Source organism: Ambystoma mexicanum, chromosome 3p (assembly GCF_040938575.1).
Source record: "Ambystoma mexicanum isolate Mex_15411 chromosome 3p, UKY_AmexF1_1, whole genome shotgun sequence".
In the NCBI taxonomy this organism is placed as follows: domain Eukaryota; kingdom Metazoa; phylum Chordata; class Amphibia; order Caudata; family Ambystomatidae; genus Ambystoma; species Ambystoma mexicanum.
Window position 1 is genome coordinate 663,358,282 of NC_090925.1, and position 1,153,433 is coordinate 664,511,714.

At 45.4% G+C, this 1,153,433-nt stretch overlaps 2 protein-coding genes across 10 annotated transcripts; both read right to left on the bottom strand.

Moving 5' to 3' along the window:
* Positions 1-97,473: 97,473 nt before the first annotated feature.
* Positions 97,474-681,345, bottom strand: LOC138580695 (uncharacterized). 9 transcript variants are annotated; one of them, XM_069651429.1, is made up of 71 exons: positions 681,243-681,345; positions 657,195-657,235; positions 655,295-655,360; positions 652,881-652,946; positions 647,968-648,021; positions 641,512-641,553; positions 639,839-639,913; positions 615,961-616,026; positions 613,539-613,571; positions 601,972-602,004; positions 596,700-596,723; positions 541,123-541,152; positions 524,966-524,998; positions 505,404-505,436; positions 455,808-455,840; positions 453,759-453,791; positions 451,702-451,734; positions 449,637-449,669; positions 442,510-442,542; positions 423,717-423,749; positions 407,386-407,418; positions 405,574-405,606; positions 398,937-398,969; positions 396,429-396,461; positions 392,859-392,891; positions 378,308-378,340; positions 354,537-354,569; positions 347,450-347,482; positions 340,335-340,367; positions 333,266-333,298; positions 326,172-326,204; positions 319,094-319,126; positions 311,999-312,031; positions 287,610-287,642; positions 270,994-271,026; positions 269,139-269,171; positions 262,525-262,557; positions 261,580-261,612; positions 259,060-259,092; positions 255,094-255,126; positions 240,173-240,199; positions 234,825-234,857; positions 233,268-233,300; positions 223,456-223,488; positions 215,763-215,795; positions 211,798-211,830; positions 210,218-210,250; positions 206,829-206,861; positions 205,827-205,859; positions 203,825-203,857; positions 202,274-202,306; positions 198,830-198,862; positions 197,828-197,860; positions 195,824-195,856; positions 194,227-194,259; positions 190,785-190,817; positions 189,783-189,815; positions 187,810-187,842; positions 169,937-169,969; positions 152,716-152,748; positions 145,667-145,687; positions 140,861-140,890; positions 138,257-138,283; positions 133,832-133,858; positions 124,987-125,007; positions 124,449-124,481; positions 124,336-124,356; positions 104,011-104,046; positions 103,895-103,915; positions 103,777-103,791; positions 97,474-97,674 (listed from the first exon to the last, which is right to left on the bottom strand). In XM_069651429.1, exons 1-70 carry the CDS (start codon positions 681,289-681,291, stop codon positions 103,783-103,785), a joined length of 2,403 nt encoding a protein of 800 aa, XP_069507530.1. In that variant the 5' UTR covers positions 681,292-681,345; the 3' UTR covers positions 97,474-97,674; positions 103,777-103,782. The 9 variants fall into 9 exon arrangements, with proteins under 9 accessions (XP_069507530.1, XP_069507532.1, XP_069507533.1 ...); XM_069651431.1 differs by lacking the exons at positions 311,999-312,031; positions 319,094-319,126 and adding an exon at positions 291,228-291,260; XM_069651432.1 differs by lacking the exon at positions 319,094-319,126.
* A 372,725-nt stretch (positions 681,346-1,054,070) lies between these two features.
* LOC138580696 (loricrin-like) lies at positions 1,054,071-1,121,280 on the bottom strand. The gene is made up of 28 exons (XM_069651439.1): positions 1,121,254-1,121,280; positions 1,119,301-1,119,330; positions 1,102,234-1,102,266; positions 1,101,163-1,101,195; positions 1,099,053-1,099,085; positions 1,096,006-1,096,029; positions 1,095,897-1,095,917; positions 1,094,286-1,094,318; positions 1,094,183-1,094,203; positions 1,085,052-1,085,084; positions 1,082,598-1,082,630; positions 1,082,488-1,082,508; positions 1,081,465-1,081,497; positions 1,081,020-1,081,040; positions 1,076,390-1,076,425; positions 1,076,274-1,076,294; positions 1,074,677-1,074,712; positions 1,074,557-1,074,580; positions 1,073,373-1,073,411; positions 1,073,256-1,073,276; positions 1,071,641-1,071,679; positions 1,071,523-1,071,543; positions 1,062,161-1,062,199; positions 1,062,044-1,062,064; positions 1,056,608-1,056,640; positions 1,056,492-1,056,512; positions 1,056,381-1,056,395; positions 1,054,071-1,054,251 (listed from the first exon to the last, which is right to left on the bottom strand). The coding sequence occupies exons 6-28, from the start codon at positions 1,096,006-1,096,008 to the stop codon at positions 1,054,246-1,054,248; spliced, it is 591 nt and encodes a 196-aa protein (XP_069507540.1). The 5' UTR covers positions 1,096,009-1,096,029; positions 1,099,053-1,099,085; positions 1,101,163-1,101,195; positions 1,102,234-1,102,266; positions 1,119,301-1,119,330; positions 1,121,254-1,121,280; the 3' UTR covers positions 1,054,071-1,054,245.
* Positions 1,121,281-1,153,433: the final 32,153 nt, after the last annotated feature.

Sequence of the window (1,153,433 nt, forward strand, 5' to 3'; positions counted from 1 at the left end):
TATCACACTTTATAATAATTAATAATTGAATATCACACTTAATCTGAGCAGTAATCAATAATGGATAGTCTGGCACTAGCACACTTGTGAATAGGAACAGAAGAATAAGGTGGTAGAGAATACTTTATATAAGTTCAGATGGATGTAATGTTGAATGAAAAATGCAATACAGAAAATACTCAATATGATTTCAACAAAACAATGTAATCACTTTTCTCTGGCAAATGAAAGCACACAGTTCTCAGAAATGCAATCAAATGTAATTCAGTTCACCCCAGCAAGCTTAGACTACAGAAGTTTGAAACACAGGCCCAAAATGCTTTTATATGTGCTGGCAATGAAGTGAAAGATAAACTAAAATGCTTTTAATTCCCTCTAGAGGTTCAGGGTGAGTGGTATCTAGTTAATATTAGTCCAGGCTCACTCTAGCAATGATTCAGGGATGGTTCTTAAGAGGCAAACAAATTTTTAGCAAGGAAAGCAAGGAAGCTGCTGTTTTCACACGTGGAGAAATTTGCAAATCGCGGTAACATTTGCGAGTGCGTTTTTCACGATTGCAGCGAAACTATAAGGGATAGGAATGCGTTTCTAGGTTTGTTGAAAAGCCAAGATTCCCAGCTTTCAGAGGAAAGTTACTGCAAGTCGCTAAGACAAACGGTCACGGAGATATGAGCGATATGGTAAAGGTCGTTTTTCAGATTTGAAATTTTAAAAGTTCTAAGTGACAAGTGACAGCTAGCAGCTAGAAATGACAGGTGACAGTTTTGCAAAATGACAGGTGACAGTTAGGAGGCAGTTCTACTTAGATTAAAATAGATTGAATTATATTATTTTAACTAAGAGATTGGTTCTGCACAGTTCTGCTAGGTACTCACAATATATTTTTGAAATAAATGGGCCTCGCCACGTATCTGGTCAACAGGTTTTCTTCACTCGCCACGGACGGTCTCTGCGCACAGCGTCTGGGTCAGCTCTGCTCTGCTGGTTTGGTCTGGGTCTCTGGTTCTGATCAGGTCTGTGGGTCCGGATACAGCGGTCTCCGGTTCAGCTGGTCTATCTCTGGATACAACACTGCTCTCTGGCAAATGGCAAGGGTTCGTGCAAAGAATTCAAAGAGGGATTTAACTTGTAGTTGACCTCTCTGCTACAAATTCTGAAGTAAAGTCTTGGTCTCTGAAGGTGGATAGATTGAAGTCTCTATGTTGGCTCTCTGGAGGTTGATGGAGGTAAAGTATGGATTTTCCCGGCAGAGCGTCCCGCAGTAGATGGAATTGAATGTCCCTATCTGTCCTGACTGTCTGCTTTTATGTGTTTTGAAAATGGGTGGAGAGGCCAGCTTTCTAGGCCCCATCCCTCTCCACTTGTCATTGGCCACTTCATCCTCTTCCCCTTGATTGGGGGAATGAAATGAAATGAAATGAAGTGTCATCATGATGAGGTCTGTTTATGATACAGAGAACCCACCCCTGTCAAATTACACACAATCTATATTTTGACCCAAAAGACATATTTGCACAGGTACACATTTGTTTAAAATTACATGCACCCATCACATATCACAGGAGGTATACCCTGTCCAAATCTGCTCTTCCTGGGAGCTTGCATTCCGAAATGGCAACATTTGCACTTTTTAACTGGATTCGTAATATCGGACATTACCCCAAATTTATACACATGTGCGCAAGGAGTATGGACATTAATTGATGAAGTGTCAGATTTTTAACATGCATACATTTTAAGTAATACCCTCTTAACTGCTAGTTTGCCCCCAGATCATACCACCGGTTCTAAAAACCTCTTAAAATGTGGGCAGAAAAATCACAATAATTATGGTATCATTTACATAATTTTCACAAGTCCGCTCTATGAATGATCCATCTTTTTAGAGTTATGTTCTGGCCCGAAAGGGGTGTGGTTTCCCCCCAGCACAAGGTTGAATTTCTGGTTTTTCCAGTTCTGCCAAGCCAGCTTGCTTTCACAGGCAGTGCTCCTCCCCTTTCCTTCCAGGAGGAAGCCACTTTTACGGCCCCCATAATAAAACATTTGCCTGAGTCAGGACAGGGCTTTGTTCAATTTCCTGCAGAGCCCAGGTAATTCAATCAGAGAAGTGTCATATCCCTTTTGGTGGGAGCAGCAAAAGGCAGCTAGGCCTGGGAACACAGCTGTTGTGCAAGTCTCATCTCCTGTCGGGGGTAGCTGGTGGGCAGAATTCAGTTCCTTAAGCCAGGTCCCAGCTAATGTCACTTTTAGTTACCCAGTTTTCTGCATTCAAATAAAATTAACCATTTTTACATATGCAGCTAGAATGCTGATTCTAAGTTTAAAACTATGACATTTAAATAATTGCAACCTATGTGACACTCAAAAGTAGGTCACTCATTTCTTTTAAACATTTAGATTTTTAGTGTCTTTCAGTCCAAATTTACTTAAACTGCTGAAATCCACAGCTCAGCCAGTCTTGTTATAAACCTTCAAGTCACTTCAGAATATAACTTTACATTGTATCCACCCCTCAGTAAGTCTTTCTTTGGCCTGCTTTGGGTTCATTTATTCAGTTTTACACAAAAAAAAAAAAAATCTGGTGTTGTTTTAAAACGCCGGCTTTCTGATAGTGGTGAGTACTGGTAATGCACCCATTTTGGGGATTTTTTTTGGATTAATGCATTCCAAACAGGAATGGTTCTTACATGGTAGTAAATCCTTGCTTAACATTGTTTTGATGGGGCTCCTTACAGTAAAATGGTTATGTGGAACCCCACAAAAGGGTTGAATCTTTAAAGTGGTCTGTTGAGCCACGATTTCAGCAACTTTTTGACATCAGTAACAGTGGATTTTGTTAACAAAGATCTTTCTTTACACTGGTGGGTGGCAAGTTAGGTAACCATTTTGGTGTGCGCACAAACTGCGTGGTTCTCCTGGATTCTGGCGCACTTGTGGGCTTTTTGGCCATCTTGGATTTTCTAAGCCCACAGCACCAAATGTTGCAGCATGATAGCTCAAACGTGGGTCAGGACACCCAACAAGTCCCCCCACGTGACTGCCCTTTGAATTTGAGTCGATGGGGAGTCGGGTGCACAAGGGTTTTGACCCACGCACTGGTATGTCCGCATAATCTTCTTCCAATAGATTGCAGAGTTCAGCATCTTTTTCTCCACCCGGTACTGATCGATCGGTTCTCCTCGCCGGTCCTGATGGGAATATTGGGCGGTACCCCGGGCCCCTTGCGTCTCTGCTCCCGGTCTCCGGATCGTCCTCCTTGGCCAGTCTACAGGTTTTCTTTCTCGTAGGACGACAAAGGAAGAGCCGCAATACCTATTCATAGACATTTTTCCCCCACCATTGATATAGTGGGGTGGCATGTAAATTTATAGTCAAAACATATGAACATGCACATTTCTTTTTGCATTCAAAAACGAAAACACCCACATTGAGAAACTCAAAATTTGATAGGCGATATGTAGGATCTTTTAAGTTAGAACTGAATTAATCTGAGACAGCACCCTCTAGGATTCCAGAGGATTCCTCCAGTTGTTGCAGAGTGTGCCTGGCATGGCAACACTTCAACTGGTTAATGTGGACCCACTTGTCTTCCCCCTCTGCCGAACCGCCTTTGGGGATGCGGATCTTATAGGCCACAGGGGAGATTTTGTCTATAATCTCAAAGGGTCCCTTCCATGTAGGCAAAAATTTTCGCTGTTTGGCCTGGTTCCTTTGGAAATTGTATAGATAGACCCGGTCCCCCACCTGATATTCCTTCCTGGAAGTCTTCAGGTCATAGTGGGTCTTCATGCTATGAGCTGATCTTTCTAGATTCCGCTGAGCATAAGCAAACGCATGTTGAAGGTGTTTCCTTAAATTCTCCACATACTCGTGAGTTGTGGAGGCATTTATTAGGGTCTGCTCTTGGGTCCTGTAGAGCAAATGCTGAGGAAGCACCATCTTGCGTCCAGTCATCAACTCAAATGGTGACATTTTGGTTGCAGATGAAGGGGTAGATCTGATGGCCATTAGGACCAGAGGTAATCGGAGATCCCAACTTGGCCCAGAATCTGCCACAAACTTCTTTAATATGCTCACAATGGTTCGGTTATATCTCTCTACTGCCCCAGAAGAAGCTGGCTGGTAAGCAATATGCAACTTCCTTTTGACCCCCAGTATCTCCCACATCTTTGTCATCACTTCACTGGTGAAGTGGCTACCTCTGTCTGACTCAATCCTTTGAGGTAGGCCGAAACAGGAAAAGATGTGGTAATCATCAGGGCAGCTGCAGTTTCTGCCTTGCAGTTTGGGGCTGGGAGACATTCCACCCACTTGGTAAACAAGCATGTAACGGTCAACATGTAGTTGTTTCCTCTAGTCGAGCGAATCACAGGGCCTACGAAGTCGATTTGTAAATCTGACCATGGCAGTGTCATCCCCCTCTTTTGGAGAGGCGCCCGGTGTGTGAGAGATGTTGGCTGAAATTGTGCACACACAAGACAACCCTTCAAGTATTGGTTGAGGTCCTGGCCCATGTGTGGCCAGTATGCAACCTCTCTTAAGATTTCCAGTGTTGTGTGAAACCCCCTATGACCGGCGGTGGCTGCATCATGGGCGTGACTTAACATCAGGCTTCGGAATGAGGTAGGAACCACCCACTGATCGTGGCCAGCTTGGGATTTCCTTACCAGCAAACCGTCTTGGATTCGGAACATTTTTGGACATTTCATCAACACTCTTAGGTCCTCTTTCCCAGTGTAATCGGTATCCGTCAGGGGAAAGTTCTCAGGGTCCTCAAGGTGTTGGTAAAATTTACCAATAATTGGATCCCCCTTCTGAGCTGTAATCAAATCAGCATCAGGGGTCTCCTTACTCCATTGTGTAATTGAAAGATCATTGTGAGCATTTGTCTGGGACCTAGTGATAGCAGTGACCTGGATTTCCCCCAACAGGGACTCAATCTCAATTAGATCCCCTTGGATGGCCCCGGTTTTGGCCAGCTGATCAGCTAAGTCATTTCCAGTTTTGTCTGGTCCCTCTACTTTGGAATGACCCTTGATCTTCTTCCAATAGATGGTCATCTCATTCGAGGTGACCAGATCATCAATGTTTTGGATCAACTTCCCATGTTTCAAGGGTTTGTTGTTAGCACATAACATGCCTCTGGTTTTCCAGTTAACCAGGTGCTCCACGAACCCGTTCCGTACATAATCCGAATCTGTGATTATGACCAGTTCGTGGAGTTGATGCTGGACAGCAGTGAGGATGGCCTGATGCACAGCCATCAATTCTGCCACCTGACTACTTCGGGGAACAATTTTGTATCCAGCGGAGGGTTCTGGGGACTCATTCACCCATGCATTCCCTACGCAGGCCACCAGTTCTTTCCCCCCGTTGTTGTCAACATGGTAAGAGCATCCATCCACATAGATAGTGGGCATTCCCTCACACTTGTCCTCTTCAAAGACTTTGTGTGGGGAATTAAGGTATGCCTCCATGTTGTCCTTGATTTTTAGACTTTCGTCCTCGAGACAGTTTTCTCTGGCACAATCATGCAAGTCAGCCAGACCTTGCGCGAGGGGACTCTTCTTGTTTTGGCCATATCTGACCTCCACAGGAAAGCCTTGCATTGACAGAATCCAGGAAGTAATTCGGGAATTACTCACATTTCCGGCCCGGATTCTGTCACTTTGGAGATATTGCAGAGGCTGGTGTGGAGTCTCCACTATGATGTGTTCCCCCTGGATATACGGGCGGTAATTCTTCAATGCCCACACCGTTGCCAGTGCCTTCTCACAATCGTTGAATTTTTCCTCCCCAGAGGATAAAGTTTTGCTCGCATAGGAGATTACTTTATTGACCTTGTCATGCTTTTGGTATAATACTGCCATCAAGCACGTATTAGAGAAACCCGTCTCCAGGAAGAACTCCTTGTTTCTGACAGGGTAAGCTAGGCAAGGCGCTTTTGAGAGGCTTCTTTTGAGTTGTTTTACTGCCTCGGCTTGTTCTGGACCCCATTCCCACTTGACCCTCCCTTCAGGAGATGAATCAGGGGTCTGGTGATCTCTGCGTAGCCCTCAATGAACTTTCTGCTGTAATTAGTCAGTCCAAGGAGGCTCCTTAGTTCCCGCAGAGTTGTGGGGTCTTTTAATTTTTGGAGGGCTTCCACTTTCTTTTCCTGGGGACAGAGACCCTGAGGAGTAATCTCATGCCCCAAGAAATTAACACGGGTTCTACACCACTGTGCTTTCTGAAAGGAAAGTTTTGCTCCGGCGGCCCTCAACTGCGTCAGAACATAACAGATCTTCGCTATGTGTTCCTCCACAGATGAACTTTTGATGAGGACATCATCTACATAAGCCAGGTTACCCCTCGCACCCAGGTCGGGCATGGCCTTATGTAGGAAAATGTTGAATTCATTGCCGGAGTTGAGGTATCCGAAGGGAGTCCGGGTCCATGTGTATTGCTGGCCCCCAAAGGTAAAAGCCAGCTTGTATTGGTCCTCCCTACTGACAGGCACAGTCCAGTATCCATTGGTCAGGTCTATTGCAGTGAATACCTGTGACCCCTGGATCTGGGCCAGCCCTTGGTCAATGTAGGGCAGAGGCCATCGGGAAGTATGGACCCGTTTGTTGAGCTCCCTGAGGTCGGCGCAGAGTCTCCACTGGCCGTTTGGCTTAAATATTCCCAGCACCGGATTATTGAAGGTGCTGTGGATGGGACGGATTATTCCCCTGGACTCAAGGTTCTTAATTATTTCAGTAAGGGACTCCATTGATGCGAGAGGCAAGCGATATTGCTTCACAAACACTGGAGTCATGCCAGGGTCCGTGGGGATTGTTGTTGTGTGGATGTCGGTGCGACCACAGTCATATGAGTCTACCGCAAAGAGATCTTGGAAATCCAAGAAAACTTGTTTCAACGTTTGCTTTTGTTCCAGAGTCACACAGGCATCAGCTAGGTTGACTCTCTCTTCCACCATCTGCCTGAAGCTTTGAAAGACTTCTGGTTTGGCTATCTCCGCGGCCTCCTCCAGCTGGGTGGAGAAGTCCCTGGTCAGAGTGCTGATTTGGACCAGAGGCTTCAGGTGGGAAAGGCAGCCCTCATGGACCTGGAAAATCACCTCATCCCTCCTGAAGTCACAAGTCACATCTTCCTTACCATAGGGGCAGGAAGTGTACACCAGGAAGTTCCCCCCATGCCGGGTAAAAATCCTGTCTGGTGTTGTATTGTCATCACTGTCACTGTCAAAGCAGTCCTTGGGGATTGGCCCTAACAGTTCATTACCTAAATCTATGGAAAAATGTCGGTCATCAACCGCCATTCCAATAATGGTGCCTGCGGCTAGAGTAATACTCTTTAAGTCGCTGTTATCCACCTCTATTGGAATGGTGTCATGTTCTATGTTGACTAATGGAGTTGGGTTTACCCCCAACCCTTGCTGTTGGAGAGAAGCGTTTAGATGTATGTAAGCATCAGGGTTTTGCAAATATTGTCCTCTTTTAACTTTCACTTCCAGGGAGAATTGTCGGGTCCTTTCTGGGATGGTGACTTCCTCTTTGATCTGAATTTCAACTGCATAAGGTAGCAATTGAGCTGACCTAAATGCTTTTTCTGGATCATCAAAGCCCATGGGATTATCCGCTAATCGGGACCAAGCTTTGAAGTTTATTAGGTCCAAACTAATGGCAAAGAGATTGAGAATGTCACTGCCTAAGTAAAAGGCGGCAGTGACGTCTCGCACGACCCAACAATTATGGACTATGCTCTTGTTGCCAACGGAGATTTTGAGCATACACCTTGGCAGGAGCTGTTTGGAATTAGGTGCTTCCAGGTCCATTTCCCATTTGTCTATCAGTTTGAAGGTGGGAATGGCTGGATCTTTTGGGAGTTGGCGAAACATGGCTTCGCTGATGAAGCTCTTACCGTTGTTCATGCACACTCGAGCGAGAACAGAGTCCTTCCCATCATTTAACTGAACAGGGATGAACAACTGCTCTCCAATTTGCTGAATATCAGCCAGGCTCTGAGCTGATTTCACATCTTTCTGGACTATAGGAGTGGGAGTTTCTGATTGTGGATTAGTAAAGAATTTCAGGGTGTTTCCTTCCAGCGTGGAGTACCACTTTAGACTGGAAGGAAGGTTGATTTTCAGAAATAGAGAGGACCCCTCATCACCAGTCTGTTGTCCTACTGCTATTACTGTCACGTCTGGAATTTGGTTATTCTGGAAGTGAAATTCTACTTGGTCAGATTTCTGTTCAACCATGTGGCATGTGCCGTTTAAACTAACATGGTTGACACTCTGTTTTAATTTTATGGGTCGGCTAGTCTGGGTCCAGAGGACCTTGTTTGCGCAATCTATTAAGGGTGACAACCTCCTCAGGAGGTCATTCCCCAGTAAACAAGGGGTGCCCTCTGGAGTCACTACTATGACCGGGTGTTTCACCTTGTGTCGCACGATCTTAATGTCCAAGTCTGCAGTCCCCTCAACGGGAATTTCCTTCCTGTCAAAGTTCTGCAGTTTTCCAGGAAGAGAGGTGAGAGGAATTTGGTAATTCTCTCCCCTTCCTGCATTCAGTTCGTCAAAGGCCCTTCTGGACAGAAGGGTAGCTTGAGATCCCGTGTCCACCAGTGCCAAAATTGTACCCTGCCCCTGTACTTGTACCGGGGCATAGTATCTTCCCTCCTTCTCCTCAAGGGGGCACAGATAATGCACATTTTTGGACAACTGGTGGGCTAACTTTCTGGTTTTGGACATCGCTAGCGAAGAGATTTGGGCAGAATTCTGTGGAGAGCCTTGGGAATCTGAAAGAAAAAGTTGGCAACTGGAGATCAGAGCCATTGTGGGTTCCCCTGGCTCCGGGTCTGGGCCGCCCCCCCCTTTTTGGAGGCAGTCATCAGGATGGGTTTGAACCAGGGGATTTTGGTATTGTGGGTTCTGGGATGAGATAATGAGCGGCGGTAGCTCAGTCTCCATATCTCCCCAGTCTGGATTGGAATCCCTTGGGGCCCATTTTTCCTTGGGAGGAGATCCCCCATCTCTGAAGGAGAAGATCCTTTTCCCAGGATCTTCTGAGGATCCCTCTCCCTCAAATTGGAAGATCTGTACCTCCTCCTCAAACTGTGTCTGTTTGGGTCTTTTGTTTCTCCTACCCTCCCTCTGCTCCTTAGGAGGCAGACTTTCAGGGGCAGGAGATTTTGTTTCCGGTTCCTGGGTTTCCAGGGGCTGTTTACAAGTGAGGAAGGAAGCTTCCTCCAAGGCTTTACACCCCCCTTCCCCTTGTGCCTCCTCCCTGGGAAACGGTGAGTTATCGGGGTGCTGCCCCCGTCATTGTTCTGGAGCTCCAGGTCCAGAGTTGGGTGCGTTCTGCGCCGGCATGCCGATCTGAGGGTTCTGCTGAGCCCTCAGTATGTGACCCAGATCCCGCGCCATGTTTTGAACCTGGCGCTCTAACTGGGAAACCCGCTCAGGCTGATACGGGGACCTGTTTTCTCCCCTGGGCTGATCCCGGGAAGGGTAGCTATCCCTTCTTTGGTAGTACCCCTGGTTGGGAAGATTTGGATACCCCTCCGCCCTTGGCCTCCCCTCTCCCGGATTCGGTTGTCTGGCCTCAGGGAATTGGGGAAAGAAGGGTGGAGGATTTTGGGGCTGGAAGTTGGGTGGATACCTGGGGAAGAAGTTCTGCCCAGGGTTTGGTGAGTTTCTGCCCTCCTGTGAGAAGTTGGGAGGGAAGTTCTCTGGGTTAGGTGCTTGGCTGGATCCCCCCCCTTGGGCTGGAGGAGTCCACACATAACCCAGGATGGGTCTGTTTCCCTTGTAACGGGGGCTTACATAATCAGGAGAGCGAGGGACCCCATTTGTGGGGCTGCCTCCCTGGCTCCCTGTCTGTGACTGGCCCGAGGACCTTCTGGGCCTAGCATTATTAGGTGCCGGTAGGTTTTTAGGCCCCCCCATCTCCAACTCTAAAACGGGGGTGACCTTTACCTCTGCCACCTTAGCAGCAGCAGGGGTGTTGTTGGCTTTGGGGTTTTTGGGCGCATTATTTTTATTTTCTATTGGCTTCTGCACCTCATAGATCCGGGTCGCCTGTTCAATGACCCAGTCTAAAGATCTTTTCTCGTGAAAATCCCTCACGAGCTGGGTCATTATGTATTTGGGCAAGGCATGGAAAAACGTATTAATAAATTCTCTGCTCTCCGTGCGCACCCTTCTTGTGGTCTGTGCAAAAGCACGCTTTAACTCCTGGACAAATTCTTGTGGGGCCTGATCCTCCCCACATTGTAAATTGTAGGCTGCCTTGCGAGCCTCTTGAGGATTTCTATGAGTAGAAAAATGTTTCAAGATGGCCGCCTTATAGGCGGACCATCTTAAATGATTTTGGTCCTCCAGCCCCGAAAAGAAACTGGAGTATTCCGGGGAGAAGGTCCACTTTACATAATGAATACAGCTTTGGCTGTCCTTCAAATGGAAAGTCTCCATCATTTGCTCAAACAACTCTAAGTGCTCCCAAACAGAATACTTGGCGTTCTTATGATAAGGCGTGATGACGCTCCTGATTGCCTTAATCTGCTTTAAGGGGTCCTTAAGCAAGGCCCTTTTTGTCTTATTGGCCCTTTTGGTCCGGGTAACCCTGGTCCATTCATCTTCTGACTCAGAGGCACTGCTCCCAGAGGTTCCCGTCTGTTCTTCCAGGTTTTCCCGGATTCTGCGAGCCTGGGAATGGCTGGCAGAATGTTGGGACCTGGTCTCCTGTGTCCTGTACCGCTCAGAGGAGTCTTCAGATCCCTCCTTGCTGCCAGGATTTGATGGGTACCCCCCCACTGACCTAACTGGCAGAGGTTTTCAGGATGCCCTTAATGGGCCTACTCTCCTGGGGTTCCCCATCAAATTGCACTGTGCTTGGGTGCCCATACCCGGATGCCCGCCCCTCCATTCCTGGGAGGTACTGGCCTATGAGCCCCATGCTTCTGGCTGGATAGTAATCTGCCATCCTGTGGCCCTGTGCTCATGTGCGCCAGGGGACATGGGGGTGGCAGAGTCCAGGGACTGAGAGAGATAAAGGCCTCTGGTAATAGGGCTCCTGGGGTTACGCTCAGGAGTCTCTCTTTCCCAGCGAACCTCATCTCTATCCGCCCCTGCTCCCTGCTGCAATGCAAGAGCCTGCACCTTCAGTTCCTCAGTTAAGGCCTTACTAGACTCTATCAGTCTCTCCTGCATCGCTACCTGTTGTTGGAGTCTATCATTGTGCTGGCAGAGAGCCTCATTCTCTCTCTGTGCCTCCTGATTGGTCCTGGCGCACTGGGCCAGTCTTTGCTGAAGGAGGGTTACCTCCTGAGCTGTGTCTCTATTGGCCTGCTCCTTTCTTGCCAGAGCATCCTCCACCCTCCTGGTGTGTTCTAACAAGTTCTGGTGTTCTTTTTGGAGGTCACCCAGCCCCTGGAGGGCCAAGTGATTTTCTTCTGTTTTTCTTTTTAAATGGCAGACTTCCTGGCCTAAGGCGTCTCTTTCCTGGCTAAGAGCCTGCATTTGTGCCGCCAGGTCGTCCCTCTGCCTTTGAAAGGCACCAGCTTTCTGGCGTTCTTCATCAAACTCTGCCTGGGTATCCAGGTCTTTCAAAATCAGCTTGTTGCTCTCTGCCTTCACTCTATCTAGATGACTTTGCAGGGTGGCTACCTGCTCCGTGCATGCCCTGTTAAAGTCTAATTGTTGCTCCAGCTTTTTCTGGCTCTGCAGTAAGGAGTCCAAAATGTCTTGGTGCTCCTTCTGCAGGGCCAGACATCTAGTATCCTGGTCAGCCTTTTCCTGTTGCAGTATATCCATGTCCTCCTTTATTTTAATGATATACTGCCTACTATCATTTTCTGACTCCTGGCTCCTCTGCAGCCTCTGCTCAGAAGAGTCCAGATCAGATTGGGCCTTCTGTAATGCCAGCAGTTGCCTACTCGCCAGATCTTGGCCTTCAGCACATTTGTCCTGCATGGCTCCCATATGTAAATATAAATATGCTGCTACCCTGGCAATCTTGTTGTGCTCATCCTTGGCCTTAGAGGACATATATAGTTCACTCAGGGCCACATGTAAGGGACCCTGGTCTCTCCATATATCTGACCCTGTTTCCGTGATCTGGGGTGCAATTGCTTGCAACCAGACCGTCTGGTCCTGATGAGTCCACTCACCTCTCACAAATAACTTATGTAAGAAGTGCTCTCTGGCTATTTTCATGTCTACTAAGGTCGTCATTCTAGAGATTTGAGGTCCTTCTTGACTTACAGAAGTTTGTATTTTATTTTTGCAAAACAGACCTTTTCCTTAGAGCGTTCCTTTGAGGAGTGCTTTACAGCGTAACACAGCGTGGTGATCCGACCGGATATGTGTATCTGGTCAGCTGGCACGCTGTATTAATCTGCACAAATGGTAGATCTAACCCAAACGTCCCGCTCGAGCCCCCAATTTGTAAGAGGATTCAATTCAACACTACAGCTAAGTCAACGCCTAGTCTAGAATACTGAATGAAAACCCTTATTGATATATCTTTATGTCCAGTTCATGCGTTCTGGATGACTACCCCTATATAACACCCCTCTCTTGGAATCCCACTGACCCCACTGAGCCAAGAAGTAGTTCTGTTTTGCAAGTTAAAAGGTTTATTTGATAATTTAAACAATCGATATATATATCACACTTTATAATAATTAATAATTGAATATCAAACTTAATCTGAGCAGTAATCAATAATGGATAGTCTGGCACTAGCACACTTGTGAATAGGAACAGAAGAATAAGGTGGTAGAGAATACTTTATATAAGTTCAGATGGATGTAATGTTGAATGAAAAATGCAATACAGAAAATACTCAATATGATTTCAACAAAACAATGTAATCACTTTTCTCTGGCAATTCACCCCCCCTTTTATGCAATGCAAGGAAATGGAAGGAAAGCACACAGTTCTCATAAATGCAAGCAAATGTAATTCAGTTCACCCCAGCAAGCTTAGACTACAGAAGTTTGAAACACAGGCCCAAAATGCTTTTATATGTGCTGGCAATGAAGTGAAAAATATGCTAAAATGCTTTTAATTCCCTCTAGAGGTTCAGGGTGAGTGGTATCTAGTTAATATTAGTCCAGGCTCACTCTAGCAATGATTCAGGGATGGTTCTTAATAGGCAAACAAATTTTTAGCAAGGAAAGCAAGGAAGCTGCTGTTTTCACACGTGGAGAAATTTGCAAATCGCGGTAAAATTCGCGAGTGCGTTTTTCGCGATTGCAGCAAAACTATAGGGAATGCGGTTCTAGGTTCGTTGAAAAGCCAAGATTCCCAGCTTTCAGAGGAAAGTTACTGCAAGTCTCTAAGACAAACGGTCACGGAGATATGAGCGATATGGTAAAGGTCGTTTTTCAGATTTGAAATTTTAAAAGTTCTAAGTGACAAGTGACAGCTAGCAGCTAGAAATGACAGGTGACAGTTTTGCAAAATGACAGGTGACAGTTAGGAGGCAGTTCTACTTAGATTAAAATAGATTGAATTATATTATTTTAACTAAGAGATTGGTTCTGCACAGTTCTGCTAGGTACTCACAATATATTTTTGAAATAAATGGGCCTCACCACGGATCTGGTCAACAGGTTTTCTTCACTCGCCACGGACGGTCTCTGCGCACAGCGTCTGGGTCAGCCCTGCTCTGCTGATCTGGTCTGGGTCTCTGGTTCTGATCAGGTCTGTGGGTCCGGATACAGCGGTCTCCGGTTCAGCTGGTCTCTCTCTGGATACTACACTGCTCTCTGGCAAATGGCAAGGGTTCTTGCAAAGAATTCAAACAACTCGCCTGGCTGTGAACAGTGGCAATGACTTGAGGCCTGCTAAAGAGGGATTTAGCTTGCAGTTGACCTCTCTGCTACAAATTCTGAAGTAAAGTCTTGGTCTCTGAAGGTGGATAGAATGAAGTCTCTATGTTGGCTCTCTGGAGGTTGATGGAGGTAAAGTATGGATTTTCCCTGCAGAGCGTCCCGCAGCAGATGGAATTGAATGTCCCTATCTGTCCTGACTGTCTGCTTTTATGTGTTTTGAAAATGGGTGGAGAGGCCAGCTTTCTAGGCCCTAGCCCTCTCCACTTGCCATTGGCCACTTCATCCTCTTCCCCTTGATTGGGGGAATGAAATGAAGTGTCATCATGATGAGGTCTGTTTATGATACAGAGAACACACCCCTGTCAAATTACACACAATCTATATTTTGACCCAAAAGACATATTTGCACAGGTACACATTTGTTTAAAATTACATGCACCCATCACATATCACAGGAGGTATACCCTGTCCAGATCTGCTCTTCCTGGGAGCTTGCATTCAGAAATGGCAACATTTGCACTTTTTAACTGGTTTCGTAATATCGGACATTACCCCAAATTTATACACATGTGCGCAAGGAGTATGGACATTAATTGATGAAGTGTCAGATTTTTAACATGCATACATTTTAAGTAATACCCTCTTAACTGCTAGTTTGCCCCCAGATCATACCACCGGTTCTAAAAACCTCTAAAAATGTGGGCAGAAAAATCACAAGAATTATGGTATCATTTACATAATTTTCACAAGTCCGCTCTATGAATGATCCATCTTTTTAGAGTTATGTTCTGGCCCCAAAGGGGTGTGGTTTCCCCCCAGCACAAGGTTGAATTTCTGGTTTTTCCAGTTCTGCCAAGCCAGCTTGCTCTCACAGGCAGTGCTCCTCCCCTTTCCTTCCAGGAGGAAGCCACTTTTACAGCCCCCATAATAAAACATTTGCCTGAGTCAGGACAGGGCTTTGTTCAATTTCCTGCAGAGCCCAGGTAATTCAATCAGAGAAGTGTCATATCCCTTTTGGTGGGAGCAGCAAAAGGCAGCTAGGCCTGGGAACACAGCTGTTGTGCAAGTCTCATCTCCTGTCGGGGGTAGCTGGTGGGCAGAATTCAGTTCCTTAAGCCAGGCCCCAGCTAATGTCACTTTTAGTTACCCAGTTTTCTGCATTCAAATCAAATTAACCATTTTTACATATGCAGCTAGAATGCTGATTCTAAGTTTAAAACTATGACATTTAAACAATTGCAACCTATGTGACACTCAAATGTAGGTCTCTCATTTCTTTTAAACATTTAGATTTTTAGTGTCTTTCAGTCCAAATTTACTTAAACTGCTGAAATCCACAGCTCAGCCAGTCTTGTTATAAACCTTCAAGTCACTTCAGAATATAACTTTACATTGTATCCACCCCTCAGTAAGTCTTTCTTTGGCCTGCTTTGGGTTAATTTAATCAGTTTTACACAAAAAAAAAATCTGGTGTTGTTTTAAAACGCCGGCTTTCTGATAGTGGTGAGTACTGGTAATGCACCCATTTTGGGGATTTTTTTTGGATTAATGCATTCCAAACAGGAATGGTTCTTACATGGTAGTAAATCCTTGCTTAACATTGTTTTGATGGGGCTCCTTACAGTAAAATGGTTATGTGGAACCCCACAAAAGGGTTGAATCTTGAAAGTGGTCTGGTGAGCCACGATTTCAGCAACTTTTTGACATCAGTAACAGTGGATTTTGTTAACAAAGATCTTTCTTTACACTGGTGGGTGGCAAGTTAGGTAACCATTTTGGTGTGCGCACAAACTGCGTGGTTCTCCTGGATTCTGGCGCACTTGTGGGCTTTTTGGCCATCTTGGATTTTCTAAGCCCACAGCACCAAATGTTGCAGCATGATAGCTCAAACGTGGGTCAGGACACCCAACACGTGAATATCCAGCGGTGCAAGACACGCTGAGGCCAATTGTGTACTATGCTTGCACGTGAGACACACGTGTTATATTTGTTTCAGCAGTACATTGCCACGGCCAGAATTACGATAGGGCCCCAGGTTCAAGACATTGTGATTATTTCAGAAATAAATTCCTACGGCCAGAACACCCAAAAGGGCCCCAATTTCCAGTGAAATCGCACACTTCCACTGCGCAGGCATGTCAGACCCAGCGCTTGCGACTGCATCATCCTCAGGAGGGGCTGACAACCCTCAAGGAATTGACATACCACAACCACAGGCCACCAGTGGATCATCACAAGTGATGCACATGCCCAGCCCGTTTGAGATACGAGACACCTCAAACCTAGGACCTCGCTGGACCACATGGCTGCGGGATTTCAAATTCTATGCAGGAGCCATCGGGTTAACAGATGACGATAGACTCAAAAACACACTCTTCATGGCAGTAGGATCGGCAGTAAGAGACATCGCAGGTGAACTGCTGAACGTGGACACTGTAACATACCAGGAACTTCATGTCAAGCTGTCGGAATACTTTGCCCCGCACACAAATGGCGATTATGAACGCCACATCTTTCACACGACATGACAAGAAAAAGGGGAGTCCATCGACAATTTTGTCATGCGTCTCCGCATTAAGCTCAAGCATTGTGAGTTCCACAAATATTCGAACGAAGAGGCGCTCAGATCGCAAGTCATCGCCGGCTGTCTCTCTCAACCATTCCGGAAACAATTGCTGCAGAAGCAGAGATCTCTCGAGGAAATCCTTGCACTGGCCCGCATGGAAGCCGCAGTAGACTCTCAATTAGACAACTTGGGGAAAGTCTCTATTCAACAGCACATGGAAAACGTTGACACGGTAAACAAACTTTATGCGATCCCCCCCCCAAGGAAACAAACTCCCCAACGCCACATGTTACAAGTGCGGCTATGAATACCCGCACATGGGAGACTACCCGGCACTAGGAAAACAGTGTCCCGCCTGCGGGTGCATGGACCATTACAGGGCTATGTGCAAAAACGCACCAGGACCATCCCCGGACAGACATCAACCCCAAGACAGGCGAAGATACGCCCGCCGAAGCCCTACGAGAGCAAGAGGGGACACTGACCGTCCAGTCTACAAGAGGAAAGAAAAGGACCGGAAAAACACCTATTTGCGCGAAGAGAGACGACCTCAGGAAGAAACGAGACGCCCGCAAAAAAGGCATTTCGTTAGATACATCAAAATGCGGTCCCCTACCAGCAGCGAGTCCCCCTCATCGGAGGAGGACCAGAGGAAAAAGGGACATGTGTGGGACCTCAACGACAACACAGCGGCCACACAACACAGTCCCACCCTCATCTTACAAGTCAATAACACCCTGATGAAATTTCTAATAGACACAGGAGCGACAGTTAATATTATTAGTGAACAAGAACTCAAGTCGCTCACACCGATGCCAAAAATAAAACCAGCCACGGTGGACATATACCCATACGGAGCCACGACACCCCTGCCCTGCATAGGTACATTCACAGCATGGTGCACTCACAAAGATCACTCAGCCAAGATTCCTTTGCACATTTTGAAAACTGAAGCCAATAGTGGATGCATACTGAGTTTTCGCACGGCAGTGGACATGGGCCTCGTACACATCCTATACCAGCTGATGGCCCACAAGTACTTTTCCAAACCAGACACCATTGAACAATCATTCCCAAATCTCTTCCATGGACTTGGAAAACTAAAAGGGAGAAAGGTTTGTCTTCACATACCCACTCATCAAACCAGTGGCACAACACTATCGAGGCATTCCCATCAATATACAAAGGCAGGTGGAGGACGATCTGGACAAATTGATCAAAATTAACGTCATTGAACCGGTCTCTGGCCCCACACCATGGGTGTCGCCCATCCCATTGTCCCCGTCCCCAAGAAGTCTCCGGACGGATCCATACGTCTGTGCGTTGATATGCGCAGGGCCAATGTGGCCATTGAAAGGGAAAGGCATCAGGCACCAACAATAAAGGACAGGGGTTTGCTATACTCACTCAAAAGGACCCTACAGATCCACACAACACATACGTAGTGGAATATGCCAGCAGGAGTCTCACGGGCCACAGAACGGGCATACTCGCAAGCGGAAAAAGAAAGTTTGGCGGTAGTATGGGCCTGTGAGTATTTCCATCTATTCCTGTTCGGCAAGGAGTTTACAATAATCACGGACCATCAGGCACTACTTACCATATATGGCGACCCAGAGGCCAGAATGCCACCAAGGATTGCCCGGTGGGGCCTGCGCCTACAGGACTATAAGTTCACAGTGCGGCATCGCCCAGGGAAAGACGAGAATCCGGCCGACTACTTGTCTCGTCATCCAGTGGCATCCGCGGAGACACGACCTTCCATCGCAGACGCCTATATAAATTACGTGATTCACCACCTCCAACCGCTGTCAGTGGGGTGGACAGAGCTCACCACTCAATCTGAATGTGACCCACCCCTTCGCATCGTGCGACACTGTCTCCAGAACAACAAGAAGATGCTCATGAGACAACAAGCAAAGTCAGAGGCAGAAACCACTCAAGACGATGTCAAATGGCTCGATCAAGTGAGAGACGAATTGACGGTAGTGGACGCCCACATTTTACTAAAAGGATTCAAGGTGGTCATTCCGAGAACTCTCAGGGACAAAACGGTACACCTAGCACATGAAGGTCACCGAGGGGTGGGAGCGACGAAACGCCTGCTCAGGCAGAAGGTGTGGTTCCCACACCTGGACAGACTGGTGGAAAACATAGTAGGTGGGTGTCACATCTGTGCACAGGTATCACCACCACCACATCCGAACCCGTTGCAAACATCGCCGCTACCAAAACAAGTGTGGGAGGAACTCGCCGTAGACTTATTTGGACCACTGAGCGATGGCACACACGTAGTAGTACTCATGGATGAGCACTCACGATTCCCAGATGCACAAATAGTGGAAAGCAGCTCAACGTCAAGCATCATGCCAGCACTGGACCGAATGCTGTCCGCCTATGGAATCCCCAAGACCATCAAGTTGGATAACGGCCCCTCATTTGTAAGCCATGACTTACAGAACTTTGCCACATACATGGGTTTACAATATCGCAAGATAACCCCACGCTGGCCACAGGCAAATGGCATGATTGAAAGATTCATGGCCAGCATCAAGAGAACCCTTCAAATTGCTCATGTACAAAACAAACCATTCAAGCAGGCTCTAAATCAACTGCTCAGAGAATGTAGGCACACCCCACATAGCACGACAGGGATATGTCCTGCGGACCTCATGTTCAGGAGACCAATCGCAACGAGGCTACCAGAAGACCCCCGGCCACGAGAACCGACGGCACTTGAGCAGGGGGCAAGGGCGAATGACGACGAAAGGAAAGCGAAAATGAAAGAAGTCACTGACCGCAAAAGACGAGCTCGCGAAAACCTCATACAGCTGGGAGGTGAGGTCCGTTTCCGACAACCAAAGGCACGATGGTGACGGCTCAGAGACAGGACAGCTCAACCTTGACCCGGAACATATCGCATTTCAAGCGAGTGACGTCTAACTGGGGAGAAGAGTGGGAAAGAAACAAGGACAGTGAAGAAGACAGAACCAGCGATTCGTTCACCCTCTGACTCTTCCCCATCACCCAAGTAAGGGTGATGGGGAAGAGTCAGAGGGTGAACGAAACACCATGACGCAGACCATCGAGGAGGCAACCCCAAGCAGGACAAGATGACCACAACGGAGCCGTATGAAACCACTACGCCTCATAGAAGAAATGGGGTAAGAAGTGAGAATGGACTCACACGTTAAAAAGGGGGGAGATGTTAGCCAGCCCACATCGTTGGGGGCGTGGGAGGGGGCGGGATCCAGGGTTCGGCATTTGCCGCTTTGAACTTAATAAAGTAAGTTGCATCCTCAAGTGGCTCCGCGTTTGGTCTTTCACGCGCGAGCGCGCCAGGCCCGTGAGGCCTCAACAAATACCAGATCACAAATAATCTACTTGTATGGTCAATGTCGTGTATGCATTATTAGTTTGCTTTATTAACAACAAGTCTTCAGTAGAACATTTCTGTTTCAAAAGGTACCCTTTGTGATACATGGAATAGTTTATGAGAGGCCTCCCGATCAGCCTTGATTTGTTGCTAGCAACAATCTAAACAAAACCCCTTATAGTAACTTTCCATTAGGATTGCTACAGAACATTGTTGTTCTATGTGATGCCAACAGTGAATTCATCGATGATGCCATTTGCGATGTCATATTTGATATCCTGGGTGTTAGTCTTAGCAGTGCATGGTGATGGCATGATTTATGGTTGCATAGCTTACCATAACAGGCACATTTCTTTGTTTTTTTTATTTTACCTTACAACCATAACATTACTTTCACAAAGTTGTTTCAATGAATGTCATAGGTTTTTATTTTAGTGTAACTTAAACATAACATCCATTTAACTACGTTCTTTTCAGTGAATTTCATAGGTTTTTATTAGTGCAACTTAACCATGACATCTCTTTAACAAAGTACTTTCACTGCATTTCAATGGTTTTTATAAGTGAACATGTTTCATGATGTTACTGCACTGTATATAAGTTATTAATAATTCCTCTTTTAGCATATATCAAAGGACTATAAACCTGCTTTAACAAACATATTTTTTGCAGCACATACTGATGTGTGTCATTTTCAATTGCCTAGGCATGGGTCCCTGTAATGTGTAGGCACCCATTTGGCCCTCCGGTGTAGAAACATGGCATATGAGACACCATGACATGCCAGAATTCCCCTCATATGAGTAACTAGCATAGGCCTGAGAAGGTACTGTTAATTCATTATAGTGCTTTAAACAACAGGAAGCACTCAGTGCACTTAGATGCCTGTATTGATCTGCATTTGCTTTACATTTGAAAAGAAAGCAGTGAGGTGTGTGTTTTTATGTTACTTTTCATTCATGAAAATATGTAACCATTCATTATAGAAAAACACCAAGCAGCGTGAATGCTTATTGAAATATACATGCATGCATACATATTGAGTTTTGCATAGAATCCTGCAACTTGCAGATTGAACCAGCAAGGAGTGCAGGCAACTTCATTTTTATTGAGATCCGTTGGGAACTTTGCTGATGATGGATAACAAGACCGACACTCCGAGCATTGCATTTTGCGTCTAGCAGATATGTCACAGGAAATGGGACGTTATACTACAGATGTTTACACACATCACAACCTGAGGGCAGGCTGTACTGACTCTGGAACATAGGTTTACATTAGAACCTGGGAGACTGTCCATCAAGTGACAAGTATGTTTAACAATTAGGGGGTTTACAATTAGAAAGTATATAAATGGCATGAGAGCACAGCTGCGATGTGCTTACTGATCAGATGGGACAAGCTGAGGAGTTGTTATCAGACAGACCTATCAAGGCAGTCAGAACACAGGGTGTGCTATGCTTCATTTGGAAGGTTGCATCTTATAATGTACATTGCTGGGGACTAACTTGTAATAAATATGTGCTCATGCTAGTCTTTTCATTCTTATGATAAATGATTGATGCATTTAACATTGTGTTTTTTATTATTGCATTTCACTCTTTCATTGATTTATTTTTGATATATGATTTTGTTTTAGTTTGAGTTTGGGACCTTGCCTTGGCAGGTTTTCCTTGAACCTAGTTGGTGTTTAAGCTTTTGCTTTTAGTCTTCCTTAAGGAGAATTGTGATATGCCCATTTGTGAATGAACAGAGACGTTTTTCTTTCAAAGAGATGTTTTTTTTAACCACTGCTCATACATGTGGTTTGGTAGAAACAGGAATTGGACTCTGTATGAGGGTTGAATTGAATTGTTAGTGACTCATTAGAAAACAAACCTTGGGACATTATATTTTGTATGATAAAATGTACGGGGAATTTCGCACAAAAGTGGCGCACACGGCTGGCGCACAGTGTTCCCGTGCGATAGACTGCGCCAGCCGCGTGCGCTAAAATCCATTTCCGCGCACAGCGTATTCATGGATTCCAGCTACCAAAACCAGCCGTGACACACAGTGGCGCAGCGACCCTGCAGCAGGGCCAGTTACGCCCCCAAGTACGCCCCTCACGCAGGGAAAAGCCCTCAAAATACCCAATCCAGCGCAAGGGGCTGCGCTAACCCTGTACCAGCACGGCTAGCGAGGAACGTGTATCACTGGGGATCGTGGGAAGTTTCACACGCGACTGGCCCTGTGCGAGCGGGATGCATGTATTACTGGGGTGCGCGGGAAGTTTCACACGCAATTTCAGCAGGGTACGTGTATTACTGGGGTGCGCGGGAAGTTTCACATGCGATTGGCCCTGTGCGAGCAGGGTATGTGTATTACTGGGGTGCGCGGGAAGATTCACACGCGATTTCAGCAGGGTACGTGTATTACTGGGGTGCGCGGGAAGTTTCACACGCGATTTCAGCAGGGTATGTGTATTACTGGGGTGCGCGGGAAGTTTCACACACGATTGGCCCTGTGCAAGCAGGGTACGTGTATTACTGGGGTGCGCGGGAAGTTTCACACGCGATTTCAGCAGGGTACGTGTATTACTGGGGTGCGGGGGAAGTTTCACACGCGATTTCAGCAGGGTACGTGTATTACTGGGGTGCGCGAGAAGTTTCACACGGGATTTCAGCAGGGTACGTGTATTACTGGGGTGCGCAGGAAGCTTCACACGCAATTTCAGCAGGGTACGTGTATTACTGGGGTGCGCGGGAAGTTTCACACGTGATTTCAGCAGGGTACGTGTATTTCTACACGTGATTTGGCCGTGTGGGTACTCCCAAGTGTTCCCTGTACACCCTCAACGGCCCCTGCAGGCATCCCACACCACAGGGGACTACCCTGTATCCCTGGTCATGTCCCGCAGGCAGCCCACCCAACATGGGCATGCCCCCCAGCAAAGGCACATGTCTCCTTGCACTACTGATCACCAACTCATGTCATCTTGCATCCCCACATCCCAGCAGTGCGGGGCACCTGACAGCAGGCCCCCACTCATGTCCCACTCATGTCCCCCTGCACCCCCACCCCCCAGCAGTGCAGGGCACCTGCCCGCAGGCCCCCACTCATGTCCCCCTGCACCCCCACCCCCCAGCAGTGCGGGGCACCTGCCAGCAGGCCCCCACTCATGTCCCACTCATGTCCCCTTGCATCCCCACCCCCCAGCAGTGCGGGGCACCTGCCAGCAGGCCCCCACTCATGTCCCCCTGCACCCCCACCCCCCAGCATTGCGGGGCACCTCCCCGCAGGGCCTGACACATGTCCCCCAGCAAACACGTCATCACAATCTAGATCCCTGGCCCTTATGGGCAGCCTCCACATGCCAAACACCCACCCAAGTATTGCATCCACCCGCTTAGAAATGCCAATTACATGATACAACCCCAATGGCAAGTATGTAAATGAACACATGTCCCTCACATACACACAATGGGTGTAAGTGAATGTCAAAACCCATATCATGATATGCATGAAACCAATGAGATGATACTACATATTGAAGTTTGATGGAAAAAATGAATTAAAAGCAACATAAATGGAATTAAAAATAAACAAACGACAATGGGAATTAAAAATCAAAAGCAGCATGTCCGTAAAATAATGAAAAAAAACAAATCATAATCCAAAGGAAAGGTGTCCAAAGTCACAGTCCAAAAAAGTAAATCCAAGGGAAAAACAAAACCGAAAACCATTGCTCCATGGGTAAATCCAAAAAAAAACTATAATCCAACAGTCAACTATATACAGATAAACAATCAGGGTCCATGATCCCAACTGAAGAAATGAAACCTATCTAAAAATACTACCTAATAAAAAAACTATATACAAAAATGTGGTCCATTGTCCAAAAGGTCCAAAATAAATAAAAAGCAAAGGAAATCTAACACTAACTACATAACTATTTACAAGGGCAGCGGGCTAGTCCGACGGCTCACTGGTTGATGTCATGGGCCAGGGCATCATCCAACTCCTGTACAATGGCTTGGAGGCGGGCATGTTCCCTGGCCCCGAGGTCTCGCAGGGATAATGCAGTGTCCAGCTCCAACTCCCTGCGAATACCCTAGAGGCCCTCCACATGGATTTCTCCGCCCTGACCATTGTGAGCCGTTCCTCCTCTGCCCGCTGCCGCTCTGCACCTATCTGCTGGCCCAACCACTCCCACACGGAAGACACTCCCATTCCACCGGAAGATGCCTGCCCCCCTGATGTTGATGGCCCCGAGCCATGATGCCTCCCACGTCGAGCCTGCCGCTGCCTCCGACGCAACTGCCTGTGCCAGCACGACAGCATCCAGGCTGATGGAATCCACCGACGCCGTCGTGCACGTGCCCTGCCCGATGATGCCGTCACATCCTCCATCTGCTGGGGTCCAGTTGCTGGTGTGTCCACCCCTGCTGGACCTCCGACTCCCGACTGTGGCAGGGATGGGATCCCCACCGAGTTGGCTGAGTTGGTCGGGGCAGGTCCACAGGGGGCCCTGGTGGCATCTGGGCCGGAAGACGGCATGGAGAACGACTGGCGCATAGCCTCCACAGAGGAGGAGAGGGTCGCCAGAGTGGCCGGCACATGTACGAAACCCCCGACCACGGCCGCTCCCAACTGGGCCACGTTGGCACGGTGCTCTTCGTGATGACGTGCGTGCTCCCCCGGGAACGCAACACCAATCAGGACCTTCTCCATACGGCCCGGGGTCCTCTCGTTCGCAGGTGGAGGGGAGTCAGATGACATGGACATCCCCCCTACCTGCGGACGGGCCTGGGATGGGGCATCCCTGCTGGTGCATGGTGGTGCAGTCACAGTGTCAGGGACAGTGACATGCAGAGGCCCCTCCACGGCAACCTGTGCTGCCTCCTGCCCTGCCCCTGGACTGCACCACTTGCACCAGCAGGGATGCCCCTACCAGGCCCCATGTGCGGCTCAGTAGCGGCCTCCTCCTCCTCTGTGGAAACCACCAACCTGGATGGCTCCACCCCGTCTTCCGCTGTTGCAAGCCCCTGTGGGGGCTCACCCACGCCTTCCGCTGCAGCCATGGGGGCATCCCCGTCGCTTTGCTCCACAGCGCCGTCTCCGCCCTCTTCTTCACTTTGCGCTGTGTAGAAGGAGACATAGAACACAAGCATCAGGGTACTGTACAATGGTCCCCTAGACAGGAAGCAATAGCAGATGAGTGGCACTGTCAAAGATCACTTCCATCATGTCTCTCCACAACACATGGGTCAGTGCAGGCAAAACACAAACAGTAACAGGCATGGCGCATGCTATGGACATTAGCAAACATGTCCAAGGGACTCTTGAAACATACAATGTTGTTTTGGAACTCACATGCATCATGGGTCATGCCTATCACATGCACACACTTCAACGTACTTTCATCCATCTGGACTCGTACACCCCAGACACAGTGGATGCAAGGATAACTAGGCTGCATCAGTGATTCTGAACATTGTCACAGACATGTGTCATGCATCCATGGCAGTCACAAGTCACAGACACGCAGGTCAGACACACAGACATGGACACCATACATGTACATGGCATCAGCACCCATCCCTCATCCCCACCCATGTCCAGGAATAGAGACTGGCATGCTCTCTTGTGTCCATTCCGCATAGGGTTCCCCATGTTGCATTTAAACACATACACCAACCATGTGCTTCACACATTACTGGTCTCACATGCATGACCATGATGTCCCTGCACACACACATGCGTACATGGCCTATGTCACACATACAGGCAAGTATCAGACAACCAGCACACTGCAACATGCCCTGTCTCACACAGCAATGCTTGGCCACTTACCGCTCGACTCCAGACGGGTCTGCCTCTCAAGGATCTGAGCATGGAGCGCTGGGCGTACGCGTTCCAGGACCCTCATCTGGATGGTACTCATGCTGCCCCGGCCCCCCTCCACGAGGCGCCGGGCCTTCATGAGGGTCCTGGACCTCAAGTCCTCCCAGCGCTTCTTGACTTGCTTGATGTTGCGGGTTGCCACCCCCTCCGCGTTGATGGAAACCACGAAGTCGTCCCAGATCCTGTCCCGTCCTTCCTTGTCGGCGCGTGATGATCCGAAGAGGGCATGATAATGCCCCAGGACAAGCTTCACCAGGACACCAACTTCCTTCTGAATGAAGCTGGTGGCTCTCTACCCCTCTGGCTGGGGGTCGCCAGTGGTCTCGGATGGTGTTTGCCCCGACATGGCGACCCCCGAGGCAGGTGTGGGTGGGCAACTGGGTCCTGGGGCTGGGCTGTGGAGTGATGGTATTCCAGTCGGGAGTCTTCTGTTCCAGCAGGGGTGGACACAGCAACTGGACCCCTGCAGATTGCTGATGTGCAGGAACCAAATGGCAGGGCACGGTGGCAGCAGGCAGGCAGGCAGCAGGAGATGGCTCGTGGGAGGCTGCTCGGGGCTCTGGGGGGCAGTAATTCGGCCTTTTGGGCAGGATCGTGGTCTTCTGTGTGCTTACGCGTGGCCAGCTTGATACGGAGTGATTTGGCACGTGAAAATTCTGCACGTCAGCGTGTAATTCGAGGAAAGGCCCTTAGCGCGTAAGCGCGTCAGCACGCATACGCGATTCCATTGGACCAAAGGCCCTTAGCGCGTAAGCGCGTCTGTGACGTATCACGCACGGGCGTTGCCCTGGCAGGGCTTGAAGATCCCACGTGGATTTCCATTGCTCTGTACGTGCTCTAAGTGGGGTGCGGTGTGTGTGTTTTGCAGGCGTTGGGGTTCACACGCTATTACTTGACAGTGGGTGGGTGTTGGCTACGCGTTCTTCTACACGCAAGGCAGACGGTGAGTGGTACCCTGCTCCCCCAGGCCTGATCGCGTGTAACACCACCCACGAGCCCCTGAAATACACGTATTCTGCTCCCCCAGGCCCAATCGCGTGTGAAAACACCTGCGGACCCCTGAAATACACGTACCCCGCTCCCCCAGGCCCGATCGCGTGTGAAAACACCTGCGCACCCCTGAAATACACGTACCCAGGCCAATCGCGTGTAAAACTTCTTGCGCACCCCTGAAATACACGTACCCAGGCCAATCGCGTGTAAAACTTCTCGCACACTCCTGAAATACACGTACCCAGGCCAATCGCGTGTAAAACTTCTCGCGCACCCCTGAAATACACGTACCCAGGCCAATCGCGTGTGAAACTTCTCGCGCCCCCCTGAAATACATGTACCCAGGCCAATCGCGTGGAAAACTTCTTGCGCACCCCTGAAATATACGTACCCAGGCCAATCGCGTGTAAAACTTCTCACGCACCCCTGAAATACACATACCCAGGCCAATAGCGTGTAAAACTTCTTGCGCACCCCTGAAATACACGTATCCAGGCCAATCGCGTGTAAAACTTCTTGCGCACCCCTGAAATACACGTACCCAGGCCAATCACGTGTAAAAGTTCTCGTGCACCCCTGAAATACACGTACCCAGGCCAATCGCGTGTGAAACTTCTCACGCACCCCTGAAATACACGTACCCAGGCCAATCGCGTGTGAAACTTCTCACGCACCCCTGAAATACACGTACCCAGGCCAATCTCGTGTAAAACTTCTCGCGCACCCCTGAAATACACGTACCCAGGCCAATCGCGTGTAAAACTTCTCGCGCACCCCTGAAATACACGTACCCAGGCCAATCGCCTGTGAAAATTCTCACGCACCCCTGAAATACACGTCCCACGCTCCCCCAGGCCCGATCGGGTGTTAAACTTCCCGCGAGCCCCTGAAATACACATACCCCGCTCCCCCAGGCCCGATCGCGTGTAAGACTTCCCGCGCACCCACGAAATAAACGCACACGCTATTATTCACACAGCGGGTGTCCGTGTTTGTCACGTACCCCTTTGCACGTCATTTGTCCTAGAGGGCCACAATATGGGACTTTCATCAGAGCTGTGTATACATGCTTTTTGTTAGCGCACATTTTGGCGCACATTTTTTTCATGCGCAGGGACGCTACTGCCTGCTTTCGTGTGGCGGACGTGTATGGGCCTGTGCACGTCTTTGCCCGTGTGCTGGTTTGCCCTATTCGATTCCATGAATACGTGTTGTAGGCGAGCGTGTGGGTGTTCCGCGCACTTGCCTCCTGTACTTCCCCTGTGACGCCCATATTTTCACGAGTTGTTCCCCATTCTGCGTGTCACGCCCCGTGTTTCGCCTACTTTTGTTATGTGCGCCGCGCTATGTGCGATTTCGCTGTGGACGTGGCGCCCGCCGTTAGATGACCTGTGCGCTGGCGTGCGCCGGGCACTTTTTCAGCGCACATCCAATATTTTTCTCGCGCACGGACTTCCATGAATCGATGTGCGCTGGTTTCCCTGCGATTTTCGCACTTGCACTGCGATTTTCGCTCTTTCACTGCGAATCGCACGTTTTCACACGCTTGCGCCGGAATTTTCGGCGCACATTAATTCCATGAATCGGCCTGTTAGTCTTTTAAACAGTAGTCATTTTTGGCTCAATGTGCAAATGTTGTGTTGAAGTATCATGCCTTTGTTTCAATGATACCCTTCTGTTTTCTTCTCTATCACTTTCTATAATGTGTGCAGGTCCAGTGAGTACATGAGGTAACACGTTACTTAATAAGGTGTTATGGATAAAATATGCTTAAGTGTAAGGGTTGGAAAAGGTCACTTTTTATTAGTTCCTATTAGGTGAACAAACAAGCCCAATCAATAACACCATAGTAGCAGAGCATAAATTGGTGTTGTAATCAGACAAGAAGAGAAATCTTATCGGCTCTGAGCCAGCAATCATTTGCTGCTTGTTCGCGTGAAAAGGTGCTAGGGCTTTACTGCCAGTTCATCTGCAGATTTGGAGTGGGCTTCTTCCCTATTAAGGCCAGCGCTCCTAGTCTAGCCTGGTAGTTCTACGGAACTCACAACAGTTCAACTATGGCCCTGACACTGGCCAACACCTAACCACTGCCTTTATCGGATCTATGTGATCACTGCGCCACCCGTAACTGCGCCGATGAAAATGTCGACGCCAATTATGGCGCGGCGCAGTGCTCAAACAGATCACTTTACCCATGTCCCCCACCCCGCATACCCCTACCTGTCCCCCCTTGCCTTTACAGTGGCACACCTATGTGTGCGCCACTAACTCCCCGCTATCCCTGCAGCGTCAGTTCCTCCCAATTGCACGGGGCAAAGCTGACGCCACAGGGTGCTTATTTTTTTTTTCAACTTTCTTGTCCCCCGCTTACCACAATGGCTCCTGTTACTGCCCCCAAGGAGAGCGGAGTACACCCCTGCAATCCACCCTCTGCTTGGGCGCAATAATTGGAGTCTTTATTTTATGCACCCCCAAAGTCAGAGTGACTGCGGGGGTACACAAATTAGGGCGAAATCTTTTGTATATTCCCCCATTATCCACTGCACCTAGCCAGCAATCTGGTCCAGTGTCTACTGTACCCCCACAATGTGACCAATTGCCAGTATCCATGGGGCATGGGCTTAGGTTGTGCCAGAGGTCCCAATAATCCAATCAGATTAGAAATATGTCCTTGCAGGGGGCCAGGCCCACTGCCCAGGCACCCCATTTATATCACTATTTTTTGGACCTACATTTTGACATTTTGAAAAAAATGAAACACAGGACAGATTTGTAAAACGCATGCGTTCAAGTCCTTGCATATGTTTTCCTCAAACCCATCCAGCACCTCGGGCTGTAATCGCAGGCAGAATTGTTTTATGCATATCCCGATTTTGAGAATGTTACCACATACCCGGACCCTGATGGCAATGCCCACTTTAACCCCATTGCCCATCTCTGGTGGTCATGGCCAGTGGCCAGATTGTGCAGGGCATGGCCTTTGTCCATGCCCCACACAATCTGACCACTGAACATGGCCACATGCTATTCCCCAGCCACCAAAGTTATATCACTATTGTTTTCACCTGTCCTTGCCAGGGCCAGGCCCACTGGCCACTTTAACAACATCACCAGTTCCTAGTGGCCAAACCCACTTTAACCCCATTTCCAGGCTCTGGTGGCCATGGACAGTGGCCAGATGGTCCAGGGCAGCTTTATCATTATTTTTTGTACCTACCTTTTGACACTTTTCAAAAAATAAAACACATGACAGATTTCCAAAAGCATGTTTTCCGGTCCCTGCCAATGCTCCTCACACAAGTTTGCTACAAATTCGTTCAGCACTGCAGACTGTAGCCATTAAAGCCTATTCCAAAGTTATAAGCCATCCAAACATTTTGGAATCCCTCTTCCCATTTTGGCCCTTCTAGATGAATAGGCACCAGCCTTTGCAACATCATTCAGCATTGGGTCTATATTTTTATTGCAATATTTCATACAGTTTTGTTGAACGGCACCAAAGTTATACGCTGTCTAATAACTGTTCTGCATGGATGTCCTCCAACATTTGTCAAGTTTGTTAACATGACAGCAATTTTACCGAACATCGGAGAAGAAAAAACATATGGGGGGTAATTCATAGAAATTCGCAAAAAAGTGGTGCATGCGGCTGGCGCACAGTGTTCCCGTGTGATAGACTGCGCCAGCCGCGTGTGCTAAAATCCATTTCCGCGCACAGCGTATTCATGGATTCCAGCTACCAAAACCAGCCGTGGTGCACAGTGGCGCAGCGACCCTGCAACAGCGCCAGTTACGCCCCCAAGAACGCCCCTCGCGCAGGGAAAAGCCATCAAAATCCCCAATCCAGCGCAAAGGGCTGCGCTAACCCTGTACCAGCACGGCAAGCCAGGAACGTGTATCACTGGGGATCGCGTGAAGTTTCACACACGACTGGCCCTGTGCGAGCGGGTTACATGTATTACTGGGGTGGGCGGGAAGTTTCACATGCGATTTCAGCAGGGTACGTGTATTACTGGGGTGCGCGGGAAGTTTCACACGCGATTTCAGAAGGGTACGTGTATTACTGGGGTGCGCGGGAAGTTTCACACGCAATTTCAGCATGGTACTTGTATTACTGGGGTGCGCGGGAAGTTTCACACGCGATTGGCCCTGTGCGAGCGGGGTATGTGTATTACTGGGGTGCGCGTGAAGTTTCACACACAATTTCAGCAGGGTACGTGTATTACTGGGGTGCGCGGGAAGTTTCACACGCGATTTCAGCAGGGTACGTGCATTACTGGGGTACGCGGGAAGTTTCACATGCGATTGGCCCTGTGCGAGCGGGGTACGTGTATTACTGGGGTGTGCGGGAAGTTTCACACGTGATTTCAGCAGGGTACGTGTATTACTGGGGTGCGCGGGAAGTTTCACACGCGATTGGCCCTGTGCGAGCGGGGTACGTGTATTACTGGGGTGCGCGGGAAGTTTCACACGCAATTTCAGCAGGGTACGTGTATTACTGGGGTGCACGGGAAGTTTCACAGGCAATTTCAGCATGGTATGTGCATTACTGGGGTGCGCAGGAAGTTTCACACGCGATTGGCCCTGTGCGAGCGGGGTACGTGTATTACTGGGGTGCGCGGGAAGTTTCACACGCGATTTCAGCAGGGTACGTGTATAACTGGGGTGCGCAGGAAGTTTCACATGCGATTTCAGCAGGGTACATGTATTTCAGGGGTGTGCGGGAAGTTTCACACACGATTTCAGCAGGGTACGTGTATTACTGGGGTGCGCAGGAAGTTTCACACGCGATTTCAGCATGGTAAGTGTATTACTGGGGTGCGCGGGAAGTTTCACATGCAATTTCAGCAGGGTACGTGTATTTCGGGGGTGCGCGGGAAGTTACACACGCAAATTCAGCAGGGTACGTGTTTTTCGGGGCTGCCGTGGAGTCCTACACGTGATTTGGCAATGTGGGTCCTCCCAGGTGTTCCCTGTACACCCTCCACGGCCCCTGCAGGCAGCCCACACCACAGGGGACTACCCTGCACCCCTGGTCATGTCCCGCAGGCAGCCCACCCTACATGGGCATGCCCCCCAGCAAAGGCACATGTCTCCTTGCACTACTGATCACCAACTCATGTCCCCTTGCACCCCCACCCCCCAGCAGTGCGGGGCACCTTCCAGCAGGCCCCCACTCATGTCCCCCTGCACCCCCACCCCCCAGCAGTGTGGGGCACCTGCCAGCAGGCCCCCACTCATGTTCCACTCATGTCCCCCTGCACCCCCACCCCCCAGAAGTGCGGGGCACCTGCCAGCAGGCCCCCACTCATGTCCCCCTGCACCCCCACCCCACAGCAGTGCGGGGCACCTGCCCGCAGGCCCTGACACATGTCCCCCAGCCAACACATCATCACAATCTAGATCCCTGGCCCTTATGGGCAGCCTCCAAATGCCAAACACCCACCCAAGTATTGCATCCACCCACTTAGAAATGCCAATTACATGATAAAACCCCAATGTCAAGTATGTAAATGAACACATGTCCCTCATATACACACAATGGGTGTAAGTGAATGTCAAAACCCATATCATGATATGCATGAAACCAATGAGATGATACTACACATTGAAGTTTGATGAAAACAATGTATTAAAAGCAACATAAATGGAATTAAAAATAAACAAACGACAATGGGAAGTAAAAACCAAAAGCAGTATGTCCGTAAAAATAATGAAAAACCACAAATCATAATCCAAAGGAAAGGTGTCCAAAGTCACAGTCCAAAACAGTCAATCCAATGGAAAAACAAAACCGAAAACCATTGCTCATGGGTAAATCCAAAAAAAAACTATAATCCAACAGACAGCTATATACAGATAAACAAACCAGGGTCCATGATCCCAACTGAAGAAATCAAACCTATCTAAAAATACTACCTAATAAAAAAACTATATACAAAAATGTGGTCCATTGTCCAAAAGGTCCAAAATAAATAAAAAAGCAAAGGAAACCTAACACTAACTACATAACTATTTACAAGGGCAGCGGGCTAGTCCGACGGCTCACTGGTTGATGTCACGGGCCAGGGCATCATCGAACTTCTGTTCAATGGCTTGGAGGCGGGCATGTTCCCTGGCCCCGAGGTCTTGCAGAGATAATGCAGTGTCCAGTTCCAACTCCCTGATAATACCCTCAAGGCACTCAGCCCACCTCAGCGCCCTCCGCATGGAGTTCTCTGCCCTGACCATTTTGAGCCGTTCCTCCTCTGTCCGCTGCCGCTCCGCACCTATCTGCTGGCCCAACCGCTCCCACACGGAAGACACTCCCATTCAGGGTTCTCCTGCCCTCCGGCCGATGCCTGCCCCCCTGATGTTGATGGCCCTGAGCCATGATGCCTCCCACGTCGAGCCTGCCGCTGCCTCCGACGCAACTGCCTGTGCCAGCACGACGGCATCCAGGCTGATGGAATCCACCAACGCCGTTGTGCACGTGCCCTGCCCGATGATGCCGTCACATCCTCCATCTGCTGTGGTCCAGTTGCTGGTGTGTCCACCCCTGCTGGACCTCCGACTCCCGACTGTGGCAGGGATGGGATCCCCACCGAGTTGGCTGCGTTGGTCGGGGCAGGTCCACAGGCGGCCCTGGTGGCATCTGGGCCAGAAGAAGGCATGGAGAACGACTGGCGCATAACCTCCACAGAGGAGGAGAGGGTCGCCAGAGTGGCCATCACATGTAGGAAACCCCGTCCACGGCCGCTCCCAACTGGGCCACGTTGGCATGGTGCTCTTCGTGATGACGTGCGTGCTCCCCCTGGGAAGCACGCACGTCATCACGAATGACACCTGTGCACAACACGACACCATAAGGACCTTCTCCATACGGCCAGGGGTCCCCTCGTCCGCAGGTGGAGGGGAGTCAGATGACATGGACATCCCCCCTACCTGCGGACGGGCCTGGGATGGGGCATCCTTTCTGGTGCATGGTGGTGCAGTCACAGTGTCAGGGACAGTGACATGCACAGGCCCCTCCACGGCGACCTGTGCTGCCTCCTGCCCCTGGACTGCACCACTTGCACCAGCAGGGATGCCCCCACCAGGCCCCATGTGCGGCTCAGTAGCAGCCCCCTCCTTCTCTGTGGAAACCACCAACCTGGATGGCTGCACCCCGTCTTCCGCCGTTGCAAGCCCCTGTGGGGGCTCACCCACCCCTTCCGCTGCAGCCGTGGGGGCATCCCCGCCGCTTTGCTCCACAGCACCGTCTCCGCCCTCTTCTTCACTTTGCGCTGTGTAGAGGGAGACATAGAACACAAGCATCAGGGTACTGTACAATGGTCCCCTAGACAGGAAGCAATAGCAGATGAGTGGCACTGTCAAAGATCACTTCCATCATGTCCCTCCACAACACATGGGTCAGTGCAGGCAAAACACATGCAGTAACAGGCATGGCGCATGCTATGGACATTAGCAAACATGTCCAAGGGACTCTTGAAACATACAATGTTGTTTTGGAACTCACATGCATCATGGGTCATGCCTATCACATGCACACACTTCACCGTACTTTCATCTATCTGGACTCATACACCCCAGACACAGTGGATGCAAGGATAACTAGGCTGCATCAGTGATTCTGAACATTGTCCCAGACATGTGTCATGCATCCATGGTATTCACAAGTCACAGACACGCAGGTCATACACACAGACATGGACACCATACATGTACATGGCATCAGCACCCATCCATCACCCCCACCCATGTCCAGGAACAGAGACTGGCATGCTCTCATGTGTCCATTCCGCATAGGGCTCCCCATGTTGCATTTAAACACATACACCAACCGTGTGCTTCTCACATTACTGGTCTCACATGCATGACCATGATGTCCCTGCACACACACATGCGTACATGGCCTATGTCACACATACAGGCAAGTATCAGACAACCAGCACACTGCAACATGCCCTGTCTCACACAGCAATGCTTGGCCACTTACCGCTCGACTCCAGACGCGTCTGCCTCTCAAGGATCTGGGCATGGAGCGCTGGGCGTATGCGTTCCAGGACCCTCATCTGGATGGTACTCATGCTGCCCCGGCCCCCCTCCACGAGGCGCCGGGCCTTCATGAGGGTCCTGGACCTCAAGTCCTCCCAGCGCTTCTTGACTTGCTTGATGTTGCGGGTTGCCACCCTTTCTGCGTTGATGGCAACCACAAAGTTGTACCAGATCCTGTCCCGTCCTTCCTTGTCGGCGCGTGATGATCCGAAGAGGGCATCATAATGCCACAGGACAAGCTCCACCAGGACACCAACTTCCTTCTGACTGAAGCTGGTGGCCCCCTGCCCCTCTGGCTGGGGATCGCCAGTGGTCTCGGATGGTGTTTGCCCTGACATGGCGACCCCCGAGGCAGGCGTGGGTGGGCAACTGGGTCCTGGGGCTGGGCGGTGGAGCGATGGTATCCCAGTCGGGAGTCTTCTGTTCCAGCAGGGGTGGACACAGCAACTGGACCCCTGCAGATGGCTGATGTGCAGGCACCAAATGGCAAGGCACGGTGGCAGCAGGCAGGCAGGCAGGCAGCAGCAGATGGGTCGTGGGAGGCTGCTCGGGGCTCTGGGGGGCAGTAATTCGGCCTTTTGGGCAGGAGCGTGGTCTTCCGTGTGCTTACGCGTGGCCATCTTGATACGGAGTGATTTGGCACGTGAAAATTCTGCACGTCAGCGTGTAATTCGAGGAAAGGCCCTTAGCGCGTAAGCGCGTCAGCACGCATACACGATTTCATTGGACCAAAGGCCCTTAGCGCTTAAGCGAGTCTGTGACGTATTGCGCACGGGCGTTGCTCTGGCAGGGCTTGAAGATCCCACGTGGATTTCCAATGCTCTGTACGTGCTTTTCGTGGTGTGCGGTGCGTGTGTTTTGCAGGCATTGGGGTTCACATGCTATTACTTCACAGCGGGTGGGTGTTGGCTACGCGTTCTTCTACACGCAAGGCAGACGGTGAGTGGTACCCTGCTCCCCAAGGCCCGATCGCGTGTAAAACCACCCGCGAGCCCCTGAAATACACATACCCCACTCCCCGAGGCCAGATCGCGTGTGAAAACACCCGCGAGCCCCTGAAATACACGTACCCGCTCCCCCAGGCCAATCGCGTGTAAAAATACTTGCGCACCCCTGAAATACACGTACCCAGGACAATCGCATGTAAAACTTCTCGCGCACCCCTGAAAAACACGTACCCAGGACAATCGCGTGTAAAACTTCTCGCGCACCCCTGAAATACACGTACCCAGGCCAATCCCGTGTGAAACTTCTCGCGCACCCCTGAAATACACGTACCCAGGCCAATCACGTGTGAAACTTCTCGCGCAGCCCTGAAAAACACGTACCCAGGACAATCGCGTGTGAAACTTCTCGCGCACCCCTGAAATACACATACCCAGGACAATCACGTGTGAAACTTCTCGCGTACCCCTGAAATACACGTACCCAGGCCAATCGCGTGTAAAACTTCTCCCGCACCCCTGAAATACACGTACCCAGGCCAATCGCATGTGAAACTTCTCGCGCACCCCTGAAATACACATACCCAGGCCAATCGCGTGTGAAACTTCTCGTGCACGCCTGAAATACACTTACCCAGGCCAATCGCGTGTAAAACTTCACGCATACCCACGAAATACACGCACACGCTATTATTCACACAGCGGGTGTCCGTGTTTCTCACGTACCCCTTTGCACGTCATTTGTCCTAGAGGGCCACAGTATGGGACTTTCATCAGAGCTGTGTATACGTGCTTTTTGTTAGCGCACATTTTGGCGCACATTTTTTTCATGCGCAGGGACGCTACCGCCTGCTTTCGTGTGGCGGACGTGTATGGACCTGTGCGCGTCTTTGCCCGTGCGCTGGTTTGCCCTATTCGATTCCATGAATACGTGTTGTAGGTGAGCGTTCCGCGCACTTGCCTCCTGTACTTCCCCGTGACGCCCATATTTTCACGAGTTGTTCCCCATTCCGCGTGTCACGCCCCGTGTTCCGCCTACATTTGTTATGTGCGCGTGCTATGTGCGATTTCGCTGTGGCCGTGGCGCACGCCGTTAGATGACCTGTGCGCCGGCGTGCGCCGCGCACTTTTTCAGCGCACATCCAATATTTTTCTCGCACACGGACTTCCATGAATCGATGTGCGCTGGTTTCCCTGCGATTTTCGCACTTGCACTGCGATTTTCGCTCTTTCACTGCGAATTGCACGTTTTCGCACGCTTGCGCCGAAATTTCCGGCACACATTAATTCCATGAATCGGCCAAAATATTTTTGTCTTATTCTGAACATATCCCACCCCATCCTCATCACCCTACCTTAATAAGAAATCCTTTAATTTGTTTGACAACTGTGATGTGTTTTTTAATATGTGTTTACTGCAATGTTTGTGGACTACAGGCACAGTTTGAGAATTCAACATGACATCTGTTTCAAAGGTTTTGACGCACTTCACATTTTTAATAGACTAATCAGTGGCCACGAATGATGTCCGGGAATGTTAGGTTAGTCCGTGATTGGTCTAGAGATGTCCGTGGATACCGAACCAAGAAGTCGGCATACCGGACAGAGATATTACACATTTATTTGTACCTATATTTTGGGAATTATTTTTAATCTACTGGATGGATTAACACCAAATGTGCAACAAGTATGCTTTCGGGACCAGACCGCTGCTCCTTGCACAAGTTTGGTGCAATTCTATCCAGCAGTTTTGGCTGTATCATTTTCCATTCATGTCCATTCGGATTTCAAGTTTTGGGATCACCACTATAACTGCCCCGTACTCCTTGATGAAACTGCACAAAATTTTGTGCATAGGATTTGCAAATGCTGACAAAGATTTAAGCCACCCAAAAATATTTGACTTGCATGATGGATTTGGCTGATCCTTTCCAAAAAAAGGATTGTCATGCCACCAAACTGGCCCCAGCCCGACTGGAAATGATGGGAAAGATTAGTTAAAATCCTCGCTGGGGAAGGATGCATACAGTCAAATTAAATTAACAGAGCAAAGGCTCCAAACAATGTTCTAATTCTCTAAACACCAAAGGCTGCTATTCCCAGCGAGGACTAATCCAAAATGGTGGAACTCTTGCTCATGCTGCACACAGCCCTCAAGTTCCTACAGCACACCCTGTACCCTACCTCATTGCTGGAAACCAACACATTCTAAACTTTCCTTGCTGCAAGCAAAACACCACTCCAATCACTACTACTAGCTAAAAAACTATCAATCACGCCTTAGCTTTAACCTCTAAATATATAAGCAACGTTATTACATGTGTTGCTCCTTCTTTCATTGTGTATGGCTCTGTGATGCTCTCTAAAAGTGTGTCAACGCTAACTACAAATAACACGCGTGCAAGGCTGTAAGACCAAAAGGCAAATGTTTTACACACAGAAAGTTTGCCTCACTCCCCTTTCCCCCTCGACTGTTAATTTTGGGAAAGATTCATTAAGAAAGAGAATATTTTTAAGAAACTAAAAAAACACTGTCCACATTCTTGTGTGCTGAAGCGCAAAAACCGCTGGATGGAATTGGACTAAAAAAGAAACCACTTGGGCACAAAGTGTTGATGTACTTCCCAGGACAGGTTTGGGGTTGTCCGGTCCAGTAGGTTTTAAAATATTTGACAGGTAATATGGTGAACCCTTGTCCCATAAATATAGCTATAGCCCTCATGGTACTTTGCAGCAGAGAGGCTGAAAGCCATTTTTCTCAAAATTCTATTGCTAATAACCTTTGACTTGCTGGATGGATTTGGATGCAATTTTCCAAATGAAATGTTTGTCAAAGGCAACGCCGACCCTCCCAAATTTCAAATAATGGAAACAATACGTTTTAAAATAGAAAAGTTTTTAAGAAAAAAAAAAACACCACCATTTTCAGCTCATTCATTTTCCCATAGAGAAAAAGGGCCATTTTTTTAGTAGCGTGAAAGGCGGTGAGCAGTTTTGGACCAAATAAGAAACAACTTGGGCACAAAGCATTGACTTTTATTTACTTGATTGGCTTTAGGTAAATCCACCAAGCTGTTTATAATCTATTCAACATAAAAAGGGGGTGCTTGCTGCACCTTAAAACCTTTATTTCGGCTGGATGGAGGTGGATGAAATTTTCCAAACTAAAGGTTGCCAAGGCAAATCCAGACTGGACATTTTTAGAACAATTAATTAAAACATGTACATGTTATTAAGAAATCATAAAAATGCAGTTTTCTGCCTACTCTGATTCATTTTCACATAGAGAAAAAGTGCAGTTTTTGTACAGCCGTAGTGCAAAAATCGCTTGCAAGATTTGGACCAAGTAAGAAACAGTTTGGGCAGAAAGCATTGAGTTAATTTCCTTGATTGGTTTGGGTCAATCCACCCAGTAGCTTTTAAAATATTCGACTAAAAAATGGTTGTGCAGCCTGTTCCTTCAACCTTTATATATTGCCCTTGGTTCTCTGCAGCAAAGAGGCTGAGAGGCTTTTCAGAAATTTATTTTTTGCTCAAAGCAAGTGATTCCGGCGATATTACCGGGAGGAGCCGCACATGAAAGAACTCAAAATGCTATTTGGAGGAGGAAAAAGTATGCCATTAAACTTTGGAATGAACTTCCCCATGACTTTATAGCGTCTAATAACATTCTCAACTTCAGAAAGAGACTAAAAACTCTTCAGTTTATGAAGTCACGCCTAAGGGAACACTGATTGTTTTGAACCACATATGCGCTGTATAAATACCAATAGCAATAGCATTCACATCAGGCTAAAGGTCAGGAGTGGCGAAGAAGACACCATGTGAAGTTGGGGATTTGGGAGTCAATTTTGGAGCCAGTTACTGGAAGAATATTTTTGGTTTATCTGGGGAAGACCGGAGGAATCTCATGAGATTAGTGCAACAACGGCGCAAGACATGCTTAGTGAAATATTTGTGTCACACAAAGAGATGAGTGATAGGGGCTAATGGGAGAGCAATAGGGAGGGAAAAAGCAATTGAGTGGAGGGAGGGGATCTGGAAAAAAGAAGGTAGACACATGTTGAGTGCCTTTGAGGATGTGGAAGACTTTTTAATTAGGAGTCATTTTTCCCATTATCACAGGATTCATTGAACCATCACTACCACAGTCATTTCTTTTATTGGAAATGATTACTGTGCGATTATCGCGGGGATAAGGAGTTCGAAAAAAAAGGTTTACCATCTGCAGTGCCTACATCTAGTGGCGAGGCAACAATGTGTGCTTGCTAACAATTGATCGTTTGACATGGCCACTGGGCCTCAAGAAATGTATTGGTGCAATACGTACAGAGGCCACAGCCAAAGGCCATAGCTAGTGAGACATCAAGAAATTATGCAACAGGTTTGGATGTAGCCCATGGCCATGGCTAAAAGCCATGGCTAGTGGGCCCACAAGTAAACTATTGATAAAAGATGTACAGTGGCCACGTCCAAAGGCCATTGCAGATGAGACCTGTAAGGATATTTAGCGTGTTACAGCACAGAGTACAACACTACTACACAGGTAGCAAACAGCACAGAGTACAGCACTACTACACAGGTAGCAAACAGCATAGAGTACAGCACTACTACACAGGTAGCAAACAGCACAGAGTTCAGCACTACTACACAGGTAGCAATTTTTTCGCAGCACCACCACAAGGGTGCAGTGCATTGCTATATGGGTTACCAGATTAACAAGGAAAGACAGGCTATTCAGTCAAAAACGATTTTAACATATAAGATGCAAATCTATTTTTACAGTTAAAAGCACACGTGCTCATTTAAAAATGCACACTATTTTTCACCTGAAATGCCTATGGTACGAGAGACACATTTGAAAATTAACAGCTAACCTATTAACCATTAACCTGACTAATAAAACCTTATTTAACATAACCCACTAATAAAATGTGTTCTCCACTGCAGAAATAGGCATACTCTGAAAACCATTTAAATGTGTGTGCAGATTTTTTTTTCTCCGGGTTTTTGTGCACAGTAACTGCAGGAAGAAGGAAGTCAGATTTGCAACAATTGCAAATGTATAAGCGAAGCTATTGTTGAAGAGTAGGAGGATGAGAGATGATGGATTTCATTGGGACACGTCATACAGAGGGCTGAGAGGAAAGTTTTAGTGGGCAGTAACGGGGAAAAAGACAGGGGACATTTTTTCTGCACTACTGGGGAGAAGACCTGGCTGTGGGGCTCCTGACTGAATGCAGATTCCTGTGTCCTGCTGCAGTCGAGATTGGGGAGAGCTGAAAGAAGGACCTTTCCACTGGCTGAGGCATTCCTATCTGCAAAAGCTGAGAATTCCAGGCAATGACCCCGGTTTGAGAAGGCAAGCGTTCCTTTTTGCTGGAGTTAATCCAAGGGAGCCACATTCACAAAGAGAACAGCCAAAGAGAACAACTAAAAAGATAAGGTAATGAGAAGTGTGGGAGCTGAGTGTGTACGGTAATATGCAGTCAGTCTAGGATTCCTGTGCGTGTCTTAATCAAATACCAATGTTGCAATTTGAGTTCTGTTCTCCGCCACGCTCTTTGCAGTGTGTCATAGACAATGCTTTGACTGTACCATTTTATTTCTGTAAAGAATGAGATCGTGTTTAAATACAACTTTCATAATACAGAAAAATATTTGAAAACAGACGGGTGATGTTTATTATTTACCATTACAATGCTGATGATGTGGGGAGATTTTTAAACAGTGCAATGGTCATTTTAAGACAGATGTGTGCATGTCAGAATCAGTATGAATAATTGTGAGTGACTGTAGCATAGCTTGTTGGAGGTACATGAGCCAACGGGAAGAGAGACTCTCTGAACATAGCTCCCTACCGTATATAAGGTAGTGGAAATTACCACAAGACTACCACATATAGCTCTCTGTCGTAAATAAGTCAGTGAGTTCGCCCATGGTGGCACACCAACACTATCACTGGAAAATGTGGTATTCCTAGAATGCAGGTCTGAGGTCTCTCTAGTGATCACACGAAAAATCTAAGCAAAGATAAGGGATTCTGGACATTGGGGCCACAAATAAAACAAGGGAATTATGCTCACCAAAATACCACCAACCACGTATACCCAATATGCAGGTCTGGGTGCTGAAATAATGCATGTCCATTGTATTATTGTTGCACATGGCCAAATCTGAATACAAAGAGTGATTATTGCTAAGTTATTTTTCGGCGGTAATAAAATACCGTCAGGCCCCAAATCTCCACAAAATACCCTACAGACCTCAAAATACTATGCAACATGTTCGCCCGTGGCCACTGGCCCAAAAAAAAACTATTGGTGCAATATGTACAGTCGCCACAGACAATGGACATGGCTAGTGAGCCCTGAGTAAACTATAACAACACCTTTGAAATTCAGCGAAAAGACATTCGTTAATAGTGTCAGATTTAACGCAACAAAACCCCTCAAATTCAGCACTAGTATTTCAAGCAAGTGCACTTTAACTATGCAGCCCCTGTTGTGCAGCATATTCCCATAGTGATATCATCATTGTGCGCATTTACATCACACATGGCATCACATCACACTAATTACATCACACATGACATCACTGATGACATCACTGATAGTTTCACTAATGGTATCACACAAGATATCACGGATGAGATATATAATTCCATCATATATGACATTATTCATCATTTAAATCAGAATATCTTTTTTCACCACTTTTGATAGATTTTTTATTTTATTACACTTCACAATAATAGCATCACAACATGGAACAACACACTGATGCAGAAGTATCATATGATTACACGTGAAGGATTAATTTATAGCACATATTAACTTATAACATTTAACATACCAATATGTAGATATACACATGGGATGAATTGCATGTATTGGTAAGCAATTACAATACTTAATTGCAGGAAACATACCTGATTCTCATATAATATAAAATGTGTGCCTGTGTGCACTGTAATAGTATAGAACCTAAGAATTCAAAATTTTGTAAATATACAAATCACTTTCTTAGAGTACATACTTACATTTATATAAAAGCAATGCAAATTAGAAAGCATATATTTGATTATAGATATGGCAATTGTATTACTAATATTTTTCGTATTTTCTTTTTAAAATAAATTATGAATTTGTATTTCTATATACGAGATTACCTTCCAAAGTATTTAATGCTTTTATTCTACTCTTCATTGTAATAATTTCTGTAAGCAACTACAATTGTGTGCTGTGCACTACATTTAAAGAAACAAGGGTAGAATACAATGTACTGTGTAAGTATGAAATATGTGCATTATATCATGTAACAAAACAAAGTTGTCATATTTCAAAATGTAATTAATCAAACAACTATTATCAGTTATATCATTAGTGATGCCATCCGTGATGTCATCAGTGCTGCAATGTGTGATGTAATTGGGAGCTATGACTACCAAGGAAAACTATTGGTGCAATATGTACAGTGGCATAGGCCAAAGGCTGTGGTAACTGGGAATGGCTAGAAACGTATTGGTGCAACGTGTACAGTGGCCACCTTAGAAAGCTATGGCCACTTTCCATGGCTGAAGGCCATGACCAGTGGGCCCCAAAGATTGCTCTTGTTGCAACTTGGACAGTGGCCAGGGCTGAAGGTCGTTGCTAATAAGCCCACCAATAATTCTATTGGTGCAGCATGTACAGTGACCACAGCTGAAGGCCATGGCTAGTGGGCCCCAAAGAATCCTATATTGGTGCAACAAATACAGTGGCCAGGGACGAACACCATGACTAGTGGCCCCCAAAGAAAAATATTGTTGTAACATGTACAGTGGACAAGGCTAATAGCCGTGAACACTGGTAATGGCCAAAGGCCATGGCTAGTGGGCCCAAAGAAGCCTATTAGTGCAACATGTACATTGGCAACGACTAAGGTCTGTGTTCACTGGTCTTTGCCAAAGGCTTGGCTAGTGAACTTGAAAAGAAACCCAGTGTTGCAACATATGCAGTGGGCACAGCCAAAGGTCATGGCTATTGGGACCAAAAGAAACCTATTGGTGCAACATGTGCAGTGGTCACGGCTGAAGCCCATGGCTAGTGTGCCCCCCAAAAAAACATACTGGTGCAACATGTAAAGTGGACAGAGCCATAGACCACGTTCACTTGTCATGGCCAAAGGCCATGGCTAGTGGACCCTAAAATAACCTATTGGTGCAACATGTAAAGTGGGCAAGGCCATAGACCATGCCCACTTGGCATGACCGAAGGACATCGCTAGTGGGCCCTAAATAAACCTATTGTTGCAACATGTACATTGGCCAAGGCCAAAGGCTATTGCGATAGGGCCCTGAAGAAACCTCTTGGTCCAACATATACAGTGGGCACTGGCCAGGGTGGATGGCCATGTCTAGTGGGCTCCAAATAAAATATAGCATAACAAAACCCTTGATATTAAGTGAATAACTTTAGTTAAGAGGGCGTTGTTGTGATTAACTTTGCATTCATCTGGTGCAAGTGACTAGAATCTTGAGATGGAATGCAGGGCTTAGAATGTTTATCTATGAGTGAGTTCCAGGTTTGTTAGTTGCAAGGATGTAAGCCCTGAGAGAGGATGCCGGTGGGTGTCCTATGTCCCCTTTTACTTACCTGACTCAAAGAACTGTATTTGGTGTACCTAAACTTAAGTAAATAAGTTAACAGTTCACTGGAGTGTCAGAGTCATTTGTGGCCAAACCCTGAACTCAACACTGGCGACGAGGATGGGATCTGGCTGTGCTGGGGGACAGCACCAAAGGGAGACACCCACCTCCCCCCCCTCTGAGAAGTGATCCTCTCTCAGGTAAGAGCGCTGGATGGCTGTGAGGCACTGCAAGTGCAGTGAGGGCAATTGAGGCCCAGACAGAGGTGCTACAGAGGCAGAGGGGGCAAGAAAGGCCCAGACAGAGGCGCTACGAAGGCACTAGAATAACAGAGCAGCTATGGATGTAAAGGTGCTGCATGAGACAGTGGAGAGGTTCTGCCAGGGCAGTGAGGCGCTACAATGGGCAATGAAGAGGCGCTGCAGAGACAGTGAAGCGCTGCTAGGGGCAGTGAGATGCTACAGAGGCAGTGAGGCGCTGCATGAAGAGGTGCTGCAAGGGCAGTGAGGTGCTGCAACAGGCAGTGAAGACGCGCTGCAGGGGCAGTGAGGTGCTGTGTTAGGCAGTGAAGAGGTGCTGCGTGAGGCAGTGAAGAGGTGCTGCATGAGGCAGTGAAGAGATTCTGCAAGGGCAGTGAGGCACTGCAAGATGCAGTTAAAAGGTGCTGCAAGAGGCAGTCAAGAGGCGCTGCAAGAGGCAGTGAGTGGTCGCTGCAGAGGCTGTGAAGTGCTGCATGGTGCAGTGAAGAGGTGAGGCGCTGCGAGGGCAGTGAAGTGCTGCATGGGGTAGTGAAGAGGCACTTCAGTGACAAGGGTGTGCTGCAAAGGGCAGTGGGGACAAGAAGTTCTAGTGTTGAAAGGTACAACGGTCTGCTGTAAAGTGCAGTGGGCTCTGTGAGACTTATGGTTATTAGAAGGAGCTGTGAAGTTCATTGGAGCAGCAAGGTTCATTCATTCATTGGCATGGTGAAGTTCAAGGTGGCAGTCTCTCATAAAGCATTTAAGAGAATTGAGACTGTACAAACATTCAGAAGAGTTGGAAGTTGTTAATGGATCTGGGAGGGGCCTGGGGCCCATGGACTGTGCAAAGATCTGTTGCGCCAAGGCTACAAGCTATTGGTCATAGTGAAGGCAGCTGAGATCACTGACAAAGTTATCCGATGTCAGCGCTTACCTTTGACTGGAACCGAAGGTTGCTGCGGTTGGCTTGAGTGGAGTCCTGGAGGTCGGCATGAGTGCTGCAGCGGGAGGCCTGACTCAGTTATGAAGTTTGATGGGGATGGGAGCTCTGTGTTCCTCCGTTACTCTCTATGCAATGGTGAAGTAGGAGAGAATGCAGAGGTGCTGGCGATTAGAGTTGAGATACTAGAGCTGATATATATTAGTTTATTAGAGTGATGTTGTAGGTACATGTCTCTCTCTTTAATTGAGTTATGTAGTTTAACATATTTCTCTCCACAGGCGGACTACTGTCCATTACATGTGTTGCATGTGTAAAAAGGTGCAATGGTTGAGGTGAACCGTTGAGCGGACTACTGTCCATTACATGTGTTGCATGTGTAAAAAGGTGCAATGGTTGAGGTGAACCGTTGAGCGGACTACTGTCCATTACATGTGTTGCATGTGTAAAAAGGTGCAATGGTTGAGGTGAACCGTTGAGCGGACTACTGTCCATTACATGTGTTGCATGTGTAAAAAGGTGCAATGGTTGAGGTGAACCGTTGAGCGGACTACTGTCCATTACATGTGTTGCATGTGTAAAAAGGTGCAATGGTTGAGGTGAACCGTTGAGCGGACTACTGTCCATTACATGTGTTGCATGTGTGAAAAGGTGCAATGGTTGAGGTGAACCGTTGAGCGGACTACTGTCCATTACATGTGTTGCATGTGTGAAAAGGTGCAATGGTTGTGGTGAACCATTGAGCGGACTACTGTCCATTACACTGTCTGTATAAAAAGGGAAATGTTGTTCCTAGACTTTGGTGCCATTGTTTTGGCATATGTTGGTAGACATGTATGCGGTGATGTGTGAGTGAAATAAGATATTAAGGTTTTGAGTGTTTATTAAATCTTCATTAGAGTTATTAAGTTGATAACAGTGTTCATCATTAGCTGTTCTATTTAGGCATATTAATATGTTCTCTCCACAGGTGGACTTTTAATTTTAATCCACAGATGGACATTGATGTTAATGTTAATAGATTTTGAAGTGGTGACAGGGTCTAAACCTTTTGGAGTTGATTGTGGTTATATATGAAATGCTTTGAATAATCTTTTGTTTTCAGGTGGGACTTTACTGGACAAATCTTTTGATGAAATATTGATCTTGCCACCGATACTTTACTGTTCTTGTTGTTGTCCCTATAGGGGAAAGATGTGTTGTGATTAACTTTGCATTCATCTGGTGCAAGTGACTAGAATCTTGAGATGGAATGCAGGGCTTAGAATGTTTATCTATGAGTGAGTTCCAGGTTTGTTAGTTGCAAGGATGTAAGCCCTGAGAGAGGATGCCGGTGGGTGTCCTATGTCCCCTTTTACTTACCTGACTCAAAGAACTGTATTTGGTGTACCTAAACTTAAGTAAATAAGTTAACAGTTCACTGGAGTGTCAGAGTCATTTGTGGCCAAACCCTGAACTCAACAGGCGTTAAGGTGATCAGATTTAATGTGAAAAATATATAGCAACAAAACCTTTTACATTTACTGAAAAAATGTTTAGTTTGAAAATAGTTAAGATGAACAATACATTGCAACAAAACCTTTCAAATTCAGTGAAATAACGTTAGTTAAAGAAATGTTGACGTAAAAATGTAACGCAAGAACACCCTTGAAATTCAGCAGACAATTCAGTCAAATTCACCTTAACTACTCGCCGCCTGTTGAGCAGCGTATGACCACAATGAGAAAATATTGATGCAACATGTACAGTGGCCACTGTCGAAGGCTATGGCCACTTGACATGGCTAAAGGCCATGGCCAGTGGGCCCCATATAATGCTATTTGTACAACATGGATAGTGGCCAAGGTTGAAGATTATGGCTAGTGGCCATGCAAGGGCTAAGGCTAGTGGGTCCTAAAGAACCCTATTGGAGCAATATGTACAGTAGCCAAGGCCGAAGGCCAAAAGCAATGGCTACTGAGCCCAAAAGAAACTTATTGGACCAACATGTACAGTCACCACAGCCAAAGGCCATGGCTAGAGTGCCTCAAAGAAACCTATTGGTGCAACATGTGCAGTGGCCAGGGCTGAAGGCTATGGCTAGTAGTACACAAAGAAAACAATTGTTGTAACATGTACATTGGCCAAGGCTAATGGGAGTGACCACTGGTAATGGGCAAATGCCATGGCTAGTGGGCCCAAAGAAGCCTATTGGTACAACCTGTACATTGGCCACGGCTAAGGGCTGTGTCTACTGGTCTTTGCCAAAGTCTATTGCTAGAGGGCCCCAAAGAATGCGTTTGTTGCAACATGGACAGTGGCCAAGGCTGACGTCCATTGCCTCTGACCATGGCTAAAGGCCATGGCTAGTGAGCCTACAAGAAACCTATTGGTGCAACATGTACAGTGGCCACAGCTGAGGATCATGGCTAGTGGGCCCCAAAATACATATTGTTGCAACATGTAAAGTGGGAACAGCCATAGACCATGCCTACTTGTCATGACCGAAAGCCATGGCTAGTGGGCCCTAAATAAACCTATTGTGCAACATGTAGTGGTCAAGGATGAAGGCTATTGCGATAGGGCCCCAAAGAAACGTATTGTTTCAACATGTACATTGGCCAATAGACATAGTGGAAGACCATGGGCCTCATTACGAGTTTGGAGGTAGCCATGCCGTTTTTAGTGGCATGGCTACCTTCAATAAATTCGGGTCCGGGTCCTGCAAAAGGGGACTTAACGGGCCATTCCGACCTTGGAAGGCCTGGTAATTCCCTTTCGTGGGACCCGGACACGGAACGTCCCATTCCCATTTGAGCCCCCATAGGGCTCAATGGGAATGGTCTGCTAGCGGGTCCCACTCTGCACATCTCTGTCGGGCCAGGCGTTCAGAGCGGGACCAGCGGCAGGACTTATAATGTGGTGGCCCGGAATGAACGTTGCCGGTCCCTTACCGGCACCATTCATTCCGTGGCCGCCACACTTGGAATTAGGCCCCATGTCTATTGCGCCCCAAATAAAATATAGCATAGCGAAACCCTTGAAATTCAGTGAAAAACTTTATTTAAGAGAAAGTTAAGGTGAGCATATTTAATGTGAAAGCTATATAGCAACTACATCTTTGAAATTCCCTGAAAAAACGTTTAGTTTTAATCCATTTAAGATGAACAGTACATTGCAACAAACCCTTTCAAATTCAATGAAATAACCTTACTTGAACTGATGAGAAGGTGAAAATTTAACGGAACAAAACCCTTGAAAATCAGCAGACAAATCAGTCAAATCCACATTAACAACTCATCGCCTGTTGCACAGCATATGTCTACAACGACATCACATAGTACATCACTGATGACATCCCTGATGACATCACTCGTGACAACACTGATGACATCACTTGTGACATCACAAATCGCATCATATATAACATCAATGATTACATCACGGATGGCATCACTGATGACATCAGAAATGAGATCACTCATTATGTATGTTAAAATATTTTTGGGTCACACTCTTGGTAGATATGTAATTTCAGTATAGGTAAAAACAATAAAAACATGACATACAACAATACACAGGTACACATGTAGTATTAATTAAAGGATGCCATTTAAGTATTTAATATTTTAGAAACGTCTCTAATTTTGTTTAGTAGCAAGCAATTAAAATAGTTCATTCCATAGAATGTACCTGATTATGGCAAATGTACTTTACAGATTTGTGAGATAATATAATATGTATATACAGTAGTGAAAAAGAATATAATAAGAATAAACAGAAAAATAAACATGTTGAATCCTGAGTGTTAGGAAAATAATAAATGTACAGATTTACATTTACATGTTTCTCTTTTTTTAGTGGTATCATTTATAATTAAACCTTTTACCATTAGTACAAAAGTATTAAACTCCATAATAACAATTACATTTAAAACAAATATTTTAGACCATTAGGAAAATAAGTTAATTCAACATTCTGTATAAATGAACATATATAAAAAAAGAAAATCAATCAATTCTAACAAGTATCAGGAAAAATATCCATAATAAACCTCACAATCACCAGGATAAAAGACACATCATCCCTCCATGATGCTATTCCAAAGTTTCATTGATGTAACATGATTAATATCCTGGAAGAACTTAGACGAATACATGTTTCTTTTGTCTGCTAACACTCAGTGGTCAGATGCCTAAGAGTGTCTACAACTGTACTCAACTGACAAAATCAACATGATATCTGGACTCTGGGCATATTATTGTGAGCACCCAAGTCCTCCATCGTTCGAAATAGATTGAATCTGACACGCATATCACATGTCTTATATCCAACGTCAGAAAAATGTACCACATATAATGGAACAAGGCTCTATGGTTTTTCATTTTCACTGATGTGTGAATACAATTTAAGATTCATCATACTACCAGAGGTGGTAATCCATTCCATATTATATAGCATTCTCTTTACTTTATCCAGCAAAGTACACAACATGTCCACAGTGGAGTCAATTGAGGCTAGTAACTCATCATCATAAGAGGTCCACCCACGCAGATCAATATAGCTTGTGTTTTTTAGCAAATCTTAGAGCACTAAATAACGACGCATCAGGAGGAAATAATATTTTTGTGTTTAAACTAAGGTGTTTCCAACCTGCCGTTGCACAAAACAAAGTCAAACCTAGCTCATATGTAATGACCGCAGGCAGGACACAATTCTGAAGACTTAAAACATGCCTTTAAAAAGTCTTCGGAGTTTGTCCAAAAAGTGTCCTGTAAAGGTCCCTGTTACATAAGCTCCATAGGTTAAGATAGGCACAACCTTAGCCTTGTAGAATCGCAAACCTGGAATTAAAGTAAAGCAGCAATATTGGGTGTTCATTCTCTTAGCTTGACTCGCAAGCATAATTCATGTATCTTGAAGCTTCATAAAAATAAGCCAAATTCCCATCTTTGGTCAAAATAGAGAAGCCCAGGCACATAAAAGTCTCATCAACAACAGAGCATTAGGCAAGGTCCAAGTAAATGTGTGTGTGCCTCTTGGTTTCCTAGAATACATTTAAATCCTAGCTTATTCCAGTTAATTTTAAATTAATTACTAGTTACATAACCCTCCAGTGCGTACAGAAGGCATTGCAGGCCTACCAGAGTATAGTCAAGAAGAACTAAATCATCCACATAGGCCAACAATCTAACGGATTCCTGCCCCATTTTTGGCAGAAATGATCTCATCGAAGAAAGTGTCTGGCCAATGTCCGATATAAACAGATTGAAAAGAAATGGGACCAGAGGACACCCTTGCCTTAAACCCACATTCATAGATATTGGGCTTGATAAAGTGATGTGTGAATGTAGCCTACAGTGCACCTGTGTGGCGGGTGTAGATAATGCAATATATTTAACAGCAAGCCAGAACAACCCCAGTCATATAGCTTTGTCCACAATAAAGATATATTAACACAGTCAACATCCATAGACAGATCTATGAATGCCTGATAAATAGACTGCTTTCTGCCCCTTACCTATTTTGGAACAGAGATAAAAACAGCCCATTTAGTGATGTGCCCAATGATGTCTTAAAGCCAGACTGATATGTATCGTACATCCTGGGGAAATAGACCAGTCTCCTCAATGTGCCAGAAGAATAGCTGATATGTTCATGGTGGGCACATCTAACAGGGTTATTGGTCAATAACATTTTGGTAATGTGCTTTCCCCTTTTTTATAAATTGGGACTATATGCAATGTTTTCCAGGTAGGTGGAGAAGAACTACTAGAAATAATGTGATCATATAGTCCATAAAAGCACTTAACACGTTTTAGGGTTACCCCTCCATGTGATGTTTGAAAGACCATCTGGTCTAGAGACCTGGGATGGTTTGCATTTTTAATTACCAAAGAAATGTCTTCCTTGTCAAAGGCCAATGCCCACTTAGAATCCATCCGGGAAAGAGGGTCAAAGTTCATATTTGTGGCATTGCACATAGTTTACCCATTCCTCTTCAGGGATGGGATTAATCATTGAAGATGCTTGAGACACACATTCACTATTTAGTAGCTTCCATATTGATGTAATATTGTGAGAAACCAGAGAACGGAGCATTTATTCTGAATTCACTGGAGCATCTGATGTTCATGACATTTCACCCAATTTTTGTATCTCTGCTTGAGCTTCTGTATTACTGATCGTGTACTCCTAGTAGGATACAATCAAACAGTCATCAGATTATGCCTTAGCTCCCTTTTTTTTTATCTCAAATTAGGCTATCAAATCTATGTTTAGGTTGTGGGACCTCACAACTCCTAGATTTAAAAGGAGTACGAAAACTCCTTAAAAAATCCCTGGAAGCTCTCAGGAGTGAAGACTTCCCCATAGTCTTCTATCGACCAATTCAGAATCATGGCCTTTAGTTGCGAGTTTAACATTTTAACTGTATATGGGTTTCACACTAATCTCTTCTTAATAGCATTTATTTCCACCTGCGAAGCGACAAAAGGTGAATGTAATGGGGCCGAAACACAGACGACATTCCACTCTGCTACCAATGATAGGTGATCACTCTTTAAATGCTCTAAGACCTCAAGAGATAAACATTTTTCCAAAATTCCCATCGAAACAAACATATAATCCAAAACTGATATTTTAGTCTCATAGCCAAGTGTGATGGGGAGTTATGTCCACTTGTACGTTACCATTTAATATCTTTAATCCCCAAAATTGCATAATCTCAGACAAAGCCTGACTACGTATTATATTCCCCCATCCCAAAAGAGATTCCATTGCCCTTCGAAACTAAAACAATTAAGGTCACCAGCAATAAAGACATTACTGGAACCACTTTCGCACATCCACCTATCAACAATAAAAGCAATTTGGGTCACAAATTAATCTGTAGGATTTCAGTAGATAGTCATGAACAATGTTTGATTTATCTCATAGATGGCACGATCATACACAATTATCTTTCTTTTATTAAGGGGGGATTACTTCCCAGCAACCAAAAAAAGATTCCTGAGCTGTTACTGACTCCTATAAGGGTAGCCCACCTCAGACCTTTAAGCACATGACACATCCTTACAGTGTAGCCATCGTGCAATCAGCTTTCTCTTAGCAAGGTTTCTTGTAGTATAATGATGGCAAACTTACTCAAATCTATTGAGTCACTCTGAAATATGTTCATATGTCCACAACTATTCCAGGAAAGGACACAAATACTTTTAAATGCTGCATGGCTAGGCGTCATTTGTAATGCTTTCACTTTGCACAGTTTTACCGAGCTGAGGAGTTGAAGCAAGCAAGGAGCAGTACTTCATTGAAGTTACATTAGACTGTTGGTTAGAAGATTTAATGAACACTCTTCTTTCCTTCCTGTGCTCTAAATTGAAATTAATTACTAGCAGGACCTCAGATTTATTAGCCAGTTCTAATTGCATAGATGACAATCAACTGACTATATTCCTCTCATTTAATTCATGAAGTTTGAATTCATAGAGGTCATAACCTAAGCTAAGAAATTACGGAACTGCCAACAGAAGCGTATCCACTACCAATCTTTCCGGTTAAAGCAGCACAATATTGGAACTCCCTTCCACCTCCTTGCAGGGAGGACCTCCCCTACCACCTATTCCATTGGCTCAAGTTTCATGACACCTAACAAGCTCTCTTGCTGCCCTGACACTCCACTACTATGATTGTAAATATGTATATTTAGGTTGCCAACTGATCAGTGCAGATACCTTGTCACTAGACAACCGATGTATTGTAAATAGTATTGCCTATGTTGTATACTTCTGTAACCCATGCCTCTTCGGCGCGCGTTGTTTCTTTTTGGCGTGTCCAGCATTGTAACCACCGCTGGACTTCTTTTCCCTGTATGTAACCAAGCTTTGCAATCCTCTTGTTGCCCCTGCGCCTTGCTACCCCTTTGGGGTTAGGTGTGCAATATAAATAAATAAAATACAAATACAAATACAATCTAGATCTTAAGTGTAGACATACTGTCAGTAACCTGTTCATTCAAAAATTCTATTTAATCTATATCGTTAAAACTGAGCGACCTTAATGATGGAATCATTTCAAGTGACGATAGAACATTAGAATGATTCAGGATTGCTTCATCCTCACCACCTCCTACTCTTTCAAGGATGACCCGTGATAGGCCATACAATGACCGTTTTAGTCGTTGACTGAATGTCACTTTGGGGCTTGATGGTAAAGATGGCCTTGATATCATACTGCTTATCAAGGGAAGACACAAGTGTGCTTGTTTCTCTTCCAAAGTTAAGAAGACATTGTTGGAAGGCATTACTGTGGTCATAAAGTCATTATCCCTGTAACCATCTCTTACGTGTTTTCCTTGTGCCTCCATAGTAGGAGGGTAATCACTGTTGGAGTAAATTGACATGTTCATTAAGAGGTCTGAATCATCAATTATAAGTATGTCATTCTTAGACTTCATATTATCACTGTTTAGTTTAGTTTATTTATTTATAGAGCACACCTAACCCAAAGATATCCGGACACTTTTGCTTATGCAGTTCAAGATAGTTACATACATGGTTAATAAAGTAAAATACAGTTGGCTGTTAACTTGTGTTACAGATCAAGGAAACATGCCTGATAAGAGCACTACTTACAGAAGTCACACAGGATACAAGTGAAGAGAGTAGACCAAATGAGCCTAGTGTTACAGATCCAGGCGTTTATCCAGCAAGGCATCTGAAATATAATGAGGAAATATTCCTTAGTTTTGCTGGGCAAAGAGCCAGGTTTTTTCGTTTTTTTGAAAGACCAGCAGGAAGGTTCAGCTTTAAGTACTGTCGGCATGGAGTTCCAGAGCTTAGCTGCTAGAACTGGGAAACTGGACCCGCCTGCTTTTTGTAGTTTGCGGTTGGGAATATTTAAGCAATGGGTGTAGTTAGCCCTGGTAGGCCTGGTAGACTGGTTTCTGGTGAATTTGTTGACAAAGTATTTTGGGGCCGAATTGGAGAAGCATTTGTAGGTGATCACTAAAGTTCTGAATGGGATCCTGTCTTGCACAGGGAGCCAGAAGGTATTGCTTCTGGTTGATGAAATGTGGTTAGATCGAGGAATGTTTAGCGCAGTTCTGAGTGTGTTATTTTGGAGCACTTGCAGTTTATTCAGATTTTGTTTATTAATGCCCAAGTATAGGGTGTTGCAGTAATCCAATTTTGATAATGATAGTGCTCTGGCCAGCGCAATGCAACTGTAAGTGAACAGAAAGGGCTTGCAAGCATTGATCAGCTTGGAGGTGTAAGCTGATGCTGAAGCTGTTGTATTGATTTGTCTAGTGAGGGAGAGGGTGGAATCCAAGTAAATGCCTACAGTTTTAACATTGTTGGAGACTTTGATGTTATTCACATCAACGGTTAAGGAATTATATTGGGTAACTAACTTGTTTACATGAGAAGTAGCTTGGTCTTGTCATCGTTCAAGCAGAGGCCATGGGTAGCCATCCATGCCTGAATTTGTAGGTAGATTTCATTCAATAGTTTGGTATCTTTGTCATAGGAGCCCGATAGTGTGATGAGGATTTGCGTGTCATCCACATAGTTAGTGTAGTTGACACCCAAATCGTCTAAGTGGTCAAACAAGGCCTTGCTAAAGATATTGTATTAAGTCGGCAAGATACAGGAACCCTGTGGAACCCCGCAAGAGATAGGGGAGGGTTCAGCCGAGGCCGTTGGAGCGAATACCCTCATAGTCCTGTTTGCTAGGAAGCACTGTATCCAAGCGGTGGCGTTCGAGGAGACAGAGGCTGCTGAGGTCAAGTGACTGGTGAGGTTGACTAAATCAAAAGCTGCTGATAAATTGAGCAGGAGGAGGGGGGCCAGATTTCCTTTATCTTTTAATTCATCCATTTGGGATTTTTAAATCCAGAGGGCTGTTTCTGTGCTGTGTCTTGGTCTAAACCCTGATTGACACAGGCCTAGAAGGTTATTGGCTTCTAGATGATTTTGAATTTGGAGGTATGCTGTCTGTCCAGTATTTTTAATAGGAGTGGTACTGTAGTTATGGGCGTAGTTGGTCGGAATGCTTGGGTCAAGGTTTGTTTTTTTAAGAAGGGGCATTACCCAGGCGTCTTTGAGATTGTTTGATACTGTACATGTTTCAAATGAGGTGTTAATTAGGGAAGTGATGAAAGGAGTGAACTCCTTTGCACCCTCCTTTATGACTGCTGCTGGACATATGTCTCCTTGTCATCTTGAAGGTTTCAGGCTGGCTATGATCGCTTCTGCTTCTGAAGTAGTGACCGGGGAAAATTCAAACGGGTGGCAGATTTTAGAAGGTGGGTTGTGGAATTTGTGGAATTTTGTGCCTGAGTTTGGAAGGTGGGTTGAGTTTTTTGGCTTCTATTTTGGTTTGAAGTAGGGCAATTGTATCTAGTAAGGCTTTTTGAATGTTGGCACACCAGGAGGCATCTCTAGTGCAGGCTTCTGTAGGTGGAACTGGAGACTCTAGCTCCCTGAGGATAGTGAATAGCTCTGTGGAGCCGGACTCAGCATTTTGTATTCTGTCATTGAAAGAGTCAATTTTAGTGTTTTGGATAGCTGCTTTGTAAGCATTAGAAGCAGAACTTTTCCTTGTTCAGGTCAGAGGGAATTGTTTTCCACTTAGCTCCAGAGATTCATTTATCATTGCGTAAAGCTTTCAGGTTTGAAGTGAACCACTTGTTTAGGTGAGCTAGTGCCTTGGCTTTTCTCATTTTTAGCAGGCAATATTATCTAGGTGGGTGTGGTGACATAGTGACATTGCGCATGTTTCTGGTCAGGGCAGGGGGAGCGTGTATGACACTTGGGTTTGGGCACTGGCTATCCTGGATTGTGAAGGAGATGACATGGTGTTCGGACCAGGTGCAGGGAGAGTTGGAAAGGATCTTGATGTTGGAATTTAGGTCTGATAGCCAGTCCAGGGTTCTTCCTTTGCTGTGTGTTGGGCCGAAGATACAGTGTGAGAAGCCTAGCTCTGAGAGTGTGTTCTCTAAAGCTGTTGCATTTGCATTGTTTGTATCATGGAGGCCTATGTTTAGATCTCCCACCAACATGATTTGGTAACCAGGTTTGGTGTTGCGGGTGAGGACTTGTTTGATATCTTCCTCAAAGGAAGCTATTGGGCCAGGTGGTCTGTACAAGAGGTGAATCAATAAGGTAGGTGCCGCTGATAGCTGAAGTTTGACTGAGAGACGTTCTTCAGGGGAAAAAGGTTTGTTGTAGAATTCTTTCAAGCCTTAGTGTTTTTTTGCGATAAATGCGACTCCCCCGCCTCTGATGGAGTCTCTATCTGCTCTGAGTATTGTATAGTTATCAGGTAGGGCTAGAGCGAGGGTTGGCCATGCTGCTGTGTGTAACCAGGTTTCCGTGATTGCTAAGAAGTCTAGGTGATTAGATGTGATGAGATCAGCTATATCTAGAGCATGAGCAATCAGATCTCTGTTGTTGATGAGGGCTCCTTTGATATGAGGAACCTCAGCAGAGGGTGTACCTGTACGTGGGAGTTTGGTTACCTGTGAAGGCAAGACGTTGCTAGTGTTATTATGTTGATTATGGTGGACCTAGTAGGCATAGTATTGTTGTACATGAGAGTTTTCCAGTGTATGTTAAACAACCAGCTGTTTTTTAATCCAGATCCTAGTCTTGTGTTCCTAATGCTTATTGGGCAAGGTTGATTCTGGGTAGGTCGGGAGGCGTATGGTTGGATCCATTGCATAGGTGTGAGGGGGCAGTGGCTTTTAGTTGATGCTTCACAGTTAAAGCTCGACGGAGGTGAGCCAGGCTTGAGAGGTGGGAGGAACTTGGTAGGTGTTATAGTGTTAAGTAAGGGTAAAAAGGTAGGCATGGTTAAAGTTACCTTATGTAGGTTATCCATGTGGGCTAAGGGAGTGGACTGCTGTGTAGGTAGAGTGATTGGTGGCAGTGCAGCTATTCAGTAGAGGGTGCACGGATGATTGAAAGCCTAGAAGTAGTAGTACCGTGAAAGGTTGTGCAAACAGCTCAGGTATGCAGGAGGGTGGGACCTGTGCTAAAAGAGATGTATGCAGAGCAATATTAAGCAAGATACATACGAGGTGCGGGACATTGCAGCAGGCCATTCTGTGACAGGCAGTAGTCATGAAAGAAGGGTTCGCGGCTGATCCAGGATCTACGCAATGCACGGTCGAGCAGAGACAGAACAAGATGTTTCAGAGGCATCAAAATAGTAGGAACGGTGCCGTACTGCTTGTGAATGTAGGTTTACAACTATGTCAGCTAATATGCAGTAGGGCTAATATATAATTAAAATCAGGGGTAGACACAGGATGTGTAGTGGCTACGTACAGCATCTGCTTAGGATTTGCGATTTAAGGCGCTTAGCAGTGTAAGCAGAGAAGACTTGCAGCATACACAGCAAAAGGTCAGTGCCCCATGAAAGGCAATCGTAGTGTGGCATAATGTGGTGAGTGTGGCCAGTGCAAGAAGCATACGGTGCATTGAGCATGTAAAGATCTAGTACGAATGCAGAAATATCAAGCAGTATATGCTGTGAGAGAACAGTATCAAACGGTATATGCAGTGATAGGTCAAAGAGCAATGATGCAGACAGGGAGCATCAACAAAATTATGGCGCACAACCAGTGTAAGCCGAGAAGATTAGAAGCATGTGTAGCAAAAGATCAGTGCACAATGATAAAGCAAATGTGGTCTGACATACTGTGCAACCATTCCTTGAATATTTGGTTAATCAAACTGGTCAACAGTTGTCACTGCAGCGGATACATTATCTAGCCTCCTCCACCGCGACTGCATGTGCCTCAAGACCTCCCAGGTCACACAGAAATGTATGTCAGCCTGCTCCATTCTGTTTTTCACAGCCAATTTGATTCTTTGTTTTCTTTTTCTTTTCCTGTGTTTTGGGCATTTTTGCCTTCTCCTTGTCCTTTGATAAAATATGGAATAATTGCTTAACTCATCACTTTCTGGTGAGACTTTTGTTTGCTCCAAGTCCATTGTAATGACTTCTTCCAATAGATGTGAATCCATTTGAGACTCACTCTCCCGCGGACAGATGCAGGCGATGGAGGCTGAAACTCCTGCTCTGTCACAATGTATTCAAGACAACACACTGCTGACTATATATCAGATGTTGACAAAGACTGCAGAGTCTGTCTTAATGACCTTTATTCACTCAGGAGAATGCTCTATGAAGCTGATTTTGATATTCTCAAACAACTGAACAAATAATTAAGCACAAAGTTCAGTGCCACTTGGGAATGAAGGGCCCAGGGATGCTTTTTGGATCGAACCATCGATCAAGCAAGTGGAGAAGAGTAGAGTTATCGAATTATGCGAAAAGGAGTACTCATTTTAATACTCTGTTGGAGTAAGCTCACCCATGGTCACACCATCAGCCTGATAATTTGTATTATTGGTAGTGTCAAGAAACTTGGGCAATGAATTAATGAGAAGTTTCAGGTGACACATCGTCTAAGGCACTTAGTAAGATGTCATCTGGAATATCTGTGGTAGATACTAGGTCCTTACTAACCCGCGACAAATACATATGAACTTCTTTATCAAATAATCCATCCCTTTCTCCCTTAGTGATTTCTACAGTCATCCCTGGCTCTGGGGTTAAGTACAATTTAATAGAAGATAAGGCCAGCATATCATGCTTCGAACTGCAGCTGATTGCACATTTGTTTGTTTGTTTGTTTTTTTTATTTATTTATATAGCGCTCCTCACCCAAAGGTATCTGGGCGAATTTACAAGAATTTTTTAGTACAAGTTGCATAAAAGGATACATACATAGTGCAATGGTTACATTATTTACATACATTCTAAAATATTATACAGCAGAAATATACACAAGGTTGCATTATTTGTATAAATTCAAAGATATTATACAACAAAATATACAATAGTCAGTATACGTGGATACCAGCAGGGGCATTCTGAAGAAAGTTAAGAATTTTTGTCAAAAAGCCAGCTCTTAGTGTTTTTTCGAAAGCTAAAGAAGGATTGACCAGTTCTTAGAGTTGTAGGCAGGAAATTCCATAGCATGTCAGCCATGACAGGGAAGATACTACCTGCAGATTTTTTCCATTTGTATCTCAGGACTTTGAGGCAAAAGGAGTTTGCTGTTCTCATGGGACGTGTTTATGTATTTTTTACGATTTTTGCCATTAAGTATTTGGGGGCTGAATTGTTTAAGCATTTATAGGTAAGGGAGACAGTTTTGAGATGTATTCTGTTCTTGATTGAGAGCCAATTGTTTTTTCGTGTAGCCTCAGTTATGTGCTGTCTTCTGGGAATATTTAGCGCAGTTCTAAGCACGTTATTCTGTAGGATTTGAAGTTTGCTGACAATGTATTGGTTGGCACCTAAGGAAAGTGCATTACAGTAATCATATTTCGACAGAATCAAGGCTCTCGCTATGGTAATGCAACTGTCTGTGGTAGGAAGTGTTTACAGGGGTGGATGAGCTTACAAGTGTACGCTGTCACTGAGGGTGTGGCGTTAACTTGCTTGAACAGGTTTAGGGCAGAGTCTAAGTAGAAACCCAAGATTTCAACCTCCTTTGCAACTTTGATGTTGATACCGTCAATGTTGAGAGAGAGGTAGTGATTACTGAGTTTGCTTAGACTAGCAGAAGCTCCCAGGATCAGCAGCTCAGTCTTCTCACCATTCAGGCATAGTCCATGAGTGGTCATCCAGACCTGAATGATGAGATTGATTTTGTTCCTTCTCAGGGAACCTTTAGAGAGTGTTCAAACACAATGATTTGGTTTTTCAAATATTGACCATTTGAATTATTCAACCCAGGTACTATACTCTGTATGTCTTAAATATCGAATGTCCTATGTTCCTATAAATTCAAGTATATTTTTTACACTGACTGCAGTCAAAATAAATTCGAATTGCAGTTTACAGATTTTGTGATCATTCTGTGTCTACCAAAACATATGGTGACTGACTCGGGATTGTGTTGTTCGTGTTACAGCAGGTAGATCTCCATGACCTTGCTCACTTGCATTGTTTGATATTAGTATACCCACCTGGGCAGAGCAAGGCATAAACCAGGTTCCCTTTCTCATGTTAGTTTGTTATAGCTAGAAAATCGAGATGTTTTGAAGTGATCAGGTCAGCAATGCCGACAGCATGTGCGTTGATCAAAGCACCCTTGATCAGCATGGGTCTGTTAGTGCTAGGGTTAGACTTAGGAGTAGTATTCTTCTGGACAGGGTGGTTTTTCTTTAGTTTGTTAGTCTTAGGTTTAGACTCTTTCTGGGAGTACTTTTTTTGGTTGGATAAGTGACAGATGGTAGTAAAGAGGGAAGAATGTGTGTTGAGTCTCAAACCGAGCCTGGCATTTCTTACTAGAGTCGGACAGGGTAGGCTCTCTACAGGGTTAATAACACAGCGCTGAATCCATTGGTTTGGAGATAAGGTTCAGTGGGCCCCAATTGAAGGGGATGCACCTGTATTGCCTAGGTTAAATTGGGGCAGGAATGTGTGGGTTCAATGGAGTGGGCCTGATTCATTAGACTAAGGGGAGGCAGGAATTGTGTAGGTTTAACCCATGGGGGCCAGTGGTATGGAAGGCCATGATAGGCTGGGGGTACTTAGTAGGAACCCACAGCTTGCAGGGAGCAGGCCAGTTCTGTGGAAGAGGGGTATATGCACCAAAGGCAAGCATACTGTTGTCCAGGAAGGCTAACAGGAGTCTTAACAAGGTGTAAATGACAGCATACATGGTTTCTAGGTCGGATGGCTAACAAGTGCAACGTTGGTTTGGCCTCTGGAAGTACATGTTTGGCCTCTGGTAGTACATTTGCGGCTCTTTGAGTCACAGAGCAGCTTTTTTACCCAAGCTCTGCCTCCAAGCTCCAGGCTATGCGTCAGGTATCCAATGCCTTGCTCTAAGCACACAGGCACCAACACATACAGCAGCAGGTGAGTTCTGCAGCTGAATGCACGTTCGCCGCTCTTCCACCCACTTATACTTTCTATTGTCCATATTATGAAAATGGTATATAAACATATTGTTTTCTAAATGAGAAGTGTTAAAAAACACATGCAAAACAAAGTACATGGAAATATGTATTGTGATATATTATAAGAATTGTAAGCATGAGTATTCTAAAATAAAATATTCACATCACATAATTCCATATATATACAAAAAAATTGAAGATGTACTTTTGTAATTGGATTTATATTACTTTCAGTTATTTCTTTTTTAAAACATTTTTATGAGTTTGTATTCCCCTCTAACAGATGACATGCCAAAGGAAACTAATCTTTACATAACATACTATGTTTTGTTGTACTCGTTTTTGTATGTACTTAAAATTGTGTACCATACACTACATTTTAAGAAATTACAGGGGAATAAATTGTACTTTGAAAATATGTATATATATTTTATGTAAATGAAAATATTCCTACAAGTTGAAATGAAATTAATGTAATCAGTGCTTTTATCAGTCAAGTCATACATGGTGTAATCTCTGATGTCATCCTTCTGGCCATACGCTGCACAACAGGGGTTGATTAGTAAGGTGGTGTTGCCTGAATTCTCTGACGAATTTCAAGGGTTTTGTTGAGTTACATTTTCACCTTAATGTCTCTTTAACTAAACTTTTTTTTTTCTAAATATGAATATTATACTATTGAGGAATTATTGAGGATCAGTAGTAGACCTCAGGTGCTGCAAAATTCAGCACAGCCCGATTAGTTATTGCTTCCATCGACATATTCCCACATGATGGCCAAGAATGCAATACAATACGCGTTTTGATGTAATGCTCTTGATAAAAGAAATGCAATCAGTAAAAGCAATGCAAATGCTTTGTTATTGAAGCTACAATTTCCCATTACATGCAGTTTTGACAGAGATGAATAGCCCTAGTAAATGTTCCTCAGATGCCTTGTATCAGCATCTATAACTAGTATATATTAATGATTAGAGTGTTCCATTATTTTCTCAAGTAATCTTTTCTATTCCATAAGTATGCAGTGTAGGAAGACCCCCCATAGTGCTTTCGAAATCCCACACCCACATTCTCTTGAATAATGTAAATCTGAACATTTAGAAATGTCTGTGGTGGGAAAATGTATGCACATCTCACAAGCATAAACAGAGTGCACACATGCCAAAAGCATGAATGCTCACATACTTGACAAAAATACCCCACAGTTCAGGTTAAAGCTGAAATGTAGATATCTCCACATAGAAATCGAAATGAGTGGGGAACTATCAGGAGCAGAGTTCCACTTTTTTTTTTGTACTGTTAGCAGTTCCACTAACTTTTACAACCACTTTCACCATTGCAGAACCACACTTTTTTAAACTTAAAGTAAACCTTTTCATTTTATCACTCATCAGCAGTTGCAGCTAAATGGAAATGTTTTTGGCTCTACGGTTACGAACTCTGGATATCTTATCAGCCGGAGTGGCTCTATCTGGTTGAATGCTCAGACATTATAGTTAATGAAGGTCTGGGCCATTCACAAAGGATGCTATTTAATAGCAGGTGTCTTTATGGGATGTGTCTCTTCATGCCACTGGACAAGTGTACAGTTGTGGTAGGAGTGACTGCTCTTTAGTGAAAGCCCCACATCTAAACCATGACACGTGTTGCACTATGCTCTCACCGAGGTCACAGTTCCAATAATGTGTTCAGTACCCTTCCAACACTGGGCCCATATACTGCCCAAATAGGGCTGTTAGAATTTCTGACTACTCAAGAGCCAAACTCCACTCATATGTGTTCACCCACAACCCACAGCTCCTAAACCATTTGTTGGTGTCTAATAACTACCCTGCTTTAAATATTGTTCTGGTAGTCTCTCCTGTCCGGCAAGGCTGCTCTATTTACTGGACTACCAACCTATTGTGGCCACTGTGCCCTGTGCTGTAAACTGTTGCTATTTTGTATACTGCCACCAACAGATAGCACCATGCTTCTTCAGACTACCTTCATCTGCCAGTGAATATTACTGGACAATCTTACTGTCACCTCGAACATTACTATAATATTAGGTTTGTGTCTGTTGAAACCTGAAATAAGTTTTGGGAGAAATAAGTGGGAGAAATTGTAAATAACCCACTATACTGAAGCATGGAAGGCTATGCAGATACATTACAGTCATCCCTTACTATGGTGGTGGCTCACCACCCAACCTGGATCAGAAAAGAGTGGGAACATTGACCTGATGATTCATGAGATGTTTAGAGACCAGGAAAGAGAAGTATAATAATGGTTCCAATGCACACAATCGCTACACATACATGTCAACCATGTCCCCAAACCTGTACAGTGAGACACACTAGGACCCTTGCCTTTCTTACAGGCATAATGCAGAACACAGCAGTGGAAAGCAATGGTCAGGAGGACTGTAATGGGGATGAAGAATCTGATCTGCCAGGGAAGCCAGATAGAATAGGGAGCACTGGCCTCACAAAACCGTCGCCTCTTGCCCACAGCACTTAACACCTACCTCCATCAGAGACATACATCAATGCACTCACTTCAGATCCTAAAGTGCCGCAGATACTGACGCCCCGGGATATACTTCGGGTATTGACAATAGCGTCAAGTACACAGTACCACAGGAGGCTCTGTCAGAAAGGCCAAAGAGGACTCATCTTCTACCCAAAGAGCTGCATGCTCTTGACGTCGAGGGCACTAGCATCACCCTCGTCCCCAAAGACTATCAGTTGGGTTATCCTTGGCTGTCCTGTTCACCTAACCTGGGATGAAGCCATGGAGGTCATACATCAACTAGTGGCCCAAAACAGGCAGAACACTGTGGCTGCCATATCACATTTAACCAGGCATTGGATCAGATCTGGCAGATCAATGTTGGAGGAAGCCCGTTCGGCATGCCAGGAGGATACAGAGTTTAGGAAGGAGGCAGCATAGGCAAGGAAGGATGGCCTTCTGCATGCCACCAGACATGGACAGATGACATCTGGCACAAGAAAATGTGGGTACAGCATAATGTAGGTTTTTCAATGAGAGCTAGACAATCACAGGCCCGAAACACCTCAGTGAACTTGGCCCCTATTATGGGGCTGCTGGTGCCATTTCTACTTTTATATCTGTGCATTTTGATAGTGAGAGTACCACCACATGCCTGTTCCGGAGCTATGTGAAAAATCTGCAGCCGAAATGCCTGAGTCCCAAAAGTCCCAAAAATGTTGCATGCTTTTTATTTTTACATTTGACCACCGCTTTTCATGTAATGTGGGCAAGGGACACCGCCACAACCCCTGAAGCCCATAATCCCGAACTAGGGGATCGGGGTACACCCCTGCATCCCCGCTCCCCGTGCTAGGCATTATGGGATTCAACATTTTCTACTGCGCCGAATGCGCACACAATGTGCATTCAGCATTTGCTTTCCTTATTTTCTGGCACTCCCCCGGTTCCATCCTACTTGCCATCACAGTCATCCCAATATCAGCCTCCATGGAGGCCCAAGAGATGCTTTGACAGCTGCACATCTTATCCTTGCCCAAACGGAGAACCATAAATGTGGAGGATCCATAATTGTTTTATACAAGGTTACATGGGACGGTGAGGAATGACTGTGTATTATTAGGCCTATGGTTTATAATGTGATAGGGAAAAGAAGATTACTTTCTGGGTAGTTTGTGGGTAGGGCGTGATTTGAAATGCGTTCAAAGTGTGTTGGAGTTTATGTGATGGGGAGCACAGTCTGTAGATTTTTACAGTTAGGATGGGGTTGGATGCAATTTGGGAATGTCTCATTTTGATTGATGGAGTTATGAAGGGATTTAAAAAATGTGACAGTGAAACGTTCGTTTTCTTTTTCAAGTTGCTATATTCAGTTAATTAAATTGCAAATGACATTGTTTTTCATCATTATGCGAACTGTTTGTCTACTTTCCTGCACATATAGCAAGCTCATAGCCATCATTGCCTCCACCCTGAAGCAACATAAACACATGGTGCCATATACAAGCAGCAACACCTGTTCTTCGTGAATCCAAAGATCTGCTCAAAGGCATGCCAGGGCTGTGTTAGAAAATTAGCTGTGTTTTATTATTTCCCTGTTTGCAGGTTAGTTGTATCAGAAAGCAGTCACTGGTGTTTGGGTATTCAGAGCCCTCTATGGATGCAATGAAGAAAACATCTTTCGATATCCACGTACACAACCATCGTACAGTTTTGTCCTGCTGTGAATTACACTCTTATAACTGGTCACCAGTGTCATTTGGTCGTGCATGTATGACAGGTATTATCCTCTAGGGAGTTCATTGGATAGTGTCAGTTTCCAACAGGATATCATAGTACTATGTCCTCATAAGCATCCCATTGTGGACTAGTGACATGGAATGCTGTGGTTATCCTGTAGGAAAGTGTTAAGTGGATCCACTGGTGTTGGTATTGTCTGAAGATTGCATGCGTGTATGCATTGTTCATACTCTACCTTTGCACTTGTTGATGATGTGCAGTAACATGATTTGTTGCAGACAGCTGTACCTAAGGAACATGTATTTGTGGCAAAAGCCAGCGAACAGTGCAGTTGCGTGTGCCTGTTGCATGCGTTTTCTAAACACATCATCTGTTTATTTGCAGTGTACCTCATACCCTATCACTATTCACCTGCAACACCACCTTGTATATGTTTATGTTTATGAATTTGTAATGCGCTCCCGGTACCCGAAGGCTTAAGGGCGCAGACAGAAAACAACACAAATGAAAAACACATAGCCTAAGAAGTCTAATTTATTCTAAAGAGGGCTGGCCTAGAGGAGTCTAGGAGAACAGAAAGGTCTTCAATTTCTTCTTAAACTCTTCCGTACAAACAGTGTTTCTAAGGACAGGAGTCCAAGCATTCCATGCTAACGGGGCTGCTGTGCTAAATGCTCCATTGCGTGCTTTGTTTGTGTTACATTGTGCAGTTTTTAGAAGATTTGTGTTATAGTATCTCAAAGATCGAATGCTGTTTTTTTTCACAATGACTTCCTTGAGGTAAACTGGCATCTGACCCCCAGTACATTTGTGGGTTATAAGTAGCAGCCGTGGCATGATTGAGGACGGAATGCGTGAGGTGAACTGAGGATAGCACAGTGAGTGGCACCGTGCGTGTCTTGGAAGAAAAATCACACAGAGCAACAGAGTTTCGAATCTCGAATCCGCGCTTAGAAAACGAACTCCGCTATTAAGCCCAGTTATACATTTAATTAAATAAATACGTTCAAATAATATACATTATTATGGACAGTATGGCCTGAAACCCCCGAATAATATTGATATTGTACTGGCCAAATGGCAATATACTGTGGTCCCACACATATTTCAGCATGATAAACATGTCACGAGAATGTTGCGTGTGTTTGAAATTTTGCAAAACGGATTCACAAGTTATTCATACGCCAGGGATAACTTTATAATGCTTCAGAAGCCAAACAAGAAAACGCTCACCGTCGTAAATGTGAGCATGGGGGAGTTGGATATATCAATGTCACTGTTGAGCTCCATGTCATATTGGATACCGGCCAGAATTTGCTGCTCAGACATTTCACAGCGTGACACCGTGGGTTGGTGGGTGGGTAGACACCAGGTGCCATTCTCATCTCCTCTGCTGTCAATGTACTATTCTTTCCCTTTCTCATCATCCTTCTGCAATGTGGAATGGTATAGAGGCCAGCTTATCATTTTTAAATGTGTGAAATGTCACGGCCAGGAGTAGTTTAATGGTCCAATGGTGATTTCTCGAATAAACGCAATACTAGAAAATAGACACATCCTAAACAAATCAGCTTTACTAGAGGACCATAGTACTCAGTTCTCCTGTGTCTCCCTTAGACGCCATTTCCGCAGTGGGTAAACAGTTAACCACAGTCTTTGCCGTTTTAATTGCTCTTGACGTATGTCTTTGACTCTGGAGTTGTTTGCTTAGCATTCGTAGGTGTATAGAGGATGTTGCACTTCTTCCCAGGGAAAATGACACCATCGCCCTGGTGCCTTGGGTCATCTAAATGTTAGTAAGGCATCATGCATGTTTCACTCTTTTCCATGATTGGGTGTGTCTGCCTTAATCCCATGGTTGGCTGTCAGGAACCAGCCTGGATATTACTCCTCTATCTGACTATGGGTCTCTGCAGGAGTCCAGGACCCGACCAGCCATCAATCCTGTTCTCTTTCTCTCTCTCTCTCCCTCTCTCTCTTGTGCCTCCACCTCTTCCACCATATTAATTCCCAGTTTCGACTCTCTGGACCACACTGCCTTCCTCTCCTTCTGTTTCTGTCACTGCGCCCTACCCTGCTTATCTTATGGCCCTGCATTTCTTTCTCTTGTATTCTCCTCCTCCACTTTGAGTCTTCCCAGTTCCTCCTCAATTCTTCACTCCATGCTGCTAATCTACTTTCTCTTCACCATGCCCTTGCTCCCCCTTACTTCTCTTGTACCATAGTCTCTAATTCCAGTGTGCTAACCCTGACCTCCTTACTGTACTCTTCCACCTACTCCCCTCTTGCGGCTCTATTTTTTAAATGTCCACTCCCTTCTCTTTTCTGATCTTTTCCACTACTCCTGCATTTATCCCCTCTTATTTTCGGATGTTTGGTGCTCTTCCTCTGACTTCCTCCATTCTCTCCTTCTCTGTTGTTCTTCTTTCCACCTTCTTTTTGAAGTTTATTTGCTATTTTTCCTCTCACTTTCTCTAGTGTCTCCCCTCTTAAGTGTTGCTGCTCTGCCAACACTGGTGGACTTGGTGCCCCACAATATGTTTGTCACCAGAATCAGGCACTCCGCCCACTTTTCACCTTCAGCGGCAAGATGGGTGGATGCCTTCTTAACTGGTCGCACGGCCTGGGTCTTCTCTGATGATCACAAGGCTGATGACGATGCAGTGACCAGGGATTGTGATTGTCGCCATCCCTCTTCAATATATTCACTATGCCATTGCTTGAACTGCTTGATTAGAAAGGGGTGCTATATGCAAACTGTGCTCGCGACACTTAGTGTTTCATCGGTATACTGCTTCATACAAAATTGGATGATGGACAAAGGCCTATAGTTTAATGATGCAAAAACTGAGATAATGATGGTGGGCACAACCGCATGATTAAGGAATTTCTTACTGCTGGTTGTGTTATCACTACTCACCCTAAAATTAAAACATTGGGCATGGTGATTGTCCAGGAGCTAAGCATGAAGGATCATGTAAATTGCCTGGTCTCTCCCACCTCCTACTACTTAAAACGTCTTGCATTGCTGAGGTCCTTTCTGTCCCACGAAAACTGTATTACGATTGTCCGGATGATTGTCAGAGCCAAACTGGCCTATGGATCTAGTCTGCTACAAGGCATAAGCAAGAGAGAAATCGTGTGTCTTCAGATCATTCAGAACAATGCAGTCAGAGCCTGAGTATAGGGACTATATTTCAGAGGCCAGACGAGCACTGCATTGGCTCTCTATGTCCATCAGAATTTCTTTTCACACCCAATGCATCACGCACAAATGTCTGTACGGAATTAGGCAAGCCTACCTGTCCAATGGTCTCTCTTGGCTACCGGCTCAAAGGACCCTGAGGTCAAACAATTTAGCCCTGTTGATAACTCCTTGGGCAAGCTGGATGCTATGACTCAGGGATCCTTTTCATATGCTGCTCTCATGAGCTGCAATGCATTACCTCCGGACATGAGACTGTGCCAGTATCTCATGAATTCAAACAGGGGCTAAACACAATTATGTTCTGTTGACCTATGGCTTAATCCTGGATAGAGTACTGCATTCCTAATTCCTGTTGTGTTTTATGTGTGTATGTTTTGGTTTTGTGCTATAGTGCTATACATGAATACACACTGTCCTTCATCCCATGCTGCCAACTCCTGGCTCTCACAAATCTTTCAATGTAACCCTCCTTTTTTATTGTAGCATGATGACACGCTGGGATCCTGTTGGTTCGAACAGCTTCAGCTGTGCATCACAGAGGGGCAAGTACTGCATTAGCTCACTTGTCAGGAAATGACAAACTCACTAGCTGCTTCTGTTTGGTGACCAGGCACATGTGTGGATCCACCGTCCATATTTATTTCGGCAACCATCTTAAACTCAAATTCTTCCTTGTTGTGATCATGCATGTTTTGCAGTCTCTGCATTTCAGCATTGTTTTTTGCGGATACAATAGGTATTGTCTTCCCAGTACGGGCTTCAAAGATCAGTCATCGTTCACCTGAGCATGGTTGACAAATGGCTGTCAATAAAGGCCTCCTTTGAAAGCAGTCTTTCATAGAAGAGTCCTGTGTTCTGTTTACACCCAATGGAATGGGTCTTTGGTTCAACAAGACCAAGGCACAACATCTCTGCAGTTTGTTTCATGTTTTGTTTTCCTGCTTATTAAGAGCAAATTCATTGTATGTTAAATCGGTGGCTTTTCTTCCACTGAATTATCTTTGGCTAGCATTTGGAGATTCATGGCTAAAGTGAACATTAATAACTTCCTGATGTACAAAAATAGGCTTCCATACTAAAGAACACGGGTGTTCACTGGGCCTCTTTGGTGGTCATCTGTGTTAGCATTTCTTCCTGATAGAAATGTGCTTGTAATCTACTATGACCATGGGTTATGTACACTAAACAGTCCAATATAGGATTGCAAGGCTGCTGCTTTCCATGGTCGGATATCTTCCTCCCTTATTTGTAACTTGAGCTCAAATCATGATCTTTGACACGGTTATCTTTCAGGGAACACCTCTTCTCCTTTATCATTTTCTCACACCAGCCAGTGTCACATGACACAGGGTTGTCAAGGTTCCTGGAGGGGACTGAAAACCTAAGACTGGTTATGGATTGGGGTGCTTGGGGATTTCTCCCTATACTTCATCCTGAGTCGCATGAGCCAGTTGATTTGAGCATGGTTTTGTGTGTTATCGAATGTACAGAAGATTACTGATATGTTTTCCCTCTTTGTCCATGTGAACTCCATTCAGCAACTTTGCAGCCATTGTATTTTCCAATGTTTATTGGCTTGTTTACCAAAGCTTTTTCCTGGTGATCCTTTATCTGAAGGTCTATAAGACCTGGGGGTCATGTACCCTATTTTTTCGATGCATGTCTGCACTAACAGTTGGCTGTTTCAGCTCCACCAGTTGATGGATGAAAACTATTTTTTTTAAAACATTTCTTATTTTTTATTTGGATTTTTGCAAACCTTTAAAAAAATTCAGATTTACAGATCTTTCAAGACAAACAACAACCCACATCTCTTAGAGTCTTAACACATGTGTTTGGTCGCCGCACACATCAACAAAACCAGACCTCAGACCGTCTTTCCCATCTGATCAGCCAACGTAGCATGTAGACGCTCTTTTACCGCCTGAAGAAAGGAAACCAAAGCATACAACACAGGTCTATTAGACCCGTCAAACAGGGCTTTCCACCAATCGTCACGGGTTAAGAATTGGTAGTTCTTTGTGACTTTGCCAAAGATGCTGTTTCTTTCATGCTCTAAACCGGGGCATGACATTGTCAGATGTTTGAGCGTTTCGTTCGAGGTGTTACAAAAGCGACACATAAGGTCTGAATCAGATGAATGGGACCAATAGCAGAGCCGTTCCTTGGTCGGCAAAACATTAAGCCTGAACTGCAAGTATAAGGATCGCATCCACTGGTCCGGGAAGCAAGACAAGTATGCCGGCACGCAGCCATAGGCTCTCGCCTCTCCAGGAACTTCTTGCATAGACCTAAATGTTGCTCTTTGGTTACAGGTGTTAATCCAGTCATTTCTCCAGAGCTTCAATTTAGCAGCATCAGGGTTTTCGAGCAGCATTTGTGTCGTGATGTCATATGAGGTGAGAACCTCATGACATAGCTCATTCCATTGATATAGGATTGTGGGAGCTTTCTCGGTCTCTGGATTATGAAGTATTGCAATTTGAGTCGTCGGATTCGTTAGTTTTAGTTTCCTGAAAAGATTTAGGAGATTCCAGGCAACCCTCGCTTGTATAGAGATGTACCCAAGCCCATATCTAACACAGACCGTAGAAGTACCTTTGGGAAGGTGTAGAACTTTAGACCAGAAAATGTTTTCGAGCGAGTTCCACACTTCATTCCCGCAGCCGAAAGCATTTTCACCGGCGTAGATCAGTGAGGGAACCACCTTCTGCTGGAAGAAGTTTAGCGTTGGTTTTAGGGAAAATTTTCAAAATTTTTTGTTAACTAGAGACGCTTGACATGCCAGTTGTCGGCATTTTCTCTTTACTGCTTCAACCCATGGTGCGTCATTTCTACTTGCACTTATTCGCATTCCTAAGTGGCAAGTGTTTAGCTCACGCCCAATGGGTTCTTTGTCCAGATACCATTTAAATTTCTGCCGGTTTGTTTTCGAGCCTTGCAGCTTTTCGAAGACAATGATTTCGCATTTACCCCTGTTGATGTTCAAGCCATTCTCTGTTAGATATGTTTCCACGGAGATTGGTTTACGTTGTAGACCTATAGGTGTTGAGTCTAACAGAATGATGTCATCTGCGTAAACTAAATAATCAACATGAGAACCATGGATTTTGGGTGGAAACGTGCGTAAACCATCGAAGGCGTCTTTGATGTCTGATATAAACAGGTTGAATATACTTGCTGCTAGAGGGCAGCCTTGTTTTACGCCCCTAGAGGTGATAATGGGAGCTGATAAGTTGCCCTTTTGGTCCAGTCGAATTCTGATTGAGGTGTTTGTGTGAAGTTCTCGGATGGCAGCCAACAGGCTAGACGGACAGTTCCATTTGGACATTTTTCCCCATAGTAGCTCTCTGTTTATACTATCAAACGCCTGGGATAAATCTACCAGCGCAAGATAGATCTTAGAGTTTGATCGGAGGGCTTCCATCTTCAGTAGATTTAACAAAAGGAGATTAAAGCAGCAGCCCACACCCTTAACAAAACCTGTCTGTCTTGGATCTACCCGATGGCTATTTGTAGACCACTCCAGAAGTTTTTGTTGGAGAAGGGTGGCGTACACCTTTCCCAGCACGTCAAGGAGTGCGATTGGTCTGTAGTTCTTAGGGTTTCTGCGATCTCCTTTTTTAAATATTGGAATAATCACCGCAGATTTCCATGAGATGGGGGTCTTACAGCACTCAATGATCCTGTTAAACAGCAAAACACAGAAGGCGGCCCATTCTTCTGGCTGGTGCTTGATCGTAAAGTTCGTTAGCCAGTTTGGGCCTGGTGCTCTGGAGTCGTGCACGTTTTTAATGACTCTCAGGATGTCCTCATATTCAAATGCGAGATCCCAGTGTGATAGATTTGAGGGTTCATAATCGTAAGTGTGGTTACCCTTATGAAAAAGATCAGCATAAAAGGCTATCCACTCGGACTCAAGCACCAGGTTAGCCTGAAGAGCATGTTGTGGAGCAAGATTGTCATTTATAAGTCTCCAATAATCAGCTGAGTTAGAGCTCTCCATTTTTGACAGCATAAACTCTGCGTCGTTTTGCAGCATGATGGCCTTGTGAGACTTGAGCCAGTTCTTATAGCCCTGTTTGCACTTCCGTGCTTGAAAGCTGACATCTATGGGAGGTTGTTTCCGTGTCGTTCTCAGCTGCCAGCGTAGAAGGCGTTTTCGTTGTTGCACCTCAAGATCAAATTTAAGTTTAGGTGTGAATTGGGTATTTCTTAGTTTGTTCTTCCCTTCTTGATATTGCGTCAGGAGATGATCATACTCCAGGGATTCAGAGGACTGGAAGCCGGTCAAGATGTGACTCATCTCACTGGAGTCAAGATTTAATCGAATCCGGCCGGTTCCTGGTCTAACTGAGTAAGCCCATCGATCCTGTGAAGGTAGGACGTTTGAAGCAAATTTAAGAACCACCATATCGTGGTCACTGTGATGCATTTTTGTGACAGCGAAACTATTGGTTCTGATGTGGATCTTTCCAGATACGAGAATATAATCAAGTGTGGAACTTTGTTCCCCTCTTCTCCAGGGCACAGCAGCCGGAATATCTCCCAGAGTTTGGCCATTTAGCATCGACAGCTCACGTAGCTCCATTTCCAGGCACCACTGAGTTGTCAGTTGATGCTCCAGGTTGTTGGATCGCTTCTTGTGGCCAGGTAAATTTAAATGGCTAATACAGTCAATGTTAAGATCGCCACAGATGATCAGGTCATGTTGCAGGCCGGTTTCCATGAGGTCATCAAGCGCCAATGTAACCTCATCTATGAAGTATTTAGCATCGGTGGCCCCATGGTTCCAGTAGAGGTTAAGAATACAAAGGTTTGAAGCCATGCCATCGGCTGCCCCTCCAATACCAACCTTCACCACTTGGATAAAGGGGGAGATATTGGCAGAACTCAATATTTGGAGACCTGAGTCGATCTTTACTGCCACCAGGAGACCAGCCATAGGTCTACCCGTGGTCTGTTTAATTGCAGGGTTATGGGTGATTTCAAACCCCTCCAAAATTGGTCTTTCACACAGCCACGTCTCCTGTAGGCAAACAAGATCCAAATCAGCAGTCCAAGCAGTGTTAAACAAGTGGCTGTAACCCCTGGTGTTCCAGGATCCTAATGTGTAATTTTTACATGGAATAGGGGCCTGGCGTTAACATGACTGTTCGTTGTTTAGAGTTTCAGCAACCCAGGACCAGTCATTTCCATTCGCTGTTTGCGGCAAGCAATGCTCGATCAAATCTGCTTTGGAGGATGCTGGGTTCGCTCCTTGGATTGTTATCCTTATGCGATTATTGCTAGTTGCCTCAAACGGTATCTTCCAGTTGTTAAGTGCAGGACATTGTGAATTTGCGGTTGAAGTTGGTTTGGCAAGTTCACTCGTCCTCGACATGTATGCTTGGTTGTTTTTGCTGTCGTCTGCCATATTATGCACTTCTTTCATTCCACTAGTTGAAACACGAGACGGGGCTAGGGAAATGTCAAAACCAACGAAAATAGCACTTGGCCAGCTTGAAGAAGTGTGTCAACTATGAGTTTGGACTGAACGTGTAAAATGACTGCGTCGTTTTTGGTGTCATTGAAGAATTCCATGATTTTTAAGTCTCCAGATTCAATTGCTCTAAGGCTTGGTACAAGATGGCATAGCCACAAAACGTTGTGACGATTCATAATTAGATTGTCTGCAGAGTCGATACGTTTCAAGAGTACTTGATGGAGCAACAGTTCATTTTTTTTAGATTGAATGACCTTATTGGAGTCATTTGGCAGATTCCTTCTGGTTGTTGGTCTTGTTGGTGGACTCCCGTTTGACTTTGGCTGCAGGGACATAGTCGGCTGAGGGTCTCTTGTGTATTTGTTTGAGGAGTCCAACATGGCAGACCCAAACAGCAGCAGCTTTCCACGACAGTCGAGCGGTATCTGAGCGCCGGGCTCTTCAAATTGACAGGCCGATTTGTTGGATAATGTTGACGTCTTGCAACGTTTTTCATCCAACGTCATGAACGTCTTCTTTTGGCAATCCGAGCCATCTGATAAAGCTGTTGTAGGCTGACTGACTTCGCACAATGTTACAACTCTGTTTGACAGCTGAAGTGGTGCGTAAGAGTGAGGCTTAGTTGGACATAAGGATTTTGCAACAGGAACAACATTGATGTCCGGTTTTGGACAAGCTGGTGTCAGGGGAACAGAGTTGTTGTCGACAGACTCGGCCACTTTGGCGGGGCTGCCGTGCGAGGGGTTTGTTTCTTCTACCCCGCCCAGGTCTTCGGCCACTGCATCATCATATACTGACATGTTCAGCAAGTCTTCAGGTATGTCACGTGAGTTGGTTTTTGAACCAGTCGATTGGTCTAGCTCGATAACAACCTCTTTAGTCTGGAATTCTGACTCACCACTTGTTTCTTTCATAAAAGTTTTGTTGACAGTTACGTTGACTGTTTTTAGGTTTCTCAGGAATTTCCTAGAATCGTTGACTCGTTTCGTTTTTTTCAGGGGCATGTTTTTTGATTTTTTGGGCCCGTTGCCTCTACAATTTTTTGCTCTGGATCCAACTGTAGGAGCATTCTTAGAAGACTTAAAAATGTCAAATACTGCTGAGGCAGCACTGATCACATCTTCTGGGCATTGAATCTGGTCCGAGGAGGAAGCCGTTTGGGGAACTAAAAGAGCCAGGTTTCCTGCTGCTTGGCTTACCAAGAGAATATCATGGAAATGAATAGGGTTGCTTTTGGTTGAACCGGCCAAATTTGGAGGTTCGTCGGTTATTTGGGCTCCTGTTTGGCTGACAACGTTGTCAGACGCCAAGGTGGACAAATCTTGAATGCGTGTAGAGGAGGCTTTTTCAGCTGTGACCGGCAAAACATCGTTATTTCTGTATGCAAATGCAGTGGACGCCGAAGGCAGATCACAAGAGGCCTCAGGCAAGCAACTTGAGGGACCAGGTACCAACTGGTGTAGGTCACAAGAAACCCCGTTTCCTCTAACATCCACGGCACCATTGCGAGGGAAATTTACTGGCTTTTGTTGAAAAAGGTTAAGTGCTTGTTTCGCCACTTCTGCCAATAATTTCCTGTCCAAGTTGGCATTTTTGTTACAGTCCATTAACGACCCCATCGCCAGCTCAGCCTTGTTATTGGTATTTAGCACTGCGTCCATGTGGATCCTGTGCGTGTTATCAAGAGCCACAATCTTTGCGTTCATGCCATAGACTACGGCTATCAGATCTTTTAGGCTTTCATTCAAGTGTTCATACATTTGAGAAAGGGTGCCAACGACATAGTCGTTGAGGACATGATGATAGTCTGAAGATCTTTCATATTTGGGATTTGGCGTGCGTTGGCATTGGTCTCTGTTGTGTGACCCGCTTGGCGCTTTCTACCCAAAGGAAGGCGTCTGATTTTTGGGAAAGGGCGCTCCATTAGGGATGAGTCCGAGGATGAAGAGTCAGACGTAGATTCCAAATGTACGTCGTCGACTGAGAGTCCAGCCTCGTGCTGGTGTGAAACATTCAGTAAGCAGTTTTGCGGTTGAGTTAAGACCACCAAACATGTTTTAGAGAGCTTCCTCTGTGAGCATTGAACGCTCGGTGATATACTCGAGTAAACTCTTCTTCTTTTCACCAAGTTGTTTTTGTGTGGGCTCTGCGGTTGACCATGATTTGCCAGCGCATGTGGGTTCATGCTGGCGAGGGGTTCAGACACTTCCTCCAATGGTTCCGAAGCTCCCGTCAATGTGTTCTTTGTGGTTGAATTAGTAAGTCTGCCTTTGTTTATCTGTTTAAGGTCTGTTAGCAGCTTGCTGACAACGTCCAGAGAGTTTCTACGATTAGTGACACATTTGTCTTCCAATTTTTTCGATGTTTCCCATACTACTCTTGTGGATAAGGGACAATTAAAGGTCTCTACGCAAGGATCAAGGCCAGGCTCCACAGCGTCCCTGTGTGTGAAAGTAGCACTATAAGAGTCTGCAGCCTGAGACATGTTAAGGGATGTCACAGGCGAGGGTAACAGTTTGTCATACGCACTATAGAATCTTGGGCGAGGCGGCCCACAGCTTGTTTCCTCATGTGGTATAGTGCGTATTGTGACCAGCACATATGTGCTCGTGTTGGGGAGTTGGTCATCAATAATTACGCAAGTGGACACTGGCTTCAGATCGTTCACAGGTCGCGGTTCTCCCCGGTCACTTGATGAAGTACGGTCAGGAGGCTTATTGGGCCCGTAACCTGTAGCCATGTTTATGGTACTTTCGCGGGCTTCATTTTGGGTAGCGTTCTTATTTAGCAAAGAGGTAGATATAACCTCTTGCGTGGCGCAGTTTTCAAACAAGGATGTTTGGACAGGCAGGACGAGAGCAGTGTTTGCTGTAGTTCGCAGAGCAGATGCAGATGAGTCTACCACAAGCTCATGACTCGAGCCCCCAGCCAAGCCCCCTCCTCGGCACAATACAGTCAAGCATTACTGGGGCTAGTATAGGTGGTGTAGGCACACAAGCACTTACTTCAATGTTGTTCATTGGAGTCCGTTTCGATGCCAGCTGCGTCAGTCGTTCCACTTTCGGGACAGGACCACAATCGGCCGGAGCAAGATCACATAACTCCTCGTGGGCCGCCCACCGGGGAGGCTCAGGAGATTCCGCCGAGAGCCAGGAACGTTCCGATTCAGGGCATGGTGAGTCCCGCGCCCACTTCCTTTGGGCGCGTGTATTCATTGATATGCTCGCTGTCTTTCCTTTGGCAACAGCGGTGACGACATTTACTCGCATCGTTGTAGCAGAGCACGGTGAGCTGAATTGTGAGGCAGAGGAGTCCAAAGAGGAGTCCGGGATTCTACTGACTCCTCAGACTCTGCCAGACCCCGCGCCTGCTCCGCGGGGAGAAACAGATTTAAAATAAATGAACAAACAGGGGATACCTCCACAGTCTCCCGTTCACTGGTCACGCCAAACAGCCGCACAACAGCCGTCGCCCTCTACTCCTACCGGGCTCAACCTGGATGAAAACTGTATAAAACCCAGTGATAAATTACTCATGTGGACATATTTCCTATGGGAGAGTGAATGTAATATAAATATGGAGGCCAGTAATGATGCTGATTTCAGCCTTCCTCCATGTTCATAGCCTTCAGTTGTTATGGCCAGCTTTGACAAGTATTTTAATCGCGCTCAAATTCAATCCTGCAGCTACACTTGGGTGAAAGGCAAAGAAGAATACAGCAAATGTTCAATGTATAGCCAACCCTTTGGATGTCTCCTGGAATGATTGACTGGATTTATTGTGATAGGGGCCTGGTTAGACTCTTCATCCTCTATTCCACACAAATGTGGATGTCCTGTGTCTCTGCTGTGAAGCCGGGGGCAAGTGCCCAAGCTCAGAGGAAGATTCTAAACTGTAGAAGGTACTATCTGAAGTACTGACTGAATGTGCAACTCTCCAAGACCCCTAGGATGTCAAAGCTCTGCTCTAGTAAGAGTTCTATGTGATTTCTGTTTACCAGAGTGAACCCAAGCTTTGTGCTCACGTCATGTGGTCTAGAAAACAGCCTAGTTTCAGAACATTAAGATCAATGCCCTGAAGAAACCGTGTTATTTGTTCATGCACTGACAATGGCAAAAAGCAGTGAGAAAACCAGGGAATGACCACTGCAGCAAGTAAAAGCTCTTGCAACCCATAGTTGAGACCCTGATCTGCAGGTAACAGGCCCTGCAGTGCATTCTGGGCATTATTATTATTATTATTATTATTATTATTATTATTATTGTATTTATTCAGCGCAGACCTGGCTTCAAGAAGCAACAACGCACTTTACTGAAGAATACAACAATACAGATACATAACAGAGTGCTTTACAGAGGTAACAATATAACAGATTTACAGCAGGCGTAGGATACAGAGCTGCACAGAGGAGGGGTACAGATGTACCAGATGGCAGGTAGGAGAGGGGTGGGTGGCGTCTAGTAAGTTAGGTGGTGAGATGGGCGACGTGATGGCCTAGGTGTTGAGGAGGAGAGACTACTTCAAGAGGTGGGTCTTGAGTTCTTTTCTGAATTGTAGGAGCCTGGATGCGAGTCTGTTGCTGATGGATAGAAGGTTCCATAGTCTTGTGGCATAGGCAAAGATGGCTTGTTTTCTAGTCCTTTCTTTTTTGCAGCAGCAGATTTCATGTCTGCACATGTCCTTGCAGAGATGCTGAGTTTCTCCATGAGGCATGCAATTACAACCTCTAAGTTCAAAGGACCGGACTGACTTGTACTTTATGATAGAACTTATTGTACAAGGAAAAACGTACAGAACACACCCCTCTGAGTGTAGAAGGTAAATTTATTTCCTTGCCTTACTCAACAAATATTCGTATTTCCTGTTTTGAGGCATATTCCTCTGTATTTGGGTGTAAACTCCATTATTCAAAGTAATTCTGTTTAATTACGCATTCCTGTCTACACGTCTACTCACCTGAGGATTAGCCATCATCTCACAACTACTGCTTCCCAACATGAGATAAGGAAGCTAAGGGTTAGCATGTGTGCCTAGATTCGAGAAGTTAGCACTGTCTCCTTAATATAGGGCCCGTGGAATCAATCTAATAGGCCAGTCCTCATTCTGAGCAGATGGGTAACTTCTGCATGCTTTGGAAGTGAAACATAGTGTTACTACTGTTATTCACCATTTACATAGCACTTTCCGGCTATCAGACTCCTTCGTCTTCTAAGCACTGGTCAGAGTCAATGCAGGAGATCAGTGCACCAACAAAATGTCCATGCACTGTCCGGCTTGCCTAAACATAGCATATCTTTGGCAATTGCACAAGCAGTCTACCATCTCCGGCAGAATTTGAGGAAGCATGGATTTTCAGCTCAGCAGTCAATCGAAGATAGGAATACATTTTAAGGAAGTTCTGAAGTTCCCCTGTTTAGATCATAATTAGGAAGAGCTACAATTCCAGCAGCACACTCTCACGTTTTCCTTTGTCAGGTTTGGCTCTAAGTGTTTCTTAAGAAAACACTAATTTTAAGGGATGCTATATCATACAGTGGAACTATTGGATTTGATAATCTAGCCTCTGTTTTTTTTCAATCACTCGTCCATTTGTATGTATTAGTTGCAATTGCCACGTCCAAGCAGGAAGTGCTATCACCATCACTTGTCTAATTGCATTGATGTGTGGTGCTAATAGCAGTGGGTGCAGTGGAAGGTTTATTCCTGTCAGTTTCCCTCTTTTCATTGGACCTCTTAGGAAAATGCATGGTTAAGTTGGGCGACTTGCAGGCAACCGTGTTTAATTGTCTATAGATGATAACCTTATTTCCAGCCCTTCTCTTTTAGAAACAACCTTACTGGATACAACGTGTGCCTATTCTTTAGGAGTTTGCCCGACAACATATGTTGTATCAATGGCATGGCATTTTGTTTTCATTTGGAATTCTGCATGACAAATTAAGTTTATCAGATGAGCAGCTCTGGCTATACTTTCCCTTTCTGTTTAGTAGCCCAGCATATGTGAAATGGTGCAAATCCTGGTTTATCATTAAAGTTACTTTTTTTGTGAAGAAAGGGCATTTAAGGACATAAACCTTAATTCTCAATATTTTGTGTTAGTGTTTAATGAAAAGTATGTACACATAGGTAACATGTTTTCGCTCACAAAATACTTCCAGTGCTGCACGGCCATGCAGAGGGCAGATGTGTGCTTTACAAATCCACATATCTTAACATTTTAAAGATGCATGGACAGAACACATAATTGTATAATTTTCAGAAAACATGTGTATATTGTAATAAAAAGGCTGTCTTTGAGAAGCACATCAAAGCATATTAACATACCCTCTGGTTCTGGGATACAAACATATATATTGAAAACACATTCAAAATGGTGCACAGAATAGCAACCTGCTTAGCTTCTATTATAATCCATGTATGAGCATATGCATCCCGTAAAATCTCGTCTGAAATAGTTTCTATGGGGTTCAGATGATGATAAAATGGTCTATGTGCATCTCCTAAAAGGCTAAAGAGGAAGGTCCAGTGGTGATGTTATTATAGAAGTTCATTTTTCATAGTTATATTATCTATCGATCTATCTGTCCATTCATCAACCTGTGAACAAAGCAGATGATCTGGGTGACCAATGGACGACAACACACTTCAGTATTTGTTGAGTTTATACAATGAATGCCATTCTTTTATGGTTGAGCAAATACATTTTAGTTTAAACCAAATGTTTCAATACATGCATTCGTAGTGAGACGAAATTTCAATAGGACAAACAATGGTGAAAGTACAATGCCTATACATAATAAAGTAACATTTCAGTCCATGCATTTTGGTCTGGACAGGCATCTAAAAAACAACAAGGTCCCATGTAACATTCTGGGATCAGGTAATCTAGTTCAAGAAGAAGAAAATTAGTGTAAACCAATTTACAATAGTGACAGTGTTGACACTGAACACTGAGAAGTATGTTGACACAGAAATTTTTCGGCAAATTGATAGCTGGTCTATTGTGCGGAGAAATGGACAAAAGGGGGAATTCGGTGATGGAGTCCTGTTTCTCTTGTGTTTGCATAGTTTCACACAGTATTATCGAGATCCACTTCATGGTTAATGGTGGATGAGCAGCTGTGTTGCTAGAACTTCTTACTGCCGGAGTCTTCTGTAAGCCGGTCAAGTGGCACAGCGAGTAGAGCGCTCGCTTTGACACCCGTGCAGAGCCTGTTAACGCAGGTTCGAATCCCGGCGGGGCCAAACTCAGCCTTTCATCCTTCCGAGGTCGATAAATGAGCACCACACACCGTGGGTAATAATAAGCAGCGCTCGGATACCTGAGGGTTTGTAGCGCTATATAAAAGCCTAATTATTATTATTATTATTAACTTCAGCTGGATATTTTGACGGCCCTCTCCAAGACGTGCAGTGGGGTCCAGTAGCAAAACAGCTGGGATGGAGGTTTGCGTGTAATGATTCAGTTTGGTGATCAAAGTTCAGAGCAGCTGTGGGCGAGAAAAGCTGTCTGCGTGCTCAACCATAAAAGAATGGCATTCATTGTATAAAATTAACAAATACTGAAGTGTGTTCTCTTCGTTTGGTCACCTTGATCACCTGTTTTCTTTTTACTTTTGACCTACCTGGGTAGATCAGGGTTTAGCCAGGAGCCCTATTCATCACCATTCATCAACCTGTCTATCCATCTATCTATCTATCTATCTATCTATCTATCTATCTATCTATCTATCTATCTATCTATCTATCTATCTGTCTATCTATCTATCTATCTGTCTATCTATCTATCTACCCCTCTTTCTGTCGCTATGATGTAAATGCCTTCAATTTATTTAGTAGCTGTAAACCTGGAGCCACCTGAAATATCCCACTGTAGCTATAATCAGCCTCTTAAAGGCATGGTTCCCTGGTAGAATTTCCAGTTTACTATTGCCAGCTCATTTCTACTGGATTTAGATATTCAGAAGTGGGGTTTTGTATTTCTTGAATAGGTATCATAAAGGTTCCAGTTTAAAACATTTTTTTAACGTGATTTCTTAATAGGACAGAAACAACAATGTATGAACATTTTGAACTCTGAAGAAGATGCATTAGCCCAGTGAGCTATGATGGTTGTTCTGAAGTGCTTCATTACCTCCTTTTAGTGCAAGGGACCGAATGTTCAAAAATAACCAGTCTAGAATCTGTATGGTGTAATCCAAACTGTGGGTCTATGTGAAAAAGCTCTACCTGTCATCACCAAAGGAAAAGCAGCATTTTAATTCACAAAGCAAGAAGAAATTCAAAGGACCTTTCACATGAAAATACAGGATTTTTAAAAACTGACACAAAAACGACTTTGCATATGTGTTTTCAAGTAAAAACTGAAGGGCATGTGAAAAAGGCCGACCTGTCATGACCAAAGGAAATGCATCATTTTAATTCATCAAGGAAGAATAAGTTCAAAGGGCCCTTTCACATGAAAAACAGGATTTTTAAACACTGACACAAAAATTGCTTTGTATGTGTGTTTGCAGTTTAAATTTGAAAAATGTACCCCTGCTAACATAAAAATATCAGGGACAAATACATGGCGTGTGTTGACAAAAAGTAATGTATATTATGTTTCGCAGCCAAACTGCCAGCCAACATTTGTAAAGAAAAGCCCACTTTGTTTCCATGAAAAACTTTCTGTAGGCCCAAGGCAAACCTTTTGGCTTGTGGGTGGGCAAACTTCACAAATAACTACCCCCTCGGCCAGCCTGGCTTGTATCCAAGCTGTTTACAACTGCAATAAAATGTGGCCTGCCTGAAAGGTGTTGTCCTCTGAAGGCTGGGATCTGTGTAGAGACAAATTTCCCTGTCTTATGCCTCCCACATGTAGAGAGGAGGTGTAAAAACAGGGACTACAATTAAGAGGAGCTGAACTTTGAAAGAAATACAAAAATGGATGCCTTTCAGATCGAAATAGTGGTTCCTTCCAGATAAGAGGACAGGCCTTGTGACATCACAGGACTGGTCCGGGTCATTACCTAAAGTGGGGGAGCAGGCAACCAACTTCAAAGGGACTAATAAAAATACTGCAAAACAAAGGGGGGGTCTGGGAATCTCTCTACCAGCACAAACACAGCCCAATGCCCTGTTCTTGGGTGAATAACCCCTGGGAGAGACTCTACCAAGTCTTAAGCTCACTGTCCCTTTCACAGAGAAGAAATTTCCCCACATATCAGCCTTTGTCCTGCACAGGGGCAGTCTAGCGCCGACATGCTTGGCAATTCTCCGCCGAAGAAGAGTACCATCAGTAACCCCATACACGTGTTTCAGCTTTGTTGGGCATCATCAGTGAGGTGAAACTGTTGCCTCTCTAAGAACAGTGAGCAAGGGGTCCACGTCTGGATCACCCTGTTAACTTAGGGTGAAACCCAAAGATAATTTATGCAAAACAAAGGGGGGGTCTGGGAATCTCTCTACCAGCACGAACACAGCCCAATGACCTGTTCTTGGGTGAATAACCCCTGGGACAGACTCTACCAAGTCTTTATCTCACTGTCCCTTTCACAGAGAAGAAATGTCCCCACATATCAGCCTTTGTCCTGCCCAGGGGCAGTCCAGCGCCGAAATGCTAGGCAATTCTCCTCTGAACAAGAGTACCATCAGTAACCCCATACACGTGTTTCATCCTTGTTGGGCATCATCAGTGAGGTGAAACTGTTGCCTTTCTAAGAACAGTGAGCAAAGGGTCCACGTCTGGATCGCCCTGTTAACTTAGGGTGAAACCCAAAGTTAATTTCTGCAAAACAAAGGGGGATCTGGGAATCTCTCTACCAGCACGAACACAACCCAATGACCTGTTCTTGGGTGAATAACCCCTAGGAGAGACTCTACCAAGTCTTTAGCTCACTGTCCCTTTCACAGAGAAGAAATTTCCCCACATATCAGCCTTTGTCCTGCCCAGGGGCAGTCCAACGCCGAAATGCCAGGCAATTCTCCTCTGAACAAGAGTACCATCAGTAAACCCATACACGTGTTTCAGCCTTGTTGGGCATCATCAGTGAGGTGAAACTGTTGCCTCTCTAAGAACAGTGAGCAAGGGGTCCACGTCTGGATCGCCCTGTAAACTTAGGGTGAAACCCAAAGTTAATTTATGCAAAACAAAGGGGGGTCTGGGAATCTCTCTACCAGCACAAACACAGCCCAATGACCTGTTCTTGGGTGAATAACCCCTAGGAGAGACTCTACCAAGTCTTTAGCTCACTGTCCCTTTCACAGAGAAGAGATTTCCCCACATATCAGCCTTTGTCCTGCCCAGGGGCAGTCCAACGCCGAAATGCTAGGCAATTCTCCTCTGAACAAGAGTACCATCAGTTATTATTATTTATTTATTTTTTATTTATATATTTATAACGCGCCGGAGCTCGCAAGCATCAGGGCGCGACAAGCACACGAGAGGACAGATCACAGGACAACATAAAAAAGAAAGGATGGGGGACTCAAGGGAGTCCATGCTGAATATGTAACGAATTACCGAAAAAGTAACGTTTTCAGCTGCTTCCTAAATAGCGAGTAGCTACTTTCCAATCTGAGATTGTTAGGTAGCTCGTTCCAGAGCGCTATAGCTTTGGTGGGGAAAGCTCTCCCGAGTCCAGTGGCTTTGACTCTAGTGTGGCTAACTTTGAGTAGCCCTTTTTTTGCTGATCTAAGGCAGCGGCTTGGTTCATACCAACGAAATTCCTTCTCTAGGTATGTGGGGGCCGTGCCAAAAAGACAGCGGTGGACAAGTGTCAAGGATTTGAATTTAATACGCTCCTCAATGGCGAGCCAGTGAAGGCCTATTCGGTCATGGGTGATATGCTCACGCTTGGACTTCCCGGTAATAGTTCTAACAGCGTTGTTCTGGATTATCTGGCATTGTTTAATGCAAGAGTTACTTGAACCCAGCATCAGCGCATTCCCATAGTCCAGTCGGGCGCAAAATCGTGGCTCTAGCAATGGTGGCGCAATTTGTGACATTGAGATACGGCGTAGTAATCTCTGGTAGTATTGACAGTTTTTTTTAAGAAAAGTGACCTGAGCATCTGCTCCTAGTGAGGATTGCAGGTATATGCCAAGTGTTTTCACCTTACTTGAGACCATGATGTTAGAGTCCTTGATAAGAAATGATGAGTAGGCTGGGCCTAGATTGGATAAGGCTTTTGAAGATCCGAATGTCATAAGTTCAGTTTTTGAACTATTCAGACACATCCAGTGGGCTTTCATCCAGCTTTCTATAGTATTATAGATTGCTGAGAGTCTGTTGTTGTCTGTGGTGTGGTCTCCGCTGAGTTCTATAATCAGTTGAGTATCATCTGCGAAGTTGGTAAAGTAAATACCCAAATGTGAAAGGAGGGCGCAGAGGCAACGGATATAAAGATTGAATAGGAGAGGGGAGAAGCTAGCACCTTGTGGGACACCACAATCCACTGGATTCGTGCCAGAGGAATGTCCACCCCAGGTGATTTTGGATTTTCTGTCATCCAAAAAAGAGGATATCCAATCGATGGCTTCCTCGGCACAGTTACCTGCTTTTCCCAGGGCCTCACGGAGCTTCCCATGGTCTAATAAGTCGAAAGCCGCCGAGAGGTCCAATAGAATGAGCAGGCCGGCCTTGCCTCTATCCAGAATTTCTAGCATTTTAGATTGAAGGTCGAGTAATGCTGATTCCGTGCTATGTGCACTTCTGAAACCTGATTGCTGGGGATGTAGCAGGTCGTGCTTGTCCACGTACTCTTGAAGTTGGTGGGTGGCCACCTTATCAAGAACTTTCAACAAGAAGTTGCAATTCGTGATAGGGCGGAGATTGGCTGGATTTTGCTGGTCAAGGCCGGGTTTTTTAACCAATGGTGTAACTGTAACTGTTTTTAGGCTAATGGGGACGGTCTGGTCTCTAAAAGACGAGTTTGTCATGCGGCAAAGAAAGGGTGAAAAAATGTCTGTATTATCTAGGATGAACTTGGGGGGCAGTATGTTTTCAGGGCATGAAGTGCAATTCATGTTAGAGAGAGTCTCCGCCATGATTTCTGGTGTTATTGGTGTGAATCAGTAACCCCATACACGTGTTTCAGCCTTGTTGGGCATCATCAGTGAGGTGAAACTGTTGCCTCTCTAAGAACAGTGAGCAAGGGGTCAACGTCTGGATCGCCCTGTTAACTTAGGGTGAAACCCAAAGTTAATTTATGCAAAACAAAGGGGGGTCTGGGAATCTCTCTACCAGCACGAACACAGCCCAATGACCTGTCCTTGGGTGAATAACCCCTGGGAGAGACTCTACCAAGTCTTTAGCTCACTGTCCCTTTCTTAGAGAAGACATTTCCCCACATATCAGCCTTTGTCCTGCCAGTAAAAATACTGGCTCAGTGTGGCAAATGGCGTGGAGGAAGGGGAGCTCATATTTGCACATATGAAGATTTCCTTTGTTTAAAAGGACTGTTATAATTTAGGCATTTTTCTCAGCCACCATAATTTGAATTTTCTTTTTTTATGTGTCGTTGTTTAGGTAATTTCCAGACGATTTTGTTGATATAGAATTCATCCACCTACGACTCAGGGGATTGTAATGGCCATCTAAAATGGGTTTCTGGCTGATCTGAAAATGTCCCGAATTTAAGAGTTGGTGAACTAGTGAAGGGTGAAATTAGAACTATGGATAATACATTGCATGTTCCTAACTGTTATGCTTTTTGTAAAAACGGCACAAAATTGCTAAACGGCTGTGCATCATGGTGCGAACCCGGCTGTTGTTTTATTAAATTCCCCCTGAATAACAGAAAATATGTATATATATTATGGCAGTTACTAATAAATCACAACATTTTTGATACATAACTAGGTTTTGATAAAATGTTGACATGAAAACAAATGGCGATTACAAATGGGAATTGCCATATGTCTGCTCTAGACTCTTAAACCAATTCATAGAGAGAGGCGGTAGTTGGGAGGAGAGAGAATGGTGACTGTCGAATCCTATTTGCGAGAACTCTTGCAGAGGACTCCCCAAAGATTATATACTTGATGGTGTCATCGCTGCTATATAAAGTGGAATGCACTATGAGGAAAAGCAGAGCTGCTGAATTTTACCATTGATGGAGAACTGCTAAATCTCACCACCTGACAGCAACAAGGAAAGTTGTCTATTGGAGCTGCCTGTTGCTTCGGAGGCCTTCAAATCTGACTAGTCCCTATGGTGGTTAGCTAGATGACCATCCTGGGGAGAGGAGTGTCCAGATTCGGGCCGTATCCTTCCAGAGGGCCATGACATGCAGATGGCTGTCCTGAATTTTAAACAGAGGCATGGGAAACCAAAAGGTGGGGGAGTCTCCTTGCCTTAAACCCTTTCCCTTAATAGTGTGCCGGGGGAATAACTATGTAGATCCTAAGCCTAATTAGCTAAAGATAGTACTTTAATGAATTCCCTTCGGCAGAACACTTTGGGTGATTTTTGTTAAAATTTTAAAATGAACAAAGCTCACTTCACAGTGTGCGCTGAAACACTTTAGCCTATAATTTAATTGGGTAATCCTTTTTGTCCTGATGAACCCAACCTCTTTAGGAGAGGGGTGTCTTGGTCCCTAAACTAAAAAAAAATCCCTGAACCATCCAGCTTCCCGAACACAGGACGTTGAGTGGAGGGTTGTCTATAATCTAAAATTCCCAAATCATTCCAATTTTTTTTCTGTCCTACTTCACCAACAGAGACCAAAGTAGGGGTCGTCTGAAAAACAAACCACTAAATCACCCTCTGTTAATTTTTAACCAAATGTGTGGGTGAAATCAAAATTGCCATTTGCATTTGTACCAATCTAGAAACCCTTTTGCTAGTTTTTTTAAGCATGCAGGAAAATCGAAATTGCACAGCACTAAATTTATAACTGTTTTTGGTTATTGATCAGAGTGAAATTTGAAGAAAAGTAAACAATGGTGATTGGTGTTCCTTTCAACTCACTTGTGTGATGTATTTATTTTGAGAGAAATGTATTGTGTTGTGCCACAGATAAAGTGGTGTTTGACATTTTAGTGTGAGTTTTGTAACATCTAATTCAAATAAACCCTGGTCTAGTTATTGGCTCATTAGTAGCCCAGGGTGAGGGATCCAAGGGGCATGTTATGCATCTGAAATAGGGCTGAATAAAAGAATCCATTAACAATTTGTTGCATGACACCTTGATTGGGGAGGGAAGGAACTCCCTGTGCTGAGGATGGCTTCTCTATAAACTGTTACAAAGCAGCATGGCATTTGATTCGCTGACTTAAAGAGAACTTTCACACTTCCAAACCTGAACCGTGTCATACATTTTAGGTGATGCTGTGAACTAGATGTAGTTTACACTTGCCCTCTGCAAACCATATACCGAGTCCAAAGCAAACACGGGACAATACAGAATGAAGAACCCAGAATAAAACTACTCAACATCCAGAGATCAAATCACCTGAAACAAACTAACCACCCCCTTCTCTTCTCCACACCCTCACACCTCTCATGTACTACGCATATCCAGAAGGCTAGTGAAACAACTCACCAACAAACGTGCACATCGCACGCCCCTCTCTAAACATACTACACACCCAATACCTGCTAACAACGAACAACTCAGACACAGCCTCCACCCTTATGGCCACAAGTCTAGAGCACATAACACAACACACCCAGAAAACTCACACACACAGACATCAGTTCCTCTTAGTTCTGCACGCATCAACAGATGAGCACACATTCTATCCTCCCTCTCTCCCTCACTATACAACCCTAGCTACTTTTCTTACAGAGCCACGTGAGCACCCGGAGACCTAGCAAATGGTAGCGGTGCATCATATAAACCAACATAACATAATGAGCATGCAGTGATTGTGTCTGTCTTCTGGATACCTCTCATTATATTCTGTACGTTTAGCTTCAGTTTGTCACCAAAGATATATGCTCTGTAAGAAAGAAAGATATATTTACACAGAGATCTGTGCAAACTTTCTGTTAGTGTATTCATCTATGATAATGGTGTTGAATTCTCAGGCTTACCCGGTACATATATTTACAACCAGACTGCAACCCTCATAATCTATAATGTTGGGAAATTGCCCTACATCCTTCAGGTTAGGCACACATATCTGCAGAGAGGTACAATAAACCAGGTGAACACTATGTTTTCCCTCACTCCTAGCTCCTTCTTTCCCTCAATTGCCACAGCCCTCGTTCCTCTGCACTGCTCCTTCCATCACTCCTCGCCAACTCTCTTTAGAAGGTTTATAGAAGAGGCAATGGTATTGGCATTGCCCATGGTTGTTCTCATGGATTGTATAGGGTTGTTCCTGTATTCCGTTAGACAAGACCATAGATATTCCTTCATGCCCACAATAATCCTGGGTTCTTACAATACATCTGCATGTACACTAACACATGCTCAGGATTTCTGAAGGTTGTAGTAATACGTCTGTACTGCTCTTGTTATAGAATATGTATTCAATGCCATTACATTGATTAGATGAACTGCTGAACCTAAGGCAGTCATTTTTGCCCTGAAGTAGGCAATATTCCTCCATTCATAGAAATATGTCACCCAGTGCTTTTAGTTAAATGTTTGGAATCGACTCGTTGGCTTCTGTGTCCCTAGAAGAACTCCCAAACAAACTAAAACTGACATGGGGCAACCTCATGGGTCTGAAACATTTCTTCATATGCAGATGTAAGTTACACCACGTTTCCGGTGCACTATTAGTATTTTTTTTTTAATTTCAATTTTATTGGTTTTGTAAAAGTTCGACAGACAATTACATTTAATTTCGAATACTGAGTCGAAAGAAAAAGAATGTTCACAGCAAGTAACATTTTCATATCAAGCGTATAAAGTCTCTTGGAATCAACTAATTAACCAATAACGTCAACAAGACCCACTTTCTTTACCCCATCCCCCTCCCCCCTTCACATGTCACCATCCGGGGATTGAAAACAAATTTAAACATTACCAAAGAACCGCTAATATACTCATGACATAAGGCAAGTGTGCACAGCATAACCCAAGACCCTGGTAAAACAGGCACCAATAGCAGTTGACTAAAATGACACAAAATTCGGCAGTGTTTTGCACACATTCTTTTCACGTAACATATGTAGCACGAAATTCTGACCATGCGTTCTCAACATTGGCACGATCTCCATGTAAGGCTGCAGTCAGGTTTTCCATTCTGTAAATACTCAGAGCAACACCCAGCCACTCAGTCTTGCTAGGGAGTGTGGCTCTTTTCCATACCATGGTTAGACAGGCTCGTGCAGCCATCAACAGAGCTAAAACCATTTCGGGTGCTTTCGTGATGGTGTCCTCTGTTTCAATCAAGCCGAACAAGATCAGCAGTGGTTGTTTCTCTCTTTCGACATCATCTAGGTCCCTAATCCAGCTAAGAACCTCTGACCAATAGGCTTGGACCACTGCACGTCCCCACCACATATGCCAATAATCAGCCCGCTTCCCGCAGCCCCTCCAGCAATATGGGCTTACTCCTTGATACATTTTGGCAAGCCGGGTTGGGTCATATTGCCATCTATACATTAACTTGATAGCATGTAGTTTATACTGACAAGATATAGACGATTTCGCCGTCCGTCTGCATATTTGAAGCCATAACTTCTGTGAAATTTGCCTACCCATATCCGATTCCCATCTGCCTTTGAGTGTCAGGGAGGGTGTAATATCGACCTCAATCAATGCCAGGTACATTGCACTTATCAGGCCGCTGGAGCCCGTGCATGTGTCAAGAATTCTTTCGAATGGGGTAAGGTCCCTCTGCAATTGTTCTTTCCATATCGGCCTTGTCAATACCCCCTTGAGTCTCATGTACAGGAAAACCGAGAGTGAGCCTATGCCAAGTGCCTCCTGAAGTTCCTCAATGGTTAAAAAAGAGCCATCTCTCCATAGTTGACCTGCCCTTTCTAGACCATCCTAGTACCAGGTCTCAAAGCTTCCTGGTTCCGGGATTGCATCTCGGATCCCCGGGGACCATAAGTGGCCCAGAGGAGAGGGCCATGTCGTAACTCCAACCATTTTCTTGCCCGGTTTCCATATTGCCCATATTGTACCTATAATGGGATGAGATTTGATGCTATTACGTAATTGGGACCCAGGCACCCATAGCCATTCACCCAAAATAAAGGGACGGAGGTGATAGTTATCCAGGGCTATCCACTGTGGCTCTGACTGCTGCCTGACATGTGGAAGGAGGACCCGGAGTTGGGCCGCCCTATAGTATGTTTCGATGTCCGGTAGGCCTACCCCTGCATTATCTTTTCGAAGCTGGAGCAAGGATCTCGGAAATCTAGGCTTTTGGCCGTGCCACAAGAAGGCTAGTAGCAATTTTCTTGTGTTGGGGAAGTATTCTGGGGGCATTTTAATCGGAAGCATTTGGAACAAATATAGTATCTTAGGGAGGATCACCATTTTTATGGCATGTAAACGGCCCAGCCAAGGGATGGTGAGCTTGGACCATCTTTGAATATCTTTTTGAAGAGCAAGTGACAATGGTGGGAAATTGGCTTCATATAGGGATCCTAGGTCCCGAGTAACATTAATACCCAAGTATCGGAGCATGGTGAGGCTGACTTTTACTCCTAGGGGGGCAAAGCGTTCGACCTCAGAGTCTCTACTTTTGTCAATTGGGAGGAGGACAGATTTCGCAGTATTAATTTTCAGGCCTGCCAACAGACCATATTCTTCAATTATTTCAAGCGCGGCCGGGACCGAATCTAAGGGATCAGTTAAGTGTAATAAGATATCATCTGCATATAGGCCCAGTTTGTATTCTCAATCACCTACTGTGATACCTTTGACTCTACTATCGTGTCTCAATTTTTGAGCTAACGGTTCAAGGGACATTACAAATAATATCGCTGACAGTGGGCAGCCCTGCCTCGTCCCCCTTTCCAGTGGAAACCATTGTGAATAACCTCCATTCACCACTACTGAAGTTGTGGGGGAGGTGTACAGCACTTTGATGGTGCGGCATAGTTTTGGCCCTAACACGTTCGAGACCAATACCTGTTCCAGAAATTCCCATGACACCCTATCAAAGGCCTTCTCGGCATCTAACGACAAAAGTGATGGGTCACCTCCCATACCATGTGCCTCGTGGAGTAAGTGAAGTGTTTTTCTCATAGTGTCCGCGCCCTGTCTCCCAAGAACGAAACCAACTTGGTCAGATTGTATTAACCTTGGGAGGTGCGTTTCACGCCGGGCCGCAATGACCCTGGCATAAATCTTAGCGTCAATATTGAGGAGAGAAATGGGACGATAGGAGCTGCAGTATTTAGGATCTCTACCCTCCTTCGGAATGACTGCAAGGAGGGCCTGAGAGAAGGATGGAGGAGTGTGACCTGTGTCAAAGAGGTGGTTGAACAAAGATGCAAGAAAGGGGGCAATGAGAGTGGAGAATGTCTTGTAGAAACCTGGCGTGAATCCATCATCTCCTGGGGCTTTACCTGTCTTCAAGCGCTTTATGGCTTCTACAACTTCCTCCTCTGTGACTGACATGTCTAGGGAATCGGCCTCCATGAGTGTGAGTGAGGGGATCCACACCTCCTTGAGGTACGTGTCTATGCTTCCCACAGGAGGGGGGGGTCACTTACATACAGATCTTCGTAGAAGAAGGCAAATGCTTCTTGTACGTCCTCGGGGGAAGTCACTGTCGTGTCCATGAGGGTGCCATCCGTCCTTTCGATAAGCTCAACCCATCTCTCCGCCTTCTGTGCACGGAGACGAGCCGCCAAGAGGGCATCCGCCTTGTCGCCCTTCTCATAATATTTTTGTTTGAGGTATTGTAGGGTCTGGGCAGTTTTGCCCGCGATAAGTATTTTCAACTCCTCTCTGAGTAGTCACGGCACGTTCTCGGTTTTTTTTGGGCCCCTTCCCTTATAAGCACCTCCCTCCAAGTTGCCTTGGCTGCCTCCTATACGGATGTCTTCCCTACCTCCCCTGTGTCATTAGAAGCAAAGAACTGCTCGATCTCGGTTTCCAAAGCTTCCTTGAAGACCGAGTCGGCCCATAAGAAGTCATTACATCTCCATTTGGTATTCCGGGAGGCCAGGTCGTTCCAAAGTATATCCACCATAACCATATCATGATCCGTCCAGGCAGAGGGGTATATAGTTGCTGCTTGCAATGTGTGCAAGAGGCCATCTGAGAGGAAGATGTAATCGATACGCGTGAGCGTGTCGTGGGGGAGGGAGTGGAAGGTGAAGCCTCTGTCCGTCGGGTGCAAATGGCGCCAACTGTCCACGAGACCATAAAGATTAAGGGTTAGTTTAATGTCTGCCTCGTTCCGCGTGTTGGGTGGGTCTGCCACATCAGCTTTAGTTTGTCTATCCTTTGAACTGTCCATCCACGTGTTAAAATCCCCACCGAGAACTATGTGTCCCCTGGCCATGCCGAAAACCTTCTCACTGATTTTGTGGAGGAACCTATTTTGCCCTTGGTTAGGCGCATAAAGCTTAGCAAGGCTAACTGTTGTGCCCCGTATGCTTCCCAAGACTATGAGAGCCCTCCCCACCCTGTCCATCTATTTCTCAAGAATTGTCACCCGGAGGCCTTTGCGGATTAGGATCCCCACTCCTGCATTTTTCGAGATACCTTAGCTCCAGAAGGAGGGTCCGATCTCCCGTGCTGGGATCACTCTCTCCTCACCCTTTCGATATCGCGTTTCTTGGAGGAATAGAATATCTATATTTGATCTCCTAAATTCCCTGGCAACCATGGATCTCTTTGTGGGGAGTTCAAACACTTGACATTGAGTTTGAAAATGTGTAACGTGTCCTTATAGAGTGTAGGTGCCATCTTGAGCTTTGGGTAAGTGTATATGCAGCCAGTTTGTCTGCTTCATGGCCCGTATCATGTTTGATGATGCAGTGTGTGGTTCGTATTCTTCGGAATGGGTCTCAGTTAGTCCTTCGGAGGACAAAACTGATCTGTCCAGTACGTATAATGTCCCTTTATGTATCCAAATTGTGTTTTTGTGCCCCTCAGGTCTGTGTTGTGACAAAGTATGTGTTTCCCACCCGCTCCACACTCACCTCCCCCCCTTTCCCCCTCTACGTTCGGCGCCCGACCCGTCTGAGTTAACATCACCCAGTCGGTCTCAGACCACCAGAGGAGACCGCGAAACAAGCGGTCCTATCTTAATATAGACATCAATAACAGTGAGCCCCCAACTATGTGCTCGTAACTTATCAACAAACCAAAAACAAAAACTCCGACCCCCCAAAGGCATCGTTCCAGCATAAGTGTTACCTCGTATCTCTTTATGGGCATCCTAAACATACATGGTCAAGTTCACCATTCGCACGAAATGAGTAACGCATTAGAGTCTAAAGGTGCGACCAGAGAATCGGGCACATCATTGGTGTATGTTATACAAGAACCCTTCAGTCTGACTCACCCTCATCGCGTCTCTCTGCCTCGGGCAGCGCCCAATCGACCAGCTTCAACCGGATCACTCACCACAAAATTCGTTTGCCCCCAGCGGCCTAGCATGCCAGCCTGGTGGCCAGATTAGTGTTCCATGTCCTGTGAATTGTTCATTCTCCGAAATTTCCTGGAACCTTGGATCCCTCTTCGCCGCGGGCCCTTAGTGTGCCATTCACCTTCCTCCCTCCTCGACTCTCCATGGGAGGGGCCCTCCTCCTGGGTACCCAACATGTCAGATATGCAGTCTGCAATGTCCTTTTCCGAAACCAGTTTCACTGTTGAACTCTCAAAGGTGAGTGAGAACGGGTAACCCCACCGATACCTGGTGCCTTTATCCTTCAGCATTTTCGTAATCGGGGAGCATTTCTTCCTCATTGCGAGCGTGAGCGATGATAGGTCTTGTTAAAGCGAGATGGTAGCGTCGCCGAGAGTAAGCAATGAAGCGTGTCTGGCTTTATCTAAAATCCTGGCTCTGTCCGCATAGTTGTGAAACCTAGCCAGGACTGAATGCGGACCTCCCGGCCTGCCTCCGGCTCAGTGAATGCGATCAAGTTTGGGTTCATCCACTGTCTCATCCTTAAACAGGAGCTTCAGGATGGCGTGCAGGGTCTGTTTCAGGTCTGAATCAGATTCTCCTTCCTTTTCGGGGATGCCGAAGACACGTATGTTATTACGGCGTTCCCTGTTTTCAAGATCTTCAACTTTTAGGCGTAATGCCTCTTCCTTGTGTTCTACTTCCGCTATGCGGTGGTCCATTTGGGCTTCCAACGTATTCAAGGAGGTTTGATTGTGTTCGACCTGCTCCAGCCTGTCCTCCATTTTGTCCATTCTCTGTGTAATTTTGTCGATTTTGCTGCCTATGTCTGCCCTCATGCTTTGCATCTCCGCGAGTTGGTTGCTGCGGCCTCAGACGCAACAGTCGACATCTTAAGGTCAATGGGGGACTTCAGAGTTTCGTGGGTCGGTGTGAACTTGTATTTTGCCAACCTGTCCTTATGGTTCATGGGCGGCGGGACCCCGTCGATGAAGTGGGTAGGTCTCAACAATGCGCCAGAGGTCAGCCCCGCCAGAGTGGGCGCTTGAAAGCTATGAGCTTTTGTGCGAAAGCAGGGTGCCGTGTGAGAATCCAATATCCAATGTTCTCGTTCGCTCGGTGTATTGACCTTCAATTCGGGTCCCGGGCGGTCCCCAAGGAGAGGAGTCGACGCACAGCCTCTTCAGGCCACCCTCATGCGCGCGGCCTAGTCCAGGCCCAATGCTCAGTGTAGTTTGTTTCGATAGTCTCAGGGTTCGATTGGAGGGCTGAGGAGGGCACACGGCCTGAGAAACAGGGGCCCAACCCTCAGCCCTCTGCTGCCTGGAGAAACCTGCCCAGGGCCTCCTCAAGTATCTCCGGTACTCAGAGCACTGCGGTTCTTTCCACCTATGCCACTGGGGGGGAGGGCGGATCACAACGGGCACCTCAACAGCCCCAGGCCCCACTCACCAATCAATTCATCAGCCGAGTTGGAATCCAAAAGGGGGCTCGGCGCACACGGCGAGCAACAGGAGCAGCTCAAGCAAGCGGGGTGAAGAGAGGTGATACCGCATCACCGTAGGACAGGGGTGTTCCACAGGCCTGATCTAACGCTGCACGGGATCCGGCGACCAGACGGCCCTCGTCCGGGCCTCAAATTCACGAACCTGGAGGCCGCGGGACAGCTGGATGGGCCTGCGGGAGGAGATATGCGTGTACTTTAGAGTGGGCCCCAGCAGCGATGTGGGTTGGAGCTGCTGGGGCCCACTCCCCTGTGCCGCGCGTATCACGGCTCTGCGTGTGGAGGAGGCACGCAGGCCCATCCAGCCTTCATACTGCGTGTGGCACAGGGGGAGTTTTCTCTGTGAAAAAGGCTCCGTTTTGCTTCAGGTTTTCTCCAGGTGGTGCCTGGACACTTCCGATGCTGGTTTTCGTCGATGAAGTAGGAGATGGGGGTCTCGTGGTGGGGGCTCAACCTACTTTTCAGGACCCTTGCGCGGAGCCTACACGGAGAGCGATACCATCCGTGCGCCCCCTGGTGGCCAGTCCCACTATTAGTATTTTAATTACTCTTTAGCTGTATAGCTTGAAGAAATGTTCACTACCCACCATAGTGTATTGTCACACGAAGGTTTCCTCAGTTTTAGTTATGAATTTAAAAATGCAATATGAAACACTTTAACCTGATATAGCCAGGAGCTGTACATAAATGACAGAACAATTAACAAGCACAATTTTAAAACAGCCAAATCAACAAATACCAAGGATGTATATGTCCTGTCCCGTTTTGATAGTCCTCGTGTGTATATATAGCGCCCAGATGCTTCAGAGCTTTGGCGCTTTACAAATATGTAAATGAAATAAAATAACTATATAAATGAAAGAAAAAAAATAACAATAAAACAAACAGACAGGAACAAAGAAACTATTTGCTTAAAGCAATAACGTCTACACACTCTCAACAGCCCAGAAGAAGAACGGCTTGTCCTTCGAGAATTATCCCTCAAAATGTGTCTCTTTCTACCAGACAATATAGTACGTTCCTCTCGCTCTAGTAAAAACACATGTCATGGTTACGTGTCTGATACAGTACCTGCTACATGCGATTTCTTCCTAACCTTATAACCATTACCAACAAACATATCCAATTGGAAACAGAGACAATAGGACATTTGTGAAGTTTTTGATACTTTATTTGCGAATAGAGGAGACTTAAAGCTTAAAGTTACAACAGGATGAACGACAATCATATACTTTGCACACACAGAGCTGGAAGATGGTCCCTTGCGTGCAGATGCAGAGTTGAAATGGGAACCAGCAAATAGCAGTTGCCTTGAATCCTTCAGGGGAAAGCAGCGCCATGTACTCCTGAAATAGAGATGCACAAGAAATACTGAGAAGATTATCCTAGGTAAAGGATCAGAACACAAATATCTCCAAACGCAGCACATATAGCATCTTACAGAAAGTGGGTCCACATTTGCTATTTTCTAGCTAATCGGGTGCCCTTTTGTGCCCCCTAGTCGGAATGTTGCAATGCCTTGTAATAGAGTTAACCGTTTCTCTAAGTAAACCATTGCAGGGAATTAAAACCGGGGATTGCGGGAAGAAGAACTAGACATGAATCATATACCAAATAAAATTGCATGAACATTTAGAAATGTAGGAAACTAACCCATAGAGGACTGTTCCAGAAATATAAGGAGAAGTAAGAGATGATTATGTAAGACTGCATGCGCTGGAATGAGAGAAGGTCTCTTGAGAACAGGAAATAAGGATCTATTTTTGAACGAATCTGTACATTCTACGAAAGAAAGTGCTAAGCAGAGAAGTCAGAAGAGCAACACGCGTAGGAGCGAAAGGCCAATGATGACTTTGAGGAAAGGGTCCAATGAAAATGCAGGAGACTCAGAGATGGGGTTTAGGAGGATGAGAGACAGGAAATGAGGTAGAGGGGTAGAATGAGGGAGACAGAAGCCAAGGGGGAGAACATAATAATACTACATTTGGATGAGAACTACAAAGAAAACTGCTAGTGCATCTTCGAGGAAGTAGTAGGGGGAATGCAGAGGAAAAACAAATCAACAGGATCATTTAAAGAGGATTTGGTGGATCTGGGAAGCATGGGAGCAATGAGGGGGTAGGAGGAGCAACACCATATGCCCACACCAAAAGAGAAATGAGTGTGAGATTAAGGACAACCCGATGTTTTCATAGCATTGTAAGCAATAAAGCATGTCTTGATTTGGAAAAGATTTGCACTAATACTTTTTAAAAGGCCGTTGGAAACGTTTTTGAATAGTGGGCAATCCGTTCCCCTGTTTCACAAATGAGAACAGGAACACACAGCCATGTTCCTGAACGTTCTGCTTTTCCCCACTGCACAGAGGAAAGACATGAGCACACCATGTTGCCTCTAGGTGCGCTTTTCAGGAGGTTCCCAGAGATGTCCAATCAATGTGGCCACCACGTGAAGTGATACCAATGTAACAGAATAGACATGTTCTGACCGATTATCTGGAAGGTGGCAAAACCATACATGGGCCGAATTTCGTTTGGAAGAGAACTCCTTAACAGGAACTACATGTAGTGTGTTTCATCTTCATAGACCATTTACACTTTCATACAGAGTGTATAAACGGGGTACACTCTATGAGTTACATTGCAAATCGAGGTGCTCACAGCAATGGTGCAGACCCATGAACCCCTGAGGTGCAGATTCTGCACAAGCAAAATACTTCCTGTTGCTGCCAGCATCTACTGTTTCTCTCTGCCATTATTGCTATCTTTGCTCCCCTGGATTCTTGTAACATTGCCCTTGCACAACCCTGGCTCTTGCAACCTCGCCTATGTGACACCACTTTGACATTTTCAGGGCACCCATCTTAATTGTCCCTTTTTATTTTACAAACTTATACTGCATGCTCTCTTTGTGGGTCAGTTCATTTAACAAAATAGATGCATTTAGCACTCTGGACATAATGTTTTAATGGCAATTATACTTGATGCGCTGGCATACCCTTGTATTAAAAGCACTAAGTACTCAAGCGCGACACTGGTTACAGTTTGTCATGTCAACTTGTACCACCCAATACACACAAACCCCATTGATTATCTACTTATTAGCATCTTGGACAGGCGCAGTAGCCAATCAGGTTGTTATGAAAAAGATGGAATGTGCAGTTATATAATTACACTTTGAGCATTCGTTTGGCTACTTTTTCTCACCTTCTTGTTCCACACCTAAGCACCAACCGCTATTGTCAAAATTACCAACTTCACCCTACGTGGCAAACTACAAAAACCTAACGGAGGGTATGTTTGGGTATATGTGCATGTCTAAGTAAGAGTTATATCTGTATAGAACAGTGGAGGAAGGTAGTAGGATAATTAACATCAGGTGGAGCAACTAAGCCCTCCCCTCAAAATGGCCACTATGAACGTCACTAAATGTACAATATCCCATTGGTTACACAAACTATAGGACCCCTAATTACGTGGTCCTCTACAATTGGTTGGCTTCTAACCCCATCAGTAATTTTCCACCTACGTCTAGCAGCTTGCAGGCTGAACAACCAGGTGTGGATGAGCGTGTCTTAGCACTAGCTTCCCACCAATTACTGTAGCAATTCATCATCACCTCAATGGTTCAGTGTCAATTAGTACTTTGAAGATTGGACTTGAGTTTGTACTGTGCTCCGAGAATTTCAGGCAGTGTGGGCCTCAGCCAGCCACCGTGCGTAGGTGTGACCACCTCGACCGTCCAACTTCCTTCTACCACATGACTGGATACCATGAAATCGAGCTTTTCGTGTACTTGATTTTATTCTCCAATATTCCTCTGATGTCTTTTGTTTTTACCTGACCTTTCTGAACAGGAGCCTCTGTTCTTTCACACTAATTGTATCCAGTGTCAGCCCATTCCAGTTTGATAAGACCTTGGCTTTCTTGGCTCAGTCAACTCCTTAGCTGAGCTTTTATTATGTTTAATTCAATTGCTTTTCTTAACTGCAACACTGAAATGAGGCCTTTTTGCTTTGTTCAGCACTGCTTCATAACGTGGAGGAATCATCCATCCTTTACTGATCCATATGTATCTATATATGTATATATTGGCGCTTACTGCAATATATCTATTTAAAAGCATGTGACTAGCTTCATGATTATTTTGCTGCTTGCGTTTCTGTAGCATCTGTACACGTTAAAACTAACTAAGTATCTTCATCAGGTCTGTGGCATAAGATTCTTTACCTTGATCCCAAGATGTCACTTATCCTTACTTCATCTTAATATTTTATAGATTGTCTGCATTATCTGGTCTGTTTATCTCTTATATGGGTGTCAATTCGGTTTTGTATGACATCACCATTCGCCTTCATCCGTCATCTTCTCTACTTCTTCAGGTATTTCATTCAAATGGCCAACATATTGTCTTGAATGTAGGTATGGTTTTCTCAATGGGTATCTTGCTTCCCAGATTCTCTTAGGTATGGGTATTCTTATGGGTACTGCACAGAGCCCACGCTCTGCTCTTTGCTGGTTCAACTGTTCTGCATACGTCACATACTTCGGTTCCCTTTCGACAGGTAATGCAGGTGGGGCAGTTGGAGTGGGGGTACTTGGCTTCTCCTCTACACAAGTCTACAGATGTGCCACTCAAAAGAGGAGTAGGATTGAGTAGCCATAATAGAAGCACGGACCCACTCTGGGAAGATAAAGGCCACTCCACCTCCTGGCTTGTTAGGTCTAGGTTTGGAGATGATTTTGTAGCCCTCAGGAAGGAGAGTGTCAAGAGCAATGACAGAGCTGGCAATGAACCACATCTCTGTAAGGGCGAGGATGTAGAAGGAGACTTATGTCAGAGAAGGGATAGACAGCAGAGCAAGCATTCAGAGTAGCTAAGTAAAGCTGATTGCCACCTTTGAAAGTTTTCAGAGGGGGGCTACAGGGGTGTGGTACTCTTGTCGGTGGTGGTGGAGAGGTTAGAGGAGAGGAGGAAGAAGGGGTAGCAGGGGAAGAACATGAGAGAAGGCAAGTGCCGGTCAAAGAGGAGGAGAGTCGGTTGAGAACCTTGGGCCATGGCAGTGCCTTTGTCATAGACATTAATGATGCACCTAGAGGAAGAGAAGTATGCCAAAAGTACTTCCCATCTAGTGCCACCATTAATGCGAGAAGAGGAAAAAGGGGAAAGAGTGGAGACCATGTGGAGGTCCATAGATTAGGGGAAGTTACAGAAAAGAGGATGTCAGTGATAGTCTACCTAGAAGTAGCATTGACATAGATTTCAGCAATAGGTAGGCCTGGATTAGAGTCCAGGAGTGCTTTTTAAAGTTTTTTTCTTCCAGACTTTGTGAGAGGGATAGGATAGATGATGGTGTAACATTTAGAATAGATAGGGGAGATGGATAGAAATGTATTGGGGAGGAGGGAGCATAAAGAAGACAGAGTAGCTGCAAAATGCATACATAAATCACCAGATGTGCCTAGCAGCCGTGCAGGCCCAGAAGGAAGCGGGGCTTTACACAAAATATGCACAGGGTTACATAGATTATTAAACAACCCAGACTGGGTCAGTGGTAGAATACAGCAGAAAACATACACTGGGCAGGTTCAAAGGCACACCAAGAATCTACTTTAAGGCAGAGCACTACAATGCAATACAAAAAGCAGAGCACTACAATGCAGCACAAACCATAGACTGTGCAAGCTCAAATGCACACCTAGATTCGATTTTAAAGCAGAGCACAAAAAGCAGCACAAAACATACACTGTGCATGTTCAAAGACACATACAGATTCAATTTTAAAACAGAGCGCCAAAATGCAGCACAACACATACACTGCACAGGTTTGAAAGCATATGAGATACAGGTTACAGGCAGACAGCGACTACAGAGGTGAACAAGGGAAACAGAAGATGGTAACAGGGAGGCAGGGTGAAGTGCAGCAATAATTAAGACAGCCAAGATCTGAATGCAATGCACACATGTACTACGTATATATAAATGCGAAATATAACATACCACACAAGGCATTATTTCCTAAGCAGCTTCCCAAATGCTAACTTGCATGGCATGGCAACATGTTCAATAGCATGAAAATGCAACATCTTTTTTTCTTATACATAACTCTAAATACCTAAATGGGACTATGTGTATATAATGCCAAATATACCTGTGTATTGTTTGTTACATTTCTAAAATACTTTAGGCAAAGCGCTGTACACACATGTATGAGATATAAGCAATGATGAATAATATAATACAGAGCAAAAACAAGGAAGAAAAAGACAAGGAATAAACCACAAAACAAGAAACGATATGGTAATCCACTGAACTGTAGAGATGAACAGCTAGCAACATGATTGAGCCAGACTAATGACATTTAAAATAATAAAACTAGAGGGTAGGAGGAAGATGAACATGGCATCAGATCCCATAAACAGGAGCCTGTAGAACAGTAAAGGCAGCCCTAACAGCGAGAAGAAAGAGAAGGAAGACAGGAGTCCTCGCCAGAAGGACCTGTAACCAACATCAATGCTTGCAGTCCCCGGCACCACCAATTCAGACCACAACCAGTTCCAAGATTCCTGAATGTCCAAAGGCGGCCGCAAGCACACATCAGTCTGAGACCAAATGCCAACTCAGTGCCATCGTGCATGCATCACCGCTAACATCGCATGGTAAGGCGGCATAGGCAGCTCCTCCAAATGCACAGGGAATAGCGAGAGTCGCAAACAACAATAGTGAGGCATAAGGCACCACAATCCCACCAGCAACGGCAGCGTGACACTGCTAAGATTAAACAGGGAGGCAAAAACAGCCCCCACAGCAGATCAGTGACCCACAAAACTCACAGAAGTGAGGACATGGCACAGCCGGCCAGCACAATCGCCCAGGAAGAGCAGTATTGACTCGGTGACCACAAATTAATACTCATTTTCATTTACAAATGACATCATGCATTAGTAATGTGTCAGCATGAAGGTTGAGTGAGTTGATTTTCTACCAGTTATGTCTTAAGTAACCGAGAACAATAATTTGGTATGCCAAGAAATCATTGATATTTGGGATGGAAGGAAGGAGGACGAAGCACTGTAGAGACAGGGAAACTTTGGGCAGACATGGACTTAGCCAAAGGAGCACTACATGTTGGAGATTGACCAATTACTGTGGGGTTCCATGTGGTCAGGAATTATGCTATTGCCGTCATCGTAGGGAAACATGTTATCTTAGATGTGTGCTAGTGTCTGAGTTCATCAGGCTCAAAACTAAAATGACAACACATGATTCCATGGGCTTCAGTAACACTAACTATGATTCTGTCTATTTGTATTCCTCCAGAATCCAGAAGTACTGTGTTCTGAGCATATAAGACTTTAAACCAGTGATGTATGTACAGTATCATTAGCACTGAAATGTTGTTTTAAGCAAATAGATTAGTTGGGATAAAATAAATCTGCTTTTTTTACCAGTTCTCAGTGCACCTGTAAGAGAAAGTAACACAGACAATATATTAGCGGTTTAGAAGTGCACAATTTCCACTGGAGAAAGATCATTTTGAAGGATAGCAAACATATAATATCGTACCATAACGCCACCCACGTCACCCTGTAAGAAAAACATAGTAATAATGGAGATGTTAATGTACATAATTAAGGAAAGAAAACATGTTTTTAAATCTAGTAAAATGAAGTAGATCTTACCACAACTCCATGGTGGTCGAGTCCACCACCAAAGCTCTGTAGAAGACAAGGAGGGAGTCTCTCGATCATGAGGTAAGGACACACAAAATACACGCACAGTTGATTTACAAAGTAGAGCTACAACTGTTGCTTTACTACCTTCCGTACCCACGTAGCTTCACTTCCCAATGAGCCAGTCTATCACGGTAATTATGGGTTTGCCAGTAACCCGCCTGTAATACCCGTGGCTTACTGGCAAGCCTGCCTTACCATTACGGGCACTCGATATCTCAGTGTTACCAGGATACTATGGGAGCCGGCAACAGTGGTAAATTCCAATTCCATGGAGTACCATAAGACTTCATGGAATGGGTTTGCCGCAATCATCGGCACTGGTAGTACCGGTGCCAGTGATTGTGGCAATTATTTGCCAGTTGTTGCCTGAACTGCTCTACCGGCAAACTCAGAGTGTGCTGGTCTGGTAAAAATGCCTGATCCAGTATTACTGGAATTTTTACTGGACCGGCACACTCGTAATGAGACCCAATGTGTTTTCTTTATTTTCATTACTCTCCGTGTTGCACCAGTTACAGTCCCTATGACATTTCAGGGAAAACAAATCCAGAAATGTAGAAAGGAATCTACTCAATTCAGGGAAAGACCTATGAGTAAGAACATGAACATAGTTCGATAAACAAGGACAGTAGAACGTATTGCATTTTGTTTGTTGTTGCCCAAAATAACACCAACCCTTCTATCCCTATGTCTGATTTTTTGGTTGTTTTTGTGAGCCAAGCTCGTTTACAACAGAGTGACTTTAGTTCCCTTTTTGCTTCAAACACCTTTCCACAGAAGGAAGTTAGTTTATTGTAAAACATTTTCAAAATGCCTGTGGGCTTGTTGCCTCCAGTGGATTCTTCTAATCAGAGGTGGGTGTGTGCCTCTTCTGGAGCAGTAGAGCTGGATCACTGGTAATGTGCTAACTGATAACATGCTTGTAGAGGGCTACCTCTAAAACGTGGATTGGATTGCGCTGAATCAGCAGAAAATCAGTCGGGCATGCTAATGACCCTACTCCAGTCTTGCCAGATGTCATTGGCAGCAGCAAATCAGTAAGTTGTCCTATTTCGTCGGAGGCCAGTTGCACCCTTAGCAGGCAATGTGAGACAAAGAGACATGGTGCAGCACAGAGCCCATGGTCCTGATCATGAAAAGCCTCAACTACTGTATTTGGAGAATTCAGTGGACTGGGCTACAGTGTTTGAGCTACTCAGGGGGGCAACATAGAGCACACATCCTTTGCATGGAGATAGCCATTTATTTAATTCCTTTCACATGGCGAGAACAGTGGAGTCTGGGAAAGCCATTCATTGAGCACATTAGGATCAGTGTGAGGTACAGCCAGCAATCAAACATGGCCGACCTGCCCGTTGATCAATTTTTGATGTCAGATTACTAAAGTGTGAAGGGAGTGTAGGTGAATGGAATGGCGTGGTACAGATGGCACCCACACATCCTAAAAGCTATAAGGGTGTGGTAAAGATAGGATTAATACATTTGAATTAAGGAGAATTAAGGGAATAATTGTGCTCTTGGACATTTGCAACCCTCTATAATTGTTCAGCATTACACTCTCTTTCCACTCCCCTCATTCATCATCATCCCAGTATTGTGTCACCTCACCCTGCTTTCACCTCTTTCCATAATATGGGCTTGTTGGCTCCTCTGTCTTTTCTCAGCAAAAACTGCTTTTTATGTCTCCTTCTCCCCTATCATTAAAAATGCCCCCCCCCCACAATGATTTTGTAAAATGTGCTTAGAAATATCACTCCATATATCTTTTCCACATTTTCTTTTCTTTCTCAGCCTGACTTGCTCTACCCTGCTGGGATTCAATTTCTTGCTTAGTCTCTGACTCCTTTTATTTCACTCTCATATTCGTCTGCTGTGTCTTCCGTCTTTGTCTGGTCCACCGCTGCCTCATTCTCAGTAGCTCTGTTTCCTCTATCTCATTGCACACTGACCACTTGCATTTAATTACATTACATTACATCTGCCATTACCCCTCTACATGTATTTGTATTCTTCTGCCCAGTTTGCTTTTTTCTGTTTTTACTGGAGCAGGATTGTGGGATGTTTGGGCTCTTTAGGAACTGTGAGATGCGCTGACTGCCTGCGATGAAAGTTACGGCATGTTGTGTGAAGTACAACACAATTTCACAGTAAAAACCATACAAGTGCTGGCAGGCAATTGGTTCTCTGGTCTTCTTGGAGTGGTTATTTGATTTACCAGGGCATTTACATCTATCATTCATGCCTATTCTACCATGCTATCCACATGTAATGGGCATGCTTATGACTTATCAGCCATGTTGCAATACCCATGTAACACATTCCACCAAAATGTACAGGGATAGATTCCAAAACTCATTAGTTCAGTGCAAGAACATTATGAGGAAAAATCATTGCAAATTGATGTAAGTTTATTTAAACTTTATTCTGCTCTTTTCTGCCGCTTTTCATGATATCCCTTCTGATTCTGAGGAGACCTCAATACATGGCAGATAGATATGTTTGGAACAGTGCAAATCATTGGTTGTGCAGGGGAAATGGGATTCTGTTGAGTAGGTTCATGTTTGAGAGGATATCATGTGTTTTTGACTGCCCACAAGCTTGACAGGAAGCTATTTACCCACACGATTGACAATTTTCATGCGTGGAAGCTATTGTTTTACTTTTCTAAAATTACTACTGCAAAATATTTAAGTCATTTTTGTTTAATTATTTTGATGGGCCCTCCCTTACCAACACCCTACTCTAACTGTGCTATTTTAGTGAACTATTCAAAAGCCAGGAGCGGTCAAGTATATGGGACCTCTTTAGATTCGGCCAAAGGGTTTTAACTCTATTGATAATAATATTTGAAACCAAAATTTAGATGGGATGTGGGTTCCTGCAGGTGTTTTACAGTTAATGCAGCATGAGGGTACGTCAGCAGCATTATGATGCTCTAGATTCAATGACTATTGTAAGGAATTCCGCACAAACATGGGGTTAAGCAACTCTGCCCCCAACACTGCTGCTGTTTGTTCTTTTTTTGTGCAAATTTAATCCCATGGATCAACAGTGTATTCTGCCTTTTCTAAATGGTAGCCAATCTAGCATGCTGATGTATGCCGAAAATATAGTCTTAATAGACATTACTTTAATAGGCTTGCAACTGACCAACTATGACCCTACACCAAAATGCTGGGACTTTCAGAAAATCCCTTAAAACGTTGCTATTTAAGCCCCACTCGACTGATCAGTGATCCTGCCCCATCTCTTGTGTCCGTCCTTTTGTGTCTGTGCTGCACCCTGATGCCTGCAGGCTTTTCAGCGCATAAGAAATAAATAAAAAATAAATAAATGCATTTGTATGCAAGTACATTTTTTAAAGATCATGGTTTGAAATTCATCAAAGATCACGGTTTTCGGCAAAGGAGGGTTGGTCCAATGACAACAATAACATCGAGGCAGTTAGATGCAATAAGTACTTTTGACAGCAGTGGTGATGGGGTCATGCATGTAAAGACGGTTGCTAAGCACTGTGCCCCAGGGTTTAGTGGGCCCCTATCCATTTATGGGGTATACGGGGGTGGAGACTAGACAAGTGCCTATCAATGCTGGAGGCTAAAACCCAGATGGCAATGTTTTATGGAGTGAGATCTGGTAGTATATGAACCGTACTCTAGAGGTGATGCAGACTATATTTTATCTGAAACTGGCTGGTTTGTCCCTGAGTACTCTGGCGACCAATGAGTACAGCAGAGATTCCTTTGAATGTTTTCTAAAAATTCTGCTAGACCCTCTTGTAAATCATTATATAGGTAATGCACTTATTGAGATTGTGCCTTCACTCGCTCAGTGTCAATTGTGTGGTATTTATGATTGACTACTTTGTTGCAGAGTTGGGGTTTCAGGGAAGTTTCAGTTTTTAGTAACACAGGCTCTCCTGAAAAAATGTTTGCAGAAGTGGAGCAATGTGCAACTGTGCAACACATCGAACATCTACCTTAATTAAAAGACTTTACAAACGTTTGCTTGGGAGGCGAGCTCAGCAACGTTATAAGGAAAGTCAAATCACGAGAGTGAAGAAGGATAGCACTGATGATTTGGCTAAATGCCTTTCCCCTTAAAGTGCGTATGATTTGATTTGGTATAAAAAAAAAGTCATGCGCATGTGGGATGGGCAAGAAGATATTTAGCAAATGTCATTGATTTGCAAAAATGGTATTGACTTTAAGAAGAAATAGATAAAGCTTACCTTTATTGAAAATAATATTAGTGCATGCATGGACGCACTGACGCTGTTCAATAATAATAATGATTTAGATTGATTGTATGATGCTTTAAATCTTGTTTAAGATGCTTTTTGGAGAAGTCTTAGAGTATTTGACATTTTTATAGGTACTGCTTATTTGTACTGTGTTGTTTTTTATGGTCTGTTTTTACATTTATTATTTTAATGGATGTGTTATGAATAAAACCATTAACCTGCCGAAGTGTGAGTAGTAATCGCTGCATATATGCCCTGTTCAGAACTTCTGCATTGAAAGTACATTAAGTAATTCCTCAAATTAATATCAACTGAGATTAGACCTGTATTCTGGCCGCTTTGAAATATATGTTGTCAATCATTTTAGGAATGTGTGTCTTTAAAGGTCTGCTGTGAACTGTGAGTGGGAAGTTTAAAAAAACATATTGGTCAACACAATTAGTTAGATGTGATAACATTTTTAACAGTAGCAAAAACAACAACAAAAAAGAGCCGCCTTCTCCTGTCTGGAAGATAACAAAAACATAACTATTAGATAGATCCCCATTCATTAAAAGATACATTAATATTAGCGTTTAGAAAAACTAAATAGTAGTTTTTTGACATTTGGACTTCTTTCATACTGCTCATAGCTCCCGTTCCTGGAATAATGAAGAACATGTTCGAGTGGTGAAAAAAGATGAAGACAACGTGATGCAGAAACACAGTGTGCGTATTATATTACGAGGTTCTATTCTTGCTACTTTTTACATGTCAATCAAGTCCCTCACGCAATTCTCCTATATGTTTAGCACATGTGAATTTCTCTCTGTGGGTTGTGGGACAGAAGAACATCAAACAAATAGCTGTTATTGAAAGGATTGATGCGCTCCCAAAAACACAATACCGACTTACAGACACCGCATAGAGCTAAACCAACTTCAAAGTCTCTTTACCTTTAGCATGAGCCAATAGAGCGGGAGCAGGCCTTAATTCCTGCGTGGCTGCCACAGTAGACGTTTGGGGTATTTAAAAAGTCTTTGAAGATGGCAGAATTTTTAATAACCAAATCTTCTGAGCGTAAATTCATAGGGTGTCAAAGAGCCAAGTAAGTAGCTCTCTGTGTCTTCCACATCGCTCCACCCACTGTGCCCAAGTAATTGACTGACAGCTGCAGCATGCAGCACATTTCACTGGGTGCAGTCCACCTGTATCCCAGTTGCAGCAATATCCAAGTGTTGGAGTTCTGAAAGTTGTTCCTTTGCCTCAATTCCGGACTTGGCAATTTGAAACCACTTTATCTGTTTTACAACCTTTCCATTGTGTCTGGGAGAAAGGCAATGTCAGACAGAGGTATTTGGAAGACCTGAAGGTGTGTGGGAAAGGCATGATTTTGGCATTTACTATCGTCTTCCTTGCTGTGCCCCACATCAAAGGAATCCCAGAGAATTGAAAGAGTATTGCAATGGAGAGGCCACGATGCCCTCCCCTCTCCACCTGCTGCCCTGCTAGGGATAACTGTTTCTGTTTTTCCCAGCCACATTTATTTTACTGATTTACTTTTGAGTTTTGTAATGTGCTAATTCACGGGAGTTGCTGCTTCAAAGCGCCTTAAAAAAACAAAATAGGGCATTGGTTACAATACAGATGCTTGCCATATATACAAAGAATAGGAAGCATGGGGTGATGTTGCATGTATCCTATACTTAGTTAAAGTTTGTATCAGAGACCTGGGCTGACAGCTGTGTTACATAGTGTAGTAGATGATTTTGCTCAGGCACCATTGGTCACAACAATTCTGGTGTTTGCAGGCTATTCATTTTACACAAAACATCAAACAAGGCACCACCAGGCAACCTTTTTGCAAAACCAAGGCAGTAAAATTCGAGGCTATCATGTAATTTGTAAAAATGTAACCATGGGGCAGAAGTGCTAGTCATAAGATATAAGTGTGGTGGAGCCAAGTATAGGAGTCACTGGTGGAGGAAAGGTTGTTTGGTTAATGTACGTGAGCATATCTAAGTCTTGCATTCCTCGCAAGAACATGAGGTAAGATACAACCTTTGTCTTGGTTTCTGTCAATTATAACTTGATGAGGAGACCCTAATTTACTGATAGCACTTTTGAACGTATACTGTGAACTCTGAGGGTGAAGTTAAAAAAAACTATTATAGGTTAATCTTATGCATTAAAATTTGACCCAATATTCAAAACTAAAAAACATTTAAAAAGTTTAATATTACCCAGAAGCCACCACCACCATCATCAAGTTTATTTCAAACCATATCTTCATCAACAAGTCATACACTTTAAAATCCGTCACATTTTAAAATCACAATGCCATAACACAAGAAAAGAAAGATAGAAGTTACCGACATATCTAGAGTCTAACAACTTCTCCTAACAATGTGCATTTATAAATTTGTTCTACATCCGAAAAAACCCTGTCACCAACCATCTTCAGTTTGCTCTTCCTCGACCAAGCATTCATAAGGAAGTTAGCAAACACAAACATAGCCACTATCCTTGAAAAGCTTAATAAGAACATCAGTGCTGGACGATGTGACCTAACACCACGTTCTCTTCAATTATGCAATAAACATGTGCTCTGATATCAGGAAACAATTGGGCAAAACAGAATGAAGTGGCTGAGTGTCTCAGAGGCCCCACACAAACACTTCCAGTTGATAGTCTCCTCCTTACAAATGGCAGATTATTAACTCTGGGAGTGAGCAATAAACATACAGTGCAAAAGCACAGAGTCCTGCAATAATTACTCATTATGCCCTGACAGATAGCCTAGACACAGCTTCGACCTCTCTTGCCGATGCCGAGAAGTTCATGGATCATTTTTTTTACTAATTGTTGGGGTTATTGCTGGAGCTCAATTGGTCCTCAAAAATGCTTTGGCCATGATAATTAATGTAACAAAAGTTTACTGTGTGCAAGCCAGCCTATTTTATTAGAACCCGGCATGGCGTTCAAGTTCAAACTCATATCTTTTGTCAGAAGTCTGTGGTTATCAGACCATAGGGCATTCCAGAGTCTAATGAATATAATATCAGAAAGGTATACCATGGCGTTTTCCAAATGAATACATATCAAGGGATATAGTTTGCTTAAAAAAAGATATTCAGTTTGCTGATGATTGTATGCCCTAGTAAAACCCCAGACCTCACACCCATTAATCCCTCTAGCAAAGGCTTTACCCTCATATGTATTCAATATGTGTTCGGCTGAGGCGTTTCCCAGAGTTTTAGACAGTTTAAAAATGCCATCAACAATCTGGTTCATCTAAAAATTATTTTTCGTAATATGGTCTCACAATAGCTGTCCTTCTAGATACATAGTGGGAATACCTTTTAGGTATAATGGAAACACACTTTGTAAAACACTTTTGGATAATTACCATCGGGCCTCTGTCCCTCATAAACTCTGCATTAGCCCGAAATGAAAAGCTGTAATGACCTTGGAGTCCTGGCTAGGAGAACAGCATCTTTAGCATAGCTGACAGCTGGCAATCTCCTTGCACCACATCTTGGTACATCGACAGTGCATGACTTCAAGTGAGCGGTGAGCAGGTTAACATATAAGTTAAGAAGAAGGGTTGCAGGAACACAGCCTTATCGACCTCCCTTTTCTACCTCAAGCACTAGGTCAATTCGCCATGTTTCCAATATCAAATACATATTCTTAGTTTTCATATAGGTATTCCTTCAGCCTTATCAACAGTCTGGGAGCCCCAAGGTCACAAAGAATCCTCCAAGGTACTCACCTGTCTGCATGGTCAAACCCTGAGATGAGATCCATGAATGCCATGTAGAAAGGCGGACATGTTTTGCCAAAAGCAAGTAAAAATGAAGGCATTGATTTATGCCAGTTCCCAGTCTCAAGCATAGTTGGGTATCTGAGAGAAGGTATTCATCCATAACCCATTCTTCCAAGTGATTTTTAGTCCTGTCTAGAAGTGTCATGGGGTGGTAAGAGGATGGTGCAGATGTATTCCATTTTTTGTAAATTGGTACTATAAATCCCATTTTCCAACTATCTGGCATTTGATTAGTCCAAATGAGGGCATTTAGCAACTGATCAAGGAAGTCGCCCCATATATATGGTGTTGTAAAAAATCAATAATTCGGGACACCATCTATCCCAGTGATTTGAAGGGTTTCTGTCTCTGAAAAACCTGCAACCCTTCACACAGTGTTACTGGATCCATAGGTTTGTCTCTGCTCCACCCAATACAATGAGACCCTTCCATTCAATCTCAGTCATAGCCTTGTTACTAATTAAAGTGCTGTAATGTCTTAACCATGTCTTTTCATCTATGTGTACCTCAAGGGGCCTTGAACACCCTTTATCTAGACCTGCCCTGTTCCTGGCCACAATACCCCAGAAAGTTTTAGAGTCCACCCTCTCTACTGCCTCATGCAAAGTTTCCATTTTTTATTAGCCAGCACTCTTTTCCTCTCAGATAGAGCTAGCTTCAAATCACGCTGCCTAACTCGAAGTCCCCCAATGTCCACCATAGGCTTTTTGAAGGCCACCAGAAGAAGTGTTCTCATGTCCTTATAGTGATCAAACAGCAAGATTTGGTATGGCGTTTCTCATGATCCCATGAGGAAACCATGGGTCTAGAAATTCACTTAGATATAATCAGGAAGTCCCCAAAGCCCTTCATGAGGATAGCTAGTATTGCAACTGGGAGTAAACCTATGTTGACCTAACATATTTCCATTGGCGTTATTCCACCATCCTAACCTAAATCTGGGTCCCTTTATGAGCAATGCAGAAAGTACCTGTGGCTTCCTGAACAAAATATCATCTGTCACCCAGATGGGAGATAGCGGATTGTGATCACTCTCTGGCCTTCTATTAATTTTGAAATCAGGTATGCACCCCCACTAACTCATTGGTACTGAAAAATAATCAATAATAATTCAGAACCTACCATTATTAAATGTATAGTCCCCAGCTGAGCTCAATTTAGATCTTCCGTTGACTGCCCGGTATCCAAGTTTAGCGAATATCTCCCATAATATCAATGCCTAATACAAGGTAATTGGAGCAATTATCAAAGCTGAGGGACAGAAAATGCCCTTTCCTCTTCACGAAGGGTAAAAAACTGTGTCTCCACTCCCAAGGCGGTGATTAAAATCTCCCCCCACAATAATGGGGAAAGTTGAGCGTGCACACCCCAAGGCGGAGATTAAAATATCCCCCTACAATAATGGGGAAAGTTGAGCGTGCACACCCCGGCATACCCAAGATGATGTGCTTTAGCTACAACAATAACTATACAAATATGAATGGTGATGTAAGAGGTAGAAGACACAATGAATTAATATTGTGTACACATTTTAGTAAAGAGATCTAACGTTGTGGTTGTTTAAAGCTAAATCACTTCCCCCATGCAGCATTCCGAGGTGTTTTTGGGCCACTTTTTTAATTCTTCTATGTGTGTTGTGCTCCAGAAACACAACATATCAATAGCATCTGGGTGAAAGTGTTGATGCCGTTTATACCATCTCAACACTTCTTATATCCAAGAGAGGGATATAACCGCGCACCCTCCGCGGTGGGATAAACTGAGAACAAAGTCCTGCTATATTTAGCAGAGGTATGTAATGTCGACATTGTCCATATTACTGCTGCAGCAGGCTGCAAGATCATTTGAACCTTTTGTGAGCACTCGGCAAAATGTTCTAATCAACAAATCAATGCCAAGAAGCTCCATGTGGAGTCCAATAATCGTAAATCGCCCCACCCCCTGTTCCATTCCCTCCAAACTGAATGAACGGACTTTTGGCAGCAGTATGGCATTGCATGTCACTGTGCATGGGTCAGCTGGAAATTCTACTGAGACACACCAGGACCGAGATCGTGAAGTGAGGAAAGCCAACAAAGCAATATTGCACAAACAATGTCAGGCATTGCTCATGGGAATGACCTTGGACACATTTTATTCTTGATAACATCAACTGGAAGAAGCATTTAGGATAGAAATAACCACATTTAAAACCTACATTTGAGCGTTTCTAAGGAGCTTAGAATCTCCCGCATCATCATCATTGCTCCTAGGGCAACATAGTATTTTCATTTGGGAGTAGCTCATATCATGTGGGTCTGGCAACCAACCTGTTTTAACATTTAACAATGACACAAATATTTTCATTCAGACCCTCATTATTACTTTGGGAGTTTATGGGAAGTAATACAAACAGGCTTCATTTCAAATTGTGTCGGTTTTTACCCGGTCCCAAGTAATGGTGAGTGGGGTATTTCACACATGCAACATTCCTACATATACTGCATTTTGTAAATTTCAAATGAGTATGAAGACAAACACCTAGCCTAAATAACTTACATTCCTTCAGAAGCATTGTGAAATAACAAAAGTGTCGATTTTGTTTCATGACGTGAACGCAGGTACTAGTTCTTCCCTCATCCCTGCTGGAGAACAGAACACCCGGTTTCCATGAGGATATAAGTTGCAGAAGTCCCAATGGACTAACAGGGTTTGCAAATTTTATTAAGGGCTCTGTATTTGATACTTTCTAATTGCCATAACTTTCCCATTCAGTTTTCCTCAGGGACTGATAATCATTCCTAGCCCTGTGCTGTGATCCAGGAAAACTGAATACGTTTCTACCGCCGCTGTACATCCTCTGCTCCCTAGAGATCCCAGTGCTAGCGTGCACTGCACACCCCAAGCTAGCCAAGGGTACAACAACCCTCCCCCCGGCAATGTACTGTAACACCAGTGCAACATCATTCCCCTACCCCACCACCCACCTCATTTCTGCTGCCACTGCATATTGCCATTACTCTGAGACGCACTCCCCAAGGGACCCAGTGCAACACTGTGCAATACTGACTAAACCAGATACCCAGAGTCAAGTATCTCCCTTACCACCCCTGGCTCACCTGTCCCCTCGCCCTTCCTCACGCTGACTCTCACCTACACCCCTACTGGACCTACCGCGTATCCCCCAGCCATACTCACTGCCATCCTTCCCAGCCTCTCGCTCACCTACAACACTAGGACATTGCCACTAGACCAGACTGCCATCCTCTCCCTCCCATGCTCTGGAACACATTGGGCCTCATTACGACCCTGGCGCTAATGATTTAACGGTGCCGTAAAGAGCGTCGGCGCCGTTAAATCATTAGCGCCTGATTACAAGGTCCCTTAGCGGGTTGGAGGCTTTAACGCCTGCTTTTTGCAGGCGTTAAAATCCAACCCGCTAAGGGACCTTGGAGCTAATTACGGCAACCGTAATTTACGGTGCCGTAATTAGCACCTTCCCCATCCCCATTATGCCCAAATGGGGCGAAATGGGAATGGGGAAGGGCAAATGGTGAATGGGGAATTACCGCCCCCGCCAACCTTGTGATGGGGGTGGTAATTCCGCCATCAACCATGCCGGAGGCCGGCATGGACCATGGTGCTAATAGCACCATGGTCCAGCGCCTGGGTCGTAATGAGGCCCATTGTCTCTGAAAGCTCTGGACTCATACTTCAGGAAGCAGCTTACTACCCCCTGGGCTTACTGCACTCATTGATGGCAAATTCAGACACCTAAGGCTCTCCTCATGAACGTCTCCACCATCCTTCCCACCTCCCCCTTACCACCACCACCCTTACCCTCCTGGCCATGCCAAAACCCTCCACTCTCATACGCTCATGTCTGCAGCCAACCAGACTGTGACCATCAGCTGAGCCTTTTCAAACGTACACTCTCTGGGAGCCCACTCCATTGCTGTCCATGATCTTATTATTGACCACCACGTATACATCCTTATGACAACTGAATCCTGGTTCCATAGTGCCTCTGGCCCATCTCTATCTCTAGCCATTCCACCCAACTACTCTCTCTTTAGAGCAGACTGCCCCAATTCACCAGGAGGTGGTGTTGCCCTTATCGCCAAATCATCTCTAAATATCAGGCAGACCTCACCCCACTAGTTCTAGGCTACGAAATACACTTAAGCAAGCTTACTATCAACCCCCAAACCTCCTACAACCTCCTACTCCTCTACCGGCAACCCGACTCATCAAGCACCGCCAAATCTGACATCCCCCTGTTGCTAAACCCCCTCATCAAGCCCACAACCAAATGCATACTATTGGGTGACTTCAACCTAGGTTTTAGTGACACTGATGACACTAAAGCTACAGCCATTGCCAATTCTCTTGCTGATATGAGCTTTACTCAGCATTTCTCCACCCCCACAGATGCCAAAGTTTGCATCCTTGACTGCATCCTCACCATAAATGCTCCCATTATCATCTCAGCTGTGAACTCCATATCTTGATCTCACCACTCTCTGGTAGAATTCAACTTGACTCACTCCGCCCCCTGACCTACCTCACACACCCTGTAATTCCATTATGGCGCATAATACCTGCAAGCTCACTGAGGAGTAACTTGCACCCGCTCTGCAGACCCTCCTCACCACGTTGCCCCTGACAAAATACATTCCTAATGACGTAGCCATCCTATGGACGTGCACCCCCCCCTTCAAACCCAAAATACAAAATCTAGATAAGCCATCTAAAATCTGGTTCTTGTTATCCTCCACAGACACAGAGACCAGGAACACTTATGGAGGAAGCATCCCACTCCATCTAATCATGATATTCTCTCCAGAGCCACCAAAACCTACAAAAAGGCTGTTATATTGTCAAAAGCCAACTCTTATAACTCCAGAATCACCAATGGTAGCTCCAATGCCTAAAAACTCGTTTCCATTCTCAAAGGGTTAGAGAACCCTACTTCCCCCTGCTAACAGGCTCATTCAGACAAAGACTGGTGTTCCACCATCCAAACCGCCCTCACAAACAAAATAGACACAGTAAGAGACAACATCACTGCCAAAGAAGCACAACTCACTGCAGAACCCTCATAATGGAACTCTTTGGCACACCTAATCCCACCTAATCACCCCCACCAACTTTCTAGAGCTTTTCCAAAGTATCACAAGCCAATGTACTCGAAAGTATCTGCTCTCTCAAATCATTCAACTGCAAGGGAGACGCCTGCCCAGCTCATATTGTCAAGCCCTGCACCTCCATACTTACCACTGTCATTATTGACTTCATCAACTCCTTCTTCTACACCAGTTCAGTGCCCAAAGCTGCCTGGTTTACTCCTCTACTTAAGAAACCATTGCTCAACCCTACCCTTCCCACCAACTACCACCCCATCAGCACCTCCTTCCTCTTCAGAATTCATGATTGCAAGGCCTAGTCCCATATTCAACCCTTTTTGAAAATTCATCACTTGCTAGGAGCAAGGCAATCAGGCTCTAGGCCCAAACACAGCACTGAAACTGCCTTGCTGGATTTCAAAATCCAGATAGACAACATCTTTGACTCAGGTAATCTGGCTATTCTCCTCCTTCTCAACCTCTCTGCTGCCTTCAATCTGGTGGATCATGATACACTCTTCCACCAACATAGCTCTAATTTCCTTTTCTCCACATGTGCCATCACTTGGGTCAAATCCTTCCTAAGTGATCACACCTCCAGAGTCTTCATTGGAGACTGTGCAGCAGACCCCATCTCTGTCTCCCTTGGGGTCCCTCAAGGTTCCTGCCTCTCCCCAACCCACTACAACACATACACTAAGCCCCTATTCGACCTTCTTGACTCCCTTGGTATTACATATACCAACTTTGCAGGCGATAGCCAGATACTCACCTTCATCACAAGAAACTGCCAGGCTGACACCTCTGCTATAAATATGGTCTACAGCATCATCCAAAATTGGATGACCACCCACAATCTTTGCCTCAATGATGACAAAACAGAGCTGCTCATTGTGCCCCCCCCTTCAGCTCAAAAACCTAGACTCTGCCTTTGCGTCCTCTGTATTGATGGCGCAAATATCCCAGTCCTGAAACATGTAAAAACTCTAGGCTTTTACCTGGATGCAGCTCTCTCCATGACCAAACATATTAACACCCTGGCCTCGTCCACTACTTACACCTCCAAGCTTAATTCTCTCAGTAGACAGTTGGTCCCTCCAGAAAATTGCCTGACGTTTGTGAGGGCAACATTAATAAAAAGCTGGACTACTGCAACGCACTGCTCATGGGTACCAATGCAAAAAACCTTGCTAAACTCCAACTCCTTCAAAATAAAGCCCTTTGTGCAGCCCTGGGTTTACGTTGCACCAATAACATCTCAGCACTCAGATGAGACATCCACTGGCACCCCATCAGGGCCCGCATTTAATTCAACATGTTGACTGTTGCACACCACTGCTTGTACAAAGAGGCTGCACTTAATCTTCACAACAGTGTTGCTCTGAAATCCCCTGTTGCTCCCCCAACGATCGTCAGCGAGCCTGACCCTATCCACCCCGAGATTCAAAACTAAAAGTGCTGGAGGGATGAACTTTTGTGTCACAGCCCCCTCACTCTGGAACTCCCTGCCACCTAAAATTAGAAATGAATGCTTGCAGAAAACCTGGCTGTTTAACAAATATGACCACTGCCTATCTGTTTCTCTACCTTAGCGCTAACCCCTATGATTTCTGTACAAACGTTGTGATACCTCCCGGTCTGGGCCATACATAAATGTGATAAATACATAAATAAATGCATTGATTAATTAATTGATACAAATAATCAATAGCTGTTGTTTGAAATGTTTGGTGTGCTTGGCATCTAAGAAAATAATATAGCCCTACAGTTACAACAGTGGGCTACACTGACATTAACTTACCTCCCCATTCAGCAAAGGCCAATGATGCAGTAGTTGGCCTTTAATGCACTTGCAGCCTAGGTGTGTGGTAGCAGGGTATTAGCTCATTCTGCCAGAACATAGCAGAACATTTTTCCTGGTAAATTGATTTAAACCTTTAACATCCCACCATCCATGCAATTAATCGGATACCAGATTATTTGTGGCTAATACTAATAGTTGAAAATAACTTTGGCTGCTAAGGTCAGGTTCATTCGATTATTGGTGATAACAGTACCATATACATGACACCAGAATTATTCTTATTATTATTTGACAGATCCTTCTAAAAAGGCTGTGATGATAACAATAATTATCTCCATGTGCTAACACCATACATTGCCTTTTCCTTTTGAAGACCTACTAACTGATTATATAAAACAAGCCAGAATACCTTGAATGCTCCATTGTGTGCAAGGAGAATAACTTAATATAATGTTAGTGTTTTTACACCTAATACACACTTCCATAACACAATCAATACTGTGATGACCCAGCAGCTCCAAACAAAATAGGTTATGTGGCCTAGACCCTGCCCACCTGTCAATCACTTTAAACGGTTGTGTCTTCCTGTTTTGCTGCCCTTTTTCCCTACTTAAGCAGCACTTTAGCCTCTTTTCCATTGCAGTTGGTGAGCAGGTGCAAGTGTATCATAGTCACCTGGCCTAAGACCCACCTACCTTCTTAGCCTTGCCTCTTCCTTTCTCCTCTTAAGTTTTAGCTCAAGGTCATCTCTCGCTGAGGCATCCAAAGTGAAGGGTAGGCAACAAAAAAGGCAATTCCTTTTTGAACCTGTTCAGACTGGGAAGACCAAGGGACCTAACCCCTGCTCAGACAACAGGTAAGCGAGCGCTGGCATGTGTTTTCTCCCTCTTTCCCCACAGGCCATCTCCACCATCACCAGACAACATCAACAACATCACCCCTCCTCTAAGGCATGGACTCCACAATGCAACAACTTCACCCACTTTAGCCCCAATCCCATCAGCACATCCTCACTATCCAAAAAGTTGATGCTCGCCAATGTCCGCTCTGCTATCACTCATAGAGTAGGCATCGCCAACCTCATCACTACACATGACCTTGATGCCATCTTCATCACCGGGACCTGGCTGGCACCCACATCCTAGACGTCCTTGTCCCTGATGGCAACAGCATCCAACACAGAGGCCGGCCAAACAAGACAGGCGGAGGCCTCACAGTAGTCCACAAGACGTTGTGGCACTGCACTAGATTTGACATCGACAACATTGGCTCCTTTGAAGTCCTCTCCTGCCACTTCTTGCTCTCCCTGACTGACAGAGTCATTTTCCATCACATCTACAGACCACCCAAACCCAACCCTGCCTACAGGGGACACATCACCAACCTGGTCACCACCATGTGCCTCATGCACGCCAGTAACATCTTAATAGGTGACTTCAACCTCCCAGGCAAGAAGGCCACCAAACCGATGAAAGAAGCTCTCCTATGCCTTCTTGACACATTTAGCCTCACACAGCACATGAAAGACCCAACATACGAGAAAGGTTACATCCTCGACCTAATCATCACTGCACTCTATTCCCTCAATGGCAGCTCTCCTCTCCCACTAAAATGGTCTGACCACCTAGCGGTAACTTTCAACATCCTGTACAACATCCCAGTCATGCAATCCCAGTAGAATGTCTTCAGACAAGCCTTCAGGTCTTTCAAGAACTTCCTGGTGGAAGTCCTCATGGAAGACCTCACTAACCTCCACCTTACATGTACCGAAAACACCCCCAACTGAACTGTGACTCTATACTGGAAGCACTCAATGCCACCCCTTAGCCTCCATCAACTGATACACACCTCTGAAACAACGCACCTACAAACTGTAACCGTCAGCAACCTGGTACGTGCAAGAACTCAACCTCAGCACAAGAGACATCAGAAAACAAGAGAATACTTGCCACCACTCCAGGACTGCCTCCGACCTGGCACTCCCCAAGGAACTCTGAACAACCCGTTGACAACTAATTAACAAAACCAAGACCTACTACTATCCAAACACCATAGTAGAAACGAACAACAAAACCAAACCAGAGCCCCTTTCAAAGGGGTCAAGCTCTGTGTCAATCCGCTTCCCGACACTGCCATAATACAATCCATCAAAAAATTCACCACCATCAAAACCTTCTTCATTGACAAAATCAACAAGATTTGCAAGCACATAGACACCAGCTATGCATCCACAGACCCACCTCATGTCCCTCCTCGCAAAATATCCACACCCTGGACAACATTCAACACATTCTCGACAGAGGACCTGGTAGAAATACTAGTCGCAGTCAGAGCCATATCATATACAGACGACATCCTCTACCATCCATCCTCAAGACCCACCCTTCAGAAACTCTCCTTCCCTGCCTGGAGATCATCAACTGCTCCTTTAGCATCAACCCTAAAAAGAGGACAAATATTCCTTCTACTAAAGAAACCCACTCTGGATCCCGAAAACCTAGGTAACTACCACCCCATCACCCATCTTCCCTTCCTAGGTAAGTTCATCGAGAAAGTGATAGCAGTGTAAATGCAGCAACACATCGACACCAACAATCTTTTCCCAACCTACCAATCCAGGTTCAGACCCAGATGCAGCACAAAGATGGCAACCATACAGGTGGTCAACGACACCCTCAAAATTCTTGGCGACGGCCACCCCTGCCTCCTGGTTCTACTCAACCTCTCCGATGCTTTTGACATAGTAGACTTCCAGGTGCTGACGGAGACCCTACATCAGCACATGGGGATAAGCGACCTTGCCCTACGATGGTTTGAGTCCTGCCTCACCAACCACAAGCAGTCTGGGTGCTTTGAAACACAATGGGCCTCATTACGACCATGGCGGAGGACCATGGCGCTATAAGCACCATGGTCCATGGCGCTAAGCTGCCAACTCCGCCATGGTGGTTGGCGGACTTACCGCCCCATTCCGACCTTGGCGGGGCGGTAAGTCCCCAATCCCCATTTTACCCTTCCCCATTCCCATTCTTGCCCCATAGGGCATAATGGGAGTGGGGAAGGCGTTAATTTCGCCACCGTAAATTACGGTGGCGTAATTAACTCCATGGTCCCTTAGCGCCATGGATTTTAACGCCTGCAAAAAGCAGGCGTTAAAATCACCATGGCGCTAAGGGACCTCGTAGTAAGGCGGAAGGGGTCGGCGCTGTTAGCGCTGGCGTAAACCCCTTTCCGCCAGGGTCGTAATGAGGCCCAATTTACTGATGTATGAGCGCATTACAAATTCACAATAAAATAAATAAAAATACATTGTTGAGATGGACTCCTCTAGATCACCAATGCTACCCATCACCTGCAGAGTCCTGCAGGGTTCCATCCTCTCCCCAGTGATCTTCAATCTATACATGGAGCGGCTGGGAGCCCTCCTAGCCACACCCAACATCCACATCCACCTATACGCCGATGACGCACAGCTTTACCTTAAGATCGACTCGATCAAGTACATCAATAGGCTCAAAACCTGCCTCTCACTGATCCATTCTTGGAAGCCCAGTGCATACTTGAAGCTCAACCCCTCCAAGACCGAATTCCTACTCCTCACCAACAACACGAACACCCAGATATACAGACCTGGTTTTCAACCATGAACTCTGAGGGCTTCACACCTGAGCTCACCTCCTGGGCCAAATCCCTCAGGTTCCATATCAACAAACACCTCTCCTTCAAGACACAGATAGCTAAGAAAACTCAGACAGATTGATATCAGCTCTCCCTCCTGCAGAAAGTGAAGCCCTTCCTCCTCCACACAGCTTATGATCCACTGTTCATGCACTCGTCCTATCCCACCTGTATGGGGCCAATACACTCCTCAAAGGCCTCCTGTCGCTCTCCCTTGTGACCCTGAGAAGTGTCCTACACAGGGGCATACACCTAATCAAGGGTATACACAGATACAACAACATGACCCCCGGCCCTCATCAACCTTCAATGGCTCCCACTGCATACACAAATCACCTTCAAGTCTTGCTGCATAATCTATAAGGCAGTCGTCCTGAAGTCACCCAGCTACATTGCAGAGAAACTCAATGGGCCTCATTACGAGTCAGGCGTTAAGGGGTTAACGGCGCTGTAAACGGCGCTGACCCTTAACGCCTGATTCCGAGGTCCCTTTGCGCCATGGTGAGTTTAACGCCTGCTTTTTGCAGGCGTTAAAATCCATGGCGCTAAGGGACCATGGTGCTAATTACGCCACCGTAATTTACGGTGGCGTAATTAGCGCCTTCCCCACTCCCATTATGCCCTATGGGGCAAAAATGGGAATGGGGAAGGGTAAATGGGAAATGGGGATTTACCGCCCCACTCACCTTGGAATGGGGCGGTAAATCCGCCATCCACCATGGTGTAAACGTAGTTTACACCATGGTGGTAAGGGTATGACCCAGGCGGTAACTTACCGCCTGGGTCGTAATGAGGCCCAATATCTCTGGTGGACAGCGCACCACCAGAAGCCAGGACATGTGCAAACCTGAAATCCACTGCTGCAAAAGGGAAATGACCAGAAAACCAGCCTTCACTGCCAACACCCCAAGACTATAGAACCTCCTCCCGTCAGCATCAGGTCACCCCAACGCTCCTACAATTCAGAAAAGAACTCAAGAGCCACCTCTTCAAGGAATCTCTCCTCCTTAACACCTATTCCATCACGTGATGTCACCTGGCTTGATAGATGCTGACTGCTCCTCTCCTCCCCATCACCCGGAACGGATGTAACCCTCCTTTGTTCTCCTCTGTATCCTACCCCCAGTGTCTGTTCTGTTGTTACCTCTAAAAAGCGCTCTGTTATGCATCTATACTTCTGTATACCTCTGTTATGTATCTGTATTGTTGTATACCTTTGTAAAGTGCTCAATTGCTTCTCGAAGCTAGGTCAGCGCTCAATAAACACCATAATAATAATGATTAAATATATACAGTCTTGCTGTTGACTGAGTTAGCTTACACAAAGCACTATTTCTACAAATACATTCAATAAATAAGAATCTTTACAGGATCCAAATAAAGTATTGACTTGGTTATGTTTGCTCCCAAATGTAACCTGATATCTATAAATAAAACATGATTTAACTAATTTACTGCCATGGTTTCAATGATTTCCTATAGGGACAACGACATAAATATATTTCCTAAGGGCATTGAAAGGGTTACTGTTCAAGATGTGTCACACTGGAAGGGCGGGTGTTATCCATGAGGAAAGGTAAAACGTTATCAAGGTTACTACATTTTGAAAAAAAGAAATACAAACATGTTTTACCATAGAGCCCCCACCGCTGACCTGGAAGAGGAAAAAGCAATATTGAAGTGAACATGTTCCCTCAGTTTAGGACACTATTTTAAACGTTAGTTCAACATAGTTATTTGACTTACAAGTTTGATGTCTTTGGTGTGGAAACTGTGGCTCTGTAAGAGAAGGAAAGAATATCTTTCAATGATTAAAGTAAGTTAATCTAGATATATCTTCAAGTTTTAATAGAGGAAACATCTGCCCCCCTTCAATTGTCCATCACCTTCTTCTGGTATTTGTTCCATAGGCTCACAGTTCATGAAAACAACATGGAGGTTTGGACCGAAATAAATATTGTTAAGGAAGACAATGATTTAGGTCCCTTTCATGGGCACAAATTGACCTGATACATTATTTTGTCCTAAAACCAAACACAGCACTATCCTTCTCTTAAGATAGTGTTTACAATTCTATTTATGAACATTGCGGCAACCTGATAATAGATATTTTGACAGCACATTCCCCAACTATATATAAAATCAGACATATAAGCAGAGAACATCAAAAGTTCTAATTTTCTATAGCTAAGGCATGCTCTGATCACGTAGGACAAATTCAAAAGTATGTAAAAGCCATTTAAGTGGAATACTGCACAATGTTCAGAAAAGAAACATAGTTTACCCATGAGCCGCCGCTGGTAACCTGGAAGAGAAAACAACATGTTTTAAAGTAATTTCTGCTGTTCAAAAGATAACTGAATTGTACAATTCAGAAGGAAAGACTGTTTCTTCCCATCACACTGCAAACACTGCTCCATTTCTTTTCATAAGATAGGTTCAGAAATCACACTTTAATTTGCAATAGATTCCATGACACTTCCCACCGTGTTTATTAATGTACACGTATCTCTTGGTGTCTTAAGTCCCTTCAATATTTTGACAAGATTTAAATCAAGGCTAAGCAGATTGTCATTCCAGGAAAGGGGGAAGGACCATCTGATACATATGGGTGGGATACGTGGGATGGCAAATTTCCACTGCCTATGTTCTAAGCCAGTAGAACAATGACAACAACACCTGTAGCATCAATACCATCAAACAGGAATGATAAAACAACAAACTGGAACAATCACCCAAAACTAAAATGCAAAAAACATATATTCCTTCTACATTAACATGGATCCCCTTTTTAATTTGGAGTCACCCTATGACAACCCATTTGATTGCGAGATGTGTATTATTTACAATCCCTTCCTCTATACATGGGTGCTCTGGACTACTTTATAAAGGGCATTTTAGAGCACAAAGAAACAATATCTATAAATATAAGTATTTGCATGAACAATATGAAATGACCTGATGATTGACTGGACTTTGAGAACATTGACCATTATTCAAGTGTAAGTCTGATTTGCCTTCTCATTATACTTTGTAGTTTTGGTTTTGTCCTTGATGGCTGATTCATAGAATTTGTGCGTCGGAAAACGGGGATTTGTGTGCCATTCTGGCCACAAATCCCTGTTTAACAAATGGGGATTTGCGGGCAGGATGGAGCACAAATCCCTGTTCTTCGGCGCACAAATTCCATGAATCAGCCCCTTAGAGTCTGGAGCATGCACTCTTAAGAAGGTTCTGTGTAGTGCACCCATACCATTACTTTAAATTCATTCCTTCATATAAGAAACACTTTCTCTTATTAGATTCCCTATCCCTGGCAACTGAACATATGATTTCTGGTTCTTTGATGAGGTTTTTTGTTCTTAGATAGGATTGTGTGTTTAAATAATGAAAAGTAAGGCTGTTCTTTCTTCTACGTATGCACTTGACAGCCCTTTTTGAGATGTTAATTTTGATTCTGTGCAATCAAATCATGGGCATCACTACTAATATTTCTAATGTGGTTATTTCCACTGGAAATGCTTTGTGAGTTTGGGAAATGCAATAGCAGCTCCTATTTATAAGATGGCCCTTAACCCACTATCAACCTTTTATAGGCCTATGTCGCTTCTGGATACATTGGTTAGGTTGTTCAGTACACACAATTCTTGGCACTGCTTAGATGAATTAAAATAAATGGATGTTATTTGTCGATTATACATTCATGGTGAGTGTTGCACAGCCCCTAGGAGCCAATATTGTAAAATCAATGTGTCAATGGATCCCCCTTCACTTAGCATTCATGGATCTCACATCTCCTTTTGGTTGTGTTGACCATGGTATGAGGTGGACCACAGTTGCAGACCAGGGATTCCCTCCCAACTCTTGGCTGTCTTTATTGAAGTACATAGTTGAACCTAGATATCAAGCAAAGAGTGGCTATACCATGTTAATTGAGGATGACAGTACAAGTGTGAGCTGGCCCCAGATGGGACAAGCTGAGGGTCTGGGTCTAGGTAGTCACGGTCCTCTGTGATCATTTCTCATCAGAGCAGGAGCTAATGATCTCAGGTGTTCAATAGATATTTCAGTGAACGGTCCTTGATTACTTTCCTGAACTGCAACAAAGATGTGGTTGCCCTGTTTGGGACACTGATTGTGCTCCAGAAGGCTGGTACATGGCAAGAAAATGCTTGATCGCTGGTGTTTGCATACACATTTAGATGCACTGGTCTGGCACAGTTTCTTGAAAGCTAAACAACGCTTCTATAGTATCACATCATGTTGCTCATGTGGCTGTTTGATCCCTACAAATTTCCCTCTGTTAATTCCCTCACTAGCAATGTTGTGGGGACTAGCAGATGTGCTACAAGTCAGGCTGCATTATCATACTCTTATTTTAAGGAAACAATACTATACTGATGACTCATGTCCATATGTTCGACATACGTTTGTGAAGAATAACACACCATTTATCAAAGCCAGGGAGATTGTGGGCAATGCCCTTAACTTAAATGCAAAGTGCCAAGAGAAAATAAGAGTAATTCACATAGCTGGGAAGAGCCTTCAGCAATATGCAAGCTATAATTATCTTGTTCTATTATTTTTCTTTCAGAATCATTCATGGGCATATACCATAGATAGACAGGCTGGAAAAACGTTTCAACAAAGGAAGTCCAAGATTTGCAAATTACATTAGAACAGGTTTGGTGATGAGTTTATCCAGTTTCAAAATACAAAACAATCCAAATCTTGATACCTTAAATTGGACTAACTGAAACTATGGCAGTTCCTTAGATATCTCCTTTAGCTTTCACAGTCCAAGAGACGTTTTCATCAGATGGTGGCCACTCAATAAATGAGTAAAAAAGAAAATCACACACAGAGCTGGTCATCGCTTTTACATAGATGACAAAATGACAAGGGATTTGTTGACCTTGAACTCCATTTTCTGCAGGAGGAACGTATGAAAGCAATTTAGTCCTGCATGGCCTATTTATCTTAAGGCCCATTCAATTAGAAAGAGACAGACTTATACTCAAACACTGCAAAGCAGTTCTCATCGCTCACACATTACATTACAAGTAGATTCGTGTTATTGACCCAGTGTGTTGTCACTCCAAAAACTTAAGCTCATCAAGTCTAATAAGTGTAAGCTAAAATGAAAAAAAACAGTGATGCAGAGAAATTCCAGAATGTTAGAAGCAAAGGCACACAGTTTGAAAAAAAAAAAGGATATGCTTTCCCAACCTTCTCTTGCAGTGATTGTAATTCCCAACCAGACTAACAAAGGCACACTGCACCAGTGTGTTGGAACCAAAACATTTTCATATGTGAGTGCATGTTTTTGCAGGCTACATGCTCTGCTAGTGTTGCCTAGTACGGTAACCTGACATGTGACATGCATTAATGAATTATTTTCATACTTTCTTCCTGCAGCCAAAGCACTTGAAAGTGTGGGAATCCCTTAATCCATTCTAGTCTGAAGCGTCATTGCTCTATTTACCTACTGTAATATAGAGACCACTATGAGTTTATTTCATTCTTATTTAGTAAAATGGGCTTTATTTCAGAAATGTAGAGGACATATTTTATATCTGTCACTTTTATGGACATTTCCAATTATGAAATACCGCTTTTTTATTTAATTTTTAAAGAAAAACTATGCTCTAAAAACCTTTTCATACACCATTATTTATGAATGAGGTGTTTTAGAAAGCACTCGTTTGCACAAAAGCTTACCGACAGTGCATATTAAGGGATGTGATGGAAGAAGACCAGCATAGAATAGTTAAGAGCTGAGCTGGATTTTGGAATTTAAAGTTGAATACAAGGAAAATAAAAGGCAGGAAAATATGCTAAGCTAAAGTGTTAGAGTAGAAGAGAAGAATATTCTGTTTTGTAGATGCATTGTGAGGTGTGGCGGTTTAGTAGAGTAAAATTATTACTTACATACTTACAAAAGTTGCGGAAGGAAGGTAAACTCAAATGATATGAACATATAGTTCGGGTTGGACTGCCCTTTTTGGGGTGGGATGAAGCCTGATTTGCATATGGTCTTTCCCCTTCTGTTATGGCTTGGCAGGCTGAAAAACGATGTTCTGGGGGGTTGCCCAGAGTTGTGCCAGTGGTTATGATTTATTCAATACCTTTCAGCCACCATCATTTGGTTTTACATGATATATAGATGCAGACATTTTTTGCGATGAGACTTACGGGTCGATCTATCACAAGTGATTACAATCAGGATAGATGTGTTTGCGTAAGTTAGAGAAATATGAAGGACCTCCATGTGGGAATCGTAGATGACACAGCATAGTGAAAGTCAATGAATCGGACGGAGGTCGAGGGAATGTGGAGGACAGCAGATATGCTTTTATTCTCTGGTTGAAGAATTTGCAAGATTATACTTTTCTGATTTCAGTTAGGAGCTTGGTCATGTGTTTGGAGCCTAGCATAGCCAATGAGTGGCTCTCATGTCTGTTTTCTGTGGAGTTTGTGGGTGCAAAGTAAGTTCTCAGTAGCTGGTATTGAGTTCTTGGAAGGGGTGTGGCTCCTGATCATTTATGGTGCGGTAGAGTGAACTTTTGTTAACCAAATCTATTGTGTGATACAGAGCGATGTGAATGCAATTCTGTATTCAACAGGATATTAGTTCAAAGTGCTTGTGGAAGGAGGGAATTGTGGTGCCTTGTAGAATGCCACAATGGATTTAGTAGGGAGCAGATGTGAAGTCACACAGTATGACAACACAGCAGCATATTTTCAGGAAAAAGATGAATTTTTGAGAGCTAAACAGATAAACCGATGACACTATTCGTTAATGAGATTGCCATGGTTAAATGTGTATTGAAATCCTTTGTGAAATCAAGGAAGACAAGCATGACGTTATTGTTCTTGTCAAGGGCTACCAGGAATGCTTCTCTCAGTGAGAGCAGAATAGGGTCTACCCTTTTGTATTGCCGAAAGCCAGATTGAATGTAAAGGAAGAAGTTCTTTGTTTCGCTGCGAGTCATCAACTTGATGCATTTTTCTCTAGGATCTTTCCTATTAAGGAACAGTTTTAGATAGTCCGACAAGTGCCAGGTACTATGGGACCGACTGAGGGTTTTCAGGAAGAGGGTTGATGGTGGCTGATTTGGTTATGTGTGGGACTAGAGCAAAGACATTGCAGAAAATGGTGTTCGTTTTTCCAAGGATGTCCATGGGCCTCATTACGACCCTGGCGGTAAGGGGTTTACGCCAGCGTTAGCTGCGCCGACCCCTTACCGCCAATTACGAGGTCCCCTAGCGCCATGGTGCTTTTAACACCTGCTTTTAGCAGGTGTTAAAATCCATGGCGCTAAGGGACCATGGAGTTAATTACGCCACCGTAATTTACGGTGGCGTAATTAACGCCTTCCCCACTCCCATTATGCCCTATGGGGCAAAAATGGGAATGGGGAAGGGTAAATGGGGATTGGGGACTTACCGCCCCGCCAAGGTCGGAATGGGGCGGTAAGTCCGCCAACCACCATAGCGTAAACGTAGTTTACGCCATGGTGGTAAAGTCACGGCCCAGGCGGTAACTTACCGCCTGGGTCGTAATGAGGCCCCATGACTTCTTTCCTGAGGGAGGCCGGGCAAGAGAAGCATTGAGTAGCTGATGCCTTGAGGTTTTTGGTGGCATTCAGGATTTCAGAGTTGATGACAAAAATGAAGATCCAGAAGGAGCGTATGATGGGAATGTCTGGGGTGGGGTGGGGGAATGAAGAATGAAGAATATTGTTGCTGCTTGGCCAAATGGTGACCTGGAATTACATTTTCTTGGAAGCAGGGTTGTCAACAAGATCAGTGGAGGAAGGCCTGATACATTGAGTTTGGTTAGATTTACTGAGACTTGACTAGGTCCTAAAGAAATCCGAGTCTCTGTTATCTTTGGAGATACGACTCTGGTAAATGAGTCTCTTTTTTGGTTAAGTGGTGCAGTTGTATGCCTGGCTCAGGGTTCTGCAGGCAAGTGCCTGAGCTGAATAGAATAGAGTTTATGCCAAGGATTTTGCAAGTTCCTTGTTAAAGCATTAGTTTGCTTACTTGATCAGGGGTTCAACACAACACAGTTTAGTCAGTGCAAATGAGTGCAAACATCAGGTGTTGCAATTTAATCTACTATGAAATTGGTATAGATGAAGAATGTGTGATGCCTGAATGGGAATTTGTTACACTACTTAATGGACATGCAGGGAGTGGCATCTGTCTAATTGAGGGGCACATGATAAGTGGCACCCAAAGATTAAAGGAAGCAAACACAACATTTATCCAGTGACCATTCTGTTTGTTTGCCTTGAAGTCCCACAGAGTGAAACCAATGTTGAGCCTGAGAGATTGAAACATTAAGAATGAGGGATATCTTGGTAACTGGGCCAGATATTGAAGTCACATAGGATGAGAATGTGCTTTGCCATGAAGTGCAGCATGGAAAGAGGATCAGACCGCACATTGAGGATGCAATGGTTAGAACACGGGTATGGGTAAGTAGCAATCATGAAAAAAGAAGTGTTAGTAATGACAAGAAGTTTGACAGCATTTTCCAGAAGGCAGGGTAGTTTGAATGGTGATGATGGTAGGAAGGGTTGAAAATCAAGAGCTGCTACTCCTACTTTTTTCCCTACGATTTTGAGTAATAATATTGAAGCAGTGGAGATCACAGTTGAGATGGCAGTTGTGTGGAATAAATGAGTGAGGAACTGAGGAAGGGTGGCATTGTAAAAATGAAGAATTGGGGAAGAGGTGGGAAGAAGAGAGTTGGTTGTTCAATGTGGAGAGTGGGCTTCAAGGGGGATGCCATGTGTCCTGGTGTCTGTGAACATGATCTAAACATAGTCAGTGAAGGGCATGAAGGAGTATAATTTGCTGAGGGTAAAATGATTTGCTTGGATCATGACAGTGTCAATATTATAGATATTTTTATGGTTAACTTGAAAGATTTAAAATGCAGGTTGGAAGTGGACCAACGGGTGCCAGCATTGATAGGTTTGGAAAGGGAACAATGAGGATTGGCCATCAGGATGGAGGACCATGTTTCTGATTTGACGGAGAATAGGAGGATATCAGTGCAGGGTTCATTATAGTGTCACTGGATTTGCAAGTGTCTTTGTGAATCCAGACAGGGTTACTTGAGAGGGTACCAATTTGGAATGTATGCCTGTAAGAATTGGTGGAGGGTTCAGAGGGAAATTGAAATGGGCACAGTGTGCCTTTTCCAGGAGAGTCTATTTGATGCACCTTGATGGCTCCTGGAGAGGAGACAGCCAAGGAGATACATGGAGGGATATGAGGCTAGAAGCAGAAAGCACCAGGGCAAACAGTTTACATATGTTCAATTTACTCTGGTTGGTGCCAAGGATAACACTTTAGGGTGGGGTGAATCAGTGTGCATGCCTGCCGATTGAGACCTGGTGTTTCAGCCGAAGGAAAGTAGAAATGGTGAGCAGGTAGAGTCTTAGCTAAGAGCTATAAATGTGGGGAGGGCAGTAGTGTGGGTAGGTATACAGTGTAGCATTTGGGAGAAGCTGATAATGGCAACATGATGACCGGGAATAAGTAGAAGCAGTTTGTTGCAACTGTGGGGAAAATTTGGTCTCAGGGCATAAAGGGAAAATGGCTATGGACGTTAGAATAGTCAAATAGTATAGTAACGGAAGACATTTGAGCACAATATACAATATGATAAACAAGGAGAGCTGCAGATGAGCAAAAGCAGTTCTAGGATTTAGAGTGTTTGATATTATTAGACAGCCAGTAAATACAGTATAAGGAGACAAGCATTTGACGTTGAAACAATTCAGTGCTAAAATGTAGACTAAGTTATATGATCAAATAATGGTAGGGTGGAAATACAATGAAATTCATGCAAGTATTCAATCAATATAATAATACATGCAAGTATTCAGTCAATATAATACTAACTAGTGACTAGGAAAGATGCAGGTGAAAGCAACCATGGTAGCATTTGACCAACCAATAGAAGTGTTCATGGAGCATAAAAGAAAGGTTGGCAAGTTAGACTTGGGAGACCATGTTGAAAGACAGAAAGCACACGTTCCCCACATGGTAGTATTGTATGACTTTGGTTGTGGACCTGCACTGACGAGTGATTGAAGGGTGAGCAGAATTAGGGTGTTTGAGAGAAAGGGAGAGGCGAGAGGGTGGTGATGACAATAGAGAAATTGTGTAGTGTGAGAATTAAGCCCTTAAGTGCTAAGGTGTGTATATTTGTCCTGAATTCCCATAGTAAGTCATTGTAGGTTCTGCCCACTCCCGCAGTTAATTAAAACACTGTTTTGAGGGGAATACTGCAAAGAGGTAGATGCAATGAAGGTGAGTAGGGAGGGTTGGGGGAAGAGGGGAGATCAAAAGGAAAGGAATACTTACCATATGTTCCATCACAAGGTCAGACTTCCATAATAGGGTGGGCGATCTCGGCAGAAAGAGAAGATTTCCTTTTGCTAATCCTACCTTCACTAAGGTGAAGAGATTTTGAGAGTCTTTAAAAATGCTAGTCCCAGATACACTAATGTAAGTGGCAACAATAGTTAGGACCTTATTTTCGAGATTTAGACACCAAAAGTCATTATGATTCCACTGCTAATAATAGCCTTCCCTACCCACAAAATGTTATGCACTGACATGATGAGCAGCTTTGTGGATCACTTTTGCATTTGCACGGCCTACTCATTGATTCTGTGAACTGGAATTGAATGTTTTAAATATTTTTTTAATTGCCAACTGATGCCGATTTTGTGTAAAAGGAACGCTGTTGGTGTTTATTAAGCCCAGTCTTTGTTGAAAATATTATTTGTCAGCAACTGGGGAGAATTTGCTGATGCAAGCATAATAAGCACTATACAAATACAAAGTTCTGCAACCCCTATGCGGGGATGAGATCTTTGTTTATATTGTTTTAAAGTATTGGAGCATGTTGGATAGATACTTGGTCGTTCTGCTCCTCACTATAACCTGAGATCTATGAAGAAAACATGGAAATAGGTGGCAGGCTGTGATTGTGCAAGTGGTAATGTGATCTCAGAAAATGTTCAAAAAGTTATTAGAGTTAAACAATTAATTAGATGCACATTTCATTTTCAAATATTTAACAATAAATGTTTTACCAATGATCCGCTGCTGCTACTGCCACTCTGAAAGATGAAAAACACGTGATTGAAGTTAATCCTCTATAGCACGTTAAGGCATCTGTATCATCAAATGTTCACTATGGAAACAACTCTAAAAGAGAAATAAAATAACATGCCTATAATAACACAAGTTCAGGTAGAGCCCATCACGCAATGTTTCCAAGGCACTATGCCCAATGCAAGTGAACATCCCTTAGCTTCCACTAGCAGGTTTTCTATAGGTTTGCACCACTACCTTGCACTTATGTGTCAGATGTTACCATGAAATATCACTTAGCATCTAGGAGTCTTCAAACAGGCTACATGCATTGGAGAAGCCCATTAGTAGCAGCTTCACTCTAACATACTGCAATCCTGCATTTACTGCACAATTTGCGGCTGGCCGAGATGATATGGGACAAGAGGAGAGGAGATTTATGGGTTTTGGTGGGGGAGGGGTGTGTGATTCTTTTGTTGCCTGAAGGGAAAGGGAGCAGGAAGGTGTAAGTATCCTGGGGGCATACAAACAAATTTGAACACCCAGATGAGGCACTAAGCGGGTAGAGATAAAGTGGTGAATACTGTTGTATTCTCCCCATAGTCAAGGTCATCTAAGTCACCTGCCCCTCTCCCCAACCTGCTAGTTTTTGCCATTTCCTGATGTATGTATCTTCCAAAACTCCTTGCTGCCATTGTATTCTGCTGCCATGATGACTTTTTCCAATTTCTTGCATTATATGGTAGTTTCTTTATTCAACAGATTGGTGTGTTGGCATAAAACTATCCCTATTCTTTCATTTTCATGACTTGTTTGTTTGTTTTGTTTTGTTTATTTATTTGGTAATGCGCGCCAAACCCTTAGGTAGCCGGGCGCAACAATATACAAAAGAAATCTTAAGCTTCATTACAGTGTTTGGCATGAATATATAAAACACATAGGCAAGAATATGTACAACGATATATACAAAAATATATACAGGTTCAGGGCATATCTTGGGATGTCCAGGGCACTCTATGAAAGTTTATCTATATAGGCAGTATATAATCAAGTTTATGAGTCAATCTCATAAGTCTGTGTATCATACAGGGCCTAGTAGGTGATGGTGCATGCTCAATGACCTAGAGTACAGAGTAGTTCATGGATGCAGAAGGTTCGGTATGGGCCAGGTGTAGAGGGCTCAGTGTAAGTCAGGTTATGTGTCATTTGCGCGCAGCCATTTAAGTATCTTATATCTGAATATAGGGTAGGGTTGTTCAGTTCTGAGGTCAAGAGGTAACATGTTCCAACATTGTGCAGCTTTGACAGGAAAACTGGTTCCTCCCTCAGTCGAGCTTTTGAACCTAGGAGTCTCTAATTTAAAGGTTTTAGTAGATCTCTTGGGGTGGGTGGATGTTTTCCTATTGATTTTTTCCACAAGATACGGGGGAGCTAGGTTGTTAAGACATTTAGATGTGAGGGAAGCTGTTTTGAGGAGGATTCTGTCCGTTATCTTCAGCCAGTTAACCTCTTTCCTGAATTTGGTAATGTGCTCTCTATGAGGGATGTCTAATGCTGCTCTTAAGGCATTGTTCTGCAGTCTTTGAATTTTGTCTGTGATGTATTTATTGGCTCCTGAATACAGGGCATTGCAATAGTCTAATCTGGACAAGATAAGAGCATTGGCTAGGGTGGTACAACTAGCACTGGGGAGGTACGGTCTAGATGGGCGGATGAGTTTGCAGGTGTAAGTGGTAGAGGAGGCAAGGGAGTTGACTTGCTTCTTGAGAGTGAGGGAGGAGTCCCGATAGAATCCAAGGGTTTTACCGCAGTCATCACCTTAATAGGGTTGTTATCAATGCTGAAAGATGTGTAGTTTGGGCTTAATTTTTGGATGTTACCTTTAGAACCTAAGATTAGTATGGGAGGCCATCCATGCCTGAATGAGGGTGTAGATCTTGTTCACCATGGCTGAGTCTGCCTCGAAGTCGCCCGAAAGGGGTATGAGGATCTGGGTGTCATCTGCATAGTTTGTGTAGGTGACCCAAGTCTGTCCAACTTGTCAAACAAAGGCTTGGTGAAGATGTGGTACATGTGGTACATGGTAGGGGAGACACAAGATCCCTGTGGGACACCACAGGTTATTTTGATAGGGTCAGCAGAGTCGGATGTGGAGAAGACACGCATAGTGCGATTCGCTAAGAAGGATTGGACCCAGGCTATAGCATCTCCGGTGAATTTAGCGGCAGATTTGAGGTGGTTGCATAAGACTGCATGGTCCACCATGTAGAAAGCTGCCGACAAATCCAGTAGGAGGAGCAAAGCTATTTTTCCATTGACCTTTAGTGCCTCAATGTGTGTCTTGAGGTCTAACAGAGCTGTTTCCGTACCATGGAGTGGGCGGAAACCAGATTGCCGTGAGCCAAGCAGGTGGTTGGCTTCCAGGTAGTCCTGGATTTGTATGTAAGCAGCTCTGTCTAGGATATTAAGTAAAAATGGCATGGTGGTGATTGGTCTATAGTTGGTAGGGATAGTGGGGTCCAAGGTTTGTTTTTTAAGTAATGGGAGGACCCAGGATTCTTTGAGGTCGGTAGGTACTGTGTTAGATTTAAAGGAGGAGTTTATAAGCTTGGAGATAAAGGGAGCTAGGTCCCTAGCTGTGTCCTTTATTATTTGTGCTGGGCAGGAGTCGCCTGCAAACTTGTCCTTCACTAGCATATTTCTCTTATGATATATTGTTCTTTATCAGACCATAATGCTTTTTGTAGTCTGGCATTACATTTGAGATGATGGTTTTGATACATGTAATAAATAGCGTATGTGAGCTTTTTATGCAAATCCCAGACTTCTTAACTCGGAATAACATTGGCACTGAACTGGGATCAAGAATAGGTGTCAGGTTAGGGGAAATCCTAAGAGTTTCAGTTGTTTACACCTAATTCTACAGCAGTTAATTGATGTTCACTCCCTCAGTTAATTAAAAGCAGCACAAATGAGGGGAAGGCGCAGATAACTTAATGTGAAACAAACATGTAAATTGAAATCTCTAAAAAATGAAGAGCTTAAGTAAGTGCTCAGGGAAGCATGAGGAACACTGGCAGACAGCCAAAGGTTAAGATCTATAAGAGGTCTTCTGGAGTTAATAGGCAATAGCGCTGGCAATTGGGAGTGCATAGAGGGGGCAAGCACATGAGGAAAAAGAAAACATGGATACTAGCTGGGGCTGTTGAGCATCAGAAAGATATGCGGAGGTCAAAGGAGCAGTGAACATGTCTGGAAAGAAGAGATGTGGAGCCTTTCAGGGCATTGGAAAGGAAAGCAGATGTGGAGGCTGGGATAGGCAAACAGAGAGATGTAGTGGAAATGACAATGATAAGCAAAATGGGAAGTCATCGAGGGAATGGAAGAGGAGGGATGAACAGGGGATTGTGCACAAGTACAAACGGAAGGTAAAGCAAGAAATGGGAATACAGAAGGGATTATGGCAAGAGCAAGTGAAGGGGCTTGCAGTGGAAGACTGGAACGAGGCAGATCAAATGGAGGTGAGTAAGAGGGTTGGAGGAAGCGGGGAGATCAAAGGGAAAGCAATACTTACCAAGGACACACTTCCATATGAGGTAGGGTGACCTTGGCAGAATGGTGTGATTTTCTTTTGCTAATCCCACCTTCACTATAGTGAAGAGATTTTGAGATTCTTTAAAAATGCTAGTCTCAGCTACATTAATGTATGTGGCAACAATTATTAGGACCTTATTTTCCAGGTTTAGTCACCAAAAATGATTATGATTCCTGTGCTAATAATAGCGTTCACTGCACACAAAATGTAATGCACTTTGGATTACTTGGAACTGGGCCATATATATGCAGAAGATTTGGCGATCTCTACACATATAATATTGTTCCTTCATAGAGTGTATTGTCCTCCCTAAATGATTCCCAATAGAACGGCAGCATGATGAAGACTGTCCTAGCAGCTTTGTGGATCACTTTTCCATTTGCAAGGCCTACTCATTGATTCATTGAACTGGAATTTAATGTTTTAAATATCATTTTAAGTGCCAACTGATGTTGACTTCGTGTAGAAACTCGCTGTTGGTGTTACTTAAGCCCAGTCTATTTTGCAAATTTTGTTTGTCAGGAACTGAGGAGAATTTGTTGATGCAATTTTATTGTGCAGTATCAACATACACAGTTCTGCATCCCTATGCTGGGATGATGTAGTTGTTTATATTGCTTTCAAAGCCTTGCAGCATGGTGGATGGATCCTTCATCTTTCTGATCCTGGAAATACCATGAGATCTATGAAGAAAACATGGATAACAGGTGGCAGGGTGGGATTGTGCAAGGGGTAATGTGATCTCGGAGACAATGTTCAAAAAGTGATTAGAGTTAAACTATTAATTAGATGCACATTTCATTTTCAAATATTAAAAAAAAAGTTTTACCAATGATCCGCTGCTGCTACCACCACTCTGAAAGATGAAAAACATGTGATTTAAGGTAATCCTCTTCATCAGGTGGTTTTCATTTTGTAATCTAGCACATTAAGGCATGTGTATCATCAATTGTTCACTATGAACACAACTCTAAAGGAGAAGTGAAATAAAATGCCCATAATAACACAGGTTTAGGTCGAGTGCATCATGCATTGTTTCCAATGCACCTTGTCCTCTGCAAGTGAACATCCTGTAGCTACCACTGGCAGGTTTTCTTTGGGGATTGAATTACTACCTTGCACTTATCTGTCAAATGTTAACATGAAATATGACTTAACATCTGATAGTCTTCAATAACTCAACATGCTTTGGAGAAGCCCATAGTTAGCAGCTCCACACTAACATTCTGCAATCCAGGATTTACTGCACAATTTCCAAGTGGCCGAGATGATGTGGGACAAGAGGAGAGGAGATCAATTGTTGTTGGTGGGGGGAGGGGTGTGTGATTCCTTTGTTGCATGAGGGGAAAGGGAGCAGGGAGGAGTAAGTATATTGGGGGCATCCAAACAGATGTGATCACCCAGAGTAGGCACTAAAAGGACAAAGAAAATGTGAGGGTTAATGTTGTATTCTCCACATTTTCTTGGCCATCTATTTCATCTGCGCTTCTCCCCAATCTGATAGTTATTGTTCTTTCTTGATGTAAGTGTCTTGCAAAACAACCTGCTGCCACTGAATTCTGCTGCCACTGAATTCTGCTGCCATGATGATGTATTCCCAATTGCTTGCATTATATGTTAGTTTCCTTTTATTCAACTTATTGGTGTGTTGCCATAAAGCTAGCTATATTCTTTCTCTTTCATGACTGTCCTTCACTAGCATATTTCGCTTACAATATGTTGTTCTTTATCAGACTATAATGCTTTTTATTGCCTGTAATTGCATTTGAGATGTTGGTTTTGATGGAAAGAATGCATAGTGTTTGTGATCTTTTAATGCAAATCTGGGACTTCGTAACTCGAAATAACATTGGCACTCAACCCGGATCAAGAATAGGTGTCAGGTTAGTGAAAATGAAAAACAGTTTCAGTTGTTCACACCTAATTCTACAGCAGTTATTGGATGTTCAATCCCTCAGATAATTAAAAGCAGCACAAATGTGTGGAAGGCACGGATAATGTAATGTGAATCAAACCTGTGAATTGAAATCTCAAGGAAATTAATAGCACAAGTAAGTGCAAGTGTTCAGGGAAGCATGAGGAACACTCCAGACAGACGTAGGTGATGATCTATTAGAGGTCTTCTGGAGCTAAGAGGCAATAGTGTCGGCCGGTGGGAGTGCATAGAGGGGGCAAGCACATGAGGAAAATGGAAACATGGGTGCTAGCAGGAGTTGTTGCGCATCAGGATTATATGGGGAGGTCAAAGGAGCAGTGAACTTGTCTGGAAAGAAGAGAGGTGGAGCAGCTGGAGGCACTGGAAAGGAAAGATGATGGTGAGGTAGGGATAGAGAAACAGAAACAGAGCGATGCAGTGGAAATGACAATGATATACAAAATGGGATGGACGAGTGGAAATGGGAGAGGTGGGCTGAACAGGGGATTGGGCACAAGTGCAAAAGAAGTGTAAAGCAAGAAACGGGAATACAGAAGGGATTAGGGCAAGAACAAGTGAAGGGCCTTGGAGGGGAAACTGGAACGAGGCAGATCAAATGGAAATGAGTAAAGAGGGCTGGAGGAAGAGGGGAGATCAAAGGGAAAGGAATACTTACCATATTTTCCATCACAAGAGCACACTTCCATATTAGGGAGAGAGAGCTTTGTAGAAAGGGGAGATTTCCTTTTGCTAATCCTACCTTCACTAAGGTGAAGCGATTTTGAGATTCTTTAAAAATGCTAGTCTCAGCTACATTAATTTGTGTGGCAATAATTGGCAGGTCCTTATTTTCCTGCTTTATTCACCAAACATGACTATGGTTCTACTGCTAATAATTACCTTCACTGCCCACACAATGTAATGCACTTTGGTTTACTTGGAACTGGACCATATATATGCGGACAATTTGGCGATCTGAACACATATACTCTTGTTCCTTCCTTGAGTGTGTTGTCCTCCCTAAATAATTCCCAATAGAAAGACAACATGATGAGGACTGTCCTAGCAGCTTTGTGGATCACTTTTCCATTTGCAAGGCCAACTCAATAATTTGTTCAACTGGAATAGAATGCATTAAATATCGTTTTCATTTCCAACTAATGTTGACTTTGTGTAGAATAACGCTGTTGGTGTCACTTAAGCCCAGTCTATGTTGCAAATATTGTTTGTCGGCGACTGGGGAAATTTGCTGATGCAAGCATAATGTGCTGTATCAAAATACAAAGTTCTGCCTCCCCTATGCTTGGATGAGATCTTTGTTAATATTGTTTTTAAAGCATTGCAGCCTTGTGGATGGATCTTTTATCTTTCTGATCCTCACTATACACTGATATCTATGAAGAAAATATGGATAACACATGGCAGGGTGTGACTGTGCAAGGGTTAATGTAGTGATTAGAGTTAAACAATTAATCAGATGCACATTTCATTTTCAAATATTTAAAAATAATGTTTTACCAAGGATCCGCTGCTGCTGCTACCACCACCCTGAAAGATGAAAGACACATGATTGAAGTTAATCCTCTTCATCAGGTGATTTTCATTTTGAAATATAGCATGTTAAGGCATGTGTATCATCAAATGTTCACTATGGACACAACTCTAAAGGAGAAAGGAAATAACGTGCCCATAATAACACAAGTTCAGGTAGAGCCCATCATGCAAGCAATGTTTCCACGGCACTATGCCCGATGCAAGTGAACATGCACAATCTGCGGATGGTCGAGATGATGTGGAACAAGAGGCGAGGAGGTAAATGGTTTTTGGTGGCGGTAGGGGTCTGGGATTCCTTTGTTGACTGAAAGAAAGGGAGCAGGGAGGGGTAAGAGCCCATGGGGCATACAAACACTTTGGAACACCCAGATGATGCACTAAGGGGGCAGAGAGAATGTGGGTGAATACTGTGGTACTCTCCCCATATTCTAGGCCATCTAACACATCTGTATTGCTCCAAAACCGTCTAGTTATTGTTATTTCCTAATGTAAGTATCTTCCAAAACACCCTGCTGCTATTAGATTATGTTGCCATGATGACGGTTTCCCAATTTCTTGCATCATAAGGTAGTTTCCTTGTATTCAACAGATAGGTGTGTTGCACTAATGTTATCTCTATACCTTCTGTTTCATGACTTGCGCTGCACTAGCGGTTTTCTCTTATGATATGTTGTTCTTCATCAGACCATAATGTTTTTGTTGTCTGGAATTACATTTCAGATGATGGTTTTGATGCAAAGAGTACATAGTGTATGTGATCGTTTTATGCAAATCCCAGACTTCTTATCTTGAAAAAAACATTGGTACTCAACCCAGCTATACGTTAGTGAACATTCTAAAGAGTTTCAGTTGTTCACATCTAATTCTAAAGCAATTTTGGGATTTCCAAGAGGGACTGGTGCACCAGGATCGAGCTAGTGGCTGTCTTGCTCTAATGTATAAGTGTAGATCATGGTAGCTTTCTGTTTGACTGTCAAGCAGTATGAATGTCTCTCTCGGGTACCTGGAGGACTGTATATTTAATCAACATGACATAGGCTATGGATTCCGTTGAAGGTTGGCTTCACAGGAATATCACCATTTATGTCACCATTTTAATCCTTAAAGCCTTCCCAGTGCCAGAGGTGGGTCACATATACTGCAACATATTGTTTCACGTTTGGGTAGTCAGCTGAAAATTCAGATATTCCCTACAAGACATCCACTCCATTGTGGATTTCAGATGTGATTTCTAGTAGTTCATATTTTACATTCAGGACCACAATTATTATAATATTTTATAATATGAGTTTATTGTCGTTTTGAGAGTATTAGTCCAGGTGTCAAGGAGAACTTTCAAGTCAATTCAAAGATACACTCCTGGCCTATTATACCTTGGACTGTCTCCACTACAAGACTGTGTATGTCTGAACATGTGCTTTTAAGGATCTTAACATTTTTAACTAAATTCATCTTAACCCAAGTCATCATGTCTCTGTTTGGTCAGCCTCTTGGCCCCTTTTTGGCTGGAATGTGTAAACAAGCACAGGCTTCTATGGGATTGACCCTGGTTTCTTGAACAAACATAATAACATATTTCATGATATCTTTTGACCAGCTTTTGAGGCATAATTTCAGAGCCAAATCTGTGATATTCCCTGATGTAATATTAATGTCAGAGGGTCAATGCCCCAGCAATCTATAGTGCTCAGATAATCAGCAATATGTGCAGCCTCTGTCACCATGGCAAAGCACATTTACATGTAATCAAATTCATATTTAGCTGGATATAGATGGCAAGCTGTTTCCAAATTGTCTTCTCTTATAGAGTAACAGCCTTTTACTCTGCATATTAAATGCATATTTGATTTAAAAGTTAATCCATGTAGTGTGCATATGGGCACTTTTGGTACATTGACCATACAGATCATATCTCTTGTACGGTGTATCCTGTGCTGAAAGGAAAAATTATTGTCATTCATCTGGCATTGTAAAGCTTTTGATGTAAAATCTGGGGAACAAAACCATGATCTAAGATGACATGTATAGTGGATTACTGACTGGATGATACTGTTTCAAATGTTGGTCAATGATTGAATTCATGTTGTTAAAGATGCAGTTGGGTCTTGCTGGGAAGACTGTGGCTTCTTTTGAGAAACCTGACCATGTTGACAGTGTCCCTCATGTGAGTGTTTTGGCGCATGCATGTACGCATTTGTGAAATAACTCAGCAACAATCAAATGTATATTTGTTTCTACAGATGAGCCACAAGTTGATATGGACTATCCCTATCTTACATTAAGAAAACAATGCCATACTCATGGCTCATACCCGCTAGTCTTTAATGCAACAAAGTAGCAAATTAATAGACACAGTAGAGGGAATATGACATATCTATGATGGTAAAACAGTTTCCTATGCCTCGTATGTAGCAGCAGATGATTAGAGGTGATGATTCAGCATTTGTATTGTAAAAGCATCTTTTCTTTGATGGGCTCTCGGGCAATCGAACACCGTTCAGCTTATAATATCCACATGGAGCTTCAAAATCAGACTAACTAGCTATCAAAGTCATATAGACGTGGCCAGGCTTATGACACAATCAGCATTTTGTTCTAATAGGCTCCATTGTCCAGCAATACAAATGCTTCAATTGGTCACTTGGTATATGTCCCACATACCAAAATCAACAAGAAATGTAATTTAATATATATTTCTGCAACATCTGTGATGAGCAAGAAGGAACAAAGATAGAATCAAATCATCAATAAGGGCATAATTAGTTTTTACCTAAGATCCAAAGTGCTACTTGATGTGGATAAGCCAAGGTAGGCACACAGCCTAAATGTACATTTCTGGTTTAAATGTGTTCCCTTTGCTGTCTACAGGAGGAACTGTAAACTATCTGCAGAGCTAGACCTATTCCTCCCAAGTACTGTAGTTCTCATGAATTGTTACTAATTTTGATGTTTTTCTAAATTGGCTATATCCCTAGTTTCCTTACTGCATACATGAGGCATTAACAATCTCCTCTGTCTCTCTACTGCTGTCTGCTATTATCAGACATGGAAAATTAAGCTCGGAGGAATTTTTCATTGCAAACCACAAATCCCCCAATTTTCAGGTGATTTGACTAGGTCGAACCTCCAGAGAACTCTTTGAAAATTCCTTATGAAGTTAAATCACATGGCTTAAAGTAGGCCACATCGTTGGAGTTCCTTTTCATTTCCAGTCAGCTTTCAAAATGGCACTAGGTTGTTGCTAGAGCCATGCGTAATATAAATAAAAATGGTTCATCAAACTGGAGTATAGTTAGAGTAGATGGGAGATGTAGTGATTGATTGGGACTAGTCAGATATTAGATGTATGGTTGGTTTTGCTTATGTAGTGCAGTGTGATTAATTCAGTAATTGGAAGGGGATGAACAACATAAGTGCCATCTGGAGAGAGTTTATGGAAAATACATTTCTGAGAAGGAGAGAAGCTTGGGTGACTTCATGAAACACACACATATGACTCTTGATTTCCCTAAGAGAACCTTTGTTGAAAGTCAAACTCACTGGATTCTGCTGGGAGGGAGAGGAAAAAATATGGGGAGGCAGGAGACACAGCAATCAGAGTCTGTCTCAGGAAGTGAGTGTATGAGACATGTGCTTTCAGTTGACAATTTGGAGGACGAGCAGAAGAGGAGCTGAAATTCCATGAGGGCAGCTTGTGACAAAGTCACATGTGCCTGTATTTTCTGTGAGGAAGCAGCAGAGGTTCAGGGAGGCAGGTGGCAGAATGTCTGTCTTTCAAGGTGAGTAGATGAGATTTGCACATTCAGGTGACATTTGCAAGAGGGAGAGTCATGTTCACCTGATTTTGCTGGGAAGTCCAGTAAAGATTCGGAGATTCGGGGATGATGATGAAACACAAGTCAGTGCGTGAATGAACCATATATGCAAATGGTAGTGTAGTTGTGCTGCTTGAGATTTCTTTAACTTCTGGAGCAGACCTTTCCCTGTCACCTAGGTATTACATAATTGCATATGGTCAACTAAAGGCATCAACTAACTTTCATTCAAAATCCCTGTTATAAATTGTTTTGGGGTACTTGGACTGGTACATGTAAATGTGAGGGTATAGCATCCTGATGGCAGACATCTGTATTGGAAATCCCAGGTCTCTTATCTCTGTCACCACCACCCGCTGATAAGTCAGACAAGACTGATGATGTTGAGATCGATGACGATCAAGACGAATATTAGGAGCCATCAGTGACAGTATCCAGGATGGGAATGAACATGTCTCCTGGAAAGAATCAATACTGTTTCGTAGAGGAGGAGGACACCACAGACACAGAGGCTGTAGTTATAAGGCAGATAATTACCCAGTACATTGGACTATTTAGCATCTACTATTGCCAGTAATAGGTACGTGCATGCTTTAAAAATGATGAATCATATAGTTTCCATGTCAGACAAACAAATGTCCGGATGCTATAGTGCCATTAAATAGTGCAAAAGGCCATGAACATTGTTGTCCCACCTTTTTACTTTGAGTGTGCTTTGTCAAAATACAAAATCAAAACTGCCACAACTAGACATCATCTTGGTTTACAAATCCTTGCTGTATGATTCGATCCTTGGACTTTCCATCCCATCTGCAACTTGAAATCTGTTAACCGATAGGGGCTGTCATTGCTATAATTATATCTCTGAAAAAAATGTTCAAGCAGTGACTAAAGAAGAACAATAAATGAGAAGAACAGTTCATGTTCAAATATTTTAGAAATATTGTTTTTTTACCAAAGATAGACCACCACCAGCCTGAAAGAGAAAAAAAAAACATATGATTAAAGTTAATCCTCTACGTTAGACGATCTTCATTTTGAAATGTAGCTAATTAAGACAGTTGCATTTCCAAATGTTCACCATGAGCAGTGATACCACTGCCCTAAAGGATAAAGCAGAACACAGTTCCATGATAGCATAAGGGCAGTTAGGGTGCATCATTTACTGTTTACAAAGCACCATAATGTATCCTGGTTTTCCTCCATTACCTCCCACTGGCAAGTCTCCTCTTGGTTTGAATTATCATTACTCCCCCTTATGTATCGGCATGGAATATCAGTTTTGATAACCTTAAAATGTATAGAATCTTCCAATAAACATGGGTCATAGAAATAGAGGTATTTTCCATATCCAAGTATCCTTACACGATTATCATGGACAATAATGAAGAAAACCAAACCATGTAAGGCGGAAAATTAGGCTGTAAGCTTTATTGCACAATAAGCTACTCATAAACCAAACCAGATAAGAAAACAGCAATGGTAAAAGCATTTTGGGAACATGGGATCAGGTGAGCGGGCACACTGCTCCATCGTAGGGTCTGACGCCCTTAATAAAGCTCACGACTTTTACTTGAATGGCATTGAGCTGTGTCATATTTTCCATTTCACAACTTCCTTTAGCATTTCTTGTCATTCATAAACCTTATTTTCCGTGCCTCTTTTCGAGGCGTTTGAGCTGTGCCACGGTTTTCTATTTGTGATGTCATCTTTGATGTCCTGGGTGTTAGCATTTTTAAAGAATCTCAAAATCTCTTCACTATAGTGAAGGTAGGATTAGCAAAAGAAAATCACACCATTCTGCCAAAATCACCCTACCTAATATGGAAGTGTGTCCTTGGTAGGTATTGCTTTCCCTTTGATCTCCCCGCTTCCTTCGACCCTCTTTACTCACCTCTATTTGATCTGCCTCGTTCCAGTCTTCCACTCCAAGCCCCTTCAATTGCTCTTGCCATAATCCCTTCTGTATTCCCATTTCTTGCTTTACCTTTCATTTGTACTTGTGCACAATCCCCTGTTCATCCCTCCTCTTCCATTTCCACGATGACATCCCATTTTGCTTATCATTGTCATTTCCTCTACATCTCTCTGTTTGCTTATCCCTGCCTCCAGATCTGCTTTCCTTTCCAATACTGTGAAAGGCTCCACATCTCTTCTTTCCAGACACGTTCACTGCTCCTTTGACCTCCGCATATCTTTCTGATACTCAACAGCCCCAGCTAGTATCCATGTTTCCTTTTTCCTCATGTGCTTGCCCCCTCTATGCACTCCCAATTGCCAACGCTATTGCTTATTAGCTCCAGAAGACCTCTTATAGATCTTAACCTTTGGCTGTCTGCCAGTGTTCCTTATGCTTCCCTGAACACTGCACTTACTTATGCTCTTCATTTTTTAGAGATTTCAATTCACATGTTTGTTTCACATTAAGTTATCTCAGCCTTCCCCTCATTTGTGCTGCTTTTAATTAACTGAGGGAGTGAACATCCATTAACTGCTGTAGAATTAGGTGTGAACAACTGAAACTCTTAGGATTTTCCCTAACCTGACACCTATTCTTGATCCGGGTTCAGTGCCAATGTTATTCCGAGTTAAGAAGTCTGGGATTTGCATAAAAAGCTCACATACACTATTTATTACTTGTATCAAAACCATCATCTCAAACCATCATCTCAAATCTGTGACTTCTTAACTCGAAATAACATTGGCACTCAACCCGGATCAAGAATACGTGTCAGGTTAGTGAAAATGAAAAACAGTTTCAGTTGTTCAAACATAGATATGTCTTCCTATAGCAGGATGCCTGCGGCATCCCGCTGTAGGAAGGAAAATCCTTTACCAAGACAGCCAACATGGAAAGAGAAGGCGGGGCTCCATACACAGCCCCTCTTCCCTTGCCATGGCAGCCTGCAAAACCCTATGAACATATTACCACAAGCAGTTTTTTTCCCTTTCAACCCTATCCTACTTTCGAATAACTTTACCACATAGCCAGTCCCATGTAGACATAGCCACTTTAACACCATTTTCCGTCCCTAGTGGTCATGGCCAGTACGCGTCATGACCTTATGCCATGATCCAGACAATCTGGCTACCGCTCACGGCCACAGGCTACACCTCAGTCACCAAAGGTATAAGACTATTTTTTGTACCTACATTATTACACTTGTCAAAAAATAAAACACGGGCTTATTTGGAAAACCATGCTTTAATGTCCTTGCCAATGCTCCTCACGAGTTTGCTCGAAATCCGCCCATGTTTTATTTTTTAAAAAGTGTCAAAATGTATGTATATACAATAGTCATATAACTTAGCCCCCACTTGACAAAATCCATTCAGTCTTTATACAAACATTGAAGGTTGGGTCTATAATCTTTCTCAAAACTTTTGTCCATATTGGTCAAATAGCAACAAAGTTATAAACCATCTAAAAATGTTAAGACCCCTCTCTAATTTCACCCCTGTTGAGAAAATCCCACCAAACTTTAGAAAACCATTTATATCTAGATCCAAAATCGTTTTGCCAAATGTTGTGCAGATTTGTCAAACGACACCACATTTATATGCCTTTACAATATTTTGGGATCCCCCTCTAATTTTTCCCCCTCTTGACAGAATCCCACAAAACTTTGCAAAACCATTCAAGATTAGTTCTAGAATGCAAAATTACATGCAGTTTAATTGAGTGGCGCAAAAGTTATAAGCCCCCACATCCCCAGAGATTGTTTGTTGAGTTTGACAAGTATAATGCTGCTTTGTTTTTAATGTTTTCACTGCGCTGTCCGCGGACCCCAAAAAAGTTCGCAAATCCAAGATAGCGGGTGTTTCACAAAAACCGACGCATTTCACTTGTTCTCACCAGCCAATCAGCAGCCGCGTCCCAATGTCCGTGGACCACGTAAAGCTTGCACATTTTCTGGCCAATCGGAGGCCAGTCCGCGGACAGAACAGCCTATCAGAGGCCAGTCCGTGGACCGAACAGGGATGTGAGTCCGCAGAGCGGACATAGATATCACTATTTTTTTTGCCTCACATTTTGGTCATTTAAAAAAAAAAACTACTAGACTGATTTACACCAAATTAACAAAAGCATGCTTTTGGGATCAAGCCGCCGCTCTTGCCGCAAATTTAGTGAAAATCTGTCCAGCGGTTTGGGCTGTAGGCGTGAGCAAAGTTTTTTCCCATTATGTCTATGGGAAAAAAAGAACCCCCCCTATAACTTTGCCCCCCCTGGACCAAACCTCACCAACCTTTGCAAAATAATTCAGAGTGGGCCATATACTTTTTTTTGCAAAGTTTGGTAGGGATTCGTCCCGGGGGAGCAAAGTTATAAGCCGCCCAAAAAGTGCTCTTCCTATGGGTTTAGCAACTTAATCATAACTACATGGCCGCTACCAGAAAGGTGTAGAATATCACTAGGTTTGGTGATGTGAGGTTCAGGGGCGGGGGATATGATTTTGTGAGTCAGGGCAATTTACCTTAGGCAGATGCAGCAATGGATAAGAATAGCAGAAGATGGGCGCGCCCTGCTGCCAGATTTCGTGTTTTTAAAAGAGGAAAAGTGACGTAAGGTGAATTGGAAATGTTTGCAATAGATCAACGTATGTATAAAAATACATGGCCGAACGCTCGGGACAATAATATTTTCTGAGCATTGCACTTGTGAAACTTATGACATAATGTCTGGGGAGGTGAGGGGTGATGAAGATGGGTGGGATATTTCTGACCTGATTTCGAATGAGTTTACAAAGTTTGGTGGGATTTTGTGCAGAGGGGCTAGCTTATATGACGATTGTTTGTGCATTAATTTGACACTTTTGCAAAAATAAAACGTGGGTGGATTTCAAGCAAAGTTATGTAAGGCGCATTGGGAAGGATCTACACGCATGGTTTTGCAAATGTGGCAGTGTTTTCTTATTTGTCATAATGTAGTTAAAAAAAATAGCGGTATAGCTTTAGTGACAGAGGGGTAACATAGTGGTCAAGGTAGAAAACATAGGATTAAAGTGGCCATGTTCACCTGGGACTGGCTTTGTGGTAAAGTTATTCGAAAATAGGATAGATTTGAAAGGGAAGAAAAATGTGCTTGTGGTAATATGGTCATAGGGTTCTCTTTTTGCCTTCTGCAGACTGGCATAGAAAGCGAAGAGGGGTTCTGTATGGAACCCCTGCCTTCCCTTTCCATTGTGGCCACAGGTGTCCCGGTATAGGACTAAAAATCCTCTTTTTTAGTTACACAGTCCCGCTTTGGGAACCTAGGCTGCTAATGGCCTTCATCCCCCATTTCAGGGGGCTGATAAGTTGGGCTGCTGGGCTGGTATCCACCGTTATAGTCCTTGGAACGGAGGATGAACGCCACAATATTGCCATTAGCATAACACAAAATGCAAATGGAAATGTGGGAAAATCTTATTGAGTCTATGTACTTTACAGAGAAATATAAAGTAGATGGAGTCTCTACGTTTTTTTTTAGTTCTATTTTTTAACTGTGAAAGCTGGTTCCTAAAGGAACATTTCTTTTGTTGTTTTTGGATGTATTTTTTTTTTTTTTGCAGGAGAGCTAAGAACGAAAGGTGGGGAGGGAAATGAGGGAAGAGGCACCATGCACTAATATGGAGGGGCAGGTGGACAGGGGAAAATGTTGCGTGTGTGTTATTTCTAAGGTAGGGGGCAGTGTTTGTTATGCTCCTTGATTACAGCAGTGGTGGTGTCTTTTGGGGAGGAGGGATGGCCTTAGCTGATGCCATTTTAAGATAAATAGCAGATTTTCTAAAGTATGTACTGTGTACTAGATTGTTAATGGATGAGTAGGAATAGGTGTTGGAGCTGTGCAAGGGAAATGTTGAAGTTGAGAGTTCCTAGATCAGTAGAAAAAAAAGTTTCAAACTGTCCACGAAGCACAGATCTTATTGTGAAGTGTGTATGGGTTCTCGGACACCTCATCATGCTGCGCGCCAGCGTATGGTCATGTGGCACTCTCCGGAAGGTCTGCAATGAAGTCAGATGTTCGTAGACATTATGGTTAAGTTGCACTAATAAAAACCTATGCAATTCAGTAAAAAAATGACATTTGTGATGTCCTGGGTGTTAGTCTTAGCAGTGCACGGTGATGGCGCGAGTTATGGTTACTTAGCTTACCATAACTGGTGAATTTCAGGGGTTTTTCAGTTTTACTTGGAACCATAACGTCCCTTTAACAAAGTTTTTTTACTGAATATATATATATGTGTGTTGCCATGTGTGCTTCTCAGAGCTCTCATTGGTATTATATTGTATTTGGTTATTTATTCCTGGTTGGAACTCCCTCGGTGACTGTAGTCAATGTGCCAAGGAAAGTTCTAGAAGTTTAGAATTAGGAGATGCGTGTGTGCATTTTTGCCCTTCTAGGACTTGGGTGGCTGGCTAGGCTTGACTAATCAGCCCAATGGTCCAGGCACATGGGAGGGCGCTGTTGGAGGTTGCGATGGAGAGCTATTGTTGAGAGATTCGATGTGTGGCCAGCTATACCTAATTTCTTTTTGTTGGTAGTCACTGTATGCTAGCGGCAGAGGTGTTGAGGTATGTCCGCTGGTAGATTTATATCTGAATGCATTTTCTGTCTGCTAGCATTTTTTTTTTTTAAAAGAACAATCCAATTATTAATCGTTATAAACTATCTGTACTCAGCATAAATATGCCGATCTAGCACTCTAGTATGCACCTCATTCCGAATTTGGTAGTAATTCAGTGATAACCCCGCCAAATTACTGCCAAAATTGGTCACTGTTACTGCAACTTGCTCCTATGCACTTACCATGGGATTCCGAGTGGTGGTATGGTGGTCTTAGTCCCCATTGTTTAAGTCCCAAAAATTCCAATGGGGATTTTGCAGATTTACAGCAAGCGGTTATTCCTCTGTGGTAAATATGCCAATTTTTGGTTTAAGGTGGAGGATTTACATCCAGCATCACTCTTGAGGTAAATCAACCACTTCAAAAACAAGCTTGTAGTTTGGTGGAACGATAAATGCAGTGATAATTCAGATACTGGCCAAAAAAGTGGGGGTAACAAATTACCACCCTTTTTTTTACCACACCAGCAAACTTGTAATGAGGCCCTTGTCTCTCTCTCTGTGTCTCTCAGTGCTGTTTCTCTCTCTGTGTCACTCACTATCTCTCTCTATGACTTTGTCCGTCCCTCCCTTTGTAAATGAATGTCATGTTGTCACATTCTCATTTCCAGGTGTCAACCTGGGTGTTGCTGACAGCAGCATGACAAGGTTAGCAGGCTGAGCAACAATATGAGATTCATTGTGGTAAAATAACACAGAAAATGATGAGCTTTGGTTCAGTGTGTGAACACATTTAATCTCCAAATCCTTCAGTGGTAGGTGGAATAACAGCAGAATTGTTTGCTTGTGGTCCAGCAATAGACCACAGGTCATGGCTGTGAAATAGACTCATGTCTTCAAGACACAAGTGATTTGGGTCTCCACATGTGCACACTTTGCTAACATGCTATACAGAGAATAACTCCCTAAATTGATTAATGGAAGGCCTAAATAGAATCATGGCACCTCCATGGCACTGAATGCACCCCATTTTCCAGGGTAAGTACAATATGTAGGTGTGTTTTATACAGTTGTAATCATTGATTTGTTTTATTTAGCTCAACTTCTAAATATTTTAAATACTGTTCGTCCAATGTGCGTCATTCCTTTTCAATTAAAATAATTTAATCAAGCGTAACTGTGGTCCTCAACACCTTGTACAGTGCTCTATTCCACAATTCTACCTTCAGCAATAGAAATTGCATTGTGATACCTCCCATAATCCTTCCAAGACATCTACGACCTGACAATCATAATGTGGATATGGAAGTTACACAAGGAATATTGTGAAATGAATTATGGTGAAATTCCGACGTATGGTACCTCCAAGGATGTGGTCATTATATGATTAGAAGCCAATACTCCTCCCAGAGGATTACAACTTCTTGAAATATTGCAATAATATATGTGATATTTACCATATGGCCACCTCCAACTCCACCTCCAACTACCTATAGGACACAATAAGCATTTATTTCAATGGTGAGGCAAAGTCAATTCAAATGCAGAAGATTAAAATAAAAGCCATAATATTCACAATGAAATGTAGTCCCCCAACACAATTCAGTTTGGTAATGCTTCTCCTGGCATGAGGCCATATGACCTACAGTAATTTTGTTTCTTTCTTTTAAAACCTTGTATATATTTATTTTACAATTCATGTTTACAAATAAAAAATGCATACCTGGGGCTCGGTAGATTTAGCACAGGTTTTTTACCACAATGCCAAACTTGTAATTATGCCCTAGCGTTCCCGCTTTGTCTCTCTCTCTCTCTGCTCTGTTTCTCTCTCTGTGCCACTCTCTACTCTATCTCATGCAATGTCTATGTTCCTCTGTACCTTTGTGAGTGAAAGCCACAGTGTTAGGGGATAATTTCCTGGGGTAAACCCTGGCGTTGCTGACAGATGTTTGACCCAAGGAAAAACACTATTATCTTGATTGGACCTTGAAGGACGGTACCAGGAGCTATGGGTTATGAGATTGAGTTTAATGTCTGAGCTAAGCAAACAGCGACCAGGGTCTATATTTCCTGGTACAGCCTGGAGACGTGGTTGATAAAACTATTATGTTATGATGATAGATATTGCAAAACAAATGATGAAATCCTCTGAGGTGGTTGCAGGGAACTGGCTGAGTTGAATAGGAGAACATATCAACATGCCAAAGGGCAGGGGAGAGCCTTGCCTTGAAATACTGTGCTGTGTCATGTCAGCAGGTTTTGGCCCGGAAAGGGAACAGTTTGCCAGATGCAGCTGGATGAAGAATCAGTATGGATGTCGGGGGAAAATTCATGTACCTGGGTTGCGTATCCCAGTAGTGACCCAGGTTAAAGTTAAGGACTGGGTTGGGGATTTTGAGGTGCCAGAGTGGGCTGTTCAAGATTGTCAATCTATATTCTATCATATAGACAGAATATTGACCAATGGGGGAATGGAATTCACTTTCCCCATGTCATAATATGCAACAGGAAATGCACACATTCAAAAAGGGAAGTCTAGTAATTTACATCAAGTGCATATAAATGCTCATGTGGAACATTGATTTCTGTGATCCTGGTTTGTTTGAAAATATCATGTAATGGGAAATCAGGCCCCATATCTGATTGTCAACTGTGAGGTAGCATACTGTGTGGCGTCTGCAATGTGAGGCGGACAACTGGCTTTTATTAAAGAAAAAATGATATTAAATGCCTTACTATCCCTACTCTGATCAGGTTTTGCCTACATAACAAAACTAATGGGAAACACTTTAACACAGGATGTCTGGTCTCACACTTAAACATCAAATCATATACACAAGGATTCCCGAGGATTCATCGTAGATTTCATTTTCAATTTTCAACAAAAGAAAAACAGGACATCAACATAGGTAACCGTCTCAAATCAGTTCTTTTCAAAGTTATAATAAAGTTTTGTTAACCAAAGTTCCAACACACATCTCTTCTGGTTTTCCCAACCATGATGTTTTACCACCACTTCCAGTTATCCAAGAAGACTTGTCCACAAATGTTTTTGAAATACCAGTCTTGGTTAACAGCTATTATAACTTCATTCACAAGATTAGGATTTACAATAGTATATTTGTCAGGATGACTTCACAGTGCTGCTGCTTCTAATTCAACAACTTCATTAATACTAGAGTTTACCATGAGGACATTCTATGTTGCCCCATAGTATTCCACTTCATATTCACCACAACACTGAAGTCTTGCATCTACTGGCAACCAGATGTTCCACAACTGTTTTAGTGCTTTGGAATTCATTATAGATGCTGGCAAGTTTCACTTTAAAGCACTACAACACCTTAATGTAGGCAAGGCACTCTTCCTATCAATATCTCTCTTCAGAAGAGTCAGCCTATGTGCATCTGTTGTCTGTCGGTCAATAACTTCAGTGCTTTGGAAATTAAGATAATTTTTATGTAGACCAAAATTCACTTTCAGGCACTTGACCTCCGTCAAGTAGACAAGGCACTCTTCTGCATAACAGAGGGACAGCTTCTTTGTCTTTCTTGTCTGCCTACTACAGCAAAAACCCAAGAATGCCTTTAAGACCCACTTGTATCCTTCTCCTACAGTCTTTGGTAATTCAGGCTGTATCAACTTCAAGATGTATGTATGCGTCAAGGTTTCCCTTCCCCAGCTTTGCCTACACCTCTATGCCAACTGTTAGCCAAATGATTACTCAGAAGCTTTGGTGCCACTCTCTTGGCTTCAGGTAATAATTGTACACTTGTAACTTAAGCAAGTCTGAACTTCTATTGGGCTCGCAGTAATTGTCAGAAAGTTTTCTGACTTTGAGAAGGTTGCTTTCAATCTCAATAACGGAATACTCTTGGCTTGGCCAATACTTGCACTCTACCCAAATGCAGATACAATTTAAACACTTAACCTCTTTTATGAACAATGTGTGTTCATGTGAATTAAGAGATAAAGTTCACTCTACACCTGGAAAACGAAATTAGACACATTCAACCACCTCTTCTCAAGTTTCACAATGTTTAAATGTTAAATAATAGTTCTTCTCAGCTTTCGTTTTGATTAATGAGAGCCATGCAGCCACTTGTTCATAAAGTTTAAGGGTTTAGCAATGGCTTTCAACAGTGTTAACTTTCACACAAGGAAAAAAGATTTCTTATGACATGGGAGTGCGAATTTTCATTATCCCCTTGTTAATGAACAACTTCAACCGCTTCAGTTTCTATGCGAGTGACATTAGAATTGGATACTGTTGCCGACAGTGCTCGTGCAAGGGATCAAAATGGCAGGTTTGACTCATTGGCTTCTGCAATTCTCTTTCCATGTGTTGCACAATTTCTACTGCTACTGGCTCACTTGGGACCCACGCCCTTTCTCTCAGAAGGTGTCTCCGGCACGGCCACTCGAATACAGAGTCCCTCTCGCTCCTGATACCCACGGCTTAACAAGAGATCCTTGCCTCGGTGTCCGACAAGTTTCCTGCATGGCAACCGCTCCAATCAGGCTCACATGGGGAAAAGCAGCCTTCCTGCACGCCTTCCGCTGTGCAGCCTCTGCACTTCAGAGTTTGGGAAAACAGGACCTCCTCAGAACAAGTGAAATCTGCTGCATCCATGTTCCGGAGTCCCTCTGCTTCTTCCACTTCTGCAGGGTGCCTTCTTTTTTCTGCCTCTGCGACTACTTCAAGCACTGCATTCACAGTTCCAACTCCTTCTCATTGCCTTCACCTGAGGGCGCCTTTTATGCAATGTTCACGGACATCAGAGAAGAAAAGACACCTGACTTTTGGCTTTTAATGTCCATATCCCATCCCATCCTCATCACCCCTCATCTCCCCAGAGATAGTTTCATTTGTTTGACAAGTGCAGTGTTGTGTTTTTTAACATGTTTTTACTGTGATGTCTGCAAACTAAGGGTGCAGTTCGCAAATCAAATATGGTGTCCATTTCAAATGTTTTGAAGCACCTCACATTTTTAATTGACCAATAAGCAGACACGTATGATTTCCGCGAATGTCACGCTGCTCTCAGATTTGTCCAGAGTTGTCCATGGACCCGAATCAGGAAATGAGTCAGTGGACCGGACCCAGCTATCACCCATTTTTTTGTGCCTACTTTGTTGCCCATTTTTAAAAATAACTACTGGACGGATTCACACCAAATTTACAAAAGCACACTATCAGGAACAAGCCACCTCTCCTGGGGCGAATTTGGTGAAAATCCGTCCAGCGGTTTCGGTTGTAGGCACAAGCAAACATTGTTTTCCATTGTGTATATGAGGATATCCATACATTTTGTGAAGCCCCAACAACTTTGCCCCCCTGGACGAAAACGCAGCAGACTTCACAAAATCATTATAAGGGGACAATACACATTTTTTGCAAAGTTTGATGAGGATTCGTCTGATGGGGGAGGTATAAGCTGCCCATATAGTGCTCTTTCTATGTGTTGAGCAACTTAAGCATAACTACAGGGCCGCTACCACAGGCCCTACAGGTAAGGTGTGTCGGACTCCAATAGGAATCCCTTCAAATTCTATTGTTAATAACTTTTGATTTGAGTAACGGATTTGACCAAAATTTCAAAAGAGTTTTGTGACCCGCGGGCCCCTCACACTTCAAAGTTTCGTAAAGATATGTTAAAGAATAAGAATGTAACTAGGAAGACAAAAATAATGTTTTTCCAATGTTGCAGCCTATTTCCCATTCATTTTCCCATCGACAAACAAGGTACATTTTCGCCAAAGCGCACAGTCCAAACTGCTGGAAGGATTTGGACCAGGTCTCAAACAACTTGGCCATGAAGCATTTGAAAGAGGTCTTTTTTGTGGTTTGGGATTATTCTGTGCAGTTGTTATTCAAATATTTGACAGAGATGGGCGTGCCTCCTTCTTAAAACTAGATAGCTACTTCTCTGAGATTTACCCCAAACTGGGTGTTTTTAGAAATGAAACAGCGCCCATCTTGTTTTTCTCACAATGTGAGAGATAGTCGAGGTTATAACCGAGGTTATGGAAAAATGAAATGTGGGGAAAAGCCATTTGCAGGTCAAGAAAGATGCAAATGCCAAGCGGACGATATGTGGTGGGGCAGGGGGTAGAGGACACCAAGTGAAATGTGGGAGTTTGGGGGGTCTAGGGACTGAGTTTGCAACACAAAGCTTTCTGTAGCCTCAGCTGTAGTCGACATCTCAAAGCAAACTGTGTCACAGAGACAACCGGTGTTGTGGGGGGAAAGGCGGAGGGAAGGGGAGGTGAGGAGGCCTTCTTGGGAGTGGGGGGAGCTGGCACAGATGAGGGGACACTCGGTGAGGCAGGAAAGCATTTCTTGGGCCGTGTTTCCGATATTCGCCTCTATAAAGAACCGCAGACCAAGAATATGTATAGTTCAGTACCTGCGGTTACAGGTTTTTACAAAATATATATTTTTGCAGCTATAATGATGTTGGGGATTGAAAATCACTGGCCATTGCCAAAGGCCAGTGACATGATTGCCATCCAGGTCTACCATCCATGCAGTAACCAGGACAGGCCATGCTTAGCTTCAAAGTGAGGAAGGGGCCAGCCTGCTCAGCCATGTTGACTGTAATGTTAAATGAGCCAATCTTACAAGACCACTTAGAGAAAAGGGCCCGCCCTTCCCTTGCTTTGAAGCTAAGCAGGGTCAGTCCAGTTAGTGCATGGATGGGCGATCGAATGCTCATCCAAATTAATATTTTTTTCAAACCGTGCTCCTGTCAGTCCAGAAACCATTTTTTGCCTTTTGCTGAATTGCATTCTGGTATTTGTAGTCTCCCAATAAAGATAGGGGGAATAATGACACTACTGCACACGTTTAGGATTTTAAATATTTCAGTGACACTAAAGTAGGTGTAATTTTGAATGTAGCTTTATAAATCAGACTATTGTAGACAGACGGATATGGGGTGGGGAGGGGAAATGATAAGGGGGCAAGTAAGTCATGAATATTTGCACACAGTGTGGCAAGAGAATTTGCAATCCTGGACACTGGTGCAGTTATTTTCCCCTAGTTGTGGCTTCTTTTCAGGGCATCAGTAAAGGACACATTTGGTTGGACAGCATAACGTTTCTTCAGAGGGCAGACACCACCCCTTGGGTATTTTTGAGGTTGGCAAGCTTGCTCAATTATTTGGCTACCAGGATTTTACTCAGGTTGTCATGTTCCCAGTGCGGACACTTATCCACAAGACCATACGCTATTGTTTCATATCAGGATTTTTTTGAACAGGGAACATTTCATGACAGATCGCTGGGTTTAAAAGGTGTGTACCTTTCCATACTTTGCCAGCATATGTATTGGAACATTTCCTCTCTCAGGTTATTTTTCTGGAGTTCATTACTTTTTAAAAGTCCAATGCTATTTTTTCATGCGCCCCTTCTTCTAAGGGGAAGGTCAAATGAACTATTTTGTATATTTCACTTTAAGATATATGTTCACTTACTGAGTGTATTTGTGGGTGGCAGCTTTTGATTTTTGATATGGGTGCTGAAAGTACCTGGGCATATATTAGTCTTGCAACTGTCAGTTTTTTCCTTTTTCTGTACTGCTTGAATGTGGTCAGTTGGGGCTGTGCAATGTATCACAACAGTCACCAAGAGACTGGCCATAAAACAAGGGGGTTGGAGCAGGCTGCTTAACCAAAGTGTGTGGTCAATATTGAATAATTTAATCTCACTGTGCATTGCTTAAAAACATTGGGAGTTCTCAACGCATGCAATATTTTATATTTAACATTACCAATGTCAAAACAGGACAAAATCAGTTTGTGATTGATGAACATCTTTGAGTGATGGGTTGCAAATGTTTGGCTAGTGGTTTGGTAGTGTTTGGCCATGCCCATCAGCCATGGCCGAAGCTTTTTAAAATGGACACTGGGCATAGCCAAAAGCTGCACCCACTGACCTGTTGTGCAGCCTATGACCACAATGATGACATCACAGATCACATCATTGATGACATCACTAATTACATTACAACAGTAACTGACAACTAAAGTGTTTTCCTTGAAAATGTATCTATAGATATGTGTATACATTGAAAAAACTTTGTTAAAGGGACGTTATTGTTAAGTTTTTTCTAATAAAATCTATGAAATTCATGAAAAAACGTTGTTAAAGGGACGTTTTGGTTACAATTAAAAGCGTGCATGCTAAAACTAACAGCCATGACATCAAAGATTGTTGATAACAGCTTAATGGTAAGTGAATATTTTCTTTGAAATTTGCGAGAATACAAACTTCTAATACCAAGCAGCTTCAATTTGATTTCTTTCATTCTACAAAATCTAAGGGCACAGAGAATTATCAGGTGTATTTTTTTTGATCAGTACTTCATTAACACTGGGCAGCCTCAGTGCCAACACCACACACCGCAGTCCTTAAGACCAACAAATACAAGAAGAGCTATGAGCATTTAATCCTTCCAACTCCCTAAAGGTTGCCTTCAAGGCTGAAACGTTGTAGTTTTTTCTCATATCACAGTATATACGTTATTAATAATTCCTCTTTTAACATATATTAAACAACTATAAACCTCCTTTAACAATTTTTTGCAATGCATACTTATGTGTGTTGTTATCAGCAGCGCATGCTGGGATGCAAATCATTGTTAAATTGCGTACGGTATGAGGCTCGACCATGACCCCAGCCCCATTAAACCACCCCTATTATTCACTGCACCTACCCTGCATCCTAGCTCAGTGTCCACTATACGCTTATAATGTGAGCAAAGGCCAGTGCTCATGGCTTGCAGCCATGGCCAGTCTTCAAAATCCATGGGGCATGGACTTCGCTCATGCCGCATTCCCCAGTAAGCAAATTAGAGTAAACATTTGCGTTTGCCGAGGGCCAGGCCTACTCCACAGACACCAAATTCATAACACTAGTTTTCTACTTACATTCTGACACTTTGGAAAAATAAAACAGACAGATTTACAAAAACAAGTTTTCAGGTCCTTGCTGATGCTCGTTGCACAAGTTTGTTGTAAACCAGTCCAGGACTTCACGCTGTAGCCGCAAGCAGAATCATTTTCCAATCCAAACCAATGGCTTCGGCCATGCAACATGCCCCAATAAGCAAATTACTGTACTCATTTCTCCTTGCTGAGGGCCAGGGCCATTGCCCAGGCAGCAAAGTTATATCACTGTGTTGTGTACTTACATTTTGACACAAAACATAAAACACAGGACAGATTTGTAAAACCATGCTTTGATGTTCTTGATGATGCTCCTTGTGCCTATTTGCTGCAATCCCATCCAGCGCTTCAGCCTGCAGCCACAAGCAAAATGTTCTTTCCCATTCAAACCTACCCCGATTTCAAAAAGCTTTACCACATAGCCGGTCCCTAGTGGTTATGCCCACTTTAACCCCATACGCAGTCCCTCATGACAATGGCCACTATCCAGATTGTCCGGGTCATGACCTTTGGGATGTAAATGGTAAGGCAGATTGCCCCCGTTTGTTTTACAGCTTGTACCTGCTCTATTTTTAGCCTGTGACACATTTAATTTCCTTTTGGGCAGCACGATTTCCTGCGGCTGTGGCATGTGACTGGATGCCCCCTTATCCTCACTCAGCTCCTGAATATTTTATTAGTATTTATTTTCTTATTTTTATTATCTATCATTTCCTTTTGTGTGGCTCGGGGCTGCCAGACCTTTTATTTCTTCCCTGCACACTAGTCTGCATTCTACCTCTACTACCACTACCAACTGATTGGCTCTGGTAATACCATCTGTAGGCCATATGTTGCTGTCTGCCGACAGCACAGTGGTTAGGTGCAGTGTGAGCGCTATTATTTTTAAGTCCAAACTAGCAGTTTCTCATCTCTCACTTTCCCATTCTGTCGCCGTGGGAGCACTATTGCTGCAATGTATAGTCTCGCCATCTTATATGTGCCACTTCTTAATTATTTTTCGACCCACTGGGTCACATGTTGGTTTTCTCAAAACTTTTTTTGATTTTTAGCAGAGTTTCAGATTAAGTTTTCTCACTTAGTGGTTCTCAGTGATTTTAATCTTAAATTTAACAGCCCTCTGGCCCCATTCTAAATACATTTTTGATGGCATGCTTGACTTGGGTCTCCATCAATATGTGAGGGATTCTACCCATAAGCTCGGGAACACGCTTGATCTTGTGCTGGCTGACAAATCTGAATTATTCATCTTCCCTGCAGAACCTGTGCTGTGGTGGGATCATTACCTCCTGACCTTGTCTCTGAACTCTGTGTGCCCGTCGCCTAAGAGTTTCCTGCATCGTAGCTGGCACTGGGCCAATCTTAAGGTAGCTGTGGAGGCTTCCCTCTGAACCTTGGTTCTCCGAGCGGCTCAAACTAGCTTGCTTCAAGCCGAAATGGTGCCGCACTTAGAGTGCACAATAGGCAATGCGCCACTGGCTATTTTGCTGCCATTTTGGAAGATAAGAAGGCCTTCTTCAAACAAAAAATCAGCAAAGCCCTTTGTAAGCCAATAGAATAATTTTCAGTGGTCAGATCATTGTCTTCCACTGACAACCTTACCACTTCTGTGATCCCGTCACAAGAGCTTTGTGATTTGCTGTGCCAATTTTTCATCACTAAAATTGACACTATTCTGGCTAATATTTTGCTCGCAGCTCAGGCTTTCGGCGCAAAAAGTGCCAATCCAGTTGCTACCGTGGAGTCTGGCCACCCCGAATGGTCCCTTTTTCCCGTGTTTTCAGAGACATTGGTCAGTGTATCGATAAAGTCAGCAGCCCATTCAGAACCGGTGCCGCTGTCGGTGATGAAAGATATATCCACTGGTCTTTTGAGTGAGATCACACAGGCCATTAATATATCCTGCCAGTCATGTTACATTCCATGGGAGCTGAAGCTAGCCACTTTTAGTCCACTTCTCAAGAAGCCCTCTCTAGATCCCTCGATGCCATCTCATTTCTGTCCAATCTCACTGTTGCCCTTTTTCCTGAAGCTTTTAGAAGCCTTGATCTCCCCACTTCTTTCATCTTTCCTGGTGATCTCAGAGCTTTTTGACCCTGTCCAGTCTGGATTCCGGCTGGGCCCTGCACATAGAGTGTCTTGGTGTTGGTCCCGGACTATATGGCAAGGCTGGTCGACGCTAGTGGGGGCACTGATTCTGCTCGATCTGTCAGCGGCATTTGACACAGTTGACCACCCGACCTTGCCTGCCTGCCTTGCCCAGGCCGGCATTGTCGGCCTAGACGTTGCTTGGTTTACTTTGTTGCTGGTGGAGAGAGGCAAAATACTCTCTCTTCCTCCCTTTCTTTCACGCCTCTTCTATCTCTTCTGTGGTGTCCCGCAAGGCTCCGCCTTTTCCCCTATACTTTTGAACATCTACATTCGGCCACTTGTGGGTCTCATCTGCTCCTTCGGCATTAGCTGCTACTGGTATTCTGACGACACTCAGATCCTGATCCGGCTAGATCTTGAGCAGGTTTAGGTGTTGTCATGCCTTTGCCAGTGTCTGTCTGCCATGGGAAATTGGATGAACCACAACTGGCTGAAACTTAACAGAGACAAGATGGAGGCTATGGTGGTGGGTGCTCCTCCTGATCCCTCACTTTGGGTGTCCTCTTTCTCGCCATCCACTCTTGGCCCCCCCCCATTCCAGTCACTACGGTAAAGAATCTTGGTGTTGTGGTCTCCTCTTCTCGCTCCATGCATCACCAGGTCTCAGCCGTGTGAATACGGGACACTTCCAACAGAGGATCCTGCAAAAAATGCTCCCCTTATTCCTCCTAAACTCAGGCCACCAGTCGTAGCCGCCTTGGTCCTTAGCCACTTGGACTACTGCAATGCGCTTTATCTATTCCAGCCCAAAGGTCTTGTCCAGCAGCTGCAGCACCTACAAAATCTTGCTGCCCGAGTTCCCACAGGATCTCCTTATGGATCTCATATCACCCAGTCTTGTGTGCTCTGCATTGGCTACCTGTAGCCCAGCACATTACATTTAAATCACTCTGCCTGGTTCATTGCGCCCTTCATGATCAAGGGGCTGAATTCTCTGAGACAAATGTGTCCGTTATCTTCTAATCGTATGCTTCGTTCCAGGTCTGCTGGTCTGTTTTGTGAGCCTTCTTTCCTCCGCACGGTGGTAGGTGATCGGGCCTTCTCTTTGGCAGAGACTCAACTATGAAACTATCTGCCACTGCCATTAAAAAATCTTCCTAACCATCTGCTATTCAGGAAATTCCTGAAGATACTTCTTTTCTAGGATGCACTGTCCAGCCTGCCCTTTGCCTTCCCAGCACCAAGATACCTTTGGATGACCATGCACTTTATAAGCTTTGTTAACATAACATAACATGACCCGGACAATCTGGCCATTGTCAATGGCCACAGGCAATACCTCACTCACCAAAGGTATATTACTTTTTTTTTTACCTACGTTATAACACTATTCAAAAAATAAAACACGGACACATTTGTGAAAGCATGCTTTCAAAGCCTTGCCAATGCACATTCCACAGGTTTGCTGCAAATATGTCCATGTTTTAGTTTTTGAAAAGTGTCAAAATGTATGTATGAAGAATTGTCATATAAAGTACATCTGTTGACAAAATTCATTGTACATACGTTATGACACATTAAAAAAAATATAACAGACACATTTGCTTTCAGATCCTTGCCAATACAGGCTTGCTGCAAATGCCTCTGTTTTATTTTTGGAAAAGTGTCAAAATGTATGTACAGAAAATAGTCATATAACTTAGCCATACCTTGACAAAATCCATTCAGACTTTGCATGAACATTCAAAGTTGGGTCTGTAATATTTCTGCTAACTTTTCTCTCTTGACAAAATCCCACCAAACTTTGCAAAAACATTGAAATCTGGGTCTTAAATATGTTTGAAAACGTGTGTGCAGATTGGTCAAACACCACCAACTTTATAAGACTTTCAAACATTTTTGGACCCCACCTCTAATTTTACCCCCTCTTGTCAAAGTTGCTCAACCTATGGTAAGAATACTTTTTGAGTGGCTTTGCCTCACATGAACGAATCCTCAGAAATCTTTGCAAGAAAAGTATATGGCATCCTCAGAAAGAGTTTGCAAAGTTTGGTGGGGTTTCGTTCGGGGGGGGCAAAGTTATAGCGGGGTCCCAACATTTGTGGAAATTCTCATGGACGCAAATGAAAAATGTTTTACTTGTATCTGCAACTCAAACCGCTGGACTTATTTTCACCAAATTTGAGCCAGGAGCGGCAGCTTTGATGGAATGTGATCCTGTATTTTTTTTTTAAATGGCCTAAACGTAGGTCAAAATAAATTAATGGTATTTGGTTTCGGTCTGCGGACTGATTTAATGATTCAGAGTCCACGGATGCCTCTGGTCCAATCACAGAGCAGCGTGACGCCCACAGACATCATATGTGCCTGCTAATTGGATGGTAAACAACGTGAGCTGCGTCAGATATTTTGAAACGGCTGCCATGTTGGATTTGCGGACAGCCGCCGGTGTCCGCGGACATGCGGCATAAACATGTTGAAAAACACAACATTGCACTTGTCAAACTAATGAAACTATGGGGTTTATTACAAGCTTGACGATCCGGGAACTACGGTACCGGTAAGCATGCCGTTACCGTAGTTGAAGGAATGGCAAACTACGAGTTCAGCAAGGACTGACATGGCGGGCATACCGCCACCCGAGCAGAGCATGTCAGATGCACCGGCACCGTTCATAACAGTGCCGGTGCATCCGGCTTCCCCATTCCCATTGAGCTATATGGGGCTCGAATGGAAATGGGGAAGAATATTTTCTGGTGCCCAGGAATGGGAAAATACCTGGTCTGGCAAGGCCGTAATGACCTGGTAATTGCCCATTCCTGTGCACCGGAAAAAATAAAATACCGCCGGCAGCCGTGCCTGTAATACAGGCACGGCTACCGCCAGCCTCGTAATGAGGCCATATGTCTGGGGTGGTTAGGGGTTATGAGGATAGGACAGGATATGGCTATTAAAAGACAAAAATCAGGTGTTTTTTCTTCTAAGACGTCTGCTGACATTTCAGATGTTCGGGACATCCATGCATATTTCTGCATAATAGGGTCGGTGAAAAGGAGTTTTTGGATGGCTTATAACTTTGGTGCCACTCAAACACTGCAAGACATTTTGCAATATTATTTTAGAGGAGTCTGATAATATATTAAATAATTGTGATGTTGTATGTTCTTGTGGATTATAATTAGCCTCTTATTTGCCTAAAGACAGTGGGCCTGATCACAACCTCGGCAGTAACGCTAACGCTATTAGCGTGGGGGCTATTAGCGCGACCGCCATAGCCCCGGTGCTCATAGCGGGGGATCACGAGTTGGGCGGACTTGGAAGTCCCCATTCCCCATTGAGCCCATTCAGGAATGCCCCATTCGCCATTGGGCACAATGGGGAAAATGTGCGCTCTTACCACCGGCGGATTTCCCACCGGCGATAATAACGCGAATTTTCAGCGGATTTCCCCCCAGCCAAGAGCTGGGGCGAAATCCGCCAAAGCCCTAATTCGGCGGACCCTTAAATCTGGCGGTAAAATGCTACCGCTGGATTTAAGGGTTACCGCCGAGGTCGTGATCAGGCCCAGTACATGTAGAATGTGGCATATCTAGGTGCCACACATACATTAAATAATATATCATATTTTGTTGCTGATCTGTGAGAAAACACCTACTTATTTTTCTTGTATTTTGTCACCCCAGGTTCTGGGGTTTTGTGAGGTCACCCCATCCATTAGTATAGGTTATTAATTTCAGCATATTTCCACAACTCCCCAGCTGTTCTCACTAATCCAGAGAAGGTGAGGACGAAAACCCACACGGTCATCCGCGTACTGTAGTCATACAAAGTGGCAAGTTTCTATCTTTGGCGTGCAAACCACCGTCCTGAGCAAACACTTTGGGAGATCGGACAAATACAAGTTGAATAAAAGAGGGGCAGGGCACAGCCCTGCTTGACCCTTCGTGTTTTCGCGGTAGGACTTGTCAAAGCCCCCCCTGTGTCAAACTTAACCTGGATTGTGTTGTCCTCGTGGAATAGCTTTACAAAATGCATGATGTAATTAGGGCATCCATAGGCCTCGAGTTTCAGCCATCATTTTTCTCTACATACCAAATCAAAAACCACTTGGAAGTTGATGAAGAGAACATGCAGCCCTGGGTTTGTTTTTATTTTTGCTCTTTCCTTCAATAGGTTCATGAGCCTTAGATTATGGGCAGTAGATGACCACAATCTGAATCCTGTTTGAAGCCTGTCTAATAAACCTGACGCTTCAGACCATTTCTGAAGTTTGTATAGAATAAATTAGGTGAATATCTTACCCGTGATATCTAGCACAGACAATACTTTATAATTTACAGGATCTGTATGGTCCTCTTTTCTTTAGACTGGTATCAATATTGCTGTTTGCCAGGATGAATGAATTCTGCCTGTACTTATTGCCTTAGCAAACATGATTTCTTAAATATCAGCCCAGGATTTGGGGTCACTCTTTAATACTATACTGGCTATATCATTCAGTTCTTGAGATTTTGATGTCTTAGCCTGCCAATTTGACTTATTATATAATTATTTTCAATCTGGGGAATAGCTTTATAACTGCTGTTCTTAAATGGCTGTACATTTTCATTTTTTTTGTGTGCAGAATGGACTTCTAAGTGGTCATGCGATTGGATCTCACTTATAGGGTTGAAAGACTTGTTATTGTTGTTCTCTTTTGCCTTGCCCAACAGGTTCCATATAATTCTGGTATCTCTGGAAATCAAGGCTGCTGCCATTCTCTGCCATCAGGCACTTTGGTGTGACGACCGCCACCACCAAACCCAATTTGGGTATTTGTTTTTGATGATCTTTATTCTTACTAGTGCATTTTGGAGGGTATATTCACCACTTTAAACACCGATAATTTATTTTCAAATGCTCCTCCTTCTATCTCCCATGGTTCCATCAAACGTTATGGTACTCTTATCTTCTCGTAATACATAGGCAGTTTTATGGATCACAATACCTAGACTGATCTCCAGAAACCAGATTTCAATTCCATCACCATCTAATGATTTAAGATTAGAGTACTGATGGCCTCCAATTTCACTAATGAGCCTGCTAGTTCTCGTTACATTGTTGGCTGACCAGTTAATGCGGTTTCCCCCATGATTGACTTCTATTGCCCACTTTTTATGTAGATAATTGTTCATGCCGTCCATGCAAAGTAAAATAGTGATGATTGCATGATCACTAAACTTATAGGGACCTTCTCCATACTTTGAATTATATGTAGGCACATTAACAAAGAAGTAGTCCAAAGTTGCCTTATTCGCTCCGGTGAGCCATGTATAATTGCACAGCATATCACTCTTCGTTTGTCCTGTAAACATGCTTAATTCCCACTCATCCAAAACCCTTGTCCAGAGTCTGCCCTTTAGATTAGAGTTTTTCAGACTCATGACATTTTTACTCTTCACCCAGACATAATTTCTTTGGTGCAAAATACAAAGGTCATTAAGGTCTCCAACCAGTATGACAAATTCACCATTGTTCTCTTTAGAACAACCTGCAGCTCTGTTAAGATTTCAAAAGTATTTTCCATGGAGGTGGAGCCCGGGGGTTCGTAGATGTTAATGACCAGCATCTGGCCTGCACACTCCAGGCCTACCTCTTCCAGGGCTACTGCTAGTGTACAATACAGGCTTTATGCTACATTAACCCCTCAGGCAATATAAGAGTGTATGTCTCCTATCCTCAGTACTCAATAGGGTCTGCCTCTATGACCCTTTCAAGCCAGGGTTTGAAATGTAGTATAACCATTGAAAAACAGTTCAGCTTTCAACAAAGTCTATTGCAGGATGTATACTTGATTAGGAGAGCTAATGACTTCCTGGGCCCCATAAAATGTCCAAATTTGCATGTATTCTAGCACATTAGGGTGAAACCTCAGTGCGCATTGATCGTTGTATTGGGATTGAATCAACTTGCCACTTCAGCACCCACTGAATATCGTCCCACTCCATGCTTTTCTCACACTGGCATATGGTGTTAGGGTTTAGATCTTTCACTTGCAATGTAGTCAGGTTTGTGAAAGTCCATGTCCAGTTCTAATCCCAAGTTCAACATCTGCCTTTTATGGTTGCATATCAACAAGGCCATTTTGTGGTTCTTACAATGTACCCACGTTCCATTGGGATTTACACATTCCAGGTGCTCAATAAAGTCAAAGTCATCTGTTACTAAGACACACAGTATGGGGATTTGAGCTAATACATGCAACAAGGTTGAAAGATGCATCCATCTATTTCTGGTTTTCTTTTCTTTCACCTTGTATAGGGTTATTCCTGGATGATCTCCAGCTGTCAATTTCACAGGGAACTCTGGTATGTCGATTGCTCTATTCATGTGCCCTCGCTTCGGGCTGTACTCAGTGATTTTGATTCTATTTGATGTCGTTTTATCTGATTCCCACACTGAGATGCCCAAGTCCTCCTTCATATTAATGCTATTCACAGTTTGATCACCGTTCAGTAACCAACACGTAAGGGTCCCGGCTTGATTCGACTGGCACTTCTTTTTGTGTGCCATATTCTTTCGCGATTTCTTTGATGGTTTTCCCATGGGATTGGACATTTACTGCTACGCTGTAAGTTTCTGTCTGGACTGGACTTTGCGGTTTTTGATTGCCAGTCTTCATTGCTTTCGGGATAAGTATATTTCAGAGGATTCTGAGAGTTTTCGTTCTTCTCTCACTTCACTTTCAATTTAAACCCTGCTCATACCTGCCTTTTCGATTGTCCTATCCTCCGTTTTCCCCCATGTGGAATGTAGTTGCAGATTGCTCTGCATCATACACCTGCCCCAAGGGACCATCAGGAGATATGGGTGAGGCAGAGTTTGCAGCGCCATTGATCTTTTGATTCTCATGGATGTTTTCGCATAGCTTTAGGAGAATCTTCATGGCAAAATGAATAGTCACCATGAAGTATTGCATTTCACTGAATGGCTCCAATTGAGTATTCTTTTCTTCCACTGACACCAATGAGTCAGAGGAGGGAAATAAATTTGGCGAAGCCAAAAGTCTATTTGGATCTGTAATTATGGCCATTGTGCCACCCTCTCATTTTAGCAATGGTTCATTAGAGTCTCCTGTATGCGTTACAAAATGTTTCCATCGCCACTGCAATGCTTCGCTGCAACAAGTAGCTCAAGACCAGTAAGGAATAGTTATCAATGTCCTCTAGGTTTGTGCTCTCCTCATTGGTGTGTTCACCACTGCTTGGTGGCATTGTGTTAGTGATAACTATAGCAGTTCCTTCATTCTGACTCTCTCCTGTGGTATGTTTTATAGGTTCTGCTTGAAAAAAAGATTTGATTTTACGCTTAGGTTTGGTGCTAACTTCTGTTGTCTGTATGTTAGTAGGGGATGTTGCTGTTGCAAGCTGAATATTTAATTCTGTCTGGGGCATCTTCCCTATCTGGAATGTATATCTAGTAACTTTAGATTTCCCCTTAACCGTTATAGTCACTCAGAGTTTAACCCTCCACCAATGGGTCCTTTGAATTCTCTAACGAACACAATGCAACATTAATGTAATTATATTATTAGAGGCCAATACTTCTAGAGGATGACAACATATTGAAATATTACAACAATATATGTGATATTTACCATATGGCCACCTCCAACTCCGCTACCAAAGACCTATAGGAGACAATAAACATGTATTTCAACTGTGAGGCAAAGTCAACTTAAATAATGACATTAAAAAAAAGGCATGTAAGTCACAATGAAATTGAGTCCCCGCAACGCACCAACGTTTCATAATGCTTCTCCTGGTATGTGTCCATATGACCTGTGGGCCTCTTATTCCTTTGTTTTATAAACCTTGTATATGTTTATTTAACAATTTGTGTTTATATTTAAAAAATCAAATGTATGGCCTGTTTGATGAAGTAGACGTTTGTTGGTGTGGTAAAAGCAGTAGTAATTCCGTTACTGCCAAAGAGTGGGAGTAACAAATTACCACCACTTTTTTACCTCACCACCAAACTGGTAATGAGGCCTATGTATCTCTCTCTATCTCTCTCACTCTCTCTCTCTCTTTCTCTCTCTCTCTGTGCTCTGTTTCTCTCTCTGTACCATTCTCTATCTCTCACAATGGGGGTCATTCCGAGTATGGTGGTAGCCATGAAGCAATTAGTTCCATGGCTGCCTCCCATACCGGTACCGACTCCGGTTTGGTTCAATGGGGATTTACTGGTCCATTCCGACACTGGAGGAATGGGTAATTCCCCATTGACCAAACCATTCCCCATTCCTATTTGAGCCCCCATAGGGCTAAATGGGAATGGGGAGGGCGCAAATAACGGGCTCACGAATGGCAAGCCCCTTATTTGTGCACACGTCCCTTACGGTTCCCGCTAAGGGACCTCAGAATTGGGCAGTAGGGGATTACCGGCACCGGTCTCCTTACCGGTGCCCGGTATCCCCTACCACCCACCTCGGAATGACCCCGTGTCTCTGTCCCTATCCACCTTTGTGAGTTAAAGACACGTTAGGTACTCATAACTATAGCAGTTTCTTCAGGCTGACTCTCTCCTGCGGTAGGTTTTATAGGTTCTTCTTGAAAAAAAGATGTGATTTTATGCTTAGGTTTGCTGCTAACCTCTGTCGTCTGTATGTTAGGAGTGCTTTCCACCGGGGATGTTGCTGTTGCAAACTGAATATTTAATTCTGGCTCGGGCATCTTCCCTTTCGGGAGTTTATATCTGTTAACTGTAGATTTCCCCTTAACCATTATAGTCAATCATAGTTTTACCCTCCACCAAAGGGTCTTTTGAATTCTCTAACGGACACAATGCAACGTTAATGTCTAAAACAGGGTTTCGTGGATAGCAAAGTTATTTTCATTATCAAGCACTCACTTTGTGTGTTTGCGCCTCCACGTCTGAAGGCTGCAGGACAGCGAGACAGCACTCACCCTGCACTCCACCAATGCGCGTGTCCCAATGCATGCTGACATTGAATTTATTCGAGGTACAGGTCAGGAGGTGGTACTCCAAATGTTAATCCAATGGAATTGATGAATTCTGTTCCACAGTTGAATCTCGATTCACAGAAACTCTCACAGAGGAGTATGGACCAGCGAGACAGCACTAGCCCATCACTCCACCAATGCGCAATCTCATAGACCTTCAGTTGTCATAGGAATAATAGCAGGTTTGTTTGCTTAAAGTTCAGCAAAATATCATTGTTCAGGGTTGTGAAATAGCCTCATGTCTTCAAATGATACGTAATACAGGTATCCACATGTACAAACGTTACTAACTTACTACCCATAGAGCAACTCCCTAAGTTTATTCCTGGAAGGCATACATATAGTCATGGCTCTTCCATGTCACTAAATGCACCCCAATTCCCAGCTTAAGAAAAATATGTACGTATAATGCAACAGTTGTTATTATGGATTTATTTTAATTAGCTCCAATTTTAAATATTTTTAAATGATGTTTCCACCATTTGCGTCATTCCTTTTCAATTAAAAGAATGTAATCAAGAATAACTGTGCACCTCAACACCATGTGCAGTCCTGTATTCCACAACTCTACCTTCAGCATTAGAAATTGTACTGAGATGCCTTACATAATCCTTCTTAGACATCTAGGCGCTGACAATCATAATGTGGAAATGGAAGCTACACAAGGAATACTGTCAAATGTATTGTGTTGAAATTCAACCTCCAAGGATGTAGTCATTATATGATTAGGAGTCAATACTTCTCGAGGATGAAAACATCATGACATATTACAACAATATATGTGATATTGACCTTATTGCCACCTCCAACTCCGCCACCAACGACATATAGGAGACAATAAGCATTTATTTCAATTGCGAGGCAAAGTAACTTAAATGATGACATTTAAAAAAATGGCATACAAGTCACAATGAAATTGAGTCTCCCAACGCACCAAAGTTTTGTAATGCTTCTCCTGGCATGTGTCCCTATGACCTGTGGGCTTCTTATTGCTTTGTTTTAAAACTTTGTATATGTTTCTTTTTCATTTTTTGTTTAAATATAAAAAATCAAATGTAGGGTCCGTTTGACAAAAGTATAGGTTTAGTGGTGCAGTAAAAGCAGCAGTAATTCTGTTACTGCCAAAACAGTGGCAGTAGCAAATTACCACCACGTTTTTACTGCACCACCAAACTGGTAGTGATGCCTTTTTATCTCTCTGTCCTTCATTCTCTCTCTCTCTCTCTCTCTCTCTCTCTCTCTCTCTCTCTCTCTCTCTCTCACTCTCTCTCTCTTTCTGTGCCATTCTCTATCTCTCGCAATGTCTCTGTCCCTCTCTACATTTGTGAGTGAAAGACACGTTGGGTTCTCATTTCTCGGTGCAAACCCAGGTATTGCTATCTGCAGCTTGACCCAAGAACATATACTATTATTATAAACGGCACCAGAAATGATCGGTTCTGAGGCCAAGATAAATGTCTGAGTTCAGCCAACAGGTTATCTCGGCCGTGTCTCCTGCTACAGCCTCAGGGCATGGTAAATAAATCTATTATGTTGTGATATTTGATTTCTTTATAAAAAATGGGAAATCTCCGTGGGTGTTTTCGCAGACCAGTTGCCTAGGGGCACATAACAAAGGGCGAGTTGCAAATGAGAGGCTTGTCTAGAAACATTGTGCTGTGCCATATCAGCAGTTTGTTGCCCAACAAAGACCCAGTCTGCAAGATCCGGCTAGAAGAAGATTCAATGCAACCATGGGGATCAAATTCATGTAGCAGGGTTGCGTATGAAAGGGGAAACCAATATTTAAAGTAAGGAGTGGGGAGTGGGCTGGGAATTTCTAGGTGCCAGATCTGGCAATATGAGCTTTTCAATCTATACTGTTTCATATAGCCAGAATATCGACCAATGGGGAAATGGAATTCACTTTCCAAGGACATAATTAAGCAATATGACCCGAGCAGCGGGGGCATTACCGACTCAGGTAATGCCCCGGGGCCCATAGTTATCGAATTGCCTGAGTCGGTAATGCTCCCGCCATGAGGGTCATATTGCTATTGGTACCCCGGCCAGCATTATGTGCATGACTAAAAGCCTTTTAAAAAGGATTTTTTGAACATTTAAAAAAAATAAAAACGACCAAGAGAATGGCCGCAATGGAAAGGGAAAACGGAGTCAGTTTTCGCTTTCCATGGCGGCCATCGGGAGTGGACGCGCAGGAAACACAAGCGGACCCAGCGCGTCCGCTCCTGAAAAAAAATGAAAAAAAAGAAGCAGATGGTAAGTGGGGTTGGGAGGGCGGAAGGGAGGGAGGGGAAGAAAAAATTAAACAAAATTAAAAAACATACTTGCGTCCCTGCTGGGGGACGATGGAAGCCTCCAGCCGTGTGGAGATGTGGAGCGAGGATGGCCCGCTCTGAGTCTCCACACTGCTGGAGCCTGCTATCGTTCCCCAACTGGAACGCAGGAGCAAAAAGGTAAGTGGAGTGGGGAGGGCAGGGAGGAGGGAGGGAAGAAAAAAAAAAGAAAAAGCTTACCCGAGTCCCCGGTGGGGGTGAAGGCAGCTCTGAGCCCTGGGGAGGCTCGGAGCGGGGATGGCCCCGCTTCGAGCCTCCTCATTGGCTGAGGGGTTGCCACACCCCCGCCAGGGACAAAGGCCATGGAATCCCGACAGAGGGATGCTCGGCCTGGTAATGACTCGACAAGGGCCAATAAGAATGGCTCTTGCATTCTGATTGCGCCCTCGCAGGGTACTAATATGTAATATGAAATGCATGCACACTGGCTTTACAGGCACGTCTTCAACGAGGGGTGTTCCTTTGATTACATGGAGTGTATGCCATGTACATATGGAACACGGATTCCTGGTTTGCTTGAAAAAATCATGCATATATCAGGGGCGAGATCTGTTTGTAAATAAGGAGATATCATACACAGACACAGTTAGTGCATTCACAGGGTGCTCTTTTCAAAGGGCATATGAGATTCCTAAGATCTCTGCCCCCTACAATGGTGAGGGAATGAAATTCTAATTGTCAAAGCCCCACAGAATGGTTCCAATTTCAAGGCCTCAAAAGACCACTCCAATGGATCTAAGCAAGTATGTGAGTGAGGCAGCAACATGCTATCACAATAGTAAGTGTGAGAGCTTCTTTCTGGCAGATTCATGGTGCTTAGCAATTCATAACTGATATGTGTCTAATTGGTTGCACCATTTCTCTATGATTATGCAGCAGACAACCACAGGCATTGCCTGGCACAGTTTCTGTGTACATTACTAGGCACAACACAGGGCGTGATCAATTGGAAGCTTATTTACTCAAACCATATTCTGTTAGTGCTATAGAATACACCATGGATGTAAAACAGTTTAACTTTAATGCATCATGAATGTCTTTAATATATTTGAATACAAATATATATTTTGTTTTAAAAACACTGTATGTTGATTTATGTGTATATATATTCAGTAAAAAAAACTTTGTTAAAGGGACGTTATGGTTCAAAGTAAAACCGAAAAACCCCTGAAATTCGGCAATTATGGTAAGATAAGCAACAATAACTCGCGCCACCTTGCACTGTTAACACTAACACCCAGGACATCAAAGATGACATCACAAATGCGGGGGTAGGGCAAGGTGGGGCCCCCACCCCCGCTCATGCCCCGTGTCTGCCCTGTTCCAACAGAGCAGACACGGGCCATGAGCGGGGGGTGGGGGGGAAAGAAGGGAGACACGGGGCATGAGCGGGGAGTGGGGGGGGAGGAAGACAGGGCATGAGCGGGGGGTGGGGGGGAAGAAGGGAGACACGGGGCATGAGCGGGGGGTGGGGGGAGGGGAGAGACACATGGGGAATAAGCGGGGCTGGGCGGCGGGAGGGGTAGAGACACGGGGCATGAGCGGAGGGTGGGCGGCGGGAGGGATAGAGACACGGGGCGTGGGCGGTGGGAGGGATAGAGACACGGGGCATGAGCGGGGGGAGGGATAGAGACACAGGGCATGAGCGGGGGGTGGGCGGTGGGAGGGATAGGCACACGGGGCATGAGCAGGGGGTCAGGGCGTGGGGGGAAGGGGAGAGACACATGGGGCATGAGCGGGGGGTGGGCGGCGGGAGGGATAGAGACACGGGGCATGAGAGGGTGGAGGGATAGACACACGGTGCATGAACATGGGGTGGACGGCAGGAGGGATAGAGACACGGGGGGTGGGCAGCGGGAGGGATAGAGACACGGGGCATGAGCGGGGGGTGTGTGGCGGGAGGGATAGAGACACAGGGCATGAGGGGGGTGGGCGGCGGTAGGGATAGAGACACGGGGCATGAGCAGGGGGTGGGCGGCGGGAGGGGTAGACACACAGGGCATGAGCGAGGGTGGGCGGCGGGAGGGATAGACACACGTGGCATGAGCGGGGGTGGGCGGGAGGAATAGACACACTGGGCATGAGCGGGGGGAGAGACACACGGGGCATGAGCGGGGGGTGGGCGGAGGGAGGGATAGACACATGGGGCAAGAGCGCAGGCTCGGGGTTTTGGGAGGTCGGAGGAGGGGAGAGACACACGGGGCATGAGCGGGGGGTGGGCAGCAGGAGGGATAGAGACACGGGGCATGAGCGGGGGTGGGCGGCGGGAGGGATAGACACACGGGGCATGAGCGGGGGTTTGGGGTGTGGGGGGAGGGGAGAAACACACGGGGCATGAGCTGGTGGGGGGGAGGGGAGAGACACACGGGGCATGAGCGGGGGTGGGGAGAAGGGGAGAGACACACGGGGCATGAGCGGGGGTGGGGGGAGGGGATAGACACACAGGGCATGAGCGGGGGGAGAGACATGGGGCATGAGCGGGGTGGGGGAGAGGGGAGAGACACACGGGGCATGAGCGGGGGGTGGGCGGCGGGAGGGATAGAGACACGGGGCATGAGCATAAGGGAGAGAGACACACGGGGCATGAGCGGGGGGTGGGCGGGAGGGGGAGGGACACACGGGGCGTGAGCGGGGGGTGGGCGGCGGGAGGGATAGACACACGGGGCATGAGCGGGGGGTGGGCGGGAGGGGGAGAGACACACGGGCATGAGCAGGGTGTGACCAGTGGGAGGGATAGACACGCGGGGCATGAGCGGGGGGTGGGCGGCGGGTGGGATAGACACACGGGGCATGAGCGGGGAGGGATAGAGACACGGGGCATGAGCGGGGGGTGGTCGGTGGGAGGGATAGACACACGGGGCATGAGCAGGGGGTCGGGGGGTGGGGGGGAGGGGAGAGTCACACGGGGCATGAGCGGGGGGTGGGCGGCGGGAGGGATAGAGACACGGGGCATGAGCGGGTGGAGGTATAGACACACAGGGCATGAGCGGGGGGTGGGCGGCGGAGGGATAGAGACACGGGGGGTGGGCAGCGGGAGGGATAGAGACACGGGGCATGAGCGTGGGGTGGGTGGCGGGAGAGATAGAGACACGGGGCATGAGGTGGGTGGGAGGCGGTAGGGATAGAGACACGGGGCATGACCGAGGGTGGGCGGCGGGAGGAATAGACACACGGGGCATGAGGGGGGGAGAGACACATGGGACATGAGCAAGGGGTGGGCGGCGGGAGGGATAGACTCACAGGGCATGAGCGGGGGGTGGGTGGCTGGAGGGATAGAGACACGGGGCATGAGCGAGGGGTGGGCGGCGTGAGGGATAGACACACGGGGCATGAGCAGGGGTTTGGTGTGTGGGGGGAGGGGAGAGACACACGGGGCATGAGCAGGGTGGTGGGGAGGGGAGAGGCACATGGTGCATGAGCGGGGGGTGGGAGGCGGGAGGGATAGAGACACGGGGCATGAGCGAGGGGTGGGCGGCGTGAGGGATAGACACACGGGGCATGAACAGGGTTTTGGGGGTGGGGGGAGGGGAGAGACACACGGGCCATGAGCGGGGTGGGGAGGAGGGCAGAGACACATGGGGCATGAGCGGGGGTGGGGGGAAGGGGAGAGACACACGGGGCATGAGCGGGGGAGGGGAGGAGGGGATAGACACACAGGGCATGAGCGGGGGGAGAGACACACGGGTCATGAGCGGGGGTGGGGGAGAGACACACGGGGCATGAGCGGGGGCGGGGGGGAGGGAGAGAGACATATGGGGCATGAGCGGGGGTGGGCGGGAGGGGGAAAGACACACGAGCAATGAGCGGGGGGTGGGCGGAAGGGGGAGAGACACACGGGGCATGAGCAGGGGTGGGGGGAGGATGAGAGACACACGGGCATGAGTGGGGGGTGGGCGGGAGGGGAAGAGACACACGGGGCATGAGCGGGGGGTGGGCGGAGGGAGGGATAGACACATGGGGCAAGAGCGCAGGCTCGGGGTTTTGGGAGGTCGGAGGAGGGGAGAGACACACGGGGCATGAGCGGGGGGTGGGCAGCAGGAGGGATAGAGACACGGGGCATGAGCGGGGGTGGGCGGCGGGAGGGATAGACACACGGGGCATGAGCGGGGGTTTGGGGTGTGGGGGGAGGGGAGAAACACACGGGGCATGAGCTGGTGGGGGGGAGGGGAGAGACACACGGGGCATGAGCGGGGGTGGGGAGAAGGGGAGAGACACACGGGGCATGAGCGGGGGTGGGGGGAGGGGATAGACACACAGGGCATGAGCGGGAGGAGAGACATGGGGCATGAGCGGGGTGGGGGAGAGGGGAGAGACACACGGGGCATGAGCGGGGGGTGGGCGGCGGGAGGGATAGAGACACGGGGCATGAGCATAAGGGAGAGAGACACACGGGGCATGAGCGGGGGGTGGGCGGGAGGGGGAGGGACACACGGGGCGTGAGCGGGGGGTGGGCGGCGGGAGGGATAGACACACGGGGCATGAGCGGGGGGTGGGCGGGAGGGGGAGAGACACACGGGCATGAGCAGGGTGTGACCAGTGGGAGGGATAGACACGCGGGGCATGAGCGGGGGGTGGGCGGCGGGTGGGATAGACACACGGGGCATGAGCGGGGGAGGGATAGAGACACGGGGCATGAGCGGGGGGTGGTCGGTGGGAGGGATAGACACACGGGGCATGAGCAGGGGGTCGGGGGGTGGGGGGGAGGGGAGAGTCACACGGGGCATGAGCGGGGGGTGGGCGGCGGGAGGGATAGAGACACGGGGCATGAGCGGGTGGAGGGATAGACACACAGGGCATGAGCGGGGGGTGGGCGGCGGAGGGATAGAGATACGGGGGGTGGGCAGCGGGAGGGATAGAGACACGGGGCATGAGCGTGGGGTGGGTGGCGGGAGAGATAGAGACACGGGGCATGAGGGGGGTGGGAGGCGGTACGGATAGAGACACGGGGCATGAGCGAGGGTGGGCGGCGGGAGGAATAGACACACGGGGCATGAGCGGGGGGAGAGACACATGGGACATGAGCAAGGGGTGGGCGGCGGGAGGGATAGACTCACAGGGCATGAGCGGGGGGTGGGTGGCTGGAGGGATAGAGAAACGGGGCATGAGCGAGGGGTGGGCGGCGTGAGGGATAGACACACGGGGCATGAGCAGGGGTTTGGTGTGTGGGGGGAGGGGAGAGACACACGGGGCATGAGCAGGGTGGTGGGGAGGGGAGAGGCACATGGTGCATGAGCGGGGGGTGGGAGGCGGGAGGGATAGAGACACGGGGCATGAGCGAGGGGTGGGCGGCGTGAGGGATAGACACACGGGGCATGAACAGGGTTTTGGGGGTGGGGGGAGGGGAGAGACACACGGGCCATGAGCGGGGTGGGGAGGAGGGCAGAGACACATGGGGCATGAGCGGGGGTGGGGGGAAGGGGAGAGACACACGGGGCATGAGCGGGGGAGGGGAGGAGGGGATAGACACACAGGGCATGAGCGGGGGGAGAGACACACGGGTCATGAGCGGGGGTGGGGGAGAGGGGAGAGACACACGGGGCATGAGCGGGGGTGGGGGGGAGGGAGAGAGACATATGGGGCATGAGCGGGGGTGGGCGGGAGGGGGAAAGACACACGAGCAATGAGCGGGGGGTGGGCGGAAGGGGGAGAGACACACGGGGCATGAGCAGGGGTGGGGGGAGGATGAGAGACACACGGGCATGAGTGGGGGGTGGGCGGGAGGGGAAGAGACACACGGGGCATGAGCGGGGGGTGGGCAGGAGGGAGAGAGACACACAGGGCATGAGCGGGGGTGGGGGGGACGGAGAGAGACACACGAGGCATGAGCGGGTGGTGGGGGGAAGGGGAGAGACACGGGGCATAACCGGGGGCGGGGGGGAGGGAGAGAGACACACGGGGCATGAGCGAGGGAGGGGGGAAGGGGAGAGAGACACACGGGGCATGAGCGGGGGTGGGCGGGAGGGGGAGAGACACACGGGGCATGAGCGGGGGTGGGGGGGAGGGAGAGAGACACACGGGGCATGAGCGGGGGTGGGGGGGGAGAGAGACACACGGGGCATGAGCGGGGGTGGGGGGAAGGGGAGAGAGACACGGGGCATGAGCGGGGGTTGGGCGGGAGGGGAAGAGACACATGGGGCGTGAGCGAGGGTGGGGGGGAGGGTGAGAGACACACGGGGCATGAGCGGGAGTGGGGGAGAGAGACACACAGGGCATGAGCAGGGGGTTGGGGGAAGGGGAGAGAGACACACGGGGCATGAGGGGGGGGTGGGGGAAGGGGAGAGAGACACACGGGGCATGAGCGGGGGTTGAGGGGAGGGAGAGAGACACACGGGGCATGAGCGGGGGTGGGGGGAGGGAGAGAGACACACAGCGTTCGTGTGCAGTCGGCAGATCCTGCTCCTCGGCCCTCCGCTGGCCACCGTGTGCTGATGGTATGAGCGGGGGGCTGGAGGAACAGGGGAGACACAGAGCATGAGTGGGGGTGGGGGGAACAGGAGACAGACACAAGACTTACTGTGCAGGCGGCGAGGAACAAAGATGGCGGGCGTCCCTGAAGTCAGATGCACTGCACACTTTCACCGCTTACAATGAGAGAGCACGTCAGATGTCCGCGGACATCACGCAAGCTGCTTACCCAATCACTGTCCTGTCCGCGGAGCGAACAGGGAAGTGTGTCTGCGAAGCGAACACATATATCACTAATTTTTTTCACTTACATTTTTGTCATTTTTTTAAAAACTACTGGATGGATTTACACCAAATAAAGCAAAGCACGCTTTTGGGACCAATCCGCCACCCCAGCTGCAAATTTGGTGTAAATCTATCCAGCGGTTTGGGCTGTAGGCGTGAGCAAATTTTTTTCCCATTATGTCTATGGGAAAAAAAACATTTTGGGACCCCCTCTATAACTTTGCCCCCCCTGGACGAATCCTCAACAAACTTTGAAAAAAATTCAGAGTGACCCAAATACTTTTTTTGCAAAGTTTGGTGAGGATTCGTCCAGGGAGAGCAAAGTTATAAGCCGTCCAAAAAGTGCTCTTCCTATGGAAACACCAACTTAACCATAACTACATGGCCATGTAATATATATATATATATATATATATATATATATATATATATATATATATATATATATATATATAGATATATTGCAAGCAATTTTAAGTGACAATGGGGGTCATTCTGAGTTTGGTGGTAGCCATGGTTCTAATAAGCACAATGGCTGCCTCCAAACCCGGGTCTGGTGTCTCTGAATGGGGACTTACTGGGTCATTCCAACCTTGGAGGACCCGGTAAGTCCCCACTCAGAAAACCATTCCCAATTCCCATTTGAGCCCCCATGCAATGCAGATCAGGGACTAGATCTGTTTGTAAACAAGGAGATATCATACACAGACACAGTTAGTGCATTCTCAGGGTGCTCCTTTCAATGGACATATGATATTCCTAGGATCTCTGCACCCCATAATAGTGATGGAGCAAAATTGTAATTGTCATAGCCCATAGAATGGTTCCAATATCAAGGCCTCGAAGGACCACTCCAAGGGATCTAAGGAGAGACACACGGGGCTTGAGCGGGGGCGGGGGGAGGGGAAAGACACACAGGGCATGAGCGGGTAATGGGCGGCGGGAGGGGTAGAGACACGGGGCATGAGCGGGGGGTGGGCGGCGGGAGGGATAGAGACACGGGGCGTGGGCGGTGGGAGGGATAGAGACACGGGGCATGAGCGGGGGGAGGGATAGAGACACGGGGCATGAGCGGGAGGTGGGCAGCGGGAGGCATAGAGACACGGGGCATGAGTGGGGGGTGGGTGGCGGGAGAGATAGAGACACGGGGCATGAGCGGGGGGTGGGCAGCGGGAGGGATAGAGACACGGGGCATGAGCGGGGGGTGGGTGGCGGGAGGGATACAGACACGGGGCATGAGGGGGGTGGGCGGCGGTATGGATAGAGACACGGGGCATGAGCGGGGGGTGGGCGGCGGGAGGGATAGACGCACAGGGCATGAGCGAGGGTGGGCGGCGGGAGCTATAGACACACGGGGCATGAGCGGGGGTGGGCGGGAGGAATAGACACACGGGGCATGAGCGGGGGGGAGAGACACGGGGCATGAGCGGGGGGTGGGCGGCGGGAGGGATAGTCACACGGGGCCTGAGCACAGGCTCGGGGTTTCAGGGGGTCGGGGGAGGGGAGAGACACATGGGGCAGGAGCGGGGGGTGGGCGGCGGGAGGGATAGAGACACGGGGCATGAGCGGGGGGTGGGCGGCGGGAGGGATAGAGACACAGGGCATGAGCGAGGGGTGGGCAGCGTGAGGGATAGACACATGGGGCATGAGCGGTGGTTCGGTGGCTGGGGGGGAGGGGAGAGACACACGGGGCATGAGCGGGTTGGGGGGAGGGGAGAGACACACGGGGCATGAGCGGGGGGTGGGCGGGAGGGGAAGAGACACACGGGGCATGAGCGGGGGGTGGGCAGGAGGGAGAGAGACACACAGGGCATGAGCGGGAGTGGGGGGGACGGAGAGAGACACACGAGGCATGAGCTGGTGGTGGGGGGAAGGGGAGAGACACGGGGCATAACCAGGGGCGGGGGGGAGGGAGAGAGACACACGGGGCATGAGCGAGGGTGGGGGGAAGGGGAGAGAGACACACGGGGCATGAGCGGGGGTGGGCGGGAGGGGGAGAGACACACGGCGCATGAGCGGGGGTGGGGGGGAGGGAGAGAGACACACGGGGCATGAGCGGGGGTGGGGGGAGGGAGAGAGACACACGGGGCATGAGCGGGGGTGGGGGGAAGGGGAGAGAGACACGGGCATGAGCGGGGGTTGGGCGGGAGGGGAAGAGACACATGGGGCGAGGGTGGGGGGGGAGGGTGAGAGACACATGGGGCATGAGCAGGGGGGTGGGGGGAAGGGGAGAGAGACACACGGGGCATGAGCGGGGGGTGGGGGAAGGGGAGAGAGACACACGGGGCATGAGCGGGGGTTGAGGGGAGGGAGAGAGACACACGGGACATGAGCGGGGGTGGGGGGAGGGAGAGAGACACACAGCGTTCGTGTGCAGTCGGCAGATCCTGCTCCTCGGCCCTCCGCTGGCCACCGTGTGCTGATGGTATGAGCGGGGGGCTGGAGGAACAGGGGAGACACAGAGCATGAGTGGGGGTGGGGGGAACAGGAGACAGACACAAGACTTACTGTGCAGGCGGCGAGGAACAAAGATGGCGGGCGTCCCTGAAGTCAGATGCACTGCACGCTTTCACCGCTTACAATGAGAGAGCACGTCAGATGTCCGCGGACATCACGCAAGCTGCTTACCCAATCACCGTCCTGTCCGCGGAGCGAACAGGGAAGTGTGTCTGCGAAGCGAACACATATATCACTAATTTTTTTCACTTACATTTTTGTCATTTTTTTTAAAAACTACTGGATGGATTTACACCAAGTAAAGCAAAGCACGCTTTTGGGACCAATCCGCCACCCCAGCCGCAAATTTGGTGTAAATCTATCCAGCGGTTTGGGCTGTAGGCGTGAGCAAATTTTTTTCCCATTATGTCTATGGGAAAAAAACATTTTGGGACCCCCCTCTATAACTTTGCCCCCCCTGGACGAATCCTCAACAAACTTTGAAAAAAATTCAGAGTGACCCAAATACTTTTTTTGCAAAGTTTGGTGAGGATTCGTCCAGGGAGAGCAAAGTTATAAGCCGTCCAAAAAGTGCTCTTCCTATGGAAACACCAACTTAACCATAACTACATGGCCATGTAATATATATATATATATATATATATATATATATATATATATATATATATTGCAAGCAATTTTAAGTGACAATGGGTGTCATTCTGAGTTTGGTGGTAGCCATGGTTCTAATAAGCACAATGGCTGCCTCCAAACCCGGGTCTGGTGTCTCTGAATGGGGACTTACCGGGTCATTCCAACCTTGGAGGACCCGGTAAGTCCCCACTCAGAAAACCATTCCCAATTCCCATTTGAGCCCCCATGCAATGCAGATCAGGGACTAGATCTGTTTGTAAACAAGGAGATATCATACACAGACACAGTTAGTGCATTCTCAGGGTGCTCCTTTCAATGGACATATGATATTCCTAGGATCTCTGCACCTCATAATAGTGATGGAGCAAAATTGTAATTGTCATAGCCCATAGAATGGTTCCAATATCAAGGCCTCGAAGGACCACTCCAAGGGATCTAAGGAGAGACACACGGGGCTTGAGCGGGGGTGGGGGGAGGGGAGAGACACACGGGGCATGAGCGGGTAATGGGCGGCGGGAGGGGTAGAGACACGGGGCATGAGCGGGGGGTGGGCGGCGGGAGGGATAGAGACACGGGGCGTGGGCGGTGGGAGGGCTAGAGACACGGGGCATGAGCGGGGAGAGGGATAGAGACACGGGGCATGAGCGGGGGGCATAGAGACACGGGGCATGAGTGGGGGGTGGGTGGCGGGAGAGATAGAGACACGGGGCATGAGCGGGGGGTGGGCAGCGGGAGGGATAGAGACACGAGGCATGAGCGGGGGGTGGGTGGCGGGAGGGATACAGACACGGGGCATGAGGGGGGTGGGCGGCGGGAGCTATAGACACACGGGGCATGAGCGGGGGTGGGCGGGAGGAATAGACACACGGGGCATGAGCGGGGGGGAGAGACACGGGGCATGAGCGGGGGGTGGGCGGCGGGAGGGCTAGTCACACGGGGCCTGAGCACAGGCTCGCTGTTTCGGGGGGTCGGGGGAGGGGAGAGACACATGGGGCAGGAGCGGGGGGTGGGCGGCGGGAGGGATAGAGACACGGGGCATGAGCGGGGGGTGGGCGGCGGGAGGGATAGAGACACGGGGCATGAGCGAGGGGTGGGCACCGTGAGGGATAGACACATGGGGCATGAGCGGTGGTTCGGTGGCTGGGGGGGAGGGGAGAGACACACGGGGCATGAGCGGGTTGGGGGGAGGGGAGAGACACACGGGGCATGAGCGGGGGTGGGGGAAGGGGAGAGACACACAGGGCATGAGCGGGGGTGGGGGGGAGGGGATAGACACACGGGGCATGAGCGGGGGGAGACACACGGGGCATGAGCGGGGGTGGGGGAGAGGGGAGAGACACACGGGGCATGAGCGGGGGGTGGGCGGCAGGAGGGATAGAGAAACGGGCCATGAGCCCGAGGGAGAGAGACACACGGGGCATGAGCGGGGGGGGGGCGGGAGTGGGAGGGACACATGGGGCATGAGCGGGGGGGTGGGCGGCGGGAGAGATAGACACACGGCGCATGAGCGAGGGTGGGCGGCAGGAGTTCTAGACACACGGGGCATGAGCGGGGGTGGGGGGAGGGGATAGACACACGGGGCATGAGCGGGGGGAGACACACGGGGCATGAGCGGGGGTGGGGGAGAGGGGAGAGACACACGGGGCATGAGTGGGGGGTGGGCGGCGGGAGGGATAGACACATGGGGCATGAACGGGGGTTGGCGGCGGGAGGGATAGAGACACGGGGTATGAGCAGGGGGTGGGCGGCGGGAGGGATAGAGACACGGGGCATGAGCGGGGGATGGGCGGCGGGAGCGATAGAGACACGGGCCATGAGCGGGGGGAGGGATACAGACATGGGGCATGAGCGGGGGGTGGGCGGCAGGAGGGATAGACACACGGGGCATGAGCGGGGGGGTGGGCGGCATGAGGGATAGACACATGGGGCATGAGCGTTGGGTGGTGGGAGGGAGAGAGACACACAGCGTTCGTGTGTTCGTGTGCAGGCGGCAGATCCCACTCCTCGGCCCTCCGCTGGCCACCGTGTGCCAATGGCGTGAGCGGGGGGCTGGAGGAACAGGGGAGACACGGAGCATGAGTGGGGGTGGGGGGGACAAGAAGGACACACGGGGCATGAGCGGGGGTGGGAGGAACAGGAGACAGACATGGGCGGATTTACTGTGCAGGTGGCAGATCCCGCTCCTGCTGACAAAGCCTCTCATGCGAGGAGCAAAGATGGCTGGCGTCTCTGAAGCCAGACGCATTGCACGCTTTCACCGCATCCAATGAGTGAGCCCGTCAGATGTTCGCGGACATCACACAAGCTGCTTGCCCAATCACCGTCCTGTCCGCGGAGCGAACAGGGAAGTGTGTCCAAGAAGCGAACACAGATATCACTAATTTTTTTCACTTACATTTTTGTCATTTTTTAAAAAAACTACTGGTCGGATTTACACCAAATAAAGCAGAGCACGCTTTCGGGACGAAGCCGCCGCTCCTGCCGCAAATTTGGTGTAAATCCGTCCAGCGGTTTGGGCTGTAGGCGTGAGCAAAGTTTTTTCCCATTATGTCTATGGGAAAAAACAAAAGTTTTGGGACACCCCCTATAACTTTTCCCCCCTGGACGAATCCTCACCAAATTCAGAGTGGGCCATATACTTTTTTTGCAAAGTTTGGTGAGGATTCGTCCAGGGGGAGCAAAGTTATAAGCCGCCCAAAAAGTGCACTTCCTATGGAAACACCAACTTAACCATAACTACATGGCCATGTAATATATATATATATATATATATATATATATATATATATATATATATATATATATATATATATATATTGCAAGCAATTTTAAGTGACAATGGGAGTCATTCTGAGTTTGGTGGTAGCCATGGTGCTAATAAGCACAATTGCTGCCTCCAAACCCGGGTCCGGTGTCTCTGAATGGGGACTTACTGGGTCATTCCAACCTTGGACGACCGGGTAAATCCCCATTGAGAAAACCATTCCCATTCCCATTTGAGCCCCCATAGGGCTCAATGGGAATGGGGCAGGAGCTAATAATGGGCCCGCAAATTGCGGGCCCGTTATTGGCTCCATGGTCCCTTAACGGGTCTCTCTAAGGGCGGCAGGTCAGATGAGCCGTTCCTGGTGGGACTCGCTAAGGGACTTCGGAATGTGGTGGTAGGGGGTTAACGGCACCAGCATCCTTACCAGTGCCATTAACCCCCTACCGCCAGGGTCAGAATGACCCCCAATCTCTGGTTTGGGACATCTTAATACATTTTGTTTATTATGATTTGGTTTGTGATAGCTAAATATCTCCACCTAATATGGCTAATATAGAAGATAATGGGCTTTACATCTCCCAATGGGCTGAAGCATATACAGCAAAAGTAACAAATCTGCCCGAAAAAACTGACAAGCTGTCAAATAATGTTGCACTCAAAAATGATAATCAGGGACATGTCATGCATGGATGATGAGCTTTGGTGTAGTCTGTGTGAAGCATCTATCTGAAAGAGTTCACATTTCTGAAAAAATAAGGGCAGCATTTTCTGGTGTGGTTGAACATGATTTAGTTCCTTGAAATATCCTCAAATAAGTTAAGGTTAAGGAGTTTCCAGGGAAGTAGTAGCACTCACTTGTCATAGGCAAGTGAATAGTGAGATTCTTCGTTGTTAGACTGTACTTGCCAGTGCCTCCATATATTTGTAATTCGTCTTCTTCTTTTGTGTCTGACTGAATGGTATTGAGTGCTTCTTATCACTGGGGAAGCCTAGCAACCTAGGGCTAATAGAGTTTGAAATACTATTCCACCGTTATCAGCGCAACTCATAAATAATCCACGTCATGCGGTTTATATATTTTACAAATGTATGTGCAAATACATTTTGACACACTAAACCAACATGTCAGGATGTTAAAGTCTCAAAGTTACTATCCCACTGCAATTTGTGATTTAATAAAACAGAATTTACACATACATTTAACAATATATAAACCACATGACATGGAATGTTTGTGAGCTGTGCTGATAATGGGTGAATTTCCTTATAGGCAAGTTAATGGTCTGTTTCTTAGAATCATTCTTGAAATGTAGGAGTATCTGCATTAGTGTGAGGTGATCTTTGATGCTGTACTTAATATTGTCATTAAGAATAATGTGTATTATTTTATTGCAATCCTCAACCTTCCCACTTCAGATATAGGATTTTGCTGCCCTCCAACCATCTGCTACATGACAATCTAATAGGCTATGAAAAACGTGTACATCGGTGATACTATGAGATGAGTTGCTGTGAAATGTCAGGTGGCATCTCTTGGAACATAGTCATTATAGCATTAGAGGAGATTCTGCCCAGCCAATAGCATCATCTTTGATTTTTGCAACCATAATGTAATATTTACCACATGGCCACCACCAGCTCCACCTTTCCTGCCCTTTGGGTAAAACAAAACAAATATTTAATTAGTGAGGTAAAGCAAATTGATATATTGACATAGAATATACATGTATGATTGTTACAATGGAACCCAGCTATGCCTCATCCTTTTATCATATGAATATATGCAGATTTTCACTGGCAGGAATTCAATGTGCTTCATGTTCCTTTGTATAAGAATATGCTGAAGAATATCCTTTCATTTCATCATCTAAATGAATACATGAAATCTACTTATCCGGGATTCATTTTGTAAAGAACCCCTTCCTACATGAACAAATGATTGTAGTATTTGTGCTTCAATTAGTGTCCTTGGTATTAAAGCAGAGGCCATAAAATTCTTCTATGAAATAAAATGTGCAACCCTGCTGTTGTAAGGAAGTTTTATTGATGAGTGATTCCTTCATATTCATTGCTGTGTTCCATTCAGGTGATGGACAGAGCAGGAGTTTATGAACAAATTCTGCATTATGACTATCAAGAAAAGTGTGTCTGTGTGTGTGTGGTGGGAGTGTGGGGTCTGTGTCGGTCTGCGTGTGTGGGAAGGGCCTGTGTGTACCAGGGGCTGTGGGGGATTTGTGGTTCTGTGTGTGTATACATGTGTCTGTGTGGTTCTTTGAATTGTGATGTGCACAATCTTCCATCTTGAACATGAGAGTGCAATTACAGATTCTGAATGCTCCTTGTCCAATTGGAATGGGACCTTGCACCTTCAAGGGAACACTTTAAATGACACTTCAAAATGTGTGAGCAAGGCAGTTAAATGTTCACATGATAATATAAATCATGATTGCTTCAATGGAATTGCTGCAATGCCTGACTTGGGAATGCATATGTACGTAGCCACTTCTTGACAGACTGTGGGCTTCCTTATTCTTCGTTTTATTGACAAAAATATGTACTTGTATTTTAGCATTTCTGATTATATCTCTGCTTTGACAAGCTCCTCCCCTGACTTGGGGGACCGCCGGAAAGGTGTATCGGTCGGCCTGGTCGCCTGGTTACACCATCTAGCTTCGTTTTGAGTTGCCAAGGTAATTATTTTTTATTAGGATTACATATATAATAGCTACAGAATGTCCACTTCATTATTTTTTTATGAATGAGGCTGTGTGTAACTGCTCACAGTGTTTCGAAGTAGACACATGTACGACAGCACAGGTGTGCTGTGAAAAGACTGACAGGCTGATTAGCAATATGAGAAGCAAACATGTCAATGTAGAAAAACAACATCTAAAATGAGGAACTTTGGTGTAGTTCGTGAGAAAATTAAACCTCAAAGACCTTAATTTGTCATACAAATATCAGCAGAATTGTTTGCTTGGGGTTCAGCCGAAGATCATTGTTCAGGTCTGTGAAATAATATCATGTCATAAAAACCAAGTAATTTGGGTCTTCAACAAGTACAAACTTTGATAACTTACTATCCATAGAACAACCCCCTAAATTTATTGCTTGAAGTCATGCGTAGTGTCATGACTCTTCCATGTCCCTAAATGCACCCCAAGTTCCAAGGTAAGTAAAATATGTAGTGTGTTTGCAACAGTCAGTTGATATCATGGACTTTATTTATTTAGATTAACTTTTAAATATGTTTAAATGATGTTTCCCACATTTGTTCACTTCTCTTCAATTAAAAGAACGTGATGAAGCATAACTGTGGACCTCTAAACGTTGTGAAATGTTGTATTCCAGAACTCTACCTTCAGCATTAGAAATTGTACTGTGATGACTCCCATAATTGTTCCAAGGCATCTAAGACCTGACAGACAATACATATGTGGAAATTGAAGCTACACAAGGAATTCTGTGAAATGTATTGTGGTAAAATTCAACCAGATGGTACCTCCAAGGATGTAACCATTATTTGATTAGGAGTCAATACTTCTCGAGGATGAAAACATCATGAAATATTACAACAATATATGTGATATTTACCATTTCGCCACCTCCAAGTTCACCACCAACGACCTATAGGAGACAATAAGCATGTATTTCAAATGTGAGGTAAAGTAACTTAAATGATGACATTTAAATAAAGCAATACAAGTCACATTTAAATTGAGTCCACCAACGCACCAAAGTTTCGTAATGCTTCTCCTGGCATGTGTCCATACCTGGAATGGATACGATGGCTTAAGGAGTTTCCAGGGAAGTAGTAGCACTCACTTGTCATAGGCAAGTAAATAGTGAGCTTCATGGTTGTTCGACTGTACTTGCAAGTGCCTCCCTATATTTGAAATGTGTCTGCTTCTTTTGTGTTCGTCTAAACGGTATTGAGTGCTTCTTATTACTGGGGAAGCCTAGCAACCAAGGCCTAACAGTAAAGAGTTTGTAAGAATATTCCCCCGTTATCAGCGCAACTCATAAATAATCCACATCATGCAGTTGATATATATTTCCAATGTATTTGCACATTCAGTGTGACACACTAAACCAAAATGTCAGAATGTTAAAGTCACAAAGTTACTAACCCACTGCAATTTGTGATTTAATTAATCAGAACTTGCATACATATACATTTGAACAATATATAAACCACATGACATGTGTTATTTGTGATTTGTGCTGATAACGGGGGATCTCGGTATAGGCAAGTAAATAAACTGTTTCTTAGAATCATTCTTGAAATGTACAAATATCTGTTTTAGTGTAAGGTGATTTTTGATGCTGTACTTCATATTATCATTAAGAATAATGTGCATTGTTTCATTGCAATCCTCAACCTTCCCACTTCAGACTTAGCATTGTTCTGCCCTTCAACCATCTGCTACATGACAATCTAATAGGCTATGAGATAATTGTCCATCAGTGATACTAAGAGATGATTTTCTTTGCAATGCCAGGTGGAATCTCTTGGGACATATTCATTATAGCATTAGAGGACATTGCTACCCAGCCAATAGAACCATTGTTTTGCAGCAATAATGTAATATTTACCACATGGCCACCAACAGCTCCACCTTGTATGCCCTTTGGGAAAAACAAAACAAATATTTAATTAGTAAGGTAAAGCAAATTAATATATTGACATAGTAAATACATGTATGATTATCACAATGAAGCTCAGCTATGCCTCATTCTTTTATCATATGAATATGCACAGCTTTTCACTGGCAGGAATTATATGTGCTTCATGTTCCTTTGTATACGAATATGCTGATGAGTATCCTTTCATTTCATCAACTAAATGCACACATGAAATCTACATATAAGGGATTCATTTACTAAATAACCCCTTCCTACATAAACAACTGGTTGGGGTGTTTGTGCTTCAATTAGTGCCCTTGGGGGGGTGTGTTTGTGTGGTTCTTTGAATTGTGATGTGCACAATCTTCCATCTTGCACATGAGAGTTCAATTACAGATTCTGCATGCTCCTCGTCCAATTGGAATGGGACCTTGCCCCTTCAAGGAAACACTTTAAATGACTCTTCAAAAGGTGTGAGCATGGCAGTTAAATGTTCACATGATAATATAAATGATAATATAAATCATGATTGCTTCAATGGAATTGCTGCTATGCCTGACTCAGGAATCTATAGGAAACTAGCCATGTCTGTGCTGACTGTGGGCTTCCTTCTTTGTTTTGATGACAAAAATGTGTTCTTGTATGTTAGCATTTCTGATTATATCTGTGCTTTGACAAGCTCCTCCCCTTGCTTGGAGGACTGCATGAAAGGTGTATCGGTCGGCCTGGTCGCCTGGTTACACCGGCTAGCTAGCGCAACACAACTCCTTTTTGAGTCGCCAAGGTAATTATTTTTGATTAGGATTGCATATTCAATAGCTAAACAATGTCCACTTCATAATTTTTATATGAGTGAAACTGTGTGTAACTTGTCACAGTGTTTTGAAGTAGGCACATGTATGACAGCAAAGCTGTGCTGTGAAAAGGCTATCAGGCTGATTAGCTATATGATATATGATATATGATATATGATATGGCATTTATAACACGCCTATACACAAGTGCTATATGAGATGCAAAAATATCAATGTAGAAAAACAACATCTAAAATGAGGAGCTTTGGTGTAGTCCGTGAGAAAATGAAATCTCAAAGACCTTCATTTGTCATACAAATAACATCAGAATTGTTTGCTTGGGGTTCAGCAGAAGAACAGGTCTGTGAAATAGTCTCATGTCTTAAAAACACAATTAATTTGGGTCTTCACAAGTACAAACTCTGCTAACTTACTACCCATAGAAAAAACCCTCTAAATGTATTCCTGGAAGTCCTGCACAGTGTCATGGTTCCTCCATGTCACTAAATGCACCCCAAGTTCCAGGGAAAGTAAAATATATAGGAGTGTTTTCAACAGTTGATATCATGGCTTTGTTTTATTTAGATCAACTTTTAAATATTTTTAAAAGAAGGTTCCCCCATTTGTTCATTCCTCTTCAATTAAAAGAATGTGATCAAGCATAACGGTGGACCTCATCACATTGTGCAGTGTTGTATTCCACAACTCTACCTTCAGCATTAGAAATTGCACTGTGATGACTCCCATAATTCTTCCAAAGACATCTAAGACCTTTTCCCCTCTGCTTCTTGATGCTGAAGGAAGTGTCCCCCCTCCATCGGGGTACAGTGTCAGATCCTGCCTCCCCCTTTCATGGTATCTAGTGGCCTTACATTCACTATGAAGATGGACACCAGCTTTGCACTCTTGCTTCGCCTCCCCAAACTGCCTGTAGAGGCACACCACATCATTCAGCCTCCTGAGTGGCTGCAAGACCCAGCAAATCCCCAGACCTTACAGAGTCGCATGGCGAAGCCGGGCATAGGCAGAAGGGCCGAGTTTAAGGGCTCTGTCTTTCCCCGTCTAACAATGGCTACCCTACCTCTGTACCGTCTGTACCTCTCTGCGGACTTGCACTTAGGTAAGGGTGACGGCATCTGCATTTCACTCTTCCACTATTGTAAGAAACACTTCTTCTGCAACTATCCTCCTCAGGCAACTTGTCCCATACCTACGCACACCCGTTGCATGTTTCGGAGCACCACATCATTACAACACTACCTCTCCCACTTTTGGCATCTGTTCTCCAAATATCCCATAATTGGCTCTCAGCCACCGCCTGTAATTATACTCCCCTCGTCACCTTCACCTCCTTTACCTCTCGCAGCTGAAAGTTCAAAGGATTCTCCAGTAGCTCAGTTCCGAGCTGTGTAGCCGTACGACCCGCATTCCACTGCGAAACACTGATTGAGCACAGCCTGTTGTGCAACCACATCGCCTATTTTTACTGTGTCCCGCTCGACCGGACAGTAATGACCCAAACTATGCTCATGATGCTTAACTTTATCTACACCTCTATATCGTACAAGAAATCGCCTTATCTACCGCCTTTGAACTCTGCGCCCATCCCTCCTTCAAGACTGCCCATCTGTACTCTCACCGGAATGACTGGTATAACTTTACGTTCCTTCTTTTGTTCTACACCCCATGGTAATATGGAAATATAAGTTACCTAAAGAACATGTAAGCTGCTTTCTTCTGTGTTTTTGAAGCATGCCACTTCGCATAGCTCTACTACATCCTGCTGCATACCAACCTTTAACTTGCTATCAGACTTCCCTCCCTTCCAGCATCCTTCTGCCATTACTCTGTTACATCTTTTGTCTCACATATGCTACTCCTATGCATCTTTCATAGTCAGAGAGGAAGCTTACAAGTCTTGCCTACCTAGCCTACTATGTCTTTATGCATGTCTGTTGTAGCTGCCCACAACAAGAGGTGAGCCCCAGTATGTATTATTATGCCTACTATGACTTTATGCATATCTGATCTAGCTCCCTGCAATAAGAGGTGAGCCCCCAGTATGTATTATCACGCCTACTTTGTCTTTATGCATGTCTGTTGTAGCTCCCCGCAACAAAAGGTGAGCCCCAGTATGTATTATTAAGCCTACTGTGACTTTATGCATGTCTGATCTAGCTCCCCACAACACGAGGTGAGCCTCCAGTACGAATTATCATGCCTACTATGACTTTATGCATGTCTGTTGTAGCTCCCTAACAAGCGGTAAGCCCCAGTATATATTATTACGCCTACTATGTCCTTGTGCATGCCTGATGTAGCTCCCTGCCACAAGAGGAGAGCTTTCCAGTATGTATATTTCTGCATATGCCTGTACGAGCACTTCTGTAACTAGCGCCTAGATACCTCAGGGTTTTGTGCGCTGTAAATATATGCAATAAACTAAGACCTGACAGACAATCAATATGTGGAAATGGAAGTTACACAAGGAATACTGTGAAATGTATTGTGGTGAAATTCAACCTGATTGTACCTCCAAGGATGTAGTCATTATATAATTAGGAGGCAATAGTTCTAGAGGATGAAAACATCATGAGATATTCCATCAATATATTTACCATTTGGCCACCTCCAGCTCCACCACCAACGACCTATAGGAGACAATAAGTATGTATTTAAATTGTGAGGCAAAGTCAACTTAAATGATGACATTTAAAAAAAGGCATACAAGTCACAATTAAATTGAGTCCTCCAAAGCACCAAAGTTTTCTAATGCTTCTCCTGGCATGTGGCCATATGACCTGTGGGCTTCTTAATTCCTTTGTATTAAAACCTCGTACATGTATCTTTTACAAGTTGTGTTTATATATAAAAAATCAAATGTATGGGCCGCTTGTCGAAGTATAAGTGTGGTGCGGTATTAGCAGCAGTAATTCCGTTACTGCCAAAATAGTGTCAGTAATGAATTACCACCACATTTTTACTGCACCACCAAACTGGTAATGATGCCTATCTCTCTCTCTCTCTCTCTCTCTCTCTCTCTCTCTCTCTCTCTCTCTCTCTCTCTCTCTCTCCCTTGTCTCTCTCTCTCTCTCTCTCTCTCCCTCTCTCTCTTTCTCTCTCGCTCTCTGCTTCTCTCTCTCTGAGCTCTGTTTCTCTCTCTGTGCCACTCTCTATCTCTCCCAATGTCTCTGTCCCTCTCTGACTTTGTGTGTGAAAGGCATGTTAGGTACTCATTTCCCAGTGCAAACCCAGGTATTGCTGACAGAAGCTTGACCCAAGAACAAATACTATTACTATGAAGGACGGCACCAGAAATGATGGGTTCAGAGATCAAAATAAATGTCTGAGTTCAGCAAACAGGGTAACTGGGCCTGTGTCTCCTGCTACAGCCTCAGGGCATGGTCGATAAATCTATTATGTTGTGATATTTGATTTCTTTTAAAAAAATGGGAAATATTCTTGGGTGCTTGCACAGACCAGCCTCAGTTGCCTAGGTGCACATAGCAAAGGGTGAGATGCCAATGAGAGGCCTGCCTTGAAACATTGTGCTGTGCCATATCAGCAGGTTGTTGCCCAACAAAGACCCAGTCTTCAATATCCAGCTAGATGAAGATTCAGTGCAACCATGGGGATAAAATTCATGTAGCAGGGTTGCGTATGAAGGGACCAACCAATGTTTAAATTAAGGAGTGGGGAGAGGGATGGGAATTTCTAGGTGCCAGACCTGGCCAATATGAGCGTTTCAATCTATACTGTTTCGTATAGCCAGAATATTGACCAACGGGGATATGGAATTCACTTTCCCAGGACATAATATGTAAGATGAAATGCATGCACTCTGGCTTTTCAGGCACGTCTTCAGCAAAGGGTGTCCCGTAATGTGCATAGAGTATATGCCATGTACATGTGGAACACTGATTCCTGGTTTTAAAAAATTATGCAATGAAATATCAGGGGCCAGATCTGTTTGTAAACAAGGAGATATCATACACACACACAGTTAGTGCATTCACATGCTGTTCCTTACAATGGGCATATGAAATTCCTAGGATCTCAGCGCCCCACAATGGTGAGGGAGTGAAATTGAAATTGTCAACGCCCCACGGAATGGTTCCAATTTGAAGGCCTCGAAGACATATTCATTATAGCATTAGAGGACATTGCTACCCAGCCAATAGAACCATCGTTTTACAGCAATGATGTAATATTTACCACATGGCCACCACCAGCTCCACCTTTTATGCCCTTTGGGAAAAATAAAACAAATATTTCATTAGTAAGGTAAAGCAAATTGATATACTGACATAGTAAATATATGTATGATTGTCACAATGAAACTCAGCTATGCCTCATACTTTTATCATATGAATATACACAGATTTTCACTGGCAGGAATTCTATGTGCTTCATGTTCCTTTGTATAAGAATATGCTGATGAATATCCTTTCATTACATCAACTAAATGCATACCTGAAATCTACATATAAGGGATTCATTTACTAAAGAACCCCTTCCTACATGAACAACTGGTTGTGGTATGTGTGCTTCAAATAGTGTCCTTTGTTATTAAAGCAGAAGCTATAAGATTCTTCTCTGAAATAAAATGTGCAGCCACTGCTGTTGTAAGGAAGTTTTATTGATGAGGGATTCCTTCATATGCATTGCTGTGTTCCATTCAGGTGATGGACACTGATTTCCCCATGACCATTAGTTAACGAACAAATTATGCATTAAGACTATCAAGCACAGTGTGTCTGTATGTGTGGGGGCAGTGGGGGGACTGTGTGGGTCTGCGTGTGTGGGAAGGCCCTGGGGGTCTGTATGTGTGTTTGTGGCAGGGGCTGTGGGGGATTTGCGAGTCTGTGTGTGTCTACATGTGTCTGTGTGGTTCTTTGAATTGTGATGTGCACAATCTTCCATTTTGCACATGAGAGTTCAATTACAGATTCTGCATGTTCCTTGTCCAATTGGAATGGGACTTTGTCCTTTCAAGGGAACACTTTAATTGACACTTCAAAATGTGTGAGCAAGGCAGTTAAATGTTCACATGATAATATAAATCATGATTGCTTCAATGGAATTGCTGCAATGCCTGACTTGGGAATGCATATGTACGTAGCCACTTCTTGACAGACTGTGGGCTTCCTTATTCTTCGTTTTATTGACAAAAATATGTACTTGTATTTTAGCATTCTGATTATATCTCTGCTTTGACAAGCTCCTCCCCTGACTTGGGGGACCGCCTGAAAGGTGTATCGGTCGGCCTGGTCGCCTGGTTACACCATCTAGCTTCGTTTTGAGTTGCCAAGGTACTTATTTTTTATTAGGATTACATATATAATAGCTACAGAATGTCCACTTCATTATTTTTTTATGAATGAGGCTGTGTGTAACTTCTCACAGTGTTTTGAAGTAGACATATGTACGACAGCACAGGTGTGCTGTGAAAAGACTGACAGGCTGATTAGCAATATGAGAAGCAAACATGTCAATGTAGAAAAACAACATCTAAAATGAGGAACTTTGGTGTAGTTCGTGAGAAAATTAAACCTCAAAGACCTTAATTTGTCATACAAATATCAGCAGAATTGTTTGCTTGGGGTTCAGCCGAAGATCATTGTTCAGGTCTGTGAAATAATATCATGTCATAAAAACACAAGTAATTTGGGTCTTCAACAAGTACAAACTTTGATAACTTACTATCCATAGAACAACCCCCTAAGTTTATTGCTTGAAGTCATGCGTAGTGTCATGACTCTTCCATGTCCCTAAATGCACCCCAAGTTCCAAGGTAAGTAAAATATGTAGGAGTGTTTGCAACAGTCAGTTGATATCATGGACTTTATTTATTTAGATTAACTTTTAAATATGTTTAAATGATGTTTCCCACATTTGTTCACTTCTCTTCAATTAAAAGAACGTGATGAAGCATAACTGTGGACCTCTAAACGTTGTGAAATGTTGTATTCCAGAACTCTACCTCCCAGCATTAAAAATTGTACTGTGATGACTCCCATAATTCTTCCAAGGCATCTAAGAACTGACAGACAATACATATGTGGAAATTGAAGCTACACAAGGAATTCTGTGAAATGTATTGTGGTAAAATTCAACCAGATGGTACCTCCAAGGATGTAACCATTATTTGATTAGGAGTCAATACTTCTCGAGGATGAAAACATCATGAAATATTACAACAATATATGTGATATTTACCATTTCGCCACCTCCAAGTTCACCACCAACGACCTATAGGAGACAATAAGCATGTATTTCAAATGTGAGGTAAAGTAACTTAAATGATGACATGTAAATAAAGCAATACAAGTCACATTTAAATTGAGTCCACCAACGCACCAAAGTTTCGTAATGCTTCTCCTGGCATGTGTCCATACCTGGAATGGATACGATGGCTTAAGGAGTTTCCAGGGAAGTAGTAGCACTCACTTGTCATAGGCAAGTAAATAGTGAGCTTCTTGGTTGTTCGACTGTACTTGCAAGTGCCTCCCTATATTTGAAATGTGTCTGCTTCTTTTGTGTTCGTCTTAACGGTATTGAGTGCTTCTTATTACTGGGGAAGCCTAGCAACCAAGGCCTAACAGTAAAGAGTTTGTAAGAATATTCCCCCGTTATCAGCGCAACTCATAAATAATCCACATCATGCAGTTGATATATATTTCCAATGTATTTGCACATTCAGTGTGACACACTAAACCAAAATGTCAGAATGTTAAAGTCACAAAGTTACTAACCCACTGCAATTTGTGATTTAATTAATCAGAATTTGCATACATATACATTTGAACAATATATAAACCACATGACATGTGTTATTTGTGATTTGTGCTGATAACGGGGGATCTCGGTATAGGCAAGTAAATAAACTGTTTCTTAGAATAATTCTTGAAATGTACAAATATCTGTTTTAGTGTAAGGTGATTTTTGATGCTGTACTTCATATTATCATTAAGAATAATGTGCATTGTTTCATTGCAATCCTCAACCTTCCCACTTCAGACTTAGCATTTTTCTGCCCTTCAACCATCTGCTACATGACAATCTAATAGGCTATGAGATAATTGTCCATCAGTGATACTAAGAGATGATTTTCTTTGCAATGCCAGGTGGAATCTCTTGGGACATATTCATTATAGCATTAGAGGACATTGCTACCCAGCCAATAGAACCATTGTTTTGCAGCAATAATGTAATATTTACCACATGGCCACCAACAGCTCCACCTTGTATGCCCTTTGGGAAAAACAAAACAAATATTTAATTAGTGAGGTAAAGCAAATTAATATATTGACATAGTAAATACATGTATGATTCTCACAATGAAGCTCAGCTATGCCTCATTCTTTTATCATATGAATATGCACAGCTTTTCACTGGCAGGGATTATATGTGCTTCATGTTCCTTTGTATACGAATATGCTGATGAGTATCCTTTCATTTCATCAACTAAATGCACACATGAAATCTACATATAAGGGATTCATTTACTAAATAACCCCTTCCTACATAAACAACTGGTTGGGGTGTTTGTGCTTCAATTAGTGCCCTTGGGGGGGGGGGTGTTTGTGTGGTTCTTTGAATTGTGATGTGCACAATCTTCCATCTTGCACATGAGGGTTCAATTACAGATTCTGCATGCTCCTCGTCCAATTGGAATGGGACCTTGCCCCTTCAAGGACACACTTTAAATGACTCTTCAAAAGGTGTGAACATGGCAGTTAAATGTTCACATGATAATATAAATGATAATATAAATCTTGATTGCTTCAATGGAATTGCTGCTATGCCTGACTCAGGAATCTATAGGAAACTAGCCATGTCTGTGCTGACTGTGGGCTTCCTTCTTTGTTTTGATGACAAAAATGTGTTCTTGTATGTTAGCATTTCTGATTATATCTGTGCTTTGACAAGTTCATCCCCTTGCTTGGAGGACTGCATGAAAGGTGTATCGGTCGGCCTGGTCGCCTGGTTACACCGGCTAGCTAGAGCAACACAACTCCTTTTTGAGTCGCCAAGGTAATTATTTTTGATTAGGATTGCATATTCAATAGCTAAACAATGTCCACTTCATAATTTTTATATGAGTGAAACTGTGTGTAACTTGTCACAGTGTTTTGAAGTAGGCACATGTATGGCAGCAAAGCTGTGCTGTGAAAAGGCTATCAGGCTGATTAGCTATATGATATATGATATATGATATATGATATGGCATTTATAACACGCCTATACACAAGTGCTATATGAGATGCAAAAATATCAATGTAGAAAAACAACATCTAAAATGAGGAGCTTTGGTGTAGTCCATGAGAAAATGAAATCTCAAAGACCTTCATTTGTCATACAAATAACATCAGAATTCTTTGCTTGGGGTTCAGCAGAAGAGCAGGTCTGTGAAATAGTCTCATGTCTTAAAAACACAATTAATTTGGGTCTTCACAAGTACAAACTCTGCTAACTTACTACCCATAGAAAAAACCCTCTAAATGTATTCCTGGAAGTCCTGCACAGTGTCATGGTTCCTCCATGTCACTAAATGCACCCCAAGTTCCAGGGAAAGTAAAATATATAGGAGTGTTTTCAACAGTTGATATCATGGCTTTGTTTTATTTAGATCAACTTTTAAATATTTTTAAAAGAAGGTTCCCCCATTTGTTCATTCCTCTTCAATTAAAAGAATGTGATCAAGCATAACGGTGGACCTCATCACATTGTGCAGTGTTGTATTCCACAACTCTACCTTCAGCCTTAGAAATTGCACTGTGATGACTCCCATAATTCTTCCAAAGACATCTAAGACCTTTTCCCCTCTGCTTCTTGATGCTGAAGGAAGTGTCCCCCCTCCATCGGGGTACAGTGTCAGATCCTGCCTCCCCCTTTCATGGTATCTAGTGGCCTTACATTCACTATGAAGATGGACACCAGCTTTGCACTCTTGCTTCGCCTCCCCAAACTGCCTGTAGAGGCACACCACATCATTCAGCCTCCTGAGTGGCTGCAAGACCCAGCAAATCCCCAGACCTTACAGAGTCGCATGGCGAAGCCGGGCATAGGCAGAAAGGCCGAGTTTAAGGGCTCTGTCTTTCCCCGTCTAACAATGGATACCCTACCTCTGCACCGGCTGTACCTCTCTGCGGACTTGCACTTAGGTAAGAGTGACGGCATCTGCATTTCACTCTTCCACTATTGTAAGAAACACTTCTTCTGCAACTATCCTCCTCAGGCAACTTATCCCATACCTACGCACACCCGTTGCATGTTTCGGAGCACCACATCATTACAACACTACCTCTCCCACTTTTGGCATCTGTTCTCCAAATATCCCATAATTGGCTCTCAGCCACCGCCTGTAATTATACTCCCCTCGTCACCTTCACCTCCTTTACCTCTCGCAGCTGAAAGTTCAAAGGATTCTCCAGTAGCTCAGTTCCGAGCTGTGTAGCCGTACGACCCGCATTCCACTGCGAAACACTGATTGAGCACAGCCTGTTGTGCAACCACATCGCCTATTTTTACTGTGTCCCGCTCGACCGGACAGTAATGACCCAAACTATGCTCATGATGCTTAACTTTATCTACACCTCTATATCGTACAAGAAATCGCCTTATCTACCGCCTTTGAACTCTGCGCCCATCCCTCCTTCAAGACTGCCCATCTGTACTCTCACCGGAATGACTGGTATAACTTTACGTTCCTTCTTTTGTTCTACACCCCATGGTAATATGGAAATATAAGTTACCTAAAGAACATGTAAGCTGCTTTCTTCTGTGTTTTTGAAGCATGCCACTTCGCATAGCTCTACTACATCCTGCTGCATACCAACCTTTAACTTGCTATCAGACTTCCCTCCCTTCCAGCATCCTTCTGCCATTACTCTGTTACATCTTTTGTCTCACATATGCTACTCCTATGCATCTTTCATAGTCAGAGAGGAAGCTTACAAGTCTTGCCTACCTAGCCTATTATGTCTTTATGCATGTCTGTTGTAGCTGCCCACAACAGGAGGTGAGCACCAGTATGTATTATTATGCCTACTATGACTTTATGCATATCTGATCTAGCTCCCTGCAATAAGAGGTGAGCCCCCAGTATGTATTATCACGCCTACTTTGTCTTTATGCATGTCTGTTGTAGCTCCCCGCAACAAAAGGTGAGCCCCAGTATGTATTATTAAGCCTACTTTGACTTTATGCATGTCTGATCTAGCTCCCCACAACACGAGGTGAGCCTCCAGTACGTATTATCATGCCTACTATGACTTTATGCATGTCTGTTGTAGCTCCCTAACAAGCGGTAAGCCCCAGTATATATTATTACGCCTACTATGTCCTTGTGCATGCCTGATGTAGCTCCCTGCCACAAGAGGAGAGCTTTCCAGTATGTATATTTCTGCATATGCCTGTACGAGCACTTCTGTAACTAGCGCCTAGATACCTCAGGGTTTTGTGCGCTGTAAATATATGCAATAAACTAAGACCTGACAGACAATCAATATGTGGAAATGGAAGTTACACAAGGAATACTGTGAAATGTATTGTGGTGAAATTCAACCTGATTGTACCTCCAAGGATGTAGTCATTATATAATTAGGAGGCAATAGTTCTAGAGGATGAAAACATCATGAGATATTCCATCAATATATTTACCATTTGGCCACCTCCAGCTCCACCACCAACGACCTATACGAGACAATAAGCATGTATTTAAATTGTGAGGCAAAGTCAACTTAAATGATGACATTTAAAAAAAGGCATACAAGTCACAATTAAATTGAGTCCTCCAAAGCACCAAAGTTTTCTAATGCTTCTCCTGGCATGTGGCCATATGACCTGTGGGCTTCTTAATTCCTTTGTATTAAAACCTCGTACATGTATCTTTTACAAGTTGTGTTTATATATAAAAAATCAAATGTATGGGCCGCTTGTCGAAGTATAAGTGTGGTGCGGTATTAGCAGCAGTAATTCCGTTACTGCCGAAATAGTGTCAGTAATGAATTACCACCACATTTTTACTGCACCACCAAACTGGTAATGATGCCTATCTCTCTCTCTCTCTCTCTCTCTCTCGTCTCTCTCTCTCTCTCTCCCTCTCTCTCTTTCTCTCTCGCTCTCTGCTTCTCTCTCTCTGAGCTCTGTTTCTCTCTCTGTGCCACTCTCTATCTCTCCCAATGTCTCTGTCCCTCTCTGACTTTGTGTGTGAAAGGCATGTTAGGTACTCATTTCCCAGTGCAAACCCAGGTATTGCTGACAGAAGCTTGACCCAAGAACAAATACTATTACTATGAAGGACGGCACCAGAAATGATGGGTTCAGAGATCAAGATAAATGTCTGAGTTCAGCAAACAGGGTAACTGGGCCTGTGTCTCCTGCTACAGCCTCAGGGCATGGTCGATAAATCTATTATGTTGTGATATTTGATTTCTTTTAAAAAAATGGGAAATATTCTTGGGTGCTTGCACAGACCAGCCTCAGTTGCCTAGGTGCACATAGCAAAGGGTGAGATGCCAATGAGAGGCCTGCCTTGAAACATTGTGCTGTGCCATATCAGCAGGTTGTTGCCCAACAAAGACCCAGTCTTCAATATCCAGCTAGATGAAGATTCAGTGCAACCATGGGGATAAAATTCATGTAGCAGGGTTGCGTATGAAGGGACCAACCAATGTTTAAATTAAGGAGTGGGGAGAGGGATGGGAATTTCTAGGTGCCAGACCTGGCCAATATGAGCGTTTCAATCTATACTGTTTCGTATAGCCAGAATATTGACCAATGGGGATATGGAATTCACTTTCCCAGGACATAATATGTAAGATGAAATGCATGCACTCTGGCTTTTCAGGCACGTCTTCAGCAAAAGGTGTCCTGTAATGTGCATGGAGTATATGCCATGTACATGTGGAACACTGATTCCTGGTTTTAAAAAATTATGCAATGAAATATCAGGGGCCAGATCTGTTTGTAAACAAGGAGATATCATACACACACACAGTTAGTGCATTCACATGCTGCTCCTTACAATGGGCATATGAAATTCCTAGGATCTCAGCGCCCCACAATGGTGAGGGAGTGAAATTGAAATTGTCAACGCCCCACGGAATGGTTCCAATTTGAAGGCCTCGAAGACATATTCATTATAGCATTAGAGGACATTGCTACCCAGCCAATAGAACCATCGTTTTACAGCAATGATGTAATATTTACCACATGGCCGCCCCCAGCTCCACCTTTTATGCCCTTTGGGAAAAATAAAACAAATATTTCATTAGTAAGGTAAAGCAAATTGATATACTGACATAGTAAATATATGTATGATTGTCACAATGAAACTCAGCTATGCCTCATACTTTTATCATATGAATATACACAGCTTTTCACTGGCAGGAATTCTATGTGCTTCATGTTCCTTTGTATAAGAATATGCTGATGAATATCCTTTCATTACATCAACTAAATGCATACCTGAAATCTACATATAAGGGATTCATTTACTAAAGAACCCCTTCCTACCTGAACAACTGGTTGTGGTATGTGTGCTTCAAATAGTGTCCTTTGTTATTAAAGCAGAAGCTATAAGATTCTTCTCTGAAATAAAATGTGCATCCACTGCTGTTGTAAGGAAGTTTTATTGATGAGGGATTCCTTCATATGCATTGCTGTGTTCCATTCAGGTGATGGACACTGATTTCCCCATGACCATTAGTTAATGAACAAATTATGCATTAAGACTATCAAGCACAGTGTGTCTGTATGTGTGGGGGCAGTGGGGGGACTGTGTGGGTCTGCGTGTGTGGGAAGGCCCTGGGGGTCTGTATGTGTGTTTGTGGCAGGGGCTGTGGGGGATTTGCGAGTCTGTGTGTGTCTACATGTGTCTGTGTGGTTCTTTGAATTGTGATGTGCACAATCTTCCATTTTGCACATGAGAGTTCAATTACAGATTCTGCATGTTCCTTGTCCAATTGCAATGGGACTTTGTCCTTTCAAGGGAACACTTTAATTGACACTTCAAAATGTGTGAGCAAGGCAGTTAAATGTTCACATGATAATATAAATCATGATTGCTTCAATGGAATTGCTGCAATGCCTGACTTGGGAATGTATATGTACGTAGCCACTTCTTGACAGACTGTGGGCTTCCTTATTCTTCGTTTTATTGACAAAAATATGTACTTGTATTTTAGCATTTCTGATTATATCTCTGCTTTGACAAGCTCCTCCCCTGACTTGGGGGACCGCCTGAAAGGTGTATCGGTCGGACTGGTCGCCTGGTTACACCATCTAGCTTCGTTTTGAGTTGCCAAGGTACTTATTTTTTATTAGGATTACATATATAATAGCTACAGAATGTCCACTTCATTTTTTTATGAATGAGGCTGTGTGTAACTTCTCACAGTGTTTTGAAGTAGACATATGTACGTCAGCACAGGTGTGCTGTGAAAAGACTGACAGGCTGATTAGCAATATGAGAAGCAAACATGTCAATGTAGAAAAACAACATCTAAAATGAGGAACTTTGGTGTAGTTCGTGAGAAAATTAAACCTCAAAGACCTTAATTTGTCATACAAATATCAGCAGAATTGTTTGCTTGGGGTTCAGCCGAAGATCATTGTTCAGGTCTGTGAAATAATATCATGTCATAAAAACACAAGTAATTTGGGTCTTCAACAAGTACAAACTTTGATAACTTACTATCCATAGAACAACCCCCTAAGTTTATTGCTTGAAGTCATGCGTAGTGTCATGACTCTTCCATGTCCCTAAATGCACCCCAAGTTCCAAGGTAAGTAAAATATGTAGGAGTGTTTGCAACAGTCAGTTGATATCATGGACTTTATTTATTTAGATTAACTTTTAAATATGTTTAAATGATGTTTCCCACATTTGTTCACTTCTCTTCAATTAAAAGAACGTGATGAAGCATAACTGTGGACCTCTAAACGTTGTGAAATGTTGTATTCCAGAACTCTACCTCCCAACATTAGAAATTGTACTGTGATGACTCCCATAATTCTTCCAAGGCATCTAAGACCTGACAGACAATACATATGTGGAAATTAAAGCTACACAAGGAATACTGTGACATGTATTGTGGTAAAATTCAACCAGATGGTACCTCCAAGGATGTAACCATTATTTGATTAGGAGTCAATACTTCTCGAGGATGAAAACATCATGAAATATTACAACAATATATGTGATATTTACCATTTCGCCACCTCCAAGTTCACCACCAACGACCTATAGGAGACAATAAGCATGTATTTCAAATGTGAGGTAAAGTAACTTAAATGATGACATTTAAATAAAGCAATACAAGTCACATTTAAATTGAGTCCACCAACGCACCAAAGTTTCGTAATGCTTCTCCTGGCATGTGTCCATACCTGGAATGGATACGATGGCTTAAGGAGTTTCCAGGGAAGTAGTAGCACTCACTTGTCATAGGCAAGTAAATAGTGAGCTTCTTGGTTGTTCGACTGTACTTGCAAGTGCCTCCCTATATTTGAAATGTGTCTGCTTCTTTTGTGTTCGTCTAAACGGTATTGAGTGCTTCTTATTACTGGGGAAGCCTAGCAACCAAGGCCTAACAGTAAAGAGGTTGTAAGAATATTCCCCCGTTATCAGCGCAACTCATAAATAATCCACATCATGCAGTTGATATATATTTCCAATGTATTTGCACATTCAGTGTGACACACTAAACCAAAATGTCAGAATGTTAAAGTCACAAAGTTACTAACCCACTGCAATTTGTGATTTAATTAAACAGAATTTGCATACATATACATTTGAACAATATATAAACCACATGACATGTGTTATTTGTGATTTGTGCTGATAACAGGGGATCTCTTTATAGGCAAGTAAATAGCCTGTTTCTTAGAATCATTCTTGAAATGTACAAATATCTGTTTTAGTGTAAGGTGATTTTTGATGCTGTACTTCATATTATCATTAAGAATAATGTGCATTGTTTCATTGCAATCCTCAACCTTCCCACTTCAGACTTAGCATTTTTCTGCCCTTCAACCATCTGCTACATGACAATCTAATAGGCTATGAGATAATTGTCCATCAGTGATACTAAGAGATGATTTTCTTTGCAATGCCAGGTGGAATCTCTTGGGACATATTCATTATAGCATTAGAGGACATTGCTACCCAGCCAATAGAACCATTGTTTTGCAGCAATAATGTAATATTTACCACATGGCCACCAACAGCTCCACCTTGTATGCCCTTTCGGAAAAACAAAACAAATATTTAATTAGTAAGGTAAAGCAAATTAATATATTGACATAGTAAATACATGTATGATTCTCACAATGAAGCTCAGCTATGCCTCATTCTTTTATCATATGAATATGCACAGCTTTTCACTGGCAGGAATGATATGTGCTTCATGTTCCTTTGTATACGAATATGCTGATGAGTATCCTTTCATTTCATCAACTAAATGCACACATGAAATCTACATATAAGGGATTCATTTACTAAATGACCCCTTCCTACATAAACAACTGGTTGGGGTGTTTGTGCTTCAATTAGTGCCCTTGGGGGGGGGGTGTGTTTGTGTGGTTCTTTGAATTGTGATGTGCACAATCTTCCATCTTGCACATGAGAGTTCAATTACAGATTCTGCATGCTCCTCGTCCAATTGGAATGGGACCTTGCCCCTTCAAGGACACACTTTAAATGACTCTTCAAAAGGTGTGAACATGGCAGTTAAATGTTCACATGATAATATAAATGATAATATAAATCTTGATTGCTTCAATGGAATTGCTGCTATGCCTGACTCAGGAATCTATAGGAAACTAGCCATGTCTGTGCTGACTGCGGGCTTCCTTCTTTGTTTTGATGACAAAAATGTGTTCTTGTATGTTAGCATTTCTGATTATATCTGTGCTTTGACAAGCTCCTCCCCTTGCTTGGAGGACTGCATGAAAGGTGTATCGGTCGGCCTGGTCGCCTGGTTACACCGGCTAGCTAGAGCAACACAACTCATTTTTGAGTCGCCAAGGTAATTATTTTTGATTAGGATTGCATATTCAATAGCTAAACAATGTCCACTTCATAATTTTTATATGAGTGAAACTGTGTGTAACTTGTCACAGTGTTTTGAAGTAGGCACATGTATGACAGCAAAGCTGTGCTGTGAAAAGGCTATATGATATATGATATGGCATTTATAACACGCCTATACACAAGTGCTATATGAGATGCAAAAATATCAATGTAGAAAAACAACATCTAAAATGAGGAGCTTTGGTGTAGTCCGTGAGAAAATGAAATCTCAAAGACCTTCATTTGTCATACAAATAACATCAGAATTGTTTGCTTGGGGTTCAGCAGAAGAGCAGGTCTGTGAAATAGTCTCATGTCTTAAAAACACAATTAATTTGGGTCTTCACAAGTACAAACTCTGCTAACTTACTACCCATAGAAAAAACCCTCTAAATGTATTCCTGGAAGTCCTGCACAGTGTCATGGTTCCTCCATGTCACTAAATGCACCCCAAGTTCCAGGGAAAGTAAAATATATAGGAGTGTTTTCAACAGTTGATATCATGGCTTTGTTTTATTTAGATCAACTTTTAAATATTTTTAAAAGAAGGTTCCCCCATTTGTTCATTCCTCTTCAATTAAAAGAATGTGATCAAGCATAACGGTGGACCTCATCACATTGTGCAGTGTTGTATTCCACAACTCTACCTTCAGCATTAGAAATTGCACTGTGATGACTCCCATAATTCTTCCAAAGACATCTAAGACCTTTTCCCCTCTGCTTCTTGATGCTGAAGGAAGTGTCCCCCCTCCATCGGGGTACAGTGTCAGATCCTGCCTCCCCCTTTCATGGTATCTAGTGGCCTTACATTCACTATGAAGATGGACACCAGCTTTGCACTCTTGCTTCGCCTCCCCAAACTGCCTGTAGAGGCACACCACATCATTCAGCCTCCTGAGTGGCTGCAAGACCCAGCAAATCCCCAGACCTTACAGAGTCGCATGGCGAAGCCGGGCATAGGCAGAAGGGCCGAGTTTAAGGGCTCTGTCTTTCCCCGTCTAACAATGGCTACCCTACCTCTGCACCGGCTGTACCTCTCTGCGGACTTGCACTTAGGTAAGAGTGACGGCATCTGCATTTCACTCTTCCACTATTGTAAGAAACACTTCTTCTGCAACTATCCTCCTCAGGCAACTTGTCCCATACCTACGCACACTCGTTGCATGTTTCGGAGCACCACATCATTACAACACTACCTCTCCCACTTTTGGCATCTGTTCTCCAAATATCCCATAATTGGCTCTCAGCCACCCGCCTGTAATTATACTCCCCTCGTCACCTTCACCTCCTTTACCTCTCGCAGCTGAAAGTTCAAAGGATTCTCCAGTAGCTCAGTTCCGAGCTGTGTAGCCGTACGACCCGCATTCCACTGCGAAACACTGATTGAGCACAGCCTGTTGTGCAACCACATCGCCTATTTTTACTGTGTCCCGCTCGACCGGACAGTAATGACCCAAACTATGCTCATGATGCTTAACTTTATCTACACCTCTATATCGTACAAGAAATCGCCTTATCTACCGCCTTTGAACTCTGCTCCTTCAAGACTGCCCATCTGTACTCTCACCGGAATGACTGGTATAACTTTACGTTCCTTCTTTTGTTCTACACCCCATGGTAATATGGAAATATAAGTTAGCTAAAGAACATGTAAGCTGCTTTCTTCTGTGTTTTTGAAGCATGCCACTTCGCATAGCTCTACTACATCCTGCTGCATACCAACCTTTAACTTGCTATCAGACTTCCCTCCCTTCCAGCATCCTTCTGCCATTACTCTGTTACATCTTTTGTCTCACATATGCTACTCCTATGCATCTTTCATAGTCAGAGAGGAAGCTTACAAGTCTTGCCTACCTAGCCTATTATGTCTTTATGCATGTCTGTTGTAGCTGCCCACAACAAGAGGTGAGCACCAGTATGTATTATTATGCCTACTATGACTTTATGCATATCTGATCTAGCTCCCTGTAATAAGAGGTGAGCCCCCAGTATGTATTATCACGCCTACTTTGTCTTTATGCATGTCTGTTGTATCTCCCCGCAACAAAAGGTGAGCCCCAGTATGTATTATTACGCCTACTGTGACTTTACGCATGTCTGATCTAGCTCCCCACAACACGAGCTGAGCCTCCAGTATGTATTATCATGCCTACTATGACTTTATGCATGTCTGTTGTAGCTCCCTACAACAAGCGGTAAGCCCCAGTATATATTATTACGCCTACTATGTCCTTGTGCATGCCTGATGTAGCTCCCTGCCACAAGAGGAGAGCTTTCCAGTATGTATATTTCTGCATGTAACTAGCGCCTAGATACCTCAAGGTTTTGTGCGCTGTAAATATATGCAATAAACTAAGACCTGACAGACAATCAATATGTGGAAATGGAAGTTACACAAGGAATACTGTGAAATGTATTGTGGTGAAATTCAACCTGATTGTACCTCCAAGGATGTAGTCATTATATAATTAGGAGGCAATAGTTCTAGAGGATGAAAACATCATGAGATATTCCATCAATATATTTACCATTTGGCCACCTCCAGCTCCACCACCAACGACCTATAGGAGACAATAAGCATGTATTTAAATTGTGAGGCAAAGTCAACTTAAATGATGACATTTAAAAAAAGGCATACAAGTCACAATTAAATTGAGTCCTCCAAAGCACCAAAGTTTTCTAATGCTTCTCCTGGCATGTGGCCATATGACCTGTGGGCTTCTTAATTCCTTTGTATTAAAACCTCGTACATGTATCTTTTACAAGTTGTGTTTATATATAAAAAATCAAATGTATGGGCCGCTTGTCGAAGTATAAGTGTGGTGCGGTATTAGCAGCAGTAATTCCGTTACTGCCGAAATAGTGTCAGTAATGAATTACCACCACATTTTTACTGCACCACCAAACTGGTAATGATGCCTATCTCTCTCTCTCTCTCTCTCTCTCTCTCTCTCTCTCTCTCTATCTCTCTCTCTCTCTCTCCCTCTCTCCCTCTCTCTCTCTCTCTTTCTCTCTCGCTCTCTGCTTCTCTCTCTCTGAGCTCTGTTTCTCTCTCTGTGCCACTCTCTATCTCTCCCAATGTCTCTGTCCCTCTCTGCCTTTGTGTGTGAAAGGCATGTTAGGTACTCATTTCCCAGTGCAAACCCAGGTATTGCTGACAGAAGCTTGACCCAAGAACAAATACTATTACTATGAAGGACGGCACCAGAAATGATGGGTTCAGAGATCAAGATAAATGTCTAAGTTCAGCAAACAGGGTAAGTGTGCCTGTGTCTTCTGCTACAGCCTCAGGGCATGGTCGATAAATCTATTATGTTGTGATATTTGATTTATTTTAAAAAAATGGGAAATATTCTTGGGTGCTTGCACAGACCAGCCTCAGTTGCCTAGGTGCACATAGCAAAGGGTGAGATGCCAATGAGAGGCCTGCCTTGAAACATTGTGCTGTGCCATATCAGCAGGTTGTTGCCCAACAAAGACCCAGTCTTCAATATCCAGCTAGATGAAGATTCAGTGCAACCATGGGGATAAAATTCATGTAGCAGGGTTGCGTATGAAGGGACCAACCAATGTTTAAATTAAGGAGTGGGGAGTGGGATGGGAATTTCTAGGTGCCAGACCTGGCCAATATGAGCGTTTCAATCTATACTGTTTCGTATAGCCAGAATATTGACCAATGGGGATATGGAATTCACTTTCCCAGGACATAATATGTAAGATGAAATGCATGCACTCTGGCTTTTCAGGCACGTCTTCAGCAAAGGGTGTCCCATAATGTGCATGGAGTATATGCCATGTACATGTGGAACACTGATTCCTGGTTTTAAAAAATTATGCAATGAAATATCAGGGGCCAGATCTGTTTGTAAACAAGGAGATATCATACACACACACAGTTAGTGCATTCACATGCTGCTCCTTACAATGGGCATATGAAATTCCTAGGATCTCAGCGCCCCACAATGGTGAGGGAGTGAAATTGAAATTGTCAACGCCCCACGGAATGGTTCCAATTTGAAGGCCTCGAAGACATATTCATTATAGCATTAGAGGACATTGCTACCCAGCCAATAGAACCATCGTTTTACAGCAATGATGTAATATTTACCACATGGCCACCACCAGCTCCACCTTTTATGCCCTTTGGGAAAAATAAAACAAATATTTCATTAGTAAGGTAAAGCAAATTGATATACTGACATAGTAAATATATGTATGATTGTCACAATGAAACTGAGCTATGCCTCATACTTTTATCATATGAATATACACAGATTTTCACTGGCAGGAATTCTATGTGCTTCATGTTCCTTTGTATAAGAATATGCTGATGAATATCCTTTCATTACATCAACTAAATGCATACCTGAAATCTACATATAAGGGATTCATTTACTAAAGAACCCCTTCCTACATGAACAACTGGTTGTGGTATGTGTGCTTCAAATAGTGTCCTTTGTTATTAAAGCAGAAGCTATAAGATTCTTCTCTGAAATAAAATGTGCATCCACTGCTGTTGTAAGGAAGTTTTATTGATGAGGGATTCCTTCATATGCATTGCTGTGTTCCATTCAGGTGATGGACACTGATTTCCCCATGACCATTAGTTAATGAACAAATTATGCATTAAGACTATCAAGCACAGTGTGTCTGTATGTGTGGGGGCAGTGGGGGGACTGTGTGGGTCTGCGTGTGTGGGAAGGCCCTGGGGGTCTGTATGTGTGTTTGTGGCAGGGGCTGTGGGGGATTTGCGAGTCTGTGTGTGTCTACATGTGTCTGTTTGGTTCCTTGAATTGTGATGTTCACAATCTTCCATCTTGCACATGAGAGTTCAATTACAGATTCTGCATGTTCCTTGTCCAATTGGAATGGGACTTTGTCCTTTCAAGGGAACACTTTAATTGACACTTCAAAATGTGTCAGCATGGCAGTTAAATGTTCATATGATACTATAAAGCATGATTGCTTCAATGGAATTGCTGCTATGCCTGACTCAGGAATGTATATGAAACTAGCCACTTCTGTGCTGACTGTGCGCTTCCTTCTTTGTTTTATTGACAAAAATATGTTCTTGTATGTTAACATTTGTGATTATATCTGTGCTTTGACAAGCTCCTCCCCTAGCTTAGAGGACTGCATGAAAGGTGTATCGGTCGGCCTCGTCGCCTGGTTACACCGGCTAGCTAGATCAACACAACTCCTTTTTGAATCGCCAAGGTAATTATTTTTGATTAGGATTGCATATTTAATAGCTAAACAATATCCACTTCATGATTTTTATATGAGTGAAACTGTGTGTAACTTGTCACAGTGTTTTGAAGTAGACACATGTTTGACAGCAAAGCTGTGCTCTGAAAAGGCTGATAGGTTGATTAGCAATATGAGATGCAAAAATGTCAATGTAGAATGACAGCAAAGCTGTGCTGTGAAAAGGCTGATAGGTTGATTAGCAATATGAGATGCAAAAATGCCAATGTAGTAAAACAACACCTAAAATGAGGACCTTTGGTGTAGTCCGTGAGAAAATGAAATCTCAAAGATGTTAATTTATCATACAAATAACAGCAGAATTGTTTGCTTGGGGTTCAGCAGAAGATCCGGTCTGTGAAATAGTCTCATGCCTTATAAACACAATTAATTTGGGTCTCCACAAGTACAGACTCTGCTAACTTACTATCCATAGAACAACCCCCTAAGTTTATTCCTGGAAGTCCTGCGTAGTGTCATGGTTCTTCCATGTCACTAAATGCACCCCAAGTATCAGGGCAAGTAAAATATGTAGGAGTGTTTTCAACAGTTGATATCATGGCTTTGTTTTATTTAGATCAACTTTTAAATATTTGTAAATGATGTTTCCCCCATTTGTTCATTCCTCTTCAATAAAAAGAATGTGATCAAGCATAACTGTGGACCTCATAAACTTGTACAGTGTTGTATTCCACAACTCTACCTTCAGCATTAGAAATTGTACTGTGATGACTCCCATAATTCTTCCAAAGACATCTAAGACATTTTCCCCTCTGCTGACTGATGCTGAAGGAAGTGCGCCCCCCCTCCATCGGGGTTCAAAGTCTGATCCTGCCTCCCCCTTTCATGGTATCTAGCAGTCTTATATTCACAATGAAGATGGCCACCAGCTTTGCACTCTTGCCTGGCCTCCCAAAACTGCCTGGAGAGGCACACCACATCATCCAGCCTCCTGAGTGGCTGCAAGACCCAGCAAATCCCCAGACCAAACAGAGCCATGAGGCGAAGACGGACCTAGGCCGAAGGGCTGAGTTTAATGGCCCTTTCTTTCCCCATCTAACCATGGCTACCCTACCTCTGCACCGGCTCTACCTCTCTGCGGACTTGCACTAAGGTAAGATTGGCAGTATCTGCATTTCACACTTCCACTATTGTAAGAAACACTTCTTTCTGCAACTATCCTCCTCAGGAACCTTGTCCCATACCTACGCTCACCCGTTGCATGTTTCGGAGCACCGCATCATTACAACACTACCTCTCCCACTTTGGGCATCTGTTCTCCAAATTTCCCATAATTGGCTCTCAGCCTGTAATTATACTCTCCTCGTCACCTTCACCTCCTTTACTTCGCGCGGCTAAAATTTCAAGGGATTCTCCAGTAGCTCAGTTCTGAGCTGTATAGCCGTACGACCCGCCTTCCTCTGCGAAACACTGATTGATCACAGCCTGCTGTGCAACGACATCACCTATTTTTACCGTGTCCCACTCGGGAGGACAGTAATGACCCAAACTAAGCTCACGCTTCTTAACTCTTTCTGCACCTCTATTCGTACAAGAAATCACCTTACCTACCGCCTTTGAACTCTGCGCCCATCCCGCCTTCAAGACTGCCATTCTGTACTCTCACCGGAATGACTGGTATAACTTTACGTTGCTTCCTTTGCTCTACAACCCATGGTAATTTTGAAATATAAGTTACCTAAGCAACATGTAAGATGCTTTCTTCTGTGTTTTTGAAGCATGCCACTTTGCATAGCTCTACTACATTGTGCTGCATACCAAACCTTTAACTTGCTATCAGACCTCCCTCCATTCTAGCCTCCTTCTACCATTACTCTGTTACATCTTTTGTCTCACATATGCTACTCGTATGCATCTTTGATAATCAGAGAGGAAGCTTACAAGTCTTGCCTACCTAGTGTATTATGTCTTTATGCATGCCTGTTGTAGCTGCCCGCAACAAGAGGTCAGCCCCAGTATGTATTATTACGCCTACTTTGACTTTATGCATATCTGATCTAGCTGCCCGCAATAAGAGGTGAGCCCTCAGCATGTAGTATCACGCCTACTATGTCTTTATGCATGTCTTTTGTAGCTCCCTGCAACAAAAGGCAAGCCCCAGTATGTATTATTACGCCTACTGTGACTTTATGCGTGTTTGATCTAGCTCCCCACAACAAGAGGTGAGCTTCCAGTATGTATGATCATGCCTACTATGACTTTATGCATATCTGATCTAGCTCCCCGCAATAAAAGGGGAGCCCCCAGCATGTATTATCACGCCTACTGTAACGTTATGCATGTCTGATCTAGCTCCCCACAACAAGAGGTGAGCCTCCAGTATGTATTATCATGCCTACTATGACTTTATGCATGTCTGTTGTAGCTCCCGCAATAAAAGGCAAGTCCCAGTATGTATTATTACGTCTAATATCTCTTTACGCATGTCTGTTGTAGCTCCCTGCAACAAGAGGCGAGCCCCAGTAAATATTATTACGCCTACTATGTCCTTGTGCATGCCTGATGTAGCTCCCTGCCACAAGAGGTGATCTTTCCAGTATGTATACTTCTGCATATACCTGTACATGCACTCCTGTAACTAGCGCCTAGATACCTCAGGGTTTTGTGTGCTGTAAATAAATGCAATAAACTAAGACCTGACAGACAATCAATATGTGGAAATGGAAGTTTCACAAGGAATACCGTGAAATGTATTGTGGTGAAATTCAACCAGATGGTACCTCCAAGGATGTAGTCATTATATGATTAGGAGGCAATAATTCTAGAGGATGAAAACATCATGAAATATTACAACAATAGATTTACCATTTGGCCACCTCCAGCTCCACCACCAACGACCTATAGGAGACAATAAGCATGTATTTAAATTGTGAGGCAAATTCAACTTAAATGATGACCTTCTCTCTCTCTCTCTCTCTCTCTCTCTCTCTCTCTCTCTCTATGTCTCTGTCCCTCTCTGCCTTTGTGAGTGAATCACATGTTAGGTACTCATTTCCCGGTACAAAGGACGGCACCAGAAATGATGGGTTCTGAGATCAAGATAAATGTCTGAGTTCAGCAAACATGGTAACTGGGCCTGTGCCTCCTGCTACAGCCTCAGGGTGTGGTCGATAAATCTATTATGCTGAGATATTTGATTTCTTTTAAAAAAATGGGAAATATTCTTGGGTGCTTGCACAGACCAGCCTCAGTTGCCTAGGTGCACATAGCAAAGGGCGAGATGCAAATGAGAGGCCTGTCTTCAAACATTGTGCTATGCCATATCAGCAGGTTGTTGCCCAACAAAGTCCCCATCTTCAATATCCAGCCAGATGAAAATTCAGTGCAGCCATGGGATTAAAATTCATGCAGCAGGGTTGCGTATGAAATAAGCGACCAATGTTTAAATTAAGGAGTGGGGAGTGGGATGGGAATTTCTAGTTGCCAGATCTGGCCAATATGAGTTTTTCAATCTATACTGTTTCGTATAGCCAGAATATTGACCAATGGGGAAATGGAATTCACTTTCCCAGGACATAATATGTAAGATGAAATGCATGCACACTGGCTTTTCAGGCACGTCTTCAGCAAAGGGTGTCCCGTAATGTGCATGGAGTATATTCCATGTACATGTGGAACACTGATTCCTGGTTTAAAAAAATATGCAATGAAATATCAGAGGCCAGATCTGTTTGTAAACAAGGAGATATCAAACACAGACACAGTTAGTGCATTCACAGGCTGCTCCTTTCAATGGGCATATGAGATTCCTAGGATCTCAGTACACCACAATGGTGAGGAGTGAAATTGAAATTGTCAAAGCCCCACAGAATGGTTCCAATTTCAAGGCCTCAAAGGACCACTCCAAGGGATCTAAGCAAGTATGTGAGTTAAGTAGCAACATGCTATCATGATTGCAAATCTGAGAATATCTGTCTGGCACATCATGGTGCTTTGCAATTCATGACTGATGTGTGTCTCATTGGTTGCACCATTTCTCTATGATTATGCTTCAGACACCACCGGCGTTGCCTGGCACAATTTCTGTGTGCATTACAAGGCACAACACAGGGTGCGATCAATCCAGACATTGGATGCTCATTTACTCGAACCTTATTTTGTTAGTGCGATAGAATACACCATAGATGTAAAACAGTTTCATCAATGAATGTCTTTAATACATTGAATACAAGTATATATTTTGTTTTTAAAAACACTGTATGTTGATATATGTATATATGTTTTGTATGCAATGTTAAGTGACAGTGGGACTCATTATAAGTTTGCCGGTCCGGAATCTACGGTACCAGTAAGCTTGCTGGTACCATAGTTCCCGGACTGGCAAACTACGAGTTTTGGGTCGAGTGTAGTTTTTTTTTAGTAGTGGGGGTACCCACTCTTTTTTGAGATCGACTGGTACCATGTTGTTTTCAAATGAGACGTTGATAAGGCTCGTAATGAAAGGGGTGAGGACAGGGGCAGGGTTTTTGATAACCGTAACTGGGCATTGGTCGCAATGACACCTAGAGGGTTTAAGGCTAGGGATTATTTTGAGTATTTCATCGCTGGAGACAGCCGAGAATTCATATTGTGGCACTGTGCTGTTTCCTGGTGAGGGTCATAGATGAAGGTGGGTGAGGATGGATAGGCGTATTTATGGTCAATTTTCGATTGAAGTAGTGCTATTTTGTCATAGAGGTCATATTGAATGTTACAGCACAATTTTGTGTCCTTATTACAGACTTCTTCTGGTGGTATGGGTGACTCTAATTCCCTAAGGATGGCAAAGAGCTCCTTTGTTTTAGAATGTGCATTGGTGATTCTTTCATTATACAAGGCACTTTTTGTCTGCAGGGCCGTTTGTCTGTACTTCAGAGCGGTTGCAGTGAATTCGACTTTATTTAGTTGCTTGGCACTTACCTCCAGAGAGTCTCTGCTTTTCTCTTGGAGTTCCAAAGTACTTTTAGGGTAGGTTTGAACCAAGCATTAAGGTGGGCTATTGGTTTGGCCTTGCGAATGGAGAGCGGTGCTAATTTGTCAATTTCAGCAAGTACTGTCTCAATGTATAGTATAACTAGGAGGAGAGGGTCTTTAGTTCCTAAATTTAGGGGTGCCAGGATGGGTTGTATTGATGGTAGTATATTGTCTACCATGATATTTCTTTTGTTTCTATATGGGGTTGCAGGGGCCATCTGTGGGGAGTTGGTGCGGCCACACATCGAGGTGATGGTGAAATTTATAAGGTGATGGTCGGATCATTGGCAATGAATGTTTGAAGTTATGGTGGTGTTGCAGTAAAAGTCTGCTAGCCAGTGAATGGTGCAGCCTTTAATGTGAGTAGGGTTTTGGATACAGTCTGTGAAGCGTAGTGTGGAGATGGTTTTAAGTAGGGATAGAGCATTCTTGTATTTCGGGTCATTTAGACCTAAATTGAAGTCGCCTAAGAAGAAGGTCTGTGAGGTAAGTTTAGTGTTGGTTGATAGAAGCTGGGCTACCTTGTTCTCAAAAGATAGAACAGGGCCCGGAGGTCTGTAGAACAGGTGGATGTTCAGTGTTGCAGTGGAGGAGGGTGTCGTTTTTATTGAGAGTAGTTTGCATGAAGGTAGTAGTATGTTTGGTATTTCTCCAATGTCTGGGAGTTTTTTTGCTATGATGGCTATGCCTCCTCCTTTCGAATGCAGTCTGTCCATGCTGAAGATCGCAAATTGTTCTGGCAAGGGCAGAGCAGACAGCTGTGTGGAGCCATGACTCTGTGATAGCCAGGAAGTCATGATTTTGCATGGAGATAATGTCAGCGATGTCTAATGCATGGGTCAGTAAGGATCTGGCGTTAATGAGGGTGCCCTGGATTTCTTAGTTGGATTTGTATGTGCTTTTATGAGAAGCAGCTGTGGATACAGGAGTATGTGGCATGGGTATAGGATTGTGTTTTGTTTGGTTGTAGAACTGGTGTTGATAGAGGTAAGATGCAGCTTTTCTTTATTCTGTCTGAATGTTTTTTTGTAGCAATGATGAGGGAGCAAGCTGTTCTGTAAGTAAGGTGAGTGTTCCTTCTCATGATGGCAAGGGTTGTGGAGGATAAGTGGTATCTGTGATGCATGGGTTTTGTCGCTAACCTCTGGTTTCAGGTGATTAGGTTGCATGGGTGGCTGTAGCTTGGGTTGTTAGGCACGGCCCACATTCTTTCCACATTAGGATGTTGAGCTAAGCTTATGTTAGTATGAGGTGAGTTTTGAAGGGAATAGAGGCAAGTTGGGAGGAAGTGAGTCGGTGGGATGGTGTTAGAGTCAGGGATGTGATGTGGTGTGGAGAAGTGTAGGGTGGATCTGGCGCAGGTCTGGGAGATGGCAGCGCTCAGGTGCAGGTTATTCTTGCTTAAGGAGGCAGAGATATTGGGTAGTCTGGCTGTCATGCTCCTAGGGTGTGAGAGCTGACTTAGATATCTTATGTAGACCACCTTATGTTTGCAAAGTGTCAGCTGTGCAGATATATGTATAAAGGCATGCTGAGTCTTCCTCTAGTATGCACCTGGCAAATTAACTATACATGAGCAACCTTCCGAGCATTAGAGATGGCAGAAACAGCTATCCTAAACATAGGTATTGGTTATAGATAGTGCTGTTTGTCTAGTACATGCAGCAGTCTTTATCTTTGAGCAGGGCCTTCTATGTTAGAGTTGGAACATCAATAAAAAAACGATTGCCTATCATATGGAGTAATCAGAAAAAGTAAGAAAAGAAATGCATTCAACGTAAGAGAGGTTGCGAGTTGATCGACGTTGCTGGTGAGGTGAGTAGCAAATAGCCTAACACGTGCAACAATTAATATTTTATAACGGGACGTCACAGGTAAACCTTGAATAATAACAATTGGCCCAGCATCTATGATGATCTGCCTATGTGCATGCATTGTAAAAAAAGTTGCATATCAACCGCCTGTGCAAGGTTTGAGTGAAGTTAATTTCAATTGGATAGCTCATAGCACATATAACGTCAGTATTTTCTGTGCCGGATAGGTTATGGTTAATAACAGTTGGCTGGCAGGTATAACAGTCAGTATTTTGATCATGGACTTTGGTGTGATAAGGTGCATATAAATCATCAATTTAACAGTTTAAGCCATCAACATTGCCAGTATGCTAGTTAATGTTTATCAAATGGAGGAGATAGCAGGATGCATGTGTGTGGCTTTCGGCATTAGGACGGACAGAAACACCTTTATGAGCCCAGCAGATGGGTTGTGAGCAGGATGAGCAGATTTTTACAAACTATTGTGATAACATTGCACACCTCCTTGAGGAGCTCCGGTAGGCTAGGCATAGCAAGTGGTGATGCTGTGTAGTACATTTAAGGATTGAAATGGTGATCTAGTCAACAGTCATAAGTATATCACTCACTTGTTGAGGGTTCATTCCAAAACGGTTATTAGATGAAAGTCATTATGTCAGTCTAATCGGTTGGTTTCACTAGGCGCTCTGTCCAGATGTCAAAATGATTATCTATGGAGGTGGAACTGGGTGAGGGGGCGTTGAATATGTGAATAACCAGCATCCGGCCTGCACAATACAGGCGTACCCCCTCCAGCTCTACAGCTGCTATACATTCCTGGCATTATGCTACATTAACCCCTCAGGCAGTCTAAGAGTTTATCTCTCCTATCATCAGTCCTCTATAGGGTTTGCCCCTATTACCCTTTCAAGCCAGGGTTTGAAATGTAGTATAACCATCGACAAACAGTTTAGCTGTCAACAACGTTTATTGCAGGATGTATAGTTGATTACAAAGCAGGAGAGCTAATGACACTATGGATCCAAGAAGATGTCAAAATATGCAGGTATTCCAGGACATTAGGGTGAATGCGTATTGATCATCGCAGTAGGGATTGAATCAACTTGCCACTTCTGCACCCACTGAATATCCTTTCAGTCCATACTTTTCTCACGCTGATTGTGGTAATGTCTGCATAAGAAATGGCATTTGGTGTTAGGGTTTAGGTCTTTCACTGGCAAAGTTCATCCAGCTTGTCAAAATCCACGTCCAGTTCTACTCCCAACTTCAACATCTGCCTTTTTTGGTTGCATATCAACAAGGCCATTTTGTGGTTTTCACAATGTACCCACATTCCATTGGGATTTACACACATTCCAGGGGCTCAATAAAGACAAAGTCATCTGTTACTAAGACACACAGTTTGGGGATTTGAGCTAATACCTGCAAAAAGGCTGAACATTTTATCCATTTATTATTGGTTTTCTGATTCAGATTTTTGATGGTGAGTTTATTATCTTTTACCTTGTTATAAGCTTATTCCAGGATCATCTCCAGTTGTCAATTTCACGGGAACGCCTGCATGCAGGTGGCTCTTTTCATGTGCTCTCGCGTTGAGCTGTACTCAGTGATTTTGATTCTATTTGATGTTGTCCTTTCTGATGCTCACATTGAGATGCCTAAGTCCACCTTAATATTTATGCTAGCTACTGTTTGATGTCCGTTCAATAACCAAGTGTAAGTTTCCTGGCCTGATTCGATTGGCACTTCTTTTTGCGTGCCATCTTCTTTCTCGATTTCTTCGATGGTTTTCCCATGGGGTCGCACATTTGCTGCTACACTGTAGGTTTCTTCTGGACTGGGCCTCGCGGTTTTTAATTGCCAGTCTTCATTGCTTTCAGGAAAAGTACATTTCAAAGGATTCTGAGAGTTTTTGTTCTTCTCTCACTTCACTTTCAATTGAAACCCCTGCTTATACCTGCCCTTTCGGATGTCCTATCCTTCAGTTTTTTCCCCCATGCGGAATGTAGTTGCAGATTGAACTGGATCATACACCTGCCCCAAGGGAGCATCAGGATATATGGGTGTGTCAGAGTTGCAGATCCATTGATCTTTTGATTCTCGTGGATGTTTTGCATAGCTTTAGGAGAACATTCATAGCAAAATTAATAGTCACAGTGAAGGATTGAAATTCTACAAGTGTCTCCAACTGAGTATTCTTTTCTTCCGCTGACACCGATGAGTTAGAATGGGGAAATAAATTTGGCAAAGCCAAAACTCTATTCGGGTCTTTAATTATGGCCATTGTGCCACTCATTTCAGCAATGGTTCATTTGAGTCTCTGTATACGTAGCAGACTTGTCCATCGCCACTGTAATGCTTCACTGCAACAAGTAGCATAAGCCCAGTAAGGAATAGTTATCAATGTTTGAGCTCTCCTCATTAGTGTGTTCACCGCTGCTTGGTGGCATTGTGTTAGTGATAACAATAGTAGTTTCTTCAGTCTGACTCTCTCCTGCGGTACGTTTTATAGGTTCTGCTTGAAAAAAAGATGTGATTTTAGGCTTACATTTGTCCCTAACTGCACGCGTCTGTACGTTAGTAGTGCTTTCCACATGGTATATTGCTGTTACAAGCTGCATATATAATTCTATCTGGGGCATCTTCCCTTTCAAGAGGTTATATCTGGTAACAATATATTTCCCCTTAACCATTATAGTCACTCAGAGTTTAACCCTCAACCAAAGGGTCCTTTGAATTCTCTAACGGACACAATGCAAATCCAAATCAGTGTTTTGTGGAGAACAGAGCTCTTTTAATTATCAAACACTCACTTTGTGTGTTTGCTCCTCCACGTCAGAAGGCTGCAGGACAGCGAGACAGCACTCACTCTGCACTTCACAAATGCGCTTGTGCCAATGCCTGCTGACGTTTAATTTATTCAATTTACAGGTCCAGAGGCAGGACTCCAAGTGCTAATCCAATGGAATTGATGAATTGTGTTCCACAGTTGAATCTCGCACGATTCAAAGCAACGTTCACAGAGGAGTATGGACCAGCGAGACAGCACCAGCCTTTCACTCCACCAATGCACAATCTCAAAAACCTTCCATGTCATAGGAATAATAGCATATTTGTTTGCTTGGGGTTAAGCACAAGATCATTGTTCAGGGTTGTGAAATAGCCTCATGTCTTCAAAGCGTACCTAACATTGGTCTCCACGTGTACAAACCTTGCTAACTTAGTACCTGTAGAGAAAATCCCTAAATTTATTCCTAGAAGGCATAAAGAGAATCATGGCTCTTCCATGTCACTAAATACTACCAAATTCCCAGGTTGAGTAAAATAAGTTGGTGTAATGCAACAGTTCTAATGATGGATTTCTTTCAACTAGCTGAACTTTTAAATATTTTTAGATGATGTTTCCATCATTTGCATCATTCCACCATTTCACTTCAATTAAAAGAATTTAATCAAGCATAGCTGTGCACCTCAACACGTTCTGCAGTGCTTTATTCCTAAACTATACCATCAGCATTGGAAATTGTACTGATATACCTCCATAATCCTTCCAAGACATCTAAGACCTGACAATCATAATATGGAAATGGGAGTCACACAAGGAATACTATGAAATGAATTACGCCGTTATTCGGCCAGATGGTACCTCCAAGGATGTAGCCATTATATGATCAGGAGGCAATCATTCCAGAGGATGAAAACATCATGAGATATTACATCAATATATTTACCATTTGGCCACCTCCAACTCCGCCACCAACAACCTAGAGTAGACAATAAGCATGTATTTCAATTGTGAGGCAAAGTCAACTGAATTGATGACATTTAAAAAAAAGGCATACAAGTCACAATGAAATCGAGACCCCCCAGCGCACCAAAGTTTCGTAATGCTTCTCCTGGCATATGTCCATATGACCTGTGTGATTGTATTCCTTTGTTTTAAAACCTTGCACATGTTTCTTTTACAATTTGTATTTATATATAAAAGAAACATGTAGGGCCCGTTTGATGAAGTAGAAGATTGGTCTTGCGGTAAAAGCAGCAGTAATTCCTTTACAGCCAAAACAGTGGCAGTAACGAATGACCACCACGTTTTTTTAAAATTTGTTTATTTATAATTCAACACACAGGAGAGCTTATACATTCACATTGCTTATAGCTTCGCAGAACACAAAAGGCACAAAATCCCCTCCTCCCGCCCCATGTGTTCCTCAGTGGGCATTGTTCTCAGGCCTCATTCAGCCTGGTCCAGCGGCAGCGACCGATCATCCATCGAATGAAGGGCTCCCGCAATCAGGCATGGTTTATATGTCAGGTCCGGATAGTTCTGATCATAGACCAAATCCGGTGCCCAAGTGTCAATAAATCGGTGAAGCAACCCCGCTTTAGCTGCCGTAACCTTCTTGGCTATCAGAATGTCGAGAGTTTGACCGAGCAGAGGGTCATCAAGGGCCCTTCCATGGATTTCCAAGTGCGGGCCATCATGATTTTTGTTGCCAGCAAAAATTGGGTTACTAGCGTTGCTCTCCTCCCTGTTCTCGGGTATGAGTCTGGCAGCGGGATCCCTAGAAGGACTTGCTCTGGTGTTAGAGGAATGGTCACCTGGATGACATCCTTTATAGTCGCTAGGCAGCGGGTCCAGAACTCCTTTACTCTGGGTCAGGTCCACCACATATGGAAGTAGGATCCTGGGAGGCCGCAGAGAAGCCAGCAGTGAGGGTCCAGGGCCTTTTGCAAGTGATGGAGTCGCAGGGGGGGGGTAATACCAGCGCAGAAGCAGTTTGTGGGCGCACTCCCGGTTGGTAATGTAGCGGGATGCTGTGCGCATTCTGGTCCAGATGTCCACCCACGCGTGATCGTCTAGAGCGTGCCTAAGGTCCATTTCCCATTGAGACATATAGGAGGGGTTAGAACGAAAAGGGTCATCTTGTAGCAGTTTATAGAGGGCTGACATCTTTCCCCGGGCCGGCAGGTCATACACTGTTACCTCTAGTGGAGTAAGGGGTGTTGTGGCCGCCATTCAGGTCTGGGGGTGGGAGCACCAGTGTCTGAGTTGGGCGTAGGTGTATCTATCTGTCTCTGCTAGCTGGAATGTCATTTTACAGCGTTCGAAGTTAGGGGGGAGTCCCCTTCAAAGAGTTGCCCCAGCGTTTCAAGGCCTCCTGTGAGCCAGTTCCTAAGGTTCCTTAGATGGTCTCCGGGGGAAAAGGCTGGGTTGAGGAAGATTGGAGAGAGTGCACTCAGGTCTCCTGGAACACCACAATGTCTGCGGGACCACTCCCAAGCCTTTATCGATTGTTTTGTGGCAGTCAGTACTCCCGGCCAGCTCCGGCATAAGGCAGTGGGGAGAAACGGGAGGAAGCAGAGAGGGAGAGGGAGGCAGGATTGTTCAATCTCCACCCATTTCGGCCACCCTCTGGTGAGCCCCCATGCTTGGAGGTGGGCCAGCTGCGCTGCCATTTGGTATTTACGGAGGTCAGGCACCCCTAGTCCACCTAGTCTCGTGCTGGCCATCATCTATCTTCACGGGATACATGCTTTCTTCCCCTTCCAGATGAAGTCAACCATCTTCCTTTGGAGCCGCTGTAGTGGGGGGAGCGGGACTAAGGTTGGGAGGGAGGCGCAGGCATAAAGAAAGCGAGGGAGAAGGTTCATTTTGCATGTCGTGATGCAGGCTAGCAGGGAGATTTCCTGCGACTGCCAGCGGGTCAGGTCCTTTTCAAGTTCCTCGAAGAGTGGCGGAAAGTTAGCCTGATAGACTTTCGTAGGGTGAGCAGGGATCTGGCCCCCAGCTATGGGATCGATTGGGTGCTCCATTGAAACGGCCGCGCTCCTCTAAGGCCTCTCGTTCAGCTGTGGTCAGGCCCACTCTGAGCACCGCTGACTTTTAGAAGTTAATGGCGAATCCCGATGCCCTCCCGAAGTCGTGGATTTCAGTCAGGGCCGTCCTCATGGACCCTTCGATGTTTGTGATGGTTAACAGAACATCGTCTGCGTAGAAGGCAACTTTTTGTTGCGCAGAGCCGATCTTCAGTCCACTGATCCGGGGGTTTCTGCAAACTCGCTAGTCTAGCGGCTCCATGGCCAGAGCAAAGATCAGCGGGAGTAATGGGCATCCCTGTCTCGTCCCGCATGTGAGAGGGATTGGGTCCAATAGGCGGAAGTTGACTTTCAGCCTGATTTTAGGGGCCTGGTAGTTCGCAAGGATCATCTTCCCGGAGGTTGGGCCAAAGCTGAAAGCCTCTAGAGTGAGGCGCAAGTAAGACCAGTCCACCTTGTTGAAAACTTTAGTAGCATCTAGCGCTAGTAGGGCCAGTTGTTGGGAGTCCCAATTGGTGATCTCTATTAAGTCCAGTGCCCTGCGGATGTTGGGCCTCATTCCGAGCTTGGAGGTCAGTACAGGTACTTTCTGGCATGGCGGAAACTACGAGACCGGCCTGGTAACAGACCGCTAATTACGGCGCATTACGACCTCGCGGGCACGCGTTTTCCGCCATGCCGAAAAATTACCTAGCGGCATGCCACTAAATGACCCGTAAAACCTCCTACCGGCATGCTGCAAGACCTACTTAAAAACACCGCCATGGAAGCAGCAGCATCTGTAAATAACGGTGACTGTAATTTACGGATCCCGCAAATTATGGTCACCCCAAAACAACGGAAGCAGAAATAACGTCATCGCACATGAACGGGAAGGAGCACAGCGGCCATCTTTAAATACACAATCCATTGCCATCCTCATCAGGCAGCACCCTTGGGAGCAATCCGAAGTCTGGGAAAGGACCACATACCCAGGAACAATGCCTAAAGCCCCAAAGAAGTCTGAGGACCGGCTCCGCAAGAAGAGATTCAGCCCTGAAGAGCTTCAGTCAATGGTGGACAACCTGGCGGAGCACGCTGATGTTGTGTTCAGCACCAACATGCGTCGAGAGGCAATAATCCGGAAGAAAAACATCTGGGCACAAACCGCCCAAAGGGTGAACACAGTAGGCACCATCCCCCGCACCCCCAAGGACTGCTGCAAACGGTGGGATGACTTGCGGGTGCAGAGCCTCCTCTCCACCAACCGGAGTCTGGCACTGCAGACCGGCGTGGCCCAAGTTCCCCAATGAGACTGGAGCCATGGGAGGAGACATGCACCTAATTGATCGGGACTGAATCGATAGAGGGCGTCGACGATATGGAGTGCAGGGCAACGTCGTCTGCCGATGGAGGTGAGTGTCCAAAGACAACACTGGCAATGGCATTTACATGATGTATACTCCCCCAAGGGCCGTCAAAGACACCTTGTCATGCTGCCTTCCCCCATCCAAATAATGCAGAGCCAACTGCAACGCAATCAAGGGACAAATGCAAGTACATAACGCACATCAACCATAGTGCACTAACTTGCACATCCCATTATGCACACTGTGCAGCAGGTTTGGCAGTGTGCGAGCCAGACTGCACATTACCAGGGCAGGATGAGTAAATCCAACACCTGCGTCCATGTCATGCACATGCATATGTACTAGTTGTGTTGCAACGCCCAAAAGGCCACAAACCCCAAATGACTGAAATGTGAATGCAGCCATCAATGTAATTAGCGTCTCAAACAATCACTCATGTCGTCCCTCTCTTCTACCCCCACAGGCACAGAGCATGAGAGCGGGGAGCCCAAAACAAGCCGTCCAACCACCTCCACGGGCAGAGGCAGGGTCCGACGCATACCAGCCCGGACAAAAACAGCCACCCCAGCTCCCCAAAGGTCAGTGGAGGATGCGCCACCCCAAACCCTCCCTGCATCGGCGCCTGCCACAATGCCCACCCCAGCGTCAGAGGAGTCTAGCATTGCTGGGGAGGTGGCAGCTACGGCAACCCAGGAGAATGTGCACAGCCCCTTGTCCATCTGTGGGGCATCTGAGGAGGAGGTCTACCCCACAGTCCACACCCCGGAGCCAAGCAATGTCCCCCAGGCATCGTGCAGTGACTCTGGGGAGCCTGAAACACCTGGCCATAGTTCACGTGCCGATACACAGGGAGATGCTGATCCGGGCCCCAGTTCCCCAGTTGAGGACATGCCAGGGCATGTAGGCCCAATACCCTGCAGGGATGAGCAAGCATTAATGGATGCACTACGTGCAAGTCAGCGGACTGCCCTCATCACTGGGTTCATGGAGGACAACCTCCAGGCCAGAGTGGAGTGGCTAGGTGAGCTCAGGGACATGCATCAGGCGGTCACAGAGAGCAGCAACAGATTATGTGCCATCCTAGGAAGCATTGCAGATGCCCTTAAGGCTTTGAATACCAATCAGCAGTCTCAGCAGGAGGACACGCCCTCATCCAGCCGATCCACTCCAGCAAGCCCACCGCAACACACTCTGTGTTCCATGCGGTGCCAGGACATGCCTCTCCCGGGCCCCGGGAGCATGGATTAATCGCCATTGCTGCCACATGTGCCCTTAATGGAGAACACGGGACTACTGTTGTGGAGTTGGTGGGAGGTGGGTGGGGGGGTGAGGGTTTGTTGTGGAGTTGGGGGGGGTCGGTGGGGGGTGAGGGTTTGTTGTGGAGTTGGGGGGGGTTGGTGGGGGGTGAGGGTTTGTTGTGGAGTTGGGGGGAGGAGGGTGGGAGGGTGGATGGAATGTTCACACTCATCCATTCATATTTTCAATACACCATTAGAGTTGCAAAGTTTAACCTGTGTGGACATTTATCATTGAGCATGTGTATAATGACGTCTGACAGTGCATGGTCTACAAGTATACATACATCCAGTGCCCTGTGTGCCCATGTGATGCCACCCTCTGCTGACTTGTGTTGTGGTTATTATGTCCAACCAATGTTTGCTACACAACATGTCCCTCCCATGCACCACCTCCATGATGCTGTCTTGCCCCTTCTTCCTCCTCCTTCACTCCATCTTCATCTGGTGCTAGCAGTCCCATGTCAGGGGACAGAACCACATATTCCAATGGATGCACATTTTGTCCAGCTTTACACATGACATGGGGGTCTTGGACACCACATTGCAGTGGATGGGTCCCCCACCAGTCCAGCTTCGGCAACTCATATGTGCCTTATGCAAGCCAGGTGACGGCTTCATCTGCACGCATGCACGGGTATGGCCAGTATTTCAGGGCTCCCTGGGCCTGTTCTGTGGGTTTCTGACAGGGGTCCCGTACCATGGTGTCAAGGGACATCCAACAACACCTGCATGTCTAGCCAATTACGGTAAGTATTTGGTCTGTCATGGTTGAGAACTGAACTTGTCTGACATGGCAGCAGGTCACTGATGCCTATACGCACATGTCCATGGATGCATTCAGGCCATTCATGGACACAATATGTGTCCAGTGCAATGGAATGCTGTAGGGGGGCGCGTCTACGAGATGTCTATGAACGATGGCATGCACATCTCGTGGTACGTGCTTCGTTGATGCATGCAGCAGTCTTGATTTTATTTCCATGAAGTGCTGTGTACTGTGTGAATCCGTAGTTGGGTGTGCTGGCTGTAGTCGGTGGCTCATATTCATCATACTGCTCTGATCCATACCATGGTGAATTCCACCACTCCTATGGGTGTGCCGAACCGGTGATGTGGTGTGGTTTCCCTGCTGCCCTCAGTTCAATCCACTCCCAAGGATGACTCTCCGGTGTGGTGACATGCTCGAGGCAGCCACATGATGCATATGCAGTGTGTCTTCGTACATGTTCTTACGGTTGTGGGGGCCACCAATGAGTGGTGCATGTGTTGTGGGATTTGGTCTTGTCAGATGTTGGTAATGATGTCTTTGGTGTGTGCCTTACTACATCGATGTGGGAATCTGTACTCATGTGCCATTACACTGGTCTGTGACACAGTGTTTGGTGGGGTGAACATCGTGCGCTGGCTTCATCATTCCAACCAAGTTTGTTCATGCAGGCACCCACCTCATGGCACCAATGCACTGGCATGACACAGTCAGACGACTCACCAAGCAGCCAGGCACGTCACCCTGCATGTCGCCCCATGCGGCACGGTAGCGTGGAGTTCAGCTGGCCCATTGAGTCATGAGTTGTTCCTTAATGTCGAGTCCACCCCTGTGTGATGTTCTTGCTTGCGTTGCATTCCGTCTGCATGTTGAGAGAGTGTGATTGCTTGCAGTTGCGATCTGCCAGCTGCATGCCATGCTAGTCCACCTAATCCACGTGGGTGATGTCAGGTGCACCCATGTAATTTGGCATGCCTGCCACTTTTGTGTCGTATATCTCCTAGGTAGTCCATGTTAGGGATTTGTAGCCCACTGTGTGCTTGGGGAGGTGATCCAGCACTTGTTTCTGAGTCCGTATAATGGACGGTTGTCACATGCCATGCATGGGCCCCACTGTGTGCTGGTAGGTGTCTGTGGCATGGGTGTGGGACACAGGCAACACCTTCAGTTGTGCTGGGATAGCGGTGTGTATTTGTATGCTGCTCGTTTATCTCATTATTTCGTGGCCCAAATATGGTGGTGATGGTGTCACAGTCAAGCTGGTAGGAGGCGTGTATCTGCTCAGGGGTTTCCTTGAGGGTCCGGACCTGCTGCGTTGGAATGGGGGCTGCTGGGGTGGTGACGGAGGCTGCACTGGTGCTGCATGCTGGGCCTGTCTCCTCCTCCTTCTCCCCTTGTGTCTCCTCAGTGGGGGGGGCTGGTGTTGTTGGTGTAGTTCTTGTGGTTGGGCCCTTGCTGGAAGGGCCTCCTGCTTAATGTACTGCTACCACTATTGGTCTCATCTTGGTGTGGGAGGGGGTGCGGTGTGTGGGTGTGCTCCTTTTCTGCTTTGGCAGACTCCATTGCCTCCACCTGTGCTGATTGTGTGCACGTGTGGCTCTGGGTACCACTGCTCAGGGATCTTTACTCCTTCTCTGAGATGCCTGTATGTACTCAATGCCAGTAAGGTACTTTACGGCCTTAAGGAGGGCGTTATTTACGTGTGCTCCTTACTTGTAATCAGCTCCGGGTTACGCCATGCCGCTCCTTTCGGCATGGTGGGGCGCGCGTGCGACCCGAGACCGATAATTACGGCATCATAGTTTGTGGTGCCGTAAATAGTGGTCTGACAGGTCAGAATAGCCCATAGCGGAAAGCGATGCTGGTAATCCCTTACCTACATCGTTTTTCCCTTACCTCCAAGCTCAGAATGAGGCCTGTTTTCTTTTGTCGACCTGTGATTTATAAACCCCGTTTGGTTCGGGTCTATAATGCTCGGAAGGATATGTGCGAGGCGATTGGCCAGGATCCTAGAGTATATATTGGCATCCAAATTCAACAGAGAGATGGGTCTATACAAACTGTTTTCTTGGGGACCCTTTCCAGGCTTAAGGATGAGGACTGTGATGGATTCCTGCATCGTTGGGGTGACCGTTCCAGTGGCCGCAAATGAATTGAAGAGGTGGGCCAGGGGGGCCACTGGTTGGGGCAGGAAGAGTTTGTAGAAACGGGTGGAGAATCCATCCGGGCCTGGGGCTCTGGATTTTAAGCTTTTAATGGCTGCCTCCACTTTCTCGGTTATAATAGGCGCTTCAAGTTCTTCCCTGGCCGCCGGAGTCAGATGCGGGAGAGCCGCCTCTTGAATGTACAAGCGCTGCTCGTCCAGGTCCCTCGGGGCTGCCGTCATTATTCCTCACTGGTGGGCGACCGCCAGGTGTAGTTTCTCGTGGTCCGCATAGTGGATCGCACCCTGCGGGTCGCAAAGGCCCAGGATGGTATTTCTGCTGTTCTCCTTGGCCAGCTTGTTAACCAGCAGCTTGTTAGCCTTATTGTTATGGACATAGTACCATTGCTTGGTTTTAGTTAGTAGGTTCGCTGTGGCATTGGCGTAATGCATTTCAAGCCTCTTCCTTGCCATTTGTAAGACCCTGTAAGATTTCAGGGCCCAGCCCTTTCTTTTGTGGGTGGCTTCGGCTTCACAGACTTCAGCTTCCAGGACGGCAGGGGTCGCTTGCTTTCTTTTATGGAATGCAGCCCTTGGGCGATCAGTTCCCCTCTGAGCACTACTTTCATGGTGTCCCAGGTGTTGGCCGGGGAAGTGTCCTCGTCACGGTTTTCCGCAAAGAAGTTTTTTAGTGTTCTGGCGATTGAGTCTCTCACTACTATGTCCCCCAGGATAAGGTCATATAGGCTCCACTGGCGGCGAGGAGAGGGGTCCGGGTCATGGGACCGCAGGGTCAGTGTGACTGGAGCGTGGTCCGAAAGGATCCAGGGCCAATCGCCACATCGTTAGTGAAGGTCAGGATCTAAGGGGAGGTCAGGAGCAGGTCGATCCTGGAGAAGGTGCGATGCACATATGAGTAGAAGGTGAAATCTTTCTCTTCCGGGCACAATGCCCTCCAGGAGTCCACAATGTTCAGCATGCGGAACAGGTGAAGCAGGCCTGTGGCCAACTTCAGATCTCTGGATGTCGGGGGGTGGGATCTGTCCTTGAGGGTTTCCGGGACCCCGTTGAAGTCCCCTCGCATGGCAACATGGCCCTCAATGAATGGAAGGAGGGAGTCTTCTAGGTCTTGGTGTTCGTGCAGAGCGTAGGCCGAGCTGAGGGTATAAAGTTGACCAAGCACGGTGCATTTTACCACCACTTTTTACTGCACCACCAAACTGGGAATGATGCCTATTTATCTCTCTCTCTCTCTCTCTCTCTCTCTCTCTCTCTCTCTCTCTCTCACTCTCTCTCTCTTTCTCTCTCTCTCTCTCTCTCTTTCTCTCTCTCTCTCTCTTTCTTTCTCTCTGTCTCTGTCTCTCTCTCTGTGATCTGTTTCTCTCTCTGTTCCACTCTCTCGCTCTTGCAATGTCTCTGTCCCTCTCTACCTTTGTGAGTGAAAGGCACGTTAGGTACTCATTTCCCAGTGCAAGCCCAGGTATTGCTGACAGCAGCTTGACCCAAAAACAAATACTATTATTATGAAAGACGGCACCAGAAATTATGTGTTCTGAGACCAAGATAAATGTCTGAATTCAGACAACAGGGTAACTGGGCCCGTGTCTCCTGCTACAGCCTCAGGGTGTGGTTGATACATCAATTATGTATAAAGTAAGGAGTGGGGAGTGGGCTGGGAATTTTAGGTGCCAGATCTGGTCTATATGAGCTTTTCAATCTATACTGTTTCGAATACACAAACTATTGACCAATGGGGAAATGGAATTCACTGTCCCAGGACATAATCAATGGATTTGTTTTATTTAGATCAACTTTTAAATATTTTTAAATGATGTTTCCCCCATTTGTTAATTCCTCTTCAATTAAAAGAATGTGACCAAGCATAACTGTGGACGCCAACACTTTGTGCAGTGTTGTATCCCATAACTCTACCTTCAGCTTTAGAAATTGTACTCTGATGACTCCCATAATTTTTCCAAGACATCTAAAACCTGACAGACCATCAATATGTGGAAATTGAAGCTACACAAGGAATACTGTGAAATGTATTGTGGTGAAATTCAACCAGATGGTACCTCCAAGGATTTAGTCATTATATGATTAGGAGTCAATACTTCTCGAGGATGAAAAAATAATGACATATTACAACAATAGATGTGATATTGACCTTATCACCACCTCCAACCCTGCCACCAACAACCTATAGGAGACAATAGGCATTCATTTAAATTGTGTGGCAAAGTCAACTTAAATTATGACATTTAAAAAAAGGCATAAACATCACAATAAAACTGAGTCCTCCAATGCACCAAAGTTTCCTAATGCTTCTTGTGGCATGTGGCCATATGACCTCTGGGCTTCGTATTCCCTTGTTTGAAAACCTTGTATATGTTTCGTGTTTATATATAAAAAATCAAATGTAGGGCCGGCTTGACGAAGTATACATTTGGTGGTTCGGTATAAGCAGCAGTATTTCTGTTAATGCCAAAACAGTCTCAGTTATGAATTAGCACGACATTTTACTGCACCACCAAACTGGCAATTATGCCTATCTCTCTCTCTTTCTTTTTCTCTCTTTTTCTCTCTTTTTCTCTCTTTTTCTCTCTTTTTCTCTCTCTCTCTCTCTCTCTCTCTCTCTCTCTCTCTTTCTCTCTCTCTGTCTCTCTCCCTCTCCCTCTCTCTCTGTGCTCTGTTTCTCTCTCTGTGCCACTCTCTATCTCTCCCAATGTCTCTGTCCCTCTCTACCTTTGTGAGTGAAAGACTTGTTAGGTACTCATTTCGCGGTGCAAACCCAGGTATTGCTGACAGCAGCTTGACCCAAGAAAAAATAGTATTACTATGAAGTATGGGTTCTGAGATCAAGATATATGTCTGATTTCAGCAAACAGGGTAACTGGGTACATGTCTCCTGCTACAGCCTCAGGGGTGGTGGATAAATCTATTGTGATATTTGATTTCTTTAAAAAAAAATCGGAAATATTCTTGTGTGCTTGCACAGACCAGCCTCAGTCGCCTAGGTTCACATAGCAATGGGCGAGATGCTTCTTTTGTGTCTGACTGAACAGTATTGAGTGCTTCTTATCACTGGGGAAGCCTAGCAACCTAGGCGTAACAGTAAAGAGTTTTCAGGAATATTCCTCTGTTATCAGCGCAACACATAAATGATCTACATCATACAGTTTATATATTTTTCAAATGTATGTGCAAATTCAGAGTGACACACTAAAGAAATGTCAGGATGTTAAAATCAGAACGTTACTAACCCACTGCATTTTGTGATTTAATTTAACAAAATTTGCACATACATTTCAACAATATATAAACCACATGACCTGGATTGTTTGTGAGTTGTGCCTGATAACAGGGAATCTCCTTATAGGCAAGTACATAGTCTGTTTCTTAGAATCATTCTTTAAATGTAGGAATATTTGGATTAGTGTGAGGTGATTTCTGATGCTGTACTTAATATTGTCATTAAGAATAATGTGCATTGTTTCATTTTAATCCTCAACCTTCCCACTTCAGACATAGGATTTTTGCTACCCTCCAATCATCTGCTACATGGCAATCTAATAGGCTATTATAAAAGGGTACGTCAGTGATACTATGAGATCAGTTAATGTGAAATGCCAGGTGGAATCTCTAGTCATTATAGCATTAGAGGACATCGCTGTGCAGCCAATAGCACCATCTTGTATTTATGCAACAATAATGTAATATTTACCACATGGCCATGACCAGCACCACCTTTTATGCCCTTTGGGAAACAACAAAACACATATTTCATTAGTGAGGTAAAGCAAATTAATATACTGACATAGTAAATACATGTATGATTGTCACAATGGAACTCAGCTATGCCTCATACTTTTATCATATGAATATACACAGCGTTTTAACTGGCAGGAATTCTACGTGCTTCATGTTCCTTTGTATAAGAATGTGCTGATGAATATCCTTTCATTTCATCATCTAAATGCATACAGGAAATCTACTTATTAGGGATTCATTTTCTAAATAACCCCTTCCTACATGAACAACTGATTGTGGTCTTTGTGCTTCAATTAGTGTCCTTTGGTATTAAAGGAGAAGCCATACGATTCTCTTCAGAAATAAAATGTGCGCCCACTGCTGTTGTATGGAAGTTTTCTTGATGAGGGATTCCTTCATATTCATTGCTGTGTTCCATTCGGGTGATGGACACTGATTTCCCCATGACCAGGAGTTTATGAACAAATTATACATTAGGACTATCAAGCACAGTGAAGGATGGGCCTGGGTGTCTGTGTGTGTGCATGGGGAGGTTAGTGTGCAGCAGGAGTTGTGTGGGATTTGTGAGTCTGAGTGTGTGTACATGTTTCGGTGAATTGTGATGTGCACAATCTTCCATCTTGAACATTAGAGTGCAATTACAGATTCTGCATGCTCCTCGTCCAATTGGAATGGGACCTTGCCCCTTCAAGGAAACACTTTAATTGACGCTTCAAAATGTGTCAGCATGGCAGTTAAATGTTCACATGATAATATAAAGCATGATTGCTTCTATGGAATTGCTGCTATGACTGAATCAGGAATGTAGATGTAAGTAGCCACTTCTGCGCAGACTGTGGGCTTCCTTCTTCTGTGTTTGAAGTGCTGTGTACTGTGTGAATCCGTAGTTGGGTGTGTTGGCTGTAGTCAGTGGCTCATATTCATCATACTGCTCTGATCCATACTATGGTGAATTCAACCGCTCTTATGGGTGTGCCGAACCGGTGATGTGGTGTGGTTTCCCTGCTGCCCTCAGTTCAATCCACTCCCAGGGATGACTCCCTGGTGTGGTGACATGCTGGAGGCAGCCACACAATGCATATGCAGTGCGTCTTCCTATATGCTCTTACGGTTGTGGGTGCCGCCAATGAGTGGTGCATGTGTTGTGGGATTTGGCCTTGTCAGATGTTGGTAATGTTGTCTTTGGTGTGTGCCTTAGTCCATCGATGTGGGAATCTGTATTCATGTGCCGTTACACTGGTTCTGTGGTACGGAGTTTGGTGGGGTGAACATCGTGCACTGGCTTCATCATTCCGACCCAGTTTGTTCATGCAGGCACCCACCTCATGGCACCAATGCACTGGCATGACACAGTCAGACGACTCACCAAGCAGCCAGGCACGTCATCCTGCATGTCGCCCCATGCAGCACGGTAGCGTGGAGTTCAGCTGGCCCATTGAGTCATGAGTTGTTCCTTAATGTCGGGCCCACCCATGTGTGATGTTGCTTGTGTTGCATTCCGTCTGCATGTTGGGGAAGTGGTATTGCTTACAGTTGCGATCCGCCACCTGCATGCCATGCTGGTCCACCTAATCCATGTGGGTGCTGTCAGGGGCACCCATGTAATTTGGCATGCCTGCCAATGCATGGGGGCCAACCTTTGTGTCGTATATCTCCTGGGTAGTCCATGTTAGGGATTTGTAGCCCCTTGTGTGCTTGGGGAGGTGATCCAGCACTTGTTTATGCGTCCGTGTGATGGACGGTTGTGCCATGCCATGCATGGGCCCCACTCTGTGCTGGTAGATGCCTGTGGCATGGGTGTGGGGCAGAGGCAGCACCTTCCGTTGTGCCAGGATAGTGGTGTGTATTTGTATGCTGCTCGCTTATCTTGTTATTTTGCGGCCCAAATTTGGTGGTAATGGTGTCACAGTCAAGCTGGTAGGGGGTGTGTATCTGCTCAGGGGTTTCCTTGAGGGTCCGGACCTGCTGCGTTGGAATGGGGGCTGCTGGGGTGGTGACGGAGGCTGCACTGGTTCTGCATGCTGGGCCTGTCTCCCCCTCCTTCTCCCCCTGTATCTCCTCAGTGGGGGGGGGCTGGTGTTGTTGGTGTAGTTCTTTTGGTTGGGCCCTTGCTGGCAGGGCCTCCTGCTTCATGTACTGCTACCACTATTGGTCTCATCTTGGTGTGGGAATGGGTGTGGTGGGTGGGTGTGCTCCTTTTCTGCTGTGGCTGGCTCCATTGCCTCCACCTGTGCTGATTGTGTGCACCTGTGGCTTTGGGTACCACTGTTCAGGGTTCTTTACTCCTTCTCTGAGATGCCTGTATGTACTCCATGCCGGTAAGGTACTTTACGGCCTTAAGGAGGCCGTTATTTACGTGTGCTCCTTACTTGTGATCAGCTCCGGTTTACGCCATGCCGCTACTTTCGGCATGGTGGGGCGCGTGCGACCCGAAACTGATAATTACGGCATCGTAGTTTACAGTGCCGTAAATAGTGATCTGACAGGTCAGAATAGCCCGTAACGGAAAGCGATGCTGGTAATCCTCTACCTACATCATTATTCCCTTACCTCCAAGCTCGGAATGAGGCCCGTTGTCTTTTGTCGACCTGTGATTTATAAACCCCATTTGGTCCGGGTCTATAATACTCGGAAGGATATGTGCAAGGCGATTGGCCAGGATCTTAGGGTATATATTGGCAGCCAAATTCAACAGAGAGGTGGGTCTATACAAACTGTTTTCTTAGGGACCCTTTCCAGGCTTAAGGATGAGGACTGTGATGGATTCCTGCATCGTTGGGGTGACCATTCCAGTGGCTGCAAATGAATTGAAGAGGTGGGCCAGGGGGTCACTAGTTGGGGCCGGAAGAGTTTGTAAAAGCGGGTGGAGAATCCATCCTGGCCTGGGGCTCTAGATTTTAAGCTTTTAATGGCTGCCTCCACTTCCTCGGTTGTAATAGGTGCTTCAAGTTCTTCCCTGGCCACCGGAGTCAGATGCGGGAGAGCCGCCTCTTGAATGTACAAGCGCTGCTCGTCCGGGTCCCTCGAGGCTGCCGTCATTATTTCTGACTGGTGGGCGACCGCCAGGTGTAGTTTCTCGTGGTCCGCGTAGTGGATCGCCCCCTGCGGGACGCGAAGGCCCAGGATGGTATTTCTGCTGTTCTCCTTGGCCAGCTTTTTAACCAGCAGTTTGTTAGCCTTATTGTTATGGACATAGTACCATTGCTTGGTTTTAGTTAGTAGGTTCGCTGTGGCATTGGCGTAGTGCACTTCGAGCCTCTTCCTTGCCATTTGTTAGACCCTGTAAGATTTCGGGGCCCAGCCCTTTCTTTTGTGGATGACTTTGGCTTCACGGACTTCGGCTCCCTGGACGGCACGGGTCGCTTGCTTTCTTTTATGGAATGCAGCCCTTGGACGATCAGTTCCCCACTGAGCACTGCTTTCATGGCATCCCAGGTGTTGGCCGGGGAAGTGTCCTTGTCACGGATTTCCGCAAAGACGTTTTTTAGTATTCTGGCGATTGAGTCTCTCACTGCTATGTCCCCCAGGATAGGGTCATATAGGCTCCACTGGCGGCAAGGAGAATGGTCCGGGTCATGGGACCGCAGGGTTAGTGTGACTGGAGCGTGGTCCAAAAAGATCCTGGGGCCAATCGCCACATCGTCAGCGAAGGTCAGGATCTGGGAGGAGGTCAGGAGCAGGTCGATCCTGGAGAAGCTGCGATGCACATACGAGTACAAGGTGAAATCTTTCTCTTTCGGGGACAATACCCTCCAGGAGTCCACAATGTTCAGCGTGCGGAACAGGTGAAGCAGGCCTGTGGCCAACTTCAGATCTCTGGATGTCGGGGGGTGGGATCTGTCCTTGAGGGGTTCCGGGACCCCGTTGAAGTCCCCTCCCATGGCAACATGCCCCTCAATGAATGGAAGGAGGGAGCCTTCTAGGTCTTGGTAGAAGCCTTCTTGGTGTTCATTCAGAGCGTAGGTCGAGCTGAGGGTATAAAGTTGACCAAGCACGGTGCATTTTACCACCACTTTTTACTGTACCACCAAACTGGGAATGATGTCTATTTATCCCTCTCTCTCTTTCTCTCACTCTCTCTCTCTCCATTTCTCCCTCTCTCTCTCTTTCTCTCAATATCTCTCTCTCTCTCTCTCTCTCTCTCTCTCTCTTTCTCTCTCTCTCTCTCTCTCTCTCTCTCTCTCTCTCTATCTCTTTCTTTCTCTTGGTCTCTCTCTATCCCTCTCACTCTCTCTCTTTCTCTGTGTGATCTGTTTCTCTCTCTGTTCCACACTCTCGCTCTTGCAATGTCTCTGTCCCTTTCTACCTTTGTGAGTGAAAGGCACGTTAGGTACTCATTTCCCGGTGCAAACCCAGGTATTGCTGACAGCAGCTTGACCCAAGAACAAATACTATTACTATGAAGGACGGCACCAATAATTATGGGTTCTGAGATCAAGATAAATGTCTGATTTCAGCAAACGGGGAAATTGGGTACATGTGTCCTGCTACAGCCTCAGGGCGTGGTCGATAAATCTATTGTGATATTTGATTTCTTTAAAAAAAATGGGAAATATTCTTGTGTGCTTGCACAAACCAGCCTCAGTTGCCTAGGTGCACATAGCAATGGGCGAGATGCTTCTTTTGTGTCTGACTGAACAGTATTGAATGCTTCTTATCACTGGGGAAGCCTAGCAAACTAGGCATAATAGTAAAGTGTTTGCAAGAATATTCCTCTGTTATCAGTGCAACACATAAATAATCTACATCATACAGTTTATATATTTTTCAAATGTATGTGCAAATTCAGAGTGACATACTAAACAAAATGTCAGGATGTTAAAGTCAGAACGTTACTAAACCACTGCAATTGGTGATTTAATGAAACAGAATTTGCACATACATTTGAACAATATATAAACCACATGACCTGGATTATTTGTGTGTTGTGCCTGATAACAGGGAATCTCCTTATAGGCAAGTAAATAGTCTGTTTCTTAGAATTATTCCTGAAATGTAGGAATATTTGGATTAGTGTGAGGTGATTTTTGATGCTGTACTTAATATTGCCATTAAGAATAATGTGCATTGTTTCATTTTAATCCTCAACCTTCCCGCTTCAGACATAGGATTTTCGCTACCCTCCAATCATCTGGTACATGACAATCTAATAGGCTATGAAAAAAGGGTACATCAGTGATACTATGAGATGAGTTAATGTGAAATGCCAGGTGGAATCTCTAGTCATTATAGCATTAGAGGACATTGCTACGCAGCCAAATGCACCATCTTAGATTTATGCAACAATAATGTAATATTTACCACATGGCCAGCACCACCTTGTATGCCCTTTTTGAAACAACAAAACAAATATTTCATTAGTGAGGTAAAGCAAATTAACATACTGACATAGTAAATACATGTATGATTGTCACAATGGAACTCAGCTATGCCTCATACTTTTATCATATGAATATACACAGCTTTTTAACTGGCAGGAATTCTACATGCTTCATGGTCCTTTGTATAAGAATTTGCTGATGAATATCCTTTCATTTCATCATCTAAATGCATACAGAAAATGAACTCATCAGGGATTCATTTTCTAAAGAACCCCTTCCTTCATGAACAACTGATTATGGTCTTTGTGCTTCAATTAGTGTCCTTTGGTATTAAAGGAGAAGCCATGCGATTCTCCTCTGAAAAAAATTTGCAGCCACTGCTGTTATATGGACGTTTTCTTGATGAGGGATTCCTTCATATTCATTGTTGTGTTCCATTCGGGTGCTGGACACTGATTTCCCCATGACCAGGAGTTTATGAACAAATTATACATTAGGACTATCAAGCACAGTGTGGGGTGGGCCTGGGTGTCTGTGTGTGTGCATCGGGAGGTCAGTGTGTGGCAGGGGTTGTGGGGGATTTGCGAGTCTGAGTGTGTCTACATGTGTCTGTGTGGTTCTTTGAATTGTGATATGCACAATCTTCCATCTTGAACATGAGAGTGCAATTACAGATTCTGCATGTTCCTTGTCCAATTGGAATGGGACCTTGCCCCTTCAAGGAAACACTTTAATTGACGCTTCAAAATGTGTCAGCATGGCAGTTAAATATTCACATGATAATATAAACATGATTGCTTCAATGGAATTGCTGCTATGACTGACTCAGGAATGTATATGTTAGTATCCACTTCTGTGCAGACTGTGGGCTTCCTTCTTCTTCATTTTATTGACAAAAATATGTTCTTGTATTTTAGCATTTCTGATTATATCTGTGCTATGACACGCTCCTCCCCTGACTTGGGGGACTGCATGAAAGGTGTTTCGGTCGGCCTGGTCGCCTGGTCACACTGGCTAGCTAGATCAACACATCTCCGTTTTGAGTCGCCACGTTCACTTCATGATTTTTATATGAGTGAAGCTATGTGTAACTTGTCACAGTGTTTTGAAGTAGACACATGTACGACAGCAAAGCTGTGCTGTGAAAAAGCTGACAGGCTGATTAGGAAAATGAGATGCAAAAATGCCAATGTAGTAAAACAAAACCTAAAATGAGGAGCTTTGGTGTAGTCTGTGAGAAAATAAAATCGATTAATTTGGCAGCGGTTCTTCCATTTCACTAAATGCACCCCAAGTTCCAGGGTAAGTAAAATATGTAGGAGCGTTTGCAACAGTTGATATCATGGATCCGTTTTATTTCCATCAAATTTTAAATATTTTTAAATGTTTCCCCTATTTGTTCATTCCTTTCCAATTACAACAATGTGATCAAGCATAATTGTGGACCTGAACACCTTGTACAGTGTTGTATTCCACAACTCTACCTTCAACATTAGAAATTGTACTGTGATGACTCCCATAATTCTTCCAAGACATCTAAGAACTGACAGACAATCAATATGTAGAAATGGAGGTTAAAGAAGGAATACTGTAAAAGGCCTTATTTAGTTTAGACAGAAGGAGTTGTGAACTTATGAGGAGCAGTTCTGTCTTTTCATCATTCAGGCACAGACCATAGTGCACTATCCATGCTTGGATGGTTAGATAGATCGTATTGAGGGTATCCGTCTCCGTTGCATGGTCACTTGTGATTGGGATGAGGATGTGGGTGGCATTGAAGCGGTCGAAAAGAGGTTTAGTGAAAATGTTGTAAAGCAATGGAGAAACGCAGAAGCCTTGAGGTACTCCACATGTGACCTGCGTTGGTTGAGCTTCTGCACTTGGGGAGAAGACGCTCATTGTTCTGTCTGTCAGGAAGGATTGTATCTGTTGTGTGGCATTTGATGAGAAGTGGCTGCTGAGGCTAGGTATTTGCATATGATTTTGTTGTCGAAAATATAGAATGCTGCGGATAGGTCGAGTAGCAGTAGTAGGACTAATTCACGTCTGTCTTTTAAGTCATCCATTTGGATTTTTAAGTCCAGTAGGGCTGTTTCCGTCCCGTGTCTTGGACAGAAACCGGACGGTCGAAGGCCCAGGAGGTTGTTCACTTCCTAATGATTTTGTATTTGTAGATACGCTACTCTGTCCAATATTTTTAGTAAGAATGGGACTGTTGTGGTGGGGTGATAATTTGTTGGCATGTTTGGGTTGAGAGTAGTTTTGTTTAGTAATGGGAGTACCCAGGCTTTGTTTAGGTCAACTGGGACCATGTTGTTTTCAATTGAGGCATTGATGAGGCTCGTGATGAAAGGGGTGAGGACAGGAGCACAGTCTTTGATAACCGTAACCATGCATGGGTCTAATTGACACCTAGAGGTTTTAAGGCTAGTGATTATCGTTGGAGACAGCCGTGAATTCAAATTGTGGCACTGTGCGGTTTCGTGGTGAGGGTCATAGATGAAGGTGGGTGAGGATGGATAGGCGTTTCTTATGGTCAATTTTCGATTGAAGTAGTGTTTTTTTTTGTCATAGAGGGCATATTGATTGTTAGAGCACCATTTTGTGTCCTTGTTAGAGACTGCTGTTGGTGGTAAGGGAGACTCTAATTCCCTAAGGATGGCAAAAAGCTCCTTTGTTTTAGCATGTGCAGTGGTGATTCTTTCATTATACAAGGCACTTTTGTTTGTACTTCAGAGTGGTTGCAGTGAATTTTTCTTTCTTGAGTGCTTGGCTCTTTCCTCCAGAGAGTCTCTGCCTTTCTCTTGGAGTTCCGTAGTACTTTTAGGGTAGGTGTGAATCAAGCATTAAGGTGGGCTATTGGTTTGGTCTTGCGAATGGAGAGCGCTGCTAATTTGTCAATATCGGCAAGTACTGTCTCAATGTATAGTATAACTAGGAGGAGAGGGTCTTTAGTTGCTAAATTTAGGGATGCCAGGATGGGTTGTATTAATCTTAGTATATTGTCCGCCATGATATTTCATTTGTTTCTAGATGGGGCGGTCGGGGCCAACTGTGGGAGTTGGTGAGTTCACACATCGAGGTAATGTTGAAAGTTATAAGGTGATTGTCGGACCATAAGCAATGATTGTTCGAAGTTATGGTGGTGTTGCAGTAAAGGTCCGCTAGCCAGTCAGGGTGCAGCCTTTAATGTGAGTAGGGTTTTGGATTCTGTCGGTGAAGCCTAGTGTTGAGATGGTTTTAGCTAGGGATAGAGCATTCTTCTCTATCGGGTCATTTAGACCTAAATTGAAGTCGTCTAGGAAGATGGTCTGTGAGGTAAGTTTAGCGTTGGTTGATAGAAGTTGGGCTACCTCGTTCTCAAAAGATAGAACAGGGCCCGGATGTCTGTAGAACAGGTGGTTGTTCGGTGTGGTGGTGGAGGAGGGCATCGTTTTTATTGAGAGTAGTTTGCACGAAGTTAGTAGTATGTTTGGTATTTCTCTAATGTCAGGGAATTTTTTGCTATGATGGCTACGCCTCCTCCTTTGGACTGCAGTCTGTCCATTCTGAAGATTGCATAGTTGTGTTGGATGGCTAGGGGCAAGGGCAGGGCCAGCAACTGCGTGGATCCATGACTCTGTGATAGCCAGGAAGTCAAGATTTTCCGTGGAGATAATGTCAGCGATGTCTAATGCATGGGACAGTAATGATCTGGCGTGAATGAGGGTGCCCTGGATTTCTTGGTTGGATTTGTATGTGTTTCTAAGAGTAGCAGCCGTGGATACAGGAGTATGTGCCACTGGGTATGGGATTGTGTTCTGTTTGGTTGTAGGACTGGTGTTGCTAGAGGTAAGATGCAGCTTTTTATTTATTCTTTCTGAATGTTCTTTTGCAGTAGTGATGCAGGAGCAAGCTGTTCTGTAAGTAAGGTGACTGTTTCTTCTCAGGATGGCAAGGGTACTGGAGGATAAGTGGTCTCTGTGATACCTGGGTTTTGTCGCTAAGCTCTGGTTGAATGGGTGGCTGTAGCTCGGGTTGTTAGGCACGGCCCACGTGCATTTCACATTAGGATGTTGAGCTAAGCTTATGTTAGTCTGAGGTCAGTTGGGAAGGGGATAGAGGCCAGGTGGGAGGAAGTGAGTGTTAGAGTCGGGATATGATGTGGTGTGGAGAGGGATAGGGTGGATCTGGCCCAGGTCTGGGAGATGGCAGCGCTCAGATGCAGGTAATATTTGCTTAAGGAGGCAGAGATATTGGTTAGTCTGGCTGTCATGCTCCTTGGGTGTGAGAGCTGACTTAGATATCTAATGGAGACCGCCTTAGCCTTATGTTTTCAAAGTGTCAGCTGTGCGGAAATATGTATAAAGGCCAGCTGAGTCTTCCTCTAGTATGTACCTGGCAAATTAACTATATATGCGCATCCTTCCGAGCATTAGAGATGGCAGAAACAGCTATCCTAAACAAAGGTATTGGTTATAGATAGTGCTGTTGATCTAGCACATGCAGCAGTCTTTATTTGTGAGCAGGGCCTTCTAAATTAGAGGTGGATCATCAATAAAAAAAACTATTGGCCTATCATATGCAATAATCAGAAAAAAGTAAGAAAATTAATGCATTTAACGTAAGAGAGGTTGCGAGTTGATCGACGTTGCTGGTTAGGTGAGTAGCAAATAGCCTAAAACGTGCAGCAATTAGTATTTTCTAACGGGACGTTCTGCTTGGAACATCACAGGTAAAACTTCAATAATAACAATTGCCCTAGCATCTATGATGATCTGCAGATATACATGCAGTGTAAAAAAGTTTGCAGATCCACCATGTGTGCAAGGTTTGGGTGATGTTAATAACAATTGGATAGCGCATAGCACATATAACGCTCAGTATTTTCTGTGCAGGTTAGATTATGGTTAATAACAGTTGGCTAGCACGTATAACAGTCAGTATTTCGATCATGGACTTTGTTGTGATATGGTGCATATAAATCTTCAATGTAACAGATTAAGCCATTAACATTGCCAGTATGCGTATTAATGTTTATCAAATGGAGCAGATTGCAGGATGCATATGTGTTGGTTTCGGCATTAGGACGGACAGAAACATCTTTATTAGCCCAGCAGATGGCAGGTGAGTAGGATGAGCAGATTTTTACAAACTATTGTGATAACATTGTACACCTCCTTGAGGAGCTCCTGTTGGCTAGGCATAGCAAGAGGTGACGTTGTGTAGTACATTTAAGGATTGAAATGGTGAGATAGTCAACGGTCATAAGTATATCACTCACTTGTTGAGGGACCATTCCAAAACCGTTATTAAATGAAGGTCATTATTTTAGTCTGATCGGTTGGTTTCACTATGAGCTCTGTCAAGATGTCAAAATTATTCTCCATGGAGGTGGAGCCCTGGGAGGGGTGGGGGGGTTGAAGATGTGAATGACCAGCATCTGGCCGGCACAATACAGGCTTACCCACTCCAGCTCTACTGCTAGTATACATTACTGCCATTCTGCTACATTAACCCCTCAGGAAGTATAAGAGTTTATTTCTCCTTTCATCAGTCCTCTTTAGGGTCTGCCGATATCACCCTTTCAAGTCAAGGTTTGAAATGTAGTATAACCATTGAAAAACAGTTGTTTAGCTGACAACCTAGTCTATTGCAGGAGGTAAACTTGATTACACAGCAGGAGATCTAATGACACTCTGGACCCAAGAAGATGTCCAAATATGCAGGTATTCCAGGACATTACAGTGAAACCTCAGTGCGTTTTGGTCGTTGCAGTAGTGATTGCATAAACTTGCCACTTCAGCACCCGCTGAATATGCTCTCACTCCATGCTTTTCTCACCCTGATTATGATAATGTGTGCATAAGAAATGGCATATGGTGTTAGGGTTCAGGTCTTTCACTTGCAAAGTTGGGTCAAGCTTGTCAACATCCACGTCCAGTTCTACTCCCAAGTTCAACACCTGCCTTTTTTGGTTGCATATCAACAAGGCCATTTTGTGGTTTTCACAATGTACCCACATTCCATTGGGATTTACACACATTCCAGGGGCTCAATAAAGACAAGGGGCCTCATTACGAGGTATGCCGGTAGCCATGCCGCTATTTGCGGCATGGCTGCCGGCAAAACCGCATCCGTGTCCGTGTCCTCGGAATGAGGACTTACCGGACCATTCCGAGTTCGGATGGCCGGGTAATTCCTCACTCGAGGACACGGACACGGTTCATCCCCATTCCCATTTCAGCCCCCATAGGGCTGAATGGGAATGGGAGAGGGAGTAAACAACCGGCCATTACGAGTTAGCCCGTTGTTTGCTCCCTCTTCCCCTCGCGGGACCCGGTATGCACACCTGGTTTTCCCAGGCGTGCTTAACGTGTCCCGCGAGGGGACCACGTAATGTGGCGGAACGGGTTGAACGGCGACGCAGCCTTTTACGGCGCCGTTTAACCTGTTCCGCTACGGTCGTAATGAGGCCCAAAGTCATCTGTTACTAAGACACACAGTTTGGGGATTTGAGTTAAAACCTGCAACAAGACTGAACAATTTATCAATTTATTTCTGGTTTCCTGATTCAGATTTTTGATGGTGAATTTATTATCTTTTACCTTCCTGGATCATCTCAAGCCGTCATTTTCATGGGGAACTCCTGTATGTAAGTTGCTCTTTTCATGTGCTCTCGCATTGAGATGTACTCAGTGATTTTGATTCAATTTGATGTCCTATCTGATTCCCACACTGAGATGCCCAAGTCCACCTTAATATTTATGCTAGCTACAATTTGATCACCGTTCAGTATCCAACTCGTAAGGGTCCCAGCTTGATTTGATTGGCACTTCTTTATGCGTGCCATCTTCTATATCGATTTCTTTGATGGTTTTCTCATGGGATCAGACATTTTCTACTACATTGTAGGTTTCGTCTGGACTGTGCCTCGCAGTTTTTAATTGCCAGTCTTCATTGTTTTTGGGAAAAGTACATTTCAGAGGTTTGTGAGAGTTTTGTTCTTCTCTCACTTCGCTTTCATTTTAAACCCCTGCTTCTACCTGCCCTTTCCGATGTTCCATCCTTCCGTTTTTTCCCCCATGTGGAATGTAGTTGCAGATTGATCATACACCTGCCCCAGGGGAGCATCAGAAGATATGGGTGAGGCAGAGTTTGCATAGCCATAGATCTTTTGATTCTCGTGGATGTTTTGCATAGCTTTAGGAGAATCTTCATGGCAAAATTAATATTCACCATGAAGGATTGAAATTCTACGAGTGTCTCCAATTGAGGATTCTTTTCTTCCACTGACACCAATGAGTTAGAGTGGGGAAATAAATTTGGCAAAGCCAAAAGTCTATTTGTATCTTTAATTATGGCCATTGTGCCAACCTGTCATCTTTTCTTTTTTAATAACATATTTTATTGAAGGTTTTTGAACATTCATACACCATACCAACTGTTTCCCCCACCCTCCCTCTCCCTTTGCCGGGTCGATCGTCGATCTGTACGTCTCTTGCCATTATGTACATCACCTTTCCAGTAATATGTTCTTTGCCGTGTCCATGTTGTGCTCCTGCGCTTCCCACTCTCCCACCCCTCAGACCGATCTCAGGTCACACGTTCTTCCCACTTTCCCCAGATTTTTGTGGCCTTTGCCGGACATCCCCGTGCTGTATAAATTGTGAGTTCTTTCGCCACGTTGATGTTCATTTCGTTGGACCACTGAGCCGCTGTTGGGCACTCCGGGGCTCCCCATTTCTGTGCAATGTCACGTTTTATCAGGCCCATTGCTGTGGAGAGAAGAATGCGCTCCCATTTGTTTGAGATATTCTCATCTGGGACCCCCAGTAACATTATTGCGGGTCGCAATTCTATCGTGCGACCCAAAATTTGTAAGTATTGTGTCCAGAAGGCCTTGATTTTAGGGCAGTCCCAGAGGAGATGGATGAAGGTGCCCTCTTCCCCCGGCATTTCAAACAATTTGGATCCGTTGCCCTTTCCCAACAAAAAAGGGCCACTCGGGGGTAGTATAACCTGTGAAGTATCTTTAGCTGTATCATTCTTATTCTGGAGTCTATAGAGATTTCACGTGGATGCATGAGAACCTGGATCCAGTCCTCAGGCTCAATGTCCCCGACATCCCGCTCCCATCTGACTTTGAGGCTGGTCAGCTCTGGGGTGGCGAATGCATTAATAGCTTTATATAGAGTGGTAGTTACCTTGGTGGGGATGTGTTTTGAAAGTAAGATGCGTTCCAGGGGCGTGTAATCTGGGGCATCAGCAAGTGGTTGCCTGTGGCCACTAAGTGCATGTGATAATTGTGTGTAGTGGTAGTGTTCTGCTGCCGAAATACCATATTCCTGCTGGAGCATTTAAAATGAAAGAATAGAGCCCTCTGTTAAGATATTTCCTATCATGGTTATTCCGGCCCTCACCCACCGGGTCCATGCGGGCAGCTTCCACACTTCCGTCAGCATGTGGTTATTCCATAGTGGTTGTGCCATGGTAATCTTGTTCCCCCAGCCTATGTGCTTGTGTGCCTGCCTCCAGACGATTGCGATGTGAGAGGACATTGTCTGTGCGGGGGGTCTGGATAGGCGTTGATACTTGTTGCAAGTGGTGGTTATCTTGCCTGAAGGGTAGTTCTGCTCTGATGTGTGGTAGGTCGTGGTCCCCATGGAGGAGGTCATTGACTATGTTTAGTTGACTGGCCCAGTAGCAGGATTTCAGGTGTGGGACTCCAATACCCCCCTCCCAGATTGATTGCTGCACCGTGGTCAGCGCAATTCGAGGTTGCCCCCCCTTCCATATCAATTCCCTGAGGAGGCGTTCCACCGGGACAAATTCCGAGTTTGGTATGGCCAGTGGGGCGTTCTGCAGTAGATAGAGAAACTGTGGAAATGCCATCATTTTTAAGAGGGCTGACCTTCCCATAAGTGTGAGGGGGAGGTGCATCCAATGTTGTACATCCCCCGCGAAGCGGGCCGTTAGTGGGTGCAGGTTGTGATGCACATAGTCTGAGAGAACCCCGGAAACCCATATGCCCAGATAGCGGAAGCCTTCTCTTTATATTCGGTATGGGGAGTCCCGGGTGATTGCCAGATCATCCTCTTTTACTGGGAAGAGAACTGATTTCTCCCAGTTTACTCTAAGGCTACTGAAGTCTACATAGGTCTTTAACATTTGGGTTATGATTGGGCATGCTTGGTCTGGATTACTCACGTAGAGAAATAGGTCGTCTGCATAAAGGGAACGCTTGTCCTCCCATCCATTTGGACAACGGAATCCGGACCAAGTGGTGACCTGTCGGAGCCATCGGGCCAGTGGCTTGATTGCTAGAGTGAAGAGGAGGGGAGATAGAGGACAGCCCTGCTGGGTGCCTCTGCCCACCGGGAAGGTCCCGGAGGTCCAGCCGTTCACCCTAACTGTAGCTAGTGGGGTTTCATATAGGAGTTGAATCCAGCTCTAAGGAAAGTTTTGCCGATGCCCATGCGCCTCTTGTTGTCCAGAGGCTAGCCCACACCACTGAATCGAACGCTTTGTTGAAATCAATTGCGAGGAGTGCGAGTGGAGTGTTAAGGGTTGGGGCCTCTTCCGATAGCAGGTGTAATCGGCGTAGGTTCATTCTGGTCGATCTTTGCGGCATGAAGCCACATTGATCTTGATGGACCAGTGAGGATATTAACCCTTGGAGCCTGTTGGCCAGTACTTTGGCCAGGATTTTAGTTTCACTATTGAGAAGCGATATCGGTCTATACGATGTGCACTGATCAGGGGTTTTGCCTTTTTTGGGAATGACCACTATGTTGGCCGTTCGTAGATCCGGTGGGAGGGTGCCCTGTTCTTTGGCGGTGAGGAATAGGTCCCGGAGGGAGGCGGCCATCTTATTGCTGCCCAATTTCTTCCAGGTCTCGGTCGGGAAGCCATTCGGGCCAGGTGTCTTCCCAGTTTGTAGCTGGGTGATGGCTTCCATTATTTCGGTTTCGTCTAATCCCCTGTCTAAGTGAATCCTCTGCAATTCCGATAACTGCGGAAGCACAATCTCATCCAGGAGGGAAGCGTCTGTGGGGACCGTTGGGGCGGCGTAAAGCGTAGTATAGAATTTGGCAAAGGCCTCCGCTATCTCTGGGTCTGTTCGGGCTGGCTCATTCGGGCCGGCAGTGATCTTTCTGACATGCCTTTGCCCCTCCTCCCGTCTTTCCAGAAATGCCAATAGTTTGCTGGGTTTGTCCCCTTGCTCATAAATTCTGGTCTTTGATTCCCAAAGCGCCTGCAGTGCGTTATCAAGTGCCGTGTTATGGAGTGATGCTCTAGCCTTCAGGAGGGAGTGGTGTATTTCCGGGGAAGCGCTAGATATATATCTGGTTTCCCATTTCTGTACTTCCTCCTCTGCCTCCGTCACCTTCCAGTGATGTTCTCTCTTTTGGTTACAGATCCAGGCTGTCATTTCCCCCCTAAGCACTGTTTTATGTGCCTCCCATAATTTCACAGGGTCCTCTACCAAGCCCGTATTGATCTCAAAGAATTCATTGGATTTGTCTGTGATGTGCTCCACATACTCGGGGAGGCCCAGGTAGTAGCCATTTAGCCGCCATGTTTTGGGCGGCAGGGGACGATCCGTATGGAGTGTCACCTCCAGGGGAGAGTGGTCTGATATGCCCCGGGGAAGGAAATCTGCCGATATAACCCTATATGCTTCTGGGGCCGGGAGGAAGAGGTAATCCAACCTCGATAAGGATGCATGGACCCCCAAGTGGAAGGAAAATCCTTGGTCTGTAGGGTGGAGTTCTCTCCACATGTCGCTCAGACCAGTCGCTGATGTGAAGGTCGCCAGCCGCGTGGGACTGTCTGGGTTCCGGCTGCGGATGTGGGTCCCGTCAAGTGTGTTGCACATAACATTGTTAAAATCCCCCCCCCACGATCCACACCTATGCTTGCTGTTGTGCCATCAGGGTCATCACCTCCCTCAGGAGACCCTCCCCCAACCCCAGTGGGGAATATATCTCTAGAATGGCCACTGTCTCTCCCCTCAGCACGCCCCGGATTATCACAAAACAGCCCGAGGGGTCCTGTACCACAGCATATAAATCAAACGGCAGTTGCTTATGTAAAAGGATCAGGGTGCCCCAGGAGCCGATCGTGTACCCTGCATTGTATGCTAGTCAGTAATTAGTTGAACCCGCTAAGTGGGTCTCGGTTTGGAGGGCTATGTCAGGAGAGGAAACGCGTGACTAATCGTCGTTTCATACTTGAGCCCATGCCATTTACGTTCCAAGTAATGATTTTGAGTTACCTATGGCGTTCGTTGGTTGTTATTGGGGCTAGTGCGTTTCCATAAGTGGGGTCATCTTGGTGCTGTGTGGTCATTGCTGTCTAGAGATTTGGAAGGTTGTGCCAGTTGGGTGCATGGTGTGTTTGGCCATGGAGATGTGGCATATGTGTGAGGTGGAGGCGTTGGCATCGGACAAGGTGTGTTCGTGGCATCTTGATCAATGTGGATATAGTGTGATTTCCCGGAAAGTAACTAACATAGAACTGTATCCATTCCCCCCTCCCCATACTCCTCCCCAACATGAAGTATCTCTCGGCCAAACTCTACTGGAGCTCAAAACTGTGTTGCCAGATTAACTTAATGTGAACTGTGGTCACCTTCCCACCAACTTACTACTCACTTGCGGGTCTGGTGACTCGGGTCAGGGGCGTGGTGTCCGCCAATGGCATGGTGTGTTAGCGATGGCAGCACATGACTCTCTGATCAATTGTGTGGGAGCGACGGCATCACATCACTGGTGTCGTCCCGGGAGGAGCATTGCATTGCAAATGGTTGCCAAGAAAAGGATCGATCGTTGAGGGTACTGATGTTACCGTGAGTTCCCCTCTCTGGTCAACATGACTTTCCAAGAACCTTATCAGGGATCGCGGTCTTCGTCCAGGTCCGCTGGGATTTCCGGTATGGGTCGTTGGGCGGGTCCCTCTCGCCGTGGTCGGGGTCTGGGTCTACCGCTGCGGTTTTGAACGGGTGCAGTCCAGTCCACTACGATGTGGGTCTCGGCCCATTTCCAGGCTTCTTGAGGATCGGTGAAGTAGACGGTTTTACCTTCATGCTGGATTTTTAACTGGGCCGCGAACAGCAGCCCGTATCTCACGTTCATACAGTGGAGCTTCCTTTTAATGTATCATTGTCCCTTTGGTTCGGGCCATTTGTAAGATGGCGTCCCAGTCTCGATAATTGAGGAGCCTTGCAATGATTGTCCTTGGGGGTGCACCCGGGGTCGGGCGGCCTGCGGGTATGCGGTGTGCACGTTCCACCGACAAAAAGTTCGAGAGAGTCTTTGGCACATACAGGTCTGCCAACCATTCCTCCAGAAAAAGCTGCATGCTGGGTCCCTCTTCGTGTTCCAGCCGTCCCAGGATGCGAATATTGTTGCGGCGGGACCTGCCTTCTCCCTCATCCACTCCGGCCTCCAGGGTTTTCAATCTGGTTAGTGCTTGCGCCAATTGTTGGTGCACCCGACCGAGGCCATCCTCCACACCGGAGATACATTGTTCTGCCTCCCCAGTTCAGGATGACAGTTTTTGGAGGTCAAGGCAGAGGAATGAGACCTCGGTAGAGATGGCGTCCATTTTTTGCTCCACCGAGGAACGCAAGCTGGCGATGGCGGCCATCAGATCCTTGAGCGAGAGGGTCTCGTCTGGCGGAGGGGGGTCACCCCATGGTCCTCAGTGCCCTGTATGGTGGATGTGCTTGTGGCGTGTTGGTCCATGGTACTTTGTGTCGAGGTCTTTCTGCTTTTTTCTTTGCCCATGGTGTTGATTTGTGTAGGGCTGCGTATATCTGTCAGTGGAGGAGGCCCCGTTTATCAGCATTGGCTTCTTTTGCGCACTGGAGGTGTCGGTATGCTCCTGCCCTTTTTGCGTGTACGGGCGTAAGTTGCTGTTTCCCCTAGGGGGACGCCCTATGGGCACATTGGATTCGGGTTGGCAGGGCCTGCGTGGCGGCTTACCTGTGGCCGTTCACTTTAGTTCTGAGGTCCAGGGGGCGGAGGGGTGGATTCCGAGCTGTCATCACCTGCTTTGGGTTCCCCCTCTGGGGGGATCCGCTCTCCGTCTCCGGGGGCGGGCCGAGTCGTCCGCACCCCGTCCCCTCGCAGCACCACATCCGGCAGCAGTTCCAGCTGATGTCACAGGCCGGGGGCTCGTCCACTCTGGTCTTCCCCGACCCGGCCGTACCGGGGACAGATGACAGGATTCGGTGGCGGCGCACCCTCGGATCGCCCCGGGGATGCTGGCGCGGCTGCTGTCGGGGCTCGTGGGCTGCATTTGCTAATCCCCGTCACGTTTCAGCGGGTCTTGGAGGCGGCTATCTTGTTCGGGCTCGGGTAGTTCCCGGGCGAAACTTCCAATGCCGATATTTCATGTTTCCCTTTGCGAAGTTAGCTCTGTTCTCCGCCGGGTATTGCTCCGAGGTTCAGCCGCCCGGTGTTATCTTTATTTTGCTTTTACATGATCCATATGGCAGGATTTTGCAGGATGTTTCAGGCGGCCACTGGAGCGACGAAGATTCACGTCTTCATCGCGCGCTCACTGGCCATGCCCCCCTAACCTGTCATTTTAGCGATGGTTCATTTGAGTCTCCTGTATACGTAGCAGACTTGTTCTTCGCCACTGTAATGCTTCTCAGCAACTAGTAGCACAAGCTCGGAAAGGAAGAGTTATCAATGTTTCAGCTCTTCTCATTAGCATGTTCACTGCTTCTTAGTGGCATTTTGTTAGCGATAACAATAGCAGTTTCTTCAGTCTGACTCTCTCCTGCGGTAGGTTTTATAGGTTCTGCTTGAAAAAAGATGTGATTTCACGCTTGCATTTGTCACTAACCTCAGGCGTCGGTATGTTAGAAGTGCTTTCCACATGGGATGTTGCTGTTACAAGATGCATGTTTAATTCTGTCTGGGGCATCTTCCTGTTCCAGAGGTTATATCTGGTAACATTAGATTTCCCCTTAACCATTATAGTCACTCATAGTTTAACCCTCCACCAATGGGTCCTTTGAATTCTCTAATGGACACAATGCAACATTAATGTCCAAATCTGCGTTTTGTGGATAAAAGAGTACTTTTAATTATCAAGCACTCACTTTTTGTGTTTGCACCTCCACGTCTGAAGGCTGCAGGACAGTGAGACAGCACTCACTCTGCACTTCACAAATGCGCTTTCCCCAATGATGCTGCCATTTAATTTATTCAATGTACAGGTCCGGAGGCAGGACTCCAAGTGCTAATCCAATGGAATTGATGAATTTTTGTTCCACAGTTGAATCTCGCTCGATTATTATGGACCAGCGAGACAGCACTAACCTTGCACTCCACCAATGCACAATCTCAAAGACGTTCTGTTGTTATAGGAATAATAGCAGGTTTGTTTGCTTGGGGTTCAGCAAAAGATCATTTTTCAGGTTTGTGAAATAGCCTTATGTCTTCGAAGCATACCTAACGTTGGTCTCCATGTGTACAAACATTGCTAACTTAGTACCCATAGAGCAACTCCCTAAGTTTATTCCCAGAAGTCTTAAGTAGAATCATGGCTCTTCCATGTCACTAAATACACCTCAATTCCCTGGTTAAGTAAAATAAGTCAGTGTAACGCAACAGTTGTAATGATGGATTTCTTTCAATTAGCTGGCCTTTCTGCAGTGTTTTATTCATAAATTATTCCATCAGCATTGGAAATGGTACTGATATGCCTCCATAATCCTTCCAAGACATATTGGACCTGACAATCATAACGTGGAAATTGGAGTTACACAAGGAATACTGTGAAATGAATTACAGCATTATTCGGCCAGATGGTACCTCCACGGATGTAGTCATTATATGATTAGGAGGCAATACGTCTAAAGCATGAAAACATCATGAAATATTACATGAAATTATTTACCATTTGGCCACCTCCAACTCCGCCACCAACGACCTAAAGGATACAATAAGCATGTATTTGAATTGTGAGGAAAAGTCAACTTAATTGATGACATTTTAAAATAAATGCATACAAGTCACAATGAAATCGAGTCCCCCCAACGCACCAAAGTTCCGTAATGCTTCTCCTGGCATGTGTCCATATGACATGTGAGATTATCATTCCTTTATTTTAAAACCTTGCACATGTTTCTTTTACAATCTGTGTTTATATATAAAAAAGAAAATGTAGGTCCTGTTTGATGAAGTAGAAGTTTTGTCTTGTGGTAAAAGCAGCAGTAATTCTTTTACTAACAAAACAGTGGCAGAAACAAATTACCACCACTGTTTTACTAAACCACCAAACAGGTAATGATGCCTATTTATCTCTCTCTCTATATCTCTCTCTCTCTGTCCCTCTGTCTCTCTGTCTCTCTGTCTCTGTCTCTCTGTCTCTCTCTCTCTCTCTCTCTCTCTCTCTCTCTCTCTCTCTGTGCTATGTTTCTCTCGCTGCTCCACTCTCTCACTCTCGCAATGTCTCTGTCTCTCTCTACCTTTTGTGAGTGAAAAGCACTTTAGGTACTCATTTTCCGGTGCAAACCCTGGTATTGCTGAAAGCAGCTTGACCCAAAAACAAATACTATTATTATGAAGGACAGCACCAGAAATGATGTGTTCTGAGACCAAGATAAATGTCTGAATTCAGCCAACAGTGTAACTGGGCCCGTGTCTCCTGCTACAGCCTCAGGGCGTGGTCGATAAATCTATTATGTTGTGATATTTGATTTCTTAAATAAAAAAAAGGGAAATCTTCGTGGGTACTTGCACAGACCAGCCTCAGTTGCCTAGGTGCACATAGCAAAGGGAAAGATGCAAATTAGAGGCCTGTCTTGAAACATTGTGCTGTGCCATATCAGCAGGTTGTTGGCCAACAAAAACCCAGTCTGCAAGATCCGGCTAGATGAAGAATCAGTGCAACAATGGGGGCCAAATTCATGTACCAGAGTTGCGTGTGAAAGGAGCGACCAATGTATAAAGTAAGTAGTGGGGAGTCGGCTAGGAATTTTAGGTGCCAGATCTGGTCTATATGAGCTTTTAAATCTCTACTGTTTCGAATAGACAAAATGTTGACCAATGGGGAAATGGAATTCACTTTCCCAGGACATAATATGTAATTTGAAATACATGCACATTGGCTTTCCAGGCACGTCTTCAGCCAAGGGTGTCCCGTAATGTGCATGGGGTGTGTACCATGTACATGTGGAACACTGATTCCAGGTTTGTTTTGGAAAAATCATGCAATGAAAAATCAGGGGCCAGATCTGTTTGTAAACAAGAATATATCAAACACAGACACAATTAGCACATTCACAGGATGCTCCTTTCAATGGGCATATGAGAGTCCTAGGATCTCTGCACCCCATAATGGTGAGGGAGTTAAATTGTAGTAGTCAAAGCACTGTAGAATTGCGCCAATGTCATGGCCTCAAAGGACCACTCTAAGGGATCTAAGCAAGTCTGTGAGTGAGGCAGCAACGTGCTATCATGATTGCAAATGTGAGAACTTCTGTCTGGCACAGTTGTGTTGCTTTCAATTCATGACTGATGTGTGTCTAAGTGGGTGCACCATTGCTCTATGATTATGCAGCAAATAACCCCAGGCATTGCCTGGCACAGTTTCAGTGTGCATTATTAGGCACAAGACAGGGAGTGATGGATCCAGACATTGGAAGCTCATTTACTCGAACCTTATTCTGTTAGTGCTATAGAATACACCATAGATGTAAAACAGTTTAACTTGTGTATGAATCATCCATGAATGCCTTTAATAGATGTCAATACAAATATATATTTTGTTTTTAAAAACAGTGTATGTTGATATATGTATATATATCTTGTAAGCAATTTTAAGTGACAATCTCTGGTTTGGGACATCTCAATACATTGGGCCTCATTACGACTTTGGAGGTAGCCATGGAGCTATTAGCTCCATGGGTGCCTTCAAACCGGGCTCCTTTACCGGGTTCCTGCAATGGGGACTCACCGGGTCATTCCGACAAAGTCCTCCTTGCAGGAACCATTCCCCATTCCCATTTGGGCCCCCATAGTGCTCAAAGGGAATGGGGACGGAGGTAACAACATGCACATTACAAGTGTCCTGTTGTTATCTCCCTCTTCCCCTCGCAGGACCCGAAAAAGACATCTGGTTTTACCAGACATCCGATCGTGTACCGCAAAGGGAAACTCCTAATTGGCGCTCCCGTAATGAAGGGGGCCGGTCCAGTACCAGCCTGCTTCATTACGGGAGCGCCAGGGTCGTAACGAGGCCCATTGTATTTATTATGATTAATTTTGTGATAGATAAATATCTCCACTGAATATGGTTGATATAGAAGATAATGGGCCTCATTCCGAGTCCGGCGCTAACCAATGGCGGTAGTAGCGCCTTGGTCGGCACCGGACCCGTACCAGCACCGCCCTGGTGGAATGGGAAATGACTGCCCTATTCCGAGTTGACCAGGGCGGTAATTCCCCATTCCCCAGGGCTCTTCCCCATTCCTAAATGAGCCCCCATAGGACTCAATGGGAATGGGGAAATTGCAAATAACGGTGACCGTACTTTACGGTCATCGTTATTGGCTAAAAAGCCCCTTTGCACCCTCGTCCATAACGCCTGCTAAAAGCAGGCGTTAAGGACGAGGGCGCAAAAGGAACTCGGAATGTGGCGGTAAGGGATTACCGGCACCGGTCTCGTTAACGGTGACCGGTATCCCTTACCGCCATACTGGGAATGAGGCCCAATGTGTATTACAGCTTCTAATGCGCTGGAGCAGATTCAGGAAAAGGAGCAAATCTGACAAGAAACAAACTGATAAGCTGACATAGAATGTGGCACTCAAAAATGATAATCAGGGAAATGTCATACATGGATGACGAGCTTTGGTGTAGTCTGTGTGAAGCATCTATCTGAAAGAGTTTACATTTCTGGAAAAATAAGGGAAGTATTTTCTGGTGTTTTTGAACATGATTCAGCTCCTTGAAATATCCTCTAATATTTCCAAGACATGTAATGTGGGTTGCCAATGGCACTTATAATGGTGACTCATTATCCAGTGTACCACTCTGTAAAGGATACCTGAAATGGGTATGATGGGTTAAGGAGTTTCCAGGAAAGTATTAGCATTCACTTGTCATAGGCAAGTAAATAGTGAGATTCGTGGTTGTTCGAGTGTACTTGCCAGCGTCTCCCCATATCTATAATTTGTCTGCATCAATACTGAACGGTATTGAGTGCTTCTTATCACTGGGGAAGGCTACCAACCTAGCCCTAATAGTAAATAGTTTGTAAGAATATACCCCGGTTATCCGTGCAACTCATAAATAATCCACATCATGGAGTTTATATATTTTTCAAATGTATGTGCAAATGCAGGGTGACACACCAAACCAACATGTCAGGAATGTAGTCACCAAGGTACTAACCCACTGCAATTTGTGATTTAATGAAACAGAATTTGCATATACATTTGAACAATATATAAACATTGACATGGGTTATTTATGACTTGTGCTGATAACGGGGGACTCTCCTTATAGGCCAGTAAATAGTATGTTTCTTAGAATTATTCTTGAAATGTAGGAATATTTTCATTAGTGTGAGGTGATCTTTGATGCTGTACTTAATATTGTCATTAAGAATAATGTGCACTGTTTCATTGCAATCCACAATCTTCCCACTTCAGACATATGATTTTGCTGCCCCCCAACTATCTGATACATGACAATCTAATAGGCTATGAAATAAGGGTACATCAGTGATATTATGAGATGAGTTACTGTGAAATGTGATGTGAAATCTCTTGGGACATAGTCATTATAGCATTAGAGGACATTGCTACCCAGCCAATAGCACCATCTTGGATTGATGCAACAGTAATGTAACATTTACCACATGGCTACCACCAACTCCACCTTTTTTGCCCTATGGGAAAAACAAAACACATATTTCATTAGTGAGGTAAAGTGAATTAATATATTGACATAGTAAATAAATGTATGATTGTTTCAATGGAACACAGCTATGCCTCAATCATATGAATGTACACAGCTTTTCACTGGCAGGAATTCTATTTGCTTCATGTTACTTTGCAATAGAATATGCTGATGAATATCCTTTCATTTCATCAACTAAATGCATACATGAAATCTACGTATCAGGGATTCATTTTCTAAAGAACCCCTTCCTGCATGAACAACTGATTGTGGTATTTGTGATTCAATTAGTGTCCCTTGGTATTAAAGAAGAGGCCATACGATTCTTCTCTGAAATAAAATGTGCACCCACTGCTACACTAAGGAAGTTTCTTGTTGAGGGATTCCTTATTTTCATTGCTGTGTTCCATTCAGGTGATCGACACTGATTTCCCATGACCAGGAGTTTATGAACAAATTATGCATTAGGACTATCAAGCACAGTGTGTATGTGTGTGTGGGGGATAGTGGGGAGTCTGTTTGGGTCTGCATGTGTGGGATGTGCCTGGGTGTCAGTGTGTGTGTGTGTGTGTGTGTGTGTGTGTGTGGTGTGGGTGGGGAGGTCAGTGTGTGGCAGGGGCTGTGGGGGATTTGCGGGTCTGTTTGTGTCTACATGTGTCTAAGTGCTTCTTTGGATTGTGATGGGCTAAATCTTCCATCTTGCACATGAGACAGCAATTAGAGATTCTGCATGCTCCGTGTCCATTTGCAACGGGACCTTGCCCATTCAAGGTAAACTTTAATTGACACTTCAAAATGTGTCAGCATGGCAGTTAAATGTTCACATGATAATATAAAGCATGATTGCTTCTATGGAATTGCTGCTATGACTGAATCAGGAATGTAGATGTAAGTAGCCGCTTCTGCGCAGACTGTGGGCTTCCTTCTTCTTTGTTTTATGGATAAAAATATGTTCTTGTATTTTAGCATTTCTGATATCTGTGCTTTGACAAGCTCCTCCCCTGACTTGGGGGACTGCATGAAAGGTGTTTTGGTCGACCTGGTCGCCTGGTCACACTTGCTAGCTAGATCAACACATCTCCGTTTTGAGTCGCCATGTCCACTTCATGATTTTTATATGAGTGAAGCTGTGTGTAACTTGTCACAGTGTTTTGAAGTAGACACATGTACGTCAGCAAAGCTGTGCTGTGAAAAGGCTGACAGGCTGTTTAGCAAAATGAGATTCACAAATTTCAATGTACTAAAACAACACCTAAAATGAGGAGCTTTGGTGTAGTCAGTCAGAACATTATCGTAATACTTCCCCTGGCATTTGGCCATATGATCTGTGGGCTTGTTATTTCTTTGTTTTGAAACCTTGTATATGTTTCTTTTACAATGTATGTTTATATATAAAAAAAAGTCGAATGTAGGGCCTGTTTCACGAAGTATAAGTTTGGTGGTGCAGAAAAAGCAGCAGTAATTCCCTTACTGCCAAAACAGTGTCAGTAACGAATTACCACCACTTTTTTACTGCATCACCAAACTGGTAATGATGTCTATTTCTCTCTCTCTCTCTCTCTCTCTCTCTCTCTCTCTCTCTCGCTCTCTCGCTCTCTCGCTCTCTCTCTCCCTCTCTCTCTGTGCTCTGATTCTCTCTCTGTGCCACTCTCTATCTCTCCCAATGTCTTTGTCCCTCTCTACCTTTGTGAGTGAAAGGCACTTTAGGTACTCATTTCCTGGTGCAAACCCAGGTATTGCTGAAAGCAGCTTGACCCAAAAACAAATACTATTATTATGAAGGACAGCACCAGAAATGATGGGTTCTGAGATCAAGAAAAATGTCTGAGTTCAGCCAACAGGGTAACTGGGCCCGTTTCTACTGCTACAGCCTCAGGGCGTGGTCGATACATCTATTCCGTTGTGATGTTTGATTTCTCTTTTTAAAAAAACGGAAAAGGTTCTTGGTTGTTTGCACAGACCAGCCTCAGTTGCCTAAGTGCACAAAGCAAATGGCCAGATGCAAATGAGAGGCCTTTCTTGAAACATTGTACTGTGCCATTTCAGCAGGTTGTTGCCCAACAAAGATATGTAGGAGCGTTTGCAACAGTTGATATCATGGATTTGTTTTATTTACATCAACGTTTAAATATTTTTAAATAATGGATCCCCCATTTGTTCATTCCTCTTTAATTACAAGAAGGTGATCAAGCATAACTGTGGACCTCAATACCTTGTACAGTGCTGTATTCCACAACTCTTCCTTCAGCATTAAAAATTGTACTGTGATGACTCCCATAATTCTTCCAACACATCTAAGACCTGACTGACAATCTATATGTGGAAATGGAAGGTACAGAGGGAATACTCTGAAATGTATTGTGGTGACATTCAACCAGATGGTTCCTCAAAGGAAGTAGTCATTATTTGATTCGAAGTCAATACTGCCAGAAGATGAAACTTCTTGAAATATAGCAACAATATATGTGACGTTTACCATATGGCCACCTCCAACTGCGCCACCAATGCCCTATTGGAGACAATAAGCAAGTATTTCAATTTTGAGGCAAACTCTTTTAGAATGGTCACTTTTTTTTTAAAAAAAGGCATAATAGTCACAATGAAATGTAGTCCCCCCAACACAACGCACCTCAGTTTTTTAATGCTTCTACTGGCATGTAGCCATATGACCTACGTGTGTCTTGTTCCTTTCTTTTAAAACCCTGCATATGCTTCTTTTCATTCATGCTTATAAATACAATACTATCTCAGGCTCGTTGGATGAAGTAGTGGTTAGGTGGTGTGATAAAAGCAGCAGTAATTTTGTCACTGCTAAAAAAGTGGCAGTAATGAATTACCACCACATTGTGATGTTTGATTTCTTTTTTTTTTTTTAAAGGAAAAGGTTCTTGGTTGTTTGCACAGACCAGCCTCAGTTGCCTAAGTGCACAAAGCAAATGGCCAGATGCAAATGAGAGGCCTTTCTTGAAACATTGTACTCTGCCATATCAGCAGGTTGTTGCCCAACAAAGATATGTAGGAGCGTTTGCAACAATTGATATCATAGATTTGTTTTATTTACATCAACGTTTAAATATTTTTAAATAATGGATCCCCCATTTGTTCATTCCTCTTCAATTACAAGAAGGTGATCAAGCATAACTGTGCACCTCAATACCTTGTACAGTGTTGTATTCCACAACTCTTCCTTCAGCATTAAAAATTGTACTGTGATGACTCCCATAATTCTTCCAACACATCTAAGACCTGACAGACAATCTATATGTGGAAATGGAAGTTACAGAGGGAATACTGTGAAATGTATTGTGGTGACATTCAACCAGATGATTCCTCAAAGGAAGTAGTCATTATTTGATTAGAAGTCAATACTCCCAGAGGATGAAACCTATTGAAATATAGCAACAATATATGTGACGTTTACCATATGGCCACCTCCAGCTGCGCCACCAATGCCCTATGGGAGACAATAAGCAAGTATTTCAATTTTGAGGCAAACTCTTTTAGAATGCTCACATTTTTTTAAAAAAAGGCATAATAGTCACAATGAAATGTAGTCCCCCCAACACAACGCACCTCAGTTTTTTAATGCTTCTACTGGCATGTAGCCATATGACCTACGTGTGTCTTGTTCTTTTCTTTTAAAACCCTGCATATGCTTCTTTTCATTCATGCTTATAAATACAATACTATCTCAGGCTCGTTAGATGAAATAGTAGTTAGGTGGTGTGATAAAAGCAGCAGTAATTTTGTCACTGCTAAAAAAGTGGCAGTAATGAATTACCACCACTTTGTTACCGCACTGACAAACATGTAACGAGGCTCTATGTCTGTCTCTCACTCTCTCTTTCTCTATGTGCTCATGTTGTTTCTCTGTTTCTCTCTCTGTGCCACTCTTGTAATTTTTCTTTTCTTCTCTACCTTTGTGAGTGAAAGACCTGTTGTTGGGTGTTCATTTCCTGTGGCAAACCGGGTGTTGCTGACAGAAGCTTGACCCAAGAACAAACACGATTTTTATGAATTGAACTCACGGACAGTACCAGGGGATATGAGTTCTGTGACCGAGTTAAATGTTTAACTTCAGCCAACAGTGAACAGGGCCTGTACCTCCTGTTACAGCCTGAGGGTGTGCAATGAACGGGATGGATTGCATAGGTTCACATACCAAATGGCAGAGGTGCAAGGCAGAGGCCTGTCTTGAAAGACTGTGATGTTCCATATCAGCAGGTTGTGGCCCAACAAAGAACAGTCTGTCAGTTGTGGCTAGATGAAGATTAAGTGCTGCCAACGGGTTTCAAAGTCATGTATCTGGGTCGCATATAAAAAGATTGACCCATGTTAAAAGTAGAGAGTGGGGATTGGGCTGGGATTTTGAGGTGCAAAGGCTGGGCTATATGGGGTTTTCAACCTATACTGTTTTGGCCCGAATATGGACCAATGCGGAAATTAAATTCACTTTCCCAGAAATAATATGTAATAGGTATTGCATGCACACTAGTTTCCAGGCACATCTTCAGCGAGTGGTGTCCCATGATTTATAAGGGGAATATGTCATGCACATGTGAAACACTGATTTCTGTGATCTTGGTTTGTTTAAAAAATCATTATGAGGTTGGCGGTAACTGGCCGGTTCTACTGCCGGGTTGCCGCCAACCCTGTAACACCCCTACCGCCACCTAATATACCGCTGCCCATTTCCATGTAGTCCAGTAGGACTCCATGGAAATGGGTTCACTGAAGCACCGGCACCATTGCTAACGGTGACAGTGCTTCAGTGAGAGACATGCCAGTAGAGGTCTGAAAACTGGGCAAGGCAGGTCAGGCATTCGCGTAGTATGGTGGTCCACAAAGGGTGCTGTTACGTTGCTACCGGCCGTTGCTACCGGCACCCTTATTTCCAGACCGCCATTCTTAAAGTGATGCCCACATTCTGTGCAATCAGGGGTGCACCTTTCTATGGGTATATGAGATGCCTATGATCCCACAACCCTGATATGGTGAGGGAGTGAAATTTAAATGGTGAAATCCCCATAGAATGGTGCCAGTTGCAAGGCACTGTTCCTTAAAGGACCACGCCAATTTATCTAAGCAAGTCTGTGGGTGAGGAAGCAACATGCTCACTATTGCAAGTGTGAGAACTTTGGTGTGGCAAGTTCATGATGCTTTATGGTTCCTGATAGATGAGTGTCTAATTAGGTGAAGCATTATTCTATGATCATGGACCCCAATTTTTGAGTGCAGTACTAGGCACAACAAAGTGAGTGATCAATCCAGACATTGGGAGTACATTTACTCAAAGCATATTCAGTTAGTGCTATACAATACACCATTCAGGTAAAACTGTTTCACCTTCACATTTGATTTATTATGATTTATTTTGTGATAGCTACATATCTCAGCAGAATATGGTTCATATAAAAGACGCTGTGTTTCACATCATCCAAGGTTTTGAAGCAGATTCGGGAAAAGGAGAAAATATGAATGAAAAAATGATCAGCTGTCAAACAACGTGGCAATCAAAAATGACAATCAGGGAAATTGTATCCAGGGATGAAGATATTTGGTGTAGTCTGTATGAAACATCTTTCTGTATGTGTTTAAGTGTCTGGAAAAAATAAGGGCAGCATTTTCTGGTGTGTTTCCCACCATTGGGTGGTGGCTACCTTAAATGCAAGGCCACTTTGGTCGGTAAGAAGGAGATCCCGATGGTGAAGCTTGTGGTTTGACATCATGAAATTTCAGGGGTTTTTCCCATTTGTTTCAAAAGGTGAGCATGGATATTTTAACCTCTGACTTGTTTAGCTTACAAGAGGTCTGACTGATAGAGGCCCCTACAGTTGTTGGGTATTCTGCTCTCCTCTCGCCAGATATCAGAGGTGATCGTGGACGTCCCGTGGCTGGGTTGCTGATAGTGGTGTCAAATAAGGTTTAGGATGAGGTGGGGTGTTTCTCAAACCCTAACCCATACGTTCAGGGAGCCAAGCTTGTATGGAATAAATTAACTTTTCCAGGAAGAAAAGATACTCTGCTACTAAATATGTGCTGGAATAATGTAAAAATCATACAAAAAAGATCTCTTGCTATCAGTCAAAGAGGTCTTGTTTAGCTGGCTTGCTATGGGGCAAAAGTGAATCATTATATGTGGAGATTTAAATAGTCAGTGGGCCTCATTACAAATCGCCCGGCATGGAAACAACGGTGGCGGTAAACCCGCCGCCACCGTTGTTTCCATGCCGGACGATCACAACTCCTGCAGGCGGGAGGTGATGTTCCCGCCAGGTCTGACCTGGGGGGTTTAACAACGCCCGCCTGCAGGCGGACGAAGAAACACCGGCAGCATTACGAGATGCTGCCAGTGTTTCCATGATCCCCATTCCCATCGAGTCCCATAGGACTCGATGGGAATGGGGATTAACACCATTCCGCCTCCGTGATTCCCGGAAAACCAGGGTTGTAATGCCCCGGTAATTCCGGGAATCACGGAGGAGGAATGGTAATACGAGTTTGTCGGTAACCAGGCGGTTTTACCACCACGGTTACTGCCGGACTCGTAATGAGGCCCAGTGTCTGGAATGGCCAGTGGAAAAAGGTCTTACGGGCCCAAAAATTCAGCTTGGAAAAGGTGGCGGGCCTGGAGGGAATTTATGGAGGAGTGGGGTCTTCTAATCTTAAATGGGACATTAAGGGGGACGAGTCTCCATACCACACTTGGGAGAGGGGCATGCAAAGAAACGTTTTGGATTATTTCTATGTTTCTGAGGATATTTACTGTGAAATAGAGCAATTGACCATGGAAGAAACATCAGCGAGTGACACTTGCCTCTCAAAGTTGTGTGGGCAGTAAACTCCAGTAAGCAGAAAATTGGAAGATATGCATTTGACGTGGATGGGAATATAGAGGGGTAATATAATGCGTTGGAATGAGTACCAAATTATGTTTTTTAACACCATACTGACATCAGGGGAATTTAATGTTTGCTTTGAGGAAGGGTTTTAGGGGAACAACTATCGAGGAGTTTGGGAGGAGATTTTTAAGAGACTACCAAAAAGGAAGGTGGGTAAAGTGGTGCATAGGCATACATTTGACAGGGTGATTATGCTTAAAAGAGAGTTAGGGTGCTCCTTTAATGGGTATGTCATGAGGATGTGGTTGGTAGAAGTAAACACCTATACATCACTATCTCCACCAGCTGCTACTGAGGGATGCTCGCAAAATGCTGGAGGTCATGGCGAGTAAAAACTTGTATGACCTTTGGAATCTATTGAAAGATAATGACACTGCACAAACAGGGTCACAAACAAACCTGATAACAGATGAACTGTGGAAGGCTCGCTTCACTGAGATCTAGAAAGCACACAGTGACATCACGTGTGAGTTTGGTTGGACAGCTAAAAGAAAGACAGAGTGGGTGCTAACGTGGGATGGAGATGATCTGTTTGAGTAAAAACTCTATGGCACCGGGGCCAGATGGATTGGCTATGACTGTAGTCAAGAACAACCCTTTAGTGTGGGTAGTTATTCTAAACAGGATTTTTAAGGTGATAAAAAGGGAGAAAGAGCTGCCAGAGTCTTGGTTAATGGCAATAGTGATCCTGATATTTGAAAAGAGCTCAGGTCTAAGTAATACCACCCATAGGGTTATCTCCCTGCTGGATTGTCCAGCCAAGATCTTCACAGGTTTTGTACTGAGAGACCTGAAGAATTGGGCAAACAATAATAGAAGGATGGACATATTTCAAACAGGGTTCTGTCGAGGTGTAGGGACAGAGATGAACGGCTTTCTTTTGGAACTGTTGAAGGATGTGTTCAAACATAGCAAATCCCTTTATGTTGCCTTTATAGACTTCTTAATGGCGTTTGACACTGTGCCAAGGAATAAGTTATGGGCCCAACTTGAGAAGTGGGGTTGTCCTCCTGCTTTACTGGCGATCTTAATAGCGTTACACACGGATACTTCTATGTGTGCAAGATTGGATAGACAGGGCAAATTATCTGCCCCGATTAATTCGGCAACAGGCCTGAAACAAGGTTGTTTGCTGGCACTTATCTTATTTATTCTGTTTTTATCCAACCTGGGAGAAGCCTTCTGGGACATTAATGTTTCTCCCCAAAAATTAGACGGCACACTGACTATGTATTGTATGCCAATGAGTTGATATTAATGGATCATATGCCCATTGGGCTGCAGCGCTGGTTAAATGCTTTAGATGCATAGACCAAAATGAACAACTTAATGATCAGTGTCACTAAATCAACAATCCTCATCCTAAAAAAGGGGTCAGAGAGAGCAGGAGGACAATTCAAGAGGTTCATAGGTGAGAAGCCCTTGGAGAAAGTGGACTATTGCATTAGCTGCTTAGTCAGTGCTCATAAATAAGAAATTCAGGTATTTTTCAATAATTCTGGTACGAGAGTTTTATTGTAAAAAGGTGGTTCTTGTTATGATGTATATGGAGCAGAGACAACCTTGTTTTCAAGAGGGCAATGGGGTAAACTAAAAGGGGCTTTTTGGAGGAGAATTGCAAAATTACCAAACAGTGTTGCAGTCCGGGTACTAAGGTATGAATAGGGCCTAGTGTCCATGGAAGCACTGGCCATGTGGAAAAATGTAAACTTCCTTCGGAAGATCTATCTTGAGGAAGAAGGATCTAGCTGAGGGTTGTTAAAGTGTGGTTTAGAAAATAAGTCCTCGGCCCCTCCTGCAAAAATGGCAGTCACAGTGTCTTGTAATTTTAGCTGCATTGATTCTTTGGTGGAGTATTTGTTAACTAATTCAACAAAAGTAAAAAAGAGGCTTTGGGAGAATGATTGGGTTCACACTGTCAAATGTGTCAGGCATTATCATCAATTTGTGGGGGTATTGTTAGATGTTAGCGCTTATAACACAATGCCACACTACCTGAGTAGATGTTCAGGGAATATTGGTGAAGTCAATGTCTACGCGTACGCCTGAACTTATATCCAACCAACGAAATCATAGGAGCAAAAGGATGGACGGTGTAATTCGTCACTTAGGGTGGGGTAGGTTTGATAAAGTGGACAATATCATAGAAACAATATATTCCCTGACGGTGAACTGCCATGGGTTGAGCGCCTAATGCCAGACAAACTTTGCGCATGCTTAAGGGATTTTAAGGATTTAGAGGCAGGATGGTTATGGCAATGCATTTTTCTAGAAGAATCTTTTAAATGGCCATTGGCTGTAATACTTGTTATGCAAGATGTTCTTGCCCTACCAGAAGGAGTGTAAGTATTGATAAGATTTAACAGAAGCTTATTTTAAATGTTATCATAAAGTGTAACAAACAATTGATTTGTAGTGCTTTTAAGTGTTTGTTGAAGTGAATAATAATTTGTGTTTCTATTGTGTATGTTAAAGCTAAAATGGATTGCTGTCTCTTTAGTTTTTATGTATGTATAAAGTGAAAAGTTCACTGTGATCTATAACACAAGAAGAAAAAAAATGAAGAAAAAAAGGACAGTATTTTCTGGTGTGTTTCCTGCCATTGAACATGATTCAGCTCCTTGAAATATCCTCCAATCTTTCCAACTCATGTAATGTGGGTTGTTAATGGCATGTGTAATGGTGATTCATTCTCCTGTGTACTACTCCCTAAATGATACCTGGAATAGGTATGATGGGTTAAAGAGTTTCCAAGGCAGTATTGGCACACAATTGTCATAGTCAAGTAAATAGTCTGTTTCTTAGAATCATTCTTGAAATGCAGCAATATTTGCTTTAGTGGTTAGGTGACCTTTGATGCTGTACTTAACATTGTCAATAAGAATAACATGGATTATGTATTGCAATCCTCAACCTTCCCACATCAGACATAGGATTGTGCTGCCCTCCAACAATCTGCTTCATGACAATCACATAGGCTACAAAAGAAATGGACATCAGTTATACTATGAGATGCGTTACTGTGAAATGCCAGGTGGAAACTCTTAGGTCATAATATTATAGCATTAGAGGACAAGGCTACCAAAGCCAATAGCAGCACCTTGGACTTTAGCAACAACAATGTCATATTTACCACATGGCCACGAACAACTCCACTTTTTACGTCCTATCGGAAAAAACAAACAAATAATTAAATGATGAGGTAAAGTGAATTGATATATTCACAAAGTAAATACATGTATGTAAGTGGTCTACATTGGGAACTAATACATCGAATGTCATGAATAAAAATTCAACGCATTGAATCTATTGTTAAAAACAATTGTAGCTTTATGTATACATTAGACAAGTGTGGTCAACTAGTATAACCACTTAAATACATGTCCTTTTTGAGGTTAAAGGGGCAGCCTCAGCCTACTAGTTACACTGCATGCCATAGCACTCATTATAAGAGGGCGCAGCCCGACACATTTGTTTTTAAAAAAAAACATGTATAATTGTCACAATGGAATTCAGCTATGCCGTACCCCTTCATCATGTGAATATATACAGCTTTCCACTGGCAGCAATTCTATGTGCTTTATGTTCCTTTGAATATGAATCTGCTGATGCATATCCTTTAATTTCATTATCTAAATGCATACATGAAATCTACTTATCAGTGATTCATTTTCTGAAGAACCCCTCCCTGCATGAACACTTGATAGTGCTAATTGTGTTTCAATGTGTGCACTTTGTTTTTAAAGAAGAGGCCATTCGATTCTTCTCTGAAATTCTAGGCGTGCCCATTGGTGCTTTAGGGAAGAATTCATGATAAGTGCTTCCCCTATTTTCATTGTTGTTTCCCATCCAAATTGTGCACACTGATTTCCCATGATAAAGATTTTATGAACTAATGATGAATTAGTATTATCAAGTACAGTGTGTCTGTGTGTGGAGGGGGTGTCTGTGGGTCTGTATGTGTGGGCAGGGCCTGAGGGTCTGTGATGGTTTCTGTGTGTGTTTGGAGTGTGGTCAGTGTGTGTCATTGATCTGCGGGTATGTGTCTGTGTGTATCTACATGTGTCTGTGTGGTTGTTTGAATTGTGATGTGCACAATCTTCCATCCCGCACAAGATAGTGCAGTTACAGACTATGTATGCTCCTCATCCAATAGCAATGGGACCTTGCCCCTTCAAATGAACACTTTAATTGAAATTTCAAAATGTATCCGCCTGTATTTTAAATGTTCACATGTTAATTTAAAGCATGATTGCGTCAATGGAATTGCTACTGTGCCTGACTCAGGAATGTATATGTAAGTAGCTACTTATGGGCAGACTGTAGGATTCTTTGTTCTTTGTTTTATTGACAAAAATATGTTCTTGCATTTTAGCATTTCTACTTATATATATGCTTTGACAAGCTCCCCCTGGCCCCCTGGTCACACAATTTGGGTCACACAATTGGGCTTTCCGCCTGAACAAACTTTGCCTACCTACTATCCAGTGAGCAACTCCCTAGGTTTATTGCTGAAAGGCATAAGTGGAGTCTTGGATCTTCCATTTCACTAAATGAGCCCCGATTCTCAAGGTAAATAAAATATGTAGGAGTGTTTGCAACAGTTCTAATCATAGAATTGTTTTATTTAGCTAAACGTGTACATATTTTTAAATTATTTTTCCTCCAATTGCATCATTCCCCTTCAATTAAAAAAATGTAATCAAGCATAATTGTGGACCTCAACACCGTGTGCAGTGCTGTATTCCACAATTCTACATTCAGCATTATAAATTGTACTGTGATGCCTTCTGTAATCCTTCCAAGACATCTATGACATGAAAATCAGGGTTGGAATGGAAGTTACAGAAGAATTACTGTGGAATGAACTATGGTGAAATTCCACGAGATGGTACCTCCAAGGATGTAGTCATTACATGATTAGAATTTAATACTCCCCAGAGGATGAACATTTCTTGACATATTGCAAAAATATATGTGATATTTACTTTATGGCCACCACCAACACCGCAACCAATGGCCTATAGGAGACAAGAAGCATGTATTTCAATTGTGAAGCAAAGTCCATTAAAAAAGCTCACATTTTTTTAAAAAATTGCATAATAGTCACAATAAAAATGTGTCCCCCAAACACACCTCAGATTTGTTATTCTTCTCCTGGAATGTGGCCATTTTACCTATGGGCTTCCTGTTATTTTTTTTTAAACCTTCGATCTATTTCTTTTACAATTCATGTTTATAAATAAGAAAATAATATCTTGGGTTTGATGGAAGAAGTAGTAGTTTGGCAGTGTGGTTAATGCAGCATTAATTTCGTTACTGTCAAACTAAAGGCAGTCACGAATTACCACCACTTTGTTACTGTACTGCCAAACATGTAATGAGGCCCTATATCTCTCTGTCTCTCTCTCTCGCTCTCTCTCATTCTTTCACTCCATCGCTCTCTCTCTCTCTCTCTCTCTCTCTCTCTCTGTGCTGTTTCTCAGTTTCTCTCTATGTGCCGGTCTCTCTCTGGCAGTGTCTCGGTCCCTCTCTACATCTGTGAGTGAAACACGTTCTTAGATACTCAATTCCTGGTGCAAACCCAGGTATTGCTGATAGCAGCTTAACCCAACAACAATCACTATTATTATGACTAGAACTTGAGAACAATATCAGGAATTATGGGTTCTGAGACTGAGTTAAATGTCACAGTTCAGCCAACAATGAACTGGGACTGTGTCTTCTGCTTCTGCCTGTCACGGCTCGCTCCCTTCACTCCAGTTCCCGTCACTTTGGGGCATGTTTTGGAGTTTTTTCCCTACTGGACATTTCCTCCGAACCTTATGCTACAGTGCTGTGATGAATTGGGAGCGCTAAAACTTTATTTTCCAAGTTACTTCCCTTCCTGATCCATTCCAGGTTTTTGGCAGCCAGCATGCTACGTTAATCTAATGACTATGCTTCCCAGAATGCCTGGCTCACTGCCTCACCTCCTCCCTTGCAGGACAAGGTTGGGTGGAGGATAGGCAACACCTGTGGCTGCAGGTGCAGCAGGCGACACACCTGAGGGGTGTGCTCGTTAAGGAGCTTTAAAAGCCTCAGTTTACTTCAGTCCAGCGCTGGTCATTGTTGCAGTGTTCCTGTTGTGACTGGTCCCTTGTTCTTGGTTCCTAGTTTTTGTGCCTGGTTCCTAGTTCCTGTTTCTTGTTCCTCTGCCCTGGATTTCGAATTTATGTGCTTAATTGATTTCTGCTTTCTGGATTTCCCTTTCTGTCTTCCTCTGTCTGCAGGCAGCCTTTCTCTGTGCTTTACCCTTTGATGCTGCCCAATTTGCCTGTGTTCTCTGTTTCTTTGAAGCCGCCCTTTGCTACTGAAAAACGTGATGCATTAGTCTTTCCCTTTATAGATTTAGCTTTCTGCCTTTTCTCCTTGGATGGGTGGGAAAGGTTTCCTTTTGTGATATCATTTTCCCTGCTCCTGATCCTTACTTTCTATTGGGATCCATTCCATGGTTTCCATTGCACTTCTGCATTTAATTCCCATTGATTATTAGGTGTTGGGTGCTGTTGTAATTAGTCCCAGTGTGAATGCCCTTTGTTTTCCTCACTATTCTATAATCACTATTCCTACTTGCCACTTGCTAGGGTCTTATGTATTTAGTTTCCTCCACCCATTGCTGTTATAGCCTTCAGGGTCCCAGCTTGATCAACTGGGTTTGTGGGTTTACTGACATTCAAGTGGTCTTTCCAGTCCTTGTGAGTACTGTTTCTAAATTCCTTATTCAGTATCATCCAGAGTGTCAGCTCACAGATCCTGTCCTTGCTTGCCCTCTACGTGGGCTTAGCGCTGTCAGTATCTGTAATAGCATAGTGGGTAAGGAGTTTGCCGACTTTCCTTTCAGTCATAAGGAGGTACTAAGTGCTTACCCCACATCCCTTTTCATATATTGGTATTATTGTTCCACTCTATTTGCACTCCTGGGTTTTAGTATACACAAGTCTTGGGTATTGTATGCACATTGTTAGATTCAAAGTTGTTCACTGTGTGATTCCGTGCACATTTCCCTTGCCATATGCATTGCCTTCTTCCTTTCTTAACAGAATGACCAGCCATTATTCCCGTTTGAATATGGCCAGATTAAGAAAGAAAGGCAGCAAGGCCACTAACAAGTTTGTACAGAAAGCTTCCCTTAAGTTTACCTGTGACAATCAAATCACTGATCCTGACTTAAATGAACTCCTTGTTACAAATGGGTATTTACGTGCAAAGTATTTTTCCCACAGGATGGCCCATCGTACATTGCCTGATCCTAGTTCTGTCTTTAATTTTGATCCAGATTCTATGTCCGCACAAGCCTTAGCAGCAGAAAACAACACACTGCAAGATTTACTACACACAAGTACATCTGTTGTTGAACCCCATGATTCCGGTTGTGCTTTACCTCAGATTGAAGAGTTTCATGATTCAAACATAAAGAATGCAGGGGTTCATTGCATATCTTCTGTTTTCAGCCCTCAGTCTACTGCTTACTCCTCTGCACAAGTACTTACTGTAGTCCCTAATGCCAAGAGGTCTGATGTCAGTAGTCTGCTTAAGGGAAACACAGACCAAGTCGGTAAGAGAGAGTATAGATCACAAAACCTGCAAGCAGTAAATGACAATGTACAATCAGAGCTCATCCGGATGGCTAGGGCAGGATCCAGCCCTGATGCCACCATGCCTTCCCCTGTACCTACTGATAGGGATGTACAGTTAAGGTGGGGCATGCTAAAAGCTGAACTTGAGGAGTTAAAACAAGAATACATTACTTTACAAGAGGAGAATAAAACCTTACAGTCTTTTCTGAATACACCTCAACCTTTATCCGTTGATGAAGTGAATACTGTTCAGTCCCTGAATGCGGAGGTTTTTGTAGGTCATGATACTTGTCAATATGTAAAATCTATTGGGAGTGAAAGTCCTTTTTCTAGCACAACACTTATTCAGGGCACAGGTTCTGACAATTGTTCTACCGTTTGTCAGGAAATGCTGTTAGCTGAAGGTTTACAAGCCACTCCTTTACGTAAGATTTCCTGTGTAGCAGTTTGCCATAATTCTGAGCTTGAACACATACATGCTTCTGATTTCCAAACACAATCCACAATGGTGGCATACACAGAATCAGTCACTACTGTAGGCTTAGGTTCTGCCCTTGATCTAGTTGCTAAGACTGAAGTAGACATTCAAGCTGATGTGGAAAACGATGCTACCTCTGTGTTCGCTCCTCTTTCTGCCAATTTTTGTCACAATGAACAGTCAAAGACAGTACAGAATTCATGTTTTGATGGACTCATTCCACAGTATACTGAACCAAAGAACCGGCAGGCAATTCCTGAACTGTTGATTGTTGATATGCCACTTTCAGAAGCTAAGACAGAGGAATGGACATTTGACAAAATCCTGATTAACAGAGACTTTACTATGGTGATTCCTCTGGTTGATTTTGACTTCTACAAAGGAAGAGACTCTGTGTCATCCACTAAGGAGAAGGACAGCAGGGGTACAGCTCAGTCTTTGGTTACTGGTGCCAAGGAGTCAGCCGTGCTAAAGGTGCTTTCCATTCCTGAGCCACAAATGTGTCTGTCGACTTCTGGGACTTCAGTCTGTCCTCCTAGAACTATTGACTCTTCGATTATCCAGTCCACGGCTCTGCAGTCATCGTTGTCAAACGTGTCTTCAATCAATGAGCAATTGCTGTGTCTGCCAGTCACTCAAGAGCCTTCACCATGTACTTGGTCAGAACCAAAGACCTTGACAAGTTTGTCTTCAGCAAACGAGACGGCTCCAGCTTGCATGCCCTCAGCCTCAGAATTTCCTCTGGCATGCCTGTTTTCGGCTACAGTGACTCATCCAGCGGATTATCCTTCAGCCATGGAGCCTCCGGTAGCACATCCTGAGTGCCTGTCTTCGGTCCCAGAGCCTACTGCTAGTTTGGCTTCAGTTCTTGAGAGATCTGTATCCTGCTCAGCCTCGCTGCCAATATCGGAGGTGCACCTGTCTACTCTGTCTGATCATGTCGCATATTCTTCTACTTCAGAGTTACCTCCTGAATCCCAACCATTTATCAGAGATGAACGTCCAGCCTGCCCTTCTTATGCTTCAGGAGGATCACCAGAAGGCCTGCCTTTGACACAAGTTGATTCTCCTAACTGCTTGACTGTAGAATCAGCGCCTCCCGAATATGCAACATCTGAGTCTGAGACTTCTGCCAGCTCTCTCTTCAGAAACATCAAGCTGGATCACGACTCGGGAGGGCCTTACATGCAAGGCCGTTGGACTTGTCTGGAGTGTTACGAGAGGGAGACGGATACCATCCGCCATGGCCCAGGCATCGAACAAGTAGCCGACCAGAATAACAGGCTGGACGGTTCGCATTTGGGGGCCGGTTTGGATCAGCTGCTTGACAGCTTTTTTGTTGCCGGATCCCACATGAGCCTGAGGGAGGGGACGGGCACGGCCCCCCAGCTGCTGCACCATCCGGGTGCTAGTAGCCAAAGGAAGGGTATGACTGCTGCAGTTCAAGATGTGCCTGTTATTGCTCCTGTTGCGAGTGTGCCTGATGTACCAAGTACTGCGTCCATCACTCCTATCGGTATGCCAAACGTCCCTGCGGTTGTATCCCATGTGCAACAAGGTGGCTACATGACTGACACCAGGAGTGCCAGCCTCGTACAACCCATTGGACTTCCAGGCCCCCAAGGCGTGGAACAGATGCAGTCGAACCTTGGTCACCCTCAACCACAGGCCTTTAACCAGATGGATGATGGGAGAAAATACGAACCTCTACCTCAGCCACCACCTTCTTTTTCTGAACATGAACATTTCCTGAAACCTGCTATTTTCTCACCTCCTGTGTGTCTGCTCTCAGCAGGGAGGCTACCAGAGCATCTACCATTGTCTAAAGCATGTTGCACCAGCCTGCCTCCCTCCTCAATGATGTATGAGTGTTCGCTCCCAGAGACTGAGCTTCCCGGACCTTCCAACTCTGTTTCGGGTCCTGCAAGTCCTTCATGCCTTTCTTCGACCCATGAGTCTCTTCCTCACTGAAAACCTGCCCATGGCTCTTCTAGACTGCGGTCTGATTCTATTCATTCCAGTCCCTCTCCTTTCGCCCGCGGGTCATCGTTTCCGTCAGTGCCACCTCCGAAGACAAAGTGCTCCTGTCATGGAAGGAAGATGTTTTGTGCGGGTGACGGCCGCCTGGAGTCGGCCGTGGGAGGGGGTATAGTGTCACGGCTCGCTCCCTTCGCTCCCGTTCCCGTCACTTTGGGCTTGTTTTGGAGTTTTTATTCCCTACTGGAAATTTCCTCTGAACCTTATGCTACAGTGCTCTGATGAATTGGGAGCGCTAAAACCTTATTTTCCAAGTTACTTCCCTTCCGGATCCATTCCAGGTTTTTGGCAGCCAGCATGCTACGTTGATCTAATGACTATGCTTCCCAGAATGCCTGGCTCACTGCCTCACCTCCTCCCTTGCAGGACAAGGTTGGGTGGAGGATAGGCAACACCTGTGGCTGCAGGTGCAGCAGGCGGCACACCTGAGGGGTGTGCTTGTTAAGGAGCTTTAAAAGCCACAGTTTACTTCAATCCAGCGCTGGTCATTGTTGCAGTGTTCCTGTTGTGACTGGTCCCTTGTTCTTGGTTCCTAGTTTTTGTGCCTGGTTCCTAGTTCCTGTGTCTTGTTCCTCTGCCCTAGATTTCGAATTTATGTGCTTAATTGATTCTGCTTTCTGGATTTCCCTTTCTGTCTTCCTCTGTCTGCATGCAGCCTTTCCCTGTGCTTTACCCTTTGATGCTGCCCAATTTGCCTGTGTTCTCTGTTTCTTTGAAGCCGTCCTTTGCTACTGAAAAACTTGATGCATTAGTCTTTCCCTTTATAGATTTAGCTTCCTGCCTTTTCTCCTTGGATGGGTGGGAAAGGTTTCCTTTTGTGATATCATTTTCCCTGCTCCTGATCCTTACTTTCTATTGGGATCCATTCCATGTTTTCCATTGCACTTCTGCATTTAATTCCCATTGATTATTAGGTGTTGGGTGCTGTTGTAATTAGTCCCAGTGTGAATGCCCTTTGTTTTCCTCACTATTCTATAATCACTATTCCTACTTGCCCCTTGCTAGGGTCTTCTGTATTTAGTTTCCTCCACCCATTGCTGTTATAGCCTTCAGGGTCCCAGCTTGATCAACTGGGTTTGTGGTTTAATGACATTCAAGTGGTCTTTCCGGTCCTCGTGAGTACTGCTTCTAAATTCCTTATTCAGTATCATCCAGAGTGTCAGCTCACAGATCCTGTCCTTGCTTGCCCTCTACGTGGGTTTGCGCTGTCAGTATCTGTAATAGCATAGTGGGTAAGGAGTTTGCCGACTTTCCTTTCAGTTATAAGGAGGTACTAAGTGCTCATCGCACATCCCTTTTCAAATATTGGTATTATTGTTCCACTCTATTTGCACTCCTGGGTTTTAGTATACACAAGTCTTGGGTATTGTATGCACGTTGTTAGATTCAAAGTTGTTCACTGTGTGATTCCGTGCACATTTCCCTTGCCATATTCATTGCCTTCTTCCTTTCTTAACACTGCCTGAGGGTGTGGTCGATAAAACTATTATTTTGGGGTACTTTCTGTTTGATTAAATGGGAACTCTTCTTGGGTGCTTGCACAAGCCAGACTGTGTTGCCTAGGTGCATATAGCAAAAGGGAGAGAGACAAGTGAGAGGTCTGTCTTGAAACACTCTGCTGCACCATGTCAACAGGATGTTACCCAACAAAGAAACAGCCTGCCAGATGCAGCTAGATGAAGATTCAGTGCAACCGTGAGTGGCAAACTCATGTATCCAGTTTGCGTATAAAATGAGCGACCCATGTTAAAAGTAGTGAGTGGCCTTGGGATTCTTAGGTGCCGGAGCTAGGCTATATGAATATTTGAATCCATACTGTTTTGTATAGCCAAAATATTGACCATGGAATTCACTTTACCAGGAGATAATATTTAATATGAAATGCATGCACACTGGCTTTGCAGCCACGTCGTCAGCAAGGGATGTCCTGTAATTTACATGCAGTGTATGCCATGCACACGTGGAACACTGATTTCTGTGATCCTAGTTTGTTTGAAAAAATGGTGCAATGGGAAATCTGGCCCCAGATCAGTTTGCAATTTCGAGGTAGCATACACAAACACAATCCTTGCATTCAGATGTGTTCCTTACAATGGACATATGAGATTCCTAGGATCTTTGTGCCCCACAATGGTGAGGAAGTAAAATTGCAATTGTCAAAGCACCATAGAATGGTGCCATTTTGAAGGCCCACTCCAAAGGATTTAAGAACGCTGGGAGTGAGGCATGTAGGAAGAGCGGGCTCCAAATTTCGACAAAGATTAACACTGACCCAACTTGCTTACAAGAGTATGCGACTGAATTGCAAGACTTTAGGCTGAATCTGAATCAGTTTTGTGAGTGCATATTAAACATACATTATATGTCAAGTAAAAGGTGGGGTGTTGAATTTGCTACTATAAAAGCTGGTATTTTCATTTGGACACTATACTATGGTTTTCAATATAGTCAGATTTGCTAAACTAACAACATAATTACTCACTAATGTCCTAAACTACTTATATATCCCCTCACTAATGTTAAAGGTAACTCAGTCCCAAGCTCTTTGGTCCAAAGCATTGGTACAAAACTATGGTATAAGCCGGCTCATTTTAAGAGTATATATGCGCAGAATGAAAGCTGTCTTTTTGCAAGGAAGACATGACGAGTTGGAGTTGTGGAATGTGAGAAGCCAAGTATCCCCATTGCTCATTTTCAGAACAGGAAAACGGAGCAGAGAAATGTAACAACACTTTTCATCTGTTGCTGCATTCTAAATGCCAGGCTGATCATGTATTTCTAGAACATGCTAGTGAGTTGGTTTGTCAATGGGAGGTGGTTCTGATTAGCACATGACATCACTTCAAGGGTGGTATTTTCTTACATTTTATGTAAGCAAACATACATTCATGGGAGGTCACAGACAGAGGGTTTAAAAAGAGCTGAAGTCTGAAGGCTTGGCTCTCTTGGGCACACTCTCGCTGCCTGGCTGGGAGTCGATGTGCTGCTGATATCTTCCTTTGACTAGTGGGAGATATCCAGGTAAAGGAATTCTTCAGTGCGGACTCCATCCAGAGAGACGGAAAGGGGTCCTGGATTCACTGTACCAGGGGGTACACAGAACCAAGTGTGTTTTTTGGTGACTTCCAGTAAATTGAGGAGCTCGAGATGAAGGAATGAATGAATATCTTTACAAGAATAATTTACAAGCATTTACAGTATGAAGAATTTTATTTAAAAATTGACAGATTAGAAGAGTGTCCCATTCTTAAACCTAGAAAACTATTTTTCATGTGTTTTTTTTTTTTTCGTTCACATAAAAAACTTATGTTCATTATACAAAAAAAGCTATCTAGCGTGGGGGAAATTTCTAATGAAATATATGTTCGGTTTTATCTAGGTTCATTTTGAATCACAGAGAATGCAAAATAGCTCAGTGCATTGCATATGTTTGTAATTCTTTTATAAATTGTAACCTTTAATAAAGCGCAAAAGGAAAGAAACAATTCAGTCTCAGATTACTTATTGTATGTCCTGGTTCCTTCTGGTAAAACACAGACAGCTGTTAACCGGATGGTAATTGCGTATTACTGCATAGGATGATGTATTTTACCGCTTGTAGTAAGACGCATAACCAAATTGGTCACTGTGAATTGGGTCTATCTCAGGGGCTGTTTACATGAAAAATAGAATTCAGGTGTCCTGGTAATTGTATGCTGGTTTACTGCCAATGTTGTATTATAAATAAAATATCACACGCTGATGAATTTATGATTTAGATTGTACCAAGTCCAGTTTTAGCTTACTGTTTATGGACCCGGTATAAGAACAGTATCAGGCAGTCCCGTGTATTTAGGGCTCACACCATGCCCCAACAAGCTCCCTCAAAACATAGCAAAATACCTCTGACAGATGTATGATGTGTTGGCCGGGAATCAGCTAAAATTACTGGACGTGGCCTTGCATCATAAAGCATTACCATATTGTGCACTCATTCTCCAAACTAGAACTGTGAGGGCAGTGCCAACAACTGTTCTGTGTGCACATAGACCTTTGTTATTGTGTTATTGGCATTATTGTGTCATTGGTGCTAGTCCCAACATGTCGGAGATAGAAGTTGGGATTTCAAAACTATCAGCTTATCTCGAAACCAGAATCTATGCTTTCGACACATGGTCATTTAAAAATCTGATAACCAGGAAAATACAGGATTATTCCTCCGCCACCCGATGCAGGGTCGAGAAATGGATCTGCCATGGATAAAGACTGCTCCCATCACCCAAATTTTAAACATCGCCAATTTGTCCTCTTATCAACGTGGTCCACTGCCTCCACAAAATAAATGATGATGTGCAGAGTCTGAAGAGGTGGAGCAAAGTAGTAGATCCAAAGGGTCAATAACTGACCTATGTGATCTCTCTACTTACCCAGACGAACCTAAGGAGCCTTGGTCGGTTTTGCAGCACAAAAACAGTGACCCCAAAGGTGAAAACCGCAACAAAACAACAACCTAGATGCTCGCAGGGATGCAAAGGAGCTTGAATCTAGGAATCGATTGAAGAACAACGGTGGAATGAGCATTACGAACAATACTGCTCTAGTTTCAAAACTGAATCCCAAACAGACTTCTATCCAATGAAAGAGTCAAACTCACTACTCAACTCAAGTTCACTCTACATCAAATGGCAACAACTCAAATTCAACTTGCAAACTAAGACTTCAAAATCTTCATGCAGAGGATGGTGAGCTTAAGTTGAACCGACACAATGTGATGAAACTCTTCAACTGTGTGCCGTCATTGCGCACAGTTGTGTCCGAGGACATTAAAATCGTAGAATATGCAACTGAGAAGTGCTGTGACCAAGTGCTTCTTCATATTACACCTGCTTCAGTACGAAATACTATTCTGAAAGCCACAAACTAATTATTAATATTCAGCTTCAATATCACCCTTGAACCAAGAGCCGATGATGACCATCCAAAAAGCCAAACTATAAATCGAGGTCTGCAGGAATCCCAAGTAGAACGACGTGCAACAGTGAGAAGTTCCATGAAAGCCTTTGACAATGGAAGTAAAAGAGATGGTAATCCTCATAATAATCCCAAGGAGTTTCATTTGAGGAAACATGACGCCTGTAATTAGCAACAAAAGGAGTCGAGGGAAATGCAGTGCATCTTTCTATCCTGGAACACAAGAGGCTTTGCTCACTTATTCGATGTTCCCTGGAGAGGGAAAGAGTCCCCCTTTGTAATGTGTCTCTAGGAAACCTGGTTAAGTGAGCCTCCATCACGAGACGGGTATGTCATTCTATTGAATCCTGCAATAAAAAAACCCTATAGGTAGACCATCATCAGGATTGTTAATGTTAATCAAAATAACTCCATGGTGGTCCATCACAGACACATTTTGTCCAAATCCATTTCTTCAAGGTGGCATACTAGGAACTGCCAACCCAGATGCCGAGCAAAGGAAACACCTGTTAGTATTAAATGGTTACTGGAATCCGAAACAAATCAGTTGTAAAAACTTTGTAAATTCGGTTACCAGACACATTGACATATTTTGTGGGGATCTAAATTGCACCTGGTTTAAGTTAAATCAATCAACTCGGTCGTTTTGACCACTAGTTAAAGATGAGGAAACAGTAAAAAATCACATATGGAGAAGTGCACTCAAAATTTGTAACTGCTCAATGGTAAATGAACAAGTGAAAGGTGACCAACCTCCACAGGCAACCTGGTCAAAAAACAATTCACAGTCTATAATTGACTATTTCTGGGTCTCCCAAAATCTCTTTGAACAGGATCTTTCACTCGAAATTTGTGAAATGCAGAATAGTGATCACAAGCTTCTACGATTTTCCTGTGCGATTGAATGGCTAGAGATAACTAAGAAATATTGTGTTCCAGCGATGATCAATGCAAGTGGAAACCGACTGCGAATAAATGCTCCTTAAATCCGGCTTATGAATCAACACCTATTAAATCAGCCTAATGGGTCACCGTTACTTTCAAACTGCAGTTGTAAAAAATCATCTAACATAACATTCAGAACACAACACAAACATTGTTACACCATGCAAATTACAAATGCTAAGAGAATGATGCAAAGAGACATTTGACTGATAAAATGAGCAGGAGCCTCGAAATTGAGTGCAAAGGATATAAAGGCTGCCATTGGAGAACGAAGATCAAAATATAGAAATTGGCTAAGATCGCAAAGAATGATTATCGAGCAGGACCAAGCAGAAATCTTTTTGAAACATCTGATTACATTGAATTCCTAAGAAATCTGGAAAATATTAAATTCAGGAGATGTGCAAAATCAATCTTCTGTAGTGCATGAAATCGACGCTTCAAGGTGGGAAGCACACTTTGCAAAAACGTTTTTCAAGCCTATGAAGGAGTCAATCAAAGAGAGACACATTAATACGACAACTTGGGGCATGCAAATTTCATCGACTGACATTGAACTTGCTATAAGAGATCTAAAAAGTTCCCGTGCAGCGGGCCCCGACATGATTTTGAACGTAATGTTAAAAATGAACGCAGTCGAATGGGCTGTCCTAATCGAGACACTTTTTCGGTGATTATCTGTCCAAATGGAAATACCAGACTCTTGCCGAGAAGCCATAGTTGTACCAATCCACAAAAAGGGCAATCGGGCTGATCCAAACAATTATCGCCCAATTGCCCTTTTAGACACTATTGGCAAAATCTTTGCATCTTTCTTACGACGAAGACTGGTCTCTTGGACATTGAGTGAACAGATTTGCGACATCCGACAAACCGGATTCACCAAGGGCGTCGGAGTGGATGCAAATCTACTGATACTTTTAATGTCATGAAACTTGAAACCTTGAAAGCCAAGAAGAAAATACATCTGGCATTTATTGATTTGCGTGGCGCTTTTGATAGTGTCAATCGCGAACTACTATGGAACAAAATTGTTGCATGGAAATGCCCACCAGACTTGATTGCTCCAATAAAAGCATTGCACACTGAGACCTCAATTCGAATTTGCTTGAACCATCAGGGCGAGCTTTCAAAGAGGGTACCTATTAACAGAGGTGTCAAACAAGTTTGCCCATTGGCAGCTGAGTTATTTAAATTGTTCATTTCCGACCTGCCTAAGCATCTAGAGCCTGCACGCTGCTTTTCACCAAAAATAAATAACACAGAAATTCAGTGTATCATTTATGCAGATGATGTGGTCCTAATAGACTCAACATAGATTGGCCTGCAACAGCTTTTAAACAAGTTACAAGAGTACTTGACAACAAACGAACTAGACTTGAACTCTGACAAAACCAAAATTATGTCAATTGGTGCTGGGACCTCAAAAAAGCAAAGATCACACAAATGGTACTTTAATGGAATACCATTAAGTTCAACAAATTCCATCAAATATCTGGGCATAATGTTCAATACTTCAATAAATGAAAAACACTGGAAGGCGGATTTGATGAACAAAATGAATCAATTCAGCATTCAAGGTCTCAAATTATACAAATCACATGGCAAATTTAGTCTAACACCGATCATTACTTTTTATTGCAAAAAAGTTATACCGGCAATTACATTTGGATCAGAATCTGGATGGAACATTGAAACACAGTTTTGGCAGAAGTTGGAAGGTCTTTTTTGGTGAAGAGTGTTGAAATTACCTTCTTATACATCAATGATCCAACTACGATATGAGCTGTCACTGAACTCCCTGCACACGAGTGTCATGTGGAAATCTTTAATGTCCCTCCGAAAAATAAAATTAAGTCCAGTAGCTCCAGCTTACAAACTATTCACGGAAAAACCAGACCAACGACAGTCCCTACTTTTGCAAGAGTGGTGTCGGCTGCTACTAGGCAAATTGACACATGCAGACTTAGAGCTAGCTGAACTAATTTCTCGACCACAACGTGTTAAAAAGAAGTTCGAGCTTTGGAGCTGGATACAGAATTATGATCAGCGATTGACAATGCCTATGATGCTGAAATCAGGAATTGGAGCTCATAAACTAAATGTGCAGAGCCGTTATCTAACCAACTGTCCATCACGACATCATTGCGACCAATTCTTGAGACTACGACTGAATGCACTGCAAACCAAAGAGATGCAAACCTGTCGCCACATTAATTAGGCAGGGAACAATCTTTGTCGATTCTGCAGCCTTCAGATCGAGTCAATAGAACATCTTATGACTGGTTACACTGCGTTAGTAACCCGGCGGACGCAACATTTAGGCACTTTTGCCCCAGCTACCCTGAACAATCAAGACTGGTGGCAATATGCAACCTGTGGCCAAAATATTAAATTGACGTACGCTGTTGTACATTTTATGGATTCATTGAATAAGGCACATAATCTCACATAAGCAAAGTGGCTGCTCTATGAGTAACAAATTATGGCCTGTGAATTTGAATATGTGCTGATGTTTTGAGCTGAAAATGTGTAATAAAAGTACGGGGCCAGTATGTTTACATGCAGGCCTGTCGAGCTGAAACTTTCACAAAAAATAAAAATTAAAAAAGGGGTTTGAACAAATACATGACCGAGAGGAAACTTAAAATTTAAAATTCAAAATCAATACATTTTTGGGCTGGATGACCTGAATTTGGGCAAAGAATTGTGGAATGATGTATGCTAAAGATTGCAATTGGCTCTAAAAGCATTCATCACAATATTTGGATTGTAAGTGGAGCACAAAATAAATTATATTTGCAAAATGACATCATGCACAAAATGTATGTATTCATAAAGAGCCAACACTCACAAGCACCTGGGCGCTACAAATACACATGAGACTAGAAGAAACATGTGTATGTTTAGATTTCTTAAACCAAAGGGCCTGGTCTATACTGGGTGGAGTTGTACCTCAATTTGAAAACAAAAGACAAGCTTACCATTGTGCCCAAATTATGCTATATTTGATTTAGCTCCAAATAAAGAAGGATGCCACTATTCCTGCATTTACCAGACAGTTTACAGTAGCATTACCGAAGAAAAAGGGGCAACCGATGAACGCCCTGATGCAGTTGTCTGCCTAAATTAATCCATGAGACATCAAAGATTAGAAACCAAAAAATACCATTTGTGGTCATTAGGAATGTCCTGGTTTGAATATTGGTGAACAAGAAAAGGGTGTCAGCACTTCATCTGGATGTAAACACAGTGTCAGGGATTGCAGCGCAGGAATCGTACTTCACTGCAGAATTCAGCAACCAATTTATTGGGAATATCCTTGAAACTACGTGAATTCACAGGGTTAATTATCTAAATCATAGGACTGTAAACCAAAGGGAATTTTTTTAATTCAGTCTGTATACCCATATGAGCCAAATTAAGTGATATGCTGTCATCAGGATAATTGTGTTCTATTTCAATTGGGTGAATCCGAAAGAGAAAAAAAGCAAGGTGAATATTCCAAAATATTTGAGGGTTGTGGCTCTCCAAAGAGATACTGCCACACAATTAGAAGGGAGTACAGAGGTTCCTCCATTGGCGTAGTTCCCAGAATGTTCTAAGATCGGTAGAGGAGCAGATTCAAGCTGCAGATGCTTGCACAAATGAAGAAGAGAGAGATCAATTAAGGAACATATTTATGGAGTTCAAAGAGGTTTTTGCCAAAGATGCTTATGATTGTGGGCTGACTGATTTGCAAGTTGCCACACTACCAGAAGGATATGGTAGGGAGCTAGTATTTGTGTGACAATATAGGTTACCCTTGGCATGTCTGGAGTCACTGGCTGAAGTAATTAAACATTTTGAATCTAGAGGCATCTAGAGGCATCATTAGGCCCATTCATAGTACTTAAAATACTCCAATATAGGGTGTACTAAAGTCGCATGGCTTAAGTGAATTGAACAAGAGGGTATCAGTTTCAACGTTGCCCCTCCCATTTATTGATCAGGGTCTTGCACAGGTTCAAGGATTACAGGTTTTTACCACCTTGGATCTTACAGCTGGTTACTGGTGTGTACCATTAGGGGTGAAAGGAGAGAAACATCAGTTGAGTAACTTAGTGTACGTTTTAAAGTGAATGTGAAAAGGGGGATTCAGGGTGGACCATGGGGTCTCAGAAGGAGGTGAATTGTCTATAAGTGTCTATAAGTAACCCAAAGAATGAGGAGTTAACCGATGCTAGATTAATTAAAAACAGGTAGTTGGTGAGAACTTCAGTAACACATCAATTACTCGCCTCAATCATGGTTCTTTCATTGTCTATCAATTACAGCATAATGTGTTCTACATATCAGTCCCTATATCTGTACACTCTAAATCAATAACTCTGGTAGGAAGCAACATGGTATCACTATTACAAGAATGTGAACTATTGTGTGGCACATTCATGGTGCTTTGTGATTCCTGACTGATGTGTGTTTAATTGAGTGCATTCTTTCTCTGTGATAATGCAGAAGACAACCCCAGTCTGTGCTTTGCACAGTTTGTGTGTGCAGTACTAGGCAAAACACAGGGCATTATCAATCCAGACATTGATAGCTCATTCACTTAAAGCATATTCTGTCAGTGCTATAAAATACACCATAGAGGTAACACTATTTCACTTTTGATATTAATCCCATTAATAGATTTGAATACAAATATATGTTTTGTTTTTAAAACACTGTATGGAACATTTTAATTCACTTAATACACTGTATTCATCATGATTAATGTTGTGATAGCTAAATATCTCCACAGAATATGGTTAATGTAATAGATGCTGTGTTTCACATCATACAATGTTTTGAAGCAAATTCAGGAAAATGAAAACAGCTGCCCTGAAAAAACTGATAAGCTGTCAGACAATGTGATAATCAAAAATGATAATCAAGGAAATGTCATGCCATCCTCGGATGAAGAGTTTTGGTATAGTCTGTGTGAAACATCTATCTGGAAGGGGTTAAGTGTCTGGAAAAATAATGCATTTTCTGGTGTGTATCCTGCCATTGAACATGATTCAGCTTCTTGAAATCTCGTCAAATCTGTCCAATTAATAAATGTAATTTGGCTTGTCAATGGCATGTATATGACTCATTATCCTGTGTACTGCTCCCTAAATGATACCCTAAATGATACCCGGAATGGGTATGATGGGTTAAGGAATTTCTATGGTAGTAATGGTACCCAATTGTCATAGGCAAGTAAATAGTCTGTTTCTTGGAATCATTCTTGAAATGCACTAATATTTGCTTTAGTGGTGAGGTGATGTTTGATGCTGTACTTAACATTGTCATTAAGAATAACAGGGATTGTTTCATTGCAATCCTCAACCTTCCCACATCAGACAAAGGATTTTGCTGCCCTCCAACAATCTGCTACATGACAATCACATAGGCTAGGAAAGAAAGGTACATCAGTGATACTATGATATGAGGTACTGTGAAATGCCAGGTGGAATCTCTTAGGACATATTCATTATAGCAGTAGAGAACAACAATACCCAGAGAATAACACCGTCTTGGATTTTAGCAACAACAATGTAATATTTACCACCCGGCCACCACCAACTCCACTGTGTACGCCCTATGGGGAAAAAAACAAATAGTTCAATGATGAGTTAAAGTGAATTGATATGTTGACAAAGTAAATACATGTATGATTGTCGCCTTGTCACACTGGCTAGCTAGATCATTGAATCTTAAGTTTGAGTCACCAAGGTCATTATTTCTTAATAGGATTACATATTTAATAGCTAAAAATCCGTCCACTTCAAGATGTTGATACAAGTGAGGCTGTGTGTAACAGCTCACAGTGTTTTGAAGTAGACACATGTATGACAGCAAAGCTGTGCTGTGAAAAGGCTGCAGGGACGTCATCCTGGGGTTGCCAGGGGTTGCAAGTGCAATCTCTGCCGATTTGTTTGCAACCCCTAATAATGTCTTGTGACTCCAGCATCCTCCTCGAATCAGAGGATGCTGGAGCAGTGGCTAAGGGAGGTGTGCTTCGGCTGCAGGATCCTCCATTTTGTTCTTGGCCCGTTTGCAGTTAGGAGCTGTGCAGAAGACATCTCTCCCGAGCTCAGGCTGACGGCCTTGTGGTGTCGTTGGAGAGAAGCTGAGCAAAGCTTTGAAGCAACCGAGCCTTGCTTCTGCCAATGAGGTAGGTTTTAGTTGTGTGTTTGTTATAAATTAAAATTGTTGAGGTTGAAGACCTCTGATGTCCTTCCGCTCCACCCAGCCACCTCACCCGGTCCCGACACCTGAGTGCCGACGATGCACTCAGGTTTTGGGACCTGGTGAGCTGTAGCAGAAAGGACCTTACATCTAACTGTGACGCAGCAAGCTGCTGCTGGCTAGCTGCCTGCACTGCAGAAGGCCCTGTCAGAGCCTTCTGCACTGCAGGCAAATTAGGCCACCAGCAGCGTTGCACTTGCTTCCTGAGTTTGTATGTGTACCCACTGCCATTAACAACCATCATGTGAGTGATTTGGTGAGCAGGCTTAAATGGTGTCATATCACAGATCCCAATCACCTTTTCAACAGGGACAGGTGCGGCAGAAATGCAACCACTTGAGTGGTTTTTGGCTTGCATCCTCATATCCTATATGAAGAATGGCTTCCTTAAAACGTTAAATGGTTTTCTCTTCGTAAAACAGGTATTCAGAGAGGAGTGCATCTTGATAGGATCAGCGACAGGAAGTTATATGTAAACGTAAATCTGGCACACTCGTTCATTCATATGCACTAATAAAAAGCCCCATAATGTGCCTACATATTTAAAAGCACACCCCAGCTCACTTGTGCCCACTCGTAAGCACCACATGCTCTGACTCTCCGATGAAGGCTCTCAATCCCACAGCATACATGATGTGGGCTTCACACATCTGTCAGGCTTGGTAGTTCAGTGGGTGGACAGTTTGAGGCAGAGAGCCTGATTTACAAAGTCTTTTACAATGGCGCAATCCCATTGAATAACGCTTTGTAAATCATGCCCAGCGTGTTTGTATAACCCGCAGCCGACAGGATTAGATCCCGGAACGACTGGCTCAGACTTTAATCTGCAAGATGCTAATCAAATGAGCGTCACTAAATTGTTTGATGTTGGCAGCTATGTTGTACAGTTTGTAAATGGTTAGTACTAATATCACCCGTCTTAATAAGCAATAGTTTCATGCAGTAAGCATGGGCCTTTGTCTGGAAACGATTTGAAAGTGCCAGGAAAGCAAAGGGAAATTCAAAAATGTTAATCCTATTAATATTGTTGTGTTTTAATGACTAAATAACTTGCAATAAGAGCTGTAGTTTGCTGTTTAAATCCCGGCTACTGCACTGAGAAAAACTGTGTGACCATTTCCTTTATCCACTTTCCAATAATGGGAGCATTCAGAAACCTGTTCTTCAGCACAATCAATGACTCTAAAAAAAGCTGTACGTTTAATGTGCATGACACAAACAAAGCCCATTTTTAGAATTAATGATTGAATCTGTCAATCAATACAACCTTACTGGCATCAAATTGGAGCATCCAAGACATTTAGTCCAGGTGTTTCAAACCCCTTAGGTTTTCTTAACAAATGTTGTACATTTATTTTACAGTAAACAAGATTCTGAAAATAACTCTAGGAGCTATAACGCTGGGTGTTACTTCCATCAAACTAAATGGTACTCATTTTATTAACCTGGATACAATGACAATCTGAGTTGATGGCCTGATTAGGAAACAAGTAAGTGAGCTACGGGACATACATGATTCTCATTAGCAGTCACTTAACCCACTGAGCTAATCTTCTCGCTTTCAGTGACTGTAAGATGTAAGAAAGAAGAAAGGTTGCTGAAAACTCCAATTGTGTAATTGTGTGTTTCTGTCTCATGGTCTAAGTGAGCTCTTCCTGACAGTTTCATCACACATTTTGCTAAAAATGTAACCTCTGTAATCTTAATCCGCAGCCGTACGAGGGTAATCATTTTTCTGCAACAGGGACACATTTTCGGTTAATCCCCAGAAATTCAGACATGTAGGAAGGCTAAAAGTGAAAAAGATAAAGAATTTCCTGCCATGGAAAATGAAATATTTAAACTATTAGATGAGAATGAAGGAAAAATCAAAGCAGTTGACTATTACCATGCACAAATCATTGAGTTGCGAGAAATATTCACTTAAGTCAGGAATGAGAATTCTGCCCTTTGCCAAGAAGCACAGCAGCTCCATGCACATCGCAGAGAAATGAAACAGCAGATCACTAATTTCAAATCTCAAGAAAAGCAGCAGTGCACCGCGTTCACTGAAGCTGAATTTAATCACAGCCTTAGCAAGAGACTTTGTCAGCATCTGTCCATGTGGCAAGGCCTGACTATGGTTCAGTATTTAAGTCGGAATTACCCACAATTGCTCACACATGCTTATCCAAAACAAAACCGGAGTGGGGGACAAAATGACACATTCCACAATGCATCATGTAGCGCCTTGAACATTATGAAATCTATCAAAGCTTTGATGAAATCATTTAAAAAGAAAATGGATAGCTATATCGTCGAACATCTAGGGGTGGTCTCTGATATATTTAAGACCCTTCAGATTCCTTGGGAACAATATGGACAGTATTTTCACCTCACTTTAGACATTGCTTCTGTCAGTAACTTCTGTGGCATGAATGAACAGAAAAATATGTCATATGCGGATTTTGAGAAAGAAATAAGACACCAATTCTCACTCTATCAATCTAGTAGCACCATGGCTGCCTGCAAACCAGGCTCCTTTACCGGGTTCCTGCAATGAGGACTTACCGGGTCATTCCGACAGAGGAGGACCTGGTAATTCCTCCTTGCAGGAACCATTCCCCATTCCCATTTGAGCCCCCACAGGGCTCAATGGGAATGGGGAGGGAGGTAATAAAGGGCACATAACAACTGGCCCATTATTACATCCCTCTTCCCCTCGCGGGACCCGGAAAGGGCGCCTGGTTTTACCAGGCATCCTTACAGGGTCCCTCAAAGGGAACCTCATAATCGGTGCTCCCGTAATGAAGGGGGGGCGGTCCCGTACCGGCCCCTTTCATTACGGGAGTGCAAAGGTCGTATTGAGGCCCATAGTCATTATAGCATTAGAGAACAACAAATACCCAGCCAATAGCACCATCCTGAAGTTTAGCAACAACAATGTAATATTTACCACACGGCCACCACCAACTCCACCGTGTACGCCCTATGGGGAAAAAAACAAATAGTTCACTGATGAGGTAAAGTGAATTGATATGTTGAGATGTAAGAAAGAAGAAAGGTTGCTGAAAACTCCAATTGTGTAATTGTGTGTTTCTGTCTCATGGTCTAAGTGAGCTCTTCCAGACAGTTTCATCACACATTTTGCTAAAAATGTAACCTCTGAATTCTTAATCCGCAGCCGTACGAGGGTAATCATTTTTCTTCAACAGGGACATATTTTCAGTTAACCCCCCGATATTTCCTTGCAAACAAGGAGCACAGACTCAAATCACTCGTTTTGCAGATAGCCGAAGGAGAATACGACCATCGACTTGAGAACCATGGGTGAGTGCCAATGTGTGCAATGTATCAATTAATGGTAACTTTAACATCTCATTCTCAACAATAGAAAACCTGGAGATTTGGACTCATTGTGACATGCTATTTTGCAATCTATGAATGTCTATCGCTCTGAAATATTTTTAAAATATGTATACAACATCAGAGTTGTAAACATGACAATGGAGCTGGCTCAGGTCAAGTTTATTCAAATAATGTTAATTTGAGGTGCAGCACATCAATCAGTCTACTCCATGTTTAGGTTATGGCTTGGGTCTCAGTCACGTATGTGACACCTATTGGGGTAAAACTTAGTGTGAATAGTGTTAGATGTCCAAGGTGTATGAATTTGCATCTGCATTACTGATGTGTCATTACCCCTAGCAGAAGTGTTGTGCAAAAAGTGTCATTTGTGTTGTGCATGAAAGCAGATGATGCCACTTCCTGTGATGTCAATTGCCAAATGACGTGCACCAGCACATCCTGTGATGTCATTTTGGGGCAGGGATCAAACGACATTACCCCACTTCCTTCAATGTACTTGGGGGCGGGTTCAATTGACATCACTTCCTGTGATGTCATTAGGGGGGTCAAGGACCATGTGATGTCGCCTTCGCTACCCCTGGCCTTTTGGTGAAATTACGTCCCAGAAAGGCTGACAGGATCAGTACCAATATGAGATGTCCAAATGCTAATGTGGTAAAACAAAATCTAAAATTAGGAGGTTTGGTGTAGTCTGTGAGAAAATCAATCTAAAAAATCTTCATTTGTCGTAGGAATAACAGCAGAATATGGGGTTTATCATACAAATAATTGTTTAGGTCTGTAAAATAGCCTCTTCAAAACACAAGTAATTTGGGACTCCACATGAACAAAATTTGCAGTCTTACTTTGCAGAGAACAATTCCCTAATTGTATTCCTGAAAGGCATACGTGGAGTCATGCATCTTCCATGTCCACAATATCTAGATCAATACATCTCAGTACAGATGACATTTTCACAGGTAGGAATATGGTTTTGCCACAGCATTTGCTTTACAGAACCAATGAGCAGGTCCTAATAAATGCATCCACAATCCACAAATATATGGAAGAGCTGAGAAAACACTAGCAAGATGTTTTTTTGCGTTTGCGCAGAGGAATTTTGAAAAAGCTGCTGACAGTCCAACTCATACTATGACAAGAAAACATCTGTGAGGGAATAAGAGATATGCAAGAAGGTATATAAGTTTGACTTTGGTAAAGATAAACATAAAAATGCAAATGTCCTCGCATCATGGTGCGTGCCATTTAGAATTGTAGATAAGGTTTCGCCTGTAGTCTACAGAATAGCCATAAAAGAGGGAAAGTTAACTGTGGAACAATTTGTCCATGTTAACCAAATTAAACCATTCCACCCAAAACAGGAGGTTAGAACACATTGATGAAACTAGTAGGGAGTGAAAAGTGTAATTCTGTTCTGAAAATGAAGTGCTTGCACCTCAAAGGGATTCACCATTGCACGTAAGTCGGTGTGAACAATATACAAAATATCAATCTGGAGTGTAAAGGAGTGAAAGGAAAGATCAATTAGTTGAGTAACTGTGTGTACGTTTTAAAGTGAATCTGAAAAAGGCGGAATGAAACAGATGAGTATATACATTTATAAAATGAGAACAATGGGTATAAAAAAATAAAGTATATTCAGGAAAATGATCAAAATGTTCTAGGTGTCCAGTTGACTTGCATTTTGATTGCTAGGTCCCAAGTCGATGTGTGAGACCAATGGCATAGGGAATTACTTATAGGGGATGATCATTTATTTTATTTCATTTGAGAATGTCATATTGAGGTCTGTTATGTTATCCTGCATTTTCCTAAAGCCAATAATGGAAGATGTGCCATATTGTATCTCTTATAATCAAGGTGAATATTCCAAAATATTTGAGTGTTGCAGCTCTCCAAAGAGATACTGCCACGCAACTAGAAGGGAGTACAAAGGTTCCTCCATTGGCATAGTTCCCAGAATGTTCTAAGATCGGGAGAGGAGCAGATTCAAGCTGCAGATGCTTGCACAAATGAAGAAGAGAGGGATCAATTAAGGAACATATTTATGGAGATCAAAGAGGTTTTTGCAAAAGATGCTTATGATTGTGGGCTGAATGATTTGCAAGTTGCCACACTACCAGAAGGATATGGTAGGGAGCTAGTATTTTTGTGACAATATAGGTTACCCTTGGCATGTCTGGAGTCACTGGCTGAAGTAATTAAACATTTTGAATCTAGAGGCATCTAGAGGCATCGTTAGGCCCATTCATAGTACTTAAAATACTCCCATATTAGGTGTACTAAAGCCCCATGGCTTGAGTGAATTGAACAAGAGGGTTTCAGTTTCAAGGTTGCCCCTTCCATTTATTGATCAGGGTCTTGCACAGGTTCAAGGGTTACAGGTATTTACCACCTTGGATCTTACAGCTGGTTACTGGTGTGTACCATTATCTGAAGGTATATAACATGTATTTGCATTTTCCTTTGACAAATTACAATATGCATGGTCCCAGACCCCTTTTGGGTATGTCAGTAGTGGGAGTGAATTTGGGATATTCCTGAGCAAGGCACTCCCAGATGCAGCTGGGATAAACTTTCTAGGCCATGAAGTGACAGTACATGGGTTAAACCTGCAAAAGAAATAAGTGGAAGCAATTCAGAAATGAAAAGATCCCAAGAACCTAAAAAGTCTAAAGAGTTTGCTAGGATTGACAGGTTACAACACGAAATGTATTGGACTTTACGCAGAGATTAAGCAGCCTATAAGCAAATTACTAACAGAGAGTGTGCCCTGCAAATAGGAAAAGGAAAAATGGGCAAGTAAAACAAAAAAAAAACTTTTTGATAAACATGCCATTTTCGGCATATCCAATAAAAATGAAGATTTCTTTGTAGAAATAGGAATCACAGATCAATGTATGTCAGCAGTACTCTACCAAAAACAAGATGCAAATAACAATTCTATTGCATATACAAGAACAGCATTGTCACAGGAAGCAACCAAATTTAGTGAATATGAAAAGGCACGTTTGACGTCTGTATGGCCATTGCAACATTTCTGTCCCATTATTCAAGGGATATGGGTGATTGTTGAAACACATCACCAGCCTCTCTAATGTTTACATAGTAAAAGAATCAGATCAGGGAATTTGACCAAGTCAAGAATGACTTCATGGATGTTAGCACTACAGGGATTCCCAGTGGAAGTGAGATGTGGACCAAACAAAAAGAGTCCAATTGGTCAAGGGCTATCAGATTACATGATTGTGAAGCTGTCTGTATGCCTGAAGACACTGACGTAGAAACTCATTTAAGGGAATTTGAGATATCCCCACACAATGCTTTCAATGAAGAAACATGCAATGATCATCCAACCATTTATGTAGATGGATGTGCATATCACATGGAAGGTGATTCTGAAAAAGAACCGGTGGCAGTGATACAAAATCTTTGGGGATAATGCAATGACATTCCAAGAGTAAGCATGAAGTTAGGACCCAAAAGCAGTCAAGTTGCAGAATTGGCCACCATTTATAAGGGAATATCTACAGCCATAGAAAGTAATCTTTAAGAAATAGTTGTAGTGACTGATTCTTATTATGAGCTAAATAGTTTTATGGAATATTTACCCAGCTGGAAATTGAGAGGAATGCTCTCATCTAACTAGAAACCATTTAACCATGTCAAAATAATCCAAGCCAAAGACAAACGGGTTTCAGTAAATGGCATGATCATCCACTGGAGGAAAATACATGGTCATTTGAAAACACCACGCGAAGAAAAGGAAGGAAATGACAAGGCTGATTAGTTAGCCGAAAATGGAACTGGGATGGCAGAGTTGCTTTCTATTATAAACAAAAAGAGAATTAATTTACAAGAAGGGCTGATGATTCACAAATCAGTATTGGGCCAAATCCAATGGGATTTTTTCATTTTGATGGTTGATGCTATGTCATGCCCACAATGGAATAACTGCAGGCCGAAGAGGCTCCCAGAAAACTTTGGACATTTTAAAAGATTATCCTTATTGGCCTCACATGTCATAGGATTTAGAACTCTATACGAGAGAATGTCTAGTGTTTGCACAATTTCAACCTGCTTCCCCAACACACAGGGTACCATTGCTGAAAAAAGTTTTGACACTCCCATGGTCACACCTACAAATAGACTTCATTGGGCCTTTGCAAAGGCCAGCACAGGGAAACAGGTAATTCTTTACAATTGTTTGTTTAATTTCTAAATGGGTGTGGTGCATCCCAGCCCCAGATTGCAGTGTGCACATGGCAGCCACTTTGCTAGTCAATCATTTGGATTACCTCAGAGAATAGAATCAATCCACATAAGTCATTTTACTAGTGCAATAATGACAAACATATGGCAAATCATGATTGTGAAGAGAAAGTTGCACATTTCATACCATCCCTCTTTTTCTGGGGGTAAGAAACAGTGCAACATATCAATAGTTGAACTATTGAAAAGGTTTGTAGGTGAGGCAGGATCCATTTGGGATCTTCAACATCCTTTAGTGTTAATGGCTATTAGGACAACACAATCTAGATCAATACATCTCAGTCCACATGAAATTTTGACAGGTAGGAAAATGGTTTCTACCACAACATCTGCTTTACAGAACCAATGAGCAAGTCCTAATAAATGCACCCATGATCAACGAATATATGGAAAAGCTGAGAAAGCACTTGTAACATGCTTTTGTTTTTGTGCAGAGGAATTTGTTAAAAGCGTATGACAGTGCAAAATCATACTATAACAAGAATCACCTGTGAGGAAATATGAGATAGGCGACCTGGTATATAAGTTTGACTTTGGTAAAGAAGAACATAAACATGCAAATTTCCTTGCATCATGGTGTAGGCCATTTAGAATTGTAGATAAGGTTTCACATGTAGTCTACAGAATAGTCATAAAAGAGGGAGACTTAACTGTAGAAAAATGTGCTAATGTTAAGCAAATGAAACCATTCCACCCAAAACATGAGGCAAGGTGGTTAGAACAAATTGGACAAACTAGTACGGAGTGAAAAGTGCACTTCTGTTCTGAAAATGAAGCGTTTAAAAGTGTAATTCTGTTCTGAAAATGAAGCGTTTGTATCTTAAAGGGATTCACCATAGCAAGTAAGTAGGTGTGGAAAATATTAAAAAGTATAAAACTGGATTGTAAAGGGGTGAAAGGAGAGATACATCAGTTGAGTAATTTAGTTTACGTTTTATAGTGAATGTGAAAAGGGGGGAATGAAATATGTGAGCATATACATTTATAAAAATGAGAACAATGGGTATAAAAAATATAATGCATATTTAGGAAAAGAATTAACACATATAGGTGTCCAGGTGACTTGCATTTTGATTGCTAGGTATACCAGGTCGATGTGTGAGAACAATGACATAGGGAATTGCCTTAAGGCAATGATCTTTTATTTTATTTCATTTGAGAATATTACATTGAGCTATGTTATGTTAACCTGCATTTTCCGACAGCCAATAACAAAAGATGTGCCATATTGTATCTCTTATACTCAACCCACATATTTCCAAGTCCAGAAAAGTTATTATTGACTGTTATTTATATTGTATGTTTCTGTGCATAATACAACATTTTACTTCAGATGATATCAAAATGAAAGGGAAAAATTAATGAATCAGTGTATTTGATTCTTAATTGTTTTTTTTCTCGCTTTAATCTAGATACTATTTCCACACCAGCGGTCCGGGAGTTGGAGGCAGCCAGATCCGGAGAAACCACCTCCGAACCGGAGTCCCTTTGGAAAAACCCATGCACTGAAGAAGGGGAGAGAAGGTGGTGACACCTGCTTACAGAGGAAAGGTGAAGTGGCTCTAGCCCATGCATAGTGGAATAAGACAGCACATTTTCTGGTCTTTCTTGGTACTTATACTTATGACGAACATTCCATGTATCACTTTAGTGAAAGGACAAGTTCTAATAGACCTGGGACCAGTCTCAGGAATTGCATTTGGAAGAAGCTCTGCGTTTTATATTGGGGATTACAAGACTCTTATATCAAAACAGGTATACTAGCTTGAACCCAAATTTGGTCATTGAATGGATCAGAGATACAATTGGTGCAAGTAGAGGAATGGGGCCCATAGTCATTATAGCATTAGAGAACAACAATACCCAGCCAATAGCGCCATCCTGGAATTTAGCAACAACAATGTAATACTTACCACACGGCCACCACCAACTCCACCGTGTACGCCCTATGGGGAAAAAAACAAATAGTTCACTGATGAGGTAAAGTGAATTGATATGTTGAGATGTAAGAAAGAAGAAAGGTTGCTGAAAACTCCAGTTGTGTAATTGTGTGTTTCTGTCTCATGGTCTAAGTGAGCTCTTCCTGACAGTTTCATCACACATTTTGCTAAAGCCATAACCTCTGTAATCTTAATCCGCAGCCGTACGAGGGTAATCATTTTTCTTCAACAGGGACATATTTTCAGTTAACCCCCTGATATTTCCTTGCAAACAAGGAGCACAGACTCAAATCACTCGTTTTGCAGATAGCCGAAGGAGAACACGACCATCGACTTGAGATGGTATCAATTAATGGTAGCTTTAACATCGCACTCTCAACAATAGAAAACCTGGAGATTTGGACTCATTGTGACATGCTATTTTGCCATCTATGAAGGTCTATCGACCACCAACCCACTCCCTTCCACAATTAACCCACTAACTGATGTCTCTGACGATTGGCCATGATTAGGGTGATGTTGCTTTTAAAACATTCCATGGACAACAAAGTACAGTACTTTGTCGCGGACTGGGGGGAAATAGTAACTTTTCTTAAGGATGATTTTAGAGTGATGTGGTTCCCACAACGCCTGAGACTATTAGATCTGCAATGAGCGTGAAGTGCGAACCCAGGAAGAAAGCGAATCCGGAATGGAGTAGTAGTCGCCTCAGACGTGAGTTGGGGTGGGGGTTTTGTTTAGGGAATGTTTCCAATTTGTTTAAAAATTCAATAAAGAGAGTTTTCAACAAAAGAAAAACATTCCACTTAACGTTATGTTCATTTTGAATTCTGTTTATTAAAATGACTCTGTCTAGTGTCATGGCGAATTACTGAAGTAATCTGTTGTATCTGCCTTTCAATTCTCATATACTCATGCTGATATATTGAATTAATACTGATCAGTGAGTTCATATGTGTAATGTCTCTGTGAAATATTTTTAAAATATGTATACAACATCAGAGTTATAAACATGACAATGGAGGTGGCTCTGGTAAAGTTTATTCAAATAATGTTAATTTGAGGTGCAGCACATCAATCAGTGTACTCCATGTTTAGGTTATGGCTTGGGTCTCAGTCACTTATGTGACACCTATTGGAGTAAAACTTAGTGTGAATAGTGTTAGATGTCCAAGGTGTATGAATTTGCATCTGCATTACTGATTTGTCATTACCCCTAGCAGAAGTGTTGTGCAAAAAGTGTCATTTGTGTTGTGCATGAAAGCAGATGATGCCACTTCCTGTGATGTCAATTGGCGAAATGACGTGCACCAGCACATCCTGTGATGTCATTTTGGGGCGGGGATCAAACGACATTACCCCACTTCCTTCAATGTACTTGGGGGCGGGTTCAAATGACATCACTTCCTGTGATGTCATTAGGGGGGTCAAGGACCATGTGATGTCACCTTCGCTACCTCTGGCCTTTTGGTGAAATTACGTCCCAGAAAGGCTGACAGGATCAGTACCAATATGAGATGTACAAATGCTAATGTGGTAAAACAAAACCTAAAATTAGGAGGTTTGGTGTAGTCTGTGAGAAAATCAATCTAAAAAATCTTAATTTGTCGTAGGAATAACAGCAGAATATGGGGTTTATCATACAAATAATTGTTTAGGTCTGTGAAATAGCCTCTTCAAAACACAAGTAATTTGGGACTCCACATGAGCAAAATTTGCAGACTTACTTTGCAGAGAACAATTCCCTAATTGTATTCCTCCCATACGTGGAGTCATGCATCTTCCATGTCCACAATATCTAGATCAATACATCTCAGTCCAGATGACATTTTCACAGGTAGGAAAATGGTTTTGCCACAGCATTTGCTTTACAGAACCAATAAGAAGGTCCTAATAAATGCATCCACAATCCACAAATATATGGAAGAGCTGAGAAAACACTTGCAAGATGTTTTTTGCGTTTGCGCAGAGGAATTTTGAAAAAGCTCCTGACAGTCCAACTCATACTATGACAAGAAAACATCTGTGTGGGAATAAGAACTATGCAACCAGGTATATAAGTTTGACTTTGGTAAAGATAAACATAAAAATTCAAATGTCCTCGCATCATGGTGCGTGCCATTTAGAATTGTAGATAAGGTTTCGCCTGTAGTCTACAGAATAACCATAAAAGAGGGAAAGTTAACTGTGGAACAATTTGTCCATGTTAACCAAATTAAAACATTCCACCCAAAACAGGAGGTTAGAACACATTGATGAAACTAGTAGGGAGTGAAAAGTGTAATTCTGTTCTGAAAGTGAAGTGCTTGCACCTCAAAGGGATTCCCCATTGCACGTAAGTAGGTGTGAACAATATACAAAATATCAATCTGGAGTATAATGGAGTGAAAGGAAGGATTGATTAGTTGAGTAACTGTGTGCACGTTTTAAAGTGAATGTGAAAAAGGCGGAATGAAACAGGTGAGTATATACATTTATAAAAATGAGAACTATGGGTATAAAAAAATAAAGTATATTTAGGAAAATGATTAAAATGATCTAGGTGTCCAGTTGACTTGCATTTTGATTGCTAGATCCCAAGTAGATGTGTGAGACCAATGACATAGGGAATTACTTATAGGGTATGATCATTTATTTTATTTCATTTGAGAATGACATATTGAGGTCTGTTATGTTATCCTGCATTTTCCTAAAGCCAATAATGGAAGATGTGCTATATTGTATCTCTTATAATCAAGATGAATATTCCAAAATATTTGAGGGTTGCAGCTCTCCAAAGAGATACTGCCACACAACTAGAAGGGAGTACAGAGGTTCCTCCATTGGCGTAGTTCCCAGAATGTTCTAAGATCGGGAGAGGAGCAGATTCAAGCTGCAGATGCTTGCACAAATGAAGAAGGGAGGGATCAATTAAGGAACATATTTATGGAGTTCAAAGAGGTTTTTGCCAAAGATGCTTACGATTGTGGGGTGACTGATTTACAAGTTGCCACACTACCAGAAGGATATTTTAGGGAGCTAGTATTTTTGTGACAATATAGGTTACCCTTGGCATGTCTGGAGTCACTGGCTGAAGTAATCAAACATTTTGAATCTAGCGGTATCTAGAGGCATCATTAGGCCCATTCATAGTACTTAAAATACTCCCATATTAGGTGTACTAAAGCCCCATGGCTTGAGTGAATTGAACAAGAGGGTTTCAGTTTCAAGGTTGCCCCTTCCATTTATTGATCAGGGTCTTGCACAGGTTCAAGGGTTACAGGTATTTACCACCTTGGATCTTACAGCTGGTTACTGGTGTGTACCATTAGCTGAAGGTATATAACATGTATTTGCATTTTCCTTTGACAAATTACAATATGCATGGTCCCAGACCCCTTTTGGGTATGTCAGTAGTGGGAGTGAATTTGGGATATTCCTGAGCAAGGCACTCCCAGATGCAGCTGGGATAAACTTTCTAGGCCATGAAGTGACAGTACATGGATTAAAGCTGCAAAAGAAATAAGTGGAAGCAATTCAGAAATTAAAAGATCCCACCCACCTAAAAAGTCTAAAGAGTTTGCTAGGATTGACGGGTTACAACAGGAAATGTATTGGACTTTACGCAGAGATTAAGCAGCCCATAAGCAAATTACTGACAGAGGGTGTGCCCTGCAAATAGGAAAAGGAAAAAAAGGACAAGTTAAAATAAAAATGCCATGTTTGGCATATCCAATAAAAATGAAGATTTCTTTGTAGAAATAGGAATCACAGATCAATGTATGTCAGCAGTACTCTACCAAAAACATGATGCAAATAACAATTCTATTGCATATACAAGCACAGCATTGTCACAGGAAGCAACAAAATTTAGTGAATATGAAAAGGCACGTTTGACGTCTGTATGGCCATTGCAACAATTCTGTCCCATTATTCAAGGGATATGGGTGATTGTTGAAACACATCACCAGCATCTATAATGTTTACATAGTAAAAGAATCAGATCAGGGAATTTGACCAAGTCAAGAATGACTTCATGGATGTTAGCACTACAGGGATTCTCAGTGGAAGTGAGATGTGGACCAAACAAAAAGAGTCCAATTGGTCAAGGGCTATCAGATTACATGATTGTGAAGCTGTCTGTATGCCTGAAGACACTGACGTAGAAACTCATTTAAGGGAATTTGAGATATCCCCACACAATGCTTTCAATGAAGAAACATGCAATGATCTTCCAACCATTTATGTAGATGGATGTGCATATCACATGGAAGGTGATTCGGAAAAAGAACCGGTGGCAGTGATACAAAATCTTTGGGGATAATGCAATGACATTCCAAGAGTAAGCATGAAGTTAGGACACAAAAGCAGTCAAGTTGCAGAATTGGCCACCATTTATAAGGGAATATCTACAGCCATAGAAAGTAAACTTTAAGAAATAGTTGTAGTGACTGATTCTTATTATGAGCTAAATAGTTTTATGGAATATTTACCCAGCTGGAAATTGAGAGGAATGCTCTCATATAACTAGAAACCATTTAACCATGGCAAAATGATCCAAGCCACATACAAACGGGTTTCAGTAAATGGCATGATCATCCACTGGAGGAAAATACATGGTCATTTGAAAACACCATGCGAAGAAAAGGAAGGAAATGACAAGGCCGATCAGTTAGCCGAAAATGGAACTGGGATAGCAGAGTTGCTTTCTATTATAAACAAAAAGAGAATTAATTTACAAGAAGGGCTGATGATTCACAAATCAGTATTGGGCCAAATCCAATGGGATTTTGACATTTTGATGGTTGATGCTATGTCATGCCCACAATGGAATAACTGCAGGCTGAAGAGGCTCCCAGAAGACTTTGGACATTTTAAAAGATTATCCTTATTGGCCTCACATGTCACAGGATTTAGAACTCTATTCGAGGGAATGTCTAGTGTTTGCACAATTTCAACCTGCTTCCCCAACACACAGGGTACCATTGCTGAAAAAAGTTTTGACACTCCCATGGTCACACCTACAAATAGACTTCATTGGGCCTTTGCAAAGGCCAGCACAGGGAAACAGATACTTCTTTACAATTGTTTGTTTAATTTCTAAATGGGTGGGGTGCATCCCAGCCCCAGATTGCAGTGTGCACATGGCAGCCACTTTGCTAGTCAATCATTTGGATTACCTCAGAGAATAGAATCAATCCACATAAGTCATTTTACTAGTGCAATAATGACAAACATATGGCAAATCATGATTATGAAGAGAAAGTTGCAAATTTCATACCATCCCTCTTCTTCTGGGGGTAAGGAACAGTGCAACATATCAATAGTTGAACTATTGAAAAGGTTTGTAGGTGAGGCAGGATCCATTTGGGATCTGCAACATCCTTTAGTGTTAATGGCTATTAGGACAACACAATCTAGATCAATAAATCTCAGTCCACATGAAATTTTGACAGGTAGGAAAATGATTTTTACCACAACATCTGCTTTACTGAACCAATGAGCAGGTCCTAATACATGCACCCATGATCAACGAATATATTGAAAAGCTGAGAAAGCACTTGCCACATGCTTTTGTTTTTGTGCAGAGGAATATGTTAAAAGCGTATGACAGTGCAAAATCATACTATAACAAGAATCATCTGTGAGGAAATATGAGATAGGCGACCTGGTATATAAGTTTGACTTTGGTAAAGATGAACATAAACATGCAAATTTCCTTGCATCATGGTGTAGGCCATTTAGAATTGTAGATAAGGTTTCACATGTAGTCTACAGAATAGTCATAAAAGAGGGAGACTTAACTGTAGAAAAATTTGCTAATGTTAACCAAATGAAACCATTCCACCCAAAACATGAGGCAAGGTGGTTAGAACAAATTGGACAAACTAGTAGGGAGTGAAAAGTGTAATTCTGTTCTGAAAATGAAGCGTTTAAAAGTGTAATTCTGTTCTGAAAATGAAGCGTTTGTATCTTAAAGGGATTCACCATAGCAAGTAAGTAGTGTGAAAAATATTAAAAAGTATAAAACTGGATTGTAAAGGGGTGAAAGGAGAGATACATCAGTTGAGTAATTTAGTTTACGTTTTATAGTGAATGTGAAAAGGGGGGAATGAAATATGTGAGCATATACATTTATAAAAATGAGAACAATGGGTATAAAAAATATAATGCATATTTAGGAAAAGAATGAACACATATAGGTGTCCAGGTGACTTGCATTTTGATTGCTAGGTATACCAGGTCGATGTGTGAGAACAATGTAATAGGGAATTGCCTTAAGGCGATGATCATTTATTTTATTTCATTTGAGAATATTACATTGAGCTATGTTATGTTAACTTGCATTTTCGGACAGCCAATAACAAATGATGTGCCATATTGTATCTCTTATACTCAACCCACATATTTCCAAGTCCAGAAAAGTTATCATTGACTGTTATTTATATTGTATGTTTCTGTGCATAATACAACATTTTACTTCAGATGATATCAAAATGAAAGGGAAAAATTAATGAATCAGTGTATTTGATTCTTAATTGTTTTTTTCTTGCTTTAATCTAGATACTATTTCCACACCAGCGGTCCAGGAATTGGAGGCAGCCAGATCCAGAGGAAACCACCTCCGAACCGGAGTCCCTTGGAAAAAACCCATGCACTGAAGAAGGGGAGAGAAAGTGACACCTGCTTACAGAGGAAAGATGAAGTGGCTGTAGCCCATGCATAGTGGAATAAGACAGCACATTTTCTGGTCTTTCTTGGCACTTATAGTTACGACGAACATTCCATGTATCACTTTAGTGAAAGGACAAGTTCTAATAGACCTGGGACCAGTCTCAGGAATTGCATTTGGAAGAAGCTCTGCATTTTATATTGGGGATTACAAGACTCTTATATCAAAACAGGTATACTAGCTTGAACCCAAATTTGGTCATTGAATGGATCAGAGATACAATTGGTGCAAGTAGAGGAATGGGGCCCATAGTCATTATAGCATTAGAGACAACAATACCCAGCCAATAGCGGCATCCTGGATTTTAGCAACAACAATGTAATACTTACCACACGGCCACCACCAACTCCACCGTGTATGCCCTATGGGGAAAAAAACAAATAGTTCACTGATGAGGTAAAGTGAATTGATATGTTGAGATGTAAGAAAGAAGAAAGGTTGCTGAAAACTCCAGTTGTGTAATTGTGTGTTTCTGTCTCATGGTCTAAGTGAGCTCTTCCTGACAGTTTCATCACACATTTTGCTAAAGCCGTAACCTCTGTAATCTTAATCCGCAGCCGTACGAGGGTAATCATTTTTCTTCAACAGGGACATATTTTCAGTTAACCCCCTGATATTTCCTTGCAAACAAGGAGCACAGACTCAAATCACTCGTTTTGCAGATAGCCGAAGGAGAACACGACCATCGACTTGAGACCCATGGGTGAGTGTCAATGTGTGTAATGTATCAATTAATGGTAGCTTTAACATCGCACTCTCAACAATAGAAAACCTGGAGATTTGGACTCATTGTGACATGCAATTTTGCCATCTATGAATGTCTATCGACCACCAACACACTCCCTTCCACAATGAACCCACTAACTGATGTCTCCAACGATTGGCCATGATTAGGGTGATGTTGCTTTTAAAACATTCCATGGACAACAAAGTACAGTACTTTGTCGCGGACTGGGGGGAAATAGTAACTTTTCTTAAGGATGATTTTAGAGTGATGTGGTTCCCACAACGCCTGAGACTATTAGATCTGCAATGAGCGTGAAGTGCGAACCCGGGAAGAAAGCGAATCCGGAATGGAGTAGTCGTTGCCTCAGATGTGAGTTGGGCTGGGGGTTTTGTTTAGGGAATGTTTCCAATTTGTTTAAAAATTCAATAAAGAGAGTTTTCAACAAAAGAAAATCATTCCACTTAACGTTATGTTTATTTTGAATTCTGTTTATTAAAATTACTCTGTCTAGTGTCATGGCGAATCACTGAAGGAATCTGTTGTATCTGCCTTTCAATTCTCATATACTCATGCTGATATATTGAATTAATACTGATCAGTAGAGTTCATATGTGTAATGTCTCTCTGAAATATTTTTAAAATATGTATACAACATCAGAGTTGTAAACATAACAATGGAAGTGGCTCTGGTCAAGTTTATTCAAATAATGTTAATTTGAGGTGCAGCACATCAATCAGTGTACTCCATGTTTATGTCATGGCTTGCGTCTCAGTCACTTATGTGACACCTACTGGGGTAAAACTTAGTGTGAATAGTGTTAGATGTCCAAGGTGTATGAATTTGCATCTGCATTACTGATGTGTCATTACCCCTAGCAGAAGTGTTGTGCAAAAAGTGTCATTTGTGTCGTGCATGAAAGCAGATGATGCCACTTCCTGTGATGTCAATTGGCAAAATGACGTGCACCAGCACATCCTGTGATGTCATTTTGGGGCGGGGATCAAACGACATTAGCCCACTTCCTTCAATGTACTTGGGGGCGGGTTCAAATTACATCACTTCCTGTGATGTCATTGGGGGGGTCAAGGACCATGTGATGTCACCTTCGCTACCCCTGGCCTTTTGGTGAAATTACGTCCCAGAAAGGCTGACAGGATCAGTACCAATATGAGATGTACAAATGCTAATGTGGTAAAACAAAACCTAAAATTAGGAGGTTTGGTGTAGTCTGTGAGAAAATCAATCTAAAAAATCTTCATTTGTCGTAGGAATAACAGCAGAATATGGGGTTTATCATACAAATAATTGTTTAGGTCTGTGAAATAGCCTCTTCAAAACACAAGTAATTTCGGACTCCACATGAACAAAATTTGCAGGCTTACTTTGCAGAGAACAATTCCCTAATTGTATTCCTGAAAGGCATACATGGAGTCATGCATCTTCCATGTCCACAATATCTAGATCAATACATCTCAGTCCAGATGACATTTTCACTGGTAGGAAAATGTTTTTGCCACAGCATTTGCTTTACAGAACCAATAAGCAGGTCCTAATAAATGCATCCACAATCCACAAATATATGGAAGAGCTGAGAAAACACTTGCAAGATGTTTTTTGCGTTTGCGCAGAGGAATTTTGAAAAAGCTGCTGACAGTCCAACTCATACTATGACAAGAAAACATCTGTGAGGGAATAAGAGATATGCAACCAGGTATATAAGTTTGACTTTGGTAAAGATAAACATAAAAATGCAAATGTCCTCGCACCATGGTGCGTGCCATTTAGAATTGTAGATAAAGTTTCGCCTGTAGTCTACAGAATAGCCATAAAAGAGGGAAAGTTAACTGTGGAACAATTTGTCCATGTTAACCAAATTAAACCATTCCACCCAAAACAGGAGGTTAGAACACATTGATGAAACTAGTAGGGAGTGAAAAGTGTAATTCTGTTCTGAAAGTGAAGTGTTTGCATTTCAAAGGGATTCACCATTGCACGTAAGTAGGTGTGAACAATATACAAAATATCAATCTGGAGTGTAAAGGAGTGAAAGGAAAGATCGATTAGTTGAGTAACTGTGTGCACGTTTTAAAGTGAATGTGAAAAAGGCGGAATGAAACAGGTGAGTATATACATTTATAAAAATGAGAACTATGGGTATAAAAAAATAAAGTATATTTAGGAAAATGATTAAAATGATCTAGGTGTCCAGTTGACTTGCATTTTGATTGCTAGGTCCCAAGTCGATGTGTGAGACCAATGACATAGGGAATTGCTTATAGGGGATGATCATTTATTGTATTTCATTTGAGAATGTCATATTGAGGTGTGTTATATTATCCTGCATTTTCCTGAAGCCAATAATGGAGGATGTGCCATATTGTATCTCTTATAATCAAGGTGAATATTCCAAAATATTTGAGGGTTGCAGCTCTCCAAAGAGATACTGCCACACAACTAGAAGGGAGTACAGAGGTTCCTCCATTGGCGTAGTTCCCAGCATGTTCTACGATTGGGAGAGGAGCAGATTCAAGCTGCAGATGCTTGCACAAATTAAGAAGAGAGGGATCAATTAAGGAACATATTTATGGAGTTCAAACAGGTTTTTGCCAAAGATGCTTACAATTGTGGGGTGACTGATTTACAAGTTGCCACACTACCAGAAGGATATGGTAGGGAGCTAGTATTTTTGTGACAATATAGGTTACCCTTGGCATGTCTGGAGTCACTGGCTGAAGTAATTAAACATTTTGAATCTAGCGGCATCTAGAGGCATCATTAGGCCCATTCATAGTACTTAAAATACTCCCATATTAGGTGTACTAAAGCCCCATGGCTTGAGTGAATTGAACAAGAGGGTTTCAGTTTCAAGGTTGCCCCTTCCATTTATTGATCAGGGTCTTGCACAGGTTCAAGGGTTACAGGTATTTACCACCTTGGATCTTACAGCTGGTTACTGGTGTGTACCATTAGCTGAAGGTATATAACATGTATTTGGATTTTCCTTTGACAAATTACAATATGCATGGTCCCAGACCCCTTTTGGGTATGTCAGTAGTGGGAGTGAATTTGGGATATTCCTGAGCAAGGCACTGCCAGATGCAGCTGGGATAAACTTTCTAGGCCATGAAGTGACAGTACATGGATTAAACCTGCAAAAGAAATAAGTGGAAGAAATTCATAAATTAAAAGATCCCACCCACCTAAAAAGTCTTAAGAGTTTGCTAGGATTGACGGGTTACAACACGAAATGTATTGGACTTTACGCAGAGATTAAGCAGCCTATAAGCAAATTACTGACAGAGGGTGTGTCCTACAAATAGGAAAAGGAAAAAAATGACAAGTTAAAATAAACATGCCATGTTTGGCATATCCAATAAAAATGAAGATTTCTTTGTAGAAATAGGAATCACAGATCAATGTATGTCAGCAGTACTCTACCAAAAACATGATGCAAATAACAATTCTATTGCATATACAAGCACAGCATTATCACAGGAAGCAACCAAATTTAGTGAATATGAAAAGGCACGTTTGACGTCTGTATGGGCATTGCAACAATTCTGTCCCATTATTCAAGGAATATGGGTGATTGTTGAAACACATCACCAGCATCTATAGTGTTTACATAGTAAAAGAATCAGATGAGGGAATTTGACCAAGTCAAGAATGACTTCATGGATGTTAGCACTACAGGGATTCTCAGTGGAAGTGAGATGTGGACCAACCAAAAAGAGTCCAATTGTTCAAGGGCTATCAGATTACATGATTGTGAAGCTGTCTGTATGCCTGAAGACATTGACATAGAAACTCATTTAAGGGAATTTGAGATATCCCCACACAATGCTTTCAATGAAGAAACATGCAATGATCTTCCAACCATTTATGTAGATGGATGTGCATATCACATGGAAGGTGATTCTGAAAAAGAACCGGTGGCAGTGATACGAAATCTTTGGGGATAATGCAATGACATTCCAAGAGTAAGCATGAAGTTAGGACCCAAAGGCAGTCAAGTTGCAGAATTGGCCACCATTTATAAGGGAATATCTACAGCCATAGAAAGTAAACTTTAAGAAATAGTTGTAGTGACTGATTCTTATTATGAGCTAAATAGTTTTATGGAATATTTACCCAGCTGGAAATTAAGAGGAATGTTCTCATATAACTAGAAACCATTTAACCATGGAAAAATAATCCAAGCCACAGACAAACGGGTTTCAGTAAATGGCATGATCATCCACTGGAGGAAAATACATGGTCATTTGAAAACACCACGCGAAGAAAAGGAAGGAAATGACAAGGACGATCAGTTAGCCGAAATTGGAACTGGGATGGCAGAGTTGCTTTCTATTATAAACAAAAAGAGAATTAATTTACAAGAAGGGCTGATGATTCACAAATCAGTATTGGGCCAAATCCAATGGGATTTTGACATTTTGATGGTTGATGCTATGTCATGCCCACAATGGAATAACTGCAGGCTGAAGATGCTCCCAGAAAACTTTGGACATTTTAAAAGATTATCCTTATTGGCCTCACATGTCACAGGATTTAGAACTCTATACGAGGGAATGTCTAGTGTTTGCACAATTTCAACCTGCTTCCCCAACACACAGGGTACCATTGCTGAAAAAAGTTTTGACACTCCCATGGTCACACCTACAAATAGACTTCATTGGGCCTTTGCAAAGGCCAGCACAGGGAAACAGATACTTCTTTACAATTGTTTGTTTAATTTCTAAATGGGTGGGGTGCATCCCAGCCCCTGATTGCAGTGTGCACATGGCAGCCACTTTGCTAGTCAATCATTTGGATTACCTCAGAGAATAGAATCAATCCACATAAGTCATTTTACTAGTGCAATAATGACAAACATATGGCAAATCATGATTATGAAGAGAAAGTTGCAAATTTCATACCATCACTCTTCTTCTGGGGGTAAGGAACAGTGCAACATATCAATAGTTGAACTATTGAAAAGGTTTGTAGGTGAGGCAGGATCCATTTGGGATCTGCAACATCCTTTAGTGTTAATGGCTATTAGGACAACACAATCTAGATCAATAAATCTCAGTCCACATGAAATTTTGACAGGTAGGAAAATGATTTTTACCACAACATCTGCTTTACTGAACCAATGAGCAGGTCCTAATACATGCAGCCATGATCAACGGATATATTGAAAAGCTGAGAAAGCACTTGCCACATGCTTTTGTTTTTGTGCAGAGGAATATGTTAAAAGCGTATGACAGTGCAAAATCATACTATAACAAGAATCATCTGTGAGGAAATATGAGATAGGCGACCTGGTATATAAGTTTGACTTTGGTAAAGATGAACATAAACATGCAAATTTCCCTGCATCATGGTGTAGGCCATTTAGAATTGTAGATAAGGTTTCACATGTAGTCTACAGAATAGTCATAAAAGAGGGAGACTTAACTGTAGAAAAATTTGCTAATGTTAACCAAATGAAACCATTCCACCCAAAACATGAGGCAAGGTGGTTAGAACAAATTGGACAAACTAGTAGGGAGTGAAAAGTGTAATTCTGTTCTGAAAATGAAGCGTTTAAAAGTGTAATTCTGTTCTGAAAATGAAGCGTTTGTATCTTAAAGGGATTCACCATAGCAAGTAAGTAGGTGTGAAAAATATTAAAAAGTATAAAACTGGATAGTAAAGGGGTGAAAGGAGAGATATATCAGTTGAGTAATTTAGTTTACGTTTTATAGTGAATGTGAAAAGGGGGGAATGAAATATGTGAGCATATACATTTATAAAAATGAGAACAATGGGTATAAAAAATATAATGCATATTTAGGAAAAGAATGAACACATATAGGTGTCCAGGTGACTTGCATTTTGATTGCTAGGTATACCAGGTCGATGTGTGAGAACAATGTAATAGGGAATTGCCTTAAGGCGATGATCATTTATTTTATTTCATTTGAGAATATTACATTGAGCTATGTTATGTTAACCTGCATTTTCCGACAGCCAATAACAAAAGATGTGCCATATTGTATCTCTTATACTCAACCCACATATTTCCAAGTCCAGAAAAGTTATCATTGACTGTTATTTATATTGTATGTTTCTGTGCATAATACAACATTTTACTTCAGATGATATCAAAATGAAAGGGAAAAATTAATGAATCAGTGTATTTGATTCTTAATTGTTTTTTTTCTCGCTTTAATCTAGATACTATTTCCACACCAGCGGTCCGGGAGTTGGAGGCAGCCAGATCCGGAGGAAACCACCTCCGAACCGGAGTCCCTTTGGAAAAACCCATGCACTGAAGAAGGGGAGAGAAGGTGGTGACACCTGCTTACAGAGGAAAGGTGAAGTGGCTCTAGCCCATGCATAGTGGAATAAGACAGCACATTTTCTGGTCTTTCTTGGTACTTATAGTTACGACGAACATTCCATGTATCACTTTAGTGAAAGGACAAGTTCTAATAGACCTGGGACCAGTCTCAGGAATTGCATTTGGAAGAAGCTCTGCGTTTTATATTGGGGATTACAAGACTCTTATATCAAAACAGGTATACTAGCTTGAACCCAAATTTGGTCATTGAATGGATCAGAGATACAATTGGTGCAAGTAGAGGAATGGGGCCCATAGTCATTATAGCATTAGAGAACAACAATACCCAGCCAATAGCGCCATCCTGGATTTTAGCGACAACAATGTAATACTTACCACACGGCCACCACCAACTCCACCGTGTACGCCCTATGGGGAAAAAAACAAATAGTTCACTGATGAGGTAAAGTGAATTGATATGTTGAGATGTAAGAAAGAAGAAAGGTTGCTGAAAACTCCAGTTGTGTAATTGTGTGTTTCTGTCTCATGGTCTAAGTGAGCTCTTCCTGACAGTTTCATCACACATTTTGCTAAAGCCGTAACCTCTGTAATCTTAATCCGCAGCCGTACGAGGGTAATCATTTTTCTTCAACAGGGACATATTTTCAGTTAACCCCCTGATATTTCCTTGCAAACAAGGAGCACAGACTCAAATCACTCGTTTTGCAGATAGCCGAAGGAGAACACGACCATCGACTTGAGACCCATGGGTGAGTGTCAATGTGTGTAATGTATCAATTAATGGTAGCTTTAACATCGCACTCTCAACAGTAGAAAAACTGGAGATTTGGACTCATTGTGACATGCTATTTTGCCATCTATGAATGTCTATCGACCACCAACACACTCCCTTCCACAATTAACCCACTAACTGATGTCTCCGACGATTGGCCATGATTAGGGTGATGTTGCTTTTAAAACATTCCATGGACAACAAAGTACAGTACTTTGTCGCGGACTGGGGGGAAATAGTAACTTTTCTTAAGGATGATTTTAGAGTGATGTGGTTCCCACAACGCCTGAGACTATTAGATCTGCAATGAGCGTGAAGTGCGAACCCGGGAAGAAAGCGAATCCGGAATGGAGTAGTCGTTGCCTCAGATGTGAGTTGGGCTGGGGGTTTTGTTTAGGGAATGTTTCCAATTTGTTTAAAAATTCAATAAAGAGAGTTTTCAACAAAAGAAAAACATTCCACTCAACGTTATGTTTATTTTGAATTCTGTTTATTAAAATTACTCTGTCTAGTGTCATGGCGAATCACTGAAGTAATCTGTTGTATCTGCCTTTCAATTCTCATATACTCATGCTGATATATTGAATTAATACTGATCAGTAGAGTTCATATGTGTAATGTCTCTCTGAAATATTTTTAAAATATGTATACAACATCAGAGTTGTAAACATGACAATGGAGGTGGCTCTGGTCAAGTTTATTCAAATAATGTTAATTTGAGGTGCAGCACATCAATCAGTGTACTCCATGTTTAGGTTATGGCTTGTGTCTCAGTCACTTATGTGACACCTACTGGGGTAAAACTTAGTGTGAATAGTGTTAGATGCCCAAGGTGTATGAATTTGCATCTGCATTACTGATGTGTCATTACCCCTAGCAGAAGTGTTGTGCAAAAAGTGTCATTTGTGTCGTGCATGAAAGCAGATGATGCCACTTCCTGTGATGTCAATTGGCGAAATGACGTGAACCAGCACATCCTGTGATGTCATTTTGGGGCGGGGATCAAACGACATTACCCCACTTCCTTCAATGTACTTGGGGGCGGGTTCAAATGACATCACTTCCTGTGATGTCATTAGGGGGGGGTCAAGGACCATGTGATGTCACCTTCGCTACCCCTGGCCTTTTGGTGAAATTACGTCCCAGAAAGGCTGACGGGATCAGTACCAATATGAGATGTACAAATGCTAATGTGGTAAAACAAAACCTAAAATTAGGAGGTTTGGTGTAGTCTGTGAGAAAATCAATCTAAAAAATCTTCATTTGTCGTAGGAATAACAGCAGAATATGGGGTTTATCATACAAATAATTGTTTAGGTCTGTGAAATAGCCTCTTCAAAACACAAGTAATTTCGGACTCCACATGAACAAAATTTGCAGGCTTACTTTGCAGAGAACAATTCCCTAATTGTATTCCTGAAAGGCATACGTGGAGTCATGCATCTTCCATGTCCACAATATCTAGATCAATACATCTCAGTCCAGATGACATTTTCACAGGTAGGAAAATGGTTTTGCCACAGCATTTGCTTTACAGAACCAATAAGCAGGTCCTAATAAATGCATCCACAATCCACAAATATATGGAAGAGCTGAGAAAACACTTGCAAGATGTTTTTTGCGTTTGCGCAGAGGAATTTTGAAAAAGCTGCTGACAGTCCAACTCATACTATGACAAGAAAACATCTGTGAGGGAATAAGAGATATGCAACCAGGTATATAAGTTTGACTTTGGTAAAGATAAACATAAAAATGCAAATGTCCTCGCATCATGGTGCGTGCCATTTAGAATTGTAGATAAAGTTTCGCCTGTAGTCTACAGAATAGCCATAAAAGAGGGAAAGTTAACTGTGGAACAATTTGTCCATGTTAACCAAATTAAACCATTCCACCCAAAACAGGAGGTTAGAACACATTGATGAAACTAGTAGGGAGTGAAAAGTGTAATTCTGTTCTGAAAGTGAAGTGTTTGCATTTCAAAGGGATTCACCATTGCACGTAAGTAGGTGTGAACAATATACAAAATATCAATCTGGAGTGTAAAGGAGTGAAAGGAAAGATCGATTAGTTGAGTAACTGTGTGCACGTTTTAAAGTGAATGTGAAAAAGGCGGAATGAAACAGGTGAGTATATACATTTATAAAAATGAGAACTATGGGTATAAAAAAATAAAGTATATTTAGGAAAATGATTAAAATGATCTAGGTGTCCAGTTGACTTGCATTTTGATTGCTAGGTCCCAAGTCGATGTGTGAGACCAATGACATAGGGAATTACTTATAGGGGATGATCATTTATTGTATTTCATTTGAGAATGTCATATTGAGGTGTGTTATATTATCCTGCATTTTCCTGAAGCCAATAATGGAAGATGTGCCATATTGTATCTCTTATAATCAAGGTGAATATTCCAAAATAGTTGAGGGTTGCAGCTCTCCAAAGAGATACTGCCACACAACTAGAAGGGAGCACAGAGGTTCCTCCATTGGCGTAGTTCCCAGCATGTTCTACGATTGGGAGAGGAGCAGATTCAAGCTGCAGATGCTTGCACACATTAAGAAGAGAGGGATCAATTAAGGAACATATTTATGGAGTTCAAAGAGGTTTTTGCCAAAGATGCTTACGATTGTGGGGTGACTGATTTACAAGTTGCCACACTACCAGAAGGATATGGTAGGGAGCTAGTATTTTTGTGACAATATAGGTTACCCTTGGCATGTCTGGAGTCACTGGCTGAAGTAATTAAACATTTTGAATCTAGCGGCATCTAGAGGCATCATTAGGCCCATTCATAGTACTTAAAATACTCCCATATTAGGTGTACTAAAGCCCCATGGCTTGAGTGAATTGAACAAGAGGGTTTCAGTTTCAAGGTTGCCCCTTCCATTTATTGATCAGGGTCTTGCACAGGTTCAAGGGTTACAGGTATTTGCCACCTTGGATCTTACAGCTGGTTACTGGTGTGTACCATTAGCTGAAGGTATATAACATGTATTTGCATTTTCCTTTGACAAATTACAATATGCATGGTCCCAGACCCCTTTTGGGTATGTCAGTAGTGGGAGTGAATTTGGGATATTCCTGAGCAAGGCACTGCCAGATGCAGCTGGGATAAACTTTCTAGGCCATGAAGTGACAGTACATGGATTAAACCTGCAAAAGAAATAAGTGGAAGCAATTCAGAAATTAAAAGAACCCACCCACCTAAAAAGTCTAAAGAGTTTGATAGGATTGACGGGTTATAACAGGAAATGTATTGGACTTTACGCAGAGATTAAGCAGCCTATAAGCAAATTACTGACAGAGGGTGTGTCCTACAAATAGGAAAAGGAAAAAAAATGACAAGTTAAAATAAACATGCCATGTTTGGCATATCCAATAAAAATGAAGATTTCTTTGTAGAAATAGGAATCACAGATCAATGTATGTCAGCAGTACTCTACCAAAAACATGATGCAAATAACAATTCTATTGCATATACAAGCACAGCATTATCACAGGAAGCAACCAAATTTAGTGAATATGAAAAGGCACGTTAGCCGTCTGTATGGGCATTGCAACAATTCTGTCCCATTATTCAAGGAATATGGGTGATTGTTGAAACACATCACCAGCATCTATAGTGTTTACATAGTAAAAGAATCAGATCAGGGAATTTGACCAAGTCAAGAATGACTTCATGGATGTTAGCACTACAGGGATTCTCAGTGGAAGTGAGATGTGGACCAAACAAAAAGAGTCCAATTGGTCAAGGGCTATCAGATTACATGATTGTGAAGCTGTCTGTATGCCTGAAGACACTGACGTAGAAACTCATTTAAGGGAATTTGAGATATCCCCACACAATGCTTTCAATGAAGAAACATGCAATGATCTTCCAACCATTTATGTAGATGGATGTGCATATCACATGGAAGGTGATTCTGAAAAAGAACCGGTGGCAGTGATACGAAATCTTTGGGGATAATGCAATGACATTCCAAGAGTAAGCATGAAGTTAGGACCCAAAAGCAGTCAAGTTGCAGAATTGGCCACCATTTATAAGGGAATATCTACAGCCATAGAAAGTAAACTTTATGAAATAGTTGTAGTGACTGATTCTTATTATGAGCTAAATAGTTTTATGGAATATTTACCCAGCTGGAAATTGAGAGGAATGCTCTCATATAACTAGAAACCATTTAACCATGGCAAAATAATCCAAGCCACAGACAAACGGGTTTCAGTAAATGGCATGATCATCCACTGGAGGAAAATACATGGTCATTTGAAAACACCACGCGAAGAAAAGGAAGGAAATGACAAGGCCGATCAGTTAGCCGAAAATGGAACTGGGATGGCAGAGTTGCTTTCTATTATAAACAAAAAGAGAATTAATTTACAAGAAGGGCTGATGATTCACAAATCAGTATTGGGCCAAATCCAATGGGATTTTGACATTTTGATGGTTGATGCTATGTCATGCCCACAATGGAATAACTGCAGGCTGAAGAGGCTCCCAGAAAACTTTGGACATTTTAAAAGATTATCCTTATTGGCCTCACATGTCACAGGATTTAGAACTCTATACGAGGGAATGTCTAGTGTTTGCACAATTTCAACCTGCTTCCCCAACACACAGGGTACCATTGCTGAAAAAAGTTTTGACACTCCCATGGTCAAACCTACAAATAGACTTCATTGGGCCTTTGCAAAGGCCAGCACAGGGAAACAGATACTTCTTTACAATTGTTTGTTTAATTTCTAAATGGGTGGGGTGCATCCCAGCCCCAGATTGCAGTGTGCACATGGCAGCCACTTTGCTAGTCAATCATTTGGATTACCTCAGAGAATAGAATCAATCCACATAAGTCATTTTACTAGTGCAATAATGACAAACATATGGCAAATCATGATTATGAAGAGAAAGTTGCAAATTTCATACCATCCCTCTTCTTCTGGGGGTAAGGAACAGTGCAACATATCAATAGTTGAACTATTGAAAAGGTTTGTAGGTGAGGCAGGATCCATTTGGGATCTGCAACATCCTTTAGTGTTAATGGCTATTAGGACAACACAATCTAGATCAATAAATCTCAGTCCACATGAAATTTTGATAGGTAGGAAAATGATTTTTACCACAACATCTGCTTTACTGAACCAATGAGCAGGTCCTAATACATGCACCCATGATCAACGAATATATTGAAAAGCTGAGAAAGCACTTGCCACATGCTTTTGTTTTTGTGCAGAGGAATTTGTTAAAAGCGTATGACAGTGCAAAATCATACTATAACAAGAATCATCTGTGAGGAAATATGAGATAGGCGACCTGGTATATAAGTTTGACTTTGGTAAAGATGAACATAAACATGCAAATTTCCTTGCATCATGGCGTAGGCCATTTAGAATTGTAGATAAGGTTTCACATGTAGTCTACAGAATAGTCATAAAAGAGGGAGACTTAACTGTAGAAAAATGTGCTAATGTTAACCAAATGAAACCATTCCACCCAAAACATGAGGCAAGGCGGTTAGAACAAATTGGACAAACTAGTAGGGAGTGAAAAGTGTAATTCTGTTCTGAAAATGAAGCGTTTAAAAGTGTAATTCTATTCTGAAAATGAAGCGTTTGTATCTTAAAGGGATTCACCATAGCAAGTAAGTAGGTGTGAAAAATATTAAAAAGTATAAAACTGGATTGTAAAGTGGTGAAAGGAGTGATACACCATTTGAGTAATTTAGTTTACGTTTTAAAGTGAATGTGAAAAGGGGGGAATGAAATATGTGAGAATATAAATTTATAAAAATGAGAACAATGGGTATAAAAAATATAATGCATATTTAGGAAAAGAATGAACACATATAAGTGTCCAGGTGACTTGCATTTTGATTGCTAGGTATACCAGGTCGATGTGTGAGAACAATGACATAGGGAATTGCCTTAAGGCGATGATCATTTATTTTATTTCATTTGAGAATATTACATTGAGGTATGTTATGTTGACCTGCATTTTCGGACAGCCAATAACAAATGATGTGCCATATTGTATCTCTTATACTCAACCCACATATTTCCAAGTCCAGAAAAGTTATCATTGACTGTTATTTATATTGTATGTTTCTGTGCATAATACAACATTTTACTTCAGATGATATCAAAATGAAAGGGAAAAATCAATGAATCAGTGTATTTGATTCTTAATTGTTTTTTTCTCGCTTTAATCTAGATACTATTTCCACACCAGCGGTCCGGGAGTTGGAGGCAGCCAGATCCAGAGGAATCCAGAGTTCCTTGGAAAAAACCCATGCACTGAAGAAGGGGAGAGAAGGTGGTGACACCTGCTTACAAAGGAAAGATGAAGTGGCTGTAGCCCATGCATAGTGGAATAAGACAGCACATTTTCTGGTCTTTCTTGGTACTTATAGTTACGATGAACATTCCATGTATCACTTTAGTGAAAGGACAAGTTCTAATAGACCTGGGACTAGTCTCAGGAATTGCATTTGGAAGAAGCTCTGCGTTTTATATTGGGGATTACAAGACTCTTATATCAAAACAGGTATACTAGCTTGAACCCAAATTTGGTCATTGAATGGATGAGAGATACAATTGGTGCAAGTAGAGGAATGGGGCCCATTGTCATTATAGCATTAGAGAACAACAATACCAGCCAATAGCACCATCCTGGATTTTAGCAACAACAATGTAATACTTACCACACGGCCACCACCAACTCCACCGTGTACGCCCTATGGGGAAAAAAACAAATAGTTCACTGATGAGGTAAAGTGAATTGATATGTTGAGATGTAAGAAAGAAGAAAGGTTGCTGACAACTCCAATTGTGTAATTGTGTGTTTCTGCCTCATGGTCTAAGTGAGCTCTTCCTGACAGTTTCATCACACATTTTGCTAAAACCGTAACCTCTAATCTTAATCCGCAGCCGTACGAGGGTAATCATTTTTCTTCAACAGGGACATATTTTCAGTTAACCCCCTGATATTTCCTTGCAAACAAGGAGCACAGACTCAAAACACTTGTTTTGCAGATAGCCGAAGGAGAACACGACCTTCGACTTGAGACCCATGGGTGAGTGTCAATGTGTGTAATGTATCAATTAATGGTAGCTTTAACATCGCACTCTCAACAATAGAAAACCTGGAGATTTGGACTCATTGTGACATGCTATTTTGCCATCTATGAATGTCTATCGACCACCAACACACTCCCTTCCACAATTAACCCACTAACTGATGTCTCCGACAATTGGCCATGATTAGGGTGATCTTGCTTTTAAAACATTCCATGGACAACAAAGTACAGTACTTTGTCGCGGACTGGGGGAAATAGTAACTTTTCTTAAGGATGATTTTAGCGTGATGTTGTTCCCACAACGCCTGAGACTATTAGATCTGCAATGAGCGTGAAGTGCGAACCCGGGAAGAAAGCGAATCCGGAAAGGAGTAGTCGTCGCCTCAGACGTGAGTTGGGGTGGGGGTTTTGTTTAGGGAATGTTTCCAATTTGTTTAGAAATTCAATAAAGAGAGTTGTCAACAAAAGAAAAACATTCCACTTAACGTTATGTTCACTCTGAAATCTGTTCATTAAAATTACTCTGTCTAGTGTCATGTCCGAATCTCTGAAGTAATCTGTTGTATCTGCCTTTCAATTCTCATATACTCAGGCTGATATATTGAATTAATACTGATCAGTAGAGTTCATATGTGTAATGTCTCTCTGAAATGTTTTTAAAATATGTATACAACATCAGAGTTGTAAACATGACAATGGAGGTGGCTCTGGTCAAGTTTATTCAAATAATGTTAATTTGAGGTGCAGCACATCAATCAGTGTACTCCATGTTTAGGTTATGGCTTGGGTCTCAGTCACTTATGTGACACCTATTGGAGTAAAACTTAGTGTGAATAGTGTTAGATGTCCAAGGTGTATGAATTTGCATCTGCATTACTGATGTGTCATTACCCCTAGCAGAAGTGTTGTGCAAAAAGTGTCATTTGTGTTGTGCATGAAAGCAGATGATGCCACTTCCTGTGATGTCAATTGGTGAAATGACGTGCACCAGCACATCCTGTGATGTCATTTTGGGGCGGGGATCAAACGACATTACCCCACTTCCTTCAATGTACTTGGGGGTGGGTTCAAATGACATCACTTCCTGTGATGTCACTAGGGGGTCAAGGACCATGTGATGTCACCTTCGCTACCGCTGGCCTTTTGGTGAAATTACATCCCAGAAAGGCTGACAGGATCAGTACCAATATGAGATGTACAAATGCTAATGTGGTAAAACAAAACCTAAAATTAGGAGGTTTGGTGTAGTCTGTGAGAAAATCAATCTAAAAAATCTTCATTTGTCGTAGGAATAACAGCAGAATATGTGGTTTATCATACAAATAATTGTTTAGGTTTGTGAAATAGCTTCTTCAAAACACAAGTAATTTGGGACTCCACATGAGCAAAATTTGCAGACTTACTTTGCAGAGAACAATTCCCTAATTGTATTCCTGAAAGGCATACGTGGAGTCATGCATCTTCCATGTCCACAATATCTAGATCAATACATCTCAGTCCAGATGACATTTTCACAGGTAGGAAAATGTTTTTGCCACAGCATTTGCTTTACAGAACCAATAAGCAGGTCCTAATAAATGCATCCACAATCCACAAATATATGGAAGAGCTGAGAAAACACTTGCAAGATGTTTTTTGCGTTTGCGCAGAGGAATTTTGAAAAAGCTGCTGACAGTCCAACTCATACTATGACAAGAAAACATCTGTGTGGGAATAAGAGCTATGCAACCAGGTATATAATTTTGACTTTGGTAAAGATAAACATAAAAATGCAAATGTCTTCGCATCATGGTGCGTGCCATTTAGAATTGTAGATAAGGTTTTGCCTGTAGTCTACAGAATAGCCATAAAAGAGGGAAAGTTAACTGTGGAACAATTTGTCCATGTTAACCAAATTAAACCATTCCACCCAAAACAGGAGGTTAGAACACATTGATGAAACTAGTAGGGAGTGAAAAGTGTAATTCTGTTCTGAAAGTGAAGTGCTTGCACCTCAAAGGGATTCACCATTGCACGTAAGTAGGTGTGAACAATATACAAAATATCAATCTGGAGTGTAATGGAATGAAAGGAAGGATCGATTAGTTGAGTAACTGTGTGCACGTTTTAAAGTGAATGTGAAAAAGGCAGAATGAAACAGGTGAGTATATACATTTATAAAAATGAGAACTATGGGTATAAAAAAATAAAGTATATTTAGGAAAATGCTTAAAATGATCTAGGTGTCCAGTTGACTTGCATTTTGATTGCTAGGTCCCAAGTCGATGTGTGAGACCAATGACATAGGGAATTACTTATAGGGGATGATCATTTATTTTATTTCATTTGAGAATGTCATATTGAGGTCTGTTATGTTATCCTGCATTTTCCTAAAGCCAATAATGGAAGATGTGCTATATTGTATCTCTTATAATCAAGGTGAATATTCCAAAATATTTGAGGGTTGCAGCTCTCCAAAGAGATACTGCCAAACAACTAGAAGGGAGTACAGAGGTTCCTCCATTGGCGTAGTTCCCAGAATGTTCCAAGATCGGGAGAGGAGCAGATTCAAGCTGCAGATGCTTGCACAAATGAAGAAGGGAGGGATCAATTAAGGAACATATTTATGGAGTTCAAAGAGGTTTTTGCCAAAGATGCTTATGATTGTGGGGTGACTGATTTGCAAGTTGCCACACTACCCGAAGGATATGGTAGGGAGCTAGTATTTTTGTGACAATATAGGTTACCCTTGGCATGTCTGGAGTCACTGGCTGAAGTAATTAAACATTTTGAATCTAGCGGCATCTAGAGGCATCATTAGGCCCATTCATAGTACTTAAAATACTCCCATATTAGGTGTACTAAAGCCCCATGGCTTGAGTGAATTGAACAAGAGGGTTTCAGTTTCAAGGTTGCCCCTTCCATTTATTGATCAGGGTCTTGCACAGGTTCAAGGGTTACAGGTATTTACCACCTTGGATATTACAGCTGGTTACTGGTGTGTACCATTAGCTGAAGGTATATAACATGTATTTGCATTTTCCTTTGACAAATTACAATATGCATGGTCCCAGACCCCTTTTGGGTATGTCAGTAGTGGGAGTGAATTTTGGATATTCCTGAGCAAGGCACTCCCAGATGCAGATGGGATAACCTTTCTAGGCCATGAAGTGACAGAACATGGGTTAAACCTGCAAAAGAAATAAGTGGAAGCAATTCAGGAATTAAAATATCCCACCCACCTAAAAAGTCTAAAGAGTTTGCTAGGTTTGACGGGTTACAACATGAAATGTATTGGACTTTACGCAGAGATTAAGCAGCCTATAAGCAAATTACTGACATAGGGTGTGCCCTGCAAATAGGAAAAGGAAAAAAGGACAAGTTAAAAAAAACTGTTTGATAAAAATGCCATGTTTGGCATATCCAATAAAAATGAAGATTTCTTTGTAGAAATAGGAATCACAGATCAATGTATGTCAGCAGTACTCTACCAAAAACATGATGCAAATAACAATTCTATTGCATATACAAGCACATCATTGTCACAGGAAGCAACCAAATTTAGTAAATATGAAAAGGCACGTTTGACGTCTATATGGGCATTGCAACAATTCTGTCCCGTTATTCAAGGGATATGGATGATTGTTGAAACACATCACCAGCCTCTATAATGTTTACATAGTAAAAGAATCAGATCAGGGAATTTGACCAAGTCAAGAATGACTTCATGGATGTAAGCACTACAGTGATTCCAAGTGGAAATGAGATGTGGACCAAACAAAAAGAGTCTAATTGGTCAAGGGCTATCAGATTACATGATTGTGAAGCTGTCTGTATGCCTGAAGACACTGATGTAGAAACTCATTTAAGGGAATTTGAGATATCCACACACAATGCTTTCAATGAAGAAACATGCAATGATCTTCCAACCATTTATGTAGATGGATGTGCATATCACGTGGAAGGTGATTCTGAAAAAGAACTGGTGGCAGTGATACAAAATCTTTGGGGATAATGCAATGACATTCCAAGAGTAAGCATGAAGTTAGGACCCAAAAGCAGTCAAGTTGCAGAATTGGCCACCATTTATAAGGGAATATCTACAGCAATATAAAGTAAACTTTAAGAAATAGTTGTAATGACTGGTTCTTATTATGAGCTAAATAGTTTTATGGAATATTTACCCAGCTGGAAATTGAGAGAAATGCTCTCATATAACTAGAAACCATTTAAACATGGCAAAATGATCCAAGCCACAGACAAACGGGTTTCAGTAAATGGCATGATCATCCACTGGAGGAAAATACATGGTCATTTGAAAACACCATGCGAAGAAAAGGAAGGAAATGACAAGGCCGATCAGTTAGCCGAAAATGGAACTGGGATGGCAGAGTTGCTTTCGATTATAAACAAAAAGAGAATTCATTTACAAGAAGGGCTGATGATTCACGAATCAGTATCGGGCATAATCCAATGGGATTTTGTCATTTTCATGGTTGATGCTATGCCATGCCCACAATGGAATAACTGCAGGCCAAAGAGGCTCCCAGAAAACTTTGGACATTTTAAAAGATTATCCTTATTGGCCTCAAATGTCACAGGATTTAGAAATCTATACGAGGGAATGTCTAGTGGTTGCACAATTTCAACCTGCTTCCCCAACACACAGGTTACTATTGCTGAAAAGAGGTTTGACACTCCCATGTTCACACCTACAAATAGACCTCATTGGGCTTTTGCAAAGGCCAGCACAGGGAAACAGATACTTCTTTACAATTGTTTGTTTAATGTCTAAATGGGTGGGGTGCATCCCAGCCCCAGATTGCAGTGTGCACATGGCAGCCACTTTGCTAGTCAATCATTTGGATTTCCTCAGAAAATAGAATCAGACCACAGAAGTCATTTTACTAATGCAATAATGACAAACACATGGCAAATCATGAGTTTGAAGAGAAAGATGCACATTTCATACCATCACTCTTCTTCTGGGGGTAAGAAACAGTGCAACATATCAATAGTTGAAATATTGAAAAGGTTTGTAGGTGAGGCAGGATCCATTTGGGATCTGCAACATCCTTTAGTGTTAATGGCTATTAGGACAACACAATCTAGATCAATAAATCTCAGTCCACATGAAATTTTGACAGGTAGGAAAATGGTTTTTACCACAACATCTGCTTTACAGAATCAATGAGCAGGTCCTAATACATGCACCCATGATCAACGAATATATTGAAAAGCTGAGAAAGCACTTGCCACATGCTTTTGTTTTTGTACAGAGGAATTTGTTAAAAGCGTATGACAGTGCAAAATCATACTATAACAAGAATCATCTGTGAGGAAATATGAGATAGGCGACCTGGTATATAAGTTTGACTTTGGTAAAGATAAACATAAACATGCAAATTTCCTTGCATCATGGTGTAGGCCATTTAGAATTGTAGATAAGGTTTCACATGTAGTCTACAGAATAGTCATAAAAGAGGGAGACTTAACTGTAGAAAAATGTGCTAATGTTAACCAAATGAAACCATTCCACACAAAACATGAGGCAAGGCGGTTAGAACAAATTGGACAAACTAGTACGGAGTGAAAAGTGTAATTCTGTTCTGAAAATGAAGCGTTTGTATCTTAAAGGGATTCACCATAGCAAGTAAGTGGGTGTGAAAAATATTAAAAAGTATAAAACTGGATTGTAAAGGGGTGAAAGGAGAGATACATCAGTTGAGTAATTTAGTTTACGTTTTAAAGTGAATGTGAAAAGGGGGGAATGAAATATGTGAGCATATACATTCATAAAAATGAGAACAATGGGTATAAAAAATATAATGCATATTTAGGAAAAGAATGAACACATATAGGTGTCCAGGTGACTTGCATTTTGATTGCTAGGTATACCAGGTCGATGTGTGAGAACAATGACATAGGGAATTGCCTTAAGGCGATGATCATTTATTTTATTTCATTTGAGAATATTACATTGAGGTATGTTATGTTAACTTGCATTTTCGGACAGCCAATAACAAATGATGTGCCATATTGTATCTCTTATACTCAACCCACATATTTCCAAGTCCAGAAAAGTTATCATTGACTGTTATTTATATTGTATGTTTCTGTGCATAATACAACATTTTACTTCAGATGATATCAAAATGAAAGGGAAAAATTAATGAATCAGTTTATTTGATTCTTAATTGTTTTTTTCTTGCTTTAATCTAGATACTATTTCCACACCAGCGGTCCAGGAATTGGAGGCAGCCAGATCCAGAGGAAACCACCTCCGAACCGGAGTCCCTTGGAAAAAACCCATGCACTGAAGAAGGGGAGAGAAGGTGGTGACACCTGCTTACAGAGGAAAGATGAAGTGGCTGTAGCCCATGCATAGTGGAATAAGACAGCACATTTTCTGGTCTTTCTTGGCACTTATAGTTACGACGAACATTCCATGTATCACTTTAGTGAAAGGACAAGTTCTAATAGACCAGGGACCAGTCTAAGGAATTGCATTTGGAAGAAGCTCTGCGTTTTATATTGGGGATTACAAGACTCTTATATCAAAACAGGTATACTAGCTTGAACCCAAATTTGGTCATTGAATGGATCAGAGATACAAATGGTGCAAGTAGAGGAATGGGGCCCATAGTCATTATAGCAATAGAGAACAACAATACCCAGCCAATAGCGCCATCCTGGATTTTAGCAACAACAATGTAATACTTACCACACGGCCACCACCTACTCCACCGTGTACGCCCTATGGGGAAAAAAACAAATAGTTCACTGATGAGGTAAAGTGAATTGATATGTTGAGATGTAAGAAAGAAGAAAGGTTGCTGAAAACTCCAATTGTGTAATTGTGTGTTTCTGTCTCATGGTCTAAGTGAGCTCTTCCTGACAGTTTCATCACACATTTTGCTAAAGCCGTAACCTCTGTAATCTTAATCCGCAGCCGTACGAGGGTAATCATTTTTCTTCAACAGGGACATATTTTCAGTTAACCCCCTGATATTTCCTTGCAAACAAGGAGCACAGACCCAAATCACTCGTTTTGCAGATAGCCGAAGGAGAACACGACCATCGACTTGAGACCCATGGGTGAGTGTCAATGTGTGTAATGTATCAATTAATGGTAGCTTTAACATCGCACTCTCAACAATAGAAAACCTGGAGATTTGGACTCATTGTGACATGCTATTTTGCCATCTATGAAGGTCTATCGACCACCAACCCACTCCCTCCCACAATTAACCCACTAACTGATGTCTCTGACGATTGGCCATGATTAGGGTGATGTTGCTTTTAAAACATTCCATGGACAACAAAGTACAGTACTTTGTCGCGGACTGGGGGGAAATAGTAACTTTTCTTAAGGATGATTTTAGAGTGATGTGGTTCCCACAACGCCTGAGACTATTAGATCTGCAATGAGCGTGAAGTGCGAACCCGGGAAGAAAGCGAATCCGGAATGGAGTAGTAGTCGCCTCAGACGTGAGTTGGGGTGGGGGTTTTGTTTAGGGAATGTTTCCAATTTGTTTAAAAATTCAATAAAGAGAGTTTTCAACAAAAGAAAAACATTCCACTTAACGTTATGTTCATTTTGAATTCTGTTTATTAAAATGACTCTGTCTAGTGTCATGGCGAATAACTGAAGTAATCTGTTGTATCTGCCTTTCAATTCTCATATACTCATGCTGATATATTGAATTAATACTGATCAGTGAGTTCATATGTGTAATGTCTCTCTGAAATGTTTTTAAAATATGTATACAACATCAGAGTTATAAACATGACAATGGAGGTGGCTCTGGTCAAGTTTATTCAAATAATGTTAATTTGAGGTACAGCACATCAATCAGTGTACTCCATGTTTAGGTTATAGCTTGGGTCTCAGTCACTTATGTGACACCTACTGGGGTAAAACTTAGTGTGAATAGTGTTAGATGTCCAAGGTGTATGAATTTGCATCTACATTACTGATGTGTCATTACCCCTAGCAGAAGTGTGCAAAAAGTGTCATTTGTGTCGTGCATGAAAGCAGATGATGCCACTTCCTGTGATGTCAATTGGCGAAATGACGTGCACCAGCACATCCTGTGATGTCATTTTGGGGCGGGGATCAAACGACATTACCCCACTTCCTTCAATGTACTTGCGGGAGGGTTCAAATGACATCACTTCCTGTGATGTCATTAGGGGGGTCAAGGACCATGTGATGTCACCTTCGCTACCCCTGGCCTTTTGGTGAAATTACGTCCCAGAAAGGCTGACAGGATCAGTACCAATATGAGATGTACAAATGCTAATGTGGTGAAACAAAACCTAAAATTAGGAGGTTTGGTGTAGTCTGTGAGAAAATCAATCTAAACAATCTTCATTTGTCGTAGGAATAACAGCAGAATATGGGGTTTATCATACAAATAATTGTTTAGGTCTGTGAAATAGCCTCTTCAAAACACAAGTAATTTCGGACTCCACATGAACAAAATTTGCAGGCTTACTTTGCAGAGAACAATTCCCTAATTGTATTCCTGAAAGGCATACGTGGAGTCATGCATCTTCCATGTCCACAATATCTAGATCAATACATCTCAGTCCAGATGACATTTTCACAGGTAGGAAAATGGTTTTGCCACAGCATTTGCTTTACAGAACCAATAAGCAGGTCCTAATAAATGCATCCACAATCCACAAATATATGGAAGAGCTGAGAAAACACTTGCAAGATGTTTTTTGCGTTTGCGCAGAGGAATTTTGAAAAAGCTGCTGACAGTCCAACTCATACTATGACAAGAAAACATCTGTGAGGGAATAAGAGATATGCAACCAGGTATGTAAGTTTGACTTTGGTAAAGATAAACATACAAATGCAAATGTCCTCGCATCATGGTGCGTGCCATTTAGAATTGTAGATAAGGTTTTGCCTGTAGTCTACAGAATAGCCATAAAAGAGGGAAAGTCAACTGTGGAACAATTTGTCCATGTTAACCAAATTAAACCATTCCACCCAAAACAGGAGGTTAGAACACATTGATGAAACTAGTAGGGAGTGAAAAGTGTAATTCTGTTCTGAAAGTGAAGTGTTTGCATTTCAAAGGGATTCACCATTGCACGTAAATAGGTGTGAACAATATACAAAATATCAATCTGGAGTGTAAAGGAGTGAAAGGAAAGATCGATTAGTTGAGTAACTGTGTGCACGTTTTAAAGTGAATGTGAAAAAGGCGGAATGAAACAGGTGAGTATATACATTTATAAAAATGAGAACTATGGGTATAAAAAATAAAGTATATTTAGGAAAATGATTAAAATGATCTAGGTGTCCAGTTGACTTGCATTTTGATTGCTAGGTCCCAAGTCGATGTGTGAGGCCAATGACTTAGGGAATTACTTATAGGGGATGATCATTTATTGTATTTCAATTGAGAATGTCATATTGAGGTCTGTTATATTATCCTGCATTTTCCTAAAGCCAATAATGGAAGATGTGCCATATTGTATCTCTTATAATCAAGGTGAATATTCCAAAATATTTGAGGGTTGCAGCTCTCCAAAGAGATACTGCCACACAACTAGAAGGGAGTACAGAGGTTCCTCCATTGGCGTAGTTACCAGCATGTTCTACGATTAGGAGAGGAGCAGATTCAAGCTGCAGATGCTTGCACAAATTAAGAAGAGAGGGATCAATAAAGGAACATATTTATGGAGTTCAAAGAGGTTTTTGCCAAAGATGCTTACGATTGTGGGGTGACTGATTTACAAGTTGCCACACTACCAGAAGGATATGGTAGGGAGCTAGTATTTCTGTGACAATATAGGTTACCCTTGGCATGTCTGGAGTCACTGGCTGAAGTAATTAAACATTTTGAATCTAGCGGCATCTAGAGGCATCATTAGGCCCATTCATAGTACTTAAAATACTCCCATATTAGGTGTACTAAAGCCCCATGGCTTGAGTGAATTGAACAAGAGGGTTTCAGTTTCAAGGTTTTCCCTTCCATTTATTGATCAGGGTCTTGCACAGGTTCAAGGGTTACAGGTATTTACCACCTTGGATCTTACAGCTGGTTACTGGTGTGTACCATTAGCTGAAGGTATATAACATGTATTTGCATTTTCCTTTGGCAAATTACAATATGCATGGTCCCAGACCCCTTTTGGGTATGTCAGTAGTGGGAGTGAATTTGGGATATTCCTGAGCAAGGCACTCCCAGATGCAGCTGGGATAAACTTTCTAGGCCATGAAGTGACAGTACATGGATTAAAGCTGCAAAAGAAATAAGTGGAAGCAATTCAGAAATTAAAAGATCCCACCCACCTAAAAAGTCTAAAGAGTTTGCTAGGATTGACGGGTTACAACAGGAAATGTATTGGACTTTACGCAGAGATTAAGCAGCCTATAAGCAAATTACTGACAGTGGGTGTGCCCTGCAAATAGGAAAAGGAAAAAAGGACAAGTTAAAATAAACATGCCATGTTTGGCATATCCAATAAAAATGAAGATTTCTTTGTAGAAATAGGAATCACAGATCAATGTATGTCAGCAGTACTCTACCAAAAACATGATGCAAATAACAATTCTATTGCATATACAAGCACAGCATTGTCACAGGAAGCAACCAAATTTAGTGAATATGAAAAGGCACGTTTGACGTCTGTATGGGCATTGCAACAATTCTGTCCCATTATTCAAGGAATATGGGTGATTGTTGAAACACATCACCAGCATCTATAATGTTTACATAGTAAAATAATCAGATCAGGGAATTTGACCAAGTCAAGAATGACTTCATGGATGTTAGCACTACAGGGATTCTCAGTGGAAGTGAGATGTGGACCAAACAAAAAGAGTCCAATTGGTCAAGGGCTATCAGATTACATGATTGTGAAGCTGTCTGTATGCCTGAAGACACTGACGTAGAAACTCATTTAAGGGAATTTGAGATATCCCCACACAATGCTTTCAATGAAGAAACATGCAATGATCTTCCAACCATTTATGTAGATGGATGTGCATATCACATGGAAGGTGATTCTGAAAAAGAACCGGTGGCAGTGATACGAAATCTTTGGGGATAATGCAATGACATTCCAAGAGTAAGCATGAAGTTAGGACCCAAAAGCAGTCAAGTTGCAGAATTGGCCACCATTTATAAGGGAATATCTACAGCCATAGAAAGTAAACTTTAAGAAATAGTTGTAGTGACCGATTCTTATTATGAGCTAAATAGTTTTATGGAATATTTACCCAGCTGGAAATTGAGAGGAATGCTCTCATATAACTAGAAACCATTTAACCATGGCAAAATAATCCAAGCCACAGACAAACGGGTTTCAGTAAATGGCATGATCATCATCTGGAGGAAAATACATGGTCATTTGAAAACACCACGCGAAGAAAAGGAAGGAAATGACAAGGCCGATCAGTTAGCCGAAAATGGAACTGGGATGGCAGAGTTGCTTTCTATTATAAACAAAAAGAGAATTAATTTACAAGAAGGGCTGATGATTCACAAATCAGTATTGGGCCAAATCCAATGGGATTTTGTCATTTTGATGGTTGATGCTATGTCATGCCCACAATGGAATAACTGCAGGCCGAAGAGGCTCCCAGAAAACTTTGGACATTTTAAAAGATTATCCTTATTGGCCTCACATGTCACAGGATTTAGAACTCTATACGAGGGAATGTCTAGTGTTTGCACAATTTCAACCTGCTTCCCCAACACACAGGGTACCATTGCTGAAAAACGTTTTGACACTCCCATGGTCACACCTACAAATAGACTTCATTGGGCCTTTGCAAAGGCCAGCACAGGGAAACAGATACTTCTTTACAATTGTTTGTTTAATTTCTAAATGGGTGGGGTGCAACCCAGCCCAAGATTGCAGTGTGCACATGGCAGCCACTTTGCTAGTCAATCATTTGGATTACCTCAGAGAATAGAATCAATCCACATAAGTCATTTTACTAGTGCAATAATGACAAACATATGGCAAATCATGATTGTGAAGAGAAAGTTGCACATTTCATACCATCCCTCTTCTTCTGGGGTAAGGAACAGTGCAACATATCAATAGTTGAACTATTGAAAAGGTTTGTAGGTGAGGCAGGATCCATTTGGGATCTGCAACATCCTTTAGTGTTAATGGCTATTAGGACAACACAATCTAGATCAATAAATCTCAGTCCACATGAAATTTTGACAGGTAGGAAAATGAATTTTACCACATCATCTGCTTTACAGAACCAATGAGCAGGTCCTAATACATGCACCCATGATCAACGAATATATTGAAAAGCTGAGAAAGCACTTGCCACATTCTTTTGTTTTTGTGCAGAGGAATTTGTTAAAAGCGTATGACAGTGCAAAATCATACTATAACAAGAATCATCTGTGAAGAAATATGAGATAGGCGACCTGGTATATAAGTTTGACTTTGGTAAAGATGAACATAAACATGCAAATTTCCTTGCATCATGGTGTAGGCCATTTAGAATTGTAGATAAGGTTTCACATGTAGTGTACAGAATAGTCATAAAAGAGGGAGACTTAACTGTAGAAAAATGTGCTAATGTTAACCAAATGAAACCATTCCACCCAAAACATGAGGCAAGGCAGTTAGAACAAATTGGACAAACTAGTAGGGAGTGAAAAGTGCAATTCTGTTCTGAAAATGAAGCGTTTAAAAGTGTAATTCTGTTCTGAAAATGAAGCGTTTGTATCTTAAAGGGATTCACCATAGCAGGTAAGTTGGTGTGAAAAATATTAAAAAGTATAAAACTGGATTTAAAAGGGATGAAAGGAGAGATACATCAGTTGAGTAATTTAGTTTACGTTTTAAAGTGAATGTGACAAGGGGGAATGAAATATGTGAGCATATACATTTATAAAAATGAGAACAAAGGGTATAAAAAATATAATGCATATTTAGGAAAAGAATTAACACATATAGGTGTCCAGGTGACTTGCATTTTGATTGCTAGTATACCAGGTCGATGTGTGAGAACAGTGACATAGGGAATTGCCTTAAGGCGATGATCATTTATTTTATTTCATTTGAGAATATTACATTGAGGTATGTTATGTTAACCTGCATTTTCCGACAGCCAATAACAAAAGATGTGCCATATTGTATCTCTTATACTCAACCCACATATTTCCAAGTCCAGAAAAGTTATCATTGACTGTTATTTATATTGTATGTTTCTGTGCATAATACAACATTTTACTTGAGATGATATCAAAATGAAAGGGAAAAAATAATGAATCAGTGTATTTGATTCTTAATAGTTTTTTTCTCGCTTTAATCTAGATACTATTTCCACTCCAGCGGTCCGGGTGTTGGAGGCAGCCAGATCCAGAGGAAACCACCTCCGAACCGGAGTCCCTTGGAAAAAACCCATGCACTGAAGAAGGGGAGAGAAGGTGGTGACACCTGCTTACAAAGGAAAGATGAAGTGGCTGTAGCCCATGCATAGTGGAATAAGACAGCACATTTTCTGGTCTTTCTTGGTACTTATAGTTACGATGAACATTCCATGTATCACTTTAGTGAAAGGACAAGTTCTAATAGACCTGGGACCAGTCTCAGGAATTGCATTTGGAAGAAGCTCTGCGTTTTATATTGGGGATTACAAGACTCTTATATCAAAACAGGTATACTAGCTTGAACCCAAATTTGGTCATTGAATGGATGAGAGATACAATTGGTGCAAGTAGAGGAATGGGGCCCATTGTCATTATAGCATTAGAGAACAACAATACCAGCCAATAGCACCATCCTGGATTTTAGCAACAACAATGTAATACTTACCACACGGCCACCACCAACTCCACCGTGTACGCCCTATGGGGAAAAAAACAAATAGTTCACTGATGAGGTAAAGTGAATTGATATGTTGAGATGTAAGAAAGAAGAAAGGTTGCTGAAAACTCCAATTGTGTAATTGTGTGTTTCTGCCTCATGGTCTAAGTGAGCTCTTCCTGACAGTTTCATCACACATTTTTCTAAAACCGTAACCTCTGTAATCTTAATCCGCAGCCGTACGAGGGTAATCATTTTTCTTCAACAGGGACATATTTTCAGTTAACCCCCTGATATTTCCTTGCAAACAAGGAGCACAGACTCAAATCACTCGTTTTGCAGATAGCCAAAGGAGAACACGACCTTCGACTTGAGACCCATGGGTGAGTGTCAATGTGTGTAATGTATCAATTAATGGTAGCTTTAACATCGCACTCTCAACAATAGAAAACCTGGAGATTTGGACTCATTGTGACATGCTATTTTGCCATCTATGAATGTCTATCGACCACCAACCCACTCCCTTCCACAATTAACCCACTAACTGATGTCTCCGACAATTGGCCATGATTAGGGTGATCTTGCTTTTAAAACATTCCATGGACAACAAAGTACAGTACTTTGTCGCGGACTGGGGGAAATAGTAACTTTTCTTAAGGATGATTTTAGTGTGATGTTGTTCCCACAACGCCTGAGACTATTAGATCTGCAATGAGCGTGAAGTGCGAACCCGGGAAGAAAGCGAATCCGGAAAGGAGTAGTCGTCGCCTCAGACGTGAGTTGGGGTGGGGGTTTTGTTTAGGGAATGCTTCCAATTTGTTTAGAAATTCAATAAAGAGAGTTGTCAACAAAAGAAAAACATTCCACTTAACGTTATGTTCACTCTGAAATCTGTTCATTAAAATTACTCTGTCTAGTGTCATGTGCGAATCTCTGAAGTAATCTGTTGTATCTGCCTTTCAATTCTCATATACTCAGGCTGATATATTGAATTAATACTGATCAGTAGAGTTCATATGTGTAATGTCTCTCTGAAATGTTTTTAAAATATGTATACAACATCAGAGTTGTAAACATGACAATGGAGGTGGCTCTGGTCAAGTTTATTCAAATAATGTTAATTTGAGGTGCAGCACATCAATCAGTGTACTCCATGTTTAAGTTATGGCTTGGGTCTCAGTCACTTATGTGACACCTATTGGAGTAAAACTTAGTGTGAATAGTGTTAGATGTCCAAGGTGTATGAATTTGCATCTGCATTACTGATGTGTCATTACCCCTAGCAGAAGTGTTGTGCAAAAAGTGTCATTTGTGTTGTGCATGAAAGCAGATGATGCCACTTCCTGTGATGTCAATTGGTGAAATGACGTGCACCAGCACATCCTGTGATGTCATTTTGGGGCGGGGATCAAACGACATTACCCCACTTCCTTCAATGTACTTGGGGGTGGGTTCTTCCTGTGATGTCACTAGGGGGGTCAAGGACCATGTGATGTCACCTTCGCTACCGCTGGCCTTTTGGTGAAATTACATCCCAGAAAGGCTGACAGGATCAGTACCAATATGAGATGTACAAATGCTAATGTGGTAAAACAAAACCTAAAATTAAGAGGTTTGGTGTAGTCTGTGAGAAAATCAATCTAAAAAATCTTCATTTGTCGTAGGAATAACAGCAGAATATGTGGTTTATCATACAAATAATTGTTTAGGTTTGTGAAATAGCTTCTTCAAAACACAAGTAATTTGGGACTCCACATGAGCAAAATTTGCAGACTTACTTTGCAGAGAACAATTCCCTAATTGTATTCCTGAAAGGCATACGTGGAGTCATGTATCTTCCATGTCCACAATATCTAGATCAATACATCTCAGTCCAGATGACATTTTCACAGGTAGGAAAATGTTTTTGCCACAGCATTTGCTTTACAGAACCAATAAGCAGGTCCTAATAAATGCATCCACAATCCACAAATATATGGAAGAGCTGAGAAAACACTTGCAAGATGTTTTTTGCGTTTGCGCAGAGGAATTTTGAAAAAGCTGCTGACAGTCCAACTCATACTATGACAAGAAAACATCTGTGTGGGAATAAGAGCTATGCAACCAGGTATATAATTTTGACTTTGGTAAAGATAAACATAAAAATGCAAATGTCTTCGCATCATGGTGCGTGCCATTTAGAATTGTAGATAAGGTTTTGCCTGTAGTCTACAGAATAGCCATAAAAGAGGGAAAGTTAACTGTGGAACAATTTGTCCATGTTAACCAAATTAAACCATTCCACCCAAAACAGGAGGTTAGAACACATTGATGAAACTAGTAGGGAGTGAAAAGTGTAATTCTGTTCTGAAAGTGAAGTGCTTGCACCTCAAAGGGATTCACCATTGCACGTAAGTAGGTGTGAACAATAAACAAAATATCAATCTGGAGTGTAATGGAATGAAAGGAAGGATCGATTAGTTGAGTAACTGTGTGCACGTTTTAAAGTGAATGTGAAAAAGGCAGAATGAAACAGGTGAGTATATACATTTAAAAAAATGAGAACTATGGGTATAAAAAAATAAAGTATATTTAGGAAAATGATTAAAATGATCTAGGTGTCCAGTTGACTTGCATTTTGATTGCTAGGTCCCAAGTCGATGTGTGAGACCAATGACATAGGGAATTACTTATAGGGGATGATCATTTATTTTATTTCATTTGAGAATGTCATATTGAGGTCTGTTATGTTATCCTGCATTTTTCTAAAGCCAATAATGGAAGATGTGCTATATTGTATCTCTTATAATCAAGGTGAATATTCCAAAATATTTGAGGGTTGCAGCTCTCCAAAGAGATACTGCCACACAACTAGAAGGGAGTACAAAGGTTCCTCCATTGGCGTAGTTCCCAGAATGTTCCAAGATCGGGAGAGGAGCAGATTCAAGCTGCAGATGCTTGCACAAATGAAGAAGGGAGGGATCAATTAAGGAACATATTTATGGAGTTCAAAGAGGTTTTTGCCAAAGATGCTTATGATTGTGGGGTGACTGATTTGCAAGTTGCCACACTACCCGAAGGATATGGTAGGGAGCTAGTATTTTTGTGACAATATAGGTTACCCTTGGCATGTCTGGAGTCACTGGCTGAAGTAATTAAACATTTTGAATCTAGCGGCATCTAGAGGCATCATTAGGCCCATTCATAGTACTTAAAATACTCCCATATTAGGTGTACTAAAGCCCCATGGCTTCAGTGAATTGAACAAGAGGGTTTCAGTTTCAAGGTTGCCCCTTCCATTTATTGATCAGGGTCTTGCACAGGTTCAAGGGTTACAGGTATTTACCACCTTGGATATTACAGCTGGTTACTGGTGTGTACCATTAGCTGAAGGTATATAACATGTATTTGCATTTTCCTTTGACAAATTACAATATGCATGGTCCCAGACCCCTTTTGGGTATGTCAGTAGTGGGAGTGAATTTTGGATATTCCTGAGCAAGGCACTCCCAGATGCAGCTAGGATAAACTTTCTAGGCCATGAAGTGACAGTACATGGGTTAAACCTGCAAAAGAAATAAGTGGAAGCAATTCAGGAATTAAAATATCCCACCCACCTAAAAAGTCTAAAGAGTTTGCTAGGTTTGACGGGTTACAACATGAAATGTATTGGACTTTACGCAGAGATTAAGCAGCCTATAAGCAAATTACTGACATAGGGTGTGCCCTGCAAATAGGAAAAGGAAAAAAGGACAAGTTAAAAAAAAACTGTTTGATAAAAATGCCATGTTTGGCATATCCAATAAAAATGAAGATTTCTTTGTAGAAATAGGAATCACAGATCAATGTATGTCAGCAGTACTCTACCAAAAACATGATGCAAATAACAATTCTATTGCATATACAAGCACATCATTGTCACAGGAAGCAACCAAATTTAGTGAATATGAAAAGGCACGTTTGACGTCTGTATGGGCATTGCAACAATTCTGTCCCGTTATTCAAGGGATATGGATGATTGTTGAAACACATCACCAGCCTCTATAATGTTTACATAGTAAAAGAATCAGATCAGGGAATTTGACCAAGTCAAGAATGACTTCATGGATGTAAGCACTACAGTGATTCCAAGTGGAAATGAGATGTGGACAAAACAAAAAGAGTCTAATTGGTCAAGGGCTATCAGATTACATGATTGTGAAGCTGTCTGTATGCCTGAAGACACTGATGTAGAAACTCATTTAAGGGAATTTGAGATATCCCCACACAATGCTTTCAATGAAGAAACATGCAATGATCTTCCAACCATTTATGTAGATGGATGTGCATATCACGTGGAAGGTGATTCTGAAAAAGAACTGGTGGCAGTGATACAAAATCTTTGGGGATAATGCAATGACATTCCAAGAGTAAGCATGAAGTTAGGACCCAAAAGCAGTCAAGTTGCAGAATTGGCCACCATTTATAAGGGAATATCTACAGCCATAGAAAGTAAACTTTAAGAAATAGTTGTAATGACTGGTTCTTATTATGAGCTAAATAGTTTTATGGAATATTTACCCAGCTGGAAATTGACAGGAATGCTCTCATATAACTAGAAACCATTTAAACATGGCAAAATGATCCAAGCCACAGACAAACGGGTTTCAGTAAATGGCATGATCATCCACTGGAGGAAAATACATGGTCATTTGAAAACACCATGCGAAGAAAAGGAAGGAAATGACAAGGCCGATCAGTTAGCCGAAAATGGAACTGGGATGGCAGAGTTGCTTTCGATTATAAACAAAAAGAGAATTAATTTACAAGAAGGGCTGATGATTCACGAATCAGTATCGGGCATAATCCAATGGGATTTTGTCATTTTGATGGTTGATGCTATGCCATGCCCACAATGGAATAACTGCAGGCCAAAGAGGCTCCCAGAAAACTTTGGACATTTTAAAAGATTATCCTTATTGGCCTCACATGTCACAGGATTTAGAAATCTATACGAGGGAATGTCTAGTGGTTGCACAATTTCAACCTGCTTCCCCAACACACAGGTTACTATTGCTGAAAAGAGGTTTGACACTCCCATGTTCACACCTACAAATAGACCTCATTGGGCTTTTGCAAAGGCCAGCACAGGGAAACAGATACTTCTTTACAATTGTTTGTTTAATGTCTAAATGGGTGGGGTGCATCCCAGCCCCAGATTGCAGTGTGCACATGGCAGCCACTTTGCTAGTCAATCATTTGGATTTCCTCAGAAAATAGAATCAGACCACAGAAGTCATTTTACTAATGCAATAATGACAAACACATGGCAAATCATGAGTTTGAAGAGAAAGATGCACATTTCATACCATCACTCTTCTTCTGGGGGTAAGAAACAGTGCAACATATCAATAGTTGAAATATTGAAAAGGTTTGTAGGTGAGGCAGGATCCATTTGGGATCTGCAACATCCTTTAGTGTTAATGGCTATTAGGACAACACAATCTAGATCAATAAATCTCAGTCCACATGAAATTTTGACAGGTAGGAAAATGGTTTTTACCACAACATCTGCTTTACAGAATCAATGAGCAGGTCCTAATACATGCACCCATGATCAACGAATATATTGAAAAGCTGAGAAAGCACTTGCCACATGCTTTTGTTTTTGTACAGAGGAATTTGTTAAAAGCGTATGACAGTGCAAAATCATACTATAACAAGAATCATCTGTGAGGAAATATGAGATAGGCGACCTGGTATATAAGTTTGACTTTGGTAAAGATAAACATAAACATGCAAATTTCCTTGCATCATGGTGTAGGCCATTTAGAATTGTAGATAAGGTTTCACATGTAGTCTACAGAATAGTCATAAAAGAGGGAGACTTAACTGTAGAAAAATCTGCTAATGTTAACCAAATGAAACCATTCCACCCAAAACATGAGGCAAGGCGGTTAGAACAAATTGGACAAACTAGTACGGAGTGAAAAGTGTAATTCTGTTCTGAAAATGAAGCGTTTGTATCTTAAAGGGATTCACCATAGCAAGTAAGTGGGTGTGAAAAATATTAAAAAGTATAAAACTGGATTGTAAAGGGGTGAAAGGAGAGATACATCAGTTGAGTAATTTAGTTTACGTTTTAAAGTGAATGTGAAAAGGGGGGAATGAAATATGTGAGCATATACATTCATAAAAATGAGAACAATGGGTATAAAAAATATAATGCATATTTAGGAAAAGAATGAACACATATAGGTGTCCAGGTGGCTTGCATTTTGATTGCTAGGTATACCAGGTCGATGTGTGAGAACAATGACATAGGGAATTGCCTTAAGGCGATGATCATTTATTTTATTTCATTTGAGAATATTACATTGAGGTATGTTATGTTAACTTGCATTTTCGGACAGCCAATAACAAATGATGTGCCATATTGTATCTCTTATACTCAACCCACATATTTCCAAGTCCAGAAAAGTTATCATTGACTGTTATTTATATTGTATGTTTCTGTGCATAATACAACATTTTAGTTCAGATGATATCAAAATGAAAGGGAAAAATTAATGAATCAGTTTATTTGATTCTTAATTGTTTTTTTCTCGCTTTAATCTAGATACTATTTCCACACCAGCGGTCCAGGAATTGGAGGCAGCCAGATCCAGAGGAAACCACCTCCGAACCGGAGTCCCTTGGAAAAAACCCATGCACTGAAGAAGGGGAGAGAAGGTGGTGACACCTGCTTACAGAGGAAAGATGAAGTGGCTGTAGCCCATGCATAGTGGAATAAGACAGCACATTTTCTGGTCTTTCTTGGCACTTATAGTTACGACGAACATTCCATGTATCACTTTAGTGAAAGGACAAGTTCTAATAGACCAGGGACCAGTCTAAGGAATTGCATTTGGAAGAAGCTCTGCGTTTTATATTGGGGATTACAAGACTCTTATATCAAAACAGGTATACTAGCTTGAACCCAAATTTGGTCATTGAATGGATCAGAGATACAATTGGTGCAAGTAGAGGAATGGGGCCCATTGTCATTATAGCATTAGAGAACAACAATACCAGCCAATAGCACCATCCTGGATTTTAGCAACAACAATGTAATACTTACCACACGGCCACCACCAACTCCACTGTGTACGCCCTATGGGGAAAAAAACAAATAGTTCACTGATGAGGTAAAGTGAATTGATATGTTGAGATGTAAGAAAGAAGAAAGGTTGCTGAAAACTCCAATTGTGTAATTGTATGTTTCTGCCTCATGGTCTAAGTGAGCTCTTCCTGACAGTTTCATCACACATTTTGCTAAAACCGTAACCTCTGTAATCTTAATACGCAGCAGTACGAGGGTAATCATTTTTCTTCAACAGGGACATATTTTCAGTTAACCCCTGATATTTCCTTGCAAACAAGGAGCACAGACTCAAATCACTCGTTTTGCAGATAGCCGAAGGAGAACACGACCTTCGACTTGAGACCCATGGGTGAGTGTCAATGTGTGTAATGTATCAATTAATGGTAGCTTTAACATCGCACTGTCAACAATAGAAAACCTGGAGATTTGGACTCATTGTGACATGCTATTTTGCCATCTATGAATGTCTATCGACCACCAACCCACTCCCTTCCACAATTAACCCACTAACTGATGTCTCCGACGATTGGCCATGATTAGGGTGATCTTGCTTTTAAAACATTCCATGGACAACAAAGTACAGTACTTTGTCGCGGACTGGGGGAAATAGTAACTTTTCTTAAGGATGATTTTAGTGTGATGTGGTTCCCACAACGCCTGAGACTATTAGATCTGCAATGAGCGTGAAGTGCGAACCCGGGAAGAAAGCGAATCCGGAAAGGAATAGTCGTCGCCTCAGACGTGAGTTGGGGTGGGGGTTTTGTATAGGGAATGTTTCCAATTTGTTTAGAAATTCAATAAAGAGAGTTGTCAACAAAAGAAAAACATTCCACTTAACGTTATGTTCACTCTGAAATCTGTTTATTAAAATTACTCTGTCTAGTGTCATGTGCGAATCTCTGAAGTAATCTGTTGTATCTGCCTTTCAATTCTCATATACTCAGGCTGATATATTGAATTAATACTGATCAGTAGAGTTCATATGTGTAATGTCTCTCTGAAATGTTTTTAAAATATGTATACAACATCAGAGTTGTAAACATGACAATGGAGGTGGCTCTGGTCAAGTTTATTCAAATAATGTTAATTTGAGGTGCAGCACATCAATCAGTGTACTCCATGTTTAGGTTATGGCTTGGGTCTCAGTCACTTATGTGACACCTATTGGAGTAAAACTTAGTGTGAATAGTGTAAGATGTCCAAGGTGTATGAATTTGCATCTGCATTACTGATGTGTCATTACCACTAGCAGAAGTGTTGTGCAAAAAGTGTCATTTGTGTTGTGCATGAAAGCAGATGATGCCACTTCCTGTGATGTCAATTGGTGAAATGGCGTGCACCAGCACAGCCTGTGATGTCATTTTGGGGCGGGGATCAAACGACATTACCCCACTTCCTTCAATGTACTTGGGGGTGGGTTCAAATGACATCACTTCCTGTGATGTCATTAGGGGGGTCAAGGACCATGTGATGTCACCTTCGCTACCGCTGGCCTTTTGGTGAAATTACATCCCAGAAAGGCTGACAGGATCAGTACCAATATGAGATGTACAAATGCTAATGTGGTAAAACAAAACCTAAAATTAGGAGGTTTGGTTTAGTCTGTGAGAAAATCAATCTAAACAATCTTCATTTGTCGTAGGAATAACAGCAGAATATGGGGTTTATCATACAAATAATTGTTTAGGTCTGTGAAATAGCTTCTTCAAAACACAAGTAATTTGGGACTCCACATGAGCAAAATTTGCAGACTTACTTTGCAGAGAACAATTCCCTAATTGTATTCCTGAAAGGCATACGTGGAGTCATGCATCTTCCATGTCCATAATATCTAGATCAATACATCTCAGTCCAGATGACATTTTCACAGGTAGGAAAATGTTTTTGCCACAGCATTTGCTTTACAGAACCAATAAGCAGGTCCTAATAAATGCATCCACAATCCACAAATATATGGAAGGGCTGAGAAAACACTTGCAAGATGTTTTTTGCGTTTGCGCAGAGGAATTTTGAAAAAGCTGCTGACAGTCCAACTCATACTATGACAAGAAAACATCTGTGTGGGAATAAGAGCTATGCAACCAGGTATATAATTTTGACTTTGGTAAAGATAAACATAAAAATGCAAATGTCCTCGCATCATGATGCGTGCCATTTAGAATTGTAGATAAGGTTTTGCCTGTAGTCTACAGAATAGCCATAAAAGAGGGAAAGTTAACTGTGGAACAATTTGTCCATATTAACCAAATTAAACCATTCCACCCAGAACAGGAGGTTAGAACACATTGATGAAACTAGTAGGGAGTGAAAAGTGTAATTCTGTTCTGAAAGTGAAGTGCTTGCACCTCAAAGGGATTCACCATTGCACGTAAGTAGGTGTGAACAATATACAAAATATCAATCTGGAGTGTAATGGAGTGAAAGGAAGGATTGATTAGTTGAGTAACTGTGTGCACGTTTTAAAGTGAATGTGAAAAAGGCGGAATGAAACAGGTGAGTATATACATTTATAAAAATGAGAACTATGGGTATAAAAAAATAAAGTATATTTAGGAAAATGATTAAAATGATCTAGGTGTCCAGTTGACTTGCATTTTGATTATTAGGTCCCAAGTCGATGTGTGAGACCAATGACATAGGGAATTACTTATAGGGGATGATCATTTATTTTATTTCATTTGAGAATGTCATATTGAGGTCTGTTATGTTATCCTGCATTTTCCTAAAGCCAATAATGGAAGATGTGCTATATTGTATCTCTTATAATAAAGGTGAATATTCCAAAATATTTGAGGGTTGCAGCTCTCCAAAGAGATACTGCCGCACAACTAGAAGGGAGAACAGAGGTTCCTCCATTGGCGTAGTTCCCAGAATGTTCCAAGATCGGGAGAGGAGCAGATTCAAGTTGCAGATGCTTGCACAAATGAAGAAGGGAGGGATCAATTAAGGAACATATTTATGGAGTTCAAAGAGGTTTTTGCCAAAGATGCTTATGATTGTGGGGTGACTGATTTGCAAGTTGCCACACTACCCGAAGGATATGGTAGGGAGCTAGTATTTTTGTGACAATATAGGTTACCCTTGGCATGTCTGGAGTCACTGGCTGAAGTAATTAAACATTTTGAATCTAGCGGCATCTAGAGGCATCATTAGGCCCATTCATAGTACTTAAAATACTCCCATATTAGGTGTACTAAAGCCCCATGTCTTGAGTGAATTGAACAAGAGGGTTTCAGTTTCAAGGTTGCCCCTTCCATTTATTGATCAGGGTCTTGCACAGGTTCAAGGGTTACAGGTATTTACCACCTTGGATATTACAGCTGGTTACTGGTGCGTACCATTAGCTGAAGGTATATAACATGTATTTGCATTTTCCTTTGACAAATTACAATATGCATGGTCCCAGACCCCTTTTGGGTATGTCAGTAGTGGGAGTGAATTTTGGATATTCCTGAGCAAGGCACTCCCAGATGCAGCTGGGATAAAATTTCTAGGCCATGAAGTGACAGTACATGGGTTAAACCTGCAAAAGAAATAAGTGGAAGCAATTCAGGAATTAAAAGATCCCACCCACCTAAAAAGTCTAAAGAGTTTGCTAGGTTTGACGGGTTACAACATTAAATGTATTGGACTTTACGCAGAGATTAAGCAGCCTATAAGCAAATTACTGACATAGGGTGTGCCCTGCAAATAGGAAAAGGAAAAAAGGACAAGTTAAAAAAAAAACTGTTTGATAAAAATGCCATGTTTGGCATATCCAATAAAAATGAAGATTTCTTTGTAGAAATAGGAATCACAGATCAATCTATGTCAGCAGTACTCTACCAAAAACATGATGCAAATAACAATTCTATTGCATATACAAGCACAGCATTGTCACAGGAAGCAACCAAATTTAGTGAATATGAAAAGGCACGTTTGACGTCTGTATGGGCATTGCAACAATTCTGTCCCGTTATTCAAGGGATATGGGTGATTGTTGAAACACATCACCAGCCTCTATAATTTTTACATAGTAAAAGAATCAGATCAGGGAATTTGACCAAGTCAAGAATGACTTCATGGATGTAAGCACTACAGTGATTCCAAGTGGAAATGAGATGTGGACCAAACAAAAAGAGTCTAATTGGTCAAGGGCTATCAGATTACATGATTGTGAAGCTGTCTGTATGCCTGAAGACACTGACGTAGAAACTCATTTAAGGGAATTTGAGATATCCCCACACAATGCTTTCAATGAAGAAACATGCAATGATCTTCCAACCATTTATGTAGATGGATGTGCATATCACGTGGAAGGTGATTCTGAAAAAGAACTGGTGGCAGTGATACAAAATCTTTGGGGATAATGCAATGACATTCCAAGAGTAAGCATGAAGTTAGGACCCAAAAGCAGTCAAGTTGCAGAATTGGCCACCATTTATAAGGGAATATCTACAGCCATAGAAAGTAAACTTTAAGAAATAGTTGTAGTGACTGGTTCTTATTATGAGCTAAATAGTTTTATGGAATATTTACCCAGCTGGAAATTGAGAGGAATGCTCTCATATAACTAGAAACCATTTAAACATGGCAAAATGATCCAAGCCACAGACAAACGGGTTTCAGTAAATGGCATGATCATCCACTGGAGGAAAATACATGGTCATTTGAAAACACCATGCGAAGAAAAGGAAGGAAATGACAAGGCCGATCAGTTAGCCGAAAATGGAACTGGGATGGCAGAGTTGCTTTCGATTATAAACAAAAAGAGAATTAATTTACAAGAAGGGCTGATGATTCACGAATCAGTATTGGGCATAATCCAATGGGATTTTGTCATTTTGATGGTTGATGCTATGCCATGCCCACAATGGAATAACTGCAGGCCAAAGAGGCTCCCAGAAAACTTTGGACATTTTAAAAGATTATCCTTATTGGCCTCACATGTCACAGGATTTAGAACTCTATACGAGGGAATATCTAGTGGTTGCACAATTTCAACCTGCTTCCCCAACACACAGGTTACCATTGCTGAAAAGAGGTTTGGCACTCCCATGTTCACACCTACAAATAGACCTCATTGGGCATTTGCAAAGGCCAGCACAGGGAAACAGATACTTCTTTACAATTGTTTGTTTAATGTCTAAATGGGTGGGGAGCATCCCAGCCCCAGATTGCAGTGTGCACATGGCAGCCACTTTGCTAGTCAATCATTTGGATTTCCTCAGAAAATAGAATCAGACCACAGAAGTCATTTTACTAATGCAATAATGACAAACACATGGCAAATCATGAGTGTGAAGAGAAAGATGCACATTTCATACCATCACTCTTCTTCTGGGGGTAAGAAACAGTGCAACATATCAATAGTTGAAATATTGAAAAGGTTTGTAGGTGAGGCAGGATCCATTTGGGATCTGCAACATCCTTTAGTGTTAATGGCTATTAGGACAACACAATCTAGATCAATAAATCTCAGTCCACATGAAATTTTGACAGGTAGGAAAATGGTTTTTACCACAACATCTGCTTTACAGAATCAATGAGCAGGTCCTAATACATGCACCCATGATCAACGAATATATTGAAAAGCTGAGAAAGCACTTGCCACATGCTTTTGTTTTTGTACAGAGGAATTTGTTAAAAGCGTATGACAGTGCAAAATCATACTATAACAAGAATCATCTGTGAGGAAATATGAGATAGGCGACCTGGTATATAAGTTTGACTTTGGTAAAGATAAACATAAACATGCAAATTTCCTTGCATCATGGTGTAGGCCATTTAGAATTGTAGATAAGGTTTCACATGTAGTCTACAGAATAGTCATAAAAGAGGGAGACTTAACTGTAGAAAAATATGCTAATGTTAACCAAATGAAACCATTCCACCCAAAACATGAGGCAAGGCGGTTAGAACAAATTGGACAAACTAGTACGGAGTGAAAAGTGCAATTCTGTTCTGAAAATGAAGCGTTTAAAAGTGTAATTCTGTTCTGAAAATGAAGCGTTTGTATCTTAAAGGGATTCACCATAGCAAGTAAGTAGGTGTGAAAAATATTAAAAAGTATAAAACTGGATTGTAAAGGGGTGAAAGGAGAGATACATCAGTTGAGTAATTTAGTTTACGTTTTAAAGTGAGTGTGAAAAGGGGGGAATGAAATATGTGAGCATATACATTTATAAAAATGAGAACAATGGGTATAAAAAATATAATGTATATTTAGGAAAAGAATGAACACATATGGGTGTCCAGGTGACTTGCATTTTGATTGCTAGGTATACCAGGTCGATGTGTGAGAACAATGACATAGGGAATTGCCTTAAGGCGATGATCATTTATTTTATTTCATTTGAGAATATTACATTGAGGTATGTTTTGTTAACTTGCATTTTTGGACAGCCAATAACAAATGATGTGCCATATTGTATCTCTTATACTCAACCCACATATTTCCAAGTCCAGAAAAGTTATCATTGACTGTTATTTATATTGTATGTTTCTGTGCATAATACAACATTTTACTTCAGATGATATCAAAATGAAAGGGAAAAATTAATGAATCAGTGTATTTGATTCTTAATTGTTTTTTTCTCGCTTTAATGTAGATACTATTTCCACACCAGCGGTCCAGGAGTTGGAGGCAGCCAGATCCAGAGGAAACCACCTCCGAACCGGAGTCCCTTGGAAAAAACCCATGCACTGAAGAAGGGGAGAGAAGGTGGTGACACCTGCTTACAGAGGAAAGATGAAGTGGCTGTAGCCCATGCATAGTGGAATAAGACAGCACATTTTCTGGTCTTTCTTGGCACTTATAGTTACGACGAACATTCCATGTATCACTTTAGTGAAAGGACAAGTTCTAATAGACCAGGGACCAGTCTAAGGAATTGCATTTAGAAGAAGCTCTGCGTTTTATATTGGGGATTACAAGTCTCTTATATCAAAACAGGTATACTAGCTTGAACCCAAATTTGGTCATTGAATGGATGAGAGATACAATTGGTGCAAGTAGAGGAATGGGGCCCATTGTCATTATAGCATTAGAGAACAACAATACCAGCCAATAGCACCATCCTGGATTTTAGCAACAACAATGTAATACTTACCACACGGCCACCACCAACTCCACCGTGTACGCCCTATGGGGAAAAAAACAAATGGTTCACTGATGAGGTAAAGAGAATCGATATGTTGAGATGTAAGAAAGAAGAAAGGTTGCTGAAAACTCCAATTGTGTAATTGTGTGTTTCTGTCTCATGGTCTAAGTGAGCTCTTCCTGACAGTTTCATCACACATTTTGCTAAAACCGTAACCTCTGTAATCTTAATCCGCAGCCGTACGAGGGTAATCATTTTTCTTCAACAGGGACATATTTTCAGTTAACCCCCTGATATTTCCTTGCAAACAAGGAGCACAGACTCAAATCACTTGTTTTGCAGATAGCCGAAGGAGAACACGACCTTCGACTTGAGACCCATGGGTGAGTGTCAATGTGTGTAATGTATCAATTAATGGTAGCTTTAACATTGCACTCTCAACAATAGAAAACCTGGAGATTTGGACTCATTGTGACATGCTATTTTGCCATCTATGAATGTCTATCGACCACCAACCCACTCCCTTGCACAATTAACCCACTAACTGATGTCTCCGACGATTGGCCATGATTAGGGTGATGTTGCTTTTAAAACATTCCATGGACAACAAAGTACAGTACTTTGTCGCGGACTGGGGGAAATAGTAACTTTTCTTAAGGATGATTTTAGTGTGATGTGGTTCCCACAACGCCTGAGACTATTAGATCTGCAATGAGCGTGAAGTGCGAACCCGGGAAGAAAGCGAATCCGGAAAGGAGTAGTCGTCGCCTCAGACGTGAGTTGGGGTGGGGGTTTTGTTTAGGGAATGTTTCCAATTTGTTTAGAAATTCAATAAAGAGAGTTGTCAACAAAAGAAAAACATTCCACTTAACGTTATGTTCACTTTGAAATCTGTTTATTAAAATTACTCTGTCTAGTGTCATGTGCGAATCACTGAAGTAATCTGTTGTATCTGCCTTTCAGTTCTCATATACTCAGGCTGATATATTGAATTAATACTGATCAGTAGAGTTCATATGTGTAATGTCTCTCTGAAATGTTTTTAAAATATGTATACAACATCAGAGTTGTAAACATGACAATGGAGGTGGCTCTGGTCAAGTTTATTCAAATAATGTTAATTTGAGGTGCAGCACATCAATCAGTGTACTCCATGTTTAGGTTATGGCTTGGGTCTCAGTCACTTATGTGACACCTATTGGAGTAAAACTTAGTGTGAATAGTGTTAGATGTCCAAGGTGTATGAATTTGCATGTGCATTACTGATGTGTCATTACCCCTAGCAGAAGTGTTGTGCAAAAAGTGTCATTTGTGTTGTGCATGAAAGCAGATGATGCCACTTCCTGTGATGTCAATTGGCGAAATGACGTGCACCAGCACATCCTGTGATGTCATTTTGGGGCGGGGATCAAACGACATTACCCCACTTCCTTCAATGTACTTGGGGGCGGGTTCAAATGACATCACTTCCTGTGATGTCATTAGGGGGGTCAAGGACCATGTGATGTCACCTTCGCTACCCCTGGCCTTTTGGTGAAATTACGTCCCAGAAAGGCTGACAGGATCAGTACCAATATGAGATGTACAAATGCTAATGTGGTAAAACAAAACCTAAAATGAGGAGGTTTGGTGTAGTCTGTGAGAAAATCAATCTAAAAAATCTTCATTTGTCGTAGGAATAACAGCAGAATATGGGGTTTATCATACAAATAATTGTTTAGGTCTGTGAAGTAGCCTCTTCAAAACACAAGTAATGTGGGACTCCACATGAGCAAAATTTGCAGACTTACTTTGCAGAGAACAATTCCCTAATTGTATTCCTCCCATACGTGGAGTCATGCATCTTCCATGTCCACAATATCTAGATCAATACATCTCAGTCCAGATGACATTTTCTCAGGTAGGAAAATGGTTTTGCCACAGAATTTGCTTTACAGAACCAATAAGAAGGTCCTAATAAATGCATCCACAATCCACAAATATATGGAAGAGCTGAGAAAACACTTGCAAGATGTTTTTTTGCGTTTGCGCAGAGGAATTTTGAAAAAGCTCCTGACAGTCCAACTCATACTATGACAAGAAAACATCTGTGTGGGAATAAGAACTATGCAACCAGGTATATAAGTTTGACTTTGGTAAAGATAAACATAAAAATTCAAATGTCCTCGCATCATGGTGCGTGCCATTTAGAATTGTAGATAAGGTTTCGCCTGTAGTCTACAGAATAACCATAAAAGAGGGAAAGTTAACTGTGGAACAATTTGTCCATGTTAACCAAATTAAACCATTCCACCCAAAACAGGAGGTTAGAACACATTGATGAAACTAGTAGGGAGTGAAAAGTGTAATTCTGTTCTGAAAGTGAAGTGCTTGCACCTCAAAGGGATTCCCCATTGCACGTAAGTAGGTGTGAACAATATACAAAATATCAATCTGGAGTGTAATGGAGTAAAAGGAAGGATTGATTAGTTGAGTAACTGTGTGCACGTTTTAAAGTGAATGTGAAAAAGGCGGAATGAAACAGGTGAGTATATACATTTATAAAAATGAGAACTATGGGTATAAAAAAATAAAGTATATTTAGGAAAATGATTAAAATGATCTAGGTGGCCAGTTGACTTGCATTTTGATTGCTAGGTCCCAAGTCGATGTGTGAGACCAATGACATAGGGAATTACTTATAGGGTATGATCATTTATTTTATTTCATTTGAGAATGTCATATTGAGGTCTGTTATGTTATCCTGCATTTTCCTAAAGCCAATAATGGAAGATGTGCTATATTGTATCTCTTATAATCAAGATGAATATTCCAAAATATTTGAGGGTTGCAGCTCTCCAAAGAGATACTGCCACACAACTAGAAGGGAGTACAGAGGTTCCTCCATTGGCGTAGTTCCCAGAATGTTCTAAGATCGGGAGAGGAGCAGATTCAAGCTGCAGATGCTTGCACAAATGAAGAAGGGAGGGATCAATTAAGGAACATATTTATGGAGTTCAAAGAGGTTTTTGCCAAAGATGCTTGCGATTGTGGGGTGACTGATTTACAAGTTGCCACACTACCAGAAGGATATTTTAGGGAGCTAGTATTTTTGTGACAATATAGGTTACCCTTGGCATGTCTGGAGTCACTGGCTGAAGTAATTAAACATTTTGAATCTAGCGGCATCTAGAGGCATCATTAGGCCCATTCATAGTACTTAAAATACTCCCATATTAGGTGTAGTAAAGCCCCATGGCTTGAGTGAATTGAACAAGAGGGTTTCAGTTTCAAGGTTGCCCCTTCCATTTATTGATCAGGGTCTTGCACAGGTTCAAGGGTTACAGGTATTTACCACCTTGGATCTTACAGCTGGTTACTGGTGTGTACCATTAGCTGAAGGTATATAACATGTATTTGCATTTTCCTTTGACAAATTACAATATGCATGGTCCCAGACCCCTTTTGGGTATGTCAGTAGTGGGAGTGAATTTGGGATATTCCTGAGCAAGGCACTCCCAGATGCAGCTGGGATAAACTTTCTAGGCCATGAAGTGACAGTACATGGATTAAAGCTGCAAAAGAAATAAGTGGAAGCAATTCAGAAATTAAAAGATCCCACCCACCTAAAAAGTCTAAAGAGTTTGCTAGGATTGACGGATTACAACAGGAAATGTATTGGACTTTACGCAGAGATTAAGCAGCCTATAAGCAAATTACTGACAGAGGGTGTGCCCTGCAAATAGGAAAAGGAAAAAAGGACAAGTTAAAATAAAAATGCCATGTTTGGCATATCCAATAAAAATGAAGATTTCTTTGTAGAAATAGGAATCACAGATCAATGTATGTCAGCAGTACTCTACCAAAAACATGATGCAAATAACAATTCTATTGCATATACAAGCACAGCATTGTCACAGGAAGCAACAAAATTTAGTGAATATGAAAAGGCACGTTTGACGTCTGTATGGGCATTGCAACAATTCTGTCCCATTATTCAAGGGATATGGGTGATTGTTGAAACACATCACCAGCATCTATAATGTTAACATAGTAAAAGAATCAGATCAGGGAATTTGACCAAGTCAAGAATGACTTCATGGATGTTAGCACTACAGGGATTCTCAGTGGAAGTGAGATGTGGATCAAACAAAAAGAGTCCAATTGGTCAAGGGCTATCAGATTACATGATTGTGAAGCTGTTTGTATGCCTGAAGACACTGACGTAGAAACTCATTTAAGGGAATTTGAGATATCCCCACACAATGCTTTCAATGAAGAAACATGCAATGATCTTCCAACCATTTATGTAGATGGATGTGCATATCGCATGGAAGGTGATACGGAAAAAGAACCGGTGGCAGTGATACAAAATCTTTGGGGATAATGCAATGACATTCCAAGAGTAAGCATGAAGTTAGGACACAAAAGCAGTCAAGTTGCAGAATTGGCCACCATTTATAAGGGAATATCTACAGCCATAGAAAGTAAACTTTAAGAAATAGTTGTAGTGACTGATTCTTATTATGAGCTAAATAGTTTTATGGAATATTTACCCAGCTGGAAATTGAGAGGAATGCTCTCATATAACTAGAAACCATTTAACCATGGCAAAATGATCCAAGCCACAGACAAACGGGTTTCAGTAAATGGCATGATCATCCACTGGAGGAAAATACATGGTCATTTGAAAACACCATGCGAAGAAAATGAAGGAAATGACAAGGCCGATCAGTTAGCCGAAAATGGAACTGGGATGGCAGAGTTGCTTTCTATTATAAACAAAAAGGGAATTAATTTACAAGAAGGGCTGATGATTCACAAATCAGTATTGGGCCAAATCCAATGGGATTTTGTCATTTTGATGGTTGATGCTATGTCATGCCCACAATGGAATAACTGCAGGCCGAAGAGGCTCCCAGAAAACTTTGGACATTTTAAAAGATTATCCTTATTGGCCTCACATGTCACAGGATTTAGAACTCTATACGAGGGAATGTCTAGTGTTTGCACAATTTCAACCTGCTTCCCCAACACACAGGGTACCATTGCTGAAAAAAGTTTTGACACTCCCATGGTCACACCTACAAATAGACTTCATTGGGCCTTTGCAAAGGCCAGCACAGGGAAACAGATACTTCTTTACACTTGTTTGTTTAATTTCTAAATGGGTGGGGTGCATCCCAGCCCAAGATTGCAGTGTGCACATGGCAGCCACTTTGCTAGTCAATCATTTGGATTACCTCAGAGAATAGAATAAATCCACATAAGTCATTTTACTAGTGCAATAATGACAAACATATGGCAAATCATGATTGTGAAGAGAAAGTTGCACATTTCATACCATCCCTCTTCTTCTGGGGGTAAGAAACAGTGCAACATATCAATAGTTGAACTATTGAAAAGGTTTGTAGGTTTGGCAGGATCCATTTGGGATCTGCAACATCCTTTAGTGTTAATGGCTATTAGGACAACACAATCTAGATCAATAAATCTCAGTCCACATGAAATTTTGACAGGTAGGAAAATGATTTTTACCACAACATCTGCTTTACAGAACCAATGAGCAGGTCCTAATACATGCACCCATGATCAACGAATATATTGAAAAGCTGAGAAAGCACTTGCCACATGCTTTTGTTTTTGTGCAGAGGAATTTGTTAAAAGCGTATGACAGTGCAAAATCATACTATAACAAGAATCATCTGTGAGGAAATATGAGATAGGCGACCTGGTATATAAGTTTGACTTTGGTAAAGATGAACAAAAACATGCAAATTTCCTTGCATCATGGTGTAGGCCATTTAGAATTGTAGATAAGGTTTCACATGTAGTCTACAGAATAGTCATAAAAGAGGGAGACTTAACTGTAGAAAAATGTGCTAATGTTAACCAAATGAAACCATTCCACCCAAAACATGAGGCAAGGCGGTTAGAACAAATTGGACAAACTAGTACGGAGTGAAAAGTGCAATTCTGTTCTGAAAATGAAGCGTTTAAAAGTGTAATTCTGTTCTGAAAATGAAGCGTTTGTATCTTAAAGGGATTCACCATAGCAAGTAAGTAGGTGTGAAAAATATTAAAAAGTATAAAACTGGATTGTAAAGGGGTGAAAGGAGAGATACATCAGTTGAGTAATTTAGTTTACGTTTTAAAGTGAATGTGAAAAGGGGGGAATGACATATGTGAGCATATACATTTATAAAAATGAGAACAATGGGTATAAAAATATAATGCATATTTAGGAAAAGAATGAACACATATAGGTGTCCAGGTGACTTGCATTTTGATTGCTAGGTATACCAGGTCGATGTGTGAGAATAATGAAATAGGGAATTGCCTTAAGGCGATGATCATTTATTTTATTTCATTTGAGAATATTACATTGAGGTATGTTATGTTGACCTGCATTTTCGGACAGACAATAACAAATGATGTGCCATATTGTATCTCTTATACTCAACCCACATATTTCCAAGTCCAGAAAAGTTATCATTGACTGTTATTTATATTGTATGTTTCTGTGCATAATACAACATTTTACTTCAGATGATATCAAAATGAAAGGGAAAAATTAATGAATCAGTGTATTTGATTCTTAATTGTTTTTTTCTCGCTTTAATCTAGATACTATTTCCACACCAGCAGTCCGGGAGTTGGAGGCAGCCAGATCCAGAGGAATCCAGAGTTCCTTGGAAAAAAACCCAGGCACTGAAGAAGGGGAGAGAAGGTGGTGACACCTGCTTACAAAGGAAAGATGAAGTGGCTGTAGCCCATGCATAGTGGAATAAGACAGCACATTTTCTGGTCTTTCTTGGTACTTATAGTTACGACGAACATTCCATGTATCACTTTAGTGAAAGGACAAGTTCTAATAGACCTGGGACCAGTCTCAGGAATTGCAATTGGACGAAGCTCTGCGTTTTATATTGGGGATTACAAGACTCTTATATCAAAACAGGTATACGACTTGAACCCAAATTTGGTCATTGAATGGATCAGAGATACAATTGGTTCAAGTAGAGGAATGGGGCCCATAGTTATTATAGCATTAGAGAACAACAATACCAGCCAATAGTACCATCCTGGATTTTAGCAACAACAATGTAATACTTACCACACGGCCACCACCAACTCCACCGTGTACGCCCTATGGGGAAAAAAACAAATAGTTCACTGATGAGGTAAAGTGAATTCATATGTTGAGATGTAAGAAAGAAGAAAGGTTGCTGAAAACTCCAATTGTGTAATTGTGTGTTTCTGTCTCATGGTCTAAGTGAGTTCTTCCTGACAGTTTCATCACACATTTTGCTAAAACCGTAACCTCTGTAATCTTAATCCACAGCCGTACGAGGGTAATCATTTTTCTTCAACAGGGACATATTTTCAGTTAACCCCCTGATATTTCCTTGCAAACAAGGAGCACAGACTCAAATCACTCGTTTTGCAGATAGCCGAAGGAGAACACGACCATCGACTTGAGACCCATGGGTGAGTGTCAATGTGTGTAATGTATCAATTAATGGTAGCTTTAACATCGCACTCTCAACAATAGAAAACCTGGAGATTTGGACTCATTGTGACATGATATTTTGCCATCTATGAATGTCTATCGACCACCAACCCACTCCCTTCCACAATTAACCCACTAACTGATGTCTCCGATGATTGGCCATGATTAGGGTGATGTTGCTTTTAAAACATTCCATGGACAACAAAGTACAGTACTTTGTCGCGGACTGGGGGGAAATAGTAACTTTTCTTAAGGATGATTTTAGAGTGATGTGGATCTCACAACACCTGAGACTATTAGATCTGCAATGAGTGTGAAGTGCGAACCCGGGAAGAAAGTGAATCCGGAATGGAGTAGTGGTCGCCACAGACGTGAGTTGGGGTGGGGGTTTTGTTTAGGGAATGTTTCCAATTTGTTTAAAAATTCAATAAAGAGAGTTTTCAACAAAAAAAAAACATTCCACTTAACGTTATGTTCACTTTGAATTCTGTTTATTAAAATTACTCTATCTAGTGTCATGTGCGAATCGCTGAAGTAATCTGTTGTATCTGCCTTTCAATTCTCATATACTCATGTTGATATATTGAATTAATACTGATCAGTAGAGTTCATATGTGTAATGTCTCTCTGAAATAGTTTTAAAATATGTATACAACATTAGAGTTGTAAACATGACAATGGAAGTGGCTCTGGTCAAGTTTATTCAAATAATGTTAATTTGAGGTGCAGCACATCAATCAGTGTACTCCATGTTTAGGTTATGGCTTGGGTCTCAGTCACTTATGTGACACCTACTGGGGTAAAACTTAGTGTGAATAGTGTTAGATGTCCAAGGTGTATGAATTTGCATCTGCATTACTGATGTGTCATTACCCCTAGCAGAAGTGTTGTGCAAAAAGTGTCATTTGTGTTGTGCATGAAAGCAGATGATGCCACTTCCTGTGATGTCAATTGGCGAAATGACGTGCACCAGCACATCCTGTGATGTCATTTTGGGGCAGGAATCAAATGACATTACCCCACTTCCTTCAATGTACTTGGGGGCGGGTTCAAATGACATCACTTCCTGTGATGTCATTAGGGGGGTCAAGGACCATGTGATGTCACCTTCGCTACCCCTGGCCTTTTGGTGAAATTACGTCCCAGAAAGGCTGACAGGATCAGTACAAATATGAGATGTACAAATGCTAATGTGGTAAAACAAAACCTAAAATTAGGAGGTTTGGAGTAGTCTGTGAGAAAATCAATCTAAAATATCTTCATTTGTCGTAGGAATAACAGCAGAATTGTTTGCATGGGTTTTTATCAAACAAATAATTGTTTAGGTCTGTGAAATAGCCTCTTCAAAACACAAGTAATTTGGGACTCCACATGAACTAAATTTGCAAACTTACTTTGCAGAGAACAATTCCCTAATTGTATTCCTGAAAGGCATACGTGGAGTCATGCATCTTCCATGTCAACAATATCTAGATCAATACATCTCAGTCCAGATGACATTTTCACAGGTAGGAAAATGGTTTTGCCACAGCATTTGCTTTACAGAACCAATGAGCAGGTCGTAATAAATGCATCCACAATCCACAAATATATGGAAGAGCTGAGAAAGCACTTGCAAGATGTTTTTTGCGTTTGCGCAGAGGAATTTTGAAAAAGCTGCTGACAGTCCAACTCATACTATGACAAGAAAACATCTGTGAGGGAATAAGAGATATGCAACCAGGTATATAAGTTTGACTTTGGTAAAGATAAACATAAAAATGCAAATGTCCTCGCATCATCGTGCGTGCCATTTAGAATTGTAGATAAGGTTTCGCCTGTAGTCTACAGAATAGCCATAAAAGTTAACTGTGGAACAATTTGTCCATGTTAAGCAAATTAAACCATTCCATCCAAAACAGGAGGTTAGAACAAATTGATGAAACTAGTAGGGAGTGAAAAGTGTAATTCTGTTCTGAAAATGAAGTGCTTGCACCTCAAAGGGATTCACCATTGCACGTAAGTAGGTGTGAACAATAAACAAAATATCAACCTGGAGTGTAAAGGAGTGAAAGGAAAGAGCGATTAGTTGAGTAACTGTGTGTCCGTTTTAAAGTGGATGTGAAAAAGACGTAATGAAACAGGTGAGTATATACATTTATAAAAATGAGAACAATGGGTATAAAAAAAATAAAGTATATTTAGGAAAATGATTAAAATGATCTAGGTGTCCAGTTGACTTGCATTTTGATTGCTAGGTCGCAAGTCGATGTGTGAGACCAATTACATAGGGAATTACCTATAGGCAATGATCATTTATTTTATTTCATTTGAGAATCTCATATTGAGGTCTGTTATGTTATCCTGCATTTTCCTACAGCCAATAATGAAAGATGTGCCATATTGTATCTCTTATAATCAAGGTGAATATTCCAAAATATTTGAGGGTTGCGGCTCTCCAAAGAGATACTGCCACACAACTAGAAGGGAGTACAGAGGTTCCTCCATTGGCGTAGTTCCCAGAATGTTCTAAGATCGGGAGAGGAGCAGATTCAAGCTGCAGATGCTTGCACAAATGAAGAAGAGAGGGATCAATTAAGGAACATATTTATGGAGTTCAAAGAGGTTTTTGCCAAAGATGCTTATGATTGTGGGCTGACTGATTTGCTAGTTGCCACACTACCAGAATGATATGGTAGGGAGCTAGTATTTGTGTGACAATATAGGTTACCCTTGGCATGTCTGGAGTCACTGGCTGAAGTAATTAAACATTTTGAATCTAGAGGAATCTAGAGGCATCGTTAGGCCCATTCATAGTACTTAAAATACTCCCATATTAGGTGTACTAAAGCCCCATGGCTTGAGTGAATTGAACAAGAGGGTTTCAGTTTCAAGGTTGCCCCTTCCATATATTGATCAAGGTCTTGCACAGGTTGAAGGGTTACAGGTATTTACCACCTTGGATCTTACAGCTCAGCTGGTTACTTGTGTGCACCATTAGCTGAAGGTATATAACATGTATTTGCATTTTCCTTTGACAAATTACAATATGCATGGTCCCAGACCCCTTTTGGGTATGTCAGTAGTGGGAGTGAATTTGGGATATTCCTGAGCAAGGTACTCCCAGATGCAACTGGGATAAACTTTCTAGGCCATGAAGTGACAGTACATGGGTTAAACCTGCAAAAGAAAGAATTGGATGCAATTCAGAAATGAAAAGATCCCACCAACCTAAAAAGTCTAAAGAGTTTGCTATGGTTGACAGGTTACAACAGGAAATGCATTGGAATTTATGCAGAGATTAAGCAGCCTATAAGCAAATTACTGACACAGGGTGTGCCCTGCAAATAGGAAAAGGAAAAAAGGCCAAGTTAAAAAAAAAAACTGTTTGATAAACATGCCATGTTTGGCATATCTAATAAAAATGAAGATTTCTTTGTTGAAATAGGAATCACGGATCAATGTATGTCAGCAGTACTCTACCAAAAACATGATGCAAATAACAATTCTATTGCATATACTATTTAGCATTGTCACAGGAAGCAACCAAATTTAGCGAATATGGAAAGGCACGTTTGACTTCTGTATGGGCATTACAACCTTTCTGTGCCATTATTCAAGGGATATGGGTGATTGTTGAAACACATCACCAGCCTCTACAATGTTTACATAGTAAAAGAATCAGATCAGGGAATTTGACCAAGGTAAGAATGACTTCATGGATGTTAGCACTACAGGGGTTTTCAGTGGAAGTGAGATGTGGACCAAACAAAAAGAGTTCAATTGGTCAAGGGATATCGGAATTACATGGTTGTGAAGCTGTCTGTATGCCTGAAGAGACTGACATAGAAAGTCATTTATATGAATTTGAGAAATCCCCACACAATGCTTTCAATGAAGAAACATGCAATGATCTTCCAACCATTTATATATATGGATTTGCACATCATGTGGAAGGTGATTCTGAAAAAGAACTAGTGGCAGTGATCGGAAATGTTTGGGGATAATGCAATGACATTCCAAGAGTAAGCATGAAGTTAGGACCCAAAAGCAGTCATGTTGCAGAATTGGCCACCATTTATAAGGGAATATCTACAGCCATAGAATGTAAACTTTAAGAAATAGTTGTAGTCACTGATTCTTATTATGAGCTAAATAGTTTTATGGAATATTTACCAAGCTGGAAATTGAGAGGAATGCTCACATATAACTAGAAACCATTTAAACATGGCAACATGATCCAAGCCACAGACAAACTGGTTTCAGTAAATGGCATGATCATTCACTGGAGGAAAATACATGGTCATTTGAAACCACCACGAGAAGAAAAGGAAGGAAATGACGAGGCCGATCAGTTAGCCAAAAATGGAGCTTGGATGGCAGAGTTGCTTTCTATTAAAAACAAAAAGAGAATTTATTTACAAGATGGGCTGATGATTCAGGAATCAGTATCGGGCCAAATCCAATGGGATTTTGTCATTTAGATGGCTGATGCTATATCATGCCCACAATGGAATAACTGCAGGCCAAAGAGGCTCCCAGAAAACTTTGGAAATTTTAAAAGATTATGCATATTGGCCACACATGTCACAGGATTTAGAACTCTATACGAGGGAATGTCTAATGTATGCACAATTTCAACCTGCTTCCCCAACACACAGGGTACCGAAAAGAGGTTTGACACTCCCATGGTCACACCTTCAAATAGACTTCATTGGGCCTTTGCAAAGGCCAGCACAGGGTAACAGATACTTCTTTACAATTGTTTGTTTAATGTCTAAATGGGTGGGGTGCATCCCAGCCCCAGATTGCAGTGCACACATGGTAGCCACTTTGCTAGTCAATCATTTGGATTACCTCAGAGAATAGAATCAGACCACATAAGTCATTTTACTAGTGCAATAATGACAAACATATTGCAAATCATGAGCGTGAAGAGAAAGTTGCACATTTCATACCATCCCCCTTCTTCTGGGGGTAGGAAAACAGTGCAACATATCAATAGTTGAAATATTGAAAAGGTGTGTAGGTGAGACAGGATCCATTTGGGATCTGCAACATCCTTTAGTGTTAATTGCTATTAGGTCAACACGATCTAGATCAATAAATCTCAGTCCACATGAAATTTTGACAGGTAGGAAAATGGTTTTTACCACAACATCTGCTTAACAGGTCCTAATAAATGCATCCATGATCAACGAATATATAGAAAAGCTGAGAAAGCACTTGCAACATGCTTTTGTTTTTGTGCATAGGAATTAGTTAAAAGCGTATGACAGTGCAAAATCATACTATAACAAGAATCATCTGTGAGAAAATATGAGATAGGCGACCTGGTATATAAGTTTGACTTTGGTAAACATAAACATAAACATGCAAATTTCCTTGCATCATGGTGTAGGCCATTTAGAATTGTAGATAAGGTTTCACATGTAGTCTACAGAATAGTCATAAAAGAGGGAGACTTAATTGTGGAAAAATGTGCCAATGTTAACCAAATGAAACCATTCCACCCAAAACATGAGGCAAGGCGGATAGAACAAATTGGAGAAACTAGTAGGGAGTGAAAAGTGCAATTCAGTTCTGAAAAGGACGCGCTTAAAAGTGTAATTCTGTTCTGAAAATGAAGCATTTGCATCTTTAAGGGATTCACAATAGCAGGTAAGTAGGTGTGAAAAATATAAAAAAGTATAAAACTGGATTGTAAAAGGGTGAAAGGAGAGATACATCAGTTGAGTAACTTAGTGTACATTTTAAAGTGAATGTGAAAAGGGGGAATGAAATGTGTGAGCATATACATTTATAAAAATGAGAACAAAGGGTATAAAAAATATAATGCATACTTAGGAAAAGAATGAACACATATAGGTGTCTAGGTGACTTGCATTTTGATTGCTAGGTATACCAGGTTGATGTGTGAGAACAATGAAATAGGTAATTGCCTTAAGTTGATGACCATTTATTTAATTTCATTTGAGAATATTACATTGAGGTATGTTATATTAGCCTACATTTTCCTACAGCCAATAACAAAAGATGTGCCATATTGTATCTCTTATACTCAACCCACATATTTCCAAGTCCACAAAAGTTATCATTGACTGTTTTTTATATTGTATGTTTCTGTGCATAATACAACATTTTACTTCAGATGATATCAAAATGAAAGGGAAAAATGAATGAATCAGTGTATTTAATTCTTAATTGTTTTTTTTTCGCTTTAATCTAGATAATATTTCCGCACCAGCGGTCCGGGAGTTGGAGGCAGCCAGATCCAGAGGAGACCACCTCCGAACCAGAGTCCCCGGAAAAAAACCCATGCACTGAAGAGGGGAGAGAAGGTGGTGACACCTGCTTACAGAGGAAAGATGAAGTGGCTGTAGCCCACGCATAGTGGAATAAGACAGCACATTTTCTGGTCCTTCTTGGTACTAATAGTTATTATGAACATTCCATGTATCACTTTAGTGAAATGTCAAGTTCTACTAGACCTGGGACCAGTCTCAGCAATTGCATTTGGAAGAAGCTCTGCGTCTTATATTGGGGATTACAAGACTCTTATATCAAAACAGGTATACTAGCTTGAACCCAAATTTGGTCATTGAATGGATCAGAGATACAATTGGTGCAAGTAGAGGAATGGGTGCAGACTCACAAACAGGGGTCTCAAAGGGCAATTAAGGAGGTGATGTTACAATTGGAAAAAAAATGATTGAGTTCATCTAGTACCAAGAAAATGAGGGGAAAGTGAGTGGCCAGTCTTTTGGTTGCAATGATTGTAATGACCATAATTGGTGCTGTGGTGGGCAGAACAATAACAACAGCTAACGCTGTATCTGTAAACACATTAGGCAGCAACACACAATAATTGGGACATGATTTGAAAATGTTACACCATGCTTTAGGTGAATTTAAGGGTGCACAGAGTGAAGTGATTCATGTGAATCAAACAATTTAGACCCTCAATGAGCAGGCCACGATATTGGAACATACTACCAGTATTATTGTAAAACATGATAAGCTGCTGCAAGACATGTTAAATGTGGTAAACCCATTTGAAAATATTCTGACATAGTCTGTACAGGAAATTCACGGTGCAGTGTCTCAATTGATTCAAGTCTGTACATCTCTATATTTTGTATCATCTGACTTCACTCGTCAAATGATGGCACTGATCACAAAAAGAGAGGTGGACATCATCCAAGAAAAGTTTGAATGTTAAATGTGGAGTGCAATCCCATTGTACATTGATATAGAAAGATTGGAAATAGGTTATCTATATTCCGGTTGTTACTCCAGAATTGATTCATCAACTCATTTAATACATAATGTGGGTGTTTTGCAAGAAGACAAGTACGTCAAAATTGTGACTCCTGAAATGCTATTTCAACCTTGGGAACCTGACTTATATCTGATCCCAAAATTAGATGTCTGTGAGGAGTTCAAAGAACATACATAAATATGTCCTGCAAAGCCATTTATATCTGATGCAGTGGTGCTATTTGCGTATGTGAATTGTCTACATTTCCTATAAGTAACCCAAAGAATGAGGAGTTAATCGACGCTAGATTAATTAAAAACAGGTCGTTGGTGAGTACTTCAGTAACACATTATACAATTACTTGCCTCAATCATGGTTATTTCCTTGTTTATCAATTACGGCATTATGTGTTCTACATATCAGTCCCTATATCTGTACACTCTAAATCAATACCTCTGGTTGGAAGCAACATGGTATCACTATTAAAAGTATGTGAACTATTGTGTGGCACATTCATGGTGCTTTGTGATTCCTGATTGATGTGTGTCTAATTGAGTGCATTCTTTTTCTGTGATAATGCAGAAGACAACCCCAGTCTGTGCTTGGCACAGTTTGTGTGTGCAGTACTAGGCAAAACACAGGGCGTGATCAATCCAGACATTAACAGCTCATTCACTTAAAGCATATTCTGTTAGTGCTATAAAATACACCATAGAGGTAACACTGTTTCACTTTTTATATTAATCGCATTAATAGATTTGAATACAACTATATGTTTTGTTTTAAAAAACACTGTATGGAACATCTTAATACACTTAATACACTGCATTCATCATGATTAATGTTGTGATAGCTAAATATCTCCACAGAATATGGTTAATGTAATAGATGCTGTGTTTCACATCATACAATGTTTTGAAGCACATTCTGCCTTGGAAAAACTGATAAGCTGTCAGACAATGTGATAATCAAAAATGATAATCAGGGAAATGCCATCCTTGGATAAAGAGCTTTGTTATAGTCTGTGTGAAACATCTATCTGGAAGGCGTTAAGTGTTTGGAAAAAAAAATACGTTTTCTGGTGTGTTTCCTGCGATTGAACATGATTCAGCTTCTTGAAATCTCGTTGATTTCTGTCCAACTCATGTAATTTAGCTTGCCAATGGCATGTATATGACTCATTATCCTGTGTACTGCTCCCTAAATGATACCCAGAATGGGTATGATGGGTTAAGGAATTTCTATGGTAGTAATGGCACCCAATTGTCATAGGCAAGTAAATAGTCTGTTTCTTAGAATCATTCTTGAAATGCACTAATATTTGCTTTAGTGGTGAGGTGATGTTTGATGCTGTACTTAACATTGTCATGAAGAATAACAGGGATTGTTTCATTGCAATCCTCAACCTTCCCACATCAGACATCAGATTTTGCTGCCCTCCAACAATCTGCTACATGAAAATCACATAGGCTACGAAAGAAAGGTACATCAGTGATACTATGATATGAGGTACTGTGAAATGCCAGGTGGAATCTCTTAGGACATATTCATTATAGCATTAAAGAACAACAATACCCAGAGAATAACACCGTCTTGGATTTTAGCAACAACAATGTAATATTTACCACACGGCCACCACCAACTCCACAAATAGTTCAATGATGAATTAAAGTGAATTGATATGTTGACAAAGTAAATACTGTTATGGAGAATTCTCTGTAAAGGCTAATTTCCCAAATCTAGTGAGTCTCCCAGCAGCTTTGCTGGATTTTTTGGGGTTAATTTTTTTTCCTGCTAAGAGTGAGACTCTTTTTTCTCCCACTCTTAGACATGATTTGAGGTGTCCCTTTGACTTTGTATGTGTTCTATGGGCTATGGGGTCGTTCACCCCAAAGGGTTTCATGTGTTTTTGATATGTGGGTCACACAGCACCCTCCGTGCAGTAACCCAGGGGTGTTGTAGCGACCCCCTAAACATAGACTCCATACCCTGGGACTGACTACTCTCTCCCAGGGCATGTAAAGTCACCATTGGCTTTACTAGTCTTAAATTGTGAACAGAACCAGTACAAACCATCATATTGTGGGGTACTGGTCAGGCAATTCGATTGCCCCAGGGTCTGTTGTTCGAGGGGGCACTGTCCAGTCCCCTGACCGAGTTTTGGTTGGTGGCAGTGGATACTATTTTTTATATTTGAGCGCAAATATATTCCTATGGGATTTTCCCATTGTTCGAGGGTGCCACTTTTTAAAATAGCCTCGAACATACCGCCGGTTTATTAAATTAATATAATTTTACCGGTTGTTTTTTTCTGCCGAAACATGGTTCCAAAATGGCGTTTGTGTTTGCTTCTGTGACTCCAACCCAAGTCGAACCCTGTGTTCCACTTTTTGGCGGGCTTCTCACAGAAGCCTCCAAAAGTGGTGCCACTCTGTCTGGGTAACACAGGGGGGGTGGGAGGGGGTTTAGGCACCCTGGACTGAGTTGCCGCGGCAGCTCAAGTCGCACTCTTGTGTGATTGGCCCAAGTGGTGAGCCACCCGGCTCACCTCTTAGCATGTTTCAGTGACAGCTAGGCTGAATGAATGGGGGTTTTCTGCATAAAAGCAGGGCTTTGGGGACTGGAACTTCAGAAGTCGCCACAGGACCTAAAGAATCCGAGGAGGGAGAAGCCTGCAACAACGACACCACCCCTGGACCCTGAACTGTCTCACCTCTTTTCCTGACGACAGAGGATATCTCCAGTCCGGAGAGTCTTCTTCCTTTGACTGGTGGGGATAACTGGTTTGCCCATCTTTTCGCCTTCCTGGAGCATCTCGTGGCCGCCTTGCTCATGCCAAGCACCCCGGCAACTGGAATGCCACGGTTTACCACTACCGCGAAGAAAAGGGTAGTACCTTGTAACCTGGAAACTCCGCGGCTAGTTTCTTCCCTGGCAGTACACCAACCTTCATCTTTCCTCCACGTCGGGACCTCCTCTTCCTCTGGACGAAACACTGACTTGCATCTGCTGCCAGGAACAACTGCCCCGCTGGAGCGTTCTTCCCATTTCAGGTACTGTGTCCCGTCTGGCTTCCCTTGCGACAGATCGTTCGGAGTGACAGTTAATCCTCGATTTTCTAACCTGGGTTAGCCTGGGGCCTGTTAACTAACTTTTCCTGACTTGATCTCAATCTTTTGTGAACTATTTACAAAGACTCTTTGGGCATAACCCCACTGTTTGATCCTGGACACATTTCGCTTGCTCTCTCTAAGAGTGGGCCTCGCATTTGAACTTCCTTGCTCTCCAGTAGACTTTGCCTAACTTGCCTCACTGTGGTTCTTTGAAAAGTATTGAAATGTGTGTGCTTTCATAACTTTGCCTTTTCCCTCCCTTTTTCTATAACTTATTAGAGTGCCATCTTATATTAAGCGCTCACCTCTGTCTGAAAATAAGTAGTGTTTCTCATTAAGACTTTTCTAATAAGTAATTAGGGTTGTACATATATAATAGTGACTGTGTGTTGAATTTACTTACCCCTTTTTGTGCTAGTGTAATTTACAAGTGTGTCTTTAAATAAATAATTATATACTTTTACAACAAAGCTCTGGTCAGTGTTTGCTTGTGCTACTGTATCTCTGTACCTATTGTGTATACTCTATATACTGCCTAACTCATCTTGAGAGAGGTCTGACTGCTCAGGCACAGCTACCAGGTAAATCTGTGTGGTGCAGACTGCTACCAATTGGGTTTACTGCCAATCACCTGTAGCCCTAAATCTTTTGCAGTGGTCCCTAAGGGAACTGCACAGGTTTCTGCCTAACAAATACATGTATGATGGTCACCTGGTCACACCAGCTAGCTAGATCATTGAATCTTCAGTTTGAGTCACCAAGGTCATTATTTCTCATTAGGATTACATATTTAATAGCTAAGAATTCTGTCCACTTCAAGATGTTGATACAAGTGAGACTGTGTGTAACAGCTCACAGTGATTTGAAGTAGACACATGTATGACAGCAAAGCTGTGCTGTGAAAAGGCTGCAGGGACGTCATTCTGGGATTGCCAGGGGTTGCAAGTGCAATCTCTGCCGATTTGTTTGCAACCACTAATAATGTCTTTTGACTCCAGCATCCTCCTCGAATCAGAGGATGCTGGTGGCGTGGCTAAGGGAGGTGTGCGTCGGCTGCAGGATCCTCCATTTTGTTCTTGGCCTGCTCAGGCTGACGGCCTTGTGGTGTTGTTGGAGAGAGGCTGAGCAAAGCTTTGAAGCAACCGAGCCTTACTTCTGCCAATGAGGTAGGTTTTAGATGTGTGTTTGTTATAAATTTATATTGTTGAAGTTGAAGACCTCTGATGTCCTTACGCTCCACCCAGCCACCTCACCCGGTCCCGACACCTGAGTGCCGACGACGCACTCAGGTGTTGGGACCTGGTGAGCTGTAGCGGAAAGGACCTTCCGTCTAACTGTGACGCAGCAAGCTGCTGCTGGCTAGCTGCCTGCAGTGCAGATGGCCCTGTCAGAGCCTTCTGCACTGCAGGCAAATAGGGCCACCAGCAGCGTTGCACTTGCTTCCTGAGTTTGTGTGTGTGCCCACTGCCATTGACAACCATCATGTGAGTGATTTGGTGAGCAGGCATAAATGGTGTCATATCACAGTTTCCAATCACCTTTTCAACAGGGACAGGTGAGGCAGAAATGCAACCTCTTGAGTGGTTTTTGGCTTGCATCCTCATATCCTATATGAAGAATGGCTTCCTTAAAACGTTATATGGTTTTCTCTTCGTAAAACAGGTATTCAGAGAGGAGTGCATCTTGATAGGAGTGTACAGTTTCGGATCAGCGTGAGGAAGTTATATGTAAACGTAAATCTGGCACACTCGTTCATTCATATGCACTAACAAAAAGCCCCATAATGTGCCTACATATTTAAAAGCACACCCCAGCTCACTTGTGCCCACTCGTAGGGACCCCATGCTCTGACTCTCCGATGAAGGCTCTCTATCCCACAGCATACATGATATGGGCTTCACACATCTGTCAGGCTTGGTAGTTCAGTGGGTGGACAGTTTGAGGCAGAGAGCCTGATTTACAAAGTCTTTTACAATGACGCAATCCCATTGAATAACGCTTTGTAAATCATGCCCAGCGTGTTTGTATAACCCGCAGCCGACAGGATTAGATCCCGGAACGACTCGCTCAGACTTTAATCTGCAAGATGCTAATCAAATGAGCGTCACTAAATTGTTTGATGTTGGCTGCTATGTTGTACAGTTTGTAAATGTTAGTATTAATATCACCCGTCTTAATAAGCAATAGTTTCATGCAGTAAGCGTGGGCCTTTGTCTGAAAACGATTTGAAAGTGCCAGGAAAGCAAAGGGAAATTCAAAAATGTTAAACCTATTAATATTGTTGTGTTTTAATGACTAAATAACTCGCAATAGGAGCTGTAGTTTGCTGTTTAAATCCTGGCTACTCCACCGAGAAAAACTGTGTGACTATTTCCTTTATCCACTTTCCAATAATGGGAGCATTCAGAAACCTGCTCTTCAACACAATTAATGACTCTAAAAAAAACTGTACGTGTAATGTGCATGACACAAACAAAGTCTATTTTTAGAATGAAGGATTGAATCAGTAAATCAATACAACCTTACTGGCATCAAATTGGAGCATCCAGGACATTGAGTCCAGGTGTTTCAAAACCCTTAGGTTTTCTCAACAAATGTTGTACATTTATTTTACAGAAAACAAGATTTTGAAAATAACTCTAGGAGCTATAACGCTGGGTGTTACTTCCATCGAACTAGATGGTTCTCATTTTATTAACCTGGATAGAATGGCAAGCTGAGTTGACGGCCTGATTAGGAAAGTAAGTGATCTACGGGGCATACATGATTCTCATTAGCAGTCACTCAACCCACTGAGCTAACCTTCTCGCTTTCAGTGACTGTAAGATGTAAGAAAGAAGAAAGGTTGCTGAAAACTCCAATTGTGCAATTGTGTGTTTCTGTCTCATGGTCTAAGTGAGCTCTTCCTGACAGTTTCATCACACATTTTGCTAACAATGTAACCTCTGTAATCTTAATCCGCAGCCGTACAAGGGTAATCATTTTTCTGCAACAGGGACACATTTTCGGTTAACCCCCAGAAATTCAGACATTTAGAAGGATAAAAGTGAAAATGATAAGGAATTCCCTTCCATTGAAAATTAAATATTAACAGGGTAATTCATAGAATTTAGCGCACAAGTGGCGCACGCGGCTGGCGCACAGTGTGCGCGTGCGAATTTCTGCGCCAGCCACGTGCGCTAAAATCCATTTCCGCGCACAGCGTATTAATGGATTTCAGCATCCAAAACCAGCCGTGGCGCAGCAGCGCCAGTTACACATCCAAGAACGCCCTCGCGCAAGGAAAAGCCATCAAAATCCCCAATCGAGCGCAAAGAACTGCGCTAACCCTGTACCAGTTTACAGGGCCGCCACACAGCAAACGCTGAGTGGGGAACGTGTATTTCTGGGCTTCACGTGAAGTTTCACATGTGATGGGCCCTGGGCGAGTGGGGTAAGTGTATTTCTGGGGTTCGCGTGAAGTTTCACTCGCGATAGGCCCTGTGCGAGCGGGGTACGTGTATTTTGGGGTGCGCATGAAGTTTCACACGCGATATGCCATGTGCGAGTGGGTTATGTGTATTTCAGGGTTGCGCGGGAAGTTTCACACGTGATTGGCCCTGTGCGAGTGGGGTACGTGTATAACGGGTTCGCGTGAAGTCTCACACGCAATTTGAGCAGGGTACGTGTATTTCGGGGGTGCACGGGAAGTCTCACACGCGATAGGCCCTGTGTGAGCGGGGTACGTGTATAACTGGGGTTCGCGTGCAGTCTCACACGCGATTTGAGCAGGGTACGTGTATTTCGGGGGTGCATGGGAAGTCTCACACATGATAGGCCCTGTGCGAGTGGGGTACGTGTATTTCAGGGGTGCGCGGGAAGTTTCACATGCGATAGGCCCTGTGCGAGTGGGGTACGTGTATTTTAGGGGTGAGCGGGAAGTTTCATAAGCAATAGGCCCTGTGCGAGTGGGGTACGTGTATAACTGGAATTCGCGTGAAGTCTCACACGCGATTCGAGCAGGGTACGTGTATTTTGGGGGTGCAGGGTACCTGTATTTCAGGGGTGCGCGGGAAGTTTCACACCCGATAGGCCCTCTGCAAGTGGGTTACGTGTATTTCAGGGGTGTGCGGGGAGTCCTACATGTGAATTGCAGTGTGGGACCTCCCAGGTGTTCCCTCTACACCCTCCACAGCTCCTGCAGGCAGCTCATACCACGGGGGACTACCCCGCACCTCTGGTCATGTCCCGCAGGCAGCCCATCCACCATGGGCATGCCCCCCAGCCAAGCCACATGTCAGCTTGCACCACTGATCACCAACTCATGTCCCCTTGCACCCCCAGCAGTCATGGGCACCTGCCAGCAGGCCCCCACTCATGTACCACACATGTCCCCCTGCACCTCTGCCCCCCAGCAGTGTGGGGCACCTGCCAACAGGCCCCCACTCATGTCCCACACATGTCCCCCAGCACCCCCGCCCCCCAGCAGTCAGGGGCACCTGCCTGCAGGCCCCCACTCATGTCCCACACATGTCCCCCTGAACCCCCATCCCCCAGCAGTCAGGGGCACCTGCCAGCAGGCCCCCACTCATGTCCCACACATGTCCCCCTGCAGCCCCAGCAGTCAGGGGCACCTGCCAGCAGGCCCCCACTCATGTCCCACACATGTCCCACTGCATCCCGCCCCCCAGCAGTCAGGGGCACCTGCCAGCAGGCCCCCACCCATGTGCCCCTGCAGCCCCAGCAGTCAGGGGCACCTGCCAGCAGGCCCCCACACATGTCCCACACATTTCCACCTGCACCCCTGCCCCACAGCAGTCAGGGGCACCTGACAGCAGGCACCCACTCATGTGCCCCTGCACCCTCACCCCCCCGCAGTCAGGGGCACCTACCAGCAGGCCCCCACTCATCTCCCACACATGTCCCCCTGCACCCCTGCCCCCCAGCAGTCAGGGGCACCTGCCAGCAGGCCCCCACCCATGTCCCACACATGTCCCCTTTCCCCCACGTCATGACGATCCTCAATCATGGCCCTTATGGCCAGCCTCCCCAGCCCAAAGACCCAACCAAGTATTGCATCCACCCACATAGAAAAGGCAATTACATGATACAACCCCAAAGGCAAGTATGTAAAAGAACACATGTCAGTCACACACACACAATGGGTGCAAGTGAATGTGAAAACCCATATCATGACATGCATGAAACCAATGCGATAATACCACACATTGAAGTATGAAGAAATAAATGTATTAAACACAACATGAATGTAATTAAAAGAAAACACACAACAATGGGAATAATTAAAGAAATGCTGCATGTCCGTAAAAGAATAAAAAACAAGAAATCAAAATCCAAAGAAATCCAAAAGAAATGGTGTCCAAAGTTACAGTCCAACAAAGCAAATTCAAGGGAAAAAAGAAAGTGAAATCCATTGCTCCATGGTGAAAATAAAAAAATGAGAATAATCCAATGGTGAACTATATACAAATGAACAATCCAGGGTCCATGAGCCCAACTGATGAAATGAAACCTACCAAAAATACTACCTAATAAAAAACTATATACAAAAACGTGGTGCATTGTCCAAGCGTAACCAAAATAAAAAAGAAAAGGAAAGGAAACCTAACACTATCTAACTATATACAATGGCGGCTGGCAAGTCCTGTGGCTCACTCTGTGGTGTCCCGGGCCAGGGCATCATCGAACTCCATGTCGATGTCCCGGAGGCGGGCCTCTGCCCTGGCCCCGAGGTCTTGCAGGGAGGCACTCATGGCCTGTTCCAACTCCCTGCGAGTCGCCTCGTGGCACTCTGCCCGCCTCAAAGCCCTGACGCAATGAGAACTCTGCCCTGACGATGGTGAGCCGCGCCTCTTCCTCCCGCCGCCGCACCACATCTATAGCATGGCCTATCCGCAGCCACATGGAAGACACTTCCAGTCCTGGGTCCTCCTGCCCTCTGGACGATGCCTGCCCCTCTGATGTTGAAGGCCCCGAGCCATCATGGCTCCCACCTTGTTGCTGCTGCTGCTGTGCCTGTGCCTGTGCCCTGGCTCCTGCTGCCTGCACATCCTCCTCCGGCTGGGGTACAGTTGTTGAGGTGGCCACCCCTGCTGGATGTCTGACTCCCGACTGTGGCAGGGATGTGTCCTCCACCAGCCTGGCCGCAGGGTCAGAGGCAGCTCCACAGGGTACCCAGGTGATACATGGGTGGGAAGATGGCACGGAGGACGACTGGCGCATAGGGGGTTCAGGTGAGGAGGGGGTCGGAACAAGTTCCAGCAAACGGAGGAATCCAGCCCTGGTGACCCGTCCCAGTAAGTCAACGCAGTCAACAAGGCATTTGAGGTGACGTGCAGTGTCCTCACGAAAACACTGCAGGTCAGCTCGCATGGTCCGTTGACGCAACGCCATCCCACCCAGGACAGGCTCAATCCGGTCCCGGATAGCCACGTACGCAGGAAGAGGAAGGCCAGTTGTTGTAAGCGGATCCCCTCCCTGAAAACGGGTCTGGACGTAGGCATCCCTGCTGGTGCAGGATGATGCAGTCACAGGATCGGGGACAGGATTACACACAGGCACCTCTGCCCCGGCCTGTGCTGCCTCCTGTCCCTGCCCCTGCACTGCACCACTAGCACCAGTGAAATCCCCACATCCAGACCCCGTCTCTGTCCCTTGCACTGCCTCCTCCACCAAACCCCCCACCAACCAGGATGACTCCGTGCCATCTTCCTCCATCGGACCCTGTGGGGTCTCAGCTGCACCTTCTGCTGCCGAGGAGTCCAACTCCGACCTCCGCCTCTTGGACCTACCCTCGGCAGCTGCGGTCTGGGATGTGGCACCGGACTCCTCACTCCCTGACGAGATCACAACCTGGGAGGGGAGCCGGGCCTTGCGTCTCCGGCTGGTGGTGCTATCCCTGCCGCTGTGCTCCACAGCACCCTCTCCGCCCTCTTCATCAGTTAACGCTGAAGACAGGGAGAGATAGGAGACAGGCATCAGGGCACTGTGCAATGGACTGATACACACATGACAGTTGCACATGAGTGGCAGTGTCAAACTTCAGACATTCAGAATCCCTGCCAGAAACACTTACCTGCGACTGCACATAGGTCTCATCATCCGAATCAGCACCTGAATAAAGTCTGGGGAGGTGCACCCACAGACACCCATGGACAGAATGGTCTGCAGCAAGATTGGGTTCTCACCCACCACCACACCACATCCCCCACTGGTGCCCGGTCGTGCCTGAGAATCTTCCTGGGTCTGCACCATCTCCTCAACCTCAACAGCATCAAGTGTGTCATCCCCTGCAAAAACATGAAAGACAAAAAATGGAAACAGGCATTAGCACCATAGCACACAAATAGGCCTGACAAGCTACAGAGCCAGTACATGATTTACACATGTCCCACATGACTATAACCCTCCCATGCATGCACTGTCACTGAGTTTGAAGGGGAGGCAAAAGGCAGACAATGATGACACCAAGATGGAAGAGCAACATATTTGCTGCATGCTGGGTAGCACTGCCATCACACATTGGCCTGTGAGTGGCCATTGGCCTGTGAGTGGCATGTCCAATACACATACATGACATATGCCATCACACAGATGGCATGTACCATATCCATGGTACATTCCACAAGTACATCCATATGTTAGTGAATGAGTACTTTCAGCCATCCATGTGAGATGGACATGATGAGACGCGAAAAATGCTACATAGTGTGACAAAATACGCATGTGCCACACACTGCAACACATCCAGTGTACACAAATACAGTGATTGCAGGCCGATGTACACATCAATGGTTGTGCACTTCAACATGACAGGAAACAACTATCATGTTCCACATTCAAACAGGCCCCAAAATGTATGTGATCAGGCCAATACTCAATCAGCCTGAATGTTCAAATCATTCACCTAACAAGGTAACACATGTGGGCCAATGTGGGGTTCATCAATGACAGAAAATGTCACATATGTGACAATAGGGCTGAGGAATGCGTAGCAAAAAAGGGAGAATTGAAACAATCAGCCTGAACGAACACTGAAAAATACAAACAATGTTGTTGCAAGCTGCCACTTCAAGGGCAACTGCCATAATGTTGCGCTAAATTACTACTGTGGGCAGACGGGATCCTGTCACACCCAAATCCAAGGCCGCTGAATGTTTTGGATGAAGCACATGGGTGACCCATACCACTCAGGCACACACACCCTCACCTGGCACTCAATCAGAACCCGTCACCCAAACAACATACACATGGATTACACACACATTCATGGGCACTCACCGGACAATGCGTCGTAATCAGGTAGTTCTCCCACACCTTGGATCTGTTCCTCTGTGACGAAGGCCCCTGCAACAGACTCATGTTCAGTGAGTTTGTTGTCGTCTGGTGGAGACCCACCGCCAGACACCAGAGTAGCGGCATGATTTGAGGCTAGCTTGTTCTTTGCTCTGCGTTTCAAGTCATTCCACCGCTTGTAGCAATCATCATCTGTGCGCCTCACAAATCCAAGGGCACTTATGCAGTCCGCGAGGGTCTGCCAGTGTGCCCTACGTTGACCAGGTGTGGTCTTGCACCCTGGAGTCACCAACATTTTGCAGCTATGTGCTGACACATAGGTCACAAGGGCATCAAGTTCCGGGTCATTAAAGCTAGGCTTCCTTGACGTGCCGGAGTGTGTAGCCTTCTCTGGGGTCTCAGCCTGTTGTGCCAAAGCACCCTTCTTCCTCTTTTTTGAAGGTGGAGCGGAGCCAGAGTGGTTTACCCCGCTCTGGTCAGTAGGGGCAGGCGCACCGGTGGATTGGGTATTAGGAGTGGGAATGCACAATGACCATAGGTCTTGGTGCAGGCATTGGTTGCAAGGTGTTGTTGGCAGGGGGAATGTCAGTTTGATGGACCTGGACCATCACTGTCCTGGCTGGGAGAGTCAGAGCTGGGGTGGATGGAGCTGCAGCTGCCCCTGCAGCCTCCCCACCCTGCCTACTTGGGGCAGCAGATGACATAGCTCTTCCATTTCACTAAATGCACCCCAAGTTCCAGGTTAAGTAAAAATATGTAGGAACGTTTGCAACAGTTGATATCATGGATTTGTTTTATTTCCATCAACTTTTAAATATTTTTAAATTATGCTTCCCCCATTTGTTCATTCCTCTTCAATTAAAAGAATGTGATCAAGCATAACTGTGGATCTCAACATCCTGGGCATTGTTGTATTCAATAACTCTACCTTCAGCTTTAGAAATTGTACTGTGATGACTCCCATAATTTTTCCAAGACATCCAAGACCTGACAGACAATCAATATGTGGAAATTGAAGCTACACAAGGAATACTGTCAAATGTATTGTGGTGAAATTCAACCAGATGCTACCTCCAAGGTTGTAGTCATTATCTGATTAGGAGTCAATACTTCTCGAGGATGAAAACATCATGACATATTACAACAATAGATGTGATATTGACCTTATCGCCACCTCCAACTCCGCCACCAACGACATATAGGAGACACTAAGCATTTATTTCAATTGTGTGGCAAAGTCAACTTAAATTATGACATTTAAAAAAAGGCACACACGTCACAATAAAATGGAGTCCTCCAAGGCACCAAAGTTTCGTAATGCTTCTTGTGGCATGTGGCCTCTGGGCTTCGTATTCCCTTGTTTTAAAACCATGTATATGTTTCTTTTACAATTTGTTTATACATAAAAAATCAAATGTAGGGCCTTCTTGACTAAGTATACGTTTGGTGGTGCGGTATAAGCCGCAGTAATTCCGTTACTGCCAAAACACTGTCAGTAATGAATTAGCACCACATTTTACTGCACCACCAAACTGGCAATGATGCCTTTCTCTCTCTCTCTCTCTCTCTCTCTCTCTCTCTCTCTCTCTCTCTCTCTCTCTCTCTCGCTCTCTCTCTCTCTCTCTCTCGCTCTCTCTCTCTCTCCCTCTCTCTCTCTCTCTCTCTCTCTGTGCTCTGTTTCTCTCTCGGTGCCACTCTCTATCTCTCCCAATGTCTCTGTCCCTCTCTACCTTTGTGAGTGAAAGATTGGTTAGGTACTCATTTACCAGTGCAAACCCAGGTATTGCTGACAGCAGCTTGACCCAAGAACAAATACTATTACTATCAAGGACGGCACCAGAAATGATGGGTTCTGAGATCAAGATAAATGTCTGAGTTCTGCAAACAGGGTAACTGGCTACATGTCTCCATCTACAGCCTCAGGGTGTGGTCGATAAATCTATTATTTCGTGATATTTGATTTCTTTAAAAAAAATGGGAAATATTCTTGGGTGCTTGCACAGACCAGCCTCAGTTGCCTAGGTGCCGATAGCAAAGGGTGAGATGCCAAAGAGAGGCCTGCCTTGAAACATTGTGCTGTGCCATATCAGCAGGTTGTTGCCCAACCAAGTCCCCGTCTTCAATATCCATCTAGATGTAGATTCAGTGCAACCATGGGGGTCAAATTCATGTAGCAGAGTTGTGTATGAAAGGAGCAAGCAATGTTTAAATTAAGGAGTGGGGAGTGGGATCGGAATTTCTTTGTGCCAGATCTGGCCAATATGAAATTTTCAATCTATACTGTTTCGTATAGACGGAATATTGACCAATGTGTAAATGAAATTCACTTTCCAAGGACATAATATGTAAGATGAAATGCATGCACACTGGCCTTTCAAGCACGTTTTCAGCGAAGGGTGTCCCTTAATGTGTATGGAGTGTATGCCATGTACATGTGGAACACTGATTCCTGGTTTAAAAAAAAATATGCAATGATATATCAGGGGCCAGATCTGTTTGTAAACAAGGAGATATCATACACAGACACAGTTAGTGCATTCACAGGCTGCTCCTTTCAATGGGCATATGAGATTCCTAGGATATCAGTACCCCACAATGGTGAGGAGTGAAATTGAAATTGTCAAAGCCCCACAGAATGGTTCCAATTTCAAGGCCTCAAAGGACCACTCCAAGGGATCTAAGCAAGTATGTGAGTGAAGCAGCAACATGTTATCATGTTTGCAAATCTGAGAATATCTGTCTGGCACATTCATGGTGCTTTGCTATTCATGACTGATGTGTATCTAATTAGTTGCACCAATTCTCTATGATTATGCAGCAGACAACCAAAGGCCTTGCCTGGCACAGTTTATGTGTGCATTACTAGGCACAACACACGGCGTGATCAATCCAGACACTGGAAGCTCATTTACTTGAACCTTATTCTGTTAGTTCTATATAATACACCATAGATGTAAAACAGTTTAACTTTCATATGCATCTTCAATCAATGTCTTTAATAAATTTGAATACAAGTATATATTTTCTTTTTAAAAACACTCTATGTTGATATATGTATTTACATTTTGTAAGCAATGTTAAGTGCGGGTTGGCCTCATTATGAGTTTGCCTGCCCGGGAACTACGGTACCGGCAAGCTTGCTGGTACCGTAGTTCACAGACTGGCAAACTACGAGTTGTGATCGCGGGTGCCTTTCTGCCCGCCATGTAGGACATGGCGGGCAGAAAGACACCTGCGAGCATAGGATGTAGGATGCACCGGCACCGTTATCAGCAGTGCTGGTGCATCCGACCTTGCCATTCCCATTCAGCCCTATGGGGTCGAATGGGAATACGGAGCATCTTTTTTCCGGCACCTGCAAATGGGCAATTACCGGGTCCTGCAGGGCTGTAATGACCCAGTAATTGCCCAATTGCGTGTGGCGGAAAAAATTGCAAATTTGGCGGCAGCATGCCAGTTGTACCGGCAAGGCTACCACCAAACTTGTAATGAGGCACAATCTCTGGTTTGGGACATCTTAATACATTTTGTTTATTATGATTAATGTTGTGATAGCTAAATATCTCTACCTAATATGGTTAATATAGAAGATAATTTACTTTGCATCTCCCAATGTGCTGAAGCAGATTCAGGAAAAGTATCAAATCTGCCCTGAAAAATACTGATAAACTGTCAAATAATGTGGCACTCAAAAATGATAATCAGGGACATGTCATGGATGAATGATCAGCTTTTGTGTAGTCTGCGTGAAGCATCTATCTGAAAAAGTTTACATTTCTGGATAAATAAGGGCAGTATTCTGGTGTGGTTGAAAATGATTCAGTTCCTTCAAATATCCTTGAATATTTCCAATTCATGTAATGTGTGCTGCCAATGACAATTACAATGGTGATTCATTATACTGCGTACTACTCCCTAAAGGATACCTGGAAGGGGTACGATGGGTTAAGGAGTTTCCAGGGAAGTAGTAGCACTCACTTGTCATAGGAAAGTAAATAGTGAGATTTGTGGTTGTTCGACTGTACTTGCCAGCGCCTCCATACATTTGTAATTTGTCTGCTTCTTTTTTGTCTGACGGAACGGTATTGAGTGCTTCTTATCACTTGGGAAGCCCAGCAACCTACGCCTAATAGTAAAGAGTTTGCAAGAATATTCTCCTGTTATCAGCGTAAATCTACGCCATACAGTTTATATATTTTTCAAATTTATGTGCAAATTCAGAGTGACACACTAAACAAACGTGTCAGGATTTTAAAGTCAGAACGTTACTAACCCACTGCAATTTGTGATTTAATGAAACAGAATTTGCAAATACTTTTGAACAATATATAAACCACATGACACAGATTATTTATGAGTTGTGCCTGATAATCTCCTTATAGGCAAGTAAATAGTCTGTTTCTTAGAATCATTCCTGAAATGTAGGAATATTTGGATTAGTGTGAGGTGATTTTTGATGCTGTACTTAATATTGTCATTAAGAATAATGTGCAGTGTTTCATTTTAATCCTCAACCTTCCCATTTCAGACATAGGATTTTTGCTACCCTCCAATCATCTGCTACATGACAATCTAATAGGCTATGAAAAAAGGGTACATCAGTGATACTATGAGATGAGTTAATGTGAAATGCCAGGTGGAATCTCTAGTCATTATAGCATTAGAGGACATTGCTACGCAGCCAATAACACCATCTTGGATTTATGCAACAATAATGTAATATTTACCACATGGCCACGACCAGTACCACCTTGTATGCCCTTTTTGAAACAACAAAACAAATATTTCATTAGTGAGGTAAAGCAAATTAACATACTGACATAGTAAATACATGTATGATTGTCACAATGGAACTCAGCTATGCCTCATACTTTTATCATATGAATATATACAGCTTTTTAACTGGCAGGAATTCTACGTGCTTCATGTTACTTTGTATAAGAATATGCTATGCTGATGAATATCCTTTCATTTCATCATCTAAATGCATACATGAAATCTACTTATCAGGGATTCATAAATAACCCCTTCCTTCATGAACAACTGATTATGGTCTTTGTGTTTCAATTAGTGTCCTTTGGTATTAAAGAAGAAGCCATACGATTCTCCTCTGAAATAAAATGTGCGCCCACTGCTGTTATATGGAAGTTTTCTTGATGAGGGATTCCTTCATATTCAATGTTGTGTTCCATTCGGGTGATGGACACTGATTTCCCCATGACCAGGAGTTTATGAACAAATTATACATTAGGACTATCAAGCACAGTGTGGGGTGGGCCTGGGTGTCTGTGTGTGTGCATCGGGAGGTCAGTGTGGCAGGGGTTGTGGGGGATTTGCGAGTCTGAGTGTGTCTACATGTGTCTGTGTGGTTCTTTGAATTGTGATGTGCACAATCTTCCATCTTGAACATGAGAGTGTAATTACAGATTCTGCTGCTCCTCGTTCAATTGGAATGGGACCTTGCCCCTTCAAGGGAACACTTTAATTGACGTTTCAAAATGTGTCAGCATGGCAGTTAAATATTCACATGATAATATAAACATGATTGCATCAATGGAATTGCTGCTATGACTGACTCAGGAATGTATATGTAAGTAGCCGCTTCTGTGCAGACTGTGGGCTTCCTTATTCTTCATTTTATTGACAAAAATATGTTCTTGTATTTTAGCATTTCTGATTATATCTGTGCTATGACAAGTTCCTCCCCTGACTTGGGGGACTGCATGAAAGGTGTATCGGTCGGCCTGGTTGCCTGGTCACACTGGCTAGCAAGATCAACACATCTTTGTTTTGAGTCGCCACGTTCACTTCATGATTTTTATATGAGTGAAGCTGTGTATAACTTGTCACAGTGTTTTGAAGTAGACACATGTACGACAGCAAAGCTGTGCTGTGAGAAAGCTGACAGGCTGATTAGCAAAATGAGATGAAAAAATGCCAATGTAGTAAAGCAAAACCTAAAATGAGGAGCTTGGTGTAGTCCGTGAGAAAATGAAATCGCTTAATTTGACATACAAATAACAGCAGAATTGTTTGCTTGGTGTTCCGCCGAAGATCATGGTCCAGGTCAGTGAAATAGTGTCGTTGGAAGTGATAGGTAGTGTCATGGCTCTTCCATTTCACTAAATGCACCCCAAGTTCCAGGGTAAGTAAAATATGTAGGAGCGTTTGCAACAGTTAATATCATGGATTCGTTTTATTTCCATCAAATTTTAAATATTTTTAAATTTTGTTTCCCCTTTTTGTTCATTCCTTTTCAATTACAACAATGTGATCAAGCACAAGTGTGGACCTGAACACCTTGTACAGTGTTGTATTCCACAACTCTACCTTCAACATTAGAAATTGTACTCTGATGACTCCCATAATTCTTCCAAGGCATCTAAGACCTGACAGACAATCAATATGTAGAAATGGAGGTTACAGAAGGAACACTGTGAAAAGGCCTCATTTAGTTTAGACAGAAGGAGTTGTGACCTTATGAGGAGCAGTTCTGTCTTTTCATCATTCAGGCACAGATCATAGTGCACTATCCATGCTTGGATGGTTAGATAGATCGTATTGAGGGTATCCATGTCCGTTGCATGGTCACTTGTGATTGGGATGAGGATGTGGGTGGCATCGAAGCAGTCGAAAAGAGGTTTAGTGAAAATGTTGTAAAGCATTGGAGAAACACAGGAGCCTTGAGGTACTCCACATGTGACCTGCGTTGGTTGAGCTTCTGCACTTGGGGAGAAGACGCTCATTGTTCTGTCTGTCAGGAAGGATTGTATCTGTTGTGTGGCATTTGATGAGAAGTGGCTACTGAGGCTATGTATTTGCATAAGATTTTGTTGTCGAAAAGATAGAATGCTGCGAAGGGGTTGAGTAGCAGTAGTAGGACTAATTCACGTCTGTCTTTTAAGTCATCCATTTGGATTTTTAAGTCCAATAGGGTTGTTTCCGTCCGGTGTCGTGGGCGGAAACCGGGCTGTTGAAGGCCCAGGAGGTTGTTCACTTCCTAATCATTTTGTATTTGTAGATACGCTACTCTGTCCAATATTTTTAGTTAGAATGGGACTGTTGTGGTGGGGTGATAATTGGTTGGCATGTTTGGGTCGAGAGTAGTTTTTTTAGTAATGGGAGTACCCAGGCTTTTTTGAGGTCAACTGGGACCATGTTGTTTTCAATTGAGGCATTGATGAGGCTCGTGATGAAAGGGGTGAGGACAGGAGCACAGTCTTTGATAACCGTAACAAGGCATGGGTCTAATTGACACCTAGAGGTTTTAAGGCTAGTGATTATTTTGAGGACTTCATCGTTGGAGACAGACGTGAAGTCAAATTGTGGCACTGTGCTGTTTCCTGGTGAGGGTCATAGATGAAGTTGGGTGAGGATGGATATGCGTTTTTTACGGTCAATTTTCGTTTGAAGTAGTGCTTTTTTGTCATAGAGGGCATATTGAATGTTAGAGCACTATTTTGTGTCCTTGTTACAGACTGCTGTTGGTGGTAAGGGAGACTCTTATTCCTTAAGGATGGCAAAAAGCTCCTTTGTTTTAGCATGTGCAGTGGTGATTCTTTCATTATACATGACACTTTTGTTTGTACTTCAGAGTGGTTGCAGTGAATTTTTCTTTCTTGAGTGCTTGGCACTTTCCTCCAGAGAGTCTCTGCCTTTCTCTTGGAGTTCCGAAGTACTTTTAGGGTAGGTGTGAACCAAGCATTAAGGTGGGCTATTGGTTTGGCCTTGCCAATGGAGAGCGGTGCAGATTTGTCAATATCGGCAAGTACTGTCTCAATGTATAGTATAACTAGGAGGAGAGGGTCTTTAGTTCCTAAATTTAGGGATGCCAGGATGGGTTGTATTAATCTTAGTATATTGTCCGCCATGATATTTCATTTGTTTCTAGATGGGTCGGCCGGAGCCAACTGTGGGAGTTGGTGAGTTCACGCATCGAGGTGATGTTGAAAGTTATAAGGTGATTGTCGGACCATAAGCAATGAATGTTTGAGGCCCGGATATCTGTATAACAGGTGGTTGTTCAGTGTGGTGGTGGAGGAGGGCGTCGTTTTTATTGAGAGTAGTTTGCACGAAGTTAGTGGTATGTTTGGTATTTCTCTAATGTCAGGGAATTTTTTGCTATGATGGCTACGCCTCCTCCTTTGGACTGCAGTCTGTCCATTCTGAAGATTGCATAGTTGTGTTGGATGGCTAGGGGCAAGGGCAGGGCCAGCAGCTGCGTGGAGCCATGACTCTGTGATAGCCAGGAAGTCAAGATTTTGCATGGAGATAATGTCAGCGATGTCTAATGCATGGGACAGTAATGATCTGGCATTAATGAGGGTGCCCTGGATTTCTTGGTTGGATTTGTATGTATTTCTGAGAGTAGCAGCCATGGATACAGGAGTATGTGCCACTGGGTATGGGATTGTGTTCTGTTTGGTTGTAGGACTGGTGTTGCTAGAGGTAAGATGCAGCTTTTTATTTATTCTGTCTGAATGTTCTTTTGCAGTAATGATGCAGGAGCAAGCTGTTCTGTAAGTAAGGTGACTGTTTCTTCTCAGGATGGCAAGGGTACTGGAGGATAAGTGGTCTCTGTGATGCCTGGGTTTTCTCGCTAAGCTATGGTTGAATGGGTGGCTGTAGCTTGGGTTGTTAGGCACATCCCACGCGCATTTCACATTAGGATGTTGAGCTAAACTTATGTTAGTCTGAGGTCAGTTGGGAAGGGGATAGAGGCCAGGTGGGAGGAAGTGAGTGTTAGAGTCGGGATGTGATGTGGTGTGGAGAGGGATAGGGTGGATCTGGCCCAGGTCTGGGAGATGGCAGCGCACAGATGCAGGTAATATTTGGTAATGGAGACAGAGATATTGGGTAGTCTGGCTGTCATGCTCCTAGGGTGTGAGAGCTGATTTAGATAGCTAATGGAGGCCGCCTTATGTTTTCAAAGTGTCAGCTGTGCAGAAATATGTATAAAGGCCAGCTGAGTCTAACTCTAGTATGTACCTGGCAAACTATACATGAGCATCCTTCCGAGCATTAGAGATGGCAGAAACAGCTATCCTAAACAAAGGTATTGGTTATAGATAGTGCTGTTGATCTAGCACATGCAGCAGTCTTTATTTGTGAGCAGGGCCTTCTACATTAGAGGTGGATCATCAATAAAAAAAAACTATTGGCCTATCATATGCAATATGATGAAAAAAGTAAAAAAATAAATGCATTTAACGTAAGAGAGGTTGCGAGTTGATCGACGTTGCTGGTTAGGTGAGTAGCAAATAGCCTAACACGTGCAGAAATTAGTATTTTCTAACGGGACTTTCTGCTTGGAACATCACAGGTAAACCTTCAATAATAACAATTGCCCTAGCATCTATGATGATCTGCAGATATACATGCAGTGTAAAAAAGTTTGCAGATCCACCATGTGTGCAAGGTTTGGGTGATGTTAATAACAATTGGATAGCGCATAGCAAATATAACGCTCAGTATTTTCTGTGCAGGTTAGATTATGGTTAATAACAGTTGGCTAGCATGTATAACGGTCAGTATTTCGATCATGGACTTTGTTGTGAAATGGTGCATATAAATCTTCAATGTAACAGATTAAGCCATCAACATTGCCAGTATGCTTATTAATGTTTATCAAATGGAGCAGATTGCAGGATGCATATGTGTGGCATTCGGCATTAGTACGGACAGAAACATCTTTATTAGCCCAGCAGATGGCAGGTGAGTAGGATGAGCAGATTTTTACAAACTATTGTGATAACATTGTACACCTCCTTGAGGAGCTCCTGTAGGCTAGGCATAGCAAGAGGTGACGCTGTGTAGTACATTTAAGGATTGCAATGGTAAGCTCGTCAACGGTCATAAGTATATCACTCACATGTTGAGGGACCATTCCAAAACGGTTATTAGATGAAGGTCATTATTTTAGTCTGATCGGTTGGTTTCACTATGAGCTCTGTCAAGATGTCAAAATTATTCTCCATGGAGGTGGAGCCCTGGGAGGGGGAGGGGGGTTGAAGATGTGAATGACCAGCATCTGGCCTGCACAATACAGGCTTACCCACTCCAGCTCTACTGCTAGCATACATTCCTGGCATTCTGCTATATTAACCCCTCAAGAAGTATAAGAGTTTATTTCTCCTTTCATCAGTCCTCTATAGGGTCTGCCGATATCACTCTTTCAAGTCAAGGTTTGAAATGTAGTATAACCATTGAAAAACAGTTGTTTAGCTGTCAACCAAGTCTATTGCAGGAGGTAAACTTGATTACACAACAGGAGATCTAATGACACTCTGGACTCAAGAAGATGTCCAAAAATGCAGGTATTCCAGGACATTAGAGTGAAAACTCAGTGCGTATTGGTCGTTGCAGTAGTGATTGCATCAACTTGCCACTTCAGCACCCGCTGAATATGCTCTCACTCCATGCTTTTCTCACCCTGATTGTGATAATGTGTACATAAGAAATGGCATATGGTGTTAGGGTTTCAGTCTTTCACTTGCAAAGTTGGGTCAAGCTTGTCAACATCCACATCCAGTTCTACTCCCAAGTTCAACATCTGCCTTTTTTGGTTGCCTATCAACAAGGCCATTTTGTGGTTTTGACAATGTACCCACATTCCATTGGGATTTACACACATTCCAGGGGCTCAATAAAGACAAAGTCATCTGTTACTAAGACACACAGTTTGGGGATTTCAGTTAATACCTGCAACAAGACTGAACAATTTATCAATTTATTTCTGGTGTCCTGATTCAAATTTTTGATGGTGAGTTTATTATCTTTTACCTTCCTGGATTATCTCCAGCCGGCATTTTCATGGGTGGGGAACTCCTGTATGCAAGTTTTTCTTTTCATGTGCTCTTGCATTGAGATGTACTCAGTGATTTTGATTCAATTTGATGTCCTATCTGCTTCCCACACTGAGATTCCCAAGTCCACCTTAATATTTATGCTGGCTACAGTTTGATCACCATTCAGTATACAACTTGTAAGGGTCCCAGCTTGATTTGATTGGCACTTCTTTATGTGTGCCATCTTCTTTATCGATTTCTTTGATAATTTTCTCATGGGGTCAGACATTTGCTACTACATTGTAGGTTTCGTCTGGACTGGGCCTCGCAGTTTTTAATTTCCAGTCTTCATTGTTTTCGGGAAAAGTACATTTCAGAGGATTCTGAGAGTTTTGTTCTTCTCTCACTTCACTTTCAATTTAAACCCCTGCTTCTACCTGCCCTTTCCGATGTTCCATCCTTCCGTTTTTTCCCCCATGTGGAATGTAGTTGGAGATTGATCATACACCTGCCCCAGGGGAGCATCAGGAGATATGGGTGAGGCAGAGTTTGCAGAGCCATTGATCTTTTGATTCTCGTGGATGTTTTGCATAGCTTTAGGAGAATCTTCATGGCAAAATTAAGTCACCATGAAGGATTGAAATTCTACGAGTGTCTCCAATTGAGTATTCTTTTCTTCCACTGACACCAATGAGTTAGAGTGGGGAAATAAATTTGGCAAAGCCAAAAGTCTATTTTGATCTTTAATTATGTCCATTGTGCCAACCTGTCATCTTTTCTTTTTTAATAACATATTTTATTGAAGGTTTTTGAACATTCATTAACCATACCAACTTTTTCCCTCCACCTTCCCTCTCACTTTGACGGGTCGATCGTCGATCTGTTCGTCTCTTGCCACTATGTACATCACCTTTCCAGTAATATGTTCTTTGCCGTGTCCATGTTGTGCTCCTGCGCTTCCCACTCTCCCATCCCTCAGACCGATCTCAGGTCACACGTTCTTCCCACTTTCCCCAGATTTTTGTGGCCTTTGCCGGGCATCCCCGTGCTGTATAAATTCTGAGTTCTTTCGCCACGTAGATGTCCATTTCGTTGGAGCACTGAGCGGCTGTCGGCCACTCCGGGGCTCCCCATTTCTGTGCAATGTCACGTTTTATCAGGCCCATTGCTGTGGAGAGAAGAATGCGGTCCCATTTGTTTGAGATATTCTCATCTGGGACCCCCAGTAACATTATTGTGGGTCGCAATTCTATCGTGCGACCCAGTGCTCTTGCCAACATTTGTAAGCATTGTGTCCAGAAGGTCTTGATTTTAGGGCAGTCCCAGAGGAGATGGATGAAGGTGCCCTCTTCCCCCGGCATTTGAAACAGTTTGGATCCGTTGCCCTTCCCCAACCAAAAAGGGCCACTCGGGGGTAGTATACCCTGTGAAGTATCTTTAGCTGTATCAGTCTTATTCTGGAGTCTATAGAGATTTCACGTGGATGCATGAGAACCTGGATCCAGTCCTCAGGCTCAATGTCCCCGACATCCCGCTCCCATCTGGCTTTGAGGCTGGTCAGCTCTGGGGTGGCAAATGCATTAATAGCTTTATATAGAGTGGTAATTACCTTGGTGGGGATGTGTTGTGGAAGTAAGTTGCGTTCCACAGGCTTGTAATCTGGGGTGTCAGCAAGTGGTTGCCTGTGGCCACTAAGTGCATGTGATAATTGTGTGTAGTGGTAGTGTTCTGCTGCCAAAATACCATATTCCTGCTGGAGCATTTAAAACAAAAGAATAAAGCCCTCTGTTAAGATATTTCCTATCATGGTTATTTTGGCCCTCATCCACCGGGTCCATGCGGGCAGCTTCCACACTTCCGACAGCATGTGGTTATTCCATAGTGGTTGTGCCCCCAGCCTATGTGCTTGTGTGCCCGTCTCCAGACGATCGCGATGTGAGAGGACATTGTCTGTGCAGGGGGTCTGGATAGGCGTTGATACATTGTTGCGAGTGGTGGGGTATCTTGACTGAAGGGTAGTTCTGCTCTGATGTGTGGTAGGTCGCGGTCCCCATGCAGGAGATCATTGACTATGTTTAGTTGACTGGCCCAGTAGTAGGATTTCAGGTGTGGGACTCCAATACCCCCTCCCAGATCGATCACTGCATCGTGGTCAGCGCAATTCGAGGTTGCCCCCCGCTTCCATATCAATTCCCTGACGAGGCGTTCCACCCGGACAAATTCCGAGTTTGGTATGGCCAGTGGGGCGTTCTGCAGTAGATAGAGAAACAGTGGAAATTCCATCATTTTGAAGAGGACTGCTCTTCCCATGAGTGTGAGGGCGAGGTGCATCCAATGTCGTACATCCCCCGTGAAGCGGGCCGTTAGTTGTTTCAGGTTGTGATGCACATAGTCTGAGAGAACCCCGGAAACCCATATGCCCAGATAGCGGAAGCCTTCTCTTTCTATTTGGTATGGGGAGTCCCGGCGGATTGCCAGATCATCCCCTTTTACTGGGAAGAGAACTGATTTCCCCCAGTTTACTCTAAGGCCACTGAAGTCTACATAGGTCTTTAACATTTGGGTTATGATTGGGCATGCTTGGTCTGGATTACTCACGTAGAGTAATAGGTTGTCCGCATAAATGGAAAGCTTGTCCTCCCGTCCGTTTGGACAACGGAATCCGGACCAAGTGGCGACCTGTCGGAGCCATTGGGCCAGTGGCTTGATTGCTAGGGCGAAGACGAGGGGAGATAGAGGACAGCCCTGCCTGGTGCCTCTGCCCAGCGGGAAGGTACTGGAGGTCCAGCCGTTCACCCTAACTGTAGCTAGTGGGGTTTCGTATAGGAGTTGAATCCAGCTAAGGAAAGTTTTGCTGATGCCCATGCGCCTCTTGTTGTCCAGAGGCTAGCCCACACCACCGAATCAAAAGCTTTCTTGAAATCAATTGCGAGGAGTGCGAGTGGAGTGTTAAGGGTTGGGGCCTCTTCCGATAGCAGATGTAATCGGCGTAGGTTCATTCTGGTCGATCTTTGCGGCATGAAGCCGCATTGATCTTGATGGACCAGTGAGGATATTACCCCTTGGAGCCTGTTGGCCAGTAATTTGGCCAGGATTTTATTTTCACTATTGAGAAGCGATATCGGTCTATACGATGTGCACTGATCAGGGCATTTGCCTTTTTTGGGAATGAATACTATGTTGGCCGTTCATAGATCCGGTGGGAGGGTGCCCTGTTTTTTGGCGGCGAGGAATAAGTCCCGGAGGGAGGCAGCCATCTTTTTGCTGCCCAATTTCTTCCAGGTCTCGGTCAGGAAGCCATTCGGGCCAGGTGTCTTACCATATTGTAGATGGGTCATGGCTTCCGTTATTTCGGTTTCGTCTAATCCCCTGTCTAAGTGAATCCTCTGCAATTCCGATAACTGCGGAAGCACAATCTCATCCAGGAGGGAAGCGTCTGTGGGGACTGTTGGGGCGGCGTAAAGCGTAGTATAGAATTTGGCAAAGGCCTCCGCCATCTCTGGGTCTGTTCGGGCTGGCCCGTTCGGGCTGCCGGTGATCTGTCTGACATGCCTGTGCCCCTCCTCCCGTCTTTCCAGACATGCCAATAATTTGCTGGCTTTGTCCCTTTGCTCATGAATTCTGGTCTTTGATTCCCAATGCGCCTGCAGTGCGTTATCAAGCGCCGTGTTATGGAGTGATGCTCTAGCCTTCAGGAGGGAGTGGTGTATTTCTGGGGAAGCATTAGATATATATCTGGTTTCCCATTTCTTTACTTCCTCCTCTGCCTCCATCACCTTCCTGTGATGTTCTCTCTTTTGGTTACAAATCCAGGCTGTCATTTCCCCCCTAAGCACTGTCTTATGTGCTTCCCATAATTTCACAGGGTCCTCTGCTGAGCCCATATTGATCTCAAAGAATTAATTGGATGTGTCCGTGATGTGCTCCACGAACTCGGGGAGGCCCAGGTAGTAGCCATTTAGCCGCCATGTTTTGGGTGGCAGGGGATGATCCGTATGGAGCGTCACCTCCAGGGGAGAGTGGTCTGATATGCCCCGGGGAAGGAAATCTGCCGATATAACCCTATATGCTTCTGGGGACGGGAGGAAGAGGTAATCCAACCTCGATAAGGATGCATGGACCCCTGAGTGGAAGGAAAATCCTTGGTCTGTAGGGTGGAGTTCTCTGAAGGTCGCCAGCCGCGTGGGACATTCTGGGTTCCGGCTGCAGATGTGGGTCTGGTCAAGTGTGTTGCACATAACATCGTTAAAATCCCCCCCACGATCCACACCTCTGTTTGCTGTTGTGCCATCAGGGCCGTCACCTCCCTCAGGAGACCCTCCCCCAACCCCGGCGGGGAATATATCGCTAGAATGGCCACTGTCTCTCCCCTCAGCATGCCCCGGATCATCACAAAACAGCCCGAGGGGTCCTGTACCACAGCAGATAGATCAAATGGGAGTCACTTATGCAAAAGGATCAGGGTGCCCCAGGAGCCGATCGTGTACCCTGCATGGTATGCTAGTCAGTAATTAGTTCTGCGAAAGAACTGGCAGGTTGAACCCGCTAAGTGGGTCTCGGTTTGGAGGGCTATGTCAGGAGAGCTTCTGTTAAGGAATTGCATGACTAATCGTCATTTCATATTTGAGCCCATGCCATTTACGTTCCAAGTAATGATTTTGAGTGACCTGTGGCGTTTGTTAGGTGTTATTGTGGCTAGTGTGTTTCCATAAATGGGGGCATCTTGGTGCTGTGTGATCATTGCTGTCTAGAGATCTGGGAGGTTGTGCCAGGTGGGTGCATGGTGCGTTTGGCCATGGAGATGTGGCGTATGTGTGAGGTGGAGGGGTTGGCATTGGACAAGGTGTGTTCGTGGCATCTTGATTAATGTGGATATAGTGTGATTTCCCAGAAAGTAACTAACATAGAACTGTGTCCATTCCCCTCTCCCCATACTCCTCCCCAACATGAAGTATCTGTCGGCCAAACTCTACTGGCACTCAAAACTGTGTCACCAGATTAACTTAATGTGAACTGTGGTCACCTTCCCACCAACTTACTACTTGCTTGCGGGTCTGGTGACTCGGGTCAGGGGCGTGGTGTCCGCCAATGGCATGGTGTGTTAGCGATGGCAGCGCGTGACTCTCTGATCAATTGTGTGGAAGCGACGGCATTCCATCACTGGTGTCGTCCTGGGAGGAGCGTTGCATTGCAAATGGTTGCCAAGAAAAGGATTGATCGTTGAGGGTACTGATGTTACCGTGAGTTCCCCTCTCTAGCCAACATGACTGTTCCAGGAACCTTATCAGGGATCGCGGTCTTTGTCCGGGTCCGCTGGGATTTCCGGTATGGGACGCTGGGTGGGTCCCTCTCGCCATGGTCGGGGTCTTGGTCTACCTCTGCGGTTTTGAACGGGTGCAGTCCAGTCCCCTACGATATGGGTCTCGGCCCATTTCCAGGCTTCTTGAGGATCAGTGAAGTGGACGGTTTTACCTTCATGCTGGATTTTTAACTGGGCCGCGAACAGCAGCCCTTATCTCACGTTCATACAGTGGAGCTTCCTTTTTAGGTGCTTGAAGGATTGTCTGGCCTTCTGGACCTCGCGGGTATAGTCTGGATAGAATGCAATTCTGGCTCCGTTATATATCATTGTCCCTTTGGTTCGGGCCATTTGTAAGATGGCGTCCCAGTCTCGATATTGAGGAGCCTTGCAATGATTGTCCTTGGGGGTGCACCCGGGGTCGGGCGGCCTGCGGGTATACGGTGTGCACGTTCCACCGACAAAAAGTTCGAGAGAGTCTTTGGCGCATACAGGTCTGCCAACCATTCCTCCAGAAAAAGCTCCATGCTGGGTCCCTCTTCGCGTTCCGGCAGTCCCAGGATGCAAATATTGTTGCGGCGGGACCTGCCTTCTCCCTCATCCACTCCGGCCTCCAGGGTTTTCAATCTGGTTAGTGCTTGCACCAATTGTTGGTGGACCCCACTGAGGCCATCCTCCACACTGGAGATACGTTGTTCCGCCTCCCCAGTTCAGGATGACAGTTTTTGGAGGCCATGGCAGAGGAATGAGACCTCGGTAGAGATGGCGTCCATTTTTTGCTCCACCGAGGAACGCGAGCTGGCGATGGCGGCCATCAGATCCTTGAGCGAGAGGGTCTCGTCTGACGGAGGAGGGGTCACTACATGGTCCTCAGTGCCCTGTACGGTGGATGTGCTTGTGGCGTATTGGTCCATGGTACTTTGTGTCACGGTCTTTCTGCTTTTTTCTTTGCCCATGGTGTTGCTTTGTGTAGGGCCACGTTTATCTGTCAGTGCCAGTGGAGGAGGCCCCGTTCATCAGGATTGGCTTCTTTTGCGCATTGGAAGTGTCGGTATGCTCCTGCCCTTATTGCGCGTACGAGCGTAAGTTGCAGTTTCCCCCAGGGGGACTCCCTATGTGCACATTGAATTCGGGTTTGCAGGTCCCACGTGGCGGCTTACCCGTGGCCGTTTACTTTAGTTCTGGGATCCAGGGGGCGGAGGGGTGGATTCCGAGCTGTCACCGCCTGTGTTGGGATCCCCCTCTGGTGGGATCCGCTCTCCGTCTCCGGGGGTGGGCTGAGTCGTCCGCACCCCATCCCCTGGCAGCACCACATGGCTCCGGCAGCTCTTCCAGCTGATGTTGCAGGCCGGGGGCTCGCCCACTCTGGTCTTCCCCGCCCTGGCCGTACCGGGGACAGATGACAGGATTCGGTGGCGGCGCACCCTCGGATTGCCCCGGGGATGCTGACGCGGCTGCTGCATTCAGCAGTCGGGGCTCCTGGTCTGCATTCGCTAATCCCCATCATGCTTCAGCGGGTCTTCGAGGCGTCCATCTTGTTCGGGCTCGGGTAGTTCCCGGGCGAAACTTCCAACGCCGATATTTCGTGTTTCCCATTGTGAAGTTAGCTCTGTTCTCTGCCAGGTATTGCTCCGAGGTGCAGCCGCCCGGAATTATCTTTATTTTGCTTTTACATGATCCATATGGCAGGATTTTGCAGGATGTTTCAGGCGGCCACTGGAGCGCCGAAGATTCACGTCTTCTTCATTGCGCGCTCACTTGCCACGCCCCCCAAATCTGTCATTTTAGCGATGGTTCATTTGAGTCTCCTGTATACGTAGCAGACTTGTTCTTTGCCACTGTAATGCTTCGCAGCAACTAGTAGCACAAGCTCGGAAAGGAAGAGTTATCAATGTTTCAACTCTTCTCATTAGCATGTTCACGGCTTCTTGGTGGCATTTTGTTAGTGATAACAATAGCAGTTTCTTCAGTCTGACTCTCTCCTGCGGTAGGTTTTAAAGGTTCTGCTTGAAAAAAAGATGTGATTTCACACTTACATTTGTCACTAACCTCAGGCGTCTGTATGTTAGAAGTGCTTTCCACATGGGATGTTGCTGTTACAAGCTGCATGTTTAATTCTGTCTGGGGCATCTTCCCTTTCAAGAGGTTATATCTGGTAACATTAGATTTCCCCTTAACCATTATAGTCACTCATAGTTTAACCCTCCACCAATGGGTCCTTTGAATTCTCTAACGGACACAATGCAACATTAATGTCCAAATCATCGTTTTGTGGATAAAAGAGTACTTGTAATTATCAAGCACTCACTTTTTGTGTTTGCACCTCCACGTATGAAGGCTGCAGGACAGTGAGACAGCACTCACTCTGTACTTCACAAATGCGCTTTCCCCAATGCGTGCTGCCATTTAATTTATTCAATGTACAGGTCCGGAGGTAGGACTCCAAGTGCTAATCCAATGGAATTGATGAATTTTTGTTCCACAGTTGAATCTCGCTCGATTAGTATGGACCAGCGAGACAGCACTAACCTTGCACTCCACCAATGCAAAAGCTCAAAGACCTTCCGTTGTCATAGGAATAATAGCAGGTTTGTTTGCTTGAGGTTCAAAAAAGATCATTTTTCAGGTTTGTGAAATAGCCTCATGTCTTCAAAGCGTACCTAACGTTGGTCTCCATGTGTACAAACATTGATTACTTAGTACCCGTAGAGCAACTCCCTAAGTTTATTCCGAGAAGTCTTAAGTAGAATCATGGCTCTTCCATGTCACTAAATACACCCCAGGTTAAGTAAAATAAGTCGGTGTAACGCAACAGTTGTAATGATGAATTTCTTTCAACTAGCTGAACTTTTAAATATTTTAAGATAGTGTTTCCAACATTTGCATCATTCCTCTTCAATTAAAAGAATGTAATCAAGCATAACTGTGCACCTCAACACCTTCTGCAGTGCTTTATTCATAAACTATACCATCAGCATTGGAAATGGTACTGATATGCCTCCATAATCCTTCCAAGACATATTGGACCTGACAATCATAACGTGGAAATTGGAGTTACACAAGGAATACTGTGAAATGAATTACAGCATTATTCGGCCAGATGGTACCTCCACAGATGTAGTCATTATATGATTAGGAGGCAATACTTCTAGAGCATGAAAACATCATGAATTATTACACTAATATATTTACCATTTGGCCACCTCCAACTCCGCCACCAAGGACCTAAAGGATACAATAAGCATGTATCTCAATTGTGAGGAAAAGTCAACTTAATTGATGACATTTAAAAAAAAAAGGCATACAAGTCACAATGAAATCGAGTCCCCCCAACGCACCAAAGTTCCGTAATGCTTCTCCTGGCATGTGGCCATATGACCTGTGAGATTATCATTGCTTTATTTTAAAACCTTGCACATGTTTCTTTTACAATTTGTGTTTATATATAAGAAACAAAATGTAGGTCCCGTTTGATGAAGTAGAAGTTTTGTCTTGTGGTAAAAGCAGCAGTAATTTTATTACTAACAAAACAGTGGCAGAAACAAATTACCACCACTGTTTTACTAAACCACCAAACAGGTAATGATGCCTATTTATCTCTCTCTCTATATCTCTCTCTCTCTGTCCCTCTGTCTCTCTGTCTCTCTGTCTCTGTCTCTCTGTCTCTCTCTCTCTCTCTCTCTCTCTCTCTCTCTCTCTCTCTGTGCTATGTTTCTCTCGCTGCTCCACTCTCTCACTCTCGCAATGTCTCTGTCTCTCTCTACCTTTTGTGAGTGAAAAGCACTTTAGGTACTCATTTTCCGGTACAAACCCTGGTATTGCTGAAAGCAGCTTGACCCAAAAACAAATACTATTATTATGAAGGACAGCACCAGAAATTATGTGTTCTGAGACCAAGATAAATGTCTGAATTCAGCCAACAGTGTAACTGGGCCCGTGTCTCCTGCTACAGCCTCAGCGCGTGGTCGATAAATCTATTATGTTGTGATATTTGAGTTCTTAAAAAAAAAAAGGGAAATCTTCGTGGGTACTTGCACAGACCAGCTTCAGTTGCCTAGGTGCCCATAGCAAAGGGAAAGATGCAAATGCTAGGCCTGTCCTGAAACATTGCGCTGTCCCATATCAGCAGGCTGTTGGCCAACAAAGACCCAGTCTGCAAGATCCGGCTAGATGAAGAATCAGTGGAACAATGGGGGCCAAATTCATGTACCAGAGTTGCGTGTGAAAGGAGCGACCAATGTATAAAGTAAGTAGTGGGGAGTGGGCTAGGAATTTTAGGTGCCAGATCTGGTCTATATGAGCTTTTAAATCTCTACTGTTTCGAATAGACAAAATGTTGACCAATGGGGAAATGGAATTCACTATCCCAGGACATAATATGTAATTTGAAATACATGCACATTGGCTTTCTAGGCACGTCTTCAGCGAAGGGTGTCCCCGTAATGTGCATGGGGTGTATACCATGTACATGTGGAACACTGATTCCTGGTTTGTTTTGAAAAAATCATGCAATGAAAAATCAGGGGCCAGATCTGTTTGTAAGCAAGAATATATCAAACACAGACACAGTTAGCACATTCACAGGATGCTCCTTTCAGTGGGCATATGAGAGTCCTATGATCTCTGCACCCCATAATGGTGAGGGAGTTAAATTGTAGTAGTCAAAGCACCGTAGAATTGCGCCAACGTCATGGCCTCAAACGACCACTCTAAGGGATCTAAGTAAGTCTGTGAGTGAGGCAGCAACGTGCTATCATGATTGCAAATGTCAGAACTTCTGTCTGGCACAGTCGTGTTGCTTTCAAATCATGACTGATGTGTGTCTAATTGGGTTGCACCATTGCTCTATGATTATGCAGCAAATAACCCCAGGCATTGCCTGGCACAGTTTCAGTGTGCATTATTAGGCACAAGACAGGAAGTGATGTATCCAGATATTGGAAGCTCATTTACTCGAACCGTATTCTGTTAGTGCTATAGAATACACCATAGATGTAAAACAGTTTAACTTGTGTATGAATCATCCATGATGCCTTTAATAGATGTCAATACAAATATATATCTTGTTTTTAAAAACAGTGTATGTTGATATATGTATATATATCTTGTAAGCAATTTTAAGTGACAATCTCTGGTTTGGGACATCTCAATACATTGGGCCTCATTACGAGTTTGGAGGTAGCCATGGAGCTATTAGCTCCATGGGTGCCTCCAATCCGGGCTCCTTTACCGGGTTCCTGCAATGGGGACTTACCGGGTCATTCCGACATAGGAGGACCCGGTAATTCCTCCTTGCAGGAACCATTCCCCATTCCCATTTGGGCCCCCATAGTGCTCAATGGGAATGGGGAGGGAGGTAACAACATGCACATTACAAGTGTCCCGTTGTTATCTCCCTCTTCCCCTCGCGGGACCCGAAAAAGACATCTGGTTTTACCAGACATCTGATCCGGGTCCCGCAAAGGGAAACTCCTAATTGGCGCTCCCGTAATGAAGGGGGCTGGTCCTGTACAAGCCCGCTTCATTATTGGAGTGCCAGGGTCGTAACGAGGCCCATTGTGTTTATTATGATTAATTTTGTGATAGATAAATATCTCCACTGAATATGGTTGATATAGAAGATAATGTGTATTACAGCTTCTAATGCGCTGGGGCAGATTCAGGAAAAGGAACAAATCTGACAAGAAACAAACTGATAAGCTAAAATAGAATGTGGCACTCAAAAATGATAATCAGGGAAATGTCATACATGGATGACGAGCTTTGGTGTAGTCTGTGTGAAGCATCTATCTGAAAGAGTTTACATTTCTGGAAAAATGAGGGAAGTCTTTTCTGGTGTGTTTGAACATGATTCAGCTCCTCTAATATTTCCAACACATGTAATGTGGGTTGCCAATGGCACTTATAATGGTGACTCATTATCCAGTGTACCACTCTGTAAAGGATACCTGAAATGGGTATGATGGGTTAAGGAGTTTCCAGGAAAGTATTAGCATTCACTTGTCATAGGCAAATAAATAGTGAGATTCGTGGTTGTTCGACTGTACTTGCCAGCGTCTCCCCATATCTATAATTTGTCTGCATCAATACTGAACGGTATTGAGTGCTTCTTATCACTGGGGAAGGCTAACAACCTAGCCCTAATAGTAAAGAGTTTGTAAGAATATACCCCGGTTATCAGCGCAACTCATAAACAATCCACATCATGGAGTTTATATATTTTTCAATGGTATGTGCAAATGCAGGGTGACACACTAAACCAACATGTCAGGAATGTAGTCGGTAAGGTACTAACCCACTGCAATTTGTGATTTAATGAAACAGAATTTGCATATACATTTGAACAATATATAAACCATGACATGGGTTATTTATGAGTTGTGCTGATAACGGGGGACTCTCCTTATAGGCAAAGTAAATAGTATGTTTCTTAGAATTATTCTTGAAATGTAGGAATATTTACATTAGTGCAAGGTGATCTTTGATGCTATACTTAATATTGTCATTAAGAATAATGTGCATTGCTTCATTGCAATCCACAATCTTCCCACTTCAGACATATGATTTTGCTGCCCTCTAATTATCTGGTATATGACAATCTAATAGGCTATGAAATAAGGGTACATCAGTGATATTATGAGATGAGTTACTGTGAAATGTCAGGTGGAATCTCTTGGGACATAGTCATTATAGCATTAGAGGACATTGCTACCCAGCCAATAGCACCATCTTGGATTGATGCAACAATAATGTAATATTTACCACATGGCTACCACCAACTCCACCTTTTTTGCCCTATGGGAAAAACAAAACACATATTTCATTAGTGAGGTAAAGTGAATTAATATATTGACATAGTAAATAAATGTATGATTGTTACAATGAAACACAGCTATGCCTCAATCATATGAATATACACAGATTTTCACTGGCAGGAATTCTATTTGCTTCATGTTACTTTGCATTAGAATATGCTGATGAATATCCTTTCATTTCATCAACTAAATGCATACATGAAATCTACGTATCAGGGATTCATTTTCTAAAGAACCCCTTCCTGCATGAACAACTGATTGTGGTATTTGTGCTTCAATTAGTGTCCCTTGGTATTAAAGAAGAGGCCATACGATTCTCCTCTGAAATAAAATGTGCACCCACTGCTACACTAAGGAAGTTTCTTGTTAAGGGATTCCTTATTTTCATTGCTGTGTTCCATTCAGGTGATCGACACTGATTTCCCATGACCAGGAGTTTATGAACAAATTATGCATTAGGACTATCAAGCACAGTGTGTATGTGTGTGTGGGGGATAGTGGGGAGTCTGTTTGGGTCTGCATGTGTGGGATGTGCCTGGGTGTCAGTGTGTGTGTGTGTGTGTGTGTGTGTATGTGGTGTGGGTGGGGAGGTCAGTGTGTGGCAGGGGCTGTGGGGGATTTGCGGGTCTGTTTGTGTCTACATGTGTCTAAGTGCTTCTTTGGATTGTGATGGGCTAAATCTTCCATCTTGCACATGAGACAGCAATTAGAGATTCTGCATGCTCCGTGTCCATTTGCAACGGGACCTTGCCCCTTCAAGGTAAACTTTAATTGACACTTCAAAATGTGTCAGCATGGCAGTTAAATGTTCACATGATAATATAAAGCATGATTGCTTCAATGGAATTGCTGCTATGCCTGACCCAGGAATGTATATGTAAGTAGCCGCTTCTGCGCAGACTGTGGGCTTCCTTCTTCTTTGTTTTATTGATAAAAATATGTTCTTGTATTTTAGCTTTTCTGATTATATCTGTGCTTTGACAAGCTCCTTCCCTGACTTCGGGGACTGCTTGAAAGGTGTATCGGTCGGCCTGGTCGCCTGGTCACACTTGCTAGCTAGATCAACACATCTCCGTTTTGAGTCGCCATGTCCACTTCATGATTTCTATATGAGTGAAGCTGTGTGTAACTTGTCACAGTGTTTTGAAGTAGACACATGTACGCCAGCAAAGCTGTGCTGTGAAAAGGCTGACAGGCTGATTAGCAAAATGAGATTCACAAATGTCAATGTACTAAAACAACACCTAAAATGAGGAGCATTGGTGTAGTCAGTGAGAACATTATCGTAATACTTCCCCTGGCATTTGGCCATATGATCCGTGGGCTTGTTATTCCTTTGTTTTAAAACCTTGTATATGTTTCTTTTACAATGTATGTTTATATTTAAAAAAGTCGAATGTAGGGCCTGTTTGACAAAGTATAAGTTTGGTGGTGCAGAACAAGCAGCAGTAATTCCATTACTGCCAAAACAATGTCAGTAACGAATTACCACCACTTTTTTTTCTGCATCACCAAACTGGTAATGATGTCTCTCTCTCTCTCTCTCTCTCTCTCTCTCTCTCTCTCTCTCTCTCTCTCTCGCTCTCTCTCTCCCTCTCTCTCTGTGCTCTGATTCTCTCTCTGTGCCACTCTCTATCTCTCCCAATGTCTCTGTCCCTCTCTACCTTTGTGAGTGAAAGACACTTTAGGTACTCAATTCCAGGTGCAAACCCAGGTATTGCTGAAAGCAGCTTGACCAAAAAACAAATACTATTATTATGAAGGACGGCACCAGAAATGATGGGTTCTGAGATCAAGAAAAATGTCTGAGTTCAGCCAACACGGTAACTGGGCCGTTTCTACTGCTACAGCCTCAGGGCGTGGTTGATACATCAATTACATTGTGATGTTTCATTTCTTTTTTTTTTAAAAGGAAAAGGTTCTTGGTTGTTTGCACAGACCAGCCTCAGTTGCCTAAGTGCACAAAGCAAATGGCCAGATGCAAATGAGAGGGCTTTCTTGAAACATTGTACTCTGCCATATCAGCAGGTTGTTGCCCAACAAAGATATGTAGGAGCGTTTGCAACAATTGATATCATGGATTTGTTTTATTTACATCAACGTTTAAATATTTTTAAATAATGGATCCCCCATTTGTTCATTCCTCTTCAATTACAAGAAGGTGATCAAGGTTAACTGTGGACCTCAATACCTTGTACAGTGTTGTATTCCACAACTCTTCCTTCAGCATTAAAAATTGTACTGTGATGACTCCCATAATTCTTCCAACACATCTAAGACCTGACAGACAATCTATATGTGGAAATGGAAGTTACAGAGGGAATACTGTGAAATGTATTGTGGTGACATTCAACCAGATGATTCCTCAAAGGAAGTAGTCATTATTTGATTAGAAGTCAATACTCCCAGAGGATGAAACCTCTTGAAATATAGCAACAATATATGTGACGTTTACCATATGGCCACCTCCAGCTGCGCCACCAATGCCCTATGGGAGACAATAAGCAAGTATTTCAATTTTGATGCAAACTCTTTTAGAATGCTCACATTTAAAAAAAAAAGGCATAATAGTCACAATGAAATGTAGTCCCCCCAACACAACGCACCTCAGTTTTTTAATGCGTCTACTGGCATGTAGCCATATGACCTACATGCGTCTTGTTCTTTTCTTTTAAAACCCTGCATATGTTTCTTTTCATTCATGTTTATAAATACAATACTATCTGAGGCTCGTTAGATGAAGTAGTAGTTAGGTGGTGTGATAAAAGCAGCAGTAATTTTGTCACAGCTAAAAAAGTGGCAGTAATTAATTACCATCACTTTGTTACCGCACTGACAAACATGTAACAAGGCTCTATGTCTCTCTCTCACTCTCACTCTCTCTTTCTCTATGTGCTCATGTTGTTTCTCTGTTTCTCTCTCTGTGCCACTCTTGTAATTTTTCTTTTCTTCTCTACCTTTGTGAGTGAAAGACCTGTTGTTGGGTGTTCATTTCCTGTGGCAAACCGGGTGTTGCTGACAGAAGCTTGACCCAAGAACAAACACGATTTTTATGAATTGAACTCACGGACAGTACCAGGGGATATGAGTTCTGTGACCGAGTTAAATGTTTAACTTCAGCCAACAGTGAACAGGGCCTGTACCTCCTGTTACAGCCTGAGGGTGTGCAATGAACAGGATGGATTGCATAGGTTCACATACCAAATGGCAGAGGTGCAAGGCAGAGGCCTGTCTTGAAAGACTGTGATGTTCCATATCAGCAGGTTGTGGCCCAACAAAGAACAGTCTGTCAGTTGTGGCTAGATGAAGATTAAGTGCTGCCAACGGGTTTCAAAGTCATGTATCTGGGTCGCATATAAAAAGATTGACCCATGTTAAAAGTAGAGAGTGGGGATTGGGCTGGGATTTTAAGGTGCAAAGGCTGGGCTATCTGGGGTTTTCAACCTATACTGTTTTGGCCCGAATATGGACCAATGCGGAAATTAAATTCACTTTCCCAGAAATAATATGTAATAGGTATTGCATGCACACTAGTTTCCAGGCACATCCTCAGCGAGTGGTGTCCCATGATTTATAAGGGGAATATGTCATGCACATGTGAAACACTGATTTCTGTGATCTTGGTTTGTTTAAAAAATCATTATGAGGTTGGCGGTAACCGGCCGGTTCTACTGCCGGGTTGCCGCCAACCCTGTAACACCACTACCGCCACCTAATATACCGCTGCCCATTTCCATGTAGTCCAGTAGGACTCCATGGAAATGGGTTCACTGAAGCACCGGCACCATTGCTAACGGTGACAGTGCTTCAGTGAGAGACATGCCAGTAGAGGTCTGAAAACTGGGCAAGGCAGGTCAGGCATTCGCGTAGTATGGTGGTCCACAAAGGGTGCGGTTACGTTGCTACCGGCCGTTGCTACCTGCACCCTTATTTCCAGACCGCCATTCTTAAAATGATGCCCACATTCTGTGCAATCAGGGGTGCACCTTTCTATGGGTATATGAGATGCCTATGATCCCACAACCCTGTTATGGTGAGGGAGTGAAATTTAAATGGTGAAATCCCCATAGAATGGTGCCAGTTGCAAGGCACTGTTCCTTAAAGGACCACGCCAATTTATCTAAGCAAGTCTGTGGGTGAGGAAGCAACATGCTCACTATTGCAAGTGTGAGAACTTTGGTGTGGCAAGTTCATGATGCTTTATGATTCCTGATAGATGAGTGTCTAATTAGGTGAAGCATTATTCTATGATCATGGACCCCAGTTTTTGAGTGCAGTACTAGGCACAACAAAGTGAGTGATCAATCCAGACATTGGGAGTACATTTACTCAAAGCATATTCAGTTAGTGCTATAGAATACACCATTCAGGTAAAACTGTTTCACCTTCACATTTGATTTATTATGATTTATTTTGTGATAGCTACATATCTCAGCAGAATATGGTTCATATAAAAGACGCCGTGTTTCACATCATCCAAGGTTTTGAAGCAGATTCGGGAAAAGGAGAAAATTTGAATGAAAAAACTGATCAGCTGTCAAACAACGTGGCAATCAAAAATGACAATCAGGGAAATTGTATCCAGGGATGAAGATATTTGGTGTAGTCTGTATGAAACATCTATCTGTATGTGTTTAAGTGTCTGGAAAAAATAAGGGCAGTATTTTCTGGTGTGTTTCCCACCATTGGGTGGTGGCTACCTTAAATGCAAGGCCACTTTGGTCGGTAAGAAGGAGATCCCGATGGTGAAGCTTGTGGTTTGACATCATGGAATTGCAGGGGTTTTTCCCATTTGTTTCAGAAGGTGAGCATGGATATTTTAACCTCTGACTTGTTTAGCTTACAAGATGTCTGGCTGATAGAGGCCCCTACAGTTGTTGGGTATTCTGCTCTCCTCACGCCAGATATCAGAGGTGATCGTGGACGTCCCGTGGCTGGGTTGCTGATAGTGGTGTCAAATAAGGTTTAGGATGAGGTGGGGTGTTTCTCAAACCCTAACCCATACGTTCAGGGAGCCAAGCTTGTATGGAATAAATTAACTTTTCCAGGAAGAAAAGATACTCTGCTACTAAATATGTGCTGGAATAATGTAAAAATCATACAAAAAAGATCTCTTGCTATCAGTCAAAGAGGTCTTGTTTAGCTGGCTTGCTATGGGGGAAAAGTGAATCATTATATGTGGAGATTTAAATAGTCAGTGGGCCTCATTACAAATCGCCCGGCATGGAAACAACGGTGGCGGTAAACCCGCCGCCACCGTTGTTTCCATGCCGGACGATCACAACTCCTGCAGGCGGAAGGTGATGTTCCCGCCAGGTCTGACCTGGCGGGTTTAACAACGCCCGCCTGCAGGCGGACGAAGAAACACCGGCAGCATTACGAGATGCTGCCAGTGTTTCCATGATCCCCATTCCCATCGAGTCCCATAGGACTCGATGGGAATGGGGATTAACACCATTCCGCCTCCGTGATTCCCAGAAAACCGGGGTTGTAATGCCCCGGTAATTCCGGGAATCACGGAGGCGGAATGGTAATACGAGTTTGTCGGTAACCAGGCGGGTTTACCACCACGGTTACTGCCGGACTCGTAATGAGGCCCAGTGTCTGGAATAGCCAGTGGAAAAAGGTCTTACGGGCCCAAAAATTCAGCTTGGAAAAGGTGGCGGGCCTAGAGGGAATATATGGAGGAGTGGGGTCTACTAATCTTAAATGGGACATTAAGGGGGACGAGTCTCCACACCACACTTGGGAGAGGGGCATGCAAAGAAACATTTTGGATTATTTCTATGTTTCTGAGGATATTTACTGTGAAATAGAGCAATTGACCATGGAAGAAACACCGGCGAGTGACCACTTGCCTCTCAAAGTTGTGTGGGCAGTAAACTCCAGTAAGCAGAAAATTGGAAGATATGCATTTGACGTGGATGGGAATATAGAGGGGCAATATAATACGTTGGAATGAGTACCAAATTATGTTTTTTTAACACCATACTGACATCAGGGGAATTTAATGTTTGCTTTGAGGAAGGGTTTTAGGGGAACAACTATCGAGGAGTTTGGGAGGAGATTTTTAAGAGACTACCAAAAAGGAAGGTGGGTAAAGTGGTGCATAGGCATACATGTGACAGGGTGATTATGCTTAAAAGAGAGTTAGGGTGCTCCTTTAAGGGGTATGTCATGAGGATGTGGTTGGTAGAAGTAAACACCTATACATCACTATCTCCACCAGCTGCTACTGAGGGATGCTCGCAAAATGCTGGAGGTCATGGCGAGTAAAAACTTGTATGACCTTTGGAATCTATTGAAAGATAATGACACTGCACAAACAGGGTCACAAACAAACCCGATAACAGAGGAAGTGTGGAAGGCTCGCTTCACTGAGATCTAGAAAGCACACAGTGACATCAAGTGTGAGTCGGGTTGGACAGCTAAAAGAAAGACAGAGTGGGTGCTAACGTGGGATGGAGATGATCTGTTTGAGTAAAAACTCTATGGCACCGGGGCCAGATGGATTGGCTATGACTGTACTCAAGAACAACCCTTTAGTGTGGGTAGTTATTCTAAACAGGATTTTTAAGGTGATAAAAAGGGAGAAAGAGCTTCCAGAGTCTTGGTTAATGGCAATAGTGATCCTGATACTTGAAAAGAGCTCAGGTCTAAGTAATACCAACCATAGGGTTATCTCCCTGCTGGATTGTCCAGCCCAGATCTTCACAGGTTTTGTACTAAGAGACCTGAAGAATTGGGCAAAAAGTAATAGAAGGATGGACATATTTCAAAGAGGGTTCTGTCGAGGTGCAGGGACAGAGATGAACGGCTTTCTTTTGGAACTGTTAAAGGATGTGTTCAAACATAGCAAATCCCTTTATGTTGCCTTTATTGACTTCTCAATGGCGTTTGACACTGTGCCAAGGAATAAGTTATGGGCAAACTTGAGAAGTGGGGTTGTCCTCCTACTTTACTGGCGATCTTAATAGCATTACACACGGATACTTCTATGTGTGCAAGATTGGATAGACAGGGCAAATTATCTGCCCCGATTAATTCGGCAACAGGCCTGAAACAAAGTTGTTTGCTGGCACTTATCTTATTTATTCTGTTTTTATCCAACCTGGGAGAAGCCTTCTAGGACATTAATGTTTCTCCCCAAAAATTAGACGGCACACTGACTATGTATTGTATGCCAATGAGTTGATATTAATGGATCATATGCACATTGGGCTGCAGCGCTGGTTAAATGCTTTAGGTGTCTAGACCAAAATGAACAACTTAATGATCAGTGTCACTAAATCAAAAATCCTCATCCTAAAAAAGGGGTCAGAGAGAGCAGGAGCACAATTCAAGAGGTTCATAGGTGAGAAGCCCTTAGAGAAAGTGGACTATTGCATTAGCTGCTTAGTCAGTGCTCATAAATAAGAAATTCAGGTATTTTTCAATAATTATGGTAAGAGAGTTTTATTGTAAAAAAGTGGTTCTTGTTATGATGTATATGGAGCAGAGACAACCTTGTTTTTAAGAGGGCAATGGGGTAAACTAAAAGGGGCTTTTTGGAGGAGAATTCCAAAATTACCAAACAGTGTTCCAGTCCGGGTACTAAGGTATGAATTGGGCCTAGTGTCCATGGAAGCACTGGCCACATGGAAAAATATAAACTTCCTTTCGGAAGATCTATCTTGAGGAAGAGGGATCTAGCTGAGGGTTGTTAAAGTGTGGTTTAGAGAATAAGTCCTCGGCCCCTCCAGCAAAAATGGCAGTCACAGTGTCTTGTAATTTTAGCTGCATTGATTCTTTGGTGGAGTATTTGTTAACTAATGCAACAAAAGTAAAAAAGAGACTTTGGGAGAATGATTGGATTCACACTGTCAAATGTGTCAGGCATTATCATCAATTTGTGGGGGTACTCTTAGATGTTAGCGCTTACAACACAATGCCACACTACCTGAGAAAATGTTCAGGGGAATATTGATGAAGGCAATGTCTACGCGTACGCCTGAACTTATATCCAACCAACAAAATCATAGGAGCAAAAGGAGGGGCGGTGTAAATCCTCACTTAGGGTGGGGTAGGTTTGGTAAAATGGACAATATCATAGAAACAATATATTCCCTGACGGTGAACTTCCATGGGTTGAGCGCCCAATACCAGACAAACTTTGCACATGCTTAAGGGATTTTAAGGATTTAGAGCCAGGATGGTTATGGCAATGTATTTTTCTAGAAGAATCGTTGAAATGGCCATTGGCTGCAATACTTGTTATGCAAGATGTTCTTGCCCTACCAGAAGGAGTGTAAGTATTGATAAGATTTAACAGAAGCTTATTTTAAATGTTATCATAAAGTGTAACAAACAATTGGTTTGTAGTATTTTTTAAATGTTTGTTGAAGTGAATAATAATTTGTGTTTCTATTGTGTATTTTAAAGCTAAACTGGATTGCTGTCTCTTTAGTTTTTATGTGTGTATAAAGTGAAAAGTTCACTGTGATCTATAACACAAGAAGACAAAAAAATGAAGAAGAAAAGGACAGTATTTTCTGGTGTGTTTCCTGCCATTGAACATGATTCATCTCATCGAAATATCCTCCAATATTTTCAACTCATGTAATGTGGGTTGTTAATGGCACGTGTAATGGTGATTCATTCTCCTGTGTACTACTCCCTAAATGATACCTGGAATAGGTATGATGGGAGGTATGATGGGTTAAGGAGTTTCCAAGGCAGTAGTGGCACACAATTGTCATATTCAAGTAAATAGTCTGTTTCTTAGAATCATTCTTGAAATGCAGCAATGTTTGCTTTAGTGGTAAGGTGACGTTTGATGATGTACTTAACATTGTCAATAAGAATAACATGGATTGTTTATTGCAGTCCTCAACCTTCCCACATCAGACATAGGATTGTGCTGCCCTCCAACAATCTGCTTCATGACAATCACATAGGCTACGAAAGAAATGGACATCAGTTATTCTATGAGATGCGTTACTGTGAAATGCCAGGTGGAAACTCTTAGGACATAATATTATAGCATTAGAGGACAAGGCTACCAAAGCCAATAGCAGCACCTTGGACTTTAGCAACAACAATGTCATATTTACCACATGGCCACGAACAACTCCACTTTTTACGTCCTATCGGAAAAAACAAACAAATAATTAAATGATGAGGTAAAGTGAATTGATATATTCACAAAGTAAATACATGTATGTAAGTGGTCTACATTGGGAACTAATACATCGAATTTCATGAATAAAAATTCAACGCATTGAATCTATTGTTGAAAACAATTGTAGCTTTATGTATACATTAGACAAGTGTGGTCAACTAATATAACCACTTAAATACATGTCCTTTTTGAGGTTAAAGGGGCAGCCTCAGCCTAGTAGTTAAACTGCATGCCATAGCACTCATTATAAGAGGGCGCAGCCCGACACATTTGTTTTAAAAAAAAAAAACATGTATAATTGTCACAATGGATTTCAGCTATGCCGTACCCCTTCATCATGTGAATATACACAGCTTTCCACTGGCAGCAATTCTATGTCTGCTGATGCATATCCTTTAATTTCATTATCTAAATGCATACATGAAATCTACTTATCAGGGATTCATTTTCTGAAGACCCCCACCCTGCATGAACACTTGATAGTGCTATTTGTGTTTCAATGTGTGCACTTTGTTTTTAAAGAGGAGGCCATTCGATTCTTCTCTGAAATTATAGGTGTGCCCATTGGTGCTTTAGGGAAGAATTCATGATAAGTGCTTCCCCTATTTTCATTGTTGTTTCCCATCCAAATGGTGCACACTGATTTCCCATGATAAAGGTTTTATGAACTAATGATGAATTAGTACTATCAAGTACAGTGTGTCTGTGTGTGGAGGGGGTGTCTGTGGGTCTGTATGTGTGGGCAGGGCCTGAGGGTCTGTGATGGTTTCTGTGTGTGTTTGGAGTGTGGTCAGTGTGTGTCATTGATCTGCGGGTATGTGTCTGTGTGTATCTACATGTGTCTGTGTGTTTTTTTGAATTGTGATGTGCACAATCTTCCATCCCGTACAAAATAGTGCAGTTACAGACTATGCATGCTCCTCATCCAATAGGAATGGGACCTTGCCCCTTCAAGGGAACACTTTAATTGCAATTTCAAAATGTATCCGCCTGTATTTTAAATGTTCACATGTTACTTTAAAGCATGATTGCGTCAATGGAATTGCTGCTGTGCCTGACTCAGGAATGTATATGTAAGTAGCCACTTCTGGGCAGACTGTAGGATTCTTTGTTCTTTGTTTTATTGACAAAAATATGTTCTTGCATTTTAGCATTTCTACTTATATATATGCTTTGACAAGCTCCCACTGCCCCCTTGGTCACACAATTTGGGTCACACAATTGAGCTTTCCGCCTGAACAAACTTTGCAACTCCCTAGGTGTATTACTGAAAGGCATAAGTGGAGTCGTGGATCTTATATTTGACTAAATGAGCCCCAATCCTCAAGGTAAATAAAATATGTAGGAGTGTTTGCAACAGTTCTAATCATATAATTGTTTTATTTAGCTAAACTTGTACATATTTTTAAATGATGTTTCCTCCAATTGCGTCATTCCCCTTCAATTAAAAAAATGTAATCAAGCATCATTGTGGACCTCAACACCGTGTGCAGTGCTGTATTCCACAATTCTACATTCAGCATTATAAATTGTACTGTGATGCCTTCTGTAATCCTTCCAAGACATCTATGACATGAAAATCATGGTTGGAATGGAAGTTACAGAAGAATTACTGTGGAACAAACTATGGTGAAATTCCACAAGATGGTACCTCCAAGGATGTAGTCATTACATGATTAGAATTTAATACTCTCCATAGGATGAACATTTCTTGACATATTGCAAAAATATATGTGATATTTACTTTATGGCCACCACCAGCACCGCAACCAATGGCCTATAGGAGACAAGAAGCATGTATTTCAATTGTGAAGCAAAGTCCATTAAAAAAAGCTCACATTGTTTTAAAAAATTGCATAATAGTCACAATGTAAATGTGTCCCCCAAACACACCTCAGATTTGTTATTCTTCTCCTGGAATGTGGCCATTTTACCTATGGGCTTCCTGTTATTTTTTTTAAAACCTTCTATATATTTCTTTTACAATTCATGTTTATAAATAAAAAATAATATCTTGGGCTTGATGAAAGAAGTAGTTTGGCAGTGCGGTTAATGAAGCATTAATTTCGTTACTGTCAAACCAAAGGCAGTCACGAATTACCACCAGTTTGTTACTGTACTGCCAAACATGTAATGAGACCCTATATCTCTCTATCTCTCTGTCTCTCTCTCTCGCTCTCTCTCTTTCTTTCACTCTATCGCTCTCTCTCTCTCTGTGCTGTTTCTCAGTTTCTCTCTATGTGCCACTCTCTCTCTGGCAGTGTCTCGGTCCCTCTCTACATCTGTGAGTGAAACACGTTCTTAGATACTCAATTCCTGGTGCAAACCTAGGTATTGCTGATCGCAGCTTAACCCAACAACAATCACTATTATTATGACTAGAACTTGAGAACGGTATCAGGAATTATGGGTTCTGAGACTGAGTTAAATGTCACAGTTCAGCCAACAATGAACTGGGACTGTGTCTTCTGCTTCTGCCTGAGGGTGTGGTCAATAAAACTATTATTTTGGGGTACTTTCTGTTTGTTTAAATGGGAAATCTTCTTGGGTGCTTGCACAAACCAGACTGTGTTGCCTAGGTGCATATAGCAAAAGGGAGAGAGACAAGTGAGAGGTCTGTCTTGAAACACTCTGCTGCACCATGTCAGCAGGATGTTACCCAACAAAGAAACAGCCTGCCAGATGCAGCTAGATGAAGATTCAGTGCAACCTTTGGTGGCAAACTCATGTATCCAGTTTGCGTATAAAATGAGCGACCCATGTTAAAAGTAGTGAGTGGCCTTGGGATTTTTAGGTGTCGGAGCTAGGCTATATGAACTTTTGAATCCATACTGTTTTGTATAGCCAAAATATTGACCATGTAATTCACTTTACCAGGAGATAATATATAATATGAAATGCATGCACACTGGCTTTGCAGCCACGTCGTCTGCAAGGATTGTCCTGTAATTTACATGTAGTGTATGCCATGCACACGTGGAACACTGATTTCCCTGGTCCTAGTTTGTTTGAAAAAATGGTGCAATGGGAAATCTGGCCCCAGATCAGTTTGCAATTTCGAGGTAGCATACACAGACACAATCCTTGCATTCAGATGTGTTCCTTACAATAGATATATGCGATTCCTAGGATCTTTGAGCCCCACAATGGTGAGGGAGTAAAATTGCAATTGTCAAAGCCCCATAAAATGGTGCCATTTTGAAGGCCCACTCCAAAGGATTTAAGAACGCTGGGAGTGAGGCATGTAGGAAGAGCGGGCTCCAAATTTCAACAAAGATTAGCACTGACCCCACTTGCTTACAAGAGTATGAGACTCAGGTGCGAGACTTTAGGCTGAATCTGAGTCAGTTTTGTGAGTGCATATTAAACATACATTATATGTCAAGTAAAAGGGGGGGTGTTGAATTTGCTACTATAAAAGCTGGTATTTTCCTTTGGACACTATACCATGGTTTTCAAGATCGTCAGATCTGCTAAACTAACAACATAATTACTCACTAATGTCCAAAACTACTTATATATCCCCACACTAATGTTAAAGGTAACTCAGTCCCAAGCTCTTTGGTGCAAAGCATTGGTACAAAACTATGGTATAAGCCGGCTCATTTTAAGAGTATAAATGCGCAGAATGAAAGCTGTCTTTTTGCAAGGAAGACATGATGAGTTGGAGTTGTGGATTGTGAGAAGCCAAGTAGCCCCATTGCTCATTTTCAGAACAGGAAAACAGAGCAGAGAAATGTAACAACACTTTTCATCTGTTGCTGCATTCTAAATGCCAGGCTGATCATGTATTTCTAGAACATGCTAGTGAATTGGTTTGCCAATGGGAGGAGGTTCTGATTAGCACATGACATCACTTCAAGCGTGGTATTTTCTTACATTTTATGTAAGCAAACATACATTCATGGGAGGTTACTGACAGAGGGTTTAAAAAGAGCTGACGTCTGAAGGCTTGGCTCTCTTGGGCACACTCTCGCTGCCTGGCTGTGAGTCGATGTGCTGCTGATATCTTCCTTTGACTATTGGGAGATAACCAGATAAAGGAATTCTTCAGTGCAGACTGCACCCAGACAGACGGAAGGGGTCCTGGTTTCACTGTACCAGGGGGTACACAGAACCAAGTGTGTTTTTTTGGTGACTTCCAGTAAATTGAGGAGCGCGAGATGAAGGAGTGAATGAATATCTTTACAACAATAATTTACAAGCATTTACAGTATGAAGAATTTTATTTAAAAATTGTGGGTAATTCATTTTTCAGTGCTGCACAGAGCATTTGCTATATTTCAAAGGTCTTTGATAAATGTTACACACAGTCACAGATTAGAAGAGTGCCCGCATTCTTAAACCTAGAAAACTATTTTCATGTGTTTTTTTTTTTTTCCGTTCATATAACAAGCTTAAGTTCATTATACAAAAAAAGCTATCTAGCATGGGGGAAATTTCTAATGAAATATATGTTCGGTTTTATCTAGTTTCATTGTGAATCACAGAGAATGCATAATAGCTCAGTGCATTGCATATGTTTGTAATTATTTTATAAATTGTAACCTTTAATAAAGCGCAAAAGGAAGAGAAACAATTCAATCTCAGATTACTTATTGTGTGTCCTGGTTCCTTCTGGTAAAACACAGACAGCTGTGAACCGGATGGTAATTGCGTATTACTGCAGAGGGTGATGTATTTTACTGCTTGTAGTAAGACGCATAACCAAATTGGTCACTGTGAATTGGGTCAATCTCAGGGGCTGTTTACATGAAAAACAGAATTCAGGTGTCGTGGTAAGTGTATGCTGGTTTACCGCCAATGTTGTATTGTAAATAAAATATCACACGCTGATGAATTTATGATTTAGATTGTACCAAGTCCAGTTTTAGCTTACTGTTTATGGACCCGGTATAAAAACAATATCGGGCAGTCCTGTGTATTTGGGGATCACACCATGCCCCAACAAGCTCCCTCAAAACATAGCAAAATACCTCTGACAGATGTATAATGTGCTGGCCGGGAATTAGCTAAAATTACTGGACGTGGCCTTGCATCATAAAGCATTACCATATTGTGCACTCATTCTCCAATCTAGAACTGTGAGGGCACTGCCAACAACTGTGCTGTGTGCAGATCAACCTTTGTTATTATGTTATTGGCATTATTGTGTTACTGGCACTAGTCCCAACATGTCGGAGATAGAAGTTGGGATTTCAAAACTATCAGCTTATCTCGAAACCAGACTCTATGCTTTCGACACATGGTCATCTGAAAATCTGATAACCAGGAAAATACAGGATTATTACTGAAGTTGAAATAGAGGCCCCGAAAAAGAATCTTGATGAAGGAAGCATTGTACACACGTGTCTTCTCAGACTACTTCAAGCTTTGGAACACAAAGAGGAGAAATATCATATGATCAGATTGTGCACCAAATTGTGGTTTTCTCTACATAAGTTCATACAGTTGCAACAAAAAGATATTGTGGTCATTTGTAAGTTACAGTGTAGTTTTGATGCTGTACAGGAATGATTGCTACATGGGGAGCTGGACACGCAGCTGCAAGCCAAATGTAGCGGTTGGCTCAAAGGGACAAGCAATTTGCTGAAAGTGAGGGAGAATGAATTCATTTCAAAACCATGTTAGACAGTGTGTGAAATGATAGCGATGTAGCGATCTCAGAAATTCAGACATGTAGGAAGGATAAAAGTGAAAAAGAAAAGGAATTCCCTGCCACGGAAAATGAAATATTTAAACTATTAGATGAGAATGAAGGAAAAATCAAAGCAGTTGACCATTACCAGGCAAAAATCATTGAGTTGTGAGGAATATTCACTAAAGTCAGGAATGAGATTTCTGCCCTTTGCCATGAAGCACAGCAGCTCCATGCACAGTGCGGAGAAATCAAAAAGCAGATCTCTAATTTATAATCTCTCAAGAAAAGCGGCAGTGCCCCACGTTCCCTTAAGATGAATTTAATCACAGCCTTAGCAAGGGACTTTGCCAGCATCTGTCCATGTGACAAGGCCTGACTACGGCTCAGTATTTAAGGCTGAATTACCCATAATTGCTCACACATGCTTATCCACAATAAAACAGGAGTGGGGGACAAAATGACACATTCCACAATGCATCATGTAGCATCCTGAAAGATTATGAAATCTATCAAAGCTTTGATCAAATAATTTAAAAAGAAAATGGATAGCTATATCATCGAACATCTAGAGGTGGTCTCTGATATATTATAGACCCTTCAGATTCATAGGGAACAATATGGGCAGTATTTTCACATCACTTTAGATGCTGCTTCTGCCATTAACATCCGTGGCATGAATGAACAGAAAAATATGTCATGGGTGGATTTTGAGAAATAAATAAATCACCAATTATCACTCTATCAATCTATACAACAAGCCAAGATGGCTGCTTATAGCATGTCTGCACAGCCAAATGAATCCCCTCACCAATTATTTCAAAACTTAAAAAGGGCATTGTCACATTTTGATGTGGCTTTAACCCTCACTAAGTAGAATAAAAAAATGCTTACTTCTTTGGGCTTCAAAGAGATATTGTATATCAATTAATCCATGAATTTGACAGGGAAAACCCTTAGAATGGATCATTGAACAGGTAGCCAAGATCTATACGGTAATATCAAATGAGGAAGAAGAGGGAAAAAAAAGTAAATAAACTAAATAAAAGAATAAAGAATCTACACAAGCAATTCTAGAGGTAAAATCGTGGAAGATGCCACTAGAATCAGCCCAAATTCAGGCGAGGAATGACACAATACACAGTCAAAGGTGAGTGGCTACACCAGCCTGAACTCCTGCATTGCAATCCATTGATTCCAGTCAAAGATGTTCATTCATTAGCCTTAGGTATCTTGGTATTGCTCCTAAGATGGGGTTTTACCATGGTATGCCAGGACTAAAGAACAACCAGAATAAGATGTACTTGATAACCAATATACTGTTCATACCTCCACAGAAATGAAAATTCCCCAAAAGACAGATCCATGTCAGTCACCTGATGAGTATTTTGAACCCCAGATATTCCAAGAGACAGAAAAGACAGATACCGTGAAAAATGCAGCTAAGTGTCACGTACCAAAAACAGACATTCTGTCACCTGACATTTGTGAAAATACACAGTCAATGGGTTCCAGAGTGGAAGTAAGTGGAAAGGACCCAGACGATGGGGAAAGTACAATAAGTACTGGGAGGTTTACGCTAGTGGCCCCTAATCAAAGGGACATTTAGTGACTACACTTCAAATGCATTCTGAACCCAGGAAAATGGACAAAGACATTTTAAAAGAAATCAGAAAAACATGGGGTAAAATGTAATTTCATATGCCCCTTTGCCTAGTAAAAAGCCAGGCTGGCCTATGGAAAGTAAGCCCTGAAATCAGTAACAATTCACACGTTCTATGTGTACTAGAAGAATATCAGGACAAATAGTATGCTCTTATCATTATTGAAGAGAAATGTAGTGCATTTGTAATGACAGCGGCATCTTCGACCGCATTACTTCCATTTATTTAAATGTATGAAGCTCTGCATGATACCCTAAAAGATCAATCTTCTGTAATCATCAGTTTGAAAGAAAAAATTGACAGGTTTAAATCAACGACCACATTTCTTCAAAATCAATTGTTACGTGAAGCAGATCACACATCACGATGGCAAGAGAGGCTAAGTGATCTCCCAGCTCGACATCACTGTCAGAACAATACACTGACAGAAGGTTTGCTGGAAGCCGTGAAATGGATGTGTCATTCTGACTCAGGAACATCTCGCGAAGGAAAAAAACATCTTGAGCATGTCACGAAATCTACAACTTTAAAGGATACGCTGTTATCTCAACAACAATCACAAGTGACTGAGATTCAGCAGTTATGTGACAATGCACAACGAACCAATAGCTTGGAAACGAGGAAAATAGATCAATCCTCAAACCCTAATGACAATATAACAGTGGAGATTCAACAATCAGATGTCAATCAAACAAACCAAATGGTCTTACCCATCCTGTCCGAAATCAATACAACAAATGAGAACGCAAGACCAACTGAGATAATTGTTTTGATAGACAATGCAAGTCAATCAAATTCTGGACAAATTGCAAGCTCAATTGTGTCCAAACCATTGGTTTCTTTTGGAATATTCAATGGCGCGACAAAATCTATCGAATTACGTCCGAGGTACAATCCCAAAACCACAAATAAAAATGTTTCAAATCTGCAGGCGGCTCTGTTAAGCAAGAAAACGTTAGGGCCCACGAGATCGAAAGTTGCACGTCCAAGAAAGACATACATAAGAAATATACCTCCGCCACCCGATGCAGGGTCGAGAAATGAAACTGCGATGGATAAAGACTGCTCCCATCACCCAAATGGAAACATCGCCAATTTGTCCTCTCATCAAAATGGTCCACTGCCTCCACAAAATAAACGACGACGTGCAGAGTCTGAAGAGGTGGAGCAAAGTAATAGATCCAAAGGGTCAATAACTGACCTATGTGATCTCGCTTCTTACTCGACGAACCTGAGGAGCCGTGGTCGGTTTTGCGGCACGAAATCAGTGACCCCAATGGTGAAAACCAGCAACGAAACAACAACCTAGATGCTCGCAGGGATGCAAAGGAGCTTGAATCTAGGAATCAATTGAAGAACAACGGCGGAATGAGCATTACGACCAATATTGCTCTACTTTCAAAACTGAATCCCAAACAGACTTCTATCCAACGAAAGAGTCAAACTCACTACTCAACTCGAGTTCACTCTACATCCAATGGCAACAACTCAAATTCAATTTGCAAACTAAGACTTCAAAATCTTCATGCAGAGGATGGTGAGCTGAACTTGAACCGACACAATGTGATGAAATTCTTCAACTTTGTGCCGTCATTGCGCACAATTGTGTCCGAGGACATTAAAATCGTAGAATATGCAACTGAGAAGTGCTGTGACCAAGTGCTTCTTCATATTACATCTGCTTCAGTACACAATACTATTCTGAAAGCCGCAAATGAATTATTAATATTCGACTTCGATATCACCCTTGAACCAAGAGCCGATGATGACCATCCAAAAAGCCAAACTATAAATCGAGGTCTGCAGGAATCCCAAGTAGAACTACGTGCAACAGTGAGAAGTTCCATGAAAGCCTTTGACACAGGAAGTAAAAGAGATGGTAATCCTCATAATAATCTCAAGGAGTTTCATTTGAGGAAACATGACGCCTGTAAAATGTGGGTATCTAAATTGCACCTGGTTTAAGTTAAACAAATCAACTCAGTCGTTTCGACCACTAGTTAAAGATGAGGAAACAGTAAAAAATCACATATGGAGAAGTGCACTCAAAATTCGTAACTGCCCAATGGTAAATGGACAAGTGAAAGGTGACCAACCTCCACAGGTAACCTGGTCAAACAACAATTCACAGTCTATAATTGACTATTTCTGGGTCTCCTGAAATCTCTTTGAACAGGATCTTTCACTTGGAAATTGTGAAATGCAGAATAGTGATCACAAGCTTCTACGATTTTCCTGTGCGATTGAATGGCTAGAGATAACTAAGAAATATTGTGTTCCAGTGATGATCAATGCAAGTGGAAACCGGCTGCGAATAAATGCTCCTCAAATCCGGCTTATGAATCAACAACTATTAAATCAGCCTAATGGGTCAACAGTTGATTATGTGCCGTTACTTTCAAACTACAGTTGTAAGAAATCATCTAACACAACATTCAGAACTCAACACAAACATTGTTACACCATGCAAATTACAAATGCTAAGAGAATGATGCAAAGAGACATTTGACTGATAAAAAGAACAGGAGCCTCGAAATTGAGTGCAAATGATATAAAAGCTGCCATTGGAGAACGAATATCAAAATATAGAAATTGGCTAAGATCGCAAAGAATGATTATCGAGCAGGACCAAGCAGAAATATTCTTGAAACCTCTGATTACATTGAATTCCTAAGAAATCTGGAAAATATTAAATTCAGGAGATGTGCAACATCAATCTTGTGTAGAGCATGACATCGACACTTCAAGGTGGGAAGCACACTTTGCAAAAACGTTTTTCAAGCCTATGAAGGAGTCAATCAAAGAGAGACACATTAATACGACAACTTGGGGCTTGCACATTTCATCGACTGACATTGAACTTGCTATAAGAGATCTAAAAAGTTCCCGTGCAGCGGGCCCCGACATGATTTCGAACGTAATGTTAAAAAAGAACGCAGTCGAATGGGCTGTCCTAATCGAAACAGCAAATTCTACAAACCAGCTTCCTATCCATTTCACTAAGAGCGAGTGTTCACAGATACCAATGCATCAGGTCATGATAACCCCCTACTCAAAAGAAGGGCGGATAACCATGCAGTTTATCAGAAAATATACATATTTTAATTTTTCAACAACACATTGTACTCACCATTGTTGTACTAAAAACAATTATACAAGAACACCATTTGGAATTCATTCCTCTGTTTATATATGACTTGTCTATCTGGACTCGGAATTCATATACCAAAAACCCTTTCTGTACCCCACTCGGGGGTCTCTGTGTTAACCCTCAATGATATTATTTATGCCCTTCCTAATTTACATGGGCAAGAAGAGTGTTCCTATAATTTTGAACATGTTTTTTAAATTTCCATAATTTTTTGTCCATCATGAGGGTCTTAAATTTACCCATATCCTCTTCAATTTTCTCTAACAGTGTTTTTACATCAGGGATTACAGACTCATCTTGAATCTTTTTCTCTAAGACTGCTAAGTCTGATTTTTGTTTCTTAGCTTCTTCCTCTGCCGTCCTAATCGAGACACTTTTTCAGCGATTATCTGTCCAAATGGAAATACCAGACTCTTGGCGAGAAGCCATTTTTGTACCAATCCACAAAAAGGGCAATCGGGCTGATCCAAACAACTATCGCCCGATTGCCCTTTTAGACACTATTGGCAAAATCTTTGCATCTTTCTTACGACGAAGACTGGTCTATTGGACATTGAGTGAACAGATTTGTGACATCCGACAAACCGGATTCATCAAGGGCATTGGACTGGATGCAAATCTACTGATACTTAAGGTCCTGAAACTTGAAACCTTGAAAGCCAAGAAGAAAATACATCTGGCATTTATTGATTTGCGTGGCACTTTTGATAGTGTCAATCGTGAACTACTATGGAACAAAATGGTTGCATGGAAATGCCCACCAGACTTGATTGCTCCAATAAAAGCATTGTACACTGAGACCTCGATTCCAATTCGCTTGAACCATCAGGGCGAGCTATCAAAGAAGGTACCTATTAACAGAGGCGTCAAACAAGGTTGCTCATTGGCAGCTGAGTTATTTAAATTGTTCATTTCCGACCTGCCTAAGCATCTAGAGCCTGCACGCTGCTTTTCACCAAAAATAAATAACACAGAAATTCAGTGTATCATTTATGCAGATGATGTGGTCCTAATAGACTCAACAGAGATTGGCCTGCAACAGATTTTAAACAAGTTACAAGAGTACTTGACAACAAACAAACTAGACGTGAACTCTGACAAAACCAAAATTATGTCAATTGGTGCTAGGACCCTTAAAAAGCAGAGATCACACAAATGGTACTTTAATGGAATACAATTAAGTTCAACAAATTCCATCAAATATCTAGGCATAATGTTCAATACTTCAATAAATGAAAAACACTGGAAGGCGGATTTGATGAACAAAATGACTCAATTCAGCATTCAAGGTCTCAAATTATACAAATCACATGGCAAATTTAGTCTAACACCGATCATTACTTTTTATTGCCAAAAAGTTATACCGGCAATTACATTTGGATCAGAATCTGGATGGAACATTGAAACACAGTTTTGGCAGAAGTTGGAAGGTCTTTTTTGGCGAAGAGTGTTGAAATTACCTTCTTATACATCAATGATCCAACTACGATATGAGCTGTCACTGAACTCCTTGCACACGAGTGTCATGTGGAAATCTTTAATGACCCTCTGAAAAATAAAATTAAGTCCAGTAGCTCCAGTTTACAAACTATTCATGGAAAAACCAGACCAACGGCAGTCCCTACTTTTGCAAGAGTGGTGTCAGCTGCTACTAGGCAAATTGACACATGCAGACTTAATGCTAGCTGAACTAATTTCTCGACCACAACTTGTTAAAAAGAAGTTCGAGCTTTGGAGCTGGATACAGAATTATGATCAGCGATTGACAATGCCTACGACGCTGAAATCAGGAATTGGAGCTCATAAACTAAATGTGCATAGCCGTTATCTAACCAACTGTCCATCACGACATCATTGCGACCAATTCTTGAGACTACGATGAATGCACTGCAAACCAAAGAGATGCAAACCTGTCACCACATTAATGAGGCAGGGAACCATCTTTGTTGATTCTGCAGCCTTCAGATCGAGTCAATAGAACATAGAACTGTGTTATTATCTCGGCGGATGCAAGATTTAGGCACTTTTGCCCCAGCTACCCTGAAAAGTCAAGACTGGTGGCAATATGCAACCTCTGGCCAAAATATTAAATTGACGTACGCTGTAGTAAATTTTATGGATTAATTGAAACTAAATGAGAAATGACTAAGAAGAAAGACAATAGGATGCAAATAAGGCACATAATCTCACATAAGCAAATTGGCTGCTCTATGAATTTGAAGTCTGTGCTGATGTTTTGAGCTGAAAATGTGCAATAAAAGCAAGGGGGCCAGTATGTTTACATGCAGGCCTGTCGAGCTGAAACTTTCACAAAAAAAAAGAAAAAAGGTGTTTGAACAAATACAAGACAGAGAGGAAATTTAAAATTTAAAATTAAAAATCAATACATTTTTGGGCCGGATGACCCTGAATTTGGGCAAAGAATTGTGGGACAATGTATGCTAAAGATTGCAATTGGCTCTAAAAGCATTCATCACAATGTTTGGATTGTAAGTGGAGCACAAAATAAATTATATTTGCAAAATGACATCATGCACAAAATGTATGTATTTGTATGTATGTATTCATAAAGAGCCAACACTCACAAGCACCTAGGCGCTACAAAGACACATGAGACTAGAAGAGACATGTGTATGTTTAGATTTCTTAAACCAAAGGGCCTGGTCTATACTGGATGGAGTTGTACCTCAATTTGGAAAAAAAAAGACAAGCTTACCATTGTGCCCAAATTATGCTATATTTGATTTAGCTTCAAGTAAAGAAGGATGTCATTATTCCTGCATTTACCAGACAGTTTACAGTAGCATTACAGAAGAAAAAGGGGCAACCGATGAAGCCCCTGATGCAGTTGTCTGCCTAAATGAATCCATGAGACATCAAAGATTAGAAACCAAAAAGCACCATTTGTGGTAATTAGGAATGGTCTGATTTGAATATTGGTGGACAAGAAAAGGGTGTCAGCACTTCATCTGGATGTAAACACAGTGTCAGGGATTGCAGCGCAGGTATCATACCTCACTGCTGAATTCAGCAACCAATTTATTGGGAATATCCTTGAAACTACGTGAATTCACAGAGTGAATTATCTGAATCGTAGGACTCTATACCAAAGGGAATTTTTTTAATTCAGTCTGTATACCCATATGAGCCAAATTAAGAGAAAGGCTGTCATCAGGATAATTGTGTTCTATTTGAATTGGGTGAATCCGAAAGAGAAAAACAGCAAGGTGAATATTCCAAAATATTTGAGGGTTGTGGCTCTCCAAAGAGATACTGCCACACAACTAGAAGGGAGTACAGATGTTCCTCCATTGGCGTAGTTCATAGAATGTTCTAAGATCAGAAGAGGAGCAGATTCAAGTTGCAGATGCTTGCACAAATGAAGAAGAGAGAGATCAATTAAGGAACATATTTATGGAGTTCAAAGATGTTTTTGCCAAAGATGCTTATGATTGTGGGCTGACTGATTTGCAAGTTGCCACACTACCAGAAGGATATGGTAGGGAGCTAGTATTTGTGTGACAATATAGGTTACCCTGGGCATGTCTGGAGTCACTGGCTGAAGTAATTAAACATTTTGAATCTAGAGGCATCTAGAGGCATCATTAGGCCCATTCATAGTACTTAAAATACTCACATATTAGGTGTACTAAAGCCCCATGGCTTAAGTGAATTGAACAAGAGGGTATCAGTTTCAAGGTTGCCCCTTCCATTTATTGATCAGGGTCTTGCACAGGTTCAAGGGTTCCAGGTATTTACCACCTTGGATCTTGGAGCTGGTTACTGGTGTGTACCATTAGCAGAAGGTATATAACATGCATTTGTATTTTCCTTTGACAAATTACAATATGCATGGTCTAAGACCCCTTTTGGGTATGTCAGTAGTGGGAGGGAATTTGGGATATTCCTGAGCAAGGCACTCCCAGATGCAGCTGGGATAAACTTTCTAGGCCATGAAGTGATAGTACATGGGTTAAACCTGCAAAAGAAATAAGTGGAAGCAATTCAGAAATTAAAAGATACCACCACCCTAAAAAGTCTAAAGAGTTTGCTAGGAATAACAGGTTACAACAGGAAATGTATTGGATTTTACGAAGAGATTAAGCAGCCTATAAGCAAATTACTGACATAGGCTGTGCCCTGCAAATACGAACAGGAAAAAGGCCAAGTTAAAAGAAAAACTGTTTGATAAACATGCCATGTTTGGCATATCCAATAAAAATGAAGATTTCTTTGTAGAAATAGGAATCACAGATCAATGTATGTCAGCAGTACTCTACCAAAAACATGATGCAAATAACAATTCTATTGCATATACCAACAGATATTGTCACAAGAAGCAACCAAATTTAGCGAATATGAAAAGGCATGTTTGACGTCTGTATGGGCATTGCAACATTTCTGTCCCATTATTCAATGGATATGGGTGATAGTTGAAACACATCACCAGCCTCTACAATGTTTACATAGTAAAAGAATCAGATCAGGGTATTTGACCAAGTCAAGAATGACTTCATGGATGTTAACACTACAGGGATTCCCAGTGGAAGTGAGATGTGGACCAAACAAAAAGACTCCATTTGGTCAAAGGCTATCAGAATTACATGATTGTGAAGCTGTCTGTACGTCTGAAGACACTGACGTAGAAACTCATTTAAATGAATTTGAGAAAACCCCACATGAAGAAACATGCAATGATCTTCCAGCCATTTATGTAGATGGATGTGCATATCACATGGAAGGTGATTCTGAAAAAGAACTGGTGGCAGTAATAGGAAATGTTTGGGGATAATGCAATGACATTCCAAGAGTAAGCATGAAGTTAGGACCCAAAAGCAGTCAAGTTGCAGAATTGGCCACCATTTATAAGGGAATATCGACAGCCATAGAAAGTAAATTGAAGAAATAGTTGTAGTGACTGATTCTTATTATGAGCTAAATAGTTCTATGGAATGTTTACCCAGCTGGAGAGGAATGCTCACATATAACTAGAAACCATTTAAACATGGCAAAATAATCCAAGCCACAGACAAACTGGTTTCAGTAAATTGCATATCATCTACTGGAGGAAAATACATGGTCATTTGAAAACACCACGCGAAGAAAAGGAAGGAAATGACAAGGAAATGACCAGGCCGATCACAATGGAATAACTGCAGGCAAAAGAGGCTCACAGAAAACTTTGGACATTTTTAAAGATTATGCATATTGGCCACACATGTCACAGGATTTAGAACTCTATATGAGGGGATGTCTAGTGTTTGAACAATTTCAACCTGCTTCCCCAACACACAGGGTACCATTGCTGAAAAGAGATTTGTCACTCCTGTGGTCACACCTACAAATAGACTTCATTGGGCCTTTGCAAAGGCCAGCAAAGGGAAACAGATACTTCTTTACAATTGTTTGTTTAATGTCTAAATGGGTGTGGTGCATCCCAGCCCCAGATTGCAGTGCGCACACAGCAGCCACTTTGCTAGTCAATCATTTGGATTACCTCAGAGAATAGAATCAGACCACAGAAGTCATTTCACTAGTGCAATAATGACAAACATATGGCAAATCATGAGTGTGAAGAGAAAGTTGCACATTTCATACCATCCCTCTTCTTCTGGGGGTAGGAAACAGTGCAACATATCAATAGTTGAAATATTGAAAAGGTTTGTAGGTGAGGCAGGAAACATTTGGGATCTGCAACATCCTTTAGTGTTAATGGCTATTAGGTCAACACGATCCAGACCAATAAATCTCAGTCCACATGAAATTTTGACAGGTAGGAACATGTTTTTTACCACAACATCTGCTTTACAGGTCCTAATAAATGCATCCATGATCAACAAATATATGGAAAAGCTGAGAAAGCACTTGCAACATGCTTTTGTTTTTGTGCAGAGGAATTTGTTAAAAGCGTATGACAGTGCAAAATCATACTATAACAAGAATCATCTGTGAGGAAATATGAGATAGGGGACCTGGTATATAAGTTTGACTTTGGTAAAGATAAACATAAACATGCACATTTCCTTGCATCATGGTGCAGGCCATTTAGAATTGTAGATAAGGTTTCACATGAAGTCTACAGAATAGTCATAAAAGAGGGAGACTTAACTGTGGAAAAATTTGCCAATATTAACCAAATGAAACCATTCAATCCAAAACATGAGGCAAGGCGGTTAGAACAAATTGGGGAAACTAGTAGTGAGTGAAAAGTGCAATTCTGTTCTGAAAATGAAGCGTTTAAAAGTGTAATTCTGTTCTGAAAATGAAGTGTTTTTATTTTAAAGGGATTCACCATAGCAGGTAAGTAGGTGTGAAAATTATTAAAAAGTATAAAACTGGATTGTAAAGGGGTGAAAGGAGAGAAACATCAGTTGAGTAACTTAGTGTACGTTTTAAAGTGAATGTGAAAAGGGGGATTCAGGGTGGAGCATGGGGTCTCAGATGGAAGTGAATTGTCTATAAGGGTCTATAAGTAACCCAAAGAATGAGGAGTTAACCGATGCTAGATTAATTAAAAACAGGTAGTTGGTGAGTACTTCAGTAACACATTATACAATTACTCGCCTCAATCATGGTTCTTTCATTGTCTATCAATTACAGCATAATGTGTTCTACATATCAGTCCCTATATCTGTACACTCTAAATCAATAACTCTGGTAGGAAGCAACATGGTATCACTATTACAAGTATGTGAACTATTGTGTGGCACATTCATGGTGCTTTGTGATTCCTGACTGATGTGTGTCTAATTGAGTGCATTCTTTCTCTGTGATAATGCAGAAGACAACCCCAGTCTGTGCTTGGCACAGTTTGTGTGTGCAGTACTAGGCAAAACACAGGGCGTGATCAATCCAGACATTAATAGCTCATTCACTTAAAGCATATTCTGTTAGTGCTATAAAATACACCATAGAGGTAACACTATTTCACTTTTGATATTCATCGCATTAATAGATTTGAATACAAATATATGTTTTGTTTTAAAAACACTGTATGGAACATCTTAATACACTTAATACACTGTATTCATCAAGATTAATTTTGTGATAGCTAAATATCTCCACAGAATATGGTTAATGTAATAGATGCTGTGTTTCACATCATACAATGTTTTGAAGCAAATTCACGAAAATGAAAACATCTGCCCTGAAAAAACTGATAAGCTGTCAGACAATGTGATAATCAAAACTGTTAATCAGGGAAATGTTATCCTCGGATGAAGAGCTTTGGTATAGTCTGTGTGAAACATCTATCTGGAAGGGGTTAAGTGTCTGGAAAAATAATATGTTTTCTGGTGTGTTTCCTGCCATTGAACATGATTCAGCTTCTTGAAATCTCGTCAAATCTGTCCAACACATGTAATTTGGCTTGCCAATGGCATGTATATGACTCATTATCCTGTGTACTGCTCCCTAAATGATACCCGGAATGGGTATGAGAGGTTAAGGAATTTCTATGGTAGTAATGGCACCCAATTGTCATAGGCAAGTAAATAGTGATATGAGGTACTGTGAAATGCCAGGTGGAATCTCTTAGGACATATTCATTATAGCATTAGAGAACAACAATAGCCAGAGAATAACACCGTCTTGGATTTTAGCAACAACAATGTAATATTTACCACCCGGCCACCACCAACTCCACCGTGTACGCCCTATGGGGAAAGAAACAAATAGTTCAATGATGAGGTAAAGTGAATTGATATGTTGACAAAGTAAATACATGTATGATTGTCGTCTGGTCACACCGGCTAGCTAGATCATTGAATCTTCACTTTGAGTCACCAAGGTCATTATTTCTTAATAGGATTACATATTTAATAGCTAAAAATATGTCCACTTCAAGATGTTGATACAAGTGAGGCTGTGTGTAACAGCTCACAGTGTTTTGAAGTAGACACATGTATGACAGCAAAGCTGTGCTGTGAAAAGGCTGCAGGGACGTCATTCTGGGGTTGCCAGGGGTTGCAAGTGTAATCTCTGCCGATTTGTTTGCAACCCCTAATAATGTCTTGTGACTCCAGCATCCTCCTTGAATCAGAGGATGCTGGTGGCGTGGCTAAGGGAGGTGTGCTTCGGCTGCAGGATCCTTCATTTTGTTCTTGGCCCGCTCGCAGTTAGGAGCTGTGCAGAAGACGTCTCTCCCGAGCTCTGGCTGACGGCCTTGTGGTGTCGTTGTAGAGAAGCTGAGCAAAGTTTTGAAGCAACCGAACCTTGCTTCTGCCAATGAGGTAGGTTTTAGTTGTGTGTTTATTATAAATTAAAATTGTTGAGGTTGAAGACCTCGGATGTCCTTCCGCTCCACCCAGCCACCTCACCCAGTCCCGACACCTGAGTGCCGACGATGCACTCAGGTGTTGGGACCTGGTGAGCTGTAGCGGAAAGGACCTTCCGTCTAACTGTGACGCAGCAAGCTGCTGCTGGCTAGCTGCCTGTAGTGCAGAAGGCAAATAAGACCACCAGCAGCGTTGCACTTGCTTCCTGAGTTTGTGTGTGTGCCCACTGCCATTGACAACCATCATGTGAGTGATTTGGTGAGCAGGCTTAAATGGTGTCATATCACAGATCCCAAACACCTTTTCAACAGGGAAAGGTGAGGCAGAAATGCAACCACTTGAGTGGTTTTTGGCTTGCATCCTCATATCCTATATGAAGAATGGCTTCCTTAAAAAGTTAAATGGTTTTCTCTTCGTAAAACAGGTATTCAGAGAGGAGTGCATCTTGATAGGATCGGCGTGAGGAAGTTATATGTAAACGTAAATCTAGCACACTCGTTCATTCATATGCACTAACAAAAAGCCCCATAATGTGCCTACATATTTAAAAGCACTCCCCAGCTCACTTGTGCCCACTCGTAAGCACCCCATGCTCTGACTCTCCGATGAAGGCTCCGAATCCCACAGCATACATGATGTGGGCTTCACACATCTGTCAGGCTTGGTAGTTCAGTGGGTGGACAGTTTGAGGCAGAGAGCCTGATTTACAAAGTCTTTTACAATGACGCAATCCCATTGAATAACGCTTTGTAAATCATGCCCAGCGTGTTTGTATAACCCGCAGCGACAGGATTAGATCCCGGAACGACTGGCTCAGACTTTAATCTGCAAGATGCTAAACAAATGAGCGTCACTAAATTGTTTGATGTTGGCTGCTATGTTGTACAGTTTGTAAATGGTTAGTATTAATATCACCCGTCTTAATCAGCAATAGTTTCATGCAGTAAGCGTGGGCCTTTGTCTGAAAACGATTTGAAAGTGCCAGGAAAGCAAAGGGAAATTCAAAAATGTTAAACCTATTAATATTGTAGTGTTTTAATTACTAAATAACTCGCAATAAGAGCTGTAGTTTGCTGTTTAAATCCCGGCTACTCCACCGAGAAAAACTGTGTGACCATTTCCTTTATCCACTTTCCAATAATGGGAGCATTCAGAAACCTGCTCTTCAACACAATTAATGACTCTAAAAAAGCTGTACGTGTAATGTGCACGACACAAACACAGCCCATTTTTAGAATGAATGATTGAATCTGTCAATCAATACAACCTTACTGGCATCAAATTGGAGCATCCAGGACATTTAGTCCAGGTGTTTCAAACCCCTTAGGTTTTCTTAACAAATGTTGTAAATTTATTTTACAGTAAACAAGATTCTGAAAATAACTCTAGGAGCTATAACGCTGGGTGTTACTTCCATCGAACTAAATGGTACTCATTTTATTAACCTGGATAGTATGACAAGCTGAGTTGACGGCCTGATTAGGAAAGTAAGTGAGCTACTGGGCATACATGATTCTCATTAGTAGTCACTCAACCCACTGAGCTAACCTTCACGCTTCGCAGCGACTGTAAGATGTAAGAACGAAGAAAGGTTGCTGAAAACTCCCATTGTGTAATTGTGTGTTTCTGTCTCATGGTCTAAGTGAGCTCTTCCTGACACACATTTTGCTAACAATGTAACCTCTGTAATCTTAATCCACAGCCGTACAAGGTTAATCATTTTTCTGCAACAGGGACACATTTTCGGGTAACCCCCAGAAATTCAGACATGTAGGAAGGATAAAAGTGAAAAAGATAAGGCATTCCCTGCCATGGAAAATGAAATATTAATAGGGTAATTTATAGAATTTAGCGCACAAGTGGCGCACGCGGCTGGCACACAGTGTGCACGTGCGAATCTCTGCGCCAGCCGCGTGCGCTAAAATCCATTTCCGCGCACAGCGTATTCATGGATTTCAGCATCCAAAACCAGCCGTGGCACAGCAACCCTGCAGCAGCACCAGTTACGCCCCCAAGAACTCCCTCGCGCAAGGAAAAGCCATCAACATCCCCAATCGAGCGCAAAGGGCTGCGCTAACCCTGTACCAGTTTACAGGGCCGCTAGACAGCAAACGCCGAGTGGGCTACGTGTATTTCTGGGGTTCGCGTGAAGTTTCACACGCGATGGGCCCTGGGTGAGCAGGGTACGTGTATTTCCGAGGTTCGTGTGAAGTTTCGCACGCGATAGGCCCTGTGCGAGCGGGGTACGTGTATTCCTGGGGTTTGCGTGAAGTCTCACACACGATAGGCCTTGGGCGAGCAGGGTACGTGTATTTCGGGGTGCGCACGAAGTTTCACACGCGATAGGCCATGTGCGAGTGGGGTATGTGTATTTCAGTGGTGCGTGGGAAGTTTCACACGTGATTGGCCCTGTGCGAGTGGGGTACATGTATAACGGGTTCGTGTGAAGTCTCACACGCAATTTGAGCAGGGTACGTGTATTTCGGGGGTGCATGGGAAGTCTCACACACCATAGGACCTGTGCGAGTGGGGTATGTGTGTTTCAGGGGTGCGTGGGAAGTTTCACATGCAATTTGAGCAGGGTACGTGTATTTCGGGGATGCGCAGGCAGTCTCACACGCGATAGTCCCTGCACGAGTGGGGATGTCTATTTCCTGTGAGAGTGGGGTACGTGTATAACTCACGTTCGCGTGAAGTCTCGCACGCAATTTGAGCAGGGAACGTGTATTTCGGGGGTGTGCATGAAGTCTCACACGCGACAGGCCCTGTGCAAGTGGGGTAAGTGTATTTCAGGGGTGCGCGGGAAGTTTCACACGCGATAGGCCCTGTGCGAGTGGGGTACGTGTATTTCAGGAGTGCGTGGGAAGTTTCATACGCAATAGCCCTGTGCGAGTGGGGTACGTGTATAACTGGGATTCGCGTGAAGTCTCACACGCGATTTGAGCAGAGTACGTGTATTTCGGGGGTGCGCGGGAAGTCTCACACGTGATTTGAGCAGGGTACGTGTATTTCAGGGGTGCGCGGGGAGTCCTACACATGAATTGGCAGTGTGGGTCCTCCCAGGCAGGAAGCTCATACCCCAGGGGACTACCCTGCACCCCTGGTCATGTCCCGCAGGCAGCCCATCCACCATGGGCATGCCCCCCAGCCAAGCCACATGTCAGCTTGCACCACTGATCACCAACTCATGTCCCCTTGCACCCCCACGCCCCAGCAGTCATGGGCACCTGCCAGCAGGCCCCCACTCAAGTATCACACATGTCCCCATGCACCTCCGCCCCCTGGAAGTGCGGGGCACCAGCCAGCAGGCCCCCACTCATGTTCCACACGTCCCCCAGCACCCCCACCCCCCAGCAGTCAGGGGCACTTGCCAGCAGGCCCCCACTCATGTGCCCCTGCACCCCCACACCCCAGCAGTCAGGGGCACCTGCCAGCAGGCATCCACTCATGTCCCACACATGTCCCCCTGCGCCCCCGCCCACCAGCAGTCAGGGGCACCTGCCAGCAGGCACCCACCCATGTGCCCCTGCACCATCACCCCCCAGCAGTCAGGGGCACCTGCCAGCAGGCCCCCACCCATGTCCCACACATGTCCCTCTGCCCCCACGTCATAACGATCCTCAATCATGGCCCTTATGGCCAGCCTCCCCAGCCCAAAGACCCAACCAAGTATTGCATCCACCCACATAGAAAAGGCAATTACATGATACAACCCCATAGGCAAGTATGTAAATGAACACATGTCTGTCACACACACACAATGGGTGCAAGTGAATGTGAAAACCCATATCATGACATGCATGAAACCAATGCGATAATACCACACATTGAAGTATGAAGAAAAAAATGTATTAAACACAACTTGAATGTATTAAAAGAAAACAAACAACAATGGGAATAATTAAAGAAATGCTGCATGTCCGTAAAAGAATAAAAAACAAGAAATCATAATCCAAAGAAATCCAAAAGAAATGGTGTCCAAAGTCACAGTCCAACAAAGAAAATCCAAGGGAAAAAAGAAAGTGAAATCCATTGCTGCATGGTGAAAATAAAAAAAAAATGAGAATAATCCAATGGTGAACTATGTACAAATGAACAATCCAGGGTCCATGAGCCCAACTGATGAAAAGAAACCTAGCAAAAATACTACCCAATAAAAACTGATATACAAAAACGTGGTGCATTGTCCAAGCACAACCAAAATAAAAAAGAAAAGGAAACCTAACACTATCTAACTATATACAATGGCGGCGGGCAAGTCCTGCGGCTCACTCTGTGGTGTCCCGGGCCAGGGCATCATCAAACTCCATGTCGATGTCCCGGAGGCCAGCCTCTGCCCTGGCCCCGAGGCATCTCGCAGGAAGGCACTCATGGACTGTTCCAACTCCCTGCGAGTCGCCTCGAGGCACTCTGCCCGCTCCAACGCCCGATGCATTGAGACTCTGCCCTGACCATGGTGAGCCGTGCCTCTTCCTCCCGCCGCCGCTCCGCATCTATAGCATGGCCTATCCGCAGCCACACAGAAGACACTTCCAGTCCTGGGTCCTCCTGCCCTCTGGCCGATGCCTGCCCATCCGATGTTGAAGGCCCCGAGCCATCATGGCTCCCACCTTGTTGCTGCTGCTCTGCCTGTGCCCTGGCTCCTGCTGCCTGCACATCCTCCTCCGGCTGGGGTGCAGTTGTTGAGGTGGCCACCCCTGCTGGACGTCCGACTCCCGACTGTGGCAGGGATGTGTCCTCCACCAGCCTGGCCGCAGGGTCAGAGGCAGCTCCACAGGGAACCCAGGTGATACATGGGTGAGAAGATGGCACGGAGGACGTCTGGCGCATAGGGGGTTCAGGTGAGGAGGGGGTCGGAACAAGGTCCAGCAAACGGAGGAATCCAGCCCTGGTGACCCGTCCCAGTAAGTCAACGCAGTCAACGAGGCATTCGAGATGATGTGCAGTGTCCTCACGAAAACACTGCAGGTCACCTCGCATGACCCGTTGACGCAACGCCACCCCACCCAGGACAAGCTCAATCCGGAACCCGGATAGCCACGTCCACAGGGAGAGGAAGGCCAGTTGTTGTAAGTGGATCCCCTCCCTGAAAACGGGTCTGGACGTAGGCATCCCTGCTGGTGCAGGATGATTCAGTCACAGGATCAGGGACAGGATTACACACAGGCACCTCCGTGCTGGCCTGTGCTGCCTCCTGTCCCTGCCCCTGCACTGCACCACTAGCACCAGTGGAATCCCCACCCCCAGACCCTGTCTCTGTCCCTTGAACGGCCTCCTCCTCCACCAAACCCCCCACCAACCTGGATGACTCCATGCCATCTTCGTCCGTCGGACCCTGTGGGGTCTCAGCTGCCCCTTCTGCTCCGACCTCCGCCTCTTGGACCTACCCTCCGCAGCTGCGGCCTGAGACGCGGCATCAGACTCCTCACTCCCTGACGAGATCTCAACCTGGGAGGGGAGCCGGGCCTTGCATCTCCGGCTGGCGGTGCGATCCCTGCCACTGTGCTCCACATCACTCTCTCCGCCCTCTTCATCAGTTGACGCTGCAGACAGGGAGAGATAGGAGACAGGCATCAGGGCACTATACAATGGACTGATACACACATGACAGTTGCACATGAGTGGCAGTGTCAAACTTCAGACATGGCATCACAATCCCCAACACACATATCATGTCAACTCACACACATGAGCAATTCCACAGCCATATCGCAACAGCCAGCACCATCCATACACATACAACAGCATGAGCAGCCAAAGGTGAGCCAGACATCACATGAAACATAGGGCGTGCCCTAGACATGCACATATGCCACCACACTTACATGCATGTGTACACCTCCACCAACTGTCGCAGTAATGAGATTGGCATCCATGTCACATCTGGCAATCAGTCTTCTACATATCAGTGTCACATGCATCCATGTTGCATCAATGTTGCACCCTTGTCAAATGCACACACATGCACATGTACACTGTGCAGATACATGCAGCTGGAACCAACATCCATGTGTGACACCACAACCATGCCAACTTACATACAAAGTCATTCAAACATGTGTGCTAACACATCTGCATTTGGCCTGCATGCTTACACACACATACACCATCCATGTGTCTCACACATGAGAGGACTCGCATGTGTTAGCCTCACGGCCCTGTACATACACATCCATACATGGCCCTACAAAACCACATGTGCAACCTGCACACTACTGGCACACCACCAGAATCCCTGCCAGAAACACTTACCTGCGACGGCACATAGGTCTCATCATCCGAATCAGCACCTGAATAAAGTCTGGGGAGGTGCACCCAGAGACACCCCTGGACAGAATGGTCTGCAGCAAGATTGGTTTCTCACCCACCACCACACCACATCCCCCACTGGTGCCCGGTCATGCCTGAGAATCCTCCTGGATCTGCACCATTTCCTCAACCTCAACAGCATCAAGTGCGTCATCCCCTGCAAAAACATGAAGTCAAAAAATGGAAACAGGCATTAGAGCCATAGCACACAAATATGCCTGACAAGCTACAGAACCAGTACATGATTTACACATGTCCCACATGACTATAACCCTCCCATGCATGCACTGTCACTGAGTTTGAAGGGGAGGCAAAAGGCAGAAAATGATGACACCAAGATGGAAGAGCAACACATTTGCTGCATGCTGGGTAGCACTGCCATCACACATTGGCCTGTGAGTGGCATGTCCAATACACATACATGACAAATGCCATCACACAGATGGCATGTACCATAGCCATGGTACATTCAACAAGTACATCCATATGTCAGCGAATGAGTACTTTCAGCCATCTATGTGAGATGGACATGATGAGATGAAAAATGCAACATGCTGTGACAAAATACGCATGTGCCACACACTGCAACACATCCAGTGTACATACAAAAATACAGTGATTGCAGGCCGATGTACACATCAATGGTTGTGCACTTCAACATGACAGGAAACAACTATCATGTTCCACATTCAAACAGGCCCCAAAAATGTATGTGATCAGGCCAATGCTCAATCAGCCTGAATGGTCAAATCATTCACCTAACAAGGTAACACATGTGGGCCAATGTGGGGTTCATCAATGACAGAAGCATGTCACATATGTGACAATAGGGCTGAGGAATGTGTAGCAAAAGTGGGAGAATTGAAACAATCAGCCTGAACGAACACTGAAAAATACAAACAATGTTGTTGCAAGATGCCACTTCAAGGGCAACTGCCGTAATGTTGCGCTAAATTACTACTGTGGGCAGACGGGATACTGTCACACCCAAATCCAAGGCCGCTGAATGTTTTGAATGAAGCACATGGGTGACCCATACCACTCAGGCACACACACCCTCACCTGGCGCTCAATCAGAACCCGGCACCCAAACAACATACACATGGATTGCACACACATGCATGGGCACTCACCGGACAATGCGTTGTAATCAGGTAGTTCTCCCACACCTTGGATCTGTTCCTCTGTGACGAAGGCATCTGCAACAGACTCATTCAGTGAGTTTGTTGTCCTCTGGTGGAGACCCACCGCCAGTTACCAGAGTAGCGGCATGATTTGAGGCTAGCTTGTTTGTTGCTCTGCGTTTCAGGTCATTCCACCGCTTGTAGCAATCATCAACTGTGCGCCTCACAAATCCAAGGGCACTTATGTGGTCCGCGATGGTCTGCCAGTGTGTCCTACGTTGACCAGGTGTGGTCTTGCACCCTGGAGTCACCAACATTTTGCGGCTATGTGCTGACACATAGGTCACACGTGCATCAAGTTCCGGGTCATTAAAGCTATGCTTCCTTGACGTGCCGGAGTGTGTAGCCGTGTCTTGGGTCTCAGCCTGTTGTGCCAGAGCACCCTTCTTCCTCTTTTTTGAAGGTGGAGTGGAGCTGAGTGGCTTACGCCGCTCTGGTCAGTAGGGGCAGAAGCACCGGTGGATTAGGTATTAGGAGTGAATATATAGTCATGGAGACCTCGGAAACTGATCAGTTGGCCCAATTATTAGGGGAATTAAGGGCCGAAGTGCATTCCGCCCACCAAGAAACCAATGCCCTCAGGAGGGAACTGATAGTGTCAAAAGAACAAACTGATGAGTTAGCCAGACAACTATTACAGAGCCAGGCTGGACAAACACCTCTACCAGGACTTGGGGCAAGTCCAGCTCCTGTACCATCGAGTAACCCGGTGCAGATAAATTTACCGGGAGCAGTTCCTTTGGTTCCGCCTGAACGCTTTGCCGGAGACCCAAGAGGGTTTGCAACATTCATGAATCAATGCCGCTTGCACTTTTTATGTAGACCTGGAGCTTTCCCAAATGTTCAGGCCAAGGTAGCCTTTGTACTGTCATATCTCAGCGGCAGTGCGGCGGATTGGTCCATTCCACTAGTTAACCAGGATGACCCGATTCTTCGAGATTTCCAGGGTTTTCGAACAAGCATGGAAAGACTATTTGCTCGACACTCGCGATGACAGGCTTTGGACAACAAACTTTTATCCCTACGTCAGGGTAACCAGGATCTTTTATCTTACATTGCAACTTTCAATAGATTAGTAGAGGAAACCGAAGGGCCTGAAGCCAAGCGAATCACATTATTCCATCGAGGACTTCGAGGAGAACTCAAAGATGTTTTGGCCCAAATCGTGAACCCGCCTCAAGACTGCTGAATATATAGATCTAGTGGTCCAGCTCGATCACAGACTTCAGACCAGGAAGGCTGACCGAACCAAGTTTGAGAACAGGGTGTTGGTTAAAACCCACGTAAACTCCAAGGGAGTAGATGTCTCAGAACCAATGCAAATTGGGGGGAGTTAAAGGACCCCTAACCCAAAAGGAGAGAGATAGAAGACGGCAACTGCAATTATGTTTATATTGCGGAACTGCTGGTCATTTTCTTCGGAACTGCCCTGTAAAACCACCCAAGAAAGTTATAGGAGCAGCAGATGAAAACCATGTGAAATCTGACTCGGGAAATGGCCACACCCGGCAAGCGTAGAGATCCGCTTGCCGAGCTTAAAGAAGGACACTCTGATCTTGCATTTCACCATACCCATGGTCCTTGTAGATCCAGAGCAGCCATCACGCATGCACGCGGTAAAGGCGTACGTAGGCAGTGGAGCCATAGGAAATTACTTGGACTGGGAATTGGCTACCAGGATGAATCTATCTCTCACCCGCAAGACCACGGCCGATGTTGTCACCACTTTAGATGGAACGGAAATTGTCTCTGGACCCGTAACTCATTCCACTGCAGAGATGACATTGCTGAGTCAAGATGGGCATCGAGAGGCTATGATGTTTGACTTAATCAAGGCCCCACAGTTTCAGCTGATACTGGGGATACCTTGGTTGGAAAACATAATCCCTGTATTGATTGGCGAGAGAAGAGACTAACCTTCCCAGAATGTGCTCACACCTGCTACCCAAGGAAAACTCAAAACTCAGTCCTGGCCCCAGTAATTCCAGTAGCCATGAATTACCTGTTGAATATCAAGACTTTCAGGATGTCTTCCAAAAGGAACAGGCAAACACCTTACCACCTCACAGATCGTATGATTGTCAAATAGATCTTGTACCTGGAACACAACCACCTTGCAGCAGAATCTATGCCCTTACGGAATCCGAAAATCTTCATTTGCGCCAGTACCTAGACCAGTACCTTGCTAATGGCTTCATTCGCCCGTCCAAATCCCCTGCATCTTCAGCTTTGTTCTTCGTACCGAAAAAGGAAGTCGACCTTAGAACATGTATAGACTACCGCGCACTGAATCAGATAACCATAAATAATCGATACCCACTGCCTTTGATCCCAGAACTACTAGACCAGGTGAAGGACACTTGTATATACACGAAACTAGACCTTCGGGGGGCATGTCATCTGGTACGTGTCAAAGAGGGTGACAAATGGAAGACTGATTTTCGCACCAAGTACGGACTATTTGAGTACCAGGTGATGCCCTTCGGACTATGCAATGCACCAGCAGCCTTCCAGTTCTTCATGAACGATGTCCTCCGAGAGCTTATCAACGTTTGTGTGGTCGTTTACATCAATGACATTTTAGTATACTCTTTATCAGAATCTGAGCATGTAAAACACGTCCGAGCAGTCCTAGAGAAGTTACACCAGCATAAATTATATGCTAAACTGGAAAAATGCATCTTCCACACTACGGAAGTGGAATTCCTAGGATTTATTCTGACCCCGAGAGGAATCCGGATGGATACACGAAAGGTGGATGCCATTCTTAATTGGCCTTTGCCAAGTTCAATCAAAGGAGTTCAAAGCATGCTTGGCTTTGCCAATTTCTACCGCAGGTTTATCCCGGACTTCTCGCACATTGTACATCCCATCACAACACTATTGCGAAAAAACAAACGCTTTGTGTGGACAGAGGAAGCCGAGGACGCCTTACAAGAGTTAAAAGCTAAATTCACATCTGCTCCTATATTAAGACACCCGCGCCCCGAGCTTCCCTACATAGTGGAAATAGATGCATCCAGTTCAGCCATGGGAGCAGTCCTTTCCCAAAAGGATCCCGAAACTAACCAGCTTCACCCAGTGGCGTTCTGGTCAAGAAAATGTTCAGCCCCCGAATTAAACTATGCCATAACCGACAAGGAGCTGCTGGCCATCAAGTCCGCCTTCAAGGCTTGGCGGCACTATCTACTGGGTGCCAGACATACCATCACGGTCATCACCGATCACCGCAACTTACAATACCTAAAGACAGCCAAAGCCCAATCTTCGCGCCAACTCTGTTGGGCATTGTTCTTCGCCGAGTTTGATTTTGTAATAACCTATCGACCAGGCTGTAAGAATGGTAAAGTAGATGCCTTGTCCCGGATTGGAATGGGAGAAGCAGAAATAACTTTAGAACCCGTACCCATAATTCTGGAACAGAGAATCCTTGGCCTGACTTCCATACAGACACTGGAGAACATTCAAAACAAGATCCACCAACTCTTTGATTCCGTTGCCCTAAAGGACTGGGCAAAGAAAGGTCCAGAGTACTCTGTCATCGATGATTTACCTTATTACCAAGGCCGTCTATTTTTACCGCAAAAGGAACTACAGGAACTTGTCATTTCCCATTACCATGACACCTTAATAGAAGGGCATCCGGGTATTGCAAAAACCAAAGCTAAAATTAGGAAGCAATTTTGGTGGCCTATCTGGCGAAAGGATGTCAAGTCATTTGTCATGTCTTGTGGCATTTGCGCACAAAATAAAGGGTAAAAGAAAAACCTGCTGGATTATTGCAACCATTAGACATACCACCTACCCCTTGGCATACCTTGTCATTAGACTTCATCACGGATTTACCCCCGTACCAAAGTTACAATACCATTCTAGTTATTGTAGATCTTTTTTCTAAAATGGCCCACTTCATTCCTTTAAAAGGGATACCTTCAGCTTCAATCCTGGCCAAGGAATTCCTTGAAAATGTTGTCCGCCTGCATGGCTTTCCTTCCGTGTTAATTTCAGATCGGGGCAGTCAATTCATTTCACATTTTTGGAGGAAATGCTGCCAACTAGCACAAATTGATGTTAGGCTTTCGACCAGTCACCACCCTCAAACCGACGGTCAAACGGAGAGGACCAAACAGACTCTTGAACAGTACCTCCGTTGTATGCTACATCAGTCTGAGGGGAATTGGAAAGACATTCTGTGGATCGCAGAGTATGCGTACAATAATTCCGTACACTCAAGAACTGGACAAAGTCCTTTTTTTACCAATTATGGGCACCATCCTCGAACCTCGGATTTGGACTCTCCCCAGCATTTAGAGATGCCCGCAGTGGACCATCTCCACGCTGTTATTACACAAGCCTTTAAAGAAGCAACCATCCATTTGCAAAAGGCTAAGGAAAAATACAAAAGGGATGCAGATCAGCACAGAAGTGAAGCTCCTCAATACCAAATAGGGGACCAAGTATGGTTAGCCACTAAGCACTTCTCACTCAAGGGGACTCGGACCTTTAACCCCAGATATTTGGGACCTTTTTCTGTCAAGGCAATTATTAACCCAGTGGCCGTCAAGTTGGACCTACCTGCTCATATGCGAATCCATCCCGTTTTCCACATGTCTCTTTTAAAGCCAGTGCAACCAGGAACAAGGCTAACCACTCCACCTGAACCTATCCTCATAGACGGGGAGCCCGAGTTCGAAGTCAAGAATATTTTGGACTCAAAAAGAGTGAGATTAAAACTCTTTTACCTAATTGACTGGAAAGGGTATGGTCCACAGGAAAGGTCTTGGGAACCTAGTGACCACATGCATGCACCTCGTTTAGTGAAGAGGTTCCATCGGGAATTTCCAGACAAACCACGGCCAAGGGGGAGAACGACTTTAGGAGGGGCCTTGAGGGGGAGTGCTGTCATGATGCCTGCCCCCGGAAGACCAGACCAGGCCCAGCAGCCCCGAAAGCAGGCATCATGCCACTTGGAGCATGCCCAAAAGCCCCAGTTAGGGGCTGTTTGGGTACAGTCCTGGCACCTATGGTTCCAGGCTAATAAAGATAAAGTCAGTCCTGGCGCCATGGGCGCCAGGCTCATTATTGATAACTTACCTGAAGCAGACCATGCTGCATACTCACCTGAGGCAGACCATGCTGCTTGAAGACTCAAGCCAAATGAGGCTTAGGAGGGACTATTTTACTGAAGGGACTATTTTGTTACTTGGGTGGGGCTGTGGAAGAATACTTAGCTGGATCTTCTTCCAAGGCTATTTAAATCACGCCCGGACAGCCACACGTGCTTCGTGTTATTCTGCTTGCTGCAGCGTAACGCTCACCGTGTTTTCAGCAGCTCCAGTCTTCAGCCACGCCCGCTTCAGTCCTGGGACTCCTGAAACAAGAAGACAAAAGGATAAAGGTTAGAACAGGAGTTTTAACTTTAATCCTTATCTGAATCCTGATCCGTTTCGCCACGGAATTGAAAGACAGAAGTCTTTGAAGCATCGCTTCGCTTTCTACGGTGCCGCGCTGAACTCACCTGCGTGGTGGTACTTCAGCATTCCATCACACTCTCTCCATCTCACGCCCGCCCTCCGACACCTAAGGAGACAAAGACAGCAAGGTGAGCGAGGGGACTCTCTAAGTCCATACAAGCTACCCCCAAGGACTTACCTGATTACCACGGGAGGTACTCACCTCATTTCGGGTCGGCGCAGTCAACTCTGCTTCACCGCCGTACCCCAGCCCCTAAGGGGAGAAAGCAAGGACAATACCAGTTACCCCCCTCCACAAAACTTACCTGATTTACCACGGGGGTTTCACCTCATCTCGGGTCGGCACAGTCAACTCTGCTTCATCGCCGTACCCCGGCCCCTAAGGGGAAAAACACAATAGACTTACCTGAATCTTACCGAGTGCCATTTGGAAATCTTCGAGTGGATTAATCGGCAACCTGCAAGGAATCGGACAGAGTGAAGAGCAGACATTTGAACTCTTATGAACAATTGGACTTTAGAGTCAATACTGGAACTCACCAATTCCTCTACGCCAGTGAAGTAACTGGTCATCAACGCGCCCCTGCGGTCGACGCAGGTTGGAGAGCTCATCCTTCCAAACCATCAGGTGAGACTAAGGAGGGGACATCAAGAGTGATCAGTGGGAAGACAACGGGAGTGGGGAAGGTGGGTTGACACTCAATTCCACGGGTGGGTAATTCCTCTTCTCCTTTGCAGAAGAATATTCTTGCGAGCCAGACAAACTAGGCTAAGCGGGCCAGTCCAGTCAGTCATCTCGGCACTACACGTCACGCTGGTGGAAATAACAGCGGCCCAGTTCCGGTCGACGCCCCCGTGGGAACCAGGTGAGCGTAACAGCTAAAGCAGGCAACAGACTCCATTTGCCAATCACACAGGGAAGACATGTTGGCATCTAACAGGGACCGACGGGCGGCACTGGAGACTCTGCGCCAATCCATCTCAATAGAGTCCCAGGCCCATAGGGAAGCCCTGAGGGAAGAACTCCATAACCACAAGGAGACTCTTCATGACCTTGAGGCTTCCACTAATTTCAGAACAGCAGCTGGAGCGGCTCACACGTTCGCTCTCAGCTGAGATACAGGCAACACGTGAGGAGATCCGGACATCACGGGAGGCCATGCGTGCAGAAACATGCAACCAGTGAGGTGGTGCATGGGGATCTGCGCACTTTAATCCTCCAGAATCAGACCTTCAACACCCACATGCTTGCTGCCATGGAGGCTTTGCTTGGGCTACCTCCCATAGCACCACCACCTCATGATGCAGCAGCAGAGGGTGATGAGAGTGACAGCAGCAATTCTCCCACAATAGCGTAGCCGTGCAGGCCATGAGCCCATGGAGGTGTTTTTTTTCCCCCAACGTCCACACAGGTGGCTCTTGGTGTGCACCCTGTCCTCGGACCTCCTGGGTGGCCTCCCCCTCCCCCCTGGCCCCCACATGGCCATTTTTGATTTTTTTTTCATTTTTTTACAGTGTGTTGCCTTGTGTGGCTCCCGTGGGCATCCACTGTATTCCAGCTGGGCACATGCAGGCTTGTCCTGAGTTTGGGTCAGATACTTGGGTTCGTGAGACACACACCCCTCCTGCTTCCCGTTTCCATGGGCTTGCAAAGGGTGTGCCCAAGTGACAGTGAATTACACAGTGACGTTGGACTCCCATGAGCTGTGTGGGCAGTCTGTAGTCAATACTGTGTATACATTCCTAGTGGATATTCTTGTATTGTACACTGCATGGTGTATTGATATGTGCTTGTGCTTCCATGTCTCCCTCCAAATTTGCAGGTTCATTCCTCATGTCTTCACAAGGCCATCTACTTTGGAGATGGAGTTCATGTTCTATGCAGTACACTGACAAATTTGGAAGACTGCAACACTACAGTTGGTAGGGGTTGATGTGCTGGCATATTCAGGCTGTAAGACTACGACTACTTTAACTTAGTACTGTCATGTTTTTCCTATGTTTGAGGTTGTGTTGCTGCATTGTATTGTTGGTATTTGGTCATGTGTGTTGTTAGTTCTACATTACTTTGAGCATATTGTGTGTGGCCAGTTGCCATTAGGGACAGTGTACTTTGTGACACTTGTGTCAGGTTTTGGGGATTGCTTTGTTTGCTTTCACATAGCATGACATGCCATGGTGTGTTGGGTGGCGGAGCTGGGGAGGGGTTGGGTGACCTGGCGCTGTTGTCATATTGTATTTTGTAAGGGGGTCACAAATTTAGCAGCATAGAAGTGTCTTTTGATGATACAGCATTGGTGGTGTTTGTGTAGGTAGGGATGCACACAATGTGACACTTCCAGGTGACCAATCCCAGGCTGGTATGGTTGTGACAGTTGACTGTCCCTTATGTCATAATCATTGATTGTCAGCTGGTATGTGCCAGGGCTGTGTGCACTCCACAGGGGTGTGATTTTAGGTGAAGTAATTAGCCACCAGCTGCGTACGGCTGCCATACCCTGTGCCCTTTCCCCTCCCATGCGCAGCGGGCGTGCATGTGGTCGGGGATGTGGGGGCACCACCATGTCCACGGGCAGGCCCTGGCATGTTGCAACGTTGTGCAGGACACATGCTGCCACTATGATCCTGCACACTACTGGGGGAGCGTATAACAGCTGCCCGCCAGAACGGTCAAGGGAGCGAAAGCGTGACTTGAGCACTTCGAATGTGCGCTCCACTCTGCCCCGGGTTGCAATGTGGGCTGTGTTGTATCTTACCTCGGGTGGTGTGGTGAGGTTCCGAATTGGTGTCATCATGTGGGTGCTCAGAGGGTAGGCACTGTCCCCGAGGAGATGGTGATGGGTATCATTAGTGGGGTTGTGACATTACTCAGTATCTGACATGCATGCATGTGCTGTGGCATTCATACTCACCAAGCAGCCATGTATCGCCATGCCGCCCAGATTCTAGGTCCTGGTTTAGGGTTAACATTCGGTAAATGAAACTGTCGTGGGTGGACCCTGGATAGTTGGCATATACTGAGGTGATGATTCCCTTGGCATCACATACTACCTGGACGTTGATGGAATGCCAGTGCTTGTGGTTTCTATAGATGTGCTCAGATGCCCTGGGACGACGTAGAGCCACATGAGTGCAGTCAATGGCACCTAGCACTTTGGGGAAGTGTGCCACCCCGTAAAAATCCTGGACGACAGCCTGCCTTTCTGTAGGTGTTCTGGGCAGGTATATGTGTCTGCTGACTGAAGGGCGTGCAGTCATAATACCCAACAACTGGTGCAGGCAGCGTGACTGCGTGACCTATGACACCCCCCCCACTATGGCACTTGTCTGCTGAAATGATCCAGTGGCCAAGAAGTGCAGTACATTGAGGACCTTCTCCAGGGGGCTGAGTGTTGGGAGCACAGGGTGGGTGATGTGAGGTCATCCTCCCACTCGCTCACCAGGTCGAGTAGTATGTGAGGTGGAAACCTGTACCTCCCATACACCTGGTCATCAGGCATCCCAAAAAGGCTGGTTCTGGGTGTGAAAATTCTGGGCCTGACTATCCTCCTTCTCCTCCTGCGGTATCCCACGACCACTGCTGCTAGGAACGGTATATTCATCCTGGCGTCTGAGCTTGTTTGTTGTTTGCATGCACTTTTATGCTGCGCCGGTCCACGTATGCCTGCTTCCTGCTGGCGTATGTGTTTCCGGATTAGCGTGTCTTTTTTGGCACACGCGTTAGCCCCGTTTGATTCCATGAATATGTGTTTTAGGCGAGCGTATGGCCATTCTGCGCACTTGCCTCCTGTACTTCCCCCGTGACGCCCACATTTTCACGTGTTGTTCCCCATTCCGCGTGTCACGCCCCGTGTTACGCCTACTTTTGTTGTGTGCACCGCACTATGTGCGCTTTCGCTGTTTGAAGACGTGTGCGCCAGCGTGCGCCAAGTAGGATTTTGGCGCATATCCATGGATTTCCACACGCATGGACTACCATGAATCGCTGTGTGCCGGTTTCACTGTGATTTTCGCACTGCACTGTGATTCACACGCTTTCGCTGAAAAATTTCGGCGCACATTGATTCCATGAATCGGCCTCTTAAACTATTAGATGAGAATGAAGGAAAAATCAAAGCAGTTGACCATTACCATGCACAAATCATTGAGTTGCGAGGAATATTCACTTAAGTCAGGAATGAGAATTCTGCCCTTTGTCATGAAGCACACCAGCTCCATGCACATTGCAGAGAAATGAAACAGCAGATCACTAATTTCAAATCTCAAGAAAAGGAGCAGTGCACCTCATTCACTGAAGCTGAATTTAATCACAGCCTTAGCAAGAGACTTTGTCAGCATCTGTCCATGTGACAAGGCCTGACTATGGTTCAGTATTTAAGGCTGAATTACCCACAATTGCTCACACATGCTCATCCAAAACAAAACAGGAGTGGGGGACAAAATTCCACATTCCACAATGCATCATGTAGCGCCTTGAACATTATGAAATCTATCAAAGCTTTGATGAAATCATTTAAAAAGAAAATAGATAGCTATATCGTCGAACATCTAGGGGTGGTCGCTGATATATTTAAGACCCTTCAGATTCCTTGGGAAAAATATGGACAGTATTTTCACCTCACTTTAGATGCTGCTTCTGCCAGTAACATCTGTGGCATGAATGAACAGAAAAATATGTCATGTGCAGATTTTGAGAAAGAAATAAGACACCAATTCTCACTCTATCAATCTATAGAACAAGCCAAGAAGGCTATTAGCACCATGGCTGCCTCCAAACCAGGCTCCTTTACCGGGTCATTCCGACATAGGAGGACCCGAAATTCCTCCTTGCAGGAACCATTCCCCATTCCCATTTGAACCTCTATAGGGCTCAATGGGAATGGGGCAGGAGGTAATAACAGGCACATAACAACTGGCCCATTATTACCTCCCTCTTCCCCTCGCGGGACCCGGAACGGACGCCTGGTTTTTGAAGGCATCCTTACAGGGTTCCGGAAAGGGAACCTCGTAATGGGCGCTCCCGTAATGAAGGGGGCCGGTCCCGTACCGGCCCCCTTCATTACGGGAGTGCAAGGGTCGTAATGAGGCCCATAGTCATCATAGCATTAGAGAACAAAAATACCCATCCAATAGCACCATCCTGGATTTTAGCAACAACAATGTAATATTTACCACACGGGCACCACCAACTCCACCGTGTACGCCCTATGGGGAAAAAAACAAATAGTTTACTGATGAGGTAAAGTGAATTGATATGTTGAGATGTAAGAAATAAGAAAGGTTGCTGAAAACTCCAATTGTGTAATTGTGTGTTTCTGTCTCATGGTCTAAGTGAGCTCTTCCTGACAGTTTCATCACACATTTTGCTAAAAACATAACCTCTGTAATCTTAATCCACAGCCATACGAGGGTAATCATTTTTCTGCAACAGGGACACATTTTCAGTTAACCCCCCGATATTTCCTTGCAAACAAGGAGCACAGACTCAAATCACTCGTTTTGCAGATAGCCGAAGGAGAACACAACCATCGACTTGAGACCCATGGGTGAGTGCCAATGTGTGCAATGTATCAATTAATGGTAACTTTAACATATCACTCTCAACATTAGAAAACCTGGAGATTTGGACTCATTGTGACATGCTATTTTGCCATCTATGAATGTCTATCGACCACCCACCCACTCCCTTCCACAATTAACCCTCTAACTGATGTCTCCGATGATTTGCCTTGATTAGGGTGATGTTGCTTTTAAAACATTCCATGGACAGCAAAGAACAGGACTTCGCCGCGGACTGGGAGGTAATAGTAACTTTTCTTAAGAATGATTTTAGAGTGATGTGGTGCCCACAACGCCTGAGGCTATTAGATCTGCAATGAGCGTGAAGTGCGAATCTGGAAAGAAAGAGTAGTCGTCACCACAGGGGGCGAGGGGGGGTGGGGGTTTTGTTGAGGGAATGTTTCCAATTTGTTCAAAAATTCAATAAAGAGAGTTTTCAACAAAAAAGAAACATTCCACTTAACGTTATATTCACTTTGAATTCTGTTTATTAAAATTACTCTGTCTAGTGTCATGTGTGAATCACTGAAGTAATCTGTTGTATCTGCCTTTCAATTCTCAGATACTCATGCTGATATATTGAATTAATACTGATCAGTAGAGTTCATATGTGTAATGTGTCTCTGAAATATTTTTAAAATATGTATACAACATCAGAGTTGTAAACATGACAATGGACGTGGCTCTGGTCAAGTTTATTCAAATAATGTTATTTTGAGGTGCAGCACATCAATCAGTGCACTCCATGTTTAGGTTATGTCTTGGTTCTCAGTCACTTATGTAACACCTATTGGGGTAAAACTTAGCGTGAATAGTGTTAGATGTCCAAGGTGTATGAATTTGCATCTGCATTACTGATGTGTCATTACCCCTGGCAGAAGTGTTGTGCAAAAAGTGTCATTCTTGTTGTGCATGTAAAAGATAATGCCACTTCCTGTAATGTCAACTGGCGAAATGACGTGTACCAGCACATCCTGTAATGTCATTTTGGGGCGGGGATCAGGCGACCTTACCCCACTTCCTTCAATGTCACTTGGGGGCGTGTTCAAATTACATCACTTCCTGTGTTGTCATTAGGGGGGGGGGGTCAAGGACCATGTGATGTCATTTCCGCTACCCCTGGCATTTTGGTGAAATCACGTCCCAGAAAGGCTGACAGGATCAGTACCAATATGAGATGTACAAATGCACTTACAGCAGAATAAGAGCGCACATTTGCTGGTCTTTCTTGGTACTTATAGTTACAGTGGATTTACATGTATCATTTTAGTGAAAGGACAAGTTCTTATAGAACCCGGACCAGTCTCAGGAAGTGCAGTGGAAGACATTCTGGGTTTTATATTGGGAAATAGAAGACTCTTATATAACAACATATAGACTAGCTTGAACCCAGATTTGCTAATTGAAAGGTTTCTCAATGGATCAGAGATAACATTGGTGCAAGTGGAGGAATGAGTGCAGACTTGCAAATAGGGGGCTCAAAGGTCAATTAAGGAGATGATGTTACAATTAGAAATAAAATGTTTATGAGTTCATCTAGAGCCAAGAAAATGAGGGGAAAGAGAGTGGCCAATCTTTTGGTTGCGTCAATTGTAATGACCATAATGGGCGCTGTGCTGGGCACGACAATATCAGCAGCTAATGTTGTGACTGTAAACACATTAAGTAGCAAAGCACACACATTGGTACATCATTTGAAAATGTTACAACATGCTTTAGATGGACTCAAGGGTGAAAAGAGTGAAGCGATTTGTTACTTCAATACAACAATCTTGACCCTCAATGATCAAGCAATGATATTGGAACATAGTACCAAAGTTATTATAAAACATGATGTGGTAAACCCATTCGAAAATATTCTTACAGAGTCTCAACAGGAAATTCAAGGCACAGAGTCTCAATTGATTCAAGGCCGTATGCCTCTATATTTTATATTATCTGAGATCATTTGTCAAATGATGACACAGATTACACAAAGAGAGGTGGACATGATCTAAGAAAAGATTGGATTTGAAACGTGGAGTGCAATCCCTTTGTGCGTTAATATACAAAGAATGGAAATATGTTTTCTACTGTTCATTCCAATTGTTACTCCAGAATTGATTTGGCAAAAAAAGTGAGTGAATAATGTGGGTTTTTGGCAATAAGACAAACATGTCCACATTGTGACTCCTGAAATGGTGGCATTTCAAGCTTGGGAACCTGACTTATATCTGATTCCAAAATCATATTCCTGGTTTAAGTTCAAAGAACAGACATATATATGAACTGGGAAGCCATTCATGTTGAATGCAGTGGTGCTATTTGCAGGATAACGTGTGGACCAATCTTAGAAGGATGTGAAGTGTCTATAAGTAACCAAAAGAATGAGGAGCTAACCCATGTTAGATTAATTAAAAACAGGTGTTTGGTGAGAACTCCGGTAACACATTATACAGTTACTCTCCTCAATCATGGTTCTTTCATTGTCAAGCAATTACAGCGTAGTGTGTTCTGCACATCTATCCCTTTATCTGTACGCTCTAAATCATAAAAATACCTCTGATAGGAAGCAAAATGCTATCACTATTACATGTATGTGAACTCCTGTGTGGCACATTTGTGGTGCTTTGTAATTCCTGATTGATGTGTGTCTAATTGGGTGCAGTCATTCTCTTTGATTATGCAGCAGACAACCTGAGGCTGTGTCTGGCACAGTCTGTGTGTGCAGTAGTAGGCAAAACAGAGGGTATAATAATTCCAGACATTAGTATCTCATTCACTCAAAGCATATACTGTCAGTGCTATAAAATACACTATAATGGTAAACATGTTTCACTTTCATATGAATCATCAATGAATGTCATTATTAGATTTCAATACAAATATATATTTTGTTTTTATAAAAACACTGTATGAGACATCTTAATACATTTGATTTATTATGATTAATTGTGTGATAGCTAAATATCATCACAGAATATGTAAAAGCTGCTTTGTTTCAAATCATTCAATGTTTTGAAGCAAATTCAGGAAAAAGAATCTGCCCTGAAAAAACGGATAAGCTATCAGACAATGTGGCAATCAAAAATGATAATCAGGGAAATGTGATCCACGGAGGAAGAGCTTTGGTATAGTCTGTGTGAAACATGTATATGGAAGGGTTTAAGTGTCTTGAAAAATAAGGGCATTATTTTCTGGTCTGTTTCCTACCATCGAACATGATTCAGCTCCTTGAAACATCCTCAAATCTTTCCAACTCATGATATGGGGGTTGCCAATGCCACGTATGATGGTGACTCATTATCTGCTCCCTAGATGATACCTGGAATAGGTATGATGGGTTAAGGAGTTTTCATGGAAGTAGTGGCACCCAATTGTCATAGGCAAGTAAATAGTATGGTTCTTAGAATCATTCTTGAAATGCAGCAATGTTTGCTTTAGTGGTGAGGTGATGTTTGATGCTGTACTTAACACTGTCATTTAGCATAACAGGAATTGTTTCATTGCAGTCTTCAACCTCCTCACATCAGACATAGGATTGTGCTACCCTCCAACCATTTGCCACATGACAATCTCATAGGCTAGGAAAACAAGGAACATAAAATATACTATGTGATGAGTTAGTGTGAAAAGCCAGTTGGAGACTCTTAGTACATAGTCATTTTAGCACTGGAGGACCATGCTACCCAGCCAATAGCAACGTCTTGCATTTTTTCTACACTAATGTAATATTTCCCACATGGCCACCAGCAAATCCACCGTTTACGCCTTATGGGGAAACACACATAATTCAATGGTGAGCTAAAGTGAATTGATATATAGACATAGCAAATACATGTATGTTTGTCGGAATGGAACTCAGCAATGCCTTGCCCCTTTATCATGTGACCATACACAGCTTTACACTGGTAGTAATTCTATGTGCTTCATGTTCCTTTATATAATAAACTGCAGATGAATATTCTTTCATTTCATCGTTTAAGGACATACATGAAATCTACTTATCAGAGATTAACTTTCTAAAGAACCCTGCATAAACAACTGATTGTGCCATTTGATAGTGTGCTAAAGACTCTGGGTAAGGCTCTTGTAACCAGGATTAATGTCTGGAAGAGAGTCTCCCAGGACCCCCCCGCCTCTTGTTATTTGCATATTTCAAGTAACTTTGGGTCTCACCCTAAATTACTAGGGGAATCCAGACGTGGACCCATTGCTCACTATTCCTAGAGAGGCACAGCTACACCCTACTGATGAGGTTCAACCAGACCAAAACACGTGTCTGGGTTGCTGTTGGTACTCTTGTTCAGAGGAGAATTGCCTAACATTTTGGTTCTGGACTGCCCCAGGGCAGGACAAAGGGCCTCATTATGAGTTTGGAGGTAAGCATGGCGCTTTTAGCTCCATGGCTGCCTCCAAATCCATACCGACTCCGCCCTGGTGAATGGAGGTATTACCGCCCCATTCCAAGGTTGGTAAAACCAGGCATTAATGGAGGACCCTCAAAGGGAACTCATAATAGGGCAGTAAGGGATTACTGGTACCGGTGCCCTTACCGGTACCGGTAATCCCTTACCGCCCACCTTGTAATGAGGCCCAAAGACTGATATGTTTGGGATATTTCGCCTCTGTGAAAGATAGTGAGCTAAAGATGGGTAAGGCTTTTGTAACCAGGACTAATGTCTGGAAGAGTGTCTCCCAGGACCCCCCTTGTTATTTGCATATTTCAAGTAACTTTGGGTCTCACCCTAAGTTACTAGGGGAATCCAGATGTGGACCCCTTGCTCACTATTCTTAGAACGGAATAGCTACACCCTACTGATGAGGTTCAACCAGACCAAAACACGTGTCTGCGGTTGCTTTTGGTACTCAAGTTCAGAGGAGAATTGCCTAGCATTTCAGTTCTGGACTGCCCCAGGGCAGGACAAAGACTGATATGTTTGGGATATTTCTCCTCTGTGAAAGATAGTGAGCTAAAGACTATCGGTAAGGCTCTTGTAACCAGGATTAATGTCTGGCAGAGAGTCTCTTGTCCCACTTGTTATTTGCTCATGCCGAAGAAGCCAAGAGTGTGCTGTGCTTGAGTGAACAGCACATGGGGAAAACGCGGTGAAAATGTGGGGAAGGGAAACCCATGGTCTGAACATCCTGATTTATTATTTGTGAACACTTCTTTATTTTTTGTGACCATTATCCCCCAATATTTGTAAATAAGCAGTAAGGATTGGCAATAGGTTTTTTAGTATAGGCCTTTTTTATTTTGACAAGACATCACTAGGACTGCGTTATTATTATTTGATGTTAGCTTGCTCTAATCTTAGATTTAAGTTTAGATAGGCGTTTATCACACCCTTGTTAAAAGTACAACAAACACACTTGAACCGTGGTCACTTGTGACTCTCTTGCTTCCAATACCATGCCTTCCTTGAAACCCCCAGGTATAGCTGTGAGCAGCTTGACCCAAGAACAAACAATATTATTATTAATTGAACTCAAAGACGGTACCAGGAATTAGGGGTTCTGCGACCCAGTTAAATGTCTGAGTTCAGCCAACAGTGAACTAGGCCATTGTCACCATATTTGATTTCTTTTTTTTTAAACAGGGAAAATCTTCTTGGGTGCTTGCATGGACCTGTCTGAGAGGCCTAGGTGCATGTAGCAAAAGAGTGAGTGGCAAGTGAGAAGGCCTGTCTTGAAACACAGTTCTGTGCCATGTGAGCAGTCTGTTGCCCAACAAAGAACCAGTCTGTCAGATGTGGCTTGATGAAGATTCAGTGAAACTTTATCGGGGAAATTCATGTACCCAGATTGCTTATAAAAGGAGCAACCCATGTCAAAATCAAGGAGTGTGTAGTGGGCTTGGAATGTGTAGGTGCCAGGGCTGGGCTGTATGAATTTTTCAATCTAGACTGTTTTGTACAGCCAGAATACTGACCAATGGGGGAATGGATTTTACTTTGCCAGGACATTATTTGTAATGTGAAATGCAAGCACACTAGGTTTCCAGGCTTGTCTTCAGTGAGGGGTGTCGAGCAATTTACATGGGGTGTGTGCCATGCACAAGTGGATCACTGAATTCAGTGATCCTGGATTGTTTGTAAAAATCGTACAATGGGAAATGAGGCCTCATATCTGTTTGTATACTCTGAACTAGCATGCAAAGCCACTGTCTGTGCATTCAGAGGGTGCTCCTTTCAATGGGCCTATGCCTTTCCTAGGATCTCTGCTCCCCACAATAGCAAGGGAGGGAAATTGCAATTGTCAAATCCCCATTGAATGGCACAGTTAAATGCCAGATAGGACCCCTCCAATGGATCTAAGCAGGTCTGTGAGTGAGACAGCAACATCCTATCATTATTAACATGTAGTAGTTTATGCAGCAGTTGTAATCATGGATTTGTTTTATTTATTTCAACATTTTAATATTATTAAATGATGTTTCCACCATTTGCGTCATTCCACTTCAATTAAAAGAATGTAATCAAACATAGCAAACAACCTTGTACAGTGTTGTATTCCACAACTCTATACCTTCAGCATTAAAAATTGTACTGTGATGCCATCCATAATTCTTCCAAGAAATCTATCACCTGACAATCATAATGTGGAAATGGTAGTTACACAAGGAATGCTGTGAAATGAATTATGGTGAAAATCCACCCGATTATACCTCCAAGGAAATAGTAATTATATCATTAGATGTCAATACTACCAGAGAATGAATCCTCTTGAAATATTGCAATAATATGTGTGATATTTACCATATGGCCAACTCCAACTCTTCCACCAGCGCCCTATAAGAGACAATAAGCATGCATTTCAATTGTGAGGCAAAGTCAATTAAAATGCTCGCGTTTAGAAGAAGGCATAATAGACACAAGGAAATTGAGTCCCCCCAATGCACCTCCGTTTTTTAATGCTTCTCCTGGCATGTGGCTATATGACCTATGTGTTCTTTGCTCTTTTGTTTTTAATCCTTATATATGTTTCTTTTACAATTCATGGTAATAAATACATAAATCATTTCTCAGGCTCGCTAGATGAAGTAGTAGTTTGGCGGTGCAGTTAAAGCAGCTGCAAATTTGCTATTTTGCTACTGTAAAAAAAAAGGCAATAACGAATTACCACCACTTTTTTACTACACCGCAAAATATGTAATGAGGTCCATTATGTCTGCCTCTCTCTCTCTCTCTCTCTCTCTCTCTCTCTCTCTCTCTCTCTCTCTCTCTCTCTCTCTCTCTCTCTCTCTCTCTTTCTCTCTCTCAATATTTGTAAATAAGCAGTAAGGATTGGCAATAGGTTTTTTAGTATAGGCCTTTTTATTTTGACAAGACATCACTAGGACTGCGTTATTATTATTTGATGTTAGCTTGCTCTAATCTTAGATTTAAGTTTAGATAGACGTTTATCACACCCTTGTTAAAAGTACAACAAACACACTTGAACCGTGGTCACTTGTGACTCTCTTGCTTCCAATACCATGCCTTCCTTGAAACCCCCAGGTATAGCTGTGAGCAGCTTGACCCAAGAACAAACAATATTATTATTAATTGAACTCAAAGACGGTACCAGGAATTAGGGGTTCTGCGACCCAGTTAAATGTCTGAGTTCAGCCAACAGTGAACTAGGCCATTGTCACCATATTTGATTTCTTTTTTTTTTAAACAGGGAAAATCTTCTTGGGTGCTTGCATGGACCTGTCTGAGAGGCCTAGGTGCATGTAGCAAAAGAGTGAGTGGCAAGTGAGAGGGCCTGTCTTGAAACACAGTTCTGTGCCATGTGAGCAGTCTGTTGCCCAACAAAGAACCAGTCTGTCAGATGTGGCTTGATGAAGATTCAGTGAAACTTTATCGGGGAAATTCATGTACCCAGATTGCTTATAAAAGGAGCAACCCATGTCAAAATCAAGGAGTGTGTAGTGGGCTTGGAATGTGTAGGTGCCAGGGCTGGGCTGTATGAATTTTTCAATCTAGACTGTTTTGTACAGCCAGAATACTGACCAATGGGGGAATGGATTTCACTTTGCCAGGACATTATTTGTAATGTGAAATGCAAGCACACTAGGTTTCCAGGCTTGTCTTCAGTGAGGGGTGTCGAGCAATTTACATGGGGTGTGTGCCATGCACAAGTGGATCACTGAATTCAGTGATCCTGGATTGTTTGTAAAAATCGTACAATGGGAAATGAGGCCTCATATCTGTTTGTATACTCTGAACTAGCATGCAAAGCCACTGTCTGTGCATTCAGAGGGTGCTCCTTTCAATGGGCCTATGCCTTTCCTAGGATCTCTGCTCCCCACAATGGCAAGGGAGGGAAATTGCAATTGTCAAATCCCCATTGAATGGCACAGTTAAATGCCAGATAGGACCCCTCCAATGGATCTAAGCAGGTCTGTGAGTGAGACAGCAACATCCTATCATTATTAACATGTAGTAGTTTATGCAGCAGTTGTAATCATGGATTTGTTTTATTTATTTCAACATTTTAATATTATTAAATGATGTTTCCACCATTTGCGTCATTCCACTTCAATTAAAAGAATGTAATCAAACATAGCAAACAACCTTGTACAGTGTTGTATTCCACAACTCTATACCTTCAGCATTAAAAATTGTACTGTGATGCCATCCATAATTCTTCCAAGAAATCTATCACCTGACAATCATAATGTGGAAATGGTAGTTACACAAGGAATGCTGTGAAATGAATTATGGTGAAAATCCACCCGATTATACCTCCAAGGAAATAGTAATTATATCATTAGATGTCAATACTACCAGAGAATGAATCCTCTTGAAATATTGCAATAATATGTGTGATATTTACCATATGGCCAACTCCAACTCTTCCACCAGCGCCCTATAAGAGACAATAAGCATGCATTTCAATTGTGAGGCAAAGTCAATTAAAATGCTCGCGTTTAGAAGAAGGCATAATAGACACAAGGAAATTGAGTCCCCCCAATGCACCTCCGTTTTTTAATGCTTCTCCTGGCATGTGGCTATATGACCTATGTGTTCTTTGCTCTTTTGTTTTTAATCCTTATATATGTTTCTTTTACAATTCATGGTAATAAATACATAAATCATTTCTCAGGCTCGCTAGATGAAGTAGTAGTTTGGCGGTGCAGTTAAAGCAGCTGCAAATTTGCTATTTTGCTACTGTAAAAAAAAAGGCAATAACGAATTACCACCACTTTTTTACTACACCGCAAAATATGTAATGAGGTCCATTATGTCTGCCTCTCTCTCTCTCTCTCTCTCTCTCTCTCTCTCTCTCTCTCTCTCTCTCTCTCTCTCTCTCTCTCTCTTTCTCTCTCTCAATATTTGTAAATAAGCAGTAAGGATTGGCAATAGGTTTTTTAGTATAGGCCTTTTTATTTTGACAAGACATCACTAGGACTGCGTTATTATTATTTGATGTTAGCTTGCTCTAATCTTAGATTTAAGTTTAGATAGACGTTTATCACACCCTTGTTAAAAGTACAACAAACACACTTGAACCGTGGTCACTTGTGACTCTCTTGCTTCCAATACCATGCCTTCCTTGAAACCCCCAGGTATAGCTGTGAGCAGCTTGACCCAAGAACAAACAATATTATTATTAATTGAACTCAAAGACGGTACCAGGAATTAGGGGTTCTGCGACCCAGTTAAATGTCTGAGTTCAGCCAACAGTGAACTAGGCCATTGTCACCATATTTGATTTCTTTTTTTTTTAAACAGGGAAAATCTTCTTGGGTGCTTGCATGGACCTGTCTGAGAGGCCTAGGTGCATGTAGCAAAAGAGTGAGTGGCAAGTGAGAGGGCCTGTCTTGAAACACAGTTCTGTGCCATGTGAGCAGTCTGTTGCCCAACAAAGAACCAGTCTGTCAGATGTGGCTTGATGAAGATTCAGTGAAACTTTATCGGGGAAATTCATGTACCCAGATTGCTTATAAAAGGAGCAACCCATGTCAAAATCAAGGAGTGTGTAGTGGGCTTGGAATGTGTAGGTGCCAGGGCTGGGCTGTATGAATTTTTCAATCTAGACTGTTTTGTACAGCCAGAATACTGACCAATGGGGGAATGGATTTCACTTTGCCAGGACATTATTTGTAATGTGAAATGCAAGCACACTAGGTTTCCAGGCTTGTCTTCAGTGAGGGGTGTCGAGCAATTTACATGGGGTGTGTGCCATGCACAAGTGGATCACTGAATTCAGTGATCCTGGATTGTTTGTAAAAATCGTACAATGGGAAATGAGGCCTCATATCTGTTTGTATACTCTGAACTAGCATGCAAAGCCACTGTCTGTGCATTCAGAGGGTGCTCCTTTCAATGGGCCTATGCCTTTCCTAGGATCTCTGCTCCCCACAATGGCAAGGGAGGGAAATTGCAATTGTCAAATCCCCATTGAATGGCACAGTTAAATGCCAGATAGGACCCCTCCAATGGATCTAAGCAGGTCTGTGAGTGAGACAGCAACATCCTATCATTATTAACATGTAGTAGTTTATGCAGCAGTTGTAATCATGGATTTGTTTTATTTATTTCAACATTTTAATATTATTAAATGATGTTTCCACCATTTGCGTCATTCCACTTCAATTAAAAGAATGTAATCAAACATAGCAAACAACCTTGTACAGTGTTGTATTCCACAACTCTATACCTTCAGCATTAAAAATTGTACTGTGATGCCATCCATAATTCTTCCAAGAAATCTATCACCTGACAATCATAATGTGGAAATGGTAGTTACACAAGGAATGCTGTGAAATGAATTATGGTGAAAATCCACCCGATTATACCTCCAAGGAAATAGTAATTATATCATTAGATGTCAATACTACCAGAGAATGAATCCTCTTGAAATATTGCAATAATATGTGTGATATTTACCATATGGCCAACTCCAACTCTTCCACCAGCGCCCTATAAGAGACAATAAGCATGCATTTCAATTGTGAGGCAAAGTCAATTAAAATGCTCGCGTTTAGAAGAAGGCATAATAGACACAAGGAAATTGAGTCCCCCCAATGCACCTCCGTTTTTTAATGCTTCTCCTGGCATGTGGCTATATGACCTATGTGTTCTTTGCTCTTTTGTTTTTAATCCTTATATATGTTTCTTTTACAATTCATGGTAATAAATACATAAATCATTTCTCAGGCTCGCTAGATGAAGTAGTAGTTTGGCGGTGCAGTTAAAGCAGCTGCAAATTTGCTATTTTGCTACTGTAAAAAAAAAGGCAATAACGAATTACCACCACTTTTTTACTACACCGCAAAATATGTAATGAGGTCCATTATGTCTGCCTCTCTCTCTCTCTCTCTCTCTCTCTCTCTCTCTCTCTCTCTCTCTCTCTCTCTCTCTCTTTCTCTCTCTCAATATTTGTAAATAAGCAGTAAGGATTGGCAATAGGTTTTTTAGTATAGGCCTTTTTATTTTGACAAGACATCACTAGGACTGCGTTATTATTATTTGATGTTAGCTTGCTCTAATCTTAGATTTAAGTTTAGATAGGCGTTTATCACACCCTTGTTAAAAGTACAACAAACACACTTGAACCGTGGTCACTTGTGACTCTCTTGCTTCCAATACCATGCCTTCCTTGAAACCCCCAGGTATAGCTGTGAGCAGCTTGACCCAAGAACAAACAATATTATTATTAATTGAACTCAAAGACGGTACCAGGAATTAGGGGTTCTGCGACCCAGTTAAATGTCTGAGTTCAGCCAACAGTGAACTAGGCCATTGTCACCATATTTGATTTCTTTTTTTTTTAAACAGGGAAAATCTTCTTGGGTGCTTGCATGGACCTGTCTGAGAGGCCTAGGTGCATGTAGCAAAAGAGTGAGTGGCAAGTGAGAGGGCCTGTCTTGAAACACAGTTCTGTGCCATGTGAGCAGTCTGTTGCCCAACAAAGAACCAGTCTGTCAGATGTGGCTTGATGAAGATTCAGTGAAACTTTATCGGGGAAATTCATGTACCCAGATTGCTTATAAAAGGAGCAACCCATGTCAAAATCAAGGAGTGTGTAGTGGGCTTGGAATGTGTAGGTGCCAGGGCTGGGCTGTATGAATTTTTCAATCTAGACTGTTTTGTACAGCCAGAATACTGACCAATGGGGGAATGGATTTCACTTTGCCAGGACATTATTTGTAATGTGAAATGCAAGCACACTAGGTTTCCAGGCTTGTCTTCAGTGAGGGGTGTCGAGCAATTTACATGGGGTGTGTGCCATGCACAAGTGGATCACTGAATTCAGTGATCCTGGATTGTTTGTAAAAATCGTACAATGGGAAATGAGGCCTCATATCTGTTTGTATACTCTGAACTAGCATGCAAAGCCACTGTCTGTGCATTCAGAGGGTGCTCCTTTCAATGGGCCTATGCCTTTCCTAGGATCTCTGCTCCCCACAATGGCAAGGGAGGGAAATTGCAATTGTCAAATCCCCATTGAATGGCACAGTTAAATGCCCGATAGGACCCCTCCAATGGATCTAAGCAGGTCTGTGAGTGAGACAGCAACATCCTATCATTATTAACATGTAGTAGTTTATGCAGCAGTTGTAATCATGGATTTGTTTTATTTATTTCAACATTTTAATATTATTAAATGATGTTTCCACCATTTGCGTCATTCCACTTCAATTAAAAGAATGTAATCAAACATAGCAAACAACCTTGTACAGTGTTGTATTCCACAACTCTATACCTTCAGCATTAAAAATTGTACTGTGATGCCATCCATAATTCTTCCAAGAAATCTATCACCTGACAATCATAATGTGGAAATGGTAGTTACACAAGGAATGCTGTGAAATGAATTATGGTGAAAATCCACCCGATTATACCTCCAAGGAAATAGTAATTATATCATTAGATGTCAATACTACCAGAGAATGAATCCTCTTGAAATATTGCAATAATATATGTGATATTTACCATATGGCCAACTCCAACTCTTCCACCAGCGCCCTATAAGAGACAATAAGCATGCATTTCAATTGTGAGGCAAAGTCAATTAAAATGCTCGCGTTTAGAAGAAGGCATAATAGACACAAGGAAATTGAGTCCCCCCAATGCACCTCCGTTTTTTAATGCTTCTCCTGGCATGTGGCTATATGACCTATGTGTTCTTTGCTCTTTTGTTTTTAATCCTTATATATGTTTCTTTTACAATTCATGTTAATAAATACATAAATCATTTCTCAGGCTCGCTAGATGAAGTAGTAGTTTGGCGGTGCAGTTAAAGCAGCTGCAAATTTGCTATTTTGCTACTGTAAAAAAAAAGGCAATAACGAATTACCACCACTTTGTTACTACACCGCAAAATATGTAATGAGGTCCATTATGTCTGCCTCTCTCTCTCTCTCTCTCTCTCTATCTCTCTCTCTCTCTCTCTTTCTCTCTCTCTCTCAATATTTGTAAATTAGCAGTAAGGATTGGCAATAGGTTTTTTAGTATAGGCCCTTTTATTTTGACAAGACATCACTAGGACTGCGTTATTATTATTTGATGGTTAGCTTGCTCTAATTTAAGATTTAAGTTTAGATAGGCGTTTATCACACCCTTGTTAAAAGTACAACAAACACACTTGAACCGTGGTCACTTGTGACTGTCTTACTTCCAATACCATGCCTTCCTTGCAAAACCCAGGTATAGCTGAGAACAGCTTGACCCAGGAACAAACAATATTATTATGAATTGAACTCAAGGACGGTACCAGGAATTGGGGGTTCTGAGACCCAGTTAAATGTCAGACTCCACCAACAGTGAACTGGGCCTTTGCCACCTGCTACTAAATTGAGCGTGTGGTTGGTAAAACTATTGTATTGTGATAGTTGATTTTTTTTTTAAACATAGAACATCTTCTTGGGTGCTTGCATGGACCTGTCTGAGTTGCCTAGGTGCATGTAGCAAAAGAGTGAATGTCAAGTGAGAGGCCTGTCTTGAAACACGGTGCTGTGCCATGTGAGCAGTTTGTTGCCCAACAAAGAACCAGTCTGTCAGATGAGGCTTGATAAAGATTCAGTGCAACTTTGTCGGGCAAATGTATGTACCCAGATTGCTTATAAAAGGAGCAACCCATGTCAAAAGCAAGGAGTGGGTAGTGGTCTTGGAATGTGTAGGTGCCAGGGCTGGGCTATATTAGATTTTCAATCTATACTGTTTCGTACAGCCAGAATACTGACCAATGGGGAAATGGATTTCAATTTGCCAGGACATTATTTGTAATATGAAATGCATGCACACTAGTTTTCCATGCATGTCTTCCGTGATGGGTGTCGAGCAATTTACATGGGGTGTGTGCCATGCACAAGTGAAGCACTGAATTCAGTGATCCTGGATTGTTTGTAAAAATCGTACAATGGGAAATGAGGCCCCATATCTGTTTGTATACTCTGAACTAGCATGCACAGACACTGTCTGTGCATTCAGAGGGTGCACCTTTCAATGGGCCTATGCATTTCCTAGGATCTCTGCTCCCCACAATGGCGAGGGCGAGAAATTGCAATTGTCAAATCCCCATTGAATGGCACATTTAAATGCCCAATAGGACCCCACCAATGGATCTAAGCAGGTCTGTGAGTGAGACAGTAACATCCCATCACTATTAACATGTAGTAGTGTTTGCAGCAGTTGTAATCATGGATTTGTTTTATTAATCTCAACATTTTAATATTATTAAATGATGTTTCCACCATTTGCGCCATTCCACTTCATTAAAAATATGTAATCAAACATAACTGTGGACCTTAACACCTTGAACAGTGTTGTATTCCACAACTCTACTTTCAGCATTAAAAAATGTACTGTGATGCCATCCATAATTCTTCGAAGAAATCTATGACCTGACAATCATAATGTGGAAATGGTAGTTACACAAGGAATACTGTGAAATGAATTATGGTGAAAATACACCCGATTATCAGGGTAATTCATGTAAATTCACACAAAAGTGGCGCAGGCGGCTGGCGCACAGTGTTCCCGTGCGATAGACTGTGCCAGCCGCGTGCGATAAAATCCATTTCAGCGCACAGCGTATTCATGGATTTTAGCCTCCAAAACCAGCCGTGGCGCAGAGTGGCTCAGTGACCCTGCAGCAGCGCCAGATACGCCCTCAAGAACGCCCTCGCGCAAGGAAAAGGCATCAAAATCCTCAATCCAGTGCAAAGGTCTGCGCCAACCCAAAACCAGTTTACCGGACTACCAAACAGCAAATGCCAAGCGGGGAACGTGTATTACGGGTTTCGTGGTAACTTCCACACGCGAAAGGGCCTGTGCGAGTGGGGTACATGTATAACTGGGGTTCGCGGGAAGTTTCACACGCGATTGGCCTAGGTACGTGTATTCCAGGAGTGCGCGGGAAGTTTCACATGCGGATGGGCTGGGTACGTGTATTTCAGGGGTGCGCGGGAAGTTTCACACGTGAATGGGCTGTGTACGTGTATTCCAGGGGTGCGTGGGAAGTTACAACCGCGAATGGGCTGGGTATGTGTATTTCAGGGGTGCGTGGGAAGTTTCACACGCGATAGGCCCTGTGCGAGTGGTGTACGTGTATTCCTGGGGTTCGCGTGAAGTTTCACATGCGAATGGGCTGGGTATGTGTATTTCAGGGGTCTGCGGGAAGTTTTACATGCGAATGGGCTGGGTATGTGTATTTCAGGGGTGCGCGGGAAGTTTCACACGCGAATGGGCTGGGTATGTGTATTACAGGGGTGCGCGGGAAGTCTCACACGCGAATGGGCTGGGTACGTGTATTTCAGGGGTGCGCAGGAACTCTCACACACGATTGGCCTGGGTACGTGCATTTCAGGGGTGCGTGGGAAGTTTCACACGCGAATGGGCTGGGTACATGTATTTCAGGGGTGCGCGGGAAGTTTCACACACGAATGGGCTGGGTACGTGTATTACGGGGGTGCCAGGGAGTCCTACACATGATTTTGCAGTGTTGGTCCTCCCAGGTGTTCCCTCTATGCCCTTCACGGCCCCTGCAGGCAGCCCACACCACAGGGGACTACCCTGCACCCCTGGTCATGTCCCACAGGCAGCCCATCCACCATGGGCATGCCCCCCAGCAAAGCCACATGTCACCTTGCACTACTGTTCACCAACTCATGTCCCCCTGCACCCCCACCCCCCAGCAGTGCGGGGCACCTGCCAGCAGGCCCCCACTCATGTCCCCCTGCACCCCCACCCCCCAGCAGTGTGGGGCACCTGCCAGCATGCCCCCCCTCATGTCCCCCTGCACCCACACCACCAGCAGTGCGGGGCACCTGCCAGCAGGCCCCCACTCATGTCCCCCTGCACCCCCACCCCCAGCACTCAGGGGCAACTGCCAGCAGGCACCCACTCATGTCCCCCTGCAACCCCACCACCAGCCATCAGGGGCACCTGCCAGCAGGCCCTCACACATGTCCCCCTGCACCCCAACCCCAGCAGTCAGGGGCACCTGCCAGCAGGCTCCCACTCATGTCCCACTCATGTCCCCCTGCACCCCCACCCCCCAGCAGTGAGGGGCACCTGCCAGCAGGCCCCCACTCATGTTCCACTCATGTCCCCCTGCACCCCCACCCCCCAGCAGTGCGGGGCACCTGCCAGCAGGCCCCCACTCATGTCCCCCTGCACCCCCACCCCCCAGCAGTGTGGGGCACCTGCCAGCATGCCCCCACTCATGTCCCCCTGCACCCCCACCCCCCAGCAGTGCGGGGCACCTGCCAGCAGGCCCCCACTCATGTCCCACTCATGTCCCCCTGCACCCCCAACCCCAGCACTCAGGGGCAACTGGCAGCAGGCACCCACTCATGTCCCCCTGCACCCCCATCACCAGCCATCAGGGGCACCTGCCAGCAGGCCCTCACACATGTCCCACTCATGTCCCCCTGCACCCCAACCCCAGCAGTCAGGGGCACCTGCCAGCAGGCTCCCACTCATGTCCCACTCATGTCCCCCTGCACCCCTACCCCCCAGCAGTGAGGGGCACCTGCCAGCAGGCCCCCACTCATGTTCCACTCATGTCCCCCTGCACCCCCACCCCCAGCACTCAGGGGCAGCTGCCAGCAGGCACCCACTCATGTCCCCCTGCACCTCCACCCCCAGCAGTCAGGGGCACCTGGAGCAGGCCCCCACACATGTCCCACTCATGTCCCCCTGCACCCCCACCCCCAGCAGTCAGGGGCACCTGCCAGCAGGCCCCCACACATGTCCCACTCATGTCCCCCTGCACCCCCACCCCCAGCAGTCAGGGGCACCTGCCAGCAGGCCCCCACTCATGTCCCACTCATGTCCCCCTGCACCCCCACCCCCCAGCAGTGAGGGGCACCTGCCAGCAGGCCCTCACACATGTCCCACTCATGACCCCCTGCACCCCAACCCCAGCAGTCAGGGGCACCTGCCAGCAGGCTCCCACTCATGTCCCACTCATGTCCCCCTGCACCCCCACCCCCCAGCAGTGAGGGGCACCTGCCAGCAGGCCCCCACTCATGTTCCACTCATGTCCCCCTGCACCCCCACCCCCAGCACTCAGGGGCAGCTGCCAGCAGGCACCCACTCATGTCCCCCTGCACCTCCACCCCCAGCAGTCAGGGGCACCTGGAGCAGGCCGCCACACATGTCCCACTCATGTCCCCCTGCACCCCCACCCCCAGCAGTCAGGGGCACCTGCCAGCAGGCCCCCACTCATGTCCCACTCATGTCCCCCTGCACCCCCACCCCCCAGCAGTCAGGGGCACCTGCCAGCAGGCCCCCGCTCATGTCCCCTTGCCCCCAGGTCATGACGATCCTAAATCATGGCCCTTATGGCCAGCCTACCCAGCACAAAGACCCAACCAAGTATTGCATCCACCCACATCGAAAAGGCAATTACATGATACAACCCCAATGGCAAGTATGTAAATGAACACCTGTCCGTCACACACCGTCACACACCACAATGGGTGCAAGTGAATCTCAAAACACAAATCATGACATGCATGAAACCAATGAGATAATACCACAAATGGAAGTATTAAAAAACATATATTGAAGATAACATGAACGTAAATCAAATCAAACACACAACAATGGGAATAACTAAAGAAATGGTCCATGTCCGGTAAATAATGAAAACCAAGAAATAATAAGCCAAAGAAATCCAAATAGGAATGGTGTCCAAAGTCACAGTCCAAATAATAAAATGCAAGGTTTAAAACAAAGTAAAAACCATTGCTCCATGGTGAACACAAAAAAAATCTAAAAAAAGATGAATCCAATGTAGAACTATGTACAATCGAAGAATCCAGGGTCCATGATCCCAACTCAATAAATGAAACCTACAAAATACTACTACCTAGTAAAAATAACTACATACAAAAATGTGGTTCAGTGTTCAAGCGGTGCAAAATAAAGAAAAAACGAAAGGAAACCTAACACTAACTAAAAAACTATTTAGAAGGGCAGCGGGCAAGTCCAACGGCTCATTGGGTGATGTCCCAGGCCAGGGCATCATCGAACTCCTGCTCAATGTCCTGGAGGCGGTCCTCTTCCATGGCCCCGAGGGTTCGCAGGGACGATGACATCCGGATCGCCAGGTCCCTGCGAATGGCCTCGAGGCACCCGGCCCACCTCAGGGCCCTCCGCATGGAGTTCTCCGCCCTGACCATCGTGAGCCATGCCTCTTTCGCCCACTGCCGCTCCGCATCTATGGCATGGCCCAACCGCTGCCACACGGAAGACACTTCCCGTCCAGGGTCCTCCTGCCCTCCGGCCGATGCCTGCCCCTGCGATGATGAAGGCCCCGAGCCATCATGGCTCCCACCTTGTTGCTGCTGCTGCTGTGCCGCTGCCTGTGCCCTGGCTCTTGCTGCCTGCACATCCTCCTCCGGCTGGGGTGCAGTTGTTGATGTTGTCACCCCTGCTGGACGTACGACTCCCGACTGTGGCAGGGATGTGTCCTCCACCAGCCTGGCCGCAAGGTCAGAGGCAGCTCCACAGGGTACCCAGGTGATACATGGGTGGGAAGATGGCATGGAGGACGACTGGGGCATGGGGGTTCAGTTGAAGGGGGGGTCGGAACAAGGTCCAGAAAACAGAGGGATCCGGCCCTGGTAAGCTGTCCCAGTGGGTCAACGCGGTCAACGAGCCATGCGAGAAGACGTGCAGTCTCCTCATGAAAAGACTGCAGGTCAGCTCGTGTGGCCCGTTGATGCAACGCCACCCCACCCAGGACAGGCTCAACCCGGTGCCGGATAGCCACATCTGCAGGGAGAGGAAGGCCAGTTGGTGTAAGCCAATCCCCTCCCTGAGAACGGGTCTGGACGTAGGCATCCCTGCTGGTGCAAGATGATGCAGTGACAGGATCAGGGACAGGATTGCACACAGGCACCTCCGCTGTGGCCTGTGCTGCCTCCTGTCCCTGCCCCTGCACTGCACCACTAGCATCAGTGGAATCCCCACCTTCAGACCCCGTCTCTGTCCCTTGCACGGCCTCCTCCTCCACCAAACCCCCCACCAACCTGGATGACTCTGTGCCATCTTCCTCCGTCAGACCCTGTGGCCCTTCTGCTGCCGAGGAGTCCAACTCCAACCTCTGCCTCTTGGACCTCCCCTCAGCAGCTGCGACCTGGGATGCGGCACCGGACTCCTCACTCCCCGACGAGATGACAACCTGGGAGGGGAGCCGGGCCTTGCATCTCCGGCTGGCGGTGCGATCCCTGCCGCTGTGCTCCACAGCACCCTCTCCGCCCTCTTCATCAGTTGACGCTGCAGACAGGGAGAGATAAGAGACAGGCATAAGGGCACTGTACAATGTACTCATACACACATGACAGTTGCACACGAGTGTCATTGTCAAACTTCAGACATGGCATCACAATCCCCAACACACATGTCATTTAAACTCACACACATGAGCTATTCCACAGCCATATTGCAACAGCCAGCACCATCCATACACATATAACAGCATGAACAGCCAAAGGTGAGCCTGACATCACATGAAACACAAGTGCAGTAGATACGTACACACGCCACCACACTCACATTCATGTGTACACCTCCTACAACTGTCGCAGTGATGAGATTTGCATCCATGTGACATCTGGCAATCAGTCTTCTACACATCAGTGTCCCAGGCATCCATGTTGCATCACTGTTGCACCCTTGTCAAATACACACACATGCACATGCACACGGTACAGACACATGCAGCTGGAACCGACATCCATGTGTGACATCACAACCATCCCAACTTACATACACAGTCATCCAAACATGTGTAACCACACATCAGCTTTTTGCATGTAAGCTCACACACACATGCACCATCCATATGTCACACATGAGAGGCCTCGCATGTGTCAGCCTCACTGCCCTGTACATACATGGCCCGACAAAAACACATGTGCAACCTGCACACTACTGGTACACCACCACACGCACAGCATACAATCAGTATGCATGTACACTTACCGCTCGACTCCCGACGGGTCTGCCTCCCAAAGACCTGGACATGGAGCGCTGGGGATATGTGTTCCAGGACCCTCATCTGATCTTCCGACAGGTGGCCCCGGCGCCCCTTAGCATCCGCTGCCTTCAAGAGGCGCCGGGCCTTGCTGAGGGTCCTAGACCTGAAGTCCTCCCAGCGCTTCTTGACATGATGGAATAGGCGGACTGCTACCCCCTCTGCGTTGATGGCAGTCACAATGTACGTCCAGATCCGGGTCCGTCCTTCCTTGTCGGCGCGAGAACTTCCGTAGAGGGTATCATCCTGCCCCAGGACTTACTCCACCAGGGCACCAACTTCTGTGGCAGTGAAGCTGGTGGCCCTCTGCCTCTCTGGCTGGGGGTTGCCAGTGGTGCCAGATGGTGTAGTGCCTGACATGGCAACCCCAGAGGCAGGAGTGGGTGGGCAACTGGGTCCTGGGGCTGGGCTGTGGAGCGAGATGGTACTCCAGTCGTGAGTCTTCGGTTCGAGCAGGGGTGGTCATAGCAACTGCACCCCTGGCTGATGTGCAGGCAGCAAATAGCAGGGCACGTGGACAGCAGGCAGGCAGGCAGCAGCAGATGGCAGGTAGGAGAGTGCTCGGGGCTCTGGGGGGCAGTAATTCGGCCTTCTGGGCAGGAGCGTGGTCTTCCGTGTGCTTACGCGTGGCCAGCTTGATACGGAGTGATTTGGCACGTGAATATCTTGCACGTCAGCGTGTAATTCGAGGAAAGGCCCTTAGCGCGTAAGCGCGTAAGCGCGTCAGCACGTGTACGCGATTTCATTGGACCAAAGGCCCTTAGCGCGTAAGCGCATCTGTGACGTGCGTGCGCAGGCGTTTCCCTGTACACAGATGCATGTTACACGTCCAAGAACTGCACGTCCGAGTGTCAGCTCGTGTAATTGGAGGATAGGGCCTTAGCGCGTATACGCGGAAGTGACGTGGGACGTGTGGGCCGGTTCAAAAGGCACGTGTAGGACATAATTTCCTTGTACGTGCTTTTTGTGGAGAGCGAGTAGGTGAATTCTGTACTTCTTGTCGGTTCACACGCGATTAACTTCACAGCGTTTCTAGTTCGTACTCCCTGTTACCTCTGACAGCTTTTTTCTGATTTTCTGTTGGGCCTGTTTCCTCAAACAGCGTTCACTTCTTCTTTTGTCCTGTCTCCTCAGACAGTGTACAATTCTTCTTTTGGCGGGGGTGTTGCCAACGCGCACACGCACATATTTTTCATTCTCATTTTCCAGGCAGACGTTGAGTCGCGCACGTATTTACCAACTGTGCTTGCCCCGTGTGTTGCATACCCCTTCAGAGGTCATTGTAGGCTGCGTGTAACACGCGTACCTTCATTTTTGTGTTTCTGGGTGCCACACCGTAGTGCAGGTTCATTTTTCCATGCACGTGGTCTACGAGGGGTTGCGTGCACGTTATATTCTGTTTTTGGGGTGCCTGTGCATTGCGTGACCCGTCATCTCTCCCCAGGGGTCACATACAGCCTTGCTAGAGCACTAGGGTACGAATTCCATCTAGTACCCTACCCCTTTGACACCCAATTGCCCAGGACAATAGTTTACTGCAACTCCCATATGCACAACAACATCAGTGCCATGGTTGAGAGGCGACCAAGCGGTAAGGGTGGCAAAGGTGGCCGAGCCTCAAGAGGTGGCCGTGGTGGGTGCGGTAGGGGATGTGGCCGGGATTTGCAGGGTACCCCTAGCCTCCCATGTGTGGAGGACCAGCCAGGGACACCCATGCCCCCCCACATAGTTGAGGGAAATGTGGCTGACACCTCTCTGATCAGCCCTTGTTGGACCGGCCCATTGTGGCACCTGACCTGGCAGAGGGTGACTCCCAGGCTGACTTCCAGGTCGCCAAATCTAGGCCACGTGTGGTGGTGCAAGTTGGTGTCACCAGGCCACGTGGATCAGGGGAAGCCATGTCATCTGCTGCCCCAAGTAGACAGGGTGGGGAGGCTGCAGGGGCAGCTGCAGCTCCATCCACCCCAGCTCTGACTCTCCCAGCCAGGGCAGTGTTGGTCCCAGTCCATCTTGCTAACGTTCCCCATGACTACGTAACACTTCAGCCAATCCCTGCACCAAGTCCCATGCTCAGTGTGCATTCCCACACTCCAACTACCCAGTCCACCGGTGCTCCTGCCCCTAGTGGCCAGAGCGCCGTAGGCCACTCAGGATCCCCACCACCTTCCAAAAAAAAGAGGAAGAGTGCTCGTCCACTACAGGCTGATGCCGAACGTGATGCACTTGTGCAGTATGTGTCCGCACACGACAGCGAAATGTTGATCACTTCAGGGTGCAAGACCACACCTGCCCGACGTCAGGCACACTGGCAGACCGTCGCGGACATCATAAGTGCCCTTGGATCAGTGAGGCGCACAGCTGGTGAGTGCTACAAGCGCTGGAATGACCTTAAGCGCAGGGCAAAGAAAAAGCTGGCCTCAAGTCATGCCGCTACTCTGGTGACTGGAGGTGGGTCTCCACAAGAGGACATTGAACTCACTGTACATGAGTCTGTTGCTGGGACCTACGTCACAGAGGAACAGATCCAAGGTGTGGGAGATCTGCCAGATTACGAGGCATTGTCCGGTGAGTGCACATGCATGTGTGTGTGATCCATGTGTATGTTGTGTGTGTGAGGGGTTCTGATTGAGTGCCAGGTGAGGGTGTGTGTGCCTGAGTGGTTTGGGTCACCCATGTGCTTCATCCAAAACATTCTGCGCCTCTGGATTTGGGTATTACAGTATCCCTTCTGCCCACAGTAGACTTTTTGTGCAACATCACGCCAGTTGCCCTTGAAGTGGCATCTTGCAACAACATTTTTTCCGTATTTCTCATTGTTCATTCAGGCTGATTGTTTCGATCCCCCCACTTTCACTACGCATATCTGAGCCCTATTGTCAAACGATATGTGACATGCCTATGGTACATGCCATCTGTGTGATGGCATGGTCATGTATGTGGATTGGACATGCCACTCACAGGCAAATGTGTGATGGCTCTGCTAGCCAGCATGCAGCTAATGTGTTGCTCTTCCATCTTGGTGTCATCAGTGTCTGACATTTTCCTCCCCTTCAAACACAGTGACAGTGCATGCATGGGAGGGTTATAGTCATGTGGGACATGTGTCAATCAAGTACTGGTTCTGTACCTCATGAGGCCTAATTGTGTGCCATGGTGCTAATGCTTGTTTCCATTTTTTGTCTTTCATGTTTCTGCAGGGGATGACACACTTGATGCTGTTGAGGGTGAGGAGATGGTGCAGACCCAGGAGGGCTCTCAGGCACGACCGGGCACCAGTGGAGGACGGGGTGTGGTGGTGGGTGAGAACCCACTATTGCTGCAGACCGTTCTCTCCAGGGGTGTCTCTGGGTGCACCTCACCAGACCTCTTTTCGGGTGTTGATTCGGATGATGAGACCTATGTGGCTTCGCAGGTAGGTGTTTCTGGGAGGGATTCTGTTCTGTCCGACCCACCTGCACCAGGGGTACAGCCCACTATGGGGATGTCAGTGTTGGTAGGTCCGCCTTTGGTGGTTACGGATGCAGGGCCACACTCCGCAACATCTGATCCTGTTCCTGGGCCAGCAGATCAGAGGGGGAATGCAGTCCTGCAGCCTCAGGTAGTGCTAACACAGCAAGGCACAGCTCGCCTTGCCCCAGACAGGTGTGGTGCCCGCCAACACGGTGAACGTACGCCGCCAGGCAATACCGCATGGGAGAGATCCATATACGGTATGGCAAACCAACAGGCAGCAGCATCTGAGATGATGGCTCAAGCTATGGAGAGGGTGGCCACTTCCATTGTCCCCCCAGAGAGGCAGATGGAGCAACTACAGCAGGCAACAGACTCCATTTGCCAATCACTCAGGGACGACATGTTGGCGTCCAACAGGGACAGACGGGCGGCCCTGGACACTCTGCGGGAACCCATTTCTTTAGAGTCCCATGGCCAGAGGGAAGCCCTGAGGGTAGAAGTTCGTCACCTCAGGCAGACTCTTGTGGAGCTTGAGGCTTCCACTGTCACAAGGACAGAACAGCTGCTGGAGCGTGTCACACGTACGCTCTCAGGTCAGGTGGTGCATGGGGATCTCCGCACCATAATCCTCCAGAAGAAGACCTTCCACACCCGCATGCTTGCTGCCATGGAGGACCAGACTAGGGCTTTGAATGGGCTGCCTCCCATAGCACCACCACCTCCTGTGGGGGCAGCAGCACAGGGCGATGAGAGCGACCACAGCGATTCAGAATCTCTCACATTAGCATAGCCGTGCAGGCCATGAGCCCATGGAGGTGTTTTTTTTCCGCAACATCCATACAGGTGGCTGTTGGTGTGCACCTTGTCCTCGGACCTCCTGAGTGGCCTCCCCCAGCCCCCCCCCCCAGCCCCTACATGGCCATTTTTTATTTTGGATTTTTGGATTTTGGTTTTTGATTTTTGGTTTTTTGTTACAGTGTGTTGCCTTGTGTGGCTCCCGTGGGCATCCACTGTATTGTGGCTGGACACATGCAGGCTTGTCCTGAGTTTGGGTTGGATGCTTGGGTTTGTGAGACACACACCCCTCCTGCTTCCCGTTACCATGGGCTTGCAAAGGGTGTGCCCAAGTGACAGTAACTTACACAGTGACGTTGGACTCCCATGACATGTGTGGGCAGTCTGTAGTCAATACTGTGTATACATTCCTAGTGCATACTGTTGTAGTATTGTACACTGCATGGTGTATTGATGTGTGCTTGTGCATCCATGTCTCCCTCCTAATTTGCAGGTTAATTCCACATGTCTTCACAAGGCCGTCTACTTTGGAGATGGAGTTCATGTTGTAAGCAGTGCACTTCCAGATTTGCGTGGCACCAACACTGTACAGTTGGGGGTGGCCGATGTGCTAGCATCACCAAGTTGTAAGTCTACGTATCCTTTAACTTAGTACTGTCATGTGAATACTATGTTTGGGGTGGCTAGCTGCCTTGTATTGTGGTAAGTCTTTGGTCATGTGTGTTGTCAGTTCTACATTAATGGGGGCACATTGTGTGTGGCCATTTTCCCATCGGGACACTGTACTTTGTGACACTTGTGTCATGTTTTGGGGATTCCTTTGTTTGCTCTCACATGACATGCCATGGTGTGTTGGGGGCGGTGCTGGGGAGGTGTTGGGTGACATGGCACTGTTGTCATGTTGTATCTTGCAAGGGGTTAATGATTTTAGCAGCATAGAAGTGTTTCTTTTGATGACACAGCATTGGTGGTGTTTGTGTAGGTAGGGATGCACACAATGGAACACTACCAGGTGAACAATCTCAGGCTGGTATGGTTGTGACAGTTGACTGTCAGTTGACTCATCATCATTGATAGTGAGCTGGTATGTGCCAGGGCTGTGTGCACTCCACAGGGGTGTGATTTTAGGTGAAGTAATTAGCCACCAGCTGCGTACGGGCTGCCTCACCCCATGCCCTTTCCCCTCCCATGCGCAGTGGGCGTGCATGTGGTTGGGGATGTGGGGGCACCACCATGTCCACCGTCAGGCCCCTGCGTGGTGCAACGTTGTGCAGGACACATGCTGCCACTATGATAATGCACACCACTGGGGGAGCGTATAGCAGCTGCCCACCAGAGCAGTCAAGGGAGTGAAAGCTATGTTGTATCTTACCTCGGGTGGCGTGGTGAGGTTCCGAATTGGCGTCATCATGTGGGTGCTCAGAGGGTAGGCACTGTCCCCTGGGGAGGTGGTGATGGGTATCATTAGTGGGGTTGTGACATTACTCAGTATCTGACATGCATGCATGTGCTGTGGCATTTATACTCACCAACCAGCCATGTATCGCCATGCCGACCAGCTTCTAGGTTTCGGTTTAGGGTTGACATTCTGTAAATGAAACTGTCGTAGGTGGACCCTGGATAGTTGGCATATACTGAGGTGATGATTCCCTTGGCATCACATACTAACTGGACGTTGATGGAATGCCAGTGCTTGCGGTTTCTATAGATGTGCTCAGTGGCCCTGGGGGGACGTAGAGCCACATGGGTCCAGTCAATGGCACCTAGCACTTTGGGGAAGTGTGCCACCCCGTAGAAATCCTGGACGGCAGCCTGCCTTTCTGCAGGTGTTCTGGGCAGGTATATGTGCCTGCAGACTGATGGGCGTGCAGTCATGATGGCCAAGACCTGGTGTAGGCAGTGTGACTGCGTGGCCTGTGGCACCACCCCCACTATGGCACTTGTCCGCTGAAATGAAGTGCAGTACATTAAGGACCTTCACCAGGGGGCTGAGTGCTTGGGAGCAGAAGGTGGGTGATGTGAGGTCATCCTCCCACTCACTGACCAGGTCCAGTATTATGTGATGTGGAAACCTATACCTCCCATACACGTGGTCATCAGGCATCCCAAAAAGGCTGGTTCTGGGTGTAAAAATTCTGGCCCTGGCTATCCTCCTCCTCCTCTTGCGGTATCCCACGGCCACTGCTGCTAGGAACGGTATAGTCATCCTGGCGTCTGAGCTTGTTTTTTGTTTGCGCGCACTTTTATGCTGTGCGGGTCGATCTACGCCTGCTTCCTGCTTGCGTACGTGTTTCCGGTTTAGCGCGACGTTTTTTGCGTTTGCGTGTGGGCGTTCCGCGCATTTGCCTCCTGTACTTCTACGCCCACCACAGTGATACACGTACCCCGCTCAGCCAGGCCCAATCGCGTGTGAAACTTCACACAAGCCCCTGAAGTACACGTACCCCGCTCGCCCAGGCCCAATCGCATGTGAAACTTCCCGCGAGCCCCTGAAGTACACGTACCCAGCTCGGCCAGCCCCAATAGCGTGTGAAACTTCCCGCGAGCCCCTGAAGTACACGTACCCCGAGCGCCCAGGCCCAATCGCGTGTGAAACTTCCCGCGAGCACCCGAAATACACTATTTTTTGACACAGCTGGTGTCCGTGTTTGTTGCGTACCCCTTTGCACGTCATTTGTCCTAGAGGGCCACAGTATGGGACATTCATCGAGCTGTATATACGGCTTTTCGTTAGCACACATTTTTTCAATGCGCAGAGACGCTACTGCCTGCCTTCATGTGGCGGACATGTGTTGATGTAAATAGTGTTAGGGAGAATTCTCTGTTTAGGCTGAATTTCCTAACCTAGTGAGTCCCCCAGCAGCTTTGCTGGATTTCTGGAGTTTGTTTTTTTCATCCTGCCAAGAGTGAGACTCTTTTCTCCCACTCTTGGACATGATTTGTGGTATTTCTTTGAATGTTAATGTGTTCTATGGGCTATGAGGTCTTTTACTCTATAGGGTCTCATGTGTTTTGTTATGTGTGTTACACCGCACCCTCCTTGCCGTAACACTGGGGTGTCCTAGGTGATCCCCACCATAGACTCCATACCCTGGGACTGACTACTGTCTCCCAGGGCATGTAAAGTCACCATTGGCTTTACTAGACCTAAATGTACTAACAGAAACAGTACAAACCATCCTATTGTGGACATACTGGTAGGGGTACTTCGATTACCCCTGGGTCTGTTGTTCGAGGGGGCACTGTCCCGTCCCCCCTCGTCGAGTTTTGGCTGGTGGCAGTGGATAGTACTTTTTATATTCGACCGGGAATATATTCCTATGAGATTCTTCCCATTGTTGGAGGCTAATACTTTTTCACATTAGTCACTAAAATACCGCTGGTTTATTTGTCTTAAATAAATCCACCGGTTGGTATTTTCTGCCAGAACTCGGTTTTTAAAATGGTGTATGTGTTCGCCTCTGTAACTCCGAACCAAAGGTTGAGCCCTTTGTTCCACTTTTGGCGGGCTTCAGCACAGAAGCTCTCCATAGTGGTGCCATTCTGTCTGGGTACCACAGGGAGTGTGGGAGGGGGTTTAGGCACCCTGGACTGAGTTGCCTTGCCAACTCAAGTCGCACTCTGGTGTGATTGGCCCAAGTGGTGAACCGCCCCGCTCACCACTTAGCGTGTTTGACTGAAAGCTAGGCTGAATTAATGGGTGTTTTCTGCATAAAAGCAGGGCTTTTGGGACTGGAACTTCAGAAGTCGCCACAGGACCTAAGAATCCGACGAGGGTAAAGCTGAGCCGACCTGCAACGACGACACCTCCGGTGGAGCCCTGCTGAACCGACTCACCACTTCCCAATCTCCTTGCTGGAGAGTCTTCTTCCCCTGACTGGTGGGAACAACCAGTCCCTTGCTTTTTCTTCGCTTCCAGGACGACTAGTGGTCGAATTGCCCGTGCTGAACACCCCAGCAACCGGGTAGCCACTAACCACTGTACCGCGACCAAAAGGTGGTGCCTTGTGACAGAGCACTCCGCGGCTGATCTCTTCCCTGGTGGTGCAACGATCTTCAACTTTCCTCGATGACGAGACCCTCTCATCTTCTGGCAAAGCCCCGACTTGCATCCAATACCAGGAACAACTGCCCCCGCCAGAGCTGTCTCTTCACTTACAAGGTACTGTGTCCGCCTGGCTTCCCTTGTGACGGTTAGCGTGAGGTGTCTTAAATCCTTAGCTTTCCACTGGGTCGCCTCCAGACCTTCTTAACTTTTGTTCTAAACTGGTTCAACCTTTCTGTGACATTTTACTTGAAGTGCATTTCCACTGTGGTATTCTTTCGGACATACCGCCTTGCCTCTCTCTGAGTGGGCCTGGCCTCTGAACTTTGATCTACAGCAGACCCTGCCTTGTTTCCCTTGCAATTGTTTCATAAAAGTGTTGGTACTGAGTTGGTTTCATACCCTGCCTTTTTCTCTCCCTTGCTAACGAATATTAGAGTGCCATCTAGGTTAAAGCACTCACCTCTGTCTGCAAATAAGTGGTGTCTTTGAACCCAGACTTGTCGAAATATTGTTAGGGGATTGATATATATTTATAGTGATTGTGATTGGAGTTGTTTGCCATATTAGTGCCAGTGTGTTTTTCATAGATGAGTTTTTAAATAAATAATTATATATCTTTTACACCCAAGCTCTGATCCGTGTCTGCTTGTTCTACTGTGTAAATTGCCCTATTCTGTATACTCCAAATACTGCCTAACTCGTCTTGAGAGAAGTCTGACTGCTCAGCCACAGCTACCAAGTAAATCTGGGTGGTGCAGACTGCTACCATTTGGGTTTACCGCTAACTCCTGTAGTCTTAAACATTTTGCAGTGGTCCCAGAGGTAATTGCACAGGTTTCTGCCTAACACATAGTTGACTTTTGGTTTGTGTCGTGGGATCCCCATTTCACTGCTGGGGGGTGGGTGTGCAAGGGGACATGAGTGGGGGCCTGCTGGCAGGTACCCCACATTGCTGGGGGGTGGGGGTGCAGGGTGTCATGCGTTGGTGATCAGTAGTAGTAGTGGTGCAAGCTGACATGTGGCTTGCCTGTTGGCCATGCTCATGGTGGATGGGCTGCCTGCGGAACATGAAGTCCCCTGTGGTGTGGGCTGCCTGCAGGGGCCGTGGAGGATGTAGAGGGAACACCTGGGAGGACCCAAACTGCTAATTCACGTGTAGAACTCCCCTGCACCCCAGATATACACGTACCCCACTCGCACAGGGCCTGTCGCGTGTGATAATTCCCGCGCCCCCCCGAAATACACGTTCCCTGCTCGACCAAGGCCAATTGCGTGTGAAACTTCCCACGCACCCCAGATTTACACGTACCCAGCCCAATTGCGTGTGAAACTTCACGCGAACCCCAGGAATACACGCACTCCACTCGCACAGGGCCTATCGCGTTTGAAACTTCCCACAAACCCCTGGAATACACGTATCCCGCTCCCCCAGGCACGATTGCGTGTGGAACTTCACGCGCACCCCTGAAATACACGTACCTCGCTCCCCCATGCCTGATCGCATGTGAAACTTCACGCACACACACGAAATACACACACTAGCTAATTTTTCACACAGCGGGTGTCGCTGTTTGTCGCGTACATCTTTGCACGTCATTTGTCATAGGGGGCCACAATATGGGACATTCATCAGAGCTGTTTATTCGTGCTTTTTGTTAGCGCACATTTTGGCGCACATTTTTTTCCTGCGCAGGGACGCTACCGCCTGCCTTCCTGTGGCAGACGGGTTTGGGTCAGTGCGCGTCTTTGCCCGTGCGCTGGTTTGCCCTATTCGATTCCATGAATATGTGTTGTAGGCGAGCGTGTGAGCGTTCCGCGCACTTGCCTCCTGTACTTCCCCCGTGACGCCCACATTTTCACGAGTTGTTCCCCATTCCGAGTGTTCCGCCCCGTGTTCCGCCTACTTTTGTTATGTGCACCGCGCTATGTGCACTTTCGCTTTGGCCTTGGCGCACGCCGTTAGATGACCTGTGCGCCGGCATGCGCCGCACACTTTTTCAGCGCACATCCCGGATTTTACTCGCGCACAGACTTCCATGAATAGATGTGCGATGGTTTCCCTGCGATATTCGCACTTGCACTGCGATTTTCGCTCTTTCACTGCGAATCAAACGTTTTCGCACGCTTGCGCCGGAATTTTCGGTGCACATTGATTCCATGAATTGGCCTGTATACCTCCAAAAAATAGTAATTATATGATTAGATTTAGTGTCAATACTACCGGAGAATGAATCTTCTTGAAATATTGCAACAATATATGTGATTTTTACGTTATGGCCAACTTCAACCCTGCCACCAGAGCCTTATAGGAGACAATAAGCATGCATTTCAATTGTGAGGCAAAGTCAATTAAAATGCTCACATTTAGAAGAAGGCATAATAGTGACAAAGAAATTGAGTCCTTCCAATGCAGCTCAGTTTTTTAAAGCTTCTCCTGGCATGTGGCTATATTACCTATGTGTTTCTTGCTCTTTTGTTTTTAAACCCTGTATATGTTTCTTTTACAATTCATGTTTATACCTACAAAAATAATTTCTCAGGCTCGTTAGATGAAGTAGTAGTTTGGTGGTGCGGTTAAAGCAGCTGCAATGTTTCTATTTTGCTACTGTCAAAAAAGAGGCAATAACGAAATAACTACCACTTTGTTACTACACTGCAAAAGATGTAATGAGGTCCATTATGTCTGCCTCTCTCTCTCTCTCTCTCTCTCTCTCTCTCTCTCTCTCTCTCTCTCTCTCTCTCTCTCTCTCTCTGTCTCTCTCTCTCTCTCACACTCTCTCTCTTTGTGAACACTTTATTTTTTGTGAACATTATCCCACAATATTTGTAAATTAGCAGTAAGGATTGGCAATATGTTTTTTAGTATAGGCCCTTTTATTTTCACAAGACATCACTAGGACTGCGTTATTATTATTTGATGGTTAGCTTGCTCCAATCTTAGATTTAAATTTAGGTTGAGCAATTTACATGGGGTGTGTGCCATGCACAAGAGGAACACTGAATTCAGTGATCCTGGATTGTTTGTAAAAATCGTACAATGGGAAATGAGGCCACATATCTGTTTGTTTACTCTGAACTAGCATGCACAGACACTGTCTGTGTATTCAGAGGGTGCTCCTTTCAATGGGCCTATGCGTTTCCTAGGATCTCTGCTCCTCACAATGGCGAGGGAAGGAAATTGCAATTGTCAAATCCCCATTGAATGGCACAGTTAAAGGTCCGATAGGACCCCTCCAATGGATCTAAGCAGGCCTGTGAGTGAGACAGCAACATCCTATCACTATTAACATGTAGTAGTGTTTGCAGCAGTTGTAATCATGGATTTATTTATTTATCTCAACATTTTAATAATATTAAATGATGTTTCCACCATTTGCGTCATTCCACTTCAATTAAAAGAATGTAATCAAACATAACTGTGCACCTTAAAACCTTGTACAGTGTTGTATTCCACAACTCTACTGAAGTGGGAGAATGGAAGACCAGGCTCCCGCCCTTCCCCCCTCGCGCTTGGCCTAGAGGATCACGGCCTAGACACCCGCCACGAGAGGAGTTTGCCTATCTACCAGACGACCAAATACCCTGGTATAGGAACATACGGATGTGCCCATCTACCTGCCCAGCAGCCCGCCCTGTCCATGCCAACACCTGCGGCACGGATCAACTCGACTAAACCTACACGTCGTTAGAGATGCCATGACGACCTAGCCAACGGTCAGCACTCCTGTGCAAATATACAGACTGGACACTCCCACACCAATCCACACGAAGAATATACTCAGTGCTATGACGTAGGCGACAGACATACTCACGGACGTGCATCTTTATTATTTTCCACATAGGCTCTCAAAATGCAGAAACGCAAGACGCATCATGAACTTATCTAAAAAGGCTTGCTCACGCTTCTTCTAAGAGCCATGTACCATAATGAAGAATATAACGGGGACACGATACTGAGGAAAAACAATATATGATACCGTAACCTAAAGCGCTCTGCATCAAACGGTTCCACCTATGCACCAGGCCCAAGTAGGCCGCAAGCAAAAGCTTCCATGAACATTGAATGAGCAAGAACTGGGCTGCTGACCCTGCAAAATGAGCCCGGCGAAAGCACAACGCCAAGGGCACGATGTTGCAATCTCGCACGCTGCAAGCCAACGCCAAGGTCGCACCTGCAAGATAAACCAGGCACACAGTAGGAAAAACAATATTAATTATGTTGAATTTTGCCTCAAACACGGTCCCACCTCACGTGACAAAGCCAAACCTGACAAGATGCCAAGCCCAGGAGGAAGGAGACGCCTGAATCCCACGTTTCAAGACACAGGCAGATACAATTAAAAGACTCATTGGACATCTGCAGCAGTGGGAGTAGTCGACCTCCCAACATATGAATAAATCCTCACATTGTTTACACCTACCCATATTAAAACATTGTTGCAAATGACAGGTGCACCGCGAGCTGGGAACAGCGATAGTCCCAGACTGGGAGGCTCGCGAGCGGACCAATTAGAACATGGGGTTCTTATCACTGACGCCATTAACATTGACCAATCCTCAGAGGTCTTCATGTAACAATTTTCATGTATCAAATTGAAGGGACAGCCCTGGTATACCACCTGACTAACCCTCAGCCACTAACACCGTTCTCTTTATGTGCGCTATACTAACCCTACCACTCGAGAACCAATCCAGAGTGGAAATAGGTTTTTTACTAAACTTTGTAAGATGACGCAAGTAGCGCGTCATACTAAGGTAAAAAGGGCCTGCGAGCCCCACGATTGTGTGTGTGTCAGGACGGACGCGTACGCTCCTTGACCCATCCCTGCCTTTTTGTCTAATAAACAGCAGAGTCACCTTGCTTCTTGCGTGTGTCTCATACTCTATCTCTTTTGGGATATACGGGAGGAGTTGGGGCCTCCCTGCCCGGAGGTCTGCGGACGGTCCGGCCGACCCCGGCAGAATTTCCCCCCGACAAGTTGGAGGCACTGCTGAGATCTGTTTAAGATCTGCTTTTATTTTTACTTTTTCCAGTTACTACTGTTGCGAGGAGGCCCGGCGGCGCAGCCCCCTCTGCCGTTGCCCCCTTCTGAGGACTACAGGACCATCGCGGAACTGCGAGAAGACCGGACAGCGCAATCCGGATATTGGCCTTCGGGAGCCGGTTGAGAAGTATCCCGCCCGCGGTTGGCGAGTGTCCAGACCTGGTCCAGACGAGGGGAGGTGGCGAGCCGCTTGGAGGGGTGCACGCAGTCGAGCGGCCCCGCATCGAGAGAACTTGGTGAGCATGCCACGCACAACAAGCAATTTGAAATTGTGAGGGAGGGTGGAGGAATTAAATACGGGAGGTGGGAGGTGCTGCACAGGTGCGCGGCGAAGGTTTTGACAATTTAGTGTTGGCAATGAAATGAATGGTAGCCAAACGAGTGCGAGAGCAGTCGGCTACATTACGCGAGAGAGGGGGGCGGAGCACGAAAACATCACGTGCGGCCGCTCGTAGACACTGATTGGCCTAGGTCGCGACTACGTGTAAGGGTGTGTGTGTGGTTTCCTACGATTTGGCATTTATTGATCAATGAGTAGATGAGGATCCCTATTGTTCGAGCAAGAAACTCGATAGGTAGATGACGTTTCCCTGTAGGCGGTAGCTAGTCAGTTGCCCAATCCTGAAGATAATTGGCTGGTTAAGCCCTCCTGTCGAGGGGCGTATCACACGTGAGGCGACGCAGCGTGCGCAGTCCGATTATATTATTGATTACCTTGTTCCAGGAGTGACAGGAAGACAGCTGTGAGGTTAACGGGGGTAGATTGCAAGTGTATTTTGAACTTAAAGAATATATGAAAAACTTACCAGTAGCTCGAAGAGATCGGTGACGTCACCAATAGGGCTTTCATAGGATATCCCGAGCACAAGGCATCTTTCCTTCTGAGAGTGGTGGGGAAGAGAACTGTGGTAAGGGAGTGGGAACAGAGATAAACGGTCATGAATTGATCAAGGAAAGGCGAAACGGGGGACGTGGCGGCGCACGGAGAATGCCAGCCACGGCAAGTGTAGAAGAAGGAGGAGGAGCAAGTGAAAATAGGGCGACTGTATAAGAACGTCACAAGGGGTGCGCAGCCGCAGGGGGCTACGTGCGCCTCGGCCGCAGGGGGCCGTAAGGGTGTTGTGTAAAGGAAGAAAGAAAGAAGAAAATATACAAATGTAAATACTATATTTTAATAATTTTCCTTAAGCGGACTATCGCAAGTCCCCAAACTTACGGGGCCAGGTAAAGGTATAAGGCTGTGCATTGTAAGTGTTAGCAAGATAATAGCTACCAAATAGGGGAAGGATAACAAGTGGAGCGCTACTATGTCACACGGGACAGGATCGGGAGGGTGGGGGAACACCCTCACTACCCCACTACAACACATATGTACCACACTGTCACCCCATAGGGAGAAACTGATCAAGTATAGCATAGAATGGACCCAGGGGACGGACAACAAAATGATAACACCGTGGCCGCCTAATGGTAGCTTCGATCCATATGCCCAACATTCACTACTAAACCATCTGCATAATACATACAAAGGGAAGAAGTTGGCAAACCACGTGGAGGTGTTTAACTTATGGAGGATGTTCCAAGGGTCCCGACCAGGACCAAATGGAATGTTCACTGTGGGGGAAATACCGGAAGAAAAAGAGATTAAGGAGGAAGGAGAGGATGGGAAAAAGGGGAGTGAAGACCCAAAGAACACGGGGAATGGACAAGAGGGAGGAGAAAAGAATAATAAATCAAATGAAATAAAAAAGGAACCGAGCAAGGATATACCCCTAGCAAAGGGAGTGAAAACAGAGGGAGGGGGGTTGTACCCTTTAAGAGAGTTAGGAGAAATAGAAAGAGGTCAGTTAAGGGCGGCTGAGGGGTACTCAAACCCGGCATACAGCCCTCCACCATATGTGGCTCATAGGAAGATGCCAGCAGAGGAGGGGAGGACTGGAGAAGAACAAACTGTGGAAATAGGAAATGATGAGTGGGTAGCTGCACAGATACTATTAAAATTACGAGGTTCATTAACAGGAGAAGAGAAGGAGGTAGTAAGGAAAACAGACAAGGATAATACCAGGGAGAGTGGAATGAGAGGGGAAGAGCTGTTACGACAAAAGGAAGAGATTTTGGAGGAACGACTAGCAGAGTTAAGGGATGAGCAGAATGAACTGATTAAACAGCTCGAGAGGGAGGAAAGAGAGAGAGCGAGGAAAAGGAAAGAAGGTAAGAACGAATTGGAAAAAATAAGGGAACGAACTGAGGAGCAAAGGAGAGAAGCTGAACGGGTAAAAGCAGCAGCAGAAAGGGTATCAAGAGCAGTGCTGCGAGAAAAGAAAAGGGAAGAAGAAGAGAAAGAAAAAGAAATGGCAATGTGGAAGAGGAGATTACTATCAGAAACGACTAAGAAATACGAAGTAGGGAGGGTGATAGAGAGCATATTAGAAAGGGAAAGGATGAAATGGGAAAGGAAGAAAGAGGATGAAAGAATACTGGAACAGATGAGTAGTGAAGTAATGGAGGAATTAAAAAGGAAAAGGGAGGAAAATGGTAGGGAGATGGAGGAGAGAAATGAAGGAGAAAGAGAAGATAGGAGAAGGGAGAGTGAAGTGTGGGGGGATGTATATAGGAACACAGAGGTAGCAACAACATCAGCGCAAAGGGGAGCGGTTGATAAAGGAAAAAAAGGAGGACTGGACCTAATAGACTTAAAAACAGTAACAATCAAGGGGAAGAAGACCGAGTGGGGGTTACCTTTTATGACTGACTTTTGTAGTGAGGAAGAAGAAGGAATGGAGAAGGAAGAAAGAAACAGTGAAAGGGAAAGTCTAGATAAACTATACACCACCCGGACCAATACAGACTCACCATGGATCTGTAGGAGAAAGGATGAACTGGAGAGAAGTGAGGAGGAAGAGCAAGGAATAGTGGAAGACAGACACATGAGGCCACACCGTCCCCATCACGCCCTCTCCCGTCCCACCCTACATGCTCAACCACCTCACGCTCATTACGTACAATAAAACTTGCGCCCTTTACAGACAAACTGACACCCTATGCATGTCGGCTTAGAGACCTCCCTAGACGCAGGCAGGAAGGACGAATACACATGCCCATATTAAATGCAGGAAGTGATGGAAGAAAGGGAAAAGATGGAGAAGAAAGAGTTACGAGCAGGGGAAATACAGACGAAATTGACGATGTAGAAGAGAGGGAAGAAGAGGAAGGGTGTGAGGACTCGATTTTATGGAACACAAAGGGTAAAACGAGACATAACTTAATGCCACTTCTGGAGAGGGGAGGGGTTAGACCACAGTACGTCCCTTGGAAGCATACAGACAAAGAAAATATAAAGTGCAGGCTCCCATCATTAAGTGGAGGTGCGGGTAAATGGATATATGAAATGGAAAAACACACCGCAGGACAGAAACTGGCAGTGGGAGATGTAAAGGGCCTTCTAATATCGATATTAGGGGATGCAGCGGATGACATTTGGAAGAGAGCGGGATTCCCTGGGGTAACAATAGCAAGCACATCGCATGATGGGGCACCATTCGCAAACTGCAGACATGCACTATGGCAGGCACTGAGGGTACAGTACCCAGACACATCAGACATAGGAGCAATTACCTCACGCAAGATGCGTGAGAACGAAGATCCTGTTGATTATATCCAGGAAATCCAAGAGAAGTGGCGCATGGAAACTAGAGAACAATGGGATAAAACACCAGCAATATTTTATCATATACCAGTACAAGGGCTCCCGGAAGGAGTTCAGAAACAACTGAAGAAAGTAGTGGGAATGGAAGCAAAAGCATGGCCAGAAATACAACTGACTATAGTGCATCATTGCAGGACATGGCAAGGAAAAATGAAACAAAAGGAAGAGGACAGGAAAACGGAAGAGGCTAAACTAGTACAGAAAAAACGTACTAAATACACAATGGAAGGGGCACTAATAACTACACCTACAACAATGACCCAAAGCCCCACACAAGTAGTGGCTGCACAAGATCCCTCCCTAATACCACCTTCACAGACTATACCACAACAGGTGCCGCCACTCCAACCATACACGACCAACATGGGAGGAGGATACTCAATGCCAGGAGCTGGGTATTATAAATACAACAGGGGAAGAGGAGGAATTATGAGAGGGAGAGGATACGGATATAACACACAACAGCAGGTGGGAGGACTTAGATATTCCTACCCCACCGGACAACCAGTATACCAGGACAACCCAGGAAGCTTTCCATGGCAGAGTAGGGAACCACCGGTGTGTTGGAGTTGTGGATTAATAGGGCACATGTCACGCACGTGTAGAGTAAGACCAGGAACACCATCATGGAGCGAACAGGGACAACCAAGGCCCACACAGGAACAGCAGGGCATACAGCAACAGCAGACATTGCAACGGGGAAATGAACAGCAACAACTAATAACACAGCAACAGCCACAGACATATTCACTGCCACAACAACAGGTAGCGATAACACAACAACCCCAAGCACAACAAACACAACTGGGTAGGGTGACGGTTCTGGGACACAACCCTTACACAGGAAATGGACAATCGTTGTATCCTCAATAGGATAGCCCACAGACGGCCTTGGTGTGTCCCATCCTGTCAGTAACACCTAATAGTGCGGAGGAACCACGCATAGAGGTAACGATAGGTGACAAAAAATGATCATTCCTTGTTGACACCGGGGCGACCCGGTCCTGCATAAGGGAAGGTAAATTTAAGATGTCGGGCGAAGCCATTAACACCCAAGGATTCTCTGGGGCTAGAGGGTTGGTTGCCTTTACTGATAATATTCCCTTATCTATAGGAGATTATGACATGTCAGTCCCACTCTTATATTATAGTGCCTCACCAGTAAATATACTGGGCGAGACATCATGAACAGGTTGAATATGACAATCTCCTTTACGGAGGACGGCATCATTTGCTCTACTCCAGGAATTAACATGCTCACAGCACGACAGATTATGCAAGCCTACTGCGGACAGGCAGCGATTAGGGCTGAGCCAGTAGATGGTGAACTATTCCAGTACGGGACAGATATGGCATTTGCATGGATGCCAGGGATAGAGGGAAAGATCTGGAGGAGGCCAGCCGCCTATTTGTTCAGACCAGAAACACCAGTCAATGAACCAGAAGGAAAGGTGGTTCCAGTGGACATTGAGAGCATTATAGCTACAGCTGATTACATTGCGATACATGCCCAAGACAGAGAAGGAAGAGCATGGAGGGCAGTGATAGCACTAGCAGAAGGATGTAGACTCACCCAGGTGTCAGATGAGGAGCTGTTCTCAGAAGAAAAGGCGGAAGGTGAAATGGTGTTCATGATGAGTGTGGAAATATGGCTAAAAGTGGCGTACAAACAAGTAGCACAGAAAATTGCAATGGCACTTGAGGCACCCGCATGCACCCCAGTCCCCTTCTTTAAGGAGGATATGACCAAGGTACCCACATCATTGTGGACTACTAGCCCCTATGACGTGGGGTGCATAAAAAGTATAGGGGGAGTAAGGATAAAATTGAAAAAAGGTGCAATACTCCCCAGAGTGAAACAGTACCCACTATCAAAAGAGGCAGATGAGGGCATATATGAAACCATAACGGCCCTTATAAATAATGGCATATTGGTCCCCTCAGAATCACCATGTAACACGGCTGTATACCCAGTGCGCAAGGCTAAAGGGGGTTCTTGGCGCTTCATACAGGATCTCAGGCCCTTGAACAACATAGTAGAAGCAGAATACCCCATAGCAGCAAACCCGGCCACAATATTGTGTGGCATTCCAGCAGAAGCATCACGATTTACAGTGATCGACCTTAAAAATGCATTCTTCTCAATACCATTGCACCCAGACTCACAAGATCTGACAAGCTTCACTTACAGAAACACAAAGTGGAAACACACCAGATTGCCACAAGGGTATTGTGAATCACCCTCAATTTTCAACAGAGTAATACAGATGGATTTGGGTAACATTGAAGTGGAATGCACAGTGTTGCAGTATGTCGATGACATAATAATTTGCAGTACAAACGAAAGAACAAGCAGAGAGGATTCATTAAAGATGTTGACAATATTGGCTGAGAAAGGTTACAAGGTAGACATGGAAAAGTTACAGTACTGTCAAGAACAGGTACTTTACATTGGTCAGCTCATATCCCAACATGGAAGAAAGATTGCACCACAAAGAGCACAGGCCATTTCAAACACACCAGTGCCACAAACAGTGAGGGAACTGCAGCAGTTCCTGGGTCTGTGCAACTACTGTAGAGCATGGGTATTTGATTACAGTTCATACATAGGGCCCCTGCTTGAGGCGTTAAAGGAAGCTAATAAAGGAGAGAAAAAGCTGAGGTGGACAATGGAAATGAAAGAGGCTTTTGATAAGTTGAAAGATGCGATATCAACTGCTCCGGTACTGGCATCCCCAGACTATGAGCGACAATTTTTTATATTTTCACATTGCGACTCAGCAGTAATGAAAGCAGTGTTGGCCCAAAAAACAAGCATGGGCTACAAACCAGTAGCATTTTACAGCGGCCACTTAGATCCTGTGATGCTAGGTCATTTCCCTTGCGAACAAGGTCTTGCCGCAGCTGCTTTTGCGGTAGAGAAAGCATCAGCAATCACCATGGGGTGCCCAACTACGTTGTTTGTGGAACATGCACTTTTTGCCATATTGAATAAACCTAAGTCCACCCTACCCACGCAAAGGGCATCAGGTTATGAGATCATCTTATCCAGAGCTGAACTATCAATTGTTAGATGTAGCACATTCAACCCTGCAAGGTTCCTAGCAGAAGTAATTGAGGAGGGAGATTATGCCCACGACTGTACGCAAATAACTGAAATGTACTCATGTACTAGAAAGGTTGAAGAAAACGCACTAGAGGGAGGTGAGCTCTTGTTCATTGATGGGTCATCAACTATCGACCAAAGGGATGGTATATGGAGGACTGGGGCAGCAGTGGTAAAAATGATGGAGGTACCGGTGTGTGTGGCAATGAAATGTGTACAATTACCACAGCATTACTCCGCTCAAGCAGCGGAATTAGTTGCACTGATCTTGGCGTTGAAGGAAAGCTTTGACAAACGAGTGACCATATATTCCGACAGCGCATATGTTACATCCACTGTCCACTCAGGGCTGTCGAAATGGAGAAGAAGAGGGTTTAGGAGAGCTGATGGCACTCCAGTGCAACATGCCCTCCTATTGGCTGAACTAATTGAAGCAATAAATGACCCCCAAGAATTAGCTTTGGTCAAATGCACCGCACACACCAATGGTGAAGACCACATCTCAAAAGGGAATGCAGCAGCAGACGCACATGCGAAGTATGCTGCATACTTTGGTGAGATATGGAACCCCCCCAGAGTCACAGAGAGGGAGAGGGAGGGGAATGGCTAAGGAGATGTTGATAAGAGAAGGGTACACCCATCTCCCAGCCACACAGATTATGGAGCTACAAGCGGCTACACCAATGGCCGAAAAAGAAATATGGGTAAAAAGAGGATGCACAATGTCACCAACCGACGCACTATGGCGCCAGGGTGACACTGGAAAGATTGTAATACCACTGGCACTATTGAACACCGCCCTGAGCCAACTACACTACCCAGCCCACACAGGCAAGGAAGTAATTGCAGCACGAATTAGGGAAGACTGGTTCTGCCCCGAGTTAAATTCTCATGTGTCAAATTTTATCAGCAATTGTCTCACATGTCAACAGTTTACGGCCGGTCATACTCTGAAGGTGATAAGAGGTACTATACCCCGGCCAGAGGGACCTTTCCGGCATCTCCATATTGACTATGTTGATATGATCAACGTATGTCAAGGAAATAGGTATATGATTGTAGTAGAATGCCCATTCTCGAGGTGGATTGAAGCAGGGCCCTGTTCACACCCAGATGCATTTAGAGCAGCTAAATTCCTAGTGAGGGAGGTCTTCCCCAGGTGGGGAGTGTGCGAGGTACTGAGGTCAGACAATGGCCCACATTTCGCAAACAAAATGTTCCAGCACATCACATCCTTGCTGAACATCAAGCATACATTTGCATGTGCATACCACCCACAGGCCAACGGTGTATGTGAACGCCTGAATGGCCTATTAAAGGAGGCAATTGCAAAGATACAGCAAACAACAAAGAAGAGTTGGTTATATTGCCTTCCATTAGCCCTATTTGAGCTAAGGAATAGACCAGGGTCCGACCACCACCTCACCCCTCACGAGGTGGTTACCGGACGTCAAATGCGCCTTCCCCTAACGCCAACATCACGAGCATTTACTGACCACGAGAGTACTGCGAGTGTTCTTGGTGATGAAATGTACCAATATGTGTCTTCTTTGATTACTAGTGTAGTGTTTGTGTCTCAACAGCTCGAGCGCACGTGGGGCGGGTCCAACAGCGATCAGCAAGAAGACGTGGATAAAGAATTGGAAAAGGAAAGACTGTGCAAAGTTGCTAAAGGTGACCACGTACTACTTCGCAATTTCAACAGAAAGTGGAACAGTCCACGATTCACTGGCCCCCATCTGGTAGAGGAGGTATCAACGAGAGCAGTAAAGTTACAGGACAAACGTGCTTGGAACCACCTACACGACGTAAAGATCTACAAACCCCAGAACCGCCCCAGCGCCACCGACAGGGCCTCTGGAAGAACAACAACAGCGTCACCAACGGAGGAAGAGACTTCTACCACAACTAACAGCCTAAGTGTCCCCATACCCTGCCACCCCCCAGATTCCCCAGAGACAACTATTAGAAAAGAAAGGGGTGATCCCCATACCGCCCACCCCATGGTTACACGATCAAAGGGTAAAGAGACTTCCGCCAGTTGAGCCCAAACCCTCTGCCCATTGACCCCCTGCCCACTGTAGTAACAATTGTACTGAAGGACATTGTTTTGCACATATACACATGTAAACACCTGAATGTTCTCTTCCTTTTCTCTCGCACATGCAGGTACAGCGTATTATTGTACTGTTAAGAAAGTAGATAACTAACCAATTCACTGCCCAGGAGCAGATGGTACCCTCAGACGATAATTACCTGGAGGAATTGTCACACCAATTTGTATATGAAGTAAAAAGGCCAACGTACCTGAAAAGAAGGAGGGTACGTGTCTACTACACAGCATTCCTCTTGGCCATAGAACATTCAATGCCCCACCTCCAACCATATTTGCCTGCCCTAAAAGATAGATCGCTTAGATTGGCGTGGGAACAGCTCTTCGCCTGGGCACTGAATGACTACTTGATAGGGAGAGCTAAATGACAATAACTAACCTTAATAACGAGCATATTAAGAATTTTCAGGCGGGCAACTGTAACGTCGCAAGAATACGCTGCCGGACTGCAGCAAGGTAAGAGCAAAATGCCGGTGAAATTAGCATTTGTAATAGAATTGATGGGGATTTTAATGATCACCGGATTTTTGGCTGCCTCTGTATGGCAGTACAGCTATGCTATCAATATTATTGCTGTACCCAAACCTAATACACCCACACCCCAGCTGCAACAGGTGTTACGTCAGGTGGTACTAGTAAAATCCCACACAAGGAAAATAGAGTTAAACGCAGCACATACTCAGATAATAAAGGTATTGATGATTACATACAAGATTCAGCACACATCTCAAACAACATATGGTACCAACACATGACCCACATAGGTAAGCAGACAACAGAAGACAGCTGCTACGTTTGCTCATTAATACCATACGCCATGAGCGCTTCTCGAACATTTGTTGCCACGGAGATAGATGAAAAAATAGCACGATGTAGAATATACCTGGCACTGTTCCAGACGAAAGGAAGATTTCAAGGGACAGTGGTGCAATTGGTGTGGAAAACACGAGATACATATCCATATGAAAACAACTTCCTCAAGACTTATTTGAGTTACCACAAGAGCAGTTTACATGCTGAAGGATTCAGATACATAACAAGTGGTCCTGAAAAAGGAGAAACAAAGAAAGTAACACTACAGTACCTACCATGTGATTGGTACGCCACTGACGTCCCTGGTAAGAACGGATGTTGGGAAAGACCACTGGTGATAATAACGGGGAAGGTGTACATGAACAACAAATGGGACATAGGAGTGGTTGGTAGCAACATGGTAACAAGAGAAAATATTTCAACTATTGATGGACACAACCACAGATGTTGGATGACCTGGGTCAAGTACGTACCCATGCTCACGTGGATGGAGAAGGATGAAGACCCAATAACAATACTGCCGCTAACTGTGCCTAAGGTATGCTACCAAAATAAAGGGGAGGTGGACGTAGGATACAACACCAACTGTGAAAGCGTGATGGAGCTACCTGAGGGGGGAGCAGGAACAGCAGTAGTAATGGACCATTACTGGGCCTGTGGAGAAAAAGCATACCACACACTGCCCCCTCTGTGGAATGGTATATGCACAATAGTGCACGTTAATGTACCATCACTAGTGGTACCCCAGAAACATGTCAATATGGCGAACTTCCCCAAAATGGATGAAGGGAACAAAAGGAAGAAGAGATCTGTACAACCTCAGAAGGAGCCAGAGAGCAAAACCAACGGCAATAATACTGTCCTGAATAGAAAGAAAAGACAAGGAGAACCTCTGACAGGAAATTACCTATGGGGGAGGTCGGAAACAGCACTCACTTCAATTCCACCAGAGCACAGACTATTCAGCAGAGCAGCAATGTTCTTCTCCTCAATAATACATCCAGGACTACAGGCTTACGCAAACGTAAAATGGCTCCAGATAACTCGATGGGAACTAATGATGACTATTAATTCTACGGTAAATGGATTCAACGCAATAAAAGAGGAACTGCGAGCTGTGAGGATGGTAGCACTTCAGAACAGATATGTACTGGACCTCCTCACAGCAATGGAAGGAGGAGTTTGCGCAAAGATAGGACAATCATGCTGCACATTCATCCCTGCCAACGATGCTGACAATGGTACACTGACAGAAGCAGTTTTACAATTGGCCCAGATGCACTCAAAAATGATGGATGAAAGTAAAGGTGTGAAAAAGGATGAGAGTTGGTTTTCAATATTATGGTCATGGATGCCATCTTGGCTGTCAGATGGACTGAAAATTATAGTTGGATGGAGCTACACTGATCATAATAAGATTTTGGAAGGCCCGGAAGGCACGCACCACAGACGAGATGATCGAAATGGTTGGTATGCACCTCTTGATGCCAACAGATGACGGCCAACACACAGGCACAATCATAACAGAGAGAGAGAAGTTGCGCAACCAGATCATCACCAACCACCTGGACCCACCATCTGTCAAGCTCGAAAACCCAAGAAACCCAAGGAGCTACATAGGGAAATGGGTATACTGCACTCCTGGAGGAACCTGTGAATATATGTATTGGTCATTTGAAGACCATGTTAACCACTATGGACATTTGGGAGGAATAACTAAAATATGGAGAGTAAGAGGAGATAAGGAAAAGGATATGTTTGTGGTCGACAAGTCGACCAGAGGGGGGACTGAAGTGGGAGAATGGAAGACCAGGCTCCCGCCCTTCCCCCCTCGCGCTTGGCCTAGAGGATCATGGCCTAGACACCCGCCACGAGAGGACTTTGCCTATCTACCAGACGACCAAATACCCTGGTATAGGAACATACGGATGTGCCCATCTACCTGCCCAGCAGCCCGCCCTGTCCATGCCGACACCTGCGGCACGGATCAACTCGACTAAACCTACACATCGTTAGAGATGCCATGACGACCTAGCCAACGATCAGCACTCCTGTGCAAATATACACACTGGACACTCCCACACCAATCCACACGAAGTATATACTCAGTGCTATGACGTAGGCGACAGACATACTCACGGACGTGCATCTTTATTATTTTCCACATAGGCTCTCAAAATGCAGAAACGCAAGACGCATCATGAACTTATCTAAAAAGGCTTGCTCACGCTTCTTCTAAGAGCCATGTACCATAATGAAGAATATAACGGGGACACGATACTGAGGAAAAACAATATATGATACCGTAACCTAAAGCGCTCTGCATCAAACGGTTCCACCTATGCACCAGGCCCAAGTAGGCCACAAGCAAAAGCTTCCATGAACATTGAATGAGCAAGAACTGGGCTGCTGACCCTGCAAAATGAGCCCGGCGAAAGCACAACGCCAAGGGCACGATGTTGCAATCTCGCACGCTGCAAGCCAACGCCAAGGTCGCACCTGCAAGATAAACCAGGCACACAGTAGGAAAAACAATATTAATTATGTTGAATTTTGCCTCAAACACGGTCCCACCTCACGTGACAAAGCCAAACCTGACAAGATGCCAAGCCCAGGAGGAAGGAGACGCCTGAATCCCACGTTTCAAGACACAGGCAGATACAATTAAAAGACTCATTGGACATCTGCAGCAGTGGGAGTAGTCGACCTCCCAACATATGAATAAATCCTCACATTGTTTACACCTACCCATATTAAAACATTGTTGCAAATGACAGGTGCACCGCGAGCTGGGAACAGCGATAGTCCCAGACTGGGAGGCTCGCGAGCGGACCAATTAGAACATGGGGTTCTTATCACTGACGCCATTAACATTGACCAATCCTCAGAGGTCTTCATGTAATAATTTTCATGTATCAAATTGAAGGGACAGCCCTGGTATACCACCTGACTAACCCTCAGCCACTAACACCGTTCTCTATATGTGCGCTATACTAACCCTACCACTCGAGAACCAATCCAGAGTGGAAATAGGTTTTTTACTAAACTTTGTAAGATGACGCAAGTAGCACGTCATACTAAGGTAAAAAGGGCCTGCGAGCCCCACGATTGTGTGTGTGTCAGGACGGACGCGTACGCTCCTTGACCCATCCCTGCCGTTTTGTCTAATAAACAGCAGAGTCACCTTGCTTCTTGCGTGTGTCTCATACTCTATCTCTTTTGGGATATACGGGAGGAGTTGGGGCCTCCCTGCCCGGAGGTCTGCGGACGGTCCGGCCGACCCCGGCAGAATTTCCCCCCGACACTACCTTCAGTATTTAAAATTGTACTGTGATGCCATCCATAATTCTTCCAAGAAATCTATGACCTGACAATCATAATGTGGAAATGGTAGTTACACAAGGAATACTGTGAAATGAATTATGGTGAAAATCCACCCGATTATACCTCCAAGGAAAGAGTAATTATATTATTAGATGTTAATACTACCAGAGAATGAATCTTCTTGAAATATTGCAACAATATATGTGATATTTACCATATGGCCAGCTCCAACTCTGCCACCAGCGTCCTATAGGAGACAATGGGCCTCATTACGACCCTGGCGGAAATCGAAAAACGATGGCGGAAATGCAATACCGCCATCGAATAGCGCTCGGTGCGATCATGACCCGTCACCGCAAAGTACGATGCCATTAGCGACACCGTAGTGAACGCCAACGCTAACTGCACCAAGTACGCGCGCGCGCGCCATGCCAAACCGTAATTACCACCATGGCGCAACGGTACGCGAATTCCGACCCTAGTGGACATGCACCTAACGCCATCAAGCACGGCGGAAAGTACCATTCCGCCATGGTGAGAAGTACGGCATCGTGAACCAACCGTAAACGGCCCTACTGAGTCCTTGTACACCGCTCCCTGGCCACATTGTACAACCCCCCGTAGGTGCAATGAAGTCACACAATGCAACCAGTGAAATGCACTAGTCATCCATGCCTGCCAACGAACAAATGAATCTCAAGAGGGCCCAATGGGAGCTGCAGGGCACAGATGGCATGAATACAGAAGCTATACAAATGGACATGACCTCAGTCTCCCACCAAGAAACGCACGCAAACACAGGCACCTGTGACCAGCAATATTCCGATAATCACATCATTCCACCAATCCAACTGGCTGACCGGCATCTGTTACACAAAAGCTAATCCCCCGCCCCTGAGCATGACATCATCAAAACAGTCATAATGGCAGCCCTTATCCCTGACCTCACTGGGCTTCGTAGGCAAACGCGCCCAGCACAGTACCACGCTACTATACCCCGAAGCTGGAACCCAATGCAGATCTCCTCACAATACATCACTCCCCAAATAGTAATATGCCACATCACTTGCAAAGAAGAACGCTACACGGTTCATATCAGAATAGAAATTTAATGCACAACAAATTCTCCAAGCCCATACAGCCATTAGGCCATGAACTCCAAAATACATTTCACCATTGTGGGCTGCATCCGCAATAAATGACCAGCTACTTCTTGTGTGACGCCCTGTTCCTTCATGGTACACAGGGGCTACATTCCCGTACGAAAAGGCAACATGGAAGTGCCTAGAACCGCAGGGCCGTCCCAATAGGGAGGCACTAGTCCAGCTGAAAGGCCGAAATGTTGCTCCTAGCCACTAGTACTGCGTAAGGGCATGTGGCCCATTGGCGATCGTCCCATAAGATCGTAATGCTGCTCCACTGATTAACACGAAGCAGCAGGTGTCGGGAGTAAAATCCATCTGCAGGAGTGGCATACAGATGGCAGTGGCAAAAGGGGAGGAGATACCTGTCAACCAAATGAAATGAAAAAGAATAGTATGGCCATCAGAACTACATTTGAATTACTCACTTCAATGATCACCCCAAATCCACAGCCATATGCATGCTAGCCCACTCCAAAGGATCATCACCACCCAAAAACCACTTGCGAATCATAACTATCTATATCGAGGTGAAAACACTATCACAAACGAGTGTACCTGTGCATGCGTCTGTTAAAACAGAATCCATCAGATGGGATTGGTAACGTGCATAGACACAAGTGTCTGAAGGCGCGTCGAGACAGGGAGGGCTCAACAAGGCCAGATAGACGATGGTCCCACTATGGCAGCCCTGCATCACATAGCGCAGGGGAGGCGGATAGATTCCAAGAAGCCCTGTACATGGCAAACTCTGTATCAAATCATCTGTCCATGCATCCATACATCACTCCCTCATCCCGTAATGAAAACGCCTGTTTCCATACTCACATAACATGTGAAATTTCCATTGAGTCTGTGCGTTATGCAGCCTGCAAAATCCACTGTGCCCCAGCCCGTTATTGCAGTGTTGTGAAGTAACATGTATTTGGGAACGTCCGGCCTCATCGCCCACGTCGCTATTGCGCATCCCAAACTATTCATATCAATCATTGCATCCTCGCCATGGCCCCTGTCCCAAGGACATTGAACAATAGAACGTTATATTTGCAGTCAGACCTGTGGGCATCTCCTCGCCGCTAGCTGAAAACCGAAAGCGCCGCCCTTCGAATTCCTCATTTGCAACATCACGTCGAAAAGGCATCTGTGGCCGCTTGAAATCACAAATTAATCCATCTAGTGCGGCTGTGTGTGAAAATGGCAACTGCCTTCACTCACAAATGGGACGCCCCGCCCGTCGGTGAAGCTCGGTACAGTGTTGCATGAGGGTCCACCGTTACTCGAGTACTACGTTCCACTGACCCTTCACAAGTCTGTTCGCGACTGCAAAGATAGTATGTGAAACAATGGGACCATAGCCGAATGAACATATCAACCAATGTTACACTGCCATCGGGTACAAATACATGATTGCAATAGCAAGATGCCATTCGTCGAATTGCAGCGTTGTGTGCGGGACGTGCTCGCCCAAAGGGGAGTGCAGCTTGCACAGGTGGAATGAATCACCACAGGTGGAGGCCATACAGCCTGAAAACACATAAATTGCACACCCAGTCTCCTCCCACAACCACACCCACTCCGAAATGCTACCGGCAGGACTAGCCATGTTGGCCCTGGGGGACCTGATAGCACTGCAAGTACTCCAACTTCAAGAAGAAGACGAACACCAACTACAACCGGCCGCACGGCGGAGACGCAGGAGGAGGAGGAGGCCAAGGCAGGGCCAGCAAGGGCCGCCAGCACAGCCACTACCACCACGCAGGCAGCCCGCAATCCCACGCCTCCGAGCACATCCGTTCAACCTCACTGATGAGCAGATCCACACCCTCTACCGTTTGGACCGGGACACCATAACCGCCATTGTGGACATGACACAGGCTGACCTTGTCAGCATGATAGATAGCCCAACCGCCATCCCACCCCTACTGAAGGTGGTGTCTGTACTACACTTCCTGGCCACAGGCACCTACCAGCACACAGTCGGACAGTTGCATGGCATATCACAGCCACTGTTCTCACGGACACTATTGCAAGTGCTCGATGCCCTCCTGAAGCACGCAGACGACTACATCTCTCTACCACGCTCGGAGCAGGAAATTACCAACACAAAAGTGGGATTCCATGCACTTGCCGGCATACCGGGTTGCATTGGTGCCATCGACTGCACCCATGTGGAATTGGTCGTCCCACATGCCATGGAGGCCCAGTACCGCAACCGAAAACAATTTCATTCCCTGAATGTACAAATGGTGTGTGACTCCAACAGGATCATTACACATTGTTGTGCCAGATTCCCTGGATCAACCCATGATTCTATGGTCTTGAGGAACTCTACTATACCACGCTACATGGAGCGACACGCAGGGAACAGATCCTGGCTACTCGGTGAGTCTCATTTCATGCATGATGATGTGGGGTATGTGATGCGGCAATGATCTGGCAGGAAGGGGGGGGTGTGCGTACGTAGCAATGGCATTCCTCAATATTCCTTTCTTGTCCACATACAGGTGATGCCGGGTATCCACTGAAGAGATGGCTCCTCACACCAGTCTGGAACCCACGGGACCAGCATGAGGAGGACTACAACCATGCCCACTCACGTACCCGTGTAGTCATAGAACAGGCATTCGGCCTACTGAAGACTCGTTTCCGCTGCCTCAGCAGGTCTGGCGGGGCACTCCTGTACCGCCATGTGAAGGTTGCAAAGATGGTCATGGCATGTGTCATGCTCCACAACATGTGCGTACGTAGAAATGTGCCCATGCCCCCTGACGCAGAACTGCAAGCACCTGATGATGGTCATGATGAGGGTGGGGATGTGGCAGCACCTCAAGGAGTCTGCGAGGCACAGGAGGGCCGTGACATTCGTCAGCATCTCATAGATGCATGCTTCTAGCACTCACGCCTGGTGGCTGATACATGGACACGGGATTCGTGGCACTGTGTGTGTCTGGAACATGCACAATATGGACTGTACGCCTATAATGGCCTCGTACACAAAGATCAATGTCCACACATCTCATTGCATGATCGTGCATTGTTTATGGCATATGTGATATCATGTTAAACACTCTATCGACCCGCCACCCAAGTGAGCCCAACACACCCCCTCCACCCTCCTACCTCCCCCCCGAACACCAGTGTCCAAAGATGCTCATTGTCAGTGGGCTGTCGCTATTGCAAGCCCCCTCTGCGGGTATCAGGGGCACCCCTGCCTGTGGAGCGCAGGTTCCTCCCAGATCTACGTTGGGGGCTGCCCTGGACGGAACTTGCAACGGATGATGTCTCTGTCTGCTCACGTCCATGCATGTCCCTAAGGGTTTGTGAGAGCTCAGTGAGCACACGGCGCACTGCGGCAAGTTCGGCACATACGTCTTTGGACGTCGCATGCAGTTCCCCCCTCAGGCTCTCGGTGCTTCTCTCCATTTGTACTCTCAGGCTCTCGGTGCTTCTCTCCATTTCTACTCTCAGGCTCTCGGTGCTACTCTCCATTTGTGCCCTTAGTGTCTCTGTACTTGTCTCCATTTCTGCCCTAAGTGTCTCAGTTGATGTTTCTATGGCTGCCTTAGTGCCCCCACATTCATCGGCATGGTCCTTGAGGAGCGTGGCCAGTTGCTGCTGTTGCACGATTACCTGGTCGAGGGACTGTTGCCTCTGCTGGGCCATGGCCATTTGCGGTGGTGTCACAGAGGGGCTGATCACCTCATGTTGCCTTGCCACAGGGCTTGTGGGGGATGGCCAGTCGTCGTCTTGTGGGTGCCCCTGCGTGGTATCCTCATGGTGTACGGGATGGAACAGACAGGGGGATTGAGACAGGTCATGGATGGATCTAACTTCGACATCCCCGTTTTCTGTGTCGGAGCATGCTGCCATTAATGCAGTATCACCTATGGTGCTGCTGCCACCAGAAGCAGTGCCTACTGTGGCATCCATTGGGGGGACCTGTGGTGGTGTTGTTGTGGGCATGCTGGCTGCTGGGGTGCCTGTTGGAGTTCCCTCCTGTGTGCTGCCACTTGATTTGTGCTGCTGCCGTGTCTTGATGCGTGCAGCTGAGGTGGAGGGTCTTTGGCCGTTGGTCTTGGCCCTCTTTGCAGGTGTGCTGGTAGGGGTGTCCTGGAGCTCGTCGTTTGGATCGGACCCTGTGGTGGAGTAAAGGAGGGCGAGCGTTATTTATGGGTCTGTGGGAATTGGAATGGCAATGTATCACATGCATTGGGGTGGTACCTGAGGGTGATTTGGGTCAGGGCCTTGGAGGTGGTTTCATTTGTGTGTGGAGTGAGGGTGCAGTTGTTTGGCAGCCTGCAGTTAGGGTGTGCCTGCTGCACGTGTAGAGGGTGTTTTTAGGATTTTTAATTATTTATGTATTTGATGTTAGTTTTAAAGTGTGCTATCAGGCCTATGTATGTGGACGTTCTCCTGGACATGTGTTCCTGTTGCACTATGTGGGCACGTGGTACTTCACATGATTGGACATTGTGGTTTTGGCATTGTTTTATTTGGGACACCTACCTGAATCTTCGGATGTCTGCACTCCTTTCTCCATCCCTCCGACTCCCTCTATGCTCTCCATTCCAATGGTGGAGGCACAGATTTCTTCCCAGGGGGTCAACTTGATGGGTGATTCCGATCCTCCCCCGGTAGCTGTGGCAATGTTGCGGTTGGCAGAAAGTATGCTACGGACGCGTATCCGCAGGTCGTCCCATCGCTTTCTGCATTGCTGTGGGTTGCGGGGTGCGGTCCCCACCGCACTTACCCGCTGTGCCACCAGGGCCCATATGGCCTTCTTGTTCGCAAGTGCCGTCCTGGTCATTTGCGTGGAGAAGACGACGGCAGCATTCTCCTGGAGGGTCTCCGTGAGCACCGTGAGTTCCTCACGGGAGAAGTGGACCTGCCGCTTGCGGTCGCACGCTTTCTTCGCTACTTTTCCCATTTTTCTTGGTTTCACTAGGGTGGATGACGGGTTGGGATGTGTCTCAGGGTAGTATTTTTAATGGTTGTGTGGAATTTGTGGTTTTATAGGTGTACGGCGGGATGTTTCCCGTTCCGGGACCATGCTTTTACTTCCGTTTCCGTATATTTACGGTCACCGTACTTTCCGGTTGGCGCTCACTGCGGTGTCCGCTGAGATGGGCGGCGGTATTGCACCTAGGGCGCCGTACGGCGGCGGTGTGGGCCGTTTTGGGGTCATTTCCGCCATCGCAGACTTTGCACTTCCGCCATGGCGTGGTGCTCGTGCCCGATGGGTCGGAATGAGCCGCACTTTGCTCCATCGTGCAATGGCGGAAACGCTATTTACGCTATGGCGGTCCGGTCGGTTGATTTCCGCAAGGGTCGTAATGAGGGCCAATAAGCATGCATTTAAATTATGAGGCAAAGTCAATTAAAATGTTCGCATTTAGAACAAGGCATAATAGTCACAAGGAAATTAAGCCCCCCCCAATGCACCTCCATTTTTAATGCTTCTCCTGGCATGTGGCCATATGACCTATGTGTTTCTTGTTCTTTTGTTTTTAAACCTTGTATATGTTTCTTTTACAATTCATGTTTATAAATACAAAAATAATTTCTCAGGCTCATTAGATGAAGTAGTAGTTTGGTGGTGCGGTTAAAGCAGCTGCAATTTTGCTATTTTCCTACTGTCAAAAAAGAGGCAGTAACGAATGACCACCACTTTGTTACTACACCGCTAAACATGTAATGAGGTCCATTATGTCTGCCTCTCTCTCTCTCTCCTTCCCCTTTCTCTCTCCCCCTCTCTCTCTCTCTCTCTCTCTATTTCCCTTTCTCTCTCTCTCTCTGCCACTTTCTATCCTCGCAATGTCTCTGACCCACTCTACCTTTGTGAGTGAAAGACACTTTGTAAGGTACTCATTTCCCCGTGAAAACTTTGTCAGTGTCTCACCCGCTAATCCCTGTGGACCTGTCATCCAGGTTGCCTGGCATGGGCATCACAGTTGGATCCAGTTCTTGGGGGTGGACTAGTGGGGGAGGATCACATGGATGAGGGTTCCTCAGGGAGTGAAAGTGGGACACCGAAGGTTGCAACACAGTATTCCCTTCCTTGTGACACCTTTTCCCAATCCTATCAGGTCGGATATGTAGGAACTCAACCCGCACCCCTTTTCTGATATGAACACTTTTTCATGGACAGCCCAACAAGACAGAGAAAGCACTAACACCCGAGCCATATACCTAACATGTCCCTTCACAAGGGTCAGGCAGAGTCAGGTAATTAGTCACAATTACACACACCTGACTTCCATCACACTTCCCGAGCAAATAAAAGGCTGAGCACAAATGCACACTGGGAGCGAGGAAAAACACCCAAGGAAGCAGCAGTTCCGAGATGGTGTTTTAAGATGAGGAGAAAGGCGGCGAGACCAGAAAAGGTTGCAAGGAGCGAATTGCCCATGGCCTTTTCATCAAGAGAGGGAAAAGGTTACATTCAAGAATCCTTAAAGTTAAGAAACATGGGAAAGGGAACTAATGCTGAAGACAGGTGCGTTGTGTGCCGAAAGTACACATGGTTCTCCCGCATCAATAGCCAAGGAGGGGAAAAGAGCCATGGTACTGTCCTTGGCTCCTGCAACAAAGCCACTCCTGTAAAGTCAGCACAACCGGTGACTCGTGGGAGACCAATAGCAGACCAGACTGTGTTACACCCAAGGTCGGAAGCAAAATTTGTACATAGACAATTGCATATCTAAGGAGTGATTGAACTTTTGATACAAATACTGCACAGAGTGATCTGGCACAATGTGGGTGCTCATTCGTAAGTCTCTGCTAGTTATCCACCTGAGAGTGCAAATTGTGTTTTGAACTGTAATGTAAAAGGCAAGCGTGAACCGGATAGAGGGATGCCAATATTGTACAGCATAAAGTCGCAGTTGTCCTGCAACTGGTCGAGCCAAATCCAGTGCACATTTGAAGGTTTTCGACAGCAATAGTGAATTTGAGATTGGTCCAAACCCAGCTGATGGAGTCTAATTGCCAAAAGGGATCTGAGCCCAACGAATGGGGATATGGGGTGAACCGTTCACAACCTGAAAGAAGATTGTAGTTACCAAACTGGATCTGAGCCTATCCGAGGGAGATCCAAGGTGTACAGTGAATCGTCCTACTTTGAATACGTGTAAAGGAACTTTTTGTTTGAATACTTGTGAAGGATGTTTTCATTTGTTTGACGCATCAGGCCTTCTCAGTCAAGAGACATTTAATTACTAAAGACTTGGACATAGAGGGCCTTGATATTGCTATTGGAACTGTGTCCTCATGCTGAAGAAGCCAAGAGTGTGCTGTGAACCCCCTTTTCCCGTGCTGAAAACATGGGGACGCGAGATCCATGGTCTGAACATCCTGACTTATTCTTTGTGAACACTTCTTTATTTTTCTTGAGCAATATACCACACTATTTATAAATTAGCAGTAAGAATTGGCAATAGGCTTTTTTAGTATATGCCCTTTTATTTTGACAAGACACCAATAGGACTGCATTATTTTTATTTTATGGTTGTAGCTTGCTCCCATCTTAGGTTTAGGTTTATATAGGTGTTTATCACACCCTTGTTAAAAGTTCAAAAAGACCCTTGAACTGTGGTAACTTGTGCCTGTCTTGCATCTGGTAGCATGCCTTCTTTATATATGGTGTCAGGAGGTGGATGTGATTCAACTGATACAAATTGAAATCCATTGTGATCATTTTCATACCGCCAGAAGGGGAAAATAGAATCGCTAAACTCCTCGATTCTGACTGTGTATCCACGCTCAATTGCGTATCCCAAACGGTCAACAGGATCTGTTCTTTAAAACTCAACTCTTATTAGATACCCTTCCTATTTTCCATTAAAATATCCAACAGTGGCACTGAATCATACTGAAAGATCAATCAGCCTTTACCTTTATAATAGGTAGTGCCTTAAAACTCCTGCTCCTGAACCTTTTTTTTATTTTGGTACCCAATTTATTTTGGTTACAGGGCCAATCAGGTTAGAAACCTACACACTGAAATCAATCCGTTTGGCGGAATCAGACTCCGAAGAATCAAACGACTTCACAACTTTATCTGATGGAGTCCAGACCTGTTTCTTTTCTGATTCAGAAAAGAACACAGAAGGAACCCTTACCGCACTGGTAGAAATGGCCAACCTGGCTAATGTCACAGCCCAGTTGGTAGCCCAAATCTACAATCCAAGAAAATCTAACTAAATTAGATGAAATGCAAGCTAGACCCCTACTACCTTAAGGGGTACTCCAACCATACCTAGAAGGGGTAGATCTAGGACATGTTTTTTTCATTTCGAGTGCCTAGCCAAAGAACTAGGATGGGAAGAGAACCTTAAAAGATGCTATTTGGTTCCTCTTGTCACGACCCGTATCCTAAAACCCCCCTGGCCAGCCCATGGGCCAGAAGGGGCCTTGGACAGGGTCTCTAACAAACTCAGGCATCCTATGCTGAATCCCTCTTTGGGCCAGTCCTGCTGCCATTGGCGCCAGGCTCATACTTCGTGAGGACTTGTGTTTTTGGGGACTACTTTGTTTCCAGTGCCAGCCAACATGGAGGCACCCACATAGCTTGGTTCCCTTGGAACCAAGCTATGCGTGCGGTATAGTGTTTTGGGTGTGGTAGCCTAGGAACTACTTTTCCTGGACTACTTTTCTGAAGCTATTTAAACCACACCCGACTTGAATGACACACTTCGCGTTACTTTGCAATCCTGCAACGTGACGCTCAACGTGTTCAGGTGTACATGCCAACCTCGGAAGAACAGCATCTGAAAAACCAAATGACATTTTTAATAGCAGCAGCTTACCTGTAATTCCATCGCTAGCTGCCCTCAGCTCCTGCAAACAGCATCCAAAGATCAGCGAGCCTCCCGGACCGACGGATCTGCAAAAAAGGGAGAAACAGGACATTAGACATTTTACAATCGTGCCGGAAGCTTACCTCCCGAGTCGCCCATCGACCAGCATCGCCTTGGGACTTCTTGCCCAGGGTGAGCACCGCAATCTACGGGAACGAAAAGGCAACAGGTTAGCAAAGGCAAGGCATCATAGCGCTGCGCATAGCACCTACTTACCGCATTAAGGTGCTCTCAATGCACCATCACTTACAGGCGAGTGCCAACTCAGCCAACGTTCCACCGTGAACTTCCGCGCACCTAAGGAAAGAGAAAAGACATTATTTAAACCAAAGAAAGGCATACAAGCATAACAGTAATAAGACCTACCTGAAAGACTCAAAAGGGCCGGCATCAGTGAAGTAACTAGATTGCACTCGCCCACAAAGGACAACGCGCCCCTTCCAAGAAGGCAGGACGGAGAGCACGCCAAAACCCATAACAAGGTGAGGAAAGCTCCGGGGGGGCTGCGGGCATACAGGGTGTTGGGAGGCTCTTACCCCAGTTGCCCAGTCTTGAACATTGCCCACCTGTATTCCAGGTAGAACTTCTCCGCTGATCATACCTGGGAGCCGTTGAGAAGGATACCAGAGTCCCCACAGCTGGGTGCCGTCCCTGTGGATCCCAGGTGAGCTTAACACCTCTCCTGAAAGGTGAATTGCAAACCGTCTATCAACCACTCCACTCAATCTTTCCCAAGGAGCCATCTTTGTATCCATCAAAGAAGGTTTGTTGAAAAGAGTTGTGCAAACTTGCAATTTTTATTGGCAGAAATTGAGGGCCATTAGGCTAAATCCGGGAGAACCCCCCTTAGAAATGGGTGAGCGTGCTAAAAACACAGCAGCCCTTTGGGTCAATAATAAATCCGTAGATGGCCACCTTAGAGCAGTTCACCAAGTCTGTACCCCCTTTTTTGCAAAAAGCTTTCTTACAGTTAAGTCCACCTACTCTGGCCATTGCCATTGAAAACTGCACAAAACCACTCAGATTAAGCTCAACACTTCCATTCAGCACATCGAGGGGATGAACGGAAAGATTGCAAACCCATCCACTGACCTGAAACTCAAGGAATACACAAACAAGGGGTGTTGTACAGAATTAAGGAATGGATGCCAAAGTAAATAAAGAGGTCTGACCCTAAAACAAAAGACGAAAGCAGAATGGAGGAAACTAAAGGTAGCCGACCGCCCCGTCTAATTTTCTTTTCCTGTAGTCAAATGGGGCATTTAGCTAAACACTCACCGAAAAATATAAGGGACAAATCTATGGAAATAGGCTGTTAAAGGGGACAAGAGTGGGCCGAACCCGGAGAGGATTTAGAGACCTTCTGTTTATGTCAGTATTCTATGGTCTTCACCAATGAACAGGCGTGGGTAAACGGGAAGCATCCAAGGACATTAATTGACTTGGGTAGCAAACAAACTGCTATACGAGGTGACTTGGTTACAAAGAAAAGAAATTGAGAACGCTGCCCTAGTTAGAGTTACTTGTGTACACAGGGACAATTAAGTGTACACCAAAATACCGGTATGCATTACTGTAAGGGGCGAGTCCTGTTTAATATCCTCAGCCATCATTCTAGGGAGTTTCCCTACATTTTCCACTCCCTTACAGGAAACCCCATCTCCATTTGTAGATATTTTGCCCATAATTGCTGGCAGTCAAATTATTACTCCCAAAACTCTCCAACATGGGACAGGGAAAAATGAAAATCCTATGAAACCCTGTCAACAGGGAAGACCTTACATAGCCCGAGTCAACCCGTAGGGACTAGTTTGTGGGTCACTTTAAAAAGAGCAATAAAACCACTCCACCTCTACCTACATTGGAGACAATCAATTGATGGAATATGAAGACTTCTTGGACATATCTCTTCCCTGTTCTGTCACAGATCTTAACAACGAGGAACCTGGACAAAGAACAGGCTTATCCACCTTGCATAGGGAAATGGTATGTGAGAAACCTGAAGGTGTCTCACCCGCTATTCCCCAGGGATCTGTCATCTAGGTGGCCAGGACACGAGCATCGCTTTTGGATCCAGTTCCTGGTGGTGGATTAGTGTGGAAGGATCCCCTAGATGAGAGGTCCTTGTGGAGTGGAAGTGGGACACCGAAGGTTGAGATGTGGCATCTCCCTTCTTATGACACCTTTTCCCCATCCTACCAGGTAGGATACCCAGGGACTCAACCACCCCCCTTATCCGACATGAACACTTTTTAATGGAGAGCCCAACAAGACAGACAATGGACTATCACCCGAGCCGTATAACTGACATTTCACAACACAATTATCAGGCAGGGTCCAGCAACTACTGACAATTACAAACACCTGACTTCCATCACACTTCCCTATATGAATATAAGGCAGAGCCCAAAAGCATACTGGGAGTGAGGCAAAAACCCTGAGGAAGCATAAGTTCCCATATGGCGGTTTAACACATGGAGAAAGGCAGCGAGTCTGGATAAGGTTGCAAGGAGGGAATTGCCCTTGGCCTTTTCATCAAGAATGGGAAACTGTTACTTTCAAGAATCCTGAAGGTTAAGAAACATAAGACCGTGAACTAACGCTGAAGAAAGGTGCACTGTGTGCCAAACGCAAAAAGGGCTCTCCCGCATTGATAGCCGAGTTGGGAAGAGAGATTGCTGCCATGGTACTGTCCTTGGCTCCTGCAGCAAAGCCGCTCCAGTAAAGTCAGCACAACCAGTGAGTCGGGTGAGACCGATGGTAGACAGGGCTGTGTTACACCCATTGTCAAAAGCAACAATGTTGTACAAAGATCATTGAACATGTAAGGAGTGAGTGAACTTTTGAAACAAATACTAAACAGAGTGGTCTGGCACCTTGTGGGTGCTCATTCGAAAGTCTCTGCTAGGTGTGCACCTGAGAGTGTAAATTGTGTTTTGTGCTTTAATGTAAAAGGGAAGTGTGAATCACATAGAGATATGCCAACATTGTAAAGTATAAAGTTGAAGTGGACCTGCAACGGGTCGAGCCAAACCCGTGCACATTCAAAGTCTTTAATAACAAAAGGGAAGCTGAGATTGGTCCGAGCCTGGCTGAGGGAGACTAATTGCCCAAAGGGATCTGAGCCTGACGGAGGGGGACCGGAGGAACCGTGCATCACCCGAAAGAAGATTGTAGTTACCAAAGGGAATCTGAGCCCAGTCGAGGGGGATCCAAGGTGAAGAGTGAATCGTCCTACTTTGAATACTTGTAAAGGAACATTTCATTTGAATACTTGTGAAGGAACTTTTCATTTGTTTGACACATCAGGCCCTCTGTGACAAGAGACTTTTAATTACCAAAGACCTGGACTAGAAGGCCCTGATATTGGTATTGGAACTGTGTCCTCATGCCCAAGAAGCCAAGAGTGTGCTGTGCTTGAGTAAACAGCACATGGGGAAAATGCAGTGAAAACGTGGGGAAGAGAAAAACATGGTCTGAACATCTTGACTTATTCTTTGTGAACATTTCTTTATTTTTTGTGAACATTATCTCACACTATTTGTAAATTAGCAGTAAGGATTGGCAATAGTTTTTTTTTAGTATAGGCCCTTTTTATTTTGACAAGACACCACTAGGACTACGTTATTATTATTTGATGGTTAGCTTGCTCCAATCTTAGATCTAAGTTTAGATAGGCATTTATCACACCTGTGTTAAAAGTACAACAAACACACTTCAACCGTGGTCACATGTGACTGCCTTGCTTCCAATACCATGCCTTCCTTGCAAAACCCGGGTACATGCGACAGCAGCTTGACCCAAGAACAAACAATATTATTATGAATTGAACTCAAGGACGGTACCAGGATTTAGGGGTTCTAAGACCCAGCTAAATGTCTGAGTTCAGCCAACAGTGAACTGGGCCATTGTAACCTGCTACAAGACTGAGGGTGTGGTGGTAAAATTATTATATTGTGATATTTGATAATTATTTTTTTAAACATGGAAAATCTTCTTGGGTGCTTGCATGGACCTTCCTGAGTTGCCTAGGTGCATGTAGCAAAAGAGTGATTGGCAAGTGAGAGACCTGTCTTGAAACACTGTGCTCTGCTATGTGAGCAGTTTGTTGCTCAACAAAGAACCAGTCTGTCAGGTGTGGCTTGATGTAGATTCAGTGCAACTTTGTCAGGTACATTCATGTACCCAGATTCCTTATGAAAGAAGCAACCCATGTTAAAAGCAGGGAGTGGGGAGTGGGCTTGGAATTTGTAGGTGCCAGGGCTGGGCTATTTGAGAATTTCAATCTATACTCTTTCGTACAGCCAGAATATTGAGCAATGGGGAAATGGAATTCACTTTGCCAGGACATTATTTGTAATATGAAATGCATGCACACTGGCTTTCCAGGCACGTATTCAGTGAGGGGTGTCACATAATTTACATGGGGTGTGTGCCATGCACATGTGGAACACTGAATTCAGTGATCCTGGTGTGTTTGTAAAAATCGTACAATGGGAAATGATGCCCCATATCGGTTTTTAAACTCTGAAGTTGCAATGCTTAGACACTGTCTCTGCATTCAGAGAGTGCTCATTTGAATAGGCCTATGTGTTTCTTAGGATCTCTGATCCCCACAATGGTGAAGGAAGGAAATTGCAATTGTCAAAGCCCTGTTGAATGCCCCCCCATTTTGAAAAAAAAACGTATTGAAAAAGAAATTCGATTTTTTTTCAACATTTATTTTTATATATTTTGACTTTCGACATTATTTTTTTCGACTAAATGACTATAAACCATTTTAGGGGACTGAATCTCTGGTTGGGACATTTTAGTACATTTTGTTTATCATGATTAATTTGTGATAGTTAAATATCTCCACTGAAAATGGTTACTATAAATGATGCTGTGCTTCACACCTCCTAATGTTTTGAAGCAGATTCAGGAAAAGGAACAAATCTGCCCTGAAAAAAAATGATTAACTATCAAACAATGTGGCACTCAAGAATGATAATCTGGGAAACCTATCATCGGATGAAGAGTTTGGGGTAGTCTGCATGAAGAATGTATCTGAAAGAGTTTAGTGTCTCTAAAAATAAGGGTGTTATTTCTGGTGTGTTTCCTGCCATTGAACTTGATTCAGCTCCTTGAAACATCCTCAAATCCTTCCAACTCATGTAATGTGGGTTCCCAAAGGCAGGTTTAATGGTGACTCATTCTCCTGTGTACTATTTCCTAAATGATACCTGCAATGGGTTGATGGTTTAAGGAGTTTCCAAGGCAGTAGGGGCACACAATTGTCATAGTCAAGTAAATAGTCTGTTTCTTAGAATCATTCTTGAAATGCAGGAATATTTGCTTTAGTGGTGAGGTGATGTTTGATGCTGTACTTGAGAATGTCATTAAGAATATGGGCATTGTTTCATTGCTCGCCTCAATCTTCCAACTTCAGACATACAATGTTGCCGCCCTCCATCCATCTGCTAAATGACAATCTAATAGTCTAGGAAAACAAGGTGCTACAGCTATACTATGTGATGCGTTACTCTGAAATGGCAGGTGTAAACTCTTTACATAGTCATTATTTCATTAGAGGACAATGCTACCCAGCCAATAGCGTTATCTTGGATTTTTGCAACAATAACGTAATATTTACCACATGGCCGCCACCAAATCCACCTTGTATGCCCTATGGGGGAAATACAAAAATGTAAATGTCAAGGTAAAGTGAATTAATATATTGACATAGTAAATACATGTATGATTGTTGGAATGGTGCTCAGCTATGCCTTGCCACTTTATCATGTGAATTTACACAGCTTTCCACTGGCAGCAATTCTATGTTTCATGTTCCCTTGAATAAGAATCTGCTGATGAAAATAATTTCATTTCATCCTCTTAATGCATACATATTATCTAATTATCACAGATTCATTTTCTGAAGAACCCCTTCATGCATGATCAATTGATAGTACTATTTGGCCTTCAATGAATGCACTTCGGGTTTAAAGAAGAGGCCAACAGATACGTCTTTGAAATGAAATGTGTGCCCACTGCTGCTTTAGGGACAGAATTAACGACAAAGGCTTCCCTCATTTTCATTGCTGTCTATGTAGGAAGAGTCTAGGCTCTGCATTTCAACATCTAGACTCTGCATTCCAACATCTAGACTACATTTCAGTACTCACTTTTTATCGAGGGTTTGAACTTTAACTAGGTCCAAGGGTGTGAGACTAATTGCTGGGCTCAAGGGTATGAGTCTCAGGCTGAATTTAAATAGATGCCAATGCACTGAGCACATAATAGAAAATTATACCTTTGCTCCATGATGCTATTTTAATGAAATGAGTTGCATTAAAATATAATACTAACATGAATCTAATCTACTAATTAACCCAACCCCATTTAACATGTAACAGATTTGCTTAATAACATATAGTGTAAAATAGTCCATGAACTAATCTGGATGCACATTGAGCAAAATGCATGATGCTCTGAAAATGGGAATTTAAACCTGCAGGCTGGGTCTGTGTTGTAAGTTGAAAAATGTGCATTGTATTGGAGCAGGAAGCACAATAAAATGTATCAAGTTCTATTTAGCAATGTAGTTAGCACAATGAGACACACACAGAGGAAATCACATTTAGCAGGAGGATCTGGTCAATGGGGAGGTGTTCTTGACTGAAAAGGGTTTGAGGCAGAGTTAAAGAGGCATTCTGATTCTTGCACTGACTGACGAAGGAGGTAGAACTGCTGGTTCCTGGGCAGAGTGAGTTCAGTGCTTGCAGGCTGACTAAGGCTGAAGCTGTCTCTCTCCTGCTTTGGCATTTTTTTGAAGGGCTGCAAAATCTCAGGCGCCCCTAACTGTGAATGACCCTGGAACACTGCCAAGCTGAGTCAGGGAATATCACCAGCTTAATCGTGTTTATTATGAAGTACTAATTGAGGTGCTGGTGAAGTGAATGATACTACATAGCACTCCAGATAATTCAGTTAATTTTTAGGTGATGCAATAGAGATTAACATTTAAATGAGCATTTAAAACTGTATTTATATTTCTCAAAGTCTTACTGCTATTCACTGTATTTTTTCCTGCCAGGTTTTGTGCAAAGCCAAGGTTGATTTGGCAGTGCTTGGCACATTATCACAGATAGAGCGTTGAAAAATATTGCAAAAAATGTTTTGCTCACATTGTGAATTATAACTTGGGTGTACCCGTCATTTGTGTAACTTGCATAATTCTAATTTGTGATAAAGAACAAGTTCAAAAAGGTAATTTAGTCTTGTATTTCTTCTGCATTCAGTCTCTTTGATTTGACATGTCTAGAGAGATAAACTTGCGGAAAGAAGTATCACAAAGCTAAGTTAGCCACAGTAAATTGTTTTACTTAGAGAGGCTGAATGAATGTTTTGTAGTTCATTTGCCTGCTTTACATTTGTTGAAATACATCTAGAAGGGCAAACATGTGATGTTGCATATAAAGCATCACAGCAGAGCATGAACCATTAATTAAGAGTGCATTAAATCCAGTATGTGTTTGTTGTTAGTGACCCAGGTAAAATAATTATAAGGCAGTATTCTGAAATTAGTCTCAACACTATAAAAATACCACAAACATACCACCATAGCAAAGTACAGCAAAATACCACAAAAATACCATACGATAATTACTGCCCGTGTCCTTGCATCCTAAAGCATAACCATATTGTGCACTCATCAATTGAATTAGTACTGTGAGGTTGTGCAGTAATGTGTACGCATTTGACTCTCATAATAGTGTCATTGACAATAGTTCCACAATGTCCCAGATTCAGACTGAGTTTTCTGATTTGTCAGATCACCTCGAAGCAAAGCTTTATGCCCATTCAATTTGGTCCGCAGAAAATGTGACAATATGGAAAAATAAAATTACCAAAGAGGTAGAAAAGGAGGCATTTGAAAATATTTGTGATGAAGGAAGCATTGTGCAGGTGTGTATCCTTAGGTTACTCTGAGTGACAGAACGCACAGAGGAGAAAAACGGCATCATCACACTGTGCGCACAACTGTGGTTTGTAATACACATATCTATAAAGATGCAAAGGAAATGCAATGAAGTTATGAGCAAGTTACAATGCAGTTTGGAAAATGAATGTGATCAGGTGCAGCTATTAAAAGTGGAATTAAAGTAGAGGCAGCTAGACAGGAATTGCAAGACAAATGTAGCAATCCTGCTACTCAATTGGCTCAGAGAGAGAAACAATGTAATGAGAGTGAGCAAGAAGTAACCCACGTAAAAGCAATTTTAGATGTCATAAGACAAGATAAAGGTGTTGCTGTTTCAGAAATACAAGCCCTTAGAGAAGATGGCAGGGAGAAAGATAAAGAATTATGTGCAGGAGATATTTAAATTACTTGAAGAAAATGCCAAAAAGGCAAAAAGGTGTAATCAGTTTCAGATACAAATCAACTAATTGCAAGCGATAATCAATAAGGTCATGTATGAGAATTTTGATCTCTGTCATGAGGCAGAACAACTTCATGGACAGTGCAAGAACCTGAAACAGCAAATATTTTATCTGAGATCTCAGGAAAATCGACAGGGTGCTACATTCAATGGCCAGACCTGGTTATAGCCCAATGGTGGGGTCTGAATCACCTGCAAATATTCACACACATTCTTGCCCATACGAGAACAGGAATGAGCGTTCAAATGACACATACCAGAACACACCATGTAGTTCTAAAAAAAAATATGAAATCCATCAAGGCTTTAATTAAATCATTCATAAAGGGATGTGATTGTTGCATGGAAGACAATTTAAAAAGCATTCATGATATATTCAAAGCCCTCCATATACCTAGGGAACAACATAGACAGTACTTTCACCTCACCATTGATGCAGAATCTGCTATTATCATTCCTGGTCTCAATGAACAGGACAGTTTGTCATGGTCAGACTTTGAGAAGGATGTTAGACATCAATTCTCACCTTACCAGTTTGTTCAGGACACCAAAAAACTGCTTAAACTAATACGGCAAAGCCAGATATGTCACCTCACCAATAATTTCAAAATGTAAAAAGAACATGTTCACACTTTGATGTGGCCTTTGACCCTAAGTTTGTAGGATTTAAGACTGCATACATTTTTAGTGTTCCAAAATAAATTGTCTCCTAGTGAATTTGTGAATTTGACAGGGAAAATCCCTAGAATTGATTATAGAACAGGGGACCAAACTGTACGAAGTGATATTTGGTCAGAGAGAGGAGGAGCCTAAGAATAAAGAAACAAAACCAAAGTCTAAGGAATCCACAACAGCGATTTTGGAGGTAAAATCTGTAAAGATTCTGCTAGAATCAGCCCACCTCAGGAAAGGAAGGAACATGACATCTAGTCAAAGGGGCATGCCTCCACAGAGAACATCACCCCAATCCCCTATGTTCCAATCCATTGATCCCAGCAATAGCAATTCTTACATTAGCTCTAGATATCTTGGTAATTCTCCCAGAGTGGGATTTCGCCATGATATGCCAGGCCTAAATATCAATCAAAATCAAATGTACAATAGCCCATACCAGACACCAAGATCCCAGAGTAGATTTGACCCTAATACAATGGTACATGGCCACGAAGAGGGACCAAGATATGTGGATGGATTCATTGAAAATGGAAGCAATCCAGCATAGGGAACAATTGCCACCAAATGAAAGACAAAATATGAATTTGGTCCCTTCCCAATATTATCAATCACCACCACTAGTCGACCATGGTCAAACAATGGTCAATCTGTGTTCTCCAACTCCTGTAACACATGAATTCAGAGGTAACACAAATAAAAATCAATCTCCTGCGAGAAATCAGAACAGACCTAATCAGAGTAAGTGTAATCATTACCAGCCCAGGCAACAAAAAGAGGAATTCAGGGATATAGACAGGTTTCAATGCTTACAGGCCCAAGTCAAAATGTTGTCTGAACAGATAGGAAAATGAGGTGCAGTTGAAAAGCAATAGCCAATTGAAGGTAGAGAAGGCCATATGAGTGAGCTTGTATGTATAAATCACCTTTGAATAACAGTACTGAATTGCTTGCTGATTTAAAAATGAGAAAACAAATGAATAAAAATGAGAAAGGGAGTCTGGTTCAATTTAGAGTTGAATCAGACTATTCAGGTGTGTGAAAATGAAGAACAAAAGGGGCACAATAACAAAAAAAAAACCAAAGAAGAGAAAAGCAGATTGAAAAAGAGCATCACATGTGAAAATAAAATATAAAATAAAGAATTAGAATCAACAGATAGATGTTCCTTACTTGATCATCAAAATAATGTTGATACCCACACAGAGGAATCAATGGCCGAAAAGGAAGGTGCAGGTCAGTCACCTGAGGAGTATTTTGAACCACAGATATTCTAAGGGACAGAAATGACAGGTTCCATGCATAACGCAGATAAGTGTCATACGCCAGAAGTTGACAGGCTGTCATGTGACACTGTGAAAACACACAGTCAATAGGTTGCAATGTAGAAGTTAGTAGAGAGGACCCAGAAAATGAGGAAAGTACAATAAGAAATTGAGGTGTGAACACTAGTGGTCCCAGGTCAGAGGGGCATTCAGTGGCTACACTCCAATTGTTTTGAGCACAGGAAAATAGACAAAGAAATTCAAAATGAAGTAGGCAAAAAACAGGGTAAAATGTCATTTCATATGCCCATTGTCCTAGCAAAGAGTAAAAAAGAGATTAGAAAATTAAGTACTGAAATGAGCACAAAATCACACTGTTTAAGCTTACGAGAAGAGGTTGAATATAGGTACTATGCATCAATCACTATTGAAGAAAAATATAATGCATTTGCAATGATTGACACAGGTGCCCAAGCAACCATAATGTCAAAACAACTGGTGGAAAGTATCAATGAAGGGAGATCCTCACAAACTCATGTTAAGGTCAGTCAAAATGAATGCCCTTTACACAATTTCAATGGGGAGAAAATACCTATAGAAGGTGTCAATGAGGTTGACAAAAAGATAGGGAAGCATCAGATGAGACAGGAAGTGCATTTCTCATAGGGACAAATTGCCTGAAGAGGTTGTTGCCCCTCATTGATGGGGTAAATGGAGAATTGTGGTCCTTAGCTAAAAATCCATTGAGACACAAGAAAATAATGACCCAAAGCAGCAGTGTAATAAAAAATGCCACAATGTTGCTAAATCAGAAAGTGCAGTGGAAGTATATCTTCAGAATGGTTGTGTGCCTAGCATCAATGTCATTCTCATGTAGCAGGATGAATTGCAAGGAGAAAAAGAGAAGCCGTCTTTGCAGATTTATTTGGACCCCAAGAAAAACTGGCAAACAGAAACAGATGAAAACACGCTGCATTTTTATCTAAAAGAAGAAAAATGCAAACCAAATGTCACTCCAGTGGTAAATAAAGAAAAACACATTTCAATAATCTCAGAAATACACATGGAAGAAGGGCATCCGTGGATCCCTTTTCATGTGAATGGGCAACCTTAAATGATTGAAGCCACTTTGGCACTTGAACATGAATGGAATTTCATTAATCAAATGATACTCTGGCTGATAATTGACAGGGAGGAGATCCCAAAGTTCAGAATAAAGAAATAACATATTTTGGCTTAGATGATCCCAAGTTGGGACAAAGAATTGGAGGAAGATGCATGTTAAATATTACAATTGGCCCTAAGAGTATTCATTACAATGTGTGGATCGTGAGCGGGACACAAAACAAATTCTATTTGGGGAATTACATCATGCACAAGATGTGTAAGTTATTAGACTTTCTAAATCAACAGATTTTGTCCAGATTGGGTGGAGCCGCATCTAAATTTGAAGACAAAAGATAAGCTCAAATGACGCCATATGCAATTGAGCTGCAGGTGAAAAAGGATGTAACAATTCCACCATTCACCAAACAATTTACAGTAGCATTAAAATACAGGAAGGGACAACAGATAAAAGGTTGTGAGGAATTTGTATGCCTAAATGAATCCATAAGGCTGCAAGGGTTAGAATGCGAGTAAACACCACTGAGAGATTGGGGATGGACCCATTCAAATCCTGGTGTACAATAACGCGTGTCAAGCTATGCGACAGCACAGGGTGAGTTACCAGAAACAATGGATTCGAAGCCTATAGGAATCTTTAAAATTCAGTCTCTGTACCCTTATGAGCCAAGTGAAATAGTGTGCTGTCATCAATATGATTGTATCCTATTCGAATTAGGTGTATCTAAAAGTGAAAAATACCAGATTTAAATGGAGGTCAATATTCCAAAATATTTGAGCATAGTTATTCTCCAAAGAGACACTGCCACACGATTAGAGGAATGCACAGAGGTTCCTCCTTTGGCGGCTTTCCCATAGTTTTCTAAAATGGTAGAGGAGCATATTCAAGCAGCAGATGCTTGCACAATTGAAGGAGAAAAAGACCTTTGAGAAAAATATTTATGGAGTTTTACACAGGTTTTTGCCAAAGATGCCTAGGACTTTGGGCTGGCCAGTTTACATGTTGCCACACTACCAGAAGGACATGGTAGGCAGCCAATATTTGTGTTACAATGTAGGTTACCCCAGGCATGTTTGGAATGACTAGCTGAAATAATCAAAAATGTAGAATCTGGAGGAATCATTCGGCCTATTTATAGTACATCAAATACCCTTTATTAGGTGTGCTAAAACCCAATGGCCAATGAGTTTAGGTTTGTGTGCAGATCTACGAGAATTAAACAAAAAGGTACCTGTTTCAGGGTGGCCCCTTCCATTTATTGATCAGGGTCATGCAAAGGTTCACATTTAAAAAGTATTTACCACATTAGACATTACAGCTGGATAGTGGTGTGTGCCTCTAGCTGAATCTATTCAACATTTGTTTTCGTTTTCATTTGACAAATCAATATATGTGTGGTCCCGGACCCCTTTTGGGTATATCAATAGTGGGAGTGAGTTTGGGATATTCCTGAGCCAGGCATGTCCGGATACAGCTGAAAGAGCTAAAATAGTCTATGTGGATGATGTGCTAATCAAAAATGAAGATCTGAAAAGCTACTTCAATAAGATTAGGCATGTGCTCAGTCAGCTACAGAAGGCTGGAGCAAAGGTATCTTTTCAGAAAGCACAGTGGTGCAGAAAAAGGGTAAACTTCCTCGGTCATGAAGTGACAGAACATGGGATAAATCCACAAAAGAAAAAAGTGGAAGTGATTTATAACTAACTTGAAAAGTTTAAAGAGCTTGTTAGGAATGACAAGTTACAACAGGAAATGTATTGAAAAGTATGCAGAGATTAAACAACCTTTAACGAGATTACTGAAGCGGCATGCCCTGGAAATGGGAAAAGGAACAACATGAGGCAGTAGCCAGGCTAAAAGAGTGTCTAATGAAAGCGCCATGTTTGGTATATCCAATAAAAAAACATGATTTATTTGTAGGGATAGGATGCACAGATCAATGCATGTCAGCAGTAATAACACAATTGCATATGATAGCAAAGCATTGTCACATGTAGAGACCAAATTCAGTCAATTTGAAAAAGCACTTCTGACCACTTTTTGGGAATTACAACATGTCTGCCCCATATTCAAGGGGAGTGGGTGATTGTTGAAACAAGTATCCAGCCTCTGCAATTTTTGCAAAGTTAGATAATCAGATCAGGGAATTTGGCCCAGTCAACATTTACTTCCTGGACATTAGCACTTCATGGATTTCCTGTAGAAGTGAGATATGGAAAAAATAAAAATAGCCCTTTTCTCAAGGAGCAGCAGAGTTGCATGATTGCGCAGCTGTCTGTGCGCCTGATGACACAGAGCTAGAGACAAGTTGGAATGAATTTCAGCAATCCCCGTACAAGGCATTCAACTAAGAAACATGTAAGGATTTACCAACTGACTATGTAGATGGATGTGCATACTATGTAGAAAATGATACAGAAAAAGAGCTTGTGGCAGGAATAGAAAATGTGTGGGTTAAATGTGACAACATTCCAAGAGTAAGCTTGAGGCCCCAAAAGCAGTCAAGTGGCAGAATTGGCCGCTATTTATAAGGCAATATCTACAGCAGTAGAAAATAAACTCAAAGAAATAGTTCTAGTCACTGATTCTGATCATGTATGAAATAGTTTTGTGGAGTATTTACCTGGCTGGAAGGCAAAAAGCATGCTCAACTACAACAAGAAGCCACTTTAACATGGCAAGGTGATTCAGACTATAGACAAGCTTGCGCCAGGAAACGACCTGATAATCCATTGGAGGAAAACACATGGTCATTTGAAAACACAAGGTGAGGATAAATAAGGAAATGATAAGACAGATTATTTAGCCAAAATTGGAGCTGTAATGGGGGATTTATTTCCTATTGAACACCTGATTGGTGAAATACAGGTAGATGTGATAATACGTTCCAAACTCCAAAAATAATTGAACAGCTTGTGGCACAATGGTGTTTTGATACTGCAAATCAAGATTTGATCAAGTCACAAAAGAAAGATCTTGTTGTAGGCCTATTTTACAACCATTTGCTAAATGCAGAACAAAATCCTCTGACTGAAGAGGACTGCAAAGGGAAATAGGAATTAAGGGTGCTATTAAAAAACAAAAAGAGAATTAGGTTACAAGACGGACTGATGATTAGGGAATCTGTGACAGGCCAAATCTAATTGGTATTGTCTTTGTCATTTCGGGGGTCAATGTTACATCATGCCCACAATGCCAAAACTGCAGGACACAGAGGTTCACAGAAAACTTTGGACATTTTAAAAGATTATGCCTATTAGCCACACATGTCCCAAGATGTTGCACTCTACACCAGAGGATGTTTAATTTGTGCACAGTTCCAACCTGTGTCACCAGCTCATAGAGCACCATTGATGAAAAGGGGCTTGACACTTTCATGTGTCTGATTTAGAAGTCGATTATGTCGGGCCCATGAGGAGATCAGCAAGGGGAAACAGGTACATGCTGACAGTAGTTTGACTAATGTCTAAATGGGTGGAGTGAATTCCAGCTCCAGACTGCAGTGCTCAAACGGCACCCACTTTACTTCATATTTTTTCAAGGTTTGGTTTACCCCAAAGAAGAGAATTAGACCGAGGCAGTCATTTCACTTGTGCATTATTGACAAAAGTATGGAAAATCTTGGGTATTAAGAGGAAGCTACACATGTTTTACCGGCCCTCCTCTTCAAGCGGAGGAGAATAGTGTAACAGATCAATAGTTGATATGTTGAAAAAGTTTGCAGCTGAAGCAGGATCTAGTTGGGATTTGCGGCTTCCATTGGTACTAATGGCTCTCCGGTCGACGCACTCATCACAACAAATCTCAGTCCCCATGAAATCCTGACAGTAAGAAAAACTGTTTTGCTACAACACTTACTTTACAGAACAAATGAACAGTTGCTTGTAAATGCATCAACAATTCATGAAGATGTGGAAGAATTGAGAAAGCACTTGCAATATGTGTTTGTGTTTATGCAGCAAAATTTGGAAACGGACAATGATGGTGCAAAGACATATTATGATAGGAAGGCATCTGTGAGAGAATATGACATAGAAAGAGTAAACATAAAAACTCTAAATTCCTTGCAGCATGTTGCGGGCCATATAGAATTGTAGATAAGGTTTCTGCTGTGATCTACAGAATTGCTAAAAAGGAGGAAGAATTACGAGTGGAACAGTTTGTCTATGTCAATCATATTCAGCCCTTTCACCTGAAACATGAAGTGAGTGAGTGAGTGAAAAAAGACCTCAAGAGTGTGGTCTATACCCTTTTTCCCACCTCTATGCAACTACGGCCAAAGGCACCTGACCCTCATGTAAATGGAGCACTATTAGAGGTTAACAAATTATTGGGCGCCGAGTCTCTGTCAGTCCAGCAGCTAACAACTAAATCGGAGCACCCCGGAGAAGAATCTATAGAAAGATCTGATAGGTGTTTGGTGGACCCTAATGCACCTGAAAACTGGTTGACTCTTAAAGAACACATGCTGTGGGACCTTGCGGCATGCTCAAATGCCGAAGATCTTCAGTCCTGGCTGGTCTCTGTGGGCGCAAACATATCTATGCCACATCAGTCCGTCTTGCAGAAGCCTAGTCAAAAGGCTCTTAAAGGGACGGATAAGCCTTCCCAAACTTGCATTTTTCAGAAAGGGCCTCATCAGGGCTGCCAAACAGACCCCATGGAGTTCTCACAAAAAGGTTTTTTCTTGCAGATGAAAGTTGTTCATCCTGCTCTCTGCCCACAGGGTGAAATTATGCTGGAGGGTTCTCTGCCTCCTTCCTATCTGGTTATTTTGCCGACTATTCCCCTCTTAAAGGACATTGGCCTAAAAAAAGGATAAAAATGGCGAAGATTATTGACACTAACCTACGGAGCTTTGTACAGGATTCGAGAAATATTATTATTATTACTAATGCTGACAAGCCTACTCACCCTGAATCAAGGGAGGCATTGAAGAAAAAAATCTTAGTGTGACTCAATCAAAAAGCTGGGCGCAATTGTATTAGAACTCAGGATTTGAACGACCTCCGTAGAACTCAATTCCACCGTTAATACCGATGGTATTATAAGGGGTTGTGGTCTCAGTAGCTTACCTATGTTCCTGAATGGGAACACAAAATTGCAGGACTTGCCCTTTCCTACCAAGCTAAGCATTGTCCCATTTTTACCTATTTGCCTGTATGTATTTGTACTATACTTGCTGTTTGCATTATGTTTGGTGATATTGTCTAATTTGCTGTTGTTTTTAGATTTTAGGTGTAGCATTTGGCCTTTTGATCTCTGTAATTGTTTGTATGTCAGCACCCTTAATCCTCAGGATCAGTGGTGTGTGGTAGAAATAAAATCAAAAACAAAAAAAATTTAAGCGTTTACCTATTAAATAGAATTACCAGAACAGCTGGATAGGTGTAAATAGTGCAAAGCTGTCAAAATTAAATTTAAAGTGGTAGAAAAAGGGGAAGAATATATCAAGTTAGTGAACACAAATGTTACTGAGTAACTAAGAGAAAGGAGTGTTGTGTTTGAGACTGTTACCGGAAAATATCATGTGTATAAGTGTGCTTAATTCATGATATTTTCAGTTGGTCATAAGGAGATGTCTTGGATGTTTTATGTGTTATGGTATAATTTGAATGTGTGTGCATAACTGATTTGGATTTCAGATACCCCAGCGAGAAAGTAAAAGAACAAGTTTTGATGTGCTTGATTCTTAAGTTGTCTTTTCTTTTTACTCTAGAAAAATAATTGTTTTCCACTCAGCGCCAGATCCTTGGAGCACCAGCTCCCAAGAGGATACCACTGGAAAGCCCCATGGACCAAAGAAGGGGGTGAAAATGATGACCAGGAAAGATGTGAAGATGAATGAAGTCCCATGAAGTCCCGGAATGAAAGTTCATTTCACCAGGAATGGTTTCCTGGGCGATTTTTAAATTATTTAAAGACTATTTTTACTATTGTTATCACAAGCTAATTTTCATCACAAAATGATTTTTATAACAAACTGATTTTTACTGCTTTTTGCATCTGATTAAGGCCAATTGCGCAGTTTTATGGACTTATGTTGTGTAAATGTGAATCTGCTTTTCTTTAATAGTTTAAACAAATAGATCACCAATTAGAAGAAGAGGAGGCCCCCTAGAATTTGCGACTCACCTCTAGGCTGGAAATATGTTCCCTAAGAATACCCAGTTGATCCTATTATCGCGTACCCTACTAATAACCATCCAGCAGATTACAGCCCTAAAAATGACCAACACTAGGTGATCACCCTGTCCTTTATCTGCTAGAAAAATAGTCTCCGGGCCCGACTACCCTGCCTCTATGAACCTCGGAGTAGTAAGAATGTAAATCCTTGCCTCCACTTCAACAAAAAGGCCCCCTGGCTCAAATCCACTCTCAGTCTAGACAATGAGAGCTCGCCCAGAACCTTGAACTCTGTAACCAACCTCCTCCTCAAGACCAATACTAAAACTTATCCACCAAAACCTGAACTCACTATATCTCAGGATCCTAAAAATATGACCATGATCACTGGAGCACTAATTAATGCTAGATCTCTAGTGGCACATGCCACCGAAATTGCAGACCTGGTCTCCACGGATGACATTGACATCTTAGCCATCACAGAGTCATGGCTGCACGACGCAGCTGGCCCAGCCCTTACTTTAGCCTTCCCTGATAATTACCAAATACTCAGAGCAGATAGAACGAATGCCAGAGGAGGCGGCTTAGCCCTCATCGCTAAATCCAATCTTGCTAGAAGACCCGCGCCATCACCTTCACTCAAATCTTGCAAAATTCTCTCTGCCAAACTTCCAATTTCTAATTGTTGCACTCTAACTATTTACCTATTATATAGACCTTTGGGCCCTATTGGTCCCTTTGAGGAGGATATATCTAGCATTCTTGCAAATAACACCAAAGACTCATCACAACTATTAACGTTGGGTGACTTTACTCTTGGATTTAATGATCCTGTGGACAAAAATGCTCAGGCAGTAGCCAACATCCTCTCAGAACAAGGAGTGACCCAAACAGTATCTATACCGACCCATGTCAACGGAAGGACTTTAGACTAGTTGGCTGACCTGAATTGCTAAACCTCTATCACCTCCATAACTCTGCAACCGTGGACTGACCGCCACCTGATTGACTTCACCTTACCAATAAATAGACAATTGGCCAAAGATAATGTTATGGCACCAAGACTCCCCACTAGGAGCAAAATAAATATCATGGTGGATACACTACTACCACATACCCTACCATCTCGAAACCTACTCCCGAGTGCCTCTGACCCCAACCTTCTAGTCGAAGCGTACAATAATTCTATGTCCAAAACCTTAGACATTATTGCACCTATCAAAATACGTAGAAGCAAACAGCGTGCACATCTTATTGCCTGGTTCACACCACAACTTAAAGCCCTTAGATAACAAAAAAGAAAACTGGAAACCTTACGGCGACATATCCCCTCTGATGAAAATAAGTTGCACTTGACCAACTTCAAAAACAACTATAAAAAAGAAGTAATTCGTACCAAAAAAGACCTTTACAACGAAATAATCACCAATGCCAGCTCCAATACAAAGGAACCATTTGTGATTTTTACGAGAAATGGAATCTCCCATTCCTCCCACAGACAACGTGCCCAAGGACAAACCTTGGTGCACAAGCATTCAAGAAAGCCACCCTGCCCAATCACGAGTTGCCATTTACAAGCACCAATGTATCCCCAGCACATTAGATCCATTTAGATTTTCTAAAGTATCCATCCTTGAAACTGAAAAAATGTCTCTCTTCCTTGAAACCATCCAACTGCAAGGGTGACAACTGTCCCGCCCAAATATTCAAAGACGCAGCTAGACACTTAGCGCTGTAAATCTCAAAATTAATTAGCGGCTCCTTCACGATTAAATCTGTCCCAAGTAACCTAAAAGAGTCCTGGGTCTTACCTTTGCTAAAAAAAACAGACTCTGGACCCTTCTATCCCTACAAACTATAGGCTTATCACAACGGTGCCCTTCCTTCTTAAAATAATTGATAAAGTAGCGTATATGCAAATACAGAAATACCTTGAAACTAACCATCTCTGAAACACTTGTGTACGAGCGCGATAGAAATAAAATATCAATCAATCAATCAATCAATCTCCTAGGTTCCCGCCTTTCATGCATCAGCCCTGGAAGTACTGGCATAAATGAAAATTCGGTTTATAGTGGCTATTTCGAATGTAATTTTTTCGAAATGCCATTTTCCCGAATCAATTTTGCTGGAAAAAATGTTTTCGAAAGTTTTTTTATTTTTATTTTATGTTTAAAATGGGGGGGTTCCCCCCCAATCCCTGCTTTTTTTTAAAAACACTTTTTTTAACTTCCGAAACCCCCCCAAAAAATATAAAACAAAAAATAATACATTCGAAAAAAAATGCAGATAAAATGTTTTCGAGAAAATTGCATTCGAAAATATGACCGGATACCTGGAAATACACCTAACATGATGGCCTATGCTCCATTGTGACTGTCTGTGCTATTTCCAAGATGGCCACAGCAGCGTATTTATGTCCATTTCTCTTGAGAGCCGGGGCGTTGTATCGTCTCTGTATCCATTCGCTGCTAGTTCCGGTTTTCTAGTGACTCGCTTACTCTTTCCTCCTTGTAGCCGTCTGCTTGGACGTCTGTTGGTTCCTTTTCCTGTCTACCAACACACTCAGGATCTTCTTCCAGTCTGAAGGTAACAATTTCTGTGATCTTTCTCTTGTTTGTTCACGAGTCTCGTTACTTTTGTTTTCTTACTATTTTCTGCGGAACCTTTGCCGGTCTATCTTCTGCCGCTTTTGTTACTCATTCTTGTCTTTCCTATTCTTAGGTACTGTTTTATCAGTCCAATGGGGAACCGTTTCAAATCTCTACGGTTTCTCTGTTGGACTGATCCGAGCACTTTACTTGATCTATTCTATAATTTCTTCTATAGTCTGTTCTCTCTGCTTCTTCCATGGTTTGCACTCTCTTCCTTGCCAGTTCCTTTGACCCCTCCTTCCGCTCGTGTTCTATCTGTTACACTTTTATGTATCTTTTCAGTTTTAGCCTTCTATCTTTTCTTGTTTCTTTTTTTCTTTCCACGGCTTACCTTTTTCCTCGCAAGCCTCTAAGGAGCAGTATTTTTTCTATTTTATTTGGCGTGCTCCTGCAGTATAAGACTACATCCTCATAACAGCATGTCCCTTCCTTGGGTCTGTGCTGATTGGATCTTTGGCACCGTTCACAGTGTCATTACTCTCTCTGAACATTGCCTCAGTCTGTTCATTGAACCTGAAGAAGACCTATCTGATATTCTGTTACTCCACCACGCCGCACAAAGGAAAAGAGTGGACTGAAATCTGTTCACCCAGGGTTCTTTCTGCCAAAGGCTTTTTCCCTGAAAGGGGCTTGCTCCTCGGTGGTCCCCTAGACATTGGTCTCAATCTGGTCAAAGTGGCCACCAAGGGAGCTTGTCCCTATTTGCATCACAAGAAGGAGAAAAAAGGCAAGGAAGTCAAGACAACACGATGGAAGAAGGGTTCAGAACCCCCAGAAAACTCACGTGAAGATACAGGTCAGGAGCAGTTGGAGGAGACACCAGCTAGTTCTGACACCACCAATCAGGCTTCAGGCCACAACACAGCACGGAAACAGCACTAATCGATTTAAAAACTCAAATTGATGTTCTCAAGAACAAGGGAAAACTGCCATGGTATGCCTCCTCAGCCTGCCGGCCGCCTTTGACTTCGTGGATCAAAAAGTTCTGTGCAAACACCTGGCCTCGGCTACCCACTTCTCGAAGGACACAATAGCATGGGTCCACTCCTTCTTAAATAACATAACCATGATAGTTTTCTCCCCATCAGCATCAGCAGACCCTATCCAGACTACATGCGGCATTCCACAATGATCTTGTGTATCGCCAACCATGTATAATATATTTACAAATCCTCTGTTTGACAAATTGGACAGGCTTCGTGTCACCAACACCAACTATGCACATGACATCCAGATCCTCATACCCCTTTCAGGGCGATTACTGTAAGGGCACAGCTTTGATAAATAAAATCTACCTTCTCATTCAGGCATGGATGGCAGCCCATGCCCTTTGTTGGAATGACGACAAAACGGAGCTCCTGATTCTTGGGAGAACTACCAACCTAAAAAAAACTGAATCCCAACTACTCTGCCTTCAACATCGACAAAAACACAACTAAGGTAGTAAAAGAAGTGAAAACTTTAGGCTTATACCTCAACTTCCCACTAAACCTAAGTAAACAGTTAAACTCCATGGCATAAGCTTCTGCTTACACGTGTAAGCTAATCAGGGCCTCTAGACCATTTTTATCCAAAGCCAGCTGTATTAGCCTTGCTAACACCCTGATACTTTCAAAACTGGATTATTGTATTGCCCTATACGCCAAAAGGTATCTCCTATACAAGATCCAAATCGTACAGAATAATGCGTTAAGAACCGCGCTGAATATACCCAATAGAGAACATGTATCAGAATTTATAAGAGAACAGCATTGGTTGAAGATAAATGACAGACTTTTGCTCAAAACAGTGTCCCTTACTTTCAAGTGCCTCAACAATGTGGCACCCCTGTATACTAACTGAGAGAATAGTTAGAAAATCTTCCACCCACCCCTCTAGTGCGGCTAACACTTTTTGCCTGAATATACTCAGATTTTAGCTACAATAATCTTGAGGTAACAGCTTCCCAGTAAAAGCCGCTCAGTCCTGGAACACACTACCTCTGTCACTCACAGTGGACCAATCCTTCCTCAGTTTTGGATACCAATACCTTGAACTGGTTGCGATCCAATGACATTTGATTTTTTCTGTACCTTTTGCTTTGTGTATGTTCTACCTACCTACTGTATAATCCCTTTGCACTCTTTCCTGTATAATCTTGTTGCCTACCTGTCTTACTGTGTAACCTAAGCTTAAAGTATTCTTGTACTCGTTGCACCCAGTTACCTCTGGGTTTGGTGCGCCTTACAAATTACTAAACAAACATACAAACAAGATAAAAGATAAAGGTGATCAAAAGATAAAAAAAAACATTGTTTGGGTTTTCTTAAAGATGTTGGGCCGGATTCACAGTGTTTTCCGATGGTACTGTGCCATTATAAACTGCTTCTGTGAATCAGGTCTTTTGTTTCTTTCTTTTGCTCAAGACTCACAACTCTTTTGCTCAAGACTAGAGCTACATACATAATGTTTCTAGTGTATGAATATTACCATTTACATGCTATTTATTTGTGACTATTAAGATGGTTTATTATGTTTTAGAGCATATATGTTTGTTTTTCCTGCAGAGATTTTGGGTTATATCCCAGCAGGAAACAAGAAGGGACACATTTATTCAGAGTGTATAAGTCCAGTATTTGTTTGTTGTTAGTGACCCTGGTAAAATAACTATTAGGCAGTATTCTGAAATTAGTCTCACCACTATAAAAATACCCCAAACATACCACCACAGCAAAGTACAGCAAAATACCACAAAAATACCACCATACAAAAATACCACAACATCCTAGACATAACCCCAAAATATATCCTACATTTTGTCTTTCATTTGGTGGGAATTGTTCCCTATGCTGGTTTCCATTTTCAATGAATCTATCCACATATGTTGGTCTTTCTTGGTGTACCCAAGACCCTATATACCATTGTATTAGGGCCAAATCTACTCTAGGCCCCTAGTGTCCGGTATTTTGTTTGTTGATTTGATTGGCATTTAGGCCTGGTATATTGTGGCAAATCCCATGCTGGGAGACTTTCCAAGATATCTAGGGCTCATGTAATAATTCCTATTGCTGGGATAAATGGATTGGTACATAGGAGTTTGTGGTGATGTCCTCTGTGGAGGCATGCCCCTTTGGCTAGATGTTATGGCATTCCTTGTCTGATTGGGCTGATTCTAGCGTCATCTTTACAAATTTGAATTCATCAATTGCTTGTTTGGATTCCTTAGACTTTTGTCAGTTCTCTTTATTCTTAGGCCCCTCTTCTCTCTGACCAAATATCACTTCATACAGTTTGGTCCTCTGTTCTATAATCCATTCTAGGGGTCTTTCTCTGTCAAAATCACAAATGAACTGGAAGACAATTTATTTTTGATGTCCATAAAAATATGTAGTCTTATATTCTACAGAGTTAGGGTCAAAGGCCACATCAAAGAGTGAACATGCTCTTTTTAAATTGTGAAAGTATATCTGGTTTGCCGTCATAGTATACACTTCTTTTTTGGTGTCCTATATAGACTGGAAAGGTGAGATTTGATGTCTAACCTACTTCTCAAAGTCCGCCCATGACAAATGTTCCTGTTCATTGAGACCACGAAAGATACTAGCAGATGCTGCATCTAGGGTTAGGTGAAAGCACTGTCTGTACTGTTCCCTAGGCAACTGGAGGGTTTTTAATGTATGATGACGCTCTCTAAATGGTCTTCCATGCAACAATCGCCTCCCTTTTTAAATGGTTTAATTAACGTCTTGAAGGATTTCATAATTTTTAGAGGACTATATGATGCATTCTGGTATGTATCATTCCGTCACTCATGACTTTGTAAAGTCAATTTATATATTGGCATATTGACATAGTAAATACATGTATGATTGTCGGATGGAATTCAGCTATGCCTCGTCCCTTTATCATGTGAATATACACAGCTTTCCACTGGCAGGAATTCTACGTGCTTCGTGTTCCTTTGAATAAGAATCTGCTGATGAATATCCTTTCATTTCATCACCTAAATGAATACATTAAATCTAATTATCAGGGATTCATTTTCTGAAGAACCCATCTGTTCATGAACAATTGATAGTGCTATTTGGCCTTCAATGAATGCCCTTCAGTTTTAACAAAGAGGCCATCAGATTCTTCTTTGAAATTAAAGATGTGCCCACTGCTGCTTTAGGGAAGAATTCATGATCAGGTATTCCCTCATATGTGTGTGTGTGTGTGCAGTTACAGACTCTGCCTGCTCCTCGTTCAATAGGATCCAAACATCTCACAGTGTAAAAAAGGCTGATGTGGTAAAACAACACCTAACATTCATTTTACAAAGAAATAACAGCATAATTGTTAGCTTGGGGTTCAGAATAAGATAATGGTTCTGAGAAATAGCAAAATTTTTTCAAAACACAAGTAATGTGGGTCTCCACCTGTACTAACTTTGCTAACTGACTATGCATAGAACAACCCCATACGTTTATTCCTGGAAGGCATAAGTAGAGTCATGGCTCTACCATGTCACTAAATGCACCCCAATTTCAAGGGTAAGTAAAATATGTGGGAGTGTTTGCAATAGTTGCAATTATGGATTTGTTTTATTTAGCTCAATGTTTAAATATTATTAAATTATATTTACCCCATTTGTATCATTCTTCTTCAAGTAAAATAATGTAATGAAGCATAACTGTGGATCTCAACACCTTGCACGGTGTTGTATTCCACAACTCTACCTTCAGCATTAGAAATTGTACTCTGATGCTTTCCTTAGTTCATCCAAGACATCTATGACCTGACATTCATAATGTGGAAATGGAAGTTACATAAGGAATACTGTGAAATGAATTATGCCGAAAATCCACCCGATGGTATCTCCGAGGATGTAGTCATAATATGACTAAACATCAATACAAACAGAGAATAAAACATCTTGAAATATTGCTACAATATAATGAGATATTTACCATATGGCCACCTCCAACTTTGCCACCAATGCCCTATAGGAGACAATACACATGAATTTGAATTGTGAGGCAAATTGAATGAAAATGCTAACATTTAGAAAAAGGCATAATAGTCACAATGAAATTGAGTCCCCCCCAATGCACCTGTTTTTTAATGCTTCCCCTTACATGTGGCCATATGACCTATGTGCTTCTTGTTCTTTTATTTTAAGACCTTGCATATGTTTCTTTTACAATTGATGTTTATGAATAAAACATTTGAATCTAAGGCTCGTTAGATAAAGTAGTGGGTCGGCGTTGCTGTTAATTCAGCCGCACCTTTGTTACTGCCAAAAAAGTGGCAGTAACAAATTACCCTCACTTTGTTACAGCACCGCTAAATATGTAATGAAGCCCTATGTCTGTCTGTCTGTCTGTCTCTCTGTCTCTCTCTCTCTTTCTCTCTCTCTCTCTCTCTCTCTCTCTCTCTCTCTCCCTCTCTCTCTCTCCCTCTCTCTTTGTCTCTTTCTTTCTCTCACACTCTCTCTCTCTCTCTCTCGCTCGCTCTCTCTCTCTCTGTGCTCTGTTTCTCTGGTTCTCTCTCTGTGCAGCTCTCTATCTCGCACAATGTCCTTGTCCCTCTCTACCTTTGTGAGTGAAAGACATGTTGTTAGGTACTCATATACCGGTATTGCTGACAGCAGCTTGACCCAAGAACACACAATATTATTATGAATTGAACTCAAGGACAGTGGTAGGAATTATGGGTTCTGAGACCGAGTTAAATGTCTGATTTCAGCCAACAGTGCACTGGGCCCTTGTCTCCTACTCGACTGAGGGCGTGGTTGGTAGAACTATTATATTGTGATATTTGTTTGGTTTTTTTAAACATGGATAAATCTTCTTGGGTGCTTCCTTGACCTGCCAGAGTTGCCTAGGTGCATGTAGCAAAAGGGTGAGAGGCAAAGAGGTCTGTTTTAAAACAATGTGCTGTACCAGGTCAGAAGGTTGTTGCCCAACAAAGAAACAGTCTGTCAGATGTGGCTTGGGCTTGGAATTATTAGGTTTCAGGGCTGGACTATATGAGCTTTTCAATCTATACTGTTTCGTACAGCTAGAATATTGACCAATGGGGAACCAAAATTCACTTTCCCAGGACATTATTTGTAATATGAAATGCATGCACACTGGCTATCCAGCCACATCTTCAGTGAAAGGTGTCAAGTAATTTACATGGGGTGTATGCCATGCACATGTCGAACACTGAATTCAGTGAACCTGGTCTGTTTGTCTAAATCTTACAATGGCAAATGAGGCCCAACATCTCTTTGTAAATTCTGAGGTAGCATACATAGACACTGTATGTGCACACTGAGGGTGCTCCCATCAATGGCTTAATGTGTTTCCTAGGATTTCTGCTCCCCACAATAGAGAGGGAGTGAATTGCAATTGTCAAATCCCCATTGAATGACACCAGTTTCAAGGCCCCAAAGGACCCCTTCAATGTATCTAAGCAAGTCTGTGAGTGAGGCAGCAACATCCTATCACTATTACTATCACTATTACAAGTGTGAGAACTCTTGTGTGGCACCTTCATGGTACTTTGTGATTCCTAATTGATGTGTGTCTAATTGGGTGCACCATTTTTCTCTAATTATGCAGCAGACAACCCCATAGTATGGGTGGGCAGTAGTTGGCACAACACAGGGCGTGATCAATCCAGACATTGGAAGCTCATTTACTCAAAGCTTATTCTGTTAGTGCTTTAGAATACACAATTGATGTAAAACAGTGTAACTTTCAATTGAATCATCAATGAATGCCATTCATAGATTTGAACAAAACATATATATTTTGTTTTAAAGAAACTTTATGTTGATGTATGTACATGTATTTTATTGACTGAATCTCCGGTTTGGGACATCTTAGTACATTTTGTTTATTATAATTAATTTTGTGATAGTCAAATATCTCCACTGAATATGGTTAATATAAAAGATGCTGTGCAGACCTCCTAAATTCTGGAAGCAGATTCAGGAAATGGAACAAATCTGCCCTGAAATAAATGATAAGCTATCAAACAATGTGGCACTGAAAAATTATATTCTGGGAAACCTCTCATTGGATGAAGAGTTTTGGGGTGGTCTGTGTGAAGCATCTATCTGAAAGGGTTTAGCTATCTGGAAAAATAAGGGATACTTCCTGACATTGAACATGATTCAGCTCCTTGATACATCCTCATATCTTTCCAACTCAAGTAATGTGGGTTGTAAATGGCACGTGTAATGGTAATTCATTTTCCTGTATGCTACTCCTTAAATGACACCTGGAATGGGTTGATGGTTTATAGAGTTTCCATGGCAGTAGTGGCACACAATTGTCATAGTCAAGCAAATAGACTGTTTCTAAGAATCATTCTTGAAATGCAGGAATATTTGCTTTATTGGTGAGGTGATGTGTGATGATGAACTTAACAATGTTGTTAAGAATATCAGGCATTGTTTCATTGCACTCCTCAACCTACCCACTTCAGCCATACGATTTTGCTGCCCTCCATCCATCTGTTAAATGACAATTTCATAAGCTAGGAAAACGATTTACTTCAGCTATATATTATGAAATGAGATGCTGTGAAATGTCTTTGCAGCATTAGAGGACAATGCTAGCCAGCCAATAGCACCATCTTGGATTTTGGCAAAAATAATGTCATATTTACATGTCTAACAGCATAACACCTTTTACACCCTATGGAAAAAGAAAAATAGTTCCAATGGTGAAGTGAAGTGAATAAATATATTGAGATAGTGAACACATGTAAGATTGTCAAAATGGAACTCAGCTCTCCCTCTTCCCTCTTTAATAAGATAATCCAACAAGCTGAATCTCAATCTAAAGAAATATTTTCAATTCTTAAAGAATTGAAAGACGTCGTCCCCCCCACCCCCCGGCTACTAACTTAGCCCAAGAGAGTGACAAGTGGTGTCAGGCAGTTCATGAAGGTTTTTCGGAAAAAACTTGCAAACATCAACAGGCTATACGTCTCACATGATTAAGGGCAACCCATCTGACAGCCTTCCAGATTCTTTCTTTTTTGAAAGGGTCTCTGTTTCAGAGGTTCTGGGGGTTATCCATAAACTAAGGCCATCCTCTTGTCAAGGGAACATCTTCACTGCAAAACTATTCACGGACTACACCGATACTTTAGCACCCTGGCTAGAGCAATTTGTCAATCAGTCATTTGAAGAGGCATATGTTCTAGCAGACTTGAAAGAAGCATGGATTACACCCCTTCTATAAAAAGGAAAATCTTGTCCCCTCAATTCCTGGTAACTTTAGGCGAATAACAAATGGGCCTTTCTTGCTTAAGATCATCGACAGGATTGCCTACTTAAAGTACCAAAAATGTATAGATACAAATGATCTATTGGCTAATGAGCAGTCCGGTTTTAGGACAAAGCATGGAACCGAAACTGCTGTTGTGGATCTTCAGTCAAACATCGCCAGCATTATTGATCGAGGAAATACTGCCCTGATTATGCTGCTTGATCTTTCCTCAGTGTTTGATCTTATTGATCATGATCTCCTGGCTGAGAGACTGAGAACAACTGGCAGATGCTCCCCCTCAGCAACTAACTGGTTTAAATCATTTTTTGGGCCCAGGAATGGCTGCAATTGTAAACGGTAATTTTAGCTCCCTAAAGACACTGTTGACCTGTGGTGTTCCGAAGGGATCATGTTTGTGGGTTTTGTTCTTCAACGACTTCTCGAAACTGTTGTGCGACATGCTTCAAAAGATGGGTTTCCAATTCACGAACTGCGCTGATGATATCCAGTTGGTGTTTGAACTGTCAGGTTCCTATGAAAACGATGGTCTAAGAATGAATGAAGTGTTCAATGCTATCCAGACATGGATGGCTAATAATTCTTAACAAAGCAAAAACAGAACTCCTAATACTTGGCACACCTCAGAAAATAGGAAAATTAGATCTACAATATAATAAACTTAAGATTAATAATAGTTTCATTGAAGTTTCGGAGCATGTGAAGACCCTGGGTATTTTCATGGACTTGCATCTCTTGTACACGAAACATGTCTCCTACTTAAAATCCACACGTGCTTTTTACACTAATCTTATATGGCAAATCTGACCATACTTAACTGACCAAAACTTGGCGCTGATTGCAGGAGCCATAATTAATGTTAAACTGGATTACTGTTATAGTCTCTTGATGGGTACTTCCAAAGGCAATACCGCTAAGTTACAGACCATACAGAATGGTGCGGTTAGGGCTGTCTTTGGATTGAATCGTCGGGAAAAAATGTCAGCAGCCAGAAAACAGCGGATTCAGTTTAAATGCTCCGTTATGATTTTTAAGTGCTTAGCTGCCACTCCCCCTAGCTATCTGGCAAAAAAACTAATCAAGGGCCCCCATTCGAAGAGTTCTTCGATCTAACAATAAACATAATCTACAACAACCACGTAAAATCATGGAAAGAGTAGGTGGCACACATTTTGTTCATAGGGCTCCTATGATCTGGAATTCTACGCCTCTTTTGATTAAAAACAGTGTGTCTCTTGTCATTTTTAAGAAACTTCTTAAGGCACTTGTTCGATGATGGAGAAACTTAATAGTCCCCTTTCCTTTTCCTCCCTTTGACTTGAGCTTCTGGTTTATGTTGTCTGTTCTTGTGAGCGCTTTGAGGCCTATGGGCGATAGGGAGCTATATAAAAAACATAATAGATAGATAGATAGATAGATAGATAGATAGATAGATAGATAGATAGATAGATAGATAGATAGATAGATAGATAGATAGACAGATAGATAGATAGATAGATGTGCTTCATATGTCTTTGTATGGGAAATTGCTAATGAATATTCTTTCATTTCATCATTTAAGAACATACATGAAATGTACTCACCCAAGATTCATTTCCTAAAGAACCCCTCCCTCCTTAAACAACTGATGTGGCTATTTGTGCTTCAATGAGTGCTCTTTACTATTAAAGAATAGGCCATAGTATTCTTCTCCGAAATTAAAGGTGTGCCCACTGCTGCTTTAGGGAAGTATTATCAATGAGGGATTCCCTCAGGTTCATTGTTGTGTCCCATCCACATGGTATACACTGATTTCCCATAATCTGGATGGTCTGAACATATTATGCATTAGGACTATCAAGTCAAGTGTGTCTGTGCGTGTGTGGGTGGGGGGTCTGTGTGGGTCTGTGTGTGTGTGTCTACATATGTCTGTGTTGTTCTTAGAAATGTGAAATGCACAAACGTCCATCCCGCACAAGAGAGTGCAGTTACAGACTCTGCATGCTCCTCGTCCAATAGGAATGGGACCTTGCCCCTTCAAGGGACCACTTTAATTGACATTTCAAAATGTGTCAGCATGGCAGTTAAATGTTCACATTATCGTTTAAAGCAGGGTTGTCCAACTCCAGGCCTAGAGGGCTGGGAACCTGACAGGTTTTCAGGATATCCCTAATGAATATTCGTGAGCAAAAATATGCATACATTTAGAAACATTGAATGCAAATGTATCTCTTGATTATTAAATGGGGGTATCCTGAAAATCCTTCATGGATCTGGCCCTCGAGGCCTGGAGTTGGACAACACTGGTTTAAAGCATTGTGCTTCAATGGAACTAGTGCTATGCCTGACTAAGTAATGTATATGTAAGTACCACTTCTGTGCAGAGCGTGGGCTTCCTAATTCTTTGTTTTATTGACAAGAATATGTTCTTGTATTTTAGCATTTCTGCTTATATTTTATAGTGGCTTTGACAAACTTCCCTCCCTGACTTGGGGGACTGCATCAACAGTGTCCCCATCGGCCTGGTCGCCTGGACACACTGCTAGCAAGATCAACAAATGTTGGGTTTGAGTAAGTCGCCTGGACACACTGCTAGCAAGATCAACAAATGTTGGGTTTGAGTAACCATGTAATTATTGTTTATTAAGTTTACATTTTCATAGCTAAAACATGTCCACTTCATGATTTTGATATGGGCGAGGCTTTGTGTAACATCATGAAGTGTCTTGAAGTAGACAAATGTATGACAGTGTGCAGTGAAAAGGCTGACAGGAAGATTACCAATATGAGATGAAAAAATTCCAATGTGGTAAAACAACACTTCAAATGAGAAGGTATGGTGTAGTTTGTAAGAAAATTCAATCTTAAAGACATTCAGTTTCCTTAGGAATAAATGCACAATTGTTTGCTTGGGGTTCAACAAAAAAGCATTGTTTATGTCCATGAAATAGCCACATTTACAAACTTTGCTAACTTACTATCCAGAGACCAACTCTCTAAATGTTTTTCTGAAAGGCATACGTGGAGTCATGGATCTCCCATGTAACTAAATGCACCCCAATGTTCAGGGTAATTAAAACATGTAGGAGTGTTTGCAACAGTTGTAATAATGGATTTGTTTTATTTAGGTGAACTTTGAAATATTTTTAAATGATGTTCCCCCCGTTTGTGTGATTTCTCTTCAACTAAACACATTTAATGAATGCATAACTATGGACCTCAACACCTTGTGCAGTGCTGTATTCCTCAACTCTAACTCCAGCGTTAGAAATTGTGCTGTGATGCCTTCCATAATCCTTCCAAGACATTGCTGTGAAGGTGTAGATTCAGAGCTGTCAAGGGTGGCGCACCTACCAGCTGTGGGAATGATGGAAGTGGGGCGTGGTATCCCTGGATGGGGAAGGGACATTGTTGATGGCTGAAAATTGTAATATATGTGACGAGTGCGCACGTGCATCTCAAGACATCTGGGGGCAAGAGAGGAGTGGGGCACTCAGGGGGGACTTATGGGGACAAGGGGACTTTGACCAGAAGCAAGTGGTAGACATGGTCGTATAATGCAGTGGGAACTACATAACTGCCATTGCAGAGCAAAAACCACAGATAAGCAAACCACTTGCGTTTCACACTGACAGGCCCTGCATAGCGGACAGACATGAATTTCACGTGTGCTTCACAACAGCGGTGCGCTGGAAAAAGGTTGCAATCTGTCTGTTCCCAGGAGACAGCAGTCACTGGGAAAGGTGATCAGCAGATACAATAAGTTCAGTGAGCCAGGCGCTACCAGGGAAAGGAAAAAATTAAAATGCATAAATGCATACTATGAGAGGCATACTGACAGTTCTGCCAGGGGTTTTGAAATTGCTCCTTGGGAGATGGACCTGGGAAGAAGTTTTCCGGGCAAGAGGATGAGACAGGAGGGAGCCAATCAGCATATGAGGACTGCCATCCCTGAGATGCAACAGTGTTTTGTGTTCTTACCTTAATGGTTGTATCCCACGCAAATGCCTCCCTCCCACAAGATCAGGGTGTCGCGTGTTTCTCATGAGTGCTGACCAACGGCAGATTAATGAAGTTCTGGAGGTCAGCACAATTACGTAGTGCTAATAAACAGTAATTCCTTGGTGGAGCGGGAAGATGTGTGACATCATATGGATGGTAATGAACAGAGGGGTCAAGATTGTTTGTTCAAATCATTTATGATAAACCTATGTCTAGCTATAGGGGACTGACCTAATTCCACCATTCAGCTTCATAGGATGAAACAATACTTGCCAATCTTTCTGACCATGCAAATAACATGTAACTATATTGAAGATTTGGCTGCATTGGGCGTTTTTTTCTGCTCCAATCAACCAGTTCTGTTCCATGGTGCTGTTTGTTTTGTGCTTGCCCAGCTGTAAATAACAGTGTTACTTCTTGCTGGGTGTACACTCGTTTATGGATTGGTTTTGGTACAGCAGTGATTACTTGCTTTTGCAGGACCCCTGATACATTTTGGAGGCCCGAACGAGATCCTCGGCTCCCTTGTAGCTGAGGATATTCTGGCTGCCCTCCCAGGGGGGTGGGTCTGATGACCGCAGACCGGTCTTGCGCACACCACCAAGGAGGTCATGCAGACACTGAGTTCACAAAGGTCTGCCTGGTTCCGAATGCCGCCCGCATTCAGGTGGAGTGAGCCAGCAAGGAAGGCTCAGCACTGAGATGGCTCAACGATCTCTAGGATGCATGAGTGTACCCTCGCACGAACACGCTGTATTGTGGTTGCAGGGAGGGAGGTATTTTCTTTAATGGTGTTTAGGACACATCCTCAAGGAGGGAGGACAATCGGCCATAGTAGTCATAGATTTTAGTTCCATCTACCCTGATAGTGTGGCAGGCACGTCTGCAGTAGAGCAGAAGAGTGCGTAGTAGATGGTGGACCCCACCAGATGGGAGTTGCTTGTAGTGCAGGTGATTGTGTAGTTGTGTCATTGGAGAAGAAGGATGTTATTGATCTGTGGGAGTGTTGGAGGAAGTGCACGGTTGAAAAGTACATATGGGTCATTAGTTGTGTTACAATTTTGCTCAGTATACATTGGATGGGTCTGATGAGGTGGAAGGGTCGACACCTGAGATAACATGCATATAAATTGCACTTGGCACAGTAGCAGCAGACACCAGCAAGGAGGAGTTGCATAGGCTGGCGTCTGAATACTAACAAAGGGACAGATGGGCATGGGCCGATGCTGTACTAACACTGAGTGAGTGGGCGGGCATGAGGAGTAGGCCGGTGTGTATGGTAGGTGTGAGTGGGCAGGCCTGTGGAGAGGGCCAGCATCTGTGAATAGATTGTATGACGAAGGAGACGTAAGATTGAATGTTTGAGAAGTGAATGGGGGTGAAGTTGTGAGTGAGGAGGAGGTGAAGCAAGGGTAAGGGTGACGGGAATAAGGGTGATTTGAAAAAAGGGGAAGGGGTTATTAGGGTATAGATGGAGAGGGAATTTTTAGCAAATAATGGGGAGGACACATCAGCAGGGGGTTAATGTCATTCAGGTACAGTTACCTTAACCCTATGTGTGATAAGTTGCCCCAATAGTGTGATAAAATATACAAATATAATTTCCAGTGGGTTCAGGACACTGCAGGTCAGTGCTTTCAATGCATGGCCAGTGGAGGGAACGTTTGACATCAAGGTTATAGAACACGTGTTCTTATACCTGTTAACAAAGTACAAAAGTTCATATGGTAAGAGCAGACACAATATTGTATGGCTTTGGAAACTCTATGAAGAAAAAAAGGAAGAGCCTGTGACAGAACAGCCCAGTGCCCCACCTACGCCATATGGAGTGTACCCAGCATTAAAACCAGCAGCACAATATACATACCAATGCCGTGTGTCCCCATGTAGGGGGCAGGGGGTAGGGAAAGGGGAAGAGAACAGGAAGGGGAGCGAACAGGGGGAAAGAGCAGAAATGGGAGACAGAAGGTAATTGGCTGATATAGGAAAGAGTATACAGAAAAAGGTGGATGCTTTGTTCAATGATGCAGCAATGGTAATTTAGAAAGAGGTAACGAGGATGGAAAAAGATTGGGGGACACAGAAGATGGAGGAGGGTGGACATCAGGGGGGATAACATTTAAATGGGATAGTGAGGAGTACGACAAGGGGGTGAAGCAGATGGAAATGTTGGATGATGGCATAGCTGTCTCAGACGAAGGAGACGAGGGAGGAGAACACAGGGACACCGAACTGTGGACAGTGGAGGAAGACATGGGAAGGGGATGAAAGCAGAGGAGGGAGGGAGACAAGGGGGAACCAAGCAGAAACTGGTCCACGATCCTCTGCCACCGGAGGAGAAGACAAAGATAGGAATGGCAATGGCAAAGAAAGGGGGAAGGGAAGAAGGGCCCTGGACAATGCAAATGACACTTTTACAGAAAGGGAAGGGAGATGCGCACTATGAACCATGGCAGACAACTGACAAAGACAATCTCATTTGCAGCTTTCCCTCCCTCATGTCAGCATCAAGGAAGTGAATGTACGTTCTTGAAAAGGAAACAGCAGGGATAATGCTAACAATAGGATACACAAAGAGCCTATTTGCAGCCATGATAAGTGAACGAGGGGCCAAAATATGTGAACAAGCAGGGTACAACTGCGTGATATTAAGCACAAATACACACGTTGCAACCCCATTCAACAATTGCTGTGCCAAATTGTTTAGAGTATTGAGGAATATGTACCCAGATAGTTCGGCTTTTGGGACTGTATTGGCCCATAAGATGAAACCAGGACCCTGCACGGCATATAAAACAGCCATAAATCCTCCAGCAATCTACCCTTGTGGTGTATGCCCACTGGTGTTCAGGGCACTGTTGTCTGAGCTGTCCCTCAGCTCTTTCTGTGTGCTGTTGGCTATGCCACCCTGCCAAGGAAAGAACGGGATGAGGAAGCCATAAATCATCAAGCTCGCTGGTGTTAAGGGCACGGCTGTCTGAGCTGTGTGCATCTGGCAGCATCTGGCGGCATCATCTTTGTGGAGGACTTGGCCCTGGATCTGTCACTGTGTTGGAAAGCGCGTCGCCATTCACAGACTGCACATTGGCATTTGTTGGTGTGTTGCTGCTCTGCATGGAAAGGCAGTGGAAGGAGCAGTGAGTATCTAAACCACCCACTCTAACTCCTTGATGCAGAAACAATTGCTCTGTTCCTGTGGGCGACTTGGTGAAAATAATCTCTTTCTCAGTGAACTAATCCCATTGCGAATTGGTTGCATTGTCAGGACAGGACAAACCACATGCCTAATTAAAAGGAATGGACCTGAGGGACAACATTAACATTAACGTTGCTGACAAGCCATTATAGGGCTTCTCTTTCTCACAGAAGTTCTTTGTTCACAAGTTCCTTGCATTCATATAATGTTGCCGAATGCAACCTTCGGCTTAACACAGTTTGGTTGGCTATCAGCTTTCTTTGACTCACCAGCTGTGTTGAACCCGTTGGCTTGTCTTGCTTCTGGAGACAAGGACGGTACCATGGTAGGCAGTGTGTCTCCCTACCTGTGCTTTCAATGTAGGAGGCACCTGTTCACCGTTGACATCTGTTACCCCACATGTCAACTGCAAATCCCGGTCTTATCTTTACATTTCTATAGGCTTTGCGAGTTTGGGTCTAAAAAGGCAATGGCACTTCCCTCCTTGTCATTCCTTCAGCTTTCACTGCCTTTCTCCTCCATTTGAACTTCCGCTTGGGAACAGCTGTTTCCTTGTGCGTCTGGCCTTGCTCGTCGTGTGCTTTTGTGCTCCAACTTTCATCATGTGGGGAAGGTAAAGGGCCGTCAAGTGTTTGGGGTTAGTATCAATTGCCTGACACTGCCTGACCCTTGTGTTGGGACATGTCAGGTAAACAGCTCTGGTGTTAGTCTGTTGTCTGTCACGGTGTAAGAAAGTGTTTGTGTCAGAAAAGGGGGTAGAGCTTCTAAATATCCTACAGAGTAGTATGGGGAAACAGGGTTAGAGGGCAACGGGTACCGTGTCTCACCCGTCTGTGTCCCACTTCCACTCCACGAAGTCCCCCCAACAAGGTGATACTCCCCACTGGTCCACCCCCATGAACTGGATCCAATAGAGATGGCCATGTCCTGGCCACCTGAATGAAATATCTCTGGGGACTAGTGGGTGAGACTCCTTCAGGTTCCTCACAGTACCCATGATGATTGCAGGGGGAAAAAAGAAATAAGACCTTGGAGGATATAGAGCATGTTAACATGTTGTCCATTATACATATAATTGACATTCGGAGGGAAGCGCCCCAGGACGAAAAGGATCTATGGATACAGAGGGGGTGCTCTCTCTCTCTTCCCTACTGATTTGGTATGAAGGCAAAATAGCACAAGGAAACCAGTTCTGCCTAGAAGATTATTTGATGAAGCATTGGAGCAACTTCACTTTCCTGGTCATGTATCCAAGGAATATGTGGCAGCAGGAATAAATTAAAGATAGTTTGTCTCAAGACTCCTTGATTTGGTAGCTGAATTTATGAATCGTTTGACATGTCAAAAATGTCTAGCAGGACACACCTTAAAAACAATAAGAGTAACACTACCATGACCGGAGGGACACTTTGACACTCAGCCTCATCACGACTTCGGCGGTAGGGCCGGCGCTATTAGGCGGTGGCTATTAGCGTGACCGTCATAGACCCCGGCGCTAATAGCGCAGGATCACGAGTTCGGCGGACTTGGAAGTCCCCATTCCCCATTGAGCCCATTCGGGAATGCCCCATTCCCCATTGGGCTCACTGGGGAAATTTCGCGCTCATATCATACCGCCGGCAGATTTCCCGCCGGCGGTATGAGCATGAATTTTCGGCAGATTTCACACCAGCCCAGAGCTGGGTTGAAATTCGCTGAAGCCCTGATTCGGTGGACCCTTAAATCCAGCGGTAATAGCGCTACCGCCAGATTTAAGGGTTACCGCCGAGGCCCTATGTCGATATGCAAGATCAGTGTTCTTCTTACAGGTATATGATCCTCGTTGTCTGTCCTTTTCATGTTGGCTTGAAGCGGGACCCTGTGCTCATAATGATGTAAAGTTGGCAGCAACATTTTTGGGTTGGTAGGGGTTCTCAAGATGGGAAATATGTGACAATTTGATGTCAGTTAATGGATAACACTTTGCCAATGTCATGTTGCAGGAGGTTACAAACCACCTGGGGATAATACACCACCAATGCACAGTGTACTGCACACAAACAAACCGCATTGTGGAGTGACTAAATGGCCGGCTAAAGGAACATTTAGCAAACTTAACAACATTCCCTGTATTGCCTCCCTTTAGCACTTTTTGAATTACGTAAATGACTTGGCATTGATCATCATTTGACTTTGCGTGAAATTGTTACTGGAGGGAGAATGCATACAGCGTTCTCTCCTGCATGTAGATTTTTGGATGCTAATACAAATGCACTAGTTTTGGGAGAGGAATTCAACACATATCTGACTGACCTTACTAAAGCTGTAAAATACGTATATCAGCAGGTGCAACCACGATCAACATGGCCAGCCAACAAAACAACCCCCACAGGCACACACCCAAAGGACATCTTTCCACAAGCAGCACCCCTCTATCCAGGAGTGAAGTATTGATATGTACTTTCATCCAGAAGTGAAGGGAGCCGAGGTTTACTGGGCCCCATGAAGTAGGATAGGCAACACCTACAGCAGTAAAAGTAACCAACAGTTGCACATGGATTTACCTTTCTGACATTTGCAGAGACAAAAGTGTTGACCCCTCTGGAGAAGAGGAGATGGGCCCAATTTGATGGGGAGCAACAGTCAACTGTCGTTATGTTTTCTCTCCAAGTAGACTTTACAGGAGGACTGTGGAGGAGGAGGAATTGTGCATGGCAGCAGGGGGGGCATGGGAGAAAGTATACACATGTTGTGCATTGGATATGGGTGGGGTTGCTTTACCTTTTTCTGTTTCTTTTCTTCTTTGGTTTTTATTGCATGAAGAATCAGACAGTGGCCCTCATTACGAGGTTGGAGGTAACGCCTCCTTACCGCATACCGGGCCCGGGTTCCTCAAATGAGGACTTACCGGGCCATCCCAACCTTGGAGGACCCGGTAATTCCTCGTCTGAGGAACCCGGACCCGGTCCATCCCCATTGCCATTCGAGCCCCCATAGGGCTCAATGGGAATGGGGAAGGAGCTAACAATGCCGTTGTTAGCTACCTGGTCTCCTCGCGGGACCCGCAAAGGGTGCCTGGTTTTTTACCAGGCGCCCTTTGCGGGTCCCGTGAGGAGACCTCGTAATAGGCCGGAATGGGTTTACCGGCACCGGCACCATTACCGGTGCCATTAAACCCATTCTGCCAACCTCTTAATGAGGGCCAGTGTGTTTAAACAATTGATTAAAATGTATGAGCTTAAAGGAGTATATTTAACATAGAAACGTTTCATGAAACAATTGGGGAGGGCAGGACATGGCATCCGGGAACAAGTGGTACAAGTAAATGAAACATGTGAGGCAAGACAGCGCTAAAGGTACCTGCTATGGTTGCTCTCTAATCCCATAGGTTACCGGGACACCAAAACAATTCTTGGCTTAAGAAGTAACCTCACGGGTGGATGGATGCACAAGGCAACTTTTTTAAAAAAAAAAAACCTGTGAACTTTTGCAAGGGCGGATGGTATCTGGCCATTGGACAGAAGAAGGAGAGGAGGTGTAGGTAGATAATTACATGCAGATAGAAAGTATGGTAAGAAAGGAAAGTAAAAAGCATATTAGACTATATAACATAGGGGGCAAGAAGGGGTGAGCAATGTTTTATGACCCAGAGCAGAGTATACTGTAAATATTCCATGATGATACACCAGACCCTTAAAGAGAATACGAGGAGCTGTGTTTCACAATGGAAGATGGGATGGGGGCATTGTACAGTGCCGGGCAGACGGATTAGTGGGAATTCAGGAAGATGTGACAGCAAATGAGAGTAGTCAGGGCGTGTGGAACATCACGTGCATTCTCTGACTTGGATAGATGAGAGATATCAATCAGTTCATCTAAAGACTCTTACACATTTCTCCTTATGTTTCAGGGCTACGGGATGAATGCTCCTGGGCGCCAACACTAGCTGCGTGAAGATGATGGGCACTCTGGAACTACAGAGTGGAACAGTGGCAGTGATGGACCACTTGTGTCCATGCGGGTCCAAGGCATCTGACCAGCTGCCTGTACATTGGGGAGGCATTTTCTCCCTCATCAAACTCCACAGCCCTTCATTGGTCATCCCTCAAGCAGATATAAAACCTTTTGACGACCACCAAGTGTTACTGCAAAGAAAGATTATGAAGGTACAAAAGGCATATTAAGGGACGGAGCACACAATAAGAAGGCAAAGGAGAAGCAGTAACTAACTGTTGAAGGAATCATCACTAATTTTGGACGCAAACCCTCTCTGTTTTCAGCTGTTCACAAAAGCTTCTGTTTTTTCTGTGTCACTGTTGCTCCCTGGAGTACAAACAGCCACTAATGCTGAGTGTCCCTAGATTGGAAGGCATGAAGTGCTACAGCTTGCTAACTTGACTGAAAAGGGACTGAATGCAGTAAGGGAAGACCTTTGTGTGGTACGATTGGTAGCACTTCAAAACATATTTGTTTTGGACATGGTGACAGCAATGATAAGATCAGAAGCAGGTGCTGCACGGAGAACCCTGCCAACGATGCATTCAATGGGACACTGACTGAGGTCATCAAAGACATTTTCACTCTCCACGAAAAGATGGCAAAGGAGAAACATGCTATCACATAAAACAGTTCTCCAGAATGACTGTTCGCCTGGGTGCCCATGTGGTTAGCAGTGATGTTCAAAGTGACTGTCCCCATGCTCATTCTGGTGCTCATTGCCTTCTGTACATGCCAGCTGATTATAAAAAAAGTGTAACTGTAATAAAGGAAGGATATGCTATATACTGTTTATAACTGATGATGGGAATGAGGGTAAAGAAAAGTATATGAAGATAGAGGCCCCATCTTAACAAATTAATGAATGTGATACAACGGCAGTTCTTGCAGTACCGCTGGCAAACGTGGAAGAGTATGATGCATTAGAGGTAGCATGTTCAGTAGATGCATGATCATATGGTCCACATCAGAAGGATATGAAGCAAGGCACCTGATTGGTTGGATGCCATCTGAATGCCTTCCTTCCCACAAGATCAGGGTGTCTTGTGTTGCTCATGTGTGCTGACCAAGAGCAGATTCATAAATTTCTGCAGGTGAGTACAATTACATATTGCTAATAAACAGTCATTCCTGTGACAAGCAGGAAGGTATGTAACGTCACATGGTTGGTAATGAACGGAGGGGTCAAGAATGTTTGCTCAAATCATTTTTGATTAAACTATAGCTTGCTATAGAGGACTGACATTGTCCAACCATTCAGCTTTGTAGGGTGTCAAACATGTTGAAACAATACTTGCAAATGTTTCTGACCATGCAAATAACGTGTAACTGTATCAAAGATTTGGCTGCAGCTCCTGTCAAGCAGTTCTGTTCCACTGTGCGGTTTGAATGTGTTTCCCCAGCTGTAATAAACAGCATTACTTCTTGCTTGGTGTACGTTCCTTTTGGGATTACTTTTTTTACACCAGTGATTTACCTGCTTTTGATGGATCGCTGATACGAAATCTAGACCTGACAATTATAAGGTGGGAATGGAAGTTATAAAAGGAAAACTGTGAAATGAATTATGGCAAATTTCCACCAGATTGTACCTCCAAGGAAGTAGTCATTATTTGTTTAGAAGTCAATGCTACCAAAGGATGAAAACTTCTTCAAATATTGCAACATTATATGTGATATTTACCATATGGCCAACTCCAACACTGCCAACACCCTATAAGAGACAATAAGCATGTATTTCAATTGTGAGGCAAAGTCAATTAAAATGCTGACATGTAAAAAAAAAGCAGACTAGTCACAATGAAAATGAGTCTCCCCAACACACCTCAGTTTTGTAATTAGTTTCCTGGCATATGGACAAATGACCTATTGTCTTTAAAACCTTGTATATGGTTCTTTTACAATTCATGTTTATGAATAAATAAAACATATCTAGGTCTCGTTAGATGATGTAGTATTTTGGTGGTGTGGAAAATCCAGCAGTAATTCAGTTACTGCCCAAAAAGTGGAATTAACGAATGACCACCACTTTTTTTTTACTGCAACACAAAACTTGTAACATGGTCCTGTCTCCCTATCCCTCTCTCTCTCTCTCTCTCTCTCTCTCTCTCTCTCTCTCTCTCTCTCTCGCTCTCTCTCTCTCTTTCACTCTCTCTCCCACTCTCACTTTCTCTCTCTCTCTTCCTCAATCTCCCATCCTCAGTTTCTGTGCCACTCTTTATCTTTTGTAATGTCTCTGTTCTTCTCTACCTTTGTGAGTGAAAGACATTTTGTTAGGATCTCTTTTCCCTGTGCAAACCCAGGTGTTGCTTGCAGCAGTTTGACCCAAGAACAAACACTATTATGAATTGAACACGAGGACGGTACCAGGGGCTATGGGTTCTGAGATCAGTTAAATGTCTGCGTCCAACCAACAGTGAGCAGGGCCTGCCTTCTGCTACAGTCTGAGGGTGTGGTTGATAACACTATTATGTTGTGATATTTGATGTTTTCTATTTTGAATGGAAAATCTAGAGTGCTTGCAGGGAACTGGCTGAGTTGCCAATGTGCCCATAGCAGAGGGGCGATGTAGAGACATGTCTTGAAAGACAGTGCCATGTCAGCCGGTTGTTTCAGTACAACGGTGGGGGGAAAATGTCATGAACAAAGGTCAAGTATAAAAGTAGGGACTCATGTCAAAAGGAGAGGGGAGTGGGTTGGGAATTTTGAGGTGCCAGGTCTGGGCTATATGAGCTTTTCAATCCTTGCTGCTTCGTATAGCCAGAATATTAACCAATGGGGAAAAGGAATTCCCTTTCCCAGGACATGATATGTAATATGAAATGCTTGCAGACTAGCTTTCAAGGTACATCTACAGCAAGGGGTGTCTCATAATTTACAAAGGGTCTATGCCATGCACATGTGGAACACTGATTTCTGTGATCCTGGTTTGTTTGAAAATATCCTGCAATGGGTAATCAGGCCCAGAACCAGTTCGTAAATTCGGAGGTAGCATACACAGAAACACAGTATGTGCATTCAGAGGGAGCACCTTTTAATGGGCATATGTGATTCATAGGATCTCTGCACCCCACAATGGTGAGAGAGTGAATTTGCAATTGTCAAAGCTCCACAGAACCGTGCCAGTTTCTAGGCTTCAAAGGACCACGCCAATCGTTCTAAGCAAGTCTGTGAGTGAGGGAGCAACCTGCTATCACAATTGCAAGTGTATGAAATCCTGTGTGGCACATTCATGTTTCTTTGAGATTCCCTTTTAATGTGTGTCTATTTGTATGCAGGATATCTCTATGATTATGAAGAAGACAACCCCAGGCTCTGCCTGGCACAGCATTGGTGTGCAGTACTTGACACAGTACATGGTGTGATCAAGCTAGGCAGTGCTTGCTCATTTACTTTACGCTTATTCTGTTCTGCACCACTATGGTGCAATAGAGTACACCATATAAGTGAAACTGTTTAACTTTCATATGACTCATCAATGGATGTCATTAATAGATTTGAATAATACACTGTGGGGATGATTAATGGAATTATTTGCATGGCAAATCGGGATTTGCACACCATTCTGCATGCAAAATCCTGTTCATTGATGCATGCAATCGACTGCACAGAAGTTTTTCCTGACTTGCGTGTTCTTCACGCAAGCACAGCATTTCTTTGCGTGCGGTCGAGTGCCTTCCACGAGACACCACGCAATGCATGACTGAGGCCTGCGCAGTGGGCGGAGTAGGGGCGGAACTCAGAAAACAAGGAAGAACAAGGGGAAAAGTGGGAGATACCAAGGACGGGCCACCGGCAGCCCATGGCATGCCCACAAATGTGCATGACAAAGCATATTCATGGATGTGACCACACAAACACTCACCTGCGTAATGCCCATGCATATCTCTCCATCTCTCCACCACTCGGAGGAATTGCAACGAGGAGGTGGGTTTGCACGTTGTAATTAGAGGTGGGTGTGAATCCAGGGATCTGATCGGAGTGAGGGGTGTGTGTACACAATGTAGTGTGGTGCAGGAACAGTTTACAGGGGTTCACACACAGATTTTCTGAGTTTTACCTGAGTTGCGATACATGGTACGCATGTTGCCTGGGTACCATTGACAGTTATGGAGGACCCTGTGCAGGGTCCCTGACATGCAGGACCGCTTACTAGCAACCACGTGCACTGGCTGTTTTTCGTTTGCATGGGGGCATGTCAGGGGCATTCCAGCTATGACTTGCGTAATGGGTTACTTGGACCAGGAAATTCCATGAATACGCAAGACACATTTCCATGAATCGGGCCCTGTATGTTGATATATATATTCAATGAAAAAACGTAGTTAAGGGGACGTTATGGTTAAGTTGCACTAATAAAAACCTATGAAATTCAATGGAAAAACATTGTTACAGGGACGTTATGGTTACAGGTAAAACTTCATAAATTCGCGAGTTATGGTAAGCTAATCAACCATAACTCGCACCACCACCGTGCACTGCTAAGACTAACACCCAGGACATCAAAGATGACATCACAAATGATGTACGCCTTGTCGGTATTCAAAATGGAGGTACCCCCGAACAGCATGCCTGTGCGCACATGTCAGCAAAATCATGATGCACCTTTCTATAGTTCGGAGGCCCATGTCCTGTCCTGCAGACACCTGGGCACATGCGCTTTAGATCCCCTGAGCGCTCCAAACATCGTGCATGTCTGCAGATGTCCGTAAAATTGTGTTGCAATTTTCATTATTTCAGGGGTCCCACCCTTGTCCTACGGACCCCTGAGCGCATGTGCATCTGACCCCCTGTGCCCTCCGAACACCGCACCTGTCTGCAGATGTCTGTAACATTGTGTCATACCCTTATTTAGTTCAGGGGTCCAGCCCCTGTCCTACAGCAACCTGAGCGCATGCGCATTTGATCCCCTGTGGCCTCCAAACACCACGCCTGTCTAGAACTGTCCACTGCATGTGTCACACTTTTAATACGTTTTGGGGCCCCACCCCTGTCCGACGGACACCTGGGTGCATGAAAACACTGCATCCTGCACAATAGGAGTCCGGCGGATAGCCATCCTACTCGCAGAAGACCGGGGATGTCATCCTGTGACAGCACCCGTGCTGATCGTCAAGCCTATCTATGGACACTATCCTTACCCAAGGACACTTAAAATGTGCATTTGTGACCAATCCAGGGTTTTTTAAGCTGGGACATCACCCCTGCAATGGTCCCAGACTATGCCCTGGTCAATCTGGAGACTTATTACAACTTTTTGCACCCAGCCTGGCATTCAAAGTGTTTGCAAAGCGCACGACTGTCCGTGTAGCACACCCATATAGAAAGCCACACCCCAGTGCTGCTTGTCATTCTGTTTTTGGATACCCAGGACAGAGGACTTGCTGAGATTGCTTTTCTGCTATGCTACTTTGGGTGTGCTGATCTGCAATGGCAACCATGGCTACTGCTGATGCTGCTGCTGTCGCCACAGCAACACCCACACCCTGACCACCACCTTTTGGAGGACCTGGAGAGGGGAAAAGGCATGGTGATGTAGAGGGGGATCAAGATGAAGAAGAGGATGAGGGAGTGGAATCACTACTTCCAGATGCCAGCGTGAGTCTTGGGTGTGGAGGCTATTTACCACCCTTAGGTTGTACTCAAGGAGCGTGCGGTCAAGGTTCCCTGCACTGAGTGCAATATGGTGCATGGGCTGTACAGCTACAGGACCACCTCCATGCAGTGACAGCTGAGGTCAAACAACAAGGCAGCAGTTCAGAGGGTTGCCCCCTTCGAAGGTGGTAGTAGGTTGAGTTCCTCTGTCGCATTCTTGACATCTGCTCCTGTCACCACAAGAGACACTCCTGTGGGGCAGCGGATCCCTGAACATGCCTCACAGGCCATTCATAACGAAGTGGACCCTTGCCTTTCGTGGGTCATTGTACTATGTGTTTAATGTGACACAGTACTCTGCAGGGGAGGACAGTTTTGGAGTGCTTTCGAGGCTGTGGTCCGGAAGCACGAGAAACATTGCCCCCTACCATCTTCATCTCTCCACCTGCCCCTTCATTCCTGTGTTTGGTGCACCTTCCCTAACTTCCCTACCCTTCCCCTAATTGTGTGTCCTGTATAAAAATACCAAAACAGTTATAAAAAAACAAAAAACACAGCTCTTTTCAGAGCCATCGTTAACAGTTCAAAAACAGAAGTACCAAAGAAATGGTGCAGGCCACCGCACAGCCAGCTAAGTCTGCGGACAGCGTGGCAGTCTGCAGACTCCAAAACAATTTAGGTGGCTGCGGCATCCAAACCATTGCACTGTTTTGCAGAAGAAAGTGGCTGCTCTGAAAAGAGCCTTTTTTGTTGTTTTTTTGGTTTTGGAAGTTTTATTTCAAGATTCAGAGTAAAGTAGGCAACACCTACTGTAAAATGCTTGCTATAGTTGCAAAAAGGGCTGCAAAGCATTTTAGATATTTTGCAAAAAAAGCTGTTTGCCATCATCAGTAAGATGGACTCCATCTCTGCGAAAAATATTAGTACTACGAAATGTAATATTTTCATTGTGGAAGGATGACATGCCAACATCTCTCAAAAATGCGCAAACAGCCTTGTTGACATTGCGCCTCGCATTCTCCATTTGTGGACCAAATGAACTGGAGTGCAGCAACATCTGTCTCTAGGCAATGCGAGAAAATATTACTCGGAGGTTTGAAAACATGTCCATGACTTTCCCAAATGCCTCCTTCATCGCAAAATGCAGTGAGATTCCAGTAACATGGCCTAAACTTTTCCCTCCACAATGAATGATAATAATGGCTGGATGATGGCACGGCACCAAACTGGCACTAAGGGGAAGCAAATACATCCACTTCATGCCGCGCACCCCATACCACTGCACATCAACATGATCAAATCCAAGATGCACTGTTACTCCACGTTGTTCTGCATACACCTGCAAGCAGTGGATCAACGAGTCCCCCAAAATCCACAAGCTCTGCCTCCTGGAAGACACAGCCATTGCCATTTGCACTCCTCTCAGCAAACAGACCTTCTGCCACACACTGTCCTTGCAATCCACACCCGGGAAACCTTATTGGCCAATCCCCTGGCCTTCACAGTCCCATTTCCATGCTTGTAATCCTCGAAAGCCCCGGATGTGGCACCTGTGATGCACGGACTACCGCAGTGTCACAGACATATCATCCAATTTGAGGGGGTGGGGACAGGAATTTAACCCAGGGTAGGAGATTTCCTCTTTAGTGGTGGCTTTGAAAAGAGCCTTTTTTCATTTTAAAAGGTGCTTGAAAACAAACACCATTTCTTTTGTATGTTTTTTTTTATTTGTATCTTCTTTTCTTCCTTGCAGTCTTACATGAACCTCTGCAAAGTACCCCTTACATTTCCAATGGTGGACAAAAACATGCCATCTTCAGTGAAACAGTTCACACTAAGAGAATTAATGCTCTCATTGTGCAAAGAGAACATCCCAGCAATACACAAAAATGCAGACATGCCTCTATTTACAAGACACCTTCCTACTTCTTGATGGGGACAGAGGACATTGGGGTTATTCCATACTGCTCTTGGTGGTATGTGTGAGAAAACCACCTTTGCACTGGGAAAACGCAGCATCAGTGGCTTCACCAAGTCCTTCAGTGCACTGAGCAAATGTGCAGCACTGATCTAACCCAAATGCAGTGTTCCACAAGGCACCACTACAACATTAGGAGTACTGAAAGAGGCCATATTTCTGCAAAGTGCAAGCACTTCTTGCAAATTGTGGCCAAGCACACTGCCCAACAAATTCTCCACTCCCTGAAATTCAAGATTGTCAGAAATACCTCTTGCCTCTGCATACCTCTGCAGATCACTCACAAAGGAATCTCCCACCATCAACACACTCACTCTCTGCATCTCTGCCCTCTTTACTACACACAGCAATGAAAAACATGTTACCCTCACTTCCTATAAAGTACAACCTCAACACCTGATTGGCTAATCCCCACAGTCCTATTTGCATGCCAGGCATGCTGAGAAGCCCCGGTGGACTACCACAGTGTCTGTGGACCCCGTAACACAGGAACAGCCCTTCTTCCCATTCCACTTCACTCTTTGCAGTACTTCCTCATTAGCTACTGTTAAGCAGTCGAACACCCATGCACCAATCACAGCTGAGAACTCTACATCTAACTCTGTCATCTCAGTTCAACACAGCAGGTGTACTGTTGAATACTCAGAGTACCAGTCTCCTGTCATTCCCAACACCTGCATTAAAAAGTACTGTAACACACTGCAAGATTTCTACTTCCAGATTCATCCACATCTGCATCCATCAACACAAACTACAGGTGTGCATATATTGTGTACAGTACATTTGCAATTTTTTTACAAATGCATGTAAACAGGGTTTCTACCATGTACCCTGCATAACCTACTCAATAATCATACTCTCATATGTCCCATCTCCTGACATGAAGTGGCAGTTACTTACAATACTGTTTGTTTTTAAAGTTGTCTTTTAATACCCACTTTCATGACAGATTCAAGCCACATATTTCAATGTTAGCAGCACTCTGTGATTTTTTTTGTAAAAAAAAAAATAAAACACATTAGGTCCACAGCATGTTCAAGTGCCAGATCCTATGTGAAACCTCCATATATTACCACGACATGCATGCTAGCCCTTATCACTCATTCTATTGTGCAAACCCTTATTTTCTTCTTTAATTCTGTCACTTTTAAAACCACTTCTCCCACTAACACACCTGCAGTAAAACTCTGACAATGCACACAGAAAACGAAAAGAGCATGTATGTTACCAAAGCATGCCAGGTTCATGGATTGCAAAATTAAGAAAATGCACTGTGCTTACAATTACTCATTTCAGCACCATTTGAAGGAAACCAAATAAATGCATGCGTACATTTACGACAGTGCTGTCTGTAAATTTTAATAAATAAACGAAAGGAACAGGAACTGATTTCTCCAACATACTGCAATGGCACTCATGTCACAAGCATCTATGTGTAGCAAAGTTAATACAATTGCACACATTAACATTCTTCTTTCTAATCTGTCCACCTTTCTGGGCGTCTGCCTTTTTCTCAGCCTAATAGGACTTGCACTACTCCTTTTCCAATACAACTAGTGCAACAACAACTCTCACACTTGGAAAGCTGCAGCCCCGTAAGGCATACTTATCACAGGACCACCGGCCCCAATACCAACAATGCTGATGCTCCCAAGTCCCCATTTCTATTAAGTGCTGTGCAATTGCACACAAATACATACTAACATTTTCCAACACCTGACTTTCCAGGGCAACATGGCCTGTAATCTCCTAGTAACACTGGGAAGTTTGGTGCCAAACAAGTATTAGGAATCTAGTGGCAACTCGTCTGCACCAACAGCAGTGCTACAACCATACTCATAATGACGTGCAATGTTACTAACTCTTCTTCCCAACAAATCCTCCTACAGTGCAAAATAATGTGTTCTGCTAGTAGAATTATTTTGCCATTATCACACATACCCACACATTTTCTTCTTTCACAATTGCAATGAACAACCTCCTAAAAGACAGAAACATCTCTACTAGAAGATAAAACCTGGAAGAAAACTACTCCTCACATCCAACACAGTAAGTGCAATAGTGTAGTAGTAGTATTCTTGTTACTCATACAGTCCAGTGTTGTTGTATACTTGCCTACAAAATTCTATCCAATCCAACAGCATTTGCTTCACCCTTACTCATTGCAGCTCAGCAGGTACACTCTTGGTATTCTCATCTGAACACTATTATAGTAACACCCACCAGTATTGTGAAAACATCATAATGTCCTTACTTTTTCATGTAAAGTACACTGTCATACACAATGAAACAAACACTTCACACAGCAACACACACAGCTACTAGTACAACCTTCCCAACCAGGACTAACAGCCCATTGCACAATCACACACCCCTCTATTTATGCCCCCCGATAATCAGACACTCATGCACAGTGCACACAAATACAGTGCACAACCTTCAAACCCAAACTTTCCTTTTCTCCTTTGCCTACAAAAAAGTAACTTCATAGAAAACAAAGAAAAAATAGAGCAGATAAAACTAAAAGCATGCACAATAGTCATCCACCTCTAGTACAGTTTGTAGCAAATGTTCAAACAAAACAGCTAATACTGTCACTCAACAGAATTCAACCAGCTAGCAAGAAAGAATGTAAGGCCCCTCTTTCAAAAAGTAAAAATAACAAGAAATGCATTAAGAAGAATAAACCTACCAACAGCGCTAGCACTGCATCTACTAAAGTTAAAGTAGCCACAGTGAAGCAGTCCAAAAAATTAATTTTACAAAAAATGTTCCACAGTATAGTACTGCAGAAACTTACAAAAATGGCAGAGAAATCACACTCAACCCTTATTAATCCTGGAAGCGCGCATTGACAGTGCAATGCCCCTGAAAAGAAAATTGTTTATAATAATTTTGACCAGAATGAAACTACTAACAAAATTAATCAGTAAACTACAAAAAGTAGTTCTCAACCTGTGCAAAGTCAACATACATACCTTTACAAACTTCTGTGCTGGTGAGGGGATTCACGCAACCAGCACAGAACCATTTTTCAATGAAGAGGCATACAAAAAGATCAGACAAGCCAAATTGCGACACATAGCAGTGGTTGAGGGTATGAAATGATGAACAACAACATTATGGCACAAGAAAACCTCATTCAAAGAATGTCCCCAACAAACTTACAATCAACTGTCCATTCCACCAAACCAATCCGTCCTGTCTACAAATGGCCCTGCACCTCAATGTGTAATGTACAGAAGCAATCCTTCAAATCTTTACGGCAATTCCTCAATCACTATGTGAAAGTAAAAGGGAAAATAAGAATACAAACTTTGCAAACCATGGACGCCTGTCCAGTGAGCAGCTACAAAGGACTGCAAGGAAATTCATTAGCCTGCATTTGCGGACCTGCTTGCAAAAGCACCTTCCACCACATCAAAATGTTATTGACACACCATTCCACTATACGGAATCTTGTCCAGAGACTATACTATGCACAAGTCCTGCTTTACAGCTGGAACATTTTAATCACATTCTCCTACATGGCACAGCTAAATAACTCCTTGAAAAAATAGATCACACCCAAAGCAAATATATTGGAAGTGAAGATCACTTAGAAAATCCAGTCACTTTAGAGAAGAGTAGCAAACATCTTAGAAATGGCAACCTTCTAATATACACTTACACAAAATATATAGCAAAGTTCAAAAGCACATCTGCTGAATTACCAAACCAAATAGGTGTGTGTTTTTGCAGAACTTTTTATACAAAGAGCACCAACACTGTAGATATAGCGTACAAAATAGAAGACAATGAGGGATCCCAGTGGTTCCAATTAGCCCTCCATCTTATAGCAGAAAACAAATACGAAATTACTAAACACTCAATACTTTGCACATACTGCACTACAAAGCTTTATAATAAACAAATGCCTTCACAAGCTATTACTAATCCCAACCATGGGGAAAGAAAGTACAGATGGCGGACATCCAAAATACTTTGAAATGGTTGGCAGATTCACTTCCTTTGGTTTTACAACAACCATGAGATTATACCATACTAAGTTGGAATACTCATGGTCACCAACATTTTCTTTCTGATAAGGGTTCCCTTTCACTGATTAACAACTACGCCATTATTCTATTACAAGAAACTTGGTTGTTGCAGCCAACAGCCATTGATGGTTACACTACACACCACACCCTAGCTAAGAAAGGATTACGCGGACGTCCTTATGGGGGCCTAGCTATTGGGGTGTCAAATAAGATCAAAAGTAAAATGATTCCAGTGGACAGTAATTATAAATGTGCTGTTGCTCTGACCCTTAGAATAAAAGCAATATGGGAAGAAATATTGTTAATAAATATATATAATCCCCCAGGCTCTTAAGTACAGAGAACACACACAAGATGCCCTGCATGATCTTCTGAGTAATTGGAAATTAATTAACGATAAATACTCTGTCATTGTGGCTGGGGATTTAAATTGCAGGATTCATTGTGGGGGGGCATTAGTAACAACCGGCACTTATCTAACAACAGTCTCTGGAATCAGGCTTTTACTGATAGTGAGGGGGTGTGTTGGAGGGGCTTTTTTGATTGTTGGGATCTCGAAATAATCAATGGACGAACAAGAAGTGACAGACCCGGAAAATTCACCTGGAAGAGTGGGAGAAGTACCCTTGATTATATTTTGACCAGTGTGGAGATTGCAACAATTGTCAATGATATGATGGTGAGGGATTGTAAATGGAGTGACCACGACCCCTTGATACTGACTCTGGGATGTTGTTCTCCCAGAGCGGAAGTGGCCAACCTGGGTGATCTTGCAACTAACCACTCTTTAAATCGTATTTCTTGGTCGGCGAATAATGTGATAAAGGCTTCTAAGGCTTCCGGTGACTGGGGGATTGAACAGGCAAATCTGTTTTTGCAGATGTCACCTGAACAAATTGAGAGCTGGATCAGCAAATTCTCTGGTTTACACGGTTCTTGTAAAGTGGGGTTGAAGGTGGGTAAGGTGCCACATAAGGCAAAATATGACCGTGCAATCAGAGATAAGAAGCGTAAGCTCAGAGGTGATATTCGATTTATAAGAAAGGGTCCTGACCCCAGAAATGCTATAGCTCTTAAAACAAGAAAGCTGAAGGCTGCTTACCGATTATGGCTAAAAATGCATAAAAGATATAGGAAATTGGAGAGATGGCAGCATACGGTTAGAACCTTATGCAGTAAGAGCACCCGTAAAATCTGGTCTATATTAGGAGAGCTGAAAGGGAAGACCATTTCCAGTATGGGGAATCCTATAGGTTGTGACAAATGGATCTCCTATTTGGAAAAGAGGAATGTGGGGATTAGTAACAAGATCAACATCCCACCACTTCTAAACCCTTATCCCCCCTTTTATGTATCTATTGAGGACCTACAAGACAGAATCAAGGTATTAAACACTTCACAAGCCCCAGGGCCTAATGGCCTCTCTAGTGTGGTGATGAGAAACAACCCCCCCTTCTGGGCTAACCTCCTTAAAGTTCTGTTTGATAAAGTACTTTATGAGGGTCGCATACCAGCATCTTGGCAGGCAGCCATTATTATACCCGTTTTCAAAGAAGGTAGCAGGACTGAACAAGAGAACTACCGGCTCCTATCTATGCTGGATTGCTCGGGGAAGATGTTCGCTGCTCTTATTCTTAACGAACTGTTAAAATGGGTAGAGGGTGCGGGTATATTAGATCAATTCCAAAGTGGTTTTAGAGCTGGCTACTCCACCTCACATAACATATTTGTTATGAATGCTTTGAGAAGTAAGGCTCTGGTCCATGCCAATCCCCCACTCTATGCACTTTATGTAGATTTCAGGGCTGCCTTCGATTCGGTAAATCGCTCCCTTCTATGGAATAAATTGAGGAATCTGGGCTGCCCTGAATCTCTGCTATATTATCTTGAGCTTTTACACTCCAATAATATTGTCCAAGTTAGGCTGGACAATCAGGGCTCCGTGCCTAAACCCATCCCCCTGATCCAAGGGGTAAAGCAGGGGTGTGTGACAGCTCCTACCCTCTCTAACTTTTTTGTATCTGATGTACCTAAGTGTCTCTTAGGGATTAATAATTGCCCCCCTAAAATAGGCTCTTGCCACTGCCCCATTCTGGCGTACGCGGACGACTTGGTGATCCTGGATCACACCTTCAGTGGGATCCTAAGGTCTGCCAACCAGTTATGGCGGTATGCAGAGAATAACGAACATGTTATTAACAACAGCAAAACCAACCTATTGCTATATACTGCTGGCAGAGTTGCCAGGCCTCGTATGATGGTGGGTCTGACTGAAATTGATTATACTTGTACGTATAAATACTTGGGTGTAGAATTCGACAATAAAGGAATCTACCTCACTTGTATCCAGGAGCGTAGAACAAAAGCAGCCCAACTCACAGCCTTAATATACAAGTTTACACGTGACCAGTGTGGGTTTTCAATCTGGGCAGCACGTCAGCTGTATATCCAATGTCTGGCTCCTTGTGTTATGAACCCACACAACTAGTCCATAAAGATAATCATAGGGACTTTCTTTCAAGAGGGATTTGCCAATTATGTGTGCTTTATTTCCCCACACGGTTTTATTATCCCTAATTATAGATTGCATAAAACTCTGGCTGTGTTTCAGAAGTGTCATAATTTGTGTCATAAGGTGTTACGAAACAGAACACGTTACCGTGAATACAATTGCGATCACTTTTTGACAGTTCGGTCTACTAGATAAACGCATATCCGCGGCAAGAAATGCTACCGGGGTAAAAACACACTTAGCACCCGAAATAACCAGAGAGAGTTGGAGGCAAATATCATAGGCAATATGTTGGCTAGGCAGACAGAATCGAAGAACACACATATACAGGAATTCAAGAGTCAAAGGGCCGGAGCCAAAGTCAAGTGACACCGGGTGCCTGTTGTCGAGGATCACACCGTCGGACAGTTTGATATTCAATGTTGCCAAGAGTACTTTGATATTGTCAATGTTCGGAAGCAAAAGTTATAAGAAGGAGGGAAAAGTAAGGACAAGCCTTAAAGTAGAGAAATAGGGATTTCACCCAAAATTCCTCAAACAGGACACAGTACCTTTCTCAAAGAACGAAGCTGGTGTCACGGCAGTTTTTCCTGTTGGTTTCCTGCAGACCCACACTTTCCTGTAGCTTCAGCACGAAGAAGGACAATGAGGGGGTCCGCACCACACAGGGATGAGGCCGGCAGCAGCGACAATGAATAAAAGATGCGCTGCTTAAAAACAGGAGAGGGTCTTCAGGTGGCTATCCGGACCACTACAGCAGTGTGCAGCGATTTTCGACCACAAAGGCGACCTCGGACTGAAGAAGATGAGCTGGTTATCCCCACCAGGCTCAAGGGAAGAAGACTCCGGACTGGATCTCCTCTTAGTCGTTGAAGGGTAGATAGCTCAGGACTTCAGTAGGGCTTCACCGGTATGGGGTAGTTGCAGCAGTTGACCTCTCCTCCACTTCTCATCGGTTCCTTGTAGTTCCAGTGGTGACTCTCTGACTTCCAGCCCAAGGGACCTGCCTTTTATGTGAAAAACCCCCATTCACACAGCCTGGCTGTCAATCACCCAGCAGGGGGGTTGTCCAGCCCGAACAACCACCCTGGCCAATCATGACAAAGTGCGACTTGGGTTTCCTAGGATACCCTGTGCAGGGGGTGACTACACCCCTCCCTCACATTCTGCCCACCTAGACACCCAGGCGCCTTGAGGAGGGCTTCTAGGCAGAAGCCCGCCAAAAGACAGTGAACAAAGAAGGCAAACCTAGTTTGCTGCGCAAAGTAAAACACAAGAAGGAGTTTAACAAAAAGAAATAGCGAATAAACCACACCGGATCCAAATGAAAAAGGATTTGGTCAAGCGGGTTTAAGCTTGAGGCTAACACAATAGCCTACAATATTACCACAGTTATATAAGATGAACGCGGTAGAAATTTAGGGTATATACCACTGCCACCAACCATGTCTAAATGTTAAAAGAGCGTAACAATGCTCTAGGAGGTACAGATAAAAAGAGTTATGAGTTAACCCTTCCAGTACTCCATGTAAGATGAGGTGTACTGGATCTGTGGTTACTTTTGACTAAGTACAGTTAATGGTAACTTTACCCTTTTCTTGGGGACAGTAGTCACCTCAGAAATGAAGTCGGTGGGAAGTCTGAACGACAGCCCTGTGCCATGCACAGAAGGTGCTGTGCGACACACAAAGACGGAGGTACTCCACAGCCCACAATCACAAAAACAGGTAAAAACACATAGCAAAATACAGGTAAGAGTGGTGAAAAGCTCACACTCTTACCAAGTGGAAAAGAAACAACTCCAGAGATCCAGCAAAGCTGCTGAGGGACTCACTAGGTAAGGGAAATTGGCCATGAAATTAGAATTCTCCCTAACACTTGCCCCCCAGACTAAGGGACAGGACGATTTAATCCACTCCTGGATGGTTCTCATACCTCTAGTCAGTTACAAACATCCTAGAGAGACCATCAGCATTTTGGTGGTGACTTCCTGCTCTGTGCTCAATGGAAAAATCAAATCCTTGGCGGCAGATTGACCATCTGAGTAACTTTGGGATTTCCCCTTTCATTTGCATCAGCCATCTGAAGGGTTGGTGGTCAGTCTGAATGGTGAAGGTAGATCCATACAAGTATGGTTTAAACCTCTTCAGTGCCCATACAATAGCAAAATATTCACGTTCTATTGTTGCTCACATTGTTTCAGGATCCTTTAACTTCCTGCTGATGAAACAAATGGGGTGTTCCCTACCTTTCTCATCCAGTTGACTAAGGACTGCACCTATACCTACATTTGAAGCATCAGTTTGTACAAGGAAGGGTTGGTGTTAGTCAGGAGCTCTTAGGACTGGAGCTTGACAAAGGACTTTCTTCAGACCTTCAAAGGCTTGATTGCACTCCTCATTCCACTTGACCTTTTTAGGAAATTTGGGAGAAGAGATGACATTCGATGGAGAAGGTATGGTCCCATAGTTCTCTATGAAGTTCCTGTAATACCCAGTGAGACCTAAGAAGGCTCTCACTTGGGTTTGAGTAGTAAGGGTGGCCCAGGTTTGTATAGCTTGTACTTTGCTAGGCAATGGCCTTATTTCACCTCCTGCTACCTCATGTCCAAGGTAGACCACTGAACTCTGACCAATTCAACATTTGATTGCCTTTATGGTCAGATGGGCCTGTTCCAGAGCCTGTAATACATAGCCTAGGAGTTCAACATGTTCTTTCCATGTAGGGTGGAACACTGCAATGTCATCCAAGTATGTCATGCAGAAGTCCTCCATCCCATTCAGAACTTGATTGACCATCCTCTGAAATGTATCAGGTGCATTCTTTAATCCAAAAGGCATCACCTTGAATTGGTAGAGGCCAACTGGGGTAGAAAATGCAGTTTTCTCCTTGGCATGGTCTGTAAAGGCAATTTGCCAATAGCCTGACGTTAGGTCAAATGTGCTGAGGTACTTGGCTGCACCAAGTTTGTCCACCAGCTCATCTGTCCTAGGTAAAGGATGGGCATCAGTCATGGTGACTGCATTCAGAGCTCTATAGTCCATGCAGAATCTCAACTCCTTGGATCCTGCTTTGGTACAAGCACAACTGGGCTAGACCATGGGCTAGTAGAGGGCTCTATAACACCGAGATCAAGCATCTTGTTGACCTCATTCCTTATATGGGCTCTGATATTGTCTGACATTCTGTACCCCCAGCTTTTGACAGGCAAACAGTCACCAGTGAGAATATCATGCTAGCCCCAAGGGGTTAAGCCTGGTGAAAGTGAGAACAGGGAGGCAAACTGATTCAACAGTAACTTGCACTCATCATGTTGGTCAGATGTGAGACTGGAAGAAAGATTAACTCCTTCCACTTGCTCATCTAAAGGTAGGCCTCTGAGGAGGTCAGGCAGAGGTTCTCTCTCCTCCTCCTCCTGAGCTGAAGCTAGAAGCAAAGCTCCTATGTCAGGGCGAGAGGCATATGCCTACAAACGGTTGGTGTGAAAGACTCTGGGAGCCTCCTTAGGTTTGTCTACGTCCACCAGATAGTTCACCTCTCCAAGTTTACCCACAACCTTGAAGGGTCCTATCCATTTGTCCTGCAAGGCCCTCTGCCTTGTGCGGACCATAACAAGAACAAGATGGTCTTGAGTGAACTCAACCATGTTAGCCTTCTGGTCATGCCAATGTTTAACCAGAGCTTGACCAGCCTTCAAGTTATCAGTTGCCTCTGCCATCATGTGTGACATTCTCCTCCGGAGACCTATCACATAGTCAGTCACTCTGACTGGCTTGGGGGAAGGAGCACTCCCCAACCCATCCTTAATCAGGGCCAATGGGCCTCTGACTGGATGAATATAGAGATGTTCAAAGGGACTAAGGGCCTCATTACGACCCAGGCGGTAAGTTACCGCCTGGGCCGTGACTTTACCACCATGGCGTAAACTACGTTTACGCCATGGTGGTTGGCGGACTTACCGCCCCATTCCGACCTTGGCGGGGCGGTAAGTCCCCAATCCCCATTTACCCTTCCCCATTTCCATTTTTGCCCCATAGGGCATAATGGGAGTGGGGAAGGCGTTAATTACGCCACCGTAAATTACGGTGGCGTAATTAACTCCATGGTCCCTTAGCGCCATGGATTTTAACACCTGCTAAAAGCAGGTGTTAAATCCGCCATGGCGCTAAGGGACCTCGTACTCAGGCGGTAAGGGTCGGCGCTGTTTACGCTGCCGTAAACCCCTTACCGCCTGGGTCGTAATGAGGCCCTAAATCCTACTCCCTCCTGAGGGACTTCCCTATAGGCAAAGAGAAGGCATAGCAGTAGAAGCTCCCACTTCCTTTTAAGTGGTTCTTCTAAAGCACCTATCATGCTCTTCATAGTTCTGTTAAACCTCTCTACCAATCCATTGGTTTGGGGATGGTAGGCAGTTGAGAACTTGTAGGTTACTCCACAGGTTTTCCACGTGGCTTGCATGTAGTTGGACATACTATTTGATCCCCTGTCATATATCACCTCCTTAGGAAAACCTACTCTGGTAAAAATACCAAGCAGGGCCTTAGCGACAGCTGGAGCCGTAACAGTCCTCATAGGTATGGCTTCAGGAAATCTAGCGGCATGATCCACTACAACCAGGATAAACCTGTTGCCTGAAGATGTGGGAGGATCAAGAGGACCAACAGTGTCAATCCTGACCCTCTCAAAAGGAACTCCCACCACTGGGAGAGGCACCAAGGGTATCACATTCTTGGATCCACTCTTGCTAGAGGTTTGGCAAGTTTGACAGCTTCTGCAGAATGTGTCTACTTCTGACCCCATTTTAGGCCAATAGATGTAAAGTGAGAGCCTTTCCTTGGTCTTCTTAAAACTTAAGTGACCAGCCAAAGGTATCTTGTGGGCTAACTGCAGAAACTGGAGTCGGTTCACTAGAGGTACTACAAGTCTTTTGCAGTCTCCAGGGGTTGACTCAGTTGGTTCACTGTAGAAGAGGCCATCTTCCCACTGCAACCTATACTTCCCAGGCTTAGTTCCATTGAGCTGAGAAGTTGCTGTTGGCAAAGACCTTCCAAGGTAGGAAATTCCCTTTGTCCCTTACTGACATCTTCCCTGTTGGGTCCACCTCTACCAGTAAAGACTGCAGCTCAGGATGGTCAACAAGGTCTAGATCTCCTACCAAGGTAAAATCTTCTTCTAGATCTGATTCCTCAGTATCTAGTTTGACCATACAGGGTTGAACCTCACACTCAGCCTCAGCTGGTGTGGGAGTCACAGATGTGACTTTGGACAGTCTCAGATATGTCCTTCTGGGCACAGGAGTGTGTGCTGGCTTCTTTCTGGCAGACATTGGTTTCCCCTTGGTCTTTCCTTGCCCTGCAATGGCAGTAAGTAAGTCCTGTGGACTTGGGGTGATAGTTTCCTCTATCATGTCCCCAGGAGAGCTTCTCAAGGCTCTCTCCCTGGCAGACCTTGTGAGCTCCTGCTTCCTTCTGCTGGGGGGGGCTGGGGGTACTAGACACAAAACCAAGAGTTTTAAGGTCATTACCCAGCAGGATCCTCCCAGGTACGTTATTTTGCACACTTACAGGTATCCTGACAGTGATGTCATTACACTGGATGAGAGCTGGTAACTGGGGAACCATTTGCACAGGACCTCCAGCTAACTTGGTTAAATGTATGGGTGCCTTAGCAACATCCTCCACCTTGAAAAAAACATTCATCAACCACAGTTATGCTGGCTCCAGTGTCTCTGATGGCAGGGGTCTCCTGACCATTCACAAGAACACTATCTTTGTAATACTCTTTAGTATTATCTGGGATTGAGTTATAGACATCTAAGTTCTGTTGTTCCCAAAGACCCAATGACACTAAAGAAACACTAGCTGAGACTCTCATGGGCTCATCAGCTAGTAACTGAATGTTTCCACTGGTCATAGGTACTCCATCCACCTGGGAGAAGGCTAAGGAGACAGTGTTATTCCCTGAAGGTTTACCCTTACACCTGGGATCTCCTTTCACATGGTCAGGTAGCCCACAAACAAAGCATTTTCCAAATGCTCTCTGGAATGGGGGTTTACTCTGACCTCCATCTGGTTTGGGACCAGATGGTACACTAGCCTGATTAGGTTTTCCTTGTGGCTTACCCTGGCTATGTTTGGGGTCCTCTTTTGGATTGGAATTATTGGAATTCTCTTTGTTGTCTTTCTTTGGCTGCGTTCCCTCATCCTTTTTCTGAGTTGCCCCAGAATCCTTGTGAGTGGCCCTGTTGGCAACCCACAAGTCAGCAGCCTTAGCTAGTTTGTTAGGATCTATCTCCTTTGAATCAGCCAAGTGCTGTCTAAGCTCAGGGGAGCAGACATCAAAAATAGACTCCAACATTACAAGATTCCTCAAACCTTCATAAGTGTTCACTCTGTAACCCTTAACACAACCATTTAAGTTTTTCAAACATTCACACACCCAGGTAGCCCAAGGGGTACCATCATGCTTTTTGAGGGTTATAAACCTCATAAGATACTGGGAAGAGGTCTTCCCAAATCTAGCTATTAATGCTAGCTTTACACAATCACAATCCTGTTTATCCTCCTCCCCCAACTCCATTACAGCATCACTTGCAACAGGGGGAAGCCTAGCGAAAAGCCAGGGAATCAGCTGATTCCCTGTGATACCTTGAATCCCATGAGTGTACTCAAACATTGCTAACCAATCCAAAACATCAAGTTTAGTCTCATACATACCAATCATTTCCTTTGGGATACATGGTCTCTTAGGGCTGGCAGACCTAATAGACTCTGGGAGAGAAGCATTTTCTACAGACCATTTCTTCATCTCTAGTTCATGATTCAGCTCCATTCCTCTGAGCCCTACCTCTTGATGTTTCATGGCAGTTTGTGCATCAATACGTTTTACTTCCAATTCAGGTCTCATTTTCTCAAGTGCAATACATTCAGGAGTAAGTGCAGGACCTGTGGGGGTCCCGGTGGACAGAGGTTGTGCTTTCTGGGCAGGCAAAGTAGTTGTAGGGTTACCTAACAAGGACTCATCTACTTCTTCCAAATCAACACTTTCAGAATCAGAAACATCATTATCCACATTTGCTGGAGGGGTAGGCCCTTCTGACCCACTCTCCAGACTTTGTTTTCCTATTAACTTTGCAATCAATTCAGATGTATTTCCTTTACCAGAGAGACTCCTCTCCCTGCACATGGTTCTCAAAACCTCAACAGTGTAGTTCAACTCACCTCTTCAGTGTAGCTTTCCATATTTGACATGGTTTCTTAGTTAAAAATAGAATTAGTGGTGTTAACCTTGTGGTTAGTTGAACCCAAGCAATAGCAACACTCTAAGTGTAATCATTCTACTTCCAAATCCTCACCGCCGTATACCAGTGTTAGGCAGAATCCTGTGCAGTGCACTTAGGGACCTCTACACACAATTAAGACTACAGGTGGCAATACAAGTTTTACCTTTGGTACAAGCCCGTACTACTATGTTAGAGTGGTAGCAGTAGCAGAGCAGCCAGGCTTATCTCAAGAGTATATGAGCAGTAGCAGAGATTACACAAATGGACCACAATTACTGTGACTCAAGCAAACACTGACTCAAGGGTTTAGGTAAAAAGATAAGTACATTTATTTTTAAACCATTTGTTATCAAAACAACACTTCTATAAATTCAAAAACCACATGTAAAATATACTACAACTAACCAATTCACTTTGTACAGTATTATTCGAGGTAAGTACCCTGTGTTTGAATGGACCGGTGTTACAAAACAGAACACGTTACCATGAATACAATTGCGATCACTTTTTGACAGTTCGGTCTACTAGATAAACGCGTATCCGCGGCAAGAAATGCTATCGGGGTAAAAACACACTTAGCACCCGAAATAACCAGAGAGAATTGGAGGCAAATATCATAGGCAATATGTTGGTTAGGCAGACAAAAAAGAAGAACACACACAGACAGGAATTCAAGAGTTAAAGGGCCGGAGCCAAAGTCAAGTGACACAGGGTGCCTGTTGTTGAGGATCACACACACACTTCGGACAGTTCGAGATTCAACATTGCCAAGAGTACTTTGATATTGTCAATGTTCGGAAGCAAAAGTTATAAGAAGGAGGGAAAATTAAGGACACGCCTTAAAGAAGAGAAATAGGGATTTCACCCAAAATTCCTCAAACAGGACACAGTACCTTTCTCAAAGAACAAAGCTGGTGCCATGGCAGTTGTTCCTGATGGTTTCCCACAGACCCACGCTTTCCTGCAGCTTCAGCACGAAGAAGGACGATGAGGGGGTCCGCACCACACAGGGATGAGGCCGGCAGCAGCGACAATGAATAAAAGGTGCGCTCCTTAAAAACAGGAGAGGGTCTTCAGGTGGCTATCCGGACCACTACAGCAGTGTGCAGCGATTTCGACCACGAAGGCGACCTCGGACTGAAGAAGATGAGCTGGTTATCCCCACCAGGCTCAAGGGAAGAAGACTCCGGACTGGATCTCCTCTTAGTCGTTGAAGGGTAGATAGCTCAGGACTGCAGAAGGGCTTCACCGGTACGGGGCAGTTGCAGCAGTCAACCTCTCCTCCACTTCTCGTCGGTTCCATGTAGTTCCACTGGCGACTCTCTGACTTCCAGCCCAAGAGACCTGCCTTTTATGCAAAAAACCCCCATTCACACAGCCTGTCTGTCAATCATCCAGCAGAGGGGTTGTCCAGCCCGGATCAATCAATCTTCCTAGGAGTAAAAGAGAACAGTCCAGCCAACTGATCCACCAGCTGCTTGCAGTCCTGCCATTGTTGTTTGTTGAAGTCTGGAGAGATTTAAACTCCCCTGAGAGACCCATCAGTGGGTTCTTCGTACAACAAGTCGATGAGGGGATTTGTCTCCTCCTCAGTCTTGTTGTCAGTGACCAGAGCCATCACTAAGTTGTCCCGGGTTTAATGAGGTCTAAGTGGGTTGACATGGAAGACCGATCCGTCTGTCTCAGGCTCTTCGTATCAATAAGGTTGCTTTCCTCACTGCTCTTTTCCAGCACTATATATGACCCAGTCCACTTGTCATACAAGGCACTTGGTTTGACGGGTTCCGTGATTTAGACCATCTGGCATGGTGTGTATGTCATTTTGATAGTCTTCTGATATTGCCAGTGCTTCCTTAGCTCCTGGTTTGCTTTCAGGTTCTGGCTGCTTTGTTCCCTGTACTTATACATCTTGGATCGAAGACCAAGCACATAGCAGACTATGTCATGGGAAGGAGTTTGTGGATTGCCCTTCCATCCTTTCCACACCAGACTTACCGGACCCCTAATGAGATGATTAAACAGGAGCTTGAAGGGACTGAACCCACACCATTCTGTGGCACCTCTAGTAGGAGGACAGGAGGTATGGCAGGAGAATATCTCACTTTCTCCTGAAGGGCTCTTCCAAGCCACCTATTATGCTGTTGAGGCTATTGATGAACCGCTCACCAAGCCTGTTGGTTTGTGGGTGAAAGGCAGTGGAGAACTTGTAACTTGTAGGTTATTGATATTGATATTGATATGTTATTTCTATCGCACTCGTACACAAGTGTTTCAGAGCGCGACAAGGCAAAAGAGGGGAACAGGGGTGAACAAAACAGTGATCTTACTAGGCCCAGTGACATTGAGAACAGGCAAGTACATGGGAGAGGGGGAGGGGAAAAGTTCATGGAAGGGGGAGAAGTGGAAAGTGCGAAGCAGAGGAGAAACAGATAAATAACAATAAATAAATAATAAAGGCAACAAACAGTGGTAGTGCAGCCAGCAATTTGCAAGTTCTAGGTTTAAGGCAGCAGACAGGGTAGGTTTGAAAAGTGCAGGAAGAAAAAGGCGGGGCTGTATGGGTACAGATGCAGACCCCAGTGCAAGGGGTGGCGCAGAGACAGTGCGGGAGGGTGGCAGGGTGAGCAGGTACCTGGGCCCGAAGGACAGAGGGTGGCCAGGTGCACGGTGCCAAGAGAGAAAAGATCAGCAGGGGAGGTGGGAGCGAAGGCAGAAGAAAGAGGAAGGTCTTGAGGTGCTTCCAGAACCAGAGATGCTTCCCCTCAAGTTTTAGAGTTGCAGGTAGGCTGTTCCAGAGCGAGGCCCCAGCCGAAGACAGAGATCTACCTCTAGCTTGTTTCTTTGAAAAACAACTGATCCTGAGGTAGTTGGAGGTAGAGGAGCGAAGAGCTTGAGAGGGGAGGTATTTGTGGAGGGATAGCTGTGGAAGGTATAGGGTTACTTCATATTAATCCCACATTGCCTTCATTTAAGCTGATCTGAAGCTAAATCCCCTGTCAGAATTGACTTCTTTAGGGAACATCACACAAAAGTCTATCCTGATGATAGCTTTCAGGACCATGGGGGCTTAGAGGCTCCTCTGGAGTATTTCCTCAGGGTACCAGTTGCCGTGATCAAACAAGACCAGCATATACTGGTTTCTGGAGGAGGATTGTCTTTCCAAAGGACCCACAATGTCCATACCATCCTCTCGAAGTGCTTCCCAATCATGGGTACTGAAATTATGGTGGCATTGCCAGCCTTGCTGGATGCTTTGCAAGTGTGGCACAAATTGACAAATTCTTCTATCTTTGAATCCGATCCTTGCCCATTAGAGTGAGCAGATAGACTGTCGGATTCGGATGTCTTTGATATTTTAAGAAGACTTGCCAATGGGATGTCGTGAGCCAAGTCCAGAAGGAACCTTCTGTGGCACTGGTGAACCACAAAATGCCAGATGGCCCCTGCCTCAGAATTATTGGGCTCACTGTACAGGAGACTGTTCTCCCAGTAAACCTTGAACACCCAGGGCTTCCCCCTGAGCTGGCGTATCTGCCTGGTCACACAGATCTGCCAAAGTCAGGCAGTCATGCTATGCCTGGCAAATGCCAGCCTTATCTAGGTCTCAAACTAAGGACTAGTCACTTAGCTCAGGGAGACCAATGAGGTCTGAAACTATGGTGTCCTCTACCTCAGTTTTGTGTTCTATGCCTATTGGCTACCCTGCGGTCACTGAGTCGGGTGCTGCCGCAGCAGGCACTTCAGTGTCCACTTGACACTCTCCAGCACAAGCAAGTGTCCATGTGGAATCTGGATCCGGACTGGGCAATACCAGCAGAGTGGTTGTGCTGTCATCAGCCAGAAGAGCCCCTGGAACCATAGTCAACAGGGCTTCTTTGGTGCTAACTCCTTTGCCCAAGATCGTGTGAACGCTGCAATGATTTTGGCGTTAGGTTTACCGTTTCCCAAAAGACAATCTACTGGAATGGCATCATTCGCAGCAATACAGAGCTGAGCAGTGTCCTGCCTCCTATTGAACTACATGATATCCAGTGGGCAACGGGTGAGACAATCAAATCCCCAGACTAGTCTGAGAGGTCAGAGATGATGTGGTCCACTTGCACCCACTGTCGTCAGAGAGCGGTGATACTCACAGCAGTATCACAATGTGCTGGGGCTCTGCTCCCATTAATAAACATTTGGACCAAAAAGACCTCTGTATTCACAGAAACAGGGATATGATGGTGAATTAGGCCAATTTCCAGGCCGAATGTGTATTCATCATCTAAGATGCCCACATTGACTATGGGCCTCATTACGAGGTAGCAGGTAGCCATGGTGCTATTAGCGCCATGGCTACCCCCTTACCGCATTCCGGGTCCGGGTTCTCGGAATAGGGACTTACCGGGTCATTCCAACCTTGGAGGACCCGGTAAATCCCCATTCTGAGAACCATTCCCCATTCCCATTCCCATTCGAGCCCCCGTTATCAGCTCCCTGGTCCCTTAGCGGCTCCCGCTAAGGGCACCTGGAAAAACCAGGTGCCCATAGCGGGACCCGCTAAGGGACCTCAGAATATGGAGGTAAGGGATTACCGACACCGGCACCCTTACCGGTGCCGGTAATCCCTTACCTCCCTACCTCGTAATGAGGCCCAATGTCTACTTCTGTGTCTTCCTCCATGAGCATAGCACTAACTATGGCCAACTTGGGTCTACCCTTGCAGGCTGCATCTCTCTTTCCATGCCTCCAATCTCTGAAGAAATTGCAGCCTTGAGATGCTGTAAATGTGGGTGCCCCAGGCCTAGAGGTAAACTCACTTGTCCTTTCTGACCGAGCAGATGATGCAAGTGACCGGAATTTCCCCTCTGGTTTTTTGGGGCATTTCTTAGCAAAAGGGTATGGAAATGTGTCCTTACTCTATTTAAATGTACTCCTCTCAACTACCTTTTCCTCTGGTTTGGATGCACAACCATTGCCTTTTTCAGGATGCAAGTAGCCACAAACTGGTTGGTCGCTTAGGCAAGCTCCTAACGGTCCATGATACTCTTGTCCACTAGATGCTGGTGCAACTCTATCTCACATTGTTTGCGAAAGCTCTCACATGCAATCAGCCTAAACATGCACATAAATGTGTCAACTTTGTTACCTGCGACATGACCATTCAGATATTACAAGGATTGATGTGTATCGCCTCAAAGTTTTTACTGCCCTTTTTGGAGGTCTCTAAAGTTCTTGAAGTGTTGTTCTTGGGACTTGCAGAACTTCCTGCATCCGGTTTCACCGCCTGAGTGCCCCATCATTCTTCCCTGCCCCCAACCACCCCCACCCCACCCTCTCCCATGCGATTTCTCTGAAATGTGATGTTTTGCCACCCAAACCACCCTCTCTCAGCCCCCTGCCTCCCCATCCAAGACTTCCCCTCACACCTGAGACTCTCCACAAACCACAACACAGCCAGACACACAACACACACACAAACACACATGTAGACACACACCCATTCTACTCACCCTCTTCTTCCGGATCCCGCTGAGCCTGTCAGCCCCTGCGCGCACTCATGTGAGGCAGCAGTGTGACAGTTTGATTTAGAAAGACCGCTCCATGCCATATAAAAAGATCTTTTCACCTAATACCAAAATGCCAGTCTGTAAATATGCCAGTAAATGGAATAACTGGCAAATTAATTCCAGACCAGCAAACGTATAATGACCATGGGACTCATTACGGATTTGCCGGTAACCAGCCGGTAATTCCAGTGCGATACCGGCAAATTCGCCTTACGGTTACCAGTCCCTGATAGCCCAGTACTAGCAGGATATTATGGGTGCCAACAACGGTGGTACGTTCCCATGACATGGAGTCCCATGCAATGGGTTTGCGGCAACCACTGATAACGGTAGTACTAGCGCCGGTGATTTCCGCAATTATTTGCTGGTAGGTGTTTGAACTACCAGCAGGTCAAGCCTGCTGGTAGATCAGAGCCCCTACTGGCAAACTTGGTGTGTGCCTGTCCGGTAAGAATGCCAGTGCCGATATTACCAGCATTTTTCCAGCATTGTTACCAAACCGGCCCACTCCTAATGTGCCCCAATGTCTTTAAAAGTGTCGGCTGTATATGTTTTAATGATTGAATCATGAACAATTTCCATATTTAAAATCTTGATACACTTTAAACTGTAGCAGTACCAAGAATATATTTGAAAAAATTCATACTGTGAAATACAAAGCCATGTAAAGCCTGGTGTTTCTTCTGAGGGCACATTAATTACAGAATTTGTAGATAACCCTAGTATGGTGATAATATCAACTTCAGATCTTGCACTTACATTTTATATTTACCACATGGCCACCACCTTCTTGAGTTGTAAATCCACTGTTTTTGTGGGGGGAGGGGGTTAAGAATGCTGGAGATTAATCCAGCACTTTACCTCCAAACTCGGAATTCAGTGGTGCCATAAAATTACAGTAATTCCATTACTGTCAAAAGAGTGACAGTAACAGAATCACTAAACAAAAACTGGGTGAGCAGAAACTACTAAGCTTCACGATGCTGTTAATTGTTCTATCAACCTTTAATGATAAATGTTCATTGAATTTGAGGTGCGCACCCTCACAAAAAGTGCCTCCATACTGGGCACTTACAATGAAAGCAACAACAAGACTGTTAGGCAGAATTCTCATTCTATGGCTAATTTCCCTTACCTATAGAATCCCCCAGCAGCTTTGCTGGATTTCAAGGGTTTGTTTCTTTTTACCTGCTAACAGTGAGACTCTTTTTCCCACTCTTAGGAATTTTTGCTATGTGTGTTCTAGGCTATTTTTGTGTTTAATGCCTATGGGATTTTCTCTCCCCCATAGGAACCATCTTTATTCACATGTGTTACACAGCACCCTCAGTGCAGTGACGCAGGGGTGTTGTAGCGACCCCCAAACATAGGCTCCATACCCTGGGACTGACTACTGTCTCCCAGGACATGTAAAGTCCCCATTGACTTTACTAGTCAATTCTTATGAACTTAACCAGTACAATCCATCTTACTAGGGAAGTACTGGAAAGGGTTAATAGTTTTCCCTTATGTTAATTTCCAAGGGGTACCGTAAAGTCCCCCTCTCTAAAGTTTCTGGCTGGTGTGGTTACTACCGTAAATATTCAACCGCAAATATTTCCCTATGGATTTTCCCATTGTTCAAGGCTACCACTTTTTCTGACAGCCTCTAACATACCGCCGGTGTATGTTAATATTAACTTTACTCCGGTAGGTTTTATTTGCCAGAACTTTAATATAAATTCTTTCTCATGTCTTACTCTAAACCCTAAACCCAGGTCGGGGATCCTTTGTTCGTCCTTTTGGCGGGCTTCTGCCAAGAAGCCCTCCTTTCGGTGCCACTGGGTCTGGGGTGGGTCTGTTATTTGGGAGGGGGAGTATAGAACCCCAGGACAGAGTTGCTGCAGCAACTCAGGTTGCACTCTAACCTGATAGGCTTGAGGGTCTCCCGCCAAGAAGACCACTCCACTGTGTGAGTGACAGCTAGGCTGTATGAATGGGTCTCTTTCTGCATAAAAGCAGGGTCCTGAGGACTGGAAGGGCAAGACGTCACCACTGGAACTACGGAACCGAAGGGGAGAGAAGCCACGGACATCTTCAACACCTGCACCACTGGTGAAGCCCTGCTGCAGCGTCTCACCACTTTTCTTCAACACAACGAGAAGAGATCTTCATCGAAAGAGTCTCCTTCCCTTGAGCTGGTGGGACCAAACAGTTCGCCAATCGCTTCCTCGGACCTGCCTTGGTCGAATTGCAAGTGCCCAGCACTTGGAGGCCGGAGAGCCAGGCAGCCATCCACCCGGACCGCGATTTAAAGGAGCGTACCTTTTTTATGTTAGGCAGCACCGCGACTGGTTTCATCCCTGGGTAGTGCAGTAACTCGAACCTTCCTCCACGACGAGAACCTCTCTTCCTCTGCTGGATCCCCCGAACTGCAGGAACTACCAGGAACAACCGCCACTGCAGGAGCCACTTCTTCATTCAAAGGTACTTTGTTCCGCCAGGCCTCCTTTTTCCCGTGGTAGCCCTAAAGGTGTTTTAAATCCTTTATCTACTTGTTGGGTTGGCCGCCCTTTCTTCTAACATTGTCTTTCACCTTGCATCTACCTTTTCAAACTTCGTTAACCAAAGACTTGACTGCAGCTACAAGAACATTTTTGCTCCTAAACTCTTGGTCCTGTACCACTGACTCTGGCTCAGGCCTATTGACTCTGGCTGATTTGTTAGATCTGCTCTCACTAGATTGATTTTCAATGAAAAACGTGTTGATGTACCTGAATCTTCTAAACCCCTCTTCCTTCCTACTGTTTTAACTTGTGGATTGCCATTTCGCTCAGTTTTCATTTACTTATCTTTCTGCTAAAGTATTACTGTGCATTACTTGTTCACAAAACTTCAGGGAAATGTTGCTAGGGGGTGTATGAAGATATTTCGGTTCAATTTGTACTTTCCCTCCCTATCGTTAAATTGCTAGAGTGCCATTTATAGTTGGTTTTCACTGTGCCGTTTTGCGCAGTTTTCACTATACCGTAAACCTGTCTACAATTGACTAGGGAGTTGTATATACTTTTCCTTCACTAAACATAACTTGCTTTACCAACTGTAATTGATGTGTTGAACTAGATGTGTATAAAATAAATTTATATATTCTCTTTTTGATACAAAGCTTTGGTCAGTGTTTCCTTGTGCCATAGTGCTGTGATTTTTCTTGCTCATACCTGTAGTCTTAATCTTCTGTAGTGTTCCCTAAGGGAACTGCACAGGATTCTGCCTAACAAAGGCCTAGGCTAAAAAGTCTAGCTCAAACAGCTGAAAGACATTTGTCAAATGCTCATGTATTTTTCATCTGTACTACACAATAATGAATTACTGCATCAAGCGTATTACAGGCCATTGCCAGTGTGCCAATACATTTCGGACTGCAAGGTCTTTCATCAGGGCAAGTCAAACTAGGTATGTGATACATACAAAACATTTGAAAGGGTTCTTGTGGGGAGCCACCAGGAGGCGCTGAGATGTGCTGACGCATCTATTTCAATCTCCTCCACAGGGGTTGAAAAAGGGAATTGAGCCCTCCCTTACCCCCAGAAGTGATTACCTGTCCCCCACACCCCGCCCCAGAGCATCCTAAGCCCTTGGTGCACCTAATGGAGAGAATTACAGTGTTTCTATGTGATGTATAACCTGGGATATGAGCCGGCAGAGAAGAGTAAGAGTGGGAGCGCCTAGTTACCTGCCTGCGGCTCCACGACATACTGCCAGACACCGTGGTACAGGTGAGGCCTGTGGCCCGTGAACAGTGGCCAGCTTCCCACATCCCGCAGTCTCCCCCCACAGACCGAGTAACCCATTGAGGGAAAGTCCCACGTCCGACACGTCATTAGCGTCCGGAACCTTCGGACACCCTCAACTGATCCTACCTCGCTGCGGATCCCTGGACCTTCCACCACCACAGGTCACCCCTCCAGGGGGCTCCTGTTGGTGCTTGGATGAGGAAGATCTTCCCGCCGAGGAGCGTGGTGCCCTGTCCCCTCTCTCCCTGTCCTTTGCAGCCTCCCGTTGGCACCCGCACCTCTCCTCCCCGCTGAAGAATTGGGAGAAGTGGTGGCTAACGAGCTGCGGACCCGAGCTGACGACCCACGCCCCTCACCCCTTCACAGTTAAGTCATTATAATGAGGGCATGGGGGGACTGCCAGAGGTGAGATCGCTCAAGGACTTGGGCCGTCAACTAGGAGACACCACCGTTCAGCTCCTGGACACATGATTGACGGCACCCGAGTCATCCTCCCCATCCGCCGTGCTCCAATGGCTCATCCCGTAGCTGATTCCGGCTCGACCTTCATGACTCTAAGCCGGACCTGTGGCCCTTCATTGGGGGCATTAACTACGCACACACTCGCAGCAACTGTAGCGGGTGATTTTCTAACTTTCCGCACCTTTGCCTCTGAGGGGCCCCACCGCACTCCAGCGGCCATTCATTCAAACTTTCTCCTTGGGATGTTTTGCTCACAATGACCCCCCCCCGGGTGCTGCGCACGCCCGACTCCCTTGCTCCAGCCTCCCTCCAGGATTACAGGAGAGACATCCTGACACCACTGAATGGATCCTCCTCCTGCCGGACCTGAGGAACCCTGCAGACCGTATCAGAGAGATTCTGCACCGAGTCACAGAGGAACCCACACATTGCCAGGTCAGTGCTCCAGGGCCCCCCTGGCCCTCACAACCCCTGGGGGCTCTGTCAGCATGCCCCAGCACATCAGCCTGCACAGGGGGTGGGGTCTGGGGACCCAAAGCCTATTGACTCTTTTCTCTGTCCGTGGGGGCCCTGAAGCAGACAGCGGCCTCACAGTAAACATGAGCTGATTGGATGGGCTTGTGACCCCCCATTTAACTGTTTTAACCCCTGGCATGGCTCTCTGACTGGGTGAAGGCTCCCCTGTGCAAGGCCTCGCCTGGCCTACGGTGGGGTGGAGGCAGCGCCCCTGCTGACCCCCGGCCTGTACCTACAGAGCACCTGGAGATAAGGGCGCACTACCCGTGGGTATCCATGTCATTACCGCCCGCTCACTTCAACATCCCCAGAAAGTTCACCCTCCTGGGCCCTCTTGAAACCACATGCTGCAAACACTTGCCTTGTGCCCTCCCTTTCTGACAGCCTGTGGGATAAGAGGATTCTGCTTCTCGAAGAGCCGGGGGCGGTGGGGTGGCACGTCCTTGGAGCTGGAGGCACCCCACAGGGGAAGGAGTGAGCAACCCCCCTGTGTGACCGTGCCACCACTTCCAGCCCACCTGGAGGCCACAAGATCTGTGCTGAACTTAAGTGATCATTAGGGAACACTCGCTCAGCTGCCCCACCACCAAGGATCACTGTACACCCGCAGTGCAACAACGTCTTGACCCCACTCTCTAACATACGTACTCCTCTGACATTGCCACCCCTTGAGTACAGCTGCCATTTCCCTCCGTGTGGCTAGGGTGGAGGTAGAAGTAGGTGGGTGCATCGAAGGCCACTGTTGCACCAATTCCACCTGATGTTGGCTCTCCTGGTGCTGATGGAGTCCTTCAGATTCTTCACAACTCCCCGACGCCTGCACTGCCATGGGGCATTCCTCTGGAGTCTTCTGCACTTTTCCTCCACTTCCTGTGTTGCTCCCTGCGGCCCCCCTCCGGGGAGAGACTACCACCCTAATTGGATTGTCCGACTCCTCTGGTGTTCGTTGATGAACTGGGTCGAGTGCCTGCAGATGTTTCGCCATGCTCCGGCCCCAGCACTGGAGACACCCGACATGCCATCCTCCTCGCAGGCAGAAGCAATCGAGGTCCAATCGGTCAGTAAGGGCATGGCTGCCCTCCTAGATGAAATCCAAGGTTTCAGAGATGACATTGGAAAGAGGTTGGATTCTTTGGATAAAAAAGTGGACACCATGGACGACCAAGTTCAAGCCCTGGAGGCAAACCAAACCTCAGTCGACCTTCTGGAGACCCAAATAGACATGTGCCTCTCTGAATTGGAAAGAAGAGAAGAGAAATGCACCTTCAAATTGGATGACTTAGAGAACAGGGAGCGAGACACAGGCGGACATTATAAAGGCTGACAATGCTGTGATCAGGAAACTTTTTGCCGGGACAAACACAAACGAACGGATGATCAATAGGGCTCACAGGGTGGGGACGTCCACTAGGGGCCCCAGGTTGTTACTAGTGATATTCCACTACTTCTCAGAAAAGAGCAAAATCTTGGATATTGTGCGAAGAAAGGGCCCAATTGACTGTGAGAACGCACAGCTCATGATCTTCTAGGATTTGTCGGCTTTCACCTTGGCACGGCGAAGACTGTGTGGTCCCCTGACAAAATGGCTTCAATCCAAAGCTGCAAGGTACAGGTGGGGATTTCCTTTTTCCCTTTCATTTGAATATGAAGGTTATTAATACTCCTTAATTACAGAGGACGACATCCATAGGGCGTCCAGAGAACTCCTGGGTGACCCCACCGTGGGAGGTGACCATGAAGACAGGGGGGAGAGAGGTAGCAGGACCCCAGAAAACAAACGGTTTCAACAAAATGCGCCGGGTCTGGGGTAACAGGAAGTTCAGGAGAGTAACACCGGCCTCACCGAAATCTTCCAATGACTCACCATGCTCCAGCCACAGCTTGTGCCGGTTCGCTCTACCGGAAGAATCGGATTCCATATTTCTCCTCAGAAAACCCGAGGCAGAACATTGTCCTTGGACTTTGTTTGATGAAGGAGTGGAAACGTTTAGGTGCTTTTCCCGTAAGGGGGGGAGCGGATGACGATCTATTCTGTCTCTGTTTGAGCACAAGAGGGGGGGGCTCAGATAGGTGGTATTGTGCTTTGTATGCCAACCTGAGGAGGTAGGAACTGGTGGCCTGGCCTTATGACATTCTCTATGTTGCTGGCAGACTATGCACTCAGGGGGACAGCTGGGATCTTGGGGTTATTGTTCTTGTTGTTTTTGGGTTGTTTGTTGCTTCAACTACCAGGCCGTGGCCTGACTTCAAATGGGACCTTCTCTCTTGTGTGGAACCCGAGTTTACTGAGCCGAGAGGGGGACATGGATATCATACGGATCCCTAGTGGAAACCTGATAACATTTTGTCTCCCCCCGATGGATGAAAGAAACGGAACACTGACGTTGGTTTCACTTAATGCTCAGGGTCTGAATTCCCCCCACAAGAGGTCTATGGTGGTGGGGGAGTTTCATAGGCTAAAATGACACTTCTTATTTCTCCAGATAACCCATTGGGCTAGGTGGAGGGAACCGTCCCTCAGGGCCAGAACCATACAGGAGGTATTCCACATGTCTTGCCCAGCTAAGAAAAGAGGGATAACGCCTGTGGTGTCCAAAGGTGCATTTTATCTAAAAGGCCCTGCGTAAAGACCCTGAGCGGCAGTATTTAATCATCAAGGGGGAAATCAGAGGCAGTAAGGTGACAGCAGTCTCAATCTATGACCAGACGGAGGCTCAAGATCAATTTTGCAAAGGGGTGAAACCTAAGATTATGGCATTCGAGGAGGGGGCTCTAATTGTGGGTGGGGATTTCGACATGGTCCTCAACCCCGAAAGAGACAGGATGTCTGAGGGCCCCTATGCAGATACACAAGCACCAAGGAGGACAGCTGCTGGTTTCCATTGGGTCAATGAGGAACTGGGGCTCTCCGACTCTCATACGACATGAAAAGGACATGACCCTGTATTTACATTTTTCTTTAAAACCCACGCTACGTTCTCCAGAATTTATTATATCCTGGTCAACGCTTCCATTCGGGAAAGAATATCCGACTTTAATGTAGAGCTAATCCCTCGGTCAAACCACAACCTAGTTCGGATCTGGATAGGGGCCCCTTCGAGAGCCCTGGATGGTTAAAGGTAGTCACGCAACAACCTGTTGCTACAAGACAAGGAACTATCCCAATCCCTTATCACTGCCATAAAAGAGTACTTTGCATTCAACGATAATAGGGAGGTGGGCGTATCGGGAATCTGAAATGCCTTCAAATCCACAATCAGGGATGTTCTCATTAATATGGGTCTGAGAAGCAAGAGAGAATGGGCAAGAGAGGAGAGATTTCTCATAGATAAAATAGAGGCTCTCCAACCGGGGGGTAAACTATGATCCCAAATGATCCCAGGTAAATGGGCAGAGCTCCAACAGCTAAAGGTGAAATTGTCCGCTCTCTTGGTGGAACAGACGGAAATGAAGCTGGCCTCCCTTAAGCAAAGATACATGGAAAATGGTGAGAAGGCAGATACAATCCTTAGTAGGAGTGTGGATTAATTGCGCTTACCCGAGGGAGACAAATGTGTAGATGATTGTCTGATAACGGAACAGTTCCGCCAGTATTATTCACGCCTCTACGAATCAGAATATACGGGGGATGGGCTGAAGCTGACCGATTTTTGGACTCTCTCCCAATCCCTTGCCTCCCCGAGAAAACTGACCCCCTCGAGATGCCCATCACTCCTCAAGAGGTAATAGACACCATTGGCACCGTGTCGGCTGACGATGGCTTCACTGTTCTGTTCTACAAATACTTTCGCTCCACCCTTGCTCCATTTTTGGCTAAGCAGTTCAATGCAGCACTGGACACGGTATCCCTGCCCCATTCCATGTTATCGGCCCTTATCGTGGTTATACCTAAAGAGGGGAAAGACCCTATCCAGTGCCAATCCTATTTCCCTTCTTAATATGGATGTAAAAATCGTAGCAAAATTACTTGCTAATAGACTGTCCCAGCACCTCCCCTCCCTGGTTCTCGGAGACCATTTGGGATTCATTCCTGGCAGACAAGGGTCGGATAATATAAGAAAGACCCTGGACTTGATGCATGAAACCTCAAGTAAGGCCTTGGAGGCCTATCTCATCTAGTTCGATTCAGAAAAGGCCTTTGACCTGGTCGAGTGGCCTTACATGGGCAAGGTACTGCAAAGAATGGGTCTGGGCGATAAATTCCATGGGTGGATTGCTACACTGTATAATGGCCCCTCCACTAGATTAGCCGTAAATGGCTCTGTTTCTTCCCCCTCCTCCTTTCAAGAGGGACTCGGCAGGGTTGCCCCAGTTCTCCCCTTCTGTATGCCCTGACAATGGAGCCCCTAGCCATTGCCATAAGACTAAAGCAAGGGATCACAGGGATTCATTGTGGGGACCATGACTTTAAACTCTCGCTCTTTGCCAACAATATCTTTGCTATATGACCAACCTACCAGATTCCCTTCCATCTCTCCTCGACCCTATACGCACCTTTGGTAAATTTTCTGGTTTGAAGATAAACCGCTCCAAATCATGTATAATGTCCATGGGAGGGGGGGGCAGGAGATTGAGGGAAGGGACACCTTAGAAGGTATGATAATTGAATGGAAGGCCTCCCCATACCTGGGAATCCTCCTTCCTAGGGACCTAGGAGCCCTCTTTTAGATGGATTTCTCCCCGATTCTTGACAAAATCAGGAAGGACTTCCTGTGCTGGGTGCCCCTGACTCTCTCTTGGTTCGGCAATATGGTTTCAATTAAAATGATCATTGTCCCTTGTCTCCTCTATCTCTTCTCTTCTCTCCCCATCGTTATCCCGGACTCCTTCTTCTCAACCTTACACGGCCTGGTCCAGTGATTCATTTGGAGTGGGAAGAGGCTGAGGGTTAAACACACAACCCTGACCCTTCCGAGGTCCTTTTGGGGTTTTGGCTTCCCAGATTTTAGGCAATACCACAAGGCAGCTCAACTCAGGGTAATGTTAGAGCACATGAGGGATGAGATGGGCACGTATTGGACGTACATAGAAGATACCCAAACACACCATTGAAATGTAAGAGACCTCCTATGGGCCTTGACTAAGGTCCTCCCTGGCCACCTCAAAACACACCCTACATTATCAGTCCATTGGGGTTCTTGGAAGAGCAATGCTGCGAATGCACCCCTTTCCTCATGGCCCTTGCCCCTGTCCTCCTTGTAGGGTGCCCCCTTCAACCTGGAAATAAGGGTTTGCATAACACTCAGTCATGGTCAGACATGGGCCTGGAGAGGGCCACCCAACTGTTTAGCCAAAACATCATCATCAAGTATGATAAGCTAGCTGAAGTAATGCGGATTAGATCGATGTCGAGCTTCAATACCTCTTTGTTGAAGGCATTCTGACCAATCCCATATGGTGCTCTGATCTGGCCCGCCCCCTCAAAACCTTTGAGAAAATAATTGTGGAATCTACCTCCATTGGCGAAGATTTTTAGAGTACTGATTACGGCGAAGCTGGAGGGTAGGCAGGGCTTCAAACACTACTGGGAGGAAAAACTGGGGATGGTATTGGATGAGGCAACTTGGGGGGCAGTCTACAAGGCACTCTTTTTGGGGACCCTTTACATGGCGGCTATGGAAAACAACTTTGAGGTTCTCCATCCTTGGCATCTCCCCCCTGATATGTTGTCAAAATGTTTATGGGAGTATCCCCTCTCTGCCCTTGGATGTGTGGCCAGCGTGGGACTTGGTAACACTTGTGGTGGGAGTGCCCGTCCATCCAGATCTATTGGTCTGAGCTTTTGAGTTGGATCAAGGACATGGTGGGCATCTCCCCAGACTTGCACCCACTCAAATTGCTCCTTGGTGTCCCTTCCCCTGATTCGGAGTGCACCAGCTTCCCGAAGATGATTGAGGCTATGTTGAGGACCGGGAGACTAGCTCATGCCCAGAACTGGAAACTCTCTTCTGCTCAGTCTAATAAAGAGTGGCTCGCTAAGCTGTGGTCTATCTTTACATACGAGAAATTGACGGTGATCACTCATAACACGATGGACTCATTTTTGCTAGACTGGAGCACACCCCTTTTGCATGAAGGGTGTTAGGCACTTAGACTTTGATTCTCTGCCCTTGTAAGACCCATATGGCTCCCAGAGACATGGAACCTTTTACTTGTATTTGCGTTATTGTCGAGCCCTTTGCGTCAGCCATGATTTTACATTTAATCTCAGTATTCTGATTGCACTTGTCCCCAATACATGGTTGGGCTTGGTAGTGTTAGGCAGAATTGCATGCAGTACCCTTTGCGACCACAACACACAATTAGGACTACAGGTTTTAGCCAAACCAATCTTTGGTATAAGTCTATACCCCACAGTTTTTGGTAGCGAGCTGAGCAGCCAGGCTTATCTCAAGAGTGAATGTGAGCAGTACAAGTAATTACACAGAGGACTTTCAATCACAGTGGTTCAAGTGAACACTTGCACTCAAGGTTTATTGGTAAAACACTTATTAATTTATTACACAATCATTTAGAAAACATTTCACTAGAAGGAGGCAACTTTATATTATATACCAATACAGTTCAATACAAAACTCTAAGATTTTTAGACCGTTTGAGCTCCCCTGAAATAGGAGCCAAATGGCAGTTCAGTTACTTAGAAGTGAGCAAAGGGACAAGGTAAGTAGAATAGATCACATATACTTGATAGACAGTGCAAATAGTTTTAAGTTCACCAGTTCAATTCAAGTCAATAGGCCAATACAAAGTCAATGGGCTAGTGTTTTGGATGAGAAATAGTAGTTCTGGTATCAAACGGTAAAGTCTTTGCAAAAGTTTTCAGAAGTAGTTTAGTTAAAAGAATCATATGGCAGTTCACAAGCTGATTAGGCCTGCAAGTTGGGAAAGTTTCACCAACATTCACTGCAAGAGTGGCGTTCTCTCAATCGGGTTGGCACAGTAGCTCAATATGAAGAACAAAATGCAGCTGAAGACGTTGGATACTGGTAGGTCCTGCAGATCTCACTGTTCCTGAGCCTCAGTCGTGGGGTCAAGAGGGAAGACGTTGGGGGACTCCTGCACTGCACATGATCGTCAAAAAAGCAAACCAGATGGAGTCACTTCAGTTCCAGTAGCTGTAGATTCAAGCACACAAGCTGATATCCCTCTCCCTGGTTAATCCTAACCAGCCTTGAGAATGGTATCCAGGTGGTTTACGAGTTGATTGGTCCCACCAACTCACAGTAAGAATTCGTCCTTGAAGGGGCTTCTCTGTCGAGATCAACTTGGCAATTCAGAACTGCAGTAGGGCTGCACCGGGCAAACCAATGGTCCAGGAGTTGCAGCAGCTGTCCTCTTCCAGCTCTTCTTCGGTTCTTTTGTTCCAGTGGTCGACTCTGCTTTCCAGTCCAAGAGACTTGCCTTTTAAACAGTTCTCTCCCTTTCATTCCAGCCTAGCTGTCACTCACCCAGCAGGGCAGCTGTCCTTGCCAGACAGTCAGCCAGCCAATCACGCCAGAGTGCACTGGGTCTCCCAGGAGACTAAGCACAGGGAGTTTCGCTCACCTCCCTCTCTTCCTTCCCACCCCAGACACTCAGACGCCTGAGGCGGTCTTCAGTCCTAAAGCCTGCCAAAGGCATACAAACATAGGGACCAAACCTGATTTGGTGCACAGAGACAATCTCTAGAAGGCCCTTTCCAAAAAGAAATGGTGAAAAAAGAAGACTTGGGCCTGTTTAAACAAAGGGGCTTAAGGTGCCATCTTGAAAAACATGGCTCCTGTGATTTTTAGCTACCGGTGTTCGCGGTCAGGAAAAATCATGGTAGTTCGTTGTAAAACCACTGCCACCAGCCTTTTCAATATGAAAGGGTAGCATTTGACGGCTACATGAGTATTTAGACATAGGGGATATGATGTAACCCCTCCTGTGCTCCATTGTAAGATGGTGTATGCTGGATCTAGAAATTTGGAAAGACTAGTAAAGTAAATTTCACTTTACATTCTCTGGGAAACAGTAGTTTATCCCAGAGAAGGTATTTAAACCTTTGGGAAGTCTAAAAGACATCCCTGTGTCACTGCACTGAGGGTGCTGTGTGACAAAAATAAAAAAGATGATGCCTATGGAGTTGTCTAAAACTCCATAACCAAAAGAAATAAACACAGAAAACAAACAGAATGAAAACTTCAAAGCACCAAAGTTTAGCAAAAGAGCTGGAGGGCTCTAAGGTAGAGAGGAATTAGCACATTTTGAGAATTCTCCCTAACAGGTAGTTTTCGAGTGGAGGGAGAGGGTGAGGGGTGGGGGGAATGAAGTGGGGGATGTTTTTGTGGTTCCAAAAGCGTGTATAACTGGCTTTCCTTTGTTCTATGAGAAAAATGTTCAATAAAAAATAAAGTGAAAAAAATAAAGGGCTCTTGGCCCGTAATAGAGCAATGAAATCAATAATCCCTGACCGGACATACTGTGATCCATAACAATTGGGATCATCATGTTGGAAGCATTTAAGTAGTCCATTGTAATATGAGCGAAATTTGTGAGAGCCATCAAACACATAATCAACATGTCACTGTATCGAGACATATACATTTGCATCAAGTTCATCCGATCGCAATTTGCACATTTATACATCGTTATGTCAGTAACAGAATCCCTGCCACCTATTTCCTTCACCGCCATTGATCGTAATGATGCCCAATATCCCTTGATTCCTTAAACATGCGTCCAATATGTAGCAGCAAAGAAACCTCCTCACTGCTCTCAATTTACTCAAATAATGGCTTCCTACCTATTGATTTTACCCCTTGTTCAGCATACAAACATGTATCATCTATAGTTGTTTCGGATTTTATGGGTCAGGCTTGCAAATCTAAAATTGGTGCCAAACCAGTAGTGAAATTATACATAGCATCCTTCGCAACATAATCTTGCTCAACAAGTGTAAATGACTGTTCCTGGTTAAGAGCGTCCTGACTAATCAGTTCACGATTTGTTTATCCTTTCTTGTCCTATAAGAGTATCCTTTCCTGCCCATTCCCCTTCTTTTGCTACAACCACATTTACTCCCCTTCTGTCTTTGTTTATGGATGTTGCTTTCTGACCCAGCCATATAATTATGGGAGACCTCACACTGTGAATTACTTGCATCCAGCTGATTGATCATCCCAGGTGGGTCTTCACATTGCACTACAGCATCAAGTGCTTGCTGAATTGATAACGCCAAAAGCCGAGGGGAAGCACTGAGCTGGCTCACATGTCTCACAATTTCTTGTGGTTGCCACTAGTCAGGGGCCAGAACAAAAGGCTGCTTCCATGCTACTTCATCACTAGTGCTCAAACTGTCTGGTGATGCTTCAGTCGTGTTTCCATGTTCGAAAACGTTGAACATATGCCCCTTACGAGCACTGTATGAGAATGACTATCCTTTGACAGCACATCATACATCTTTACCAAGGAAAGCAGAATTGTGCACACACCCCTCTGAGAAGGTGGAGCTTGGTCACACAATTACAGAGAGATTTCAAGGCAGAAATCTGCTTAAAAACAACAGAGCTATGATAAGGCTTACATTACATTCTAGGCTGCCAATCTCTGCTTCCTCCTGAGTTGGGCTTGCAGCTGTTCTGCCCCTGTTTATACTCACTGAACTAATACCTGTACATAATATCTAAGCCTCACTTGCTCTCATGTCATTTTCCAAAAACAAACATGTTCAAATAGAGAGATGTCCTCAATCCTTGAGGCTACATTGGCGGGAATATCCAGGGATTTGGAGGGTGATTGCTCACAGGTGGCATGACCTCTCAAATTGTGCATCCTATAATGCACTCAAGATGCACAGTTCTGTTTGAAAGGTCAGGGCTTGGGAAATAGCATGTACCAGTTGCTACTTTCAACTTCTTCTGACTTTTCTGACCTTGCATCATTCTCCATAAGCTTTACAGACTGCTTCCCAGCCACCTATGTATTATCTATAGGCTCCTCAGGTCATTGTTCTAAATCCAAACATGGTGTTGCGTCAGTCCCACCAGCTTTATTGTCCAGGTTGTAGCACTCAATGAGATTTCTTTCCAGTATGGCAAAACAATGTACCTGGAACAATGGTGCCCCCCGCCCCCCGCTCACTGCCTTTCTGCTTGCCCATACAGGCTGAAATGACTGGGGGCCTCCCAATGGTCTGCTTATGCTGTGCTTCACACTCAACATCTGCTTTTAAAACCACTACTCAACTTTCTCTTTGCTCCCTCCCTCCTCACGTGGTTCTGCAGACACATAACAAGGTGAGTTGTACTAAAATGTCATGCTACTCTCAATCCTCTGAGCACCTCTGATGGCAGCAGGGCACTTAGCGGTTGCTGCCAGTTTGAGTCCGTCCTGTCAGAGATGTCAAACAAGCTTCATGAATTTACTGTTCAACAGATTTCAAATGAACAGCAACTGCTTTAAGGGCTGTAAAATGAACAGGTATACTTTAACATAGAAATAAAGCATAGTAGAATGATGCAAATAGTTGTAAATACTAGTGGAACTGTAAAATGTTAAGTAGTGGAACTCATTTCCTGATAGTTACCACTCACTTCAACTACAAACATCGGCACATTAACAGTTGCTCCGTTGGGGGGCGTGGTCTGGAGTACCACTGATGAGGTAGCCCCGCTGATGCACACAACAATGACTGCTAACGCACGGTCCCGGCTCGTGAAATCATCTGAAAAGGGTACCAGCGGGATTCGGAGTATCAGGAGTGCAGCCACAAGCAGTTTTTGAACACCAACGAGCTCTGGTTCTCCCAGCTGTTGCATTCTCTCAGGTGAGCTTCACTGCGTGTAATCACAAAATGACGGACATCCGAGATGTGCAGGAAAGAGGAACAAGCACCTTTTCTGGCATTGCTGATTAACAAAGTCCTGGAGTGCACTCAATATTTTACAATTGGGTCACCCTGCATCGCGCCCCCCACACCCCGAACATGCATCGCCTCGGAGATGACCTAGAGGAGATCCCTGCTTAAGAAGAAGGAGTGGCGACTCTCACCCACCAGTGGAGGCCCTGCATCAAGTGTGCAGATATAACACACCCACGTTGATATAGCTGCCCATCAGCCCGCCGCCTCCTTCGCTTGACACCACCGGCCTTGGGGAGCCACAGCACCACTCTGGGCAAGTAGCAGGCATGCAGAGGGCATGCAATTCCTTTCGTGGCACGGGGACACATCTCCCCCTGCGGTGCGGAGACACAAGGCGTCTTCTGGATGCCAATACATCAAGGGATCTGTACTAAGGGGCCGCGGCCCGGCCCGTGCTTGGTTCCAAGGCTCCATCTACGAACCTAGAGACCTGCACTCAGCGGCTTCCTCCTCAGACCCTCTGCGCACACAACATGGTCACTGCAACATCGCTGCCCATCAGCTTGCGTCTCATCCGCTTGGTAGCTCCTCTCCAGGCTAATAGCAGGCACATAGAAGGCAAATGATTCTTGCCGCATCGCAAGTGCAGGGACTCTCACCTCCCCCCTGAACCACGTGGTGCAAAAACACAGCACGTCTGCTGGAAGCTGGCATATCAGAGGACTTACACCAGCCTGCCACTGATCCTACGGCCTCATCTTTGAACCTAGCACCTTGTAAACTGCGGCCTCCTCTACAGACCATCTGCAACAGTGTACAGCTAGCACCTACCCTACGTGGTGACACCAACTGAGCCTGCTTCAGTACAGCATTCCTGCACGCTGCAACATAACCAGGAGAGACTTTGAATCTTGTCTCCACGTGGAGGTATGATCTCAGCCTCATAATTATCTTCACTGTCCCAATGTTGCATGGATATTTGTCTACCCCCCTTCACTGCCTAACCCTATGCCAACCTAGCTCTGATCAACACTGATGAGTGGCCTCCTCTCTGTGGAACTCGCTAACCGTTCATTCCACGATCTGTGAGCCGGCCAGCTCCTTCCTAAGCTGCCCTTCACCTCGACACTGCTGCCATCTGTGCTCACTTTGGCCTGGAGGTAGGGCCCCACCACGAAAGCTTCACCATATTCAAGTTGAGGGTGCCCAAGACTTGCCAGGGCACAATTCTCCTATAAAACGCTGCCATACTTCCTCCCTACAATTAAACAGTGAATCAGTCTGCCCATCACCTCAGAGGACCCACAGCTGTGCCATAACTAATAGGGTACAATAACACTGCCTAGGTGATAGGAAGGTGGAGCAAAGTTAACAATACGATCCCCAATTCTGCTTTGGACAGATTATGAAAGGCCCACTCTGAGTAGAGCTCTGATCTCTGTTCAGAGGGGATCCACTCCACCCCCTACCTTTCGTCTCTGAAGATCCACTAAAATCAAACACCTTAATCTCTAGCAGTAATGGCCAAGCATCTTAAGCCTCCAAAAAATGCTCACATTGCCACCATGCTTCTTCCACCCGACAAGCAGAAAAAATCTGAAACGCCAAAATCCTCGCCAATGCCCTCCTCGGCTGGCGCCAACCAGCTGGCAACCAAGAATGATATTCAAGCCTTCATGCTCAACATTAAAACCGAATTTCGGTCATGCATTAAGGAGCTTACCACAAAACTCAGACAAACCGAGCAAAGGGTTATAGAAGTGGAACAGAGGGTGGGAGAAATGGAAGACTTGACACAAGAACATTCAGCGATGCTGCAGCAAATGCAATTCAATCTCTACTCAACAAAAGCCAGATCCTAGAGTACAAGCAGGAGGATCTTGAAAATAGAGCTCAGCGAAACGAGGTACCCATCAGAGGGATTGCCCCTTCAGTCCCTGATTGCGATCTAGCGGAATATGTGGAGGACCTCTTTCAGTCTCTCTTACCGCAGCTGGGAAAAGCCCAACTCATCCTGGACTGTACCCACAGACTTCGACCCCGATGGGGAACAGGCTGTGACGCCCCTCCAGAAGTCATCACTCGGATCCACTTCTCCAAAACCAAGGAGGCTATTATGGCAATAAGTCGTCCCCAGGATGAACTAACTTTCCAAGGGCCCCCCCTACAAATATTTCAGAACTTGGCAATGTTAACAATTCAGAAAAGGAGAGGTTTGAGGCCATTGACACTGTTTCTCCGACACCAAAACATCCGGTATAGGTGGCTATTTCCAACTGCGCTTCAGTTCACCTACAAAAGGATCTCCCGGACGATTGCACACCTGGAGGATGCAAATGCAATTCTGCATCCTGAATCCCAGAGGGACAAGATGAGGCCTCTACTGATCCAATGATGGGTAACTCCTTAGAACTACTCCCAAGGCCGAAACTTACGGCCTGGACTAAGGTCCAGAAAGGCTGAAACGTAAGGTGAGGTCAGTGGAACAACTAAGATCTACCGTGGGAAGTTCCAACCCCTTGACCGCATACTCCCTCGCAGCAGCATTCCCTACCCAATCGCCCCGATGCCTACCAACTTACCTGGGACCCGTCAGGATTTCTGTTTGTTGTGGGCTTTGCACAGCTCATGCCCGACTCCGAAGTGTATGTCACCTATTATCCCTTGGAGTACACTAAGAACAGTTTTAGCCCAGTTGCCTCAGGGATACACTGATAAGAAAAACTTGGCATCCCGCAAGTTTATTATCATGGCTTCCCGTTGGAGGCCTATGTTAAAACCCTGGTTGCATTATGATGATGGAAGTATAATGCCCCTGAACAATGGCTTAATCACATCCAGTCCGGACCCCAATCCCAGAAGACGCTGACCCCTCAGAGATGCCTCGACCACACCAAAAACTGAAACTCATCTCGTTGAACGTCAGGGGTATGAACGCCCCCTTAAAATGGAAATCTATTCTTTTATGGCTTCAGGACTCAGAGGGCTCAGTGGTCCTCCTCCAGGAAACCCACCTGATGCCAGCTGATTTCTCACGTCTCTGTAATAGAAGCTTTCCGCTACAATATTTAGCTTCGAGTGGAATCAAAAAAGGGGGCACCACCATCCTCTTTGCCAGACATCTGCGGACTCAGATTCTCGAAACCCTACTATCCCCGGATGAGTGCTATGTAGCAGTCAAGGGCCTTATTCTGGGACAATTGTACTCCTTTGTGTCGGGCTACGCCCTCAACGAGGGACAGGAGGCATTCTACGAAACTCGGAGCGAACTCTCCTCTTGTCGAAGGTCAAGTCGTCATTCAACAGGGTCCCAGACCCCATTCGGGACATATCGCACGCCACAGCCCCCAGAGACTTTAAACTCGTTAGAAGCCTTCTTGAACTGTTTTGAACCCTAAGGGTGGTGGACACATGGAGAGTGCTTCACCCTAGCGAAGTGGACTTTTCCTGTTTCTCACATATCCGCAGGACCTTCTTCTGCATTGATCTCGTCCTGGCCTCCCCACACTTCCTTGCATATGTTGACGATGTAACCATAGGAACGAGAGTGCTCTCTGATCATGCCCCTATTACAATGAAACTTTGAGCCCATGACCCTGATCCACCCCCCCAGGCAGGTATGGATCATGTCCTCTAGATGCCCAAAATGGGTAGAATTAGAGCAATTTCGCCTTACTCTCCCCCTTTGTTTTCTCCCATACATTCCAGCTGTGCTCTGTCGAAACTGGGTGGGATCTTAGCCTCCACCACCAAGACTCTTAAAACATGGGACTGGCCACTGAAATATAAAGGCATTCCACTGGGCATTTTCCACAACCCCGCTTTTTCTCCTGGGTCCCAGTCACGAAATTTTAATAACTGGATTGAGGGAGGACTGGAGTCCCTGGGACAGCTCTTTGAGAATGGTCAACCCCGCTCCTTTGAGCAATGCAAAACAGCCTTCAGCTTATCGGAAAAGGACCAGTTTACCTACACACAACTCTGACATTGGTGCTCTCACCCCCAAACTCGTCAAGCTGCGACAAGTAGTCCAGCTCCCCTTGAACTCACTCTGAGGAACTTACCACTTCAGGGGAAAATCTCTAAGCTCTATAGACTACTACAGGATGACTCACTAACCTTGAGGGTTTCTTATATGATGCAGTGGGAGACAGATATAGGGCATCCTCTAGAAAACCAAACATGGGTGGACATATGGGCTAGAACCCACTCTTCCTCTTTCTGTATCACTAACCGGAAGTGCGCCTATAAACTGCTCCTATGATGGTACTATCCCCCATTCTGTCTCCATCACTTTAACCAATCCCTCGACCCACAATGCTGACGCCAATGCGGACTTCCAGGGACGTATCTGCACACGTGGTGGTCATGTCCAATCGGGACAGCCTTTTGGACCCAATGCATCGCCATTATAAGGGAGATCACCCAGGTTGCCCTCCCTAGAGAACCCAAAATCATCCTACTGGGCGCCCCGGCATCATGAGTGCCCCCGAGATCTGGGAGGACAGCCAAACTGCTTACACAACTCCTAGTGGCCGCTAAAATCACTATCGACCGAACCTGGAAATCTGCCGAGGGTCCCTCAATGACGCGTTGGTGGATTAAACTCTGGGACATTCTGGTCACAGAAAAAGTCATGGCAGCCAACGCAGGTCTCTCACGTCAGTCCTTGACTATGATCAGAACTTCTCGGCAATAACCAACAAACCCCTATCATCCAGATGGATTTTCCGCCCTGGTATTGAGCCAATTATGGATGCTCCGGCTGCGCTGAGACAAGGGGAACTGGGATTGGGGAGGGGAGAGGAGGGAAACTGCAGGATATTTGGACTGTACTCGAGTATCAGGAAAAGGGGTTCTTGTTGGCTGTATCTATGCTCTTGTTGTCATCAATTATGCTTCCGGTTTAAAATAAACATGTAAAAAATAAAAATAAATAAAAAAGCTGCTCCATTCCCCCTGCTTTATTTGACTTGGTGGACCACTAAGAAGGTTGCAAACCTGTACAAAATGATTGCACAACTGTGAGATCAATTGTTCAAGTAATTAAATTCCTTCTTCTTTATCTTTATAGGATTTTGTGAGGGTCAACGTCCTTTCAAGGAACTGACAATGTGAAACCCCATCAATTTGATAAATTGTTCTCTGGCTAATGAACATAATTATGAATGCAAAACCATTTTGGTCGAATGGCCATGGTTGTGTTACCTCTTATATAGCCTTCAGCCCACTTTCTGCCAGTAAGGGTAAGCATCTCAAAGGGAGATCGACATATATATAAAAAAAAACATGAATGGCTAGAGAGATGAACTAGCTTATACCAAATTGAGTGGTAGGTACTCTTGGTGTAGGTTTGAGAAATGACAATTAATTTTATTGTGAAAGGAATGCTCTCCAAACTCCTGTCAAGGCAAAGTTCAACTTTGTTTTTTTACATGGAGGTCTTTATTTAAACAAATCCACGAGTACTTTGGTACATCTTGTCAAATGCATCTTTGGAGTCTAGATCAAATCACTAGAAGCAAAAAAGTGAGAAGGGCTGTTATCAAACTGTGACCAAAGAAAGACAAAGAAACCAAGGTTATAGATGGTAACACTATTTAATGTACCCACTTTTAGGTCTCCCGTAATATTTAAATTAAGTCACAAGCCACCTTCCCACTGGATCACGCAGACACCGAACTGTTCCCACATACTTATTTTGGACAACTAGCTCTCTTAGAAACTATTGCAATGTATGAAATACATTGTGGAACCGCGGCAACCTTAAATACCTCCTTTTGCTATCAGTTCTGGGGTGTCTGGAAATCAAACTATGTATAGTTTATCACATGTAATTGAGAGCATCAATATTCCAAGGAAGGATTTGCAGTCTGTCCATCATGCATGAGTTTCTTTATTATCAGGACCTGGGCTTGTCTACTAAATACACAAATATGAAGGGCCTCATTACGAATTTGGAGGCAGCCATGCCCTTAACAAGGGCATGGCTGCCTCCAAAATCGTGTCCGGGTCTGGGTTCCCTGAATGGGGAAATACTGGGCCATTCCGACTTTGGAGGACCTGGTATTTCCTCCTTCAGGGAAGCGGACCTTCCCCATTCCCATTCGAGCCCCCATAGGGCTCAATGGGAATGGGGAGGGAACCTCGTAATAGGCAGAATGAGATTCAGCCCTTCTTGTAATGAGGCCCAAAAAGTCTTATTAACATTGCAGTGAAGTCTTCCAAAATCCACCCCAAGCTATACCTCCACGAACACTATGCCCATTCCACCCTGATTGCAAGCCTCTGTCATTGAAAGTATATACAAGGAGAGAGATCTGCTAGAAAGAGACATTTAAAAATAGGGGAGAAAAAGAAGCTTCTCTCCTTAACAGCATAAATAATTAAAAGATCAAATGGTTTACCTGCAACTACTTCTGAAAGCCAACCAGATATTGTGGCAATAGAACTAGTATGGTGTTTCCTATACACATATCAACCTTCCTAAAACAGAAGTCAGATCAATGGGGTTCATTCTGAGTCGGCCAGTCCTGTAAAAAAGTGTCGGTATCCACGGATACCAGCACTTTACTGGACTGCCCGACTATGGGTTTTACCGGCGCGACACCTTGGTCACACAGGCGCCCTACCAGGAATAAAAGCACCTCATTACTGGTGGCGGTAATGAGTCCTATGGAACTCCATGAATGGGGATTTACACCGCTCCGCCGACACTCATAATCTGACGGCAAAACCGCCTTACTGAGTGCTGGTAAAGGTAAATACAAGATGCTGGTATCCTGGCAGCTTTACCGCCAGGATACTGGCATACTTGGAATTAGGCCGAATGTCTTCATCTCTAAAGAAAAGTAGGATGTGCAATGATCTGGTCCCTCTAAACCATATCCTTGTATCTAGGGATGTGCAAAATAGTGAAACCAGTGTGAAACATATCCACAAATAATGCACAATTGCATCTCTAATTGCATATTCAATGAAGGATTAGATGTGAAAACTGTTCATTAAAGAACATAGCATATACACCTATGCAAGCGTCCACAACCATCTCTGCCACTACTGGAAAGAGAGTGTAAGAAGAGGTAGGGCCATGAACAATACACATAACAGTAACAAAATGTGCTACCACTCAAATTAACACTGACCTCCCAAACAAGCATTTATAGCACTGTCATCTTCTCATCAATGTTGTCCAGACGGGTAGGATTAATTTCCACTAGTTTGTAGATGATAGCCGGCAGTTATTGGGCCTCATTACGACCCAGGCAGAGGACCATGGTGCTATTAGCACCATGGTCCATGCCGGTGTCCGCCATGGCGGAATGGGGAATTATTACACCATTCCAAGGTTGGCGGGGCAGTAATTCCCCATGCCGCCATGGCCCTTCCCCATTCCCATTTTTGCCCCATAGGGCTCAATGGGAATGGGGAAGGCGCTAAGTACAGTGCCATAAATTGCGGCACCGTACTTAGCACCAAGGTCCCTTTGCGGGTCCCTACTTTAACGGCTGGTAAAACCAGCCGTTAAGGTCGGGTCCTGCAAAGGGACCTCGTAATTAGGCGCTAATAGGTTAACGGCGCCGCAGCCTTTTACAGCGCCGTTAACCCATTAGCGCCTGGGTCGTAATGAGGCCCATTGTCCTCGAACACTAGGCCTGAAAGTATTGTTGGATGTATATTTCACTGGAGGGATAGGAGGGCATACTTCAGCATGGGCTCACATGAGCTGCTATATATTACACATGTTTTGTGCATAGGGATGTCAAGAGCTAGTTTTGGTTTGATTTCCTAGCCAGTCCTGTGATGCCTCTTGTGACACTGTTAGGCAGAATTACATGCAGTACCCTTTGAGAACACTACACACAATTAAGACTACAGGTATAAGTACAATCTCGCCTTTGGTACAAGCCTGTACTACACAGTTATGTGGTAGCAGTGACTGAGCAGCCAGGCCTATTTTAAGAGTAATGTGAGCAGTACAAGATGTTACACAAAGGACTTGCAATCACAGTTGTTCAAACAAACACTAGTCAAGGTTTCTTGGTAAAAGAATATACATGTATTTACACAGTCAGTTGGAAAACATTCCACTAGTAAGAAAGCAGCTCAATGTCACACTCTAATATACTACAGGGTTTATAGTCATAATGTCGAAAAAAAAATGTCGACAGACAAAAATGTCGAAAAAAAATGTCGAAAATAATAATGTCGACATCCTATACTTATAATGTAAAAAGTCATTTTTTCGAAAAAAAAATGTCAACTTTTTTTTTTTGACATTATGACTATAAACCCTTAAAACTATCAACACCTCACCCAACACCCCCCTGCCACCCCCCCCCACACCCCCCAACCACCCTTTCACCCCTCATACTCAACACATACCAATTATTTATTTATTTATTTATTCAATAATTAAATAAATAAAAATTGTATTTACTATGGGGGGGTCCCCCCCCAACCCCCCCTCACCCAACACCCCCCTGCCGCCCCCCACACCCCCCCAACCACCCTTTCACCCCTCATACTCAACACATACCAATTATTTATTTATTTATTTATTCAATAATTAAATAAATAAAAATTGTATTTACTATGGGGGGTCCCCCCCCCAACCCCCCCTCACCCAACACCCCCCTGCCACCCCCCCACACCCCCCCAACCACCCCTCATACTCAACACATCATATATATATTTATTTATTTAATTATGCATACATTAAATTAATGTCGAAAAAATATCGAATAATGTCGACATTTTTGTTTGTCGACATTATTGTTTTTCGACATTAATTTGTCGACATTTCGACTGTCGACATTATTGATGTCGACATTATGACTGCACACCATACTACAGTACACAACCAATAGGTTTCTGAACAAGTTAAGCTCCCCTGAAGTGGGAGCATAATGCCACTCCAGTTACTTTCAAAAGGGGTAGAAAGGCAAGGTTAAAAGAATTAAAGCACGATTACTTTCATAGGCAGGACACATAGTTTCAGTTCACTACAACCAGCAATTCAATTCAATAGGCCTGGGCCAAAGTCAGTGATTCAGAGTCTTGGATAGGATAGGAATGTTCTGATAGTAAACGGTTGAGTCAATGTTCGAGGAAGTAGTTTGCCAGAAAAAGAGTAATATGTCGGTTTAGGAGCGAACAAGACCCCAAAGTTGGGAAAGTTTCACAAACTTTCACCATGGCAGAAAGAATTTTCACACCACGTTTGCACAGTACCTTAATGATGAAGAAAAGCTATAGCTGAGGCAGTTGTTCCTGGCAGTTCCTGCAGATCTCGCTGTTCCTGAGCTTCTGTCGTGGGGATAAGAAGGAGGACATAGGGAGGTTCCTGCACTACTCAGGGAAGAGGCCACATGCTTGGCTAAGCGTCAGTTTTAAAGTGTGAGTGCTTCAAAGTCCACAAACTGGTATCCTTCTCACTGGCTATCCGGTTTTCAACAGCACTCTGAAGAAAATTCGACCAGTATGGAGATGGTGTCCAGGTGGCTTACGAGTTGGTTGTTCCCACCAGCTCAAGGGAAGAAGTCGTCCTTGAAGGAGCTTCCCTGTCGAAGGAGTTTCAGGCAATTCGGACCTGCAGCCGGGCTTCACTGGGCAAACCAACAGTCCAGGAGTTGCAGCAGTAATTTCCTTTCAGCTCGTCTTCGGTTCTTTCTTTCCAGTGGTCGACTCTGCCTTCCAGTCCTGGACACTCGCCTTTTAAACAGTTTTCTCCCATTTATTCCAGCCTAACTGTCACTCACCCAGCAGGGTGGCTGTCCTTGCCGGACAGTCAGCCAGCCAATCACACTAGAGTGCATTTAGGTCTCCTAGGAGACTAGGCACAGGGAGTTTCGGGCACCTCCCTCACATCCTGTCCACCGCAGACACTTAGGCACCAGACGAGGGCTTCAGCACTGAAGCCCGCCAAAGGGCATCAAACAAAGGGACCAAACCTGGTTTGGTGGACAGAGTTAAACACAAGCAGGACCTTTCCTAAAAGAAACGGCAAAAAAGATGACCGAGACTGTTTTTAAAGAGGGGTCAAGGGAGCCATATTGAAAAACATGGCGAACCCGATTATTAGCTACTGGTGTTCGCGGTCGGGAAAAATCATGGTAGTCTGTTCTAAAACCACTGCCACCAGCCACGTCAAGAGGAACTGGTAACATTTACTGTTACATGAGTGTTCAGACGCAGGGGATGCTAAGCAACCCGTCCAGCGCTCTATAGGAAGATAGTGCGTGCTGGGTCTATGAATTTAAAAGGACTAGTAAAGTCAATTTAACTTCACATGCTCTGGGAGACAGGAGTCAGTCCCAGAGAAGGTATTTAAACTTGGGGAGTCTGAAAGACACCCCTGTGCCATTGCAGTAATGGTGTTGTGTGACACACAAGAACAAAATGATGCCTATGGAGTTGTTTTAAACGCCATAACTAAAGAACACAACAGTAAAAAACACATCAAAATGCATGGAAGAGTGGAAATAAAAGGCTCACACTCTTCCCGGGTAAAACTTAAAATCCTAGAAATCCAGCAAAGTTGCTGGGGGTCTCGAAAGGTAAGGAAAATTAGCACAATCTTCCATGCCCAAAGCGCTTGCCTAAGATAAACATATTCCACATCTTTTGAAGCGTCCTCTCTGATGCAAGCCTTGTGGTGGTCCTTCATTTGGAACTTATCTTTCATAATGAAGAGGTGGTGGAGATAACCCTATATCAAGGTAATAATGCCATTAGGACAAGTTTGAGCCACATTGCAGTAACAGAGCTTCCTTTAACATCCCTGATTGTTCAGAGGGATACAATTCTTGGAAGTCAGAGATTGGTTCTGTAGAGAGATCTTTACATCGTTTATAGTGTGCCATGATGCATTACTCAGTTTAACCTTCACAATCTGATAGTGTGTATATTGTTAAAGTTCAATTTGTTTGATGGTCCAGGCATACTAGCTGTGGTAGCTGGTAATCAATATGTCTTCTGTTTAATTATTATCATTGGCTTTACCAAGAATATTTTGTGTTGGCTTTTCATATGGGTGCCCCATATCTGCTTTTTTGAATTCGGGTAAAGTAAAATCTTTCCATCCATGTGAATGTTGTGACTTAGACAAAAAGACATAGCTTTCTTTTTCTAACTCACCCCTTCTCTAAGTAACTGTTCATATTTCATAGTGCCACCTCCTGAAATCATATGCCAGCATTAATGTTGGCAGGCTCTGTAGGCATGATGTCCCTGTGTTTTGAACATAAAAACATCAACCATGCTTAATTGGTTGAGGACAACTTCAACCCTCAGAGAGACCTCTTAGTGCTGCAAACATATGTTTATTTTGAACCACCGCCATATGTTGTGCAGAAGATATGATTCTGCATCTTCATGTAGGTGTAGGGGCTCCCAGGAGATTCCTTAGAAGGCATACATGTGCAATGGGATCCCTGAGGTCGCTTCTATCAAGTTTAATCTGGTATTCATGGGTGTGTTTGACTTGAACCAAGACTTTAAAATCCCTGTTAGTTTCCATGGTGTTTACACAATAAGCAAATGATCTCCACGTGGTTGTTATGGGATAACTGTTTTTTTTTTTTTAAATTCTTGACAAAACAGGAAATAATAGCTGCACTACGATGTTAGGTTCGAATCTAGCCCTCTCTTGCTTTCGGTCTCGCCCTCCTTCTCGCTCTGCCTCCCTCTCTCTATTTCTTCCTTTTGCTGTCCCCCATTGCCTCCAGCTCGTCCTCTCCCTCTGTATTTCGTGTGAGAGCCTCACTGAGAACCCACACGCCCCCTTTCTCTGCAGCTCTCCAGGTATTTGACAGTTGGAGGGACTGAGCGAGGCAGCAGGCTGTAGCTGCTGGTGAACCGTTGACTTAGAGGACAGGAATTAGAAATTTCATTTAACACTTTTGAAGACAAGAGCATGTTGTGAAAGAATATGAACATAATAAACATCAAATAAAAACGATACAACACATGAAGTAAAGTTAATATAAAATCAATGCAGATTGAAATCCAAAAACAACTGACAATCACATCTTCACCACTCAACAATTAAAAGTAACATCAATGTAGATAAGCACTTAGCAGCCAAGCTGGGATTGGGCATTTTATTCCAGGCCAGCCTTCTCAGAGTGTTCAAATAATACCACAACCATATCCATCAGTAAACCTTTCTGCAGAGTAAACAAAAGAATACCCACAAATGTTCTCACACACATCCTCCAGTCCCATAGAAGACAACAGAGGGCATTTGAGAGATTTGGAGCAAATGGCAGGCCCTCCTTAGCCAGTATGCTATCTATACACGGTGCCCTCAGTTAGTCATTTCTTGGATGCAATCATTGAAAATGTTCATGAGCCACCATAGACGACTGGAAACTGAAGCACCTTATGTTAACTGATAATGCCCATCTCTTTAGGCTTTTGGCCAAAGGCAATTTGTTGAATCTAGCTAGAGAAGACAGATTCCATTCATGCGGCCTAGTCCAATACACAAGTAAGGTTCTTGAAAGGGATCTGCCCTAAAGACATCCAGCATGAGACAAGTGCAATCCCTTCAAGAGCTCCCTCCACTCCTCTCATATTCTTTTGCATCTCTCGTTTCTTGTGTCAACCTTGCTGAAAATGGTGTTTCTGTTGAATAAGTAAATTCGAACAAGGGAGCTAATGCTGTATGTGTTTAATAAATACTAGGTATTGGGCCTATATACAATTAGGAATACTATTTGATTATGTGTGCCAACACAAAGGTAAAACTAAACTTCAGTAGTTCGTGGGGGTGCAGACATACAAGGGAATCTAGTTTCTCGTGTCATAACTTTGACAACAGTCGCGTAACTTGCAATGCTAATTGAGGTTACTTGAATTTGACATACTACTTGCCCAACTAAAAGTCATGCAAATAAAGCATTATTTTCTTTATTGTGCAATGGTTTATGAACACAGTAAAACCTTTCAAAAAATAAAATGTGTTAATAAATGCAAATACATGATTAATTGCAAGCCTCACTGTACATAACTATCAGTTATGCATACACAAATCTCCTTTAAAAATGTGCATAGTTTTAAAATCAATGCATTACTATTCCCCTCAAGAAATGTCTACCATAAGCTCTCATCGCCCACTTCAAAGTTCATTTACATAGCTTTCTTAAAAAGCAAAAATAAAAAGTATTCTGTCATGAACATCTAGACTCAGATCTATCAATATGGCGGTTCATAATTTGGGGTTTGTCTGTATAATCACACCAATCTGTATGAACAGAATATATATATTTTTTTTAAAAAAAACTGTTGTTTTGCATATATAGCACTTTAATGCATTAACTCCACCTTTTTGCACTTTTGCACTTCAACGAGTAGGAAAAATCCCTTCTGCTTATCCGGTGGAAGATTTCTAGATTTGCTGCTATTTGTTAAGTACTTGTTCTGTATGAAATCTGTACACCACACACAAAGGTGTTAGTTTTTTTGTGATATTTCAAGAATCGTGTAATGGTCTTAATGTCTGCTGAATTTTATACATACAATAAGTATATGTTTTGAATACATTGTTTTTATGAGAAAAGCAAGTTTAAGGTATTGTGCAGCATTTGCTCCCTATCAGCACATTTGCCATAGTTGGCTGACTGGTCTGCACGGTAGAGGGAGTGGTAGCCTAACGCTCGCCTGTATTATTTTGTCCTTAATTGACAAGATACACATTTCTTAGTTCAAATTCAGGTATGTTAGGGTGAATTCTAAGAAGGAGAGGCAAGGCGATCGCCATGTTTTTTGGCACTCATGTTAGAACTGCCCAACTGGAGTCCTGGACCTCATGTGCTGCTTGTGATCCCGAATGCAATTGTTGGGGTAACTGATGAATGCAATAATCAGGCTTAGAAACTCTCTTGTTAGCTTCCTCTTTTTTGGCTTATGACACCACCATCGTGACACCCCCCCCACCCACTCCTCCCCCAACGACCAGTCAGCTGTCGTATTGCAGCCAGGAAAATCAGACCTGTGAAAACAATGCAACCCTGATCTCCACATACCTTGGGTACCCCGCTGCTAGTGATGCTAGTCAGAGTGGTACATATAGGGGAAGCTAAGAGCCAGGCCCATGAGGTGGTTATCTTTGGCTATTTAGGTGGGTTTCTTCATTGCCGCAAATGCTGTGATCTCTTTTTTAATAAAAGGCATTAAATGACAGTTCCGTGTGTCCCATATTGGACCGTGATTGGTAGTTCTTAATTCTGCACTCCGCAATGAATGACCTCAAAATCTCTGACGCGGAAAGATGAGCAGATCATTAGGTGTGGGTTCGTTCAGATCCGTTAATTGTTATTCCTAATTTTGCCCGTGTGGCTTTGTTTGTGCATACCACCTATTGAAATACTATTTGCAAGTCATAAGTTAATGGAGGATGGCACAGGGAAAATGTGCTTGTCTTGGAAGCAATGCCACACAGAGCAACAGAGGTGCATATCCCGGATCCAACAGAACTAAGTTATTAAGTGCATTATAATAAAAAATAAACAATACCCACAAAGGCAATTTGGAAACTGCAATATGGCCAGGCTATTCGACATATCTGGCGACCATATTATTGAGTAAGGAATGAGTTTGGCTTTTAGTGCTGGTTTATTGGAGGTTAAAACTGAATCTTCCAGCTTTGGAGCACGTGAGATGCTGCTTAACCACATATCTCTTCAGTAGGAGCATTTAAAAATAGAAGAAAAACAGGATCTTACCGCAAGGCCAGCTCCAGCACTGCCCTATAGTCAATATAAAAAGGAGAATTAGCAGTGAACAATATCATATTCAAAGACCCTGTACCAATTCAGTGTTACTCATCCCTGATTAGAAATGCTCAATTTGTATATCTCATATTGGCTGACAATATTTATTAATGTCATAGTACAACATGTTTTTAAGCAATAACAGGAAAGATGTATTGTAAAATCTGCACCAGAGTCACGAACCCACCATACCAACAAAGAAACATTATCAGGGGGCATTATCTGAAATGAGGGATTGTTAGTGGTTGGCTTACAGGGAGAGCAGTCATTTCTCATTGTATCCTTTTATAATAGAAAAAAGTGCCCATACTACACACGGGTTCTGTAGATAGACATGATAACATTCTCATCAATTGTTGATAATCAATGATCCTGTAGGTCACTGTTCCAAGTCGCTTATCACTTGATGTGCTTTGCACTCTGAAGTAAACTGCATTGAGAATGGGCATGTGTGGCTGGGTGACATACCCTGGAGCAGACGTGGAGGGGAGGCGAGAGTTGGCATGCTGCAACATTCTGGCACCTTCCCCACCTGTCGCCTCACCCTGGCGGATGCAGTGTGTTACGGAGCAAATATCTCAAATGGTGTGTCCTAGGGCCTTGAAATTTGGTTTGACAGTTCCAAAAGGGACCTTTGATTTATATTCCTCACATTGAGATTCTTAAAATTAACTTAGTATGGTACTTCTACTACCATATTGATGTTTTGCCGATTTCAAGCAACCGTCTTGTGTGAAGGGGCTGAAATCCAAGGACAGGGTCGGGGTATCCAAATATCATGTAGCCAGTAATGTCTTCATGATCTTAACCGGGAACTATGGAACATTCGGTGCGGATTGGTTGAACAGTATGGAATTGTATAAGAAACAAACTAGCGGATGTTCTGCTTTATATATAGAACGGTAGAGATAGAGAAGAGATTGATGTATTTACTGTATCGGTTTGTGTAAGTTAATAGGACAATGAACATGGTTTTGCTATGGGGGTAACCTCCATGCAGCAGTCTTACACATCAAACGCTCTCTTAAATGGGGATAAGTATGCTACATTCCAGAGGTATGGGTGTACAGATAACCAGGGAGCAAACCCTCTAAAAGAAAACCATCTGGAGAGGGCTTACATGATTGTGATTCCTCTCAAGGACATCACTAATAGCACAAGGGTGATGGCTCTGGTAAGATTACATCTTGGTTAACTGTGCTGGCATGGATGGTTTTGTGAACGAGTCGAGGAAGATGTGTGCCTTGCCGCAGCATGGGAAGAGGGCAGGGATAGATGGTCCTTTGCTTCAGCATCTTTGGCAGGCTTCTAAATCGGTCATTGCATTTTGAACTAATTGTCGGGCATGCGGTTTGGCTTATCACAGTTCAGTTGCAGTAATGAAGACAGGAAAAGGTGAAAGCCTGGGTGGCTGTTTTGCAGAATTTGCTGGGCAACAGCTTTCAATTAACGCTTCATATAGTTAATATGCTGCAACATTGGGAAGAGCTATTTTCTATGTGAAAAGAGAATGCATTGGCGACCAATAAGAATTTTAAGAAATGCACATGGGGACATAATCTTCTGTGAGTAGGAGACTTCTGGGAGCTGAAAGGGACTGGGCATTGACATGCTTTCATCAGCATTAATCAGTTTGAACTATGTATGGTTTTATGTTGTTTATATAATTATAATACATGGCAGCCTGCAGTATCTGTATAAAAGCCTAGAAATAATTGTATCATTACAAACTAGTTGTGACATAATATCTGACCTGTAATACAAACATGAACTAAGAAAAAGTGTCTGATTCTGAAGACACTCCCGTCCCCTGCACACCATCAAAGCTGAAATAAATCAGTCAATACAATGTTTAGATTTTCATATATGTATAATAAACAAATAATGAAGCACACATAAATGCATAGGTAGTTACAAGTTAACAATTGAATATAGACATAACGTAACAGGCTTCACATATGGCCATCATGAAATAAAGAAGAACAAAGAAATAATGTTCTTCTGATGAGATGAACTTTTCAAGCTCTATGCGTTTCGGGGAAACACCCCTTCTTCAGGAGCAAAACAATCTGCAATCACATATATACACAAAGTTATCAGTCAACTCATAATTCAACAGAATTTCAATATATTCGAACCAATCATTACAGTTGTTATCACTAGACAGAATTCCAAAAGATCGTTCTATTTTACAAGTAATTCGTTATTGTTCCACTGTGCCATCTCTTCATGCATAGTGTGTCCTCATTTACACGTGGTATGACTCCAATAAGTGAAACTAAAAGTGAAAAAATTAAGAAAGTCAATGGGCCTCATTACAACTCAGGCGTTAAGGGTTAACGCCACCGTTAACCCTTAACGCCTGATTCTGATTTTAACGCCTGCTTTTAAAATCCATGGCGCTAACCTGCCATGGTGCTAATTACGCCGCCGTAATTTACGGCGGCGTAATTAGCGCCTTCCCCACTCCCATTAGCACCTTCCCCACTCCCATTATGCCCTATGGGGCAAAAATGGGAATGGGGAAGGGAAAATGGGAAATGGGGATTTACCGCCCCACTCACCTTGGAATGGGGCGGTAAATCCGCCATCCACCATGGTGTAAACGGAGTTTACACCATGGTGGTAAAGTTGGTGCACTTAGCACCAAGGTTGTAATGAGGCCCAATACCTCTAATGTGCCTGTCAGCTGGAACGTGTTCAACATAATCTACAGGAGAATGTGTGCTTCTCATAAGACACCGGTGCAAGATATGCACAGTTCCACACCAAGTAAAATCTCTTGTGGTTCTGAAGTAGCTACTGCTGAATCAAATCAAAGGGTGGTCTATGGAGAGTATCAAAGATAATCAGTTAGGGTAAGATCTTCTAAATCTACTTTCACCCTGATGAAATTAGTTATGAAAAAATGCTTACCCAAATCCCATTTGGGTACTTCTGATCAAAGTACATCCTCAAAGGAAAGAGAATATTGTGGTCCACACGGTGAAATTGAATTAATGTGCCTAAGGTCACTGTCTCAGAAATTTTAGGATCTCTTCACCAAATCTTATGTGCTAATAGTGGAGCCCAACATGCACACAACTCAGAGTTCTAAAGAAACTATTACACAAAGAAAATGCAGTCAAAGCCCATTTCTACCAAATAAGCCACCTAGATAATAGGTTTCAAGTGGAGTGTTATTTACTGCGCTTGTTATACAAAGTGACTCTCATTTAACGTGTCCAATACACCCCACGTCAATCTTGCACTCTCCGGCTGACACCAATGTATGCACCCCATTTGTGTGTCAAGTGTAAAAGCACTTAAACACTCCTATGAGCGTGCTGATTCAATCAAAGAAACAAACATCAAAATGACACGTTACTATTTACTGGACAAAAATAAACAAACGCTCGAAATACATAAAACCTGCACACAAACGTGAATGTATATGCTTTCCTTTTTAATAAAACACGTTAAATGAAAGTCACTTTGTATAACAAGCGCAGGAGGTAAATAACTCTCCACTTGAAACCTATTATCTAGGTGGCTTATTTGGTAGAAATGGGCTCTGATTGCATACGTTATAAAGGAACTCGGTTTTCAGTCTTACTCCTCTATTTGGTCACAAAACTCCTGAGTGTCTTGCAATATCCTTATAATGAAAAGTAGGGGTACATTATCCCATATATAGTTTGCATCCATTCAATGTCAGAAAGTGTCTTGGCTGGTGGATAACTTTGTACATTGTTACCAAGGTTGGAATTTCTGAAGGAGACCAGCTATACAATGGTTGTATTACAGACCCACAACATTTCACCTCTGACATTTAGAAATATGGCTTTAGTGGTGTGACCTAGACAGAAGCCAATAGTTCCATTGCCTATAAGATCAATGAGTTACATGTAGTGTGACTGTTGTTGGATGATGGCTTTTCTTGATGTCTTATTTTGAAGGGGAACTGAAGAGAAGAAGCTATGGTTCGAGATGCCAATCTGACCAGAATTTGTTTAATCGTGGTGAGAATTATTTAGCATTTAACATCTTTGAGTGGCTGGAATTTGATAAGGGCAGCTTTGTGTTGATCATTGACATGAACAGTGCTGCGTTAGATGAGGATTTTCTACATGAGGAATTTTGGCTGCCGGGATTTTGATGCAAATGTGGGTGAATATGGTTAGGAAAAGACTGGCTGCTATAACATTGTCACACCAAAATACAGACTGTGTCTGTCCTTAGCTGTTTAGAGGGGAACATGTCTTTGATGGCAGTATGCAGGTTGTTAGATGTGCAGTGGTAGATCAACAGTCTTTTTTGAACTATTTACCATCTATATTTCTTTTAAAGCTATATTTTTTTTTTGGGTGGAGCATGTCAAGTTCCAGGGATGATTAAAATGTCTGGTTGCCCTGTAACTATCATGGAGTTACTTGTTTCTGCAGTTCTGCAGTGGTGTATTTTTGTGTGACAGTGTCACACACAGTTTCCCATTGCATGCTTGAGAATTATTTGTATTATTGTGGATCAGATGGTTGGTTGACATCAGAGTTCGGTAAAATCTGTTGCCTCTAAATGGCTTAAGAGATGGATTGGAATGGGCTGATGAGGTTTGGGGGGCTGCTGATACGGTATGGCATAGGGGGAAACAGGTGAAAGCAATGCACAGATGTGGGTGTAGTAAGGATGAGGAATTTTGTAAGTCTGCACAATGTAAAGGAAGTGGTTTTAGGTCTGACTGGTGTATCTAATAGCTGGGCTTGCTCTAAAGGCATTTATGGTTATTGATGATTGATGATTTGGAAAGCATAGAGCAACAGAGAAGGTGTATATGAAGGTGGAGCTTAAGTTGATGTTCTGAAGATCAAGGTAATGTTGATGGATGTAGTGGACACAAGTGAAGAGGTTGGCAGTATATATTTGTATGTTAGCAGCTGACTTTTTCACTTTGTGGCAAATGAGCTGGAGCTACTTTACAGAGCTGCCTATTTTATGTTAAAACCATAGGACTGGGAGGGCTCCCCTGCAAGTCCACAAGAACATCATGTGTACACTTTCCTTATGATTTCTCATATACATTGTAATCAATATTCCAATCCCTCTTGTGTGAGATGAAATCGATGCATCATCTTCACACCATGCTTACTTACTGCCGACTACAGGCTAGCAGGAAATCCCCTAAGGTTTGATGAATACATAGAAACACAAACATACCCATTTTAGGAAAATCAGAGGCTGTCCTTACCAGAACGTTACTGACTGTCTTCAAAAGACCCCCCTAAAGGAGAGATGAAAAGAGTATTTATAGCTGGACAATCGGCATATTGTATAAGAACTATCAACATGAAGTGCAGCACAAATTGTGTTCATCTAGACATATTAAATGTGAGGAAGTATTTCACAATTTATAGTAGAGCAGTGTTTAAGCACTGTTAGTTACATGGAAAGTACAGTATCAGTGCCACGCATACAGAGTCTCTTGGTATCCTTCTTAGTTTACATTTCATCATAATGGCACATTGAACAAAAAATCATTGATTTAACACAGCTTCACATGTGCCAGACTTCAGTTCTTCTGGGGTTCACATATCCAATGGGTATTTAGTAGAGAATATTGTTGCAAATAATACAAGGTGTGATGTGGTTGCCTGAAATTTAGCTTAGGGTATACGATCTAACATCACCTCTTAATGACAGGGAATGTGTGGTGCGATGAAAAAACTATTAGGCCCTGTTATTAGGGACCATTGACAGTGTTAGTATTGCCCCAGCATGGATTCATAACAATGGTGTTTCATACACAGGTATAAGTGTGCAACAATGTGTTATTTTTTCCTTTAAGTCTTCACCACTATTTGTGATGCAGGATAGTGGGACAGCCAATGAGCAAGTTAGGCCACGCTCACAAATATGCCTAGGTGCTCAGAAGAATGCTTTACAATACCTCTACAACTTTTTTGTTTTCTCTCTCGATTCTCTACTGTTAAACAGATCACATTAATGTCCCGCCATTAGTGGAGACAGGCATATCACTAGAGCCACCTTTAACTATTATTGCAGAGCCTATTCCTTTGTTAAGGGCAGTTTCCAACTACAAGAAGAACATCATATATGTTATTTGATTGAAAATTAAAGACTATGGACTAAATGAGAGAGGGTGTATGTCTCGATGGCTGTGAGCTTCTTCATTCAGGCTGAGCTAATAGACTGTATGGGATTCGACATGCCACTCAAGTCACTGCTTTAAGATACATAGATCACATAACAACTATCCCTACAGCCATATACTGGCTCTTTCGACCATACATAAATGAATTCAAGGCTCTGACATACTTAATGGACTAACTAAAGAGGGCCAAAACTAAACTACTTAAACCAATTATATATGATGTTCTTCATTCTCCCAATGGGATGTAAATATGCAGTGCTAGATGCAGAATGTTGATTAGTGAGTTCTGTGTTTCTACTTGTAAGGAGATCCTGCTCTCCATATGGGAGGGTCAACATGCCACAGTGGGGGTACCAAGACACGAAGCACCGCACTCCATCTTTTTCCACTGCTTGGTTGATAAAATTGGTGCATCTATCTGTCAGGAGGGAAGAGGACCGCAGTGAAGCACTCCAGAAATGATCTTCAGTGGCTTCATGCAGCAATGAAGACAATGACCCGCACAATCGTTTGTATACAAACCCGGAAACCTCAAGAGAGATTTCCTGAAGCCTGAAGTAGGAGAAATGTTGGGCTGCAAGGAGGGGTTCAGGCTCCAGTCACAGAGAAACTATGGGCCTCATTACGACCCAGGCGCTGGACCATGATGCTATTAGCACCATGGTCCATGCCGGTCTCCGGCATGGTGGATGGCGGAATTACCGCCCCATCACAAGGTTGGTTGGGGCGGTAATTCCCCATTCACCATTTGCCCTTCCCCTTTTTTCCCCATAGGGCATAATGGGGATGGGAAGGCGCTAATTACAGCACCGTAAATTACGGTTGCCGTAATTAGCTCCAAGGTCCCTTAGCGGGTTGGATTTTAACGCCTGCAAAAAGCAGGCGTTAAAGCCTCCAACCCGCTAAGAGACCTTGTAATCAGGCGCTAATGGTTTAACGGCGCCAACGCTCTTTCCGGCGCCGTTAAACCATTAGCGCCAGGGTCGTAATGAGGCCCTATATGTCTCAATTCACTACCCTTGCCCCCAGAAGCCTTCTGTTGGTTCTTCAGGAACTGGGCTTGCAACTCAAACTGTTTTGTATGTGCCCTTTGTGAAGAATGAGAACTCAACCACTATGTTTTTAATAGCCCCTGCCACCTGGAAGTCTTGGAATTGGAGACCTGTTTGAAAACAAGTTCATCTGGCTGTGATTGATTTTTATATCAGCGAGTGCTTCTCATTATCCTACAGAATAATGGGTTCCAATGAGATACTGGAATAGGAAAGGAACTCTCAGATTGGTACCCCTAGGAACTATCACACAAGGAAAATGTTCTTATATAGAGTCAGGATATCTAAAACATGTTTATTGGCTCCCTGACCATTGCCTACCCTTCTTTAATGTTAACTCTCAGAATAAACACTAGTGGCACTTATTCAAATACCTTGCTGGTTATAGCTTAACCTGCAAAAGAGTGCAAGGCCTAACAGTGTTTGTCTTTCATCTCACATTGGTTGGATAATGGTCTGCACAGACTAATATGGTCTGTGAAATTGGGTGGGCCTGAACAAATTGTGTTCATATGTATTGGCGTATGTAGCACTCTGGAGGGGGGATCTACATTCCATAGTACTACTGACCGAGCTGCCTTACCAAAACACCTTTTTCACACCCGTCATACAACTGGGTCTCAAAGTTTACATAGAGTCGAAGAAGCTTGGCCAGTCCGGTGCATGTAGTGCTTTAAAGTATCTTGTTTTATATTAATTGCACTTACAGTATGATGCACCAGGTGGGTGATGGGTACGTCTTCAAATTTTGATACATTTTTTCTTTTTTATTGCAGGCCTCTTATACTGCTGCTCTGTCTTTTGGATGTTCATCTTCTTATGACCACTAACAGGTTTTTCCTGTTTGTCCTTGCCTGGTTTGTGCTGGGATTATTTTTGTTTTTGTGGTATATTAAGATGCTTTCTTTTTTGTATTAGTAACACATCTAATGAATATGTCCTCTATGAAAACCAGGACAGTGGATCAATTGAATCTGATTTCTTGGAATGTAAATGGTTTAAATAACCCAGTACTTTCTTGCCTTAAATCTATTTCCTGTGATGTGGCCTTGCTTCAAGAGACTCATCTCACTGATGATGAAGAAAGTAAACTTAGACAGGGCTGGGTGTGGCAGCAAAAGGGGTGTTTCTATACTTTAAAAAAAAAAACATACCATTAAAGGTCCTATCCAGCAATACAGATGCTGAGGGCAGACTTGTTTCTATTAAAGTTAAAATTCAAAACACTGTGGTTTTGTTGTGCCCTGTGTATGCTCCAAATTCTGACAACCCCCTTTTTCATGGATGGACTTGATCAACATATCCAAACTGTAATGTTGATACTGTCATCTTGGGAGCGGACTTTAACATGTTTATGGGCCCAATGCTTGACTGCTTCAATGGGGATAGATTAAGAATGTCAACAAGTAGTAAGCGGTTGCTCGATAGCTTGAAGGCTGAACTTCACCTGGCTGATATTTTGCATCTAGACCATCCATCGGAAAAAAGGATTACAGCTTTCACTCTGCATTTCATGACGTCTACTCACGTATTGATTTATTTTTTTTACTTCAGGGCGTGTGACACCTAGCTGCTAAGACTCAGGCATTGAAGTCATTGGGATTACTGATCATGCCCCGTGTCAATGCGCCTCTCATTGCGATACACTCTGACTAAAACTTTTGTGTGGAGGATAAACACGGCTGTCATACAGAATGACCACCAGGAGGATGAGTTTGTGAGTGAAATTGAAAACATTATTGCTATTAATAGGACTGATTATGTCACCATTTCTTCAGTTTGGGAATCCATGAAGTGCTATATATGGGGTATTTTGATGTCGAAGACAGGTCGCGACAGGAAGGAGGAAGAAAAGAATTTGAAGATACTGTCCCAGGAGGCAAAAGCTCTTGAAAAATGCTATGTTGTGAGCGATGGCCCAGAAGTGAGATCTAAGCTTATAAAGAAGAAGTATGAACGGAACAAGATCTTTTCTGACACGGTCGGCTATGCATGGTTCAGGAGTAAAATTATTATTTTCTTTTAGAAAATTGTGAGAAGGCTGGAAGACTGCTTGCGCATAGGTTGAAGGTAGCAGAGAGTGAATGGACCATCATGGTTGTGAGCGATACAGGAGATAAAGTAATACTAATTCATAAAGACATTAATAGGGTGCTTAGAGGGTTTTATGAATGCCTCTATCAATCTGAGTAAACAAGTGGGCATGACACAATTACATCCTTTTTTAATCAGACTTCAATTCCTCAGTTGTTGGATGACCTTGCTATTTCATTAGACATCCTGATATCCGCAAGACATCCGTTCTGCAGGTTCTATGCTGAGAGGAGTCAAGACGCCTGGTACCAATGGGTTGCCAGCTGATTCTATCGATCTTGCTAGACGTATACGCCACTTTGGTATAAAATGGGTGACTGCCAGATACCATGAAGCATGCCCAAGGGACAATCTTGTTGAAGAAAGACAAGTCTCCAACATGATGTGAGACTTATAGGGCGATTAGGCTGGATAATATGGATTGTAAGCTATTGGCGAAAATACTAGCCAAAAGGTTAGAGTCAGTTGTGCCAGTGCCGGTGCATGAGAACCAAGTGGGCTTTGTCACAGCAAGGCCAGTGGTGGATAACATGAGGAAGCTGCTCCTGACAATTGACAAAGGAACTAAGCTGGAGTTTCCAGTAGCAGCAGTATCTCTAGATGTGGAGACGGCTTTCGATACGATTCAGTGGTCTCACCTGTTTGAATGTTATGTTATGTTGTTATGTTACTTGGCATTTATGTAGCGCTCTATATATCATTGGTATGACCTCAAATCGCTGGTAGGTTGAACACCCTCGGGAACTGTAGTTCTGGGCAGTAGAGAGAGACAGAGTTGCAGGGTGTGTGGGATCACCGGATATGTGTGCAGCTGATGTAATTGCCGGGTGGCAGCTGCATCCTAGCGATAGGTGTGGTGTTGGAGATATCAGTTGTATGTGTGCAGTCTGGTCGGGGGACACCTAGACTACGCTCTGGGCCAATGCTGAGAAAGAGGATCCTCCGATCCTGACGGAGTTGGTGGTTGGGATCACTAAAAGGAGTGCAGAGCTTGATCTTAGAGAGCGGGTGGGAGCTAAGGTTTTAGCTTATGTTGCAGGTATAGAGGGCCGGTCTTGTGCACTGAATGATGAGTGATGCACAGGGTCTTGAAAGTGGCCCTTCGTCCAACTGGGAGCCAGTGGAGGGTTCTGGAGGGGTGTGGTCTCTTGGACATAGGGCGAGTAGCATTTTAGCAGCAGCGTTTTGTGTTCTTTGGAGTTTGTTTAGGTGGTATGCAGGGACTCCTAGGTAAAGGGAGTTTGCATAGTCGAGTTTCGACATTACAATGGACATGATGGCGGCAAGTCTGTTCGGGAAGGAGAGGTAGGGAAAGATGTGACTGAATTTTGAGATGGTAGTGACAAGATTTAGATACGTAGTTGATCTGTTGGGAGAGGGTTAGGTCAGAGTTCATAGTGCATGCAATGTTTTTTACTGAGACGGAGAGGGTTGGTGGTAAGCCCATGGAAGGGGGCCAATGGAGTGGACGAGGGATAAGCTCAGTGCTGCCGCACACCATCATTGTGTTTTAGCTGGGTTTAGGAGGAGGTGGTTTGCGGTCATCCAACGGTCGATATCTAGGAGGAAGGCTGCGAGGTCCTACTGAGGGTTGTCAACTGAGTTGTGGAGTTTAAGGATGATTTGGGCATCATCGGCATAGTTGTAACACAGGATATTGTGCATGCGGATGATTCCAGGGATGGTGGACATGTAGAGGTTGAATAGGAGAGCTGATAGACAGCGCCATGTGGTACTCCAGTATTAACTGGGCGAGCAGCCGAGACAAAAGGGGAGAGGAGCGTTATTTGTTTCCTGTTGTTAAGGAAGGAGGCGATCCATTTGAGCGCGGTTCCACAGATTCCTAGGGAGTGGAAGCGGTCAAGGAGGATTGAATGTTTAATCGTGTGGAAGGCCGCAGACAGGTCGAGGAAAATTAGTGCAGCACATCCTGCAGAGTCAGCAGTGATCTTAAGATCATCACAAATTGAGGTAAGAATGGTTTTGGTTCCATGTTGCGGTCTGAAACCTGATTGGGTGGGGTCAAGGAGGTCGTTAAATTCGACAAAGGCGTTTAGTTGGGAGTATGCAGTTCGGTCGATGAGTTTTGTAAGGAATCTGGTGTTCGAGATGGGACAGTAACTTTTGGGGATTAGGGGGTCAAAGGATGTTTTTGTAAGAAGAGGCTTGACATGTGCAATTTTGAAAGCATCGGGAAAGATTCCAGAGGTGAGGGAGTCATTTAGGTTGGTTCCTGCATGCTCTCCTGCGCAAGTGGACGAGAATATTTATTTGAGGACTGAGGCAGGGCAGGGGTCTAGGGGGGAACCAGAGGGTTTTCAAGCAGATATAAGGTCAAGAAATTCTCCTCTGGAAATTGGTTTGAAGGAGTCAAAGTTCGGTAGGTAGGGGGTTGCAGCAGCGGACGGGGGGTGGTTGTTGGATTGGACAGTGTTTGGGGCAGGGAGAGGAGGGACAGTTTGTTGTTAAGGGAAGTCGTTCTGTCGAGAGCAGTGGTGTAGAAGTGGAGGGAGAAAGAGTCGCAGAGCGATTGTGATGGAGTAGATTGGGCAGAGGTACAAGCGGGTTTGACAAATTCAAATATGATTCTGTGGAGTTCTTTGCTGTGGTTTGCACAGCTGAGGATCCAATTGTTGAAGTGGGCTTTTTTGGCTTTTCGGATTTCTGCTTTGTAGTTCCGATGGTGCAAGGCGAAGGTGGATCTACTGAGACTGCTTTTTTTCTGCTCGCCATTTGCCTTACAATGATTTATTTAGTTTTTTGGCATTCCTAAGTTCATAGGTTAACCATTTGGGAAATGGTCCGAGGCGTGAGGAGGTGTGGCATGAGTGAGTGAGCGGGATTAGTGAGTCTTTGAGCCATGAGTCGAAGGAGTCGATGGTTAAAGATCCTCAGTGGGTGTTGTAGGGGGTTTAAGAAGCAGGGCTTCGGCTAGGTCAGGGAGATTTTGAGTTTTTTCCAGCATTTTCAGTGAAGGGGGTGTGGGATGGAGGGTTGGGGTAGGGGTAGGGGAGGGGATGGAGAAAGGGACAACAAAATGGTCAGACCAGATGAGTGGTAAGGGGGGGCTAGAAGTATCAGGTCATGGGAACTGAAGATAGTGTCTAGAGTGCACCCTTTATAATGAGTTGGGCCGTTCATGTGGAGAGAGAGGTTGAGCGCATCAAGACTGTTGACCAGTGAAAAGGTCATGGGGTTGGTGGGGATGTACAACCAGTTATTGTAGTCTCCTTGGAGAGTCAGGGAGGGGTGATTTACTTGAATGGTGGCTACAGAATCACAGAGGTTGGTTGTGAAATGCCTGTCGTAGCCAGGGGGTCTGTAAATGATTAGGAAGCTGTGGGAGAAAGTCGGCGGTAGTGAGAGTTTAACGAAAAAAAGGGGATTTGGCCAGTGTTTCAGGTGTTGGGTGTGCCTTTTTATGCACACCCCAGCACCGGTGGGCTCACTAATGGCCTTGTTTCCGATTCCATCTGGCTGAAAAAGGGGACAAGGCAGGTATATTCGCTTTCTGCCTTGTTGTTTCTTCTGACAATGCAGCCGTTGTCAGTGATGCTGAGGACTGATGAAAATATTTGTGACCCTGGAAGAGGTGGATGCTTGTGAAGGAGTCAGCGGGAGTCGGTATGCAGTTTGTAACAAACTTTTATTCAAAACTTACATCACTCTGTACATAGAAGAAACAACAGAAGTGGTAGAGCCTGCTCGGTCCTCGTAAAGCTCGGATTCCGCGGATGTGTCAGAGTTCAATTTGGTTTCTTAACCAGGACCTCAACGGTACTCCCGCAGCTCGGAAAACAAACAACAAAAAGAAAGGTGCCACAAACGCTAGTTTTCAACCTTCCAGTCAGTTGTCTGGCTCGGTAGTCCAAAAAGAAATGCACTCTCTACATAAGGGTTCCGGCTTCAGCCTTCCAGCCGGAGTCCCGCAATGCCTTTTCAGCCAGCGGATTGAACTTGTAGACATGGGAACCCGGCTTTTCCTCCTCAACTGGTTTTGTGTCTAGGTGGTCACAAAGGGATACAGAGCTACGCGGTTCCTGCTGCTCTGGCTCTTAATGTACCCAACGGAAATCTCCTGGTGCCTCACTCCATTCCTCCGTGATGTCGGCCCAAGTATGCGGCTGCAAAGAGAGAGAACGTTTGAGTCTCTGCGTTCCAGTTTTAACCCATGCACCACCTCTTCCATCTCATTTGCCTACTCCCGTCCCTCTAATGAGGCCGTTAACACCAACTCCCATTTTCCCCACCTGCAGTGGTTCCCTCCTCCTCCTCGCCCAGACCCTGGTTCTGTATTTAACCTTGAAAAGCCCCACCCCTCTCTTCTCTGTGTGGGTGCGTATTCATACGGTAGGGCCGTTTTATGTTTATAGTGTATTCTCCTGCTCACCGTCCATTTCCTGGTTCCCTGTTTCTGACCTTCGTGGTGGCATCTGGGATATGTAGTACATGAATCAGGTGTCTCTGCACTATGCTTTGGGTAGCCCGCCTCTGGTCGGGTCTCTGTTGTCAACCCTTCGGTCATTGCCCCCGAGTACGGTGCATTACGACATTCCCGCTGGTCCTCTGAGTTAACTGCCTCATGCCTGGACAGGTTGTTGGAACCGTAGCTTCTACGGGTTTGAGCGTATCGTTAACCATCTTGCAATGTTCCAACAAGATCTGCCTTCCTGCAGATGATCCACTCGTGGCTGTGCGTGACCCCAAATCTAGCATTACGCATCTGATGGATGACATCCAGGCCTGCTCTGAAGTATCCAGCTACAAGGTCAAATGGAGCACGTTTGAGATACTTCCTATCAATAGCACATGCATGGAATACATGATTGATCAGCTGGAGTTTATCTGGTGACCAGGGAAGATGAAATACTTGGGTGTTTGGATTGGCCCAGAGGTGAAGTTGTTGCATAAGATCAACTTTGACATCATCCTGCCTAAACTGAGGACTGATATAGACAGATGGTCACTTCTGAACCAATGGGGCAACATAAATAGCATCAAAAAGAACATGAGGGCCAATTACATCCTTTCAGTGTTTCCACTCAAGAATTCAAAATGTATCTTCAAGGAACTTGATGTGCTTATACAGGAATTCTTGTGGGATGGCAAACCACCCAGGATGGCACTGTCGAAGATGCAACTCCCATTGAAGCAAGGTGGCATGAGTTGGCAGAAATTCTTTGATTGTCATCTTGCATTCACCATTAAGAATGTGTGTCATGTGGGGATGATTAATCCGGACCAGTGGGATAAATTAAAATTGGAATCTAACAGGGTATCTCAACTGGAACCACGGGCCTTGTTGACAAACATTTTGAGGGCATCCTGCTCACTGAGTCCTCCTACAGCTTTTTTTGCTGGAGTGCTGATGCTGCATATCACAACCTTTGGGCAGCTGACCATTCCTGTTCCATGAAGCATCCATTTGGCTGTACCTGGCTTTGACTATACAGAGTAAAGTCTTCTTCAAGTCATCCTAGTTTATGGGTGGTACTCAATACATTAAAGACGTGTTCAAGAATGGAACATTGATTCCCTTTACACATATGTGCAGGGTATTTGATTTGAGCGATTGCAGCTCTGCGTAATACAGCCAGCTAGGAGGGATCTTTGCTGCAAAGCTTGCTCATGCTGAACCATTAACAATGCAAAGTGTGGCCTGGTGTGATAGAACTTTGTCTACGAGCATTCCATCCCGCAGCCACTACGTACAGGGTTCTTGTGTATAATCACAAAGGGGAGTCTGAGCTTGCCAATGTCTGGGCTGGTGATTCACCCTTGCTGCTGGCTGAGATGCTATAACAATCTCCGTTTGGCCAGCATGGCAGCATGGACTGGGGTCTAAAATTCCCTTTAGCACATATTGGACCCCAGAACAAATGTTTAAGAGACACCTTTCAGAGAGTGACCAATGCTGGAAATGTAAGCAGGCAATGGGTACAGCAAAGCTAGAGGCTTTTGGGAAGGGGTCTGGGAGAGGTAGAGCCTGGCACTGAGCTGTACCATTCCAGATAAAGCTTCCCTTTGGATTTTTAGTGATGTGCCTTTATTGGTGGATCTGCTCTTATCAATTAAGTTTTGCCTGCTTCTGAGCTGCATTCTTTCAAAAAGGATGGTCCTACGTGCATGGAAATCATCCAATTCCTTCTGTTTCAATGATTGGTCGAGGAGTTGTTGACCGTGTCCACGTGCGAGAGGACCATTTTCAAGTAAACTGGAGACACTGATCCATTTACTGACATGGAGACTATTCCTGCCTGTATATGGCTGATATGCCTTTGCGATGTGCTTTTTGATACATTATCATCCATGTCATTTTGATTGCACCGTTGTTCTTCTATTGGAGTCATTCTGTAAATGCTATGTTCATGGTTTTATCATTTACGTTTTTTTCTTTCTCTTACACCTCAGCATCATATTTAACCTGCTTGCTATAACCTGATTGTTCGATTGCCCGCCAGCACTGATTCTAATGTTTATGTTTTTACTGGATTATTTTTGCAAATTGTATTGTTTTTTGCTTTTGGTATTTGAAATGAAAAAAAAAAAAGTTAAATCCCACAGATGTCCTACCTAGCCTATGTCAGAACAACTCCACGCCAGGCCAATGATAAAAAGTTCCACTTGTCCATGACCATTTGTCAATTCTGTTTGAATTCCAGACTGGCTTTTCAATATCTAAAATCTTGGGCATTTGGCACTCTCTCTGGTTTTCAATGCATGCTATCAATTAGGGTTTGCACCCTTGTGCTTACTTTGTATTGTTTCCCATGATAAATAGAATCCTTATGTTCTGTTGATGCCTACCTTTATTTTTTCAGCAGACACTACTAGCTAGTCTGGGAATTACGAGACTAATCCAACTATCATGACTGGTTCTGTATTTTACTCAGAACAGAGTTATTGTTCAGTCTTAGGAATCTTGTGCTTGCTACAAATACATGGGGTACTAACTGAAACCCGATTCTATCCTTTACTGCTCTGTGCAAAACAAATGTTTCCTATGAGGTGTGAAATCATTGAATTTCCCGGAGCAGGATGATTCTGGGTTGCTATTTCTTCTCTGCAGATCAACTTCTCCTCCTGAATCTGTTGTTGTTGGGTGGAGGGAAGGGGTCTAAAACCTGTGGCTTTCCTCATGCTTTGGACAATGAATCCCATAATTCCTCACCATGACATATCTGGCTAAGGGTGTTTGTAGTGTTAGTCCAAAACATCTAGCAAGTCAAAGGTCACAGACGCCAAGTATAGGGAGTCTTCCTAGCTCAGCTCTGTCTGTGACAAGATATACTGCATTAATATACAGATTCCCTCTTGCCTGCCCTTGTATTCTTGCTGTGTACTTGTTTGTAAGTGCTTATTGGAAATTATTGGTGCCGTTTGCCATCAATATGTAAAATCATTAGTTTCTCTTCTTTTGCATTTATTGTTGTTAGCCAGTTGAAATTAACTGTTTGATGCATTATTGGAACCACGATAATTAAAAGAGAAACTCACCACAATGCTACCAGCAGCACCCACTGCACCACCCTATGAGAGAGAAGAGTAGCAGTCTTTAGAACATGACATTTTTGAAATTGATGCTTCTCAAAGTGTTTAAGAAGCTGACGTTAAATGTTGTGACTGCTGCATGCAGGTGAATGTGGCTGGTCTCTGTTTGCACATGTCGATAGATGCCACCAGTCATTATATATGCTCGCTAGGTAGGAGGTGGACAGTATTTTTTCATATAAGTAAATAACGATCTTTTCAGGTTGCGTATGTGTTCATTAGTATTTTTGGAGAATGAGTCACAGGTGGGTCTCTTTTTCTGTAATTGCAGATGTGTGGAGTTCCCGACAGTTATAAGGCAAGCTGCATATAATCGGGGGAACATGTTTCTCATATTTATTCCTAGTGATCACAAAGGACAGAGATACGTAGGAACCTCTTAATAGTTAATTGCTATTTTAATGGACATTTAATGTGGGAAAATGTCATCTAGTCTGAGGTTCACACCGTTTTTAGTCCAACAGAAGCATGTAACAGTGGCAGGTTGTGAAAACTGCATTATGGTTGTCTTTTCATGCCACCTTGTAACGCCACAACACATACTTGATTTTTGCACCAACATTTCTGAATGTATTTTCACATACATGCATGGTTCCTATTATATGTGATCCAAAGTTGCATACGTATCACAAATGTATTGGTTTTGTCCTTCCAGATTGAAACCGCTGCCAGTGGCTATGTGTGGATGCTTGGACGTGTTTGTGCAACAAAGCTGATTCATGAAGTGGAGAACAGTAATTTACTTTCTTAATGAATGACAAGAGGTGAATTTATCTGATTGCTAAATGTTCAAAGGTGTAAGCATTTGACCGCTGATGTGCGTGCATGTGACATTGGGCCTCATTCCGAGATTGGAGGTAGGCATGGCGCTATTTGCGCCATTGCTGCCTCCAATACCAGGTCCGGCACTGTTCTTGTTCAATGGGGACTTACCGGTCCATTCCGACTCTGGAGGGTCCGGTAAATCACCATTGAACAAACCATTCCTCTTTCCCATTTGAGCCCCCATAGGACTCAATGGGGGGGGGCGCTAATGATGGGCTCGCGAATAGCAAGCCCGTTATTAGCGCCCTGGTCCCTTAGCGGGACCCGTAAAGGATGGTGGTCCGACCACACAACCCTTATAGTTCCTGCTAAAGGACCTCGGAATTGGGCGGTAGGGGATTACCGGCACCGGTCTCCTTACCGGTGCTGGTAATCCCTTACCGCCGAACTCATAATGACCCCCATTGTCTGTGCTAATGCCACACTATTATGTGCCTTGTGGCTTTAGTTAGAAACTTAGCAAGCTGTATGCCTCAATAATACAGCATTGTATCTCTGGAGTGTGTGTGAAGAGTGGCATTGGTGAAGTTTGTTATGGTTCCAAGGATCTCATTGCTGGCTATGCCATTTTGTGTTTGACTGTGTTGGATCTCAAGAGGCTTTTGGGGGTTTTGACTAGTATTTGCACTCTATTGATCCCCTTTGCAAGTGTGCTGTAAGGAGGGTTTTGGAGATTGTTTTGCAGCCTTGTTTGCATGTTTTTCACAATTTTGTTTGTCATGCTTGTCGGTGTCGGGCTGGGAGGATCCACTTCTTTTAAGGAAGCATGATTGAGCTATCACTGTTGGTGTTTGAATGTCACTCCATCACCAATTGCAAAAGTGCATTTAGCGGCCCTTACTTTCTGGGTTGTTCAGTCCAATGAACTTGATTAGAGTGTGTTCTTTTAGGGCAGAGAACGTTAATAAGAAATCTCAGTGTGAGTGTATCAAAACAAATTGAATACATGTAATAGTGGGCAGAATGAGTGGCACTAAAGGTGATTCCGAGTGAGGTCTCTGATGTTAATTGCTCATTACAGTAAGGCTGTACACTTTGGCTAGGCAGTTTCTATTCCTTTTGACAACCTGCAAAGAGGCAAGGGTACCCGGGTAAGACTGGCCATGTCAATAGCAGTGTGGGAGAAGATTGTGCCTTTGCACATTGCAGAGGACAGGTGATGCATTGAGATTGTGTGTTTACATTAAATGTTTTAGGTCTGCAGAGGTAACACCTGGATTCTGTAAATGCAGTACATGAGTCATGTTTTGGGAGATCATGCTTTCTACAGAACATACATGGTTACCTGTGGGGCTTCCGGTACTTTGAATTACAGAGGAGGGGCAATGGCAGCTGTAATGTATATCTAAATGAAGTACGTTCCAAAAGGAAAGGCCCCCAAACCTCAAGCTGAGTAAGGTGGAAGATTTAGAATCCCTCAATAATTTGTACCCGGCTCATTGCAGAGCCTCCTCTGGTATATATGCTTAACCGTGTATCGAAACATATTAACGCTGCTATAATCACTCCTAATATCAACATTTTGTTTAAACATGTATTTTACCAGTAAACCAGTCACTAAGTAGAGAACGTCATGAGCAGCAATTCCAATGCCTCTCAAAAAGACACTCTGAAAGAGAACAAAAGGGAGAAATGATAAACACAATGCAATACAGGTGATCAACAGCTCCACACATCTCCATTCAGGTATTAAAGAGGTCACTAATAATTTAGAAGCTGACTCCATTACACAAACTACCAATAGAAACAATGAATGCACATGCTGAGTGACAACAGGACTTGATTATTTCAGCAGCCATTTGCAAATTAAGCGATACGGCCTTGATTGTAAAATAATTGTGATATTGGTGAATGATTTAAGCATGATGACCATACTTTTGACAGTATAAAAAGTAATCTTCCAAGGCACACATGGTAGTTTGTAATGAATTGCTTTTTCTTTTTTTCCCATTTCAGTGGCATTGTAGCACCAGCTATTAATTATATTGATAAGGAGAAAGAATGGGCTGAAAAATTAAGGCGGGTCAATATACTCTGTGTTGTTTAGCAGCCATTTTAGGGCAGAGTATTAGTATCATTTGTAATCACATTGGTTATTAGGCTGTGGAATGCACTCTGGAGGGTTTCTTCACCAACCAAACTCGACCATCACCAATGATAGTTGACCACTTGTCTACCTTTGCCGGCCAGGGTTGAACATCGCCAGATCATAGTGGACCATTGACAGACCATGGTCCAACATCATCGGATCATAATCGACAATAGCCAACAATGGTTGACAATGATCAGCCATTGGCAGATCATTGTTGACCATCCCCAGCTATAATTAAACATTGTGAACCATGCCTTGCTAATGCCAAATATTGTCAACCATTACCAGACGATGGTCAACCATCAACAGACTATACTCCATGTACTGATCATGACCAACCATTACCAAGCAGAACCGAACATTATCAACAATAGTCAATACTTCATTAAGCATTGCCAACCATGACTGGCTAAGGTCTTGAATCACCTACCACAGTCAACCATTGCCGACAAGCACCATGCAAACCACTTCCAACCACTCTTGAGTTTCCCAATTCGTGCTACTATTCATCAACATCAATGTGTTTTGAAGAAAATGCTGCACAATATCGAAGACTTCAGCCTGAAGCAGCTGTGATATTGTCAACAAAGAACCAAAACCTACTGTCAGACACCAAAAGTGTGCTATTTGTTATTAACCAAAGAAAAAAGACGCCTCTTAATTTCTCCAATCTGGTTAAAAGCCTCAACATAAAATTGCAGCACACAAGCCAAGAAAAGCACTTGTGCTTATTTAACATGTAGTTAACGTTATAATTTACCCAATACATTCGTTGCACATTTTTTATTTCACGTAGATAGTATTATTCTCTGATACCTGTATCCCATCCACTGTAGTCGCCACTAAGACATTTCACACATGAGTCATGGTATGACCCAAAGATTCTGGTATGCACATTTTCTTTGAAAGGAAAACATTTTGATTCAATAGTTCCAGGACAAATGTGATGCTTGGGAACATTGCTGGTTTGCTGTGTGATAGTGCGCATGCACTATGATGCATATAAAGCCAAAAGGCCTTACACTACATACATGTTTTTTCAGTATTGTCCTGTATATGTTTGCATTTTAAAGCAGCATTCCAAAAAGCGGTCAAAGTCTGCAGTCAATCCTCATTTTCTGCCCACATCAGAATACTAATGCAGGTGACGAAACATTAATATTCTCTGCATGGATCGTGGTAGCATGCAGAAAGGTTGTGCAGTGAATCTAAATGCAAATGGTGTGGATGAAGCAAAACCAACAGAAACATGGTTTCTGTTCTTATGCATCTGATATGATATGATATGGCATTTGTAACGCGCCTATACACAAGTGTTTCATTTCTGCATCCTTTACCCCAAGTTGAGACTGAGGGGGTGAGCAGGCAAGAAACATAAATAACTGCTAACACCGGATGTGACTCCTGGCTATGATTGCTGTTTCTATGTTCGGAACAATTTTTGTCACAGAGCCATAAGTTTCGAAATGTGGCATTCATTTGTTTTAATGATTTTATAAAACATTTCGACAAGCATTTGTTCAAATTAACATTTTATGTACTACAAGATATATAAACTTCTACACACATGTTTAAACTGTTTTTAAAAAAATCACTTGAACTTTGAGAAAACCTGATAAATGAACTGTATTTCACAATAGTTTCAAACTTTAATGGTCTTCACAGTAAATGACTCAATGCCGTGTTAGGGTGGAATTTCAGAACCGACTCTGTGAGGGGATTCTAAGAGGCCATCCTAGTACCAAAGGCTTTTCACCTTTTGTCTTTCCATAGATGCAATGAAACTTGTGCTTGCGCCTACAGCCCAAAAAGCAGGATGGATTTTCACAAAATTTGTGGCAGGAGTGGCGGCTTTGTCCCGAAAGCGTGCTTTTGGAAATTTGGTGTAAATCCATCCAGTAGTTTTTTTTTTTAAATGACCAAAAAGTATGTCAAACAAAATTAGTGATATCTGGGTCCAGTCCGCAGACTCACTTTCCTGTTTGGTCCCCGGACGGACCTCTGATTGGTCCAGGGGCTCAGATGAAGTCTGCAAACATTGGATGCATCTGCTGATTGGATGCTGAAAAGTGTTAAATGCGTCCCATTTTTGGAAAAGTTGGCAATGTTGGATTTGCGGACATCCCCCAGTGCCTGCGAACATCGCAGTTAAAACATATTAAAAAACACAACATTGCACTTTTCAAACTTATAAAACAATCTTTGGGGAGATGAGGAGTGATGAGGATGGGATGGAATATGGCATTAAAAAGCCAAAAAAAACAGGAGTTTTTCTTCCCTGATGTCCGCGAACAGGCCAGGTCAGTCCTGTGACAGTCCTGTGATGTCCTCGAACATCTTAGATATTCAGGGGCATCTATGCTTATTTTTGCATTACAAGGTTGGTGAAAAGAAGTTTTTGGATGCCTTATATCTTTTGCGCCACTCAATTAAACTACATGGAATTTTGGAATTCCATTCTAGACCTGATTCAGAATGGTTTTGTCAAGAGGGAGCAAAATTAGAGGGGTGTCTCAAAATATTGTGAAATGTGGTGCCATTTGACGAACGTGCACACACTTTTACATTTTTTTTTAGATCTAGATATGAATGTTTTTGCAAAGTTGTGTGTTATTTTGGTAAGAGGGGCAACATATTTTAAAGGCTTATAAATGTGGTGCTATTTGACGAATCTGCACAAAAAAATGCAAAAAAGATTTTAGATCTAGATATACCTGTTTTTGCACAGTTTGCTGGGATTTTGTCAAGAGGGGACTAAATTAGAAGGGGGTCTCAACATCTTTAGATGGCTTATAACTTTGTTGCCATTTGACGAATGTGGACAAACGTTTTCAGAAAGATTATCTACTCAACTATGAATGTTTGTGCCAAGACTGAATGGATGTTGTCAAATGGGGGCTAAGTTATATGACTATTGTATGTATGAACATTTTGACACTTTTGAAAAAATGAAACATGGATGGTTTTTCAGCAAACTTGTGTATGGAGCATTGGCAAAGACCTGAAAGCATGGTTTTGTAAATGTGTCCGTGTTTTATTTTTTGACAAGTGGCATAATGTAGGTACAAAAAATAGTGATATACCTATGGTGACAGAGGTATAGCCTGTGTACATTGGCCAGATTGTCTGAGTCATAGTAGAAGTTCATGTCCCGGACAATCTGGCTCCTAGCCATGACCATGAGGGACGACCAATGGGGATATTAGCATAACACAAAATGCTAATGGAATTGTTGGAAAATCGTATTGAGTCTATGTACTTATCTGAGAAATGTAAAGTAGATGGAGTCTATAAGACTTTTTTTTAGTTCAATTTTTAACTGTGAAAGGTGGTTCCTAAAGGAACCTTTTTTTGTTGTTTTTTTAATAAATCTTTTTTGCAGGAGATGTTTGAACATAAGTTTGGGAGGGAAATGAGGGGCAGGTGGACAGGGGAAGATTTTGCACGTGTTTTACATCCAAGGTAGGGGGCAGTTTTTCCATGCTCCTTGATGATAGCTTCAAAAGCACTTCAAAATTGCTACCCCTTGCAGAGTGGTGTGTTGCAGTAGTTGGGGAGAACTCCCGGGAATGCCAGAGGGATACTGGAAGTTTGCAGACTTGGAGTGCCAAACACCCTCCCCAGAATACACAGTTTATTACTGCCAAAACCAACAGGGATCGATATAAGAACTCCGGAAAACTCCAGCATATCACACAGTAAATGGTGGGCAGGCTAGTTTTGTCCCCCCCAAATGCATCATTACTCTGTCATCACTTGTGCCACTCTCTAAAAACCTATCGCTACTTGGGATTGGCTGTCAGTGGCATAGTAACAGATATGGGTATAGATGTTATTCTACTGGTTCTCACATGTCAGGTGGTTGGTCTGTCCCTTCCTCAAAATCTTACTTTATACATTGCTGCACAGTAATAGGCTTATAATTGGTTTGTGTCCATTGCTACCCACCCCTAGGGTACTAAACTGTGATTGGCCAGTGCTAGTATTAGGGCCACTAGTTCTGCTGCTTGTGCTGATAATGGGATGGTAGGCATGCACTGGCTACTACCTCGCTTGTCCCATCTTCATTCAGTCTTACTACTGCAGTTCCTGTATGCCTGACCCCATCTGTCTGGTCAATTGTCGAATACCCATCAATGTAGAGCATGTCTCCCCCTCAAGTGCATCCTCCTCTACTTTGCGAGTGTCACTGAACATCTCTTTGTTTGGTGTGCTGTCGTGTGCGTAGTCCCCTACCTGTAGGACATCTACTAAGAATATTGCTGGGTTGACAACTCTGTACCTAAAGATCTTCAGTCCTGGATTCAATAGTATCAGCTCATACCCTGATGCAATTTGTGTTTCAATGTGCTCTCTGGCTTCTGTAGTATCGCAAAGAGGGTGTGCTCCACGTAAAGAGTGGTAGTGCACCCATGGTTATTGCTGTTGACTTTTTCACTGCAAATGCGTCAGCTGCCAAAGTTTGTTTTGCGCTGATAGTGTCCCCTCGTTAATAGGTCGAGTTTCCCACTGTAGTAGGTTATTGCCTTGTAACCCATGCATGTCTTTTGTGTCAGCACTGCATTCATCACTACACCATCAGTGTGTGAGAACAGGAACAATTCCTTTTTGTAGTCTGGTATCCCTAGCAGTGGTGCTGTGCATATTTCATCTTTTAGCATGTCAAATGCCTCAGTCATTTCTGTAGTCCATGTTAGTGTTTTGTTTCCTTTCTGCGCCTCCTTCAGAGTGCCCAGTAGGGGCCTTGTGTATGTGCTGTAGTCAAAGACCCATGCTCTTCCGTAGTTGCATAACCCTAAGAACTGTTGCAATTTTCTCACTGTCGTGGGCTTAGGTGTTTTGCGTAATGTCTCTGCTCTCTCTGGGGTGATCTGTCGGCTATTTTGGGATATTGTCTGTCCAATGACAGCACCTCCTTCTGACAGTACTGTAACTTGTCCTTGTCCACCTTGTATCCATTGTCAGCTAACACAGTCAGCATGTGTACTGAGGACTGCCTACACTGATCTTCTGTCTCACTGCAATCACGTATTGCAAAACTGTGCTTTCCATTTGTATATTGCTCAAGTCCATCTGCATCACTCTATTAAAGATAGATGGTGACTTGCCGTAACCTGGACAAAGTCTTGTATGTTGCCACTTCTGGTGGAAACATACAAGACTTCTGGTTTCTATACATAAAGCTGGTCAAGTCTTGTGAGTCTGGGTGTAGTGGTACTGTTAAGAAGAATTCATTCTTCAAGTCAATGACTGTGAAGCAGGCAGTTTCCGCCGGAATGCTGCACACAATTGTTGCTGCATTTGCAACTAAAAGATATTCTGTTTCTACAATGTGGCTAAGAAGCCTTAAATCCTGTATGAAACGCCATGACCCCCACTTTGCCTTTCTCACATGGGTACACCATGGTGTTGCATGGGGACTCAGATGGTACAAGAATGCCTCCCTCTATCAGTGCTGTGATTGTCTCATAAATGCCCACATCTGCCAACTTAGTTAGTGTGTACTTTTTCACTGGTTTCAGCTTTATCTTCAATCCCCTTATGCTCTTTATCTGTCCCACATCATATGGACTTTTAGTCCATAAGGTGCTGGGTACCTTGGCCAGGTCCTCCTCACAGAATGGGGGTGGTGCTTCCAGCACCATTGCCATCCTCTGTGGTTCACACTTTGCACTTCTCCCCCCTTCCATGCACTTTTTCCCTCCTCCTCTCCCATGCACTTGTGCGTTCTCAATGTCACTGGGCCTAGTAAGATCACTGTTTTGTTCTCCCTGTTCCCCTCCCTTGCCTTGTTGCGCTCTGAAACACTTGTGTACGAGCGCGATAGAAATAAAATATCATTATCAATATCAATACTTCCCTGTAGTGGATCCTTAACCAGTTAGTCACACTCATTTCAAACACCATTTCTATTTCTAGTCTCTCTTCCCTGAATAACTCTTCATCTGTCACTGTGGTACACCTGCACCCTTCTGCCACTGCAATCACTGCTCTCTATGCCCGTCCTGTGTCGACCATCCCATGTACCGCTATCCAATCCTCTCTCACAACCTCTGCCTATATTTCTATTGGAACTATGGTTCCCTCTTCAACGCCCAATGGTAGCTCAGGCCTAAATAGGTATTTGTTTGGAACCCGCCACACCTTCCCTGCAATGCCTGGAAGTCATGCAATAGCAATGTCAATTCTGTACTGGAACATTTCCCCCTCCACAGGCATCCCCCCTCTGCACTGTGCGTCCACAGTAAGCTTAAACAATCTGTCTTACATTGAGCATCTCTAGTCATGGTGTAGAGCACACTAATCCCTTATCTGTGACTGAAATGGTCATGTTCATTCTGCTCATAATGTCTTGTCCCAGTATGTTTACATGTGTCTGTCGAGAGTAAAGTAAAGGTAGATATAGATTGTGATCACCTATAGAAAGTGAAATGTTCTCTGTGAAAGGAACCACTTCCTGAGCTCCAGAGAATCCTTGAGTGTTCATGGCATTACCTGACAATGTAAATGATCCTTCCCTAATGCAGGACATAGTCACCCCTGTGTTAACAAGAAAGGAATACGTTTTGTCGCCTATCGCCACCCCTATGTGACGTTCTTCCACAGGGATGGTGTGATTGACAGGATGGGACACATCAAGCTCGTCTGTGGGCTGTCCAATTGAGGGGGTAAGGACATCCCATTCCCTGTAATCCCATGGTAACTCCTCCCAGGTGTCTGATGGGAACGTTGTCATTGGGTGCCACGTGTGCTGCTGCGTCATTGTTCTCTATCTGTGCCAATTGTTGTGTGTTGCTTCAAACATGTGGTGCTTGTGAATATTGTGGTACCAGTGCTGGCATCTGTGGTACCGGAATTTGTGTTTGTGGTGGTGAACTTGTGCCTGTGGCATCTGCTGATGTGTGCCGTGTATCTGTCCTTGCTGTTGTTGGTTGTGTGTGTAGTAGTTATCCTGATCCCTTGATATGGCTGCTGCTCCTGCACTTCCCAGTTCTGTTGCATCCCCCTATACCTACATACTCTTGAAATATGTCCTAATTGCCCACACGTCCAACACTGTGGTGACTCCCTCCATTGCCCTTGGAAACTCCCCAAAAAATCACAATGACCCTGCTGCATCTGCTGCCTATATTCCTGAAACCCTGCTGAAAAGCATCCTTGGTTATGATGCAGCTGTGTTCCAAACCTGCGCCTGCTCTGTTGGCCCCCCACCTCCTTGGAACCCTTGCTGTGCGCCACCCCACCCCATGAACACTCCCATGGGAGGTGCAAACTGCTGTGGTTGTTGCTGCTGCTGTGGCTGTTGTCCCTGTGGGCTGGGGCTGGTTAATACCACCCCTTCCATCACGTACATTGATAGTTTTTTCTGCACCAATTCTGCTTTGTCTATCTTGCTGTCCACCGCCTTTTTTCTAATCTTCTCCTGCCATAGCCTTCAATGGTGAACTATCATGAGCTGTATTTCTGGCCATCCACTTGCTTCCATTCCTACCAATTTCTTTAGACTTTTCTGGACCGGTTCTGGCAGCCCCTGTACTAGTATTTGATAGATTATTGCAACTTCCACAGGCTCTCGAGTTTCTTGAATCTCTGCAATATACTGTAAGGGGCCGTTGTCTTCCCTCATCTTCCGGGACATAATCGCCCCAATGTCCGAGGTATCTGGGTATTGTGTCCTTAATGTTTGCCACACGGCCGGTCTGCTGTTTGCAAACAGTGAAGCATTGTGTGCTGTGTTTAGTGTTGTCACCCCCGGGAACTCCACCCTTTTCCATATGGCATCAGCAGCATCTCCGAGGATCGCCACTAGTAGTCCATTTACGCAACCCCTGCTATAATATTTCCTGCACTCATCCTCTCCATCTCATGAATCCACTTCCCAGCCCCCGCACTTAATGACGGTAGTTTACACTTCACATTCTCCTTGTCTGCGTGTTTCCATGGTGTATACTGAGGTTGTACCCCTCCCCAAAAAGGGCATCTGTGTGAACCCTTCCTCCCCATGCATGCCTCGATTCAGACTGACTTGCCTGTCCCCTCTCTCGCTCTCAATGCCTGTGCATACATTGATCGGTTCTAATATGGGCACCCAAACACTGTTGTTTTACCTCCTTATTAGCCTTCCCCCAGAGCAATCCATGGCTGTTCCCCCTTCCTTCATCCTGGGAGGTCTCTAAGCCTATCCACGTAGGTAGTGATGTCATGTAGGGTGCGTAAGCCACTCACCAACCATCCCTGATCACTCAAGCTGCCCCCTCCTTTTGAATGTGACCCACATTTTCATGACACCTGCTTGTCTGTCCCTGTCCCTGTTGACTGGGATCAATACTGATCCCTTCTCTCATCCCCACTGTTCCTGTTTTCATTCTCCGACCCTGAACCCATGTTACTACAGAAATCATTTGCAAAGCTCATTCTCCTAAATGTCAAATCTGTATTAGGTTTCATGCTGAGGTCAATGTCCCAAAAGTCGTACCTACTTCCCCCACCCCATGCCCCTAGGCCTGCTCCGTCTCTCTGCTGTGCTCCTGCCTTGTGAGCTTGTACTATCTTGTTCTGTCCGTCTGTCCTCCTTGAGTCTGTCATTGCCCCTGTCTGTCACTCCTTGTGTCTTTAATGCCCTTATTGCTTGCTTGTCCCTCTCCTTGTGCGCTTGTTCCCTTGCTAGTCTAGCCAACTGTAACCTTCTCTGTTCCCTCTCCTCCAACTTGCACTTTTCTCGCTATGCTACTTCCCTTCACCTCTCTATCTCTTCCACTTCCCTTGACCTTCTGTCCCGCTTCTTGCGTTCTGCTCTCTTTGTTTCTTTAAGGCCTCTCTCGATCCTCTCCTCTCTTTCCCTTTCCATGTGCTCCTTTTCCTCCTCCTTCCTTCATTCCCTATCCTCCCTCTCAGCTTCTCTTCTCTCCTCCTCTCTCTTTCCTCCTGTTCTAATTTCTCCTCCCATTCCTTCTCCCTCCTATCTGCCTCGTTCAATATCTCTGCCCAGTCTGATGCCTCGCTGCTCTCCTTCAAACCTTCCATTGCATTTGTCGTCCCTTCTGTTTTCCCTTCCAGATTCAGGAGTATCTGTCCTCCTGTCCACTCCTAAATTGCTGAGCCCCTCTTTTGCACCATTCTGCACTTTGCTGCTTGTCTCTCGCTTGCTAGCCTGCTGCCCTGTACTTTTTGGCCCCTGCTCCTTTGTATATGGTGATGGCTTAAATGTGGGATTTGAGTACCTCTCTGCTGCTCTCAATTCCCATAAAGGGTACATCTCGTGCTCATCATCTGTGTCATTGGATGCTACACTTGGAGGGACATGCGGAGGAGCAGAGGGATGAGCCCCAGGCTCCTTCACCTCCTGCTGACTCAGCATCCACTGACAAGTCGCTGCATCTCCTCACCCTCCTCAAACATGTGCCACAACTCGAATACGGCTATGCATTTTGTTAACTTCTTCCCCTTATAGGCACCCTGTATGTGTGTCAATAGTGATTACTGCACATCGTTGGTCAAACTTCTGCATTGTGGACACGGTTTAGTTAGCTTTCCCTCAGTACTTTTGGACCATTCTATGCTATATTTACAAATCTTCTCCCTATAGGGTGAGAGTGTCTTACAAAAGTGCCGAAGGGGATTGTCCCCTGCTCACTTCCCTTGGTACATCTCCCGTGCCTTTACCTGACCTCAAATCAAGGGTTTTGACAGTCTACTGTTTGGGGAAGAATGTACACTATAATGACAATACATTTTAGTTTCTTCAAGCCTCTCTGGCTCCACAACTTATCAGATGTGCTCTACCCACCACTCCTCCTTCACAACAACTGCCTCCACAGGCACACCCACAATCTTGCAAATGTGCCTCCAGCACATTGCCACTTGTTTACCTTGTCTGCCAATCTCAATCATTGTCTCATGCTATCTGTGTCCTATGTGCAAACCTACGAGTGGCATTACCAATCTATTGACCAAGGTAGGGCAATAAAAAAAAAAAGAAACTTGCATACACTGATATATCCTGTTACTTCCAAAGCACACAAAAACCCCACAGCTGTCTTCCCGCCTCCAGGTAGATTATACCAATATTCTCTTGTGATCGAACTGTACCCACTGTGTCGCCTAGCATGGAAAACATCTCACTCTAGGAGACTTAATCAGTTGATTCACCTTCCGCAATCTAGGATGGTTTCTTTGTTAATCCTTACAGGGATACTGTCATCTATGACCCGAGCTCAAATGCCCAACCAACAGGAAAACCACAATTTACATATCTTCTGTCATCTGTGTCCTCGAGTTAATAGTTTAGGTTATTCAACAGAACCGTTTACCTCTAATACCAAATGTGCCCTAAATGTAGAAAAAGGATATCTACCTCCGCTCCTGTCCCTACTAACGTTGACAATGCTATACAATACCTTGACAATACTCAACGGTACTAAACAGTACTCCACAATACTCAATACCCTTCCTCACACCCGGAGTTGCCGTTAGAGTGGGTCAATACTTATTTTCCGTGGTCTACTGGCACTGCTTGGCTCACACAGAAGGTGCTCACTTCCCCGTCCTGGTCTGCCTGGACTCCTCACTGACTTTCGGCCAGGATGATTTCTAAATGGCTCCTGACGGCTTTCCACAGGCACGCATTTTCCTGCAGCCTCTCAGGTTCTGTGGCGGAGGAGACAACCTGGTGCCGGGCTGGCGCAGCCAACCATCCACTCTGCTAACAACTTTTTGGGGAGAACTCCCAGTTATGCTAGAGGGATACTGGAATTTCACACACTTGGAGGGCCCAACACCCTCCCCCAGAATACACAGAGGAATCAGCCAATGACAAGTTCAAACTGGGGTTTATTTCAGCCTAAACCAACAGGTATCGATAAAAGAACTAAGGAAAATTCCAGCATGTCACACAGTAAAGGGTGCGCAGGCATGTTATGTCCACACAAATACATCATTACTCTCTCAAAAACCTATCGCTACTTGAGGTTAGCCGTCAGGAGCATAGTAACCTGCACGGGTACCTATAGATGTTATTCTACTGGCTCTCACATGTCAGGTACGGTCTCAGCTGTGTTCACCTTTTCAAGTTGATGTGAACGATTATGTGTCTGCATTGTAACTTGTGTACACCACCTTGCCAATGAGACCATGTCCCGTTCAGTGGGACACTTGTAACATATTTTGTTGCATTCTGTATCTGGCTGCCTGGGAGCGGTTTTCTTTTCCCATCGCTGATCACTGTCCATTGTCTGCTTCGCCACACCACGTGTTTAGAGACCACAAATTTGAGCTCTGTAGCTCTGAATTATGAGGATTTATTCCATGTCTCTGCAGCTGGTCCCTTTGTCATCTGGGGATTGGAATGTCTTCCATATCTCTTGTCTTTGGCTGTGGGCATCGTCTCACTCTTCTTGCTCCCTGTGCAGCCTGAAACAGTTTAGCTCATCTCCTGGTCTGTGGCCTGACACCTTCTCTACTTTCCCTACAAACATTAATGTGGTTTCTACATGGTACACGCTATACTATATTCTACATAGGTTAGTCAAACTTGGCTCCGTCAGGTCTCATAGGTGCTCCTGCAGTTCCATGGGGTTATTCACATTTAAGCATCTGCAAGCCTTGCTCAGGATCTCTTGTGCCTTGCAGGTTCTACGTTACTGCATTTGGCTAATGAAACAATTATAAAGCAATGACAATATGCATATTTATCTGTCCTCTAGCTATAGAACTGTAATCTCATGTTCTTGATGTATTCAAGTGTGTGTTTGTGTCACAAAGTGCGGATGGCAGGTGTGTTTCATGTCTAACGCTGCTATGTCGTGGTATCTCTAATGACATCAGCAACATGGCTTCTCTGTGCTTAGTCCAGGCTGTCCATATAGGTGTCTCTGACCATGCCATGCGCCTCCTCATTCATGCATGGATATACCCCATGGTCTGTAGGGCTGGCTGAGGGGAAACCTCTCAATGTATTTATCGATCATTGGTCTGTTAGGAATTCATCAGAATAGGATGGACAATTGCAGTGTTTTCTGGCCTTTCGTCTCATCATGAATCTAGTAGGAGGAGGAGGGGGTGGTGGCAGGATCCAGACTCCCTCTCCACAGTATAGACAGAGGACTGTTGTCTTCAAAAGATATGGATTAACAGTCTCTTTTATCACTGGCAAGGTGGCTGGTCGGATTGTTTGTTCAACAGAGGTAGGCTCTGTGGTTACAGTATTGATTGAGGAAGATGAGGTGGAGGAAGACAGCCTACTACTTGCCAAGAAAGGAACAACATTTCTGAGAGCATTGCAGAGTTTCAATGGTGTGTGGTGGTGCATGGAGGTGGTCCTGTAGGAGTACTGTCCAGGTAGTCTGTGACTGAGTACAACGTTGCACTCAGTGCATTTCACTTTGGTGATTTTTGCCTTTGGTACATTCCCAACAGTGGTAAAGAACTGCCACACACATGATTTTCTCTGGGTGCTAGAGGTAGGCACTTACTCTACCTCATCTTCTTGGTCCTCTTCATTGTCTTTGAAAGTACTGTGCTTTTTTTGGTGTGTAGGTCCTCCAGCTTGTGACAGTGGTGGTGGCTCTTGGGGATGAGGAATGGTAATAGCTGATGCCATTTTTAAGATGAATAGCAATTTTGGAAATATTCTTCCAGGTACGTGCACTGTGCCAGATTGTTAGTGGATAATGAGTAAGAATGGCTGTAGGAGCTTTGCATGGGTAACTTCTGAGCTTGAAAATTCCTAGATCAGAAGAAAATACAGTTCCAAACTGTCTGTGAAGCATGGACCTGTTCGTGAAATGCAGACGCGTTCATGGACATGTCATCATGCCGTGCGCAAACACGTGGTCACGTGACGCTGCCCGAAAAGATCTGCGATCACACCAGCCGTTCGCGGATGTCGACAAACACAGAAAAAGTTGCAAAATGTGTATAGAAGTGTTAAAAATTATGCTAGAAGGTGGGGAATGGCAGTGTTTTAAGTTGAAACTTTGTAAATTGGACAAAACAAAGCTATATTGGGAGAAGTATGATATTAGTTAGTTGTAGGAAACTAAGGGTGCACTGGTAAAAACCTATGAAATTCACTGACAAAACATTGTTTAAGGGACATTATGGTTAAGTTGTAATAATAAAAAGCAATGAAATTCAATGAAAAAACGTTGTTAAAGCGACATTATGGTTACAAGTAAAACCGAAACCCCTCTGAAATTTGCCAGTTATGGTAAGCTAAGCAACCATAGTTCGTGCCACCACCGTGCACTTCTAAGACTAACACCCAGGACATGAAAGATGACATCCCAAATGTCATTGATGACATCACTGATAACATCACATATTACATTCATGTTAATAAACAGTCCCTACAAGAGGTCGAGTTTATAATTTTGGAAACAATATATTAGCGGTGATTGGGAGAACTATCATGAACTACTTAAAGTATTAAAGAATGTACTCATGCAAAAAAATCATTATATTTTAGTGTTGTAGTAGAGGAACCTAATCACACATGCATATAGGCAATGGTTGCAGCATGCACCATAAAAGTACAATATTTTTAATCTGGTAATTTCTAATTGTAAAATAATAAGTGCTACCTTATGAGAGTTTTGAGAAATGTTAAACATGGAATAAATAGGTAACAATTGAAAACTTACCACACACGTGTGTTAGTAGAAAGACTACTTATAAAAATACACAATGCATACACATTAGATGCACATACAGGGAAAGTAAAGTACGGAAGAAAGAAACAACAGCAACAACAAATGACAATAACATTAGAGTTAATCATATGTACACAAATTAATTGTGTGTTTGAGGTGTGGTTATTGCCCCATGTATGTGGACTATGATCTCATATTAAAATCTAAGGAAACTACTTTTAGAACATATAAACAGGTTGATGTTTAGATAGATAGCCCCTTTTAAAATTTGGAAATTCCCATTGTCAGTAAAACAAAAAACTAGCCTAATCATGTCAGTAAAGAAAAACAAGTGGTCCAGATATGTGATGTCATCAGTGGTGTCATCAATGACATATGTGATATCATCTTTCATGTCCTGGGTGTTAGTCTTAGCAGTGCACAGATGTGTGCGAGTTATGGTTGCTTAGCTTACCATAACAGGCACATTTCAGAGGTTTTTCGGTTTTACTTGTAACAATAATGCCCCTTATTTTAATATTAATAACATGTAAGTCTGCTTTTACATGCTTACAATTTCTGGCGATGTATGTAATGATGCCCAGAAACAATTGACAAGTAAACAAGTACATAAAAGTATTCATATTTTAACTTGCAGAACCTTTAAATGGTATTTTTCAAAAAAGCTATTATATATAAATGATTGGAATATGTTTAATGTAATTTATTCAAAGAAGTATATCTGGGTCACTGGTCAAATTCACAGGAGCTTATCAGAGTAATAAAGGGCACCATAACACTAAAATGAAACAAAATATGAAAACATGACATAAAATAAATGCATATTATAATAAAACTGACATCATGCTAAAAAAAAATGAAGGGGGAAATAAATACATCAATATATAAATACACACATTAAATGAGAAAATCTCTTTCGAACCCACAAAGTGTCATTTAGTTACAAGATTACAATTGGCAAGGGTGAATTAAACTGAAAAACACAAGGGTAAAGCATGGTTAAATATAAATGCAATGAAAGAGGAGGTGTAGGACTAAAGAGGGCTATCTGGGGGAGGAAGCAACACCCACATAAAAGTAAATGGAATGCATAGAGCAAAAACACAATATCAAGTTAATATTTTCGGCTAACATGTATTTGGCAACAAAAACCTAGACCATAACAGACGCACATAAGAAAAAGTGTTTCAGCATCAAAAACATGACATACCCTCCCTGTCCCTCCCACTTCCTGTCTGTGGACTTCCTCGACGTTGAATGCACTAAGCCTAGCAGGTTTGTCAGTCCTTTCCTCCCTATGTCTCCCATCCTTAGCTTGGTTGTGCCTGATATAATCTTGCATAGGTGCATAGAAAAAACATTTTTGTTTCTGTATGTCCTTATCCTCTCACCCCTTCTCTCCCCACTCTTTGTTACGCACTTATACCAGTAGAAATGCCTCTGGCCTAATATGCTAGTGTGCTAGTTATTGTTGTTAGATCATTTGGAATCTTCAAGGCCTAAGAATGACTACTTGATCCCTTCTCGCCTTGAAGCACTTTGAAGCACTTCACTTTGTGTATAAACGCTTTAAAAATAAACAATTACAATAGCCCAGCATGACATAACATACATGTCATAGCAAAAATAATAAAACATAGCATTTCAAAGTGTGGCATAGCCTAGAGAGGATAGTATAGGCACGAGTGTGGCTGGAGAGTGTGGTTTTCCGTGGAGAGTGGAGCTGTTTTCTGTGGCTGCTAATTTCTTGGAGGAGGGGCCGCAACTTGTTCACTACAAAAACGTATCCCAGCGCGATAGTGCGGCGTGGAAGTGCCGCTGGAGAGTGTGGTTTTCCGTGGATCGCTGTGGTGTGAAGGCTGGGAATATGCAGCTTACTTGTACTTCTCCTGGTCATATGGATTCTAAACTATAGGTTACTTAAGGATCTTTCAAAAGGGGCAAGCAATCCGTTTATATTATTGGAAGGGATTAGTGAATTCATTCTTGGTATATATAACATGCGTATGGAGAATACTTATCTCTGCCCACTCTTGTGCTCTCGCGCATTCATTATATGTACTTAGACGTATGGACTGCCTAAAAAGTCGCATTTTTTGCTGAATTTCGATATTATCTACAAGTGGGCCTCATTAGACTTTGAGCGGTCTGTGATGTTTTGTTAATACAACCATATAAAGCAGTGACTGTGGGTCTTACTGGACTTTGAGCTGCTTTAGATGTTTTGGCAATTTGTCCATTTAAAGAAGTGACTGCTGGTGTTACCGGCCTTTGTGCTGCTTGAGAAGTTTTGGCTATTTGTCCATTTAATGTAAATGACTGCAGGTCTTACTGGCCTTTCAGCTGCTTGTGGAACTTTGTTAACACCATCATCTAATAGTTCTTTGAGCTGCTTCAGCTTTTAAAGAATATTATAAATAAATACATATTGTTGGGTGCTTGTGTAAAATGCCTGGTAAAATGAGCCTAAGACATGGAAAACAGAAGACTGCTGCAAAAATGATAAACCTTGAAAAACCCCATCATGTGCAGAGTGAACAGCAACTATAGGTTTGGAAAATACATCAACACCTGAATTGACACAAATGGACAAAATAACTGATTTTTTGAAAGGTCCGACCACAATAATTGATGTCCATCCAATACCGGAAGCATGCGGAAATATGAATAGTGCTTTAGCATGCACCACGGCAGAATTTGATAATAATAATTCTTTGTTGAATTTGTGTTATTGCCTTCACAGTGATATTATACATTCTGTAATTGGACGGGATAGTACTGATACGGCTGTAAATACGAATTAAAAAACAGTTATTGAGGTTAGTCTATCGACTATATCCTCTCTGAGACTTTCTTGTTCACCTCGGCTCTTGGGGATTATGGACGAAAATCCTAAAATATCAAATATCTTGCTGGATTTCATTGAAGTTGTCAGTAGCCAAGTGAATGTAGATAGTATGGATAATGAAAGATTCAAAGAGCAGGATGCACATAATCTGGCTACAAGTTTTGCATTAAAGATCTTGTAGAAACCAACACATAACATCCTTTGCCATGTCCAAAATAATTCAAATTGCTTGGCTAAATTATCCCAACAAAAAAGGGCCTTTTCAGATAATGGAGCTAGTTTGCCTCCATCTCAGACTATCTCTACCTCTAATGGTATACTGCCCAGTGATGTCCTACCAGTAAACCATTCTGAAGTAATGGAGTCAACAAAGGTAGAGATTTTCGTGGGAATTGATGAGGAAGATGATGGTCTGCCATTATCAAGAAGGGTAAAACGAAGAATTAAGAACATGAACTATAAAGCAGTAACTAAATAATGGGAGGTGGTTGAAAATAATGCTTAGCAAACCAAGGATGAGACAAATAAGAACCAGTCTTACTCCAAAAGATCTACGAAAAGAGCGTCGAGAAGTGCTAAAAGAGCAGATACAAAATAAGTACTTTAACAAATTGGCTAATTGGATCTAAGAACCCAAAGGAAAAATAGGGTTAGTGCATAACAAAGTAATACATTCCCTTGATCAAAGTGTTATAGATGCTACTGAAACATCTTTTGAAACAACTATTGCAACTACTGTTGCTAGCATCCACTTGAATAGAGCCAAGCGGAAACAGAAAAATAAAATTGTGTCTATTGTTAATAAAGATACAAATCAAACAAATGTGATAGAGTGATTTTTGTCACAGGCTGCAGTTGCTCTTCCCCTTACGGAGTACACTATTGTGAGCCTGTTTGAGGGCACAAAGCAGTCGATGACTAGAAGTTGACTACTTAAAATCCTTATCAATCCTCTCCCCCTAAGAGTTATAAAAGGTAGTGACAGTTGCTTTGTTGAGCAATTGGATCAATGACCTTGTTAAATAATTAAGGTACATTGCTCCTCTGCTGAAGTAGTTAGTTTAATAAGGGCAAACTCATAATCTCTCCTTAATAGGGGATATTAATTAGATTGTGAGTTGAATAGAAAACGCCTTGCAAATGACCAGAGAAATATAAAGAAAGTGGAAAGTAAAACGACTGGGATTCTCGAGAAAATAGAGGAAATGAAACCATCGGCACAGGGCTGTGACCCAGATATCAAATCTCACTGTGACTGGTAATGCTCTTTTTAGCACCAATCATGACAAAACCTTGATCTAGTATATTGATTAAATATTGGAACACCAGAGGACACCTACATTTATTTAGATCAGATGGCTCATGCAAAGACCTCTCTAAGGCTGAAAAAGGTCACTCTTATGGTGGCCTGGCTTTTTAAGTAGTGAATAATGAGCGATCAGAAGAGTTCTTTGATATAGAGAATGACAGGCATGTTATTGCAATTGAAGTGCAAATTGAAACTAATCATAAGCTGCTTTTGATAAACATTTATGCCCTCCTGGTGGTTCTTTTACTATGGACATTCAACTTAAAGTATTCAAATGGTTGGTAACGAAGTCAGTAACTGACAGGGACATGGATGTTATTATCTGTGATAATCTCAATGCTAACTGTTCAATAACTAAAGCCAAAAATACATTGATAACTAGTGCCCCTGAATTTCATCATAGAAATGCCCAGAAAAAGAATGCCAAAAGGTCGATTAACTTCTTTGAAAATCTTGACTTGCTAATTTTAAATGGTGCGGTTAAAGGTATAGTGGTAATAGATCTTCCATTCTAGATGCTATCCATGTATGTGAAAAGCTGTTCCAGTGGGCTATTGAATTGCAAATACTATTTGTTGGATTCAGTCATCATGTCATACTCACTTTCAGATATTAACTTCCTTTTGTTCTGCATACTCAAGTTGATAAAGTTGGCTCAGTGAATGTTACCACTAGTGGAAATAGGCTTGGGTGGACTGATAGAAATCTTGACAAAGTGAGAAAGTTGGCTAATGATGTGCATGGTGTGTATCACCACATGGGCAGTGTGAATGATATTGTATGTTGGCTATCCTATCACATACATAACTTTATGCCACTGGGGGATTGCCAATTTCTTAAGGAGGGACAAAATGTTGGGGTGTCTCATGACAAAGTCATATGAGTAGGAAAAAAAGATGCGCCAAGAATTGCGAAGGATTAACAAATCTGATCTTCCATCAGCTAATAAACAGCTGATGAAATGTTAAGTGAAAAATGGGTACATCATCTGGCAGAAAAGTTATAGGATGTCTGCCAGCAATGTTGCTTGGCAAAGTATGGTCAAGGTACAGGCCTCCGGAAACAGTAAGAAATTATGAGCCATGTTTAAGTCATCTGGAAATAAAGGTAATAATGAGGTTATTTGTAGTATTAACAAAACCTCATGGAAAGAATATCTGATTGAGACATTTTCAGCTAGTGCCTGTGTTGGAACAGAAATTAGTATATCCTAACCCCATATGAAGTGATGTAGTGTATAGGGGGGAGAAAACTGAACCAATAAACACAGTATGGAAGCAATGTAGCGCCAACAGTAGATGTGCGGCACTATAAAACACATAGAGCGAAACTCCATTTTGTAGAAGGCCAAGAAGTGGACGTGTGTACGATCGCGCTACACTCAACACAATCCATGAACCCAGTTCACTATGCCCAACCTCATTAAGGCAAAATGTTATGATATGATATGATAGGTTATTTATAACACGCTTAATACCCAGAGGTTTCTAAGCATGGACCCAGGGATTAAACCTGTGTTGCTCTGTGTCGTCTTGCTTCCAAATTGAGCACTTTGCCACTCAGCTATCCTCCCAAATGAATCCGCACAGCCCCTTCTCACAGGAGTTCACTTCCCCCTTGTCCCTTCACTGTTGCAAACATTTAGTTTCTTTCAGAGGAATGCAGCCTGCAAGAGCGTGAGACAACACCAGGCTCTGCGCAACATCCATTAATCTCCACTAAATTGCCAATAGGCCTCTAACCCCCACCCTGCGACTGCAAATGTCAGGCCCACACCACTGATTTGACCCCCACACCTCTGCATTCCATGATAAGCAAGCAACCCTCCTACCTTAACACAAATAAAGTGTTCATAAAAGATCCAAGCATGTGGGACTGTATGTCTTCCAACATAAAACACAGCCTTTGTAACACGAGGTCAGGGAGGGATACATTAAAGATCAAACCCATGGTGGAGACCTTGAGTGTAGGAAGTGCGGTATCAATGAAACCCTGAATGTGGGGGTCAGCTTGACTATATTTTATCCTCCCTTCCCCCTGGCAACACTCTCCTTGCCATCCAGGTGCATGCCACAGTGATGGAATAGGGAGTTTAGCGTGTTTACTCAGATGTAACAATGTATTGTACAAGCAACTTGACCTTCACCCAAGACTGAGATGAGCCGAGCTGACCCACGTGGAGACTGATCGATGGCAACAGAACTAACCAATTGTAGCCTGGCATCCCCTATGGAGCAGGCCCATCTATAAGCGCCTATCAATCAGTAGCATCAGTTCTTACTGTATATGATGACAATACATGGCTTTTTAAGCTTCTGCTTGTCCTTAGATAGAGTGCTTTGTTATCCTTGCAACGCCATTTCCTGGCCTTTTTCCCTACAGGGTTGTCTTTATTCTGGAGTGTACATAAAAAGGAACTTGCCTTCCCCTGTTATGTGAACAACAACAAAATCATCCATGGAAATTGAATTTGAACTAGAAGATCTGGTAATATAATTAAAAGTCTGAAATCTTCTCGAGCGACCGGAACTGATGGTGTGTGCAATTTAATATTAAAAACAAACCCAATATCATGGTCAGACATTCTTAAGACCTTAGTTGAAAAAATAACATCTAGTGGAAAGATCCTGGACTCTTGGCAAATACCTCACCTTATTCCTGTGCATATGAAAGCACAGCGAGATATACCAGCAGATTATCGATTCTTAGCACGTACAGATGTGTCCAGTAAGATTGTCTGCTCTGTAATGCTTAGAGAAATCAATAACTGGGCTAAAACTGAAAACATCCTCTGTAGCTTTGAGACTGGCTTGAGCAGCGAGTGTTCAACAAATATGAATATGTTGGTTGTTGTGAATACCCTCCTGGAGCAGTCGAAGATGAAATAGTCATTACCTCTGTGAAGCTGTTTTTGGACTTTATCCTGCTTTTGATATAGTCGACAGGTCAAAACTGTGGTCAAATTGGAGAGGCTGGGTATGCCTACACATCTGCTCTATGCTTGTAAGCTGATATATGAGGAGACTAAGCGAGAATCAGGCTGAGCAATTTGGGTGAATTGTCTGAATAGATACCAGTTAGGAGGGGAGACAGTCAGGGATGTGTTCTGGCTCCTCTAGTTTACATGTATATAGAAAGAAAAATTATGCATGTTTATGAAAATTCGCTGCAAGTCGCACTGGCACTATGGTGAAGGTGCACTATTGAAATCACTTAAGAATTGTGCAGAAAAATGGGATTGGTCAAATATCCACAATAAAGTGCCTATAATGCAACCTCTTTAAAAGGCCAGAATATTATATAAACCTGGTTCCCTCTCCTATAATTCAAAGAATTTCTATATCACTTCGATTTTATAGGTTGGAGGTTTCAGATGTCAAAGGTGCATGGTTAGGTCTTCTAAATGAAAAACGTACATGCAGATTGTGTAAAGATGAACAGCGAGCAGAAACTATTTGTCATGTTGTAACATCATGCCCTGCAATTAAGTCCTTATATGCACAATATTTCAGTAGGCATGTCGAAAATTTAGAGGAAATCATAAGCAACCTATTTTGGCTGAAATGTGTCTCAGGTTATAGCAGGTGCCTGTTGATAGCAGTGGTTCAGATTTGGAGATCGGTAGAAAGGCAATTGTTTAATATAGAATAGGTCGGATGATTTTATGAACACATCTACCTGTGTTCTGGGTACAATAAGTATTGATAACAGTGTATGGATTTTTCATGATGATTTTTGGCGTAATTAATTCATAATATTGTGTTGTATTGCATGGTATGTTTGGAGTGCATTGTATTATTGCATTGATGCACTGTATTTATGAACTATATTGTATTAACGTGTTGTATTTTTCTTTTTGATAAATTTGTGTCAAAGTTTATAAGGACTATATACACAATAAAAAATCAAAAGTATAGGTAACATAGAACAACCATATTGTGAAAGCACACCATAGTGTAGCAAACTAGGTACATGCGAATGAAACCTAGCAGAGCACCAATGTGTCCTAAATAGGATATTAGGGAATACAAACACATACGCACCAGCACTCAGGAGTCTGACTGGCAGAATAAGAATGATGAGCCGCAGTGGAGTGTAGACCCAGATACCCAAGGCAAGATGACTCCACCCTAAACAACTGTAGTACATTCCACTCTGAGGAAACTTGCACTTTCTTTTCATAAGGCGGTGCTATGTTTTGACTGTCTGCAAGACACATTTGTACCCTTTGCACTCTAAAACAACAGCATGTTAGGAACTCAGGCATGTCTAATAAGTTGAATGAAACAGCAGCTTCCAGAATATAGATATTTCTGGTATTGTATTTATTTTTAAATTTGCTTCATACGGCTTGACACACTGCAGTAGGACACTATTGATAGAATTCATTTATGGGTAGAGATCAAGTATGGGAATATATTCCACTGTAGGGTTCTGAGTGGCATCTTTTATGCAACAAGAGTGGAGCTCGGAGTTGTCTATGATGTCACTTTCTTTTTTTTTTTTGGATTAGTCAAGCAGATCTTTCTTTTATTAAAACATAGAAGCAGCTAAAATTACAAGTCATATTACTAAAACACAGGCTAATCTGAGCCAAGCCCCAGATGATGTCACTTTCAACCCAGAAGTAAAATGCACCCCATAGTTCAAAGCTACCCACCATAAGCGTATGTTGTGTATGGGTCTCCTTGGCGTACTATTCAAACCTCTGATCTGTCCCTATGAACCAGCATTGCCGGAAGTGTATTACAAGTTCTGGAGTGCAGAGGAATTGTGGTAATGTCCCAGTATTTCCAGAACTGCCACTTTACCACCAATATCCAGCACTGCTACATTCTGTACGTGATTGTACAGTGCAGGCTATAACTCTTGCTTTTTTCCACTTTACCTCCAAGAAACGGGGGATTTATCAAAGGTGAAATTAACATTGTTTTTAAATCTTTCAAATCCCCAACCGAATCCTAGCTACTCCGGGAAATGGGATTAACACTGCCATTCTGCCACTCATAACCGTATACATTTATTGTGATTGCAAGTAGCGGAAAAAGTGAGCGAGTTTCGTGGTATGTTACAGCCAAAGTTATGTTGCGGCTTCAAGTTCCGTCTCTCATCCCCTGATAACGCCCTCAAAAGCAACAGAACAATGCCGGAGAAATAGTTGTTAATACCTTCATATAAAAGCCACACAAACAGTGAAATGGGGCTGGCTTGCATCACTTTTTACATCCTATTCCTCCAATATGTATTGCATGGTGTTTATGGCCACCATTTGGGAAACATTGTTGCCGATTTCAAAGACAGTGAGCCAATGAGAAACAATGCACACAGCAAATTCATTCCTAATAGGAACCCCATTAAATATGTTTATCCCTTGGAAAAGTGCTCACACACCTCTCAGGTTCCCGTACTATGGGAAACAAAGATAACCAGTATCCACAGTACTGCAGACTTACTATAATAAGAGATACTGCAATTTTGGTAAGCAAATATATGATCAAGAAACACATCAAAGTTATGACTCACCAATATTCTCCCCAAGCCAAGGAAGAGTCCATCACAAGTATTTTCAATATATACAATGTTTTCATATTGTCCACTCTAAAGACAATTTAGAAGCATATTTTTAGAGAGGTACTTTTAAAAGACACGTGTTTAACTATCCAACAACTGTAAAATAGGCATGCATAAAACACAAACAAAGAAACACAGGTCTGCATTAATTCGAACAGAAGAATCATTTCACAGAAAAGTGGACAAAACCGGATTTCATCAGTTCCAATGGCTCCCTCTTAGCTGTCTGTCTTTGGGTTTTAACAGCTTTAAGTTGGAAAGGGACAAACTGAAATGAACCTCAAAGGTTATAAACACTTTAACACACTCAGGGAGTCTTTGGGTTAGTTTGTTTTCTGGTATCAGCAAATTAGCATTCCTCCAGTAAGCAGCACTGCCGGGTGGTCCTGGGGAACACAGAGGGCCTCATCACGACCTCGGCGGTAACCATGCCGCTATTGGTGGCATGGCTGCCGATGAAATCGCCTCTGGGTCTGGGTTCCCAGAATGAGGAATTACCGGGCCATTCCAAGCTCGGAGGGCCCAGTAATTCCTCCCTCCACGGAACCGGACCCAGACCATCCCCATTCTCATTTCAGCCCCCATAAGGCTGAATGGGAATGGGAGAGGGAGCAAACAACGGGCCGATTATGAGTGGCCCATTGTTTTCTCCCTCTTCCCCTCGCGGGACCCGCTAAGCACGCCTGGTTTTACCTGGTTTTACCAGGCGTGCTTACCGTGTCCCGCGAGGGAACCTCGTAATGTGGCGGAACAGGTTTAACGGGTCTGCATCCTTTTGCGGCACCCGTTAACGCATTCCGCCAGGGTTGTAATGAGGCCCAGAGTGTTTTGGTAATTAGTCTAAAAACTTCAACTTGCTCCAGTACATGTTCAAATGATCTTCTGACCAATCCTGGAATTGGATAGATGGTAAGTTATTGGGAAAACCAGGAAACATGGTTGTGGCCATTCTTCTCTGCAAAACATTGCTACGCAACCTAGTGGATTCATAGCTCCCTTGGCAATGTCTAAGAGCCTTCCCACCCCCACCCTTACCCCAGAGTAGGGCTACTTAAAGACCACGGAAATGTGGAATGCACCCGGAAGCATGTTTCACGATCTTGGTAGTCCTTAACTGCCTTAATTGTGGCCTTTTCCAGTTCCATGGCTTAGATATTTTGATGTGCAAGCACCCCCAGCACAGACTGCATTTACAAGATGTTTGTGAAGATAGGTAGAATTGCTCTTTAGATTCTACTTGATTCCTGAAGGATGTACTCTACTTTAAAAAGTTCTTGCTTCCTTTACTTTTCAATATGCATCTTAAAGTGTGGTAAAACTTAGAGGCACAATCAGGGAGCCAATGTATTTAAAATCTATGTGTTTTTAATGTATCAATATGCAGAGTGTTTGTGTGTCTTTGTGCGTGTGTGTGTGCATGTGACTCTATGTGTATGCATGTGTGTTTTAGGGAAATAAAATGCCAGCTAAAGACCTATTTCAGTCTCACTTCTCATGTTGTAAATACATGCCACTGTGGCAAAGCAGGAACCGTTACTCTCGTCTGTTCCACCCACACACAACATCTGTTTCTGATCCTGATTTTTTAAAGTAACATAATATAATATCAAAGATGTCACACTTACCTGGGCAATTTTCTGCAGTTCCAGAAAGAAATGTAATTCTTTCTAAAAAAAAGAAAACATAGTGGATACAGATTAAGACATGAAAAATGTATTTCTGATATGCTTGTGGTACTGTAATCAGGTGGAGAATTAATCAGGTGGCGAATACAGATATGAAACGCATATTGTCAATACACAAATACTTTATCAAACATACCACATTATCAAGATTTAAAAATGGAGTTGATTTTTCTGTGTGGCAATATTACTCTGTGGTGGCTTTTATGGGAACAGATTGGAAATGCATTATTTACCAATTGTTCTGTTCAGCTGCAGTATTAGAAGACCACACATGGCTCCAGTGCTCACGTGACAAGTCAAAACCAGACTGTTTCTCTGACTTTCTAGTTTTCACAGAAATTTCAGGACAGGGGAGGGAATCTCAGACAACCAATGTTTATTATTATATACAATATGTGATATTTGAACATATCTGGCCTTTAAGTGAAGTGTTAGAAAGATAAATGTGTTTCATTGTGTTTGGTCATAGTCCAACAGGATCCTGGTAGCCTATTTCTTGGGTACCACAGTTACATATTCAGTAAGCATTAATAATGCACTGAAAAATTAGCCCTGTGACCTGGCACAGTATTTTTTAACTACCTGAACAGCATGGTGCCTCCAAGCCAAACGGCATGCAGATCTACGTGACCACTGCGTGCCCCGTAAACCAGGGGTAAAAAAAACGGAATCCAAAAACACAGGTGTGCAGTGATTAGATTGATCACACTGTCTCACATCCCCCTATCTGCAACCACTATGACAAAAGAAAAGAGCACAGGAACATCAGTCAACTGGCTCAACAGTATTTTCGAAGGGGTCACCATGTGGTTTGCTAAAATGTTCAAGATAGCAGTCCCAGTCCTGGGTCTGTTACTCATCATCTTTTGTGCAGAGTTACAAATTTGCTAGGGAAAAATGGGGAGGGGGTAATGTAAGATGCCCCTGAAGTTTGATGGGCCAGGGAAATGACACACCATGTATGACACACACAAACGGAAATGCCTGTGTATGGTCCCCTGGAATGCTTACCATGCCACCCCTGGATATAGATTAGCTATGAGGCCCTTTGGGTAGACTTTTCAGAGATGGGGAATCTTATATGATAATGGGTTGTTCTCCGGAGGAATATGAAGCAAAAGGGGAGAGACTGAGTAGGGTAACTAGGATATGGATACCGAAGGAAAAGAGCAGTACACTGCTGGCAATAGATGTGTCGATCGCTAGATCGATCATAGGGGGAATTTTGTAAAGGTCCAGGCTCAACACTGCAAAGGGGGACACACGTATACGTTGTGCAAGTAGTATGGTGCTGTCAAAAGTGATGTGGGTGATTACAATGGAAGTGGGGACATCATTGAATGTGGCGCCACAAGTGTAGGGTGACACAGAAACGGAACAGCCAGAGAAATTCCATGGATGTATGCCCTGAAAGGTGGGTGATTAGTTATAGTAATGAGGTAGATTATAGAGTGCAGGCACATGGTTGGGGTGCAGGGTCCTTAAGGGTTAAAGGGCCTTTTGCAATATGTGGGCAGTAGGGGAGCCATTTTATTGTAGGCCCACATTAGGGAAGCATGTTTACACACAGCTCATTATGATAAAGGGATGCAAGCTGTGCTGAAAGCAGTCTTTTTTGACTATTCAGCAGAACATATATGCAGAAATGTTGCAAGACTGAAGTTTCCTAGTAGAACACAGTACCAGTGCAGTCACTTTAAGAGATGCTCTCAAGGCCAATGAACTAGGCAGCGGGGTGCACGAGAAGAATTGGCAGAGAACTAGAAATTAAATGCAGTTAAAGAAACCCTAGGTACGGTGTGGAATAGTTTTTCAGGGTTTATAGTGATAATTTCGAAAACAAAAATGTTGAAAGTCATTATTTCGAGAAAAAAATGTCGAAAAATTTTTGGGGGAATTTTTCTTTCAATACGTTTTTTTTTCGAAATGGGGGGGTTCTCCCCCGACCCCCCCCTTTTTTTTTTTTTGTTTTTTCCCTTTTTTTTTTTACTCCCGGACCCCAAAATAAATATATAATTAAAAAAAACATAATTCGACATGGGGACCAGAGCAATGGGTTAGCGATTATGGAGCGCGTGACACAGAACCAATCAGAATCGGGAGGTTTTGATGTCCCTAGTGTGCAACATTGTAAAGTGTCCTTGTCAGCAAGGGCTTAGCATTGGTCAGACTTTGTGTGAATGTCTCGCCACATGCCATATGAAGATGCCATGCCCAATCAGTAAGCAGCAAGGTATCCCATCAGCCTTGACAGAGCCACAGAGTGTTTTTATTTGCTGCACCTATGATTGAGCCTCTATTGAGTTTCATGGGTAGTACCCTCATGTACAAACCCTCAAGGGCTCATAGGTATTGGCATGCAAATCATTCCTACAGTTACAAATCACCCAGGTAACAGTACGTGGATGTAGTCCTAACTCAGCTTCAAAGTGAAATCTAGGGCAAGTCCCTCATGTTTGTCTCCATAAAGCCCAAAATCATCACCATCTCTGAAGGGAGACCTGATGTGAGGAATAGCCATCTGGCAAGGGTGACAACCTTAGCTTTTACATTTTTTATTAAAGAATAGAATGATGAGGATAATTCAGTCTGGAAAAGTGCCAATTTGCCAATCAGCTTCTCTTTTTCCTGTCAACTGCATGCCAAAAGCATAGTGTACTCATGCCTTGCCGGATCAGTAATTTGATCTGCCGCACCCACTCTACTTGTGGCACAGAGCACGTTCGAAGGTCACGAGGTGCCAACTTGACAGCCACAGAGACAGGCAAGTCCCTGCAGTGCAGAGGCAGCATTTCAGATATGCCCCATTGTACCCAAAATTATGATCATTATCAGTCGCCCATGCTGATGGCAGGGTAAACTCTAAATAAAAGCTATACCCACAATTAAGTATAGTGCATGGTGCTACTTATGATCACAATCACCACTTCCAATTGATATCGCACATGTGTCAGCTACTGTGAGCCAGCTCCACTATGGAAGGTGATGTGTATTGTGGTCAGCCGGGTGTAGCCTGCCAGTGCTGATAAACAATAGAACGACAATGCGTAAATGAGAAGTCTCAGGGTTCAGGACAGCTGATAATTTCAAACCCTGTTCATGGTACTTGTTGGAGCTCAGATGACAGAGGGGGTGCAAAGAAAGTGAAAGATATTGTGTTCCTCAAAGATGTTTTTCACTCTTCTTATTCAAAAGCCTTTTACAAGGGCATATTACTACATTCACAAAATGTACGCGTAGAATATAGCAAAGATCAAGACTTCCTAACGTTTTCATAAGCAAAAGTATATCTTAAAAGGCAGATCATTCAACAGATGAGAAAGCAAGAGACAAGGCATGTTTCAGGATGAAAAATGCATAAAAATGTCATGGCAATGCAATGCAAACTTTTTGGGCACTTGCATAATATAACAGGAGACAAGAGCACATATTTTGCTTCTGGAGTGCTTGCCTGTCCTATCCACTCATGTTTCCCGCACCCCTCAGGGTAAAACTAACTTGGAGCTAATTCTTTGTGTGATGCCTCCACCTCTATATATATATTTGGAAAGAGAAGGGGAAACCTCAGTCCTATAGTAGAAAGTGCTATATAGCAAAGTAAGCACTACACACAATACATCTGATTTGGGAGGGAACGTGCTTATTAAATGTATCCTCTCATTTCATTCAAAGGAATACACATATGTGCACTTCTGATACATACAGTTAGTTTACCATTTAGTAATCACACATCTTTTCTTGGGGTTTGCAATTTGCTTGTATACTCAGTGTCTCCTTTGTTCTTGAACAAGCAGCCATCCTTTCCTAATCATTTACAGTATTGGCTCAAATAAGATCCTAAGATGTGGGAAGATTTGTTGTTATTATTTTTTAGTCAAGTGATGAAAGTGAGAGATGTCCCCCCAAATCCTGGAGATCGTCTATTAGAGTACTGATTTTAAAAAAAGGCAATATGGCTCCAAGGTCGGAATGGCCTGGTATTTCCCCATTCAGAGAACCCAGACCCAGTACCCGGTATGGGGGTAACCATGTCGCAAAAAGCCGCATGGTTACCTCCATACCTGTAATGAGGCACTAAGTATTAGAAAGGGTAGAGACCTTAATTTACTTGGGTGTATGCATGAATCCTTCTTTAATAGATGCCCCAAGAGAGAAGATACTGAGGGCAAAGGTTAAGAATTTAGCCATACAAAGTTGTATTTTGCTCAGGCGATATGGTCGCTTCTCGTTGTTCCCAGGCCCTGAATTTTATAAATTAAAGATGATGTCAATTTTGACCTACGGTGCAGAAGCATCATTTACTCTCCCATACAAAATCAGGCCAATATTAGAAGGCATATTCTGGAGGAAATGCTTTTGTTAACCACGGGAGTCCCAATTCAGGTAATCAGGAATGAATTGGGGCTGCTGTCATTGTACTCCATTGTTGTTTGGAAATCTTAATCTTTATGTCGTAAATGTTTAGCGACAGAAATGCCATTAGCTCTTAAGATGTTGAAAGAATCATCAGCAAAAGGTGCTGAGTGGATCCTCAATGAATGGAAAATCGTTTGACAATCTATTCTAGCGAAACTGGATACCATAAAGGAAACCCCAGTTGCCAACACTATGATGATAAGAACAAAGCTATGAAGGAGAGATTGGATTCAAACTCGGGAAGAGATAGGAAAATGTAAGTTGAACTACCATTTTAACAATGATCTTAGAGCATACAATGTTTTACCTACGTACTTGAGTAACTTTCCCAGTAGTTACGACCACAACCAATGCCACCATTTCCACATGAATTTGCTTCCAACAAAGGACGTTTTGGCCTCTAGGGCACTTACTGTTGAAAAAGATTTTGTATGAGGAAGAAGCCTATTGAAGCTTTACAGCACCTTTTGATCTTTTGCACAGGCCTGACAGAGCTGAGAACTCATCATTTGAGGAGGTTCTTTGTCGAGACATGTAGTTTAACTCCAGATGAATGGTGGGTTATTTTGTTAGTGGTGAAAGAACCTGTCTGGTTTTAGCAACAATAAGGTTTATAGAAGAGGTTTTTAAAGTAAATATGGTAACATTGAATGTATAGGCTTATAAAGTGGAATATTATGATATATGTTTTAAAGCCATGTGCCAATAAACCAGCACTGTAAACCATAACGAAGCGACAAGACGTCTAATTTTTTTGCTGTGTACACTTAATTCAATCCAGATCCGACGTTATCCTATATCCAGCGCCCTAGTGCACAGGGTTCTCACACACCCCCTTTTTCTATTCTATAAACAGTATTGAGCAAGGATGCCTGTTACTGACTGAAATCTGGTTGTAGTGGTGAGTGGATAGAGCAATCCTTAGCCGGATTCCAATCACATAAAAGCAAACCAATATTGTTGGAACCAAATTCTATCCCTCCTTCATCCTGTCATCCCTCTCTCACCCCTGATGCTTTGCACCTACCCACACTTCTTCTCTCATACATACGCGCATCAGAATAGAGTCTTGATCTATGCACAACAGTGCTTGATCAGAAGGGAGGTCAACATGCAACACTGAACTGCTGCATACAACTATTAAATTGCAAAACAAATACATTTTAAAAATACGTTACTGCTTCCAATATATGACAGTCTCTAATTGTCTCACTTCTATACTGCCTTTTATGCTCTAAGCCTATTGCCTTTTTCCATCAGTACCTTATCAGTGGAGATTAGCTCTGCATTACTTTACCATTTGATTTATTCACTTTGTACAGTTATGCTGCACTGTGTTCATGCTCAATTTTACAAAACACAATATCTAATGACTATGAGCATATCAGTACAGCATCTGGCTCTCCCACTCCCTTACACAGTAAAGGAAGGCTCCAAACTGTAGTTAAATCACGATTATCATCCCGGATACACAATGTTGACATCATGGTAGGTAGTCAGGGTGTTTATGTCCTGCTGTCTGCAGAATTCTGGGTGCTGAGCTCATCAACTGAACACTTGAATGCAGGATCTGGCAACTGGGGGACAGAAGACTAGGCCCCATCAAAAGTGGTTGAGAAGCACAAGGAAGGCTGGTCACCATATTTTGCCAAGTATTAAAGATTGCCGGGTGTTTTATTGTTATCCCCTTAATATTAATAGGTGGTGTGGCTCAGAACAACATATTCGTTGTTCACAGGCACATTATTTACAAACACACGAAGGAATACACACACACAAATATTTGCTTTAACAAAATTAACATGCACATGACATATCTGTTTTGCAATCATCTTTAAAGGTTTACTCAATGTTGACATCTACAGTCTTTAATTTGCAACATTCTCTCTTCCTCCTTACATATGTTTGTCTATGTGCCTTTTTTAGGGCTCAACGATACCACATGAAACTGTTCCATGAATATGGAACAACTTCTCTTACCTGGTCACTGAATAATTGCACAATGGTCACTCCACGGTGGGCGGCATAGGTTTCCTAAAAAAATGGAAACACATGGATTGCAGTCAATGTTTTTGCCTGGTGTAAACATTGCAGTGCCACATACATTGTCATTCTGCTTCTATGTTCATAATCACATGGATATAGTCCAGTCGTGCGGGAGCCCTTACTTTACTCTATAATTCTTGGATAATTTACGAATAAATTCATCACACTGAGCGTACTCTTCCTCCTCATACACGTTTAATAAGCACTGCATCCGTCTTCATTTAAAAAACAGACATGACTCCGTTTTCACCTTCCTGTCCTGCTTTCACTACTTCTATTGCTGTTGTCCTTGTCCTATACATAAAATCATCTCTGCCAATAAAACTTCCTATGTTGTCTACCAAGGCAGTACATCTAAGGAGACTGGAGTCCTACTACTTGGAAGGAAAGGTGTGAGGGACAAGTACCATGACGCGGAAAGTACTTACACGTATCCTAACCATCACTAGCAAGATCTTTTACCTTGTTAACAGTTGTTTCATTGTGAAGACAAACCAAAGTAGTGCAGTCTAATTATGATTTCTCAAATGAACAAAGGACAACATGCCAAAATTAGTCAAAAACAACTTCTGTACAGTGGTCGAAGAGGGCAGGAGCAGTGCTCCTCTACTTAAACAAAAAAAAAAAGGTTTTGCTGTTCGTAGACCTTTACTTTAAAAATAAACCGTTCCGGAATGGTTTCGTTTTAAAATAAAAGTTTAGGAAGAAGTTGAATCTTGCACTTCACTGCACTGAACATTCCCTTAGACAGCAGGTGTGTTTGTTGGGGCGTTTGATTTGTGTTGTCTTCAAACCCCAGTCTGGAACAGGTTGCAGTGGCTCACTCCTACAACTTAAACTCAAGGCTCTGATGGTAGGCCTCCATTTAGAAGGGGTGAGGGTGGCAGGGCCTCTGCGATGCTATGTGCCAAACTGAGCATGGTCAGCTCGTATCAATGTTCAATCTGGGTCTGATGCATCAGCCTACCAAGGACTGAATTCAGGTACTTCGACACTGAAATGCCCCCCCCAACCCCAGTCAACTAGAGCCCTTGTGACTGGTTAGGGCACTGCAATGCTTTTAAAATGTAATATCTTTGACTGGAAAACATGGAGTCTACTTGAAATGCATTCTGAGTGCAGCAGTGGACATTTTCCTCAAACCTCAGTGAAGGTTGCAATTAATGTGAGCTCTGAATACTGTCTGCATTCTTTGAATCACTAGAAAGTTATGTTGTTCCAGTTGTCTGCAGTGTTTCAGGGATTGTTTTGAATAATGCTGATTTATCGCTGCAAATCCTTTCTATCCACAAGTAGTTGCTTAACGCCGGCCAGAGCACTTGCACTTTCAAAAATGGATTACTGCAACACACTCTTCCTTGGCTCCTCGGAACATAACCTAAACAAACTCCAGGTGCTTCAGAATAACTCTTTGAGAGCAGCACTTAGTCTCCCGAGTTCATGCCACATTTCCACTCACAGACACAACGCCAATTGGCTACCCATCTGGGACAGAATCACTCTATGCACCCTGGCCATCACGTACAAATGCCTCACAAACTCAGCCCCGAAATAACTGGCAGACAAAATCTGCCTACACCAACCCACACACAATACCAGATCATCTCACGCCCTCAACCTAGTGGTTCCAAGATACAATTTAAAAACAGCAGGAGGAGCCAGCTTCCCAGTCCAAGCTGCCAAACATTGGAACTCTAACCCCATCACCCTCAGACAGGAACCCTCCTTCCTCACTTTTAAAGCCGGTATAAAAAACTGGCTGAGCAACAAGCCTCCTCAGTAAGATGTATTCACTAGGCTCCTAGGCTAGCCGCTCACCGCCTCTGCTTCGATTCATCGCCTGTTCAGGCACTATTGCACTTCTTCTTTTGTACCTCATATCCTGACCCATTTGTAACCAGGGTCTTCCTTGTTGTTTTAATATGTATGCCTGTCTATGTCTGTAACCTTAAGGTTGTCAAGCGCCCAGTTACTTCAGGGTTCGGCGCGCGATACAAGTAATAGAAAATACAAATGAAGTGCCTGATAACGTTGCAGGAGCGGAAAGCAAACTATGTTGTCTTTCTCACTCCCATGAGAAAGAGGTCTCTTGGAGTTTTCCATCTGGCATTTCGGCCGCATGCCAATGAATGCTTGCAACATATGAACTTTCTGGAAAAGTATTATCCTGTATTTGTGGAAGGTTTAAATTGGAGATCACCAGATTAGGCTGACAGAGAGAAGCTTCTGTGCTGGGGAAAGGGTTAACGTATCTTTTCCTTCCGGTATCTTTTGAAGATTCTCTCTCCCACCTGGTCTAGAAGCTGTCCAGTGAGGATTTCGATGAGATGATGTGCCTTATGGCTGTGCCAACGGTGAAGTATTCTATCTAATCTACTTTTCTTGTTGTTGTATTATGTATGTTTTAATAAACGGGCATAAAGTGCCATTTGATCTAGCTGAGTTTATGTGTGTGAATTCTTGCCTTTCAAGCGTACAATGTTTTCTAATAAGTGTATTCGGGAGAAGAAGAATTACTATATCTGTGCATTTTATGGAAATCAAAAGTCACGATCCTCTCTTCTCCAAGATATCCTTTTTGCTGTTACTCTGCCTACCACCACTGGAACTAAGCTCAAAGTGCTACTTTCTCCGGTTTGTTGCATCTTCACTGTCTTTCCTCTGAAGTGGGTTTTTGTGCAGTAATCGATTTTCGTTCTACTTGTAGATGGTGTTTTATTAAAGCATATATATTTTTATAGAACCTTGATTGAATATGATAGTGTGTTGTTTGGGTCACTGTTTACCTGCACACCACTTTTAGGAGTATAGCCTGCACTGGGCCTGTGTTACAACAAGGCAGAGGAGGTATATCTCTGAACAGTACCTGTTTTACCTTTATGATTGCATTGTATTTTGGTTATCAGAAGTGTGAGGGATGAGCAAGACATTGGGGGTCATTACGACCCTGGCGCTAAGGGATTACCGGTACCGGTAAGGGTACCGGTAATCCCTTAACGCCCAATTCCCATAACGGCTGCTGGAACCAGCCGTTATTGCAGGGACCCGCAAAGGTACCCTGGCGATAATTACGGTACTGCAATTTGTGATACCGTAATTACCGCCTTTCCCCATTCCCATTATGCCCTATGGGGCAAAAATGGGAATGGGGAAGGGCCATGGTGAAATGGGGAAGTACCACCCGCCAACCTTGGAATGGGGTGGTATTTCTCCATTTCACCATGGCAGACTCGTTACAATACAGCAGCAACCTTGGTGCTAATAGGGCCATGGTTTAGCCAAGTGTTGTAATGAGGGCCATTGTATCCCTTCTCATCCTTGTACTCCTGTGAGGCAGAATCCAATTTCCAGTGGTTATCTGCTAACATGTTGGTTACTGTCTTGATGTAAACAGGGGAAGACTGGCCTTTAGGGAACTCTGGAGATTTCCCGGTAGGCATCTGCACCCTGGGCCTCTTTTGTGTGTTAACCTATTTCATTTCCAAATGCTCCCATGGGAAAAGGGTTGGGCTTGCTGACAATGTGTAATATGGGGCCAATGTTACAATTATTTCCAGGGCCTCTGTTGTTTCCCAGTCCACCCTTGGATGTAAAGCAGCATTAAAGATCACAGATATGTTCTTCTCTCCCAAAGAGTATTGCAAACAGCCAGATCCTTTGAATGCCTCTGACTGATGGTCCTAATGGGTTGACATGGAATTTGTGTCCTGTCTATCGAGCAAGACTAAAACTAATACTCTTGTCCTGGAGAGGGTCAGAGAACTTGCAGAACCTGAAACACTGCTGTCAGTCTTCACTAATTAGATGTATGGCAGGTATCCAGATCACACACAACATAGTGCATCCTTAGCCATCCCATTACTTCCCTGCATCCTGTCTTGTAGGCATTAGTGTGCAAATTACTCATGTTCAGCATTGCTAGACAGACACCTATGTTCTGATGGCATCGACCATGAGGAAAGATGGGTTGATGTTTTTGGAAGTTCTTTACAAGTGCTTTTAAGACGCAGCAACATATACACTATAGCTCGAGAACATATTTAGAAAGAGACATCCTGGGTGCTTAGCCAATGGATCTCTGATGCACCAGGATCAAGAGCACACATGAAAGGAGCGCAGAGAATCTACTCGTTTCCTTGGCGCTACTCTCACAAATGCTCAGCTCACCTTATTCACTGTATTCTCGAAGGCGACCTGAGCATTTCAGGACACGCAGGACAGCAGCCCAAATATGCACTGCCTGGCCCCCTTGCATACATTAGTGTCAGAAGTGGGCATCTTCTCACTGGTGCAAAACAAATATTTGAGAATCGGGGCCAGAATGTCTGTGGATTGAAGTGGTCCTACCTATAGAAGAATTAATATAATGCAAACATACCCAAACCATTAGGTGTGACATTGCTTAGACTTACTTTGTGGCATGGAATCAGCTTACACTGAGGACTACGACAAGGACGAAGACACTTTCAACAGATAAAGCAATTTATCAAACCTCTAACTCTCCTGAGAGTTTATAGTATTGGGTATTAAAACATTATATATTGAAAACTGGGAACACGTTATTATGTCAATGCACATTCCTATTAGACGCCCTGATTACTGAAATATCGTTTTCATACTTGGCCCATAGAACTAATGGAATTGCCTATCTATGCCTGGCCGATAAGTTTCACTCATTTCAAACTCTAGCATTCATTTCAGTAACTACAGATGGATGAATGTCTGAGTTATCGCTGCCAAGGACCAGTGGCCTGTAGAATCAGCCCTGATCTCTGAACTACCCGAAGCATCCCTCCACCCCCTTTACATACCATAAGAAATTGATATGCAATTATTGGTATTATTACCACAAATCTGACGCATTTTGGCACAATGAACCTATACGCCGCCACTTTCTTCTCCTTTGGTTCATTCTGAAACAAACAAAACAAAGACGAGTCGATTAGTTCAGCAGGGGGTATGAGGTGTGCTGCAGCTTTCCATGCAGTGAAGCAGCCAATCGTGAGTCTAGCGCTTGAGCGAAGGTGAGGGACCGATGTCACCCCATCCCCTGCCCACGTTAATGCTTCTTTAATGTATTCCTCCATAAGGCCCTGATTGATAGGAGGATGTTACAAGTCGCAAGCTGCAAAAATGGCACGATTTCCATATAGCATGATTCCCCAATGGCTTTTGACGATTTACAGTTTACACCGGATGTCACCAAACTACATCATGCCAGCCTAGACTTCAGATGGTGTTTGAGAGAACTTCAGCCATAAAGTTGACGCATGACGCTCAGTTGTGTGTGCATCCCTGTTTCAGACAGGGTCTAATCCACATCTATAACAGCATGTCACTACTCCTGAATTAACCAGGTGCAAACAGTGGCAGCAAAAGGAGCTTGTCAAACAGGAGGCACCTGTCTGCCATGCAAACAGTCTACAGTTTTCATTTCCACTCTGAAATTATGGGAAGACATGCAAATTGACTACATCTGGCGATAGGACTTTAAGTTCTGTCATCAAAGTATACTGCCATCAGCAGCAAGGCTACAGTGTTGTGGGACTTTCAACATCAAGTGCATCTGTTCTATTTCACCTGCCTTATAGAAGGCATCTATGTCCAATCTGATTGCAGGTTCTCTAGGTATATTTTTGTGTACTCCCCAACTGTGCTACTCATTGCTTTTGCCGATTCGCGCATGGGTTACTCTTACCTCAGAATTGACTGCTGCCCTGCTGGGTTCTGCCTGTTGCTGAGCGACGTGCTCCCTCATCCAGTGTCTGAGAAATGTACTCTATAAGTGTTGAGTTTGCCCGCAGGCTTCATTTCTGCCCTTCTCTTTTGCTATCCTGTTCCGCAACCCTCGGTAAGCCATGAAGTGCCTTGCTGTGTCTCTTGTTCTGCCCACTCCTGCTATTTCTGGATTTGCATATCTTCTGTGTTTCCCTAGTCTTCTAGTGACCTGCCCATTTTTGAATTGTACAGGGCTCTCTCTTCAGCAGACTTGACCCGCTCATCATTCCCATGTCCTTCGGAGACTGAACCGTTTTAAAAAAAAATGCTATGCTAATGTAGAGAAATACTTTGGGACAGATTCTTACTGTTGGGAGCGCTACAAGCTCCCAGCGATCACGTGGTTGCTGGTGCCCCATTTCACATGGATGGGCCCGTAAAGGATCCCGTCTCTGTGGAATTATCTGGAAGGAACTGCATTTCTAGCCCTGTTTTGAGGATGAAAATGCTCGTCTGACAGCCCTGATTTAAACCACGTCTGTTACACTTCAAAAACAAATCATGACACAGTCAAACATTACCCTGCCATGATTTGCACCCTGAACAGGCATGGGGGGCACCCTCATTTCTCCGTATTTTAAAGCATATCTATTTGTGAATTCAGGATGCACATTTAAATGCTGAGAAATATCCCAAAATGCACAAAGGAGGGGGGAAAGGGACATCTGAAGGAGTGCCTCAATCATGCATTCATTCAGATGCCCTTCGAGAACTGGGCGGCACTTTTTTTAGCGCAAGTGAGGAGATGCATAGGGCATCTTCTCACTTGCGTCAAAAAACAGGTATGAGAATCTGGCATGTGGTGTACTACCAAACTTTCGAGGAAGAAATGGAAAACACCACCCTCAAATATCACCTGTGCCTGCCTGTTGCCATAAACAAATGCCCACCACGGTTTCCAAACCCTCCTCCTGCGGACCTGTCTCGATAAATGGTGGCACTATATTGCATGCTTCATGGGGTGCTGGAAATGAGCAGTGTTTATATCTATCAGACTGTTTTGGCTCAGCAACATGACCTGCTCACTTTGGGCTGTTTCAAGTTTCTTTGCATGTGTTCCCCCTAAAGAGGCTCCCATTAATACTTATGCCACCTTTCTTATTCTACTGCACTGTGGTAGCTTCACTTCAATGGGCCCCATGATCCACAATACTTGTGTACAAAAACATGTGCTTTGAATACATTGTTCCAAGAGTGCAAAGTTTACTCTAGTGCAACTAACATCCCCTATTGGCAACATTGCACACTTTTCCCTGGAGCAAACATTCATTGAAAGAATCCTTTTTTTGTAGCCTGGCCATTTTTACCCTGGTGCTAATACAGTGCAAACATGTTTTTGAACTGGTTTAAAGCTTTTTCAATCTGGCCCATAGTTTGCTCCTTCAGGTCATGCCCTTTGCTGCAATGTTTCTTTTCCCTTATCTTTGGATCATGAGATTGGCCCACCTTTCATTTTATGCCCAAGATGCAGTGTGACACTTACCCGAACTGAGTGGAAGAGGCACATGATCCCCTGCAAATGTAGGGCGAACATCTCAGCGTCCTCCTTCTGCAAGAGAGTGTAGGCTTTAAGTCTTCCGTGCAGAGATTTACAATAAGCTGCAGCCCTCAGTGTTTACCATAACATTCTAATCCAACATATCAAGGCTAGAACCAGCCTTCACTGTGGGTGCTCAGTACATCAGAGAACAGCAGTGCAGCGGGGTGAGCCACTTCTAACACTGTGCCACATGAGAAGAACTAAAACAGGCCTTCACTTTTTTATGTTAGATGTATCAAACATGTATGCCCGTATCCTTCACACGAATATAACAGAACACAAATCGCTTATGATGTAAAATGGGCAATTAACTGACCCCACTTCCCCCGAAATCAGACAAAACATTCATGCATATCTAACGTCGATGCCAACAGTCATAACATTCTTTTTTGGGGACAAATACACATTGACACCTGAGTAAATTCATCAGAAATATCTCAAGAACTCACAACGACACCGGTACAACCTTCCTGAAAGACGGACTGTGGGTAAATGCATACTGCTCCCTAAAGGCTTGCAAACAGAGATCGAATGTAGAAGCAACCAGTGCAGAAAAAGACATAATAATGCTGGAGACTAACTGGTGCATTGGTATGCATTTGCAGCTGGAGTTTCCAAACTCAACCATCATCAGTGGTGGGCTCGCAGCAACACCACTCTGCTGCCCCCACCCTCAGAAAACCAGATTAGGGGCTGATTCAAGGAAAAGTGCAAATTTTTCCTGCAAAGTCTGCGCACCAAGAACAACATTGCAAGCCTGTACTCAGAATAAAAAATCTGCGCCCCACGTATTCATGGAGATTAATGCGCAAAGTAATCGTATACACAAGCTGCAGCAGGACCACCCCTGATGCGCCCCCTTGCAATGGAAAAACAGCCAGAACAGTTACATTTGCGTTCTCCCCCAGGCACAAATACACGCACCCTTCAAACAGTGCATGTGGTCTTCCGCAAGCGACTCTGCATCTCGGGGACCCTACACAGGGTCCTCCGTATTTGTTACCAGCAACGTAAGAACATGCGTACGATGTATCAAACTCAGGTAAAACTCAGAAAATATGTGTGCAAACACCCGTAAACAGTTCCTGCACCACACTACACTGCGTACACACACCCCTAACTCTGATCGGATCCCTGGCTCCGTAAACACGCACCCCTAAATCCGACATGGAAACCCACCTCTGTGCTCCGAATCCTACACGCAAGTGTACTTACGCCTGCCTTCGGGTGGGAGAGAGATGGAGGTATTTGCGTGAGCATTTCGCAGGCGAGAGGTTAGGTGGCCACATCATGAATATTGTGGCCCGTCCCTCGTAATGGCCACTTTTTCCATTGTTCTTCCTAATTTTCTGAGTTCCGCCCCCTATTCCGCCATCTGCACAGACCTCACCACACGCAAGGGACTCGACCACTTACAGAGAAGTGCTGAGCCTGCACGAAGTCCATGCAAGTCAGGAAAAAGTGCTGCACAGTCTATTCCATGAATCGACGAACAGGGATTCACACGCAGAAATGTGCTCAAATCCCCGATTTTCCACACAAATAATTCCATGAATCAACCCCTAAGTGTGCATCCAAATGGGTACCTCATGACTCTACAGTCTGCTGCTCTATTTTCAAGACTAAGCTGCTTCTTACTGCGAGGAATAAGCTTTATAGATTCGCCAAATAACAAACATACTGCCTTCCAGAACAAGATCCATACAGACATCACACCATTACACCTGTATCTAAAGGGATTTACAGACGCACACGCGCAAAGAAAGCTACAGAAATCCACACCTAAATGTCCCTACCACCACACCCACCCATGCACACACGCAGTGACTGTCTTCATACTTACAGCATGTGAATTATCTTGAACAGCTTTGTGAGCCGATGTTCCTAAAATAAAATGATATTGTCAGCAAACCTTCATAGCCCATGTGGACATATGTGTAAGTGCGATGCTTTCCAAATGAGCAACATGCTCCTTAGTCATGCTGGCTCGTGATATAAGGATGCATCAGTCAGCAGTAACTCGACCTATGGGTCTCCGTTTTTGAGCAGAACACACACATAACAAAAACGTTGGCAAAACCAGTAGTGCACATTTTGTATCGTGAAACTGTTTCATGTTGCAAGAGTGTGCAATTATATGCAAATGTAATACAGAATAGAAAAAAGACAAGTATAATGAAGAGAGTGACAGTTCCCCAAAGGAATCTAGAAGAGGAATCATGACAGCATAACACAGATTCCTCTTCTGCCAGTATCGATCAATGTGTCTCATTATCAGGTATCGCTGTAATAATGCAATGTTATATGCTCAATCCTAGTATATGTAAATGACTTCATTTCATCTGACATGTTCTTATTAAATAGTAATATGAGAATGATGATTGTTTAAAACATGTGTGTCCTTGTGTTAGACAGATACAAATCTACACATTTCTCATGAAATGTCCTCCTAACCAACTGGAAAAGAGGACTTGGTGGAGCCCAGCTGTCAGCTCGGATGGCAACATCTGAGTTCATGTTTCCTCCCCATTGCCGAAGTACGAGTCGGTTTAGCACGTAAGGGCAATAACTAACATGAAGGAACGCCCCATGGAACTGCGGACTGACTCAGCAAAACCACCAACATCCCAGGCCAAGGATTTGATGGAAACATCATAGGTATTGCCAGAGACATTGGTAAGCTGACAATCGCTCCCTAGGGCACGCAACAAGATTGTTTTAAAATTGTGCCGGACCAAAGCTGCTTTTTATAAAAAAAATACAAAAGAGACTGAGTGATTCTCAAGTTTACACATATTTAATGCTGTGAGTTCAAGCCCCAACGCTAGGATGCCACATGTAAATTATTTTGTACATGACCTTGATGCCTGGAATGTTATGAATTGATCTTAACCACTGTCATTTGCTCTGGGCAACCCTCCAGACCACATGCAAATCACATTTGGTTCCACCACAAAATGTCCAGTCCAACCTAAAATGCCAGGCGAGCCCACAAGCAACTCCAGACATGTTCCTTCCTCATTGGGAATCGTCTGAGAGATGTAGCTTAGGTTTCAAGGCACAGAGGGCTTACATTGCTGATAGAAGGGTTTTATTAAGCAACTTTAAAACTTAAAGGGATAGTCCAGTAAAAAATGTTATTTAAAAAATAGATAGGCAACATTAAAAAAAAAATACTAGCACTTTTTTTTTAAACTTCCTATATAAAGTTTTGAGCTATTCAAGCTCAAAATTCACAAAGGCAAGCACATGGGCGCATCCGTTTTGTGAAATGGATGCCCGCCTGTGCTGGCTTTTGCTTTTGCGGCACTAATGAAGGAAAAGCCAGCCAGCTGTAGTAAACAAAATCTACCGCTGAGTGGCTTTTCCTTCATTGGTGCTGTACGTGGAGGACGGGGCCGGAGACCAGAGCAGGAAAGCTGCAGCTGAATCTCGGTAAGTGCTATATATTTTTTTTAAAAAATAAGCACTAGCTGCGGTTATTTTTCTAAGTTTTCCGGGCTGGAGGAGCCCGGAAAACTTAGAAATAAAACCGCAGCTTTAAAACGACCACAAACATAAAAACAACGTTGTGTTTGAAAACGCTGCGGTTTTTCTTTCCAAGTTTCTCAGGCTCCTCTGGCTCGGAGGAGCCTGAGAAACTCGGAAAGAAAAACCACAGCGTTTTCAAACACAACCGCGTTGTGTTTCTGCCTGCTGTGGCTATCACTTTGGGTCTCCGGTGCTCCCTCAGGGGAGCAACGGAGACCCAAAGTGAAAGCCAAGGCAGGCAGAAACACAATGCGGTTGTGTTTACATGCCGCAGTGTTTCTGCCTACAGCTGATTTCCCATTTGGGGCTCTCGGGCTCCCCACGGGGGGCCCGAGAGCCCCAAATGGGAAATGCTAAATGCTGCAGTGTTTCTGCCTAAATCTGCTTTCCCATTTGGGGCTGTCGGGCCCCCCGTGGTGAGCCCGAGAGCCCCAAATGGGAAAGCAGATTCAGGCAGAAACACAACCGCGTTGTGTTTCTGCCTGCCTTGGCTTTCACTTTGGGTCTCCGGTGCTCCCCTGGGGGAGCACCGGAGACCCAAAGTGATAGCCACAGCAGGCAGAAAAACAACGCGGTTGTGTTTGAAAACGCTGCAGTTTTCCTTTCCGAGTTTCTCAGGCTCCTCCGAGCCGGAGGAGCCTGAAAAACTTGGAAAGAAAAACCGCAGCATTTTCAAACACAACGTTGTATTTATGTTTGCGGTTGCTTCAAAAGTGACCCCAAACATAAATACGTTTTTAAAGCCGCGGTTTTATTTCTAAGTTTTCCGGGCTCCTCCAGCCCGGAAAAACTTAGAAAAAAAACTCAGCTAGTGCTTATTTTTTTTTAAAATAAATAGCACTTACCGAGATTCAGCTGCAGCTTTCCTGCTCTGGTCTCCGGTCCCCGTCCTCCGCGTACAGGACCAATGAAGGAAAAGCCACCCAGCGGTAGCTTTTGTTTACTACAACTGGCTGGATTTTCCTTCATTAGTGCCGCAAAAGCCAGCACAGGCGGGCATCCATTTCACAAAATGGATGTGCCCATGTGCTTGCTTTTGCGAATTTTGAGCTTGACTAGCTCAAAACTTTACATAGGAAGTTTAAAAAAAAAGTGCTAGTATTTTTTTTTAATGTTGCCTATCTATTTTTTAAATTCATTTTTTTACTGGACTATCCCTTTAAGATAAGTGCATGTAAATTGGTTCACAGTGGAAATAACACAAAGATTTTTAGGAAACATAGTCCTTGAATCTAGGATTATATACGTAGGACAGCAAACAAAGAGACATTCAGAAAGTTCGAGACAAGAAGGACCCCTAGTTATGTATTTCTAGAGCTCAGTCTCTATTCCATCCTCCGGAGACAGTAAGACTCTCTGCTTCTCTGAATCTAGGACAGCCTCCCTTTGACCAATGTCCCAAAAGTCTTTCACTTGATTGGGCTTTCCTCTCTATTACTTCCTCTCCTCGTTCAGGGTAAAGGGGCTCCCAAGGGATGAAAGTCAATCTCTGTATTAATAATTTTCACCCCCCTTCAATTGGGCCATGAGTCTCTTATGTATCTCTTTCTTCTGTACTCAAGGGGCACTCCTTGCCCGCATTGGAGCACACCTTTCTTCTGCAGTTCAAGGGGCTTTCCTCTTCCTCGCAGGTGCACACCACTTGTTTGTGATCATGCACCCTCACTTCAGAATACCTCCCATTTTGAGTTCCAGGTGGTCTCCACTTCGTCACTGGAGTACACACCTATTCTGGGCTCAGGGGACTCTTCTCAACCTCACTGGAGCACCCCGCCCACCTCTTCCGGTATTCCAGTGGCTCTTCTCCCCCTCAATGGAGCACAACCCGCTTCTGGGTTTCAGAGGAGGGCTCTCCTCTTTCTTCAGGGAACCATCCCTCTTCTGGACTCACAGGTCTCCCCTCAGCCCAGAGACACTGTCTTCGAATACTAGACTCCATTTTAAAGACCTAACTGTCTTCACATTGGCTGCAGCAAGCCAGAAGAAGGACGGTTTTACAAGGTATGCAGTCATTTTGGATTTCTATCACTCTGTCTCTAGGAGCAGGAGCTGTTGTTAGTCGGCAGCTCCGTACCTCCTTTGCCTCCTTTACATTCTCTTGCAAGGAAAGTCATTTGGGTTGTCAGGTGCGTTAAATGCCATTACCAGGGACAGGAACACTTCTTGGAATTGTTTCCACCAATGGCAATCATGCATCCTTGGGTAGGTGGAAGAAAAACCTGTTCCCCTTAAATACTGCAGCTACCGGGAAGGGGGCAATACATTCTCGTTTACAAGCACTGCTGGCAACTGGGGTAGCGGTTGATGAGTTAGGGTTCCCCTTTAGAATCTACACCTGTTTTCTAAGGTGTCTCTCTGAATGTGTTAGTGTTTCCCCATAGACTATCTTTATCTGAACCCCAGGTAGACATTCTGGAATCTGCTCTGAGTTTTGCAGATCTAAACATGATGCATTCTGGAAGATATGGACCGAAATCTCCTGTTTCTTTGAAACCTGGTAGTAACCAAACAGGTGTTGTCAGCGATTTCAGAAAAAGTTCAGGGATGTCCTCCGAATACCCAGGGTCTGATTTAGAGAGACTGTCTCAGAGAGACTTTGGGAAAAAAATCATGTAGGGCTAGTCGGGGGGCGGGGGTGCTCCACCCTCTTGTCCATTAATTTGTCCTTGCTCCCGATAACATTTACGATATTTAACGGATTGCATCGGGGTGCTTATCAGGGTCCTGTCTGACATATTCAGGCAGACAGTGGGCAGGATATGAGGACGGTCCCGTGAATTGGTCACAGGTGACAAACGCCTTGATGTCTGTGAGGTTTTGAATTAATCTTAACCACTGGTGATTGCTGTGGGCAATCCTTCAGACCATAGTGTTTGGTCCTTCCGCAAAAGGGGCATTGTAGCCCGAACTGCACGTCCACATCATTTCTACATGAGACCACATGCATTCCCCAGACATGTTACAGCCTCATTGTGTGTCATCAGTGAGGTGTGCCTTGTGCCTCTTTTTCGTTTAACCACAATACTCTTCTCTTTGAGCTTTTTGGCCCACACCTATTTATGGGATAGTTCTCGGAGTAGCCAGTTAGGTTGCACCTACTTTTCCCAGCCATAACTCCTTCACGTCTTCACCAAGCTGCACATTGACACCTATCGTTGACAGCAACATGTTCTAAGATACTCACACATTCTGCCAGTTTCAGCCATCAAATGCCCAGATTGGATCAGTGTATGCCTTGGGGGTGCCTCCTTATCTAGTGCTCATATTAAATTAAATGTTAGGTATTGCGATCATAGAAGAGTGATTGCCATCCTATTCCCATGGACCCAAATCATTGCCACATAAAGCTATCTCATGTCAATGCACTGACAGCCTTTTCCGATACTATCATCTTGTGCCAGGTGCTCTAACCAAATGCCTGCTGTAGACATTGTGGGTCTCTAAACTTGCACTATGGTCCACATTTCCATCAAAGGCCTAGACAGACAGAACCCATGCCAGCTATTGGCACCATCTGCCAAGATTTCAAGCACATGACCAGGTACCATATATTGCCAGCATGTCTCTAGGTGTACCATTTACCATATATCGCCATGAAATGTCTAGGATTGACACTGTTTCCTGGTATTCCCATACAAAATGAGGTTTTGACAACTAAGGATGCTCACATCATTGCTAGATGTCAACATCGTATTACTAGGTTTCACATTTGTATCAGTTATTGCCTTCACAACCAAGGTGCGCACGTCACATGTTTTGCGATTAAAAGCCCATGCACTAACCGTATCGATAAGTATAGTGCTAAAAGCTAGGGTACCCAAATCAAATACATGCCCCATAATTGCTAACGGCTCATTGCATTAAATGTCACACAATGGCCAGGAATTGCCATCAAATGTCCATATGGAGTACCATTTCTGGGTATTTCTATCTATCAAAATCCCAGGTACTGCCATCATTGTCAGGTATGTCCATCAAAAGCACTGATAATCACTCAATCACTATATATATATGTTACCAAATGCCCAGACATGTGTTGGCGAGGAGCACACAAGTGCCGCTCCCTTTTGCAGGTAGCTAGCCTCCCCTGCTGCTCTGTATTCGTGGTGGCGTGACAGTCTGTCTGTCTGTGGCTGTGTGGCAAAAGGGAGCTGGGATGCTTCACTCTCATTGCACACACAGACTGGCATACTAGATGCTAGATTTGGAAATCAGTGCACACCATTTTAATACACCTCCTCTCCCTGGCACCAACACTTCTCTGCCTTTGCGGGGGAAATAGTTACATGCACAGAATCGCTGACCTCTGCCTGCCCTGCCCTTCTGCAGGCTGGGGAAGCATGCAGAGAGAGCACGTCAAGGGCTGTCGATGCTGCACGCATTCGCCGTCTTCTCTGCGTGCTATAGAAGGGCAAGACGCCCGTGCTCTCCCAATGCTGTACACAGAAATCAAGAGAACGTTTTTTGTTACATCAAACTGCTGTATGCCCTTAGCACGTTGTCAAAATATAGCTCACAATAACATTTTCAGTGATGTTGAAAAAAAGAGTGGTGTTTTATTGGGAGCATTTGTTTCAGCCCATCTCATTCACTGAGGAGTATGTTTTTGTATAATGTATTTGATCAATTAGATTTGCACTTTAACCTGAAGTGAAGTACAAAGAACAAAAAGAGACAGCAGAGGGGCAGTCCCTTTTCAGAGGACCTTTGTAAAGATACAATGAATATTAAGGCCTCGGTATACCGGTTACATGAATACATATGTACACAGATACAGCAATGTTATGGAGGAACATGAGCTCAAGCATGCAAGAGGGAGGGTGTATCCCTTCACTGGCCGGCAGGTGGAGCTTGAGACTGGAATTTAGTTGTTTCAAAAGCTTAGATGCCAGCAGGGAGTGCAATCCATCTGTTAGGTATTAATAGTGATATCAAGTGCAAGTGAGGGTTAGAGAACAGCGAAACACGGTAGGACAGTAATGCAATAGGCCCTGAAGTGAGGGACTAATCCATGCATCCATTTAAACACAAGAAGTAGAACGTGTGAGGGCATGGGTTGCATTGAGCGTCACCTAGAATTGTGAGGGATTACTACGGTGTGAGAAGGTCAATGTAGACTGCAAACTCTACAGAAACTGCCCCACTCACAATCATTTTTAGGGTCATCACCATGTATTTTCAAGATGGTCATATCACGGCAGGCTGGGATGGTGCCAGTAGACAGAGATTGACAGGAAGCAGAGGTGACACAGGGTAAATATGGGGTACAAAGGGTTCAGCAGGTGTTCAGGATGGGTTGTCTGAGTGAAGGACTGGCATACGCCTAGAAGAGAAAGAGGGAACGAAGTGAGGTGTAGACGTAAGAGTGAGAGTGAAAGGTGGTGGATAGTGGAGGGAAGGAGGAAGGATAAATAGGTGGATAGGGTGTCTCTTATTTTAGACATTTGAGAGGAGAAGTAGGATGCGAAGTGATTTGTAGAGAGGGGAAAACAATTTGCCAACATTTCCGCTCTACTGGCTGGGTGGTTTTCTTCCTCTTCCAGCACATCTTTGGTGCTATTTTATTGTTGAGAAAATACCATTTTTCCCCAAAGGTTCATTTGTATGTGTGCCCGACACACAAAAACAACATTTCAGGAAAAATAGAAATCGAAATTTAAAAGGGAAAAGACACCCCAAGTTTTTATTTTGTGTTGAAAAAGGCCACAAACTCTGAATTCCGGTCTGCATGGAAAATTGGCGGATTGGGCAAATTTTGCCTGGAATCCACCAATATTCCCTTAGAATGAAATTGTGCCATTTCACCCACTCCTATATATCAGAAGTTAAAGGATATAAGATCAACATTGAAGGAAGATTTGGAGAGTAAACGCCAGTAATGGGGGCAAAGAGGAATTCTTTGTAAGAAGTGAGGTTTGCAGAGGAGCAAGCTTTGTACCAGCAATATACGTGGCAATGCGAGATTGTATGCAGTTGTGGGTGGTTAGAGAGACACATGGATGGGGCTCGTAACAGGACCGGGAGGAGGATGCGTGGCGCTTGATAGTGGGAGCACAATTGGGGAGCCAATGAAGCGGTGAACCCAACAAGGGCAATTCTGACAGGGTTAGCAAATGGGGGAGATCCTGAGGGGTTAGACTTGACATGGTCAGGATAAGGCGAATCTCCGGTCTGTATTGAAGGTCGGGGAAAGTTTGTGTGCATGACTTGATCCGGGGACAGGTCCAGCACGTCGTCGGCTGTCGGCTCCAGGTTCCACTCTCCTGGTAATTGCAGCAGTTCTTTTGAACAAACATCCTGTTAGGTGCACCACCAGCACCACCAATAGGTCTATTGTGACCCGACACGTTGGGATTGAAGTATTAAGTGCATTCTTCTGCAAAAGCGGAATCCTCTATCTGAAGGCTGAAAAATCTTAATGACAGCGGTAATACACCACGGATTGACTTCTGTTGGTGTCTTCAAGAAAATATATTACTATCTCCTGCTGAAGACGTAACACAAAAAACGTTAAAACGTCAAAACCGAAAATATATTACTATCTCCTGATGAAGACGTAACACAGAAAACGTTAAAATGTCGAAACCGGTAGAGAAAGTGTGGATAAGGCTATTTGTGAAGATCTTCCATTCTTTGCCTATCCGAACTGATGACCACCCACAAGAATCACTGTGGTCATTCTGTTTGTTGTTGTTTTTTACAAAATATAATAATTTTTGTACAATAATTGGATTGTGAATGAATTGTGATGTTTCTCATGTGTTTTTACTTTGTACTTATTGATGTTGTGTATGAATGGGCTGATGAATGGTGTATGGCTGAGGACAAATGTGCGAATGATTCAAGAGTATGAATTTTATGGAATTATGATGTGTTTTTAAACAATTTTGCTGCTACGTTAAATAAATATTTGTTTGAGTGCAAAATAAAACTGTGATTAAACTCACATAACAAGAAATGTATTCGGTTTAATGAAATCCTTAATACGAGAATTTCAAACTGTATCCTCTGGATGTTCTTTTCGAGACTAGTTTCTGATGGTCAGGATAAGGGACAGGCTTAAATATGTTTGAGTATAGATGTAGGGATGGGGAGGGTGACAGAGTGGAGATATAATGGAGATGGTGAAGTGGATGTGTGAGTGTTCAGATGGTGTAACAGAGCGCCTTACAGAGGTATACAACAATTCAGATTAATAATGGAGTGCTTCACGGAGGTATACAACAGCACAGATGCATAATGAAGTGCTTTTCAGAGGTAAATACAGAACAGATATACAGTGGGGGTGGGATAGAGTGGTACACAGAGGAGGGGTACAGCTGTACCGGATGGCAGGGAGCAGATGGGCGGGCAGCATCTAGCTGGTCAAGTGGCACTAGTGGTGATGAGATGGCCTATGTGGTGAGCCAGAGAGATTCCTTGAAGAGGTGGGGCGTGAGTTCTTCTCAGAATTATAGGAGCATGATGCTGACAGGTAGGAGTTTACACTGTCTTGGGGCGTAGGCAGAGAAGGCTTGTTTTCTGGTCCTTTCCTTTTTGCTGCAGCAGATTTCATGTCTGCCCGTGTCCTGGCTTCTGGTGGTGTGCTGGTCACCAGAGACATTGGGCCTCATTAAGAGGTTGGAGGAATGGCTTTACCGGCACCGGTAATGGTGCTGGTGCCGGTAAACCCATTCCTCCCTATTAAGAGGTTCCCTTGGTCAGACCAGACGTTCTTAGTGGGTCACGCAAGGGGACCAAGGAGCTAATAACGGGCCGTTTATTAACGGGCCTTTTATTAGCTCCATCCCCATTCCCATTGAGCCCTATGGGGGAGCTCAAATGGGAATGGGGATTGGTTTTGTGAATGAGGAAATACTGGGTCCTCCAAGGTTGGAATGACCCGGTAATTCCTCATTCACAGAACCCTGTCCCGGACACAATTTTGGAGGCAGCCATGGTGCTAATAGCACCATGGCTGCCTCCAAAGTCGTAATGAGGCCCATTGTGTTTCTCCACAATGTAGCTGGGTGACTTGAGAGTGACTGCCTTAAAGATGATGCAGCAAGACTTGAAGTTGATTTGTGCCTACAGTGGGAGCCAGTGAAGGTCGATGAGGGCCGGAGTGATGTGGTCATATCTGCGTAGACCATTGATGAGTTATGCAGCCGCATGTAGGACAATTCTCAGGGTCACAAGGGAGGACGACGGAATACCTTCGAGGAGTGCATTGCCCCCATCCATTTGGAATAGGGCCAGTGCTTGAATGGTGTATCTTGAGCTGTCTGGAGGGAGGAATGACTTGACTTTTCACAGGAGTGAGAAATGATACCAAGCTGTCTGTGTTTTCTTAGCTATGTGTTTCTTGAAGGAGAGGTGTTTGTTTATGTGGAACTGAAGTTGGGCAGAGATGTGTCCAAAGTAAATGGAAGAAAAGGGGTCAATAATGTGTCATAGATGATTATCAGAAAACACAGTAATGCTTTTTTTCTAGATTTGGGAGAAGGTAGTGAAGTTCAGAAGGCATCCAGTGATGGATTATCGAGGGGAGGTACACACATTTCACCAAAGGCCATTATGGAAAGTATAGGATGATGGGCGTCAGAGAAGTCGCTGAGGAAGGAGGTTTTAATGAAAAGAGCCTGCACATCCAAGAAGCCCAAAGTGAGTCTTGTGTGGGAGAGAGAGAGGAGGGAGGGAGTATCCCTTGGGGGTATCTCTTGAAGGAGATGAGTGCAGCTGATGAGTTTGGATGGGTAAGATGCAATAGAGAGGAACTAACCGGGTGCTGTTTAAGAGGTGTATGAAGGAAAACTATAGGTAGCAATGGAGGAGGTAGAAGGAGTGGTGGGATGGTTTGTAGGAGTGTGCAGAGGCCCCACAGGTGTGTACAATCAGGAGCAGGACTAGTATGACAAGCTGAATGGTGAATATACAGTCATAGGGGATTAGGAACAAAGGGCTTAAGGTGGCAGAGTGCACCAGAAGGTGACCCGTTGGGAGTGCTTATCTGGTTAGGCAGGTAAGGGTTGAAGCAAGGTAGTTTCATGTCCCACTAGTCTCGTCCCTTCACCCATATGTGATCTGCAAGGCTCCCAAATCTGTCCATCCTTTGCCCAATACATGCAACCTTTTGTTTTGCTGCACTTTACTTGAACTCCCTTCAACCTGGCATCAAAAAGACCACCACCATACACTAATTCAAATCTCCATTCCAACTTCACCTGCTACACTTTAAAGAAACACCCAACCTCTCTGACATCATTACACCCTCAACTTAAATATCCATACCACTACTGCACTTACTTTCATCTACTTTAAATATGTATCCCCAGCCTGTGTTGTGTCATGTTTACAACGTGCCTCTGGTTGATGTTTTATTTCAAACTCCATAGCTATCAGGCCAATACCTAGTAATCCAATGCCTGTATATTCTATTGTGAGACAAACGTATGCAGGACTGTCCAGCCTAGTGTATACAATTTTGCAAGCGTTCCTAACCAACACACTATCTTCTCAATCAATTCAAAATACAAATAAGGGGCATGGACTACCCAAGTGTAAACTGTGTGCTTGTTGCAAGGCACTGCAGATTATTGTGACCATAAGGAAGCACACGAGCGCTGAGCCACTTTAAAGGTTCACAGAATTCACAGGCATTATCCATACCTATGCAGATATGCTATTCCTTCTAATACCTGTGTATGCAACCTCCCACTACCAAACCCCATTATAATGTAATGTTTCATATTCAACAGTTTACACCTTCTTATTTTCCTCTTCTTCCCAATTCTATTTTTTGAAACTTGGCCCTTTTTGCAATTGTACATTTCTCCTTAACCTTCCTTAGCTTTTTTTAGTTTTTGGCCAAGGAACTGGAAAATAAGAAAAGGAGGACAAACACAGATATGCTTCAACCCCAATAGATATGTAAGATAATGCGATTCATTGATGAAGTCATTTCAGAGCTTCCTTGACTTAAGCAGGCAGTTGTTTACACATTTCAAGCATGCGTTTCTATCATTGAAAGTATCCAAATGTATGTAAAACAATTTTAACATATTTTTTCCATGAAACACAATGTTCATTTTCCAAGATGCACATAGAATATTCATAATACAAAACTACCTTTACGCATGTCATGGCTTATTTTTCATGGAAATATTCATATAACTTTGTGAAGCTTTAACAAACATGTGTATGTATTTAATTTGAAATTGATTGATCAAAATATCAGAAAATACTTTACAAAGGAAAAAAAGAATCAGCATATTGGCCAGGTTTTTACATTTACAATTTAATAAACGCTATTTCTAGTTTGTGATCACCTTAACAAAACCTTTATATAAACCCACAAAGGACCTCTAAAAAATCATTTTTCTGATCAAAATACACAGCAATATGTAGAAACCAATAACCTTAGCCACACCTGTACTAGCATTTCGTTGGAAGTGCTTGCATATGGTTATGGATATAACATTACACAAAAACCACCAAAGTCAAAATTAAGGTTACAAAATTGACAAAAGTAGCCAACACGTTAAATATACCTATTGTTGCATGGAAATGAGCAACATCTCTACTAATAACTTTATAACATAGCATTAAATAGTTGAACCTATCCCTTAATAAAATCTTACATAAGGCCTTATGTAATTGTAAATATAACTTTACCAAAATCACTGTACAGATAGCCGTATTAATATCAAAATTCATGTCCCCCTGCAACGCTCCCCGCATATGTCTCCCAATTCCTCTCCGATGCCTTCTCTGACCATTTCCATAACACAGCACTAGAAAGAACAGACACTATCAATGAGAAACTGACAGCACTGCCACCCCATCCACCCACTTCCCCAAACGAACCTACCAACCAGCCCACCCTGCCTCCAGACTACTCCTCTTTCACTCCCATCACCAGACCTGAATTCCTCAGAAAATGGAGTGACAGCTGCCCATCCAGATCCTCGAGTGACACATGACCCCCTCCCTCCTCAAAGAAATCTTTGCATCAACCTGTGCAGGCAGCATCGCTAGAGCCATCCTCAATACCTCCCTCACCTCAGGCATTTTCCCAGAAGCCTTCGAAACATCCCACGTCCAACCCCCCTTTAAAAATAATTTCTTGGCCCCCTCTGACCAGCAAAACACTCACTGATTTCTAACACTCGTTTCCTAGCCAAACTCACTGACCACACTGCCTACTCCAACTCAGTACATAAACCAACCACCTCCTTGACCCCACCCAGTCCGGTTTCAGACCGCTTCATAGAAATTAATCTTCCCTTGTCTCCATATGGGATGACCTCAAAAACACTGCAGGCACAGAGGGCTGTGCCACAACCACCATATTAGTTCACTTCTCAGCACCATTTAACAGCATCATTAACCACAGCATCCTCTTTGACAGGTTCCACTCCCTTGGCACCAGGGTCCAAGCACTGAAGTGTATCTCCTCATTCCTTGCAAATAGACAGCACATTACCTTCATATATCCTTCCACCTCAGCTGCTCGACCCGTCAGTAACAGAGTTCCCCAAGGATCGCGCCTATCCCCTCTCCTCTTCAACCTCTACATGAGCACTCTCCTTGCACTTTTCCACGCACACAACCTCACCTGCTACAACTACACTGATGACACTCAAATCATTTTCAGAATCCCTAAGTTTGTCTCTACCCCCAACTAGACCTCACATCCTGCCTCACAGACATTGATCACTGGATGGCTGCCAACCAGCTCCTGCTGAATCCCAGGAAAACAGAGATCATGATCTGTGGAAAGACAACCCTTTTCCAGCAACCCATCCCCAGGCCTTCCTCCTTAGTACCCCCCCCACACACACTTCATCCACCACAGTCAAAAACCTGTGCTGCTCAATGGACACTGACCTGACTCTGTCACAACACATTAACACTGTGTCAAAATCCTGCTACCTCTTACGCTGCATACTCAGATGCGTTTTCCCTTACCTCTACTACCCCCACAGAGTGACTGCAAGTATGTCCATTGTCCTTTCCCGACCAGGCTACACTAACTCTCTTAATCTAGGCACCCCTGCCTACAAACTCAAAAAGTTCCAAAGAGTCCATAACTCTTCAGCAATGCTCCTCCTTGCCCTCGGGTCACTTTCACATTCATGTGCCTCACTCACAGAGCATTACTCAAGACAGGCCCATAATACTTGCAACAGAAAATCATCCACTATCATCCCACTAGAAATCTGCCATTGGGCACTGCTGTCCTTCTGGTGATTCCCCCTTTCAAATCAACCAGAATTGGAGACACCACTTTCTCCGTCCAAGTCCTCACTCTCTGGAACTCTTTGCCACTTAACAGCAGATGCATAATTGATCACCTGGCTTGCCAGAGGGTCCTGACGACATGGCTATCCCCGTCAGCACTACGACTAGCCCTGCCTTTGCCCCCTGAATAAACTGCTTAATCCCAGGAGAACCACAGAACAAACAAATTACCCATCAAAAGTGAGCCAATGTGTTGATCTTGGATGAGGTATCAGGGTAGTCTATATATTGCTCTCAGATGCTTTGTAAGGGCAGTCAGTGTGGTGCATCTTGGAGTGAACTTTGGAGATGGCTGGTGGATTGTGTTTGGATGAAATTCATGGGTGCCCCAGGTGTTGCATCTAACTGAACTGTGAGCGTAGCTAATGTATTGCTTTATTTACATTCTGAGAAATTTAAAACAATATAATGTATTGCATTTAGATGAATTTCTAGGATTTCCTATGTAGTGCACTTTGATAAATCTGAGGGGAACAAATGTATAGCACTAAGGCACATTTATAGTGTGGCCACGGCATATGCATCTAGATGAATCTGGAAAATATATAAAGGTAAGCAATACTATGTTACACCATGGGAATCACCTCAACCATAAGAATGCAGCTATCTCCCATGATAAAATGTGATCTAGCTTTCGCACAATGTCTCTCCTACCTCGCACGCTTTGACCGCTCTGCCACTAGAATGCTGCTCCCGTGTGATAAAACGTGGTCTAGCTGCACTCATGATGTCTTTCCTATCTCACATACTCTGCACAGCACCTCTGCCATTAGAATGCAGCTATCCCCCATGATAAACTGTGGTTTAGCTGCACACATGATTCTCTCGCATACTCTGAAGACCACCTCTCCGCACCCAGCCACTTGCCTGCTCAACATGGGTGACTAGCAAGGACTTAGCCAGCCCTAACAACCTTGTTCTGACTCAAATGCACACATACATTCTATAATGTCTCCCCTCACATGCTTTGCACAACTTTTCTGCCACTAGAAGGCAGCTACCCTGCGATAAACCTTGGTCTAGCTGCACTCGTAATGTCTGTCCTACCTCACATACACTACACACCACTCCTGCCATTAGAATGCAGCTATCCCCCACGATAAAATGTGGTCTAGCTGCACACATAATTCTCTCGCATACTCTTTAGACCACCTTTCCGCACCCACCCACTTGCCTGCTCTACATGGGTGACTACCAAGGTCTTGGCCACCCCTACCTACCTCATACTGGCCAAAAGGCACACATGTATTCTATGATGTCTCTCCTTGCCTTACATACTTGAATAGCACTTCTACCATTAGAATGCAGCAATCCACCATAATAAAATTTGGTTTAGCTGTATACATAATCTCTCTCCTGCTGTACATAATTTGCACAGCATCTCTACCATCAGAATGTAGCTATCCCCATGATTAATTCAGTCTAGATGTACACATAAAGTCACTCCTACCTCACTTACTTCACACATCACCTCTGCCATTAGAATGCAGTTATCCCCCATGATATAATTTGGTCTAGCTGCACACATAATATATCTCTCTCATACCCTCCAGATTACCTCTCTGCATCCACCCACTTACCGGCTCATCATGAGTGACTAGCAATGACTTGGCCACCCATACCTACCTTCGTACTGGACTAACATGTACACCCACATTCTATAACCCTCTTACAAACTTCCCATACCTGGACTTTGGTCCCCCAAATGCGTTCAACCTACATCGCTTTGAGAACATACCAATGGTGAAAGGCGCAATACAAAGAGCCATTACATTATAGAAATCATTAACCACAACTTTACGTAACTCCTGGAGAGGAGGCACCTGTCAGTGAGGTTTACCCACTGGTTGAAAAATAAATACCACTTTCCATTGCATTATCTTCTCCCTCACAGAGCCTGGATAATTTTAGCCCACTACAGACATTAATATTTTGCCATAATGAAAACTGCATAAAAGGGCTAAATCTATCATTGTGCAGGATGGGAGGACGAGACCCGAACAAACACAACTATTTTTATTTGTTAAATGCTGTCTCTTTAGCACGTGCATTTTTCACTCACGTGTGCTAATGGTGATAATGGGGGTCATTACAACCCAGGGGTTAACCACGGTGCTATTAGCGCCATGGTTGACGCCGGTATTTTAACGATTGCGCCATGGTGGATGGCGGAATTACCGCCCCATTCCAAGGTTGGAGGGGCGGTAATTCCCCATTCACCATTGGGCCTTCCCCATTCCCATTTTTGCCCCCATAGGGCTCAATAAGAATGGGGAAGGCAGTAATTACGGTACTACAAATTGTGGTATCATAATTATCTCCAAGGTCCCTTTGCGGGTCCAATCCTTAACGACTGATCAAGACCAGCCGTTAAGGTAGGGACCTGCAAAGGGACCTCGTAATTAGGCGGTAAGGGGTTGACGGCGCCGCAACCTTTTACGGCGCCGTTAACACCTTACCGCCAGGGTCGTAATGAGGCCCAATGAGTCACGGTTTTGTTGGACAACCGTGCTTCACTCCAGCTCGTAAAATTATTGCCTAAATATGGCTTTAAGTAAAGTTTACATTAGCTTATTTTATGTTTTTAATTAAGGTGACAAACAACATTTACAATAATCATAAATATAATCTCATAAAGTAACTGAAGGTATCTTTAAAACTTTCAATAATCATATAAACAATCTTCACAGTTGAATTACAAAATAATCTTAAACTACTTTTTAAATAACATTAAACATGACCATGAAGCAGCCCTCTAAACATATTTAGCAATACTTCCACACAACCCTTAACATGGCCTTCTTTGCGACAGTGCTGCTACAGTGCTGAGATGCTTTTTTTTCAATTGCATCATTCAAGTCTGTCATTCTGTGGATATTTCAAAACTAAATGTGAGGTATTGACTCACGTATCTTGACTTTAAAATGCATTCAAAACTTTAAGGATCTTATATTCATTTTCTCACCTCTTCTATGTTGTTGTTTTAATTAACTTTGCTAGTCTCCATATTGCTTATTGATTAAAATAATAATGAAAGATTAAAAGAAGAAATGGAAATAACATGAATGTCTCACTTTCTTCTTGACCGCTCCCTTCCGCCATTATCTAATAATTAATTCCCATTGTAATATTTTACTTTTAATGATTACTTCTTTTTCATTCTGAAGATGTGTGCTATCACCTCCTCATAAGCGGTGCCTTTGCCCATAGCTATAGTCCCTTAGGGCCTGATTTACAAAGCTTTTTTCAGTGAGGTTTTCCCATTCAAAAGAGTGTTTGTAACTCAGGCCCCATGTCTAAACGTTTTTAGTGCAAATTTAATATGGGATCTATCTTCATGTTTGAATTTTGAAAACCTTCTAAAGATATAGATAATGTTCTGCTTCCTCACATGCTCCCTCATCGTCTGCACTCCATAGAGCACTTGGACTTGCACTGAGCACATGTATGAACTGCTTAGCTACATATAATTGTTTTTCCTGCCACTGTGATTAAACTCGGCATAGATCAATGCCTCACTAGAAGACTGTCCCTCCCCCCGCCTCCTTTACTAGATACAAAATCACTTCCGTTTGTGATTGGAAGTTGTCACTAGCATCTAAGTTCATTCACTTTGTCTATTGTGATCATTTTGCTTTGAAATGTCCCTAATATCTTCACCATTTGCAGTGAAGCATGAAAGCATCATTGGAGTCCATTCAGATTTATTAGCTGTTGATGATTACTTCAGGTGATGTGCTTAATATGTTTTTGGAGCTTTCTTACCCTCTGTATGTTCCATTCCATCGGATTAGCTATATTCTTATAGCGTTTCTTGTATCAACATTCTTGCTTAATAACATGCATCATAACCTATCTGCACAATAGAATCTCTAAATGACAGTCTATTTGTGTTGGATTCAGGAACCAATATCTTATTAAAAGAGGATTTTGTGCCATTCCGCACTAACTTTTACATCATCAATGTGCCTTTTTGTAACTAAAATATATTCTTGCTTACTAATTACCATGTGACATGTAAGTAGATAAATAACATCCTGCTTTCAAAGTTACTTAATTTTTTTTTGACACCATATTTTATCCAGACATATGTGTATATCTTTACTTTTTGTGGTTACGTGGTCCATTACAAAGTATACTCATGGGGGTTGTCCTTTCACTGGTTCCATTGCCCATTGTTAAGTGCATTATTTTTTATTTATTGTTCATTTGGTAGGCACTGATACAGGAATCAAATACTGTTTTGAAGCACCCACAGGGCAACAGGGAGGGGACAGTGGATGATAGAGAATGTAATTTCAACAATGTTAAATAATTAATACAATATAGGAAGAGAGAATGGGGTTAGGAAGACAAACCTACTATGCCTTGTGAGTGTTCAGAACGTGCAAGTGGAGAGGGGAGAGGAGGATGAGATAGGTGCTGTGTTGCTCATGGAGAGCAGCAGGTGAAGTGCTATGAAGAAGGTAAGTGCATCCTCCGGCGGTGAAGGGTGAGCCGAGGCAAGTGCACAGGATGGAGAGCAGCTTGGATGATAAGATGTGGGAGGTCAGGGCCTTGAGGGTGCATAAGAGCCCTGCACACCAATCAAGGTACTGTGCGATTAGCTGTGGGGAAAGGGAGGGAAGGAAGAGTTGAAGAGGATGGTCTTGAGGCTTTTCTGGAATTTAAGGAGGTCCTGCTCAACACAAAGAGAAAGGGGGAGGCTGTTCCAATGTAGGGAGCCCACTGAGGAAAGCGATCAACCACCTGCCTCTATTTGGCAAACCGCTTTACACAGAGGCAGTTGGTGCCAGTGGAACGCAGATGTCTAGAGGGGGAATATTATGCAGATTGAGTGGTCTCTGGCCCGAGACAGCCTTGTGGATGATGCAGAGGGATTTGAATTTAATCTGTGCTGTAACCGGGAGCCACTGAAGACTTTGCAGGGCAGGAGAGATGCAGTCTCTGGACTTGAGGCCAAGGATAAGTCTTGCTGCTCTGTTCTGGATTAGCTGGAGGCATCGCAGAGTGGAAGAAGGTAAATTAAGGAGGAGGCTATAGCAATAGTCAAGCCTAGAGAAACCCAGAGCCCGGGTAACACTGAGTCTCTGGGGGAAGGTGAGGAAAAATAGAATTCGTTCCAGAAGGAAAAGTTGAAAGTGGGACTTCTTGGCAATGTCCTGAGTATGAGGGAGGAAGGAGAGAGGGGAGTAGAAGATTACTCAGAGGTTTCTGGCTTCCGAGAAGAAGGTTCTGTTAATGCAGAGGAGTTCCAAATGTTTCATAAAAGGTAGAAGGTGCCCCTCTCCAGAAAGAAAATGGCATAATAACCTGTTCTGTGGTTTTTTCCCACTTTGAGAGTTTGCAGCCATCGCGTTTTTCTCACTGTACCTTTCACAGATGGGAAATATCCATTTGCATATCAGTCTTTGTCCCGCCCACATGGGCAGTCCAGCACCAAAATGCTATGGCAATTCCCTTCTGAGCAAGAGTACCAACAGCAACCCCAGACACGTGTTTCAGCCTTTTTGGGCTAGGAGTTCAAAATGTGTTTGCTAATATAATGCCCCATCATTAAATATTGTATACTTTGATTTGTCATCTATGTGACTCTGTCTTTCCCCCTAGGACTTGTAAAATACTTCATTACTGCACACAGCTAAGTCCATGCTCTTTTTTTATTACCCTAATCATAAAGAAAAAAAAACACTGAAAGTTTTTAAGGGACCATGTCATCTTTCAGAATGTTCAACGTGTTGCTGATAACCTTTTATTTGTTTAAAGGACAGACCAGCACATATCATATTGCAATGTTTTTTTATGTTTTCTTCTCTTCAAGCCAAGAACTTCTATTATTTGCATATGCCACTTTCATTGACGTTTTAATATTCTTCTTAGTGCGCCCTCTTAGTTCGAATTTTAACACCAAGTGATGCTATTTCTTGTTAGTTTTACATTAAAAAATTCTACAACAATTTACATTTTCCCACACGTTCTTGAGATGATGACAAAAATAAATAACACATCCCTGTCTATTTTACTGTGGACATGTTTGATCTTTATCTTGCCTTGCTCATGGCGGATGCTAATGCTCTACTGTTTATTGACATGTTATTCAATATATGAGTGAATGTTAGATATTTGTTCTGGGGATTGATGCATGCTACACACGCCTGCATGTTCTTCCATGCCTTTCCAAATAAAGATTATATTTTCTATATAAAATGTCCACAATATTATATTTTCCAAATATGGATTGGTTTTCATGTGTACGTTCAAACACGGAGGATTCTCATGAAACAATTGGGCATCATGGTGGATGTGTAATATTCGTATGACTTGTGTGTACAAAATACTGGAACCCTCACTCTTTTTTGATAGTAGAAATTCATCCTTTTTTTATCAAGGATGATTATAACACACACTTTACCAACTTTTCCTATTAATATTTCTCTATGTTTTGCTATTTTCTTTAATGCTTGAAAAACGTTGTGCAGAATTCGTACTTTATCTGGCTAAAGTACCAAATGTACCGTACAATTTTTCTATTTATGTATATGAGTTTGCCATTGCACATTTATTTTTGTTATGCTGAAATTCATGAAAAACTTGACCTTGCTATCCTCCAATTTTGCTACCTCCACCAGAAAAGGGTGAATTCAGAGCTCACAAATACGTAATAGCACATACTGCAAGAAGGGGTAAGAAGCACCATTAACAAAACATAACCCCAATGAGAAGGAGAAGAAGAAGAAGAAGAAGAAGAAGAAGAAGAAGAAGAAGAAGAAGAAGAAGAAGAAGAAGAAGAGGCAGAAGAAGAAGAAGAAGAAGAAGAAGAAGAAGAAGAAGAAGAAGAAGAGGCAGAAGAAGAAGAGGCAGAAGAAGAAGAGGCAGAAGAAGAAGAGGCAGAAGAAGAAGAGGCAGAAGAAGAAGAGGCAGAAGAAGAAGAAGAAGAAGAAGAAGAAGAAGAAGAAGAAGAAGAAGAAGAAGAAGAGGCAGAAGAAGAAGAGGCAGAAGAAGAAGAGGCAGAAGAAGAAGAGGCAGAAGAAGAAGAAGAAGAAGAAGAAGAAGAAGAAGAAGAAGAAGAAGAAGAAGAAGAAGAAGAAGAAGAAGAAGAGGAAGAAGAAGAAGAATCACAAGTACTTGTAAAATGGAAGCTGTTCATCAAACTTATATCTAAGTCTCTTGCAACCATGGTATGAGCTTAGTGAACAAGTCTCGCAAACGTGGACTGCATGTACATATGGTGTCATGGTACTGCAGAATTACTTCACTATTTACATGCTGGTTCTTTGCACACAAATTCTATTTGGTACATTGATCTATCATGCTATGATTCTGTATTTATTTGTCTGTGTGTGTGTGTGTGTGTGTGTGTGTGTGTGTGTGTGTGTGTGTGTGTGTGTGTGTGTGTCTGTGCGTGCGTGTATGTGTGTGTGCAGCTCTGGGTCAAAGAATGCGGCATGCTAAGGGATTTCTAAAAGTGTGTATCCATGATTGACGTTCTTTGTTGTTTCATTTGCGTATGATGATACATGTTGTGATTGTCTGTTGTAGAAGCTATATACTCAAATTGGTGATGGTCTCTCAAACACCACAGAGATCAGACAGACTCTTATTGAAAAACACCACATGAGTTGGACTGGGCAACCAAACACACATTGGTCAGGTATAACAAAGGTAATAAACAAGGAAATCAATTGAAAACATATGTTGGTCAGGTCTAACATTGTGTAATAAAAATGGAAATTGAGTGAAAAAAGTGTGGGAAATACCATGTGCAACTAGAGTGTGCAGTTGGAATCCCAAGCACTAATCATGATCCGGGCGTCTGGACAATGCTCTTCACTCTAGGCAAAGATTGCAATGACACTGCAAAATCCACATACTGCTTTGGGTGACTGCCCTTCTGCAAACTTTCTTGCCTCTACCCTGACCTCCAAAACACAGCATTGACCACACAACGATGTAATTGTCGGGCGAATTGCTTCTTCGACCAGTCTTGATGTCACCTGGCTCCTGCCTTCCCCACCTCCAAACCCCACCTCCAAAGCCAAAGAGGGACTTTGCCAAAGCATCTACCAAGTACCAGTTCCTTGGAGGTTAGACTTAAATGCGTATTCCTCATGAAGACACTCATTTCTCAAAATGAGAGTCATCCCCTTCCCCTTCACTTTACGCTGATATCCCCATTGTTGGTTCCCACGGGTAAATATCGGCACTTATATCCTTTGACCCTTCCTGGTGCACATTAAAAACCATTGCACCTCGACAAGTGCAGTTTGTCATATTAAAAGCCCCAGTGCTAAAATTGCCCTAGTGCTAAAAAGATCCATTTTTGATGCATGTTTGCATCAGGGCAAAGTTTGCACCAGTGCTAATACCATTCCGTATTAGCACTAGGGCAAACTTTGCCCTGGTGCAAAAATGTTGTGAAAATGCATTTTTTTTGCACTAGGGCAATGTTTTCCCTGGTGCTTTTAATGTGCCAAACTGCACTTGTCGAGGTGCAATGGTTTTTAATGTGTCCCAGTGGTTTTAAAAATAGGGCAAACTTTCCCCTAGTGCTAATACCGTGCAACATTTGCACTTGCACCGGTGCAAAGTTTCTGCAATCTGGCCCCATTATGGAAAGCGGAAATATGGAAAGCACGCACGTTTCTATTTCGTTGGCTATGATGGCCAACGTTTTTGTTTTTTACTCACTCTGGGCAACATTGTGCTTTCCCTGTGTCTGACTTGTCACACGTACACCGGCTGCAAGTAGGGTCAGCCAGGAGAAAGACAGTATACATGACAAAATACGGAGAAGTCCACTTTTACAAATTGTGACATTTTACAACAATCTGAGCGTTCTTTTGTTGAAAATACTGCATTTTAAACATTTTCGTTTAGGACAATTGGATAAAACTAACAGATACTTAGTGCAATAAGTCAATAAAACATGCTTAACATCTTTTTGCAGTGTCTTGGTCCAGCTTAGGCAATTTATGTTATTATGTGTTTAGTTTATGAATATTAGTAATGTATATTATTAAGTGCATTTCTGTCCAGTCTGATTCCCCTGAAAACATGCACATGCCTTTTCAGAGAGTTGTTTGAACACATTCCCCTGCCAGCGCGACATATCCCTGATCTGGAGGGCTCCCTCCTATCTGATGAGTCTATTTCAGGGGCCAGATTAAAGAAATTGTACACCAGTACAAGTGCATAAATTGCACAGTATTAGCACAGGGGTAACTTTTGCCCTATTTTTAAAAACACAGGGACTTATTAGAAAACTATTATAGCATGGCAGGCACAATTTGGCATGGTATAAGCACCTGGGCAAAAATTGCCACAGTGCAAATAAGATACATTTTCAATGCATTTTTTTACCGGTGAAAAGTTTGCCCTAGCGCTAATACCATTCCGTATTAGCACTAGGGCAAACTTTGCCCCGCTTAAATAGTGCAGTCAAAATGTATCTTTTTTGCGTTTTCTATTATGTTGATTGTTTTTTTAAAAAAAGGCAAACTTTGCCCTAGTGCTAATACCGTGCAACTTTGCACTTGCACCGGTGCAACGTTTCTGTAATCTGGCCCCAGATATGGAACTATTTGCACTCAAGGCCTCTCTTTAAGAACTAAAGGTGAATGGACACTTGCGCATTGATAAATGCACTGACTCGATCAGCGCATTGCAAGGGGGGCTGCCAGAGGGCTGTTTTCTTCAGTAATCATGAAGTCACTGGCCAATAGGTACACCCCAAAGTAGTGTAAATGAGGCTCTCTTGTAGGCTGCTGACCCAGGATAGGGTGCGTCCTTAGAGACTTTATGGACAGAGATTTGAAAAGGGTTCCTGGCCAGATTGATTTGATTGGTTATTTGTAACGCGCTTAATACCCAGAGGTTTCTAAGCGCGGACCCGGGGAACGAACCTGTGTGGCCCCGTGCCGTCCTGCTTCCAAGGCGAGCATGTTGCCCCTGAGCTATCCTCCCGAGACAGTCCTGAGATGCAGTCCTATTTCTTATGGGCACTAAGCAGATATGCTGATGTATCCACCCCTGTCTGGAAATTGTAAGCTCAGATAGAGGGAGCTGAAAGGCTACTTACCAAGCGAGCAGCAGAGAGCCGCCAGCATGAACACGATGGCAGCCTTCATGGCTGTCAGATGGGTGTCTATCTTTCTTAACCTGCAACAGTTGGCTCGAAGTTTCGACAAGATGCTAAAAGTAGTGACCTTGTATTTATAATGGAAGCAGTTGCTCATGCTGCACCCCCAGTGTGACGTATTATATCAGGTATCATTGTCAGATCACCTACCCCCAAAAAACGTGCATTCAAGTTGTGGGAAAGGAAATTTTCACACCATTGGAATGTAAACAGTTGTAGTCAATGTTTGACACCTGATGTAGCATCACAGGTGAAATGTCAACATTTAGCAGGATGCATGTCCTGACCAGATGCGTCTCTTGCTAGCCACATGCTCCCCTTCCACTCCACACTCCCACCCCACCTCGACAACGGCTGACACTTAGTAAATATTGCCTTTTCAAAATAGTTTGTCATGGTTACTTTTGCAGGGGTAGAATTCTCAGTATATCCTCAGTATTGCTTAACAAACTATTGGTGACAAGGCAGATATTTGGGGGACACAGAGCCAAAAGTAATATTTTCAAAACTTTTTTGGTGGACACATTGGCATTGTCCCCTGCAACCTCATAAAAGCACCCAGTTGCAGCCCCCACTCCTTGGCCTTTCTCAGTCTTGATCAACAGCAACCTAACAAATAGCTGATTTGTGTTTTTTTATTGCCATCACAAGAGCAAGGAAAAAATTAAAGAAAAAGGTTTGCCATGACCCAATGCCATCCATGGGTTTTGACAGGCCCTGATAGGTCACTGTGGCATGCACAGGGTCCTATGGTGGATGTCAGTAGCTTGCCTACCCGTGTAGGGACATCATTTATTATCCATTAGTGACCTTGAAACTTGCTGGATGCATCTCTAGAAAAGTTTGCAAAGTTCACAGGACTTACACCACCCACAATTGAGGAGGTTCGAGCTCTGCTAGAGCTAGTTTGCCCACCCCCAGTAGTCAGCTTGACTGAGCACTGGGGAGTGGAGCAGTTGCAGTGGTGGAACATTATTTTCAACAGTTGACCACTCTGGGGTGTCCGTCTCTGATGGCTACTTTATGTTCCCTTTTTGTGGTTAGACCAATCCATTCCAGCAGGAGGACATCCCCTGGAGACATGTCCCTGAGATGCCCTCCGTCCGGCCAGGAAAGTGTTTATCTCAGTTATCATCCATTATTGATCTCAGTATTCATCCAGAGTTTTTCCCTGTTTGCAAACGACGCATAATTGGTTAGAGAAACGTGTGAAAAAGCTTTACTTCTCATTTTGCGTTTCGTTTCGTTTTAATTCGATAACATATTATCATAAAAGTAGAAGACAATTGGACATACGTCATAAATAATCAGTTTAAAAAAGAAAAATACATCTTCATTGGGAAAACTGTCTCATACAACAATAATTGATATTCATTACGGCATGAATAAAAAATAAAATAAAAAAAAGCTTGGATATAGTACACAAAAACTCCAGAGAATCAATTATTAAATGGCACTTCCAGAATAAAAAAAAAGATAACATGGTGCAGAGACTGAAAGTGAATGCTGGTCAACGAAAATAGTATATATGTTATTCATGGAATCAGGTGCAGAAATGGCACAAGTGCCGCGCGCTCATTAGGAACCTGCGCGGGCCGTGGTGCAGAAAAATTATTGCACTCCCCACGTATTAATAGATCAAAGGCGCATTACTAGCTATCGCACAAGTAAAAAAAAGCTGCGCGAGGAATGCCCACAACACTTCCCTATGAAAATAATCAAAAAGCAAGCCAAACCAGGTGCAAGCCTCCGCGTCCACCCCTGATCCACCATCCTGTACCCCAGTGAGAAGGCTTGCACTCCCCCGCACGTCCAGGCAGCACCCAGCTAAATCACATGCGTCACCTCGCAAGCCCATGCTGCACCCCTGCGAAAACGCGGGACCTCCCTTGCAAAGCCAGACTGCACCCCAGCGAAATCGAATGCCTCACCTCGCAAGCCCAGGCTGCACCCCAGTGAAATCGAATGCCTGACCTCGCAAGACCTGGCTGCAACCCTGTGAAAATCCAGACCCTCCCTTTCAAAGGCAGACTGCACCCTAGCGAAATTGCGTGCCTCACCTCACAAGCCCAGGCTGTACGCCTGCAAAATTGCATGCCTCAGCTCACAAGCCCATTCTGCACGGCTGTGAAAACACAGGCCCTCCCTCACAAAGCCAGACTGCACCCCTGTGAAATCGCACGCCTCACCACGCAAGCCCAGGCTGCACCCCTGCGAAAAAAGGCTGGCCCTTCCTCGCAAAGGCAGACTGCACCCCAGCAAAATCCCACACCTCACCTCCCAAGCCCAGGCTGCACCCCAGAAAAATAGCATGCCTCCCTTCGAAAGCCCATGCTGCATCCGAGCGAAAACAGGGGCCCTCCGTCACAAGCCCAGACTGCACCTCTGCGAAAATGCATGCCTCACCTCGCATGCCCACGCTACACCCCTGCAAAAACGCGGGCCCTCCATTGCAAGGCCAGGCTGCACCACAGTGGAATCACGTCCCTCATCTCACAAGCCCATGCTGCACCCCTGCGAAAACGCGGGAACTCCCTCGCAAGCTCAGGCTGCACCCTCCAAACAGGACACCACTCCCAGGCCGCCTCACCTGTGACTCCCCTCCAGTCTGACACCATCCACTAGCCCCCCTCACCTAGGGCGACACCCCTCAAGTAGCCCTCTCCAATCTGGGCACCAGCCCCCTCCAGTCTGGACACCACCCACCAGTCCCCATCACCTGTGGCACTCCCCCAGGCAGCCCGCTCCAGTCTGGACACCATTCCTCAACCCCCTCCAATCTGGACATCACCCAACAGCCCCCCTCCAGTCTGGGCACCAAGCCCAGCACCCCTCACCTGTGACCCCCCAGTCAGCTGCCTCCAGAATGGACCCCACCCACCAGCCCCTTCCTGTCTGGACACCATTCCCCTACCCCCTCTCCTGTGACACCCCAAGGCAGCCCCTTCAGCCTGGACACCACCCCCCAGCCCCACTCACCTGTGACACTCCCCCGGGGCAGTCCCCTCCAGTCTGCACACCATCCCCCAGCCCACCTCACCTGTGACACCCCCAGGCAGCTGACTTCTGTCTGGACCCCACCCCCAAACCCTCTCCAGTCTGGACACCATCCCCAAACCACCTCACCTGTGACACCCTGCCAGGAAGCCCCCTCCAGTCTGGACACCACCCTCCAGCCCCCCTCACCTGTGACTCCCCCCCGGGCAGCGTCCTCCAGTGTGAAAACCACTCCCCAGCCCCACTCACCTGTGACACTTCCCCCGGCTTCCCCCTCCAGTCTGGACACAACCCCCCTGACTCCCTTAACTGTCACAAGCACCCCAGCCAGCCCCCTTCAGTCTGGAGGCCACCCACCAGCCCTACTCACCTTTGGCACTCACCCCAGGAAGCCCCCTCCAGTCTGGACTCCACCACCCAGCCACCTCCAGTGTGGACACTGTTAGGAAAGATTTAATAACGGTATGTCATTTTCCCTCCATGTGTCAACCCCCAAACTTTTTGCTGCTGTTTAAACACCCTGAACTAAACTTTGCCAGAGAAGAACAGCCCTCAGCTGCACTCCTCTGGGCTTTCGCTCACTTTCTATGGGGAAACTGACATGTCCTTAAGACAGTCAGTACTGGGAGACTTTGTTTCCCTTAGTCCTTTCCTCATGTTGCAGCTTTTGTGCAACATGTAACAAGTGTGCAATGTAACTTAACTTACAGCACTCTTGGGTCTCTAGTCATGCCAAAGGCCCTAGAAACTCTCGCTGGACTTTTTATGACATGTGCAAATGTGTCCTGGACAGGACTGGTGGAAGCTGTTGTTTTGATATATTTTTTACCCTTTTTTGCCATGTTAACCGTGTTTACGCGATTGGCACGAATAGGTGCCCTGGTTCCAAAATGGCCATGCCACGAGGTTCTTTGTCCTGTGCTTTGGCCATCTTGCCCCTTCACCTTCCCCAGGTCGAATCAACCCAGGTCAGTCCTTACTTGGTCATGAACTTTCCCGCGAAACCCAATGCTTTTGCGGGCTTCTGCATGCGTGGTGTGTGTGCCTCAAGGATGTGGGCTGGGATGTCTGTTCACAATACACATCCTGGGTGCCAGAGAGTCTGGAGTGTCCTCAATGCTTGGGACCTCCGTGGTCCATGATTGGTCCACGTATGGAGTGAGTGTTTGTGAGCAGATCTCCCATTGGGTCCTCTCCTTTTTGGTGTGAAGGGAACTTTGGATAAGAGGAGGCTGAAAACACCACTACCATGTTGATCTCCTGAGTTCACACCGAACAAGGGATAAGGAGCCAAGTATCCTGCAACAAGAAGCTGAGTCAAGGAACCGCTGGTGACCCGCTGGAAGGTTTGGCACCCTGCACCAGCTGTCGTCCCATGGGACCCCTCTGCATATGATCGTCCTAGAAGGTCTGCGAAGATGCTTTGACCCACTGGAATAGTGAGATCCACTATTCTCTGCACCTTCACCAAACCCTGCAAGTAAGCCTCTTCGGAGGTGTCCCTGGGCCAACCAGTGGGCTGACCAGGTTACACGGGACGTTTGCTCTTTTTCGCCGCTGCTTCGAGGAGGCCCCCGAAACATGACATACTGCTTGCTATGTCTCCACGGCACCCTCACACCGAATTTTGAACACTTGGCGTTCCAAGGTCTGAAGTGAGACGAGTGCGCCCGGACCGAAGTAAACGCGGTTACCGTGTTGCCCTGCTGTGGCATCAACCTGTGCAAGATTGCTGCATTTGTGACACTCTCGCCCCTGAAGCTTGCTGCAGTGGAATTGTGCTGATTCCTCCACCCGAAGCAGAAAAATCGCCACTGTCCCGTTTGGGAATCCCGCTGTATCTCGGAAACTACACGGTGTCGAGACGTCCTGATTGTCGCATTCGAACCTGCCAGTGAAGTGGACTGTACTGGCAAAGTTTTGGTCTGCCTGTGTCAGGGACCGCTGAGTAGCCCTTACCCCAAACGGTGGCCCCTAGCGCAGCAGCCCATTTTTACACACAAAGTGGCCACTGAGGGCCCCTTTATTTTCCACCACTATTGCAAAATAGCGACTCCATCCTGCACTCTCAAACTGCCTCTGCCCTCAAGTGGAGGTCCTGCTTGAATAGTCGGAACGTGTTCTTCATCGCCTTATCCACCTTCCTGAGCTGCTAGAGACCCTGAAAGAGACACTATTTTGTCCATTGGCACAAGCGCGTGCATGTACTATTTAGCATAAGGCTCCTCTCTTCGTAGGGCTTGGACTGCCTCTTAGATAGGTGTATTCTTGATTCTTGATGTTGAACTGGGTCTAAAGATGATTTGCACTGCCTGTTTTTCCTCCCCATCTAGGTGGTCTACATATTTTTAAACCCCATTGGTCTTGTATATATATTGTATTGATTGTGATGTATTGGTTTATTCTAGTGTTACTGTGAATCTTTGCTATGGTCTATGTCACAAAGGCCTTGTAATAAATGTGTCTATATTTTAATATAACACCTGCCTGGAGTAATTTGTAAGTGTCCTTGCTTTGTGTGCTCATTGAGGTCTTTCAGTCCCCCTCACCCCTCTTGAGACTTAGACTTGACCGCCTGCCATAGCTACCCTGATTGGTCTGGCTTGTCCAGAGGTTACCATGTTCCAAGAAACTGGGTTGGCCTTCTGAACCTCTGCCCCTCCAGGACTGAGTTCAGAAATCCATCTTAACAAATTTGTGTACAGCGGTGGGATAGGACTGAAGGTATCCAGTGTTGCATAATAGTGAAGGCATTTCAAGTTATTTCTACCAGGAAACATAGTGAATTGTTGTAGTATAACTTTTTAAAGGCCATGGTCCTATTTAACAGTATGGAAACAAGTACCTTGTTAAATTTAAATGCTTCTAAATCTGACACATTAAAAAAGATGTGTGCTGAGAGAGGTGTCTCCTCTCAAGGCACAAAATTAGAAATGATCCAAAGAATCATAGACTGGCAAGAAGCTCAGCTTAGAGCTATAGCTTCTGAGGACAGTGCAGAAGGCGGTGGGGCTGCTCTCACAGGTAGAACTGATGGTTCTGCCGCTGCACTGATCCACAGCAACCATGAGGACATGGAGGATGTAACGTCTAATGTTTCTTCTGCCAGTGCTGATGGGGAGGCCATACTTGAATTCAAGAAACAGGAACTGCTGTTTAGGCAGAAGGAGCTTGAGTTCAATATGGCCAAACTAAAGATAGAGCAGGCAGAAAAACAGAAAGACCGGGATCACCAGTTGGAACTGGCCAAGCTTCAAGTTCCAATGGATCCAAGGGTCCTGGACATAGTTCTGGGGCCTCCTCTCATCCAAGGTTTCCAAAAGAATGACATTATGGACTGGCTGAATACATTTGAGTATGCATGTGAAGTTCAACAAGTTGACAATGCTGATAAAATTGCCTGGTTACTTAGCACACTGCCCAATTCTGGCTGCAGTGCCATTATGGAAATGTCGAAGGCTGAGAGAGCAGATTTTGCAATGTTGAAGCAAACTCTCATATTAATGAATCGAAAGACTCCTGCACAATACTTAAAAAGATTCAGAGAGTATAAAAAGAAAGAAGGTGGTACTTGGGTATCTTATGTAACTGAATCATTAAAAAACTTGACTGGCTTGGTTGCAGGTCATAAGGTCTCTACCTTTGAAGGCATGATAAATCTTGTCATGCTGGAACACATTTTTGCATCTTCTTCACCTGAGCTTAAGCAACATTTGGCAGATTCAAAGGAGATAGATCCTAAGAAGCTAGCCAGTGCAGCAGATTTGTGGGTGTCACATAGAGTGTCCCATAAGGACAAGACTCATCCTGGTAAGCAGGAGGAAGGGAACAAGTCCAAAGATAAAGAGGGTGGGGAAACTGATAAATCTTCCTCCCATAAGGGCCACAAAAAGAAAAATGAGGGTAAGACACAAGAGAACTCACAGGGTAGTGGAGGTCAGCCTCCAAAACAGAACTCTGGTTATAGTAAGCCTCCCTATGTAAACAGACCCAGTGAATCTTGTTTTGCTTGTGGAGCAACTGACCACGTGAAGGGTGATCCCAGATGTAAGCTCAACACCTTGGGGGTCCACTCTGCTACTCTGGCCTTCTCCTCCTATGAGGGAGACGAGATTACAGGAGCATCCTTCTCCTCAGAATCCTTCACCAGTGAGATAGAAGCTGAGGTAGTTTTAGTTTCCCTGTGTTCCTGGGAGCCTAATGTATCAGAGGCTTATGCTAGGATTCCATATAACACCAAGCACTACTTTAAAGACAGTGTGCTGATCAATGGAGTAGATACTCCAGCTCTTAGGGATAGTGGGTGCAGTCAAACTGTAGTGGATTCTACATTGGTAGAACCAGAGGAAGTTGCCAGAGCTACTCTGATGCCCACAAAGTTTGCTGATGGCCCACCTCTCATGTTCCCAGTAATACCGGTAAATCTTACTATAAATAGTAGAGCAGTCAGGATTCCAGTGAGCATTCAGAGGAGTGTCACAGGAAAGGTCTAGTTGGGCAATGATCTCAGAGCTTTAGGGCTTGTGGGAGACAGTGTTGACAGACCCTGCACAAGGTCTCAAACAAGGGCAACATTGGCCAAGACCAATGCCCTGCCCAAGCCAAAGGGGAAACCCAAGGCAAAAGGAGTCAGAAAATCAAAAATAGGGAAAGAAAATGTTTCCCCTAACTCACCTACCACTGAGGTGGAGATAGTTGGTCAATCACCAGGACCTGACGAGGAGGTGGTGATGCCTGAAGTATTTGACCCCAATGACCATCATGAACTAAAAGATTTGTTAGTAGAAGATGGTCCTGACAGGGAAGAATTCAGTAAAGGCCAACGTGAGTGCCCATCTCTGGAAGGCCTAAGGAGACAGGGATACTCCCAGCTTGACGGTGAACCTCCTTGGAAGCATCAGATTTATTGGGAAGGTGGGCTCCTGTACAGTGAGCCTACAGAGTCTACAGAAGGAGACCATAGGAGGTTGGTGGTTCCCCTTGCTGTAAGACCCTTCCTCCTGCAGCTGGCACATGAAGTGCCCCTTGCTGGTCACCTTGGTATTAAGAGGGCCAAGCAAAGGTTATCCATGCACTTCTATTGGCCCAATATGGGGTGCAAGCAGAAAGTCACTGCAGAAGTTGTGCCTCCTGCCAGTTATCTGGTAAAAGTGGCTCAACAATCCAAGCTCCATTGGTACCACTCCCAGTTGTGGGGGTACCATTTGAGAGGGTAGGGGTCAACATTGTTGGTCCCCTTGACCCCCAAACATCCTCAGGCAATAGGTCTTTCCTGGTGTTGGTCGACCATGCCACCAGGTATCCTGAGGCCATACCATTAAAAACTGTGACTGCCAAGTCAGTTGCAAAAGCATTACTTGGCATCTTTACTAGGGTTGGCTTCCCTAAAGAAGTTTTGTCTGACAGAGGCAGCAACTTTATGTCGAAGTATATGCAGGCTATGTGGAAGGAATGTGGGGTCACCTATAAGTTTTCCTCTGCATACCACCCCAGACCAATGGTTTGGTGGAAAGGTTTAACAGGATCTTGAAAAGTATGATTGGGGCTCTGGAAGAACCTCAAAGAAGAAAAGGGGATCTTCTTTTACCATCCTTACTGTTTGCCTACAGAGAGGTACCACAAGAGGGTGTTGGCTTCAGCCCCTTTGAACTTCTGTTCGGTCACCCTGAAAGGGGACCCTTAGCCATAGTCAAGGAGGAATGGGCGATGCCCACTCCCCCCATTACTACCAACGTAGTAGAATATGTGCTAGGGCTCAAAAAAAGGATTGTAATCCTGATGGGTCTGGCTTGTGACAAGTTGAAGGCAGGACAAGCTCTGGTGAAACATTGGTATGACCATAAAGCTTTCCTCATCAACTTTGCATCTGGTCAGAAAGTCCTGATCATGAATCCCATAAGGCCTAGAGCTTTACAGGATAAATGGTCAGGCCCTTACACAGTGGTGGAGTCACTGGGTGAGGTCAACTATTTAGTGGACCTTGGAAGGCCTGGACAGGCTCCAAATGTGTTCCATGTAAATAGGCAGAAGGCTTTCATCCCAAGAGTTGAAATTGCAGCACTGCTATTGGCTTCAGATGTTGAGGAAGAGGGGTCTGAACCTCTTCCTGACCTATTCCAAAGCAGTCCTTCATATAGCTCCATTGAGAGTGTCCGAGTGGCCCCTCACCTGACTTCTGATCAGCAGGCTGAGGTGAAAAGTTTCCTTAGGCAATTTTCCCCGAGGTTTTCACAGTCCCCTGGTTTGACACCTTGGTGCAAACATAACATAGACACAGGAGACAGTGTACCTACCAAAAGTAGGGGATACAGAATGTCAGACAAAGTAAGGTCTTACATTAAGACAGAGATCAACAAAATGTTGGATCTTGGGGTGATTGAACCCTCTAGTAGTCCTTGGTCCAGCCCTGTGGTTTTGGTTTTTCAAAGGCAGGTACTTCTGAATTGAGGTTTTGTGTGGATTGCAGGGCTCTGAATGCTGTCATCAAGACAGATGCACACCCCTTGCCGAGAACAGGTGAGCTGGTGGATACCTTGGGTGCTTCCAAGTACCTCAGCATGTTTGATCTCACTGCAGGCTATTGGCAAATAGCCCTTGCAGAACATGCCAAGGAGAAGACAGCTTTCTCAACTCCCGAGGGCCTTTACCAGTTCAGGGTAGTTAAAGAAAGCACCTGCCACTTTCCAGAGGCTCGTGAATCATGTGTTTGATGGGTTGGATGAATTCTGTCTTGCCTATCTGGATGATATAGCAGTTTTCAGTGCCACCTGGAAAGACCATGTGAAACACCTAGGGATTGTGTTACAGGCTCTTCAGAAGGCCCACTTGACCATAAAGGCCAGTAAGTGCCAGATTGGACAAGGATCAGTAGTCTACCTTGGGCATGTAGGTGGAGGGAGGATACAGCCTCTACCCAGTAAAGTACAAGCAGTACAAGACTGGCCTACCCCCACTACACAGACCCAGGTGAGAGCCTTCTTAGGACTCACTGGGTACTACAGAAATTTCATGGCAGACCATGGTACCATAGCTGCCCCTCTGACTGCTCTCACTACTCCAAAGAAACCCAAGAAGGTAACTTGGACTGAAGAGTGTGAGAAGGCATTCAATGGCTTAACAGACTCCTTGTGCCAGGCCCCTGTTCTCAGGGCCCCTGATTACCAAAGACCTTTTATTGTGCAGACAGATGCATATGACACTGGGATAGGAGCTGTACTATCACAAGTAGATAAGAAGGGTAAGGAACACCCTATTGGCTTCATAAGTCACCAGTTTAAGGACAGAGAGCTCAGATGCTCCACAGTAGAGAAATAATGTTTCTCTGTTGTGTGGTCCCTTAGGAAACTGAGGCCCTACCTCTATGGGACCCACTTCACTGTGCAAACTGACCATAAACCCTTAAAGTGGCTAATGAACATGAAGGGAGAGACTCCAAAGTTGCTTGGTTGGTCCATAATTCTGCAAGGCTTTGACTTCCCTACTGAGCATAGGCCAGGTGTCCAACATAGCAATGCTGATGGAGAGGCATCAGCTTCACCTCACTGATGATCCCCAACAAGGGTGAAACACGTGTATGGGGTTGCTGGTGGTACTCTCGTTCAGGTTGGAATTGCCATTGCATTTCGGTGCTGGACTGCCCCTGGGCAGGACAAAGACTGATATGCAAATGGATATTTCCCATCTGTGAAAGGCACAGTGAGTAAAAGCAGTGGCTGCAAACTCTCAAGTGGTTAATAACCACTGAACAGGTTATCAGGCCTTGTTCTGTCGAGAGAGGGGCGCCCGCTACCTTTGCAAACTAAATTTCAAGGAACCTGGGATTGGTAACCCTAGGTCTCCTGGGGGCAACCAGACGTGGTCTCCCTCTCACTGTGCTTAGAGAGGCATCAGCTTCACCTCACTGATGATCCCCAACAAAGGTGAAACACGTGTATGGGGTTGCTGGTGGTACTCTCGTTCAGATTGGAATTGCCATTGCATTTCGGTGCTGGACTGCCCCTGGGCAGGACAAAGACTGATATGCAAATGGATATTTCCCATCTGTGAAAGGCACAGTGAGTAAAAGCAGTGGCTGCGAACTCTCAAGTGGTTAATAACCACTGAACAGGTTATCAGGCCTTGTTCTGTCGAGAGAGGGGCGCCCGCTACCTTTGCAAACTAAATTTCAAGGAACCTGGGATTGGTAACCCTAGGTCTCCTGGGGGCAACCAGACGTGGTCTCCCTCTCACTGTGCTTAGAGAGGCATAAGCTTTACCTCACTGATGATCCCCAACAAGGGTGAAACACGTGTATGGGGTTGCTGGTGGTACTCTCGTTCAGGTTGGAATTGCCATTGCATTTCGGTGCTGGACTGCCCCTGGGCAGGACAAAGACTGATATGCAAATGGATATTTCCCATCTGTGAAAGGCACAGTGAGTAAAAGCAGTGGCTGCGAACTCTCAAGTGGTTAATAACCACTGAACAGGTTATCAGGCCTTGTTCTGTCGAGAGAGGGGCACCCGCTACCTTTGCAAACTAAATTTCAGGGAACCTGGGATTGGTAACCCTAGGTCTCCTGGGGGCAACCAGACGTGGTCTCCCTCTCACTGTGCTTAGAGAGGCATCAGCTTCACCTCACTGATGATCCCCAACAAGGGTGAAACACGTGTATGGGGTTGCTGGTGGTACTCTCGTTCAGGTTGGAATTGCCATTGCATTTCGGTGCTGGACTGCCCCTGGGCAGGACAAAGACTGATATGCAAATGGATATTTCCCATCTGTGAAAGGCACAGTGAGTAAAAGCAGTGGCTGCGAACTCTCAAGTGGTTAATAACCACTGAACAGGTTATCAGGCCTTGTTCTGTCGAGAGAGGGGCGCCCGCTACCTTTGCAAACTAGCAATGCTGATGGGTTGTCCAGAATGTTTAACCACCCTGAACAAGAAACTCATCCAGGGGTGGATTAGTTCCCCCTGTCCTTAGTCTGGGGAGGGCGAGTGTTAGGAAAGATTTCATAATTGTATGAAATATTCCCTCCATGTGTCAACCCCCAAAGTTTTTGCTACTGTTTAAACACCCTGCACTAAACTTTGCCAGAGAAGCACAGCCGTCAGCTGCACTCCTCTGGGCTTTCGCTCACTTTCTATGGGGAAACTGACATGCCCTTAAGACAGTCAGTACTAGTCCATTCCTCATGTTGCAGCTTTTGTGCGACATGTAACAAGTGTGCAATGTAACTTAACTTATAGCACTCTTGGGTCTCTAGTCATTCCAAACGCCCTAGAAACTCTTGTTGTACTTTTTATGAACTGTGCAGATGTGTCCTGGATAGGACTGGTGGCAGCTATCGTTTTCATATATGTTTGCCATGTTAACCGCGTTTACCGCGATTGGCACAAATAAGCGGCCTGGCTCCAAAATGGCCATTCCACGAGGTTCTTTGTCCTGTCCTTTGGCCATCTTGCCCCTTCACCTTCCCCAGGTCGAGTCGACCCGGGTCAGTCCTTATTTGGTCATGCACTTTCCCGCGAAACCCAATGATTTTGTAGGCTTCTGCATGCCTGGTGTGTGTGTCCCTCCAGGATGTGGGCTGGGATGTCCGTTCCCAATACACATCCTGGGTGCCAGAGTATCTGGAGTGTCCTGAATGCCTGGGAGCACTGTGGTCCATGATTGGTCCACGTATGGAGTGAGTGTTTGTGAGCAGACCTCCCATTGGGTCCTCTCCGTTTTGGCGCAAAGGGAACTTTGGATAAGAGGAGGCTGAAAACACCACTACCATGTCGATCTCCTGAGTTCACAGCCCGAACAAGGGATAAGGAGCCAAGTATCCTGCAACAAGAAGCCGAGTCAAGGAACCGCTGGTGACCCGCTGGAAGGTTTGGCACCCTGCACCCGCTGTCATCCCGTGGGACCCCTCTGCATCTGATCGTCCTTGAAGGTCTGCGAAGACGCTTCGACCCATTGGAATAGTGCGATGAACTATTCTCGGCACCTTCACCAAACCCTGCAAGTAAGCCACTTCGGAAGTGTCCCTGGTCCAACCAGTGGGCTGACCAGCTTACAAGGGACGTTTGCTCTGTTACCGCTGCTGTTTTGAGGAGGCCTTCGAAACTTGCGATACTGCTTGCTCTGTGTCCACGGCACCCTCACACCGAATTTCATACACTTGGCGTTCCCAGGTCTGAAGTGCGACGAGTGCGCCCGGACTGGAGTAATCACGGTTACCGTGTTGCCCTGCTGTGGCAACAACCTGTGCAAGTTTGCTGCATTTGTAACCACCTCGCCCCTCAAGCCTGCTGCAGTGGAATTGTGCTGATTCCTCCACCCGGAGTGGAGAAATCTCCACTGTCCCGTTTGGGAATCCCTGCTGTATCTCGGAAACTACACGGTGTCCAGACATCCTGATTGTCACATTCGAACCTGCCAGCAAAGTGGACTGTACTGATGAAGTTCTGGTCTGCCCGCATCGGGGACCAGTGAGTAGACCTTACCCCAACAAGTGGCCCCTAGCGCAGCAGCCCATTTTTAAGCACAAAGTGGCCCGTGAGGACCCCTTTCCTTTCCACCGCTATTGTGAAATAGCGACTCCATCCCGTACTCTCAAACTGCCTCTGCCCTCAAGTGGAGGTCCTGTTTGAATAGTGGGAATGTGTTCTTCATCACCTATTAGCGGTGACCGTAAAATTGCGGAAACGGAAATAGCGTCATCGCACAGGAACGGGAAAGAGCACGGTGGCCATATTTAAAAACACAATCCATTGCCACCCTCTGCATCCAGGACCTGTTTCCACACGACTCCAACACCAAATCATCCCGGATACCCAGAAGATGCCAACGGCCGTCAAGAAAGGCGCAGATCGGCAGCGCAAAGAAAAATTCACCAGCGAGGAGCTGATCATGCTAACACACACCCTAGCGGCAAATGCCAATGTAGTATTCGGCAATGACATGCAGCGTGAGACCCAGTCAAGAAAAAGGCCATCTGGGCAGAGGTTGCCCACAAAGTCAGTGCATTGGGCACCACCACCTGCACTGTCAAGGACTGCAGAAAGCGGTGGGATGACCTACGGCTCCGGGTCCGCAGCATTCTGGCTGCTAATTGCAACCTAGCTATGGCCACAGCAGGTGGTGCTGATTCCCCAATAAAACTCTGGGAGTGGGAGGAGACCTGTGCCAGCACAATTGGCATGGAATCGATTGAGGGAGTGGGAGACATGGAGCATGGTGCATGGTGCGTCCACTTCATCAGGTGAGTGTACACATGAAACAATGCACTGTAAAGAGGTCCCAATGCATAGAGCGGCATGACGTAAACATTCTGCATAAGGCACATAGAACCATAACCAATGATATTCCCTATTTTTGTCCCCTACAGGATCACAGACAGACAGTGATGAACCGGGCACTGTGACACCTGCTCCCTCAGCAAAGAAAAAGGCCAGGACACATGAGACAGGGGACACCGCCACCACCTCAAGGGACACCGGGAGGAGTGAGCAGCAGCAGAGGGGTAAAGGCAGCAAGAGCGCCAGTGCAACACGGCCTGAAGCCACGGCTGCCCCTATTGCTGCACCCACGGCAGTGTTCCCCCTGTCATTGGAAACAAGCACAGAGGGCCCGCACTCTGCTGCCACCAGTTCCACTGGTGAGGCAGCAGCCACCGTGCCGCTGTCGGACGTGGAGGAGGAAATTGACGTTGAAATGCAAAGGCAGACCCCCAGTCCCCCGCAATCCATTGAGCCAAGCCCACGGCCACCATCACAATCGAGTAGCCATGGACAATCAGGCAACGACAACGTGGAAGGGCGCTGGAGCCCTCAGGTGTCCTCACCTGATGCCAGAGGAATTGACCAGGGTGCAGCAGCCACCCCAAGAGCTGGACGAAGTCAACATGACCTGGAAACCATCAGCCAGAGGCAGGTTGAAATAACTGCGCTGGTTGGCCAGCATGTGGAAGAGGCAGCCCGTCTGAGGGAGGAGTTTAGGTTGTATGCAAGCCAGACAAGAGAGGGCATAGAGGCCTGCACAAACCGGATGTGTGAGGAAATGGCCCAACTGAGGCAGGTCCTCACACGCATTGCGGACGCCATGGAGCGACAATATCCTCCCCCCACCACAGGATCAACCGGGCCCCTCCTCCTCTGCGAGTTCCCCCCTTCGCCGCTCCCTGCACACCATGAGGCGCACGCCATCCCAACCTCCCAATGGCGGTGGAGGGCAGGAGAAGAAGGGCCAGCAAGAACTAGCTGGCACATGTGCACCAGGACACCTATGCACTACAAGCCACACATGGGGGTGTTATGGGGGGAGGGGGGGAAAGGGTATTTTTGGGAGTGTATTGGGGGAGGGGGGAAAGGGTGTTTTTGGGAGTGTATTGGGAAGGGGGGAAAGGGTGTTTTTGGGAGTGTATTGGGGGAGGGGGGAAAGGGTGTTTTGGGGAGTGCATTGGGGATGGGGGAAAGGGTGTTTGCACAGTTGGGGCCATACACTTTTTGTTCACAAATTATTCATAATACACTGTTGACAAGTTGAAACACAGGCTTAGTCTTCATCATTGTGTATGTGTACTTTATTGGGGACAGGGTCCATTTGCGCCTCACCACATACAGCAGGGCAACAATGCCCATCTCCATCCAAAATTGTTGGCCCTTGTCTCTCAAAATATTGGATATATCAGATGCTGACGCATCTCGTGTTCCCACTGGACATCGCCTCTTGCATGTCCTGGCGGCCCATTTCCCCCATCCTCATCCCCATCAACATCATCTTCATCAGGTGGTTGCATGACAATGTCAGGGGGCATAGGCACATTCCGTCTGATACACATTGTGCTGCATGACACATGCCATGGTTATCTTTGTCACTTTGTCCTGGCCATACAGGAGGGCCTCACCCGGCCAGATTAGGCACCAGAGCCGTGTCTTCAGAAGGCCAAATGCCTGCCCAATTACGACACGGGTACGGTTATGTGCAAGGTTCTATTCCTCTTCGTGCCAATCTGTGGGTTCCGTATAGGGGTAGGGAGCCAAATCTTCAGGGGATAGGCAGCATCACCTGCATGGCTGGGACAACGGGGCCTTGTAACTCGTCACCTCAATTGCAACCGGGACATGTTAGCATTCTGATTGCCATCCACAAATCCCAGCATGCATGGAGACGATCAGTGTAACTGCAATGTGAGAAGGTAAGCTAGTCCCTGCAAGTGGACGTGCACCATGCATGCCTCTGGCAGTATTTCCCATCTCCTGGGTGTGGATGGGTCCTAGGTGTTCATGGGCGCAGACAACCCTTTTACGACAATGCTAGTGTACTGCCATTAGGCTTCCAATATCCCCATGCTGTGAAGCGGCACATCAGTAGTGGTGTACGGGTGTAGTTCTGTACAATGGCTACAGGTGATCCATTTGCATGCACTCAAGGGCGCATATCTGTTGTGATGTTGTTCAACGCACATTTAGATTATGCATATTGGCTGAATGTAGCAGCTTTGTGTCATGTAGGGTATGGTATGATGTGCAATGTGCAATGTGCATGTGGATAGATGTGTCATGTATTGGGTTAGGGATTGATGTCTTTGTTGTGCAGTTTGCTGCTTGCATGTGGTTTCTTGTCCTCTACATTGTGTGCTGCGTTGGTGGACATTGGCGTACATCTGTATGTCCCTTTATTGTACGGACGACAGTCCACAGCCAGTTGAGTATGCATCTCTACCCCCCCCAAACACAACCCACATCACACTGCCATGTGCCTGCCCTGCTACTCAACAAGTAGGCACAAACTTTGTCCAGCATGGCGCTCCATCTTGCGTGGTATCTTTGAGTTCCACAGGACCATTGATTCATGGGTTGATCAGGGGTATCGGTCACGGCAATGTGTTATTCTCTTATTTGAGTCACATACCATTTGGATATTGATGGAGTGGTAATGCTTTCTGTTTCGTTAGACAGCCTCATTGTGATGTGGGGGCACCATTTCCACATGGGTACAGTCGATTGCCCCAATACTATGTGGGATGCATGCCAGTGAATAGATGCCAAGTTTGTCATTGGAGATTTCATGGGCTGTCCGTGGCAGGGATATGTGTTCACTTGTGTGCTTCAGGGGGGCATCGGGCACCTGGGTCCATGTGCGTGTGAATACTGGTTGTGAAATGCCATGCATCTGCCCTACCGTGTGCTGGTAGGTGCCTGTGGCATGGTAGTGGAGCACAGTTACCACTTTCAGTGAAGGGGGGATGGCAGTATGGATGTCTATGTGGCTCACTATGTCGTTGTGAATCATGTCCACAATGTTGGTGATGGTATCCCGGTCCAGGCGGTACAGGGTGTGTCTCTGCTCAGGGGTTGCATTGAATGGACTGGCTCGAATCCTGGGGATTGCTGGCTGCCTCTGTGGTATGACTGGGTGCACTGGTGGGGCTTGCTGGGCCTGTCTCGCCATCCTTCTCCTCCTGCGACTCCTCTGTCCTGCCTGTTGTTGTTGGTGCTGCAATGCAATCAGGTCCTCCAGCCCATGTAATGCTGCAAGTATTGCAACCATCTCGGTGTGGGAAGGGGTGTGGGAAGGGGTGTGGTGTGCTCCTTTTGTGCTGCCCCAATCTCCATTGCCTCCACCTGTGCTGTTGTGGCCATCTGTGGCAGGTGGGATCACTACTCAGGTCTCTTAACGTGTGGTTTGCGATGCCGGTATTTCCTCCATGCGGGTATGGGCTTTTTCGGCCAATACCATGCCGCTGTTTGCATGCCTGCATGCCTTGTAATAGCGTGCTAATACCGCCTTGATGCTATTTCCGTCTTGAGGGGTCGCGCGCCCACAGACTGGCCACTATTAGTGGCACCGTTCTTAGCGGTGCCGCTAATAGCGGGCACTCAGGGTCGTGATTAACTGGGGAATTTAGCGATACCGGTAAACCATTACCGGTACCGCTATTCCCTTACCGCCTACCGTGAAATGAGGCCCTTAGTCTTGACCGCCTGCCATAGCTACGCTGATTGGTCTGGCTTGTCCAGAGGTTACAATGTTCCAGGAATCTAGGTTGGCCTTCTGAACCTCTGCCCCTCCAGGTCTGAGTGCAGAAATCCATTTTAACAGACACCACCTCCCAGCCCCCTCCAGTCTGGACACCACCGCCAGCCCCCCTCACCTGTGACACCCCCACAGGCAGCCCCCTCCAGTCTGGACACCACCCCCAACTCCCTCCAGTCTGGACACCAGCCCCACCAGCCCCCTCCATTCTAGACACCACCCCCAGCACCCCTCACCTTTGACTGCCCAAGGCAGCTCCCTCCAGTCTGGACACCACCCCCAGCCCCCTCCAGTCTGGACACCTTCCCCCAAGCCCCATCACCTGTTACACCCCCCAGGCAGCCTCCTCCAGTCTGGTCACCACCCCCCAGCTCCCCTCACCTGTGACCCCCCAGCCATCCCCCTCCTGTCTGGACACCAACCTCCCAGCCCCTTTCACCTGTGACATGCCCCCAGGTAGACCCCTCCAGTCTGGCCACCACTCCCCTGCCCCTCGAACCTGGACCCCAACCACCAGCCCCCTCTAGTCTGGACACCACCCCCCAAATCCCCCTCACCTATGACACACCCAGGCAGACCCTCCAGTCTGGACATTACTCTAGCCCCCTCACCTGTGACAGCCCCTCAGGCAGCCTCCTCCAGTCTGTACACCACCCCCAGCTCCCTCCAGTCTGGACACCTCCCCCCTGCCCCCCTCACCTGTTACACCCACCCAGGTTGCCCCCTCCAGTCTTGTCACCACCCCCCAGCTCCCCTCACTTGTGACCCCCCCAGCCATCCCCTCCAGTCTGGACACCAACTTCCCAGCCCCGCTCACCTGTGACACCCCCCCAGGTAGACCCCTCCAGTCTGGACACCACTCCCCTGCCCCCTCCATCCTGGACACCACCCGCCAGCCCCCTCCAGTCTGGACACCAGCCCCCAATTCTCCCTCACCTGTGACACACCCAGGCAGCCCCTCCAGTCTGGAAACCACACCACAGCCCCCCTCACCTGTGACACCCTCCCTCGGGCAGCCCCCTCCAGTCTGGACACCCCCCAGCCCCACTCACCTGTGACACCCCCAAGGCAGCCCCCTTCAGTCTGGTCATAACCCCCAAGCCTCCTCCTTTCTGGACACCACCCCCCAGCCACCCTCACCTGTGACACCCTGCCAGGCAGCCCCCTCCAGTCTGGACACCACCCTCCAGCCCCCCCTCACCAGTGACACCCCCTCTCAGGCAGCCCCCTCCAGTCTGGACACCACCCCCCAGCCCCACTCACCTGTGACACTCCCCCCAGGCAGCCCCCTCCAGTCTGGACATCACCCCCAGCCCCTCTCACCTGTGACACCCCCTAGGCAACCCCCTCCAGTCTGGACACAACCCTCTGTCCCCCTTAACTGTCACACTCCCCCAGCCATCCCACTCCAGTCTAGAGAACACCCACCAGCCCCACTCACCTGTGGCACTCACCACAGGAAGCCCCCTCCAGTCTGGACACCACCCACAAGGCCCCTCCAGTCTGGACACCACCGCTAACCCCCCTCACCTGTGACACCCCACAGGCAGCCCCCTCCAGTCTGTACACCACCCCAGCTCTCTCCAGTCTGGACACCACCCACCAGCCCCCTCCATTGTAGACACCAGCCCCAGCCCCCTCACCTCTGACTGCCCAAGGCAGCTCCCTCCAGTCTGGACACCCCCCCCAGCCCCCTCCAGTATGGACACCTTCCCCCAGCCCCCCTCACCTGTTACACCCCCCAGGCAGCCCCCTCCAGTCTGGTCACCACCCCCCAGATCCCCTCACCTGTGACCCCCCCAGCAACCCCCTCCAGTCTGGACACCCCCCCAGCCCCACTCACCTGTGACACCCCCAAGGCAGCCCCCTTCAGTCTGGTCATCACCCCCAAGCCCCCTCCATTCTGGAGACCACCCCCAGCCACCCTCACCTGTGACACCCTGCCAGGCAGCCCCCTCCAGTCTGGACACCACCCTTCAGCCCCCCCCTCACCTGTGACACCACCCTCGTGCAGCCCCCTCCAGTCTGGACACCACCCCCCAGCCCCACTCACCTGTGACACTCCCCCCGGGCAGCCCCTTCCAGTCTGGACTCCACCCCCCAGCCCCTCTCCCCTGTGACACCCCCCAGGCAACCCCCTCCAGTCTGGACACAACCCTCTGTCACACTCCACCAGCCATCCCACTCCAGTCTAGAGACCACCCACCAGCCCCACTCACCTGTGGCACTCACCACAGGAAGCCCCCTCCAGTTTGGACACCACCCACAAGCCCCCTCCAGTCTGGACACCACCGCTAACCCCCCTCCCCTGTGACACCCCACAGGCAGCCCCCTCAGTCTGTACACCACCCCAGCTCTCTCCAGTCTGGACACCACCCACCAGCCCCCTCCATTCTAGACACCAGCCCCAGCCCCCTTCACCTCTGACTGCCCAAGGCAGCTCCCTCCAGTCTGGACACCACCCCCCAGCCCCCTCACCTGTTACACCCCCCAGGCAGCCCCCTCCAGTCTGGTCACCACCCCCCCAGCTCCCCTCACCTGTGACCCCCCAGCCAACCCCCTCCAGTCTGGACACCAACCTCACAGCCCCTCTCACCTGTGACACGCCCCCAGGCAACCCCCTCCAGTCTGGTAACCACCCCCCAGCTCCCCTCACCTGTGACAGCCCCTCAGGCAGCCCCCTCTTGTCTGGAAACCACCCCCAGCCCATCTCACCTGTGACACCCCCCCATGCAGCCCCCTCCAGTTTGGCACAACCCCTGGCCCAGCTCACCTGTGACACCCACCTAGGCAGCCCCCTCCAGTCTGGACACCACCCACCAGCCCCCTTCACCTGTGACCCCCTCAAGCAGCTCCCTCCACTCTGGACACCACCTGCCAGCCACCCTCACCTGTGACACTCCCCTCAGGCAGCCCCCTCCAGTCTGGACACCATTCCCCAGCCCACTCCAATCTGGACACCATCCAACAGCCCCCTCCAGTCTGGACACCATCCCCAGCGCCCCTCACCTGTGACCCCCCCCAGGCAGCTGCCTCCAGTCTGGACCCCACCCACCAGCCCCCTCCTGTCTGGACACCATCCCCCAGCCCCCCTCACCTGTGACCCCCCCAGGCAGCTGCCTCCAGTCTGGACCCAACCCACCAGCCCCCTTCAGTCTGGTCATCACCCCCAAGCCCCCTCCAGTCTGGACACCACCCCCCAGTCCCCCTCACCTGTGACACCTTGCCAGGCAGCCCCCTCCTGCCTGGACACCACCCCCATCCCCCTCACCTGTGACACTCCCCCCAGGCAGCCCCCTCCAGTCTGGACACCACCCCCTGCCCCCCCTCACCTGTGACACCCCCCAGGCAGCCCCCTCCAGTCTGGAGACCACCCACCAGCCCTACCCACCTGTGGCACTCACCCCAGGAAGCCCCCTCCAGTCTGGACACCACCCCCTTCCCCCCCTCACCTGTGACACCCCCCAGCCAGCCCCCTCCAGTCTGGAGACCACCCACCAGCCCTACCCACCTGTGGCACTCACCCCAGGAAGCCCCCTCCAGTCTGGACACCACCCACCAGCCCTTCCAGTCTGGACACCACCGCCAGTCCCCCTCACCCGTGACACCCCACAGGCAGCCCCCTCCAGTCTGTACACCACCACAAGCTCCCCCAGTCTGGACACCACCCACCAGGCCCCTCCATTCCAGACACCAGCCCCAGCACCCCTCACCTGTGACTGCCCAAGGCAGCTCCCTCCAGTCTGGACACCACCCCCAGCCCCCTCCAGTCTGGACACCTTCCTCCAGCCCCCCTCATCTGTTACACACCCCCAGACAGCCCCCTCCAGTCTGGTCATCACCCTCCCTGCTCCCCTCACCTGTGACCCCCACTACCACCCCCCTCCAGTCTGGACACCAACCTCCGAGCCCCTCTCACCTGTGACACCCCCACAGGTAGACCCTCCAACCTGGTTGCCACCCACCAGCCCCCTCCAGTCTGGACACCACACCCACCCCCCCACCTGTGACAGCCCCTCAGGCAGCCCCTCTTGTCTGGAAACCACCCCCAGCCCACCTCACCTGTGACACCCCCCATGCAGCCCCCTCCAGTTTGGACACAACCCCTGGCCCAGCTCACCTGTGACACCAACCTAGGCAGCCCCCTCCAGTCTGGACACCACCCACCAGCCCCCCTCACCTGTGACCCCCCCCCAAGCAGCTCCCTCCAGTCTGGACACCACCCGCCAGCCACCCTCACCTGTGACACTCCCCTCAGGCAGCCCCCTCCAATCTGGACACCACCCCCAGCACCCCTCACCTGTGACCACCCCAGGCAGCTGCCTCCAGTCTGGACCCCACCCACCAGCCCCCTCCTGTCTGGACACCATCCCCCAGCCCCCCTCTCCTGTGACACCCCCAAGGCAGCCCCCTTCAGTCTGGTCATCACCACCAAACCCCCTCCAGTCTGGACACCACCCCCCAGTCCCTCTCACCTGTGACACCCTGCCAGGCAGCCCCCTCCAGTCTGAACACCACCCCCCAGTCCCACTCACCTGTGACACTCCCCCATACTTGCCAACCCTACCGATTTAGGCGGTAGGATACCGCTTTTTGGGCAGTCCTACCGCCTAACGATTTTTTTTGTAAAAAAAAAATAATAATAATTGTTTTTTTTTTAACATTTTTTTTTTTTGCCCACGCCATCTCGGGGGAGTCTTTCAAGGGTTCCCCGAGCTGGCGTAGCGGGAGAAGGCGCGGCATGCAGGCTTTTGATGTCAAAGGCACCCACGGCGGTGGGCTAAATGCACCCCTCTGCCGCGGGTGCCTTTGACAAAAGGCGCCATTGGCCCCCCACTACGCCAGCTCGGGGGAGTTTTTCAAGGGATTCCCCAGGCTGGCGTAGCGGGAGAAGGCGCAGCATGCAGACTTTTGATGTCAAAGGCACCCACGGCGGTGGACTAAATGCGCCCCTCCGCCGCGGGTGCCTTTGACTAAAGGCGCCATTAGCCCCCCACCACGCCAGCTCGGGGGAGTCTTTCAAGGGCTTCCCCGAGCTGGCGTAGCGGGAGAAGGCGCAGCATGCAGGCTTTTGATGTGAAAGGCGCCCACGGCGGTGGGCTAAATGTGCCCCTCCGCCATGGGTACCTTTGACAAAAGGCGCCATTAGCCCCCCACCACGCCAGCTCGGGGGAGTCTTTCAAGGGCTTCCCCGAGCTGGCGTAGCGGGAGAAGGCGCAGCATGCAGGCTTTTGATGTAAAAGGCGCCCATGGCGGTGGGCTAAATGCGCCCCTCGGCCGTGGGTACCTTTGACAAAAGGCACCATTAGCACCCCACCACGCCAGCTCGGGGGAGTCTTTCAAGGGCTCCCCCGAGCTGGCGTAGTGGGAGAAGGCACGGCATGCAGGCTTTTGATGTTAAAGGCGCCCACGGCGGTGGGCTAAATGCGCCCCTCCGCTGCGGGTGCCTTTGACAAAAGGCACCATTAGCCCCCCACCACGCCAGCTCGGGGGAGTCTTTCAAGGGGTTCCCCGAGCTGGCGTAGCAGGAGAAGGCGCAGCATGCAGGCTTTTGATGTAAAAGGCGCCCATGGCAGTGGCCTAAATGCGCCCCTCCGCTGCGGGTGCCTTTGACAAAAGGCGCCATTAGCCCCCACCACGCCAGCTCGGGGGAGTCTTTCAAGGGGTTCCCCGAGCTGGCGTAGCAGGAGAAGGCGCAGCATGCACGCATTTGATGTAAAAGGTGCCCACGGCGGTGGGCTAAGGGCCCCCCTCCACCGCAGGTGCCTTTCACAAAAGGCGCCATTAGCCCCCCACCATGCCAATTCGGGGGAGTCTTTCAAGGGCTCCCCCGAGCTGGCGTGGTGGCAGAAGGCATGGCAGGCGCCTCATTGTCATTGAATGCACCCACGGCGGCGGGCTCATTCAATGACAATGGGCTGCTGACGCGCCCTATTCCTATCTTTACCTCCTCGCCTGACTATTTTTGAAACTTTAAGATTCCTACAGATTTTTGGTCACAGAATGTTGGCATGTATGCTCCCCCCGGGCAGCCCCCTCCAGTCTGGACACCACCCCCAGCCCCTCTCACCTGTGACACCCCCCAGGCAACCCCCTCCAGTCTGGACACAACCATCTGTCCCCCTTAACTGTCACACTCCCCCAGCCATCCCACTCCAGTCTAGAGACCACCCACCAGCCCCACTCACCTGTGGCACTCACCACAGGAAGCCCCCTCCAGTCTGAACACCACCCACAAGCCCCCTCCAGTCTGGACCCCACCGCTAACCCCCCTCACCTGTGACACCCCACAGGCAGCCCCCTCCAGTCTGTACACCACCCCAGCTCTCTCCAGTCTGGACACCACCCATCAGCCCCCTCCATTGTAGACACCAGCCCCAGCCCCCCTCACCTCTGACTGCCCAAGGCAGCTCCCTCCAGTCTGGACGGACACCACCCCCCAGCCCCCTCCAGTATGGACACCTTCCCCCAGCCCCGCTCACCTGTTACACCCCCCAGACAGCGCCCTCCAGTCTGCTCACCACCCCCCCAGCTCCCCTCACCTGTGACCCCCCCAGCCAAACCCCTCCAGTCTGGACACCCCCCAGCCCCACTAACCTATGACACCCCCAAGGCAGCCCCCTTCAGTCTGGTCATCACCCCCAAGCCCCCTCCATTCTGGACACCACCCCCCAGTCACCCTCACCTGTGACACCCTGCTAGGCAGCCCCCTCCAGTCTGGACACCACCCTCCAGCCCCCCCTCACCTGTGACACCCCCCCTCAGGCAGCCCCCTCCAGTCTGGACACCACCCCCCAGCCCCACTCACCTGTGACACTCCCCCCGGGCAGCCCCCTCCAATCTGGACACCACCCCCCAGCCCCTCTCACCTGTGACACCCCCCAGGCAACCCCCTCCAGTCTGGGCACAACCCTCTGTCCCCCTTAATTGTCACACTCCCCCAGCCATCCCACTCCAGTCTAGAGACCACCCACCAGCCCCACTCACCTGTGGCACTCACCACAGGAAGCCCCCTCCAGTCTGGAGACCACCCACAAGCTCCCTCCAGTCTGGACACCACCGCTAACCCCCCTCCCCTGTGACACCCCACAGGCAGCCCCCTCCAGTCTGTACACCACCCCAGGTCTCTCCAGTCTCGACACCACCCACCAGCCCCCTCCATTTTAAACACCAGCCCCAGCCCCCTTCACCTCTGACTGCCCAATGCAGCTCCCTCCAGTCTGGACACCACCCCCGAGCCCCCTCCAGTATGGACACCTTCCCCCAGCCCCCTCACCTGTTAGACCCCCCAGGCAGCCCCCTCCAGTCTGGTCACCACCCCCCCCCAGCTCCCTTCACCTGTGACCCCCCCAGCCAACCCCCTCCAGTCTGGACACCAACCTCACAGCCCCTCTCACCTGTGACACCCCCCCAGGCAACCCCCTCCAGTCTGGTAACCACCCCCCAGCTCCCCTCACCTGTGACAGACGCTCAGGCAGCCCCCTCTTGTCTGGAAACCACCCCCAGACCACCTCACCTGTGACACCCCCCCATGCAGCCCCCTCCAGTTTGGCACAACCCCTGACCCAGCTCACCTGTGACACCCACCTAGGCAGCCCCCTCCAGTCTGGACACCACCCACCAGCCCCCTTCACCTGTGACCCTCCCCCAAGCAGCTCCCTCCAGTCTGGACACCACCTGCCAGCCACCCTCACCTGTGACACTCCCCTCAGGCAGCCCCCTCCAGTCTGGACACCATTCCCCATCCCCCTCCAATCTGGACACCACCCAACAGCCCCCTCCAGTCTGGACACCACCCCCAGCACCCCTCACCCGTGACCCCCCCCAGGCAGCTGCCTCCAGTCTGGACCACACCCACCAGCCCCCTCCTGTCTGGACACCATCCCCCAGACCCCCTCACCCGTGACCCCCCCCCCCAGGCAGCTGCCTCCAGTCTGGACACAACCCACCAGCCCCCTTCAGTCTGGTCATCACCCCCAAGCCCCCTCCAGTCTGTACACCACCCCCAGTCCCCCTCACCTGTGACACCTTGCCAGGCAGCCCCCTCCTGCCTGGACACCTGGACACCACCCCCATCCCCCTCACCTGTGACCCCCCTCGGGCAGCCCCCTCCAGTATGGACACCACCCCCTGCCCCCCCTCACCTGTGACACCCCCAGGCAACCCTCTCCAGTCTGGACACAACCCCCTTGAACACTTTAACTGACACACACCCCCCAGCCAGCCCCCTCCAGTCTGGAGGCCACCCACCAGCCCTACTCACCTGTGGCACTCACCCCAGGAAGCCCCCTCCAGTCTGGACAACACCCACCAGCCCCTCCAGTCTGGACACCACCGCCAGCCCCCCTCACCTGTGACACCCCACAGGCAGCCCCCTCCAGTCTGTACACCACCCCAAGCTCCCCCCAGTCTGGACACCACCCACCAGGCCCCTCCATTCCAGACACCAGCCCCAGCACCCCTCACCTGTGACTGACCAAGGCAGCTCCCTCCAGTCTGGACACCACCCCCAGCCCCCTCCAGTCTGCACACCTTCCTCCAGCCCCCCTCATCTGTTACACCCCCCCAGGCAGCCCCCTCCAGTCTTGTCACCACCCTCCCAGCTCCCCTCACCTGTGACCCCCACTACCAACCCCCTCCAGTCTGGACACCAACCTCCGAGCCCCTCTCACCTGTGACACCCCCACAGGTAGACCTCTCCAGTCTGGACACCCGTCCCCTTCCCCCTCCAACCTGGATGCCACCCACCAGCCCCTCCAGTCTGGACACCACACCCACCCCCCCCCCACCTGTGACAGCCCCTCTTGTCTGGAAACCACCCCCCAGCCCACCTCACCTGTGACACCCCCCCCCCATGCAGCCCCCTCCAGTTTGGACACAACCCCTGGCCCAGCTCACCTGTGACACCCACCTAGGCAGCCCCCTCCAGTCTGGACACCACCCACCAGCCCCCCTCACCTGTGACCCCCCCCACCAACCCCCTCCAGTCTGGACACCACCCGCCAGCCACCCTCATCTGTGACACTCCCTTCAGGCAGCCCCCTCCAATCTGGACACCACCCAACAGCCCCCTCCAATCTGGACACCACCCCCAGCAACCCTCACCTGTGACCACCCCAGGCAGCTGCCTCCAGTCTGGACCCCGCCCACCAGCCCCATCTTGTCTGGACACCATCCCCCAGCCCCCCTCTCCTGTGACACCCCCAAGGCAGCCCCCTTAAGTCTGGTCATCACCCCCAAGCCCCCTCCAGTCTGGACACCACCCCCCAGTCCCTCTCACCTGTGACACCCTGCCAGGCAGCCCCCTCCTGTCTGGACACCACCCCACATCCCCCTCACCTGTGACCCCCCCTCGGACAGACCCCTCCAGTATGGACACCACCCCCCAGCCTCACTCACCTGTGACACTCCCCCCAGGCAGCCCCCTCCAGTCTGGACACCACCCCCACCCCCCCTCACCTGTGACACCCCTAGGCAACCCTCTCCAGTCTGGACACAACCCCCCTGAACTCCTTAACTGACACACAGCCCCTAGCTAGCCCCCTCCAGTCTGGAGACCACCCACCAGCCCCACTCACCTGTGGCACTCCCCCCAGGAAGCCCCCTCCAGTCTGGACAACACCCACCAGCCCCTCCAGTCTGGACACCACTGCCAGCCCCCCTCACCTGTGACACCCCACAGGCAGCCCCCTCCAGTCTGTACACCACCACAAGCTCCCCCAGTCTGGACACCACCCACCAGGCCCCTCCATTCCAGACACCAGCCCCAGCACCCCTCACCTGTGACTGCCCAAGGCAGCTCCCTCCAGTCTGGACACCACCCCCAGCCCCCTCCAGTCTGGACACCTTCCTCCAGCCCCCCTCATCTGTTACACCCCCCCAGGCAGCCCCCTCCAGTCTGGTCACCACCCTCCCAGCTCCCCTCACCTGTGACTCCCACTACCAACCCCCTCCAGTCTGGACACCAACCTCCGAGCCCCTCTCACCTGTGACACCCCCACAGGTAGACCTCTCCAGTCTGGACACCCGTCCCCTTCCCCCTCCAACCTGGATGCCACCCACCAGCCCCCTCCAGTCTGGACACCACCCCCCCCCCCACCAGTGACAGCCCCTCAGGCAGCCCCTCTTGTCTGGAAACCACCCCCCAGCCCACCTCACCTGTGACACCCCCCCCATGCAGCCCCCTCCAGTTTGGACACAACCCCTGGCCCAGCTCACCTGTGACACCCACCTAGGCAGCCCCCTCCAGTCTGGACACCACCCACCAGCCCCCTCACCTGTGACCCCCCCCAAGCAGCCCCCTCCAGTCTGGACACCACCCGCCAGCCACCCTCACCTGTGACACTCCCTTCAGGCAGCCCCCTCCGATCTGGACACCACCCAACAGCCCCCTCCAATCTGGACACCACCCCCAGCACCCCTCACCTGCGACCACCCCAGGCAGCTGCCTCCAGTCTGGACCCCACCCACCAGCCCCCTCCTGTCTGGACACCATCCCCCAGCCCCCCTCTCCTGTGACACCCCAAGGCAGCCCCCTTCAGTCTGGTCATCACCGCCAAGCCCCCTCCAGTCTGGACACCACCCCCCATTCCCTCTCACCTGTGACACCCTGCCAGGCAGCCCACTCCTGTCTGGACACCACCCCCCATCCCCCTCACCTGTGACCCCCCCTCGGATGCCCCCTCCAGTATGGACACCACCCCCCAGCCTCACTCACCTGTGACACTCGCCCCAGGCAGCCCCCTCCAGTCTGGACACCACCCCAGCCCCCCTCACCTGTGACACCCCTAGGCAACCCTCTCCAGTCTGGACACAACCCCCCTGAACTCCTTAACTGACACACAGTCCCCAGCTAGCCCCCTCCAGTCTGGAGACCACCCACCAGCCCCACTCACCTGTGGCACTCACCCCAGGAAGCCCCCTCCAGTCTGGACACCACCCACCAGCCCCTCCAGTCTGGACACCACCGCCAGCCCCCCTCACCCATGACACCCCACAGGCAGCCCCCTCCAGTCTGTACACCACCCCCAGCTCCCCCCAGTCTGGACACCACCCACCAGGCCCCTCCATTCCAGACACCATCCCCAGCACCCCTCACCTTTGACTGCCCAAGGAAGCTCCCTCCAGTCTGGACATCACCCCCAGCCCCCTCCCGTCTGGACACCTTCCTCCAGCCCCCCTCATCTGTTACACCCCCCAGGCAGCCCCCTCCAGTCTGGTCACCACCCCCCCAGCTCCCCTCACCTGTGACCCCCCCCTACCAACCCCCTCCAGTCTGGACACCAACCTCCCAGCCCCTCTCACCTGTGACACCCCCACAGGTAGACCTCTCCAGTCTGGACACCTGTCCCCTTCCCCCTACAACCTGGACGCCACCCACCAGCCCCCACCAGTCTGGACATCACCCCTAAGCCCCCCTCACCTGTGACAACCCCCAGGCAGCCCCCTCCAGTCTGGACACCACCCCGAGCCCCCCTCACCTGTGACAGCCCCTCAGACAGCCCCCTCCAGTCTGGAAACCACCCTCCATCCGACTTCACCTGTGACCTCCCCCATGCAGCCCCCTCCAGTCTGGCCACAACCTCTGGCCCCGCTCACCTGTGACAACCCCCCTGGCAGCCCCCTCCAGTCTGAACACCACCCTTACCCCCCGTCACCTGTGACACCCCCACCGGCAGCCCCCTCCAGTCTGGCCACCACCCCTCAGCCCCTCTCACCTGTGACACCCCCCAGGCAGCCCCCTAACAGCCTCCCACAATACCAGTGCAATGCATGTCTGTAGCTCACCTGAACCTCTGTGGTCTGCCAGCACCATGAAGGAGAACACCAATATGTCCACTGCAAACACAATCAATTTCAAATGTCCACAAACAATTGCTAGGTGCTTCACTGCATGAGCATCAGTGACCTGGGTGGAAAGGGTGGCAAATTACCTGTCAGGGAACAATAACTTGACAGGAACATGCATGGGTAATGTAGGGCAGTCAGAGAATGTATTATGATTCACATAGACCGGAGAATTATGTTGCCACTCCGAAAGAGCAAGCATGGCTCACTACTGCATTGAAGTGTCCATGTGTGTCCATGAGAGAAGGTAGTGTGTGACTGCACATGTTGGTTGGCGTGTCTGCATGCCATGGGTTTAACACAGCAATGACAAACAATAGTGCCATTAACGGGACCATGGAACACCTCCACAGTGAGCCCACCTCCCTCCACACCAACCACACTTATGGCAAACACACAGTGATGCTGGACAGCTAAATGCAAATGAAAACATACAGTGCAGACCCAGTCATCTGATGGACCCACCCCCACTTGTCAGGCACATGTTCATCCTTCCAGCGCAACCATCACAGTGACAACACCACAAATGCATGCATGCCACAAGACACATGACTTGCAATGGAGAGATGCACTTGCAGAAAAGTGAACTATCAAAATTGCTGATACACAAATGAACTGCATGAAGAGTGTAATGTAACAAAAAGAAAGAACTATTGAATATAAATATGTATGTTCAATTAAAACAGGGAATGAATCAAAGCAGTCCAGGGGAATATATTAAATTAAATTTAAAAAACTATGCCTAAATATCTATACACATGAAAAACTGGGAGGGAAAGTCTGAAAGGTCTGTGGAAAATAATAAATAAAAAAGGAAACCTAATTAACTATGTAGAAATTCAGCGGGCTAGTCCTCCTCTGTGATCTCACACATCCTTTCCATCAGGGCTGGGTCCAACGCCACGTCCGGCCCCCTCAGGTGGGCCTCCATTGTTGCCTGGAGGGCTTACAGGTCGTCCAGCATTTGTGTCTCTATCACTTACGCCTTCCTGCAAGTGGCCTCCAGGATGGCAGCCTGCCTCCTTGACCGATGCAGTGCAAACCCAGCCCTGGTCATCACTACTGCTGCTTCCCATGCCTGTTGCCTCTCTGCCATGATCTGCCCTTCATAACCCTGGAACATGGAAGATATTGTGTGCCTCATGTCCACGTGTGCCACCTGCCACACTCTTCCCACCTGCCTCATTTGTGTGGTCTGCCCTGCCAAAAATCACCTCCTCCTCATTGCCAGCTGCTGCCCCAGTGCCCAGTGCCTTCTATTCTGGTATGCCCTCCGAGCTGATGACGATCTCCAGGGATGTACAGCATCTTCACAAGTCATAGGTGACTGCTGGCCCACCATTGCCTGTGCCTCTGTCAGTGCCTAGGTTGGCATGGTGACCACCTCAGCTGCTGTGCCTTCGACTCCCATCATGTCCAGGGATGGGAGGTCCAGCAGACGGGGCAGTATGGGTGGTACTGGTGCAGAGAGGGCCCAGCTGGTATCTTGGCCGGTAGGCACCCTTGAGGACAACTGGTGCATAGAGGAAGAGGATGAGGAGGTGGTTGCAGCAGTGAACATCCCATGGAGTACACCACGGAACAGGCATTCTGCAAGGCAGGACACAAGGTGGTATAGCTCACTGTAATGATGGGCAATCAGACTCTGAGTATTCTGCACATCATCACGAATGACACGTGTCTGCCTCGTCAACCCGTCCAGCAGAGGCAGCACATAATCCCGGATGTACAGATCAGATGGCAAGGGGGTGTCGGTCTGGGTGGACACACCCGCTGACAACACGGGTGGGTCTCGGTGAAGGCTTCCTGGGAGACGCACCCTGCTGCATTTGATGCCCCAGTTACAGGATTTTGCACAGGCACATCCACGGTTGCTTGCACCACATCATGCACCTGGGACTGGACTGCTATACTCATGCCCACCTCAACACCCCCACCTGATCCCATGGGCTGGGCTGCAATGGCCCCCTCCTTCACCTCCACCTCCGTCATCCTGGATGACTCTGGGGTGTCTTCCACCATGGATAGCCCCTGTGTGGCATCACTTGGCCTCACCACTACTGAGGAGTCCCCTCCCACCTTCACCTTCTTGGACTCACCACCAGCAGCCATCCCTGATGTCACTGGCGCTCACCGCAGCCACAGCCACCACCACATTGCTCCCAGAGGATGAGCTGGCATGGGGACATGGCTGTGGCCTGCACCTCTGCCTGGTGGAGGCATCCCTGCATCCCTGCTCCACAGCACTTCTTCTGCCCTCTTCATCAGATGCAACTGTGGAAAAGGAGACACAGAACAGCAACATCAGTGTACTGTACCAAAGCTGGTGTGGCATTCACCAACATTCACAGGAACATGACTTGTCAAGGGAACAACCATAAACCTCCACACCCAGACACATGGACATGCAATCCACATCCATGCAGACACCTGCCTGGCCATCACTCCACAACATCACATCAAACTGCATGCCACTGTCACAACCAATCTATTGTGTATGCTATGCACACATGCATCAATTGTACATGCACATGTTAGCATGCCATAGCAACCAGTACATACACATGTTATGCACATACATCAACTCAGAGGACCCAAGCAGTGCCATGACCGATCACATCAGAGTCCCGTGAACTGCAATGCCTCAATGTGACTAAGCCAGACATCCAAATGCACGTATTGCATCCAGGCGTGAGTGATGGCCAGTCAAACATTTCCATTTTGGGCATATACACATGAGCATCATGCATGCACATAACGTGGGCAACGCTACCTCAATTGGCACACTTGCCATCCTGGCACATCTCAGAAACAAGTAACATTGCATATGCACAGTCTGCAAGCCAGCACTACAACACACAATGCAAGTAGGAGCACATTTAGAGATGTCTGAATGCACACATGGAGAGCGATGTCTGCGGCATGCATGCAGACATCTGTCACAGAAGCATACTTGCTGCAAGCCTAAGGGGCTACTCACCAATGGACCCCAGACGTTGGTGTAATTCGCAGACCTGGGTGTGCAGCGCTGGGTAGAACTTCTCCAGGACCCGCATGTTGTTCCCCGACATCTGGCACCTTCACGCACGGTGCCCCTCCATGGTAGCACTGGCCTGGATGTATCGCATGCCTTTCCATGGGTCCTGAATTCAAGATCCTCCCAGCGCTTGTGCACAGTCTTGAAGGAGCGGACTGCCACCCTGTCCACATTGATGGCATCCGTGATCTTGTCCTAGATCTGCTTATGTCCTTCCTTGCTAAGTTGCATCACATGATTGAAGAAGGCATCATAATGCTACAGGACCTTTACCACCAGGAGGTCAATTTCCCTGCCGCTGAGGTTGACAGCCTTCTGCCTCGCTGCCATGGGGTTGCGGCTCTGGTCTGAGGATTATGGTGCTGACATGGCAACCTCGAGGCAGGTGTGGGTGATTAAGGTGGTCCTGGAGCTGGACTGTGGAGTGGTGGTGATGCAATGGCACGGTGGGAGTCCAACAAACCAGCTTAGGTGGTCACAGTGCTGGACACAGGAACATAGGCAATGGCCCTCATTACAACCCCGGCGTTAACCATGGCGCTATTAGCGCCATCGTTAACGCCGGTAACTTACTGATTCCGCCATGGTCAAATGGGGAATTACCACCCCATTCCAAGGTTTCCGGGGCGGTAATTCCCCATTTACCATTGGCCCTTCCCCATTCCCATTTTTGCCCCATAGGGCTCAAAGGGAGAGGGGAAGGCGGTAATTACTGTACCACAAATAGCGGTACCATAATTACCTTCAAGGTTCCTTTGTGGGTCCCTACCTTAACGGCTGGTCTAGACCAGCCGTTAAGGTCGGGAGCCGCAAAGGGACCTCGTAGTAAGGCATTAAGGGGTTAACGGCGCTGCAACCTTTTACGGCACCGTTAACCCCTTAACGCCTGGGTCGTAATGACCCCCAATGGCTGTACAGCAGGCACTCCAAAGGCAGTGCAGGTGGGCAGCAGGCACACACACTGTACCGGCAGCAGCAGATGGCAAAGTTGGAGGCAGCACAGGGTAGGTGGAGGAAGGTAAAATGGCATGGAGGCAGGAGGGTGGGTCTTCTGTGACTCGCAATGGTGGCACCCGTAAACTTAGTGAAGGGACTTTGCGTGTAAAAAAGGAGAAAAGCGTGGACATGTGAAATCAGAGGAAAGGCCCTCAGGGCACCACTTATGTGACACGCGCTGCGCATAGGCATTGAGCACACCATATTGGGGGATACATCGGCACGTGTAGAACCAACTCCGAAAGTTCACGCTAAGGGGAGACGATGGACGAGTGGAGTACTGTGTATTTTGTGGTGCCACGCATTTCGTTCACTTCAGGGACAGCACACAATTCTTAGTTTGGTGGGTTTGCGGTAGTGCATACGTGCATCTACTTTTGATTTTTGCGAGGCTAACAGTGATTCACGTATGCATTTTTTTCATCTCTGGGTGCCCATGTGTATTCCGTACCAGTATTCGTATCTTTCTGGTAGCTTTCCAGGGTTCGCCTACACATTTTTTATGTTGCTGGGCGCCACTTTTTTCCTATTTCAGAAGCTATCCTAGTATTGCATATGCATTTTTTAGGGGTGCCTGTGCGTTACACATACCATAATATCCACACCTTGGGTACATTTGAGCCTTGCTGGACCACAGAACTACGTCTCACATCACATACACTGCCCCCTCACTCATATTGCCCAGGACAATTACTTGGTGTGCCTTCCATGTTTCTGTTAGCCCCTGGAACATGAGTGGAAAGGCCCTAAGAAGGAAAAGTGCAGACAGGGCAGTGGTCAAGGACATGCTGTGGAAACAGCTGTCCCAGCCCATAGCGGTAAGGGACCTGCTGTGGAAGCAGCTGCTCCAGCCCCAGGGGGTCATGCCATGATCCAGGCATCTGGACCCCAAAGTGGTCCCAGCCACACAGGGGTGGCACCAACTCCTTGTGGCAAGAAGGCAAAGCCTGCACAGCAGGAACAGGCTCAACCACATGACATGGCACAGGACACTGGCATGTTGAGGAAGAAGAACTTCCATGATGACGATGCATTGGCAGCATGTCACGGACGAGATCAACGCCTTAGCGTTTGAGAAGCGCACTGCTGCACAAGTAGTGAATCACTGGAATTATCTCACCCATCGCACCAAGTCCGAACTGGGTGCTGGCCTGGCCTCTGCTCTGACAACTGCAATGGGTTCACCAGAGGAGGAGAAGCTTACCAAGCATTGTATTGGAGCAGGTGCAAGGCGTGGGAGGCCTGGAAATTTACAAGGACACGTCCGGTGAGTGACCAACATTGTGCATCCTGAATACGTTAATTAATGCATCACCAAGATGTATAATTGTGGTGCACATCTGGCTGCATTGGAATGACTGCCCCGGATGAACCATGTCATGTGGTGTATTGACTCCTGTCCAGTGTAAACAAGAGGAAATACAAACATGTGTTGTACATCAGTTGAACATGTCAGTGTGACAGTACTCATCCCCCAGTAGCATACCCCCCAGTATCAGCAACATGATACCACAACATGCACAGTTGTTTGCTGCATCCTTGATGTCAGTGACTCTGCTCTGCTAGACATGTGCATGTGTCCGAAATCCTAGTTACACCTCATTCCATGCAGGGTATTGAATCTCTTTTCACACATGTGCTGCCTTGCCACATAGAACATCCAAAATGACACCCACCACGCTTTATGGTGTGCCTGGAGTGAATGTGCATATGACCAGACTGTGCACATCCCCCTGCCCCAATAGCAATGACTCCTGAGGCAAATCGTTGTGAGGCCTGCTCCCTGTTACCCTCCCACACTCAGCCCACACTCCAAGGGTCCATGACCCTTTCTGTTGTGTGGATCACTGTACCTTGTTCCTATTTATAACTCCATTGACTTACTCTCTCCTCTTCACAGACCTTGCCTAGGTGGTACTCTTACAGCCATACATCACCTGGGACTATTTCCTTTTTCCCAGACTTACGGCATGTACCAAGACAACACTGGTGTGGCATGTGATGGATGTGGACTTGGATGTGGATATGTGTGTATGCCTGTTGCCACGTGATGTAATTGCACATCACATAGGCACATTTCCATGCCCATTTCACTGGTATTAGTCAACAGTTTGCTGTACCATGGCCCATAATGTGCTTCTTAACAAAACCTTTTGGTTGGCAATGTGTCCACTGGCAGCATGGCCCTGAGCAGGAATGTTGTTGACAGTCTGCATACGCCATGCTCAGATAGCTTGTTGTCCATAGTGTGTGGCTGCTGTATTTACTATGGCGACATGCCCTGCATTTTGTTGCTTGACAGCAATGTGATACACATGTTTACTGTAGACACGTTGCACATGTCTCCACATGTCTTTTTCTGTCCATGTGCAGGTGAGGATGCACCAGATGCAGAGGAGGAGGGGGATGAAGAAGGATTTGAGGTGCTTCAAACCACCATTGTAGGACATGGCGTGGCAGGCTGTGAGAAGCCTCTGGTGCTACAGACCATCCTGTGCTGTGCTGCAAACTCTTCTGACTCCGACAGCTTTGGACTCAACTGGCTCTGATGCTGAACTGGATGTGCAGTCCTCAATGCTGGCAGAGGTGAGTGAACCAATGGGTGGAGCAGTTGGGGCCCGTGAGTTTGCAGGGGGTCAGGTGCCTTCACAAGGCCAGTCAGTGGTGGCACGCCCGTCTGTGGTGGTTACCACTGCAAGGCCACCCTCCTATGTATTTGTTTCTGGTCCTGGGAAAGATGTCCAAGGGAGTGTTGCAGACCTGCTGCCAAGGACAGGGGCATCACAGCACGGGCCATGCTTCCTTGCATCAGGCAAGCATGTGCCCTGCACACATGGGGGATGTGTGCATGCTGGGAATAAATACTGGGAGCAGCAAATGTTGCGTTACACACACAGACAGGGTGCTGCCTTTGAGAGTTTGGCTGAGGGCATGGATAGGATGGCCACTTCCATGATCCACCCAGCAACACAGGGGTAGCAACAGCTGCAGGTCATGCAGTCCACATGCTGCTCCCACAGGCTGCACATGGAGGCCGACATCAAGGGTCGGCGGGCCGATCTGCAGTGTCTGCAGGCATCCCTGCTTTCAGATATTCGGGCACACAGTGATGCCCTGAGGCGTGAGTTCTTGGCCCACAGGGCTGCAATCCAGGAGGAACATGCAAATACCAGAAGACTGCTCCGCCACAAGGTGTTAGCAATCTCGTAGGAACTCGTGAGGTTGTGCATAGTGACCTCACAGCCCTCAGTCTGCTGGTGCACTCATCAGTGTCACGCATGGCGGCTTCCACTGAAGACCACACCAGGGCACTGTGTGGTCAGTCTCCAGCACCAATTCCACCTGCAGATTCAATGCAGGATGGGGTTGCCAGAACAGATATGCCTTCCAGTCCACTGTAGCTGTACGGTCCGTTAACCCATCGAGGGCATTTTTTTTTTCTTTTCTTTTTTTGGGACATCCACCCATTGACATGCACCCTGTCCCTCCCCCCTCCTGGGTGGACCACATCAACCCCCGTCCATGATGGCCATTTTTATTTTTGTATTTTTGCCCCTTTTGTAGACCCAGGCCCAGATGTTGGCATGTTATTTTTGAGATGCCCTTTCCAGGTTTATTTTTTATTTATTTGTGTTTTTTTTCTTTACCCGAGTTGTGCAGTTGCCCTCTTAAGGCCATGACGTTTGCAATGGTGGACATGTAGGCATGCAGAGTGAGGTCAACTTGCATGTCTGCATGGTGGTGATCAGGATGGCATGTGCAGGTAACTATGGGTTCAGTGTATCATCCCACGTGTGTTCTGTGTGAATGGTACTTAACTATGCCTGCTGTAACGTCTTGTCCCATGTTGTTTCAGTAATCCGTTATGAGGCAGTGATTGCTGTCCCGGGGTAGACTCCCTGCACCCTTTCATGTCCATGCTCCCCATGCCCTCTGTCAGGCACTGGCCCTCCTGTCACTCATGTGGAGTCACAGTTCCCGGTGAAGGCGATGCAGGATTCAGACCATGCCGGCTCAGTCAATGGGTAAGCATGAGTACTGTCTTGCATGTTCAGCATGCGTCATTGTTCCCCACATTTGATGCACATGGAAGTTTCCTATATATGTGCTTTGCATTCTACCATGCCAGAATAGTTTTCTTTTTTTTAAGTGGTACTCGTGTCACTGTCTTCCTCCCTCGATCAACTCAGATATGCCTGCACCTACTGTGGTGTAGTGCACATCATTGGCCAACTCCAATCCAGACTGTGTACTCTGTGATGCATTTTTAACTTGGCCTTCCCTCTCACTGTCTCTCTCTCTTGTGCTACACTGCACTCATGGGCAGATCACAATTTATGTCCTGTCACCCTCTTGCAGCATGTGGTTCTTCTGCAGTGGGTGGCCTGAGCATATTTCCATGCTTCATTCATATGTTGTCATGTATGTGCAGGTTCTTTCTGTTGTTACTATGCATGTCATTGCATTTAGGAGATGCGTCTCCTGGTGGGTTGCATTGTATGCAAGGCAGGTCAGTACCCTGTGCAGGTAAGTGAAGGGCATTTGCAGAAACTTTTGTGGTTTTTACCTGGGAGTCTTGCACTGTGTGTTATCACTTGGGATTGACTTGTCTTGTTGCGCATCAGTACTACTTCATGGATGCATGTGTCACATGGTGTGGTTCTGGTCATAGGTCTGGGCATGGTGTGTTTCTCTGGATTGGTGGGGCCACAGGTATCACATTCCAAATTGTGGGAGTTTCAACTGTGTGAGCCTTTCTTCGGTGGCTGGGAATGGGTGGCAGGGATCAGCTGTTTGTGGCCTGTGACAGGTGTTGATGGTTGTGCTGTTGTCTCTCTCATTGCACTTTGCACATGTGTACGGAATGACACTTCACATCCCTTGCAATGTTTGTGCGGTAATGGTTTGATAGCACATTTGGCCTCTCTTGCTAAGGGTTCCCCAATTATGGTGTGCAGCCCAGTTACGATCCACAACCATGGAGCCATTGATGCACATTTTTTGGATGCTATGTTGTGAACCAGCACACTACGTTGTACGGTTTTGGTGTTTTCACAAGCATCTCCCATGCATCCTGCACCATGGTGTTTGCAGCTTCAAGGTGACCGCAGCTGGGGGCATGATACAGATGCATTGAATTGAATGCACAATTGGACCAATTGTATGCTGTCACAATGAAGTCTGCATTGACCTTGCACTTTTCCATTGTATCCTACCTTTTGCGTGCATTTATCCTTGCTTGCAGTATGACATTACTATGTTATGTCTGCTTATGTCTTCCATGGCAGTTGCCTCTGTGGCCAGCCTTCCAGTCTGACATCAGCCTCTGTGAAATGCTGTCTCAAGCATGGTCCTGCCTGGAGTGCAAGATGTGAGTATTTGCGTACTGGCCTTCTTGTGCTTTGCATCATGGACTCCCACGACTGTGTTCACTGCACTGTCTCAATATTATGCTGGTGGTGGAATGCCTTGTCATGTCATTGCTTGTATTCCAGGGGTGTCCCTGCTTTTTTGGAGGCTCAATTAACTGCATATCTGATGTCTTCTCATTTTCATGCAGCATGTTGACTGATGTGTGTGTTGTGTATGTTGCATCAGCTTGAGAATGGGGATATGTGACATTCGCATTTGCTGTATGTCATTCAGGGGGTGAGGCAGTGTGGGGGTTGTTGTTTCTCAGTGTGTGTGTTTGAATGGCATGCAGTGTGCAGGTGTTGCTTTGTGGGTTCTGGGACACATATTGATGGTTCTCTTGTGAGTTGTTGTTTGCATGTGTTATATGTCACTGAGTGGGGCACGTGGGTCTTGCTTTTTTGGGTGCATTGATGTGTTGGCTGCACTCTGCTTCATTGTTTTCATTGTCTGCAGATCCTTGCATCAGCAAATGGTGGCTATTTCCTTGGATGAATTTTGACTGTTGACTGCATGCCCAAAGGACAGGTAAAATGTGCATTTATCTTGATGCTTATGGAATGGCTACGTTAGTTGATACATGTCTGGATGTGGCTATTCTGGTGTGTCACCCTCTTTGTCACAATTGTCAATTACCACATTGTCATGTGTTCTTTTGCGATGGGGTTTATTGTGTTCATGTTGCCAGATTCTGTCACATGTGGATCATTACTGCACTGCTTTTCAACACCCCACAATAGGGACATGTTTATGCGCATCATGCACAGTCTAGGTCATGTGTGCAGCAATAGGCCTTTGTGCTTCTTGTATTTTGTGGACATGTTACTTTTGGAGGCCATGAATGGCTTGCAGGTCAGGCATGATGTTTGATGAGTTTCAGGATGTATCACTGCTTACACATTTGACAGGTATGTTAGTAAGTCATATGGGAAATTTTTGGTGCCAACGGGGTGATTTCATTCAATGGTTGGCATAGTGGTAGCGGTGTCCTCCCTCTTCATTATGTTTCCTTTGGAAACACAAAATAAAATGTATTTTTAGTTCTAGGGGATGCACACAAATGTGCACTTCCAAGGGCACTTTCTCAGAACGGTTTTGTGGGCACAGTGGATTGGCCCATTGTCATCATTGAATCGCAATGGGGATTTGGCAGGATCATGTGAACTTCACAAGGGAATGATTTTAGGTGAAAAAAAGATTGCACAAGCTTGGTACATGTAGCCTCTCCACATGCCCTTTGCCCAGCCATATGCAGACCGTGTGCATGTGGGTGTAGTTGGTGTGCCACCACTATGTCCACTGTGACGCCACACCATGTTCCAACATTGTGCAGGACACATGCTGCCACACTGATCCTGCAGACTAATGGTGGTGCATATAGCAACACACCAACAGAGTGGTCAAGGGGACATAAACGTGACTTGAGCACTCCAAATGTGCACTCCACTATGCCCTGAGTCGCAATATGGGCAGTGTTGTACCTTACCTCAGCAGGTGTGATGGGTTTGCGTATGGGCGTCATCATGTATGTGCTCAGAGGGTAGGCACTGTCCACTGTTGATGTGATAATGGTTGCCATTGTCATTTGTTGACAGTGTCTATTTGTCTGTGAGCAGCATGCATGTGCATGGCCATTCATACTCACCAACGAGCCATGTGTTGGCATGCTCCCAGCTTCCAGGGCCCAGTGTAGCTGGGACATCCTGAAGATGTAACTATCATGTGTGATACCAGGATAGTTGGCATACACTTCAGTAATGATGCCCTTGTCATCACACACAACCTGAACATTGATGGAGTGCTAAGGTTTCCATTTGAGGTAGATGTGCCTGTTGCTCTACGTGGACATAGAGCAACACAGGTGCAATCAATAGCACCTAGTACTTTTGAAAAGTGCGCCACCCCATAAAAATCTTGGACCACTGCTTGCCTTTCCGCCGGTGTTCTGGGCATATAGACAGAAGGATGTGCAGTTATATTTGCCAACACCTGGTGTAAGCAGTGAGACTGCGTGGCCTGGGAGATGCCACCTACTATGACGGTGGTCTGCTGGAATAACCCAGTGGCCAAAAAATTCAGAGCAGTGAGCACCTTTTGCAAGGGGCTCGGTGCTTGGGAGCAAATGTTGGGTGATGTGAGGTCATCTTCCCTCTCCCTGACCAGGTCTAGGATGATATGGGGGGGAACCTATACCTACCATAGACCTGGTCATCCCTAAAAAACTGGTTGGTGGGTGGAAGATCGGGGCCCTGGCCCTCCTTCTCCTCCTGCAGCGTTCCTGGATAATTGCTGCAACAAATGGTGCATTCATCGTGGCTATATCGGTGCGTCTGTTGTGAATGCGTGCTTTTTATGCATTTGTTAGTTTGCGCACTAATATTTATGCCTGCAATCGCGTGGCGTAGGCGTTTTCGGGATTTGCACATGCTTTTTCGCAAACCAGTGTCCCCTGTTCAATTCCATGAATATGTTTGTTTTGCGCGCGTATGGGCGGTGCGATTTTTTGATGGTGAAACGTCCCTCGTAACGCCCATATTTTCACTTGTTCTTCCACATTATGCATGTTCCGCCCCCTCTTTAGGTGGCTGCGTAGGTCTGGCCCATCTTCCTTTTGGAGTCACGCGCAAGGCGTTTGTCGAGTCACAGGGACGTTGTGGAGTGGTTCGGATTCCTCTTAAATCCCAGGTAAGCCCTGCACATTTCTTTGCATGAATCGACAAATAGGGATTTGCGCACAATTTTCCCTGCAGAATATTCCATAAATGAGGCCCTTAATATACACTTTGCAGTAGAGAAAACAGCAGGAGCCTCCATCGAATTGAAACACAATGCCAGTGCTTCCTCTATGTTTCCGACAGCTCTTGCCCTAAACACTGGTCTCAACAATGCCCTTCTCAATGAGAGGTATTTGTAACAAATGCATGTAAAATGTGCTATTGTTTCACTTTCGTCGGGGCAAAACGGGCAATTGACAGGGGTAGATGCAGTCCATCTTTTACATACAGTTGCCAATGGGAGAATCCCTATACAAAGCTAAATATACAGTGCTTGTTCAAACTTTCGGTAAACGTAATATGCTTTGTATCCTGGCTCTATTTTAATATACAAGTATCTTAGAAGCAAGGAGAACGTTTCAAATTCAGATAAAGTGCTCTGTGCAAATTTCAGATCATCAACCAGGTGGCGAGGGCAGGAGCCCCCACCTACCCCCAACCAACGGAGGACCCGAGCTGATCACCGCATCCTGACCTGATCACTGCGCGTGTGATTCCCTTGGATCCGATGCCCGTGATGATCCACCCTGCAGTGGCATTGATTGCCTATGCTCACCATCCGTGAGATTTGGAGAGATTAATACCCATTTTTCAGCCAGGCAGCCCAGCCTCTGCACCTGCACACGCACCGACATCGATTTCCTAAACAAAATGTCGGGCGCGATGCAGCGCCACAACAAGGGTCAGTGTCCTATTGGTTGCTAAGCAACCATCAACAAATTGCCTGCGGATCCGCCGGCAGGCGGAAGAGCCAGCCTTACCAAAGGCCACCTAAGGCCTTGTTTGCCCCCTCAGACCTCAGTTGCAGAATCCAGGTGGCGAGGGCAGGAGCCCCCACCTACCCCCAACCACCGGAGGATCTGAGCTGATCGCCGCCTCCTGACCTGATCACCGCCCGTGTGATTCCCTTGCAGCCGATGCCCGTTATGATCCACCCTAGAGTGGCGTTGATTGCCCATGCTCACCATCCGTGAGATTTGGAAAGATTAATACTCATTTTTCAACCAGGCAGCCCAGCCTAAGCGCCTGCACATGCACCAACATCGATTTCCTAAACAAAATGTTGGGCGTGATGCGGCACCACAACGAGGCTCAGCGTCCTATTGGTTGCTAAGCAACAGTCAACAAATTGCCCGCGTATCCACTGGCAGGCGGAAGAGCTGGCCTTACCAAAAGCTACCTAAGGCCCTGTTTGCCCCTGTTTGCCGATGTGTGATGACACCGGCCATGATTGCCTGTAACTTCCAACTGTAAGTACATTGCCATCTCCCGAAGCCCAAAAAACACTGTCTATAGTGCGCCTGTATACGAATGACGAACTGAGCCTGCAGGCTCAACTACTTTGTATACTCCAGGATCGACCCATTACCTCTGGCGTGCTTCATATACTGGTCCACACCTGACTCGGCACCCAGTCCTATACCCATTTACCAAGACTCTAACATGCCCATTCTACAAAGTCACACCACAGCACCACTACTGAATAATGCATAGTCTCGCTATTTCTCATGTTTGAAATGACACACAGAATGCTTAGTCTCGCCATCTCATCTTGTATTATCCTGCACCAGCCCTCTCCACCGGGAGATTTGAACTAGGCTAATGCTGCTTAGCCTCTGGTGATACCTGAACTGTACTAACTGCTCCACTGTGTTACTGTGATACTCTGAACTTGCCTACTACACCTTGCTACTTGCCCCATGTGATATTTGAACTAGCCAATGCTTCCATGTTGCCTAGCCTGTGATAATTGAACTAGACTATCACACTACACTGCCTTGCCTTGTGATATCTGGTGATATTTGCATTACCTAGCCTTCTGATATTGAACTAGCCTATTCCACTATATTGCCTAGCCCTGTGATACTTGAACTAGCCCACTCCACTGCACTGTGATACCTGCACTAGCCTATTCCACTGTATTTTCTAGCCATGTGATTTTGAACTAGTCTATCTCACTGTACTGCCTATCCCTGTGATACCTGTACTAGCCCTGTGATATTTGAAGTAGCCTATTCCACTGTATTACCTAACTCTGTGATACCCCAAACCAACCCACCGTTAATTGATTCTGCCTACTCGATAGTGCTCCTTAGTCCTGCACTATCTGCTATAACAATCCACCAGTCTTACCTTGGCCCATGCCACATCCCTCCCCTCCCTTGCTACCTAGCACACTAACCTAGTATGCCTTCTTCAGTCTTCCTTGCGACTCTGGGTACACTAGCCCTCCTCCTTATCTCACTGTACTTTGCCAGCCCATACACTCGTGCCCCTCCAAGCCCAACCTGCCACAAAATGACTACAGCTGTCAAAAGATAAAAGTCCAGCTTCTCTATATTCAGCCAAGTCACCTCCTATACCTGTAAGACTACTACTAGGAAGGCTAGACTTAGATCAATACTGGACAAGCTATTTGAACCCAGGCCAGACTCTCATCCAGTCTCAACATGACCAACAACCACTCTTCAAGCCAAAATATTCCCGATCCAAACCCCACAACAACCAACCTGTCAGCAAGCCCACCACTAAGCAGTGTGCAGCTCCTCATCCCAAGCCCTCTGACCCTATACACCAGACAGCAAGCAAAGATGCCCATTCTCCCATGCTCAAGGGAGCTCTTCTAAACATCAGATCCCTGGTAGCACATACCACAGAAATTGCAGACCTGATTTTAGCTGAGAAACTCGACTTCCTCGCCTTATCTGAGACATGGTTACATGCTGCAGCATGACCCATGCTCATGTTAGCTATGCCTGATGGCTACAATATTATCCGACAAGATAGACAGGAGTCCTGAGGAGGTGGCATTGCCATCATTTTTAAATCTAACTTAGCCATGAGACATGCCCTTTCTCAAACTGTCCTATCATGTGAAACACTCACTGTCAAACTGCCTCTGACCAACTCACAAACTCTAACCCTACACCTGGTCTATCAACAACCAGGCATTGGTTCATTCGAGGAGGACATCTCCTCCTTACACTCCAATAACCTCAAAACTCATCACAAGTCCTACTCCTTGGCAACTTCAACCTGGGTCTCAATTATCCCCTTGATAAACCCACCCTGAACATTGCCGCCATCTTGACTGAACTTGGCCTATGCCAAAAAGTCTCCACACCCACTCACATTAAAGGAAGAATATTAGGCTGGGTAGCGGACTACAACTGTCATGCTAACATTACCGCCATCTCCCCTTTAACTAGGACAGATCTCTCCATCATGTGGTTTGCCCTCTCCACTACCAGACCCCTCCCTACGCCAATCCCCACCGCCCAATCCACCCTAACCAGAAGCAAAAAGAACATCCCAGCCGAGAGGATCATCCCAGCCATCCTTCCCACTCTCAACTCCCTTCCAGACAACACTGATCCAGGTATGCCGGTCAACAAATGCAATCAAATCATGGCAACATCACTAGATAGAATAGCACCGCTCAACCTTAGACCTAGCAAAACTAAATTTAACCTAAACAAATGGGTCACACCATACCTCAATGAATTAAGACCAAAAAAAAAGATCTCATGAAGCTGCCTGGCGACTTATCCCATCGGAAGCCAACAAAACCAAATGTATTAAGATCTCCACGCTCTATAAAAAAGAAATCTGCCTGGCCAAAAAAGAATCATACAACACCCGGATTTCCCAAGATAACTCCAGCATGAAGGAGCTTTTCACCATCCTTAAAGAGATAGAAACCCCTATTTTCACACCATGTGCACCACAGATAAAACTGGTGCTCTGATATCCAACATGCTCTCTCCAACAAAATAATCACCCTTCAAAGTAAAATAGCCCTATAATAAGTATCCCTGAATTCACCCACTAACTCTCCGCCACCCCCGCCCTCCACTACACAAGCGAATGCTAAGATTCCTACCTCTCCCAGCTCATCTCCTACTCGCTTCAAATTTTCTAAAATATCTATCCTTGAGGTCGAAAAGATTATACTTTTGCTCAAACCTTCCAACTGCCAGGGTGACCCCTGCCCAGCCCAGCTTATTAAGGACACAGCTAGGGATCTAGCCCCCTTTATTTCTAAGCTCCTCAATGCTTCTTTGCCTTCGGCATCATCCCAGCTAACCTAAAAGAATCATGGGTGCTTTCCCTTCTAAAAAAAACAAACACTTGACCCATCAATACCCACTAACTACCGGCCTATCACAACTGTATCCTTCCTATTAACAATCCTCGACAAGGTCGCATACACTCAAATCTAGAAACACCTGGAACTACACCACGTCCTGGGATCACGTCAATCTGGCTTTCGTCCACAACACGGCACAGCCCTCATAGACTTAAAGACTCAAGTCGCGAATTAGGAGATAAAGGAAAAACTGCCTTCCTCCTCCTTCTTGACCTCTTGGCTGCATTCAACCTGGTTGACCACAAGGTCCTATGCAGCCACCTAGACTCAGCTGTCACTTCTCTAGGGAGGCCATAGCTTGGATTGAGTCCTTCCTCAGTGAAAGGACCATGCGGGTATTCTCGCTGTCAGCAGTGGCAGACACTATCCCCATTACTTGCGGCATCCCCCAGGGATCCTGTGTCTCTCCCACGCTATACAACATATTCACCAAGCCCCTTTTCGATGACCTGGACAATCTTGGTATCACCTACACTAATTATGTGATGATACCCAGATTCTCCACCCACTTTCCGGGGATTATAGTAAGGATTTGGCCTTGGTGAATAGGGTGTATCTCATCATCCGTGCATGGATGGCTAATCATGGTCTATGCCTGAATGATGACAAAACAGAGCTCATCATTCTAGGCACTTTCACCAACCTTAAAAAACTTGGGACTGAATACGCCTCCTTTATAATTGATGGCAACCTCATCAAAGTGGCCTGTGAAGTGAAAACTCTTGGATTCTACCTCGACTCTACCCTCCCCTTCACCAAACATGTTAACATGCGGGCCTCCTCTACTAGCTACACTTGTAAAGTCATCAGAACCAGCAAACCCTTCCTCACTAACAACAGCTGCGTCATCCTGGCCAGAGCCCTCATCCTGTCCAGGCTTGATTATTGCAACGCCCTCTACATAGGTTCTAACAAAACTATAGTCATGAAGATCCAAACACTCCAAAATAACGGCCTTAGAGCGGCCCTCGGAGTGCCCAAGAGAGCTAAAATCTCTGATATTATGCAGCAAAACAACTGGATTTCAACTAACGACAAAATCAAACTGAAAACAGCCTCCCTCACCCACAAATCCCTGAACAACGCTGCCCCTAGCTATTGGCCGAGAGGTTCCACAAAAGGACATCCACCAGACCTTCTAGACTAGCCCACAGCAATTCCCTCCCTGTCCCCATATTCAAACTTTCAAAGATAGTTGCAACAGCTTCCCCCCAAAGCGGCCCAGTTATGGAACTCCCTACCTCCTGCTATTCGAGAAGATCAGCCATATCAAAACTTCAGATCTAAATGTACCAGTTGGCTCAAATCCTCCGATATCTAATTCGAGCCCTGTGCCCGCTAGATTCAAACAACCTCAAGCGGACAGAAACTAAACGTATAACCTTTATGTCCATTGTTACCTATGACCATTCTGTGTATGTATGAACATGTATTGCTAATTTATTTATCTGTGTAACTAAGCTGAGAATCTTCATGTAACTGTTGCGCCCTGATACCCTCGGGTCTGGAGCGTGTTACAAATAAACAAACAAACAATAGGCTCTTTTAACTATTATTTTCGATCCATTGGATACTCTAGACGGATTGAGCCAAAGATTCCTCAGCCCCAAAGATACTAATGCATTATTAAGATGAATAAAGCAGGGAAGGGATTTCCTTACACTTTGCATCAGCAAGTCCATAAAAGCTTCCCTGAACTTGCTCAGCTCACAGTTCAAACAGAGCCTTAGCCAATAGTAAACTGGACAAGCTCGAATTTGCAATACAGTTTCTAAATCCACAGTCAAGTTGGGCGCACAGTGCAGGAGAGCAACAATATGTTTACAATATTTATTTCCAAGGATGGACAATTTCAGACAGCTAATGTTACCGTCACAGTTCTGCCCCAAATGTGGCTGCCTGCCTGGCTTCAGCATTACGGGCTTCAATAGATAAACAAACAGCCCATCACCATGCTCCTTAGTGAAACATACCAAAGCATCACTATACCTTGCCAACAAGTGTTTGTCCTTAGCAATGTGTGCGTTGCAGCGTCAATTTGCCATCAGTCTCAGACCTAGATAATCATATCAATCCTCCTGCTCAATGGGGCCTTAACTTAGTTGCAGTTGTAACGTCCCCTTCTCTCTTCTACGGGACAGGAAAATCAATGATTTTTTTTAGTTTTTTTTATGTTAACTGAAAGGCCATTTGAGTTACAGAATTCTACGAACGCGCCTATGCCTATCCGTAATCCTGCCAGAGTGCAAGAGAGAGGAGTAAAGCATTATCTGCAAACATCAAAAATTTGATTTTTTCATGAGCCAGTGAAGGAGCATCCATCTGAAGTGACAATAGTTTTTCACTCTCCCCATTAATAAACAGGCAGACCAATCTGGGGCCCATACACTGCCCTGGTGGACTCTCATGTCTAGACTGAATGACTTGGTTGCCCTGCCGTCCAGACAATACCTCATAGTTGCTGTGTTTCCTGAGTTAAGACACCTCATTGGTTTAGGAGAGGTAAATGTAGCCCTAGGTTTACTAATGTGTTCCAAAGTCTTAACCTTGAGACAACATCAAATGCAATGTGAAGGTCAATAAATATTGCAAAAACATTCATTTTCCTGAGCAGAGCATACTTTTCACAAATCAAATGTAAATAGAGGTTCTGGTCAGTAGTGATAATGTCACTACAAAGACCTGCCTGTAATGTATTGAAGTAGTATTACCCATATTACCTAGTCCCTGTATGCCCATACACTGGTAGGCATATTGAAGGAAAAGCCCACGCACTGTAGTGTATGGTGAACTTCTGCAGGCTGCTACAATCTTTTTTTGTCAATGCCTCATGTGAGGTCAGTATGGTCTACGTTAACACTTTGCGTGACCGGTCTACTGCTACATGTGTATCTTTATCTTTAATAAGAAAGTGAAGTACTATATGTGTTCATAGAAATTGATTGGTTGTGATAATATTGTGTTAAAAAACAATACATAAATATATATACTACTTCTTCAATTCATTCTAACTCATTGCTATCATTCACTCACACTTCATTTCACTCCAACATGCCTAGAACTATACATACAAAACATTGTGCACACATTAGTTTAAAAGTTATAATGTGCATAAAACTATACATAAAAAAACATTGTGCAAAAATGTGTTTAAAAGTTATAAAGTGCAACTGTAATGGAATGGAGCAGGGAATTACTGTTTTAGATAAAACATGTCCCTCAGATTGGTACCTCATAATTTGGGTGCTCTTCAGGGGCGCTTTGCCTGGCAAGCTGCAGGACCTGTCTGTGTACTGCCTTTCACTGGGTAGACCACTAGCGTGTGTTCTCCCTTCCCGGAACCAAGTAATGCACTCTGTTGAGAGAGTATATAATTCAGAAAATCTGAGTCGCCTATTGTGTTACTGCGTTGCTAATATATATGCAGTTGACTAAATCGGGCTAAAACCTATAGCATTGTATTAGGGGGCCTTGTGCTGGCCTCTTTTTTGACTACACGTGTGCATCCCTCGAACTGCCTCATCGCCTTAATATTTAAAATATATGAGGTACTGTTATGTCGGATGTCCTATGTCCATTTCATCTTCATGGTATTCATATGCATGTAAATATATCTAAAGAAAGAGTTACCTGTCTTCTCATGCTTTATCTCACGTCATTTGTACTGTATTTCATCTCCAAAGTAAATGCAGTGGGAAATGGACACAGTGCGGGATGTGTGCAGCTCCCAGCACAATGCTGTAATGCCTGTGTATACAACATATGTATTGTCAACTTCCCGTGCCTCGATTAGTAATTGGCTCCAGAGGAGAGAATGTGGTCATCTAGGGCATCTTTGGTGACGGAGAGATGGTACAATAATGAGGGTTGTCTTTTGACCAACATCACTGGTGCATACTGCGCGTTTTCAAAGTCACAGAATTCCAAAGCCCCTGTGACTCGTGTAGGGCAGTCAGAGGTGAGAGGAATCAGAGACTAACAAGAGTGTCAGGTGCTTTCAAATGGACAAAGTATGTATTTATTTGAATGTTTTGTCTGGTGCTTGCCCTAGCCAGAGGGTATCTAACCACCTTACATGGTTCAAATAATGAAAAAGTGAGAGTTAAAAAAAAATAAGTTACAAAATGTTTTCAGGAAAGGATAGGAAGATTAGGATAGACAAGTGATAGCCCTCTCCCCAATCAACAGCTATGCATCAGGAAACAGTAGTAGAAGGCAATTGTCTGTGTTTATTGCATCTGGCCATTTTTTTTCTATTGCTTGGTTTTCCAAACTGCTGTGACAAAGTAGAAATGAGGTCTGTTGGTTCCTCATATATAAATAAAATGCAATCATTAAATAAATATTCATCCATTCCAATGGCAGTGGGTAAGCTTAGGAAATAGTTGGCCATAAATACCCATCACCACATACACCCAACCAGTCTATATCGCACACAGGGAAAGCAGGGCTTCTCTCACACAGGCACCTTTGGAATATGTGGTCAGTCAAATGTTTTACAACATCGTTACCGGCACCGGCACCCGCGAATGGGCCATAACCGGCCCATTACGCGTTACATGGGCAGGTAATTGCCCATGTGCAGGTGGCAGTGTAGACGGGCTCCCGACCCCTATTCTGCCCAATTGGGCAGAGTTGGGGTCGGGAGGATGGTTGCACCGGCACAGTTGATAATGGTGCTGGTGCAATCATGAGGTCTGCTCGCGGGTGCCGGTCTGCACGTCTGGTCTGACCAGGCGTGTAGTGTGCCCCCGCGAGCAGAACGTGTAATGTGTCGGTACGGTAACACCAGTGCCGGTAGCACTACCAGCGCCGCTGTCACTGTACTGCCACATGCGTACTGAGGCCCATTGCTATTTTGTACATAAATAATTTTGAAAATATTACCCTTACCCTAAGTCATTTCGCAAGACGCTGGAGCTTCTTCGGAAAATAGTTCAGGGTGATATTAGAGAGACAAGTCGTGCTGATTTGCAGTCGCGCTGGTTAAAGCGTTTGTGGTATCATTTCCTACAGATATGTCTTTTTCCTGCTTTCATGGTTCATATTTCTTGAATCATGTGAGGACGTTTTATGGTCTGACGTTTTTTATAACATTGACGTATGTTTAAAAAAAAAATAAAAAAAAAATTGGGGTAGCCCAAGGGATATAGTCACTATGTGTACCCGGAATATCTCTGTAACTTAATGCTACAGCTATTTATTAAGATCTGTGGTTCAAAATTGCATCAACAGCTTGGAATGCCAAACAATGTTTTGCAAAGAACAACTACCACAAAGAACGTGCAATGTGCCTCACGTGCCTATGCCCATCCCCTTAAGCCTAGATGAAATCTGTGAATGCCCAGGTTCGCCCTCGAATGCCCATGGACTTCATTGTGTGCATTATATTGAAAGATTCTATACATGCTGCCCATGACCACCTAACTAGCCGGGAGCTGCTTCCATTGCTCAGTGATGGCCTCCTACGTTCAGCGAAATGCAGTTGCCACGGTACCGCCTCATATTTTAGCACTGCCTCACTGATTTCCCCCCTTTCCCACTATTCCACCTTCTTTCCTCCCCCACAGATGTACATGTGCAAAGATTTACACATTCGCAATCCACCACCCTCTAGTAAGAAATGAGCTAGAAATAGTACCCCTCTTTGAGACAGGTGGACAACTTGTGTCTGCCAGGTACTAAGGAATAAAACAATAATTTTTACATCAAAAGTCAGAATCTTTAAAGGTCAAGCAATTCCTTCTTTCGAACCTCATCCCTCAAGACTTTCTTAGTCTATAATGCTTTCCAAAGTTCAAAATACAACAAAAAAGTGTGTTACTGAAATATAGTAAATCTTGAGTCAATGCTGTTCCTCTGTCTGCATGTGGGTGAGAGGATGTGGGTGGTCTGAGTTCTGGGATGGTACATCATGTTTGTATCTGTCATTGAATTATTAGTGTTGTTTTATGTCATGTTTTACGTCATGTGCAGGTATTGTGCTATGACCACATAGCTGGCTGTTTACAATATGTCAATGAAAGAATCACACCTGGCGTTTGTTTTTAGTCATGTTGCGGCCCCTTCCAAGGGGATTGCCTCTTTGTTAAGGCACTTGCACTTTTCCATATGCTGATATAAACCTGGCTCCCCACATTTTATGCAACTATCCCATATGCACCACATTCTGTTATTGCTTTATAGATTTTCTGATGCTGCAGAAGGTTGCAGGGCCAATCAAGACAGAAAATGGCACGTGGCGATGCCTGTAACTTTCCGAGTTATGGACTCAGAGCAAAAATATATGTGAAAAGGCAAAATGCAGCTCCAAGTCCCCTGGCCAGGCATAATCGCAGCCTAGCTCCAGCTTGGTAAACTTGCCAATGGGAAAACATGACTACTTATGTAAAGAGAAAGAAACGCAGTTAATCGAGCAAACAGACGCTGAGACATTTCATGAGAGTTGACTGCAAGAAGAACACCTCAGTTAAAATGCCAGTCACACAAATACACATTTGTTGGTGATTTATGAGCATAGCGTTATTTGGTAGACTTTTCTTATCTTCCTGGCTGTCTGATATAGCGACATCATTTTCCGCGTGGACAGCACCCACTTTTACGAGGGTCCATTTTATTTGGAAGACATTTCTTTAAAGGCTGTTTTCTCATTCTTTCCAGCATAGTCTCTAGCCAGAATAGCTTTATAAAAAAATACATTCTGAGCACCATCTTTGCTGCCACGTACGTAATCATCTACCACATCTGGGAGGCTGGAGTGTGACAGCATTTGGTCACTTCAAATACTGCTCAATGTGGTAAGATTCACCCACAAACATGGTAACTAGTAGGCTTGGGTCACCTGACACTTCCTACAGGCCTCGCATAAAATGTCAGGGTAACTGCTCTTGCATCTGACCATGAACTGGTTCTGGCATTCAGTTGCCAAACCAAGATAGAAGTAGGTCGATTTTTTTTCACTTTTTAGCACGAACTACACATGTGACAGAAATGCATTCAATGATGTGGAATTCATGCTACCTGATATAGGCAGGGTACAGTTCAAGACTTACTAGCTGCTTATGGTCATAAATCAAGAAGATGTATGGCAGTTTAACAATTAATGTTTAGCTTAGCTCGCACCATGTTTTCCAAATATTCAATCCAGGTTTCTAATATGTTGTTCCTCTAATACCAGCCTCCATCTTCTCTCCCATCTGTTTAGCCATTGGGTTATTTGGGAGCATTGCTCGTCCAATCCAACAGTTCTCTGTTCCGGGGTGGAGGTCACCTTCCGGTGGACCTGCCTATTTCGAAGGCATAAAGCCACTTGGAGCAGAACAGTGTAGATATTCTGCAGAGGGGACACCAGCTGTGAACCATCACTGGGTTACTTAAGGCATAACCTGAAGGCACCTCTTTGACAACTATATTTTAGATGTTCACTTTAATTGCAGGACAGAGGTTTGATTTTGTGGGCGTTGGGTGGAAGAAAGTGACAATAGCTGCTTGATAACATTTTCATTATTCTAGATCCTGTCACCCTGCAATGAGATCTGCATTAGTTAGTACATTTCTGTAGCCATGTTTGAGTCAAGGTTTCCCAATTCCCAGACCATTGTTGTCTTCTCTAAGACTTTGTCTTTGTAATAGGTCCCAAGGTATGCCCCTTAATCAGACTGCCAACTTGGGCTACCATTGCTTGAAGATGTTTGCATTTACGCATCCCCAACATCTTTTCTTTGTTGGTACGAGGCAAGTGTGCAGGGATTGAATATAGGGGACCCTCCACATTACCTGATATTGCTGCCTCATTTTCCACCATAGGCCTTGAAAATATTGGGAACAATGTATGGTCCCACGATGCAGGTCTCAAATCCACCACCCCAGGATCAATACACACTGCTCTCCCCGGTTTTACTTAACGGGGCAGTGAGCAGCTGAATCCCTCATCACACACACCTTACTCCCCCAAGCCTCACTATTGGGTCAATATGAGATGGACCCTCTTGATTTCCTCCCTCATCTCCACTTACTATGTTCTCGTCTTCCACTGGATACACTGAGACATTACTTAAATCAAAGGACAGACTGTCTTTAACTTGCTCAGCTTCCTTGGAAGCCTTAACCTCAGACATGGTAGCCTCTACCAGCCCTGAATCAGTAACCATCTAAGTCTTGCCCTTTCTCTTCCTACTTTAAAAAAAGTCCTTTTTCCGATCAAGATCTTCTTTGCCCAGGGCCGTTTCCCCATACCCACCTCCCTCCTTAAATTCCTAAGGCATCTATGTGATCCTTTGCTATTCTGGTTAGGGGAGGATTACAGTTGTTTGATTTCTTGACAAGCACTGATTTTTCCTTCGTTTTTGGACCTCTAACAGGCAGCGGCACCTCAACCTAGTTACTGCGTAGGATGGCCTCTGCATCCTCACAGCCCATTCCAAACATGTACACTGGTGGTAAAAGTGACACTTTGGAGATTTCCACACAATCTTTCTCAATAGATCGCCCTGGGGGGATCTCCTTTTCTATATGGGTCTCAGGCCCATTTGTAGACCTGTCAGGGACAGCATAGATCACTGGGGCCTGTGTTGAGGCAACAATATATCCCTCCAGGAAATTCACAACAAAACATACATTAAAAATGTGGTCTTTTCAGGCCCTTTGGTGTACCAGTGGTTTAGCCTTTTCACTTTGTGCCCAGGTTAATGCACCCACACATGTGTGGTACCGTTTTTGATGATACACCGGTACGAACCTAGGATGGTAGGACATGTGTTTTTGCTAGTGTGTTTCAGTGGTTTCCTGGTTGCACCTGTCTCAAAATGTTGTTTTTTTTCCCTGCATTTTGGACTTTGCCAGGCATTGTGGGTAATAAAATCTAGGCTATTCGCATAAGTCACACCTCTTTGGATTCCCACGGGTATATATCTTTCAGAAATGCTTGGGGATCCCTGTTTTCTTGGTGGCTGTCACACCCCAGGCCCAAATCTGTGGGTTGTCCACAAAGACAAATCCAGTCTTACCCAGGGCGTTTGATGTACCAGTGGTTTAGCCTTTTCCATTTACGCCCAGGTCAGTGAACCCACACATGTGAGGTACCATTTTCATTGGGACACCTGTGAAAATGTGCAAAGGTAGGACATGTGTTGTTGCCGGCGTGTTTCATGATTTCCTAGTGGCAAATGTCTGAAAATTGTAATTTTTTGCAAAGATTTTTGATTTTGCCAGGCCTTATGGGTAATGCATTGTAGGGCAATATGCGCTTGACAGGCCTCTTTGGATTCCCTCTTTGGATTCCCTTCGTGGCTGTGACACCCCAGGCCCAAATCTGTGGGTAGTCCACAAAGTCATATCCGGTCTTCCCCAGGATGTTTGAGGTTTATCCTTTTCCCTTTGCACCCAGGTCAGTGCACCCAGACATGTGAGGTACCATTTATGTCTGGTCACATGTGGGAACGTCGGAAGGTAGGACATGTTTTGTTGCTGGTGTGTTTTGAAGGTTTCCTGGTGGCAAATGTCTGGAAAAGTTTTGCCTACATTTTGGAATTTTCTGGGCATTGCGGGTAATACATTCTATGGTGATTTGCTTAAGTCAGACCTCTTTGGATTCCCAGAGGTGTATTATTTTTTGAAATGCATGGTGTTCCCTGTTTTCCTTTGTGGCTGTGACACGCCAGGCACAAATCTGTGGGTTGTCCACAAAGGCAAATCGATTCTTCCCCAGGGCATTTGATGTACCAGTGGTTTAGCCTTTTCCCTTTGCACCCATTGTAGTGCATCCACACACGTGAGGTACCATTTTCGTTGGTACACCTGTCAGAACCTGGTAATGTAGTATATGAGTTGTTTCCAGCATGTTTTGTTGGTTTTCTGGTCACAAATGTCTGAAAATCGTGTGGTTTTCCATATATTTTGGACTTTGCCAGGGTTTTGTGGGTAATAAATTCAAGGATGATTAACACAACTCAGAACTCTGAATTCCCACTGTTATCTTCTTTTCAGAAATGCATGGGGTTCCCCGTTTTTCTTCGTGGCTGCGACCCGCCACAGCCAGACATCTGTGGGTTGTCTGCAAAGCCAAATTCAGTCTTCTCCAGGACGTTTGATGTACCCCTGGTTTAGCCATTTCTCTTTGTGCCCAAGTGAGTGAACCCACTGTGGGAATGTGAGAAGGTAGGGCATGTGTTGTTGACAGGCAGGGTCGGACTGGGGCATAAAATTGTCTCAGGCACCAATTAAAAAGTGGCCCACACTTGTAAATGGCAATCCATTTCTGGCAGACTGTTTGAAAACTACACTAGTGTGAGTTTGTGATAAAATGGAAAGCAACTTGAGCAATTAAAACAATATTTATTCAGCAACAATGGTCAAAACTACTAGCCGCATATTGAAGTATCTCATCAAACTGTCCCACATTGGTAAAGAAAAAGTGGTCCACAGGGGGCGCTGTTGAGCAGCCAAGAAGATCGCTGCCTAGGCTGGGAGATCCGGCCTCACAAAATCCCTTTTGCTGATAATTCCTGCACCTATACGGTGTAACTACGATCCAGTAGCCGCAGTGTGAAGCAGACTGGTTGAGGATTGAGCAGCCCCGACATCGAACTGTTCCCTGTGGGTGATGTAGAGTGCCTTTGAAGATCGTACTGGCCTGGGGAGAGGCGAAGCCTGCGCGACACACCCTTGAGAGCCGGAAGCCTGGGCCGCACGCCCCCTGAATGAGTGCGGCCTGGAGAGGACTGCACAGGGTCTGTGGGCTTGTGGGTGTGCCAATGCTGGATCATCCAACCCATTTGCATTAATTGGGCTTTGGCTGGGGCGCTGCGACAAGTGAGTGCTGCTTTCCCCGGACCCCCCACCGGAGCCTGCAGACCTCTGCTCCATTGCGTGCTGCTGCCTCACCACCGAGGGAGACCCTGTGCCTGAATCCGACAGCTGGGTGCCATGCTGATGTGAAGCACTGAGTTGGGGTGCTTGATGGTGCGGTCCGCGCCAGAGGAGATCTCATGTTTGTCCACCTACTGGGACCTGGATGGTTGAGGGCTGCCCCGACTTCCCGCACCAACCGTGGTTGCTGCTTGTCCTGTGGGGGGGCTCCTGCATACACTATAGCAGGTGTGGAGCTGCCCCGCGAATCAGCACAATTGCCCTTCATGCTCTCTATACAGGTGGGGCAGCCACAGCCTATACGAACAATTACTCAATGGATTGCGCCATTGGGTACTGTGGTCCTCTCGTGGCTGAACCCTGTATCGCTGACTGGAGTCTCACGTCCTGGATCCTAGTGAATTAGGGCGGTGAGTGGATGTCAGGGGGTGTGACTTCACTCTAATGCTTCTCTAATGCTTCAACCTTGCTCTACAGTTCCTCTGCACTACGCGGACCAATGGGCAGTGCTCTGGTGCCTTTGGGATCCCCTTCGGCCCTTGCAGTGCTTATATGGACGTGGAGGACTTTACCACCTGCCCTGCCTCCTGCTCACCCCTCAACAAAACGGATGGCGACTCCTTGTTGGAGAAATAACTGGTGAGTGCAGGGTGACCTGGTTCCCCTTTGGTGCCTGTAAGCTCTTGCTCTGCTGCGCTGAGTTGCCATCGTGCAGGTTTGGGCAGCCCTGCACCCGCGTCTGTCAACCTTCTATTGCCTTGCTATGGAGCACCCGGTCATGGCTGGGATGGTGTGCGCAGCGCCAAACTGACCTCCTGGTTGTCAGCCTGCTGCAGTCACGTCTGTCTGGTGTCATTCTGAATGATGGTGCAGTCCCCCTATTGTGACCTGCCCTGACTTCAGCCTTCTGCCTCTTCTGGTGCAGGCCTAACCCTGCCATAAGGCTGGTTGTACATGTCCCTGATGCCGACCGAGGAAGAGGGGCAGTTGCAACATCCCAAAGCTCTCACACTGATACCTGCCCGAGGCACGTAGCTAACATTACACAGCTGGCCTCTTCATTGGTGCCTGGTGTGGTCCACGCTGTGACCCGGGTGGCCTGCTGGGGTGCCTGGCTCATTGACCCTGTGTCGACATCCTTCTGGGTCTCCATTACATTAGACACATCTGAGCTGCTGCACAGGGGGTCTCTTGGCTCTTCAGCGACCCACTCATCGCTTGTTTTGGGCCCATTTCGCTGCAACACCGACCTGGCCTTCTATCCAGCCTCAATGGGGGCTTGGTGCTCTTTATCTACGTAAGTGTGCCCACACAGCTCTTTCAATCTAACCTCTGCGGACAAAATACTTGAGAAACTGACAAGGTGACCTCCTGCTGGTGATAACTGTGGCATAATCCAGACTTAGGATTCTCTTTAGCAATCCCCGGAACTAACTACTACCAATACTCTCGAGGCGTCCCCTGCCGTGGCGACACACAGGGGCACCATGATGAAGGGATCTGGTGGCAAGAAAAAAGGGCCAGTGGACTCTTACACAAATACTGCTGCCAAAACCTCGGGAGTGGCTGACCCGATGGTTGATGACGACCAGGCCTTGGCTTCCGGTGCTACCAGAGAAAACCACTTGCTGGTGGCAATGCAGAACAAATTCATGGTGGTCAACATGAACCTTGACAACATTGTGTCCACCACTGGATCCCGGAAATCTAAATTGGAGAAGGAATGTGCCTGCATAATTGAAGCTGAGATGAGAATTGGTGAAACGGAGGACAAGGTCGATAAACATGATCGCGACATAACGCAGCTACTACAAGAGGTCAATAAGATCTGTAATAAGTGTGAGGATTTGGAATCGCGCTCCAGGTGCAACAATATCTGTATAATTGGCATTCCAGAATCGGCCGGCAAGGGTCCGTTGGAACCCTTCATCGAAAACCTGCTGAAAACATTGTTTGGACCTTCAAAGTTTTCACCACACTTCTGTGTAAAGAGGGTGCATCGAGTTGTGGCTCCTGTCCCCAAGCCAGGGGCCCCTCATCACCCCACCATGGCTAGATTACTTAAATATAGAGAGAAAGATCTTGTTTTGCACCTGGCTAGGGAAAAGATCGAGCTTTTGTATGAGGCCTCTGTCATTCATATTTACCCAGCCTTCTCTGCCAACATACAAGCTCAACTGGCGCGGAGTCCTGCGACGAGTCCAATCTGCCCCAGTTGGGATTTCGTACTCAGTGTGTGAGGAGCTTAAGCAACGCTATTGTGTTTCAGGCTCCACTTACATAAACAGATCCCAGGCACGGAGCGCCGCGCGGAGTCCTACAACGAGTCTAGTCTGCCCCAGTCTGCCTCAACCCAAGAAGCCGGTGAATAAAGGCAGATGTGTCTGGACCCCTGACTCAGCAGAAACTATTACAGCATCAGCGTCGGCTGTTAAGTTCCAAGTTGACTGAATTGCATTTGGAAATACCTAACAATAAAGAGTTATCAGAACTAAATCACGACATAATGCCGGCACTGTATTATTGTTAGCCAATCTTGCTGACGCCAAACTGAAATTGACGCAAGCCCCATTATTGTCCTTGTCAAAACATTCTACCCTGTTGATTTCTTTACAACGTGCCCTTGTGGACTTTGAAAAAGCACAAGTCGCAAATGAAACTGACTCATCGAGCCAAGGATTAAATAAGATCGACACGCGGGCATCACTTTTTGATGTAACAGAAATGGAGTTGCTACAGATGTGTTTCCCTTCTGACTTGCAATTTGTTCAGGTGGAAACAAACAGTGTGGAAACTGAAAGTCAAGCACACTTTAGATCAAGTGATACTATTGACAAACATTCAACATACAAACAAGCAATATTTGTATTTCCAGCGATAGTAGATGAATGGACACAGTCGAACTCTTTACAACCTAAACAACAGGCTCCCGATATTTCTCGAATAAATGTGTCTTTATATTTACCATATCATGATGCTCAACAACCAAATCGAATCCAAACATCACAAGATGAATGTGAATGCTCGCAGGAAACAAGGAGAAACAAGGAACGTCCTGCACCATTTAAAAACGCAGACAGAAGAAGAGGTTACTTATCAAGCAGAAAAATCAATACATCTTATGGAAAATCGTGTAGAGAAAAACAGATACAGTGCTGTAAAGTCACCAACACCATTGTCCTTCCACAGTGAACAGTCACGCTTTCAAACTCATCAATCAATTCAGGATTCAGCTGCCCATGAAGCACGTTTAATTCAGCGACTAAAATCAGATTTTGGGATGATAAAGGAGCGGCTTAATGACAGCTATGCTGATAGGGCCAACACCTCAATGGAAAAGCAGTTTCGAGGTAATACAGTGGGCCCAAATTTGACCGCGAGGGGTAACATTCTCAGCAGAAACGTGCAAAACAAAATGACAAGTACGTCACATGGAAAAAGCATAACGAACATAACGATGGCAGAAAAAAGCGACGGCACATGAACACCAGTGTGTCAATCAATTCATTAAAACCCTAAAGTTAAACTAGGAAATTCAAACCCACTACAACGCAAAGCTTTAGGTTCAAAGACAAACAATAATTCACACATCTCCTCACAGGTTGAGAATGATGTCGAAACACACAGGCGAGGAAATGTATCTGTTGCAGCAAGTATCCAAATACATAACAATGTCCTTGCTGCATCATCATTAGCTCTGCTGCCTTTTGTAAAGTTGTATGAGTCCCTACACAAATCATTAAAAGACTAAGCGTCATTATTAGAGTCTTTGATTTCCAAAATGTCACAATTGGAGACCTTCACCTCTCAACTCCATCAGAGACTGGATCAAGAAGACGAACAATCAATAGAATGGCAAACTCGCTTGAACGACATGGCCAGGAAAGAAATTATGGAAAAATCAAATCTAATTGAAGCAGTACTTGAATGTACTAAATAGATGAGACACAATGTGTCAACTGAGCAAAACGCACAAACTCAAATATGCTCAGGTGCTTGTATGAACTTGAATCAGACTATATAGCTCCAGCAAAATTGATTGTATCACAATCTGTAACTAATCCATCAGCACATCCTGAAGATTAATAGCAACACAATAATGAAACTTCACATCCACAGGCCGCTAGTTCTGTTGCAACAAAACATAGGTTTGTTGGAGATATGAGGCTTAAACAAGGACCAATAATGTCATCTTTAAATCCTAACCAATTGTGAGTTGCCAAATGTAACAAAACAAACAACATGGCGAAAGCTGTTTACTCTGTTAATCTGGTAGAAAGTGGCCAGAGAAGTACAAGTGCAAAAGATTCTCAGTAACAAAGTAACAAAGGCCTCGTTTGGAATCTTCTCTGGCACAGCAAAAACTGTAGCTATCATCAAATCGTAAACAACATAGAGAAAAACCAATAAATGTCCAAGCAAAGCACGGAAAACGATGAATGCAACAAAGGCGAACTCAAGCAAAACAAAAAAATGTATAAGAAATCTATCAACTCCACCTCTCATTGGAATCTTTGATCACCAAGCGAAGCGACCAACCATATTGGACAAGAATCTAACTGACTCAGGCGATCATGGAGTTAAGGTGGTTTCAGCAGATTTGATCCATCCAAATAAAAGATCAAGACGAGATTTTGAAAAATCAACAAGTATAGAGCATGATCATACGTTGGAATCATGTGAATTCTCTGTTTATTCAGTCGATGATAATGAAGAACAATAAATTACTAATAACACATCGAGTGACTCCAAACATCATTCATCCCACACATTTGAAACATCAACTGTTGCAAGAAATCAGTTACCTGTTCAAATGAAAGCACAGGCAGAAGAGAAAATGGAAATACTGAAAATACACAAACCCGCGGCGACAAAGGCCATTGCTGTGGAAAAAATATGATACATCTCAGAAGCTCATGTAAGTAATGGTCATGCCTTACATTCAGTCATGAATCTGAAGCTTACTTCGGCACAAATGGAGAAACAACAAGCCAAAGCAGAGCATTCATCCTTGAGACAGCTCAAATTACCAACATTGTCTTCCTGGAAAATATATCTTGAGAACATACAGATGAAAATGAAGTAAACTTGAACAGAAGAAACATATTGGAGCTAATACGGTGCATCCTGGCATTGCGAACAATTAGATCTGAAGACATAGCAATTGTAGAATATGCTTCAGAAGATCGACTAGACTGGGTGATGCTACATATTCATTACCGATGCTTTGCTACAACTCTACTAAGTGCTAAAGAGGAACTTCTATTCTTTGGGTTTGAGATATTGGCGAAAGTTGAAAATTACATAAATTCTACATCCCTTGTGCATGACAAAAAGAATCATACTTCTAGCGAACAAAGGAAACACTTACTGAGAGCACAATTGGCTATGTTTGGAGCTACGCACACTGATGAAACACAGACCAGGACTCCACAAAATTAAAAGGTTGTTGGTCCACCACGACAACACGATTCCCACCACTAGCAAATAAACGATAACCATGAAGAAAGCTGCTCATTGATCTCATGGAACATCCGGGGATTGATACTTTTATTTCAGGAGTCTTGTCAAAAAATAGACAACTATTTTGTAATTTGCTTACAAGAGACTTGGCTGCGTGAATGCCCATCTAGAGATGGTTACACTACCTATCTAAATGCAGCTGGGAAGAACTCGATGTGTCGGCCATTCTCTGGACTGATAACAATGTTAAAGAATAACACTGGGTGGAAAGTGGAAAAATCGATAAACCCGAGTATATTTGTTCAAGCGATTAACATTACAATATACCAGACAAGACCCACTATGGAATAAACGGACATTGATCATTAATGTTTACAGGAACCCAGCGAAAATCAAGTTGGAGCAATTTATAAATTCAGTTATGGAACTGGTCGATGAATGCATGCTGGATTTTAACGATCCCATGATAATCTGTGGTGATTTTATATATTCATGGATTGATGAAAATGGGCGACCTAAAAAGTCTGACTACTCTAGAACCTCCCCAACGTTAGACAGAGGAGAAAAATGGTAAACAAGAACTGAAGAACAGGAACTGCTCGATGCTGAATGGAATTACAAGAGGAGACATTCCTGCAACTCAAACCTGGCTTAGAAACCAGAGCCATAAAACATTGGATTATGTATAGGTTTCACAAAACTTGCTCTCATTAATACTCCAATTAAACACTATTGGAGAACTTAATCACGGCCATGATGCATTGAAACTAACTTGGGCAATGCCATTTGGGAATTAATTTGGGAATTCTACAATTAAATCAAGGATTGAACAGACTGAAGATCAGTACCAGCCAAATTTCAATGTTCAATACAATATTGTTTACTAAATAAAACACCATGTGCGAAGTAAACTATGCCCCGTTGCTAGCCCAGTTTATAACAACTCAATGCTGGAAAAAAAGAGGAAACCAGATGAACAAATATCCGTTCAATGCGCAAGTACGTGATGCAAAAAAGATCTTGCACAAAGATTTAAAACTTTTGAGACAAACAAGCTTACTTAGCCGGCTAAATTTGTTCAAAACAAAAGAAATGTTGTTGAAGCACAATAAAAATACGCTAAATAATCTGTGCAGATTCTGTAATAAGGACATCGAAACATCAAAACATTTAGTCGTCAAATGTTTGGCATTGACGCTACAGCGATGTAAATTCTTAGAGAAATTTGCCCCACTAAATGGCGACATGGAAGAGTGGTGGACTAGAGCCCTTACAGGAAATAATGCAATGTTAACATGTGCTTTAATTGACTTTATGGATACAATTCTAGAAGTGCAATGATTGAATCATCAAAACAGATGATGGACTGAGAATAAATTATATCTTTTTTTGATAAAAATGTGTAATAAACTAAATGTCAACAATAAAAAAATAAAAAATAAATAAAAACATACAAGCTCAACTGAAATTGTACGATCCTGTTTAAAAAGTGTTAAGCATCACACAATCCCTTATGCATTGATGTATCCGGCCAGATTGGGAATTCAGTATGGTGGCCGTGCGCTTTTTTTCAAGAACCCAGCTGATGCCATGGCCTACATAGGAGCATCCATTTCAATTCCACCCCCCATGGCAAGCCAACAATCATGTCCACAGCCCTCTCCCACATAACAATGATACTGACATTATGGACAATAACTGACAACCAGGGAATCCGAATTGACCTCCCCTTCCACACTGCCGAACATGAATATATAATCTTCGTATACTTGGGGCCGGCTGTAGACACTGCAACCAGCTGAGCGATAGCAGTCTCTTCTTGCAGTGCACCCAAGGGAACTCCCAATTTTTTTCTTTTTTTCTTTTTCAAAGGGGTCTATCGTCAAGTTGGGGGTGATTATAAGGGTGTCGGGATGGAAGTGTGTCGAGTTGGGGGTGAATGACGTACAAGCAGTACAAAAGTTACAAGAGCTTGAATGTATTGAAGTTATGTTAACATGTGCTTTCATGAAAACCAGTGCAAACTCTCCCTTAGTTGCACATTGCAGTAACTTCCTTTCTGTCCATGCGTGCATCTTAGGTCCACTATTGTGCATAACCATAACGCTATAGGGGTTAAGATCTCCTTTTTGACCTGGAGTGAACGGGCCACAATCATCCTATCAAATCACGTAAGGTAGTGGCATATAGTAACCGTCATGGCCCGAGGGTGGTAATGCTACAGGAAACTCATGCCCAAGGGACGCTAAATGAAAGGTTTGCCTCAAGCTGGGGACCCCAACGTTATTAAACTGATTACTCTTCCCAGGCGAGAGGAGGGATGACGTTGATACACTGATCATTCACATTTCAGGAAGCCAAACACTGTATAGACCCACTGGGAATGTACATGATCTTATAGGGCAGGCTCGCTGGCATTGACACAATGCTGGTTAATACATATGGCCCCAACTTAGATGACCCTGAATTCTATGGTCAAGTGATGGGCATATTAATAGGGGGCTGCCACCCCACTTTATCTGGGGGGTGACTTCAACTCAATTCTGAATTGTGAGTTTGACCGATATAGGGACACCCAGTGAGATTTGACGAATGCGGGCCGTACAATTCTGCATATTATACAGCAAAATGGATTAGTTGACGTATGGAGGGACCGCAACCCTGGGGTACAGAAATTCACCTACTACTCATCGGTACATGACGCACAGTCCCGGATTGACTACTGGCTGGTTTCTGACACGCTCATGGCGCATGTTCAGGACTGCAGGATTCACCCTAGAACAATTTCTGATCATTCACTGGTCGCTCTGACTGTGGTCTGGGATCACCCCAGTGCCCCCACAGCCTCTGGGACATACCAGCCTCATGCTTACTAGGTTCGGCATTCTCGGAGACACTGCATAATGAGGTCACAGACTTCTTAAAGGTTCTGTTCAACACGACTCTACAGTCTGGGAGGCCTTTAAGTTGTGGGTCAGAGGGGAGGTGATTTCAATGTCCAAAGGTACCCTGAAGGAAACAAGAAGAGAGTTGAGTAACATTGAAACTGACCTGCCACAGCTTGAGAATGAAAATGGCACATCCTACAACAGGGCACTATTGGGGCTCATAAAAGGGAATCTATTGAAATGTACAGATCTGGCGGACAGAGAGGTCTGCCTGATGAATCATCCAATTCAGGCAAGGTGGTATGGCGAAGCAGACAGACCAGGCCAGTTTCTCGCAGATGCCCTTAGATTTGAGAAGGGGGCGCAGCATATCACTGTTATAATGGGGACATCAGGGAACATCATTACTTCACCGGAAGCAATCGATGTTGAATTCCATCAGTACTATAAGACTTGATATGCCAACCTTGAATGGTGCACTAACGCAGAACTGGCAACCTACCTAAAGGAGATCCCACTTCCAACGCTGTCGCAGAAAGCACAACTGGTGCTGAACCAGCCTCTCAAACTAGAGGAAATCACTGAGGCAATTGCGTCTCTCCCCTCTGGTAAGGCCCGTGGCCCTGACAGTATAGCTATCAAACTTTAAAAGGCGCTCCGGCTGTCCTTGCCGCCAGGCGGTTGAAACTCTGGGAGGAATCTCTCCAGTTGGGTAATGTGCCCCACTCCCCTCACTTTCAGTAGCTGTAATTGTTGTTTTACTAAAACCTAACAGAGCAGCCTCTGAGATGGCCTTGTACAGACCACTATCCCTAATCAATTCTGACACCAAAATCTTTGCCAAATTGACTCCACTCCCTTACATGTCATCTCTGGTCCACCTGAACCAACTGGGATTTATCCCTGGCCGGTCCACAGGATTTAACCTGCGCAGGATATTCTGCATCATGTCCCAAATAAATCCACATGTGCAAGCTGTGGCTGCCTCGCATGATGCCGAAAAGACTTTTGATTCAGTCTCGTAGCAGTTTCTCTTCGCAGTGCTCCAGTGGATGAAGTTGGGGGATCTTTTCGTTCAGTGTTTTCGCCTGTTGTACGCTGGTCCTGCTGCCAGAGACTGCACCACGGCACGCTCTCGCCTCCATTCAATATGGGCCACGACACGAGGCAGGGCTGACATTTTTCCCCTTTGCTTTTCGCTCAGACGATTGATCCCCTGGCACGTATAATAGGGCTAAAGCACAGCCATAGAGGTTTACATATAGCAGGCCCACCACAAATAATATCTCTCTAGGCTGACGGCACATTATCATACATTCAAACCCGACACAAAACCTGGCCCCACTGCTGTTGGAGATCTGCAGGTTCAATACATTCTAAGGGTATCGTATCAACGAATCAAAATCAGAGCTGTTCCTGCTGACCGATGAAACACACGTCCTGACAGACCTGATGGGGTTCAGATGGGTCCCACATAAATTTCAATGTTTGGGCATCTTAGATCCTATTTTACATCGCTCGTTGTTGGCAGACAACCATAAGGCATTCTTAGTGACACTGGCAGATAAGCTAGGTTTATGGACTAGATTCCCAATCTCATTATATGGTAGACTCTCTATGCTGAAATTGATAGTGGTCCCTAATCTACTGTACTATTTTAATAACATGCCTGTTTGGCCAGGACGCGCGTTATTTGATAAACTACGCTCCTTGGCAATCGGTTACGCGTGGGGAACAGGGATCCCATGGATAAAATGGGAGGGACTGACAAAGCCGTTCGTACAAGGTGGCCTGCAAGCCCCTGACTTCGAACTCTATTATATTGTTTTGCAAGCGCAGCTCGCCGGCTATTGTTACTCCTTTCAGGAATGTCCGATGCATGCAGCCTTAGAGAAGTATAGTCCCTCCCCCTTGAGCTTGAAATCAATTGTCCTTGCTAATCAGCATGCTAATACTTGTACATTTGATCTGGTCCGCACAACAGTAAATGTGTGGGCAAGACTGTTTAAGAGACTTGATGTGACAACACTATATTGTGGTGTGCTCCCACTGTGGAGATGTCCGGGCCTCCCCCGACGTAAGACAAACATATTCAGACGGTTGGGATCCTGAGAATTCGCTAACCTTGCATGACCTTTTCCCTGATGGGTTCTATGTCTCTTATGAAGACTGTTCAGTTAAACTAGGCAACAATGCAATAAGGGCGCTATAGTACCTCAGAATGAGAATGGCAGCCCATAGATGCTGGCCCTCTTTCCGCCACAAACCCAATGACTGTTTACCGCTGGGAATGTTAGCGTCCAGTAAAGACCCTAGAAGGCTGGTATCCAGACTGTACAAGGCATGTCAGGCTAATCAAACTCTCACTCTCAGTGCCAAAAAATGCATACTGTCTTATTGGAAATCTGTATTGTTCAAATAACTGACTTATGCCAATGAAAGGGAGATGGGCTTCATCTTGCTGGTGGTACCCACCTGCAGACCCAAGGACATATGAGAGACGTTCCAGGAGTACCTGCGGGAAATGACTTTGGCTTCGTAAATGCACCATATGATGTCATGTCTAACACCTTATGTTGGCTCTGCACAGCCTGTTTGTTGGGTATTACTGTTATAAGATTGTGACACACTTGCATTTGTATGTGTCTCGAGGTTGTATGTCTGTCACTGCACTAAATAACATTTTAAAAATTTAAACAAAAACGTGGCCCACTTTGACAAAAAAAACTGGCCCACACCATCATTTTGCATTTTTGGTTTGGGCATTGCCCAATTGCCCTGTATGCAGCCCAACCCTGTTGCCAGCTTGTTTCAGTGGTTTACTGCTGACACATTTCTGAAAATGGAGGTGTTTACTTTACATGTTGGACTTTGTCAGGCCTTGTGGTAATACAACAGGCACTCTCTCCGTTCCAGTGCACCGTATGGCTCTGCCCATTGGGAGATCGCTCTTTTCCATGGCCCATTTGCACTTGCAACACTCAGCCTCAAACTCATTAACTTTTCTATCCATCCCTGCACTCACCTATGCACCCATACTCACAGTCTCATTAATTTCCCAATCCTCACACTCACTAATACACTACTGCTTGCTAATTCACTATTCCACTAATTCCACTATTCCACTAATTGTATCCCATTCCAGCTTGTATTTGTCCATATACTTACACAACCATACGGCCTTGTATTTTAATTTATTGATCATCATAAAAATCTTTGGCCGCACACCCTTGTTTATTCACTTTTTCTCTAAATCATTCTTTCACAAGTCCTCCCTCGTTCTCATTGATTCACTCTTTCTCATATTTGCATTAACTTGTCATCCCATTCTGCCCCCTTTCTCTATTCTGTCGTCTTTCTCCTCGACACATCATCCAGCTACCTGAGTGTGTATCCACTCAAAACATTTTCGACAGACAATTGCCAACATTGATTGGCTTTTTTGCCAGAGGGATGGTGCTAGCCAATCAGGAGGATCAGAACATAGGCTTGCACAAACGGGATGAGCAACGTTGCTTTCCACCCTCCAATACCTCTCCACAAACCACCATTTTCCCCTGTCTCCACCACTCCCACCTGCATTACCTCTTCCCCATACTCCCTCTATCACGCTTGCCATCTAACCTGCCTTTCAACAGCTGCCATCAACATAGAAAAGGGATTCATGTCCTTTTATGTATTGTGTGAATGCCATCGTGTTTTTTTTTCTTTTTTTAAAGAGAGAATCAGGCTTGTGCTGTTATAGTGCAGCTGATTCCCTATCAAAAAATATGTGCACCCTGGAGCGAGGGCCGAGTTGCAAATAGAATAAAGCACCAAGGCTGTGAGGTGGGCTTGGCCTTTGTGATGGTGTGGGGCGATGGCAGGCCCCACCTGTAGGCGCACACACACATACACGCAGCGCGCGCTAAGAGATACGCCGGAGACGTGTTGCTGCTCTGGTCTCCGGCGCGAACTGCCGGCCGGGACCGTCTTTATTTCGAACGCGCATGCGTGAGCCTCGTTATGGGCCGTGCTTGCATAGAACTGCGTATTACTACGCAACATCCCTCCTTTTTCCCCAAACAACGAACAGTGATCAACAGTATAACTTAACAACATATTCTTCACCCATAAATGTTCCAAAAACGACCTAGATGCCTAGGCAGGGTCCATGATAAAGTCTTGGAACCTCTGCGGCGGCTTGCGCCCAGCCTGGCTCGGGTACCTGCGTGCCTCGGCCGGAGGCATCTCTTGTGTCCCTTGAGTCTCGGCCAGTCCATCAGGTCTCAGGGGCGGTTCATCGCTCGGCTCAGGTGCCGGAGGGTCGACTTTATCAGTTTCGGCAGACCCCACTCGCTTGAAAAACGAGACATTCCGGGTGACAGTTCCACATGCGTTGGCCGCTATGACCATTGAGCCCTTCACATGTGTCACGCCCAATGGCTGGGTTTCGTAGGCTAACGATAACTTTCCTTCTGCTCTTCTGTTTTGCACCAATACGGTATCCCCCACTGCAATCGGCCTCTCCGAGAGCTTCCTCCAGGTTGTTTCCTTTTCATTCCTCACTGCCCTCTCCAATCGCACTTGATCCTTTTCAATCTCCCCCGGCTGGCGGCCTTTCATTTCGGGCAGGAGCCCTCTCGGTACACGCTTGAAGAGCGCTTCGGCAGGGGCGACCCCGGTTGACTGATGGGGGGTCGAGCGGTACTCGCGAAGGAAGTCCACTAAGTTGCGTCGGAGGTCTGCGCCGCCATCTGCTGATATGCGGAACACTTTGTTTAGCATTCGCATGAAGCGCTCTACCTCCCCGTTTGCCCTCGGCCAGAGCGGTGTGGCTTTCCTATGGTGTATTCCCCTCTCCTCACAGTACTGAGCAAAACGTTGCCCCCAAAATGGCGCCCCATTGTCTGAGCAGAGCTCCACCGGGAAACCATGCGTGGCAAACATTTTCTCCAGCGCCATGATGGTGTGTTCACTCGCCGTCGACTCCACCAGTTCAACCTCCGGATAGCGGGGCCATTGGTCTGTCACCACTAGAAAGTAGAGCCCTCGGCTGGTGGATCCAAAGTCGGCATGGACCGTCCCCCATGGCTGGTCACTTCTCTCCATGGTTTAGATCGGCGGGGCCCTCTCCACCGGGTGGGCTGCTTGGCAGGGGATGCACCGTCTCACAAACTCCTCCACTCTGCTTTCCAGGTCGGGGAACCAAACCTTGAGTCTCAGTCTTGCTTTCATCTTGGCCATCCCTTGGTGCCCATTGTGTGCGAGCAGCAGAACCTTGTCAACCAGTGTTCTCGGGATGACAATCTGGTGACCCCTTAGCAGGAGGCCATCCTCGGCTACCGAGAGCTCATGGCGCGCTTTCCAGAGGGCCTGCAGGTCTTTCCGAGCCCCTGCGTTCCTTCGTGAGTTGTCCTGGAGTACCTCACGCCATTCTCCATTCGCCATGGCAACCTTGATCCTTGCGAATGTCTCGTCCCTGTTGGAGTCTTCGGCGATCTCCTGGCGGGATAGGGCAATGGGCAGCGCCGATTCAACCGCGAGATGTATCGCTTCAATGCCCTCTGCCACTTCCACTGTGTCTTTTGGCCTCCCAGCACCTGGATGGCGGGACAGGTAGTCTGCCGGGTTGTCAGGGCCTGGTCGATACAGCAGTTTGACCCCGTACTCCATTAACGACAACATCCATCTCTCTATTCTAGGTGGCGGTTTGGATGATGTTCCGGACAGGATCGGGATGAGAGGCTTGTGGTCAGTTACCACCACGACCGGTTTTCCCAAGATATATATCCGGAAGTGCTTGCACCCCCATAAGATGGCTAGAGCTTCCCTCTCAATCTGAGAGTACCGTCTCTCCGTTTCGGTAAGCGCTTTGCTGGCATATGCGATGGGCCTTATGGTTCCTTGATTGTCGGCCTGCATGAGGACAGCCCCCAGTCCTACGGAGCTGGCATCGACGACAATTTCGGACTCCCGATCCGGATTAAAGTATGCCATTGTTTCTTGTTCCGATAGGGCACTTTTGATGTTGTCGAAAGCCCTCTGTTCTTTCTCCCCCCAGTTCCAGGCGATGTCGTTTCTGGTTAGCACTCTCAGGGGCTCCGACAGGGAGGCTAGATCGCGGATGAAGCGACCACAATGCGTCACCATACCCAGGAAGCTTCTGATTTCGGAAGGTGTTGTTGGCGGGGTCGCTTCCCAGATATCCTTCACTTTCTCGGGATCAGGTGATATGCCCCCCGCGTGGAAGACGAATCCGAAAAATTCCAGCCTGTCCCTCAAGAACTCACACTTCTCTTTGTGCAGTGTCAACCCTAGGTCGCGCAACCTCACCAGTGTGTTTTCCAAGCGCTTTAGGTGTTCAGCTTCGGAACGGGCAAAGACCAGAATGTCGTCCGACATGTTTATCACTCCCTTGAGTCCAGACAGGGCTCCCCTGATGGTGTTCTGAAAGACCTCTGCCGTGGAAGAGATACCAAAACGGAGTCTTTTATATTGGTATAACCCCTCATGCATCGTAAACATCGTGATGTATCTTGACGCGGGGTGGAGCTCTAACTGATGGTACCCAGACCTCAAATCCAGTTTTGAGAAGACTTTTGCCCCTTGAAGCTCCCGAATGATGTCGTCCAGGGTGGGTGTTATGTGGCGCTCTCTTTTGATCGCTAGGTTAGGAAGCCTCATGTCCACGCAGATGCGTACCGCACCCGGTTGTTTGGGCTTTGGGGCTACCACGATCGGGGAGACCCACGGGGTGGGGCCCTCTACCTTCTCAATTATGCCCTTGTCTATCAGGGATTGCAGCTCGCGTTCCACCTGTGTCCTCAAATGGAAAGGGACGCAGCGGTGCTTTAGAGCCGTTGGTCTCACAGGCCCATCGATGTGGAGGCGTATTGGGTCAGCCTTTAGTTTCCCTATTCCTCCGAATATCGTTTCAAATCGGCTCAACAAATTATCCAAGTCGGTGTGATAGACTGCAAATGAGAACTTTACTAGGTCCAATGCCTCAGCCGCAGCACAACTCAGAAGGGTATGCGGGCTCACATCTGTGACAAAGAATCTTGCCCTTATTCTACTTTGCCCGTGAGTGACTGGAGCAATGAATACTCCTTGATGGGAAGCGGTGTGTGTCCTCCGAAAGCGTATATCCGTGCTGTGGACTCTGCTAGGCCTGGTGGACCAGGGAGTGCATTGTAGTGTTCCGTTGCCAGCACACAGACGGACGCCCTACTGTCTATCAAGACCGGTGTCTCCCCAATGTTCACTGTGCACTTGGGTTGTCTTCTCCTGCTTGGGCCTTCAGCTATGCTCGAGATGAAGAATATTTCGTCTTCCTCCTCCTCCTCCTCTACGGCGATGTTCAGGTCCTTTACGCCTTGTTCAATGGATGATACACCCCTCACTCTCCGAGAGCTGCCTCTGGCAACCCTTTCGGGCCCTCGCGACGCGTCGACAGGTGCTGATGCCCTGCACACCCTAGCATAATGTCCTGGGGTGTTACACCGGCCACAGGTCCTCGATTTGGCTGGACAGTCGCCCGCATGTGGCAGGTCATACCCTCAATATTGACACGAGGGGCCGTTGCTCGCCCCCCCGGGTTATCACCTCCTCTTGACGTCCACCTTGACTTTCCTGGGTTATTGCGGCCAATTGTAAAAGCCTCACCTTCGTTCCTCCCATGCGTGGCTGCATCCATTTTCGCACCCCTCGCGTCAGCCAGCTCGTAGGCCCTTCCTGTGTCCAGAATCTGTTGTAGGGTCAAACCAGGTTCCCTCACTACCTGCCTCCTCAGTTTTCCAGAGCTGCAGCCCTGCAACAACTGGTTCCGAACCATCTCCTCTTCATTTCCCCATCTACAGGAGCTTGCTAGAACTCTGAGTCGTGCACAGAATTGATCCAGTGACTCTTCCTCTCGCTGTCTTTCCGCACTCATGACGAATCTATCAAAGTCTGCATTCGCCATTGGCAGAAAATGATCTCGGAGCGCCAGCTTCGCTGCCGCATACGTCGCCACTGGAATGTTCAGAGAGTCATATATCTTGTGCACCTCGGCCCCTGCCGAGTACACCATGATTGCAATTCGTTCTTCATCCTCCGTGATCCCCGAGGCTGTGAAGAACATCTCGAACCTCTTCACCCACAGGAGCCATTTAGGCCCCAACTTGGAAGGTGGGCCCGTGGTATCAAATTCGGGCATGGGGGCCAGTGTACTGCTCATCCTGCGAGGGATGGGGGCAGGAGCACCATCCTGTTCATCTTCTTCTCCCATTTCCTTGCGTGGTACTTACAGGAGTACGTTTAACTGCTTCTAAGACCGGGCCCCGGAACACTCTTGGCGCAGTATCTTCACTGGTGCCACTCTTTTCTTCTTTTTATTCTGTTGTCTTGGCTGAATGCCACAACCTTGCGGCTGCACAGACTGTGGAGGGTCCAAAAATTCACTGAAACTCGGTGTGGATTGCAGGTGGCGCACGAGCACCCTCACGGGCCGCAACCACTGCATTCTGTGCTCGATCCAAAATGGCCGCCGGCCACACGTGTGAGCCCGTGCCGACACGGAGCAGCGTTCTCCTCTCTGGATGCTACCGGAGCGGAGGACTGCTCCCGCGCCGTCCTAGTCGCCAGTGTGATGGTGTGGGGCGATGGCAGGCCCCACCTGTAGGCGCACACACACGCAGCGTGCGCTAAGAGACACGCCGGAGACGTGCTGCTGCTCTGGTCTCCGGCACGAACTGCCGGCCGGGACAGTCTTTATTTCGAACGCGCATGCGCGAGCCTCCTTATGGGCCGCGCATGCGTAGAACTGCGTATTACTACGCACCAGCCTTTATTGTCCCTAAATTCTTGTGGGTTTAGCATTAATCCGGCCACCTAGGCTCAGACAACGGGGGATGTTACAATCCACCCAGAACTGCTTAATGTTACATTTTAGTGCATCCCACACTGACACCAAGGTCAGGACATCTGATGAGGATGTGGTGGGGGACATCGGATGTGCAGTGTTAAAAGTCCACTCTTTCTTCAGCACAGAAGACGAGAGAATGACATGACCATTCTCCCTAACACCATCTTGAATGAGAAAGCAGTGCCCTGTCACACACTCATTTCTGCATTGATGTTCTTCCACTTGCAGGAATGCTTTACTCTGCCATTATCGCCTGTCTCTTGCTTCCCCTGGACACGATGATGATGACTTCCACAGCAGCACACATGGAGCAGCATCACCACATGAAGCTGAGGACAACAGGGTAGCAGAAACTATGGACATGTCAAAATGACTATTTGATACTTGAAAGACCATGTCTGTGATGGAATGAGAATACTGGATTGTGATGTGTGTTAGTGTAGAGAAGGAGCCAAGTACCCCAACCTCAACCACCTCAACCATATTGCCTATATGTTGGATACCAGAGTGTGAAACAAAAGCAGTAGCAGGGGAAGTACATATATCGAAGAGAATCCTGGAGGCAAGGTTCCTGTTGAGAAAACCATACCTGCATCCAAGACAGTATGATGGATATTTGAATGAAAACCCAGAAGGAAAAGGACAAACACATAAGAGAACAAACTGATGACGTCATGCGAGAGTCGAGCTGACATACAGTAGAGGAGATGCAGAGATGAGAGAATGCAGATATTTTATAAGGCATCAAGAACGTATTAAAGATAAGCAACATCTTGGGCTCAAGATGAAGAGGCTTATGCTACAGAAACAATGAAGTTGCTAAAACCAGTTCACACGCGTACAGATGCAAAGTAATGCAAACAGACAAACAGGCCGATTCATGGAAATAATGTGCGCGGAAAAACCGGCGCACGCGTGCGAAAACGTGCGATTCGCAGTGCCACAGAAAAAAATCGCAGAAAATCGCACAGAAAACAGCGCACATCCATTCATGGAAGCACGGGCACGAGCAAAATGTGGGATGTGCGCCGAAAAAGTGCGCGCCGCATGCTAGCGCACAGGTCATCTAACGCTGTGCGATGAAGCCACAGCGAATTCCCACATAGCGCGGCGCACATCCCAAAAGTAGGCGGAAAACGGGGCGTGACACGCGGAATGGGGAACAACTCGTGAAAATGTGGGCGTCACAGGGGAGGTCCAGGAGGCAAGTGCGCGGAACGCCCAGACGCTCGCCTACAACAGGCATTCATGGAATCGAATCGGGTAAAACAGCGCACAGCCAAAGACGCGCACAGGCCATACCCATACGCCACAGAAAGCAGGCGGTAGCGTCCCAATACATGTGCGCCAAAATGTGCGCTTAAAAAATACCGTATACACAGCTCAGCGATTGTGCCTGGGGGAGCGTGTGCGTGCATTTCAGGGGTGCGCGCGAAGTCATACACGCGTTTTGGCTGGGTGCGTGTATATCAGGGGTGCGCGAGAAGTTTCACACGCGTTCTGGCTGGGTGCGTGTATATCAGGGGTGCGCGAGAAGTTTCACACGCGTTTTGGCTGGGTGCGTGTAAATCAGGGGAGCGCGAGAAGTTTCACACGCGTTTTGGCTGGGTGCGTGTACATCAGGGGTGCGCAAGACGTTTCACACGCGTTTTGGCTGGGTGCGTGTATATCAGGGGTGCGCAAGAAGTTTCACACGCGATGGGGCCTGGGGGAGCGGGGTGTGTGTATTCCAGGGGCCTGCGGGTGGTTTCACACGCGATGGGGCCTGGGGGAGCGGGGTGCGTGTATTCCAGGGGCCTGCGGGTAGTTTCACACGCGATGGGGCCTTGGGGAGCGGGGTGCGTGTATTCCAGGGGCCTGCGGGTGCGCGATGGGGCCTGGGGGAGCGGGGTGGGTGTATTCCAGGGGCCTGCGGGTGGTTTCACACGCGATGGGGCCTTGGGGAGCGGGGTGCGTGTATTTCAGGGGCCTGCGGGTGTTTCTACACGCGATCGGGCCTGGGGGGGAGCGGGGTACCACTCACCGATTGCCTTGCATGTAGAAGAACGCGTAGCCAACACCCGCTGCGAAGTAATAGCGAGTGAACCCCAACGGATGGAAAACACACGCACCGCACGAAAAGCACGTACAGAGAAGCCCTGCCAGGGCAACGCCCTTGCGCGAAACAGCACAGACGCGCTTACGCTGTAAGGGCGTTTGGTCCAATGAAATTGCATACGCGTGCTGACGCGCTTACGCGCTAAGGCCCTTTCCTCGAATTTCACGCTGACGTGCAGGATTTTCACGTGGCAAATCACTCCGTATCAAGCTGGCCACGCGAAAACACACGGAAGACCACGCTCCTGCCCAGAAGGCCGAATCACTGCCCCCCAGTGCCCCCAGCAGCCTCCCACGTGCCATCTGCTGCTGCCTGCCTGCCTGCTGCCACAGTGCCCTGCCATTTGGTGCCTGCACATCAGCCATCTGCAGGGGTCCAGTTGCTGTGTCCACCCCTGCTGGTACAGAAGACTCCCGACTCGAATAACATCGCTCCACAGCCCAGCCCCAGGACCCAGTTGCCCACCCACTCCTGCCCCTGGGGTTGCCATGTCGGGCACATCTACATCTGACACCAGTGGCAACCTCCGGCCAGAGGGGCAGAGGGGCACCAGCTTCACTGCCACCGAAGTTGGTGTCCTGGTGGAGCAAGTCCTGGGACAGTATGATGCCCTCTTCGGATCGTCCCGTGCCAACAGGGAAGGACGGGAGAGGATCTGGGCCGACTGTGTGGTTGCCATCAACGCGGAGGGGGTGGCAACCCGCACCATCCAGAAGGTCAAGAAGCGCTGGGAGGACTTGAGGTCCAGGACCCTCATGAAGGCCCGGCGCCTCGTGGAGGGGAGCCGGGGCCGCATGAGTTCCATCCAGTTGAGGGTCCTGAAACGCGTACACCCAGCGCTCCACGCCCAGGTCCTTGAGAGGGAGACCCGTCTGGAGTTGAGCGGTAAGTGGCCAAGCATTGCTGTGTGAGACAGGGCATGTTGCAGTGTGCTGGTTGTCTGATACTTGCCTGCATGTGTGACATAGGCCATGTACGCATGTATGTGTGCAGGGACATCATGGGAATGCATGTGCGACCTGTAATGTGTGAACCGCACGGTTGTTGCATGTGTTTGAATGCGACATGTGGAGCCCTGTGCAGATTGCACACATGAGAGCACGGCAGTCTCTGTTCCTGGACATGGGTGGGGGCGAGGGATGGGTGCTGATGCCAGATACATATGTGGTATCCATGTCTGTGTGCCTGACCTGCGTGTCTGTGACTTGTGAGTGCCATGGATGCATGACACATGTCTGTGACAATGTACAGATTCACTGATGAAGCCTAGTCATCCTTGTATGCACTGTGATTGGGGTTTACGGGGCCAGATGGATGTGACTGAGGTGAAGTGTGTGCATGTGATAGGCATGACCCATGATGCATGTGAGTCCCATTACATTGTATGATTCGAGAGTCCATTGGACATGTATTGAAATGTCCATGGCACGCACCATGACTGTCACTGTGTGTGTTTTGCCTGGACTGACACATGTGTTGTGGTGTGACATGATGGAAGTGTACTTTGACAGTGGCACTCATCTGCTATTGCTTCCTGTCTAGGGGACCATTGTACAGTACCCTGATGCTTGTGTTCTATGTCTCCCTCTACACAGCGGCTAGTGAAGGAGAGGGCGGAGACGGCGCTGTGGAGCAAGGCGGCGGGGATGCCCCCACGGCTGCAGCGGAAGGGGTGGGTGAGCCCCCACAGGGGCCTGCCACGGCGGTAGACGGTGAGGAGCCATCCAGGTTGGTGGTTTCCACAGAGGAGGAGGAGGCCGCCACTGAGGTGCACATGGGGCCTGGTGGGGGCATCCCTGCTGGTGCAAGTGGTGCAGTCCAGGGGCAGGGGCAGGAGGCAGCACAGGTCACCGTGGAGGGGCCTGTGCATGTCGCTGTCCCTGAACCTGTGGGTGCACCACCTTGCACCAGCAGGGATGCCCGTCCCAGGCCCGTCCGCAGGTAGAGGGGATGTCCATGTCATCTGACTCCCCTCCACCTGCGGACGAGGGGACCCCTGGCCGTGTGGAGAAGGTCCTGATTGGGGTCGCAATGCGCACGGCTGTGATTCGTGATGCTGTGCGTGCTTCCCAGGAGGAGCACGCACGTCATCACGAAGAGCACCGTGCCGACGTGGCCCAATTGGGATCGGCCATGTTCGGGGGTTTCCTGCATGTGTCGGCCAATCTGGCGGCCCTCTCCTCCTCTGTGGAGACTATACGCCAGTCGTTCTCCTTGCCGTCTTCCGGCCCAGATGCCACCAGGGCCCCCTGTGGACCTGCCCTGACCAATGCAGCCAGCTCGGTGGGGATCCCATCCCTGCCACAGTCGGGAGTCAGAGGTCCAGCAGGGGTGGACACCACAGCAACTGGACCCCAGCAGATGGAGGATGTGACAGCATCATCGGGCAGGGCACGTGCACGACGGCGTCGGTGGTTTCTATCAGCCTGGATGCCATCGTGCTGGCACAGGCAGTTGCGTCGGAGGCAGCAGCAGGCTCAACGTGGGAGGCATCATGGCTCAGGGCCATCAACATCAGGGGTGCAGGCATCGGCCGGAGGGCAGGAGAACCCTGGAATGGGAGTGGCTTCCGTGTGGGAGCGGTTGTGCCAGCGGATAGGTGCGGAGCGGCAGCGGGCAGAGGAGGAACGGCTCACGATGGTCAGGGCGGAGGACTCCATGCGGAGGGCGCTGAGGCGGGCTGAGTGCCTCGAGGGTCTTCGCAGGGAGTTTGAGCTTGACACTGCGTTATCCCTGCGGGACCTCAGGGCCAGGGAACATGCCCGCCTCCAAGCCATTGACCAGGAGTTCGATGATGCCCTGGCCCATGACAACAACCAGTGAGCCGTCCGAATAGCCCGCTGCCTTTGTATATAGTTTTATAGTTAGGGTTAGGTTTCCTTTGTTTTTTTGATTTTTTTTGGTTGCGATTGGACAATGCACCACTTTTTTGTATATAGTTCAGTTTTTAGTTAGTAGTCATAGTTAGGTTTAATTTGGTTGGGCTCATGGACCCGGGATGATCTTCTTCATGGTTCTTCATTGGCTTTTTTTAATTTTTCAGATTATTTTCTTGGACATTCATCTTGTTTTGTTTGATTTGCTTTGTGTTTTTTCTTATTTCATTTCCATTCTACTTGCTGTTCAATACATATTTTTTTAATTCTTCAATGTGTCGTATCATCTCATTGCTTTCAGGCATGTCATGTTGGGTGTTTTGTCAATCACTTGCAGCCATTGTGTGTGACAGACATGTGTTCATTTGCATTATTTAAATTGGGGGTGTAACATGTAATTGCCTTTGATATGTGGGTGGGTGTGATAGTTGGTTGGGCCTTTTGGCAGGGGAGGATGGGCATTACGGACATGATTGGGGATTGTTGGGACCCAGGTGCAGGGGGGCATGGATTGGACATGGGTGGGGGCCTGCTGGCAGGTGCCCCACAGTGCTGGGGGGTGGGGGTGGTGGGGAACAGGAGTTGGACATGGGTGGGGGCCTGCTGGCAGGTGCCCCACAGTGCTGGGGGGTGGGGGTGGTGGGGAACATGAGTTGGACATGGGTGGGGGCCTGCTGGCAGGTGCCCCACAGTGCTGGGGGGTGGGGGTGGTGGGGAACATGAGTTGGACATGGGTGGGGGCCTGCTGGCAGGTGCCCCACAGTGCTGGGGGGTGGGGGTGGTGGGAGACATGGGTGGGGGCCTGGTGGAGGCTGCCCCTGGTGACTGGGGGGGTGGGGGTGCTGGGAGACATGGGTGGGGGCCTGGTGGAGGCTGCCCCTGGTGACTGGGGGGGTGGGGGTGCTGGGAGACATGGGTGGGGGCCTGGTGGAGGCTGCCCCTGGTGACTGGGGGGGTGGGGGTGCTGGGAGACATGGGCGGGGGCCTGGTGGAGGCTGCCCCTGCACTGCTGGGGGGTGGGGGTGGTGGGAGACATGGGTGGGGGCCTGGTGGTGGGTGCCCCTGCACTGCTGGGGGGCGGGGGTGGTGGGAGACATGGGTGGGGGCCTGGTGGTGGGTGCCCCATCACTGCTGGGGGTGGGGGGGGGTGGGGAACATGAGTTGGTGATTATTTGTGCAAGGAGACATGTGCCTTTGCTGGGGGGCATGCCCATGTTGGGTGGGCTGCCTGCGGGACATGACCAGGGATGCAGGGTAGTCCCCTGTGGTGTGGGCTGCCTGCAGGGGCAGAGGAGGGTGTACAGGGAACACCTGGGAGGACCCACACTGGCAAATCACATGTAGGACTCCCCGCCACCCCTGCAATACACGTACCCTGCTGAAATCGCGTGTAAAACTTTCTGCGCACCCCTGGTATACACGCACACGCTCCCCCAGGCCAGATCGCGTGTAGAACCAACCGCGCGCCCCTGAAATACACGCACACAGCCCAATCGCGTGTGGATCTTCCCGCGCACCCCTGAAATACACGCGCCCAGGCCAATCGCGTGTGAAACCACCCGCGAGCCCCTGGAATACATGCGCCCAGGCCAATCGCGTGTGGAACTTCCCGCGCACCCCTGAAATACACGCACGCAGCCCAATCGCGTGTGAAACCACCCGCGAGCCCCTGGAATACACGCGCCCAGGCCAATTCCGTGTGGAACTTCCCGCGCACCCCTGAAATACACGCACGCAGCCCAATCGCGTGTGAAACCACCCGCGAGCCCCTGGAATACACGCGCCCAGGCCAATCGCGTGTGGAACTTCCCGCGCACCCCTGAAATACACGCACGCAGCCCAATCGCGTGTGGATCTTCCCGCGCACCCCTGAAATACACGCACGCAGCCCAATCGCGTGTGGATCTTCCCGCGCACCCCTCAAATACACGCACGCAGCCCAATCGCATGTGAAACCACCCGCGAGCCCCTGGAATACACGCGCCCAGGCCAATCGCGTGTGGAACTTCCCGCGCACCCCTGAAATACACGCACGCAGGCCAATCGCGTGTGGGACTTCCCGCGCACCCCTGAAATACACGCACGCAGCCCAATCGCGTGTGAAACCACCCGCGAGCCCCTGGAATACACGCGCCCAGGCCAATCGTGTGTGGAACTTCCCGCGCACCCATGAAATACACGCACGCAGCCCAATCGCGTGTGAAACCACCCACGAGCCCCTGGAATACACGCGCCCAGGCCAATCGCGTGTGGAACTTCCCGCGCACCCCTGAAATACACACAAGCAGCCCAATCGCGTGTGTATCTTCCCGCGCACCCCTGAAATACACGCACGCAGCCCAATCGCGTGTGGATCTTCCCGCGCACCCCTGAAATACACGCACGCAGCCCAATCGCATGTGAAACCACGCGTGAGCCCCTGGAATACACGCACCCAGGCCAATCGCGTGTGGAACTTCCCGCGCACCCCTGAAATACACGCACACAGCCCAATTGCGTGTGAAACCACCCGCGAGCCCCTGGAATACACGCGCCCAGGCCAATCGCGTGTGGAACTTCCCGCGCACCCCTGAAATACACGCACGCAGCCCAATCGCGTGTGAAACCACCCGCGAGCCCCTGGAATACACGCGCCCAGGCCTTTCGCGTGTGGAACTTCCCGTGCACCCCTGAAATACACGCACGCAGCCCAATCGCGTGTGGATCTTCCCGCGCACCCCTGAAATACACGCACGCAGCCCAATCGCGTGTGGATCTTCCCGCGCACCCCTGAAATACACGCACGCAGCCCAATCGCATGTGAAACCACCCGCGAGCCCCTGGAATACACGCGCCCAGGCCAATCGCATGTGGAACTTCCCGCGCACCCCTGAAATACACGCACGCAGCCCAATCGCGTGTGTATCTTCCCGCGCACCCCTGAAATACACGCACGCAGCCCAATCGCGTGTGAAACCACCCGCGAGCCCCTGGAATACACGCGCCCAGGCCAATCGCGTGTGAAACCACCCGCGAGCCCCTGGAATACACGCGCCCAGGCCAATCGCGTGTGGAACTTCCCGCGCACCCCTGAAATACACGCACGCAGCCCAATCGCGTGTGGAACCACCCGCGAGCCCCTGGAATACACGCGCCCAGGCCAATCGCGTGTGGAACTTCTCGCGCACCCCTGAATTACACGCACACGCTCCCCCAGGTCGCGTGTGTTACTTCTCGCACTGGTACAGGGTTGGCGCAGCCCTTTGCAATGGTTTTGCGATCTTGATGGCTTTTCCTTGAGCGAGGGCGTTCTTGGGGGCGTAACTGGCGCTGCTGCAGGGTCGCTGCGATACTCTGCACCACGGCTAGTTTTGGAGGATTATTCCATGAATACGATGTGCGCTGAAATGGATTTTATCGCATGCGGCTGGCGCAGACATTCGCACGGGAACACTCTGCGCCAGCCGCGTGCAATACTTTTGACTGTATTTCCATGAATCGGCCTGAAAGTTTTCATGAGGCAAGCTATATAGTAAAATAGATGGTGGCAAGAGCCTATATATATATATATATATATATATATATACATATATATATATATATTCAGTAAAAAAACTTTGTTAAAAGGACATTATGGTTAAGTTGCGCTACTAAAAACCTATGCAATTCAGTAAAACAATGTTAAAGGGATGCTATGGTTCCAAGTAAAACCGAAAAACCCCTGAAATTCGGCAGTTATGGTAAGCTAAGCAACCATAACTCGCGCCACCACTGTGCATTGCTAAGACTAACACCCAGGACATCAAAGATGACATCACAAATGACATTGATGACATCACTGATGACCTCACATGTCTGACTCGCTATCTTTTCCTTTAGTGATATATCTTGGGCAGTAATAGTTAGGAACAAAAAATTTGAAAAGTACTATATTTGTAGACATACTTCAAATATGTTCACACAAGAATTCACTTAGGGTCCACTCACAGCATATGAAACATATACATAAGAAAAATAAACACTTGAAAGAAAGCAATGCTTTCTGTGTATGAAGACAATCAGTAAGGTTATCAACACTTTCTTATTGTTCTGCTTTTTTTTAATTACTTTACTTTCTATGGATATGCTCATATTTGTATTCACATTACTTTCTTTAGGGTGCAGTCACATTATGTGAGTTATATATAGGGAAGTAGTAGGTTTGAAGCAGAGCAATCATTTCTGTGCATAAAAATAATCAGTTAGGTTATGAACACTTTCTGGTTCTACTGCTGCTTTTTTGCGTACTTCACTTTCCCTTTATATACTCATATTTGTATGTGTTGTTTTTTCTTTGTGTTTTCTATGTAATAATGAAATTATATAGTAAGTGGGTTTTATTAGCTACTTATTACATGTTGCACAGTACGCAAAACTCTAATAAGAAAGCATTTATCATTTCACTATTCAACATGGGAAGATTATGATTATTGCACCTTCATCATGTATGCTGCACACAATGCTTATGTTTATACATGAGTAGCTTACTATACTGTAAAGAACTTCATAAGAGAATGTTATTTATATCAATGCATTGCTTAATGGCACTACATAGCTCATGATATTTATTTCAATTATCCTTGACACCTTTTGTCAACATTATAAAAAGAATAACTCGTACAGACTTTTCATAAAAAGTAAATGCACATGTGATGTCATCAGTGATGTGATCAATGACATTTGTGATGTCATCTTTGATGTCCTGGGTGTTAGTCTTAGCAATGCACGGTGGTGGCGCGATTTATGGTTGCTTAGCTTACCATAACTGCCAAATTTCAAGGGTTTTTCGGTTTACTTGGAGCCATAACGTCCCTTTAACAAAATGTTTTTACTAAATTTCATAGGTTTTTAGTAGTGCAACTTAACCATAACATCCCTTTAACAAAGTTTTTTTACTGAATTTCAAAGGTTTTTAGTAGCGCAACTTAACCATAACGTCCCTGACTTTATATACATGTAACATAGAACATACTGAACCCCCAGCTAGTGATTTTGATGTCCGCGAACTGTGCGTATGTTGGCGTACGGATGCGGACAACATCAACACTACCCAAAAACTCAGGGGGTATCTTAGATTTTTCTATCAAGTCCTATAAACACTTCACAAGTTAAAAAAAAGCATATAAACACATTATATATAATAATAAATAAGAAGTGGAAACTATATATGTAACACATCAACCATCCATTTAAACACCATGGGCCTCATTAGTACTCTGGCGCTAAACCATGGTACTATTAGCACCATGGTCCATGCCGGAGTCCACCATGGCGGAATGGGGAATTACCACCCCATTCCGAGGTTGGTGGGGCGGTAATTCCCCATGCCGCCATGGCCCTTCCCCATTCCCATTTGTGCCCCATAGGGCTCAATGGGAATGGGGAAGGCGCTAATTACGGTACCGCAAATTGCGATACAGTAATTAGCACCAAGGCCCCTTTGCGGGTCCCTACTTTAACGACTGGTAAAACCAGCCGTTAAGGTCGGGTCCCGCAAAGGGACCTCGTAATTAGGCGCTAGGTGTTTAACGGCGCCGCAGCCTTTTACGGCGCTGTTAAACACTTAGCGCCTGGGTCATAATGAGGCCCCATATGTACTAAAATGGAATATACCAAAACAAAAAAGATATCCCTCCAACATAATTACCTCACAGAAACTGCACAGCTAGGAGCAACAGCAGACCTACACAACAGTAAGAACACAATTTACCTGAAGCTAGTAAGTAAACTTCATTTTTCTTATATATTTCTAAACTTTCTGTATTAGGTACACTAAAAGTAATGTATATATATTTTTTTTTACACAGAAATGGCCAGTACTTTGGAATGGCTTGAGGAAAATGTTCCACATGAGGAAACAACTAAAGATAATGATTCTAATGGTAGACAAACTTATAATCATAACTTTATGTGTACTTAACATTTTATTTTTCACAGACCATACAAACATTGAGAATAATATACCTACAGACACCTTAGAACAACTCTGCACTGCATGGAAGAAAAAAATGGACATGCTAATGGAAAATTTCAATCTTTTGAAACATTTTGTGGAGGACCACATAAAAGAAAAAGATTGATATCTTTGTCCCACATACCTGTTCCCCCTCTCCATGTCCCAGTCAACTATCCCCAAACCTTCCCCACCAAGAAAAACGTTACAATGAGACTTCCATCCCTTCATCTCCTCCCATCCATCCTCTCCAAAGCACTAATTCCCCTGTGTTTGTGTCAGTTTCTGCTTCTCCCTCTCTTTCATACATTTTATATCTGTATATAATAAAAATATATTAGATGTGTTTTAATTCAGTCATTTGTGTTTTTTTTTTTTAAAGGCAGTTAATTTGTTTGCGGACAGCGCAGGTGTCCGGAATGTTCGTAATTAACCAAAATGGGGGTGTCCTAAGGACACTACACCCTTCCCTACTGTCCGCAAGCAAGATGGAACTGTTCTAAGAACACGCTCGGTGTCCGGAATATCCGCAATAAACCAAAATGGAGGTGTTTTAAGAACACTATGCCTGTCCGTAATATCCGCAGGCAAGTTGAAACTGTTCTAAGAACATGCGCGGTGTCCGGGTTGTCTGCAATTAATCGAAATGGAGGTGTTCTAAGGACACTATACCCGTCCGTACTGTCCGAAAGCAAGATGGAACTGCTCTAAGAACACACTTGGTGTCCTGAATGTCCGCAATTAACCAAAATAGAGGTGTCCTAAGGACACGATACCTGTCCGTATTATCCGCAGGCAAGTTGAAATCGTTCTTAGAACACATTCAGTGTCCTGAATGTCTGCAATTAACCAAAATGGAGGTGTCCTAAGAACACTATGTCTGTCCGTAATGTTCGCAGGCAAGTTGAAACTGTTCTAAGAACACACACAGTGTCTGGGTTGTCTGTAATTAACCAAAATGGAGATTGCCTAAGGACACTATGCCTGTCCGTAATGTCCGCAGGTAAGATGGAACTGTTCTAAGAACACGCACAGTGTCTGGGTTGTCCGTAATTAACCAAAATGGAGATTGCCTAAGGACACTATGCCTGTCCGTATTGTCCGCAGGTAAGATCGAACTGTTCTAAGAACAAACTCGGTGTCCGGGTTGTCCGCAATTAACCAAAATGGAGATGTCCTAAGGAAACTATGCCTGTCCGTAATGTCCGCAGGTAAAATGGAATTGTTCTAAGAACACACTCGGTGTCCGGAAATGTCTGCAATTAACCAAAATGGAGGTGTCTTAAGGAAACTATGCAGGCAAGTTGAAACTGTTCTAAGAACACACTCAGTGTCTGGAATGTCCGCAATTAACCAAAATGGAGGTGTCCTAAGGACACTATGCCTGTCCATACTGTACGCAAGCAAAATGGAACTGTTCTTAGAACATGCGCGGTGTCTGGGTTGTCTGCAATTAACCAACATGGAGATGTCCTAAGGACACTATTCCTGTCTTTACTGCCTGTAGAACATCTACGCACATGCGCACCACACCCATAAATCCTATGAACATCGTGCCTCTCCGTACCTGTTCGTCTTACTTGTGTCGCACTTTTAATTCATTTTAGGACCCAAACACTGTCTGTAGAATACCCACGCACAGGCGCTCAGCCGTCCCTGTACATTTGGTGTCCTGCGGACACCCGTTCCCTTTGCGGATGTTTTCGTGATGTCATCAAGTTACCGCACCCACGCTGAATGTGTGTCCTGAATTGCGGACACTGTCCGGGTCCCCGAACATTTTGAAAGTACTTTTTCAGACAATCCAAAGTATTTTATAGTAAAAATTCACCATTGCACATGTCCCAGATAATGACCCTGATTTTCTGCATACTTTTTGGAACCTTTCGAGCCGTTTTGTGGTGTTCGATCTGTCCGCAGACAGCGCGGCTGTCCGCGGATCGCACACCAGCACCCCTATAAAAGGCCACAACACAGAGTTGATCTTCTTTGTGCTTCTGGATATCGCACAGAGCATTATCTACTTTGCCTTACAATCTTACAGATTTTGCTGCCTTTACTGAAACCTAATAGCATCCGTGGCTGCTGTTCTTCCAGCTGGTGCTACATCTGGATCAGCACCATCCCCAAACCCTCCACCACCACCATCTCCCCAAGGGCCTGAAGAGGGGAACAGGTGTGAGGATGTAGAGGAGGATGAAGAGGATGAGGTAGTGGAAGTCCCTACTACCAGCACTTGCCGTGATTCTTGGGTGTGGCGGTTATTTACCATTCATGGTGACGTACCCAAAGCACGTGCGAACAAGGTCACCTGCAACCAGTGCATATTGGTGCTGAGTCGCTGGAGGCCTGGTTCGTACAGCTTTGATACGACATCGATGAAGTGACAGCTAAGATTGTTCCACGGTGGGGCCGTTCGCAAGGTTGTACCTTGTGATCAACGTAGTAGGTTGAGTTCCTCTACTACATCCTCCGTGTCCGCTCCTCATACCACAAGAGACACTCCTGTGGGAGAGCGCATCCCTCCAGCTGCCTCACAGTCCATTCACGATGCTGATGACTCTTACCTTTCGAGGGTCACAGTTTTGTCTATGTAATGCAACGCAGTATTCTGCAGGGGGGAGAGACTTCAAAGTGCTTTTGAGACTGTGGTCTCGGAGCACGATAAGACCTGCCCGCTACCTAAGTAAGGCCCACCCTACATCTCCACCTGCCCTTTCTTATCCCTGTGGTTGGTGTCCACCCTTACCCTCCTTTCCCCTCCTCTCCTAGTGTGTTGTGTGTAAAAAAACAAAAAATATATAAAACAACAAAAATCCCCCCAAAAAAAGCCTCTTTTCAGAGCCGCCTTTCACAGTCTAAAAATAGAAGTGGCAAATAAATGGTGCAGGACCCTGTTTTTTTTTTCAGACGTCTGCGGAAAGTTTGCAGACATCTAAAATGTTGGGGTGCTGCCCTATCAAAACTATTGCACTTTTCTCTGGGAGGAAGAGGTAGCTCTGAAAAGAGCCTTTTGGTGATGTTTTTTCGTGTTTCAAAAACTTGAAATAGTGAAGACCCACTGCAAAATGAATGGCTGTAATTCCACAAAAGGTCGCAATGCATTTTGTACATTTCTCAGAAAAATCTGATTACCAGCATTAGTAAGATGAACTCCATCTCTGCGAAAAATGTATGTGCTACGAAAAATAACATTTTCATTGTGGAAAGAGGACATGCCAACATCTCTTAGAAAGGCACAAACAGCCTTATTAACATTCCACCTCGCTTTCTCCATTTGTGGACTAAATGAAGAAGAACGCAGCCACATTTGTCTCTGCGCAATACGAGAAAAAATGACTTGGGAATTTGGAAACATGTCCATGACCTTCCCAAGTCCTTCTTTCATCGCAAATTGCAAACAAATTCCTGACACATGTCCTAAACTGTTCCCTCTGCAATGAATTATAATTATGTCTGGATGAAGCTCTGTCTCCAAACTAGCACGGAGAGGTACCAATTTCAACCACTTAATTCCAAGCACTCCATGCCAGTGCACTTCCACATGAGGGAATCCAAAATCTGCAGCTACTCCACAGCGTTCTGCATGCACCTCCAACCAATGTATCCATGAGTCTCCCAAAATCCAGATAATCTGTTTTCTGAAACACACAGCCATAGATAACTGTTCTTCTCTCAAGAAAAAGACTTTCTGACAAACTCTCTCCTTACACAACACACCCACTACACTTAACTGACCAATCCCTTGCTCTGCACATTCTCATTTGCATGCCTCTCCACCCCAAAATCCCTGTATGTAATACGTGATATCCGCAGACTACCACCATGTCCGCGGACATATCGTAACTTGGATAGCCCTTCCACCATTTCCACTTCACTCTCTGTGCCATTCCCTCATTCGATAAATCTAACCAGTCACACAACCATCAACCAATCACATCCAAGACCTCTACATCTAATCCATCATCAGAGTTCAACACTTAAAATGCACTGTTGATCACTCTGAGTACAAGTCTCATATCATTGGAAAGCACCTACTACAAAAACCACTCTACAAGTCTCCAAAATGTCTACTTGCAGCTGCATGCATATCCACATGCATGAATACAAACTACAGGTATGCATATTTTCTGCAGAGTACATATACAGCTCTTGTAAATGCATACATACAGAGTAACTGGCACTTAACCTGTATAGCCTTTAAAATGAACTTACTGTAATTTTTTCCATCTGCTATAAATGTCACTTCCAAACCTGTCTGCTATCTATTTTTTTTTTTACACACACACTTAGTAGTGTATCATAAAATTACACACAGCCAGTAAAAGGTCATGCATCTTCACACACTCATACACATAGACACTATCATTGAAAAGCTCCTAGCTGCAATAACACCACTACCTGTCAATCACATCCTTATGCTTTATTACGCACACCTTCACAAATGGATATATTCCATGCTTTCTATACAGCTTCTGCCATTTACCTTATAAAAATTGCAAAATAAATATATCATTATTTCTTCTTTTTTCTAACATTCTATAAAACAGCTTTAAAAAACCAAGTACATTTTATCCACTTAATAGTCTACTCATTTGCAAAGAATGCTGAACTAACATAATGGCCCTCATTACGACCCAGGCGCTAATGGTTTAACGGCGCCGTAAAAGGCGGCGGCGCCGTTAAACCATTAGCGCCTGATTACAAGGTCCCTTTGCGGGACCCGTACTTAACGGCTGGTGTAGACCAGCCGTTCAAGTGGGTGCCGCAAAGGGACCTTGGCGATAATTACGGCAACCGCTATTAGCGGTGCCGTAATTATCGCCTTCCCCATTCCCATTATGCCCTTGGGGGCAAAATGGGAATGTGGAAGGGCAAATGGTGAATGGGAATTACCGCCCCCCGCCAACCTTGTGATGGGGCGGTAATTCCGCAATCCACCATGGCGGAGACCGGCATGGACCATGGTGCTAATAGCACCATGGTCCAACGCCAGGGTCGCAATGATGGCTAATGTAAATAAAATATAAAGGCTGCACATAGTCAAATGAAACTGCATGCACACACTATGTTCAGAAATCAAACAAGAATACTACTACAAAGACATAAAAATGAACCTCTCAATTAACATCAGTGCTATAAACAAACAAAATTACTAACTTCTTTCTTTTACAATTGCAGGTAAGACCACTCTCCTGGAAAACAGCAACATCTGAACTACAAACACCAACTCCAAGGAAACCTGCTCTTTCCACAAAAAAAGAGTAAGTACAATACTACCTTAATTTCTCTGTCTAGTCTTCAAATCTCTCCACGATCTTGCTCCCCCTTATCTCTCCTCTCTCCTCTCTTTCTACACTCCCTCCCGCTCCCTTCGCTCTGCTGACCACTTTCTTCTCACTGTTTCTCCTTCCCCTTGTGCCACACCCCGTTTCCGCTCCTTCCATCTCCTAGCCACCCTGCACTGGAACTCCTTACCTCTCTCACTCTGCTCTATTTCTACCTTTTCCTCATTCCTCACTTTCCTCAATTCTCTCCTTCTCCATTCCCCACCATGAAACCCCTTCCCCCTTCTTGCCCCCTTCCCCCCTTGCCTTATATCCTTAATCATATCCCTCCACTCTCCCCTACCCCCATTCTCACCCTTCACTCCATCCGTTTCCCACCTCCTCCTCTTCCCCATCCCTCCCTCTCTCTCTCACTTCTACTGCACTCCTCTCCTTCTCCCCTTCAGTTTAATTGCTCTACTTACTGTTATGTTGGTCTGATTCTCAATTGTAAATTTCTTCTACTGTTACTGTTATAATGTTAATTATTATATGTATCCTGTTGTTGTTAAAATGTGCAGCACTTTAGTGTAAAGCACTATATAAACTAAACAAATGCAAATACAAATACAAATATTCTTACTGTTACTCAAACACACTGTGTGGGTGATTCATGTAATTTGTGCACCAAAAAAACGAAGATTTGTGCACCATTCTGCCCACAAATCACAATTTATTAAACAGGGATTATCACGTAGAATGGCACACAAATCCCCGTTTTTTGGAGCACAAATAACATAACTCAGCCCCTAGAATGTTAATATTACAAAACAAAGAATTGTTTAAATTTGATACCATTTGATTTACTATTAGTGCTTATCCTCACCACTAGCTCACTTTCTACTGTCATCTGAACCGCAGTATAGTAACACACAAATAGAAGAATAGCCTTCCCATCTAATTGTAGCTGCCAGTGCACAATCACACACCACCAGATACATCTTTACCATCATACTCAGACACTCATGCATACAGCACACATATATTGCACAACAGCCCAACCCATACCTTCTTTTTTTTGTTTCAACAGACCCCACAGAATGCATACCAGAAAGCAAGTCCATAGAAAGCAACGTAGAAATAGAGCAAATGAAAATAAAAATGTCCAAAATAAGCATCCATCTCTAGCAGAGTTTGTACAAAAAGTTCAAACAAAACAGCTAATACAGTCATTTAGCAAAACAAAGCAATCTTCCAGTACATAAACTTTGCCTCCTCTATCAAAATGTAAAAGAAAACAGGAAATGAATAACAAGAATGCAGCTACCACTACTGCTAAAACTGCTCCTATAAATCTTGATATAGTGGTAAGTAACCATACCAAAAAGAGTATATTAGCAAACATGTTCTGACACAGAGTCCTTCAGAATCTTATAAAAACAGGAGACAAATCATGCACAACCCTTAAAAACTACCGTAGAAAATTAATCTTACAAGCTTTGATAGACAGTGCAATCCTTCTCAAAAGAAAGTTGTTTATTTCAGTGTTAAACAGAATGAAACCACTAACAAAACTAACTACTAAATTACAAAAAATACTTCTCAATAAATGGAATGTCAACAAAAATAACTTCTTAAATATCTGTGGAGGTGAATGGAGTCACATCACAAGCACAGAACCATATTTTAATGAAGAAGCATACAAACAAAATCAAACAAACACAATTGCCATAAATAGCAGTGGACGAGGTTATGAAAAACTTAATAATACCATAATGCAACAAGAAAAACTGCTGACAAAAATATCCCCAGAAAACTCAGTATCAATTCCCATTCGACTGAACCAGAACGTCCAGTATACAAATGGCCATGCACACCAATGTGTAACATTGCCAAAAAATCTTTCAAATCTTTACGCCAGTTCCTCAATCAATATGTGAAAGGCAAAGACAAAATCAAAATGAAACTGCTGCAAAATATGGATACCTGTCCAGTGCGCAAATACACAGGACTGCAAGGACATTCATTGGCCTGCATTTCAGGACCTATTTGCAAAAGCACCTTCCATCGTATCAAAATTATATCAACACATCATTCAACTATAAGAAATCTAGTCTATAAACTGTACTATGCTAAACGTCCTGCTTTAGCACCAACCAATTTAAATAACAATCTTATACATGGTACAGCCAAAGAGATAATGGAAGAAATATAGCATATCCAGAAAAAATATTTTGTAAGTGAAAGCCACTTACAAAATGCAATAACTTTACAACAGACTTGCAACAATTGTACAGATGGCAAACTTCTACTACACACATTCAAAAAGAAATACTAACATTTAAAAGTACATCCACTGAAGTACAAAACCATGTGTGTGTATGTTGCTGCAGAACTTTGTATAAAAGTAACACAAACACTATAGACATAACATACACAATAGAAGAAAATGAAGATTCCAAATGGTTTGAATTAGCTCTCTACCTTATAGCAGAAAACAAATACGAAATAACTGACCCCATAATACTTTGCAATTACTGCACTACAAAACTTGACAACAATCAAACTCCTTCACGTGCTATTACAAATAATTTGGAATTATGCCCACTACCAAAACCCCTGCAACAACTCAAATTATTTGAGAGCATCATAATTCAAACAGTGCACCCATTTCAAGCAATAATACACCTTGAACCAAAAACAGCAAAATTACTTCCCTCTGAATTGGTGAAAGGCATTTGTGGCAAAGTAGTGTATTTAACATTAGACATAAAAGAAAATGTGCACGCTCTCGGAGTGCAATATCCAATACAGCAATCTTTAATTGTCTTAGTAAATGGTGTACCTACAAAAGACAAAAAGACAAAAAAATGTGGCAACAAAAATACTACAAAGAAATAAATATTGAAGAAAACTTAAGGGAAACAACTGAGATAATTCAAGAGTCACCAGAAACTGGTCAATTTGAACTTCTAGAACCCGCCGCAGTATCCAATATTTTAGACCATTATACAATTCATCCATTACACTCTAATGACACCATAGATGATGCACTAGAAACATACCAAATGCGACAAACGAAAGGATCACCAATCAGCATATGGGAAAAAAGTATAGAAGCACATGCTTTTCCTCTACTCTTTCTGACTGGCAAAGGAGGAAGGTACAATGATAGACCTGTTCAAATAACAGCATCAGAATACTGCTTGTTACGAATGTATTCTGAAGATCCCAAATTTAGACAAAATGTGGAATACATATTCTACCTACTCTATGTTATGGAGTTGCACACACATTAAAATCAGGAACCCACTTTCAAAATATGTCAGCTACACAATTACTACAAATAGTGCAAGAAAAAGATGAGGTTTTACAATCAAGCATTACAAATCTATTAGCAAACATGCGTGGTACTAAAGAGTACTGGTTCTGATGTCACGGAGATGTACGTTGTATGATAAGAAACCTTGGCCCACCCACTTGGTTTGTTACATTAAGTTGTGCAGAATATGCATGGGAAGATTTACATGATTTCCTACGCATATCAAACAAAAACAAAACAAACAGATATACTAACACCTGGAGAACTTTGCTCTCTAGATCCTGTTAATGTTTCAAGATATTTCCATCATCGCTTCATTGTTATGCTACACTTTATTTGTAATAAAACTGTTCCTCCCCTCGGAGAAGTGCAACACTTCTTTTGGAGAAAAGAATACCAAGCCAGAGGAGCACCACATATCCGCATGCTTTTATGGATTAAAGATGATCCTAAATTTGGTCAAGACAGTGATGCCACTGTGTTACAGTTTATCGAAAAATATGTCATTTGTGAAATTCCATCAGAAGCAAAAAATAGTGATCTTCATGCACAAATTGTACAATTTCAAAGACACAAATGTGGCAAATACTGTTGTCGCAAACACAAAAACAAAGGGAAATACTACACCAAATGCCGCTTTGGTTTCCCTAGACCGGTTACAGAAACAGGTGAAGTGAACAACTTCATGCCTTCAGTTAGACATAGGGCCTCATTACGACCCAGGCGGATTTCGCGGTGCTAAATGCACCGCGAAGCATGGCGGAAAGCCGCCGATAGCGCCATGGGGGTTGGCGGATTTACCGCCCCATTCCGACCTCGGCGGAGCGGTAAATCCCCAATCCCCATTCTGCCCTTCCCCATTCCCATTTTTGCCCCATAGGGTATAATGGGAGTGGGGAAGGAGTTAATTACGCCACCGTAAAATACGGTGGCGTAATTAACAACGAGGTCCCGTAGCGCCATGGTTTTCTCCGGCTGGTAAAACCAGGCGGAGAAAACCTCCATGGCGCTACGGGAACTCGTAGTATGGCGGAGAGGTACGCCATGCACTACGCTGGCGTAATACCCTCTCCGCCAGGGTCCTAATGAGGCCCATAGTGTTAAAGGTAAATCACCTAAAGTACATATGTACATATTACATAAAAAGAACAGAAGAAGCAAAATATATCAATGATTACAATGCAATCATTGCCCTATTATGGAATGCAAACATAGATGTGCAGTACATTGCAGACAATTCCACTGCAGTTGCACTATATGTTACAGCCTATTTAACCAAAGCAGACAAAACAGAGCTTCAAGACCTCTGGAATGACCTGTCATCAGACAAAACACTGTCTCAGAAATTGTACAGCTTGGGCATAAAAATGCTCTCCCATAGAGAATGTGACTGCTATGAAGCTGCAGATTGTTTAACCGGTACTGGTTTGTATGGAAAATCTGAAAATATAGTATGGCTAAGTCTTGGTCCTGCTAAATCTAGAAAAAAAGTTTACAAATCATACGACAACATAGAAACAATAGCCAACAATTATCCCAACAGCCAAGACATTTTGAAAAACAATTCACTAGACACATACTACCCAAACAGAAGTACTTCCTTGGAAATCATGTGTCTATACTACATAGCCCAAAACTTCACATACAAAAATAATATAAAACCAGATGAAAAAAAAGGTAGATACATAGTGACAAATTATGAAGGCAGCTTAGTAAAACTTACCAACCCAAGTTTAATTAATCATATCAAATTGTCATTAAAAACTCCTCAACATAAAGAACTATATTACATGTCCCTGCTACAACTCTTTAAACCATGGAGAAAAGAAGAAGAGATACTTGATAACCATGACTCCTATGAAGACGCTTTCAAAGCAAATGAAAGCACTATAACCAATGTAAACTTTACACAGTACAAAACAATGTTGCACAATGAACAGCAACACAAAGAAGCACTCCAGGCCCAACTAGATAAGGACACTCCCAACTGTAGTCAACCTTCTGTAACAGGAAGCCAAGAACCACTGGGACAGCCACTAGTAGCAGATGAGGCAGAATTAGCTATGACAGAAGTAGAAAACACCATGTGTCAGTATGAAGATACAGAAGACTTAACTGTACTACAATCAAAACTGAACAATGAGCAGCGTAGCATTTTTCAAGAAGTACAAATGAAATTGCACATGGTGTACAACATGAAAATAAAGAATGTACCTGCCAACATTACAGACCTATACTATAATAAGTCAGTGGTGAAGCTGGTTCAGGCAAAACATTCTTAATCAAAATCATCAGCAAGTTCCTTCACCAATTGACAAACAACAAACTGTCATCTGTTGTACAACATAGGCGGTGTCACTTTACACCGAATACTACTCCTGCCAGTAGAACACCAAAACAAATTAGAATATTACAAACTTTCTACAGAAGCTGAAATGGAACTATGCAGAGTGTTAAAACAAATGAAAATGCTACTAATAGATGAAGTAAGCATGGTCTCCAAACTAATGTTGGCTTTGATTCACCTCAGATTACAAGAAGTACTCAAAACAAACTACGAAGAGCTCTTTGGAGGAAAACACATTATTGTTTTCAGAGATCTTCTTCATTTGACACCAGTGAAAGCTGAATCTATTTTTAAAACCTTAGGACACAAACTCTGCCGTAAAACTGTTGGCAGCATAGGAAATCTTAACCTTGGCAACATTTCCAATACAGAGAATTAACAGAAAAAATGCGCCAGTCTGCAGACCTCACCTACGCCAACATTTTAAAATCTATTTGAGTTGGTGTACTATCTCAAGAAGCACAAGGAATATTTAAAACACGGCACATGCGTGCACTCTATGGCCATATTTCATGTGCTACTGATGTCATGGAACAATTAGCACACAAAAATGTCAATTGTATGTCCTTGATGCCAACTCTTGCAAGCTGTTCCAAATTCAATGAAACAATGTTGAAAAAAGAAATGCAACCAATAATTGAAATTTGCTCCACAGACAAACTGGACATACATGGTATGACACTACCCATGTGTCAACAAGCCACAACAAGACTAAATACCTTAGAAAATTCAATCTCCAACACAGCTGGTTTGGAGAAAATATTAAAATTATCTTTAAACTGTAGAGTAATGCTTCAACGTAACCCTGACGTGGAGCAAGGACTAGTTAATGGAGCATTGGGTACAATTGTTGGCTTTCAAACATACCCACGTGACAACAACATTCAGTTTGTTAATATTCTCTTTGACAAACTTTCAAAAGTAAAAAGGATCGGGCGCTCCACAGCTCGATTCCTTCTTTTCAAAGACATGTATGTACACAGAGAACAATTTTCTCTAACTCTAGCATACGCAGTCACCATTCACAAATCACAAGGTCTTACCTTAGATAAAGCATTGATAGATATTGGGAACACAGTCTTTAAAGAAGGCATGAGCTACGTAGCACTATCATGCTTATGTACACTTGACGGTCTATTTCTAATCAACTTTGATGCAAGTAAAGTAAACACTGATATTCCTTGCATTTTAGAATACAATAAACGACGTTCACTATACATCCCCATCTAAAAGCATATCCTGCTCCACAAAAAGCATCACATTGTAAAAGAAAACTAGCTCAAACAGAAATGCAACAGGATGTTACTGCAAATCCTCCAAAGAGAGTAAAAGAAACTAATATTTCATTAATTAGTACAACCAAAGACGAATCTATTACTCAAAGTAACTCAGGTACTTCTTTAAAGAAGCAACACACACTCCAAAAAAATGACTTGGACACAGAACTATCTGGTCCATTCAAATGTTCAAATATAACTGCTGTAAATTTCTAGCAAATGTAGCAATCAATATTCTATTTCAATTGCCACCAATTATTGACACCATTTACTTACACAGTACAGACCAATTGTTTTTGCAAATGTTAGTCCTTCATAGAAATGCAACCAACAATCCAGACAACACCTACAGTGTTCATGGAATAAGACAAGAATTGGACTATTGTGCTGGAAAGGTGAAATTCAATATAAACTCCCAAGAAGAGCCACAAGAATTTCTAATTTACTTGCTACAAGTACTGGAAAACAAAGAAATTACCTATAAATAAAATCTTCCAGATTTCATACATGTGGAAACATACATGCACTCTGTGCAACAATATGCAATATGAACAAATCCCTAATGAACATTTTATGTATGTATCCATACCTAACTGTGAATCCATTCCATTTCAGCAACTTGTACAAAATGCAAACCATGGCAGATTATGTACTACCTGCAATTCTGATAATCGCTCCACCTTACTAATACAAACACATAGTAAATATGTAATGTTAATGCTTCTACTTTACAATGCAGATGGTACCAAAAACAACTGCAAGCTGACTGGATTCACACATGGTCAAGTATCGCTTGGTAAGAAAACATTCACAATAATAGGTATAATCTACCACGCAGGAGCCACAACCAATGCAGGTCACTACACTGCATATATAAAAAGAATTATGGATGGTTCGAATGTAATGATAGTACTATTATGCTAAAGCAGAGATTACCAGTAAATCTTATAAACTCTTATTTAATCATCTTAAAACCAAAATTTAATAACTAATCTGTACTTAAACATGAACAAAACTTCAATTAGAAAACTGTAAACAGTTAGAATACGCCAACAGGCATCTAACTGCTGCAAGATTTTTCAACAACCAAACAGATAAATCAATACCACTAATAACTAATCTGTGCATAAACATGAATAAAACTTTAATTAAAAAAAGTATAAACAGTTAGAATATGCCAACAGGTATCTAACTGGCCTAAGATTCTACAACAACCAAACAGATAAATCAATACCACTAAATTATAACAAGTATTAAACAGTTAGAATATGCCAACAGGTATCTAACTGCCCCAAGATTCTGCAACAACCAAACAGATAAATCAATACCACTACATTATAATAATATTAAACAGTTAAAATATGCCAACAGGTATCTAACTGCCCCAAGATTTTGCAACAACCCAACAGATAAATGAACAACTTGAGAATATGAATAAAAATTATAATCAGTTACAATTCAACAAGTATCTAACAATCTGCAACAAGCCAACATTAGCCAGAAACAACAATTAAACTCTGAAAACACAAAAATAAATGTACTATACCAAAAGAAAAAAAAACGTTTTTTTTATTCCAACATGGATTTTATTTTTCCACAGACCCAATGATTTAACAACAAACACAGAAACTGAGCGAATTGCACAGCACACTGGTTTGTAATCTACTAAATATGAGGGTCGAAATGAATAAAGAAATTCTATTATTCAATGTTATAAGTTCTTACAAACTACCGACACTAACATGATCTTTTCTTTTATCACATAAATTGACAAAGAATATATGCACTCCAGTTACCAAACCAAACAGTAAGTATATTATAATAAGTACAACTCATAAATACTGCTCCATAACACAACCATTGAAGCAAACATGTAACCGTACACCACAATGCAAAATGTTTACTTCCATGGATATGTTATACTGCAGTGCTTGTTACCAAACTATACAATCTTAATGGCATGATGCAGCCAAAACTTCACATACAAACTATACAAATCAAACAATGCATAAACTGTACATTTGCAAATATTTCATACATATTTGATTCTATGGGTGTTTTCTATGGGTGTGATATGCTGCGGTCACACCCATAGATCACACCCATAGAATCAAACTTTTTAACCATGTTGCATGGGCATTTTTTATTTCCGCGGACAAAAAAAAGTGTTCTAAGAACAGTTTTGCTTGCGTACAGTACGGACAGATGTCGTTTCCTTATGGCAACTCCATTTTAATTGCTTACGGACATCCCGAACACCGCGCATGTTCTTAGAACAGTTTCAACTTGCCTGCGGACAGTACAGACAGGAATAGTGTCCTTAGGACACCCCCGTTTACCCAATTACGGACATCCCGGACACCCTGCATGTTCTTAGAACAGTTACAATTTGCATGCAAACACTATGGACAGGAATAGTGTCCTTAGGACATCCCCGTTTGCCCAATTACGGACATCCGGGACACCCCGCATGTTCTTAGAACAGTTACAACTTGCATGCGGACACTACGGACAGGAATAGTGTCCTTAAAACACCCCCATTTTCGGTAAGTGCGGACATCCCGGACACCAGGCCCATTCTTAGAACAGTTTCAACTTGCCTGCGGACAGTACGGACAGGAATAGTGTCCTTAGGAAACCCCCGTTTGCCCAATTACGGACATGATGAACACAACAGGGGTGCCTGCCACCTAAATAAATACAGCATATGACCCATCTCTTACTCCCCTAACCTCGCAAACCGCTCTTACATACCAACACACTTGCCAAAGTTGTATTTCTCCACCATTTGTCACTGCGCTGTCCGCGGATCCAAGATGGCGGGCGTTCCCAAAAACTTGACACACTTCACGCTCTTCACCACCAAATCAGTGGACAAATCACGTTTCTGCGGACATGACGCAAGCCGGTTAACCAATCAGGACACTGTCCGCGGAGCAAACAGGGAAGAGTGTCCACGGAGCGGACATAGATATCACTTATTTTTGGTGACCTACTTTTTGGTCGTTTTTAAAATAATTAATGGATGGATTTTCACCAAATGTACAAAGGCACGCTTTCAGGACCAAGCCGGTGCTCCTGCCGCAAATTTGGTGAAAATCAGTCCAGCGGTTTGGGCGGTAGGCGTGAGCAAAGTTTTTTCCCCATTCAGACTATGGGAAAAAAAGAATTTTTGGTACCCCCCTTATAACTTTGCCCCCCCTGGACCAAACCTCACCAAAATTCAGAGTGGACCATATAATGTTTTTGCAAAGTTTGGTGAGGATTCATCCAGAGGGAGCGAAGTTATAAGACACCTAAAAAGTGCTCTTCCTATGGGAATAGCAACTTAACCATAACTACACAGCCACTACTGTGGCTGTGTAATATATGTATAAAGTATGAGTGAGAAATTGATTCTTATACCACGCATTATAGCAGAGCCACACCAAAAGAAGGAAAAAGACATTCTTTTCCAAGTGTGTCACAGTAAGAAAATAAGTGCATTACAGTCAAAGTTCAGAAAGGCAAGGTTGAACAAGCCAAGAAGCCAAGGTCATTTACGGCTGTAAGGAACAGGAATTAGTAGCAATTGTGAAGGAATGAACCACCTGTTCTGAAGGCATGGATAAGAACAAGAAAAGATGTCAGAGGCTCATTGGAAAATACGTCTTTTTAATACACTGTACACTCAAATTTGTGGTCTTCAGTCACGTGGGGAGAAGGAATTGGACGAGCAGTCACACCTACACACAAGGGCGGAGTGTGCCTCTACTCCCCTGTATCTTCCAGAGCAAAAGGACATGTTCAAAAGTCTTAATTGACAGCAGACCACTCAGGTGATGAATGGATGATGTACTAATTGGTGAGAAGCTATGGTTATGACCAGCTCGCCAAGCACCTGGCAGTCTGGCCTGTCTGCTGCTAGCGTGGGTGGAAGAGGGCTGACGGAGGTTAGAAATCAGCCAATGATAGACGGCCGCATGATTAGGAGTCCTATAGTTAAGTAGCCAATAGGACGTTGTGTATTTAGTGATGTTCACAATGACCTGTTTTGAGGGAAGGGCTTAGTTGCCCCACCTGATGTTAAGAAACCTATCATCTCTTTTAGACTAGTATGGATTATATACTTAGATGTTCCTTTAGACCCAATCACACTTTTTTGTAGGTTTTGTAGTTTGCCACGTAGGATGACGTTAGTAATACTCATGTTGTACGTCACCTATGATGAGATTTTAGTATAAAAGAGTACTTTTTTGTGAAGTTCATTGAGACCTTGCTATGATACATCTGAATGACGTTTGCTGTACTCCCTGTTTTAAATAATTGACATTAAAACAGTTATGCCATGGCATAAACATTTTATCTGCTGTGCCCTTAACCCATTCCACAGTATACTGTCTAAACTTGGGTGCGTGGAGTAATATCCTCCATTGTTGACTCGTCAGACTTGACGGTCAATACTCACCCGTTACTCTTTATTCAAACAGATACTTTTTCAGAAAAATAATACAAGATGAGTGTTGGGGAGAATTCTCATAAATGTGCTAATTCCCTTCACCTTAAAGACCCACAGCAACTTTGCTGGATTTTGAGGACTTGATTTTTTTACCTGGAGAGAGTGTGACCCTTTTTTCCCACTCTCTCATGTATTTTGATGTGTGTTTTACTCTTGTGTTCTTTGAATATGTGGTTTTAGACAAATCCATAGGGGCCATCTTTTCATGTGTGTCACACAGCACCCTCAGTGCAGTGACACAGGGAAGCCTTTTTATTTTTAACCAGGGGGAAGGACACCAGCTTGTGTGCTTGACTACAGCTACTCGAACTGAAGTAACTCCCTTTTTTCCGAGTTTTCAGATGATGACTTGCAGTGCAGGAGTCCTCTGACGTCCTCCCTCTTGTCCCCACGACTGAGGCTCAGAAACAGTGAGATCTGCAGGAACTGCCAGGAACCAATGTCTTCAGCTGCATCTGTTTCTTAATATTAAGGTACTGTGCCAACCCGATTTAGAAAACTTACCTCTCGCAGTGAAAAATTGTGGAACTTTCCCAACTTGCAGTCTTAATCAGCTTGTGACCCAACATATGATTCTTTTTCATACAAACTACTTCTGAGAACGGGCAAAGATTTTACCGTTTACTACAAGAACTGCTCTTTCCTAGCCAAGACGCTAGCCCATTGACTTTGGCCTAGGCCTATTGGACTGAATCGAGCCCTTTAGTGAAGTGAAACTATTTGCACTGCCTAAGAAAGTATTTGTGATCTATTCTATTAACTTGTGCCTTTTTACTCCCATTCAAAGTAACTGACATGCCATTTTGCTCCCATTTCAGTGGAGCCTAATTGGTTTGGTATTGAAGTATGTTTGTGTATAATATTAAGATGCCTCCTTCTAGTGAATGTTTTGTAAATGATTGTGTAATAAATTAATAAGTGTTTTACCAAGAAACCTTGAGTGTGAAACCACTGTAATTGTAAGACCTCTCTGTAACATCCTTTTACTGCTCAGATTCTCTCTTGAGATAAGTCTTACTACTCAGCTAGCTACTAAAAACTGTGTAGTACAGACTTATACCAAAGGTTGGTTTTGCTTACACCTGCAGTCCTAATTGTATCTGGTGGTCCCAGAGGGTACTGCATGCAATTCTGCCTTACAGGGGCCAGTTCATGGGTCAAGATGCCTATCTCAAATGCACAATTGACAATCCAGATGAAGATGATTGTGTCAATGATACGAAGACAAGAAATAGGGCGAACACCAAGAATCATGTAAACAGGTATGAAGAGCCTGGACTAAAGGAGCAGGAATCAGATGGGAAATAAACGGAAGACTTGAGAGTCCGGGAAAGAATGCTGAAGACATTTGGATATGGAAAAACAGAGGCCAAATGCAGGTCTGGGGATCAGTGTTATCGCCAGATGGCTGGGAAGAAGGAGAGGTTATCTGCAGAGCCTGGATGATAACTAATCACCCCAAATCAACTGTTTGGAATGCTTAAATGACATGTAAGTCACTGTGACCAAGACTTGCTAAGCAACTGACCTGGGTCGAAGACAGAGGAGGACCCTTGCAGATAGTGCCCCTGTAAAAAGTCAAAACCATGCTTTAGAAATAATGGCACCAGAATGATTCGAGAGAATCTGAAATGTGGGTGAATCTTCAAAGCAAAATGAATGAATGATGGGACAGCAGTGATCATCTATCACTATTGGGCATGCAGAGCTAAGGCTTACATAAAGCTACCCAAGGATTGAGGAGGAACATGCACACTGGGGAATGTTGATGTTCCAGCATTAGTGATTCCAAAATGTGATTTGAACATTGACAGTTTCCTGAAAGCAGATGCTCACATGAGGAAAAAGAGATCTTTGGCGCTTATACATTGAATGAACAGAGAGAACTATTTCTCAGCCAAGTTAATAGAAGATTTTGACTCTATTCCTTATGAGCACAGATTGTTCAGCCAGACTTCATCAGTGTTCACAATAGTCTTCATGCTGAGTATCTAGGTTGGAGCAAATACCAAATGGTTGCAGATCACTAGATGGGAATTGCTGCAGAGGATCAATACCATAAAGGGATTCAATGCTATCAAGGAAGAATTGAGAGCTGTAAGACTGATGAATCTTCAGAAGAAATACCACCTGAAAAGATTACAGCTATGGATGGAGGTGTTTGTGAAAAATTGGAGAATCATGTTGCACATTCAAACCTTCTCATGATGATGAGAACGGCACCTTGACAGAGGCTTTAGGAATGCTAACAAAATTACACGGCCAGATGATAGAAGAATTAGAAGATATTGCTGATGACAGCTGGTTTGAATCACTCTTTTCTAGGATTCCACAATGGATGGCAGACATGTTCAAGTTTCATGGAGCACTGATCTTGTTAGTGTTGCGAGGTGCGTGAAGTGCGATCTCCAAGTGTGAGAGCTGTCTTGCTGGGAGCTCTTGAAGTGAAAGCCAAGGATTTTGTGTCTCGTGTGTCTAGCCCAGCCCATCGTGTGGATCAAACACCTGAGGACTTGTTGACTGCTTGTGATTGGAGGAAGCCGTGAACTTTTGCCCCTCCTCCCTCCCAGCCTGCATTGAAAAATACATGAACACGCGCGAATGCGTGCGCGCAATTGCAAAAGTGTGATCGCCAAGTGTGAGAGCTGTCTTGCTGGGAGCTCTTGAAGTGAAAGCCAAGGATTTTGTGTCCCGTGTAACCCCGCCCATTGTGTGGATCCAACACTTGAGGACTTATTGACTGTTTGTGATTGGAGGAAGCCGTGAACTTTTGCCCCTCCTCCCTCCCAGCCTGCATTACAAAATACACGGACATGCTCAAATGCGCAGGTGTGATTGCAAAAGTGTGATCGCCAAGTGTTGAGCTGTCTTGCTGTCTAGCGGGAGAGCGGGATGTGGGGTACATAGAGTTTCTGTAAGCGGTGAGTTGGTTTTTCATTTATTTACAAGTGCTGCTGTTTGGAGAGTATTCATTTCTGTTCTCAAAATCGAATTATCCACCACCTAAGTAGTTTGTAATGTATAAACTAACAACTGGCATGTCTGGCCTGAATCCTGATGTATTTAATACAAATGTAGCCATCTGCAAGAAATTAACATTGAATGCTCAAGCTAAAGGGAGAAAAATTAGCTAGAATACAGCGCAGCGTTTCGTTGTCTACTGATAGTAGGACATTCTATCCCAATGGTGGTAACAAAGTGGCCGGGGCTACAATCAATATGCAAACCCCTCGGAAGTACCTGATGAAGTTATTATTGATAAAGAGAAAAAGGCAGATACGAGCGTACCTCCGTGCATGGCAGGAGTCCCATCGAGTGGCGGTGGGGAACTCTCCCAGGCACCCGGCTAGGTTATGGACAGGACCTTAGAGTCAGCATGCAATATAGGTGATTTATGTCTGTCACTGTTAAATGCGCCGCACAGTGTCAAGTCCCACAATTCTTCTCCTAAAGCGCCCGTTGTTTGTACAGTTCAAGCCCAACATCAATTAAGAGAGGCTTATGACAACTTGACAACAGCGGGCGAAATTGATGAAGACACCATGAATTTTATGAACAGCAGTATATCATTAGGTCAGAGCTTGCAGGAGTTACAGTTCATTTTTTCTAATTCAGGTGACCTGATTCAATTTGAAGTTGATCCTAACACAGGTCTCTCTCCTCATGCGTCACCAGTTGAGAACAGGTCAGAGGCCACAAAACTCAAACAGCCTGATTTATCAGGCTCTCCCGCCCTTTTTGATAAATCATATTCTAGTGAACCAAATAGATCATTATCTTTCGTTGCTCCAACTCCTAGAAGAACAACATTCAACGCACCTAGCACAAATCACCCCTTTCACGCAGGTGATCAAATGGTAAATAACATGGTACCAAATCGAACATCCTACCCAGAGGTGTTAGCGCTGAATAACACTATAGGAGCCATGAATACAGTGCTCTTCTCCTTAGCAAAACTGACTGAAAACTTAGATGAGAAGATAGCAAAACAACATGACTTGCTTATTACATTAACATCAGAAGTAAAAAATCAAGCAAGTACAATCCAAACTCAAAAACAAGAGAATGACAAACTGGTCGAAGAGAATATAAAGCTAATGGAAGTTTGTCTTGGCTCAAATGTAACAACAACAGAAGTGCAAAATCTATCACCTCACATGTTACGTTATGTTATGTTACTTTGCTTTTATATAGCGCTTTGTGTACCGTTGGTATTGTTTGAAGGCGCTGGTAGGATGAACGCGAGTATGTGTTCGTTCTGGCAGGATTTATCCAGACCGATTGTGGCTGCGTTAGGCCTGAGGAGAACGCCTGGCTGGGGGGTATGTAGCCAGCAGTGTTTAATTAGAGTGATGGGGAGTATGAGGCAGATGTTGGTATGAGAACAGTCATACCGAATGGTGTCATTGTATCTCTGTTTTCTAGTTGAATGATGGTGTAAAGAAAAGAGTAAGCGTGGTGGTGTGATATGATGGATAACATGCTCTTTCGAACGTTCCATGCATTCCAAACCATTCCATGTGAGTCGTGAAATTCTATGTGCTCCAATCTGCTCCACGCACTCCAGTCCACTCCACGCACTCCAGTTCGCTCCACGCACTCCAGTCCGCTCCACGCACTCCAGTCCGCTCCATGCACTCAAAAACCGTTCCACGCACTCAAAACCGTTCCACACACTCCAGTCCATTCCACACACTCCAGTCCATTCCACACACTCCAATCCGTTCCACGCATTCCAATCCGTTCCACGCATTCCAATCCGTTCCACGCACTTGAATCCGTGCCATGCATTCGAGTCTGTTCCATGTACTCCGATCCGTTCTGTGTATTTCTAAGATGTTTTATGCACTCCATCCACGTATTTCACCGATACCATCCACATATTACACCCGTTCCATCCTCATATGTCACACATTCCATCCACATACGTCACACATTCCATCCACATACGCCACACATTCCATCCACATACGTCACACATTCCATCCACATATGTCATGCTCTCATCCGCTCTAGGCACGCATCCACTCTAGGCACGCATCCACTCTAGGCACTCATCCGCTCAACGCACTCTTCCGCTCAATGCACTCTTCCGCTCCCCACACTCTTCCGCTCCCCACACTCTTCCGCTCCCCACACTCTTCCGCTCCCCACACTCTTCCGCTCCCCACACTCTTCCGCTCCCCACACTCTTCCGCTCCCCACACTCTTCCGCTCCCCACACTCTTCCGCTCCCCACACTCTTCCGCTCCTCACACTCTTCTGCTCCTCACACTCATCCGCTCCCTGCAATCATTCTTTCCCCTCACTCGTTCTTTCCCTGCACTTATCCGCTCCCCTCACTCATCCGCTCCCCGCACTCATCCGCTCTATGCACTCGTTCTTTCCATGCAGTCATCTGCTCTACAAAGTCATTCACTCATATACACTCATCTGCTCTATACACTCATCCTGTCTATACACTCATCCGGTCTATACACTCATCTGCTCTATACACTCATCCGCTCTATACACTCATCCATTCTATACACTTATCCGCTCTGCACATTCATCTGTTCTATGCACTCCTGTGTTCTACACACTCCTCTGCACTTACACACTCATCCACTCTACACACTCGTCCGCTCTGCACACCCATCTGTTCTACACTCATCTCCTCTGCACATTCATCTGCTCTATGCATTCTACACACTCCTCCGCACTTACGCACTCATCCGCTCTACACACTTGTCTGCTCTACACACTCATCCGCTCTCCACCCCATCCGCTCAACACACTCATGCGCTCAACATACTCATGCGCTCAACACACTCATCCGCTCAACACACTCATCCGCTCAACACACTCATCTGCTCGACACACTCATACGTTCTATTTACTCATCTGATCTACACACTCATCTGCTCCACGCATTCATTCGCTCAGCGCACTCATCCGTTCCACGCGCTTCATTGATTCTAACACACCCAGTACAAGAATACCTCAATCTCATCAATCTGATAAAGAGAAAGTTAAATCTCTTGAATTGGGCATGAATGATACGAAGTAGTGACATCTAGAGAGGAAGTCACTGTGGCAATTAAAACAGAAGAAATTACTTCCATACAAATAGTATGTGCTGGGGGGGTGAGTGAAAATGCAGAAAATCAAAAAAATCCATTCAACATTTTTACGGGTTCAAAGAAGAAGCAATCCAAGATGAGCCAAGACGTTAGTGAAACCAAAGACCAAAGCATGCCATCTAAAAATCCAAAATACAAGAAAAAAAAAATCCATCAGACCTAGGAAATTTGTGCGAATTATCACAACAGCTGCCAAGAACAAGATGATTGAAAGAGGCACTGTACAAAGTCTAAACATTGTTCCACCAACTCTATATAAATCGTTAGATGATTGGGCATCAATATCAAAAACCTTGAACAGAGAGCAAACAACAATCATACCTCCACAGCAGCCAGTTGTAGTTGATGCGCCTACTGCCACTTTCTTTCCGGTTACACAGGGAGACCAGACAAATAAATCAAATCCAATCTATGCATCAATACAAGAACTGAGAGAGGAGATACGGACCTCCATAGAACAATATAAAACGGCAAACCAAGCAGCATGGAATGCAAGACCAACTTTGCAAAATTCATCGGAGGTAGTGTCTCTTTCTTCCTCGCAGCCTAAAACGTCCCACACTAGCCTTCTCTTAAGGGGTCCCGGTCTGGAGGAAGGGGGCAACCCACAAATAATGAGCAAATCATTTCTAAAAACCATGAATCAAGTGGGTATCAACAAGTCACCAACAGATTTATTTCATCTATAAACACCACTGGCAAGAGCAATAATCTAACACACGACAGGAAATGGGAATCATACAAAAATCACCATATATTAACGATTAAATGCAGACCCCAACCTCATCAAGGATATGACCTAAATCACACAAGTATTTTAAATATCTGCGCAGAAATGCCAGCTCTGCAGGATATAACATCAGCAGATATTAGTCTAGTAGAATTTGTCCATGAGAAAAATATGGACATAGGGAAAATGTACATTCAATCAGGAGTTGTATTCAACATCCTTTGGCAAGCGAGAACAGCGTTTTTTAATCTAGGCTTTATCCTAGATCAAGAAGTTAAAACAAGAAACAAAAAAAATATCAGCCCAAGACACCCCAAGAACACGCATATATGGACAAGACATGAATAATCAAAACAGGATCACTCAACACCAAGCCAGACTACAATGGCAACCCCAGGGGAGAATGGCCCCTTCATAATGTCAAGATTCTAGTGACAAGATAAGCTTGGACTCCTGGAACACACGAGGGCATAGTCATTTCATTAACACCAAAAACAACCTCTTACAAGAATATGATATAATAGTGTTCCAGGAGATGTGGCTCCTTGATATCCCCATTTGGGATTTGTATAACACATACATGGTCCCTGCGATACGGCACAGCCAAGGGAGACCCATGGCAGGCCTACTCATGGCCTTCAAAAAAGACAAAGGGCCTCATTATGACTTTGGCGGTAGCAATGCCCTTAATAAGGGAATGGCTGCCACCAAAACCGGGTCCAGGTCCGGGTTCCCTGAATGGGGAATTACCGAGCCATTCCGAGTTTGGAGGGCCGGTAATTCCTCCTTCGGGGAACCCAGGACCGGACCTTCCCCATTCACATTTGAGCCCCCATAGGGCTCAATGGGAATGGTAGTGGGAGCTAACAACGGGCCGATTACGACCGGCCCGTTGTTATCTCCATGGTCCCCTCGCGGGACCCGGTAAGGACGCCTGGTTTTACCAGACGTCCTTACCGGGTCTCGCGAGGGAACCTCGTAATCTTGCGGAATGTGATTAACGGCACCCGTTAACCCATTCCGCAAAGGTTGTAATGAGGCCCAAACACTTCCAAGTCGAGACTTATACAAATATCTCGCCTTATTTCCAAGCCGTCAAGGTTCAAAGAGCTTAATACGTAATAGCAATAATAAACATATATTGGGCTAGACAACAACTCTCTATTGACGACTTCTTTAGACACTTATGTTATATATAAGACAAAATAACTTTAGATTGTGCTGTGGACCATACACTCATAATGGGCGACCTGAATATGCACATACTACCGACCAAGCAAGATGAAAGACCCACAGAAGAACATAGATGGTCCTGCATCATGGAGGAAAGAGATTTTTCTATGTCGAACACACATCTGCATGATCACTCTACATTGCCATTTACATGGCAAAGAGGAAGTCAAAAATCGGTTTTGGATTATATATATGCCGACACAGCTTTTAGAAGTTAAATCATTTCATGGGAAATTAAATCTTCTAATCTCAGCGACCATTGCCAAATAGGCATATGTTGGAATTGGCCTGTGCTGAAAGGTGAGCACACAATAAACCCCAACATGACCGGTTTAGTGGTGAATAATGCAAACAATCGAATAAAATGGTTGAGTGATAAACTTCACCGATTCAAATAAATACTTGGGTATCAGTCTAAAAATCCAGCGACAAGCAAGCCAACGAGTTATGTAGAGGGGTTGCAAGTATTCATAACAGGATGGTCTCACATGTATCCGACTAGCTACACACATCACCATAGCTTTGACGAAGTAGTGAAAAAAACAAAAGTGGCTTTACGCAAAAGCATACAGGAGTTAAAACATGCACCCATTCATATTAAACAAACAAAAACCAAGCAGTTAACTCAAAGTTATAAGAATTGGTTAAAAGAGAGACGACATCTCCAATATCAGAAGGATGGGAAGGACATGGTGAGGCAAATAGTCACAAAATCATCAGGTGGAATATGGGCACTCCTCAACAGTCATACTCGCCAAAATCAAGTCATTTCTCAAATAAACCCCATGCCAGAAGCAGTTTGACAGTCACATTATAAAGAAATATATAAATCCCCATTTGCTGATCTACATATGAAGGTAAACATCACAGAACAAGCTCATAACATCTTTTTTGATGTAGCAGATATACAGTATTGTATTTCAAAATTGAGCCAGTCGAGGGCAGCCGGCCCGGATGGGCTTCACAACATCATGCTCAAAGAAAATCCTGAGGCCTAGGCGCAGATTTTATATATAATATTCACATATATCATGACTACGGGGACAATTCCAGCTTCATGGCAGAATTCAATTATATTACCTCTGTTTAAGAAAGTTAACCGTGCAGATCCCTCAGCGTACAGGCCGATAGCCCTCCTTGACTGGTCCGGAAAGATCTTTGCAAGGATGATATTAATAGAATTCAACAAATGGTTGGACAGTAACCATCTCAGAGATTCATACCAAACAGGCTCCATCCCTGGTTTAGGTACTTCAATCAATCTGCTAACCCTCAACTCGATCTTACAGCAAGAGAGACAGTGGAAACAAGTTCTATACGTAGCCTTTGCTGATTTCAGATCAGCTTTTGATCTTGTTCCAAGAGACGTCCTATACAAGAAATGATTAGGGCGCCAGTGTCCTTGGCATGTACTGAAGTGGATAATGGATTTACATACAGCAACCACAATCCAAATACATCTTACGAATGATGGTCTATTATCCTCTTCAATTCAAACAGAGCGTGGATTAAAACAGGGCTGCCTGTTGGCCTCTGCCCTTTTTATTTTCTACATCTCGGATGTGAAGATATCTTTCGCTAACATACATACCGATGCCTCGAAATTACAAGGCACAACAATTGACTGGCTCTTATATGCTGATGACATGATTCTCATGTCAAAGACCGCAAGTGGATTTAAGAACGCTTTGAAGGCCTTAGAAAACTTTGCAGTAAAGAACTTTATCAGCACAAATACTGACAAAACCCAAGTGATACAGTCTGGCATAGCAAAGCAGTGAACCAAAAAACATAACTGGCAGATCCAAAGCGTAAACATGTCCACTGTTAATTCCTACATAAATCTAGGAGTTTGTATTAACAACCATATTGGAGATTTGCCATATAAAGTGTACATTAAGACCAAATGTTTAACAGTTTAATCGCAAATGAACATTATAAAATCTAAATCTTGTAAGTTCTCCATTGCTCCTCTGATTGTCTATTATAGACAGAAATTTGTGCCCACAATTCTTTATGGAGCAGAAACGAAGATATGTCAAAAGTATGAGTATTGGACAAAAATTGAGAGTGCATACTGGAAGAAAGCTCTTTCACATCCAATGTCAGAATCAATGTGCATCATAAGGCACGATTTGGGACTCACATCATTGTATGCAATCTATAAATGGCAAATGTGCAATTTATATAGGAAATGTGAAATGGCTGAAAACACCAATAGTGTATTGCATATGATTTCCAAACATGTTGTAAATGCTCAAGAGCATTTCATGTCCACATGGCGATCCACAATCCGAAACATTTTACTCGATGCTGGAATTAGTCTAAAATTGTTGATAGAAAATCCGGTCAAGGCTAAAAAAAGCTATGGTTATCGGATTGGATTCAAACCAGAGAGATTTGTATGAAATAATCAAAATTTGTCAAGAACCCATTTATACTTAAATCACTAGAGGTGACTGAATCATATTTGATGCTCGCTCCAAGACCAATGCATCGAGCAGATTATCTACGGTTTAGATTAGACATATGGCCAACAAGGAACATTCTGTTTAAACATAAACTGATATTACTGGAAGAGATGATCTGTTGCCATTGTAAAACCTCGCCAGAAACTATAAAACATCTAGTAGTAGAATGTAAAGCTCTATTGGAATTAAGAGTAAAATACTTAAGCCATCACTTTACATGGCTTGACTGTTAACAGAATAACAACTGTGGCTTGAGTTGTTTCATACACAAAAGAAATCTGTAAGATATGCACTGGTGACCTACCTAAATTGCTTACAATTGAAAATACTGAACACAAAAGTACTAATATGAAATCAAACAAAAAAAGCAAAGGTGATCAAAGATTGTAAATAGGTTTCACAGTTGTCTTCAGATATTGTCTGCCTGTGCACTTTGCAATTATTTTTTATTGATTTGTATAATGAAATGTTGAAATATTGTAATTGTTTTTTTAATGTTTTTTTATGTCATCTTTATATGTTGAAAGGACAGGATTAATTTCTTGTCTATAACAACATTATTAATAATTAAAAAAAAGTAGTGAGGATTCTGTGTGATCAAGATAATAATCACACAATGAAGGTAGACAGCAAAGAAAGCCATAGGGATGAAGATTATGATCAGTGTCAAAGACTTAACAGATAAAGAAATCAGAGACTTCATAAAGGTGAGTATTCACACACCCGAGGGAACAAAATTCCTGTATCCAAAGGACCATAAGAAGTATGTGGGGAAATGGATCTACTGCAGTCCAAGTGGACAGTGCATGCTTATGACCTGGAACAAGGATGAGCATGTGAAGACAGCTGGATGCCTGAGAGGAGTCATAAAGATATGGGTCCCAAAGAAGCATTTCTTCAAACAAGGATGTCTGGATATGAAGGATGATGGGAGAGTGTGTTAAGACAGGACTGGTTGAAGTACACAAACAAAAGCAACTAGCCAATAGTCAAAATGTAGACAGTCACCAACCTGGATCCGGATAATGTCTGCTAGATGAATGGAGAATCCACCTAGTCGCCACTCCTTGCTGCTGTTACTGACGTGTGCAAGGAGTGGTCTCCAGGGAAACCCTATTGGGGAAGAAATCCCTTAGTGGGCTGCTAGGGAGTGGAGAGTCTGGCTAGATCCCAAGGACAGACTGACAACACTCATATGGTTGGTAGTTTCCCCTCAGTTTACCCGAACAGCAGCTGCAAGAAAGGATCTAGGTTACTGGAAGTCTAGAAATAATCATATTGGAAGATATAATTATGATTCTTACCCTATGAGCTTGTCCCCGGGAACTCAGAAGAGGAAATGTTGATATTGCTTTGTGTAGGGACCATTTTGGTAAGAGGTGCCCCTGTTATTAAGTAGAGTTTGGTAATGAAAAGTAGCAAGTAGCAAGAGAAAGAAGAATGGGACATCAAGGGAGATGGGAACGTGTGTATCTTTCAGTTTACCGTTAAATTCAATGAACATTCTCCAATAATGGTGGCGGTGTGCTCCTGTGATCTTTGTCTGCTGGTGTGTGAATAACAAAGATAAACCTAGGTGGGCTTAGATGTGAATGAATGTTATGAGGAAATGCTTATAAGAAAGCTCATCTGTCTTCCACCCCGTGGACTGTATGTAAACCTACCTGAGACTGCCAGGCAGCCGCCAACAGAGGGAGATGTGTCTTCATTCCGCATGTGAGTTGCAAGCGATGCGGAATATGGATTAACACTGACAAAGATAGAAGAAGACGGAGTGGGAAAGTAATGAGAGACAATTAACGCTGGCAAAGATAGAAGAAGATGGAGCGGGAAAATAATGAGAGAAAAGAGAATCAATATTGAAGCAAAGTACTTCTAATTCCGGATGCAGTTTAGGAAATGCTAGTATAGCAAAGCACACTTACTTACCGTGGGCAACTTGGAAAGTAGCAACGCGTAGGTGCGTTGGATCTTGAAGCAAATAAGCAGTTCCTATAGCTGGGCGCGTGGCTTGACAAGTAAACTGTGACTAAGCCACTAGAATGGTAATCAAACCTTCTCCCTCCATGTTGCAGGGAGCCAGGGGACTGGGATGCATCACGCTCATATGCTGCACATGTAGAGCCAACAGGTAATGAAGATGAGCATGTTAAACAGTCAAACATGTGTTTCATCATAGTATGCCCCCTTCTAGGAGGGCACACCCCTGGTTTGCCCAGATGATGCTGATGAAAAGAACAAACCAGGCGTGGTACATGAATTGTGGTAGCAGTTTCCCATGTGCTTTCTGCAGGTGAGTAGCGTTTCCAATCTACAAGATATTGGAGAATACCTCTGCCATAACTTGAGTCGCATATCACTTCCACCTCGTATTCTGGACCTGTCGACGTAAGAACCAGAGGGGGTCTTGTAGTTACTTTAGGATGGAATCTGTTGCGCACATCTGGCTTGAGTTGGGAGATATGAAACACTAGATGCATGAGGCACCAGGAGTCCAGAAGATGAAGATGAAAAGCTGAAGAACCAATTTGTTTTAAGACGTGAAAGGGTTCAAAATACTTTGGTTACAATTTGGATGGCACTAGATGACGCAGAAGAAATCGGGAGGCCATCCACACATGATGCCCTATTGTGATCTTAGGTGCAAGAGTTCTATGCTGATCGGCAAAATGTTTCGTTCTCTCTTGTCCCTTTTGTAGGGCAACACTAGTCTTATGGCCTTGTTGGATCCTGTCCATGAGTGTGTCAATATCCGGGAACTGAGTAGCTTGGGAGATAAGGTAGGAAAGGATGCTTGATGATAGCCTTAGGTGCAGAAAAAAGGACTAGATTTGTTGGATGCATGGTAGGAATTATTATAAACATATTCTGCGATAGGTAACAGATCTTTCCAGTAGCATGATGCATATTGGGGGTCAGATATGATAACCTCCGGTAGACTGTGGAGGGAAAATATATGCTCGATGAGGACCTGTGCCATCCGGGCTGCAGTAGGATTTTTTTTTTGCCAACAGGATAAAGTGAGCAAGCTTGGAAAATGAATCAATGGTAACCATCAATACCGAGCAGCCTCCAGCAGGTGGTAAATCCACGGTAAAATCAGTGGATATGATCTTCCAAGTTTTCGTTGGTATCAGCATTTCAAACAACTTGCCGAATGGGGATGGACAAAGAGTTTTAGATCGGAGATTGTGGCGCAAGAGGTGATGTATTCCTTTATGTACTTGTCCATGGAAGGCCACCAGAAGTGTCTATGTGTCATGTCCCTTGAGCTAGCAATACCTCTATGTCCTGAGGAACGGGAATTGTGGCCCAACTGGAGGATCTCATTTTTAAGAGATCGGGTAGGAATAGATATTTTCTGCTCGTGGAAAAAAATCTGCCTCCCTTCACCAGCTGATGGTGTTTGAGAATGGAGGGCTGTCCATTCCCCAAACTAGCTGATTGCCTCTTGATTTTGGACATGAGACTACCTGGTTCACTATGGCTTTCGGTAACATAGGCTTGGACCTGAAATGGGTGTCAATGACCAGGTCCTTTCTTGACAGGGCATCCGCCCTCAAATTAGTCCTACCCGGGATAAATGAGAATGTGATTCTATATGGGGAAGAAAAATGGGCCCAACAAGCTTGCCGCGTTTGGGCATATTGTAGGGCACAAAGGTTATGATGGTCTGTTCTTACTTCTACAAAGAATTTAGCTCCAGTAATAATTGACACCATACCTCAAATGCCCTTTTAATGGCCAAAAGTTATTTTTCTAAAACTGTGCAGTTTAACTCCGCAGGGGAGTGTGTCTTTGATAGATATGCCACTAGGTGTTCCTGATCTTGAGCATCTAATTGAAAAAGAAACACTCCTAAAGCGTGGTGGGATGCGTCAGATTCAATGATGAACATGCGGTTCTGATCAGGAGTCATTAGAATAGAAGCGCTGGTGAACAACCCCTTAAGCTTCTCAAAGGGTAACTGAGTATCTGATGACCAGTGGAAAGTAGCTCCTTTCTTCAATAGAGATGTCATGGGTTGGGTAAGTATGGAAAAATGTGGTATAAATTGACGGTAGAAATTGGCGAACGCTATGAAGCATTGAATGTCTTTCACTGATGAAGGAAAAGGCCAATCCAAAACAGCTGTGATCTTCTCTGGGTCCATGGAGATACCGTCGGCAGACAGCACGTATCCAAGATAAACTACCCTAGGCTGGTCAAACACACATTTCTCCAATTTTCAAAAGAGATGGTTTAGCTGTAACTGTCGGAGCACCTCTTTGACACGATGTACGTGATCCTTGGCTGAAGAGGAGAATACTAAAATGTAATCGAGATACACTATGATGTAATGAAGTAAGATGTCAGCGAATCGATGATCCATAAAACGTTGTAAGACAGCAGGTGCGTTCGATAGACCAAACAGCATGATCCGATATTGGTAGTGCCAAAAAGGGGTACGGAACGCTGTCTTCCACTCATCGCCTTGTCTTATTCTGATCAGGTGATAAGCCCCACAGAGATCCAACTTGATATACATCTTGGCACCATTTACAGCTTCTAGGATGGCGGGTATTAGTGGCATAGGGTACCAGTCGTGGATAGCGATCTTATTCTACCCGTGGAAGTCTATGCATGGATGAAGCTCCAAAGTGTTCTTCTTGGGGACAAAAAAAAAGTCATGCAGCTGCTGGGGAGGTTGATTCTGTTATCAGACCGTTCTTCAGATGAGTCTGTAGGTAGTCTTTAAGTACGTCTTTCTCCTTGGCGGACAGATGTACATTCGTCCGAACAGCAGTGGTTGGTCCGGGACTAAATCAATGGTAAAATCTTCCCGCCTATTGGGCGGCAACTCGGTGTATTCAGCAGTGGAGAACACCTCCCGAAACAGCTGATAAGGAGCAGGTAGTTCTGTTATGGAATTGAGAGTGGTTACTGCTTCAGGAGTGGAAATGCTTATACATGAAGGAATCTGCCCACTGTTTCCTATGCAATGTTTCAGACAAACTTCGGGGCCCAAGAAAAAAGATCTTGCCGACCAATTGATGAAAGGATAATGTATCCTTAACCAGGGCAACCCAAGGATCACAAGGTAGTGTGCAGCCTTGATAATGTCAAAACCACTGTGTAGTGATCTGCCCCCATACTCATACCCAGTGGACCCATCTGGTCACGTATTGGTCCTGAAACCAATGGGCTGGTGTCGACACTTTCTACGGGTATCGAGACGGACTTAGTCTGATGAGGAATGCCATGTGAGCAGGCCCATTGTTCGTCAACGAAGTTCCCTGCTGCTCCGCTGTCATTAAGTGCGGGGATGTTTTGCATGTGAAAGGCGCCTATAGTGAAAGACACTAAAAGAACTGACATGGTGGTGTCTGAGTGATTAGTGCTCATAATTTGTTGAGGTACCATTGTCTTGTGTGGATTCCCAAACCATGGTTCCCCCTACGGTCAGCAACTGGCATTTTCTGACCTACGTGGAGGGGCAATGGGACATTCCCTGACTGTGTGTGTATTGGCGCTGCAGTACATACACAACCCTAGCATCCTACATCTGTTGCGCTCTTCTGGGGACAGGGGTCCGCATGCGGTCCCTAACTGCATAGGTTCATCTACCTCTGTGGTCCCACCCATGGCCGATGAGGCTTCAGGGGTAGCCATAGACATTGTAGTTCTAAATTTCCGTTTCTCAAACTGTCTCTCCTTCATTCTGTAATCAAGCTGCATAACCAGAGCAATGAGTTCAGAGAGGTTAGGGGAACAGGGTACCCGGGATACCTCGTCCTTAAGATCTTCTGAGAGACCTCTTATGAAGATGGTTAACAAGGCAATGTCTGGCCAGGCAGTCTCAATGTCCATTTGTTTGAAATGGGTGATGTATGAGAGAACATCTTGATTTCCTTGTCTCCGGTCTAAAAGGTGTTCCTGCAATGCCAATGTGAGTTCTTGCCATCCAAGCATTGTTTTTATGCTATTACAGAAAGCTTGGTGAGAGTCTAGGATGGGATTATTGGTGGTTACTGGGGGGTGGCCCATGCGAGAGCCGGGCCCCACATTTGTGAAATCATGTAACCGACTCGGTATGAATATATGCTCCTTTAAAGGAAATTGCACTGTACAGGAGTCTATAAATTCCTTAACCTTGTGTCGGTTTCCGTCAAAGCAACCTTCGGGTAAATGCCCAGGATGAACCTCTGAACAGTGAGGTGATCGGCCAACCTGTTGTCTTAGTGCAGCGTTCTACTGCTTGAGGTGCTGTACTTCAGCATTAAGGGACTGAACTGCTGAAAACAACTACTGCACCTGCTGATTCATTGTAATGGCTGTCAACACCCAACTGCCGACCAGTAGTCCTCTGTTATTCTTTTCGGGCATTGCTATCTGTTATGCCAGGACTGGCTGAAGTACACAAACAAAAGCAACTAGCCAATAGTCAAAATGTTGACAGTCACCAACCTGGATCCGGGATGATGTCTGCTAGATGAATGGAAATTCCACCTAGTCGCCACTACGTGCTGCCGTAATTGACGGGAGCAAGGACTGGTCTCCAGGAAAACCCTTGTGGGAAGAAAACAATTTGTGGGCTGCTAGGCAGCGGAGAGTCCAGCCAGATCCCAAGGACGGACTGACAACTCTCGTATGGTTGGTAGTTTCCCTGCAGTTTACCCGAACACCAGCTGCAAGAAAGGATCTAGGTTACTGGAAGTCTAGAAATAATCATATTGGAAGATGTAATTATTCTTACCCTACGAGCTTGTCAGAAGAGGAAATGCTGATATTGCTTTGTGTGCGAACTGTTGAGGTAAGAGGTGTCCCTGTTATTAAGTAGAGTTTGGCAAGGAAAAGTAGCAAGTAGCAAGAGAAAGAAGAATGGGAAATCAAGGGAGACGGGAACATGCGTATCTTTTTGTTTACCGTTGAATGCAGTGAGCGTTCTCCAATAATGGTGTAGGTGTGTTCCTGTGATTTTTGTCTGCTGGCGTGTGAACAACAAGGATAGACCTAGACAAGCTTAGATGTGAATGAATGTTATGAGAAAATGCTCATAAGAAAGCTCATCTGTCTTCCACCCCATGGACTGTATGGAAACCTATCCAAGACTGCCAGGCATCCTCCAACAGATGGAGGTGTGTCTTCAATCCGCTTGTGAGTTGCATGCAATGCGGAATACGGATTAACGCTGACGATGATAGAAGAAAACGGAGCGGGAATGTAATGAGAGAAAAGAGAATCAATATTGAAGCAAAGTACTTCTAAATCCGGAAGCAGTTTAGGAAATGCTAGTATAGCAAAGGACACTTACTTAGCGTGGCCAACTTGGAAAGTAGCAACGCGTAGGCGCATTGGAACTCGAAGCAGATAAGCAGTTCCTGTAGCTGGGGGCGTGGCTTCACAAGTAAACTGTGACTGAACCACTAGAATGGTAATCGAACCATCTGCCGCCACGTTGCAGGGAGCCGTAGACTGGGCAGCATCACGCTCATATGCTGTACATTTAGAGCAAACAGGTAATGAAGATGAGCGTGTTAAACAGTGAATCATGCGTTTCATTACAGAGTGGTCGATTAATCGCCCCAGGGGTGAGTGTAGAGAAGCAGCTAAGTACCCCCACCTTAACCACTTCACCCATATTGCCTATATGTTGGATACCAAAGTGTGAAACACAAGCAGTACCAGGGGAAGTGCCTATATCAAAGAGAATCCTGGAGTATGATTGCTATTTGAATGAAAACCCAGAAGGAAAAGGACAAATGCACAAGAGAACAGACTGGTGACGTCATGCGAGAGTCGAGCTGACATACAGTAGAGGAGATGCAGAGATGAGAGACTGCAGATATTCTATTAGGCATCAAGAAAGTATCAAAGATAAGCAACATCTTGGGCTCAAGATGACGGGGCTTATGCTACAGAAACAATTAAGGTGTTAAAGCCAGTTCACAAGTGTACGCAAGCAGACAAAGTTTTCATGAGGCTAGCTTTATATTAAAATAGATTGCGACAAGTGCCAATATATATATATATGTATAAATTACGAGTGAGAAATTGAGTCTTCCACCACGGCCAGATCACACTGAAAGTGCCCGATCTCGTCTGATCTCAGAAGATAAGCAGTGTCAGGCCTAGTTAGGACCTCGGCAGTAGACCGCCTGGGAATACCAGGTGCTGTAGGCTTAAAAAAAATAAATAGCAGAGCCGGACCAAAAGAAGGAAGATGGACGTTCTTTTCCAAGTGTGTCGCAGTAAGAAAATAAGTGAATTACAGGCGAAGTTCAGAAAGGTGAGGTTGAACGAGCCAAGAAGCCACAGTTGTTTCCAGCTGGAAGGGACAGGAATTAGTAGCAATTGTGAAGGAATGAACCACCTGTTCTGAAGGTGTGTATAAGAACAAGAAAAGACATCAGAGGCTCATTGGAAAATAGTCTTTTTAAAACACTGAAAGTTCAAATTTGTGGTCTTTAATCACGTGGGCAGAAGGATTTGGACGACCATGATGGTCATGATGGTCACACCTACGCACGAGGGCAGAGCGTGAATCTACTCCCCTGTATGTTCCAGAGCAAAAGGACAAGTTCAAAAGTCCTAATTGACAGCAGACCACTGAGGTGATCATGGATGATCTTCTAATTGGTGAGAAGCTATGGTGATGATCAGCTCGCCAAGCACCTGGCTGTCTGGTCTGCTTGCTGCTAGCGTGGGTGGAAGAGGGCGAACAGAGGTTAGAAATCAGACAATGATAGAGGGCTCCATGATTAGGAGTCCTATAGTTAAGTAGCCAATAGGACGTTGTGTATTTAGTGATGTTCACAATGACCTGTTTCTAGGGAAGGGCTTAGTTGCCCCACCTGATGTGAAGAAACCTATCATCTATTTTACGCCCATTAGACTAGTATGGAATATATTCTTAGATGTTCCCTTAGACCCAATCACACTTTTTAATAGGTTTTGTAGTTTGCCACGTAGGATGATGTTAGTAATACGCAGGTTGTATGTCAAGAGTGCTTTTTTATGAAGTTCATTGAGACCTTGCTATGATACATCAGAATCGTGTTTGTTGTACTCCCTGTTTTAGATAATTGACATTAAAATAGTAATCTTATTGCCCACTTCGTGAGTCGTTTTGATTATTGATGTTTTTAGTAAACTCTGCATCCCCATTCATCTCAGAGTATTGCTACCACATCTTAAAGGGCTGGAAGTTCTCCAGTTCATTAGGGCTCCAGGAAAGAAAGTTAGCAATTGGTAGAAATAACTGTCTGTCAGAGAGAGAGAGAGAGAGAGAGAGAGAGAGCACGAATGGCAGTGATTTATCCGATTATGGGTAAATATTAATGATATGTATGAGATGAAAGTCCTCATTAATTTTCCAATGGTAAGGATGGTCACTTGAACAAGTATCATGGGCGTACCTTGATTGTACTGCACGAGAATGTGTATGGGGTGTAAGACTTGCAGTCAGTGTTTGGAACGTTAATATAAGGTGAGTCTGTTCCTTCACAAAGGATTCCCTTGATAGGCCTCAGATTGTATTTGGATGCTGAACCCGGAAGGACAACCAGATTATTGTACTCAATTAATGAGATTGTATGTATTACGATGCATAATACACAGGGGTCAAGTCGAGGGTACACACAGGGGGACAGAGTCCACCCACTTTTTTCAGAGGTTGGACTGAGTCCCCCACCCCCTGCTAAAATGAGAATCATTGAATGTCCTCTTTGAATTTATGAATTATAAAGCCGACCTCGGGATAGAACCTCAGTCATCAGGTTTGCCAGCCAGACACTTCACCACTGCCCTATATAACCTGATAAAAAATAACACTTAACTAAAAAGGGAAATGTCCCATTTTGGTACTGCAAGATCTAGGGAAAACATATGTATTGGTTCTTGGAGTTTAAAATATGCACACCTTTTATTTTTTTCAGAAACATTATTAGAAGAAAATATCCTCTCTTGGTTTTGTGTGTGTGTGTTGATTTTATGAAAGGCAAATGCCATTCGTCCTGTGCAATTTGGGTGGGTATGCAAAGCCAATTTAATGAAATGTACATATTTCACCTTGATGTGCTAATTTTTGGCTGTGTCACATCCCATTCAGTTTGTTGATGAGTCCCCCCGCTTTAACTTGTAGGACTTGACCACTGGTGCACATGCACATCTGCCGGGGTATGAAAGAAGTTTGAACAGTGGAAAAAGGGGGAATCAGTGAGGCAGTGCTAATAATATGAGGCATTACCTTGGCACCTGCTTTTCGGTGGACGTAGGAGGCCATCACTGCACAATGGAAGCAGCTCCCGGCTAGTTAGGTGGTCATGGGCAGCATGGGCAGAATCTTTCCATCTAATGCACACAAGGAAGTCCATGGGCATATGAGGGTGAACCTGGGCATTAACAGATTTCATCTGGGATTAAGGGGATGTGCATAGGCACACGAGGCACACTGCACGTTTTTTTGTGGTAGTTGTGCTATGCAAAACATGGTTTGTTTGTTTGTTTATTAATTTGATAATGCACACCGAGCCCTTGGGCAGCTGGGCACAGCAGTACAGGAATTCTCGAAGCTTAGTTACAATGCCTGTTACAATTTAGTACAAACATGTACTTACACTGTGAAATACATAAGATAATACATAAAACAGTACAGTCATTTGATATAATGTGGATACAGTGAGTGAGGTGGAATAGATATTGGCTATTCCTAGAGCATGGAGGGGGTATACCGGATAAAAGTCAGACTAGCACGATGTAGGTTAGTAAGAGCCTATGGTTACAGCTATGAGTTGGAAGCTAAGTAAGTCACCGTAGTGCTGTCTGGTGCTTTGACAAGGTTGTCAGAATGAAGAAGTTAAAGGTCGTTAAAGCAAAGCCATTTGAGGGCATTTGTTCTGAATCTAGTGTATGGTAAGGGGCGTCTAAGGTCAATAGGGAGTGTATTCTATGTTTGAGCAGCTTTAACTGGGAAGCTGGTTCCTCCCGCTGTAGTAAGTTTAAATCTGGGGATGTCATGCAGGAAGGTGTTGGCCGATCTCAGAGGTCGGGAAGTGAATTTCCTGGTGATTCTTTTCCGATAGGTAGGGGGTTGCTAGAGTGTTGAGACATTTAGAGGTGAGAGATATAGTTTGAGGAGGATTCTGTCTTTTATTTTTAGCCAATGGGCCTCTTTCCTGAATTTAGAGATGCGATCTCTATGAGGGATGTTCAGAGCTGCTCTTAGAGCGTTGTTTTGCAATCTTTGGAGTTTGTCAGTGACATACTTGTTGGCTCCTGAGTACAGGGCGTTGCAGTAGTCTAGTCTAGACATGATAAGCGTATTGGCCCGGGTGTTGCAACTGGCATTGGATAGGAATGGTCTGGCAGCTCGGATTAATTTACAGGTGTAGGCGGTAGTGGAGGAGAGGGAGCTAACTTGCTTTTTTATGTTAGGAGAGGAGTCCAGGTAGAATCCCAGAGTTTTGACCTCAGGCATAACCTTAATGATATTGTTGTCAATGTTGAAAGATATATAGTTTGGGGTTCTTTTTTTTAAGTTGGAGTCAGATCCCAGGAGTAGGATCTCAGTTTTGTCGTCATTCAGGCAGAGGCCGTGGGTTGCCATCCATGCCTCAATGAGGATGTATATTTTATTCACCAAGGCCAGGTCTTCTTCATAGTTGCCTGAAAGGGGTATGAGGATCTGGGTGTCATCTGCGTAATTAGTGTAGGTGACACCCAATCTATCCAACTTGTCAAATAGTGACTTGGTGAAGATGTTATACATGGTGGGTGATACACAGGATCCCTGTGGGACTCCACATGTTATTTGAATAGGATCAGCGCAAGAGGAAGTAGAGAAAACGTTCATAGATCGGGTGGCTAAAAAGGATTGAACCCAAGCTATGACTTCTCCTGTGAAGTTGGCAGCGAGTCTTAGGTGGCTGCATAGAACTGCATGGTCCACCAAGTCAAAAGCTGCTGACAAGTCCAGCAGTAGTAGCAGGGCGGTTTTGCCATTGTCTTTTAGCTCCTCAATTTTAGTCTTAAGGTCTATCAGGGCTGTTTCGGTGCCATGGAGAGGGCGGAATCCTGATTGTCATAAGACTAACAAATGATCTGTTTCTAGGTAGTCCTGAATTTGTAGGTAGGCTACTCTGTCAATAATTTTGAGTAGGAAGGGTACAGTGGTGATGGGTCTATAGTTAGTAGGCAGTAAAGGGAGGACCAGGATTCTTTCAAGTTGGTAGGAACAGTGTTTGATTTAAAGGATGAGTTGATAAGCTTTGACATGAAAGGGGCTAAGTCTCTAGCCGCATCCTTTATTATTTGCGCTGGGCAACTGTCACCCTTGCAATTGTAAGGTTTCAGGGAGAGAATTACCTTTTCAGTATCGACAATTGAGATCGATTTGAAGCTAAATGGTGTAATAGTATTATGGTCAGAGGACGGTGGTAGTAGTTGGTCAGCGATGGGCAGAGAGCCTTTTTTTTAGTTATTTTAAGGAGGGAGGACATTTTATTTGACAAGGCGTTCTGTATATTCATACACCTTATCTTGTCCTTTGGGACAGTGTCAGCTGGTTGTATGGGGGATTCCATTTCACGGAGGATGGAGAAGAGTTCTTTTGTGTTTGATTGGGCCTTTGTGATTCTGTTATCAAATAAGTTTTTTTTGTGTTGATGATTTCTTTCTTATAATGTTTAGATAGATGGGCTAATTTGGCTTTGTTGTTGTCAGTAGGCGAGTTGCGCCAGATAGTTTGTAACTTTATTTTCTGTTTTCTTAGTTCAGTTGGGGGGTGAACCAGGCATTTAAATGCGCTTCCTGTTTACTTTTGCGCAGTTTAGTAGGGGCAATGATGTCTAGTGCTTTGGTCATGTCAGAGTTAAAGGTGTCCACTAGGGTGTCAGGATCATTGTTATTCTCCAGGCCATTAATGGCGGGGAGGAGGAGTGGGATGAGCTTTTTCAACAGTGATATCTTTTTTACTTCTTGTAGGTAAGGGGGGTATCATGCTCATAGTTTTGGGGGTGAGGAGATCAAGTGAGGCGGTGAAGTTGATTAAGTAGTGGTCTGTCCACGGTTGTGGGACAATGTCGGTGATGGTAATGTTGCAATTAAGTTCAGATATCCAATCGAGAGTTCTGCCCTTAATGTGGGTAGGTAAAAGGACTTTTTGGGTAAGCCCGTGGTCATTGAGTAAGGCTGTTATTGAGTGGGCGTGCTTATTGTCTGGGTCATTAAAGCCGATGTTAAAGTCACCCATCAGTAAGGTTTGGGAGTGGTTTTGCGTGTTGTTCGCTATGAGGATGGTGAGGTCCTCTTCGAAGGTTCCTAGTGGTCCTGGGAGCCTGTAAATCAGGTGGATGGTCAGTGTACGGTTGTTGGAAAGCATCAATTTAGCTGTGAGTATTTCACAGGATGAGCATGAAAGCAAGTTGGCAAGTCTAATAGGTAAGGTATTTTTGTAGATGATGGCTAAGCCACCACCTTTAGCTTTTGGTCTATCTGCTCTAAGTATATGGTGACTGTCAGGTAGCGCTAACATCAAAGTAGGTCCTGCTGCCTTGTGGAGCCAGGTCTCTGTGTTGGCAAGTAGATCCAAGCTGCCATTACTTAGTATGTCAGAAATTTCAGGGGCATGGGCTACCATAGATCTGGCGTTGATGAGAGACCAAGTTAATGTCAAGGTGCTCTTAGGGATAGGATTATATGAGGGTTTGATTAAATGTTTGCCTTGATTAGGGTGATTCTTTGTGTGAAATTGGGTAGGCACCAGGTTTCAGATCTCTTTTTTAGTTGCCTGTGCACACTTGGCTAGGTAGGGTGGAGTGGGGGGGAATCTGGTAGCATTGTTATTTCTTTTAGGTTTGTAGATACAAGGTAGTCTTGCCCTAAGTCTAGTGTTTCTGTCCAAAGGTGGGCTTGTATTTAAGGTAGCGGAGGCCATGATGGTAAGGAGCCCAATCGTAAATTGGAGGGTGTAAGTGTTTAGGTTTTTGCTCTTTTGCTCATGGTGTTAGGTATTTGTATTTGTATTTGTATTTGTATATTTATAACACGCAAACCCACAGGCCCAGGGGCATCAGGGCGCAATTTGTACAAGGTTGCAAGAAAAGAACATACACGGATATAAATTACAATAAAAGTGTGTCAAAACAGCAAAAAACAAACTTAATAATTACAAATATTACACAGGGTACAGTATCCCTAGGCTCAGCAGAGGAAGTATCCCTGAGGTAGTTGGGAGGGTAGCAGCCCGGACATCATGTAAGGGAACAGGCGGGCTGGGTAAGTAGGACAAATGTCTGACACAACTATTGCTGGTCAAAGAGCCAGGATTTGGTTTTATTCTTGAAGGTGTTGAAGGAGTCTTCAGCTCTGATGGCAGCGGGGAGGGTATTCCAAAGTTTGGAGGCTAGGACAGGGAAGCTGGTGCCTCCGGCTTTTTGGAGCTTAAACCTGGGGATAGTAAGGCAGTTAGTCTGGGCAGTTCTTAGTGGACGGGCAGTGGAGTGGCGCGAAAGCCGACTGCAGAGATAGATCGGAGCCTTGTTGGCTAGGCATTTGTGCGTGAGGGCAAGCGTTTTTAGGGAAATTCTCTGCTTCACGGGTAACACTTAAGGCTAGTTCTGGCTTCTGAGATGTGGTGGTTACGAGGGATGTTCAGGGCTGCTCGAATTGCATTGTTCTGGGTGGTTTGGAGTTTGGATAGGTTTTCTTGGCTAGTGCCTAAATATAGAGCACTGCAGTAATCTATTTTTGCCATGATAAGTGTTCTCGCTAGTGTGACGCTATTGTGGGTGGTGAGGAAAGGTCTACAGGCTGAAATGAGTTTGCACGTGTAGGCGGAGGTGGACCTGACTGCATTAGTTTGTCTTGACAAGGATAAGGTGGAATCTAGGTAAAAGCCTAGTGTTTTGGTGTCTTTCGAGACTTGTATGGAGTTGCCGTCTATGATGAATGACTGATAAGATGGCTCAAGTTTGCTAAGTCGTTGTGAAGTACCCAGGATAAGTAGCTCCATCTTATCGTCGTTCAGACATAGCTGGTGCAGGGCCATCCAGGCTTGGATGACCAAGTAGACGTCATTGAGGGCCTTGGTGTCAGCAAGATAATCACCAGAAATGGGAATGAGTATCTGGGTGTCGTCCGCATAGTTGGTGTAGGAGACACCCAGATAATCAAGCACATCAAAGAGTGGTTTCGTAAAGATATTGTAGAGAGTAGGTGACACGCAAGAACCCTGAGGAACCCCGCAATGAATAGGGGAGGGAGCTGCGGCAGCGGAGGGTGCAAAGACCCTCATAGATCTGTTGCTCAGGAAGGATTTGATCCAGGCCGCTGCGGAGGGAGAGAAGTTGGCAGCAGAGTGGAGGTGCCTGCAAAGGATCTGGTGGTTAACCAAATCAAATGCGGCGGAGAGGTCGAGGAGTAATAGCATTGCTAATTTGCCCTTGTCCTTCAGGACTTCGATCTGGGTTTTTAGGTCTAGTAAAGCCGTTTCGGTCCCATGTCTGGGCCGAAATCCGGATTGTCGTAGACCTAACAGATTGTTAGATTCAAGGTAGTTTTGGATCTGCAGATAAGCTGCCCGGTCCAGTATCTTCAGCAGAAATGGTACTGTAGTGATAGGTCGGAAGTTTGTGGGTATGCTTGGGTCAAGGGACGGTTTTTTTAGTAGCGGGATCACCCAGGCGTCTTTAAGGTTGTCCGGGACAATACCTGTTTCAAAGGATGAGTTAATGAAGGTTGTAATGAATGGGGCTAGGTCATGGGCGGAGTCCTTAATGATGGGAGCTGGGCACGGGTCACCTTGGCAGTTGGAAGGTTTCACCCTGAGGATGATGCTTTCTACTTCGGTGACAGTGAGCGGTGCGAAGGTGAAAGGTTTGATGTTGGCAGAGTTGGAGAAGGTGGGCCTAGTGGGGGAGAATGAGCGGTTGTCCCGCCTCAGGCAGTCCTGTTTTTCATTTATTTTAGATTGGAGCATAGAGATTTTGTTTAGAAGGGCTGCTTGAATGTTAGCACACCATTTGCTGTCTTTCGTGCAAGTGTCTGGCGGGGAGACTGGGGTTTCGAGCTCTTTTAGGACTCTAAAGAGTTCCTTGGAATTAGAGTCGGCTTGCATGATACGATTATTAAGCGATTCTTTTTTAGCAGTGATGATGGCGTCTTTATAAGTGAGGGAGGCGAGAAGGAAGCCGTCTTTATGCTCATCAGAAGGGTGGCTTTTCCAACGGTTTTCCGTGCAGCGTTTGGCTTTGCGGAGGATTCTTAGCTGTGGAGTGAACCATGAGTTGAGATGTGCTCGTGGTTTAGCCTTCCTGGTTTTAATTGGTGCTATGGTGTCAATGGCCGTGAGCATCGTTTGGTTGTAGATGTCTGCTAGGGAGGTGGGATCAGAGCAGGCGTTGGTCGCCGCATTAAGAGAGGGGAGTAGCAGTGGGAGGAGTTGTTCTCTTGTTATGTTTTTTTTATTACGGGTGGGGAGGGCTGGGGCTATGGGTGTTAGGGCTCGCGGGGTAGCTTCAATGTTAAATGTTATGATGTGATGGTCAGACCATAAGCAAGGGGAGTTATTGAGGACCTGGATGTTGCAGTTGGAACCGGCTAACCAATCGATGGTCCTGCCTTTGATGTGGGTCGGTTCTTGTATGTACAAGGTGAGGCCAAGGTCGGTAAGAGCATATTCCAGATCAGTTGCTACAGGATCCTTAGGGTCACCGCGACCAAGATTGAAGTCACCTAAGATGATTGTTTGGGAGTTGTTTTTTGTTTTGTCAAGAAGAAGAGTGGAAATTTCACTGACAAAGGTGGGTGCCGGCCCTGGAGGCCTGTAGATAAGGTGAAGGGTGGCCGTTTGGTTAGGTGTTAGTAGTAATTTGATTGTCAGCAGTTCAGCTGATTCAAGTTTGGATTCGGATACCACTCTTAGGTCAAGGGAGTTTTTGTGGATGAATGCCACGCCGCCACCTCTAGTATGGGTAGAGGAGCGGTCACAGCGAGTGATGCCATAGTCAGGCGGTAAGGCCAAGGATAGAGAAGGGCCAGAGGCGGCATGTAGCCAGGTTTCAGATATGGCAATGAAGTCAAGGTCGGCAGTGGTGATAAGGTCGGCTATGTCAAGAGCGTGTGCTGTGAGAGATCTAGCATTGATGAGGGCACACTTGAACACAGGCAATTTAACCCCTGTGGTGTTAGTTTTGCAAGTGGCGGTGGGCGTCGGTGGGCATGGTGGAGTGCGTGGGGCTTCCTTGGTAGTGTTGGTGCGGGAAGGACGAATGCGGAATCTGGTGCCTAGTCTCGTGTTCCTGAGAGTGAGAGGGCAGGGTTGGTTGGGGGTAGGTTTTGTGGCAAAGTGTTTGAGCCAGAGGGCTGGGTCATTGAGGTATTGGTTAATCTGGTTGCAGGGGTGGTGAGCGTCAACGGTAGTTACTGAAGGACTCGTTGAGGGTGTCAAGGTCATGGTGGGTGACGTTAGGTCAAGTGGGTAAGGGCAGGCCAGGTTATTAGCCTCAATGGTAGGAGTGGTTGACTTGGGTGGTTGAGTGAATAGGGACAGATGTGTGGTAAGGAGGTAGTGCAATAGAAGGCGCACGCTGATGTGCATGATGGTGGTGCTGGCTGCCAGAGTGGGTTCCCTATGAGCTAGTTGGCAGGGACAGGAAATGGTCTGTAGGCGACCAAGAGGCACAACACAATTGAAATGGTCTGTAAGAGACCTTTAGGTACACCTAAGTTAGGATTCTCAGTGGAGGCAAAGAATGACTTGTGCCAAATAGATGCAATGGAGCTGAATGGTTCACCTAAATTTAAGGTTCACCAATGTGTGAGATCGCATGGAGGGCTAAAAATGGCATGTGCAAGTTAATGGTTCACCTAAGCGCAAGATACATGCTAAGGGCTAAGATGGCATGTGCAAACAGATACAATTGAGCAAGGGGTTCACCTAAATTCAAACATCACACTGAAGGCTAAAAATTGGCATGTGCTGGTAGAGCAGTAATGCAAAATTCACAGTAAAAGCTAAAATGGCGTGAGCAAGCAGATGCAATTAAGCCAAGGGGTTCACCTAAATTCAGAATTCACGCTAAAGGCTAAAAAAGCATGTGCAAACAGATGCAGTTGAGCAAAGGGGTTCAACTAAATTCAGAATTCACATTAAGGCTAAAAATGACATGTGTAAGCAGATGCAGTTGAACAAAGGGGTTCACCTAAATTCAGAATTCACATTAAGGCTAAAAATGACATGTGCAAACAGATGCGGTTGAGCGAAGGGGTTCACCTAGATTCAGAATTCACATTAAGGCTAAAAATGACTTGTGCAAACAGATGCAGTTGAAAAAATCGGTTCACCTAAATTCAGAATTCACACTATGGCTAAAAATGACATGTGCAAACAGATGCACTTGAGCAAAGGGGTACACCTAAATTGTAAGCGATATTCAATCAACACTACAGCTAAGTCAATGCCTAGTCTGGGATGCTGAGGAAAATCCTTATTGATGTATTTTTATGTCCATTTCAGTACTCTGGATGACAACCCTTGTATAACACCCCCCTCTTAGAATCCCCCTGACGCCACTGAGCCAAGAAGTAGGTTTGTTAAGCAATAGTAATTCACCTAGAATCACGAGTTGTAAAAGACTAAAAAGTGGTGTGTGGACAGTAAGTGCCAATGTAGCACAACAGTTCATCAGCTTCAAGGTTCACAATAAAGGCAAGCAAGTGGCATGTGCAGAAAGGCTGGGTAAGTTCCAAGCATCATTTGCTTAATGCGGTAGGTATATTTCAAGAGTATAGATTTGTCATTGATAATAGACTAGGTTTAAATTTCCTTCCGAGGGCAGTTAACAAGCATTAGTCAGTGTGACCATAGACCTGTTGACAGGCTAGATTACAAGCTAGATACAATTTAGTGTCAGGTAGCTAGCGGTAGTTCCAGATTTGACATCAGTAGGTATTTCAGGAAAGGCGGCGCTTGAGTCTTTCAGTTGGGCAAAGTTATTGTGTAGAACATGGGGAAACTAGATAACACGGGCGTTGGGTAAAGTGATTATGGCGCTTACCATGTCAGCAGCGAATAATTTCACAACTCCCTAGGCGTGCAGGAAAGAGACGAGGAGCAGGGGTTCTGGACTTGGCCTCTGGCCATTCTCTGGACAGGCTTGGGACAGGGCAGCCTTTGTAGGCGGGCCGGCGTTCGCCTGCGGGCGTAGGTGATTGGGCACAAGTAGGAGCGAATAGCCAATCACGATGCAGGCAGCCAACATAAGGCTCTGATTTAGTTGTAGATTTTCTGGGCAGCCATCTTAGAGTTGCATCTGCCTCATGGGGGTTAATGGAGGCGTAGATGCAGAGGTGCGTTTTAAAAGCAGCATAAGCACATCTGACATTGGCGTTACCTTAACGCAGCTTCCAACGATTTCTTGATGCTCATCAGGATTTCAAATCTACTCGTTGTAGATGGACTCTGTGGTTGGTGCAGCTGTCTGGCCACGATATAGATTCATCCCTGGCTCTGCTCCAGCAGTGGCAGGGGGCACAGCCAGCCGCTCGGAGACACTGGTGGAATGAGACACCATTGTTTGGCATTCCAGGTTGGTCATGCAATTTTTAAACTCAGATCTTAATAAGAAGCTGCAGCATTAAGTTACAGAGATATTCCAGGTACAAACAGTGACTATATGGGCCTCATTACGACCCAGGCGTTAACCATGGCGCTATTAGCGCCATGGTTGACGCCGGTAATTTACCGATTCGGCCATGGTGAATGGCAGAATTACCACCCCATTCCAAGGTTGGCGGGGTGGTAATTCACCATTCACCATTGGCCCTTCCCCATTCCCCCCATAGGGCTCAATGGAAATGGGGAAGGCAGTAGTTACGGTACCGCAAATTGCGGTACCGTAATTACCTCTGAGGTCCCTTTGCAGGTCCAATCCTTAACGGCTGGTGTATCCAGCCGTTAAGGTAGGGACCCGCAAAGGGACCTCGTAATTAGGTGGTAAGAGGTTAACGGCGCCTCCACATTTTACGGCGCCGTTAACCCCTTACCGCCTGGGTCGTAATGAGGCCCAATGTCTTGGGCTACCCCCATTTTTTTTAAACATACCTCTATGTAATAAAACACGTCAGACCATGAAACGTCTCCACATGATTCAAGAAATATAGACCATGAAAGCAGGAAAAAGGCATCTCTGTGGGAAACGACAGCATACACGTTTTAACCAGCTCGACTACAAATCAGCACGACTTGTCTCTCTATTATCCCCCTGAACTATTTTCCAATGAAGCTCCAGCTTCTTGCCAACTTACTTAGGGTAACTGTAATATTTTCAAAATTATTTCGGGCTGGGCCTGAGTCATAACACACAATGTGCCTTTATGACTGCATGTAAAACTTTTGACTGACCACATATTCCAAAGTTGCCTGTGTGAGAGACGCCCTGCTTTCCCCGTGTGTGATACAGACTCACTGGTTGGGTGTATGTGGTGATGGGTATTTATGGCCAACTATTTCCAAAAACTCACCCAGCGCCATTGGAGGGGATGAATATTTATTTCATCATTGCATATTCGTTATATAGGAGGAACTAACAGACCTCTGTTCTACTATGCTACAGCAGTGTGGAAAACCAAGCAATAGAAAGACCAAAAAAAGATAACTATAATAATAATAAAATGGCCAGATGCAATAAACACAGACAATTGCCTTCTGCTACTGTTTCCTGACACATAGCTGTTGTTCACTTGTCTTTCCTAGTCGTCCTGTCCTTTCTGGAAAACATTTTTAACTTATTTTGTTTTCAAGTGCCACTTTTTCATCTAAGGCGCTCCGAGACCCTCTGGGAAGGGCCAGCACCAAACAAAGCATTCAAATACATAAATACCTTGTCCATGTGAAAGCCCCTGGACCTCTTGTTCAGTCTCTGATTCCTCTCACTTCTGACTTCCCTATACCTGTAATAGAGGCTTTGGCATTCTGTGACTTTGAAAACGCGCAGTATGCACCAGTGATGTTGGTCAAAAGACGACCCTCATTATTGTACCATCTCTCCATCACCAAAGGTGCCCTAGAGGCCCACATTCTCTCCTCTCGAGCCATTGGGCGAAGAATCACGTGTTGGGTTCTACATCCCTGCATGGGCGTGATATTCTTGGAGCTTCTTTCATATCCTGATGTGCCCCTTTCCCCACGCACAAAGTACTGTAATGGTACTGTCTGGTGCTCCATTAGGAGAGGTGTGCCCCTGCTGGCACTGAAACCTGCATCTGCCATTGTGTCCACATCCACCATGAATTTGCTGAAACCAAGGCTCCTATGCCAGAGTCACAATTAATTGCAGCAGTAGTTATTTGCCTTTAAATGTGTCCTACCCACTGATTGCGATTACGTGCAACAACACGCACGCTCGTGCCTCCTACATTTTCTGCAAAATATCCTTGTACCCCATAATCCTGTATGCTGCTAGATACAGTTGTTCCAGTAGAATTTACAGTGAATGTTCCACCCACATGAAAGCAAGTCCAGACACTACATCACTATGCATTTTACACTTAGAAATCTCCTATGCAACAAATGTATGAATTCTCGAAAACCTCGAATTCCAATGCGCATGTGTAACTTTTGACATTCATTCATACATTGGGCCCGATTCATGGAAGTTTGCACTGCTGAAAAGTGATTTTGCACTGCCGACACAAACCCTGATTCATGGAACTGTGCAAAGTGTCTTTGTTTTGCACGGCAAAAAGACACTTTGCACAGTTCCATAAATTGGGTTTTTGTTGGCAGTTCAAAATCACGTTGCACCAGTGAAAATTCACTTTGCACCGTTCAAAATATTCAATGAATTAGGCCCATTGAGTTCATGTTTTACTAACATTGGCAAATGCTCTGTAACAGATTTACACATTCGCAATCGCACACCCTGCAAAATTAGCTAGAAATAGTACCCCTCTTTGAGACTGGTGGACAACTCGTGTCTGCCATGTACTAAAGAACAAACAATACATTTAATATGAAAAGTCAGAATCTTTAAAGGTCAAGCAATTCCTTCTTTCGAGCCTCATCCCTCAAGACTTTCTTAGTCTATTATGCTTTCCAAAGTTCAAAATACAACCAAAAAAGTGTGTTACTGAAATCTAGTAAATCTTGATTCATGGATGTTCGTTCCTCTGTCTGCATGTGGGTGAGAGGGTGTGGGTGGTCTGAGTTTTGGGATGGTACATCATGTTTGTATCTGTCATTGAATTATTAGTGGGTTTTTTTACGTCATTTGCAGGTATTGTGCTATGACCACATAGCTGGCTGTTCACAATATGTCAATGAAAGAATCACACCTGGCGTTTGTTTTTAGTCATGTTGCGGCCCCTTCCGAGGGAATGCCTCTTTGTTAAGGCACTTGCAATTTTCCATTTGCTGAAATAAGCCTGGCTCCCCACATTTTATGCAACTACCCCACATGCACCACATTCTGTTGTTGCTTGATAGATATTCTGATGCTGCAGAAGGTCGTAGGGCCAATCAAGACTGAGAAAATGAGACGTGGTGATGCCTGTAACTTTCCGAGTTATGGACTGGGAGCAAAAATATACGTGAAAAGGCAAAATGCAGCTCCAAGTCCCCCAGCCAGGCATAATCGCAGCCTAGCTCCGGCTTGGTAAACTTGCCAATGGGAAAACATGACTACTTATGTAAAGAGAAAGAAACGCAGTTAATCGAGCAAACAGACGCTGAGACATTTCATGAGAGTTGACTGCAAGAAGAACACCTCAGTTAAAATGCCAGTCACACAAACAAAGACATGTATGTGTGATTTATGAGCACAGCGTTATTTGGTAAACTTTTCTTATATTCCTGACTGTCTGATATAGAGAAATAATTTTCCTCGTGGACAGCACACACTTGTATACGAGAGCCCATTTTATTTGGAAGACTAGTATTTAAAGGCTGTTTTCTCATTCTTTCCAGCATAGTCTCTAGCCAGAATTGTTTTATTAAAACAAATTCTGAGCACCATCTTTGCTGCCACGTACGTAATCATCTACCACATCTGGGAGGCTGGAGTGTGACAGGATATAGGAATGAACCCACCATTGTGTGGTAACAGCATTAGGTCATTTCAAGTACTGCTCAGTGTGATATGATTCACCCACAAGCATGGTTACTAGTAGTCTTGGGTCACCTGAGACTTCCTGCAGGCCTCGCATAAAATGTGAGGGTAACTGCTCTTGGATCTGACCATGAACTGGTCGTGGCATTCAGTTGCCCAAAACAAGATAGAAGTAGGTAGGTTGTTTCTATTTTTAGCATGAGCTACAAATGTGATAGAAATGCATTCAATGATGTGGGATTCATGCTACCTGATATAAGCAAGGTACAGTCCAAGACTTACTAGCTGCTTGTGGTCATAAATCAAGAAGATGTATATGGCAGCTTAACAATTGATGTTGGTCCTGGTGTGCGTTCAGAGGACTACGTAAATGGGCGCATCTTGATTCGGTAACATTTCTGAATATAAAGGGGGTCCTTCTCAAACTAAATCTAGCAGATCCAGGAGCCAGTCAGGAGCCAGTCAGAAAGGAAAGCAATAGGTAAACAGAAAAAGTGTGTCCCAAAAGGAAAAAGGATTTGAAGAATAAAAGTCCAACCAATTGACTGTATTCTTTCTCTCTATATGAGCAAATCTCTCCACCTACACACTTGAATCAGTGTATGATATACTTTTGATATTTAACAAATAATCATTGTGTATTTTCAAAATCGAAGATACATTCATTTATATATCATGTTATCATAAAAAAAACATACTCAACTTAATAACCTAAAACATTATCACAATTTTATTAAGACAATTCAACAAATAAATTCAATTTACTACAATAGGGTCATCCCCTTCTGCATCAGACGGAAGGCCAAGGATTGTAACTTGCTCAGCTCGCACCATGTTTTCCAAATATTCAAGCCGGGTTTCTAATATGTTGTTCCTCTAATAGCAGCCTCCATTTTCTCTCACATCTGTTTAACCATTTTGGTTATTTGAGAGCATTGCTGGTCCAATTCTGCAGTTCTCTGTTCCAGGGTGGCGGTTCTGGATTCCAGTTGTGCCATGTTCTCGTTCATTTTGTCAAACTTTTTTCCAACCTCGATACAGACTTCTTGATGCGCCCAGGTTGCCGTTATGGTGAGGCTTGCCCGAGGCTCTTCCAGGCGTGGCTGTCTACTATGTGGCGCAGAACTCAAAACAGTGGATATTTCAGCTGCATATCTTTTTTCCCCATAATGAAAGCCATCAGCTGGTTTACTGGAGCCGGGGGATGCTCCTTGCAACCAACATTTATAATATCTATGCTGTTTTGTAATTGTATCTTCATGCCCCACCCCCAACCCATTAAGTTGAAAGAGACTCCACCAGAAAGATGTTTTTATTTGACCATGTGTGACCATTTTTATGGACGGAGAATGATGGTCTCTTGTGTTGGTAGCATTGTTCTTCTCTTGTTATCCATTTAAAAATGCAATAAAAATATATTTTGAAAACGAAGATTTGTATGCATATCCTTTGTTTCTATTTGTCTTTGTTAAGATAAGCTACATGTTTTAGTGTACCTGGCCTTTCATCCTTTGGAAGTCAGAAAAACGAGTACAATTGACATAGGAAATAGTTCTTAATACAGTGCCAAGTACAGTGGTTCTCAATTAATCGACTTTTAGAAAAGTAGAATGCTATGCATTCCCTGTACACATTAAAACTTGAGATCTACGTCTTCCATTAACTCACTGAGCTGTGTTATCAAAGAGGGAAGGGCGTTTATGTTGGTGCAGTGTAAACTCATACAACTGTCTTGTCTATTCCACTACACCCTTCCAGAAATTATGTAGCATGGCAACTTAGGGGCCGATTCATGGAACAAACGTGCGCCGAAAATCTACCCGCAAGCAGGCGCAAGCGGAAAAAAACAGGCGCACGCGTGCGATACATGGAAGTCCCTGCGCGTGTCTTCCTCGGGATGTGCGCCAAACCCGTGCATGGCGCACACGTCACTGCAACATCCTGAAAGACGTGCGCGACGCGCACAGTGAAAGCGCACAACCTCGGCGCATACACCAGAAAGTGGGCGGAACACGGGGCGTAACGCGCGGAATGGGGAACAACTCGCGAAAATAAGGGTGTAACTGGGGATGTACTGCAGGGAAGCAGACGGAACGCCCACACGCACCCGAACCACACGTATTCATGGAATAGAATAGGGCAAAGCCACGCACAGTGAAAGACACGCACAAGCCGAAACACGTCCGCCACACGAAGGCAGGCGGTAGCGTCCCTGCGCATTACAAAAGTGGCAACATACAGCAATAGTGCCTGGGGGAGCGGGCTACGTGTATTTTAGGGGTTCGCGTGAACATTCTCACGCGATCGGGCCTGGGGGAGCGGGCTACGTGCATCTCAGGGGTTCACGTGAACTTTTTCACGCGATCGGGCCTGGGGGAGCGGGCTACGTGTATCTCAGGGGTTCGCGTGAACTTTTTCACGCGATCGTGCCTGGGGGAGCGGGCTACCTGTATACCAGGGGTTCGCGTGAACTTTCTCATGCAATCGGGCCTGGGGGAGCGGGCTACGTGCATCTCAGGGGTTCGCGTGAACTTTTTCACGCGATCGGGCCTGGGGGAGCAGGCTACGTGTATTTCAGGGGTTCGCGGGAAGTCACACACGCGATTCCATCAGGGTACGTGTATTTCGGGGTGCGCGTGAAGTTCCACACGCGATATCAGCAGGGTACGTGTATTACAGGGTGCAGGGGAAGTTACACGCGCGATTTCCGCAGGGTACGTGTATTTCGGGGTGCGTGTGAAGTTCCACACGCGATATCAGCAGGGTACGTGTATTACAGGGTGCAGGTGAAGTTACACACGCGATTTCCGCAGGGTACGTGTATTTCGGGGTGCGCGTGAAGTTCCACACGCGATATCAGCAGGGTACGTGTATTTCAGGGGTGCGCGTGAAGTTCCACACGCGATATCAGCAGGGTATGTGTATTTCAGGGTGCAGGGGAAGTTACACACGCGATTCCATCAGGGTACGTGTATTTCGGGGTGCGGGGGGAAGTTCCACACGCGATTTCAGCAGGGTACGTGTATTTCAGGGTGCAGGGGAAGTTACACACGCGATTTCCGCAGGGTACGTGTATTACGGGGTGCGCATGAAGTTCCACACGCGATATCAGCAGGGTACGTGTATTTCAGGGTGCAGGGGAAGTTACACATGCGATTCCATCAGGGTACGTGTATTTCGGGGTGCAGGGGAAGTTCCACACGCAATTTCAGCAGGGTACGTGTATTTCAGGGGTGCGCGGGAAGTTCCACACGCGATTCCATCAGGGTACGTGTATTTCAGGGTGCGGGGGAAGTTCGACACGTGATTCCATCAGGGTACGTGTATTACAGGGGTGCGCGGGGAGCACCACACGTGAATTGCACGTGTGGGCCCTCCCAGGTGTTCCCTCTACACCCTCCACGGCCCCTGCAGGTGGCTCACACCACAGGGGCCTACCCTGCACATGTCCTGCAGGCACCCCATCCACCATGGCCATGCCCCCCAGCAAACCCACATGTCAACTTGCAATACTGCCCACCAACGCATGTCCCCCTGCACCCCCAGCCACCAGGGGCACCCTCCACAGGCCCCCACCCATGTCTCCCACCACCCCCACCCCCAGCACTGTGGGGCACCTGCCAGCAGGCCCCCACCCATGTCCAACTCATGTTCCCCACCACCCCCACCCCCCAGCACTGTGGGGCATCCTCCACCAGGCCCCCACTCATGTCCCCTATCACCCCCACCCCCAGCAGTGCAGGGGCAGTCCCCACCAGGCCCCCACTCATGTCTCCCACCACCCCCACTGCTAAAAGCAGCCGTTAAAATCAGAATAGGCGTTAAGGGTTAACGACGGCGTTAACCCTTAACGCCTGGGTCGTAATGAGGCCCAATGGTTGCAATTGAATGGGAAAACACCCAACATGAAATGCATGAAACCTATGAGATGATACCACACAGTGAAGAATTAAAACAAAATTGTATTAAAAAAAAAAGAATGGAAATGAAATGAAACAAACTACAATGGCAAAGAAAAATAGAGAAGCTGCATGTCCGTCTAAAAAAATAAAAACTACAAATCCAAATCCAAAAAAATGTTGTCCAAAGTCACATCAAAAATAAAATCAATCCAATGGAGAACTATGTACAAAACATCCAAGGGTCCATGAGCCCAACTGAACAAAGGAAACCTACAAAAAACCCTAATTAAAATGCAACTATATACAAAAAGTGGAGCAGTGTCCGTCGACTCCAAATCATAATAAGAAACAAAGGAAACCTAAAACTAAAGAACTATATACAAAGGCGGCGGGCAAGTCCAGCGGCTCACTCCGTGGTGTTCCGGGCCAGGGCATCATCGAACTCCTGTTCGATGTCCCGGAGGCGGTCCTGTTCCATGGCCCCGAGGGTCCGCAGGGACGACGCCGTATCCTCCTCCAACCCCCTGCGGATTGCCTCGAGGCACTCGGCCCGCCTCAGGGCCCTCCGCATGGAGTTCTCCGCCCTGACCATTGTGAGCCGCGCCTCTTCCGCCCGCCGCCGCTCCGCACCTATCTGCTGGCCCAACCGCTGCCACACAGAAGACACACCCCGTCCTGGGTCAACCTGCCCTCCGGCCGATGCCTGCCCCTCCGATGTTGAAGGCCCCGAGCCTTCGTGGCTCCCACCACCTTGCTGCTGCTGCTGTGCCTCTGCCCGTGCACTGCCTCCTGCTGCCTGCACATCCTCCGCCGGCTGGGGTGCAGTTGTTGATGTGGCCACCCCTGCTGGACGTCCGACTCCCGACTGTGGCAGGGATGCCTCCTCCACCAGCCTGGCCGCACCGTCAGAGGCAGCTCCACAGGGCACCCAGGTGACTGATGGGTGGGAAAATGGCACAGAGGACGACTGGCGCGTAGGGGGTCCAGTTGAGGAGGGGGTTGTAGCAAGCCCCATCAGACGGAAGAATCCGGCCTGGGTGACCTGTCCCAGCAGGCTGACGTGGTCAACGAGCCATTCGAGATGACGTGCAGTCTCTCCATGAAAAGACTGCAGGTCACCTCGCATGGCTCGTTGACGCAACGCCACACCAGCCAGGACAGGCTCAACCCGGACCTGGATAGCCACGTCCACAGGCAGAGGAAGGCCAGTTGATGTGAGCTCATCCCCTGCTTGAAAACGGGTCTGTACGTAGGCATCCCTGCTGGTGCAAGATGATGCAGGGACAGGATCGGGGACAGGATTACACACAGGCACCTCCGCGGCGGCCTGTGCTGCCTCCTGTCCCTGGTCCTGCACTGCACCACTAGCACCAGTGGGATCCCCACCTCCAGACCCCGTCTCTGGTGCTTGCACGGCCTCCTCCTCCACCAAACCCCCCACCAACCTGGATGACTCCGTGCCATCTTCCCCTGTTGGGCCCTGTGGGGTCCCAGCTGCCCCTTCTGCTGCCGAGGAGTCCAACTCCAACCTCCGCCTCTTGGACCTCCCCCCGGCAGCTGCGGCCTGGGACACGGCACCGGACTCCTCACTCCCCGACGAGATGACAACCTGGGAGGGGAGCCGGGCCTTGCGTCTCCGGCTGGCGGTGGGATCCCCGCCGCTGTGCTCCACAGCACCTTCTCCGCCCTCTTCATCAGTTGACGCTGCAGAGAGGGAGAAAAAAAAACAGGCATCAGGGCACTGTACAATGGACACATACACACATGACAGTTGCACATGAGTGGCATTGGCAAACCTCAGACATGTCATCACAATCCCCAACACACAAGTCATTACAACTCGCACACATGAGCCATACCACAGCCATATCGCAACTGCCACCACCATCCATACACATACAACAGCAGGAGCAGCCAAAGGTGAGCCAGACATCACATGCAACACAGGAAGTGCACCACACATGTACACACACCACCACACTTGCATGCATGTGTACACCTCTGCCAAGTGTCGCACTGTTCAGACGGGCATCCATGTCACATCTGCCAATCAGGCTTCCACATACCGCTGTCACATGCATCCATGTTGCATCACTGTTGCACCCTTGTCAAATACACACACATGCACATGTACACAGTGCTGATACATGCAGCCGAAAACAACATACATGCGTGACATCACGGACATGTCTACTTACATACACATTCATCCAAACATGTGTGCCCACACAACTGCATTTGGCATGCAAGCCTACACACACAAGCACCATCCATGTCTCACACATCACAGCCCTCGCATGTGTCAGCCCCACGGCCCTGGACACCCCCACCCATACTCGACCCCATACAAACAAATGTGCAACCTGCACACTACTGAATAATCACCACACGCACTGCTCACAATCAGGATGCATGTACACTTACCGCTCGACTCCAGACGGGTCTGCTTCTCCAGGACCTGGACGTGGAGCGCTGGGGATATGCGTTCCAGGACCCTCATCTGTTCTTCCGACAAGTGGCCCCGGCGCCCCTTGGCATCCGCTGCCTTCAAGAGGCGCCGGGCCTTGTTCAGGGTCCTGGACCTGAAGTCCTCCCAGCGCTTCCTGACATGTTGTAAGTCGCGGACTGCCACCCCCTCCGCGTTGATGGCAGTCACGATGTCAGTCCAGATCCGAGTCCGTCCTTCCTTGTCGGCGCGGGAACTTCCGAAGAGGGCATCATACTGCCCCAGGACTTGCTCCACCAGGACACCAACTTCGGTGGCACTGAAGCTGGTGCCCCTCTGCCTCTCTGGCCGGGGGTTGTCAGTGGTCACAGATGGTGTTTGCCTCGACATGACAACCCCAGAGGCTGGAGTTGGTGGGCATCTGGGTCCTGGGGCTGGGCTGTGGAGCGATGGAATCCCAGTCGGGAGTCTTCGGTTCCAGCAGGGGTGGTCACAGCAACAGCACCCCTGGCTGATGTGCAGGCAGCAAATGGCAGTGCACGTGGGCAGCAGGCAGTCAGGCAGCAGCAGATGGCAGGTGGGAGCGTGCTCGGGGCTCTGGGGGGCAGCAGTTCGGCCTTCTGGGCAGGAGCGTGGTCTTCCGTGTGCTTACGCGTGGCCAGCTTGATACGGAGTGATTTGGCACGTGAAAAATCTGCACGTCAGCGTGTAATTCGAGGAAAGGCCCTTAGCGCGTAAGCGCGTCTGCACGCATACGCATTTTCATTGGACATAAGGCCCCTCAAGCGCAAGCGCCCCTGTGACGTGACGCGTACAGACGTGCATGGCCATTTCAGCGCGCGTGAAAAACTGCACGTCCGCGTGTAATACGTGGAAAGGGCCATGCGCGTAAGCGCGTGTGGAAACTGCACGTCCGCGTGTAATACGTGGAAAGGGCCATGCGCGTAAGCGCGTGTGGAAACTGCACGTCCGCGTGTAATACGAGGAAAGGCCCTTAGCGCGTATGCACAGCAGCACGCATTTGCGATTTCATTGGACCAAAGGCCCTTAGCGCGTGAGCGCGTCTGTGACGTGACGCGCGCAGGTGTTTCCCTCATTGCACGTGATGACAGAACACACGTGGATTTCCACCAATCGCGTGTGGAACTTCCCACGCACCCCGAAACACACGTACCCAGGCCAGTTGCGTGTACGCTCACTCCCCTCCGATCACACGCGATGACACTCGGACCGTATCAGAATACGGGAAACCCACGCACGGCAAAAGACGTGCACAGGCGTCAACGCGTCTGCCACACGAAGGCAGGCGGAAGCGTCCCCGCGCACAGCATAAAAGTGCGCGCAAACAACTAACTCGTATATACAGCTACGATGAATGCCCCATTTGTCGCTCCACTGATCGTGGGACACCGCAGGAGGAGGAGAATAGCCAGGGCACGCATTTTCGCACCACGGACAAGCCTTTTTGGGATGCCTGACGACCAGGTCTATGGCAAGTATAGGTTTCCACCCCATATCATCCTAGACCTGGTCAGGGAGTGGGAAGATGACCTCACATCCCCCACCCTTTGCTCCCAAGCATTGAGCCCCTTGGAGAAGCTGCTCAATGTCCTGCATTTTTTGGCCACTGGGTCATTTCAGCGGACCACTTCCATAGTGGGGGGGTCTCACAGGCCACGCAGTCACGCTGCCTACACCAGGTACTGGCAATCATGACAGCACGCCCCTCAGTCCGCAGGCACATATACATGCCCAGAACACCCGCAGAAAGGCAGGCCGTTGTCCTGGATTTTTACAGGGTGGCACACTTCCCCAAAGTGCTCGGTGCCATAGATTGCACCCATGTGGCCCTACGTCCACCTAGGGCCATTGAGCACATCTACCGAAACCTCAAGCACCATCATTCCATCAATGTACAGGTGGTATGTGATGCAAAGGGAATCATCACCTCTGTCTATGCAAACTACCCTGGCTCCACCCATGACAGTTTCATATACAGAATGTCCGCCTTGAGCCGGGCCCTGGAAGCTGGGCAGCATGGCGACACATGGCTCCTAGGTGAGTACAAATGCCCTTGCACATGCATGCAAGTCACACACAGACAAATATCCAAACCCTAATAATCTCAACTATTATCACCTCCCCAGGGGACAGTGCCTACCCTCTGAGCAACCACATGATGACGCCAATTCGGAACCCCACCACACCACCCCAGGTAAGATACAACGCCGCCCATATTGCAACCAGGGGCATAGCGGAGCGCACATTCGGAGTGCTCAAGTCACGTTTCCGCTCCCTTGACCGCTGTGGTGGGCAACTACTCTATGCACCACCAATAGTGTGCAGGATCATTGTGGCAGCATGTGTCCTGCACAATGTTGCAACACGGCAGGGCGTCCCGGTGGACATGGTGGTGCCCCCACATCCCCAACCACAGGCACAGGCGCTGCCCATGGGAGGGGACAGGGCACGTGGCGAGGAAGCCCGGACCCAGCTTGTGGCCACATTTTTCACCTAAACTCCCACCCCTGCGGAGTGCACACAGGCCTGGCACATACCAGGTGACAATCGATGATGACAAAGAGACAGTTAACTGTCACAACCCTACCACCCTGAGAAAGTTACCATGGAAGTGCCACATCGTCTGCATCCCTAGCTACTTAAACACAAGCTATCCTGTGTGACCAAAAGGCACACATATGACATATGACATGATATGGGCCATACACAAGTATTCCAAGGCGCAATGAGGCAGGGAGGGGGGAACAAGGGAACACAGAGAACGGTACTACTAGGCCAGGTGTCATTGAGATCGTGCAAGTGCAGGGGTAGGGGGAATGGGAAAAGTGCAAGGGGAAGGGTGGGGGGGAGTCCAGTACAGGGGAAGTAGGCCAAAAAAATAATACATAGGTCTCCTGGTGGCAACTACAAAGGTAAGTGCAGACAAGTGCTGGGAAGGGAGGGCTGTAGGGATCGAGAGACAGTACTGCAGTGCAGGGGTTGCCAGGGAGGCAGTGCAAGTGGAGAGTGGCTGGTCCAGGGACCGAGGTCGGTGAGAGTGGCCCAGTTGCAGCTCCTGTGCAGTTCCAGTGGAGAATTCTGCAAGGGAGAGGCAGACAGTAAGCAGAAGCAAAGAGGAAGGTCTTGAGGTGCTTCCAGAACTGGAGATGGTTCCCCTCAAGTTCAAGTCAGGCCGGAAGTCTGTTCCAGGGGGAGGGCCCTGCTGCGGAGAGAAATCTACCCCCAGCTAGTTGCTCTGAGAAGCGGATGACCCGGACATTCAAGGTGTGCATCACACACACCTGCAAAACAGGCCATGGCCATCACTGTCATGTCACTCAAACCCTCCCAAACATCAACATGACATGGCAAGCAATACCCATACACCAATGCAGTAACGATAAGGTACACATTGCCATGTCCTAAATGTACAGTGGCATCGGACACTGCTGCCTGACCCGGAATCAGATGAAATGACAGACCAACAAAATCTCCCACCCAAAATAAGTCATTTCCAAATGCATTACAACAGTCGTAGACGTAACATCACAATGAATGCCTGTCTACATGCACATTATGCATTGCAAATTCAACACTGCAGCTCATGTGTGCAGTGTCCTACTCCTGCATCACACTGCTCAGCGCACAGCACAGTGAACAGCCATTGTGTGTGATGCACACCCTGAGCATCACATCTAAGTGACAGACCACGTCAAACATCAAATTAGGCATGTACTGGATCCATGATCGGTCACAGAACATGTGCTGCCGGGACACATTGGGCACCAGAAGGCAAACAGTGTACACGTGGATATGCAAGGGTGGGAGTACATGTAGTGCATCAGAGTGCAAGTGTGTGGTCCTGCAAGGACATGCACTCAACATATGCATGTGCACTCAAGTGACCATCAGTGTTCCCTACACATCACATGTGAACATCCACCATGTGTACACCCCAGTATGTCAAACCACAACTATCCCCTCGCACCTGAAAGGAAAACACAACACATGAACAGGCATTGATCAGCAGAACACAACATGTACATAGGATACCACCATTAATATGTCAGAGTTCCCATCACACTGCAGGGCAAGGCAACTATCACTAACAACCCCCCCCTCCCTCACAAATGACCATGACCCACTGAACAACTGCACCTGGGTCATGGAGCCTCCAAACCTCAATTCCACCTGGCCACAGGATCACCTTTACCCTTCGTCACCATCTCCCACCTTGTGTGTAAAAAGATGCCTGAACCCTCAGAATCCACACTCATTTCCAAAATCACAAAATCCAAGGCATAAAAAAGAACCCGAACACCCTCCAGTAGATGACTTGACGTAGCAGTACCTCACAAAGGCCAAGTACTACCACAATGATGCAACAACCAGGGTAGAACAGCAAAACAATGTCACAACAGGATGGGAGACATGTGTGGTACATGACATAGGATGATGCACCATGAATGGATGTGTACTGTCACAGGTCCCCTGTACAGGCGCGGGAGTGTCACGAAACAACCACCCCCACCATGTCCCGGGTGCCTGCAAGGTCAAACTCACACAGGCCCCTGAGACCCTGGTGGGGAATGAGGTTCAGGGATATGCAGTCGGGACAGGTGTTGACACACTGGATGACTGGAATGAGCGGCAGGAGAGGGGAGGAGGAATGACACATGAAACTAGGGAATGCACGAAAATGTACAACCTGCATGAACACATACACAATCCAAACAAACTTGGACATCATTGTCATGGGCTTCTGTAGTCCAGGCTCAGGAGTGGTACGAACCAACCACCCCCTCTAGGGTTTTGGCGCCTGCAAGCTTGGGGCTTACACAGGCATCCGCAACCCCAGTGGGGAAAGAGGGTCAGGGAACGTTGCTTGGATAGGCACGGGAAGCAGGAACACCGGGTAGAGGGTACAGGTTTCAAAATTGCATAGGATCACGGGTGAATAGGGAGAAAAAAACATACCAAATGGAACCAGACATACATCCATGCATCAGTACACTCCCCAGCAAGCCTATGCAGAGCAGTTCGTAAGGAAAACAACAAGACACTTAGCTCTGGTTTTGAGTGCTGGCCTCCTGCCTGCGCACTGTCAGGTCCGGTTACAGGAGCACTGCAATGCTGCAAAGAGAGACACAGTCAACAACCTGTACGTGCCAATTGCACAAAAACACAACACCAAACATGCCCCACAGCAACAGACTACTCTACAAACAGACAATCTGTGGTTGATGCTTCGTACCCATATATAACATCACCCCTGTGACGGGTCATACACAGTCAATGCAGTAAGGCAGCCGCTACTGGGTGCGTGGCAAATGGAACACCAATGTGTCACAATTCACACAACATGCAATGTTCCCTGGGTAAGCTGACAGACCCATATAGCAAGCCATGACTACAGAGCAAGTTGCGTACCACCATGACCGAAACAAAGTTGGCAGTGCATTTATCATGAAGTACGTGGAAAAGACATGCACTGCACCCGAGTATGTCCCTTGCTGTATGTCCCTGTGAGCTGCCCCTTTCCATGTCTCGGAAGGCTACATGGTTGATACAAGTGCCTCAATGGACCTTGGTGTACCGGAGGGTATGTGCCACTGCCCCTGCATGTGTCCCAGACAACCCTACTATCAGCAGCCATCAGTCCACAAACACATCTGAGCTGCATTGCGTGCTTCAACACCAATATTCGTCTAAGCTCACCCTCAGTGCTGTGTCTAAGCCTGCATGTGCAACTCGCCTGGTGCAAGCTTTGCTGTGTCGTGGCCCCCCTGTGATGCTCACCTTGCCTGGATTTCCTTGGAACATGTCAGCAGTTCTAGGATGTGGGTCTGCAATCACTGTGCCTCTGCTTGTGCACACATGTGCATGTGGGCACCAACAAACGGGTCCAGAATACCGTCGTCCAATGGGCCATGTCTGCTGGCAAAGGTGCTCTGGAGGCTCATCCCCCTGCAGAAAGGGCATGAAACACATGATTAATGCTTAAAAGTCATCTGTGTGTGTCTCATCAGGCATCTCATTACTTGACCATGTCAGAGAGTCACATCACAAATCACACCATCAGTCCGTCTTTCACCTCCAAAGTGTGGAACACTATCTACCGCATGAATTGCAACAAGCACATGTACAGGAAATATATGAAACATACTACACAATGCATAGCAATCAATGTCCACATTAATCATGACACACCCCATCTAGCAAAAGCTGAACAGTGGACAATGACACCTAAATGATCCCCACTAGGGGTGTCAACACAAGTCACACAGCACCAGACATGCCACAGATATGACAGTCCAAAGCCCTTGTGTAAAATGCTGTAACACCGAACCATCCTTGCGAGCCCATGGATAAGGGAGGCAGGAGTGGCATATTTGAGTCAAGGAACCCAAGCAGCAAACACATACACAAGACAACCATGAAGGGCCCAGCTGGAACAGACAGTGGATGCCTTCAAAAGCCACAAAGCACCGCACCGTCACATGAAAGCACAATAGACTAGCAATTTTAAACTAAATCAACTATTAACTAATTACACTAACTATGGAAAACCTACATTACCTATTTAAACTAACTATCAAACAGAAACTTAACTAACTAAACTAAAGGAAAAATCAAAAATGGCCACATACGACCCGGGGGGGAGGGGAGGCACCCAGGAGGGGGGAGGTACAGGGTGCTGCTCAACATCCACATGCGATGATGCTGAGCCAAAAAAAAAATCCTCCATGGGCTCAACGCCTGCACAGCACAACCTATGTGGGAGATAGCTGGTCGTCCGAGTCTGGCTCATCCTGGAAAGGAGGACGTGGCACAGTAGCCTGGCCATGCCTAGCCGCAGCTTGCCCCTCGTCGGCAGCAAGTCTGCCGGACGGGTGAGCCTGGTTCTGTGTGGCGATGTGACGTAGGTCTGCATGCAGAACCTCCCGTGATACACGTGCTTCCTCTTGCAAGGTAGCACATGTAACACGGAGTTCCTCCTGCAAGGCCTGGCTGGACAACCGCTGCACCTCCCGGCAAGCCTGTAGCTCAGCCGAGATGGTACGCTCAAGCTGTCTAAACCTCTCCTCTGCCCGCTGCCTCTGGGACATCATAAGGACACCCAGAGTGGATCTGAGGGAAGCATACTCCTCCCTCAGGGCATCCATGTGCGCCTCTGCGTGAGCAGCAATTGCTTGACGCAGAGACGACATTTCAGCCTGGCGTGCCCTGTCTGAGGCCGCCATGCCCAGCCTGAGCGAGCGGGCCGTGGACCGTGCCGTCTGCTGCTGGAGAAGCACCTGCCTAGCAGTGGGGAGCACAGATCGGGCCACACGCTCCATGCTCTCAGCAATGTTCTCCATTGCTGCCCCCTGCCGTTCGGAATTGGCAGTCATGTCTTGCTCCCACTCAGTATACAGCGGTTGCGCGCGGCGACCGCGTTGCCGGGCTTGACCCCTGCGGGACCCAAGGACCGGGGGTCCTCGCTGTGTTGGCACCGCCTGCGGCTGCACGACTACATGCCCCTGTCGACGTGATGTCCCAGGCACATCAGTGACTGGTGTGGAGGGTGACCCTGCGTCCCGATCCACCACGGGCGGAGGAACCAAGACTGTCTGATCCCTCAGTGCAGGTGTCGCAGACAGAGGAGTGTCCACATCAGAATCACTCACCCCTGACACATGGACTTGATGGTCATCCAACTCAACATGGACGTCAGAGTCGTCATCAAGGCTGGACTCATAGGCAGCCAGAGACAAGATGGACTGCAGCACTTGGGGGTTTTCGTGGCCTACCACCCCACGACCCCCACTAGTGCCGGGTTGATGTGGTGTTACCAACCCTGTGTCTGGCATGACAACACCATCCTCTGCCTCCATTGCGTCATCACCTGAAAAATAGAGAGAAAAAGGTCAATACACATGTCAGAAGCACACGACACACACACACACCGACAGCAAAGGCATCCGGCAGACATGTGACACACAACATATGACCTGGCATGCATGCTGGGTCTACTTTGAATAGCTTCTGAGATCAGACCTGTTGAAAGATGGCAGTTTCCATGGAAGTGGGTCTATGCAGTGCAGAAAATGTGTACGCCACTCACTGCCTACATGTACAAGCACTACATGGTGTGTGCCAGGAAATGTGAAGGCAGTGCAATGTCAAATTCTGACATCACGTGCATTGTGCACTCAATGTGTACCATGTCTAGAAGCCAAGCACCCCTCCACCCCAGTACCAAAGCAGGGATGCCTAGCATGGTATCAAAAGGCTGACCATACACCTGTGTATTGACAGGCAGTGTTGACTGGCATCAACAGCTTAATGTGATTCAAATTACAACACTGCAAATGATGCTGGGACAGTGGGCAGGACACATGATGGAAACTCCGGAGGCCGCCCACGTGTGAAGAAGACACAACAAGAGTTGGACAGAGTCATTGGCCATTGAACAGGCTGAGGCCTGTGAGCCACACAGATTGTCAGAGCCTAAACATGTGTGCAACGCAGGACTGAGCCACAGTTGACATGGGGAGGCTGATGAGATGGCAGGCAATGTATGTAACCAAGGACTTATATTACAGTGATCATCCAGTAAAGGACACATAGGGGCATGCGTGCAATGCACATGGAGCATGAATGGACACTCATGTCCCTGCGGGACATCTGACCCATGCACAGTACAAGTGAGATACCCTGCATCGAGTACTAAGGCTGTACCACACGGCATATGTCTGGCAGATTCTACGCTGGAAGTTAGCATCTACACAGGACACATGAACAAGAAACTACACATTGGCAAGATTGAAGCAGACCAGTGCAAAGGTGGAACTGGGGTGCAGAGTGGCGGAGGAGGGGCAAAGGAGCATGCCTACATGGAGTCCCGCATGCAGGCAGAGGAGACATGCATGACGGTAGCATTGCATTACTTACACATCAGAACCATGTACACGTCACATGTAGAAGCAATCATGCACAACACATCCCACAAGTGAAACACACACGTACTCAACAAACACGCATCAACACTCACTGGACTGGGCATCAAAGTCCAGCTTCTCTCCCACTCCTTCGACCAATTCAGGTGGTATGAACTCCGCAACGAGAGCCTCATGCGGAGTGAGTTCTTCCTCCTCTGGTGCAGGCCCACCGCCAGTCACCAGAGTCAAGTTGTAATTTGAGGCACGCTTGGCCTTAGTGCTGCGCTTGATGTCATTCCAGCGCTTTTTGCACTCCTGCGCCGTGCGCACCTCATGGCCGAATGAACTGACATGTTCCGCAACATGCTTCCAGTGGGTGTCACGTTGGGCAGCCGTGGTCTGACTATTGGCACCCACTAGCATGTCACGGCTGTGGCCCCGCACGTAGTCCACGAGGAAGTCCAGTTCCTGCTTACAGAAAGGCTTCTTCCTCGACGTGCAGGAGGTCGTGGCTGTGTGTGGGGTCTCAGCCTGTGCTGCAGGTGCAACCTTCCTCCTCTTGGACTGTGGCGCAGACCCTGGCTGGCTAATGCCGCCCTGACCAGTCTGGCCAGTGGGTTCGGTGGATTGAGCCAAGGGAGTGGCAGGTGGAGGGATGAACAAAGGCCTGACTTGTGTCAGTGGCAGCTGGGTGCCCACTAATGGACCCTGCGCAGCAACATCAGCTGTGGCAGGGTCATTGGCCGCAACGGTCCTGGTTGGCAGACTCACAACCGGGGTGCTGTTGAGTGCATCTGCCCCTGCACTTGCCAACACCCGGCTGTTCGGGGCAGCAGATGACATGACTGCCCCAGGGACACGTGTCTTGGTCTGAGCAGCCCGGCCTGCCCCTATGGTTTCCCCCCTGGCCTGTTGGAGATCTACCAAGGGCTCTTCAAGTGCCAACGCAGCCTGCGCTGGCAGACCCTGAGCCTGGGTGGCGGTGTCCACAGCTGCACCTGCAGCTACCACTACCCTTGGGCCCGTGGCAGTCAATGGAACGGACTGCCAGGTCATACGGGTGCCAGTGCCAGATGCAGGAGCTGCATCCCCCGGAACCACAGGGGGTGGTGGCATGGCTGCACCGACACATGGCACAACATTGTGCTCAAGTGGCGCACCCCTGCCTCTTCCCCCTCTGTGGCTGCCCTGGACACCCTGGAGTCCCCCTACTCCCTGGTCACCACGGCCACGTCCCCGACCACGCCCGCCACGAGGAGTACGCCCAGCTGAGGCGCCCCTCACCTTTGGTGGCCTCCCAACCATGGCACAGATGTAGTAGTGCTGGCACAGATGGAGTGGTGCCAATGGGAGGTGTACACCACAATTGACCTGGGCAATTGGGGTGAAGGGGGTGGGAAGCAAGATGTTAACAGCCCCCCTGCACCTGCAAGGCTGTATGTGACCCCGATGATATGGTGACGGGTCACGCAACGCTCAGGCACCCCAAAACTGCAGTAAAACCGTGCACGCAACCCTGCAGCCTACGTGCGTGGATTCAACCTCCCGCAGTACGCGGTGGCACCCAGTAACACGAATTACGCGTACGCGTGGGACACGCAGGCTACTATGACATCAAAAATGGGTGCGATACACAGGGGCACCCGCAGTGGGAAAAAGAGCGTGTGCGACTCACCGTCTGACTAGCGCGATGCAGAAAAACACGCGTAGCCAATACCCCGCCAAAAGAAGAGATACGTCCTTGATAGCTGTGAAGTTGTGATGGCGCGCGAAACAACAGGAAGCACCAACACACGGCGGTCTCCACGAAAGGCACGTACAGCGAACTGCTGGGCCCGCTCACCTTTAACCCGTGCTGAGTGAAACGCACGAGCGTGTCACGTCACTTACGCGCATGGGCCCTTTCCTCGTATTACACGCGGACGTGCAGTTTCCACACGCGCTTACGCGCATGGCCCTTTCCACGTATTACACGCGGACGTGCAGTTTTTCACGCGCGCTGAAATGGCCATGCACGTCTGTACGCGTCACGTCACAGGGGCGCTTGCGCTTGAGGGGCCTTCTGTCCAATGAAAATGCATATGCGTGCAGACGCGCTTACGCGCTAAGGGCCTTTCCTCGAATTACACGCTGACGTGCAGATTTTTCACGTGCCAAATCACTCCGTATCAAGCTGGCCACGCGTAAGCACACGGAAGACCACGCTCCTGCCCAGAAGGCCGAACTACTGCCCCCCAGAGCCCCGAGCACGCTCCCACCTGCCATCTGCTGCTGCCTGACTGCCTGCTGCCCACGTGCACTGCCATTTGCTGCCTGCACATCAGCCAGGGGTGCTGTTGCTGTGACCACCCCTGCTGGAACCGAAGACTCCCGACTGGGATTCCATCGCTCCACAGCCCAGCCCCAGGACCCAGTTGCCCACCCACTCCTGCCTCTGGGGTTGTCATGTCGGGGCAAACACCATCTGTGACCACTGACAACTCCTGGCCAGAGAGGCAGAGGGGCACCAGCTTCAGTGCCACCGAAGTTGGTGTCCTGGTGGAGCAAGTCCTGGGGCAGTATGATGCCCTCTTCGGAAGTTCCCGCGCCGACAAGGAAGGACGGACTCGGATCTGGACTGACATCGTGACTGCCATCAACGCGGAGGGGGTAGCAGTCCGTGATTTACAACATGTCAGGAAGCGCTGGGAGGACTTCAGGTCCAGGACCCTGAACAAGGCCCGGCGCCTCTTGAAGGCAGCGGATGCCAAGGGGCGCCGGGGCCACTTGTCGGAAGAACAGATGAGGGTCCTGGAACGCATATCCCCAGCGCTCCACGTCCAGGTCCTGGAGAAGCAGACCCGTCTGGAGTCGAGCGGTGAGTGTACATGCATCCTGATTGTGAGCAGTGCGTGTGGTGATTATTCAGTAGTGTGCAGGTTGCACATCTGTTTGTATGGGGTCGAGTATGGGTGGGGGTGTCCAGGGCCGTAGGGCTGACACATGCGAGGGCTGTGATGTGTGAGACATGGATGGTGCTTGTGTGTGTAGGCTTGCATGCCAAATGCAGTTGTGTGGGCACACATTTTTGGATGAATGTGTATGTAAGTAGACATGTCCGTGATGTCACGCATGTATGTTGTTTTCGGCTGCATGTATCAGCACTGTGTACATGTGCATGTGTGTGTATTTGACAAGGGTGCAACAGTGATGCAACATGGATGCATGTGACAGCGGTATGTGGAAGCCTGATTGGCAGATGTGACATGGATGCCCGTTTGAACAGTGCGACACTTGGCAGAGGTGTACACATGCATGCAAGTGTGGTGGTGTGTGTACATGTGTGGTGCACTTCCTGTGTTGCATGTGATGTCTGGCTCACCTTTGGCTGCTCATGCTGTTGTATGTGTATGGATGGTGGTGGCAGTTGCGATATGGCTGTGGTATGGCTCATGTGTGCGAGTTGTAATGACATGTGTGTTGGGGATTGTGATGACATGTCTGAGGTTTGCCAATGCCACTCATGTGCAACTGTCATGTGTGTATGTGTCCATTGTACAGTGCCCTGATGCCTGTGTTTTGTTTCTCCCTGTCTGCAGCGTCAACTGATGAAGAGGGCGGAGAAGGTGCTGTGGAGCACAGCGGCAGGGATCCCACCGCCAGCTGGAGACGCAAGGCCCGGCTCCCCTCCCAGGTTGTCATCTCGTCGGGGAGTGAGGAGTCCGGTGCCGTGTCCCAGGCCGCAGCTACCGGGGGGAGGTCCAAGAGGCGGAGGTTGGAGTTGGACTCCTCGGCAGCAGAAGGGGCAGCTGGGACCCCACAGGGCCCAACAGGGGAAGATGGCACGGAGTCATCCAGGTTGGTGGGGGGTTTGGTGGAGGAGGAGGCCGTGCAAGCACCAGAGACGGGGTCTGGAGGTGGGGATCCCACTGGTGCTAGTGGTGCAGTGCAGGACCAGGGACAGGAGGCAGCACAGGCCGCCGCGGAGGTGCCTGTGTGCAATCCTGTCCCTGATCCTGTCCCTGCATCATCTTGCACCAGCAGGGATGCCTACGTCCAGACCCGTTTTCAGGCAGGGGATGAGCTCACATCAACTGGCCTTCCTCTGCCTGCGGACGTGGCTATCCAGGTCCGGGTTGAGAATGTCCTGGCTGGTGTGGCGTTGCGTCAACGGGCCATGCGAGGTGACCTGCAGTCTTTTCATGGAGAGACTGCACGTCATCTCGAATGGCTCGTTGACCACGTCAGCCTGCTGGGACAGGTCACCCAGGCCGGATTCCTCCGTCTGATGGGGCTTGCTCCGACCCCCTCCCCAACTGGACCCCCTACGCGCCAGTCATCCTCTGTGCCATCTTCCCACCCATCAGTCACCTGGGTGCCCTGTGGAGCTGCCTCTGACGGTGCGGCCAGGCTGGTGGAGGAGGCATCCCTGCCACAGTCGGGAGTCGGACGTCCAGCAGGGGTGGCCACATCAACAACTGCACCCCAGCCGGCGGAGGATGTGCAGGCAGCAGGAGGCAGTGCACGGGCAGAGGCACAGCAGCAGCAGCAAGGTGGTGGGAGCAACGAAGGCTCGGGGCCTTCAACGTCGGAGGGGCAGGCATCGGCCGGAGGGCAGGTTGACCCAGGACGGGGTGTGTCTTCTGTGTGGCAGCGGTTGGGCCAGCAGATAGGTGCGGAGCGGCGGCGGGCGGAAGAGGCGCGGCTCACAATGGTCAGGGCGGAGAACTCCATGCGGAGGGTCCTGAGGCGGGCCGAGTGCCTCGAGGCAATCCGCAGGGGGTTGGAGGAGGATACGGCGTCGTCCCTGCGGACCCTCGGGCCATGGAACAGGACCGCCTCCGGGACATCGAACAGGAGTTCGATGATGCCCTGGCCCGGAACACCACGGAGTGAGCCGCTGGACTTGCCCGCCGCCTTTGTATATAGTTCTTTAGTTTTAGGTTTCCTTTGTTTCTTATTATGATTTGGAGTCGACAGACACTGCTCCACTTTTTGTATATAGTTGCTTTTTAGTTAGGGTTTTTTGTAGGTTTTCTTTGTTCAGTTGGGCTCATGGACCCTTGGATGTTTTGTACATAGTTCTCCATTGGATTGATTTTATTTTTGATGTGACTTTGGACAACATTTTTTTGGATTTGGATTTGTAGTTTTTATTTTTTTAGACGGACATGCAGCTTCTCTATTTTTCTTTGCCATTGTAGTTTGTTTCATTTCATTTCCATTTTTTTTTTTTAATACAATTTTGTTTTAATTCTTCACTGTGTGGTATCATCTCATTGGTTTCATGCATTTCATGTTGGGTGTTTTCCCATTCAATTGAAACCATTGTGTGTGACGGACATGGGTTAATTTGCTTTATGAAAATTGGGGGTGTAACATGTAATTTCAATTTCCATGTGGGTGAATGGGTTACTTGGTAGGGCTTTTTGGCTGTGGAGGCTGACCATAACGCACATGATTGGGGATTGAGAGGACCTGGTGGAGGCTGCCCATGGTGGCTGGGGGGTGGGGGTGGTGGGAGACATGAGTGGGGGCCTGGTGGGGGCTGCCCCTGCACTGCTGGGGGTGGGGGTGATAGGGGACATGAGTGGGGGCCTGGTGGAGGGTGCCCCACAGTGCTACGGGCTGGGGGTGGTGGGGAACATGAGTTGGACATGGGTGGGGGCCTGCTGGCAGGTGCCCCACAGTGCTGGGGGGTGGGGGTGGTGGGGAACATGAGTTGGACATGGGTGGGGGCCGGCTGGCAGGTGCCCCACAGTGCTGGGGGGTGGGGGTGGTGGGGAACATGAGTTGGACATGGGTGGGGGCCTGCTGGCAGGTGCCCCACAGTGCTGGGGGGTGGGGGTGCAGGGGTACATGAGTTGGACATGAGTGGGGGCCTGCTGGCAGGTGCCCCACAGTGCTGGGGGGTGGGGGTGGTGGGGAACATGAGTTGGACATGGGTGGGGGCCTGCTGGCAGGTGCCCCACAGTGCTGGGGGGTGATGGTGGTGGGGAACATGAGTTGGACATGGGTGGGGGCCTGCTGGCAGGTGCCCCACAGTGCTGGGGGGTGGGGGTGGTGGGGAACATGAGTTGGACATGGGTGGGGGCCTGCTGGCAGGTGCCCCACAGTGCTGGGGGGTGGGGGGGTGGGGAACATGAGTTGGACATGGGTGGGGGCCTGCTGGCAGGTGCCCCACAGTGCTGGGGGGTGGTGGGGAACATGAGTTGGACATGGGTGGGGGCCTGCTGGCAGGTGCCCCACAGTGCTGGGGGGTGGGGGTGGTGGGGAACATGATTTGGACATGGGTGGGGGCCTGCTGGCAGGTGCCCCACAGTGCTGGGGGGTGGGGGTGGTGGTGAACATGAGTTGGACATGGGTGGGGGCCTGCTGGCAGGTGCCCCACAGTGCTGGGGGGTGGTGGTGGTGGGGAACATGAGTTGGACATGGGTGGGGGCCTGCTGGCAGGTGCCCCACAGTGCTGGGGGGTGGGGGTGGTGGGGAACATGAGTTGGACATGGGTGGGGGCCTGCTGGCAGGTGCCCCACAGTGCTGGGGGGTGGGGGTGATGGGGAACATGAGTTGGACATGGGTGGGGGCCTGCTGGCAGGTGCCCCTCAGTGCTAGGGGGTGGGGGTGGTGGGGAACATGAGTTGGACATGGGTGGGGGCCTGCTGGCAGGTGCCCCACAGTGCTGGGGGGTGGGGGTGCAGGGGTACATGAGTTGCACAAGAGTGGGGGCCTGCTGGCAGGTGCCCCACAGTGCTGGGGGGTGGGGGTGGTGGGAGACATGGGTGGGGGCCTGGTGGAGGCTGCCCCTGGTGGCTGGGGGGTGGGGGTGCTGGGAGACATGGGTGGGGGCCTGGTGGAGGCTGCCCCTGCACTGCTGGGGGGTGGGGGGGTGGGAGACATGGGTGGGGGCCTGGTGGAGGCTGCCCCTGGTGACTGGGGGGGTGGGGGTGGTGGGAGACATGGGTGGGGGCCTGGTGGAGGCTGCCCCTGGTGACTGGGGGGGTGGGGGTGGTGGGAGACATGGGTGGGGGCCTGGTGGAGGCTGCCCCTGCGGAGTGGGGGGTGGGGGTGGTGGGAGACATGGGTGGGGGCCTGGTGGAGGCTGCCCCTGGTGGCTGGGGGGTGGGGGTGCTGGGAGACATGGGTGGGGGCCTGGTGGAGGCTGCCCCTGCACTGCTGGGGGGTGGGGGGGTGGGAGACATGGGTGGGGGCCTGGTGGAGGCTGCCCCTGGGGAGTGGGGGGTGGGGGTGGTGGGAGACATGGGTGGGGGCCTGCTGGAGGCTGCCCCTGGGGAGTGGGGGGTGGGGGTGGTGGGAGACATGGGTGGGGGCTTGGTGGAGGCTGCCCCTGGTGACTGGGGGGGTGGGGGTGGTGGGAGACATGGGTGGAGGCCTGGTGGAGGCTGCCCCTGGTGACTGGGGGGGGGGTGGGGGTGGTGGGAGACATGGGTGGGGCCTTGTGGAGGCTGCCCCTGGTGACTGGGGGGTGGGGGTGGTGGGAGACATGGTTGGGGGCCTGGTGGAGGGTGCCCCTGGTGGCTGGGGGGTGGGGGTGGTGGGAGACATGAGTGGGGGCCTGGTGGGGGCTGCCCCTGCACTGCTGGGGGTGGGGGTGATAGGGGACATGAGTGGGGGCCTGGTGGAGGGTGCCCCACAGTGCTACGGGGTGGGGGTGGTGGGGAACATGAGTTGGACATGGGTGGGGGCCTGCTGGCAGGTGCCCCACAGTGCTGGGGGGTGGGGGTGGTGGGGAACATGAGTTGGACATGGGTGGGGGCCGGCTGGCAGGTGCCCCACAGTGCTGGGGGGTGGGGGTGGTGGGGAACATGAGTTGGACATGGGTGGGGGCCTGCTGGCAGGTGCCCCACAGTGCTGGGGGGTGGGGGTGCAGGGGTACATGAGTTGGACATGAGTGGGGGCCTGCTGGCAGGTGCCCCACAGTGCTGGGGGGTGGGGGTGGTGGGGAACATGAGTTGGACATGGGTGGGGGCCTGCTGGCAGGTGCCCCACAGTGCTGGGGGGTGATGGTGGTGGGGAACATGAGTTGGACATGGGTGGGGGCCTGCTGGCAGGTGCCCCACAGTGCTGGGGGGTGGGGGTGGTGGGGAACATGAGTTGGACATGGGTGGGGGCCTGCTGGCAGGTGCCCCACAGTGCTGGGGGGTGGGGGGGTGGGGAACATGAGTTGGACATGGGTGGGGGCCTGCTGGCAGGTGCCCCACAGTGCTGGGGGGTGGTGGGGAACATGAGTTGGACATGGGTGGGGGCCTGCTGGCAGGTGCCCCACAGTGCTGGGGGGTGGGGGTGGTGGGGAACATGATTTGGACATGGGTGGGGGCCTGCTGGCAGGTGCCCCACAGTGCTGGGGGGTGGGGGTGGTGGTGAACATGAGTTGGACATGGGTGGGGGCCTGCTGGCAGGTGCCCCACAGTGCTGGGGGGTGGTGGTGGTGGGGAACATGAGTTGGACATGGGTGGGGGCCTGCTGGCAGGTGCCCCACAGTGCTGGGGGGTGGGGGTGGTGGGGAACATGAGTTGGACATGGGTGGGGGCCTGCTGGCAGGTGCCCCACAGTGCTGGGGGGTGGGGGTGATGGGGAACATGAGTTGGACATGGGTGGGGGCCTGCTGGCAGGTGCCCCTCAGTGCTAGGGGGTGGGGGTGGTGGGGAACATGAGTTGGACATGGGTGGGGGCCTGCTGGCAGGTGCCCCACAGTGCTGGGGGGTGGGGGTGCAGGGGTACATGAGTTGCACAAGAGTGGGGGCCTGCTGGCAGGTGCCCCACAGTGCTGGGGGGTGGGGGTGGTGGGAGACATGGGTGGGGGCCTGGTGGAGGCTGCCCCTGGTGGCTGGGGGGTGGGGGTGCTGGGAGACATGGGTGGGGGCCTGGTGGAGGCTGCCCCTGCACTGCTGGGGGGTGGGGGGGGGTGGGAGACATGGGTGGGGGCCTGGTGGAGGCTGCCCCTGGTGACTGGGGGGGTGGGGGTGGTGGGAGACATGGGTGGGGGCCTGGTGGAGGCTGCCCCTGGTGACTGGGGGGGTGGGGGTGGTGGGAGACATGGGTGGGGGCCTGGTGGAGGCTGCCCCTGCGGAGTGGGGGGTGGGGGTGGTGGGAGACATGGGTGGGGGCCTGGTGGAGGCTGCCCCTGGTGGCTGGGGGGTGGGGGTGCTGGGAGACATGGGTGGGGGCCTGGTGGAGGCTGCCCCTGCACTGCTGGGGGGTGGGGGGGTGGGAGACATGGGTGGGGGCCTGGTGGAGGCTGCCCCTGGGGAGTGGGGGGTGGGGGTGGTGGGAGACATGGGTGGGGGCCTGCTGGAGGCTGCCCCTGGGGAGTGGGGGGTGGGGGTGGTGGGAGACATGGGTGGGGGCTTGGTGGAGGCTGCCCCTGGTGACTGGGGGGGTGGGGGTGGTGGGAGACATGGGTGGAGGCCTGGTGGAGGCTGCCCCTGGTGACTGGGGGGGGGTGGGGGTGGTGGGAGACATGGGTGGGGCCTTGTGGAGGCTGCCCCTGGTGACTGGGGGGTGGGGGTGGTGGGAGACATGGTTGGGGGCCTGGTGGAGGGTGCCCCTGGTGGCTGGGGGTGCAGGGGGACATGCGTTGGGCACTATTGCAAGTTGACATGTGGGTTGGCTGGGGGGCATGGCCATGGTGGATGGGGTGCCTGCAGGACATGTGCAGGGTAGGCCCTGTGGTGTGAGCCACCTGCAGGGGCCGTGGAGGGTGTAGAGGGAACACCTGGGAGGGCCCACACGTGCAATTCACGTGTGGTGCTCCCCGCGCACCCCTGTAATACACGTACCCTGCTGGAATCGCGTGTGTAACTTCCCCTGCACCCTGAAATACACGTACCCTGCTGATATCGCGTGTGGAACTTCACGCGCACCCCTGAAATACACGTACCCTGCTGAAATCGCATGTGGAACTTCCCCTGCACCCTGAAATACATGTACCCTGATGGAATCGCGTGTGGAACTTCCCGCGCACCCCTGGAATACACGTACCCTGCTGATTTCGCGTGTGAAACTTCCCCCGCACCCGAAATACACGTACCCTGATGGAATCGCGTGTGGAACTTCCCGCGCACCCCTGAGATACGCGTACCCTGCTCGCACGGGCCCAATCGCGTGTGGAAATTCCCGCGCACCCCTGAAATACATGTACCATGATGAAATCGCGTGTGGAACTTCCCGCGCACCCCTGAAATACGCGTACCCTGCTCGCACGGGGCCTATCGCGTGAGGTACTTCCCGCGCACCCCAGTGATACACATAGCCCGCTTGCTGTGCTGGTACAGGGTTAGCGCAGCCCTTTGCGCTGGATTGGGTATATTGATGGCTTTTCCCTGCGCGAGAGGCGTTCTTGGGGGCGTAACTGGCGCTGCTGCAGGGTCGCTGCGCCACTGTGTGCCATGGCTGGTTTTGGTGGCTGGAATCCATGAATACGCTGTGCGCGGAAATGGATTTTAGCGCACGCGGGTGGCGCAGGGATTCGCACGCGCACACTGTGCGCCAGCCGCGTGCGCCACTTGTGCGCTGGATTCTATGAATTGGCCCCTTAATCTTAATAGATTCTAAATATGTAGATGTCCCCTCCGAAAGGTATAACTGTAGCTGTTATTTTCTGTAGTCAACTTGTCTAGGAACTGACTTAGCATTGTCCTCCTCTGCAGCGTCTCCTGAGTCAAGACCTGAAATAGCTCAACACTGCTACAAGAAGTGAAAACAGCTCACATCTCCTCTGTGACTGCTTTCAGATAGTATGATTTGAACTCGTAAACATGCAGTTTATTCATGACATATATACACAGTCTTTTTCAAGTCTTGTCTACTGGAGGGCACCTTCCTGTGGACCTACCAATTTCAAAGATATTTAGCCACCTGGAGCAGAACAGTGGATATATTCTTCAGGGGGGACCCCAGATGTGAGCCATCACTGAGTTCCTTAAGGCATAACCTGATGGTAGCCCTTAGATAACGATATTTTAGATCTTCACCTTAATTGCAGGACAGAGGTTTGATTTTGTGGGCGTAGGGTGGAAGATAGGGACAACATCAGCTCAATAAAATGTTCATTATTCTAGCTTCGGTCAACCTGCAATGACATCTCCTGCATTAGTTAGTACATATGTGTAGCCATTTTTGAGTCAAGGTTTCCCATTTCTCAGACCATTGTTGTTGTCTTCTCTATATGTTCAGCATTGGGTCCACCTGCCCCATGAGCTACAGATTGTTGTATCTACAAATCGCATTCCCCTTAACGAACTTTGCGTTTTAACATGGTCATGACGATTTTTTAATTTTTTTTGGGCATGTTTGTAATATTTACTCCTCTGACTACTGATGCTACCAGGCAGCATAACAATGACTCCATGGACATAGAGCCAGCGTGGCCACCTCCTGTCATTTTGAACTGCAAAAATGACTATGCACTGACTTTGCCCGGACTTTGCATGGCAAAAAAACCCTTTGCACGGTTCCGTGAATCAGGGTTTGTGTCAGCAGTGCCAAGTAACTTTTCAGCAGTGCAAATACACATCGAACCATGCAAATATTACATGAATCGGGCCCTGATTATTCACTACTTCATTTATTGCAACTGCAGTTCTTATGCATTGGTGGAATACCCAGTTCTGAATACAGATAGTTAACACTTTAGGGAGACAACTGGTCGAGTTTGAGTTAGTGATATCAGCAAGTTAGACAATTAGCAAGTTACTGCCACATTCTTTGTGTAATGCAAACTATTTGGCAGACTTTCGCCTATGCAAGTTTACTAGCCACATCTGCTGACTATTTTGTCCCCCAGATCTTCAGCAGGCAGAGTGATGAGACATGTACTTATCCTTTGTGCCTTACTGCTGTCATCCCATCCATGCATCCAAAACATCTTGTCTACAACCCAATTCAGGCCCTTTGGCTCCCTCTCGTACTTTGGTCAGGCCAGCACTCCCATGACTGGTCCTATACTGTAGTCCACAATACTGTAGCAAAGTGGCATAAAACCATGATGCAAAATGATATGATATGATATGATAAGTCATTTATAACGCGCCTGTACATAAGTGTTTCTAGGTGCGACAAAAAAAGGAGGGAAGACAAGACAATCGATCTTACTAGGCCTTGTATCATTAAGATTGTGCAAGTGCGAGAGAGAAGTGCAAGGAGAAAGGGGGATGGAGAAGTGCCAGGGAGAGGAATGGGGATTCCAGTGCAGCAATGATCTGAGTAAGTGCAAAGGAGGCAAGGGACTGTACAGGTTATAGTTACAGCTCCTAGGTGCATGGAAGGCCCAGAGACAGTGTAGGGGTGACCGATCAAAGGAGTGCATGGCACCCAGTGAGACTCCTGAGGGTAGCCAAGTGAACAATTGATGGGCAGACAGGTAGGTCAGCCGGGGAGGGAGAGAGAGAGAGAGAGAGAGCAGAGGAGAAGAGGAAAGTGTTGAGCTGCTTCCAGAACTTCAGGTGGTCTAGCTCAAGTTTGAGAGGGGCAGAGAAGCCATTCCAGAGGGTGGAACATGCAGAAGAGAAAGCTCTACCCCCCACTCTGCCTGGCGAACCGTCTGACCCATAGAGAGTTGGAGGTAGCTGAACAAAGGGCTTGAGAACGCCGATATTTAGGAAGAGAGTGTTGTATGTAGTGCGGGCCCCAGAAAGCCTTGTGGACAATGCAAAGGATCTTGAACTTGATCCTTGGAGCCACCAGGAGCCAGTGGTGAGATTTCAGGGCTGGAGAGATATGGTCCCTGGGCTTCATCCCAAGGATAAGTGTTGCAGTCCTGTTCTGGATTAGTTGCAAAGGCTGGAGAGTAACACAAGACAGATTTAGAAAGACACAATCAACATGGTAGATGCTGCATTTGATCACTGATATCTTTATCAAAACGTGAGAATGAATGATAGGTTCTGAAAAGCTACAACAGTTGCAAATATATGCAGATTGAGAAAGAACTGTTTAAACCATAAGGGTTAATTTGATTATATTACTAGTTCAACCGCTTTGCAATGCACAACAAGAGTGAAGATATGATGAATACCACCTGGTGGGGCTGAAGGCAGTGTGAATGAGTAGCACATAAGACACAGAAGGGGTTCTTGTTGTTTAGTTCAATGATTTGAAATTAATTTCAGATTATGCTTGGGTAAAGATAAAGTGACACATCGGTGAGCTCTTCAGTGAAGATGATTGAATATAAAAAATTGATTCTCACCAATGTAACTGAAACGGGTTGACATATCAACAATGTTATTGTGATGAAAGTGTTGATAAAATACATTAAGGAAGGCATACAAATGTTATACAATTAGATAAGAAATGTTTAAGAACTAAGAGTGGTTTTAGCCTAAAGATATCTAGAATTGATTTGTTTAAATAAGCTTATAAAAATGTGGTATTCTGAATACATTCTGTACTTGGGTGATTTAGTGTAATTTTGATTGCCTTCCTTGTTCTTTGGTTTAAGATTATGAATGATAAGTGTATATTGAGTGCTTTAGGAATGTATGTTTTCTAAAACAATTTGAAAAATCTTACCTTAAAAATGCCCTGCCACATGCCTTTTTTGTGGCCTTTCTTAATCTGTATGAATATTAAGGGATGGCTAAAATGGCACATTTACTAGCATAGGCCCTTCCAGCGCCCCAAAGGCATGCTCAGTTTGACTTTGGTCTTCCAGGCGTCCTAATCTACACATGTATGGGTGATACTGAGTATATGGCATTTTAGCTCTCCATCCCTGGTTGACTGGCTGCTTAAACCTGAATGCTGGATAGCTCTGGACTGGCTTAGCCCATGTGTGAATGAGTGAATGCAGTCTAGATCCTGGAGAATACTCACATCTACTTGACTTGACCTTGAAGAATGTTTGTGATGGGATTCTTCTGAAGATCATGGTATGGCCATACTGGCTGTGCCCACGGTTCTTTGTACTCACAACCCTATTTCCCCTCCTATTGGGGCAACTTTAGGAGGGTTATTCGTTTATTGCTATCAAGTCTCTCAATTGTTGGAATGTGTGGCCATCATAGCTGGACACCATCTCTCTTGCTTTTCTTGTTGCTGCCTGAGAATCCTTCTGAGCCCAGTGCCTAAAGAGTGGAACCCTTGTATGGTGCACTGGCCTGGGGCCTCTAGTGGCTGCTGCTGATCCACTATTGTGCTCTGTGTTGTCAGGGTTTTATTACATGGCACACTCCATCCAGGGACTCCTTCCCCGACAATGAATGTGGCGTACAATAAAGCACTTTTAATTTTATATTTGAGTAGGCCTCCAACCCGACTTGCACCCAACCTCCACAAACAACTCGTGTCACAATGGACCAGGAATCAGGCTGGTGTGTATCAATAAGATATTTATTAATGTATTATTTAATGGAAAAGTAAAATCAAACAATTTTACAGCCATGGCTGTTGTAGTACACAATTGCACTAATCTCTACAAAACAATTTAGTTATGATATCTGTTATAATGGTCACAGTCTTTAATGGCAGCACAGAAAAAGAGCAATTTTAGAAAGAGATGACACCAATGGTTTAGCACTTCACCCTGCAACACTCACGCCCAAACATTAGCTTACTTGATTCCTTTTAATGGAAGGCAATGGTAAAGAGCATGGATACAGAGAGAAAATCGGATTTTGACTCAATTTGGAGGATCTCTGTGGGAGGGGTGCTTTATCCCCCACAGCCGGTGACCAGAAAATGTGATTACCCCCTTTGAAGTTGTCAGTTTGTTCTTAGTAGTGGGTGCAGGAGGAACATACACTTCCTGGTCAGGTTTTAGCCATACTTGCCTTCTTTGAAATCCCTGCTAGTACTGCCTTCAAGTCTGGCAGAGCAGGGAATTACAATGCCCTCAGTCACATCACATGTCATTGCAGAATAGTTCACTTATAGGTGTGAATTCCAGTGGGAAGCAATGCTTTCAATTGGGAAGTCGCCTGAGCCCAAAAAACAGGTTTTTCCAGTATTGTGAATCTCTTCAAAGGTGATTGATGTCTTGTGGCTGGGAACATAATGTACATTGCTAAGACAATCCCCCTTTCACAGCATTTTTCACTGACATTTCTGTGCGAGCAAAACTATCCTTTCACAGTGGCTTTTTAAAGTATTTTATTTATTTATTTTGTACACATGTGCCAGCTGTTCTACATCTGATGATTTGAACTCCTATCTTGTATGCCACAGGATTCTTTAATTTGTCCTGTTTGAGTGAATTGGCATTTGCTATTGGTCCATTGTTAGTGAGGGGAGGCCTCTTTCTTTGATTTACCTGAATAAAAGAAAAAGCCAAGCCATTATTCATTTGCCATGTTTAGAGCGCTACAGTTCACATGAAAGGGAAACAATAGCTGTATCGCTTTTGCAATGTTGAAATCCTTGCCCCTCATGTGAATTAAAAGTCAAACAAGGCTGTTTTTGGATATAGTACATAACTTCTTATTACTCAGATGAAATAAAACAATGCAGGGCTGTTTTTGAATGCAGTGCATAACTTTTTGACATTCAGATAAAACACAAGCAACGCAGGGCCGTTTTTAAATGCAGCGCATAACTTCTTGTTATTCAGGTGAAAGAAAAGCAAATGCAGGGCCTTTTTTGGTGCACTGTTTAACTTCTTGTCATACAGGTGGAATTGAAGCAAACACAGGGCTGTTTTTGGGTTTGCAGGGTTCAAATTCTTGCCACTCATGTGACAGGGAAAGCAATGTTCAAATGCGATGTTTCAGGTGAAGGGGACTTCTGTTTAGGGCCTCCCAGTGTGTAAAAAACTGTTCTGTGTTTTGTATCTTGCATTCATTGTGGGATCATCCCTGATCACTGACTGGATCTTTTGTTGTCACCTGAGCCGCCATTGTCTCTTGTTGGGTCCCCATTACCTCCTATTACTGCTGACACTGAGGGTGTGCCCTCCTCACCATGGAAATTTGCCATATGTTATATCGCCTATGTGAATCCATTGTCTTTGCTGTAGTACAACTGAGGACTTTTCTCATCCAAGCCATAGACCCCAACCATCAATAGTCAGAACAAATTGTGATAATTCAATAGACCTATTCACCCGCAAAGCCTGGTCACTTTATTCCCAAATCAGCTGCTCTGGTAGGCATCCCAAGTCTGTGTACCTCAATTCCATTTCTGGTCTCTTCCTCCTGAGCTTGCTTGGTCTGGGTGCAGAGGGCTTTCTATGACTTCCAGAGCACAATCATAATATGTTTGTGTGCTACTCGCTCACACTGCATCCTCCCACCCTGGCCCTTTGGGACTCAAACCATGGACTGGAACTCTTATGTGGGTTTTACTGGCCTCTTACGATGGGTGGATGCTGAGTCACCTGCACCTATAGATTGCAAGTGCAGTATATCAAGCTTTACCCTCCAACCCTGGAGAGAACAATTTGGTTTGATTACATGTTATTTCAATTACCCATATTACTTTGTGCTATATTACTTCAAAGTAACTACTTTGAATATTTGCTCAAAATGTCATTTGTTTTATTTTGGGGGGTCACCCATGCCCCTCTTCCCCATCACTACTACCCTTACTCCAAACCCCTACGCACCCCTTTTAACCCCTTATGATATGATAACCAACAACTATCTATATTTATCAAACTCTTTTCAAAGTAAATATTTTTAAGTAAATTACCTAGAAGTAATTGCTGGTGTTAAAACAAAAGGATACCTTTGATTTAGACTGTTGTTTCCTATGAGAGAACGTTTGGAAAAAATTGGAAACTTCACTAAATTGACTGATACTTATCTGTTACAGTGAACTTGCATGTTGCCCTCCCCTCTCTAACCCACCTCATTACAGCCCTCTTGGGACCCTGGAGTATTAAGCATAGTTGTAATAATTGTAATGTGTGTTTTTGCTTTTGTATCCTATTTATAGTCATAAATCACAGCTTGTCATTGTTATTGGATTATATTACTCACCGTGTATCTAATTGCTGTTACATGTTTCTGTTGGAATATGTGGCCAACTGGGTCCATTTGTAGCCCAGTTCTGTACTTTCCTTTGATAAATGACCTGAATGTTCCACTTTTGGGCTTTCTTCTAATTATATATTCCTTTTCTTCCCCCATAGTTAAGTAAGTATATGAACTGTTTAGTACTTCTCTGTCAGGGTCTATCTTTTTCATTTGGTTTGGCGGTAGCAGGGAACATTTTATTCATTACTGTTTTTTATATTTTACCTGTAGTAATTATTTGGCAGTGAGTTTAACCTTATACATTACTTAATACATAGAATGTATATTTTTCATAACACATTTTGTGTGGTGTATTTTGGGGTGTTTCTGTGTGTGCAACTGCATGCAAGTGCATGCACACGCATGTCTGGAATTGTTCGTTGTTACCAGTATCCCTTCCAAAGTGTAAAGCCTGACTTCTCTGTTTCACAACTAAAGGATACAGTTTGAACTTATTTAATGTACACCCTGATTTGAAACAACAGTTTACGAAACCCTCTCATCGTAATGTTTCTGAAAAAAGGCCTTAAATGTTATGGCAACTCTTTTGCTACCCATTGGTTCTTTTATACAGAAATTCGAATTAAAAATATCCATACAATTTGGCAATGGAACATATTAGTTTATGTTTGTATGTTTCCGCATTTCTTACCTTTACTACCATTTTAAATGTACTATGTTCTTTAAAGCAAATAGGAATTTTATGGATTACTCTTTGCTAACTTAACCTCACACTGCATCCTGTGTGCTAGGAGGGATGCTGAGCACACCGCTACCACACAGCTGCTCCTGACATACTTGCCCATCCACACCACAAAGGTGTGAGCACCGCTGGGACTCATGCAAGTTGGGGGCTGCCTCTCTCCCCGGCAGCCCCACTCTCACATCACTGCAGGCCGCTCTGGGAATGCAGCCTGGTTCAGTGGACTCTGCCATCTCTCCACCTACATCCCAAGCCTGGACTGTGTTTGCCATATTTTTCTTGGGGTCAGACTTTCTGCCTGTTGTTGCCTCATTAGCTGGACTACCACTGGCATACCAAGCACAGCTCCAAGGATTTCCAGGCAGCCACCTGCTAATGCCCCAGACCACCAAGCACATGTGTCCCACACTCTCAGTGTCTGCCTTTGGCCACAGTCGCACGTGCAACCACAGTCATGCAGCCCTGGCCAGGCTATCTGCACCAAAATAACTAATTTCCTTGAGCAAACTTTTTAAAATATATAAAGTGCACTTTACGGACTATTATTTGTATAGGCTATGTTAATCTTTTTCTTGTACCCGCTTGGTTATGGAGCGTGTTATAATTAGGGATATGAAGGCTTTTTAAGATATGTGTGAAAAATAGAGAGACCACTTTGTCAAATTGTGCATGAAAAAGGGTCTGCAAGTCAACGCAAATAAAACAAAATTGATCAGATATAGTGGACAACAGGGGCCCGGTCACAAATGGATATCATCATTGATGTTGTGAACATAGAAGCTCTCCATTTTGACTATCTAGCACAAGCATATACAGAAGGCTAATATGTCACTAGAAAGCAAGTGTAATAACATATTAACCTTTTCGAAATCCTTTGGGAAAAATCTATTAATTGCAGCTTTGCAAATGTATGGAGCCGAGGTGATGGCAGCCACTCTTTATGGAACAGAGCTATGGGGTCACATTAAGGCTTCTGCCCACCCAGTGAAGGAAAACAACTTTTCAGAAATGTTATTGTGGATTCCAAAAAGTACACCCAATATTCCATTACACATTGAACTTGGCCTGGCATGCATGAGCCATCAATAGCATTGCAACCAGTGCTGTTCTGGGTGTGCATTTGCTCTTGCGACTGACTCTCTTACTTACATATAGTGCAGCTGTAAAGGATGTCCTTTCCTAATAGAATGCCCTTTCATTAAAATGGTAAAGGCACTTTAAGATGTATTTGCACTTACATTAGAGAAACCTTGGAGCAATCCACTGGTCATGAATAGCAGTAGCAGACAAATTGTTATCGAAGCACATACAGACTTGATGTGGGGCCAATGTGTATCCCAGTGCTTGCACCTATCTTTGGGGTTCAATTTTCTGTATATCAAACAAAGTTATTTAAAAAAGATTATTTACATCTCATTGAAAGTCAATTCCAGAGAACCCTGTACCTAAGCATGTGATTCGGCATTCTACTAATAGCTGTGGTCAAGGCTCGATAGAATAAAAATAATACAGATGTAGGCCATTGTTGCCCTGACAAAAGAGAGTCTTTACAGCAATGTATTTGTTCATGTCCTCAATGTGCCAATATAAGACAAAGAAATACAACACATCTTTAACAAACTAAAGCATTGATTCATTGATTGTGGAGGAAGAACTTTGCAAAAGGACAAGTACAATCAATGCAATCTTTGCTGTATGCAACTACTTAGAGAGGGCCTAGTAGAGAAGAGAGAGGTTCGAACATATTATGCCTTAATAACTGTTGTGTAACACATATGATGTACCTCTAAATTCCTGCTATACTTGTAAACATTACTATACTGCAAATGAATTACGAATGAAATAGGGATTGTTGTTCACAAGTTTTTAGGAAACATGCCTGAGCTCCAAATGTACATATCGTAAATAAATAAGTTATTTATTTATACTTGTCATTTAATGAGTATAGTATCGACTTGTGTTCTTTTTCTCATGGATTTGTGCATTGTTGTAACGGTTTATTGAGAAGCCACACTCAACACAGGGAGTCCCTTCCCTCCCCACTCAAGTGGTTGGTCAACAAACAGTTTAACAAATTCTTTTTTTTAGCCCTATCTCAGACAGATATCATGCCCCTTGGAATCCTCGCCCCTGAGCTAACAATGAGCCAAGAACCAGGCTGGTGTACGTGAAAAATATTGGTATTTATTTAAATTAAAAATCAAAGAAATTAGCATGAACATGTAAAAAAACAACACTTTATCCATGGCCCACAAGATCAACCTCTCTCAGCACAAATAAATCACACAAAAGTGAGTTAAAAAGAACACAGACACAATTCTTTCTGTAAATTTCACTTCACAAAATAATTATACTGAACGATAAAGAAGGCTCTTATGTAATGTTGTGCGATTTTGATTTTCCTGCAGGCTTAGGCTAGTAGTAGGAGTTCAAGATTGGTAAAATACTTATGGCAATTATAATTTCGGGCCACAGTATTGGTTTAAAATGAACACAGGGTGATGTATCTCTTTGTTTTGCAGACGACCCTTGCTTTGGTATAGGTTGGGAAGTCAGACAGAAAAATTTGAATGCTTTGGGGAATTTTGGATTTCAGACCCCCTTATTGAAAGGCCTTTGTTGGCGAAGCTGGATAAGAAGGGTTGGACTGATTTAAGAACAAAGACATCCCTCTTCCTTAAAGAAGTCCGGGTCAGCTGGACAGCAAAGATTACCTAATTAAATTATAGGCCGTAGTTTTCAGCACACACTGGGAAGTGAGCTTTGTTAATTTCGAATTTTAACAAACGTCACTTGTATTGTTCTGCCAAATGGGGAGTTAATTTAAATGATATTTCTCGTTACATAAACTAAGGACCGTGTATTGACAAAAGGGGCCAGAACCCAATATTTTTTGTTATCGGGGGAGCAAACTCGCAATAGGGTTAAATGGTAGGGAACAGAGAAAAAGTACCAGGAACCTGGTACTAAGGAGTTGCTTACCCCTCACTACTCTAAATCAGAGCAAGGTTGGGTACCATCCTAGTCACACGTACATGTACTTATATACCTACAGTAATTCGTGTAGGAAGCACAAAAAACCGAGGGTAGAGAGAAGAGGCATACCTGAGAATAATTTTAATACAAAATTTATGACATTACACGAGACATAATACAGATATAAAAAACAGATCAAAAGAGTGTAGAATTAGTGTAAAACAGAACGTATAAGGCAAGGCTTCAGGAATAACAGAAAGCCTTAAGAAGAACAGTGACAGGTGAGATGACTTAATCCAGCTTCATTTCCTTAATACAAAATTGTTGCAAAGTAGCAAGATTGAACATTTGCTGAGATATAAAGTGTCGACATGTTTCGGCCAATAATCATATGGGACATTTTCTCAAGTGTCCATATAGAATCTAGTTGTAGTGGCCATCATCAGGACAAGACATTTCTTCGAATACAGCCTTATAAGTGATTCGATATTGGTATCACGCGAATCTAAAAAGGTAGACATATATATAGAAACATTACTCACAGTACATGGAAACATTTGTGTATATCTTACAGCTAAATGACAGTGACAGTGTAGCCTCTAATTTCGAAAATACCCTATATAGGCTGTTTGAGTAGCCCAACATCATTTTGAAAGCACACTACAATTGTGTAACATACACCAAACACATGCGAATACATGAGGTGCAACATGCCCCAGAGGTTTTCCCGTGGGAGCATAACTTTGTGTGACATAGAAAAAACGGATCCAACTCTTACCAATAGCTACTGGATAGAGTGTGATTGGGACAGGAACCATCAATGGCTCTTGCACATGCAAAAATGTAGCCCAGTCTACTTGTTAAATTGATGGTCGCGAGGATTCAAAATATACTCTGCATGAACGAAAAATTATTTGCAGTATTAGTTTCATTTTATGTCATATTTAGTCTAAGTCTGTGGGCCTCATTACACGTTGTGCGCTAAAATCCGCATATTAGCGGCATGGCGCTATTAACGTGTCCGCCCTCGTAAGAGGGCGCTAATTACGCACCATTACGAGTACGCGGACACGAGCATAGCGCCATGCCGGTAATGACCCTACCGCCATGGCGCAAAAGTCCCCAAAAAGTCCCTTACCGGCATTGACGAAAGTGCAGATAGCACCTCCGCCCTCACGCTACATGCAAATTGCGGTCACCGCTATTAGCGGTCATCACTATTAGCGGTCATCGTTATTAGCGGTGACCGTAAAATAGCGGAAGCGGAAATAGCGTCATCGCGCCGGAACGGGAAAGAGCCCGGCGGCCATCTTTAAAAACACAATCCATTGCCATCCACTGCCCCCTGGACCTGTTTGGAGTAGCTTGCAGTTTGAAATCATCAGGGACACCCTCAACATGCCCAAGGCACTGAAGAAATCGAGTGACAGGCTGCGCAAAGAAAAATACACCAATGAGGAATTGGTGATGCTGACACAGACCCTTGCGGAGAATGCTGAGGTGGTCTTCGCAAATGACATGCGCCGGCCAACCCTGTTGAGGAAGAAAGCCATCTGGGAGGAGGTCGCAGCCAAAGTCAGTGCAGTGGGCACCAGCACGCGCACTGTGCGCGAATGCAGGAAGAGGTGGGACGACCTCAGGCTGCGGGTGAGGGGCATCCTGGCGGAGAACCACCGCATTGCCAGTGCTGGTGGAGATGGATCCCCAATCCTGATGAAGGAATGGGAGGAGACGTGCGCCAACATGATTGCCGTCGAGTCGATAGAGGGAGTAGGCAGCATGGAGGTCGGCGTGGGAACCACTTCTGATGGAGGTGAGTGTACACATGACAGGATGCGACGTGAATGTACTGTACCCCCCCATATGCAAGCACAGACTCCTCTCATGCATGGACACACATCCACACATGCATCCATCCCTCACCATGCCTGTGTCAGACACACACACACACACACACACATGCACACAACACCACAGACAAGTCCCAAACACTACCATGCATGGATGAGGCACTGAACTGGCACATCATCTGCATCCACAACCACTAAGTCCCAATTGCCACAACTGCATTATTAATGTAATCTGCATTAAGTAAATTGAAACCAACCAATGCCATCCCCCGTCTCGCCCCTGACAGGCTCACATACAGATGGGGAGGATGCCGCTGATGCAACACAGGCAACTGCTACATGCAAGAGGCCAAGGGCACAGGAGCCGGCGGATACCCCAACAACATCAAGGGGCAAGGGGGGCAGGCCGCACCAGACGAGTGCCAAACTTCGTCGGAGTGCCACTGCCACGGCAGTAATAGCTGCACCACCAACTGCGGCCCCACCACCGGTGGTGAACCCACCCGCACCGATGCCAGCCACCGAGGGCCCACCATCAGCTGCGGCAAGCTCCACTGGTGAGGCAGCCGCCACTGCCCCCCTATCCGATCTGGAGGACACCCTAGACCACGCCATGGAGATGCACACCCCAAGCCCCCCTGGATCACCAGAGCCAGTGCCATTCCACACCCCTGCGTCTGATACCACAGTTGAGGACACCGTCCCTGCAATCATGTCCCCCATGTTGCCATCACCTGCTGTGGTGGATGCATCCGAGGGCACAGCCTCAAGTGCACACTCACCCAGCACTGCCCACCAATTGACCACCATCCTGCAGCGCCAACAAGAGCTGTCTGTGCTGGTTGGGCAGCATGTTGAGGAGGCTGCCAATCGCAGTGAGAACATCGTGGAGGCGTTGAGGCACTCCACAGAGCGGATGGACGCCAACACCAACAGGCTGTGCGATGAGATAGGGAGGCTCAGGGAGGTCCTGGTACGCATGGCTGACACTATGGACCGCCACATTTCCCAACAAGGCCAGTCTGCCCCATCCTCATCTTCTGGGTCGAGGCAAACAAGCCCCCTCCGGCGCTCATCGCGCACCACCAGGCGCACATCTGCCAACCCTCTGAATCCCCCTGAGGACAATTGAAAATAGGGGGTCGATAGGGATCCCTATGTGTGCATAGGCCAGAGCAAACCTGGCAAACACATGAGGGACCAAGGGTGTTATGGGTCTGTTGTGGGGGTGGGGGGAAGGGTGTTATGGGTCTGTTGTGGGGGTGGGGGGAAGGGTGTTATGGGTCTGTTGTGGGGGTGGGGGGAAGGGTGTTATGGGTCCGTTGTGGGGGTGGGGCGAAGGGTGGTGGGATGTTTTTTGACTTGCACTTTCACACCTTAATGTTACTCAATACACTGGTTTCCGATCTAAACACTGGCCTGGACAACTTCATTGTGTGTGTGTACTTTATTGGGGACAGGGTCCATTGTGTGCTCGTAAACATACACCAGTGCATGACTCCCTATTACCATGTGACAGTACGAAAACATGTTCCTCAGGATATTTGGTTGATCTGATGCTGTCTCACAGCACGTCCCTCCTGCCCATCCCCTCTTGCAAGACCTGCATCCCCTTCACCTCCGTCCTCATCACCATCATCGTCCTCATCAGGTGCCTCTATTTCAACGTCAGGGGGCAGTGGCACATTCCGTCTGATACACATATTGTGCAGCATGACACATGCCATGGTGATCTTGGCCACCTTCTCATGTCCACACAGGAGAGCACCACCAGACCTGCTAATGCACCTAAAACGTGACTTCAAAAGTCCAAAAGTCTGCTGGATCACGATGCGGGTACGTGTATGTGCACGATTGTATTCCTCCTCGTGCCTGTTCTGTGGGTTCCGTACAGGTGTGAGGAGCCAGGTCTTCAGGGGATAGCCCGCATCACCTGTATGGGGGAATGAACAGGGTCCTGTTACTGTTCACCTCATGAGCGGCCTGTTCACATCACGCTAATTGACATTGCATTGTGATTCAAGTACTGAATTGACAGCATACATGCAGATGGTCTGTGTGGCAGCAACGTGCAAGGGGGAGGTTGACCCTGCAAGTAGTAAGGCAACATTAATGCCTCCACCAGCATTTGACATGTCCTGGGTGAGGCCAGGTCTTAGGTGTCCCTGTCCCAGGCAAATTTGGTACCACACTGCGAGTGTACTGTCATTCTGACACCAATGTGGCCATGCTGTGAGGCATCACTTCAGTGGTGCTATAGGTGTGTGGTTCAGTGCTATGTCTAGGGGTGATCCCTTTGCATTCATTCAAGGGCGCATTGCTGGATTGATGTTGTGCTGCGCTGATTGTGTATTACTATCTTGACGCCATGTTGCAGATTCTTGTGAAAAGTGGCGTGGTGGGATGTTCAATGTGGATGGATGTGTGATATTTTGCAACCTGCATTATTGTCGATGTTGTGCAGCTTCAAATTGCATGTGGGTTCATTCGAAGTACATCGTGGCTTTCCCGGATGCACATTGGTGTACATCTGTATGTCCTTTTCTCCTACGGACGACAGTCAACACCCAGTTGCAGTATGTATCTCTCCCCCCCCATCTCTCCCCCCCCCATCTCTCCCCCCCCAATCACTCCCAGTTGCAGTATGTTTCTCCCCCCCCAATCACTCCAAGTTGCAGTATGTTTCTCCCCCCCCAATCACTCCCAGTTGCAGTATGTTTCTCCCCCCCCAATCACTCCCAGTTGCAGTATGTTTCTCTCCCCCCCCCCAATCACGTTGCCATGTGCTTGCCCTGCTACTCACCGAGTAGCCACAAACGTTGTCCAGGGTTTCGCTCCATGTAGCGTGGGATAGTTGAGTTCCGCAGGACCATGGAATCATGTGTTGATCCTGGAAATCTGGCACAGCAATGTGTGATCATCTTGTTGGCGTCACATACCATTTGGACATTGATAGAGTGGAATTGCTTCCTGTTCCGGTAGACTACTTCATTGTGATGTGGGACCACCAATTCCACATGTGTACAGTCGATGGCCCCAATGCAACTTGGGATGCCTGCCAGTGAATAGAAGCCAACTTTTGTGTTTGCATTCTCCTGGCCAGTCCGTGGCATGGATATGTGTTCAGGTGCATGCTTCAGGAGGGCATCGAGTACCTGGTTCAGCGTGCGTGAGAATACTGGTTGTGAGATGCCATGCATCTGTCCCACTGTATGCTGGTAGGTGCCTGTGGCCAGGAAGTGGAGCACACTCACCACCTTCAGTTGCGGGGGGATGGCAGTTCTGATGTCTATGTGGCTCACGATGTCGTCGTGGATCATGTCCAGGATGCTGGCGATGGTAACCCCGTCCAGACGGTACAGGGTGTGTATCTGCTCAGGGGTTAGGTTGAATGGACTGGCTCTGACCCTGGGGATTGGTGGGTGCCTCTGTGGTATGCATAGGTGCCGTTGTGGTGCTTGCTGTGCCTGTCTTGCCCTCCTCCTCCTCCTCCTCCTCCTCCTCCTCCTCCTCCTGCGTCTCCTTTGTGCTGCCTGTTGTAGTAGCAGCTGCGCTGCAATGAGGTCCCCCAGGCCATGTACTGCTGCCAGTATTGGAACCATCTTTGTGTGGGAAGGGGTGTGGGAAGGGGTGTGGTGTGCTCCTTTTGAGCTGCCACAGTCTCCATTGCCTCCACCTGTGCTGATTGTGTCCACCTGTGGCAGGTGGGAACACTGCTCATTCCTCTTAACGGGTGCTCCGCGATGCCGGTATTAGCACCATGGCGGTAAGGGGTTTGGGTGGATTTACCATGCCGCTATTAGCATGTCCACTGGCCTTGTGATGCTGTGCTAATAGCGGCATGGCGTAATTTACGGGATGGAGGGTCGCGCGCACACGGACTGCCCGCTATTAGTGGCACCGTAATTTGCGATGCCGCTAATAGCGGTGTGCCGGGTCGTGATCCGCATGGGGATTTAACGTTACCGGTATTCCTTTACCGGTAACGGTAAATCCCTACCGCCATCCGTGTAATGAGGCCCTGTTTATGATATAGTTTAAGTCAGTAGGGGGTATTGGCAGTACCAAAACCACATATCTAGGCAGGTGGGCTTGTTTTCTTTCTAAACCAACCTGGGGAACAGCTGGTGCAAGAGTACTTTGGCGTAATTACTTAGATCTTAGTCATCTACATCATGTCGGATAAGGAGACTAAGTCTATCATAGGCGAGAAAAACATCGTCTATCTTGGCAAAACAGAGTTATGTGTTTTGAACAAAAAGGGGGGGGGGGGCTTGGGCACTTATACGGAGGAACCGTCACAGTGCGTACCTTTATCATTCCAGCACAAAGTCCCGGGCGATTTTATAACGGGCTGCGGGCGCGTTAGTATCAGCGTTGTGCAGCCGAGTCACACTTATACCACGTGAGTCTGAGGTGGTTAGACAGTTGGATAGCAGAGATTCTGCAACAAATAAAAATAAGAAAGCCAATGAACTTGGCAGCTCGGTACAAGATCGAGCACTCAACTATAGGCTCAGTGGGAGACAAACGCTTACCTTGATATCCTACAGATGCGTGCGCGTCCTCTCGTCAACACCGCTGTGTACCAAATGGTCAGAGCGGTGTTGCGGGAGGAGACTTTAAATACGTGTGGCAATCACGTGTTATTAGGTCAACCCCTTATTCTTAAAGGTACAGTGTGTGCATCAATCTCTTGTGTGGAACGGCATAGACTACTCTTATCTAAATATATAGATGTTCCGCGGACCCAGATGCAAAAGGTCTCCAACAGTGATTGACAAGGGATGCCAACGAGCAAAAGGGTGTCATGCAAAAGAGAAAATACAAATTCAAAAAAGTGATGTATGTACGTCTTGGGTGGGGGGGTGGAAGCTGGTGGAGCCAAACATCCCACGCAGAGGTCTAAAGCATATTAGCGTCACCCCCTCGCGGCGTGATCAAGTCACCAAAAGTCAAAATTCACATAGGGATACTCAGGTGTGGAAAAGTAAAGAATCTCCAGATGGTTCATCACGTCACGTGATCAGGTTATTCCATTCCACCAAGGAATTAAGGCCCTGATTTACCGTATTTAGCGTGTAAATTAATCTTTGTTCAGCCCGACTCAGAGACAACTCTCTGTTACCTCCTCTCGATGAGGGAGATATTTTTTGAATCACAAACCATTTGAAGTCTGTGTACTGATGCTTAGCTGTGGTAAAATGAGAAACCATGGGTTTGTTCTCGGTTTTGTTCTTTAGGCATGACCTGTGTTCACAAATTCTAAGGTGAACAGGGCGACTCGTTTTTCCTATATACAATAGGTTACACGGACATTTGATTCCGTATATAAGCCAATCTGAAGAACAGTTGGAAAAAGATCTCAGATTCCAGACTTTGCCGTTAAGGTCAATGGACTTACAATTGTCTGTTAGGTCACAGACTGAGCAATGTCCACATTTGAAGTGGCCGATTACAGGTGGAAGATTCCACAAAGTAGATTGTGATGAAACCGGACGAGTGACAGGGTAAGTATGGACCAAAAAGTCTTTGACGTTTTTTTGGCGCTTGAAAGCAAACCTCGGTTGTCGGGGGCTAAAATCTTCTGTGGTGAGGATGTGCCATTGTTGTTTGATCACTTTGCGTAAAGTATTGCTAATAGGGCTAAAGGTGCTCACGCACGTGAGCCTGTCCTCTTTTATCGAGGGTTCATGTTGTAGGCATCTGGCTCTATTAGCATATTTAGCTCTTTTATATGCTCGATTAATGCATTTGTTGGGATAGCCCCTAGCGGACAGGCGCTGTTTCAAGTCTCTGCCTTCTCGAGCAAAATCTGCGCGATCAGTGCAATTTCTCCTAAGTCTCAGGAATTGTCCAATCGGTAGATTCTCCCGTAAACTACGGGGGTGGAAGCTGTTGTACCTGAGAAGAGTGTTCTTGTCTGTGGGTTTTCGAAAGAGGCTCGTACTAAGGGTCCCTTCTTCCGTTTTTGAAATGAGAAGGTCCAAAAATGAAATGGTGGTGGCGTGAAATGTCATAGTGAATTTGATGTGTGGACTATGGTTATTGAGCCATTCTAGAAAAGCATGCAATCGGGGAAGATTTTGTGCTTCCTACACGAATTACTGTAGGTATATAAGTACATGTACGTGTGACTAGGATGGTACCCAACCTTGCTCTGATTTAGAGTAGTGAGGGGTAAGCAACTCCTTAGTACCAGGTTCCTGGTACTTTTTCTCTGTTCCATAAACTAAGGACCTACACGGTTTTGCCACTCCTCAACCCAACTATAAAGGGAAAGCATTCAAGGCAAGCAAACTCCTCCACCTTTTGGTTTTCCAGGGTTTAGTTCTGCTTACACAGCAAGCCTCATTTTAAGGTTCAGGAAAAGCCAGCTGTATCTCAGGACACTCTGGAAAGATGGGGCAGGGGTCTGGTCAATCCACCCTCAAAGATGGCCTCCTACTCTCCACCAAATGACCCAGTTAGCTGCACCCAGATGCACTCTCAGAAATCTCCTCTGGTGTCTCCTTACAGCTGTCAGATGGTAAGTTTCAGCAACCTTCCTGTCTTTCTCCTTTTTCTGTTTCCCTGGTTTTTGTGTGTGTCTCCTGTCCCAGTGTATCCCCCTTGTATAGCAGAAATGACACCACCAATTTTACAATCTTGGGGAAGTACCCTGCAATAATCCCTGCCACTAGGATTGGACAGTTACCCTCTCTCTCTCCACCCCCAGTCAGGATTGGTTTAGGGGTTTGGAGCAACATCTGTCTATTCCCATTTGTCATCGTCCATTGTTCTCCTTTCAAGTTATTTGGCAAAAACTAGTTATGTATCACAACTTCATAATTTTACTGGCAACTGCCATATTAAACATATTTTCTGTTTTAGCTGATTATAGAGAATTAGATAAGCTGACCCCCAAGTCTGTACGATGTAGCATGGCCATTTGGCAAATTTTTGTCATTTCCATAAAATACACAACAGTCATGAAGATGTGAGTTATTAAACATATCCCTAATTTCATTTTCCATCTTTTCACCAACTCTCATATTTGGAACATGTTCAGATCAACCGCAAACCTAATCTAACTGGCCATTACAATTCCCAGAGTCATATGTAGATGCATTTTATATCCCCAAACTCGTTTGCAAATTACGTTAAAAAAAAGGTATATAAATTAAATTAATCCACAGTACAGTTGCTGCGAAAAAATGCCTACATGATAATAGTATTTTAAATTAATTGGGCATGTTCCTGTTCAGCAAATGGGTGTTCTGCCTCATCCAGCAAAGCAATCTATCTCCCTGGGCAAGCCAGTTTTTTATGAGTCTCTTTGTAATGGGTCGTTTGCTCTTTGAAGTTGGTGCACCCATTTTCACACATTTTAGACATGCTCCAGCCAAGGATGACTTTCCCTTAAAGCCCCTGCTTCCAGGGTCAACAGGTCTGGAGGACAGTGTGTTTTCAAAACCTTCAGCAGTACAAACATTCTATTGTGGGGGTCATTAAATGGGAGATGTGACATCCAGGCTGAAAGTGGGGTTTTCCTTTGTGATGTTTTTCCCTTAGCCAGAAACAGGTTTTTCCTGAAGACTAAATGTCTCTTCAAATGCCATTGAAGTTTTGCAGGTGAAACATAATATACATTGCTTTTCTCAACCCAGTCAACATGTTTTGTTTCTTGAGATTTTTCTGTGAGCAATGATTTTCTTTCCATTTTTGCTTTTTAAAGCCATTTTTATTTGCAAACACATGTGCAGGCCGTTTTTGCTTTCAATGTTTAAAAATCCTGCTTTCCATGTCACAGGGATATTGTATTCCTTCTTCTTTTGTAAATTCACCGGCTGCTTGTGCATTGGTAATGACAGGTAGGCTCTTTAACATTACGTGAAAAACAAAATCAAAATCCAGGCTGTTTTTGTTGCAGTGTTTAAATGCCTGCCATTCATGTGAAAGGGACTTCTGTTTGGGGCCTTTAAATGCACCCCACATGCCCCCCCTGTTCTTCCATGACTCTTTGTCATGAGGGCAGAGTGGGGTTTCCTTATGTGTACATTTCCTTTATCAGGGAGTGGGCACTCCAGTATCCCTGTCCTTCTTTGGGTTGGGTGTATGGCATGGCACCCCCTTTTCTTCGTTCTTTTGGGAGTGGGCATGCCAGCCTCGATTCCATTTTTGGGTTGGAGGGTGTGACATGGAACCCCGTTTCTTCTTGCTTCCAGGTCCCTGGGGGTTGTCATCGTACTCCGCTCTCACCTCCAGGCTGGAAGTTAAGGATGTTAGTTCTCTAATAAAATATTTTTAAAAAAAGTTTCAGTACCTTTTACAAACATTTTTCCCAGAATATTTACTAAGAATTTACAACAACAATCTGCAGTTATAACACGACATCTTTTAAAAATTGTTTTATTTTCTTAATTTGTACAATACCACCAAGTAAATTATTCCCTGTTATACATATATATGTATATATATATATATATATATATATATATATATATATATATATATATATATATATATATATATATATATATATATATTTATATATATATATATATTCAGTAAAAACACTTTGTTAAAGGGACGTTATGGTTAAGTTGCGCTACTAAAAACCTATGAAATTCAGTGAAAAAACAATGTTAAAGGGACGTTATGTTTCAAAGTAAAACCAAAAAACCCCAGAAATACGGCAGTTATGGTAAGATAAGCAACCATAACTCGCGCTGCCACCGTGCACTGCTAACACTAACACCCAGGACATCAAAGATGACATCACAATGTCATTGATGACATCACTGATGACATCACATGTGCATTTACCTTTCATGAAAAGTCTGTACAAGGGATTCTTAGTTTAATGTTAATAAAAAAAGTGTCAAAGATTATTGGAATAAATATCAAGTGCTAATCAGTGCATTAAGCTATGCATTGATATAAATAGCATTCTATTATTAACTTCAATCCAGTATACTAAGGTACTCATGTAGAAACATAGGCATTGTGTGCAGCATACATGATGGAGGTGCAATATTCATAAGCTTGCCATGTTGAATATTGAAATGATAACTGTTTTCATATTAGAATTTTGCGTACAGTGAAACTTGTGATAAGTAGGTAATAAAAGCCACTTACTACATAATTGCATTATTATACACAAATCACAAAGAGACAACACCACATACAAATATGAATATATACAAGGGAATTGAAGTAGGAAAAAGAAACAGCAATAGTAGCAGAAAGTGTCCATAACCTAACTGATTACCTTTATGCAGAGAAATGATTGCTCTGTTTCAAAGCTGTTACTTACCCTATCTATATATATCACATGATGTGTCTGGACCCTAAAGAAAATAGTGTGAGTACAACATATAAAAATATGAGCATATACAGGGAAAGTACAGTAATAAAAAAACATCAAAAGTATCAGAAAGTGCTGATAAATCTACTGATAATTTTAATGCACAAAAAGGATTGCTGTCTTTCAAGGTTGTGACTTCTCTTATGTATATGTTTCATATGATATGACTGGACCGTAAGGCAATTGTTCTAAGAACATACTTGAAGGATAAGTCTACGAATATAGTAATTTACAATTTTTAGTTCCTGACTATTACTGAAGAAAATCATGTGGCCTAGATATGTCAGGAAAGAAAAAAAGGGGGAGTCAGACATGTGATGTCATCAGTGATGTCATCAATGACATTTGTGATGTCATCTTTGATGTCCTGGGTGTTAGTGTTAGCAGTGCACGGTGGCGGCTCGAGTTATGGTTGTTTATTTTACCATAACTGCCGAATTTCAGGGGTTTTTCGGTTTTACTTTGAACCATAACGTCCCTTTAACAACGGTTTTTCACTGAATTTCATAGGTTTTTAGTAGCGCAACTTAACCATAATGTCCCTTTAACAAAGTTTTTTTACTAAATTTCATAGGTTTTTAGTAGCGCAACTTAACCATAACGTCCCTTTAACAACGTTTTTTTACTGAATTTCATAGTGTTTTAGTAGCACAACTTAACAATAATAACGTTGACTTTATGTACATATAATATGGAACATACTGAACCCTTTCTACTGAATTTGACGGTTCACAGACATGTTTGGACCACAGTACCACCACCTAAAAACTCTGGGGAGGTATGTGTAATAGTTAGATCATAACATAGGAACATTTAACAAATTCACAAAGCAGCACACATACAAAGTATATGTAGTAATACTTAAAAAATGTTACCCATATATGTAACAAACTAACCATTCATGTAAATACAATATGTTTTAAATGGAATATACCAAAAGAAGATAAAGTGGCTTCCACCATAATTACCTCACAGACGCTCCACAACCAACAGCAAGACCAGATTACACTACTGATTACATATCTCACCAGACATAGTAAGTGCACTTCTTTTTACTCATATATTTATAAACTTTCTATATTAGAAAATAAAAACATATTACTTTTTTGTTTTCTCACAGAAATGTGTAGTACTCTCGACTGGCTAGAGGAGCATTTCCCACGAGAGGAAATGTTAGAAAATAGTCCACCTAATGGTACACATTTTACTATATAAACCAATTAATAAATATTAGCGGAGTGAGCTGCTGAGTGACTGCAGACTTTGGCAGACCCAGAGTCTTTCTACAGTGGCCTTCGTTTTCCCACGCTCACCCAAGACTTCAAAAACAGCATTCTGCCGCGGAGCGGCCGCGGAGTGAGCTGCTGAGTGACTGCAGACTTTGGCAGACCGTGGCAGGGAGTGGAGGAGTGGAGGAGCCTGCCTGTCAGTCTTTGCGGTGAGTCCTTTTTCTGTGAGATTTGTGACCTTCCTCGGCCGCCGTGACGGGGCAGTGATCATTTCTGAACAAACCTCTATTATAAGGACTAGGGACGAGGGGCCCAGGACTTAGCAAACTACGCTAAATACAGCATTAGGAATCGGGCAGGCATGACGCCCCCCCCGCACCCTCCCCTCCCCTGGAGGTGGAATCTTTCTCTGCCTCTGCCTCCCCCTTGTCTGGTCCCCCGTTTCCTGTGCTAGCCTCCCCGCCAGCCCCTGTGGCCACCCGCTCCTGAAATGGAGGTCACCCGCCGCGTCTTGCGGCCACCGAAGGAAGCACCGAAGGAAGCCAGTGCTCTGCAACCGAACTCGAAGAGGAGGGGCGAGAAGTCTTCGGTGCCGAAGCGGGTACCGAAGCGGACAATCTCGTCAGACCCGCCTGACTCCTCGCCAGACTTTTCGTTGAAGACCGCAAAGACACCGAGGATGAATCTGTCGAGATGTGATGAGTCTCTTCTGGCCAACCCGTCTGAGGCGCCACCCGGCTCACAGCCACCTCGAGTGACTTATCAAATTCAGCCGGATCTCGTGTCCTCGAAACCAGCTTCTTTAGTTCAGGCTGAGCAAAACTCGCAAGCCCTGTCTACCTCCCGTGTGGAGGAGGAGTCGAGCCTTTCGAGTAATTTATTAGCTCCGGAGAGACAAACCCCAAACGAAACATCTAGTCTGGAAAACAACATCTCCATTAACAAAGTAACTGAAACCTATACTGCTATGAGTCTGAGCGGGGTCAGCAACCTGGAGTACCGCACGCAGCAAGCTACGACTCCAACAATTCCCAAAAAAGGTGAAAAAGTCAGACTGACAAATGCTACGCATTTTTCAACTGAAACTTTATGCACTGCTATAGTCCACAACGTGCAAGCGAGCGAGGTCCTGGAGAGTCCAACCGAAGCCCAGATCACTGCAGAGGACGTCCAACTAATAGACATCACCAACAGACTCACTGGAATCATCCCAGTGTCGAAAAACCTCAAGGATGTCAATCCTTTGCACGCTCCTGTCTCTTGCAATCCTCAGGACGGAGTTGACCACGGCTGTGGGCCAGGCACTTCCAGTGTATCTGGTTCACATGCAGTGGCCGACCAAACGATCCTAAAAAAGCATGATGGGGCTGCAATTCAAGTAAAGAAAAAAAAAGATAAACAAGGACCTCAAACGGATGGTGTGTCTAAACAACTTACCCCCGCACTAACCAAAATATATCGACATAATCCTAACAGGATGAGAAGAAGAGCGACTCTAAAACCAAAAGTACCTTTAAGTAAAAAAATGGGCCCAAAGAACGGACCTGGCATGTCTTTTACTGTCGCAGCAATGAATGATTTCTTTAAAAAGAAATTAGAAACTCGACTGAATATGCAGCAGGAGTTGTCGGACAGTGAAATCTTGGAAAGTTGCTCGCAAACAGAAACAGAAATGACATCATTAAAAAGCTGCGCAGAAGAAGCGATTACACCTTTAAAATTTCCGGACTCTGCTTCTACAAAGACACTGACAAAGAGCTTGCCGGCACTGAGATGGCACTATACCAACAAAACTGTAACAGTGAGAAAAGAACAATGTTTGAACGGGGAGGCGAGGGACTGCCCATCCCCTGCGAAACTTGGAGCCAAAAGTACAAGCTCAGTCGAAAGACAAACAATTCTCCAGCTACTCCAAAGTCCTGCGAATACTTCACCAATCCAGCATCTGACATCCTCTGAGCGAGTAAATGAGACAAGCACAAGCCTACAGAGATCGGACTCCCAAACTGCACTATGCTCATCTTTGAGGTCAGGAAACATAATGCCATCAGTTGAGCCTAAGCATGATGAGTGTGTGCGGGCAAGTGCTACAAAGTCAGCAAAAACTCCAACGCTGGTATACACTCCTATACGTAGACTGAGTGAAACACAACAACCATCGTTACAAGACCCTTTTCAACAAAAGGCTGACATAATGACCATTATGTCTACTGTAACCATTGCGATGGAACCTTTCAGTAAGCTATATGAGAGCCTAAATGATATCCTCCGCGATCAGATGTCAATGCTGGCTTCTATGCAGTCAAAATTAAACTATCTGGAAGGGTACATTGTCGGGACAGGAGGCATCCCGATACCCAGGGCAGTTGGACCGCCCATCAGGAATGATCCCAAAATAATGCAGCCCCTCTGGAGCTGTTCACACCAGTCAGAGAAAACGCCAAGGGAGGGCCAGACTGCAATGAAAGAAATCCGACACTAATGTCGACTGCCAATTCTGAGACAGACTTAACAGCTGCTCAACAAAAAACAAGAAAAAGTGCATCAGCAATGGTACAACAGAAGGATCCTCTAGACGAGATAATTGCAATAATAGAGGAAGAGGATGAAGTCTCTCCGGCTGATCGCTCAAACGAGGTAACAGAAGGACTCACCAAACACGCACCAAATCCCTTCTCCTATACAAAGTCAGGTGAAGGGATGAGCAGGCCTGTCAAAGGCCTCCGGGATCACCCTAAGGTTTTTTCCTATGGTATATTCTCTCAGCAAAAGTCGATTGTCCATCTTACTTCCAAGAAAGACAAGAACACGCCAGTTGTGGTGTCTGGCCCACAAGCTCCGCGGCGGCGAACAAAGACAGCTGCAAGAAGAGTAACCCCTATGTTTCAACCAGAGGAGGGTATCCCTGCATGCGGGATCCGGGCCACTGAAGTAGATGGCAGTCAGGCAAAGAAAACACACCCAGTTCTCACGGTGGATGACCAGTCAGACTGGAGTACGATAACCATCGATGAGATTGGGTATGAAAACAATACCAGGAAAACCCCGAAGAGAAAAGTGGGGGAAGTGGAAGCAGATACCCCTAACAAGGAACCTCCGATCAAAGTCCAAATACATGACCACCCGGCATCATCGCCGAAGTACTCAGAGAAAATTCAAAAAAGCCAAAAACTGCGATTTGGAGATGTATCGAAACCAAGGTTGAACTCAGCGTGCACAAAAAGAACGGAACCAGTGCATAGAACAAGTCCGAACATTTGGAGAAACGCCCGACCCTCACCTGAGCCAGCACATCGTCGATGAAACGAGTTGACGACTGACACAAAAACTTCCAACTGGAAGGTGGAAATGGGTCGCAGAAACGTAACCGCACATGTGCAACACTCCCCTCGGGTGGAATCGAATTCTAAAGGCACTAGAAGAACGGAACCTGAAAGACCCCCAAAAATGGAATCTAAGAAAATAGTAAGCGACTGTATTCTAAGATTGAAAAGCACAAACCCAAATCTGGGCAGAGTGACCATGAACAGAACTAACATCCTAAAAATCCTAAGGCAAATTCCAAGCTTAAGACATATTCGAAACCAGGACCTCTGGATGGTGGAGCCAAGCACGTCTGGAAGACTCGATTATTCCTATATACATCTCAAATCCAAGAACATCGAATCTCAATTATTGAAGGAAACTGAAACTCTCCTGCGGTTGGGCTATGAACTAGTGGAAATAAAATGTTTGAATAAACAAACGGACTCTTCACTAGAAGTGGGTAGGGCAATACCCAACCCCAACACTTCTAAACCACCGAAAAGAGACACGCGTGTTCATTATATCAGCAGGATGGAACATATCCGTCCGGTTTATAAGGAGCAAAAAACGGACACGCACAGAACTCAAAAATCCAACCAGGGGGCAAGAAAAAAATATAACAACGCCCCAGAAGGCGAAGGACGGACGGAACAGCAACAAACACTAAACGAAAGACATCCCGGTTTCCCAAGGAATGGACAAGCACCAACCAAGCATGATGTAACAGGGTCAAATCAATCAACGCCCTGGTCCTGGCCCAACTCTAAGAGGACCCTGCGAGGTAACCAGTAGCCACGATTAGTGGTTGACGCGACCTACTATCCGTCAATCCAGGAAGAACTAACTGATGGAAACACACCACCAAAGAAGCTTCTAAAACTCGGCTGTTGGAACACGAGGGGCTTTCGGCATTTAACTAAAGCAACTGATGTGAACCTAGGGCATTTCGACATTATGTGTCTCCAAGAAACATGGCTGACCTCCAAACCGCAGCTGGATGGATATGAAATCATCTATACAGCTGCAAAGAAAGGGGCAGCAGGACGCCCGTACGCAGGACTCTTAACCATGGTCGGAGCGGCCTCCGGAGTTGATGTTGTGGAAACTCTCCCGTCACCATACTGGATCCAAGCAACAATCTTAAAACGTAAGACACTTTCCGCTGCTTCAAAAGTGGGCACAATCCTCTTGATAAACGTTTACTGGAACCCTGAGTCGACAACAAGTGATGAATTCACCTCAGTCCTCGAGAACGTGATGGGAGAGGTTTATGGAAAAAACCCGGATCACAGCACAATCATAAATGGCGATTTTAATGCGAAATGTGAAGGGATTGGAAATTATCAAAAACCTACAGACCAGAACTCCCTGGCGAGAAAAAGAGGAAAACTCCTTGATGAATTAATGGAAGCCAGAGATATGTATAACCTTCACTGGTATCGTAAAGAGACTAACCTCGAGATCCCGTCATGGCAAAGAGGGGAGCAACAAGGGACGATCAACCATACATTCGTCTCAAGTGATCTCCTTCCGGAAATTCATTCTTTCAAGATCGTGCAAACAGCTTTCAGTGACCACAACCTTTTAGTCACAGAAGGTCTAGTGTCCATTGATCAATCTTCAAACTGCTCCTTACCAATAGAGACGTCGGAGAAGGGAAAACGAGTAAAAATCTCTGAAAAAGGCCTCCGTGAGATTGAAGCACGCTATACTCGAATCGATCACAAGAACCTGCTATCTGCTAAAAGGAACAGGGAGGGCCCAGATTACACTCCTCTACTAACCAAGTTCCAGATGTCATCAGCCAAATTAACCAAACCACAGATTGGCTATCCACATTCATATAACAAAGAACTGGTAGAAAAAAGACGACTCCATAGGAGACTGAAAAAAATGTATCAAAAGTTTCCTTCCAACGAAACTTTGGCGAACTGGACAAATGCTGTCATTAACTATAAGAGCTGGCTCATACACCATCGGCATAAACTATACCAGAACGACTCCGAACAGATGCTGCTTGCCATCTGTGGAAATAAGCCGAAGGACTTTTGGAACTTAATCAAAGGTGCCGCAAACAAGACCAATGACAATATACAAAATAATGTAGGAGAGAGCCGTTGGATAAACCACTTCTCCGTATTGTTTGCTCCGATTTCACCATCGAATATAAATCAAGTGGTAAATAGGCCGACACCCAAAGCCAAAACCCCCTGGGAAATTCCAGACGACAAGGAATCAATCCTCATTAAATTAAGGAAATTGAACAATTCCAGAGCGCCTGGGCCAGATGGCATAAGCAATCTAGAACTAAAAAAACACCCGGAGTTGTGGGCCAGCATAATGAGTAAAATTTTCTCAAATTGCAACCTTTCCAATGAAGTTCCATCGTCCTGGAAGAAAGCTAACATAGTTCCAATATTCAAGAGAGGTGCTACTGATGACCCAAATCAGTACAGACCAATCGCCCTCCTAGACGTGATGGGGAAGGTATACGCATCCCTTGTATTAGACTTACTGCAAACCTGGATTCGCGTTAACAATCTCGCGGACCCTTTTCAGAACGGCTTCATAAGGAACTCAGGAACCACTACTAACATCTTGCTACTGAGCGCTCTGAAAGCCAAAGTCTTACAAGGTGGCTTTTCCATCTACGTTGTCTTTATTGACCTGGTCCAAGCTTTTGACCAGGTCAATAGACAACATCTCTGGACAAAACTCGAAGCCAAAGATTGCCCGGATTCAATTCTTGAACCAATAAAAGCACTATATCAAGGAACCTCCATCCGAGTTCGTCTCAGCGCCGAGGGGCGCCTATCAGAAGAAATTGAGACTTCAAGAGGCGTAAAGCAAGGCTGTCCTCTGGCGCCTACGTTGTACAATTCTTATATCGCAGACTTCGGTGAATCAAGTGCAGCGATCCGACACTTTTTTCCATCATTAGGCGGCTCTAAGATAGAACGATTACTCTACGCCGATGACATTATTTTGATGGATCTGACGCCTATTGGCTTACAGCGCCAAATAGACAACCTGGTGGTATTCATGGCAAAGAACAACTTAAGGCTAAACAAAGACAAAACGAAAATCCTCATTCTTGGACAGTCTGCAAAGAAAAAACAAAAATTCACATGGCACTGTGAGGGGCAAAACCTGGAAACAGTAAAATCATTTAAATACCTGGGAATTATGATAAGTAATGACAAAGAGGAAAAAACTATGCAAGAAGCACTATGGTCAAAACTGAAGAGCCTAACCGCGCAAGCCAAGGCGGCGGATAGAAAATACGGTCGTTTCTCGATCGTTCCAACGCTGAGATTCTTCAAGGCCAAAGTGGTGCCGGCCCTGATTTATGGCATGGACGCAATGCCATTGGCCCCGGACTTTATCTGGGAGAAATTTGAAAGCTACTTCTGGCGGTCAGTCCTGGGTCTGGCGAATTGCACCCCTATTGCCTTAATAAGAAGAGAACTGTGTTTACCATCTCTCTTAGTAACAAAAATGAGAGCAAGCCTTATGTTGTACCGGAAAGTAATCAACGAGCCTGAAGCAAAAGTTCTGGACCTCATCAGAAAGGAAATCCAAAACGGCGACAATCGTATGCTCTCCATCTGGGAAGAACGAAATCTGACCATCTTAAAGGAATTGGACCTTAACGTGGAGACACTGATCCGAAATCCCAACAAAGTATCGAAAAAAATGCTTGAAGCGGACTGGATTAACACTCAACAAGTTGCCAATACTTATTCTCTGACAGCAAATATCCCATGTGTTCCAATGAAGTTAGACGCGGTACGAGGCTATCTTCAGAAATTCCCTGATAAGAGGTTAAGCCGACTGTTCCTGAGGTTTAAACTAAACCAACTGAAAACAAATGAAATCCTGGCTATACGCAAGCAAGCTGAAACGAATATCTGTCGCTTCTGCAAAACTGAGAACAAAATAGAAACCACGAAACACTTGATTCTCGAATGCGCAGGTCTGATGACAGAACGACATCGATTCCTTGCAGACCCACTGAAGAACTACTCTACCTTAAACATGGAAGATCTATGGGCTATGCTGTCCGGTGGTAACAACATGCGCTTTGTCATCGGAGTGACCTTGTTCTTCAAAGCTCTGAACTTGTAACAGATCGAACAAGCGAAGGGAAGTCCAATCCCCAAAGACATACAAAAATCACATCACGTCGAAGTCCCTTCTTCTTTTTCATCTGAGAATCGGGACTGAGGTCAAGTCAAGTAAAGGAACCAAATCAGGATGAATTCAAGTTCATAAGGACTTTCGATCTTCCTTTTTTTTGTTGTAAAAATTGTGATACAATTAAAACAAAAAATAAAAAATAAAAAAAATAAAAATAAAAAAATATTATTTTGTATACATTTAACATATACATATTTTTTATTACAGACCATACAAAAATTCCAAGCATCTCACAACAACAATCAGAGGATATCACTCTACAGCAGATTAATCAAAAAATGGACCTTACGCAAAATTTTATGGATTTGAAAAACTTTGTGGAAAATTATGTGAAACCCCCAACAGCACACCATTGTCCAACCTGCACTTGTCCCCCCTCACCCTATCCCATGCAGTTAACCCCAAACCCTGTCTATGGGCCAAAGCATTTCAATGAGCTTTCCTTCCCTTCTTCACCTGATCCCAGTTATCTAGAAATCCCTAATTCTCCTGTTTTTGTTTCCGTTTCTGCCCCACCTTCCCAGTCATAATTGTATATATATGAAATAAAGTTACTTTTCTTATATTGTGTTGTAATTGCTTTCAGTTCCTTGTGATAAAACCAATTTAGGTGTCCACGGACACCGCGGTTGTTCGGAAATGTTCGTAAAGAAATGAAAATGTGACTGTCCTGAGGACACTACATCTGTCCGTAATGTTCTCATGCAAGTTGAAAATGTTCTAAGAACACTCGTAGTGTCCTGAAATGTTCATAAATAAACGAAAATGGAGGTGTCCTTAAGAACACTATGCCTATTCGTAGTGTTCGATAGCAAGCAGAAACTGTTCTAAGAACACTCGTGGTGTCCTGAATTGTTCGTAAATAAACGAAAATGGAGGTGTGCTTGAAACGCTATGTCTGTCCGTATTGTTAGCAAATAAATTAAACTGTGCTAAGAACAAACGGCTGTCCGTAACTGTTCGTTTTACATGTGATGCACTTTTAATTAGTTCAGGACCCGAACACTGTCCGCAGAACATCAACACGCATGCGCAAAACAATGTCCGTACATTGGGTGTCCTGCGGACGACCGCTACCTTAGCGAACATGCTCACAAAACAATCATGTGACCGCGCCCACGCTCATCTCGTGCTCTAAATGCGGACACTGTTCGTGTCCCCGACCAGTTTAAAAGTACATTTCCAAGTAATCCACAATATTTCTCATTCAAAAAATACCATACCACAAATCCCACATACTAATCCTAACTTTCCACATAGTTTTTGTGACTTTTTGAACCTTTTTTGATGTTCGAGATGTCTTGCGGACGGCACGCATGTCCGCGACCCGCGCACAAGCACCCCGATATAAGACCACGCACTAGAGCGCATTCTCATTGTGTTTCTGACTATTCCACAGAGCACACTGCATTTTGCTGCATACTTTGCAGATTTTGAGATTTCCATCTCCAAGCCTATGACATCCATGGCTCGACTATTACCACATGGTGCTACATCTGCCCCAGCACCACCACCACCCCCTCCACCACCACCATTTCCCCAAGGGCCTGAAGAGGGGAACAGGAGTGAGGATACAGAGGAGGAAGAAGAGGATGACGAGAATGAGGTAGAGGAAATCCCTACTACCCGGCGTCAGCATGAATCTTGGGTGTGGCAGTTGTTTACCGTTCATGGAAACGGTCCTAAATCTCATGCGAACCGTGTCACCTGTAATGAGTGCAAAATTGTACTCAGTCGTGGGAAGCATGGTTTGTATAGCTTTGGGACCACTACCATGAAGCGACACCTGCGCTCATTCCACACTGGGGCCATTCGCAAGGTTGTACCTTGCGAGAAGCGTAGTAGGTTGATTGCCTCTACTTCATCCTCCGTTCCTGATCCTGTCACCACAAGGAACACCTCTGTGGGACAGCGTCTTCCTCAAGCTGCCTCACAGGCCATACAGAATTCTGATGACCCTTACCTTTCGAGGGTCACAGTTGTATGTGTGGGGGAAGCGACTTCGGAGTGCTTTTGAGACGATCGTCTCAGAGCACCAGAAGACCTGCTCACTACCCAAATAAAACCCACTCTACATCTTCCTCTCTCAGCTCGCCCTTTCTTATCCCTTTGGTTGGTGTCCCCCTCCCTTTACCCTCCTTTCCCTCCTCTCCTAGTGTGTCGTGTATAAAAAAAGAACAAAACAAATACAAAATAACAAAAATAAAAAAATAAAAAATAAGGCTCTTTTCAGAGCCGCCTTTCACATTTAAAAAATAGAAGTGAAGATACATAAAGCATAGCCATTTCCATTTCGTGAAAGTCCGCGGACGGTCCGCGAACAGAAAAACAATTGCATTGCTACCCTATTGAAACCAATGCATTTTTCTCTAACAGGAAGTGGTGGCTCTGAAAAGAGCCTTTGGGAGGTGTTTGAATATAAGACGTACTTCAAAACAAATGCTGTATTTCTGATTGCCAGCATAAGTAAGATGGACTCCATATTTGCGATGTATGTACTACGAAACAAAATATTTTCATTGTTAAAAGAGGACATGCCAAAATCTCTTAGGAAGGCACAAACAGCCTTATTAACATTACACCTTGCTTTCTCCATTTGTGGACCACATGAGAAAGAATGAAGCCACACTTGTCTCTGCGCAATCCGTGAAAAAATTATTTTAGAGTTTAGAGTTTGGAAACATGTCTATTATCTTCTGAAGTCCTTCTTTCATTGCAAATTGCAAAGAAATTCCAGACACATGTCCTAAACTGTTCCCTCCACAATGAATTACAATTATGTCTGGATGTTCCTCTATCTTCAAAGTTGCACAGAGAGGTAGTAAGTCCAACCACTTCATTCCACGCACTCCATGCCAGTGCACTTCCACATGTGGGAATCCAAGATCTATAGATACTCCACAGCTTTCTGCATGCAACTTCAACCAATGAATCCACGAGTCTCCCAAAATCCATACAATCTGTGTATTGAAACACTCAGCCATAGCTATCTGTTCTTCTCTCTGCAAAAACAATATCTGAGAAAACCTCTCCTAGCACAACACACTCACTAAACGTTACTGACCAATCCCTTGCTTCATCCAATCTCATTTCCATACCTCCCCTCCCCAAATTCCCCAGATGTAATACGAGGTGTCCTAGAACTACCGCCATGTCCGCGAATGTATCGTAACATGTACAGCCCTTCTACCATTTCGATTTCACTCTCTGTGCCATTCCCTCATTGGATGTATGTTAGGAAAGATTTCGTAATTGTAGGGAATTTTCCTTCCATGTGGCAACCCCTAAACTTTTTGCTATTGTTTTTAACCTTGTTCTTGACTTTGCCAGAGAAGCGCAGCCTTCTGCCGCACTTCTCTGGGCTTTCGCTCCTTTCTTACGGGGAAACTGACATGCCCTTAAGACAGTCAGTACCGGGGAACGTTGTTTCCCGTAGTTTCTTTCATCGTGTCGCAGCTTTAGTGCAACACGACACAAGAGGGCACTGTAAGCTAAGTTACAGCTCTCTTGGGTCTCTAGCCTTCTACAGGCCCTAGATACTCTTTTAGGATGGTATTTGATCGGTGCAAGTCATTCAGGGACTGGAATGGTGGCAGCGATCGTTTTGTATATTTTGAGCTCCTTTTGCCGTTCTGAGCACGTTTTTGCACTGAACCCAAAATGGTGGCCTGGCTCCCCAAAATGGCCAGACCACGAGGCTCCTTTGTCCTGTCCACTGTCCGTCTTGCTCCCTTCACCTTCCCCAGGTTCAGCGACCCGGGGCCTTCCTTATTTGGGCATGTACTTTCCCGCGAAACGTGGTTGCTTTCGCGGGCTTCTACATGTCGTTTGTGTGCCTCCAGGGTGTGGGCTGGGATGTCTGGTCCCAATACACATCCTGGGTGCCAGAGAGTCTAGGGTGGTGTGAATGCCTGGGACCACCGTGGTCCGTGATTGGTCCACGTATGGTATGTGTTTTGATGAGCGGATCTCCCATTGGTTCCTCTCCGTTTTGGCGCGAAGGGAACCGTGGATAAGAGGGGGCTGGAAACACCACTACCATGTCGATCTCCTGAGTTCTCACGAACGAAGGAATACAGGAGCCAAGTATCCTGCAACCAAGAGGCTGGACCGAGGAATCGCTGGTGACCCGCTGAAGGAATCCTCCTTTGCACTGCTGTCGTCCGGAGAGCCCCTGTCCTCCTTGATCGAACCAGAAGGCCTGTACTGGTGCTTCGACCTTTGGAATAGCAGGACCAGCTATTCCCGGCATCTTCAACCATCTCCTGCCAAGTAAGCCTTCGGAAGCGTCTCTGGGCCATCCAGTTGACTGACCAGCTTACAAAGGAGTTTGGCTCTGCAACCGCCGCCAGGTTGTGTTGTATTGCGAGTCCTTGTCACTCTCCCACGCTCCGTGCACTTGGCGTTCCCAGGTCTGAAGGGAGGAGTGTTCATTTGGCTCGAATACACACGGCCGCTCCGTTGTCCTGTGCGGCAACAAAACTGTGCCGGTTTCGTCGATTGGGACGTCTTTTTGCTCTACACGACTACAAGGCGTTCCCTGCTCTTCTGAACCTGCCAGCTGCTGAAACTAACGTGGAGAAGCCTGGGTCTGCTTGCTTCGGGGACCGGTGAGTAGTATATCTAGGATCTGGTCGCCCTCCTGCAGTAACCCATTGCTTTTCCCCGCTGTGTAAAACAGCACCCTTTTCGCCCGTACTCGCGCTCTGCTTCTGCCCGCTGTGGAGGCTGCGCTTGAGTTGCGGACCCTGTTCTCCTTCTGTTGTGCACTAACCCGAACTGCCTGACTTCCTCCGAAGAGCTTCCCCTTTGGCCCGTTGGCACCGGCGTGGCAGGTACTTTGAGCACAAGGCTCCACTCTTCGCAGGGCTCGGACTTCCATCTAGTTAGGTGCCAATGAAGGCGAACTAAGTCGAAAGCATTATCGCACTGCCTGTTTTCCTTCCCTTTCAGGTGGACTACATATTTCGTGCTTTAAACGCTTGCGACTGTGTATTTGTATATATATTGTGTTGATTTGGTATGTGTTGGTTTAATATTGTGATATTGTGATTTTCTCGCTACGGTCGTTGTTTTTAAGGCCTTAAAATAAATGTGTGTATATTTTTGATATAACAACTGTTTGGAGTAGTTTGTTAGCGCTCTTGCTTTGTGTGCTCATTGAGAGCTTTCAGTCACCCTCACCCCTCTTGAGACCTAGTCTTGACCGCCGCGATCGCTACCTTGATTGGTCTGGCTCGTCCAGAGGTTACCCTGTTCCAAGTAATTAGGTTGGCCTTCTGAACTTCTGCGCCGCCAGGACAGAGTTCAGAAATCCGTCTTAACAATGTAGCTAAGCAATCACATGACCATTCACCAATCAAATCCAATAACTCTACATGTAACTGCATCATCATAGAGCAGCACTACAAATGTACGGTGTATCTCTCGGAGTACAAGTCTCATACCATTGACAACAACGATCTACGAGAAATACTATACAAATCTCCAATATTTCTACTTGCAGCTTGGTCCATATCCATATACATGAACAGAAAGTACAGGTATGCATATTTTCTACACAGTACATGAACACATTTTCTAACCGACTTTTACCTTCTATAATCTGAAAAATGAATGGACGATCATTGTTTCATTGTCCTAAAATGACCTGTCACTTACAAACCTTTATATCGTTTAATTTCTTCATACACACACACACACATGCAAATACTATTAAACTAACATTTTTGAAATAAAATATATACACAACATATAATCACACAAAATAACATACACACTCTATGATCAAATCTCAAACAATAATATTTGTACAAACACATAATTGGTTTTAATTTTTTTCGTTTATATAAGTACTTACATACATTTATATAGGACAAGCAGACTATGACATTCACTCACTGTTACGTGCAAAAGCAGGCTATGACACATAGCTCTCAACTCACACGCTTTTGGCGGGTGTCACCCGCCTTGTAAAGGACTGACTCACCCGCCAAGCCTCCTGCACGCCCATTCATTTGAATGGGCGTCTCACCAACCAAAAACAAAATCAGGTGATTTCACCCGCCTTTGCAACACACATGGTTGAGAGCTATGATGACAATGACTCACTATTATGTGGAAACGCTTAGTTACAAGAATAGTGGTATATGTTGGTAGATTATGAATTCCACAAACCATAGTAAAGATATTTTCTTTCCTACTCTTAGTTATAATATAGTTTTAATGGTTTTCAGGAAGGCGCTGAGCATTTCAATTAAAAGAAATCTATGTCTAAAATGAATACAGTGCTATATAGCAACCAAATTACTAATTTCTTTCTTTTACAGTTGCAGTGAAGCCCATTCTCCTGAATAGAAGCAGCCGATTTTGATTTACAAAGAACAACTAAGAAGCAAACTACTCATTTTTGAAAAAAAAGTAAGTAGATTGTTACCATAATATTTGATTTATAACTCACACACACTGTTCGGTGCATTCATGGTATTTCTGTGCCTAAAAATAGAGTTTCTGCACCATTCTGACCAAAAATCCCCCCGTCTTAAACAGTGATCTCCTGTCAGAATGGCCCTCAAATTCCTATTTTTCGGCACACAAATTACCCAACTCAGCCGCTAGAATGTAGATGTTGTAGAACAAACAACTGTTTTAATTGTATAGCTTTACCTATATTATTTATTCTTCTCCACATCACCGGCTTACTTTTTTCTGTCATCTGAACCCCAGTTCAGTAACACATTAATTGAAGAATACCCATCCCTAGTAGTTCAACTTCCCAATTCACAATCACACACCATTACATACATCTTATCATCTTACTCAAACAATCATGCACACAACACACATGCATTGCAGAAAACCCCAACCCATACCTTCTGTATTTTTTTCAACAGATGCTAAAGAATGCCCACCAAAAAGCAACTCCGTAGAAAGGGATGCAGAAGTAGAGCAAATGAAAAGAAAAGTCTCCAACATAAACACCCATCTATAGCAGAATTTGTAAAAAACGTTGAAACACAAGAGCTAATACAGTAATGTTGTGAAACAGAAGAAGTTTCTAGTGCAAAAACTTTGCCTCCTCTATCACAAAGTAAAACGACCCAAAAAACTATTAACAGAAAATCAACTATCACTACAAATAAAACGTCTTCTATAAATCTTGATATAGTACAAAGTAAGCATACCAAGAAAAGTATATTAGCCAAAATGTTCCGTCACAAAGTCCTTCAAAATCTGATAAAAACAGGAGAGAAACCAGGTTCAACACTTCAAACCTATCGTAGGAAAGTAATCTTAGAAGCGTTGATAGACAGTGCAATTCTTCTCAAAAGAAACTTATTTAGTGTTGTGTTAAACAGAATTAAACCACTAACAAAACTAATAACTTAATTTCAAAAAAGACTTCTCAATAAACGAAATGTGAACAGAAATAACTTCTTAAATATCTGTGCAGGTGAATGGAGTCACGCTACAACCACAGAACCATACTTTAATGAAGAAGCGTACAAACAAAAGCAAACACATACAATTGCCATACATAGCAGTGGTCGAGGTTATGAAAAAGTTAATAATACCATAATGGAACAAGAAGTACTCCTTACAAAAATATGCCCTGAAAACTTAGATTTAACCCTCCATTCGACTGAATCAGAACATCTAATTTACACATGGCCATGCACGTCAATGTGTAACATTCCCAAAAAAATGTTCAAATCTTTACGCCTATTCCTCAATCAATATGTGAAAAGCAAAGACAAAATCAAAATTAAAATACTGCAAAGTATGGATGTTTGTCCAGTACGCAAGCACACAGGACTGCAAGGACATTCGTTGGCCTGCATATCAGGAGCTACTTGCAAAACAACCTTCGATGATATCAAAAGGATATCAACACATCATGCAAGTATAAGAAATCTAGTTTATAAACTGTATTATGCAAAAAGTCCTGTTTTAGCACTAGCCAATTTAAATAACATTCTTCTACATGGTACACCAAAAGACCTTCTAGAAGAAATCGAGTATATACAGAATAAATATTTTGGAAATGAAACCCACTTACAAGATGAATTAGCTGTCAACCAACTTCGTAACAAATCTGCACACGGCAACCTTTCACTACACACATACAAAAAAGAAATACTAAAATTTCAAAGCACTTCAGCTGAAGTACCAAACCACGTGTGTGTATGTTGCCGCAGAACGTGTTATAAAAGTGACACAAAAACTATAGACCTTTCATACAAAATAGAAGACAATGAAGATTCTAAATGGTTTGAATTAGCTCTCTACCTTATAGCAGAAAACAAATACGAAATAACTGACCCCATAAAACGTTGCAGTTACTGCACTACCAAACTTGACAACAACCAAACTCCTTCACGTGCTATCTCAAATAACTTGGAATTAAATCCACTACCAAAACTCCTTCAACAACTTAATTTATATGAGAGCATCATAATTCAATCAGTTCATCCACTTCAAGCAATAATACGCCTTCAACCAAAAACTGCAAAATTACCTCCCTCTGAATTAGTGAAAGGTATTTGTGGAAAAGTAGTGTATTTACCATAAGATCTAAAAGAAAATGCGCACACTCTAGGAGTGCAACGTCCAATGCAACAATCTTTAATTATCTTGGTAAATGGAGTACCTACAAAAGACAAAATAATTTGGCAACAACTGGTAGATTTACATAAAGTTAAAGAAGCCCTGCAATATCTCAAAGAGAATAATGATTATTACAAAGAAATTAATATCGAAGAAAACTTGAAAGATACAACTGAAATAATTCAAGAGACACAAGAAACTGGTCAATTTGAGCTCCTAGATCCTGCTACAATAGCAAACACTTTAGACCATTATACAATTCACCCATTGCACTCTAATGACACCATAGAAGATGCACTGGAAACGTACCAAATGCGTCAAACAAAAGGATCACCAATCAGCATATGGGGAAAAAGTATAGAAGCACGTGCTTTTCCTCTACTCTTTCCTACTGGCAAAGGAGGAAGATACGATGATAGACCTGTTCAAATATCAGCATCAGAATATCGCTCATTACGAATGTATCCTGAAGATCCCAGATTTTGACAAAATGTGGAATACATATTCCACCTACTCTTTGAAAGTGAACTAGCAACTTTATGTTACGGAGTTGCACACATTTAAAATCAGGATCACACTTTCAAAATATGACAGCCACACAATTATTACAAAAAGTTCAACAAAAAGATGAAGTTTTACAGGCAAATCTTACAAATCTATTAGTAAATATGCAAGGTACTAAAGAGTACTGGTTTCGATGCCATGGAGATGTACGTTGTATGATCAGAAACCTTGGCCCACCCACTTGGTTTGTTACATTAAGTTGTGCAGAATATGCATGGGAAGATTTACATGCTTTCCTACTCATATCAAACAAAAACAAAACAAACATAGATATACTAACACCTGGAAAACTTTGTTCTCAGGATCCTGTTAATGTTTCTAGATATTTTCACCATTGCTTCATTGCTATGCTACATTTTATTTGTAATAAAACTGTTCCTCCCCTTGGAGAAGTGCAACACTTCTTTTGGAGAAAAGAATACAAAGCCAGAGGAGCACCACATGTCCACATGGTTTTATGGATTAAAGATGCTCCTAAATTTGGTCAAGACAGTGATGCCACTGTTTACAGTTTATTGAAAAATATGTCACCTGTGAAATTCCGTCAGAATCCACAAATAGTGATCTTCATGCAAAAATCTTACAATTCCAAACACACAAATGTGGCAAATATTGTCGTCGCAAATACAAAAACAAAGGGAAATACTACACCAAATGCCGATTTGGTTTCCCTAGACCAGTTTCAAATACATGTCAAGTGAACAACCTCATGTCTTCAGTTAGACATAGTGTTAAAGGTAAGTCACCTAAAAATACATATTGCATAAAAAGAAAAGAAGAAGAAAAATATATCAATGATTACAATGCAATCATTGCCCACTTGTGGAATGCAAACATAGATGTGCAGTGCATTGCAGACAATTCTACTGCAGTTGCACGATATGTCACTGCATACTTAACCAAATCAGAAAAGACAGAGCTCCAAGACCTCTGGAATGACCTGTCATCAGATAAAACAGTGTCTCAGAAATTATACAGCTTGGGCATAAAAATGCTGTCCCATAGAGAATGTGGATCCTATGAAGCAGCTGATCGATTAACTGGTACTGCATTGTATAGTAAATCTGCAAATATAGTATGGCTAAGTCTTGGTCCAGCTAAATCTAGAAAAAGAGTTCTAAAATCATACGAAGATATAGAAACAATAGCCAAACATGATCCCAACAGCCAAGACATTTTAAAAAACAATTTATTGGACACATACTACCCAAACAGGAGTACCACTTTGGAAACCATGTGTCTATACCACATAGCCCAAAACTACACATACAAAAATAATATAAAACCTGATGAGCAAAACCATAAATACAAAGTGACAAACTGTGATGGCAGCTTAGTAAAACTCACCAAACCAACTCTTCAAACCATGGAGAAAAGAAGAAGAAATACTAGATACCTATGACTCATATGAAGACGCCTTCAAAGCCAATGAAAGCAGTATAACTGATGTAAACTTTGCACAGTACAAAACAATGTTGCACAATGAACAGCAACACGAAGAGGAACTCCAGGCCCAACTAGATAAGGACACTCCTGACAGTAGTCAACCTTCTGTCACAGGAAGCCAAGAACCACTGGGAGAACCACTAATAACAAATGAGGCAGAATTAGCTATGATAGAAGTAGAAAACACCATGTGTCACTATGAAGATAAAGAAGACTTAACTACACTACAATCAAAACTAAACAAAGAGCAACGTAGCATTTTTCAAGAAATAACAAAAGAAATTGCACATGGTGTGCAAAATGAAAAAAAAGAATGCACCTGCCAAAATTACAAACCTATACTATTGTATGTCAGTGGTGAAGCTGGTTCTAGCAAAACATTCCTAATCAAAATCATCAGTAAGTTCCTTCAACAATTGACAAACAACAAACTGTCAGCTGTTGTCACTGCCCCCACAGGTTTAGCTGCCTACAACATAGGTGGTGTCACTTTACACCGATTACTACTCCTGCCAGTAGAACACCAAAACAAGTTAGATTAATACAAACTTTCTGCAGAAGCTGCAATGGAAGTACACAGAGCATTGAAACAAATGAAAATGCTACTAATAGATGAAGTGAGCATGGTGTCCAACCTAATGTTGGCTTTGATTCACCTCAGATTACAAGAAGTACTCAAATCAAACTATGAAGAGCTCTTTGCAGGAAAACACATCATTGTTTTCAGAGATCTTCTTCAATTGACACCTGTAAAAGGTGAGCCTATTTTTAAAACATTAGGACACAAACTCTGCCGCAAAACTGTTGGCAGCATTGGAAATGTCAACCTTTGGCAACATTTCCAATACAGAGAATTAACAGAAAACATGCGCCAATCTACAGATCTCACTTATGCCAACATCTTAAAAAGTATCAGAGTTGGTATACTTTCTAGAGAAGCAGAAGCAATATTGAAAACCCGGCACATTCATGCACTTTATGGTGATAATGCATGTGCTACAGATGTTATGGAACAATTAGCCCACAAAAATGTCAATTGTATGGCCTTAATGCCAACTCTTGCAAGCTGTTTCAAATTCAATGAAATAATGTTAAGCAAAGAAATGCAACCAATTATGGAAATTAGCGCCACAGACAAACTAGATGTACATGGAATGACACTACCCATGTGTGACCAAGCCACAGCAAGACTAAATAGTTTAGAAAAATCAATCTCAAACACAGCAGGCTTGGAAAAGATATTAAAATTATCCTTAAATTGCAGAGTAATGCTTAAACGTTACCTTGACGTGGACCAAGGACTAGTTAATGGAGCACTGGGTACAGTTGTTGGCTTTCAAACATACCCACATGACAACAAAATTCAGTTTGTCAATATTCTCTTTGACAAACTTTCAGAAGTAAAAAGAATAGGACGCTCAACAGCTCGATTCCTTCTCTTCAAAGACATGTATGTATGCAGAGAACAATTTTCTCTAACTCTTGCATACGCATTCACCATTCATAAATCACAAGGTCTTACTCTAGACAAAGCAATGATAGACATTGGTAACACAGTCTTTAAAGAAGGCATGAGCTACGTAGAACTGTCATGCCTACGTACAATTGAGGGTCTATTTCTAATAAACTTTGATGCAAGTAAAGTAAACGCTGATATTCCTTGCATTTTAGAATACAATAGACTTTGTTCACTATACACCCCCCATCTACAAACATATCCTGTTCCACAAAAAGAAAAATGTTCTAAAAGAAAACTAAATCAAACAGAAATGCAACAGGATGTCACTGCAAATCCTCCAAAGAGACTATAAGAAACTAAAACTTCATCAAGTACCACAAGCAAAAAAGAATCAATTAGGGAAAGTAAACCAGGTACTTCTTTAAAGAAGGAAGACAAACTCCAAAAAAAGCAGTTAGATACAGAACTACCTGGACCATTTAAATTCTCAAATATAGTTGGTGTAAGTTGCTACGCAAATGTAGCAATGAATATTCTATTTCAATTACCACCAATTGTTGACAACATTTACTTACACAGTACAGACCCATTGTGTTTGCAAATGTTAGTACTTCACAGAAATGCAGCAAACAATCCTGACAACACGTATAGTGTTTTTGGAATAAGACAACAATTGGACTACTGTGCTGGAATGGTGAAATTCACTATAAACTCACACGAAGATCCACAAGAATTTCTAATGTACTTACTACAAGTACTGGAAAACTAAAACATACCTATAAATGAAATCTTCCAGATTTCATACATGTGGAAACATACATGCACTCTCTGCAACAACGTGACACAAGAACAAATCCCCAATGAGCGCTTTGTCTATATATCAATACCTAATTGTGAATCCGTTCCATTTCAGCAACTTGTACAAAATGCAAACCACGGTAGATTATGTTCTACCTGCAATTCGGATAATCGCTCCACGTTACTAATACAAACACATAGTAAATACGTAATACTAATGCTTCTACGTTACAATGCAGATGGTACGAAAAACAACCGCAAGCTGACTGGATTCACACATGGTCAAATATCACTTGGTAGGAAAACCTTCACAACAATAGGTATGATCTACCACGCAGGAGCCACAACCAACTCAGGGCACTACACTGCATATATAAAAAAAAAATATGGATGGTTTGAATGTAATGATAGTACCGTTACTCTAAAGCAGAGATTACCAGCTAATCTTACAAACGCGTATTTAATGTTCTTAAAACCAAAATTTGATAACTGAACTGTACTTAAACCTTAAGTAGACTTGTAGTAAAAAAAATATAAATTGTCACAATATTTCAAAACCTATCTAACTGCCCAAAGATTCTACAACAACTAATCAGATAAATTAATACCACTCAAATAGAGCAAAAAATAGACAGTTAGAATACGCCAATTGGTATCTAACTGTCCCAAAATTTACAAATATGCAAACAGATAAATCAATACCACGAAATTATATCAAAACATAAACAGTTAGAATACGCCTACTGGTATCTAACTGGGCCAAAATTTTACATTATCCAAACAAATACCTACTATCTTACTGCTCACAAAAACTGGAACAATCCAATGCATAAAGCATTAGGCAGAAACAACAAGTAAACACGGAAAACAAACAAATAATTAACTGTAGCATAACAGAAAACGTTTTTTTTTTTAATCCAACATGGATTTTATTTTCTCCCACAGACCCAATGATTTTAGCAACAAACACAGAAACTTTGCATATTGCACAGTACTCTGGTTTGTAATCTACTAAATATGAGGGTCAATAAAAAGAAGAAAATGTTGATTGTACATTGTAATAAGTCATTATAAAATACTAATACTAACATGCTATTTTCTTTTATTACAGAAATGAACAAGAAAAACATGGACTCCTGTTACTAAACCTAATAGTATGTATAACAAGATAAATACAACCATCGCAGCATATCACACCCATACAAGCTTATAACATTGTTCCTTATAAATTAGTTTTTGACCCAAAGTTAAAAGCCACTATGGGTGTGATATGCTGCGGTGGTTGTGGCCAGGGCATACACTCTTGGGTGTATGGCCAAGTGGCCATGCACCCAACATTCTATACCCTGGCCACAACCACTGCAGCATATCACACCCTTAGATGCAAGCATTGCAACCATTTTTATGTCCGCGGACAGGGGGAAGGTCCTAGGACACATTCAACTTGCCAGAGGACAATACAAACAGCGTCCTCAGGACACCCCCATTTTCTTTATGTACGAACATTTCTGGACACCGCGATTGTTCTTAAAACATTTTCACCTTGCCAACGAACAATACAGACAATGTCTCCAGGACACCTCCTGCAAACATTTCAAGACCCCACGAGTGTTCTTAGAACACTTTCAAGTTGACACTGAATCCATTCTGTTTATTTACGAACATTCCAGAACAGCCGTGTTGTCCGCAGACAAATCGAACACAACAAAAGCGTCTAGCACATAAATAAAATACAACTTTGAACCTATCTCATACTCCCCCATCCTCCCCAAAGACTTCTACACACCAACACACTCTACTAAATACACATTTTGAACAAACTTTCACCGCGCTGTCCGCGGACGTCCGCAAATGCAAGATGGTGGGCGCGACAGAAAATCTGACGCGCATCACGTACCACGCGCCCAATCAGCGAACACATCGCATGTCTGCGGACATGACGCAAGCCGCTGGGCCAATCGGGGTGCTGTCCGCGGAGCGAACAGGGAAGTCCGTCCGCGAAGCAAACACAGATATCAGTAATTTTTTTGCCTTACATTTTGTTCATTTTTTAAAAAACTACTGGACGGATTTACACCAAATTTGCAAAAGCACGCTTTCGGGACCAGGCCGCCGCTCCTGCCACACATTTGGTGTAAATCCATGACAGCTTTTGAACTGACTGATTATGGACTAATTTTTCTTCTGTCAGTTCTCCTTTAGGGATGCAGATCTTATAAGTAACAGGCGAGATTTTATCTACAATTTCAAAGGTGCCACGCCATGAGGGATGGAACTTCCACTCTTTGGTCTGGTTCTTTTGAAACGTGTACAAGTAGACCCTGTCTCCTAATTGGTACTCTTTCTTAGTGGTCTTTAAATCGTAGTGGGTTCCCCCTCTGCTGACTTTTCCAGATTTTGCTGAGCATATGCAAAAGCATGATGAAGGAGTTTTCACAAATTCTCAATGTATTCATTGGTTGTCGTGTTGATCATAGTCTGCTCTTGAGTTCTATAGAGCAGATCCTGAGGTAGCACCAGTGTTTGTCCTGTCATAAGGTTGAAAGGAAAAATGTTTGTTCCAGAAGATGGTGTAAACCTGATGGCCATCAGGACAAGCGATAGTTGGATGTCCCAACTAGGCCCAGAGTCCACCACAAACTTCTTTAGGATACCCACAATCATTTTATTGTACCTCTCAACTCCCCAACTTGTGGCTGGGTGGTAAGCAATGTGGAGTTTCTTCTCTTTACCCTGAGTATATTCCACATCTTTGTCATCAACTCACTGGTAAAGTGACTTCCTAGGTCCGACTCAATCCTTTGGGGAATGCCTAAATGCGAGAATATGTGATTGATCGTCAGGGCAGCTGCTGTTTCTGCTTTGCAATTTGGGGCTGGGAGACATTCCACCCACTTGGTAAACAAGCATGTCATGGTTAACATGTACTTGTTTCCTTCATAGGGGCGAATCACGGGACCGATGAAATCTACATGTAAATCTGACCAAGGCAGTGTCATTCCCCTTTTCTGAAGGGAAGCTCTGTTTGTGAGGGACCTTGGTTAAAATTGCACACATACAAGACACCCCTTCAAGTATTGGTCAGGGCCCTGACCCATGTGTGGCAAGTAAGCAATCTCTTGCAAGATTTCCAAAGTTGTATGAAACCCCCTATGACCGGCTGTGGCTGCGTCATGGGCGTGACTTAAGATCAGGCTCCGGAATGAGGTAGGGACCACCCACTGGTCACATCCAGAGATGGATCTCCGCACCAACAAACAATCTTGGATTCAGAACATTTTGGAATAAGTCATCAACACTCGGAGATCCTCCTTCCTGGTGTAATCGGATTCGTCAGAAGAAAATTCACGGGGTCTTCAATGTGTTGATAAAATTTCCTGATAATTGGATCCCCTTTGTGTGGCGTAATAAAATCAGCATCTGGGATCTCCTTACTCCACTGGGCAGTTGAGAGTTCGTTTTCGGCAAGTGTTTGGGACCTGGTGACAGCAGCGACCTGGATTTCCCCCAAAAGGGACTTGATCTCTATGAGATCCCCCTGGATGTCTCTGGTGTTGGCCAACTGGACAGCCAAGTCATTTCTGTTTTTGTCTTGTCCCTCTATTCTGGAGTTTTCCAGTAGATGGTCATCTCATATGGCTTGTATTAACTTCCCGTGCTTGAGTGGTTTGTTGTTTGCACACAGAAATTATTCTACAGGGGAAACCCCACAATTTGGTGATATTCCCTCCTACTACGTGAGGATATAAGGTATATATTTCTACAAAAGGAAGGAACAATCAACACATTTCCCTCAGATAGCAATTTTAAGACACAGCCCTGGAACAGATATAGGCTGCATTCTGTGTTTCAAATCATCATCAGAAAACATTTTATTCACAAAATATCATTTTTAATATATTAATCTCTTGTTAAGCACAAGTAATACAAACATTATTTAAAAAATATATACACATCACATAGTCATATACAAAGTAAAAACACTATACCACCTAGAGAGTGTTCTATTGGCCCTCCAGGGTTCCAGTGTAATACTGTGGGGCAGTCTGTCCTTTCGCTTTCTTTGTCGTTATACCCATTCTTTGGGTTTAGGAATTCACTGGGATGGTATGAGGAAATTCCGTTTTGGTCCATTACAAATGGACTGTATTTTGTTTACCTCGTTTTCCTTGCCCTGACTTTTTTGCCTGACTTTGCCTGGTTTGGGCGTATGTCACGACGTGCGACGTCATCACGCGTCTTTCAGCGCGATGCCGTCATGACGTTGCGGATGTCTTTCCGCAATGGTCTTGTTTGAACGGCTGTTCGCCGGGATGATAGAGGATTTGTCCGCTGGTTGCCGTATTTGGGTTCCAGCTTTCTACATTTATTGTATGATGGGACGTGCAACTTTCCCGTAATAGGTGAGTGCCAGGACATATTGTTCTGAGAAATTGAGGATTGTGTCAGTGAGTGTTTCGCTGACAGGTTTTCTATTATGTGGTGCTTACTCGGTTCTCATTTGTTTTAGAACTAGTGGGATTCCAGCCTGATAGAGGGAAGAGGTCCGATTTTTCAGGACGCTGCATTGACTGCAGATTGGAGGACTTTTGGAAGAGCCCGTGGGAGGTAAGAACTTCCAGGGTTAGGCAGACCCATGGGGCTGTATAAGCACTCTGCCGAGTAACTTGGTTTTAACATCTTTAATTCTAATATGACTCCCACGTTATTGGATATGTTGCTATTACCTATGATTGGGGTATTGGCCCTGTCAGTATAAATTGGAGAGACCATATTATGGTTTGTCAATAGACTATTCGTGGTACTCTATAGTGTTTTCTGCCTATTCTAGTAGTGAAGAGTCAGAATGTGTTTGACTTGTGAGGTACAAGACATGTAATTCTTGGTACCATGGTTCAGGTATATGATTTACGATATACTTGACACCCTTTTGGTGATGAGGGAGTGGCTATGGTGTATAAATTTAACCTATTATGCCCGTATTAGTGATATGTTTGTGTTGTGTTTTTTATCCTTAGAGATAGCAATTGGTGTATGAATAGGAAGATTCTACCGAAAGCACAGGACTACTTCTGCCCCTGATGAATGTCCGGTTACATTGAACACAGAGGACTGAAACTTATATAAGTTGGGCTTTGTCACACAATGGAAAATGAGATTTATTGAGTTGCCATGAGTGTGTTGTGCTGGTTGAATATTTCAGCATACTAGTTTCGATACTGTTAGGTGGTATAGTGTTTTTACTTTGTATATGACTATGTGATGTGTATATGTTTTTTAAATAATTTTTGTATTACTTGTGCTTAACAAGAGATTAATATATTAAAAATGATATTTTGTGAATAAAATGTTTTCTGATGATGATTTGAAACACAGAATGCAGCCTATATTTGTTGTTTGCACACACCTTGCCTTGGTTTTTCCAATTTATCAGGTGCTCCACGAACCCATTCCTGACATAGGGGGTCATTATGAGTCGGGCGGTAAGGGATCCTGGGTACCGGTAAGGAGGCTGGTGCTGGTAATCCCTTGCCACCCAATTCCGAGGTCCCTTGGAGGGAACCATAAGGATTGTGTGGTCTGACCAGGGTGCTAATAATGGGCTTGCCATTCGCGAGCCCGTTATTAGCGTTCTCCCCATTCCCATTGAGCCCTGTGGGGGCTCAAATGGGAATGGGGAATGGTTTGTTCAATGGGGACTTACCGGTCCCGCCAGGCTCGGAATGCAGCGGTAAGTCCCCATTGAACAAGACCGGACTCGGACACGTTATGGGAGGCAGCCATGGTGCTAATAGCACCATGGCTACTGCCCATCTCGTAATGAGGCCCATAATCTGAATCAGTGATTATGACCAGTTTGTGCAGTTGGTGTTGCAAGGCAGTGAGGATGGCCTGATGTACCGCCATCAACTCTGCCACCTGACTACTTCAGGGAACGATCTTGTACCCAGCAGAGGACTCTGGGGCATCATTCACCCAGGCATTCCCAACACCAACCATAAGGTCTTTTTCCCCATTGTTGTCAACATGGTAGGAGCACCCATCCACATAGACTGTGGGTATCCCTTTGCATGTGTCTTCCCCATATACCTTGTGCAGGCAAGTCAGGTACGCCTCCATGTTGTCTTGGGTTTTTAGACTTTCATCCTCGAAATAGTTTTCTTAAGCACAATCTTGAAAGTAAGCCAAACCGTGCACGAGGGGACTCTTATTGTTTTGCCCATATCTGACCTACACAGGAAAACCTTGCATGGACAGAATCCATAAAGTAATTCTGAAATTACTCACATTCCCAGTTCCGATTCAGTCACTTTTGAGGCATTGCAAAGGCTGGTGAACAGTCTTGACAATGATGTGTTCCCCCTGGATGAACTCGCAGTAATTCTTCAATGCCCACACCATTGCCTGAGTGCCTTTTCACAATCGTTGAAGTTTTCCTCCACAGAGGGCAAAGTCTTACCCCCATACAAGATTACTCTGTTGACCTTGTCATGCTTCTGGTGTAATGCTGCTGTCAAGCAAGTATTTGAGAACCCCGTCTCCAAGAAGAACTCCTTGTTTGTTTTTCATGGGGTAAGCCAAAGAAGGTGCTTGTAAAAGGCTTCTCTTGAGTTGTTTTACTGCCTCAGATTATTAAGGACCCCACTCCCACTTAACCCCGGCCTTAAGTAAACAGACCAAGGGTCTTGTGACCTCTGCATACTCCTCTATGAACTTCCTATTATAATTAGTAAGTCCAAGAAGGCTTCTTATTTCACACAGAGTTGAAGGGTCTTTCAATTTCAGTAACACTTCCGCCTTTTTTCGCCTGGGAACTGAGACCCTCAGAGGTGATTTCTTGCCCTAGGAAGTTCAGGTGGGTCTTACACCAGTGTGCCTTCTGGAAGGACAATTTCACTCCAGCTTCCTTCAACTGAGTCAGGACATAGCGTATTTCCTCAATGTGTTCCTCCACAGTTGAGCTTTTGATTAGAACATCATCTACATGGGTCAGGTTTCTCCTTTCGCCCAAGTCGGCATGACCTTATGCATAAAGATGTTAAATTAATTGCTGGAGTTTATGTATCCAAAGGGGGATCAGGTCCACGTGTACTGCTGCCCACCGAAGGAAAAGGCAAGCTTGTACGGGTCTTGCCTTCTCACCGGTACTGTCCAGTAACCATTGGTCAGGTCAGTGGCGGTATACACCTTTGACCCTTGGATCTGGGCCAGTAGGGAAGAGGCCATAGGGACATGTGGACCCATTTGTTTAACTGCTTAAGGTCTGTGCAAAGTCTTCATTGGCCATTGGGTTTCAGTATCCCCAGTACCGGGTTATTAAAGGTACTGTGGACTGGACTAATTATCCTACGGGATTCTAAATTCTTGATAATCTCTGTGAGTGACTCCATAGACACAAGGGGCAAACAATATTGCTTCACAAATAGGGAAGCCATCCCAGGGTTTGTTGGTATGGAGCTGGAATGTATCTCGGTGCGACCACAGTCATACGAGTCCACGGGAAAGATCTCTTGAAAATCCCAAAACATCTGTTTCACATTCTGCTTTTGTTCCTTGGTCTCACAGGCATCAGTAAGGTTGATTATTTCCACAACCATCAGCATGAAGCCTGGAAATACCTTGGGTTTTGCAATTTCTGCAGTATCCTCCATTTGCAGGAGAGATCTCTTGTTATGGTGTTGGCCTGGACAGTAATTTTCAAGGAGGGGAGGCAGTCACTATTGACTTGAAATATCACCTAATTCTTCCTGATGTCATAAGTTACCTCTTCCCATCCCACAAAGGCTAGAAGAGTACAGCAAGAAATTCCCCCCTTGCCAGGTGAAAAACATTTCAAGAGGTATGTTGCCGTCCCAATTGTAACAATCATTTGGAATCTGTCCCATGACCTAATTCCCTAAGTAAATGGAAAAATGTTGAGCATCAACCGCCATTCCAATAAAGGGTCATTGTTATCCACCGATATTCAAATGGTTTTGTATTCTAGGTCAACTAGTGGAGTTGGGTTCAAATACAACCCCTGTTGTTGGAGGTGATCATTTCGTAATTTATATAAGCATCTGGGTTTTGTAGGTTCTGTCCTCATTCAATTTTTATGGGAGTAGTGAATTGTCGTACCAGTCCTGGGATTTTGACCTCTTCTCCAGTTTGAACTTCAACTGCATACGGCAGCATTTGTGCTGACTGAAAGGGCTTTTCAAAATTGTCAAAGCCCATGGGGCTACCACCCAGTCAGGACCAGACTTTGTAATTAGTTATGTCTGAATTAATTGAGAATCGACTGAGAATGTCACTGCCTAAGTAGAATGCAGATGGGACATCTCTCAAAACTCAACAATTATGATATATGCTTATGTCACCAATGGACATTTTTATCATGCACCCACTAGGCAGGAGATGATTGGAATTGGAATTTTCCAGGCCCATTTCCCACTTATCAATTAACTTAAATGTGGGAATGGTCTGATCTTTTGTGAGTTTCCAGAATAAGACTTTTCTGATGAAGCTTTTTCCATTATCCGGGCATACTCAGGAGAGAATAGGCTTTGATCTCATTTACCTGAATAAGGAGGAACAGCTGTTCACCCTTTTTCTGAGTATCAGCCAAACTTTGAGCTGGTTTTTCATCATCTTGTATCATGGGATTTGGGTTTTCCTCAAATTATGGATCAGTATAACATTTCAGGGTATTTTCTTTCCAGTGTGGAATGCCACTTAAAACTGGGAGGAAGTTTAATTTAAAAAAATGGAGAAGGGTTCCTATCACCAGTTTGTTCTCCTACAGAGATGACAGTGATGTTGGGGACTTGATTGTTCCTAAAGTGGAATTCGCTTTGGTCAGACCGCTGGTCAACCATGTGGCATGTACCATTTAGACTTACGTAGTTTGTGCTTTGTTTTAGTTGTATTGGCCGGTTAGTCTATGTCCAGCGTAACTTGTTCACACAGTCTATTAGGGGTGACAACCTCTGGAGGAGGTGTGCCCTCTGGAGTGATGACTATGACCGGGTGTTTCACTCTGTGTCGGCCAATTTTGATATCCAGATCCGCAGTCCCCTCGATTGAAATGTCATTTCTGTCAAAGTTTTGGACTTGTCCAGGAAGAAATGTGAGGGAAATTTGGTGACTCCCGGCTTCCTGCATTCATTTGGTCAAATGCCTTTCTGGACAGAAGGGTGGCCTGGGATCCTGTATCCACCGGTGCTGAAAATGCACATTGGCCCTGGACCTTGACGGAGGTATAAAATCTGCCTTCCCTCTCTTCAAGGGGGCAAAGGAAATGTGCTTTTTTGGCCAACTTGGCAGTTAATTTCTTTGATACGAACTTAGACCCTGTGTGATCTTGGGCAGCTCTCTGTGTCGGAGTCCGGGAATCTGTAAAGAAAATTTGGCACCCAGAGATTTGTGGGATTTGGGAATCCCCTGTTTCTTTTGATTCTTGGCTGCCCCCCTTTTCCAGGAGACAGTCACTTGAACCAGTTTGGGGGAGAATCCCGCATTTATTTCAGATTCCTCTGGGTGACATTTTTGGGGTTCAGGAATGGGTGGTTCTGGGTTAGTCCCCATACTTACCCAGTCTATGTTAGGGTCTTTTGGGGCCCATTTTTCCTTGGTAGGAATCCCCCCAAGCCTGAAAGAGATTTTCTTCCCTGAATCCTCCAGGGATTTTACTGACCTGTAACATTGTTGAATATCATTTGCAACATTTCGCCACCACAAGAACTCTTCTAACATCAGTCCCCTCTCCTGAGAAGAAACTTTGTGACTTTTGTACACAAGGCTCCATACATCATAGGGATTGGTTTATAAAGTTAGGTTATCCTTCTTGTGAACTGGTTTCATTTTACTGCATCACTACTTTCGTTCTTTTATTTATCTAAGTTATAGTATGCATTCCTAAAAACCTAGAGGAGACTGTATATGTGTTAGAGTATCGAGTCATATTACTACTTGCTTAATTCATTTCTTAGATCCTCAATCCATGTTGGCCTCCGCAGTATTAAGAAGGTAGGTCAGGCCCCTTACTGGCAAAACCTGCCAGTAAAATTGGCTAATCCCACACAGAGTCCCCTTGGACTCCATGTAATAGGGTTTTACCACCATTACGGCACTTGTAATCTAGTGGTAATTCTGCCAGATGAAGTTCCGCTAACGGTTATACTGTTTGGTGGTATCCTACTGGATTTACCGGCGGGATACCACCAAACATGTAATGAGGCAGTTAATGTGTATTTTTGGGCTCATACATGTTTTTGTACTTACCTGTCTAAATTGAATTATTGTGTGCTTCACTGTGTGGACTCATTGTGGACTTCTGGGCCCACTCACTTTCATGTGAGACTAACTGGGTAATTCATAGAATCCGGCGCACAAGTGGCGCACGCGGCTGGCGCACAGTGTGCGCGTGCGGTAGTCTGCGCCAGCCGCGTGCGCCAAAACACATTCAGGCGCACAGCGTATTCATGGATTCCAACAACCACAACCAGCCGTGGCGCAGAGTGGCGCAGCGACCCTGCAGCAGCGCCAGTAACGCCCCCAAGAACGCCCCTCGCGCAGGGAAAAGCCATCAAAATCCCCAATCCAGCACAAAGGGCAGCAGCAAACGCAGAGCGGGGAGCGTGTATTCCAGGGGTGTGCGGGTGTCATCACACGCGATTGGCCTGGGTACGTGGATTCCAGGGGTGCGCGAGAAATTCTACACGCGATGGGCCTGGGTACGTGGATTTCAGGGGTTCGCGAGAAATTCTACACGCGATTGGCCTGGGTACGTGTATTTCAGGGGTGCGCGAGATAATCTACACGCGATTGGCCTGGGTACGTGAATTTCAGGGGTGCGCGAGAAATTCTACACGCGAATGGGCTGGGTACGTGGATTACAGGGGTGCGCGAGAAATTCTACACGCGATTGGGCTGGGTACGTGGATTTCAGGGGTGCGCGAGAAATTCTACACGCGATTGGGCTGGGTACGTGGATTCCAGGGGTGCGCGAGAAATTCTACACGCGATGGTCCTGGGTACGTGGATTTCAGGGGTTCGCGAGAAATTGTACACGCGATTGGCCTGGGTACGTGTATTTCAGGGGTGCGCGAGATAATCTACACGCGATTGGCCTGGGTACGTGAATTTCAGGGGTGCGCGAGAAATTCTACACGCGAATGGGCTGGGTACGTGGATTACAGGGGTGCGCGAGAAATTCTACACGCGATTGGGCTGGGTACGTGGATTCCAGGGGTGCACGAGAAATTCTACACGCGATGGGCCTGGGTACGTGGATTTCAGGGGTTCGCGAGAAATCCTACACGCGATTGGCCTGGGTACGTGTATTTCAGGGGTGCGCGAGATAATCTACACGCGATTGGCCTGGGTACGTGAATTTCAGGGGTGCGCGAGAAATTCTACACGCGAATGGGCTGGGTACGTGGATTACAGGGGTGCGCGAGAAATTCTACACGCGATTGGGCTGGGTACGTGGATTCCAGGGGTGCGCGATAAATTCTACACGCGATGGGCCTGGGTACGTGGATTTCAGGGGTGCGCGAGAAATGCTACACGCGAATGGGCCTGTGCGAGTGGGGCAGTGTATTACGTGGGTGTGCGGTAAGTTGAAGAGGTGAATTGCCAGTGTGGCTCCTCCCAGGTCTCCCCCCTACCCCCTCCACGACTCCTGCAGGCAGCCCACACCACAGGGGACTACCCTGCACCCCTGGTCATGTCCCGCAGGCAGCCCATCCACCATGGGCATGCCCCCCAGCCAAGCCACATGTCCCCTTGCACCCCCACCCCCCAGCACTGTGGGGCACCTGCCAGCAGGCCCCCACTCATGTCCCACACATGTCCCCCACCACCCCCACCCCCCAGCACTGTGGGGCACCTGCCAGCAGGCCCCCACCCAAGTCCAACTCATGTTCCCCACCACCCCCACCCCACAGCAGTGCAGGGGCACCCACCACCAGGCCCCCACCCATGTCTCCCAGCACCCCCACCCCCCAGCCACCAGGGGCAGCCTCCACCAGGCCCCCACCCATGTCTCCCACCACCCCCAACCCCCAGCAGTGCAGGGGCAGCCTCCACCAGGCCCCCACCCATGTCTCCCAGCACCCCCACCCCCCAGCCACCAGGGGCAGGCTCCACCAGGCCCCCACCCATGTCTCCCACCACCCCCACCCCCCAGCCACCAGGGGCACCCACTACCAGGCCCCCACCCATGTCTCCCAGCACCCCCACCCCCCAGCCACCAGGGGCACCCACTACCAGGCCCCCACCCATGTCTCCCAGCACCCCCACCCCCCAGCCACCAGGGGCAGCCTCCACCAGGCCCCCACCAATGTCTCCCACCACCCCCACCCCCCAGCACTGTGGGGCACCTGCCAGCAGGCCCCCACCCATGTCTCCCATAACCCCCACCCCCCAGCAGTGCAGGGGCACCCACCACCAGGCCCCCACCCATGTCTCCCACCCCCCCACCCCCCCAGCAGTGCAGGGGCAGCCTCCACCAGGCCCCCACCCATGTCTCCCACCACCCCACCCCCCCAGTAGTGCAGGGGCAGCCTCCACCAGGCCCCCACCCATGTCTCCCACCACCCCCACCCACCAGCCACCAGGGGCAGCCTCCACCAGGCCCCCACCCATGTCTCCCACCCCCCAGCCACCAGGGGCAGCCTCCACCAGGCCCCCACCCATGTCTCCCACCACCCCCACCCCCCAGCACTGTGGGGCACCTGCCAGCAGGCCCCCACCGATGTCCAACTCATGTTCCCCACCACCCCCACCCCCCATCACTGTGGGGCACCTGCCAGCAGGCCCCCACCCATGTCTGCCACCACCCCCACCCCCCAGCACTGTGGGCCACCTGCCAGCAGGCCCCCACCCATGTCTCCCACCACCCCCACCCCCCAGCCACCAGGGGCAGCCTCCACCAGGCCCCACCCATGTCTCCCAGCACCCCCACCCCCCAGCCACCAGGGGCAGCCTCCACCAGGCCCCCACCCATGTCTCCCACCACCCCCAACTCCCAGCAGTGCAGGGGCAGCCTCCACCAGGCCCCCACCCATGTCTCCCAGCACCCCCACCCCCCAGCCACCAGGGGCAGCCTCCACCAGGCCCCCACCCATGTCTCCCACCACCCCCAACCCCCAGCAGTGCAGGGGCAGCCTCCACCAGGCCCCCACCCATGTCTCCCAGCACCCCCACCCCCCAGCCACCAGGGGCAGCCTCCACCAGGCCCCCACCCATGTCTCCCACCACCCCCACCCCCCAGCACCGTGGGGCACCTGCCAGCAGGCCCCCACCCATGTCCAACTCATGTTCCCCACCACCCCCACCCCCCAGCACTGTGGGGCACCTGCCAGCAGGCCCCCACCCATGTCTCCCATAACCCCCACCCCCCAGCAGTGCAGGGGCACCCACCACCAGGCCCCCACCCATGTCTCCCACCCCCCCACCCCCCCAGCAGTGCAGGGGCAGCCTCCACCAGGCCCCCACCCATGTCTCCCAAAACCCCACCCCCCCAGTAGTGCAGGGGCAGCCTCCACCAGGCCCCCACCCATGTCTCCCACCACCCCCACCCCCCAGCCACCAGGGGCAGCCTCCACCAGGCCCCCACCCATGTCTCCCACCACCCCCACCCCCCAGCACTGTGGGGCACCTGCCAGCAGGCCCCCACCGATGTCCAACTCATGTTCCCCACCACCCCCACCCCCCATCACTGTGGGGCACCTGCCAGCAGGCCCCCACCCATGTCTCCCACCACCCCACCCCCCCAGCAGTGCAGGGGCAGCCTCCACCAGGCCCCCACCCATGTCTCCCACCACCCCACCCCTCCAGTAGTGCAGGGGCAGCCTCCACCAGGCCCCCACCCATGTCTCCCACCACCCCCACCCCCCAGCCACCAGGGGCAGCCTCCACCAGGCCCCCACCCATGTCTCCCAGCACCCCCACCCCCCAGCCACCAGGGGCACCCACTACCAGGCCCCCACCCATGTCTCCCAGCACCCCCACCCCCCAGCCACCAGGGGCAGCCTCCACCAGGCCCCCACCCATGTCTCCCACCACCCCCACCCCCCAGCACTGTGGGGCACCTGCCAGCAGGCCCCCACCCATGTCCAACTCATGTTCCCCACCACCCCCACCCCCCAGCACTGTGGGGCACCTGCCAGCAGGCAGTCAGGCAGCAGCAGATGGCAGGTGGGAGCGTGCTCGGGGCTCTGGGGGGCAGTAGTTCGGCCTTCTGGGCAGGAGCGTGGTCTCCCGTGTGCTTACGCGTGGCCAGCTTGATACGGAGTGATTTGGCACGTGAAAAATCTGCACGTCAGCGTGTAATTCGAGGAAAGGCCCTTAGCGCGTAAGCGCGTCTGCACGCATACGCATTTTCATTGGACCAAAGGCCCTCAGCGCGTGAGCGCGTCTGTGACGTGACGTGCGAGGGTGTATCCCTCATTGCACGTGATGACAGAACACACGTGGATTTCAAACAATCGCGTGTGAAAGTTCACGGCACCCCGGAACACACGTACCCAGGCTAATCGTGTGTGGAACTACCCGCGCACCCGGAAACACACGTACCCAGGCCAATCGCGTGTGGAACTACCCGCGCACCCGGAAACACACGTACCCAGGCCAATCGCGTGTGGAACTACCCGCGCACCCGGAAACACACGTACCCAGGCCAATCACGTGTACGCTCGCTCCCCTCCGATCACACGCGATGACACCCGAATACGGGAAACCAACGAGTCCGCCCACACGGAGGCGTCCCGCGCCCGCGCACAGCATAAAAGTGCGCGCAAACAACAATTGCGTATATACAGCGACGATGAATGCCCCATTTGTTGCTGCACTGATCGTGGGACACCGCAGGAGGAGGAGAATAGCCAGGGCACGCATTTTTACACCACGGACCAGCCTTTTTGGGATGCCCGACGACAACGTCTATGGCAGGTATAGGTTTCCACCTCATATCATCCTAGACCTCGTCAGGGAGTGGGAAGATGACCTCACATCACCCACACTCTGTTCCCAAGCATTGAGCCCCTTGGAGAAGGTGCTCAATGTCCTGCATTTCTTGGCCACTGGGTCATTTCAGCGGACAACTGCCATAGTGGGGGGGGTCTCACAGGCCAAGCAGTCACGCTGCCTACACCAGGTCTTGAACATCATCACTGCGCGCCCCTCCGTCCGCAGGCACATATACATGCCCAGAACACCTGCAGAAAGGCAGGCCGTGCTCCAGGACTTTTACAGGGTGGCACACTTCCCTAAAGTGCTTGGTGCCATAGATTGCACCCATGTGGCCCTACGTCCACCTAGGGCAACGGAGCACATCTATCGGAACCGCAAGCACTGGCATTCCATCAACGTGCAGGTTGTATGCGATGCTAAAGGAATCATCACCTCCGTCTATGCAAACTACCCTGGCTCCAGTCATGACAGCTTCATATACCGAATGTCCGCCCTGAGCCGGGCCCTGGAAGCTGGGCAGCATGGCGACACATGGCTCCTAGGTGAGTACAAATGCCTGTGCACATGCATGCATGTCACACACTGCCAAATACCAAAACCCTAATAATCACAACTATCATCACCTCCCCAGGGGACAGTGCCTACCCTCTGAGCAACCACATGATGACGCCAATCCGGAACCCCACCACCCCACCCCAGGTAAGGTACAACGAAGCCCACATTGCAACCAGGGGCATAGTGGAGCGCACATTCGGAGTGCTAAAGTCACGCTTCCGCTCCCTTGACCGCTCTGGTGGCCAACTACTATATGCACCCCCAGTAGTGTGCAGGATCATTGTGGCAGCATGTGTCCTGCACAATGTTGCAACACGGCAGGGTGTACCAGTGGACATGGTGGTGCCCCCACATCCCCAACCACATGCACAGGCGCTGCCCGTGGGTGGGGACAGGGCGCGTGGCGAGGCAGCCCGGACCCAGCTTGTGGCCACATACTTCACCTAAACTCCCACCCCTGCGGAGTGCACACAGGGCTGGCACATACCAGGTGACAATCGATGATGACAAAGAGACAGTCAACTGTCACAACCTAAACACCCTGAGAATGTTGCCACGGAAGTGCTACATTGTGTGCATCCCTAGCTACTCAAACAGAACCAATCCTGTGTGACCAAAAAAGGAACCAATGCAAGGTGCGTATCACACCCCCCCCCCCCCCAACAGGCCATGACAATCCCTGGAATGTCCCACACACCCTCCCAACCCACATCACCTTGACCATCAGAACACCCACCTCTGGGGCATGCAGCCTTCTCCCCGCAAGGCCACTTTCCAACAGGATCCCCCTACCCCTTGCTCACCATGTCACAGCTTGCGTGTAAATAGGGCCCAGCCCCCTCAGAGGCCACATTTACTGTTACAAATACAAAATTGCAGAGAACTACAAGGAGGCAAACCCCCAAAAAATGCAAAAATCTTGTGGGCGTCAAAAAAACATGATGACTCTCCAATAGACGACTCGAAGTAGCAGGAAATGTCCAAGCACATGCACAAGCACAATGATCGAACAACCAAGGTAGCACTGTTCAGCAATGTTCAAACAGGAAGGGCACCATATACCATCCTCAACATACAATGATGATGCAACAACTGATGGCCAGTGTCACAGCTCTGCTGTCCACGCGCAGGAGTGCCACAAAACAAGCACCCCCTCCGTGGTCTGTGTGCCTGCAAGGTCAAACCTACACAGGCCACAGAGAACCTTGCATGGAAGCAGGCACTGGGATACGTAGCATGGACAGGCATTGTCAACCAGGAGAACCGGAAAGAGGGGCAGGAGAGCGGATGTGGATTAGCAAAAGAAAGTATGCAAATTACAAGTATCCACAAAAACACATACCCAATTATACTAAACATGTACATCATGCACACATCACCAGAAATGTCACATGCAAGCCAAAGAGACACTTATCCCTGGGGTGAGTGCTGGCCTCCTGCCTGCGCACTCTCTGGTCCGGTAACAGGAGCACTCCAATGCTGAAAAGAGAGCGTGAGTTACTAATCTGAATGTGTCATCACAACACCCCCCCCCATCCATGGGCCAAAGCAAGTGACTCCTCCACAAGCAACCATCCCTGTCTGCTGCTGTGCACCCATACGTTAGCCTGTCCCACCGATGGTGCACACACTGTCAATGCAGTAAGGCAGGCGCATGTGGCCGTGCGGGAAACGGAAGACCAATGGGACAAGATTCGCACATGATACAATGGTCCCTGGCTGAACTTCTAGACGTGCATATCAAGGTGCAACTGCAGTACAAGTTGGGCACTGGCAGCCGCAGATCACAATAGCCAGTGCACCTGCCAATTAGCACATGCTAACAACATGCCCTGGCCACGAATCTGTGCCTCACTGGGTGTCCCTGTGCGTCGTATCAGGACATGGCTAGGAATGCCACTACACCAATAAGTATGCCTCAATGGACCAGGGATCACTCCTGGAAATGTCTCATGGCCCCAGCATGTGCCACTGACAACATGTAAAGCCACTTGCCATTTGGCCCTCAACGTATGCCAGCTGTACTGTGTGCATATCCAACGATGCCTGGCAAAGCACCACAGCACTGGTGCCACTCAGCATGCATGTGCAAGTGTCCTGGTGGAAGGTTGGCTGCGGTGTGGGCCCTTGTGCTGCTCACCTTGGCTGGAGAACCTGGAAACACGTCTGCTACTGTTGGACGTTTCCGCACAAGCCCTGTGCCCCTGCTTGCGCACACATCCACACATCTGCACCACCGAATTTGACCAGTCCTCTGCATCAGTCGTCCCCGTGTCTGCTGGCAAAGGCAGTCTGGAGCCTCAATCACCTGCAGGAAGTGCATGGAAGAAAAAATCAAGACATGAAAGTCCCCTGTGTGTGTGTCTACATGCTGTCTGTCACTGGGCCAGGTCACAGAGCTACATCCAAACACCTCCCACCATCATCCACAGGCCAAGGGTGCAGGCTACTGTGTACAGCATGAAGTGCATCAAGCACACTTACATGCAAGAACAAGACATACATCACAATCCACATCAATTAATGCATAAATCAATCACACAATCACCCAAAATAATTACAGACATCGGGTGGATGAAACACAAACAATCCCCACTAGGGGTGTGAACACAAGTATCACAGCAGTAGACAGGCCACAGTTATGAGGCAAGTCCAATGCCCTTGTGTAAAATGTTGTTACACCGAACCATCCTAGCGAGCCCATGGATAAGGGAAGCAGGAGTGGCCTATGTGAGTCAGGACCCAAGCTGCAAACACATACACAAGACAAGCTCGAAGGGCCCTGCTGGAACAGACAGTGGATGCTTTCAAAAACCACAAAGCACCACACCGTCACATGAATGCACAATAGACAAACAATCTTAAACTATATTAACTAATTAAACAAAAAACAAAATTAAACTAGATAAAATGATTAAACTAAAAACAATATTAAACTAAATTAACTAATTAAACTAAAAACAATACTAAACTATATTAACAAATTAAACTAACTAACCTAAAAGGAAAAATCAAAAATGGCCACATGCGACCCGGGGGGGTGGGAAGGCACCCAGGAGGGGGGAGGTACAGGGTGCATCTCAACACCCACATGCAATGATGTTGAGAGAAAAAAAAATTCCTCCATGGGCTCAACACCGGCACACCACGACCTGTGTGGAAGATAAGTCATCGTCCGAGTCTGCCTCTTCCTCTAAAGGAGGACGTGGGCCAGGAGCCTGACCACGCCTAGGCGCAGCTTGCCCCTCGTCGGCAGCAAGTCTGCCGGACGGGTGAGCCTGGTTCTGTGCAGCAATTACACGCAGGTCTGCATGCAGTACCTCCCGTGATACACGTGCTTCCTCTTGCAAGGCAACACGTGTAGCACGGAGTTCTTCCTGCGTGGTCTGGCTGGACAACTGATGCACCTCCCGGCAAGCACGTAGCTCAGCCGAGATGGTACGCTCAAGCTGCTCAAACCTCTCCTCTGCCCGCACCCTCTGGGACATCAAGAGGACACCCAGAGTGGATCTGAGGGAGGCATACTCCTCCTTCAGGGCCTTCATGTGTGCCTCTGCGTGAGCATCAATAGCTTGACGCAGAGACAACATTCCAGCCTGGCGTGCCCTGTCAGAGGCCGCCATGCCCAGCCTGAGCGAGCGGGCCGTGGACCGTGCCGCCTGCTGCTGGAGTAGCACCTGCCTAGCAGGGGGGAGCACGGAATGGGCCACACGTTCCATGCTCGCAGCGATGGTATCAAGTGCTGCCCCCTGACGTTCGGAATTGGCAGACATGTCTTGCTCCCACTCAGTTAACCTCGGTGGCACGCGGCCACCGCGTTGCCGGGCCTGACACCTGCGGGACCCAAGGACCGGGCGTCCTTGTGGGGTTGGCACCGCCCGTGGCTGCACGACTACATGCCCCCGTCTACGTGATGCCCCAGGCACATCAGAGACTGTTGTGGAGGGTGACCCTGCGTCCCGACCCACCACAGGCGGAGGTCCCACCCCTGACTGGCCCCTCAATGCAGGTGTCGCGGAAAGAGGAGTGTCCACATCAGAATCACTCACCGCAGATGTATGGACCTGATGCACATCCAACTCAACATGGCTGTCAGAGTGGTCATCTGAGCTGGAATCATAGCCAGACAAACCCAAGATGGACTGAAGCACATGTGGGTTTTCGTGGACTACCACCCCACGTCCCCCACTTGTGCCGGGTCGTGCATGTGATACCAACCCTGTGTCAGGCATGACAACACCATCCTCTGGCTCCATTGCGTCATCATCTGAAAGGTGGAGGAAATTAATACATCAGGACACATGTCAGGAGTACATTACACACATCACACAGACAGCCAACACATGATGCAGACATGTCATACACAAAAGATTACCGGGCATGCATGCATGGTCAATGTGACATTGCATCAGTGTGTAGGCATGTAGAACACTGTAACATGGCTCAGAAGTGTGTTCCTGCAGTGCCGAACATGCATATGTCATTCACTATCTACATGAACAAGTACTTCATGATGTGTATCATATATATGGAAGTCAGTGGAAGGGCACGTTAAGGCATCACGTGATATGTGCATGCAATGGGTTGCATGGCTAGAAGCAAAGGGCCACCACCCCCCCATTCAATTTGCTGGGATGGCTTGCGTGGTAGCAAAAGTCAGAACTGAGACATATGCCTTTGCAGACAGTGTTGACTGGCATCTATGGCATCATCTGAGTTAACTGTCAACACAGCAGATGATGATGGGACAGTAAGCAGGACCCATGAGGAACCCTCAGTAGTGCACTCGAGTGTGCAAAAGCCACTACAGCAGATGGACAGAGTCAGTGGCCCTGAAAGTGGGGGAGGACTGTGCCCCACAGAGACTGTGACACCCTAAAGATGTGTGGGATGCAGGACAGGGCCAGAGTGTGCATGGGATGGCCAAACAAATTCCATAAAATGTAGCACATACAAGACACGTACCACAATCATCATCCAGGCAAGGTCACATAGATATGATCTGATAATGCATAACTAACGCGCCCATACAGAAGTGTTCCAAGGGGCGATGAGGCAGGTAGGGGGGAGCAAAGGGAAGACGGCCAACGATCCTACCAGGCCTGTTGACATTCACATTGCGCAAGTCCATGGGTAGGGTGAAGGGAAATGTGCAAGGGGAAAGTGAGGGCTAGAAGTGCAGTCCAGGGTAGAGGGAAATATGATGAATGTGCCAGATGCTGGCAAGTGCAAGGTCAGTGCAGACAAGTGCTGGGAAGGGGGCTGTAGGGATACAGAGACAGTCCCGTAGTGCAGGGGTCGACTGGGAGTCAATGCAAGTTGAGGTTGCCCGGGCCAAGGTCCTAAATAGTTGAATTGGCACACTTGTAGATTCAGTGCAGTGCCAGGCAACAATCAGAAGGGGAGAGGGGGAGGGAAAGCAGAAGCAAAGAGGAAGGTTTTGAGGTGCATCTGGAACGCGAGATGGATCTACTCAAGTTTAAGGGAGGCATGGAGGCGACTCCAGGGGGATGCCCCTGCCGCGGAGAGCGAACCTCCCCCAACTCGGTGCCAGAAGAAGTGGATGAGCCTGAGGTAGTTGGAGGCAGATGAGCAAACAGCATGAGAAGGAAGATATATCGGAAGAGACAGTTGAAGGTATTCAGGCCCCAGGCCCCAGAAGGCCTTGTGAACAATGCAGAGGGTTCGGAACTCAATCCTCGCAGCCACTGGGAGCCAGTGTTGAGCATTCAGTGTTGGAGAGGTACCGGTCCCTGGACTTGAGGCCAAGGACAAGTCTTGCAGACCTGTCCTGGACAAGTTGCAGAGGGCGGAGTGTAGAGGCAGGCAGTATGATAAACAGGCAGTTACAGTACTCCATCTTTGCAATAACCAGGGCTTGGGAGACAGTGAGCTTCTGTGTGAAGGAGTTGAAAGGAAGAACACCTCTGAGGAGGTGCAGCTTGTAGTGTGAGTACTCATAGATGTCAGATATGTGAGGAGACAAGGAGAGCGTAGAGTCGAAGCTGACCACAAGGTTTGTTGCCTTGCAGGCAGGAGCAGGAAGAGGGCCAAGATTGGGCGACCAGAGAGATGCAGTGGAGGAGGGAGGGGGTGTGCCGATGAGTAGAATCTCCGTCTTACTGGCATTGAGGCAGAGGTCACTGTCAGCACACCATTCCTGGATTGCAGACAAACAGTCAGAGATGAGGGAAGGAGAGGAGGAGTCCGAGGTTAGAGGGAATATGAGCAGGAGTAACATCCGCATAGCACGGAAAGTGGTATGCATGTAGAGCACATGGAGCATGAATGGGCACCCATGTCCCTGTGGAGCATCTGCCAACTGCCCAGTCCAAGTGTGACACCCTGCATGAAGGGCAGAGGACACTTGCACGTGAGTCATGCAATGACATAGTTCCAGTGCTGAGTGGAAAACACCCTGGGCTACATGCAGGAGGGCCAGCAAGCAGGAACATGGACTGGAGGGCCGTCTGGGTGACTAGCAAGTGGCTCTGGGGCAAGTGTGGTGATGAGGACAGTCCCCTTCTGCTCTACATGTAAACCACCCTGCACATCAAGCATGCATCTTTGATGCGTTGCAGGACAAACACATGAGAACCATGTACACATACCATGCAGTGCCAGTCAAGCACAACACATTACACAGGCAAACCATACACGGGCTGCACATACACGCAACAACACTCACTGGACTGTGCATCAAAGTCCTGCATCTCTCCCACACCTTCGACCAATCCAGCTGGAATGAACTCCGCAACGAGTGTCTCCTGCGGAGTGAGGACCACCTCCTCAGGTGCTGGCCCACCGCCAGTCACCTGGGTCATGCTGTAATTAGAGGCACGCTTGGCCTTAGCGCTGCGTTTGAGGTCATCCCAACGCTTCTTGCACTCGGCACCTGTGCGCACCTCATGGCCGATTGCACTCAAATCATCCGCAACATGGTTCCAGTGGGTATTCCGCTGGGCAGGTGTACTTTGTGAATCGGGCCCCACTATCATGTCCGGATGTCCCTTCACGTAGCCCACAATGAAGTCCAGTTCCTCCTTTGAGAAAGGCTTCTTCCTTGACGTGAAGGAGGCCGTGGCTGTGTCTGGGGTCTCAGCCTGTGCTGCAGATGCAACCTTCCTCCTCTTGGATGATGGCGCAGACCCTGGCTGGCGATAGCCGCCCTGATCACCATGGCCAGTGGGACCGGTGGATTGGACCAAGGGAGTGGCAGGTTGTAGGACGACCGAAGGGCTGACATGCGTCTGTGGCTGCGGGGTGCCCTGGAATGGGCCCTGCGCAGCTACATCTGCCGTGCCAGGGTCATTGACCGCAACTGTCCCGAGTGGTACAGTCACAACCGGGGTGCTGTTGGCTGCACCTGCCCCTGCAGTTGTCAACACCCGGCTGGACGGGGCAGCAGATGACATTGCTGCCCCAGGGACACATGTCTTGGTCAGGCCAGCCCTGCGTGCACCTCCGGTCTTACTCCTGACCTGCTGGAAATCGTCAAGGGATCCTTCGAGTGCCAACGCAGACTGCGCTGGCAGACCCTGAGCCTGGGTGGTGGTGTTCACAGCTGCACCTGCAGCCACCACTACCCTTTGGGCCCTGGCAGTCGATGGAATGGACTGCCGGGTCACATGGGTGCCAGTGCCAGGTTCAAGAACTGCATCACCTGGAGGCGCAGGGGGTGGTGGCATGGCTGCACCAACACGTGGCACATCATTGTGCTCAAGTGGCGCACCCCTGCCTCTGGCCCCTCTGCGATCGCCCTGGACACCCTGGAGTCCCCCTACTCCCTCGTCACCCCGGCCACGTCCCTGGCCACGTCCGCCACGAGGAGTACGCCCTGCTGAGGCGCCCCTCACCTTTTTTGGCCTCCCAGCCATGGCACAGATGGAGTTGTGCCGGCACAGATGGAGTAGTGCCAATTGGAGGTGTAGACCACAATTGTCCTGGGCAATTGGGGTGAAGGGGGTGGGATGCAAGTTGTTAACAGCACCCCTGCACCTGCAAGGCTGTGTGTGACCCCGGTGATGTAGTGACGGGTCACGCAACGCTCAGGCACCCCAAAACTGCAGTCAAACCGTGCACGCAACCCCTGCAGCCTACGTGCGTGGAATTAACCTCCCGCAGTACGCGGTGGCACCCAGGAACACGAAAAACGCGTACGCGTGGGACACGCAGGCTACTATGACCTCGAAAACGGGTGCGATACACAGGGGCACCCACAGTGGGAAAATAGCGTGCGCAACTCACCGTCTGACTAGCGCGATGCAGAAAAACACGCGTAGCCAATACCCCCGCCAAAAGAAGAGATACGTCCTAGAGATACGTCCTAGATGTGAAGTTGAGATGGTGGTGAAACAACACGGAGCAGCAACACACACGTTGGTCTCCACGAAAGGCACGTACACCGAAATGGCGGAGACGCTCACCTTTAACCCGTGCAGGGGGAAACGCCCGTGCGCGTCACGTCACTTACATGACATGCATTCACACGGCTACGTGCGATATTCACACGTGCTGGATCACGATGCGCACCCACAGGGAAACGCCCGCGCGCGTCACGTCACAGACGCGCTTACGCGCTAAGGGCCTTTGGTCCAATGAAATCGCGTACGTGTGCTGACGTGCTTACGCGCTAAGGCCCTTTCCTCGAATTACACGCTGACGTGCAGATTTTTCACGTGGAAATTCACTCCGTATCAAGCTGGCCACGCGTAAGCACACGGAAGACCACGCTCCTGCCCAGAAGGCCGAATTACTGCCCCCCATAGCCCCGAGCAGCCTCCCACGAGCCATCTGCTGCTGCTGCCTGCCTGCCTGCCTGCCTGCCTGCCTGCTGCCACATTGCCCTGCCATTTGGTGCCTGCACATCAGCCATCTGCAGGGGTCCAGTTGCTGTGTCCACCCCTGCTGGAACAGTAGACTCCCGACTGGGATACCATCGCTCCACAGCCCAGCCCCAGGACCCAGTAGCCCACCCACGCCTGCCTCGGGGGTCGCCATGTCGGGGCAAGCACCATCTGAGACCAGTGGCGACCCCCAGCCACAGAGGCAGAGGGCCACCAGCTTCAGTGAGGAGGAAGTTGGTGTCCTGGTGGAGCATGTCCTGGGGCATTATGATGCCCTCTTCGGAAGACCACGCGCCAACAAGGAAGGACGGGAGAGGATCTGGGACGATGTGGTGGTTGCCATCAACGCGGAGGGGGTGGCAACCCGCGACATCAAGCACATCAAGAAGCGCTGGGAGGACTTGAGGTCCAGGACCCTCAATAAGGCCCGGCGCCTCGCGGAGGGGGGCCGGGCACGCCTGACTGACATCCAGATGAGGGTCCTGGAACGCATAGACCCAGCGCTCCACGCCCAGATCCTTCAGAGGCAGACCCGTCTGGAGTTGAGCGGTAAGTGGCCAGGCATTGCTGTGTGAGACAGGGCATGTTGCAGTGTGCTGGTTGTCTGATACATGCCTGTATGTGTGACATAGGCCATGTACGTATGTGTGTGTGCAGGGACATCATGGTCAGGCATGTGAGTACAGTGATGTGTGAACCACATGTTTGGTGCATGTGTACAATTGCAACATGGGGGGCTCTGCGCAGAATGGACACATGGAAGCATGGCAGTCTCTGTTCCTGGACATGGGTGGGGGTGAGGGATGGGTGCTGGTCCCATGTACACGTATGGTGTCCATGTGTGTGTGTCTGACCTGCGTGTCTGTGGCTTGTAAATGCCATGGATGCATGACACATGTCTGTGACAATGTTCAGATTCACTGATGCAGCCTAGTCATCCTTGTATCCACTGCGTCTGTGGTGTGCGAGGCTGGATGGATGGAACTACGGTGAGGTGTGTGCATGTGATGGCAAGGCCCATGATGCATGTGAGTTCAAAACCAACATTGTATGAATCATGAGTCCCTTGGTCATGTATGCCAATGTCCATGGCATGCGCCATGCCTGTTACTGCATGTGTTTTGCCTGCACTGACCCATGTGTTGTGGAGGTACATGATGGAAGTGATGCATGACAGTGCCACTCATCTGCTATTGCTTCCTGTCTAGGGGACCATTGTACAGTAGCCTGATGCTTGTGTTCTATGTCTCCCTCTACACAGTGGCAAGTGAAGAAGAGGGCGGAGAAGGCGCTGTGGAGCAGAGCGGCGGGGATGCCGCCACGGCTGCAGCGGAAGGGGTGGGTGAGCCCCCACAGGGACTTGCAACGGCGGAAGACGTCGTGGAGACATCCAGGTTGGTGGTTTCCACAGAGGGGGAGGAGGCCGCTACTGAGCCACACATGGGGCCTGGTGGGGGCATCCCCGCTGGTGCAAGTGGTGCAGTCCAGGGCCAGGGGCAGGAGGCAGCACAGGTCGCCGTGGAGGGGCCTGTGCATGTCACTGTCCCTGACACTGTGACTGCACCACCATGCACCAGCAGGGATGCCCCATCCCAGGCCCGTCCGCAGGTAGGGGAGTTGTCCATGTCATCTGACACTCCTCTACCTGCGGACGTGGGGACCCCTGGCCGTGTGGAGAGGGTCCTGATTGGTGTCGCGTTGCGCACGGCTGGCATTCGTGATGAGGTGCATGCTTCCCGGGAGGAGCATGCACATCATCACGAAGAGCACCGTGCGTACGTGAACCATTTGGGAGCCGCCATGGTCGGGGGTTTCCTACATGTGTGTGGCCTTCTGGCGACCCTCTCCTCCTCTGTGGAGGCTATGCGCCAGTCGTGCTCCATGCCGTCTTCCGGCCCAGATGCCACCAGGGCCCCCTGTGGACCTGCCCCGACCAACGCAGCCAGCTCGGTGGGGACTCCATCCCTGCCACAGTCGGGAGTCGAAGGTCCAGCAGGGGTGGACACACCAGCATCTGTCCCCCTGCAGATGGAGGATGTGCCGGCATCATCTGGCAGGGCACGTGCACGACGGCATCGGTGGATACCATCAGCCTAGATGCCGTCGTGCTGGCAGAGGCAGTGGCGTCGGAGGCAGCAGCAGGCTCGACGTGGGAGGCATCATGGCTCGGGGCCATCAAGATCAGAGGGGCAGGCATCGGCTGGAGGGCAGGAGAACCCTGGGATGGCAGTGTCTTCCGTGTGGGAGCAGTTGGTCCAGCGGATAGGTGCGGAGCGGCAGCGGGCGGAAGAGGAGCGGCTCACCATGGTCAGGGCGGAGTTCTCCATGCGTCGGGCGTTGAGGCGGGCTGAGTGCCTCGAGGAAGCTCGCAGGGAGTTTGAGTTGGACACGGGGTTGTCCCTGCGAGACCTCGGGGCCAGGACAGAGTCCCGCCTCCGGGACATCGACATGGAGTTCGATGATGCCCTGGCCGGCAACATCACGGAGTGAGCCGCAGGACTTGCCCGCTGCCATTGTATATAGTTCTTTAGTTAGTTAGTGATAGGTTTCCTTTCTTTTTTAATTTTTCTTTGGACCGCTCGGACAATGGCCACTTTTCTGTATATATTTTTTGTGTTAGGTAGTTGTAGGTTTCATTTATGGTGTTGGGCTCATGGACCCTGGGATATTCTTGTGCATAGTTTTTTTTTGGACAACATTTTTTGGATTTATATGTGTGTTCCCCATGAGTCAATGGTTTTACCTTTTTTTTCACCCATTTTTTTCCTTTGGACTACATTAGTTTTTGAATTCCTTTGTTTTTTGATTTTTTCTATTAGTTCTCGGACATGGACCATTTGTTTTGTCATCCCCATTGTTGTGTGTTTCATTTCTTTAGTTCTTTTTCATCTTTAATACATATTTATATTACTTTCATTTGTGGTATTTTCTCATTGGTTTCATGCATTTCATGATATGGGTTTTGACATTCACTTGCACCCATTGTGTATGTGTGAGTGACGGACATGTGTTCATTTACATACTTGCCATTGGGGTTGTATCATGTAATTGCATCTACTATGTGGGTGGATGCAATCCTTGGCTGGCTGTTTGTGCTGGGTGTGCTGCCCATTACTGCCATGATTGGGTTTCGTCAGGACCTGGGGGCAGGGGGACATGAGTGGGGGCCTGCTGGGTGGTGGGGGTGCAAGTGTACATGTGTGGGACATGAGTGGGGGCCTGCTGGCAGGTGCCCCACAGTGCTGGGGGGTGGGGGTGGTGAGAGACATGAGTTGGACATGGTTGGGGCCTGCTGGCAGGTGCCCCACAGTGCTGGGGGGTGGGGGTGCAAGGGGACATGTGTGGGACATGAGTGGGGGCCTGCTGGCAGGTGCCCCACAGTGCTGGGTGGTGGGGGTGCAAGTGGACATGTGTGGGACATGAGTGGGGGCCTGCTGGCAGGTGCCCCACAGTGCTGGGGGGTGGGGGTGCAAGGGGACATGTGTGGGACATGAGTGGGGGCCTGCTGGCAGGTGACCCACAGTGCTGGGGGGTGGGGGTGGTGGGGAACATGAGTTGGACATGGGTGGGGGCCTGCTGGCAGGTGCCCCACAGTGCTGGGGGGTGGGGGTGCAAGGGGACATGTGTGGGACATGAGTGGGGGCCTGCTGGCAGGTGCCCCACAGTGCTGGGGGGTGGGGGTGGTGGGAGACATGGGTGGGGGCCTGCTGGCAGGTGCCCCACAGTGCTGGGGGGTGGGGGTGCAAGGGGACATGTGTGGGACATGAGTGGGGGCCTGCTGGCAGGTGCCCCACAGTGCTGGGGGGTGGGGGTGGTGGGGAACATGAGTTGGACATGGGTGGGGGCCTGCTGGCAGGTGCCCCACAGTGCTGGGGGGTGGGGGTGGTGGGGAACATGAGTTGGACATGGGTGGGGGCCTGCTGGCAGGTGCCCCACAGTGCTGGGGGGTGGGGGTGCTGGGAGACATGGGTGGGGGCCTGGTGGAGGCTGCCCCTGGTGGCTGGGGGGTGGGGGTGCTGGGAGACATGGGTGGGGGCCTGGTGGAGGCTGCCCCTGCACTGCTGGGGGGTGGGGGTGGTGGGAGACATTGGTGGGGGCCTGGTGGAGGCTGCCCCTGGTGGCTGGGGGGTGGGGGTGCTGGGAGACATGGGTGGGGGCCTGGTAGTGGGTGCCCCTGGTGGCTGGGGGGTGGGGGTGCTGGGAGACATGGGTGGGGGCCTGGTAGTGGGTGCCCCTGGTGGCTGGGGGGTGGGGGTGCTGGGAGACATGGTTGGGGGCCTGGTGGAGGCTGCCCCTGGTGGCTGGGGGGTGGGGGTGCTGGGAGACATGGGTGGGGGCCTGGTGGAGGCTGCCCCTGCACTGCTGGGGGTTGGGGGTGGTGGGAGACATGGGTGGGGGCCTGGTGGAGGCTGCCCCTGGTGGCTGGGGGGTGGGGGTGCTGGGAGACATGGGTGGGGGCCTGGTGGAGGCTGCCCCTGCACTGCTGGGGGGTGGGGGTGGTGGGAGACATTGGTGGGGGCCTGGTGGAGGCTGCCTCTGGTGGCTGGGGGGTGGGGGTGCTGGGAGACATGGGTGGGGGCCTGGTAGTGGGTGCCCCTGGTGGCTGGGGGTGGGGGTGCTGGGAGACATGGGTGGGGGCCTGGTAGTGAGTGCCCCTGGTGGCTGGGGGGTGGGGGTGCTGGGAGACATGGGTGGGGGCCTGGTAGTGGGTGCCCCTGGTGGCTGGGGGGTGGGGGTGCTGGGAGACATGGGTGGGGGCCTGGTGGAGGCTGCCCCTGGTGGCTGGGGGGTGGGGGTGCTGGGAGACATGGGTGGGGGCCTGGTGGAGGCTGCCCCTGGTGGCTGGGTGGTGGGGGTGCTGGGAGACATGGGTGGGGGCCTGGTGGAGGCTGCCCCTGCACTGCTGGGGGGGTGGGGTGGTGGGAGACATGGGTGGGGGCCTGGTGGAGGCTGCCCCTGGTGGCTGGGGGGTGGGGGTGCTGGGAGACATGGGTGGGGGCCTGGTGGAGGCTGCCCCTGCACTGCTGGTGGGTGGGGGTGGTGGGAGACATGGGTGGGGGCCTGGTGGAGGCTGCCCCTGGTGGCTGGGGGGTGGGGGTGCTGGGAGACATGGGTGGGGGCCTGGTGGAGGCTGCCCCTGCACTGCTGGGGGGTGGGGGTGGTGGGAGACATTGGTGGGGGCCTGGTGGAGGCTGCCCCTGGTGACTGGGGGGTGGGGGTGCTGGGAGATATGGGTGGGGGCCTGGTGGAGGCTGCCCCTGCACTGCTGGGGGGTGGGGGTGGTGGGAGACATTGGTGGGGGCCTGGTGGAGGCTGCCCCTGGTGGCTGGGGGGTGGGGGTGCTGGGAGACATGGGTGGGGGCCTGGTAGTGGGTGCCCCTGGTGCCTGGGGGGTGGGGGTGCTGGGAGACATGGGTGGGGGCCTGGTGGTGGGTGCCCCTGGTGGCTGGGGGGTGGGGGTGGTGGGAGACATGGGTGGGGGCCTGGTGGAGGCTGCCCCTGGTGGCTGGGGGGTGGGGGTACTGGGAGACATGGGTGGGGGCCTGGTGGAGGCTGCCCCTGCACTGCTGGGGGTTGGGGGTGGTGGGAGACATGGGTGGGGGCCTGGTGGAGGCTGCCCCTGGTGGCTGGGGGGTGGGGGTGCTGGGAGACATGGGTGGGGGCCTGGTGGAGGCTGCCCCTGCACTGCTGGGGGGTGGGGGTGGTGGGAGACATTGGTGGGGGCCTGGTGGAGGCTGCCCCTGGTGGCTGGGGGGTGGGGGTGCTGGGAGACATGGGTGGGGGCCTGGTAGTGGGTGCCCCTGGTGGCTGGGGGGTGGGGGTGCTGGGAGACATGGGTGGGGGCCTGGTAGTGGGTGCCCCTGGTGGCTGGGGGTTGGGGGTGCTGGGAGACATGGGTGGGGGCCTGGTAGTGGGTGCCCCTGGTGGCTGGGGGGTGGGGGTGCTGGGAGACATGGGTGGGGGCCTGGTAGTGGGTGCCCCTGGTGGCTGGGGGGTGGGGGTGCTGGGAGACATGGGTGGGGGCCTGGTGGAGGCTGCCCCTGGTGGCTGGGGGGTGGGGGTGCTGGGAGACATGGGTGGGGGCCTGGTGGAGGCTGCCCCTGGTGGCTGGGGGGTGGGGGTGCTGGGAGACATGGGTGGGGGCCTGGTGGAGGCTGCCCCTGCACTGCTGGGGGGGTGGGGTGGTGGGAGACATGGGTGGGGGCCTGGTGGAGGCTGCCCCTGGTGGCTGGGGGGGTGGGGGTGCTGGGAGATATGGGTGGGGGCCTGGTGGAGGCTGCCCCTGCACTGCTGGGGGGTGGGGGTGGTGGGAGACATTGGTGGGGGCCTGGTGGAGGCTGCCCCTGGTGGCTGGGGGGTGGGGGTGCTGGGAGACATGGGTGGGGGCCTGGTAGTGGGTGCCCCTGGTGGCTGGGGGTGGGGGTGCTAGGAGACATGGGTGGGGGCCTGGTAGTGGGTGCCCCTGGTGGCTGGGGGGTGGGGGTGCTGGGAGACATGGGTGGGCGCCTGGTGGAGGCTGCCCCTGCACTGCTGGGGGGTGGGGGTGGTGGGAGACATGGGTGGGGGCCTGGTGGAGGCTGCCCCTGCACTGCTGGGGGGGTGGGGTGGTGGGAGACATGGGTGGGGGCCTGGTGGAGGCTGCCCCTGGTGGCTGGGGGGGTGGGGGTGCTGGGAGATATGGGTGGGGGCCTGGTGGAGGCTGCCCCTGCACTGCTGGGGGGTGGGGGTGGTGGGAGACATTGGTGGGGGCCTGGTGGAGGCTGCCCCTGGTGGCTGGGGGGTGGGGGTGCTGGGAGACATGGGTGGGGGCCTGGTAGTGGGTGCCCCTGGTGGCTGGGGGTGGGGGTGCTAGGAGACATGGGTGGGGGCCTGGTAGTGGGTGCCCCTGGTGGCTGGGGGGTGGGGGTGCTGGGAGACATGGGTGGGGGCCTGGTGGAGGCTGCCCCTGCACTGCTGGGGGGTGGGGGTAGTGGGAGACATGGGTGGGGGCCTGGTGGAGGCTGCCCCTGGTGGCTGGGGGGTGGGGGTGCTGGGAGACATGGGTGGGGGCCTGGTGGTGGGTGCCCCTGCACTGCTGGGGGGTGGGGGTTATGGGAGACATGGGTGGGGGCCTGCTGGCAGGTGCCCCACAGTGCTGGGGGGTGGGGGTGGTGGGGAACATGAGTTGGACATGGGTGGGGGCCTGCTGGCAGGTGCCCCACAGTGCTGGGGGGTGGGGGTGGTGGGGAACATGGGTGGGGGCCTGGTGGAGGGTGCCCCTGGTGGCTGGGGGTGCAGGGGGACATGCGTTGGTGGGCAGTAGTGCAAGTTGACATGTGGGTTGGCTGGGGGGCATGGCCATGGTGGATGGGGTGCCTGCAGGACATGTGCAGGGTAGGCCCCTGTGGTGTGAGCCACCTGCAGGGGCCGTGGAGGGTGTAGAGGGAACACCTGGGAGGACCCACACGTGCAATTCACGTGTGGTGCTCCCCGCGCACCCCTGTAATACACGTACCCTGATGAGATCGCGTGTGGAACTTCCCGCGCACCCCTGTAATATACATACCCTGATGGGATTGCGTGTGGAACTTCACGCGCACCCCCGAAATACACATACCCCGCTCAATCGCGTGTGTAACTTCCCGCGCACCCCCGAAATACACGTACCCCGCTCAATCGTGTGTGTAACTTCCCGCGCACCCCTGAAATACACGTACCCTGCTCAATTGCGTGTGTAACTTCCCGCGCGCCGCCGAAATACACGTACCCCGCTCAATCGCGTGTGTGACTTCCCGCGCACCCCCGATGTACACGTACCCCGCTCAATCGCGTGTGTAACTTCCCGCGCACCCCCGTAATACACGTACCCCGCTCAATCGCGTGTGTAACTTCCCGCGCACCCCCGAAATACACGTACCCTGCTCTATCGCGTGTGTAACTTCCCGCGCACCCCTGAAATACACGTACCCTGCTCAATCGCGTGTGTAACTTCCCGCGCGCCCCCGAAATACACGTACCCCGCTCAATCGCGTGTGTAACTTCCCGCGCACCCCCGATGTACACGTACCCCGTTCAATCGCGTGTGTAACTTCCCGCGCACCCCCGAAATACACGTACCCCGCTCGATCGCGTGTGTAACTTCTCGCGCACCCCCGAAATACACGTGCCCCGCTCGCACAGGCCCAATTGCTGTATGTTGCCACTTTTGTGATGCGCTGGGACTCTACCGCCTGCCTTCGTGTGGCGGACGTGTTTCAGCTTGTGCGTGTCTTTGGCTGTGCGTGGCTTTGCCCTATTCGATTCCATGAATACGTGTGGTTCGAGTGCGTGTGGGCGTTCCGTCTGCTTCCCTGCAGTACATCCCCAGTTACGCCCTTATTTTCGCGCGTTGTTCCCCATTCCGCGCGTTACGCCCCGTGTCCCGCCCACTTTCTGGTGTATGCGCCGAGGTTGTGCGCTTTCACTGTGCGCGTCGCGCACGCCTTTCGGGATGTTGCAGTGACTTGTGCGCCATGCACGGGTTTGGCGCACATCCCGAGGTAAACACGCGCAGGGACTTCCATGAATCGCACGCGTGCGCCTGTTTTTTTGCGCTTGCGCCTGCTTGCGCCTGCTTCTTGCGCGGAGATTTTCGGCGCACGTTGGTTCCATGAATCGGCCCCAAAGCCTTGATGACTAGACTCTCCTTGCTTACCTTGATAGGGTTTGGCTAACCTCACAGATGTCCACAGTTCACTATAACTAGGGTGGCCTCCTAAAATCTGTCCATCAGTACACATTCTTGAAATACATATTAACATGTTGGTGCACAGCGCTTAGGATAAGGTTGTGGTTATCCAAGTGTTATCCACTGGTGTAGCATCATATTTCTGTTTACACATAACACTGTGATTTGAACATAGTAGTTGGTATAACAGTTACACACTTCTTTTTAAATTGAAACCTTCACTATGTCTGCTGTGGAGTCTAAATGCAGCCCCGGGGACACAAGAATCTGTATCTGGCTGGCTGGGACCTAAATCTCAGAAATAATTTCCTGTAATTTGAAAGCACAATGTTGACAGGCAGATCGGAAGGCCAGCATGGAAATTTCAGCACTGCCAAATAAACCAACAGTGTTGTCAGAAACATTAAGACTAAAATTATGTGTGCAAACAACAACACCAAAAAGAAATGAGGCCTACCTTCCATTACAAGCTAGTGAGACATTAAAATGCATTTTTCACGAAAGAAAAAACTGCCATAGAAATGAATACATTTTGCAGTCAGTTTGGTTTGACAGGAACTCTTTACAGAGGAAACTCCCTGTCCTGAACCCTTCAAATGTATATTATAATGTGAAATCGGACATTGATGGCATGATGCAGGGTATTAAAGCAGGCCAATGTGTAAAGGAATTGCAACATTAAAAAATACCAGTTTCCTGTGCATATAGAAAAACTGTGCTTAGCCAAATTACATGTTTTCCTGAAAGTTAAAGGCCCAGGAACTGCACACCTCGCTTCTACCCTTATCCGATTATCAGAGAATGTCCTTGAAGGTCACAGAGGCAGGAGAAAAAAGCCTGAGATTGTGCCAGACTAAGGGTTTATGAGGTAACACAGGTGGCGACTTTGAAAACAAAAGACCCAGTTAATGGAAATCAACTCTTAAAATTACATGGAATTACAATTTGATTCCCAGTGAAGTCCAGGATCTAACTGGCAAGTGACAAGTTACAGGAGACTGCCACATGTTTGAGGGGACAGAGTTATACCATCTGCTCAGGGAAGATAAGGAGAGATGGGCATTGGCCCTGGGAGGAAGACATGTTAAGTGCTTGTATGGCAGGTTTGGGTGAACGAAGGCCAGAGGCAAAGCCTACATACCACAATTGGGAACCAAAACATATGCCAGTTAATTGAAGGGAAAAATATGCATATCATTATTTCTGCATAAGATTATATGGGGGATCATACCTTCACCATTATCTCGGGAACCACATTTCGCATAATAATGGTTTGAATATCATTAAAAAGCTATGAGAAAACCTATCTATGGATACAATGTTGATAGTAATTCAAGCTTGGGAACTAAAGTTATAAGCACAAAGGTCATGATGTTGATAGTAATTCAAGCTTGGGAACTAAATTTATAAGCTCAAAGGTGATGGCAGCTTCCCAGAAAATGCCACAAAGCAGAGATTCAGGGAGATGATAGCTTGTTAAATTAGACATCTGTATATAAATCCTGTGTTGATAACTGTCATGTGTGTTGAATAAATCACATAAATCTGCCTTTGAACCTACTCTTTGAACCTACAACATTGTACCAAGATGAGGCACATTTCATTAACTCAGGCATGATTAGATCATTTAGGAAACATATAGTTTGTAGCTCTTGTTTGTAAATGAACACTTTTTGCTATGTTGTAGTTTTTAAAGTCATATCTGACATGGTCAAAAATGCAATTTCAAAGGAGTGGAGTTATAACTCAAAGGGATGATGCTTAGTAACTAAAGGAAGCCATCATTGCAATAGGGGTGGACAATATATCTGCAACTAGAATAGTTAGTGAATTAGCTGGCACATACTCATTTAAATCATTTGGGAAGTGGTTAAAGATTGATAAGGAGACACACAATGGAAAAGAGGAAGAGCTGTCTGAAATCATCTGAGTTGAAACTTCTGAAAATAATTGCTGGAAACACAACATTGCATGGGAGGTGGATTAGACCAGGGGGAAGTTTAAACTCTGAAGGGAACCTGGAGAGGAAAATAAAAGGATGGATTCTTGAGGTATCCATGATTGAACCTGGAGAGGAAATCTTACCAAGTCCCTGTCCTTTCCCTGTGAGATGGTCAGGAGGTGGTGCATTTTCCTGAGCACACAATCAAGAGATGTTATAGGCAAGTAATGATAATGGTGTGTTATTTATATAGCACCTTTATCCAAAGCGCTTTACAGAGCACATATTTACATACAATATCACCCAACATAAATTGGTACTCATTTATTGACTTCTGAAGGATGAAACGCTGAGTTGGCCTTGCTGAGATTCAAACCTGTGCCCTGCAGATCACGCTCAGATCGCAGCATTGAGCGCTCAACCTGCTGAACTATCTTACTGGCATAAGTAACTTGTCCAACCAAACCAAGGCTGGTCGGTATCTGTTTGAGTTAATACATTCCCCTTATTTAGTGGGAATGGTATGGCAGTGGATCCCTAGCATTTTCCTATCAAGTAATTACTAAATTAATTCCCCTCGAGCCAAATGACACAAGGTAATTTGTTGAACTTCGAAAGTCAACATTGCTTCCAGTGTGGACAAAAATATAGTCTGTTGAAGTAATTGGGTGCTCCTATTTATTTTTGCCAACCCCAAAATTTCCTAAAGGGATGAGTGCTTAAAACAAAATTCAAAACTGCTCCGTATGCCCAGACCCTGCCTTAAAGCGGAGGGGTTTCCGTATTAAACTTAATATTTGGGTTTGTGCTGTGGTAGAAAAGTGTCTTGCCAAATTAAATAGAGTGAAGTCCCTGATTAAAAGCATACCCTCTACAATGTGTGAGAAAGTGACCCCTGACAGAAGCGAGATTCTTCATTGCATAATGGTGGAGAAAGGGTTCCATAAATATGAAAAATATTTTGTCTTTAAAAATTGGTTGTGCTCCAACACTGCTAGCATTGCCAAGTGTACAAAGAGATGAAAAATAAAGAGTGCTACATGTGTAAAATTGATTTTGTCTGTAAAAAAGTGTTGCAGGTTATTTGAATTAAAGTTCATGTTAAGTGTTTTGCCAAGCGTATTATCTAGTAAAGTTTCAAGGTGCTACACTTCTTAAAGTAAACCCCATGCAAAGTATATTGCGAATGTTAAATTGTTCCATCGTGTAGAGTGTTCCGCACATTTCTCTAGATTAAGAATATTCTGTGAGTGACCCAGGTATCTGAAGTATTCCGTAGACTTGTGTATCTATGTAACCAGGGTGGGAGTAACCAAAGAAGGCAAACTGCGCATGTTGTGGGGTTACAGAGTCTATGATCTGTGTTATCCTAAACCAACCTGCATTTTCTATTTGTGTGAAAAGTGAATTGTCAGGAAAGAAAAACATTTGGCCCATGGGGTGATGTGGTGTGTCTTGTGATTGGTGCAAATATTAATGTTCCTATTGATTTATAAATATAAATGATTTCTACAGACCACCCTGATTCTGGGCGTGTGTATTACACAGGCATGAGGGATCAATCTGGTATGATTTTTCATCACTACGGCTAGATTTAATTATATAAACAGCTATATTGGTGTGGTGATTTTGGTTGGGGGGAAAACTCCCTGCATTCATTGTTGTACTCTAAATATACCCCCATAAATGAGGGCCAAGTCCGGGATCTAGCTTTCTGTTTTTGATTCATGGCAAGTGCATGGTTAACAAGCTATTCCTTCTAGTGCAACATCAGTAGAGTGCATGGCAGGTTGTTGATGCATTGTTAAAGTGCCACCGTTTGCTGGAAACCTGAGAGTCAGAGAGGTGTCCCAAGGAATATTATTGATTGTGTAGAGTTAATACAAACATTTTTTTGAGTTGGCATTGATTGTTGATATCAAGGGGGAACAAAGTACAAGGTGTTTATTCCTGTGTAGAGAGAGTGTATATGGTTGCAAAACACCACTTTTAAAATGAGTGCAATTGAAATGAAAAAGTCCAGAAAACATCTCTTAGCCAAGCTGCTTATTCGGTGAGACTAGCATGAGCAGGAGGCTGGATGATGGTAGGCTAGAATGGTTCAAGATATTACAATAGTAGGCACTGACATTTGGCATGATGGGATGTTACATCAAGCTCTGGGAGAGTTTTACGTGACTCAAAATGTACATGAGGAACAGACTGAAATTACCCCTGTTCCCACGCCTTAATAGAATCCTGAATATCCCCTCTTCTCAAGAAGCCTGCACTCAGCCCTACTGTTCCAACCAACTAACATCCCATAACAACAGTCCCTTTCCTCCTAAAAATTATGAGTATAGTTGCCTACCTACAAATCAATGCATTCCATGAGCACCCCCACATTCTGGGCATGCAGCAATCTGGCTTGCACCCAAAGCATGGGACTGAAATAGCCCTCAAGAATCAGCTTTGTGACGCTAACAACTGTGGTGACCGTGCACTACTACTATTGTTTAACCACTCTGCAGTTTTTGACCTTGTGGACCATGTGATCCTTTGTCAGACCCTCGCCTCTTCTGCCCACATCTAACTGGACACCGCCAAATGGGTTGCCTCCTTCCTGGCCAGCAAAAGCTCTTGTGTTTTCACTGGAGACACAGCTGCTAACCCCACACCCATCCACTGTGGTGTAACCCAAGGCTCTTGTGTCTCTCATACAGTACAATTTGTACAACAGGCCGCTGTTTGACCATCTGGATTTCCTCTGCATATCTTACACAAACAATGCTGATCACACACAAATACTTATTCCCCTCATAAGGGATCACACCTCTGACTCTCTCAGAATATCATCAATCTAGGTAGTCATTCAATCCTGATGGTCGCACATAGCCTTTGTCTCAGTGATGAAAAACTGAGTTCCTCCTCATCGGCCCACAAGCCTCTCCTCCAAATCTGGACCAAGCCTGAAAAGCCTTTACCATTGATGGCCACACCATCCCAGTAGACACCTCAGTCAAGACCCTAGGTATGTACCTGAACTCTGCGCTAACCATGACCCACCAAGTCAATCATATTGCAGCATCTTCTGGTTATGCCACCAAGCTCAATAATGCTAGGAAACTCTTCCTATCCTCCAAGAACTGACTTGAAGTAGCATGCGCCCTCATAGGATCCAAACTCGACAATTGTAACTCCCTCCTGTGTGGCACTACTGAAAGAAACCTACACAAACTACACATCATTCAAAATAATGCCCTACCGGATGGCCCTAGACATTGGCAAATTAACAAGGGGGGTCCTGGGAGTCCCTCTGCCAGACATTAGTCCTGGTTACGAGAGACTTACCCCCTAAGTTAACAGGGTGATCCAGACGTGGACGCCTTGATCACTGTTCTTAGAGAGGCAACAGTTTCACCTCACTGATGATGCCCAACAAGGCTGAAACATGTGTATGGGGTTACTGATGGTACTCTTGTTCAGAGGAGAATTGCCTAGCATTTCGGCGCTGGACTGCCCCTGGGCAGGACAAAGGCTGATATGCGGGGAAATGTCTTCTCTGTGAAAGGGACAGTGAGCTAAAGACTTGGTAGAGTCTCTCCCAGGGTTATTCACCCAAGAACAGGTAATTGGGCTGTGTTCGTGCTGGTAGAGAGATTCCCAGACCCCCCTTTGTTTTGCATAAATTAACTTTGGGTTTCACCCTAAGTTAACAGGGCGATCCAGACGTGGACACCTTGCTCACTGTTCTTAGAGAGGCAACAGTTTCACCTCACTGATGATGCCCAACAAGGCTGAAACACGTGTATGGGGTTACTGATGGTACTCTTGTTCAGAGGAGAATTGCCTAGCATTTCGGCGCTGGACTGCCCCTGGGCAGGACAAAGGCTGATATGCGGGGAAATGTCTTCTCTGTGAAAGGGACAGTGAGCTAAAGACTTGGTAGAGTCTCTCCCAGGGTTATTCACCCAAGAACAGGTAATTGGGCTGTGTTCGTGCTGGTAGAGAGATTCCCAGACCCCCCTTTGTTTTGCATAAATTAACTTTGGGTTTCACCCTAAGTTAACAGGGCGATCCAGACGTGGACACCTTGCTCACTGTTCTTAGAGAGGCAACAGTTTCACCTCACTGATGATGCCCAACAAGGCTGAAACACGTGTATGGGGTTACTGATGGTACTCTTGTTCAGAGGAGAATTGCCTAGCATTTCGGCACTGGATTGCCTCTGGGCAGGACAAAGGCTGATATGCAGGGAAATGTCTTCTCTGTGAAAGGGACAGTGAGCTAAAGACTTGGTAGAGTCTCTCCCAGGGGTTATTCACCCAATAACAGGTAATTGGGCTGTGTTTGTGCGTGTGAGAGATTCCCAGACCCCCCTTTGTTTTGCATACATTAACTTTGGGTTTTACCCTGAGTTAACTAGGCAATCCAGACGTGGACCCCTTGCTCACTGTTCTTAGAGAGGAACAGTTTCACCTCACTGATGATGCCCAACAAGGCTCAAGGCTCAAACACGTGTATGGGGTTACTGATGGTACTCTTGTTCAGAGGAAAATTGCCTAGTATTTTGGCGCTGGACTGCCCCTGGGCAGGACAAAGGCTGATATGCAGGAACATTTCTTCTCTGTGAAAGGGACAGTGAGCTAAATACTTGGTAGAGTCTCTCCCAGGGGTTATTCACCCAAGAACAGGTCATTGGGCTGTGTTTGTGCTGGTAGAGAGATTCCCAGACCCCCCCTTTGTTTTGCATAAATTAACTTTGGGTTTCACCCTAAGTTAACAGGGCGATCCAGACGTGGACCCCTTGCTTACTGTTCTTAGAGGGGCAACAGTTTCACCTCACTGATGATGCTCAACAAGGCTGAAACACGTGTATGGGGTTATTGATGGTACTCTTGTTCAGAGGAGAATTGCCTAGGATTTTGGCGCTGGACTGCCCCTGGGTAGGACAAAGGCTGATATGTGGGGACATTTCTTCTCTGTGAAAGGGACAGTGAGCTAAAGACATGGTAGAGTCACTCCCAGGGGTTATTCACCCAAGAACAGGTCATTGGGCTGTGTTCATGCTGGTAGAGAGATTCCCAGACCCCCCCTTTGTTTTGCATAAATTAACTTTGGGTTTCACCCTAAGTTAACAGGGCGATCCAGACGTGGACCCCTTGCTTACTGTTCTTAGAGGGGCAACAGTTTCACCTCACTGATGATGCCCAACAAGGCTGAAACACGTGTATGGGTTTACTCATGGTACTTTTGTTCAGAGGAGAATTGCCTAGTATTTCGCCGCTGGACTGCCCCTGGGCAGGACAAAGGCTGATATGCAGGGACATTTCTTCTCTGTGAAAGGGACAGTGAACTAAAGACTTGGTAGAGTCTCTCCCAGGGGTTATTCACCCAAGAACAGGTAATTGGGCTCTGTTCGTGCTGGTAGAGAGATTCCCAGACCCCCCTTTGTTTTGCATAAATTAACTTTGGGTTTCACCCTAAGTTAACAGGGCAATCCAGACGTGGACCCCTTCCTCACTGTTCTTAGAGAGGCAAAAGTTTCACCTCACTGATGATGCCCAACAAGGCTGAAACACGTGTATGGGGTTACTGATGGTACTCTTTTTCAGAGGAAAATTGCCTAGCATTTCGGCACTGGACTGCCTCTGGGCAGGACAAAGGCTGATATGCAGGGAAATGTCTTCTCTGTGAAAGGGACAGTGAGCTAAAGACTTGGTAGAATCTCTCCCAGGGGTTATTCACCCAAGAACAGGTAATTGGGCTGTGTTTGTGCTGGTGAGAGATTCCCAGACCCCCCTTTGTTTTGCATACATTAACTTTGGGTTTTACCCTGAGTTAACAGGGCAATCCAGACGTGGACCCCTTGCTCACTGTTCTTAGAGAGGAACAGTTTCACCTCACTGATGATGCCCAACAAGGCTCAAACACGTGTATGGGGTTACTGATGGTACTCTTGTTCAGAGGAGAATTGCCTAGTATTTCGGCGCTGGACTGCCCCTGGGCAGGACAAAGGCTGATATGCTGGAACATTTCTTCTCTGTGAAAGGGACAGTGAGCTAAATACTTGGTAGAGTCTCTCCCAGGGGTTATTCACCCAAGAACAGGTCATTGGGCTGTGTTTGTGATGGTAGAGAGATTCCCAGACCCCCCTTTGTTTTGCATAAATTAACTTTGGGTTTCACCCTAAGTTAACAAGGCGTTCCAGATGTGGACCCCTTACTCACTGTTCTTAGAGAGGCAACAGTTTCACCTCACTGATGATGCTCAACAAGGCTGAAACACGTGTATGGGGTTACTGATGGTACTCTTGTTCAGAGGAGAATTGCCTAGGATTTTGGCGCTGGACTGCCCCTGGGCAGGACAAAGGCTGATATGCGGGGACATTTCTTCTCTGTGAAAGGGACAGTGAGCTAAAGACATGGTAGAGTCACTCCCAGGGGTTATTCACCCAAGAACAGGTCATTGGGCTGTGTTCATGCTGGTAGAGAGATTCCCAGAACCCCCCTTTGTTTTGCATAAATTAACTTTGGGTTTCACCCTAAGTTAACAGGGTGATCCAGACGTGGACCCCTTGCTCACTGTTCTTAGAGGGGCAACAGTTTCACCTCACTGATGATGCCCAACAAGGCTGAAACACGTGTATGGGGTTACTGATGGTACTTTTGTTCAGAGGAGAATTGCCTAGTATTTTGCCGCTGGACTGCTCCTGGGCAGGACAAAGGCTGATATGCGGGGACATTTCTTCTCTGTGAAAGGGACAGTGAGCTAAAGACTTGGTAGAGTCTCTCCCAGGGGTTATTCACCCAAGAACAGGTCATTGGGCTCTGTTTGTGCTGGTAGAGACATTCCCAGACCCCCCTTTGTTTTGCATAAATTAATTTTGGGTTTCACCCTAAGTTAACAGGGCGATCCAGACGTGGACCCCCTTGCTCACTGTTCTTAGAGAGGCAAGAGTTTTACCTCACTGATGATACCCAACAAGGCTGAAACACGTGTATGGGGTTACTGATGGTACTCTTGTTCAGAGGAGAATTGCCTAGTATTTCGGCGCTGGACTGTCCCTGGGCAGGACAAAGGCTGATATGCTGGAACATTTCTTCTCTGTGAAAGGGACAGTGAGCTAAATACTTGGTAGAGTCTCTCCCAGGGGTTATTCACCCAAGAACAGGTCATTGGGCTGTGTTTGTGCTGGTAGAGAGATTCCCAGACCCCCCTTTGCTTTGCATAAATTAACTTTGGGTTTCACCCTAAGTTAACAGGGCGTTCCAGACGTGGACCCCTTACTCACTGTTCTTAGAGAGGCAACAGTTTCACCTCACTGATGATGCTCAACAAGGCTGAAACACGTGTAGTGGGGTTACTGATGGTACTCTTGTTCAGAGGAGAATTGCCTAGGATTTTGGCGCTGGACTGCCCCTGGGCAGGACAAAGGCTGATATGCGGGGACATTTCTTCTCTGTGAAAGGGACAGTGAGCTAAAGACATGGTAGAGTCACTCCCAGGGGTTATTCACCCAAGAACAGGTCATTGGGCTGTGTTCATGCTTGTAGAGAGATTCCCAGAACCCCCCTTTGTTTTGCATAAATTAACTTTGGGTTTCACACTAAGTTAACAGGGCGATCCAGACGTGGACCCCTTGCTCACTGTTCTTAGAGGGGCAACAGTTTCACATCACTGATGATGCCCAACAAGGCTGAAACACGTGTATGGGGTTACTGATGGTACTTTTGTTCAGAGGAGAATTGCCTAGTATTTTGCCGCTGGACTGCTCCTGGGCAGGACAAAGGCTGATATGCGGGGACATTTCTTCTCTGTGAAAGGGACAGTGAGCTAAAGACTTGGTAGAGTCTCTCCCAGGGGTTATTCACCCAAGAACAGGTCATTGGGCTCTGTTTGTGCTGGTCGAGACATTCCCAGACCCCCCCTTTGTTTTGCATAAATTAATTTTGGGTTTCACCCTAAGTTAACAGGGCGATCCAGACGTGGACCCCCTTGCTCACTGTTCTTAGAGAGGCAACAGTTTCACCTCACTGATGATGCCCAACAAGGCTGAAACACGTGTATGGGGTTACTGATGGTACTCTTGTTCAGAGGAGAATTGCCTAGTATTTCGGTGCTGCACTGCCCCTGGGTAGGACAAAGGCTGATATGCGGGGAAATGTCTTCTCTGTGAAAGGGACAGTGAGCTAAAGACTTGGCAGAGTCTCTCTCAGGGGTTATTCACCCAAGAACAGGTCATTGGGCTGTGTTCGTGCTGGTAGAGAGATTCCCAGAACCCCCTTTGCTTTGCATAAATTAACTTTGGGTTTCACCCTAAGTTAACAGGGCGATCCAGATGTGGACCCCTTGCTCACTGTTCTTAGAGAGGCAAGAGTTTCACCTCACTGATGATACCCAACAAGGCTGAAACACGTGTATGGGATTACTGATGTTACTCTTGTTCAGAGTAGAATTGCCTAGAATTTTGGCGCTGGACTGCCCCTGGGCAGGACAAAGGCTGATATGTGGGGAAATATCTTCTCTGTGAAAGGGACAGTGAGCTAAAGACTTGGTAGAGTCTCTCCCAGGGGTTAACCACCCAAGAAAAGGTCATTGGGCTGTGTTTGTGCTGGTAGAGAGATTCCCAGACCCCCCTTTGTTTTGCCTAGACATTGGCAGACAGGAACACATCTCGCATGCTAGTAAATCTACCCACTGGCTCCTGGTTAAGGATAGAATGCAGTTCAAGATTTTGTCCATCACCCACCAATGCCTATCTAGTGACTCTCCTCCTTATCTCACTCAGAAAATCAAAAAGCACTCTTTGACGAGGCCAGTAAGATCTAGCTACATTTTTTGACTCAGCACACCCAGATTCCACTGGAAAATATCGGGGGCTGCAGCTTCCCAGTCCGAGCCTCCACCCTGTGGAGTACGTTAACCACCACTTGCGAGGAGAACCCTCCTACAACTGCTTCAGGAAGAACCTTAAAACCTACCTGTTTAACTGATATTCCCTTGCTTGTGTATTATACGCCCCTGCAGCCTGGCTACCACAATCCTCCTCTTTTTCTGTAACCAGTGCCTAGATTCCCAAGGGTTTTGCACGCTGCCTTATAAATGAACAAATAAATAAATACATAAATTAATAAACTTTGGTCTCCATTATATTTGTTGATAAATGAAGAGAGATTGCAAATAAAATAGGCCATGCTTAATCAGACTAGATACCTGGAAAATACCCAGCAATCGCTAATGCAATTGGAGGATGAATTACAACAAAGACAGATTTTAGAGTTCAAATACAAAAACTTGGGAAACTCAAAAATGAGATAAAAACTCAAAATGAGAGTGTTTAGTGAGCGATGCAGTTCTCTAAACTCTAGGAAAAACATAAATAGTGTGCAGAAACCTTGAGCTAACTGAATCACAAGTTGAATGAGCAGACTACTTGCAATAGTGCCTTGCTAGAAGAAACAGTGGCCTCAAAACAGTCCATGAAGGAGCTTAAAGATGAACACAACCAGCTAATTATAAAAAGGGATTGACTCCCAAAACAATTTTGAGCAGATGCACCAGGATTTAAATATTCTGAAATAAGAGAAAATGTAAGTTATTAAGGAGGAAAATGGCATCTTACACCAGGATTGCAGTGTCCCGTTACAAAAAAGTGAATCAGAAGAAAAGGAATGTTGAAAAGGGTCAACCCGATTCTAAAGAGCTGACCAGAATCAGGAAAGACAATAGACTTTAAGGAGTGTTTGAGACAAGCAGATGCTGGCCCACTGGAGGCAGCTAATTGTAGAGACGCTCAGGAGAGAGAGCTTGTCATTTAAAAAGAAAATCGCTGTGAACATGTGTGCTTATAGCAAGACACCCAGAGGGAATATGAAATCCTTCAAGATGAAGTACAGAAAATAAACGATCAATTGGTGGCTCAGAGTAGTGTGCTTGAAGCCAGCCAGACATCTGTGTCAAAGTTAAAAGCTTAACCGATAATATTAACAGGCATTGAGACACCCTGACCAACCAGGGTATGGGATAGAGCCCTATGACCAAGGAGATATGCCACTCTCATCAAGGACCTCATTCCAGTTACCTACAAACTCTGAGGTACAAACAGGAACCAACCTAATGCATACCACTTATAGAGAACAGGGAAACATGAGTCGGGTGGCCTTGTCTATTCATAGCCAACCTGATCAGGAAGGTCAGTCCTTATCTGATATTGCTGAATATTTACCTCTACCAAACAGAATGGAAGGCGGACGGACCAGTGAATCATGGGAGACCAAAAATAGTCCTGTGAGTACTTCTGACCCAGAAAACTCATGTGATGAGACAATCAGAGAGTTACAGAAAATGATACTGCAAAGAGATCATCTAGCCAGTTTAGATGAAGGAGAAAACCAAAAGCTTCAGCCTAGGAAGGACATTTTGAAAACCTTCACACATTCCGATGAATGCGTGGATTTCCCTAGACTATCTGGAAGGAGGGATAGTACCCATTGGCAACAGTCTGAAGGAGAGACTATGTTCTATTCTGCACCAAAAGGTGACAACAGGGAAAGTGACCCTGGGTGCTCACAGTAGCATAGGCAAAAGGAGGATTCCAGGTCCCATGACTCTGTAAACTATTCCCAATTTCATAGAGGTAGGGAACATGTAGGAGACAGGGGGCCTCATTACACAGTAGGCGGTAAGGGTTTACCGGTACCGGTAAGGGCACCTGTACCGGTAAACCCTAACCGCCTTACTACGAGTTCCCTTGGCGGGACCCAACCTTAACGGCTGATTTTACCAGCCGTTAAAGTAGGGTGCCGCAAAGGGACCTTGGTGCTAATTACAGTACCGCAATTTGCAGTACCGTAATTAGCGCCTTCCTCATTCCCATTATGCCCTATGGGGGCAAAAATGGGAATGGGGAAGTGCCTTGGTGAATGGGGAATTACCGCCCCGCTCACCTTGGAGTAGGGCAGTAATTCCGCCATCCACCAAGGCGGACACGGTAAAATACCGGCGGCAACCATGGCGCTAGTAGCGCCATGGTTACCGCCTACCGTGTAATGAGGCCGGAGTGCCAATAGCAGCACTGATTTCGAGGGTGAATCAACTCAGGTTCAGAGAAATGGTTTTGTTAATGACCCAAACAGGCATAAGCCATGAAAGGTTTCATGACCCCATACCACAAGGATGCTAAGTAGTCATAGTGTGCGAGCACCTGAAATTGTACTAACACATGATGTCATCATTTGAAATTAAAAATGATGTCAATTGTATGGACTTTGTGAAAGGGACATTTTCCCAGACTATGCTGGCTTCTTTGCTGGACTGGAACACCAGGACCATTGGAAATGGTCCACCTATAAGGCAGCCATTTTAAAACACCTCTCCACTAACAGGAACCCACAAGACGCACACAGGGCTGTGTATAACTTCAATAGTGGGAAGATCTGGCACTTAGGGAGTTTGCACTAGAATTAAAACGTGTATTTGCACAGACTTCCAGGTGGGTGAATACGAATAGCAGGGAATTTGTGACCACATACTTACACACTCTCCCGGAATATATAATTATCCAACTAGTTTGTGATTTCCACGAGTGTGGGACACTGGATTGGGTAATAGAGCAAGCCACCAGGATATATGAGGTCCAGAAACCAGCGGACAATAAAAACGACCCTAAAGAATCAAAACCATCACCACACCTGTTGGTGCGAAGGTGGCAGAAGTGAAAACTACCCTACTTTGTACATGGATACGGGGCCTGAAAAATACTCCTCCAGCTGATAAACAGAATGAGAGGCAGAGGAGACCCTCTGCCCATGACTAAATGAATGGTAGTCAAGCAGGGTATCCGAACAATAACCCCTCTGACCCTGCCACCTATTTAAGTCATTGATACAAGGATACAAAACCAATCCTACGGTATGTGTACACTTCACTGGCACAAATGGAGGGGGGCAAATCAGGTAAGTATTTCCCTGGGAAACTTCCCTCCAAATTTCCCACAGGAGAGAATTACTAAGACACCACCAAACCTGAATTGTTCCTAATGATTGTAATAACTTTGATATTCATTTCTTGCATGTGATCATAAATACCCAGCAAGAATAGTTGCACTGACCTGAACCAGCTGCTTGTCTAGTAGTAGTGAGAGAAATCCCCAGTGGCCCTGCGCCCCTCACTTTGTTCCACAGAGGGGGGAGAGAACAGAACCCCCAGGGAAACTCTCTGGGGAAGAAAACCCTGCTGGTGAGATGTCTTCTAGTGGGTGTTGGTCTGGTTCTTGATAGATGAATAAAGGGTCTGGAGGTTTTCTCTTGCTGCCTTGTTTGTCCTGGTCCACACCCTTGAATAACAAAGAGCAACGGGGGAGCGCCCAAAGAATAAGCTATGTAACATGTGAAATGAGGATGATGTATGCTAATGCTAGCAGGGTTATTCTCCCAGGACAGGAAGAGCTTTCCCAAGTTGTGCTGGGTTCAAGGCAGAAGTACTGGGCTCCCTGATCCGCGAGGCCGAGGATAAGATGGTTAGTATTAGTAAAGGAAAGATGGTTTGAAGATAGAGAGAGAAAAGAGACCTACCTCAGCGCTGCCGAGGCGGGAGCTTTGGGACCGCTGATTCCTGTTGTGTGTTAAACAGCTGATCTCCGTATCGACGGAGCAGAGGGAGAGGAGACTTAGGGAGGCATGGCGGCTGTGTACTGTGGGTGAGGCTGTGAGGGAATCTAGCAGACTAGTAACAAAGAGGATGCAAAAGGTAGTGGCTGCAGCAAATAACTAAATGTGTGTTATGCACCATTGCTAAGCAACAGAATTGCTTTGGAGTGAGTCCCGCAAGGCGTCCCAATTGGAAGGGCAGAACAGAAGGCCTGGAAGGTTCTGCACACTGAAGGGTTCAAAAGGCTGTTAGAGATAGTATCAGGACAAAGAAAGCGGAGGAATCCTAGATTCCGACTTAAGAAGCAATCGCCGTGGAGAGTAGTGACGCACCGTCCTGATACCAGAGCTCCTAGATAACCACCTCCATGACATAGAATTGGCAGAACAGCTGCAGAGGGAGCAGGATAGACTGTAACATGGCATGCAATGCAAGGCACCATTTTGAGGGAATATGCTGCTATCATGAAAATGTATCTCCACCAATGACAAAGAGACCAGCGTCCCCTACGGATCATGACAATGATACCTTCAACATCCTAACTTCCAAAACAATACTCCTACCTCTCTCTGGTTTCAGGACAATCAATCCCTGAATCAAGTTGAAGGAAGAATCAGGACTGAAAATTTGGTGGACATTTCCAATACCCGAGCTACTTAGGGACAGTTACCCTTTTAGGGAGCAGCAGAGGTATGAAAAGAGACCTCCCTATAACCCAGAAACCAAAGAAAAAGTTACACAACTGAAGTGACAGGTCCAACAATTGACCGACAACCTGGGGCACATCCTGATGGCTCTGTCGAACCCTCAACCTAACCATGCTTCCCAGAACACCCAACACTCAGGTCTGATGCACCAGGGTGGGGGTTGGGGGGAAATAACAGAAGGGAAGTCCCAACAAGAAAGAGGTTTCTGAGGATGGGGACCTGGTTGAGGGAAGATTTCAAGCCTTTGAGGAAGCTTCCTTTCGGACCAGGACAACATTTCTAGGAACCTCTTGAGCCTGATAGTGACTCTTCTACCCTCTGGAAATTAGTACCCAAAGAACAGAGGGTAAGTACAAGAGGTCAAGGAAAAACTCACTTTGTGGAGAACGAAAATAAGGTCATCCCCTTTGAAAGAAAATAATCCCTGGAGGATTCAGGAAAGGAAATCTTCTCTTTCAGGAATTGGGTGATCCCTCCCAAAGAAAAATGGGTCCAAAGAGACTTTGCGTCCAACAGATTGGTAAGGAGACTGACCCAGATTGAGATATTTCTTGACTCCAACCATGAGAGCCAGATCATACAGAGACTGTAGAGGTGTCCTCCCCATAAACAGGTTCTGAGAACCGTCTACAGATAAAGGGGGACAGCAAAAAGAATCAAAATATAAATTGCTTCTTACAGGTTACCGACACAAAAAATTGCCCAATATCATACAGTGACAGAGTTGAATATTAAGAAAATGACCACCAATATGGCAAATAACACACTTTCTGTGTACACTTGAGGAAAACAAGGGCAACACTACTGTATTCATTTAGGGAATTAAATCATCAGACCAATCCCGAACAACTGTCTCGACACCAGTGACAGTATTCCTCCAGAAAAGAGTTGAACCCATCATGGGGGAAATTTCTTGATGTACTCTTCATACCCTTATGTGGCGGAAGAGGTAACCTGTGACATCAGGAAGGATTAGGTGGTATTCAGAGTCAACAACAACTATCTTGAATACAAGGAACCTGATGTGCAGGTAAACACCATCAAAAGAGATCTCTTCAGACAACTGGAGGATACTGCTGACATTTCCCAGCCTGAGGTCTTTTCAGGTTTCAGGAAGATGGTCGAGGAAATGATCTTTCTCTCTGATGCCTATGATACTGAGGTACAAAGACTGTAGTTGAAAGAGGTATTCCTGGAACTCCAGGATACCTGTTCAGTAGATTCATATGACTATGGACATACATCTATCCATTCAACTACCATGCACACAGACCCAGAGATGGCTCCAGTATTTGTAACACAATACCGGTTACCTCTCGCATCCATGGAGTCGATTCCGGAGATTATTACGAATTTGGAACCACAGCACCATAAACAACCAGGGACTGGGGATACTTAAACCCAGTGGAGAATGGAGACTATGGGCCTCATTACGAATCAGGCGTTAAGGGGTTAACGGCGCCGTAAACGGCGCCGACCCTCAACGCCTGATTCCGAGGTCCCTTTGCGCCATGGCGGATTTAACACCTGCTTTTAGCAGGTGTTAAAATCCATGGCGCTAAGGGACCTTGTTGTTAATTACGCCACCGTAATTTACGGTGGCGTAATTAACGCCTTCCCCACTCCCATTATGCCCTATGGGGCAAAAATGGGAATGGGGAAGGGTAAATGGGGATTGGGGACTTACCGCCCCGCCAACCTCGGAATGGGGCGGTAAGTCCGCCAACCACCATGGCGTAAACGTAGTTTACGCCATGGTGGTAAAGCTACGACCCAGGCGGTAACTTACCGCCTGGGTCGTAATGAGGCCCTATGTGCAGATCTGAGGGAGTTGAACAAACAGGTCCACATGTGAAGATGGCCACTTCGCAACATCGAACAAGGGCTGGTACATATCCAAGGGTCAAAAGTGTACACAGCCACTGATTTGACCACTGGTTCCTGGAAGATACCCGTGGGTAGGGAAGACCAATAAAAGCTTGCCTTTACCTTTGGGGGGCAGCAATACACATGGAAGTAAACACCCATTGGATATATAAACTCTGAAAAGGAGTTCACTATATTCCTTCATAAAACCATGCCCATATTGGCCAAAAGGAAAATCCTGGTTTGTGGATGATTTATTGATCAAACGCTCAACTGTGGAAGAATATATTGCAGAGATTCAATATGTTCTGCTCCAGTTGAAGAAGGCCGGACCAAAACTGTCAGATCAAAAGTCACAGGGGTGTTAGACCAGAGCAAACTTTCTAGGGCACAAAATCACCACTGAGGGTCTTAACCCCCATGCAAAAAAAGTAGAAGCCTTATTGACATTAAAAGACCCTACTATTCTGCGAGAACTGAGAAACCTTCTTGGACTCACTAATTATAGTCGAAAAATTATTCAGGATTATGCAGAAGTCACTTGTCTCTTGGTCCATTTATTAAAAGCCAGAGCTAAGTGGTAGTAAAGTCTGGAGCAATATGAGACAGTTAAACAATTGAAAAGAAGCCTTTCTGAAGCTCCATGTTTGGCTTTCTCCATTAAGATTAAGGAGTTCTTCTGGGAGACTGGGTTTTCAGACGCCTGCCTAACAGCATTATTGTACTAAAAGGATGACAAGGTCAACAAAGTCATTTCTTATGCAAGCAAAAATATTTGTCCTCTGTGGAGGAATAATTCAATGAATGTGAAAAGGCACTTCCGGCAATGGTATGGGCATTGAAAAATTACTGCACATTTATCCAGGGAGAGCACATCAACGTAGAGACTCTTCACCAACACTTGCAGTACTTACAAAGTGACAGAATCTGGCCTGGGAAGGTAAATAATTTCAGAATTACTTAGTTGATTCTGGGGCGTGGCTAGCCGCCATGTAAGCAGGACTCTCTCCTTGTAGCTCCGTATGATGTGCCCTTGATTCTGCTGCCGAACTGCGGCTTTACCCCACCACTGCCGCTGCAATTCGCGACACCCGAAGCTAAGCACCCAGAGCACCTGCATGCCAAGTCTGGAGACGCTACGACCTTCGGGAGCAAAGATATCCGATCAGCACTGAACTACGTCGGCACCCGGAAAATGGCGCCCACCTAGCTGAGGACGTCGCACAGGAGACACGGCGCGCATGAACTGACTGCACCGTGGACTGGCGAAGCCTGCGACACCCGAGACGAAACTGCACACCCCCCGCGGCGACGGCCTGCACTCCGGAGTCCCCCCCGAGTCCTGTGGAGACTCTTGCGAGGCTCGACACAGAGTGACCAGCGACGGGCGAGGGGGAGCGGACGGCAACCAAGCCCCGAGCGGCCCGAGAAGAGACGAGTCACCGGAGCCCCGGGGACCAGACCAACACCCGAGTGGAAAGCCGTGCACCGAACCAGCACCTGGGGGGAGGACTGTGCGCCCTCCGTGGCGGCGTCGTGTGCACCGGTGCCCCCCCCGAACCCCGGGGGGATTCTGGAGGACTCCGACGGAAACGGCCAGCGACGCGCTACAAGACCCCCTGGGAGCGAAAGGCCCCATCGAGCCCGCCCACAGAGGAGGACCCGTAATCCGGAGCTGCTGGCGAGGGCTGGGGAGACCAGACGGCAACCCGGCTCCGAGCGGCCCGACACGAGTCACCGGAGCCCCCACGGACCAGACCAGCTCCACACCCGGAAGGAAGCGTGCGCGGTGAGGACCGCCCAACACACGCGGTAAGGAGGGGGAAAAAGGGGGATTCCAACCGCCACCACTGGCACCCCAAGAAGAATAAGTGGCCCCCCCCCACATAGGCGCCCCAGCTCGCTGCACCACATCATCCGCAGAGACAATTGAGACCCGTGAGACTACGACTGCGGCCACCGCCCGGGGCACGTACGCCAGACCTGGAGGCGCGCCCCTCCTCCACTGGACCAAGAGGCACAGCACACATAGACTGAGGGAGTTACAGCCAAAACACTCCACTGGCCCCACAGTACACACCGGCCTGCCCGGCCCAGCAGATCAAAATGTCAGTAAGAGGCAACAAAAACAAACAGCGGCAGACAACCATGGAAACATATGCGGCCTGCGGCCCAGCCAACCAGGACATTGACACCACCAGTATAACATCTCCTCCGGAAAAGATCCTGGAACCGGCAAACTCACAGCTACTGGAAGCCATTAAAGCCTTACAGAAGACCATGGAGACCAAAATTGACGCCGTGGCAATCGACCTAAACCTGCTACGACAGGATGTCCGCGCCATAGCTAATCGCACCGAAGCACTGGAGACCCAAGTCCGCGAAAACACGGAGGCGAAAACCCAATTGCTTAACGACATGGACGCCTTGGTGCAAAAGGTGCAAAATTTAGAAAACAGGGCGGAGGAGGCCGAAGGGCGGGCGCGCCGCAACAACGTTAGACTCCTCGGACTCCCTGAAGGTATTGAGGGGAATGACCCCACGAACTATATCGAAAACCTCTTATTACAAGAAATCGGAGCCGGCAAGCTGTCGCAGGGCTTCGCCATTGAACGGGCGCACCGGTCCCTCACCAAACGACCACCCCCCGGGGCCCCGCCCAGGCCTGTAATAGCCAAAGTACTCAATTACAGAGACAGGGAGGCGATCCTCGCATTCTCGAGAGCGAGTGGCCGCATACAACGAGACTCAGCCAAAGTGGCCATATACCCGGACTACACATTCCAAGTCCAAATGGCGAGAGCCCAATTCATCAACACCAAGGCACGACTGAAAAACGCAGGCCTACGCTATATGCTACTCTACCCGGCCAGGTTGAAAGTGCTACAAAACAGCAAAACACTACTGTTCGACACAACAAGGGAAGCCTGCGAATGGATGGACAGGGAGCAAATCCCAGACATTGAACCCAGAGAGCACAAGCCGCGGAAACAACGCCCCAGATGACACAGGCCACTCAACCCTGAAGCTCGTCCGACATGTGAATCGAGACGCATCGCAGCAGCATCGATACCCACAGGAGCGATATGGGAGTTTGTTAACTCCCCACAAGGCAACAACCGGAGAGCTCCTGCTGAAGGACCCCCAGAATTTTGGGTGCATTAACCTGCCCGTAGGGCGCCTGAAGACCTTGGTCAATGGTGCGGAAACGGGAAAGTCAGAACGAGGGGGACCTCGCTAGACGTGTTCTGTTAAAGGGAAGTTTAAGTTTGTTGGGAAGGGAATCCCAGTTTAGAGGACCCAGTTGGAAAGTAACGAACGTTAAGTTAGTGGTTATTGTTCGCTTAGATGGGTATCCCAATAGAGGTACCCAGTTACGGTTACAAGGGTTACAGACCAGGCCCAACCGCTGCAGGCCCACCTCGAGGTTAGCTGAAGCCACCCGCAATCAAGGCATAGACCATGGCTGACAAAATTAGAATAATGTCCTGGAATGTCCGGGGTCTAAATAGTTATGTCAAGCAGCATCGCATCCTCTCCTTCATGAAGCGACACAAAATTAGTATCGCCCTCCTCCAAGAGACACACCTTAACGCACCCAAACTCGCCGCACTGGCCAAAGCCTGGAGAGGAACCTGTGTTGGCACCACGTTCTCCTCATACGCAAGAGGAGTCTTGATTTGGATTGCGCCATCCGTCCCCATTGTCCTAACGCACACCAAAACAGATAACGAAGGCAGAATGGCCCTGATACAAGGCACCATAGAAGGAAAAGACCTGTGCCTAATCTGCACTTACGCCCCCAATCATAACGCCACCGTCTTTTTCCATTCACTATATGCTCGCCTGAGCCCTTACAGGGAAGGCCTAATACTATGGGGAGGTGACCACAATTGCACCCTAGACCCGCGCATAGACAGAGCAGATAGCAAACACTCCCACCCCTCCCCCCCAGCCAAAGTACTCAACGCCCTAACACAGCAATTCGCCCTGAAAGATTTGTGGAGAACACAACACCCTGACGCCAGAGCTTACTCCTTTTACTCCCCACCGCACAACGTGCACACTAGAATCGACACCCTTTTTGTCAGCGAGGAACACCTGCCCCACTTTGAGCACACCCAATACTTAGCTAGGGTGCTTTCTGATCACTCACCGCTGATCACCACAGGGTCCCTGACAACCCCTAGACCCCCTGTCCCGACATGGAGGCTCAGAAGTGAGGCGCTCCTCGACAAACCCTTTAATGAACAAATACGACAGGGTACAACGAACTACTGGCAAACTAACATCGATAGTGTCCAACATATAAGCACAGCGTGGGAGGCATACAAAGTGGTAATAAGGGGTGAAATGATAGCTGCCACGGGAGGAGCCCAAAAGCACATCACATCCCTACTTGAGCGCACCGAAACTGAGTTGAAGGACCTGGAATCTGCACCATCCCCTGACCCCTCCCACTTACATAAAGTGATCGAACTCAAACAGGCGTGTCTAAAACACTGGGAGACACTAAGGAAGCTAAGTCACGCGAAATACACCGAAAGAAACCACGCTCTAGGTGACAAACCCGGCAAACTACTAGCGTGGCTATATAAACGTGAGACCCCTAAAACACCCATCTGCCTACTCCGAGACGAGGAAGGCCTGAACATCCACACGCAAGCCGAGATTAATCTAGCGTTCCAAAAGTATTATCAGGCCCTATATTCCGACCCCACCCCCCCCACGGACACGGACATAGAGGATGCCCTCGACTGTATCAGGCTACCACACCTGGACGAGCATGTAACCGAGGCCCTAGATAACCCCATCACACCTGAAGAGGTCATGGCCACCATTAGATCAATACCCACGGGGAAAACACCAGGACCCGACGGGCTCCCCGGGGAGTTTTATAAGAACTACGAAGATATATTGGCCCCCTTGCTATCCCAGGTATACAATGAGGCATACAAATTAGGCCACCTCCCCGACACCATGAACGAAGCGGTCATCATCCCCCTGCTGAAGCCTAGCAAAGATAGCCTGGACTGCGGTGCATACAGGCCCTTATCCATGCTCAATGTTGACTATAAGATACTAACGGCATTACTAGCAAAGAGACTACAGGCGGCCATCCCACATTTGATACACAGAGACCAAACCGGGTATGTGCATGGACGGTCCATCACTGAGAACTTACGGAAACTACACCACGTCATACACAGCACGGACAACAAGCCTGATAGGAGTGCAGTGGTGTCCCTTGACGCCACTAAAGCGTTTGACTCGGTCAGGTGGAAATGGCTCTATGCCACCATGACCAAGATGGGAATCGGGCCCACCTTCTTAAACTGGGTCAAGCTCACCTATGCACACCCCACCGCCAGAGTCCGAACCAACAACACCTTCTCAGATAAATGGTGCCTCTCCAGAGGAACCAGGCAAGGGTGCCCCCTATCCCCCTTACTCTACATTCTGGCCATCGAACCAGTGGCAGCATACCTTAGGCTCGAATACGGAGACGGGGGCATAACAATAAACGGAGTGTCCCACTTGGTGTCCATGTACGCGGACGATATGCTTCTCTGCCTGAAAGACCCCGAGCACATATTACCATACATACTTGAGACCCTAGAAGGATTCTCTAGATGCACAGGGATCCTAATTAACCAGGATAAATCCTGCCTATACCCCTTGGCAGCCCTAAGCAATACCAGGGAAGAAAACCTCCCCCCATTGGCACTCCGGTGGGAACCCACCACATTCAAATACCTGGGCATCAACATCCACCGCGACCCCAAAACAGAGCACATGATAAACACAGTACGGGCTAAGGAGGGCCTAGCTAAATCAATCGACTTCTGGAGCAAGCTGCCCCTTTCGGTGGCCGGTAGAGCGGGGCTACTCAAAATGGTGGCACTACCGCGGCTGCTGTACTACTTCACCAATGTCCCGTTCTACATCCCACCACAATTCTTTAAAGAACTTAACAAACTCTGTCGAAAATTCCTATGGCACGGGGGGCGATGCAGAGTAGCCCTAGAAACTACACAAAGACCGTATGACAAAGGAGGCCTCAAAATCCCCAACTTTGAGCTCTATTACCTGGCGGCCCAACTGAAACATGTAATACAATGGATGGCGGATGATGCCACCACAGACACCCACCTACTACAACCCAGAAACTCCCCGTGGCTGCTTAGAGACTTACTCTGGACTGAGCCGGAAAGGAGTCATCGAGACACATACCTAATTCACCTGGGCATCCGTACCTGGAAGAGGGCCTGCAGAATCGCCAATCTGGCAGACCCCTACTCCCCACAAATTCCAATAGTCGCAATGATGTCACACAGACCAGAAGACCTGAAAGTGATCCGGAACATATGGGAACCCCTGGGCATAGCCACCCTGGGAGACCTGGTAGACGACCGAGGCATTCTCAGTTTCACCGAACTGCAAGAGGCTACGGGAATGCCGCCCGGTCAATTCCTCCTACACGGGGCAGTAGCGAACAAACTCACAAAACGATGGCCAGAGATAGAGACCCTTGACACCGGACATGAACCCATCGAGAACCTGTTAAGCGCGGCGGAGGGAGGCCACGAAACCTCGAGGCTCTACGAAACCCTACTAAACTGTGCCACGCAACAAAGTCTCAAGAGTAGAGATAAGTGGGAACTCGAACTCGGCGAGAGATTCGAGGACAAAGAGTGGGATGCAGTGATGCGCTACCACAAGAAAGTTTCCCGGAACGCACGGTTCCAGCTTATACAATTTTACATTATTCATAGGGCTTACCTAACCCCACGATTCAACGACACAAGCGCCGCAACTTGCCCCAAATGCCTGGATCCCTCTGCGGGAATGACCCACATGTTCTGGGGATGCCCGGCAATCCAAACATTCTGGTCACAGATCCAAACCAGGGCAGCAAATGCGGATATAACGCTGGACGTGCAATCCCCCAAAGCCTGCATCCTGGGCCGATACCCCAGGAACAAAAAAAACAGGGCACTGAACAGACTCAAAGACCTCATGTACATTTTAGCAAAAAGAAGAATTGCTATGGCCTGGAAAAGCCCCAGGGCACCCGGGGTGGCGTTGTGGTGGGAGGACCTACACAGATGGACCACAGCTGAGACAGGAGCATGGGAACTGGCGCAAAGACACCAGAAAATCGACACCTCAGACGATCTACTGCAGTGGGTGGCTCTTACGGTATCCCTGTTCCACCCCAAGGAGGGCAGCTCCACTGAAGGAGATATAGACAGCGCAAACTGACCTGGAGGCGCAAGACTGCAGCGTGGGGTTATGGGCTTGGTCGGGGGGGAGGTGGGAAGGAAATGAATCAATCCTCCATGGGTTAAGAGGATACTATGTTTGTATGTTCTTATTGTTAAGAAAATAATAAAAAGAAATTTAAAAAAAAATACTTAGTTGATTCTGTCCATGCAAGGCTTTCCTCTCGACGACAGTTATGGCCAAAACAAGAAGAGTCCTCTAGCGCAAGGATTGGCAGACTTGCTTGATTGTGTTCTTGAAAACTGTTGTGAGATGAAAGTCTAATAACCAAAGACAATCTGGAGGTCCTAACATCCCCACACAAGGTCTATGAAGAGGACACTTGTCAGGGGATATCCACAGTTTATGCATATGGGTGCTCCTACCATGTTGGCAATGATGGGAAAAAAAGAGCTATTGACTTGCATTGGGGATGTCTGGGTAAATGATACCCCTGAGCCCTCTGCTGGTTACAAAATAGTACTCCAAAGTAGTCAGGTGGGAGAGTTGATTGCCATAAATAAAGCCATCCTCACTGCAGTACACCACAAACTCAAATATTTGGTGATAATTACTAACTCTGACTATGTCAGGAATTGTTTTGTGGTAACCCTGATGAACAAACCATTAAAACATGGAAAACTGATACAGTCTATTATTAATCTACCGATTGCTAATGGGATGACCATATATTGGAAAAAGATAAGGGGTCATTCCAAAGTAGAGGGGCTGAATGAGACTGGGAACTACCTGGCGGACCAGTTGGCTAACACTAGAGCTCTGCAGGGGGATTTCATAGATACAGAATCCCTGTTGGGTAAAATCCACGTCGCAGCTGTGACCAGGTCTCAAACCTGCGTCAACAGTGAACTCTCTGGATTTGATCATTGCACAAAAAGTGGACCTTACTATTGGAAAATGTTATCAACACATTGAAGACCCTGAATGTTCTTCTCTAAAAGAATTGGATTACACAGGTAAAGAGCATCTCAGAGTGTTGATTAAATGTTCAAAAATGTTTTGAATCAGAGACAGTTTGTTAGTTCTGAGACCCCTATCTGGATGTGAGCAGTGGGTGGTACTTACCTCATTCCGAAGCCTGATGTTGAATCACACCATTGACATGGGCACTGCCGGTCATAGGGGTATCCTCATGATATTGGAAATTGTGCGAGAGGTTGCATTCTGACCACACATGTGCTAGGACATCAGCACATATCTAAAGTGGTGACTCGTGTGTCCACAATTTCAGCAGAATTCCGCCACACACCAAGCTCCCCTACAAAAAAGGGGAATGACACTGCCTTGGTCAGATTTGCAAGTCAATTTCATTGGGTCAGTTATTCATTCCTCTAGAGGAAATATATACACGTTGACTGTGACATGCTTGTATACAGAGTGGGTAGAATGGCTTCCAGGCCCAAATTGTAAGACAGAGACAGCTGCTGAGCTAATGATCTACCAAATCTTTTGATTCACCATCTCGCAAAGGATTAAGTTGGACCGAGGAAGTCATTTTACCAGTGAGGTGATGACCAAGAAGTGGGAGATGCTAGGAGTAAAAAGAAAACTCCACATCACCTACTGTGAAGCATCGAGTGGAGGAGTTGAGAGATATAATACGATAACTGTAAGCATACTGAAGAAGTTTGTGGCTGACTCTGGTCCCCGTTGGGATATTTGATTACCATTTTTTCTCATGGACATTAGGTCTGCACCATCTTCTGCAACTAAAATTTCTCAATTATAACTGATGAATGAATAAAAAAAGAGGCTACCTCAGCATCTACTCTATACAACTCAGCAGCAAATGCTGATTAATGCATCCACTAATCATGAATACATTAAGAACCTAAAGAAGCACCTCCAGCATGTTTTTGCTTATGCACAGCACAACTTAAAGAAGTCAGCTGTAAGGGATGAAATTAAAGACCATGAGAAGGAGCATGAGGTAGGTGATAATGTTTATTTGTGCAACTTCCAGAGAAACCAGAACAAGAAACGGAAATGTCTTTATCTTGGCACATTAGTTTTGAGATTATGGACACAATATCACTTCTTGCCTATAAGCTCTGCATCCTAAAAGGAGAACAGACGGAAGAGAAATGGGTCCAAATCAGTGAGTTAAAAAGCTGTTATCCCAGACTAGCTTGAAAAGTTATGAAGGAGCCCACTGAAGTTAGTGCCGAGTAGCCATGTGTGGAATGAAAGGTAAGATCAGAACCCTGGATGGAAACTAAAACATATAACAGCTGAGTTATTAAATTAAATATTCATCTAAAATGGTTGATAGAAAAGGAAAGAGTGTTTTATTGATCATTTTAAATACAATCAGACCTCATTACGAGTTTGCAGGTCTGGACACAACGGTGCCTTTAAACTTATCGGGACCGTTGTTTCCGGGCCAGCAAATTACGAGTCTGCATGTTGGTTGCCTTCCCGGCTGCTAGGTCTGCCCTGGCGGGCACAACAGCACCCACCTGCAGACTTTCAATGTGTCCCCATTCCTATAGAATATTATGGGACTCTATGGCAAAGGGGAACAACACAGTTACCAGCACCTGACTTACCAGCAGCCGGGGTTGTAATACCTCCGTGTTACTGGCAAGCCAGATGCTGGTAACTGTTGACAGGTTCGGCGGCAGCCTGCCCGATTTACCGGCACAGCTACCGCCAGACTCGTAATGAAGGCTGTGTCTCACCCTGAAATGTTTGAGCATATAAGGTTCAAACAAAAATGATCAGTGATTCTTTTTACTACTCTCTTTAGAAAATCAACTCCGATTCCTTCTAGACTGGGGACCGCAAGAGGCAGAGTTCTGAAATAACCACTGGCACCCTGGAGAGGAACCAAAGGGAACATTCAGAGGAGTTTCTTTCTGTACCCTGGTAACCCAAAGTCAGGAGATGGAGACCAGATCACCCACTCCCACAGGAAGAAGAGAGAGCAGGACCTGCCATCGAAGATTCTGACCTGTGAGAAATACGCCACTCTCCCCTGCCCTTTACAATACTCACACTGTGAGAATAAAGGACAGCAGGGGATTTGTGGGGTTTAAATTCAGTCCCAAGAAAAAAAAGAAACTGCATCTTGCTGACTGACACTTACAAATGCAGAAATATGTTCCTGTAATTTAAAAGCACACTGTTGACTGGCAGACCAGAAGGCCAGCATGGAAATATCAACACTGCCAAATAAAACAATAGTGTTGTCACAAACAGGAAGACACAAATAAAGTGTGTCATGTGTGCAAACGATACCACTGAAAAGGAATAAGGCCTACCTTGCATTACAAGATATTGAGACCCTGAAATGCATTTTCCCCCAAAGAAAATCCTGCCATAGACATTAATACATTTTGAAGTATGGGTTGCAAGGAACTCTTTACAGAGGAAGCACCCTGGCCTGAACCCTTAAAATGTAAATCAGAATGTGACGTTGGACATTGATGGCATGATGCAAGATATTTAAGCAGGCCAAAGTGTAAATGAATTGCAAAATTCCAAAACACCAGTTTTCCGTGCATGTAGAAAAACAGTGGTTGGCCAAATGACATTTTCTCATGGATTCAAAGGTCCAGCCACTGCACAACTTCCCTACTCTTATCAGAATATGAGGGTGTGTCCTTGAAGCGCATGGAGCCTAGCAAAGGTACACAGCTTGTGCCAGACTAAGGGATTATGAGGTGAACAGATGGCCACTGTGAAAACAATAGACCGAGTTAATGGAAGTCAACTCTTAAAAATACATGGATTTAAAATTTTATTCCTGATGAAGTCCACGATCTAACTGACAGTGACAAGTTACAGGAGACTGAAGGAGGAGAGGCGGTCACCTCAATAGTTCTGAATTCTGTTCCATTTATAGTCACAATAATGAAGGTTTTGTAGGAGCTATTTTGAAAAAACAGATCCTATGACACAAGGATCTAAAAATGTAGGCAAGATAAAAACCAGGTGAAAACTACCCAGTAAAGCCAGATGCTTGCAGACTGCTCTTCTAAAAAAAGCTGCAGCGTATGTTCCAAATAATGTTTCAAATAGTCTTTTATGTCCTTGATAGATTGTATAAAGTATAAAAGCAATCTCCATTGTTTCTCAAGTAGTTATACAAACAAACATTTACAGGGTAATTTATAGAATTTTGCACAAAAGTGGCGCATGCGGCTGGCGCACAGTGTCCCCGTGCGATACACTGCGCCAGCCGCGTGCGATAAAATCAAGTTTACTGCACAGCGTATTCATGGATTCCAGCCTCCAAAACCAGCCGTGGCGCAGCGACCCTGCAGCAGCGCCAGTTACGCCCCCAAGAACGCCCTCGCGCAAGGAAAAGCCTTCAAAATTCCCAATTCATCGCAAAGGGCTGCGCTAACCCTGGACCAGTTCATAGGCCTGCCAAACAGCAAACGCCATGCGGGGAACGTGTATTTCAGTGGTTCGCGGGAAGTTTCACACGAGATTGTCCTGGGTACTTGTACATCAGGGGTTGCGCGTGAAGTAACACACGCGATTCCATCAGGGCACGTGTATTCCAGGGGTGCGCGGGAAGTATCACACGCAAAATCAGCAGGGTACATGTATTTCGGGGTGCGCGGGAAGTTCCACACGCGATTTCAGCAGGGTATGTGTATTCCAAGGTGCGCGGGAAGTACAACACGTGATTGCCCTGGGCACGTGTATTTCGGGGTGCGCGGGAAGTTCCACACGCGAATTCAGCAGGGTACGTGTATTCCAATGTGCGCGGGAAGTTCCACAAGCGATTTCAGCAGAGTACGTGTATTCCAAGGTGCGCGGGAAGTTCCACATGCGATTGTCCGTGGTGTATGTATTTCGGTGTGCGCGGGAAGTTCCACATGCGAATCCAGCAGCCTATGGGGATTCTGGGGCTGCCGGCCAGTCATACACGTGATTCGGCCGTGTGGGTCCTCCCAGCTGTTCACTCGACACCCTCCACGGCCCCTGCAGGCGGCCCACACTACAGGGGACTACCCTGCACATGTTCCGCAGGCAGCCCATCCACCATGCCCATGCCCCCCAACCAACCCACAAGTCACCTTGTGCTACTGCCCACCAACGCATGTCCCCCTGCACCCCCAACCCCCAGCATCCAGGGGCACCCTCCACCAGGCCTGTGGGATCATCAGTTAATGTCCCTACTCCCTGCGCACATGTATGTAAAGTTGGGTCCATGTCAGAAATTGAAAAATCAGTTAAAAAGTCCATTATGTGCCATCTCTGAATGCAAGCTCCTAGAAAGAGCAGATTTGGACAGAGACATGGCTAAATTCAGCCACACCATGTATATGTAATTTCAAACAACTGTGTAACTCTGAAATATGTCTTTTATTATCAAATATAGAATATGTGCAATCTGACAGAGGAGTGTCCTATCTGCAAGCCATAAAATGACATCCCTCTGACTCACAGTTCATTCCCCAATCAAATGATAAATGGAAGTTTGACCAATTAGAAGCTGAGAGAGAGGTAGGGTCAGTGATGCTAGAACACACCCACATTCTAAACACATAAAAGCAGACAGACAGGACAGATAGGGACCTTCAATTCCATCTGCAGCGGGACGCTCTGCCGGAAAAATCCATACTTACCTCCATCAAACCTCCAGAGAGCCAACCTAGAGACTTCAATCTATCCAGAACTAAGAGACCAGACCAGAGAGAAAGCAGTGCTGTACCCAGAGAGACCCAGACCAGCAGAGAGAGCTGACCCAGATCACTGTGAAGTGCAGAGGCCAGACCAGACCAGACCAGAGTCCAGTTTAAAAACCTGACCAGATCCGTGACGAGGCCCATTTCACTCAAGAATATAGTGTGAGTACCTAGAAAACTGTGCAGAACCCAATCTCTTAGTTAAAATAATATAATCCAAGCTATTTTAATCTAAGTAGAACTGTCTCCTAACTGTCACCTGTCATTTGTAAAGCTGTCACCTGTGATTTGCTAGTTGCAAGCTGCACTTGTCTTTTTGAACTTTAAAATTTCAAATCTGAAAAACGACCTTTATTTAATCGCTCATATCTCCGCAACCGTTGGTGCTAGAGACTTGCAGTAACTTTCATTTGGAAGCTGAGATCCTAGGCTTTCCTAGGACCCCAATCCAGCAGCCTATGGGGATTCTGGGGGTGCCGCCCAGTCATACACGTGATTCGGCCGTGTGGGTCCTCCCAGCTGTTCACTCGACACCCTCCACGGCCCCTGCAGGCGGCCCACACTACAGGGGACTACCCTGCACATGTTCCGCAGGCAGCCCATCCACCATGCCCATGCCCCCCAACCAACCCACAAGTCACCTTGTGCTACTGCCCACCAACGCATGTCCCCCTGCACCCCCAACCCCCAGCATCCAGGGGCACCCTCCACCAGGCCTGTGGGATGTATTTACCCATGCATCCGAGCCCTACCTCAAAACTGTGCAGTACTGACATGAAAACATCATGATGGCCAGAGCTTCCCAGAAAATGCACAGGGAAATGCAGGAAGAATAGGCTGCCACCCATTTTTGCCGATGTTATGGGCACAGAAGGACACTGCCTAAAACCACCATTGGACTACCCGCACAGTAGTCTGAAACCATTGGGAATGGCAATGCTGATTGCCAAATGCAACCTAGAATTGTGGGGAATTCATTCTTAAATCCCAAAAATGGGTGCAGTACCAGTACTCACCACTATCCAAAAGCCGGCATTTTAAAACCACACCAGATTTTACTTTTTTGTGTAAAACTGAATGAACCCAAAGCAGGCTAAAGAAAGACTTACTGAGAGGTGGATACAATGTAAAGTTATATTCTGAAGTGACTTGAAGGTTTATAACAAGACTGGCTGCGCTGTGGATTTCAGCAGTTTAAGTAAATTTGGACTGAAAGACACTAAAAAAAAAATCTAAATGTTTAGATTAAATGAGTGACCTATGTTTGGTATCACATGCATTTGTAACTGTTGAAATGTCATAGTTTTGCACTTAGACTCAGCATCCTAGCTGCATGTGTAAAATTGCAAGTTAAGTTAAAAAGCAACAAAAAACCTGCCAGTTAGCTGAAGGTCTGGCTTAAGGAACTTGATTTTGCTTGGCAGCTACCCCCATCAGGAGTGAAACTTGAGTCACCACTGTGTTCCCAGGCCAACCTTCCTTTTGCTGCCCACACTAAGGATATGCCATCTATCTGATAATTGAATTACCTGTGCTCTGCAGGAGAGTGAACAAAGCCCTCTTCACTCAGGCAAAGGTTTTATTACGCAGTCGTAAAATGTAGCTTCCTCTTGGCAGGAGCTGGGAGGGGCACTGCCTGTGAGAGCAAGCTGGCTTGGCAGAACTGGATTAACCAGTATTTCTACCTTGTGCTGAGAGAAAACCACACCCCTTTGTAGCCAGAATATTGTTTAGAAAAAGATTAATAACTCATGGTGCGGACATGTGAAAATTTTATAAATGATACCATAATTCTTGTGATTTTTCTGCCCACAGTTTAAGAGGTTTTTAGAACCGGTGGTATGTACAGGGGGGTGTCAGCGGAAAAGTGGATATTACTCTAAATGTGTGCATGTTAAAAATCTGAAACTTCATCAGTTAATGTCCCTACTCCCTGCGCACATGTATGTAAAGTTGGGTCCATGTCAGAAATTGAAAAATCAGTTAAAAAGTCCATTATGTGCCATCTCTGAATGCAAGCTCCTAGAAAGAGCAGATTTGGACAGAGACATGGCTAAATTCAGCCACACCATGTATATGTAATTTCAAACAACTGTGTAACTCTGAAATATGTCTTTTATTATCAAATATAGAATATGTGCAATCTGACAGAGGAGTGTCCTATCTGCAAGCCATAAAATGACATCCCTCTGACTCACAGTTCATTCCCCAATCAAATGATAAATGGAAGTTTGACCAATTAGAAGCTGAGAGAGAGGTAGGGTCAGTGATGCTAGAACACACCCACATTCTAAACACATAAAAGCAGACAGACAGGACAGATAGGGACCTTCAATTCCATCTGCAGCGGGACGCTCTGCCGGAAAAATCCATACTTACCTCCATCAAACCTCCAGAGAGCCAACCTAGAGATTCCAATCTATCCAGAACTAAGAGACCAGACCAGAGAGAAAGCAGTGCTGTACCCAGAGAGACCCAGACCAGCAGAGAGAGCTGACCCAGATCACTGTGAAGTGCAGAGGCCAGACCAGACCAGACCAGAGTCCAGTTTAAAAACCTGACCAGATCCGTGACGAGGCCCATTTCACTCAAGAATATAGTGTGAGTACCTAGAAAACTGTGCAGAACCCAATCTCTTAGTTAAAATAATATAATCCAAGCTATTTTAATCTAAGTAGAACTGTCTCCTAACTGTCACCTGTCATTTGTAAAGCTGTCACCTGTGATTTGCTAGTTGCAAGCTGCACTTGTCTTTTTGAACTTTAAAATTTCAAATCTGAAAAACGACCTTTATTTAATCGCTCATATCTCCGCAACCGTTGGTGCTAGAGACTTGCAGTAACTTTCATTTGGAAGCTGAGATCCTAGGCTTTCCTAGGACCCCAAAACGATAGAGATAGTCCTTGCGGTTCCTCTGTAATAGCGCTCGGCGCATCCACGAATTTTGCCGCGATTTGCAAATTTCTTCACGTGTAAAAAGACAGCAGTTTTGCTTTTCCTTGCCAGAAATTCGTTTAACCTGCTAACTATCCCTGCATCATTGCTAGTGTGAGCCTGGACTAATATTAACTAGATACCACTCACCCTGAACCTCTGAAAGGGAATTAAAAGCATTTCCAGCATATTTCTCATCCATTGCTAGCACATATCAAAGCAATTTGGGCCTGTGTTTTCAAACTTCTGTAGTCTAAGCTTGCTGGGGTGAACTGAATCACATTTGATTGCATTTCTGAGAACTGTGTGTTTTCCTTCCATTTCCTTGCCTTGCATCAAGGGGGGGAGGGGATTGCCAGAGAAAAGTGATTACATTGTTTTGTTGAAATCATATTGAGTATTTCTATACTGCATTTCATTCATTCAACCTTGCATCCATTTGAACTCTATAAAGCATTTTGTACCACCTTCTTTTGTTCCTATTCACCTGTGTGCTACCTTATCCATTTCATGTCAACTCCTTATTGATTAGAGAAGCGTGTTAGTGCCAGATTCTCCGTTGTTAATCTTTATCATATCAGATTAAGTGTGCTATTCAATTATTAATTTATTATAAAGTGTGAGATATATATATATTTTAAATTATCAAATAAACCTTTTAAACTTGCAAAACAGAACTACTTCTTGGCTCAGTGGGGTCAGGGGGATTCCAAGAGAGGGGTGTTGTATAGGGGTAGTCATCCAGAACGCATAAACTGGACATAAAGATATATCAATAAGGGTTTTCATTCAGTATTATAGACTAGGCGTTGACTTAGCTGTAGTGTTGAATTGAATCCTCTTACAAATTGGGGGCTCGTCCGGGATGTTGGGTTAGATTTACCACTTGTGCAGCTTAATACAGTGTGCTAACTGACGGGATACATACATCCGGTCGGATCACCACGCTGCATTACGCTGTGAAGCATTCCTCAAAAGGGACACTCCAAGAAAAGTTCTGTTCTGCAAAAATAAAATACAAACTTCTGTAAGTCAGGACAGAGACCAATCTCTAGAATGACGACCTTAGTAGACATGAAAATAGCCAGAGAGCACCTCTTGCATAAGCTATTTGTGAGAGGTGAATGGACCGAACAGGGCCAGGATGTGTGGTTGCAGGCCATCACACAACAGGTCACTGAAACAGGGTCAGATATATATAGAGATCAGGGTCCCTTACATGTGGCCCTGAGTGAACTATATATGGCTCCTAAAGCCAAAGAGGAACACAATAAGATTGCCAGGATAGCAGCATACCTGTACCTATATATGGGAGACATGCAGGATAGATGTGCTGAAAGCCAAAATCTGGCAAATAGGCAACAGATGGCGTTAGAGAAGGTCCAATCTGACCTGGTCTCTTCTGAGCAGAGGCTGCAGAGGAGCCAGGAGTCAGAAGATGATAGTAGGCAGCACATCATTAAAATAAAGAAGGATATGGATGTGCTGCAACAGGAAAAGGTAGAACAGGATACCAGATTTCTGGCCTTGCAGAAGGAATACCAAGAAGGTTCGGACTCCCTACTGCAAAACCAGAAAAAGCTGGAGCAACAACTGGACTTCAACAGGGTATGTGCTGAGCAGGTAGTCACCCTGCAAGGCCACCTAGATAGAGTGAAGGCAGAGAGCAACAAACTAATTCTGAAAGACCTGGATACCCAGGCAGAGTTTGATCAGGAGCGCCAGAATGCTGGTGCCTTCCAAAGGCAGAGGGACGACCTGGCGGCACAAATGCAGGCTCTTAGTCAGGAAAGAGACGCCATAGGCCAGGAAGTCTGCCATTTAAAAAGGAAAATGGAAGAAAATCACCTGTCCCTCCAGGGGCTGGGTGACCTCCAAAAAGAAAATCAGAACTTGTTAGAGCACACCAGGAGGGTGGAAGAGGCTTTGGCAAGAAAGGAGCAGGCCAATAGGGACATTGCCCAGGAGGTAACCATCCTGCAGCAAAGACTGGCCCAGTACTCCAGGACCAATCAGGAAGCACAGAGAGAGAATGAGGCTCTCTGCCAACACAATGATAGGCTCCAACAACAGGTAGCGATGCAGGAGAGACTGATAGAGTCGAGTAAGGCCTTAACAGAGGAACTGAAAGCACAAATGCAGGCTCTTGCATTGCAACAGGGAGCAGGGGCGGATAGAGATGAGGTTCGCTGGGAAAGGGAAACTCCGGAGCATAACCTCAGGAGCACTAGTACCAGAGGCCCTCATACCTCTCAGTCCCTGGACTCTGCCACCCCCATGTCCCCTGGTGCACATAAGCACAGGGCTGCAGGGATGGCAGATTACTATCCAGCTAAGAGTATGGGGCTCATAGGCCAGTACCACTCAGGAATGGAGGGGTGGGCATCCGGGTATGGGCACCCAAGTACAGTACAGTTCAATGGGGAACCCCAGGAGAGTAGGCCCATTAAGGGCATCCTGAAAACCTCTGCCCAGTTAGGTCAGTGGAGGGGGTACCCATCAAATCCTGGCAGCAAGGAGGAATCTGAAGACTCCTCTGAACTGCGCAGGACACAGGAGACCAGGTCCCCACATTCTGCCAGCCATTCCCAGGCTCGCAGAATCCGGGAAAACCTGGAAGAACAGACGGGAACCTCTGGGAGCAGTGCCTCTGAGTCCGAGGAAGAATGGACAAGGGTTACCCGAACCAAAAAGGCCAATAAGGCAAAAAGGGCCTTGCTTAAGGACCCCTTAAAGCAGATTAAGTCGATCAGGAGCGTCATCACGCCTTACCATAAGAACGCTAAGTATTCTGTTTGGGAGCACTTAGAGTTGTTTGAACAAATGATGGAGACTTTCCATTTGAAGGACAGCCAAAGCTGTATTCAATATGTAAAGTGGACATTCTCCCCGGAATACTCCAGTTTCTTTGCGGGGCTGGAGGACCAAAATCATTTAAGATGGTCCACATATAAGGCGGCCATCCTGAAACATTTTTCTGTTCACAGAAATCCTCAAGAGGCTCGCAAGGCAGCCTACAATTTGCAATGTGGGGAGGATCAGGCCCCAATAGAATTTGTGCAGGAGTTAAAGCGTGCTTTTGCACAGACCACAAGAAGGGTGCGCACGGATAGCAGGGAATTTATAAATACGTTTTTCCATGCCTTGCCCAAATATATCATGACCCAGCTCGTGAGGGATTTTCACGAGAAAAGATCTTTAGACTGGGTCATTGAACAGGCTACCCGGATCTATGAGGTGCAGAAACCGGTAGATAGCAAAAGTAATGCCCAGAAAAACCCCAAAGCCAACAGCACCCCTGCTGCTGCCAAGGTGGCAGAGGTAAAGGTTACCCCCGTTTTGGATTTGGAGATGGGGGGGCCTAAAAACCTGCCTGCACCTAATAATGCTAGGCCCAGGAGGTCCTCGGGTCAGTCACAGACAGGGAGCCAAGGAGGCAGCCCCACAAATGGGGTCCCTCGCTCTCCTGATTATGTAAGTCCCCGTTACAAGGGAAATCGACCCATCCTGGGTTATGTGTGGACTCCTCCAGCCCAAGGGGGGGGATCCAGACAAGCACCTAACCCAGGGAACTTCCCTCCAAACTTCCCACAGGAGGGCAGAAATTTACCAAACCCTAGGCAGAACTTTTTCCCCAGATATCCACCCGACTTTCAGCCCCAAAACCATCCATCCTTCTTTCCCCAATTCCCTGAGCCCAGACCACTGAATCCGGGAGAGGGGAGGCCAAGGGTGGAGGGGTACCCAAATCTTCCCAACCCGGGGTATTACCAGAGGAGGGACAGCTACCCTTCCCGGGATCAGCCCAGGGGAGAAAACAGGGCCCCGTATCAGCCTGAGCGGGTTTCCCAGTTAGAGCGCCAGGTTCAAAACATGGCGCGGGACCTGGGTCACATACTGAGGGCTCAGCAGAACCCTCAGATGGGCGTGCCGGTGCAGAACGCACCCAACTCTGGACCTGGTGCTCCAGAACAATGACGGGGGCAGCACCCCGATAACACACCGGTTCCCAGGGAGGAGGCACAAAGGGAAGGGGGGTGTAAAGCCTTGGAGGAAGCTTCCTTCCTCACTTGTAAACAGCCCCTGGAAACCCAGGAACCGGAAACGAAATCTCTTGCCCCTGAAAGTCTGCCTCCTAAGGAGCAGAGGGGGGGTAGGAGAAACAAAAGACCCAAACAGACTCAGTTTGAGGAGGAGGTACAGATCTTCCAATTTGAGGGAGAGGGATCCTCAGAGGATCCTGGGAAAAGGATCTTCTCCTTCAGAGAGGGGGGAACTCCTCCCAAAGAAAAATGGGTCCCTAGGGATGCAAATCCAGACTGGGGAGATGTGGAGACTGAGCTACCGCCGCCCACCATCTCATCCCACAACCAACAGCAAGAAAATCCCCGGGTTCAAACCCATACTGGGGACTGCGTCCAAAAAGGGGGGGGCGGCCCAGAACCGGAACCAGGGGAACCCACAATGGCTCTGATCTCCAGTTGCCAACTTTTTCTTTCAGATTCCCAAGGCTCTCCACAGAATTCTGCCCAAAATTCTTCTCTCGCGATGTCCAAAACCAGAAAGTTAGCCCACCAGTTGTCCAAAAATGTACATTATCTGTGCCCCCTTGAGGAGAAGGAGGGAAGATATTATGCCCCGGTACAAGTACAGGGGCAGGGTACAATCTCGGCACTGGTGGACACGGGATCTCAAGCTACCCTTCTGTCCAGAAGGGCCTTTGACGAACTGAATGCAGGAAGGGGAGAGAATTACCAAATTCCTCTCACCTCTCTTCCTGGACAACTACAGAACTTTGACGGGAAGGAAATTCCCGTTGAGGGGACTGCAGACTTGGACATTAAGATCGGGCGACACAAGTTGAAACACCCGGTCATAGTTGTGACCCCAGAGGGCACCCCTTGTTTACTAGGGAATGACCTCCTGAGAAGGTTGTCACCCCTAATAGATTGCGTAAACAAGGTCCTCTGGACCCAGATTAGCCGACCAATAAAATTAAAACAGAGTGTCAACCATGTTAGTTTAAACGGCACATGCCACATGGTTGAACAAAAATCTGACCAAGTAGAATTTCACTTCCAGAACAACCAAATTCCAGATGTGACAGTAATAGCAGTAGGACAACAGACTGGTGATGGGGGGTCCTCTCTATTTCTGAAAATCAACCTTCCTTCCAGTTTAAAGTGGTATTCCACGCTGGAAGGAAACACTCTGAAATTCTATACCAATCCACAATCTGAAACTCCCACTCCTATAGTCCAGAAAGATGTGAAATCAGCTCAAAGCCTGGCTGATATTCAGCAAATTGGAGAGCAGTTGTTCATCCCTGTTCAGTTAAATGATGGGAAGGACTCTGTTCTCGCTCGAGTGTGTGTGAACAACGGTAAGAGCTTCATCAGCGAAGCCATGTTTCGCCAACTTCCAAAAGATCCAGCCATTCCCACCTTCAAACTGATAGACAAATGGGAAATGGACCTGGAAGCACCCAATTCAAAACATCTCCTGCCAAGCAGGTGTATGCTCAAAATCTCCATTGGCAACAAGAGCATAGTCCATAATTGTTGGGTCGTGCGAGACGTCACTGCCGCCTTTTACTTAGGCAGTGACATTCTCAATCGCTTTGCCATTAGTTTGGACCTAATAAACTTCAAAGCTTGGTCTCGATTAGCGGATAATCCCATGAGCTTTGATGATCCAGAAAAAGCATTTAGGTCAGCTCAATTGCTACCTTATGCAGTTGAAATTCAGGTTAAAGAGGAAGTCACCATCCCAGAAAGGACCCGACAATTCTCCCTGGAAGTGAAAGTTAAAAGGGGACAAGAGTTGAAAAACCCTGATGCTTACATACATCTAAATGCTTCTCTCCAACAGCAAGGGTTAGGGGTAAACCCAACACCATTAGTCAACATAGAACATGACACCATTCCAATAGAGGTGGATAACAGCGACTTAAAGAGTATTACTCTAGCCGCAGGCACCATTATTGGAATGGCGGTTGATGACCGACATTTTTCCATAGATTTAGGAAATTAATTGTTAGGGCCAATCCCCAAGGACTGCTTTGACAGTGACAGTGATGACAATACAACACCAGACAGGATTTTTACCCGGCATGGGGGGAACTTCCTGGTGTACACTTCCTGCCCTTATGGTAAGGAAGATGTGACTTGTGAATTCAGGAGGGATGAGGTCATTTTCCAGGTTCATGATGGCTGCCTTGCCCACCTGAAGCCTCCGGTCCAAATCAGCACTCTGACCAGGGACTTCTCCACCCAGCTGGAGGAGGCCGCTGAAATAGCCAAACCAGAAGTCTTTCCAGGCTTCAGGCAGATGGTGGAAGAGAGAGTCAACCTAGCTGATGCCTGTGTGACTCTGGAACAAAAGCAAAAGTTGAAACAAGTTTTCTTGGATTTCCAAGATCTCTTTGCGGTAGACTCATATGACTGTGGTCGCACCGACATCCACACAACAACAATCCCCACGGACCCTGGCATGACTCCTGTGTTTGTGAAGCAATATCGCTTGCCTCTCGCATCAATGGAGTCCCTTACTGAAATAATTAAGAACCTTGAGTCCCGGGGAATAATCCGTCCAGTCCACAGCACCTTCAATAATCCGGTGCTGGGGATATTGAAGCCAAACGGCCAGTGGAGACTCTGCGCCGACCTCAGGGAGCTCAACAAACGGGTCCACACTTCCCGATGGCCTCTTCCCTACATTGACCAAGGGCTGGCCCAGATCCAGGGGTCACAGGTATTCACTGCAATAGACCTGACCAATGGATACTGGACTGTGCCTGTCAGCAGGGAGGACCAATACAAACTGGCTTTTACCTTTGGGGGCCAGCAGTACACATGGACCCGGACTCCCTTCGGATACCTCAACTCCGGCAATGAATTCAACATTTTTCTACACAAGGCCATGCCCGACTTGGGTGCAAGGGGTAACCTGGCTTATGTAGATGATGTCCTCATCAAAAGCTCAACTGTTGAGGAACACATAGCGGAGATCCGTTATGTTCTAACACAGTTGAGGGCCGCCGGAGCAAAACTTTCCTTTCAGAAAGCACAGTGGTGTAGAACCCGTGTTAATTTCTTGGGGCATGAGATTACTCCTCAGGGTCTCTGTCCCCAGGAAAAGAAAGTGGAAGCACTTCAGAAACTGAAAGACCCCACAACTCTGCGGGAACTAAGGAGCCTCCTTGGACTGACTAATTACAGTAGAAAGTTCATTGAGGGCTACGCAGAGATCACCAGACCCCTGATTCATCTCCTGAAGGGGGGGGTCAAGTGGGAATGGGGTCCAGAACAAGCCGAGGCAGTAAAACAACTCAAAAGAAGCCTCTCACAAGCGCCTTGCCTAGCTTACCCTGTCAGAAACAAGGAGTTCTTCCTGGAGACAGGGTTCTCTAATACGTGCTTGACGGCCGTATTATACCAAAAGCATGACAAGGTCAATAAAGTAATCTCCTATGCGAGCAAAACTTTATCCTCTGTGGAGGAAAAATTCAACGATTGTGAGAAGGCACTCCTGGCAACGGTGTGGGCATTGAAGAATTACCGCCCGTTTATCCAGGGGGAACACATCATAGTGGAGACTCCACACCAGCCTCTGCAATACCTCCAAAGTGACAGAATCCGGGCCGGAAATGTGAGTAATTCCCGAATTACTTCCTGGATTCTGTCAATGCAAGGCTTTCCTGTGGAGGTCCGATATGGCCAAAACAAGAAGAGTCCCCTCGCGCAAGGTCTGGCTGACTTGCATGATTGTGCCAGAGAAAACTGTCTCGAGGACGAAAGTCTGAAAATCAAGGACAACATGGAGGCATACCTTAATTCCCCACACAAAGTCTTTGAAGAGGACAAGTGTGAGGGAATGCCCACTGTCTATGTGGATGGATGCTCTTACCATGTTGACAACAACGGGGAGAAAGAACTGGTGGCCGGCGTAGGGAATGCATGGGTGAATGAGTCCCCAGAACCCTCCGCTGGATACAAAATTGGTCCCCGAAGTAGTCAGGTGGCAGAATTGATGGCTGTGCATCAGGCCATCCTCACTGCTGTCCAGCATCAACTCCACGAACTGGTCATAATCACAGATTCGGATTATGTACGGAACGGGTTTGTGGAGCACCTGGTTAATTGGAAAACCAGAGGCATGTTATGTGCTAACAACAAACCCTTGAAACATGGGAAGTTGATCCAAAACATTGATGATTTGGTCACCTCGAATGAGATGACCATCTATTGGAAAAAGATCAAGGGTCATTCCAAAGTAGAGGGACCAGACAAAACTGGAAATGACTTAGCTGATCAGCTGGCCAAAACCGGGGCCATCCAAGGGGATCTAATTGAGATTGAGTCCCTGTTAGGGGAAATCCAGGTCACTGCCATCACTAGGTCCCAGACAAATGCTCACAACGACCTTTCAATTGCACAATGGAGTAAGGAGACCCCTGATGCTGATTTGATTACTGCTCAGAAGGGGGATCCAATTATTGGTAAATTTTACCAGCACCTTGAGGACCCTGAGAACTTTCCCCTGACGGATACCGATTACATTGGGAAAGAGGACCTAAGAGTGTTGATGAAATGTCCAAAAATGTTCCGAATCCAAGACGGTTTGCTGGTAAGGAAATCCAAAGCTGGCCACGATCAGCGGGTGGTTCCTACCGCTCTTCCTTTGTCGTCCTAGGAGAAAGAAAATCTGAAGACGGGCCAAGGAGGACGATCCGGAGACCGGGAACGAAGATCCAATGGGCCCAGTGGACCGCCCAATATTCCCATCAGGACCGGCGAGGAGAACCGATCGATCCGACCGGATGGAGGAAAAGATGCTGAACTGTGCCATCTATTGGAAGAAGATGAGGAAACATCCCAGATCTTGCGAGTCCCATTAGTGAAACCGAATGGCCATCGCAAGAGGGGGGCTTGTGGGATGTATTTACCCATGCATCCGAGCCCTACCTCAAAACTGTGCAGTACTGACATGAAAACATCATGATGGCCAGAGCTTCCCAGAAAATGCACAGGGAAATGCAGGAAGAATAGGCTGCCACCCATTTTTGCTGATGTTATGGGCACAGAAGGACACTGCCTAAAACCACCATTGGACTACCCGCACAGTAGTCTGAAACCATTGGGAATGGCAATGCTGATTGCCAAATGCAACCTAGAATTGTGGGGAATTCATTCTTAAATCCCAAAAATGGGTGCAGTACCAGTAGTCACCACTATCCAAAAGCCGGCATTTTAAAACCACACCAGATTTTACTTTTTTGTGTAAAACTGAATGAACCCAAAGCAGGCTAAAGAAAGACTTACTGAGAGGTGGATACAATGTAAAGTTATATTCTGAAGTGACTTGAAGGTTTATAACAAGACTGGCTGCGCTGTGGATTTCAGCAGTTTAAGTAAATTTGGACTGAAAGACACTAAAAAAAAAATCTAAATGTTTAGATTAAATGAGTGACCTATGTTTGGTATCACATGCCTTTGTAAATGTTGAAATGTCATAGTTTTGCACTTAGACTCAGCATCCTAGCTGCATGTGTAAAATTTCAAGTTAAGTTAAAAAGCAACAAAAAACCTGCCAGTTAGCTGAAGGTCTGGCTTAAGGAACTTGATTTTGCTTGGCAGCTACCCCCATCAGGAGTGAAACTTGAGTCACCACTGTGTTCCCAGGCCAACCTTCCTTTTGCTGCCCACACTAAGGATACGCCATCTATCTGATAATTGAATTACCTGTGCTCTGCAGGAGAGTGAACAAAGCCCTCTTCACTCAGGCAAAGGTTTTATTACGCAGTCGTAAAATGTAGCTTCCTCTTGGCAGGAGCTGGGAGGGGCACTGCCTGTGAGAGCAAGCTGGCTTGGCAGAACTGGATTAACCAGTATTTCTACCTTGTGCTGAGAGAAAACCACACCCCTTTGTAGCCAGAATATTGTTTAGAAAAAGATTAATAACTCATGGTGCGGACATGTGAAAATTTTATAAATGATACCATAATTCTTGTGATTTTTCTGCCCACAGTTTAAGAGGTTTTTAGAACCGGTGGTATGTACAGGGGGGTGTCAGCGGAAAAGTGGATATTACTCTAAATGTGTGCATGTTAAAAATCTGAAACTTCATCAGTTAATGTCCCTACTCCCTGCGCACATGTATGTAAAGTTGGGTCCATGTCAGAAATTGAAAAATCAGTTAAAAAGTCCATTATGTGCCATCTCTGAATGCAAGCTCCTAGAAAGAGCAGATTTGGACAGAGACATGGCTAAATTCAGCCACACCATGTATATGTAATTTCAAACAACTGTGTAACTCTGAAATATGTCTTTTATTATCAAATATAGAATATGTGCAATCTGACAGAGGAGTGTCCTATCTGCAAGCCATAAAATGACATCCCTCTGACTCACAGTTCATTCCCCAATCAAATGATAAATGGAAGTTTGACCAATTAGAAGCTGAGAGAGAGGTAGGGTCAGTGATGCTAGAACACACCCACATTCTAAACACATAAAAGCAGACAGACAGGACAGATAGGGACCTTCAATTCCATCTGCAGCGGGACGCTCTGCCGGAAAAATCCATACTTACCTCCATCAAACCTCCAGAGAGCCAACCTAGAGACTTCAATCTATCCAGAACTAAGAGACCAGACCAGAGAGAAAGCAGTGCTGTACCCAGAGAGACCCAGACCAGCAGAGAGAGCTGACCCAGATCACTGTGAAGTGCAGAGGCCAGACCAGACCAGACCAGAGTCCAGTTTAAAAACCTGACCAGATCCGTGACGAGGCCCATTTCACTCAAGAATATAGTGTGAGTACCTAGAAAACTGTGCAGAACCCAATCTCTTAGTTAAAATAATATAATCCAAGCTATTTTAATCTAAGTAGAACTGTCTCCTAACTGTCACCTGTCATTTGTAAAGCTGTCACCTGTGATTTGCTAGTTGCAAGCTGCACTTGTCTTTTTGAACTTTAAAATTTCAAATCTGAAAAACGACCTTTATTTAATCGCTCATATCTCCGCAACCGTTGGTGCTAGAGACTTGCAGTAACTTTCATTTGGAAGCTGAGATCCTAGGCTTTCCTAGGACCCCAAAACGATAGAGATAGTCCTTGCGGTTCCTCTGTAATAGCGCTCGGCGCATCCACGAATTTTGCCGCGATTTGCAAATTTCTTCACGTGTAAAAAGACAGCAGTTTTGCTTTTCCTTGCCAGAAATTCGTTTAACCTGCTAACTATCCCTGCATCATTGCTAGTGTGAGCCTGGACTAATATTAACTAGATACCACTCACCCTGAACCTCTGAAAGGGAATTAAAAGCATTTCCAGCATATTTCTCATCCATTGCTAGCACATATCAAAGCAATTTGGGCCTGTGTTTTCAAACTTCTGTAGTCTAAGCTTGCTGGGGTGAACTGAATCACATTTGATTGCATTTCTGAGAACTGTGTGTTTTCCTTCCATTTCCTTGCCTTGCATCAAGGGGGGGAGGGGATTGCCAGAGAAAAGTGATTACATTGTTTTGTTGAAATCATATTGAGTATTTCTATACTGCATTTCATTCATTCAACCTTGCATCCATTTGAACTCTATAAAGCATTTTGTACCACCTTCTTCTTTTGTTCCTATTCACCTGTGTGCTACCTTATCCATTTCATGTCAACTCCTTATTGATTAGAGAAGCGTGTTAGTGCCAGATTCTCCGTTGTTAATCTTTATCATATCAGATTAAGTGTGCTATTCAATTATTAATTTATTATAAAGTGTGAGATATATATATATTTTAAATTATCAAATAAACCTTTTAAACTTGCAAAACAGAACTACTTCTTGGCTCAGTGGGGTCAGGGGGATTCCAAGAGAGGGGTGTTATATAGGGGTAGTCATCCAGAACGCATGAACTGGACATAAAGATATATCAATAAGGGTTTTCATTCAGTATTATAGACTAGGCGTTGACTTAGCTGTAGTGTTGAATTGAATCCTCTTACAGGCCCCCACTCATGTCTCCCAGCACCCCACCCCCCAGCACTGTGGGGCACCCTCCACCAGGCCCCCACTCATGTCCAACTCATGTCTCCCTGCACCCCCACCCCCCAGCACTGTGGCACACCCTCCAACAGGCCCCCACTCATGTCTCCCAGCACCCCCATCCCCCAGCACTGTGGGGCACCCTCCACCAGGCCCCCACTCATTTCCAACTCATGTCCCCCTGCAACCCCACCCCCCAGCACTGTGGTGCACCCTCCACCAGGCACCCACTCATGTCTCCCAGCACCCCAACCCTCCAGCACTGTGGGGCACCCTCCACCAGGCCCCCATTCATGTCTCCCAGCACCCCAACCCTCCAGCACTGTGGGGCACCCTCCACCAGGCCCCCATTCATGTCTCCCAGCACCCCACCCCCCAGCACTGTGGGGCACCCTCCACCAGGCCCCCATTCATGTCTCCCAGCACCCCACCCCCCAGCACTGTGGAGCACCCTCCACCAGGCCCCCATTCATGTCTCCCAGCACCCCACCCCCCAGCACTGTGGGGCACCCTGCACCAGGCCCCCACTCATGTCCACCTCATGTCCCCCTGCACCACCACCCCCCAGCACTGTTGTGCACCCTGCACCAGGCCCCCACTCATGTCCAACTCATGTCCCCCTGCACCCCCACCCCCCAGCACAGTGGGGCACCCTCCACCAGGCCCCCACTCATGTCTCCCTGTACCCCCACCCCCCAGCACTGTGGGGCACCCTGTACCAGGCCCGACTCATGTCCAACTCATGTCCCCCTGCACCCCTACCCCCCAGCACTGTGGGGCACCCTCCACCAGGCCCCCACTCATGTCTCCCTGCACCCCCACCCCCCAGCACTGTGGTGCACCCTCCACCAGGCCCCCACTCATGTCTCCCAGCACCCCCACCCCCAAGCACTGTGGGGCACCCTCCACCAGGCCCCCACTCATGTCCAACTCATGTCCCCGTGCACCCCCACCCCCCAGCACTGTGGTGCACCCTCCACCAGGCCCCCACTCATGTCCCCCTGCACCCCCACAGCCCTGCATCCAGGGGCACCCTCCACCAGGCCCCCACTCATGTCTCCCTGCACCCCCACACCCCAGCACTTTGGTGCACCCTCCATCAGGCCCCCACTCATGTCTCCCAGCACCCCCACCCCCCAGCACTGTGGTGCACCCTCCACCAGGCCCCCACTCATGTCTCCCAGCACACCCACCCCCCAGCACTGGGGGGCACCCTCCACCAGGCCCCCATTCATGTCCAACTCATGTCCCCCTGCACCCCCACCCCCCAGCACTGTGGGGCACCCTCCACGAGGCCCCCACTCATGTCTCCCTGCACCCCCACCCCCCAGCACTGTGGGGCACCCTCCACCAGGCCCCCACTCATGTCTCCCTGCACCCCCACCCCCCAGCACTGTGGTGCACCCTCCACCAGGCCCCCACTCATGTCTCCCAGCACCCCACCCCCAAGCACTGTGGGGCACCCTCCACCAGGCCCCCACTCATGTCCAACTCATGTCCCCCTGCACCCCCACCCCCCAGCACTGTGGGGCACCCTCCACGAGGCCCCCACTCATGTCTCCCTGCACCCCCACCCCCCAGCACTGTGGGGCACCCTCCACCAGGCCCCCACTCATGTCTCCCAGCCAACATGGCATCACAATCTCGATCCCTGGGCCTTATGGGCAGCCTCCAAATGCCAAACACCCATCCGAGTATTGCACCCACCCACTTAGAAATGGCAATTACATGATACAACCCCAATGGCAAGTTTATAAATGAACACATGTCCCTCACATACACACAATGGGTGTCAGTGAATGTCAAAACCCATATCATGATATGCATGAAACCAATGAGATGATACTACACATTGAAGTTTGATGAAAAAATATGTATTAAAAGCAACATACATTGAATCAAAAATAAACAAACGAAAATGGGAATTGAAAAAAAAAAGCAGCATGTCCGTAAAATAATGTAAAACCACAAATCATAATCCAAAGGAAAGGTGTCCAAAGTCACAGTTCACAAAGGTAAATCCAATGGAAAATTAAAATCGAAAACCATTGCTCCATGGGTAAATCATTAAAAAAAAATGGAAAATCCAACAGTCAACTATATACAGATAAACAGTCCAGGGTCCATGATCCCAACAGAAGAAATGAAACCTATCTAATACAACTACCTAATAAAAAAAAACTATATACAAAAATGTGGCCCATTGTCCAAAAGGTCCAAAAAAAATGCGAAACCAAAGGAAACCTAACACTAACTACAGAACTATTTACAAGGGCAGCGGGCCAGTCCGACGGCTCACTTCGGGATGTTCCGGGCCAGGGCATCATCAAACTCCTGCTCAATGTCCCGGAGGTGGTCCTCCTCCATGGCCCCGAGGGTCCGAAGGGCCGTCGGCATGTTCACCTCCAACTCCCTGCGGATTGCCTCGAGGCACTCCCCCCGCCTCAGGGCCCTCCGCAGGGAGTTCTCCGTCCTGACCATCGTGACCCGTGCCTCTTCTGCCCACTGCCGCTACGCATCTATGGCGTGGCCCAACCGCTGCCACACGGAAGACACTTCCCGTCCTGGGTCCTCCTGCCCTCCGGCCGATGCCTGCCCCTCCGATGTCGAAGGCCCCGAGCCATCATGGCTCCCACCTCATTGCTGCTGCTGCTGTGCCCGTGCCCTGGCTCCTGCTGCCTGCACATCCTCCACCGGCTGGGGTGCAGTCGTTGATGTGGCCACCCCTGCTGGACGTCCGACTCCCGACTGTGGCAGGGATGCCTCCTCCACCAGCCTGGCCGCACCATCAGAGGCAGCTCCACAGGGCACCCAGGTGAATAATGGGTGGGAAGATGGCACGGAGGACGACTGGCACATGGGGGGTTCAGTTGAGGAGGGGGTCGGAGCAAGCCCCATCAAATGGAGGAATCCGGCCTCGGTGACCTGTCCCAATAGGCCGACGCGGTCAACGAGCCATTCAAGATGACGTGCAGTCTCCTCATGAAAAGACTGCGGGTCACCTCGCATGGCCCGTTGATGCAACGCCACACCAGTCAGGAGAGGCTCAACCCGGACCCGGATAGCCACTTCCGCAGGCAGAGGAAGGCCAGTTGTTGTGAGCTCATCCCCTCACTGAAAACGGGTCTGGACGTAGGCATCCCTGCTGGTGCAAGATGATGCAGTGACAGGATCAGGGACAGGATTGCACACAGGCACCTCCGCGGCGGCCTGTGCTGCCTCCTGTCCCTTGTCCTGCACTGCACCACTAGCACCAGTGGAATCCCCACATCCATACCCCGTCTCTGTTGCTTGCACGGCCTCGTCCTCCACCAAACCCCCCACCAACCTGGATGACTCCGTGCCATCTTCCTCCGTTGGGCCCTGTGGGGTCCGAGCTGCCCCTTCTGCTGCCGAGGAGTCCAACTCCGACCTCCGCCTCTTGGACCTCCACCCGGCAGCTGCGGCCTGGGACACGGCACCGGACTCCTCACTCCCCGACGAGATCACAACCTGGGAGGGGAGCCGGGCCTTGCGTCTCCAGCTGGCGGTGCGATCCCAACCGCTGTGCTCCACAGCACCTTCTCCGCCCTCTTCATCAGTTGACGCTGCAGACAGAGAGAAATAAAACACAGGCATCAGGGCACTATACAATGGACACATACAAACATGACAGTTGTACATGAGTGTCATTGGCAAACCTCAGACATGGCATCACAATCGCCAACACACATACATTTCAACTTGCACACATGAGCCATAACACAGCCATATCGCAACTGCCACCACCATCCATACACATACAACAGCATGAGCAGGCAAAGGTGAGCCAGGCATCACATGCAACACAGGGAGTGCACTACACATGTACACACACACCACACTTGCATGCATGTGTACACCTCTGCCAAATGTCACAGTGTTCAGATCGGCATCCATGTCACATCTGCCAATCAGGCTTCCACATCCCGCTGTCACATGCATCCATGTTGCATCACTGTTGCACCCTTGTCAAATACACACACATGCACATGTACACAGTGCTGATACATGCAGCTGAAAACAACATCCATGTGTGACATCACGAACATGCCTACTTACATACACATTCATCCAAACATGTGTGCCCACACAACTGCATTTGGCATGCAAGCCTACACACACAAACACCATCCATGTCTCACACATGACAGCCCTCGCATGTGTTAGCCTCACGGCCCTGTACACCCCCATACTTGGCCCCATACAAACACATGTGCAACCTGCACACTACTGGCACATCACCACACGCAGAGCTTACAATCATGATGCATGTACACTTACCGCTCGACTCCAGACAGGTCTGCCTCTCAAGGACCTGGACGTGGAGCGCTGGGGATATGCATTCCAGGACCCTCATCTGATCGTCCGACAAGTGGCCCCAGCACCCCTTAGCATCCACTGCCTTCAAGAGGTGCCGGGCCTTGTTGAGGGTCCTGGACCTGAAGTCCTCCCAGCGCTTCTTGACATGTTGGAAGTCGCGGACTGCCACCCCCTCCGCGTTGATGGCAGTCACGATGTCCGTCCAGATCCGAGTCCGTCCTTTCTTGTCGGCGCGCAAACTTCCAAAGAGGGCATCATACTGCCCCAGGACTTGCTCCACCAGGACACCAACTTCGGTGGCAGTGAAGCTGGTGCCCCTCTGCCTCTCTGGCCGGGGTTTGTCAGTGGTGCCAGATGTTGCAGTGCCCGACATAACAACCCCAGAGGCAGGAGTGGGTGGGCAACTGGGTCCTGGGGCTGGGCTGTGGACCGATGGAATCCCAGTCGGGAGTCTTCGGTTCCAGCAGGGGTGGTCACAGCAACAGCACCCCTGGCTGATGTGCAGGCAGCAAATGGCAGGGCACGTGGGCTGCAGGCAATCAGGCAGCAGCAGATGGCAGGTGGGAGCGTGCTCAGGGCTCTGGGGGGCAGTAATTCGGCCTTCTGGCCAGGAGCGTGGTCTTCCGTGTGCTTACGCGTGGCCAGCTTGATACGGAGTGATTTGGCATGTGAAAATCCAGCACGTCTGCATGTAATTCGAGGAAAGGGCCTTAGCGCGTAAGCGCGTCAGCACACGTACGTGTATTCATTGGCCCAAAGGCCACCAGCGCATATGCGCGTCTGTGACATGCGTGCGCGGGTGTTTCCCTGTACACGGGTGCATGTTACACATCCAATGACTGCACGTCAGAGTGTCAGCTCGTGTAATTGGAGGATGGGGCCTTAGCGCGTACACACAGAAGTGACGCTGGACGTGTGGGCATGTTTAAAAGGTACGTGTAGAACGCCATTTCCTTGTACGTACTTTTCGTGGAGAGCGAGTGGGTGAAATCTGTACTTCTTGTCGGTTCACACGCGATTTACTTCACGGCGTTCCAAGTTCGTACTCCCTGTTACCTCTGACAGCTTTTTCTCTTCTTGACTTTTTCCTGTACCTGTTTCCTCAAACAGCGTTCACTTCTCCTGTTGTCCTGTCTCCTCAGACAGCGTACAATTCTTCTTTTGGCGGGGGTGTTGCCAACGCGCACACGCGTGTATTTTTCACGCGATTTTTCCTGGCAGACGGTGCGTCGCGCACGTATTTGACATCTGTGCTTGCCCCGTGTGTTGCCTACCCCTTCAGAGGTCAGTCTAGGCTGCGTGTGACACGCATACGTACATTTTTGTGTTTCTGGATGCCACAGCGTAGTGCAGTTTTTTTTTTTCCACGCACATGGTCTAGGAGGGGTTGCGTGCACATTATCTCCCTTTTTCAGGGTGCCTGTGCGATGCGTGGCCTGTCACTTTCCCCCAGGGGTCACATACAGCCTTGCTAGAGCACTAGGGTACGAATTCCATCTAGTACCCTACCCCTTTGACCCCCAATTGCCCAGGACAATAGTTTACTGCAACTCCCATACGCACAACAACATCAGTGCCATGGTTGGGAGGCGAGCACGCGGTAAGGGTGGCAAAGGTGGGGGAGCCACAAGAGGTGGCCGTGGTGGATACGGTAGGGGACGTGGACAGGACTTGCAGGGTGCCCCTAGCCCCCAATGTGTGGGTGACCAGTCAGGGACACCCATGCCCCCCCCTGGTTGAGGGTATCGTGGTTGACACCATTCCTGCTCAGCCCTTGTTGGACCAGCCCATTGGTGCACCAGACCTGGCACTGGGTGACTCCATGGCTGACTTCCAGGTCAGCAGGTCTAGGCCACGTGTGGCGGTGCACGTTGGTGTCCCCAGCCCACGTGGATCAGGGGCAGCTATGTCAGCTGCTGCCCCGAGTAGGCAGGGTGGGGAGGCTGCAGGGGCAGCTGCGGCTCCATCCACCCCAGCTCTGAGTGTCCCATCCAGGACAGTGTCGGTCCTAGTCCATCCTGCTGATGTTCCCCCTGACTACATCACACTTCAGCTAATGGCTGCACCAAGTCCCATGATGAGTGTTCATTCCCACACTCCTAGTCCACAGTCCACTCAGTATCACCACCACCTTCCAAGCGGAAGAGGAAGAGTGCTCGTCCAGTACAGGCTGATGCCCCAGACACGGCTACACAGTCCGGCGCACCAAGGAAGCCCAGCTTCAATCAGGTCCTACTTGATGCACTTGTGGAGTATGTGTCCACACATGACATCGAAATGGTGATTACTGCAGGATGCAAGACCACACCTGCATAACGTCATGCACACTGGCAGACCATTGCGGAACTCATAGTGCCCTTGGATTTGTGAGGCGCACAGCTAATGATTGCTACAAGCACTGGAATGACCGTAAGCGCAGGGCAAAGAAAAAGCTGGCCTCAAGTCATGCTGCAACTCTAGTGACTGGAGGTGGGTCCCCGGCAGAGGACATTGAACTCATTCCACATGAGTATGTTGCTGGGACCTACGTCACGGAGGAACAGATCCAAGACGTGGGAGACCTGCCAGATTACGAGGCATTGTCCGGTGAGTGCACATGCATGTGTGTGTCATCCATGTGCATTGTGTGTGTGTGAGTGCTTCTGATTGAGTGCCAGGTGAGGGGGTGTGTGCCTGAATGGTTTGGGTCACCATGTGCTTCATCCAATACATTCTGCACACCAGGATTTGGGTGTTGCAGTATCCTTCTGGCAACAGTAGACATTCAGCCCAACCTCACGCCAGTTGCCCTTGAATTGTCATCTTGCCACAATATAGTTGCATGTTATTCTGTGTTCATTCAGGCTGATTGTCTGCATTCCACCACTTTCACTAGGCATTTCTCAGTCCTATTGTCACATGTGTGACATGACTAGGGTACATGCCATCTCTGTGATGGCATGTGTCATGTATGTGTATTGGACATGCCAATCACAGGCCAATGTGTGATGGCACTGCTAGGCAGCATGCAGCAAATTTGTTGGTCTTCCATCTTGGTGTCGTCAATGTGTGCCATTTGCCTCCCCTTCATACGCAGTGACAGTGCATGCATGGGAGGGTTATAGTCATGTGGTACATGTGTCAATGAAGTACTGTTTCTGTTGCTTCTCAGCCCTAATTGTGTTCCATGTTGCTAATGCCTGTTCCCATTTCTTTTCTTTCATGTCTTTGCAGGGGATGACGCACTTGATACTGCTGGGGTTGTGGAGATGGTGCAGACCCAGGAGGGGTCTCAGGCCCGACCGGGCACCAGTGAGGGACGTGGTGTGGTGGTGGGTGAGAACCCACACTTGCTGCAGGCCGTCATCTCAAGGGGTGTCTCTGGGTGCACCTCCCCCGAGCTCTATTCAGGTGTCGATTCAGAGGATGAGACCTATGTGGCGTCGCAGGTAAGTGTTTCTAGGAGGGATTCTATACTGTCCAACCCACCTGCACCAGGGGTAGAACCCTCAGTGGGGATGTCAGTGTTGGTAGGTCCGCCTTTGGTGGTTACGGATGCAGGGTCACACTCCGCTACATCTGATCCTGTTCCTGGGCCAGCAGATCAGAGGGGGAATGCAGTCCTGCAGCCTCAGGCAGTGCCGGCACAGCAAGGCGCAGTTCGCCTTGCCCCAGACAGGTCTGGTGCCCGCCGACGCGGTGACCGTACGCCACCTGGCAATACCGCATGGGAGCAATCCATATACGGTATGGCAAACCAACAGGCAGCATCAACTGAGATGATGGCTCAGGCCATGGATAGGGTGGCCACTTCCATTGTCCCCCAAGAAAGGCTAATTGAACAACTACAGCAGGCAACAGACTCCATTAGCCAGTCACACAGGGAGGACATGTTGGCGTCCAACAGGGACAGGCGGGCGGCACTGGAGACTCTGCGGGAAGCCATTTCCATTGAGTCCCAGGGCCACAGGGAAGCCCTGAGGGTGGAACTCCGTCAGCTCAGGGCGACTCTGGTTGAGCTTGAGGCTTCAGCTAACACGAGGACAGAATAGCAGCTGGAGCGGTTCACACGTACGCTCTCAGCTGAGATGCAGGTAACTAGGGCGGAGGTCCTGGCATCCTGTGAGTTGTTGCATGGGGACCTACGCACAATTATCCTCCAGAACCAGACCTTCCACATCCGCATGCTTGCTGCCATGGAGGACCAGACTAGGGCTTTGTGTGGGCTGCCTCCCATAGTGCCACCACCTCCTGATGCAGCTGCAGAGGGTGAGGAGAGCGACAGCAGCGATTCTCCCACAATAGGGTAGCCGTGCAGGCCATGAGCCCATGGAGGTGTTTTTTTTTTCTGCAAGATCCACACAGGTGGGTTTTGGTGTGCACCCTGTCCTCGGACCTCCTGGGTGGTCTCCCCTACCCCCCCCCAGGCCCATTAATGGCCATTTTTTATTTATTTTTTATTTATTTTTTATTTTTGATTTTTTGGACAGTGTGTTGCCTTGTGTGGCTCCCGTGGGTATACGCTGTATTGTGGCTGGGCACATGCAGGCTTGTCCTGAATTTGGGTCAGATGCTTGGGTTTGTGTGACACACACCCCTCCTGCTTCCCGTTCCATGGGCTTGCAAAGGGTGTGCCCAAGTGACATTGACTTACACAGTGACGTTGGACTCCCATTTGATGTGTGGGCAGTCTGTAGTCAATACTGTGTATACATTCCTAATGCATATTGTTGTTGTATTGTACACTGCATGGTGTATTGATATGTGGCTCTGCATCCATCTCATCCTCCTAATTTGCAGGTCCAATTCTCATGTCTTCACAAGCAGGTCTACTTTGGGACTGGAGTCCATGTTGTAAGCAGTGCACCAACACTCTTGCGTGGCGCTAACACTGTATACTTGGAAGTGTTCGAAGTGCTGCCATTATCAGGCAGTGAGGCTACCAATTTTTTTAAGTCCGTACTGTCATGTTTATGGTAGGTTGGAGGTTGTGTAGGTGATTGGTAGTATTGGTAAGTATGTGGTAATGTGTGTTGTTGGTCCTGCATTACTGTGAGCATTTCATGTGTGGCCAGTTCCCATTAGGGACACTGTAGTTGGTGACACTTGGGGCATGTTGTGGGGATTAATTTGTTTGCTCTCACATTGCATGACATGCCATGGTGTGTTGTGTGGCCGTGCCGGGGAGGGGTTGGGTGACATGGCACTGTTCTCATGTTGTATTTTGCAAGTGGGTATTTTTTTTTGCTCCATGGAAATGTGTCTTTTGATGACACTGCATTGGTGGTGTTTGTGTAGGTAGGGATGCACACATTGTGACACTTCCAGATGAACAATCTCAGGCTGCTATGGTTCTGACAGTTGACTGTCCCTTTGTTCATCATAATTGTCAGATTGAGTCATCATTGATTGTCAGATGGTATGTGCCAGGGCTGTGTGCACTCCACAGGGTTGTGCTTTCTATGTGAAGTAATTAGCCACCAGCTGCGTACAGGCTGCCTCAACCCGTGCCCTTTCCCCTCCCATGCGCAGCGGGTGTGCATGTGGTTGGGGATGTGGGGGCACCACCATGTCCACAGCCAGGCCCCGGCGTGTTGCAACATTGTGCAGGACACATGCTGCCACTATGATCCTGCACACTACTGGGGGAGCGTATAACAGCTGCCCGCCAGAACGGTCATGGGAGCAAAAGCGTGACTTGAGCACTCCGAATGTGCGCTCCACTATGCCCTGTGTTGCAATATGGGCTGTGTTGCATCTTACCTCGGGAGGCGTGATGGGGTTCCAAATTGGCGTCATCATGTGTGTGCTCAGAGGGTAGGCACTGTCCCCTGGGGAGGTGGTGATGGGGATCATTAGTGGGGTACTGGCATTACTCTGTATCTGTCATGCATGCATGTGCTGTGGCATTTCTACTCACCAAGCAGCCATGCATCGCCATGCCGCCCAGCTTCCATGTCCCGGTTTAGGGTTGACATCATGTAAATAAAGCTGTCGTGGGTGGACCCTGGATAGTTGGCATATACTGAGGTGATGATTCCCTTGGCATCACATACTACCTGGATGTTGATGGAATGCCAGTGCTTGCCGTCTCTATAGATGTGCTCAGATGCCCTGCGGGGACGTAGAGCCACATGGGTGCAATCAATGGCACCTAGCACTTTGGGGAATTGTGCCACCCTGTAGAAATCCTGGCTGACAGCCTGCCTTTCTGCAGGTGTTCTGGGCAGGTATATGTGCCTGCGGACTGATGGGCGTGCAGTGATGATGGCCAAAACCTGGTGTAGTCACCGTGACTGCGTGGCCTGTGACACCCCCCCCACTATGGCACTTGTCTGCTGAAATGATCCGGTAGCCAAGAAGTGCAGTACATTGAGGACCTTCTCCAGGGGGCTGAGTGTTTGGGAGCACAGGGTGGGTCATGTGAGGTCATCCTCCCACTCACTGACCAGGTCGAGGATTATGTGTGGTGGAAACCTGTACCTCCCATACACCTGGTCATCAGGCATACCAAATAGGCTGGTTCTGGGTGTGAAGATTCTGGCCCTGACTATCCTTCTCCTACTCCTGCGGTATCCCACGGCCACTGCTGCTAGGAACAGTATATTCATCCGAGCGTCTGAGCTTGTTTGTTGTTTGCGCACTCTTTTATGCTGCGCGGGACGTGCGCCTGCTTCATGCTGGCGTACGTGTTTCAGGATTGGTCCTTTTGTTTTTTGGCGTGTTGTAGGCGACCGTGTAAATCTTCCCGCCCACCCCAGGAATACATGTAACACGCTCTCCCAGGCCCAGTGGCGAGTAAATATTCCCGCCCACCCCTGGAATACACGTACCCCACTCTCACAGGCCCAGTCGCGTGTGGAACTTCACGCGCACACCGAAATACACGTACCCTGCAAATTTGCGTGTGAAACTTCCTGCGCACCCTGAAATACACGTACCCAGGGCAATCGCGTGTGGAACTTCCCACAAACCCCGTAATACACGTACCCTGCTGGTATCGCGTGTGGAAGTTCACGTGGACCCATAATACACGTACCCTGATGGAATCGTGTGTGAGACTACCCGCACACCGCTGGAATACACGTACCCAGGCAAATCGCAAGGCTGGGGGGTGGGGGTGCTGGGAGACATGAGTGGGGGCCTGGTGGAGGGTGCCCTACAGTGCTGCGGGCTGGGGGTGCTGGGAGACATGAGTGGGGGCCTGGTGGAGGGTGCCCCACAGTGCTGGGGGGTGGGGGTGCAGGGGGACATGAGTTGGACATGAGTGGGGGCCTGGTGGAGGGTGCCCCTGACTGGTGGGGGGTGGGGGTGCTGGGAGACATGAGTGGGGGCCTAGTGGAGGGTGCCCCTGGATGCAGGGGGGTGGGGGTGCTGGGAGACATGAGTGGGGGCCTGGTGGAGGGTTCCCCTGGATGCAGGGGGGTAGGGGTGCTGGGAGAATGCGTTGGTGGGCAGTAGTGCAAGGTGACATGTGGGTTGGCTGGGGGGCATGGCCATGGTGGATGGGCTGCCTGCGGGACATGTGCAGGGGTGCAGGGTAGTGCCCTGTGGTGTGGGCCACCTGCAGGGGCCGTGGAGGGTGTAGAGGGAACAGCTGGGAGGACCCACACGGCCAATTCACGTGTGGGACTCCCCGGCACCCCCGAAATACATGTAGGCTGCTGGATTTGCATGTGGAATTTGACGCGCACCCGGAGTACACGTACCCTGCTGAAATTGCGTGTGGAACTTCACGCACACAAACCGAAATACACGTACCCTACAAATTTGCGTGTGAAACTTCCCGCGTACCCCGGAATAGATGTGCCCAGGCCAATCGCGTGTGGAACTTCCCACGAATGCTATTTTTCACACAATGGGTGTCCGTGTTTGTCGGTACCCCTTTGCACCTCATTTGTCCTAGAGGGCCACTGTATGGATCATTCATCATAGCTGTATATGGGTGCTTTTTGTTAGCGCACATTTTGGCGCACATTTATTTCAGGCGTAGGGACGCTACCGCCTGCTTTCTTGTGGCGTACTTGTTTGGCCCTGTGCGCGTCTTTGACCGTGCGCTGGGTTGCCCTATTCGATTCCATGAATACGAGTTGTAGGCGAGCGTGTGAGCGTTCCGCGCACTTGCCTCCTGCCCTGGGCACGTCTATTCCGGGGTGCGCGGGAAGTTTCACACGCAAATTTGCAGGGTACGTGTATTTCGGTGTGTGTGCGTGAAGTTCCACACGCAATTTCAGCAGGGTACGTGTACTCCAGGTGCGTGGCAAATTCCACACGCGAATCCAGCAGCCTACGTGTATTTCGGGGGTGCCGGGGAGTCCCACACGTGAATTGGCCGTGTGGGTCCTCCCAGCTGTTCCCTCTACACCCTCCACGGCCCCTGCAGGTGGCCCACACCACAGGGGACTATCCTGCACCCCTGCACATGTCCCGCAGGCAGCCCATCCACCATGGCCATGCCCCCCAGCCAATCCACATGTCACCTTGCACTACTGCCCACCAACGCACCCCTACCCCTCTGCATCCAGGGGCACACTCCACCAGGCCCCCACTCATGTCTCCGAGCACCCCCACCCCCCTGCATCCAGGGGCACCCTCCACCAGGCCCCCACTCATGTCTCCCAACACCCCCACCCCCCATCAGTCAGGGGAACCCTCCACCAGGCCCCCACTCATGTCCAACTCATGTCCCCCTGCACCCCCACCCCCCAGCACTGTGGGGCACCCTCCACCAGGCCCCCACTCATGTCTCCCAGCACCCCATCCCCCTGCATCCAGGGGCACCCTCCACCAGGCACCCACTCATGTCTCCCAGCACCCCCACCCCCAGCACTGTAGGGCACCCTCCACCAGGCCCCCACTCATGTCTCCCAGCACCCCCACCCCCCAGCCGTGCGATTTGCTGGGTACGTGTATTCCAGGGGTGCGCGGGTAGTTTCACACGCGATTGCATGAGGGTACGTGTATTATGGGTCCGCGTGAACTTTCACACGCGATACCAGCAGGGTACGTGTATTACGGGGTTTGCGGGAAGTTCCACACGTGATTGCCCTGGGTACGTGTATTTCGGGGTACGCGGGAAGTTTCACACGCAAATTTGCAGGGTATGTGTATTTCGGTGTGCGCGTGAAGTTCCTCACGCAATTTCAGCAGGGTATGTGTACTCCGGGTGCGCGGCAAATTCCACACGCGAATCCAGCAGCCTACGTGTATTTCGGGGGTGCCGGGGAGTCCCACACGTGAATTGGCCGTGTGGGTCCTCCCAGCTGTTCCCTCTACACCCTCCATGGCCCCTGCAGGCGGGCCACACCACAGGGGACTACCCTGCACATGTCCCTCAGGCAGCCCATCCACCATGGCCATGCCCACCAGCCAACCCACATGTCACCTTGCACTACTGCCCACCAACGCATGTCTCCCAGCAACCCTACCCCCCTGCATCCAGGGGCACCCTCCCCAGGCCCCCACCCATGTCCCCCTGCACCCCCACCCCCCTGCATCCAGGGGTACCCTCCACCAGGCCCCCACTCATGTCTCCCAGCACCCCCACCCCCTGCATCCAGGGGCACCCTCCACCAGGCCCCCACTCATGTCTCCCAGCACCCCCATGCCCCTGCATCCAGGGGCACCCTCTACCAGGCCCCCACTCATGTCTCCCAGCACCCCCAACCCCCAGCACTGTAGGGCACCCTCCACCAGGCCCCGACTCATGTCTCCCAGCACCCCCACCCCCCTGCATCCAGGGGCACCCTCCACCAGGCCCCCACTCATGTCTCCCAACACCCCCACCCCCCACCAGTCAGGGGAACCCTCCACCAGGCCCCCACTCATGTCCAACTCATGTCCCCCTGTACCCCCACCCCCCAGCACTGTGGGGCACCCTCCACCAGGCCCCCACTCATGTCTCCCAGCACCCCCATCCCCCTGCATCCAGGGGCACCCTCCACCAGGCCCCCACTCATGTCTCCCAACACCCCCACCCCCCACCAGTCAGGGGAACCCTCCACCAGGCCCCCACTCATGTCCAACTCATGTCCCCCTGTACCCCCACCCCCCAGCACTGTGGGGCACCCTCCACCAGGCCCCCACTCATGTCTCCCAGCACCCCCACCCCCCAGCACTGTAGGGTACCCTCCACCAGGCCCCCACTCATGTCTCCCAGCACCCCCACCCCCCAGCCGTGCGATTTGCTGGGTACGTGTATTCCAGGGGTGCGCGGGTAGTTTCACACGCGATTCCATCAGGGTACGTGTATTATGGGTCAGCGTGAACTTTCACACGCGATACCAGCAGGGTACGTGTATTACGGGGTTTGCGGGAAGTTCCACACGCGATTGCCCTGGGTACGTGTATTTTTGGGTACGCGGGAAGTTTCACACGCGAATTTGCAGGGTATGTGTATTTCGGTGTGCGCGTGAAGTTCCTCACGCAATTTCAGCAGGGTACGTGTACTCCGGGTGCGCGGCAAATTCCACACGCAAATCCAGCAGCCTACGTGTATTTCGGGGGTGCCGGGGAGTCCCACACGAGAATTGGCCATATGGGTCCTCCCAGCTGTTCCCTCTACACCCTCCATGGCCCCTGCAGGCGGGCCACACCACAGGGGACTACCCTGCACCCCTGCACATGTCCGCAGGCAGCCCACCCACCATGGCCATGCCCCCCAGCCAACCCACATGTCACCTTGCACTACTGCCCACCAACGCATGTCTCCCAGCACCCCTACCCCCCTGCATCCAGGGGCACCCTCCACCAGGCCCCCACTCATGTCCCCCTGCACCCCCACCCCCCTGCATCCAGGGGTACCCTCCACCAGGCCCCCACTCATGTGTCCCATCACCCCCACCCCCTGCATCCAGGGGCACCCTCCACCAGGCCCCCACTCATGTCTCCCAGCACCCCCACCCCCCTACATCCAGGGGCACCCTCTACCAGGCCCCCACTCATGTCTCCCAGCACCCCCAACCCCCAGCACTGTAGGGCACCCTCCACCAGGCCCCCACTCATTTCTCCTAGCACCCCCACCCCCTACATCCAGGGGCACCCTCCACCAGGCCCCCACTCATGTCTCCCAGCACCCCCACCCCCCTGCATCCAGGGGCACCCTCTACCAGGCCCCCACTCATGTCTCCCAGCACCCCCAACCCCCAGCACTGTAGGGCACCCTCCACCAGGCCCCCACTCATGTCCCCCTGCACCCCCACCCCCCTGCGTCCAGGGGCACCCTCCACCAGGCCCCCACTGTTAGGGAGAATTCTCTGTTTAGGCTGAATTTCCTAACCTAGTGAGTCCCCCAGCAGCTTTGCTGGATGTCGGGAGTTTGTTTTTTTCCATCCTGTCAAGAGTGAGACTCTTTTCCTCCCACTCTTGGACATGTATGTGTGTAATTCCTTTGAATGTCAATGTGTTCTATGGGCTATGGGGTCTTTTACTCCATAGGGTCTCAATGTTTTTCTATGTGTGTTACACCGCACCCTATGTGCCGTAGCCCTGGGGCGTCCTAGCGGACCCCCACCATAGACTCCATACCCGGGGACTGACTACTGTCTCCCCGGGCATGTAAAGTCACCATTGGCTTTACTAGACCTAAATTTACTAACAGGACTAGTACAAACCATCTTATTGTGGACGTACTAGTAGGGGCAATTCGATTACTCCTGGATCTGTTACTCGAGGGGGCACTGTCCCGTCCCCCCTCGTCGAGTTTTGGCTGGTGGCAGTGGAAACTACTTGTTATGTTCGACCCCGAACCTAACCCTATGGGATTCGTCCCATTGTTGGAGATTGATACTTTTTCTCGTTAATCTCTAACGTACCACCAGTCTACTTATCTTAAATAGGTTTATCGGATGGTATTTTCTGCCAGAACTCGGTTTGTAAAATGGCGTCTGTGTTCGTCTCTGTGACTCCTAAACCAAAGGTTGAGCCCTTTGTTCCACTTTTGGCGGGCTCTGTACAGAGACCCTCCAAAGTGGTGCCATTCTGTCTGGGTTACCAGAGGGGTGTGGGAGGGGGTTTAGGCACCCTGGACCGAGTTGCCTTGCCAACTCCGGTCGCACTCTGGAGTGATTGGCCCAAGTGGTGAGCCTTCCTGCTCACCACTTAGCATGTGTTGATTGACAGCTAGGCTGAATGAATGGGGGTTTTCTTCATAAAAGCAGGGCTTTTGGGACTGGATCTTCAGAAGTCGCCACAGGACCTAAGAATCCGACGAGGGTAACGCTGAGCCGACCTGCAACGATGACACCTCCGGTGGAGCCCTGCTGAGCCGACTCACCACTTCCCGACGACAGAGGAGATCTCCCTGCCGGAGAGTCTCTTCCCCTGACTGGTGGGAACAACCAGTCCCTTTTGCTTTTTATTCGCCTCAGGACGCAGTGGTCGAATTGCTCGTGCAGCGCACCTCAGCAACCAGATAGCCACTACCCCTGTACCGCGACCAAAAGGTGGTGCCTTGTGACGGAGCACTCCGCGGCTGGTCTCTTCCCTGGTGGTGCACCGGACTTAACTTTTCTTCGACGACGAGAAACTCTCTACTCTTGGCAAAGACCTGACGTGCATCCACCACCAGGAACAACTGCCCCCGCCGGAGCTGCCCTCCACAACAAGGTACCGTGTCCGCCTGGCTTCCCTTTCGATCGGTTCGAGTGAGGTGTCTTAATCCTCTCCTTTCCGTTGGGTCGCCTCCAAGCTTTTCTCATTTATTGTTCTGAACAGGTTCAATCTGCCGATAACAATTTGCTACAAAGACTTGAATGCATCTCCACTAGAGACTTTTTCGGGACATAGCGCCTTGCCTCTCTCCGAGTGGGCCTGGCCTCTGAACTTTATGATCTATTGTGGTTCTTGCCTTCTTACCGTACATTTTTGCCTGTGAAGTATTGAACTGTGTTGATTTCGTAACCTGCCTTTTTCTCTCCCGTCCTAACTAATATTCGAGTGCCATCTAGGTTGAGGTATACACCTCTGTCTGTAAATAAGTGGTGCCGGTAGAACCTAGGCTTGTCGAGATATTGCTAGGGGGATTGATCGTTTCTTCTTCGTAGAGTAATTGTGTTTGATTTGTTTGCCGTGAAAGTGCCATAGTGTTTTTCATAGATGTTTCGTTATAAATAAATACCTTAATATCTTTACACTAAGCCTCGTTGCGTGTTTGCTTGTCTTGCTGGGAAGAATTGCCCTATCTTGTATACTCCACATACTGTTCAACTCTTCTTGAGGGAAGTCTGACTGCTCAGCCACAGCTACCAAGTGAATCTGTGTGGTACAGACTGCTACCAAGTGGGTTCACCGCCAAACACCTGTAGTCCTAAATCTTTTGCAGTGGTCCCAGAGGGAACTGCACAGGTTTCTGCCTAACACTGGTGTACAGCGGTGGGATTTGTATCGAGTATACAGTTTAGAGTGCTTTTCGACACTGTAGGATAACTAACCACAAAACTTTGCACAAAAAGCAACTTTCAAAAAACATGTCTACGATGGAAACTTACAGTCAAGAGTCCTTGTCAGGTGAAAATACTGAGAGTTTGCGAGCTCTCTGTAGGCAAGAGAATCTTTCTGTAAGAGGCAAGAAGTTAGAACTAATCGAGAGATTGCTGGCGAACCAAAGTCTGGGTACTGGTTCAGAGGAACCAAGCTCTCCAGCAAATGTAGATAACAGTAATGGTGTTGATCTAAATCATAATTCTGATGATAGCGATGAAGAGGCTGACGAGGACGGCGAGGCTAACAAAACTGTCTCCCCTGCTCCTCTACCCGCCTTACCAGCTGTGCCTACGGGGCCCATACCAGGTCCCACAAGTAACCCTGCTTATTTTGAACTTGAAAAAATGAAGCTCGAATTAGAATACAAATGGTTCTTGGCTCAATCTGAACGAAACCAAGAGCTCGAGTTCAGACGGATGAATGCCCAGGCTGAGCAGAAGCAAGCTGAGTTAAGACTCAGGGAAATAGAACTTAATCACGAGTTAGAGATGAAAAAGTTGTCTATGGAAAATGCTTCTCTCTCCTCTGGTTCCTCTAGGAGCTCCAGTCCCAAAAGACCCCAGATGCCGAAGGAATTAGTGGGTATGTATGAACCGAGATTGGATGTGTTGGATTGGTTGAAACTGTTTGAATACAATCCTGGGCTCCAGGACATCACCGGGAATGCTTTACTTCCCTGGTTGTTCTCTAGGCTCCCTCCTGTTGCGACTGATGTGGTAATGGAGTTGGGGGAGGCGGATAAGACGGATTACGAAAGTGTGAAACTAGCTTTAATAGCTAGATTCGGGAAGACCCCTTCCCAGTATCTTAAGAGGTTTAGAACCCTCAAAAAGCATGATGGTACCCCTTGGGCTACCTGGGTGAGTGAAGGGTTGAAAAACTTAGAGGGATGGATTAAGGGTTACAAAGTGAACACTTATGAGGGTATGAGGAATCTTTTTATGTTGGAGTCTATTTATGATGCCTGTTCTCCTGAGCTCAGACAGCACTTGGCTGATTCGAAGGAATTGGATTCCCGGGAGCTAGCTAAGGCTGCTGACTTATGGGTTGCCAACCGGGCTACTCATAAGGGTTCTGGGGCAACTCAGAAAAAGGATGAGGGAAAACAGCCTAAAAAAGATTCAAAAGAGAATTCTAATACCTCCCAACCCAAAGAGGACCCCAACAACAAAATAACCAGGGTAGACCCCAAGGAAAACCACAACCGAATAGTGTCCCTTCTGGCCACAAACCAGAAGGAGTCAGAACAAGCCACCATTCCAGAGAGCATTTGGAACATGCTATCTCTGTGGAGCAACTGACCACATCAAAGGAGATCCAAAATGTAAGAGTAAACCTACTGGGATCAGCACAGTCTCCTTAGCCTTCACTCCCGAGGAGGAAGTCCAAATGACTAGTGCTCACTTTGAAGTCTTTGCTGAAGAACCTTGGGTTCTTCAAGCAAGTGTATCAGTAGAGTCAATGGATCTGGCGAGTAATCAGAATAGGAGTGTGTATGACTCTATACCAGAAAACTCTAAATGTTATTATGTGGACAGTGTTCTTGTCAATGGCCAGGATACCCCTGCCAGGCCAGACTCTGGGGCCAGCAGAACAGTAGTGGACGAAAGCTTTTTCAGGCCTGAGGATGTTGCTAAGGCACCCAAAGGTCCCGCTAAGATGTCTGGAGGCCCTGTCCAAATGGTTCCAATTCTTCCAGCCCTCATTCAGTGTAATGACATGACAGTGTTGATTCCTGTCAGTGTTCAGACTGAGGTGCCTGGGAGAGTCCTGTTGGGGAATGATCTAAAGACTGTAGGAGTAGTATCCAGTACCCCCAGGCCTCCCAGTATGGAGACCCAGAACCAAACCAAATTGGCTAGAGAGGCCACCTTAAGGAACCACTCTAAGCCTGTGGGAGCCTCTACTGAGAACCCCACAACAAGCCCTGGTGTTGGTAAGTTGACCTCTCACCCAGGCAAATTTCAGGCTAACATGTTAGGGAAATGGGAGCCCCAGCCAAGCTCCATCATTGTTCCCCCAGTAATAGAGTCTGTGACTCCACCTGCTTCTGAGGAAGAGGTGGATAGACCTACTGGAACCCTAACTAGGCCTAAGAGAACTGGTAATTCTCTGTGCTGGTGGAAAACCAGAAAAGGAAAGTCTAAGGCCAAAAACCTTCAGACTGTTGGACCTTCTACTGAAGACTCCAACTCAAATCCTAGTATTAGGGGGGAAACTCCTAAAGTAGGTAAGGTAAGATCTCAGAGGAAGGAGAAGCATGTACCTTGCTTATCTCCATCCCCTCCAACCAAGAGGCCTAAAACTCAACCTTCTCTCAACAGAGAGGTAGGGAAGACCTCTGGAGGCCCCTCTAGATCTACGGGAATCCTTTAGAAGGACCCCTTGAAAAAGCCTAACACCGGTTCAGAAGTTGTAACAACTTCTGAGGGACTGGTCAACCAGATCCCCTATAAACTTAAAAAGACTGATGTCTCTCAAAGGGTTTGTAGGTCATATAGCTTACAAAGAAAAACCTTTGATTTAACCACAGAACATAGGTCAGGATGTCACCACCAAAATGCTGATGGTCTCTCTAGGATGTATGTCATCGACTAGAGGTATGAGATTCATCCAGGAGTGGATTAAATCCTCCTGTCCCTTAGTCTGGGGGGGGGGCGAGTGTTAGGGAGAATTCTCTGTTTAGGCTGAATTTCCTAACCTAGTGAGTCCCCCAGCAGCTTTGCTGGATGTCGGGAGTTTGTTTTCTTCCATCCTGTCAAGAGTGAGACTCTTTTCCTCCCACTCTTGGACATGTATGTGTGTAATTCCTTTGAATGTCAATGTGTTCTATGGGCTATGGGGTCTTTTACTCCATAGGGTCTCATATGTTTTTCTATGTGTGTTACACTGCACCCTATGTGCCGTAGCCCTGGGGTGTCCTAGCGGACCCCCACCATAGACTCCATACCCGGGGACTGACTACTGTCTCCCTGGGCATGTAAAGTCACCATTGGCTTTACTAGACCTAAATTTACTAACAGGACTAGTACAAACCATCTTATCGTGGACGTACTAGTAGGGGTAATTCGATTACTCCTGGATCTGTTACTCGAGGGGGCACTGTCCCGTCCCCCCTCGTCGAGTTTTGGCTGATGGCAGTGGAAACTACTTGTTATGTTCGACTCCGAACCTAACCCTATGGGATTCGTCCCGTTGTTGGAGATTGATACTTTTTCTCGTTAATCTCTAACGTACCATCGGTCTACTTATCTTAAATAGGTTTATCGGATGGTATTTTCTGCCAGAACTTGGTTTGTAAAATGGCGACTGTGTTCGTCTCTGTGACTCCTAAACCAAAGTTTGAGCCCTTTGTTCCACTTTTGGCGGGCTCTGTACAGAGACCCTCCAAAGTGGCGCCATTCTGTCTGGGTTACCACAGGGGTGTGGGAGGGGGTTTAGGCACCCTGGACCGAGTTGCCTTGCCAACTCCGGTCGCACTCTGGAGTGATTGGCCCAAGTGGTGAGCCTTCCTGCTCACCACTTAGCATGTGTTGATTGACAGCTAGGCTGAATGAATGGGGGTTTTCTGCATAAAAGCAGGGCTTTTGGGACTGGATCTTCAGAAGTCGCCACAGGACCTAAGAATCCGACGAGGGTAACGCTGAGCTGACCTGCAACGACGACACCTCCGGTGGAGCCCTGCTGAGCCGACTCATAGACTTCCCGACGACAGAGGAGATCTCCCTGCCGGAGAGTCTCTTCCCCTGACTGGTGGGAACAACCAGTCCCTTTTGCTTTTTATTCGCCTCAGGACGCAGTGGTCGAATTGCTCGTGCAGCGCACCTCGGCAACCGGATAGCCACTACCCCTGTACCGCGACCAAAAGGTGGTGCCTTGTGACGGAGCACTCCGCGGCTGGTCTCTTCCCTGGTGGTGCACCGGACTTCACTTTTCTTCGACGACGAGAACCTCTCTACTCTTGGCAAAGACCCGACGTGCATCCACCACCAGGAACAACTGCCCCCGCCGGAGCTGCCCTCCACAACAAGGTACCGTGTCCGCCTGGCTTCCCTTTCGATCGGTTCGAGTGAGGTGTCTTAATCCTCTCCTTTCCATTGGGTCGCCTCCAAGCTTTTCTCATTTATTGTTCTGAACTTGTTCAATCTGCCGATAACAATTTGCTACAAAGACTTGAATGCATCTCAACTAGAGACTTTTTCGGGACATAGCGCCTTGCCTCTCTCCGAGTGGGCCTGGCCTCTGAACTTTATGATCTATTGTGGTTCTTGCCTTCTTACCGTACATTTTTGCCTGTGAAGTATTGAACTGTGTTTATTTCGTAACCTGCCTATCTTTTTCTCTCCCGTACTAACTAATATTCGAGTGCCATCTAGGTTGAGGTATACACCTCTGTCTGTAAATAAGTGGTGCCGGTAGAACCTAGACTTGTCGAGATATTGCTAGGGGGATTGATCGTTTCTTCTTCGTAGAGTAATTGTGTTTGATTTGTTTGCCGTGAAAGTGCCATAGTGTTTTTCATAGATGTTTCGTTATAAATAAATACCTTAATATCTTTACACTAAGCCTCATTGAGTGTTTGCTTGTCTTGCTGGGAAGAATTGCCCTATCTTGTATACTCCACATACTGCTCAACTCTTCTTGAGGGAAGTCGGACTGCTCATCCACAGCTACCAAGTGAATCTGTGTGGTACAGACTGCTACCAAGTGGGTTCACCGCCAAACACCTGTAGTCTTAAATCTTTTTTGCAGTGGTCCCAGAGGGAACTGCACAGGTTTCCGCCTAACACCCACTCATGTCCAACTCATGTCCCCCTGCACCCCCACCCCCCCAGCACTGTGGTGCACCCTCCATCAGGCCCCCACTCATGTCCCCCTGCACCCTCACCCCCCTGCATCCAGGGGCACCCTCCACCAGGCCCCCACTCATGTCCAACTCATGTCCCCCTGCACCCCTACCCCCCAGCACTGTGGTACACCCTCAACCAGGCCCGCACTCATGTCCCCCTGCACCCCCACCCCCCTGCATCCAGGGGCACCCTCCACCAGGCCCCCACTCATGTCCCCCTGCACCCCCACCCCCCTGCATCAATGGGGCACCCTCCACCAGGCCCCCACTCATTTCTCCCAGCACCCCCACCCCCCAGCACTGTAGGGCACCCTCCACCAGGCCCCCACTCATGTCCCCCTGCACCCCCACCCCCCTGCATCCAGGGGCACCCTCCACCAGGCCCCCACTCATGTCTCCCAGCACCCCCACCCCCCTGCATCCAGGGGCACCCTCCACCAGGCCCCCACTCATGTCCTCCTGCACCCCCAACCCCCTGCATCCAGGGGCACCCTCCACCAGGCCCCCACTCATGTCTCCCAGCACCCCCACCCCCACCCCCCAGCACTGTAGGGCACCCTCCACCAGGCCCCCACTCATGTCCCCCTGCAACCCCACCCCCTGCATCCAGGGGCACCCTCCACCAGGCCCCCACTCATGTCTCCCAGCACCCCCACCCCCTGCATCCAGGGACACCCTCCACCAGGCCCCCACTCATGTCTCCCAGCACCCCCACCCACCAGCACTGTAGGGCACCCTCCACCAGGCCCCCACTCATGTCCCCCTGCACCCCCACCCCCCTGCATCCAGGGGCACCCTCCACCAGGCCCCCACTCATGTCCCCCTGCACCCCCACCCCCCAGCACTGTAGGGCACCCTCCACCAGGCCCCCACTCATGTCTCCCAGCACCCCCACCCCGCAGCCGTGCGATTTGCCTGGGTACGTGTATTTCAGGGGTGCGCGGGTAGTCTCACACGCGATTCCATCAGGGTACGTGTATTATGGGTCCGCGTGAACTTCCACACGCGATTGCCCTGGGTACGTGTATTTCGGGGTGCGCGGGAAGTTTCACACGCGAATTTGCAGGGTACATGTATTTCGGTGTGCGCGTGAAGTTCCACACGCGACTGGGCCTGTGAGAGTGGGGTACGTGTATTACAGGGGTGGGCGGGAATATTTACTCGCGACTGGGCCTGTGGGAGCGTGTTACGTGTATTCCTGGGGTGGGCGGGAAGATTTACATGGTCGCCTACAACGCGCCAAAAAACAAAAGGACCAATACTGAAACACGTACACCAGCATGAAGCAGGCGCACGTCCCGCGCAGCATAAAAGAGTGCGCAAACAACAAACAAGCTCAGACGCCAGGATGAATATACCATAGTGGGGGGTGTCACAGGCCACGCAGTCAGGTTTTGGCCATCATCACTGCACGCCCATCAGTCCGCAGGCACATATACCTGCCCAGAACACCTGCCCAGAACACCTGCAGAAAGGCAGGCTGTCAGCCAGGATTTCTACAGGGTGGCACAATTCCCCAAAGTGCTAGGTGCCATTGATTGCACCCATGTGGCTCTACGTCCCCCCAGGGCATCTGAGCACATCTATAGAGACCTCAAGCACTGGCATTCCATCAACATCCAGGTAGTATGTGATGCCAAGGTAATCATCACCTCAGTATATGCCAACTATCCAGGGTCCACCCACGACAGCTTTATTTACAGAATGTCAACCCTAAACCGGGACATGGAAGCTGGGCGGCATGGCGATGCATGGCTGCTTGGTGAGTAGAAATGTCACAGCACGTGCATGCATGACAGATACAGAGTAATGCCAAAACCCCACTAATGATCCCCATCACCACCTCCCCAGGGGACAGTGCCTACTTTCTGAGCACACACATGATGACGCCAATTCGGAACCCCATCACTCCTCCCGAGGTAAGATACAACACAGCCCATATTGCAACACAGGGCATAGTGGAGAGCACATTCGGAGTGCTAAAGTCACGCTTTCGCTCCCTTGACCGTTCTGGTGGGCAGCTGTTATACACTCCCCCAGTAGTGTGCAGGATCATAGTGGCAGCATGTGTCCTGCACAATGTTGCAACACGCCGGGGCCTGGCTGTGGACATGGTGGTGCCCCCACATCCCCAACCGCATGCACACCCGCTGCGCATGGGAGGGGAAAGGGCACGGGGTGAGGCAGCCTGTACGCAGCTGGTGGCTAATAACTTCACATAGAAAGCACACCCCTGTGGAGTGCACACACCCCTGGCACATACCATCTGACAATCAATGATGACTCAATCTGACAATTATGATGAACAAAGGGACAGTCAACTGTCAGAACCATAGCAGCCTGAGATTGTTCATCTGGAAGTGTCACAATGTGTGCATCCCTACCTACACAAACACCACCAATGCAGTTTCATCAAAAGACACACTTCCATGCAGCAAAAATGAATACCCACTTGCAAAATACAACATGAGAACAGTGCCATGTCACCCAACACCTCCCCGGCACGGCCACACAACACACCATGGCATGTCATGCAATGTGAGAGCAAACAAATTAATCCCCACAACATGCCCCAAGTGTCACCAACTAGAGTGTCCCTAATGGAAACTGGCCACACATGAAATGCTCACAGTAATGCAGGACCAACAACACACATTACCAAATACTTACCAATAATACCAATCACCTACACAACCTCCAACCTACCATAAACATGACAGTACGGACTTAACAAATTGGTAGCCTCACTACCTGATAATGGCAGCACTTCGAACACTTCCAAGTATACAGTGTTAGTGCCACGCAATAGCGTTGGTGCACTGCTTACAACATGGATTCCAGTCCCAAAGTAGACCGGCTTGTGAAGACATAAGAAATGGACCTGCAAATTAGGAGGAAGAGATGGATGCAGAGCCACATATCAATACACCATGCAGTGTACAATACAACAACAATATGCACTAGGAATGTATACACAGTATTGACTACAGACTGCCCACACATCAAATGGGAGTCCAACGTCACCGTGTAAGTCTATGTCACTTGGGCACACCCTTTGCAAGCCCATGGAAACGGGAAGCAGGAGGGGTGTGTGTCACACAAACCCAAGCATCTGACCCAAATTCAGGACAAGCCAGCATGTGCCCAGCCACAATACAGCGTATTCCCACGGGAGCCACACAAGGCAACACACTGTCCAAAAATTCAAAAATTAAAAATCAAAAAAAAAATATATCAAAAATGGCCATTAATGGGCCCAGGGGGGTGGGGGTGCCCACCCAGGAGGTCCGAGGACAGGGTGCACACCAAAACCCACCTGTGTGGATCTTGCGGAAAAAAAAACACCTCCATGGGCTCATGGCCTGCACGGCTACCCTATTGTGGGAGAATCGCTGCTGTCGCTCTCCTCACCCTCTGCAGCTGCATCAGGAGGTGGTGGCACTATGGGAGGCAGCCCACACAAAGCCCTAGTCTGGTACTCCATGGCAGCAAGCATGCGGGTGTGGAAGGTCTGGTTCTGGAGGATAATTGTGCGTAGGTCCCCATGCAACAACTCACGGATGCCCGGACCTCTGCCCTAGTTGCCTGCATCTCAGCTGAGAGCATACGTGTGAGCCGCTCCAGCTGCTGTTCTGTCCTCGTGTTAGCTGAAGCCTCAAGCTCAACCAGAGTCGCCCTGAGCTGACGGAGGTCCACCCTCAGGGCTTCCCTGTGGCCCTGGGACTCAATGGAAATGGCTTCCCGCAGAGTCTCCAGTGCCGCCTGCCTTTGCCTGTTGGACGCCAACATGTCCTCCCTGTGTGACTGGCTAATGGAGTCTGTTGCCTGCTGTAGTTGTTCAATTAGCCTTTCTTGGGGACAATGGAAGTGGCCACCCTATTCATGGCCTGAGCCATCATCTCAGTTGATGCTGCCTGTTGGTTTGCCATAGCGTATATGGATTGCTCCCATGCGGTATTGCCAGGTGGCGCACGGCCACCGCGTTGGCGGGCACCACACCTGTCTGGGGCAAGGCGAACTGCGCATTGCTGTGCCGCCACTGCCTGAGGCTGCAGGACTGCATTCCCCCTCTGATATGCTGGCCCAGGAACAGGATCAGATGTAGCGGAGTGTGACCCTGCATCCGTAACCACCAAAGGCGGACCTACCAACACTGACATCCCCATTGAGGGTTCTACCCCTGGTGCAGGTGGGTTGGACAGTACAGAATCCCTCCCACATACACTTACCTACGACGCCACATAGGTCTCATCATCCGAATCGACACCTGAATAGAGCTCGGGGGAGGTGCACCCAGAGACACCCCTTGAGATGACGGCATGCAGCAAGTGTGGATTCTCACCCACTACCACACCACGTCCCTCACTGGTGCCCGGTCAGGCCTGAGACCCCTCCTGGGTCTGCACCATCTCCACAACCCCAGCAGTATCAAGTGCGTCATCCCCTGCAAAGACATGAAAGAAAAGAAATGGGAACAGGCATTAGCAACATGGAACACAATTAGGGCTGAGAAGCAACAGAAACAGTACTTCATTGACACATGTACCACATGACTATAACCCTCCCATGCATGCACTGTCACTGCGTATGAAGGGGAGGCAAATGGCACACATTGATGACACCAAGATGGAAGACCAACAAATTTGCTGCATGCTGCCTAGCAGTGCTATCACACATTGGCCTTTGATTGGCATGTCCAATACACATACATGACACATGCCATCACACAGATGGCATGTACCCTAGCCATGTCACACATGTGACAATAGGACTGAGAAATGCCTAGTAAAAGTGGTGGAATGCAGACAATCAGCCTGAATGAACACAGAATAACATGCAACTATGTTGTGGCAAGATGACAATTCAAGGGCAACTGGCGTGAGGTTGGGCTGAATGTCTACTGTTGCCAGAAGGGATACTGCAACACCCAAATCCTGGTGCGCAGAATGTATTGGATGAAGCACATGGGTGACCCAAACCACTCAGGCACACACCCCCTCAACTGGCACTCAATCAGAAGCACTCACACACACACCATGCACATGGATGACACAGACATGCATGTGCACTCACCGGACAATGCCTCGTAATCTGTCAGGTCTCCCACGCCTTGGATCTGTTCCTCCGTGACGTAGGTCCCAGCAACATACTCATGTGGAGTGAGTTCAATGTCTTCTGCTGGAGACCCACCTCCAGTCACTAGAGTTGCGGCATGACTTGAGGCCAGCTTTTTCTTTGCCCTGCGCTTAAGGTCATTCCAGAGCTTGTAGCAATCATTAGCTGTGCGCCTCACGAATCCAAGGGCACTTATGAGTTCCGCAATGGTCTGCCAGTGTGTATGACGTTGTGCAGGTGTGGTCTTGCATCCTGCAGTAATCACCATTTCACTGTCATGTGCGGACACATACTCCACAAGTGCATCAAGTTCGACCTGATTAAAGCTGGGCTTCCTTGGTGGGCCGGACTGTGTAGCCGTGTGTGGGGCATCAGCCTGTACTGGACGAGCACTCTTCCTCTTCCGCTTGTAAGGTGGTGGTGATACTGAGTGTCCTACGCCGCTCTGGACACTAGGGGCAGGAGCCCCGGTGGACTGTGGACTAGGAGTGTGGGAATGAACACTCACCATGGGGCTTGGGGCAGGCATTAGCTGAAGTGTGATGTAGTCAGGGGGAACGTCAGCAGGATGGACTAGGACCGACACTGTCCTGGCTGGGACACTCAGAGCTGGGGTGGATGGAGCCGCAGCTGCCCCTGCAGCCTCCCCACCCTGCCTCCTCGGGGCAGCAGATGACATAGCTGCCCCTGATCCACGTGGGCTGGGGACACCAACGTGCACCGCCACATGTGGCCTAGACCTGCTGACCTGGAAGTCACCCATGGAGTCACCCAGTGCCAGGTCTGGTGCCACAATGGGCTGGTCCAACAAGGGCTGAGCAGGGATGGTGTCAGCCACGTTACCCTCAACCAGCAGGGGGGCATGGGTGTCCCTGGCTGGTCACCCACACATGGGGGGCTAGGTGCACCCAGCAAGTCCTGGCCAGGTCCCCTACTGTATCCACCACGGCCACCTCTTGTGGCTCGCCCACCTTTGCCACCCTTACCGCATGCTCGCCTCCCAACCATGGCACTGATGTTGTTGTGCGTATGGGAGTTGCAGTAAACTATTGTCCTGGGCAATTGGGGGTCAAAGGGGTAGGGTACTAGATGGAATTCGTACCCTAGTGCTCTAGCAAGGCTGCATGTGACCCCTGGGGGAAGATGACGGGTCACGCAACGCAAAGGCACACCGAAAAAGGGAGATAATGTGCACGCAACCCCTGCTAGACCACGTGCGTGGAAAAACAAACCTGCACTATGCTGTGGCACCCAGAAACACAAAAATGAACGTATGCGTGTCACACGCAGCCTACACTGACCTCTGAAGGGGTAGGCAACACACGAGGCGAGCACAGATGTCAAATACGTACGCGACTCACCATCTGCCAGGAAAAATCGCATGAAAAATACACGCGTGTGCGCGTTGGCAACACCCCCGCCAAAAGAAGAATTGTATGCTGTCTGAGGAGACAGGACAACAGGAGAAGTGAACGCTGTTTGAGGAAACAGGCCCAGGAAAAAGTCAAGAAGAGAAAAAGCTGTCAGAGGTAACAGGGAGTACGAACTTGGAACGCCGTGAAGTAAATCGCGTGTGAACCGACAAGAAGTACAGATTTCACCCACTCGCTCCCCACAAAAAGCACGTACAAGGAAATGGCGTTCTACACGTACCTTTTAAACATGCCCACACGTCCAGTGTCACTTCCGCGTGTACGCGCTAAGGCCCCATCCTCCAATTACACGAGCTGACACTCTGACGTGCAGTCATTGGACGTGTAACATGCACCCGTGTACAGGGAAACGCCCGCACACGCACGTCACAGACACGCATATGCACTGGTGGTCTTTGGGCCAATGAATTCGCGTATGTGTGCTGACGCGCTTACACGCTAAGGCCCTTTCCTCGAATTACACGCAGACGTGCTGGATTTTCACATGCCAAATCACTCTGTATCAAGCTGGCCACGCGCAACCACACGGAAGACCACGCTCCTGCCCAGAAGGCCGAATTACTGCCCCCCAGAGCCCTGAGCACGCTCCCACCTGCCATCTGCTGCTGCCTGATTGCCTGCTGCCCACGTGCCCTGCCATTTGCTGCCTGCACATTAGCCAGGGGTGCTGTTGCTGTGACCACCCCTGCTGGAACCGAAGACTCCCGACTGGGATTCCATCGCTCCACAGCCCAGCCCAGGACCCAGTTGCCCACCCACTCCTGCCTCTTGGGTTGTCATGTTGGGCACTGCAACATCTGGCACCACTGACAACCCCCGGCCAGAGAGGCAGAGGGGCACCAGCTTCACTGCCACCGAAGTTGGTGTCCTGGTGGAGCAAGTCCTGGGGCAGTATGATGCCCTCTTTGGAAGTTTGCGCGCCGACAAGGAAGGACGGACTCGGATCTGGACGGACATCGTGACTGCCATCAACGCGGAGGGTGTGGCAGTCCGCGACTTCCAACATGTCAAGAAGCGCTGGGAGGACTTCAGGTCCAGGACCCTCAACAAGGCCCGGCACCTCTTGAAGGCAGTGGATGCTAAGGGGTGCTGGGGCCACTTGTCGGACGATCAGATGAGGGTCCTGGAATGCATATCCCCAGCGCTCCACGTCCAGGTCCTTGAGAGGCAGACCTGTCTGGAGTCGAGCGGTAAGTGTACATGCATCATGATTGTAAGCTCTGCGTGTGGTGATGTGCCAGTAGTGTGCAGGTTGCACATGTGTTTGTATGGGGCCAAGTATTGGGGTGTACAGGGCCGTGAGGCTAACACATGCGAGGGCTGTCATGTGTGAGACATGTATGGTGTTTGTGTGTGTAGGCTTGCATGTCAAATGCAGTTGTGTGGGCACACATGTTTGGATGAATGTGTATGTAAGTAGGCATGTTCGTGATGTCACACATGGATGTTGTTTTCAGCTGCATGTATCAGCACTGTGTACATGTGCATGTGTGTGTATTTGACAAGGGTGCAACAGTGATGCAACATGGATGCATGTGACAGCGAGATGTGGAAGCCTGATTGGCAGATGTGACATGGATGCCGATCTGAACACTGTGACAGTTGACAGAGGTGTACACATGCATGCAAGTGTGGTGGTGTGTGTACATGTGTAGTGTACTCCCTGTGTTGCATGTGATGCCTGGCTCACTTTTGCCTGCTCATGCTGTTGTATGTGTATGGATGGTGGTGGCAGTTGCGATATGGCTGTGTTATGGCTCATGTGTGCAAGTTGAAATGTATGTGTGTTGGCGATTGTGATGCCATGTCTGAGGTTTGCCAATGCCACTCATGTACAACTGTCATGTTTGTATGTGTCCATTGTATAGTGCCCTGATGCCTGTGTTTTATTTCTCTCTGTCTGCAGCGTCAACTGATGAAGAGGGCGGAGAAGGTGCTGTGGAGCACAGCGGTTGGGATCGCACCGCCAGCCGGAGACGCAAGGCCCGGCTCCCCTCCCAGGTTGTGATCTCGTCGGGGAGTGAGGAGTCCGGTGCCGTGTCCCAGGCCGCAGCTGCCGGGTGGAGGTCCAAGAGGCGGAGGTCGGAGTTGGACGCCTCGGCAGCAGAAGGGGCAACTGGGACCCCACAGGGCCCAATGGGGGAAGATGGCACGGAGTCATCCAGGTTGGTGGGGGGTTTGGTGGAGGAGGAGGCCGTGCAAGCAACAGAGACGGCGTCTGGAGGTGGGGATTCCACTGGTGCTAGTGGTGCAGTGCAGGACCAGGGACAGGAGGCAGCACAGGCCACCGCGGAGGTGCCTGTGTGCAATCCTGTCCCTGATCCTGTCACTGCATCATCTTGCACCAGCAGGGATGCCTACGTCCAGACCCGTTTTCACAACAACTGGCCTTCCTCTGCCTGCGGACGTGGCTATCCGGGTCCGGGTTGAGCCTGTCCTGACTGGTGTGGCGTTGCGTCAACGGGCCATGCGAGGTGACCTGCAGTCTTTTCATGAGGAGACTGAACGTCATCTCGAATGGCTCGTTGACCGCGTCGGCCTACTGGGACAGGCCACCCAGGCCGGATTCCTCCGTTTGATGGGGCTTGCTCCGACCCCCTCCTCAACTGAACCCCCTATGCGCCAGTCGTCCTCCGGGCCATCTTCCCACCCATTAGTCACCTGGGTGCCCTGCGGAGCTGCCTCTGACGGTGCGGCCAGGCTGCTGGAGGAGGCATCCCTGCCACAGTCGGGAGTCGGACGTCCAGCAGGGGTGGCCAGATCAACAACTGCACCCCAGCCGGTGGATGATGTGCAGGCAGCATGAGCCAGGGCACGGGCACAGCAGCAGCAGCAGCAACGAGGTGGGAGCCATGATGGCTCGGGGCCTTCGACATCGGAGGGGCAGGCATCGGCCGCAGGGCAAGAGGACCCAGGACGGGAAGTGTCTTCCGTGTGGCAGCGGTTGGGCCATGCCATAGATGCGGAGCGGCAGCGGGCGGAAGAAGCACGGCTCACGATGGTCAGGGCGGAGAACTCCATGCGGAGGGCCCTGAGGCAGGGCGAGTGCCTCGAGGCAATCTGCAGGGAGTTGGAGGTGAACATGTCGATGGCCCTGCAGACCCTCGGGGCCATGGAGGTGGACCGCCTCCGGGACATTGAGCAGGAGTTTGATGATGCCCTGGCCCGGAACATCCCGAAGTGAGCCGTCGGACTGGCCCGCTGCCCTTGTAAATAGTTCTGTAGTTAGCGTTAGGTTTCCTTTGGTTTTGCATTTTTTTTGGACCTTTTGGACAATGGGCCACATTTTTGTATATAGTTTTTTTTTATTAGGTAGTGTTATTAGATAGGTTTTATTTCTTCTGTTGGGATCATGGACCCTGGATTGTTTATCTGTATATAGTTGACTGTTGGATTTTCTATTTTTTTTTTATGATTTACCCATAGAGCAATGGTTTTCGATTTTAATTTTCCATTGGATTTACTTTTGTGAACTGTGACTTTGGACACTTTTCCTTTGGATTATGATTTGTGGTTTTACATTATTTTACAGATATGCTGCTTTTTTTTTTTATTCCCATTTTCGTTTGTTTATTTTTGATTCAATTTATGTTACTTTTAATACATATTTTTTCATCAAACTTCAATGTGTAGTATCATCTCATTGCTTTCATGCATATCATGATATGGGTTTTGACATTCACTGACACCCATTGTGTGTATGTGAGGGACATGTGTTCATTTACAAACTTAAGTTGGACATGAGTGGGGGCCTGGTGGAGGGTGCCCCACAGTGCTGGGGGGGGTGCTGGGAGACATGAGTTGGGGCCTGGTGGAGGGTGCACCACAGTGCTGGGGGGTGGGGGTGCTGGGAGACATGAGTGGGGGCCTGGTGGAGGGTGCACCACAGTGCTGGGGGGTGGGGTGCAGGGAGACATGAGTGGGGGCCTGGTGGAGGGTGACCCTGATTGCAGGGGGGTGGGGGTGCAGGGGGACATGAGTGGGGGCCTGGTGGAGGGTGCCCCACAGTGCTGGGGGGTGGGGGTGCAAGGGGACATGAGTTGGACATGAGTGGGGGCCTGGTGCAAGGTGCCCCACAGTGCTGGGGGGTGGGGGTGCTGGGAGACATGAGTGGGGGCCTGGTGGAGGGTGCCCCACAGTGCTGGGGGGTGGGGGTGCAGGGGGACATGAGTTGGACATGTGTGGGGGCCTGGTGCAGGGTGCACCACAGTGCTGGGGGGTGGGGGTGCAGGGGGACATGAGTTGGACATGAGTGGGGGCCTGGTGCAGGGTGCCCCACAGTGCTGGGGGGTGGGGGTGCTGGGAGACATGAGTGGGGGCCCGGTGGAGGGTGCCCCACAGTGCTGGGGGGTGGGGGTGCTGGGAGACATGAGTGGGGGCCTGGTGGAGGGTGCCCCACAGTGCTGGGGGGTGGGGGTGCTGGGAGACATGAGTGGGGGCCTGGTGCAGGGTGCACCACAGTGCTGGAAGGTGGGGGTGCAGGGGGACATGAGTTGGACATGAGTGGGGGCCTGGTGGAGGGTGCCCCACTGTGTTGGGGGGTGGGGGTGCTGGGAGACATGAGTGGGGGCCTGGTGCAGGGTGCACCACAGTTCTCGGGGGTGGGGGTGCAGGGGGACATGAGTTGGACATGAGTGGGGGCCTGGTGGAGGGTGCCCCACAGTGCGGGGGGGTGGGGGTGCTGGGAGACATGAGTGGGGGCCTGGTGGAGGGTGCCCCACAGTGCTGGGGGGTGGGGATGCAGGGAGACATGAGTGGGGGCCTGGTGGAGGATGCCCCACAGTGCTGGGGTGTGGGGGTGCAGGGGGACATGAGTTGGACATGAGTGGGGGCCTGGTGGAGGGTGCCCCACAGTGCTGGGGGTGGGGGTGCTGGGAGACATGAGTGGGGGCCTGGTGGAGGGTGCCCCACAGTGCTGGGGGGTGGGGGTGCAAGGGGACATGAGTGGGGGCCTGGTGCAGGGTGCCCCTGGATGCTGGGGGGTGGGGGTGCAGGGGGACATGCCTTGGTGGGCAGTAGTGCAAGGTGACATGTGGGTTGGCTAGGGGGCATGGATATGGTGGATGGGCTGCCTGCGGGACATGTGCAGGGTAGTCCCCTGTAGTGTGGGCCGCCTGCAGGGGCCGTGGAGGGTGTCAAGTGAACAGCTGGGAGGACCCACATGGCCGATTCACGTTTAGGACTGGCCGGCACCCCCGGAATCCATGTAGGCTGCTGGATTCGCGTGTGGAATTTCCCTTGCACCTTGGAATACACGTACTCTGTTGAAATCGCGTGTGGAACTTCCCACGCACACCAAAATACACACACCACGGACAATTGTGTGTGGAACTTCCCGCGCACTTTGGAATACACGTACCCTGCTGAAATCACGTGTGGAACTTCCAGCGCACATTGGAATACACGTACCCTGCTGAATTTGCGTGTGGAACTTCCCGCGCACCCCGAAATACACGTGCCCAGGGCAATCGCGTGTGGTACTTCCCACGCACCTTGGAATACACGTACCCTGCTGAAATCGCGTGTGGAACTTCCCGCGCACCCCGAAATACACGTACCCTGCTGATTTTGCGTGTGATACTTCCCGCGCACCCCTGGAATACACGTGCCCTGATGAATCACGTGTGTTACTTCACACGCACCCCTGATGTACAAGTACCCAGGACAATCGCGTGTGAAACTTCCCGCAAACCACTGAAATACACGTTCCCCGCTTGGCGTTTGCTGTTTGGCAGCCCTGTGAACTGGTCCAGTGTTAGCGCAGCCCTTTGCGATGAATTGGGAATTTTGAAGGCTTTTCCTTGCGCAAGGGCGTTCTTGGGGGCGTAACTGGTGCAGCTGCAGGGTCGCTGCACCACTCTGCGCCACGGCTGGTTTTTAAGGCTGGAATCCATGAATACGCTGTGCGATGAAATGGATTTTATCGCACGCGGCTGGCGCAGTGTATCGCACGGGGACACTGTGCACCAGCCGCGTGAGCCACTTTTGTGCGAAATTCTATGAATTACCCTGTAAGTGTTTTAATGCAGGCATGGATCAACAAAGGCCATAGGCCAGGCCTACATATAGATCTTGGGAACACAAATATGGCAGTAAATAGAGGGGAAAAAATGCATGTCATTATTTTTACATGGCACTGTATGGAGGATCATACTTTGACCATTATCTGTAGACACATAATTCTCACAATAATGGTTTAAATACAATTAAATAGAATATACGCAGACCTATATTTTGAGATAGCTTTTATAGAAATTCAACCTAAGTTATAAGTTGAAATGTTAAGCAGGCTTCTCAGAAAATGCCACAAAGTGGAGATTCAGAGAGGTGATAGCTTGTTGAATTAGATATCTGTATAGAACCTCTTTTGTTGATAACTGTCAGCTTTGTTGAATAAATTACACAAATCTGCCATTCAAACCTACAACCTTGTGCCGAATGAGACACACTTCATTAAGTTGTGACTCTTATTTGTAAATACATTTTCCTTTACCATGTTGTAGTTTTTAAGGTCAAAACTGAAGTGGTCTAAACTGCAATTTCAAAGGGGTGGAGTTATAACTCACAGGGATGATACTTAGTAAATAAAGTATCCAATAATTGCAATAGGAGTTGACAATAGATGTCCAGCCAGAATAGTTAGCAAATCAGGTGGCACATCCTAATTTAGATAATTGGGGGAGTGGTTAGAGATTTATAAGGAGACACACAATGGGAAAGAGGGAGAGCTGTCTGAAATCATCTGAGTTGGAACTGCTGAAAAAAAAAAATAGCTGGAGAACCAACATTGCTTGGACGTGGATTATATCAGGAGGAAGAGTATAATCTGGAGGGAAACTGCAGAGGCTAATACAGAGATGGCTTCTGTAATTATCCATGACTGAACCAGGAGAGGCCATCTAACCAAGTCTCTTTCCTATCCAAATAAGATAATCCAGAAGGTGGTATATTTTCCTGTGCACAAATCCCAGAGATGTAACCTGTCCAACCAAACCAAGTCTGTGGGGATCTGTTTGAGTAAATAACTTCCCCTTATTTAGTGGGTGGGCTATGGGTGTTGTTCCCTAGCATTTGTGTACCAAGTACTAATTTATTTAATTCCCATATAGTCAACTGACACAGCATGATTTTGCCAGTTTTGATAAAAATATAGTCTGTCAAAGTAATTCAGTACTCATATTTCTTCTTGTCAACCCCAACATTCCTTAAATAGAGGCATGCATACAAACAAAATCCCCAACTGCTCCCTATTCCCCAAACCCTGCCTTAAAGCAAAGTGGTTTCCGTACTAAACCTAATATCTGGATTTGTGCTTCCGCAGAAAAGTGTCTTGCTAATTAAATAGAATGAACTCCCTGATTAAAAACATACACTCTACAAAGGGTTAGCAAAATACCCCTACTAAAAGAGAGATTCTTCATTGCACAGTGGTTAAAAATGTTTTTTGTATTTAAAAAGATCAGTTAGACACTGCTAGCATTGCCAAATGCGCAAGGAGATTGTACATGTGTGAAACTGCTGTTGTCAGTAGAAAATTGTTACATGTTATTTAAATTAAACTTCACTTTGAGTGCATTGTCAAGCGTATGATTCTACCTATCACCCTACATGTCAACCTCACTCAGACAGCCAATCATACCAAAGAACCTCAAGCACATCAATGTGATAAAAGAACACCAAGGAGAAAGACGTAAAACACACCGAATCAAACCCGAAGGAAATGATGACACCACCATGCCATTAATCAACAAAAACTGATGTGACCAAAAACACCATCAATATCGACAGAGCAAGAAAAGATCAACCCCATAGGGAACTTGACTGAACTACACAATGAAGAATCAGCCCCCACCGACCCAAACATGAAATTAAACAGTAATAATGAACAACAGCAACATAGTCACCAAAATACACAGCAACAGACCAAACAACCCACAAAGATACATTGTAAAACGTAGTCAACACCAGATCCATGTCGAAACACACATCAGAAATCTATGAACTGGTAAATGATGGAGGAATAGACATCCTATTCATCGCTGAAACCTGGCTAATTGAAAAATACAAGGTGATAGTGCATGACTGCAAACACAACAACTATAACTTAAGCAAGCCACCAGACTAGGAAAAAGAGAAGGACTCACAGTGGCATACAACGACAACCTAAAAATAACAACAGCTCGACCATTGAACATTATACTCTACAAATCACTCATTATACAACTAACCTCAGATCCTCCAAACAATATAACATTTGTACTTTTCAATAGACTGCTAACCTATGACCCTACATTCATAGACATCTTCTTCGAGGCTTCTTCGAGGCTATCTCCAAAATGGCCATTATGCACGACCACCTGATAATTCTTGGGGACTTCAACATCTAGTTTGAAGAAGAGAACATCAACTCACCCAAAACAATAACCCATGAACTAGCAACAATGCATCTAAGACAAATGTCGAAAGGTGCAATGCGCACAGTAGGCCACACACTAGATGCAATCTTCAGCAACAAAAACCTGGTCACAAGGGCACCCATGATGCAAATACTCTGGAACGTCCACCTCATTATAACCTTCACTGTCCTTAACACAACCAGCATAGAAGAAAGGAAAGATGAAATCCTAAAATGGATCACGAAAACAATAAATGACATCACATCTGAACAACCTTTCTACCCATCATGAAAGTAAACAATGGCAAGACGTTTCATGCCTCATCTCAAACCACTGAATAAAACAACAGGAAACTAAAAAAAGAATGGAGAAAAACATATGGCCAACATAAAAAAATACATACCAATGGGAGATTAGACAATACAAAGCCAAAAAGACATACTACAATGAACAGATCGCAAATGTAAGCAACACCCAGAAAGAGATGTTCAAGATCATAAACGAGATGAGCAATCCATCTATGTGCAACGACACACCGAACCCTGTAGACCAAAAAAATGATTTGAAGTCCTCACCATCCAGTTCAAGAATAAAATCACTAGCATTCATCATATCATTCAAAACAAGATACAAATTCCCACAAACCACCTGAACCAGCCAACACTGGAACCAAAGACCAGACCAAACCTCTTCCCGCCAATAACAACAGATTTATTCAGCAACCTAATGAGAAAAAGCAACAGAGCGGGTTCCCCAACAGATCCCACAAGACATCTAGAAAGCTATCCTTGCCCACTGAACACTGGCAGAATACTACCTCAACCTCTTCAACCTTTCACTAGAAACAGGATCAGTGCCACAAACTTACAAATTGACATACATGAAACCACTCCATAAAGATACCTCGGGAAACATGGAATTCCTTACCAACTATTGACCAATTTCAAATATACCATACCCAAAGCTACTACAAAGCTATGTCTAAGAACCAATCTTGGAATACGTGGAAAACAACCAGCTGCAGGATCAGGAACAAGTAGGCTCAGGCCTATGAGAGGAACATGAACTGTGCTAAAATCTATCTGGGATGACCAAAGCTCAGCAGCATTCAACACAGTCAACCACGACTCATCAAAAGACTAGAAAATATTGGGAGCAGCAACACTGCTCTGCTCTGGTTAAACTCCATTCCTGACAGAAAGGACAGAACCAATCTGACTAGAGCCATTCAAATCAGCACTTTGGAACATAACATGTGGAGTCCCACAGGGCTCATTGCTTTCACCATTACTCTTTAACATCTACATGGCACAACTGATCAACCTCATAACAAAACATGGCCTCAGCAGCTACAACTATGCAGGCAACCCCAAAATAATCTATAAAATCAACGTCAGTGAAGAGCAAAACCCAACACTAACCAACTGCCTCATTGAACAAAACCAAAGGATGAGCCCCAACGGCCTTAAACTCAACCCAGACAAAACTGAAATCATGATTACAACCAGCAACCAGGCAAACACCAGCATGTCCAATAGCCCTCAAAAACTATGCAGCTCATAGGAACTGTCCAAGGCCATCAAAAATCTTGGAATCCTAACAGACAACAATCTCACAGAATGCAACTGCAAGACTACTCCTTAAACTCACAAGAAGAGAACACCTTACAACAGCACTGAGAATGTTTCATTGGCTGCCAGTCAAAACACAAATCTTCAAAATGCTCTGCATAACACAAATAGCAATCCACGGCCAAGAAGCATAATGCATACAGGGGAAAATCACCATCTACAAACCAACACAAAAACTAAGATCCAGCAACGACATCTGCCTCAAACACAACCAATACTCGAAAGAAATATGTGAAGGATCAGCAATTTCCTGCATACCGGTGAAACTCTGGAACTTGCACCCAGAGAAAATAGGAACAAGAGAGGATCACCACAAGTTCAAGAAATTATAAAGAACATGGCTCTTTAACACTCTGAGCTGAAGAAAACTTAGGAGCGCAAAGAAATCCCTCTAATATTCAGCACAACCACCATCCATTAGATAACTGCCATGACACAAACCTCATACATGAAACACTCAAAAGCACAAGCATGCTACTTTCTCTCCACAACACCCAACACACACAGGAAATATCTGCATACAACACACAAATGCCAATAAACCAAAATCATACCAGCACACTTTGACCTGTTTTTCTGAAGTGACCAGCAGCACATAAAAGCTCTCTTCCACGTTTCCCTCTCATCCCCACTAACTTCCCCAACACACTACCTTTTCATATCTGCCTGAATGCCGGGAGACCATGTTCATTGGGACCAAAAAGGTCTCCTGAGAGGTGTGGGGGACCCTGATATGCAGTGAGCCACATTACGAGTCAGGAAATATGGGTTAAATACAGTGGTATTACTGTATACCACTGTATTACTGCACCGCTATGAGGTAGAGGTGAATCCGTCAACATTCTGCCTGTTTTCGTCAGCATTACCAGTGGCAAAATTACTGCTGCAGTAATTCTGACAATATGCCCAATGGAGTCCTATGGATGGGGACTAACGCTGCCACTTGTAATCTGGTGCTAATATCGCCGGACCAAGCGGCAGTACCAGTTATTCTGTTTATGGTATTTCAGCAAATTTACCACTGAGATACCACCAAACATATAATGAGGCCTGTTCTGTGCTCTTGGAAGCTTTGCCACGTGTAGGTTACTGTACTGGGATAGGAGCCAATAGTGTGGTGGGTATTTAGAGGGTAGAGATGACACATTTTACAAAATCCAAGTGTTCAACTTACAAACGTGACAGCACACCTTCTGGAGACATATACAGGATGCACAAAAGTACGGTTCACACATTCTTTAATGTAATCTAAGTCAAACAAAATTGGTGAAAGGTAAACCAAAGAAAAGTCTCTCTCACTGGGTGTCATAATGACCCTCTTCCAGTGGATTTGAGGGTTTCACAGGGTACCCAAAACCTTTTTTGGGCCTCATTCCTCAAGTGTCCCAAGTTTCTGAATCTCTTTTACAGTCTCTTGGACCAGTTGTTGGTAGAACTGGACCATCTCTATCATTGGGGCTCATTCCGAGGTTGGAGTAAAGGGAAAAACGATGCCGGTAAAGGATTCCCGGCATCGCTTACCACTACGGGCCATTCCGACTGGTCAGACAGCTATTTATGGCACCGTAATCTACGATGCTGTAAATACCGGTCTTGGGTCGCGCGTGCCCCACCATGCCAAAATTAGCGGCATGGCATAAACCGGTCTGATCACAAGTATGGAGCACACGTAAATAACGGCCTCCTTAAGGCCGTAAAGTACCTTACTGGCATGGAGTACATACAGGCATCTCAGAGAAGGAGTAACAAACCCTGAGCAGTGGTTCCCAGAGCCACAGGTGCACACAATTAGCACGGGTGGAGGCAATGGAGTCTGCCACAGCAGAAAAGGAACACACCCACACACCACACCCCCTCCCTCACCAAGATGAGACCAATAGTGCCAGCAAGGGCACAACCACAATAACTACACCAACAACACCAGCCCCCCCCCCCCCCATTGAGGAGACACAGGGGAGAAGGAGGGGGAGACAGGACCAGCATGCAGCACCAGTGCAGCCTCAGTCACCACCCATTCCCACGCAGCATGTCCAGTCCCTCAAGGAAACCCCTGAGCAGATACAGACCCCCTAACAGCTTGACTGTGACACCATCACCACCATATTTGGCCCGAAAAATAACGAGATAAGCGAGCAGCATACAAATACACACTGCTATCCTGGCACAACTGAAGGTGTTGCCTGTGCCCCACACCCATGCCACAGGCACCTACCAGCACACAGTGGGGCCCATGCATGGCATGTCACAACCGTCCATTACAGGGACACATAAACAAGTGCTGGTTCACCTCCCCAAGCACACAAGGGCCTACAAATCCCTAATATGGACTACCCAGGAGATATACAACATTAATGTTGGCCCCCATGCATTGGCAGGCATGCCAAATGACATGGGTGCCCCTGACATCACCCACGTGTCCTAGGTGGACCAGCATGGCATGCAGGTGGAGGATAGCAACTGCAAGCAATACCACTCCCCCTACGTGCAGATGGAATGCAACGCAACCAAAAACATCACACATGGGTGGGCCCGACATCAAGGAACAACTCATGACTCAATGGGCCAGCTGATCTCCACGCTACCGTGCCACATGAGGCGACATGCAGGATGACGTGCCTGGCTGCCTGGTGAGTCGTCTGACTGTGTCATGCCAATGCATTGGTGCCATGAGGTGGGTGCCTGCATGAACAAACTGGGTCGAAATGATGAAGCCAGTGCACAATGTTCACCCCACCAACCACCCTGCCACAGAACCAGTGTAACGGCACATGAGTACAGATTCCCACATCGATGGAGTAAGGCACACACAAAACACAAAATTCCCAACATCTGACAATGTCAAATCCCACAACACATGCACCACTCATTGGCGGCCACCACAACCGTAAGGGCATATAGGAAGACACACTGCATATGCACAATGTGGCTGCCCCCAGCATGGCACCACACCGGAGACTCATCCCTGAGAGTGGATTGAACTGAGGGCAGCAGGGATACCACACCACGTCACCGGTTTGGCACACCCATAGGAGTGTTGGAATTCACCATAGTATGGATCAGAGTAGTATGATGATTATGAGCCACTGACTACATCCAACACACCCAACTACGGATTCACACAGTACACAGCACTACATGGATATAACATCAGGACTGCCGCATGCATCAACGAAGCATGTACCACGAGATGTCCCAGCCATTGTTCATGGACCATCTTGTAGACGCACCCCCCTACAGCATTCCATTGAAGTGGACACATATTGTGGCCATGAATGGGCGAAATGCATCCATGGACATGTGTGTATGGCCATCAGTAACACGCTGCCATGTCAGCCAAGTTCAGTTCTCCACCATGACAGTTCAAACACTTACCTTAATTGGCTAGACATACAGGTGTTGGTGGCTGTCCCTTGACACCATGGTACATGACCCCTGTCAGTAACCCACAGAACAGGCCCAGGGAGCACTAAAACACTGGCCATACCCGTGCATGCGTGGAGATGAAGCAGTCACCTAGCTTGCGTAAGGCACATATGAGTTGGCGAAGCTGGACTGGTGGGGACCCATCTACTGCTATGTGGTGTCCAAGATCCCCATGTCATGTGTAAAGCTGAACAAAATGTGCATCCCTTGGATTGTGTCTCTGTCCCCTAACATGGGACTGCTAGCAGCACATGAAGATGGAGTGAAGGAGGAGGAGGAAGTGGCAAGAAAGCATCATGGAGGCGGTCCACTTGAGGGACATGTCGTTTGCTAAACAATGATTGGACATAATAACCAGAACACAAGTCAGCAGAGGGTGTCATTACATGGACACACAGGGTACTGGGTGTGTGTATACTTGTAGACCATGCACTGTCAGACGTCATAATACACATGCTCAATGATGAATGTCCACAACGGTTAAACTTTGCAACACCAATAGTGTATTGAAAAAAAGGGATGAGTGTGAACATTTCCTCCACCCACCCCCCTCCCCCCCAACTCCACAACAAACCCTCTCCCCCACTCCCCTCCCCCCCAACTCCACAACAAACCCTCACCCCCCACCCCCCTACCCCCCAACTCCACAACAGTAGTCCCATGTAGTACGTTAAGGCCACATGTGGCAGCATTGATGATTAATTCATGCGCCCGGGGGAGGCATGTCCCTGCGCCGCATGGAACGCAGAGTGCGTCTTGGTGGGCTTGCTGGTGTGGCCCCACTGGATGAGGGCGTGTCCTCCTGCTGATACTGCGGATTTGATTGTGCAGCCTCAAGGGCATTGGCTATGCGTCATAGGACGTGACACAAACGGTTAGTGCTGTCAGTGACTGTCTCACACAACCTGTTGATGCTGTCAGTGACTGTCTGGCGCATTTCCTTGAGTTCATTTTGCCATTCCACCCCGGCCTGGCGGTTGACCTCCATGAACTCAGTGATTAGATCAGTGAGCTGATTTGCACAACGTGTGCCAAATGATGGGAATCCATCACTGAAGCGACTTGGCCTTACGTACTCCGGCGAGGACTGTACTGGTGAACTTGGCCCACGATCATCGTACCCCTGCGTGTCTGTAGGAGCAGTACGGGCAGGTGTTTGTGGATCTCCAGAGTCACTGCTTGAGGCCAGGGGGACATTGCTGGGCTCCGGGGTGTGGACTGTGGGATGGAACTCCTCCTCGGATGCCCCACAGCTGGATGAAGGGATGTCCACATTCTCCTCTGGGCCTATAGCTGCAACCTCCCCAGAAATGCTGGACTGTGCTGACGTTGGGGTGGGCATTGTGGCAGGCGCCGATGCTGGGAGGGATTGGGGTGGTGCAGCCTCCACTGACCTTTCAGGAGCCGGGGTGGGTGTTCTTTTCGGTGCTGGAATGCGCCGGACCCTGCCACTGTCCATGGAGTTGGTTGGCTGGCTTTTCTGTGGCTCAACGCTGTCATGATCAGTGCCTGTGGGGGTAGAAGAGAGGGCCAACATGAGTGATTGTATGATGTCCTAATAGCATACATGGCTGCATTCACATTTCAGTCAATTGGGGTTTGTGGCCTTTTGGTTGTAGCAACAGCAGTGGTACATGTGCATGAGTATGACAAGTACGCAGGTTTTTGGAGTGACTCATCCTGGCCTGATAATGTGCAGTCTGGCTGGCACACTGCAGAACCAGCTGCACAGTGTGCATGATGGGATGTGCAAGTTAATGCACTATGGTTGATGTGCGTTATGTACTTGCACTTGGCCCTTGATTGCGTGGCAGTTGGCTCTGCATTAGTTGGATGGGGGGGAGGCAACATGAGACGGTGCCTTTGATGGCCCTTGGGGGAGTTTAAATCATGCAATGGCCATTGGAAGTGTAGACTTTGGACACTCACCTCCTTCGGCAGATGACGTTGCCCCACACTGCATCTCGCCGACGCCCTCAATTGCTTCCGTACCAATCAATGCCGCACATGTCTCCTCCCATGGCTCAAGTCTCACATGGGAACTTGGGCCCCCTCCGGTATGCATTGCCTGACTCCGGTTGGTGGAGAGGAGGCCCCGAATCCGCACCCGCAAGTCATCCCACCACTTGCGGTAGTCTCTGAGGGAGCGGGGGTGGTGCCTACAGCGCTCACCTTCTGGCCGATTTGTGCCCAGATGTTTTTTTTGCGGATGATGGACTCTCTCCGCATGTCGGGGCTGAACACAACGTCAGCATGCTCTGCCAGGTAGTCCACCATGGCCTGCAGTTCTTCAGGGCTGAATTCCTTCTTGCTGAGCCGGTCTGCAGTCTTCTTTGGGGCTTTTGGTATAGTTCCTTGTTGTGTGGTCCTTTCCCCGACTTCAGTTTGCTCGCAAGGGTGCTGGCTGATGAGGATGGCAATGGATTGTGTTTTTAAAGATGGCCGCCGCGCTCCTTCCCGTTCCTGTGCGATGACGAAATTTCCGGTTCCGTTGTTTTGCGGTGAGCGTAATTTAGGGGATCCGTAAATTACAGTCACCGTTATTTACAGACGCTGCTGCTTCCAAGGCGGTGTTGTTATGTACGTGTCGCAGCATGCCGGTAGGGGGTTTTGCGGGTCATTTAGCGGCATGCCGCTCGGTACTTTTCCGGCATGGCGAAAAGCGCATGTCCGTGAGGTCGGAATGGGCCACAATTAGCGGTCTGACGCCAGGGCGGTGTCGTACTTTCCGCCATGCTGGAAAGTACCGGTACTTACCTCCTTATACACTTATACAATAGGATTGTCACAAGGCCAATATAACAATTCTTTTTTTATACTTTCTCTCCTATGTTCCCCTCCCTCAATTGTCTTATTGCACCTGGAAACACTTGTCCAAATGTCCATTAAAACGAAATGTCCAAATGTACAATGAGAAATCTCAGACAGCTTGGTATCAGCTCTCCCTCCTGCAGAAAGGCAAGCCCTTCCTCCCTCCGGACATCTTCAGATGCACCAATCAAGCACTGGTCCTATCCGAACCTGGATGGGGGCAATGCCGCCCTCGAGGCCTCCCGTCACCCTCCCTTGTGCCCCTGAGAAATGTCCGACACGTGTCTGCACATATTATCAAGGGCCCATGCAGATATGACCACATCACCACGGCCCTCATTGACCTTCACTGGCACCCACTGCATCCAACAATCACCTTCAAGTCTTGCTGCATCATCTATAAGGCTGTCGCCCTCAAGTCACCCAGCTAGCTCGTGGAGAAATTCAGCACCTCTGGTGGACAGCACACCACCAGAAGCCAGGACACGTGCAGACTTAAAATCCACCGCTACAAAAAGGAAAGAACCAGATAACAAGCCTTCTCTGCCTATGTCCCAAGACTATTGAACCTCCTCCCCATCATCATCAGACTCTCCCCGATGCTCCTACAAATCAGAAAAGAACTCAAGACCCACCTTTTCAAGGTGTCTCTCCTCCTCAACACCTAGGCCATTACATCGCCGCCATGCCACCTGACTTGCTAGACGGCATCCAGCTACTCCTCCCTGACACCCTGTACAGCTGTACCCCTTCTCTGTACCTCTGCTGTATATCTGTTCTGAAGTTACCTCTGAAAAGTGCTCCGTTATGGATGTGTACTGTTGTATACCTCTGTAAAGCACTCGATTGTGTATCTGTACTGTTGTATACCTCTGAAAAGCGCTATGTTGCTTCTCAAAGGTAGGTCTGTGCTTAATAAATAACATAATAATAAGAAGAAGCATTGGTTTCGGAGGAGGGTGCATTAGCATTGCCCTGAAATGCTTCACAAGGAGTTTGGGCTGGGTTAGAGCTGGTCTACATTTCTGAGCTGGCTGGATGGGGAGAATGTAGACCCCAACCCAGGCCTGTAGTGCAGCATTGAGATTGTCCCAAGTCACTCAACCTTGTCCTAAAGTGTTGCAACCTGGGGATAATCCCTATACCATCTTGGGTTGAATATCAACTGAGTCACATTGGCACCAATCAGCCTGAGCTGCAATCTTGGTGGTCCCCTGAACCAAGCAGGCAATTTCATCTCAACCCAAATGAGAAAGAGGCAGGCGTTTCTCATTGTGATTTATACTTCTGCAGCAGCAAATTGCACACTGCTCTTGTGAAATCAGAATTCCATCCCCCTGCAACAAGTCACTCTGGAGTATGAAGGTTCCCACTCATACACGTGTCCTCTTTAAAAAATGCAAAAATAAAGATAACACACCCAGTCAGGGAATGAGATCAAGAGATGAGTTGTAAGGCTGACAAAGTTTATATAATACTACATGCCAGCAAAGAACTTTGCTGCCCGAGAGCACTCTGCCAAAAGATACATGGGCAGCACATTAAAAAGGCACCAAGCGTCATAAGAGACATCATGTATAGGTAACACACCAGCATATTTTATTGGCTGGAGACGTATACTAAACCCAGCTCCCTATGGGATGCCTGGGCTCCATTGGTTGCTGCTTCTCAGTCGATCATGGTGCACGTGGTCAGATGGGCCCATCTTCATGGTGAAGGTCAGGGCAGCGAGGCGTCACAGTGCTAACTATCTAAGCTAAATAACAGGAACTAACAAATCACAAATACTTGTCAATACTTGATCATCACATGAATGGGTGTGCTTAGGAAAGAGGGAATACTATATGGGCATTCCGACCTACGTATTCAGGGCTCCTTTGATAGTGCAGTTCCCGCTCTCAGGTGCCCACCCCATGGGTTTGATATACAATCTGCCTTTCCTGGTGCCTCATGATCTAAGCAGACATGTGTTGTTTTTAGGGTGAATATACTGCTGCACGAGATTAAGTCTATGGTGGGTGTTCTAGAATGGTCAGTGTGAGGGGGTCAGATATGTATCTACATTCCCTTATCCCTTATCAAGGAATGTACAGACTTGCTCACACTTTTCATCACAGCGTTCATCAATGCCTCTTTTGCCTCAGGATCGGTTCCTCCTAGCCTAAAAGAAGCCTGGGTTTGTCCCCTTATAAAAAAAAAAAAAACATACTTGACCCATCCTATCCCAATAACTACAGAACTCTAACCACCATGCCCTTCTTGCTCAAGATTATTGACAAAGCGCATACCTGCAAGTTCAGGAATTCTTAGAATGAAACAACATTTTAGGCGCCTGTCAATCCGGTTTCCGTCTGGGTCACGGTACTGAAATGGCCCAATTGCACCTTAAAAATCAAATCTACGATATCAGAGATTCAGATAAACCTGCCCTACTCCTTCTCTTAGATCTATGAGCAGCATTTGACCTTGTGGATCACAAACTACTCTGTCAACATCTCTCAACCTCAGCCTTATTCTCACCTGACACAATCCCCTGGATTGCCTCATTCCTACAAGGAAGAGCCATGCATGTCTTCTCAGACCAAGCAGCCGCTAATCCGGACACCATCCTCTTCGGAGTACCGCAAGATCTTGCCTATCCCCCACACTGTATAACATTTTCACTATCTCCCTCTTCAACTTACTTGACCCGCTCGGCATGATGCAAACCAACTATGCTGACGACACTCAAGTCCTCATCCCTCTCTCTGGCAACTATGAGGCTGATTCCATTAATCTCAACTCCATTTACGCCACCATCCACACATGGATGGCTGAAAACTGGCTATGCTTCAGCGAGGACAAGATGGAATTGCTACGTTTAGCCTCCGCTGACTCATGTATCATTCTGGATGACCAGTACCTAGCATTCACCATTGACAACATCACAATCCCAGTCTCCCATTCAATCAAAACACTCAGATTCTACATAGATACCAACCTAACTATGTCAAGAAAAGTAAGTGCAATCACCACCTCTGCAGCCTACTACACCAAACTCCTCAATGCCACCAGACCGTTCCTCTCCACCACTGACTGTCTCACGATTGCTCAAGTCTGGACTTCTGTAATGTACTCTATACAGCAACAAGACAAACTACAAACCATTCATAATTAACGCCCTATGCGCAGCAGGGGGCATCTCCAAAAGAGAACATATCTCAGCAGCGAGACAGCAAGGGCACTGGCTGCCAGTCCGTCAGGGCATCTTGTTCAAAACCCTTGCCATTATGCATAAATGCATCCATCACACTGCACCTCCCTACCTCTATCACAGAGTCATCCTGCCTCCTGCTGCAAGACCCACTCGCACACCGTATGCCAACCTACTGCATGTCCCAATAATCAAACATGTGAGAGGAGGAAGCGCTAGCTCCCCCTTCATTGTATCCAGGCACTGGAACTCTCTGCCCCACTTCATTAGAGTTGAACCCTCTTATCTCGCCTTCCGCAAAGGCAGTCAAACCCAGATTGTTTGCTTAAAAAGACCTAACCTGTACCCTGTGCATGATTGCAGCTCAACTTGTAGCCCTGGTGCATTTCACATGTGTGAACCAATGTAATTAAGCTTGCATACTGTAACCACTCCTGCATACTGTAACCTCAGCAAGAGCAAATGTAACCAAACCACCTTCCTAAAAATGTAAATAATACAAGTATCTTATGGGCTAATGTAACCTAATCGCCCTCGAATATTTTCTGCAACTAAGACATAGGGCCTCATCACGAATTTGGTGGTAACCCTTAAATTCGGCAGTAGCGCTGTTACCGCCGGATTTAAGGGTCCGCCAAATCAGGGCTTCGGTGGATTTCTCCCCAGCTCTGAGCTGGGGGGAAATTCGCAGAAAATTCACGCTCATACCGGCGGCGGGAAATCCACCGGCGGTATGAGCGCGGAATTTCCCCATTGAGCCCAATGGGGATGGGGCATTCCCGAATGGGCTCAATGGGGAATGGGGATTTCCAAATCCGCCGAACCCGTGATCCAGCGCTAATAGTGCCAGTGGGTTTGGCGGTAGGGCAGATAGTGCCAGCGCTATTAGCGCCGGCATTACCGCCCAACTCGTGATGAGGCCCATAATCTTGTAACAGCACCTCAATGCCCCTGGGCTGTGTGAGCACTTTATAAATAAATAAATAAATAACACATGAAAGAGAGTGGATGGTCAGGGACTGGTGGGCCATGGCCTGGCGGGTTGGGGGTTGAGAGGGCATGGGAAGTTTAGTGGATCTGGATGGGCACTTGTACTGGGGCCTTCTTCGGTCTCACGCTCTCCAGAGAGCACACACTGTGGAAACAATATTAAACAATTGCAACAATAAATGGCTGGCCTTCCATGAGAACAAGGCTTGTGAGGAGCTCACAGGTGGTGGCAATGCCTTGTGCTCTCTGTGCGAGGTGCTGGGGATCGGAGAGTGAAGTTTCACTAAAGGATGATTTTTCAGGCCTAGTAAAAAGATGGCGTGTGGTTTAATACAAAATGGCGTTTGATCTTGGGGGGATGTGAGCTATGTTATTTGTCTAAATCTGGCCTACACATGATCTATTCACCGCAGGACAGGAAATGGGGTGGGATAGAACCATCTCCTCCCCAACAAGTACAGGGACCAGCACAAATTTATGAATGGGTATTGCACCATTACAATAGTCATTTACAAATACTAATCAAGGAGGTTGTACTTTCAGTTCCATCCATTATCTCAAGAGCAGAATAGGGAGGGGTGCAGATCACATCTAGTGAAGACCAGAAAAGAACAATATACAGTGTAGTTGAACAGTTTGAGGAACTTGAAAGTTCCTGTTGTCTATCTCTTCTGCCCTGATCCACTGATAAATAAGAAAATAATGTTGAATGCAATGTCATGGATTATCCGGACAGCAATGTGTGATACTGCAGGAAATACACTGAGCCGGGGTTAGGGGATGGCACCATTGACTTAAATATTGTAATAGATGCTCATACCCACCTGTGTAAACTCTCTTTGAGAAACAGTCTTCCTATCACAGATCATAAATTATATCATATCATAATGTGGCATCTAGATCACGGCTACCACCCGAATCATTGTGCCCAGATGAACCCAGACTGTGTGCTTTTAGCCCACAACAAAAGTCAAAAGTATAGCAGCACCGCACACAGAATAAAATGTTATGTTATGTTACTTTGCATTTATATAGCGCCTTATGTACCATTGGTATGGTCTGAAGGCGCTGGTAGGTTGAACGCCCTCGGGAACCGAAGTTCAAATCAGTAGAGAAAGTAGAGAGAGTTAAAGGTGCTTGTGAGCACTAGATATGTGTGCAGCTGGTGTGGCATTCGTGTAATAGCTGCTTCATAGCAGTAGGTTTGGTGGTTGAGAGATCAGGGGTATGTGTTTGTTTTGGCAGGATTTATCCAGACTGGTTCTGGCTGCGTTAGGCCTGAGGAGAATGCCTGGCTGGGGGGTGGGGGGCGTGAAACCAACAGTGATTAGTTTAAAGTGATGTGGTGTATGAGGAGGATGTTGGTATGAGAACAGCTATACCAAATGGTGTCATAGTATCTCTGTGTTCTAGTTGAATGGTGATGTAAAGATAAGAGTAAACATGGTGATGTGGTAAGATGGTTTACATGTTCTTTCAAACGTTACATATATTCCAAACCATTCATATATGTTGCGCGTTTCTATGCACTCTAGTCCACTCCACGCATTCCCAACCACTCCACTCATTCCGAACCAGTCCATGCATTCCGAACCACTCCATGGATTCTGAACCGCTCCAAGCACTCCAGTCCTTTCCACACACTCCAGTCCTTTCATTGTACTCAAGTCCTTTCCACACACTACAATCCTTTCCATACATTCCAGTCAGTTTCATGTCCTTGGATATGTTCATGTGTTTCGATCATTTCCGTGATTTGTATGTTGTTTTATGCATGTTACATCAGTACCTTTCACATGCTTCATCCGTTCAATCCACATACGTCTCAATTCCATCTACATACGTCACCCATTCTATCCACATACGTCACCCGTTCCAGCCACATACGTCACCCATTCTATTCACACACAGCACTCGTTCTATCCATATACGTCACCCATTCCATCCACATAAATCAACCGTTCCGTCCGCTCTATGCAGCTCATCTGCTCTACGCAGCTCATCCGCTCTACGCCGTCATCCGCATTATGCATTTATGCGCCCTACGTACTCGTCCTTTTCTATTGATTTGTTCGCTCTAGGTGCTCATCCGCGTTATGCCCTTGCACGCTCTACGCATTCACCCGCTCTACGCACTCACCTGCTCTTACGCACTCCTCTTCTCTTATGCACCCCTCCTCTATTACACACTCATTCGCTCTTACACTCATTCGCTCTTGCACACTCGTCTGCTCTATACACTCCTCTGCTCTGTGCACTCCTCCACTCTGTGCACTCCTCTGCTATGTGCACTCCTCCGCTCTGTGCACCCATCACGTTGTGCGGATCCATCATGCTCTGCACACCCATCCGCTCTGCGCACCCATCCGCTCTGCGTACCCATCCGCTCTGTGCACCCATCGCTCTATGCAGTCGTACTTTCCAAGCACTCATCATATATATGCACTCATCAGTTCTTCAAAGTCGTTTGCTCATACATACTCATCCGGTCTGTACACTCATCCGCTCTATACATTCATCCGCTCTATACATTCATCCGCTCTAAACTCTAATCCGCTCTATACACTCATCCGGTCAGCACATTCATCTGCTCCTGCATTCTACACGCTCCCCGAACTTCTGTATTCATCCGCTTTAGAGCCACGTCCGTTCTACACACTCATCCGCTCTATACTCATCCACTCTACACATTTATCTTCTCTATGCACTCTTGTGTTCTACACACTCCTCCATACTTACGCACTCATCCGCTCTACGAAATCGTCCGCTCTACACACTCATCTGCTCCAAACGCTCATTCGTTCTATACACTCATCCGCTCAGCATACTCGTCCGTTCTGTACACTTGTTCATTTTGTCCATTACACTATATCCATTTCATTAATTTAAACATAATTACTGTTTCCGTACAATTTATTCATTTTTTCCACTTCATTGCTCTGGTCTGCTTTAATCGTTCTATTCTGTTTGTCCTTTTAGTTTACATTAGCTGTTATTAGTTGTCTATTTCTCACATGGATATTGATGCTGAATTGCTATTTATCTTATTGTTATTCAGGAACTAGTAGTTTGTTGGGTTGGTGTCATTGAGCTGTTTTTATTCTGTTTTGATTAGTTTGAGTGAGGGTTAGTTTAGGGGAAGAGCCACGTTTTCAGTAGTTTTTGGAAGGACATTAGATCTTCTGTTAGGCAGATGTGGGGGGGCAAGGCTAAGAATGATGATCCGCCTAACTTTACTGAGTTTGTTTTAGGTATGACTAGGAAGCCAGCTGAGCTTGATCTTAGAGGACGTGGAGGGTGATAGGGTTTTTATCTTGTCTTATAGATATTGAGGTCCGGTTTTATGGAATGCTCGATGGGAAATGCATAAGGTTTTGAAAGTCACCCTTCGGGCCACTGGAAACCAGTGCAGAGTCTTAAGGGCTGGGGAGATGTGGTCTCTCAGGTCAAGCGCGAGTAGCAGTTTGGCTGTGGCGTTTTGGGCCCTTTGAAGTTTATTCAATTGGTAAGCGTGACTCTGCGGTAGAGGGGGTTTGCGTAGCCAGTCTTGAAATAACAATTGATTGGACCGCGGAGAGTCTGTTGGGAAAAGAGAGAAATTGAAAGATGCGCCTAAGAGTTTTAAGGTGTAGTGGCAGGACTTTGAGACATTTTTGACTTGGCGCGAGAGTGTTAGATCAGAGTCGAGGTTGCATCCAAGGTTTTTTACAGAGTTAGAGGGAGTCCATGAGTTTCCCACGGTGGATGGCCAGGGTAGTGGGTGTGGAAGAAGATCGGAGGTGCCACATACCATGATTTTGGTTTTGGAGGGGTTTAACAAGAGGTGGCTTTGGGTCATCCAGAGTTCAATGTCAAGGAGGCAGGAGGCAAGGTCATGTCGGCAGTTGGGTTTTGAGTTCAGGAGTTTTAGAATTAGTTGAGTGTCATCAGCGTAGTTGTAACACAGGATGTTGTGTGAACGAATTAATGGTGGGAGGGTGGTCAAGTAGAGATTAAACAGGAGGGCAGATAGGCATGCTCCCTGTGGGACTCCCATGTCGACTGGTCGGGCTTGGGAGGAATAGGCGGAGAGTATCGTTATTTGGTACCTATCTTTGAGGAATGAAGCTATCCATTTGAGAGCGGTTCCACGAAGGCGGTCAAGGAGGATTGAGTGATTGATTGTGTCAAAGGCAGCAGATAGGTCCAGAAGGATTAATGCAGTGCATCCCGGAGAAACTGCTGTGATTTTTGGGTCATCCCAGATTGAAGTTAGGGTGGTTTCAGTTCCGTGACGGGCTCTGAAACCTGATTGCACGGGGTCTAGGAGATTGTTGCTTCAACAAAGGCATTTAGTTGGGAGTAGACGGTTCGGTCAATGAGTTTGGCAAGGAATCTGGTATTTGAGATGGGGCGGTAGTTTTTGGGCTTGAGAGGATCGAGGGACGTTTTTTTAATAGCGGTTTGACATGAACCGTTTTGAATGCGTCTGGAAAAGTACCCAAGGAGAGGGAGTCATTTATGATGGATCATGCGTGTTCTCCTGCGCAGGTAGAGGCGAACATTTCTTTGAGGGTTGTGGCCGGGCAAGGGTCTAGCGGAGAGTCGGATGGTTTGCGGGGAGAGAGAAGTTTGAAAAATTGGTTGGGAGATATTGGACTAAAGGAGTCGAATGGTGATTGCGTAGTGGTCGCAAGTTCTTTGCTCGGGTTTTTGCAGTTTAGGATTCGGGAGTTGTAGTGGGCTTTTTTTGCTTTCCGGATTTCTGCCTTGTACTGATGAAGGTGTCGGGCCAAGGTGGCTCTGCTCGCTTGGGTTTTGTCTTTCTGCCATTTGCGTTCTAGGAGTTTCTATAGTTGTTTAGTGGTCTTCAAGTCAGGTGTGAACCATCTAGGGAACAGGCTGCGGCTGGCCGATGGTTTGCAAGAGGGAGTGAGTCGCATTAGTGGGGTGTTGAGCCATGAGTCAAAGGCATTGGGGGTTAGTTGTTTATTGAGTTGGCAGGTAGGTGGAGGGGGCTGGAGGAGTGCGTCGGCTAGTTCAGGAACGATTATTAGTTTTTTTCAGCATTTGCGAAGGTTCGGGGGTTCAGATTCGAGAACAGGATGCGGGTCGGGTGAGCAAATGGCAAAGGAAACAATGAAGTGATTGGACCAGATGATAGGGGTTGGGGGGTTTAGATATATCCGGTTGTGGGAGCTAAAAATGACATCAAGAGTGTGTCCTTTATAGTGATTCAGGCCATTTATGTTGGGTTGGAGGTTAATCGCATCTAGACCGTCAACCAGTGAGTGTGTCATAGGGTTGGTGGGGATGTCAAGCCATATGTTGAAATCTCCAAGAAGGGTGAGGTTGGGATGGTTTAGTTGAAGGGTAGCAATAGTGTTGCATAGGTGGTTTGAGAATTGTCTATCATAGCCAGGTGGTCTGTAGATTACTAGGAATCTGCAATTCACTTCGGTAGGTGAGGTTGTTGTCAGAGCTGCAGCCGGAGGGGGTCGGGGGTAGATGGTGGAAATTGGAGAGGGAGAGTGGTGGGGTGATTGATGATCGATGGGAAAAGTGGGCGAGCAGAAAAGTTGGTGGGTTTCGGGTGGGAGTGGTTGGATGCATGTGTTAGGGTGATTGGGATTGGTACGGGGATTTGAAGGTGGGGAGTGTTAATAACAGACTAACAGCAACAAACCACTAGGCTGCACAATTAACCTTGAAAATACTGCAGTCCTGTCATTGGTTTGAACAAAAATAACCTCTTGCCTTACTATTTAGTGGAACACCCTGATTTCCATCAGCTTCAGGGAAAACAATGGTCACTTCTGTGACATTTCCAGCCATCAATAGTTGCAACTACTTTGGAATCCAACTCTCATTGGTTTACAGGCATACAGTAATGTAAGCAAAGTATGAGTGCGTACCTCAAATCCTGATCCCAATAAGTATGCCATAATGAAGGCAATGGCATTGGCATGCCTCACACAACTGCTTGTTGGAATGGCACCAGCAATACCGCTCCAATGCAGGCTGCAGATTCAAGTGCCTTTGGCACCAATTTGGCAGGTGAGTGAGTAGAGGGGTTTATGCTTCTTCTTGACAATGTGTGCCCCCTGACCCTGAGCTTTACCCTGGACCTGGGACATATGTGCACTACAACTTCACCACCTCTGTAGGGATGGTGGTGGCAGAGGAGTGGCTAGTCGCATTTGTGCAGGAAGGGGAGGCATTCACCCAGTAAGTTTTATCATGCCAACTACAAAATAGGCTGCCATCCTTGGGCATGAACCATGTCTCTCTGCTCCCACTGAACATTATTCCAACAGCTCCACAGCCTGCAGACCCTCGCTGGATGCTCTACCTGTTTGGTCTTCCCTGGTGGCTGTTCAAAATACTTCAATACTCAGGACTAACTGAGATGTGTAGTCAAGCTAAAAGTCTTCAATTCCTGTTAATCCTGTACCTGCATTGGCCACTCTGCAATAGCAGGCAAATGAAGTGTCTCCACCATTTCTTTGGCCCTCCACAAATTCCTCTCCCTCTGGTTGGTCCACCATCTGCTGAGGCATACCACTTGTTGGTCCTCCACTGAAGCTCCTCCTGAAGAACCTCTCCTCTTCAACTCCCTCACCTTTCTGCCTGGAGACCACTTCCCTCAGCAGTGACCCTCATCTATAAAGGAGCCATCCCACTATGCTTCTCCTCTTGGGTGCTTTCGGCAGCAACCCTTAATTCCATATGAGGTACATGGCCATGTCTTGTCACCCCACCTGCGTGTCCTACTCCTTCATCACAATCCCCTTCCCTGTGCGACAAAATGCCCTGCCACTTCTGCCTCTGTGGAAGCATTCACTGGAGACCCTGCTTCCCTTGCCCCTGGCCCAGTGGCTTTCCTCTGATGGCCAAACCTTCTCTTCTACTCCTTATAGTGAGGGCAAACCCAATGCCTCAGCAGACTCGCACGCCAACATAGAAGACTGAAGTTTTGTGGCCGGGACTGTGAAAAGGTGCCAATGAAAAACACAAGGTTCCCCCGTCCTTATGAATCAATGAGGAATTCTCCCATCCTGCGATGGGAAGGCATGAGTACCTTTTTCTCCTCAACAAAGGGAACCAGTAAAACGAAAGCCACCCTGTGCTATGAAAACAAGAAACAAGGAATAGCCCACAGGAACAAGTCAATGCTAGACTATTCAACACTACACTAATCAGCAAAACATCAAGTAAGAAGATAAAACAACTTATTTTGGGGTTGTTTGTAATTTTGGGGGGATAAGAACGGGCACAGGAATGTTTTTTTCTTCTAGTTCTTTAAGTTCAATCAAGGGGAAAAAAAGGAATAGGAACAGCAGGCAAGGGCAAATGTATTTTTTTTTAAACGTGCTTTATATTGCAGAAACTAAGAAAACGATGAACAAATAATAAGACCAATGGGCACAAACATGTAAGAAAAATATAATAATCTTGAGAACAACAATCTGTAAAAACAAACACCTAACTACTGTTCCTACCACTGTTCAAAAGTCTGTTCAGAACTCTCGAAATTCTTAAAAGGCACCAATCTCCAAGTTTTCACCTGCCCTCTTCAACACCTTTCCCTAAAGAGTAGCAAATTCCAAAAATGAACTGGAAGTAAGCCACGCCCTATTTGGAACCTCATGCTTCTTTTGGGAATTTCTAAGGTTCTTTTGGCTGAATAATCTTCCTTTTTGACAATCTTAGGGGGGGTTCCAATCAGCTGAATGAACTCGAGGAGTAGGCCACATATTGAACTCAAAATCTACGGCTACTCATTATATCACAAAACATTATGAAAGACCCAGAAACCTCCAACGAGTTTAATATGGGAGTTGACAGTTCGAAAACCTGTTGTGTACTCATAGTATAAGATAATTTTTACCAAAAATATTAACTTTTTATTAAGTTGATCCTCGCTTGGTCTGAGGTTCCCGAGAGGCTCAGAAATGGATCTGAGCAAGACATGTGAGCATAGGAGAGGTACATGTGTCAGTGGCACTGCTGTTCTCCATGCCATACAGAATACACCTAGGATCTGCTGCTCAGACATTTACTGACAACTTTGTTGAGCAGATGTGCTAAATCCAACAGCAGGACATTGTTCCTGTAAGTGTAAATGGAATACAAATATGGATGGCCATAATGGCCATGGCATCTGCCTTCCTCATACATGGACTCTAGTTTCAAAGAGCAGCTCTGACCAGTTTATTAATGGTGCTGGAATTCAACCCTGAATCCACAGCAGAGTGGAACCCCAGGAAGAATCTTGCAAAGGTCATACAGGCCTGCAAAACTTTGGGTTTTTTTCTGTAATGTTTGAAAGGATATAACTCCATGATTGGGGCATAGTTTGCCTCCCCAGCCCTTTTCTTCATAAAGCCAGAGGTACTCCTCTGTTGCTTTGTAGACGAGTACCCACGTTCATAAGAAGGATCGAAACTTAGACAGAATGGTAGAAGGAGTGACTGAACTGTCAACTTTCAAACACCCTTGTGAAGGCAGTGCTCTGCTGTTGTAATGGCTGTTTGGGATTTTCTTTTACAGAAGAGAAACCACGTTTGGTGATTAATTTACTTGATCTTGTGGCACAAGCCAATGTTTAAGACCTTTAGAACACTGCACTCAGGAAGCCTAGCTACTTGTTCAGTTCACTGCACGAATAATGACATGAAATGGTGGCAACGCCAGACATTCACTACTGACCACATTAACAAACAACAGCAAGTGTGAGTCACAAAGGCTGAAATCCTGAACAAGCAACTGCATGATGCAGAGAAAAACAAGTGACTAGCGGCACTATTCTGCTTCTCGTACACAAACTACCATAATTGTTTTCAATGATCATCTACCACATTTGGAGCTGTGCCTACATCAATACATAAACATTTACCAATCCAAAGCTTCAACAATCTCTCTTCCACAGTACATCTCCTACTTCCGTGGCCCTAGAGCTGCCTGTCTTGCCTGAATTCGTCCCGCTGCTACACAAGCTCCACTCCCACCAGATAGCATACTAACAGGAAACAAACTTATTTCCACCTGCAGACCTGAGAGCTGACTAAGCACAATCTGAAATTCTTGTAGACCCCCAACCACATGGTACCTTCCACTTGTACTTCTAATGTTTGTTTTATTCTGAGTGATCCTGAAGTCAAGGTCAAATGTTTAAAACTGGGTGTAGACTTTCCATTGATGGGTGTACAAATCCGGACTAGTGTTGTGTTCATCCACCCAGAAGCCTGTCAGCCTCACCCTATTATGTCCAAAGATTAAGCCACAGTTGAGCAAGAACCAGTCCTGCTCTGCACTGTGAGCACGTATTTGAAGATCTCAATTGAAGGACACAGATGGCCTTGGAGGAGGTGACAAAACCTAATCTTCTATGGACCCTGCAGAACACTGCCCTCCGAGACCATGTTCTATTTAAATCTATTTTCATTACCTTATCGTTCAAATAGTCGTGCCTACCTGTTAAAAGAGATAACATGTATTTGTCAATTATCGCTATGTGGATATCCCTGTATTCAAAGTGAAACTGTATAATGATGTATTCTTGTCTACAGTTCTCCCCCCGCCCCCCCCCCCATGGCTAGCCTTAATCCCTCAAATAATGCTATCCTAGATGAGCCTAGCAAGCAGAGGAACATAACCTGTTTTCATAGATTTGATATGCTAAAAGTGTTTCCTAAGCACAGAACCTGTGGAATGCTTCTACTAGTCCAGTGTCCAGTATAAGCATATGGGTGATTTCTGCACAGTTTAAGTATTTGAGGACGGACTTGATGAAGAGGTGTGGTTTCTCTAAGATTTTTTTTCTTTTTTTTGTTTTATTATTGATTTAGTTGAAATAAATGCAACATTTCAATACATAAACTTCAATATAAAATCACAAAATTGTCATAAAAATAATAAAAGAAAAAGGAAAGTTCTCAACAATACTATATCCATTGCAAAAATGTTGACATATATCTATTAAAACATATTGGGCCTCATTACGACCCTGGCGGAAAATATCCGCCTTGGCCGTGACTTTACCACCATGGCGTAAACTGCGTTTACGCCATGGTGGTTGGCGGACTTACCGCCCCATTCCGACCTTGGCGGGGCGGTAAGTCCCCAATCCCCATTTACCCTTCCCCATTCCCATTTTTGCCCCATAGGGCATAATGGGAGTGGGGAAGGCGTTAATTACGCCACCGTAAATTACGGTGGCGTAATTAACACCAACGTCCCTTAGCGCCATGGATTTTAACGCCTGCTAAAAGCAGGCGTTAAAATCACCATGGCGCTGAGGGACCTCGTAATCAGGCGGAAAGGGTCGGCGCTGTTAGCGCTGGCGTAAACCCCTGTCCGCCAGGGTCGTAATGAGGCCCATTGTCTGTTAATAAAATATAATACATTTTAGTCTTTGGCATTAGTTTTTCATTAGAACTTGGTGAGTTTAAGTTTAGCATTAATAAATAATTCACCATAGCCAATTTCAACAAATTTGTGTGTCCATTGTATAAAGTTCACCACATAATTTCAGTTGTTAGCAGTTGGTAATCAGTACAACTTCCGTTCTTCAGCTAAGGCAGGACAATCAGTTAGTAGATTTTTCAGTGTTTCATGTTGTTCTGATTGCAGACAAAATCTTCAATAATGTGATGCTCTAGATATTAATGTACGCTTTTCCAACACATCCCTTGTATTAGATAAATTTAGCCAATATCTCAAAAATGTATTTCTATAATCTCAATCCTGGAAATTTTACTAAATATAGTAGCGGTTTATGTACTTTTTTTGGTACTGACCTATAATCTCGTAAAAACTGGTGTTTCAAGATTCCTCTCTAGCTATAATCCAATCAACCTGCCACAATTTAGTTTTTGCTCTGTTTGGATTAAGTATCAATAACTCTTCTGGTGTATCAGCTGCTAACATACATTTGTCTACTTTCTTCCTCCACACCTTCATAATATGATGAGTTTTTGAATATATATATTTAGATAGGATGTCCATCAAATAATTTGGATGATAAGACAAACATTTCCTGTAAAGGGAGCACATTTTTTCGTACATGCCATATAATGATAATAGACCAAGTTCATATCTCACAATAGACATAGAAACACTATTTGGCAGGTTCAAGACTCTCTTCCAAAATGAGCCCTCCATCTGTAACCACATTTTTTTGCCGCTCCATGATCTTGTTTCAGATCCATAAGTAATGATAGGAACTACCTTCTGCTTACAAAATGTCAGAAACAATATTACTGAGAATCTGCCATATTCAGCATGCAAAATACATGCTTGGAAGATCGCTGTTTTCATTTTTCTATATAGGTCCAGAAAATAAGGTTGGTCAGATCTGTGATTATTTGTATTAAGGCCCAAATATGTGTACTCATTAACGATTTGCAAATCTTTATCTCGGAAAGACCATTTGAAATGTCTTTTCTTGAGGTATTGTTTTGTCGCACTTATCAAAACTTTAGATTTCATCAACTTAAATTTCAACAGGTTTAATTCAGTATAGCTCCACAGTTGTGTGAAAAGTGCTTGCAGACCTCTTCAGGGTTTTGCCATTGACACCAAATTATCAGCGTATAATAATCAAGCAATCACCCTGGGATCTAATCTTGGAGAGTCAGAAGCAGTGTTAATGAAAAATGCTTCATATCCATGAAAAAAAAGTTGAAAAGCATTGATGCAAGTAACCATCCCTGTTTCAAACTCCGAAAGGTGGCAACGGGGGCTGACAACCTACCATCAAGTGTGAGGCATACCTGGATACTTGTGCTGGAATTAAATTGGTGTATCCGGTGTCGCAAGTTATGTGGGCATTTTGTCTTTAATAACTTGGTTTTAAGTAAGTCTCTTGAAACCAAATCAAACGCAATTTGAAAGTCTAAAAACGCTAAGTACAGTGGTTGCCCCCTTTGCCACTCATGACATTTTATAGCATTACATGTCATCAAGTTAATTGCAGTTCCTAACCCTGGAACAAAACCCGTCTGGAAAGGATCTTGTAAATTAGTCATCTGAATACAGCAATTAAAATCTTTTAGGATTAACCAGGAAATAGGTTTGCCTGGGGCATCTAGTAAAGTCACCGGCCTGGAGTTCTCTGGGCGTTGGCGGTCTCCTTTCTTATAAATAGGGACAATGATAGATTTTTGCCAAGTCGGCAGAATCTGGCGAGAATGAATAATCTGGGGAAAAAATGATTAACAAAATATTAGCCCAAGCTTCTGGATATAACTTGAGTGTTGCATTCGAGAGACCACCATGGCCCTGTGCTGTAGATGCACTCAGTTTTGATATAGGGTATGTCAGATCTTCCACACTAAATTTGATATCTTTATCATAATATGATATACCCTCAGTACACAGGCAAGATAAAGAAGTAGCAGCATATAAGGTTGCATAGAACTTTTCCCACACTTCCTCAAGCACTGCGTTTATCTGCATTGGTGTTTGAAAGGTATTATTGGCCTTGTTTATAAGTCCCAATATTAACGCAGAGCTCTTTGAAGTTATAGCTTGTAGCATATGTTGAGCATCTTTTAGCATCATTGATGCTTTCCTAGATCTTAATCAATTTTTGTATCTCGTTTTCAATTTCTTTAATCCCACCATTTTAACTTTAAGAGGAGAAATGTTCGGTGCCCTTCTTGCTGTTCAGTAACTTGTTTTCATTGCATGAAGCTCATGATCATATGTATGCAAATTATTTCTCTTGTTTTTAAAATTACCAGGTGCAGATGTTGTATAAGACTGTATAGCTGCAACATATAGACCATCCATTATAATAAGCTCTGGGTGGAGTGCATCTTCCGGGTATCTTACTTGCAAGTCAAGCTCATGTAATCTGTGTGGAGTCCACCTGAACCAATGTCTGCTATTAGATACAGTGAGAGTGTGAATGCTCATTTGAGGGGTAGTTATTCTAATAGGAGAAGGCCAGGTCCACTCTAATGATAGTGACTCATGATCACTGAATTCCTGTGTTACAACCTTAAATTTGTCAACCACAGCAAATAAATTGTGATCTACATATATATAATTGATAAGAGCCGTTTGTTTGCCACTTTGACAAGTCTTTCTAGGCGGTATATGATCTGCATAGACCCCTTGGTCATTATGAGCTATCTTTGCTTGATTAGCGATACCAACTCCCTTGCCAGTTTGTATAGTTTTGCACAAGGTGTTGCATAGCAATTGATGTTAAAATTGCATGCTATAATCGCATAATTTATAGAGGCTTCACCCGCTATAAAATCTAACAAGGATTCCAGTTCCTCTAAGAAATCCTTCTCTTTGATGCCCACATGGTACCAGTATATGTTTATAACCGCAATGCTAAATGGGGCCGTTGAATCTTAATCAACTGTAAATACATGTTAGGAGAAGCCAATGGCATCATTCTTAATCCTGATGCTACTCCCACCACGATTTGTAGTCCAGCCATCAGCCTTCCTATGGCCATTGTTTTCGCTGGTAGTAGGGATAGTGTATAGTTATAGCAAACTGGTGGACTCGTGAGTAGTGCTAAATTCCCTCTACCTTAGAGCTCTCCAGCTCTTTTGCTATACTTTGGGGCTTTCAACTTTTCATTTTGGATGCGTTTTACTTTTGTGTTCTTTGGCTATGGAGTTTTTAAACAAGCTCCATGGCATCATCTTTTGCTGTGTGCCACACAGCACCTCCAGTGGAGTGGCACAGGGATGTCTTTCAGACTTCCCAAGGTTTAAATACCTTCTCTGGGACTGACTACTGTCTCCCAGAGCATGTCAAGTTAAACTGACATTACTAGTCTCTTTAAATGGACTGACCCAGCACACACTATCTTCCTATAGAGTGTTGGAGGGGGTGCCTAGCTTCCCCTGAGTCACAACACTCATGTAACAGTAAAATGTTACCCTTCCCTACTTTAAATGGCTGGTGGCAGTGGTTTAGATCAAAGTACCATGATTTTTCCTGACCGCGAACAACGGTAGCTAAAACTCGGATCAGCCATGTTTTTCAATATGGCGCCCAAGACCTATCTGTAAAAACAAACTACAGTCATTTTTTTTTCGCCATTTCTTTCAGGAAAGGTCCTTCTTGAGTTTGTCTCTGCACGCCAAACCAGGTTTGGTCCCTTTGTTTGTTGGCCTTTGGCAGGCTTCAGTGCTGAAACCCTCCTCTGGCGCTTGAGTGTCTGGGGTGGACAGGATGTGAGGGAGGTGCCCGAAACGCCCTGTGCTTAGTCTCCTAGGAGACCTGAATGCACTCTGGCATGATTGGCTCACTCTGTGAGTGACAGCCAGGCTGAATGAATGGGGAAAACTGTTTAAAAGCAGGTCTCTGGGACTTGGAAAGGAGAGACGACTACTGGAACGAACAAACCGAAGAGGAGAGGAAGGAAGAGGACTGCTGCAACTCCTGGATGACCGGTGAAGCCCTGCTGCAGGTCCGAATTGCATAAAACTCCGACGACAGAGAAGCCCTGCAAGGTTAACTTCTTCCCTTGAGTTTGGTGGGAACAACCAACTCGCAAGCCACCTGGACACTGTCCCCATCTGGTCGAATTTTCATCAGAGTGCTGTTGAAAACCGGATAGCCAGAGGGAAGGAAACCAGATCATGGACTTTAAGGCACTCACACCTTAAATCAACGTCTGGCTACAGCTTTTGGCTTCTTCCCTGGGCAGAGCAGGAACCTCCCAACGTCCTCCTTCTTGTCTCCACGACTGAAGCTCAGGAACAGCGAGGTCTGCAGGATCTGCCAGGAACAACTGCCTCAGCTACAGCTCTTCTTCATTGACAAGGTACTGTGCAAACGTGATCCGGAAATCTTTTCGGCCATCAAGAAAGTGCGTGAAACTTTCCTCAACTAGGAAGGCTTGTCCTTCCCTTAACAATCGTCAAACTTTTCGCTTAGCCAAACCTTTAAACATCCGTGGCAAAGACTTAACCATTACATACCAGAACTGTGCTATCCTATACAAAAGACTCTGAACCATTGACATTGGCCCAGGCCTATTGAGAAAAATTTCTGGTTGTATGAAACGTCTTTACCCTCCTTTAATAAGTATCTGAAGTGCCATTTTGTTCTCATTTCATTTTGGAGCTAAACTTGTTCATTTACTTACCGGTTGGATTTTTGTGGTGTATTAGTGTGTGATATTGAACTACTTATGCTACTTATGTGTAATGTTTTCTAACTGAATGAGTAAATAAATGTGTATTCTTTTACCAAGAAATCTTGAGTAAGTGTATATTTGAATCACTGTATTAGTTGGTTCTTTGTGTAACTGTTCTACTGCTCACTGAACTCTTGAGATAAGTCTGGCTGCTCAGCCGCTGCTACGACTTAACTGTGTATAGTACAGGCTTGTACCAAAGGTGAAATTATACTGACACTTGTAGTCTTAATTGCCTGTAGTGTTCCCCAAGGGTACTGCAAGTGATTCTGCCTAACAGTGAGCCAGATTTACTGTAATACTACAATATCATATACGTTCAAGGGGTTCAATAATGTTGAGGAAAGATGCTTGTGGCCCCTGGTATTTCACGAGGCTAATCTGCATCTCTTGAGCTGTTAATTCATACATTGTTCACAGGGTGATTGATTAATTCTATCAGCCGCTGAATATGAAAAGGGCCTTGGGAACATGTTATCTTTAGGAGGATTGTGGACTTGTGTCTATTATAAGGGACAGAAAGGATAGCTCAGTGGCAATGTGCTCACCTTGGAAGCAAGACGACATGAAGCAGCAAAGGTTCGATACCCGGGTCCGCGCTTAGAAACCTTTTGGTATTTATGCGCATTATAAATATGCAACTAAGACAACAACAACAAAAATAGTCTGTAACAGCGCCTCCGTGCCCCGGACTGTGTGGGCGCTTTAAAAAATGCAAATAAATGTATTTAAAAAAAAAAAAATCATGATCACTGGTTTTGCTTGATATTTTTCCTGAGTCACAATAATTATGTGTCGGTTGTTGAGACAATAAAAAGCCCAGGTTAAACAAATTGTCATGAGCCTGCCAATCATATTCATTACAATAACAGATAACATCCACATCTTTACCATCGACATCTTTACCATGTTCTTTAATAAATTCAATCTGGGTCAAATCACTTCAGCATAAATCTTCAAGCATCAGAACATCACCTAGTATATTTAGTATGCTTGTTCGATTTAGGTCATATATTGGGAAATCCCCACCTCTCCATTGTAAGACTAGATGATGGTGTGTGTTCATCTTGCAACTTGCATTTCTATCAGACTGTCTAATTTCGTTATCCGTCCAGAATGAGATACACGTATATTAGTATCAGATTTCATAAATTCTTCCCTAATGTTAGAGGGACCTAGTGGTTTCCGGTCTCGTTCTCTCTTTGATATGATATGATATGATAAGGCATTCATAACGCGCCTATACACAAGTGTTTCAAGGTGCAACAAGGCCTGGGAGGGGAAACAGAGGGAAGACAAAGCCAACAATCCTACTAGGCCAGGTGACATTGAGATTGCGCAAGTGCAGGGGAGTGGGGAAGGGGAAAAGTGCAAAAGGGAATGAAGAGGGGATAGTGAAGTACATAGGATAACAGTAAGATAAATAATGGCAATACATAAATAAAAGTGCGGCCAGCAGATGGCAAGTGCAAGGGTAAGTGCAGCCATCATGTGTCAAGTGCTAATCAGGGCTTTAGGGATACCGAACAGTCCCTAGTGCAAGGGCTGCCAGGGGGGCAGTGAAAGGGTGCAATTGTCGGGTAGGGGACCTGGGCATGAGATCAGAGAGTAGCCAGGTAACCAGTGCAGTTTCAGAGGGGTTGGGAAGCTGTTCCAGAGGGAGGCCCCAACAGAAGAGAGAGATCTACCACCAACTCGCTGCTTGGAGAAGCGACTGACCCTGAGGGAGTTGGAGGTGGATGAGTGTTAAGATGGATTTCTGAACTCTGTCCTGGAGGGGCAGAGGTTCAGAAGGCCAGCCTAGTTTCTTGGAAAAGGGTAACCTCTGGACAAGCCAGACCAATCAGGGTAGCGATGGTGGCAGTCAAGACTAGGTCTCAAGAGGGGTGAGGGTGATTGAAAGCCCGCAATGAGCACACAAAGCAAGGACGCTTACAAATTACTCCAAGCAGGTGTTATATTAAAAATATAGACACATTTATTACAAGGCCTTTGTAACATTGACCATAGTAAAGAATCACAGTAAAACTCAAGTAAACCAACACATCACAATCAGATACAATATATATACAATTACCGAAGGGTCTAAAGAGTTAGAAGCACGAAATATGCAGACCACCTAGATGTGGAGGAAAACAGGCAGTGCAAGGAATTGTTAGACCCAGTTCGCCTTCAGAGGCCACCTAACTAGAAGGAAGTCCGAGCCCTATGAAGAGTAGAGCCTTGTGCTCAAAAGTACCTGCACGCGCTGGTGCCAACGGGCCAAGGGGAGTCTCTTCAAGGAAATCAGGCAGTTCAGAGCGGTGAACAAATGAGGACGAACAGATCTCCGCTACCACCAGCGAAAACAATGGCCAGAGGAAGGCCGATGGCTGGACTACAAATCGTGGTGGGAGTAGCATCAGGATTAAGAATGATACCATTGGCTTCTCCTAACATGTATTTACAGTTGATTAAGATTCAACGGCCCCATTTAGCATTGCGGTTATAAACATATATACTCAAGCGCGGCCTCCACTTGTGGGCAGAAGCAGAGCGCGAGTGCGAAAAAGGCGTGCTGTTTAACACAGCGAGGAAAAGCTACAGGCTACTGCAGGAGGGCGACTGGTTCCTAGCGTTGTAACTCACCGGTCCCCGATGCAGGCAGACCCAGGCTTCTCCGCATCAGTTTCAGTGCTGGAGGGGTTCAGATACGAGCAGGGGACGTCTCGGCGTCCTGTAGATTCCACGGCAGCAGAAGTTAGAGTTGAGGATGTCCCAAACGCAGTGAACCCACACAGATTGTTACCACAGCAGGGCAACGAAGCGGCTGTGTGTATTTCAGCCCAATGTACACTTCTCACTTCAGACCTGGGAATGCCAAGTGTACGAATTGTGTGAGAGTGTCAAGGACTCGGAATACAGCAGCATCCTGACGGTGGTGACAGAGCAAGACTCCTGGGTAAGCTGGTCAGTCCACTGGATGGCCCAGAGACGCTTCCGAAGGCTTACGTGCAGGAGATGATGAAGATGCCGAGAATAGTTGTTCCCACTATTCCAAAGGGTTGAAGTACCAGTACAGGCCTTCTCATTCGATCAGAGGCAGAATGATCTCACAGGGCGACAACAGTGCAGAGGAGCAGTCCTTCAGCGGGTCACCAGCGATTCCACGGTTCAGCCTCTTAGTTGCAGGATACTTGGCTCCTGTATCCGTCGTTCGTGAGACATCAGGAGATCGACCTGGTAGTGGTGTTTCCAGCCTCCTCTTATCCAGAGTTCCCTTCGCGCCAAAACGGAGAGGACCCAATGGGAGATCTGCTCACAAAACACTCACACCATACGTGGACCTATCACGGACCATGGTGGTCCCAGGCATTCAAGACACACTAGACTCTCTGGCACCCAGGATGTGTATTGGGACCAGACATCCCAGCCCACATCCTGGAGGCACACACAAGGCATGCAGAAGCCCGCGAAAACATCTGTGTTTTGCGGGAAAGTGCATGCCCAAATAAGGATGGCCCCAGGTCGGCTCGACCTGGGGAAGGTGAAGGGGCAAGACGGTCAACGGACAGGACAAAGAACCTCGTGGCATGGCCATTTTGGAAGCCAGGCCACCCATTTTGGCCAAACGCGAGAAGAGCGGTTAACAGGGCAAAAGGGAGTTCAAAACACAAAGAAACAATCGCTGCCACCATCCCGTCCGTGACATACTTGCACAGTTCGTTATAAATCCATCGAGAGTTTCTAGGGCCTGTAGAATGACTAGAGACCCAAGAGAACGGTAATGTAAGTTATGGTGCACTCTTGTGCCATGTTGCGTGAAAGCTGCAACATGAGAAAAGAACTACGGAAAACAATGTTTCCCGGTACTGACTGTCTTAAGGGCATGTCAGTTTCTCCGTAAGAATGGAGCGAAAGCCCAGAGGAGTGCAGGCGAAGGCTGCGCTTCTCTGGCAAAGTCTAGATAAGGGTGAAAACAGCACAAAGTTTAGGGGTTGCCACATGGAAGGAAAATTACCTACAATTAAGAAATCTTTCCTAACAATGAGCGAAGAGCTCGCGAGGGAAGATATTTAGGAACAACGAGTTGAAGGTATTGAGGTCCCAGACCCCAGAAGGCCTTGTGGACAATGCAGAGGGTTTTGAACTTAATCCTCGCTGCCACTGGAAGCCAGTGCAGAGGTGTCAGTCCTGGAGAGATACGATTCCTGGGCTTGAGGCCAAGTACAAGTCTGGCATTCCTGTTTTTCGATGTGTTGCAGAGAGCGGAGAGTAGAGGCAGGCAGATTGAGAAAGAGGCTGTTGCAGTAGTCCAGCCTAGAGAGAACCAGAGCTCTGGAGACAGTGAGCTTCTGGGGGAAGGAGAGCAAAGGAAGAATACCTCTGAGGAGGTGCAGCTGGTAGTGTGACTTCTCAGAGACGTCAGAGATATGAGGAGAGAAGGAAAGTGTGGAGTCAAAGTTGACTGCAACGTTTTAAGCCTCACAGGTGGGAGCGGGAAGAGGGCCATGGGAGGCTGGTCAGAGAGAGCCAGGAAAGGAGGGAGCAGGTGTGCCGATGAGGAGAATCTCAGTCTTACTGGCATTAAGGCAGAGATCATTGGCGGTACACCACTCCTGGAAAGACAGTCAGAGATGAGAGAAGCAGAAGAAGTGGCGTAAGGGAGCCTGAAAATGAGCTGAGTGTCATCCGCATAGCACTGAAAGTTGGGTCAGAGAGCAGCAATGCGGTGGGCAAGAAGTGCCAGGTAATGGTTTAACAGCCAGGGAGAGAGGTTAGACCCCTGGGTAACACCACATGTAGAGATAGAGACAGAGGAGAGGAAGGACCCAAGTTGAACCTGGGAGGGTCGATCGTAGAGGAAGGAGGTCAGCCAAGCCAGGGCCTGATCGGTGATACCCAGGTTATCACGGAGTCGGTTGAGCAGAAAGGCATGGTTGACCGTGTCAAAGGCAAAAGAGAGATTAAGTAAGATGAGAACACAGGACATGGGGTGTTGGAGTCGAGGTTGGAGAGCAGGTCTTCACGGATGTTCAGGTGAGCAGTTTCCATGCTTCTGGCTGCTCTGAAGCCAGAATGATGGTCATGCAGAAAACCAACAGATTCAGAGTGAAGGTTAGTCTGAGAGATTACTAGCTTTTCCAGGAGTTTGTCGAGGAAGGGAGTGATGGAGGTTGTCGGATCGTTAAGCAGGGCTATGCAGCCCGCCCACATCGTTGTGTGGGCAGACCGCCGTTGCGGTCTCAGTTCCCGGATAGGGAAGTGACGTTGGGCTAGGGAGGGGGCGGGACACAAAAAGGGCAGTGTTGGTGGAACTAAGAAATAAAAGGTCGCACAAATCCCCGGCTCCCGCGTGCCTTATTACGCGGTTCGGGGACCCGCGTAAAACCCCACAACTGGCGACGAGGATCTCACGAACCCGCAGGAGAGCGGGTGAGGCGCATCGGCGCAACGCCATAGAAGCTCCGCGGAGGTCCGCAGTCGAGCGGCGTGGCGCGTCGGCGCACCTCCCATTGCCAGCTGCGAGGCCGCAGGCACGGGCGGCCGCAGCATTAGGAGCCGCGAGGGAGCGGGTGCGGAGGCACCTGCAAAAGCACGCGCAGGCCCGGAGGCAAGTCGCCAGGGTCCCGCCCCCCCCTCCCCCACTTCCACACGCGATCGGCGGGAGGCCCAGAGGGGGGCCTCAAGAAAAAAAGAAATTTTTTTTTTTTTTCTGAACTCAACACCAACAAGGCCGGCACGCGCACCAGCCATGCCAGAGCCGGCAAAGAGGCTACCCATCGCCACAAGGCACCGCCGGCACGCACCAGCCCGTAAGGATCACAAGGGCAAGCTACAGCCAGAAAAGAGGCGGCACATTGCCACACGGCGCGACCGTCACAGCGACCATGTCAGGCCCAGCAAGCCCCGTAGCCTCCTCGTCAGATGGTTCGGGAGCAGCGAACGATGGAAATCAACAGGCACCGACTTCAGGTACGGCTGCCCATAACCTACCACTACCGGGCCCATTTGATGTGCGAGACACTTCTAACCTAGGACCCAGATGGGTCATATGGCTCAGGGATTTCAAATTCTACACGGGGGCAATAGGGCTGACAGACAACGCTATGCTGAAAAGCACCCTCTTTATGACAGTAGGCCCCGCTGTCAGGGACATCGCAGGCGAACTGATGAACGTAGACACCGTCACCTATGCGGAACTACATGGAAAATTATCGGAATACTTCACGCCCCATACAAACATTGACTACGAGCGCCACGTCTTTCACACCACGCGACAGGAGAAAGGGGAATCCCTCGACAATTTCGTGATGCGCCTACGCATCAAGCTAAAGTACTGTGAGTTCCATAAGTACTCTAATTATGAGGCGTTAAGATCTCAAGTTATAGCAGGCTGCATCTCACAGCCATTCAGGAAACAGCTTCTCCAGAAACAAAGGTCCCTGGAGGAAATCCTTGCACTTGCCAGGATGGAAGCAGCAGTGGAGTCGCAACTCGACAGTCTAGGCAAGGTCACTATTCAACACCCGCCACCGACCGCTGAGTCCATCAATAAACTATACACGGCCCCCTCACAGAGTGGGAAAGGAACGGACGCCACGTGCTACAGATGCGGATTCGAGTATCCGCACGCGGGAGACTGCCCTGCACTTGGACAAAAGTGCGCCGCATGTGGCGGAATGGACCACTACAGAGCCGTATGCAAAAATCCACCGGGGCAGGGACCCAGCAAAACGAAACACCTAGAGAGAAGGAGAAGCTCACGACACAGCCCACCAGCAGGCAGAGGTGAGGAAGACCAGCCGGGACCCAGGAGAGAAGAAAAACCACGAAGGAGCGCATACACCAGAGACGACAGAAGGCCCCCGGACGGATCGAGGCGATCGCAAAGAAGACGGTTCGTCCGGTACATCGAGATGAGATCCCCATCAGGCAGTGAATCCCAATCATCAGAGGACGATCAACGGAAAAAAGGATATGTGTGGGCTCTCAACAACGCCACAGCCACCCAGCACAGCCCAACGCTCCAGCTTCAAGTAAAGAACACACCGTTAGAATTCCTCATAGACACGGGGGCAACTGTTAATATCATAAGTGAACAGGCGTACAACTCGCTCCCCAGCCCCCCCAAAATCCGAAAGGCGACAGTGGACATATACCCCTACGGTGCCACGACCCCGCTGCCATGTAAAGGAACCATATCAGCATGGTGCGTGCACAAATCGCACGCCGCAAAAATCACGCTACACATCTTGAAGACGGAAGCCAATAGCGGGTGCATTCTCAGTTTCAAGACTGCTGTTGAGATGGGTTTAGTGCATATCCTATATCAGTTAATGGCCCATAAATACTTTGCCAGACCGGATGCCATCGAGCAAACATTCCCCAACCTATTCAAAGGCCTAGGAAAACTAAAGCATCGCAAGGTACAGTTGCACATAAACCCGAAGATACCGCCCGTAGCCCAACACTACAGGGGCATTCTGATAAATATACAACACCAGGTCGAGGAGGAGCTGGACAAATTGATTAAACTCAACGTTATTGAACCTGTCTCAGGACCCACTCCATGGGTATCCCCCATCGTCCCCGTCCCCAAGAAATCACCGGACGGATCCATACGCCTGTGTGTCGACATGAGGAGGGCCAACGTGGCCATCGAAAGGGAAAGACACCAGGCACCCAGAATTACGGACATGATACACCTGCTCCATGGGGCCCAGGTCTTCTCGAAACTAGACCTCACCAAAGGCTATCATCAGATAGAGATCGAGCCCGAATCCAGGTACATCACGACATTTGTTACACACCTGGGTTTATTTCAATATAAGAGACTTAGCTTTGGGATATCCTCCGCCGCAGAAATATTCCAGGAGGAAATACACAGAGTCATCAGGCACGTGCCCAACTGCCTGAACTACTCCGACGACGTCCTCGTTTTTGGAAAGACACAGGAAGAGCACGACACTGCTCTCCACAGAGTGTGCGCTGCACTGCAAGAGGCAGGACTAACGCTCAACAAAACCAAATGCGAGTTCGGGAAAGGCTCTCTACGATTTTTCGGCCACATATTTTCCGACAAAGGGATGCGACCAGACCCGGAGAAAGTGGCGGCACTCAACTCAGCTACACCCCCAACGAACACGACGGAACTTCGATCTTTCTTAGGACTGGCCAGCTACTGCTCCAGATACCTAAAGGACTACGCAACCATCAGTAACCCGCTGCGCCTCCTAACGCGCAAGGATCAACCATACACCTGGTCCACGGACTGTCAAAAGGCATTCGAGGCGATCCGTGAGGCCATCTCCAAAGCCGAGGACATGGCGTACTACAACGCCAAAAGACACACCGAAGTGATAGTGGACGCCAGCCCCGTGGGTCTGGGCGCCATACTAACGCAAGTTGACCCGCTGGAACCGACAAATATATTTGTGGTCGCATACGCCAGTAGGAGCTTAACCCCGACAGAACAAGCCTACTCCCAAGCGGAAAAGGAGAGCCTAGCGGTGGTATGGGCATGCGAGTATTTTCATCTGTTCGTATATGGCAAGGAGTTCACCATCATCACCGACCACCAGGCACTGATCACAATATATGGAGACCCCAAATCACGGATGCCGCCCAGAATAGCCAGATGGGGCCTAAGACTGCAGGATTACAAATTCGTTATCAAGCACAGGCCGGGAAAAGAAGACAATCCCGCAGACTATCTATCACGTCACCCGATCGGCCCGGCCACACCACTCCCATCCATCGCTGACGAATATCTCAATTACGTAGTGCATCATCTACAACCACTACCAGTCAGTTGGGCAGACATCATTGCACACTCGGAACAAGATCCGGCTCTACGCATCGTGCGACACTGCATACAAGCAGACAGAAGGGCGCACATGCGTCAACAGGCGCAGCACGAGTCGGAAGAGGTCCGAGCAGACGTCAAACTAATAGACCATGTCCGGGACGAACTTTCCATCGTCGACGATCAAGTAATACTCAAAGGGTGCAAAGTACTCCTTCCGAAATCGCTACGCAACAGAACGATCCAAGTAGCACACGAAAGCCACCGGGGAGTGGTGGCCACCAAGAGACTACTGAGGGAAAAAGTGTGGTTCCCCAAACTGGACTCGATGGTTGAGGAAATCATAGGTCAATGCACAACGTGCGCACAGGTAGCACCGCCCCCGCACCCAAACCCACTCCACATGTCGCCACTACCGAAAAAGGTATGGGAAGAACTGGCGGTGGACTTCTTTGGACCCCTAAGAAATGGCACATATGTGTTAGTGCTAATAGATGAACACTCACGATTCCCGGACGCACAGATCGTTGATAGCACAGCAGCAACTAGCGTCATCCCGGCACTAGATCGCATGCTGTCCACATATGGAATACCCAGGATCATCAAATCTGACAACGGAGCGCCATTCATGAGCACAGACTTCGAAAACTTCGCGAAGTATATGGGCTTCCACCATAGGAAGATAACCCCGCGATGGCCTCAGGCCAATGGAATGGTTGAGAGGTTCATGGCCAACATCAAGAGAACTCTGCAAATAGCGACCATACTCCACAAACCTTTTGAACAAGCACTGTATCAGTTTCTCAGGGACTATCGCCACACCCCCCACAGTACAACGGGCGTCTGCCCCGCTGACCTGATGTTCCGCAGGCCAGTACAGACACGACTGCCAGAGGATGCCCGCGCAGCCGAAGACACGCCCCTGGAAACAGAGGCCAGAAACAATGATGACACCGCCAAAGCCAAAATGAAGGACATGGCGGATCACAAAAGAAAAGCACAGGAGTCGAATGTGGAATTGGGAGACCAAGTGTGGCTACGGCAACCAAAACAGCGCAAGGAGGACGCCACGTTTGCACCGGAACCGCTGACGGTCACTCAAAAGAAAGGTACAATGATCACGGCCCAGAGGACCGACCAGTCCTCCGTTACAAGAAACATATCGTATTTCAAACCCAAGAGGCACTACACGGATAACACCTTACATCAAGAAGCTGACAGCGAAGATGACATCGCCCTTGACAGGTATTACGTGGAGGAGAGTGAGTCCTCAGAAGGTGAGGACAGGTCACCACCCCCGGGTCAGGATGAGCACACACCAGGCAGCAGAGGTCGCCCTCAGAGAAGTCGCTTCAAGCCCCAGAGACTCATAGAAGAAATGGAGTAAGTTACAAAGAGACATGTGGTTTTTTAAAAAGGGGGGAGATGTCGGATCGTTAAGCAGGGCTATGCAGCCCGCCCACATCGTTGTGTGGGCAGACCGCCGTTGCGGTCTCAGTTCCCGGATAGGGAAGTGACGTTGGGCTAGGGAGGGGGCGGGACACAAAAAGGGCAGTGTTGGTGGAACTAAGAAATAAAAGGTCGCACGAATCCCCGGCTCCCGCGTGCCTTATTACGCGGTTCGGGGACCCGCGTAAAACCCCACAGAGGTTAATTCACACTTTTGCTCTAAGGTACTGAATGTTTCATTTGTACTGCTCATTAAGATTTTCTTAAGTGCAGTCGAGTAAACTGGCAATGACTGCTGAGTTAGACTGTTGATCAAGTTCCACCTCAGAATTTAGACTATCTAACGGTTCATATGCTAGCTTACGAGCACCTTTTTTACAGTAGTCTTACACATCTGTTTTTCTGCCACAGTGTTCTTATTCCGTGCTATTCCTGCATATCTTTTAGTTACTGCAATGCTTCATAGTTGTGTATTATTTTTAGGAAGTGATGTGAATTAATAAAGTATCTCGAATTTGCTTTATTTGGGACTGCTTATTTTTTGCAGCAGCTATCGGTTTTGACACTTTATTTGTACCTTTTTTTGCAAATATTGTAAAAGTTGGTTTTACATTTGGCTCGACACTGAGAGGAGGAGTTTCCGACCGCGTTCTTTTGGTCATTGCATCCGACTCTCTAATTGAAGTCTGATCTTTGCTAACTGTAGAGTTCAAACGGATTATCGGATTACCCGCTGATTTCGAATCTTTTTTTACCAGCGAGTTCGTCTCTTGCATTGTGCTCATCATTGATGTCCCTACACTCGTCTTATGTATTGCGATATTACGCAAATGTATTATTTGTAACATCATGTTCGTCTGCTCATTCACCTTTGTGTCCAGATTCTCATAACTTTGCTAATTAAAACAATGCTATATTGTTTGCTTGCAGTGTTGGTTCAATAGTAGTGGGAGAGCCTGCAATCACATCATTTGGAGAGGGATCACGCAAATCTTTTGTTTTCCTCGGAGTAGGGTTTAGAAATGATATAGACAACACAGATGAATAATGGGCCGAGGTTGAGAACATAACAGGAGACTGAGAAAGAATGCTTACACCGCGATGTAGCTGGGGAGCAGATTCACCGTCCTTTGATAAGTTTTCACCTGATGGCAAAGGATTTAAAGCAGGCAAATCAGGTGTACGCTGATCTCGTTCGCTATTAGAGCCGTCGCATAGCCAAGATGCAGTTGACTACAACGTAGGCAGGTATAAAGAGAGCGGATAGTGTGTTTGGCCCATAATAACCGCCTCCTCCGATGGATGTACTTCAGGCATTAGATGATTTTCTAAATTAGACTCTAAAGAGAAGCCTGCTACCATCAACAAGTCTGTCTGGGAACATAGATTAATCCCAGGTGGTGGAGTAGATTCACTCTCCGGATTAACCCCAATACATTTAGCAAAGGTGGCCGACACAGCCTTAACTATTGACACAGCCATTCGTTTATCTGATACTGGAGATTCCAAGCAGTATTTGGGAACATCATTTGTCAATGATATTGTTCGAGCTGCAGTGGTCGAGCCGGCACTCTAAGTGAAAGTGTTTCAGTTTTGACTGTGAGTCTATATTTACATTCACAGTGTGTTTGGGTGGCTGGTTGTCAGCAGATATGCAGTGGACATTTTTATTTTTTTAGATCTCGCTGGTTGCTACCCAGGGCACAGTTATGACAAATATCTCTGCTAATACCAAATTGTTCCACCATGCCCAAACCACCAACCCACCAGCAAACCAGCTAACCAGCACTTCCGAAAGCACTTCAAGAATTCACACAAAGTGTAGAGCGCAGTAGGAGGAAACAGCCCGACCGGCCAACTCCAGCTAACCAGCACTTCCGAAGCACTTTTTAAAAATGTTATTTTATTTAATTGTTTCGAACATGCCACATGTCCATGGGCCTTAGGGTGCACAAATAACAAGACAAGACAAACAGACAAAATAGGGCAAGTCAGTAGGGGGCAATCAGCTCAGTACACAATAATTAGCCTGGCGTGTACCAGCAAAGTGTTAATAGTACCATGGGCTTGTGTAAACACAGGATATCTATCATAATTCCACATGTAGTCAGACCATTGCAGACAGAATGTGTGAACGCAGATCATGTCGGTCCTCATTTCTAACACTTCAGCACTTGTTGATTGAGAGCATCTCTAGGACGTTTAAAAGTGACACTGTTTCGATTGTAGTAAAGAAGTACTATAGCCCCTGCAGGAGCCTTTCCTTATTTTCGCTGTCAGCCTAGGCTCATAGGTGTTCCTTTATAAACAACTAATGGTAAGGAATGCTGTATAGCAGGGTGCCAGGAATACAGTATGTTGGTCGGTTAGAGTCCTTGTTTCAGTTCAATAACTGGTAAATGTATGTTGATTAGTTGGAATAGGGCACACACGCAGTCTCTATTATAACAATCCCTTGGCTATGTAAGGTAATTGGGTGTGATGCCATCAATAAATGCAGTGGAATGTTCATTGCTTTCATTTTTCTTTCTTTCTTTCTTTAAATAACTTGGGAAAATGCTTTCCTTAGTTGAACTACTCTCTAGCAAAGGTGTTTTGCAATGTAAAAATTATAAAGTTCTCCTTTCTTTCGTTTTTCTTGAACTACAACAGGAAAATCATTATTGCATACAAAGTGCCTATGGACATTTGTTTGTCAATTTCGTGTCAATTACTTTTGGTATGATGCATGGAAAATGCGCATTACGAATGTAATGTTATGCCATGTTTAAACGGCCAATTTACAAGTAGAATATGTGGCCTGGCTTATCAGTAAAAGGCTTTTTTTATTTTTTATGAATGGGCATTTAAGATGATTAACATTCTTCTTAAAAATAGTGTGCAGTGTCACATGTTATTTCTCTCCGAAAATTCAGGATGTGTAAATGGCAGATTTGTGCTATATAAATCCCATGTGACATAATATCACATTTTCATGATGCATGGACAGAGCACTTATTTGATATATTTAGAAGAAAAAACAAAGATGTATGATGAATTCCTTTCTGTGTGGAAGTGCATATATGCAAAAACCAGTGCCCCACAATCTGCGTTCCATGCTTAATTTAAAAAGCATGACAATTAATAGGGATGGTGCACTGAACGTGTATCCCTTTAGTTTCTAGCTTTTGGAAATGTTACTTGCATTAGTTCTAACAGCTCTATGTAGGAAGCTGGTTCCCTTAGAAACCATCTTCAAATGGTTTCTGCCTGGACCCAATTGCTAACATATGGGTTTTGTACATGTCATGCTTTGCTGTGGAGGAAGTTCCATGTGAGTCCTGTAGTTGGTAAAAGCTGACAAGGATCCACCTGTGAGCGTCTGCCCTTAATGTAACCAGCCTCTGCTTTCTCATTCTTTTCACCTGAAAGCACAGAGCCATAGTATCGAGCCCAGTTAACAATATACACATTCCTTTGACTGTATCCAGATGCTCACACATGGGTATTTGTAAGGATAAGATGTGATATGGCATGTATAACGCGCCTTTACGCAAGTGTTTCAAGGCGCCTCAATTGCTCTCATTAAGGTTCCAGTGTTGAACTTGACATGAACGGCAGTAATGGGCCCTAAACATCACTCTCTACATGCATGGTACTGTACAGAAGATGCATTTATCCACTGCGCTATGAAAGTGGCTTTAGGTTATAGCACAATTGACCTCTTTCTGTGCAAGGGCCTCCACGTTCACAACTAACCTGTCTGACAGCAGGGTAGCAAAGCAGCTGAAGCAACGGCTCCAATAGTTCCCCTCCAATCTCCAGCTCTGTCACAAATCCGAGGGGATGTAGTGCATGTGCAGTCGTTGTCTATTGCTTCATGAATTCATGGCATTTTATTTTGATATAGCTTCAGCAAGATATGACGGGCAAATATCACTTTACACACAGATTTCGTCACAATGGGCCTCGTCAAGGTTGACGCACCGGTGGCCAGCCGGCAACCACATCTTACTGTTTGTGCCACCAGACATCCTGGTGCTACCGGGATATCACAGACGGCGGAAGAACGGTAAGTCCGTGCACGGGAATAGGAAACCTGAATCACTGGTACGGTTAGTAACGGTGCGGGTGCTTCAGTAATAACTCTGCAGCAGGGCCGTCACGAGGGGGGTGCAGGGGGGGCAAACTGCCCCGGGCCTCGCGCTTGCTGGGGGCCTCGCGGCCCCCTCTCCTAAGTGGAAGGCAGCACAGTCTCCCGTGTCCTTTATTCACACGGGGGACTGTGCTGCCCCTGCAATGATTTTGCTGTTTCTTGTGAAGCCGTTTGGCTCCGCAACAAACAGCAAAATAATGGGAGACAGCAGGGCTCAGAAGTGAGCTCTGCTGCCTCCCGTCATTCAGCTGAAAACGTGGACACGCTGACTGACAAGAGAGGACTCCTATCCTGTCAGTCAGTGTGTTCACGTTGCTCAGCGTGACCACACTGACTGACAGGAGAGGAGTTCTCTCTTGTCAGTCAGTGTGTTCATGTTGTCAGTGTGACCACGCTAACTGATGGGAGAGGAGTTCTCTCTCGTCAGTCAGTGTGTTCAGGTTGCTCAGCGTGACCACACTGACTGACAGGAGAGGAATTCTCTCTTGTCAGTCAGTGTGTTCATGTTGTTAGTGTGACCACGCTGACTGATGGGAGAGGAGTTCTCTCTTGTCAGTCAGTGTGTTCATGTTGTCAGTGTGACCACACTGACTGATGGGAGAGGACTCCTCTCCTGTCAGTCAGTATGTTCATGTCAGCGTGATCATGCTGACTGACAGGAGAGGAGTTCTCTCTTGTCAGTCAGTATGTTCATGTTGTCAGTGTGACCACACTGACTGATGGGAGAGGACTCCTCTCCTGTCAGTCAGTATGTTCATGTCAGCTTGATCATGCTGACTGACAGGAGAGGAGTTCTCTCTTGTCAGTCAGTGTGTTCAAGTTGCTCAGCATGACCACGCTGACTGACAGGAGAGGAGTTTTCTCTTGTCAGTCAGTGTGTTCATGTTGTCAGTGTGACCACGCTGACTGATGGGAGAGGAGTTCTCTCTCGTCAGTCAGTGTTCACGTTGCTCAGCATGACCATGCTGACTGACAGGAGAGGAGTTCTCTCTTGTCAGTCAGTGTGTTATGTTGTCAGTGTGACCACACTGACTGATGGGAGAGGAGTTCTCTCTTGTCAGTCAGTATGTTCACGTTGCTCAGCATGACCACGCTGACTGACAGGAGAGTTCTCCTGTCAGTCAGTGTGTTCATCTTGATTAGGGAGGACTCCTCGCTTGTCAATCAGTGTGTTCACGTTGCTCAGCGTGACCACGTTGACTGATGGGAGAGGAGTTCTCTCTTGTCAGTCAGTGTGTTCACGTTGCTCAGCGTGACCACGCTGCCTGATGGGAGAGGAGTTCTCTATTGTCAGTCAGTGTGTTCACATTGCTCAGCGTGACCCCGCTGACTGTTGGGAGAGGAGTTCTCTCTTGTCAGGCAGCATGTCTACGTGTCGGCTGCGTGGATGCTTTTTAAGGGTGCATGGAGGTAAGGTAAGTGTTTTTTATTTTAAATTAAAAGTGTGTATGTGTATTTAAATTAAATTAATATGTATATGTGTATGTATGTATGAATGCATGCATGCATGTTGATGTTTGTGTCAATGCTGTGTTTGGTTTTATGTATACATGCATGTATGGAGTTGTGTAACTGGTGGTTGAATGCATGGGTGAAAGTGTTTTTTGTGAGTGTGTGTTCAGCACCACCCCTAAATGTAGCCACCCTGGGGGCCACTTCATTAAGGGCTGGGCTCATGGCATCAGAGGTGCACCTAGGCTAAAATGTCAGGGGGGAAAGGGGACTAATACTTCAAATGTTGGGAGAGGTGCTAACGTCAGTAGCTGTGAGGAAGGGGCAAACTTCCTTGTGTGGGGGCACCTAAAATCTTTCCACTTTTCGAATGAGACTATTCTGGTGAAGCTTCAATGTTACAAGCAGCTACCTCTTGCCTTCATTTCTGAAACATCACACTTAAGGACTGCTGTGAGAATGAGGTGTCTCATGTCACCACTTCCCTTCTAATCACTCCCCTAGCATGCAAGTGCTAACCCCACATCACGATTTCAATTACCTAAAAGTGTATGGATATGAATGCAGGTGCTAAAAGTGAAATGACTTCTCATGGCCATGCTTATCCCTATGGCATTCTCACCCAGTCCCTGTCCTCCCCACCCAAAACAACTCCTCACTGGAACTCTTTGGGCTAGCTTTAAACATGGCTAGCCATCAAACTTTGCCCTCAATGTGCCTGCAAGTGTTTCCTCAAAGGAGTCTTCTAAGAGTTCATGACTTCATTGGAGTTGTAAACACGTAACTGGTGTAATAAAAATGTCTTAATCAGGTCTGCCTTTGGCCACTCAATTTAAAAACACCCTGCATGTCTTTTGCTGAAATTCTTTTAAAAATAAGCATTGGCAAAGCCAACAGTTTTGGCTTATGTATAAGTATTAGGCATTTACGAGGCACTGCTATTAGCTGCTCAGGTACTCAAACCATTTTGCACTGGCACTATCAATGGCCAGCTAATACCAATACAGAAGTGCCTTTGCCATGCCTACACAAATGCCCAAACTGTTAGCATTGCCAGTGCTCTTTTTGCTTTACCCTTGATGCACAGGACTATGCATCAAGGTTAAAGCAAACATACTACTTGGCTAAATTGGCCCACTTTGAATGTAGGCCAATCTAGCCAGTAATAACACTTATGGTACACAGTCAGCCTGGATATACTTTCTGTGGCATGGCATTTTTACTGGTTGGGAATCCGTACATGGTAATAATGGAAAATATTGATGCAGCCTGCTTCAACATAATTACAACAACCAGCATGAATATATGTTTATACTAGCATATCCCGTGTGGAAAGGCGGCATGAAATGTATTGGAAAATGTTCCTATGCACAATTTGTGATTTGCAACTATTGGGAATTTCCATGTGCTTCCATACAAAACTAATTGCAAACTGTGTGGATTTCTACCCAATTTTGCAAAGAAAGTGCTATAAAATGCATACTTTTAACCCAATGTTCAAACATTTTCTTGGGAGTGAGAACCCCCCCCCCCCCGCCCCCAAGCCACCCTTTGGTTTGGGCTCCCTCACTGTGCTCTGTTGATCCTGACTAATTGGAACAAACATTTAAGCCTCTTAAGTTCAGAAATGTACCAGCCTCCACTCTACATCATTTGTCACTGTGTATGATGTGTGTTTTAATGCGCAAACAGGGGCAGGGTGCTCCTTAATTATATTATATGGCATTTATAACGTGCCTGTATGCAAGTGTTTCTAGGCGCGACAAGGCAAGGAGGGAGAAACAAAAGAGTAGGACAAAACACAGATCTTACTAGGCCTTGTGTCATTCAGATCGTACAAGAGCAGGGAATGGGGAGGGGAGAAGTGCCGAGGGTGGGGTAGGATGCAGAAGTGCAGGAACAAAGTAGAAACAAGAGTGCAGCCAACTGGTGGCAAGTGTGAGTACTCATAAGTGTAGCCAACAGGTGGACAATACGAGCAAGAGCGGGGACTGTAGGGTTACAGATACAGACCACAAGTGCAGGGGAGCCAAGAGGCAGTGCGGGATTGCAATAGGACGTACAGGCAGGGACCTGGGCCCGAATTCAGAGCTTGACCAGGTGACCAGTGCATGGATCAGGCAGGTGATCAGCAAGGGAGAGGAAGAAAGAAGGCAGAAGCAAATGAACAGGTCTTGAGGTGCTTCCGGAACCGGAGATGGTGCTCCTCGTTTTTAGCGAGGCAGGGAGGCTGTTTCCAGAGGGAGGCCCCAGCCGAAGAAAGAGATCTGCCCTCAACTCTTTGCTTGGAAAAGTGATTGACCCTCAGAGAATTGGAGGTGGCGCAGTGGAGAGCTCATGCCATCTTATATATATTTATTATATGATAAAAAAGTTAGTCTGGCATGAACCTTTCTTCAGTAGAGAAAGTAGTAATAAACCATATTTGGGATCCTCCACACAAACTCAAGGGTAGCTTTCTCAAGTCTCCTGTGTGCGGATATGCCGCCGCTGGCCGAGTGCAAAAAACTGTAAGGGGGCCTCACCAAATGTTTTGCCCCGGGCCTCACCACATCTTCTGACAGCCCTGCTCTGCAGGTAGGGGCCTGAACTCCCAGCAGGTCAGGCCTGCCGGTAGCTCATGACCCTTACCAGCTGAACTCGAAGTGAGCCGGTCCAGAAAAGGTGCTGGTAACGTATCGGCACACTTGTAATGAGCCCATGTCATTTAATGCACTCAACTATAATCATGGTGATGAACTATCTTGCTTACATGGAATGCATATCTACAATCAGTATGCAACCCCCTGCACTGTGACATGAGCATGTATTGTGCAAAGTGCACATAAACATATGCAGCAGAGGTACACACACCACATATGAGCTCTACGGTTTCCCTCACTCCTCGCCCCCTCCTTCGCTCACTCATCACCCCCTCCTGGCTCCCTCCTTCGTTCACGCTTGACACCTCTACCCCTTTCCCCCCTGCCTTGGCTCTTCTCTGTTTCTCGGTCTCCGCAGACCCCCTTTTTAAACAAAAGTCAAACTGTAAGCGTTGCACATAGACAGTGCACTGTTTCCTCCAGTATTCCCCCTAGGCTAAACCACAAATCCTCTTGTGTGCACACATTACAATATACATGTTATCAATACGTCTGCACTTAAATATTCTTATGGTTCCTTTTCTGCATGGAAGACTCTGCCAATACATTGGTGCGGCTGCCGTTGCAGAATGCGCCTGCAATGACCATGCACGAGCCAAGGGATTGTTACCAAAGCCAGTGCATTCACAATAAACAGTCCCTCAGCTTTTTGCAGCTGTCGGTGATTCTGGAATTCCTAGATGGAAGTCAACCTAATGCTTCTAGTTAAAAATCCGCACGCATTCGAGGAAGTGCCTTTCAGTAAGTGCCTGTTCGCGTGGCGCGTCAGCGTTCAGTGTACAGTTTAATCTCATCCGGTTTTACCTAATCGTTGTTAATGCTGCATCTGCCTACTCTGAACTACTTAGATTTATTTAATTATATATATGTATTTATTTATGCTATTATACACATAACTTGCGTCATTATTTATATTGTGTGCTTTTATTCTGGCGCCTCTTGTCACGTTGTATTTTCACAGTTGCTCTGTGTTTGCCTTCTTCTGTTGTCTAACATGTTCAGAATGAATGCTATTGAATGAACTTAATCAGGAGTCTTTGAACTGTTAGATAACGCTAGTGTTTGTCTTCATGGTTGTGGTTGTGGCAGTTTTAGCGGATTGTGTTGTCTGAGTTTAATACATATGCTTTGCCCGATTTCTATGTGAGTTTGAGCATGCAGAGCTTTGTGAACTATAAGCAGCAGATACCTACTTGATTGGGCTTGCTTGCCAAAGTAGCCTTTTTCTATCTGTTGTGCCATGGCCGATCTCCTAAATGAACTGGAAAGGCATAAAAAATTGCGTAACAGGCGCATATGCACACCTAAGGTGATCACTCGCCCCTCTAAGCAGCTTTCTATTGCCAACCCCATAACTGCATATTTCCCTGTATCCACCATCCTTTCTGTTCCTGTTAGTGAATCTCAAGCGAATGATGCAATGTTATTGCAGAATCTACTGATGCTCTCATATCTGACATTGCTAATGAGCTTGGCTGTGTGAGTTCCAAACTAATAAACAACGTTTTGGGAGGGTCACAGTCTGTAAATCCTGCTCCTCTTGTAACTATTGTAATTGACCCTCCCAAAGCAACATTACCTGTTGCTGCGATGGCCGTCATCCAGGATCACCTCCCTTCTAGCTCACTTGGGCCTCCTGCATGTGCTGATTGTCTTGGCCCTCCCGTTTCCATTTCACCTGATGAGCAACCCTCTGTGCTTCCAGCTCTCCCGACCCAGCAATCATTGATCTTTCCATCTCTCATTTAGATGAGCTGGAAATTGAATATTTAGGCCAAGCTTTTGATTGCTCGATTGGTGAGCCCAGTAGCACTCCCTTAATATTTTACCCCTCCCATGAAAAGTGCTTCCCTTGCCAATTTAAAAAACTCTCCACATACATCGCCTAACCCTCCTTTGACGAGTGCCATTTGCCCTCTTACCAATGCGCAGGTTTTCCCGCACAGCTTTATGTTCAAATCTTCATTAGGGGTTCTACTCAGAGTGTCACCACTGATCGACAACAGTGATAACGATCATATTATGTCCTCTGATGAAAAATTTGACGCACTCGAAAATCTTTTATCGCATCTATAAGCAAAATGCAACTTATTGGAAACTAAAATGGATATCCAATCTTTACTGATACACATAGTCTAAGGAGAAAATGCTAAGGTCGCTGTGTTATAAAGGCTCCTCGAGCTCCCTTGCTTCTCCTTCACCAAGATAAACCTGTCACCAGAAATGTTGCCTCACAAATGACGGCGTCTTCTTTGCCTAAATTGCAATCTAAGATCCCGAAACGGGTCCACCACGCTTTTATGTATGGGAACACATTGTCCTTGCGTAGAAAACTTACTCGCTTGTGAGATCCAGTGGTCTCTACCAACCATTCACTGGCAAGTAATTCTGCTTGTCCTTACATAGAACCCATTGTCAGCATATCTCATCCTGTCATGTCTGATGAGCTGTCTGTTGCTCCCATTGTCAATACCCTTGATTCTCATAAAAATGTGGTAGAACAAAAGATTCCATTTATTAATAAGAAAAATACCACTTCTGCTAAATCTGATGTCACTCACAAATAATGTTACTGTACCAAAGATCCCTTTGACCAAAAAAGAAATACTACTTGTGTTAAATCTGATGTCAATCCGCAAATGACCCTACCTAAGGAATGGATAACAGGTACTCCAACTCCCTGTATTAGTCCCCCATCTACTACAAAGACACCTATGATGGAGGCTCTTCAACTGACCCAAATTCATATTGACCTTCCACAATTACCTTTAAATCGATCAGCTATACTAAAGCTATTTAAAGCAATTGTACCCTTACAAGTAATTACCTCGAATGATATTCGTTTAGTCGACCAAATTGAGTTGAGTAATCATTATACCTCAAATATTTGCTTTCACTTAGACGCTACTCTTAATTACATCATGGAGTTTGAAGACAATCTTCTCCAACTTGGGTATCTTGCCCAAAGAGTGAATATCCCACTTACAAAAATACCTTTAGCTACGCCTATCATGAACATGCCAGCAACAAATAAAAAGGTTGTTTTGTCGACCAAACAATTGCTATACACTAATACTACTACATGCTGCACAACTTTGCCGACCCGTCTCGCTTCGGAACCTGTTTTGTTTACTAGCAAGCGAGTATCTAAAGATGTACCAGAGGGTTACTGGCAATAGCTGCCTTTACCATTTAAAGAACATTTCTCTAGTTCCCATAATTGAACATGCCACATTCCTTTGTGCATGGAATACCCGCTGCCATCCAGATGTCTTTGATGCTGACAGACTATTAAGTAATATTCAGATGTTTTCTATTGTGGCCCTTCAGGAAACCTAGCTCACAGTTAAGCTCCAAATCGATGACCGATGCACTCTCCAAGAAGTCCCACAAAAGGACATTTTGGACGCCCTAAGGGTGGGCTCCTAATATCTGTCCAGGCTCCCTGCTCAATCGTTAAATTACCGCAATCCACGCCCTGTGCCTTAATTGCCAAGCTTTCCTATATGGCAATGAATATTATTATAATTAATGTTTACGACCCACCAAGAGCGTTGTTAACCACCATAAACATGAAAACCGTGAATGCCACTCTAAAGCGTTACTCTGATAGTTTTCCTATATGGCTACTAGGTGATTTTAATGCCAAGATTGGTGAATTGAACTTAGCCAATGCTATATCTTCTGTAGCTAATAAATCGGAAGCCATGAAGCATACTTTCAACATCCAAGGGAATAAATGGCGTAAGACATTACAGTTGCATAATGTGGTACGACTGAATGGCATTACACCTAGGGATCCCCATTCTGCCCCCACACATATTGCGCGTCAATTGGCCCTACTATTGATTATATCTTTTCTAACTATTTAGGGATGCAATTTATTGTCGATATGGGTATTGTGAGTCGTGATGAGAGTGACCATTTGCCATTATGTCTCCTCATTGCTAATAACTGTGTAGATAATCTTCCCTCTGCACATGACCTAAATGGACAGTTATCACTTAACCAGGGTCAAAACCGTATCTTGAGGAAGAACCATAACATGCTTGAAGCCAAACTGAAGCTCAGCTACTTCTACCGAAATTCATTAGCTCTTATGGATTAGATTGCTACTCTAACAACAATATGATTAATAATTTCTCTGTAATTATGACTGAAATACAAGGAAAGAAAGTTGAACAACGCTCCTATAAAACTGTATTTGAACGTGCTAATTTACCCTTGCCATCACGAACTGTCAATGATAAATCTATCTAATTAACCAAATGAGCTCTGCGGCATGCTATTAAAAACACCATTGATCAACAGTACATGAAGTTTTCTGTGCTAGCGATTATGGCTGAGATTAGGACTCTCAAACACACGTATAGATCCTGGTTAAAAATCCATAAAAAAGCGATTCAGCTGCAACACTGGGAGAAACTTCCCCACCTTGCTTTGACAGGTGATGGTAATGGCATATGGCAATTACTCCCGAAAAAAAAAAAAAGAGATTGATCCCTTAATTGTATTAATGAGGAAGCATGGGCGACTCATGTCACTTCGACACTTGCCCAAGTCGATTCTTTCGACCTTGCCCTCCAGATTCCCGTAGCTCAATGGTACTGCACTGCGACTGTCCTGGACATCACTATTATTATTGAGAAACTAAAATCATCACGTGCTGCCGGGTCTTAGTAAGCTGGTCATCAAATGTGATCCCCCACTAAAACCAATAATAACACACTGTGGTGTCAAACAGGGATGTATGATAGCAGCCATTTTATTCAATCTCTACCTATTCGATATGTGCGACGCATTCAACATTCATCCTGCTAATCCGATCAAAATTAAGAACGTCACCATAGACTGGATCGCATATGCGGACGATCTCGTTCTCTTAGATTACAAGCCTGCTGGGTTGCAACTAATGTTGGATGTGTTGGCAACGTATTCGGCAGCTAATGGTCTCATAATAAACATTGCGAAAAGCAAAACTATGGTCTTTTCTCATAAATCTCGACCTAAACAATGTTTTTGGTCACTAAATGCTCAAGCTCTCGAACAAGGAAATTCCTATAAATACCTAGGCCTTATCTTCGATGACAAAATGAAATGGGACCTACATTGGGTTGATTTAAATCAGAGATGTAATCTATCGGTTAGCGCACTTAGTGCTTTTATTGGCCGTAACAGCGGCTTTTGCACATTTGCGGTTCTATCTATTTACAATGCCAAAATCTCTGCAATATTATCTTATGCAATTCCCATATAGCGCCATCATTTTAAGAAACCCATCATTATTTCTGAAGCTAAGTTACTTAGGAAACTGTTCCGTTTGACACGGTGTATTAGTGTCCAATATTTTTATCTCAAATTCAACATTAGGGGCATTTGTATTATCTACATATCTCAGTGTATTCAGCTGTTTGAACGTTTACAAACTGTGTCTACGGGAACAATTATCGATCCTTACATGAAGGCCTTTTTGGGTCTCGATGATGCCACTTCCATAGGTACAATTGGCACGCTAAAAACACTTAATGTGCAATGGCTATATGCGGGTAGCAACCTTTTTACATGTCTCATATTGGGAACATGCAATCTACTTGCGACTTTTGCATTGAGAGATCTTCTAGAATCTCACGACCTCTCTACATCACAGCTTATCTGAGTCCACATATATTTCGATCTTACTTACTAATCAAATTCAATGTAACGGTGGCTCTCTCGCCTGGGAGATGGAGTTCCCTTACGTTGTTTCACCATACTTTCTGTCGATTATGTGGTAACTTAGTAAATGAGACTGCTTATTGAATGTGAAGCTCTAATTTCACTTTGTATGAAGTTCTTCAAAGCATATAATAATGCTATCATGATGAATGAAATATTTTCACTATGGTCTGTTTTTATACAAGGAAATGATATTAACTTAATATATCACATTGTAAGGTTTTATATCCATGTTGTTGAAATTATCAATTGTCTTCAATAGATTTTGTGTACCATCAGTGATTTTATATGTATAGGCATATAGACATTTTGATATAATTGTTGTTCTATGTTTTATATGTCATGTGTTATACAAAGCCTTTGTTGCTATATGTATATCTAATAAACAAATTTCAATTTAAAAAAAATAATCCAAAATTCACTAGGTCGCTCTTGGAGCCACAGAAGATACTCTCTCCCAACAATATCTGAAATATGAGGTATCCAGGAAGAGAAAGTACATGACCTTTCCTAAACCTCACACTTAGATGCTCTTAGGTTTCAATGCATTGAATGCTGTTACATTGCCAAAGCGAGGCACCCCTTTCTCCTGGTGCATTTTAATTACTCGTTCACTGCATGCCCACCAGGAAGGGTAAATTGCCAAATTAGTGCATTGTCAAAAGACGATTTCCACATTTGTAATTATTGTTTAAAAAATGTGATGTATCACATTTGAAACTAAGAAATGTAACAATGCAATGTATGTAGGCGGGCGATTGTTACAAAAGTGAACGTTTTAAACTGCCATAAAATTAAATACCCCCCCCCAATCACGAAAAGAAAAAAAAGATAAAAGGAACAATATTGTGATAAAAATATAAAATACATAAACAGAAGCAAGAAATAAAACAAATAAACAGTGGCAGGCAGAGGGATCTAATAGCAATGCCCAACTACCCAAGAGGAACAAGAAGCCCCCACTGAATGTAAGGCCTTTTAGATGTCAAGTTTCTTTACAAGTAATCTATGTGCACAAATTGATCCACAACCACTTCCCAAAGAGTGAATTTATTATTAATTATTGGCGTAGAACCAAATTGTGATTTCAGATGGACAAACTCTTTGACCAAATATGACCTATAAGAAGACAATCATTCACACAGCAGACTAGATTAACGCACCCTTGCCCTTCCAGAATGTTCCATGGCATTCATAGTAACTCTCTCTCTCTCTCTGTCTATCTCTCATCACATGGCATGTACAGGTGGGTACTCTACCCACTCCCTGGTGTTTGCAAACGTAAGGTCCTACCTTATAAACCAACAGCAGCACATGAACCAAATGAATAACAGACGAGCTGATATTTGTGAAGTGTGTGATAATTTATTGGAAAATGATTAGGGGATGCAGCAAAATACAAGAACATCAATGACGATCATATCCATTGTGCGTGCCGAGCAGGAAGATGAAGAAGAGGGGGACTGAGCCGAGAGAAATCACCTCTCTTTGGAATCCTTCATGTGATAGCAGGGCTGCTTATGCCTAAAAGAGAGAAGAATGGGGCATATTGAGCCGGGGATCCAAATTAAAAGATCAGAATGCAAACATTGCTAAACAGGAACGGTGCAAGCATATATTCCACCCAAGACACAGCACATGTTGTTGTCTCCTTTCCCGATGTGGTGCCAAGTTTGCTCTTGTGCTAATTGAACGTGCACCATTGTTTCTTCTTAACTTAATTTCGGCTATAGAGCCCTAACAGGTTGACACATACATCACATCGCGCATAGATTGTCACATTAGGGTGCAGAGAGACAATAATAACTTTGAACTAAATCATGTATCACCTAATAACGTAAATAACAAAGTCCATACCCGTCGACCTGAGTTGGGACAAAAATCACTTAAAAAGATCAGTGAACCACATGTCTTGGTTGGGTGAGTAAGATGTTATCAAGGAGGGGCTTGGTCGCCAACTGGGTAGCATTTGCTCCTGTGAGCAAAACGCAGTGAGAGGGGTTATAACAGGGTGAATGACACAGCACTATTACAGAATTGGATAAGGGACCACTTAGTTTACTAAAGTTTAATGTACGCTCTACCAAGCGATGGTCTGTAAAGCCATTTACTCCCTCATGACAGACCCTAGTACAGCATATGATATGTTCCCGGTTAATAAATGATCAACCCCGCACCACCCGTAGCCAATGCAGGCTTCTGTTTAGGATAGCATCTCTGGTTTCCTAGTGGTTTGGATCAAGCTTGGGAACTTTATGGAGATACAGTGTGACATCAGCCAGCTACTATTAACAGATAGTCTTTCAGGAGCATGACCCGGCCATGGTGAAGTCCTTCCCAGTGGGTTTTTTGACGTGGGTACCCTGGCTACCTGTGGCCCCAGAGGGTACAATGGAAGGCGGTGTGGAGGGTGGTGGCAAGCCCACTACTGGCATGACGATTAAGATCGAGCTTCGCCGTGCCCCTGAGTCCATTGGGTGGGTAGCGGTTTTGGTAACGGGTTTCAAACTATTTATAGACCCTCTAGGTCTGAGTCTATGGTGAGAGATGACATCATCTGAAACCAGATCGATATTATCATGGGTAGGCCTGGAACCACGTGAGGGCCCTGGGTCACTCGCGGGCCCCTCCTTGCTCATGCATTGCACACTAGCTCAATCAGGGAAAGGACTAAATGCCTGAGTTGAAAAACTTCAGCTAGAACCATACTACATTGACAAGTACTAGATACATTCGGATAAACTGGTGTGCACCATTGCAAAGTTTCTGTATTAACGCAACAATGTTATTTAAAAAAAAATCTTTATCCAGAACTATATATTTTTTGTATATTTTTTACAATTACTTACAAAGTCTACCGTATCAGGTACAGTGCAGAAGAGGACCACTGCCTACAATTTACTCTACAGATGCCAGGGTCTGACTACAACATTTTCTCATTGTCACCCCCTGAGGGTGCACTGGCCATTTAGCTAGCTAGGAATACAGACTTACTTCCTTTACTGGTGAAATTCTCTGCCATTTTCTTGACACTGCCTGCCACACACTCACTGTCAGTACCTCCACTTGCTCTTCCTAGAGAGAGTGGCCTGACCACATATCACTCTATTCATCGAGCGTTGACAAAATACATGACCTCTATGTCATTATGAGCCTTAGGTGACTTGATTTTCTGTCAGTTGGTTTCTACTAACCCGGAAGAATACTACGATATGTCCAGAAATGAAATCATTGACCCTTTTGGCGGGATACCAATGACATAACCTACTTGCAAGATCTGCTCCGAAAACTATATACCCTCCAGTGTCACAACAACATTTTCATTTCACACTGTGGCACAGACCATCAGAAGAGTGGGAGGGAAGGAATGGGGAAGGCAACTTCGGGAGTACTTAGCCTGATTAAGAAGAGGGTTGTCTGTTGGAGATTGGCCAAAAAGGGCAGGTTCCATTTTATCAGGAATACTGCAATTGTCATCATCACAAGGAAGCATGTTGGCTCAAATGTGTCCCCAACATCTCTGCCTCTCCACATGCATTGCTCCAGAATCCAGTCATTTTGTGGTCCCATTTTATACAACTTCAAACCAGTGATTTCTCTACGATAGTAAGTTGGGAAAACCAAGCAACAATCACAATAAATGTATTTGTTACCAGCGCTCGGTGCACCTGTAGGAAGAAGCAAAAGAGACATGTATTAGATGAGTGATGGCCATTTGGCAATGGCACATTTTGAAGTATTGTAAGAATTGAATATGATTGTACCAAAGTGCCTCCACTGCCGCCCTGTAAGAGAAAACAGCAATAGAGTAGATGTTAATGTGGATGATTAAAGAAAACCCGAGTATGTGAATAGGGTACCATGAAGAAGCTCTTTTTACCGTAAGTTCATTGCCAGCTCCGCCACCAACACTCTGTAGGAGACAGGAAGACATGTCTCCATAACGAGGTAAGGACACGCAAAACACATGTTCAACCATTTTACCAAGTAAACAATAAGGTTTGGTCTTGCCTTAGAAATCTCCATACATGCTTAAGTGCTAGTGAGCAAGTCAATTTGTGTTTTGTTTTTAATGGTATTCTCATGGCCCGGTTTTATTACCTACAGCTCTTCAGAAAACACACGCTTTAACCAGCTCGTGGGAAGACCAACGAGAAAGAAACAGGAAACCATCTGATGAATAATTCTAACTTACATTATTGTAAATGGGTTGTTGTGCAACATTATAGAAGCCAGTACATCTTTCTCAATGGGTGACTAGATATGTTCTTGAGGAAACTTGTTTTACGAGGGTGTGACTATCTCCTCTTTTTGCCCCGGGATCTTGGGCATGGTGGACATGTTTCACTCGCCACACGTTTGACACGTGCCCAGAGCTATAATGCTTCGTAAAATTCTTGCAATTAGAGGTGGACTTGCTCTTCCTTCTGGTGCAATAGACATGCACTAGGGCCAGACACATAATGTGCTTGCAGACTTCTTCCTCTAAAGGTTGTGTAGGACTGTAGTGATATGATAGGTTATTTATAATGTTCTTAATACCCAGGGGTCTCTGAGCACGGACCCAGGGATCAAACCTGTGGTACTCCGTGATGTCTTGCGTCCAAGGTGAGCACGTTGCCCCTGATCTATCCTCCCTCCTGTTGCAAACACACATCAGTCACCTAGGGAATTGTCTCTACTCCAGCATTGCCTGTTTTTTCCAGCAGTAGTGCACAAGTAACACTCCCCATTTCAGTATCGACCATTTGCGCCCTTAGCAGGCCATGTACGACACAGAGACATGGAGCGACATAGACTCTGTTGTCCTGGTTATGAACTGTTTGTGGCATTTGACATGGACAGAGAAACTAAGTCTGGGTTACTAAGAATGGACGCATTGAGCTAAAATAATCTGTTGGAGGATTATATTTTGAAGTTGAACAATCCTTGTCTTTGCTCTCAGCTGGTGAGAGGAGAGTGGTATGGGTAAAATAACCATGGAGCTGCTGAAGACCAATGAGTGCAGAGACACAGTTGGCAGTCAAACATGGCCTGACTTCCCATAGACCACTTTTTGATGTCGGATTACTGCGAGGATGAAGCGATATATCCATGCCGTGGCTTGATATTTCTTAGATGATGATTAAACCTGAGGGTTCAGTAAAGATAGGCTTTGATGAGATTGAATTTTGTGAGTTTAAGAGAGTTTTGGGATGTTTGCCCTCTATATTTCTTTACCCGTCAAAATCTCTTGTATGTTGTTATCCTGGCTTGTGGCTCCCTCGTTTACTTTCTTTTTCCTATTCTAGGACTAATATCCTTCCTAAAGACTTCCCTCATCTTTGTTTCTATCCTCTGTTCCTTATACTGCTCACCATTTGTCTGCTCTCACCACATGCCCTATACTTTTCTCTTTAACCTCCACTGTCAAGTTTCCATGATCTCCCTTTTTTCTTCCTCCTGCTCCCCTTTTATTAAAATGTATGGCCACACTTGTACATCTAATGTATATAAAACCATTCATGAATATCATGTATTCCATATTCCTCTCTTCCTCAATCTACCTTGTTCTGCCCTGATCTGAATCTCTTTCTCTTTTGCGCCTTTCCATTTCCACCACATATTCTTCTCCTGCTTCTTCTTTTCTCCCTTCTTAGAGCCTGATTTACAAAAATATCTTTTGAATGGGACTTTCTCATGTTAAAATGTGTTTGTAAATCAGTCCCTTAGTCTGTTCTGCCGCTGCTTCATTCTCACTAACTCTGTTTCCTCTATCTGCCATTTCGTTCACCCTCTCTGTCGATTTCTACTATTGTGCCCTGTTTGCTTGCTTCTATTTTTACTGAAGCAGCATTGCAGGTGAGATGGGGTTTGCGGGACCAGTGAGATACTTTAGCGGCACATATTTGATGAATGCTACAGCATGCAAAATTGGGTTTATCAAACTTGCAGGGTGAAAATGGTACACCTAATATCAGGCTAACAACACCATTGGGTTGTCTTTAGTGGTTCTAAAAGTTACACAAGCATTCACATCCGTTGTTCAAGCCTATTGAACCTTGCTACTCGCTGTTAATGGACATCATTAAGTAGTATCATGCATGCGGCAAAATCCAGTTAATACTTTCAAATAAAAATTCCAGGCATATATTTGACTATTAATTTGCTTAGTCCCAGAAAGGTATGGGGGAAAGTAATTGTAACCATCTGTACTAGGACATGAAGGTCTCTCTGTGGTTGTACTAGGACATGAAGGTCTCTCTGCGGTTCTGCTCCTTTGAGCAATATTTCACAATATCACATCTGGTTCTGGGGAGACAGCCATAATTGGCAGAAAGACATGTTAGGACCAATGTGAAGTGCAGTGTTGCTGAGGGACGTGGGCTGTTGTTAGGGAGAATTCTCCAGAATGGTTTCCCTTACCTACTGAGTCTCTCAGCAGCTTTGCTGGATTTCTAGGATTTATTTGTTTCACCTGGTAAGAGTGTGAGCCTTTTTTCCCACTCTTACATGTGTTTTTCTGTGTGTGTTTAACATTTTCTTGTTTTCATAGGCTGTTGAGACTCACCTACTCAACTGGCATCATTTTTTTACTATGTGTTACATAGCACCTTCAGTGCAGTGACACAGGGTTGTCTTTTAGACTGCCCAACTCAGACTCAATTTCCTGAGAATGACTACTGTCTCCCAGAACGTGTAAAGTTGCCATTGACTGTATTAGTCTCTTTAAAACACACAGACTCAGTACAAACTATCTTACATAGAGTACTGGAAAGATACTTATCCCTTTTGTCTGTTTCTCTTGGAGCATTGTTTCGCTCCTTTTTCATTAAGATTTGGCTGGTGGCAGTGGTAACTTCCCTATTTTTCCAACTGCGGTTATCTTAAATAACCCTGGTATTGTTTTAGGCTATCTTGGTAGCCTCGAACTTAAACCGGCTGGAACATATACGTTTTCATACAGTTCTGGCTGGGTTTAGTTGCCATTTGTTTTTGTATAAGGTTTGGTTCCTTTGTTCACCGTCTTTTCACTGGCTTCTACACAGAAGCCCTGTATGTCTTAGGGGGACAGGATGTGAGGGAGGGGTTTAGGACTCCCTGCACAGGGTTTCCTTGGAGACCCATGTCACACTCTAATCGATTGGCTGTGGATACTGTCCCGGCAGGACAGCCACCCTGCTGTGTGATTGACAGCCAGTTTGTGTGAATGGGGGAAAACTGCATAAAAAGCAGGTCTCTGGGTCTAGAAAGGCAGAGTTGACACTGGAATGAAAGAACCGAAGAGCAGCTGACAGAATAGGAGCCCTACAACAACTGAACCGCCCGGTGAAGCCCTGCTGCAGGTCCAAATCTTCATACTCCAACGACAGGGAAGATCTTCATGGAATCTTCTCCCCTTGAGTTGTTGGGACCAACCAGTTCACCCAAACTCCAAGCCAGGCCTCCCTCCTCTGGTTGAATTTGCTGTGCAGAGCTACAGTGAACCGGATAGCCAGGAAGGTCGGACCCTGCTTGGGTTTTAAGGAGCGCACCTTTTATTTGTTGCTTTGCTCTGCTGCTGGTTTCTTCCCTGGGCAGTGCAGGACCCTCCAGTCTTCCTATTTAGTGTCAGTCTGACAGTCGCTTCAGGAACCGTGAGCCTGCATGACCTGCCAGGAACGTCCGCCTCAGCTACAGCTGCTTCTCCATTTTAAGGTACTGTTCAAACCCGGTTGTTCATTTCGTCCAGTCGTGATGAAGGTGTGTGAAACCTTTCGCCAATCTGAGGGCTTGTCCTTCTCTACTCTTTAAACTAACTTTTCTGCTGACCAACTGTGTTCAGAACTCTTGGCAAAGCCTTAACTGCAAACTACACTGAACTGTGTGATCTTGAGCAAAATACTTTTGTCCTATTGACTTTGGCCCTAAACCTTTTTGATTTGATTCCCTCACTGTAGTTCCTCTTTCTAGATTGCCCTGCTTACTTACCCGTTGGTGCTGCTCAATTTGTGTGCAACTTTGTCTTTCGCTCCCTTTTAAGTGATTGGAGTGCCATTTTGCTCACACTTCATTTTTTTAGCTTAACTTCTCCAAAATCTATTTGGCGTGGTGTGGTGTAGTAGGAGTGTGATTTATCAACTGCTTTACTTTAGTGAAATGTTATATGACTGATGTGTAATAAATGTACATTCTTTTACTCTGAAACCTTGAGTCAGTGTTTGTTTGAATCATAGTGATTGCTGTGCTTTGCGTAACTATTGATACTGCTCACTTACTTTTGAGATAAGTCTGGCTGCTCAGCCATCGCTACCACTTTACTGTGTAGTACAACGTGTACCAAAGGTGAATTTGTACTTTTAATTGTAGTCTTAATTGTGTGTGGTGTTCCCAAAGGGTACTACATATAATTCTGCCTAACAGCTGTAGTCTCCTTCATTTGGCTGTTCCCCATCGCAAAGCTACCGCTGGGGAGGAGCATGAGTGTGGAGTGCTAGTAACCCCCCCCCCCCTTCGGTGGCACATTTTCTCTTTACTGTTTTTGCATATTCCTGATATTTGGGCTATACAACAATTTCTTCCCTGCAAGAAGCACATATGAAAGTGATCGCAATAAGCGCCAGTGATCTATGAAATAAAGTCCACTCTTGCCATCCACTTCACAACAGCGCAAGGTTGGCCAGAAGATTTCAGGCAGAGGAAAACGTGTTACGGACAAATGTCCTTCTCAAGAAGTTCAAGTGGCAACCATACATATGATACAAATGTCCTAATTGAAAACCATAATTGGAACATGATTCGTGATCTTAAAATCTCTCTAATCATCATCTTAGTTCCTGGGCAATACAGTATTTTTCATTTGGAAGAATATGTATTACTTTTTGTATTCATTTTGTCATCAGGCTGCCCAATCACCTACCCACAGGCATCAATTATTTCATTTATTGTGGAAGCTGCTATTTGGTGTACTTAGCTCTGATGCTTCAAATGTGAATTCCTTTTGTTCACCCTTTTGATGGACTGTTTCTCCACACACGTTTAAATTATTAGATTAATCACAGGAGGCGGACATAGTACCCTCTCTGTATAAGTTTGCATTCTTCAATATTCAGATGTTGACGGTTCAGTTCATTTGTAGATTCAACAAACGGACTTCAAGTGAGCTTACATCTTTGAGCTGGTTTCTCTCAACTATAACTTTCCATCAAGTAAACACTGTTCATAGCTGATAGAAATGTGCAACTTTTTAAGTACTGCTGAGAACTCTGGGAGTGAAGTTAAAACAAGGATTATAGGTAAATACTATTCATTAGAACTTGATTACATTTTTAAAAATAGCAAACAAAGTTTGTTTTACCCATGATCCACCACCACCAGTCTAGAATAAAAAAGAATATATCGATTAGAATTAAACCCAATCATTAAGAGATGTATTAATGTTAACATCTAGCAAAACTAAAACTTTGCTTTTTACCGTCTGTATGCCTTGGAGACTGCTGCTACCACCGCTCTGCTGGAGAAGAAAGGGACATTTTGGAAAGATGATGTAAGATATAGAAGGCATGATCCAGAAATAAAGTGGGCACATTGTATTACAGAGCTCTGCTTGCATCTCTTTCACTTCCCCGTGAAGTTCCCCTATATGCTTGTGGGGCACATGCTCATTTCTCTCCATGGATTGGCACACAGACAAACATCAAAGTAATAGCTGTTGTGTGAACGTTTTGATGCTCTCACCACCTATTGTACATCCAGGGAATCACCCTATAATTACAGCTGCTGCCGTGGGCTACTGCAACATTAAAGTCGATATTACTTTGGCATAGTTCAATGACGTGCAAGTGGTCCCCTTTAATTCTGGGCTAGCTGTCGCAGCAGACTTCAGCATTATTCGAATATTTGTAAAGAGGGATAGCTAGTGTGAGCGGGAGCTAGCAGGGAGTGGTGAGAGACTGGTCTGCAGTGAGCTGCCCGGACTGCCTGGAATCCCCAGAAGTGTTTTTACAGTGTTTAAAGAGGCAGTACTTGGAGCAGGACAAGGCATAGTCACCTCTAAATACACCAGTTCTGCACCGAGTGCCATACCGATTGGTGAGAGAGTGGTCTGCAGGGAGCTGCTAGGACTGCCAAGAATACCAGGAAGTGTTTTTACAGTGTTTCCTGAAGGAGGCAGTACTTGGAGTAGGACCAAGCAAACTCACCTCTAAATGCACGAGTTGTGCACGGAGCATCACACAGAGTGGGGAGAACGTGGTCTGCAGTGAGCTGCCCAGACTGGTTGGAATCCCTGAAAGTGTTACTGCAGTGTTTACTGAAGGAGGCGGTACTTGGAGCAGGACCAGGTGAACTCACGTCTAAATACAGCAGCTGTGTGCAGAGCGCAGCATGGAGGGGTGCAAGAGAGGTCTTCAGTGGTCTAATGTGTTAGTAGAGTTGGCTTGATAGTTGCAGTCTTCGACAGCGCTTATCTAGCGCAGTGCGTCAGTGGTGAGTGACGAGCTGACTGAGATAGCTGGTGAGTTTACCAAAAATTGAGACTGTATCCCATGTGAAATTTCAGTGACTGCCCTTATTGCACCCATCCTCGAACTAAAGCTGTTTTAGACAGACACACGGGGAAAGCAAGCACGCACGGGTCGTGCAGTGCTCCAGAGCCATACTACCTTGCTGCACTCACCCCTGCATGGAATGAAACTGACATGGAAGCTGCAGACAGCCATTAAGAGTTGGGGGCTGGCATTTGAGCATGACCCTGTGGTGAACTCCCGGAGGAGTAGTTGGTCATGCAATTACTGCACAACTTAGGTCGACCACAGGCCTGCACCGGGGAAGGACTTGCCGCAAAGACCCCCAATTGAGTGGGGCAGGAAAGGAGGTGCTGTCTTTCGACCAACAAAAAAACTTGGCTGACCTTTGGCCAATTTATTATTCCATACAGCGGGCCACAAATTCAATTATTTCTTTCTTAAGTCTGGATCCAGTACCAAAATTTGACCTGTGAGCTCAATCTGCGCATTAGCGCTTTTTGATTACTCACAAATAAATGATCTCAGTATGATCCAATTTGCTGAATCAGCTATCTCGGACCCAGTAGAAGTATTTCCCTCAGTGAGCCTGGTTCAACACACTTGTGATGCCTATGATCCTGGAACTCCAATGGAGTTGACCAATTGCATTGATAATAATATGTCGGGGGCTTAGGAGGAAGTTGACCTGTGGGTCGGAAGCTTCCTACACCATACTATCCAAGAGGTTGATGATCGAATATGCCTCCTCTCTCCAACCGTATATGCCTTTAATATGGTTCTCAGTTCCTTTGTGGAACTATACAGCAATATTTGTGAGCCCCCCCCCCCCACAGCTTGCTACTCATGGGCCACATATCCAAGATAATACTGCCAGATTATAATATCTGATGAACAAAAAGAAGAGGGCGGTATTGGTATTTAGATCTCAGCTGTGAATAAACTTGGGTGCCCCGTCTCCAGGGTTGGGGATATACTGTGGATGGGCGGAGGAGGTGTTGGCTGTTGATCAAAGCAGAGGTATTGTATTGTGAAAGAGGCAACAATGCAGTGGGGACTGTGGATGTCAGTTTCCTTGGAGTCGATCCACGGGAACAGCCTTCTGGGGTAGTTTTCAAGAAAGGGACAAAAAGGAGTGGTAATAAAAGTAATAAAACAAAGACTACAAACCCTGTTGGTTCAGAGGGGCTTCATTGCATAAATTCATATGTAAATGTAAAGATTACGGAGTCTCTGAATTTCCCGACAGTTCGAGAAGGGAAAAAGGGCCTTTGTCCCCCTTAATTTCAGTGTCAAAGGGTACTAATGTAAATAAGAATGCTCTGAGGGTGGACGAATTGAATGCCCTGGTTGATTATTTAATCTTGATCACTCCAGATGACAGTTTGACGGAGCATTCGGCTGTACAAACCGAGGGGGGTATTGGTCTGGAAATAGGTCTGAATAAGTCAGAGCCTAGTGTAACTTAAACAACGGATTCCTTCCCCCCTGTTGGCACAGCCAGGAATCCTGGAAAAGACTTCACAGGGGGTTCCACAAGGAGTTTGGGCCTTTGGCTTGAGGAGGAAAGTAATGCAAAGCTAGAGGTTGGTCACAACTCGGAACTGAATAAATTGCTGGGGAATCTATATTGGCCCCCTAGTAAGAACAACTCGAAAATCCTGGATAGTGTGCCGAGCAGGTATAAGTTGTTGCATGGTCCTCATGGGTGGGAGGTTTGCTACTCTGAGTACCCAAGTGCCCATAATATTTATGCACATGGGAAAATAATGATCTAATGTTGAGCAGGGGTGGTGAGAGATTGTCCTTTGGCATCCTCAAGTGAGCAAGGAGTACTGAGATTAATCCACAGGTAGCCACCATAGAGAATAAGGTAAATAAATCTATATTGGGGACTCTGCCTAGGAAAAACACACTACCTCTAGAGTATTCCAGTAATAAGATGTGTATAGCGACCCATTACAATAGTAACAGGCCAATATGCATAAATAGAACAAATGTGATGGCGATTTTCTTGGAACTTGGTATCCTGCTGGCCTTGTCCTCCTTGGATGTTGACCGAGTTGAATTTGTGGATTGTATAAAGACTGATTGATGTGTCCTCCACTTTAGATCAATAATTGTTATGGCACTTGTGTAAATGAGAGAAAGAGACTGTTTGAACTTGGATTTGAGATTATGCATTTGGAGCAACATAGGGGGGAGCCTAGTGGGAGGGGACATGGTGCTGGTCTCTCAATATCGGTGAATGCCAGTGATGGGTGGAATAGGGAAGTTGCTAGTACAGAGGGTAGGGGTGGAGGGATTGAAGAGGATTGGTCTGGAGTGTTCACAACCCTATGGAAGAAAGGAGGCATGCAAGTAGCGCAGACCTGAAGGCATTTTTAGCACAGAGGAGCAGTTAAAAATGGTCTCCTGAAACATATGAGGGAGCGTGCATTTATTTACTGATAAAACCATATCCCTTTTTAAAAAGTGTAGCTGTCTTTGCCTACAAGAGATAATGTTAATATCACCATCCGTGAGTGATGGTTATTATGTTTTTACCCAGGAAACGAGATTGAGTACTGGGGGTCGACCAGTTGGCGGTCGATTGATTGTGATCCAATTTGGCCTGGGGATAATTGCCGAAAAAAAGTGTTGAACCTCCCATTTGGCACATTAGCAGCAGAAAGAGTCTATTGTTTTATTCAATGTATATTGGCATAGAGGTATCGCAAATTTGGACACATTCTTGGCCGCAATCACAAAGCCTGTTGTAGCATGGCAATGTGTGAGAAATGAGGGATGGGTCATTTTGGCTGGGGACCTTAATGCAAACTGTGTTGAATTAGAACAGGAAGGGGCGATTTGGGATAAAACCATGATCTTGGTCGACCAGGGGTTTACGGAGCAGTCTGGTAGGAAATGGTGCATTTCTATGGCATCAGTAGGTCTACAGATGCTAAATGGGAAAGTAAATGGCATCTTTCCGAGACAATTGACATGGCACAGCGGTGTAAGCCTTTCCACCCTGTTTTATGTCTTTGTTGTTGCCTCCCTGCTTAGCAGCTGTCTGGAGTTGACAATCACAAATAATGAGTGGAGCAACCATTGCATGGTGCATGCCAATTTTAGCTCATTGGTTTGTATTACTGTAGAGGGTGCTCTTAGGGATCTGATCGTAAATGCAGGGAGTAATAGGGTCCGCTGGGGACCAGTGGACATTGAGCTTTTAAATAATAGTCTGGAAGAGATAATTAAACTAACCACTCTCGCCATCCACTTAGTGCAAGGTTGGCCAGAAGATGTCAGGCAGAGGAAAACGTATTGCGGACAAATGTCCTTCTCAAGAATTTTAAGTGGCAACCATGAAAAGGTTACCATGAAAAGCTAAACCAAAAACTAAGGTGTCCACGAGCCCCAACAATGGCATGGTTTACAGAAGCCCAAGATGCCCAAGAACCTCAAAAACAAGGAGTGGGGAAAACTTCTGCAAACGGGGATTTGTTACATCTTGACAATCATATGCAGAGAGTCCGGCGAATCAGGCTAAAGAATGGCTTCTTAAAGTAAACAAAGTACATTGATTCAAATTCATTATGCAAATCATAAAGCCTTCATTTATAATGCAAAAGCTATTTGCAAAAGGATATAAATTAAGAATATATGTCCTATCAATGCTTTCTACAAAACAACTCTTCCCTAATTTGGATGCAGTGCAGCCCTTTGCAGCCCCACTTCCTATATCAATACCTTGCAGTCATTGACTATGCTATAGCCTTCAGCATCATTGCCTATGGAATTTCCTCGAAATCTATTGTCCATATCACTGCCTATGTCACTGCATTGTAACATCGCACCTTGCATGTTACTGGCATTACCCTTAGTAACTCAAAGCCATCAGCCTTCTCCCTGGTACCATTAACTTAGCGGATGCTAACCCACAAAGTGCACTTGCTTAATGTTTTACCTTTATTAGCATTAGCCATGTTGCCACAGCATGTAGTGCTCATCATCTTTGCTCATAGCCTTGCCTACTCTTACATGACCAATTCAGCTCCCCTAATAGGCTGTACCCGATTAAATTACATGGACACCCCACTAAGTCATAGTGCACACATTACTCGCCTAACTATATCAACTAGTCTACCACTCTCAAGACACAGCCCACCCTCGAAATCCCTGAAACATTGCCTTCACTTGGAACGGAACCTCTCCTTGAGACTAACTTCAACAGTCTTTATTACAAAACAGAACGACCTTCAGCCCAAACCAGCACATAAACTAGCACCATTGTATGCTTCAGCGGCTAAACGACACGTTGCCCGCCAGTAAGTGACTCTAACTCCCAAACACTCTAACCATCCATACGGAATTCTATACCATGCCACACCACCTCCTGTCCTATACAGTTGAGGAACCACAGACGTGGCTCCAGATCCACTCGCCAAAATCACACAAGGCATAACAAAGATAGCACAACAGCAACCTCCCCCTCTGACATCACAATTACGCCACCTATTACACTTACAAACAAACGGAAGTCTTCAACACCCAAACTCAGCAGTCCAGCTACCACCATCAAAACAGGCCTCATCAATGCCAGATCAGTCTAAGCTCATGCCTTAGACATAGCTGACACTATAACACTACATGACCTTGGTTTCATTGCCATCACGAAAACCTGGCTGAATCCAGCATCAGGCCCATCACTTGCCTTCGCCATTCCAGATAACTACTCTATCTTACGCTTGGATAGAGATGCCAACACCTCAATAGGAGGAGGCACAGCATTCATTTATAAAACAGCGCTAGACCTAAGATTGTTCAACAATCAACCCTTACCGTCTGCCGAACTTTTATCCATCAAACTATCCACATGGACTACATCTACCATTACAATTCACTTGATTTACCCACCTCCAGGCCCTACCACTTCCTTTGAAAACAACATATCTCACCTGCCATCGACCAACACTAAAAGCAACTCTCAAGTAATTATTCTGGGAGACTTTAATCTTGGCTTCCAAGACCCAAAAGATACCAAAGCCTGTGCCCTCAAGGACACCATAGCTGAACTAGGGTTCATACATCGCATAATCAACCCTACACATAACAAAGGGAAAACGCTAGATTGGCTAGCAGACCTGAACTACAACATTAATATACACTCCAATGCCCCTTTTGCATGGACAGACCATCATTTTATAACATTTACTATCGAAGAGCCAGCACTCCCGACCCTACAAACCCAAGCACTAGCCACGATGACCAGAAGCATACGCAACCTCACACTAGAGAATCTCCTACAACTACTACAACCTATCACTTACCGTGTCATAATGCACTCTGACCCGACAGTATTCATTCACTTATATGATGAAACCATCCTGAAGGCTATTAACACTATAGCCCCCATCAAACCTTAGAAATCTAAACCCCGAGCTCACCTCAATAAGTGATCCACTCCTCATCTTATGCCTCTCAGGAAATTGAAAAGAATGGCTGAATTTGAATGGAAAAGCACCCCATCGGCTTCGAATAGAGACATCATTATGGCAGCCTCATTCAACTAATAAGGCAGCCATTGTCCAAGCGAAGAAAGAGAATTTCCACGACCGAATAACCAAAGCGAACTCCAGCATGAAGGAATTATTTAATATCTTGAAAGGACTGAAATCTCCAGCCCCGCACCCGATACTTGTACGAAAGATACCGTATGGTGCACCAACATACAGATTGCTCTTCAAGACAAAATGAATATGCTCTTAAATAATATAGAAAGAAAAAAATCCTTATCATTGATACTGCCACCTCTCAAGACCTACCACCCACTCCTAAATTGCACACACCCCAATTCTACTTCAAGCCACTCACCATCAAAGAGAAGGAAACTATAATACTGAAACTTGAACCCTCCAATTGTCAGGGAGACACCTGTCCATCTCGCTTATCAAGGAGGTGGACAATGTACTCGCCCCTTTCATTACCTCCTTCATCAATGCTTCATTTGAATCAAGCATTGTACCCAATAACTTGAAAGATGCCTGGGTACTCCTACTATTAAAGAAACCCTCCTTAGACCCCAGTAACCGGTCAAACTACAGACCCATCACAACTGTTCCATTTTTACAAATAAGTCTAGACCGCGCAGCATATGTTCAGATACAGCATTACTTGGAATCTAACAATTTGCTAGGATTGAGACAATCAGGGTTTAGACCAAGACATGGGACAGAGACTGTGCTCCTTGACTTGAAAACACACATTCAGATCCTAAAAGACAAGGGTAAATCAGCCTTACTTTTACTACTCGACCTTTCTGCAGCCTTTGACCTGGTAAACCATGAAATTCTATGTCAACACCTGCCATCTGCCGCACACTTTTCCGACCGAACAAACACATGGATAGAATCATTCCTTAGTAACAGATTCATGTGGGTCTACGCACCTTCAGCATCAGCCTTACCGACGCCAGTGACTTGCAGGGTCCCACAAGGATCTTGTGTTTGCCCGACTCTCCACAATGTGTTCACCAAGCCTCCCTTTGATACACTTGATTATCTGGGAGTCACGTACACCAATTACGTGGATGATACCCAGATATCCATCCCAACTACTGGTGATCACATTGCAGACAGCAAGACTCTCAACAACATCTACAGCACTATACAGACTTGGATGGCAAAGCATGGGTTATGTCTGAATGACAACAAGACCAAACTGCTCCTCCTTGGGTCAACAGCTAGATTGAATAAATTAGGCTCCTTATTCAACTCGTTCAACATTGACTGCAATATTATTAAAGTAGCCAATGACGTGAAAACCTTAGGAATCCATATTGACTACGCTCTCACTTTCGCGAGACAAACTAATGCCTTAGCTCCAGCCACGGCTTATACTTGCAAGCTTATTATGGCCTGCCGCCCTTACCTGACAACAACTAATTGCATCGCAGTATCGAGAGCATTAGTCTTATCAAAGCTTGATTATTGCAATGCACTTTACCTGGGCACCTCCCAACAAAACCTCTACAAAATGCAAGTTATGCAAAACAACGCCATTAGCACTGCATGTAACATTCCGAGAAAACAGCATATCACGGCAACTAGACAAACTATAAAATGGCTCAATATCTGAAATCACTCTCACTCACCCAAAAGTGCCTCTACAACCAAGCACCTGTCTACCTGTCTATATACCTGTCCAACACTTTTTCACGGCACTCATCAGTATGACCTACCAGATCTGCTCAGTCGCATTGTGTTTCCATCCCACGCTTTAACCAACAACTTTCAAGGGGGTCAGTTTCCCCAGTCCTTGCTGCTAAGAATTGGCATGCACTCCCTGTATCGATAAGAGAGGAACCATCCTTCTCCCTATTTCACACCAAGACGAAAAATTGGCTCATCCAGCAAGACCCCAGCCCGCCCGCTCTTTTACCACAATCATAATAAAGACTCAAATACTACGTCAGCCTCATTCCGTTGTATACATCTTCTGCCTTGTCATTGTTGTTGTTTGTTTGCAATATTTTGTAAATGTATTCTGTAATATATGCTGTAAATCATGTCGTATGACTGTATGCCATTCATGCATAATTTCATGTATAATTTCTATGACTATACGCTATGCCTGTATCTTCTTGCCTAGTGTAATTGTACGATTAGCGGCCTGATGCTTCAGGGCTTGGCTGCGATTTACAAATAAATAAATGCAAATACATACACACGATACAAATGTGTCAATTGAAAACCATAATTGGAAAATGGTTCGTGATTTTAAAATCTCTCTAATCATCATCTTAGTTCCTGGACAACGCAGTATTTTTCATTTGGGAGAATATATTACTTTTTGCATTAATTGTTTCATCAAACTGCCCAATCGCCTACCCAAAGGCATTCATCTTTCTCATTTATTGTGGAAGCTGCTATTTGGTGTACTTAAGTGTGTTGCTTCAAATAAAGTCAACTCCTTTTGTTTACCATTTTTATGGACTGTTTCCCCAAAAAAAGTTTAAATCATTAGAATAATCACAGGCAGCGAACATAGTACTTTCTCTGTATAAGTTTGCATTCTTCAATATTCAGATGTTGAAGGTTCAGTTCATTTGTAGATTCAACAAAAGAACTTCAAGTGAGCTTACAACTTCGAGCTGGTTTCTCTCAACTATAACTTGCCATCAATGAACGACTGTAAATAACTGATAGAAGAAATGTGCAACTTTTGAAGTACTGCTGAGAATTAAGTTAAACCAAGGATTATAGGTAAATACTATTCATTAGAACTTGATTACATTTTTAAAAATAGCAAACAAAGTTTGTTTTACCCATGAGCCACCACCACCAGTCTAGAAGAAAAAAAGAATATATCCATTAGAATTAAACCCAATCATTAAGAGATGTATTAATGTTAACATCTAGCAAAACTAAAACTTTGCTTTATACCGTTTGGAATTCTTGGAGACTGTTGCTACCACCGCTCTGCTGGAGAAGAGATGGACATGTTGGAAAGATGATATAAAATATAGAAGACATGATCCAGAAATAAAGTGGGCACATTGTATTACAGAGCTCTACCCTTGCCACTGATTGCATCTCTTTCACTTCCCCGTGTAGTTCGCCAATATGCTTGTGGGGCACATGATCATCTCTCTCTATGGGTTGGGACATAGAAAAACATCACACAAATAGCTGCCGTGTGAATGTTCTGATGCTCTCACCACCTATTGGACATCCAGGGACTCACCCTATACTCTGCAGTGTGCTACTCCAACTTTAAAGTCCATTTGCTTTCGGCATGGGCCAATGCTGTGGGAGCGGTCCATTAATTCCGGTGTAGCTGCCACGCAGACTTTAGAATAATTTGAATATTCTTAAAACTTGAGAGAATGATGTAATGAACAAATCATGCCTGAAAAGCCTCATGAGGAGCTTAGAGCGTCTAGCTCCCTGCCTCTTCCACATCACTCCACACACAGTGACAAAGTAGCTGAATGACAGCTGCCGCACAGAGCATGGGTCACTGTGGAGGCTCAGCTGTACATTTTGCTCAGTTACAGCATGAACCCAGGCGGGGAGTGCATACTATCTTTCCTTTGCCATCATCCTAGACCTGCCAATTTCTTGCAGCTGCTTTACCTACACTCTTTAGAGTTTCACATGGCCTTTGCTGCAGGAGATAAAGGCCTTAATATCAGAACAAAATGGGAAATGTCTGGAACAGCTGCAGGTGCTTTAGATGGGGTTGCTTGTGGGAGTTGCTACCATTTCTCTTTGCTGTACCCAACACCAAAACCATCCCGAAGATAGGGAGCATGGAAAGGAAGCTATTGTTGTCTTCCTTCTCAGGGGTAATCTGGTCCTGTCTTGACCCGTATAACATCTCTCACAAGAAACTGAGGTGATGTTAACTGTTTGGGCTGGATTTTCTAATCTATATCTTGCAGCCCATGTATAGATCACAATTTCATGCTAGAAATGTGTCACTTTTAAAGGATTGCTGTGATCTTGGAGAGTGAAGGTAACAATTATTACAGGGCAACACTAGTCATTAAACACCGATTCAATTGTCAAAACTTGCAAACAAGTATGTTTTACCAAAGAGCCTCCACCATCACCAATCTAGAAGATAACACACACCTATTCAAATAAAGCCTATTAATAAAAAGATAAATTCATGTTAAACGATAGCAAAATTACATAGTTGTTATGTACCATGTAAACCTTTTTGGTGCTTGAATAATGATGTAAAATGAAGAAGACATGATGCATGTACAATTGTGCAAGAGAGGTCCTTTAATGTTGGTGTAGACTCCGCATTAAGCCTTAACTATTGTAAAACATTGTATTCAGGCATGTGAAAGACCATGGTAATTTAGTATTTCCGCCCAAGGTTAAGATGGCCATATTTAGCCTAACTTGAAAAGTTTGGGTATACAGGTTTCCTATTGCAAGAGCCACACATAATGACATTCTCATATAGGTACACAATTGTATAGGTAAATACTATTCAATAGAAGTTGATTGCATTTCTGAAAAATAGCAAAATAAAATATTTTACCCAGGAGATACCACCACCATGCTAGAAGATAAAAGAATATCAACATTAGAATGAACCCCATTCAATGAGAGATTACTTATTGTTAACATTGTGCTAAACTAAAACTTTGCTTTATACCATTGGGATGCTTTGGAGACTGCTGCTACCACCGCCCTGCTGGAGAAGAGAGGGACATGTTTGAACAATGATAAAAGATATAGAAGACATAATGTCGAAATTAAGTGGGCACATTGTATTACAGAACTCTGCCTTTGCCACTGATTGCATCTCTTTCACTTCCCTGTGTAGTTCCCCAATATGTTTGTGGGGCACATGATCATTTCTCTCCATCGGTTGGCACAAAGAAAAACATCAAATGAATGGCTGCCGTATGAATGTTATGATGAGCTCTCCACCTGTTGGACATCCAGGGAATCACCCTATTCTTAGACCCACTGCAGTCGTAACATTAAAGTCCATTTACTTTCGGCATGGGTCAATGTTGGGGGAGCGGTCCTTTAATTCCGGTGTAACTGCCACGCAGACTTTAGAATAATTAGAATATTCTTAAAACTTGACAAAACGATGTAATGACCAAAGCATGCATGAAAACCTCATGGGGAGAATAGAGAGTGTTGCTCCCTGCTTCTTCCACATCACTCCACACACAGTGACAAAGTAACTGAATGACAGCTACCGCACCGAGCACGTGTTGCTGTGGAGGCCCAGCTGTAAATGTTGCTCACTTCCAGCATGAGCCAATGTGTGGAGTGCAGAATATCTTTCCTTTGTTATCATCCTAGACTTGCCAATCTCTTGCAGCCACGATACCTGGCACTAGAGACGGTTTCACATCATAAACTTTACTTCTGTAGATAAAGACATTCATGTCAGAAAGAAATGTGAAATGGCTGTAACACATTCAGGTGCTTGTGGGGTGGGGCCGGTGGGTGGGTGGTTTGGGGGAGTGGTGATTTTGGGGGCTGCTATCATCTTTCTTTGCTGTACCCAATACCAAAGCCATCCCGAAGGTAGGGAGCATGGAAAGGAAGCCATTGTTGTCTTCCTTCTCCGGTGTAATCTGGTCCTGTCTTGACCTGTATAACATTTCTCACAAGACATTTAGGTGATATTACCTGCTTGGGCTGGTTACTCTAATCTATATCTTGCAGCCCATGTATAGATCACAATGTCATGATAGATATGTGTCACTTTTAAAGGGCTGCTGTGAAGTTGAAGAGTTAAGGTAACAATTATTACAGGGCAACACTAGTCGTTAAAAGTAGATACAATTTTCAAAACTTGCAAAAAAGCTTTTTTACCAAAGAGCCTCCACCACCACCAACCTAGAAGATAACAAACAAATACCTATTAAAATAAACCCCATCATGAAATGATAAATTAATTTTAATAGCTAGCAAAACTAAGTAGTTGGTGCATACCATGTGGACTTGGTTGATGCTGCCAGTACCACCTCCCTGCAGGAAAAGAGAAGAGGATGCTTGAATGATGATGTTGGATGAAGAAGACATGATTCAGGGACATTTACGCACGAGAAATCCTTTAATGTCTGTGTAGATGCCGCATCAATTCTTAGGGCATTTAAAACATTGTATTCAGGCATATGAAAGACCATGGCAGTTTTATGTTTCCCCCATCGGGGTAATATTGGCCCTGTTTTGCCTGCCTTCTACATTTGGGGCGTACAGGGTCCCCCTTGCAAAAACCACAGATGACACTCTCACACTATCATCACCCACTTGACATTCGAAAAAAACAATAGTGGTCAAAATTCAATAGGAATTAATCATTGGACTGGTCAAGAACTTCAAGTGGCAGCTGAATATATGGATGGAAATGTCCACATGTAAATCCCTAACAGTAACATTGCTCGGGAGCTTAACATTGCCATTATCAGCATTATTGTTCCTGTGCCACACAGTATTTTATGTGGGGGTAAAGCTACTCTAAGTTTTCTTGAACTGATGCTGACTACCCAAACATTTTTCCAAAGATACAAGGATTTTCACTGACAACCTCAAAGTGAATCTGGTGGTAGCTGTAAAAACAGGCATTATTTCAAATGTTGCCTTATTTACCTGCTCCCAAATTATGCAGTGTAGGGCATTTTCCACACACGGTAGTCCTACAAATAGCACATTGAGTAAATACCACCCTGTTATGAATTTAAATACCCTTAGAAACACCTCCAATGTCTACAAAAACAGTAAAAAAGCAGACGATTGAAAGTGTCTTCATTCATGAAGTGAAGGGATGTTCTAGCACTGCTCACCAACTTCATGTAACAAAATATTTAATGGGGCATCATGAGTGGTGAAAATGTTGGATGAAGACAAATACCTTCTCAACCCCTGTGCAGTATAATGCAGATGAAGAGTCAATATTGACCTTTCTGTGGATTATTACAAATTCTACATTAGCACAATGATCTGCTTATCTAGAGAATGGATGTCCACCCTCAAGACAATGGTGAAAATTGACACAAGATATAGTGTGAAATATTGAATGCAGATTTTCAGGAATACTCTATGCTGTATTTCTGAGAATCTGTTTCAATTACCACACTATTGGCAGAATTCTCATAATGAGATGGAGACCCAATATTACAGCACATATTATCAGTAATCATTGCGTGCAGACATATAAGGTATCAGAGATTTTGGTTAATTTAATCTTTTGAAGACACACTCCTGCTCCAGTATCACCCAATCCTTACTGCTGACACAATAAACATTAGCTACTGCTTCCAGCAAAGTCCTATTTATACATTTGTGTTGTTCTTTATTTTGGCATTGAACAATCAATCCATTTCTAAATTCAATAGATAAACCTCAAGTGACAACAACTCATCTCTTGTTTACATCCAACTATTTCTTGGCATTCAAGAAAAAGAACATATTTACTGTTAGAAACATTCCAATTCCAATGGGCTGATCTTTGATGGTGAATGAAAAACATTGTTATATGTTTAACACAATTCATCAGAAAAAAAATCAAGTTTCATCAAGATGGTTTTACCAAAGAGCCGCCACCACCAGCCTGGAAGAAACAAATATAACTGTTATGTAGATAACTGATAACAGCAAAAGACAAATCCATTTATAATACAAGAAGAACTTAGTTGCTTATTTTACCAAGTTGACTTGTTTGATACCGCTGCTTCCACCACCCTGTTGGAAAACAAAATAACAGGATTCCATGAAGGTCTATGATGTTGAATCCACAACACTCTAACACATTTTGCAGAAATCATGATAGGACCCCGATCTAGGCCTGAAGACCTTAAACATAAGAGTGAAGTACCCTACACCTGTGGGGCACTGTAGCCCCTCTCGTCCTGTTTTCCCCTAACCCCAGCACTTACCTTTACCAGCCCCCACTCCATCTTCTTTCCTCTCTAACAAATCAAAGGCCCAAGAGACTCCAGCGGAACCAGACACATGTGGTACTCTCAACGGAGTACCTCTTCCTCCACCCAAAGTGGCACATGTAACTGGCAGACAATTAAAGCACTGCAGGGGATGTCATCAATGAAAAATCTGCTGCACCACTTACGCGGTTACTGCTGGAATGGAAGGTCCCCCATCTTCCAGCCTTCCCCTTGATACCACTCCAAACCGGACAAACCCCAGAGGTAATTGTTTAATTGAGGTCAGAGAGAGGAGGATTTCCATGTGCCTTCATCTGGCTGTAAATCTGTTGGAATCAAGAGCTAAGGTTGGGGGGTGGTTGCATGTTCTTCCTTGCCCCTTATCAGCCCCAGTCAAACTCCTCAGCTGAGGTGATGAGGTTGAGAGTCTTTAACTGCCCTCCACATGCATCCCTTGATGATACTGAGTGATTGTCCGATAAGAAACACAGATGGTAGGAGGGGGACATTCAATGTCCACTGCTCTAGTATCTGGCACTCGATTGGAAGACTCTATAGTTGCTCCTTCTCTCTACCCAAGACAGGGCCAGGTTTCTCAGTGCTAATGATAGGATTAGGGTTTACATTTTGACAATTAATTCATTTTATGACTGAATAATGTCTAGGGGGATAGAGGCAGTAGTTGTGTGTTATTTTGTGTTACTATGAAGAACATTCCCTGATGCCATCCACTGATGCATAACAATCCCTTAAGTTTGTTGCCCATGTAGAGCTGAACTGAAGCCTTTGACCATAGACTTGTTCCACCCTCAATTATCCAATGTTACAGTAATTATGTGGTTGTCTTTGTGCAGTCCGTAAGAGATCTTTATGGTAGATCAGATATTTTGGTTCATTATATGTCAGTCTAAGAAATTCATCACATTGACATCTCTGAAGGCATCTCAGACAGCCTACTCAATTTGCGTTCAGAAGTGAGTGTTATTCATGAGAATCCAGCTCCATTTTATATTCAGAACCACTACCATCCTCCAGCAAACACAAACAATATATTTCCATTGTAGTCTATGGTCATGTTTAATTTTGCATGCTCTATCCTAGCCTGAATTACGTAAAGTGTCTGGGGCACATTGTCTATGCAACCTTACTGTTCAATGTAAAGGGGTTCACAATAAAATTGGCTGATATTCTAGTGCAGATTTATGAAAAAGTGGGCATAAAAAAATGCATTGAACATATGACATCTTACGATTCACCTTAATTCCAAATAAATCCATAATGGGCAATTCTCTGCAAGTCAAGAGTGTTGGAGTAGTCCTTGATACAGGTATCTTCAACAAACATTGCATGGCTGATGAAGGTAGGCCAGCATCTTCCTGCTATGATCTCAAAGAAGACCACTGCAAACTCAGCTGCTCAATATATCCCCACCATCTATTGTTCTATTTTTTCCAATGTGCATTAATGCAGTATCTCCCAAACCTTACTTTGACAGTTTTTTCTTCTCAAAAAGTAATTCGAGGGCTTAGCCACGTATGATGAAATAGTGCCTTTTAGTTTGGGAAATCTAATAACGGCATGTTCAAAAGATGTCTGAATTCTTGAGGATTGCCCCTAATGTCCAGTCCAGTTCTTCCTAATTTAACACCCTTCTTTAACACAGTCAATATTTTAAAGATCCAACGAGCCTAATCAGTTTACCCTACCTTACTGTTGACTAAATGTGCACATTTAAGCCTATGTATGCAATCATTTTATGATGTTGCAATGCTATTTCTTCCTAGGTTTTGTCGCTCCCAGTTAGAGCATGGCATCTAATGACAGAATATGATTTAACTCGATTCTTCAAGATGCACTTTTTCTTTGCCAATGCTACTATTAGGCCAAATCTATTGTGGGAGTTTAGTTTACACTTTGGAGTCCTGGAACATGGTAAACACCATTTGTCTGGGCCACTGAATGCAGTGGTTTCTGTTGGGCTAGGTGGATTGGGGGGTTGTCTGATTCCTTTGTTTCTCTTTTCTGCTGTATGCCTCATGGCAGGGCATTGTATCATGCTTTGGCTCTTGTTCCCTTGCATACTGTAAGAGCTGATTTGTTCACTGTCCTTTTCTTTTTTTGAAAATTGTCAACCTTCCTGACCAGCGTTTGGAGCATGAGGGCAAGGAGATTGGAGTGTATGCACAGAGGGGATAATGTGTAATTCCTGCTGGCTGGAATGTGTACAGGGGTAAGGACATATTTATGTATTTATTTATGTATTGTTTACTTGTAAGGTGGTTATACAATAAGAATATACTGTTTCAAAGTGCCCACAGGGTATGGAGGGAGGGAGAGTGGGAAGTACATTACAACATTTACAACACAAAATTTAAGAGCAGTTGGGGAAGAGGGAGGGGGACAAACCTACTATGTTTTGTGAATATTCAAAACGTGCAAGTGCAGAAGGGAGAGGGAAGAGGGGGTAAGTGCTGGGGAGTCCAAGCCCGTGGGTGAGCCATGGACAAAGTGCTAAAATGTTGAGTACTACACGGCCTGGGCAGCTAGAGGTCTAAGTGCGAGTCTCCAGAGCGGAGGGAATGCAGATGCAAAGTGCTGTGGAAATACTGGATCTGGGAAGAATTGGTGTCTGAGGTCAAGGCCCCGAAGATACATAAAGGCCAAGGACACAGATTCAGCAACTGTGAGATTTGCAGAGGAGAGAAGGAGGGAAGGAGGAGGAAAAGAGGACATTCTTAAGGAGCTTCTGGAATTTGAGGAGATTCTGCTCCAGGCGCTCAGGGAGGGGGAGGCTATTCCAAAGGAGAGAGCCTGCAGAGGAAAGTGAGCGACCCCCTGCCCTTGATAGTGTATACATGACACATCTCAATTGGGCACTGATACCAAACATGTCCAAGTCTCTCTTTAAAGGTTGAAGCAGAAATGGCTAATAATAGAACCGATTTGGGTTGAGCAGCACATATGCAGATTGTCGCATGGCTAGAGCCCACACCCTGTGCTCTCCTCAGACCCGGAACCCTTGCTCCTGGATGATTACTGCAACAAGATTAGCTGCATCTGTTCTCCATGAATAGGATGGTGCCCTCTCCCACTTCTTTTCCTTCATGCGCACTGTCTTTGTTATACACAGTGTTTCATTGATTAGCCCTCAGTTACCCAGGCTCCTTAACTAACTAGTAACCACCCCCTGCTTCTAGTTTCCTGCAGGATCAAAGCCTTGTAAGGTGTTTCACACCTGGTATTCAAATGCAATTACTGCTAAACAGAGTAGTTGAGATTTCAAACTGATAGCACATTGTTGTACTGTGGTACAACCTGTATCCTTTTAAAAACAACTACATCACAGCATCATTCCTAATTATTTTACATGTTTAAGAAGTGCAGTTAAGATGTCCCATTGACTGCGTCCTCATAACTCACAGCATGTTTGGCAAGCTAATACTGACTTATAGTGGCTTCTGGTAAGAACTGCACTAGGCAGCGCTGACAAAGAATTACTTACATAGTTATGACTACTCAGATTATGTTCACACTGAGATCATGACCTCTAGTTTATTATAACCTTTTACTCCAGTATCATAACTATGATTCATGTTACACTCCAAACATATTAATACTGTGTTACATACCTGGTGCCAAGCATAGTGGGCCATACTTTCAGTATTTGTTCCGGTGTATTAACCAAAGGAAACTCAACACACTCAAATTAATCAAGTCTAACAACTCAGCACATCTAGCTACTAAAGTACATCACGCTGGGAGCTTTGTAGCACTGTGTACCATAAACTGTTCTCCCACTCTTGTAGTATCACCCACATCCTGTAATCAACCCTAATACTATCCCACCTACCAGGAAATTTCAACTCTTCTTATAGATCTACTACCTTTAAACTTACAATGAATGATACCTAGATCACAGCTCAACTTGAAAAGATCTCACGTTTACCGATTACTAATCTCATTTAAAACATGCACCCATACTATCACAACCCTATTACCTCTCTGCTCATGTTTTTGTTTTTTTTCAATACTGAAGTGGTCTGTCAAACAGCAAATCAGTTCTTATCTCCCAACCCTCTTCCTCACTGTTGACTGTCTAAGGTTCTGTGGCATCCGGGCGGGAGCACAATATGCACCCCTCGGACAAGATTCAAGCATGGTAACAACATTACATTGGTAAGGGGAAACAGCATAAATATTGAATAACATAACCACTTTACTGCTGGGGTTTCAATTATTTCCTACGGTGACTAGGACTTGTACATTTCATAAGAGCAGTGAACAGATTATTATTGGTGATCTGTCATTCTAAAATGACTAGTTTTATCTCAGAGAATTCAATACATTATCAAGGTTACTATGTTTTGGAAATAAGTAACAGAAATATGTTTTACCAAAGATCCACCACCGCTGACCTGAAAGAGGAAAACAAAGAATTCTTATGTGGTTTTATTTTAATTCATCGATAATGTGCTATGATTTGCAGAAAACCTTAAGAATAACTAAAAAGAAATCGATACAAAATGTCCTCATCTAACAACAAGAAGGCATAACATCATTACACGACTAAGCAGCAGTTAAAATGATCAAACATAATTTCTACAATCAATCACAGTTAACCAATCTCAAAAGATTCAATAAAATATTCGGAGAGTGCAAGAGGAAGTGCAACCAGTCGATCTCGCATACATCATTCCCAGAATTGATTGCTGCCAATTGAATACATATTATATACAAACTGTTGGAAATAAATGGTGCATAAATGGTATTAAAATTACTAGTGTTTTTCAAAAGGGGACAATATTTTACATGGTGTCTCATCATAGACAATGGGCTTACCATATGGACATCTTTGCTATGGAAACTGGTGCTCTATAGAATAAGAAAAGAATGGCTTTCAATAGTGAGGTAAAGCAGTGAGCATCATCTACAAGACATATCTTCAAGGTATAATAGAGGAACAATCCTGCCAACTGATCTAGAGTCCATCGCACCTTCACTACTATAGGCTTGGAGTTCATGAAATCAATATAAGGGTTTGGATCCAAGTGAATATCCTTAGGGCAGTCCGTGAGGAAGGTCCCATGAAATGATATGGAAAAATCCCATACATAGATTAAGTGGATGCAGATTCTCAGCTTTCAACATTCAGTTCTGTTAATGAATTTGACTAGACATGTAGGCTGGGGACCCGCACAAATGTACCACACTGACGTACCATTGAGGTTTTATTCACTAGTTTATTAAACAAATGGTTTTGTAGTGTTTTAGTGGGTAGCATTGTGGATCCCCTTGTTTTATTTCAACTAGGGTTAACTATGTGCATTTCAGAATTGAGTGAATGTCTAAGAATCTTCACCCAGAAGGGAGCAATTGATGCCATACCTAAATTGTGTTCTTTTTTTCTGGTAAAAATGATAATTTGTTCTTTCTCCTTGAAGCCAGACAAAGCAGGGCTCAAAACATACAGTCTGATTCATGGAATTATTTGCGTGAAAAATGCAGATTTGCACGCCTTTCTGCCCGAAAATACCTGTTTGAAGTATAGGGATTTTTTGGGTAGAAAGGCGCGCAAATCTGCGTTTTTAACGCAAATAATTCCATGAATCAGGCTAATAGTTTCTTAGAATGGGGTCTAGAGCGCTTTTTGTGACCATGACTACACCTGAGAATGACTTGTTGGTCAATAATGCTCTATATAAAACCATCTGACATGGATGCAGAGACCATGAAATCATTTTAGATAAACATTTCCCAAAGAATAGGTCCTGATTCAACCGAGGACATGTTCAATAAGTAATTACAATTCAATGCTGTTCATTAGAAGACTGTACAATTTTCAGGAAAAAAAATATATTTTACCCATGAGCCTCCACCGCTAACCTGGAAGTGAAAACAAATATGGTTTAATGGTGATCAAAATATGACTGCAGTTTAAATTTCAGGAAAAAAAACAAACAAAGGCTGATTACCTGTTGACCTCCTGTAGCACTGACACCACCGCTCTAGGAGATACAAATAATGTGTTTCCATAAAATAGGGTCACATTGAAAATATCATGTATTGCACCAACATAAGCCAATAGATTGCTTGACTCTATCCACCCTCCTTTTTAATATGCACCCCTTCTTTTGCAGTATTTGCTTCCATTTGTGTTTGGACAATATTTCAGTTAGGGACCTAGTAGATTTATATTGCTGAACAGCGTGGAAGAGGGTCTGATGAATGTGGCTAAAATAAGTAGGATCGCAAATGCCCCCTCTATCTGATTTACACCAGAATAACAGAGAAGACAGAAATTGGAGCACTGAAAACATAACCACCCATTGAAATGCAAACAAATACAATAGTAAAAAATCAACTGGAAAAAAAACGATTGGTGTAATCCTTATCAAATTTAAACATATGAATTCATCCATTTACTCTTATCCCCTTCCCATTTGGAAGTCTCCGTCTCGCCACAAACATGCTCAGCATATCTGCTTGCTTTGAGGTTGGGCAGCTACTGCTAGAATGCATTTTGTCTACAGTCCAATCATTGACCTTAGCGTCAAATGGCAGGAGACACATTGATAATGTTTTGCTTTGACTGAAATACTGTAACTAGCAATGTCTTTGAAGGATTGGTGTGTTAAAATAACCATGATGCAGTAATGGAGTGATTGTGAGGTGCTGGGGGGCACTGGGGTAAGGCCTGTTTTTTTTTTTACTGACCATCTATCATAGATTCCCAGTAAAAAAATGAATCACAGCGTCAAACACATACATACAATCAACGTGATTATGATAATGATGTGTTATTTATATAGCGCCTTAATCCAAAGTGCTTTATAGAGCACATATTTACAAACAATATCACCCAACCAAAATTGGTACTCAATTGTGGACCTCGGAAGGATGAAAGTCTGAGTTGGCCTTGCCGGGATTCAAACCTGTGACCTGCAGATGATGCTCAGATTGCAGCAGCGAGCGCTCAAACAGCTGAGCTATCTTACCGGTGTGATTATATGTGTACACAAGGCGCTGGAGGGACAGGGGGACAGGTATGATATTGTTTACTAGACATCAATCATCGATGTCTAGTAATAAAATAGCATGCCTGTACCCTGGGCCTCACAGTGCCAAACACACACACACACCCACACACACAGACAATAAAAGTGATTATGTGTGTATGCAATGCGCTTTATGGCCACGTGAGCAGGTGTGGCATGTTTTACTAGACATCTATCATAGATGTCCTGTAAATAAATACCATTCCTGTCCCCTGGGCCTCAAAATGACAACCACACACACAATCAAAGTGATTGTGTGTGTATGCAAGGCACTGGGGGCCAGAGGGACAGATATGGTATTTTTTACTGGACATCTATGATAGATATCGAGTAAAATAATACCATCCCTGTCCCCTGGGCCTCATAGCACCTCCAACGGAAAGCTGATTTTTGCCGGTGGGGAAGGGGTTTGTGCAAAAAAGGCATTTGTTAAAATGATCTCGGACTAGCACAAACACACACACACACTTGCATGACATACACACAGCAAGCACTTACTGTCTTGTTCACAGTCACAAACATCCATCATGCACTCATTCATCACACAAGCATACATCCATCCATACACATATTTAAATAATAAATAAACATACAAACACACACATTTACACAACATACACACAGAAAACAGAGGTTCCAGTGCTCCATGCAGCCCCCTTCAAGCATGTACAGGAATCAGGAAGTTTGCTGGTACCTGTCCATGGGTGCAGGAGGCCTGAGCATGGGTCCGGAGATGCCCCACTCCTGCCTGCTCCGTCTGTATGTACGAGGCAGCACAGGAACACCCCCTTGCACATACAGACATGCAGTTCCCCAGCCAGCATTTCAAATGTGCCATGCGAGGCTGGGGAAGCAAATGCCCTCAGCCTTGCATGGCTCATTGAGCTTGCGCGGCTGTGGAAATGTAACTGTGAAAGGGAAACAAAATGTCCCTTTAACAGGTAAGCACACTCCCTGGCAGAAAAAAAAACAGCTGTGGGAGTGCTCATATTTTACTAGGCTGGCTCCTCCAGAATGAGTGAGAGGGTGCCAAGACCCAGTGGGTCGACGCCCTCTCGCCCATTACGGACGAGCCGCCCATGCTGGTCAGCAATGGCATTGACATTTCCTAGACAAATTAATTCTCTTTTTCTTTTTATCTCCGCTGAACATGATTTGCAATAGTGGTAAGTGCATGTGTTACTGCACTTACCTTCTCAATATTTTCAAATCAATTGTATCAGGTCTAAGCTGCCTCTCTTTTATTATCATCGCCTAATGTCCTATTGTGCCTCCCGAGAGCATAGGCATTGCAGGGTTATAAGCCAGCATTATTCACACGATAATACTGCCTTAATAGTTTGGAACAAGATTATTCTTTATTATATGTACCATTTGTGCTCCACCAACTCCACCACCAGTGTTCTATGGAGTAAAAACAGATACATTCGGGGGGCGTGGCTTGACGCCGACTAAGATGGCGGCGTGACCTGGCAGCTCCGTCTCACTGAAAATAAAATAAGGCATTTCCCATTATTCTTTTCCCCTATCACTTACCTTCTCCTCCCTGCGCTATGGTCCGGACCTCCTCCACGAACCGCTGAACGAAATTCAGCGCAGCTCCACGTTCGCCCGCGCCGGCTCACCGGCTCCAGCCAACAAGCTCCGGGGACCGCCGCGGCCGCCTTCCTGCATCCGCGCACCGTGAAGTAAGTGTCGGCGTCACGTGTTACGTGACGCGCCGGCCGCGGCCTGGTCCGCCCTCCTTCTCTTCCCCGCCACAAAACTGCTGCCTCTGGTGCCGGCGCGCAATAGCTCCATAAATAAAGCATTCCCTGAAGAGAGGAAGAAAAAAAAAAAAAAAAAAAAAAAAAAAAAAAATTAAGGATTAGGAAGCCCATTTCAGCTATATAAAAAACAATACCACACAAGATACAGAAACGATTTAAATTTAACCAATATCTCGGCCATACCCTTCCACACAAAGAAGAAATTGAACATTTTCTTGATCTCTGAGACTTTTGGGACTAGATAAAGAGGGGAAAGGAAAAAAAAAAAAAAAAAAAAACAGCAATAAAGAAACATAGAAAGGAATACTGTTTTATTGCACAGGATCTCCTCCACACGTTACCACTCATGTGACACAACCCTTTCTATTTGAAGCTCGATTTTGGTTCTAATTGAGAGCACACATAGGTGAACCACGCATTCTATATGCAGGAATATGCATGGAACTGGGCATAACCACAACTCAAAATTGAACTTGACGGTAACTGGATACCCACATTAAATGGAAGCTTCCTACCACTACAAGGCTTATAGCACTCTCAACTCACACCTAAGTTTACGCCTTATTATTCAACAGTGCTTCTATTAACCTCCTCTATCAGGAGTAGTACTACCTTAATAATATGGACGTAATAATTGTAAACTATGGTACATAGAACCCCACGAAGTTACTATTGAAAGACTCTATACATATGTGCTTACCACCACAAGCCCTTCTCAAAAAAGCTTCTATTTGAAACGGAACCTACTATTGCTCTACATGCAACAACTTTCTACAATTCTTTACATTGCATCATCAATACCGCTTACCAAGCTCTTTTCAATTGCCCACATATCTATATCTTGCAGCCAATATAATGGCGGCCAACAAAAAAAACAATACCTCAACTACCAAAGAACCTAATACTCTCACCGCCAACCTCAAGAGACCCAAAAGTGACTCACCTCCTCCGTTGGGCATCTCGGATCCTGCTTTGGAGGCCATTTTGGCAGAGATTAGATCACTCAAACCCTTCATAGAGACCACAAATTTAAAATTACAACAGTTGGACGACAGATGGAAGGGTTTTGAAAATAGAATGGACGAGGTGGAGAAGCGAGTGGGTCTAGTAGAAGATACCACATCTAAAGTAAAGCAACTGGAAAATGCAATAAAAGAACTTCAAAAACACAATGAAGATTTGGAAAATCGCAGTAGACGTAATAACCTCCGCATCTCAGGACTACCAGAGGGATCAGAGGGAACCAATACCATTGTCTTTTTGCAAACATTTTTAGCAAAGCTGCTTCACTTACCCCCTGATCTAACACTTAATATTCAACGTGCGCATAGAGTTGGCCAACTATCTACCTCCACCTCTCCTCGACTTTCGTCCAGAACAATGATCTTTTATCTTCTGGAATACTCCCAACTTCAGCTCATTATATCTGCAGCAAAGGAACATAAATCCCTTATATGGAATGGCTCTAAGATTTTCATTTCACAGGATGTCGCTAAAAGCACGGCACAGCGCAGGAAAGTATTCCTATCCTTTCGCCCAGCCCTGAAACAGCTTAATATACGTTATGGGCTATACCACCCTTGTTCTTTCAAAATCACATATGAAGGCCGTACCAGAATGTTTGAAGAACCAACAGACCTAAAAGCATTTATACGATCCATCAAATCCGATAACATGGACACTACCTCGCCTGCAAGTACCTCCACCTCTTTCGTTACATGAACGTTTTGCTCCCTTTCTCTCCTTCCTATTACAAATGCAATGCCATGACTATCTCCTATATATATGACGTGGGACGGGTGGCCTCGTGACGTCCATCTTCCATCCTGGGTCGCTCTACTTCCCTTTTGACGACTCAGCGGGTGTCACCCTTCCCTACTAATTGAAACTCCCCTAGCCTCCTTTTCCTCCAGTCTGATCAGTGTTCTATTCCATATCTTCAAGCCATTAGGCAACCGTTTATGATCAGACACCCCAACCCTCATCCTATTACCTCATGTGTTTTCCTAATGTGTCCCTTTCTCATTAATTGGTATTCAAAATATTGTTCTTGGGCACTAATTATTTGCATCTATATGGTTCACAAATGCTGTTTCAGACACTGTTCTAGAGCACCTAACATTTGCATGTATAAGGTCTTATATTATCGCTATGCTATCATAACATTTAAACGGTTATTATGATTTTTAAATGTGTAACATGGAACATTAAGGGTTGCAACAATCCCATCAAAAGGTGTAAGGTCATCTCGCATCTTAACAAACTAAACCCCTCCATAGCCTGTATACAGGAAACGCATTTATCTGTCAGAGAAACACTGAAACTGAAGTCCCGTTGGATCAAAGAAATCATTTCCAGTCCTGCTGTTGCTAAAAAAAATGGGGTAGCTATTTTAATCAGCAAGAAACTATCATATAAAGTTCTCGACTACACTTTCCACTCTTCCCCACATAATACTCTCTCTCGTCTTGACTATATTTTTTCCACTAAAAACCTTACAGGTACCATTATAGATTCCAAAATAGAAAATATCATTATTTCTGATCATGCCCCTGTTTGTACCTCTTTCAGTCTTTCTGATGTTCGGAAACCGTCATCTCGGTGGAAGCTTAACAATTTTCTTTTACAAGACCCTCAATTCATCCTATCCGTAGAGTCTTTTGTTCAACAATTCTATGCGGATAATCAAGACAGTGACACTTCGGTAGGGAATAATTGGGATGCCTTTAAAGCTGCATTAAGAGGTCACATCATGGCTTACTCTGGAAAAATGAAAGCTCTACGCAAAAAACACTTAGATGACCTTTACTCTCAGCTAACTACAGCCGAACAACACTACTATAGTGTTTCCAACCCTACCAATCTCCGCAAAGTACTGACTTTACGCTACTCAATTAACAAAGAGATCACAAATCTTGCTGCAGGGACAATTCTTAAATACAAAACTAAAATATATCAAACATCCAACAAAGCTGGAAAAGCACTGGCCTCTTACCTAAAAACCAAAAAGGAACAATTTTTCATATCTCACATCAAAGACCCTTTAGGCAATGTGCATCACCATCCCAAAGATATACTAAATTGTTTTAGAGACTTCTACACCAAACTATACACTCCCGAAAACTCCATTCCCCATAATAACATCACATCCTTTTTTGATAACATTAACAGATCCTCCTACCCCCAAGCTGATTTATCCTCTTTAGACTCTGTAATTACTCTCCCAGAGATTTCCAAAGCAATCAAAGGATTGGGTAAAAGCAAGGCTCCAGGCCCTGATGGCCTTTCCACAGAATTCTATGATAGATTAGCTCAATCTCTTATACCCAAGCTTCAAAATCTATTTTCTTACTTTATATCCCAAGAAGCATCCTCAGGTTCCTTCTCAGAAGCCTTGCTTATTCTATTTCCCAAACCCGATAAGGACCCGTCTCTACCAGGTAATTATCGGCCCATCTCTCTAATAAACGTAGAAAGCAAAATCTTTGCAAAAATCTTAGCCAACAGGATCGAATCCTCCCTTCCTTACCTTGTCAAACCTGAACAAGTCGGATATGTTAAAGGGCGCAACATCTCTTCCAATGCCAGACTCCTTCTAAATGCTATCCACTTATCCAGTAAAAATAAAAAAGATAAACAGGGCGCAGCGGTTATAGCACTAGATGCAGAAAAAGCCTTTGACCGAGTCAGCTGGGACTTCATGTTTCAATCCCTCCGCTGGCACGGTTGCAGTGACAAGTTCATCTCTCTAGTCAGTTTACTTTACTCATCCCCAAAATCTTCAATATGTATTAATGGTCTTACCTCCCCATTTTTTTCCCTCAGCAGAGGCACTAGACAAGGTTGCCCCCTCTCACCTATTCTATACATCCTCTCCTTAGAACCGTTACTAGAATTAATCAGATCCAATAAAAATATTCCAGGTATAGCAAGTGGCACATCCCATATTAAAATAGCTGCTTACGCTGATGACATCCTTATTCTCATCAAAAACCCCAAAATACACCTCCCATATTTACTTGAAGTACTATCCCAATTTAGTTCAGTTTCAGGGTACAAACTTAACAAAGATAAGTCAGAAATTATGCCCCTCAATCCCTACTGCTTTAAACATGACATAGACCCCTTTGGTTTTAAATGGTGCAGTTCCTCTATTAAATACTTAGGCCTTAGATTTGCTCCTACCATCCAAGACACCATCAAACAGAACACTCAATCATTACTAAATAGACTTAAGGAATTAACATCCAGATGGTCCCCCTTGTATCTATCTTGGTGGGGTCGACTAGATACGATCAAGATGATGTTATCACCAATAATTTTATATTATCTACAACTCCTATGTGTTCCAATATCTCCTTCCTTTTATAAATCAATTTACTCTATCCTACTAAATTTCCTATGGGGGGAGGGTAAAAGCAAAAGAATAGCCTTAATCAAATTAAAGGCTCCATATGACAAAGGAGGTGTTAGGTTTCCTGATTTCAAAGCATACCACACTGCTTTTCTTTTGAAGCAAGCTAGATACTGGTTTGCCTGCCCCATAACGTCAGACATTGCCACATGGTGTACCATAGAGAAGCAGTTAATGTATCCAGTAGAAATCACCGACCTCATTTATATATCTAAGCACTCCTCACTGGCTATATCAGAACCCATTAGAGCCACAATATCAGCCCTCCAACTCTTTTTATTCACACAGACAGACTCCCCAAAAAAACACCTTTCTCCTTACCTATGGCATAATAATAAGATACTGATTAAGAATAAAACCCTAAATAGAAAATCCTGGAAGAAAAAGGGTATCAGATTTATACAACAAATCATAAATAAATCATCTATCCTTTCCTTTCAGCAGCTTAAATGTCAATTCTCAATTCCCAACACAGATTACAACTTTTATAATGAATTAGTTAATTCATGCTTTGACGCTCTCCACAGCTCCTCCAATGATATTCTGACTCCTGATGCCTCAAGATTGATACATCTTACAATGCCCACTGACACAAAGGCTTCAACATTCTACAACATTCTCATATCATCCCTGAAGTTGTGCTCGATACGCCACAAATGGGAAGATGACTTCGGATACATTTTAAACGATCACACATGGTCTAAGCTCTTCTCTAGAATCAAATATATCTCAACATCAGCAAATAACTCCCAACATTTTTTCTTCTTTATACACAGAGCTTTCATCACACCAGCCAGACTATCTCTATCCAATATCAATAACAATGATAATTGTTGGACATGTGGAGTCACTCCTGCATCGTATGAGCACATGTTCTTCTCATGTCCCTATACCCTTAAGTTCTGGCAACAAGTGTGGAAATACCTTAACTCTATTTTTTTCATTGACATACCACTTTCATTTATGAATATTGTTTTAGGTAGTCTGGCTATTACCACCCACTTGCCCTCTGGTGCATCCAAGCTCTATGAGCTTTTCATTTGTTTAGCTAAGAAATGTATAACTGCCAATTGGAAAAATTCTCGTTCCTTGTGTATAAGAAGTTGGTGGAACAATATATGTCTCACGCAAAAGATGGAAATGTGCATGGCAAACAATCTTAATTCTATACCCAAATTTAATGCTAAATGGTCATTTTTCATTCGCTATCTGAATCACTTTAATGTAACCACGCACGGAATGTGACATCCTCAAATATATCATACTCCTTTGATGCTCCCAAGATCTTTACATGTGAATTTTGATCCGATCACTCAACTGAATATTTATTGTAATATATGCCAAGGTGCCTCTCTTCATTAATATTTACCTCCCTTCCTTTTTCCCCCCTCCCCTCACATCTCGTGTTTGTCAATTGTCAGTCTTGTGTTTGTCTTCCCCCACTTAAGACATCATAATGCAGAAATCGTTTTACACTAAGTTTAGCACAATACTGTGCCATGGTTGTTTTCAATTGTATTGACAATTTGTTCCTCTAATGCTTAACTCCTAAATATACACAGTGTACTAAATTAATTGCTCTCTCGGAACACCTTCTTGTACCACTGTTTAACCCATACCATTGTATAGGTTTTACTGCATTATGTTTGTGAAGTTATGACTTTATGATTGTATACTACATAACTTAATAAAAATTATTAAAATAAAAAAAAAAACAGATACATTCAATTAATATGGTTGTATGGTAATACAATGTACAGCTGTTATAATTGAACAGCCCCACCTACGACAAATGTTAATGTGTACAGCCCCCTCACCTAAGATATACTATGTGCTTCTAGATTCTTTGTTTGTAAGACTTTAAATATAATTGCTTATCTCTGGCCCCTTAGCTAAAGAGTTCCACCCTATTAATATGTTGGTGCTTCTGGGATGCTCTTTAGTAATACAGAAGAGAGCACAGGACATCTTATGTTATATGCATTTACAGACTGCAGCCTCTACATACGAAGGGGCTTTTGCCTGTTGCAAACGCCACTCCAGTGAACCAACCAAAACTTTCAGGGCACCAGAGACGTGCTACAAATGTTGCAATAGGGAAGCCACCAGATACCACATTCAGGGTCTGATTCACAGATCGTTTCCCTATGGGATACGCCATTACAAAACACGTTTGTGAATCCGGCCCTCAATCCTCTGTGTCACTCCCAATGGCTTTGTGCAGTCAGAGATTCCTTGTTAACGATCCACTAAACCCCTGGATGTGCATTGAACAGACTCGTGGCCTGACACACAGACCGTGTTACAATTGGATTGCCGCATTATAAAACGCTTCTGTGAATCAGGACTTGTGTGTGCTGCAATACGCGCAGCCCAGGTTTTGATGAATACAGCCGTGGTAGATTAAGGCCCTCATTCACAGAACGTTTTCCAATGGGGTTCTGGCACTATAATACGCTTCTGTGAATTAGGCCCTAAGTCCTCAATGCATGTTTTGCCTGCTAGTGTTTTTCAGATAGTGTCAAAAGTGTTATGTTATTTCATCATTGAATATTACTATTATTAGTGATTGGTACACAAATGACTTTCTTAACAACACAGTGGTTCCGATTTACAAACCGTGTTTTAATGGGAAATCCCCATTGAAAATGTTTTGTAAATCAGACTCTATGTATCCGTCACAGTTTGTAATTTGAGTTCACTTTTTTTCATTCCCTATTCCTTGAGTAAGGCATTGAAGTTCATAAGGCATTTGGGTTCCTTACAAAAATACTGAATCAGTGGAAAGACCACCAAAGGACCTTGTTGGCATGTCTGGTAATCAACTGTACACTTCTAGGTTTATGTTCTCAAGACTTCAAATATAGTTGGTTATCTCTGGTCCTGTAGCTAAAGTGCAACACCGTATTAAGACGTTTGTGATTTTGGGGTTATTCTTGGAAGTAGAGAAGGGGGTACACAACCTCGTCGGTAATATGAATGTACAAACTGCAGATCCCCATAGGAATTAGCCATCGGCACCTCAAAATACCACTCAAAATGGCCCAACAAAACGTTCCATTCGGCGTAGACGTGCTAACAATTTTGCGATGGTTGAAGCTGTGCCACTCCTGATTGCTTGGAGCACAGTGAGGGAGCAGCTTATCTTTGTTAAAGATACACAAAACCCATGGCTGTGCATTGTACAAGCTATGGGCCTCATATAAAACCAGCAGTCAATGGGATTGCACCATTATAACATGCTTCTGTAAATCAGTCCCGGTGTGTGCTGCAATATGTGCAGCCCGGCCCAGGTGATGAATTCAGCTGCTGGTAGATTGAATACTCAATGCTTATTACGTCTAATAGAGTATTATGTTCCTACAGCAAAAGACTCTCCATCCCGCATTTCAAGTGCACTAGGGTGGGTGGGTCGAGCCTCCCTGTCATTGCCTCTCGACTATGGAAAATCCTAGCGCCACACTTACGTGCTGAAACCTCATACTGGTAATTCAGAAGACAACTAAAAACAATCCTATTCTTTTTACTTTGTAATTACTGCAATAGAGACACGTGTTCTATGTTCTGCCAATATGCGTACTTGATTTGTACAGCAGCAACCTCCTATGCCCCCCCCGCCCCTTTGCCTCCCCCCTGTTGCCTAATCCAGCCCCTTGATGTCTGAGGGGTTTTACACGCTTTAATAATGTAATACATTAATAAATAAATAGATCCCGATTCTACAGCTTTAATTATTTAGTTCTCTACATGAATTTGAGAAACATGTAGGTTGGGAACACACAGAAATGTACCATACTGACTTACCATTAAGTTTTCACTCACACGTTTATTGAATTAATGGTTTAGCAAGACTGTAATGCTTTAGTGGGCAACATTTTGGATCCCCTTGTTTTTTTTTAAATTTCAACTAGGGTTTACTATCTATATCTATATATGTATATACTAGAAGTCAGTGAATGTCTAAGAATCTTCACCCAGAAGGTAACAATTGATGCTCTACCTAAATAGTTTTTGCTTGATCAAATGATAATGTGTTCTTTCTCCTTTAAACTAGACACAACTGGGTTCAAAATGTATTTTCTAAGGATGGCGTCTACAACGCTTTTTGTGACCATGCCTACATCTGAGAATGGATTGTTGGTCGATAATGTTCTAAAATATAACCATCTGACATGGAGGCAGAGACTCTGAAATCATTTTAGATAAACATTTCCCAAAGAATTGGTCCTGATATAACTGAGGACACGTTCAATAAGTGATTACAATTCAATGCTGTTCATTAAAAGACTGTACTATTTTCAGGAAAACAAATATTTTACCCATGAGCCACCGCCACTAACCTGTAAGTGAAAAAAAATGTCTTAATGGGAATCAAAAGATTACTGTAGTTTACATTTCAGAAAATAAACAAAGACTGATTACCAGTTGACCTCCCGCAGCACCGCCTCCAGCGCTCTGTAGGAGAAAACAAGTAATGTTTTTTTCCATAAGATAAGGTCACGTTGAAAAGAGCATATATCACACCAACATAAGCCAATGGGTTCCATGGCTCTATCGACTCTCTTTTTTTTAATATGCACTCCTTCTTTTTCAGTCTTTGCTTCCATTTGTGTTTGGGGCAGGATTTGAGTTAGGGACCTGGTAGATTTATATTGCAGTACAGTGTGGAAGAGGGTCTGATGAATGTGGATGAGATAAGTAGGATTGCAAATGGCCCTTGCATCTGATTTATACCAGAATAACAGAGACAACAGAAATGGTAGCACTGAAAATATAAGCATCCAATTGAAATGCAAAAATATACAATATGAAAAAATCACCATCAAAATCTTCCTCTCCTGTGGAAAACTTTAGAGATTTCTTAAGCTCGTAATTGAGTTAAAGACCTTCAATTCGATTGGATCACAAAATAGCAGGAGTAAAGACTTTCTACATTCTCTCTAGAGCTCTTGTGTTCTTTCCATCAGGTGTGCAATGGCTATTGGACATTTAAGCAGCAATCTCTGAACTTGGATACAAAGAAACTCAACTTGCTGGGCTAAACATGTGTCCACCATTAAGAGTCACTTTTGGATTCTTAAATAATTTACCCTTCGACTATTGTTTAACACCAATCTGTCTGTGGTTATGGTCTTCAACACCCCTAGCATTGAACTTGCTGTGATCTTGCAAGATCCTGTGGATGTTTCATGACTGAAGCAACAATATGGAAAATATGCCCTACCCATAGGTTCCTCCTGTATTGGGCTATGATTGTTTTGCATTATATAAGCAGACTGATATCACAATATCTCCCCTCTGCTAAATCTATTAACCTATTTTCGCCACGGGTAATCCTTTGTTGGAGCTTGTGAATGAAACATGCACGCCATTGCCAATGTTTTCTACCTTTAAGTGCTCAATGATCTCTCTTCATGGCGGCCAAGTCTGTCATATATTGAGTGGATATGTGGACTCAATTATTGTATCATTATCTGTATTATAGGAAGGTGTATCCCTAAAAAAGTGCATTATTTAATGCTTTCTCAGTGTCAATTCCATTAAGCCTAATTAATGGCCATGCCACTGTTGCCCCATTGCAACTTTATTTGTAACCCTGCATGTCTGTCTTTGCCCATCCACACCATTTTCATTGTCCTGCGTTTATGCTTTATTAAATCGTAATATTATACTGAGAATCTCGAAACTTTGATGCCAGATTACATTACGGTTGCAGAGTACCCACCTCGCTTTGCCCCACTGCTAGCAGTGGCACGTGATATTTAAGTAAATCCCTCAAAAAGCATTTTGTGAATGCCCACAATATGCCGAGGAGACCATGGCAGGGAGGAGTGTTGACAATCTAAGGTAGTAACATGGTAGTGGTTGTAGCTTCCGCACTGAATGTACTGTCAGATTTTAGCAAATTATGGGCCGCAAAGACTTGTGTGTACTTGTACATGAGGAGCAGGAACACAAAACACGAACACAATGACCTGGAACATTTATTTCATGATTGCATCTAGAAAAATGATCTAGAAAGGTTTATTTTACCGTAGAGCCGCCACCGCCAACCTGGAACAGGAAAACATATTTTTTAGTCACTATTGTTCATCACAAGATAATTATCATCTAGAATTGAGTAGAAAGAACACAGCATTACCATGTGCACACTGCTACCACCTCCCTGAAAGAAAAAAAAAAACAAGAATGTATTGATATGATGAAAATAATGGCATATTGATTACATCATACATTAATATCATGTGGACCTGTTTCTATGTCACTATCCTTTTTCTATTTCAATTTGTATTGCCCTCCTCTACTGTGCCTGAATATCGGAAATCAAATATGGTCTGAGCAGATTTAAAATACTGTGAAATGTGAAGAATCATCCACTCAATATGGCAGAAACAAAATCACCTGGTATATTGTATAGTCCACTGGTTTACAATAAAAGAAAATGCAAAAATAAGCATAGCATTTTCCAGCTTAAGATACCTGTCATTAAAGACTCTATTGATGAATGTTATCATTGTTTTTCTGATGTACATATTTTTATCCCCTAAAGCATGTTCTTGGGTAAGGTACTACTTTTAGTAGGGTGTTAATTGAATGGACTCTATGTCCAATAAGCATCCTCCTTAAATACTTGGGACGGTCATTAGATTGTAATCCCTCAAGTGAAGTACAGATGTGTAAAAACATGCTATCTCCCCTCTCCACACTCCTTAAATACTTGGAACGGTCATTAGATTGTAATCCCTCAAGTGAAGTACAGATGTGTAAAAACATGCTATCTCCCCTCTCCACACAGGTCCACAAGAAGAAAACTGTAGAGTGTCAAAGGGAATGAAGATCGTGAGGCAAAGTAGGTGCAATCACATAACACCTTTCCCTGCTGTCATTTGTTGTCAGCATGTGGCTGCCTGGGAGATGGACTATGTCTATTCCATCTACAAAATGGATTTCTGGAATCGACAACATCATGGGGACCTCAGAGGTAGTATTATGTGTCCCTTTGTCATTTGAGAGTCTTCCTCATTTAAGACCAGCAGTCCTTGCCTGGGTCTTTGCAACCCATTGCCACACCAGGCTACTCCTGGATTCACTTTCAAAAATGTGCTTTACAAGAACCTCAATTCGTTTTGGGGATAATCGTCCAACCTTGCACATGTACACTGTCTCTGATGATCTAGAAGTCCAGGTGGAATCACTTTCCATGTTTCTGATTCTTCTGTTCAATAGGTGCTCCTATCAGAAGTCTGCTCAGATTGCATGTGCATATTTTATCCAGCCTATCAGAGATCTTCAAATTGCTAGAAGATAATACAGGCTCAATAAAAGGTACAACCCACGTCCTGGCCCTTTGAAGTTTTTTGTCATGCTTTCATTAAAGGCGGGGGTAGATTTAAAATCCCTACTCTTTGTTTTGTTCACTCTGAAAGAATCTTCAAATCCTTCCCTGTCTTCTTTCTTTTAATCAGAATGACACATACAACTATACAAAGGGCCTAATTTACAGCCCGCTTTGCTATGGGATTGCACCATTTTAAACCGCTTCTGTGAATTAGGCCCAAAGTGGTTTTCCTTTTCCAAGTTTCCCCTTGTGTGGTCTCTGTTTTCATCTTGCTGCTTGTTCGTTGCGTCGGTGTGTCATTCTTGTTTGTAACTGTTGTTTTGGAGGACTGTAGTGTTTTTTGATGTTGTATCTTGTTCTTTGTAGATAGCTGTTTCATTAGTTCATTGGGTGTTCCTTAGTTCTTTTTGGGATGCATTTACTGATTCTCTAGTTTCCCCTTTCTCTTCTAGTTTTTTCATTATAATTTCCCTGTAATTTGTGGGCAGTGTTTACTTGTTAAAGAGACTGGGAGAAAAAGGGTACGAGTCACAATTATTGATTTGTATTCACTATTGTCTCACTCTCTTTTCCTTGTATTAAAGTTAATAAAGCATTTTGGTTCCTCATCAAAAATACTGAATCGGTGGAAAGAATAATGATGAGGATGTTTATGTATGTATTTAATTGAGCTTAATGATATTAGGGAGCAATTGTGAAGGTAAGTACAAATGATTTTCCAGGAAACAGGTTAATCCTACATGGAACTTTTTCGGCTACAAAGGCATATCATTGCTTTTTGGATACCTTGACAACTACTTCTCACTTTCCTAGCCAGTGCTCTCCTGCCACTACAATATAATTTCAACTCCTCGTTGTGTCTTCTATTGTTGCTCACTCCCTACTCTGAAATCTCTCCGTCTGCAGCGGCTCTCCGATGGCTTTAATTTCAACCTTTTTTTCAGATTTGCTACTTTTGTAGTCTTTACATTTGTACATGTCCTTAGACCTAAATATACATGAAGTCTATTTATCTGTTGCTAATTAGGTAAAAAACGCCCCAGTGTACAAACATTTAATTGTGGTATTTATGTCCTTAGACCTGATTATATTGTGCCTTGGTTTACTGTCGCCTGTCTCCACTGGTCCTCGTCTCCTTTTCTGCTAACAGTTTCATGTCCTTTTTGTTCTCTCTCTGAATCCTGGTCTTGTCTCTGCTGGTCCCTGCAATTTGGAATTCTCTTGCATTCTCTTGCATGCATTCAAGTCTCAAATGCAACTCTTGTTTCTGTTCGTTTTTGCTAAAAGCTCACTTGTGAACAAGATTCCCGCGTTATTAAGAACATTACTGCCTGTCGGTTGCCCTCTGCAGAGTTATCATTGTTAACTTTGCAACACATTTTCGGTTTTATACATTCATGTAAATATATTTAAGTGCATGTATTAATTGACTTTCGTAATTGTCTTGGGGGTGTGCCTGCTCATCCTTTTATGTTTACAAACCAAAACTCTCATGTCATCAGCCACTGTATGGGCCCCACTGAGGAGGTGGCATGCACACAGACACCCTGCACACCCATGGAATGACCCTTTGAAGTCCCAGTGATCATCAAGAACCTCTACCGTGAGGATGCACATTTACAGAGTGAACATCCTCCAATTGTTGTGGATGATTGCCTCGTCAAAGCTAAACTCCAATGGACTATTGAAAAGCCGACATTGTATTAGGTCTAAAGTGCCTCTCTTCCATTACCATTGCCTAATTGTCCTATTGTGCCTCGTGGGAGCATTACAGGATTACAAGCCAACATTGTTCACACGATAATATTGCCTTAATATTTTGGAACAATATTATTTGTTATCATATTTACCGTTTTTCCTCCACCAACTCCACCAACTACGTTCTAGTAAAGAGAAAACATGTATTTTCAAATTCAGATAAATGCAGATAAATGCAGATAAATTGTTTGTATGGCAGTAAAATGTACAGCTCTTATATTTGAACTGCTCCACCTACGAAGGTTTTAATGTGTACAGCCCCATCACCCAATATATATTACATGCTTCTAGATTGTTGGTAAGACTTTACATATAATTGCTTATCTCTGGCCCCTGAGTGGCCCCTTAGCTGACGAGTAACTCCCTGCTAAGTTATATGCTATTACAGATTGCAGCCTCTACATAAGAATGGATTTTTGCCTATTAAAAATACCAGTCCAGTTGACCCACAAAGCCGTCAGAACACCAGAGACATGCTACAAATGTTGCAATGTGGAAGTCACCAGATACCACATGCAATCATCTGTGCCACCCCCAATTGCTGCGTGCACAGTCACAAGATCCTTGTTGATGATCCACTAAACCCATGGCCGTGCATTGAACAGAAACTGGGCCTGATTAACAGAGCGTGATTCATTTGGGCTGCCCCATTATAAAAATGCTTCTGTGAATCAGGGCTTGTGTGTGCTGTAATACATGCAGCCCAGGTTTTGATGAACCCAGCCGCTGGTAGATTGCCCATTCAAACATCTCCTCTACATTTGTATCTCCAACTGAAGTATAACTGTGGACACCATCAAAGGAGCACTGGGTTGTGCACAGTAGCCTCACCTTCCCACATTAGACATAGCATGTTGTGTCATTACACAGCTATTTGCACAACAATCCTTAATGTGAAAATAGTGGTTTGGAAGGCAATAGTACATCAGGTATACTGTGAGATACATTTCTGCAAAATTAATGACGGTGCATCACTGGTATACATTACAGGATTATATGTCAACCTCATTCAAAAGATCAACTCATTGTGAAATCGTACAGCAACAATATATTGCATTTACTACATGTTCACAACCAACACCACTGCCAAAGCCCTGAAAGCTAAAAAAAAAAAAAAAAACATGCATTCCTATCTTGCGCAGAATGCAATTAATACGTTTTGCATTTTAATGAAAGGTGTGATTGCTTTAATTCAGTGGTCTTCAAACTGTAGGGATGGTCCACCTGGGTGGGTGTGGGCCCAAAAAATGCCTGGGTGGAGCAAAACTCTTTAAAACAGGATTATAGTGACTGCTTAAAAAAAAGATATATTAGCACTCAATAGAAAATGTAAGCATGCATGGCTTGTGGGGGCGGCAACATTTCTTCAAAAGGTGAGGCTGAGCATAAAAGAGTTTGAAGACCACTGCTTTAATGGACTGCCCCACTAAAGCGCCCCAGTATGTTTATTCGTGTAGTTAACTCTTGGCTGATATTCTATGGCTTTCTACATTCTTTGTTTTAAAGACTGTGCACATTTTATTCTATTTTATCATGTTTGATTATTCATCATGAGCTTGAGTCTCAAAGGTCTGCAGTCTTGTGTGGATTTAAGTTGCACCTTCTAACGTATACCTGAGTCACACATTCCAAAACCGGCAAGCTCAGAACACTTTGCACCACTCTGTGAATTAGGCCCGGTTCAACCTGTTTTTTGGCAGAGCAAAGTCACTTTGCACTAAAGGTTCCATGAAGTAGGCCATAAAATCAGCACTGTCCAAAAGGACACCCCAAAAATGTTAACGTGGCAAAACACACCACAGATGCAGAGTTTGGGTTGGGCTTTGAGAAATAGGCAGGACGGGTAACGAAGCTTCCAAGAAAAGTAGTTGTCCCCCATTTTCATAGCCAAATAAATTTCCTTTTTCTTAGAATCTTTTCTGAAAATGCAGGAGTGCTTAGTTGTGAGGTTGTATTTGATACTGTGCTTAACTTCAACATATTTTCAACTCCATCTTCCCACTTTAGACATAGTATTTGTTATCCATTGATTGTAAAGTGCCAATCATAGGGTGGAGGAGGTGATACATCAAGTATACTGTGAGATTAGTTAAGGTTATATAACAGGTGGTACCTCTGCGGGAATATTAATTACAGTACTAGGGGTCAATGATATCAACCAAATAACAACATCTTGTAATCTTGCAAACATTTTATATTTACCACATGGCCACCACCGAAACCACCTTCAATTGCCTGTAAATAGAATAAAACATGTATTTTAATGTTGTTGTATAGTGAATACATGGTAAACACAATGATCATTGTCACAATGGAACTCAGTGGCTCTCCACGCCAGCTTTTGAATACACATGGCTTCCCACTGGCAAATATCCGATGGGCTTCTTGTTCCTTTCTATTAAACACTGCTAATATTGCCTATTAGTGTATCAATTAGGTGCATACATGAAGTCTATTAATCTGTTGCTAATTAGGTAAAGAAGAAACATTTAATTGTGCTATTTATGTCCTTAGACCTAGTTATGTTGTGCCTTGGTTTACTATTGCCTGTCTCCGCCTGTCCTCGTCCCCTTTTCTGCTACCTGCTTCATGTCCTGTTTGTACTCTCTCTGGCTTCTGGGTCTTGTCTCTGCTGGTCCCTGCACTTCGTAATGCTCTTGCATGCATCCAAGTCTCAGAAGCAACTCCCTTCTATTCGTTTATGTTCAAAGCTCACTTGTGAGCAACCTTCCCCCGTAATTAATAACATTACATCCTGTCGGTTGCCCTCCGCAGAGTTGTCATTGATAACTTTGCAACACATTTCGGTTTTATACATTCATATAAATACATTTAAGTGCATGTATTATTTGGCTTTCGTAATTTTCTTGGGGGTGTGCCTGCTCATCCTTTTTTATTTCCAAACCAAAACTCTCATGTCATCAGGCACTGTGTGGGCCCCACTGAGGAGGTGGCATGCACACAGACACCCTGCACACCCATGGAATGACCCTTTGAAGTCCCAGTGACCATCTAGAACCTCTATCGTGAGGATGCACATTTACACAGTGAACATCCTCCAATAGGGGTGGATGATTACCTCTTCAAAGCTAAACTCCAATTGACTATTGCAAAGCCGACATTGTATCAGGTCTAAGGTGCCTCTCTTCCATTAACATTGCCTAATTGTCCTAATGTGCCTCGTGAGAGAATTACAGGATTACAAGCCAACATTATCCACACGATAATACTGCCTTAATATTTTGGAACAATATTAATCTTCATCATATTTACCGGTTTTCCTCCACCAACTCCACCAACAACGTTCTAGTAAAGAAAAAACATGTATTTTCAAGATCAGATAAATGCAATTAAATTGTTTGAATGGCAGTAAAATGTACAACTCTTATAATGTGTACGTCCCCCGCACCCAATATATATATATTACATGCTTCTAGATTGTTGGTAAGACTTTACATATAATTGCTTATCTCTGGCCCCTAAGTGGCCCCTTAGCTGACGATTAACACCCTGAGATGTTATATGCTATTACAGATTGCAGCCTCTACATCAGGGGCGTTGCTAGGGGGGGCTATAGCCCCTGATCTTTTGGTTGTAGCCCCGGATAGAATCTCAGGAGCTACAACCAAAAGACCAGCTAGCCCCCAGTCCCAACAGTTCCGACATCAGCTTAGCCCCGGGTCTTTTCCAGACCTAGCAACTCCCCTGCTCTACATAAGAATGGGTTTTTGCCTCTCAGAAATACCAGTCCAATTGACCCACAAAGCCGTCAGAGCACCAGAGACATGCTACAAATGTTGCAATGAAGAAGCCACCAGATACCACATGCACTCATCTGTGCCACCCCCGATTGCTGCGTGCACAGTCACAGGCTCCTTGTTAAAGATCCACTAAACCCGTGGCCGTGCATTGAACAGACTCTGGGCCTGCTTAACACAGAGTGTTTCAATTGGGTTGCCCCATTATAAAATGCTTCTGTGAATCGGGGCTTGTGTGTGCTGTAATACATGTAGCCCAGGTTTTGATGAATCCAGCCGCTGGTAGATTGCCTTTTCAATGCTTATTATGTCTGCTAGTGTTTTTCAGATAGTATAAAAAGTGTTGTTTTTTTTTCTTCATTTATTTCATCAGTGAATGTCAATATTATTAGTGATTGCAAAATAGTAATTACTTTCTTAACAACACAGTGGGTCCAATTTATAAATCGTGTTTCATAGGAAATCCCCATTGAAAATGGTTTGTAAACCAGACCCTATGTGTCTGTCCCAGCTTTATTTTAATTAGAATTTATTGGACATTTGTATGGTGCCTATACACAAATGTTTCCTGGTGCCACAAGACAGAAAAAGGTGGGGGTGGGTCAGAGGAATAAAAACAACACTAATGGTCATACTTGGCCTAGTAACATTTTCAAATGGGAGGGTGAAGCTCAGGGCGGAAGGGCTGGGATGAAGGAAAGGGGGCGGGGGAAGGTGCAGGAGGTGGAGGCCCAAAGAGCTTAGCAAGTGCTAATGGGAGCCATGGAGGGCAGTGTCAGGGGATACAAGTGTAAAGGGAAATACAAGTGTGATGGAAGGGGAAGGCCAAATTCAGGCTGATCCTGGAAGGGCTCCTGAGGACAAGTGCTCATTATGGGTGCTGGGGTAGACTGGTCAAGGAGGGCCTGACCCCTGTATGACTCATAAAGGACCAGTCGCAGCAGCAGGTGGACGTTAGCGAGGGAGGGGGAGAGGGAAGGAGGAGGGAGAAATTGAAAGCCTTGAGAAGTTTCTGGATATTAAGGAGATCCGGCTAAAGTCTGAGGGGCCCAGGGAGACCATTCCATAGGCTCCTGCCGAACAAAGAGATCTACCACACATTTATGAAGCAGGATATGGATAAACAGAAAGTTGCACTGTGACAAATCTGACAAACCGATCTGCTGTAGTTTATTTGAATAGAAAACTCAAATGCTTGAGTGACTTTTAACATGAAGCAAAAATGTATTGGTCTGGGTTCCAGCCATACATGTCTCAGGACATCCAAGTAGCCTGTCAAATACCTGCAATATGTGTCTCTATGTGTTGACTTACTATTCAGAGTGATACTTTCTAATGTATACCTTGACTTGGTAAGCAGAGCATTGGGGCACCAGGGCAGTTCTATGGGGTCCTGTATTTGAATAGGCATGTAAAGTATCTGTTTCTTACTAGCTTCCCAGAACATGCAGCATACTGTTCATTCATTTTGCGGTTGCATGTGATGTTGTATTTAGCTCCACTCTCCTCTCTTTTAAAGCCTCCCATGTACGCAAGCCTACGCAATACAAGTTGTGCACACGATCTAGAGGAAAATAACTTATTGCAGTGTATCTAATTACGCCTCTTGCATTAAGGTATGCTCTAAACCTGTACTCTGGCCTACGCCTTACTTGATCCTGCGCAATTCTACCCCCATTCAGTGTGCTACGTAGTCCCTTGACTCACTAGGTCCTTATGTATCGTTGCTCTACTGGTTTAGATTTTTGCTGCACTTTGCCTACATTCTCATTGCCTAAATTCTTGTACTACTAGATTACTATGTACCACTGCTATGTAATACTGCCTTATGACACATAGGGGTTCCCAGTCTCTTGCTTTCTGGTTACAGTGACCCTAACAGCTACATTAGCAGGTATACATCACTGTCCGTATACTCCGTAGTCGTTGTTGAGTTCAGACTGTTGATACTGCCTATTTTGTGAGACTCTAGCAAATTCAAATCTGCATAGTTTGTGAACATTCAGTTAAAGTAGAATCTGCCTACTCTGTGAGCCTTTAGATACGTCGAATCTGCCTACTTTGTGAACATACAGTTAAAGTCGAATCTGCCTATTCTGTGAGCCTTTAGCTAAGTCGATCTGCCTACTCTGTGAACATCCAGTTAAAGTAGAATCTGCCTATTCTGTGAGCCTTTAGCTAAGTCGAATCTGCCTACTTTGTGAACATACAGTTAAAAGTCGAATCTGCCTATTCTGTGAGCCTCTAGCCAAGTCGAATCTGCCTATTTGTGTGCACCTGCAAATGCTAACTATGCCTACCTGTATGCGCATATCCTAAATCTATTTTGCCTATCATAGCCTTACAACCTAGTTCACTTCGCAGCCAAAACCATGCTCACCTGGTTCACTCTCATCATGTTCCCCTTCTGTGTCATGCACGATAATGTACCTTGCAGCGGTAATAATTACATATCCTTCAGTAATGGCTTAGCCAAACTTGGATGCTTAAGACATTACCTATCCCTTGCCCACACCTTTCCTGCCCACCATGTCACCCTTCCCTCAGAGCTACCACCTACACCACACCACTAAAGATAGTGACCACACAGTTTACACCCTAGCCAATACTACCCTTGATAGATCCTTGTGCCACCTCAGACCAAATGCTCCACATTTGACAGAGGACGACCACCCTAGTATCAATCCCAACCACCCCAAACCTAGTACTAAACCCACTACTAAGCCACAAGGTAACCCACTTACAGTCAACCCTAACCTCACTACCCGCAACAGTAGACTAGGCACCAGACTCCCCGTCACGTTCAGTAAGTCTTCTATAATACCCAAGACTAAGGCTGCTAACAATAAAGACACAGCCTCTAACAAGCCCAAATCCTCCCCCCTAAATGGAGCTTTACTTAATGTCAAGTCTCTTGTTGCTCATCCCACAGAAATCAGACGATCTTGACTTCCTCGCCATAACAGAAACCTGGCTACATGAGGCAGCAGGACCTTACCTATTCCTAGCTGTTCCCGACAAATATTACACCTTCAGAGCTGACAGACCCAATGCTCGAGGAGGAGGTATAGCTATCATCTTTAAATCCTCAGTGGACCTCAGATCAGTTACCTCCCCTCCACTTAAATCATGTGAGCCCCTTACTATCCAGCTACAATCCACCCCCAAGAGCACGATTACCATTCACTTAATATATAGACCCCCAGGTCCTCCTGGAACCTTCGAGGAAGACATCAGCTCTCTAATAGCTGAGAACTCTAAACCTTCAGCACAAAATATCATCCTTGGAGATTTTAACCTTGGGTACAATGACCCCAATGACACCCTAGCCTCCTCTCTGGCTAATGCTCTAGCTGAGCATGGCTTCACACAACTTAGTTCTCAACCTACTCATCAGAAAGGTAGAATCATTGATTGGGTAGCGGCTCTCAACTGTAATATTACCTGCAAAGCTCCCCAACCTCTTGCATGGACTGACCACCACCTCATCTCATTTGATATTAATATTAACAACTTAGATTCTAAACAGTGCCCCCCTGCACCAGCCTGTCCGACTAGAAATAAGCGTAACATTACTGCTGAAGCCCTAATCCCTTTGGTCCTTCCCATGCTCAATGCACTCCCGCCCACTGCTGACCTTAACCTACTGGTCAACACGTACAACGACTCCATGGCTAATGCCATTGATATTATCGCCCCACTGAAACTTGGAAAATGTAAACAGAGCTCATTTGAACTCTTGGTACACCTGTGAACTCAAAATATTGAGAAAAAAGAAAGCTAAGCTTTAAACACTATGGAAAACAACACCATCTGCTGAAAACAAAACTAATCTTACGAATATCTTCTCCCTATACAAAAAGGAGATAATTTGTACCAAGAACGAAGCCTACAATGTTAGAATAAACCAGGCAGGATCTTGTACTAAAGAACTTTTCACTATTCAAAAGGAATTAGATTATTCTAACCCATCCACAGATGCTTTCACGAAAGACAAATCTTGGTGTACCAGTATCCAGAACGCCCTCGCCAACAAAATCACAGGGTTCCAAACCAAAATTGAGGTTAAACGACAACAATTTACCAGTAGCAAGTCTACTAACCCAAGTACACCACCGCCCACAGACACTGACATAGGCTTCACTTTCAAAAAGGTAACTATACCAGAAGTCCAAAAAATCATAACCTCTCTAAAACCCTCTAACTGCAAAGGGGATAGCTGCCCTGCCCAGATTATACAAGATGCAGCTAGAGATCTATCCCCCTTCATCACTAAACTAACAAATCTGTCCTTCTCCTCTAATTCACTACCCAGCAACCTGAAAAAATCCTGGGTTCAATCATAAGACCCGGCCATTCCCACTAATTACAGACCAATCCCTACGGTTCCATTCTTGCTAAAAATTCTTGACAGAGTTGCCTATCTGCAAATTCAGGATTACCTAGAGACTAACCAACTGCTAGGAATATGTCAATCTGGCTTTCGACCTCAACACGGAACAGAAACTGTCCTTGTTGATCTCAAAAGTCAGATTGATGATATCAAACATAAAGGTAACATGGCCATCTTACGCCTTCTAGATCTCTCAGCGGCCTTCGACCCGGTCGACCATAAAATACTCTGCAACCACCTCTCGTCTGCAGCTCACTTCTCCTCCTATTCTGTCATGTGGATACAATCCTTCTTGGCTAACAGAACCGTGAGAGTTTTTTCATCAGTGGCAGCAGCAGACCCCATCCCTATCACCTGCGGTGTCCCACAAGGCTCTTGTGTTTCCCCCACTTTGTATAACATATATACAAAGCCTCTCTTTGACAAATTGGACCATCTGGGTGTCACCTACACCAATTACGCAGATGACACCCAGATACTCCTCACCATCTCAGGTAACTATAGTGCTGGCGTCATCTGGATCAATGAAATCTTCTCCATCATTCAGGCATGGATGGCCACACACGGCTTCTGTCTGAATGATGAGAAGACTGAGCTTTTCCTTGTCGGCTCACCTAATAACTTGCTGAAACTCAGCCCTAATTACAACAACATCATCATCGATGGTAACACAATTCCCATTGTTAAAAATGTGAAAACCCTTGGCTTTTATCTCAACGCCAACACCAACCTTTCCAAACAAGTTAATATGACTGCCTCAGTCACTGCCTACACTGGAAAACTGATAAGGGCCTGTAGACCTTTCTTGTCCACTAATAGTTGCCTCACGCTGGCAAGGGCTCTCTTACAGTCCACACTGGACTATTGCAATAGCCTATGCCTAAATGCTAACCAATCTATAATCAACAAACTACAGGTACTCCAAAATAACGTGCTACGAGCAGCACTAAACATCCCCAGGCGAGAGCACATCTCCACTACCAGAACATCCTGCAAATGGCTCTCTATACAACAACAAATTGACCTAAAAAACATATGTCTCACATACAAAGCCCTAAACCATCTAGCCCCACCCTATCTCACCAACACATTCACCCTGAAATTGGCTACTAGAGTTACCAGATCCTCCAATACCTTATGCCTTACGGTGCCCAAAGGATCTAGCTTCACGGTCCTTGCCTCCCAACTCTGGAATACCTTACCACTTAACATCCAATCTATTGAATCCTTTCAGTCTTTCAGGAAACAGGTTATTGGATGGTTACTGGAGAAAAACTAAGATTACCATCTTCTATCTCCTATGCCTGACGATACTTCCTATATTTTAACTGTTTGATGCTCATTGTAAACTGTATAAACTGTAAAAATGTATAACTGTAAACTGTATACATTGTATTTTGTAACCTGTCCCGAAGCGCCCTTTTACTTCTGGGTCTGAAGCGCTATATAAATAAATAAAACAACAAAACAAACAAAGAAGGTGCATCCTATGTGTCTAACATCTCATTTACATTTGCATCTCCATCTGAAGTATAACTACATACACAATCAAAGGAGCACTGGGTTGTACACTGTAGCTTCACCTTCCCACATTGGACATAGCATGTTGTGTGATCACACACATATTTGCACAACAATCCTTAATATGAAAATGTTGGTTTGGAAGGCAATGGTACATCAGGTATATTGTGAGATACATTTCTGCGAAATTAATGGTGGTGCATCACTGGTACACATTACAAGATTATATGTCAACTCCATTCAGAAGAACACCTCATTGTGAAAACGTACAACAACAATATATTATATTTACTCGCTGTTCACAACCAATATCACTGTCAAAGTCCTGAAAGCTAAAAAAAACATGAATTTTGAACCGTGCTAAAATTTCCATGAATTAGGCCCTAAAATCGAATGACACCCCAAAAATGTTAATGTGGCAAAACACACCACAGATGAAGAGTTTGGGTTGCGTTTTGAGAAATGTCATTATGAAAGACCAGATGTGTCTGTTAAAATATGGCTGATACTTTCGGGTTGTGGTTCCTGCAAGTGAACACAATTTAGCTCCTTCAAAAAGCACTACATTTTTCCAATACTTGTAATTTGTAATGTGGGTCTCCAGGTGCATGTTAATTGGTAACCAATTAACGGAGTACCACTCTTAAATGGATTCCTGTAATAGGCAGGGCGGGTAATGAAGCTTCCAAGAAATGTAGTGCCTCATTTTCATAGCCAAGTAAATTTCCTTTTTCTTAGAATCTTTCTGAAAATGTAGGAGTGCTTATTTGTGAGGTTGTGTTTGATACCGTGCTAAACTTCAACATATTTTCAACTCAGATTTCTCTGGTTATAGCCATATCACGTCTTCTACATTCACCTAATCAAGTGTAAAGTGGTACTTAAGCATACTATGCAGTGAAGTATGCACAACTCCAACTTCCCACTTTAGACATAGTATTTGTATGCCATTGATAACCCTTGTAAAGTGCCAATCATAGGGTGGAGGAGGTGATACATCAGGTATACTGTGAGATTAGTTAAGGATAGATGCCAGATGGTACCTCTGAAGGAATAGTAATTACAGTACTAGGGGTCAATGATATCAGGCGAATATCAACATCTTGTAATCTTGCAAATATTTTATATTTACTACATGGCCACCACCAACACCACCTTCAATTCCCTGTAAATAAAATTAAACATGTATTTTAATGTTGTTGTATAGTGAATACATGGTAAACACAATGATCATTGTCACAATGGAACTCAGTGGCTCTCCACGCCAGCTTTTGAATACACATGGCTTCCCAATAGCAAATATTCGATGAGCTTCTTGTTCCTTTCTATTAAACAATGTTAATATTGCCTTTTAGTGTATGAATTAGGTGCATACATGAAGTCTAGTTATCTGTTACTAATTAGACAAAAGAACACCCAATTGCACAAACATTTAATTGTGCTATTTGTGCTTCACTAAGTTCTCTTTGGTATTGCAGAAGAGGCCAACGGATTCCTTTGGTGTGCTCATGTAAATAAACAACCCTGATTGCCTGTCAATATGATTTTATTAGCAAACCATGCACTAGGGTGATCAAGCCTGGTGTGTGTGTGTGTTTGGTGTAACCAAGGAGGTGCTGCAGACACACACTGTACACCATGAAATTGATGATATGAATGTTCTGGCTTTTGGTACCATAGACCCTAGCACATTCTGGAACTCTTCTTTTGGGCCAAAGACATTAGGTGTTCTTCCTGTCCCTGGCCCCCAGTGTAAAATGCCTGGGGGTTAAAAGTCTACCCTCAGGATTTAGAGAGGCTCAAATTGCTTCAGTCAGCAGGGCAGGTTTTCACTGATTGAAACTTCTTAAGAAAGTCTTGCTTATTCCCCTCTGTCTGTCGTGCTACTGTTGTCACCACATCCACAATGGGATACATTGATTACTGCAATCGGATCTATCTAGTGCAACCAGACTCTCTGATTCAATTAATTCAGATTTTTCCGAATGCTGCAGCCTGCCTAGCCTTGCGGATCACCAGATCTGAGCATATCACCTCGCTATTAGGTAAACTCCACTGGCTCCCGGTTAGGAGACGGATTGAGTTTAAGATCTTGAGCCCTACCTTTTTATGAGAGAAGCTTAAAGCCTACATTCCCTCTCATAGGTTTCGCTGCAGCAACAAAAAACCCCTCCAAGTTCTGTTTGTACAAATCCAGATCAGGGGGTCACTCCTTTTTCAGTCCTGGCCCCTAAGCTCTGGAACACGCTCTCACTGGCACTCCGTGGCCTTCCATACCTTCTTCGTTTCAGGTAACAACTAAAGACCATGCTGTTTGCTGTCTAACTTCCCTGTCTGTTTTGTATTTCTTCTGGTTTTTTCTCCGGTTTCCGCGCCCAGATGCCATATTAACGTTAGTTTGCGCTGCACAAATTGTAATACATACGTACACACATAATGGGCCACTTCAATTTGCACTACAAAATGTATCAGTGTCTAAGTAAAATGTTCACATGCTAATGCAAAGTAGGTTTGCTTCGAAGGACCTGCCCCCAACTCCCCAAAACAGCAGGCAGCCATTTCTTTGCCGATATTATAAATGCTTTTTCTGTTTTTTTTTACAGCAAATATGTTCTTGCATTTTAAGATTTCCTTTTATATGGTATATTTTCTATGATGACGGTCCCTCTGTAACACTTTAAGATGGAAGGAAGGTGACTGAGGGGGAAAGGATCCCCCAGCCAATCAATATTGAACATGGCAAGGTTATGGTGAGGAGGCCCTGAACACCTTTCCCAGGTCCCTGATAAAGGGTAGGGGACAATGACATTGCCGTAAAACAGGTCCATCTAAGGGCTCAAATCCCATCCCATCCCATTGGCTTTGAGGGCACACCAGTCCTAGAGCCTTAGATCCTGACCTACACCCTAGTATCTCTGGGCAGGATAATGAAAGACCTCCCCTCACAGTTTGAGAGAGCCCAACTCTGGCTTTAGCCAGACATAACTTCCCACAGGTTGGAAAAACAAGCTTTCCCTTTAAGGGTAACACTTTCTATAAAGACAATAGAGGAAGCATGTAATCTGATACTATAAAGACTGGGCGGGGGTGTCTGTACTTCTGCCCATTATATGGTAGGGTAAATGCACAGAACACCCCAGTAAGGCTATCAATTTGGTAACAGTTGACGCACAGTCATGCTTAAGCTTTCAGGAGGTGATGCAGGCATAACACTTTGTACTTGGAATACTTGTTCAAAGAAAGGCAACTATACACACTTTATGTGGTAGCACCCATTACTTAAATCCAGTAATAGATGCACCAACAACAGACAATTGTAAATAGCCAGGTGGATTCCTAAGTTAGGTGTAACAGCATAGAGTATGACAGAATGGCAGGTTAGGTATGAACAGTGGCAGAATCCTTTCTTTAGACTAGACACGTAATTGTGAGTGAATATCCGCTCACCTGGGCAACCTGTAAGGGAAAAGTTAGAGAGTAACATATGAAGTCTTTTACAGCCCGGTTCAATGATGCTCAATACCCTTGTGCTTTCTTGTAAAAGGTTCTACTATCCCCAAAATACCTGAGAGGTCTCAGGAGAACAGGATCCAAGACAAATTTGGGACCCCTCGGTGACTCTTGAGGCTAGAAGATGCCCTTCCTTGTCACAGAATCTTTGCAGCCTTGGCAGCTTTATTCAACAATTCCCTCCGAGGATAGACCCCCTTTGGAAGAAGGAGCCACTGGGATGGTGAGTAGAAGAATAAAAAGGAACCAAAATCTTTCTGAAGTGCAGCCGCTTGGCTCTGCTCGGTGCTATCCTTTGTTTGATGATTTTTCCGACTGTAGAAGTCCTCTGAACATGAAACTTGCTGTGGGCTCCTTAAAGGCTTGGCATATGAAAGTAAGACCACTGGGACCTGTCAATGACTTCTGGCGGTGACCTGTGCATAGGTCACCTTTGCTGTTGGGCTTCAGACTATCACAGTTTTCCGACTTTCATTTCTTCAGTCTTGCAGCCGCAGCATAGACCTCTGGTCAGCTTCTGGTGACCTGGACTCCGCCACTAGAGTGGACCTCAGACCCTCACTAAGTCTGGACCCTCAGGACGTCTTTGTTAGCTTATTGTGGTCCGAAACCCACTGGCAGACCTTCCACTGCACCCAAACACCCTGGGCTCGCTCCGGGAGGAAAAAGTTGTTGGGGGTAACGTCAAGGAAGGATGTAGGTGATTTGACCAAAACCATGTTTTCAAAAGAGTGAAGTGACCGAATTGTAATTTTTGTATTGCAGGGGGAGCCCCCCCACAAATGCCCCGTTCTTCACCTACCTTTATTAATATCCCTTATCCAACCCCGAAATATATTTTATTTAAACATAATTTTTTTTCGTTCACGTCTACGGTATCGGGCAAGGATGTCCTTTCAAATGTTCTTAGGCATTTGGAACTTTCGCAGCTCTGGTTATCCAGCAGCACTATGCCAGGGTACACCCTCTTCTGGACAGTAGACAGCAACAGCTTCCAGCGATCACAAAACAGACCTCAAGACGCTGGGCGACATCAAGGGACTTCTCTGGCTCGAGATGTCCAGCACTACTCTTCTGGACTTCGAAGACCCCTTCTCCAGATGGCAGACACTCAGGAATGGCTTCCAGGATACTTCAAAGAAGAGCAGGAATGTCCCTCGTAACTCGAGGAGAGGTCTCCTTCACAGGTCCTGGTAGGAGACACAACAGCTTTTGGATTACATTGAAGAAATGCAGCAGCATACATCACTTCCAGCGGGGCTTCAAGGAACAGCTTCTTCCTGCTTCAGTTTCAAATTCAGCTTCTGAACAAATTGGGGCAAGTACCCAGCCTTTCAGCACACTACACTGTATTAATGTCAGTTTCAGTCAGAGCTGTCTCATTCATTGTCTCACACACACAGAAACCAGACACCCACAACAGAGAATGTGAGTGGACTCCCAACTTCATTCACACAGGTCCCAGCCCTAGGGTGTACCCACAATGCACAACACCTGGGAAGGCTCCAATTAGTCTGACAGGATGCAACCACAGTGCGATATATGATAATTCCACCCAACCGCCAGTCAGGAGGAAAGAGAACATGAGAGACATATATGATGTTTCCACCCAACAGCCATTGAGGAGGAAGGGACAGAGTCAGGGATTCCCAGGACTTTGGGAAACATGGTTAAAGGCAATAGAAACCAAGAGGCCACAGTGGCCATGTTGCATTTGTGTTGGAATCTATTGATTCCTATGGCAGTGCCTGGGTATCGCAATTAGCTCAGAGCCACTGCCAAGTCAGCATGTAGCTGCTACCTGCCCATAGCCTGCTGTGTGGGCAGCACACTGGTGCCCAGAAACACCTAAGGGGTACAAGGGTCTACCCCCACCCATGGACCAATAACGGTATCCCATGGGTGTTGTTCACCAAAAGATAACACGAAGAGCTGCACTACCAGAGGGTCAGGCTGGACCTCAGTGGCAGAAATCATAAAGAAAACACACACAGAGAAGTGGTAGGACAAGGACAGAGGCCCTGTCCCTCCATAAGGCATTTCCAGCATCACTGATACCAATGACAGTTCAAGCAGATCTTCAAGCAGTTCTTCAAATGAGTCATCTTTCACCGTTCACAGAACCTGGGATGGGCAGTGCCTGTCTGAGGATGCAGTGTTTGCCATCTGTGACTCCCCAAACATAGAGAAATTAATGCAGGATACTGCTTCTCAATAGCCATGCTCCCTAGCAAACAACCTTTGTGCTTAGGAAACAAAGTGTCATAGTCCCCACTTGTATACTATTCTCAATGAATATGAAAAGCTCAGACTCAGAGGTTTTCCAAGTATGTAACTAATGATCATGTAGGAAACACCAAAGCCCATTACTCAACATAGACATCCTCAAAAGAGTCAGAGCAGAACATCTAAAAACAAAAATATCTGAGAAGCCAGATAAAGGTGTATGGGAGGAAAGGTCTATTATGCCCCCCTCCCCTCTATTCCCGTCCACGCACGCTGACTATGCTCGACCCCTGGTTGGCCATGCGCCTCTGACCAAAGGTGCTGGGCAGCCTCGGGAGGACACATACGGGCTCAACATCCACGAGAGAGGACTGAGTACTGACTCCATTTTGTAATGAACCCTGACTCCAGTTTGTATACACCAAAGCAGGCCTTACAGCAAAAGCCAGCCTGCAGGCCGGCAGCTCTCCCCTGGAGCCATGCACAGTTAGCCAGGAACTCCCCCCTCCACCTTCCCTCTGGTGTCTCTTTGATTGTCCTGTTCTCACGGAAAACTGGGCGAAAATGCTACAAACGGAACACTGTATCTCTCGCCTTCCTCCTTACATCACTGACCTGTGAATGACCGAGCCAGAGTCGGGTCCTGATTAAACTATTAATCTCCACAAACCTGCCTCCTCAGTTACAGACGTCAACCAATAGATATATAACCTATATAACCCCCCAAACTCACACCCTTTTTGATGTAACAGATGCATGCCCCACGTTTTTGTGCCAACCAGCTTCACCCCTAGTACTAATCCCACTCGTGACCATAAATTCTCTTCTGTGTTAATGTATGATGAACCCGTTCCTATGAGATGTAACAGAGCAATTGATAAATAACCCACCTACCAGATTGTAATGAGTATAATATTTAAAATCCACATTCTGTGATATAAGGTAATTGTCTTTCAGTACCATGTACGCTCACAAATATGCTAAATGTTAGGAGAAATCATATGTTGTGATGTAAGAGACACAGCCTACGGAGCCAATGTAGATAGAGCAATCCTGTAGCACGATGACCATTGTAAATGTGAATATAGAGCGCATGATATAATCAGAAACCCCTTTCTCACCCATTGCAAATGAAGATAAAGAACACATGCTCGAACCCCATTCCAATGGTTTTACTTACTTGTTAGTATTACAAAAGAGGCCAGAATGATATTTTTTTTAAATATTTAATATGCGTGTCCAATACCTTTGTCATTACATCTTTCTAAGACTGCCTTTCTCACATTGTGATGTGATTATGCCATATTAAAATGAGGGACACATCCTGCCCATTATCATTATTCATATTAAACAAAGAGGGGTGTGTGTGTGTGTGTGCATTGTATTGCACGCAGAGGACAACTCGAATTGGCCTTAGCTCAGAGCCACTGCCAAGTCAGCATGTAGCTGCTACCTGCCCATAGCCTGCTGTGTGGGCAGCACACTGGTGCCCAGAAACACCTAAGGGGTACAAGGGTCTGCCCCCACCCATGGACCCATAACGGTATCCCATGGGTGTTGTTCACCAAAAGATAACACGAAGAGCTGCACTGGCAGAGGTTCAGGCTGGACCTCAGTGGCAGAAATCATAAAGAAAGCACACACAGAGAAGTGGTAGGACAAGGACAGAGGCCCTTTCACTCCATAAGGCATTTCCAGCATCACTGATACCAATGACAGTTCAAGCATATCTTCAAGCAGTTCTTCAAATGAGTCATCTTTGACCGTTCACAGAACCTGGGATGGGCAGTGCCTGTCTGAGGATGCAGTGTTTGCCATCTGTGACTCCCCAAACATAGAGAAATTAATGCAGGATACTGCTTCTCAATAGCCATGCTCCCTAGCAAACAACCTTTGTGCTTAGGAAACTAAGTGTCATAGTCCCCACTTGTTTACTATTCTCAATGAATATGAAAAGCTCAGACTCAGAGGTTTTCCAAGTATGTAACTAATGATCATGTAGGAAACACCAAAGCCCATTACTCAACATAGACATCCTCAAAAGAGTCAGAGCAGAACATCTAAAAACAAAAATATCTGAGCAGCCAGATAAAGGTGTATGGGAGGAAAGGTCTATTATGCCCCCCTCCCCTCTATTCCCGTCCACGCACGCTGACTATGCTCGACCCCTGGTTGGCCATGCGCCTCTGACCAAAGGTGCTGGGCAGCCTCGGGAGGACACATATGGGCGCAACATCCACGAGAGGACTGAGTACTGACTCCATTTTGTAATGAACCCTGACTCCAGTTTGTATACACCAAAGCAGGCCTTACAGCAAAAGCCAGCCTGCAGGCCGGCAGCCCTCCCCTGGAGCCATGCACAGTTAGCCAGGAACTCCCCCCTCCACCTTCCCTCTGGTGTCTCTTTGACTGTCCTGTTCTCACGGAAAACTGGGCGAAAATGCTACAAACGGAACACTGTATCTCTCGCCTTCCTCCTTACATCACTGACCTGTGAATGACCGAGCCAGAGTCGGGTCCTGATTAAACCATTAATCTCCACAAACCTGCCTCCTCAGTTACAGACGTCAACCAATAGATATATAACCTATATAACCCCCCGAACTCACACCCTTTTTGATGTAACAGATGCATGCCCCACGTTTTTGTGCCAACCAGCTTCACCCCTAGTACTAATCCCACTTGTGACCATAAATTCTCTTCTGTGTTAATGTATGATGAACCCGTTCATATGAGATGTAACAGAGCAATTGATAAATAACCCACCTACCAGATTGTAATTAGTATAATATTTAAAATCCACATTCTGTGATATAAGGTAATTGTCTTTCAGTACCATGTACGCTCACAAATATGCTAGATGTTAGGAGAAATCATATGTTGTGATGTAAGAGACACAGCCTACGGAGCCAATGTAGATAGAGCAATCCTGTAGCACGATGACCATTGTAAATGTGAATATAGAGCGCATGATATAATCAGAAACCCCTTTCTCACCCATTGCAAATGAAGATAAAGAACACATGCTCGAACCCCATTCCAATGGTTTTACTTACTTGTTAGTATTACAAAAGAGGCCAGAATGATATATTTTTTTAAATATTTAATATGTGTGTCCAATACCTTTGTCATTACATCTTTCTAAGACTGCCTTTCTCACATTGTGATGTGATTATGCCATATTAAAATGAGGGACACATCCTGCCCATTATCATTATTCATATTAAACAAAGAGGGGTGTGTGTGTGTGTTTGTGTGTGTGTGTGCATTGTATTGCACGCAGAGGACAACTCGAATTGGCCTAGTCAAAACAGTCAGGCAAGGAGAGATTACTTGACTATTTTGTGGAGGACAAAGCTAATGTTGTGCATGTTCACTGATTGTTCCTACTATGTCTTGCTGAATGAGCTGTTAGGTTCAGCCTTAATGAATGATATTGGGCAAGAACACTCTTGTTGGTGCATGCACAGTCTATGTGTGATTCACTAGGCCCAACCCAGTGTTTTAAGTGAATCTCATTAATAGTGGGGATGCACTTGATTCTCCACTAAAGCCAACGTTGACTTTTTTAAAATTTAATTTTCTCACCTCTGAGTTATCACCCTTCCATTATTATTACCTAAAAAAGTATCACTGTGTACTTCAAAAATAGTGTACAGTGTTGTATGCCACTGTTCTATTTTAAATCAAGAATGTTTTTTTTGATACCTTCCTTAATCTGTCCAAACTATCTCTAACCTGGCAATCAAGATGATGGACGGGATGGAACTTTGAGGTACATTGTGAGATGCATTGATGAGAAATGTTCTGACATAAGTCTAAGGGCACACTAATTCAATTGAGTAGGTGACATTGCTATTCAGCAGGTAACAGCATTGTGAAATCGTACAACAATCATATGTTTTACTTAAAATATGTCCTTCATCAACTTTACCACCAACTCACTGCAGAAGGCAAGAAGCATGGATTTTAGTGTTCAGGAACAAATAATTAAAATGGGCCACATGAGCTAAAGAACATCCTGTACACAAATCTGAGTCCACCGATTGTGCTTCTGTAAGTAATCCTTGGTAATCCAGAATGAGCCAACATTTTTATTCTGTAATATTTTAAATGCGTTCAATATTTTTGTCAATACACCTTTCCAAAGCTGCCTTTCTCACATTTGGGTGTGGGTATGCTATACGAAAATGGGGGACACAGCATTCCCATCATTATTATTATTATAATTATAATTATAATTAGTATTATTATTATTATTATTTAAATTTTTAACCCATGAGCTGTGTGTGTGTGTGTGTGTGTGTATGTGTGTGTGTATGTGTATGAGTGTATTTTTGTTGTGTGATGGTGTATGTGTGTGCGTGTTTTTGTGTGTGCGTTTATGCTGCCTTGGATGGTAATACATATATGCCATTTTATTTATCGTATGATCGTAGTGTTCTGTCACTGTCCACAAGAGGACATATTTACCTTATGTTCAGCACAGACTCCTTGAAGGCTCCGTGGGATGAAAACAGACCTTTCTATATTGAAGTCATGTTAACTTGTTTACATATTAAGAGATGTTGTACCGTCAGCTTCTAAATGTAAATGGCCAACTTTTGACTTTCAATTCAAGTGTGATTCATCAAGTTATCTCTCTTCCATTACTATCACCTAATCAAGACATTGCACAGAGATGAATGCAACATTACTGTTTTTAAAAATGGATAGAGCATTTTGATGCCTTCCATTACCCTTTTAAGACCTTCTATAAACTCAAAATCTAGAGATAAGCGTTGATGTAGCCTTAATGTGCAGAGTTAAATGACTTACTTTGAAATCCCCATACATACCTTCCAGGGCATACTCATTAATCTATCTAGAAATCAATACTATTCAACGTTAAACAAATATTGAATAAGTGAGTAAACAATTTTCCCCACTTACTATTCCACCACCAGCTTTGCCACCAACACCCTACAGAAGACAATATGCATGTATTTTAATTTCAATGTGGATGAATAGTAAATATAAACTTTGAAAAGACAATTACATGTACAGGTGTCTGATTGGATCTCTCCCACATCATTTTAGAACCCACAAATTCTTCCTGGCAGATACTTAATAGACTTTTAGGTTATTTGTTTTAAAAGATAGCAATAATGTATAGTGTTTTACATTTTTTCTTCAGAAATCAACTTTGAGTTTCTCTGCCACATGAGCTAAAGAACATCCTCTACACAAATTTGAGTCCACCAATTGTGCTTCTGTAAGTAATCCTTAGTAATCCAGAAGGAGCCAAAATTTTTATTCTGTAATATTTTATATACGTCCAATATTTTTGTCAGTACACCTTTCTAAAGCTGCCTTTCTCACATTTGGGTGTGGGTATGCTATACAAAAATGAGGGACACATTTCCTATTATTATTATTATTATTATTATTATTATTATTATTATTATTATTATTATTTACATTTTTAACCCATGAGCTGTATGTGTGTGTCCCTTCTGGGATTGTACAAAATATATGCTGATGTATTGATGGTTGTCGTGTTTTGTAATAATGCCCAAAAGGATGTATTCAACTTATGTTCACCAAATTCTCTACCAATGCTCTATTGAACAAAAAACATATATTTCTATTTTGAAGTCACATTAGTATGCTAACATATTAAGAGAAGTTTTAACTTCTCCCCTCAGATTTTAAATGAAAGCAGCAGCCTCCTGACCGATATGTGATGGGCATGTAACTTCTTTGCTTCAAAAACTGAAATGATATACATTTATTGTCACATTTAAGGGTATACATGAAATGTGTTTGACTGTACCTAAATGCACTCTAGAATGCACTCAATGTGTAATTATCGATTGCTCTTTTGCAAATTGTTGGGTGCTCTTTGTTATTATAGAAGCTGACACATGATTGCTTCCCTATTGTTGAATTCATACACACTCTTTTTTTATACATGCCTTCTTGAGGGGATTTACCTAATTTGAATTAGGTAATGTACAATGCAAGAAGGGGGCAGAGGTTTTGAGTGATCATGGATTGTAATACAATTATGATCACAAACATTTAAGCCATATTGCTTTGTGTTTGTGTGTGGTGGGTGAACTACCCTCGCTGGGGAAATAAATCACACAAACACTTAAACTGAACATCCAGAAACGTATATGAACGCTCATTAGAGAATCAAAGGGTACCACCACTTCTAAAGACAGAGTCAATTTGCGATTGGCAACTCCATTTGGTAGTGGGCCCTCACTGTCAGAGATCCACTGAAATTAACCGAAGGAACGCTACCAGAACTGCTGACTAACTGAACATTTTTCTGGCTATCAGTTTGCATGTTCATTGATTGTTCTGTATCTGTATTGAATTGTGAGTGGTGCTGCATTATTGATTGATAATGGCCCAAAATTCTCAGAGCTGACATTGCAGCACATTCCACATACTATGCACCGCTGCACAACACATGGTTTTCATTGACTCTCATTACTATTGAGGATACATTTGATGCTGAAACTAACTTGTTTCCCCTCATTTCATTTAAAGTGTATCACCTCTCAGTTTTCTATCTCTGACTACTATCTGCTAGTCAAGAATTAACTGACTATCAGTATGTGTATGGTGTGTTTGTGGCGTGTTTTGTTCCACGGTACAAATTTAAAATTAGTCATGAGATTTTGAAGCCTTTCATAAGCCTTCCAAAACCATCTGTAACCTGACAATCAGAGGGTTAGAAAGTGACCGTACGCCAGGAAAATTGTGAGATAAATTATGGTGAATTCACCGGACATAAAACTAAAGGCATATTCATGAAAGTTATTATATGTCAATAATATTCAGGGGATGACATCATCTTAACATTGTCCAAATATAATATGTATTACTTACTCCATGTCCACCACCAATTCCGCCACCAATGCCCTACAGGAAATAATATTCATGTATTACAATGTTGGGAAAATGTCAACTAGAATTTTACATGTCAATTCAATGTACAGAACTCACAAAACAGCTAAATTCCACCATTTTATTGCACGCAGAGGACAACTCGAATTGGCCTAGTCAAAATGGTCAGGCAAGAAGAGATTACTTGACCATTTTGTGGAGGACAAAGCTAATGTTTTGCATGTTCACTGATTGTTCCACCTATGTGTTGCTGAATGAGCTGTTAGGTGCAGCCTTAATGAATGATATTGGGCAAGAACAATCTCGTTGGTGCATGGCAGAGTCTGTGTGCGATTCACTAGGTCCAACCAATTGTTTTAAGTGAATACAATTAATAATGAGGATGCACTTGATTCTCCACTTAAGCCATCATTTGACTTTTTTTAAATTTAATTTTCTCACCTCTAAGTTATCACCCTTCCATTATTATTACCTAAAAAATAATCACTGTGTACTTCAACAATAGTGTACAGTGCTGTATGCCACTGTTCTATTTTAAATGAAGAATGTTGTTTTGATACCTTCCTTAATCTGTCCAAACTATCTCTAACCTGGCAATCAAGATAATGGAAGGGATGGTACTTGGAGGTACATTGTGAGATGCATTGATGAGAAATGTTCTGACATAAGTCTAAGGGCACACTAATTCAATTGACTAGATGACATTGCTATTCAGCAGGTAACAGCATTGTGAAATCGTACAACAATCATATGTTTTACTTAAAATATGTCCTTCATCAACTTTACCACCAACTCCCTACATAAGGCAAGAAGCATGGATTTTAGTGTTCACTAAACTGCTGCTGACTAACTGAACATTTTTCTGGGGGACAAAGCTATCAGTTTGCATGTTCATTGATCGTTCTGTATCTGTATTGAATTGTGAGAGGTACAGCATTATTGATTGATAATGGCCCAACATTCTCAGAGCTGACATTGCACATTCCACATACTATGGACCACTGCACAACACATGGTTTTCATTGACTCTCATTACTATTGAGGATACATTTGATGCTGAAACTAACTTGTTTCCCCTCATTTCATTTAAAGTGTATCACCTCTCAGGTTCTATCTCTGACTACTTTCTGCTAGTCAAGAATAAACTGACTATCAGTATGTGTGTGGTGTGTGTGTGGCGTGTTTTGTTCCACAGTACAAATTTAAAATTAGTCATCAGATTTTGAAGCCTTTCATAACCCGTCCAAAACCACCTGTAACCTGACAATCAGAGGGTTAGAAAGTGACCGTACGTCAGGAAAATTGTGAGACAAATTATGGTGCACCGGACATAAAACTAAAGGCATATTCATGAAAGTGATTATATGACAATAATATTCAGGGGATGACATCATCTTAAAATTGTCCAAATATAATTTGTATTGCTTACTTCATGTCCACCACCAATTCCGCCACCAATGCCCTACAGGAAATAATAATAATGTATTACAATGTTGGGAAAATGTCAACTAGAATTTTACATGTCATTTCTATGTACAGAACTCACAAAACAGCTAAATTCCAACATTTTATTGCACGCAGAGGACAACTCGAATTGGCCTAGTCAAAACGGTCAGGCAAGAAGAGATTACTTGACCATTTTGTGGAGGACAAAGCTAATGTTTTGCATGTTCACTGATTGTTCCACCTATGTGTTGCTGAATGAGCTGTTAGGTGCATCCTTAATGAATGATATTAGGCAAGAACACTCTCGTTGGTGCATGGCACAGTCTGTGTGCGATTCACTAGGCCCAACCCAGTGTTTTAAGTGAATCTCATTAATAATGAGGATTGTAAGAGGATTCAATTCAGCACTACAGCCAATTCAACGCCTAGTCTAGAATACTGAATGAAAACCCTTATTGATATATCTTTATGTCCAGTTCATGCGTTCTGGATGACTACCCCTATATAACACCCCTCTCTTGGAATCCTCCTGACCCCACTGAGCCAAGAAGTAGTTCTGTTTTGCAAGTTAAAAGGTTTATTTGATAATTTAAACAATAGATATATATATCACGCTTTATAATAAATTAATAATTGAATAGCACACTTAATCTGATATGATAAAGATTAACAACGGAGAATCTGGCACTAGCACACTTCTTTATAATCAATGATTGGTTATAGGATGGATAAGATAGCAACAATACTTTTATGGTTTCAAAAGGATGCAATGTGGAATGAAATGCAGTACAGAAAACAACTTGATAGGATTTCAACAAAACAATGTAATCACTTTTCTCTGGCAATCCACCCCCCCCTTTTATGCAATGCAAGGAAATGGAAGGAAGCACACAATTGTCAGAAATGCAATTCAAATGTAATTCAGTTCACCCAGCAACTTAGACTACAGAAGTTGAAAACACAGGCAAAATGCTTTGATATGTGCTGGCAATTAAGTGAAAAATATGCTAAATTGCTTTTAATTCCCTCTAGGAGGTTCAGGGTGAGTGAAATCAAGTTAATATTAGTCCAGGCTCACTTTAGCAAGGATCTAGGGTGTAACTAGCAGGTTAAACGAATTTTTAGCAACTGAAAGCAAGAAGCTTCTGTTTTCACACGTGGAGAAATTTGCAAATCGCGGCAAAATTCGTGAATGCGTTTTTCACGATTACGGCACAACTATAGGGGGTAGGAATGCGGTTCTAGGTTCGTAGGAAAGCCACGATTCTCAGCTTTCAGGGGAAAGTTACTGCAAGTCTCTAACACAAACGGTCACGGAGGTATGAGCGATTTAGTGAAGGTCGTTTTTCAGATTTGAAATTTTAAAAGCTCAAAATGACAAGTGCAGCTTGCAACTAGAAAATGACAAGTGACAGCTATGCAAATGACAGGTGACAGTTAGGAGGCAGTTCTACTTAGATTAAAATAGGATTGAATTATATTATTTTAACTAAGAGATTGGTTCTGCACAGTTTTCTAGGTACTCACACTATATTCTTGAGTGAAATGGGCCTCGCCATGGATCTGGTCAGGTTTTAGACGGGACTCTGGTCTCTGCACTTCACAGTGATCTGGGTCTGCTCTCTCTCTCTGGATTCTGAAGATTGAGGGATTTAAAGTCTGGATCTTTCTGCACAGCTTTCTCTGGAGATTGATGGAGGTAAAGTATGGATTTTCCCGGCAGAGCTTCCAGCTGCAAATGGATTTGAAAGTCCCTATCTGTCCTGTCTCTCTGCTTTTATGTGTTTTGAAAATGGGTGTGTGTGTGAGCATCACTAGACCCTACCCCTCTCTCAGCTTCTAATTGGTCAAACTTCCATTTCTCACTTGATTGGGGGAGCTAAGTTGTGTCAGAGTGATGTCATTTTACAGCCTGCAGAAAGTCCACTCCTCCTGTCAACTTACACACAAATCTAGATTTGAAACAAATACATATTTGCAGAGGTACATATTGTTTTAAAATTGCATGCACACATCACATATCACAGGAGGTATCTCCTGTTCAAACTCTGCTCTTCCTGGGAGCTTGCATTCAGAAATGGCACATATTTCACTTTTTAACTGATTTTGCAATTCCGGACATTGACCCAAATTTACACACACGTGCGCAAGGAGTATGGACATTAGTTGATGAAGTGTCAGATTTTTCACATGCACACATTTTGAGTAATATCCTCTTTTCCGCTAAAACCCCCCTGAACATGCCACCGGTTCGAAAAACCTCTTAAATTGTGGGCAGAAAAATCACAAGAATTATGGTGTCATTTATAACATTTTCACATGTCCGTACTATGAGTTATTCATCTTTTTCTAAAACCATATTCTGGCTATAGAGGTGTGTCTTTTCAGGTCACATGGTACAGAAACCAGTCTTTCCAGTTTCTGGAAAGCTCAGAGACCCTGCCCCTCCCAGCTTCTGCCAAGAGGAAGCTCCATTTACGACTCCCGCCAATAAAACATTTGCCTGAGTCAGGACAGGGCTTTGTTCAATTTCCTGCAGAGCCCAGGTAATTCAATCAGGGAAGTGTCATATCCCTTTTGGTGTGAGCAGCAAAAGGGCAGCTAGGCCTGGGAACACATCTGTGACTCAAGTTTCACTCCTGACGGGGGTAGTTGCCAGGCAGAATTGGAATCTCTTTAAGCCAGTTTCAGATAAAATGTCACTTTTTGTTCCCCAGTTTCTGCATTCAAATAAAACTAAACATGTTTACATATGCAGCTAGAATGCTGATTCTAAGTTTAAAACTATGACATTTAAACAGTTGCAACCCATGTGACACTCAAAGTAAGTCACTCAATTCTTTTAAACATTTAGATTTGTAGTGTCTTTCAGTCCAAATTTACTTAAACTGCTGAAATCCACAGCTCAGTCAGTCTTGTTATAAACCTTCAAGTCACTTCAAAATATAACTTTACATTGGATCCACCTCTCAGTAAGTCTTTCTTTGGCATGTTTTGGGTTAATTTATTCAGTTTTCTACACACAAAAGTAAAATCTGGTGTTTTAAAACGCCGGCTTTTGGATAGTGGTGAGTACTGGTAATGCACCCCTTTTTGGGATTTAAGAAAATGAATTCTCCACAGTTATGGGTTTGCTTTTGGCAATCAGCATTGCCATTCCCAATGGTTTCAGACTACTGTGTGGGTAGTCCAATGGTGGTTTTAGGCAGTGTCCTTCTGTGCCCATAACATCGGCAAAAATGAGTGGCAGCCTATTCTTCATGCATTTCCCTGTGCATTTTCTGGGAAGCTCTGGCCATCATGATGTTTTCATGTCAGTACTGCACAGTTTTGAGGTAGGGCTCGGATGCATGGGTAAATACATCCCACAGGATGCACTTGATTCTCCACTTAAGCCAACATTTGACTTTTTTTAAATTTAATTTTCTCACCTCTAAGTTATCACCCTTCCATTATTATTACCTAAAAAAGAATCACTGTGTACTTCAACAATAGTGTACAGTGCTGTATGTCACTGTTCTATTTTAAATCAAGAATGTATTTTTGATACCTTCCTTAATCTGTCCAAACTATCTCCAACCCGGCAATCAAGATGATGGAAGGGATGGTACTTTGAGGTACATTGTGAGATGCATTGATGAGAAATGTTCTGACATATGTCTAAGGGCACACTAATTCAATTGAGTAGATGACATTGCTATTCAGCAGGTAACAGCATTGTTAAATCGTACAACAATCATATGTTTTACTTAAAATATGTCCTTCATCAACTTTACCACCAACTCCCTAAATAAGGCAAGAAGCATGGATTTTAGTGTTCAGGAAGAAAATAATTAAAATGGTTATACAAGACTTAAATGTACTTATATCTTAAAGGATGTATCCCTTTGTTTTCAATACACACACCTACATGCTGACAGAAATTGCATTGACTTCTAGGTTATTTTCTATTTTCAAAAGTTCAAAAGGTTCTTGTATTTTTCCATCTTTCCATATAAATCATGTGTGCTTAACTTTGGCATATCAGCTTAATAACACTCGGACAAAATGGCAGGTAGGACTAAGTTTGAAATTGCAGGTTTTGCTTGGTGTAACAAAAAGGGCTAAAATTAATCTCTGTAAAATGTAACGTGTGTCACCCAATGCCCTTATGGGCACATCGTCATGAGTGGCATATTCTATCAATTTGATGTGGATGTGACACTTGCAAATGAGGAACAACTACCTTCCTTTGCCATTATTTGTACGAATAAAATGTGAGGTTTGTTGTGTGTGTGTGTGTGTGTATGTGTGTGTGTGTGTGTGTTTCTATGCGTATGAGTGTATTTTTGTTGTGTGATGGTGTATGTTTGTGCGTGTTTCTGTGTGTGTGTTTATGCGCTTCCATGTAATAATGTCGCCACAAAAATCTCGCCATGCAAAAATATTGCCGAAAAAATGGCTTTTTTTGTGGCAACATTATTGCATGGAACATGCGGGGGACACCCCTGCAACCCCCAAACTTTTTTTGTATTTTTTATTTTTAAATTTTTTTTTTTGCGCCTGTCCCCATATATATGGTCACCCATATAATATCGCCGCAACCTTTTCCCGGCAATATTATTTACGGCAACCTTATATATGGGGATAATATTACCTGATACCGTTTATGCTGCCTTGAATGGTAATACATATATGCCATTTTATTTATCGTATGATCGTAGTGTTCTGTCATAGTCCACAAGAGGACATATTTACCTTATGTTCAGCACAGACTCCTTGAAGGCTCAGTGGGATGAAAACAGACCTTTCTATATTGAAGTCATGTTAACTTGTTTACATATTAAGAGATGTTGTGCCGTCAGCTTCTAAATGTAAATGGACAACTTTTGACAGATATTTTATGGGCATTTATTGTGTTTGCTTTAAATTCTGAAATTATTGTCATTTAGTGAAACATATAGACTTATTCATGACATATGGTTATCTTTGGCACAGTAGCACCGCAGATTACACTCCATGAAAAGTGGAATTTGTTCACAATTTCCATTTCTATAGTGCTCTGGTATGATACAAATGGTCAATAGGTCTCTAATGTATTGTTGTATTCATGGAAACTGCATTTTAAGTCATATCTTCATAAGGATTTGTTACATAAATTACATCAGGTAAAGTCACTTGAACACATGGGACACCGATATTTGGTGATCTTGATTTCTGATAAAAACATAATCACAAACAATAATTCCATATGTGTGTGTGTTTTCGTGTGTGCGTCCCTAGATTTGGAGGACATAAAATAAGTACTTAGAATCTTCTTATTTGAATGTTCATGTGAGAATCCGACGGGAGTGAGCAACCCAAATGATTCAGTGAATTTACAATTGGCAACTGCTTATGAGAGTGGACTTTCACACTGCCTTTCTCACATTTGGGTGTGGGTATGCTATACGAAAATGGGGGACACAGCATTCCCATCATTATTATTATTATTATTATTATTATTATAATTATAATTATAATTAGTATTATTATTATTATTATTTAAATTTTTAACCCATGAGCTGTGTGTGTGTGTGTGTATGTGTATGAGTGTATTTTTGTTGTGTGATGGTGTATGTGTGTGTGCGTGTTTTTGTGTGTGCGTTTATGCTGCCTTGGATGGTAATACATATATGCCATTTTATTTATCGTATGATCGTAGTGTTCTGTCACTGTCCACAAGAGGACATATTTACCTTATGTTCAGCACAGACTCCTTGAAGGCTCCGTGGGATGAAAACAGACCTTTCTATATTGAAGTCATGTTAACTTGTTTACATATTAAGAGATGTTGTACCGTCAGCTTCTAAATGTAAATGGCCAACTTTTGACTTTCAATTCAAGTGTGATTCATCAAGTTATCTCTCTTCCATTACTATCACCTAATCAAGACATTGCACAGAGATGAATGCAACATTACTGTTTTTAAAAATGGATAGAGCATTTTGATGCCTTCCATTACCCTTTTAAGACCTTCTATAAACTCAAAATCTAGAGGTAAGCGTTGATGTAGCCTTAATGTGCAGAGTGAAATGACTTACTTTGAAATCCCCATACATACCTTCCAGGGCATACTCATTAATCTATCTAGAAATCAATACTATTCAACGTTAAACAAATATTGAATAAGTGAGTAAACAATTTTCCCCACTTACTATTCCACCACCAGCTTTGCCACCAACACCCTACAGAAGACAATATGCATGTATTTTAATTTCAATGTGGATGAATAGTAAATACAAACTTTGAAAAGACAATTACATGTACAGGTGTCTGATTGGATCTCTCCCACATCATTTTAGAACCCACAAATTCTTCCTGGCAGATACTTAATAGACTTTTAGGTTATTTGTTTTAAAAGATAGCAATAATGTATAGTGCTTTACATTTTTTCTTCAGAAATCAACTTTGAGTTTCTCTGCCACATGAGCTAAAGAACATCCTCTACACAAATTTGAGTCCACCAATTGTGCTTCTGTAAGTAATCCTTAGTAATCCAGAAGGAGCCAAAATTTTTATTCTGTAATATTTTATATACGTCCAATATTTTTGTCAGTACACCTTTCTAAAGCTGCCTTTCTCACATTTGGGTGTGGGTATGCTATACAAAAATGAGGGACACATTTCTTATTATTATTATTATTATTATTATTATTATTATTATTATTATTATTATTATTATTATTATTTAAATTTTTAACCCATGAGCTGTATGTGTGTGTCCCTTCTGGGATTGTACAAAATATATGCTGATGTATTGATGGTTGTCGTGTTTTGTAATAATGCCCAAAAGGATGTATTCAACTTATGTTCACCAAATTCTCTACCAATGCTCTATTGAACAAAAAACATATATTTCTATTTTGAAGTCACATTAGTATGCTAACATATTAAGAGAAGTTTTAACTTCTCCCCTCAGATTTTAAATGAAAGCAGCAGCCTCCTGACCGATATGTGATGGGCATGTAACTTCTTTGCTTCAAAAACTGAAATGATATACATTTATTGTCACATTTAAGGGTATACATGAAATGTGTTTGACTGTACCTAAATGCACTCTAGAATGCACTCAATGTGTAATTATCGATTGCTCTTTTGCAAATTGTTGGGTGCTCTTTGTTATTATAGAAGCTGACACATGATTGCTTCCCTATTGTTGAATTCATACACACTCTTTTTTTATTCATGCCTTCTTGAGGGGATTTACCTAATTTGAATTAGGTAATGTACAATGCAAGAAGGGGGCAGAGGTTTTGAGTGATCATGGATTGTAATACAATTATGATCACAAACATTTAAGCCATATTGCTTTGTGTTTGTGTGTGGTGGGTGAACTACCTCGCTGGGGAAATAAATCACACAAACACTTAAACTGAACATCCAGAAACTTATATGAACGCTCATTAGAGAATCAAAGGGTACCACCACTTCTAAAGACAGAGTCAATTTGCAATTGGCAACTCCATTTGGTAGTGGGCCCTCACTGTCAGAGATCCACTGAAATTAACCGAAGGAACGCTACCAGAACTGCTGACTAACTGAACATTTTTCTGGGGGGCAAAGCTATCAGTTTGCATGTTCATTGATTGTTCTGTATCTGTATTGAATTGTGAGTGGTGCTGCATTATTGATTGATAATGGCCCAAAATTCTCAGAGCTGACATTGCAGCACATTCCACATACTATGCACCGCTGCCCAACACATGGTTTTCATTGACTCTCATTACTATTGAGGATACATTTGATGCTGAAACTAACTTGTTTCCCCTCATTTCATTTAAAGTGTATCACCTCTCAGTTTTCTATCTCTGACTACTATCTTCTAGTCAAGAATTAAGTGACTATCAGTATGTGTATGGTGTGTTTGTGGCGTGTTTTGTTCCACGGTACAAATTTAAAATTAGTCATGAGATTTCGAAGCCTTTCATAAGCCTTCCAAAACCATCTGTAACCTGACAATCAGAGGGTTAGAAAGTGACCGTACGCCAGGAAAATTGTGAGATAAATTATGGTGAATTCACCGGACATAAAACTAAAGGCATATTCATGAAAGTTATTATATGTCAATAATATTCAGGGGATGACATCATCTTAACATTGTCCAAATATAATATGTATTACTTACTCCATGTCCACCACCAATTCCGCCACCAATGCCCTACAGGAAATAATAATCATGTATTACAATGTTGGGAAAATGTCAACTAGAATTTTACATGTCAATTCAATGTACAGAACTCACAAAACAGCTAAATTCCACCATTTTATTGCACGCAGAGGACAACTCGAATTGGCCTAGTCAAAATGGTCAGGCAAGAAGAGATTACTTGACCATTTTGTGGAGGACAAAGCTAATGTTTTGCATGTTCACTGATTGTTCCACCTATGTGTTGCTGAATGAGCTGTTAGGTGCAGCCTTAATGAATGATATTGGGCAAGAACAATCTCGTTGGTGCATGGCAGAGTCTGTGTGCGATTCACTAGGTCCAACCAATTGTTTTAAGTGAATACAATTAATAATGAGGATGCACTTGATTCTCCACTTAAGCCATCATTTGACTTTTTTTAAATTTAATTTTCTCACCTCTAAGTTATCACCCTTCCATTATTATTACCTAAAAAATAATCACTGTGTACTTCAACAATAGTGTACAGTGCTGTATGCCACTGTTCTATTTTAAATCAAGAATGTTGTTTTGATACCTTCCTTAATCTGTCCAAACTATCTCTAACCTGACAATCAAGATAATGGAAGGGATGGTACTTTGAGGTACATTGTGAGATGCATTGATGAGAAATGTTCTGACATAAGTCTAAGGGCACACTAATTCAATTGACTAGATGACATTGCTATTCAGCAGGTAACAGCATTGTGAAATCGTACAACAATCATATGTTTTACTTAAAATATGTCCTTCATCAACTTTACCACCAACTCCCTACATAAGGCAAGAAGCATGGATTTTAGTGTTCACTAAACTGCTGCTGACTAACTGAACATTTTTCTGGGGGACAAAGCTATCAGTTTGCATGTTCATTGATCGTTCTGTATCTGTATTGAATTGTGAGAGGTACAGCATTATTGATTGATAATGGCCCAACATTCTCAGAGCTGACATTGCACATTCCACATACTATGGACCACTGCACAACACATGGTTTTCATTGACTCTCATTACTATTGAGGATACATTTGATGCTGAAACTAACTTGTTTCCCCTCATTTCATTTAAAGTGTATCACCTCTCAGGTTCTATCTCTGACTACTTTCTGCTAGTCAAGAATAAACTGACTATCAGTATGTGTGTGGTGTGTGTGTGGCGTGTTTTGTTCCACAGTACAAATTTAAAATTAGTCATGAGATTTTGAAGCCTTTCATAACCCGTCCAAAACCACCTGTAACCTGACAATCAGAGGGTTAGAAAGTGACCGTACGTCAGGAAAATTGTGAGACAAATTATGGTGCACCGGACATAAAACTAAAGGCATATTCATGAAAGTGATTATATGACAATAATATTCAGGGGACGACATCATCTTAAAATTGTCCAAATATAATTTGTATTGCTTACTTCATGTCCACCACCAATTCCGCCACCAATGCCCTACAGGAAATAATAATAATGTATTACAATGTTGGGAAAATGTCAACTAGAATTTTACATGTCATTTCTATGTACAGAACTCACAAAACAGCTAAATTCCAACATTTTATTGCACGCAGAGGACAACTCGAATTGGCCTAGTCAAAACGGTCAGGCAAGAAGAGATTACTTGACCATTTTGTGGAGGACAAAGCTAATGTTTTGCATGTTCACTGATTGTTCCACCTATGTGTTGCTGAATGAGCTGTTAGGTGCATCCTTAATGAATGATATTAGGCAAGAACACTCTCGTTGGTGCATGGCACAGTCTGTGTGCGATTCACTAGGCCCAACCCAGTGTTTTAAGTGAATCTCATTAATAATGAGGATTGTAAGAGGATTCAATTCAGCACTACAGCCAAGTCAACGCCTAGTCTAGAATACTGAATGAAAACCCTTATTGATATATCTTTATGTCCAGTTCATGCGTTCTGGATGACTACCCCTATATATCACCCCTCTCTTGGAATCCTCCTGACCCCACTGAGCCAAGAAGTAGTTCTGTTTTGCAAGTTAAAAGGTTTATTTGATAATTTAAACAATAGATATATATATCACGCTTTATAATAAATTAATAATTGAATAGCACACAGACAGGCTAATTCATAGAATCCAGCGCACAAGTAGCGCACGCGGCTGGCGCACAGCGTGCGCCTGCGATAGTCTGCGCCAGGCACGTGCGCTAAAACAGATTTCCGCGCACAGCGTATTCATGGATTTCAAGCTCCCAAACCAGCCGTGGCGCAGAGAATCGCAGCGAGCCTGCAGCAGCGCCAGTAACGCCCCCAAGAACGCCCTCGCGCAAGGAAAAGCCATCAAAATCGCTAAATCATCGCTAAGGGCTGCGCTAACCCTGGACCACTTCACAGGGCAGGCAAACAAGGAAAGCAAAGCGGGCAATCTTCAAATCATGAGTACGCGGGAAGTACTACACGCGACTAGGCAGGGAACGTGAATTACAGGGGTACGCGGGAATCACCACACGCGAACAGCCAGGGTGCGTGTATTACAGGGGTACGCGTGAAGTAGAACACGCGATAGGCCAGGGAACGTGTATTACAGGGGTACGCGGGAATCACCACACGCGAACAGCCAGGGTACGTGTATTACAGGGGTACGCGTGAAGTAGAACACGCGATAGGCCAGGGAACGTGTATGACAGGGGTACGCGGGAATTATCACACGCGAACAGCCAGGGTGCGTGTATTACAGGGGTAGCGGGAAGTTCAACACGCGATTGGCCAGGGAACGTGTATTACAGGGGGACGCGTGAAGTAGAACACGCGATAGGCCAGGGAACGTGTATCACAGGGGTACGCGGGAATTATCACACGCGAACAGCCAGGGTGCGTGTATTACAGGGGTAGCGGGAAGTTCAACACGCGATTGGCCAGGGTACGTGTATCACAGGGGTGCGTGGGAATTATCACATGCGAATAGGCTGGGTGGGCCCTCACAGGTGTACCCTGTACACCCTCCACGGCCCCTGCAGGCAGCCCACAAAACAGTGGACTACCCTGCACACCTGATCATGTCCCCCTGCACCCCCATCCACCAGGGGCACCCTCCACCAGGCCCCCACCCATGTCTCCCACCACCCCCACCCCCCAGCAGTGCAGGGGCACCTGCCATCAGGCCCCCACCCATGTCTCCCACCACCCCCACCCCCCATCCACCAGGGGCACCCTCCACCAGGCCCCCACCCATGTCTCCCACCACCCCCACCCACCAGCACTGTGGGGCACGTGGCCAGCAGGCAGTCAGGCAGCAGCAGATGGCAGGTGGGAGCGTGCTCAGGGCTCTGGGGGACTTTAATTTGGCCTCCTGGCCAGGAGCGTGGTCTTTCGTGTTTGAACGCGTGGACAGCCTGATAGGGAGTGATTTTGCACGTGAAAACCCCACACTCAGCGAATCGCGCGAAAAGCCGTCACCAGCATATGTGCGTCAATAGTTACCTGCACGTGCAGTGTCAAAGCGTGTGATTGGTGAAAATGGATCTACACGCAGGAGTGACAAAGCGTGTGATTGGTGAAAAGTGAGCTACACGCAGGAGTGTCAAAGCGTGTGATTGGTGAAAAAGGATCCACACGCAGAAGTGACAAAGCGTGTGATTGGTGAACATGGGCCAAGCACGTACACGCCGTAAGTGACGCTGTACGTGTGGGCCTGTATAAAAGGTAGTGTTGAACACCATTTCCTTGTACGTGCTTTTCGTGGAGAGCGAGTGGGTGAATTCTGTACTTCTTGTCGTTTCACACGCGATTTACTTCACGGCGTTTCCAGTTCGTACTCCCTGTTACCTCTGACAGCTTTTTCTCTTTTTCCTCTAGTACTGGTTTACCTGGGCCTGTTCCCTCAAACAGTGTCCCCTTCTACTGTTGTCCTGTCTCCTCAGACAGCGTACACATCTTCTTTTGGCGGGGGTGTTGCCAACCAAACGCGCTCATTTTTCACGCTCTTTTACCTGGCAGACGGTGAGTCACGCAGGTATCTAACTTCTGTGCTTGCCCCGTGTGTAGCCTACCCATTCAGAGGTCATTCTAGGCTGCGTGTGACACGCATACGTTCATTGTGTTACTGGATGCCACAGCGTAGTGCAGGGTTTTCCATCAGCACACGTGGTCTAGGAGGGGTATTGTGCACGTTCCTTAACTTTTTTGGGGTGCCTGTGCGTTGCGTGACCCGTCATCTTTCCCCAGGGGTGTCATATAGCCTTGCCACTGCACTAGGGTACGAATACCATCTGGTACCCAACCCCTTTGACACCCAATTGCCCAGGACAATTGTGCACACCGACTCCCATACGCACAATACCATCAGTGCCATGGTTGGGAGGCGTGCAAGCCGTAAGGGTGGCAAAGGTGGCCGAGCCACACGTGGTGGCCGTGGAGGATCCACTAGGGGACGTGGTTGTGACTTGCAGGGTGCCCCTGTCCCCCCCAGTCTGGAGGACCAGTCAGGGACACCCATGCCCCCCCCCCCCCAGTTGAGAGTCATGTGGCTGATACCAACCCTGATCAGCCCTTGTCGGACCAGGCCATTGTGGCACCAGACCTGTCCGAGGGTGATCCCATCGCTGACATCCAGGTCAGCAGGTCCACTGCACGTGCACCGGTGCACATTGGTGTCATCAGGGCACGCGCATCTATGCCAGATAGGTCATCTGCTGGCCCCCGTAGCCAGGGTGTGGCTCCATCCACCCCACCTCTCATACACCCTGCCAAGACTGTGTCGGTCCTAGTTCATGCACCTCAGATCAGGGCTGACCCCATCCCACTACCCCCAATGCCTGCACCTACTCCCATGCTGAGTGGGCAATCCCACACACCCAGTACTGAGTCCACCACGGCTCCTGCCCCTAGTGTCCACAGCGGCGTAGGACACTCTGGATCCCCACCCCCTTCCAAGCGCAAGAGGAAGAGTGCACGTCCGGCACAGGCTGATGCACCAGGCACGGCTGCACAGTCCGGCCCATCAAGGAAGCCAAGCTTCACAGACGCCGAACTGAATGCACTTGTTCAGTATGTGTCAGATCATGATAGGGAAATGGTCATCGTTGCAGGGTCCAAGACCACACATGCCAGACGCCAGGCACACTGGCAGACCATTGCTGACAGAATAAGTGCCCTTGGAGTAGTGAGGCGCACAGCTAGTGATTGCCAGAAGCGCTGGAATGACCTTAAGCGCAGGGCAAACGATAAGCTGGCCTCAAGTCATGCCGCAACCTTGGTGACTGGAGGTGGGTCCCCAGCACAGGAAATAGAACTCACACCACACGAGTCCGTAGCTGGATCCTACGTCACCGAGGGACAACTCCAAGGTGTGGGAGACCTCCCTGATTACGAGGCATCATCCGGTGAGTGCACATGCATGTGTGTATTATCCATGTGCATGGTGTGTGTGTGAAGCATTCATGTTGGGGGCCTGTCAAGGGGGTGTGTGGCAGAGTTGATAGTGGCACCCATGTGCCTCATCCAGTATGTTCAGTGCAACACCATCTGCCCACAGCACTATCCCTACTGGCAACAGTGCACATATGGCCCGACACCATGGAAGTTGCCCTTGAATTGTCATTTTGTCACTACATTGTTGCTCATACTCCCCTGTCTATTCATCTGATGTCTTACATACCATTCCTATACTTTCCCCCAGCCATTCAAGTTTCATCTTCACATGCCTGACATGCAATGATACCACATGCTAATGCGTCCTCTGTATATAAATGCCAACCAACATGCTGTCATACTGTGGATGTTGCCTTGACATCCACCTCCTACCTGTGGCCTTTGGTACCGTCTGGTTTCGAGCCCCATTCCCTCACACTCCATGCTGCTCTTCATGGTCTATCTTCCATGACTTCTACAGTTCAGACCATCGTGCCCTACTCACGACACCTGCTTGCCAAAAGTCAAATGAGGGCACCCTGCCCTCCAATGCGACCCACCCTATTGCTGACCAGTGCATCTGAGCCTACTCAAAGCTAACTCTCACTGACATCTGCTCATACATGCCTTTGCCTGTCCCATAGACCCTTCACATGGTCCCTGTCCTCTCTCCTTGCTCCTCTTCCACCATCAATGGTGGGACCCGTTGGGGTGTACTCCTGGCCTCCTTCCAATCCTCAGAGGCCACTATTGATGTGCATGGTAATGGGAGCGTCCCAGTCCAAGGCCCTTAGGCCAACCTCAATCTCCTTGAGAAATGCTACCCACATGTCATCAACTTCCTTACCTCTCCTGCTGTCCCCCCTCCTCTCTCCTCATCAATCCTGCACTGCCTCCCTGCACCCTCCCATGAACCTTCTCCGCCTCCCACTCCAACTCCTACACATGCTGCACCTCTGATCTCTAGCACTCCCCGTAAGTCCTACAAGGCTGTCAACCTCCTCCACAATTACACTCCTTTCACTGCGGCTGCATCAGGCATTCCTCCGATATCTGTCACTTACATGAGGTTATGCACCTTGACATCCTTGGTCTCATGGAAACATGTCTGACGGCCAGCTCTGTCTGCATCCTTCACACACTCCTACCTGATGTTCAGGAGACCCTCTCCTTGGCCCGCCACTACTGTGCAGGGGGGGTGTGCCCTTGGCTTCCCTGAGGGTATTCCTGCCACTGTCACTCCTACTTAGACCTACTCCACTCTGGAATGGCTTGTGTGACGTCTCTCTCCACCACACCTTGACATTCTCAAACAGTGCGTACTGTGTCTGGGAAAACTGGTCAAATTTACTACTTCCTTTCTGAGTGTCCTCACCTCTCCTCCTCACTCATGTCCCCAGACACAGAAATCCTCATCCTTGGTGCTGTACGCATCCACCTGCATGCTTGTTGACGCCCCCACGTGACCTTTCTGTGACCTCAGCAACTCCCTCTCACCCTCTAGACTCCCGTCTGTCCCTACTCATTCTGCAGGGCACACTCTTGATGCTCTGATCTCATCTGACTTTCCCCTCTCCGTCCATCTCTGCACTCCTCTCTCCTGGAGTGATCACATTCTCCTCTCCTCCCAGCTCACCCTCACCACCCCACAGGCAAAGCCACCCTCACCACTGTCACACACCTTCTTGGTATTCCGACCCATGAAGTGTGTGTCAGTCGAGGCTCATGCTGCCAAAATCTCCCCCCCATCAAGCTCCCCCTTAGGCTCACTCCCATCCTGACAGGGCCCACTCCATGCTCCACTCCATGTCAGGTACACTGGATGTCTTTGCCACGGTCATGACCACCTGTCTGAAGCCCCATGCCAATGCAGAGTCCTGGCATGACTCGGATCTTGTGAACCCAAACCACAGGTGCCGGGTGGCAGAGAGGGAATGTCCTGCATCATGGCCATCCTCTGGCAAACTGGCCTGCCACATGCTCCAAAGGCAATAGCGCCTCACCCTTTTCACCAAGATGAGATCCCCAATCCAAGGGCACATATCTGCGGCATGTGACAACTCTGCAGGACACATAGAAATCTGCAAGGACCTTGCCGAGCCAGATGCAGTGTGTACCTCCCCTGTCCCCTCCGAGCCCACAGCACTGCATGATTGTCTCTGTACCCCTATAGGCCACCCCCCCAGCACTTGTCTGCGCCTAACACCATCTGCCCTTGACGTCAAGTCCTACTTACCTTGTACAGCACTTCCAGCCGCCACTTCCCCTTGCACTACATCGTGCCAACCACCCCTGCACTTGCGTGACATGAATGACACCAGCACCAGTAGGATTGTTGACTGGCATCCCCTTCTGCCCCACCACCCCTCAGTGCTCCGCTGTACCTTCATACATTTCTGGACCGGTGCTTCACGAATGCAATATGAATCCTTTACAGGTGATGGGGAGGTGGAATCACATTGTTTACTGCATTTTGTTGATGTAGACAAGGCACTGTGCATCGTGGCCTATTTGGACTAGCAGATCCATGTACAACATGTATACTTATTGAAGTGACGATGCAATGTCAGGACCAGAGTGGTTGAAATCCAAAAAACTCGCCCTCCTCTCCCTCTTCACTTGGTGGCTATGTCACATGCCATGTGTGTGATGGCATGTGCCTTTGACATGGCAATCACCGGCCAATGTGTGATGGCAGTGCTAGGCAGCATGGTGAGCAGGCGTTGCTCTCCAATCTGTACATTGTATGCCCTGAGCCTCCCCTACAGACCCAGTGATGGTGAATGCATAGGAGGTCTCCCAGTCATGTGGGACATGTGTTGTAGAACTACTGCCTCTGTTGTTCATCAGCCCTTGTTGCATGCCATGGTGCTAATGCCTGTTTCCATTTTTCTCTTTCATGTCTTTGCAGGGGACGAAGCACTTGTTGATGCTGGGGATGTGGTGGTTGAGCCGTCCCAGGAGGGCAACCCGGGCCGACCTACCACAAGTGAGGGACGTGGTGTGTTTGTGGGTGAAAACCCACAAGTGCTGCAGGTCGTGCTGTCGAGGGGTGTCTCTGGGGGTTCCTCCCCCGAGCAGTATTCAGGTGTAGACTCGGAGGATGACACCTATGTGCAGTCGCAGGTGAGTGTTCTTGGGAGAGAATCTCCTCTGTCCGACCCACCTGCAGCCGGGCCATTGCCCTCAATGGGGATGTCAGTGTCGGCAGATCAGCCTCCGGTGGTTACGGATGCAGGGCCACACCACCCAATCTCTGATCCTGTTCCTGGGGCTGCAGATCAGAGAGGGAATGCAGTCCTGCAGCCTGAGGCCTTGCCGGCACAGCAAGGCGCAGTCCGCCTTGCCCCAGGCAGGTGTGGTGCCCGTCAACGTGGTGGCCGTATCCCACCTGGCAATACCGTTTGGGAGCAATCCATCTACGGTATGGCCACCCAACAGGCAGCATCATCCGAGATGATTGCACAGGCCATGGATAGGGTGGCCACTTCCATTGTCCCCCCAGAAAGGCTGATGGAGCGACTGGAGCAGGCTACAGAGTCCATCTGCCAGGCACACAGGGAGGATATGTTGGCGTCCAACATGGACAGCCGGGCGGCACTGGCGACTCTGCGGGAATCACTTTCCACGGAGTCCCAGCACCACAGGGAAGGCCTGAGGGAAGAACTCCGTCACCTCAGGTCGACCCTGTTAGAGCTTGAGGCTTCATCCCATAGAAGGACAGAGGAGCAGCTGGAGCGTCTGACACAGACGCTCTCGGCCGAGATGCAGGCAACTCGTGCGGAGGTCAGGTCATCCCGGGAGTTACTGCATGGGGACCTCCGCATGATTATAACCCTGAACCAGAACTACCAGACCCGCCTGCTTGCAGCCATGGAGGAGCAAACTCGTGCTTTGCGTGGGCTGCCTCCCATTGTCACACCATCTTCTGAGGCAGCTCCCCCACCTCCAGAGTCAGCTGCAGGGTCTGGCCAGAGCCATAGCGACTCATCTCCCACAACAGAGTAGCCGTGTGGGCCACGAGCCTATGGGGTGTTTTCGTTTCCCATGATCCACACAGGTGGATTGTGGCGTGCATCCTGTCCTCGGACCTCATAGGTGGCCCCCCCCCCCCGCCGGCCCTTTCATGGCCATTTTTTCTCTATTTTATTTTTATTTTGCAAGAGTGTTGCCTTGTGTGGGTACCTGGGCATACACTGTATTGTGGCTGGGCACATGCAGGCTTGTCCTGAGTTTGGTTTCGATGCTTGGGTAGCAGACATCCACACCCCACCTGCTTCCGTTTCCATGGGCTTGCAAAGGGTGTGCCCAAGTGACAGCAAATTACACGGTGACATTGGACTCCCATGAGCTGTTGGCCAGTCCATAGTCAATACTGTGTAGACATTCATAGTGTTCATTGTTGTTGCACCTAACTATGCATGATGGTTTGATATGTGCCTCTACTTACATATGTTGCTCATGTTTTGCAGGTATTTCACACAGATCTTCACAAGGGCATACTCTCTGGAGTCAGACTACATGTCGGTAGATGTGCACTGACACTTTTGCATGGCGCCATCACTGTACATCTGGACGGTGAGGACATACCAGCAGAATCAGGTAATGAGACTACCATTGATTACATGCATTGTGTCTTGTTTGGGTGGCCTTCAGGGTGGGTTGGTGTGTAATTTGATTGAAATTACTCTTACACAGGTGTGTAGTAGTGGCTCCAGGTCCGTTAGCTGCTCAAGTGCGGCTATGTTCCATTTGGGGCACTGCTATTTGTGACACTGGTGTCATGTTGTGATGGCCAGTTTGTTTGCTGTCACATACCATGACATGGTGTCCTCAGTGGCGGGACTGTGAAGGGAATGGGTGACATGGCAATGTTGTCATGTAGTGAATCGCCTGTGGCAATGCATATTAGATTGATGGAGTTGTGTCTTTGCGTTGTGATGCATTGCTGGTGTATGTGTAGCTAGGGGTGCACACATATTGACACTTCCATGTTAACAATCTCAGGCTGATGTGTATCTGACAGTTTATTGTCAAGTAATTTTCAGACATTGTCAGGTAGTGTCATCATTGATTGTCAGATGGTATGTGCCACAGCACTGTGATTCCTAGGTGAAGAAGTTGGCCACCAGTTGCGTACGGGCTGCCTCCCCCCGTGCCCTTTCCCCTCCCATGCGCAGCGGGCGTGCATGTGGTTGTGGATGTGGGGGCACCACCATGTCCACGGGCAGGCCCCGGCGTGTTGCAACGTTGTGCAGGACACATGCTGCCACTATGATCCTGCACACTATTCGGGGAGCATATAACAGCTGCCCACCAGAACGGTCAAGGGAGCGAAAGCGTGACTTGAGCACTCCGAATGTGCGCTCCACTATGCCCCGTGTTGCAATGTGGGCTGTGTTGTACCTTACCTGGGGTGGCGTGGTGGGGTTCCGGATTGGGGTCATCATGTGTGGGCTGATAGGGTAGGCACTGTCCCCTGTGGAGGTGGTGATGGGTATCATTAGTGGTGTTGTGTCATGACCCAGTATCTGACATGCATGCATGTGCAGTGGCATTCATGCTCACCAAGCAGCCATGTATCTCCATGCTGTCCAGCCTCTAGGTCCCGGCATAGGGTAGACATTCTGTAGATGAAGCTGTCGTGGGTGGACCCTGGATAGTTGGCATATACTGATGTGATTATTCCCTTGGCATTGCATACAACTTGCACGTTGATGGAATGCCAGTGCTTGCGGTTTCTATAGATGTGCTCTGTTGCCCTGGGTGGACGTAGAGCCACATGTGTGCAGTCAATTGCACCAAGCACTTTGGGGAATTGAGCCACACCATAGAATTCCTGGATGCACGTCCGCCTTTCTGCATGAGTCCTGGGGAGATATATGTGCCTGCGGACTGATGGCCGTGCAGTGATGATGTTCAAGACCTGGTGTAGGCAGCGTGACTGCGTGGCCTGTGACACACCACCCACTATGGCACTTGTCCGCTGAAAGGATCCAGTGGCCAAGAAGTGCAGTACATTCAGGACCTTCTGCAGGGGGCTGAGTGCTTGGGAGCACAGGGTGGGTGATGTGAGGTCATCCTCCCACTCACTGACCAGGTCCAGTATGATGTGTGCTGGAAACCTGTACCTCCCATACACCTGGTCATCAGGCATCCCGAATAGGCTGGTTCTGGGTGTGAATATTCTGGCCCTGACTCTCCTCCTCCTCCTTTGGTAGCCCACTGCCACTGCTGCTAGGAACGGTATGTTCATCCTGGCATCTGGCTTGTTTATTGAAAAGTGCGCAAATTAATGCCTTGCGCGTGTTGTAGGCGAGCGTGTGAGCCTCGCACCCCTGGAATCGAGTTCCCACTCCAATCGCGTGTGGAAATTCCCACGCAGCAGGCATACAGGTGCGCTGACGTACTTGCTTGTGTAAGGGGCCGCGCACCCCTGAAATACACGTACTTATGCCAATGGCGTGTACGCGCACTTTTGGCCAATTACACGCGATGAAATACACGTACATAGGCCAATGGCGTGTACGCGCACTTTTGGCCAATTACACGCGATGACACTCTGACGTGCAGTATTTCCGCGTGTGCTCCGTCTTCACGTGCTGAGTGGGGAACGCCCGTGCGGATCACGTCAGACGCGCTTACGCGATGAGGGACTCTGGTCCAATAGAATCGCGTATGCGTGCTGACGCACTTACGCGCTAAGGGCCTTTCCTCGGATTTCACGCTGACGTGCAGGAATTTCACGTGCCAAATCACTCCGTATCAAGCTGGCCACCCGAAAACACACGGAACACCACGCTCCTGCCCCGAAGGCCGAGTTACTGCCCCCCCAGTGCCCTGAGCAGCCTCCCACGTGCTATCTGCTGCTGCCTGCCTGCCTGCCTGCCTGCTGCCACCGTGCCCTGCCATTTGGTGCCTGCACATCAGCCATCTGCAGGGGTCCAGTTGCTGTGTCCACCCCTGCTGGAACTGAAGACTCCCAACTGGGATTACATCGCTCCACAGCCCAGCCCCAGGACCCAGTTGCCCACCCACACCTGCCTCTGGGGTTGCCATGTCGGGCACTTCTACATCTGGCACCAGTGGCAACCCCAGGCCAGAGGGGCAGAGGGGCACCAGCTTCACTGCCACCGAAGTTGGTGTCCTGGTGGAGCATGTCCTGGGGCAGTATGATGCCCTCTTTGGATCGTCCCGCGCCAGCAAGGAAGGACGGGAGAGGATCTGGGCCGACTGTGTGGTTGCCATCAACGCGGAGGGGGTGGCAACCCGCAACGTCTTGAAGATCAAGAAGCGCTGGGAGGACTTGAGGTCCAGGACCCTTGTGAAGGCCCGGCGCCTCGTGGAGGGGGGCCGGGGCCACATGAGTTCCATCCAGAAGAGGGTCCTGGAACGCGTACGCCCAGCGCTCCACGCCCAGATCCTTGAGAGGGAGACCCGTCTGGAGTTGAGCGGTAAGTGTCCAAGCATCACTGTGTGAGACAGTGCATGTTGCGGTGTGCTGGTTCTATGATACTTGCCTGTATGTGTGCCATGGGCCATGTATGCATGTATGTGTGCTGGGACATCATGGTAATGCATGTGCGACCAGTGATGTGTGACCCACATGGTTGTTGCATGTGTTGAAATGCGGCATGGGGAGCACTATGCAGATTTGGGACATGAGAGCATGCCAGTCTCTGTACCTGGACATGGATGGGGGTGAAGGATGGGTGCTGATGCCAGGTACATATATGGTAGCCATGTCTGTGTGCCTGACCTGTATGTCTGTGACTTGTGCATGCCATGGATGCATGACACATGTGTGTGACAATGCACAGATTCAGTGACGCACCCAACTTCCCCTTGTTTTGCCTGTGTTCGGTGTGATTGGGGCCAGATGGATGTGACTGAGGTGAAGTGTGTGCATGTGATATGCATGAGCCATGATGCATGTGAGTTACATATCATTGAATGTTTCAAGTGTCAATTGGACATGCATGGAAATGTGCATGGCATGCACCATGCCTGTTACTGTGTGTGTTTTGCCTGGACTGACCCATGTGTTGTGGAGGGACATGATGGAAGTGTACTTTGACAGGGGTGCTCATCTGCTATTGCTTCCTGTCTAGGGGACCATTGTACAGTAGCCTGATGCTTGTGTCCTTTGTCTCCCTCTACGCAGCGGCTAGTGAAGAAGAGGGCGGAGACGGCGCTGTGGAGCAAGGCGGCGGGGATGCCCCCACGGCTGCAGCGGAAGGGGTGGGTGAGCCCCCACAGTGGCCTGCTACGGCGGGAGACGGTGAGGAGCCATCCAGGTTGGTGGTTTGCACAGAGGAGGAGGAGGCCGACACTGGTGCACACATGGGGCCTGGTGGGAGCATCCCTGCTGGTGCAAGTGGTGCAGTCCAGGGCCAGGGGCAGGAGGCAGCACAGGTCACCGTGGAGGTGCCTGTGCATGTCGCTGTCCCTGACCCTGTGAGTGCACCACCATGCACCAGCAGGGATGCCCCGTCCCAGGCCCGTCCGCAGGTAGAGGGGATGTCCATGTCAACTGACTCCCCTCCACCTGCGGCCGTGGGAACCCCTGGCCGCGTGGAGCAGGTCCTGATTGGGGTCGCGATGCGCACGGCTGTGATTCGTGATGCCGTGCGTGCTTCCCGGGAGGAGCACGCACGTCATCACGAAGTGCACCGTGCCGACGTGGCCCAATTGGGATCGGCCATGTTCGGGGGGTTCCTGCATGTGTTGGCCAATCTGACGGCCCTCTCCTCCTCTGTGCAGGCTATCCACCGGTCGTTCTCCTTGCCGTCTTCCGGCCCAGATGCCACCATGGCCCCCTGTGGACCTGCCCCGACCAATGCAGCCAGCTCGGTGGGGATCCCATCCCTGCCGCAGTTGGGAGTCGGAGGTCCAGCAGGGGTGGACGACACAGCAAGTGGACCCCAGCAGATGGAAGATGTGCCGGCATCATCGGGCAGGGCACGTGCACGACGGCGTCGGTGGTTACCATCAGCCTGGATGCCGTCGTGCTGGCAGAGGCAGTGGCGTCGGAGGCAGCAGCGGGCTCGACGTGGGAGGCATCATGGCTCAGGGCCATCAAGATCAGAGGGGCAGGCATCGGCCGGAGGGCAGGGCAACCCTGGCATGGCGGTGTGTTCCGTGTGGGAGGAGTTTGGCCAGCGGATAGGTGCGGAGCGGCAGCGGGCGGAAGAGGAGCGGCTCGCCATGGCCAGGGCGGAGATCTCCATGCATCAGGCATTGAGGCGGGCTGAGTGCCTCGAGGAGGCTCGCAGGGAATTTGGTGAGCACATGGGGTTGTCCCTGCGAGACCTCGGGGCCAGGACTGAGTCCCGCCTCCAGGACATTGACATGGAGTTCGAGGATGCCCTGGCCAGCATCACCAAGTGAGCCGCAGGACTAGGCCGCTGCCTTTGTATATAGTTTTTTAGTTAGTTAGTGCTAGGTTTCCTTTATTTCTTTTTATTATTTTGGACCGCTTGGACAATGGCCACTTTTTTGTACATATTTTTTAACTTAGTTAGTATTAGGTTTCATTAGTGGTGTTGGGCTCATGGACCCTTGAACATTCCTGTATATATTGTTATTTTTTGGGAGATACATTTTTTTAATTTCATATTGTTTACACCATGTCGTAATGGTTTTTCTTTGATTTCATGCTACATGTGTTTGCTTTGGACAAAATCTATTGATTTTTCTATCCTTTGTTTTTTGGTTTCTCATTTTTGTTCCCGGACATGGACCTTTTATTTGCTTTGCCAGATAGTTGTATTAGTTTACTTATTTTTTTATTTAATACATTTTTATATTATCTTACACTTGTGTCTTTTTTTATTTGGTTTCTTACTTGTCATGATATGGGTTTTGACATTCACTTGCACCCATTGTGTATGTGTGTGTGGCGGACATGTGTTCTTTTGCATACTTGCCTTTGGGGTTGTGTCATGTGATTGCATTCACTATGTGGGTGCATGCAATCCTTGCCTGGGTGTTTGTGCTGGGTATGCTGGCCATTACTGCCATTATTGTGTATCGTCAGGACCAGGGGCCAGGGGGACATGGGTGGGGGCCTGGTGGAGGGTGTCCCTGGTGGATGGGGGGTTGGGGGTGGTGGGAGACATGGGTTGGACATTGGTGGGGGCCTGCTGGCAGGTTCCCCACAGTGCTGGGGGTGGGGGTGGTGGGAGACATGGGTGGGGGCCTGGTGGAGGGTGCCCCTGGTGGATGGGGGGTTGGGGGTTGTGGGAGACATGGGTTGGACATGGGTGGGGGCCTGGTGGAGGGTGTCCCTGGTGGATGGGGGTTGGGGGTGGTGGGAGACATGGGTTGGACATGGGTGGGGGCCTGCTGGCAGGTTCCCCACAGTGCTGGGGGTGGGGGTGGTGGGAGACATGGGTGGGGGCCTGGTGGAGGGTGCCCCTGGTGGATGGGGGGTTGGGGGTTGTGGGAGACATGGGTTGGACATGGGTGGGGGCCTGCTGGCAGGTTCCCCACAGTGCTGGGGGTGGGGGTGGTGGGAGACATGGGTGGGGGCCTGGTGGAGGGTGCCCCTGGTGGATGGGGGGTTGGGGGTTGTGGGAGACATGGGTTGGACATGGGTGGGGGCCTGCTGGCAGGTTCCCCACAGTGCTGGGGGTGGGGGTGGTGGGAGACATGGGTGGGGGCCTGGTGGAGGGTGTCCCTGGTGGATGGGGGGTTGGGGGTGGTGGGAGACATGGGTGGGGGCCTGGTGGAGGGTGTCCCTGGTGGATGGGGGTTGGGGGTGGTGGGAGACATGGGTTGGACATGGGTGGGGGCCTGCTGGCAGGTTCCCCACAGTGCTGGGGGTGGGGGTGGTGGGAGACATGGGTGGGGGCCTGGTGGAGGGTGCCCCTGGTGGATGGGGGGTTGGGGGTTGTGGGAGACATGGGTTGGACATGGGTGGGGGCCTGCTGGCAGGTTCCCCACAGTGCTGGGGGTGGGGGTGGTGGGAGACAACGGTGGGGGCCTGGTGGAGGGTGCCCCTGGTGGATGGGGGGTGGGGGTGGTGGGAGACATGGGTTGGACATGGGTGGGGGCCTGGTGGAGGGTGCCCCTGGTGGATGGGGGGTTGGGGGTGGTGGGAGACATGAGCAGGTGTGCAGGGTAGTTCCCTGTTGTGTGTGCTGCCTGCAGGGGCCGTGGAGGGTGTACAGGTAATGCCTGGGAGCACACAGCCATTTCGCGTGTGCAACTTTCCGCGCACCCCTGGAATCCACGTACCCTGCCATATCGCGTGTGGAACTTCCCGCGCACCCCTGGAATCTACGTAGCCGGCCATATCGCGTGTGGAACTTCCCGCGCATCCCGGAAATCCACGTAGCCGGCCATTTCGCGTGTGCAACTTCCCGCGCACCCCTGAAATCCACGTACCCTGCCATATCGCGTGTGGAACTTCCCGCGCACCCCTGGAATCCACGTAGCCGGCCATTTCGCGTGTGCAACTTCCCGCGCACCCCTGCAATCCACGTAGCCGGCCATATCGCGTGTGGAACTTCCCGCGCACCCCTGAAATCCACGTTCCCTGCCATATCGCGTGTGGAACTTCCCGCGCACCCCTGAAATCCACGTTCCCTGCCATATCGCGTGTGGAACTTCCCGCGCACCCCTGGAATCCACGTAGCCGGCCATATCGCGTGTGGAACTTCCCGCGCACCCCTGGAATCCACGTAGCCGGCCATATCGCGTGTGGAACTTCCCGCGCACCCCTGCAATCCACGTACCCGGCCATATCGCGTGTGGAACTTCCCGCGCACCCCTGCAATCCACGTACCCGGCCATATCGCGTGTGGAACTTCCCGCGCACCCCTGGAATCCACGTAGCCGGCCATATCGCGTGTGGAACTTCCCGCGCACCCCTGCAATCCACGTACCCGGCCATATCGCGTGTGGAACTTCCCGCGCACCCCTGTAATCCACGTACCCTGCCATATCGCGTGTGGAACTTCCCGCGCACCCCTGAAATCCACGTACCCGGCCATATCGCGTGTGGGACTTCCCGCGCACCCCTGGAATCCACGTAGCCGGCCATATCACGTGTGGAACTTCCCGCGCACCCCTGCAATCCACGTACCCGGCCATATCGCGTGTGGAACTTCCCGCGCACCCCTGGAATCCACGTTCCCTGCCATATCGCGTGTGGAACTTCCCGCGCACCCCTGGAATCCACGTAGCCGGCCATATCGCGTGTGGAACTTCCCGCGCACCCCTGGAATCCACGTACCCTGCCATATCGCGTGTGGAACTTCCCGCGCACCCCTGAAATCCACGTACCCGGCCATATCGCATGTGGAACTTCCCGCTCACCCCTGGAATCCACGTAGCCGGCCATATCGCGTGTGGAACTTCCCGCGCACCCCTGAAATCCACGTTCCCTGCCATATCGCGTGTGGAACTTCCCGCGCACCCCTGAAATCCACGTTCCCTGCCATATCGCGTGTGGAACTTCCCGCGCACCCCTGGAATCCACGTAGCCGGCCATATCGCGTGTGGAACTTCCCGCGCACCCCTGGAATCCACGTAGCCGGCCATATCGCGTGTGGAACTTCCCGCGTACACCTGCAATCCACGTACCCGGCCATATCGCGTGTGGAACTTCCCGCGCACCCCTGTAATCCACGTACCCTGCCATATCGCGTGTGGAACTTCCCGCGCACCCCTGACATCCACGTACCCGGCCATATCGCGTGTGCAACTTACCGCGCACCCCGGTATGCACGCACACGTTTATTTTTTCTCTCTGCGCGTGTCTGTGTTTGTGGGTACCCCTTTGTACGTCATTTGTCCTGGAGGGCCACAGTATTGGACATTGATCATGTCTGTATATAGGTGCTATTTGTTGGCGCACCTTTTAGCGCACATTTCTTGCAGGCGCAGAGACGCTACCGCCTGCTTTCTTGTGGCGGTCGTGTTTGTGCCTGTTTGTGCCTGTGCGCTGCTTTGAGCGTGCGCTTTTTTGCCCTATTCTATTCCATGAATACGTGTTGTATGCGAGCGTGTGGGCGTTCCGCGCACTTGCCTCCTAAACTTTCCCCGTGCCGCCCACATTCTTCCCCATTCCGAGTGTTGTGCCCCATTTTATTCCCCATTCCGAGTGTCCCGCCCTGTGTCCCGCCTACTTTAGAGCTGTGCGCTGCGCTCGGAGTGATGGCGCAGTGGCCGTGGCGCACGACGTTGGTTGACCTGTGCGCCGGCCTGCGCCGCGCGTTTTTTCCGCGCACGTCCTCTGCTTTTCTTGCGCAGGGACTTCCATGAATCGACGTGCGCTGGTTTCCCTGCGCTTTGCGCTGATTTTAGGCGCAGCGCACGTATTGGCCCCTCTGCGCCGGGATTTTCGGCGCACATTTATTCCATGAATCGGCCTGATAATCTGATATGATAAAGATTAACAACGGAGAATCTGGCACTAGCACACTTCTTTATAATCAATGATTGGTTATAGGATGGATAAGATAGCAACAATACTTTTATGGTTTCAAATGGATGCAATGTGGAATGAAATGCAGTACAGAAAACAACTTTATAGGATTTCAACAAAACAATGTAATCACTTTTCTCTGGCAATCCACCCCCCCTTTTATGCAATGCAAGGAAATGGAAGGAAGCACACAATTGTCAGAAATGCAATTCAAATGTAATTCAGTTCACCCAGCAACTTAGACTACAGAAGTCGAAAACACAGGCAAAATGCTTTGATATGTGCTGGCAATCAAGTGAAAAATATGCTAAATTGCTTTTAATTCCCTCTAGGAGGTTCAGGGTGAGTGAAATCAAGTTAATATTAGTCCAGGCTCACTTTAGCAAGGATCTAGGGTGTAACTAGCAGGTTAAACGAATTTTTAGCAACTGAAAGCAAGAAGCTTCTGTTTTCACACGTGGAGAAATTTGCAAATCGCGGCAAAATTCGCGAATGCGTTTTTCACGATTACGGCAAAACTATAGGGGGTAGGAATGCGGTTCTAGGTTCGTAGGAAAGCCACGATTCTCAGCTTTCAGGGGAAAGTTACTGCAAGTCTCTAGCACAAACGGTCACGGAGGTATGAGCGATTTAGTGAAGGTCGTTTTTCAGATTTTAAATTTTAAAAGCTCAAAATGACAAGTGCAGCTTGCAACTAGAAAATGACAAGTGACAGCTATGCAAATGACAGGTGACAGTTAGGAGGGTTCTACTTAGATTAAAATAGGATTGAATTATATTATTTTAACTAAGAGATTGGTTCTGCACAGTTTTCTAGGTACTCACACTATATTCTTGAGTGAAATGGGCCTCGCCATGGATCTGGTCAGGTTTTAGACGGGACTCTGGTCTCTGCACTTCACAATGATCTGGGTCTGCTCTCTCTCTGGATTCTGAAGATTGAGGGATTTAAAGTCTGGATCTTTCTGCACAGCTTTCTCTGGAGATTGATGGAGGTAAAGTATGGATTTTCCCGGCAGAGCTTCCAGCTGCAAATGGATTTGAAAGTCCCTATCTGTCCTGTCTCTCTGCTTTTATGTGTTTTGAAAATGGGTGTGTGTGAGCATCACTAGACCCTACCCCTCTCTCAGCTTCTAATTGGTCAAACTTCCATTTCTCACTTGATTGGGGGAGCTAAGTTGTGTCAGAGTGATGTCATTTTACAGCCTGCAGAAAGTCCACTCCTCCTGTCAACTTACACACAAATCTAGATTTGAAACAAATACATATTTGCAGAGGTACATATTGTTTTAAAATTGCATGCACACATCACATATCACAGGAGGTATCTCCTGTTCAAACTCTGCTCTTCCTGGGAGCTTGCATTCAGAAATGGCACATATTTCACTTTTTAACTGATTTTGCAATTCCGGACATTGACCCAAATTTACACACATGTGCGCACGGAGTATGGACATTAGTTGATGAAGTGTCAGATTTTTCACATGCACACATTTTGAGTAATATCCTCTTTTCCGCTAAAACCCCCCTGAACATGCCACCGGTTCGAAAAACCTCTTAAATTGTGGGCAGAAAAATCACAAGAATTATGGTGTCATTTATAAAATTTTCACATGTCCGTACTATGAGTTATTCATCTTTTTCTAAAACCATATTCTGGCTATAGAGGTGTGTCTTTTCAGGTCACATGGTACAGAAACCAGTCTTTCCAGTTTCTGGAAAGCTCAGAGACCCTGCCCCTCCCAGCTTCTGCCAAGAGGAAGCTCCATTTACGACTCCCGCCAATAAAACATTTGCCTGAGTCAGGACAGGGCTTTGTTCAATTTCCTGCAGAGCCCAGGTAATTCAATCAGGGAAGTGCCATATCCCTTTTGGTGTGAGCAGCAAAAGGGCAGCTAGGCCTGGGAACACAGCTGTGACTCAAGTTTCACTCCTGATGGGGGTAGTTGCCAGGCAGAATTGGAATCTCTTTAAGCCAGTTTCAGATAAAATGTCACTTTTTGTTCCCCAGTTTCTGCATTCAAATAAAACTAAACATTTTTACATATGCAGCTAGAATGCTGATTCTAAGTTTAAAACTATGACATTTAAACAGTTGCAACCCATGTGACACTCAAAGTAAGTCACTCAATTCTTTTAAACATTTAGATTTGTAGTGTCTTTCAGTCCAAATTTACTTAAACTGCTGAAATCCACAGCTCAGTCAGTCTTGTTATAAACCTTCAAGTCACTTCAAAATATAACTTTACATTGGATCCACCTCTCAGTAAGTCTTTCTTTGGCATGTTTTGGGTTCATTTATTCAGTTTTCTACACACAAAAGTAAAATCTGGTGTTTTAAAACGCCGGCTTTTGGATAGTGGTGAGTACTGGTACTGCACCCCTTTTTGGGATTTAAGAAAATGAATTCTCCACAGTTATGGGTTTGCTTTTGGCAATCAGCATTGCCATTCCCAATGGTTTCAGACTACTGTGTGGGTAGTCCAATGGTGGTTTTAGGCAGTGTCCTTCTGTGCCCATAACATCGGCAAAAATGAGTGGCAGCCTATTCTTCATACATTTCCCTGTGCATTTTCTGGGAAGCTCTGGCCATCATGATGTTTTCATGTCAGTACTGCACAGTTTTGAGGTAGGGCTCGGATGCATGGGTAAATACATCCCACAGGATGCACTTGATTCTCCACTTAAGCCAACATTTGACTTTTTTTAAATTTAATTTTCTCACCTCTAAGTTATCACCCTTCCATTATTATTACCTAAAAAAGAATCACTGTGTACTTCAACAATAGTGTACAGTGCTGTATGTCACTGTTCTATTTTAAATCAAGAATGTATTTTTGATACCTTCCTTAATCTGTCCAAACTATCTCCAACCCGGCAATCAAGATGATGGAAGGGATGGTACTTTGAGGTCCATTGTGAGATGCATTGATGAGAAATGTTCTGACATATGTCTAAGGGCACACTAATTCAATTGAGCAGATGACATTGCTATTCAGCAGGTAACAGCATTGTTAAATCGTACAACAATCATATGTTTTACTTAAAATATGTCCTTCATCAACTTTACCACCAACTCCCTAAATAAGGCAAGAAGCATGGATTTTAGTGTTCAGGAAGAAAATAATTAAAATGGTTATACAAGACTTAAATGTACTTATATCTTAAAGGATGTATCCCTTTGTTTTCAATACACACACCTACATGCTGACAGAAATTGCATTGACTTCTAGGTTATTTTCTATTTTCAAAAGTTCAAAAGGTTCTTGTATTTTTCCATCTTTCCATATAAATCATGTTTGCTTAACTTTGGCATATCAGCTTAATAACACTCGGACAAAATGGCAGGTAGGACTAAGTTTGAAATTGCAGGTTTTGCTTGGTGTAACAAAAAGGGCTAAAATTAATCTCTGTAAAATGTAACGTGTGTCACCCAATGCCCTTATGGGCACATCGTCATGAGTGGCATATTCTATCAATTTGATGTGGATGTGACACTTGCAAATGAGGAACAACTACCTTCCTTTGCCATTATTTGTACGAATAAAATGTGAGGTTTGTTGTGTGTGTGTGTGTGTGTGTGTGTATGTGTGTGTGTGTGTGTTTCTATGCGTATGAGTGTATTTTTGTTGTGTGATGGTGTATGTTTGTGCGTGTTTCTGTGTGTGTGTTTATGCGCTTCCATGTAATAATGTCGCCACAAAAATCTCGCCATGCAAAAATATTGCCGAA

What these genes read in the sequence shown, in the direction of transcription:
- LOC138580696 (XM_069651439.1), bottom strand. An exon ending in TTAGTGGCGGTGGCTCATGG is followed by an intron (nt 1,085,085 to 1,094,182) that starts GTAAAATATTTG and finishes TTTACTCCATAG; the next exon opens with AACACTGGTGGTGGAGTTGG. An exon ending in GTGCTACAGGAGGTCAACAG is followed by an intron (nt 1,082,509 to 1,082,597) that starts GTAATCAGCCTT and finishes TTTCACTTCCAG; the next exon opens with GTTAGCGGTGGAGGCTCATG.
- LOC138580695 (XM_069651429.1), bottom strand. Translation starts at nt 681,291, where the DNA reads ATGAAGGCTGCCATCGTGTTCATGCTGGCGGCTCTCTGCTGCTCGCTT. An exon ending in GTGTTGGAGTTGGCCATATG is followed by an intron (nt 524,999 to 541,122) that starts GTAAATATCACA and finishes TGTCTCCTATAG; the next exon opens with GGCATTGGTGGCAAAGTTGG. An exon ending in GAGTTGGAGTTGGCCATATG is followed by an intron (nt 451,735 to 453,758) that starts GTAAATATCACA and finishes TGTCTCTTATAG; the next exon opens with GGCGCTGGTGGAAGAGTTGG.